The following is a 1,153,433-nucleotide window of genomic DNA, read 5'->3' as shown; positions in this document are numbered from 1 at the left end:
ACTGCACATGTCAGAACTGCCAAGAGCGGTATGGACAACATTAGCAGCTGATTTCTTTGGACCGCTGGATACAGGAAATTATCTACTGGTGGTCATTGACGAGTACTCCAGGTTCCCCATCGTGAGGCCAGTCTCCTCAACGTCAGCAACAGCAACTTTACCGATCTTGGATGACATCTTTGCAGCATGGGGCTCCCCAGAAACGTTGAAAACAGACAACGGTCCCCCATTCTCAGGGGATGAATTCAGAAGATTCATGACATACCTCGGAATACAACATAAGAAAATAACACCGCTGTGGCCCCAGGCAAATGGCATGGTCGAAAGGTTCATGGGGAACATCAAGAAGGCGGTTCAGAGAGCGAAACTGTCACAGATCTCGCTTGGCCAAGCACTCTGCCAGGTGCTACGCGACTACAGGAACACACCACACGGCTCCACAGGAAAATGCCCAGCGGAGCTAGTATTGGGGAGGACAAGCAGGACAAGACTCCCGCAAGTAGAGACAACAACAACATCAGGGCATGAGAGCATAGCAGACAGAGACAAGGAGGCCAAAGAAAGAATGAAAGAGTATGCGGACAGCAGACGAAATGCCACCACGTCACACCTACAAGAGGGAGACGCCGTGATAGTGCGACAGCGTTAGCACCGGAAGTCTGACAGCACCTTTTCACATGATCCGCTGACAATAACCAAGGTGAAGGGAACTATGATCACAGCAGAGTCAGGACGCCAAAGGCTCACGCGAAACAGCTCACACTTCAAAGGACTGAAATAGGAGGTGAAAGAAGAGCAAATACCAAGCACAGAAGGAACGGCAGAGCGGGAACGACACGACACAGAAGCAGAAGGTGACCGGGAGACAGCAGGGGGCCAGGACATGGGGCAACGGCCAAGAAGAACAACAAATAGACCGAAAAGACTAATAGAAGAAATTTGATACACCTATTCGATGTATCTATCTATGTATCGATCTATGTTCCATCTTTGTTATCAAACTTTATCTAACTAGAACTATCATTCACCAAACTTGCGCATCTCTGATTTCCGACTGCTATTTCTCGTCATGTCTTTGTGACAAAGGGGGGAGATGTAGTGTCCTGGGAATGGACACTAGGACCCTGAACTGGACAAAGGGCAGGGAGGTCACCAGACACCACATCTGGTCAGGGTGTGGGGAGGGGACAGAAGGAAGGAAGCAGAGGAGCAGGGCAGACGTGGGCACGCGGAGAGAAGAAGAATAAAGTTGGTATACACCATACCGTGTACTGTGTCCTCCTTGTGGCGTTGCGACACGATACCGATAGAGACCCGTTTCGAGGCCTCCTTTACAAAACTGCCGGTGCTCAGCACCGGTGAGACCCGGCCCACTTAAAGCCCTGATTTTATGTACATTTAGTTTATTGTACGTATTTATTTTATGCAAATAGCCTGAAATCCTGTAATGGATCGGACTATTTTGGACCTATGTTGGACATCCCTGTTTCAACCAGCCTGGTCCTTATGCTAAGGGTAGCTAGTGTGTAGGAGAGAATACGTCTTACTCGATGCTATATTGTCCGAACCACATTTCTCACAAAAGCTTTTAAGAGATTTTAGGGAGCAGTTTGCATCCATCAGCACACGTTCCTAGAAACAAAAATATACAATTAAAACCTTTAATTCTTTTAAATTTCGGGCTATCAGTGTGATACATTGGTCCCCTTTCCATTGCCTCTGTAAATAAGTATTATGAAGCAGGTTTGCTCAGGAATAGATGCAGGTGGCTAAAAAAGTAATAATCAGGCAAACATCATCTAAACGGGCACCTAGGAAGCACAAACTTTATAATCATAAAAAGATAAACCATTGCGTATCCTTTTCTTAATGGGAAAATGCCCAAATTCACGCTCCTCCCTTATCAGTTCAGAAGCTTATTACCTAAGACTCAGGAATAATGTACATACATCTTTCTTGCACAAATATAAAGAAACATAAAAAAATATAAACATCTCAGGGGAGCAACACCAAGTGAGTATTAGCCAAAAAAAACACATGGCTACCGGTTTTCCTCACCAAAAGTGCCTTTTAAGGGAAAGAAAGCTTCAACAAATGTACCCTCTCTCCCCTTGATGTTGTTACCCTTTGCCTCTGTGCTATCTTCTGCCACTGTCTCTACCTATCTGTGCTGGGTGGTGTTGCTGCCTTACACTACAGGCCCTCCACCATGGTCATCACTGTGCTAGATGAGGTGCCCACTGGATCCTACTGCTCTAAAAAGGAATCTTCCTGATACAGATTGAAGGCAGCAGACTTCAACACTCCAAGCCGTTGTTAATGGTGAGTCTACATTGCACAGCTAGATCACGTTAAGTATGAGGAAATGTCATATGTTTCACTGTATTATCAATTCTCAGATTTACCAGAAAATGTATTTGAATGGGATCAAAAGAAGGGGTAAAATTACATTTTCTCACCACCTTATTCCGAGCATTACCACCATTATGCTGGCGTCAGCAATACCTAGGATAAAATCACTAAGTCATGGCTGTCCCAATATTCCAATATATACAATCAGTATGCCAATGACCATTATGTACCACGTGGTGAACATCATCATGCCATGGATGCCGCCAAAATGTAATTAATCCATGACAATCATTTTGTTGATGGGCATACATTTTGCTGAGGGGTAGGCGTATCATAAATATGTCTACATGTACCTCTCACTTACTCTCTCTGCTCAGTGTCATTGAGGATTTTCGGGATGCCAGGCAAGACATATTTCAACTGTTCCTTGTGACCCTGTCAAAGTTTAACATATAATCCAGTATTGTTTGGCATCACACAACATGAATTAGCAGGAAATGGGTAGTAAAATTTAAATTTGTTCCATACAGTGGCAGAACAGTGGCCTCTAAAATATGTCTTAACATCCTTAACATGACAGTGCTCAGCCCTGCTCTGTTTAACATGTGTATGGACCCCTTGCAGAGCAGATTTTTTCCTTTGGCTTTCACATTTAAGCTTACACTAATGATACACAGCTCATTCTTCACCTAGACAACAGAGTGGACTTGTGGGTCTGTTTTAGATCCTATATAATGGCAATTATCAAAAGGACAAACATCAACTCACTGCGGGTGAATTCTGATATGACCGAAGTTCTGGCGTTTGGAGATGTGACAACTCGTTCCTCATCATGGTGGCCTTACTCTGTCGGACCTTGCCCTGTTACTTAGGTTGACAATTTGGTTATCATTTTTTATGCTAACCTGACATTTGACCTTCACATCCAGAAACGGAAACTCTACCTGTTCCATTAGTCTGAAGATCTTGAAATCATTCTCACTGCTTTCAGGGCAACAGTTAGTCCAGCCACTGGGTCTATCGTGGATTGGATGACAGTAACGCATTTTATGTGAGATTTCCCTGCCAACTAGGATGCAGGTTACAGGTCATTCAACATGCAGCAGCACAGCTTCCTTATCCATCCCTAGGGATTATTTCATATCGATACATATCAAAACTTTGCATTGGTTTCCCTTTCAACAATGATGCAATTTCAAGACACTCTGCTTGTGTCACAAGGCAGTTAACTCAGCTACACATAGGAACTATATCTCTTCTTTGTTTTCAAGATACTCCCCTTGCAGAGCTCTGAGCTCCTCTACTGCTTTCCTTGTTTCGATTGTGAGGTTCTGCAGAATTCAGATTGGTGGGCGCACTTTCCTTAGAATCACGACCAAGTCCTGGAATGCTCTCCCACTTACCATCCACTCTAAATTTCTCCTCTTAATTTCCATAAATGGAAAGAACTCATTTGATAGCCTTTGCATCACAGAAACGTTCTTCTCTTTCATTCTTGGCACCACAACACATTTGGATAATCGCACTCTTTACAAATGAAATAACGTAGCATAAGATAACTGTTCCACAACTGTTCCTTTGCATACTAGTGATGTAGCTGCAGCTAGTTTATCAAGTGTATGGACACCAAGGTGCAGGAAATTAAGTGGTCCATTGCACCCCAATATTGGCTCGGTATGGTAACTCCAAGAATTAGGCGTTATATATGCAAACATAGTATATGCTCTCAGGAGTCCCCCCAAGAGCGTCAAGGACCAACCCATAAGAATTATTATGTTCTTTGCCAACAACAGACATGATAGTAAGCAGAAACCTATTGTTCCACTCCCTAGTTGTGGAACTTTATTCCAGGATGTCCACCAAACTCAGACTCCATGACGGCCAAGATGGCAACCACAGATGGACTCCATTGTAATATATTACGATAAATACAGTGAAGCAACATTTGTGCTGTCTTAAAAAGGGAAGTAGTGTAAGAAATACACATTCCCGACATCGTGGGAGCTGGTACGCGGGCCGGTGGCTCCCATGTGTCATTCTTTGTGTCCAGGGAGGTGATTTATGACCTCGAAGCCCTGATGAATTTGCCATAAAGAAATAAAGGCAATGAAACATGTTGGCCTACTTAGAACGGGTATATAACATGCTATGTTTTTAATACTGGGCAAGCTCACGATTTCAGATTAAAGGGTCAAAATTGTGTATGTGAGTCTTAGCTCATTTTTAATTTTGGTTTGAGACAACTCTGTGTCCTGCACTTCACGGGGTCTGGTTTTCCTTCTTTCTTCTTCATTAGTGATTTTCTCATTAAGTACACCTCTACACATTTGTTTTTCTGGACACTGTATAATTTTACATGAAAAAGTTGCCGATGATTATGATTACATGGGCAAGCTAGTGAGGACCTGTGAGTAGCTCCTCTGGTGGTGCGCATGTGAGGCACTTTCTCTTTTTCACACACATTTTTTTGGGTGGGACACATATTCTAATGTTAAGTGGATGTGTTGTTGTGAATGGTCTGACATACACTTGTTTTATGATTCCTTTTTAAGTTAACCGAGTATTTCGGGCATAGAGGACCGTATTAGACTGTGTAATCTTTGAAACAGTTGTTAGGTTGAGATGAATACCCCCTGACTCCGGTCTAACTAAAAAGAGAAAAAAGTGCCCCAATAGCCAGATCTTTGTTGTTTGAATACTCCATTGTAAAATAACCAAGGTACAAAGACTTCATTCTAAGATGGGCAGCAAATATGACTATCATTTCAGTGTGTTTCTTTCTGAGACCAGCCACTTCCTGTCACCTCATTTCTGTTCAGAAACCAGCCCCTTTCTACCAGGTAGTTCCTTTTATGCATACAGAGTTATATCTCTGATCTGTGAACAAGTGTATCTCAACTCTGGCTTGCTCTTGTTGTTTGATTCTGTGGTCCGGCTCTGTTCCTGCTCTGTTCTAGTCCTGTCAGCGCCAGTCCTGCCTCTCCAGCTCAGCTGAAGATATGGCCTTACCCAGATCCAAAACTTCAGCTTTGCCAGAACTGTCCTACATTTGGGACTCAGTGTTTTTGTGCCTTTAGGCATTTTTCTCCCTGTACATTTCATGTACTTCTTTCCAGAGGGCATTTCTGTACCCATGATACACCCAGGACAGAGAGTGCAGCTTCCAGAAGGGGTCGACCTATCCTCAGAGCCTCTAAGAAAGAGGCGATGGATCGACTCCTACAGCCAGCCATTGACAGGAATGAGCGTTTTACAGCCAGCCATATGTGCTCTGTGGAGTTCGCCCAGGAGTGTCCAGAAACCAACCACAGTAATGGGCATTTTACAACCAGCCATGATTCAAGTGTTGAGTTTCTCACTCAGTTACAGCAAGGAACAATCAAAAGGAATGGAAGTTTAGACAACCAGCAGTAATATATCCTCCGTGCAGTCCATCCAGGAGCAACAGGGAAGAAACCATTATCTAACTAGTAACCGTATATGATTTGTTCAGCTTTCTAATACGAAGACTTTAAACCAACATTTCAAAAATCACTTCATCTACATGGTCCATTGCACAAGAATCTGCACTATTGCAAACTTCATCTGATAAGAAGTGCTCATTTACTATGAGTCACTGACCCGTAAGTACAACAGAAACTGCTCTCACGTGTGTAACAAATTACCTCAGCACAGCAAACCACAATCACTTCTCCTCTATGCTTACACTCATTGATCATACTCTGGTATGTGTGGCAGTTAACCACCCCAAACTGATAACAACCCCAGACACCCTTGTGATGTTTGCCAAAATAGAAACTTATACATAACTGATAACCCTACTGTTTAAAGCTGTGCACGGCACCTCCCTCACAACCCTCTCCCACACCACTGCCCTTTATATCCAGCATTCATCACCAGTAATCACTGCTAAGATTCCAATACACCCTTGCTGACTTACAGGCCTCTCCAGCTCCCCCGCCGCTGCTCCCAAAACAACATGTAAACATGCAGAATGTGTCATAGCCTCAATTCGTGTATTGTCATTGTTTTTGCACTAGAACTCCATCATGCATCTTTTCCATTGAATGTTTTTACAAGAAACTGATGTTGCCCCTTGTCCAAACAATTAGCTCATAGGTGTTATAAATCCTGAGTTGGAAGCTATTGCTAATAAAAGACCCGGAAGAAGAGCAGATTTTCTAGTCGGGCTGCAGGTGTCAGGCCTCTACCCTCGTTGCAGCATGCACATGGCCGTCTGGTGTTTGCCGCCTGCCTGGTGTTCACCGGGAGGCACGTGCTTGTCTGGGTGTGCGTGCGTCACCCGGGGATACCTTGCCCCTGCCTCAAGCTTGTATTCTCCCCTCGGCTGGTCTCGCGGGCCACAGGTTACAGGCCAGCACGCCACCTCTGTTCTCCATTCATCAGCACACATTCCGAACATTATTACTTTGGACCCGATTGCACCAGGAGAATAGGCGATGACACCAGATAAAATAGGATTATGGGAAGGCATGCGCGGGCAGTAAAACATCCCGTGCCTGGATCGCGCCCAAGGCCGGGGGGAGCTTGAGTGGCACCCGCGCTTCCTCGCGCGCGCAGCTGTGAGCTAAATGTTTGGATTGGAGCTCAACTGGACCAGGTAGTGACGTCAAAAAACGAGAATAGCTACTATAAATATTACCCTCACGTCAGCACCTGTAAACATGCCGCATGTATTAATTTTTACCGAACTGTTATCATAATTATCAGCAGTAGGAATTGTAGTGCGACTAATGTCATTATCATTGCCTTAAACTGCGGCATCGGTGTTCGGTACACCAAGACACAGCACCGTATTCTCAAGACACAGCACCGTATTCTCAAGATACAGCACCGTATTCTCAAGACACAGCATCGTATTCTCAAGACACAGCAATGTATTCTCAAGACACAGCACCGTATTCTCAAGATACAGCACCGTATTCTCAAGACACAGCATCGTATTCTCAAGATACAGCACCGTATTCTCAAGATACAGCATCGTATTCTCAAGACACAGCAATGTATTCTCAAGACACAGCACCGTATTCTCAAGATACAGCACCGTATTCTCAAGACACAAGCATCATATTCTCAAGACACAGCATCGTATTCTCAAGACACAGCAATGTATTCTCAAGACACAGCACCGTATTCTCAAGACACAGCACCGTATTCTCAAGGCACAGCACCGTATTCTCAAGACACAGCAATGTATTCTCAAGGCACAGCACCGTATTCTCAAGGCACAGCACCGTATTCTCAAGACACAGCATCGTATTCTCAAGACACAGCATCGTATTCTCAAGACACAGCAATGTATTCTCAAGACACAGCACCGTATTCTCAAGGCACAGCACCGTATTCTCAAGACACAGCAATGTATTCTCAAGGCACAGCACCGTATTCTCAAGGCAGAGCACCGTATTCTCAAGACACAGCACCGTATTCTCAAGACACAGCACCGTATTCTCAAGACACAGCAATGTATTCTCTGAACACGTAAATTGAAGAGGTGTTAAGATTTCAAGACTTCTAGCGCAGCCATGTTTACTGGGCTCATATTTTGACTACCAGAGCTCCGGGCCCTTGGGTTTAACCTTACTACAGAGCCCAAACCTGAGGCACCAAGGGGTATATTCACAAGAACGTGTGCTAGACATCACCAAAAATGGCTAACACAACTTTACACATCGCAGCCTATCGCGGTAAAATAACCCTGTGTCAACGTGGAATTCACAACAAGGCGGCACCATGCGATAGTCTGCCGAAACCGCGTCCAATGTCCGCAATACAACCACCTCAACGGAGATAAAAACACAAACCTCAACGCGAAAAAACATCATGCGATGGACCAAAGCGCGAAGAGGAAATCAGCGATAAGCAGCGCCAGGCCTGCAATATACACATGGCAGGCAGGAAAAATCACTATAAAAGTAGAAAAAACACACAACACAAACTGACCAACACCCAAGCACCATGGAGGCAGCAGGAGCAGGCACAGAGGACGAGCGCACCCCCACAAGCACCCCGGACGACCAGCCTGGGACCTCAGGGACAGGGAAGGGCAAGGACAAGAAGAGGAAGACGAAGTTCAGTCCGCAGGAAAACAGGATCCTAGTCACGGAGGTGATTGAACACCATCAACAACTGTTCGTAACCTCCAACATGTCATTGGGCACCAAAAATAGAATATGGCGGGACATCGTGGACAAGGTGAATGCCGTCGGAGAGCAAAAGAGGTCAATGGAAGAGGCGATGAATTGACATCAAGCGCAAGACCAAGGTTAAATTTGCAGCCAACCAGAAGGCAGCAATGCAGACTGGAGGTGGGAGCCCAGCGCCACAGCTCGTGCTGGATGACATGGAGGAGCTGGTGTCGACAGTCATCAGTGTGGAGACTGTGGCCGGAGTCAGGGGATGGCCACAATGGCGCACATGCACAATCAAGCAGAGCACAGTGCACACCCACAATGACTCTGGGTCATGGCTCTGATCTACAGACTGTCACTATGTACAATGCCATGCTGTCTGAATGACAACATGTACCATGGAGCTACATACATGTGGACACATTGTAGTACACCATCTCCCCTTCACATTGCAGGGGCACCGTCAACACCTCATGCAGAGCAGTCCCAGCCACTCTTTACTGATGACGAGGAGGACACCTCCAGCATCGACACCCAAGCCCTCCAAGACATCATTGACATCATCCGCAACTCATCTCCAGGATCAGGGCAGCCCAGCTGCATCGATGAGACCCCACCCACTACTCAAACCAACCTGCACGAGGCACCCACAGCCCCGGCAGTCTCCCAAGACCCCCAGGAACAACACATGGCCTTCCAACGCCGTGTGCTGGAGGGCCAGAGGGAGACGGCTGAGCAGGTGCGGGTGGGGCTCGACATCATGGCTACCAAACTGGACACCATCCATGGGTGTCTAGGTCCCATCAGGGACCAGCTCCAGTCCCTAATGGACAGCCACGGCCCGCTCCATGGTCTCCAACGAGCCCTGACTGACATCGCTGGAGTCATGACGCTGAGTGAAGAACACCTGTCCGCTCAGAGTGGCTCCAGCGATCCCAGCCGTGAGCTGGCACACATGCGGAGGCTCATGGAAGACATGGTGTGGATGGAGGCGGAAAGGATGGGAGCCATCGCTGCACATCAGCGAAATGTAGCTGGGATCTACCATGCCCTGCAGATCCTATTCTTGGCATTGCTGCCACAAGGCGTGGCGCTGATGAATGCTGCTGCCCCCACATTATCCACATCTCCGCCCCCTGGTGTGTCAGTGCCTCACAGTGCGGCCAACAATCCTCCTCCGGCCCCTGATGTGTCAGTGGCACACAGTGCCGCAGCCGGTACTGCAACACCCACATGTGGGGCAGAGCACACATCCAAGGACGAGGACGTGGATTGGTTTGAGTTCAGAAAGAGGCACTAGCATTCATTTCCACTGACCCCTGATACACTCCACTGCACTCACCTTGGACCGCGACATGGACTGCCATATCCTGTTTGATGACCAATGACACGGCGACCAGACTGTGGACTGTACCCTTCCTCTTCCGCAGTATGGACTCTGGCTGGCCCTCCACGGGCCCATATTGTGAAGTGTGCTTGGCATGTCCCTGTACCGCTCCAGCTGCAAAACTCCACTGGATGGGCAAGAAACATCCAGTAACGCACTGCTGTGTCATGTCTTTCATCATTCATGTATGAATGTGTGGATGAATGTAGGAACAGTGATCCCCCTTACGTCAATGATGCTCCTCTAGTGGGATGCCAGTCACAGTGTGCTACATTGCCTATTGTGTTCTGGGTGTCGTGGACACTACAACAGGGACACACGCATTAGTCACTTCCTTGTCCAGACATGGACTGAACCATGCCCAGAGCCCCCGAGTCATTGTTGCAAGCCCTGCGCTGGTCCGGCGTACCCCAGGCCAGACCACTCCACTTACGCTTTGAGGGGGACCCACATAGCTACCAGTCACAGGCGTACTCGCTGGTGGTGTGCAGGTCACTGGTCTAGTTGTCAGCATGTCACGGCCACTCCCTGAGGACAGGTTTGCATACACACCACACCCATCCGGCACAGGCGTCACAGGCCATGTGACCCCGCAAATATAAGGGGCAGACAATGTCACATTCTTCTCTGCCGGTGGTGACTGGATGACGGTGCTCCATGGTTCTCAATCATAAAGGGCCCATGTGTTGTTGCGCACAGGGTCAGTGGCACCCGAAGCCTTGCGGCTGTCATGGGCCTACCACCACGTGGCGCTAACTGGCTTTGCACAGTGTTATTGGCACCCAAAGCCTTGCGGCCCTCATGGGCCTACCACCACGTGGCACTGACTGACGTTGCATAGGGTTAGTGGCACCGGAAGCCTTGTGGCCTTCACGGGCCTAACACCACTTGGCGCTGACTGGCGTTGCACAGGGTTAGTGGCACCGAAATTGCTGAGCGGGTGTGCAGCCTGCGATGATGACGTGTGCACTGATGTGGTCTCTGCCATTGAGGACTCAGGACTCAGCGTCATGTGTGGGACCTGCTGGGCCACGGGGTGGGTCTGCATGATTTGGACCATGCCATGGTGGCGGGACTGGGGCCTGGAGCTTGCAAGGGCACATGGTGTGCCCACTGGTGGACACACCGGTGGCGGCAGGTGAACAGTGGGGCCTGGGTACGCAGGGGCGGCGGTGTCTCTCTCTCTCTCCCTTCCCTTCCTTCTCTCTCTCTCACTCTCTCTCCCTTCTCTCGCTCTCTCTCTCTCTCTCTCTATCTCTCTCGCCCTTCTTTTCCTTCTCTCTCACTCTCTCTCCCTTCTCTCTCTCTCTCTCCCCCTTCCTTTCCTTCCCTCTCTTTCTCTCTCTGGCTTTCTTTCCTTCTCTGCTTCTCTGTGTCTCGCTCCTTTGATGTGCGCATGACACATATCCTGATTTTGTGCTTTATTTTCCAGGGCGTGACGTCGAGATTGTCCCTGATGGACCCGACAGGACTCTTCCGCATTGGTGTTTTGTGTTGTATTTCAATAAAGTTTTTGGTTGTTACTTCAGTGCTGTGTGACTGTTTCTCGTTCTTCTGGCCACACATGTGTGTTTTTTTTTGGCAATGTGCGTCATCATGCACTTTTTGTAGCTCTTGTGTCGTGCACGGTATGTGTATGTCTGGGGGTGGGCCAAGGGGTGTGGCTGGGGGTGGTGGCGGTGGGTGTTGTGGCCCTCATGGGTATCAGAGCTGCATGATCATTGTCTCCATGGCATCTGTGGGTCTTCAGGTGTGGCTCTTGGCTGGGCTCCCTTTCATGCTGTGGGTAGTCGTCCTGCTTAGCACCAGCAAAAGGCAGGTGTTAAATCCCTGGTGCTACCGCGGCTTATCGCCTGTTTTTGGTTCGATTCATAGATCTGGCAGTTTGTTGTAAAAGTGGTGTTGTGGTTTTTTGTGTGTTTTTGCACGGGAACGCCTACTCTGCATCTCATTAGGGTTAGTTGGTGGTGTCCACCGTGGTGATAAATTTTGGGGCAGTTATCGCGGGAATACTGGCGTTGTCTGCAGTTTGCACCAGCTTGTGAATGGGGTGTTTAATCATTCCCCACTTTTGATGCGTTAAGGTGGAGATAAATCGGAGATAAGTCCTTGTGAATATCCTCTCAAGTGTACCCTGTTAACACTTGACCCTTAGGGTAGCAAAGTCGAGCAGGCTTACACCGGGAGGTGGTGTGGGGATAGAGATTGAGAATTCAGTGAAACATCTGGAAACGAGTTAAAAAAAAATCACTGTCCAGACAGAACATTAGAATGTAATAGAAAAGTACTTTATCACTAGCAAACAGCACAATCACTGTAAATAACCCTCACAGGGCTTTGTAAGTGATATATTGAACATAACCGATGACCAGGGTAATCTGAAGGGCTATCTAAACTGCTCCTCTTATCAGGGGCATGTCTGTTTGGGGTGTTACACCCCCTTAATAAATGTATTATCTAGTAAATAGCTGTGTACAGGTGGGTTAAGTCGGGTATGGTGAGGTATTTGTCAGATTTCACCTGGGATTTATAATATGATATGCCACCATGATAGATGGAAAATCTGACCCCCACACACCTCAATCTTATTGACTGAGCTACGCCCGTGGGTCTTATGGGAGGGAGGTGAGGGTCTCCTTCAACTAGGCTTACCACACTTCTGCCCGAAGTTATCATTTCAGTCCTCAAACGTGATAATTCCTCCCGCCAAGGAGTGACAATGACAGTAATTTCTTCCCTTGTAGTTCTTGGCCGGGCCAGGCCTGCAGTTTGTCTCTGGCCAGCAGCCTTGCCGCTCAAGCTTTTGTGCAGCGCATACAGCCCACCTAGCAAGACTCGCCTGCTCCTGCCACCAGTCAACCTGCAGTAGATGTGCAAGTGTAACATTAGTCAGGGGAACATATGCAGCACTATCACCAACAGTGGAGGGGTTGAGCGGTGGTCATGCTGCTTGTGGCTGGGTGAATTCTGCACCACCGGTTCTTACTGGGCCCAGAAAACAGCCCTCCCCACCCAAACAAAGCTAGAAGCCCACCCCTCATTTAAGGATGAGGCAGGCGACAATGGTGTCATCACTTATGAACGATGGCTGGCCTCTGTCTTAGCACAGTAGAGTGAGGTGCACTCGACAGCTTCGCAGCGGACGCATGCAGCGGGCGTGCCGCTGGCACGCCGAAGGTGCACCTAAGGCAAGCCTGTCCGCTCCTGACCGTGCCCAGTGCCAGAACACCTGGCCCCCGCACCCGCCACGACGACCGCCGCCACTACGACGCCAGCACTCTGCACGCTCTCAACTCCGGACGGACCCACACCTGCTTCAAGGCTGCCCCGAAACGCACACACGGTCCCTTCACCTGCCGGAACTGCAGCTACATCAGCCTCAGAGCCGACAAACCACCCACCAAGAAAGACCCCAACCACCTCCGATGCATACTACTGAACACCCACTCCGCACGCAAACACGCCGTCGAGCTCTGGGACCTGCTCAACACAACATCTCCGGACGTCGTCTTCCTGACAGAGACCTGGCTGAATGACTCCTCCGCACCCGAAATCGCCATAGCCATCCCAGACGGCTACAAGATCACCCGCAGAGACCGCACCAACGGAGTCGGTGGAGGAATCGCCATCGTCCACAAGAACAGCATCAGGGTCTCAACAAGCACCGACGACGGGCTCAGCACCGCCGAACACATGCACTTCCAGATCCACACAGACCCTAACTCCACCCTCAGAGGCACCCTCGTCTCCCGACCCCCCCGGACCCCGTCCCCAGTTCAGCGACTCCATCGCTGACTTCATCAGCACGCACGCCCTGACCTCCACCGACTACATCCTCTTCGGAGATCTGAACTTTCACCTTGAGAACAACAACGACAACAACTCCACAACCCTGATCGATAACCTCGCCAACCTCAGACTGAAGCAACTCATCACAACACCCATCTACTCCGCCGGCCACACGCTCGACCCCGTCTTCTCCTCAAGCCCGCACGTCTCCGTCAGCCACACCACCGAACTCCTCTGGACCGACCACCGCTGCATCCACTTCGCCTTCCAGAAACCCACCACACACCACCGCACCCAACAGATCCCCGCCGCTGCTGGAGCAAAATCACCGAAGACCAACTACATGCAAACCTCGCTCTCAGCCCACCCACCGAACCCTCCAACACCGACGATGCTGCCCACAGCCTCAGACGCTGGATCGAGGACTGCGCCAACACCCTCATCCAGCTGAAGAAACCCCCCCACAGAGACACCAGCAAGAGGGGTAGCTGGTTCACCCCAGAACTCCTTGTCTCCAAGAAAGCCTGCCGGAAACTAGAGAAGGAATGGCACAGTGAACAAACTCCGGGCAGCCACGCAGCACACAAGGACGCCATCCGCAACCACCACCACCTCATCAGGGCAGCCAAGAGGACCTCCTTCAAAGACCGCCTCGACAACAATGCACACAATAGCAAGGAGCTCTTCAACATCATGAAGGAACTCTCCAACCCCAGCTCCAACACCAACGACATCCCACCGTCGCCAGCCTTGTGCGACTCCCTCGCCACCTTCTTCCACCGCAAGGTAGCAGACATTCACGACAGCTTCAACACCCAGACAGCCCCAACAGACAGCAACACAACAGACCCTCCGCACACCATCGACCACGACCCCCTGCTAGCCTGGGCCAACGTGAGCGTCGATGACACCATCAAGACCATGAGCACAATCCACTCCAGGTCTCCGTCAGAGCCATTCCCGCACCACATCTTCAACAAAGAAAGCAGCTCCATCGCACCCCACCTACGCAACGTCATCAACCTCTCCCTCGAGACCGCGACCTTCCCAGAGAGCTGGAAACACGCTGAGATAAACGCCCTACTCAAAAAACCTAAGGCAGACCCAAGAGACCTCAAGAACTTCGGGCCCATCTCTCTGCTCCCCTTCCCGGCCAAGGTCATCGAGAAAATCGTCAACAGACAGCTAACCCGATACCTCGAAGAAAACAGAATCCTGGACCCTTCCCAGTCAGGGTTCTGCAGCAACCACAGCACCGAGTCTGCCCTCATCGCTGCCACTGACGACATCAGGACCCTGCTGGACAATGGTGAGACCGCAGCACTCATACTCCTAGACCTCTCTGCTGCCTTCGACACCGTCTGCCACCGCACACTACGTGCACGCCTCCACGCCGCAGGGATCCGAGACAACGCTCTGGAATGGACCACCTCCTTCCTCTCCGTCAGAACCCAGAGCGTCCGCCTCCCCCATTCCGTTCCAAAGCATCCGAGATCATCTGCGGCGTACCCCAGGGATCCTCCCTCAGCCCGACACTGTTCAACATCTACATGGCCCCACTCGCACACGTCGCCCAACAGCACGACCTCAACATAATCTCCTATGCCGACAACACTCAACTGATCCTCTCCCTCACCAAGGACCCCTTCACCACCAAAGCCACCCTCCACGAAAGAATGAAGGCCGTCGCCGACTGGATGAAGATCAGCCGTCTGAAGCTCAGACAAGACAGAGGTCCTCATCCTCGGCTCCAACCCTTCAGCCTGGGACGACTCCGGGTGGCCGACGGCACTGGGGGCAGCCCTGACACCCACCGACCACGCACGCAACCTGGGAATCATCCTCGACTCAACGCTCTCAATGACCAAGAAAGTCAACGCCATCTCCTCCTCCTGCTTCAACAACCTCCGCATGCTCCGCAAGATGTACAGATGGATCCCGACAGATACAAGAAAGACAGTCACCCAGGCCCTCGTCAGCAGCAGACTCGACTACGGAAACGCCCTCTACGCGGGAGCCCTGACCACGCTCATCAAACGACTACAACTCATCCAAAATGCCTCAGCACGACTGATCCTCAACGTACCACGACACGACACGGTCACATCACCCCCCACTTGAGAAACCTGAACTGGCTCCCCGTCAACAAGAGAATCTCCTTCAAGCTCCTCATCCATGCACACAAGGTACTCCACAAGACCGGCCCAGCCTACCTCAACAGACGGCTCTCCTTCTACATCCCCAACCGCCAGCTACGCTCCGCCGACATCTCACTCGCCACCATCCCGCGCATCTGTAGAACAACCACCGGCAGGAGATCCTTCTCACACCTCGCCGCCAAGACATGGAACACCCTCCCACTGAGCCTACGACAGACCCAAGACCTGCTGACTTTCTGGAGGATACTCAAGAGCTGGCTGTTCGATCAGTAGCGCCCCCCCCAAGCGATTTGAGAACCTTGTGGGTATGTAGTGCACCTTACAAATGATTGATTGATTGATTGATTGATTGATTGATTGATTGATTGATTGATCATAGGTTGATGAGCATTCCGTGTTTCTAGGCACTGGCTTCCAGTAGTGGGATCGCCCCCTAATTACTTTGTTGATCTTTCAGAACTTCCATGAACCAGCACACAGTGCATGTGCAGTAAGGCCATCCCGCAGCTACAGTGGCCATTGCAGTTTGCACCTCCTCAGCAACTTTGCTTTCCTTATTTCTAGGCAGCATCTACCTCATGGAGGGCACCGTCAAAGTTGCTTTGCAGCAGTTAGCCAACTCCTTTGTTCAGGGCAGATTCAGAGGCAGCTTCTTCAGAAAATGTGTCAAACTCCCCCTCGTTCTGGTCCCGAACTTGCAAGAGGAGTTGGCAGCGAATATCCCAATCATTAAGCACAAATGAGTTCCTCGTCAGCACTGGTGCCAGACCCTGGATTTTGGTATAAATATGTTTTTACACTACCTGGAACTTTCTGTGCCTACTTTGTACCAAAGTTGCAGACAGTAGCCCTGTATTGAAAGTGTATATATATATATATTCACTTAAAAAACCAAAGGTTTCACACATGTTATAGTTAGGTGGACATTTCACTCGTAAAAAACCAATGAAATTCCCCCGTTATAGTTAGTTCAGATAACTATAACTCGCGCGCCCGCAATCCACTGCTCATGACGTCACATATTACATCACTCATGACATGGTCAGTGGCATCACTGATGACATCACTGATGACATCATCCTTTTGATAGAGTGGCGGTCGCGCGAGTTATAGTTATCTGAACTAACTATAACGGGGGAATTTCATTGGTTTTTTACGAGTGAAATGTCCACCTAACTATAACATGTGTGAAACCTATGGTTTTTTAAGTGAATTTGCAAGGTTTTTTAAATGCTAATTCCTAACTATAATGTGTGTGAAACCTATGGTTTTTTCAGTGAATTTGTACGGTTTTTGAAATGCTAAGTTATGTATTTATTATAATATTTTTTATATATTTATTTTACAATAAACTACGTATAATTTTTTTTTTTTTTGTATGCGCGCACCCCGTGATTTTTTTAAAAAAATTTAAATGTTTTTTTCTGCCTTCGGGGTCCTTCATGGACCCCCTGACAAAGGCTAGGGGGTCAGGAACTCTCTACCCTGCCCCCTTTTAACGTTCGCCACCTTCCTTTTCACTCTCGCACTCAAAACAAACAAAATGGCGGCCGACACTTCCTGATTTCGACCGATTCGAACGTTGACTGACACCAATCAGAATTACGCTCGCGCACGTTAGGGTGCGCGCACGGTGCGCGGCTATAGATATTTATGTACTTTAACTGCAATTTTCTCAGGAACTACTGAACAGATTGACTCCATATCTGCAAAAGGCACATCCCTGACCTGAGGACTACCTCTTTGCCAAATTTCAAGTAATTCTGTTCAGCCGTTCGGGCTGTACCTTCGACTAAAGGTCCTATGGGAAAATGCATGGGGAAAACGCGTTTTGGGACCCCCCCTTTTTTCTCGGCCCCCGCTTGACGAATCCCCCCCCAGACTTTCAGGGTAGGAGCTGAGCGGAGCGCCCCATTAGTTTTGAAAATTTCGCGAGGATTCGTCAACCGGCGCCAAAGTTATTCAAAATAGAATTTTGAGATTTCCTACGGAAACACGGTCCTAACTATAACTATCTACTGGCGACCGCCAGTAGATAATATATATATACATATATATATATATATATATATATATATATATATATATATATATATATATATATATATATATATATATATTCCTCTTCGATGATCCCTCTCACAGACCGTAATTGAGGCGCACACCAGGAGATGTATATTCTTTATACATTTATTTGCCACAAACAAAAGAAACACCCGACAGACGCATTTCGGCCACACGCCTTTGTCATTGTCGGTAGGGTCCACATTTGTGTTAATTTTTAAACAAAACAATAAAGTTCATCGACATAGAAAGGGGAGGCAGTTAATTTCTGTCCTGGAAAGCAAGGAGGGATTCGCAGTACCACATTTACATTTCTCATGGCAGCCATCTTGTAATGCATTGTTCCCTCATACATTTCGAATTCATCTGTATTGTTAATGACCCTTATTTTACGTGTTGAATACGCATTTTGTTATATTTGCCTGTACAAATATATATATAATCTATATACAGTTCTCGCCTTTCTAGATATATGTATGTACAATTTATACAAATATATACTGCATCACACCCTGAATGGGCAGAAGTGACATTTGTCTGGGGTGCCTTTGTATCGCCTTCAGATCTTTTGATTCGGCCCTGGATTGGCATTTTATCTCTATATCGGTTCCTGAGTGGAATCTATTTTTATAGTGATCTTTGTACTCTAATCACCTATTAAGCCCTGGATGGGCTGTATACATCCTATTTCCACCTGTAGTTCCCTCTGTATGTGGGACACTATAAACACCCCAACTGCCAGAAGTTGCCGCCCATATTCTCAGTGTACGTCCTTCCTTTGTTTCCCGCAAATCTTTCAAATATAAATTAACAAATAATGATAAACTGTGCAGACTCTCAGCAGCTCTATTTGATGTTCTTATGAAATGTGTATCCAGAGTTCCTCCTCATTCTTCAATCCAGAGGGACTCTTGGTTTGCATCTCAATTATGTATTTAGATTCTAGCTTCCTTAGCCTTTTTTACCCTGTCCCCACCCCTTTCGTCCTTCGAGATGTGATCCAGGCAGAAGAACTTTAGGAGGTTCTGATTGGATTTGTGGTGCTCTTGAAAGTGGCGTGCCATCGGATATGTTACATCTCGATTTTTAATAGCACGCAAGTGCTGGAGAATGCTCTTCTTTGTGGGATGGATGGTGCTCCCTATATAGTTGAGTTCGCATGGGCAAGACAGGCAATATACAGCAAACTCTGTATTGCAATTCATCAATTTATTAATTTTTCTTTTTGCTGTTCTGCCCGGGATGGAAAAGTCTTTGACCTTTTTACCGTTCTTACAGGCCTTGCAGTTAATACATGGATAAAATCCTGTGACTGCATCTTTTCTTTTAGGATTTTTTGTAAAGTGACTCCTTACGAGATGATATTTCAGGTCCGGACCCCTTCTATAAGTTATTAGGGGATTCTTTGGAATGTGTGGTCCTATGAATAAATCGGTTTTAAGTACCTTCCAATTTCTTCGGAAGATTTGAACAATCTCCGAGGATTGGGCTGAGTAGTCTTTTATCATTCTCACTTCATTTTTGCTCTCCATTTTTGCATCTGGGGGTTCTCTCTCTCCCATTATCAGATTTTGTCTTTCCAAGTGGTCTCCTTTCCTTTCTGCCCCTTTTAGTACTCTTTCTTTATATCATCTCTCCCTGAGTCTGCTGAATGTTTCCTCTTTAGATTTCAGAAATTCCTTGTCAGTTGTACAATTTCTTCTTATCCTGACAAGTTCCCCACAGGGGACCCCCTTAATTACGCTGTCAGGATGGAAACTTCCCGCATGCAGCGTGCTGTTCCCAACTGTTGGTTTTCGATATAGTGTTGTCTAAATGTTCTCATCTTCAATGTAAACAAGTAGGTCTAGATAGGGTACCCGTGTTTCGCTGATACACTCCGTGAAAGTCAAGTTGCACTCATTGTCATTAAGGGCCGCCACACAGATTTCCACCTCCTCTTGTGTCCCCTTCCAAATAATGAAGAGGTCATCTATGTAGCGGGCCCACAATACAATGTTGTCTAGCCATTTCTCGTTGTCTCCTGCCCAAGCCACGTGCTTCTCCCACCAGCCCATGAATAAATTCGCGTAGCTGGGGGCGAAGCACGTGCCCATCGCTCCTGGTGGTATAGTTCCCCTGCGAAAAGAAAGATATTATTTTTCAAACAGAATGATTTAAATTCCATAATCATTAAATTGTGTTCATAATACTTTGCATTCCACTTTTTCACAAATGAACTCAATTGCTCGTAGTCCCTTGTCGTGGTGTATGCTTGTGTAGAGACTTATTACGTCTAAAGTTACAAGCAGCATGTCTGATTCCCATTGGATGCCTGAGATAATAAGCAAAAAGTCCTTAGTGTCTTTTATGTAGGAGCTTAGGTCTCGGACTAGTGGGTTTAAAAACAATCAATGTATATAGAGGCATTTTCTAGCAGACTGTTCAGCGAAGATACGATTGGCCTGCCCGGTGGATTCTTGTTACATTTATGCACTTTCGGCAAGTGGTAAAAAGTGGGGATTTCTGGTGTTTCACAAAGAATAAATCTGTAGTCTACATCTTTCAATATCCCTTTCTCATGCCATTTTTCTAGGATTGTGTGGAATTCACTTATGCTTTCTTCATATACAGGTCGAGTAACGGTCCTGTAGCATTCTTTGTTAGAGAGTTGTCTCCATGCTTCTCTTTGGTACTGCTTCCTGTTTATCAATACGATATTTCCTCCCTTATCCGAGGGTTTTATGATCAGGTCATCATCATTTTTTAGGTCCATTATTGCTTTCCATTGGGTTTTCGTGATATTTTCCTTACTTAAGTCTGGACCCCTGGCTTGTAGTTTTTTCAAATCACTTATGATTAAATCATGGAAGATGTCAATTGTGTCATATGCAGTCTGGGGAATAAATCGTGATTTGAGTTTGATGTTGCTGAAGGCGCCTGCTTGTGTTATTCCCGCCTCTTCCAGTGTCCTAATTATATCCACCTGGCTTGTCATTGTGCTTTCATATTCTAGTTTGCGCAGTAACAGTACTGTCTCAATGTCCATGCCGGTGGTAGTTTCCCCTTCTGATTGTGCCTCTTCGGTTATTGGTTTCGGTTTAGTTGGGTGTAGGAGATGCATTTTCATCAATTTCATTTTCGTTATATATTTGTACAGATCAATGCGCACGTTTGCGTAGTCAAATTGTGCTGTGGGGCAAAAAGAGAATCCCAATTCCAATATGTTTTCTTCCTCCAATGTCAACTGTGTTTTCGATAAATTTACAATTGTTTGTTTGCTTGTTACTTCCTTTTTCCCCCACGTTTGCTCCTTGTCACCATGTACTCCAATGTTACGGCTTTTCCCCTTCCTGCCCCTTCTTGTTCTCCATTTCCTCTTCCTTTCGGTGGTGGGTGTGTACTTGCGGCCGGTCTGTGCTTTGCCTGTCTTAAAAAAAAAAAAGTATATATACCACCAATAAAGGCGAGCTTAAAGATACCTTCGTGTGGCTCTACTTCAAATGGGTTTCCTGTATTTTGGATATATATATATATATATATATATATATATATATATATATATATATATATATATATATATATATATATATATATTTTTCAAGGTTGCCCTGCATAGAGAAACGCACTCCTCCAGCTGTCGGAACCAATCCTTTATTATTCAAGAAACAGGAGTTCAACTCCGGATATGTTTTGTCCATTAGCCTAATGCATTTCGGAGCGATCGCGCTCCTTCTTCAGAGGCGGATTGTCAGCACATCCGAATCAAGGTTCCCACAATACCCTGCGCTGCCGCACCAATTTCAAGGCCTCAGGTGTGCCATATTTGCAGTGCACGCTGGGAGTTGTGGTTTGATAACCGCTTGTTGCCTCCAGTGGCCGTGAGCTGACAATATATTGTTTGGACTGCTTTTTGCCCTCCAGTGGGCCCCGGGGTTGAATGCCTGTTTCGCCATGAAGAGACAGCTGCGCCGTTAATTCCTGCCCATTTTCAGGTAAGACGATCCCCAGAAGATGAAGGGGGCGGTGCAGTCTTCTCCGCGGCTGGACCTGCCGCGTAACATCTTTTTCAAGGTTGCCCTGCATAGAGAAACGCACTCCTCCAGCTGTCGGAACCAATCCTTTATTATTCAAGAAACAGGAGTTCAACTCCGGATATGTTTTGTCCATTAGCCTAATGCATTTCGGAGCGATCGCGCTCCTTCTTCAGAGGCGGATTGTCAGCACTCCGGAGGAGTGCGTTTCTCTATGCAGGGCAACCTTGAAAAATATATATATATATATATATATATATTATCTACTGGCGGTCGCCAGTAGATAGTTATAGTTAGGACCCTGTTTCCATAGGAAAACCGCAACATTCTATTTGGAATAACTTTGGCGCCGGTCGACGAATCCTCGCGAAATTTTCAAAATAGGTGGGGCGCTACGCTCCGCTCCTACCCTGAAAGTCTCGGGGGGATTCGTCAAGCGGGGGCTGAGAAAAAAGGGGGGTCCCAAAACGCGTTTTTCCAATGCATTTTTCCATAGGACCTTTAGACACAGCTACAGCCCGAACGGCTGAACAGAGTTACTTGAAATTTGGCACAGAGGTAGTCCTCAGGTCAAGGAAGTGCCTTTTGTAGGTCTGGTGTAAATCTGTTCAGTAGTTCCTGAGAAAATAGCATTTAAATCAATATATATATCTGTGGCAGCTTACGGTGCGCTTACTGTGCGCTTACGGTGCCGTGCGCGAGCGCGATTCTGATTGGCTGTTAGATCTTAGTAAACATTCGAATCGGTCGAAACCAGGAAGCGGCGGCCGCCATTTTCTCTCTCGCACTCTGAGGGGGGAGGAAAAACAAAGGCAAAAAACATGTAAAGGGGCTGTTTAGACAGCTCCTAACCACCTAGCCTTGATGAAGGTGTCCCCAAAGAACCCCCAAGGCCAAAAAGTCAATTTTAATTTTTTTCGAAAAATCGCCAATTGCGCTTACCGTACGTGTACGGTAAAAAATAATTAAAAAAAAAAAAATATCCATACTCTCCCCACCCCGTGTGCAAATGGTGCCTGTAGGGCACCATTTGTTTATGGCATAATGTGTATAATGAAAATTTAAAAGATTACCTTTCACAACGAAGCGCATAATATGTCCTCTATGTGCGCACGGTGCGCGAAGCGCATCGTGCGTACATGGCCCATCCAGCGTAACGTGGGCACGCGGTGCGCGTAGCGCACCGCGTGCCCACCGTGCGTGCACGGCACTAACTGCGTAAAGTGGGCGCGCGGTGCGCTTCTGTGCGCGCACGGTGCGCGAAGCGCACCGTGCGCGCACGGAACGAACTGCGTTAAGTGGGCGCGCACGCCACGAATGGCGTAAAGTAACTTAGCATTTAAAAAGCCGTACAAATTCACTGAAAAAACCATAGGTTTAACACACGTTATAGTTAGGAATTAGCATTTAAAAAACCTTGCAAATTCACTGAAAAAACCATAGGTTTCACACATGTTATAGTTAGCTGGACATTTTACTGATAAAAAACCAATGAAATTCCCCCGTTATAGTTAGTGCAGGCAACTATAACTCACGCGACCGCAATCCTCTGCTGATGACATATGTGTCTTTATGAAAAAAAAATATTTGTAATATATGTATAGCTAAAATTTAATGGAAGAAGACATGGGCAAATAAGTGTCTAAATACAGTATTAGCATCAGCAGAGGATTGCGGTCGCGTGAGTTATAGTTGCCTGCACTAACTATAACGGGGGAATTTCATTGGTTTTTTATCAGTAAAATGTCCAGCTAACTATAACATGTGTGAAACCTATGGTTTTTTCAGTGAATTTGCAAGGTTTTTTAAATGCTAATTCCTAACTATAACGTGTGTGAAACCTATGGTTTTTTCAGTGAATATATATATATATATATATATATATATATATATATATATATATATATATATATCCAACAAAGAAGGTTGCCCCACTGAAAAGACTCCATCAGGCAGGTGAGTGTTTCTCTCTTTATTAGGTTGTAACTTGCAAGCAGGCAGCAGCGGGAAAATGCAACCGTATTCAGGCCAGACGCGTTTCAGGAAGCTCCGTTCCCTTTCTCAATGGCTCAGTTGCTGAAATGGAAGACAGGGTTCTCCGAGCACTTTTCACTTCCAAAAACCCGCCCCAGTGGGCGTGGCCATAGGCAATGGCTTGTGGTTCCTGTAGTGCCAGAGGTAATGAGTCTCTTGTGAGTCCATCTTACAAACCGCAGTTAACATATTAAAACACCCCAGTGGGTTGGTGCAAAGTCTCGCCTGGCTGCCTGCCCCGCTTTGCAGTAGAACCTGGAACACTGCCTCCCATCATCGCGCTGACACCATCTAGCGCCAACACGGGGCCCGCTGACAAGCGGTGGGCGTCTTTTCGTGGCCGGGCTAGCCGCTAAACATCCAACAAAGAAGGTTGCCCCACTGAAAAGACTCCATCAGGCAGGTGAGTGTTTCTCTCTTTATTAGGTTGTAACTTGCAAGCAGGCAGCAGCGGGAAAATGCAACCGTATTCAGGCCAGACGCGTTTCAGGAAGCTCCGTTCCCTTTCTCAATGGCTCGGTTGCTGAAATGGAAGACAGGGTTCTCCGAGCACTTTTCACTTCCAAAAACCCGCCCCAGTGGGCGTGGCCATAGGCAATGGCGTGTGGTTCCTGTAGTGCCAGAGGTAATGAGTCTCTTGTGAGTCCATCTTACAAACCGCAGTTAACATATTAAAACACCCCAGTGGGTTGGTGCAAAGTCTCGCTTGGCTGCCTGCCCCGCTTTGCAGTAGAACCTGGAACACTGCCTCCCATCATCGCGCTGACACCATCTAGCGCCATCACGGGGCCCGCTGACAAGCGGTGGGCTTCTTTTCGCGGCCGGGCTAGCCGCTAAACATCCAACAAAGAAGGTTGCCCCACTGAAAAGACTCCATCAGGCAGGTGAGTGTTTCTCTCTTTATTAGGTTGTAACTTGCAAGCAGGCAGCAGCGGGAAAATGCAACCGTATTCAGGCCAGACGCGTTTCAGGAAGCTCCGTTCCCTTTCTCAATGGCTCGGTTGCTGAAATTGAAGACAGGGTTCTCCGAGCACTTTTCACTTCCAAAAACCCGCCCCAGTGGGCGTGGCCATAGGCAATGGCTTGTGGTTCCTGTAGTGCCAGAGGTAATGAGTCTCTTGTGAGTCCATCTTACAAACCGCAGTTAACATATTAAATCACCCCAGTGGGTTGGTGCAAAGTCTCGCTTGGCTGCCTGCCCCGCTTTGCAGTAGAACCTGGAACACTGCCTCCCATCATCGCGCTGACACCATCTAGCGCCAACACGGGGCCCGCTGACAAGCGGTGGGCTTCTTTTCGTGGCCGGGCTAGCCGCTAAACATCCAACAAAGAAGGTTGCCCCACTGAAAAGACTCCATCAGGCAGGTGAGTGTTTCTCTCTTTATTAGGTTGTAACTTGCAAGCAGGCAGCAGCGGGAAAATGCAACCGTATTCAGGCCAGACGCGTTTCAGGAAGCTCCGTTCCCTTTCTCAATGGCTCGGTTGCTGAAATGGAAGACAGGGTTCTAAGAGCACTTTTCACTTCCAAAAACCCGCCCCAGTGGGCGTGGCCATAGGCAATGGCTTGTGGTTCCTGTAGTGCCAGAGGTAATGAGTCTCTTGTGAGTCCATCTTACAAACCACAGTTAACATATTAAAACACCCCAGTGGGTTGGTGCAAAGTCTCGCTTGGCTGCCTGCCCCGCTTTGCAGTAGAACCTGGAACACTGCCTCCCATCATCGCGCTGACACCATCTAGCGCCAACACGGGGCCCGCTGACAAGCGGTGGGCTTCTTTTCGCGGCCGGGCTAGCCGCTAAACATCCAACAAAGAAGGTTGCCCCACTGAAAAGACTCCATCAGGCAGGTGAGTGTTTCTCTCTTTATTAGGTTGTAACTTGCAAGCAGGCAGCAGCGGGAAAATGCAACCGTATTCAGGCCAGACGCGTTTCAGGAAGCTCCGTTCCCTTTCTCAATGGCTCGGTTGCTGAAATGGAAGACAGGGTTCTCCGAGCACTTTTCACTTCCAAAAACCCGCCCCAGTGGGCGTGGCCATAGGCAATGGCTTGTGGTTCCTGTAGTGCGGCTTTGTTTATGATAGGCATGGACGAGGATCCGCTTGTAGAAGCCGCTCCGTAGTGGATTTGCCTGACGCGTTTCAAAGCTCCATATGCTTTTCTTCAGAGGCTTTAACGGAGACGGTGTGTGCAAACACTGAACCTACTTCGCCATTTTCATATTGCACTCCCACCAATGGGAAGCTCGAATGAGACTGTGCATTGTGGGAAATATGGTCCGGATAGCACACAAATCTTGTCCTGTATGGACCCTGCAAGTGGACTCGTCCTCAATCCTGTTTGCCGCTGCTGGCCCACATTACTGACATGATGGTTACCATGTCAAGTGGCCCCCATAACATTGCGGGTGGTGCAAGCTCCGCGGCAGGACGGCCGCGTGTTACATTCTGCTCCAAAGGTTGTCCACCAGGTGAGCAGCACTCGATCAGCAGCTTTGTTTATGATAGGCATGGACGAGGATCCGCTTGTACAAGCCGCTCCGTAGTGGAATTGCCTGACGCGTTTCGAAGCTCCATATGCTTCTCTTCAGAGGCTTTAACGGAGACGGTGTGTGCAAACGCTGAACCTACTTCGCCATTTTCATATTGCACTCCCACCAATGGGCCACTTGACATGGTAAACATCATGTCAGTAATGTGGGCCAGCAGCGTCTCAAAAGACTTAAATGTGATATACATTGCAAAGATAGCAGCATTAGAAATGTCCTCTATATAAATAGTCGCTCACTATGTACATAAAGTGCTGTTTCAGAAAGTTCCCCAAAGTGCATGAAAGTTAAAGTGCTGAAAAAGTATAAACAAATCGGCATAAAAACGCCCCAGAGGAATATATGCGAAGTTCATCATAAAACATCACAAAGGTGCACCATCCAACTCATAATGAATGTGCAAAAATATTGATGTACACGGGTCCTATATAAACCTTAAATGTTGTGCAAAAATACTGATTTTCCCGAAACATAATCCCAACCATATACTCATATCAAAAACAAGGGGGAAATGAGATGGTACATAGGTTACAAATACGCACCACAGAGTGAAACATTTAAGAGAGGGTAATAAAACACAATCTCTAAAAGAGTTGTCTTCATAAAAAATTGTGTAAATCTTCACTCATATTGAGTCCATTAGGCATCTTTGTATCGAGGGCTAGTATAAAATGTGACTAAATTTTCGGAGGTGCTTTTTACGATTGCCAACACATTGTGATCCAGAAATTGCCCCAATGACAGAATATTTGAGATCATTTGAATTATTGTCAGGTACAGCTTTAAAGTGACGGGCCAGTGGATAGTTAGAGTCAGAGTTTACTATTGTTCTCAAGTGTTGCAAGATTCGATTAAAAACTTGAAGCTTGGTGCTGCCAATGTATTTCAAACCGCAAGCACATTCTAAAACATCCACTGCAAATTCAGCGCGGCATGTATAATTCGCTTTGATCTTGATAGGTCTAGAATCAAATGCGGTTGTATATTCGGAGGTGCTTACACTAAATTTGCATGCATGACAAGTTTTACACTTGAATAAGCCTGTCTGGTTTGTCAACCAGTTATGTATGGGGAAAAACTCAGGACTAGTCTTCACTGGTGAATCCCTCATAGATTTAGCTCGCCTGAAAGTGATCGAGGGGCGTTTGGGGAGGATTTGGCCTAGAGTAATATCCGTTAAAATAATGGGCCAGTGAACATTCATAATTCTCCGTATCTGTCGTTCCTGATTGCTGAACTTGGTGATAAGTCTAACTTCTAGTGTGCTGACTGTAGATGTAACCTATTTATTGGTAGACAGACACTGTTCTCTTGTGTGTGAGTTGGCTTTCAGAAGGGCACTAGTAACTAGAGAGTAGCTATGTCCCCTAGCGATGAAGCAATTTACCGCTTCATTCTGGCATTGCTCAAGATCTATTTCGGAACTGCATATACGCCGGATTCAAAAAAATTCCCCGTAGGGAATACTGTGTATAAGATGCTGAGGGTGTGCGCTACTCGCATGCAATACAGAATTTCCAGCAGTGCTTTTGCGATGTAATCTAGTGTGAATGACAGCCTGGTTAATGTACACTTGCACATCTAGAAAATAAATATATATATAAATATTCACTGAAAAAACCATAGGTTTCACACACGTTATAGTTAGGAATTAGCATTTAAAAAACCTTGCAAATTCACTGAAAAAACCATAGGTTTCACACACGTTATAGTTAGCTGGACATTTCTCTCGTAAAAAACCATTGAAATTCCCCCGTTATAGTTAGTTCAGCTAAGTATAACTCGCGCACCCGCAATCCACTGCTGATGACGTCACATATTACATCACTCATGACATGGTCAGTGACATCACTCATGACATCACTGATGACATCTCAAATGACATCACTGATCAGAGCTTTACTACTCTTTTGTAACTCCCTCACTCCTTCTCTACTACTCCCCTACCTTTACTACCTCCATCACTAATTTTTGATCCGTTTCTTTCTCTGTATCCATATGTCTTAGTCTTTTTAACTGCCTTACTCCTTCTCAGTTGTTTGCTTTCTGTCTCTGTATCTGTCACTCTCTGTTTGTCTGTTTTACCCTTAACTTCCTTAACATTTCTGGGGCAGATTTACAAGCCACCTGCACCACCACTACGTCACTTTTCTTGACGTACTAGTGGCGCAGGGTGCTCCTCCATATTTACAAGGAGAGGATAAGCCACTCTGTGTGTCTTTTACTCTCCTTGTAAATACAGCCAATTCAAACGCAGCACTAAAATGAGCTATTATCTTTTTTGATAGGTTTAGGGTACCTATACGTAAGTACTGATGCAGAGTTTAAAGTTTAATAGGAAGAGTCTCTTCCCTTCATCTGTGAAATGTACACCATCTCTTTTTTAATTACTTTACCACTCCCCTCTCTTTGTCAGGGAGTCCCTGAAGGTTTACTAAAGTTGAAAAAAATGATTATTTTTTTTAAAAACATCATTGGGTGCGCGCAGGGTGCGCGCACCTCAAAAAAAAATTTGACAAATAGATTCAAAAAACAAGTTTTTGTGTTTAGATTTTAGGTGGCTCTAAAAAGAGCCCTTGAGTTAATGTAGAGACAGAGGAAGAGAAAAACGAAAAAAAAAGAACAAAACTATGGCCCACTGCCAAAGTGCTCCTCAAATTTTCTCTGAATGAGATCAACACTGCTCTCACCCATAGTAATAAGAGTACCACAATCCTTGCAGCGTGTACTCATCCTCCCAAAACAAGGACGAATATCCAGAGGTGTGTAAGAAGGTGAAGGCACCATCGCAGAAGAAGTGCTCGGCTGAGCTGCGAAAATGTGCTCGGCTGAGCTGCTGCAGATGTCGTCGGCTGAGCAGGTGGAGGGTTTGCCCCAGAAGCTTGACGAAAAGTCACAGGATGCATTTTCTCAACGTGCCTCAACATTGTGTGAATACTAAAAGAGTACTTCTTATTAGCATTCCCACGTGATAAGGTGCGCTGACAAAGTATGCAGGTGACTTTTGGTGCATTCACCTTCTTTTGTCCCTCAGGAAAAGTAAAAAACTGCCATATAAAGGAGTCTTTCTGCTTCCTCTGCCTCTGTCTCTCAAGGGTGTCCTGTTCACTCTCAGAAGGTGGCTGGTGCTCTGCCATTGTCTCACAAAAACAGAGTAGCTCCTTCTCCAAGGGAATCAGAACTAACAATGAGTGGAGTGGCTGTGATTTTGGAAGAATCTGGAACTGAAAGTACTTTGAACCAATGAAAAGTGATGTTTCTTGATCACATGACTTGCCATGAGGGGATTGGGTGTGATGTTGAAAGAATCTGAAACTGAAAGTAATGAAAACCAATTAAAAGTGTTGTTTTATTAATCACATAACCCGAGGTGCGCACACGGAGCAAGCTCAGAGTGCGCACGGTGCAATTACGCATGCGCGAACGCGTACGCGCGCCTGCGCATAAGTATTATGCGCGTACGTAATGCGCATACGCAGCATGCGCGCATGCGCGAACGTCAGCGCGCGTACTCCGCGCGTATGCGCGAGTGTAGCGCGCGGAGCACGTACGACGCACGCAAGCGTACGTACGCTTGCGTACTGGGTGCGCGCTGCGAGCGCGTACTAAAACGTACGTAGATAACGTACGCATGCGTACACAAAAAACGTACGCATGCGTACTAGGTGCGGGCTGCGAGCGCGAACTAAAACGTATGTATGCGTACGTAGATAACGTACGCAGGGGTACATGAAAAACGTACGCATGCGTACTAGGTTCGCGCTCAGTGCGCGCACCCTAAAAATTTATAGAAAAAAAAAATAAAGTGTACATAAGTTAATAGAACATATTAACAATGCTGTTCAACTTTATCCAAATTCAAAGTAAAAAAAAATGAGCCACACCAAATTAAAGGATACAGATAATCTATAAATGTATACATAGGGAAATTTTTGTAAAAGAAATATATAAAAAATATATTAAAAAATTCTAAAATTAGCATTTAAAAAACCTTTGAAATTCACTGAAAAAAAAACCATAGGTTTCACACACGTTATAGTTAGGAATTAGCATTTAAAAAACCCTGCAAATTCAATGAAAAAACCATAGGTTTCACACATGTTATAGTTAGCTGGACATTTTACTCGTAAAAAACCAATGAAATTCCCCCGTTATAGTTAGTTCAGCTAACTATAACTCGCGCGCCCGCAATCCACTGCTGATGATGTCACATATTACATCACTCATGACATGGTCAGTGACATCACTCATGACATCACTGATGACATCTCAAATGACATCTCTGATGACATCACTGATGACGTCATCCATGTGATAAATTACCACATCTTCTCACACCCTAATATAACCTTTGATACACGACTCAAAATTTAAGAGTTCCATTCTCAAAACCATACATACTGCAATACCAATAACTACATACCCACTTATTAACTCTTAGGTCTACATACACCTCCACTCATTCACCTGTACAGTCACTCATACTTACAGTCACTCCATACAAAACTATCATATGCATTTATACACCTATATAGACACTCACACACTACCAATCATCCATAGAGGTACTCTCACACCTACTCACTCATGCAAATAATCACACTCCCATTTAATCACCTATGCGGTTATACACACTCAAGTTCACTTACTCATATAAATAGTATCACATTGTTACGCTCTTATAGAATCATTGATACAAGCACACACTCATCCATACAGTCACTCTCACAATCACACATTCTCACATCTACCCACTTATATACTCTTACACGCATATATACTGCCTTTCACATATGTAGTTAGTCACAAATGTACCACTGAGATATACATTCAATCCCTAACACACCCATACATACACTCACTCAACCATACAGTCCATCACAGATGCACTCTTAAAACCATGCACCCATAGAATCATCCACTCACACATTTATGCATAGAGTCACACACACCCTACCCACACAAACACTCAGGAACCCATACAGATACTGAGAGAAGAAATCAATAACTCATATAGACACTCATAGAGCTATTCACAAAACCATGCAGCCACTTATACACCAACATACAGAAACATACAGACATTTACACAGTTTAGTCACTAGTCTGCAGTAAGATACATTTAATGACTCACTTATAGAGTTAGTTACGCACCACAGAAAATCATCCATTTACACACTTGTACACCCACTCATTCTTCAACAGACCATTCCCTATATATATTAAACATATTAAAATTGTTCAGAAACACATACTCAATGGATGATGTCATCAGTGATGTCATCAGTGATGTCATTTGAGATGTCATCAGTGATGTCATGAGTGATGTCACTGACCATGTCATGAGTGATGTAATATGTGACGTCATCTGCAGTGGATTGCGGGCGCGCGAGTTATAGTTAGCTGAACTAACTATAACGGGGGAATTTCATTGGTTTTTTACGAGTAAAATGTCCAGCTAACTATAACATGTGTGAAACCTATGCTTTTTTCAGTGAATATATATATATATATATATATATATATTTTCACCTTCGTTTCCCCAAGAGGATTCCTCACGCACTCACGGAAAGAAGCCAAGCTTAGCCAGTAAAGTTTGGTTGTAATCCATTTAATCACAGCGTGCCAGTTCAAACAAAGGACTCTACGCGTTTCACCTCCCCTGAGGCTTGTTCACGAGATTTACCAATGATTCAAGGATTTTTTTCTTTTTTTAAATACCTCTAAAAAAACGTAAGTGACATCACATCCTGTTTTAGTGCAGCAAGGAATTGTGGTCTTCGTGGTTTCTAACCCTATTTGCCACATTTTTAGTACATTTATAACTAACAATATGTCTGCTAAATTTCTAAACAAAATTAACATTTATGCAACCAATTTACTTTTTTGGTTTATCAGGTTGACTGCAGTTTGGTCGTATTTCTAAATGTTCCTTTCCTTCTATTTGTAACCTATTGCAACAGTTTAACCCTCTAGTGGGTCAATAAAAAAAAGAAGGACATATAATACATTTGCCAATGCTGTATGTAGGGCCCTCCAGTGGGCCTAACCTGAATCTCATTTTTGTATATAGATGTAAAGCAGTTATATGACAATTAAACCACAATTAATTTGTATCAATTTGAATTGCTGCCTAATATCACCCATGATTGACAAAAAACATAAAACTAAATTTGTGAAAAAACTAATCAAAACCCTAAAATACTAAAATACAGGAGGCCAATATTAATGTCCTTATCATTCTATGACCTTATCTATAGTTGTGACAATTCATAGATGATAATGGAGTTCTTCGTCCTGATTTAACCCATGAGGAGTCAGAGTCCTGAAGTTTAGGATGTGTTTCGACTCTTTTTGCCTAAGAGTTCTCTCACGATCACCTCCTCTGGGATGCATTCCCACTGCTTCAACAGCATAAAATTTAAGTTCTTTCCAGTTGCCATGATGTTCTTTTTCCATGTGTTTGGCCACCGCATTGCTTCTGTCGGTGTTTATCGTGGCCCTCACATGTTCCAATATACGTTTTTTCAACTCACACTTCGTGCTTCCCACGTATTTCAGAGAACAAGGACACTCGATGATATAAACGACAAATTGACTTTTACAATTAATCAATTGTTGGATTTTCCACATTCGTTTATTGGCCATTTTGATTTCCTTCATGTTTTGAGCAATAGTACAGACCTTGCAACACGTGCATTTGAAAAAGCCAATAGGTTTTAACCAATTTGTCTGTTTTTTTTGGCCCAAAAAGTGACTATGAACCAATTGGTCTTTAAGGTTTTTTGTCCGTCTGTACGTGATATTGGGGTGATCCCCCACAATACTTGAAGTTGTTTGATCCATTTTTAAAATGTGCCAATTCTTACGTAGTATTTTGATCAATTGTGGATTGTCAGTAGAGTGAGTGGTTATAAACCTTATTTGGTTTTCATCCTGTTTCTCTTTTTCTTTTTCTTTCAACAGGTCCGTTCTCTTAACACTCACAGTTCTCTTTAGGGACTCCTGGATTGATTTCTCGCTGTAATTTCTTTTCTTGAAGCGTGTTATTGCTTGGTTGCGATGTTTTATCCATTCTTCTTCTTTTGAGCATATTCTCTTTATTCTGAGAAACTCCCCGTAGGGGATGTTCTTGATCAAGCTCTTTTGATGGAACGATTCAGCATGTAAAACTGCATTCGTTGCAGTATCTTTACGATGTAAGGTTGTGTGAATCATATTATCCAAAATATAAATTTCAGTATCCAGAAACACAACTTTTTCTTCACTGATATTGTATGTGAATTTTAAGTTGAATTCAGAAGTGTTCAAAATCTTAAAGTATTCCGCAAATTCTTTTTCAGATCCTTCCCATATTATGAATAGATCGTCTATGTATCTAAACCAAGCTATGGTTTTATTTACATAGACATCATGTTCACTGCTCCAGGCCCAAGTCTGCTCCCATAGGCCCATCGTTAAACAGGCATACGATGGACTAAAGGAAAATCCCATTGCCGTCCCATTGGTTTGACGAAAGATTTCCTCACCGAACATGAATGTGTTTTGTTCCAGACATATCTGTATCATTTGTAATAACATCACATTATGATCAGAGAATTGGATGTTTCTTTCTGAGAGGAAATGTTTGCATGCTTTCAATCCAATGTCATTTTGGATGTTAGAGTATAGTGATATAACATCCATTGTTACTAATTTGTAATTTGCTTGCCAAGGTGTGTCCTGTAAATGTCTCAGTAGGTCCCCTGTGTCTTGCAAATAGGAACTCAAATTCTTTACATATGGCAACAAAAATACATCTAAAAAATTGGCCATTGGTTCCAACAATGCTCCTTTCGCCGAGATTATTGGCCTCCCTGGGGGTTGCAATGGATTTTTACGTATCTTGGGAAGGAAATAAATGGTCGCCATTTTGGGATGTTCCATGGTCAGATATTTCACTTCGTCATCATTCAACAGATTTTGTTTGTTCCAAGTGTTTAGCTTGATATCCAGTTCTTCCTTCCATTTTTTTGTGGGGTTTGTTTTTAGTTTCTCATAGTATTCTTTGTTTTGTAGTTGTGAGTATGCTTCTTTGATATATGCATCCTTTTCTAGGATAATGACGTTACCTCCCTTATCAGCCATTTTTATTTCAATGGAATCATCATTTTTAAGTCCAAGCAAAGCTTTGCGTTCTTCAAATGAGAGGTTGTCTTGTTTTTTCGAGTGGTTTATTTTATAGAGATCTTTTATAACACACTCATGGAAAAGATCAATTTTGTTCCCATGTGGCAATTGTGGGTAAAACTTGGATTGTGCTTTCTTGTAACTGCAGCCAGCTCCCAACTGGTCGCAGTATGATCGTAGCTCACTTTCCTGATGTCCTGGATTTTTGTCCAGATCCATTAATGTGATAAATTGTGTCGCATCTTTTGCCTGCAATGCCATTTCTGGTGTTTCAATGGTTTTGTGATGTGAAGCCAATTTAGGATTTTCCGCAAACAGCTTTGCTAATTTGATTTTGCGAACGTATTTGTAGAGGTCAATTCTTGTTTCAGCGAGATCAATGCCAGTAGTGGGGCAGAAATTTAAGCCACGTTGGAGAAGTTTTGTTTCAGTATTAGTTAAGATTTTTTTAGAGAGGTTTATAACTTGTAATTCTTGATTGTCGTTTGCGACCATCTCATCCGGGTTGACTAGTTCCATTTCTGTCGCATGCTTCTCGTCGTTGTTCCCACTCGACTGAAAATAGGGTTTGCGCTGCCGCTTGCCTCTTCTTGTTGGTTTCTGCGGGCGTTTCCACGTCCCCTGCCTCTTCCTCGATTGTTGGTTTGTGGCGCTCCCATATTCTTCTCCCAGTTTTTTTGTTGCAATGCTAATCTCATTTCCCCTAAAAAAGAGCATTTGACTCTTGCGTCACTTTGATCACCTTCCACATCACTTGCATCAGTTGATGTTAATGAGGATAGGCTACTGCTGTTTGTAGCCGTATCTAGTTTGTCTTGTTGTTTCAAGCGGTCATATTTCCTTGCATATGTAAAGATACGACCCTCCAAGTAATCCTCTTTATCTCGTTGGAACTTTGATTGTTTTCTGGCTTTCACAGTTTCCTCATGTTTCTCTATGTACTGTTCCAATTCTTCTTTGAATTTTAATAAATCTGGATTCATGACCACCGTTGCCAATTCCTTTTCCATTTCTCTTAGTTGTGTGGTTGTTTTATCCAGGGCTATTTGGATATGTTTAACTAAAATTTCCATTAATCCTAGTGAAGATTTTAGGATGTGTTCACCCCATTCACTCAACAAATCATTGCTGGTGTCAGAATGATTGGGCATTAATCCAATGCGAAGCCCACGTGGTACTCTTTTTACTTCCAAATATTTTTTTAAGGAAGTTACCTCCCACCACTTATTTATTTCTTTTTTTGACAATTTCTCCCATGTGCGCAGTCTATTTTTTACATCAGTTCTATGTATGCTGCTTGTTGATTCATTTCCCGTGTTCACTGTTGTGTCTTGATCAAAATATGTGTCAATAAGGGCATTTCTATTAGCCTCCCTTTTATCCATTTTGAACTGGCTCAAAGATACACTTTTCTTAGCGCTGTTATTTTAAGACAAAACTTCTCCAGTCATTTGTATTTCTTAATATTCCATCCGTCTCTTGCATATACAATTCCGCTTTCAATTCTAACAGAACTAGTTCTCCGAGTTATCTAACTCGTATCTTTTCGCGGGAAAATATGCCTTAATGAGACCAGCCGGCTTGTGTTCCCAACAGAGATACAAAGTGTCACACAATTATTTCCTCACGTTGTCGGCTTACCGGTAAAAGCATTCCAAGACTCCACGCCTCCCTCCGGATACGCGTCTCCTGTTTCTGCTCCCAGTATTGCTGCCAGACAGTTCGTGAAATGTTTTTCTGTGCCGGCGTTCACCCGGTTCCAATTTCGTTTTCCGCAAAACGGCCCACTTTAGGATTCCAGGCGCTCTATGGCGGTGCGAATGAGGTGCGGCAGGGCCAAGCCGTTTGTAATTTCACCTTCGTTTCCCCAAGAGGATTCCTCACGCACTCACGGACAGAAGCCAAGCTTAGCCAGTAAAGTTTGGTTGTAATCCATTTAATCACAGCGTGCCAGTTCAAACAAAGGACTCTACACGTTTCACCTCCCCTGAGGCTTGTTCACGAGATTTACCAATGATTCAAGGATTTTTTTCTTTTTTTAAATACCTCTAAAAAAACGTAAGTGACATCACATCCTGTTTTAGTGCAGCAAGGAATTGTGGTCTTCGTGGTTTCTAACCCTATTTGCCACATTTTTAGTACATTTATAACTAACAATATGTCTGCTAAATTTCTAAACAAAATTAACATTTATGCAACCAATTTACTTTTTGGTTTATCAGGTTGACTGCAGTTTGGTCGTATTTCTAAATGTTCCTTTCCTTCTATTTGTAACCTATTGCAACAGTTTGAAGGTGAAATTACAAACGGCTTGGCCCTGCCGCACCTCATTTGCACCGCCATAGAGTGCCTGGAATCCTAAAGTGGGCCGTTTTGCGGAAAAAAGAACAAAAAAAAAAAAAACTATATATATATATATATATATATATATATATATACACCCCGCATCCACCCGAATGCCCAAGGATTATTTCACACACCAGCGTCTTATCCTGAGGCACATAGTACTAGCACTCCACTATTACTAATATTGGGCAAAAGCTATGAATAGAAATGGCTAGTGACAGACACAACAGGTTTCTCACAAGGTGTCAATATCCCAGTGGCTTGCAATTTATTAACTACAGAGAATGCATTGTAGTTATTTGGTGTATTTTATTAATTTTCCTGTGTTCCGTTTCATATTTATGAATTTATAACAAATATTGTACTACATTCGATATTTGGTTAAAGGTGGACAATGATGTTTGTTTTTTACGTAATGTTGAGTCATGACATGCACTTTTTTAAAACTCTTCTATGTCCTTCACCACTTTTTTGGTTACCATGACAACCATTTTGGTTTGTGTCACGAGTGCAAAATGATAAAATGAAACCTGTCTGAGTGATGCCAGATTTAGTGAGCAAGGCGGACTCGTCCGCCGAAATGAGTCTGGGTTTCATCTTATGGAATAAAGATTTTCTTTGAATCACTGCATCCCATGGAGTCAGTGCCTGTTTTGAATTGTTGAAACCAGGATTGGAGAGAATATTAGGGACGCTCCGGAGTCTCTTACACTGACCCTCCTCTATCTGGTGCACTCCGCTGCCGGAAAACTAAGTGGACCATCTTTGGAAACAAGGAAAACGGAGAGCCCCCCGAAGCTGACATCTTGGGACGTCAAGCGCTGATTGGATTGCACGGACGTGAGTATCCTGATTCTCGTGAATGCCGGAGGGCAAGCCGGGATCCAGGTAAGCTCATTGGTGTGGTCTATCTGTGCTTTGCAAATCCCCCCAGGTGGCTGATGGGAGAGGTAGTCCTGTAGGTTGTCTAATTTACAGGCAGTGGGTGTCAAAGACAACGAATATTCCATAGAGATGGCCGAGGATTGGGTTAAGGATCGTGAGGAGGCAGCGCTTGACATCTTCAGCGATAAAGATAACAGCGCCGGAGTGCAACCGACGAGTGGAACCGCGCAACCTTCAGTAGCAGGCAGCAACTTGAAACAACTACTGGGTGAATTAGAGAGACTGCGAAAGCGTGAGGTGGCCAAGTGGTGGGAGTGCACATCACTCAAAAGATACCTAGAGGTGGACCGCATACCGAGAGGACTGAGGATTCTCGTAGCTTCAACTTACGAGAATCCGGATCCTGCTATGCTTCAGGCATGGGCTGACAACAGTGCCCAATCGTCGAGAAACATGTTACAGATACTAATTAAGTTCGCAACAACGGACAGAGAGAAAATATTGGCCAGAATAGAAGAAATATGCAGAGAGCTTGAAAAAATAACCAACCAAGATGAGGTAAAGAAGGGCTTGACAGACATAAAGAACCGTGTACTGAAATATGAGCAAACGATCAAGGAAAGGAAAGCCAGCAAATTCCAACGGGACAGGAATGATTACCTGTATGGTAGAATTTACACCTTCTCGAGAAAATGTGAAAACATCCGTCGCCAACAGCTATCCACAACAAGTAGTGGCCTACCAGGATACCATGAACCCAGTGAATCCGATCAGAGTTCAGAAATAGAGTCTGATCCGGAAACAAGTGGAAGTGGGAATCAAGCACGCAAGGCACCAACACCGGTTCAGGAGTTTGGTTTTTTACGTGTGGAACGTCTGATGAGTCTATGCCCAAGACCCCCACGACAGAAGCAAACACAAAACAGGACTCAAAATCAAGGAGCAGAAGGAGGAAGAACCGACGATGGGGCAAGCATAGCGCAAAGAACAACGAAACCCACATACATACAGACGGAACAGAAGGAGATGAAAGATACAACAGGGACAGAAAACACAGTTATAAATCTAACAACTATGGCTTTAACACATGAGGAAGAACAAACCCTTGCTCTAGGTCTATCGTTTTGCAAAGGAACCGACGATGGGGCAAGCATAGCGCAAAGAACAACGAAACCCACATACAGACGGAACAGAAGGAGATGAAAGATACAACAGGGACAGAAAACACAGTTATAAATCTAACAACTATGGCTTTAACACATGAGGAAGAACAAACCCTTGCTCTAGGTCTATCGTTTTGCAAAGAAACAAACTTTGATTATACGCAGACCAGGATAGATCTGTACCATTTTATACGTAAATTGAAATTACGAAAGCACTTCTTTAACATGAAGGAAAAAAACAATGAAGCAGAATATGGAGGCATAGTGCCCGCAGTATCAAACACTCTAAGTGTAGCGGATATGACCTTTCTGAGAGACATGACGGAGTTAGAGATTGATGATGAAGCAGGTGTAATAACCAGTGGTCAAGCAGCAATCAGATCAGACCTGAATGTATATGCAACTGTCCCTACACCGTTCAGACCCAAACCTGTCTTTAATCCACTAATGCCTAGAGACAATATCGATATATTTGCGGATAAGGTGATCAAAGACCTTAAGGAATCGGCATTAGACAGCAGTAGTAATTTGAACAAAACGAAGCATAACCAAAGAACGAAATACTCCAGAGTCATGCAGAAAATAAAAGAACACCCCGACATAGTTGTATGGTGGTCAGATAAAGGGGGTAACGTGGAGCTCTGGCCCCTCGAAATGTACAACAGAGAAGCAATGACATAACTACAGGACAAGGACTGTTACACTCGCATCAGTGCCACCAACATCATCAATATCAAAGAAAGATATCACAGATGTTTATAAGAATGGAGAGGGAACGGGCTGATTACGAGGCATGAGTTGGAATTCATGAAAAATGACTATCCTGTGACACCACAACTCTACCTGATCCCGAAAGTCCACAAGAATGCAGAGTGCCCACCGGGCAGACCAATCATATCTGCCATTGGAGGCTTGTTTGAAAATACAAGTAAATTCATTGACTTTTTTCTTCAACCGTTTGTCCAAGCTTTACCTGCATATACAAAAGACACTGGGGAGTTTTTAATCAAAATCTTTGACTGTAACTGGCATGAAGATTATGTGTTTGCAACGTTCGATGTACAAAGTCTTTATACAAGTATCAGGCACCAAGATGGCCTGAATGCAATGAAACACTACTTAACTACAAGAGACATAGGATTTTACCAACACACACTCATGTTATTACACATGACTAAATGGTGCTTGGAGAACAACATCTTCATGTTTGATAGGCTACTATACAAACAGACACAGGGCACAGCCATGGGTACTTGCTTTGCCCCCAGCTATGCGAATTTGCATATGGGCTGGTGAGAGGAGCAAGTACTCATGAAAACATACAACACACAAATGTCTGAAAATTTAGTAATATATCGGCGCTACATAGATGACATTTTGTGGAAGGGCACCGAACAGAGTGCCATTGAATTTGCTGATAAAATCAATAGCAATGCCCTAAATTAAAATTCACATGTACTACAAGTAGGAAGTCAATTGTATTTCTTGACTTAGAATTGTACATCAGTAACAGCAAAGTACATTCGAGAACATTCAGAAAGCTGACATCAGGGAATGCCATTCTTCACGGCCAGAGCTTTCACCCCATTAATCTTATTGAAAGCATTCCCTATGCTGAGTGTCTGTGAATGAAGCATAATTGCAGCACTCAAGAGAGCCTGAAAGAATCCACAGAGGGCCTCTTCATGAGACTCAGTAACAGAGGTTACAAGACAAAAACCTCAGAGAAAGCCAAACAGAAGTGTGCAGCCACCACCAGGGAGGATCTCATTTTCAAAAACAAGGAGAGCAAAATAGGCCCAAAGAAATCCGCAGAAAACACGCCCAGGCTTATTACAGGGTACAACACATACCACTAAACCTATGAAAAATCTTGTACAGGCACTGGCCAATAGTGCGTTGTGATCCCATTATAGGCCCCTCTTGCACCAAGCTTCCTCAGTTAACTTTCAGAAGAGCCAAATCTATGAAACAAGAGCTTGTGTCCAATGCTCCCGTGCAGGACAAAGGTGGTAGTTGGCTCAAATGCCAGAAAGGTTTTTACAAATGCACAAAATGCAAAGCCTGCAAGCACGGAACAAACACAAAAACAGTCTCCATTCCTCTCAGAAAAACTCTGCTCGAGATCAGGGAGAATTACACTTGCAAAACTGATTTTGCAGTGTACGTGCTGCGTTGCACCTGCAACAAAATGTACGTGGGGAGTACTATTCATCCCGTACATGTAAGGATACTGCAACATCTAAGGGCCATCAGTAACGATGACCCTGCATATCCTGTGGCACGCCACATAAATACACTACATGGTGGCAGAGCGGAGGACCTAACCTACTTTGTCATTGACAGTGTAAAAAAGAACATTAGAGGAGGCAATAGACAAATAGCCCTCAGGAGATTTGAATCCAGATACATAATCTTGTTAGATTGGAAAATCCCGAACGGCATGAACGCTGGATATATATATATACCGTCATGTGATCAAGGCTCGGAGGAGCCGAAACGTTATGGCGGCAATTTACAACCAATAAAGAAAAATTGCACCTATTTGCTGGTCCGTGTCCGCGTTTGCTGTTGAAACGGTGGGGAAAGAACTGCCATATATATATATATATATATAGAAACAAAGTCCTGAACTCCCCAGTAAGACAAAGGGAGCTGCAAACAGGTAAGGACCTCTTCACCACGCACAATGCTGACGTCCAACAGTAAAGACAGCAAACGATTCCAAATTTTTCAATTCTGACATTTTATTTCATTGTCAGACAAGTGTCCGCCTCAGACGCGTTTCGATCGCCTCCGCGATCTTGATCACCTGACGCGCTGGTGCCGGACCATCCAATTTAAAATAGGATTCACCCAATCACAATGCTCAGTGTTAATAAACATAATAGAAATACTGCAACTTAGAGTGTGTTTGCTTAAAGAGATGCCGAAAATCAATCAGAAACAAATGTAGCCGGGTTGATGGAAAAAATTGATACATAAAATGCAACAAACCAACAAAACAATTCATAGCAAATAACATACACGGCTAGTGCCCCTGAATGCTAGAATGTTAATTGTCAAATCCTAACCACGGCTCGCATGTTTGGAAAGAAACGACAACATTGCTTCATTTTTTATCCATAAACAGCACACTCTCAATGACTAAAGTTAAAGGGGAAAGAAAATAATATAAAATAAAAATTAAGAAGCATAAATAGGGATGAAGAAAATTAATAAATACTAGAAAAGAAGAAAAATAAATAAAGATGAAGAAGCTGGAGCAGAAAGTATTGGAATGAATACTCATATTGCAAAAGACTGCCAGTCACAGAAAAACCGCTAAATTGAAGTTGTTAATGTTGTTGGAGTAACCACATACAAAGTAATGATAAACAGCCCCAAAAGAAACACATTTACAGAAAGTTATGCAAATCCTCACTCGTGTTCATCCCATTTGGCATCTTGGTATCTAATAAAAGGATGAAGGAGGATTCTAGCTGGCGTAATTGTTTCTCTCTGTTGCCCCCCCGAATTGAAGGTGGTACCGCCCCAATCACAAAGTAAGACAGGTCACTGACCTTATTGGCATGAATGGCCTTAAAATGTCGTGCAACGGGATATGTGGGGTCCGAGTTTACAATCGCACGAAGATGTTGTAAGATGCGGTTGAAAACCGGTAGTTTGGTACTCCCCACATACCTTAAGTGACAGGTACACTCTAACACGTAAACCGCAAAATCAGTGCGGAACGTGAAATGTTGTTTTATTTGTACCGGAACATTGCTAAATGCAGTGCAATATTCAGAAACATTAATTCCGAATTTGCACGCACGGCATGAAGCACATTTGAAGAAGCCAAAGCGTGTTAGCCACGTGATCTTTTCAGTGACTTCAGGATTGGATTTAACCAACGCATCCCTCATTGAGGGAGCTCTCCTGAAAGTAATGTCCGGTAGATTTGGCAGTAGAAATTTCAGAGTCATATCGGTTAAAACAATAGGCCAGTGTTTGTAAATAATGTGTCGCAGACTTTTGTGCTGTTTACAAAACGTGGTAATGAGTCTGATGGGTTGAGTGACCTCGGTGTCCACCTCCGAACTTGGACACATAATTTGTGGCTGACCGGCACTAAGACAGATTTCCCGAGAACAAAGATTGGCTTTGTCAAGGGCTTTTTTAAGATTGTCTGGTTTATACCCACGGGCAAGGAACCGATTTGTGGCCTCCTGTTGGCATAGTTCTAAATCACATTGACGGCTACAAATGCGACGTAGACGAAGATACTCCCCGTAGGGAATGCTACGTATGAGATGTGGTGGGTGTGCACTGCTGGCATGTAGGATGGAATTGCCAGCAGTGGATTTCCTGTGCAGTTTGGTTTCTATGTGTTGGTCCATAATGAACACTTCCACATCTAGGAACTCCACTCTCTCAGTGCTAATAGTAGCCGTGAATTGTAAATTCATTGAGTTGTTGTTAATAGAAGCCACAAATGAGGAGGCCTCCTCTTTGGAACCTTCCCAGACGATAAAAATATCGTCTATGTATCTGCCATAGTACCGGATGTGTGCATCCCAAATGTCTTTATGGTTGGTCCTGAGGACATGTTCCTCCCACCACCCAACCAAAAGGCAGGCATAGGTTGGAGAGAAACATGCCCCCATAGCCACACCCCTCAACTGTTTGTATAGAACTTTATTGAACAAAAATAGGTTGTTATTGAGACAGAGCTCAATCATTTGAAGAAGCATGGTATTGTGGTCTTTGAAGTTAATGGAACGGGAATCTAAAAAATGTTTGACAGCATTTAACCCCTGTGAATGTAAGATACTGGTGTAAAGGGAAGCTATGTCAAGTGTAATTAGTACAAAGGTAGATTGCCAACTAATCGCCTTGATTTTAGTTAAAAAATCCCCCGTGTCCTTAATAAAGGACGGCAAAGCGGTCATATGGGGTTGGAGAAAGTAATCTACATATTTAGACATAGCTTCCAAAAGATTATTCCGTGCAGAAATAATAGGTCTGCCTGGTACCGGATGAGTACCCTTGTGGACCTTAGGAATAAAGTAAAGGGTAGCTGTAGTTGGAAAATCATTTTTAAGGAACAGATATTCATTCTTTGACAAGAGTCCCATTCTTTTCCATTGAGCTAATAGGGAGGATACAGATTTCTTGATCTCACCCAAATGATCCCGACCTACTTTGCTGTAACAATTAGTGTCGGACAGATGGCGTTGTGCCTCTTGTAAGTACTCTTCTTTGGGCCAGAGAACTATGTTACCGCCCTTATCAGCACCCATAACCACAATTTGACCATTCCCACGAATTTTCTTGATCAGTGCCCAATAATTTCTCATTTTTGCATTTATTTGTTTACATTTGGAGAAAGTGGATAGATTCAAACTTTTGAGGTCACTAATTACCATGTCACTGAACACATCAACAGAGTCCTTGGGCATGATGGGATAAAAACTTGAAGGAGGACGAAATGGACTGGCAGCCGCCAATCCTGTGTTAATTCCTTCCACTTGTTCCGGTACAATACCAGATACAGTAAGATCCGAACTCTCCTTAGCCAAGGATTGCATGATTTGAAGTGTCTCAGAGTCCCGAACTTGCAGTGGATCCAACAGCAAGTCAGAAGTGGTGGCCGTGTTGATGGATTTATTCAATTGGAAGAATTTTTTGAGTTTAATTTTTCGGATGAACTTGTAAACATCTATGCGAGACTGTTTATATGAAAAATTAGACTCCGGACAGAATGATAGCCCCAATTTCAGCAGTTGTTGCTCAGCATTAGTTAACATAGTGTCCGTCAAGTTGATAATTGTGTTATCAGATGGTTCTAGCGTTTCCATCTCCGTCCTCCTCTGCCCCTGTTTGATGGTTTTGAGGCGACATTTGCGCCTCTCTCTCCGCCGTTTGCTGCGGTTGTTTGGCTTTGAGGATTTCTCGGGCGGAGGGTTGCTCGCCTGTCCATAGTTAAAAAATTAAGCTCCTCCCCCAAAGTATGTCTGATGGCCACTGTACTAGATGTGACCCCTGTGCTGTGTATATATATTCACTGAAAAAACCATAGGTTTCACACATGTTATAGTTAGCTGTACATTTCACTCGTAAAAAAACAATGAAATTCCCCCGTTATATTTAGTGCAGGCAACTATAACTCACGCGACCGCAATCCTCTGCTGATGCTAATACTGTATTTCGACACTTATTTGCCCATGTCTTCTTCCATTAAATTTTAGCTAGACATATATTACAAATATTTTTTTTTCATAAAGACACATATGTCATCAGCAGAAGATTGCGGTCGCATGAGTTATAGTTGCCTGCACTAACTATAACGGGGGAATTTCATTGGTTTTTTACGAGTGAAATGTACAGCTAACTATAACATGTGTGAAACCTATGTTTTTTTCAGTGAATTTGCAAGGTTTTTTAAATGCTAATTCCTACCTATAACGTGTGTGAAACCTATGGTTTTTTCAGTGAATTTGTACGGTTTTTTAAATGCTAAGTTACTTTACGCCATTCGTGGCGTGCGCGCCCAGTTAACGCAGTTCGTTCCGTGCGCGCACGGTGTGCTTCGCGCACCGTGCGCGCACAGTGAGCACGCGGTGCGCTTCGGGCACCGCGCGCCCACTTTACGCAGTTAGTGCCGTGCACGCACGGTGGTCACGCGGTGCGCTGCGCGCACCGCGTACCCACGTTATGCGGGATGGGCCATGTACGCACGATGCGCTTCGCGCACCGTGCGCACATGGGGGACATATTATGCGCATCTTTGTGAAATGTATTCTTTGTTAATTTCATATATGTTAACTGCCATGCACAAATGGTGCCCTTCGGGCACCATTTGCACACGGGGTGGGGAGAATGTGGATAATTTTTTTAAAAAAATTTTTTTACCGTACGCGTACGGTAACCGTAATCGGCGATTTTCCGAAAAAAATAAAATATTTTTTTTTGGGCTTGGGGGTTGTTTGGGGACCCCTATATCAATGCTGGGTGGTTAGGATCTCAAGAAACTGCCTCTTTAAACATTTTTTTGCTTCGTTTTTGCTGTCCAACTCAGAGAGCGAGAGAGAAAATGGCGGCCGCCGCTTCCTGGTTTCGACCGATTAGAATGTTTACTAAGATCTAAGAGCCAATCAAAATCGCGCTCACGCACACCACCGTACACGTACGGTAAGCGCACCGTAAGCGCACCGTAAGCGCACCGTAAGCTGTCACAGATATATATATTGATTTAAAGGCTATTTTCTCTGAATCTACTGAACAGATTTACACCAAACCTACAAAAGGCACTTCCTTGACCTGAGGACTACCTCTCTGCCAAATTTCAAGTAATTCTGTTCAGCCGTTCGGGCTGTAGCTGTGTCTAAAGGTCCTATGGAAAAATGCATGGGAAAAACGCGTTTTGGGACCCCCCTTTTATCGCAGCCCCCGCTTGACGAATCCCCCCGAGACTTTCTTGGTAGGAGCGGAGCGTAGCGCCCCACCTATTTTGAAAAATTCGCGAGGATTCGTCGACCGGCGCCAAAGTTATTCAAAATAGAATGTTGCGGATTTCCTATGGAAACAGGGTCCTAACTATAACTACCTACTGGCTTATAGGCTTATAGGTAATATATATATATATGTATATATATATATAAATATATATATGTATGTATATATATTCATTGAAAAAAAAACAAAGGTTACAGAGACGGTATACTTGGGCTCAGGTTTCACTCGTACAAAACGAGTGACATTCAGCAGTTATAGTTAGCTGAGCTATCACTCACGCCCCCATAATGCACTGCTTATGACCTCACATATTACATCACTCATGACATGGTCACTGACATCACTGATGATATCTCAAATGACATTACTGATTACATCATCCAGTGATTGTGAGTGTTTTAAAAAAGTTTATCAGTGTTAAATATATATACCAAGGTGTGTATGAGTGTCTGTATGGATGATTCAGTGGCTGCGTGACTGACTGTATCAGTGAGTGATTAGGTGTCTCAGTGAATGTATGGGTGAGTAACTGGTTGTGTGAATGTCGTATTCAGTTAGTCAGTTGGTGTCAAAGTCGCTGTATGGGTGTGTGAGTGGGTATGTGAGTGACTGTATGGGTGAGTGATTGGTTGTCTGAGTACCTGTGTGGGTGTCTGATTGTCTGTGTGGGTGGGTGAGGGGTTGTGTGATTAATTTTGTTCACCACAGTTCAAGAGCAAGTACACGGCGCCTCACTGTAGGAACACGCATTGCACCACAAGATCCAGAAGGCTATGTTAGTAGCTACGCCCACTGAGGCGGGGACTAAGATATTTAAATTGGTGTAATGAACTATGCTGTGACTTTGCTTCCCGTGATGCCCCTATGAAGTGTTTTCACGAAACGCGTTGGGCGAGGCCTTTTACTACAGCGAGACACAGCGAATGCCTTGGTGAATGTGTTCCTTCCAACGAATAAACAGCGTAAACCAACTTACCTGTGTGGGCCTTCTCTCTGCAGGCAACTGTTTGGATGGATATTAGCGGCCCAGCCTGAGCCGCGAGAATGGCACCGCTGCGCTTCTGTGCAGTCTGGCTGCAGCGCCAACCGACACTGTGGCGTGTAAGACCGGTATGCTGTTGGGAGGATGTCATGACATCTCCTACATCGTTGTGGACTATCGCAACCCACTTGGGATTAATTTTCTTCACCACAGTTCAAGAGCAAGTACACGGCGCCTCACTGTAGGAACACGCATTGCACCACAAGATCCAGAAGGCTATGTTAGTAGCTACGCCCACTGAGGCGGGGACTAAGATATTTAAATTGGTGTAATGAACTATGCTGTGACTTTGCTTCCCGTGATGCCCCTGATGAAGTGTTTTCACGAAACGCGTTGGGCGAGGCCTTTTACTACAGCGAGACACAGCGAATGCCTTGGTGAATGTGTTCCTTCCAACGAATAAACAGCGTAAACCAACTTACCTGTGTGGGCCTTCTCTCTGCAGGCAACTGTTTGGATGGATATTAGCGGCCCAGCCTGAGCCGCGAGAATGGCACCGCTGCGCTTCTGTGCAGTCTGGCTGCAGCGCCAACCGACGCTGTGACGTGTAAGACAGGTATGCTGTTGGGAGGATGTCATGACATCTCCTACATCGTTGTGGACTATCGCAACCCACTTGGGATTAATTTTCTTCACCACAGTTCAAGAGCAAGTACACGGCGCCTCACTGTAGGAACACGCATTGCACCACAAGATCCAGAAGGCTATGTTAGTAGCTACGCCCACTGAGGTGGGGACTAAGATATTTAAATTGGTGTAATGAACTATGCTGTGACTTTGCTTCCCGTGATGCCCCTGATGAAGTGTTTTCACGAAACGCGTTGGGCGAGGCCTTTTACTACAGCGAGACACAGCGAATGCCTTGGTGAATGTGTTCCTTCCAACGAATAAACAGCGTAAACCAACTTACCTGTGTGGGCCTTCTCTCTGCAGGCAACTGTTTGGATGGATATTAGCGGCCCAGCCTGAGCCGCGAGAATGGCACCGCTGCGCTTCTGTGCAGTCTGGCTGCAGCGCCAACCGACGCTGTGGCGTGTAAGACAGGTATGCTGTTGGGAGGATGTCATGACATCTCCTACATCGTTGTGGACTATCGCAACCCACTTGGGATTAATTTTCTTCACCACAGTTCAAGAGCAAGTACACGGCGCCTCACTGTAGGAACACGCATTGCACCACAAGATCCAGAAGGCTATGTTAGTAGCTACGCCCACTGAGGCGGGGACTAAGATATTTAAATTGGTGTAATGAACTATGCTGTGACTTTGCTTCCCATGATGCCCCTGATGAAGTGTTTTCACGAAACGCGTTGGGCGAGGCCTTTTACTACAGCGAGACACAGCGAATGCCTTGGTGAATGTGTTCCTTCCAACGAATAAACAGCGTAAACCAACTTACCTGTGTGGGCCTTCTCTCTGCAGGCAACTGTTTGGATGGATATATATATGTATATATTACCTACTGGCGGTCGCCAGTAGGTAGTTATAGTTAGGACCCCTTTTCCATAGGAAAACCTCAACATTCTATTTTGAATAACTTTGGCGCCGGTCGATGAATCCTCGCGAATTTCTCAAAATAGGTGGGGCGCTACGCTCCGCTCCTACCCTGAAAGTCTCGGGGGGATTCGTCAAGCGGGGGCTGAGATAAAAGGGGGGTCCCAAAACGCGTTTTTCCCATGCATTTTTCCATAGGACCTTTAGAACGAGCTACAGCCCGAACGGCTGAACAGAATTACTAGAAATTTGGCAGAGAGGTAGTCCCTAGGTCAAGGAAGTGCCTTTTGTAGGTTTGGTGTAAATCTGTTCAGTAGATTCTGAGAAAATAGCCTTTAAATCAATATATATATCTGAGCCCGCTTACGGTACGCTTACCGTACGCTTACCGTAAGCGTACGGTGGCGTGTGCGAGCGCGATTCTGATTGGCTCTTAGATCTTAGTAAACATTCGAATCGGCCGAAACCAGGAAGCGGCGTCCGCCATTTTGTCTCTCGCATTGAGAGTTATTTCTCAAACTTGATGCCCAAAAACATGTTACGGGGCATTTTTGACAACTCCCTCCCACACAGTCATGTTGAGGGAGTCCCCAAACATCCCCCAAGAGCAAAAACGGTTTTATTTTTTTTTCGGCAATTTCGCCGAGTACGCTTACCATACGCTTACCGTAAGCGTACGGTAAAAAAAAAAAAAAAAAAAAAACACTATCCACACTTACCCCACCCCCTGTGCTTTTGGTGGCCGGAGGCCACCAAATGTACAGGGCTTATTAATAGGTAAAAAAAACTAAATTTTGGCAACATGAAATTATAAAATCGAAATAAAAAAAACACTATCCACATTGACCCCACCCCCTGTGCTTTTGGTGGCCGAAGGCCACCAAATGTACAGGGCTTATTAAAGTTGATAAAAACCATGCACGGAACGAACTGCGTTAAGTGGGCGCGCACGCCTCGAATGGCGTAAAGTAACTTAGCATTTAAAAAACCGTACAAATTCACTGAAAAAACCATAGGTTTCACACACGTTATAGTTAGGAATTAGCATTTAAAAAACCTTGCAAATTCACTGAAAAAACCATAGGTTTCACACATGTTATAGTTAGCGGAAATTTTACTGATAAAAAAACCAGTGAAATTGCCCCGTTATAGTTAGTGCTGGCAACTATAACTCACGCGACCGCAATCTTCTGCTGATGACATATGTGTCTTTATGAAAAAAAAATATTTGTAATATATGTATAGCTAAAAATGTATGGAAGAAGACATGGGCAAATAAGTGTCTAAATACAGTATTAGCATCAGCAGAGGATTGCGGTCGCGTGAGTTATAGTTGCCAGCACTAACTATAACGGGGCAATTTCACTGGTTTTTTATCAGTAAAATTTCCGCTAACTATAACATGTGTGAAACCTATGGTTTTTTCAGTGAATTTGCAAGGTTTTTTAAATGCTAATTCCTAACTATAACGTGTGTGAAACCTATGGTTTTTTCAGTGAATATATATATAAATATATATATGTATGTATATATATTAATTGAAAAAAAAACAAAGGTTACAGAGACGGTATACTTGGGCTCAGGTTTCACTCGTACAAAACGAGTGAAATTCAGCAGTGATAGTTAGCTGAGCTATCACTCATGCCCCCATAATGCACTGCTTATGACCTCACATATTACATCACTCATGACATGGTCACTGACATCACTGATGATATCTCAAATGACATCACTGATGACATCATCCAGTGATTGTGAGTGTTTTAAAAAAGTTTATCAGTGTTAAATATATATACCAAGGTGTGTATGAGTGTCTGTATGGATGATTCAGTGGCTGCGTGACTGACTGTATCAGTGAGTGATTAGGTGTCTCAGTGAATGTATGGGTGAGTAACTGGTTGTGTGAATGTCGTATTCATTTAGTCAGTTGGTGTCAAAGTCGCTGTATGGGTGTGTGAGTGGGTATGTGAGTGACTGTATGGGTGAGTGATTGGTTGTCTGAGTACCTGTGTGGGTGTCTGATTGTCTGTGTGGGTGGGTGAGGGGTTGTGTGACTGCCTGTATGGATGAGTGAGTGGGTAAGTCAGTGGTTGTATGGGTTAGTGTTAGAAGGTGGCTCTGACACTATGGGCTGCCCGTATGTTTCGCTTTTTGAGCACCTAATTGTTGAGCTTTTACTGTGGGGGAGCCTTATAAGTTGGGACTCACCCACAGTGAAAGAGTCTGCAGGGGGATTTTACTGGTATCCCCATGGCCTGCCCAGTCCGCTGCGCAGTCGCAGGAGGAAGGGGCACCAGGCTAGTTACATGCAGACACATGTGTACATTCGTGTGCACACATGTGTGGGCTGCGCAGGGGAGATTCCTGGCGTGCGCAGCCTCAGAGCAGATACAAAGTGAATGCAGAATTGGGTGGTGACATGGAATAGGCTCTATACCGTGGGAAGAAACATGCCAGGGAAAGTCAGTGTGCTTTACAGTGTTTATTCCATTATTCTCTTATGGGAATAGGGAGCACATGGGCTAGTTTCACGTTCCTAGGCCCTACAAATTCCAGACACGCACCAAAGTCCACCGTAACGTATCTGAGAAGAAGTATTCTGCAGAGTCCAGAGTCATATCTGTACTGCTTTTGGGTCATCCAGAAATGTTATATTTCTCTGAGTCAGCTCATAACCAGGGCCTGGCTGGGGGCTGACCCCAGCCGCCTGGATTAATGACCTTTCTTCCCAGAGCGAAGACCTTCCCTCCAAGGAGAGAAGAGGGGTGGTGCTACAGGCTAATCCATCAGCAGCTGTCACTCGGTGCCAGGCACCAAGCTGCACCAGGGCGAAGGCAGCCCTGGGGGGAAGGGGCTCTCAGAGACCATGTGGCAGGAGACCCTGGACGACGCCATCTTGAACAAACACAGAGGCCTGGGCAGGAAGGAGGGAGCAGGGGCAGAGAAGTGATGTGTCGCTGTGTGATAGGGCAAACAGAGACTTCTTGCCAGCCCAACTTCTTAAAAGTACTTGCACAGGAAGAGGAGCTCTCTCTAGGGTGTGGTCAGCTGAGGCAGAAGGTGCTGGAGCCTGGCGCAATGGACAGTTGGAAGGAGGAACCCCCTGACAGTCCCAGGATCCTGAACAGCGCCAGGAAAAGAGACCAGGACCAGTGTGCAGAAGCAGGGGCCTCTGCGCAGGGAGAAGAGAGGCCCAGGAGGAGAGCCAGGCGAAAGGCTGGTGCAGGGAGCCAGTGAAGACAGCTTCCTGCTGAATCCCCCCTCTCAGAGACCCAGAGGGTGAAAGAGAGTGCTCCCAGTGGCTGGAGAGTGCTACCAGGAGCAAGAAGAGGTCAAGATCACCAAAATCGGACCCCTGGGGGCTGAGATATGCCCCCCAGAAGGTAGGTGACCTTTGACCTCTGCCATGACCGACAACGAAGCGCGTGGGGCTCCGCCTCCGGTCCAAAAAATGCCCCTCGGTGAGTCAGAAGTAAAGTCGGGGTGCGCCGTCGCACACCCCGTGAAGGTACTCCCGTGGGGTGCCAGGAGCCCACCCTGGCCCCTGACGAACATGAGGCAGTGGAGCCCCATCGCGCTCCCCATGAAGATGTGCTGGGGGAGAGGCCCGGAATCCCAACTCCGGGCCCCGTGTGAGAAGAGGAGGCAGGGGAGCGCTGTCGCACCCCCCCCCCCCCCCGAGAAAATGTGTGAAAGGGGCCCGGGACCCCATCCCTGGGCCCTGAAGAAGAAGAAGAGCTGGGGGCGGGGAGCGCTGGCGTGCCCCACAGGGAGTACTCAAGGGGCCCGTGACCCCATCCCCGGGCCCAAAGCAAAGTCGGGGAGCACCGTCGCGCTCCCCGTGAATTTGCCCCCAAGCGGGGCACCAGGAGCCCACCCTGGCCCCCACCGATGCTGGATGAGGGAGCGCCATCGCGCCCCTCAAAGACGTTAGGGGGCCCAGGCCTCCGAAAAGTGGCATGAGCGGCCGGGGGTGGGCTCCCTGAGCCATATCACTTACCTGGGTGTCCGGGTGGGACCGGACCCTCCAACGGAAGTCAAAAGCGGCTGAAGGCACACATCGTGGCTCTCCCCGATGCAGCGGGAGAGCCCCTGCTATGCTATTCAAGGAAAGAGGAGGAATCGCCCCATAATGCATTGCAGGCCCTGACCGACCTGCACGAAAATTGGAAGTCCCTCCCTAAGTCTCATAGGGACTTGAAAAGGATAACCCCTCAAGGGCTCAGCCAGCATCTTAACACCTCTTGGACTAGAATTTTGTTCTACAGCTGGGGGTGTATGGAGAAGTGCATCAAGGAGTGAAGGGCTGAGTTTGGGATGTCTGGAGAAGGGCATTCCCTGGAGGTGAAGAGGTGAATAAAGGTCACATGTGTAATGTGAAGTTCCTGTGTAAGGTGATGTCATAAGCAAAGTGGGGTTATGTTGCCAGACATTCCTGCTATGGTGTCTGGCTGTATATTCCTAATCCTGTGATTTCACCTGTGATGTCTTTAGGGGCTGTAATTGCAATGCATTCTAATGATCCACAAATGTGATGAGTACTGTCAATCTAAAGTGATGCTTAAACATGTATTCTTACTGCTGCGCTTAGGTGAAGAACCCAGACTGCTAGCCTTTAAGATGTAGAGGTGTATACTTCATGGTCAGTAGGAAATGCTCAGTCAGGGTTATGTGTCACCAAGGCAGGGTTACCTATTTTAAATGCGTGTTGAGATAATGGGGTGGGTCGCCACTGGGATGGTGCCAGTGCGCAGGGCCCTCGCTCCAGGTTGTGTTCAACTAACTGCATTGGGAGCAAGATGATGTGCATACAAGGGAGTGGTGTTACTAGACCCCACCCCCCCTGTGGGAGGGGTGGAGATGTTATGCAATATCACAAAGTAATTCCAACAGCTTATGTATATTTGTACATTGGTGCATAGTATTGAGTAGTGTGTATGTTTAATAAATGTACTCTTACTTTTATAAAGCAAAGTACAGACTGGTCAATCAATTATTGAGTGTTATTCCTGTGCACCTGCAAATGGCGACTACTAGCCCACACCACCTACCTTGAATTAGTCTCAGACTGCTCTGCAACCCTACCCTCTGAGAATGAGGCGCTACAATTGGGTGTTTGGTTCCCAGTGAAGGACAAATGTAGTCATGTTATTTGTAAAGGCCTCACAGATACTGCCTCATTTTCCAACAATTAGTAATTGTGTGTGAGGGGCTGCATACATGAATGTGTGTATGACTGTATGGGTGAGTGAGTGGATGTGTCAATGGTATATGGGTGAGTTACTGGGTGTTAGATTTGGGGGTCTCTAGTTGGCAGAGGTAGGTACCTTTGACCAAATAGGGACCCTTTCGTCTAGTCAGGGTAAGGGGCTACACTCCTAAAATAACCCCTGCTCACCCCCTTGGTAGCTTGGCATGAGCAGGCAGGCTCATCTCAGAGACAGGGTGTAAAGCATTTGTGAACACATACAGTAATACAGTGACAACACTACAGATGGACACCACACAGGTTGTATTATAAAAATAAGTATTTTTATATTGACTTATCACAAGACCAAACAACAAAAATCCACAATACTGTACTCAAAAATAGACATTGAAATGGTAGGAAATAGCTCAGTTCTCTTAAGATTGTAAATGCAACACTTTTCTCTCAAAGTACCTTGAATGCGTAACGCAAAGCAAACAAAAGGGTCGCAGGGAAGGTGATGCGTCGGTTCCTTACACTCAGGGGAGTGGATGCGTCGGTTCCTTACTGCTGCGCAGGGGAGTTGATGTTCGCTTCCTTACTGCTGCGCAGGTGAGTTGATGCTCGCTTCCTTACTGTGTGGGGAGGTGATGCGTCGGTTTCTTACTGCTCTCTGGTACGATGCGACAAGATGGCGCCTCAAAGTGATATTTCTCTCCGGTGCGATGCAAAAAAAAATGGCATCTTGGTAACGATGTGACAATATTGATGCAATACGTGCACGCCCGACGGCCGCACGTCGACTCGATGATCTTTGGAACTGCGACAGGCCCTGCGACAAACTTCTCCGGTGATGTGACGGCGGCACGCTTCTCGGGTGATGCGCAGCGCTTCGACGATGCAATGGCGACAGCAGCAGCGGCGACACGCTTCCTTGGTGATGCGACAGCAACTGCTGCGGTGGCGACATGCTTCTCGTCGTTGAGTCGCGCTCCCAGCGACACGCAGTCTCTCAGAAGGCCCAGCACAACAGCAGGCACTTCAATTCCCAGCAAGGGAACTCAGGGAGGGATCTGGTTGGTGAAGTCTTGTATCTCTGAGACTTCAGGCAGGAGGCAAGCTCAAGTTCAAGCCCTTGTAGACCTTCTGCAAGTTGATGAAAAGCACACTCAGTCCTCTTCTCCTTTCTTTGGCAATGAAGTAACCACTGCAGGCCAACCCCCAAACACACAGCACAGGGGTAGTCTCCTCTTTCAGCTTCCTGGTTCTTCTCCTCAGCAAAGGGTCGTCTTGATTCCCAGAAGTGATCTAAAGTTCTGGGGTCTGAGTCTCCCCTTTTATAAACCAAAATCCTCTGTCTCTGAAGGCAGAGAGTGTCTGTACCTAGTCCAAACCAGCTCTGTGCAGTCCTGGAGCACTTTGTTTACAGGACTCCTTCTTTCCTTTGACAGTGTGGGCCAGGGTCATCAGACGCACCACAGGAGGTGGAGCCAGCATTGTGGAAGGCAGGCACAGCCCTATTCCGGCCCAGGTGCTACTCCTGCCACCACTCCTCATGCGGATAGGTCTATTAAGCTTTGTGCTGACTCACTCTGTCTCCTGGAGCCCCCCAGCCCCTGTCACTCAGAAACCAGACATGGAATGCACAACCTAGCAGAGGCAGGCTTGGATAGATAGACAAGAAAATACCTACTTTCTAAAAGTGGTATTTTCAAACACAGAATGTTAAAATCAACTTCACTAAAAGATGTATTTTATCATTCCGAGTTCAGGCATTCTAAACTCGAACTTCTACCATGTTCCCTGGGCCAATTAGGATTATAAGGTGTTATAATCAAACTGCCCATTCTGGCCTATGGGGACAGGTAGCCTTGCAATAGTGAAAAACGAAAATGGCTGTAATTCACTATCAGGACATGCCACACACATCAGGGTATGTCCTACCTTTTACATACAATGCACCCTGCCCTTGGGCCTACCTTGGGGGTGGCTAACATGTAGAAAAGGGAAGGTTTAGGGGCTGGCAAGTGGGTGAACTTGCCAAGTCAACATGGCAGTACCAGACTGCACACAGGCTCTGCAATGGCAGGCCTGAGACACACTTTACAAGCTGCTCCGGTGGGTGGCACAATCAGTGCTGAAAGCTCACCAGCAGCATTTGATTTACACGCCCTGGGCACACGCAGTGCACTGTACTAGGGTCTGATAGTTTAACCAAATAAGCCAATCATGGAGTCACTAATCCATACATCAATTTAACATAGGGAGCACTTGCACTGTAGCACTGAATAGCAGTGACACAGTGCCCAAAGCATCTAATACCAGCAAAAACATCAGAGGCAACAGCAAACAAGCATTGGCATAGCCAATAGGTCTCGCCTTTGGGACCTTATAAGTGTTGAGCCATGCAACAGTTGCATAACTAAATACTTATAAGGTCCCAAAAGCGAGACCTATTGGCTATGTCAAGCGGCCGTTGGGCCGCGAAAGTGAAGGTGATCGCGATCAGACATCAAAGCGAAAGTAATCGCGATGCGCGCGCCCGCGCACATGCACTGTAGGTGTAGGCTGGCCTGGTAGCACTTTCTGGAGCCCTCTCAAAAAGTCTCGCCAGACCAGCGCATGCGCTGGGTCAGGCGAGACCTAAAAATGGAAGGGAGACCCACGCCAATGATGCCAGGTCTAACCCTGGGTATGTGAAATGAGGTATAGGTGAGTGATGGGGTACACAAGTGACTGTATGGGTGAGTGAGTGAATTTGAGAGTGGCTGTATGGGTGAGTATTTGTTGTGCCAGTAACTGTATAGGTGAGTACATGTTAGTATCTGTATGATTAAGTAAGTGGGCGTGTAATTGTATGGGTGAGTAAATGGCTGTGTTATTGACTGTATGGGTGAGTGAGAAGGTGTGTGAGTAGCTCTATGGGTGACTGACTCAGTGTGTGAGTGGATATATGGATGTATGAGTGAATATGTCAGTGGCTGTATTAGTGAATGAGTGGGTGTATAAGTGGCTGTATAGGTGAGTGAGTGGATATGTGTGAAGATCTATGAATAATTGAGTGGGTGTGCAAGTACTGGTATGGGTCTGTGAATGTATTTGTGAATGGCTGTGTGGGAGTGGGTGTTTGAAAGGTTCTATGGGGGTGTGAGTGGGTGTGTTAGTCATTTTCTGGATGATGTCATCAGTGATGTCATTTCAGAAGTCATCAGTGATGTCACTGACCATGTCATTAGTGATATAATATGTGAGGTCATAAGCAGTGCATTGCGGCGGCGCAAGTTATAGTTAGCTCAGCTATCAACAGCTGCTGAATTTCACTGGGTTTGCACAAGTGTAACCTGATCTTAACTATAACATCTCTGTAACCTTTCTTTTTTTCAGTGAATTTATAAGATTTTTTAAATTCCAATTCCTAACTTTAACGTCCCTGTAACCTTTGTTTTTTTTGTGTGCATTTCTAAGGTTTTTGAAATGCTAATTCCTAACTACACAGTCCCTGTAACCTTTGTTTTTTTCAGTAAATTTCTAAGGTTTTTAAAATGCTACTTCCTAACTATAACGTCCCTGTAACCTTTGGTCTTTTCAGTGAATTTCTATGTTTTCTTAAATAGTAGTTGCGTTCGTAGAGTGGTGGAGAAAGGGGGTTGGGCCTCCCACCAGCTCTCAAGAATCCCGTTCTGTAGGACTTACGGGAGGTACCAGGAGGACTTCTTGGCCCCCAAGGTATCGCAGGAGTAAAGTAGACTTTATCCCCCAACCAGTAGTGCACCAGGAGGCGCGTTTACAAAGTGGTGGAGAAAGGGGGCGTGGCCTCCGAAGACCTCTTAGTAATCCTACTGTGTGGGACTTACTGGAGGTATCAGAAGGGGTAGTTGGAAACACAGAGCTCCATTTAATGCACGGTACTTGAGGAATACGTTTTCCATTGTCTGCAGCCAGATGCACAGACACACTTTGTTAGGATCCCAATGGAAGGTAGCTGACAGAGGATTGTGATCACTCACTTGACCAGACATTACCTCAAAATTAAGAAGAAAATCAATCCAGGAGGTAGACTGGCAATATGGATGAGAAGACGTGAGCTCCCGAGCTCTTCCACGGCCGGCTCCCGAAAAACCCTGATATCCTGCATAATCCTGTTCCAGAAAGAGCTCCTTACCTCCACGAACTGAAGCGACAGGTGGGAGCAACGTGAGGGACCCCAAGGGATTTAGTGAAGAGGTCTGCAGCTTGGAGAGGACTCGGGCCTGTGGCATTCTCCGGCCCAGCACAAAACCAGCAGCCAACAACGTGGAAGCTTCCCACAGACGATTGGTCCTCGAGGCGACAGAGCCCGCACTCCTGGAAATAGTGCCGGCAGCAGGGAAGAAATTTTGTGGGGAGTGACCTCTTTCCCAATGACTCTGCGCGGAAGTGCAGGGGCCTTCGTGGCGGGCAGTAGCAGGGCTGATGGCTGCAAACTGCTGATGACAGAAGATTGGAGATGCGGCATGGCATGGGCCGGGGCCTCCAGCGGCTGGGGAACGGCCCTCCGGAAAGAGGTGTCATCAGGAGCGGCAGCTCCAATACAGAAGGCAGCAAGCAGAGACCTAGCGGAAAGCGTCATTCAGAACAGTATGCTCCAGCAAAAAGACAGTGAGACTGAAACACTGGAGCAGGGGGATATTGACGGTATGCACGGGTGGTGCCCCCTCCTCCCATTAAGTTGCAAGGGCAGCGAGAGAGGCCTGCAGAGCGGGCCTCAGCAGGGACCCATTTAATACACCAGGCTGACTCTGCTACAACAACCCTAGATCTTCCATTGCTCACCCGGGGGGGCAATTCAGGGAGTCCCCCCACCCACAGAATGGGACATTAAAATAGACTAAAAAACAAAGCAAAAGCCTGAGCCCTTCCACAGAAAGAGAGAACAGGGCTAACCTACATCCCAGGACAAACAGGGCACTACAGGGGGGCCGGCTCAATGGCTGGAGAAGAGAACTGGCCACACAGAACTGGTGACAGTGACAGTGACAGCTCCAATGAGAAAAATTAGCCGGGGGGCTGCCAGAACTGTGACGCCCGGGAGACTCCACGTCCCCATTGCCAGAGAGAACAACCGGAATCACATGTGTACAATCGGGAGACAGCCTGGTGCCCCACCATGGGCAAAGATAGAGCAGCTCGGGCCCAGGTGAGCAATACCATCACGCAATACACCACCCCAAGACAACCCACACAAAGACTGAGAAGGCAGACAGGCCGTGTTGATGAGGTGGGAATGGGGGAGGCCTCGGCCTCGGCCTCAGAGCCCTCCAGGGCCGAACTTCTGGCAGCCATACAAGGATCACGCACAGCGCTAGAACGACAAATAGAAACAGTGTCCTTTTATGTGAACCTTCTGAGGGCTAACCTACGCAACGTTTTTGACAAGGTGGTAACAGCAGAATCTAACATTGAAGCGCTCCAGGGAGAGGCCACCACCCTGAAGCGGCAAGTGGACACAATGTCTATCACAATGGCCAAGCTGGGCAGTAGGGCGGAGAACGCAGAGGGCTGATCTCGTTGCAGCAATATCAGAGTGCTGGGATTCCCCATGCCATGCTGGAACTGCTTATGCGTTCCCGTTGTGGTGCCCATTTTCAGGGCACTGAAGTGAGAACGGCAAAAGGAAAGCCCGCCAAACACAAGTTGAACTCGTAATCTGGCGGGCTGACCATGCACGGCTTTAGCAATGCTCTGCCGGCGCGAAGCCCGCACAGCACCGCCAAAGATGTAATCAGACCCTAAGCCCTTTACTTAGGTTCTGCGGGTTGGAATTGACCATTACAGAGGTAATCTGGAAGCCTCTATCAAAACTGGATCCCTGAGTGTCAGGGAATGCTGGTAGAACACCAGCCGTAGTACCTAGATCATGTAATTGGTGCGGTGCTCAAACTAACACTCTACGTAGAACAGTTTGGAGCCGGAGTGCCTCGCCTACCTACCCCTTATGAAAAGAAGCCTCAGGTTGGACCAACAAATTATTAACTGAATCTTCAATCTTAATGAGTCTTTGCCACCATGATGAGAAAAGGAGGCAACCGAGGCTTTCAATTTCGTGGGCGATCTGTCCATAAATTAATCCCTGAAAATATTATAGTTATCACTGGTCAATGGGCAGACCAGTTGATCACAAGAAAAGGGCTGGTTAACCACCTTGGACGAAGTCTCCTTAACCAACTGTTTTTCTTTACATTGTGAAGAGGAGTAATCCAAGAACCACCCGGGGAAGCACAACTAGCACAAACGGATGGGTTCTGACCTGCACTGAGTGGGGGTCCTGTATACACAAAGAAGAAGAAGGGCCCCCTGTGTTAACCTGGATAGCGTTCTTTGGGGGAACTGGGACGGTATCAATGCCAGCAACAACCTGTGGGATATCCTGTGGCCCTAATCCGAGCTCAATCTCCACAGCGCTTATTTCCTCTATTAGAACCCCACAGCAGAGTTAAGTAATGTCATAATATTCATTTGCCCTTAACCATACCCAAAGTGTCTGTGAGTGGGGGCGGAAAGCAAATGCTGGAACCCGGGGCAAAGCGAGGGGGCCTGGTCCAGTATCAGCCGAACGTTGACAGGCTCAGATAGGCCCGCTCATGGCTTGGTCTGCGCCTGTGCCGTGCCTGAGCGCAAACCATCTCCCGTCCCGCGCAGTGGGGACGATTCAAGGATTAAACAGCATCCACCTGGCGCGATGACAATGCTCCCAACCTCCTTGGCGCATGGTATTCTGGGACTTGCAGTCCTCGCCCCTTGTCGAAATCCAAAACTTGCGTTCCGTGCCACGGGGAAGATGGGAGACTTAAATAGCGCCTGCCTGGCGCGATGGCATTGCTTCCTGCCACCTGCACACAAAGTACTCTGGGGTTTGCAGTCCTCACTGAAATCCAAAATTTGCATCCGGAAATTCACCTTCACCAAACTGCCTTTTGCCATTCATAAAGCACATTTTTTAGGCATAGGATTAGCAAAGTGCCATCCATGCCAAACTGAAAAATTGCAAAGCCTTTTGAGGGGGGTTGTGCGCGTGTGTGTTCCACTTTGGAGCCTTTTTGAATATCAGGGGACTGCTCTCACAATTTAGTGTTGTTCCAATTGCGGACATGGTCTGCTGCTTTTGGTTTCTCCTGCTACATCTTCTGGGGTACCATCTGAAGGCATCCCATCTTGGCCTTCACTTTCAAGTTTCTGTTCCTGTTCTCAGACATCTCTGTCTTCTCTGATGTTTCAGGGGTAAGAGTGCAATTGATGGAGTTGCCCTGTACATGGAAAACCAGTGTATTGGATACGAGGAGTTTCTTGCAGCTTGTGGGGTTCATCATTGGGCATGGTCCATATGTCTGGCACAGTGTTCATCATCTTGTTGATTTGAAGAATTCACGTTCGCTCCTGTCTGTCTTTTGCAGCCCCAAGTAGGTTTCAGCTCTATGAGGATATTTATGTTTTTGAGCGTCTTCTCAATTTTCCACTTACTGGGTGACTTGATAATCCTATAAGGGATCTAGGTAGTAGGTCTGCTCTTCCCCTTTGGAGAGGTTTGGCTGTGTCCTGTTTTCAAAATAGGGCTTGAGTTACTTTCTGTCTTTTGCTGTTGATTTGTTCATTTTACAGGAGATTGCTTGGGTAGGTGGGTGCTACACCATGTTTCCTGGAGGATTGTTTTTTGCACACTCTGGCTGTGGTGAGGACACTCATTGTTGCATCACGAGAATCACTTTTGTTTGTAGTCCTGTATCGCTTTTCCTTCATTATGGTCTGGCTCATTTTAGCTGCGCCCACGTTGAGTCACTGGGATCGGTCAGAGTTTCTAAGCGTTCCTTTCCCATGGAGGGCCATGGGAGGTCACCTGAGGGCATGACCAGGTGTGGGACTGCAGCTTAGGGCTCTTCTCTGAAATAGTTTTTGGGCTGCTGAAAGAGGTAGTTTACTTCGACACCTGCCATGCATTGTCACCCCCAATGTGAGGGGGGGGATCTGGTATTCTGAAACTTAGCATTCTTAGGGCTAAAATAGTCTTTGTACAAGGATTTTGATCAATTATACTGGCTTACATGCTTCATGTTGCACCAACTTGATGTCTGTGCGGTTCTGGGATGCAATTGAAATGGTAGACAATCTCAGCTGTTGGCTTTGGCATTCCTCATTTCGAAATGACTGAAATTAGAATGTGGATGACAAGATAATGGTTCAATTACTTACCTTGGCTCCATTTATCCCATTTCTGTTCACTATTATCAACCTTTGGTGGCTGCATCAGGTGGCAATGGCTTGGTGATAGCACAGCAGGCTGTCTTCTGGGTTGGGGATCCTTATTTATGCCCACAGGAGGGTGAGCGTGGAGCCACAAATATTTTTGAGAAGGGAAAGATGGTGATGGAGTGCCCATATGGGGAGGTGGCCTTACCTCATTGTGTTTGACGGAACAAAGAATAGAGTCAGCATAATGAAATTGTTGACAAGTAATTCAAACATAATGCTACTCTTCACATGGGCACACAGGGACATGCACATTGTTGAAAGATATATATATATATATATATATATATATATATATATATATATATATATATATATATATCCATATAAATTCATTTGTATGCACTACAAAGATATCATGCTTAGATATATCACACTAACATAAGGCCCGGAGCTCCAAAGGGCTTCCTATCTGATCTTGCATAGACAAGCGTCAACAGCTATTCTGAACCACCTTAGAGGTCACTTTGCTTGTCCTGACTTCATGATAGTTTCCTTATCTGGTTGTGGAATTTGTTTACACAGGGCCGAGCCAGCCTTTTCTGGTCTATCCTTATCTAGCTGTTTAGAATTGGCATGGTGCAGATCTTGCACATCCCTATTAGCAATATTTGGCTTGGTGCCTTCTAATTCTGCTGACATGGCATTACTAAAATGCATATAACACCCAGAAACCAGTCACTCTGGCAAGAAGCAGTCTGAAAGCCCCTAAGGCAGGAAAACTGGCTTCTTTCTTGCTGATCAGCAATGATGCATGCATTTGGTACCAATAAATAGATTTTACTATGTTTCTGAGCAACCTGCTATGTCTAGTGAGTTTCGTTTCATTCATTTGCTCTTGGGAGGGTGCAAGTATTTCCCTATCACACATGTCATGGGATAATAAAATGGCACTTTATCTTAAGCTCTCAGTACACACCAGTCGCACATTTCTTAACAAACCTCGAGCGCAATACACTGAGTTTTTTATTTATTTATTTAATGTGATTTTATATAGCGCAAACTTTACCCAAAGGTGTCAGAGCACTTTACAAAAGGACCAGCTACATTACATAAGGAGTTCGGAGTACATGAGTTATATAAAAGATACAAACAGAAAAACTCTAAATTCACAAAAGAATGGTAGTAGGTACATACGTCTACTACAGATACTAGTGGTGAGAGTTGCATATATACAAGTTGAAAATTCACTCAAGGAAAAGATACAAACAGCAAAACTCTAAATTCCAAAAAGAATGGTAGAAAGTACATACGTCTACTACAGATACTAGTGCTTAGAGTTACATATATACAAGTTGAAAATTCACTCAAGGAAAAGATACAAATAGAACAAGCATTTACAATGCAATGGTCTCGGTATTGTTAAAGTTAGAGCTATTGGCATTGCTCATGACATTATTTTTGTTTATGTTTTTGTTTTTAAAACGTTTAAAGAAACGGCATTGTTATTTACAATGTCAATAGCTTAATCTCTCTCAAATGCGAGACCTATTGCATTTGCACCCACACACAGAGCCACACACACAAAGCCACCCACACACACAGAGCCACCCACACAGAGCCACCTACACAGACCTATTCACATAGAGCAACCAACACACAAATAGAGCCACCCACACAGAGCCACCTACACACACACAGAGTTACCCACACACAGACAGAGCCACCCACGCATAGAGCCACCAAGGTCTCGCCTTCGGTTAAGTTAAAGCCATTTGCTTTGCTAATGGTATTGTACAGCAAAGCAAATGGCTTTAACTTAATAAAAGGCGAGACCTATTGCATTTTCAATGCTTGTTATATAGGCAAGGGCACAGCAGCCACCTCCCCTGCAAAGCATTCATTGACGAAGCCAAAAAGAAGACCGTTGAAGATTTGCTTTGCTAATTCTTGTGTTTCCCAGCTGCATGTGTCTGTCCTCAGAAAATTCCTTTGACTTATGGGCACTTATTTACCCCACAGAGGCATATTTCGTTTTTCACGTAATGTGTATTGTTTTCATAGTTCGCATTTTCAAAACATTTACAAGGGAGATAGCTCCCCAAAAGTGGAATCCTCAACAGCTTTCAAAGAATTCATTCAACCCCCACCCTCTCTTCCCAGCAAAAAAGTGGCAAATGTCACATGACCGTCCGATCACAACTTTTTTTTTATTTAAAAAAATGAAGCGCAAGTACTATTATCCTAATGTGCGTCCCTCCACACACAACTCTTTCACTGGTGATGGCTTTCGCATTATTAGATTTGGAGCACTCCGATTGTGATGTATGATTATATTTTTAGGGTTCCTTATGTTAGAAACATATCTACTACAAGGTATGCTGTTAGCTAAGCTAACTGTAATTATAAAAAAATGTACAAGGATTACAATTTGAGGTCATCACTGTGCAACAGAATAATTTATTGCATAAATGAGAATGTCAAGTAAATAGCAGGAAAGGCATTGTTCCTGGTATATACTGTATATGTGGTCCAGCCTTTCGTCCTGCTAAACACGACCTAACCATTTTAGATCTGAAGTTGTGTATAGCTCAAGTGACCAGCAGCATGTGGAAATCACAGACAAAAGGATGGCTTTGCGACTTATACCTAATGTAGTTTACAGTAGTTTTCTAAATTCTATGGTATTTGGCAACAGCGAGACTTATTGGCTTTACCAATATTTGTTGTGAAATTGGACTGGGGAGGCGTATCACAGGTAAATTGCCAATGCAATGAAGAAATCAAAAACTAAAAAGAAACCTCTGAGGGAACGAATCCACTCCTCTATATATGGGATAGTGCTTTTTTTTGCATTTTGATTTTCTTTTTGAGAAGCGCTCCGATTCAGCGAATGTGGCTTTACACAAAACAAAGACCGGTAACGTCTTGGAACACGTGCAGCAATAAAAGCAAGCCTGTCCCAGCCCTAGCAACGTCACCCGAGCATGAAAACTGGAAATGACACGCACTCAGGGGGGGGGGGGATCAGCTGCTGCCAGTGAGGGCGCAATTGCAAATTCTAACATACCTAGAAATACCATCCCCGATTAAAACAATCAGTGCCTCTTACGAGCTCATATCAGAGGCTTCCCGTGCTTTGAAATACCTTGGCTCATTCGAGTATTGCTTCTTTTGTTGCGAAAAGCAACGGCGCCTGACAGAAGGAAAGCGTAAACATTTCCCCTGCCCCGCCCACTGCTACCGAGTGAACGGGGTTGTTAGACACGAGGATTGGGGCTTAGCAGCGCCTTTCAATGCCGCTGATACGACGGAAAGAGATGCTATTCTGAAGTGTCGAGGCTGCAGGGAAGCAAGGCTCCCCCAGCAAAGACAAAGGCAGAGAGCGCAAGCCGTCATTTTCTGGAGCGAACATAGTGCATAAATAGTTTCTTGGAATCCGACTCCAAGTCGCCTCGGGGACTAAATCACGGCGAAAGCGGGCGCTTTCCCGCGAAACGAGAACGGAAACCCGCGAGCCAAGGTTTGACAGACTCCTCTGACAGAATAATGAAACATGGCCGCCAGACGGGGGCTAAAAGGAGCGCACGCAGAGGGAGGGCAGGGGAGGAAATAACACCTTCCAAAACCGAACAACGATATACAAGAGGCACAGGGACAGCATGCAGCGACCGCACTCCAAAGTAGCCGAGACCTAATGAACACGAGAACGCCCCTGTAAAAAAAAAAAAAACCACGCCCACCAGTGTAAAAGGGGCGGGGCTTTTAAAAAGAGAAAGACGCGAAAAAAACACACCCCCGAATCCGAAAAAGACGGGGCTTGTTTCGAGAGACAAAGCTCTTCTCCAATGGCTGACCAGCATTTAAGAGGCCAGCCAATGGAGAAGAGGGGCGGGTTCAAGCCCCACTACTAGAAAACATTAAATCTCGCAAGCGCGACTTCCCAAGTGAAGCCTTCGCTAGCCGAGACCTAAAAACTCTAAATTCGCATAAGAATGGTAGTAAGTACATACGTCTACTACAGAGAGTTACATATATACAATTTGCAAATGAGTTGGTGTGAAAAGTGAAATGCTTTCTATTATTTAAAAGCAAAACATATTGGCTTTGTCAATGCTTATTCTTTTTGGTACTAGGGGTAAGGGAAGAGCTTCCTTTATTGAGTCCATATAAAGTGTGAGAAGTAAGGCAAGAATCCCTAGCCTTAGATCATTTTACACTGTGTGGAAGGTGTATTCATCGTGGAAGCTACTGAGCGCTCCTAGAAACCAATGCATTAAAAACCTCAAAATGCCGATTTGTCCTGTCCTGCAATGATAGTGTTTACTGAGTCCTGGGACAAAGGATGAAATTAAAGCTGTGGCTACAGTTAACAACAATGAACATAGGTCTGGCTTTTAATTTGTATATAGAGACATGCATGGACATGTTTTTTGTGTGGAAGAAGTCAACCTAAATGGAGTGATGCAGAACAATATTGTTATACTAGAAAAACTATATCTGTTGTTAAATGTGTTTATTGACATTTGTAGGTTTGTCACATTATTCAGTAATCTTTAGTGGCTGTTCAGATGCACACCATCACTCACTGTTCCTTAGGACATGTTCAGATGTGCACCACCAGTCAGTACGCTCAGATTTGCCCCATCACCCAGTATCCATTAGGGTTTTTTCATATCTCCAAGATCAATTGTGAATCCTCAGTCCATAGCCAGTTTTGCACCCTCTCATCTGTAATACTCAGTGTGTGTTGATATTTGCTCCACTATTCAGAAATCGTAAGTGCCTGGCTAGATTTGTGCCATCACTTACCTCAGATTTGTACCAGTGCTCTTTAAACCTTAATATATCTTTAAAGTAGCCTCATCACTCAGTAATAATTAGTGTGTTTTCAGATTTGCCTCATCACTCATTAAATCTGAGTTCATGTTCGTATTTTCACAATCACTCACTAATCCTCACTATACACCTACATTTTCATGTAATACTCAGTGCAGATTCAAGAAATGTATGCCCAGATTTGCATCGTGACTTTGTAATCCTTAATGCAGGCTCAGGATAGTGCCATCACCCAGAAGTAATATAGAGACAGAAAACAAACTGGTATCACTCTCCTGTCCCCTCAACCTTTTGCCCAACAATATAAGGGAGTATTGACAAGCTGCATTAGTTTTACTGCTAGAAGCTTCAGTTGTGTTTTGTCAGTGTCTTTTCTTTTATTTGCCAGGACAGTAGACACCTGGCACTTGTAAAGCCAGTGAGTTTGAAGCCCACGAAGGGAATGGTCTATCCAAAGCCTAGCAAAAAACTGCCCTATAGACAGAGCCACACCTAACCAGAGCAGAGAAAAGCAGCATCTCAGAACACACTGAACATCGGACCAGGACAGAGGTAGCTGTCACTAAACTCCCACCGCTCCTCCTACCTTCCCCCACAGTGCACACAACTCCATATTCAATAAAAACAAATGATACTGTCCGCACGTGTTGAGCTCCAGTTCCACTATAATAGTCAAACGCCTGATGCAGTGGAGAAGGACACTTCGTGGGCAAGTAACAACAGGAAATTCCTATGACCGGAACCACTAGCCTTCCGATAAGACCTGGCTCAGGATTCACTGGCCACCCTCCCAGCCAACATAGGGGCCTATGCATCAACAATGCCATTTGCGATTCCTTATTAGCGAAAAATAAGGAATCGCTAATAAGGAATAGCAAAAGGCTATGCATGTAGGAATCGCTATTCAAATAGCGATTCCTTAATATTCCTTATTACCGAATCGGTAATACCGAATCGGTAATAAGGAATACCTACCCATTCATTCCTATGGGCATGGAGGCCCATAGGAATGAATGTAAAGCCAGTCTGTATTAGCGATTCGGTATTACCAAATCGCTAATAGCGGGAGCACTTACAAGGGTGGCAGGGTGTCAAAAGGACACCCTGTTGCACCCCTGAAAATGATATGTGCACATATGTTGCACACACACATGCTCTAAGGGCATGTGTGTGCGCAACATGAAACTTTGAAAAATGCACAAAAGTGCATTTTTCAAAGTTTTTGCAAATTACCATGCAGTTCATCTTCATGGTAATTTTCTCCCCCTATTAGCGAAATCGCTAATTTTTTAACTTTGATGCATTGCATTTAAGGAATCTCACTTTGGGATTCCTTAAATGCAATCGCTATTTAAGGAATCGGTATTGAAGGAATCCCTATTTAAAGAATCGCTATTTAAGGATTCCTTAAATAGCGATTTCTGCTTTTGGGTTGATGCATTGGGATTGGGTATTTTTTACTTAATACCGGGAGCTATTACCGAATCGGTATTTTACCGACCGGAATTTGTGTTGATGCATGAGGCTGATAGTGCTTCCAAACCCACCTTGGTTGACCTGTTGTTGGGCTTCCTGGAAAAGTCATAGAAGTGTGGGGCACTCTTCTTATGCCTTGTGGAAAGCAAATTCTGCAGTTCTGGAATGACCCAAATTCCACCTTCGGAAGGCATATGATCCTCTCCCCAGTGGCAGCTCCTCGAGGGAGCGCTGTGGGGCGGTAGGGTGGGGGAGGGGCAGGGTGGGGAGCAGTAATCTCCGGAATACGGCCAAACGGAGTTGAGTAAATAAATAAATAAATAAATAAAACAAATTACATTGCGCGTGCAGCAACGCCAAATCGGCGATGCAGCGTGCAATGTAATTAATTTTATTTATTTATGTACTCAACTCCGTTCTGCCGTATTCCGGAGTTTACTACCCCCCACCCTGCCTCACCCCCGCCCACCGCCCCACAGCACTCCCACGAGGAGCCGCCACTGCCTCTCCCTCTAGAGAAGAAGTGATGACCTCCATAGCCAGTGCCTTCCCAGAGTGTGCCCCTTCCTGCAAACGACCTTGTTGTGGTCTCTGCAAACCAGGAATGGTTCCAGTCTTACCCTGGGACTGACATGCAGCCTGTGCTCTGGTCAATACAGCTGAGGGGGTCCGAACCATAAAGGCTTCTGGTCCTGACACCAAGCCTGGGGCAATAAAATCATTGCCTAAGAGACAGTCAGCACCTTTTCCCTTACCCCAACATTGACCATGGTCGCCTTGCTGTTAAGATCAATCTCAGCTCAGACAAGCAGGTACTTCTGAACTCCCCCTGGCTGCCAAGCCTGTATCCTCGGTACTAGGGAGAATCTCCTACGTCTTAAAGTACTTCCTCTCAACCATCTTGGAGAAGGCTCCTGTATCTCTCAGGGCAGGCACTTTTCTCTACTTTATAATAACTTCCTGCACAAACCCCATCGTCTTTGGATGAATGTGATTCAGAGCATCTGGGTCTGTCTCAAATTGGTCCAACGCACTAGGTTGAGCGCAACAGGGCCCTCTCGGGTCCCTTTACCTACATGTAACATTCTTGCTATCACGGGTGCAGCTGCTGCAGGGTTTTTCACCTCATTTCTGCAAAAAGTGAGATATGGAAAGACAAAGATCCCTCCTTTCTGAACTTTACCAGCCAGGGTCTTTCTCACCTCATCAGGTAGAAAGGCAAGCCTTCTTGCTTTGAGATGAGATTCTTTCTTATGATCTCCAAATTCAAAGGGAGAGTCACTCGTGCCCCCATGGTAAAAGTCGCAGAATTTGTTTATTGCATTGTAGGTAATCATTGGACTTCACTTTCAACCATACCTCTTTTCTCCATCCTCTCCTTAAGATCTATTTTTATCGCATATCTCCCAAAATGTTGTCCGCTTATTTTACTCTCTACTTAGGTCCTATTTTTTAATCTTACAGACCGGGGTCAACCATTCACTTAACGTTGGGGGGTTTGCGATTATCCATTTTTTGCATTTCTCCCGCCTGGCGAGTAAGATTAGTACAAACAATAGGCTTTTTTGCTTATCATTTAAAAAGGATGGTCCCCTATTATCACTCACAACTCCAATAACAGTTATATCTACGCTTACCCCCATGTGTTGTCCCAGTACTACATTTATAACCTGACTCACACTGGAACAAAACAGTTGAAGTTGAGGATACTGCCGAAACATGTGGATGTTGTTTGCCCTTATTGCTTTGCACCTTGGACATCTTTTCACCACTTGCTTGTTTATCTTTGTTAGCCTTTCCGGGGACCAATATGCTCTGTGTAATGTAAAAAGATTGTTTTTCCTAAGAGGTGCAGATATTATTACACGCCATAATGTGATCATAGATACTTGCCATACGCATTGTACATCCTGCGCCAGCAGGCCTTTCTCCCATAGCTCTAGTGGCAGTGTAAGGTCTTCTTCTTCTGCTTGAATCATAAGCCAATACCATTTTGATACTTCCTTACGTGATGGGTCCCTTTGCAGTTCTGCCTCTAGTTCCGTATTCTCCACATAGTCTTTCTCTATGCCTTTTGCCCAGCTTGTCAATTGGTAGAACTTAAATCTGGGCAATTTTCCACCGGTGCTTATTAGCAGAGTCCCAGCTTATCAAAGATCCTGCTTGTATCAGCTGTCCCCACTTCGTTATACCCGCGTCTTTTATAGGGGTTGCCAGTATGTCCTTCAAACATTCTGGAGTGCCTGGGGATTTCCAGATTGGTGCAAGGGTACTATAGTATGGGATTTTTAGTACTTTTCTAAGCTGGTACCAGAGTTTACAGGCAGCGCATAAGACCTTCAGCCTAATTTTTTTAAAGTACTTTGGATGGCCTAACTTGTATAGGCAGAAATCCCCTTCCAGTATGGCTTTCTAATAGGGGGCGTAGAAAGAGTTTTCCTTACGTTGTACCCTTATATTCTTAAACTGGAAAGCCCTGTAATAATGTAGAAGGTCTGTGCTCGCAATACCTCCTAGTTCTTTTTCCCTGCGCAGTTTTTTCCTCGCTATTCTTACTCCTTTCTAGGCCCAAATGAAGCTATTTAATTCACCTTGTATCTTCTTAATCCATTGCATTTTGAATTCGAGCGGGATGGTGTTAAAGATAAAAGAGAACTTAGGTATCTTTATTGCGTTGGATCTCCCCATGAAAGCCAGTGGTAGTCCACTCCAAGTTTTTAGAAGTTTTCTTGTCTCTTTCACTCTCATATCAAAATTTACTTGAGCAACTTCATCAATGTTCTTTAGTATCTCTAGTCCTAAATACTGTATTCTACCTTTTGCTAAAGGATTAGGGAAGTGGGGGGGTTCCATTCTAAATCTACAGATTTGTAATATTAGGTAGAGACACACTTAGATATAAACACCACTAAATCGTCTGTAGTGCCACTTTTTTTTCCACCTTTGAAAGTTAAAAGGGATAACTCCTGGGAGCGTGGCTAGAGCCCAACGAACATGGCGGCGTTTCTGTGACGCTCCTGGTGCTGGCGGGGAAGACAAAGGATTTGCGACGTTCCGTCCGTGCGAAGAGCAGCGAAAATGCCAGCGCGGTTATCGGAACTCGAGCGGTGACGGTTTTCATCGCGGAAGAGACCCGCTTCCTGGTTTGAATTCCTTCTTCCTCCTGACATAAAGCGGCGCCCGCCATTTTAAAAATGCTTATGACCTGAGGAGATTGCCTTTCCCTCTGAGGTCACTTAATCTAGATTTATTGCGCTCCTGAACTGATTCATATTGCGCTGCAAGTGACTGGGGATAGTTTTATTTTGCTGAGCACTGCGCACATCGCTTTACAACCTCTTATTTCAAGCAACCTCCAGAGACTTTTTTCAATGTTACCAGCGGCCATTTTGCCTTCTCCCTGCCCTTCAGTGCATTACTTTACGTGGAATTCAGTATGCCTTAACTTACGTCAAGGGGTCACTGTTTAAAGCAATTAACCCTATCTTTTTACTTCCTGTTCTTTTATGTCAACATGAACTTCGAGCAGGCTATATTAATGGTGGCAATGTTTGTTTTTCTGCCTTTTTGACGTGTTATTTATTGTTATGCAGAGCACCATATACATGTTATATTGTTTTCTCTGAGATAACTATTGTATTCTTGTACATTAATGAGCACTAGGGAGTCTCTTCTTGTGTGAATTAGCACTTATTTTCTTCACACCGCGCTATAGACAATTTCTCTGCATTTTATGGTCCTTTCTTGTGTTTTTCTGCTCAGGATTATTACCACAGGTTTTTATCTCGCAGTGTCTCATTATTATTGTTATTTTCAGCTTTGAAGTTTGCGGCGACTGTTCTTGCAGATGCCAATTTTTCCACTTGCCTAATACGTATCTGCTGTCCCATTATTCCTATTCGTCACATATATGGGCAGATTGAAGACAGTAAGATCATTGGTGGTCCCCACAAATCGCCCATTTATTTCTCGCCTACACCTTCACACTCATCATACCAGAATGGATGAATCTCTGGCCTCCTCTCCTAAGAGTGCTTCCACCTCATCTTCTACAGCCATCAAAGTGTCAACCAAACGGTTGAAAAAAGATCCCCCTTCTCCACCAAAGCAACCTACGTCATTCTCAATGGATCTTCTTTTAGAAGAAATACGCACACTTTGCCCATTTCTGGAGTAGACAAACTCCAAGATCCAAGTTCTGACAGACGGCTGGGCGAAAATGGAGGAGAGAATCACTGCGGTTGAACACTGTGTGGATTCCCTGGGCTCGGCTTGCGCTCAGGTTGCAGTCCTTCAATCTCAAGTTGTTTCCTGTCAGAAGCAGATTGAAAGCCTTGTAAATAGAAACAGGAGGAACAACCTTTGCATATATGGTCTACCAGAAGGATCAGAAGGTTCTGACCCTATAGCTTTTTTCAAATCATTCCTACCAAAGACACTCAATTTGCCAGATACCACTGTATTGAATATCCAACGTGCCCATAGGCTGGGTCCTCTCCACTCTTCACCATCTGCCTCACGTAAACCAAGAGGTGTCATACTTTACTTTCTTGAATACACAGATCTTCTCAAGGTACTGGCTGCAGTTTGATCCTTGAAGAAGATTTCTTCATCAGGAAATCAACTTTTGTTCTTGCAAGACTATGCAAAGTCTACAGCTGACAGAAGAAAGGAATTTCTGGCCATGAGACCAGCTTTACGTTCTATTGGTGCACGGTTTGGCTTATTTCATCCATGCCTGTTTAAAATTACTTTCAATAACAACACCATCACTTATGAGGAACCGATAAAACTCAAATGTTTCCTGAACTCATACTGCCCAGAAAAGATGGATATTTCTAAACTAAGTCCCTGATAACTCTTTTTCCACTACAGCTCCTAGCTGTAGCCTCATATTCTAATCTGTTGAGTTTCTCACGGTTTTCATAGTTTATACACTAGTTTAGACATTGCTTCATTCTACTTATTGTAATTCTATGTTTCACTTTATAGGTTTTATATTTATAATGCTAAATTCAAAAGCCTGTACTTTAACAATGTTGTAAATACGCTAACTAATTTTTTTTCTCCTCACAGGTTCTTCTCTGTACTGTTTAAATCCCTTTGTCTGTAGTCGTTCTTCCTGAAGTCTCCCCCGTCTCACCTCGTGGAGTCCGAACATGTCATTGTTCCATGTGGCCTCCTCCTCCCCCACCTTCTTTATGTTTTGGACTCATTCTAGGTACAGTGTTTTCATTCTTTCTTTTATCATTACTTTTTTTAGTAGCAACTTCTTTCTTCCCCATTCTTTTTCTGTTTTTTACTCTCAACTTGTTCTCGCACATTTCCTCTTTCTCCATATTCCCTCTTTTCACTCGCGTTCTTTCCCTTCTTCTCTATTTCTTTGACTTATTCTCCTTTCTGTACTCGTTTTTCAATCTCACACATAATCTTCTCCCTTACCATGTATTGCATTTGTCACATGTAAACTCATTTTTTCATTCTTGTCTTCACTTCTTATTTGCAAATCTGTTCTATGTTGCATTTAGTTGGTCTGTTTCCTGGCATATTCCTTATTACTTACTTTCTCATATGGATTGTTGTTTTATACTTTCGCTCATTTTCCACATGTCTTTAAATATTATCTCTTGGAATGTAAGAGGTTTACACTCTCCCATTAAGAGGCAAAGAGTTCTGACTCATTTGGCCAAGCTGGGTGCAGATATAGCCTGTTTACAGGAATCCCACCTAATAGTGGAGGAATCCATAAAATTAAAAAGAAGTTGTGTTGGAGAGGTCTTCTACTCACCAGGAGATGGCAAGCGGAATGGAGTTCTTATTTTATGCCATAAATCATTATCTGTTAAACTGTTATCACAATGTTCTGATGAAAGAGGTTGATGGCTGCTTAATAAACTTTTGATTGACAAGGCTCAAGTTCCATTACTAAATATATACGCACCCACTGTTAGCGACCCCTCCTTTTGGTCATGCTTGGCTCAGCTACTTGCAGACTGTATTGATGACAATTTCATTCTTGCAGGCGACTGCAACCAAGTTTTTGACCCTTTTTTGGATCGTAATTCAATGGTCTCCTTTGTCCCTTATAAAGCCCACAAATTATTTGTGCAGACTATTAGACAATACAAGCTCATTGATGCCTGGAGAATTGTAACCCCACTAATAAAGAATACACATACTACTCTCCAGTTCATCACACTCAATCAAGATTGGACTGCTTTTTCATTTCACATAACTTATCACAGTCAATAATAGCAGCAGAGATTGGGTCCATCCTAATTTCTGATCATGCTCCTATTACTATGTGGTTATACATTTTACAAAAACCTTGCACTCCACGTAAATGGCGTTTTAACAATATTCTTCTTTTGGACTCGACTTTCACTTCCTCATTTACTTCCTTTTTCAATTAGTATTTTTTGTTTAATCAGACTGATGACTTACCTTTTCATGTGATTTGAGATGCTTTCAAAGCAGCAGCCAGAAATGTTCTTATTGGTTATGTTTCCAAAAAGCATAAAAAGTCAAAAGAACTTACTACATCTCTCCTAGCCAAGATTAAGAAACTGGAGCACACTTTTTACTCCTTAGTAAATAGGACAAACCTGGTTTGTCCTATTCGAGAGCCTCCCTCTCTAGGCATCGATATAGTCATGCTTTATTTTATTTTCCCACCAGATGTCTTATCTATTTCTGTTATGTTTGTGTTTGCCAAGCTCCCGTTGTCAATCCTGTGTGGCTCTTGATAAGTCAGATCGAATTCTGAAATTACAGTCTCCTTTGGTAAAAGTACCAGCCTTCAGGGCTTCGCTCGAATTTCTTTCTTTCAGAGTATACCTTTTAAAATTTACTAGAATTCTCCGAGCATTTTTTCTCGGTTTTCCTATTTTGAAGGGGTCTCTATGAACTGTTTGAATGTCCTCCTCTAGTGTTTTATCATCCATCCCAGGGATGAAAACTTTCAAATGATTGATCACGAAGTTCTTTATATTCTGTCCTTCCATTCCCTCCGGTATATTTAAAATGCAAAGCTTATTTCATCTCGCTTTGTTTTCTAGCAACTCAATGTTGTCTTTTAACTCCTTCTCGTTTGCCTTTAAGGTTTGAATTTCTCCTTGACTATCCATTACATCTCTCCCGAGTACTAGGCCCATTAATGGTTTTACTTTTATATTAAGGGTCTCGCACGTTGGCTGTATTTTTTCTTGATTTTTTTCTGATTTAGCAAAGTTTGCTCTCATTTCTACAATTAGGGTTCCCATTAACTTCCCCATCTCTGACTGTGCGATTTGATCTGGCATATGACCTGGCACATCCTCATTGTTCTCGTTTTGAGGGGTATTCTGATTTGCTGTTTTTTCTGCCTCAGGTCCTTCATTTGGTCCCCCCCCCCCCCCCCCCCCGAGGGGCCTCCAGAGAAGACGATATTTCTGCCTGTGGTCCTTCCATGACTAATGCTTGAAATCTATTACTAGTGCCTATCCCTCCACTCCTAGAGCTTTGGACGTCTCCTTGCGTATTCATGACTGTGAAAACCTTGTTTCCACCCTCCTCTTTTGATTCCCTGACTGTTGTACTAATAGGAGCTTGTTTGTCTTGGATTTTGAAGAAGGAGCGGAGGGAGGGAGTCATTTTGATTTCTGCTCCTTGGTTGCTTTGCTCAGATTTAGAGGATGAGGAGGCGGTATTCCCCCCCCCCACTAGTTCTGATTTACCTCCTGTTTATCTACCGTCTGGCTGGTTGTAGGGATTATAACCGGACTCTTTCGTATTGTGCCAAGACCTGTATTATCTATATCAAAATGTTTACTTATTAGGCAATAGCTGTCTCCTTGGCCTCGTATCCCTCCCTTGTTTAAATCTTCTGAGGGGGAGTGTTTTTGTCCTTTTCTACCTTTCAGGGCAATTGTGGAGCTTGTCTGGGTTAAGCGCTCTGTGGGGGCTCTAGGTGTGAATTCACTTCTCTTACCTCTCCCTATGCCACTTACCAGAGTCATGCACACCTTCTCCCTCTCCTTCTCTCCCTTGCCGTCTCGGTTCCCTGGGTCTCGAGCACCGTTCTCCCAGCCGCTTGTGGGCCCCCGGTGAACAATTCGGGCAACGGCCCTCCATCTCCACTGCATTGCTTGAGCTGCTTCCGGCCACATGCCATGTGCGCGCGTTCTCACGATCTCTTGCTGGTCTTCCTGGCGCCGCAAAATCACCTCACCTGCCTGGAATACTCCCTTTCACCCTGGGGAATCTCTTGCAGCCGAAGATCTTCTACAGGGTAAGTTTTGGCCCCACTTTACCAATTTTAATGAAAGGAGCCACATTGGGGGAAAATACGTCAAGTTAATATCATAATTCTACCCTGAGAGAGTCGGTGCAGCCAACCGGACTACTTAGCTCACTGCCATGTTCTCCTCTCCAGCCGCCATGTTCTCCAGCAGAAAGAGTAGTAAAAAAATGTTTTAAATGTGACAGTCTCTCTTGAAATTTCCCAACTAATGGAACTTATAGAAAGTTACCACCTCAGACTTGGAAGACCTTTCCTGTCCTCCTTTCTCATGATGCTCCCTTCTAGATATACCATAACTATTCTCACGCCACCTGGTCCCTTCTCGGATCACATAGAAATTAACTTTGCCCTTATCCTCTAATTTGGAACCAGTCTGAGGAGAGTCCAACTCCCCCCTTGGCTTAGAACGACACTGTTCTACCTTTGTTCTGTTATGTATATTTGTAAAGTGCACTATCACCCGTGAGGGTATCCTGGCATAGAGCAGGTGTGTGTGCATAGCCCTGCATATGGTAGGTTGGTTAAATGAAAAGATAGGTCTTCAGTTTCTTGAGAAATTCAAGAAGGAAGGAGGAGGCTCTGATGTGGTGCGTGAGGTATTTCATTGATTTAGGAACGATGTAATAGAATGCCCGTCCTCCTGATTTCTTTCTATGTATGTGTGGGGTGCGGGATATGTGCGAGTAAGAGTACTGCTGAGTGGAAGTGCTTGGGTGGTTGGTGGAAGGAGATGCCAATTTTCAGGTAGTAATGTTCTGCTAGTGCTGGCGTCACTGTGATCTGCGAGAGCCGTGTGCTTAGAGTTCTGTATCTGTTGATGGTAGCCGTCTTAAGGCTGATTTGAAGATGTCTTTATCTGCATTGTCTGGACTTTCTCCAAATGTGCTCTAGTTTTTAAAGTGGCACTTCATCGGCCTGAGTTCCTTTGTGTACCAGCTGGCCTAGCCTCTTGTTCACTCTGTTAGCTATTCACTGTCAACCAAAACAGAAAGCTTCTCTGGATCCCTCTCTGTCATATCTGACAGCTGTTGTCAGAGTAGGTGCAAAGAAATGCCTCTTTTTACATGATCACCACCAAGTTTTTAGACTGATGTTGCTGGTTTTTAGACTCTGAGAGTGCTTTAAGTCCTGCCAAACAGGCCTCAGTGCCAGTGCTCTGACCCTTAGCATGTTATGTGTCTATAGCTCACTGACACTTGGCATAAGTTAACTTACTAAGGGGCATATCAACAGCAACCAGCGATAATTATCTCTAAGCGCACTTAGCGCTAGGATAATTATCGCCGGCTAGCGTGAATTTTTATCGCTGAGATAGCGTGCTATTAGCACCGCTTATCTCAATAGCGATAAAAATCCTCACGCTAACAGGCTAACGTGAAATTATCGCTGGAAACCCAGCGATAATCTCACGTTACCTTGTTGATAGGGACAGGCAAACTTAGCCATGATATCCTCCTTCCATAGGATATCATGGCTAAGTCAGAAAAATACCAGACGTAAAAAAGCAGCGTTAACCGCGGTTAGCGCTGCTTTTTTTGTCTCTAACAGGGTTAGCGACATTCTTGATAATAGGAGAAATGTCGCTTAGCGACATTTCTCCTATTATTTTACTCTGGAATGCCCCCTTTGCATCTCATTAGAGATGCAAGGGGAAGCGTAGAGAAAAAGGGTGCTAACATGCAAATTTGCTGCGCTAGTTTTATCTCTCCTTTTTTGGCTTTTAAAGCCAAAAAAGCAGAGATAAAGCCCTTGTTGATATGCCCCTTAAGTCCCAAGTCTATGGTACCAGGATTACCCAGGGATTGTAAATTAAGTGCCCATGTTGGACTTCAGCACTTGTTGTGCCACCGTGTGACAAAGCAAAGCATGACTCCCAGCCCGCCATTGCCAGCTGGTAGATCAGTGTTTAAACTGTTAACTCAACTTTGCCATTTAAATCAATGGCAATCAATTAATCAGTGGATTTGTAGTATACATCCGCTCTTGTCTCTTCCCTTGTACCTGAATAAAGGACTTCTCAACTTACCTGCTGTTTCCTGCGATTTTCTTCTACTAGAGGATTCATATAGCTAATCACCCAGGGGGTATCCAGGCGCTGGGGGGCTCAGTCGAACAGCCAGGTCTTCATAGCCCTTCGGAATTCCAGTAGAGAGGAGGAGGTCTGTAGCTGCAGGGGCAGGTTGTTCCAAGCCAGGTATGAGAAGGAGCATTAACCACTTCTACTGCAGTGGATACAGGGTGTATAAGTGAGGGAGAGGGATGCGGAGTGCAGATGACTTGAGGGGTGGTGAAAGCTGAGGCGTTGGTTAATGTAGGTGGGTCCCTGGTTTTAGAGAGCCTTGTATGTAGGATCAGCAGTTTGAATTGACATCTTCTCTGTATGGGGACCCAGTGTAGTCTTTTGAGGTGGGGGGTGATGGGTGTTAATCAGGGGAGACCAAGGTTGAGTGGGTGTCGGGGTCCTGTATGCACTGAAGTATGTGTAGGAGGTTGGTGGGGATCCCTTCGTAGACAGTGTTGCCTTCGTTGAGCCGGCTTGTGATGAGGGCCTGTGCAACAGTACGTCTTGTATCCTGGGGAAGCCACTTTAAGAGTCTTCATAACATGCGTAGGGTGAAGATGCAGGCAGAGGAAACTGCATCTCATGGTCAGCTGACTGTTGAGGTTGATGCCAAGGTTTCTGCGTGTTCCGTGGTGGTGGGTGATGGTCCTAGATCTGTGGACCACCAGGAGTTGTTCCAAGGTGATGCGTTGTTGCTGAAGACAAGTACTTCTGTTTTGCCAGAGTTAAGCTTCAGACAGTTATATTTCATCCACATCGCAACACTCATCATGCATCTGAGGAAGTTGGTTCTGGTGGTGGTGGTGTCATTGGAGAGGGCGGGGATGAGTTGGATGTCGTCTGCTTACGTAATAATGTTGAGTCCATGGGTTCTGACAATGTTGGCCAGTGGTGTCATGTAGATGTTGAAGAGGGATGATCCTTGGGGGACTCCATGGATGATGTCTTTGGGTTTAGAGATGAAAGGGTGCACGTGGACCTTTTGAGTTCTCCCTTTGAGGAAGGAGGTGATCCATATGAGTGCATTCCTTTGAATTCCATTGTGGGGTAGTCTTTGTATCAGTATGTGGTGAGATACTGCGGCAAAAGCCGCCGAGAGGTCGTGGAGGATGAATGCGGCCGGCTCTCCTTGGTTGAGGAGGGTTTGGATGTCATCTGTTGTAGCTATCAGGGCAGTCTTTGTGCTGTGGTTGCTGTGGAATAAACACTGAGAGCTGTCTGTTGATGGCTTTCTCCAGGACCTTCGTCAAGAGGGAGAGCATGGAGATGAGATGGTAGGTTTTGAGTTTGCAGGGGTCGGCTGAGGGCTTCTACAGTAGTGGTTTGACCTATTTTTTTCCAGTCTTCGGGGAAAGTGACTGTGGTAAGAGAGGTATTGAACAGAGTGGTGAGTTCATGGCTGATCCTGTGGTTTCCGAGATTAAAGATGTGGTGTGAGCAGGGGTTTGTGGGAGCTCCTGATTGGGCAGTGCTCATGGAGGTGGTGGTGTCCAGGGGGGTCAGCTGGTTCCATGTGGTCAGCAGGTGGCCGGGGCAGGAGGTGGTGTGGGGGTCTGTCTGCATGGGCTGAGGATCAAAGTTTCTGTAGATGGTGTTGATCTTGTCCTGGAAAAAATTGGGGAGGTTGTTGCAGAGATTTCAAGAGGGGATTATGCTGGTTTCTGTGGCCGTGGGGTTAGAAAATTCAACGACAATCTTGAAAAGTTATTTACTGTGGTTGAGGCTGGCATTGATCCAATCAGCTAGGACACTCTTCTTCCTCTCTCTTATGGCAAAGCCAAGTCTTTGCTTTTTAATATATACGCCAACCCTAAGACAGGCCTAGAGAGCCCTAAGGCAGCGTGCATTATATTAAAAAGATCGGCATGTATTTAAATATCTTTGCATGTCCTGAAAATCCCTGCATTGGAGTTTTTACTGTGGAATGGCTAGTAGCCCCATTGACGACAATGGAGGTACACTCTGACAACTCAGCAGTGCTTACTTCTCCATGGGACTACTAAGCAAGGAACTTCAAGGTATCAAACGAAACGTTACATTTAACTCAACGTGTTGCTCAAGTCATATTTGATATTACTTTTATACAAAGGGCAACATTAGAAAGTTGCCAGTTGGTTGCCCAAAGGTTCCAGTGGACGTTTATGATTGCACACAAGTTACTGACCTCGAGACAGCCATCTGCCCTCCTGATGAGAGGTGTGATGGACTCCCATGAGAGGAAAAAAGGAGCTGCAGAGGGAAGAGATTTTACCTCTTCCTGGCAGAATGGCCAGAGTGGGTGTGAGCCCAAAAGGAGAGCTTCAAAGGGGAAACTGTCTTTGAAGAGAAAATGGTAGTCACAGACAAGGGGGGCTGCTCTTTTGTTTTAGCAGGCAGGGTGACATCTTGGGCAGAGAGTGAAAAGCCATGTTCAAACAGTTTTTTCCAGTGGGAGTGTAGCTCTGAGGTAGCCACACCTCTGAGTTGGGCTAGGTAGTTCCATACACCAAGAGAAGTGTTCTGCCATGTTGGGAGTGGGTATAACAGTGCATTCTGGGCTAGCTAGATTCCACACTTTGCAGGAAATCATGAGGAAGGAGGGGACCAGGTAACCCATTCTCTACTTAGCTGTCACATCACCTTAAGCTTGTAGTGGGTATAAAAGTGGGACCCTTGACACCCAGACCTCAGATCACATCTAAACTGGAGAGAGGAACTAAGAAGGACTGCCCTACTGTTCCCTGGACCCAGAAAAGAAAGGCTGCACCAAAGTTTGGAATGCACCTGCTGCATCCTGAGCTAGCAAAGAAAGGACTGTGCCTGAAAAATCATTCCAGAGCCCCAGACAGAGAAGGTATGCAAGAGTCAGTTGGCTTGACTCCCTGTTACAGCCACAGGGCCATAAACTCTGAGGCGCTTGTTCCACTGGGGGCCATGCTCCAAGAAGCCAGAACACCACTGGACGCCAAGGTGCAGCCTAGGAGACTGAGTCCTTACTCTCAAAAGTTGCACCTGAGTCTGCTGGACCTGGGAGAGTCATAGGAGTGCAGTTTGGTCAGCAGCACAGAAGTTCCTGCAGGTTAAAGGGAACTACTGGTTTTGCTATCACCATAGACCAGTGACCCAGTAGCAACTGGTTTTGTGCTGAAATTCACCCGGACTTCCTGTGAAATTGACCCCTGAGGCTATAGGTGCCCCACTGTGTTTGTGGACCATGGGGTGGCTGCAGGAAAACCCTTCACACCAGCTCAGCATCCATGAGCATCTTCAACATCCTGCATCACTTATATTAGGACCGCTTCATTGACCATTATGGTGGTTCACCCAATATTCCGCCAAAATATTTAAAAAAAATATTGAGGAACAGAAATATCGAGTTTTAAATATCATGATGCACAAATATCATGTGCAAAAATATCTTTAGCAAGAATATCAAGTTTAAGGTAGGTAATATCGGTATTAAAAATACCTATGTTGTTAATATTGATGTTAAAAAAATCTATGTAGTTAATATAATTTACAAAAATATTGTTGTTAATAATATTGTTTTTTAATTATTTTTATGTATTTTAGTATATATTTTAATTGTATATGTTATAAATTGTTTATATAAGTATTCTTAATGTTTTTAATATAGTTTGTGAATTTCTACTTGTTTTTAAATTTAATGTAATAGTTTATTTGTATTTTTAGTGCCATAGCAGGTTGTGAGGTGTATAGCAGTACAGGGTGGGAAGTAAATTAATTATAATTAATAATGAATAATTCATATTAATTATTTAATTGATAATTTTGTTTATTGTGTAATTCTTTTTTTTTATTACGTTAAGGTTTTAGGTGTGGGTTGTGGGGTGTGTAGTGGTTTAGGGTGGAAAGTAATTTAATTATATTTATGTAATAATTAATGTTTAATTATTAATAATTATGTAATATATAATTAATTATGTAAATTATGTAATTAACCTATTTTTTCAGTTATATATGAGGTATGGGTTGTTGTGTTTGTAGGGGCAAAGGGTGGGAAGTTAATTTAGTATAATTAATTTATTATTAACTAATTGCTATTTATTGTTTAATTGATAATTAATTATGTATATTATGTAATTAAGATTTATTTTTTAAAATATATATTAGATGTGCATTGTTGGGCTTGTAGGGGTAAAGGGTGGTAATATAATTAAATGCAATTGTTTTATTATTAGTTAATTACTATTAATTGTTTAATGGATAATTTATTATGTACAATTTGTAATTATAATTTAAAGATATATTTTAGGTGTGTGTTGTTTACTTTGAAGAGCTATAGGGTAGGAAGGTATTTAAGTAATACGAAATGTAAAAATAGGTATTTATTGTATCAAGAATGTGTTATTTATTATGTTATGGGTTAATTGTGTTAGGCTTTTTAATTGTAAATAACATATTTGTTGGTTGTTATAATTGTGAAAATATAATTTGGTATTTTAAATGTATTTTTATTATTTGTTTTAATTTAAAATATGTATTCAACATTGTAATAAATTTGTTGGGCCCGATTCACAGAACTAACTTAAGACAAAATCCTAAACTTACTACCATTTACATATTTTGGTATTCACAGAAGGCACTTACTCATTTTGGTATTCAAAGAAGGCACTTACTCATTGATGAGTAAGTGCCTTCTTTGAATACCGAAATGAGTAAGTGCCTTCTGTGAATACCAAAATGAGTAAGTGCCTTCTGTGAATACCAAAATGGTAGTAAGTTTAGTATTTTGTCTTAAGTTAGTTCTGTGAATCGGGCCCATTGTTTTTTTCATTAAATAAATATATAAATATTTTAGATTCAAATATTTATATTTGTTGTTATTTAATGTAGTTGTTACAATATTTTTTTTTTTTTTCAGTGAGCTACTGTCTTCCTACTGATGCACAGACTGGAGTGGGAAAAGTAAATATTACCCCTCCACTATTCAACGCTTTCTCTACTGTTGCACAGACTGGAGTAAGAATACTATATTTTACCCCTCTTTAGTTCAGCGCTTTCCCTACTGTTGCACAGATTGGAATAGGAATAGTAAATTCAACCCCTCCTATGTCCAACCCTTTCCCTAATGTTGCACAGACTGGAGTGGGAATAGTAAATGTTACCCCTCCGCAATCCAACACTTTCCTCACTGCTGTAGAAACTGGAGTGGGTTTAGTAATTTGTACCCCTCCCGAGTCCAATGCTTTCCCTGCTGCTACACCATCTGGATTAACAATAGTAAATAGTACGTCTTCACAATCCAACACTTTCCCTACTGTTGCACAGACTGGAGTGGGAATAGTAAATTTTGCCCCTCCTGGGTTCAAGCTTTCCCCACTGTTGCACTGACTGGAGTGGGAATAGTACATTTTAGCCCTCCGCAATCCAACACTTTTCCTACTGTTGCAGTGACTGGAGTGGGATCAGAGCCGGACTGGCCGTAGCGTCACCGGGCAATCCCCCGGTGCGCCGCACGGGTTGGGGCCGGTTTGTGGACCCTGGGGGGTGTTTTTGTTACAGGGCCGTTTTAGCAGCATAGCTGCAAAATCGGCCCTGTAACAAAATTGGCCGAAAACCGGCCCTGGCAAAGAGCACGGCGGCACCCCCAAGCCCCGGGGGGCCGGCCGAGCACTTTGCCAGGGCCGGTTTTAGTTCCCAGTCCGGCCCTGAGTAGGAATAGTAATTTGTACTCCTTCTGAGTCCAACGCTTTCTCTACTGTTGCACAGACTGGAGTGGAAATAGTAAATTTTACCTCTCCTGAGTCCAACGATTTTCCTACTGTTGCAGAGATTGGAGTGGGAATAGTATATATATATGATTCCTACAGTTTTATAGTTTTGTATATATTTTTTACATTTATATTATTATGATGTTTCTGTGTATTTAACATTATATTATTTTTCAATTAATGTTTGTAATATGAAATGTATTTTTAGTAAGATGTTATTTTTAATTTTTATGTGTAATTATATTGGTATGTTTTTAAAAAAAAAAATTACAGTTTATTTTTGAGAGTTTATAGATTGTTGTGTATATGTGTGTGCATGTCTATATACCACTAAAAGCTCAAATTGGGTACTTTTGGACACATTAGTATCTCCTGTATACTATCACTGGTATTTATGGAGAATAATTGAGCTACACCAGCGGTAATCGGATTGTGTGGAGCCAGGTGATCTTTGTTTCCAACCATGTCATACAACACCCTCATGAGGACATGTTCAAAATAGGACCTATGAGTCTTTAGGAAATTTACCTAGATTTCTAGCCAACGCTCAAATGTTAGACAAATCCTCAGTCAAGCTGGTGTACACACTGATGCATATCTCGCAAAGATCGGTTTCATGAGACCCGGCAGAGTAGTTTTGCTACTACAGTAAGCCACTTTCACGCACAGACCCAAGGATCGTGGGTAGTGTAGTCCACACTCTTCAAGAAATACAGTGTGACTGCTAGAATGAATTGGGCATCGTAATAATCAGTTATGACACGGTCAATCACAAATGTACACTGCATTTCTTCATTTATTATTTACATGTATTGTTTTACTTTGTTTCACATATGGAATAAAACACACCGCTCAAAGAGATCAAAAGCGGAAGTCTGTTTTCTATACATTTACCATGTTGCGTCCTGTGTGACACTGTATTTATTTTTGTCACTGGGAAACTAAGGTCATATGACCAAGACCTGTTTAGGTTGAAACGTGTTATTTTCGTGGTGCCGAATAAAGCACCTTGATGCTCTATTGCCCTACCAGTGCGGCTGGATTTCTTCGGACGAGGGGAGAGTGGTATTTAAATATATATATATATATATATATATATATATATATATATATATATATATATATATATATATATATATATATATATATATATAAGACCAAGAACTCCGAGGACAGGAGCCTCCAACCCTTCAGGGTGGCCTCAGAAAACGGGCACGGAGCAGCCCGTCAAATTTCTCAAAGAAAGCACATAGTGAGGCCCAATACCGGAGTCAGCTTTTAATCACAGGCAAAGCAACGCGGAGTTTCCAAAAGTCCTTACGCGTTTCGGCGTCTCTATCAGCCTTGATCACAGGTGGAAACAATTCACATTAGCCCAGTGCATTCTTGCGTGCTTTTTTATATACTTCCGACCACATGACTGGTAATTTCAAATACATGTCCCACAATGCATTGTAATTTGGTTACGTTCTTCATATTTAAACTTCGATGAATCCTGCGTTTATATTGCAGTTCTTAATATTCACTTAAACCATACATCAGGGTAAGTAAAAATTGTTCTTCACACCGTCATGTGTAATGATGTTTAGCGCAGTGCTCACTTACTGCAATCTTGCCTTTCAGAAAAGCATGTCCTCCGGCACGATTAGAGAGGTGAATGATTCCTCTCCAAATCCCTTCCTGCACGTTCACTGCTTCGCTATTTAGCATCACCTCTCGTAGGCCAGTGAGCGTGAGTGGGTCATGCTCCCCATTTACACAAGACCAAGAACTCCGAGGACAGGAGCCTCCAACCCTTCAGGGTGGCCTCAGAAAACGGGCACGGAGCAGCCCGTCAAATTTCTCAAAGAAAGCACATAGTGAGGCCCAATACCGGAGTCAGCTTTTAATCACAGGCAAAGCAACGCGGAGTTTCCAAAAGTCCTTACGCGTTTCGGCGTCTCTATCAGCCTTGATCACAGGTGGAAACAATTCACATTAGCCCAGTGCATTCTTGCGTGCTTTTTTATATACTTCCGACCACATGACTGGTAATTTCAAATACATGTCCCACAATGCATTGTAATTTGGTTACGTTCTTCATATTTAAACTTCGATGAATCCTGCGTTTATATTGCAGTTCTTAATATTCACTTAAACCATACATCAGGGTAAGTAAAAATTGTTCTTCACACCGTCATGTGTAATGATGTTTAGCGCAGTGCTCACTTACTGCAATCTTGCCTTTCAGAAAAGCATGTCCTCCGGCACGATTAGAGAGGTGAATGATTCCTCTCCAAATCCCTTCCTGCACGTTCACTGCTTCGCTATTTAGCATCACCTCTCGTAGGCCAGTGAGCGTGAGTGGGTCATGCTCCCCATTTACACAAGACCAAGAACTCCGAGGACAGGAGCCTCCAACCCTTCAGGGTGGCCTCAGAAAACGGGCACGGAGCAGCCCGTCAAATTTCTCAAAGAAAGCACATAGTGAGGCCCAATACCGGAGTCAGCTTTTAATCACAGGCAAAGCAACGCGGAGTTTCCAAAAGTCCTTACGCGTTTCGGCGTCTCTATCAGCCTTGATCACAGGTGGAAACAATTCACATTAGCCCAGTGCATTCTTGCGTGCTTTTTTATATACTTCCGACCACATGACTGGTAATTTCAAATACATGTCCCACAATGCATTGTAATTTGGTTACGTTCTTCATATTTAAACTTCGATGAATCCTGCGTTTATATTGCAGTTCTTAATATTCACTTAAACCATACATCAGGGTAAGTAAAAATTGTTCTTCACACCGTCATGTGTAATGATGTTTAGCGCAGTGCTCACTTACTGCAATCTTGCCTTTCAGAAAAGCATGTCCTCCGGCACGATTAGAGAGGTGAATGATTCCTCTCCAAATCCCTTCCTGCACGTTCACTGCTTCGCTATTTAGCATCACCTCTCGTAGGCCAGTGAGCGTGAGTGGGTCATGCTCCCCATTTACACAAGACCAAGAACTCCGAGGACAGGAGCCTCCAACCCTTCAGGGTGGCCTCAGAAAACGGGCACGGAGCAGCCCGTCAAATTTCTCAAAGAAAGCACATAGTGAGGCCCAATACCGGAGTCAGCTTTTAATCACAGGCAAAGCAACGCGGAGTTTCCAAAAGTCCTTACGCGTTTCGGCGTCTCTATCAGCCTTGATCACAGGTGGAAACAATTCACATTAGCCCAGTGCATTCTTGCGTGCTTTTTTATATACTTCCGACCACATGACTGGTAATTTCAAATACATGTCCCACAATGCATTGTAATTTGGTTACGTTCTTCATATTTAAACTTCGATGAATCCTGCGTTTATATTGCAGTTCTTAATATTCACTTAAACCATACATCAGGGTAAGTAAAAATTGTTCTTCACACCGTCATGTGTAATGATGTTTAGCGCAGTGCTCACTTACTGCAATCTTGCCTTTCAGAAAAGCATGTCCTCCGGCACGATTAGAGAGGTGAATGATTCCTCTCCAAATCCCTTCCTGCACGTTCACTGCTTCGCTATTTAGCATCACCTCTCGTAGGCCAGTGAGCGTGAGTGGGTCATGCTCCCCATTTACACAAGACCAAGAACTCCGAGGACAGGAGCCTCCAACCCTTCAGGGTGGCCTCAGAAAACGGGCACGGAGCAGCCCGTCAAATTTCTCAAAGAAAGCACATAGTGAGGCCCAATACCGGAGTCAGCTTTTAATCACAGGCAAAGCAACGCGGAGTTTCCAAAAGTCCTTACGCGTTTCGGCGTCTCTATCAGCCTTGATCACAGGTGGAAACAATTCACATTAGCCCAGTGCATTCTTGCGTGCTTTTTTATATACTTCCGACCACATGACTGGTAATTTCAAATACATGTCCCACAATGCATTGTAATTTGGTTACGTTCTTCATATTTAAACTTCGATGAATCCTGCGTTTATATTGCAGTTCTTAATATTCACTTAAACCATACATCAGGGTAAGTAAAAATTGTTCTTCACACCGTCATGTGTAATGATGTTTAGCGCAGTGCTCACTTACTGCAATCTTGCCTTTCAGAAAAGCATGTCCTCCGGCACGATTAGAGAGGTGAATGATTCCTCTCCAAATCCCTTCCTGCACGTTCACTGCTTCGCTATTTAGCATCACCTCTCGTAGGCCAGTGAGCGTGAGTGGGTCATGCTCCCCATTTACACAAGACCAAGAACTCCGAGGACAGGAGCCTCCAACCCTTCAGGGTGGCCTCAGAAAACGGGCACGGAGCAGCCCGTCAAATTTCTCAAAGAAAGCACATAGTGAGGCCCAATACCGGAGTCAGCTTTTAATCACAGGCAAAGCAACGCGGAGTTTCCAAAAGTCCTTACGCGTTTCGGCGTCTCTATCAGCCTTGATCACAGGTGGAAACAATTCACATTAGCCCAGTGCATTCTTGCGTGCTTTTTTATATACTTCCGACCACATGACTGGTAATTTCAAATACATGTCCCACAATGCATTGTAATTTGGTTACGTTCTTCATATTTAAACTTCGATGAATCCTGCGTTTATATTGCAGTTCTTAATATTCACTTAAACCATACATCAGGGTAAGTAAAAATTGTTCTTCACACCGTCATGTGTAATGATGTTTAGCGCAGTGCTCACTTACTGCAATCTTGCCTTTCAGAAAAGCATGTCCTCCGGCACGATTAGAGAGGTGAATGATTCCTCTCCAAATCCCTTCCTGCACGTTCACTGCTTCGCTATTTAGCATCACCTCTCGTAGGCCAGTGAGCGTGAGTGGGTCATGCTCCCCATTTACACAAGACCAAGAACTCCGAGGACAGGAGCCTCCAACCCTTCAGGGTGGCCTCAGAAAACGGGCACGGAGCAGCCCGTCAAATTTCTCAAAGAAAGCACATAGTGAGGCCCAATACCGGAGTCAGCTTTTAATCACAGGCAAAGCAACGCGGAGTTTCCAAAAGTCCTTACGCGTTTCGGCGTCTCTATCAGCCTTGATCACAGGTGGAAACAATTCACATTAGCCCAGTGCATTCTTGCGTGCTTTTTTATATACTTCCGACCACATGACTGGTAATTTCAAATACATGTCCCACAATGCATTGTAATTTGGTTACGTTCTTCATATTTAAACTTCGATGAATCCTGCGTTTATATTGCAGTTCTTAATATTCACTTAAACCATACATCAGGGTAAGTAAAAATTGTTCTTCACACCGTCATGTGTAATGATGTTTAGCGCAGTGCTCACTTACTGCAATCTTGCCTTTCAGAAAAGCATGTCCTCCGGCACGATTAGAGAGGTGAATGATTCCTCTCCAAATCCCTTCCTGCACGGTCACTGCTTCGTAATCCTCTGCTGATGACATATGTGTCTTTATGAAAAAAAAATATTTGTAATATATGTATAGCTAAAATTTAATGGAAGAAGATATGGGCAAATAAGTGTCTAAATACAGTATTAGCATCAGCAGAGGATTACGGTCGCGTGAGTTATAGTTGCCTACAGTAACTATAACGGGGGAATTTCATTGGTTTTTTATCAGTAAAATGTCCAGCTAACTATAACATGTGTGAAACCTATGGTTTTTTCAGTGAATTTATATACATATGTATATATATCAGTATCAAAAATCTTTATTCAATTCATAGAATCATCAAATCATTATGTAAATATTATAAAACATTTCTAAAAGCACATACAGTACATTATTCCTCTTATTATTTACATTTAGCACTATCCTCATTTTATGAGGGTACATTTTAATTACACAAATTAGGATCTTCAATTCATCTTGCCACTGAGCCTTAGTTTCCTATTTACATTTTTTGTAAATTGTGGCAAAAAGTGCAAAGTGCAAATTAACAGGGATATCTTTAAAAAAAAACGCAGTTAATAAAATGCTAAGAATAATTCAATGATATCGATAAATACATTCTAGTTAAAACTACAATCAATTCTACTCCTAACGTTGGCATTTTACATTACACATCCTTGTACCCGAGTACAGATTACACTGAATTTGCGGGGTCGTCCCTGCTACCCTTTTTATGAATCAGGACAATCTCCGCTCCCTTCCAGGACTCTGGAATGGTTTGTCCCTTAGAAATTGCATTGCATAATAGATTTATATATGGCGCCCATACTTCTGGGGCATCTTTTAAAAGGTCCCCTGGTATCTTATAGGGTCCTGGCACTTTCGATGACTTGATAGCAGTTATAGCAAGTAAGGTGACTTTAATGATAAACTGTAAAGGTGCAATTTCAGGTAAAATCAAGGGACCCTCAGTGCTACTTAAGGGATCTCTATCCAACACATTTGGTGTGGCATATAGATTAGCAAAATGTCTAAAAAGTGGCCTTGGACCGGATGACTTACTTTAATGCTATGGGCTATAATCCTCCAAAACAAGGCCTTTGAAGCTATTATCAAATCCTCCTAGCTAGCATCTTCCCAATTTCTGCGGGCTATTTTCAGGGTTTTCTTATATTTGTTTCTTTCACGTCTTTCACGTCTAATCTCAACTATTTCTTTGACCCTTATGAGATGTCATTTGGCCACTATGCATTCTTCATTAAACCAAGGATTAGACGGCTGCATTTTTCCCCTACGATTACTAGTCCCTGGCTGGCATTTAGTTAAGTAGGGTTTCAGATTTTCTACCAACCTCTGGTAGATCTGAGGTATAGGTATATTTTCAGGGCCGGACTCTAGGTAGGAGGTTAAAAGTTCACTAAAGTTTGAGGTGAGGGGTTCGACTTGGTCCACTATAGTGGGCCACTTAACTGCCCTCCGATTGGTACTCACTATATATCTTTATATGTATATACGTGCCTCGTTGGGAGGAAGTATCCCTATTCTGGTTTTAATTGAGACGAGTGGCCTCGCAGATTAAAATTCATTTTGGAGCACCACCTCGCCTCTGTCAAGAATTCCTGTCATACAAGGGAAACACGCCCTTATGTAAACAGGAGAGCTGTTACATAACTCAAGGGAAACACGCCCTTATGTAAACAGGAGAGCTGTTACATAACTCAAGGGAAACACGCCCTTATGTAAACAGGAGAGCTGTTACATAACTCAAGGAAAACACGCCCTATAAAGGGAGGAACCGGGAGGTACAAGGCTGTCGGATATTGTGTTTACACCGACGTACCTGCTTCGTGAAGAGCAGTGTTCCGGAGTGGTGCTCCAGTAAGGCAAGAACGGAGGTAGGTCGAGTCGTTACTCCCTGGGCCGTGTCTTGCCCCATCGTCACCTGTGAAGGACCCGGAAGCTCTACCGGTCAACCATTGAGCTTCGCTTTTTGACTCGGCTGAGTCCAAGCGCAGTGGCGCTTTTGCTGGTTGGAGTCGTAACTCCCAGCCCGACCAGAGACACAGGGACTGCCAGCTGTAACGCACACCAGGAGGTGTTTGCCGCGTTACAGACTCGGAAGTCCACAGGATCGATCGAGCGGCTGCTCTCGGTTCAGTCTTCTTGCTTGTGATTGGGGTATCGGTGACGCATCACCAGGAGGTGACTCCGCGTCCCGGTGCAGTCTGAGGAAGAGGTTGAGCGGCTGCTCCCTTCAGGTAGAGACCCCGGCTGGGTGTTTCCCTGACTCCTCGATTCTCCCCAACACTCTTCGTGCCCCTCACAGCCTACCGATTGGCATTGTCGGCCATTTCATTTCTGCCCTCTGTTGGCATACGCCGGGATCGGCGTATATGCAGAGGACGGTTAGGACCATCCGTGCTGTGGGCTGGTAACGTACTTAGCCTGGAGGATTCCAGTGACTATAACTTTTGTTTGTTCTTTGCCTTCATTAAAAGAACTAACCCTTCACAAGTGGTTGCGTCCTCATTGTCGTGTCTGTTAAACGATCCTGAGACGTTCAGGGCGTTACAAAAATATCCGACCTTAATAACACTAACTGTCTCCCGGTCGATAACAGACATGGCAACACTTGATGATGTGCTGGCTGCTTTAGCGGCCATGCAAGTTGAAGTGGCTGCCTCTAGGCAAGAAACAGCCGATGTAAAAGCCAGACTGGATGCTATCCAATTGGACCCGCTCACGCCCAGCACCTCCCTCACGAACCAGACCCCTGCGGTAGTAGTGGAAATGCCGGTAGCCATCCCCTTGGCAACACCAGAGAGGTACAGTGGGGATCCTAACTCAGTGCAGGTATTCCTCACACAAGTGGCGCTACATTTATCGTGCAAACCAAAGGCGTTCCCCACGAGTCAGGCTCGTGTGGCTTTCCTTATCTCCTATTTGGCTGGAAACGCGGCACAATGGGCCGTACCTCTGGTGAGCAGGGACGACCCCCTCTTATGTGATTGGGGTGCTTTTCGCGAGGAATTCCTGAAGGTATTCGACAGAAGGGCTGACTCGTACACGGTGGACCGTGAAATGCTTGAGTTGAGACAGGGATCCAACGACCTGGTGCAGTATCTCAACGCGTTCCGAAGGCTGGTTGCGGAAACCAAGTGGCCTGTTGCTAAACAGACGGCGCTCTTCCATCAAGGGCTGTGCGATGAGCTCAAGGACGCCGTGGCTCATATTGACCCTCAACCCAAGACATGTGAGGGCCTTATCAACCTGGTATTACGGCTGGAACATAGGCTAAGTGAAAGAAAGGGGGATCATGGGAGAAAAGGAAAATCCCTTCCATCCTATGTGACGGTGGGAAGTCCTGAAACTTCCACTGCATCCAAGGGAGAACCCATGGACATCAGCGCAATACGAGCGAGCCTCACAGCCACGGAGAAAGAGTCACGCCATAAACAAGGATTGTGCCTATATTGTGGCAAAAAAGGCCACTACGTACGTGAATGCCCTGCCAAACCGAAGACGTCACGTTATCGGGCCAACCGGTCGGTAACAGCCGTGGTGGACATACCGGCGGAAAACTAGAGGACTCCAAGACCAGAGAAGGGGCATCTCGGAGTCACTCATCCATCCCTTCACTTTCCAACTCGGTCACTAAGGGACAACGACACCTGTTTATCACGGTGCACGTGGGAGTGCATGACCAGTGGATACCCGTTGTGGCCATGGTGGATTCAGGGGCCACTGGCATGTTTATGGACCACAACGAGGCATGCAGGCTAGGGCTAGTGCTTCTTCCCAAAGCAGTACCCGAAGACGTCTATGCGGTAGACGGAAGGCGATTGGTGACGGGGCCCATCGGACAGCACACGGGGGTCCTTCCGATGAGATATGGGAGGAACCATTTGGAACAAATCGATTTTAACATCATCCGAGCGCCCCAATATGGCGTCATATTGGGATTGCCGTGGCTACAGAAACACAACCCCTTTGTGGATTGGCCAACACATCGCATCGAAATGACGTCACCGTATTGCATCCTGCATTGTGGAATAAGAACGGAATCCCTTGACGCAGATGAGAGCGGGAGTCAGACGGTGGCTACAGCGGCAGAAAAAGATGTGGCTCTCCCCCAGGCTTATCACAGTTTTGAGGATGTATTTGATGAGGTGAAGGCGGAAGTGCTACCACCACATAGACAGTTTGACTGCCAGATCGACCTGGTGCCAGGGGCCAGCGTTCCCAGCGGCAGGCTGTATGCCCTGACGGAGCCTGAAAACGTGCATCTCCGGGGGTACCTGGATAAACTCCTCAAGCTAGGATTCATCCGCCCGTCCAAGTCTCCGGCCGCCTCGCCACTCTTCTTCATCCCGAAGGCTAATGGGGAGCTGAGAGCCTGTGTGGACTTTAGGGCATTGAATGCGATAACCATAAAAAATCGGTACCCCTTGCCTCTCATCAGTGTACTTCTGGAACAGGTCAAGAAAGCTCGTATCTACACCAAGTTGGATTTGAAAGGGGCATACCATCTGGTGCGCATGAGGGACGGAGACGAGTGGAAGACCGCCTTTAAGACCAGGTTCGGCCTTTTTGAGTACCTCGTCATGCCGTTCGGTCTGTGCAACGCCCCGGCAGCCTTTCAGTACTTTTTGAATGAGGTATTCAGAGAGGAGTTGGATATCTACGTGGTCGTATATATCGACGACATCCTCATCTATTCGTCCAGTGTGGAGGAGCACGTACACCACGTCAAAGCTGTGCTCCAAAAGCTGAGGGAAAACATGCTGTTTTGTAAACTCAGCAAGTGTGACTTCCACGACACATCCGTGGAATTCCTCGGAGTGATGCTGAGTCCAGAGGGACAGGAGATGGCAGAACGAAAGATCAAGGCGGTGAAAGAATGGCCGGTGCCCCAAAGCGTGAAGGACGTCCAAAGTTTCATTGGCTTCGCCAACTTTTACAGGCGGTTTATAGATGGATTTTCAGGAGTGGTGGCCCCAATCACACAGCTACTGAGGAAGTCCAAGGAGTTTGTCTGGTCCCCTGAAGCGAACAAAGCCTTTGAGGCCCTGAAAAGCGCCTTTGGTAAGGCGCCGGTGTTGGCTCACCCCGATCCGGATCTCCCCTACGTGGTGGAAGCGGACGCGTCGGATGTGGCGCTGGGGGCTATCTTGTCCCAACGCAACCACGACACAGGGGTGCTTCATCCCGTTGCGTACATGTCCCGCAAACTCAACGACGCCGAACGCAACTACCATATTGCGGAGAAGGAGCTTCTCGCAATCAAGGACGCCTTCACCGAATGGAGGCATTGGTTGATGGGGGCAAGACATGTGGTATCGGTGTACACGGACCATCGGAACCTACAGTTCATGACGGCCACTAGACACCTTTCTCCCAGGCAGCTGCGGTGGATGATCTTTGCGGGGTTCAACTTCCGCATCACATATCGGCCGGGGACGGAAAACCGGAAGGCGGACGCCCTGTCCCGTCAATCTGCAGTTAAGGAACCATTGCCTGCAACCAAGCGTTCCATCATTTCCCCGAGGATGGTATTGGGGGTTATCCAACCGGATACTTTCCTGAGGGGAATAAAGAGAGGGATCAGGTCATTCGCATGGCGGAGGTGGCTCCTCAGTCACAGAGAATGGCAGCTGAAGGACGGGATACCCCTGAAGGGCAGGTGCCTATTGATACCCACGCCTAGGCTAAGGAAACAAGCATTCATCTGGTGCCATGACTCTCCATGCGCAGGTCATTTGGGCTTTGAAAAAACGGTGGCTAGCATGGGACGGCATTTCTGGTGGCCAACCATGAGAGTGGATGTCAGGAGGTGGGGACAGGAGTGTCCTACGTGTGCTACCATGAAGGCCGACCATGGCCGAACCCAAGGGCTCTTACATCCACTTCCGACCCCGGATAGACCATGGGATAGCATATCACTGGACTTCGTGGTGGGCCTACCGGTAGACCAGGGGATGACGGCAATACTGGTGGTGGTGGATTACTTGACGAAAATGGGGCACTTCATCCCCTGCAAGAGAGTCCCTACGGCCGGGGAATTGGCGTCACTACTCCTAAAGAATGTGGTACGACTGCATGGATTACCTGGGGTGATCGTGTCGGACCGGGGGTCGCAGTTTACTGCGCAATTCTGGAAGACTTGGTGCACTGCGCTGCATGTTAAGACCGCCCTGTCCACCAGCTACCACCCTCAAACGGACGGCCAAACCGAGCGCCTGAACCAAACGCTCAAACAGTATCTGCGATGTTTTGTGGACCAGGGCAGGGAAGAATGGGTCGACTTGCTATGGGTTGCAGAGATAGCCTATAACAACGCCACTCACAGCTCCACACAGTCATCTCCGTTCTATAGCAACTATGGCCAACATCCCAGGTTCTTGCCATTTCTACATCCGTTCAGAGAGGACAGGATTCCCGCCACAGCGGACAGGGTGGCACACATAAAAGACACGTTGATGCGCTCAAGGGCTGTCCTAATAGAGGCCAAGAGAAGATACAAGGCTGCGGCAGATAGGAAGAGAAGGCCCGGGCCACTGTACCGCACTGGAGACTACGTCTGGATATCCACAAGAAACATGAGGTTTCGAAAGAACAGTGTGTTCCATCCCAAGTACATGGGCCCCTATCGAATTACCAAGTGTATGGGTCCCGTGAACGTGAAGGTGTGCTTGCCCCAGTCATTGCGGATACACCCTGTCTTTCATGTATCATTGCTCAAACCAGCACCCTCCAAGCCGTCTGGGACACCTAGGCCGGTATGCGTGGAGTCGGAGGTGGAGTATGAAGTGTCGGGCATACGGGCGTCCAAATGGCGCAGGGGGAAGCTGTGGTACCTGGTTGCGTGGAAAGGCTATGGCCCGGAGGAGCATTCATGGGAACCGGCTGAAGGGGTTCATGCTCCGCGCTTGGTCTCCTTGTTCCATCGGCGTTTTCCTGCCAGCGCTGGACCCGTGGGGAGCCGCTGAGAGGGAGGATGTACTGTCAAGAATTCCTGTCATACAAGGGAAACACGCCCTTATGTAAACAGGAGAGCTGTTACATAACTCAAGGGAAACACGCCCTTATGTAAACAGGAGAGCTGTTACATAACTCAAGGGAAACACGCCCTTATGTAAACAGGAGAGCTGTTACATAACTCAAGGAAAACACGCCCTATAAAGGGAGGAACCGGGAGGTACAAGGCTGTCGGATATTGTGTTTACACCGACGTACCTGCTTCGTGAAGAGCAGTGTTCCGGAGTGGTGCTCCAGTAAGGCAAGAACGGAGGTAGGTCGAGTCGTTACTCCCTGGGCCGTGTCTTGCCCCATCGTCACCTGTGAAGGACCCGGAAGCTCTACCGGTCAACCATTGAGCTTCGCTTTTTGACTCGGCTGAGTCCAAGCGCAGTGGCGCTTTTGCTGGTTGGAGTCGTAACTCCCAGCCCGACCAGAGACACAGGGACTGCCAGCTGTAACGCACACCAGGAGGTGTTTGCCGTGTTACAGACTCGGAAGTCCACAGGATCGATCGAGCGGCTGCTCTCGGTTCAGTCTTCTTGCTTGTGATTGGGGTATCGGTGACGCATCACCAGGAGGTGACTCCGCGTCCCGGTGCAGTCTGAGGAAGAGGTTGAGCGGCTGCTCCCTTCAGGTAGAGACCCCGGCTGGGTGTTTCCCTGACTCCTCGATTCTCCCCAACACTCTTCGTGCCCCTCACAGCCTACCGATTGGCATTGTCGGCCATTTCATTTCTGCCCTCTGTTGGCATACGCCGGGATCGGCGTATATGCAGAGGACGGTTAGGACCATCCGTGCTGTGGGCTGGTAACGTACTTAGCCTGGAGGATTCCAGTGACTATAACTTTTGTTTGTTCTTTGTATTTTATTTGCCTTCATGAAAAGAACTAACCCTTCACAAGTGGTTGCGTCCTCATTGTCGTGTCTGTTAAACGATCCTGAGACGTTCAGGGCGTTACAGCCTCATTTTATTTCTCCTCACATCACCTCACATCTACACCACTAGGCCCCTCACACGCACCTCACCTATACGGCTTGGGAAAAAGATCTCAAACAAAGAACCCCTCATAGGGTCCCGTCAGGCATTGCAGTGCCAACCTGACGAGGAGCAAGCCCTATGATGAAGCATGACACCCAAATGGGTGTGTGTGAGCTCCACTTACCAAATTGGGAGACACCCACACTCCACGACTGAGTAAGGGTTTTGACCAACCTAGCCTCCTTCTCTTCTTTCCCCACCCTACAGGAACTGCATACTCCTTCGGTGCTACGCTGCATATTATGTCTTGGAGTGCGGAGGTGGAGGGAGTCAGTTGGATGCTATGTTTGCGCCGTGTCAGGAAGGAGACGTTCCACTTGAGGGCATCTTGCTGTAGACCTATGTTGTAGAGTCTGTTGATGAGGGTGTTGTGGGAGATGGTGTTGAACACTGTGGAAAGGTCGAGGAGGATCAGGGTCACAGTTTCTCTGCAGTCGAGGAGCGTTCTGATGTCGTCTGTGGTGACAACCTACGTGTGTTCTCAGTGTTGTGGTTGGCACGGAATCCAGATTGTAAAACTATAGTCCCTACAGAATGACGCAGCTCGAGTGCTGCTAAACATTCCCAAATACCACCCATCTCTAGTAACATCGGCAACTTCATTGGCATCTGAGCCAACAGCGGGATGAATTTAAAGCCCTCTACCTGGTACATAAGGCACTGTATGGTGGGACATTGGACATGTTGAAACTCTTTTTATGGTACACCCTGAGACAGGATCCCAGATCAGCCTATTCAGGACTAGTTCAGGTCCCCAAAATCCAAAGAGCTAGATGGGGGGGAGAAGCCTTTCCTACCGGGCAACCAAATTTTGGAATAAGTTGCCGGCGACTACTAGGCTACAGTCTAATAGACTCCAGTTTAGGAAAATGGACAAGACATGGCTATTTCCCCCAAAGTAATCTATTACAGTCTCTGGATACCACACAACACATGTACACTCAGCGCCAAGACGCCTCGGCATTTGTGCGCTCTACAAATACATTACTTGCTTACTTACTTACTTATTATGAGGCGTCCAATAGGTGGTTTTGTTCCAGGAATTCGATTAGCTGCTGGTTGATGGATTTCTCAAGCACCTTGGCTGGGTAAGGGAGCAGGGAGAGCTGACAATAATTCTTGAGATTGCTGGGGTTGATGAAGGCTTTCTTTAGGAGGGGTCTGATGTCTACATGTTTCCATCTGTCCGGGAAGGTTGCAGTGGAGATGGAGAAGTTGAGGATGCTGATGAGTTGGGTGCTGATAGATTTCGCGGCGAGGTAGTAGAGGTGGTGGGGTCAGGGGGCGGTGTGCACCCCAGAGTGGATGGAGACATGATGGCTGAGGTGGTCAGGGGGGTGAGTGGAGACCAGGTGATAATGGTTTGGCTGATGTTCCCTGGTTGGTTGAGGTCGCTGGAGTTGAGGGTGGCTGGAGGTTGAAATTGTTGCAGATGTTGGTGATCTTGCTTTTGTAGTCTGCGAGGATGTCACAGAGTTCTTGGAAGGGGTGGATGGTGTTCTCTATGTCTGTAGGGTTGGAGAATTATTCGACTATTTTGAAGATTTCCTTTGTGTTGTTGCCCGAGGAGTCGATGCGGGTGGTGATGGCTGTTTTCTTGGCTTTCTTGTTGTGCCGGGGATAGTTGCTGAGGGCTATTTTGTGAGCTGCTCTGTCGTGTGGTTCTTAGTGGCACACCATCCTTTCTCCTGTTCGTGGCAGTTGTGCTTGGTGGTCCTGAGTTCTGGGGTGTACCAGCCGGCCTGTTTAAAGGTCTTGTTTGATTTTGTAGGTTTCAATGATGTGACTGTCACTGCTGTCGGTGATCCAGGTGGCAAAGTTCTGGGAGGCCTGGTCAAGGTTTGTTGAGGCCTTGGGTTGGGAGGTGGAGAGGGCCTGTGACCACTGAGTTTTGGTGACCTTGCTCCAGCTGTGGTGGGAGGAGATCTGATGCCACGTGATTGTGTGCTGGGCATCGGTGATGGTGAAGTGTATGATGGTGTGGTCAATCCAGGTGAGTTCTGTGGTGTAGCTGAATTTGATTCTGTTGCTGGAGGTGAAAATGGGGTCTAGTGTGTGTCCAGCTTTGTGCCTGGGTTCGGTGACCAGTTGGGTGAGGCCGATGTTCTTAATTCTTTCGAGGAGTGTGATGAAGTTGGCTTTGTTGGGGGTCATTGAAGTGGAATTTGAGGTCCCTGTGTAGGACATAGTGGTTAGAGTCGATTGCTAAGGGGGGTCTGTAGACGAGGGTGCCTTTTATTGTGGTCTTCGTATCAGTTTGTAGTAGGAAGTTGAGGTGTTCCATGAGAGGTGTGGGGACACGGTCTCAGTGTATCTTTTTGTAGCATTCAGGAGTGGCGGTGGTGATGTCTGTGTTCGAGGAGGGGTTGAGCCATGTTTCGTTGAGGAAGACATAGTCCAAGGAGGGGGTGGTGATGGTGTCCTAGAGTACCGTGGCATGTTTGCAGAGTGAGCGGGCATTTAGCAGGATACAATAGAGTGGTTGTGGGGTGTTCTTGGTCTTGTGGGCAGGAGTGGTTTGGGATCTTTCATAGTTTATGTCATAGTAGAAGTGGCAGTGCCGACAGGTGAAGGGTCCTTCAGTGAATCGTGGGAGGAGGAGACGCAGCAGTTGTTTCGGTGTCCAGGGCCCAGGTCCAGGAGTCCCTTGGAGATGTACCGTTGGATGGCCGGAGAGCCAGGGGTCCTGGCACTGGGTGTTGTCTAACCAGCAGTGCATTGGCGGCACAACCACTGTGCACGTCCGCTGCTTGGCTGTGTAGCGGCCTCCATTAGTAGCCCTGGACGGAGGACCTGGTGGTCCTGTGTGCTTGGCAAGGACTTGGAGTGGGCAGCGCAGGGAAAGGGACAGCAGTCAGCAGGGGGATAGCAGGCAGAGCAGGGGCAGCAGAGGGACATGGACAGCAGGCAGTGCAGGGACATCAGGCAGCACAGGGACAGTGCAGGCACAGCAAGCAGCGCAGGGGCAGGGACAGCAGGCAGCGCAGGGGCTGCAAGTAGCGCAGGGACAGCAGGATGAGCCAGGGCAGGGACAGCAGCGGCGCTGGGGCAGCGCAGGAGCAGCAGGCAGAGCATAGGCAAGGACAGCAGGCAGTGCTGGGGCAGTAGGCTGCTTAGGTGCAGGGACAGAAGACAGCGCAGGGACAGCAGGCAGCACAGGGCAGCAGGCAGTGCTGGGACAGCAGGCAGCACAGAGGAAGGGACAGCAAGCAGCACAGGGGCAGGGACAGCAGGCAGTGCAGGGACAGCAGGCAGCGCAGGGACAGCGGGCAGCACAGGGGCAGGAGGCAATGCAGGGGCAGGAACAACAGGCATCGCATGAACAGCAGGCAGCGCAGGAGCAGGGACAGCAGGCAGTGCAGGGACAGAAGACAGTGCAGGGACAGGAGGCAATGCAGGGGCAGGGACAGGAGGCAGTGCAGAGGCAGGGACAACAGGCAGGGCAAGGGCAAGGACAGGAGGCAGTGCAAGGGCAAGGACAGCAGGCAGCGAAGGGCAGGGACAGCAGGCAGTGCAGGGACAGCCGGCAGCACAGGGACAGCAGGCAGCACAGGAGTAGGGACAGCAGACAGTAAAGGGACAGCAGGCAGTGAAGGGCCAGGGACAGCAGGCAGCGCAGAGGCAGGGACAGCAGGCAGTGCAGGAACAGCAGGCAGCACAGGGGCAGGGACAGCAGGCAGCGTAGGGACGGGGGAGGGGGCACCGTACCTTGGAGAGGGTGGTGATTGTGTCCCAGATTTCCGTGGAGTGTTTGCAGAGTGAACAGACCTTGAGCAGGAAACAATGGAGGGGTTGTGGGGTGTTCTTGGTCTTGCGGGCAGGAGTGTTTTGGGATCTTTCGTAGGCTGTGTTGCAGGAGAACTTGCAGTGCCGGCAGTTGAAGGGTCCTTCGGTAAATCGTGGGGAGGAGGAAATGCAGCTGTTGTGTCAGAGTCCAGGTAAGGAGTCCCATGGTAGTGTACCGTCGGGTGGCGGGAGGACCAGGGGTACTTGTGCTGAGTGTTTTCCAACCGGTGGTGCGTTGGCGGCACACCCGCTGTGCGCATCTACTGTGTGGCCATGTGGTTGCCATCATTAGTGGTCCTGGAAGGTGGTCCTGGTGGTCCTGGGTCCTGGGCAAGGACCTGGGGCAGGCAGCATGGGTACAGGGACAGCAGGCAGCGCAAGGGCAGAAACAGCAGGCAGCGCAAGGGCAGGGACAGCAGGCAGTGCAGGGGCAGGAGGCAGCACAGGGGCAAGGGTAGAAGGCAACACAGGGACAGCAGGCAGTGCAAGGACAGCAGGCAGTGCGGGGGAAGCAAGCAGCGCAGGGGAAGGGACATCAGGCATGGACAGCAGGCTGCACAGGGGCAGCAGGCAGCCCTGGGGCAAGGCCAGCAGGCAGAGCAGGGGCAGCAGGCAGAGCAGGGGTAGCAGGCAGTGCTGGGGCAGGGACAAAAGGCAGCGTAGGGGCAGCTGACTGTGTAGGGTCAGGGACAGCAGGCAGCGCAGGGACAACATACAGCACAGAAGCAGGGACACCAGGCAGAGTAGGGACAACAGGCAGCACAGGGGCAGGGACAGCAGGCAGCGCAGGGACAGCAGGCAGCGCAGGGGCAGGGACAGCAGCACCGTACCTTCAGCCGGTGGGCCTGGTGCAAAAACCAGGCAGAACCAGTCTGGGCTCTCCGCTCAGTGGCGGAGGCTGCTGGGAGGTGTGGTTCTTCTCAGGAGGGTCGGAAGTCCTTCCTCTCAGAAATGTAGCAATCCTGAAATCTGTCTGAGTTGCTCTGGCACTTTGCATACCTCTCCAAACTATTCTGAATATGGACCCCATGGGCTTCCATGTATTGAGCCACTCACAGGCACATATACTTCCCTGTGCACACACTCAAAACTCATGCACAGACTCCTATGTATCACAGACCTTCCATACACACATACAACTCAGCATGCACATGCAGACAAGTGTGCTGGCTTCTCCGTATTGCACCACTCAAGGTACACATACATCCCAGTGTGAACGTGCAAGAAACACGCGCACTAAGTGCCCCTATATTCAACCCAATGTAGGGCAAGGGTGAGTTGAGCACACAGCAGCAGAAATGGCCCTGCTCCAGTGTAGGAAAGTGTTCCTTTTTGTATGGTCATGCCCATGTTTTACTCCAAATGCTGATGGTTATGACTCTTATAGTGAGCAGGAGTCTGCTGCCCAGACCCCAGTGCCTGTGCTCTCTCCCAAAACTGTTATGTTCAACTTGGTAATCCCAAATTGGCTAAAGCATTATAAGTCTTTATAAAACCACTTCAAGTCCCTAGTATATGGAACCCCGGATATTGGTGGTAAAGGGATCCCCAGGTCTGCAGCACCGTTTTGTGCCACTCTGGGTGACCCATACAAACTAATGACAGCAGACTTGCCATTGCAGACTGCAGAAGCAGTGCAAACTACTCGAATTCCTCTGTGCCCTCCATTTAGTCACAAAACACAAAATATATTTGGATAAATACCAATAGGTTGGCTAAAAAATAAATATGGATAAATACAGACAGAAATGTTAAACATGTAAATACCATAAGGCTGGGAGCCCTAGTCATAAGAGAGGAGATGCAGCATGCTCTAAAAACGCCTGCTCAATGGTGGATAGTCCACGGGATTGACTAATATAGGAGTGGGGTTAGAGGGGTACTCTGGAGAGGCCAGAGGTTACACAGAGGCTACTTTAGTTTTGCTTGGTGGGGTGGATATTGAAGCCCTGGCTGTCTTGCATCCAAGCTTCGGGCAGTATAGACAAAGGCCAAAGAATAATGGGACAAAGGTATAGGCTCTGAGGGATACAGGTGCCAGAGTCACTATGGTGGCAGCTAGACTTGTTTCCACACACCAAATTTTGCCTGGTGGCAGTCACCAGCTTCCCAGTGATGACAATGATAATAAGCTCCATCCGGTGACCTTGGTAAGCTCAGAATGGGGAGGGGTTAGTGGCCCAAAGAAGGTGGTAGTGTCCCATGCCATCACAGTGGAGGGGATGCTGGGACATGATCTTGAGACTTGCGCATGGACAGAGGTATAGAGAACGGCTCATACAGAAATGCTGAGTTTTCCTGAGTGGGTGTGTTACTACCAGAGCACAGGCTGCATGTCAGGGAAGTCATGGGGACTTGGATACTGAAACAGTGAACTAAGTGAGCCCAACCAAGAGAAAAGGCAAGAAGTCTGCTAAGGCAACTTCTACGAGGTCACAGGACAATGGGCCCTGCCATTGCAGACTGTAGGAGCAGTGGAAACTGCTCAAACTTGACTGTGTCCTCACCATGTGACAGACAGAACAAGGCACTGACTCTACTATATATGTAAATTTTCTTAACACAAGAGAAACCCAAATGTCCATGTGAACATGTGCATCAAGCATAAACTTGGAACAGGAGTTCACATGGGACTCTCTTGTCAATAAGCAATATAAAATACATGTCAAAAATCGATTTGAAGAAACACATATGACTTAAAACCAGTATGACATTGTAGCATTCAATTCATCCGAATTGATACTTATTCTAGACTCGAAATGTCAATTTTTGCAAGAGAAAATATACAATTAAGTGACTTGTGAGAGAAGAATTTGAGAAAAAGCCTCAAGTGAAAGAAACCGCAACCAAACAAGAAAAATAGTGGCAAATGGCTGAAAATAAATTATCATCTACTGTCCTGATGAGAACCTCATACCTTGTGTAAGTAACCATCACAGACAACAAGTTTCAAATACAAACTTTGGGATTTGCCCAGTGTTAACAGATGTATCAAGGGGAATAAGGATGTCTATTCCAATACCAATGTGTCATTTACTTTCACTCAAGTGCCACTATTTTTCTTGTTTGCTTATGCGGTTTTCCACTCAGGGATTTTTCCCAAATTCTTCTCTCACAAGTTACTTAATAGTGTATTTTCTCTTGTACAAATTGACATTTTATGCCTGGAATAAATTTCTATTCAGATGATTTTTGACAGGTATTTTCTGTCCCATTATATTGCTTACTTACAACAGTTCCATGTATACAACTGTTCTGATATATGTACGGCACCCCTAAGGAAGGCCTCTTCAGCCCAGGTGGCAGGGAGTACTATATTTAAGGTGTGAACATATAAGTGCAAGCCTATATGTCCCTGTAGTAGTGTTCCCCATTGGAAACTACTATATGTGTTAGCGGTCCATAGGATAACATGGGCTGCCAACCAGGCACTCTCAAGATTAGCAGCTCCATTATGGTACCACTAAAATATGTCATGTTTGACAACTGAGTGACCGACCCTCATCCTTGGCTAAAACGTGACATTGCCGAAGAGAGGGACACTTGTGGAAGCCAGAAAGAAGCACCTTCAGTCTCCCCTGGATCCAAAGAATCGCTGGCCATCAGGCCCTCCATGGGATCGCCTAAATCCAGGTGGTCCAGTGTATTGTGAGAATTGTAGTCTCGCCTGTCCTGAAGTTTCAGACCGCTACCTCACTTCCCATACACAGTGAAGTTCCATAAGGATTTTGTTGTGCTTACCGCTGCCAAAGATGGTTGGTCACCAATCGCGCATCCGACCCCCACAATCGACGCTGCATCTACATGGAAAACATGCAACCACCATCCAACATCAGCAGCTGTGTTTCTTTTGTGTTTTTGCATTCTGTTTCTTGCAGCACCGTGTAAGGGGTAAAATCGGCACCACCCGCGGTTTCCCGTTCAGCACCATGGACAGCCAGAACAACTCTACACCTGGACTACATGGGCTAGGCAAAATTGATCTGAGTGTTGTGGCCTGTCCTTGGGGCCCACATGACCTTACCCCTATAACGGCTCCAAGTAACTCGACCACCTGCAAGTGACCAATTGTCACTAGTGGAATTTGCAATTGACCGCAATGTTATTTTGTCTATGGATATTTCTGCACTGACTTAATATTGGTTCAGAAATGGATAACTCCAGTTATATGTATACTATTCCATTCATTTTGGTGTCTGAATTAAGATAAAAATGTAGTTTATTTTTATAGATTGGTTGCGTATTTCTCTCGAGTCGTGTCAATTACTTATCATCCATGTTAGTACTCTGAAATCCTTAACACATCTTCCTCTACTAAAGCCTGACTGCTGTTTGCCACTCTACCAGGATGGAGATAAGGATTTATTAGTGTGAATCGAAGGACCATCTTCGGAGTATTGCGATAATATTACATGGTAAGGCCACCCAGCCATACCACATAATATTACACTTTCTGACATCCAGTGACACAGGTAACAGGCATTTGCAAAGCCAATAGGTCCTACTTATGCAAGAGTTATTGTTTTTTCCTATATGTTTTAGCCATGTTGTACACCAGTGTGGCTGCTGTTCAGCATGACTAACTTTAATGGCATAGAGGAGAGTGGTGTGGAGTGTCGTAAAGTGGAGTGGCATAGAGTGTCATGTACTGGAGTGGCATAGAGTGAAATCGCATAGCGTGGCTTATAGTGGAGTGGTGTAGAGTACAGTGAGCTGGTGTCAAGTCCACTACATAGAGTGTTGCAGAGTAAAGTGGTATAGAGTGCAGTGGCATATAGTGCATTGGTTCAGAGTGCAGTAGTGTAGAGCACAGTGGCATAGAGTACAGTGGCATATAGTGCAGTGGTGTAGAGTAGAGTGGCACTGAGTTCAGTGGCATAAAGTGGTGCATTGTAGAGAGATGTAGAGTGATGCAGAGTAGAGTATAGTGCCTTAGAGAACAGTAGCGTAGAGTGGAGTGCTGCAGAGTGAAGTAGCGTAGAGTGGAGTGATGCAGAGTAGAGTGGCATAGAGTGCAGTGCATAGAGTACATTGGCGAAGAATGCAATAGTGCAAAGTAGAGTGACGTAGAGTTCAGTGGCATAGAATGCAGTGTTGCAGAGTAGATTGTCGTAGAGTGCAGTGGTGTAGAGTGGCATAGAGTCGAGTGGCGCAGAGTAGAGGGTCGTGGCCTAGAGTAGAGTGGCGTAGAGTAGAGTGGCATAGAGTAGAGTGGTGCAGAGTAGACTAGAGTGCAATGACATAGAGTGGGTTATAGTGGAGTTGAGTAGATTGGTGTAGAATAGAGTTTTCTGCTGTAGAGTGCATTGGCGTAGAGTGCTTCAGAGTATAGTGGCGTAGAGTGCAGCAGCATAGAATTCAGCAGAATACAATGTAGTGGCTTAGATTAGAGGGGTGCATAGTAGAGTGCAGTGGCATAGAATACAGTGGCATAGAGTGTAAGGGTGCAGAGAAGAATGGCACAGAGTAAACTGGCATAGGGATGAGTGGTGTAGAGTACATTGGCATAGAATGAAGTCATGGAGAGTAGAGTGGCGTAGACTTCAGTGGCGTAGAGTGCAGTGTTGCAGAGCAGAGTGTCATAGAGTAGAGTGCTGCAGAGTGCATTAGCATATAGAAGCGTAGAATGCGCTGGCATTGAGTACAGTGGGACAGAGTAGAGTGCAGTGGCACAGAATGCAGTGTTATACAGTGCAGTGGCATGGAGCAGAGTACTGCATAGTATAGTAGAGTGCAGTGGCGTAGAGTAGAGTGGAGTAGTGTAGAGTGCATTGGCATAGAGTTTTGCAATGTATAGTGACGAAGAGTGCAGTAGAGTAGAATGCAGCAACATAGAATTCAGCAGCGTACAATGCAGCTTCGTGGAACGCTGTGTTGTAGATTCGAGTGGTGCATAGTAGACTGCAGTGGGTTAGAGTGGAGTGGTGCAGAGTAGAGTGGCATAGAGTTGAGTGATGTAGAATAAAGGGGCATGGAGAGCAGTGGTGCAGAGTGGCGTAGAGTAGTGTGGCGTAGAGTACAGTGGTCTAGGATGGTGCAGAGTAGAGTGTCATTGAATGCAATAGCTTAGAGTGATGTAGAGAGCAGTGGTGTAGAGTGCTACAGACTAGAGTAGAGTGGTGTGGAGTAGCGTAGAGAGGAGTACTGCAGAGTACAATGGTGTAGAGTAGGGTAGGGTGCAGAGGCATATAGTGTAGTGGTGTAGAGTTCAGTGGCATTGGGTGGATTGGCTCAGTGTGGCATAGAGTGCAGTGGCTTACAGTGCAGTTGCGTAGAGTAGATTGATTCAGAGTACAGTGAAGTGGCATAGAGTGGAGTTGTGCAGGTTTGAGTGAGGTGGCATAAAGTGGCGTGGTGTAGGAAGTGGAGTGGTGCAGGTTTGAGTGAGGTGGCATAAAGTGGCGTGGTGTAGGAAGCTGGTTCTGTATATACCAAACCAAAGTAAGGCATAATGTGTACAGAGTACAGGGGATCCCCAGTGGTATAGCAGAAGCTAAATTAGATCATCACTAACAGCTCTATTTGTGGTAGTGTGGTCGAGCAGTTAGGCTTATCAGAGGGTGTGTTAAGCATTTATTGTATTCACTCAGACAAGAACTGATAGCACACACTCAGAGCTAGAATCCAGACCAATTAGTTAAGTATAAAAAAGGTATACTTATGTTTTATTTCTAGAACCAAGCAGGACTTGGCAAGGGTAGGTAAAATATACTTTCAAATGCAAAACTATACACAGAAATGCAATTGTACATGAAACTGGTATTGTTACAAGTTAGCATTTACTTTAAAAACTGTTCAGAATACCTTAAAAATACTTTGGATTACTTTTGTGTTACTTTATAGTTACATTGACTATTCTGGGTGAGATGCCTAGATATCACACTGTGGGCCCTTCAATACAAAGGTAATTTAAACAATTTACATTTCAAAGTATAGTTACTTTTGTTTCACACAGAAACAGGTTGACAGAATATTTCAGAGGAAAAACCACAACATGGGTTCCTATGGAGAAAAAGTCTGTTATCTGTTTGCAGGTAAGTAAATTACCTACAAGGTTGGGTGTCTGAGGTTAGAACCAAGGTTCCTCAAGAATAAAGGAGGCATTCGAGCAGTGGTGTAACGTAACTTGAGGGGGCCCCCCTGCAAAGCACAATGAGGGCCCCCCCCCAGAGGCCCAGCCCAACACCTACCACTTTGCCCCACCGACAAAAATAAGCAGTCACCTAAAGCCATATTTTCAACACTTATCTGTGCATGCTTTGAACAGCAAATATACATAGAATGCACTTTAATTGTGCTCTAGGGCTGCCTGAGTGATGAGATCCATGACTGATAATTAAAGGGAACAAAGACAGAAAAGTCACATTACAAATGAATACATACTTTTTTATTTATAACTCTATTTGGTGCCAAGACAAGGTCTTTCCAGGCTCTTTAAACACTTAGCTGGCATTTTTCTTTTGGCAACCCTACTTTATATTCCTTTTCATGAAATGCATTCTCACACTACAGTAGTAAATGTAAATTTCAAATGCAAGGAATAGGCATAGTGGGGGCCCAGGGGGTACTGGAGCCAGAAAAAACTAAGCCTCTGTAACCAGTTAACAAAGGTATGTTGACTGTGCACCCTTAGATAGAGCATACAGCTGACTGTTGTGGTGCACTGTAGCACCCAACAACACTTTTCAATAATGTACATCACATGCAGACATGTAATAGCGCTCACTGGGTAGAGCTTATATAGCACATAGCTCAGAAATACCATATAGATGGATGGCACGCAGCTCTCAAGAGCATTGTAAGCAGTTTAAAACACACGAAAGCATTGAACAGAACGCTCTGGACAGACCTTGCGTACACCCCACAGAGCGCAGATATACTATACAGCTGGCTGCAATGTGGCCACGAAGAGCACTTTTCAATAGCATGGAACACACACAAACTTCCAACACAACACATTAAATAGAACATTTTGCTTACATCTAACTAAGCACAGACATGGCATTTGGGCCGTGGGCCATATTTTCCATAGAATGCATTATATAAACATAAATAACGTACTGTAACATGTAATTGTTGCCCCTATAGTTGTGTAGCTCTATCTATAACTTGGTCATCAGAATGTGCTACAACAAATACGATGATGCTGGGCTGGTAAACAGGAGAGAGGCGGGGTATTATATTAATTAGCATAACTGTATCTCTTTTCAGCCATTTTTCAGCTCAAGCTAACATGTCTGAAGGAAATGCCCATCTCTTGTGTTACTCCTCCTCCTGACATCCTGGCTCCCGAGACGAAAAAGTGTTTATTACTTTGCTCAGCGGAAATGCTTACATACTCGTATCATTCTAAAGATAATGTTCTTCCTTTCTCATGATCTGAGTCTTCAGACACGTGTATGCTCCTTTGCATTAATGCCTTTATTTCAGACCTGTATGTCCTTTCTCTAAACTGCTGCAGAGCTTGCTCCAACTCATATTGCGAGCGAATTCTCTGGCTGAATGAATCTGTGGTTCACACACTGTTCATTTTTATTTTGTTAATAACCCCTTTAAGATTTTGATTGCTGTGCACGTAGAATTTCTTTAACAACGGCCTAATGGAGGTGGGATAACTGTGCTCAGGCTGAGAGAGCGGACAGCCAGGCACATTGATGCGTGCCTCTGAACACTGCCTGGGTGGTATTTCCTGGGTGAGCAGTGAGAGGCAGGAAGGCTAAGCAGGAGGGAAAGGACACCTCTAGCAAGGGGAGTGATCTGCACCCCTAGGGCTGCAGGCCTTGTGTGGAAGGTCACCCCAGGATAGGGAAGGGCATGACGACTTCAAGAATTGGAGGACTCTAGGCCAGTAACAGGTGATATCTTGAGGCGGCTCAGAGCCCTTCTCCATTCCAGACATGGGCATGCCAGACCACTCCAAGGACCCCGAGATGCACACTTTACATGAGTGTGACATGGAGGTCACCATTTGAGCCTCCGTACCAGTGCTTAATTTGAGCCGGTGGTTTCCAATGCTCGGCATCGGCACTTTATTGTCAGCACCGGGCCCTGTGACAGTCTGTCACAAGGTGGCGCTGTCTGGATAATTTAGAGATGACGTATTGATGCATCCCCAAGGTCATGGGGTATGTCCCCCAGGCACTGAATACTAAGTCCTCTAAGAACTATTTCTTACAACCTTGGTCTACAAATGTGAAACCTCTTAGAGGACTTAGTATTCAGTGCCTGGGGGACATACCCCATGACCTTGGGGATGCATCAATACTTCATACGTCACACTCTTTTTCGGTGAGTGATACCCCAGAGCACGACAAAACCATTATAACTCAGTCTACAAACCTCTAGTTAGTGTGCGTACTATACCCCCTTTTAATTTAGAGATGACCCCAACAACAGTTAATTTTTAACTCAATATACATTAAAATCGAATATTTCCTGCCACCCAAGAAATTCTTATAGTTTTGGGGCCAGAAGCAGTCTGAAATGTCACACTTGTAAAAGTGTGAATGTTAGTACTTGTGCTGTCACTATCATTGGTGGCGTTGGCAGGGGCAATGTTTGGTGCAAGGTGCAGTGTCCTCCTGATGACAGCCCTGGCACTTATTTTTCTGCAAATTAAGCACTGCTCCAAACCTGGTAGTGGGCAAAGCACTGGGTCAATGCTGTGCCCTTCTCTGGGGCGGTTGCAATAAGCCCCAGCAGCACTGGTACTGGTATCCTCGAAGTAGGCATAACAGGTAGCCCCTTCCCTAGATCCGCCATCTTAAGAAGGCACAGAAGGCAGAGCTTCCTTCATCATGATACGCATGCTTGCACTGGCTGCCAATGTGAGGATTCCCCCTTCTCTTCGCAGGTAGAACCCCCAGTGGTAAGGACCCCACAGGGACTCGCATACGGATTGGCCTAGATACCTGGTGAGAGAAACCACCAGGGGAGCTCAGGTTATGGGCTGATCCAACTAATCTGAAGGCAGGGTGTTTGGAAGACCTTTTAGGGTGTTGTGGGAGCGTTTGTGTCTCTATGTGATTGAATGTGTGACCCCTGACCATATCCGAAGCTCTGGGTGATCGCCCCAATGTGTTTGTCCCTGTGGGAGTGCCCTGTACCTCCCTCAATACATGAGTATTTAGCACTTTGCTTTGGCATCCATAGTGGGGGAGAAGGGGGGAGACATGGGTGCAGTGGCAGGGTTCTTCAGTTCCTGGATGGCTAAAACTCCAAGTCCTAGTTTTGTTGTACAGAGGTACTGTACAAGGGAAGACTCGCACTGCACACACTCTTGCTCTGGACTTTTACCCACCTTCTCCTCATTCACCACCAAAGTATCTAGTTCCTAGGCATGTGGCGACAGTGCGCTACACCCTGATCTAAGGCCATCATTGTATGAGGTGGGGGTGAGGCTGCAGAGACTACAGAGGGAATGGAGGACTTAAGGGGGTGAAAAAATGTTTAAAGCGAGTGGGGCTACAGGGATAAAGGGTTTAAGGAGATGGGGATTTAAAGGGGTAGAAAGAATAGGCGTCCAGGGGCTCGGGATGAAGAAGCTGCGGATGGCTTCATTCCCACCCCCCCCACTGAGACTCCTCGCCACCACGGACCACACCTGCCTTGGCTCAGACAGACTCACCTGAGGCCTGGCCTGCAGCTTCAGTGGCAGGCGCGAGCGGGCAGCAGAAGAGCGCAAAGGCAAGGCTAGCCAGGCAGGGGCTAGTAATAAGCATATTATGGCCGGGGGCGCCGCACAGTGACGATGTTTCTCAGTAGTCTGGCTGGGTCCTGGGATGCCTCGCCTCACTTGTCAGGCGCACTTTTAATTGCGCTGCTGCACAATGCGCATGACTGTATGGCATTGGTCACCAGCCCCACCCTATGCCCCACCCTGAAGACGCGCAGACACGGAGACATATGTATAGCTGCCAAGGTTTCAGATTGCCATGTGTGACATTTTCATAATTTCAGTGTAATTATGAGTGACATTCAACAACTATAAGTTTCACTTTATGGCGAGCAAAATCTAGCAATGAAGGCAAGGGAAACAAATATCAGAACCCACGGGCTGCTATAAAAGTAAATTAAATGAGTGCACAACTTTGCAGACAGACTAGTGACTGCTGAGTTTGGTGTGCCCTCGGTCCCTGTATGATTCGGAGCACTGCACGAATCAGGTCTCGGCCCCGTGTGCAGAAGGCCTCAAACTGTCCAGCAATTATTGCACTGCACTTTTTGGCTGCAGGCCTTACTTTCTATGTATAATAGACTACAGGTTCATTCTGTGTGTAGCAGTGGGCACCAAAGAGTGTGCAGCTGTGTGATGCTGTTTGCATCTGTGTGCACAGTGTAACTGTGCACAATGCTATGTGCATGCAGGAGGCTTGCAACTGTGTGCCCAGTGTAGCTGTGCACTATGCTGTATGGATGTAGTAGGCTAGCGTCTGTGTGCACAGTGTAGCTGTGTGCTATGCTGTATGGGTGCAGGAGGCTTGCGTCTGTGTGCACAGTGTAGCTGTGCACAGTGCTATGTGCATGCAGGAGGCTTGCGTCTGTGTGCACAGTGAACTGTGCGCTATGCTGTATGGGTGCAAAAGGCTTGCGTTTGTGTGCATAGTGTAGCTGTGCATGTTGCTCTGTGCATGCAGGAGGCTTGCGTCTGTGTGCACAATGAACTGTGTGCTGTGATGTATGGGTGCAGGAGGCTTGCGTCTGTGTGTACGGTATAACTGGGTGCAGCAGACCTTAGAGAGCATGCCTCAGGCCGCATCTCTCAGACTCTGCCTACTTGCGGCTGGATGTCTGTGTGCAGCAAGCTTCAGACAGCATATAGTGCGCCCAGGCCTCCAACTCAGATTTGTCAAACAGCCCCATGGATCACACTCTGTGTGCCCAACACCCCTGTCTCTGACTGTTAGCTCGAGTTTAAGGCATTTTCTGCTCAGCAGGCCTCTGGCTATCTAGTGAAGCAGGCCTCGTGGTGCTTAAGTTTAGCATTCTGAGGTTCAGTCTCCAAGTACACGTTTATTTTACTTTGCCATTTTCTATAGCGCGAACAAGACCCTATGGGGTATCAGAGCGCTTTATAATTAACCCTAGGCACACAGTTACTTGAAATAAATATGCAGCTGTATTTTCATACATGGGACGCCAGCAGCCTCAGCACTTTTAATCAGTACGAAAAGCACCAGGCTGTTAATAAATACTGGTAATCCCGTCCCCGCTTTCAGTATTTCTGAAATAAAATGTCTTTAAATGTCCACGGTCCGGATTGCATTTCATTCCAACTCAATTCAGGAAAGCACGCCTCTTAACACTATAAATTCAGCAGTGAGCGAGGGGAACAAACCTGAGACGTGCAGTGGACCGTTGATCACTATTTTCCTAATTGTTTCTCTACTAGTAACTTTTTTTAGTTGAAAAGGAAATTTATTGAATATAAGTATAAATACAACAATACTACATTTCCATGTAAAGAAGTAATACAAAAATGGAAAAGTATACTGTATACAATAAGGAAAAAAAGAGAAGGGAAGGGAAGGGAAGGGAAGAAGAAAAAGAGGGGGGGAAGGGAGACAAAAAGATATAAATATCCAATAATAATACAAATGAAAAAATTGGTCAAAAATATAACTGGTATATCATATGTATCTCACTACTAACAAACAAAATTATACATTTGAGAATAAGCACAGAATATATTAATAGGCAATTAACCTTACTTCAGGGAGGTTTAGGAACTTCTTCTATGGCTGGAGTATGCGCCGGTAATGATTGAGCAGACATGTCTAGAAAGTTAGTAACAGGAAGCCATAATAAATCACGTTTAATGGCTAATGCAATCGGATAAACATAAGCTCTATCCAGTCTGTGGTTATAACAAACACCATACCACCAGGCCTGGAAGGAAACATTTGAAGCATTTTTCCACGATTTAGTGATCTGCTGAAAAGCAACAGCTATAAGTAAATCAATGATGTGGATATTAAGCGAGGTGGAAGTAGACCAAATTTCTGCAACACTACCTAGAAAAATATGAGAAAAAGAAAAAGGGATATGTGTGTGAAATATTTTGTTAATTTGTTGCCAAACACTAGTCCAAAAATGATGAATAAATGGACAGGTAAATAACATATGTTTAAGATCTGCAACATGGGCCGGACATGACCAACAAGTAGGAGGAGAGAGAGGATTAATCTGATGTAATTTGGCAAGGGTGATTAAAAGTCTGTTATATATGAAAAATAATGTTTGGGTAGTATTTGCTGCCCTAGAAGATTTCCTTAATTTAATCCAAATTTTATCCCATACTGAAGTGGAAAAGGAAGTGTTTAAATCAGATTCCCAACTAGATTCAACAGCAGATTTGTCGCGAATCTGATCAGTGTGCCTCAATTTGTTATAAATTTGAGAAGCTGAAGTATTCAATTGTAAGAACAAAAGAGGAACTGGAGAAGGACTGATCTGTATGGAAGAAGTCTTGAGCGTGTCATAAGAGCTTTGAACAGCTAGGACCAATAATATATATTTAGAAAAATATGAAGAGGGAAGGGAGTACCGAGTTTGCAAGATAGAAAAGGGTATGCAGGAATCACCAAGAAAAAGCTGATAAGTCCATTTAAGGCCAAGATTAAACCAATCTTTCCAAAAGAGAGTTCGATTTTTAATCTTAATAAGATTGTTATACCAAATCGGAGATTGCAAAAATGGTCTCGATCATTTAAACCATCGAACATAAAAGGATGAAAGGTTTTATGAGTACGTTTAAGAATGGGGAGAGAAAATTTTTGAGGGGTATTAGATATGGATAAAAATTCATCAAATGAAAGAGGATAAATGAAAGAAGATTCAATTTCTACGCACAAAGGCAAAGACAACGAATCAGTCGAATTCTGAGATAATAAAGAAGAAGAATTCTTAAGAAAGAAGGAAGTATGATAAGACGCAAAATCAGGGAAGTTAACACCCCCTAAGTGTTTAGGTTGTTTAAGTTTGGAAAAAGACATTCTAGGTTTTTTGTTCTGCCACAGAAAACGTGATAAAATAGTATACATTTTTTTGTACCAGAATTTAGGAATGTGAACAGGAAGATTAGATAAGAAAAATAAAATTATAGGGAACAAAATCATTTTGATAGAATCTAGTCGACCCCACCAAGATAAAAACAAGGGATGCCAACGCGTCGTGGAGTCGGTTAAAGTGGACTGGAGATTCTTAAGATTGAGTGATATAGTGTCTTTAATAGAGGGAGTGAACCATAAGCCTAAATATTTAATCTTAGTAGGATTCCAGTGAAAAGAAGAAGATACAAAATCAGCATGAAAACAATATTTATTTAATGGAAGAATTTCACATTTATCTACATTGAGTTTGTATCCTGAAACTAAAGAAAAAGAAGAAACTTCTGAAAGAAAAGCCGGTAGAGAGGTCTGAGGATTAGAGATAAATAAAAGAATATCGTCAGCATAGGCTGAGAGTTTTAAATGTTTATCACCATAGGGAAAGCCAGTAATAGTGTTGTTCATCCGGATTTTAGATAAGAAGTGTTCTAAAGACAAAATAAATAAAAGGGGAGAAAGAGGACAACCTTGCCTGACACCTCTGAGAAGTGGAAAAGAAGAAGAAACAAGACCGTTGGCTAAAATAAATGATCTCGGGAAAGAATAAAGCAGCGAAATATAGGAAAGAAATTTAGGGCCAAAACCAAACCAAGTAAGAGTCGAAAAAATAAACTGCCAATTGACCCTGTCAAAGGCTTTCTCAGCCTCTAAAGCCACAGCTGCTAACGAAGAATTATGAGAGTGAGATTTACTAAGTACATTGAAAAAGAGACGGGTATTATCAGAGAGGTGGCGACCTTTAATGAAACCACATTGTTCTTTACCGATTAAGTGAGGTAGAATATTATCCAGATGAAGCGCAAGAATTTTTGCAAAAATGTTATAGTCCAAATTGATTAAAGAAATAGGTCTGTAGTTTTTACATAGTGAATGATCTTTACCTTCTTTAGGAAGAAGACAAATTAGAGCCTCTTGAAATGAACCTTCAGAACTCCGGGAAGCTATAAAAAACAAAAATAATTGAAGCAATTTGGGAATAAGGAAACTGGAGAAGTGAGTGTAAAATTCTATAGTAAAGCCATCAGGACCCGGAGCTTTCCCCTTTTTAAGTGATTGAAAAGCATTGTGAATGTCTTTAGTGCATATGTCTGGTTCTAGAAAGGAGAAATCTACATCCAAAGAGGTAGGCGGGGGTATAGAAGCTAAATACTGATCAATGTCCGAAACGGGAGGAGAAGATTCAGGAGTATATAGTGACTTATAAAAATTGGAGAATTCCAAGAGAATGTCTTCATCCTTGTGGAGTACATTATTAGATGAAGAAGTGATAGATTCAATTTTAGTACGTTCTTTTTTGATTCTGAGGTAATTAGCAAGAAGATTACCAGATTTGTTTTGAGCACTATAGAATTTAGCACTAGATTTGAGTAAATATAGATTTGCAGAATCAGTAGAAAATGTATTAAAAGAAATTTTGGCGGTAATGAGTTCCTTTAAAGTAGACTGGTTTTTTGATAGATAATAAAGATGTTCCAATTTCTTAATACGTAAATTAAGTGCCCGAGACTAAAGAAAAGCCGCACGTCGTTTTTGGGCAACAAAAGATATGATAAAGTCCCTAGAGGCAGCCTTAAAAGAATCCCATACAAGAGGAGGAGATAACTGAGGGGATTCATTTTCATCAAAAAATAAGGAGGCAAATTTGAGAAAGGTTGGTGTAAACTTAGGATCCAATAAAAGAGCATTATTGAATCTCCAGCGTCTAGTACCTTTAAGGGGAGGAAGGAGATCCAAACTTAAGGAAACTGGGGCATGGTCAGAAATGAGAATAGAACCTATGTCTGAATGAGAAACGTGTTGAAGTAGAGCCCTGGAAATAAAGAGGTAATCTATTCGGGATTGGGGTGAATGAACAGGTGAATAATAAGTGTTTTCTTGTAATGTGGGATGACAGATTCTCCAGGAGTCTACAAGGGCTCTCTGAGAAATAGTGGAGGTGAATTGAGAATGTATAGAAGAGGGGACAAACCTAGAGCTAGAATTCCTGTCAATAAAGGGGTCCACAACCATATTACAATCCCCACCCAAGATCAAATACTCATCAGTACATTGCATTAGAAGGGAAAGAATTTGGGGCCAGAACAATTTATCATGTGTAGTGGGAGCATAAACATTAAAAATAGTGAGAGGAATCTTATTAATCAATAAGGAGGTCACAATCCATCTACCATCGGAATCAATATCCTGTTTTATGAGCTGGACATCTAAACGTTTATGACAGAGAATAGCAACCCCATTACGTTTTCCTGAACCTGGTGATGCAAAAACATGTCCCACCCAGTTCCGTCGTAGTTTAGTTATTTCAGTATCCGATACATGAATTTCTTATAAAAGAGCAATATCTCCCTTTAAATTTGAAATATGTGACAAAACTCGCTGACGTTTGATAGGAGAACCCAAACCTTTAACATTCCAAGATATAATATTTAACGACATTTAAATCTTACGTAAACTGAAACAAAACAGGTCGTAAAATAAAATGCCAATTGTAAAGGCAAAAACAGTGCGAAAAATATGACAAAGTATGAAAAAAGAACATTATGATAAATAGACAGCAGTGAGAAATACAGGAAACCAAGAAATAGCATAAAAAGTGAGGATAAGAAAAAAGACGAGATGAATGAGAAGCATAAAAGGAAAGCTGAAAATAGAGATGAAACAGAGGAATGAGGAGAAAAGGAGGGAAAGAGTAAAGATAACAGAAAATAGAAGAACAAAATAGACTTATCAATTGATAAAACAATACAATAGAAAGACGTACCACAAAAGAACAAGAATGACGGGGTAGGTGGAACCACATGGGGAGAGCCAAACGCCAGACGAGAGGGCGTAGGACGCAAGGCACACAACGAACATCGTCCAGGCGAAGTGAAGTACACTGAGAATAAGGGAACGCAAAAACCACAACCTGATAAAAAAGGAACAAAGAAGAAATAATTTAGAGTGAAAAATTATAATGACACCAAAACTTACGAAAGCCACTGAAACAAAAGAAGTTCACATTTAAGGACAAATACATAACAACCATTAAACCATGGAGATAAAAACATTCACAACAAGTTATGATTTAGATATGTCCATAGAAACTCCTTTACAAGAGTCCAAAAATTGTTGAAGTACAGCAGGGTCTTCATAGTTGGTTGTTTTGTTGTTATAAGTCACTTTAAAAAGACAAGGATGGAATAAACCATAACAAGCATTCAAGCTGCGAAGAGCCGGCCTCATATCCAAAAACTTCTTTCGACGGTCAGCAGTTATTTTGGCATAATCCTGAGCGAAAAAGAGATTGGAGCCATTCCAGGAAATCTTTCCTCTCTGTTTGGCTGCCTGCAAGACCTTAAGCAAGTCTGTATACTCCATGAAATACAGAATTACTCCTCTGGGTTTTGTTGAGGAAGAAGAAGAACGGGGACTCTGGCCCAAGCGATGTGCATGTTGGATATTTAATGGTGGGGATTCTGGCAAACCAAGGAGAGTTAGAAGAAAGGATTGAAAGTAGGATATTGCGTTAGTACCTTCAAGTCCCTCAGCCAGACCATAAATGCGTAAGTTATTGCACCTATTACGATTTTCTAACTGTTCAATTTGTTGTTTAAGATGATCCACCTCCTTATGAAGAAGAGGAACTTGCATAGCAAAATCTTGCACAAAATCAACTCTTTTTTCTAGAACATCAACTCGCTGCTCAGTGTGAGACCAATTGTCTTCCAGGTTCTGCAGACGAATGTTGGTTTCTTCCATATGGGGTTTGAGAGCGCGAATCTCTTCAAGAAGAAGTTCCATCGACAAAGACCCAGAAGAATTAGTAGGAGAAGGAGGATTCGCTTTACCGCGTTTTCTAGGTGCGAGAGGGACTGAAGACGGCAGTTTGGATCCCTGCTTGGAACTTAGCCGAGTCACAGAAGAAGAGGGACCTTGTGTAGCCACACAGTCCATGGGGAGATCATCAGCAGTGTCTTGTAAAATATTGAAAGGATTAAAATCTGCCAGTGAAGCACCACTAGGCTGCGGAGCCTCCTTACGGTTAGAGCGAGATGATGCCATGGTCAAAACTGAAAGGGGATAGCGACTAGCAAAGTTCAAAGAATAAAATTACATTTGTAAACAGTTGCCAGATGTAAGGAAACACACAGCGACACTATGTGAGGAAAAAATGATGGCATTAAGTCCAACATTTCCAAATTCAGAGAGTATTGACCACCAAGGTGCGATGATAACAAAGCATAGCCAGAAGATAACAAGCATATCCTGTCAGGCTGACTGGATGACGAAAGTTGAAATGCTCCAAAGCAAAAATAGCAAACCAGGGCTTGGAAAAATACAGAGGCTCAGAGGCAGCATAATAAAAAACAGGTTAGGTAATTAAAACTACCAAAATTGACATCTTCTAAGGTGAAAAAGGGCAGCAGGCAGAAAAAACACCTCAAAAAGAAAAAACAAAATGGCGGCCGCGAGAGCAATACAGCCGAGAAAAAGCCAAAAAAAGCTGTTTTAAGCTCACCATAGAGCAGCAGCTACATCATTTTCTATGGAGCCGCAATTCCAACGATCTCGGAGGTGATTTCTGCGCGCCGAGAAGAAGTGAAAGTATCCTGAAGCGAGTCCTTCGCCTCACGCCGCCACGGAACCCTCGGACGTAGCGGCCATCCCCGAAGGCGCCGAAGCCACGCCCCCTGACTAGTAACTTTTTAAGAACATTGCAGATGCCCGTGTTTACGGTGCGCACAAGCTGCAACCCTTGTTAGCACTTGACTTTTTGGGTGAGATAAGCATAAACCAACTCTATTACACTTATAAGGACGTGAAAATTGAACCTCTACATGTGGTCAGTAAACACCTGATAGCTGTGAAATATGTTGCAAGGTTAAAAATTTGTCTTATAAATTTTTATTATAATGATTTTATTAACCACCCAAATCCCACTTTCTTAGAATTGTTCAACTTTATTGATGAAGTTGCGAATGGAGAAAAGTTTGGCCAATTTGATGGCATTTGTGTTGGCGGAGATTTTAATGCCCATATTCACTCTACATCTCCGCCTTGTAGACGAGGTTCTGAATTATTGGACTTATTATATAGCAGGGACCTAGACGATGTAATGGGCTATGGTGGAACCTTTGAGGGAAAGGAGCCGGCCCCTACTTATATTGGCCGTGGTAGTTCAACCACGATTGATTATATGTTTACCTCCTCCCTCCTTAGTGAAGTGCTACTTAAGTCCGAGGTTGTTAGCAGTTCATATAGTGATCATCTGCCCATAGTAATCCAACTTAAATCTATTAAAAAACCCGTAGGCCCACATGAGACAGGAGCCCAAAATATTACCATATCTACAGACAGGCTTAGGATTGTTTGGAGAGGGATCGACAACCAAGAGATCCTATCTAATGTGATTAGGAATAATCCTTTGCATATTTCTAACTGCTTAACACCTGGTGGCCCCGATATAACTAAGTCTTTCTGTGATCTATGCACAATTATAAAAAGGGCAATCTCCAGACCATCAAAAGAACATAATGCAAATAATCAAAGATGGTTTGATACCAATTGTTCGAGGGCTAATAGAGAACTTAGAAAGGCCTTGGAAGCCAAACCCCGAGATGTGTCCCTTGTCAGTTCACTACGCTCCAAATATAAACATGCACTAAAAGTTAGAACTGAGGAGCTTTTAATAAGCCATTGGGACAATCTCACCAAATCTGCTGCCCTAAAAGATTCAACTGGGTTCTGGAGAGACGTAAAGAACTTGAGAGCCCTGGGAAGTAACATCACCCCGATAAATTGCAATATCACAGGAGACTCATGGGTCACCCATTTCTCAAAGCTTTATGCTGCAGTTGTAGATCCTACTGAGGATAATTTCCCCGACAGTACCATAGCCATAACATTAGAGGAGGTGGAGGAAGCCATTGCCAATAGTGCTGGCAATAAGGCACCCGGCCCGGATGGCTTGTCCATCGACCAGATAAAATCGAATACAAGCTTTTGGGCCCCCTTGCTCTGTAACCTTTTTAACAATTTGAGCAAGAAATCCATCCCCTCGACATGGTCTTGTAGTACTATCGTACCCATTTTTAAAAAGGGAAATAGGTTGGACCCGGGGTGTTATCGACCAATATCTTTGATCGATAATACCCTGAAGGTCCTTGGTAGGGTTCTATTTGATAAAATTAGCACCTGGGCAGATGAAAACTCTATTATCCACCGTTGCCAGCTAGGCTTTAGGAGCAAGCTTGGCACGGTGGAACAATGTTTGAACCTTAACCTTATAATGGCCAAATACACGAGAGCCAAACAATCCCCCCTGTATTTTGGCTTTATGGACTTAAGCTCAGCATTTGATTTTGTCAACCGCTCTCGCTTATGGTCCATTCTTTTAAATTATGGTCTAGATGAACCCTTAGTCCATTTTTTGGCCAACCTCCATCGCAATTTGAAAGCCCGCGTTCGAATAAATAACGAAGGCGAGGTTTCAAATGAGATTTTAATAGGCAAGGGGGTGAGACAGGGCTGCGTCTTGGCCCCCTTGCTTTTTATACTATACATCAACGAATTAACTCATTCCTTATGTAACTTGACAAAGGACGTCCCTATTATTAATAAGAAACCTATCCCGGCGTTACTCTACGCGGATGATGTGGTACTCATGGGCCGCACCCCGAATGCCCTGCGTACTTTAATATCGGGATCTGTTGATTATATGTCTGACCTAGGTTTGTGCACTAATTTCAGCAAATCCTTTATAATGACTTGCGGCCCTAAAAATTATAAAATCTCAAAGATTACGATAGGTCAAAACACTTTAAAAAGCACTTGCACTTTCCCATATTTGGGTCTGCTATTTTCTAATAGCGGCTCGTGGCAACCTCATGTTGCAATGGGGAGAAATAAACTCTCCAAATCGATTAACTCTGTTACCTCTCTCCGTCAACCACGTCAGGCCGATGTGGTTTCCAGCTTATTACAAATCTACCGGACCCAATGTCTTCCAACTGGAACATACGGTGCAGAAGGTTGGGGGTTCTCGAACTGCTCCGAACTACAGAGAGAAGAGAATAGATTTTGTCGGAAAATCTTGGGGGGAGTTATTAGTGCACCGACCTATGTATGTCATAATGAATTAAAACTGCACTATGTTGAGGATTTTATAAGAGCTAGACCAGCACTGTTTTGGTTAAGGGTCTGGAAAAACCCGGCAGCTTCCCTGTCCCGTGAGATTATTATAGATTGTTTGAAAAGTGAGACCGTCGGTTTAATCCCATGGATAAATGCGGTAGAAAGGAGCCTCGTGAGTGTCAACTAAGGTCATCTCTTTTTACACCCCGACCAGATCGATGGCACCCACAAAAACCTGGTGAGAAGGGCACTCTATCAGCATTTTCATAAAGAGAGGGAAAGAGTAGACTCCGTGAAACAATCCACAATTAACTACTCACTAATCCAGGAACCATATACCGCATTTCCGATGTCACCTCAGTCCTATCTATGTAAAAAATTGGGCAGGTGGAATAGGACCTTACTATTTAGATTCAGGGACAGGAGTATTGTAAATCTCATCTGCTTTCCACTGGGTTACATTAAAAATCTGGAAAAATTAAACTGCCCTTGTGACCATGGTGGAACCCAGAGTATGCAACATTTTATTTTTGGCTGTGGTTTTTATATGAAATTTACAAGGCATTACCTAATTCCCTATTGTAGGAAATATGACTTGACTGACCACAACTATGCTTATAGACATTTTTTAATGTTGGGATCAGATGAATTAATTTTTAGAGTCAGTAATTTTCTTAACGCCATCGTACGCTCACGCAAGTCTCTGAAAATCGATTAACTCTGTCAAGACATGCATTCTGCACTTTAAAGCATGATTTGCACAACCTAATGTATTGCACTTGTCTTGTTTTCATAATATTTATAGCTATCCTTTATGCATACCGCTATATACTGTATGTATGATGGTTTTATGCACAGTATAGCAAGAAGGTCATTTGAGTTTTCATTGTTGCTTTTATAAATTATATTTTATATGTAACAAGCTGTGGCCCAAAATTGTAGTATCATATGTGTATCTTAAAAATTTTGTTTTGTGCTTTTATGGATGGTTTTTGAAATCCGAATAAAGTCTATTTGAATTGAATTGAACTCTATTCTGAAATAAATTGACACATGTTGCCCAAGCCTAAGGTAATTCCTCAGGAGACAGATCATTGTCTTTGGCACTGGAATAGACATGGCATGAATCGGGCGGTGGAACCAACTTATTCAGGGGATTGAGGAATGAAGAAAGATTACCGGCCTGGCTCGCCTCTCTGTGGCGAGGACGGTCTCTCGGCAAATTAATTTTCCATGGGGCGAGGGGTTGTGGGGGGGGGGTGGGAGTTTGATTTTAATGTCAGCTCTTCCGATAGTTGAGCATGATGCGGCGGGACGGTGCAAGCAGGCAGCTCTGCTGCGAGCGCCATGATGTGCCACAAATACCTCTAGCCAGTCTCCCACAACCGGCAGCAGGATGTGGCATCACCCAAGCCGCGGCAGGAATCAATCTCCTTTTCTGATTAATTACTCCGGCCCTGGCCCGTGCGCGCACCATTTAATTAATGAGGAGGCCATGCACCATTTAATTCATAAAGAGGCTTGCTTGCTCTGCTGAGTGAGGGGGCCTCTGGAGCACGGGGGACCCCCGCAACGCAGGGGCTGCGGGGGCCTGTGTTACGCCCCTGCACTCGAGTTGCACCACCAGCGGCACCAGGGCGGCCGGGTGCAGAGTGCCGAGGCCCAATGTTAGACAATGGGGATAGGGGCATTCGGTTAGGGGCTGCTCACGAGCAGGCCACTTGGTAGCGGAGCAAAGATCATGAGGTTAACATTAGTACTGCAGGGGCCAACAATCAGTGCAGGAGCTGCACCACCAGTGATCCAGCGGGTTTCCAACCTCAGGTACTCAAACACCATATACTCACCTGGGCCCATAAACACACTTTCACATGGGCTAGTAATTATCGCTGGGGGTCAAGTTTTATAAATGATTTTTAATAAGATTAGTTACCTTTCAAAATTTAACTAATCTTTCACTGATCAAAAAGTTATTTCCTCTGGTCAATGGACCTATTAGTTGGAACTAGTTGATGGTGAAATGACATTTAGAATTTATATTCCTTACCATATTTGAAATAACCACAGACTCGGGAGATGTTTTAAACGTTTATCTAGTTAATTCATGTGAGCCAAAACAATAATACAGTACGAACTCCGGTTCTCCAAGGAGGAAAATCAATTATTTCAATAATCAGTCACCTATATGAGAACGAAGTTTCACAATGACAGTACTTCAGAAAGGAGAGGATAGAGAGAGCAGTACAATGACATACTACACAGAACTATATTTACCTAGGATGGTGTGGAAACCGACCCCTTGGCCACGGAGATGGAAGGGTCTCCATGGAAAGATCAGGTGACAAAGTCTTCAGGACAGGTTTCAGGACAGGATTCAGGACAGGATAGATGACCTCTTCTAGATCCGACGCCTGCGTCGCACCTCTCTCTGACACTATCTTCCTTCTCGATTCTTCCGCGATCATCTACTAATTATTTGCCTTATTTACCGCCTCGATTCTTCCGCGATCTTCTTCTAATTAATTCTAAGTCGGCAAATCGATTCTTCTGCAGCATTTGTTCAGCTCTCGGACAGCATCCCGGTCTCTCAGCATTCTGGTCTTGCTGTGATACGCTGTTCTAACTAAACTACCTCAATTATACCTTTCATTACTCATGTACCACCCATTAATGTTTCAACTTTATGAAACTCCTAATTCTGATTGGACAGGCAAGGGGGGATGATCATCACACCATGCTAAGTTTTAATAATTTTCTTTGGTTCTTTGTTAATGTTCCCGCCCCTTAATTCTTATTCCCAAGCTTTATTTCCCACCCGCATTTCACATCTTTATCAATATAAATGAATACATATAACAGTTGTCTGTACAATATGCAGGTTCCCAGGACATGTTACGGACATGTTACAATGATGGCCTTGGACGGGTTTCAAGAGACGATATCATGGTTTCCCGGCTTGTCATTACTGCGCCTGCGTAAAAGTCACGTGTAGTGCAGGCTTCACTCTCTCTCAGAGGCCCAAATATGAACTAGTAGAGAGGTCAAAAAGAAACATATTAATTTCAGAATAAAATGATTTCACTGTATACTACCTATCTCTACTCTAATCCCATTTACTTATAAAAACTCTCCCTGCATTAGCATTTAGTAAAAAGCTTGTTTTAGTTTCAGCAAAGCAGATGCTTAGCATGTGAGCTTTCAAGCAGCCATATTAGATGCATTTGCGCTGGTGCACAAATTTCCCTCCAAGCGAAAGAACGTCATTCTGCGTAGATGCAGTTGAGGCATGCGCAGTACAGTTTCCCGTGTTAGCAGCCATCTTAAGTTTCACTCGGGTTACGTGTTAGTAAAACACGAAAGCAAGCTTCATCTTGCTAAAATATGTAATGAGGTGCATATTAATTTACACAAGACTTTATTGATACAGTGTTACAGGTTATATGAGAGGATTGCATCCGAGCAAATCTCTTTCATACGAGTCCTTGCTCCATCACCAGCAGCACTGGGGTGGCCTGATGTAGGGTGCCAAGGAGACATCGGAGCCCTCTTGATTCCAATGGAGATCTCCAGCTCCAAAGAAAGGCTGCAGGCTCTGTCAAGGAGGTTTCCTGAGGGCAACCACCAGCAGGAGAGGTATGTTAGATTGGTGGGGGATGCCTGGACACCATCAGTTGGGCCACCCAAGGCCATGGGCGTCGGGTGTAGAGGTGTCTTTAGGCGTCGGGTCTTCTCACCTGCTCCGGTCATGGTCAGGGGGACCCCTCAGGTCTAGGCTGCAGGTGTCAGGTAGAAGGTCGAGGTAAGTCTAGGATCACCGGATCCTAGATCAGGATCGCTGGGGAGACCTTCTTGTGGTGTTGGGCCCACTAGAACTCGGGCCGTGGGCATTGGGTCCAGAGTGGTGCAAAACTGCGAATTCGGCAGAGTCTGGAGTCTGTGTTGGAGTGTTTGGTTGAGAAAATCCAGTGCTCATGAGAGACAAAGTCTTTTTCGGGAGGGCAGGGCAGTTCCTCCAGGTTCTGGATGGCTGCTGGCTGCTGGACATGCCAGGGTTTCGTTGGGTGCATGTCGAAGTCGGGACAGGCTGGTATGACTGTGTCCAAAGCAGCTGTTGTCCTCTTCTTCCTCGTTCAGCACGGCTCATCAGTCCTTCTTCTTTCTTCTTCTTGTATCTGAGGAGGCAAGGTTCTGAGTCGCCCCTTAATACTAAATTTAGGAGCGTTATAGGGTTGTGCAGGTTGGGCCATTGGGTCCCTCCCTTGGGGTGAGTCCATCCCCTATTGTGCCACCCTCCAGTGGGTGGGGGGCATGAACCTCTCTCTGGTTGGCTGAGTGCCCCATTTTCAAGATGGAGGGGACTAAGATGTGTGCTTCACCTTGCTTCACCCATCTGAGGGGTGGGGTTGGCACAGGTGGGCACACTTCTCTTCCTAACTTGTTTTTCCTGACAATTCTCCCACCCAAAGTGGGTGTCTGAACTGGAGGGAGACAGTTGCTGGGGGCAGCAAAAGGCAGAGGCAGCTAACAAAGGTAGTAGGTCTTTGAAGCTTCCCCTTTGTGGACCCAGCCCATCCTGGGGGAGGAGACATGAAACCTCTACCCAGGATGGGCTTTGTTTCTGGACCCATAGAGCGGAAGCCCTCTACCGTGGTAGCCAGAAGCCTGTCTGGTGGTGGCAAATGGCAGGCAGCAATTCAAAAGCCACACCAGGGCTGGTTGTTTTTCAGGGGGCACCTCTAAAATGCCCTCTGAGTGCATTTTACATTAAATCCCACACTGGCATCATTGTGGGTTTAACGTGCTGAGACGTTTGCTACCAAACTTCCCAGGTATCAGTAAAGCCAATATGGAGCTGTGGAGTTCATAATGACTAACTCCCAGACCATATAATCTTTATGGCTTTACTGCACTAACAATGTCTAAGAATGGACTTAGACATTGTAAGGGTACAGTGCTCCTGCAACTGTACCCTCACCTGTGGTCTAGTGCACCTGCTAGAGGGGTGACTTGCCTAGGCTACAGGCAATAGGTTTGTACCCATGGCACACAGGGATGTGTGTCATGTCGACTCTTCACTTTCTCTGCACCTAAACATGCAGGCTGCACTGGCAGTGTGTGAGTGTTAAGGTGCCGGGTCTCTAAGGGTGGCACAATAGGTGCTGCAGTTCTTAGAGGCATTCCCTGGTCACAGTGTCCTTGGTACCCATGGTACCTTTTACAAGGGGCTTACCTGTGGCCAGAGATGTGCCAATTGTGGGTACAAATGTACAGTTTTGGGTAAATAACACAGGCCCTGTGAACCTGATTGGCAGGGACTCAGGGCAAATCGAGTCAAAGTGCATCAAGTGTCAAGCAAAAAGTGGGGGATAACCATGCAAGAAGGGGCACTTTCCTTCAAGTGGTGCAGGGTAGAGTGTAGTGACGTAGAGTAGAGTGGTGTAGAGTAATGGAGTAAAGTGGTGTAGAGTGCAGTGGCATAGAAAGAAGTTGTGCAGAGTAGATTGGAATGGTGTACAGTGGATTGGCATAGAGTGCAGGAGTATAGAGAGGAGTGGTACTGAGTAGAATGCATTAGCATAGAGTGTATTGGCGTAAAGTGCAGTGGCATAGAGTGAAGCATTGCAGAGTGGCTTTCAGTGGAGTGACTTAGAATTGAGTTGTGCACAGTAGACTGGAGTGGTGAAGAGTGCAGTGGTGTAGAGTAGAGTGGCATAAAGTGCATTAGCATAAGAGAAAAGTGGTGCAGAGTGAAGTAGAGCGGTATTGAGTGAAGTGGCATAGAGTCCAGTGGCATAGAATGGAGTAGTGCAGAGTGTAGTAAAATGCAGTGTTGCAGAGTGCAGTGGAGTGGTGTAAAGTGAACTAGTGCAGAGTAGAGTGTTGTGGCGTGGAATGGTGCAGAGTAGAGTGGATTGGCATAGAGAGGAATATGCATGGTGTGGTAGCACACTTCCATTACAGACAACACATCTTCAATTTAAATCACCAATTAGATTTACACAGACATATAGGTTCACTGATAGAAGTACACAGCGCACAAATAATGTGTAGAAATGTCATCACCTAGTGTATTTACTTGTTTTGATCATCTAAATATATTTGTTTCCACCACACTTCAGAATGACCAAAAAATTTGCTTCATTTGGGTTTTTCTAATTCTGAAATATCTGGACAATTAATTTGCAATTCTGCAGACATTTAAATTCTGTTGTGTGATAGAAAGAAAATACAATCTTAAAGCCTTTCTAAAACACTCCATAGAGTCAGCATGATTGTCACATAAATCCTCACACTTTAAAGTCAGAGAAAGAAAAGTAAACAACAAGCTCCCTGGAATAGAGAGCCTGGTTTGATCTCTGTGTATGAATGCACAGCAAATTTGACAAAGTAAGAACAAGATGTAAAGGCCTGTTTACAGAAATGGAGCACAGGTGGGTGAATACAGCAAATAGGGTTTGGGCAAGGGAAGGGACAAACTCAGGCCGGAAATCCTAAAACAAATAGAGGGGGATATAGAAAGCAAGCAAACTTGAGGTACACACCAGATTTCGTTAGCAAACCAGACAGCTAGGCTGTCTTGTAGGATTTGACCTAAAAAGGCCTATTCACTCCATTGATCACTATTGCTTAAAGCTTGGTACTCTGCCACCACAGAGCTCGTGTTACTTAAATACTGGTGAAAAATAGTAGTTTTTCACCACATGAGAATAACGCTTTGTGGGCCTTTGCCGGACTAAAGCAGATGGTAATATGTGAGACAGGCCTTAGTCACTGCGCACACGCATGATCCGTGTTCCCAGATGACCCAAAAAATCAGCCTAAGGGTCCAGATATCATTGCAGCTGGGCACTAAGGGCAGGGGTGTGCATCTGTTCCCATGCGAAGGACTTTTCAACCACAACAGTGTGCAAAGGTTTTACATCAATAATATCAATGTAGCGCCTAACAGCAATCATCAACCGAAAGGTGACCTGTCTCTGCTCGTCAAAAGGACTGCCACTGTGTTGCAACACCTGTGGCATCTTTGTTTAGCAACCTGTGATCCATTTGAGAAAGAAACTGAATTATATGTTAAAATATTCACACTATGCAGAAGATGGCGGATTGCATGGGTATTGCAGCAAATCTATAATTATGCAGAAATCCCTGGAGCCGCAGAATCGCATAATTCCAATGGCCCTGCTCACGGCTGCTAATTTCAATAGGCTCGGCAGGATCTGCAGAGGTTGGAAGCCAAACTAGCAAGCCAGACAGCCAGGTCGCTGTAGGAAGCAGTTAGCATCTTTATCGGTACAGGAAGGAACCCTTTTGGAAATGTGCATTATTCGTAGTAGTAGCCTGACATGTGACTGACTCTATCCCAGCTCTTCTCGGTTTTAAGAAGAAACGGACAGGGGAAAAAGCGTGTTAATCCGCGGATTTAAGCGCCATTTTCAACGCGCAGCCACCTCATAAATGGGAGAACCAGGCAGATGTTTAATCCGTACAAACCACACAAGCAACACCTGTCAAATATCTCCAAGTTATCAGGTCGGGAGCACACAAAATAAGTCTTCTGCATGTTATATCTGGCACCCATTTAACCCATTAAACACAATGCACCGGCCGGGAGGTGGGCGGCTGTCCCACAGGCAGGCGGCTTCCTCCGCACATCCTGCAGTTATCGGAGAGAGCCCGGCAGAAGGAGGGGTTTCCTTTGTTATTGTTTTGGAGTCAGGTCCACCCTGGGCTCCTATTGGGCCGTGACAGGGTTCGCAGGAGGGGAGCATGGAGGGCTCTGGCATGCTTTTTCCCAACACCCTGGGAAGCAGACGTGCCAGAGAGGACTCACTCCAGCCAGGACGAGGGTTGAGAAGGCAGCAGCCGCCCCGGGAGACCCTCTAGAGTAGACTGAGCCCGAAGCCCCCTGGCACAGAGAGACCTGCAGAGACCGACCCTGGGCGGGGAGACACGGGGTGCGGAGGGGAATCCTCACACCGGGGCAGGGCGGGGGACACAGCAGCCCATCCCTGAGAGGAGATAGAGCGGGGAGCGCCCACCGGCCAGATCCCAAGGGGAAGTGAGGCAGCAGGAGATAGGGGCAGAGGAGGGGGCTCCGAGACAGGAGGGCAGAGATAGAGGCAGGACAGGCCGGAATCGTTGGGGGTGACCAACCACCGAGGGAGACGGACAGCACACAGAGCCGAAGAAACACACCCATCCCGCAGCGAGAACTGCCCTCGAACACCCCTGGCACCAGCCCTCCTCGTAGCACTCCCGCAGCCCTTCAGGCACTACAGACCGGATCGACAACCTGCCGAGTACCTGGGAGCCCCCTTGACAATTTCCTCGCAACGCCCCATTGAGCCCCCGGGAACTCTCCTGCAGCCCTCCCTGCCCCGGTCTGCTGCTGCCTCGGGGGCAAGGCGCTGTATGAACCGGTGGTCCTCGGCCTGCGAGCGCGGACCCCCGGCCCCAGCGCCTGCACCTGCAGCGAGGAGGAGCGCGAGCCTGAAAACACCGCATTGGATACAGCGAGGAGGACAAGATGCGGCTGTTCCTGTGCGTGTCCTGCGTGCTGGGTGAGTGCAGGAATTCACGTGCTGCGGTCTTCCCGCTCCGCTGATCTCTGTTCCCTGCTGTCACTCCTTTCATCCTCTTTGAACAAACCGCCAGCCTATATGCCCAGACCTCCATATTTTCACTCAAACAGAGAACTGGCAATCTAACATCCCCGGAAAGCGGAGGAGCGGAGGCACTTTGTCTAGTGACCACGGGTAGCAGCATGAAAAGTTGCACACAGTATGGTTTCAATATAGTAGCAATGTGTAGTTACAAAGTACGGTTACCTTGAAATGTGTCTAGTACTAGAATTCCATGGTGTAGATGTAAACTTACAGTGGTAGTTAGTATGTAGTTACTTTGTAATTTAGTTGCATCGTAGGCACCATTGTGTTTTACGATTACACAGTACAGCTGCATAGATGTAGAGATAGTTCATCAGTTCGGTTACATAGTATATTACACAGTTAGTACATAGTTATAGTTGAAACCATTACACATTATACTTGTAGAAACCATAGAATTAATAGATCGGAGAGTAACATTGCATGGATACATGGTTGGTGCCGTTGCATAGCATAGCTACCTAGATGGTACAGTTGTATAGTTTTGCTTCCTAATTGTCAAATTTGCATAACTGGTACAGTTTCAGAGCTGGTAAAAGTGCATAATTCGTATCGTTTCACAGCCCTTAAATGTGCATAATTGTTGGTACAGTTACATAATAAAGTTGAATAGTCGATGCACGCAGTTGTTACAGATGCATAGTTGGTAGCGTTACATAGGACAGCTGCCTAGATGGTACAGCTGTATAGTTTAGCTTCATCGTTGTCAAAGTTGCATAACTGGTACCGTTTCATAGTTGGTAAAAGTGCATAATTGGTACAGTTTCACAGCTCGTAAAAGTCCATAGTTGGTACAGTTTCATAGCTCCTAAAACGCACATTGGTACAGTTTCATAGCTCCTAAAAGTGCATAATTGTTGCTGCAGTTACATAATATAGTCTAATAGTCGATACAATTAATTGTTGCAGATGCATGGTTGGTGCCGTGTATAGTATAGGTATATAGTTCATACAGGTACAGAGTTAACCACTTACAGTATATAGTGATATACTTGCTACATTTGCATAGTTGGTAATGCCGCATAGCTAGTAGAGTCTCGTGATATAAGAGGGTCCTTGCTGCAGTTGTATAGATGGTGCAGTCATATAGTCGAGACATACGGTGCAGGTATAGTCGGCGCGTTGAATATCGGGTACCGTTTCATATATAGGCGCTGGAAGTAAGGGTGCGGGGGTGCTGCAGCACCCCCACACAAAGCGCCGGAGTTCAGCAGGAGAAGGAGTAGTAAAGAAGCGCTACACTCTGCGTTGATGTGGCACATTTGTGCTTCCCAAAAGACAGGGGTCAAATGTCAGGCATTGTCTTCTGACAAACTGCTGCTTATTCTTTTAACATCAAAACTGGCGTCTACCTTTCTCTCTCTGACTGCAAACTGAGAGGTTTTCGTAAAAGTGACGTAGGTGACAATCGTGCAGTGGTACAGGGAGCAGAAGGAAAGGCCGTAGAAATTAAATTTAAATTAAATTTTGTTCTAACAGAACAGAATGTACATAACGGTGTGGATGAACCATACACATTTAAAAAATATATCAGCAATTTGGAAAGCACAAATGTGGCACGTTGCTTGTAATTCTGAAGTGTGATGTAAACAGACTTTATTAGGATCAAAACAAATTCAGACACTTCACTCGGTGACGCACACATGATAAATATTTCCACAAAGCCGATTTCTACACTTGTTTCATTGTGCGACGCTTGTACTTTTCAGTCTCTTCGACTTCAGTGTTATAGCATTCGTAGCAGCACCCCCTCGCCGAACGTTGTCCCAGCACCGCTGGTCACATAGTGTGCCACCCAACCTGCATTGTTGGCCCAGTGGGGAGAAGACACGGGGCTGGCGGAGTTGCTCCCTCTGTTTGCACCAGGCTCTGTGATCCAGATGTGTGGGAGGAGGTCTCACCGTGGTCGCCTCTCACCAGGTGGAGGTGGGAGGAGGCAGCAAGCATCGGTTATTCCAAAGAGCAGGAAACTGTCTCAGGTGAAGTTTTTGTCAGCAGGTGCAGCGTCTAGTCTAGCGATTTGTTCAGGGCTCTGGGCCTCAGGGGCTTTTCCATGCTACAGTCTCTCGCTCTTGTTGCGTTTTCCCATTTCAGTGCAGTAACTTCATCAGCCCGCCCTTCTCCCCAAATATTGCTTTTTGCTTATTTTTTCAGTCTTGCATTCTTAGGCTTGCGACCTTGATGCTTGTTTCTGGTGTTCTTGTTGCAGCAGCGCCCCAATGAAGGCCTGACATTGCTCTGTTCCAGACCCCTGCTTACCTTCTGTGCGGCATAACCCTGAGTCCTACCTGTAGAGAGACAGTATAACACGCCAGGTTTGCATACTGGAAGTAGGGAGGAATTATCAATAGCAATAACTTGTTTTATGTAGAGCAGAAACTCCGCTATTATGTCCAAGCACTTTAATAAAGATATTACTGTTACCTAAACAATGGTGCGAATGTTACCGACATCCCAAGGATAAAAAGCCGACGAGCCCGCAGGGAAGTAAACATGTGACCTGCGGGTCACACACCGAACTCAAATCTGCAGGAGGCGCATTATGGAAGACAGAAGAGAAGGACGTGAAGCAGAAAAGCAATGGATGGATGCGTTGGTGAGTTCTGGGATGGAAGAGCGAAGGAAAAGTTTGAACTCAAATCCTTCGTAGGGGTACAGTTTTGAGATAAAACACGATTGCAATTGTCGTGAAATGTGATGACTATCTGAGTCGAAAGCACAGGAGAATTGATCAATATTCCATATTATGTCCGGTAAAGAACATTTAGAAATGTGAGCTCGTTGCGATGAGCACGTGCCTGCAGCTGTACAGCGACAAGTGGAATCATGGGCCATATCCCCACGCGGCAGCAGCAGCGCGCGGTCAGAGCCTCGCGCACAGGCCTGTACCAAGTCTGGGAGCGAGGGGGCTAGTACTCGGTTATAGCAGGAGCCGGAGGAGAGAAAAAAATTAAAACCCCGGTGGGGGATGGGTGAAGGATCAGCCCGTGAAAAAGCAGCCTTGTTTGTCCGCCACAGAAGCTGAAAGGAGTTCCAGGGATTACTGTCCTCCCTGCCTTCTGCCCGGTTAATCCCCGCGCCGCAGGGGCTGGCTGCGGCCTGCAGCTACGCACTAGATCTCATGGCTTCTGGGGGCGCAGTCCGAGAGACAGACGAAAACACAAATGCAACTTATTTTTCGTTTGCGAGACACAATGTACCAGGTATTCCCAAGCGCACTTTTTGCACAGGTACGTTTGTGTGGGTAAACGTGCTGCCAGCCTTTCTCTTTACACCCTCACCCTTTGGTAGAATGGGAGACATCTCTGTTTCTACCTTTGGCTGCAATAACATTTTATTTGAAAAGTTGCATATGGCGCTGGCTAGACCCGGAAGTATCAGAGCGCTGTACATGAGAATGGACATTGTTTCAGAACATTGTTACATGGTTACATCAGTTAGAGTTACAGTTACCAGTATATGATTAGGACAAAAACGTGAATGTACACAATAATATAAGATATTAGCGCGTAGCAAATCCAGGACACATGTCTAATGGGGAATGGAAGGTAGTGGGGGAAATGGTAAACAGGGGGGAGGAAAGCAGGCGGAGTCAATAAGACCTGAAGGGGGAAAGTACGCGAGGGGGAACAAAGCAGTAAGAGAGAGGCAGATGAAACCGTGAAGAAGCGTGAAAAACAATATCTGATGTCCGGCTGGGTAGGTGACGGCCGAGGGGGAGACCCAGAGCCAGACTCCTCTATAGCTGCATGGGACAGCTCCGCCGGGCAGCGGCCAAGGGTACTCGGGTTCCAGTTTTGGTTTCAGCTCGTGGGGGCATCATCATAGTTCCAAAGAAGGCACCAGTCTCGGTGTTACTGGGAGGCGTCGTCTGCCTCGTCCTCCAGCTCGCCCCCAGGTCGGAGGACGGAGGGAGGGATCACTGGCGATGTCAAAGGAAAAATGTTCCCTAGCGGTGTAAGTAGTGGAAACATCTCACTCAGAGGGGTGTTATGTAGAGGGACGGTGCGTAGCCGCAGCAAATAACCACAAATTCAGGAGCAGCAACAAGGCATTAAGAACACAGGAGTTTGATGGCACGCTGGGTTAGCTTCAAGGTATCCCGTTAACACAGTGCATCAGATGGAATATCTTATTCACACATCCAAAGGTTTTCAAGTGCTGAACTTTAAATTATGCCCTAAATGCCTTGGACAGAGCAGCACTCCACCTGCCTCTCTGTCACCCCTAGATTCATTCTAGCTAGTCTAATAGGCGCCGGAGCATCAGGCGAGTGATGGTTTCTGATTGTTTGTCCAGCAGCTGTTTGCATTATAGAGGTTATTGGCTGTTTCAAAAATGTTTTGAGTTCAGGCATGTATTTCCGGAGGAACCAATATGGAATTATAAGGCATAAAAGTGAAATTTTGAGGTTTTTCTGAATGCTAGACAGTAAAATGAACACTAGATGCTAGAGAATGGTCAGAAAGCAGTCATTCCATTAATGAGATGCTTGGACTCGAAGGGTCTGGTCACACTCCACCTCCGGAATCTGAAGTAGGATTTTATCAGGTAAGGGCAAGGATCGTCCTGAGGCGTAACAATGTACTTTGTTGCTGTGTTGTTTTGATAGATGGACTGATTTGTGTCTAGGTCAGAGGTTCTTAGTTATTATGGGTGACATTTTTTTTTGGAATGCAGAAAGAGCAGACTACGCCATTTTCCACTTTCTTCCAGTGGTACAGAGTGTATTGCTTTTTGTACCTGAATGCCATACTGTTGGAATTCTCCTTCTGCCATTAATGTGTGTTTCCACTATACCCCTAGCTAACCCCTGCCTTCCTGGACCACAAAGCTGGATTATGACAATGTAGGGTGTTTCAGTCGTTCTGGCGGACTAATTCGAATTTGTTCAAACACAAAGACCAATTCTGATTTGCCAAATGACAGCAAATTAGAATACCTGTTGGAACTCTTATTAGCCAATCAGAATTGATCCCTATGCCACATTGATTGGCTCAAAGAGAATAGCGGGATCTCACTGGAGCACATGGACCACTTTGAGGTGAGGAATGTTTGAATTTCCAGAAAAGGGTCAGGTTGGAAGATAATCCTGAATCTCCGAATCGAGCTGCAGTTTGTGCCCTGCAGCAGGACCCTGCCCTGAATGAGGACTGTAGCTATCTATCATTGATGCAGCAGAAACAGCGGCACCGGGTGTGAGGGACTTGTTGCATCCCAATAATAATTGCTTTTTACTACCACACCTGGGGATTCAGGCCCATTTTCTATGCTTGCATTAGGGCCCTTTCACCCTTGCTGCACCTACTATCTTGCTACTAATACTGCGGTGATGTGATAGGACAGGCAATGTTTCTAGGGCTGATGCTAAGCTGAGTTAGCACAGTCAAGGTGGAAGCTGATGTGGGTAGCCACCAATTACAAACAGTCCTTCAGTAGGGTAAAGGGGTGCGTCAGAGTACTTCCCAAACCTCCTGCCTGTGTCATATGCTCCATTACAGGAGGGAGAGTGTGAGAGAGGGGGTTCAGCTGATAAAAGGGATAATGTGGGGTGAAGCAGGAACTGGTCCTCGGTCCTCTGTTCTTTGGAGCATGACTGTTCATAAGTGGCATCGCAGAGCGTGGACAAGTTTTCCGTTTTGACCATTAAGGATCTTTCACCATACATGATCTTCTAAGACTCACATGAGCCATCACCAAACTGACAAGAAGGATTTTTAGGGGTGACACTTTATCTGTGAGCACAACGCTTCCGCTTGCATCTATCATGCTGTACTTTATCCATTAATGTGGGATTTTACGACTACTGGTTTAATCTTAGTGCAGGACCGCAGGTTATGTACAGTGTCACTTCCTATTATGTACTTAAGGTCAAAGTTCGTGTGATGTCACTTCTTATAATGTCATATGCGTATGATGTCACTTCAGTTACTCTTGTAATTTTGTGAAAGTGATGACGGTTTAGCAGTCTGAGATGGAGGGTTCCACGCTGAAGGACCTTTTGAAGACATCAACTAACTAAAAGTATGAGAGGGTTGTAGGGAGAGCTAGGGCAATGCTGGGATGCTTAGGAGGTGAACAACAGGAAGGGTGGCTGTGTTACCCCCATACACAACACTGTCACAGTTTCATCTTTAGCCACTTGTCCATTTCTGGAAGCCAGCTCTTCAACTGGAGAATGGTAGATAGCTGGCACATTAACACAGTGATGTATGGGCTAAACAACAACTTCAAAAGGAGGTATTTGAGTCCCTAGCATGATTTAGAAAATGTGACTATGGTGCATGCACATCAGTTGAAGTCTTAGCCAAATTCTAATACCCGGCACTTTAAGAGCATTTGTATGTGACATCAAGTCATAGAACCACGTAGTCTCTACCACTGCTAGTACGCAGGTGTTTTACTTCTGAATAAAGATTTTAAAGTTTTTGAACTTCTCATCTCGCACTGGAATGCGTGGACTAATCTAGAACCTAGCTATCATGAAAAATTAGGCAGACGTATTTTGCACACTGCCCCCACAATCAGTCACATTCAACAAGAATTTAAATTGCATCAAATAAATCTGTACATATTAATGTGCTGAAGACCTTTCAGGTATTGCACCGTCTAGGAGGTTAATGTATAGGGGCCTTTAAAAACTGCACATAGGAAGGAATGTGTGTTATTAATCACGTAGCCCACAGCAAAAGTAAAAAAAGATTTACATGTTTTTGTAGTTTGGGTGCGATTTTCCATTAATACTTTTTCAAAATATTTTTATTACAAATTTGAATTGAAATTATTCTCTTAGATTTTTAACAAAATATAATTAATCACATTTGTATATGTAACAAAACACAAAGTGGTAGGAGCATATGAGGTTGAATATCTTACAATTATGCATGCATAAGAGCTCTAGAAAGTTAGAGTCTCAGTTTATAGTTGAGACTGTTGTGATATCAACAACACATTTGAAGCACCATGGGCCAGATTACATTGTGTCTGGGTGATGTCATCTATCACTGAGGTGCTATTATGAACTCTGTTACAAATTGCAAGCTATTTTGCTCCATGTCTCTTTGAGCGGGAAGGTGCCGTTCTGTGGGCGAAAAATACATTTTCAGGTTATATCGATATAGACAAAAAATAATGATTTTTGCTGGAACAAAATAGCATTGTCCTTTGCAGAAACAAAAGGCGCAAAATATCATGCCTTGCAGTATGCAATATTCTATCTATTATATCTAAGAGCACCTCACTATAAATTGAGAATACCTAGGAAGGTCCGGCCTATAATTTTATGTTGGGTACCTATTTCCACGTAACCAAGTTTGTGTGCTCAAGATGTGGCACAGTTTCCTAATGTTGCCTGTGGTGTATTTTTCCAGTGCTTTAGAATTATTCCTCAACCTATCACCTCAAATCTCAAAATTACATTTTATCATTAGACGGTCTGACCCAAGATCCCCTCAGTTTGCTTGTCTATGGTTATTTGCAGTCGTAAAGTGATGGCTCCCCCCTGCAGAATGTGAAGAGGGGCCCGTGAGTCTCCCATGTCGCATAGATATTCATTGGCCTTGGAAGAAGTGGAGCCACTCTGAAGGGTTTTTGGTAGGCACGGTGAGATTAATTTTTTTTGCCCACAATCACAGGATGTTGCGAGTCCTTGCCTAGACTCAAACCCGGTTCCCCAGATTTGAGGTCGACCACCCTAGCCATTAGCCAACTCCTCTCCCCATGACATCATTAGTCCCTGGAAATGCAGGCCACATTATAAATGTAGGTACACCGCTTCCAACAAATCTTCAGGAGCCTGTAGGCACTTAACAGACATGTACCAGAACTATTTTTCAAATGGCTTGTCATCCATGTTTGTGAATCTCAGAAGCACTACTCCGACCTGTGACCTACAGCTAACATCGGATATCGAGGGGTGGGAATTAACCCACCACGCTTCCTCCCTAGCACCGGAGAGGTGGTTTGTCTGTACCACGCACTTAGAAGCAGATTTACAAAAATGTCATGTGATGAATGACAAACATCAAAGTTGCTGCGCTGCATTGCGTCTGGCTCTGTTTCTCTCCCCCCCCTGCTCTGTCTCTCTTCGAGCCTTTCTTGTGCCATGCACGCATGCAATGTTGGAAAAGTTTGGAGAAATAAAGACATTTCTCCTTTTTAACTCCGGCATCAAAGAGAAGTTACTTTTTGGAGCAAAGCTTTATCTACGACTGTTAGTGGATAGGGATTTCATCAAATCCCATTGATGGCTACATTAGAACGCCCATGTATCACCCACGGTACACCTCCTTGATGCAGAGGGCTATTTGCGTTGCTTTTTGACAACTTTACAGCGCAAAGCAAGATTTGCACTGGAGACTAAATAGTTTATCAAGGCTTTTCACCAGGTTGCATCACTATTTGTGACTTTGCACTGGTTCAAATCCTTGATACATCTGCTCTTTATTCTCCTAGTTGAGACTGCAACAGGATATGCGTTTGAATGAGTACCATTCCGTCAAATATAAACACTGTTTTAGGTATGTAATATTAAGGTTATTTTGTTTGCATTATGGATGAGTCCAAACAGTTTAGCATGTGAGCATGTGAGCCTAGGTGCTTGAGAAGAGGCTGAGGGAGAACTGAGGCCTTTTTTACCCAATCATTAACGTGAGAAGCAGCTTCTGATCCAGCAGCACTCCTTGCTTGCACACAGCAAACCGAAAGGATGCTGGAGCTAGCCAGCCAGGTCTGAAACATTACATAAAGTCAGCAAAGGAAGCATTCTGATTAGCCGGCCAGCTCCCAACGCTTAATTCTGGGTTCTAATTTTCATTATCTGTTGGTCAAATGTTGAAAAAAAGCCGAAACTGCTGAATCCAAATTTCAAACCCTCACCATTAGACACTTGCTCATGCTTCCCAGGCACCATGCCTCATAATTTGATATCATTGAGCAAATATTACATCTTCCCTGGATGCTACTTCCAGACTCCAGCTTCTATTCTGTGTTGTACTTCCAGATATGAAATATACAGTCTCCTAAGACCAGTCGTCTTGCTTTCCGCTTTTAGCTATGCTACCTAAGCTAAACCCCATGTATCTTTGACAACACCACCCTCTCTAGACTGCACCTCCAGCTTGGATACAGTTGTCACCCTGGACCACCACTTCTGTGCTGAACTCCACCCTCGGCACGGATCACGTGTCCTTCCGTGGGGCTCACGTCCAAGCCTGCACGCACCACTCTTTTACACTAGAGCACCCCTCGTTTTCTAGACTGCAGTTGACCCCATTCTACTCTTCCAGACCCTAAGCACCTATCCTGCCCTATTCCACGCTTTATCTTTAGACCACATGTGCACCAGAATACATCTCCAATCCAAAACTGCACCATACCAACCGCTTGCCATATACTTACTATCCTTTCTGACCAAGACTCTTTCGCTTGTCCTCACCACTTACCATCCAGCCTGTCCATGCCTCCCCTCTGCCCTTCGACAAGAAAGAAGCACATACTTGTGTTATTCCATTGCTTTCTGCTTTATTGGGGGTCTGGGGCAGTACCAAGGCAGGGAATAGGACATGTGCAATCGAGTGTTTCTCATTATGCGTTATGCAAATATAACCCATTCACCGCCTCATTGAATTGGTAATCAGTTCGAAACAGACTGTGAGAGAAAAGCAGGCCTAAGTACTATCATACATACCAGCGGCAGCCATTGAATTCCCAGACACAGCTATTGTTAGCATTGTACATGCAGCAGCTCCCATCAGGCCTGCACACAGCCTAGGCTGACTGGAGGAATGCGAAAACAATGAACGAACTGCGTGCATGTTGGACCAAATGATGTATAGTAGTGTTGGACAAGCACATGTGGCATGAAACCCCTGCCAGCCGGTTGTGGGCTGGTTGTGGCTTCAGATCTGGTTTCTGTTGCATCTTTATTTGTGGGTGTGCTAGAGGACTCCCTGTGTATGCTCTAAAACGTTTCATGTCCAAGCAAGCACCTTAGCTTCTAACTTGGTGATGAAATGGATTGATTGGGCATGCGAACTAACAATGGTGGATTCATTTTTCCTAACCAATTTGCTCAATAAATCGCTTTCAACTTTGTGAGTAGCTTGCACACAGGGGAAAGAGAAATATGTGTAATATAGATTCCAGGATTTGGAGGCCAGAACTCCTCACGTGACATCACTTCCGCATTTTAACCTCTGGCGAAGTGATGTCACATGAGGGGACAAGCAGCGCTGTTCCTATTCGGGGTTGTCCATCTATTCGCATTGTACAGCACAAGCTAAGTCCTTCTCCTCGCCATCACCCTGGACACCTCCGGACCACTGGGGTCCACTTCCAGAACAATAGAAGTGGGTTTTTGCAGAAGTTGTGTTATACAGGATTTCGAAAAATAAAATAAGGGGTCGGGCACAAATATATGGGATTTACTGACTTTTGGGTCACAAATGGTTTATTGGTGTGAGGGGGATCTGAGAAAGGAATATGTGTGTATTTGAATATATGAAGGAATGGAAATTCTGGAACAAAATTGGAGTTTCCATGACACTTACGCAAAAGACACTTGTGTCCAAATATGATTTTGAAGATGGAAAAATGAAATGTTTATTAAAGTTTACTCCTAGACCGCATTTTTCTCATTTTAAATTTTATGGAAGCACTACAGGAAACGAACGAAAAAACTGGGACGTATGTGTGTAAAATGATAAAAATGTAAGATCTTTATGTAAATTGTGTGACAGTGCATTTTTTACAACAAAAAAAGGAAATCAGAATTGTGTGATGGAATCAAAACAGGAAAGACAATTAGGGGCAATATGAATATTGATGCCGTCTGGCAACTCTAGTTTGGACAAAACATATTCAACAAGCTTTGGAGAAGCCATTTGGATGCTACTGCAGAGTTATTAACTTTCCCAGTGGTTTCTGTCGATGCTGGTCGGAAATTATTTTTCCTGATGCTATGCAACATTGGCAAAAAAAAGTGAGATGATAAGTAAGCATATGTGTCATAAAGCTACGCCGGCCCAGTGTGATGGCGTGCTCATGTTATGGATCAACACACGCATACGGCAAGATGCAGCCACCATTTTATTTTTTGTTTACCGCTCCAAGATAGCGGACCCCAATCTTGGCGTTGTAAGTAGAAAAAAATGTTCATTTTGTGAAAGCAATGGCCCTTCATCAAACTACAACTGACGGGTCCTCCAAAAAAAGTACTGTGATGGGAGTGGCAGTAGAGCTTTGGAGGAGCAGGTGATGGGAAAAGTTAAGGGGGTAAGCAATAGGGAGTGGGGGCGTGGAGGAACAGGGGAGCTTGAGGCAAGGACATTTATGTACAAAAAAGGTCAAAATCCTGTTGTTACCTGCAGTTTATTAGTTACAATTCTCTAAAATAATGCTTATTGAACTTTGTGAATTATGAACCAGCACAAAGGAACTTAATGAGAACTGCAAGGCATAAGTTCATAAACTTACTGCTTTTTTTCTCAATCTTTTCCTATTCTAAGATTGTTAAAAAGGATTAATTTGTGTGGGAATAAACATTTATTGTATGTGCTACATAATTAATAATAAGAACTAGGGCTTCCGAGTTTATGGTATTTCAGTCTATATCCATATATTTTTTTCCACCTTATTGGTATTTATCCAAAATTATTTTGTGTTTTGAGAGTAAATGGAGTTATAAAATGATATATTTCCACATTTATTTGACTGATATGCATGCACTCATATTTTGGTCCCTGCTGCGTTTTAGCAAATTAAGCAGCCAAATATAGCAAAACTTTACACCAACAGGTAAATATCAGCATTAGTCTATAAACATATGTTAACATACGTCTGTATTTAGTGAAATCTTAACCTGTTTTTTAACTCTCCATTCTGTCTCTCTGCTCAGCTGTTGTCCTGGAATTCAGGAAAGGGAGCATGGAGAGTCACTCACAAGTTGCACAATTTTCAGCAATTTTCCACTTTAAAAAATAAATTCAGCTAAGAAACACATTGTTTTCTATCTGTGAAAATCAATAAAAAGTAAAAAAAAATGGAGCCTTAAATCTAACTAATATAATTAGTAATTATCTACATCTGATTCTCTTACAGTGTATGCATATCCCTTTCATACAAAGCTTGGAAAAGTACAAGAAAATCTGGCTCCAAATCTTATTTAAGGCTCCCATTTTTCTGTTTTTACTATTTTTTTGTGGAAAAATAAAGACAGAAAGCCAATAAAGAAGGATAAATAAATGATTTAAAAAAATGCATAACTACAGACGCAAATGTGAAAAAATAAATACCCTCCCTACCTGGAGCCCTAATCATAGTTTATCGCGTAAGCACTTGTGAAGTGACTAGGTGAGTGACTTTATTTCCTTGATGGCATGACATCAGCTCGCAGCCAGGATGAGAATCAGAAAAAAGAAGTCTTAGTGTGTTGGACTCAGCAAGACCTGAAAATAAGAGACCTCTTTCACCCCCTCAGTTTGCAACTCAAAACCATAAAGCACAATAAGAGTGAGAGTCGCGGAATGTGTCCCAATGTCAGCCTTGTAAGATCTCACTAGAGATGCAGAGCTGTTCACTAAATTCATGGATGTCATTTAGTGGTCACAGCTGAAACCATTGACTTGCCCCTTGCGACCCCTGGCACTACCTTTGCGTCCCCTGGCCACAGGTGTGGCAAAATCAGTGCCAAGAACACGTGGGGGTGAGGGGCTTTGCATTCCTTATTGTTTGCCTGTTTTTTTATTGTACTAATAGTGAATATTTTATTTGTCACTATTGCTGCACAAAAATGAAGCACACTTAGGACCTATGGTGACAACTGTAGTAAGTAGCAATGGTTTTAAATGTATGTTGTATCCGTGTTTCAGGTGAGAGCGTGTTTAAGTGAGAGAATGTGTATATGTGAGAAAAATGTTTGTATGTGTAAGCATGGGTGTGTGAGTGAAAGTAAATGAGAGTCAAGTGACAGGTAGTGAGTGAGATTGTGTGTGATTGAGGCCCAGATTTACTATTCTTTGACACAAGGCAACACTGCACCAAAGTCGGTGTGGTGCCGTACGTCAAAGGGGGAGAGAAATGCGTCTTATCTAATAAAACATGGCACATTTCTTCACTTCCAGTGCACTGGCACACTTTTGGCAGACAAGCAACAATGCACTTAACCTTATTCCAGATTGCAAGGTGTATGCATTGCCTTAAGCATATGTTTTGTACTGGAAGAGGTCCCTTCCAGTACAAAAGCTATGCTTTAAGATGTTTCCCACTTTGTATGTATGCTACGTTGAAAAAACGAGAAGAAATGAAAACATTTCTCCTCGTTACACCTGCCTTGAGGAGTTACTTCTCATTACGCCGGCTTAGAGGAGGCATAAGATTTTGGTGCAAATTCCTGTCTACCAATGTTTGTAGATAGGGATTTGCCAAAAAACCCAGGGGTGGTTGCATGGGAGCCCACATGCATCATCCATGGAATACCCCCTTGATACAAAATAATGCAAAGAAGCACATAGCACAACTTGTTATTACTTTTTGAAACTATCGAACGCAAATCCTCAGTTGTAATGTTAGGTCATGTGACATACCTTCCTGGAACAAATCAGGGTCAAGGGTCATATAATGTCTTTTCCTGTGTTGTCATGGCGGTCAAATGTATGCGATGGCACTTCCACTATTCCTGGCATTTTGGTGAACTGACGCCCATGAATAAGTTGAGCTCAGCACCACTCATCAATTCACGAGCCCTCCCCTCACAGACACCAGTCACTGGGATCCAGTGCGGAGGGAAAATATATTGGTAGGGGCATGGCACAAACGCTGATATCAACCAAATTAGCTAAATGTAATGTCAGTGTTCCTGAATGCAGAGAAAAATGCTGATGCTACATCCAATGTTGTTCCAACCACACACTCTGAAAGGATGCCAAGAGCCTGGTACAAATCTGACCATAAATGCCAGAATGCAATAAAATATAATACTATCTAGTTGTACCTTTATGATATCCAAGCCTTACTGGAGTTGACATCAGTAAGCACTTAAGAGGTGTGCCTGCACTGTCCCATTCATTGAAGTATAGTCCAAATGAGAGGGTCTTTGGAGAGATATCAGCACTTTGGTCAGTGGGGAGTCTCCAGATTTTATGTGAGCAAACACCACAGACAGTGCACAGTGCTATAAGGCCATTCAAGTTGCAGACGTGCTGTATACAATTTCTTATAACATAACCTACAGCCTTTGTAAGAATAGCTTGTGCCCGCAGCCTGTGAGCACCTTTCTGTTCAAAGCCCTTACTGTAAGCAGGGGTGTTCTGAGAGGAACACAGAGTAAGGTTTTCCCCAAGTGCTGTACAGAAGGAGAATGGGAGCTGTACGGCCCTGAAGCAATTATCTTCACTCAGGGCCATATGTATTAACAAATGACACAGCGCAGCAAGTCACCGTGCTGCGCTGAACTGCGTGATAGGGAAAGGGTAGAAATGCACCGTACTTAACAATATACAAAGCATTCCTGTAATTTCCGAGTGCTATCGCACAATGGTGCAACGGTTCCTGCGTTGTAGGCAGGATTGTTGTTGTGCAGGAAGGGACACCTTCCTGCACAAAAACAATCCCCTGAGGCATTTTCCTCTTTCTAAGTGTGCTGCAGAATGCAGCACACACAGAATAAGGAAAACCAAGGAGAAATAAACGTATTTCTTCTTGTTACGCCTCCCCTGGGGAGGCATAGTATTTTGATGCATTCCCAGGTTTACCTTTGTTGGTAAATCTGGGAATGTGCCAAAATCCATGGGTAGATGCGTGGGAACACCCATGCTCCACCCATGGAATGCCTCCCTTGTGTAAGAGTAACGTATCGCAGCAATTGACGCTGCATTGCATTACTCTGGATTTATCAAACCAGGCAAGATAGCCTTGCGTGGCTTGATAAATCAACTTAGGTTTTGCGCCGTCCTTGCACCCTCTTGAGTGGCGCAAGGATGACACAGAACCTTCATAAATACGACCCTCGGTTTCATTTTCTGTGTTCTGAAATATAATGCTTCATAACTTTGAGATCCATGCTTTGCATACCTGGCTCCGCAGTGTAACTACCATTTGTGAAGAAAATACAGTGGAACCCCCAAGTTCCCCCCAAGAATAGTTGCCTTTCAATACCCAACCAAGGGTAATGCGCCCACTCTCAGTGCTTGCACTAAGCCCCCCTGGGCTCTTGCTATCCCACTCATCTAAAGGGTGCAAGGGTGCCTTCCTCCCGCTCAAGCCCACTCTATTAGCTATCTGCATTTTTTCACCACACATACTGAGAGCATCATGTGCTTGCTTCTCAGTGTCTCTTTCCTGGTCGTCTAGGCCCTGATCACATGAATTATAAAGAATAACACCATTAATACCTGCATCCTGACAGCACGTCCCTAATCTGTGATCTTGCAGCTTTTCACTGGCCACCTTCGCCTCATTGTTCTTCGACAGATGTTGCAGCCTCCCTCCTTTGATAGTGTAGAGCCCACATCTTTAGCACGCTTACTGAATCCTATCTTCTCCCAGCAGCGCCTCCTGACTGCTAGGATTGTCAAGTCACAATCTGTCATATCCCAGGCCATTACATAGAATATTGCTACTTCTCTTGTGCAGAGGGCTTGTGGTTGGAGAAGAAGACATGTTGTTTTTGAGTGCCCTAATGCAAGGTTGCTCAAATGTAGGACACACGCCACAATACTTTTACCACCTATTGTTATGTCTGGTATGATAACCTATTCTGTCGGCATGTGATATGTGAGGTTATGTTTTAGTGTGATCAGTGGCATAACATAGGCCCCCGTAGCCCCTACGGTGTGGGTGGGGGCAGTGGTATGTATGTTGTATTGTGCTATGTTATGCTAAACTGTTAAGTCATATGTTATTTTTTGCTTATGCTTGTTATGCTATGCTGTAGTCCGGCCCGGTGGAATTATGCAGCAGTGCAGGACCAAATTATGTGGCAGGATTGACTAAATTATGAGGCACGGAAAGGCAAATTCTCTATTAATTATGTGATGCCTCTTTACATGAAAACAGCTCTGCAGAACAGTATAGCACATTTCTTAATTAGTCTGTATGTGTCTCACTAGGTGGTACGTTAGGATTTAAGACACAGACCTTAAAAATAGATGCAACATTTGTGTGATTCTCTTAAAGGTTGAGTGGCATTTCAGCGGTGAGGAATGTCACTGATGCACACATAAGTTTGTGTTTTAATGGAAAAGGGCCCAGTTAGATGTTTGGTGGGAGCATAATCCCTGGGTGGGATACCTCTCTGCCCAATTAAAATTAGCATAGATTCCGCACCCGGATTTCTCAGAAACTTTCCAATAAAATTCAGACACTAAAATAGCATGTGGCTGGGTCTGCATGCGTAGCCCAGCCTTACCCATCTGACCACCTCTTGTGGCAGAGGAGAATCTGGAATACCCCAGAACCTCTCCTACTTCCAGGCGCCCTCCCATCCTCGTCTCGCACATCATGCCTGTGAGCAGGTGGTGACTGGAAGTGGCTGGTCCCTGGAATGGCCCAGCTCTCCTACGCCGTGGTCCCCCACACCAGAAAGACCAGATTGGGAGGCCGCTCCTTCTCCTTCCGCGCGGCCAGAGCCAGGAACGACCTTCCGCTCCACCTCAGACAGATAACATCGCTCCCCATCTTCGCAAGAAACCTCAAAACCTGGCTCTTCGACAGACCCCCTCCTTGATGGACTGGAACCTGCGGACCCCCCCCCCTCTCAGACTCCCCAGTGCCTTGAGACCCTCACGGGTGAGTAGTCGCGCTTAACAAACACCTGATTTGATTTGATTTTGATTTTGAATGGGGACACCAGACTTGGGTCTGGTAATCCAGGGTCAGCATTATTCCCCAGTCCGGGACCAATACTTGTGATAGCCAGATGTATGAGCAGGAACACTGGCCGCAAACATTATTTGAGCCACACGGTATCCCCAAACACAAATCCGACCAACTCTTAGAAGGAGCCTTGGAAGGAATCAATGAATAAGCCGTGTTTGACTTATTTGTAAGTATTTAAGACCTCTGTTTTCTGCTACAGAAAAAAAGTGCATTTCCCAGTCAATAAAACTGGGATAATGCACTGTCTGTTACCGCTTTAGATCACTAATTACAGATTTAAGCTGCTGAAGGTGGTCAGCTGACTTTCACAAAGTGACTGGTGCAGGAGTGCACCCCCCATGAACCAATTTAAATAAGCTTTGATCCATTTCAGATAGAAACCATTGTTTTTGTTAAAATCTGCAAATTATGCATCGGATGGTGGATTGTGGCGAGAGAAGTAAATTCATATTGATATAGAAAATGCCACAGTCACAATTTCCCACTGGCCTTGGCTACACCATGTTATATGTTATTGTAAGGCCACAGTGTTATGTTATATTTGCCCTTACATTGATCTATCGTATGCTATTTAATACTATTATTCTTCTTTGTCTGCCTTCTTTCTATTCTTTTTGTTCTTTGTGTTTTGCTGTGTTGGTGTTCACGAAATGGTTAGGTTGCATTGCGAGTTTCAAAGATTGCATTGCTCCAGGCAGCCTCGGGACTTTCTTTATTGATTCTGACATTGTATGTTTTTTTCTTGGTTTCACCTCTGATGTTATCTAATGTGATCGTATGAAATGCTGCTGGTTTTGAATGCTGCTCTTGTCGAGTGTCCGATCTCCCTTTTAGGTAAGGGTGTAAGATAAACATAACTTCAAATAAATATGAAAGCCACTTTTTTAAAGGCTAAATGTCGGACATCAAGGAATATTACCTCTTATGTGGCTTTATCGTGTCGTATGTTGAAAGCAATGTGAAATATACTGTAGACCTAAAACATTTCCTGGTAATTAACCTATTGTGCCAGTAATCTGCAGATTACATTAGGTCTTGCAGTAAAAGAGCCCTTATGCTTACAGATACGAATCCCCCACTAGATCTCTTCCAGGAGGTTTTCTGCTTGATGGTGGGCGCCCGACTACTGACTTCTTCTTAGATGGCCTTTTGGCTAGAAGTGGAAGGTGCCTTGTCCTGCACGTTGATTCTTTAAATTTGTTTACGCGTTGAAACTGATGCTCTGTCCGAGCTGATCATCAGCATGGCTGAGTTTTGGGACCATGTTTATTTTTCCTTTGGCACTAATCCCTTTTACTAGAAACTAATCTGGATTATTCATCCGATTGGTGGTATATGTGTGCGTGTGTGCCGGGAAGCCTCTCCCAAAGATTTAGTACAAAGCCTAGTGGCAGTGTAACAGATGAACATTATGTCTGGAGTGAATCATTGCAGAATGGCGCCCTGGTTTCGCCTGATTCCCACTACTCCAGTGGACTGGAGTTACCTCTTTCTGGATGGTGACACTGCTCATCAGATGCCAGCAGGAAGACCTCAGCACGCTGGACCACCAACCCAGGGGGGATCATGGCACCTGGGCAGCCATACCTTTGTTGGGGCTTGTGCTGTTCTGTTTATTGGAGCAGGAAGGGTCCTGGCATTAAAGCAATTCTGGAGACTCAGGGCCATATGTATGAACATATTTTCCCATAGACACAGAATGGGTAAAACCCTTTGATACATCTGGCCCTCAGTTCCTAAAGAAGTTACTCAAGTCACAAGTGAGGGGGTAGGCACCCTCATAGTTGACCGCATGCTTCTGCAGCTTTCCCAAACCACACGGACCCTAATCCATGTGGAACAGGATAAAAACACGTCTAGAGAAGCTGCTGGTTCGAGGCATGGATAGCTTGAGGAGGAACAGCCTGATTAAAGTGGTTCAGTTAGGTAAATGCCATTTTCCTACCGTCCAGAGAAAGAAGTACCTGGTAGGTGGTCCTCATAATCATTGAACCACAATATGTGAATATACATGGTTCATTAAAGATTGCCCCAGATTACTTCTGTGGGACTTGTCCACTAAACGTCATCACTTATTCTTTCTCCATGAGAGTGTAAACCGTACTTATGTGTTAACCAATGATAAAGTATGAGGCTCCTTATTTTGTCTGCACTTCCGGTACTTAGTTTATTTCCTGATTCCTTTTTAAAGTTACTGTTATAAAGTGTTGAACTGATATTGTCGTTGGCTGCAATTTGAGTGCTTGGTAGGGTGATTTCTTCATGTCACTTTCACAAAAAGATATGGTAAAATGCATGGCACAACTGAATTTCTTGTTTAAAAAAAACACTAGTAAAAAAGCCATCTCAGTTAAACGTTTTTTAAATTCAGCATTATAATTGCAAGCATCTGGTGGCCATATTTAGGTGGCGGCATGTTTTCTTTTTGTTGCATATGCTTGCAATTAAACATGTACAAAAGTGGCACCAACATGCCAAGGCGGGATCTAGTGGCTATGCCAGTGCTTGTAGTTTCGTTGTTGTATTTAGTGCTCCTGATCTGGAAATAACAGAGTGCTTTACATATAACAGAAGGCATATTTCCATATGATAGTGGCTTTACGTAGATTAGCTGGTACAGAGGGAGAGAAAGGAGTTTGGAAGGAAGAGTGCAAGGTTGGGATTCAGGGATAGCTAACAGTGTAAATTACTCCCTGTACAGTTCAGCGTGCAATCTCTTGAGACAGCTTCTTTTGATGCAGCTGATCTCACCGCTATTCTTGCATAGAATGTTCGTATTTAGGTTTTGCAAATTTTTGCAATTGGTCATTTGTATCAGTTACGAATTACTGTTTCTGAACACTCTAGTTGTTACCAAAGAGTGGTTAGAAATTCTAATAGGTGATTTGATTTCATGTGAAGTAATCAGGCGCATAGACCATCTGATGTCACTTACTTTGATGTTGGTGAATGCGCCCTCCCTTCACATGGAATGGTCCTAAACCCAAGATTTTGTGAAATGCAGACTGAAGTCCCGGATCTGGATCTGGGCACAATTTATTGAATTCTTCTTCCTTAACTTGTTTTTCCCCCACTCTTCAGCATTTCCTCATGCATTTTAAGATAAAATAATTCCAGTGATAATGTGGCGGCAAAATGACTGATCAAAGTGAGACCTTCCCTGTGATCATCTTCACTTCCCACATTGGCCCTCTAGCAGATGAGCAATAGATTAGACCCGAGAGTCAAGGTGCAGGTGAGGTTGTGATATGCATGCTATAATGGAGGGACAATTGATTTGTAGCATCTGAGATCACAAGGAGCTCATTGTGTTTCAGTGTGTTGCTTTGTGTTGCGTTGCGTTATGCAACTGACCCCCCAACACAAAGAATTAACCACTCTCTTGATAACGAGATTTACCATACTGTTTCAGAAGAACAATGTTCTCAGGCTGAGCTGGAACACAGCTAGGCCTTGAATACGAGGTCCGTTAATTTTGATGGATCTGGTCATTGGAGTTATAGATCCTTAAAGCCACTTGCCATCTCCATCTGAAAGGGTAGGAGGAAAGCAAGCATGACTTGGGCACAGAAAACCAATTCCTTCATATTGTTCCTGTAGAAAAGTAGGATCTGCTTCTTATGGTTACCCCCACTTTTTGCTAAATGTGATACTGTTTTTGACTAGTCTGACTGGGATCCTGCTAATCAGGACCCCCCCCCCCCCCAGTCTATCTGCTTTCTCCCTAAACTTTTATGTTATGTACTTAGATACACTCCAGATTGGATACTGGGGTACCCTTGTCAGTCCCTAGTATATGGTACCCCAGAGGCCTCCCATGGGCTGAAGCATGCATTATGCCACCCATGAGAGGCTATGCAAAATGAAACTACAGGTCTGCCATTGCAGCCTATGTAAGTTGGTGCATGCACCACTTACTTAAGATATAAATCTAAGGGTCACTACACTTAAAACCTATAAGTCACCCCTATAGCAGGCCTTAACAATCCTGAAGGCAGGGTGCTTGGTTCTAAGTGAGAGGCTGCCACTGCATGAGCAGGGCACCCTGCAGCCTACGGAGGCCATTCTCCTGGGTTGTTAGTGAAGCAGCCATTTACGAATTATAGAGTGGCATTATGCAACTGCGTGATGACCAACTCGGCTGAAACAAACGCTATTGTGTTTGGTATCAAAGCCTGTGGAATCATACCCTCACACCAGTAACCGGTGTGGGAGGTATGATTCCACCCCTCAGAAGCGAGCTTTGTTGGGTCCCTGGTGTTCCCAGTACCAGCCTTCTAGTCCCGGGCAGCACAAAATGGTTGCTGCCGACCAGAGGCACATTTCTGCCCTCCTGCTGCTGAGCCAAGCTCGAGCAGAGGAAGGTGGAACAATAGGCATCCTGTCACAGGGAGGTGTGACCACCTCCCAGACAGGGTTTAGTGTATTAGGGTTGGGTGGGTGCGCTTGCCAGTGACAGAAAGTCTGCATGAGGGGCATATTTGGTGTCCCTGTGCATAGTCAAGTTCAAACCAGTCCTGGGAGCCATTGGCTCCTGCTCTGGCACGAAACTGGACAAAAGGACATGGGAGTTACCTCCCCACTGTCCAGGCCCACCCCTGGGAGGCTCCCCTGAATCTGTCCAACCCTCTCCCGTGGGTACAAATGGGCTTACCTGGATGTAGGACCCCAGCTTCGATGTGGACAAGATTGTGAACCAGAAACCACTGACCTTCAACCATCTGGACACTCTGGACTTCGCTGGACTTCATTTGGGCCCGACTTTGTCTCCCTCTCAGTCTAAAGCATCTTCTATGCCCGTGCACCATACACGCTCCGTGCAGGACCTGTGGAGCATCAAGGACAACCGAAGATATCTCCCTTGGAGTGAAGGAGTCACTCCCCTGCATCCGCAGGTACCACATCACGACTGACCGGTCTGCTGCTCCTGAGCTTCTAGGGACTCCGAAGGCTCCAGCAATACAGGAGGTGGCTTCCTATGCCCCTCGAGGTTTGTGCTGCCCTCTTACCAAGTTTGAGGCCAGAATCCCTTGTGGGGGCTGCAATACCCATAGCCCTGTGCACCGCGTTCATTTGCAAGTGCAGTTGCTTGTTGGCGTTTCGCATGCCTGTACATTGGGCTCCGAGTAGCCCCAACCTCTGGCACCATTTCCTACTAAGAACTCCGGCCTCCTCCCACCGAGCGCTCCGTGGGCTGCTATTTCGTGAAATCGCTTGAGGTCCTCTTGCAACTCCTGTGCCTCCGGCCTGTGAGTCCATTTGAGAGTCAACTTTGCTTTTCTTGGGCTCCTCTGGTTGCTCCAGGCCTGCCCTGACTCACTTTGGTGTGTCTCCTGGACCTTGCTGGTCCGAACCATAACCTTCTTTGACCTTCTGCGTGGGTTGCCATTGCCAAGGCTTTTTGGTGCTCACACCAGACACCGACCCCTCAGCACTCGACATCCTTCGTGGGAAAGCTCGCATCCGGCTCCTGGTCATCCTCAAAGTCTCCTGGTCCCCGTGGCTGCAGTGTCAAGAACTCCCTCAATGCACCTGAAGCACCCAACATCAGTGGGCATTCGTCTCCTGAGCCCCTGGTCACTCCTGAGTGACCCAGACTCTGTCCCCTTTGCTTTCAGGTACTCTTCGACAAGACTCCACCTTTGGATTCCAACAGACACTTTTCTTCCTTCCAGGAGTGGCTCTTCTTCGAAGTCCTCCACTGGGTTCAACGGCGGTTTCCGATGCCACTTCAGACCTATGCACCCGACTCCCCTGGGATAGGTAACTCTGGTACCATGGTATCCACGGGTGGGGTGGCTCTCCAACCTCTTACCTTCCAAGGGGTTTCTTCGTAGTCCACTGGGAAGGGTCCTCAAACTTTAAAACTTCAACCGCGACTTCCCCATATAATTGTACGAAGCCCGAGGTTGTGTTCCCACACTGCACCCGTCCTCCGTGGGGTCCCTACTTACTCACCTTGGGTGGTTCCTTGTGGTCCCAGCGATTCTACATCCACTAGACACTGTCTTGACTCAAGTCATGGTTCTTATACCACTGTTTTAGTTTATGGTTTGGTCCCCCCCTGGGGCCCACTGTGTAATAGTGCTATTCACTATTGTTTCTGTGCTACAGTATTGTGTGCTTTGTGAGTATCTTCGTGTAGAAGATACTGTGTCATACTAGAGAGTGTTATATTAATAAATACATATTTTTATAACTACTGTGTGGTTTTCCTTTCATTTAACCAATACTATATGGTTGCATTCTTGTAAAACAAACTGCTTAACAAGACTAAGCCTGAAGTCTGCTCTCCACAGCTACCACTTGAATAGCTTTCTAAGGTTATCTTTGACCTCTTAAATCACCATAAGGTTTGTTTGGGCTGGTGCAAGATGCCCACTGTAATTAGTTGTCAGCCTATACCAGGCCAACTTCTCACAGTTCCCCTAAAACTTGCAATCCCTGTTATGTCCCCATCCTAGAGGATTACCAGTACACATAATATTGGTAATTCTGGGGCATCGAAATAAAGATTACTCTAGGGTACTTGCAAGCAAAGCCATTGTCTTCTTACAACTATGATGACACTGGCCCAGAATTCTATACGGGAGGCGCTATTAGCTAAAAAGTACTTCCCACACGTTGGCATTTACACGCCTTCCGGATTGTTCACCCCATGGGTATCTTGGTGCTATTGACAGATAACAAAGGATTATTGTTACCATATTGACGGCGACTCCTTTTAATAACTTCAGAAGGATTAAAGAATGGGTGGCCCCACCAGGGTTTTAAAATGAGGCACTAGGGTCAAAGACAGTTCCCTTCAGTGGATGCATTAGTCCACTGAGCCATCAGACCTGGGTAGCAAGGAGAAATATTGTTGTAAGAATAGAGGACTCTGTTGAAAGACAGCTTCTGTACTCTAGATGTGAATTTAAATGTAATTCTCTCTTCAAGAAAACAAACAAGGAATATTATCTATAACAATATAAACCTAAGAAAAATCTGCCAGCGGAAGGATCATTAACGGCGGGGCTGCCCGAGCGACTGACGGTGCCAGTCCGAAACCCTCAACCCCCACCCAGATGGAACACACACACACCCAGGGCCCAGCCTTGTCCTTGCGCGCCTTGCTTGGCAGAGCGGTCTGCGGCTGCCAGGGCACTTGGATGAGGACTGTAGGCGGGGCAGGCCTCTCCACCGGGGAAGACCCGAGTGACGAACACGTGAGGGACCAGGAACGGTCTTGGCCCCTCCAGGAGGGGCACATCGGTAGGCCCTCCCGAGATGAAACCCACGCTCACCCAGAACAACCCGAGGTGGGTAAACTAAATGTCAGTGCCTCCCCAAACTGGGACCACCAAAAGGCCCTGCCATTTGAGGCCCTTCCGCACTCGATCCCAGCCTGCATGGGCTTCGGGCACCCTGGATGAGAAGGCACGAGGGCCGCGAGGGGACCCCGACTCCTCTTGGTGGGTGGCGTGCGGGATGAGGGGAGCCACCTGGCTCTTCCCTTCCAGTGTCTCCGACCAGGGCAGAGGGTGTGCTACCCACCAGTCCACCCGCATGGCTCAGCCCGCAGCCCAAGCTGGGGACTCTCGATGCGGCAGGGGTCAAGCCCGGCGGTGATGAACACCCGACATGCAGGTGGAACGACCCTCCCTTGTTGTCAGGTACCTGGTTCGTCACAGTCCCGTGCAGCCGGGCTGAGGGTTTGAAGACTTGTGCGGTCCGGCGGTGTTGGGGCTGCTTGCTGCCATTGCTACGGGAGCCCCCCTCCCCTGTGGGGGGATGACTCCCAGGCCAAGCGCCTGGTACACGCTTATTTTTAAATATGAATAATTCCTTCATGGGAGGAGGGTAAATCGTTTTGCTAAAGAGAGAGGGGGTTTTGCATAAAAAGTATGAAAACCTGCGGTTTAAAGGTACTTTCTTTCAAGAAAGCCATAGTTTAAACGGCATGTGTGTCTTTTGACCATACTAGCTGTCTTGGGTAGCACTTCATACTTCCTGCGTTTCTAAGCACTGTCAATAATAATGGTTGTTACAATAATCCAGATTAATGGCACACAAGCAAATTGGTCGAAATTATACTTATCAGGCCGCTTTATTCTCCTTTTCCTGAATGTTGAAATCAGTGATTCCATATGGTCAGAGTGTTCCCGTCTTCCTTTAGATTAATGTATTCGCTTGAAGCCAGGAAGCTCCTAGAAGCAGGGATCATCGACGTTAACACTGGATATGCGTTTGTTAACTTGGCGCTCCTGGGTGTTTAATCCCGGATTCCTACAGAGCTGCAATTACGTTTGCTGTAGGAAAAACGTGTGTTTGCATTGAGAGCCCTGTGTCCGGTGACTGACATTCCTGACTTCCACTCTTCAGCCTATAGTGCAAGGGTGGACAGAGTGTTTTTCCACACATCCTTCCTTCCAATGGGTGTTATTTTTATTTTAAGAAATGTGCTTTGGTCACTGGAGCTTTGAGACGCCGTCAGCTGCCGGCCTGCAGTGGGAACCCCTCCCACTCTTTGAGAACCCCTCTCCTGACCCCCCCCGACCCGCCCCTCCGTCCTATTGTCAAACCGATTATTTTTACAACACAGGCAGGAAATGAATGCATTGACTCTGCCGCCCCGTCCGATTGTGTACAGTGGCGCCCAGGCACAGAATAGGATCAGAACCCAGCCTGCTGTGAACGAACACTGCACCCCACTGGCACAGTGCCCTCTTAACCCTGTGCGGCAAGTGCCACACTGGAGATTGTAGGACTTCAAAGGTAGGCCCAACCTGCAGGTTCAGCTCACTCTCCTTCAGCTAATCCGTCTTGGAGGGGGAGGGCAAACTCCCCGCCCCCTTACTATTCATCCTTCTAGGGCAGGTTTTGCAAACATTCATTATTTGTAGCTATATTTCATGTCATGCACTGAATTAATGACAGTTGCCCAGGAAGTGAGGTCGTTTCGTTAAAGCAACAGCTTTAGTTCATAGCGAGCATTTCAGTCTGTGCATGATCACGACTGAGTGTGCAAGGGTGTAAGCTCACTTTAATGTCAAAGATGGATTTAACTCCTTGAAAGCTTTGACGTGTATCTGTTGTGTAAGCGCAGAGTGTGTCCCACTGGAAGACAAGCCTCTCTAGTGTCCGCAGATCAGACACAGGGGACCTTCCTCTACTCTCAGACACTCTACCCGCCTTCGAAGCCTCAGTCTCGCATGGGGCGCCACTAAGGAGGCTGTCGATTGGCAGACCGAGTCAAGGGTGAGAACCAGGCCACACCACTTGGAAGAGCACTGCGAGTGCCGATGTCCGCCATCTTCTCAGAGGCGCCACAGACGCTGCCATTTCCAATATGGGAGGGATATGAACCATCGACGTAGACTGTTCAACAGTGGTGCAAATAATTTAAAAATCTCAATAATAGAAGATTGCATAAAACATTGTTCATATTTGTCAGACCAAATTGATGGCAGGTTTGCACTTTGAAGTCAACACACTTGTGCCACCGGTGAGTACTATAGACATAATACACAAAGTTCTAGCCTTGTAATGTAGGATTTGCCATGGTGAAATCTATCCATAGAGAAGAGAGTCAATTGTACTCAGTGGTCCAGCCACAGTAATATCCAAGAAGCTCAAACAATCAACAACATTATCAAGTTTCAACCTCAAAAGCAAAACACTAAATCCAGCTTTCAAATCGTGATGCAACTCAAGGGCTCACAAAAAAGTCACCTGAAGGTGGGTAGGAAGGCAGAAGATAGGAATTATCTTGTTGAACCTAAGCACAGATAAATCTAAAAGTAGTAAGGTGACTAATTCATGGCAAAAGAACCAGAAACCAGATTTACACAATGAGGAAGGAACCTAATGGAAGGAAAGTATTCCCGTGGCTTCCCCTCAACTCAAGGAAAACTACAATCCAAGCTCTTATAACTAGTCGTTTACGCTATGGCAATGTGCTGCTGGTGGCTAATGAGGCTCTTCTGTGAAGATTACAGGTGAGGCAGAGTACAGCAGCCTTTCGTATGCAATCTCCCTTCTCTTCTAGCTTTCCTTTGGCTTCCTCTTAGAAAGTGCAGCCTGTTCAAACTTCTCTGGCATGTGCATAGAGCTTTGTATGGAGATGGCCAGGTCTGCCTCTGGTCAGGATCATCGTTTTACCATCCGGACAGGAGTCTGATATCATCTGATAAGTCACTAGCAGTCCCTCTGCTTATTAGTACAACTCGGAATGGGGGCCGTTCTTTCTCTTTTTTGACCCTACATCACTGCAACAGGCTGCCATTTCAAATTCGTTCCTGTCAGAATCTCATTATTTTTAAGAAAATGTTAAAAACCTGTCGATTTGAATGCTTTAGTAATCTCCAACCTCTGTGATTGTAGCATTAGCACCAGGATACTTTTTTGGGAGTGAGTTGGTGCGCTTTATAAAAACCGATAACGTAACATAACAAAGTAAGCATAGTGATGTTGAGACCCTTTAAGAAACTCACAACTGAAAAGTCCTCTGTAAACACGCTAACATCATTTGCAAATTACCACTGGATGAGGGAGGTCAAGAAAAATGGCTGAGTCTAAACTGGGGTGGCATGGTGAGCAAAAGAATGATGGATTTAACCCAGATCTCTTGACTGGGGATGAATGTTTGAATTGTTCTACATACCGTCCATCATTTGTGTGTCTTTTTCTTTCTTGCCCTAAGTAAGCCGAGTATGCCCAGACGTGGGTTCGGGCTCACTGTGCCACTGGATACAAGCTAGCCTGGCTGATGAGGGGTGCGACCACAAAACTAGTCCCAGGATGCTTGTTCTGGTCCATGGAGGACCTGGCTTGGCAGTTCGGGCTGGACTGTTCCTATGAGGCACAGGGTCAAGATTGATTAGCATATGGCTGCGCCTAAACTGGGGTGGTATGGTGAGCAAAAGAATGATGGAGTTAACCCAGATCTCTTGATTGGGGTGAATGTTTGATTTATTCCACATTCCGTCCATCATTTGTGTGTCTTCATCAAAATACAGAGCATCAGCACGCTCAATTGTATATACTCTCCAACACCACTAAGTGCCAGTAGATTCATAAGGTATGAAACCACCCTAGCTTCTTTCAGTTTAACCAACATTTTATATAGTTATGTCCAAAATACATAAACTTCTATTCTCAATATCCAGGTCCTATCTCTTTCAACACTGTACTGGTGTACTAGTTCAGCTCACTGTAAACAACAGAGCCATTTGTGGCCATATACTAATGTTTATGGCAGAAAATGGCCTTCACAAAAGGAATCCTGTCATGCGTAAATGGTTTTGCTACAGTAGACTTGTCTGAGAGGAACACAGACAAATATGCAGTAGTAAATCCCATCCAAGTGGGGAGGGGGGCTGGATGGAACAAGGTGTGATTCGCCTTTTAAGTGTGGGAATGCCCAAAAACATATACATTTGCGAGTATTCAAAAGCTTAAATCCAAAACTCTTTCAGATTAGGTTAGGTATGCAGGCTAGGCTACCACAACCACCCCCCTTGCATTCTCTGTACGTAAGGAGGATTCTGAATCCTTCTCAAAGGAAGTCATCAAGGCTAGAGATTGAGCTGGCGCCAAACCCAGTTTCTGGTAGCCCCAGAACTTGAAAGTTTATTTCTATTAATAGATGTAAATATACAGAGCTTGCATTTGGGCAAATGAGTGTTGATGAGGCCCATCTTTGTGTGTGGGTTGACTTCCAAAAGGAGGATGAAGAACAAATTGTCCAATACTTCCCAAAACAAATCCCCATTGTGCTGTGAGGGAATTTGTTGGGGCAGTATTGGACAGTTTGTTTAGGTGACAGACGATGTCAGGAAGAATTTTATCAGTCAAAGACTGAAGGTAATTTTTGGGTTGTTCTTTAAGGGTTAGTTTGGGGTTAATGATGTAGACCTACAGTGATGGCATTTTACGTTGAAGGTCCTTGATGGTCTGAATACAGTGGGCCTGATGGGAGGGTTGTGATAGGTCCAAGATTTACTGCCATTTTGTCGTAGCAGCGTTGAGCTGGCTCATCTGCAACGTCAGTGTTTCTATTAGCCCTCTTATAGAAATATCCATCAACGGCTAGGAGGATATTTAGTTAGGCTGGATCATGACTATTTAATTTGCATATATATGTATTGTGATTTTTCTGACGGACTTAGAGCCAAGCAAGGAGTGTCGGACAGGGCTTTAAGTGGGCCGGCGCCCCGCACCGGCAGTTCTAAAAAGCAGGCACCGATACAGGTCCCTATCGGGCTCTCTATTTTTGCCCTCACCCTCAGGGTGAAAAAATACAAATCTTAACTCTGCAGCAGTGCCACCCTTCACTGCCTTTGAGGTAACTTCAAGGAGACTCGTTATAGTTCTTTCAGTTTCATCATTTCACAACGGAAGCATTATCAATATTCTGTACATGAAGCCATAGGTGTTGCTTATTTATTTTATGCAACTAACAACCATTGGCAAAGCCAATAGTCCTGGCTTGTCATAGGTATAATGTTTCTTTTATTATAGAACTTGATGCAATGACAGAAGCAGCAAAGTACCAGTCAGGCGGCACTCTGCTAAGCACAGCTTTTTAGCTTAGGTGTTTCTAAGCCACTCCCTTAATTACATCAGCCACGCCCCTTTAAAGACCCCCCAGTTTTTTCATCCCACTTAAAGCTCTGGTGTCGGATAAAGCGGAACAACTGTAAATTTGCTGTGCTCTGACCACCGTTGAAGAGAAAGTTTTCAGCTAGCTCAATGAGCTTCAGGTGGCACTACTTCCACTAGGGGTTGCTATTACTCAGATAGCACCCTGGGTATGGGTTGCCAGGAGTGGGGTTAAGTCTGCGTTTTCAACTAGAAAAAAATATTTAAATACTAGGTCAATTTTCTTGTTAAAAGGAAAGGCGAAGCATCTTATTTTTTTATTTACAATCTGTACCTTACATCTCATGCTGCTACAAATGTCACAAATATTTTATTTGCTTTTTAAGCTGACTGAAGTTGGAAACATCCCAGTTTTATCAGTTCTAGGATACTACGCTGCAGAAAGTTCACCGCCACACTTTGAACACCACTGTCTTACCACAGGAAATTCCCACACCAGTCATCTTTCTTTCAAATTACATGTGGGCTGCTCCCTTGGCCCTTATATGCAACATCTCTTCTCGTTTTTCACTTCCACCGCTAATTCTTTTCCCCCTCTCCGACCCTTCCCCAGAATTTCTTCAGGTGGCTCAGTAAAGAGTGCTGTAAGTGGACACACCAAATGGCAAAGGCAGTGCAGTTATTGTAGTGGGCTTGGACCCGGAAGGTAGCAGGAGTTGGCTTCCACGGTATACCCCCATCATGCAGTCCTAGTACAATTCCCCAGTTTGTGTTTTTTTTATCTTTCCAGGTTTTTTGTTTACTTTATGGGGAGTGACCCGATTCCACTGCCTCCCCTCCTACCTTTTTTAAAATAAAAATGTATCCTTGGATGACTCCTTGATCTATCCCACACTATTTATGCTTCTTTGCGTAGGAGCTGGTGGGGTGAGGAGCCGGCAGGGTGGCCACCAGCAGCGAGGTGCTGATGGCGAAATAGCTTTAACCTGTTTGAACACATCTGGATTTTTCGTTGTTGCTGTGCCAATAAACTCATAGAACCAGTATCCCCGACCCTCTGACACCAGGAGCTCTATTATGTATAGGGAGCACTTTTCCAGTTTGCGCCTGGCGCACCTTAAAACAGGTGCGCAGGGCACAAATAGGCAAAGTGTGTCTTATTACGTAGAATGCGCTGCCCCCAGGGTAGCAGTGAACTCATTTGCCCTGAGGGCAGCTCATTTAAGTTAAATACGGAGCGGCTGTGCAGGCGGCTACTGTCTGTACTTTTAAGGGGGATTAGAGATCCCCTTGCAGGCGGCTGCAGTCAGTGACTGCACCCGCCTGCAAGGGGATGTCTGGGGGGTCCATGGGACCATCTTTACCCCCCCCCCAGAGGGCTGCAATCAGGGGGAGCACTGACAGTGCTCCACCTTTTAGGGGGCGCACTCTCAGCGCGCCTCCTGAGAGCTTCTTTGCCTCTGCGCCTGCATCTATAATACAGCACGAGGCAAAGGGATTCCCTCATTTGCTGGCCCTTTATGTGCACCAGTGCCATCTGCATTGCAAAGGGGGAAGCCCATCTTCTGCTGCCTCTTCTGTAATACCAAAGCGCCCTTGGGGTGCGCAAACTGGGCCCAAATGCATGTGGCGCCCCAGGGGCACCTTGTGTAATAGGGCCCCAGGTGGAGCAAGTGGCATAAGGCAATATGATGGGGCACCCCTGCAGAATGTGATGTGGGGCCTGAGTCTCCCATATCTCAAAGGTATACATTGGCCCTGGACTTAATAGGGCATCCTGAAGGATCAGGGGCTCATTGGAGGGTTGGGGTGGGGGCGTATGCCTGAGGGGCCTACTTTACACCCCTTGATGGACCTATTTTGATGTTATTAAATTACACCCCTTGATGGACCTATTTTGATGTTATTAAACAGAACCAATCATCAGCTGGTGTCCATCTCGTCTTGGGCCAGACATCAACTTTTCTGGGGCTCTTTGCGGCAAATGCCAAAAACAAAATAAGATCAGCGCTCCACACCCCATGCTTCCCATGTTATTTGTACCCCTGGATTGATGTTTAAAAATATTGTGGAAAATATTCCATCTCGCATTATCTACTGAGACAGCGGAGATCTAGACTGAGTGTAGCAGAAACCCACAAAGGTCAGGCAGGAACCAAACCAAACATTTTGACAGCTAAAGTGTAAGCTGAAGGATAAACAGAAAACATGTCCCGTTAATCATACCTGAAGGGGTAGCTCTCCTCCGTATGGCGGTCTCTGGTGGTGGCGTAGGCAGGCTGGCCAAGGGCTGGGATTCCTCACCGGCATTGCCTAAGCCCGGGCGGGTAGCAACACTCCGCCAGCATAGCTTACGTAGTTTCGCATACTCCGCGTTCCATTGTGAGCATGGAGTTTAGAAAAAACTTCGGTTCTGTGGCAGAGCGTAGTTAGCTGGCCCCTCCACCCTGCCAAAGTAATTATAAAGTAAGGAAAAGGGCACTTACCTGCTGTGGCTGCCTCCTCCTTACCATGGCCGCTCTCCTTCCTCGTCCTTGCTGTCCTTCTTCTCAGTTAACCCCTATGTGGTACGTCTTGCGAGTGTGTTTGCGCTCGCACCCAGATGGAGCAACACTCCTCCGCCATAACTGAGGAGCCGCCACTGAATGTGGAAAATATCTGTCCCTGTCTACCGGTCGCTGTTTGGTGTCCTGATCAAGTGTGCACTCCTGGTATGAAAGACCTGGCCCAAGAAGCATTAGCCATCAATGACGCAGTCTTTACATCACCATGAATGTCTCTGACTGCATCCTTACACACAGGGACACCGGAATTATTGCAATTGTGCAGCTATGGCTTTTTTTGCCTAATTGTAGATTTGCCTCATTTGCCACATGATCCATCGTCTGCTGCGTAAGATCTGCAGATTGAAAAAAATAACACTAGTTGCCATGCAGTGGAAGGCCCTTTGCAAAGGTCGACTGGCTACCTTTCTGTTGCTTATTGCTATATTTGGGTGTTAAATTGGTAGTAATAGGTGAAACCAATGCCCATACAGTATTAACAAGTGTGAAAATAATGAAATAATACTATCACAAAATGTGCTGCATTATGCTGCATAATTTGCCTTTTCTTGCTGCATAATTTACTCAACCATGCAGCATAATGTGGCCCTCACCTGCCACATGATTCCAGGGGCCCTGCTTATTAACAAACCAACCCATCCTCACACCGAGAAGTGGGTGACTGATCATTTGATAAACGATCAAGAAACAGGTTTTTAAAAAGACTGAGCGCTTAGAGACCGGCGTTGATAGGCGCTATATAAAAACCTTATAACATAACATAACATAATCAGAATCGCTTACTTTTTACCCAGGTCTTATTTTTGATCTCAGTGTTACAGCAGCTTTCGTCAAAGTAGTCACATAGAAATTGCACCTATGACTTCCGCATTCAATAAATCATGCCTATGGCCGCTTGGCAAATTCCCTTTCTTAAAGGAAAGGTTATAAAATGATGCCCGGTAGTTTGTATCAATGACACGTCATCCATTGGGTGTCTTGCACTATTACTGATGCCAGTTTGCCTGATCAAGTGTACAGCTGCCTTAAAAAAACGTACACATCACTGCTAGGATTGGTGTGCCTGACATGGCTGACCACTTTATTTTTGTAAGTGCTTTAATGTTTGCCAATTATGATGTATTTATTTACGTTTTGCGTATTGCATGTTTGCTTCCCAACAAATTGCACTATTGCCAGACCTGTTGGCTTTGCCAATGCTTGTTGATTGATTTTAACTTCAGACTGTCTGATCTAGAAAGGTGGTTCAAAAAGATAAGCAAGGGCGAGGGAGTGCTAACAAGGTTTTTGTATATGATTTAAGAAAGTCTTCCTTTACCAAGGTGGGATTAGAAAAGAGCAGTGATCGCTCCTTAAAAGGCATCAGTAGCTTTCATGCCTGGTGCGTCCAATCTAGAGCCTGACAGATTTTTGGGATATTCTCACAAAAAAACGGTAGAAACAAATCATTTAGTATTGTATTGTATAGTGTTCAGTGCTTAATATGTGGCAGAAAGAGTGCTGGTGCCCGAAGCTATGCTCAGAAATCAGCAGTCGGTGCAAATGAAACTTAGCACCCCATACCAAGACTGGTAGTCTAAAATCCATCTCAAGCCTATTTAATCCACTAACAAGCACCCCCTGCCCATTTATCTCACTCTCGCAGGTCCCTGCTTTTACCCTTTGTGGGGTGTTTTCCGTCTTTCTTTTTCCTCCGTCTTTTTCACTTTGTGTGTTTTTACCTCCCTTGCTCTCTGTACATATATAATGCAGTAAAATAAGTGCCAGTCCCCAAAAATGAGTTCGGGTGGCTCAAAATAAGCACTGGTTATGTTCTTATGTTAGTTTATATTATGTCATCTTATGTCATGTTATGTTATGTGTTATGGCACTGCATTGGCATCAGTATGGCCTTGAATTGGTTTTGGGGTTTAGATACCTGCACGCCCCGGGCTCGCAGATTATGTCACAGACGAAGTCCACTTTGTGATGGCGCAAGGCGCAGCCTGACCTGTAATGTGGTACTTTTGTGTGTCTGCTCAACTACCCAGGTTGATGTATGCATGGGAGGTAACTGAGAGTATCATTTCTAGTTAGAGGCAACAGTGTCCCTGTGGAGTGCTGGGGTTCTGGTTTAATATGTTATGTTTTCATTGGTGGTGTAATGTTGTGACTGTAAACATTCATTTTACCTTCCCAGAAGCTGCTCACATGTTTTTATCATGTTACGTTATTTAGACGTCCAAAAGAAAGCAAAGTTTTTTTTGTTTCTGGTTCATTTAAGAGGGGAATTAATCTTGGAACTTAATAAAACTGTCCTATCTTGTTTTAGGAAAATACGACGCTAGTATAAAGACTTCTGTTGGGATTATTAAATAATCACCAATCCCAGAAGTAAATAGCCTAGCTCTTGAGTAGTGTCCTTTCTTGGCTTTACTCGCCAGATATATATCTACGAAACTGGATATGTTTCGTTGCACCAGAATTCACTGACGCTCACATGTGATTCTGTCTAGCCCAGACCTGTCCTCATCATGCCCTACTTAAGCCTATCCACAAGCTTGTGAATATTTGGAGTGCAATTCTGCACCTCAAAAACGAAACCACAAAACTTCCCATAAAGACCATGCAAGACAAACTGCATAGTGCTTACTCCATCACCCAGAAGGTAAGGGGAGGAAAGCGCTATACAAAGGCTACTCTGAACATGTTTACCCACACTATGAGGACCAGCCCATCTAGGGTTGGTAAACCATGGCCAAGTAAATCAGCAAATCTGTGAGAGGACCATTGGGCTATGGGAACCAGCGTCCATAGTGTGTGTAGGTACTTTCAAGCGAGCACATCAAAAAACAATAATTGGCAGACCAATAGGTCTCCCTCGGGAGCTAATGGCTTTGCCAACAGTTATAGCTGTGTCCCACATCATCCCCGAAGGCAGTTTGGCTAACGAATGTAAAAAAAAAAGCCTTTGATGGAGCCAGCCACATTATACTGTAGGCGTGCACACCACACGTATGTGCACCTACAAAATGAGGCAGCCATATTCTTTGTAGCTACCAATCTGAGATGGACCGATAGCCGAGCAGGCCCGGTTCTAGCGGGTGGGCAGGGTGGGACAGGCCCACCCAAACATGAGCCTTGGCCCTCGAGGTGAGGACATGAAGGCCAATAGAAAATGTGCACTATAATTTAAAACGTTCCTCCGAACGTTGTTTTTCTACCTGTTCTGGGAGTTACATGATTGGGCATGGCTGTGAGAAGAAGCCCAGACCCAATCACGTAACTCCTTTTAGAAAGGTGGGCTATGCCCTGCAGCTCCAATAGGGGCATGGCAAGGGGACACACTCTTTATTTGGCACAGAGTAACTTTTGCCTACGGTCCTGCTGTGTGGATATTTCCTTTTCCATTTCAACACAGGAGAAAAGAAGTTTGTTTATTCTGATTGACCTTTCCTGACCCCTACAGATGCCTGTCAGATCAGGCTGTGACACAAAGTTTGACTATTACAGTAGGTAAGATAATATGTTACTAATTGGTCTTATTTTTAATATCTGCACAGGCCCAGCAAGGCACATACTTTGGTATGCTTCATTTAAATCGTTTTTATCAGGGATGCAAGACAACAATAAAAATGTCCAGTTATCTGGTGATTAATGATCCTGCTGGATGGCAATCCTTTGTTGGTAGTTTTGAAATGCAGATAAACTGTATTTTATGTGGATATCCCAGTGGGTTACTGCCTTTGTCACATAGATTCATGTGTTACTTGCAGTTCAGAAGTTATACTCCTAACATAGGACCTATGAACTGTCATCAAAGAGCTGCATACACACATGAACGGTATGATTAGAATTTCACTTTGTTTTGTGTTGCTATATAGTTAGAACTTCCCCAATCTTTCATTATTTACATTTTTCTGAAGAGTTTGGGCAGATATACATTTTTATTAGTAAAGCCAACCCCCAACCACTAGGGTATGCTTTAAATACTGAGTTTGTGCTTCCTCAGCCCAAACCCTCTTAAAATACACTGCTTACTATTATGGATGACATGTGATTCCTACACCTTGAAATCCTCATTAGCTTATGTGTCATTCCCTATAGACTGATTTACATACTTGTATGATACATTGTCTCTGTAGAATGTGTGTGTGATGTAAAGTATTGTGACACCCTACACTGATATGAATAGCGCTATACAACAAATTAATTGCATATGAGAGAGGGGCTACGGAGAGATGAAGGGCATTGTTGGAGGGTGGTAGCAATGGTATCTGCGGAGAAAGAGTTAATAGGTGGGGCGCCAAAAATGACTTTCGCACTAGTGCTAAAGCTGGCCCTGTCATGGCCTTTCTGTTTTTATTTAATTAGCAGTCAGGTAATTAGGGCAACTGTGGAACAAATTTTAAAGTGCGTGCTAATTATATTTACTGCTATCTTCAATGTTTTAAGTTTGTAGGTGATATTACCAATGTTTTTTACAGGAACAAAGAAAGTGGAGTGGATGGTGGCTGATATGGGGCTGTGGCCCAATGGTCAGCTGTGAGATAAGGTGCACTGGAGAGGGGTGGTAGAAAAGTGGATAATCAGGCCTGGAAGTACTTGTGTTGAAGCCTGGCCTGTTGGAATTTGAGGGTTTGCACTTAGGTCCAGACATTGCTCTTACTTTCAAATAACTCTCCACATGCTCTGTATACACACAGAATCGATCTATTGTATCATGGCGACTGATCGCAAGTATGATGTAATCTGGGGCTTGTAGGCTACTACAAGAAGTGACAATTTGGGCCCACAGTGGCCCACCCAAATGCACCCTTGGCCCACCCAAATAAAAATTCCTGGAGCCGGGCCTTTAGCCGAGACGGGATAAAATTAACTATGAAGGCATTTTTTTAAAGGGTGCTATGAAGGCATTTTTTTTAAAGGGTGGAGGAAAGAACAAGGGGGCAAAAGCAACAAGGGGTGTAAACAACACTAGGAGGAAGCAGCAGAGGGAGCATGGGAGGGGACAGCAACATAGTGGAAGTGGGTAGTGGGAAGAAGCAGGCGAGGTGGGGTAAGCGATAGAGTGCCCGCAAATGGGCGACAGAGAGGGTTGTATGATGTTACAACGCATTCCGTTGCAACGCATGCCTTTACCACGCATGCGTTACAACGAGAATGCCGTTATTACGCATAACCTTTACCACGAAAATGCTTTTACCACGCATGCTTTTACAACGTTTTTCGTTGTTAAACCATGCATGTGAATGGCATTTTCTTGCTAAAGGTTATCTCCGATCCCTTCCCCATTTCCATATACTGCTCCTATTCCCACCCACAAACCCTTTTATTAAATACCCCTCCCTTTCCGATGTCATGTCGCATGTCGTAAAGAGGAACCGGAAGTGTCTTTCCGTTCCTCTAACGACGCCGATTGCCTCCGCTTCGCGACTTCAACTGGTGAGTTTTTTGGGGGGGGGGGGAGACACCCCAACCCCCCTTTTATCACCTGTTTTATTTATTTTTTAGGGGGAAGACCCCCAAGTCCCCTTACCTTTACTACACATGCCTTTACTACGTATCTCGTAGTAAAGGTATGCGTGGTAAAGGTTATTCGTGGTAACCACGCATGCGTTGTAATGCATGCGTGGTTAATGTTATGCGTGGAAACAGCAGCGTTGCAGTGGCCGTTTCCCGACAGAGAGCTCTGTGGGGCAGGCGGAGAGAAGCACACAGGTTAGAAAACAATGCAGGGGAGCACACGAGGGTGAGCAGTGTGGAATGGGATGGAGAGAAGCATGCAGTGACAGAGAGCAGCAGGTCGTGCAATAGGAGAAAAGTACACCAAGGTGACAACTGGAAAATGCATTTATATTTGTCGTGGTCCATTGTATAACCTACCCAAGTTCACAGGCACATGCGACCCTGGAAGAGGAGCGTCGGTTGGGGGGGGGTTGCGTGTGTGCGTGTGTGTGTCCGTCCGCCCGCCCGTCCGTCCGGCTAACAATTACCTTAATGCAGCGGCGTCACTATGGGGGTGCGGGGGGTGCGGACTGCACCGGGTGACACCCTCACATGGGCTGACACCAACAGGGCCGGTGTGTGTAGAGCAACCTAACCTTTCAGGAGGAGGAGGTGCCTGTGCGCAGTGCGCACTGTCTCCTCCTCCTCCGTGTCTGCGTGCCTCTCTCGGGACGAGTGCAGGCGTTATTTTCCCGGGGCCGTGATATCTGGTGCATGGCTACCGGATGGAGGATGAGCGCTGTGGGGCAGTGAGGCACTCGTCCCCGCAGACTCCAGGTCAAGGGAAGTTCAGTCCTCCAAGTGCTTCGGAAGAGCTGCCTTCTGCAAGCAGCGAGCGCCGTCCTTACTCCGGCGCTTCTGCGGCCGTGCAGCAATATAGATGGGGGCCTTCTCTTAGTAAAGGTGCCCAGTGCACGTAGCCGCTGGCTCTGTGAACTAGAGGTGGGCGAGCTACCAAACTATCAGGGAGAGCCAAGCAAGAGCCGAGTCAGGTAAAATATGACGTAGCATCTTGATATTAAAAATGTATGTATTTGACATGCTTGAGAAGTTAACCGTAATTCACCAGTGTATATGAGTTTATTGAGCGGTAACGGTTTTAACATGAACTCCTCCCAGGTGCGCAACACCCATTGGGCTCACCGGGCTTCAGCCCCCCCCCCCCCCCGTCATGTGTGTAAGACAGCCTTGCGGGCTGGCGTCCGTCTAATTGCAGCCGCACCCGAGTACTTCACAGGTCTTTAAAAGACCATTTACTCGTTAATGAGGCTTTTGTTGTGTTTTCACCCCTTCTTACAGCCACTCTGCCTATGGCTGGAAGACTTAGCCCCCCCGAAATATTTTTCAGCCCTCCCCCCCCGAAATTTGGCTCTAGTTGCCCGCCTGAGCTGCACCACCCTTCACTACCTTTGGGGTAGCTTCAAAGAGACTCGTTATATTATTTCACAAATGTATACAATTAATGACCATTGGCAAAGTCAATAGTTCTGGCTTGTTGTCTGTATAATGTTACTTGGTGTATTATATGTCTGCATGTAATGACAGAAACAGCAACACAGCAGTCGAAGGGCACACTATGTCTAGTTTAGGTGGTTTTAAGCCAAGCCCTTAATTGCATCGGCCACGCCCCTTTGCGTTTCCTAATCCCACTTAAACCTCTGCAAATGCGTCACCCAAACCCAGCACAGGTTCCAAATGTGAGTTCCCAGAACCAGATAATATTCTCCAGCGCCTCGAGACGCCGCCCTCTGCAAGGAACACTAGGTGAATGCATGCAATCACTCACTCAACTGAAAGTCCCTCAACCTGAAAACAGACCCAAAAAGTAAGTCCATCGGCAGAACTGCACCTACGCAACATGGGGAACCTCTAATTAAAATGATCCCGACATATGGTACTAACTGCCTCTACCCTTCAGAGCAATGAGACACTGCCCACGTGAGTTTGGTCAAAATTGCAGTCGATGCGTAACGGTCTATGAGAGCGGTTCCTCCCCAACATGAATGAGTGGTTAACTTCATGTCAGGCACTGTCTTAACCACCAGTTTCTGGGCCGCCCGCCAACGTAGCCCGTCTGCCACCAACACAGCAGGTGAGTCTCTCCCGCATCAATTGATATGATTGTGAGTGGTCAAGCGGTTATGCTGCCTGTGCTGTGCGAGTTCTGAGTGAGTGACATCTTGAGCAGGGTGCAGGGCGGACGGCGGAGGCAGTGCGGAGCGAGGTTGCCTGCCTCTGATCACCGAGTTGTGGGCCCATCTTTTGAGCTGTCGGGAGGCCTGCGAAGACGACTTTCAGGCACAGCAGCTCTGTGTACATGCTGAGGCCTCTCGCCTGCTAGCGCGGCAGTTCTTCTCTTACTGAAAACAGTGCCTTCAAGATGGGGGTTCTCACTCTCTTTCCTCTCCTTTCTTTTATTTGCTTCCCAGTGAAATGGATCCAAAGAAGAAAATCACTTTTGCTGGGAAATCAATGACGTACTTTTCTGACATTTAATTCCAAAGTGCAGCATCAGGAATACAAGTTTAAAAATATGAAAAAGAAATAACGAAATAAAGTAAGACAGAGTGGTAGCAAACCGGCCAGATTGATTTTATTCCCACCCAAACACATTAGCGCCACTTTTACAGAGTTTGCCAGTGAAGCGCTATTTTTGTTGTCTTTTGGCTTTGTTTTCCCTGGGCTTGGAACTAGTGCACCAATCCTGGAGGTACTGCAATGTGAGGATTGAAAAACAAAATTTGTACTGCTGATCTGCATCTAGGGATGTTGTCTTTTTTTACCATACTGCTTACGTTTTGTAAGGATATAAGCAATGGCCATTGAAATGGGTCCATTTAGGGCCCTCTTGTCATGTCCTTAACTTTTCAGGCAAAAGCACTCACTGATTTCTGAACAGTGAGTGTAAAAGCGTTAAGGTAACCATGTTGTTCCGGCTTGCATTTCACATGGTTTGCAAAATTTGCATTCCCTATGATTTTTTGCTTTTTCCAGGAAGCTGTCACTTTTTTCTTGTAGGCCTCACATTGCTCTTGCCCAGTGCGTAATTTAAATTGAGCCGCATCCAGGTGTTTATAGCTGGCAACAATTGGGTTGTAGTTGAAGGCAGTCTGAATTTTTCCTCAGTGGGGCAGTATGGTGTTCAGTGGGGGAGAGGATGTGGCACAATGGCCAGAGCTGCTGAATTTGGAACCGGGGAACCAGGTTCAGCCAATAACCAGTCCACCAGACCACTCTCCTGAGAGAGCACTAGCTCTTGCTAGATCTTAGAAGGCTTCGCAAGACATTAGAAGTCCCGGTGTCGTAGCACCAGCAGGTGGACCCAAGCATGACAAGTGTAGGTTAACCTTCAAGGCTTGTCCACCACTATTCATACTGAAGTTCACCTCCAGTCTTGCAGGTAGGTCTATGAAGCAGCACACCCTAGAACAACGGTGACCCTGTCACTGAGATTACAGGACCCTTGAGAAGGGCCAACTCTAGGGCGGTGCAACCGGTGTGACCGCACCAGGTGCTGACTTTAGGTGGAGGCATCATTTTTGCAAGTATATTATGGTTTTAAAAGCGCTTGTTGCCTCCTTCCTGGCCTCCAGTAATTTTCGGGAACAATAAAAATGTCATGATGACTCTGGTGATTAATTTTCTTCCTAGAGAGAGATAGGAATTTTGTCTAATGGAAGATTTGGCTCATGGAAAGGTAGCTCAGAGGGTTAATGTACCTGCTGCAAAGAACATGTACCATGCAGATCACAAAGTGCACATAATGTAAATAGGCCAGTGGGCTACTGCTTTTGTCAGAGAGATCCTTTTGTTACTTGCAGTTTATAAGTTAAAATCCTAACATAGAACAGTGAGCTATTAACTGTTATCTACTCCGCAGCAACACAAGTCAAATGTTTTATTAACTTTTGATACGTTTGAGCAACAAACAATTTATTAGTTTAAATGGTCAGATCATGCTGCAGATCTTGCATTATGAGGCAAATATGGCAGAGCCATTATTATTTAGAAAACATTTGCTGGAACACTCCCTCGCAGGCTGGGACTTTTCTAACAGTTGAAACTCTGCAGTCACAGAGGTCTCCACCCCAGCTGCCTTCAATCCTGAAGTTCGGTTATCTCGTTGTTAAGGACCGCTGTGTCAGGCATTATTGCTTAATTGCCATTCGCTGTTACACTGAATTACATCTCAGCCTTATAAATATGATGACACCAGCACTAACCAGCTCCAGCCTGCAGATTCAAGCTAGTTTATCCGTATTCAGCACACTTACAGACTCACAGCTGTCAGCAGGCGGAAGGCACCAGGGAAATATAGAGCAAATATTATTACAGACAAGGTAAACTGCTCTGGGGCCGGTTTTCATATAATACCTCCGATTCTGGTCTCCCCAGAAGCCCGCGTTCTAAAATGAGGTCAGTGCAAGCTTATTTTGCTCATTCTGAATTCAGAGGGATTAAAATGGGCGAACGGGCTGGCACTGCGCTCAGTGTGTCGGTGCCTGCAGCCTGAGAGCGAAAACTCTGCTTGTGTCAAAATGCCCATGAAGGAAGAGATGCACTTCACACATAATGGTTCCTGCACAAAGGCACTGCTGTCCAACCACCAGAGAGTTAACATCTCGAGGTTTTCAGTTTGTTGATCATTTGCTCTCCGTGGTGCTTGGGTACCTGATGAGCAGCATAAATATGTGGCCCTTATCCCAGGAGAAATAATGGGGCGGCCGCCATGAAAAGCGGAGTTCACAGCTAAGTCTCTTCACTGGGGTGTGACTAATTTGTGAAGCATGCCCCTCATCCAAGGCAGTGGATTCACATTAGCTAAATTAGTCCTGATGAGAAAGAAAGAAAGAAAGAAAGAAAGAAAGAAAGAAAGAAAGAAAGAAAGAAAGAGAAAAAAAAGAAAGGAAGGAAGAAAAAAGGAAGAAAGAAAGGAAGGAAGGAAAAAAGAAAGAAAGAAACAGTAAAAACAATCAAGAACATTGAAAAAGAGCAAAGAGGGGGAAACGAAGAGTGAGGGGGTGAGGGATAGCCACATGACAATGAGCACTGACTGGGTTGGATGAAGTGCAGTGAGGAATGTGAATCTGGGACCCTCTTGCATATCTGTCCAACACTGGCACTGGGTGCAAAATCAGTGTGTGTGTGCGCACGCGCTTTGCACACTATTCTGAACATCGTAAATAGTTCCCCGATCCTACTGGTTGCCCCCAGTGTGGCTGTGCTCTGTGCACAGGGTGCAAACGCGACCACGCCTTTCACTCTGAAGCGTGATAAAAGCAAAGCACATTTCTCGGTGCGCTGTGCCGGTTCTGACGAAGACTCAGCATGACAAGCAAACGCCCAGGCCTCGGAATGCCTCGTGCCTCAGCAGGGCACTGGAGGCAGGGAGCTGGCACTGTGTCTGGCTTTGTGTTCCACTTCAGTAGTTATGCATCCGTTGCCTGTTCTCCTGCCAAGTAAAAGCAGGCGCCGTTTAATGCCAAGCTGACACCTTAGCTGCATAAACACAAAAGGCAATAGCCTCATTTAAACCGATCAAGTGCTTTAGAATGCCCGAACCATGATGAGCATTATTGCAAAATGCAGAGCTTTGTAACGGGAATGGAGGCAGCATAAAATAGATGAGAACAAAGAAATATTGTCTAGCCTGGAAATAGATACAGTCAAACTGAACAGGCACAGGGTGGCAGAAAGTTGCATTTGTATTTCAAGCTTTCACTGGTGAGTAGGCAACTCTTAACAGTGTTCTGCCCTTACATTATGTGTCCTGTGGATACAGTAAACTATTCATCCATATAGTGCCTATCTGCTAAATGCGACAGGCGGATTGTCATGCCCTCAAGGAACATAACTTTTGACAATCTGCTTCACTGACTAGAGCAGTGTTTCCCAAACTGTGGTCCGGGGACCCCCAGGGGTCCCTGACACTTTCCCAGGGGGTCCGCAGGCAGCAGTTTAAAAAGCACTGCACTTGTATAATTAGCAGTTTTCCAGAAACAATAAAAGTGTCAAGATAACACCAGTGATTAATGTACCTGCTGGAGAGAGATGAGAGTTTTGTCCTGTGGCAGCTTTGAGTTAGCTAATGTAGCACAGAGGGTTAATATGCCTATTGCAAAGAATGTGTACTGTGCATTTTAAATAACAGTACTTTATGTGCATAGGCGAGTGGGTTACTGCTTTTGTCACAAAGATTATTTTGTTGCTGTGCAGTACATAAGTGACAACCGTAATCTAGCACAGTGACCTATAAACTGTCATCAAAGAGCTGCTTGCAAACTGCATGGTACAAGTTAGTAACTTATGTTTTTTCCCTGTCTTTCATTATCCCGATGCTTCTAAAAAAGTTTATTAGGGTGGAAATACATTTTTATTGTTAAAGTCAATGCTAATCACTGTCTTATGTTCTGAATCCCGAGTTTTTTGTGCTTCTCCAGACCAAGCACTCGTTAAAAATGCCTACCAGTGTAAATGACATGTGAATCCTACACCTTGTAGTCCCCTTTGCCTTATGTAACATTTTCTATACACTGAATTACACTTATGATTAATTGTCTCTATATGTGTGTGATGTAAAGTGATAAACGTGTTGTAGACTGCACCGTTGTTTCCTAAATTTCTTTGGGGGAGAGCCTCCCAAAGCCCCATTTGTAGTGGTCAGGCACACTCAATGCACTTGGTGTGCACCGTATGGGGACTGGTCTGAAAACATTTGCCAGGGCTGCTTTGGGTTTACAGTCTGGCCCTGGCAGGAGTAGGAGCCTCGTACTGCGAAATAAAACCAACCATTTAAAAGTTAGTCACAGAGATGCAGCACCAACCTTCCCATTAAAATTTTATTTTTTTGCAAATTCTTTCAATATAAAATACTAAGGGGGATATTTACAAAAGAAGTCGTGGAGCGTGTCGTTAGCCTTTGTGGCTTAACGACACGCGCCACCACTTCAGAAACGCAGGGCTGCACCATATTTACAAGAATATGGTGCAGCCCTACATTTTGCCCTGTGCTGGTGCTACACTTAGCAGTGTAGCGCCAACGCAGGCACCCTTGCAACACAGTGCAAGGGTGTCTGCGTGCAGGGGAAGATTGTTTATGTGCAGGAAGGGGGGCCCTTCCTGCACATAAACAATCTTGAAATTGGGTTTTGTCACTTGTATGTGTGCTGCTTAATGCAGCACACATGGAAGTTACAAAATGCCATTTTTTTTCATGATTGTTTATGTGCAGGAAGGGTGACCTTCCTGAACATAAACAATCCAATGCGTTTTGCTTTTTCCATGTGTGCTGCACAAGCCAGCACACATGGAAAAAGCAAAAATGAGGAGAAATAAAGCATTTCTCCTCGTTTCGCCAAGTTAAGACCTGGTTTTCCCTGTTGTTAATTTTGGTGCTGCCTCCTATTTACGCTGCCCCTGTGAATAGGGGGCAGCATCAAAATCAATGGGTTTTGCGGTGGAATGCCCACTGCAAAACCCACTACCCACCCCTTCACGCTAAGCATTGCGCGAAAGGGGGCCTTATTTACAAGGCAACGTTAAGCCATATTAAGTGGCTTACCGCTGCCTTGTAAATAAGGCAAAGCCCCTATCGACACGCGAACGTTGCAAAAAGTGATGTTTCCATGGTGGTAGGGGTTTGTAAATATGCCCCTAAAATCCTTAGTATTTCGAATATTTGTTTTGTGTGCACACATGTTAATTTTTTTCGAATTACTGTTTTAACGTTTGGAATTTAAATCATAAAAATTGCTTGGGGGTCCCCGACTTCCAGTGGTGACTCAGTGGGGTCCTCAGGAGTCAAAAGTTTGGGAACCACTGGACTAGAGAAATTTTTGGCACTCAATTAGTCCCCATTTCTTCTAAAAATGTCGTTAATTACGTTCAAAGTTTTCCTTTTCCCTTTAAAATGTCCATGCATTTCCCAAACAATCAAAATATCACTCATTTGGCACACAACACGCACGGATTTACCAAAAGAAAGTCATCAGTGTTCTCCAAAATATCCGAATTTTACTGTAGAATAGTGAGCCATTTGGGCACAAGCTGCACAAGTGATGAATGCATGGGAGCCAATTCCAGTCTTTGATGTGCTCTGGGGGCACTGCCCCCTTTAAAGTCATTCTCCTTTCAGGGACTCATTTGGCTTCTACTTTTTGCAGGAGGTGAGTTGGAATTTGCACAATTCCCTCAGTGACAGCTCAAATAGAAAGGCAGGTCTTAGGGATCAGGAGTCAGGAGAGGACCACATTATTAGGCTGGGTTGACTAAATGATGCAGCACGAAAAGGAAAATTGTGTGGCGTAGTTTGATACATTTTGTGACATTGTTAGCAGTGGCGTAGCTAGACCTTTTGCCGCCCATGGCGGTTACTGTGTTAGCTGCCACGTGAAGGCACAGGAAAGTGCGCGGGGGTTTGCTGGTGATCCCGAAGTTTGCCGTCCCACGACAGCCGCAGGTAAGAGCAGGGTGAGGCCAACACCCCCGAAACTTGTGCCACCCAGGGAGGACTGCCATTGGCATAACGAAAATTGAGGGGGCCTCCCTGCACGGTACCCAGAGGGTCCCCTTCCAGGCTCAATCGCGAGCTCTCTGGCCAGAGTGCAGTGCCGAGGGGGCCCCCTGGAGCTTGGTCCCCCCCGCACCACGGGGGCTGTGGGGGCCTGTGTTACGCCCCTGAGGACCGCCCCCCCATTGCTATGCCACTGATTGTTAGTCCATTATTTTGCCATTTTTACTCATGGTAACACTCTCTGGCCAAAGATTTCATCTTATTAGTACTAGTTTAACACCCAATCACAGCAATAAGCAATTAAAAGATGACAGTCACCCTTTGCGAAGGGCTTTCCACTGCACAGGAACATGTGTGACCACGTCTTTAGTAACCTTTCATCAGTTCGAGTTAGAGACATTTTTTTTGTTAAAATCTGCAGATTATGCAGCAGATGATGGAATATGTTGCAAATCCATACTTATGCAGAAAATGCTGTGCTGTGGCCATACAATCACAAAATTCCAGTGTCCCTGGAAATAGGGCGCAATAGGTAGCTTATCTCTCCACTCACGTCCTGTAAATGTAACATTGGAGGAGAAGTGGGCTTCCAGGATCACACGGTGGCACCAACATACTTAATTCCTCAACTGTAGATGCCAGTGACCAGCGTGTGCTAATGGTGCACAAACTTTTGATATACTTCTAATTTATTCAGATATTTGTTACAACTTATTGGATATTTAGTCCAATGGTAGAGCTGTCACCCACGGGTATTCTCACCATGCTGTACTGTATAAAAGGGTGCTAATAAAACACATCACATGGTCAAATAATGCACAACATTGAAATCTAGAGCTTCAAGCAGCAGAACTATTGTTGCATGTCGCATATTTCTTACTTGGCAGAGGATAAACACACTGTGAACTTTCCTTACCACCTCTGCCCTCTTGCTTCCTCAGTGCATCATATTCCTCCCCCTGTGCCTCCCACCTGGTGGCCGTATTGAATTCCTGAGCCTCCCATACTCTCTGTGCCTCTCATGCCTGAGCTCTCCTCATGTCTGCATGCATCTTCAGTGCACGCTGCACATTTGTTTCCCATACTATGTGTGCCTCCATGCCCATGCTCTCCTGTACCCCCTGTGTCTGTGCCTTACCGACAGTGATCCACTACCTGCGCCCCTGTTCATTGTTGCCCATTAATCCAGTGCCTCAGCCCCCAGTGCCTACTTACGGATGCCCCTTCTCCACTTCCTGCTGTTCCTCCTTGCCTGGGATTACCCGTGCAATCATTCCCGCATGCCCTGCCCAATGGGCAACACATATTGCCCTCTTGTGCCTCCTTGCCTGTCCCTACTTGTGCCTCACTGCATGTGCATCTCATGTACCTCACCGCCTGTGCTGCTTATGTGTCTACCAACTCATTCCCCCCTTTGTCTCCCTGATTGTACCCCTAGTCCGATGCCCCTCACTGCCCTTTTTGCACCAGTTCAACCTTTATTGCTTGTATTCCTGCTACTCTTCTGTCCTGTGCCTCGCTGACCCATTACCCCTATGCCTCCCTGACCCATCATCTCTATGCCTCCCTGAACCATAATCCCTATGCCTCCCTGACCCATCATCTCTATGCCGCCCTGAACCATAATCCCTATGCCTCCCTGACCCATGCACCTTTCTTTCCTCATATCCAGTTGCACTTCCATACTCGCCTCATCTCCCTTGCTGTTTGTCTTTGTATCCTACCACTCCCTGCACACCACTAACTGCTCCACATGAACCTCTGTACCCCATGTGTTTCCTGGCCTCTCTGCCCCCTGCCCATTGTATTTTCCTGCCTATTCCTTTGTACCTGGAGGGCATGCATCCCGTTGTTATTGCCCACCTTGCATCCTTGCCTCGGTATCTTCTTATTCTTGTTCACTCCGCATCCTTCACTGTGCGCACCCTAGGCCTTCTTGCCTATGTGCGCCGTTCACCTACTTCTCACATGCCCCTGTGCTTTCAGGGATCACCTGCCCCCTACAAGATGAGCTGAAGCACTGCTGCCTCCCATCCCACGCTATGCTGTGCCAGTTGTGTGTATAAAATGTGCACTTCTCCTTCCTATGCAGCGCATAATACACCAATAGAGGAAACTTGCACTGCTCCTGCCCATGTTGTACCTCTTCTTTGGGTCTTACTGATGCTTCGGGAGACGTTTACACTGAAGCAAATTTGCTTGGTTCTGTCAAAGCTTGTCTTAACTGCGTTTGCCTTGTAACAGCCCTCACTACTATTGAACACATGGAGTGTGCAAATTAAAGCAGTACTGGGATGCAGCCCTGAGTAATTACCAGTGCCTGAGATCATTTCAAGCCTTCCATCCCTGAATGTTTTTGCATACTTTCTTCAACACAGGGGATCAAAGAGTTAAAGAGACTGCCCATCCATCCTGCCACTCTCCATCATGCACAGGGCTCTCTTGCACTCGGCTAGGATTGTCCTCGGTAAGTCCCCGTACGTGCAGCAATGGTAGGTGGCCTTATAAGGACCCTGACTTGCATGCAAATCTCCCAGTTTTTGGACAGGCCAGTTAACTTCTGGAAAGTGAAACCTCTGGGTGGAATGCGCAGGTGCAGCGCGAGCCTCTGGGGGTAAATCAGGCTCAGCCATGAGAGCGCTGTGCTATTCTTCACAACACAATGAGGATATCCTGCTCTCTGAGGGACAAACAGCAGTGTACAAACCTGCCAGGCCCAATTAACATTTCACTGTTTGTTCTTTTATCCGGTATTTGTTACCAGCCGAGCACGTTTATCCGCTGTCCATCTTCTGGGAGCTCTATCGGACGGATTGCTTTGGAGTCAGGAACGAAAGTAGATCAATGTATGCTCTTTCAATAATGTATGCCCTTTCAATAATGTATGCTCTTTCAATAATGTATGTCGTGCAATACGTGAAAGGAACAAAACATGACCATCTTGAGGGAACCTCTGTAGGCCCCTCCGTGGACCTCTGGCACCCAGCTAATTAGTACATGAATATAGCTGTTCAGGAACCAAAATGGGCTGACCCATTAAAAAGATAAAATGTGGATTCACCTGAATTCTAGGAAGTGACGTCAGAATCACCTTGAACCTGGTAACATCTGGGATGACTCCTTGTCCCATGCATCCTTCTATTTCCTGCTGATAGTCCAAAGAATGGCAAGGGCTGAAGACAGAAAGTAGAGGGCTCATGGGGTTTACTGCTTGTTCCTGGCCTACACTCACAGACAGTAAGACTTACTTGTTACTGCCACTAAATGAAGTCCTTGGATAAACTATTGAACATTAACAAATCCTATTCTTTGCTTTTTGTACAGTGAAATAGTTTTACAAAGCTTCACTAACACACCAAGGGCAGCAAAAGTTCAAGCTTCCCTAACAAACAGAAGTCCAGCCCGGGGAGCAGCCCGAGCAGTGCATACTTCCTCGCACACACAGAGCATGTGTATCAGAAGCGCACACTTCCCCCATGTGCGGTGAAAGGTTGCAGCGCGGTCATCAGCAGTGTATGTCTCCCTGTTCTGAAGCATCATTCAGTTCTCATATTGGATAACCTCAAATCTGTAATCATTATGTCAGTGAACAATCAATAATCAATACGGCCTAAAGAACAAATGGAATGTTAATAATGCAGATGCGTTATGCGAGATCTATTGGCTTTGTCAGTGTTTTTTTTCTTACATGTTACACAGCAGCACGAGCTGGCCTAAAGTAAAAAAAAAAAAAGCACGGCTATGGCTTGTGTTGACAGCGGCATACAGCTTTTTTCCCTTTAAGCCATGTTGCACAGCAGCCTGTGCTGCTGTGTAATATCTCTTGAAACAAAACCGGTGGGGTGAGGGGGGAAACCACCATGAGGGAGGAGGGTGGGGAACAAAGAACGGACAGCACGAGAAGAGCAGGGGTGAGGGAAATAGAAGGGACAGCAGGAGCACAGTGATGGGGTAAATAGAAGTGACTGCAGGAGGAGGGTGGGAAAACACAAGGGACAGTTGGAGGAGGGGTGGGGCAAACAGAAGGGACATCGGGAGGAAGGTGGGGGTACGGGAAAGTGACTGACGATACATGCACTCTATAAGAGTTCATGTGCAAAAAAAAGAGTACCTGCGTTTGCCTGTGGCCTGTGGAAGGATGCTGGTCACAGACAGGAAACTGTACTTGGTCCATGTTCCACAGCAGCGACACGCGTCAAAGCCCCTGGAGGAAGCCGAGGAGAGGAGGAGACTCTGACCAATTAAAAGAAAGGAAACAAGAGTGATGTCAGAGCCAACCAATGGTCACAATCAGATATATCAAAGGTTTATTACTTTAATTGCAGCAACAAACCATTAAAGAGGTTCTGGCACTTCAAAGGAACAGGAAATTGATTTGTAAAGGGAAAGCTGTCGCCCTTGGACAGCTTCCCCTTTCAGAATTGTGTCCAGTGGCTGCAGGGAAGTAAGCAGTGGTCCAGGGAACCACTGCTTCCTCCCCCAGTGTTTTTCCAAACTGGAAACGTTTTTTAAGGCAGTGCCTCTTCTCTTAGGGATACGGACTGACTGCCTTAAAAAAAAAGTTTCACATTTGGGAACGGAAATGGAGGGACGTTGGTGGGGTGTTTCTTGTTGACCACTATCCCTGTGCTCATTGCTACTCATAGTGACGCGCAAACAGCAACCTGACGAATTAATATTCATTAGAAAGGTCTTTCTGAGGCACCCTTGACACGACATTTTACAAGATGGTGGGGAAAGACATCCAGAGTTATATCTCCAGTTGTGGGGTGTAAAATCTGTTCTGCTGCACAATTCCTGGATGTCTCAAACAGACCAATTAAGGGACTCGGAACAGTCCAAAAAAGAAGGCTAAAATGGTAGAGGTTTAAAAGTACAATGTCTGGTGGAAGAGGTGTGGCGCCGCGGCCAGGGCGACTGACTCCGGAATCTGGGGATCACGGTTCGATCCCCGGCACTGGCAGCAGATTAGCCCAGCACCATGTGACTCTGGGCAATAGCTTGCTTAATCTTCCCGACGGCCCCCAGCGCCTAGAGACCCTTACGGGTGATTGTTTGCGCTTTACATATGTGGATATTATTATTATTATTATTATTACCAGTAGCAAGAGAATGAATACGCCACACAGAAGGAAACTTTGAAATGATAAAAGGGAATAAACTAAATTCATGGGGCTACAGTATTTACTGGAAGACACCTGCAAGAAGCACAGCCAACAATACCAGGCCAGGAGGCAGCCTGGACAAGAAAGCGTTTCACATTAACAATATGGAATGTAGGGAGTGCCTGAAACCACTACTAGAAGTTATTGATGCAGCAGTATCAGAGGAAGTGAGTCTGGACATTGTACCGAGGCTGACCAAGATCAGGCTGCGAGTGGAGAGCGGAGTATAGACCTGTTGAAGCTGGAAACCATATTGAATACATTCTATAAGAGGAGGCCATAGTCAGCCTGTCAGTGATAAAATGGAGGTTACGTAGAAACTGTGGCAGAACAGGGAGGAACTCGTAGTGGTAAAGCTGGAGGCTGTGTGCCAGCCAGAAGTCTAAGATCAGCCCATTCAAAACTGTTACAAACACCGAAGTTCAAGCGGCTTCGGTGGGGAGGAAAAAGTTTCCTCCTAGGGACAGTTAAAATCTGGAACCTTCTTCCTATCGCTATAAAGAGCAGCACCTCGCTTATGTCTTTTAGAAGGGCAGTAAAAACATGGCTCTTTACTAATCAGGCAGCCACTACATTATAACAGGATCACTTTGTCCTACCAACTTGAGCGCCAAGACGCCTCCGGGCATTCGTGTGCTATACAAATTTACTAATCAAATCAAATCAATCATGTGCGGTCTATAAGGGCATAATTTGGCTGGAGACCATGTGGGAGCCTGTGAGGGGTATTTAGGGAGTAAATGTGGGTGGACCTGGCATTTTTAAATCTGAAAGACAGGTATAATATAAAAGTAGTGAGCAACAAGCATTGGCAAAGCTAATATGTCTCCCTTTTAGACCTATTAGCATTGCCATTGGCTTTTAGCGATGCTGTACAGCATCCCCGATAATGTGCAGCATGACTAAAGAGAACACAAACCAAAAAAGGCACTACAGCAAGGCTGCTGAGGCTAGTCATTTTGCACACACACACATACCATGCATGCGTGCACCTACAAAATTATGAGGGTGCATTTTTTCTTTTTATTTGCCAGTTCAAGTTGTATCAGTAAATAAAAAACCAACATGAGGGCAAGGTAAGGGGATCCATACGCCCCAGCCATACCGATAGAGGGTTCTCCTAGTGGACGGAGGGTGCTGTGTGCTGCTGAACTTGCAGACTGGCATGCGGCGGACATTCACACATTGGGGGACCTTTACCGGGACGGTGTTCTCATACCATTTGCCTCCCTGGTGGAGGAGTCGGGGTTACCGCCTGGCCACTTTCTTCGTCACCGCTCTCTGATAGCGACGCTGACGAGCCGGTGGGGCGCTCTCGGCGTGGAACCGGAGCAGCACCTCATGATGCAATATCTCCATGTCATGGGGCGTGGGAGGCACATGATCCGGTGGTTCGCGGCCTCTCTGCGTACACATGCAGCGATTAGTCTAGCCCCACTGCGCCGTAAGTGGGAAACAGATTTAGTCCGGCCCATGACAGACAAGGAGTGAGACAGGGCGCTGCAGGGCCCGTCAAAGATCCCCAGAAACATGCGATTCCGCCAAATACAATACTTTATTCTGCATAGAGCGTATCTCACACCCGACTCTGTCAATCGGTATTTCCACCGTGCGGATGCGGGCTATCCTCGCTGCGGGGAACTGGATGCTGGGCTGGTTCACATGTTGTGGAGCTGCCCCGCACTGGACTTGTACTGGCGGACAATTCATGGAGCGCTCAATGCATGTACGGGCCGTCAACTCCCATTTGAATGGCCGGTTTACTTGTTGCACCTCTTTCACAGAGCCCCCTCCATGAAGGTTGCCTCAAGGTTTACTGACCTGGGACTGGTGGTGGCGAAGCGACTGCTCACCAAGCGCTGGAAGGCGGCGGAACTGCCTCACGCGCGAGCATGGAGGGGTTCGTTGCTGGTGTGGGCAAAGGCGGAGGGCACGGCTCTCTTGCGGGAGGAAACACTAGGCCTCAGGCAAACACCAATAGCGAGTCAATGGGAGGCACTCCTACAGGCCATGACGCGACTTGAGGGGGACACCAGGGGGGTTGGCGGGGGGCGAGATGGGGGTGCCCCGGATGTGGAGCGGGGTGACAATCAGGCTGAGAGCGGGGCATGACGTGTGGTATCAGGGGCCTGGTTGCTTAGGTGGGGCATAAGGGAAAGGAGATAGTGTTGCTCACACAGCCTGTATAGAGGGCGCGGTGATGGTGGGTGGGGGGGGCTGGAGCAGGGGATAGAAGAAGGGGTTGATGGAACGAAGGCCGGAATCTGCTGTTATTGTTTTGTCTGGGTGTCTGTTGTTTTGCCCCATTTCCTTATGGTTATTTAACTGTTTATGGAAACACGTAGGGGGTGAGCGGGTGAAATATTAGAGACTAATCTTGGTGAGGCCCCTCAGCGACATGATTTCAAAGGGAACGATGTGTTAGTATTTTAGTCGTGAGGCCCGCAATGTTATTCTTTATTAAAGATTAGGTGATGAGTCCGCTCCCATTAAGTGATGCATGCATGATCGGAGATACGCTATTGCGGCTATTTCAACTGTAAATCATCCGGATCTTAAAATGTACTATGTATTTTGTTTAACACTAAGAAATGCCAATAAACAGATTTACTAATAATGAGGGCAAGGTAAGGGGAACTAACTTGAGGGCGCAGGTCGAGGGGAAGCAAAACGGAGGGCATGGGTGGGGCAGAAGCAACACAAAGGGAGCATGGGGTAGGGGAAGCAACACAGAGCACACAGGTGAGGAAAGAAGCAACATGGAGGACGGATGCCGAAGTACACAAATGGGCAGGAGAGCAATGTGGAGCATGTGAGGAAGCACACAGGTGAATAATCAATGTAGGGGAAAGGCACACAAAAGCGACCGGAAGAGACAAACGCAAACAAAGAAGAGATAGGAAAGCCCACACAAATGAACAAATACAAAGTAGGCAAATAAGAGTGACAATAAAGTCAACCAAAGGCAAGCAATAGGCGTGCTCTAATCTTATTATAAGCTGAAAACAGGTCTTTTAGCATACAGACAGCCTGTGCTGTCTGGTAGGCAAGACTTAAAATGTGTAGGCCGGTCAGTGATGAAGCTAGATAACGCATGAAACCTGCAGGTAAAGGGCATATAGAAAACAGACCAGGGTGAACCCTGCAGTCGTGATCTGCTGTTACCCATACCTCTATACCCAATCTCGCCTGCCACTGACCTTTCGTCTCTGTACGCGAGCCCACCATCAGCTCCTATTGCTCATGTAGTTCTGGTATCCATTTATCAAACAGTTTCCAGCCCAAGCAGGGTGTGGGGGCCCAAAATATCCAGTTCTAGTCTGGGGCCCCAGAATATCCAATACATTGACATCTTGAGAGTCCGGAGGGCGCACTTGGATAATGTATGCTCTCTATGCCTCTCTCTCTTGCTCTGGCTATGCAATACTTGTTCAAGCTTCTCTACTCACCGCCTCAATGTCAGTTGTCCCTATTTCCAGCACTAGCCACCAGTCTGTCTGCGCTAGGGCCCGTAACTCGGGGCATAAGAAGGCACCAACACGTTCATACATATGTCAAGCTGTGGCGGCTCTAGCCATGGGTCGCACACAATCCCAGCATTGTCCTGCAGCTTGGAGCATCCTCTCTGGCATAGAAGGACTACAATGGATACCAATTCATTATCTTTCATGTTTACTGATGGAAGGGCTCTTGTTCTAATATGGCCAAACCTCTATTTGCATACAGAGAATCACAATACTATGCTTACACTGAATGGTTATGTCATTATAGCTGCACATCAATGACAAAGCAAGCCTATGCGAAGCGTCCAGCTACAGCTATCTCCAGGAAACCACTGCTTATTTGGCCTTGTACTGTAAAGTTTGAAACTAAAAAAAAAAGAGATAAAGGCCTCCTTTCACCAAGTAGCTCATAAAACTCCTCCTGATAGAAACTGAAGAGTATCTCCCTATATACTCTTAGATTTACAAACTGCAGAACGGGCATGCTGGCGCTCAGCCCGAGTGCAGTCTTTCAGAACGGTCCATCAACAGGGTTGTAAGAATATCATTAGCAAATATATTTTCAGGCAGATATTTTGTGTCCTAATTATTTTTTATAAAAAAATCGTCCTCATTTTCTATTATTAACTTCAGTGAGGAACTCTCTTTGTACGCATTACTTGGGACATGCTATTTCTGTTTGAAGATATTCTGGCACCATAGTCCCAGCAGCATATTATAAACATATGTGAGAGATCTGTGCCCATTTAAAGTCACCCTTTACCCAAACATCTTGACACCTTGATTGGGTATGTGACCAATGGATACCAGCACTGCTTTCATCACTTCTGGCATATTTTTTCTTTTCATCCCCTTTAGACTGTGCGAGTGCAACATACTATTACCTCCTGTGAGCACAACATAATATTACCTCCTGCAAGTGCAACATACTATTACCTCCATTGAGTGCAACATACTATTACCGCGTGTAACTGCAACGTACTATTACCGCCTGTAAGTGCAACATACTATTGCCTCCTGTGAGTGCAGCATACTATTACCTCCTGTGAGTTCTACATACTATTACCTCCTGTAAGTACAACATACTATTGCCTCCGCAAATGCAGCATACTATTTCCGCCTGTGATTGCAACCTACTATTACCTCCTGAGAGTGCAGCATAATATTACTTCCTGTGAGATCAACATACTATTTCCGCCTGTGATTGCAACATACTATTGCCTTCTGTAAGCTCAACATACTATTACCTCCTGTGAGCGCAACATACTATTACCTCATGTGAGTGTAACATACTATTACCTCTTGTGAGTGTAACATACTATTACCTCCTGTGATTGCAACATACTATTACATCCTGTGAGTTCAACATACTATTATTCCTGTAAGTTCAGCATTCTTTTACCTCCTGTGAGTGCAACATACTTTCACCTCCTGTAAGTGCAACATACTAATACCTCCTGTGAGTTTAACTTACTATTATTCCTGTAGGTTCAGCATACTATTGCCTCTTGTGAGTGTAACAGATTATTACCTCTTGTGAGTGTAACATACTATTACCTCCTGAGAGTGCAAAATACTATCACCTCCTGTAAGTGTAATATACTAATACCTCCTGTAAGCGCAACATACTATTACCTCCTGTCGTGATTGGGGTTTGTTAAAAATCTTTACCAAAATGTTAGCAAGGTGCAATCCTGCTAGACAAAAGGGTGTGTGAGGGACCCTGATTTCAAGAGGGGCTAAGGGGTCTTAGATGAAATTTAAGTTATAACTCCAGTAAGCGTTCTGATTCTGAATTCTGATTTTGGGAATTCGTGATAATGAAAAATAGAAATTTATTTTAAATATCTTTGTGTTGATAGTAATAAAAAGTTATGTTTTGACAAGCTTTTTTTGTGTTGCGCTCCCTTTTGCCACTATCTTAGATTTTTTGTCTATGATTGGTAGTTTGTCGCATTTGGCATGACACTTGCTGTGGTTTGGTGTCGAGCCTTCCACCCTCGCAGCATCGGGTTGGAAACCTATAAGTTTAAGAAAGAGACAGGCCATCTGCTATGAAGTGAGGATTTGCAACTCTACCCCTGTCGAAATCCAACAAGCTCCGTCCACTTGGAAGGAAATGAAGACCCGTCTCTTCAAGGAAAATCTGGCCCTTGTCTCACCTCGCAGCGGGATGGACCTTCACTGAAAGAGTCCTCTTTCCCTGGCGTCTCCACTCTCGACAAAGTGTACACACCCCTCTTCAGGCTCCATCTGTAGCCCAAGCTCTGAGATGTAAAAATACTCCCCTTCTTTGTACCACCGAGTCTCGCTCTGCATGTTTTCTGTTTCAGAACTCTATGGGTTTTGCTCTGGGTGGTTGGTTGCTATTGTACCAGAATAGCGAGAATTTATTATCCTGCCACCAAACTATCACAGCAAAAATATTGAGGACCAACATATGATCAAAGCATTGATTTACTCTGCTTAACTCCACATATATATGTACTTTAACGATATGTATACTGTTTATCTATTCAGGCTTTTCCAATCCCACAGATGGGTTGAGTGGCTGTGGTCGATAGATGTTTTTTGTCAGTGTAGCCTGCTAACGTTTTGTCTCCTATGGTAATCTGCATCTGTGGGGTCATTCTGGTCCAGTTGCTAAGTCTGTCTTCTCCGACCTGTGGCTTTAGTGGTTTGACTGTGCACACTCCTTTATCTCTAAACGGACACCATTTGACCCTTCTTCCTCCTGAGGCACCTCTCATGCTGGAAGAATACAGTGGCGGGGTGGGATGGGGAAAATGAAACTTCAGAGCATTTTATTTATAATAAAACACTCAAGCGAGCCGAGAGGCTGTGTCTGGCTCCACTTCCTGCGCTCCATTGTCCTTGTTTCCGCTCCATGTGGTTACTGTATAAGGTTAATCGCCCAAAATGTTGGAATAAATGACATACTAACCAGTATAAATAGAGCCTTGACGTTTTGAAAGCAAAACATAAATCGCAGATGCACAAAGTATTTGGGAATAAATAAGAGGTAGCACCTAACACAAAGGAGCGTCATGGCTCAATCCCAGCTGCATCTGAGGGTGGTGGAGGAGCTGTATTATTCCTCCGCCATGTTCCCCCGCCTCTTGGGGGCATCTCCTGGGGCCGCATCATGAAGAGGTGCTGGGTCTGCCGAGGGCCTGTGTTTTTTTGTGTCTGAGGTGTCTAAAGTTCAGACATATAACTCGGAATTTTACCAAGTGAATGCATGAAATGCACACAGTATAAATCGGAAACAGCGAGCAGGGATTACTTTTCTCCATTTCAGACTTCTGTCTAAAGTCCATACATTTAAGTCATAAAAATTGTGAGCTATGTATCTGAATTTCAGACACCACAAATGCAAACAATCATTGGCAAAGCCTTTGGGGACTACTGGTTTTGCCAATGGTTTTAAGCGACGCTGCGCAGCATGGCTAAATTGGAACCCAATAAAAGGTTCTATGATGCAACCGCGGCACCATGCTGTGTAATTTTGTAGGCAAGATTACTAAACGCACCTACAAAATGCACAGGATTTGTTTCCTTTTTATTTACTGGTCTAAATTGGATTGCTGAATACAAAAAGTTAGTGCCGAAGTGTTTTGTTTTTCAAGTGAGATGGGGAAGCAACAAAGAAAGCAGAGGTGGACTCAACACGAAAGGTGCAGGAGGGGAGAAGGATCATGGCAGATGAGGTCAAAAACAGTACACAACACAGGCGAGAGACAGCAACATGGAGGGTGAGAGACTAAGAAACACACATATGAGAGTCAGAGCACACTGTAGAACCGGGGAGAAGCACACAGGTGAGAAAGCACTGCAGGGGAGAAGCACATAAGGGCAAGCAAACGCGGAGGGGTGTGAAGGAGAAGCACACAGGCGAGAGCATCATGAAGTACGGTGGAGGTACGAAGAGACGTACATGAGGGAGACAGTTGCACTCGCTCTAGGGTTCACAGCAACATCCTACCATAGAGTTCCTTCTAAACATTCACATATATTTCCATAGATAAGGCTGGCAGGTGAATACATAGCCATAGCTGATGTGTAAATGTTTCTTAATCTTTCAAGTGATTTAGCTTTACTGGATTCCAAGATGCCCCATTTCAGGAAAGAACAAGTTACTTGCGAGTACGTAATTGAAGGCCACAAGTTACCAGGAAAACAATAATCTAGTACTGAGTTGAAAATGATTCGTAAAAAGAGCTTTTGAAAGAAATGAGAGCCATGTTGAGTGAAAGGTTGATTGTGGTTGGGGCAGGGAGGTGGTGGTTGTGAGGGTGTTGGTGGTGAGGTGGTGGTCATAAGGCTGGGGAGGGTGGTGGCAGTAGTGGTGAGGATGGTGTTAAGGGTGTTGGTAGGATGGTGGTTGTGGTTAGGGTGATGGATGATGGTGGTGGAGGCAGTGAGGGTGGTAATGAGGGCGGTGATGAGGGTGATGGTGGTAGGGTGGTGGTGGCTAGAATGGTGGTGATGAGAGTGGTGGCGGTGAAAGTGCTAGTGGTGAGAGTAATGATAAAATGATGATGCCTAGTAATTATCATCTAATAAGGCTGCAGAGTATATTCTTCTATGTGGAGATGCCATATGGATTAAATATTACATTTTACTATTATTTTCTGCAAGTGGAAATTTACTGAAAGTAATTGATTATAATAGCTAGCAGATACCAACTACTTAAAACCATTTATTTAAAAATCGATTTGACATCCTTTGTAAATTGTTTTTCATATGACACCATTTTATTATGTTGAACTTAACTACAAAGTGCTCTTGTCCCTATTACTAACCATGTCTGGTCGCTTTATAATGTCAGTCAGATAAGACCCTGTGTGTCAAAAATGAGTATTTCAGTGATGCAGTAGGATGTCTTCTGATTTGTCGATGCCATCTCATTTAATGATCTGAGGTACTGCAAGAAAATGGAAGTTTGAAAGGAAATCCATCCATAGTCAAATGTAGGGCAGGAAATTCCAGTGTTGTTTATTTTCCAGATGAGTGATTTCCTACTTACAGGCTTCCTAGAATTGAACTGCTTGAACTTGTCCTGAGCAACATAAAGACTGAACTATTGTGGCTTCTCAGCCAATGTGAACACAGAAACTGATGTCAGATAAAGAGTGCCAGACCCTTCCAGTCTGCATTTTTCAGACACAGAAATCTTCAACACTTCACCACTTTCCCACCCTCGACATTTTTGTTCTTCTTTGTCTGCCCCAAGACTTTTTGATTAAACGTATACTTTTAACCAAGCCCGATCATGCTGAAAGTTTGGCCCTTAAATTCTCCTCAAGTCCTTCTGTTCCCTCTAGCTTCAATTGCTGATCAATTTGTCTGTTAGGTCTGAACTACAGACAGCAGTCACCTTCTTGCCAGCCTCATGCAATAAACAATGCATACATATATGCATACATAGAGGGGCTTTGAGTCATTGTACAACATCACCATTCAACTGTCATCCACGTTTTGCTTATACCCAGTGCCTCAGTGGCTGGCTAAAATGTTACTTTGCCAATGCTTTTTTCTTTCCATTATTTATGCTTTATTGTTTTCGGTCATCTTTGTTATACAATGTCATTAGTTTATTGTACTTCATAGTGAAGGGCACCTTTTCTTTGAGACAATAGGAATTCTTTCTTTCCGTGATATGCATCAAAACTAAAAGAGGTTATATACCTGTTCTAAGTAAACCTGCCTGCCACAAATGCACGTGCACTATTCAATTAATATTATATGCAATGGAACATTGTTTTTTTAAATTAAAAAAAAATTGGCAGCAAACTTAAGGCCACGTTTAGGTGGTGTTATGTTTTCTTTTTTTCTTCTTTTAATTTTTGTTATTTATGCCTACAATAAAAAATCATTTTATCAGCCTGTGAAGGTCAATATGTTCGTTTTACCAATGCTTGTTCGTATTTGGAACAAAAACTATGTTCAGAGCATAACTCTATGGAGTACTGAACTTAGCAGAGAGCACTCACAAACCATTTATATCAAGCAACATAAGTTAAAGTCCAGGGAGTGTTCAAGGAATGGTGGTTGAGAGCTATTCTAAACTTATTCTAGATGTTGGCAGTTCTTAGGCAAAGGAGGGGGAGAAAACCCCTAAGCTTGACCAACCTTTTTCCATGTGGTTTAATCCATACACCACACATATACAAACTTCATCTAATCTATCTTTAGCCCATGTGATCCCAAAACATTGATACAACTGATACCTTAAGGCGTAACTAGTGAGGTGTAGAGCGATCACATAAACTGCGATTTCACCTCGTTGTGCCTCTGAACCCCAACTTTATTCAATTTTATTCATTGTACCCATGGCCTCAGATGATTGCTCAGTTGCGATAATGACTTTAGATATTAAGACAAGCCTGGCATATGGCCGACTCTTTCCCGACCCACGGAATTTCTGGGGCATTGGTATGTCAGAGAAATATCCTGATTCCTCCATATGCCTGTCCTTCTTTGTTGGTGTGGCCACAGCAGTGCTAATTGCCACAGACGTGCAAAGGCAATGTGGTAATAGCAGATAAATATGCTTCAGACATAACAAAAAAGCCTTTATGGCTTTAGCAATGGTAACTGGTGCATAAAAAGAAGAAGTCATTCCTAACTGTTTTTTTCTGGGTTTGGATTTTTTGATGTTCATATGGAGCTGCTCGTGACGTGCTCGCTCTCCTTGTTTCTGGCTGGATAACATACATATGCAAAATTAAAACCACCCAAAAAATGAAATGAATGTTTGAATGGTGAAATAGGTTTCTAATTACGAGTTCAATCCAACACCGGGACTCAAATGATCTGATTTAGATTTGAGCCATATGTTATGCACAGTTAGTTAGGTGGATGCCATTTGATTAGGAAGAAAGGGCCAGGTTTTCAAGTAAGGGTTTCAAACAAAAGGTGATGCATAAAAGATAATCATAAGATAATTATCACTCCCAGGTGTGAGACCTACAAAAAATATGTGTTCCAATGTTAGTGTCTCACCCTCAGTGAGTTACACCAAAGTGTCTAAGGAAAATGTCATCTGCTTCTAGCTGGCATGGTATCCAGTGGTTGGCAATGCAATAGCAAAATACCACCTGGCATAACCTCCTGATAGGTCCCGTTTAGGATGGGTATGTTGACAAACCACTGACATATGACATGTTGGCGAGGTTATACAATTTTCAGTGGAGCTTGCCCACGCGACAGCCAGAGCTGAGCTATTGATATGCTTGCGGCTATTTTGCCCCACATGTTGATCATAAAAGGTAGATGATTCTTCTATGTCAAACGTGTGAGACTTTAAAATTACTTTTGGGATGTTGGCCCTTATTAATGCAAAACATGATGGCCCCGGATGTGGCGGCCTGGAAAACAATAATAGGAAGTGATTCATTTGTAAGCAAAGCTTTGCTCAGAAGCCTGCGGCTACCGCTGGGAATTTCTGGAGTGCCGAATACCGAAGACTGTGTAGTCTTGATTCCACCTCTTTAATCCACCACCAGATCCTCCCTCCAACTTTATCTCACTCTTGGAGCTTCCTTTTCATCCCTGCATTCCCCCTTTATAACAGTTGTTCATCTTTCCCATCCTTCTTCATTCCTCCTTGTGTGTGTTTCTCTATGTTGCTCTTGGTTACAGTCGGATGACAAAAAATAATCAAGTCGAGTGCCGACTGCCCCACCTGCATCCACCCGCTCGGATTACGCACTAATAATAAGAAGCTATCTTGTTATAGTGAAACTTTTTGGGATGAATTGTTAACACTTGAATTTTTTTTTTTAATGCCACTTTTAAATTTGAAATGTTTTCTTTCCTCCGTTTATTGTTGCAAATTGCGCTTGTGTATTGCTGCAGGCGAAGTGAGGCAAAAAACTTCGACTTTGTTAATGCGATCGAATACATCTTCCTATACTTGTACAATAAAAATGCAAGTGGCCTTTCAACTAACAGGTAATACATAACTAATAGTGCCCCAATATCAAGAGCAATCCTGTCCATCATCTTCACCAAACAAATATCATACCCAGCGCAAGTATGCTACGCATCTCCACCAAACATCACCGTTAAAGCAAAGGCGCTGCACCTGTCCATCAAATAATACCACAATTATGTCAATCTCCATCTAAAACGTAACAAAAGTTCACCCCCTCAACCATATCGAATTAATTGCAGCATCACTGCCTCTCTTCATCAAATATATACCACACTCGGAACAAGCGAGCAGCCATTTTTTCCAAACACATTATTATAAAATGTTACAAAAAAAGATGAGTGGAAGGTGTAGAAGGAAATCTCCAGTAACCTGGAAATCCAATTTATTATTCGGAATGTTGCTTTGTAATCATACAGGTTCCTAATTCTAGCTTCTAGGATACAGAATGCAATAGATCCGAATTTGGAATGTTTCAAATGTGTAATGGAGTCAATGGCAAAGGAATGGTGTAATACTGCCTACAAGCAATAAAGACGAGTCTTACCAAAAGTAAGGAAACAAACAATTGTATTTTGCCTCCTTAAAAACACACCACTATTCCAAAATAAACGGCTCTGCATTCCTCCCCTCAGCCCCCCCCCCCCCCCACACCACCCATCAGCTTCTGTACTCAACAGGTTTCTAAGCTACTAACCAAAGCCAAGGGAGGTCGTCTTTTGTATGAAAAATGTCATAAAATGTCAATTAGCCTCCCTATCACTTGTTTCTCTTTCTCAAAATGTATGTTCCTTCTCAAAGATGTCTTCATGGTCTGTCAAGCTGTCTGTAAGAACAGAAGAGATGAAAAACGGGCGCCCGTCCACCCTACCAACCCCATCTTGAGTACTCGCCACAGACAATCAGACAATCAGTGTACCGCGTCCATGTGAACCAGGGTGATAAATGCAGGACAATGCCTGCCTGTAAGAATGCCCACTTATGCAAGGCAGTGGGCCGCCGGACTGGCTTATCGGATCCCACCTGGACGACGGCAAGCGGCCGGGACACATTTTCCTTCGCTCGTTCATGTCCAATTGTGAGGACCACAAAGGCAGCAGTCATTTCTCATTCAGCCTGTTCCTCTCAGTGACACTGAGTGGGTACAATGTGCCGTGTTAAATCAAAGACCTCATCCCTTGTACTTTTCCGCTGAGCACTTTGTCACTGAGCAGTTGCCAGGGCGCTTGGTCAAGTGGATCACAGATCAATGCATATGCATACATTCTCATGATGGGACCAAGGTCAGTGCAAGTTTTTTTTCCACAGGGGCACGGATACATTTTTCTACACCCAATCTTACTTGTGCAAGGGAAAAGCTGCTCTTTATACGGCCAACCTCACCTCTTTTTTCTGTTTGCTTTCTTGCCCTGCCCCAGAACCTGGCATGGATATATACATTTACTTGTTTAATTTCCAAAACCTGCCTTTGAACCTAATGCAATTTTGTTTAGTTTTTGTGGTCACACTATTTTTTTGTTTCTTAATGTTCAGGCTGATTTAAAATCCTTAATTAGTGAAATCACTATTTCTATTGCTTCTAGTATCAAAATGTTATTTTCTTGTCATACATTTTTACAGGTATTAATGGGGTGTTACTGTTAAAATATGTTGGGTGCACCTTTGCGACATAAGATGAGAAGGCAGAACATATCTCTCTATCTCTCTAGGTGTGCAATATGAGCGAGGCAAAAGGGAGTAAGTTTTTAAAAATCTATTGGGGACCAACACATGCCCATGTGTTCTTTATATCGGCGGTACATGCAGAGCAGACCCATAATACTCAAGAGCTTTCTCTGATAGGTGGCATTGAATTCATTGGCATATTCTCGAATAAGTCATATGGCGAATAGAAGATGTGAAATTCACAATCATTTTGCACAGGAAGTGGCACTGTATTACCTTTGACCTCAATGTAATCACAGGAAGTGGATAAATGAATCCTACAGTAAATTGTAAAACTAAGAAATAACTTTTAAAACTCACTGAAATAGTAGAAAAAATGAATGCATACATTACTCATAGATGTCCCACATGAGGCCATGCAAGAGACCCAAATATGGGCGTATCGATTGACATTTGCATGGATATTACGCCAGAAGAAGGAGCGAGAGGGATTTCAGTTTTATGGGTTTGCAACCTACATTCCCTATACTGAATCAAAAAATGCAAGAAGGGTGCATGGCTGGAAATAGAGTGTTGTAAACGTGGCCCAGGGAGAACCTGAAATGTTACACTAGGTTTACTCAACAGGCCTTCTTGAGTAAAAAGGGACAGGGCCTGTTCCTATACAGTCAAGAAAGGCATGTTTTAGTACCTGGCTACCCTTTTGCCCAGCCAATGCTACTACACAGTTAATCAAAAACACTGCATGTTGCATTGCTGTGATAAATGTTTCAACTGTACAAAGCCCATGTTGGCCTCTTATACACTTTTAGCTTGTGACTATAACTGAGCTTAGTGCCAGCTGATATGGAAATAAGCATGAGAGAATCCTCTCTTCGGTGACAGTGTACCCCCACACCACACCAAGGTCATCTGAGGAACATGAAACTATTTGCAATCCCTTGTCATTTAACTATATTTGCTGGTCACATTGAGGTTCCATTATAGTAGAATCCCTTCACTTCCAATTAAGGATTATAATATTACACTTGGCTTATTGTTTAAACCACAAAAAACCGACTTCACATACTGTTTCAGAACAATCAAGACAAGTAGTTCCACATAGATGGGGAATTTAGGAACCCCTCTGTCCAGATAAAATGCCATAGGCCCAGACAGGGCAATATTTAGCATGAAATATGTCGACAAGCAGACATAAGGGTCGTAACTCACCCTTCTTTTTAGAGTTGCTACAGGGAAACACCTAAACAATATCAAATGTGTCTACCGTAGACAATTTTATTTCTCGGGGCCATTGACAGCAGGATTCAATATTTAAACTTTTCAGTGTACCCTTCTTTCGCCAAGTTGGCTTACGCAACTTAGGTTCTGGGGCATGACCACCACAGTCGCCCTCAACAAAAAAGGGCTTCTGCCTCCATGAAGGCCCCACCGTGAGATTATCCTGGCAGTCTGGGGTGAGGAGCGTGCCCGTTGATGAAGAATACCACCTTGCGTGGGCAAGGGCATCCTTTTATTCAGCAACTTCTGTTGAGTATGGCTGACGGCCCGATTTACTTTGGCAGACAGCTACTCGGTCACAAACTTGGAGGATATGCCACTTCCTAATTACAAGTACAGTTTTATGCCACTTCTAATAACGTGGACTTGATATCAGCCACATTTGTGAGGGAATACCCCATCTTCCAAACTCTAAATCAGAACGTCAGTATAACAGGATCTCTCCGGGTACTTTGAGACCGTTCCTTCACTATGCACTCGTTCCAGTCATGCACATATCTTCTTTCATTGGTTTGTTTATATGAATAGCTAGTAGGCCCTCTCATACAGGGGATGCACATCAAAATGACTTGAACGCTAACTATAATATAACTAGGACCCCTCTCTGAGGTGGTAATATTAGTGCCAAGAACACAGGGATGGCTCACCTTTATGGGTGTCAGTCCGAGATGCACCCTCCTTGTTTGTCTTCCAATTTGTATGATACGAATAGAAAATAACACTCTAATTCTGACTGTTCGTGTAGGAAAAAATTTAAGCACATTAGCTGGTATGGTTATCTTTGCTGGCAGCTGAAGTAAGTAAAAGAATGCTTTCAAATGTATGTTGTGTGCACGCTTCTGGGTGACAGCATATTTATGTGAGAGAAAGAGTGTATTATACTAAATACAGAGACAGAGCGTGTGTATATATTATGAGTGCATGTGTCTGTATGTATAAGCATGTTTTTGAATGAAGGTCATTGAGAGCCAGTGACAGGTAGAGAGTGAGAAATTGTGTGAGTGAGTGGCAGTCAATGAGTAGGAGTGAGACTGAGTGAGCGTAAGAGTGACTGCAAGAGAGTGAGTGGGTTACCATAAAAGAGAATGAGGGAGCGTTGGAGCGTAAGTAAGAATAATTTGAGTGAGAATGTGTAAGAGTGACAGTGAGTTAGTGTAACTATGAGTGAGAATGATTGAGTCAGAGTGAGTAGGAAAAAGAGAGTAAGAGTGAGGACAAGTGAGTGTGATCGAGATAGTATAAGTAAGAGTGAATGTGAGTGAGTGAGTGTGAATGATTGAGTGAGAATGAATAATTCAGAGTCAGGAGAAAGGTAGTAAGAATGAAGGAGTGAGAGTAAGATTGCAAGATAGTAAGTGACAGTAAATGAGTGAGCGCAAGTAATTGAATGAATAAATAGAATGAGTGTGAGTGAGAGAATGTTAGTGAACATGAGTGAGAAAAATTGTATTTTCTGGTGAGAGCTGCCATTGGCCCCGGAAGACATAAGGTCATTCTTGTCTTAAAGAGCCATCCATGCCAAAATACTGGCACTGATATAGTAGAATGCAATTGTTTGAATGACAGACAACTGTGAAAAAATACTGGGATTGGAATGTGGGAGATAATTCCTGGTATAATGCACACCCATGGTAAAATACTGATACTGGTGTGCCAGCGGTAATTCTTGGCATTTGGGGCATTCTTGGCAAAATGGTTTCACTAGCACTTAGGAAGTAATCCTTGGCACGAGGGAGCACAACTGTGTCATATGTGAAGAGGGCAATAATGACAAAACAATGGCCCTGACACACAAAGGTACATTTTGACAAAAGGATCACATATGGTACATGGATGGCATTAACTGCAGCATTCTGTCACTGCTATATTGTGTATCATTTTTGGACCATGGGGACACCAATGGCATTTGGGGAGCACTCATGACAAGACAAAATATTGGCCATTTTACAAAGGAGGTAGTTTTTGACATATAGGGGCACCCATAACACATTTTGAATAAAATAAAATGGTATCAGCTCTTGGGGAACATCAGGTTTAATTGGCTTGGCACCCATGAGAGAAATTGAGTCTTTAATGGGTGCACCATTTGAGCCTATGGCTTTTTGGCAAATTTATGTGAAGGTTGTGCATTAAGAGGCACATTTTGAACCTATTTAAAAAAAACATTCTCAGAGAAGAACACCTCCAAATCTGCCTAGAAGATGTCTGGCTCACTCGCTACAATTCAGGGCTAGCATTACACCTTAGAACTTTCAAAGATCAGGTGAACACCCTAATATAGGTGGTATCTAAAACAGACAATGGCCCATATTGTGTTGTCAATTTGATCATGCAGGAATTATGGAACTTCAGCAATGTCGCCTTTTGTATCCCATCTTCATAGCCAATGTCCAGTATGACTCACCACTAAACAATAGGAAACTCAAACAAAGATGACAGGTTGACCGGAGTCAAATAGTCTGACTCCAGTCCAGAAGAGTCCGGAACTGTATATATTGCCCGTATTCTGTAAGCACTTGGGAGTATGTAAATAGAGAAGACACTACACAACTAACTAAATGCAGTTAACATAAGGTAAGGGATGATGAGATTCAATGTCTTGTGGGGCGGGACTTAGGAGTATAATTAGGGGTTGCAATTGAGCTGAAACATGTGGGATGCAAGAAGACCAACGCAAGTCAAATGGCCTCGAGATAGACTTGGGCAAGGAGCAGTGTGAGAGTGAGGCCAATGCAGAACAGAGTGCAGGTGTTGCAGCTGGCAGGGAATTTGACAGGATAGAGGGACCTGGTGTTTTACATCTGTCAGCAGTGTCTGGTCAGCGTCAGGCTGGCTTATAGGGCTATCTGGCAGTGCCAGAAAGAATGGTCTGACAGGTCCGTCTAGGGATGTACTTTGGCTGTTTGTGGGCCTGTTTTATGGTCTTGTGGTCTGGTTATAACTTTTGAAATCGCAGGTATCACCACAAACGTTGTCTGCAGCAAGCACAAATGCAACAGTCTTCCATGCCTGGCAAAACACATACAGTTTGTCCTTTCACGTAAAAAAAAGAACTATTTCCAAACGGAGCCACCTATTTTATTTAGCTAGCTCATTTGGGAATGGGGGTACTTTTATTTTAGTGCCGAATCTATTTTCTGTCCCAAGTCGACTCTTGTAGGCATCCAAACATGACAGATGAATTGGAATAATCTGTTGTACCATATGGAAAAGGATTATTCCTCCCCCCAGCCCCCGCCTCGTTGGTCCAGGCACTCCTCTTTACCCTTATTTGCCCCCGTGCTCTCAGTTCCTGAAGTGACTGGACGCTCTGCAACAACTGTGCGGCCAGACCCTGTCTCTCTGGGGCGGGCCTGTTTACGTTTCCGACGGTATTCTTCTCAGCTTCCTCTCTCGCTATTAATAGATATTTTGGGAGACAATGTATTTGGTTTGACAAACGCGGTGCCGGGTGGCGCGCGGAAGGAAGGGCTGTCCAATATAAGGCCTGCGGAAGTGGGGCGACTCATGCAGCACCGCCATTCTTTGTACCATCCGCTACGCTGAGGCCTCTGAGTGAGTCAGAGCATGGGGGTATGAGGGGGGCACGCCTCTGGCGCGAGGAACTTGAAGCGTTCTTCCACTGCGTGAGCCATGGAGAGGTCTAAATACAGTTCTGTAGGGAAAAAAATATATATCTATCTATATAAATAGATATATACAGGGCTTTAAGTGGGATAAAAAGGGGGGGGGGTCTCTCAAAGGAGCGTGGCCAATGTAATTAAGGGCGTGGCTTGAAACACCTTAAACTAAAAATCTGTGTTTAGCATAGTGTGCTGCCCGACTTGTAGTTTGTTTCTTTCTGTCATTGCATCCAGATATGATACAACAAGTAACATCATACCTACAACAAGTCAAGACTATTGGCTTTGTCAATGGTCGTTAGTTGCATAAGATAAATAAGCCGCAACCATGGCTTGAATATTATTGAAAAAGCTTCCACTTAAAGCCCTGGTGACACCCCTACAATGTTGCTGGCCCTGAGTTTCAAAAAGAGAAGGAAAATCCAGAGAGAAAAGGACTCTCTTGAAAGGATTTCTCTTCCCCTACAACGCTCACCTGGCATGAAGTCATGCAGTAACTTCTACACTAGTGAGAAGTGAGAGCAGCGTACATCGATGTGCCTGCTCTCAATGCAGTCCGGAAAAAAATGGACCAGCTATGCCAGGGCACAAAACAGAGCCCGAGAGATACCCATTTCGGGGCCCCCCTTAAAAAACTGCTGGTGCTCAGACCCGGTAAGACCCGGCCCACTTAAAGCCCTGGATATATATATAGATATATAAGTAAAAAGGCAGCCATTTCAGTTTACATAAAAGCCATGCAACAAAGGAAGGATGGATGGATGGATGGAGGGAGGGAGGGAGGGAGGGAGGGAGGGATGGATGGATGGATGGATGGATGGATGGATGGATGGATGGATGGATGGATGGCCTGACTTTTATGCAAACTGAAAGGGCTGTTGGAGGTAACTGTAAGAGGTGAACTGACAAAGTTAACGTCAGGTGGGCAGATTGATGGATGTGTTTGGTTGGATGTGTTTGCTAGCGCCATGCCTTGTTAAACTGCCCAAATGGTTACAGTGATTATGATGCTAACGCCCCAAATAAAGTCAATGTGTCATTAATCTATAGTGACAGATTAAACTATGAAACAAGGATTATTTGAAGGGGAAAGGAACGCCAATGTCAGAGTTGGGGCTGATGTATCGATCGTCTGACTCCTAACCCAGAACCTCAAATTATAGACAGCCAGCGCTTCTTATCAGTGTACTCACCAGTGTTGGTCTGACATCACCAAAGTTTGTACAGGAATTTTTTTGTAGGTAGATGTGTTGTTTGAGCTCCCCTCCACCATACTTAGCATCGCCTGCCTACCATTTCTCTGACCATAATAACAAACACATCCTAGTCAGTGATCAAATGCTCTTTTTAATTTTCCTCATTGAATTATTTACAACTTTTGCCTGGCACAAGCATGTTATCCTACAGAACACAGTGAGCACCCTGCCAGGAGGATGCTAGCCAAAATACTTCAAACCCACATTTCAAGCGTGTTTCAGAAGTGGGGGCTTGCATGCCCTTGCCCCCATACTTTTCATCCAATAGACGGAGAATAATGTGCTCTCAGATTCCTGGCTTAGTTGGTGTGAGGCACCTCAATACAAAATACATGGATCGTTTTCCTCATGCTTCTCTGTCTTCCTGATGCTACTTCCCCAACCCTTCATCTGCCCCACAATGCCCCACCGCCTAATCCTAAAATCCACTCAGAAATTGCATCTCTGCTCCTTCCAATACATTGAATTTGCACAATTTCTTCTATTGAACATCATCACCAATCCCATGCTATACAAAACCTACGTAGCTTCTTTATCACCTATTTCAGGTACCACAAATCTATGTCCTCTGAAACATTGGCCAGGGTATCTGTCACATACTAAACTCCTCCATCACCTATTCTGGTTAACACCGCCTACTCCAGCTACATACTCACCATTTCCGGGTCTTCTATCACCTTCCTCCACTCACCCATCATGTATAGTAGGAAGTCCATACCTGCTCTAGTTCTTCTGTCACCCATCCCATGTTCTAAGTTGCCATAACCTACTCTAGCTCCAACATCACCTATTCTAGGCTCCCCATTATCTACTTAAATGCCTAAATCCCTATTTCCAGGTTCTCCACTCCCTACTACATTTTCCCATCACCTATTACAGGTTCTCATCAACTACTTCAGCTCCACTTCCACCTATTCCAAGTTCACCACCACCTACTCTAGTCCCTGCATCACCTATTCAAATTTCTTCATCACCTAAACATCTCCTTCACCTCCCCATACCATATTTCAGATTTAGCATCACCTACTTTAGCTCCTCATCATCAATTGTAGGTTCTCCATCACATACTCCAGATCAACGCCTAAATCTAAAAAATGTGCATATGCTGACCTTGTAATTTCAGAACTCTTGTTAAACAGTATTAGGTTTTTCAAAAACAGTGGGTAAGCCTCCCAAACAGTAGTTTGGGGGGCTTACCGACTGTTTTGGAAATGTATAAACCCATTCTAGTTTGATTGCCCATGGGACGTTACACTGGTTTCAGGAGCCCCACCCCTCACTTGCACATACTCCAGACTTCAATCACATATTCAAGGATGATTATCAACTACTCCAGTCTCCATTATCTAGTCCAGGTTCCTAACCTCTACTCCAGGCCCCCATCACCTACTTCAAGTTCAACATCACCATCTTCATCTCCTCCATCTCCTATTGCAGATTCGTACCACCTAATGCAGCTTCCTTATCACCTCTTCCAGGTTCTCTATTACCTGCACTAGTTGCACTATCACCATTTCCAGGTCCTAAATCAGCGAATCCAGCTCCCTTCCGCCTATTCCAGGATCTCATCAACTTCTTGTTTGAGTTTCCTACCACCCTCTCTAACTCCTCCATCACTTATTCCAGGTTCAACTATTCCGGTTTCTCCATCACCTTCTTCTACTCCTCAATGACTGATCCTGGTCTCCATCACCAATTCTGGCTCCTTCCTCATATAATGCCGGTTCTCAACATCTAAACTAGTCCCCGTCACCTATTACTGGTTCAGCATCACCTACTCTCGCTTCTCGTCACCATTAGCAGGTTCTCCAGCCTCCATCATCTATTCCACATTCTTATCACCTGCTCCAGTCCCCCATCACCTATTCCAGGCTCGTCGTCACCTACTCCTGCTCTCCCATTTCTGTATGTCAGGTTTTATGTCTTCTACTCTGGCTTCTCCCTCGCCTAACCCACTTTTGTCAATTCCTCCTATTTCCCACCTCCAGCCACAGTTACTTAGTCATCTGGTCCATTTTCTTCATTGCCTACTTTAGGTTCTGCCTCACTTGTTCTAATTCACTGTCCAGTTCCTTCACAATGTGCTTCCATTTTATTCATTTGTGTTCCATTACCGCCTGTCAGTGCACCATCTTCTCCAGCAAGCTCCATCACGTAAACCAGTTCACTGTAATCTCAATTAGGAAAGTATTTATTTCACCTTCTCCATTTCCTCTATCACATACTCTGGTCCCCATCACTTACCCCAGTGTCTCCATCACAGCCCTCCTCCTCTGCAACACTTGATCCGGTTATTTTATTGCCTACACCCCCCCCCCCTCTGTAAATCTTATTTGTAGATGAATCTTCACTGCACAGGCCTTAACACCAAGATAGGAACATCAGCAACATCTTTTGCAGTTATTTCTTATTTGTCTCTTCTTGAACCTGTGCCCTTCTCTTCACTTTCTTATGTTATGAGGTACACTTATCAAGTTCTAAGAGGGTGCTCTGGCACTTTCATACTGTGCTTTCCACTTTCCTAGCCCTCATACCCTATAATGTAACATGGAGGCAAGAGATGCACACTTCTAATCCAGCGTGTGGGCAGTAAACCAGATAAGCTTCCCCCTCACATTGTGGGTGATGCATGGATGGGTTCAGTTTGGGGATTTACTAGACATGGGACGTCATCAGACCCGGGTTGTCATCAGCACTGGTCTCTAAAAAGGGCAGTAATTTTTTTTTTCTGCACTAAAAAATCAGTTTAAGATCAGATTTCAAATTCTCTATGGTTTTGGAAAGCGATTACTTATTGCCATGGAAAATTCTAAATGTAATGCAATTGTAGTGTGCATATGAACGGTGTAATAATGTACTGTATTTTTATATACTACTATAGAGTTTACAGAGCTTCAGTTGTCCCAAGCCATGTATGAGTAATTCATACAATTGATGTCAATAAGTTGTTGCAAATGCACCCTGTATGCTTTTGTTTTCAGTCTGTGCTCCAGAGACACTTAACTATGAGTTGCCCTTTTCCTATACCTGTAGCAGTCAGAGGAGACGAGATGCAGGCACATTTGTGCACCACTCATGGATGCAGGAACCCACAGGGAAATGACGGCTAGCCTTTCACATTCTGTGACCCACGCATTAATGTATGAGTGTAATCCCATTATTGTCACACTGAAACTCCTATGCAATTCATCCCTTTTATTTGGCTCTCTACATTTTTAAGCTTTATTATTCTTACACTTGTTACAAGATTTTATTATCCACTTTCCGGGTTTTGAGGCAGTAAAGAATGTATAGACAGAGTTCCTTTAGTGTTATGTTATGTGTATTTGTAAAGCAAACATTTGCTGTTTGCATGACCTTTTGTCACGGCATCATAAGTTTGAACAAATGACTTGTGTCTCTTTTACTACTGTTGTAATTTCAGTGGAATCCAACCAGTGACCAACCAGGTCTGTGTTTTTTAATTTGTCTTTGAGCCCTTGCAAATTTGTCTTATTCATGATTTTACAACCAGATAAAAAAATCAAAAGAACCACCACGGGTAGTTCCTGCAGAGAATGCATATTCACAGCTTGTGTGAATACAGGGGGGCCACAGGCAGACTGTGCCACTGGGGACCAATAACAAAATAAACAAACATTCGCAAAGCTAATATCTTTCCTTTAAACCTGTTTACTTTGCCAATAATTTTTGGCAATTTTCTGCAGCATCAGCAAAAACACAGTGTGCATTTGCATATATGGGTCTGACGCTATGGCAGGCCAGCATTATAATATGCGTACCATGCATCACCATGTATGCACAGAAATACGACATGAGGCAGCCGCAATTTTGTTTGTTTGGGTTTACCTGTTCCAATATGATCGACGTCCCTTGCAACAGAAACATAAATAAATATTTAAACAAGTGAATAGGAGTAGCTCAGCAACATATGGCAGCTGCTGGATATATATATTTATATATATATTTAATCAATCAATCCTTTGCTCAAAAAAGATTGCGCCGAGGAATGTGGGCCAGTAGCGGCAAACAGGATTGAGGACAAGTCCACTTGCAGGGTCCATACAGGACAAGGTTTGTGTGCTATCCGGGCCACATTTCCCACAATGCACAGTCTCATTTGAGCTTCCCATTGGTGGGTGTGCAATATGAAAATGGCGAAGTGGGTTCAGCGTTTGCACACACCGTCTCCATTCAAGCCTCTGAAGAGAAGCATATGGAGCTTCGAAACGCGTCAGGCAATTCCATTACGAGGCGGCTTCTACAAGCGGATCCTCATCCCTGCCTATCATAAATAAAGCTGCTGATCGAGTGCTACTCACCTGGTGGACAACCTTTGGAGCAGAATGTAATACGCGGCCGTCCTGCCGAGTGTGCACCACCCCGTAATGTTATGGGGGCCACCCGACATGGTAACTATCATGTCAGCAATGTGGGCCAGCAGCGGCAAACAGGATTGAGGACGAGTTCACTTGCAGGGTCCATACAGGACAAGATTTGTGTGCTATCCGGACCACATTTCCCACAATGCACAGTCTCATTTGAGCTTCCCATTGGTGGGTGTGTAATATGAAAATGGCGAAGTGGGTTCAGCGTTTGCACACACCGTCTCTGCTCAAGCCTCTGAAGAGAAGCATATGGAGCTTCGAAACGCGTCAGGCAATTCCATTACGAGGCAGCTTCTACAAGCGGATCCTCGTCTCTGCCTATCATAAATAAAGCTTCTGATCGAGTGCTACTCACGTGGTGGACAACCTTTGGAGCAGAATATATATATATATATATATATTTTTAATTATTAATATATATTTTTTTTTAAGAACCATGATGAGAATCATGGAGGAACAAAATGGGAGCAGGTGCGAGGAGGAGAGTGAAAAGTCAAAAGAACGGCTGTTTATGGGGGAAGCAGCACACAAGGGAGAGAGCAAGAAAACATAAGTACACTTGTGCCATGCTGAAAGCTGATGCAATATGAAGAAACATTGCGAAAGCCAAAAAACCTTGCCTTTTTTCTGCTAATGCGGACCTACTTGCTTTTTTATCAGTGAGTTTTTGCTAACGTAGTGAAGCCTGAGCAAAAAAAGGAAAAATGTTTTTACAATTATGTGCAGCATCATCCCACAAAAGAAAGGTATACTGATCCGATATGGCTGATGGGAATCTTGCAGTTGAAAATAAAATAAAATTCGGTTACATGTGTGAACTAGTGCCTTTTGAACCAGGGTACCCAAATTGTACCTGCAGGGCATTCTTAAAAAAGAGAGTAAAAGTAATATGGGTGGTAGAGCAATGGGAAAGGAGTGATGGACCACTGTGGAGAAAGCAGGAGGATACTCAAAATTGAATGCCACTGTGTGGCATCTGCCTGAGAGAAGGGAAGAGCACGGAGAGGAGAAGTGCATACACACAGGGGAGCAACGTGGAACTGCAGAGCAACAAAAAGCTAGGGTTTGAATGGTTCAAAAAAATCATCAGATAATGAGGAGGGCGTACGCAAGGATGAGAAGTGGACAAATGCTACACCGAAAGCAAAGAGAGGGTGAAGATTTGAGGGGGAAAGCAGCACACGAGGGAGAGAGCAAGAAAACACATGCACTTTCATGGAGTGGTGAAATGCAGACAAAAAAGTTATTCTCTGAATGTAAACAGTGGAAGGATACAATTCCTCCAATCAAAAAGGTGACAAGCTGTGCTCCAAGGGACGGACAAGCATAAGAAGAGGAAAGAAAGTCATCCATTCAGAAGCTAACAATTGAAAGTGTCAAGTAGGCCAACCAGCAGTAAGCAGTATGCTGGCCTAAAGCTCATTGTAAGTTTTTGGTGTGGTCCACAAGAGGTCTTTCAACAGCAAACAGCTGAAGTTGTCTGTTAGCAAGACCCAACAAGTTGTTCCCTAGATGTAAGGTGGAAAGATACAAGTCACCCAATCAAAAGGATGGTAAATAAGCTATTCATGGGAGGGACAAACAAAAGGAGATGAAGAAAAAACATTCACTAAGATGGAAACAAATAAGAGTGACAAGAAAGCAAACTAATGGTCAGCAAAGGGTAGCCACAGAGACCCCGGTTCGTTTTTCAGTGGTCCATAATAGGTCTTTCTACAACAGATAGTTCTTTGTAGGCAAGACATGAAATGCGCAGTCATCTCTTTGTTCTGTCAAAGAACGCAAGTATGGGTGAGTGCACAGCGGAAAGCTGTGACGTGGCAGCAGCAGCTTCTCTTCCGCTACGGCGGAATAGCGTCGCCCCACGGCTGAAAAAATGGGAAAAATACATTGATAATAAAACCAATTTATAATCATTTTATTTTTCTTTCCCCACTAAAGCCAACCAATTCTGGGCGCGGCCACGATGACAGCAGGGGAGGAGTAGTGCAGCACTGAAAGTGCTCATGACGGTTCGGCCGGCCATCTTAGGCCAGCCAAACCATCATGCGCACTTAGGTTTCTCCAACCCAGATGTGTTTCACAGCTGTATTGGAGAAACAGCACAGACTACCAGGCACTGTCTGAGCAGCAAACCAAGCCGCTCATACCGAGCCTGGCCCTGCTCTCATGCTACTGAGAGCAGCATTGGGATTGGGTGAGGAGCCTGCAGGGGTTTCCAAGGGACTGGTGGTTCACCATCACGAGAGAAGAGAAGCACTGAGGGGGGCTGCAGTGTCAAAACAGGTACGTTTTTTATAAAAATGTCCTTATTTCTCTCTAATCCCCTCCCACTCTCCTAACTCCCCACTTGAATTTTGCGGCGGCCATCATTGTGTGGCACACTTTCTGGAACGCTAGTCCCTGGGACATTTTAAATATGCATCACCTCTCTTTGGACTCCTTTCTTGTGCAATAGTGTTTAATTTGCAGAATCATGAGGGCAGCAGACCAATGTTTCTCTTAGGAGCCGATTGTTTGTGTCTAGTCTTTATTCCACCTCATGCCTCTTTCTTCCAGCACCCTGCGCTTCTCATCTCTACGAGGTGCTGCTGTTCCATGCAAAAAAAAGCCGAATGTTACTTGTAAAAGAGTATGGAAATATTTTAATTTGGGCGGTTATCTCCAACCTTTGGACGCTAAGAGCACCCCTTCCGTGTCCAGAACCATCACACCTGCCTGTCAAACCTTTGCTGTCCCCATGGCAACAAATTGCACAGCCACCAAGGAAAAGCCCGGCTTCCTTTGCCTTTCCGCTTTTAGCCTCTGATGGCACAGAAGTGACGGAGGGAGAATCCTGCCCCCCTTTTAGACCAGACGTGGTACGTTCTATCACAGGGAGACTCTTGTAGAGAACAGTCGGTGGGGGGTTTGTGTGGGGGAGAGACTGAGACTCCAATTAACTTTACACTCAGCCTGTCACTGCTGGGAGATTTGTGCTTCGGTTAATTAGCTTAAACTCCTATTGTATCAGATGAAGGGAGGGGGGAGGGGGGTCAGTGGGGCTAAAGAAAGGGCAGGATGGACAATATTTTTAAATAAATAGCTCCCCCATGATGACAGGGCTCAGCGGGCTATCACGCTGTCAGGAGCCAGGGATGGAAGCTATCTGGGCCAGCTGTGAATGTTCGTGGGTGGACATGCCCGCAGCTTGAGCAATGAATGAATGACGCGTGACTGATCATGGGACGGTCGGGATAAAGCCCTGGGAGACTCAAAGAAAGACCTCCTCAGGTTGACAGCAGCCCCTGGGAGTGGGCTGCGTGGGGCTTTGGTCGGTTGAGTGTGGGGTGGTCTTGGGCCCTACACGGGTGCATTTTAGTAATAAATAATTAAACTCATGTTTAAAATAGTTTTCTCCTTCTAACCATTGAACGCTGATCGCACAGAGCTCACACACAGAAAGCACTGCTGAGATGGAGCTATTTCGGTATCATAGGAAGCTGTAACTCCAACATCACACGTTATAATCCGAAGTTAGGGCCTACACTGCCTTATTTGTTTTACGATTAGAACCCCTGACCCAAACATTTCAGAGCTCTACAGTCGGTGCATTAACCCACTACGCGTTCTCACTATTATTAAAAGTGTGATGTATCGGATGGTGAAATCTCTGCAGTAGCTGCACATGTCACCGAAGTTTGTGAGTGTCACAATAGAAACAGTGACATGCAGGCTGCACGTGTGTCTTTGCACTTGGATTGTTAGTGAGCTGCACTAACGCACAAGGATCAGAAACAGTGATTCGCAGATTCATCTCAGGACTGTGCAAAGGGCACATTAATCACACCTGGTATCTCACTTGCCTTTTCACCGATGGTGTACAGAGCATGTTTAGTTTTCTCCTAATTTTTCATTCTATATTTCTTTATCTCTTGGGTCTTTTCCATTTACTTCTTCTTTATCCTTCATTTGTCTAGCTTTATCCATTGTTTTACACTCCCTGTTTCCTTTCTCCTTTCACTCACTCCTAAGTCCCGCTGTGACTTTTACTTATTTTTTCTGCCAGCTTTTGCAATATGCACAAAATAATGGACAAGTCTATACAAATATAAAAATAAAGAACATGCCTAGCAGCACAGGTATACCAGCCCTGCCACTGAAGGTATAGCTATTTCAGGCGGTTGCGTACTTGCGGTGAGGCAAAATGTCATCACTCACAGTGCCAGGCAGACGGTAGTTGGTGTAGGCTGAATTGTATAAACTTAAAATTAAGAAATAACATAGTGGGCTCTCAAAAGCACTGTGGTTATGGTATATTTTTTAGCAAAACAATTTTATGGACGATTAGAAGTTCTATGTTTCTGTTCTTCCCCCTTTTAAAGAAGACACAAGGGGTCTAATTGGGAATAAAAAAACAGTGGCAAACTGGCTTAAACTGAACTTGGGGCCTATTTGCATCACATAATGCTGTTATATTCTCAGGTGTTCAGATTTCCTGTCACAAGATACAGGAGGTTCATCAATTCACCAGATCCCAAGGGCAGCAAAAGTGACAACATGCACCCTTCGAGTCCGCAGTGGCGTCACAGGGCTGACCCCTTGTTCTGGATCCGGCCCATAAGAGGTCTCCTATTTGCTGCTGAGGGGCTATGGAGGGCCAGGGTGTGGACACTCTTGAAAGTAAATAGCTTTCTGTTTTTGTCTTCTAGACTTTTGGCACCAGCCGGAGGAGTGTTAAGGGTACCAAAGAACAAGCTAGGGTTAGCAGGTGCTAGTCTTTGCACCACTAAATGATGTCCGCAAACACATCTAATACTGACTTTGTTTTGGGCCATTCTCCCATAACACTTCCAACGTCACCCACCAGCTCCTCCAGTAGCCGCATGGCCAGCTCTAAGGATGATCCTCCCCAGTGCTTTCAGCATGGCAGCGGCGCTGGACCGCCTCCACATAAATGCTGTGCTTCTTCCCTTGTCTCCTTTCTTTAGATCATTCCCTTGTGGCATCATGTCTGCACCCAAGGCTCATCTGCTGACCCTGAAGAAGCTCTTGTGAGGTACAATGTTTTTTCACCCCAGGGTTATTGACCATCCATCAGCAAAGTCTCCTGCATGACAATGTATTAATATTTTTTATATTACTATCTGCCTCCTTGAGTACCTTCTGCCAAGGATTTAAGCACTTCCTTTCCTCCGACTGCCAAACTTGATGACTGACACTCTTAGGCATGGTGTGCCTACCTGGCTTTATCTATCTGTGGCCTTCAAAATGCTTATGGGCTTTACAGTCATGTATCCTGTGCAGGCACAGTGTGCTCAATGCTATCTAATGCTCACTTCCAATTGTACTGCATCATCATTGCACAGTGCTCCACATAGGGTGGTTTTGCACCATTGTCATGATCACAATCACTCGTGCCCTTGAAGCTGGAAAGAGGTCTCGGACCGAAGGAGCAGGGAATCTGAATAAAAGAAGCCATGTTTGATGGATAGCGCACTCCTGGCTTTAAAATGGATTATGGCTCAATGTATACCTGTGTGGAAAGAGTCCCTGGTTGTTCTAGCCGGGAATAAGGAGCTTGCAATAAAGTCACCCCAAACCAAATAATTATTGTGTAAAGAATATAATGAGTTATGCCAGAATGGCCCTTTAGAAGGTAATTATCTTGGAATACATTTCTTCAGGTGGTCTACAGTCAGTGGTCTGTGGTAGACCCATAGAAATCATTTTTCGGACTGCAGATGTAGCAGTGACTCAACAGGAAGACATTCTCTGATTTCTCTCATAAACAAGCATTGGCATAGCCAATAGGTCTCGCTTTTTGGAACCTATAAGTATTTAGTTATGCAGCAGAATATCCTTGGTGCAACAACACCAACTGTTGCATGGCTCAACGCTTATAAGGTCCCAAATGCGAGACCTATTGGCTATGCCAATGCTTGTTATTTATTTATTATTCATAACAGATATTTTAAAGCCCGAAGAACGTCACGATACATATCAGCATTTTGTGTGGTTTCATCAATTAGAAATTTGAATTATTCATTCCAGCTGTTTGAAATAAATATAGCCTTTAGCCGTCATCTGTTGCTGGCTTTCACAGCAAGTTGTTTGGGACTGTTGTCAATCACTTTTAATTCAAATTCGGCTGACTTTACTTAAAAAAAATACACTAGCTCGTCATGGGATTCAAAGACTGTGTGACGTCAATATTTACGGTGATGTCATGAGGTGATAGCGTACGTGATGATGTCACTTCGGCTTCACCCCGACCGGAAATAATAAGACCACTGGCACATACATACTGATGACTGTTTGACTGAGAAGGGATGGCAGGGAAGAGAGGGCCATTGGAGAGCAGGTCAGTTAGAAATATTGGGAGATTCAGGGTGTTTCTCATACCCTACAACACATTCCACCATAACGGAGAGAAGCAGAGCTCGGGGAAGCGACGTCACGCTAATTTATGCTCGCTCGGAGAAGGGCATAGAAAAGCATGCTGAAAACAACAGAGATGAGTTTATACACCGGGCCTCCATCACATTCCGGCGCTGGAAACCCGGCCTTGAAAGGAAGAACTGTCAGGCATTTATTTGAAGGCATGTTTTAGGGCTGTGTTTTGTGTACATACAGATGTCATTCTTAAGAGGGTCTCTGTAGGGTCGAGGACTCTTCCGTGAAGCCGGTGAAGGGAAACCTTCCTGCACAAAAACAATCACAAGACGCCTTTTCCTCTTTCTATGGGTGTGCAGTAAGCAGTACACATAGAAAGAGGATAAACAAGGAGAAATAAATATATTTCTTCTCGTTGTGCCTCCCTTACACCTCCCCTTGGGAGACTTCCATTTTTGGCACTGCCTCAGACCTACGATTTCTCGTAATTCTGGGGCAGTGTCAAAAAGCCATTGATGTTGCTGGCAACGCATCCAGCAACACCCCTTGGGGCACATATTGATAAGGCCATGAAAAGCCACGTAACGTTGCTTTACGTGGCCTTATAAATATGCCAGTGGCACATTGCGGCACCGGATCGTAAAAAAAAGTGACGTTCCAGCGGCGTAATAGTGCCGGTAGGGCCTCATAAATGAGACCCTATGTTAGTAAATGTTACAAACATAATATCTCCACAATTTCTGACGTAAGTAGTCAGCATTACAACAAATCTCCTTGAAATACGCATCCCTATGTTGAGAGGGGCCACTACAGAAAAAACATTCTGCACGTTAGGCAACTATCCTGCTGTCCATTGTACAAGCTATGAAACCTGGCCAGCCTGTCTTAAAACTAATGTAAAATCTATGTTTTTAGAGTGGTCAGGAGTCAAAGAATGGTTGCCAAGTTGACACAATCTTATGTATAGTAACTGCTAGTTCTGACATCTCTTGCCAAAAACAAACTGCATTCTGGGACACGCAGCTTTCCTTTTCGGCGCTGGATTCAAAGATCTAGTATGCAAGTCGTGCTGACTCCAAATTCAGATCTGCATTTTTGGGTTCCATGCTAAGCCTTTAAAAACCAGAAAATGTTCCTATAGGTTAATCACAAAAGAAGTAAAGTCAATTGTACACATTTCACAATGAATACAGCCCATTTGACAATACCAGAGTCTGCACAAGGTACACATCACTACCGTAACAGAGATTGAACATCTAAATAACTACAGTGAGATATTTAATTTTGCTGACAACCGTATGTTACTACTGACTTGCCTAATATACAATATGTACAATCAAGCAATATATTTTTACAGGCTTCACATATACAAACAATCTATTTTTCCCCAATACTCCGTACAAAAACTTTTTAAATCTCTGCATATAAATCTTATTTGATCTTTTTGCATATTTTTAATATTCAGCATATTGAATTCTTTGACTGACAACTTGTCTTCCTGAGAGCCCATAATGCAGTAATTTGTGTAGAATAACGTGCAGAACTCTGGACCTTGCTGCACCCATGGCGTGCCCTACTGCTTTGAAAGCCAACGCCACCAAAGCTTGGGCGCTTGCCGTGAAAAGTGGTGGTTAATGGTTCTAAATATACAAGGGCCTCCCGTCTTCAAATTCTAGCCTGGGAACTGGCTTTTTCCCCTTGGTTGTTTTCGGGTTTCCTACTGATGGCTCGTAGATGAATGCAGCACAGCAGGAGCTTGTCTACAGCCTTTGTCTTCATAAGTTAGAATGATGATGGACCTACTCAGCCTCTCATCTTCTGGGGTCGATACAATTTCATGGTTGAGTTGGTGAACAAAAAAACCTGATCAGCTCTAAGACACTGTTAAGCGGTGAACATGTGCTTATGAAGGAGTGGCTATGTCGTGGGAAAAGGACTTGTGTTCGTGGCCTCTCGCACTGGGGAGGGCAGGGGATATTAGGGTATGGCGTATGGGCTGTGTTTCAGACGTGAAGCTCTTAGTCTCCCCCGCCCCCACCAATAAGCGAGTGTCTCTCTGTCAGGTGCTGTCATTGAGGGCTCTGTTGCCCTTGGAGAAGGGGGGATCGCCGTTTGACAGGAGGTGGGCCCTAATTCTCACCTCCATGGAGATGACCTGTGCATTGAGGTGAGCGATACTTCACCTCGGTACCTCTGCTTAATTACTATTGATTGTAGTCACTTTTCTTTGGATTATTACTCACTCATGCCCCGTTGTCGTAACTGTTCTAAGGTATCACAGCAATAGACCGGATTCCATAATTAATGTTATAATGATTTAAAGATAACCTCTCCGACCATAAAAAAGTAATTATTTTATAGGCTCCGACCATAAACAAGTAATTATTTTATAGGTGTCTGGAAAGGCATGAACCTGCTTGTAGGGGAAAAAAACATAACTCTCCGACCTAAATATCCTTAATTGAAATCTGCCAAATGCATTATCGAATTTCAGGTGTTCGTGCTTGGATAAACGTAATTGTAATGGCAACCAACAGGGTGTGCTGAGAAGCAAGGTGCTTACATGATAATATTAAGGCACCCTCTGGTACCAGTGACGTTTTGGCGCGGTTCACTCGCCCGTGAGTTGCAGCATTAATAAGCACAGACGATCTTTTGTGCGCCAAACATACAGGCTAGCCCCCTGGGCTTCAGGGTGCCCCCTACTGCACTGTGCACGGGCGGTGAGGTCACTGTCCTTAAAGCTCCTGGCTGGGTCCGGAGCATATGTGGAATTTGCAGGGGGGCCCCCCTCAGGTTTCGTTACGCCACTGCTACTATTGCTTTCTAGAGGTACCCACGTGAAGAGTCCGTGTGTAATCTCGCATCGTTCCCGTAAGCTCTAGCTAGTAACGCATGGCTCTCTCATCACTATCATTAAACCAACCAGTAACTTCTATTCACAAGAAGAGACAGCAAAATAATGCTTCCGGTATTAACGCAACAAGTACCAAAATAATCCTTAACTCTGCAAGTTTTAAAGGCATCTTGATGGCCCAATTAAAAATAGAAAATATGTTGGTGCTCAGCCAGTGTCGTACCCTGATCACTGTAGAAGTACATTCCTTAACATTTCAAGAGTTTCTACTGAAGGGATTCCATCGCTCACTTTTTGTTGAATAATAAGTCCTCCAGCCATTTGAGCTCACTCACTAAAATCTATTCTGTCTGCCTTTGGGATACCCTCTAATGGCCTGCCAGTCCCAAACGTCCCTTCTCTGGCCCCACTTTTGAGTAGATCAGGGACGGGGATACCTACTAGCTCTATAAGAGTGGCATCAGCTAGTGTGTGTTTCTTCTCTTGAACCAAAGTCTACATCTTTCCCTGTTTCTACCCTTTTATGTCTATGCCTGACACTGGTACCCTACTTCATGAGATGCCATCCTCCTTGTGTATGCACTTCTGGGTTTTCAGTCCAGGGTTAATCCGAGTGAATGAGCGAGAAAGTAAATGAGTCAACAAGGGAGCCTGTGAGAGAGTGAGTGAGTAAATGAAAGATTAGTACTGGGTGAGTGGATGAGTAAGAGCATGAGTAGGTATAAGTGAGTGTGGAAATTTATATAATCTGTGCATTACCCAGACTGGAACCTCCACTTGGCAGTGGATGGCCAGTGGCCTGACTTCTGACACTGACAGCTGTCAGTGGCCCACTGCTCTGGGACCAGTGTTCATTCCTCTTGGATCACCACTTTCTTTCCATAAGCCACTCCATGTCCGCCTACTTTGCAATATGCCTTTTGGGCATCTCTGCCTCTAGAATTTGCTTCTCCGCAACAAGAATTGAAATACAATTCCTCTTTCATCTTGGTCTTTGGCTTTGCCCCTTAATTTCCCCCAAGATCTGCGTTGGTTGCATTGGGTCTTTGGTTCCAAATCCACAATCTGTGCCTTCCTCCATTGCACTCAATAAGACTTTAATCATCCCTGAGCTTTCTATTCTATTCCATAGTAGCCGAACATAATATGACAAACTCTCATGCCCTTCACCTAATCCCAAAGTCATTTCTGTATGACTTGAGATTGTCACCCTATCCAATCTTATTATATAGTGTTATTTCCTGCTTCCTAATTGGGCTAGTAGAAGGATATAGCTATTGCTTGGGTGTTCATTCATCAATATTCATTCCTCTTCTCTGTAGGCATCTCAAAGCACAATTTCATGTCTCCTGGTCTCTCCTTTCTACACCAAGTTTACCCACAGAGACCAGACTAGCACTAATTTGATTACTATTAGGGATATGCATGGACATAGTTAGAGGCTCACCACCTCGTCAGACACAGAGAATTCTGACCTTCACACAAAAAAAGGCTGAAATTTAGATGATGTCCAATAGAAGGTGGGTATTAAGATATTGCTGGGGGAAGGAATGTTTCGGAACATGAAAATATATATTTTTTTATTTAAAAAATGCAATGGTCCCTGGTCTTGGCCTTGAAGATTGCTACAAAATATTCTCAACCTGATTTCTGTTTGTATCTTACTTTAGGCTTTGCTGGACTGTCAACATTGAAGGCTGATAACCCGACTGTACCTTCAGTGCCCACAATTTCTCCTACTGGTCAAACCAGCCCATCGGCAATAATGCATGCAAGTTCTGCAAAATCAACAGAAACAACACTGCAACCTGCAACTGGCTTGCCAACAGCAGGACAGCCACCTAGCAATCTACCTTCACCAACCTCTGTCGTTCAAGTTCCTTCGACATCCGTTCGAGCTCGAACCAGTCCAGCATCCGGCCCAGGCTCACACGATACCTCTGTAAGCGGATCACCTGTAAGCCAACCATCAGAAACCTCTAGTACGTCAACAAGCGCCTCAGTGTCTGGCCTTTTACCTAGTCCTACGGCAAAAGCTTCGATTTCCTCAGAGACTACAGCAGCATCAAAAAGCATCTCGGAATCTGCCATTCTCTCTGTCTCCACTACAGCAGCTTCAACGCCTTCACAGCCCACACATGTTACTTTCTTCAACAGGGATACCAGTAAATCTCCCGGATCTTTGGTTGTAGATCAAAATCAGAGCCCAACTGTTGGATCTAGTATACCAGGGGGCACAACCAAACACATCACAACTGCAGCCCTTTCTCCAGCACCCGAAGGTCCTGTTTTGACAGCAGGTAATAAAAATATCTTAATTGTTTATAATTTCACTGCTACACCAGAATCTGATTTATTTGTAAAACTGTAATCAACAAAAACAGGCAAAATCAATACTGAACATTTGAATGGAAAATGCAGAGTATTTCTGACTGATTCTGCATCTGTATCCACCTACAAATAAAAATAAAAAACATATATATGTATTCGGAAAAGATCCGATTTATAGTACTATTCCCACAAATAGAGAACTATGCTATAAAGAGCATATGAATTACAAGGGAAACACAGGTGAAAATGTATTCTGGAATATCTCTCCAATCATTTACCTGGGAATCTTTTTTAAGCATTTGCTTTATGGATGCATTCTTTAAATCAATTGATCCAGTGCATAGTTACTGCCATGTTAGAATGTATGTTTTCCTGTATTGTGTGGAGTAGGCACTAGATCAGATTTACAGCCTGCCTTTCACATTATATTAGATTTAGGAATGGGCTGAATTGATCACCTGGGCCTGCACCATGTGTTTCAGGAAGTTGCATCTTTAAGAAGATACTTTCCAAAGATGACAGAATTTCAAAAATACCAGTTACAGGTGCAGCTGCTTGCTACATTACCACAAGGAGGCCTGCACATCTATAATTCCTCTTATTGGCAACTTACAACAAACCAGGGGCATATCTGGAATAGGATGCAAGTTGGCTTCTCACCAATGCACTGAATTCTCATTTAAGGCAAACAACAGAACATGGGGCGGAAGGCTCACTGGAACTCAAAAGTCGCTACAGGATCCCATCAGTGTGGCAGGATGTCCCTTATTGACTGTCATTGACTTAAAGAATTAGGCAATAATGCAAAGGGTACAACAGCCTCTTCCTATACAGATGCCAGTCAGTGCCATCCAAAGGATTTTGGGGACCCGGGCAAAACATAATTTGGGCCCACCTGTACAGAACTACTTTGAATTTTATAACCCATTTCCTATTAATTCAATCCCACATGATGCCAAGCATTACCAAATTTAATGTTAATCTTTAACAGGGTCCCACCAAAACAGTTGAAATATTTCTTGGACGGGACCCCAAGGATCCTTAATAAAACACTGCATAGACAGACAGAGTTAGAGATGGAGGTAGACAGAGAGGGAAAGAGGTTTAGAAAAATCTAATAGACAAAGGTCAAATAGAGAGAACGTTCACTCTCCTAGCGGGACCCTTGGGAGGTGTGGGCCCTGGGCAATTGCCTCTTTTGTCCATACCTTAAAACACCTTTGATGCCAGTGCTATATTGATATCCAGATAAGCACTGCACCTTTCTACCCAACCTCACATTGACTTACTTCAGCAGCAGGGAGAGAGGAGGAGGCAGAATGCTCTGAAGCTCCCTCAGGCATGTGAATGTCACATTAACACACACTGGGAACTGGATACAGATATTCTCTGGGGCCAGATTTCTGATCGGTATTTTTTAGTGAAAAGGGTATGCAAATAGCCTGTTAGGGAAGAGTTCTCATCGGTCCATTTAATGTTGGTGATATTTTAATTTCCACTTTTATAGACTCAGTAAATACGAGGGATGTGCACTACTGGCACAGAAATTTAGACAGCCATATCTATTGACTAAGCCAAAAAAATGATAGATGGAAATGTTTGGTTTAATCTTACAAATTGGTAATTTCTATGCGCCATATCATCACTCTTGGGCTTGACTGGCATTACAGATTAGAGCAAACATTATGCTTATGACTCCTGACCATGCCCCAAAATAAACAAAACACAAAAGTGTTACGCTAAATTTCATCTATGGTTATAGCTGGGACAAGATGCTGGTCGAAACATATGTAATACTGTACCCCAGAGACATTTTCATTGTAATATTGTTGTGTGGAGGTGAAAGTAGCACTAATACTATCTAGATAAATGTTCTTAGGATAAAGACCTTGGAACATCATGATGAAAATGAATTGGCAATAGAGAAGAAGGTGCCAAACAGCCACATCTGTAGTTGCTTGAGTAATTTAATTGATCTGTGTACAACTTTCAAAGAGATCAGCAGTGAATTATAAATATTAGCTCCCTGGACTTGAAAAGCTCAACCCCCAGACCTTGTGCGGCACAAGATGGTGGCTTTCAATAAGATTTTGTGGCAAACCATTGACAGAGGAGTAAGTGTTTCTAAAAGATTTGTAGAGTACACTTATTCTAGATTCACATGTTGTGTATTATTCCAGAAACTAGGGATTTTGTTTGCACATGTTCTTAGAAATAACTAGTTTTTATGTTTTCGATGCATTGAGTATGACTCACAATGAAGTCAAGCATAAGCCCACAATGCCTCTGTGCTCAGTTGCTATCTTCAGATTTATTTTCTGTCAGTGGGAAAATTGGATCTATGTTTGAACAACACTTGGTGAAAACAACATGGTTGTAAACTATGATCCTACGTAAAGGACGTAATTTAGATGTTATATGACCAAAAGCTTTTCAGTCCAACTAGGACATTGGCTGCAGCATTCTGAAAATGTTATAGCTGTTGCAGGGTGTTTGATAGTAGGCCCATTTCCAAACTAAGGTTTAAGTCTTGGTGGCCAGCCTGTTTCTCTGTCAGGGCAATGGAATAAATTACCCCGTCTCCCTGACAGAGATTCGGCCTGCCAAATTAAGAAATCTAATTCTGTGGTGGATGTTTTTTTCTGATTAGTGCAGTGATAAAGTACAACTTCTTAATTTTTTTAGGACTACATTTCAGTATTAAATATTGACTTCATGCAGTAGTTTGACACTTGGTATCTGAGTCATGTGAAAAGAACTCATTACAAATCCTTAAGTTAAGGTTCTTTCTCTGTTTATTGATCCTAATTATTATCCAACAAATGTTTCGCCTTATCCACTGGCGTACAGGCCTGGGGCTTTTTCAAGGCTTAAATTAATTCACAAGCAAGGAGCAATAGAACAGGTCTGGCCTAGTTCATCCGTGACATATGGTTTTAAGTTTGGGCACAATTAAGAATTTTGTGTTGATTCTGAAGCCAAAGACCAAGTTTTGTGATTGATGCATGACTTATCATCTAGAGAAATCCGAGCTCACAATTCAAAGAGACACGGTCTCTAAATATTGGCCTTGTATCTTTATCTGTCCGTCCTGGAGTCAAGAGTGGCATAATCACGGTAGCCTGTTGTTCATCTGTGTCCAATGTGGTCTGTGGCAGTTCCTGGCAATACATTGTAAGTTTGACAAACAGGTATGGCAAACATACAATGTCGTTTTTATTTAACAAAAGAAAATTCCAAAGTGGGATTTTCTTTTTGAAAATAAAAAAACAATGCCCTTCCCCTCCTCACCATGGCAACTTCCCGACCATGGTGAGGGCAGCATTGAACACTTTCCCATGCCCCTTACCTCCAGGTTTCTTCTGGCGGTGGCAGGCATTCAAAATTGTCTGTATGTCCACCTAGCTAAATTAGGTAGGCAGACATTAGTCAAACCTCCAACGGCCCTTGCTCCACCAGAGAGTTTTGACCATGGTGGAGACATAGTAGTCTTCACCATCATCAAACCTAGAGTCTGTTCGATTCTAAATTGGGAAAGCAGACCATAATGTTGGTGGCGAGGGAACTCCATGGCCGTAGCCAACGTTTAACTCGGGCCCTAAATTGTTGAGTGCACAAAAGCATTGACAATAGTGATTTGCATTGGAGCAAGATAGGAAATGTAGCAACCTTCTCAGCAGATTGCGATGACAGCAATATTTAGCCTAAGGGAAATTCCAAGTAAAGTGCTTGCATTTTTTATCAGTAATGTGTCTGGATTTGCCATTGAGGAAGTCCAGAGTCTATCAACCAATGCTTGGGAATAATTCGGCATTACAAAAGTTTTTGATTAGAATAGATTGAGCTTCAAAATGTTGAAGCTCATCCCCCAGTCAGTGGTTTTAAGAGCAGTTCATAGTTTATCAGTTAAAGTATCAGATTAGCTTCAGGACAAATAGCATCGGCGTTTCACTGTATACATGTACAGTTTTCCAACATATTCATGTAGCAGATAAACCAGAGGACATAAGTATTTATTAATCAACAAAAAGGCAACAGCACAGCCAGGGGGACCTTGAGCAAATCAGCTTTTGAGGTGAGTCGAAATGGCTCAACTGAACAATTTGAAATTAAGATGAAAGGAAAGATTAAATCCAGGTTGTATTGTGGTGTGAGTTAACAATGACGGAACCCTTTTGGCTCCCAAGGGACTCCATAAAACTGTGACGTAAGTGTTCATATGTAGTGAAGTGAAAGCAGGTTTCAAATGTTTGCGGTTACACTCAAAAGAATAAAGACGTGTAATACCAAGCTGCATGTGTATCATAGTCATTGGTGGGTACCCAGGCTGGGGAGGAGGTTAAAACTGGCGTTAAATAGGGGATGCGTAACCTGTAGATCGACTGTGCTCTCCCAAAGAGTTCTTCCTTGGTCCAGCCAAATTACTCGTGCGTGCCACACGTGCCTCAGTCGAAGTGGAGAATCGACGTTTGGCAAATGTGGAGTCAAAGTGCCACTCAAGCTGGTGTGAAGCTTGTAACCATAACGAAAGATTTACCGAGAAGTCTACACATCGTTGGCCACGAACCTGCTGGTAAGGCCGTAAAGAGAGGCACCCCATCACAACGCAACATAGAGCTATACATCATATGGAGCAATAACACTAAAGGCAGATGCAACCAGATAAGGAAAAGAAGCACTGAAATTACCATAGTCAAATGCAAAAAAAACGTACAAGTAGAATACACAAAAGCACTAGCTTGACAAAACAGTAAATGCTAAAACATACTGTCAATCGACATACCAGAGCCTCGATACAAAGAGTTCTAGGACCTCAGTGGTGGGTAAGGTGACCCAAAAAGTAGTACAGGGTTGTACTTACAGAGCTGTCCAATATATGAAGTGGCACACCGCTAAAGCTGCCAGGTGAAGGCTCAGAACAACTCCAAAGGTCTCCATAAAATTGAAGGGCTCCTATGGACACCAAAAAGAGGTCACAGTTCAACAGAATGTCCAAGATGACCCAAAAGCCAGCCTGTCCCGCCATTAGACAAATATGTTAAGGCTGTGGGAAGGAGAACCATTTTTTAATGGTTTGCAAGGCAAAGGATAAAGTAAGTGCATCATGGCTCGAAGACAAAATGGCTGCCCAAATGTTCCAGAAACAATCAATGTTCTACGCATGCCCACAAGGCCATGCAGAAACACCAGTTGAGGCAAATCAACATCAAATGAAGTTGATTGTCATATAAATCTTCGCCAAAAAGTTCTTCAGTATAAATATCAAGTGAAAGTGAAGATGATGGTTATGCGATGTCGATGTTTACCTCAGAAAACCATAGCCAATATTGGACTGGCCGCATGTGAAAAAAATGCAAGTCTAAGAAAAGTCGACAAGAAAAAACACAAAAGTCATTCCAACATTGTCCTAAAATTACACTAAAAGCAAATGGTTGCTCAATACCTTTTGTTATCTATAGAGGTGAGTCGATAAACGTTATGCCTGAGGAGAAATACTATGAAATGTCTCCACTGCCCCGACTTATGCCGTAGAAAACGAAAGTGTAAACATGGGCTACATATACGCCATTAAAAAGTCAAGGTTAATTTGTAGCAACGATAAAACACAAGACAAAAGTACAAGCACCCATTCATGTACTACAGGGTACTGCATTAAACGCCTGTTTACTCAGTTTTAGCACAGCTGCTGATATGGAACTGATATCAGTGAACTGCAACAAGAATGCTCATTATGAATTAGTAAGTCAGTTCCCTTTGTTGTTTCATGGGTTGGGAAATCTTAAGACTATGAAAGTAAAAATGCATATTAATGAGGTTGTACATTCTGTTGCTCAAAGACACAGATGAATTGCATTTCATTTACAAGTAGCTGTTGAGAAAGAGGATGAATCTTTACTCAAACACGATATAATTCAGTGGTTTACTGGTCCAACACCATGGGTTTTTGCCATACTTGTAGAACTCAAAAAAGTCAGGGAAGGAGCTGTACTCAGCTGTGTTGATATGCTTCAAGCTAACAAGACAATTGGAAGAGAACGACATCCAGGTTCGCACATTACCGACATGATCACACAATTGAATGGTGTGAAAGTCTTCTCTCGCCTTGGTTTGAATAAAGGATATTATCATCAGTTGGAACTCAAGGAGAATTGTGGGTACATTACCACCTTTTCTACACATATTGGTCTGTTCTAATATAAAAGACTGAGGGTCTCATTTACTACAAAATGACGCAGCGCGGCACCGCGAGCCACTTTGCTGCACTGAGCTGCGTCATTTTAAAAGCACAGGGATACATTGTGTTAGCAAATATACGATGCATCCGTGTGCTTTCCCCTGTGCTGGGGCACAATTGGCTGCTATGCCCCAGCACGGCCACCCTTGCATCACGTTTAAAGGGTTCCTGTGTTGCAGGATGTATGTCTCTGTGCAGGAAGGGCCACCTTACTGCACAAAAACAATAATTGATGGCATTTTTCACATTCTGCAGCACGCATAGAAAGAGGAAAAAATGAGTAGAAATAAAAGTATTTGTCCTTGTTGCGCCACTCCTATGCCTTCCGTGGGGAGACATGGGATTCTGACGCATTCCCAGCTGTACAAAATCTGGGAATGTGCCAGGCTCCATGGATGTTGTGTGGGAACACCCACAGCAACACCCATGGAACGCACCTTTCATGCAGAGTAATGAGTGAAAGTGGATCATATTTACAAGGCCATGAAAAATCACACAAGGTGACTTTACGTGGCCTTGTAAATATGGGCAAGCCCTTTGCGCCGCTGGTGCTTTTAAAAAAGTGATGCACCGGGGGTGCAATGTGCTTGTAAATTAGACCCTAAATGTTGGTGTGTCATCAGCCGTAGAGCTCTTTCAAGATGCCATTTGACATATAATAGAGCGTAACATGAATGTTTTCAACTATAGTGATGACGTATTGGTTTTTGGAGCTACACAGCAGGAGCACGATAAAGTTCTCTCACACAAGTGTGTTGTTTACTTGCCAATGCAGGTTTAACTGTGAATGCTGAGAAATGTGAGTGCCATAAGACAAAACCTAAATTCTTTGGTCCTATCTTTTCCGATGGGGATATGACACCGGATCCAGGTAAAGTGCAAGCTTTGTCAACAGCTAGTCCCCCACAAGATGTTTCCATGGTACGTTCATTCCTTGGCATAGCTAGATACTGTTCCATATACATACAAGACTTTGCCGCATTGAGTGGTCTATTGAGAGATTCGGCGAAAAAGAATGTTTCTTTTCTTTGGTCACATGAATGCGAGCAAAGCTTTAGTAAAATCAAATAGGCTACTCAGAACACCACTGAAATGGCATACTTTGATCCAAAGCTTTATACAAAGGTTGTTGTTGACTCTCGCCAAGTCGGGTTGTGGGCAATTTTTGGCCAGCCCAGTGGACGTTCAGATGCTCGAAGGCATATTTTGGCATATACAAGCAGAAGTTTGTCTTAAACTGAACGCACCTATTCACAACCCGAGAAAGAAAGATTAGCAGTGGTGTAAAATAATGAACACTCCCAAGTGTGTTTGTATGGAAAGCCTTTCATGTTTATGACAGATCATCAAGCATTGTTGACCATCTTTGGCAATCCAAAGGCCAATATGCCTCCTGACATTGAACTTTGGCGCCTATGATTACAATAATACAACTACACAATTGTTCATCGTCCAGGGAGAGCCCTGCTGACTACTTCTCATGATTGCTAATGATTAAGGAGAAGAGATGCACTCCCATTTGTAGTCCTGCAGTTAAACATATTCTTTCTTTTGTAGTTTTTTGATGGCGTGCAATACCTGCTTTGCGCTTCGTCTCGTGGCGCTGTGACAATACTATGAAACCACAAGGAACCTCCAATCCGGTTCCCTCAAGCTGCACTGCCACCCCAGTGCAGTGCAGATTGAGGGAACCGGATTGGAGGTTCCTTGTGGTTTCATAGTACTTCTCATGATTGCCAGTACAGAGTCATGGTACCCCTTCCAAAACAGTTGAAGCCTACATAAATTTCATTGTGAGATCGAAAACACCTGTTGGCATTTCATTGGAACAAACTGTCCCTGCCACAAGCTAAGATGGTGACATGTTGAAGCTAAAGGACATTATTACACCTCAGTCTTGGAACCAACACAATCGACCTTGTGACAGTGAATACCAGAAATTCAAAAACGTCAAAGATGAACTGGCCATTACTCAAGAAGGTATTTTCTTACAAGGTTCAAGAATTGTTATTCCTGAGAGTCTGTAACAACAGAAAATTGATGTGGCCATGAAGGACATCGTGGAATTGTTGCCACAAAATAAGCTTTTCAAGACCAAGTCTGGTTTTCTCTTCTCGATGAATGAGTTGAAAGAGGATTGAAGGCTTGTCACCTATGCAATTGCTTATCATTGAAAACCGTTCAACACACCTTAAACATGTCTGAGGTGCCAAAACATGTCTGGGAAAGAAATGCTGTCGACTTCTTTGGTCCTCCTGACAATGGACATCACCTGATGGTGAATATTGATGAATACTCAAGTTTTCCATTGGTAGAAGATCTCTCACCTATCACTAAAGAAAGAGTCATCAAGAGATGAGACGGCATCTCAGTGATATTGGGTGTTCCTTCAATCTTAAAAGCTGACAATGGCGCACCTTTCAACAGAGGAGAATTCAGAGACTTTTGCAGTCATCTTAATGTGAAGCATTAGAAAAGTACACCTCTGTGGCCACAGGGCAATGGCCTTCTTTAACGTTTCATGATTACACACAAGAAAGCTGTCCAGTGTGCTGTGTTAGTAAAGCTTAACCTTAAAACAGTCTTACATTCCACTCTTAGAGCTTACCCTTTGACCCCTCATTAGACAACAGGTAAAAGCCCTGCTGCATTAATGTTTGGGAGAGTCATGACGACCAAGTTACCTCAATGGACCAACAAGAGATCTACCAATGAGGATGAAACTTGTAAAAGGGACTTGGATTGTAAACGGAAAATAACAACATATGCAGACAAGCACAGATGTGCTATTGACATTACATTCACCAGAGGAGATCGAGTGCTTGTCCCTCAGTCAAGAAAACGTAAATCTGATGCTCCTTTTGATGCTGAGCCATTGTGCACTGTGATCAATAAAGGACACATGGTGACTGCCCAACGTCCTGGAAAGCCCATTACGCTAGACTCCTCACACTTTCTCCCCTTTGCTCATCACTTTACAGTCCCTGATGTCACTGCAGAGACTGGTTCTGACAAGACTATCGAGAACTACCTGACTGCCTTTGCCCCTACCTTACCAATGGAGGTCATGGAAGCTTTTCCTGTCTGTTCCCACCTTCTGACAACACGATCAGGACATGTAATGAGAGCTCCACGAAGACTCACTGAAGAATTATAATTGTATATATTTGTAAAATGCTTATTTTTTATATAACAGATGGGGAGATGTATTGTCGTGTGAGTTAGCAATGATGGAACCCTTGTGGCTCCTGATGGACTCCATAGAACTCTGATGTATGTTTTCGAATGTAGTGAAGTGAAGGCAAGTTTAGAATGTTGAGTTTGCGGTTACATGCAGAAGAATAAAGATGTATAATACCAAGCTCCTTATGTGGCGTAGTCATTGGCGGGTGCCCGGGCTGGGGAGGACGCTGCACAGGTAAGTGCCAGACTTGTCATACCATATCAGCAATCGATCATGGTTGACGGTGTCAAAGGCCATGATTAACTCTAAAAATACCAGGGCTTTGACACTGCCACCATATGCTACCAACTGGAGGTTGACCACAACCGAGATGCCACAAAATCCATGCTCATTTAGGGTTAGAAGCTAGATTGAAAAGGATCACAGCTTTGATGTATGCCACAAAACACTTGGGCAGATCTGTGATTATAGCTATTAAAATCATAGCAGTGATTCACAACTTTATATATCACCCACCGCACAATAGACTACCTGGAGGTTAAAGGACATTTAAAATGTTTTCCCCTGTCTCACAAAGAAGGCAATCTGTGAGCATCATGGCTCCCAGTTGAAGGCACTCTGTAGCAGTGACTGACAGGGAAAGATTCTCAGGCATACACATTTCCACAATCAATATTTCATAGACCTTAATGGACTCAAGCTCATTAATATTAAAATTAGTACTCACAATGTGTGTTCCACAACTAGGTTCACTGTTCCACCACTTTGAAGTTGTAAAGCACTCCCAACAGGGAAGTTTCGCTGTCCTGCTGTGGTTTATAACAAAGTATCTATGTATTGTATTGTATTGTATTGTATTGTATATCGATTTGTAGAGCGCGATTGCTGCCCGACGGGCGTCCAAGCGCTAAGGATGCAGCCAGAGTGGGGAGGTACGGCGGGAGTTAGGACAGAGATTAGGTCAGGGCGGACCTAGCAAACAGAAGAGTCTTTAATTGTTTGCGGAAGGATTGCAGGTTGGGATTGCATCTAAGTTGAAGCGGGAGTGAGTTCCACAGTTTTGAGGCATTCAGGATGACAACTCTTTTTAATTCCCATTGCTGCCAGCAAAGCATTGCATGATATGATACTGAGCAAATGCATGTGTGCCATTAAAGTTCCACAACCTAGTCGAAGCAACAGACTTTGAGGTGCAAAACCTTGTTCTGAATTATCCTCTAAATGTAAGTACAAATGCCGTTTTTATAATGAGAATCCAACGGCATTGCGTCTTCGGTCAAACATCTGAAATGTGGCTGTCATTTTAAATGTAAGGTACATTTTTATTAAGCACTTAATAACCAACCTCCAGCTTCCCAACTTGCCTTGTAAGCTTGGGAACCGCCATGAATATGTATATTTAAGGGCATTCACAAACTGAAATATGTCCCCTTCCCACCCTGGAAAGGCTCATTTACCTTTCCAAAAGTGTAAGGGCGACAGATCACCCCGATCTGTTTGATTGAAGGAGAGGGGTTTCTCTATTGGGAAATGGTTTCTCCATGTAGAATCTTCTTTCTTCATTTGCTTTTGCACCTCTTTCTGTCCTTTCCACTCTGCAGGAGTGTCCACTATGTACCACTTTACAGAAGGGTCCAGGCAGCCAAACACAATGCATCTGAGATACTCCCCTTGCATTGCTTCCCAGTGGTACTATTACACCTGTTTTATTAATTAGAAAAAGGGTACAAGTATGTTCAGGCAGATTCATAGAACCCCGCGTGTGTTTTCCTGGGATCCTTCGTGAATCAGGTCCAGTGTCTTGGACCAGGAGGCCAACCTGAAGGCAAGAGTAAATATGTTTTTACCTGTAGGACTCTTCCTAGCTCCAACCCAATGGAGATTCTTGTGATGTTGGAACTCTCTTGTCTGAGGCTCGACTCCTATGGTAGCTCTCAGCCTACCCTCAACCTGGGCAGAGAGAGGCACAGCACACACTATCTCATTCACAGTTGGAAAAATGTTGAATTTAACACTATGTACTGTAATGAAGGTCCAAGCATTCTCCTGTGAAATAAATGTTTTATTACATCTTGCATCTTTTATAACTTTTAAAGGCTCTACCGTGTCCCAGGAGACTATAAAATCAACTTCCAAAGGTGCAGTGTCCGAAACAACATCTGATGCGGCTACGACAGTCAAAGGGGCCGGGTTGCCGGAGAAGCCATCAGGCTCCACTACTACCACGCAATCATCTCCTGTTGAAAGCAGCCCAGCAACTAAAACAGCTACAGCAGCCCCCATCCCTGGAGAGGTCCCTCGTGTCACCATCGCTCCAACCACATCTCAGGTAAACCACAGCAACGCCCAATTCTCCCACGTCAACTGATGCACTTGCACCTGGTCTAGTATGAACTGTCCTGCCAGGCTCAGACATTATCAGCGAGGGACTGCTTCTCAAATGTGTATTTGAGAAGTATGCATGCATGCATAGTTTATTGGCAGTGCCTGGTCAATGGAGGGCACTACTAGAAATAGATGGCAACAAGTAACAAATCGGTCTCAGAATGGTATAAATTGCTCTACATCAGAGTGAACTCATTTTGCTAATCTGGTTGCCATGCCTGAATAAGCGTGCCGAAAATCCTGGTTAACCCAAAACTAGGATGGGCCCTAATAATGGACAATTTCTTGCAGCACTCAAAAGCGCCAGCATCACAGATGCCTTGAACTGGAACTGCATTACTTGTGAGTGGGCCTGGTGTTGTCGCAATAGGCACTGCGGGTAGTGGGCACTGGATTCATGCTCTTGTGCACACAAGCGATCTTGGCCATTCTGCTTTTCTTATCTGCTGTCAGGCGGCAGAGGCCGCTTGTCTCCGTCTGATGGACTGTGTCTGTGGCACACTTTTGTTGTGGCTGCACGGTGAAATGATGCTTATATGGTATGGTCTTTATATGTTACTATAAACTTCCAGTTTCAAAAGTGGAGAGAGATGTGCTGTAGCCACACTACATGTTTAGTCACCTGGCAGGGATCTGGAAGTAGGACAAGAGAAAGCAACTCCCGCCTCCACACCAGGCGCAGGCGTGTCGTGAAGGTTTTTTTGTTCAAGAGGTTATATCCTGGTTCGCACAAGAGAGTATGACTTTGCAGAGCAATACTGTGAATGCAAGTGACGCTGGATAGCGTTCTGGAATGGCCTTATGAAGGTGCGTATTTATGTACTTGGAGAGCTGGGTATGTATTTTTCTTAGTTGCTTGAGTTGTGCCTTCCACAGGGTGGAGCGTCGTCCTGTGAGCAGATTCCCTGTCGTTCAGTTGTTTTGAGTTTTCTTTAAATAAGGGGTCTATTCTATTAATATTATACATTTAATAGCCACATCAATTTAGAATCAAATGTCGACCTTCCAGGAGACAATGAATGCCAGAAACACGTTTATAATTGATTTGACATCACAGACTTGGACTATGTGCTCGTCTGTTCCATGTTCGGAATAGCCCAGGCATCTGTGTTAGTGGCAACGGTACCATAAGCCTCTGCTTTACATTCACTGTCAGGTGTAGTCCACTCTCTGAGGCTGACCCGGATGCTGATCCACTAACTAAACTAAAGGGCATTCATTATAGATAAGGAAGCAATAATGACATGTGCGGAAACAAGTGCCTTCTGATACTGCTTGAAGAAAGGTTACTCAGTGAGCTAATGTGTCTGCTGGAGCAGTCCAGGTGGGTCTGCTCTGCCAGTCTCACTGTCCATCTCAGGAGCTGTGTTTTGCTTCGAGGAGACTGTGCATCTTCAGGGTGTGTTATGCCTTGGTGCTGCTTTCAGAGTTCATGTCCAAAGGGGGGTCGAGGGGTGAAGCCTTCCTGTTGCTCAAGGGCTTTATTAGTGTGTTCTTATGCCTGACCTAATCCCTCTCTTAGCCTTTATTGAGCATCCATCAGGACTTGCCATCCAGTAGACCATTGGTGTACCGTAGTCTCAGCCTTCGAGCCTTCGCATGTATGCACTGGGGTTTTGTTTCTGGCCTGGGAATGTCCTCCGGGTTTACAGGTATATACATTTGATTTTCTTATAGTTCGTGGATGTGGGCATTTCATTTTGCGTCCTCTGGTGACATATTTTCTGTTATGGGTTTGCTGTAACTGAGCTATCGCCTCCCAAGGAAGCCTCCTGTGCTTTATGTCTGCTCAGACACTTTGGTTTCAGTCATTTTCTCGCAGTTGATGAGGACATTTTCCTCACCTAACTTCCCTCAGCAGTGTGTTTGTGTCCTCTTAGTTTGCAGTGAGAGGTGCATTAGAATGTAGATTGTCAAGAAGTCTGGCAGCCAGCATGTGATGATGGAGGCTACGGATGAAAGTTTTGTTTTTGAGATGTCACTGATTGAACTTCAAGAGTGCCATGTCAAATTACCAGGAGCATCTTAATCAAGAAGTCAAAGATATTCAAGATTCAGGGCTCTGCTTAACAGAGAGTTCAGCCAATAGAAAGCAGATGGTTTAAGTGACTATGGAAAAAAATCAGGAATAGAGTTATAGGTCTGTATTAGGCCAGGAATTAATCAGAGGGGAGCCCTATTGGTTATGCATTTCTTACTAGTAAGGATTCGGTTCAGGAAAATGTTTCACGATGAACAGATTGATGTCATTAGTAGCCCTCAACCTCAGACTCCCGCTTACCAATGCGACTGGCTGTCCTGACAAGTGCTGAGCTCCAGTACAATGAGAGCGAAGTGTGGGAAACCTGGAGGTTGCTGAGAACTTGGCCAGCATGACTGTGAGCTGGGTGCTGAAGAAGCAAAGAAAACTGAAGATCTAAGTATCCACAAGGACAAGAAACTGGACTCAATCGCAGGACACAGGGTCTAGATGTATTGGCTTGGGAGGGGGAGGTAGACAGAGCAAGAACTATATAAGAGGTGAACAGTACTGAGAGGGAAAGTAGAGATAATGGACCAGAAGTAGCAGGGCCACAGAAACTGGAACAGCATCCAGGTGTTTCTAACTTGACGAGAGCAGTTGTGAAGAACGAGTGAAATTCCTAACTCCCTTTCATAGGCATCCTGGAGAACCAACACGTCTTCTTGAGGTCGAGCCTGTAACTCTGACCCAATCGTACTGAGCATATGAGAGGAAGAACACTGCCCTAGAGAACATGTGCGCCTCCGTGCTGAGCAGGCTGTGCAGTTTTGCGGAACCATTAGTCAGTGTGGAATGGAATGGAAGGACATTTATAAAGCGCAATGGCTACCCGTAGGCCTCCCAGCGCTGCGGACAAAAACAGGCAAAGAACAGAGACAAAGAAGAAAGCTAAAACAGCCAAGTTTTTAGGAGCCTGCAAAAAGATAGAAGATTAGATTCTTTCCATAGTTGAAGCGGGAGGGCATTCCAACCAGTGGCACCATTATACGAGAAGGATCGACCCCCACATCTGGCCCTCCTTATTCTGGGTTGAAGGGCAAGAAAAGATACAGATGACCGGAGGTCTCTCTTCGGATAATAGTGGGTAATCAGAGACGGAAGAATGGGAGGGCCATTCTTCCAGAAGGCTTTATGGACCAAGCACATAGCTTTAAACTGGATCCTTTCCCTGATTGGCAGCCAATGCAAGCTCTTTAATGCTTGTTTGGCGGAATGCCAACGGGGAATCTGAAGAAGTCTACAGGCAGCACAATTCTGAATAACTTGGAGCTTATTGATGGTATACTGCGGAGCTCCCAGATATAAAGCATTTCCATAGTCCAGGCGAGAGAGGATCAGGGCTTGTACCATGATCTTTCTAGCGTGGAAAGGAAGAAGTGGCAGAATCTTATGAAGCATCCTTAGTAGCCCGAAGCAGGTTGCAGAGAGTTTAGCTGCCTGGTGACTAAACGTAAGGGAGTGATCAATCCAGATGCCCAGGCTCAGAACCATTAGTCAGTGTCCCAGGCGGCAGCCCTTAGAATCCCACTGCAAGTTCTCAGGTCATCGCAACATCAAATGCTGAAGACCATAGGGCTACATGCTGGTCATCCTCAAGGAAAGGTTTGACTTGATGGGCGCTCTGGGGATTCAGACACCATGGAAGTGAACAATATAACTGTTTAACCTCAGTACTCATGGTCCTGCTCTTGCTCATCACAGTCCTTGCAATGAAGAACCAATATCAGAGTGGCGATGCATCAAACTAGGCACCCAGCAGAAGAGGAGACCTAGAACATCAACCCACCAGCATCAGCTTTCAAGGAGAGAAGCTGTCCTACTCAGCTTCAAGCAGCAGGAATGAAAACAAACCATTCAGATTGTAGTTCGTTTCCCTTTTCTTGGCACCTGCACTAACACCAGAAAGTGTGCATGACAACAGTGCAGGGGAGGGAGAACCAGGTGGGCGTTTCAGTTTCAGTCCCCATACGCCTTCACCCTCCATAGTCGGCATACTTTTCATGACCATTGCAGCCCGGCATGTCGTGCAGAAGCCTGCTTGGGCACTGACAAGGCTTTCCAAATGTGGTTCTACTTTAAATAGAGACAGAGCAAACTGGGCTCTGCAAGAGAAGGGCCAGCACCAACCCTCACCTGGCATCTGATAGGACTGTTAGTAGGCCCCTTGGCTGGAGCGGCACAAGCTCACAGAGGCTGCGCATGGAGGGAGAATGGAGCCTGAAGTAAGTACACCATGTATATATATATTGAGAACAGACTTTATTAAGTCAGAAGTTAACTGGCACTCCTAGCAGCTGGCAGTCATGACATCTGTGAAGGCAGTCTGTCAACATTCCAAGGCTGCCTTCACTCCAACGTTCTAAGCTGTACCAACAGCGGATAAGAGGGGGGGGGGGGGAACATGGAACCTACCAAGTGGCAAGTTATAACACATCTTCCCCCTTAATATAAACAGTTACAATAAGAATGTAAAACCGATAATAAGAACCAGACCTAGAGGGAAGGAAAGGGTTAAGCATGTACAAAGATCACTCCCTTCTGAAGTCCTTGAGCCAACCAGGGGGGTTGCGTTGTCTGAATCCCCTTCCCTCTTGGGTTCCCCTTGCTCTGGATCCCGTTCCCAGATTCCCACTGCGCCCCGCCTGTACAGAGTCCTTCAGTCTTGTGGCCACCCGATCCATGCTCCATTTCCGCCCATCCTCCATGATGACAACGTTTCTCTTGACCTCCCTAATCTTTTCTGGAGCATAGAACTTGTCCTCCTTACTTCCCCTTGCCACAGGTTTGCGAATATACACTTCCTGTCCTCTGCTGAAGGTTCTTTCTTTGGCGCCCCATTTGTTGTCATAGGAATCTTTGTACCTCTTTTGCCTAGCTTCGACCTTCTTTCTAAACTCCTCTTGATCGACTACCACAGGATCCTTGGTCTTCAACCAATTAGGCGCTAGTTTAGATCCTGCTTTCCTTCCTCTCAACAGTTCGAAGGGTGTGTGTCCCGTGGACAGACTAGGCGTCGTGTGGTATGACCAGAGCATGTCTCTCAATGCTGCTTCTATGTTCCCCCCAGACTTTACCGCTAGTTGGATACATTCCTTCAGCATACGGTTGGCTCTTTCTACTTTGCCGTTGGCTCGCGGGCAGTACAATGGAGTACGTATATGCTTTATGGACAAGTCCCGTAGGAACTCTCCCATCTCCTCTGACACCAGTTGGACTCCGTTGTCTGTGATCAATGTTGAGGGTATGCCCTCCTTTGAAAATGTGTCACTCAGAAATTCAACTATAGCCTTGGTGTTGATGCTGGTTACAAACTTGTGGGAGACCCAGTTGGAATAATAGTCAATGATCACTAAAAGGTACCATTGCTGCGGCCCCTTTGCCCTGATAGGGCCTGTAATGTCAAATCCCAACTGGTCCCATGGGGACTTTGGAACCTCCACCGGACTAAGTGGAGATCTCCTGGTGTTCTTTGACTTGTCGCTGACTTCGCACGCGTAACATTCTTTCACTCTCTCTTCCATGCTGGAATCCATGCCTGGGAACCAATAATCTGATCTTAATCTAGCCTTGCATAGACTCCTTCCCAGGTGACCTTCATGGGTTAGGTCAATAATTTGCTTCCTTAACCCCTCCGGGGGAACTAGTCTGCCTGCTTTGAGGAGGTACTCTCCTTCAATTGACAGTTCATTTCGTACATTCCAATAGGGTCGTAAGTTCTCCGGCAAGCCTCCACATTTGTTAGGCCACCCTCTGACAACCCATGTTTTAACTTCTCGGAGGATATTGTCCTGTGACCATCCCACTGCTCTCTGGTCATAGCCGGGATTTTTATTTCTAAGACCCTCTCCCAGTCTTCTTCCTGTCCTTCCACTGGAGCTCTGGATAAGAAATCTGCTACTTTGTTCTGTTGGCCCGGAACATACGTAGTTCTGAAATTGTAGCCTTGTAACCCCAGCACCCACTTAGCAATGCGGGGAGTGATATTCTCCAACACTTTGTTTCCGAACAGGTTGACCAAAGGCTTATGGTCGGTACATACTACGAATGGTAGGCCCCAGACATAAAAGCTGAAATGTTTGATCGCCCAGTACACCGCCAGAGCCTCCTTCTCGATGGTGGAATAGTTGGATTCCGCCCCAGACAAGGTCCTTGATGCAAATGCCACTACTTTTACTGAATCATCCACTCTCTGTGACAGCATGGCCCCCACACCTTTGCCACTTGCATCAGTAGTGATTACGGTGTCCTTGTTTACATCGAAGTTTCCGATGTAAGGTGCCGACACGATAGCCTCTTTAATCTTCTCAAAGGCTAGCTCCTGATCTTTCTCCCACTTGAATGGTGTGTTTTTTTTCAACATTTCTCTGAGTGGATGGGCTATCATGGCAACATTTTTTATGAACCTAGCCATGTACTCGGCTAAACCCAGAAAAGAAAGTACTTCTTCCTTGCAAGCTGGCATGGGTGCTTTTCTTACTGCCTCCACCAAGTCTATTTTGGGCTTTATCCCCTCCTCCGAGATGGTGTGCCCTAAATAATCCACTGTGGTAACACCTATTTTGCATTTGCTCTCCTTGGTGGTGAAACCAACCTCTCTTAAACATCCGAGTACCCTTTTCACATTCTCATCATGTTCAGTGTCACTCGCCCCATAAATCAAAATATCGTCTTGAAAACACATGGACTTAGGACAATTCCTCAACACGTGCTGCATAGCCCTTTGAAACGCTGCTGCCGCTGACGCCAACCCAAAAGGCATTCTCATAAATTTAAAATTGCCAAATGGTGTGGTGAAAGCAGTCAAGGGTTGAGATTCGGGGTGCAGTCGGATTTGATGGTATGCCGATGAGAGGTCGAGCACACTGAAGAACTTGGCTCCCTGTAAAGTACTCAACATTTCATGTATCCTTGGGAGAGGATGCCTGTCCACCACAATATTAGCGTTAAGCGCCCTCAAGTCTACGCATAACCTAATACTTTTCCCACCTTCCTTGCTTGTAATGACAATGGGCGCCAACCATGCAGAGCATTCTATCTCCTGTATGACACCTTGTTTTAATAACTTTTCCAACTCCATTCTTAAAGGCTCTCTCATTAGCAGGGGAATGGACCGTGTTTTGTGTACAGTAGGTGTTGCTCCTTCCTTGAGTTCAATATTGTGCATGTAGTTTTTTAGTACCCCCAGTTTCTCATTAAACACCTCTGGAAATTCTTTCACTAGGTTGGACCCTACCCCCGGGGAGTCTATAAGAAGTACCTGCTCCTGGTTATTCGGATCGAGTCTTATACCTAATTATTTCTGGTGTTTCCATCCTAATAGACATGATCCTTCTCGGGTAACATATACCTTCCCCACGGTATGCCTGTCTTTAAAGGATATTCTCATTCTCACCATCCCATCCAACTGGATAGGTACCCTGTTGTACCCTGTGGGGGCTATGTCAGCTGTCTCTAAAGTGATGTTATGTTTAGCAAATTTCTCACTGAACACTTGCTTGTCTATTAAGGTGAACGGAGAACAAGAGTCTGCATACACCTTAAATTTCTCTCCATCTAGCTTTATTTCACAAGTTGGGTACTGTGTACTCTGTTCCTTACTTTCTTCTTCTATCTGACATATAAAATTCTTCTCCTCCCCCACTACGTCTTCAGGGTGATCTACCATGTGAACCTTTGAGCTCCCTACATTGCATGTTTTTGCAAAGTGTCCCTTTCTGTTACATCTTCTGCAGGTGACGTTCCTTGCAGGGCATCGCCAATTGTTGGCCAGGTGGTTGTGGTTCCCGCACCTAAAACATTTAAGACCTTCCGTCTTGTTGCTCACCCCTTCTCTAAACTTGTTCTCCACTTTGCACACTGTTTCCCCCTCCGATGCCTCTTTAGACATGGATTTTTCTTTCCTTTCTTCTGACACTTTCATCTCTCTCATACATATGGCTGTATGTTCCAGACCCTTTGCTATGCTTATGGCTTCCTCCAGATCCGGATTCCTTGTGAGTAACTCCTCCTGCACCTTCTCTTCATTGGTGCACCTTACTAATTGGTCTCTGATTAATGAATCAGTAAGTGCCCCGAACTCACATGTAGCTGCCATTCCTCTCAACACAGCAATGTATGAAGACACTTTCTCCTCCTTTCTTTGCACCCTTTTGAAAAATTTGTGTCTTTCTAAGACTACATTAATTTTCACTTTAAAATGTGCTTCTAACTTACGCAATGTGTATTCATAAACATCAACCCCTTCATCCTCATCTTGAACCTCATCCTCTACTAATCTCCCTGTTATGTCCTCGTAAACTTTCCTTCCCTGTATACCTAAATTATGTAACAGAATGTGCTGTTTCCTAATATTAGAGAAGTTCCCTCCACCAATGGCTATCAGGTACGATTTGAAAATACCTTCCCACCTTTTCCAGGGGATGTCAGGTTCCCCTAATTCATTCAAAAACGGTGGGGGTTGACTCATTCCTGCCCCCGCCATGGTTAGGTACTGTAAAAAAAAATATTAAGAGGCTAAGCAGAGGAGAATGTAATGATGACCTTAAATGTGAAAGTGAGTGGTAAGGAGTCTAATGATAGGGGTAAGGCTGCTTGTAAATGGGCTCCTAGAGCCCTCTTCAAAGGTGACACCCTTCAAAAACAATACAAAGAGACTGATACACCATAAGGAATGCCTAACAGAAGTTCAGTCCCCTTTCTATCTTCACTGTAGGCTCCCAGCAGTCCCTTCGTGTGTTTCCTGTATCTCTTTCTGCCTTCCGTATGAAGAGATCAGCGTGTTCTCCTGAGGTAAAGACACCAGCGCAGACTGCACTCACCGAGGCGCCTCTCGTCCCCGGACTGCCTCCCTCGCCGTGATATGAGCACCGCTGCCCCAAAGACAAGAGCAAAGACGCGCCTCACTCCTTTGAAGAGATCCGCCTGGGTAAAGACACCAGCGCAGACTGCATTCACCGAGGTGCCTCTCGTCCCCGGACTGCCTCCCTCGCCGTGACACGAGCACCGCTGCCCCAGAGACAACTGCAGAGACGCGTCTAACTCCAGCACGCCACCGCCACTCACGGACAGTCCTCGGTGCACCTCCAGCGCCGTGCGGGACCGGGACCTCCCCTGAGATGCCGCGGCAACGACCGCCGCACAACAAAAGCGCTCCTCACCCCGGCAAACAGCAGCCTCTCACAGCCGGTCTCCTGCTCCTCACAGATCGCACATGACAGGAACCACCTCTGAAGTGATACGGCAACTGTCAATACAGGACACATCCATATGCTGCTGGTACAGTTGTCGCCTCAGCCGCCGCTGCTCCACAAGCCTCACCAGACCGGACAGCTCCAGCCGTCAGGCGAACACCACAACCAGAACGCCACCTCCGTTGTCCATCCGTTACAGACTGCGCCACTCGTGTGAATCCTCCTCATAAATCAGGCTGCATTCTTTCGCCACAGCCATCGCCTCTCACGCAGAGATGTAGATCAAAGTTCCATCGCATAGAACTCACCACTGTACCGCCTTATAGCGAGGGTCAACGTAGGCGCTCCGCTACCCAGCCTCACGATTCTTTACTTCAAGTTGCCAGCATGCCGAATATTTTCACAGGGAAGAGTGCCACGCTGTCCCTGCCACAGCCACAGTTCTCCTCGTCGCCAAGATGAAGTAAGTACACCATGTATATATATATTGAGAACAGACTTTATTAAGTCAGAAGTTAACTGGCACTCCTAGCAGCTGGCAGTCATGACATCTGTGAAGGCAGTCTGTCAACATTCCAAGGCTGCCTTCACTCCAACGTTCTAAGCTGTACCAACAGCGGATAAGAGGGGGGGGGGACATGGAACCTACCAAGTGGCAAGTTATAACAGAGCCCTGATGGAGAATGGAGTTTTGGTAGGTTTGTTTAGGTGGGATAAGGAGAAATAGAAGGAGTGAGAGAGAGAGAGAGAGACAGAGACAGAGAGAACGAGAGGGAGTGTGTGTGTGTCTCTCCTGAGATTTGTTTGAGGTGCCTGGGCATCTAGGTCTATTTGCCCTGGGAAAAAGGTAAGCTGTGCTGGGTAAGGGTGGTGTGAATTTCTTCCCATTCCTTGCATTGTATTGGTTAATCGATGGCATGCTGCTGGCAGTCTTAATGACATTTTGGCTATACCTTGCATAATAGTGGCCCAGGCTTGCCTTTTTGAGAGCTATCTTGGCGATATGCTACCCCTGATACAACTGTGGACCATTCTTGAACAGCTTTAAGCCTTCCGCCTACTCCTGTCAACATTGTGATCCATCCTTGACATATTGTGGGCATGCCTGGTGACATTCTCGCTATCACTGGCATAACAAAGGCAATGCCTAGGCATTTTGGGTCCATGTTTTGTAACATTATCTAGTGTAAAGTCACCTGCCCATGCTTGATGCAGTTGTCGTTCTCAGGAACTTTGTGGCTATCACTTGCCTAGCGGTCTCTTCCTGTTTATATTGTGGATGTTGATATAATTCTGGCCATCTGGTGCACAGAGGTGGCCCTGGAACAATGGTGTCCATCCTTGCTCTACGGAGGCCATTCATAGCATCATTCAGCCTATCTCTGACTCAATGGTGGTGAAGATCCCTGCCACATGATGCACATGTAGGTATGTCATGATGATGATAACTTAGTGAAAAGAGAGAAACTGTAGTATGTGAGAAAAGTAGATGTGACAGCTTGGTGAAAATGACAAGCTCTCCAAGGGAGACCAAACGTTTATCTACCAAAAAATGGAATATTTGGCATTTGTGGATAAATATGCATTTTTTTCATAAAAATGGCAAGATTCAGTTTGAGAAAATAGAAGTGATATTTCATTGTGAAATGTCTCTTTTCAGCAACTGGCCCACTTATGTTTTGGACAAAAGGAATGCATCCATTAAGTATGTTATGGAATTTGAGTGACACTTCCTGCAAAGTGTGAGGTTGGTTCGGTTGCCTGGTGCCAAAGTACACATTACTGTAGCTGTTATTTCATGGCATGTGCAGAGGTATTTTAACGTCTTTTGTTGACTGGTCCCCTTAAGATGTCATCACTGCTCTTGTCAGAGATCTGAGCATGTACAACTAGTGCAGCCAGTTGGATCCTGTGAGAAGATTGTATTTTAAAATGTGCATATTGTGTATAAACCTATTTAATGTGTTTACTTCTGTTGTCTCTGGCTGTGAGTTTGAGGTTTGATTTTCCACCCCGTTCTTCAATTAGAGAAACTCAGTCAGTGCACCAGGAAATACTGGTGTTAAAAAATATGCTGCATACATTTTGAAAAATAATGGGCTGTGTGAAGTTGTGTAGCTAGATTTTTCCTAACAATACGAATTGCGCTTTTGCCGTAGTTTAGTATAATTGTGCTAATATCCATTAGTATTGAATCATTTGTAAGTTATCTGTGGACGGTGATCACGAACATCTTAGGGACGCATAAGACAGGCTGGCAAACCCCATTAACATTCAAATGTTTCATTCAGAACTTCTGGATTTTTAGACAATTCTTGTAAAATTGTGCTTCGAAATGCTAAGGGTGGGCAGATCCAACTCAAGATTTAACAGCAGTAATAATAACAGCAGCAAAGTTTCCTGCTTTAGTGGTACGAGCCATCTCACTAGCATCTCACCAGCAAACACTGTGATAAGACAGAGCTCTACAATGAGGAATGTGCATTACTAGTATGTAATCTAGACAACTCCCTGCATGCAGGTCACTGATTTAAATAAAGCTTCTATTTTACTCTGTGGCCAAAAGGAGAACGGAGTGGCCACTTACTGATATACTAAAATATGTTTTAATTGTTTAGAAAATTGTGCCATATGTTCAAAAAGAATATCGGTGCACATTATTTGCAGCAAATCACCGCCTATATTTATTTCCATCGATGGTGTTTTATGTCTACAAGCAAATATCTTCTAAAACACACACCTTACAAATGTCTGAAAAAATTCTCACTGTTCATAGGAATACATTTTATGAAATGTATTAAAGGACACACACATTGAAATAATGTAAGAAATACATACAATGATTATTGTTATAACTTATAAGAAAGCCACGGATATGATCCTTGTTAAATGGCATTCAACAACATAATTTACTGTTAAACAACCCCCTGCATCTTGAATTCAAACACATAAAGTGAAGATTCAAACAATCTGTGACGCATAAGCACAATCACTGGCTCTGAGATATTAAATTAATATAATTAGTGAAATATATTAGTTTAATTTGGTCAAATTCTAGCAAGTTTGTGGGTCGCCCCACGAGCTTGGAAAAGATGAGCTGTAATCTACGGTGGTGTTAATCTAGCACCTGCGAAAGTCACTACTGTCAACTACGCAGAAAGCATAAGTGCGCGTCTTGCGCTTATTGGTATCACATGCAAAATTGCATTGATTTACACACCCATTAACACAAATGTTTCCTTTATTTGTCACAGGCCTCAGTCTCTGTCCCCATTGCTGGACCAATCACTCATACTTTTCCCGGGATTAAGGTAATGTGTCTTCAGACACTATTTTTCTACCTCTATTTACTTTATTTTGTTTGTTTGTCACTGTATGAAATGTCATCCTAGCAAGAACGAACCGTCTCATTGGGCAATCCTTAGCAATCATAGTGAACATATGTGAAAGTGAGTTGCCCGACAAAGGACCAGCCATGCAAGCCCACATTGAGATCATTGTTTAAATGTTTTAGGCCAGGAGATGAGGCTAATGGCTGCTGCTGCCTGCCATCTTGAGATCTAAACTTCGCAGCATCCCCTCCAGTGATATACCCTACAATGCTGTAGTACCCTCCCATGGCTCTCATTGGCGAGAACATGCTCACATGCCTGGGACAGCTGCCACTGCATCTGGTGAGATTTCCTCAAAGAGAGAGCCCCAGGGAGAAGAAGGTGTTGAGCAACAATGATTCAGCCTAATCTTACAAAGCTACTACCTAGAACCTTAATAAAACTGGAGAAAAATGGCCTCGATGAGGTAGACTTTTTCTGTGGCAGTTCCTCTTTCAAATACAAGCAAATGCACAGTGCACATAGGAGTTACCTGTCTTACAACGCATGCCTCGTGTTGTAGGAAAGAACGAGTTGTAGGAAAGAATCAAACGACACCAGTGACTGTGCCTTAGGATTATGGATACAAAAATGAGAGTAGACTAATTACATAAAAGTCACTTGGATGAAAAGGGGGGGATGTTCCCCATCAAAGGGCTTTATCCAATTATACATTAAGGCCTTCATTACGAGTGGCCCTTAATCTCCATGGTGGTCTTAAGAGTGCTTACCGGTCCCATTGTGGTTTCAAGTCCAGTAGAAACATCACAGGTTTGGGGGTATTTCCCCCACACACGTCATCAGCCAAAAGCACCATTGGATGACATACTGGGGGAGATGGGAATTATCACAGTAAAATTGTGCAGGATTCCTGATTCCCCGACAAATTCCTAATTTCGCAGGGGATTCGTAATATTACAGTGCTCTGCTTTGCTTGGTGAGTCAGGACTCACCCATTAGATACCCCTACCCCACCCCCATCCCAACTACTTACCCCGCCCCGTCATCTGCGCCTTCCTGTACCATATATTTTTCATAGTGGCTAATTTTCAGCCATAGCATGCCCCGCCTTTCAAAGCCTGAAGATGCTGCCACCGGAAAAATGTGCATTTGTGAGGGACCCCAGGTGGGGAAACTTTGCATCTTCGCAATACCAACTCAAGGAAACTCTGTCTGGCTTCACCAATGCAGTGTTTAAAAAATTCGCCTACCACTGGGGATGAATGTAAACCCTTTGCCCACCTCTAATCTTATTTTACAATAGTGTGCTTTCTACATCAGTTATGAATTCTATAAATATTAAGATATTGTGCTGCCTTGAATTGTCCTTGCTTTACATTTTCCATATTCTGTAGAAATTGTACTTTGTATAAATTTTAATTTCTTGTGCTTCCCTTATTTGTCTTAGCTATAGTCTGTCTATGTTATATAGCTATTGTACTGTGCATACATATTAACACATTATACTTTTTATTAGATACAAAAACAGTTTCTCTTTCTATTGATTGTACCGCAGAAAAATACACATAACTAACTATATATATGTACGTATGTATATTGTACTATCTGCCGTTTTTTAATACTTAGGGTCTCGTTATGAGTGCCCTGAATATGGGGGTGTCAATGCTGCACCCCCATAATTAGCAATACCTTGGGTTTAGTTAACTCTGCGAGTGCAGAATAAACAGTGAACCTGAGCTGAACCCTCAGACTTCCCTTAGAAATGAGGAATTACTGAGTGAATCTCTAATTTGGTTTCCGACCCCCCCCCCCCCCCCCCCCCCCCAGTAATTCTTCATTTTGCCACAATATTTCACTCGGAGGTCGAGTGTGTGACCACAAATCTCACAGTGCTATTGGGACGGGTAACCCCTGTACTGGCGCCTTCAGAATTAAACATAACTGCTTAATGTATGGATACTTTGCAGACGATAGAGAATGTATTTTGTTTAGATATTACACAGACATGTCTATTGCTACAGTATTGTGTATATCTATGTACTGTACATAGGTATTAGGATATTGCACTGTCTCTAAATTCAAGGAAATTATGATACTGGGGAGCGATAGATGCAGGATGGTTTATAGACTTGAAGATATTGTGCTGGCTACAGATATTGTGCTGCCTTTGAGAAATAAGACGGGGCACTGCTTTTCTACTTTATTTCAACGAGCTAATACTTCCATGAATCCAATAAAGCCCAAAGCAGGTCTGATTGTAAAAAGCAAAGACAGCAGCATCCGGTGGGCACAGAGCGCTGCACAGAATTGATCTGAGAGTTGCCTCACCCCCCGAGGTCCCGAAAGCAGTGCAATACCATTTTTCATCTATTTTTCTTTTTTTTCAGCTCACGTGTGTTCACCAGGATGTATTCAATAAGTCACTGATACTTGAGGCGAAGGAGCAGAAAACAATTCTTTGTGTAAGTAGGAATTTATGGTATTATGTCTTCAGCTCATGGAAAATGTAGACTCCCTTCCCACCCGCCCTGGGACATTCGTGCAGCAGGACGTGGTGTATGGATTCTGTTGTAACGTAATGCATCCTCCACAGTGTTCCAAGTCCCTGCTGCTCAGCCAATATGAAAGTGGTGCAGTGGAATGCTGGAGTGCTTGGTGATGCAGTGGAATGCTGGAGTGCTCGGTGATGCAGTGGAATGCTGGAGTGCTCGGTGATGTCATGGAATGCTGGAGTGCTCGGTGATGTAGTGGAATGCTGGAGTGCTTGGTAATGTCATGGAATGCTGCAGTGCCCGGTGATGTCATGGAATGCTGGAGTGCTCGGTGATGTAGTGGAATGCTGGAGTGCTTGGTAATGTCATGGAATGCTGCAGTGCCCGGTGATGTCATGGAATGCTGGAGTGCTCGGTGATGTCATGGAATGCTGGAGTGCTCGGTGATGTAGTGGAATGCTGGAGTGCTTGGTGATGTCATGGAATGCTGCAGTGCCCGGTGATGTCATGGAATGCTGGAGTGCTCAGTGATGCAGTGGAATGCTGGAGTGCTTGGTGATGTAGTGGAATGCTGGAGTGCTTGGTGATGTCATGGAGTGCTGGAGTGCTCGGTGATGTAGTGGAATGCTGGAGTGCTTGGTGATGTCATGGAATGCTGCAGTGCCCGGTGATGTCATGGAATGCTGGAGTGCTCAGTGATGCAGTGGAATGCTGGAGTGCTTGGTGATGTAGTGGAATGCTGGAGTGCTTGGTGATGTAGTGGAATGCTGGAGTGGAATGCTGGAGTGCTTGGTGATGTCATGGAATGCTGAGTGCTTGGTGATGTAGTGGAATGCTGGAGTGCTTGGTGATGTCATGGAGTGCTGGAGTGCTCGGTGATGTAGTGGAATGCTGGAGTGCTTGGTGATGTCATGAAGTGCTGGAGTGCTCGGTGATGTAGTGGAATGCTGTAGTGCTTGGTGATGTCATGGAATGCTGGAGTGCTTGGTGATGTAGTGGAATGCTGGAGTGGAATGCTGGAGTGCTTGGTGATGTCATGGAATGCTGGAGTGCTTGGTGATGTAGTGGAATGCTGGAGTGCTTGGTGATGTCATGGAGTGCTGGAGTGCTCGGTGATGTAGTGGAATGCTGGAGTGCTTGGTGATGTCATGGAATGCTGGAGTGCTCAGTGATGTAGTGGAATGCTGGAGTGCTTGGTGAAGTAGTGGAATGCTGGAGTGGAATGCTGGAGTGCTCGTGATGTAGTGGAATGCTGGAGTGCTCGGTGATGTCATGGAATGCTGGAGTGCTCGTGATGTAGTGGAATGCTGGAGTGCTTGGTGATGTCATGAATGCTGGAGTGTCTACAACAGATTCTACCAGTCGAGAGGAAGAAAGGAGAAGAGAAAGGTAAACCCAGACAAAGGTAGAAAAGAGGGATGGAAAGCCTGCAAGGGAATGAGCAGGAGCCAAGGAGTGCAGGGTGGGTGAGGAAAGAGGCATCGAGTGCAATCACAACTACACAGCCTTGCTCCTTCGGCAACCCCAGCAGTAAGATGTCACAGTCCTTTCTGTTTGTACTAATTGTACATAAATAGTCCAATTCTAAATGTTTTGAGTCCAATTCACAAAGGCATGTATGTAAAAGTACATATTGGAGCATTACAGGAGTACTACATTGCATTCTCCAAAATACCTTTGTGGATAAGTCCGCGTGTAAGGAATAAGATGCCTCCGAGTCTTTTCCCAGTACAGATAACTACAAATAAATATAGAAATGGAGAAAAAAAGCCAAAGTTGTTCCGCTGTATAAGCTACTAGTAATTAAATAAAGTAGGCGAAAATGAAAAATGGACAGGGGTTAAAACTGATCTCCTCAAGGACAATAGTCTGACACCGATACAAACGTTTCCTAAATCTACCGTTTTCTTGAAACTGAAAACCGATCCACTGCTGCCACCTGCTGGACCAAGTCAAACTTGTTTCAACTACGACTAGTACTTAGCGGAATTATATCAAGCTTTATTTATCTAGCGCACAGCTGAGCTACTGAAGTAAACCACGAACGATACAGCAAATGTGGTTGAAAATATTCACTACAAAATGAAGCAAATAACATGTTTTAGTAAGGTTTTCAAGGATATAAAGTGAACCTAGGTATTTAGTGAGAATCTTGGGCTTATTTTCCTGTCGGTGGGTTGCTTGCACAGGCAGCATAATAGGTGAGATTGTGTGTTTGTAAGTTATATTATGTCTGAGTCTTATGGCTAGTAGATACAGTTTCCATCAATAGACTGAGAGAGAGAAAGAGATCCGGTACGTTCAAAGGGCAAGTGAGCACTAAACACTGCAATTTGTTTTGTGTGTAGATTCTTAAGAACTCTACAGTTATAAACTTTGGTATCTGAATGTTGTATGGATATCAAGGCAGCTTTAAAGGTATGTTAGGTTAATTTCGTGTGTGTTACATACATGATTCTTGTTACTTGAGTGTTATGTGGCTATTACTCGTTTTTTGTTTTGAAGCGTATGTTTTGACTTATGAGTGCTTTCAATCAATCAGGGTTTCATAAAGCGCGCTACTCACCCATGAGGGACTTCAAGGTGCTGGAGGAGGGAGGGGTCCTGATTCGGTTCAGTCGAAGAACCAGATCTGGATGTTCTTTCTGAAGGTGTACAGAGTAGGGAAGTGTCTGATGTTGACTGAGAGCTCTTTCCAGGCCTTGTCTGCAATGTAGGTGAAGGCTCTTCCACCTGCTCTGGTTCTGCGAATTCGTGGGGTCTCTGCCAGGGTGAGGTCGGCAGAGCAGAGGTTCGTTTTGGGTATGTGGAAGGAGACTCTCTCGTTGAGGTATTTGGATTCGATGTTGTGGAGCGATTTGTAGGCGTGGGTGAGTAGCTTGAAGGTTACTCTCTTCTCGACGGGGAGCCAGTGGAGGTCGCATAGGTGTCGGGTTATGTGTTTTTGTCGTGGGGTTCCGAGAACGAGCCCGGCTGCTGTGTTCTAGATGGTTTGGAGCTTGTGTAGGAGAGTTCCGGCATAGAGGGTGTTGCCATAGTCCAGTCTACTGGTTATGAGTGTGTGGGTAACAGTCTTTCTGCATTCGAGGGGGATCCATTTGAAGGTCTTGCGGAGGATGCAGAGGAAGTTGAAGCAGGTGGAGGCGACAGAGTTGATCTGGTGGGTCATGGTGAGGGAGGAGTCTAGGATGATGCCGAGGTTCCGGACGTGGTCTGATGGGATGGGTGGGTTCCCGAGGGCGGAAGGCCACCAGGTGTTGTCCAAGGATGAGGACCTCAAGTTGAGCTTCAGCCAGCTGTTGTTCATCCAGGCTGCAATGTCCTTCATTCCTTCCTGGAAGCAGAGTCTGGTGTCTTCGGGGTTCTTCATGAGGGAGAGGATGAGCTGGGTGTCATCGGCGAAGGATACTATGCTGAGCCCATGCTGTCTGCCGATGGCGGTGAGGGGGGCCATGTAGATGTTGAAAAGCGTGGAGCTGAGCGAGGATCTTTGGGTTACTCCGCAGTTGTTCTCTGTGGGTTCAGAGAGGAAGGGTGGGCGTCTGATCCTTTGGTTTCTGCCGGAGAGAAAGGATCCGATCAAGTCAAGGGTGGTTCCTCGTATCCCAGCGTCGTGGAGCTGGCTGCTGAGTGCAATGTGAGACGGTGTCGAAGGCTGCGGAGAGGTCTAGTAGGATGAGGGCCGCAGTGTGGCCCTGGTCGAGTAGCATGCGGATGTCATCGGTGGCGGCGAGGAGGGCTGTCTCTGTGCTGTGGTTGCTTCGGAATCAGGACTTTGAGGGGTCTAGGATGGCGTTCTCTTCGATGAAGGCGGTCAGCTGGGCGTTTACGAATCTCTCAGTGACTTTGGCAGCGAAGGGGAGGAGAGAGATGGGCCGGTAGTTTTTGAGGTCTGTCGGATCTGCCGAGGGCTTCTTGAGGAGGGTTTTGACCTCTGCCCGCTTCCAGTCGGGGAAGATGCCGGATTCGGAGTAGGCATTAATGGTCCGGCCTAGTTCAGGTGCTGTGGCGGCGGCGACTCTGTGGTAGATGTGCAGTGGGCAGGGGTCCATGGGGGCTTCTGAGTGGGTGTTCTTCATAGTAGTGGCGGTGCCCTCGGTGGTAACAGGTTTCCAGGCAGTGATGGTGGGCTGGTTGTTGGAGGTGGATAGGGGGGTGGTTTTTGAGGTCCGTTCACTGAAGTTTTCTTAGAGGGCCTTGATTTTCAGGTGGAAATAGGAGCTGAGCTTGTTGCTTTGCATATGCTATTTATTCTGTATGCATTCTGCGTATATGGATTGTATTCTGTGCCTGTGTGGTATGCTCTAGGAAAGTGTTATTTTTATTTGCACTGTATTAAATAGTATTAAATGTAATATTACATGCATGAATTGTAGCAAAGAGGATGTGGTAACGGACAGAGCTGCCTACTTTGGAACTGGGGAACCAGGTTTGAGTCACGGTGTCGGCTTAACATCCTGTGATTCTGGGCGAATCAAATAGTCTCCTCCTGCCCACAAAAAATGAATGTCTAATGTAACTGGTGCTCATGTTAAGTGCTTGAATACCTTCGGGTCGAGTTTGTTCTATATAAACTGCAAAAATAGAGAAATATCTCTGAGTGTTACAGATCTAGAAGATTTGGTTGATTTGTAAAAGTGACTGTTAGGATTGGGTCTCACTCTGTCAGAATGCCTTAATGTTGTATGTATATGAGCAAGTTCCAACCCCTTTCCAATTTTTGCCGTCAGGCACAGTGCCCAGTTTTCTAAATTGCCTGCCATTCAAGCTATTCGAAATGGTCCTAGCACTGCACCTGCTAACATTGTGCATCTTTATTGTCTACTTGTAGTGGACCCACCTGTAATTTAGTTCCACCCGTAGCGATGAAAGTTGGCAGCATCAGAGGAATAGCTGCAGCAACGCGCCTAGGAAGATGTCTAGCATCTCTAATCTGAATGATGTTTTTATGGCATACATCAGAGTGTCATATTTTATGTAGCAAGGGTACAAGATAAAACAGTGAGAAGATGTACCTCAGATTATATTTTTGAAGTAACTAAAATACATTTGGCTTAGGCAAGACAAATTAAGCTACAAATTTATCCTCTAAATTTACTAATGTCATCATTTTGATTGTATGTTGGAACAACATAGGGAAATACTCATTATGCCTTCACCACACATTTTTTACCCCGCATTGTTTTAGATTGCATATGCTTTTACAATATATGCTTTTACAATGTATGCCTTTACTACACATTGGTAAACAATGTATTTGTGGGGGAGACCCCCCCCAAACCCCAGAACTTACCTTAAATTTGTGGTAAAGGCATACATTGTAAAAGCATATGCATTCTAAAAACATGTGTGGTCATAAATGCATGGTAAAGATACAACGTTGTAAAAACCTTGTTGTAAAGGCTGTTTCCCATAATTTTAGATCAACATTGATTTGGCAGGGGACAGTATACTTTTACAAAACCTAAAATAGGTCATCAATAAACCCGATAACTATGTGTGGCCAACATCTGATTTTGTTTGTTGGAAACATGTTACTGCTGAAATTATATAATTTAGTGAGATCCTTAAAGCTTAAAGACTTTAAAAAAGATTTTAGCCTTCTACTTGACCCGCTTTGAAGCATGCAATAAAATGCAAGCCAAAGCCCCCCATCAACTCAGAGTACCTTTGAATTAGGATTCTCCAACGAGTAGCTCGTGAGCTACCGGTAAAGCTCCAGCTACCTGTAAGTAGCTCTCCTGTGTGCATCCCAGCCTACTAAATTAGAAGCTTTAATTTCCAAGTCTTAAGCTCACGGGAATCTTCCACTTCATGGATGGCACAATTTTCAGTAGCACTGCTGGATCAATAAGGCACATTGTCTTGACCTTTTTAGATTTCTTTAGAGTCTATAGCACTGCAGACCATCAGCTATTATAATAAATATTATAAGACATACGCATCAGGCCGCACAACCTAGGATGGTTTAGAACTTTCCTTACAGACAGCCATTAGGCAGTCTCTGTCCTCCCCTCAGGCGAGCCTTCTCCACTCTCATGTCGGCTATCACAAGTTTCCTCACAGATCCCCACTTTATTGAATATTTACCTGTCCCCTCTTGCAGCTGTGATCAGATCTTTTAGACTGTTGTTGTATCTACACAGACAAGACAAAACGTCTGATTAGAATTAATGTCAATGCTCTTCATCCAATCTTTATTTTTCATTCTTTCAAGACACACCTTAGGTGAATACGAATTGATATTAAATCCTGATAATAACAAGGATTTTTTGTTGGCGAGCAGCCTCCTGTTTGGTCCTTCGTATCATTGCTGTCCAACTAGTGCCCCGTTCTGACACTTGTAGCCAAGGGTAGGACTTTAGGGGAATGGATTAGACTAAGGAATGTGATCATCGTATGGGCAAGGACAGAAATAAATAAATATAAATCATATACCTAATCTTCTTCTTTTTAAAAACAAATGAAGTCAGATTAGTGATAGGAGAAAAATGTCTTCAAATCACACACTACTCTAATTACAACCGACTAAGTCAATTCCCCACAACAGTGAATATAGGCTCGGAGGAGAGATACATTTACAATGTGAAAATAAACAAAAAGGGCAACCAAACGAATATACTGTAGGTGGGGAGCTTTAGGGGTTAAAATGTAAATAATTGAATACTGTTCTGAGTTTAACATGGTCTGAAGTTCCACAAGAAAGAGTCTATACCAGTAAATGACTTGTACTAAGTTTGCTGTTTTGGGGGATTTTGGAATCAATAGCCTTTACATTACCCCTCTAGAAATCTTCAACTTAGAGGCTAAGTAGGCCTCCTGGATGTCCAGGACACAATATGTTTCAAAGAATGGCTGACAGTTCAAGGCCGCCAATGAAGAGCACATAAACTCTTTTCCAAAAAAGCTTCAGTGTAGCAGCCACCAGACAGAGAGCAGCACCAAATACCACCTGCAATGGAGGGGTTGCAAGAGAGGGGTCATAGTTTAAACCTTCCACAACTCAAGTCAGAGGTAAGCCAGGCTTCTGCTCCTGAGGAAAGCCCAGTCATTTACATGCCAAAGGGACCCCTGATGTAAAGAGAAATTAATTGGTGTGATAGCTTGAATAAAGAAGTAAACTAGTTATCATGCTTGGGCACTTAACATCAGTATAAGTGTAACAGAAAAATACATGCTCCAAAACGGGCCTCAAGCAAGCAGATGTTTCATACATGTAATGTGTTTTTATTTGTCTGCACCTTGGACGTGCATAGATGAATAATCTGTTTTTGTGTTGTTGTCATGAGAGAAAAGATGGACAAAGGGCATTCGGCTTTATGCCCTTTAAAGCTTATCTGGAACTGGATTCCTGCCGCCAGTTTGATGTCTTTGTGTGTCAGATGGATGGATAAAGGAGAGATCCACCCAGACCTCTGTCTACTTCTCACACACATGATGTTAGCTGCTATGTTTTGTGCACTTTTAGGTTAAAATAGGAGCTTTCACAGTAACAGATCAAAAGGCACTAGTAGCCAATGGTATTAATACCAAAGTCGATTACACCGCTTCTATCGCCCACAACAGGACAACAATGTAAACCAATGTCCTCAAGATTGGACTTGAAATTCTGACCCTCCCAAGTTGACCATAGTTTCTGCGGTAGGTATATTAACCGACGGGGCAGGCTTATCAGCGAAAATTGTAAATTTACACAAGTAGGAGAACTCGTAGAGTAACAAAGAGCAGCAGGGGTAGAAGGTAATACCATTTTTCCTGTGGAAGCCCTGGCAATGCCCTGCTACCTGCTGTTTCAAGAGTTCTGAAGGCCGCCTCAGAAGCCGGGCGTAAACAGGGCTTCAGGAGAACTGTTTACTTTCTGTAGCCTAGCCTTCTTCCTCTTCCCTGGCCCTCAGCAGCCAATCGCAAGATGCCGAGTGGCCAAGGATGGGAAACGGAATTCACCCTTTGATGTCATCAAGGAAATTAAGGATGTGTGATATCATTACCCCTACCTCTGCCTTTTTGGTGAATTGGTGTACCTTGAGAGCACAATGTTTGCAGCAAATTGCTGACATTTTCAAATTATTCCTAGAGTAGGCACGAAAATGTGTGGCACTCACAGATTCCCTTCAGAATATATATGTGTAAAATTTTCTCATGCAGAATTATAATTAGGGCTCCCAGTTTTCCGTTTTTACTGATTTTTACAGATAGAGACAGAAAACTATTTCTTTTCCTGTCTGTATTTATTATTAAATACAGAAAAATACGTAAAATAGGTCTTCATTGGATGATTTTTTCTACCTTCAATCCTAGAGTGCCAGGGCAGTAGGTGAACAGATTGAGAGCTAGAGGAGATGAAAAAAGACAACAGATTTTCTAATTAAGCGTAATTAAGTGCAGATCTACAGTTATTTACGCTGTACTACAATGCAAGTGTTTCCAGATAATGCTATTACACTGTATACTGCTGAAACCTTTTGGACATTTGAATGAGAGTATACATTTATCAGTCAAATAAATGTAGGAAATAGCCATTGCAGCTTCATTTATAAAGAAAACACTAAATAAAAATGGATAAATACAGAAAAAATGAGCAAAAGATAAATGTGGATAAATACAGATGGAAATGTCGAAAAAATAAATACCATAAAACCGGGAGCCTTAATTATAACCAGGTTTACAATTTTGCAATTGTAAATTGAATGCTAATGTGCATTTGTATACTTTTTTAGATTTTTGCTTATCATGGGGCAGCTTATTACCTCCAGGAGAAATTACTTCCTCTCAACATTCCACGAAATTTTGTGGTGTTCCCGCCTCATCTCTACGCTGAATACACATTTACACCTGCTCCCGACAGGAGGAGCCTTATGTGTGGTTTCAGCTATATACCGAATGACCTGAAAATCAGTAGTAAATACAGACAAAAATACGAGTTTGTCTGTGGTCACCAACTCTTACCTATAGGCATTCACCAACTCATCCTTGCAACTAGATTTGCAAATACATAAAATCCAGCTGACTGATACATTTTCCATATTCATAATTGGAAAAAGCACCCGTTGTAATTCTTGGAGTGGGATTTTGGAAATTCCGTGGGGCAAAAAAAAAATATATATGTATTGAAGTTAACCTTTTCCACCAAAATGCTTGTTAATGGAGCCCAATGTGCGTTTACTTCTCATACACTCTTCAGCCGCAGATCAAACTATGTTTTTGACTTCATGTGGTTCAGTTCCCGAGTCAGGCCTGCCTTTCCTTTCCGCTGCGTAGTTGGAAGAGTTTTTTAGGCGCTTGTTGATGTAAGCGGAGCAAGTTACCTCACTGGTGGATGTTAGTTTTAGATTGGAACCAATGTGGGAACAAGATAAGGCCCATCCTTCAGCTCGAGCTGAATACGTAAATCGTTCCCAAGGAATGCGAATGTCGCTGGCTGATTTTTAGGTCAGTCTTGCGAGCACGATGGGGAAGTGACATTGGTTCACACAGTATTGTAGTAACAACATTTCTGTGGCGGTTGCGACAGGGGCCAGCTTCGAAATCGTTTCGCTCATTCCTCAGCATTTCTCCTATAAAAAAAATTCATTCTCTTTAGTGGTAGTCAAATGTAGGCCCATTTGTGCCTATTACAGTCAGCAATCATCGAACCTCCATTTTTATGCGCATGCATGCATCTGGCCCGATGAATGTCTGCCCATGAAAGTCTGCCGTACATATGTGAATTTTATCTTTCCTTTCTCTTCAATCCTACCTGCCAATTTGGATCCTCTAATCTCCTTCTGCGTAGCGGACAAAATGGATGACTGTGTTCAAATAGATTTCGCATTGCATAATACAGAAATATTAAAATAATAAGCTAACTTTCAATTCAGGTCAAATATTTTTTATCAATTAGAGGTTTAAACAAAGGCATACATATTTTCTTTTTTAAGGATAAGTCATAGTTTCCAAATCCATTAATACTCTAGAATGTTTAAAAATCTCAGTTCTAATACATACAGTGTTAAAGATACACGCATAATTCTTTGCGATGTTAAGCCTCTGTCTCTGTCTTTTTCTATGACACGCATGTGGCTAATTTTACTGCGTTATGTTCTTAAGATTTATTAAAATTAAGTTGATTCCAATTGTAAAGTTTTGGCCCTTGAAATTCGGCTCTGTGAGTCTTTTTACAAGAAAATTAAAAAGGGAATATCAAAGATATTGTTTGGACCTGGACTTTTTTACTGGTGCACCTTCCTCTTTTGCTCTTCTTTCCTATAACTGGCCTACAGTGGAGTCGATCTACGGCGTACTCCGGAAGACTTGTGCACAGGAACTGAACTTTTACTTTGAATATTGGGATTTCAAGTGCTAAACTTGTAGTCAGCCGTAGTTTGCTTTTTCTGTTCACTCTTATTACTTTTGGCTGAGATAATCTAACTTTATATATGGCAATATATGTTCTGAATGAATCTCCATTGAGTGAGGAACCATCTCAGTTGCAAACTTGTATATCAGTGATAAAGGCATCCCAATGATAATTTGCAAATGGTTGGGGATTTTCATTTTAAATGACTTAGATTTTGTTTCAATGGAATAGTTCACTCGTGTGCATACTTAATTCAGTTCACAATTTCACTCCTTCAGAATAAATTCATTCTCTGCTTTCATTCAGCCAACATATGTTTCGCACTTCTGTGTTTTGCCTGTCAGCTTTCTGAAAGCTCTGATGGCAAACCATGAACAACAAGAAAAAGGCAATATACAATTTAATTAGCGGCTTATCTGTTCAATCACTGTACCCATTTCCAGTTCATTTGGTAAAATGCGGTTGGACCAATCGTGTGCTGCCGAGTTAAGGGTAGAGATAGGCTATCTAAAGTTTAAATCATTACAGATATATAAATATCCACCCTGGATTGTGGTGTGCTGGACAATTAAACATCGATGCTCTTAGTAGTGATATACTGCTTGTTACTCATGTTTCTGCTAATTTAACGTTGTTGCACATGGTAATGCAAATAGTGTAGTGTGCCTCCAGACAGGTTTATCTCAGTGAAACCTATCCACGGTACCCTAAAAAAAATTATTGCGACTCGCTAGATAGGAATTGCACATGGCCCTAGTAGTTTTCGCATGCTCAAATGGGTCGCCAACCCGTTTGCGCATGCAATTTAGGGTCGTACATCTGGCCCATAATCACCAAAGACTCAATGTAATAAAACGACGAGACAAAAGACCACACACATTACTTCTCCTCTGTGCACATATCCCTATTGAAAGTGGACTGTAAAACCTAATGCAATTGCCAAGATCCTATTTTAGTCTACATTCCACCGTGACAACCGTAAAACACGTACACATATTGCAACAGTGCAATATTAACAGTGATCTCCAAGGGAAATTTTTGTCTCCTCTTCTGATAAACACATTTTTCCCACCAGTCAAAGCGCTCCCTGTAGACAGGTTTCCTTTTCAGATAAAGGTGCTTATCTCGGCTTATCACTCATTCCCTTCAACCGCCAACCAGTTGGCATGCATCTTGCATCTCCTACAGGCCATAGAGAAATGCTTGACTTTGCGCATCTTGTTCGAGTACATCTTTGTGTAGATAAGCCTTGGCCGCATTCCTCTGGCATCCGTTTTAGAACCTAACCTGTTGATGTGAGAAACCGTGGTCCAATGGCAGGGCTGCTAGAGCGACATTAAATTATTATCTATCAAGACAGGTTGTTTTTCACCCCCATTTTGCAACTATCTTCATTTCAGATCTTCGTTTTTGTATATTTCAAGAGATTACTTAATCGTCTTCTGTGATGAAATTGCATTCACTTGTTGAAATCTTGCAAAATGAAAGTGTCTTTCATTTGGCTGTTTCTAGGTGCCATTTTAACTATCCTCAAATGGTGAAGCAATGCTCTTTCCAGTTCGAGGGAGAGAGAAATATAGAAAAAGAGATCGAGACAGAGAAAGAGTGTGTGTGTATGCGTGCGTGCATTGGTGCACACCTGAACGGCACATTCCCTTCATCAGAACCTCTATCTCTCTGTTGTGTACATCCACTGCGCATGGACAGGAATTCTGGTGCCTTGAAAGGGAATCTCCTTCCTCTACCTCCAGAATGTATAGAAGTCACTTGACATCTTGTTGGGGTGGATGCCGTTGGAGCATAGATATTTCAGTGACCCTAGTTTCAGTCTAAGCCTTAATTAACTGAGGTATGGTCTCCCTGATCCGCTCATATATCCAATCAAACCTGATTATTTACGTTTCATGTTCCCTGCCTCTTTTTTCTGGCAGCCTCACAAGTATTGCAGACATACCCATGCTAAAAGCTGCCTAAAGCTCAGAGTTCAGGCCTGGTGACTTCCAGAGGACAAGACTCATTGAGTTTCTGCAAAGCATAGCCCTTGCTTTGTCTTCCCACCCCTGCTGCACCGCCTTTGGAACTAATGATGAGTGGCATGGCATGGTGGATTTACTGCACTGTAAACTCACATGCAAAGCTCACATGCAACCATTGATACCATGCGGTAAATGTGCCCAGCACCATGAAGTTATGAGTTAAACCCCATGGAATGGGGAATCATCACGTTTGGCTGGCTGCAAGACCAAACCGAATTCCCAATTCCATGAGGTTTAACAAATACATTTACCACTTGCTCCAAGCATGCGGTAAACATATGCTGCCGTTGGAAAAAAGGAAAACGGGCAGTAGAATTGGCTGCTGCTGGACCTCTTTTCAAGGTCAAGGTCAAGGACATGTCTCCTTCAGGAGTTGTACTTGTGATTTCAGTGACACAACTGTAGCATGGATTAGTTGTTATGCTGTTTTTCATTGAGTCCATTTGAGATTCTCCAGACTGTGGTTCGTGAACAACAGGCCCTCCTTTACTTCTTTGAGATCTTGCTTGAACTCTGTCCACATCCTTGCTAGCTCTATAACATGAGTCCTATCAAAGATAGCTTTAAGTTCTATTCGACAGTCTTTTAAGTCCTTCTTGGACAAAGGGGAGGCAGCGAGCAGCGAAAGCATGCTCACATCTGGTCCTGCACCCGAGTTAGTATCACATCTAATCAGGAACTTGATGATTGCTCCACTTCCTTCGTGCGTGGACGACATGGTCGTGAACTGGTTCGCAAGGTTACATACACATCGGCACGTGCCTCGCGCCCCGTTGATATGCTAGGATTTCTCTCTGTTATCTGCTACCATGCAGATGTTTGCCAACCCATACTGTATGTTTTCTGGGGAAACATCACCATCATCTAAAGGGGTCCAAACATCTAACAGGTCCACGAGATCAGAAGAGGGGAGAGCAGGGCCAGGAATGACACACTGGGTCTAGGTAAGTTTGTGTCATAACCTCTCCCAAAAAGTCTTACTTGAAGTGCTTTGGTGGAACCACCTGGCTCATCTCCTGCCAGCACTCAACTTCAGCATTGTCACTTTCGTAGCAGCAGCTTATCCGCATGCACTATCCCCTCCCCAGGGCTGTATTGTCTGCCCCACCAGATGTGCATGTTATGTTCAGTGCTCCTTGAACCTCTAACGTCGTTGCTTTATTCATGCTGGCACTGCCTTCTTGTTCTGGGTCGGCAGGCACCCGACCGAGTGCCACTCTGCTTTTAATGCAAGGAAATTACCTCTGTGGAGTCCATCAGCCCCCTGTCCTCAGCAAGCATTTCTCGGCCAGGAAGGGTCCTTGAAGCTACGTGCTGGGGACCTGTCTCACTCGGGGCAAGTCTCAGGGCATTGCGCTTGTGCTTAGGGCACCACCACCCTAACAAGATGGCCCCAGGCTTTTTTTAACAGACGTGTTTAAATCGATTTATCTGATCTTGTGTCTTGAAAATAAATTAAAGACATTCTCTAAGGAAAGTGTGCCCACTTACAACTGTCTGTGGCTTCAGATTATGGGGAAGTGCTTTGACAAAGGACTATACAGCGTTGTGTGCTGTGTGGACGACCGTAGTAAGTTACTTCTCCAGAGCGCTGTACAGGGGATTTTCCCACATTTTTAGTTTTACCTAATGTCTCAATTAGTTTGATACTTACCACATAGTCTTGAATGATTGCCTCCCTTGATGCTTCATCTCAAAATGGCACTCGCCTCATAAAATACGAAGTTTAAAGGACGGCTTTGCATTAAATAATTCCAATGTCAGACAAGTGGATCCGACCAGGAAAACGCAGAAATTCCTCAGTAAGTAAGAAGTACCACTGATCTTCTCCTAGGTAAAAGGTATTTGGTACTGTTGGAAAGTGTATTAATAGTATTACCACTGGCAATAATATCACTGACACGACATAGGGCTCAGAATAGGTCTTAGAACATTATTCACATGTTCAACCCTTGGTAGCTTGGCTCTAACTTCAGAGAAAGGTATGTAAATCATTTAAAAACACCAATTCAGTAAAATATTAAGACACAACACACAATAAAAATCCAACACCAATTTATAAAAATAGGAAATAATTTTATCTTTTAAATGGCATCAAAACTGACACAATCCACTGTAGGGAACCAGAGATATGAATTTTTGAAGATTGGTCACTTTCTAGTGCTTAGATACCAACTGTGTCCCTTTTGGTCATTTTGTTGCCTCTGAATGGGATACATTCACATTTATCAATTGTTCTGGAATCTCTCACCAGTCTTGTGTAGCCCCCTCCAGCAGCCTGGATCCTGTTAGAACTCCTTCCTTAAGTTCTTCTTGCGAGTCCCAAAGTGTCCAACACACAATTGAAGGTTCTGGAATCTCCAAGAGGGTCCTTGAAAGTGTGAGACTTCAATTCCCACAATCCACTTGGACAAAACCCTTACAAATCCACTGGTAGTACTCCATGCTGGGGATTCTTTGTGGTGATGGTCCAGGTGAGCTCTGTTAACCTGTAGCTTGCAGGGAGTCAACTCTTTAGTCCTGTTGAAGCAGGTTTGATCCACAGGGCTGTAGTTTCAGATGGTGCAAAAGGCGCAATCTTCAGAGTGTAGGACTGGTGAACGCATATCAAACTCCTCAGTGTGGGCCCTTCTGATTCTCTTCGGTTTCAAAAGCAGATCTGAGAGACACTGCCCCTCTCAGATACTTATTCAGTGTTCTCTGGGGTCAAGCAGGAAGGCATTCCTGTCCAATGAGGGGTAGAGCACCACCCCAGTGCATGACCACTTCCTCCAAAGTGTGGCAAAATGCTAACCCAGAAACCACTATTCTTCCAAAATTCAATATGTCAGAATTTTCAGCAGGGGAAAAAGAGCTGGCTAAACACACCCCTAGGATGGCTAATCCCCATAGTCTCTCCCCTTACATCTGTTCATTCATTTCTTAAGCTTAGCATCTGGCTGGGTTCAAAGAGGAGAGTTGTAAATTAAGCTTTTTTCCCCCTTCCCTTGAAGAGCATTATTTACTACCCAACCCCCTACGCTGTGGCATTCTTATGCCCAGCAACCTCTCCTCCCCAAGAGGTTTTCTAACCCCAGGGGTCATTTATCACCTCTTCAAAGAAGCCAGGCTCACCCACTTATCTTTGAACAATCAGGGCAGAGCAGTACAGGGTTGAATTTTGGCTTACAGACAAAAAAGGTTTTATAACGTTTTGTCTGTACATTTTAGAAGAAATTCAACAATACCATATGGTTGGATTTATCATTACCATTCTTCTGAGGGCCTTTAATGCTAGTTTTAGGGGTTTTCTTCGTCCAGTTATTAACTAATAACCTTTTCCAATGTTAACCTATGGGCTGGGGATCTGAAATGGAAACATTTACTTGACAATTTCTCCAATACCAGGGCCTATAAAACAGGTTTTATAAAGACCCTGCTTATACCTACAGGACCCCCCACCCCTGGACCACATAGGAAAGACTTTAGGGTTTCTGAATATATCAAAATATAGCAGACCCTCATTTCACAGTGCTCCTAGCAGAAAAGACTATTTTGGGAAGCACTTTGGGGAGTGAAATGTGCAATTTCACTAACTCCAGGGCATATAGAAACCTTTTTTATAAGGATTCTCCTTATAAGTACCTGGCCCTCCACCCCTGGAACACCAAGGGGAGACCTTGGGGGTACCTACCATGTTCCAAACATTGTAGTTTATTTATTTTAAGTGCCCCAAACACAAAAGTCGAGTTTGGGCACAATTTGTATTTGTATTTGTAAAAGCAATCCTGCAACACAGGGCTGATTTTAAACTGACTTCAGGCTTCAGCAGTGCACACATACAAGTGCAGAAAAGTCTGCTGACCTGTAAACTGCCCTGCCCTATTCTATACTAGGGATTTAAAAGGTAGTTTGAATCACCCTGTCCTATATGAACTAGGACCTAATAGGGGAGGCCAAACCAATCACATGGGTACCCAAACCCATAGTGTACCCCTGTGTATGTAGGTGTTTTAACTGTATTCTACGTGTATCTTCAGCATAGCACTGGCCATGGGCCTGGTTAGGCAGAGCCCAGGGTCAATCAGAGTCCGTTACCACCAGTACCAGTCAGCAAAAAGTTGGAGGGTGCCCAGAGCACAGGATGACTTTGCAACAGGTACCTTGTTGTCACTCGTAAGCCATGAACTCTGACATCCGATCCGTCAAGAGGATGGTGCACCGCGCACCTCTGGTTCTCCTTATTAAAGGAAACCTGCGCATGGAAATGGATCACTTACTGTAATTCCTGTCTCTGTAGAGCATCGTCTCACTTTTCCCCATTACTTCCTGTCTCTGAATGATTCTTCCTAGTGTCTGGCCTCTGCTACTCAATAACGCGCTTTTTCATTACAATAGATGCTTCGAGACTGACACATTCCCTCATTAGACTTTGACCCAAAACAAGATAAGTTAATAATAAAAGTGGTAAAGAAGGAGGAAGAAAAAGACTGAAGTACTGTGACACAGGGAGAAGGCAGGGACTTGTAAGAGTGAGCTAAAGAGGCTGGGGTATCTGGTGGTGGATGAAAGAGGCATCAGGTGGAATCACTACTACACAGCCATGCTGTTCAGCCCACCAACCTTCGATAGTGCCCACGGCAGGCTCCTGAGCAACATTTTGAGCCACACCACTTATTCCTTTACAAATTAAGCAGTATCTATGCATCACACAGTCCTAAAACATTAAAGCCCAGAGTGAAGCTTACTGAAAAAAAGCTGAGCCATGCTGATTTTCACTTTCTTCACTAAGCATGTGCATGACCTAGCTAATGAGCTACAGTAAGATATAGTAAGGGAGTAGGAGCTTCTGTGGTGTGGATTTTCATGAATTCGTGTTTTTTTCTCTGAAAGCTGCATATCACCAGTGGGATGATCTTCTTTGGATTCCATGTACCACATAATGTGTCCAACTTCCAGCAGCTGCAAAGCTTCCTGTCCAGCCATGCGTCTCAAGACTCTACAGACATAATGCAGACACCTTATCTATGCATGAAGACTTGCAACCTCTATTCCCAATCATATTCTGCCAACACACAATTTTACACACACATCAATGATCATAAATTACCAATGTGAGTCTGTGAAAATACTTTTCCTCTCAAAAGGCGGACTCCACAATGCAGTTTATACCTAAAGATATTGAGTGTGTCCCCAGTTAGCATCCTTTCTGAGACAAATCATCTTGCCGCCAAAAAGAGACTGAAAACTTGATTATTCTAGTTATCACACTCCCACTTTTCTTATTTTCTTTTTTTTTTGCAAGGGTGAACCTAGAAGTAATTGAGTTTGTGGTGTTGCATTAAACATGCTTCCTCAATCACTCTCTCATGTAACAGTTAGTGAACAACAGAGACATTTGTATTCCTATTTTAATTGGTTTAAATATAGCATACAGGCATCAAGTAAAAGTAACCTCAAATCAGAAGAGCTACACCTTGCAGTATGAAGGGGCAAGGTAATGAGAGCGCTTCAACACAATAGTGTCACCTTGATCAGTAATATTTCACAATTAATATATTCTGTATACATTTATAAATCCATCTTAAAACATTTTTTATCTGAAAAACACTCGTTCACCAAAGGGTAGATATGTGGAACTTCACTGCAAACATTCTTCAAAGTATCCTTACACTATCACACGTACCCTAATTCAATCCCTAGTCTCTGTTTTCCAAAATGTTTGTTTTCTTTGTGAAAAATTGATCAGAGATTATAAAGGTAGTGCTAACTGTAATTTCATCTCTTATGGATAACACAGAATTTCGGTGGTTCATACACTATTTTCTCCACCTCCTTCTCAACAAAACATATTTTCTCACGCAGTAGAAACATATAACTGTTATGATAACCCAATTCGTGACATCTTCATTCCACAAGATACTAAAAAGATTACAAGACAGCGAAACTAAATAACATAATTCATTGGACATATAGGACTATTTCTATCTCAAATCACAAGAATATATTAAATGACAATTCATAAACCATTTAGACTCGAAGGTTTTAATGAATATAAAGGTGATAGGGGAGATATTTGGAGATATTGTCCGAATAAGAGGATTTTTGTATCGTATTTCTTCTTTTTACAGAATAACAACATACTTACGGATAAAACAAAGTTACTCACTATGCTGTGTGAGACAGTGAAGCCGGGGTTCAAGTTCAGTGAAAACAAAGACAACTGCACAGTGCAACTGGGCTACAACAAAGAGCAGCCGCACAAGTTTGCAGTATTGGCGGTTTCAGTTCAAAGTGAGTAATTTCTCTGTAATATGTACATTATTGTGGGGAGTTTAGTAATTATACATGTTTGTGAGTGTTACGTGGTCTATAAATGTCAAAATAAGTACCAAAACATTGTCATCACTTGTTAACTAGACTTTTACGTGACCGGCTAGATTAATTTGAATAGCTATTACTCACGATTTCTGAAATAAATGTTAATTTAACAACACATGAAACATTATTGCTAGCGAACAGAATGAATGGCAACCAATAGTTTCCATCAAATGAATTCATAGAAGAGTTATTAAAGATATGCCTTTTGTACATCAAGAGTGCTTTATATAGCGCTAGCTCTTCTTCAAGTTAATTTGTCATCGATCTTGGTAAGAATGATTTTGTGCAGATTTTTGTGGAAGAAATTGGAAATCCTGCAAAACACACCTTGCCTGAAGAAATAGATGCCAGAAAATATCAGCGACCTCGAAACATAATCCTAGAAACTGGCTTTTCAACTAATAGACTCTTTCCATCGAATGATGTCACACAAAAGTGACAGCTATCCATTTCCATTCTTACCCATGCCAAACGTCTTCTAGCAGATACACACCTTATGGCCAATGTCCATCCCCAACTGAGTCTGCACTCTTTCCCTACTATGCCTTTCTCTCTGAGTCAATGGTCTGTCCCCTCAAATTCCCCTATGGGTTGTGAGTTTTGTGTACAACTGTGTTGTTTATTGACCCTTATGTTGAGGATGGAATTTAGCAAAGGCTGAGTGCAGTTGTCACTCTTTTATGTAGTGTGTGGGAGATTAGAGTCATTTTTATTTCATACCTTTCCCACAGTTTAGGGGTTCTAGTGTGAGTAACTAACAAACACTTTTCTTTTCCCTTATAATAAACACTATGACACAACATTTTTGTGGTCAAATTTACGCTTTTAGGAACAAATTAAAGTGCGAGGAGTTGGAGGCAGACTTTTTAAGCCATTTATTACGCTAATGGGAACAATATACAACTCGCACTCCTGAGGTAAGCGTACAAATGCACTCCGATCAACGTTTACTCTGCCATATGTATACACAACTCAAAGCAGAGCTTACGTGACTTCATACAAAATTGCTTAGCAGTGGAAATTCCTCGTATCAGCTTGAGGTCAGTTCCATAGCTGCATCTCAGCAGATAAGAATTGAGTATCAGTGGAAAGACCTTGTAATTGTGTGGTCTATCAGCTACATGTCATAAACAGATGAGCAAATTAGGGGACGACGATCATCTTCCAGCAAGTCAGGAGAGTTGCGCAAGTGGGCAAAGTCTATCTGCTGACTAAAACAAACTTAGGAGCAAACAAGCTTTTCTTGCGAAGGGGAGTTTTTTAGTTAAACAACATTTCTAGGCCTATTATATGAAATGAATGCAGTTTTAGTTCACTCAATAATCAAATTCCTAAAATTAATATTCTCAGACGGCCCTTGAACTCAAAGTTCATTCATGTAATCTCAGGAGCCATTAAGTCAGATATTTGTTGCATCATGTGAATAGAAGATGGTCAAACACTTTTGGAGGCAATTTTATGCATAAACATAACCCTACTATAACTCCTCCCACCAGTGGCACTATAGTGAACAGTTTCCAGCCCCAAGTGGTTACTAGGCCCCAAAACTATCCTGACCAAGTCCAATTTCATTGCCCTAGTGTATTTCAACAACTAAGTGGTGAAGCTTTTGTGGCTCAATTAACATTAGGGTGTTTTATATAAAGATTGAACAAACGTATAATGCTTATATATTTTGGCAGTGCGAATCCTTAAAAGAGGATAAGGTGAAGCGATAATTTTCAGGTGCAGTAGGAGTAGGATGCACTAGGCTATGAACAGTGTAATATGTTTCAAGCCTCCAAAACAGACCCACAAATCTCAATACTAGCAATAGAGAACTTGCAAGTATCCCTACTTTCCTCCTTTTTGTCCCAAACTGTCAGCTTTTAGCAGGGGCATTCTGGGCAAGTACTTCCATTTCTCTTAATAGGTCAGAAAACACCTTCCGAAAGGGCCTTAATGGCAGAACCCCAACTCTAACCATTTCAACCTATTCTATATACAAGTACCTATTTCAGAATAACACCTAGCACTATTCCCTAAACTGATCTTTATATTCAACCTGTATGTTTCTTAACTTTCCTTTCACTTCCTATAGTATTTGTTGTTTAATTACCAAGGTAACAGAGTAGCGTAAAGATCAGCTAGGAACAGAGCAATGTAATCTCAATTCTCCCAAAATTCCCTCACTACACTATCAAAGAGCATTAAGTCCCAAGTGTCTTTTGCTTCAAAGCCTCACTTGCAAGCTTATGTACCGGTCCGGACGTTGGCGGTCTTGACCACCGGCATGGGTTGCTACCTCTCCAGAGATAGTTTCCTCAATCAAAGTCTATAATTCTTTTCGGCCCTTGGCCACACTTAGTTTCAAGGCTGAACAATGTCAGGATGCTCAAACAGAATCTGTTCATCTTGGTCAGGCATGATAAATCAGGTATTCCTCTTGATATCCACTGATCATATGGCAAAGGGAGTGGCGCTTGCTTTTCTCCACATCACTGGCATGGATTTGGTGTCTGTGCCCTGTGCACTTAACAGCAGTCTGGGTGGCGAAGAGAACTTGCACAGGACCCTTCTAGCATGGCTCAAGGCTGGACTTCCTCTGAAACTGTTGGGTAAAGACACAGTCTCTAGGCCTCAGCTTGTGAACTAGACCTTCAAGACTAGGAGGGAGACTGGCCTTAACCCGTGAATGGATCAAATGCAAATCTTTAGTCAATTGGTCACAGTAATCAACAAGAAAAGTATATTAAATGTCAAGAAGTCCTTTTATCTTGGTACACCCTATACATTTGCTGGCCTCTTCAGAACTCTCTCAAATGGTTGCAAGACCTTTATCGCTCGCGGGCACACAGAAAGCGTGTGGACGCTGCAGCTGTTTTTACTTTTGCCGGCGCGCGCCCACTCGCTCCGCCCTCTCCTTTTTGAAGACCGCTTGTTTTTTTTTTCTTGCCTGCTATCCTTACAGATCTTTCGCTTATTTATCACTTTTGATGTACCACCTTCAACCGCAGATGTCTGAAGTTTCTTTTCACTGTACACTTTTGGTGCTGTTAAGCAACGCCTCAGTGAATGCTATTTATAGACCTCCAAGTAATGAATGGCTACGCGACTGGGCAATTTTGCCAGCAATCACTCATTTGCCTCTCAAGGGGACTCGGTTTTCAGAGGGGTGTGCAGCCTGTCTTTCTTGTGCACTTTGTTTTTCCACTCTGCGTCGTTCTTTTACCGGTAACTTTGTCACAACAATTCTTTAATTTAAGAACCGTTTTAATGCCGCACATCGAAATAGAGCCCTAGATGGTCAGTTAATAACCAAACCACATTAGCATTTTAGCAAGTTTAAATAGCCGCACGCTTTTTGTTTGCCCCACTTCACTCCTGTCAGCCCGTTTTATTTCTCTTTAGCGCTGCCTAAGTGCCTCCGCTGTTGCACGTATCAGAGCTTAACCCGGGCACTCCCGGTTTACCCCTCAATCAGTGACATTAAACTCGATCCAAATATTACTCACAGCTCGACTGAAAGAAAAAAGCTGCAGTTTATTTTCACCAAACTGTACCCGCGCAGGCGGTCACACCCCAAGACACATTGCTAAGTCATTTAACGCCTCCCGTCAGGTAGCGTGCTAATCGCCCCAAACAGCATTACATTTATTTATTTATTTATACACTTATAAAGAGCGCTGCTACCCAACAGGGTCTCCCGGCGCTTAACATGTGGAGGCAGAAACAACTTAGAAGACGAAAGAAAGCAAAGATCAAACTGAGCGTCTTTAAGCTCTCACGGAAGGCTAGCAGGGAATGACAGTACCTAAGGTCAATTGGAAGAGCATTCCAGAGCCTGGGACCAATATAGAACAAGCATTGAAAATTCAATAGGTTTCGCCTTTGATTAAGTTAAAGCCATTTGCTTTGCTAATGGTATTATGTAGCAAAGCAAATGGCTTTAACTTAATAAAAGGCGAGACCTATTGCATTTTCAATGCTTGTTTTTTCCCCCCAGAGGCGTCCGAATGAGTGGGCAACTCCAAAGGCATATATATAAATATTTACAATCAAATCTTTACTTAATTCACAAGCATCAGAAGCAAGATGGCGGCCGGGTGTTCGACCGCTTGAGCTAGGCTGCTTACCTCCCGGACCCTCACTACTGATTGTTGCATTGTCGGATGCCGAGACAGTGCTACAGCATCGTTTCTCTGGGAAAGCTCTGGTGATTGTTCTTACTCTGTTCCCTGTTCTCTGCTCAAAGAGACACTTCTGCTCCGTTGCTGTTCCGGCGGAAAATTCTCTCCGTGGTCAATTTTTTTCGATCACAGCACCTGATGCCGCCTAAGGGGTTGAATCGGGCGTCCCGCACCAAACAAGCCATCCCTCCGGCGAAGTCGCGCCCTGCCCGAATTGCTGGGATTCATGAGGTGGGCTCAGCACATACTGATGCTCGTAGAAGCTCTATTCAAGAGCAAACATTTGTCTCCGTCTCCGGTGAGGCCCAACGCACCGTCCCGTCTCTCTTCCTCATGGCTCAGGGGGACAAGAACCTACCACAAAATGCTGTGCAGACAGGTTCGCCGCAATCGCAACTGCAGCCACAGCCTTCTGCCCCGTTACCTACTCTGGATGCTGGGGCGCCCGGGGGTGAGGCCTTTGTTCGGAGAGCGGTGCTCAACCCTGAATTACCGAGGAACAGGATTATGGGTGCTGTAGTCTCACCGCCAGTAACTATTCCGGAAACTCTGCAAAAGGGAGGAGCCTCTAAAGATCCATACCAAACCCCTACAGGTACGAACTTTAATGATGGAGCAATCAATATAGAATCTGGGGGGTCTGCGGAGGTTTCTTTATCCCAAATGGATGTCGGTCAACCAGAGGGCAGCAGCACAGAAACTCAGGATAAATTATCAATTGGGGACGATTTTTTCTCTATGTCTGATCGCTCCTCCGCTGAAAGCTTGGTGAAGGGATGGCTAGGCGAGGGCTTTTCAGGAGGAGAGGGTGATGAAGATCTAGTAGCAGAACTGAGGGAAATATCTATGGAAAATATGCAAGGGGGTCTTTCGGGTATGGGGAGTCTACAAGGGTCTGATGACTCTTCGAACTGGGCGTATCAAGACTCGCCCAACCCTAAAATTAAAGCTAATACTCCAACCCTCACTGCTCTACCTGCTGCTAGTACCCTCGATTCTTCGGACCGCGAGCATCGAAAAATCACACTTGACACCATCTATGATGTTATTATGGCACACAGGGCAGAGGCTCAGGCGGATAGCATCCACACTCAAAACTCGCTGAAGAAATTACAGACCTCTCTACGAAGAGTTGGTAAGTCCTGCGCTGACACTGCTATTAGAATCAGTGAAGCCGAAACGCGTATATCTACGTTAGAGGACGATGTGATCTCACAGAAAAAAGAAATTATGGCATTGAATGCCCAAAAGGGACGACTATGTCTGGAAGCTGACGGATATGGAAAACAGGCTCAGACGAAATAACCTTAGAATTCTTGGGGTCCCAGAGGGAAAGGAAGGTGTAGACCCTCTTCAGTTTGTCGTGGAGCTCCTTTTTGAGGCTTTTCCCGAAATCACTAGTTGGGATTGGAAGGCTGAAGTTCAAAGGGCTCACCGATTTCCATTCTTCCAGAAGAAGACTGCAGGTCAAGAAAATCCTTTCCCTAGAGCTATTCTAATCTCACTGAACCATTTTCTGGCCCGAGAAGCCCTATTTGATTTGGCCCGTCCCAATAAGAAAGCCCGTGCCAAAGGATGTGCGTTTTTTGTGCGCCCGGATTTTTGCCAAGCAACAGTGGACCTTAGGTGGAGATTTCAACAGTTTATTCCTAAGCTCCAAGAAAAAGGGGCACAAGTTTTCTTACAGAACCCCGCCAGGCTTAAATTTATCATCAAGGGACAGGCATCAGTGTTCACGGAAGAACGTACTGCCAAAGAATTTCTACAGAAGCTTTAGATAGGGTCTGTTTCGTCATCTTGGATTCTTTCTCCAAAGACGAGTATGTTTCTGTTTGACTTTTGATTGATGGGACATTCTCTCCTCTTTTTTTTTTTTTTTTTTCTCTGTTAATGAGTTAACACTGTCTAAATTAAAAGCTCAGTAAAGCTTTAGCGACTTCGAATTTAGGCAGATTGTGACTTACAATGCTCAATACTTATTTTGGATTAACCCATTACTAGGTATGATAAGCCAAAATATTAGTCCCGATTGGCATAATAATCCTTCTTTTTTTGTTTTTAGTGTTGTTATTTTTTCTTGTGGCGAGGGGTTCTGGGGGGTGGAGGCAGCCTATCTCGTCATCTACTGGGACCATAGTCCCTGCGCTTCATGGGAATGGGAAGGGGAAGGGTGGGAGGTTAGGGTGGGGGTGGGGGGGGTTGGTGCTGGGGTTTTGGATAAGGGGTGGTGACGGGGGGTGTAAGAATAAATCAGCATTGATGGCTTTATTAGTATTTCTTTGTTTGAACCCAAAGTGTATCCTTCTCGAAATAACCAGACTGATGTTTCTTCAACTTATGGTAGTGTCAGCATGTGTGTCCGGGCCAAACGGCTTAAAATCAATACACAAACCGTTAAAATGAGAACACTATATTTATGTACTCTAAATATATGTGGGCTGAATGACCACAAAAAAAGTTTGGTTTTGACCAAGATAGTTAGCGGCTTCTCCTGGGACATTCTGTGTCTTCAGGAGACACATATAGCTTGGGCCAACAGGCCATGGCTCAAAAAAATTGGGATGGAGTTAATTACCTGCTCAAAGCAATCCTTCAATAGCAGAGGTGTGGCAATTTTGTGTAAAGCTGGGGTTTTGTCTTGTAAGAAATATAAGGAAGACCAAAAAGGAAGGTGGGCCATTGTTGAAGCACTGTTTGACAATGAGGAGACAATCACTATTTGTACAGTGTATGGTTCTAACTTGGATGAACCTGATTTATTTGATTTCCTAAATTTGGAACTTGCTATGTGGCCCCAACCGGTTATATTTTGTGGGGACTTTAATATACATATAGATGAATCAGTTGACTTAAGGTCTGTTTCTACATATTTTGGACGAAAACCAAGAGTGTACAAATCCCTACGCAATTTAGCATTGAAGCAGGGCCTTTATGATACTTGGAACAGTTTCAATAATGCACACCAGGGAAGCACTTTTTACTCTGCTCCACACAATAAACTATTTCGGCTTGATTATATACTGGCCTCACCTTCTATCTTGGAAAGAAAAACTATTACTGTATTGCCAAGACTAATCTCTGACCACAATCCTCTTATGCTTAAATTTGAGATGTCTGTGGTGGCACCTTTAAGATCGAATTGGACCTTCGATAGGAAGCTCTTAGCCGACAAGGATTATCGGGGCCATATTAATTCTTGGCTGCCAGGATTCTTTGCCATTAACAAAAACTCAGCCCCAGACACAGTTGTTTGGGATGCTGTTAAGGCCGGTGTTAGGGGGGAAACCCTAAGATTTGCAATACGTAAGCGTAAGATTCTTAGACATAGATTTGAACAATCTATTTTAGAGCTAAATACGCTTGAGTGTGAGCTAGCGCAGAAGATTAAGGATCGGTCGGACGTCTCTGTAGTACAAAATAAATTAATTAAACAGAGGTCTATAATCTTTCAGCATTTTGCTGACAAAATGGCCGCTAAATATCAAATGTTTAGAAGGGAGTGTTTTGAATATGGTGAGCAGGTGGGAAAAGTCTTGGCAAATAGATTACGGCAAAAACAGATACAGGCAAAGATCGATAAAATTAAAGACATTGACGGGCTTCTACAAAATTCGGAGTCTGATGTCCGTGAGGCATTCAAAACCTTTTATCAAAAACTATATGTGAACGAGGAAACTGTTGATCCAGCGGAGTACTTGGGGGACATTCCCTCTTTAGGTTTAGATCAGGCCCATAAGGATATTCTCGCTACTCCCATAGACTGGGAGGAAATTAAATTGGCAATGCTTTCTTTACCTCGGGGCAAAGCAATAGGGCCAGATTTGATTCCTTTGGAATTCTACATTGTGTTTCAGACTGTCTTACGGGACCTACTAACTTCCCTATTTCAGACAGCATTTAGTGGTATAGCTCCTGATTCATGGTCCAGAACAACCATTATAGTCTTCAAAAAGAAAGGGAAGGATGCGCTTGAACTTGCCTCATACCGCCCCATCACATTAATTAACGCGGATAGTAAGATTTTTTCCAAACTTCTTGCCAGAAGACTGGGAAGGGTCATAGCACCATTAGTCTCTTATCGTCAGCACGGTTTTGTAGCAGGCAGAGACACTATAGATCACGTCCGTCGAGTAATCTCCCTTTTGGATTGGTCTCAGGGGTCAGAAGTTCCATTAGGGGTAGCCCTGTTGGATGACGAGAAGGCATTCAACAGGGTTTCCTGGGAATTTCTATGGGCCAACCTTCAGTGGAAAGGATTTCCATTATCCTTTATCAAAGCAGTACAAGCTCTTTATACCAGTCCAGCAGCTTCAATTCGTATTTTTGGGAAGCACTCCGCGGAGTTTAAGATCTACAGGGGCACCCGGCAGGGTTGCCCCTGTTCTCCTCTTCTCTTTGCTCTCTACATTGAGCCTTTCTTGGCCAAAATTGAGCAGGATCCCGAGATTATACCAGCTAAACCTATGTCTCAACCTATTAAAGTGCTAGCCTACGCTGACGATGTGGCGGTTATCACAATGGATGTCGCCAAAGCGTTGAGACGTATTGAAACAGTGACTATGGAATTTGGATCAGTATCCGGCTACAAACTGAATCTACATAAGACGCAAGTTCTCTTTACTGGTACTTGTCCTCCTCCAGGGGTTAACACTGTTTCGGAGGCTGTATACCTAGGGGTCAAAATTGCTTCGAAGGTTGAAACAATTGTTAGTTTTAATTTCGATCCAATTTTAATCTCATCTAATAAAATGCTGGAAAATTTGGACTATTTGCACCTATCTATTTATGGCAGGTGCAATGTCATTAAGATGGTGGTTTTTCCGAGATTTCTTTATTTACTCCGCTCAATTCCTCTTTTTGTACCCAATCTACTCTTCACCAAAATAGAAAGAATGTGTTCTCGTATTATATGGGGGTATAAGAGATCAAGAAGAGCTTTTAAGAAACTTACTTTACCTAGGGCAAGGGGGGGGACTGAGTATCCCTCCGTTCCAGTATTATTATTGGGCGGCGATGCTTCAACACATGGGGATTTTATTTTTTGGCTCTCAGGCATACTCTGACCCTGCTTCTTCACCATCCATATATGAGCTTATTTTAGGGCCAGAAGCTAAACACCTATTTTCTAAATTCTTCGAGCCTAGTTACTATAAAAGAACCCGCTTTAAGATTTTGGTGGCTGCAGCTGCAGTGTGGTCAAAACTTTTTATTATGAAGGAATATAATCGGTACATGCCTTTAGGAGAAATAGGGAAACTTCCTATGATCTTTTCGGACTCAATCATGCGTAGATGGAATACTCAGGGGATTAGAGTTATCGGGGACTTATTTTCAAACAACCAATTGATGTCCTTTTCTTAACTTCAAGAGAAGCATGGGTTGCAACGCATGGATTCTTTTAAATATCTTCAGATCCGAAGTTTTTTAGCTAAGTTAGCTTCAAGAGGTCAGATTAGTTTGGAAAGGAATCCAATCTTAGAACGTATAAAAGGGAGATGTAAGATCTCTCAATTGTCTAAAATTATAATTGCAACCCAACAGGACGACCTCGCTCACTTCGAGCAACGCTGGGAAACGCGGCAGGGGATAGGCGGTGTCGATTTACAATTAGTTTTGAACCTCACCGATGCTGTTATATTTTCAGGTAGGTTTAAAAGCCAATGCTATATGGCAATCTTTCATTTATACTATTCCCCAGCGAAGTTAAATGGGGCACAAACAGGGGGGCCTATGTCCCAGATGTAGCCAGAGGGCTGCTGATCTGTTGCATATGTTATTTGAATGCCCTGTACTAACCCCTTTCTTTAAAGAAATACATTGTTTTTTTAACTCAGGTTTAGGAGTTTCTGTTGATATTACACCCCAATTAGTATTATTTGGTTATGATTTTGTGTTTAATAGTAGAAATCGCTCAACCCCTGAGAAAGGTTTCCTGTTTCTCTGTATGGCCATCTCCCGCTTATGTATTACCTCACAATGGCTTAGTTCGGATGCACCGTCTTTCTCTATATGGAAAGCAAAGATGTTATCCTTGTACAAGCTGGAAATTGCTTTATATAATCACAAAAGCACAAGAAGGAAAGAATTTGGGCTTGCATTATGGGCCCCAGTGATGAATTGGGTTTGCCTACTATATTCTTTCTATATTCTTTCTTTGTTTCTGCTCACTCTCTATTGAATGACAACTGCCTTTTTTCCCCCCGACTGCAAATTTTCTATCATTGATGCTGATTTATCAAAACTAATAAAAACTGTTAAAAAAAAAAAAATTCACGAGCTCTAGTCTGAGTTGTCAGCTCCACAGATTGGGCTGACATTTGTTGTATTTTGCATAACTTAACCACAGTTTTCAAGGTAGTAACAGCATAGGCCGCTGTACTAGAGCCATCAGGTAGTTTGTAACGTGAACCATCCACAAACAGTTCCCCTTGGGGGTCAAATGTAGGGGTATCTGTCAAGTCTACCAATCCCTTAGTCTCCTTCTCAGTAATAAATATGCAATCATGCTTTTCATCTTGTTGGGACTCAGAGAGGGGTAGTACAGTGGCTGGATTCAAAATGTTACAGCATTTTAGAGTAATGTTTGGAGAAAAAAATGTCAACTCACACCCTGTTAATATCGCACTGGTCAGGTGCTAGGTCTGAGTTTTTTTTATTTTATTTTTTTATTAAAGATATCCACTAAATGTGGTACCATAACTGTCAAATTGTGACCTTAAATATACATTTCAGATTGCTTTATCGAAGCGGGGTCCAATGTGGAGGAGAAATATGTGCATGACCTATTCCTTCCTTCATGGGACCGTGCCAAGCTGCAACAATATTTTGCATGCACAAATTTGTAATAATCCGGTTTTACCTAAGGCAGGAGCATTACGGAAAGCATTTTTCAATTGCAAAAAGACAGCTTCACACTGATTAGTCCAAGGAAGTGGCATGCATATGTCCTTTAATGTTAAAGCAAGCAGGGGTTTTGCAATTAGTGAAATATTTGGTAATAAACGCACAGATATTAGATTGAGTCAGTGGTTTCTGCAAGTTCTGCACCAATTATATCCTATGTGGGTGTAGCGTCTTACCCCCCTTCGACTGGAGGAGACCTAAATAGGTAACCTTCTGTTGACAATACTGTATTCTGAAAAGAGATACTTTATGTCCCAAGGATACTAAGTGATGCAATAATTTCCCTGAAGCCTGTTTGCAACCTTCTGCTGTTTTGCTATGTCTCCAATGAGTAGCCGTGAGCTACCAGTAGATCACCAGGTACCTGTGAGTAGCTCTCCTGTGTGCGGTCCAACCTGTATTCCAAAATTAAAACGCATGCATTCCAGACAACATTTGTTTTTTGTATTTTCACAACTCACAAGCTGATGTCTACAGAGAAATAGGTGACATTTTGAAAATGTACTTAAAGCTATTATTTGAGTTGATATTAATTACTCATATTTATATCTTGGTACAAGGGGTATTGCAGCTTTGGTTTGTATGTAGTACCCACATAATATTTCAGTTCAAACTGTGTAAGCTTTGTTTTTTTTTCATTACTGCTGAAAATCCTGACCAATGTGATCACTGCTGACACTCTTGGATGGGGTGGTCACTTTTACATCACTAGTGACTTTTGTTACAGAAATGCACATTCCATAAAGAAAAGATTACCTATTTTAATAAATAAGGCACACATGATGTCAATCATAATTTATGAAGGATTAAAAAATAAAGCAAGAATGAAAATAGCATAGTGCCACATCAATAGTTAATATTTGCAAATTCTCTCATATAATCTAAAGCCAAGCAAATAAGCCTTGGCAAAAGCAGTTTGTCAATACACAAAGCTTGGTGTTTTCAATAAAAAGTAAAAGTGTAACACATAACCTACATCTAATCTGTGCTCATCCCAACTAAATCTACCTTCCCCTGTTCAGCTTTGTCTGAATCTGTTCTGCTCTTTCATCAAAATCTGCCCTCTCCTCTTCTGCATCCGTTCTCTACTCTACTTCCTTCATTTATGCATCTAAGTCTTAGTCTGAAAAGTGTACTTGCACCACTTCTGCTTGTACTCCTTGTGAATCAATGAATTTCTCCTTCCTCTCGCCACCGTTGTTTGGCCCTGTAAATTAGAGCATTCATTCTTCCAATGACCCTTCCTGTAAGCAATAGACACACTCATTTTGGCCTAATCCTTCACTACGTTGCTACGCAGAATCTGATGAGATTCAACCAGGCCCTGTTCCATTGACCTCCTCTCATATTTCCCATTCATGTCTGTCTTCCCCTATATAAATAAATAAACCTGTTGCAATAACACTTTATCAAAATTTTCTTTGTTCAATTTCAAATAACTTCATAATAAGAATATGTCTAATGAGAGCAACCCTGTGCAACATTGTCTGTAAAATTGCAATGCTAATTGTAGGTTTTCATGTTAACTGTGTTTTTATAGTGCTTGGCTTCTAGGTGCTATAATACTGTCCGGGGTCAGAACTCTGGCCCAGAGGGTTGTAGAGACATCTGGTTTTCACTGTTTATCCTAATTTTATGTGTAATATAATTCTCTTGGGTGTAATAAAGTGCTTTTCTTTTATAAAAAGTAAAGCACTGACTGGACATTGAGCTCATCAGCTGGCAGTACAGTGTGCGCTGTATTCTGAATGCCTAACCGCACCTCACATCTTTGAGTAAGCCTTGGACTGCCCTGTCTTGCTATCCTAAGAGTCAAAACGAGTAGGGAACACTCCAGTTGATGCAATTGGAGCATAGTGACCCCGGAGTGCCCTGGTCCCCAGAAAGCTTGTTCTAACAGGCTGTGAACCTGGGGAGGAATGCACCTTCACTGAAACAAAGGGCCCAATTGAATGGGATAGCATTTGCACATATCCCTGTTGAGGCATGATGTTTTGCACATCCTGGGCAAGGGGTGCGTCAGGCTGTTGACTAGCTGGACCTTGTGGTGGTTGACTTGGTAATAGCATTGTCATTTGGACAGGAATAGTAATAATTTCCAGCTTATGTCTAAAACTCTCCTATCACAAATATATTAGTAAAACAAAGCATACTGGAGTAGTGCACTGTCATTACAGATAGCATATTCTCCATTGAAATGGCCACAAAAAGTTTCCCATTTACATGTAGTCTTACTGATAAAAATACACAGTGCACAAACAATGTTTGGAAATCGGCATTCAGCAAAAATACCTAACATTTGCAGATCACCAAGCAAACACATCTAATTTGTTTTGATCCTAAAAATATTAATTTTTTTCACCGCAAAATTACAAAAGTGTGTCTTCATAATTAGTGAAGCATATTTGAAATGTTTGAACCGTTCACCTATTAGCTATTTCAGTGCTGTGTTCTAGAAAAGGAAACCTGGCATCTTACAGCCTTTCATTTCACATGCTTTGCACAGTGCGATTGTCACGCAGTTCACTTTACAAAATCCTTTAACTTCAGTCACAGAAAACAAACTGACTTTTGACCTCTGTTTCAGAAAGCTGAGCAAATGTTGCAAGATAACAATATTTAAAAGCATTGTTATTTCTTATTGAGTTTGCTGAGTAAGCAGAACACCTGTTTTCATTTTGCGATGGTAATCCCTAAAATAGCTCGTCCATATTAAATCTTGCTCGACATTGCTGATGGACTTTTTTCAAGCCCTGCTAATGTGGTGCATGTTTTTCCCATTTTTGAAAGCTTTCCTATATTGCCTATCTCACTTTTTATTTTTCTTCATCTACCTTCTTTTTTTCCCATAATTTTTGTTATTGTAAATACTGCATGTTTGTTTAAATCTGAGGAGCCGTCCAGCAGCCACTCAAATCTTCATTCTCCCCAAATTTCACCTACATCCTCCAATTTAGGGTGGGGAGTGGGGCAATTTGTCCAAATATGGACTTCGAAAACAACAATAACATGAGAAATGCATTTCCTTAGTTTTCTCATTGTCCCCTAAAATTGGAGACCCTCAATAAATGAGAAAACTAATAATCCCAATCTCCCATCTCCCACAATGACAAGTGTCTCCAATTCAATCAATTGCGCAAGCATGCATTTAGAACAACCTCACCAAGTTAATGTGGGGGCGACCGTCTCTCCGCACTTTGGACAAATGTGTCAGTCTGCAATAAACCAGGTTCGGGACCCCTGCCGGGGAAATCCTGCTGCTGAGGGATGCCGGTTTGAAACGTCAGATGGCAGCTGTGAGAAACTGGTCTCTTGTTTATTGGGGCCCCCGCAATCTTTCAGTCTCAGATTGGTCACCTCAGCCACAGACTCAAGAGCTGTTGGATGTCCCACGTAGAGGTCCCAGCGGAGTCACCATTTGAGGAAAGCAAATGTTTACGCTTTTAGTAACAAATTAAAGTGCGAGGAGTTGGAGGCAGACTTTTTAAGCCATTTATTATGCTAGTGGAAACAATATACAACTCGCACTCCTGAGGCAAGCGTACAAATGCACTCCGATCAACGTTTACTCTGCCATATTTATACACAGCTCAAAACTTACGTGACTTCTCACAAAATTGCTTAGCAGTGGAAATTCCTCGTATCAACTTGAGGTCAGTTCCAAAGTTGCATCTCAGCAGATAAGAATTGAGTATCAGTGGAAAGACCTTCTAATTATGTGGTCTATCAGCTACATGTCATAAACATATGAGCAAATTAGGGGACAACGATCATCTTCCAGCAAGTCAGGAGAGTTGCACAAGTGGGCAAAGTCTATCTGCTGACTAAAATAAACTTAGGAGCAAACAAGCTCTTCTTGCGAAGGGGAGTTTTTTAGTTGAACGACATTTCTAGGCCTATTATATGAAATAATGCAGTTTTAGTTCACTCAATAATCACATTCCTAAAATTAATATTCTCAAAAGCACAGTGCTTGGTTCTGTAAAGATCAAAATTCGTGATTGCCCCCAATCCGATGAAATCCCAAAGGGCTCTCATTCCTTCAACAATCTTTAGTGGTTTCCTCCAAAAATTACAGATACGGCCATACAACAAAGTTGCAATTTTATGGTGAGCTATACGGAAGACAACAAAGTTGTGGGTTGCCACTGCACCACTTTAAGGTATTCATACTGAAGTAAACTGTACCAACACTGTGGAACGCACTTTGGTGTTGTGCTACACCAACTCACAAGGCCATTACTTTGTTGCTAGTTACACCTGTGGATTAAGCCATCAAGTTGCTGAAGGCCACAACCCAGCCCCAAGCCCACCTTTTAGTATTATCTCAATACTTCTGAATTAATAGTATGAAGAAAAAGTAAAACAATTTAGAGTAAAAAATGGGACTAAAGTACATTCAACAATATGAGAGAAAGCACTCAGGAGACCTCCACTTTGTGGGCACCATGCCCCATCTCTAAAGGTGTTCAGAAAAAGACCAGATTGCTTTAATGTGTGGGATGCCACTGACTTGAGCCGCATGGAACTAATTTGGATGACCCTGGGCATGGCGATTGCCAAACATGACATAGCCCGACTATGGGATGCAACATCCGCGCCACTTCTTAAAGACTGGAAAAGGGATGTGGATTGGTGCATGGTAGCTGAGAAAGTGATTTATGAAAGCTGTGGTTGCCCCAGAAATAGGAGAGGGTCCGGGGCAAGTGGAATGTTTACAGAGGGAGCCCCTGTACCACCCTGTTAGAAGGTGGTTCTGACACTATGGGCCGCCCGGATTTTTTGATTTTTGAGCACCTAATTGTTGAGCCTTTACTGTGGGGGAGCCTCATAAATTGGGACTCACCCACAGTGAACTCAGGATGTAAGAGACTGCATGGGGATTTTACTGGTGTTCCCCTGGCTTGACCAGGCCACTGCGCAGCAGCTGGAGTAAGGGACACCGGGCTGGTTACATGCAGACACATGTGTACATGCGTGTGCACACGTGTACGGGCTACGCAGAGGAGATTCCTAGCGTGCGCAGTCCAGGAGCAGCTACAAAGTGGATGGTGTGGCAAGGCTTATGCAGTATTGGGTGGTGATATGGAATAGGCTTTATACGCTGGAAAGAAACATGCCAGGGAAAGTCAGTGTGTTTTACTGTGTTTTCACTTCATTATTTCCCCAAGGGAATGTGGGGCTCATGGCTAAATCAACTTCCACAAGGCCTACAGTTTCCAGTCATGCACTAAAGTCCATTGTATTGGAGGTGAAAAGAAGTATTCTGCAGAGTTCAAAGTCATATTTGTACTGCTTTTGGGTCATCCAGAACTGTCATATTTCTGTGAGCCAGCCAGGACCAGACCCAGGCTGAGGGCTGACCTCAGCTGGATGAATTTATAACCTTTCTTCCACAAGCTAGGGCCTCCTCTCCACGAAGAGAAGATGGGAGGGGATACAGGCTCATCAATTAGCAGCTGTCACTGGGTGCCAGGCACCAGGCTGCACCAAGGAGGGAAGGCAGCGTGGGGGATGAGGCTTCAGACGTGGCTAGAAACCCTGGACGACACCATTTTGAACAAGCTCAGAGGCTGGACAAGAAGGAGGGAGCAGGGGCAGGGACGTGATGTGTCGCTGTTTGATAGGACCAACATAGACTTCCTGCCAGCCCCCTACTCAACTTTTAAAAAGTGCTTGCACAGGAAGAGAAGGTCTCGCTGGGGTGTGGTCGGCTGAGGCTGAGGCTGAAGGTGCTGGAGCCTGGTGCAATGGGCAGTTGGAAGGAGAGACCCCCTGACTGCCCCCAGGACCCTATCAGCACCAGAAGAAGAGCCCAGGACTGGTGCACAGAAGCAGGGGTCTCTGCGCAGGGAGAAGAAAGGCCCAGAAGGAGAGCCTAGCAAAAGGCTGGCGCAGGGAGCCAGTGAAGACAGCACACTGCTGAATCTACGCTCTCAGAGTCCCAGAGGGCAGAGGAGAGTGTTCCCAGTGACGGGGGCTGGTAAAGAGGAGCATGAAGCGCCCCATAATGCGTCGCCAGGCATTTGGAAATCTGCAGTTTTGGTGCTTTGCGGCCCCCAGAGGAGGGGGGTCACCCTCACTTGTAAAAAGGTGCTGGGGGAGCTGCTGGAGAGGCCCAGTCTTCCCCCCCCCCCCCCCAGCACGAAGAAATCTGCCATTTTGGTGCCTGGTGGCCCCCAGAGGAGGGGGTCACCCTCACGTGTGAAAAGGGGTGCAGGGGGGGCTGCAGGAGCACCGCAATCTCCCCCAGCATAAAGAAGAACAGTCCACCCCTAAGTTTCACGGGGCATCTGAAAGAATAACCTCTCAAGGGCTCAGCCAGCCTTTAACACCTTCTAGGCTGGAACTTATGTTCTACAGCTGATGGTGTACTATGAAGTGCATCACGGAGTGAAGGGCTGAGTTGGGGGATGTCTGGAGAAGGGCATCCCCTGGAGGTGAAGTGGTGTAATTGCACCGAAATGCATTTACTATTGGTTATTTCTTTTTAGGTGAACTGAAATTCACATGTGTAAAGTGAAGTACCTGTGTAAGGTGATGTTAAGCTAAATGGAGTTATGTTGCTGGACCTTCCTGCTAGGGGGTCTGGCTGTATTTATGTAATCCCATGCTTTTACCTGGGATTCCTTTTAAAGTGAAGAGGCACACTGCAGGAGAAGTGTAGTTGCCAGGAGTACTTCTTTTGAAGGGACTGTAAGTCACATGTGTAAGGAGATGTCATAAGCCAAGTGGGGTTATGTTCCCAGACAGTCCTGCTAGGGTGTCTGGCTGTATATGCGCAATCCTGAGATTTCATCTGTGATGCCCTAAAGGGCTGTAATTGCAATGCATTCAAATGATCAACCAAGGTGATGAGTACTGTCATTCTAAAGTGTGCGTAAACATGGAATCTTGCTGCTGCGTTTAGGTGAAGACCCCAGACTGCTAGCCCTTAAGATATAGAGGTGCATACTTTATGGTCAGTAGGAGATGCTCAGTCAGGGTCATGTGTCACCAAGGCAGGTTTACCCCTTTTTAATGCTTGTTGAGGTAATGGGGTGGGTCGCCACTGGGATGGTGCCAGTGCGCAGGGCCCTCGCTCCAGGTTATGTTCAACTAACTGCACTGGGGGCAAGTTGATGTGCATACATGGGAGTGGTGGTACTAGACCCCACCCCCCCCCTGCGGGAGGGGTAGAGATTTTATGCAATGTCACAAAGTAATTCCAACAGCTTATGTATATTTGTAAATTGGTGCATAGTATTGAGTGGTGTGTGTGTTTAATAAATATACTCTTACTTTTATAAAGCAAAGTACAGACTGGACCATCAATTATTGAGTGTTATTTTTGTGCACCTGCAAATGGCGATTTCTAGCCCACACCACCTCCCTTGAGTAAGCCTCAGACTGCTCTGCAACGCTACCCTCTGAGAGTCAGGCGCTACAATTGGGTGTTTGGTTCCCAGTGAAGGACAAATGTAGTCATGTTATTTGTGCAGGCCTCACAGATGCTGCCTCGTTTTCCAACACACCCCCATTGCAATGACCACGAAGCTACCTTTCCCGGGGAAGATACATTTGACACACGAGTGGCGGGGAGAGTACCGGGAGGCTGGGTGTGAGATTATTAAGGACAGGACATTAATTATCTGCATGTACAACTACTTGTGGTGTACTTGTTTACTTATTACTTGCTGTAAGCTTAATAAAAAGATGTTTTTTTTTCTCCAAAAATAAGACGACATTGCTAATTTCTGGGAAGTCTGTGTGTTGCTAAACTGTGATTAACTACAATAAAGCAGGATAACTATTTTGTAGGAAGCCTCAGAACCACCACAGATCACCATACGGTGATGAGATACAAAAACATATCTCTATAAGTAGGAGTCCCTCCCACCTAGGTTACAATTTTGCACCGCTGAAGAGCATTCATCATCTTTCCCATAAAAGCTAATATTAATTTCCAATGGTTCATGGGTCCAAGCCTTAGCTAGCTGTCTGATAGAAGGAGACACTGAGATTTGGAACCTGGCATAAAGGAAACCCATAGGTCTCTTGTCACAAAACCCATTAGTTCATGAAGAGACTTTAAGGAGTCTAAGGAGAAGAGAGATAGTTGGCTATCTCTTTCCCCAGGGCTAGCAACTGTAGCTCTATATTGTGACACACTAATGGATGTAGGCAAAGGTTTTTGTTACATGAATAAAGATATTTAAACCATAAATGGCGACACAGCTCATTATAGCAACCAACTATGCATGAATTTCAGGTTTACTCCTGGTATAGACGTAAATCCTAGTTTAAATAGGTGAGTTTTGAGAAGGCATGTGATAAGATCATGGACCCAGAGCGGCATTGATTTCCAGAGCAGGTGTGTTTGGAAAGTGAACTCAGGGACATATTAACAAAAAATGTCAGAGCACGGAGCTGCACCACATTCAGCAGCACCGCACTCTGACATTTTTAAAACACAGCAATGCGCCATATTCACAAGAATACAGTGCAACCCTGTGTTTCCCCTACTGCTGAAGAAAAACAAAGCTGCCTAGCGCCAGTGCAGGCAAGCTGCCGCCATGTTGCAAGGGTGCCTGCACTGCAGTGGCGATTGTTTATGCGCAGGAAGGGACACCTTCGTTCACATAAACAATCCATAATGGCGATTTGCTCTTTCGATGCATGCTGAGTGCAGCACACATGGAAAGAGCAAAGAAATGAGGAGCAATTAATAATTTCTCCTCGTATCAGCATTCGAACACCTGGTAATCCATGGCATTCAAATAGTGCTGTTTTGGCGCTGCCTCAGCCTTGTAAATCTGGGGCAGCATAAAAAAAATGGGTGTTGCAGTGGAACACCCACTGCATTCCCCTTTGTGTCGGAAAGGGATATATTTACAAGGTAGCATTAAGCCATGTTAAGTGGCTTAGTGCCACCTTGTAAATATGGGAAATGGTTCTACACCACTGGAGCGTCAACAAAAGTGGCAATAGGGGCTTGTAAATATGCCCCAAAGTGTCTTCAGAGCAGTCATTTAAGGGGAATGGATGAGGGTTACGAAGAATTTGTGTACTGCAGTATCAGATATGCATTTTTTTGTGGAACAGGCCGTTCATGCAATGATCTTTTGCAATCAAATTGTTTACGCCTCTACATGCATACCTTTGGAGATCTGATAGGACCTGAGAGTAGTGGTGGGCGGTGGTGGACATAGGACCTGAGTATTAGGCATGTTTTAAAACGATGCTGCAGATGTTCTAATATGATAGAACAGCATTGCACCACAAGTTCAGGCCTTGTGGGATGTTTGGATGAGTGATTGTGTACTATTCATGAAGTTCAGTTATTGAGCCAGTGAAAGTGTCACATCAGGTGAGGTTGGTAAATGTTGAAATTTTAAAATTTAACAGAACTTACATGTTGTCTTTTTTAAGAGAGGTTTTACTTTTATCCATACATTTGGGAGCACATTTGGAATAGTGTTATGAACAAAGACCATTCCTGCATCTTCCAAGGGTTCAGCAGAAGGCAGGTTCGGGCAATACTGGGCACCTCAAGGCAGTACCAGTTCTATTTCATCTTGTAGATATGTTCACTGCAAAAGGGGACATGCTGATAGTGCTTTTTGCACTAAGCACAGCTTAATTTGAGGCAGGTCCAGACTAGGAACCCAAAGAAGCCCAGGCAAATGTTGTCAGACCGGCCAACCCTCCAAGTCCATAACGAGTGAGGGAGCCTGACCACTACAAGGCAGCTTGGGGAGGTTCTCCCCCCAAGAAAACTTAGGAAAACATGGCAAAAATGGTGCATTCTACAATACATTTTTCATCATATATTTAATTGTATCAGTTTTTAAAGCATAGTAAATGATGACCTTGCATTACACCAGCATACAGCAATCTTCATTGGGGCTCTTCAATGATGTCCTCACTATCACCCTCCACCCTCTCTCACATGTATTTCATTTGTTTTATAGTGACTCTCATGCCAGTGTAGGGTGTCAGAGCATTTTACATCACACACACTTATTACCAATGAATCATAAGTGGTATAGTGTATAGAAAATGTTACCTAAAACAAAGGGGACTACAAGATGTGGGAATCGTGTCATCCATATTTGTAAGCATTTTTTAAGAGTGCTTGGCCAGGAGAAGCACAAACTCAGGATTCAGAACATAACACAGTGTTTAGTGTTAACTTTACTAATAAGAATGTATTTCTATACAAAGAAACCCTTTTTAGCAAAATTAGGATAATGAAAGACTAAGACAAAAAAACATGACTTTCTAACCTAGATTACAATTGTACCTTATGAACTGCACAGTAACAAAAGGATCTCTGTGACAAAAGTAGTAACCCACTGAACTATGTACATAAAATACTTTTCTGTGATCTGCATGGTACACGCTCTTTGCAGCAGGCATACTAACCATCTGCGCTACCTTATATGAGGCAAAACTGCCACTAAACAAAACTCCAATCTCCCTCCAGCAGGTACATTAATCACCAGAGTTATCTTGCCACTTTTATTATTGCCTGGAAAATGTTGGATATATGCAAGGATCTCTGCAGTGCTTTTAAAACGGCAGCACTGCTATAAAAGCGACCCCAGTAACAAAAGCGACCCACTACCCTTCCAGCCTCCTGTAGAAAGGCCACATTCCCGGTACAGCCAGTCTAGGGGCCTACCAGCGCTCATTTTTGGTGCAACTCTAAAGGGGGAAAGAAGAAGGAATAGAAAGATGGATAAACTGTGAGGAAGGGAGCATCCAGGGTTTAAAAAGAACCTGCAAGGGTGAGAAAAAGAAGCAGGGGGTGTCAATTGGGGCATTAAAAAGGCAAGGGGGCAAATCAAGAATACGCAGCCTTTATATTCGAAACCCTTAACTTTAATAGAGTCAGCCTCTGCCTTATGAGGAAAACTTTGGGCCTTACCCTTTAGAAAATTAAGCACCGGCGTATGGCGAGTATTAGTGATTCACATGCTGTACAAAGACCGCCATCTAGTGTTTTAAGTACGAAAGTACTACTTATGTTACTTATCATGTACGAGAGAGAGAGAGAGAGGCTTAAAAACCCTGTTGCTTGGAATTACCTCACTATACGTATTTTTATTTGCCCCAAATCAATAGCAACACTTTTGGTTTAAACAAAATAAAATTAAAATGGAATGTTGTTTGGGGATGAAACCAACTTTATACCCTATACTCCGCGCCATGGAGGAAGACTGCTTTACTAACTATACATAGTAAGTAAACATACGACACAGAGTTGGGCGCGTACGAAAGTCACTCGCCTTAGTCGCCTATAACAATGATTTTGCATCTTATCTCTATTAAAGATTAACATGTGCCCCACGCATTCTTACCGTGGGATTGCAGGTTACAAAAAGATACCATAGCGCACATACACATATATCGGCCACAGCTGAAGGAATGTTTAACCACCAGGTTTGTATAATCGCGCCATACTGGTTATGTTTTTAATAACACTCATGTTTGAGAGCAAAAAAAGGTTTAGAAAAAACAAGCTTTACTTTCGGACGCCAACCACAACATGGCGGCATATTCCAGATTGTGAATGAATAGGGTCAAGCAGAAAAGCCACTCTTGCAATAAGCAAATTCTACATTTGTAATGTGTCACAAAGACCATCTGGACATTAACTATGCCTTTACTGAAGTTTATTGACAGATAGGAACAGCATTAGACAGCGGATTGATCACATTCCATAAATTCCGGAATAGCAGATGTGGGACAGGCTTATGCAGCCCACAGGTTTACTCCCGTGGGATATGGTATTGGTTAAGGATACTGACAGGTCGTTCCAGCCTCAGCCCCAAATACACCAAATAACACACATTCTTCAACTATCAGATCTTGGCTTCATGCTCACATATACCTCAAACTGGACCACCCAGGATTGGGAAGCATATTTCCCAGGACATTAAATCACAGCACGCCCCTATTATCAGGTATCAAACATTGCACCAGGAAGAGGAGTTGGAGGGGATATCGTGTTTTTAAACCACATAGAATACCAGCTGGTAAAAACATCAAAAATGAATGTGCCAGTTGTCAGTGTGTTTGTGAGGCTGTTTGTGTGCAAGTGTTTGTGTAAATATTTGTGTATGTTTTTGTGTGCACTTGTTCATGTTGGCAAACGTTTTCGACCTTCTTCTTGGAAGCATGTGTTTTATTACATCCATAGGCTAAGTGTAATGCATATCTAGAACTGACAATTATGTTGATCTTTAATGACTAGTAGCAGGAGAATACATTATCCAATTTCTATAAACTGTTTAGACTCTGGAGTACAGCGTGTGATATGTAGCAAAAACGTTTTAGCAGGTTCCACCATTATGAAAGTTTTTAGGATTGTAGAATTTGCAGATGTGCAAGTAGAATTTGTGTCTAGAAATGGATAGCATGTAGAGATAGATGTCTCGGCATGACAAAGTGGATAGAGTTCAGTTGCTGTTAATATTTACATGCAGTGGCGTAGGAAGGGGGTGCGGTGGGTGCGGGCCACCCCGGGTGTCATCACTGAGGGGGGTGACAAAATGGCAAAAATATGTGTTTTAAACCCATATTTTTGCCATTTTGTCAAGCCGGGGGTGACAAGAAATTTTGCGCACCGGGAACCACCTGACCTTGCTACGCCACTGTTTACATGCAGGGTACATTAGCAAAGGAGGGCACGTGTTAATTGTGATAAAATCAGCAATTGTACAGTATTTGAGTAGAAGTTTCACAAATATACTTTGGAACAATTGTTAAGCAATGGGTGTCATTTTCAGCAGTGCAAACATCAAGCATCTAACAGGCTCAGATCATCATGAGGTGGGGAGCCACGGAAGGTGCTTGTGAGAAATCCCTCAGGTCCGAGCACGGGGTGGAAGATGTCACGCAGAAATGAGTCTGTGTGCATTAGGTGGGCCAATGTTGCAGCCTGGTTGCTTGATTTGGACATGAAGTTAGCCGATGGCTTTGGTAAGACTGGGAGCTCACAGCTGGTCCCAGAGCTCCTTTCCTATACTGTAGGGTCAAGTTGTAGCCACAGGAGAGTGGCTGGAAAAGAGGGAGCAGCAGGGGATTCATGCACTTCATGGAGTCTAATGACATGGTAAAGGTACCTCTGTCGGTACATTGGAAGGGTAGTAGCTTTGGATGAAAATAGGCCTGGGCAAAATTTTAATTACGCTGGAGTCATTGGAGTTATTTTGGCAATTATGTATTACTCTTGTGATGCAAAAGTATGCGATTATGCCAGCTTAAGTAATTAAGAGCAATTTGGGTAAACTCCTACTGCAGGAGCACAGGAACAATGATCTAAGAGATCGATGGCTGATGGCTGCTACTGCTCCTATCCTATACCATTTAGCGTTATTTTCTTTGCACAAAATGCATCCTCTGGCCCATTTTGGACTCAAGGGTGCATTTTGCACTAAGAAAATAGCGCTAACTTCTGTGATGCTTCTTACATAGTTACACATAACTGCGAGTAATTTTGCTATAACTGCGAGTAATTACGCTAGTGAGAATTACGTCAGTTATGCCCAACCCTAGCTGATTGTGTAGGTGTGTGACTCCTGAGTTCTGATGCAGTGAATGGAGAAGACAACATGGAATTTGAAACATTGTTTCAAGAACGCCTCTTCAGGTTAGAGATGATGGAGCTGTTGCTTCCAATGGCCAATAACGCACGGTTCAAGGCAGTAAAGTGAACTCAGAGTGATAGGCCGGGGGCACATAGTTGAATCAGGTCGTCCCTTGCTCATAGGCTCATTCCAAGAATGTATGTATAGAACTCCCAGTATGCAGCAATCAATGCTTTGGATTTAATTCTGTGTTGTTCCATATCTTCAGAGACACTGAATTCAAAATACCCCGCACAGTGTGCATAGCAGCCAATGTGGGGCTGGATTTTATGGCTGTGTGGGTGGTGTGAGATGATTAGCAATGGGTTATATCGAAGAATTAACATATTAAGATTTATTCATTTCCCTGATGGTGAAGGGGGTTTAGATGTTTGGATAATATATGCTGTAAGACACTTACCCATTGTCGAGCATAATAATCCTGTTACATTTTTAAGAGGTGTTACTGTTGTTAAGTTGTTTCTTGAGCACAAGAAAAGCTGACTGTTATCTGGGACGCAATGTCCAAACTGTAATGCAGGCCTGCTGTGTGTCCTTGGCCCATGACACCAATTCTTGACATTGGATAACTGCCTGTTTTTGTGTAAATGTTCTGACTACATTGCACAGGTTGTGCTGGTTATGTGCATATGTTGAGTGCTTTGCACTGCTTATGTGATGGTTGAGTTTTATGTAATGTGCATGGTGTTATTTGTTCTGCTAAGGGGTATTTGTGGCACAATGTAATGGAACTGTCGAGCATCATGGTAAATATCAGGCGCCTGGGGGGGTGTTTTTAGTTGGGTAGGCATGGTTTGAGTTCTGGTGCATTGTAATGTAGAGAGAGAGCTTTCATATCCTTGCTTATAGCCATGAGTCAAAGGGGGAGATTTACAAAACATTCATGCAGCACTGCCCCCACGAGGTCGAGCTGCGTTGCCCGACAGGGAGGGAGCAGGAGAGCGCCATATCTTCAGAGATTTGGCTCTCTCCTCCCCTTTCCCTTGCGCCGGCGCTTATTACAGTTGCCGTGTGCCACGCACACACCTTAGCGCCATAGCACTAGGGTGTGTGCATTAGTCTAGCATAGGTTTTGTACAGGAAAGGTACCCTTCCTGTACATAATACGATGCACAGTCCAAATGCAAAGTTTTTCCCACTTTGTATGCATGCTGCACAGTGCAGCACACATGCAAAGTCGGAAAAGGAAGAAGAAATGAAAGCCTTTCTCCTTCCTTACGCCTACTTGAAAAGGGTGCAGTTTTCGCATGCTAAACCCAATCTACTTTATTTAGAAAATGGGGTTTAGCGTGAGAAACCTTGGGTGGTTGCATGGGAACGCCCATGCTTCACCCTTGGTACGCCCCATGGCGCAAAGTATAGTGCTGCTTCGCATTACTTTTCCGTTAATTCAAGCACTAAACAAGTTTGACGCTGGAAAGTAAACTGGGAAAAAAAGTTTTTGCGCCAATTTGCATAACGTTTGTGACATAAACATGGCACAAAATCTTAGTAAATCTCCCCCATGATGTGACAGGTCTTAAGGTTTAATAAAACATTTTTTTTCATGAATGTATAACAAAAGCCTTCTCTATCCGTTGCAAGTGAAACAGTTGCAGGCACTAATCCCACATATAACATACACTACCTACATTGATGAATTTAGCATTATGTTTCCAACATTTCAGTGGTTTTCATACTTCTGTAGTTCAACTTTCGAATCCTACAGATACACGCTGACTGGTAAATCTCGTTATATGCACATAATATTTATTGGGTTAGTTCAAGGCACACCCAAACCTCAGTGCCTTCCACCATCCTTCAGCCACCTCTTGTGCACTATCTCCAGGGAAATTTCATGCTGAATCCATCTAAGGGCCACCAAACATTCACCAAGGTAGTCTGTTACAAGATCCATTATCAAAACTCATTCCAACATGCATGTTACACAACTCTCAATCATTTAAATTCAGAGCATCCAGGGAAAAAGATCAGCTATACTATTTTTTTCACCTGCCCTCCGTTTTTTCTTTCAGAGTGCGTCACAACCTTAGATTCCCGGCAGGTGCTCTATAAATTATTTCAACTCTATAAACAGATAACAAGGATCTGCTAGACAGGACAAGGTTTACCTGTTCCTATATAGGAAGAAGCTACCCCCAGTCTCCATCAGCTTACAGGCTGGCTGATTATTGGTGGAGTGTGAGGTTCGAGTGAGGGCCTTTTACCTGTAACCTTAGGACAGGAGTCTGAAAACTCTTGTCATGTAAAGCCCACTCTGTCTAGGATCCTTTGCTTCGTCCTGCATGTTTGTCATGAGATGTGACATATAGCATGGCACCACACATGTTGTGTTACTGTGCAGTGTGTGGATGGTGTTCTCCCCAACATGGTGATTGCAGCACAAGATCTGTCCTCCAATACATTCTCCAAGAACTACTTCATGTCATGGCAGTCAAGGGCTCAAGAATCATTTGCAAACAATCAATGTAGGGGCCATCCAGTGCTTGACGTCACAGGAGGGTTTAAAACCCAATCAGACATCATCATACAAAGGAACATTCTGAAATGTCTCTTGTCAATGATTATTACAGACGCAGGACTGGACCAAGAAAAACGTTTTTTCTTTACATGGGACGGCCCCTTTAAGAAATGGAAAGATGTTGTTATCCTTTGAACGCCATTGTGGTGTTTAAGTACATTACAAATGTATTTCAGAAATATAGAGTTTGTAAATAACAAAGCAACAGTGACAACCATTACATTAATGCGTATTCCTATTTGTCTCTTCGATCATTAGCGAATGCTGCGGCTGAAGACGTAGATACAATTCTGAAGGGTAAAATGGAGGAGCTGAAGAAGGTAATTGCATGCTTCAATACTATTTTCAATCTGTTCCCCAGTTTAATGTAATACATTTCCCTCATAAGCTAATGTCAGGATTTTGGCAGCTTTATGTAACAGAACATTTTGATTGGTTTGGATTGCTCCTTCCCTCCGCTCCCTCGTACTTTTGCTAATACCAATGTGCAACACGTGGCTTAATCGTCGAGGGTTGATAGGCGTGTGGCGCCACCATAACCCCAATATCAAGGTGTACTCCCACTACTCAGGTGCTCATACCGTCCACGTCCGCATCAACAAGTTTACCTGCACCCACCTTGAGAGATGCCCTCCTCATTTCCTTGTCCAAACCAGGTAGGGACATGCTTGATCCAACAGACCCCTTGTGTTATTAAACACAGACTATAAGATCTTAGCTAAAATCTTAGCTGCCCAACTGGCCCCCCTAGTACCGCAGCTCGTTCATTCAGACCAAAATGGTTTTGTGTCAGCCATGAGTACCTCATTGAAACTTAAGCATTGTTTTCCGTATATTAGCACATGCACTGATACGTTATCCTCACTCAGTTGCTTAGTTTTGGATCTACATAAAGCCGTTGTCTCCCTTGAGTAGTCCTTTTTGTTTGACATACTTTAACGATATCCTTTAGGGCCTCACTTTCTTCACCTGGTCAAGTTATTGTACACTGATCCCACAGCTAGAGTCAAAAGTAGTTGCCTTGTTTTGGACCCCATTGCAATACAGCAGGGGACCTGCCAGGGCTGCCACTGTCTCATCTGTTGTTTTCTCTGGTGTGTGAACCACTGCCACTGTCTCATCTGTTGTTTTCTCTGGTGCGTGAACCATTGGCACATCATCTGCGTAATCAGGACCAGCACTGGACAATCCCACTACTCACGCTTTGCCTTCCCATGAACAGCGGTGGACTCAATGTTCCCAACTTCGAACAATATTTTCTGGCCACTCAACTCCAGTGGGTGTCGCATTGGTTTGCAGGTGCCAACATGGCAGATACCATGATGTTTCTGCCTTCTTGGGACTTGGGGAGAGTCTTTGCCCTGTCCTACCCTCTCACCAGGGCTCCAACAACAGACACCCCCCTCCTCCTAACTGCTCATCAATGTTATTGTAGGGCCCTGTTTCTTAGCCTTTCGACAAGACCTTATGCCTCAGCCCTGCCCTACTTAGAATGCTCCATGGGTCCGTATCCACTTTCCACAGTAAATGAATACAGTGACACGCAGCAGACTTACACACCTTAGATGACCTTTATCAGGATGGGACTTTCCCCTTACAGGACTTACTGGCTGGCTCCGAACTCCCGCCAGGTCAATTCCTTCTACATGCTTCCTTTCGTGGGATACTGAACCAGTCGAGGGGAGAGATATGGCAGGAACCCCCACAACATCTTCGCATCCAATATCTACATGTCTTTGGCAAGAGGGGACACCAGACTCAGTGGTTAGCTGACGCCATGTGCATGCACACCACAGTATCACTCAACACACTTCGAAGACACGGGGACACAGATCTTAGTCGCGTGTGCACCAACAGTGATTGGCGACTATCCACTGTTGGTGTCCCGAAACACCCATTTTAAATTAACTCAACTATACATGCTGCACCATGCCTACCTTACCCCCCAAGTAATCCATTATTCTAACCACAAAGATGCTGCATGCCCCTGTTGTTCGACATGTAAAGTGGAACGAGTGCATATGCTTTGGTCTTGCCCGTCACTCACGGACTATTGGAACAATGTCATCTCACACTTGACACGCTGCACGGGATCTGTTCTAACATACATTAGGCAGGTGTGCATCCTGGGACTCTACCACTGTGTTAAAAAAATACAGGGAGGCAGCACGGTTTGCAGACCTTGCCTTCCTATTAGTAAAGAGACTGAAGTGGAAGGCAACGAACTCTCTGGCATCCTCCGGGTGGGTCCTTCCCATGCTGGCATGGGTGGCCGAGATCGCGCTGTTACACAGAGAGGAGGTGAGGGGACTCCATAAATATTCAATCACAGACACGTGGGATATCCTTTTAGACAAACTCCGCAAGGCCCCATTTATACGAACTTTGTATTATTGTTTAATACTTTGCCTGTTGCTACTTCTGTGGCTTAGCTAGAGGTCTATGCATGGATGACTGTCCTGTCTTTTAGTACTGCCGCATATTGTTGTTCTATATGTACCTGCTCTTTTGGACATGTCATTCCCCTGCACATTTTTCCATAACTTGACTTGTGTTCTGTCCTGGAATTGTGATGGTATACAAATAAAAAAAAACCATTATATTTTGCTAATAAGTGTTACTTTTATACTCTGTCTTTATCTGTTCCCCAGCTGGGATGATGGAAGCTTTATGTAACACAGCCTTGACAATAAGTGTTGCCTTCATACTATCTCTCTATCCTTTTCCCAGTTTAATGTAAGGCGTTTTACTCATAAGCTACTGTTGGGGTGTTGGAAGCTTTACATAACACAACATTTTGATAATAAATATTGGCTTCATACTCCCTTTGTATCTGTTCCCCAGTTTACTGTAAGGCGTTTTACTCATAAGCTACTGTCGGGGTGTTGCAAGCTTTAGATAACACAACATTTTGATATAGTTTTCCTTATGCTCGCTCTCTATCTCCAGGTTTAATAAATAGATAACTATTGCTAATAAATAGCAGACACTTGGGTAAATCTTAGTCATTCTTTTGCATATTGTTGGAAAACGAAGCAGCATCTGTGAGGCCTGCACAAATAACATGACTACATTTGTCCTTTACTGGGAACCAAACACCCAATTGTAGCGCCTGACTCTCAGAGGGTAGCATTGCAGAGCAGTCTGAGGCTTACTCAAGGGAGGTGGTGTGGGCTAGTAATCGCCATTTGCAGGTGCGCCAAAAATAACACTCAATAATTGATTGTCCAGTCTGTACTTTGCTTTATAAAAGTAAGAGTACAATTATTAAACACACACACTACTCAATACTATGCACCAATTTACAAATATACATAAGCTGTTGGAATTACTTTGTGACATTGCATAACATCTCCACCCCTCCCGCAGGGGCGGTGGGGTCTAGTACCACCATTCCCATGTATGCACATCAACTTGCCCCCAATGCAGATAGTTAAACATAACCTGGAGCGAGGGCCCTGCGCACTGGCACCATCCCAGTGGCAACCCACCCCATTACCTCAACAAGCATTAAAAAGGGGTAAACCTGCCTTGGTGACACATGACCCTGACTGAGCATCTCCTGCTGACCATAAAGTATGCACCTCTATATCTTAAGGGCTAGCAGTCTGGGGTCTTCACCTAATCGCAGCAGCAAGAATCCATGTTTACGCACACTTTAGAATGACAGTACTCATCACCTTGGTTGATCATTTGAATGCATTGCAATTACAGCCCCTAAAGGCATCACAGATGAAATCACAGGATTGCGCATATACAGCCAGACACTGGGCTTATGACATCTCCTTACACATGTGACTTACAGTCCCTTCAAAAGAAGTACTCCTGGCAACTACACTTCTCCTTCTCACTTTAAAAGGAATCACAGGTAAAAACATGGGATTACGTAAATACAGCCAGACCCCCTAGCAGGAAGGTCCAGCAACATAACTCCATTTAGCTTAACATCACCTTACACATATACTTCACTTTACACATGACTTTCAGTCCACCTAAAAAGAAATAACCTCTAGTAAATGCATTTCGGTGCAATTACACCACTTCACCTCCAGGGGATGCACTTCTTCACACATCTCCAACTCAGCCCTTCACTTCATGATGCACTTCTCCACACACCCTCAGCTGTAGAACAAAAGTTACAGCCTAGAATGTGTTTAAATGCTAGCTGAGCCCTTGAGGGGTAGTTCCTTTAGGTCCCCATGACACTGAGGGTGGGACTTTTCTTCGTGCTGGGGGGGAAGACTGCGCTTCTCCAGCAGCTCCCCCAGCACCTTTTCACAAGTGAGGGTGACCCCCCTCCTCTGGGGGCCACAAAGCACCAAAACGGCAGATTTCTTCGTGCTGGGGGGGGGGGGGAAAGACTGCGCTTCTCCAGCAGCTCCCCCCAGCACCTTTTCACAAGTGAGGGTGACCCCCTCCTCTGGGGGCCACAAAGCACCAAAACGGCAGATTTCCAAATGCCTGGCGAGGCATTATGGGGCGCTTCATGCTCCTCTTTACCAGCCCCAGCCACTGGGAACACTCTCCTCCGCCCTCGGGGTCTCTGAGAGGGTAGATTCAGCAGGGAGCTGTCTTCACTGGCTCCCTGCGCCAGCCTTTCGCCTGGCTCTCCTCCTTGGCCTCTCTTCTCCCTGCGCAGAGGCCACTGCTTCTGCGCACCGGTCCTGGGCTCTTCTGGTGCTGTTAGGGTCCTGGGGGCAGTCAGGGGGTCTCTTTTCTGAGAGGGTGGATTCAGCAGGGAGCTGTCTTCACTGGCTCCCTGCACCAGCCTTTCGCCTGGCTCTCCTCCTTGGCCTCTCTTCTCCCTGCGCAGAGGCCACTGCTCCTGCGCACCGGTCCTGGGCTCTTCTTCTGGTGCTGTTAGGGTCCTGGGGGCAGTCAGGGGGTCTCTCCTTCCAACAGTCTATTGCGTCAGGCTCCATCACCTTCAGCCTCAGCAGACCACACCCCAGAGAGAGCTTCTCTTCCTGTGCAAGCACTTTTTAAAAGTTGAGTACGGGGCTGGCAGGAAGTCCCTGTTGGTCCTATCAAACAGCGACACATCACTTTCCTGCCCCTCCTCCCTCCTTCTTGTCCAGCCTCTGGGTTTGTTCAAAATGGCGTCGTCCAGGGTCTCGGGCCACATGTCTCTGAAGCCCCATCCCCCCACGCTGCCTTCCCTCCTTGGTGCAGCCTGGTGCCTGGCACCTAGTGATGGATGAGCCTGTAGCCCCACCCATCATCTCTTCATGGAGAGGAGGCCCTCGCTTGTGGAAGAAAGGTTATCAATCCATCCAGCTGAGGTCAGCCCTCAGCCTGGGTCTGCTCATGACTGGCTCAGAGAAATATGACAGTTCTGGATGACCCAAAAGCAGTACAAATATGACTTTGGACTCTGCAGAATACTTATTTTCACATTAGTTACATTGGACTTATGTGCGTGTCTAGAATCTGTAGGCCTAATGGAAGATAATCTAGCCATGGGCCCCACATCCCCATAGGCATGCTTCTTTCCAGTGTATAAAGCCTATTCCATGTCACCACCCAAGACTGCATAAGTCCTGCCACACCATTCACTTTGTAACTGCTCCTGGAAGGCGCACGCTAGGATTCTCCCTTGCCCAGCCCGTACATGTGTGCACACGCATGTATTTATAAATAAGAGGAACAACTGGCTATTTTGGACAGGTCCAGCACACAAGGCCCAATAATAAGTACAAGTACAGAGACGTATGCTGTTCCTAGGGGGTGAGAAGAGAAAGAGGGCTACAGTAATATGTTAATCAGTGAAATCAGGAGGGATTTCCTCCTTCAGGAAAAATACCCTCACACATCCAGCCAGCTAGATGTCATGCTTCATCATCAGGTCTGCTCCAAATCGGGGCGGCGCTGCAATCCCCGATCGGCGCCCTTAACGGGGCCTTTTGAAGGAGATCTTTATTCCTTGTATGCCGGTTGGTGTAGTGTGGGTGAGGGCCCTAAGTGTAGTGTGTACTCGTGAAGTTTAAAATAAGTAGTAGGGATCCAAAATAACAAAAGTTTAATAAAGCAGGTCCCACTCTTGACTAAAACAAAAAAGTGCGCGTCCCTGAAGAAAAGTTGTCAGGTTTGCGCTGCAATGGTCAACATGTTTCTTGCACCGGTTAGATCCACCGCAATTCATCAGGACCAAAATTAAAGTTCACACACTTACTGGTAGTGATAGCAGCTACTATAGCACTTACCACTTTTACAGCACCCTAATAAGTGGTTACTTTGTTGATAAAAACCCAATGCACCCCGTATTGGTGCATTAGAGGCTCCAGCGAATCAGGGCTGGACTATAACACTGAATAGTGCAGTGTTGTGTTTCCTCGACACGAGACACGTAGAATCCTACCCCTCGTCCAAGCCGATTCGGGATGTACACATGTGTCTGCATGTAACCAGCCCGGTGTCCCTTACTCCAGCTGCTGCGCAGTGCCTGGTCAAGCCAGGGGAACACCAGTAAAATCCCCATGCATTGTCTTACATTCTGAGTGCACTGTGGGTGAGTCCCAACTTATGAGGCTCCCCCACAGTAAAAGCTCAACAATTAGGTGCTCAAAAAGCGAAAAATCCGGGCGGCCCATAGTGTTAGAACCACCTTCTAACACATATATTTGCCTAAATTTAAATGCCTGCAATAGGTCACGTTCTACTCATCATAAAGAAAAGTTGGTGTATTCCCATAACTAATTCCCCCTAATCTAGAGCTGTCTAAACACTATCATTCCTGCTGGTGGAGGTAAGGGTCATGGACCATTTGCAGTGACCTTGCAGTGACAGACTCCTTAAGGGTGGTCACTGGGTCAACACAGGGAAAGCCATGTGCATCAAGACACAGCTGTGTAACAGCATGAGATTATGGGTCCAGCCAGGGATTCCCCTCAATCGGCGTTGGGTTAACCTTAAAAAGCGCGCTTCTATCCCAATATCTTCCTTACTATAAAATGCCTTTCCAATTAAATGCTATGTGTAGTACATGCAAAAATATGTGTGATTTCGAAGCCAAACGTGTTCCTTGACATAACACAAAGATGCCACTGAATATTTTGTCACCATGCTCCAGGAGTTTCTCACCTTCCTGGAGCCTGTATGATCGCTCCCTTCCATTCAGAAACCAGAACAAGCAAAACCATCCAGCTATAGTCACAAGCTAATGCAGGGAATTTGAATATGCAAAGTCTAACTCAGTGGTCTTTAAGCTGATTCAGTATAAAATGGGTTTCAGTGCAATAATGGCAGAGCTGAAATCGAATCCTAATACAAGCCTAAATGTATTCATTGGTGTATCTGGACCCAGACCCTTCAAACCCCATTTCCAGTGACATGAGAAACTGAGCATAATTACAGCCCCAAAAGTCCACTCCAAAACGTGCGGTGGAATCTACGTTTATATGACATGGCAGAAATGCTACATCAGGCAATAGGGACAAAAACCTCGTTTTAAATCTACTGACTGCATTTTCAGCATACTAGAGCCCTGAAGTGGCCTTAGCTATCTTTTAGGCGAGGTCCAGTTTGATGCTAGTCAAAGCCCCAAATAATAAAGGCTTTTCTAGATGGCACTTGTTGTCCACTGGCATTCACGTCGTCTTCATTTAATTGATGGTCATTTTCTTGCTCCTACAATAAACTTTATCACACAGTAAAGAACTAAGCAGTGTGGTATAGGAAAATGGTAACTAAAATATCATCTGACAGAAATATCACATCCTACATATAACTTATAAAAATATAATCCCTTTAGAGAGATTAATAAATCCCTACAGCCAAAGTTACAATATTTTGTACCGATATTTAGGGCACAATACTTCTGAGGGATGATATTGTCAGGGCGGCGCCTCCGCAATGGCGGAGGAACATTGCTCCACTGGCTTACAAGCCAGCAGCTGAAAAATAAAACAATATGTTACTATTGTTTTATTTTTCAGTTGCTAGCTGTGCCAGTGTGAGTAGGGGGGCGGGGCTTGGGTCACGGGAGCTTTTAAATGCGCATATCTGTTTGGCTCGCCACCTCAGGCCGGCCAAACAGACATGCTCACTTAGGTTTCTCATGGAGAAACATGCCAGACTCCCTGTGCCTGAGCGGAACATCTTAGCAGTCCGCTCAGGCCAATCCAGGTCCTGCTCTCATAGTATGAGAGCAGCGTCTGGATTGGTTGGGGAGTGTGTTGTAGGGAATGTTGGGAGCGGTAGGCAAGAAGGAGCACCGAAGTGCGAGTCAGCTGCAGGATCAGATATGTGTTTTTTTTTTTATTCAAATCGCCTTCCCTCCCGCCCTGTCGCCCCCTCCCACTGGATATTGGCAGCATCCGTGACTGGATATTGCGCTCACAATCTGACATTGGACCAGGCGTAGAGATCTCAGCCGAAGCAACTTAAACCTAATTTTCTGCAAATAATAAATTCCCCTTAAATGGGCGCTTGTGCTCCTTCAAAGAAAGACACTGGAACTCACAAAGGGATTTCTTAACTCACTGATTTCACATTAAAACTGGTTTAATTAGAGAAGGCCGAGAGTCTCACAATTATCTCCACTTTCGGCATTCAGTTTCCCCAGTGTAAAAATGTATTCTCGGTGTTCTTCAGACAAATATTGTTCAATGTGTGCATGATTTAATCTGTACCTTCCTATTCTCAGCTTGGGTTCCTTATTGACAAGAACTCTGGAGGAGAAAAGATGCCAATTGAGGAATACGTAGACAGGATCAGCATCCCGTTGATCATCACAATCGTGTGCCTGGCCGCCGTCTTGCTACTCGTTGCAGCCATCTACAGCTGCTGCCACCAACGACAGAGGCACAAAAAAGACCAAGTAAGAATTTCATTGAAAATTCAAAGCTTTCTTTAGAATTCTGCAAAGATTCCTTGCTTACTTGTCTGCTCTGTCCTAATTTTTATACGATTTACCATTCAAGTTCCACTTTTTCTATGTTCCGGTGCGCCAAGATGCCATGTTGGGTCTACAGCTTTAGGATGTGGATTGTCACCAAAAGCGACTCTAATTGGGCGCCTCCAAATGGTTGATAGGACATGACCAGGCCTGACCTTCCTGTGCCCTACTTGCTGTGCAGCAGGGACCCCCATCTCTGATTGTTTCATATAACTCCCAAGGCTAACTCATGAGCACAGCTGGATGCTCAACTGTTAGAAAATAGATAATTAGTTCTATCTGATACCATCATTTATAAACAGCAATACTGAACGCTAGCATAATCACAGTTCATAATTAGAGATACTGGGCGGAGAGTCCAATCAGGATCTGCGCTATGAAATATTGTGCGATCATTTGCATGTGTTGGAAATTCCAGGAGTCATATGACAGGGTAGGGTCTATGTACACATCAGCTGAGAGAATTCTAATCCACAACGAGATACATACAGGGGCTCAAAAGTCACAGCCAATAGAGGTGGAGGCCAGATGCAGCTCTAGCCGTACCAGCAATTTTTGTTGCCATTCTATAGCGTAGTCCAAGAGTAGATAGAGAGCGACGTTCAAGGCTTGATCTTCATGCATGACAATGGAAAGAGGCTTGTTGGCCCATGTAGGTGATGAATGCTATCTTTGATATCTAAAAAGATAGTAGGTAAAGCGTTGATGCAGGATGGGGACAGTGTTGATCTCCAGAAGAACATGAGGCAATAGGGCCCCACCGAACACCTCAATAAATAAAACATTAAGGAATAGGACTCCAAAAAGAAGGACTCCAGAGGGCCTGAAGTAAATTAGGAAATCATGAAGGTTTATTAAAAATGTATTAAGGCATTACAGATGGCAATGAAATCAGTTAGTCTAATAGGCATAGTTTCATAGGAAATTAGGCATCAAGTGCAGCATGAGGTCTAATATACAATCAGCCTTAAAGAAAATCTCAAATAATTATCCTAGAATGCACGATGAACCAGCAAGGTTAGCCTCTAAAAATCAGGGCAAGCAAAGTGGGGCTCACCTCCTAAAACAGCAGCTTTTATAATAAATTCAGAGTATTAAAAAAACACACGATCAGCATGAAATAAGCGACACCTACCTAGCACCAAAGATACACAATAATTGTACATTATCTAACGCCATTCTCTAAATAAACAAAATATCGAACACACTTTAGACTTTGGTACTACGGATGAGACAGTATAAAGTTTGCTACATGAAAATGCAATGGCAAACTGTTCAATTGATGATTTTCTAATCCACAGCCTTAGGAAACAGAATTTCCTTTACTTTAGTAGCCCAAAGGAAAGTTGAGGTCACTGCGTACGTTATTGTGCTAAAGAGAGTAGAAACAGTTCAATTGTGCACATTTTGAATGCATGTGGAAAGAGAGAAAGAAAATACAGAGTCTCTGGCAGGAGTTCCAAGATGGACTTCGAGGCCTGGTTTTAGCCTAGTGTGGCCAACTTAAGGAAGCACGTCACTACTTAAAATACAACGTAGTCTAAACGTACAAATATTAATTTAACTCTCTTGCAAGCACTCTCTCCAGCGTCTAGCATCTCTTTGAGACAAAAACTGCTCTTCATCACACAAGCATTGTAATGTATTGATAGAACAGTGTTCTGGGATATCACCAGCTTTTGTATCTGTTGCAAGCCAGTGAACTGGCCCCCTCTTCTGAACTGCTCCACTTGTACTTTTGAACATGAAAAAGATTGGTTTCCAGTGTAATGGCTAACATCTATCTTGCATGGGTGCTACAATAGGTCTGGCCCCTAATGCCTGAAAGCTGTCTCTTGCCCACGTAAAGCAAAAATCTGCCCCGTGTCTCAGACCATTCGTCCATAGCTGACCTGATACAATCATAAAGAGTAATAATAACACCAGCTATCAGCTACAACTCATGTTCAAAATATGGAACTATTGCGAAATGCCGACACAGGGGTAGCCCTGCCGCACCTGCTGGATGAGCGCTCACCTTGACCCGACACCTGCACTTCACAATACATCATGTGGCTTAGGCAGTGCATGGTGCTGATTAGACAAAATTCTGGATACTATGATATTTTATCTGTCACTGTAAGAAAACAATGAGCCTGAGTCTAAGTTACCCACTGCACTGTGAACTCGCGATTGCACACCTATCGAGAGCTTTCATACGTTTTTAATTATGAAAGCAAGAAAAACTTAATCAAGTGTAATATCTTTGTGTTCGAGGCATGTGGGCTGCTGAATTCATATCTGTGCATAGATCGCCGCCTAGTGTTGGGTCCGGATGTTTGCACGTTGTTGTCCTGGAAGAGTCTTCGAAGTATCCTGGGATAGGTGACTCCTCCCCTGGACTACAGTGCGCATGGGCATCCTCTCCACCCTCAGATTGTTTTTTTCCGCCATTGGGTTCGGATGTGCTATCTTGACTCAAGTTAGGAAAATCTTTTTTCAGGCCAAAAGGCCTTTAGTTCGCGTCGGTACTGTTCTCGATCGGTATCGATAGTATCTTTGTTAGTTTACTAACTTCCAGAACAAACTTTCGCATCTTACCCGACCGTCGATTCGACATCAACGATGGAATCGAGGACACCATTCAAGAGGTGTCCGGTATGCAATGTGAAATATCCCCACGTAGACGTCCATCCGGTGTGCAACAAATGCCTTTCACCGGATCACGACGAATCTACATGCATGGCCTGTGCCAGATTTCGATCCAAGAAGACTCTACGGAATCGACGAGCGGCGAGACTCAAGGCGCAGCAAGCGGCACAGGCCCCGGTCGACATCTTCAACGCCGAGACCGAAGATGTCGAAGAAGTGGAGAACCTACCCTCCAGTCCCGTTTCCGAACATGACTCCGGATCGGAAGACGTCGACGAAACACTCTTTCGCAGAGATGAAGACGACACCGAGGTAGGAGACTACAATGAGGCCTTAGGGGCCGAAGAGAGTAGCTCCGGTGACGAGCAAGGCCTACCCGTTCAGACTGAAGAAAGCCCAGTGCAACAGTCTATGGCTCCGGTCGAGGGATCGCCTTCGGGCCTTACCCAAGACCTATCCCGCAGTTCTTCGGCCCCGCCCTCGGGCCCGGCCTCGGACATTCAGCGGCAGCCATTAATGCCCAAAACGGCTGGTTTCCCTTCTTTAAAACCGAAACCGAAAGCTGTATTGGTTCAATTGAAACCGAAACCGAAAGTGGTGCTGGTCGGATCGAGGCCCTCCACACCTTCGACGCCAGCAAAACACATCGGCACCGAGCGCACCAAACGAGACTTCGGTGCCGAACTCGAAGCGGCCGACGTCGGAGTCGACATAAGGAAGAAGGCCTTCGGTACCACCAAACCTGCTCGGCTCCCGGCACCGACGCAATCGACTCTGACCCCAAAGGTCAAACAGCCGGCTGCGTCTCACACCGCTTCCACGGCGACACCAAAGCCACACTCATCGAAGAAGTCGACGGCCATTCCCGCCCCTCGACTCGATGACCCACCGGCGCCGAAAAAATCCACGACCGCCTCAACAGAACCGGTCGGTGCAAAAGACTCTAGGGCGCTCCAGACGCGACCCATTGCTGCGCAAAGCACCAAAAAGAAAATGGTCCTCCAGGACACGTCGGGCTCCGGACAAATTAAAGCTCCAGCAGCCTCTTCGACACCAGCCAACATTACTTTTGGCCTGCCACCATCCACGGCCCCGAAAATGTTCCAAATCAGGACACGGGTGACCCATACCACGATCACGCCTGCCGAACACTCTGCGGAGACGTCTCCATCGCATCTAATCGACGCCGACACCGGCAGGATGATTATCCACAAACGGAAAATAACTTCGGAGCCGGCTTTGGACTCCTTCAGGATTCCACTTAAAAGAAAGCTGCCTGTGGCTTCAGAACCAGTTCTTTACGAACCTTTCCACTCGCCCTACCAGGATCCACAATCCTTCTCTCCCACACACTCCGACACGGATGCGTTGGTGGACTACATGGGTGACCAAGTCCCCTACCCCGGAGACATGGACCCTGACGGCCAACAGGACCCTGATCAAACTTGGGATGACCCTGTGGACCCAGGTGCACCTATGGATGCACAAGACCCGCAACTCTATGGAGCAAAAACATCTCCCACAGAGGACACGGCAGCGTTCAACGCTCTAATTGAACGTGCTGCGGCCAATCATGGGGTGCAACTTCACTCGGACACCGTCGAGGACGACTTTCTTATGGATACTTTTGCATCCTCAGAAAGGAATATAAAAACTCTACCCATGTTGAAGGGTGTCCTCAAACCAGCAAAGGACATCTTCAAGGAACCCACCAGGGCAAGAGTGATAAACCCCAGGATCGACAAAAAATACAGATCAGCGCCTGGGGACCCTACTTACATCAGAGGCCAATTACCTCTGGATTCCATTGTTGTTGCGAATGCTCGCAAGAGGGCACACTCACAAACAACAGGTGACGCTCCTCCCCCGGACAAAGAGTCCAAGGTGTTAGAGACCTCTGGCAAACGGGTTGCCGCCCAGGCAGCCAACATATGGCGCATTGCCAATACTCAAGCACTCCTCGCTCGCTACGATAGAGCGCACTACGACACATTAGAGCAACTAATCCAACATCTCCCTGACCAATTCAGAGAAGGTGCAGAGATCCTCATCAGGGAGGGACAGCTCCTCACAAACGCATCCATCAAGTGCGCGCTGGATGCCGCAGACACAGCTGCCAGGGCCATAAACACTAGCGTCATGCTGCGACGACATGCCTGGTTACGAATCTCCGGATTCAAACCTGAGGTGCAAAACAACATACTCAACCAGCCTGTCAACCCCGACTATTTATTCGGCCCGGAGGTTGACACCACCCTAGAGAAAATAAAGAAGGACACGGACACTGCAAAGTCCATGGGGGCTCTCCAGACTCAGTCCTTTCGGAGCGGCTCCTTTCGTCGCCCCGGAAATAGAGGAGCAGGTAGAGGACAGGGGTCACAGCAAACATACAACAAGGGCAATACACAAACCACCTACGATAAAAACACCCGGGGTGGATATCGTGGCTCCAGTACAAAGGGCAGAGGACGCGGCTACGGCAACACCAGGTCCTCCCCCAAGAACAAGCAGTGACGCCCTCTCCCTTCCTCCCGACCACATAACACCTGTCGGGGGAAGGCTACAAAGGTTCCTGTCCACGTGGAACTCCATCACCACGGACAGGTGGGTCAAAGATATTGTCAAATACGGTTACTGTCTAGAACTAACCTCCACTCCACCCACAATACCTCCAAAAAACCGTCCTATGTCCTCAGAGCACTTAACGCTCTTACAGCAGGAGGTGCAAAGTATGCTTCTAAAAGGCGCAATAGAGGTTGTACCCGTCCACGAGCAAGGTACGGGGGTGTACTCCCTGTACTTTTTAATACCGAAGAAGGACGGGTCACTCAGACCTATATTAGACCTGAGACCCCTAAACAGATACATTCTTTCCGAGCATTTTCACATGCTCACTCTCCAGCAAGTCCTCCCGCTGCTCAAGCAGGGAGACTTTCTAGCCACACTGGACCTCAAGGATGCGTGTTTCCACATACCCATTCACCCATCACACAAAAAATACCTCAGGTTCACTGTTCAAGGGCAGCACTACCAATTCAAAGTCCTTCCCTTCGGCGTGACAACGGCACCAAGGGTGTTTACAAAGTGCCTAGCTACTGTGGCGGCACATCTATAGAGGCAGCACATACACGTCTACCCTTACCTGGACGACTGGCTCGTTCAAGCGAAGTCAGCCCAGCAATGTGCCAGCCACATGTCCCGCACCATTCACCTCCTTCACAGTCTGGGGTTCTCACTAAATTACCCAAAATCCCATCTACAGCCCGCACACGTACAACAGTACCTAGGTGCGACTATAGACACTCTGGCGGCCACAGCTCAGCCAAATTTGGTGAGAATCAACAGCATGCAAATGCTGATTTCAAAGTTCAAACCACAACACTCCCTTCCCGCGCGAGTGTTCATGCAGTTGATAGGCATGATGGCCTCCTGCATCTTCATAGTCCCCCACGCGAGACTACATATGCGTCCGCTTCAGGAGTGCTTAGCACGTCAGTGGAATCAGGCTCAAGGACAGTTGAAGGACCTAGTGTTGGTGAGCGGTCGGGCATACAACTCTCTGCATTGGTGGAATCCACAAAACCTTTGCAAGGGCCGACCGTTCCAAGAGCCTGTCCCACAGATAATACTGACGGCGGACGCGTCTCTCCAGGGATGGGGAGCTCATGTACTCCATTACACAGTGCAGGGACTATGGACACAACAACAAAAGAACATGCACATCAACCTTCTAGAGCTGATGGCAATCTTCCTCGCTATGAAAGCTTTCAAAGTACACTTGTGCAACAAAGTCGTGTTGATCCGGACGGACAACATGACTGCCATGTACTACATACAGAAGCAGGGAGGAACACACTCTCCACAGTTGTCTCATCTGGCTCAGAGCATGTGGAAGTGGGCCATTCAAAGGAACATGTTCCTCATGGCAGAACACCTCCCCGGCAAGGACAACCAGATGGCGGATCTGCTCAGCAGACACAGCCACCAGATGCACGAGTGGGAGTTACACCCATCAGTACTCCAACCGTACTTCCAGCAGTGGGGTCATCCAGAGATAGACCTATTCGCGACAAGCGAAAACGCAAAATGCCAAAGCTTTGCCGCCAGGTTCCCACATCCGCAGTCGCAGGGCAATGCGATATGGATGAACTGGTCCGGCAGATTTGCGTACGCTTTTCCCCCAGCACCACTGATACCGCTGGTGGCACGCAAACTGCGTCAACACTCACTGACGCTCGTCCTGGTTGCTCCAACGTGGGCACGCCAGCCGTGGTACACCACCTTTCTCAAACTTTCCGTGGTGCCGCATCAAAGGCTGCGGATCAAACCCAAGCATTTAACGCAGAACCATGGAGAGATTCAGCACCCAGATCCGCAACAGCTGAACCTGGCAATCTGGCTCCTGAAGTCCTAGAGTTTGGCTACCTCAACCTGCCACCTGACTGTATGGACATCATTAAGGAGGCCAGGCGACCCACTACCAGAGCTTGCTATGCAGCCAAATGGAAGAGGTTTGTCATTTATTGCAATAATAATGACATTAACCCGCTAGATGCATCCATCCAAAACATTATTTGTTACCTATTACACCTATACCGATGCAATCTGGCGTACACCTCTATACGTGTCCATTTGACCGCAATATCAGCCTATCTGCAGACCAGGCAGCACCTCTCTCTATTCAGAGTGCCTGCCATCAAAGCATTCTTGGAAGGACTCAAACGAGTCATTCCACCAAGCCACCCACCGGCTCCGATGTGGAACCTCAACTTGGTCCTCACACGCCTGATGGGTCCACCCTTTGAACCTCTACACTCATGCGAGATTCAATTCCTTACCTGGAAAGTAGCTTTCCTAGTAGCGATCACTTCTTTGAGAAGAGTTAGTGAACTCCAGGCACTAACCGTTCAAGAGCCATTTATACAGGTTCACGCCAACAGGGTCGTACTACGTACCAACCCCAAATTCATGCCAAAGGTGGTATCGCAGTTCCACATGAATCAAACCATTGAACTGCCCGTTTTCTTCCAAAACCCACAAACTGTCGCAGAAAGGGCACTCCATACACTAGATGTCAAAAGGGCCCTCATGTATTATATCGACAGGACCAAACCCTTTAGGAAAACACAACAACTTTTCGTTGCCTTTGCCCCACACCACAAAGGTAACGCTATCTCCAAAGCAGGAATAGCCAGATGGATCGTTAAATGTATTCAAATTTGCTATCAAAAGGCTAAACGTACTTTAACGATTCCCCCACGAGCCCACTCAACACGTAAGTTAGGGGCCTCAATGGCTTTCCTAGGAAACATTCCTTTGCATGACATATGTAGAGCAGCCACCTGGTCCACTACACATACATTTACCAAACACTATTGTGTAGATGTGCAATCAAAACAGCAGGCAGCTGTAGGACAGGCTGTTCTCAAAACTCTTTTTCAGACCGCTGCAGCTGGCACTGGTAGCCGCCGCTAATAAGAGGGCACTGCTATATATTCTATGCACAGATATGAATTCAGCAGCCCACATGCCTCGAACTGAATATGCTACTTACCAGTATGCATCTGTTCTTGGCATGTAGGGCTGCTGACATTCATATCGCCCTCCCTCCTCCCCGGCGCCTGTGGCAGCTGCAGCTCTCAGAATTACTGTAAGCATGGTCATCACTTTCTATATCTACTCCATCACTGCCACAATGGCGAAAAACAATCTGAGGGTGGAGAGGATGCCCATGCGCACTGTAGTCCAGGGGAGGAGTCACCTATCCCAGGATACTTCGAAGACTCTTCCAGGACAACAACGTGCAAACATCCGGACCCAACACTAGGCGGCGATCTATGCACAGATATGAATGTCAGCAGCCCTACATGCCAAGAACAGATGCATACTGGTAAGTAGCATATTCATATTAGTGGCAGTAGTGGTATTGCAATCAATATATGCTTATCCTATCCGATGCAACTGTTAATTAGTTGAATGCTGTGAGTATGTTGCACATCATATGTATTTTTATGCAGATAAAGAATAATTTAAACTTGAATTATTTTGAGCAGCAAGGATAGTACTTTAGTTATTTTGTACAGCATAACATACTGTAGCTTTGGTGTTCAGTTTCTGACCTTGGGGTGACTGATTTTACCTTGTCAAGAATATTATGGTATGCTATGTTATGCTATATAATGTTATAATGAGTGCAGCTACTCCGAGGAGTGTCCCGGCGCGAAACCAAGAGGAGTCACCAAACTAACACTAGGCGAAAAGGTAGGTTTTTAGATGTTTCTTGAAGGCCAGAGGTTCTTGATGAATCAAAACTTGTGACCTTAAGATCTCTATGGATGTCATCATAGAGTATTTAAACCACCGAGTCATCTTGCAGGCTGTTAGCATTAGGAGCAGTAGCTGAAGCATGATTATGACCAGCATGTATACAAAAATATACAGCTCTTTCTATGTTTGTCTGACATCTCGATGGATTCTGTTACAGCTTTGATTTGAAAGCTTAGGAGGTCCCCAAAGAATCAAATGTTCATAGCATGTGTTGCTGTAGATACACATGCTATGCGTACTCCTGTCATCTAGTGTTGGGTTTGAACGTTTTTCAAGATGTTTTTCTTCAAAGAAGTCTTTCGATTCACAAGGTATACAACGACTCCTCCCTTAGCTGGTAAATGCGCACTGGCCCGTCTCGGTGTTAGATTGTTTTTCGCTACAGTGTTTTTTGACGTGCATGGCCAGAGATTCAAATTTGATCCATTTTCATGCTTTTGTTTGGGCCCAGCCAGGTATTCCTTGCCCCTGATATTTGGAAAAAACCTTCATTGCTTTTCCTACAACCGTTACTTTCCGGAGACAGATCCACATCAACTCCCTGCAACACAAGGTCTCAGGCCTCCCCGGAGCCCTGTACCCATTGTCTTCAATTATGTTTGACAACCTTTTGAATGGAGAATGTACTTGGGGTGAAAGAATGGACACACTTTTAAAACTGCCCACAGTATCATGCTAAGTTCCCCTGGACCGACCACCACCAGGTGTGAAACCGTTGCCTGTCAACTGAGCAAAATATCCCACAAGACCTGTATTTCTTCTATTGTGGCTCAAAGTGCGTTGTGGTGTAATCAAAAACAAATTCTAACAATTTATAACTGAAACATTTGCATCATTTTTATTTACTTTTTATTCTTCATTAATAAATGCATATTTCGATACGGTTACAACACATATTCAGAATATTTTTTATAATACTCAAAACTTTAGGGTCTTTACTTTTTTTCCTTCATGTATCAAAAACATTTGCTCAACTCGAAGCCATATTTGTGTATTTTACATGAAAAAATTGTAGTGCACATGTTACAACAGTGTTACATACATGAAATTGTCTCCTCATCCATCAATCCACTCACTCATTCCCAAGACACATCCTCCATAATACACTACTCATCACATCATACCAATCCCAGCCACACCCCACATACACCAAGGATTACAACAGGAAAAGGTCTTCTATTTCAATTGTTTTTGTGGTGCAGGCTTCCTAAAAGCAGTCGACGCTCGTTTCGGTGGGTGAAAATAATTCTGGATCCACCTTCTTCAGGGCCACACTTTAATATTTAGGCTGAATGGCCATTGGGGGGTTGTCTGAAATAATATGTGGGTCATCAATGATCAGAACCACAAATGTTTCTATTACATATTTATATGATTATTTAATTTTATTGTCAGAACCCATTGCATTGGGACCCAAACCATGGTGAAAAGTGATGAAAGTTACATGAGCAGTGCGATACATGATCTAATCTGCAAAATCCCTCACAGCACCTTTCATCTTGGACCCAGCATTCACTAGGAGCAAAGAATGAACCAGTGAATCGTGTAATGCCATGAATAAAGGTAAAAATCAAGAGAAGGAAAGGAGAGAAAAAAGAAAGCCAAACATGCGCAAACAATACCGTTCTCTCTTATCCACCACCCTCTAATCATAATTTATGAGCTACACTCACGCCAATCTCAGCTGTCTGGTAGTATAAAATGAATTTTGATTTTTTCTTTTCAAATAATCATACTACTGCTGTCATCCCAAAGGCAATATTAGCACTATCACAGTGGCTATAAACAGAGGGCTCCTGGTGTGCAAAGAGAAATTAGGCATCAAATAAGGCCTCCAAATACCTGAAGTGCCTAATGACTTGATAACTGAGGATCGGATATATATGTGCCCAGGAAATGTTTTAGCAGGACACCCGTGGGAGGGACAGGAAGATTCCCAGTCACTGAAAATAAATGCAGACGAGACCTCTAAGTACCCACCAGCTCAAATTAACCACTGCTAATACAACAATATAATTTGTCATCTTGTACATTATTATACAATGCATCCTATTGTCCAATTTTGATCCTGAGTCAAAAATTTAGAGTTTCTTCTTTTCACAAACAAATGGTTGACGCAAACAGTAGCCCAGACTCTCTACAAAGCATAGTCTCATTTATCTTCTAGAATATGAGATGTTTATAGACAAAGCAAGACCACTGTCGCAGTGTCTCTTAAAGTATACATCCACTGAGATTTTTTTGTTTTTTTAAATGTACATTGTGAGCATACATGATCTGAGCATTTTTATCAAGTCACATGAATAGGGAATACATGGAAGTGGAAAATTTGCTCTGTGAATTTGAGTCAAAGTATATGTCAGTATTTTATTTGCCCCAAACACCATACAATACTTGCAACATTAGTTGTCTACCCACAGCATCTATTTTCCCACTATTAGTACAGGTTCTCATGCATTTCATTACAAACCTCCTCACGTGAAGGAAAAGGTTGGCACTCGAAGTTTCCTAATTAAATAATTTACTGACTGAATGTTTGAGCTACAGCTTTTCTCAAACCAATGAAATGTGCCAATAGACTGTGAAAATAAATCTTATCAACATAGGCATTGTGTAAAAAAAAGGCTAAAATCACAATTAAAAACATTTCTCATTCGTCCAACCATGTATAAGTAATTCTATACATGTCACACCATGACTTCTTAATAAAAACATGTCAAATCATGTACTTGCCATAATTAAAACATATTTTATGATGAACCGGTAAATCCATAGGTATAGACGAAAGGCTATTTTGATTGACATCAATATAGACGTCAGAGAAAGATTATAAGCCACATCTGAAACATTTGTCTTCATGCAGCAATATGGTTGCTGAAGTACACATGTGACATCAGCAACCATAACATGATAAGTCATCTCAAATATAAACTGTATTTGAAATGTTTTTTTATCATAAACCAATGATTCCATTAACATAAACTAAAGACTGTTGTGTCTTACCACAATGTGAATTAAAATTAATAAATATGATGACTCATAAAGTGCATAATAGAGGGTAGGGTGCCAATAAATGCTTAACCGCTATATTCAATCAGCATGGTAATGTTTGAACAAAATATTGGTGATAATATAAAACTGAACCAATTAGAAAAAGTTGTTCAATGTTAAATATTGTTAGTAAAGGGTTCGAAGATATCATAATGTGTTGCTAAATATCCAGCCCAAGTGGGTGCTTTACATAAGTTATTGTGATAAGTGTCATCAATTCATGCAGCATCTGATGGAAATATAGATTTATATCACATGATTAGTTTCCTTTCATCATTATTCAGGATACTTTGAGACATATGTCTTGACAGTTCATTAATCAACCTATATACAATATTCCGGATAAATCAAGAGCCAAATCACACATATCATGTCTTAAGTACCACTAATAAATAGAACAGTACACGAGTTCCACCCAGAGAGTCATACTGTGAATTTCATGTGCCATATTTGTTGATGTACAACATTATGTAATCGCGAAGGACATAATGTGGAACCTTGGTGAAAGACAAAAAGTAGTGGTGAATTGGAAGAGAAGAAGAATTTGCTCCTGTAACCAATATGTAAAGCAAGCTCTTTATCTATGTTGAAACCACCTGAATGTTTTGTGTTGAGTCCTATTATATATCTCACTTCCAGTTTTCTTATTTTGTTCTCTCTGTCACCTCCACGGTTATTATGCATGACACTGCCAACCCCAAAAATGTATAGCAACTTAGTATTTTTGTCATGAAATTCAGAAAGGTGCCTAGCTACAGCATTTATAGCAAAGCCACATTTGATGGTCTGCATGAGTGCAAGAATCCACTTACAGACCAATGAATAAAAAAGTACTTAGTGCACTGGTGCTGCACTTGGCTAATTGACACACATGATGGAAAAGCAGCGCAAGGCTGGGTAGGAGGAGGGCCTGGATATAGTCCATGCCATTGCAGCCAACCATGCTACAGACATCCAAAGGCTTTGGCCACCTACAAAGGTTTGGGTGCAGGGAATTTTCTCATATAGTAAATGATCAAAAAAACAAAAGTTCTCTAAAAAAGCAAAGGTGAAAATGAAGTTATAACTAGCTTTGGTAATAACACTAAGTATGTTTAAAAATATTTCAGAAAATCACATAACAACTGCAGTTAAAGTGCAATATTAATTACAAACTAAAACTGAAAAATCACTGAAATTTGCAAGTTATGGTTAGGAGCACAATCGGTAAAACTTGCACGACAGACATGCAAATCATAACTTACATACATAATGCAATGTTTATTACTTCAAAATATTTATTCCGATACATAACAACAGTGAAAGCAAAATGTAATGGAACAACAACACATAATCAAACTATTAATAATACATTTATAATCATTTATGTCAAAGTGGCAAGTGTAATGTGAATTGTCATCTCATTTGTAAGATGATTTACAACATTCGCAATTGCATCTATTTAATCGAGGGTGAGCATTTGATGAGTCTGATTTTCATGGAGCTATACTTCCTCTGCAAATGGGAAATTGCCCCTTGCCACTGTGCAGGTGCCAATTTGGCACCAGCACAATAATGATGACAAAAGTGTCATGGAAACAGCTACAAACCACAGAAATTGGTGCAAATGCCTATTCCTTACCCTATGCACTTTCTGGAACACTGCTAAATACCTCTAGTACTGGGCTTGCCTTTTACAAACCATTGTAATCAAGTATTGTAGTACACTTGGTCGATTAACGGGACACCATACTACAAACCACATACAAGAAAATGAAGTCATCTTGTAACCCTACACCGATTGTCTCCTGTAAAGCGGTCCAGCTGCCCTACTTCTGAAGAACATTGGCACACCAGCGTGCAATTCACCCAGATGCATTGTGGTAAATGTATTGCATGATAATACTCACTTTAGTTGAAAGTCTTTAGCATTCACCATTGTTGGTGCAGTTAGTGCTGTGTATCTATGGGCAAGTCTTTCAGGATATTTGCCCTCCTTCAATAAAGAGTAAAAACTTAAATGTGTGGTTGCTGACAATGCTGCTGACAGTCATCTCATTCTCTACTACTCCCAGAGCACAGGTGCAGCCAAAACTCGCCAGCTCATAAACTCAATAAGGACCTAATCACCAAAGGCGGCAGCGAGCACATTGCCTGGCACACCACCACACAATTCCCCCAGATGCATTGCTGTAAATGAAGTGCACGATAACACTCACTTTAGTTAAACATTTTCAATATTCACCACTGTTGGTGCAGCCAGTGCTGTGCATCATAGATGCACGTTTCATGACATTTTCATGTCATTCATTGGTCTAACTCCAGACTGATGTTCATGGTGAGTTTGTTTTGTTTCAGGTATTCTTGTGATCGTCTTGTCACTTTCATTTCAAGGATCGGACCTCACTTTTGAAAATTAGGACTTTATAAGCCTTTTGCAAGGACGTCCAGATCAGCCATGAGTTTCTTCAGCAGCAGCTGAATAAAAGGATATTTTTAGGGCTTGTTTCCTATCCCCCATGCACCAGACACTTTGACGAGATCTGTGATCTGAAGGGTAGGTTTGTGGATGAATCCCAGATGCTTGATGTTGATGAGGGTTTCACAGGCAGGGTTGGATGGAGCTTTTATCTGCCTAGGGTCTGTTGAATTTTTTTAAATTTATATTTAAAGAAAGATATGAGACTTAGCCAGAATTGGAAGGTCCCAAATAGATTCGGTTTACTCTTGGAAGATGTACAATATTTCCCTTGACTGACTTGATGTCTTGTTGGTGCAGCTGGCAAAGTGCTCTAGTTTTATCCTCTACTCTATTCTGTAATATATCTTCTGGTGTATTTTGCAACAAGCTTTGTCTGTGCATTGTGTGAGTGTGACCATAATCCTTACATATTCCTAGATTTCCTCCTCATGGTCCCATTTGTTCAATGCCTGTGGCCATTGCCTAGGTATTATCATTCTGACGTAGAGGGCTTCTGGAACTTTGTTTTTTAAGTCAGAGTGTATTAGCGCTGTGCCAAAAGAAAACAGTTGTTACTTGTTCTATGGAGTTATTTGACCGGAAGTAATGAGAGCTGCGATTTGCTGCAGTGCCTGGAATACCTGAAGGGAAACTAATAATCTCAAGAAGCGGAAGGGATATTGCACTTGCTGTAGACTTCTAGGCGCAACATGCAGCTTTGAATCCCTGTGCATTGTCTCACACTTTGCTTCCTACTCAGTGAAATTTCGGTTGGGAAGAACTCTGCGAATTTCTGACGTCTTGTGGCTGATTGTCCATATATACACTGTGCACGTCTTGTGTTAGTGATCTCGAAGTTTGATGCTCTCTTTACAGGCGGGAGATTCGTCTGTTTTCTTTGGAAAAGCCAAGAAAAGAAAGGAATATTACTAGAAAGAAAGTGAGGCTTTGGAATCAGAAGAATAACGTATCAAAAGTTAGGCATATAAAAAGAGGCAGAATTCGAAAAAGCTTTCAGCAGTAAGATCCCAGCATGAAGGGCATGAAACAAAGGACCTCTTAATTCTCAAGGTTTCATACATTTTGGTTATGGCGTGTATTGCAATAGTTTGCACCTTCTATTCCTCACTGCTACTCAGTTGCAAAAGCCAGGATACTCAAAAGGCATTGTGTTTGGTACTGTTTTAGTGTTTTGGGACCACCATCCAATTCCCAATGGTCCTCCTTCACCCTTCTAGTCCTGCTAGTCTCTTCTTGCTTTTATTTCCTCCTTATCTCTAGTTTCAACCTCTCCTTCCACGTTGTCTCTAGTGCTATGGTGCTAGCTCCTGGAAGTGTAAAGTCTATACCATTAAGCAACTTAGCAAGAGAACGTGAGTTTCCACAGACCAAGGGTATTTATAGAGGTAGCAGGGCCTCTCCAAAAACGCAGGGAATAATCTACATAAACATCCTGAGAAGTGTTGATGCTAGCAGATTATTGTAAGCACCGCCATACATTATACGGACTGTCTATGTTAAACGTACTTCACCATCAGACTGTTATAAACTGTTGCTGATGGACATTCATTGATGGTTGGTAATGGTGCACGGAGAAGGTAGATGAAGTGTTTAAACCCACTGACACTGCAGAAATGGTGAGCCATTTGCTCCAATGCTCGTCTGTTGTTTTATGGGATTTTCCACATAACTGTGGCATACTACCTACACATTACTTCTGCTGCTTGGAAGAGGCTAAGGCATAATGTGTTATGGTATGTGTTTTGAAACCTAATACACTGTGTCCACTTCCCTCAGCTCTGACTGCCTTGTTTATGTCTTTCATTTAACAGCGCCTCACAGAAGAACTGCAGACCATGGAGAATGGATACCATGATAATCCAACGCTAGAAGTTATGGAGACTTCCCCTGAGATGCAGGAGAAGAAGACCGGTCTAAACGGAGACCTTGGGGACAGCTGGATCGTCCCCTTGGACAACTTAGGAAAGGAGGATCTGGATGACGAGGAGGAGGACACCCATTTATAAAATGGAAAGGAGATGTAAAAAAACAAGCAGTCAGACAGACTGATTACAACCAAAAGTGCCACCCTGAACAGCACTCTCCCTAAGAAATATTGGAGAGTGCTGGATTCATCGTCCAAAGCAATACAAAAGAACAATGATGTGGCCAATTCTGCAAACTCTCCAACAGGCAAGCACCAGGTGCCTCTACTGTGCCAGGATAGTCATCGTCTTGAAAAATCATTCCAGTGCCTCACCTTTATGTTGGTTCAAAAATACTCCTGTATATTTTTCTAGACGGATGCATTCCAGCCGAATAGAATTACTTTTGTGGTCAATGTATATAAAGTGCATTGTCTCTGGGCAACTGAGAAGTGATGCAGGAAGGAAATGTATTTGCAACATCCTTGGCAGAGGATGGATCAATGCCTTGGAACACGCATCCTTAACTCACATATTCCCTACGTATTTCCTAAACAGTAACCTGACTGAACACCTGATGCTCCACTAGTGATTCTGTAAGTGATCCTGAGGCACAGTCCCCCACATTTATTGCTCTGGAGAAGTCCATCTTAATCTACACGCAAAAAAGTGGTGCTAGGATTATCTGTATCATTGTGCAAACTCAGCAGAACACAAACAGGAATGTCCATTACCTAGGTGACCAGAGGGTCAATTGTATCCTTTAATTTGTTCACTACACTGTAACACTACATAAGTGTGATGTTACCCATGAATTAAACAGTTTATTGTTAATATAGGAGAAACCGGTATTTTGCCAGGTAGACCATCTACTCAAAAAGACCCAAGCCTATCAAATGTTACTCAATCCACATGAATAATGTATGTGTTATGTGGGTGGTTCTTTGCTGAAAACACAGCAAGCACAACAGTGCATTCCTTCCAACCAGCTGTAGGAGAAGAGGTAAAGGGATAAAGTAGCTGGCCTCTTACAGAGTGAAGAGAACTGGCATGAAAACTGTACAAAACAGTGGCCAGGAAGTAAGACTTCAAGTATATATCAAGCAGAGAAGATTAAGATGATGTGACCGTTTTTGATGCAAGCCCCATATTGTAGGATTTGTTCAGATCTTATGAGGGAGTGTTAGAAAATAACAGAAATCCTATTAATTTGAAAACTGCTACTATGCTTCTTTGGAACAACACAAAGAGGCAAGGATCAGCTACATAAAGTACAGAAGGACATTTAAAGAAAGCATGGCGTGTATCAAGTGACGCTAATAGTAGGAGTTAGATTACAAGTCACACTTCCTATCTACTGTTACTCCACTTAAAAAATCATTTATGAAAAAAATGGGAATGCTTAGTCACAAAATTCCGCTATTTTGATTAACAGACAATATCCCTTACAGTCTATACCACACACATGCACCTGTCCTTCTTGCGAGGCCCAGCTTACGGGCACATCGTCACCTGCTGAGCAGAAGACAGTTGAATCCGGACTGATCCTAATATGGTTGCTACACAGGCTATGGAATTGCCCATTCTTTGCCAGCGAGGGCAGCCTGGAACTGTAACAATCTCATGTACTGCTCTCTACAGAACTGCAGAAGACTTATCCCACCAAACATAGTCCATATAAATCTAGCCACAGCTCCATGTATGGCTTCAACAAACATAAAATCAGCTGATATTTAAATTTGTAATCACAAATGGAATTGTTCTCACGCATTACACGCCAGAAAATACATTCCAAAGCGACTGACAACTCAGGTCATCCAGATCCATCTTAGATCATAAAGCACGAATTTAATTTCTTGTAACTAAAGCTTAGAAGCTGATAAGGGATATACAAGAAACAAATATGCCTTAGATAAGGTACAGCCAATTCCTAAAGCAATTATAGACCAGTGCGGATCTCTATTCAGTTTCTGAGATACAACCCACCAGTGCACGGAGAATGGCGTGGGTTTGTTGTGCTGCTGCCAATAACTGGATGGTGGCCTCATTTTGTCTTGCCTGCAGGTGGAAGGTCACCTTCTCAACTTTGCTCCATACAGGCTTTATAAGCAACATAAATACTACGTAGGGTATCACTGAATAGGAAATTTCCCCCAAGACCAGACGGGTTTCAAGAATCTCAAGACCTAGTTTAGGCAAACCTGTACTCTGACGTGGAGTTGATGTGAGTGCCCAATGGGCTTCTTGTTTCAAGAGTGAACCTAAGATTCCTGAGCGTGGTCCTAACCTGAAGGGAGTATTATTGATTTTACCATCAAATACTGTGGTCTTACATGGCCTAACCTTATCATGGAAATGTAACAATTAGTATGCAGGGATGGTAGCAATTAGGAACTATTGGTAAAAGCATGGCTTTATTGAATTCCTTTTTGCAAGCTGGTGTACCACTAGACATGCATACACTTGAACATGGAAATGGAGCATTAGGAACAAAGTTACAAATTGCTTCTCAATTTGAAATGATCATTGATGTAACCACACTGTGTTCATTTGTGGTTGTAAAACTAAATGGAACACTCACTCTTCATTGTATCGTCATGAGTATTGACAGACACACTAAAACAACAGGCTTGGAAGATGCGCTCAGAGAAGGCAGTGCAATTTGAGTTGTCTTCTTTTCCCATCCTGCAGCAACAACATTATTGAATCTGTGACACAATTCAAACCCCACTTATTTGCATTGTATTTTAATTTATTTTAATATAATATGTAATGCACCTGCCAGGAATGTAGACACTGAAGAATATTTCTCCGAGATTCTTCATGAAATTACCTGGTTTATAATCATTCTACTAAGGAAGTATTTTGTGGACCACCCAAGGGGAAGACTGGGTGCTCTGTGAGCATAAGGGAGGATTGCCGTGTCAAATGTAGACCTGCCTTGCTGAAGGCAGTATTCTGTGCCAGCCATTCATGTACTCCATCTACAGTGAAGGACAAAAAGAGGTTTCCAAGTTAGAGGAGACTAAACCCTGGGAGCTACAATGCATCGAGTTGTGTCGTGTGGAATCGTCTTGTCCAGCCAAAACATGGACACCAAACCTAGTGGAGCTGATAAACTGGCTTTATAGAAAACAGACTGACTTGTGGTCACTTGTAAACACTCGATAGCCCCTACAGAAGCCGAGAGTTACATTGTCTACATAAGAAGAGGGTCAGCAACACTACCATGTCAAGCGAAGTCCATGATTTTAATGACTTCAGATGGAAGAAGACGTTAGGACATTGACATGGGTGCAAGCTGTTGGTTTTTTATGTCTACGGCAAACATGTGGTAACTCACAGGATACCGAAGTATGTTTTTAAACTGTTTGTAGTTATGCCAAATCTAAATTACACAACTTCATTGACATGCTACATACGAAGGTCAGTTTTTTCCTGGAATGTCTAGGGTAGAAATTGAATCATCTAGATCATTTTTTGTGTGTTTCTTACAAAGTTGCCACTACCTTTTGTTAACGTCCTCACATTTATGTAATCTCTATGTGCTCATCTTTTTTAAATAATGTTTTATTTGTTGAAATAGGAAAATGACATACATAGCCGTCGAAATATGCATTTCAGAAATTATCACACGAATCATTTCTTGATGACTTATATGAAGATAGGTCACCCTTAAGAGAGAAAATGTAATAAATATAAAATAGCTCTGTACATAGCAAACACTGGATCACGTGGTAAGGAAGGTTAAATAGCATATCTCCGACTTCGCTCCCCTACACCTCCCCTACACCTACAGGGAAGCTGCATATTAGACAGAATCAGCATTTCTGTGTTGCCTAGCACCCGTTTCCAGCCCAAGCAACGTCCTTCAACAGTGGGAAAAGCCCAATTCAATGATTGGATTTTCCTAGCTGCTCTTTCAGTTTTACCTGTCACCTTACTATAGATTGCAATCTCATTCATTATGAACGTTTCCAGAATATTTTCTTTGAAGGATGCGAATTATTGAACCCTTGTCATGCTCAATCTTTGACTGGCAGTTCAAATGACACATGAGAAACAATGATATGAGCTAACACACACTAGGGGACATATTTACACTTTGGCAGATGGAGTAAACGCCCAATGGTTAACTCTGTGGGGTTCTGTGGACCGCCATAACGGCAGTTCATACAAAGCTATCTAAACGTTTGCGGTGCATCCGTCATTGGTGTCAGGAGCTTACACCAAACTTTAAATCAAACTTCCAAAGCGGGAGTCTGTTTTTAGGAAAGTAAAGAATAATGCCCTGGAAATAATGGAAATTTCCTCCCATGGTGTGGAGGTCCTTTATTTAGGTTTACTTTTCCTCATCACCAGGATATTACGGAGTTAACAGACAGTAAAAAAAAAATCATCCTTACCACCTATTCTAAATAGGCAGACGGTCGGATTGCTTTCGTCTGTAGGCCCATACTCCCAGGAGCTGCTGGCGGAAGGCTTATGCCGACAGGTGTAGTCCTGACAGATGCACTGAAACATCATTACTCAAAGTTTGGAAGACACTGCTGGTGATGGAGGAAAGTGGGGTCTGCAGCACTATTAGGATTTCTGTGCCTTTTGCCTACTTTTGCTACCAAGAACCACAGGGTCCTTTTTCATTTGCTACAACACGTGATGAGGCTGTCAGTCTCCTTAAGTAGTTTGATGACTAAGTGGTAGATGTTGTAGGACACAGAGGGAGTGCTAAAGTGGTATGTCACTGCATTATATTTCAGGGCTTCTCCGTCATGATTTTGAATGTTATATACAAAATGGCTATACGTCCTGTTGGAAGTAAAGGGATAAAGTTTCACCTTTACCTGGACGATGCGCAGCAAGTGCTCCCTAAGGTGTTTTTGAGGCAGACTCTTCCTGTTCGTCTTCACTGCTAGCTGGCAACCTGGCTAGGATGCACAAGAGAAGAAAAACCACAAATGCAAACTAGACCAAATTACTGCTGGTGGGGTTTGAAGCCTGCCATAAAATAATCATAGGGGCCTTTCTTATGAACTAGAATGCGCATAATGTGACCCTGAGACCCCAGCGGTCATGTTCAATAGTACTCTTTCAAGGAACAGCAGACCACTGCCTTATCAAAAACTTGTAGCTGCATCCAACACCTGGTTAAGCTAAGACCACAGCTGTCTAAAAAATAAAAGTGGGCTAGTACAGTGCAGGTGATCATAGACTATCTTAAATTACTGCTGTTCTATTCTTGTCATAGCCGCAAACATGGCGCAGCATCATCTTCAAAATATACAAAACTAAGCTGTAGAAGTGTCTCAGACAGTGGTAAGAAGTTAGCCAGATGTATCTATGAGCTATACTGGCTCTCTATTAAGAGCAGTGAAAGGTTTCTTGTTCTAGTACCAATTTATAAAACTGTAAACTAGGGGAGACAGAACCACAGGAGTAACCGAAGAAAAGTTTATGAATCAGACCACCTACTGAGAAAAGTTCAATGGCTTCTTGCTTTTAAATTCTAAAGAAGGAATCTGGAGCAAAATTAGTTAATGAATAGGAGTGACATGGCGGAATAAATGTCCTCTTGTTTTAAGACACAAGACTTGATTGGAGAATTACCAGAAAAGGCTCTTCTTGGATGGTCTTTCATTTTGTGGTTGATGATATCCCGTTAACGTTTTGACTGCTCCTTGAATCCCCAGCTTTACAAATCTCCTGATGTGAAACCAACATTCCATGCCCAGAGATTTCAAATCACAACCCTACCAGCAAACTAATACTGCCTTTTCAAGATTAAACAAATTCAAGATGTGGTATCCAAAGGTGGTCAACAATTACAAATGTAGTTCTCTAAAAATCAGTCCTATCCGAGAAACACGCTGCATGTTTTGCCTCACTATTACCTCTAAAACCTGTGTATATACAATTAGGGCATGCTTCTTAACCTAGAAAAAACGAAATTTGACACAGGCAGAGTCATAATCGTCGTATAAAAGTTTTTGGGGAAAAAGAACATTGAATCTTGTTGACAACATACCAGTAAAGATAAATGTTGATATCATCTTTTCACTAGTCATCAGATTTATGACTCATCGTGGGTCCCTGTTCTCTGTGAGCGCATTCAGGTCTCAGATCAACGAACAACATGAAAGCCTGTGCCTATATTGTAAATATTTTGTTTAAAAAACACCACGAGAATTCAAGTGTATAGGCCCGGCTTTAGTGTTCGGAATTTGGGAATCAGTTCACTTATAAACTAATATTTAAGCTGTACATGGTTGATATAAAACAAACATGGAAAAACTCAATACTTTAAATCAACACATGGATTTAGAATGTGTTAAGAGCACTCTTTATGCTTACAAATGCCTATGTAGTGGAAAGACAATTCTCTTTTTCGTATCATTCTGGAGAAGCTGGAGTAAGACGTAAAATATATTCTGTTTAGTTTTACAATACCGCCAGCTTCCTAGCCTCTATTTTCTTATATTGTGTAAAGGACAGAGTTTGATGTTTATTCAAACCAATATACTCATTGTTCTGTAGAAGCTACTGATATCTGTGTGGCAGAGATGAAAAACACTTGTATATTTGTGCACTGCTTTAAGGTTGAAAAAATACAAATATATTTTCTATTAGTAAACACATGAAAGCTGAATTGATTCAGCAACGTATAATTTAGAGAGGATTTTTTACACTGAAAATGTTTGTAATATACTCTTTCAAGTTGTCTTCAGGTTCTAATGTATGTATAAATACAAGATTTGTATCTGCTGTGACAACTACACTAATCATGGTGGAAAACAAGCAGAGAAATGATTTTAGCTATTTGTTTTATAATTTTAACTTAACTGTAAAGAAGCTAAAACTGTTAAAATACCATTATGAAAACCCTTTTGGAGCTAATCTCAAAACATACCATATTTCTAGCATAAGAGCTGAATACATTAAATTCTATACATGCCCAGGAATTCTTAATCTATGGTCTACAGCACGTTTTGTTCATTTGATCTGCATTGTTTATTATTTTCTCCTCGTCTCTTCCTCTGTAAAATGAATAGGTGCCTTTCAAAAACACCCATGGTCTAGAAAACAGTTTGTAATTTAGAGAAGAAAACAACGTATGCAGAATAATTACAGTGTATGTGTAACTCCTTACTGAAAGCCTCCCAAGACTTTTAATAGTAAACACAAAAGTACAACTTAAAAACCTTAAACTATTAGCTGCAACATTCATTATTCTTAACTGATGCTTCCAAATGATGCAAGATTATTTCAGCTAAAGATTCAAAAGGAGAAATTATGTTCTACTATTCAGTTTAAAACGTTTGGAACATGAATAAATATCTGAACTTATTTGAATAGCTAGCAACCTAAATTACTCCAATACTTTAATCTTTGAAATGATTACCCTTAGAATCTGATAATATTCAAGATAAAAACATTAAAAAACTCAATTTTCTTAACAATACTGAATAACATCAATAGAGAAATAATCCATACAGACCATAGATCGTAGCAGATGCCTCACGCAGAAGCACAGATCTTTTGTGACTCTTTCTGGTGTAATGCTGAGCCTCCTCTCAAAAAGTGGCAATACCTTGGTCTGTTTTCATATCAAATACCCATATATAATATAAAAAAATATGTAAGTAGAGAAGTTCCGCTGTCTGTAATATGTCTCCTCATTCCTTCTGTTTTTCAAATTGTATTGCTCTAGATGGCTTATGGCGCAAAAACAATATTAAATAAAAAACATCTTACTTACAAAAAGATCTGAAGTCGGCCACAAAAATACTACTGCATGCCCTATGTTAAGTATTGATTAAATGAAACTTTACAGATCTTTCTTTCACAATTTGTATGTTTGCAGCTCTTTTACTACTTTTGTTAGATGTTAGTTAGCCTTGAATCAAATGCTGTAACTGCAGTACAATCTCCCTTACCATGAAAAGAGGGCACCCAATTGCACGCTAATTCTCATTTTTAAGTATATCAACTTCTTGGCAACAATGTAATTGCCTGAATCGGCAAAAATGCATGGCATTGTGGAAATCAAGCCATTGTTTTTTTAAATGAACTGTTTATTTCAAATTAATGCAAAGGTTATTTAGAATAGGTTTAAGTCGGTGAAAATCACCCATGTCCAAGACAATAGCTTGAATGTACATTTTCCATGCGTTGAGTGTCGGTTTCTTAATAGTAATGTCTCTAACGCTATTGCTATTGCTAGACTGTGTGTCAATGAGCAGGAATACAAAGGTGATTCACATTTAGCAGAACGCAAAATATATCCCACCCTTTCCGTTGTGGCATTGCATTAACAGACCGGACCAACAGGTTAGGTTAATATGCACAGTTTAAAAATTATCTTTCCCTGGGGTTTAGGCAAATGTTATAATTGTGTTTGTAGACTTGACAATCAATACATCTACCTAATTATATATGTGTATATTTTCAATATAAGCCAATAATCGAACATTCACCTATGAAAGGCTTTTTGCTTACGCAGAAATGTTAAAAACCCATGACTTTGCTGTGTTCAGTGGTTTCGTTTTGATTTCTATAATTATCTGAAGGTGGAACATTGTCAGGCATAGTTAAGAGGAATCTAAATTTACTCATCATTCAGATTGATGGTTTTATACTCGGCTATTTGGCTCTACCATGCTTTACCTCTACTTATTCAATACGTGCAGACACCAAAATGTAAAACCGCACATAGATTTCTGAATGGCATGTTTCTAGTAATGAATAAAAATAGAGTCCAGATTGTGCTCTTGTGCATGGCAAATATAACAATACTCACTTATCTGACTGTCAAGGTTACAAATATTTTACAGATGCCCTGGCACAGAAAAACCTCTGGTTAGCAGCGACAAGGAAAAAAGTAAGAAATCTATTACGGGCATTTCAGATCTCTCTTTGCTGTACAGTTGAGGATTAGTGGTTTATTTTACAGGAACAGGAGTCTATCACACACTGGAAGTCACTGAGAAAAAGGATTTTAAAAAGAGACTGTAATATTTGTTATTAAAACTTTGACAAATTATATTTTGAAAACGATGTATTCTGTTAATAAACTATTGCTTTTTTGTGTAAACTTGACTGAGTTTCACATCTATTTCAGAAAAGAAATGAACAGAAAACAAATATTTATATAAATATAATTATGTTTTTCGCTATTGTTTCAGTATTCATTGGCACACAACAACAATCCGATTGTGGCCACAGGCTTAACATTGCAGAAGATGCTGTTCGTGTTGGTGTCTGTTCTGATCTGCTTTAGAGTATCGCTTAATTCAGAAACGCTGCTGTTTTTCTACGTTCACCATTTTTTCTCTGTAACTTATGAGTTGTTGCTCACTTGTGTTTCAGGCATCGCCCCAGGAGTCCGGCCGTGTGTAGGTCCCACGCAGGAGTAGACCACACAGACGGTCACTCGCTTTTGCCATTGCTGTGGATGTCCTGGCTGAAGCCTTAGTCTAACCCACCCCCCCCCCAGAGGTTCGCTAGAAGGACGAACCACACAGCATTTCATGCTTGTCCCACCCGCTGGATTGACTTGAATCCATTCAATAGGGATGGTACAATTTAGGATACCCCTATGACCGTCACCTACAAACTAGAGTAGATTAGGTTCCCCTCCCCCCCCGGTCCTGAAAAAGTGCCACACATCCACCAGGAGTTTTTAGGCTTGAAACTTATCAACCTTTTAACCACCCACACTCGTCACTACACACACTGAGCTGTAGCAAGTTGAATTCACCTTGCCAGCTTTGACTCTTGTACTCTCTTCTTTTAACCATAGCATAGTGTCCAATTAATAAAGGTTCCCTGGAGCACTGATAACTATTTTTACTACACCTAGTGCACCCACTGTACTCACCACTCTAGAGCCCCCCCACCTCCACACGTAGGGCCTCCTGGCATTCTATTCTAATGACTGCCGGCAAAAAGCCCCCCCTGCGGGGCCCATTGGGCATTGCAGCGCTGGCCCAACGAAAGGAGCTGCCCTATGATGAAGCATGACACCCCTTGGGGTGTGTGAGGGTCCTTTGCTCCTTATTGGAGCTCTCCCCCCACTGATCCTTCTCCTACCTGGTTCCCTCTCTCCCCCCCCTTTCCTCTGCTTTCTCCTTCCTCTCCTTTCCCTGACCTTAGAAACTGCCTACCACTCTTTGATTCACTTGTGTCTGTGTCATTCTACTACCTCTGTACATTTCTCTCCCTAGAAACATTCATTTACTTGAACTTTTAATTTGTTTAATCAAATAAATGCAATTGATTCTTTCCCTCTAAAAGATTGGGTTATGTTGAGAAGAGTCTACAAACATTATTCACATTAATGGTGCAAACAAAGAATTTGCGGGGCAAAATTAACAGCAAAAAATGATATACATACATTGGGGGGGTGAGAGGAGAATAATATCAAACTATTACAATTAAAACTGTGCATCAAAATAAAGCATAATAATGCCCCCCAAAAAAAGGATTTTTGTATGAAGAAATAATGTAATCAAGTTTGTGGAAAAAAGAAATATGTTGGACATTATTAAGACTAGAATAGAAACTGGATGTATTCATGAAACAACCTCTTTATAAGGAAGAACAGTTTTTTATAAAAATACAATTCTCAAAATACACCAACTGAGTGTTGTATCATGGCAGCTGGAGTCATTGGGAAAGGACAAGATTCTCCATGATTAACTCATCTAGTTCTATTCACAGTCTAACAACATCTAAGGGTCTCTCACCTGGTGTGGACTGATGTTCCTCGCTTGCTACCAGTCTCACAATTATTAGGTGATACGTTAAATAACATAATTAACTCATCAGTCTAGACTGAACTTGCTTTATTCTTTTTGGTCAAGGTTGTGAAAACTAATTTCCCTCCAGGCCTATTACTCTGAACAATTTGAGATGGACGCCACACAGTTAACTGGGAACTCTGAGATGTAGGAGTAAGCTCAACTGTGGCTACTCCTCCCAATACCCTCAATGTAACAGCCTTTCGATCACTAACTAATGATGCACTAGTTATTGGGACTGCGGTTGGCTATGCAGGCAATATGGGTGATGACAACCCAAACAAGCATTAAAAATGCAATAGGTCTCGCCTTTTATTAAGTTAAAGCCATTTGCTTTGCTATACAATACCATTAGCAAAGCAAATGGCTTTAACTTAATCAAAGGCGAGATCTATTGCATTTTCAATGTTTGTTTTAGTGAGTACCTGCACTTATCTTTTTCCATCTAAAGCACTGTATATATCGATTTGCGACCCACAGGGTTTCGCCAAATGAAACTCGAAGACTTCCATACATTAGGGAGAGTGATTTCCCAATTGCAATTCACAGAGAATCGCAATTAGAAAATCGCTATCTCTAAAATCTGAACATATGGCCTCAGGTTCGAATCCCGGCTTCGGCTCAACATCCTGTTAGTCTGGGCAAATGCCCTTGGGCCGAATGTATGTTATATAAATCTTCCTAACAATACATTACCCTAATTAGGTTCATTCCCAATGATGTATGCGGCAAGATACAAGCATCATAACTCATTACAAGTAAGCATTTCAGTACACTTGATAACTATCACCCCGATATGCTACTAGTAAAACCGCCACGTCAGTGGACCAACAAACCACATACGTCACTTCCCCCCTTCACTGCGCCGCCTCACTCAACCGTTCAACGTTTTACTGAGGTCTTCTGCTCCGATATTAAACTTCTGGTTCCCAACTGAAATTTCTTTTGGCATGCTTTAAATTGACGGTATAATTTGTTGGAAGACAATAAAAAATAGCCAACTTGAAGGTATATATTTTGAAAAATTAATTATGTAGGCTTGTTAAAACAAACGCATTAGTGGCAGTTCCAAAAATAGATATATTAGTAGACGCATGCATATATGTCGTTTACGTAGCGTGAACATAGCAACAAAGCAAAGGAGTGCTGTATGTTTTTATACTTACGCTACACATTCATATCATGTCATGTTCTTGTTGAATGTTTGAGGCAATACACTGTCATACATTAAAAAATATTGCATGCACTAAAAGCAGTTATTCACAGAAGTCTGAGTTTAAACTAAGTTTGTCAGTGACACATTAAACAAGCGGCACTGAAAGTGATCGTGAAAGCAATCGCTATTATATAAAAAAAACACGCCGGCGAGTGGTGCGCGCGCGCCACAGCCAGCCATATGGTTTCAATTTTCGCGCCCGTGTCTGGGCACGATAATTGAAACCACATGGGCTTTGGTGCGCGTAACAGACACCAATAGGCCGTGGGCGGAGCAATGCGCCCGCCTTCGGCCTATTGCGTGCTCTGTTAAAAAAACGCATGCACTCAAAGCCCAATAAAAGAAGACAACACTAAAAACACAAGCGTGTACAATTCCAGGGTCCATTTCAGAACCCAGACAAAAGGACTCTCGCCTGCGCGAGCACTGCTGCGCCGTACAATGCAGGGCGCGAGTCCTATAAACAGGTATGCCGGCCCCAAGGGCAACTGGAATAGTTCCAGTGGCAAAAGATAGATTAGGCACAGCAGCTACTTGATTGACTGGAGAATGTGCTCCCACATGTACCACACTGATTGGGATCAACAATGGTCAAGGTAACAGTACCGCTATGAGTGGCACCATCACTATTAAAAGGTGGGGAAGCATAATAAAGCGGAGAACGGGACAACAACAAGTCATCTAAGAAAGATTTGTCTGGTTTCTCTGCATCCTTCTCGCCCTGAGCATTTTGTTTCTAAGGTTTCTCATTGGTTAACACAGGGTACATCCTACTCCCTCAACTATTTCCCTACTCCACTTCTGCTGTTCGCAATCCCATTTAGTGTCCATATAATTCCGAACAGTTCTTTTAGCCCTGATCTGATATTTCTCCTCATCTTTGGCATAAGCAGCACGCTCCCAAGCATTCAAAGCCTTATATTGAGCAGGTCTAGGTAGAGGCTTCATATCATATAACACACCCTTCACATGTATGATTATTCTCAAATTAAATGTCCCATATCAAGGGAATTGTAATGGCCTTTCTTTCTTGGTGATCTTATGCCATTGGTTAAGCCAAAAGCACCTATGAAGCCCTACTTTTAAGGCCATATAATGACCTGCCGTGCCTTCCAGTGGAACTTACTCACCCTCCATAATGGGAACTATAATCACACCTCATCATTTCTCTAACAACTCTGAAACCTTTAATTTTGGCGTAAAATTAAACAATCCAAGAACAAGAAACTATTCCAAAAAATGACAATTTGTTTCAAATCACAACTGTCTATTTTGTAGTACCAAAATCCAGTCTCTGCGAGGCTCCCCTTATCTTTACCTCAGCACGATACTTGATGACATAACAAACCAATACTAGCGTGACACCTACACCACCAACAAATCCCAGCGTGGCACACTATGACGCAACTCTCACTCCTTCCAGCAGTTCACCCTCCTTTACAGCATCTCTGTACACACACACACACAAAGGGGCATATGTGCAAGGAATTAACACCACCGTAGCATTAATATTTTGACGGTACGGTGGCTTTTTTTTAATCGCCATATTTACAAATCGCACGCAGAAAATAGCTGGTCGTAAAAATGGTGCAAACACTTGGGGCCTCATTTCAGAAGGTTTTGGTGCGACAAAACTACAGGGCAGGAATGCGCACCATCAATAAGATAGGGCACATTCCTGGGCCTCATTCATGAAAAGTGTTGCATCGCTGCGACAAAACAGCGTTGCAACACTTTTCATTATGGCCTTCTTACAACACCATGGATGCGCTGTATTTACAGCGCTCCATGTCGCAATTATATACTGGAATCCTGATGTAAAGGTCAGCGCAAAAGTCACGCATTGCTGCAGTTGTGTCACAAGCATGATGCAACTCGAGCAATGCATGGGGCCAGCCTATCCCTGTGGCACTGTGTCACCCTTACGCCTGCCGTGAGGCAGGCGTAAGGTACTGACGCAGTGGTGTTCTACAATTGTTGTAGTGAAATCTGATGGATTTCACTTCGCCACTCCTATGAGGCTTTGTTGCGTGGGAAACCCACCCGGCATACATCATATCTGATGCAGGTATAATGTGGCACAGGGCTTCACCAGGTCACGCATATACCTAGATGCGTCACTTTGCAAATACGGCACAACATGGTGCAAGAATCACGCTGCAAGTACGTCATAAAGATGACGCACCGAAGGGGTTCATGAATAAGCCCCCCTGTCTTTTTCCCCTAAATTGGCGAACAATGGCTGCCATGCACCAATGCAGGCACCCTTGCGCCAAGTCTGCTGGGGAACCTCCGGATGCAGGTGACGCAACAGGGTCCCCCTTAGGCGTCAAGTTGCAGAGCTCCCGCCACCCAAGTTCGGCACAGCTCAGGGGCCGCACCCTCCATAGCATCCGGCCAGCGCAACATCCTCTGGTCTGTGATGCAGAGAGGTGTGGCCCACCATTGGTAATCTCCTCCTTGCACCCCGGTGTAGTGGTGGCACATGGTATGCGATGCAGACCTCCCTACATTGGTGCGCAGGAGCGCCTTTTACATTCACAGCTCCAAGGGGCACCAGGCCATCTTCTCGCACAGGTCAGCAATGTGTCTCCATGCAACCTGGCAGACTTCACCACCAGGTAAGGGTGATCGTCAACGCCTCAATGTCTACCACCACATGCCAACAACTCCACAGCACCCCCGCATCTCACTCCGGAGCCCAGATGCAGGCCCAGCGTGGCCTTTGGGCCCCGGGGACTGTCCGCGCTTTCAAGGTTTCAGGCATCTTTATAGCAGTTTTAAATGCCATGGTGTTGCAAGGAATGCGCATTGATAAGTGATGCATCACTGGTTTTGCCCAGCGATGTGCCTCTTTTCATGATTGTAGCCCTGGATTTCCTCTTCCCCAGGGACTCTGGATGGCCGTCCTGGCTGTTGAGGGGCTTGGGGGGGGTTGTTGATCTGTACTACACTTGTCCCTGGCTGCTCCAATCTGTATTCCATTGGTTTAGTGTCATAGTTTTCATTGGGGGTGGACCTATAGGCTATTTTTGCCTCTGGAGGCAAAAAAAAAGTTACGTTTGGTTGACTAATATGAGTTTTTTGCCCGCAAATTGGCCTTTCATCAGTTTTTGCCTGCTAACGCCAGAATTTGTATCGCCTTCAGGCTAGTGCTAACGTCAGATTCCACCACAGCTACCTGGAACTATCGCCATGTAGCAACGTATAGTAAATACATTGTTAACAGGGCGATAGTTTTTGGTGATAGGTTGTGTTAAACTGCTGCTAACTACTATTAGCGGTAGTTAGCTGCAGTTCTTGTACATATCCCCAAAGTCTCTCTAAAAGCATTAAGCCAAATACTTTTAATACAAAATCCTTGTCTGCTCCACTAAAGAAATTCCTTGTCTGAACATGTTTCAGCCAGGTGATTTATTCCCAAGACTTTACCTGGCTTTAATCAGAATCTAAAAAATCCCCCTAACACCTCATAAATGTTATGAATTCCTATTAACAGTCAGTATGTAGGGTGTACCACTCGTTTACTCCACTCATAGTAGAACACAAATTACTTCACCGTCAAAATGTCTGGTATCAAGGACTTGTGGAGTTGCTATTTGCCTGTGGAAACAAGAAATATGCATCAATAAATCTCTGCATAGATGATGCAGTTTCCACAAGGGTGACGCCCCGTCACCCGCAGAAGTTCCCAGAGGGTTGTTGTAGTCCCTTGGCAATTGTTGTTCTTGTCTGAATATGAATCAAAGCGTCCCTCAAATTGCAGTCTCTCCTGTTTGCAGAGTATTGTTTCAAAAGATAAGCTTCCCATGTTAAGGATCCACCAGTTTTTGTTGATTATTTTCTTTACTTGATTTGAAATGCCTGAATACATAATGACGTATATGATACAAGGATTTTCCTTTTTTTCTGGTGATACAATCAATCAACATATATTACCTTACGAATCCTATTAAAAGCTTTTACCTGGGTTTAGGAAAGAAATGGATCCAATGTGAACACATACATTACAATTCAGCAAATATAATATACTTGGTTATGTGCCCTTGCAAAATGTGATATGTAGGGATGAGGACCAGAAAGGTAAAACTATAGGTTGGCGAACATAGAAGCTACCTTCGCTGCAGACGGGCCACTACGATGATTGCGACCCATTGCATTAACAGCGGTTATTCAGTAAATGGTTTTTCTTGCACAGTACTAGAACATATACAAATAACATCTGATAGAGACATCTAGCCGCAGATTCCTTAACTTAGAATATTCCCCCAGGCGTCAGACTGGATCCGGAAAATCCTTTTTCCTCAGCAATACCTCTGCACGCCGGGAGGCAGAGTCACCCGGCTCCGTCCTGACGTCGTCCACGGAAGTGACGTCAATAGAGCCATATAAGCCACTCCCGGTGTGCTGACGTCAGTTTTTCTTCTTTTCCCCGTCCTAACGTGGATCTGAGAAAGTAATACCGCGGGCCTGTTTTTGTTTCTTACAGGCCTTTTTGAAGCCCTTTCGCGTCCAGGAACAGTGTGTTTGAGGCCCTTTGTGGGCTTCAAACCATGCCGGTCCTGCTCGTGACAGATGTCAGCGACGGACCCTCACGAAATCTGTGTATGATGCTTGGGAGAGCACCATGATTCCGTGGAGTGCGATGTTGCCACCAACTGCAGCCGCAATCACTGCAGGAACACCGCATGAAGCTGCTGTCTGCCCGGATGTCCCGAACGGACCCCTCGTGACGCAGGTCTCCTTCTCCAGCGGAGTTGTCCACGCGGCGGGGCTGGTTCTGGCACCGTCGCCGTTGTTCGGCTACCTCAGGTAAGCATTGCCCCCACCGTCCGTGGCGCGCCTCCGGGCCCCACAGGGGGGGTACGGACTCAGGCTGGGACACCGCCGGTGGGTTTACCCTCTGCACCAACTGAGTACCCTCACTCTGACACTAGAGTCGCCGCAGGTAAGCATTTGCCCCCCCTCCCTGGCGCGCCTCCGGGCCCCACAGGGGGGGTAGGGACTCAGGTTGGGACACCGCCGGTGGGTTTGCCCTTGGCTCTAACCGAGTGCCCTGACTCTGACACCAGAGTCGCTGCAATGTCGGGACACGGCCCGGAGGGGCATACCACGACGTCTAGCCCTTCCATAGCGCTGTCGCACGGCCTTCCGAGGCTCCCTGCGGCATCGCAGGAGGTGGCTGCGGCACGGTGCACGACACCGCTTTGGCGTACTCTCTTCTGCAGGTTTCCACCTGGAGGAAGGTTGAGTCTAAGCCGGTCCGACTCGATTCGAGGCCTTTTCGGAGGTCGGCGTCTCAACTGGAGGAGTTGAGGCCTTTTCGGAGGTCGCCGACGCCAGCTCGACCCAAGGAGTCGAGGCCTCTTCGGAGGTCGCCGACGCCGGCTCCACTCGAGGGGTCGGGAACTTTTCGGAGGTCGACTGCTCGACTCGGACGGTCGAGTCCTTTTCGGAGGTCGTTGACGTTTGCTCCACTCCGCCAGTCGGGACCTTTTCAGAGATCTCCGACGCCTGCTCGACGCCAATACTGTCTCCAGCTTTACTATTGGAGGATGTGGTCCCGGTGGGTTCACCACCCCCCTCATTTCCCTCCTCTCCATAGCAGGCGCCAGTGCAGCATTGGCCTACTCCTCCTGCTGCTGAGCCTCTATTAAGTGGCCGGTTTAGCTTGCGTCCATCACCTACTGATGATTTGCATTCACTGCCTCGCAGGGCCACGGAGGTTAGTGGGACGTTCGTCAGGGCTGTTTGCAGGGCTGCAGACAGTTTAAGGATGGAGCCTCCCTCAGTCTCTAGTCCTTCGGGGCCTTTGCTGGATGTTCACCACCAGGGCGCGGGGAACATGGAACCGTTGTTACCTTTTGTGGAGTCATTGTCGGGGACCCCATGGATCATGCTGTGACCCATCGGCTGGCTCCCACTAATCCTGCCAGTTTGACCCTCCATCCTGGAGCTGGAGGACGTGTGCTTCATGCAGCTCTCTCTGTGACTCCTGTTCCGTTGCATCCTCCCACTCGGGGTCTCGATGGTTGGAGTCATCTGGCCGCAATGTGTTTGCATCCGCCAGCTCGGGACTCCGGTCACTCAACACGTTATGGATATGGCCTTTTCATTTTGGTCTGCCATGGACACCACGGACACTGTGGGTCGTACTATGGCCAGGTCGGTTGTCATACGCTGCCACGCGTGGTTGCGTCATGGTGTTTTTTCCCAGAGCATGTTCAGTAGCGGCTTAAAGATATACCATTTAATGAGGTCCCTCTTTTGGACGCCCATGCTGATTCGGCGGTCATGCGCCTCCTGTATTTGTATCTCTTTTCTGTTGCCCGTTGTGGGCCGCAGATGTTCTGGGGTGTGTGGCTGCTCAGCCATGTTGTTTACTTGTTCTGGTACAGCGCTGGTTACGCTGTGTTTACCTTTCTTTTGAGCCTCTGCTACGATCTTGTCTCAAGTGGGACCCTTCTTTTGTAGGGTTGTGCCTTACCTTACGTCGGGTATTTGTTGGCAATCATATTGCTACTCTTCTTTGCCCAGGAACTTTTGGCGCACGCTGACTCTTCCTACTGTTGTAGGTTGTCTCCTCTGGTGAGATCCATAGGATTGGTTTCTCTCCAAGGGTTACCATTGGTTGTCTACGATTGGTCCGTAATACATCCCCGCCTCTGTAGGGGGTTTTGTCACCCTGACGTGTTCCTACAACCTTGCTGCGCACATCTTGCCTGTCTATCGGGGGACTTGTGCCCCTGGAAGGGGGGGGGGAGCAGGTCTCCCTGGCACAGTCTCCGGTTCCTTGCTTCTTGCAGGACACTGGGTCCGGTTTGTCCCTTCCTGTCCTGTGCATATTCCTAGTTCTCAAGGAGTGGTTCTGGTCTATGCCTTTCTGCCTCTAGATCTGTGCTCCACCCCTGATGTTTTTCTGGGTGTGAGTTCTTACTCCCATTATGACACAGTTGCCTCTTTAGGTGGCATTACTGTGTGTGTATTCTTCTCGACGTTCTCCATTTTGGTAGACGGTGTCAGTCTTTGGCGGTGTAGGCTTTTGGCGCCAGGCTTCTGTCTGTGCCTTCTTTCTATCCATTATGTGCAGTCTTGTGGTCTATGTTTCCGCTGTCTCACGGGAGACCAGGATTCTTCCCCCTCAGAGACCTGTTATTTTTTCTGCATTCTTAACTGTTATGCAGCACACCGGTGCCGCTTGCATTACTCCCCTATTTAGGATTTAGTCACTCCACATACGTGTGTCGACATTCCTGTCTCTTGTGTGTATCCCGTGGATTCTACACGCCACTGGGGGGCTCGTATACTAAGTCTTTTTTGCCTTAGTGTCAGACATTCTTGCTTACTCTTTCCTTCGGGATGGTGTCCTTTGTGTGTTCATAGCCTTGCAGGTTATCCACTCACAATGGTGCCTTTAAATTCATTTGGCTGCATGCCTACATCCTGAGCCTTTGCTCAAATGGTGGCTCCTCTGTCTCTGTTGGCACATAGGCTCTGGGCTCGGCCCTGCCACTGATGTCACCTGTCCTAGGCAGTACACATTCAGGTGTTTTTTCTTCCACCCACGGGCCTCATTCTGTGGCTCCAGTTCTTGGGCGGACAGTCTTCCGACTGTCCCCTGTTTCTTGTGACATCCACTGTAGTGTGTGTTCAGGCGGTATACTCTACCATTGTCATGTTATTTTGACCCTTGGTACTTCGTTCCTCTTGGGTTATAGGGACCGATGCCTGGGTCCTTCTTTGAAGGTCTCGCTGCATTGTTTCTTACGTTGGCATGGAACTTTCTAGTTCTGTTTTACCTTTCGTCTGTGTCTGGGCGAAAGAGGTCTCACACCGTTCTGCGTCGGATTTGGTGTCTTTACCATCCCTTGTTCATGCTCCTTAAGGTGAGTCATAGGTCTCATGCCCGTTGTCCTGGCATTGCGGTTTCCAACGTTTTTGTCAGCCTCTTGACGAATATGTTCTCCGGGAACTTGGTGGTTGTTTCGCAGACCCTCCTCCTATGGGGTATGGCGTTGGTATCTATTCTAAGTTAAGGAATCTGCGGCTAGATGTCTCTATCAGATGGAAGAGTTACTTACCTTCGCTTCGGTAACGATATATATGGTAGAGACACAGTCTAGCCGCAGCTTCCATAACACCCACCCATCCTCCCCACTCTGCAAAGTCCTTTTAATATGGTGTCTTCTGCCTAGCCTCCCTCTTTCTGGTGGCTTTGGTCTTCTGGAGGTGTGCTCTCGCACCTCACTCTGGGGTAGGGTGTGTTGTTCTATGTGGGGCTCTTCGGACTCCCCTCCGTCCTAATGTTTGGTTGATGGCGTCCTCTCGCACCTTCCTTTGGCAGCTTTCGAGCCCTTTGGCTCTCCACTCCGTCCACGTTTTAAGGTGGTTCAGGTCTATACTTTTTACTTCCTTCTCATGTTTTCCTGCTGTGCTACTCATGCATGGAGTTATTCTGTTTTTCATCCCATCCCACTGCCCACACCTATGCCTCCTCCTTTCCCTGGCAGTCGGTTGGGTTGGGTTCTCTTGGTGCTACGGTTCTTCAATCTCTGGAGTGTGTGTGTGTGTGGTGATCTTTCTAGTGGTCATTCACTTCTAGTACCTTGTCTCGCAACATGTTGCTTCAATATAGTGGTTCTTTTAATTTCCCTTCTGTGGTGACAAGCTGTGCCTCGCTTGTCATATCTTTTGTGCCGCTGTCGTTGCCCCCTCGAGGGGGGGCATGGCTTGGCAATTTGTTGGGCCCTTGCTTGCAGCAAGTACTCTGTCGGCTCCCTTCTGCCCCTTTGGGTACTGGGTACTTTTTCAATTATTTTCTTCTTTTTTGACACATACTGTTCCTGTGCTATCACAGTTTTTTGCACAGCTCCGTGTTGTGGCACGGAAACGTTTCCTGTAGAAAACTGATGTCAGCACGCCGGGAGGGGCTTATGTGGCTCCATTGACGTCACTTCTGTGGACGACATCAGGACGGAGCCGGGCGACGCCGCCTCCCGGCGTGCAGAGGTATTGCTGAGGAAATAGGATTTTCCGGATCCAGTCTGACGCCTAGGGGGATATTCTAAGTTAAGGAATCTGCGGCTAGACTGTGTCTCTACCAGATATATTGTTACCAAAGTAACTCTTCCATCTACGACAAAAAAGGGTGCGAAGGTCCTCCTAGAACAGGATCAAGGATGAGTGTACTGCCTCAACATGAATAAGAAGGGCTTTAATGGTGATATTCCATTGCTTAATGTGGGTCATTGATGCAGTATCATCTGCTAACATCTTATTTTTGGCAGTTTTGTCTGGGCTTTATTATTCCATGGTGCCTATAAGAGTTTCTAAAGTTTCTCATTTTTGGTCTTCTCAACAAAATGTATTAAAATATGGCTATTCTCTTAAATACGAGTCATATACTAGTATATAGAACCTTTGAATTAAGTGTTAACCTTTATTTTCTTGAAATAAGCCGTTTTGCGTCATAACAAGACTTATGCGCTGTATAATCTTGGAAAAAGAACACGCCCTGCAGATGACCTCACCACACTGACACCACATAGGGCATCCCCCCTACACCTCACATGTGCCTCCAGACCCCGCGCTGGTGACTACAAATGCAAGGTTTTCCTAAGAGCTGGCAAAATTCGGGAACTGCGGGACCCAAGTAGGTGTAAAAGTTGGGTGCACGGCATGGAGCAGTAAGTACCACGTTTCTAATGGATATTCTGACCACATCTTTTCTTATAGCAGATGTTTGCAAAGCCAACTTTGGTGCTTTGTGTTTTTTTTGTTTAGAGTGTGACAAAGGTGGCACCTGCCCATATATTTTCCCTTGTGGCCAGTCTAGCCCGTTTAAAAAATAGGTTGCACTCTGTGTTTGACAAAAGGTCTCCCAACTTTAATATGGTGTTTGGCATGACAAGGGTGTATGACAGCACTTGAATGTTCTGTATTGTCCATACCACTGGAATAATCTCTACTTAATGTTAAAGTTAATATGAATGTATGGAAAGTTGTCCTCACAGTCGGCGCAGCACTGGTGGTTGATTGAGTGCATTCCACACTATTTCCCTCCTGTGCAGGGTATCACAAAAATTAGAGTACTAGGCAATGGCATACCTAAATTAATGATGCATATTATCTATTTCCATAGACTCTGGGAGGCAAATAGTGCCTCCACAAATACTTGATACCGGACTTTTTGATGGTGAACTTATATGTGTTCCAGTATGATTGAAGGGATCGAGTGGTACACCCTACATACTCACTATTAATAGGAATTCATAAAATATATGCGGTTACAAGGAGATCTATTAAGTCCTGATGAAAGTCGGGTCAATTTTTGGGCATAAATTAACCAGCTGAAACATGTTGACACAAAGATGACGAAGTCAATTAACAAACTCCCTGTGACATCCCGCACAATTTTTTTATCTAGCCAGGGGTGCCCTTTTAACACAATTGATTTTTAGGTTCACCTGCAGGGTATTTAAATTTGCACTATTCCCAGACCCATGTCACTGTCTTCAGGACTAACATCAAAGTGTTCCCTCCAAAAGTGGGGTTGAGACCGGCTGGCACCAATAGCGGGTGCTGGATTAAAATATAAGAATTATTTTGTCTTGTGAATATAGGTAATAACGGTTGCTAGGACTTCTCCCTAGTATTAGTGTTAAACCTTGGGGAAACCGAGTTGTCCATCCAGATTAAATCTCTCCCTTTATAGTTTATGAAGATTCTAGCACTACGTCAAGTTAATACCAATAGGTCATCCTTGTTTTGGAGAAGGATGTAAGTGTGGGTATTCATTAACCAGTAGCTATCAGTAATGAGAGACCTATTAGCGTTTGTCTGATTTTACCTTTGCTTGAGACCTAGGCACTACAAAAAACTAAATGGATGTCCTTCTTGCAAATGATCTGTACAGCCAACAAGAGCTCACAGTGCAAGTATCAAAAATGGATAACCGAACTGGAGGCTTCTCAGGCCAGACATCCAGCATTATCTCTAGAATCGGGTCACCAAGAGACTGAGACACCAGAAACTCACAAGAAAATCACCCAAATGCTGCCTGAGCTTTAATAGCCGTCTTTGAGATTCACTACTGCAGCCACCTCAATGCAAGCTGCTGCCGCTGGACTTGCATGGGGATCGTGAGAGCATAGAGGACTGCAGGAACCAGCAAATGGGTATATGACTTGTCAGATGTGAATGGAGAGTAGTTTGTGGTGCCCGCTGGCTCGAGGGTGAAGTACTGGAGCTCGGTTTACACAGTAGATGAAGTGGTGTGGCGAGATGCAGATGAGAGCACAATAGTTGGGCCCGCTGCACAGAATGGGTTATGGAGGCAGTTGGCAGGGGTGCTTGCACTCGGTTATGGCCACAGTGGCTAAAGAGGAGTTGGAAGGCATTGGGTAATACCTCACTAGACGAGAGGGGACAATGCTGGAAAACTGCCTTTAGGTGTCCCTTCTAAAAAAAACACACAGAGCGTCTTTTTGTCAAAGGGTAAAGGCAACAAGGGGGGATTTTGTTTATTATTATATGGTGGTTCACTCTTTTTTTTTTTAAAAAACCTTTATTACAATTTCAGAGACATACAAATATGGGCCAACAACCAACAGGCCGGCCGCTAATGCACACTATAAGCATAGACACATCTTAACAGCCACATCGGTGAAGCAATAGGAGAGCTACTGGAGTGCTAATCAACTCAGCCAGCCGCAGCCGCAGTCCACGGATAAACAAAGAACGGTTTCATATTTAAAAAAAAAAAAAAAAAACGAAAAACATCACACACACAAGGCAGAGGGGGTCAATAGTAGTAACATGTGCTCCCCGTATCGAAGGGGTAAACAAACCCAGGGAGAAAGAGGGGGGGGGGGCAGGCAGAAGAAACCAAATACACATGTCGCAGGAGCATAGAGGAATGCGCGGGCTAGGGAGACAGAGCAGCATCCATCTCTCGCGTCTGGGGCGGGGCGCAAATACCTCCACGATAGGAGTTCCAGGGACCTCACACCTTAATCCACTTCCCAGGCTTGCCTCTCGCCACATACACCGTTTTCTCTCTGAACATACACCAGTCCATGTGTTCCTTCCACGCTGAGACCGTTGGTGGCCTCTGGGAGCCACACAGTTGTGCAATGTCACGCTTCGCTACCATATAGCCCAGAGTCACCCACTGCGTCTGCATCACATTGTAATCAGTCGGCTCCCAGACATTCAGCAAACATCTCCGTGCCTCCGGCAACAAGGCGACATGCGTGACTTCTTCTAACACCGCATGCACTCTACACCAAAACCGAGTCACTTCCGGACATTCCCACAGGATATGGAGGAAAGTCCCCAGTAGTCCACAGCCTCGCTTACACAGACCATCCACCGAATACCCCATACGCATCAAACCAGGCCCCGTAACGTACACTCTATGAAGTATCTTAAGCTGGACGAAACGCAAACGGGCCGGGATAGCCACCTCTTTCGGGGAGGCCACCGCTGACACCCAATCCTCGTCGTCAAGTTCCAAGCCGTCGGCAGTCCATGTCTCTCGCAATGAGGTCAGCAAACCCATTCGATCATTGATAAGCTTCTTATAAATCAGCGAAATGGTGCTATCCGGCACATAGCCGTCCAATACTCTATCTTCCAACGGGGAGGACTCCGGAATAGCCGCAGCATCCGGGAATACGGAACACAAAGCGTGATGAACCTGAGCGTATCGAAAGTATTCCCTATCGTTCAACTGATATTCGGTTTTCAGCATGTCGAACGTCTTAAATTTCCCTTTCGTCCAGAGATCCCCTACCTTGCTGATACCAATCAGATCCCATTTCTCAAAGCCTTTCGTATTACACAGAGAACCCAAACGCCGGGAAGCGTACAAAGGCGCTGCCCGAGTCAAGCGATCCCTCCACCCCATCGCCGCATTGGCTGCATGCCACACCTGGACCGCGATCCGCGTCGGGCCTGTCAATCGCGCATCAAGGGACCCCGAGTATAGTGCTCGATTATAATCCCCGCTTGGCAATAACAATTTGTCCATCTCAAAAGCCGGGTTCAAAGCAGGCCCATACATCCCGTGATTGACAGCAGCCAACTGGGAGGCCCAATAATATCGTTTAATATCAGGGAGAGCGACCCCCCCATCGTACCACTGTAGGGTTAGTTTGGCGAGAGCGATCCGCGGCCGCCCATCCCAAAACAATCGACGCTGAAGACACTCCACCTCCCGAAAATAGCGGGCCGGCACTACGTCCATAGTGTTCTGTAGGGCGTACAAAAAGCGTGGCAGCGACATCATTTTGAGCAACGCCGCCCGGCCGAGCGGCGAGAGCGGCAGCCGCCGCCAACCCGCCACATCCGCCCTTAGGCGCTGAAGGGGGGGGGAGAAGATTCCGCTCAATCCGGGCCACCGGGTCTAGGGTTATGAAGATTCCCAAATACTTAAACCCCGACTGCGCAACCTGGATAGGGCACCCCCGCGGAAGGGGGGGGGGCCTCCCCGGAGAGAACGTACACACAAGACTTAGCCCAGTTAATGACCTATCCGGAGTTGCGACCAAAGGAGCTCAACACATCCACCAATACAATGAGCGATTTGCGTGGAGATGCAAGATACAAGAGGATATCGTCCGCATATAGGGAGACACGATCCTCGTACTCCAGCGTCTATCTAAGGCCACGCATCGAAGGGTGCCACCGCAGCCACTCCGCAAGGGGCTCCAAACAAAGCGCAAAGAGAAGAGGCGACAACGGACATCCCTGTCGCGTACCCCTACCCAAAGCAAAAGGAGCCGACACCCGTCCGTTGACCACCACCTGTGTCAGTGGGTTATCATAAAGCAATTTCACCCAACCGATGAACCCCGGGCCGAACCCAAACTTCGCCAATGCTGCCCAAATGTACGGCCATTCCAAGGTGTCAAACGCCATGGTAGCGTCCAGGGACGCCAAAATGGCCGGCTCACGCATGAATGGCGCCCTAGCGAGGACGCCATGCAGTCGCCGCAGGTTCAAAGCAGTATTGCGGTGGGGTATAAAACCGGATTGATCCTGATGGATCAGGTCGCCCACGACCCGGATCAGGCGATTGGCCAGTACCTTGGCAAGGATTTTGGGCTCCGCGTTCAACAAAGAGATAGGCCTGTAAGAAGTACACCGATCCCGCGGCTTGCCTTCCTTATGGATAACAACAATAGTAGCAAGACGTTGGTCAGGGGGGAGGGAGCCCGCCGCCTGTGCCTCGAGGAACATGTCCCGGAGATACGGCGCAATCTTATCTGGGCGCAACTTATATAATTCGATGGGAAGGCCATTAGGACCCATGGCCTTGCCAGAAGCAATAGAGCGAATGGCCAAAGCAATCTCATCTGGCGACGGGGCAGCGTCCATCAGTAATTTATCCTCATCAGATAGAGATGGCAAAGCGATGTCTTTAAGCAGCAGGCGAGAGTCTTCCTCCGATCGTTCAGAGACCGGAGAGTAAACCCCGTGAAAATACTCCGCAAAGCAATCAACAATATCACCGGGGTCCGTCACACACACACCATCCACCCTCTCAACAACCGGCACCACTCGACTCGCTCTCTCCTTCTTATCCAACCAGGCAATCAACTTCCCCGCCTTATCACCCATATCGTACAAACGCCCCTGTTGCTCCCTGCTCATACTCTTGGCAGATTCAGTAACCAGCGCCTTGTATTCGGCCTGTTTAAGCCCCAGCACATGCAGTCTGTCATCCGTAACACCTTGCTCCAAATCGATCTCTAACTCGGTGATCTCATCTTCAAGTCGAACCACCTCTTTCGCCTCGCATTTTTTGGTATGGGAGATGAGAGACAGGGCCTGGCCCCGGAGCACCGCCTTAAAGGCCTCCCAAAGGGAGACGTCGGAAGACACCGACCCCACGTTGTCGTTAAAATAGCGCTCCAGGGACCTAACCAGGTCTGCACGGATCGTGGGGTTTCGTAGGTACCAGGGGTTGATCGGCGCCACCCTCCCCACCGCCCCCATGGCGATATCTAAGTGTAGCAAAAGAGGGGAGTGATCAGAAATACCGCGAGCCAAGTGTCGCACCTCCCCAATCATCCCAGCTTGGGCCGCAGGCACTAGCATATAGTCAAGCCTTGAAAGACTACCGTGGGCCCCGGAGTGGAAAGTATATTGTGCTTGTCCAGGGTGTTTCAACCGCCAACAATCTATCAGTCCCAGGGTATCCAGAAAGCCCCCCAGCCAGTTCTGGGCCCGAGGGAGGTCTCTAGGGGGGTGTCGATCGTCAACTCCGGAAACCACTGTGTTAAAATCCCCCCCCATGACCAAAACCCCCCCCGGAAGCCCAAGTAGCAGGCGCCCCAAATCAGCAAAGGTGGCCGTCTGCAGGCCCGGCGGCACGTAGACAGCAACCAGCGAAATCAACTTACCCTCCCATCTCCCCACCAGAGCAGTGTAGCGCCCTCTGTCGTCGTGGAGAACCTCATCCACCTCCAACGGGAGAGAGGTCCTAACTAAAATGCCCACTCCCCTCGAGCCAGAGGTGAAACCAGAATGGGCCAGAAGGCGATATCCTCGCCTGTTCATGGCATGGAAAGAGTTCCCTATAAGGTGCGTCTCCTGCAGAAACACGATGTCAGGTGAAATACGTTTCAAGAACTGCAGGACCACCCCCCGCTTTATCCTGTCCCCCAGCCCATTCACATTCCATGATAGAAGTCTCAACCCCTTACCCCCCATCCCCCCAGCACAAAATAGCCCCCTCCCGGAGAGCACAGTCATAATAACACAACAGAAAACATTACCCCGCCTTGTGATGCAAACAAACAAACCCCAACCCCACCCCAACAACCCCAACAAAACTCCCCCCTCCCTGCACCCCTGCGTGAGCCCAAACAGCCCCCCCAACGTGCAGTGTGCCTGTCGCCCCAATATGAAACTCACTACAAAGAAGACAGAGAAAAAACCCCCAGAAGGAGGAAAGGGCCCCGGCAAGCCCCCGCAACCTCCAAATACCAAAGGGCAAAGTGTTACAAACTGGAGTCCAGTGCAGCCACAGGTGCAAAACGTTACCAGTCCGGTCCATAGCCAGGATCCCAGTTCTATTCCTACTCCGTCGAGCACTCTCCGTTGTCCGCCATCCGACCTTCCCGACCTCGACCCCTAGGTAGGGCATCCAGCCACTCTCCAACCGCCTCCGGCCGGTCGAAGAAATGCGAGCGACCCTCTAACTCAACCCGCAGCCTAGCCGGGAATAGCATCGCATATTTCAGCTCCATGTCCCTCAAGCGCCGTTTGATGGTCAAAAAACCCGACCGTTGCTTTTGAACCGCTTGCGTGAAGTCTGGGTAAAAGCTAACATTAGAGTTCTCAAACTTTAATGGCCCAGCCACCCTCGATGCCTGAAGGATAGCATCTCTATCCCGAAAATTAAAAAGTCGGGCAATGATAGTCCGCGGGGGAGCACCCACCTTGGGCGCACCACCCGGAATCCTGTGGGCCCGTTCCACAGCGAAGAACTTGCTCAGTCCCTTGGGTGCTAGATGAGTCACCACTAGATCCTCCACAAAAAGATCCGCAGCAGACTCCTCCGATCGTTCGGGCACCCCAATAATACGGACATTATTCCGCCTGGCCCTGCTTTCAGAATCCTCAAGGCGACGATCAGTCAGGTCACTGGCGAGCCGCAACCTTCGAACCTCCGTCTGCAAAGCGGCCACATCCACGGTTAGGCTCGACGCCGCTTGAGTCAATGAGTCAACCCGGTCATTTGTTTTGGACAGGTCCGCTCTGACCAAATTCACATCAATCAACACCGAGTCCATTTTATTAGCCAGGGTATCAAATTGCTGGTTCACAGTCGCCTTCATCTCCTCAATGGCCCCCATGACGTCCAGCAGAGTCAATTCGGACGATGCGCCCGAGGCCTCCTTGGGCCGCTCAGGCGATTTATGTGATCCACTAGGGGATCCCTTCGGCTGCGCATAGCGGTCCATGTTGTTGGCCTGGGTATAAGCTCCCCTCCGGGTAGACTTGGGTTTCAGCTTGTCGCCGTCCACTCTCGCCGCCATCATCAGCGACCACCAAGGTCAGCACCCTCCAGCACCCGGAGGAAGGCCAGGCGACCACTGCAGGAGATCCGGGCCACCCACTGAAATAGGCCCGTTGACAGTTCGAGAATCAGGCCATGCACTCCGTCCCGGGCACTGCTTATCCGAAGTCCCGACGTCAGTTTACGCAGATCAACTCGAAACCGAAAGTGAAAGCACGGGGTCCGGGGCAGGCCCAGACTGGCATGCCGCTGTTGTTCACTTCGCGCCTGGGCACCTCACCAACTCGAGTACGGGACCAAGACCGGAGAAGGCCGCAAACTTCAGATCGCCACCAGTCCGGTTCCCGGAGTCCGATTTCGATTTGGAAAACGAGTGGCACCCTAGCGCAAGATCATAGACAAAAGCCCGTCTAGAAAGCCAGGATTATGACAGGATAGATGTGGGAGGTTGCGGAGGCCCCCGGGCGCCACAAGCCTACGCGGCCATCTTGGTTGCGCGCTAGGCTCCTCCTCGGTGGTTCACTCTTTAGTGAAACTGACACCGAGAGTTCCTATGTCCATTCTATAACCAACCCATTATTGTGGGTAGGAAGGGAAAGAAACCATTTTCTTACTATAGCCCTCACTCAATCTAATAGTAAAGGTCGGGGTGGGCTCAACCGTGTTTCAGGGTGCACTTATGAAAGGTGTATGGGGGCGTAACTCTAAAGATAAAATTCCTCACCCACTCCTAAAGTATCCTTTATTGATGGAGTGGGAGCGAAGGTAAAAACACTATAGTAGGTTATTAAGGATGTGTTGGTCCTATGACCCTAAACTAGACACCAACATGTTTAAGCCCTCTTTACTGGCCTAGAAAGTGGTCCTGGGCTTTTGTCAGGGTGGGATGTGATGAGGTCACTTCCTCCAAAGACGTGAGTGCACTATAGGTTACCCAATTTGCATATGGCACATTTAATAATCTTGTTAGAACAAGTCTAATACTTGCAGCTGTTTCTTAAGCGGAATTACCCCACGTTAATAGGGTGCAGCTCCCTTGTAGTCACACATTTCTCAACGCTCCGTCCCTGCTACAGCCTACCCAGTGCTCTGCTCCCCTGCTTGTGCTGCTTGCTTGGGCCCAACAGAGTGGCAGTAGATTGGCCTTAAGGTGATTGAATAGGGGGCCAGCCTGTGCAACCACAGAGCTGGGAGAATTTGGGGCACCCTCCCCTGTGACAAATATGAGGTGCACATAAAGAATGATTCCCTACAATAAGTCGCAAAACCAGTATGTGCATCTTTGACCACATACAGAGGGCACCTATCAAGTTGCTGCATTTGAAAAGCAAGCTGAAATGGGTTATATGGCTGTCGGCACCACACAGACTGTGCCCTAATGAATAGGGTAAATACAGCAGGAGGCCATGTCACTTATCACCAAAAATATATGGACCTGATAAACTAAAGTGTTCTACAACCCTCTCTCAAACACACTTTCTTGTAACCAATATGGGAAAATCAGAGGCTAAGCAGGCCAAGCTGCAATTCTAAGCTAAACACACAAACAAATCAATGGATCTGGACAGCAAACAAGGCAAGATGGATGCAATTGATAAACAGACCAGCAAAGAATACCCAGACATGAAAACATTATAGAGGGGAATGCAGCAAAGCAAAGGTTCTTTCCACCATCAAAGCAAAAAATGAGGACCTGGAAGCCAGGTCATGAAGGAATAATCTCTGCAAATTGGGCTAACTCAAATCAACAGACACTGGCAAGAAGTAAACCTTTGTAGAAAGTATGCTGATCTCTCTGTTTGAGGAAGTGAACTCTTCCAGATATTTTATACTTGAGCGAGGACATTGCTCTTATGAGGCCAAGAGCATCTAACAGGTCTATAATTGCTAGATAACTCAATTTGAGGGATAGAAATCAGATAATGAAAATTGCAAGGTCTGAAACTTGCAACTTGAAACAGAGGCTTTCACTACAAGTTTGTAGTATATCTCTATACCCTGATTGTACTCTGGCGGTTCAAGAGTTGAGAAGATCCTACACTGCTGTGACGAAATAATTACAACAAGGGATGCCATACGTAATGCTCTATCTGGCGAGGCTAATATTAATGCACCGTGTCAAGAAATTTACCTTCACTAGCCCCTAACAGGTCTCAGTGTAGCTGAGGAAGCTGAAGCAACTGTGAGATGGAACCCAGACACAAGTCTAAGACGGTGCACTCATCCCACCAGTTAGTGACTCTGAATACGATGAATGGGGTGGACAAAAAAGCCAAACCGCTACTTGTTAAGATTGGGTTTGTAGTTGAGTATGCGTAAACAAATTGGACAGATGTTTGAAAGGTAGTGATAATGGAGTGTTGCTGTAGGATAGCAATATTTCATGAAGTGGTCGCAAGACACATATGCAAATAGAGCGACATGTTTGGCTAACTCTTTATTAAATGTAATCCCGATCTTTGTTGGCAATGTAATCAGATTACAAGATCCCCACTTAGGGTGTGGCTTTACAATCGATACTCCTGGCCACCCCAGCACTAGCTGGTGGAATATGACCAACCACAAATGGTAATCACAAAGGCAAACTCCTATTTAGCTGAGCTGAACATTATCATTACACCAGTATCTTTAATTCAGTTGCTGCTGGGCGTCAAAATTAGCAGGATATGAGGGAGGTTGTATGAGCTACCTGGCAAGTTTGGGGAGCCAGCTTGAGCCGAGAGTGGCTGCTTGGGAATGTTTTTTGTGGGATCAGCAAAATATGTATGGTTAAGCCAGTAAAAGACAGTAATGAATCAGGACACTTGATAGATACACCAATAAGACGCAAAGATCCTTTTATAATAAACATGCAAATTGCTATATATAGGAGATAGTACTACCGGAAGGCCATGTACCATTATTACTTGGAATGTTCGAAGACTTGAAAGCCTCAGCAAGGAATGACAAGTTCTAGCATTTGTAAATAGACATGGGGTTGATATAGTCTTCCTGCAAGAGATGCACGTGACTACGGGAATAGACAGGAAATATTTGGGAAATGGGCTGGACACTATGGGGTTTCCTCATATGCCTCTCTATAAAGAAGGGGAATCAGGAGCGATAAAGTTCCAGCCCACGTGCTCCTTGCTTAAATCAAATTGTAAATATAGTGTGCAGTTCCTCATTAACCCCTTCGATGCGAATGACAGAGCGGTTCCTTCATGCGCGTCGGTTGCGCTGTGCGCATGACGGAACCGCCCCGTCATGGCCCCGCCCACGCACGGAACCTTCAGCAAAGCGCGGTAATCCGCGCCGCGCTGAAGGGGTTAAGTAAATCTAGAGTCAAAGGTTCCAGGGAAAGGAATATGCTCCCATAGGAGCATGGCCCTTTACACACCCAAATGGGTGTCATCATTGGACTAGCTCTTCATCGGCAGGCACTGCAATGCCCGACGGGCATCCAGATAGGGGCTCTTTGCCGGAGATCTTTTGGTTAGCCGTCTGATTAAGTGAGGGTATGTGGGCTCAACAAGTGTAGTGTAGAATTGGTGGAAACGTGAATTAAAATAGGTAAAGTGATATTCAGATTCAGTCAATTTAATGAGTGAGCCCACTAACCTAATTAAAAGCATATCTGCTAACTTGGGATACAATGGTCTTTGCTAGCCTGGTGAACAGATTATTCTAGGGGGTCAACATGTTTCTCACCTAACTATGTCAAAAAGATTAAATGGCGATTCTTCAGGGCCTAAAGAACAAACCTAAACTACACTGTGACTGGTTTCAGTGAAGGTAATACATTTAATTAAGGTAGCCAGTCACACAGCCATTAAAATGCAAATATTTTTACCACAAGAACTGACCTACTGCTGCCTTTTATGAAGCAGACCCTGGGTAGGTCTTACAGCAGACGCCTCTCTGCGTCCTTGAAGCTAATAGGCTTTTTCTTAGCTTTTTCTCATGGGGCTTGATTAAATACTCCAATTGATGATTTTACTTTCATTAAGGTAAAATTCTTACCATACCCTCACTTCACCAGACAGCTAACCAAAAGATCTCTGGCTAAGAGCCCCCTTGTTGGTGCCTGTTGGGCATTGCAGTTCTGGCCAGACAAGGAGCTAGCCCAATGATGAAGCATAACACCCATTTAGGTATGTGAGGGCCTGTGCTCCTATTGGAGCATATTCCTTTCCCTGGAACATTTGACTTTAGACTTCCTTCACAAGGAACTGCACACCATATTTACAATTTGCACCTCATATGCAGGCGGAGTAGCCATACTTGTCAAAAAGGCGTGCCATTCCATCTCCTCCACTCAGTTTGGACACCCAGGAAAGATGGGTCATAGTGAAGGGCTTACTGGGCGGTAAGCATATCACACTAATAAGTAAATCATTTTTATCGTTTCAGTCAGTTGATTACAATATGTGCAAACATAACCGATTCAAAAGTACATAAAACAAATAATATTTGAAAAATCTTGTTCAAGAGAGTACGGTAATTAATTGGATTTAGTATCCTGCTGCAACCTAATATAAACATGATCTAGAAATGTTATTAGTTCACTAATAAATGCTGAACATTGTCCTTGTATTTGAATCAATAAAAGAGGCACAGAGGCTAAAATACGCCTTAGCCCAAATGGTGAAATCTCTCTGATATTTAGCCTTAAGTGCAGTGTGCACCAGTGCTTCATCTGGGCCCCTGTGTTGTTCATCTTATATATTAATGATCTCTGTCCTCACCTGAGTTCTGCTCCAGTAGACATCCCAAGAGTGGCAGATACTCAGGTGCCCGCACTTTTATTTGCAGACGATGAGGTCCTGAGGCCCAGACTCCTAATGATCTGGCGGACCGCTTTGTCCAGTTTATGGATAGTTTAAACCTAGTCACCAACTATGGCAAATCGCTTATTATGGCCTGCAGACCAGGAAGAATCGAAAGCAGCAGATTACTTATAAAGGGACGGTCCTTGTCTTGTGTCAAGGATTTTATCCATCCTGGTGTTATTTTTAATTCAACAAGTTCCTGGCAGCCTCAACTGGCCAGCTTTAGTCTTAAACCTAGCAGGTCAGCGGGAGCCATTTTCAATCTTTCTAGCACAAGGAGAAAGGGGACGATTCTATCTCTTTTAAAAATCTATAACGCCCAATGTGTCCCGGCTGCCACGTATGGGGCAGGGATATGGGATTCTCATAAGAGTTTGCCTCTTGAAAATGAAGAAGATCACATATGTAGAAGGTTTTTACAGCGTGTCCCTTCAGCATCCAGTTTTATCCTGCATACAGAGCTTAGGCAAAGCTTTATCGAGGATAGTGTCCAAAATGGCACCCTTGCTTCTTTGGGTCAGTATATGGACAAATCCCCAAGCTACACTCTGTAGAGACATAATTTCAGATGGTCTTCTTTTGGATAATTGGTGCTCCATTCAGGGGTTGAACTACATTTCTATTGCCTTTCGGGGCCTAGGGTTGTGCTAGCTGTTCCTGTCTCCTGCTAGTTTAAAGAAAGGAGACAAATCACAGGTGAAGATCCTCTTTTTGGAACATTGTGCTAAGGAAAGATTGTAGATGGAGTCGGTAAAGAGCACTGTTATGACTTATTATCGGACCCTCGCCAGCCCAGAGCATGTTTTTTTAATCTCATTTTTACATTAACGCAATGGGACAGGTCTCTTCTTTTTCGATTTAGATCAGGCTCAGAATGGCGGCTCAAGAGCTTCAGAATGTCAACAGATGCCTGGGGAGGTCTTTCCCTGTGACTGAGTTTCCTCACAATCACTAATGCACTACATCTTTTTGTAACTATTTTAGCCATGCTAGAAGACTTTTCCTTAAAACCCTTTTAAAATCTTTTGGGCATCGAAGATTTGTGCAGTATTTGCACATCGTGCAATTACTAAATAACCAATTCTTTGTGTCAGGGTGAGAGCATTTCTTAGCGTTATTCGAGCCAGGAAATCTATAGAAGAATAAGAAATCCCGCCTTGAAAGATCATCACTTTAGTCTTAGCTATTCATTGTCCTTGATCAGGCTACATGGAAACTGTTTTTAATGGATTTGTGTCCTGAAGCTTTTATCTCACTGAGAGTTAGCTATTTTATTTTATGATTATTGTGTTGCTTTTTTTTAACGTCAAGTAACTATGCAGTTCAGACCCGCTTACTGGAATGCTTTCTGTGGGACCATGCCCCAGTACTGCTGGAATGGGGGCTGGAATGGAGTAAGCCGATGGCACCATTGAGTCCATTATCACTTCATTTTGCCTTGGCGTTCTGAATACGACCAATCATGGACCTGTGGGGAATCACCAATGATGGTCGCACCCACTTAATTTAATTATGCGCACACGATGCACTTCTCTATATCTGCCACCCGTAGGAGGCGGTACCAGTACTCCTATATATATTGGCCTCTTTTGGATCAGCATCGGGCTTGCATATTAATTGCTGAAAATCAGTTATATTCCCATTGGCAGTGCTAGCACAGGGAGATCCCTCGGAAAACCCCGTGGTGGAGTTTAGCTGGGAGAGTGATCATTTCCACCATTTGGGCATACACCAGATGCAGAGTATACACTAAATATGGGAGCAGTTATTACGGGCTTGAGGGAATCAGTTTGGTTCTGGAACAGACTTCCCCTCTCGGTTATTGGACATGTGGCCAAGGCGTGGATAGTTATGCTCCCCTTTACCTTTACCCCCTCCAAAACTCCTTCTGCAGCATCCCGAAATCCACTTTCGACACCCTGAACAGTCTCCTAATCTCTCTGGTATGGGCCAGAGGACGCAGCAGGGTAAAACTAAAGCTAGATACGGCATCAGGGGGGACTGGGACTCCCAGACTTCAGAGACTATTATTTTGTGGGGCTGCTACAATATGCAGCACAGTGATGTGAGGAAGGTTGTAATGTAGAAAAGGCACTGCTGGTGGACTGGGGCAACAGGACAGACCTGCTGAGAGATCTCATGATGGGCTCCCGGACCCCGGGGGAATGCCCATACATAATCCAGCAGGTAGCAGAGGCCTTTTTAGGTTTCACCTTCTTACTATAAGTTAGGATAAGTATTACTGCACACATGTCTCCTGGTTGGGGAAGGCTATATATAGCGTATAGTTATTATGTGCCCAGCAATGAAACTAATGAGTGGAATATGTGGGCACCTAAGTAGACTGCTGTCATATAATACGTTAATAACTAGCCAACCACTGATGCATAATAAAATGTAAAATTTGCATGCAATGCAATATCTGTACAGTGTTATAATAGAAATAAGTTTAAATAAAAGTAACTATGTAGTGGACGATGGAGTTATTTTACATTTGTTTTAAGACTACTTAACTGTTCTGTATTAATTTTGTCTTACATGGCCACATATGGCCTAATAAAGATTAAATTGAGAATGGTAATTAATTGGATTTAGTAGCCTGTTGCAACTTAATATGAACAAGATCTAAAATGCTGTTAGTTCACTAATAAATGCTTAAAAGTGAGTAATAAAACAATAGTTTAACACCTCTTTAACTGTCCTTGTATTTGGCTCAATAAAAGAGGCACAGAGATATTATTTTTATACGTCTAGCAGTCCAGGATAAATACAGATCACGTGGGATAAAGTTTCTGCTGGGTACCCACAGAACCGTCATGTATGCTCGACTTTAAAACAAAGGTTTCAGGATCCTTCAAATGATAAAATAGTATATAGAATCTTCTAGATCTCAGGTATTTCTGTTTTTTTATTTGCCTATATATAAGAATGTTTGTAGTTCATTAGCATTTTTCATGGCAAATTTGCCTTATTTTTTTTTTTTAAATCCGTTATTTGTGCCCCAAACGTGGCATAGCAGCAACCATTTTAAGATCTGGAAGATTTTGTTCTCTGATCTTCTTGCCAATGTCATCCAGGTTCAGGTCCAAGTTATTTTAGTTTTTTAACGTGCAAATATCAGTGTTACTGCAGTCACATGAAAATTTTTTGCAGCTATATGGAAAGTAGCTAGGGATTTTATGTTCAACTCCAACCTACGTTTGCTCTGAAGAGTGGCAGAATGTAGGATTAAAATGTTTTTTGTATTCCGCATATTTTTGTTTTTCTAGCTTGACTATTTTTTTGTTGTGGAATACTGGAAGTGGTACAGCAGCAATGGGACACGCTTTGTTATTAATGCTGATTGATCAATTGTTCTTCCTCAGTAGAGACTGTCAAACCTTCTTACGGACTTGGTAATCATAATTGATTTTTGTTTCCTTGTGCGTGTATGCTCTCACCGAGATAGCCTTTTGTCTATGATAACTCCTAGGTGTTCAAAATATTCTCCATGTTCTAGTGTTGCACTGTCTAGTTCCCATACTGACTGATTGACTTTGTTACCAAACATAATTACTCCTGCTTTTCAGTAGTTAACAGATAGATCATTCTCAAGATTATATTTGTTGATATTAGATAAGTGGTGTTGCAAGTCATTTGGAGTTAATGATAGCATGATCAAATGTAGGTCAGGTGGATTATGCTTTTGTTGTCTAATTTGGGTGGTAAATCTTATTCACCATTCAAGTGATCTGGTAAGTCAGCAATGCATAATGGACATAATAAAGGAGCCAAGAAGTAGCCTTGCTTTAACCCCTTCAAGGTTTGCATTTAGGCAGGCAAAGTGCTTTTATTTTTAGCTTTGATTTTTAGCCAAGTGTGTTTGTTCATAATTTGTAATATTGAAAGGTCTAGCCCCATCTTAATAACTTGTTCCAGAGACATTTACAATTTATTTTGTAGAAGCTGTGCTGTAGTCAATAAAGTGTAGAGTGTGATATTGTCAGCGCGTGCCTTCTCAGCTAAGATAGTCATTGTGGAAGACAAAATATATATCCATGTGTATGGATCACATAAATATGGTAATCAGTTCCAAATCTCTCCCCTACTAATGAGCTATCTGTTTCTATCCCTGAACCTGTTTCTCTGAGCTACAGCTCTGTGTTTCCCCCTCCTTTGCAAATCTATTTCAGCACTGACCCGAGGCCCTCAACTGCCCTCTCTGACACCTTTAACAGCTGTCAATACAAACAACACTCTGAGGCCTCCTGTCTCTTATGTTAAGTTTACTCGACCTGTTTCCTGGTTTGCTTATACTGTAATGTGTATATGTTTGTACTGTGTTCTTCACGTTTATGTACTGATGTGGAAATTCTATTTTCTATATGGTTGCCCATGTTTGGACTGTGTCCTCTTTTGGAGTTTTGCTGGTGACAGCGATTTCTAACATACATAAAGGCCCCACTAAAATGACTGAGGGCAGAAGAATCTTGTTTCTGGCATGTGCATCTGCTTTGGCCTGCCAATAAGCTGTGGTACCTGCCAATAAATGTAACATGTTACGGAGCCACTACTGTCTGTGTTTTCGTTGCATTACTCTGTGGAGGGCTGGAAACGTTCTCTAACAGATGGTGCCATGTGACTCGGATGAGCGGAGTATCACACCTGGTGAGTACATTGCCAATGTGGTCCTCCAACGCATAGAATAGTCCTCTCTGGCAATTAAACTGGGAAATGAGAAGTAACTACTAACATAGTTGGCAGTGAAACAGGGGACTGAGGAGTAAATACAGTTACTTTGTGTCAGTATTATTAACTGACAGTGGCTGATCTCTTCGGGGGGTTGCAACCGATGTAGAAAAGCATGAAAAAATTCCTGGAGTGTGGCGTGGGTAGCATTTGATTATGGGTTGGCACTGGAAAACAAGGAAATGATTTTGAATTGTGCACAAACATAATAAGCTATTGATCAATAACTGTATTTTAATTATATGTTGACTAGTGGTAATGCGCAGCTATGTTACCTGGCAATATTTCTTTGAATTATATGTGAAGTAGTGCATTACTGAATTGGAGAAGCAAACTGTTTTATGTGTTGTCTCTGAGATGTCAACAGATGTTGATTTTTTTTCTCTCTGTCTTGCTCTATCTATCATCTGCCTAACAACTTTTCTTGCAGGATACAATTGTTGTGTTTATCTTTCAGGGTGTAAATTGAGAGTGAAGGGCACAATAGGCAATAGAAATTCTAAAGGAAACAGGGAGGTGTTGAGACCTCGTATGTTGAAAAAGGCTAAAAAGCCGTTTAAACAGCTGGCAGGAGAGAAAGGTTTTGAACTTCAGACATATAGCTCAGGTTATAGAAGAGAGAAATTGTCTAGAATATAACACCTTTTTGCGCGCTGGTTTGGACATGGACTGGAAATGACAGGTGGCCTAGATTTGATTCTCTTGAGTAGATGATATTAAATATTTTAATAGAATTATGGGGTGACCCATCATGAAATTCACACTATATAAGTGATTGATTGCAGCGTTGGCTTTCCACTGCTAAAAAGATAGCTCTCCTTCCAAAAAAGAAAGGCCAGGGAAATACCTCCACAGAGTCCAGAGACTGTTCTGCAGTAGCAGTGAACAATGAGTGCCCAAAACCTAATAAAAAGGAGCTAGAACTAGGGAAGGATTGTCCTACAACCTATAGCCAATGTTTATTGGAATTAAGTAACTATGTGCAAACACAGTAGCATTTGTTGTCACTGTGTAAATACTATAGCTCTACAACAGCTGATGTAGACAGGGTTAGAGCCAGTACTTCTAGAAGGGCTGCTACTCTGCTGTGTATTTGGGCGCACCGCCAAGTGTACAATGACAAATTAATTTTAAAAACTGTTTATCGCATCAAAGTCTCAAGTCCTTTATGTACGTCTAGGGGAAGGAGCAAACGGTGAGCAAGTAACTGGGATTGCATTGACTGAGGAGGAGAATTTGCTGTTAGCTTAGGAAGAAAGGAAAAGACAGAGATTGGATGAGAGGGGTGATTTCCATTCCTGGATCACAGGTAGAGACAGCAATGAGAGCTGTCACCTCACATTGGGACAAAACATCCATTCTGCAGGGCTCGTTACACCTGCACCTTATTTCTCAGCCCCTCCTCAACTTCAATGTATCCATCACTTTCAGGCTGCTACATATACTGTGAAAGAAATAACACACACAAGCAGACACTGACTCCAAAACAAGGCACATCACATGTCCCTTATTTTCATATTTCCCTGGAAGGGAATTAACTAGGGTATCTAACATGCCAACCAGATCCAGAGAAAGTGGTTTCAGAACACCAGTCCTTAATGGATACCTATCATTTGGAGGGGACATGCTACATGCTCTTGAAACCCCGGCTCCAACTTAAACTTTCGGCCTGAGGGCGTATTTAGGGCTGAGTGAAGAAGAGAAAAACAACAAAGAGGAATGCAAGTAGTTTAAAAAAAAAAAACGTTAAAAAAACGTTATTTATGTTTTCAAACAAGTAATGTACCGTATAAGCACAATATACAAATGGCACATCGTATACAGCACATGTTGCAATCTCCAATGCAATAGTATCTCAGCAACTGTGTCTAGTATACCTACTGTGGTGTGTAAAACCAGACCTTACATTTCCGCCACTGATGGATCATATTATGCGGTGGAAGCTGTTTTTATGTCTACCCCAGTACTTTGTGAGGGAGTGACTTGTACAATCTGGGAATCTGCTATGCCCTGGAGTTCCTGCAGCTATACACCAAGTGGTTGCCAAATATCATGTGGTTGTGATGTTGGTGGCTGCAGTTGGGCATATAAGTCGCTATTTGTATTACAGTATGTCAAGCTGTGCAGTCATGCCTTTATAGTTGGTGGGTGTTTACTACCCCATTGGATGGACAGCTCTCTTTTAGCAAGCAACAGGGCTATCGCCACAAACCGACGTGAATCCTTTGGGATGTCCTGTACAAACCCCGCTAATGCCAATTGTGCAGGCGCAAATGCAAGGTTTGTCATCCACGACAGTTCTACAAAGATTGCCCCCCAGATTTGGCCAATTGCTCACATGTCCATGTCATATGTGCAAAATCTGCAGACGGAGATCCGCACTTGGGGCATGGATGTGAGCAGGATGGGTCTATGCGAAGCAACTTGATGGGGGTGATGTATACACGCCAAAGGAATTTAAAATGTAAGAGCTTATGTCTATGATTTAATGAAACCTTGAGTGTTTGTCTACCGCAGTAGAACCATTGGAAGTTGGAAAGTGGATGACCCAAGTCAGGTTCCCACACAGCACGCACACCCGTGGGTAACAGGGCTATAGTTGATCTATACATTTTGGACATTAGATGGTCCCCGACAGTGTCCTTAATGAGTAGTGTTAGAGGACGGAAATCTGAGGGTTCAAGGGGCTAGTTAGGAATTTGGGTCCTAAGTGTGCCCTGCAGTCTCCGAAGTATAAATTGATCAATCAATGGGGCATTTATAAAGCGATTATCCTACATGCGTGAAAAGACATGCCCACTTGGGAACAGGTCTCCTATTGTTTCCAGGCAATATTTAGCCAACGTACGTTTGACAATGGCTTCCTCTGTTATGTGTAACCAAGTGTTACCGGGCAATGGTATTTCAGCGGAGAATGATAAGATGATATCCTGTTGCTCTAATAAGTAATTTCTAGACCCAACTAGTTGTAGAAACTGTCTGAATATCTCGTGGATCACGCGGCAGGTCCGCAAGTAAAATTGCCGCCAGTGGCGTAGGGTATATTAGATCTGCTTCCACTTTGATATAGGGAATTCTGGCTTCAACATGATACCGATGCCTGGCAAAACTGCACTGAATCACCAGTTAATATATATGAAAATTAGGCTCCCCAAACCTGCCGTGCTCATAAGGCAAAGTAAGAATATCCCAGTAGATCCATGGTTGCCTGCCACCCCCTATAAGCCTGAGCAGTAGGGTACGTAGCATCATTAAGAAACCCTTGGTTAGAGGAATGGGGGTGTTTTGAAATAAATATATAAACTTGGGCAGTACCACCATTTTGATTATTGCAATAAGGCCTGCCATGGACAAAGGCAGTTTCAGCCATCTCTCGACGCGGCTGGTCAGCTTGTCAATTGCGGGCCATAATTATGCTGTATTATTTGATCTGAGTCCCTATGTATATGGATGCTCAGATATTTGACAGTGTCCTCGCACCTTTCAGTGGGAAGTTACTGCCCCTATCACTGGGGGCAGCTGTCGGGGGGCGAAATTTCAGCAAGTCAACACTGGCCCCAGAATTGGAGCCCGGGGGCGACCAGCCTGGTAAGGCTGTTGGACAGGTACCTTGGGCAGTGGAGAAGGTTCGCCAGAATTCTTGCGCTGCAGTCGGTGTTTCAAAAATTAGTGATCTGCCTTCGAAGTCGACACGTAAACGTGCAGGGTATAAAATCCCATATCTCAAACCCAGATTACGGAGGGTAACTTGCATGCCAGACACTTAAATCCGCTGGGCCCACAGTCTTGTCTGGTCATCCCCACTACTGCATCCGGGGTAGAGCCCACTCTTGGGGCCTTGCCGGACTCGCAAAGGTATATTGCATAGGGTCCGACGTAGATCAGCTGGCAGAATAGCGCGTGGGCTTCACTGCATGAAAGGCAGTCGGGGAAATCAGCAGCACTCCGAGCCTACGCGGCCATCTTGACCTGCGGCTCAGCCACGCCCTGAGGAATGCAAGTAGTTCGCTCACCTCAGGAGGGAGGCAGACGTGTTGCAGGAGGAGGTGAACAATGAAAGGGAGGTAATACAACATTCCATTAATAAACTTCAGGGGGAGATAAATAACAGAACGGCTGATGATTACACAGTCACGCACATAGACACTAAAAAGATGAGAACTCATATACTGATGATCTACTATTGAACACTAAAATGACTGCAGCAAAAATAGTTTAGGGGGGACAGCCATGTTAAAACCATGGACCCCTTGGAGGCAGCTCAGATGACTAAAGATGTGCCCAACCCATTCACAGTCAGTGTGAAATATTATGAATGGCTTCTTAGGATATGCATTGCCTATGGTGCCCTTCCTAGAGATGTAGAAATGTTACTGAAAATTGGATACAGACGCAGATGGCCTTTGGTAAAGTGTGTTCCACGTTCCATAGAAAGGAGATTGGACAATTCTGATTAATAATATGGATGTCACAAAAAATAGACTGAAAAATTGGTTAGAGTTTGTCAGAGACAAAATTAATGGCTTAGCAGTGAAACATGGTGATATTTCTCACTTCACAGCCACGTTGCAGAACTCAGGTGAGTAAGTGGCTGACTACATCTTAAGGTATAATGAAGTATGAGATAATAGTGGTTATTTGGTACCGTGCATGACAGAGGCATATAAAGTATTAGCTACTCAGACACTTATACATGGATTGTTAGATTCTGTGGCCCATAGCTGTAAACTGCACCATCCTACTAAAGGATATCAAGAGTTGTGCATGCTTCCGATAACTATGGAAAGGGATGGTATTTTCCAGGTAAAGAAGGACACAGCTAAAAACAACAAAGGGATGATGCTACAGCAAATACAAAAAAAGGGAAGCCAGAGGGTATGTACTATCAGGGGGCGCAGCAAAGACAGGATGAAGGACAAGATTACCAGAGAAGAGACAAAAATAGGGATCAGTGTTGTGTTTGCCGGACGTATGGGGACTGGGGCTGAAATTGTAGAAGTTATACAGGTAGGGTTAGATGAAGAAATGACAGGAATGAGAGAAATGACAGGAATAACAGGAATGACAGGTTTGACAGGGATGAGGTCCAGTCATCAGCACCACTCATGCCCAGAGACAGCAAGCAGACAATGCACTCCCTGAGGAACCCTTTCAAGGAACAACATGGATCAGCACCGGACCACGCGAAGAGAGGGACTGTGACCCAAATTGCAGAAACCTGAGCCCAGTGTTTTATGATGAAGGTATCAGACACCTAAAGCGAATCCCATGTTTCCCATTAAGGTAGGAGGTTAAGAGATCTATTTCCTAACAGACAGCGGCGCAACCCTATCAGCAGTAAGAAACAAGTTAAGTCCCAGTACTGGCAAAAAGCAACTACTGTAGCTGTAAATGGAATGCTAATGCATGAAGAGTTAACAGAACCCTTACCAATAGCTGTTGATGACCTTACAATGACCCACCAGTTTCTCCTGTCACCAGATGCGCCTATCACTTTGCTGAGGAGAGACCTCCTCTGTAAATTTCATGTAACATTATATTTTTCACAAAATGGGATTTACTTACACGAACCGGAGGGCAGGTTAGAATTGGCAAACAGAGAACTTACTGCCTGCAAATTAAGTGAGGATTCAGTGTTATGTACAACCCCCTGTCTTGTCTCTCTCTCTCGTCACTACGTTACCACTGGACTCAAATACACAGATATTTCTATAATGAAATGTTTCAAGAACTGTTTAAATACAGCTCTGACATTGAGAGTGATCTGGTCACTCATTTAGTGCAGTTGACATTAGTACCTGGGTCTATACACTGTACTGCAGCATTTTTCACAGAGCTAGTGCCTGAATGGTATGCTTACATGGTAGGCAAACATTGGTACTGGGCAATGGAGTTGCTCGAGGACACATTGTATATAGGCAAAGAAGGGTGTGCATTGAGCTAGGACCACAGGAAGACAGGTTATTTTAAATTCCAGCTTCAGAAATGCATGTGTCTATTGCTGTAGCACCAGGTTGCTACCCTAAAGATTTGGGCCCCATGGTCAAACGCTTTCAGGACTTGAACTAAGGATTTTATAATCCCTTTGGGAAAAGTGTCTGTGCTAGGAGATGGAGAAGGATGGTGTTGGACATTGTGTATGCTCTGAAATGACAGGACTGTAGTTTTTGACAAGCTTGAAAGGAATATGGCTTTACAGCTGACTAAAAAGGTTCTAGAACAAGTGAACTCAGAGGTTTGGGCAAAACATAAAAATGTGGCAGAGTTGTTGAAAACATGTCCTCCCCATAATGGCCACATAAGGAAACAGCAGACCTACCTGATGTGCGTTGGTACAGACTGTCACCTCAGTTAGAGGAGTGAATAAAACCTGCGATTGAGTCTCTTACAACACGGTATCATTTAAAAGACCACTAGCCCCTGTAACAGTCCTATCATTCCATTGCCCAAGGGAAATACAGGACAGTATTTATACAGGATTTACGCCAGATGAACAACAACCTTGTCTGGATGGACAGCAAGGAAAGGGGGTTTAGAAAATAGAGCCTGAAGCTCACTCACCCTGCGAGTAGAGGTGATGGCAATCAGAAAACCAGTCTTTAAAGTCAATAGTCTGAGAGTTCAATTATGTTGTGGCTCGAAAGGAGCACACATAAGGTAAGTCGAGACAAGATTCAGTCCCACTAGGGCATTACGAAAGGAATAGGAGGAAAAAGGTGAGTAATGCCCTTAAGAAACCTATTTACAATAGGGGACTTGAAAAGAGAAGGCTGATCAGGAAGGCGAAGAAAGGCTGAAATGGCTGAAAGATAGCCTTTGAGTGCCCAGAGCAGAGCCCAGTTGGGCCAAAAAAAGAATGAAGAGGAGAACCTCTGAAAGAGGGGCAGAGAGGGGATCCACATCCTTTGCTGTGCACCATGCCACAAATTTGTTCCATCTACAGGGGTATACCGTTTTTGGTGGAGGGATGCCTGGCTGTCAAGATAACGTTACAGACTTTGGGAGGAAGGTCGAAAGCTGTCAATTGTCACCGCTCAACCTCCACGCAAGGCGGTTGAGGCTGGACAGATTCAGGTGGAGGACCGTCCCTGCTGCTGCGATAGAAGATCCTTCTGAAGAGGTAGTCTGATCGGAGGATCGATGGCCATGTTTTAGAGCTCAGGATACCAGACTCTTATTGCCCAGTCCGGAGCGACAAGAATGACTTGGGCCCGGTCGTGCTTGATCTTCTTCAGCACTCTGGGCAGAAGTGGTATATGCGGAAAAGCATATAGAGGACGACAATTCCACTCGCGACAAAAAGCGTCGCCAAGCACGTGTCATGATTCTGCTATGTCAGTTTCCTGGTGCACCTTGTCTGGCACCCGTTAACTGTTTTCTATTGTTTTTAGCAATGCTTGTTGTGACTGTGCCATTTGTTTGTGCCAATGCTTGTTGCAGACTATAATGTTATCAAGGCCTATTGTCCCTTCTCAGCTCCAGTAGTTTACCTGTGAGCTGGAATCTTCTTCCTGAGCCCTTTAAATAGGGGCCACACCCTGTTCTCACTGCTGGTTATTGAGAACCCTGAGCTTGAGCAGCAGCTGTTCCTGTTCTCCGGTTGCTGAGAAGATTCCGGTTGCAGCAAGGAGACTTCTGTTTTCTTTTCTCAGGTTGTAGATCCTCTCTCAGCTACAATCAGGTAGGATTGTTCCATTCTTAACCAACAGCATTATGAAAGGCACTACGTGCTGTTTTTGTTATTTGCTGATTTTTGTTATTTTGCATTTTGAAAGAGAGTTGCATATCACGCTGAAGCGCTCTTTGAGCATTTACATGTTTGGTAATTTTGGCACTTTGTACATCGTGCTGAAATGCTCTTTGGTCATTTACATGTTTGGTGATTTTGGCATTTTGTACATCGCGCTGAAGCGCCCTTTGTTCATTTAAATGTTTGGTGATTTTGGCAACTTGGCACATCGTGCCGAAGCGCTCTTTGGGCATTTACATATTGATGATTAGCATTTTGGGCACATCGCGCTAAAGCGCTCTTGGGGGGGGATTTGCATACCTGATGACTTTGGCTTTGTGTCACATCGCGCTGAAGCGCTTTTTGAACATTTGCATATTTGGACATTGCGCTGATGCACTTCCTGGACATTTGAATATTAATCTGCCTCATTAGCATATGTAATGTGCTGTGTATTGCAAAAAGGTTGCTGGAAGTACCATTGTGATTTTTAACAGTGGTTAAAGCACATCATTACGGAAACATTTTGTCTAAAGCCAAGTGGCTCTTTATATGAATGTGTGCTTCGTTTTGAAACATGGTTGTTTAGCCATAACATTGTATCCATGAGAAGTATAGGAACAGAAATTGCCAGTGAAGCCTGAGAAGACGTATACAACGACTGTTCTATGCATATCCTGCTTTTCTTTAACAGGTATGTTGTCATTGTTTAACCCATGTTAAGTATAGTCAGAAAGTTTAATAAGCACAAAAGGAAAGCTAATCAAGGTCAAGGTCTCGTTCCAGGTCTCCCTCCCAGCAGTACCCTCCCTAATTCCCTTCCCCTCCGTCTAGCCACTTTGATACTCAGTGCAGTTAAGCTTGAGTCAAGGCTGTGGGAAGGTGGGCTTCTTGAGGGTACTGCTCCTGAGGAACCCAACGGAATTTTACCAGTACTGACAGAATAACCAGCCCTCGAAATTGGTTCCTCCTGAGCAGTATCTTCGGGATGGCCACCTTGGAAGATTTGTGTTCTATGTTGGGAAGCATGCAGAAAGAACTGTCAGCTGCTATGCAGGAAACTGCGGTGTTAGCTAATAGGCTCACTCAATAACAAACACAACTAGCTGCATCTCGTCCTCCTGAGGTAGCTGCTGCCAGTAGCTCAAATCCATCTACAGTATCGGTAACGGTTCCAATGACTCCGCAAAGGTTTGAAGGTGAATCTCACAAATTTCAAACCTTTTTAACTCAGGTGCAGTTACACTTTATGGTAAAAACCACATCCTTCCCCGATGCTCAATCGCGAATCGCCTTTTTGATCTCTTATTGGAGTGGAGATGCTGCCATGTGGGCAGTCCCTCTGGTGCAATCGGCTGACCCATTGCTTTATAGTTGGTCTCGCTTCAAAACGGAATTTGAATAGGTCTTTGACCGAAGAACAATAACAGGATCAGCTGATCGAGTTATTAAAACTCAAACAGGGAAATAAAGACCAGGTCCATTATCTAAACCAATTCAATCTCTTAATAGCAGAAACAAATTTGCCAGAGGAAAAAAGGGCACCCTTATATTATCAAGGTCTAAGAGACGAATTAAAAGATTTGATAGCTCTGATAGGCCTTAACCGAGAACATGTGAAGACCTAATAGCTTTAAGTCTTCAGTTAGACCACAGAGTTTCGGATCGTAAAGGAGACAAGAAACGGCTGGAGTTCAGACCTTCCATTCGACCTAAAGAAAAACCACACTTTGTATCACAGGATACTAGTGAACCAATGGAGATCGGAGGTATACGAAAACCCTTAACCTCTGAAGAAAAGGAGTCTCGTCGGAAAAAAGGTTTATGTCTATATTACGGCAAAAAAGGACATTTTGTCAAAGACTGCTTAGCAAAGCCAAATACAACTGCGACCAAAGTGGGAAACTAGAATACTCGGGGAACAGCCAGTAGACTTCCTTGAGTACTAAATCTTTGCCTCCTGACCAATCTGTTGCCAACACATTGCAAACCTCCGTTCCCCATCTAGTATTAAACGTACAATTCACCATTTCTCAGCAAGAGCCTATAACTGCAGTAGTCATAGTGAATTCTGGAGCCACCGACAACTTTATTGATGCTGCTTTCGCAACATAATTAGAAACACCTACCTTGGTAAAAACAAAACCAGAAATGGTTTATGCGGTAGATGGCAAACAATTAAGATCCGGAATGATTACTCATTCTACTATTAAAGTAACCATGACATGTTTTACTCCGGATCAAACGCACGGGGAGGAAATATCCTTTGATATAATTGATGCTCCCCAATTTGGTGTCATCCGCTGGATGCCTTGGTTGACCGACCACAATCCCACAATAGACTGGTCTAAGAGAAGCGTTACTTTTCAGTCAGAGTGGTGTCAACAGGAATGTTTACACCCACAGCAAAATATGTCCAAACTGTTTGTACAAGATCATACCAAGTCTACTGCTCATTATATCGCTACAGGTGCGGAGCAGGACATAGAATTACCTGCAGTGTATGAAGAGTTCCGAGATGTATTCTGTGAGAAAACTGCTGAGATCCTTCCCCCTCACAGAACATACGACTGTGAAATAGACCTTGTACCTGGTGGCCAAGATTCCCTGTAGCAGGATCTATGCACTTACTGAAAGAGAAAACCAACATCTTAGAGACTACCTAGACACATTTTTGAAGAATGGTTTCATTCACCCTTACAAGTCTCCGGCTGCGTCCCCTCTGTTTTTTGTGCCCAAGAGTAATGGAGAATTAAGCACGTGCATAGACTATCGCGCTTTAAACAACATGACGATTAAAAAAACGATATCCTTTGCCACTTATCCCCGTTCTCTTGGACCAGGTAAGATCGGAAACTATTTACACCAAGTTGGATCTGAGAGGGGCATACCATCTCGTACGTGTCCGAGCCGGAGATGAGTAGAAGACTGCTTTTCAAACTCGTTTTGGCTTGTTCTAATACTGCGTAATGCCCTTTGGCTTATGCAACGCACCTGCGGCATTTCAATTTTTCATAAATTATGTCTTACGAGATTTTTTTGACAGGTTCATCATCGCTTACATCAATAATTTGTTGATCTATTCAGTCTGTCTCGAAACATGAGAACCATGTCAAACTGGTATTAAACACCCTGCGCCAACATGGCCTGTTCCGTAAACTATCTAAGTGAGCATTCCACACCTACGAGGTGGAATTCTTAGGTTTCATATTGTCACCTCGAGGAATCACAATGGCACCCAGAAAAGTTCAAGCAATATTAGACTGGCCATAACCAACCTCAGTGAATGATATCCAGCGATTTCTAGGATTCGCAAATTTTTATCGTCGCTTCATCAAGCAGTTTTCCAGCAAAGCAAGTCCTTTAACAAAATTGCTAAGGAAACATGTTCCGTTCCAATGGATGCCAGAAACCAAATCTGCCTTTCAAACCCTTAAAACTGCATTTACAACAGCCCCTGTTTTAAATCATCCAGACATCGATCAGCCTTTCATAATTGAAGCGGATGCTTCAGATACTGCAATTGGGGCAATTCTATCTGAACAAGATGAATGAACTAACCAATTACATCCCATTGCATTCCTATCCAAAATATTTTTACCGGATGAGATGAACAATACAGTGGCAGAAAAAGAACTGTTGGCTATTTGTCTTGCCTTTAAAGAATGGCACCATTATCTTCTAGGTGCAAAACATACGGTGACTATCTATACAGACCATCGTAACCTCCAATTTGTACATTGTGCTCAAGGTTTGACACCTCGACAGTTACGTTGGAACTCATTCTTTGCAGAATTTATTTTGTAATAACGTTCAGACTGGCCAAAATAAATAAAGCAGATGCTTTATCTCGATGCGAAACGGCAGAAGAAAAAATAAAAAAGGCAATTACACCTCCATCCATAATTCCCAAAGAACAAATTATCGAAGTTACCATGTCTGAACAATTTTTTCAAGACATAAGAAAAAGTATGCAGTTAAAACAGATCTTAATTTGGCAAAAAAAGACAAAGATTGAACTATTATTCAAGGATTACCGTTTCAAAAAACACTCCTAAGCATTCCATCAAAATCATAACAAAAACAAGTCTTACAATGGTGTCACACAAACCATTAGCTGGACATCCAGGAATAGCAAAAACCCAAGAGCTTGTCCAAAGACATTTCTGGTGACCTACCTGGAGACAAGATGTTATCCAATATATAACTCAATGTGACGTGTGTGCTCAAGCTAAAGGAGATCATAGTGCCAAAAAAGAATTATTGCAGCCTCTTCCTACTCCAACGGGGCTCTGGGAAGATATATCCATGGACTTTATTACAGACTTACCCAAGGATGAAGGGAAATCCACAATTTTAGTGGTGGTCGACAGACTGTCAAAGATGGCTCACTTTATTGCTTGTGAGAAAATGCCACCAGCAACTCAGTTTGTAACCTTACTGGTTCAAAACATAGTAATATTACATAACTTGCCTCCCACTATTAGTTCCGATCGAGGAGCACAATTTCCATCAAAAGTATGGAAAGCTTGGTGTGACACTTTACAGATAATAAGAAACTTGTCCACAAGTTTCCATTAGGAATCAGATGGCCAAACAGAGCGAGTGAACCAGGTATTAAAACAATACCTACAATGCTATTCATTTAAACAACAAGGCTCATGGCGCCAAGACGCCCTTGGGCATTTGTGCGCTTTATAAGTCTCAAATCAAATCAAAATCAAATCAAATGGGTGAATCTCCTCTGGGAAGCTGAATTCGCCTACAATAAATTAAAACGAACATGTCACCATTCTTCGCGAATCATGGCTGTCATCCACGTTACGCTCCATTGCTGTTAGCACAACCTCAAACTAATATACCATATTTGGACTCTAAATTACAAGGAATGAATGCTATTATAAAACATTTCCAAAGAAACGTACAGAAAGCAAAAACAAACTATAAAAGATTTGCTGATAAAAAATGAAAAATAGCACCAAAGTACAAGACTGGTGACTTCATCTGGCTCTCTACAAGACATTTTCAGTTCAAAAAGAAATATAAATTCCATCCACGATTTATTGGACCTTTTGAGATCGAAAAATGTGTAAATCCAGTAGCATTTAAATTAAAATTACCAAGCTCCATGAAAATCTATCCTGTTGTTAAAACCAGCAAAGACCAAACGACAAGCTGGTCCACCACCTCTCCTCGTTGGAGATCATGAAGAATATGAAGTACATAGTATAAAGGGTAGTAAACGCATAAAAGGAAAATTGTGGTATTTGGTTTCATGGAATGGCTATTGTCCAGATGAAGACTCATGGGAACCAAGTGATGCTATTCATGCACCACGTCTGATACGTAAATTTCACAGACAGCATCCAGAGGCTCCCACAGGAATGGAAGTGTGAGCACTTTTGATGGGGTGGACTGTCATGATCCTGCCACGTCAGTTTCCGGGTGCACCTTGTCTGGCACCTGTTTACTGTTTTCTATTGTTTTTAGCAATGCTTGTTGTGACTTTGCCATTTGTTTGTGCCAATGCTTGTTGCAGACTATGATGTTAGCAATCCTCTGCTGATGCTAATACTGTATTTAGACACTTATTTGCCCATGTCTTCTTCCATTAAATTTTAGCTATACATATATTGCAAATATTTTTTTTTCATAAAGACACATATGTCATCAGCAGAAGATTGCGGTCGCGTAAGTTATAGTTGCCTGCACTAACTATAACGGGGGAATTTCATTGGTTTTTTACGAGTGAAATGTACAGCTAACTATAACATGTGTGAAACCTATGGTTTTTTCAGTGAATTTGCAAGGTTTTTTAAATGCTAATTCCTAACTATAACGTGTGTGAAACCTATGGTTTTTCAGTGAATTTGTACGTTTTTTTAAATGCTAAGTTACTTTACGCCATTCGTGGCGTGCGCGCCCAGTTAACGCAGTTCGTTCCATGCGCGCACGGTGAGCTTCGCGCACCGTGCGCGCACAGTGAGCACGCGGTGCGCTTTGCGCACCGCGCGCCCACTTTACGCAGTTAGTGCCGTGCACGCACGGTGGTCACGCGGTGCGCTGCGCGCACCGCGTGCCCACGTTATGCGGGATGGGCCATGTACGCACGATGCGCTTCGCGCACCGTGCGCACATGGGGGACATATTATGCGCATCGTTGTGAAATATATTCTTTATTATTTTCATATTTTTGATATGCCATGCACAAATGCTGCCCCACTCAGGAGTGCGAGAGAGAAAATGGCGGCCGCCACTTCCTGGTTTCGGCCGATTCGAATGTTTACTAAGATCTAAGAGCCAATCAGAATCGCGCTCGCGCACGTCACCGTACGCGTATGGTAAGCGCACCATAAGCGCACCGTAAGCTGGCTCAGATATATATATTGATTTAAAGGCTATTTTCTCAGAATCTACTGAACAGATTTACGCCAAACCTACAAAAGGCACTTCCTTGACCTGAGGACTACCTCTCTGCCAAATTTCATTTAATTCTGTTCAGCCGTTCGGGCTGTAGCTCTGTCTAAAGGTCCTATGGAAAAATGCATGGGAAAAACGCGTTTTGGGACCCCCCTTTTATCTCAGCCCCCGCTTGACGAATCCCCCCGAGACTTTCAGGGTAGGAGCGGAGCTCAACGCCCCACCTATTTTGAAAATTTCGCGAGGATTCGTCGACCGGCGCCAAAGTTATTCAAAATAGAATGTTGCGGATTTCCTATGGTAAGAGGGTCCTAACTATAACTATCTACTGGCGACCGCCAGTAGATAATATATATATATACATAAGTCTACAGAGTGAATGATATATATATATATATATGTATCTATATACATATATATGTATATAGATACATATATATAAATATATGTAGAGATAAAATCTATGTGTTTGTGTGTGTGTGTGTATATATATATATATATATATATATATATATATATATATATATATATATATATATATATGCTCCTTGATGCACAGTGAATGGCGCACTCCCAGACAGGTGCTTTACAAACGTGGGGGTGCGTCCGCGGTATTTATCCAGGCTCTGTTTCCTTGTTTCCCAAAAAGACAAGCATTTGCAATGCAATAGGTCTCGCATTTATAAGAGTTTGAGCTATTGGCATTGTAAAATTACAATGCCTTTTATTTATGTTTTGGTTTTAAAACAAATAAAAGGCATTGTCATTTACAATGTCAGTACCATAAACTCGCATAAAAGCAGTGTGTGGAGTGCAGCAGTGTGCGGCGTGCAGCAGTGTGCGGCGTGCAGCAGCGTGTGGCGTGCAGCAGTGTGCGGCGTGCAGCAGTGTGCGGCATGCAGCAGTGTGTGGCGTGCAGCAGTGTGTGGCGTGCAGCAGTGTGTGGCGTGCAGCAGTGTTTCGTGTAGCAGTGTGAGGCATGCAGCACTGTGTGGCGTGCAGCAGTGTGCAGCAGTGTGCGACGTGCAGCTGTGTGTGGCGTGCAGCAGTGTCATGCAGCAGTGAGTAATGCAGCAGTGTGCAGCAGTGTGTGGTGTGCAGCAGTGTGTGGCGTGCAGCAGTGTGTGCCGTGCAGCAGTGTGTGGCGTGCAGTAGTGTTTCATGTAGCATTGTGTGGCGTGCAGCAGTGTGCGGCGTGCAGCAGTGTGAGGCAAGCAGCAGTCTGTGGCATGCAGCAGTCTGTGGCGTGCAGCAGTGTTTCGTGTAGCGGTGTGCGGCGTGCAGCAGTGTGCAGCGTGGAGCAGTGTGCAGCGTGGAGCAGTGTGCGGCGTGCAGCAGTGTGCGGCGTGCAGCTGTGTGTGGCGTGCAGCAGTGTGTGGCGTGCAGCGGCATGCAGCAGTGTGTGGCGTGCAGCAGTGTGCGGCGTGCAGCAGTGTGCGGCGTGCAGCAGTGTGAGGCGTGCAGCAGTGCGAGGCGTGCAGCAGTGCGAGGCGTGCAGCAGTGCGAGGCGTGCAGCAGTGCGAGGCGTGCAGCAGTGAGAGTCGTGCAGCAGTGAGAGTCGTGCAGCAGTGTGTGGCGTGCAGCAGTGTGTGGCGTGCAGCAGTGTGTGGCGTGCAGCAGTGTGTGGCGTGCAGCAGTGTGTGGCGTGCAGCAGTGTGAGGCGTGCAGCAGTGTTTCGTGTAGCAGTGTGCGGCGTGCAGCAGTGTGTAATGCAGAAGTGTGCGCAGCAGTGTGTGGCGTGCGGTAGTGTGCGGCGTGCAGCAGTGTGTGGTGTGCAGCAGTGTGTGGCGTGCAGCAGTGTGTGGCGTGGTTTGTAAACAACAAGAAAAGCGGACATCAAAGGAAGGGTGGGAGGGAACGAGCATATGGGGTGTGAGTTATAACGAAAGTTAATTGTTGTAAGAGGGGATGCAGGAAGTGAGGCCGAGCGCGCGCTGGTGAAAGCAGTCTGCTGCTTTCAAGTCCGATGCCAGATGCCAGCTTCGCGCTTGAATGCCTCACATGCACTGGCCATAACCCGCATTCCTAAGGTCTTGTGCCCCTTACTAAATCTCTCTGAATGCGTGAGGTGGTGCACGCGCAGGAAATAGCTGGTGGCAAATGGAATGCTTGTGGTTGTGCGCGTAACAACCACCTGATCCGCCTGGGAAGCCATTGGGAGCATTTTCTGAAGCCCCTACAATCTCTCTGAATGCGTGAGGCGGCGCACGCGCAGGAAGTAGCTGGTGGCAAATGGAATGCGAGTGGATGTGCGCGTAACCACCACCCGATCCGCCTGGGAAGCCTTTGGGAGCATTTTCCGTACATAAGTCTTGCTGAGCGATCGCTTACGCGATAGCCAGGCGAGACCTAAAAAACAGCACCCGTGGGGGCAGTTTCTAGAGTTTATTGGCAACGCAAAATGTTGCGTTGCCAATAAACTCTAGCAACTGCCCCCGCGGGTGCTGTTTTTCTTTTTGGGAAACAAGGAAACGGAGCTTGGACATATATATATATATATATATATATATATATATATATATATATATGGCGGCGGTGCAGGGCTCGAAATAAAACTTTTTGCACCAGAACTTGGGTCCGCATTTGTATGTTCCTGTTTGAAAGGAGTACGAGGCGAAGCAGGATATATATTAATAAACACAAAGGATGCCGCACTTCAGAGATTGGTTTCAGAGTTGCTTTATTTTCACCACGAATGGTGGTAGTGGTTGTAAAAAATTAAGCAACTCTGAAAACGGTCTCTGGTAGGCGGCATCCTTTGTGTTTCTGAATTTAAATATCGGGTAAGGATTTTACCCGTTGCTGCCGGCACCAAGTATTGAGCGCGCTGACATTGGGAAATTAATTGTTTGATATATATTACCTACTGCCAGTAGGTAGTTATAGTTAGGACCTATTTTCCATAGGAAATCCGCAACATTCTATTTGGAATAACGTTGGCGCCGATGGACGAATCTTCGTGAAATTTTCCAAACTTTTGGCCAGCTCCGGTCCACTCCTATCCTGAAAAGGTGATTTTACCATGTGAAAAAGCCTTCTGCTGTGATATCATGAATCATGTTTGAGAGAAAACTATTTTCTCATGCTTTTCCCACAGAGGTTTGGAAGGTGATCTATAAACTAAACTGAGAGCATATTTTCTGTAAATTCACATTATCTTTCTCAGTCATGTGAGAATGAAGTCTGACATCTCAGTAAAACATGTACATCCAACAAGGGCAGAGACTGTCAGTTGATTCCTTTGTGTTCTACTGCAGCTTCCCAGAGTGTTCTAAAGAACAACTAGAGCGCTAACAGTCCTACTTATGACAAACGTATTGCACCCCTGAAGCCATCTTGATTGGAATAAAGTGGTAACTCTTAAAACATTTAATTTAAAAAGGAACAAAATGAGGGGGTTCATTTTGCCATAGAAAGTATGATTAGTGCTGCAGAAAGAAAAATTAGGGCACATTTTGAGTGACATCTCAAATCCTCCTCTATTTCATTAAAAAATTCAGACATGCAGACTGAAATATGCACTTTCAATACCAGCAGCAGATTTCCCCGGTGAGTAGTAGCTTTACTACAGTGATCTAATAAGCAACTAGAGTGCTAACATTCTGAATTTATTGCAAATGTGTGACACATCTGAATGCCTTCTTGATGGAATCAAAGTAAAAAACTGAAAGTATTTACTACTGAGGAGACAGTAGTAAATGAGGAAATTAGGAAACTTCATAACAAATAAGTCTCCCAAAATGGCCACCAGAGACAAAAGAGCCTAAATGTAGCCCAAATATCACCCAGATGTAGCCCAAGTATAGCCCAATGACAGAATGTCCCAGAGTGTTCTAACGAACAACAAGAGCACTAACAGTCTTACTTATGACAAAAGTATGGCACACCTGAAGCCATCTTGATTGGAATAAAGTGGTAACACTTAAAACATTTAATTTACAAAGGAACAAAATGAGGGGGTTCATTTTGCCATAGAAATTATGATTAGTGCTGCAGAAAGAAAAATTAGGGCACATTTTGACTTCTCAAATCCTCTTCTATTTCCTAAAAAAATTCTGACATGCAGACTGAAACATGCACTTTCAATACCAGCCACAAACTTCCCTGGTGAGCAGCAGCTTTACTACAGTGATCTAATGAGCAACTAGAGTGCTAACGTTCAGAATTTATGGCAAATGTGTGACACATCTGAATGCCTTCTTGATGGAACCAAAGTACAAAACTGAAAGTATTTCCTACTGAGGAGACTGCAGTAAATGAGGAAATTAGGAAACTTCATAACAAATAAATCTCCCAAGATGGTCACCAGAGACAAAAGAGCCCAAATGCAGCACAAATATCACCCAGATGTAGCCCACATGTAGCCCAATGACAGAAGTGTGCAAAACACTTATTTTGTGTGTATTTGCAGTTTTATATAGTGCAGACTTGTCAGGTATTGGAGTGCTTTACATGAGCATTGGTTACATCACACAAGATCAAATTCATTGTGGCTGTAGACATGGGGAGATTAAGGGATTTGACCAGAATCACAGAATGTTGAGCTGAAGCAGAAACTCCAACCTGGTTCCCCAGTTGCAAAGTCTGCAGCTCTGGAAGTAACACCACATCCTCTCCCCTAGGTGCAACATTTAATCAAGTGGTCAACTGGATAAAAAAACAAAGATTACAAATAATTTAAAAGTTCTTTGTTGCTATTAGAAAACTCAGAAAATATGTCCAATTTTAGTTTTTTAGGGCACTAACCATAATTTTGATGCAAATAAGACCCTCTCATATATGTTATTTCTAAAGGAAATGCTCTAGGTATTACAGTTTTGATTACATCAAGATGACGTCAGGCGTTCCACACTTTTGTAATAAATATAGAATGTTAGCAATCTAGTTGTTCATTGGGATACTGTTGAGAGGCAGAGGCCAGGGGCACGGATTCTGAAAATTGAAGGCAGGTAGGAGAGTGCAGAGGCAACAATTTGACCACACTGGGCAGGCAGGAAGAGCAGTGGCAGCACAACAGACTATGGAGGGCAGTGGAAAGGGGGGCAGGGGCAACAAACCAACAATACAGGACTGGCAAGAGAGGCTGGGGCAATATAATAGACCATTGTGGGCAGAAGGAAGAGACAGTGGTAGTACAACCATACATGCCAACAGACCCGTTTCAGCCAGGAAACGTCCAATGTTTTTAGGCTCAAATGGGCTTTATTTGATTTGTCTCCTGTCTACAATCTCCTCTTTTTCAATGTAACTCAAAGGGGAAAATCAATACCACAGTTTTTTTTCAAAATCTCCCTCTTACCAAGTTCAAAATGTTCGCAAGTATGGTACATTGGATCATGGTAGGCAGGAGGAATTGGGGTAGTGACATGGACTCGGATAACATAGGACAGGCGGGACATGGAGAGGTGCACCAAACTGACCCTGCAGGGCAGGCATCAGGGTTTGCAGCAGCACAATACACCACACAGGGCATGCGGGAAGGGAGTGCAGCACAACAATCCATAGAAAGCAATAGGGAGGGGACAGGAACATGCACATGGACAACAGAGAACAGAGGGGAAAGAGGCAATGGTAGATAGCTGACCATATTGGACAGACAGGAGAGAAAGCTGCAGCATAACAGACCATAAAGGGCAGGCGGGACGGATCAGGGGCATTACAATGGAACAGCCAAGCCAGGAGGGAGGGAATGGGGGTCTGCACATGGAAACAGAGGGCTGGGGGCAAGGGGGCAGGGCAGGAGCAGCAAGATGACCATGGAGGTCAGGCAGGATGGGCACTAGAAACAAGACACACCATGGAGAGCAACAGTGAGACTATGATGGCATACACACAGACCATGGAGGGAAGGTGGGAGGGGGTCAGGGGCATCTAGCTGACCACACAGGGAAGATGGGAGGGGCCATGGCAGCACAATGGCTATGATGGGCAAGAAGGAGGGTGCAGGGGCATGCACAAAGGACCATGGAGGATAGAAGGGAGGGTCAGGACCTTGGCACAGACAAGAGAGTTCAGGGGAAGGGGCCTCACAACAGACCACGCGGGGCAGGCAGGAGGAGCAGTTGCAGCACAACAGACCAGGGAGGGCAGAAGGGTGTGGCAGTAAAATGGACCATGGAGGACAGGAGGAAGGGGATAGGGGCATGGCATGTGGACAGGCAGGGTGGAGGTGGCAGGGACAGGTTACAGTCATCTGACAATGCTAGGCAGGTGGGAGGGAGTGGTAGCTCAACAGAACACTCAGAGTAGATAGGAGTGGCAGGTCCATGGAACATGGTGGGCAAAAAGAATGGAGCAGGGGCATGCACAAAGACATCGTAGGAAGGAGAATAGGGCCAGCAAGCTAAGCACAGAGGCTAAGCAGGAGGTCAATGATGGGCCATAGAATTGGGCAATGGAGGGCAGGAGGAGTGGACTGGTACATCATGCTAAATGGAGGGCAGTGGCAGCACATCAGACCATGCATGGCAGGAGGGAGGAGGCTAGTCCATGGATTCAGACAACAGAGGAAAGGGAGGAGTTGGATGGGGCAGCAAGCTAACTGTTCAGAGAAGGTGGGTATTAGGAACTTTATTGTTTTTAAAATGTGTGTGTGTGCAAACTACTTAAAATATGAACAAGTATGCAGCATAATCTCACTTTTATTCAGGAAGAAGAGGACGTTTGTTACTGTGACTCAGGGCTCACTTGGCAGAAACACCCCCTGACCCTCCACCCATCGCAAAATGTAATGCCCGTGAAAAGGGTGGGTGGACGCAGTGTTCTATAGAACATATTCCTGAGAGCACGATTGAAAATGAAAACTAGATATAGTATATGGTATAAACTATGCACCAAAAAGTGTAATATGAGATGAACTGGGGCGTCAAATACAATATGCAATACATTGTGCGCACTGACAGATTCATTGGAGAGTGCCAGATAGGACAGGCACTAGCGCGTGCTATGCGATATGCGCCTTGAAGTGTAATATGCACAGGGCACAGGGCAGTGTTGTGTAACCTAACTAGTCTCTAAAGTTGTAATATAAAATATGTGCTGGGGAGTGTAACGTTGCATATGCACTGTGACAAAGATATGGATCCCAGATTGTAATATGTATGGCATAGCGCTGTGCGTTATAACATAGGCACCGAGGAAGGCACGTTAGATGGGGCAATATAACCCGTGCGAAGGCAAGTGTGGCATCACATTCACGGGTGGTTACAGTGCACATGGGCTAGAGAGTGTCAAAGCATACGCGCTAGCTGGTGGAATACAACACAGAGGCGTGTGGCACTCGGCGGGCACTGGTGGGTGTAACACAGCATTGGGCTCAGCCAGGAGCACGCTGTGACTCTCAAGTGATGTTTGTCTCCTTTCCAGAGAGTAAAATAAAAAGTATTACACATCCGGCGGCGGATGTGTGTTTTATTAACCGTGAGGGGGGCTTCTTGCATAGTTTGGTCGAATTTTTGTCGAATCCCCTTTGAATGGCTTGGTGTCCGTGTGTATTAAATGTGCCTGTCAATGGCTACCCATGTTTGTATAAATAAACGACAAGGGTGTCTACTTGGAGAGTACCCACCGGCAGGGGCGCCGGGATTAGGCACGGTAGGGCGTCAGACACGTCAGAGCTTCACTAGCTTTGTAAATACATTCCACGTGGATTCATTGTATGCATAGTCGCCTTTTAATGAATATCACGTAAATCGTCATGGTGATAGGTACATACGGTTTGTCCAGCATGTCCAAGGTGTTTCTATAAATATATATTTTTAAAAAATAATAAAAAACAAAGGTCGGCCCCGGGGGATGGGGTCCCCGGGGCCATAAGTGGCCTGAGGAGGGGATCAACGCAGCCCCCTTCCTAAAGAATTTTTAAAAAAAGGCCATGACCCGGGGGTTGGGGTCCCCAGGGCCGATTAAGGCCTTGGGAGGGCCAAATTTATATTGTTCAACAAAAAATTTAGGGTGCAGGCCCTGGGGGATGGGGTCCCCAGGGCCAATAAATTAGAAAAAGAAGGGGGGCCACACAGCCCTACTTCTTCAAAAAATAAATAAAAGACCGGCATCGCATCGGAGGCCACGCCCCCTCCTTGCAGCACTCTGCAAACGTGCCCCCTGGCCAGTTGTAAGTTGGGGACTTAATTCCCCTTCAATACTGAGGGTCCCTGAGGGCCAACTAGCCCAACAGGTATCTCCAGTATGCGCCAGGGAGCTGCGTTGCAGACAGGTGTTCTGAGGCCACGTCCCTTTCTACACCTCTATGTAACGCAGCTCTGTGGCGCTTACTGGAGGTACCTAGTGGGCTAGCTTGACCCTAGGGACCCTTAGGATTCAAGGGGACTTAATCTCTCAACTTAGAACGGCCACAGGGCGCGTTTACACAGTGGTGAAGGGAGGGGACGGGGCCTGAGGTGACGTGTGCAAACACGCCCTGTGGCATGTTTTAAGTTGGGGAAATAATTCCCTTTCAATCCTGAGGGACCCTGTGGGCCAACTAGCCCACCAGGTGCTTCCAGTACGCGCCACTGCTCTGCGTTGCAGAGGTGGTGCAGGCCGTGCCCCTTTTTACACCTCTCTGCAATGGCGCTTACTGGACGTACCTAGTGGGCTATTTTGCCCCTAGGGACCCACTGGATTCAAGGGGACTTATCTCCCAACTTAAAACGGTCACAGGGCGTTTTTACACAGTGGGGAAGGGAGGGGATGGGTCCTGAGGTGACGTGTGCAAACACGCCCTATGGCGCGTTTTAAGTTGGGGAAATAATTCCCCTTCAATCCTGAGGGCCCCTGGGGACTAACTAGCCCACCAGGTGCTTCCAATAAGCGCCACTGAGCTGCTTTGCAGAGAGGTGGTCCAGGCCGTGCCACTTTTTACACCTCTCTGCAACGCAGCTCTGTGGTGCTTACTGGAGGTACCTAGTGGGCTAGTTGGACCCTAGGGACCCTCAGGATTCAAATGAACTTAATCTCCCAACTAAAAACGTCCACAGGGCGTGTTTACACAGTGGTGAAGGGAGGGGACGGGGCCTGAGGTGACATGTGCAAACACGCCCTGTGGCGCGTTTTAAGAGGTAGCTTTAATCCCCTGCCCTATTATATACTAGGGGCTTACAGAGGAGGTCATGCTAATCACAGGGGGACCCCAACGCATAGTGTTCCCTAGTGTATGTAGGTGTTTTCACTCTATTCTGAGTGTCTTTGAACATAGCACTGGCTCTAGGACTGGTTAGTCAGACTCAGTTACCACCAGTATCCGTCTGAAAAAGTTGAGGGTACAGGATGATTTTGCAACAAGGCTTCTTTCTGCTCTTCTGTTTGTTCTTTCTGCACGTTATCCTTCTTCCTGCACTTTTTTTCGTCTTTGAGGACTTCTGTTGCTTCTTTATGCATTTTTTTTTCTTTCTGTGCGTTTTTTCTTCTTTCTTCACATGTCCTATCTTCTTAGGCATAATTAGAAATTAGCATTTAAAAAACCTTTGAAATTCACTGAAAAAACCATAGGTTTCAGGCACGTTATAGTTGGGAATTAGCATTTAAAAAACCTTAGAAATTCACTGAAAAAAACATAGGTTTCAGAAGCGTTCTAGTTAGCTGGACTTTTCACTCGTACAAAACCATTGAAATCCCCCCGTTATAGTTAGTTCAGCTAACTATAACTCGCGCGCCCGCAATGCACTGCTGATGACGTCACATATTACATCACTCATGACATGGTCAGTGACATCACTCATGACATCACTGATGACATCTCAAATGACATCACTGATGACATCATCCTTGTGATAGAGTGGCAGACCTCCTCTCCCCCTAATATAACCTTTGATACACACATTGAAAAATAGAAACTAAAATTTTCAAAACAATGGACATACCAATACCAGTTACAACAACCTATTCAGTAATTCTAAGATCCACATACACATCCACTCACTCACCAACAGTCCTATACAATCACTCATACATGTACTCCCTCATATGTACTCATACACCTATACATCCTGTTACACAACACCACTCATCCATAGAGCTACTCACACACAGTCACTCATGCTAATAAAGAATCAAACATCCATTTACTAGCATATAGTTATACACACACCACCACACTTACTTCTACAGAAACTTACACATACTTAGTCTTTTAAACAATCACTTATAGAAACACATACTTATTCATACAGGAACTCTTTCAATCTCTCACTCTCACATATACTCACTTATATACAGCAATAGTCACATATACTAGTTTAAAACATATGTAGTTACTCATAAAGACACTACTGAGACAGTCATTCACTCACTAACACACCCTTGCACACACTCATCCACCCATACAGTCCTGCACACATGCTGTCTTCAACACATACAAACAGTGAGTCACTCATTCATGCACCTATGCACTACGTAATACCCCCCACCGAACCATACAGACACTCAGACACTCATACTGATACTCAAAAAACCAACTAATAACCTATATAGAGACTCATGTAGATACTCACCAACCCATGCAGCCACTTATACACAAAGTGAGAGACTGATACAGATATTTACATATTTAAACATTACTTACTAAGCCATGTATTCACTAAGATACACTTAATCAGTCAGTTATACAATTTTTCAAAAACAAATCATCCATTTAGACACTTATATACCCATTTATTCTTCCATCGACCTTGAGATATACATATATAAAACATATGTAATTTTCAGAAAAACACACATTCACTGGATGATGCCATCAGTGATGTCATTTGAGATGTCATGAGTGATGTAATGAGTGATGTCACTGACCATGTCATGAGTGATGTAATATGTTACGTCATCAGCAGTGCATTGCGGGCGCGCGAGTTATAGTTAGCTGTAACGGGGGAATTTCAATGGTTTTGTACGAGTTAAAAGTCCAGCTAACTATAACGCCCCTGAAACCTATGTTTTTTTCAGTGAATATATATATATATATATATATATTTACAGAGAGAGTTCCCAGTGCTGAAAATATGAGACTGTGAAAGAACTATATTGAGTCTCTTTGAAGTTACATGAAAGGCAGTAAAGTGTGGTACTGCTGCAGAGTACAAAAAAAATTCCTGCTAGAGATATTTGACTTTTGTCTAGTGGCAGTTTTTACGCCACACAGGGCATGCTGGAAAGAACAGATCTGTATTATGTGGATAGCTAAGTGGATTAGTAAAGCCACGCAGTAGAAACACTTTGAAACAGATGAAATGTATGTGAGAGAGGGGCAAAGGAGAGCTGAGGGGCACGTTTGCAAGTGTGGTAGAGAGGGTGTCAAAGAAGATCATAGTGTGCAATTGTAAAGCACACGTTCACCAGGAGGCATCTTGGCGCCAAAATGATGGTCGCACTGGCTTCCACCAGCGCTAAAAGGCTGCGAGGATGGGTATGTGGCAAGGTAAAGTAATACTGTGTCTTTTTTCTCTCTTTCTTAGTCTTTTTGGAGAGCGTACGGATTTCGCAAAGGAAAGGTAAGGTGACTTCACGCACGCACCCACCCACCTACACTTTAAAACCAACAACCTATATGCCTTCTACGTAGGATAGTGTTTTAAAAGGATAGTTTTAGGCACAAGCAGAGATGGCATATTGTTGGATGAATGCTGCCCAGGCCCTAAATCTGGTTCTGGAGTCCAGCTCTGAGGCAGGAGATACAGAGACAGCATCTGAGGGAGAGGACAATGGAGCCAAATCTGGGAGTGATTTTTCAGTCGGCGCAGTTCCATCCGACGACTCATTTTCCAACGATTCTGAAGGAATGCCAGCACAGTCTGTGCAGCAGCACACCAGTAACAGGTTAGAGCCACCCAGAGCGCAGTGCAGCCTCCCAATTTAGTTCAGCCCCAAATTCCGCCTTTCACTGGTGACGCTGGATGTAAAGTCGATACGGCAAATATTTTGCCAATTGACTACGTCCATCTCTTTTTGGACGTTGACTTCCTTGACGAAATTACACAGCAAACAAATCTGTGTGCCAAACAATTTCTGAGGGAGCAGGGAGGCCCTCTTGAGCCTCATTCTAGGCCGCGCAAGTGGACTCCCACTTCTTTAGGGAAGTTTATTTTTGGGCCTTACGCTTAAAATGGGGGTAGTGCATAAACCAACCTTGCTATCCTACTGGTCTACTCGCACGGTTTGATTAACCCCCATCTTCGCACCATAAATGAGCAGAGATCGTTTTTTACTATTGCAGCGCATGCTGAATTTCAATGACAATTCTGCTGCATTGCCCTGGGACCATCCAGACCATGACAGGTTGTTCAAAATTCGGCCTGTCATGGAACATTTGTCTGCCAGGTTTCCAGAGGTTTATACTCTTGGAAAGAATATAGCCATTGATGAGTCCTTGATCTTGTATAAAGGGCGGCTGCTGTTTGGGCAGTACATTCCGAGCTAACGCGCTCGCTATGGCCTGTGTATACAGGGAAGAACACAACTCTTAACCCTGTAGGTTGCCCTCCCACGCTAGGGGTCACAGGAAAGATCGTATGGGAGCTTGTCCAGCCACTTCTTCACGAAGGCTATAACCTTTATGTGGACAATATCTATACAGGAGTAGAGCTGCTCAGTGAGCTCTACAAAGCTGGCACCGTGGCTTGTGGTACAATTCGTTGTCGCCGCAAAGGATTCCGGCAGGAGCTTGTTTGCAAGAAGCTCCAGAAATCCCAGAGCACTGCGTTGCGTTACAACGAACTGCTCGCAGTCAAGTTCTCAGATAGGCGTGATGTGTACGTGCTCACTACAATTCATGCTGAGAGAACTTCCCAATGACGGATTGGGGTCAGATGGCCGAAGTCCACAAGCCCACCTGTATACTTGATTACAACAAGTACATGGGCGGAGTGGACAAGAACGACCAGGTTCTTCAGCCATACAATGTGAGTCGTAAAACTCGCACTTGGTATAAGAAACTGTTTACGCACCTAATCCAGATGGCAACATACAATGCGTATGTCGTTTATCGTAAGACCACCACAGGAAGACTCATGTCTTTCCTTGACTTACAGTTGTCTGTGATTGAAAGTCTCACTGCTACAGAAGTAGCTGCCTCCACTTCATGTGTTCTGGAGGACGTGGCAAGGCTGCAGGAGCGACACTTTGCTGATAAAATTCCTGCAACACCCAAAAAGGAGTGACCATGTCGTCGTTGTAAAGTGTGCTCGATGCAGGGAAAGAGACAGGAGACTCGTGTTTAGTGTCCCCAGTGCCCAAGTACGCCTGCCTTCTGTTTTCCTACTTGCTTTATGTTGTATCACACTAAAGCAAAATACTGGGAAATTGACTGAGGTGGAGCTGCCAATAGGTAAACCTTTCAATTAGTGTGAATGGATACCTACTGTCTGTGGGCCACTCCTTCACTACGCAAGCAGCTGTAGAATATTTCTTCCTCTACTTCAGGAAATCAAGGACTTCTCAACAACTTTATCTGCTTTGAGAACGTGGCATTATAGTCCCCATGCTGCACATACTGGTGGACAGAACATACGCCACGTTGTCACGGAGTACTCGTGTTTCACATTCAACTGCTCTTCATAGTTTATGGTGTCCGCTTTAGAAAGCTTTTGAAAATTTCCAGCATGTTTGCCTTAGTTTCAATGTGTTTGCTCAGTTCGAGGAATGGCTTTGTGGCATACTCGGGCACCCCCCAACTTGCATCCACAAACTGGAAGGAGTTGGATTTAGCAAAAATGTGTGGAAAAAGTGATTTTTTCAGCTAAATTTGAGGTTTGAAGGGGATTCTGGGTAAGAAAATGTTGGGGGATCCACGCAAGTCATACCTCCCTGGAACCCCCCGGGTGTCTAGTTTTCAGAAATGTGTGGGTTTGGTAGGTTTCCCTAGCTGGCTGCCGAGCACGGGGCTAAAAACCCAGGTGACCCCCCTTGCAAAACCAGGTTGTTTTGTGATAGGCAATTTTGATGTCCCCTCAATACGTTTTGGGCCCTAGCCTGTCGCGGGTACTTGGGCCTCCCACACGAGTGAGGCACCATTTTTATTGGGAGAGCGGTGGGAACGCTGGGTGGTGGGAAATTTGTGTCAGCCCGGTGATCCCACAACTTTCCCACACAAAAATGTGTGGAGAAAAGTGATTTTTTAAGCTAAATTTGAGGTTTGCAGAGGATTCTGGGTAAGAAAACATTCGGGGATCTACGTAACCAATACCTCAGTGGAATCCCCCAGGTGTCTAGTTTTCAGAAATGTGTGGGTTTGGTAGGCTTCCCTAGCTGGCCGCCGAGCACGGGGCCAAAAACCCAGGTGACCCGCTTGCAAAACCAGGTCATTGTGTGATAGGCAATTTTGATGTCTCCTCAATACGTTTTGGGCCCTTGCCTGTCGCGAGTACTTGGGCCTCCCACACAAGTGAGATACTATTTTCTCGGAAGACTTTGGGGAACGCGGGTTGGGTGGAATTTTGTGGACTCACGCAGATTCCAGAACTTTCCACCACAGAAATGTGAGGAAAATGTGTTTTTTGACAATGTTTTAGGTTTGCAAGGGTTTGCAAGGGATTCTGGGTAACAGAACCTGGTGAGAGCCAGCCAAGTCACACCATCCTGGATTCCCCTCGGTGTCTAGTTTAAAAAAATGTATAGGTTTGATAGGTTTCCTTAGGTCCCGGCAGAGCTAGGGTTAAAAATCTATAGCTAGGCACTTTGCAAAAAAAAGGGTCCGGTTTCACTGTGAAAATGTGGTGTGTCCATGTTGCGTTTTGGGCCGTTTCCTGTCGCGGGTACTTGGGCCTCCCACACAAGTGAGGTACCATTTTTATCGGGAGACTTAGGGTAACACAGAAATGTAGAGCAACTGTTATTACCTATTGACTTTCGATGCATTTCTGCCTTCCAAATGAAAGACAATGTATAAAAAAGAAGTCATTTTGAAAAATGACCTATAATTCTCATGCTAGTATGGGTACTCACAATTTCGGAAATGTGCAAATATCTACTGTTTCTAAACTCTATACTTAGTTCCAATTTCAGAAATACATGGGTGTCTTTCATACAGATTTTTCCATGTATATATTTACCCAAATTAATTGCTATATACCATGTACATAATAAAAAACCATTGCAAGACGCTGCTCAGTTATTGGCTCTAGGTTCGTTGGGGTCTTAGTGAACCTACAAGTCCTATATATCCCCACAACCAGAAAGGTCCAGCGGATGTAACAGTATATTGCTTTCAAACAGCTGTCATAATTAGAAGAAGTTGCAGGTGAAAACGTTGATACAAATGTCTGTTTTTTTCAGCTAACTTAATTTTGCCTATACTCAATGGTTAGTTACTATAAAGAAACCTTGAAGGATCTACATTAAGGACCCCTTGATGAATTCAGAATTTTGTCTACTTTTCTAAAATGTATAGCTTTCCAGGATCAATTATTGTTTTCATACCCATTTCTACCATTAACTGGAAAGAGTTTGAAAGTCTGCTTGTCCCTGAAAGCTGGGAAGATGGTGATTTCAGCACCACAACCCCTTTTTTGATACCATTTGCAGGGAAAAAAAAGACGTTTTCCTCTGTAGCCCTCTTTCCCATTCTTCCCCAAAAAAACAAAATGTACCTGTATTTTGGCTGATTTCTGGGTCCCCTCCAAGGGAATCCACAAACCCTGGGTACCTTTAGAATCCCCATGATGTTGGAAGAAAAGGACGCAAATTTGGCATGGATACCTTTTGTGGTCAAAAAGTTCCAGAGGCCTAATCGCGAACTACCCCAAATTGCCAAAAAAGGGCTCAGCACTGGGGGGGCGGGGTGGGGGGGCCGAGCAGATAAGGGGTTAAGAGTGGTTAAGGTACATCATTACGGAAACATTGTATCTAAAGCCAAGTGGCTCTTTATATGAATGTGTGCTTCGTTTTAAAACATGGTTATTTAGCCATAACATTGTATCCTTGAGAATTATAGGAACAGAAATTGCCAGTGAAGCCTGAGAAGACATACACAACGACTGTTCGATGCATAACCTGCTTTTCTTTTACAGGTATGTTGTCATTGTTTAACCCATGTTAAATATAGTCAAAGAGTTTACTAATCACGAAAAGAAAGCTAATCAAGGACAACGTCTTGTTCCAGGTCTCCCTCCCCCTGCAGTACCCTCCCTAATTCCCTCCCACCCATCTAGCGACTTTGATACAAGGTACAGTTAAGCTTGAGTCAAGGCTGCTGGAAGGTGGGCTTCTTGAGGGTACTGCTCCTGAGGAGCCCAACGGAATTTTACCAGTTCGGACAGCGGGGGCCATCTTGGAAATTCAAAAGCACTGAACTGTTGACATTGCGCATTCTCTTCGGTGGTGAACAGATCTAACCAAGGCTCTCCCCACTGCCGAAAGAGACCTTGCACCACCTCAGAGTGAAGACGTCATTTGTGATCCATCATGCACCAGCGGCTGAGTTTGTGCGCCTTGACGTTCAGAGAACCTGCCAGATGTTGAACCACCAGGGACATGCCCTGATGTTCCAGCCACGTCCAAACGTGAAGAGTCTCCTGACATAGGGTCCACGACCCCACCCCTCCCAGTTTGTTGCAGTACCACATGGCTGTGGTGTTGTCGGTGAACATCTGAACCACCCTTACTCTGACAGAAAGAAGGAATGCCTTCAGTGCAAGACGAATAGCCCGGAGCTCCAGAAGGTTGATGTGAAGCCTGGACTCCGGGCGGATAAGCCCGAAACTGCGCTGTATCCAGAACTGCTCTGAGCTTCTGAGAGGGAATCAGGTGTGACTTCAGCACGTTGACAGTGAACCCCCAACGAGTGCAGGAGGTTCGCCGTAGTCTGGAGGTGGAAGACGACAGCCTGGGGCAAGCTCTCCTTCAACAGCCAATCGTTGAGATAGAGGAAGACTGGAATCCCTGATCTGCACAAATGAGCTGCGACCACCGCCATCGCCTCCGTGAACACCCGAGGGGCACTGGTAAGGCCAAAGGGGAGCACGGTAAACTGATAATGTTCGAGGCCTATCGTGAACCGTCGTTAACGCCTGTGGGCTGGCAGGACGGGATATGGAAATAAGCGTCATGCAAGTCTAACGTTACCATCCGGTCTCCAGGGTCGAGGGCAGACAGGACCTGAGCTAGCGTCAACATTTTTAACTTCTCCATCCCGAGGAAGCGGTTGACGTCCCTGAGATCCAAGATAGGACGCAGGCCCTGTCCTTCTTGGGTACCAGGAAGTAGTGGGAAAAACAACCACGACCTACTTCTGGCATTGGGACCTGTTCCATAGCTCCCTTGGCCAAGAGAGCCACAACTTCTTGACGGAGAAGGGCCAAGTGATCTTCCGACATGCAAAGAGGAGGGAGTAGCCCCTTCGGACTATCTGCAAAACCCACCTGTCCAACGTGATGTTGTGCCATTGGGGAAGGGGATGACGGATCCTGCCGCCTACTGGCAACTGGTGGCCCTGAAAGTTCGGACTAGGAAGGTTTGGAGGCTGGTGCAGAGGGGGCACTGCAGGACTGGCCCACCTGCTGGCCCCCAGACCCACAGCGCTGGGTCCCACGTCCCCGGCCGCACAGAGGCTGGGTAGCTTATGCCAGCCTGTGGCCCTGGGTGAAGCGTGGTGGGGCACCCCTTCCAAAGCCACGAAAGGGGCGAAAGGCAGCGAGGCCCAAGGATCTGGCCATAGCTCTAGAGTCCTTTAATTGCTTGAGCGCATTGTCCGCCTTGTTGCCAAACAGGCGACGCCCATCAAAGGGCATGTCCAAAAGGGTCGATTGGACATCCCTGAAGAAGCCAGTGGACCGGGTGTTGCGCCTCAAGGCTACTGACATGGAAATCGTTGGCAGTATCCAGCCCAAATCAATTGGCAAACTTTTCTACGTCTCTACCCTCTGCGACCGCACGGGAGAGTACGGCCTGGGCCTCCTCTGGGCACTGTGGCAGCACTTGCGCAACCGTGTCCCACACAGGGGGGGTGTACCGGCCCAAGAGACATGTGGCAGTCCTAAGCTGGCAGAAGAAAACATCTTCTTCCCAAGATGGTCCAGCTTCTTGGATTCCCTATCTGGGGGAACAGTAGGGAACGCGCCTTTGGATGTTGAGGCTTGGACTACCAAGCTCTCAGGGGTAGGGTGTTGAGAGAGGAAAAATGTGTCGCCCGGGTGGTGGCGTCAGGCAAGCATCCTGCCCACAGGAGCCCCTGTGCTGGGCATGGACCAAGCGCCCAGAAAGATGTGTGTGAGGCCCTCCCTGAATGGCAGCCGGGGCTAGGTCGCTGCCGGCTGAGGCACCTCAGTCAGGAGGTTAGTTCTGACTGCCATTGTGGGAAGCTCAAGGCCCAAGGCCTCAGCCCCCTTATGCAACACCACAGCGTGGGAGGCTCCCTCCTCTGTGGCCACGGTAGGGGTAGAAAGCATACAAAGGTCTGGAGAGGTATCCAGACCACTGGCCTCACCCAACTCCTCTCTCCAGTCCGGCTCTTTAAGCTGGTCTGCCAGAGGGTCAACAGACCCATCCCAGTTATCCTCACCCTCCTCTGGCTGGCACTCAAGGAAATAAGGAAGACCAGGGTAGAACAGTGGTACAAAAGTACTGGTCGACGCCGGTTCGGCTCCGTGTCCAAGTCGAGGGAAAGGCCGAGGTTTACGCCAGCCAGGGACACAACTGGCGTTGGAGGTGGCAGAGGCGTTGTCAGAGGAATCAGTGCCAGGGGAGGTATCGTGAGGTCGACCGGTACCTTTCCGGATCCAGGCCTGGATCCTTGGGAGCCCTGCGGTGCAGAGGCTGGAGCTGCCGGAATCGAAGGTCTAGAGCCCCTAGCTGAGTCAGCGGGGCAAAAGGCGCGCCGGCAGAGTCGGGCTGCCCAAAGATGGAGTGGAAGGCTTCGTAAAATGTACGAAGCTGGGCAGGGGATGCTCACGCTAGGCTCGGGCAGACGGACGACCTTCCACGTCCTGCGTTGCGTCGATTGACAGATGGGGAGAAGGCAAAGAGCGACGGTGCTTCTTCGCCTTCTTCTTGTGCTTCGACTTACCCGATGACAAAGACTTCGACGAAGAATGATCGTGGTGACTCCACGACCGGTCCTGCGACCTCCCTCTCGACGGGGACCTCGACTGCCAGGCCTCCAGAAGCTGTCGGGACCGCTTCGGCAGAGACTTTGAGTTCATGGCCCCACAGTCGGAGCACAACTTCGGGTCGTGGTCGCGCTCCAGGCACCATAAGCACACGAGGTGTGGGTCCGTGACCGACCTCAACTTGTGACAGGAGTCACAAGGCTTGAAGCCGGTCCGACAATGGGACACCCTATGTGCACCAGGAGTCGAACGACTCCAAAAAGATGTCGACAAAAGTCAAAAAAGTGTTAGTCAAAAATGACTAAGGGTACCGCTCTCTCCGGATCTGCGCTGGCTAGCGTGGAAAAAGAAAGAGCTGACGTCAGCGCGTAGGGGCGGCATCTAAGTAGATACCGCTACGTCATATGGGCGACGACGACGAACGCGACTGACGCCACCTAGCGACACGCAGGAGTACTGCTAAGAAAAAAATCTTCCAGATCCAATCGGACGCCTGGGGGTAATTCTAAGGTAAGGAATCTATACCTAATAGTCTTTTTTATATGCACCCAACAACATTGTATGGACTAATGAACTTGCAGACTGTTCCAAGAAACTGAAAGAGACATTGTGTACTGCAGCATCATTGGGGCTGCTTGATTATGAACTGGCCTTCCATCTGTAGGTGTCAAAGCAAAATGGCGTTGCAAATGGTGTTCTGACACAGTAGCATGGCTCGGGAATAAGAGACCTGTGGCGTATTACACTGTGACTTTGCCTTCAGAAGTGTCTGGGCAACTAGCTTGTTTGAGAGCAGTAGCTGTGATGGTAGAGAGGAGAGCTTCTCTTGCGTTAGACTACCGTTGTATTGTTTATGTGCCCCATTCGGTAGTTGCTGTTGTCATCTGCAGCAACAAAACATTTTTCGGCTGCCAGTCGCACAGGTTATGAGGTCACCTTGTTGTTTAACACTAATATCACCATTAAAAGATGCCCACCTGTTAATTTGGCAACATTATTACCTCAAATAGTTGATTCTGGTGAGACCCCTGACCATGACGTGTTGAGGTTGTAGAAACATGCACTACACCCAGACCAGATTTAAAGTAGACATTAGAAAAGACTTACGGACACTGATTACAGAGCTGTGTATGCTATAACAAAAGTAGACACCATAGTTGAAAGTGCAGCTTTGCCACCAGACAAGCCTGCCCAGCAAACTGAGCTGTATGCTGTAACAAGAGAATGCATCTTAGCTGAGGGGGAAACGATTAACATTTACACTGACTCACGTTATGCCTTTGGAGTTGTCCATGATTTTGGCCAGCTGTGGCAGTATCGTGGTTTCATAACAGCAGCAGGGTACCCCATTCAAAATGATCCTTTAGTAAAGAGCTTGTTGAAAGCAGTACTTCTACCTCACAGGTTAGTGGTAATAAAATGGGAAGCCCAAACAGAAGCTAACTCTAAGATCACCAAAGGTAATGCCATGTCTGAAAGAGCAGCAAGAAAGAGCTTGTTAAAGGCAGTACAGAAGGTGCCTTCAATGGCCAGAAGCATTCCAAAAATTCTGATCATTCAGAGACAATTGTTGCTAGCTGATGTGAAGAAAGCACAATGGTCTGCAACACCAGATTACGAGAGTGTGAATTGATGCTGGCTGTGAGCAGAATGATGAGGTATTGTGGGTCCACTGGGATAGGAGGCCTGTGGCCCCACGCAGTATGGTCCTTCCGCTTAAAAGGCTTGCTCATGGTCCCAATCACATGGCACAAAGGTGAATAATGCTTTTATTAGAGTAGTTTGCACCAGGGACAACAGCTTTCACTGCACAATTTTGCTCCCAATTGTCTTGTCAGTGCCCAACATGCTAAAGGTCGGTCCCCTGATACCCATGATCACTTGTCAGTACCCAGGGTCCTTTTACCAAAATCTAAATAGATTTTGCCTACATGCCCCCAGTGAATGGATTAAAATATTTGCCGGTGTGTGCGGACCAATTTTCAAAATGGGTGGCGGCGTTTAATACAAGAAAGAATAATGCAGCAACTGTTGAGCGATGCTTGATGAAAGATATCATAACCCGGTTTGTGGTTCCCCAGGGCATAAATAGCAACAGAGGGGGTGAATTTGTGGCTGCAGTTGTGCAAAAGATGTGTGACTTTTGGAAACTAAATGCCCTTTACCACACCCAAAGTTCAGGCCAGGTGGAGAGGATAAACTCGACAATAACAAAAATGTTCAAAGACAACTGATGTAACAGGCCTGAAATGGCCTGATACTCTGCCTTTAGTGCTGCATGCATAAGGGCGACACCGTCTAGAACAATTCTTATGTCTCCCCCCATGAGCTACTGATAGGGTGGCCTATGTTGGTGGGGTTGAGGTTGCCTCTCAGAGCATCCCAAGCAGCACTGCTGTGGATGGATGAAAACATTTCTGACCATGCTGTACAGTTGTCAGCGGTCTTGCGGTATCACCATCTCCAGGTGAATGAAGCTTTGCCTCATCCGTCCTCCGAGCCCACACACCCTTTAAAAGCTGGACACATGGTCACAGTGAGAAAAATAAAAGATGTTTCTTTAGGTGGACTGGAACCCACATCGTGCTCCTGGTGGTTATTCGCAAACATATACAAGGTCAAGGTACTCCATCCAAGACAGCTGAAGCCTACATTAATTTCAATGTAATGTCAAATATGCCAGCTGCCATATTGTTAGCCCAGATCATCACTGCCATGATAGTGACATGCTGAAGTTGAAAGACATAATTACACATTAGTCGTGGAACTGACCTTCTCAACCTCTCTCCAGTGATAGTGAATACCCAAAGAACAAAAATGTTAAAGATGAACTGTCTATAACTGAGAAAGGAGTTCTACTGTGAGGGTTGAGAATCCTAATTACGGAGAGTTTAAGACAGAAGATAATTGAGGTGGCTCACAAAGAACATCAGGGTATTGTTACCATCAAAAGAGCTCTCCAAGATCAAGTCTGGTTTCCATATTTAGAGGGTTGAAAAGGAACTCAACGCCTGTCATCTATGTAACTGACTCTCTACGAACACTACTCAACATACTCTTACCATGTCAGAACTCCCTAAGAATTCATGGGAGAGAATGGCCATCGATTTCCTTGGTCCACTCGACAATGGACATCATTTGATAATTGTGGAGGTGTACTCTCGATTTCTATTAATAGCAGATCTCTCATCCACAACTCATTAGCGAGTCATTGAGAGACTAAATGGCATTATTGCAACATGGGGCGTTCCAGCCATTTTGAAATCTGAAAATGGCCCCCCAGTTCATCAACAGAGAATGAAAGATTTTTCTGGAGCATCTAAACGTAAATAATCATAAAAGTACACCTTTGTGGCCGCAGGCCAACAGTCTTGTTGAGCATTATATGAGTACACTAAAGAAAGCAGTACAGCTTGCCACTCTTGAAAGGCTCAATTTGCAATCTGTGTTGAATTCCACCGTACAAGTCAAACGTTCAACACCTCACTCGACCACGGGTGAATGTCCTGCGACTTTGATGTTTGGGAGAGCAATGGCAAGTTACCTCAATAGACCAACAAAAGAGAAGGAGGTGATAATACAACTTGAATGAAGGCCTTGGTTAATAAAGAAAAGTTGAAAGTCTATGCTGATGAGGTGACATGCAAAGAACATTGAATTTAAGACAGGAGATCTAGTGATAGCCTACCAACTGCGAAGGAGACAATCTGATGTGCCATATGATGTTGCACCTTCCACATTGTGTCTACCAAGGGACTCTTCTCACTTTCGTCATTTGATTAATTGGTTTTCTCATCAAGATGGTGAAAGAAAGACTGAATCAAAGAACCCAGCGACTGCTGATGCTTCTTCACCGTCTTTGAAAATCTCTGAAATTGAAGATGATAGCTCCGAGTAACCAGATCAGGACAAGTTATTAAAGTGCCAACCAGGCTGATTGAAGAAATGAGTATATATTTTTGGTGATTTGTAAAAAAAAATTGCAATTTTTAATTTAACAGAGGGAGAGATGTAGTGTCTTGTCATATATTAGAATGGAAGCCTTTTGGCTCCTGCGAACTTCGTAGAGCTGTGACATAGGTGTGAGAGCGCAATGCCTTGAAAGCTTGTTTCGAAAATATTTGTTCAGTTACATGCAGCAGAATAAAGACATGTAATACTAAGCTCTGTGTGTAGTGTGGTTATTGGCGGGTACCCATGCTAGGAAGATGCTACAACCATGTACTGAATATGACTTTATAGGTCCATGTATGACAGCTGCTAAAATAAAAACAGCAACTGACAATTACATACATTCAGCTCGAACTCAATAATGTAATGCGAGTAAATAGTTTAGCTTGATACCGTGAATCATTCCTTGATACAGAAGCTTAAGAACATATCTTTACTATAACACACTTTACGTCTTTGCTCCAATTAGTGCTGGTTTCTTACCTAAAGCCGCCTTATCGCTAAGTATACAGTATTTACAGGGAAGGATCCATAGATAAATAGATAGGCAGGCTCACCAATGCGATGAGAAAGAGAAGGCAGTAGAAAAGCTAGACTAGTGTATGAGAAAGTAATATAATACGTTAACCTGGCTCTTAAATTCTCCCCAAAACAATGACTTCCCTTCGGTATTGCTTTTTCTGGTGGATACTATATCTAACTGCAGATTTCTAACCTTGTGAATATCGGCAGGTTCCAGACTGGATCCAAAGATTTTTCTTTGCAATTCCTTTGCGCGAATATAGGGTGCGTAGTACAGCTCAGCGTCGGGTCCATCCTACCCTGGAAGTGACATAGGTAATCCTACATAGTCGTCAGTTTCCTTCTGAGATCCGTCTGTGCCATTAGTTGCAGATCCTTAGTAATTAGCTTATGCCGGTGTGCAGATCTCGAAGTTGGAATCTTATTAACATGGTCGAAGGAGTTCATTGTACAGAACAGGGAGGAGGGTGATTCGGAGAGGAATTTGCAGTTAGAGAGTATCCACAAGAAAGAATGTAACCAAAGGTAAGTAACTTGCTCTTCTGATGGATACTTCTAGCTGTAGATTCTTCACCTGGTGAACAGATACCAAAGCAGCACCTACCCAGGTGTTGGGTCAGTAAAAGGCTCAGACTCGGAAATTCTGCAGGACAAAACAGGCAAAGTGCCCCTCCCACCAGACTTGTCTATCCAGGCAGTAGTGTTTCGTTAACGTATGAACTGATGCCTACATCGCCACCTGGCAGGTGTTCAATACTGGTACATTGTGCACCAGCACAGTGATAGTAGCTTTTGCACTTGTGGAATGAGCATATAGGTTTTTTGAGTGTTGCTCCTTGGCCAATCCTCAAAAGATTTTGATACATAGGACCAACCATTTAGAAATGGACCATTTCTGTGCAGCTTTGCCCATTTTTGCCGCTTAGAGACGCCCAATGGTCCCTGGTGGGATTGATATAAAAGCTCAGAATAGATGGATAAGAAGGGAAGAAACTGGGAGGGTAATAGACTGCCTGACGTGGAAATGCAGGCCAACTTTTGGGAGGACCGCTGCTTTGGTCCTCAGCACTAACTTCTCCAGAAACAAGGCGGTATATGGTATATGGACATAGAGTGCTTGCAGCTCACTCACAAGCTGATTATACCACTATGAGGAATACTGTCTTTAAGGTAAGCATCCGGAGAGGGCAGCTGTGTTTTGGCTCGAATGGGGTGCAGATAAGGTAAGTGAGAACCAGAGATGCTCATGGCCAGAAGTTCAGAGTACCATGCTCTCCAATTATGATTAAAAAAGATGACTTCGCTCCAGTTGTTTCTGATATTGTTCAGAACTCTAGGAAGGAGAAGTAGAGGAGAGAAGAGGTCACAAGCTCCAATCCAGTCATCTCTGAACAAGAACTGCTTTGGGTATTCCAATACGCAAATGATTTGGGCACTGCATGTTCTCTGTGGTGACAAAACAATTGATCACGGGTTCTCCCCATTGCTGGAAAACATCCTGAGCCACATCAGAGTGTAGCCATCCTTTTGATCTGCTAGACAATGCCGGCTGATGTTGTCCACCCTGCAATTAAAGATCCTTCCAGGTATTGTATTACCAGGGAGATGCCCTGCTGACTCAGACAGTTCCAGATGTGCCGAGCCTACTGGAACAGGATCAGACACCACCTTGTTTGTTTCAGTAGCACCTGGTAGTAGTTTTGTCTGGGGGAACCTGCACCCATTTCCCCGTGATTGTTGTTAGGAAGGCTTTTAGTGCTAAGCATATCGCCCCCTCCCCCCAACTGGTTGATGTGGATATGACTCTCTGTTTGAGACTAGAGTCCTCTGAACTCTACATCTCCCAAATGACCTCCCATACCCAGCAATGATGCATCAGTTACAACCGTTAGTCCTGGGGGATTTTTTACAGTCTCTGTCACCTGGATGGAATCCGAAAGGTTCCCTTGGCGTTGAGCCAACTGGGACTTCAGATCAAACTGCAGAGCTCACATGTGGCACCTAGCATGTTCCACAAGCAGGATGCAGGAGGCCAAGTGTTTCAGAGTCTCACTGAAACCCAGGTTTCAACAGGTTGAAACAGCGAGATCATAACACAAATGTCCTTGAATCGTTGAGGTGGAGACAAGGCTCAAAACAGCACAGTCCTGGATGGCTCCAATGAAAGGGAACCTCTGTGAAGAAGTCAGGTGTAATTTCGATACACTGATGGAAAATCAAAGCTTTGTTAACAGGTTAGCTGTCTTCTGGAGGAGGTTGACGACTGCCTGAGATAAGCAAACCTTCAGCAACCAGTCATCGAGGTATGGGAAGACTGGTATTCCAAAACTCTAAGATAGGCAGCAACCACCACCATCACTTTGGTGAACACGCGAGGTGCACTGGTAAGACCAAAGGGAAGCACTGAGTACTGAAAGTGCTTGTGGCCTACATAAAACTACTCTCCCGGATTTAGGGCAGACAGAACTTGGACGAGCATCTTGAAAGCAGGGTGAAGTATTCCATACTTTTTGCGCACCAGAAAGTACCTGGAGCAATAGTCGAACCCGACTCCGGCACCCTCTCTTAGGCTCCTTGTCCAAGAGAGCTTAAACCTCCTCGTGCAGAATGGACAAAAGGTCTACCGGAAGTCATTGTGATGTACGAGGTGTATTAGGACGGGTTGGGGAAGGGTAGGGTGTAACCAATTTGGACAATTTGAGGTACCCATCTTTCCTATATGATGCCTTGCCATCAGCAGAGGTAAGGGTTGATTCAACTTCCTACCAGTAGACCACACTCCGCTTAAGGCAACAAAAACAAGGTGCTAGTTGGAATTCTTGAATTAATCTCAGCCACTGGCAATTGTTCTGAGCTACAAACCAATCCCTCTATTTTTACCCACCATGGATTCAGCCAAATGCAAATCAGTCGTGACCTTGTAGCACTGGAAAAAGTCCAGCCCGAACTGCCCAGCCAGGTCCTCCCTGAACTGGAACACAAGCAACCAACTTAAGGCATCTTAAAGGGCTTTAAGGTGGTGCCCCTGCTGGTCTGGATGCTGCGGCTGGATCGCTGACCTCTGCCTCAAAGGCCTGGGAGGCCTGTAGTTGCTGAAGCAAAGTTTGTTGTGGGCTTTGCTGGAACCCTCTTCTGAAGCCTGAAAAGGGGCGAAATTGTTGAAGGGAGCGGATATGTGGGCAAAGCTAGCCCAAGGGAGCACTCTGTCCCTTTGCTCTCTTTGAAGCACTCTAGGGCTGTGTCCTTCTGGTCTCCGAAGAAATTGGTGCCAAGAAAGGGCATAGCCATCAAGGACTGTTGGACATCACTGGAAAATCCGGTTGAGTGAATCCAATCATAGTGTAAGCCCTACGCTGGTATGAACTGTCCTACCCAACCAGATGGTTGTGTCTAGTCCCAATCTTATCATGTATTTTGCTGTGTCCTGGCCATCCGTGATGATTTGTTGTATGGTGCCCAGAAGATCATCAGGGAATGCTGGCATGTCAGCTACCATGTAACAACGCATGTGACTAATGCTCCAGGAGGCAACTAGAATTGAAACATCAGAGGAGAAGACTGACAGACAAAAACATGCATTTGCCAAATTATTCCATGCGTTTCGACTCAATCTCGGACGGGGTGGTAAGAAACACATTGGCCTGCTGGTGGAAGCCTGAACTACCAAACTTTCAGGAGTTGGGTGCTGCAGGAGAAAAGACAGATCTCCTGGGCCGGGCCTATGCCTTCTGGCTATTTGGCTATTAACCAGAGAGCAAGCTCCTGGCTTTGCCAAGGTGCCCAGTAGTGTATCTCTAACTGCTTCATTAACGGGAAACAGAGGCTCTTGCGATGCCTGCCCTGGTTTTAAGACCTCTGTTAGTACATTTGATAGACGGAAGTTGAATATCTAGTACCTCAGCTGCTCTCGATCACCGTGGTGAAGGAGGCAGATTCCTCAAAGGAGGGACCAGGAGTAGGAGAACTGAGGCAGTCTCTGGAGACCACTGGCCTCCTGTAGATCCAAGAAAAGGTTCTCAGCATCATAAAAGTGAAAGCTGTCATCCGCATCATCGTCCTATGGCTTTGGGTCAGAAAATCTGCAGTGTAGAGGAAGTGTACCAAGTTTGAATGAGGCTGAGGTGGGGGTCAAGAGAGATGCAACTTCGAACAAGCTTGCACTGGTACTTCCTCTGGCACTGGTGGCTTCCATGAGGGCCAGTACCAGACTTGATGCTGTAAGGGGCGTTGGAGCAGATATCGGCCCAGGAGTCGGGTTGACTTCTAAGTGGGGTCATAAGGCACCGTCAGCATTGGGGACGGATCCAGCTGTGGCAAACCGACTAGAGGCCTTTTCAAATCTAAAGGGCCTGAAGGTCCTCCAGAAGGATCTGATTGGGATGTCTATTCACAGCATGGGCTACTTTAAGGACTGGTTCTGCTGTGGCCTCTCCAATCAGCCTGAAAAGGTTGGTGGGATCGGAACTAAATCTGAGACTGGCTCCAAAACTGGAGAACGAGACTGTGAATTCCAACTACCCTGACGTCTGCGTGACTCCTTATGGTGAGACTGTCAGGACGAAGGGAAGCCGTGCTTTGAATTCTAATGCTTCTTCTTAGACTTACCCGATGATTTCAAATTTGACAACAACCTCGAAGGACCGACATAAAGAACCAGAACTCATTTGCACCCTCGACTTTTACTCGGACAGGGCCTTTCTAGCCTTTAGGTGATGCTCTGCAAAGCAAAGCTTGACCTCGCAGTCACATATGACCTTTGGGTTCATCCGAGCACAATCACCGTACAACTTTGTGTAGTGTGAGGAACCCAGAGACTGAGCTCCGGAGTGTCTGTCACTGAGATCTGTTTGTCACAATCCTTCAAGGCTTGAAACCCTCTATCTTTGGTGGGGACGTGCCCGCTGTACACTGGAAAATATCAAAATGTTTTCTTGGTCAGGCGCAACTGAAACCAAGGTAGCGAGCTTTGAATCCACACAAAGAAAGGAAATGATGTCACCAGATGGAAGTGGTGGCTATGTAGGGGCCCCAACGTTACTTCCGGGGTGGGAGGAACCTGATGCAGAGCCACCTGATGCCACCTATTGGCACACAAAGGAATTGTGAGAAATCTGAATTTAGAAAAATAAATCATAGTTATGACATTATACATGTGGATTCCTAATTTTTTTACCAGTGAGAAATATCAAAATAATGAGGAATGACAACTAGATATTAGATTAAGAAAATACAAATACTGATATTTTATATTGTGATATTATAAGGAGATTTAGTTCTTAGTGTGATATTTAAAAACCATAACAATCTTCAGTCTTGTGGATAATCAATCAACTATAACTTTAGGCTATAATAATAGGACCAAGCAAGATGAGGAAGCCAGGGCCGCGTGATGGCATTATCAGAGCACTGTATTTGATTACATTGTATTTTTTTATTTTACACGTTCCTACGCATTTTTAATTTGTACACTTATGGATGGGATGTTGTTTCCATGAATTATATTTTTTCAAGTTATTGCTCAAAAGGAAACAAAAAAGCTTCATAATGTCATAATATCTACACAGGCATACGTACAACACATATGTTTATACATTTTTAAATGATTTTTTTTAACTAACCTATACTATTTTTCTTGGGGCAAGTTCAAAATAGCCACTAAACAGGTTTAAATGTTGTGTAAATAATTTGATGGGAAACAAACTAGGGAGTAAAACAGAATACTTTTACCTGGAAAAGGAAACGTGCTTTGCTTCTCTCACTAGAAACAGTTTCTTCTTAAATTCACTTTTTTACACCTTTCACAAAAGGTGAGTTTGATGCTTTCTGTTCCATGGAGTTGTACAAAAAATGTACATAACACTTTGAAAGAAAGCAGAGGTGGACCATATTTCAAGTATAAAGCAAAACACGGAATGGGACAACCTGCTTTGCTTAAGATTGTGTATATATGTAATTATATTGATCCAGAGAGAGTAAGGATGGCATTTATCCTGAGAAACAAAGGGGTCATTTAAACCCCTTCACTGTGTGAATAAAGCATGGACACAGATTATGCTGTAGTACCACTCATAATGGAATGCAATTAAGTGGGAAATAATTCATTTGAATACAAAAAAATCAGAAGATCATTTGTTGATTTGGGTTCAGTTAGGCGACAAAAGAATATTGTTGGACTTTACTCAGCAATTTTGCATATAATGTATCTGTTTGGATTAACAACAGTAGTGTTTCTACCCAGTTGTGAGGGTTCAAAAATGGTGTAAAATAAGCTGTTCTTTTACAAATTAAGAGTGCACATGAAGAACTACAAATAAGCTTACATAAAAAAAATTCATGTTTATAAATACCGTAGGTAAATAGTTTAGTTCTATTTTTCCACCAGTTAGGAAATACGAGTCCATAGCTGTATCCTGCTCACTTTAAAGTGACATACTGTTTTAATTGTACCTCGCCATGATGTCTGTTATTCTATCTTAGACTTGTTAAAACTGAATCTGGAATTTCATTTTGCTACCAAAGATTTAACCCAGTATTCATCTCAAATCAAACTGTGTTTCACGTTTAACTTGCAAAGGAGAAAAAAGGAAACCAGACGAATGCTGCAAAACAAGTCTACCATTAACTATTCTATTTTGCAGTGTACATGACGTGGTAACACTTACTAAAAGAAATGTATATGTTTCTATAGCAATCATTATATTTACTGCAATTGAATATGAGGAAATATGCATCATTCATAAGTTCTGAGCCTTAGGGACTGAATAATTTGGGTTGAGTGATTTGTTAGAATGGATAGTCGTGTGAGCAAGAAACCGATCCATGCATTCTGATATTAAGTCAGTATGTATTAGTTTATATAGTAGGTGTTAACATGTCATGCTTTTGGAGACTTTAAATTGAAATGAAATGAGAGAACGTTCTGCAGTAGATCAGGAAACATGTTTGCCTCAGACAAAAATAGCTATGATCTATTTAACATACACATAACCATGACAAATTTAGAAGCTGCACAATTTTTAAATCAGCAACTACTAGGAAATCCACCAAAATTGGAAACCTTAAATGATCAAACCTGAATTAGTCAAGAAATTTAGCTGACTGGATGTGACACACTGAAACACGTTAGTAGAAAATTGAATTGCCTAATGAACCGCAAAAAAAGTCACAGTGAAGAGTTTTATAAACAGCAATATTTAACTAAACACACTCATGAGGAAACAACACTATGGAATCATCTGGTTTAATACGTGGACATGATTCACTAAACATATGTTTGACATAGTCTTATCGTGCTGCGTCATTGTGCATTTAGCTAGAAGAAAATTACCACTATCATTTGAATTCTCTAAATGAAATCCAGTGAAAGAATTGGGATACAACACTGTGACAGGATAGATCTGTCCACAGCATGTTTCAAGGAAAGCTTAGGGTTAACTACTTATGTTCTGTTTTAGTATTTGTTCAGTTACTTATTCCGCTCATTTTTTTCTTTTTTTGCTTGTATCATAAGGCACCAATTCATTTCCTCATAGATACGTGTCACGAGAACATTTGCAAAAAAACAACGGCATGCACTGCATTGAACTTACTTCCATAATTTTCTTCTCAGTAATGAACACAACTTATAAAGGAAACCTACATTATTACTCAATTTCTGTTATATTCGACTACACTGAAAGATGTAATTAAGATTTAACCTAGTTGAGGGTGGACAATACATTTGTTTGGTTAACGTTGAGATAGGCCAAGCCAGAATGGTTCTTTGTGCACATTGCTGTAAAATTCAAAAACGAAAATCAACAAAAATAGCATATTTTTTTCACTTAAATGCTGCATGTTTTTACTCAATGAGGCAACAAGACTGTTACACAGGAACCAGGAATTTCAAGGAATACTGCAGAAATGTCTGACCTGGTGGAACTGTCTAAAGGCTGGAATAGTCCAATTCTGTAAATGATGGTATTCTTTGGCCCAAGTCTCATTTCTTGCGCTTTTGAATAAAAATAAAATCCAAATCCAAAATGCTGTTTATTTGGCATTAAGAGTGGAGGGTCACAACATCGTCCAAGAACAGAAATTGGTAAAAAATGAAAAACCTTTTACTCTCTGAAATCAAACATTAGTATGCAACACTCCAAAGTCTGGCTATGAAAAAAGAAAACATACATTCAGTTATTTTCTTTGTACAATGGCTCAATCTTTGATACTCTTGACACATCAGTAAATAAATATGTGCTTTTATTCAAGAAATTTCCCCTTAAGCCGCATAGTCTATTTCAATTTCGGTATCTCTTAAGGAGGCAAAAATGTCATTTATAACTGAGTGATTGGGAAACCCATTGGGAAGCAGTGAAGATATGAGTGACAAAAGCACAGATTACGAACCAATCAAGTTAGAAAATACCACAGCAGATGACTCCCAATAATGTGTTTACAAATAGATACTTCACTGGACCAAAACTGAAGCACTTCCTAGTGCAAAAACCTGTATTCCCTGCATTACAATTACATAGCACCAAAATAAGATTTCTCATCCATTTTTTTTACGGAGAGATAGGGGGATACATAAAGAAAGGCAGAGAGATATACATAGAGATAAAGAGAGGTAGAGAGAAAGGACTGGATGAAGTAGCTTTGGCACACAGTTTTTTTCCTTATAGGGAGGAGACAACCAGTATGCATTTTACCATCTTCCTGAAAAAAAGCCTCAGGGTGCTCAATCTGAGGGCACAGTGATTCTGATATCACATCTTTCAGTTTTAATCAGGGAGATGACACTGTCTGATCTTGAGGTATTGAGGTAGTCAGAACGAAGTAGAGAACATGTGAAATTATTTACCACATCAAAATTATGCACATTTACCCTCATTCTGGCCCGTTTCCTCCGCACACGTTCCTTCAACTATACCTGGTAGAATTTGTGAGGGGGTAAAACACACAGAGACTAAAATTACGTTTATAGTTATAATCTAGATTCTGGATCAAACAGTCTGTGCAAACAAAGATTTACCGCACACAGCAGCCTGAAGCCTAAGGGCTAAATGGGAACAAATGAACAAATGTGTTTAAAAGAATCAGATAGCATGTGTGCCCAAGATGGAAGACATCTTCTGTAAATATTGTCACCAGAGCAAGTTGCTATCAGCGGTGCAAAGAGAAAAAAGAGACTGCTAAGTTTAATCTATCCCATGTACAGAATGCATTTAGCTCTGGCTCCATGTTTTCAGCAGGTAAAGTTAAGACAGCAGGTACCCACCCCATAATGCAGAGGAAAGATAGTTACGCCAGTCATATGTATTTGTATTTATTGCAAAGGGCCAGAGACACAAAAAGGTAGATATAAACAAGAACAAGTAATTTGTGGGGCACAGGCAATCTTTAACTACTGTGAAGAATTTTCATTTGTGGACACCCACAAACCAATTGCTTTCCAGGCAAGTGCTTCTTCATTTCCCCTATCAGCCAGTACACTGCACAACAGAGAACGGCATGAAGAGTGTATGACAAAGAAAGAAAAAATTAAAGAGTGCATGAAAAACAGATTCATGGCACGCTCTAGTGGCTTACTTAATCTCACAGGAATTCGTAACTGCTAAATTCACATATAGCTCTCAATGTTCTGACTTGTGTTCTGAAAATGAAATTATGCTGGAAGACAAAAGGAACCGGCACATGCCCTGCTGCACACAGTTTCATCTTCAACCATAACCAAGAAATGAAAACCAATTCACATATTTCAAAATGGCACCAGTATGCCAGATGCACTGATTTACATGTTTATACCTAATGCTAGGGCTCAAGAATTTAGAGTTCACTTTTGTGCAAACTTCAATGTGTGCACACATGCAGACACTGCTGTGCAACACACATTCTGCATGTCAGACTGAAAAAACAAAGGAATCCAAAACATGGCAAGAATTGTATATACAGTAGGGTTTCTCCAAATCGTGCTTGCAAGGTTGACCCCCAGATGCGCAGGCTCTGTTGCTTTGGCAGGCCTCTGAGAATTGTGAACCCTGTGCTTTTCATCCATTGTAACTGTGAAAGGGTTGTTACAAGACAAAAAAGACACGTATATTACCTGGACATTCACATGGGTCTTGTGCTGTTTACACAACCAACAAGAATATCTTGAATAGGTTTAAGTTCATGATACAGCTATGCTGAAGCAAACACAAAAGAGACATTTGTTGTTGTGGTAGATGAAATATATGAACTTTTGCGAACCCCATGTTTTCAGAGGGAAGACCTCATGATCTCCCTTCTCTCACTGACATTCTTTCTCAAACGTCAGCTTGGAAAAGTGTGTACGCGTATCTATGTGTGTGTATATATGTACATATAAATATGTATATACAAGCACACACACATCAATATAAATATATATATGTATACATTTATACACACAGTAGGTTTGTGATCTTACAAATGTTAAAGAATGAATCCAAGCACAGTAGGTGGGTACTCATGTTGTTTGAAACTTGAGCACTATCTCTTGCAGAGCAAGGATCATTGTATTCTTGCACTTCTGTTAAACAGTCTGTTCCCACAGTACATGAAAGAAAAAAAAACACTCAAATCTTCTTTTCCTTCTTATTTTCTTGTAAGTGTCCGTAAGATTTCTATTACAGGGTGATAAGGTCCACAAGATTACCCTTAGGTGGGGTCATGCTGTCTGGGAAGAAATTCACCAGTGTATCAAAGAGCAGTGTTCTCTGTGCGTACGTGTGGTCAACATCGGAGAAACCTATGCAGTGGAGAAAAAGTGACAAAAATATTATATTCCATAAAATCATGTGCATGTATGAAATTAAACAGCTGCAATGTGATCATACTGAATTTGAGGCAACATATTCAAATAAGTATATTAATTAAATGTAAGATTTTCTTCAGAAGTGACTAATAGTTTCTAAGCCATGCAGATTATTTCAAGGAACATGTCACTGACCCTGTAAGCATTTGCTGTTAGCTTTTAGTGCTGTAGATTCACATGCTCTGCATACTCCTGTCATCTAGAGTTGGGTTCGATGTTGCAAGTTGTTTTTGTAAGAAGTCGTCTTTTCGAGTCATGAGGCAGTATGCGACCCCTCCCTTCGTTGGCAATGCTCATAGGCAACAACTCAATAGTTAGATTGTTTTTCGCACAGCAGGTGAACTTAAGTATGGAGAGGATATGAGTGAGAACATGGGGACACTGATTCTGAAGAGGAGGGAAAGTGCATGTGAATCTACAGCGCTACAAGTTACAAACAGATGCTTACAAGTTAAGTAACATTATCCAATTGTAGCATGTGTGGTGTAAATGCAGCATAGACTGTAAGCAGTACTCCCTAAAGCGGTGGCTAGTCAGTGGATGATACATATGTCTGAAACAAAATTTGCAGTACAGTTTGGCCAACCATAACCTGTTGATGGGAGTTAATATCCAAACAGTAATGCTTTGTTAACATGTGTGAGGTTGACCATGTAGTTGGTTTACATATGTCGGCAATGGTAATATTCCCTAAAGAGGACATAGTTGCCCCTTATTTCCTAGTGGAGCAGCCTGAGGGAGTGGGAAAGCTTTTAGCTTTAAGGTACATGTTTGAATGCATTTAATTAATCATCCAGCAATGCCAGCTTTTGATATTGCGTGTCATTTATGAGGTTCAGCAAAATACACAAAAAGCTGCTGAGTTTTATAAAAGGGGTTGGTTCTATCAACATAGGACATTAGGGCTCATTTAACATCTAAGGTGTGAAGGGCCCTTTCCGCAACCAAGTCTGGGTGAGGAAAAAGGCTTCTAAGTTCAATTGGCTGGTTATGGTAGAAAGGAAAGAGGAACCACCTTAGGAAAGTATATAGGACCGTTTTTTTGCCCTAATACACCTTTCAAGAAGCACCGACTGAGATACTGACACCCAAAGTGCTCAATATCAGACTCAACCTCAGACAAGACTGCTGGGCAGCATCAACTGGTCTCAACCGTCCCTGTCTCTACTGACTGGAGAAGGTGTAATCATTGGACATGATGTTATTCATCCTATCTTCAGCGGGTCCCAAAATCCTTCCCCCTCACCCAGTTTTTACTCTTCTTATCCACCACCGTAAAATACAACACCGATCTCTTCAAGGCTTGCCATGTGAACGCAAGAGGTTGATATCAGAGTTTACAGATGTCCCTTCTTTTAAGTAGAAACAAATAAAAAAATCTGATATCGATACCTTATTGGGAAGGGCGTAACACCAGCCTCATGCTGAACTAGGCCAATGTAATCAGAATGGGGCTTACCTCCATGGTTAGTTCCTAGAGGATCAGAAATGATCTTACCCACACCTGACCAAATTCCTCCAAATTAGGGCAGGAGGCGAACATATGCACATCATCAGCATCACAACTGCTGCATCGTGTGCACTCAGAATCCTCGCTTCCCCTTACTTTTATTAATTTCCTCAGGGGGGCCAATAGGCTCTATTAAGAGTGAAGAAGTGTTATTTCCTTAGTGCAGCAGGTTTAATCACTGAATAAAGTGTAGACAAAGATGCTTGCCATATTTCTTCCAGCTCCATAACTGGCAAATATCCTTCCCATGTGAGGTGAGGTTGTTTCATGTTTTCCTCAGCTGCCTTCAGGAGATGCTGATACCAATGAGCCACTTTCTTTTTCATAGCCCGATGGTCTTGAAGATCCTTCTCTATTTAGCCGGGATCTGAGTCTATCTAACCCTGGCTCTTGAGCCATGAATTCACTTGGTAGATTTTAAACCTGGAGTATGACCCTTTTATTCAGCTATTTCAGTTGTTCCAAGATAGCCTCTGTCCGTCATCCACCACCTGGCCCCATCTGTTTATACCACTCTGCTTTAGAGGTTTTGCAAGGCTGTCAAGCAGACACTCTGGTTACCCCATGGAATCCCATATTGAGGATAACTTTCTACGAGATACTCAGGATTCACCCAACCTCCTACCATATTTTGGCAGCTACCTACAAGTATTTCAAACAAACCATTTTAAAGAATTTTGGTGCCCCGAACTTATATAAAAAGGCCTCCTCTGATCGGCCAGATACCGTGGCACTGAACATTACCCCCAGCGATGCCTTATCCAGGTGAAGGAGGAGCATTCTATTATTTTTCAGCTGCAAAGCCCAGCAGTCGAGCTGTAAGTCCAGAGAGACATATGCCCTTACTAGCCCAGATAAAAGAAGTGATCTTCCTTTGTATTTTCAAAAGAGCCTTTTTATCAAAATGTAATGGAATATTGTCAAATAGAAAAGTAAACTTGGATAGAACGGACATCTTAGCTAAATTCATCCACCCGTATATAGTGAAGGGGAGATTTTGTCATCTCCTTAGCAGCCTCTCGAGCTTCCCCACTGGGATTCTTACTATATCTTGAGTAATTGATACCCCTAAATATCTCATTTCTTCAACTCTCGTTATCTCCCTGCAACTCTGATTCCAAGACATTATCTCAGTTTTTTACTCATTGACCTTGTAACCAGAGAACCTGGCCACATTTCTCACCTCTGTCATAAGATGTAATATAGCAGATGCAGCATCGGAGAAGTAGACCATTAAATAGTTGGCATATAGAGATATTTCCTGGAATATACTCCTGGTACAAACGGCTTTATCTCCCTGTTCAATCTTAAACTTTAGGCTAGAGGTTCGATATAGAGGTCGAAGAGGAAGGTCGATAAAGGGCAGCCTAGGCTAGTCAGTCTTTTAATTTGTACAGCTAGCATGTCATTTACCAGGACCAGGACGATTGCGAGTTTATAAATCATAGTTAGCGTATCTATCAGAGCTTTACCCACCCCAAAGTGTTCCAGTACATCCAACTGACAAGGTCAAATGCCTTGGCGGCATTCAAGGTCACAATTGTCAATGGTATCCCAAATTTTGTGACTATGTCTATTGAGCCTATCAGGGTGTGGGTCAGCTCTGTCATGTTCTGGGTGGGGATAAAAGACTGCTGTCCAATGTTCTGGTTATTGTAAAAAAGAAAGGAGAAACCACCTTAGGAAGGAATTAAGGGTCAGTTCTAAGAACACTTCATCTGGATGGACTTGAATGAAATGTTCCTGTAACTTGAGGGTATACAACATATTTATATAACCTTAGTGAGGTAATGGCTAGAGGGAAAGCACCTTTCAGGAGAGAAACAGCAAAAGTATAATGGCTCAGATAAGGGTCCCATTAGTTTTTCTAAGTACCACACTGAGGCGCTTAAAGAGATGCGGTGGAACTGTATGTGGTATAACCCTTTTAAGGTCTTCCATGAAGGTTATAATGACTGGAATTCTAAAAAGAGAAGAATTATTTCTGTTTTACAAATATGTTGCAATAGATACCAGCTGTGGCGTTTGGAGCTATATGCTAACCCTGTCTAAAGGAGCTGCAAATAACAGACAATGTATTGGACCCCTGACTTGTGGGGTCCAGTGTTTTATAATTAAAGTAGTAGATAAAACAATTCCACTTTGCTGCATAGCAGGCTCTGGTAGCAGGTCTGTGGGTTTCCATAAAAATGCCCATGCAATTCCAGTGGGAGATTAGATAGCTGAACTCCAAGACCCCAGGTGCGAAATTGCCAGATTGTGTTGCCTGGGGTCAGGGTGTCTGATCTTGCCCTGTTCGTGCGTAGAACGATTAAGCCTGTTGGGGAGCTTCTCTTGAGAAGAAACAGACATCTTTAAAGAGTGGAGAAACGTGGTTATTATGCCCATGTGGGATCCACCAGGATGAGGTTGAGATACATATACAGGAGCTTCCTTACCGTGAGGAAGGAACAGGAAAGGAGGAAAAACATAGGCAAATATCTCTGACTAGTTCAGCCAGAAAGCATTTCCCTTGGGCTGTGGAAACCTGTAGGCGAAGGTTAGACATTTTGAGGTTTCATGGGTGGCACATAGGCTTATCCGCGAAAACACCCAGTGTTGAGAGTAGGACTAGTGGGTAGAATTCCCACTTGTAGACTTGTTGTTGAGCCCCGCAAAGCAGGTTGGCAAAGTTGTTGTCCACTACTGTCAGGTGAATGTAGTGGTGAATCGCCCAATGCCAAATCTTTTGTACCAGTGCTGAAAGCTGCGGCGAGTGAGTGCCACCCTGTCTCTTCAAGTAACACATGACGGTCATGTTGAATGTCTTTACCAGTACTACCTTGCCCTGTAAGTTCTTGAAGAAGGCTTTTAGGGCTAATTGGATAGGAAGAAGTTACAAGTAGTTGATATGGAACCCCAGCTGCTGCGTGACAGGAGGCCCCAAACTGTCAAGCCAAGGTGATGGTCACTTTTGAAATGGGGTCGCTGAAGGGTCAGCCCTGCAAAAGGTTGTTGCTGTTCCACCACTGCAGAGATAGATAAGTACTGGCCCTTACCAGCACTAGATCATGTGGATGACCTTTCGCGTGTGAGCATTGTGTCAGGAGGCATTCCTGTAATGGACACTTATTTAGTTTAGCATGGGGAATGACAGCAATGCAAGAGACCATCACCCCTAATAAGCACATCATTGTTCTGACTGGAAGGAAAAGATTTGACTGAAAAAGAAGCCGAAGCAGCTGAAAAGGTAGATCACTTTGTGCCGAATGGGTCTACGTCGGCGTAGCTGTCGGGTGTGAAGTCCATGGATTGCTGCTGCATAGTGATGCGCGCCAAGAGTCAATATGTTAGCTGCCAAATTTGCAGTGAAAAGCTAAACAGAGAGTTTACTTGGTATACTTGTGGTCAGGCGAAAGACACAAATTACATACTGTGTGCAGGTTGATCTAGGGATATTTTCCATCACACTGAGGGCACTTTTTAAAGGGTTTATGTTTCATTACCTTGAATGCAGGGCAGCTCATCCTCCAGAGTGGTGGGAAAGAGGGAAAGGAGAGCCGCAGAAGGAACGTGACTGCCCTGACGATAGGGGAAGCCGATCTCCTCCAGTTGATTAGGAGCCATCCATGAGAAACTGAGGAAAACTAATTGCGATGCTGATAAAGTGTTTCTATCGACTGTGGGAATTGAGGATTTACTGCACAGGTCCGAAACAGCAAATGCAAAATTTGTTGAATCCTGGAGCTCCTTCTGTACATGTCTGAACCCGATGGCAGAGAGAATGAATATAACAATGGAGTCGGTGGCAATGAGCCTTGCTAACTAAAAGAGGAGATACATACTACCTCATGACTTGGAAAGACTTCTTCAAACAAAATAACTTAAAACATTTGACCCCAACACTATATGGCAGAAGTATGCAGATCATGTGTATCTACAGCTACACATGCTAAGAACAAGATATTCCTCTTGAGCAGGGCTTAAAAGGAGAGCCAATAAATATTCAGAAAACTCTAAAAGCAAAACAAAATCCACCAGTACCCACTGTACCTAAAGAGATGACCATTAATTTGGAGATCCTGCTTAGCATATTGTATACATTATATATCATATGTCAATGGCTGACGGGGTTGCTTTTCTATTATTCTGCTGGCAGCCAACAACTGAAGCGGAATTTTAGTCAGTCACCAAGACCACCCCCTGGATGTTAATTTGGGGCTGTGGTTTATTTAACATAACCTGGAAGCCGGAAAGCATTTGAGATAAAAAAAAAGAATCAAAGTGCTGCCAATGACAACTGAAAACAGATATCAAACAAATATGTCTTCTCCTGCACCTTTCCTCTACACCCAGACAACACAATTGGTCAGTTAAAAAAGTAGAGACCTTCAGACTGCCACTAAAAAGCGAAGATAAACTGACCAAGACTTCCATCTTGTAAACCTCACAAAGAAAGTTCCACAAACAGACAACCAACATGTGGAGGGGAAGAGCACTCCTAAATCTAGTGTATCAAAACCTATTCATTTGCCCAACAGAAACAATCAGTACATTGGCAACAGGATTACTCACATGAAAAGGAATAAAACCAACTGAAGACTACAGTAACTTGCACAGCTCATCTCTCCCAAGTCAACCTTCTCCCTACCAAGAAAACTGTAAGCATAAGGGGACATCTGCCCAAGGCTGACAGGAGCCGGCTTGAAAAACTGACCAAGAACAAACCAAATCCCAAACAGCTTCTTCACACCCCAAAATGAAATTACTCTATGTATAAGAATTGGCTAATCAACACAAATTTAATTTCGTTTAATGAATTTATCAGTTCTGTAGAGGGCACATGACATCAGCAATAAAGATCGGATGCTGGCTTCCTATAAAGTACAGAATGTGGTTCAAGACACTTTCCATCACATACTAGATGCTCAAGGCTTCACCTCAGGATCTCCCTGTAAAGACCTTTCAGCTCTTCATGCCACACATCTGAGGTTAGAACACATAATCTACCAAACAGAGTCAGAATTAATCCACTCACATGAAAGGCTCATTATTGTGAGCCCTGCATTTACATCTCATATTAGACGCAGACTTTCCTCAAGGCCAGTAAGGGAGAGACCTGATGAAGACCCAGGCTAAGGAACAATCAACCTACATCTTACAAGGGGGACGAAACGTCGATGGTCCTTTTTGTTTTTTCAAGCACAGACAACAGACATTAATTATCTGTGTCATTAAGGCGCTCTGCTGTCTTGTATAGATTTGTCTTCATATGGCTGGCTAGGTTTGATCAGTCTATGATGTATATATTGCACATTGCCTTTCCTCTTCTACAACCCTCACACACGCACATTTCTTCCTGAGCACCGATTTTAGAAATGTACAGACAAGTGTGCTGTCCTCTGAACATATAATCATGTGATTATTAGGAACGAATTGCATTTAATTGATTTGTTATGGTGATGTTTGACTTTTTTGTTAAATTAATCTCCACTGTGACCACTTTTGATGAACTGCACCTGTGGTTTCTTGGGATTTTGGTCCACAATATTGGACATCTTGGTCAAAAAGACCCTCTTATGCCAGGGACATGATAATTCTGTCTCCTTTTTCTCTCCTGACAGGTTAGAAAGCCAACATCAAAAAGTAGGTACCACTCAAAGGGCACCACTTTTGACACATTTGTGGGGTAGGAAGATTCACTCAGTATTCCTGTCCTGCCGAAGCGCCAAAGATCCTCCTGACCACTAGGGGCACGAAACATGTTGACTGACTAGAGTTGGACCCTAAAGAGGGAACTCACATCAGACTACCAGGGTACTTTATGACCCCATTGATAGCATTTACCTATAAAGTATTTTAATATGACAGGGAGGTCCAGTTAGTAAAAGTAGTTGGTGGCCTCCCTGATCAGTTTTAACCATCATCACACATGAGATACCACCCACCTAGTCTCTACCTTACATTCATCATACGGCATACAATAAAAGATCTCTGCCAAAGTGTACCTTTGGTGGACCTGTTGGGCATTGCAGCGGCGGCCCAACAAGGGGCAATAGCCCTATGATGACGCATGACATCCCTTTGGGATGTTTGAGGGCTTCATGAAACAGTCCTGCTGACTGCCACCGTGTATATGCTGGAGTCCTGCACAACCTGTAGATAGCTCCTCTTTCTCTTTAGGAACAGTAGCCCTAATTTGTGTTTGTTTGTGGCATTCTGCTGGATAACCACATTAAGTTTGTTCAACACAGTACCTACCTCCTGTTTTCTCAGATGCTTAAGAAAGTTTATCAGTTGCCTGCCAAGACCCAGAAAACGGTCATCCAGGCTGTTACGTCGTGCCTGGATTATGAAAATGTGCTATACTTCAGAGCAACTAAAGCTCTCATCCAGGAGCTTTAGATTATCCAGAATACAGAGGCTAGCCTTCTGGGGCACTTGCCTAAGTACACTTACACCTCGGCTCACCTTAGAGATCTTCATTGGCTTCCAGTGGTTAAACTGATCCAGTTCATGGCACTCTGCTTTGTTTATGGAGCATTGACAGGCGGAGGCCCTTTTAATTCTGCTGCATGATCTCTCTTTATTTTCCCATTAAAAGTCCTTGGTCCTCCCAGCATCGCCTTCTCTAGGTTCCAAGAGTTAAGCGGGCTAGGGCTGAAGGATGCTCATTTAAGTACTTAGCTGCAAAACCGTGGAATTCTCTTCATAATCAGCTGCAGGCTTCTCCAATGGGGAATGGTTTTCATAAATGTCTGAAAACATGCCTTTTAAAAAAAAAAAAAATAGACTGCTTTGTGTTCTTATTTCTTCTACTGCAAGGTCCACAGGTTAATTCTTCTGCTGGTTCTCTCAGTGTTATGAACCTTGTTTTGGGTAGCCATGTGGTTTGCAAATTCCAAATTCATTCAGTCAATCAACTGTCTTGTTTAGGCCTCGAACCTCATCAATGGACTTGGATGAATGACTAGGGATCAGACATGTTTATTTAGGCAATTAACTAATATAAGACATTAAGTGGTGGTGGTATCTTTTTGAACGCGCATCCATTTGCAAATTATACAGTGCTCCAGTAAGAGAACATGTCTCCCTGAGATTTTAACTTTTTCTTCCAAGTCATTAGGACTTCACAAGTGCACTGCCTCATAAATTAGATGTCACAACTTGCCTGCAGGGAAGGTCAGTGGATTAGTATTATCTGATCAAACGTCCTATTACAATATTTAAGTTATAAACCAGCATAGAGTAAAACAGTCATGAACACAAGAAAATAGTTGGCAGTTATAGAGTTCAATGGAACCATTGAATTAAGAACAAATAACACCCCAGCTTATAGTTCCTCAAGTAAATGAAGTTGGTAAGTGGCCAACTTCACAAACAAACTAACATATTTGGACAAGGTCAGTACCAAGTTCAGAGAGAAACTCAGGGAGTATGCAGAATTAGAAAGGGAAGCCACAAATGTTTTGATGGAGTTCTCCTGTATACACAAAAGGATTAAGATTAGAAAACATGCTGAGATGAGTATCTTTATTCAAATCCACTGTGTGCTTCAGCAGCCTGTTGTTCCACATGATAAAGACCTTCTAAGATGCCCTATCACGAGACTGCCCTCACAGGATAAAACTTGCTTAGGAGTACTTTTTAAATCTAATGTAGCCATTATACAACTGCAGTCATTAGTGGCTCCTAAGCCTCGTTGCTTTCTTACATTCTGCACACTACGTGTAATCCACTGAGCACTGCACCATCACCTATGTTTTTCTGAAATGAGTTTTTCATTCTTAGCTGTGTTATTTCATTTTCCTAAATAACTATTGATTAGCATTCGTTATTCTTATGAAGGCAATTGAAGGGAAACGTATATTTTCTTACCTGTCGGTGTAGTTTTGTAGCTTGAAGACTTTCTGGATTCACTATGCTGTGCATTATTACGCCATCTAGTGGTTGGGTCCGGAATTGTAGTCTTTCTTCTCTTTTTTTTTCTTTCGTGGCCCAGGTGGGCGTCGACATACCACCATTTGGTGTCCTCCGTGACGTCGACGCGCTTCCTCCGGAAGCATCCACTATTGGTAGCCATGTTTGGATTCTTTTTTCTTGTCTTGTGTTACTCTTTCTCTTCTTTTAACTTTAAAGTATTTCTCCTGTTTTAATCCTCTTCCTCCTGTCTCATCTTTCTAGCGGAGGAGGGTGGGATCGCTAGTGAATCCAGAAAGTCCTAAAGCTGCAAAACTACACCGACAGGTAAGAGACTGTACGTTTGCAGTGTGAATCTTTCTGGATTCACTATGCCGTGCATAGACTTTGTAGCAGTTTGTCATTTTTGTGGTGGCTGGGTGGAAGATGAGCGCTGGTTACTGAATATGTGTTGTAAGACTTTCTGTCCCACTTGCGCTTCCTTGTTCATTTGAATATCTACACAGTAGTGCTTAGTGAACGTGTGTACTGAAGACCATGTTGCGGCTTGGCAAATGTCTTGAATAGGCGTGTTCGCTAGAAATGCGATTGTTGCGCCTTTCTTCATTGTTGAGTGAGCATGCGCTGCTCCTTGTAACTGTTGCTCTGCTTGTTTGTGGCAGAATTGTATGGTTTGTACAATCCACCGTGCAATGGTATTTTTGGTAACTAGTCGTCCCAAAAAGCAGCTGGGAAAGGATACAAAGAACTGTCTTTCTGCACTCTTTTGTCCTTTCTATATAGTGCATTACTGCCCTCCTGGCGTCCAGTGTGAGTAATACCCTTTCTGTGCTTGTGGATGGTTTTGGGAATTGTCTGATTGATGTGGAACCGTGACACCACCTTTGGCATGAAATGTGGGTCTGTTCTCATTATAATCCTATCATTGTGTATTTGTAGGTAGGGCTCTTAAAGTGTTAGCGCTTGTAATTCACTCACTCTTCATAGCGATGTGATAGCTACTAAGAAGGCTGTCTTTAGCGTGAGCATGCGCAGTGTAGCTTTGTGAATAGGCTCAAATGGTGCCTTCCTCAATTGAGTTAGCGCTACGTTGAGGTTCCATACCGGTGCTGGCATTCTGTTTGGAGGTGCGATTCTCTTTGCCCCTTCTAGAAATCTCTTTACTACTTGGGAGGTGAAGAAACTCTTTCCTGTTTCTCCTCTTGTGTAAGCCACTATCTCCACTAAGTGCACCCTTGGTGATGTGTAGCTCAGCTTATTTTGTAGAAGATGCGTTAAGTATTTTAGTACTGCTGATTCTTTTGTAATTTTCCTTTGTAGCTTCTCCCTAATGCACCATTTGGAGAATCTTTTCCACTTTGCTACGTAGCACTTTCTTGTGGTAGGTCTCCTTGCCTCCCTGAACACCGCCATTGTGCTTGCTGGTAGTTTGAGGTGTGCAAATTCTAGATCTTCAGGAGCCATGCTGCTAGGCTGAGGCTCTCTGGGTGTAGCACCATTCCGTTCTCCATTGTTAACAGGTCCCCTCTTTTGGGAAACCTGTGTGCTAGCGCTTGTGCCATCTCTACTATTAGTGAGCACCAGGACTGTCTGGCCCACTGAGGTGATATTAGTATTAGCGTCATGTTGCTGATCCTGCATTTGTTGAGTACCCTGTGTATCAGTGGTATCGGGGGGGAAAAGCGTAGGCAAGTATTGGCATTTTGCATTTAGGTCTATTTGCGGTGTACTCCATTTTCGGAATAGTTTCTCTATTGCATGACGTCTGCCTGCTAAGTCTGTCTGCTTCCACATTGTCCTTCCCTAGGAGATATATTGCTAGTAGGTCTATTCTTTTAGCTCTATACATTAGATACCTTTGGCTTGAGTGGGGATGCTTACTTACCCTTTCTTTTTTCAGCTTCTGGCCATTGCTCTTAAACATTATCACGAGCGGACCTAATCTACTTGGCCACAGTATTTACGTGGCCCACTACCTCTGACTAAGAATCTACATCCCGCAAGTGATGGCGGGTAAGCCTAATTTTAGTGATTGGCGCATAGAATTAAGTTGTTACCCTCCAGTGCAACATCCTGAACCCTGCCTTTCTATTCACCCTTGCATATGTGATTTAGCCTCATAACTACCCAGGTTGCCCCACCCTGTCCTGAAGAAGACCCACACGGCCGAGGCCCGAACTACCTCCATGGCCATAAGACGGGTCGAAACGTCGACACCCCCATGATTAGCCTGAACCCCGCACTCATCCCTTAACGTGCCACTCAAGAAATGTATTTCTATGTAAATAACAATTGTAACCAATTTAAGACTTTCTACTTTGAATGTGGCCAGTCTAGATAGGACGGTGATTTACAACCAGTCCTACTGTTTTAAACTATGAAGTTTCCTTTTCGATGTCACTACTTGAAAGCCTTTCTTCCTCACTTCCTTACACTTGAGCACCCTTCTCCTACGCACGTTCCCTCTAGAGCAACCTCAGTTTTTCAATAATTAAGTACAGTTAAATTAAGTTTCTCAATTGTACACCAATTTGCATAAGAATAAAATGCATGGTGAATTGAACTATGTTTTGTTGCACTTCTTTGGCTTAATCTTTGAATAATGTATTCAATACTATGAGCAGTTTACACTGTGCTTAGGAATGCTCACGAAATTTGTTACTGAATGTACCAAACAGGAAATTGATTTTATGTCTCTTCAAATGAAGGTCTAGGACCACTGTTTTTTGTATCATACTGTACCCAGGTCCATGACCAGTGTTTTGGGTTACCCCATTTTTGTAATGGCTACCTTTGTGCAGGTAACTCCTGCGAGGGTTTATATGTTAATTGTTTAAATGTTCGTTAATTACGTTTGTTTTGACCCATTGTTAACTACTAGCACACTGGCACTCTCACCAACATAGAACAGACTATGTCGGATAGAGATACACTATCGTATAGTGAAGACTATATAGACAAACTCCTACAAGAACAAGGTGGTAGTATTTTTCTAGGGAGAACTACCACTAACATAGATCTCACACTCAATGAGAAAATATCTAAACTAGAGCGTCTAGAGAAATAATTGATTATAACACAACTACATGGACACACTTTAGCTAAATATTTACAATCAAACGTCATCCCGGTTGGGTTACAAGTTAGAAACGAACCTGCAATTTTCTTGGATAATCCAAAATTTAGAGAGAACTTCAATTTTGTTTCTAATAACTGCTCCAGGCACTGGATGGTGCTTGAGGAAGTACAACGCCTGACAAAAGAAATCTCTGATTTGAAGAAAGAGATCACTGAGGATAGGGCCCTAAACAACGCAAAGGAGGCCCTAGAAAGGACAATACGTGAGTTTGACCTTTACACCCAGGCAACTAAATTGGATAAGGTGGCAAGAGATATAAAATCTATGACAAAAAAGCTACCTACCCGTACCTACAGGAAAGTTACTACATAAGGGAGCAACAGGGCACATACTCTAGTAGAGGTAGAGGTGGCTTCAGGAGATACACAACATTCTCTGGATCATCACTAGGAAGTAGCTCAGATAGTGACACTGAACGCCCGGGCCCCAGCTCAGCCGCACCGACTTCAGGCAACACCTACACTGATCAGCAGCCTTTTTTAGTTGAGGAACCATGGTGGGCACAGCGAGGGCGGGGACGCCCCTGGGGCAGACCCAGGGGGGCCAGAGGCTCAATGTGGAACCAGGGCAGAGGAAAAACAAGGAAACAGACACACTTCCAACAGGAAACCCACGGGGACATACAAACACGTCGTCAACACTACAGATGGTAGCATATACGTCCGTAAATCCAGTAGTCAATCTATCAGATTACGTACTCGAGTCCAATAAGCAAGAAATCCTAGAACAAGGCCTATCTTTTGTCCCGACGTCTATGCCCAACAATTTCAACCTTAAAGTAGAATTGCACCAATTTTTTCGCAAGGTCAGACTAAAACAATATTTCCTCAAGATCCCTCCCAATCCGACATTCTCGGGAAGTGGACTAAGACCCCCCTCCAAATTTAACCCCTCCCCGCTCACCTAATGCCTCACAAACTTCTGGCATATGAACAGGTGGTCATGAGGGATGTTGATAGCATACTGGCCAATCGGCAGTATGTTAAGTACAATGTGAGTAAACAGGAGCCGGAAGCTCTGGAAACATTGAAGACGAACACAGGTATAGTGATCAAACCCGCGGATAAGGGCGGGGCGATTGTTATACAGAATGTTGAGGACTACAAAAAAGAAATCCTCTCACAGTTATCCGTTAAAGGGAACTATGAGAAATTAAGAATGGACCCAACAAAAGAGATCAGTAACATCATAGGATGCACAACTGGTGAGGCACTAAAAGTAGGACACCTTAGTAAACTGGAACACGACTACCTCAACAATAAACACCCCAGGATGCCCACTGCCCAAGATACACAAGCGTTTACAGCACCCACCAGGGAGACCAATAATCTCTGGCTGTGGCTCTATTTTAGAACCACTTTGCAAATATATTGATGTATTTTTAAAACCTTTCGCAGAGAGTACCCCCACCTATCCCAGGGACACTATGCAAACCATCCAATTGGTGGATGAGCGTCCACACGATCCTGGTACTAAAATATTAGCCACTATGGATGTAACGGCTCTGTACACCAATATCCCCCAAGCAGCTGCACTCGTGTGCACTGAGTCATCACTAAGTAAAAGACCTGCACCACACAAGGTCCCGACAGAGTTCATTATTGAATTACTTGGGATCGTCATGACCAGAAACTATTTCTACTTCCAGGGTCAATATTATGTTCAAACAAAGGGCGTGGCTATGGGGGCGAGCTTCGCCCCAAACCTAGCAATCATCTTCATGAATGAGTATGAACAACAGTTTATCCTCAACAATCACAACCCATATAAAGACAACATAACCCTGTGGCGTCGCTATATAGACGACGTTGTGATCATCTGGGAGGGCAACGAGGAACAACTTAGATCTTTTCACCTCTGGCTCAACACTTGTTCTACTGACATTCAATTCACTCTTGACTTTGATAGAGAGCAAATTAATTTCCTTGACATTGTGATCAAAGCAGAGTCAGGCAAACTACACACCAACCTGTACAGAAAAAGCAGCATGCGTAACACGCTCCTGAGATACACGAGCCATCATTCTCGTAACCTCAGGGACAATCTGCCCTTTGGCCAATTCCTGAGGCTACGTAGGAATTGCTCAAAAAAAGAGAACTACTTTGATGAGTCAGCTGGCCTCTTAGCCAGATTAACTGAACGTGGTTATCCGATTAGACTCCTAAAAAAACACAGGGAGTTCCTATTGGTCCCTAAACCTAAGACAAATACTAGCGAGGAACGGTTGGTGAGTGTGACCACCTTTAACACCAAAAGCAACGCAATAAAAAAAGACCATTAACCAACATTGGCATCTAGTGGCGGATGAACTGGGTAATATGCCTCCCCCTTTACATGCCTTTAGAAAAGGTAAAAACGTAAGGGATCATGTAGTTAAATCCCTGTTACCCACACCACGCATTTCTGGCCAAACATCTCTATGGGGGATCCCACCAGTTAGAGGGCACCATAAATGTGGCTCATGCAAAGCGTGCCCTATGACAGAAGAAATCACTGAGTTTACACATAATGATCAGACGCATACACTACAGGAGCACTGTAATACCACCGGAGTAATTTATGCAATCACGTGTCCTTGTGGTTTCATGTATGTAGGACAGACCATCCAGAGAGTAAAATGCCGTATTCTACAGCACTGCAGCCGCATAAGATGTAAGGTACAAGGAGCCCCTTTAGTGGAGCATTTCAGCACATTTGAACACACAGCTGAAAGTCTGAAATGGTGGGTCATTGAGAAGGTCAATCCCAATCCCAGGGGTGGTGATTTTGCCAACATTCTCAATATACGTGAGTGCAGATGGATACATTCTTTAGACACGATTAAACGAGGCCTGAACGAATTTGAGGAAATTAATAGACAGGCCTCTGTGCTAAGTAATGGATGAAATTGTTTTTGAATACACTATGGAGCTAATGTGCCTTACAACCTGGTTGGATAGATAAATCCTTATCACTAGTACTTCCATAATGAACATAAGGCGTTTTGTAATATGAACAGGTCCCCCTCATTGGTTAAACATGTAATTGTCCTATTGCATCGTTAATTCTACCTACACCATCACTGTCTTTTACAAATATGTATACCGCATTGTTTTTAACATTTTATCTGCCCAATCACTAATGTGTAACTGTGTTGTTGTCCTTTTCGCACTCGCCTCCCTCGAACACTCGTTAATAGGGGGCCTGCATTTTAATTAATACTTTTGCGCGATCATGTCATCTTGTGTAACGTTTCTAACATGACGCGTCAGGAGATAGGCTAGTCTTCCATCACGCATCCCAATTAATTGAATACTTTTGCGCGATCATGTCTTTCTATGTAATGCCTCTAGAATGCATGACACATGACGCACAGGGGGACAGGTTAGTCTTTTATCCCTCTCTGAACGTACTGGCGGCGTCAACCGACACGCGCAGTACTTTTCGTTAAATACGTCCTCGAGGCGGCCGCTCCTTCAGAACCCAGCAAACTGAGGCCGAGACGGGAGACAGATTAATGCGCCCAAGGTAAACTACACCCCTCGGGGCTGCCGACATCGCGCTTGACATTAGGGCTACTTTAAATCCACCACTTAATGCCCTTTCCGTTCTTTTTAGTTCTACATTTGATCGAGTATTCATTGCTACAATTATTCAACGGTAGTTTAAACTGCACGGACCGCTTGCCCTTAATCTTTTGGAATTACACTGGCGCAGCTGAATTAAGGTAAAACGACCGTCTAGAGCGTTTTTTTGGCTCTATACATTAGATACCTCTGGCTTTAGTGGGGATGTGTACTCACCATTTCTTTTTTCAGCTTCTGGCCATCGTTCTTAAACATTATCACGAGTGGACCTAATCTACTTGGCCACAGCATTTACGTGGCCCACTAACTCTGACTAAGAATCTACATCCCGCAAGTGATGGCGGGTAAGCCTAATTTTAGTGATTGGCGCATAGAATTAAGTTGTTACCCTTCAGTGCAACATCCTGAACCCTGCCTTTCTATTCACCCTTAGGTATGTGACTTAGCTTCATACCTATCCAGGTTGCCCCACCCTGTCCTGAAGAAGACCCGCACGGCCGGCTGAGGCCCGAACTACCCCCATGGCCATAAGACGGGTCGAAACGTGGACATCCCCATGTTTAGCCTGGATTCTGCACTCATCCCCTAACGTGCCACTTAAGAAATTTTTTTCTATGTAAATTACAATTGTAACCAATTTATGACTTTCTACTGTGTATGTGGCCACGCTAGATAGGACGTTGATTTACAACCAGTCCTATTGTTTTAAACTACCAAGTTTCCTTTTTTATGTCACTACTTGAAAGCCTTTCTCCCTCACTTCCTTACACTTGAGCACCCTTCTCCTACGCACGTTCCCTCTGGAGCATCCTCCTTTTTCAATAATTAAGTACAGTTAAGGAATATGCTACTTACCAGTATGCATCTGTTCTTGCATGTAGAGTTGCAGATCTACACACTTTTACATAGATCGCCATCTGGTGTTGGGCCCGGATGTTTGCAGTTTGTTTTTCCTCTTGGAAAGTCTTTGGAAGTCACGAAGTCGGTGACTCCTCCTTTGGATCGTATTGCGCATGGGCTTCAGCTCCATCCTCAGATTGTTTTTCGCCAGCAAGGAAAGATGGAGCGTAGTAACAACAGTGAAGAAACCCATGTGTGTTGTATCTAAATAAGATAGACTGGAACAGATACAGGTAGCCGGGGAGGCGGGTGGGCGTGTGTAGATCTGCAGCTCTACATGCCAAGAACAGATGCATACTGGTAAGTAGCATATTCCGTTCGAGGCATATGAGCTGCAGATTACACACTTTTGCATAGACTATATAGCAGTTCCCAACCTTAGCGGCAACCACCGGTATCTGTTGCAGTGGTTTGAAATAATGTTTTTAGTACAGCCTGGCCCACACTAGCTTGTTGCTTGGTTTGCACATCTACACAATAGTGTTTAGTGCAAGTGTGCGGTGTTGACCATGTAGCTGCTTTGCAGATATCATCTAATGGGATGCTCCCTAGAAAAGCCATGGAAGCACCTATCTTCCGTGTAGAATGGGCTTTAGGGGGAACGGATAGCGCTCGTTTTGCTTTGTGGTAGCAAATCTGGATGCATTTTACAATCCACCTAGCTATCCCTGATTTTGAGATGGGGTTGCCCTTGTGTGGTGGAGAGAAAGAGACAAACAGTTGTTTGGTCTTTCTGAAAGGTTGTGTTCTTTGGATATAGTAAAGTAAGGCTCGTGTGTGTGTAGAGCCCTTTCTGCAACGGTCTGAGGTTGCGAGAAAAATACTGGTAATTTTACAGATTGGTTTAGGTGAAAAGGGGAAATTACTTTAGGTAGGAATTTTGGGTTGGTACGGAGAACAACCTTGTTCTGGTGCATTTGAAGAAAAGGTTCTTGTATGGTAAGTGCTTGTATCTCACTGACCCTTCTAAGGGAAGTGATGGCTACAAGGAAAGCTGTTTTCCATGTGAGAAATTGCAGTTCGCATTTATGCAAAGGTTCGAAGGGAGGCCCCATCAGCCTTGTGAGAACGATGTTTAAGTTCCACACAGGTGAGGGTGGTACTCTGGGGGGAATTATTCTTTTTAGGCCTTCCATGAAGGCTTTAATGGCAGGTACTCTGAAAAGTGATAGGTGCTGCCTGTTTTGTAGGTAAGCTGCAATTGCTGCGAGGTGTAGCCGAATGGAGGTATAGGCTAGATTACACCTTTGTAGGTGGAGTAAGTAGCATATGATGTGTTGTATAGACACGTCTAGAGGATTGATTGTGTTGTTATGGCAATAAACAACAAATCTTTTCCACTTGGCAGCGTAGCAGGCTCTAGTGGTAGAGCGTCGAGCTTCTCTGATGACGTTCATACAGTCAGGGGGAAGGTTTAGGTATCCGAATTCTAGGATTTCAGGAGCCAGATCACAAGGTTGAGCTGAGCTGGGTCTGGGTGCCTGATCTCTCCATGGTTCTGGGTTAGGAGGCATGGTGAGAGGTGTAGCTTGTGGTGTGGTACTACCGAGAGTTCCAGCAGCGTGGTGTACCACGGTTGTCTGGCCCATGTTGGAGCTACTAGGATCAGTGTGAGGGAATGCTGTTGTAGCTTTCGCACCACTAATGGAATTAGTGGGAGAGGTGAAAAGCGTACGCAAATTTCCCTGACCAGTTCATCCATATCGCATTTCCTTTGGACAATGGGTGTGGGTATCTGGGCATTTTTTGTTTTCGTGGGTGGCGAATAGGTCTATCTGTGGATGCCCCCATATTTGAAAGAACGGGTGAAGAACCTGCGGGTGAAGTTCCCACTCGTGGATCTGTTGCGTCTGTCTGTTGAGCAGATCTGCCATGGTGTTTTGGACTCCTGGGACATGTTGGGCTAGGAGAAAGATTTTGTGTGGAATTGCCCATCTCCATATGCTCTGTGCTAATTGAGAGAGCTGTGGAGAGTGCGTGCCGCCTTGTTTTTGAATATAATACATGGCCGTCATGTTGTCTGTGCGAATGAGGACTGCCTTGCCTGAAATCCGTGGTTGAAAGGATTTTAGGGCTAGAAAGATTGCTAGTAACTCCAGATGGTTGATATGGAGTAACTTTTGTTGAGGCGTCCATGTGCCCTGCACTGTGAGGTGTAATAGGTGAGCTCCCCAGCCGGAGAGCGATGCGTCTGTTGTTAGTATTATTTGTGGAACCGTGTCCAGGAACGGATGACCTTTGGAAAGGTTTGTGGTGTTCCACCACTGCAGAGAACGATGGGTGCGACCGTCTACCAACACCAGATCTGTCAGTTGCCCCTGGGCCTGGTTCCATTGGTGCGCTAAGCACTCTTGGAGTGGACGCATCTGGAGTCTTGCATGAGGCACTATGAAAATGCAAGAGGCCATCATCCCTATCAGTTGAATAAACACTCTTGCTGGAAGGGAGTGTTGAAGTACGAATTTTTATCGCAAAGCCTGAATGCTTGCAATCCTGGCCGGATTGGGGTAGGCTATTGCTTTTGAGGTGTCTATGGTGGCACCGAGGTATTGTTTTATGTGGGATGGTGTTAGGTGGGACTTTTGGTGGTTCACCGTGAAGCCTAGATGGTGAAGTAGTTGGATTGTAGTGGCGGTGTGGTGTACACATTGGTTGTATGAAGTGGCTTTTATCAGCCAGTCGTCCAAGTATGGGAAGACGTGAATGTGCTGTCTTCTGAGGTGTGCCGCCACTACCGCTAGGCACTGGTGAATACCCGTGGTGCTGTTGTGACTCCAAAAGGGAGCACCTTGAACTGGTAGTGTTGTCCGTCCACTACAAATCTGAGGTACTTTCTGTGAGCATGGTGTACTGGAATGTGGAAGTATGCGTCTTTCAAGTCCAGTGTGGTAAGGAAGTCGTTCTGGGAGAGGAGCGGAAGCACCTGCTGAAGCGTTACCATGTGAAAATGGTCTGAGTGTATGTATGTGTTTAGGGGCCGGAGATCTAGAATAGGTCGTAGAGTCTCTTCCCTTTTTGGTATTAGAAAATATAGGGAGTAGACCCCTAAATTTTGCTGATTGACTGGAACTTGTTCTATTGCCTGTTTTTGTAGGAGGGAGATTACCTCCTGCTTTAGTAATGTGGAATGTTCTTGTGACATTGGGCGTTGCCTGGGTGGAATGTTTGGGGGGGGGGGGGGGGGTAGATGTTAAATCCAGGCAGTATCCTGACCGAATAATTTGGGTCACCCATTTGTCTGAGGTGATGGTCTCCCAGACATGAAGGAAATTTTGAAGTCTGCCCCCGACCGGAGTGGGATGGTCTGGAGGGAGCGGAGGGAAGTCATTGGGTAGGCGGTGTGGAAGAGCGGGCGGTATTTGTTTTGCCTCTGCCTTTATTATTGTTGCCCCTATAGCCGCCTCTTTGATAGCCCCTTGTGAAGGTGGACTGAGTGGGGGATTTGTAGGAAGTGGACGCGTTATCTGAGGAGTAGCCTCTAGATGTACTCCGAAAGGAAGAGCGGCGAAAAGAGCGCCTAGGAGGGTGTGACTGTAGGGCTCCCATGGAATTCGCCGTATCGGTGTCCTCCTTCATTTTTTCGAGGGCCTCATCTACCTTTGGGCAGAATAGGTGTTCCTGGTCAAAGGATGGAGGCTTGTACCTCTGGTTTAAATCCTGATATTCTTAGCCAAGCATGGCGACAGAGGAGGACGCTAGTATTAATGGCCCTGGCGGCTGTGTCTGCTGCATCTAAGGCACAGCGTATAGAGGTGTTAGTGATTGTCTTACCCTCTTGAATTAATTCATTGGCCCTAGTTTTTTTCAGGGAGGTGGTGCATTATGTTTTCCAATTCATCATAATGTGCCCTATCGTATCTGGCCAATAGCGCTTGGGTGTTGGCGATACGCCATATATTGGCTGCCTGTGACGCAGTGCGCTTTCCTGATGCGTCCAGTAGCTTTGACTCTTTGTCAGGTGGTGGTGCTTCGCCTGACGCCTGGGAATTTGTTCTCTTTCGTGCAGTGGAAACCACTAGGGAATCTAGTGGCGCTGGCCCTTTGATATAGGCGGGATCTGTGGGGGCAGCTTTGTATTTTTTTTCTATGCGTGGGTTAATGACCCTGGCCCTGACTGGGTCTTTAAAAACCTCTGGCGCATGCTTTACCACCCCCTTAAGCATAGGTAGTATGGAGGTAGACCTATGTGTGGTATCAAATGTGTCGAGGAGGAAATCCTCCTCCACTGGGTCAGTGAGCAACTCTACCCCGTGATAGTGTGCCGCCCTTTGAAGTAGATGGTGGAACCCTAATGAGTCTTCCGGTGGAGATGGCCTGGAAGGGTAAAGGTCATCTTGTGGGACGTTGGGAATATCTGGGTTATTGTAGTCGTCCCATGGGTCTGGGGATCCTGTAGGGGTGGGGTCTTGGGGCACATCCCCTATATCGTGATATGGGTCCCCCTGATCATCGTCGTCTGGAGACGGGGTCGGAGAGCGATGAGGTGGGGGTGGAGAAGGCGGAGGGGGTGGAGGTGGAGAGGGTGGAGGAGGTGGGGAAGGTATTCTGAAAGGAGAGGTAGCAGAGTCCTTCCTCTTTGGAGGTGGAGACGGAGCTGGTTTGTCCAAATGTCTCTTTTTGGAAGAGAGTGCCAGATGTCCAGTTTTTGGATCCCTGGTGAGAGTTTTTTGTAAGGGATCCGGTGTAAATAGTTCCTGTGACAGTGTTTGGTCCGTCGGCGCCGAAGTCTTCGGGGCCGATGACTTTTTAGGCTTGTCCGTGCCAGTTTGCTTAGCACTGGGCTTGGGAACCTCCGATTTCTTGGTCGGCGCCGAGATGGGCTTCGGCTTGGAAGTGTCGGTGCCGAGGGCCTTATGGGGTTTTGTCGGTACCTAAGATGGCGTCGGTACGGAGGCCCTGGGTTTTGACCCAGAGGGCTTCGGTGCGGAGCTCGGTGTCGAGGTAGAGGCTGGATTCTTTTTCGGTGCCGAAGTGTGTTTCTCTGCACCGCTGGCAGGCTGGCTCGAGCCCGAGCCACCGGAAGGCTTACTTGGCTTCTTCACCGGGCCCGAAGGTGGGGTGAGTGTAGCAGTGTCTCTGGTCTTGCCTAGGCCCGGAGGCGAAGGCGTGACCGAAGCCTTTTTGGGTGTTGGTGCGGGTGTTGGGGGGGTGGGGTATAGTACTCACGACCCTCTGCGCCGGAGTGATGTCTTCCACATCTGAGTCGTCGGCCTCGGAAGCACTGACGAGGTCCTCTTCGGTGCGCTGCTGTCCCGGATCTTCGATGTCGTCTCCGAAGATATCGACTGGAATGGAGGTCGAGGAGTGTGCCATGTTTCTTCTGGCTCTTCGGTCCCGAATAGTCTTTTTCGATCTGAAAGACTTACAGGCCGGACAGTCTCAAGCCTCGTGTTCAGGGGAGAGGGAGAGGTTGTATACCTCATGAAGATCGGTGTGGGGGAATTTGGACCCACATCGAGGGCACATCTTGAATGGAGTTCTTTCCATCAGCCAGGACCGGAGCTTGGGTAGGCCCGAAGGCCGCCGTCGACGACTGGAACCGAAGATTTGTCGATGAGAAGGTGCGTTGATTGAGGAGATCGCGATCGAAACAATACCGCGATGTGAGGTGAGGATTCCGCTTCGATCGTCGAACTGGAAATGTTCGGAACCGGAGCGCGAAGATTACATCCGAGCCCGATGGCGGAAAAAAACAATCTGAGGATGGAGCCGAAGCCCATGCGCAATACGATCCAAAGGAGGAGTCACCGATCTCGTGACTTCCAAAGACTTTCCAAGAGGAAAAACAAACTGCAAACATCCGGGCCCAACACCAGATGGCGATCTATGCAAAAGTGTGTAATCTGCAGCTCATTTGCCTCGAACATTAAGTTTTCCAATTGTACACCAATTTGCATAAGAATAAAATGCATGGTGAATTGGACTATGTTTTGTTGCACTTCTTTGGCTTAATCTTTGAATAATGTATTCAATACTATGAGCAGTTTACACTGTGCTTAGGAATGCTCACGAAATTTGTTACTGAATGTACCAAATAGGAAATTGATTTATGTCTCTTCAAATGAAGGTCTAGGACCACTGTTTTTCCGGTTCTATTGAAGACTTTCCCCAATGGATTGAAAAACCCAGTTGGATTAGCGTTTCTATGACCTGCTGGATGTGTTGTTTGCATTGGCTGTAAGAGCTTGCCTTTACGAGCCAGTCGTCGAGGTAGGGGTATACTTGTATTCCTTGCCTCCTTAGGTGCGCTGCTACCGCTGCTAGACATTTTGTAAACACCCTTGCTGCAGATTTGAGTCTGAATGCCAGCAATGTTAACTGGTAGTGAGTTTTGTTGATCACAAATCTTAGTAGGTGTTTTTTGTTGATGGGGATGTGTAAGTACACGTCTTTTTAGTCTATAGTTGCAATGTAATCCCCCTCCTGTATCTGGGGTATTACTTCTTGCAGAGATGTCATTTTGTATCTTTGTGTCCTTATGAACTTGTTTGAGAACCTTAGACCCAGAATAGGTCTTATCGTTTTGTCCACTTTTGGTACGAGGAAGTAGTTGGAGTAGACCCCCTTGATTCTTTCCTTGTACGGCACTATCTCTCGTCTCCTTGCTGAGGAGTTCCTGTGCCTCTAGTAGCAAGAGTGAAAGTTCCTTTGCCGAGTGCACCTTGTTGTTTGGCCTCTTGTTTGGAGGTTGTTTTTCTAACCCTATACGGTAGCCGTATTGTATGAGGTTTAGTATCCATTTGTCCGTTGTGACCTTCCTCCATTCCTGGAAGAAGTCCCTTATCCTGCCTCCTACTGTTGTTATATGTTCAAGAACCTGTTTGTCTTGTAGAATCAGTTTTTTGTTTTGTTTTCTGTGTTGATGCCCCCCTAAAAGTGTTGTCTGGGTGGGCGTTTGCCTTACGGCAAAGTCACTTGGAAGTGGATTGTTGCATTCTCTCCGTGCCTGTCCTCGTCCGTTTGAGCGCCCTCGAAAGGATTGGCCTCATGGCTGGTACTGGCAGTTTTGCTACTGTTGTCCCTGCTGCTGCTGGGCCTGGCTGCTTCCTTGACAACCTTGTTGGAAGGCTTGGTGTGATGTACCAGGTTGGTTGTTTCCCCTACCTGCTAGTCTTCTTGAGGGTGTACCCCTTCTCATCCCTCTGAACTGCAGTGCTCCCATGGACCTTGCTGTCTCGTTGTCCTTTTTGAGCGGAGTTAACTTGTCGTCAACTGGAGTTCCAAAAAGCTGTTCTCCATTGAAGGGTGTGTTAAGGATGTTGCTCTGTACTTCAGGCTTGAAGCCTGAAATCCTTAGCCAGGCGTGCCTTCTCTCTGTCACCCCAATCATCATCTGCCTGCTGGATGTCTCTGCTGCATCCAGGGCGACTTCAAACATGTGTTAGCCATGTTTTTCCCTTCCTCTACCAAAAGGTCTGCCCTTTGCTGGTACTGTTCTGGTAGATGCTTCAGGAGTTGTCCCACCTCCTCCCAGTGTTGGTATGCATGCCTGTTGATTAGAGCATTTGAGTTAGCGATGCGCCATTGAATCGCAGCACTCCTTTCCACTTTCCTCCCCATTAGGTCCATTCTCCTACTCTCCTTGTCTGGAGGTGGCTCGGCATTCGTGGGTACATTGGCCCTTTCCCCTAGCTGTTGCTGTTATTATTGAATCAGCTGGTACTGATCCCTGAATGTATGCAGGGTCCTTGGAGGAATGTTTGTACTTTTTTTAGGTCCTCGGGGTTACTGATTTACATACAGCTGGCTCCCTGTAGGCCTCCCTGCCCTGGTCCAGCACACTTGGGAGCATGGGCAGGAACTGGCTTCTTGTTTTTAAAGGTAGCAGAGTCTCCAGGAGAAAACAAGCCTTGGGCTTCTCCTCCTCCAACTTCACTCCATATGTCTCTGCAGCCTTTTTTAGGTCTTGCCAGGCGTTAGCAGCGCGCATGCGCTTCTTCGCCATGCGAAGGCTTCTTGGAATCGATCCGATTCCAGATGTCATGTCTGAGCTCCATCCGCAATTGCTAATTGGTGCGCGTCGTTTGACATCAGTTATTATTCAGTAGGGACTTTGTTGATTGTCTAGGAGTATTTTAAGTCCCTCCTGGTTACCACCCTGTCTGTTTTAGGCCACGCCCAGCAGGATTAGATCTGTTACTCGCGGCGTGCCACTAAGCACTTTTTCCCTAGCCTCGCATTCTGCATTTTATAATTCTTCAGTCTCGTTCGATTATACATTTTTTTTTATGCAGGTTCTGGGGTAGTCTTGTCCTCGCCCTGCACTCTGCATTCTCGAGTTGTGTTATACTTGTTATTCGCCCTGCACTCTGCATTCTCGAGTTGTGTTATACTTGTTATTTTTGTGTGCGGAGATCCACAACAAAAAAGGCAGTGCTCAGTTTTGACACTGGTTTATTTTATTTTTGGCGCCTAATAAGAGCACAGTGCGTAATTTTGCAACAGAATTGTCCTGGTATTGGGGAGTCTGGTTGGGAGGACTATTTTAAACATTTTGATGAGACTTTAAGGGGATGTCGTGTAAAAAACGGTCATTGTCGCTGCTTGCAGATGCACACTGCGCTCCGTTCAGGGGTGCAACGTGATTTCATTATTTTGAAAGCCCCCCCACCCCAGAACTTATTTGATTATCGACAGGGTCAAAAGCCTAGTTTAATATGCATACCTCAGTGCGTCCTACTCACGCAAAAAAATACATTCCAACAGTACACATTTCTAGTGTGTGTTCAAGTAATAAACTGCACTGAAATAATACGTGGACAATGGACTGAATACGGAATGTCCTAAAATCATTGCACGTGCAGGCGAATGAGTGCATGGCTGAACCCAGGCAGTGCAGATGCAAGTAATCAGAAGGCTAAACACAGGGTGTACCCAAAATAACAGATTTTCGATCCTTAATTCAGTGAAAAATGCGCTATTTTTAGCATCTACTAAAACATACACGCCAAGAGACCCAAATCGGGTGGGAGACTCCCGATTTCTGAAGGCCAAACTGGGTTTATTTTGGCTTTCTCGCGTCTAGAATAGCATTTTCCATAAATGTCAACGGGGGAAGGAAATATATTCTTTTGATTTTTTTTATCCCTAGCTTTATTTTTCTTAAATGTTGGCATGTGTGAGAGTGAACTATAACAAAAGGATGACTCGATAAATGCAGCTCCATTTCTTCGAATTGGGCCACGTTAAACAAGTTGGGCAACTGGTGAACGCCTCACATTCGTACAGAGCGACAACCCGACTCTTAATTTGGGACCACCCAGATATACAACTCAGAAATATAAACTAACTGAAGCCAACAAGAACCCCGGTGTCTGCCTTTTATGGGATTGTGGACGGTTCTTGTTTGAAGGAGGGGCGGGCATGATTGGGGAGGGGCGCCCCGTGAGCAGTGCTGATGTGAAGCGGTTTACGTTTAGGAATGAATTGATTGCTATCCTTGTGCAATAAGAAGTGGACACTGAACGGTTCAAATGCGGTTTGCAGCCATTAACGCCCAGGCATGCACAGATACTGCTGGTGCATACTCAGAGGTAAACATTCACCAGTACACAAAATGTTACTGCCTTCAGCCTTGCTAAATACAGCTTTGTATCTGGATAACAAGTGCCAAGGGTAGCAGCTCTGGGACACAGGCTTTTGTCTTACAGTTTGTGCTCACTACTAGGCATATCCCCCCCTCAACACAACAAAAGATTCAAGGTGCGCTGAAATACAATCACAAAAGGTAGAGGCACTAGAGAGCTGTGTGTATAAACACCCCCGCTGGAAGTATATGCCATGTGGCGACCCGGAAATGCCATAAATCACATCAGCGTTTCTTAGAGCTGTAAATCTGTGTGCAAATACAGTATAGTAGAGTAATGCGAGGGCTCTTATAACTGCGGTGGCGTGGTCAGGCGATGCAACACTTATCTTATTAAGGTTGTAGGTCACCCATGGACCCCTATCATGCAGCATGTAGGGACACCCATAGGGAAGGTGGGAGCCCTGAGCAGAGGCGCGCTTTCCGAGGAATTGTCACCCGTTTACTTTTCTACCCGAGTGTCATTTTTTACCACAGTCCTTTAAAATAAAAACAAGCACTAAAAATGCAATAGGTCTCGCCTTTCATTAAGTTAAAGCCATTTGCTTTGCTAGACAATACCATTAGCAAAGCAAATGGCTTTAACTTAATCAAAGGTGAGACCTATTGTATTTTCAATGCTTGTTATAACCATATTATAGATTATTATTATTATTATTAATCGGATTTATAAAGCGCCTGGTTGCACTATACAGTGTGTCCCCGCGCTACGGTGCAAGTCACTCTGGTGATCACAAAGACCTACCCAGGCGGGAATAGATGAGTCTTCAGTTTCTTCCTAAACATGACCTCAGAGGGTTCCAACCGAAGGCTCTCTGGGAGTTTGTTCCAGAGTTGGGCCGCAACAAAACGGAAGGAGCGACCACCCATCCTGGCTCTCTTTACAGCCGGGACGCAGACCAATCCCCTCCCCTCAGACCTAAGGGCGGCGAGTTGGGGCGTAAGGGGTAAGGAGGTTCAGCAAGTAAGCAGGCGAAGTCCCCTGAATAATGCGGTGACACACACACACAACGCCTTAAACCAGACTCGTTCCCGAATGGGTAACCAGTGGAGAGAAGAAAGAGCCGGTTTAGAGGCAGTTCTCCTCGGACGCATCAGGATCAGGCAGGCTGCAGCGTTCTGTACGCATTGGAGTCTCTGTATACACCTTCCAGTAACGCCTAGATATAAGACATTCCCATAATCGAGACGAGATGTCACGAGAGCGTGAACTAGGGTCTTCCTAGCTGCAATAGGTAATATATCCAAAGTTTTTCGGAGTCTTTTAAGGATTCCGAAGCAGGCTCCTGCGACCCGTCTGGTGTGATATTCAAAGGACAGGTAAGAGTCCATCCAAACCCCCAGGTTTTTAGCCTGGGCGCATGGCACAGGGGTGGGGCCCAAATTCTGCGGCCACCACGCAGAGGACAACACGGATGGAGCTCTTCCCACCACCAGCACCTCTGTCTTGTCACCATTAAGTTTCAGACAGTTTTTGTCCATCCAAGAGGCTAATTCTTGCAGGCACGCCACCAGATTGGGAGCTGCCGACTGCTGTTCCTGGGTCAAGGACACCACCAACTGGGTGTCGTCGGCATATGAAACAACTCTGATCCCAAAACCATCAGCGATCTCTGCTAAGGGAGCCACATAAAGATTAAACAAAGTCGGGCTCAAAATTGAGCCCTGAGGAACCCCCTGCTGCAATCCCATGACCCTAGAGTAGAACTCACCCTGCCTCACCTGGAAGCTACGATTTGCCAGAAATGATATAAGCCAATCTAAGGCCCTACCAGACACACCTCCCTTCTTTAGACGGCAAACTAGAGTGTGGTGAGCTACCGTGTCAAAGGCCGCACTAAGATCCAACAGGATCAGGGCAGCCGTTTGACCCGCATCCACATATTCCTGAATGGTCTCTGTTGCTAAAAGAAGGGCCAACTCCGTCGAGTGACATTTACGGAAACCCGATTGAGTGGGGTGAAGGAGGTGACATTTCCCGATGTGTGCTGTAAGTTGCTCATTTACCACTTTCTCTGCGATCTTAGCAAAGTAGGGTAAAAGAGAGATAGGTCGCAAATTATCTAATCGCTCCAGGCCTAACTGAGGTTTTTTTGGGAGGGGAAGTACTACTGCCTCTTTCCAACAACTAGGGACTGTATTGGTCCTAAATGAGACCTCTAAGAGATGTCTAATAAAGGGCTCCAAGGTTTCTAAGCACCCCCTAATCCTTCTCGGGGAGGCCGGATCTTTAGGGGAACCTGACTTAACACTCAGGCAGATTTTTTTCAGGATTTCGGGGGGGGGGGGGGGGGGGGGGGGAGTCACAAAACTATCTAGCCCCTCATCCTCACCTACAAGTCCTGACACATCCTGAAGATCTTGGTCGACCCCGGCCGACTCAGGAAAGGTGGAGTAGATTGTCACCACCTTGTCAGAGAAAATATTCGCTATAAGGTTACAGCGTTCAGCTGACCCTACAGCAGGAACTGCCACTATGTCCAAGGAAGAGATCTCCTTATAAACCTTGAATAATTCCCTAGTCGAATTACCAGCAGACCCAATTCTTTCAAGGTAATATTCCGCCTTAGTTTTCCTGATGAGCCCATGGTAGGCCTTCAGCACCGCTTTGTACTCGCTCCTCCCTGGAGCAGAGAAGTCCTTCCTCCATTGCCTTTCAGCTCGTTTACAGTATGCCTTGGCCTTTTTCAGCACTGAATTAAACCAGGGGGCAGATTTCTTTGCTCTAGTTAGTGTTTTCCATGACCAGGGGGCAGTACTATCGAGTGCTTCTCCTAGCCTCCTATCCAACTCTGAGCAAGCACTGTCAGCATCTTCACCCCCAGGCGAACCCCCCATCAGGAGGGCGTTCTTGAACTTGCCCGGGGAAAAGCCAGCCCATTTACGGTAGGCTATTCCCTCCTTCAAGTTCTCCTGCACCTTCGACTTAGGCAATCGCATAACAAAAGGGACTAGATGGTGATCTGTCCAAACCAAGGGCTGTGGTCGACCAACCACTACCTCCTCCCAGTTTGTAAAAATAGGATCAAGCAAATGACACTTCTGATGCGTGGGACAGGTAGCACTAAGTTTTAGCTGTAGTGTCGCGAGTTCCTCGAAGAATATGAGTCTATTCCTTCTTCCGGTATTTCGGCGTCGAGATCATGCCACTCCAAGTCTTGCGCCTCTGAGGACGTCGAGTCCTAGTAGGTTTGCTGATCCTCCGAGCCTTCGCCCTCGAAGTAATACAGGACCTCTTCTTCTTGTCCCTCGACGAGTTCCAGCGTTTTCGGCGGCTCAGGGTCCTCGTCGCCCCCTTCGGCTTCGGGCTTCAGCGGGATGGTGTACTGGCTCATCCTTTCATCTAAGTCCTTTTTACGTTGCAGGATACTCGCCATTTTGGCTTCGAGCCTCCTTTTCTTTCTTTCCATCTCGGCCGCTTGTTCGGGGTTCGAGAGTTTGGGCACTGCGCTTCGCTTTCGTCGAAGTCGCTGTTAACCCTTCTTTTCTCGGCGTCGAGGGGTCCTTTTCGAGGCCAGCCTTCGATGACCTTGATTTGTCTTGGGTTTTCGCCATCTGGGAGTCCTTGTCTAAGGATCATCTGGGCTGCTTGTCCTTGGGTGCTGTTGCTTTCGCCAAGTGTTTCGATGGCAATGCTCCCTTTGAGGACTTGGTGTCACTCTTACGAGTGTCCGTCGAGTGTCTGGGGGTCGACTCTCTTACCTCCTTCGACGTCTTCTTTTCAACCTCAACGACTGTGCAATCCTTCGGTCCTTCGGCGATGTTGTCCTCTTCTACACTGGAGAGGCCCAAGTCTCGGAGCGATGGAGGTGGCCCCTGGCCCTGCATGGTGTAGTTTGCTCTTCTCTGCCTCTCTCTTACTCTGAGGGTCATCGGTGTGAACGTCAAGCAGGCGTTGCAGTCCTCGCTGTTATAGTGGACCGGCAGGCAGAGGTTGCAGACTGGATGCTGGTCCTTCTGCGTGTATTTGTGGTGGCAATTGTCGCTGAATTTCAATGGTGTCTTCTCCATCCCCACGCTCAGGGAGCCCCCTGTGTGCGCATTTTGCGTTGAACGTCGAATTTTCGGGTGCAATCCTTCTTCTTCGTCGTCCCGGTTACCTGACTTGTAGTCGGGTGTGTTGAATATTTGATTTAGTCGTCTTCCTGTTGTTTTTCGAAAAGTCTCTCTCCAAAACCTCTGGAACTCTTTGGTGACGATCCAGACCCAACTGCGGAAAAAAGAATCTAAAGATGGTGACCAAAGGCGGGAGCTTCCGGAGGAATCGCGTCGACGTCACGGAGGACACCAAATGGTGGTATGTCGACGCCCACCTGGGCCACGTAAAAAAAGAAAGAAAAAAAAAAAAGAGTAGAAAGACTACAATTCTGGACCCAACCACTAGATGGCGGAATACTGCACAGCATAGTGAATCCAGAAAGATTCACGTTGCAAAACATCACTCATAAATGTAATGCTCCCAAAACGATCCATCCCTTTTCACCAGACTACAAGCAGGTAGGTGCCTAGGGTTGCAGGGTATGCCCCAAATATTCCTGTTCTCTAAAACTAGAACTGTTGCATCTTGATTTTTGGCAGCTTTCGTCTAATGTCCATCCACAAAGTTGAAAAAGCTCGATCCGCCTGGTGCCAAGGTGCAACAAATTTTATTCACTCGCAATAGCTGCCTTTCAGGAGCCCTGTAAGGGATTTTAATGCGAGTACTTTCCTGCCCAATCGCTTTCTGTGAAGAGGGTAGAAAGGCAGCATCTTTAAATGTTTTAAGAAACAATGACGATAAGATCGGACTGATGTTATCCATGTATTGATGTGAACTGATAGGTGTTAAATATATACTAGACTCTCACCAGCTTCTTTTCTTTATATGACCAAGCATTACCAAGATTAAATGAAAAAATAAAGTATAGGTATGCAGATATGTAAATAAATATAGAAACTCTGATGGCAAGCATATTAAGCTACAGTAGATGAATAACACTTACCAAGAGGGGTGAATTCTGAGCTGGATCTAAACAGAGCTGAGGCGAGGAGTTGGAACTGCAAAAAGAGTCGGAATGCTCGGTCAAAACAACAATAAATAAAGGATTATTTTCCTGTAGCTTTGCAGACACATTTGGGTATTCCGTATAGGCACATGCACTTATAACATCCCTTGTATACAGTCAATCCATAACTCACCTTAAACATAACAGAATAACATACAGAGAAGATAGAATTCAATAATTAGCATTGTCACTCCTGTTAGCTACCCCTTGACTACTCATGTCTTAGGCTTGTGGTAGCTGGATCTCATGCATGTTCTATACTGTTTTAAAATCTGTGTTATAACTTATGCTTATATTGTGTTGTTTCAGATGTTCAGAGGTTGCACAAATAGTCATGATGAAGTGCCTGAGAGTCATGCAATGCACTGAGACACATGGGCAATCAACTAAGTTGTTTTCCGTTTGACAATAAATATAATTTTGACAACTGAATTAAATGTCTCCTTAAGCTTCTGCATCAATAATGCACATTAGAACCTGTTAATATCAATAATAAGATCAGTGTATTGTATAAGGTCACGCCTTTTGGTATGCCCCGTCTCTGAAACAAAAACCTCCTCGTACACTTCTGCAATTCAAAGATGTTAAAATATTATTTTCCTGTAGTGGACTGACAAAGTTCTTGAAGCAACTGATGAACACTGGAAATGACTAGCACCAAAAAGATAACAGCACCCAATGCGTATTAGAAAACAACTCTAAGTTAATGCATTTCAGGTCATAATATTGTCTGGTTCAGCATGCAATATGGAGGGCAATATAGGCACTTGTGTTCAAAGTCTACAGAAATGACGGGGTCATGAACATCAATAATGGAATACAGTTTAAGGTCATGCTTGCATTTGAGCTAATGAGTCTGACACCTTGGCTGTTCGATACAAAATATTTGAAAGGGGCTGGGACTTCCAGAGGTACTTCAGGTGTTGGAGGTAGGAAGATCATATACTATTTGATCATTCTGAATCCCTTTGATAAGTAAACAATGAAAAGGGAGACTTGCAAAAAAGATTCCACTATTTCAATGACAGAACATTCTTTGGGTTCAAGTAGAGAAACCTAAATGTGTTATTTTTTATATTCCATTAGCTGATGCTGATCAAATAAGAAACAAGCATTGAAAATGCAATAGGTCTCGCCTTTGCTTAAGTTAAAGCCCTTTGCTTTGCTAATGGTATAGTATAGCAAAGCAAATGGCTTTAACTTAATAAAAGGCAAGACCTATTGCATTTTCAAAGCTTATTTAAATGCACTTCGACCACGGGTAGACACTACTTTATTGCTAACATCAGGAGTAGTCTTCACATCACCCCAGTTCCTCACACAGTTACAGCAAGAACTCCTGTGACATCATTCGAATTTGAACCCCCACTGGAAAGACAAGTTCGAGTTAAATGACCGCCACTAACACGGCGGTGGTCTGCACGTCAGAGGTCAAATTTACTAAGTTACTCTGTACACTATCCTTGTGAGGTCGGTTATTTAGTACCCTTATATTAGGTGATAGTAACATCTGTTGATTGCAGTGCTTTGATACCATAAATGTGGGTTGGAGAGCTATATATAAAACAAATTGGCACCAGTTAGCTGTAAACGCAACAGGTCTGTATCTACGCAGCTCTTAACTTCGTGCACAACCACATTTCGTGAAAACACTAACCTGGTGTGTCAGAATATTCACTACAAAGATACAAGAACTGCCGAACCGCAGCAAAGCCAAGTACACAATTACTATTCTTGCCTCCAAACCAATGAACCTCGAAGATATATGTTGGTATGGCACCTATAAGTAAAGCGAAGTATAATAACCCTATAATCTAGTTATGGTGTTTTTGTAGCACAAATTTAGGAGTCGATTTCTCCCACGGTACACCATACAAAATTAGGCATTAAAACCAAATTCTCGTCCGTTTGAGGAGGCGTCAGACCCAGCAGAGACGGGTGCTGTTTACACAGTATATCGAACAAGGAGTATGTGAAACTCAAGAGTAGAACATCCAGAAGTCTGGAGCAATTATGGTAAATAAGGCACCATTGGCATCGAGTAGACCCCATGTTTGAATACCCAAGTATTAGAAGGGGGGTTCCCTCCTTCCACACCCTAAAGTCGTAAAAACAGTGAAAAAAACCTCAACGTCTGGAAACAGTTGCTACTAGTAGCTCTCCATAAAATCGCGCTCGGCCCACAAATATACTTTGAAAAACGCTGGCCACACTGTGCCGTTGACTACCTTTACGCAAGGTTGTGGGCAAGACTAAAGTACGAAGTAAATATTCTGAGCAAAACAAGCACGGCTCAAGCCGTCGAAAGCGGGATTTTAAGAAACATCTGAGCTGAACTTCACCCATGCACATCTTAGTAATGCATTCAGAATGTGTGTTCATACATCCCTGCGCACGAGAAAGGGTATGAATATTAACATTTAGGAACTTAACCGTTTCAAATTGTGTAAACAAAAATAGAAATGCATTATTTAAAAGCGCCCAGCAGTACAGCGCTGCTTCGTCCAGGGGTGCCGCACATGCTCCTATACCAGAGGAAGTCACAGGCAATTAAAATCTGGGCGCCCAGGTCGAGGCACATGATCCGGTCTTTCTGCTGGATCAATATCGGAGCAGGGGGCGGGTCCCTGCGGGAGGCCGACCTTTCCTTTTCCCCCCACAGGTCAGATCATCTTCATCAAAAACAGGTCACGCCATCTTCATTAGAAGCGGCGCCAAGAGCAGACACTGATTTGTACGGCACCCAACGCGGCGCCAATCCCGCCATGGACTCGAAAGAGTTCTGTAGCGCCTAGTAACCACTGTCCTAAAACAGTAAGCAACGCGGCGCCAAGAGCAGCCAGTGCATTAAATCCAGTAGCCACTATAATGCAGAGACCAACCACCATGTTCAAATGGTACACAATTCGGCAGCAGTTGCAGTCCCAGGCTCAACACGGTGCCTCCAATATAGCGCCAAGAGCAACAACTAGTTTACAACCGCAGATACGTAGAGTCACTGTATAAAAAAACCCCACTATCTTCATTAGCTAAAAAGGATCAAATACTGTGCCAAGGGTAGTCTTATTTAACACCGACCAAACGCAGCTATGTATTGGAAACCCGATGGCACCTAGTGTAAGGAAAACGCTCCTAATGCAGTTTGTATTAAAACAGCACAATGCAGCGCCTAGACTGGCCACTCAGTACATCGCTATATGCAGCCTATTTATTAAACGAGGGCTCCTTGCAGCTCTGTGGACTGACAGTGAATGAACTTTATTCAAGCAGTCAGCGCTGCCACAGAGAAGAAAACGTTACCACACAACAAAGAGATGCGCCCTCTGTTCGATACCAGTGTTTGCCGGACAGCCTTGTAATACCACCAGCCCCCCCCCCTCCACATAATCCTTACTTTTAACGCTTACCTCTCCCACAAGCTGCTCCCCAAAGTTAGGTATCCACAATGTATTCCGACCGGGTCCGGTAGGCTAGCCTTGGGCGAAGATTCCTTCTGAGCCCTGGTGCTCGCCTCGCGGCTACCCAAGAGCAGTTGCTCCTCGCGTCCATTTCTTCTGAGCCCTGGTGCGCGTTGAGGCGGCCTCAAGCGCTACACCACAATCCACGAACCCCAGTGCGAATTGCCGCACACACACACAGGTCTTATGTCAGCGGCCTCCTCCCTTCTTGGATAGCCTCCGAGGCCGTGAGAATGTTTCACTCAAACCCCAGCTGCGGCAAACGAGGACATTTTATAATTAATCGGGAAAGCTGCACTTTCTGCGCCCCAAACAGCCATTTTTGTTTTGAAGGCAACAACCTTCCACCCCCACATGGAAGGCCTCACCCGCGGCCTCCACACCTCACCCAAGGGCCTGTCCCCACCCCTCACCCCTCCCCGCTGAGACTGGTGGGGCATGGTGTAGAAATCGCAGGCCCGCATGGTGCAACGCAGCCCACGTGGAAGTGATTTCATTTATTTTACTAAAATAAACACAAACAAGCGGACGCCATGACGTATTTGCTCGGCTCTTTCTACCGAGCCACTTGGACGGCCTCGGCTGCGAAAAGGTTTCTTATCTTTATGGGGCCATGTGTTTGGCCCCATAAAGATAAGAGACCTTTTGCGACGAACGCAAAGCAGGCCAGGCCGTCCGAATGGGACGGCTCAGAAAGCCAAGCAAATACGTCACCGACACCTCTTTTCCAATGGCTGGCCACCGTTTAGCATAAACGGTGACGCCAGCCAATGGAAAAGAGGGGCGGGGCTTAATGCCCCTTACAGAAAATACCCATTAACATTAAATCTCGCCAGCAAGACTGCGCATGCGCGCAGCCTTACGCTAGCGAGACCTAAAAAGACAAAAAGAGCCAGCCTGGGCTTCCCTGGTACGAAAAATATCTGCTATGATATGCTAATTCTGATTCATATTAGTTCTGGGCATGTGTGCCAAAAGTGTCTGTCTGAAAAATGGCCTGGTTTAAGAAATTACCAGCTAATGTTTACAAAAATGTGTTGCAAGGAGAGGGAGTTTCACGCTTCAGTTTCTTTAAAGAGTTGAGAGCAGTGGTCTATTACAATTAGAATACCTTTCTGCTGAAGTGCTAGTCTTGTTGCACTGAACCTGGTTAAGATGTTATCAAGAGGAATTCTCTAGGGATAAGCACTGTTAAATCACTCTTAATGTGAGCACCTCAAACATGAGACTTAAAAACCTACTACTGCTACAAAAAGTCGGTGCCTGAAAGGAAACTCATTCAGCAGGAACTTTCTGCTGCAGAAATACCATTGCATGGATACAGCAACCAGGAAAGAGCCTGTGATCATATCCTAACGTGTTTCTAGTGTGTCTGAGATATAAAATAGTGTCAGTCCTTTGAGCAGAAACTTGAAGCTCCTGACAAAAGTGTACCTTGAAGATGGGTGTCACACAGTGCTCTCAATCTCAATTCTCTGTAATGCAATAAAATAACAATTGCTATTGATGCTCATTTTCTAGGCATGAAGGTGTCCCATAGTCTGGTTATAGCTTATAGGCTTGGCATAGACAGTAAATATGTAGCATACCAATTATACATGCATGGACGGATATGAATGCAGTCCCTTTGAAAATCGGCTAGTACAATTATAAGACTCTTAATCATGACCAAAAAGGTTTACGATTAAAACATAGGTTCATAGCAATAGTCATCCTCTTTTGTTGTTCATTTTGGGACATTGCTATGGTACTGACCCATTTGTGGTTTGTTATAGGTTAGACATGTTCACATAAATGCTAGAGGGAGGCTCTTGCTTGGCCAAGGCATAGAAGATCTTAGTACAAGGATACTATTTCGTGAAATGGTGTGCTTGGTCACCGATTTGCCATTTTTGGGACTAGCAAAGCCCACAAAGAACTTATCACCCACTTTGTTGTATACGGTCTATGTACTAAGACCTGGGGGTCCAGGCTATGAGCTGCTTCTCTTCCTTGATTGGATGAAGAGAAGGGAAGAAAGATGGAAGCATAATTGGCTGGCCCATGTGAAAGGCTAATACCACTTTTGATAAGAAAAATGGATACGCATGAAGGAATTTATCCAGGAGAAAACTAAATGGTGGCCAGTCCAAGAGTGCCTAATTCACCAACCCCAATGGAAGCATGGGGCTGTCATAAGAAACGTTTATACAAAATTTAAGTCCCGCTGAGGAGCACTAAGAAAAGTGGGAAGATACATGTAAAGCAACATTTTTAGAAAACACTCCACAATGGCAACTTAAATAGAGTAGGCTTGTCATAAAGACATATAAGGGTGATGGGCAGTCAAATAACCTTAAACAATAGCCACTGCTAGGCCCTGCTGGGCAAGAGAACATTGGAAAGGCATGACTGAAATTAGCTCAGACTTGCACCACTGAACAAAAGTAGACATCCACCATTTCAGGCAGCAAGCAGAAGGACCTTACTGACACCTCTCAATCTCCACATATGCATCAGCATTTCCAATCTGTGTGACAGAGGAAGAGGGGTTAGCTTCTGAGTTCTAACAGATATTTAGTCTCTTCACCCAGATCAAGGCAATCAAGATCAGTGATGCTCTATTCTTCCACATCTTCTGCAGGGCTCGCAACAGAAAAAGGCTCAGTCAAAAATGCTCAGCCAAACACAGGAAGGCATCATCTAGAAAACCATTCAGAGGTAAGTGGATGGCAGTAAACTGAGGACACTTCTTGTTCTGGGATATGGCAAAGGGATACATGCATGGAGACCCCAATCTGGAGAAAATCGTTTTCACCACTTCTGAGCAAACTTCCTGCTCATGGTTTTCTAAGGAGAAGTGACTCTGAGCATCCACCATTTTGTTGAGAGAGCTTGCAAGGTTCACCACATCTAGGAAAATACCCTGTTGCTTGACCTACCGCCACAGTAAAACCACCTTCCCATTCAGTGTCCATGACTTCCACACATTGCTATGTCAGCTAATGTAACGGACAACGGTGGTGTTGTCTGACACAACTTGAATGAAACTACATCAAATGGATTGAAGAAAGGTCTTCATGGCAAGATGCATCACCCACAGCTCCAACATGTTCATGTACAGGTGCTTCTCTGACACAGACCAAAGTCCTCATTCTGTGATGCTGCCCAGATGAACATTCCAACCAGCGATGAAGCATGTGTAACCACAGCAGTCTCTTACTAATGATTACTGAATAAAATGCCCTACTGACAGACTGGAAGAGCATATCCACAAAAGCAGATTTGGGATGATAAAGTTGGATAACTGCACCCAAGCTGAGAGGCTCACCAGATGCTAGAGACAATGCTTGAGTAGGCACCACTAAGGGGCTCTAATTCGCCATCTCAAGTGTGGCACCAACCTGATGCATGAATCAGTAAGGCCTAACAGAAGTAGGGCCTGTTGAACCGGGACTGGTGTCTGAACCAGAAATATAAAATCTTATCCCGAATATCTGCAACACTCAAAGAAGGAGAAAAGGTCTTCGTAAGGGTTGTGTCTAGCACCACTGATATGAAAGTCAGACTTTGCTGGAGGGCAAGATGAGGTTTCTCGTTATTTATCATGAAGCCCAGGTTATAGAGAAGAGGCAGAGTGTGCTCGAGAAGTGCAGGAGGCCCTGACCTCAAACACCAGTTGTCCAAGTACAGAAATCAATAGGGATCCAACTCCTACAGTGAAGCTGCCTCTATGGCTATTACCTTGGTGAATAATCATACATCAGTTGTCAGTCAGAGCTGTTAAATGGTAGTGCTGAGATCCCACAGTGAGCCTCACGTAGCACCTGTGAGCGGGCAGGATCTAAATATAAAAGTAGGCATACTGGAGGTCCAAGGACACAGCTTATACCATAAATTGAGCACCAGTAAGACTTGGCTCAGGGGTCACATATTGAACTTTTCCTGCCAAATGAAAAGATTCAAGAGGAAAAGGTCCCAAGATGGAGCTTACACCTCTTCCCATCTTTGGGACCAAGAATTAAAGGGGGTAAAATCCAGTGCCCCTTTCCTCCATGGGCACCATCTCTGTTGCTCCTAAGTTCAGAAAGGCAAGAACATCCACTTCAAAAATTGAGGCCTGGTGGAAGGAGGGCGCTCTGGAAGGGAAGACAAAAAGGGTAGGGCATAACCCTTGCAGATTAGCTGGATGATCCAACAATCCATCGTCATCTTCTCACAGTAGGTGGAAAAAATAGACATTCTCCAACTCACAGGAAGCTGGGGGGAAGTTTGACAGGTTTTGCAGGAGCAAAACCATCGAAAGATGGATATGACTGATGCTGTTGTTTCTGGTAGCGATGGCGCCATACAAAACAACCCCTGCCCTGAACGAAGCGGTACATATTTTGAGCATTTGGATCAGCTGCAAAGGTTGTCCTTGACAAGGCTGTTTTTCCTGCAGAGGAAGCATAGTCTACATGACTAAAAAAAAAAGTGACTTTTGGGTCATCAGGAGTAGTCCGGTGTTGTCCAGCAATTTGTCTACAGACCTCTGGGGCCCAGAAGAATTTTTCTGAGGTAGCCAGTACATATTTAAACTGTGCCTCATTTAAAGGTATTGCAGAGGAAGATTGCTAGATTTCCTCTATAAGGACATAATCTTTGTAGGGATTGACTAGAGCAATAGAGACGGACCCAAAGAAATACTTCTTGTGGACAAATTTGTTGGCCCTAGGAAGGTGTTGTGCCAAAGAGCTCGCATTAAAACAGGCCTAAACCTTTTCTTTTGGCAATCAGATAATTTCCACTGACTTGGACATAGAAGGCAGTACCAAAATCAGCCCCAAAGGCGTCACTTGTGTTGGTGCTGGAGTCGGTACTGAGCTCACAGGGATGGCACCTTGGAAGACACAAGATTCGGATGAGCAGCACCAAGGCCAGAGAATGTGGAGGTCAGAAATTGGGGTGGGAACTGTCAGAAGGATACGTTACTTACCTGTAATCCTAGTTCTCTTCCAGGGGTATACTCATCAAAGTCATAAGCAGTGAATATATCTACTACTGGCAATATGCCCACTAACACAATATAGGGCTCAGTACAGGTCTCAGAAAAATGATTCCCAAGCTCAACCCTTGGTAGCTTGAATGCGAGCAGGCAGGCCTAGCTTCAAAGACAGGTATGTAAAGCATTAAAAAACAGCAATTCAGTAATTAATTAAGACACCATACACAATAAAAATCCAACACAAATTTATACAAGTAGGAAATATTTGTATCTTTAAAATGACACCAAAAAGAAAAAAGAACAATGTACGGAACCGGAGATATTATTTTTTAAAGATTTAGCACTATATAGCACATGGAAACCTATAGAGACTATTGGAATATCAGGTTTTGCAGCGTGAATCTTTCTGGATTCACTATGCTGTGCATTATTCCGCGATCTTGTGGTTGGGTCCGGATTCGTAGTCTTTTCTTTGTTTTTTTTTTTTTTTTGTAGCCCAGGTGGGCGTCGACGTCCACCATTTGGTGCACCTCCCGTGACGTCGTCGTGCTTCCTGCGGAAGTCCCACCTTTGGGGCGCCATCGTCAGATTCTATTTTCCGCCGTTGGGTCTGGATCGTCATCGGGAAGCTCCAGAAGTTCACTCGGAGGAAGAAGAAAGAAAAGCGAGTTTCATCGATAGAATCAAGAGAAGACATCAGGAAAGAACAGATTTCGACAGGAACGCGAAGAAAGAAGACCAGCGAGCCTTTTTCTTCGACAACCTTGGAGAATGCACGCTCAGAGACCCTGAGCGAAATGGACAAGACGCCATTCAAGTTCTGCCCAAACTGCCACCACAAGTTCGCGCAGAAAGACCTGCATCCGGTCTGCAACCTCTGCCTACCGGTGGATCATCAGAGTATCGACTGCAACGCCTGCTCAGTCTTCGCGCCGAAGACACTCAGGGTGAGAGAGAGGCAGAGGAGAGCCAACGCCAACATGGAGGGCCAAGGAAAACCCCCGACACTCTATGCGCTGGGCCTCGACACGGACGACGAGGACAACGTCGCCGAGGCAGCCGAAAACTTCACGGTCGTAGAGACCGACAAGAAGAAAGAAGACGAGGTAAGAGAATCGTCGAGCGCAAATCAAAAAACACCTCGAAAACACGAGGGTGACTCGAGAAAAACTGAGTCAAGGTCCACGAAGGGAGCCCCGGCGCCGAAAACTTCGACGTCCAAAGGGGGAACTTCGGACAAAAGGCCCAGCGGACCCTTACAAAAGGACTCCCTGGCGCAGAAAGACGCCGAAAGGCAAGGGTCGTCGAAATCATCCCATGAAACGGGCCGATCGACGCAGAAAGAACGTTCGACGTCGACGCAAGTTTCATCGAAAAGGCCCGCGGTCGACGCCGAAAGCATCTCCGAAATGGAGAAAAAGAAGAGGCGGCTCGAGGCCGAAATGGAGAACATCCTTCAAAGGAAGAAGGAGTTCGACGCCAGGATGAAGGAATTCAAGATTCCAACGGTTTCATCGGCGGACGTCGTCGAAGTCGAGGAGGAGTTCGACGCCGAAGGGCTGACAAGGGACCTCGAAGAGGAAGAGGAGCCCTATTATGAGGAAGAAGCCGAGGAAGAAGACCAACAATCGTTCTTCGAATCGGCGACATCTACCGGCAACGACGTCGAATGGCAAGATCTCGACACCGAAAACCCGGAGGAGGCCGTGGACACGTACCCCTCGAGGCCTTCGCCACCAGACGACATCGGGGTGTACAATATGGTGGTGAAGAGCGCAGCAATGGCCTTCGGCGTCAAGCTCGACGAGGAGAGGCCGAAAGCAGATTTTCTCGTCGAAACACTGCTCCCCATCCAGACTAGGAGCCAGTTCCTCCCCATGCTACAAAGCGTGATGAACCAGGGGAGAGAAGCCTTCAAGGAGCCTGCCACCTGTCGGTCGATCACGCCCAGGACAGAGAAAAAGTATAAACACTCCTCCCTGGACCCACCTTACATCAAGGGTAGCGTCACCGCAGACTCCATCATTGCCTCCACGGCCAGGAGAAGGGCCAACGTGCCAGCAACCTCGGGCCCACCTCCAGATAAAGAGAGCAGGAGAATCGACCTCACAGGCAGAAAGGTCGAGAGGAACGCCGCAATGCACTGGCGCATGGCGAATTCAAATGCACTCCTAAATAGACACCAGTACCAACACTGGGATGAAATGGGGGAGCTAGTAAAGCACCTCCCCGAAGAATACCGCCAGAGAGCCTCTCACCTGGTAGATGAAGGCAAGAACATCGCCAACTCCTGTATAAAGACGGCGTTGGATGGGGCAGAGACTTCAGCAAGACTCATGGCCATAGGGGTCACAGAAAGGAGGCATGCATGGCTAAGAATCTCGGGATTCAAACCGGAAGTGCAGAACAACATCCTGGGCACTCCCTTCAACGGAGAGACACTGTTCGGAGCAACGGTGGACGAGAAGCTCACCCAGCTCAAGAAGGAGAACGAGACAGCGAGGTCCATGGGGGCCCTGCAGCTGAGGGGAATGAGACGAGGAAATCCCTCGAGGAGACCCTACGGTAGGGGTGGAAGCCAACAGGGGACGTCGCACCAGGCGTTCCAACAAGGTCAGCAGGGCGAAGGTCACGGACAAAGTCAGCAGAAGCAAAGCTGGCAATATCAACCTCGGGGCCAGTCCTTTCGAGGGAGAGGGAACGGACGTGGCCAAAGGAGGAGAGGGGGCGATCAGCCCTCCTCGAAGTGACTCAGCACGCAAGAAGACGCCCACCCTCGTCAGGCCCCCAAGGGTGAGGCGCAAAAAGGTGTCATCAGGGGGAAGAGAAGATCCAAGAGCCTACGAGCATACGTCACCGGTAGGCGGAAGGCTGAGGTTCTACCTTCAGGAGTGGCGGCGCATAACCACAGACAAGTGGATACGGAACATCATGCAGCACGGATACTGCGTAGAGTTGGAGAAAAGACCTCCAAACAGAAAGCCGAAGGGAAGACAGAGATCGGCCCAAGAACTGGCAATACTCAGAGAAGAAACACGGAAACTCCTGCAAAAGGGAGCCATAGAGACAGTGCCGTTCAGGGAACGCAACAAAGGGGTCTACTCAAACTACTTCGTGGTTCCGAAGGTAGACGGAGACCTCAGACCCATACTGGACCTCCGGTACCTAAACAAGTTCATCAAAACACAAAGGTTCAAAATGACTTCACTGCAGGAGGTACTGCCACAGATAAGAGAAGGGGACTTCATGGTCACCGTGGACCTCAAGGATGCCTACCTTCACATCCCAATAAACAGAAGGCACAAGGGCCTTCTAAGATTCAACATCGAGCAGGAACACTACCAGTTCACAACCCTGGCCTTCGGATTAAAATCAGCGCCAAGGGTCTTTACAAAATGCCTGTCGGCGGTAGCGGCACACCTACGAAAGCAGGGCATACACGTATACCCCTACTTGGACGACTGGCTGGTCAAGGCAAACTCACGCGAGAAGTGCGAGAGGCACGCAAAACGCGTAACGGACACCCTCACAAATCTGGGATTTTCCATCCACTGGGGAAAATCATCGCTGGAACCGGAGCAGGTAAAGATTTTCCTGGGGGCACAGATCAACTCCCTCAACAGTACAGTAGTGCCCAGCGACAGGAGGACAGATGCCCTACTGAAGGAGACGCAGCTCTACCAGAAGGGGCGAGCTCTGACAGTGAGGGCGGTGAGCAAGATGATGGGGATGATGGCGTCCTGTATCCAGCTGGTGCCGAATGTACGCCTGCACATGAGACCATTCCAGGAATGGCTGCAACAGCAATGGTCACAAGCAAACGGAAGTTGGGAGGATCTAGTGGTTGTTACGCACGCAGTGCAGGAGGAGATAACTTGGTGGAACAGAGACAACATTACAACAGGGAGAAGCCTGACACCACCAAGCCCAACAGTGACCATTACCACGGACGCATCGCAGATGGGATGGGGAGCGCACATGGACAACCTCAGAGTGAGGGGTCTATGGGCTCCGGCAGACGCGGTCCGCCACATCAACTACCTCGAGTTGAAAACAATACTGCTAGCCCTGAAGGCATTCCAGAGACACCTGTGCGGGCAGAGGGTGTTGGTACAGACAGACAACACCACGGCGATGTTCTACATCAACAAACAAGGGGGGACACAGTCGTTTCCCCTCTCATCCCTAGCTCAGGAGATTTGGAGATGGGCCATACCTCTCAGGATAGATCTACTGGCAATTCACCTACCGGGGAAGGACAATGTGGAGGCAGACTGGCTGAGCAGGCAGACCTCAGCATCGCACGAGTGGGAGCTCAATGGCCAGGAAACGGAGAAACTCTTCCGGAGATGGGGGACTCCCACAATAGACCTTTTTGCAACACGCCACAATGCAAAATGCCAAAGCTTCGCGTCCAGGCAACCAGATCAGCAATCCAAGGGCAATGCCCTATGGATAAGCTGGTCGAGGACATTTGCCTACGCCTTTCCACCGATACCCCTGTTGCACAGAGTGCTCGACAAGTGCAGAACCAGCAACATGACTCTGATCCTGGTGGCCCCACAGTGGACGAGGCAGACATGGTTCTCACAGATTCAAGAAATGGCGCAAGGCAATCCGTACAGGTTCGAGCGAAGAAAAGACCTGCTCTCAATGCAAAACGGGGAGGTCCTGCACCCAGAGCCAGAGACCCTCAACCTAGCAGCATGGCTCCTGAAGACCTAGAGTTCGCACACCTAAGGTTACCTCAGAGCACTATGCGAGTGCTACGGGAGGCAAGGAAACCTACTACAAGAAAGTGCTACAGCGCAAAGTGGAAAAGATTCACGGTGTGGTGCAGGAAGAAAGGCCTGCACAACAGAATGACAAAAGACTCAACGGTGCTGAGGTACCTCACACACCTTCTAAAGAGTAACCTCTGCTCGAGCTCCCTAAGGGTGCACCTAGCAGCGATCGTTGCCTACACCAGAGGTGAGAAGGGTGGAAGTTTCTTCAGCTCGCAGGTGGTGAAGAGATTCATGGAGGGAGCCAAAAGAATGGCACCCCCGAAAAGGTTGCCGCCGCCGGCATGGAATTTAAACGTGGTTCTGACGGAGCTCATGAAGGCGCCGTTTGAACCCATTCACAAGGCCAATCTACAAATGTTGACGATGAAGACTGCCTTTCTAGTGGCCATAACCTCACTACGCAGAGTGAGCGAGCTTCAAGCACTAACGCTACAGGAGCCCTACATTCAAATTCACAAGGACAGGGTAGTCCTGAGGACGGACCCACACTTCATGCCCAAGGTAGTGTCGGCGTTTCACATGAATCAGAGTATACAGATACCGAGTTTCTTCCAAAACCCGACTACAAATGCAGAAAAGGCCCTGCACACCCTCGATGCCAGAAGAGCGGTGATGCACTACATTGAAAGAACCAAAGAACTCAGGAAGTCGAAGCAGCTGTTTGTGTCCTTTGCTACTAGCTTCATGGGTAGACCAGTGACCAAGGGCACCATCGCTAGATGGATTGCCCTCACTATCCAATTCTGTCACAAACAGGCTGGACAGGAGCTAACGGAGGGGCCACAAGCTCACTCCACAAGGAAGAAGGGGGCCACAGTTGCCTTCCTGGCAAACACGCCCATCCAAGACATTTGTCTCGCAGCAACTTGGGCATCTGTGCACACGTTCACAAAGCACTACTGCGTGGACATTCAAATGAATAAGGAAGCACAGGTCGGACAGAAGGTGCTACAACACATTTTCAACGACCAGCGATCATCTTCCACCCAGCCACCACAAAAATAGGAAAACCGCTACAAAATCTATGCACAGCATAGTGAATCCAGAAAGATTCACGCTGCAAAACGAAAAGTTTCTTACCTGTCGGTGTAGTTTTGCAGCTTGAAGATCTTTCTGGATTCACTAGCGAACCCACCCACCTCCGCCAGGAAGATGAGGCTGGAGGAAGAGGGGGTGAAATGGATAGGATCAAAAAAGGTGGATACGTACAGAAATATGGACAAAAGGGTTAATCAATCGCCTAGGGTTAAAAAAAAAAAAAAAAAAACAGGGAAAAAAAGAACCCGAAGATGGCGCCCCAAAGGTGGGACTTCCGCAGGAAGCACGACGACGTCACGGGAGGTGCACCAAATGGTGGACGTCGACGCCCACCTGGGCTACAAAAAAAAAAAAAAAAACAAAGAAAAGACTACGAATCCGGACCCAACCACAAGATCGCGGAATAATGCACAGCATAGTGAATCCAGAAAGATCTTCAAGCTGCAAAACTACACCGACAGGTAAGAAACTTTTCGTTGTGCTAGACCGGGACAAGGTAAAAGTTTCAGGCCGATCGCAATGGAGCCCTGCGCGGCTACCCCTCGCAGTAGGTTTCAGTCAAAGTTTTTAACTTTGGACTTAAAAACAATTCTGGAGTGTTTCTTCCTGGGGTCCCTCGAAGCTCTCAGCCAGTCCAGATTCGGTGAGGGTTCTCTGGCTTGCCTTGCGATTAGCTCCCGGGCAAACTTATGGAAGTCAGACCTCCAGAGCTTTCCAGCAGGACGATCCAGGCCGGCTAGCAGTTGAGGGTCCCTGGCTTGGCTGGCCAGGTCAAGCCGGTCCACTTATGGAGCTTTTTTCCAATGTTGCTCCAAACTTCCCCAGGAACTTCTTACTGTAGTTCCTTTGAGGGTCCCAAAGAGTCCAGAACTTACTAGGGTCTATAAACTCCAAGATGATCTTTGAAAGTTTACGACTTCAATTCCCACTATCCACTTTGGCAAAACACTTACAAATCCACTGGTAGTACTGCAGGATGGGGATTTTTGGTGGTGATGGTCCAGGGGAGCTCTGTTAACCTGTAGCTTGCAAGGAGTCCACTCTTTAGTTCTTTTGAAGCAAGGTAGGTCCACAGGACTGTAGTTCCAGATTGTGCAGCAGTTTCAGTCAGTCAGAGTGCAGGGCCTGGATGGTGCAAATCTAACTCCTCAGCATTAACCTTTCTTCTTTAAGTTTCAAGTAGCAGATCTGAGAGGCTCTGCCCCTCTCAGATACTTATTTCAAGTTCTCTGGGTCAAGCAGGAGGGCATTCCTGTCCAATGATGTGCAGGGCAAAACCCCAGGGTATCACCACATCCTCCAAAGTGTGGCACTATATTCTCCCAGAGAGCACCATTTCGCCAACATTCATCATGGCTGATAATTCAGCAGAAAGAGAACTTACTAAACCAGCCAACAGGATGGCTCATCTACATATGCATCTGAAATTCTGACCTTAAGCCTGCCATCTGGTTGGGTTCAGAGGGTAGGGCTGTAACTCGACGTGACCAACTGTCTGCCCTCTCCTCTCTTTAAAGAAGATGTTTTATGACCCCCTCCTCCGCCTTTGCATTTCTATGTAGCAGAACCCAGTATGGCTCCCTGACCCCCTTGGCTACTTATCACCTTATCAAAGCAGCCTGGCTAATCCACTGAACTCTGGCGGATCAGATCAGAGCACTAGAGGGCTGAACCTTTGCTTGCAGACAAGAAAGTCTTATAACTTCTTGTCTCTACATTTTAGGATAAATGCAACAATAGCATGTTGTGGGATTCATCAATACCATTCTAGGCAGTCCTTGAATGATATTTTTATAACCTTCTGAACATTAATTATTATTTAATACCTTCTTGCCATGTTAACCTATGTGGCTGGGGTTTTACAATGCGAAAATGACTTGGGCCATTTTTCCAACACTAGGGCTGATACAACCTCTTTTATAAGGACCCTGCCTATATCTACAGGACCCCACACCCCTGGGTACCTAAGGGAGACTTTAGGTGTTCTGAATATGTAAACATATTGCAGCTCCACACTCCACAGTGCTCCTAGCACAAAAATCGATTTTGTGAAGCCCTTTACCACAATGTGGGGAGCGAAATGTGCAATTTCACTAAACCCAGGGCATATAAATCTCATTTTATAAGGGTCCTCCTTATAGATACCCAACCAACACCCCTGGGACATCTACGGGAATCTAATATGCCAAAACATTGTAGTTTATTAATTTTAAGTACCCCAAACACCAAAGTCAAGTTTGGGCACAATTTGCATTTTAAAAGCAGTCCTGCAACACAAGGCTGCTTTTTTAAACTGACCCCAGGCTCCAAAAGTGCACACACACAAGTACAGAAGAGCTGTTGGCCTTTAAACTGCCATGCACTATTATATGCTAGGGTCTTAAAATGTGTTTCAACCCCCCTGTACTAAGGCTTTATAGGGGAGGTCATCCCAATCATAGTGGTACCCTAACCCATAGTGTACCCCAGTGTATGTAGGTGTTTTCAGTGTATTTTAAGTGTCTTTTCAGCATAGAACTGGCCCCGGGACTGGTTAGACTGAGCCCATCGCCAGTCAGTCAGTTACCACCAGTACCTGTCAGCAAAAACTGGGAGGTGCCCAGGGCACAAGGATGACTTTGCAAGACCCATGGAGGAGTAAATTATGTAAGATTCAACCAATTGTAAAAATTAGAGAGCACAGGTGCCCAAAGGTAATAATTACACTTGAATAGATCAATTGGGATTCCGTCTGTGACTTTATTGGCAGGGGTTTTTGTGACAGTGCAGGTAACTTCTACCAGGTTAAACGTAGGATTTGGAATGGAAGTATCACCTACAAACTGGTCTATGGTAAGATTGTCTCTACTGCCATGACAATGAACATTGGAAAACTGACAATCAAAGATCAATGGGAATATGCTAACTAAGGGAAGACTTGCTACTGCTGCCATTCCTGACACAGTTGACTGTATACCAATATCATTTGGCCCCTTTAGTCTTGTTGGCTTCTATTAAAGCAGTGAGGTTGGTGGCCATGATCTCCGGCTTTCTCTGCTGCAAGGTTTGTTTGTAGTGAGCCCTGAACCTCTGTACATCATTAGGATTCCTTGGATTACGCCCCAAAGCTCGTCTCAGGGTACCATTCATTAGTGAACAAGCTGCAGTGTACCACTATTGGCCTTGCAGTTCGTTTTAGTATAAATAAAAGTTCTTGGCTAATGCCAGACCTAGTCAGAGAATCCAGAAAATATGGGTAAATGTAAACAGTCGTGTGATATATGGAATATGTTTATCAGATTGCCAATGGTGTTTTGGCTATTTCATCATTCTTTAACATGCTAACTTGGATGCAGCTTAGTACCCTTTTCACTACAATTAATCAAGCCTCAAAAAATCCACTCGCCCGCTCGCTATGGCAAGCCAGATTCAATCAGGACGAGCTACTTTTAGGGCCTACTCACCCTTTCTGGGGAGTAGGAAGACAAGCTGACTTTTGACCTCTGTCTGAGAGTGGAGCAAATGTGACAAGATAACAAGATTTAAAGGCATCTTTATTGCTCACAAAGTGAATGAGCATTAAAGATGCCTTTAAATCTTGTTATCTTGTCACATTTGCTCGGCTTTCAGAGACAGAGGTCAAGTACATTACAGTTGGGTCGAGTAGATTTTTCAAGTTAATAGACCTCAACCCTACCTGGATTCAAAGATGATTAAAGGAATGTTTGGATGGCAAGGCCCACTCAAGACCTATTTCAGCAGTGCCATTCTCAATTAACACAATTAGACATACTTCCTTCACTCAAGCACAGAATATACCTCTAACTCTACAAGCATCACTGAGTTCACCTGAAGGTACAAGGATAATTACTGCTCTTCCTTACTCATCATAAACAGGATGAATAGTTATAAAGACAGTGTTCAGTCCTACCACAGGTACATAGTTTACAGCTCCTGTTACTTTTAGCAGCTTGTACCATGGATCAACCTTTGGAAAGAATGTATATGTTGTTTAAAATTGATCGATGTAATCACTCATAGCCTCTAATATCCTGTCCCTTAAAAAACGAAGATACAAAGAAAGGCCACATTAAGTAAGACCATTCATGGCTCACTGGAAACTTAGCATTAAATGTGATCATCATAAGAAGAGCACTGCATGCCAGATCACCTGAACAGTAGGGTAATGATATATTTCAAGACAACGGGAAATTATAGACTTGTTTACGAGATCCGTAGTAGGATTCATCTGGAGACTCCAACTGCTAAAAGCAGACTGATGTTCAATTTAAATTTAGATTTGTAGGAAGATTTTTTTTACAATTCTTAACCAAAACTTAATAAAAACCTGGGGGTGGGAGCTGGCCTGCGGCTCATGAAGTGGCACCGCCTTGCCAAAGTGCTCCATCGTCCTCCCCTCGTACCATTTATACTGAACCGCCATTGTGGGTTACGTGCCAGGACTGAAGGACCGTAGCAGTGGAGAGCTTGGGGGACCTTGTGGATATTGAGGCAGACAGAAAATAAACGGGGAGCACATCATGGCACTTTGGCAAAATGTCTTCTCTGGCAGCTTGATGATTCCAAGACTACTGCTCCTGTCATCCTGTATTGGTTGTGTCCTCCAGGTGGTGAGGTGGTAGTTCACGGCCTGCTTGGCTGGCCTTGGTGGACTGACACTAAAGGAAAGGTTGAGAAGAACCGCGTGACTGAGGACCAGTGTACCCCTCAACGTTAGAAGGTGATTACTGTGGTAGGTGACAACCTGCGCAGTGCGGACAGTCAGAGATTGTGTGAGAAGGGCTGTGCTGCAGAATCAGAGGACTCATGTACTGTGCATGAAATTGGGGGCTCGGGGATTGGAGAGACCTGGCATATAAGCCCCCACCCCCCTTCCTGTCACAACAGGTCAGATTACAGTCCTGTAAAGAGTGAATGGCCCTTCCTGCTGTGGATGTCTGAGGGTACCACAGGCATTGATACTACCTCCAATGGATCTCCCAAGAGGTATGCAAAACCCTTGAATTGAAGAAACACATGTAAATTAGAACCACTCCCATTTCATACTCTTTCATCGGGAAAAAAATCAATAGAGGTCTTACTGATGGACTCAAGCAGCCCCTTGAGGCTCTTTATCTGAGATACCCATAGTAGAATCACAAGCAGAGTTCCAATTAGGAGAGTCACCCAACAACTTAAATAAAATACTTGATACTATGGCTGCAACAAGATTTTTGGGGGTCACACGATTGGCAGAGTGGTGATTAATCTGTGCCCCTTTAGGGAAGACCAGAACAAAACTGTGGGAAGAGTTATACAAACTGAATCCTCCTGAAAGAACAGCAACCAGTAAATGACACTGGATCTTACTTTGCAATAAACAATAGTAAAATCATATTGCTACCCCAACTGCACAATAGGTGTGCAACACCAGCGTTCATCCTTCCTCGAGGTGAAATACAAAGAGAGGGAATTAGGAGTCCAATGTACTATCAGATTCCAGGTGAAACAAAGTGACAGTTGAAAAAAAGAATCTTGCTTGCTCGCTGATCTAAAGTCTTGGACTGGGTGGTTCATGCTTTTGGAGTTGGAGATCTGATGTGCTGAAATGGGCAGTTTGAGAGCATGATATTAACGATGGAACAGAAGAAGGGCATGAAAAGCTTATCACAGCCTGGACATGGGATAAAATACTAAATTGTATGTCAGATGCAATAGAGGAGAAAATCCAGCCTTAATAACATGTATGTAGGGGGAGAGTGCAGTGTTGGAATTTAAGCCCTAGTGTAGAATTAATGATCTACACCAATGATCTAAGTAGCAAAGGCCTTTATTAGCAGAATATAACAGAAGGAAGGAACCATACAGGTTGTTGTGCTTTTGGAAGAGCTGGGTATGAAATTGTGTTAAGAGCATTATGTTAGATAAACTTGGTGCACTGTAATGTTGAGTTCCCTTAACAATAACCGTACCAGCTGTAGCTGATATTACAAAACAACAACAATTATTCATTTATATGCTATTAGGACAGAGGAAATCTGACCCACAAAGTCTATAATTCTATTAACATAGTTGTTGAATTTTGCAAGTGATTTTATTCTTCTTGTTTTTAAGTATATTATTACCAGAAAGCAAAATCCTAAAATTAATATCTTTTAGTCAGTGGAGGAAAAATTACGTGTCATTTCTCAAGCTCTATATATACTTGCCTTGTTTCAATCTGAAAATCAATAAAACTATGTTTTAAAAATGAACTTTAAAAACCTTAACACATACTCCATCTGCTAATAGAAAAACTCCTAAAACACAATCCTTGCTGATGAGAAGCTATCCTCAATCCTTTCTACGTCAATGCTTGGCGAAAAAATTGTAATTCATTGCTTTAGGAGATATACTTTAAAACAAATGCCATTACCTAACTTCCAATTTACATTTTTAATTGTCCTTACTGGTCTTGGGGAGAAGAAAAACACATTGACAACACCCCTTACAATTGCTGCTAAGTTTTCTGCAGGAGGGTGCCTTTCAGTGGCTCGTACAGTGCTCCCACTCCTCTCACAGATTTTTACAATGAAGATAATTATAATAGAGGAGCTTCCCATAATCACCGGCTGGACATGGCAGAGACAGGTTCTTAAACAGAGGGATCATTTCCGACAGTATCCACCCTGTGATGCCTTCGTAAATGGAAATTGCATCTCAGTGAATATTTTATTTCAGATATTGGAGTCCACTTAAAGTTAATGGAAGACAGAAAGATCCATCCAAACATTTGCTCACAAGACACCGAGGTGGAAAAGGGAGATAATGGAGTTGTGTGGTTATCGCTTAAACTGCTCATAGGGAAACAAACAGCATATAATTAACTGTATAAACTCTGGTGATCAAGACAAATGCCACCGCCTTCTGAGTAACACTCAAGAGGAAAACAGTGAAACAACTGTAAAGGAAAATCAAACTAGCCATTAAGGAAGCACATTCCACTGAAAAGTTATTACTTGATTCAGTCCTGCCTGGCAGCAGTCATATCCTAAATATAATTGAAGGTGGGGACGCAGGAATGCAAATTAAGACTGGCACAGACAAATGATGTACCAGCGGTGCCAATTGGGACTGAAAAAGAAGGTCTGAAGGTCTGTGCACACCTTTCCAGCCATCCGTATCCCAATAGAGGTGACATCTTCGCTGAAAGATATTGTTACAGACACCAGACTGAAGATAGCAAATGGCAACATTCTTAGTAATAGAGACATGAGCAGTATGTAGCAGGACATCCCAAAAGCAGTAATGACATCAAATGGAATTTCTCTTGAGGGAAAGAAAAGCACACACTTTCCTGGATGCAATTCAATGTGATATTAGAATTTCACAAAATCCAAGACAGGAATTAAAATACTAAAAATCCCAGGCACTTGAGTGATAGCTTTCATAAAAACACAAACATAGCTATCACAAAGACAAAACTGTGTGCTTCTGCTTTGTAGATAGCTGCTCTCTACACTACAAAATAGGCCTACTAATCAAATTTATGTTAAATTTGAAAGCATAATTGAAGACTCTCTCTCTGTAGTACACTTGGACATATATATTTTTGCTAGCCGCTGGACGACACAAATTTTAAATTCAGAATCATCCAGACAAAGCAAAAAGATGAAAATCCTTGCTCATTCAATATGTAGTTAAAATCTGCCCTTTACATACTTAAGATAGATATTGGTAAATTGGACAGGGCTCCCTATATATATGGATTTGACTGAACTCCAATGCTGTTGATAAGGTAACTGAGCAGTGTCATGATACACAGAGAAGCGTGTGCCTACATTTTCCTGGGCTCTTATTTTGTGCTCTCACTGGACTTCTTTTCCTGACATAAAACGGCAAACAGTTAATGTGCAGGACCAAGAAAGTCCACAATCAGAATTCTTTTTGTGAGGATGTGGTGTAGGCCCAGTATACATCGAGGCTGCACTCTAGACATTACTTGGTGTGTCATTCTACAGTTCTGAGATGAAAAGATTAAGTGATTGAGATATTTCGTAGACAAAATAATATTCAGCCATTGGGTAATTAAAAATATTATCTACAATTCGGTAACTCTGCGATAATATTTCGTAGGAATGCCATTTTACAGCTGTAAACAACTGGAAAAATAGGTATACATTAATCAGCCCTCTGCGTGATCAAGAGCAACACTATTCTTTCCAAGTGACTTAGCCCAATGCAGCAGAGAAAAAAAGCAGAATCATGCATTAGTTCTCTCTGTAAAAATACAGACTGTAACATATTCAAAAACAGGCATTTACCTGTACAATCCCAGAACATTTAAAATCGTATTTAATGGTATTGATGGTTATAAAGATTACCTCTTTCGTCTCTTCTGGGTCGGAGTGATCCACTGTGGCATACAAGTCATTTTGTAAATATTTTAGTGCACAAAGGGGTTCTGTCTGAGCCCGCTCCTCAAACCTGTAAAACCAAAAGATGTAAGTATGGTCAAACTAAAATACACACCTCTTAAAATCTGAGTTCATTAATCTTTAGAAAAAGGATTATACAGCTTACATGTGCAACTCTTAGCTGTTATGGGGAGAGAAACTGAGAAATTGGTTTTGAGGGAAAGGATTTTCATGGAGATGTAAGTTGAAAACATTCATCCTGGAAAACTATGTAGGATGCAACACATTGAGCAGAAAACAATTTTAGATTTGAGAAAATCTTGCCAGCTAAAGAAAACAAACACAATGGACACAAAAGATCATCTACTTTTGATACTACATTTATCTTTAGTATATTCCACATCAAATATAGTACTTTGATCTTTACTTTTCTGGGATCCATAAATGCCACTTTCTAAGGTTATGCCTGCGAATTTGCCGCACTGGGTGAAATCTGCACATTATTGCCTGCTAGCGTAACTGGGTATAAAATGGTGAATACAAACTGTTCATTAACCATCAATTTACTTCCTGCATTGCCTCCTGACTCATCTCTATCTTCTGTGAATACTTTGCTCCCAAACGTAAATGATAACCTTTTAACCTTTGAAGAGCAAGATAATGAAGGAGTGCTGGAAAAATCACCTGAATGGACGCAGACAAGAGACCCATCAACCTTGCTATGTGACGGAATGATATTTGAACTGACTGCTTCAGTCTTCTGAGCACCTTGCGTATCTCCTTCACCTTTTCCATATGTAACTTCAACACACCCGCCAAGATTGGAACACACCCTCCAAGGTGGAAACCTAAAAATGTAATCTCCTGCACCGCTATTGAATATGCTACTTACCAGTATGCATCTGTTCTTGGTATGTAGGGCTGCTGACATTCATATCTGTGCATAGATCGCCGCCTAGTGTTGGGTCCGGATGTTTGCACGTTGTTGTCCTGGAAGAGTCTTCGAAGTATCCTGGGATAGGTGACTCCTACCCTGGACTACAGTGCGCATGGGCATCCTCTCCATCCTCGGATTGTTTTTCGCCATTGTGGCAGTGATGGAGTAGATACAGAAAGTGATGACCATGCTTACAGTAATTCTGAGAGCTGCAGCTGCTACAGGCGCCGGGGAGGAGGGAGGGCGATATGAATGTCAGCAGCCCTACATGCCAAGAACAGATGCATACTGGTAAGTAGCATATTCAGTTCGAGGCATGTGGGCTGCTGAATTCATATCTGTGCATAGAATATATAGCAGTACCCTCTATTAGCGGCGGCTACCAGTGCCAGCTGCAGCGGTCTGAAAAAGAGTTTTGAGAACAGCCTGTCCTACAGCTGCCTGCTGTTTTGATTGCACATCTACACAATAGTGTTTGGTAAATGTGTGTGTAGTGGACCAGGTGGCTGCTCTACATATATCATGCAAAGGAATATTTCCAAGGAAAGCCATGGAGGCCCCTAACTTACGTGTTGAGTGGGCTCGTGGGGGAATCGTTAATGTGCGTTTAGCCTTTTGATAGCAAATTTGAATACATTTAACGATCCATCTGGCTATACCTGCTTTGGAGATGGCGTTACCTTTGTGGTGTGGGGCAAAGGCAACGAAAAGTTGTTTTGTTTTCCTAAAGACTTTAGTCCTGTCGATGTAGTACATGAGGGCTCTCTTTACATCCAGTGTATGGAGTGCTCTTTCTGCGACAGTTTGTGGGTTTTGAAAGAAAACAGGCAGTTCAATAGTTTGATTCATGTGGAACTGCGATATTACTTTGGGCATGAATTTGGGGTTGGTACGTAGTACGACCCTGTTGGCGTGAACCTGTATGAATGGCTCTTGAATGGTTAGTGCCTGGAGTTCACTAACTCTTCTTAACGAAGTGATTGCCACTAGGAAAGCTACTTTCCAGGTGAGGAATTGAATCTCACATGAGTGGAGAGGTTCGAAGGGTGGACCCATCAGTCGGGTGAGGACCAGAATGAGGTTCCACACCGGTGCTGGTGGGTGTCTTGGGGGAATTACTCGTTTAAGTCCCTCCAAGAAGGCTTTGATGGCAGGCACTTTGAATAAAGAGAGGTGCTGCCTGTTTTGGAGATAGGCTGATATTGCGGTCAAATGGACACGTATTGAGGTGTATGCCAGATTGCATCGGTACAGGTGTAGGAGGTAACAAATTATGTTTTGGATGGATGCGTCTAGCGGGTTAATGTCAGTATTATTGCAATAAATGACGAACCTTTTCCATTTGGCTGCATAGCAAGCCCTGGTAGTGGGTCTCCTGGCCTCCTTAATGATGTCCATACAGTCAGGTGGCAGGTTTAGGTAGCCAAACTCTAGGACTTCAGGAGCCAGATTGCCAGGTTCAGCTGTTGCGGATCTGGGTGCTGAATCTCTCCATAGTTCTGCGTCAAATGCGCGGGTTTGATCCGCAGTCTTTGATGGGGCACCACGGAAAGTTCGAGAAAGGTGGTGTACCATGGCTGGCGTGCCCACGTTGGAGCAACCAGGACGAGTGTTAGTGAGTGTTGTCTGAGTTTGCGAGCCACCAGCGGTATCAATGGTGCTGGGGGAAAAGCGTACGCAAATCTGCCGGACCAGTTCATCCATATCGCATTGCCCTGCGACTGCGGATGTGGGAACCTGGCGGCAAAGCTTTGGCATTTTGCATTTTCGCTTGTGGCGAATAGGTCTATCTCTGGGTGACCCCACTGCTGGAAGTACGGTTGGAGTACTGATGGGTGTAACTCCCACTCGTGCATCTGGTGGCTGTCTCCTGAGCAGATCCGCCATCTGGTTGTCTTTGCCGGGGAGGTGTTCCGCCATGAGGAACATGTTCCTCTGAATGGCCCACTTCCACATGCTCTGAGCCAGATGAGACAACTGTGGAGAGTGTGTTCCTCCCTGCTTTTGTATGTAGTACATGGCAGTCATGTTGTCCGTCCGGATCAACACGACTTTGTTGCACAAGTGTACTTTGAATGCCTTCATGGCTAGGAAGATTGCCATCAGTTCTAGAAGGTTGATGTGCATCTTCTTTTGTTGTGTTGTTCATAGTCCCTGCACTGTGTAATTGAGTACATGAGCTCCCCATCCCTGGAGAGACGCGTCCGCTGTCAGTATTATTTGTGGAACAGGCTCTTGGAACGGTCGGCCCTTGCAAAGGTTTTGTGGATTCCACCAATGCAGAGAGTTGTATGCCTCACCAACACTAGGTCTTTTAGTTGCCCGTGAGCCTGAGTCCATTGACGTGCTAAGCACTCCTGAAGCGGGCGCATATGTAGTCTCGCGTGTGGGACTATGAAGATGCAGGAGGCCATCATGCCTATCAACTGCATGAACACTCGCGCGGGAAGGGAGTGTTGGGGTTTGAACTTGGAAATCAGCATTTGCATGCTGTTGATCCTCACTAAATTTGGCTGAGCTGTGGCTTCCAGAGTGTCTATGGTCGCACCCAGGTACTGTTGTACGTGTGCGGGTTGGAGATGTGATTTTGGGTAATTTAGTGAGAACCCCAGGCTGTGAAGGAGGTGAATGGTGCGGGACATGTGGCTGGCGCATTGCTGGGCTGACTTTGCCTGAACAAGCCAGTCGTCCAGGTAAGGGTATACATGAATGTGTTGCCTCCGTAAATGTGCAGCCACTGTAGCTAGGCACTTTGTGAAGACCCTGGGCGCTGTTGTCACGCCGAAGGGAAGAACCTTGAATTGGTAGTGCTGCCCCTGAATAGTGAACCTGAGATATTTTCTGTGTGATGGGTGAATGGGTATGTGGAAATACGCATCTTTCAGGTCTAGCGTGGCTAGGAAGTCTCCCTGTTTGAGCAATGGGAGGACTTGTTGGAGGGTGAGCATGTGGAAATGCTCAGAGAATGTAGCGGTTGAGGGGTCTCAGGTCTAGTATGGGTCTGAGTGACCCGTCCTTCTTTGGTATTAAAAAGTACAGGGAGTACACCCCCGTACCGTGCTCGTGGACGGGTACGACCTCTATTGCGCCTTTTTGCAGCATACTTAGCACTTCCTGCTGTAATAGCGCTAAGTGCTCTGAGGACATAGGACGGTGTCTTGGCGGTATTGTGGGTGGAGTTGAGGTTAATTCTAGGCAGTAACCGTGTTTGATAATATCTTTGACCCACCTGTCCGTGGTGATGGAGTTCCACGTGGACAGGAACCTTTGTAGCCTTCCCCCGACAGGTGTTATGTGGTCGGGAGGAAGGGAGAGGGCGTCACCGTTTGTTCTTGGGAGAGGATCTGGTATTGCCGTATCCGCGTCCTCTACCCTTTGTGCTTGAACCACGATATCCACCCCGGGTGTTTTTATCGTAGGTACTTTGGGTGTTGCCCTTGTTGTAGGTTTGCTGTGACCCCTGTCCTCTACCTGCTCCTCTATTTCCGGGGCGACGAAAGGAGCCACTCCGAAAGGTCTGCGTTTGGAGAGCCCCCATGGACTTTGCAGTGTCTGTGTCCTTTTTTATTTTTTCTAGGGTGGTGTCAACCTCTGGTCCGAATAAGTAGTCGGGGTTGACCGGCTGATTGAGGATGTTATTCTGAACCTCCGGTTTGAATCCGGAGATTCGCAACCAGGCGTGTCGTCGTAACATGACGCTAGTGTTTATTGCTCTGGCAGCTGTGTCTGCGGCATCCAGTGCACACTTAATGGATGCGTTAGTGAGGAGTTGTCCCTCCCTGATGAGGATCTCTGCTCCCTCTTTGTATTGGTCAGGGAGATGTTGGAGTAATGTTTCTAATGTGTCATAGTGCGCGCGATCGTAGTGAGCTAGGAGCGCCTGGGTATTGGCAATACGCCATATGTTAGCTGCCTGGGCTGCAATCCTTTTGCCGGAGGTCTCTAGCACCTTGGACTCTTTGTCCGGGGGAGGAGCATCCCCAGTTGTCTGTGAGTGCGCCCGTTTGCGAGCATTGGCGACTACGATGGAATCCAGAGGCAACTGGCCTCTAATGTAGGTAGGGTCCCCAGGCGCCGACCTATATTTCTTGTCGATCCTGGGGTTTATTACTCGTGCCCTGGTGGGTTCTTTGAAAATGTCCTTTGCTGGTTTGAGGACACCTTTCAACATGGGTAGAGTTTTGATATTCCGTTCTGAGGACGCGAAAGTATCCATTAGAAAATCGTCCTCGATTGTGTCGGAGTGGAGTTGCACACCATGATTGGCCGCAGCACGTTCAATAAGGGCGTTGAATGCGGCAGTGTCCTCTGTGGGAGATGTTTTCGCGCCATATAGCTGCGTGTCCTGTGTATCCATATGTGCACCCGGGTCTGCAGGGTCATCCCAAGCCTGATCAGGGTTCTGTTGGCCGTCAGGGTCCATGTCTCCGGGGTAGGGGACGTGGTCACCCATGTAGTCCTCCAAAACGTCGGTTTCGGAGTGTGTCGGAGAGAAGGACTGTGGATCTTGGTAAGAGGTATGGATAGGTTCGTAAAGAACTGGTTCCGAATCCAATGGCAGCTTTTTCTTTAGAGGGATCCGGTAGGAGTCCAAAGCTGGCTCGGAAGTTATCCTCCGCTTGTGGAGCATCATTCTGCCGGTGTCGGCATCGATGATGTGGGATGGTGACGTCTCCGTAGGAGAGCGTTCGGCAGGCGTGATCCTAGTGTGGGTGACACGTGTTCTGATTTCGAACAGTTTGGGTGCCGTGGATGGCGGCAGGCCAAAAGTGATGTTGGCCGGTGCCGGAGAAGCTTTTTGAGCTTTTTTCGGCTCGGAGCCTGAAGGGTCCTGTAGGGCTGCCTTTTCTTTGATGCGTTGCAAGGACGCTGCAACTTGCCGCACCTGGAACGCCGACGGTTCTTTGGCGCCGACTGGTTCTGTAGAGGCAGGCGTGGACTTTTTCGGCGCCACGGGGTCATCGAGTCGAGGAGAGGTAGTAGCTGTCGACGGCGTCGATGATTGTGCCTTTGGTGCTGCTTTCGAAGTAGTGTGAGACGCAGCAGCTATTTTGAGCACTGTGGCTGGAGCCGATTGTTTCGGTGCCTGGAGCCGAGGCGGTTTGGCGGCACCGATGGCCTTTTTCCGTGTGTCGGTGCCGACGTCGGCTGCTGCGAGCTCGGCACCGAAGTCCCGTTTGGTGCGGTCGGTGCCGACGGGTTTGGCTGGCGTCGAAGGTGTGGTGGGCCTCGATCCGACCAGTGTTACTTTCAGTTTCGGTTTCTGTGGAACCGATACGGCTTTCGGTTTAGGTTTCGATGAAGGGAAACCAGTCGTTTTGGGTAGTAATGGCTGCCGCTGAATGTCCGAGGCCGGGCCAGAGGGCGGGGCCGAAGAACTGCGGGATCGGTCTTGGGTAAGGCCCGAAGGCGATCCCTCGACCGGAGCCATAGACTGACGCACTGGGATATCCTCCGTCTGTACGGGTAGGCCTTGCTCGTCACCGGAGCTACTCTCTTCGGCCCCTAAGGCCTCATTGTAGTTTCCTACCTCGTTGTCGGCTTCGTCTCTGTGAAAGAGTCGCTCTTCGATGTCTTCCGATCCGGAGTTGTGTTCGGAAGCGGGGCTGGAGGGTAGGTTCTCCACGTATTCCACATCTTCGTCCTCGGCGCTGAAGATGTTGGTCAGGGCCGGTGCCGCTTGCTGCGCTTCAAGTCTCGCCGCTCGTCGATTCTGGAGGGTCTTTTTGGATCGGAATCGGGCACAGGCCATACATGTGGACTCGTCGTGATCCGGTGAAAGGCATTTGCACACCGGGTGGACGTCGACATGGGGATATTTCGCATTGCATACAGGACACCGCTTGAATGGTGTCCTCGATTCCATCGTCGAAGTCGGGTCGATGGTCGGATATGATGCGAAAAGAGTTGGTCTTGAAGTTAGTAAACTAACAAAATAACTATCGATACCGATCGGGAACAGTACCGACGCGAACTAAAGGCCTTTTGGCCTGAAAAAAGTTTTTCCTAACTTGAGTCAAGATAAGCACATCCGAACCCAATGGCGGAAAAAAACAATCTGAGGATGGAGAGGATGCCCATGCGCACTGTAGTCCAGGGGAGGAGTCACCTATCCCAGGATACTTCGAAGACTCTTCCAGGACAACAACGTGCAAACATCCGGACCCAACACTAGGCGGCGATCTATGCACAGATATGAATTCAGCAGCCCACATGCCTCGAACCAAACAAGATTTCTCCTTGTTCACTACAAATCCTCAATCCTCCAACATCCTCACAACTAACTCCGTCTAATCTACTGCTAACTCCCTTCTCTCTGCCATAATCAACACATCCTCTAAATATACTATTAACCGTAACCCTTGCAATCTCAACTAAGCCATCAAAGGTTTCATGACACAGGTGTAAAACACCACATAGCTGACGTCAGTCCAAATGGCAGACTCTTGAATCTACATCACTTCCCTTCCCACTTGACCTGTAGGTAATGTCTGTGCTACACACACAATGGGATTGTTAAATAAGCATCTTTCAAGTCCAGCCTTTTTTAACCAATGCCCTTTCCTTAACAAGTCTGTGCCTCATGGGAACAGTCCAGCCCGAACTGCCAAGCCATGTCTTCCCTGGACCGGAAAGATTCAAGATAGTCTGGCTGATGAGGGTTATGAACCCGAAACCGGTCCCAGGATGCTTGTTTCCGGCCCAGGTTAGACATGGCTTGGCAGTTCGGGCTAGACTATTCCAATGAGGCACAGGGTCAGACTGATTTGCATGTCTGAACTGGGGTGGTGGAGTGAGCTAAAGAATGATGATGAATTAAAACCAGATCAGTTGACTGGGGGTGGGTGTTTGATTCGTTCAAGCGCTCCGTCCATCATCCCCTTTGGTATCGCCTTGTTCGCCCTAAGTTGGCAGGGTATGCTCAGACGTGGGTCTCTTGCTCACTTTGTCACTGGATTCAAGATAACCTGGCTGATGAGGGTTATGAGCCCGAAACCAGTCCCAGGATGCTTGTTTCCGGTCCAGGGAAGACATGGCTTGGCAGTTCGGGCTGGACTGTTCCCATGAGGCACAGGGTCAGACTGATTTGCATATGGCATGTCTGAACTGGGGTGGTGGAGTGAGCTAAAGAATGATGATGGATTAAACCCAGATCAGTTGACTGGGGGTGGGTGTTTGATTTGCACAAGCGCTCCGTCCATCATTCCCTTTGGTATCGCAATAACCATTTATACACATGTTGAAAATAAGTGATGCCCTGGATTTAGTGAATTTATTTGGGGTTCCAAGTCTTTGAGGAAAAAAAGATGTATTCCTGTAATGATTAATGCAGTCACACTAAAAGTACAGCCTATTCGGCAACGCAAATCAAGAAGACTGACAGAGAAATGTTGCAGACTACTTTTAGGGTAATGAATAATGATTTTGAAACTCAATCTAAACTATCTCTTCAATCTCTTCTTCTGCTTTAGAACACAACAATCTGAAGTGATTTCTTTCCAACAAGGAAGAAACAATATTAATCTCACCCCCCGACAGGAGATGTGTTGGTGAGGGAGGAGGGAAGGAGAGGACTATGTGAGCATGGCAAGTCAGTGTTTTGAGGTGGAGGCTCCCTTAATGCGAGTTCCTCTACCCTTACCCCGTTAGAGGCTGCTGACCGATAATACACACATCTCTGTAAACAAACTATCATTAACAAGTCTCTGTATTCAGGGGAAGCTCACACAGGGCAGCGCAAGGCAAAGTGGAACATTTTCTGCAAAAGATTCAGTAATGTATTTGCTAATTCACACATCTTTAAGAGATCTGAATAAAGAATAATTTTTATGACAGGCATCAGCCACTAAAGGAGAAAAACAAAGCCTGTAAAGTGGCAATCTTTTTCATTTGTGTACGCGCAAGTGAGGGAAGAGTTAAAGCAATAGCTGGGCAGGATAAAGCACATGGACAAAGAAGGAGGAGCAGGGGCACTGAACCTTACGAGCGAGAGAGTGACATGGAGTGCGAGGGGGGGGGGGACATTTTCATGTTAGACAGCTGGAAATGACATGCACTCTCATGGAGTGCTGAACTAAAAATAAAAAAATTGTTTCTGAAGAGCGAGCACTTATGGAAGAATAGAAGCTGTCAATGATAAACATTGTAAACAGGCTCTAATGCCAGCCCAGTGCAGCAGATGGTCCTTATACTGTGTCATAAAAGTCTTCCTGTGCCAAAGTTGTGCTTTCATGCAATACGTAGAATGCATGCGATAAAACAAAATACAACACTTAAAGTCTGCTCTTCAGCCATACCCCAGCAAAAATATGCCTGTCAATGTGTTTTTACAGGCAAGCTGTGAAAGATGAGGAGCAACACAGCGCAAGGGTGGTGGGTATCTGTCAAGCATACGAGTGAGAGAGCTAGAATACACATGCAATCTTATGGAGTGCTGAATGAAACCGAACAAGCATTGGCAACGCCAAAAAGCTTTCCCCTCCGTGAAATCTATTGGCTTTGTTATTGTTTTTCTACTCGTTATACAGCAGCGTAACACGTGGGTTTATGTTTTTCATGTTCTGAGTAAAAAGCTTCTAAAGTCGTTTTTGACTACTTTAAGGTTCATCTTTCCCATTGAGTAACATTAAGCTACATTATTACATTTAATAAGTGATAAATTTGGCTTGGGAGCATATTGAGATTTCAGGCCATATGTACGAACACATTTTCCCATAGACACAGAATGGGTAAAACCTTTTGATACATCTGGCCCTTCATGTTTAGATAATAAAATTGTAATTTAAAACCCTCTATAATGGTGAAGTCGGATTTTAATTCACAATTTTGAAAATGACACTTTTAGAAAGGCATTTTCTTGTCCTAACACTTTGCGCCTTCTGCAGGTTTCCTGGGTCACATCATTGTGAATGTCTCTGCTCCTAGACACTGACGCAAAGGGGACTAGTTGTGAGCAGGATGGGCCATCTTGCCAGGATGGCTGTGGCGGAGCTATGCCTTCCCCCGGATACACTTTAAAAGGCTTGCCTCCAGCAAACACAAAGGAACCTTGCACTAGTCTTTTGTGACTCCAGACTTTTCGGAGGCTGGATATGGGAATACCCCTCCAAACACACAGATACAACAAAGGCTGTAACAAGGTATAAATACTGGACCTCTAGAGGCACTCTTCAGTACACTCTTGGACTTGTGGACATTAAAGAGGGAGGACTGCATTGCCACCAGGGGACTGTCCTGCAGCCACCAGACTACTACCATGCTCTCTGAGAAGAAAGACTGGCCATGCTCCTTTCATCCGAGGCTAACCTGAGTGACTCCAAGGGTCAGTTGGCTGATCTCCTGTCGGGGCTCCAGAGACATGACATAAGCTACAGAGGCCTCCCTTCACCTGCCCAACTGACCTCTGCTGGAGTGAGTTCCGGATCCCCAGGAGGTGCCGCCACAGGTCCTGGACCCTTGGCTGGTATGAGCTAAACTCCACCTAAGACGAAAGGTGAAATTTTAAAGTTGTGGGTTTTTCCCCGACCACGAAAATGGCCTTTTGCATCAAGACTCTGCCGCCTGCGATGACAGGCAATGCAAAGTTCAAGTGAGCCAGACTCTTCACGCTCCAGTGATTACAGTCAACGTGAAATCTGCACTTTGCACTACAGCCAGTGATGACTGCCAACGACTGTCTGCGATGCCCGACCGGCTCTTTGCACTACAGTGATGAAAGCCCGTGCTGCCCAGCCTCTTCTTTGTGCTACAATGACAACCATTCACGATGCTCTACTGGCTCCTTACGACCTCCTCAAACCTGTACAGAAATCTTAACACCTGACTTTAAAGACAACCTTTTCACGGGGGCTAACCTGCCCCCTGTATCCGGCCCGCGCTCCATCACGGTTGATCTGAACTTGTGAAAACCCCTGATCTAGCATAATCAGATGACCGCAAGCAGCAATTTGTGATTTAAGGCGCTACATCTACTTTAAATGTCAAAACTGAATCTCCGATTTTACTGGTTCGATTATTAACTTTTTGACTTCATTTTGTTTATTAAAATTTACCCTATTTTCCAAAATTGGTTTAGGATTTTTCCTTTATTACAGCATATGTGCTGCATAGATACTTTACACTTTGCATCTAAGTTAAGTCTGACTACTTTTTGCCAAGCTACCAGAGGGTTAGGCAGAAGTTAACTTAGTGACTTTTGTGGTTTACACTGACAAAGATTGTGGCTGCTGCCTTACTGGGGCTTCCAACCCCTCAACCAACAAGCCAATGTCTTATATGCACCATTTAGAAACCTCCTAATATTTTGTGAGCTAATGTGGACATTAGTAACAAATAGGAAGGCAAAAAAGTGAGGATTTGATTCAATCTTAAATTGCATTAGTGATTTTCATTTATATCAATCTAGTTGCCAATTTACATAATATTAACATGTGTTGCCTTAATTTTACTCATCATAATGTTATATCTACAACTTTTGTCCTCCAATTGTTCCAAAACTGAACACAATAAAATCCAACCTCACTTTGGATGTGTTATTTGAAACCCTAGTTTACTCAAAAATCTTTTTAACCATTTGAATGTGAAAGAATGACTAGCAAGCTTTAACAAAGCATGTGTAATTACCTGAACAGTTCAGAATGTAATTTTACAATGACTGACTAAGTGTAGATAACAAACGCAATCTGTAAGGCAACAGAGTCTATATAACAGTTTATTACATAGAAGGAGTGCCACAAAAGGTTTTTTTTCTATACTTCCCAGACTGCCCTCGCGTATGTCATCACGTTGTACCATGCAATGTGGTAGCCCTTTGAATGTATAGAAAACAATGTTTCCTAATTTGTTTCTATAAATTTATCACCGCTGGCCGCCACTCACGACTTTGGTAATGCTGGCACATGATAAAAGCATCTGGCATTAGCAAAGCCAACTGCAGAAGCCTCTATAGAGCAAGACAGAGGCAGAGCGGGAAGGAATTATGGCAAGGGGGTGCCAAAAGGGAAGGATCAGAGGAGAGATGGAGGAGTTGGAAGACAGGTCGAATATTAAAACAAAAGCAGAGGCAACGGGGAAGGGCAGCAGCATTGAGAAAAGAGGAGCAGGGGAGAAACATGTTGGAAAAAAATGCTGAGCGGAATACTGGGCGAGAGGAGCAACTAATGAGAGAGCAGGCTGGACGGGGCTGTGAACGGGGAAGCAGTACACAGAAGAGGGAGGAGAGAGCAGGAAAACACAAACTTCCATGCAAATCTGAAGCAAAAGAAAAAAATAATGTTCTGAATGCAAGTACTAAAACGATGCAAGGCATCCAATCAAAAGGATGATGAAGAAGCTACACTTCAGGATAGGGACAAACAGAAGAAGAAAGGAGAGCAATCGAATAAGAGGCAAACGAACAAAACTGATGGTAAATCCAACCATTAATATGCAATGGTATGACTGATAACCCACTGCAATTACTGGTATTGCCCACAATAGATCTTTTCACAAAAGACAACTACAATCTGTAGACGAGGCAAACATCAAAACATGCAGTAGATCAAGCGGTGCTGCTGGATATTTTTTTACAACTGCCATTTTAGTGAATATTTACAACCACTATTAGTGCTTTGTGTTTTGGCATGGCTATAAAAAAAAAAGACTACTGCAATACTGCACCTGTGTTTCCGAATAAGATATTTGCAGTGCCTCAGCAAGTATTCCTTAGAGGGTCGACAGAGCTTCAGAGACCAGAAGTCATCCAATCTCATTTTTGGAGAACAGGATTTTCCGGGGTTGCCGCCAAACAGATAATGAACCTGCAGTGTGCAAATGCCTTCATTATTATTGAAAATGCACTGAAATACAAACAATTGTCAGGAGCAGAATTAAATGGGCTGCACCAACGAAACCTCTGTAAATATGTAGAGCTTTCTACCAGAGCGAAGTCATTAAAATCCATCCTCATTCTGGATTTGTTATTTGAAAACCTAGTATACTTATCCGTCATTTTTAAAATTTATTTTTTATTATTATTTTTATATACTGTATACAATCACAAATACTGTTGCAGGGTTAGCCACAGCTGGCATCAGTAGCGGTCCGTAGAGGGAGTTCCGTGGGGCGGTGAGGCGGGGAGGGGCAGGGTGGGGGAATGTAAACAACGGAATATGGATGAACAGAGGTAAGTACACATTTAAATAAATAAAACAAATTCCTTTGCGCGCGCTGCATCGCAAAATGCGATGCAGCACGCGCAACGAAATTCGTTTTATTTATTTAAATGTGTACTTACCTCTGTTCATCCATATTCCGTTGTTTACATTCCCCAACCCTGCCCCTCCCCCGCCCCGCCTCACCGCCCCACGGAACTCCCTCTATGGACCGATACTGGCTGGCCTAGAACGTTAGTACGTTGTTGTATACGCGGTTACCCTCTCTTGCTGGTTAGATTTTGATAGAGAAGGAGAAGTAAGGAGGAAAGGACAGAAAAGTTCGAAATGAAAGAGAGGAAGGGGATAGGACAGGCAAGTAGAAAGGTATACATTCTTGGCTTAACATTAGCGTCTGATATATCAACTGCTTATCCATCATTTTAACCAACTGAATGTGCATGGATGATCAGAAGGCTTTAACAAAGCATGTGTAGTTTTCAAAACAGTTGATGATGTCATTTAACAATGACTGACTTTCTGTACATAACTAATGCAATCCATAAAGTGACAGTGCCTATATAACAGTTTATTAAATAGAGGGAGTTCCACAAAAATAGCTCATCTAACAGTGAAGTTCTTAATTCGCCGTAAAACAAGAAAAACAGCTATACTTAAATGAAAACAAAGGTTCAAAATAGATCAAAGTGTATTCCCTTACCAATGCCATGTTAGTAGCCATCACTACTGACCTTTCTGTTTAGGGCTATTCACGAGTTGTGAATATTTTCACAGTGTAACTTATCAAAATGTGATGCAAGGAGATGGGTATTGTGGGAATAGGGACAACAACTAAAGGATGCATCACAAAAAAACTATGTGCCACATTGAAGCATTTGAAAAATCGGAAGTTGCCAACTAATTTTACTGAAAAAGTCTTGACACAAAGGGAGATGTCTGCCAGCTGACCAGCACAACAAACAAGCCTGACAACTCTGAGTGGACCCTCATTTAGTTCAATTCTCCAACACCTGAAGCAGCCCAAAGCTACTGAAATGAAAGCAGAGAAAAACATAAGTTCCCCCACTTCCATCATCTGAAGCCATAATGTAGCCACAGGCTTCTCTGAGAAATCCACTACCTAGATTGACTCACGTCCCGCAGGGAAGAACCCCCGTTGTGTTTCCTGCTAAAGGGAGTGAGGAATTGATGCACTGTTTCACCAACCTAGAGAATTATCAGTTTTGAAACTTATCTTGAAAGCACAGCCTTCATCACTAGCTATATCAGGGTGATTAACATTTTAATTAGATTAATTTACCTGGTATCCAAGTTTTCTTGACTGTGGTTTCCCTAATTAGTTAGGCAATTAGGTCTCTATTTTCCATAGTTACACTGTCAATATTCATATTTCTGAGTGTTGATACTGAGATGCTAAAGTCATAATTGAGAGAACAAAAGAGGGCTCGGTGGAACAACCTTCAATTTCTGGGCTGTCTTGAGGAAGTGAAGGGGACATTCAGACACCGAGATCGAAGGCTTTTTAAAGGGCACCAGCTGTAGAAGATTTGGATTCCCTCTACTTTGTTGATTTGCATACAATACTGAGCTGGCCAGAGTGTTCTGGTCTACATGCTACACTCATTTAGGACTTCTCAGGAATGTTGGCTAATTGGGCCAAGTCCTGTGTCTGTCCAACAAAGGGGGGCAGAGAGATGGTGGCATCTCCCAGTCAGAGTTTAAAATTAAGGAGGTGGGATTGCTTTACAGGGGTGGCTTTTTGCAATGTCTGAGTCTCAATGTCAGTCCAAAAACATGGTTAATTTGCCAGAAGCTTTCATACAGGGTCTGTACTAGCGAGGGGCAAGCCATTTCAAAATTATATCTCTCCTCAACCTTTTGACAGGTACTATTAATGGATTAAAGAGATATTGCCTGCATAAATAGGGTCCCACAGGTGTCCATGACCATGTGTTACAAACTGAAATGTAATGATAGTCTTGGGTGTTTTCTTCTCCTACAAGCATCACAACGACTGGTGGTTAATGATGTCTATTTGGGTTGGGGTCTAGCCCAGCATGTATAAACAAATTGTGGCGAATTTCTTTATGGAGTATGTCCTCCCATCATTAGGCACTCTACAGCTCTGGTGGTATTAAAAAAAACTTAAGGGGACACTTTAAAGGCAACCGGACAGCTTGACCAGCTTACAAAAGAAATGGGGTTGGTTTGGCACATGGCTGGCACACTTGACTCACCTCAAGGGATTTGAGGTGTGGGACATGCTTGGAATCTATACTTTGGCTTCCAAATGTGCCAGGACTATGCACACTCATTCTCACACTTACAAGACGACTTATTCACTCTTAGATACAATATGGTATTGCTGCTGAGAGATCCATCATGCTGAGACACACTATATAAGGAACCTTCAAGATCTGCCCAAGTTTAATCCCCAATAGACCATATTCACGGTTAGGGTCCGAGGGGGATACTAAGTTTACTTAATTTATAGAATCTTGTTCTTCTATACTCTAGGTTCTTTTCTCATGTTACCGGATGCGTAGGAGGTTGTTCAGTGTATCCTGGAGGACAAGAGAGAGGAGTACAAGAAGCAGTTTTGCACACTCCCTCCTTGTTTAGGTAAAATGTGGGCATCTCTTCATATTCAGATCCTTATCCATTATGCAACGTACTAGGGAATACTGTAGGTCACAAATCAAACACACTCGTTTACCAGTGATTTCATGAAAATGAAAGGTGATGAGAGTGATCAGAATAGTGAGAGAAGCCAGTCATGATAGCAAATCAAGAACTCAGCAAAAAAAGGACTGTCTGAACAGAGATCCTTTTAAGGATTTGCTGAAGGATTTAAATTCTGTTTCAGTATGCAAGTATGTGCAAAGGAAATTCCATTCTGTTGTTGTCAAAGAACTTCGTCCTCTAAGACTGCGTTTAAAAAACCCAAGCACTGTTAAAAATTTGATGAGGATGAATGAAGAGACAGTGATGGTGCTTATCAAATGATCTGTTTTGCTACACATTGGGGTGCCGAGCAAAGGCCAAGCAGCAGGTTTTGAACGGAATCCTTTGTTTTACTGGCAGTCAGTTTTCTTCTGGAGGCTTTAAAGACAAGTCTTGCTGCTGAGTTCTCTACCAATTGCAGTCTATATAAGTCACATCTAGGGAGTTCTGGGTAAACAGAATTTGTATAATCAAGCCTGGAACCAATAATAACTGCTATTATTATTTTTGAAGCTACTACTGAAAAATAGGGAAGTAGCTTCCTGGTTGTCTGAAAGAAAAATGCACCTTTGTAGTGCTAGAGGCACTCTTGTGGTCTGACACCCTGTGATGACCTTTGACTATCATTATTTTAATTGACTTTGGTGTGTTATTTTATCCTAGCCTGAATATACAACGTCCTGCATATGCCTTGCTTCTCTTACAGGTTTATTTCTTGTAATCTTGCAGTCTTTTAGTGGAAGCTGTCACGGAGTAGGACAGCCTTGTCAATAACAGAACATGTGGGATGTGCAATTGAAAGCGTGAGAGGGAGAGAGAGGTGTGGAATGTACTTTTTGGTCTCGAAGTGCAGTGTTGTGGGCAGTGATGTACAAGTGTGCTTGGTGTTGTACTTTCAGAGATGAAGTATGTGATCCTATAGGACACTGAGAGATGAAGTATGTGAATCTATAAGCAGTTGTGCAGAGTTGTGCATTGTATTGTACATTGATGAGAATTATGAAGTTCTTACTATTGGTTTTTACATGGCCTCATGTCATCCTGAAATCTGACTTTGCCTTTCTTCAGCTTTTTCTGCGTACAGAGCAGCGCTTGCAAGTTGTTTGGGTTAATCACGTTCAAGGATTGCTTTTGTGAGAGATTGTTTAATGTACCCGGAAGACTTTGTGAGCTTCGTCAAGATAAAGGCTGGAACATGCGAGATTTGGAGAAGGGGACGTGGGAATTCCTTCCTGCCATGGGAATGCTTGCTTGGAAGCTGGCCAGTTCTGGTAAGGTTCCTCTGGCGCGGGGGTAGGTCTCTCCCGAACCTTCTAGTGTGTTTTGAGATTATAAAGTTGAGGGTTGTTGACTTAGAAACCGGGAGTTTGGAATCCGAACGGGGACGGACGCGCCTACTTCGGAGCATGGAACTCTGGTTGCTGAGGCTCTCAACCACGGCTGTTTAACTTCCCCAGTCAGGAGTGGGCTGAGACGCAGTGTGTGCACCAGGTGAAGTATTGAGATTTGGTTATTGCCATTGTGATGTTTGGCCAGTGGCTTTGATCATTTGAGGTGTTTTCTTTGTGATGCGTGAGTGAGTTGAGGTGCACATCCAAAGTAATCATTTGATTTATATTTAGCTTTCTGATCTCTTGCAGGACGTCCCAGTATATTTGCTCGAGTCTTATCTCATATTATTTGTTGCTTGTTTATTAATCAGTATTATTCATGCATTTAGATTGCTTGCATGTAAACATATATATCTCTACATATATTTTGATGGTGTGCATTTGGCATCTGGGAAAGCCTTTCTGCTACAGAGCATTGTGTAAAATAAAACCCCAAACCTTATTCTAAAGAGAGAGTCCTTGCATTTTGTAAAATAAAACCCTTTTCTAATGGTGCTGTGTTATGTCTCCTGCTTCGCCGAGTGTTGAGCCACCGTGTGGAAGATTCTGTATTATCTGAGAGGCACAAGCAAGACAACCTTTCATTGCAAGATAGTAATCAACTAACACTCCCAGAACATTTGCTGACTTTTAGGAGTTGGGATTGGGCCCCTTTCCACAGGCCAGTGATGGCGAGTCCACAAATCTGAGTTATTAATTATGATTAACACTTTCTTTTTGTCTGCGTTGAGTTTTAGGTGATTTATTCTCATCTATCCGCCGACAAAGCGATAGTATTCTAAAGGTTTTGCTTGGAAGTGGTGTTACCATCCGAGCAGAGAAGGATCTGAGAGACATCTGCATAGTTATAAAGCTGACACCCTCTTTCTTATCAAAGGTCTGATACATATGTTAAATAAGTGAGAAGACAGCTCAGAGCCTTGTGGAACTTCATGTTCCACTGGGACTCTTTCTGCCAGAAAAGATCTGGTCTTTCAAATATGATTTAATCTATTCAAAAAGGAGCATCATTTGGCCTACTGTGTTTAAGGCTGCAGAGAGGTCTAATAGCACAAGTCCCATGTCCAAATCAGCTATTAGTTAATCGATAACAGAAGATTATCACAGTTTCTGTATTGTGGTCAGGGCGGAGACTGGATTGTGGTGGATCACAATAATTAGATACTTGCAGGTGCATGCAGATTTCTTGGACCAAGTATGCTTCCAATAATTTAGCACAGAATGCCAATAAGGAGATAGTTCTTCAGAATAAGGAGTTATCATCTGATTTTTAATAGAAGAAATACAATGGCTTTATTAAAGTTGGAGAGATCCATTTTGTAACTTCCGGAGGGCAAGTTTCAAGAGGAGATCCTGACTTAACCTTATGAATTAAACTTTGCAGTAACTTCATATCAAGCAGTCTGAAATCAGAGACCTGGACCGGATTCATTTTACTAAAAGAGAATCAAATTAATAATTTTAGGTTGTTAAGAAATACCTTTTTTTTTTATAATTGCACTTATTTTGTCATTAAAGAATAGGTCTAATTCATTACAGAGTTCTTGCAAGGTTTTTCTGATTTTGCGTAAATATTTGCAAAAGATAGTTCATGCAGGATTCTTAAAATCTCTTTTTGAGGACTGCGTACTTCATAGATCTTATTGGAGTAATATGTATTTTTGATTTTCAACAGTTGTTCTTTATAGCTCACCATGCCTTGTTAGAACTTAATTTTACTTGAGTCTTCATAACTTTCCCACAACTGACACTTGTAATTTTAATTTGGTCACTATTGATTCTTGAGTGAACCATGGGGCAGTACAGATCGTTTGTTACTTGACCTGTTTTAGGTACATGCAGATTGGCAGCTTTTTTTAATCCAAGACAGATATTTTTCTGCCTCACCTAAAAATGCATTCAGTCTCGGTTTGGTATAATTTAAAGTAGCCTATAGACTTCCTGAGCTGACTTTCCGCCATTTACAACAAATTTTAAATTCAGTACGACTCTTACAAAGTGGTTCTTAAAAGCAAGATCGAATTAATTAAAAAAACAACTAGAGCGCACATATGGCAAGAAGTCCGTGTTAGATGTGCCCAGATTGAATGTCCAGATCAGATACATTGGATGAAGTTTAGTTTATTTGCAAACATTAATTAAAACCATTGCATTACAATAAAATAACATAAAAAGAACCATTGGATGTCCTTTACAAAAGGTTGGATTATTAATATGCTGTGATAGTTTTAAGGAATGCATTAAATCAATACTCGTGTTTTTTTAGCTCCAGGCCTTGTACAACATACTGGAGAATAATGTAGAAGGCAAATAAAAATCTCTGCATTAACTCTGTGTAGTCTCAAAAACACAGTGTTGATTTTTTCTGACTTGCATTTAGTTATAATAGCTGCAAAGTGAATTATATGAAACAATACCAACCCCTCCCAGTTACCAACCCTAAACCTGCTTTTCAGGAATATTTGAATCAAAATAGCTTGTTTCTGATGGAGAAACAATTTAAGAGCTGACAAATCATAAACAAGGCGTCCATTGAAAGAAGCAAGCTCTCACTCGGAGGTTCCAAATAGTTGCGGACTGTGTCTGTTCTCTACTTTGGTTTCACCTTGCTACATCATTCAACTGCCTTCCTTACTACCCCAAAAGAGAAATTATTTAAATCAGTCATTGCACCACACATAGATGGCAGAAAACTTACAGATAACAACAATTATTTTTTACACCTTTATTTTAAATCGTTTTTTAGGGTGTTGCATACTTGTCACATCGGCAATGCATGCAAAATTAAAGAAATCCTCAAGGGATGGTTAGTGTTTGATATTCAGATGGAGGGAACATAAGGAAGAACGGGGATCATGAAAATTCACATTTATCAATCATGTTACTGTGAATTTCCACAGTAACACATTGGAATACATATGTTTTACGACAAGTGAAGGTCAATATAATCTTACATTAGCCAGGAACTATTCTAAAATGTCTGGTGGGTTGGTTTCCTTCACTTGAAAATGGAGAGCGGCTAGGCCTACAAATCCAAAATCTGTGTAGAAACTATAGACATGTGGCATGGACCACCTCAATGTCGCTCTGTGTTTTTGATAAATGTTCTGAAGGGGATCCAAATATTCTCAAATGTTGCTACCGTATCAGATACCAAAGCAGATAGCTTTTCAAAAGAATAAATATGCTAAATCTTGGACCACCACACAATGGATTTGGTTCTTTCCTTGCATGGGGCATTGTTAAACAAGCTGAAAATAGGAAATGTACAAGGAGTTTGCCAGTGTAGGTGGTCAATGGGTAAACTATATCTTCACCTGTGTTTGATGGTAGTTATTCGTTTTATTTGATCTATTATGTCTGCCTAGAAAATTTTGATCTGGTCTCAGTGCTGCCACGTGGGCCACTGTACTCTGCTCCACAGATCCCCTCCAGCATAGCTCCCGTGAGCCAAATATTGTGAGGACGCTAATTGGAGTGAGTTAACAATGTAAAACAATCTTGTAACCAATCTTGTAACCATAGTCTTTGTGGTGTGCACAGATGGATGATTTTGCAGTGCAAAACCATATATGTGCTCAATAGATCTCAGTTATTCTCGTTCCCAGTTTGGTTTCCCATGCAGAAGTATATTATGGCTTTGATGTTTGTTGGTGAGCCTACACGGTTCAGAAATTCCTCTCTCAAAGAATCACTCCTTAGAAACATTTCGACAGAGTTAGGGGCATGTAACGCTGCTTCCTTCTGGTTCTGTTGCAAGTTGGGCATATTTAAAAGAGTCACGTCAAGGGAATTAGAAAGCGTGCCAATTTGTAGCTGGGGGCTAATTTGACTAGCAATATACAAGTCAGCGAGTGTTACCAGAGTAGCTGTAAACCAGTCTTCTAAAGCCCCTGACTCACAGAGATGGTGGGACAGACACAGATTTTTTAGTCTTTATAAGCTCTTTATATTGCACATTATAGTATAGCATAGTACGGTACAAACATATGGAAAATTGTTGGATCTTGACAAACAATCATTCTAGTCACTACACATACAATATATTGCTCCCTCCTCCCCCACCCTCTTCAGGAGTATCATGCGGTTATTCTGGTGACTCACTCTCCCGTTCTGATGGGGAGGTGCAAATGTTGCCTCTATTCGCATTCCATTTCCCCCCAGACTTTATCCCATTTTTTGGGGCATCCTCTATTTGTGTACACTGCCCGCTCCGCTAACATACACCAATCGACATCATGCTCCCATTCCGTTATCGTTGGCGATTCAGGAACTCCCCATCTACAGGCAATGTTGCGCTTCGCCAGTATATAGCCCATACCTGCCAATAGCTGGTCCATGCGACTCAAATCCGTAGCATCCCAAATATTGAGTAAACAAGTCTTGGGGGACAAAGTCTGGATGATCCCACACACGTCGCCTATCACCTTTTTCACCGCAACCCAAAATACCTGAATGATTGGGCAATCTCAGAGTGTGTAGTAGAAGGTGCCCGAACCCCTCCCCCACACCTCCGTGTGCAATCAGTATTGCTGATTCGACCCATCTTAAATAGGGTGGTGCATGTGATATATGTACGGTGTAAGATTTTAAGCTGAGCCAATCGCAGTTGTGATGGTATGGCCACCTCTCGTGGGGAGGATAGCGCCTCACGCCAGTCCTCTTCCTCTAATTCCCCCAGGTCTATCTGCCAGCGTGTATAAAGGCTTTCCATCAGATCTGGTGAATGATTAATTATTTTCCTATACGTGAGTGAGATTACTTTACTGACCGTGGGGTCTGCAAGCAGTCTGTCCTCAACCAGTGCGTATTCCAGGACCTCCTCCATATGTTTAGTCGCCTCCTGTAAGGTGTGCTGGATTTGCAGGTATTTGAAAGTTTTCCGCGCAGATAATTTATTTCCTTCTGTAGTTCTACAAATGTCAGTATTTTTCCCCTTTTTACCAAGTCGCCCACTTGCGACATACCTATGGTATCCCATTTGTCAAATCCTTTACTTTTACTTAAGTTGCCCAGCAGGGCTGCACACCAGAGGGGTGTAATTTGTGTCACTCTATTACACCAGCCTAGCTTCTTGGTGGTGGAGTGCCATATTGCGATCGTGAGGGCGGTGGGGCCGGAAAGCTGCTGTTTACCCGGTTTTGTATACAGTGTCTCTCAATATCCCCCTTTACCCATATGCCAATCATCCATCCGACACGCTGGGTCCTGTTGTGCACCGTATACCCATTTGTTTATGTTAGCAATGTATGCCGCTCTATAATAGCTACGAATATCTGTCAGGGAGATTCCCCCTAACCAGTTTGGGTCCCGTAAAGCGTGGTGGTTTCCCATCCCAAGGTACATTTCTAACTTCTCCCTCTATTGCCTAAAAGTAAATTTCAGGCACGATGTATGGGGCATTCTGTAACACGTAAAGGAGCCAAGGCACAGCCATAATTTTATACAGTGCTGCGCGTCCTAGTAATGATAGCGGCAGCGTTTGCCAATGGCAGATATCGCTTTGCAACCGAGTCAGAGGTCCTAGTAGGTTTTGGTCATAAAAAAAGTGACGGGTAGTTGCCAAGGTAGCGAAATCCTTCCCCAACGACAAGGGCTTCACATTGGGCCGATAAGGCCGGGCCGGCCCGTGGAGCAAGTACACAACCGACTTAGACCAATTAATAGTGTATCCGGAATATCTGCCGTGGTTAGAGCATATTTGGATTATTCTGCTAATGGAAGAGCGGGGGGAGGCAACATATATTAGGTTGTCATCCGCATAAAGCCAAATTCTGTCCTTCCACTTCAATCCACGTATCAATGGGTCACCACGTATCCAGCATGCAAGAGGTTACAGGATCAGGGCGAAAAGGGGAGACAGCGGGCAGCCCTGCCTCATTCACGGCGCAGGGTAAAGGTCTTGGATATATGCCCATTGACTACCAACTGAGCAAGTGGCTCAGCATAGAGACGTTTGACCCACTCGAGATACGACGTCCCTAGGCCCATACGCGCGAGGACCACGAACATATATTACCACTCGACCGTACCAAAAGCCATACGAGCATCTAGGGATGATATGGCTGCATTTTCGAAAATGGTATTTTTTCTCGTGAGCACTCCCTTGAGCCGACGTAAATTAAGTGAGGTGTTACGGCCAGGCATGAACCCAGATTGGTCCGGGTGGACCGACCGTGTGACCAAGGGGAGCAGTTGTGTGGCTAATACTTTAGCCAGTATTGTGGCCTCCATGTTTAGCAGGGATATTGGCCGGTATGAGTTAAATTCTTCCTCTGGTTTGCCTGCCTTGCGTATTACCACTATGGAAGCCATTCTCTGATCTCTGGGCAGTGCACCAACGGTTTTACTTTCTAGATACATATCTAGCAGATGGGGTGCAACTTTGGAGGCCGTTACTTTAAGAAGCTCAATCGGGAGATCATTTGGCACTCCAGCTTTACCGGATTATATAGCAAGAATGTCTGCTCTGATCTCCTCAGCGGTGATATCTGCATCCAATGCCTGCTGATCCTCTATTGTCAATGCTGGGATTGGTATGTCAGTGATTATCTCCCATGCCTCATTTATGGTGGTCATTGTGCCTGGGGAATAGAGTTGTGCATAGTAGCATGCAAACCCATGCGCTATTTGTCAAAGGTTCCGCAGGCACGTCTCATCCTGTCCCTTTATTACTTTAATCCATCGCTCTGTGCTTTCCCTTTTCTACAGCCAGGCTAAGAGTTTGCTAGCACTGTCGCCCAATTCATAGATTCTATATGTTTTGGCCTGCTGTCTCCTTCTGGCAGTTTCAGTTGCTAAGTCTTTGTACTTCCGTTTGAGCTCTAAAATGTGTCATTTAGCCTCATCTTGATTACCCTCCAAGGCCTGTTCTCTCACTAGGATGTCTTGTTCCAGCTACACTAGTTGTTTCTCCATCTCCTTCTTATGGCCTAGGGAGAAGGCCCGACCCTTGATTACAGCTTTGTAGGCTTCCCAGAGCACCTGCACTGATTGAACTGACCCCACATTTTCGGTAAAGTAATAATCAGTGTCTTTAACAAGGGCAGTCTTTATGTGCGGGATTTTGAGGCTCCATGGACGGATTGTAATTGTCCTCCGAGTGGGCGCTGTATAGACTGTGTATCGCGCAGTAATGGGGGCATGATCTGAGATCCCTCTCGCCAAGGGCTTGACCTCGCTAAGATTATGTGCTGAATCTGCCACTGTGAGTATGTAGTCAATTCGGGAGTTACTTTTATGGGCCGCTGAATAATAAGTGCAGTGTTGAACTTGTGGATGAGTCGCCTGCCGTACGTCTATCAAGCCCATGGCTAACAGAAAGTCAGCCATCGTGTTTTTTGATCGTCGAGCCTCTCTAGAAAGGTGTCTGTCCATTGGGTGGCACAGCATCATTTTGAGCAGACTCAGGGTTTTGAAGATGCTATCTCAAAGGGAAATAGGAAGTAGTGGTGAAATAAGTGCTCAATGCTATGCTTCCACCACTTGTGCACTAAGAGTTTGAGACAAGCTGAAGTCAGAACATCCGGTTTATTCAAAACCACTCCTGAGATGGTTTAAAAGATCTGGCAGTTCTGTTCAAGTCAAGCTAGGAATTTCAATATGGTCACTAGTATTAAGGCAGGTAAGGGGGGGGGCAGAGTGTGACTTGTTTTGTTGTGCAGAGCTTACATTGAGGAATCACTAGCCAGCCAAAACACGCAAAACAGTTCAGACCAAGTTCTCTTCTTTTCTAAGAGTGAAAAACAATGATCTGGAAAACCTTTCAAGGCAACGTATACTGACAAATGGACTTTGAGGGACTGGAGAAAGTGGTGTTTTATTCTTCAATCTGCTCATTCTATTGATAGAAGGTAAATACATTTTATGGAATGCTGAAGGCAGTAGCAAAGGATTAAGGGATGAAGGACCTTACAATGATGAAAACGAATGGTTGCAGACCTTAAAAAGGCTTCCTGCTAAGATCAGACAGTATTGTGTGGGAAAGGTGAGAGGGAGAGGCCATAGGCTAAAAATATCAAATTATATATTACTGTGCACATGGAAGAAAAGGAAGAGGTTTGATGTTAATAATACATTGGAAATGATTAAAGGGAGGTAGAGTGGTTGGAGCAAGAATGATTCTTTCAGGAGAAAAGAGCGTGCAGCCAAGAAAGCAGAGGCAGGCATTACTGAGATTTTCTGCTGTAAACCCTGAGGATGCCAACAGGAATTCTAGAGAAGTCCTTGTGGGAGGTGAATCTGTGGCAGAGTTGCACGGTAAAGTGGGAGCCTTTATGGATTCCGTGACTCCAACAGAGCAGCAGAGAAGCACATTGGGAAAATAATAAAAGGCCAGCACAAGAGGTGGTGAATGCTCCTCCCGCTGCATTGAAGGGCCCGCACAACATCACCTAGCACGCTCAAACAGTTGTAAATGTGACAAATACGTCGAGCTTCAAACACAAAATGAGGCAGAAGACTCCAAGTTACTTCAGGGATTCTTTGACAGGGCCAAAATATCATGGATCATGAGAAGTAAGGAATGCTCAGAATAGGAAGATTCAAGAACCACAACAAACATTAATCCGGATATTGCCATTATTATGGGGATATTACAGTCAGTTACAACAATAGTGAAGAAGCAAGAGTTTTCCATTAATGTATCAAATAAAGATCTTGTGCTATTAGCTGAAATTGATAAGGAAAAGAAATAGAGCAAATACCACCTAGAAGTGAAAATGAATCACTCAATTCATATGTGAAAACTGAAGATTCTGGGAGTGAGTTCAAGGTAGGAAAAGTACAAAGGCCTGCAAAGAGTAGAACAAAGACTTCTAATGGACACAGAGCATATTAACATATAGTTTACCTGTCGGTGTCGTTTTTCAGCTTGAAGGCTTTCTGTATCCACTATGCTGTGCATTATTCCACCATCTAGTGGGTGGGTTCGGAATTGTTGTATTTCTTCAGGTGGGCGTCGACATACCACCTTTTGGTGTCCTTCGTGACGTTGGCGCGCTTCCTCCGGAAGCTCCCACCTTTGGTCGCCATCTTCGGATTCTTTTTTATTTTTCTTCTTCTTTTTAATAGTCTTCCTCCTGTTTTAATAGTCTTCCTCCTGTCTCATCTTTCTGGTGGAGGAGGGTGGGATCACTAGTGAATCCAGAAAGTCTTCAAGCTGCAAAACTACACCGACAGGTAAGAAACGATATGTTTTGCAGCATGAATCTTACTGGATTCACTATGGTGTGCATAGACTTTGTAGCAGTTTGCTAGGTTTGTGGTGGCTGGGTGGAAGATAAGCGTTGATTACTGAATATGTGTTGTAAGACCTTCTGTCCCACTTGCGCTTCCTTGTTCATCTGAATATCTATGCAGTAGTGCTTAGCGAACATGTGCACTGAGGACCATGTTGAATAGGTGTATTTGCCTTTATCAGGTCTTGTGTTCTTTTGGGATCTGTAAATTATGTGCTTTGCGTGTTTTACATTCTGGGGGATTACTGTTGTGCTTACTGTTGTTTAGCGCCTTATCGCTTCCCGCTTTTTCCGCCGGTCCTGCTCCCACGCGTCCCACCCCCTGACCCAGCCCCACTCCCGCCACCACCTCTACTCCCACCCCCCTCTACATAATGGCGACCGTTGTGGGGTCGCACAGCTGGCAGATCTGAATATGTGTTGTAAGACCTTCTGTCCCACTTGCGCTTCCTTGTTCATCTGAATATCTACGCAGTAGTGCTTAGCGAACATGTGCACTGAGGACCATGTTGAATAGGTGTATTTGCCTTTATCAGGTCTTGTGTTCTTTTGGGAACTGTAAATTATGTGCTTTGCGTGTTTTACATTCTGGAGGATTACTGTTGTGCTTACTGTTGTTTAGCGCCTTATCGCTTCCCGCTTTTTCCACCGGTCCTGCTCCCACGCGCCCCACCCCCTGACCCAGCCCCACTCCCGCCACCACCTCTACTCCCACCCCCCTCTACATAATGGCGACCGTTGTGGGGTCGCACAGCTGGCAGATCAAAGGCCACCTAAGGCAAGCCCGTCTGCGCCTGTCCGTGCCTGGACCGCACCCAGCGCCAGACCCCCTGGCCCTCGCGAGCGCCACGACACCTGACCCTCCACCTGCTTCCAGGCCACCCCGAAGCTCACCCACGGTCCCTTCACCTGCCATAACTGCAAACACACCAGCCAGCGCACTCCTGCACGCCCTGCCCATCACGCCACCACTGACCACAACAAACTCAGCTGCATACTACTGAACACCCGCTCAGTCCACAAACACGCCATCGAACTCTGGGATCTACTCGACTTCGCCGGCCCGGACGTCGCCTTCCTGAAGGAGACCTGGATGAGAACCTCCTCAGTGCCTGCCATAGCCATCCCGGACGGCTACAAGATCACTCGCAGGGACCGTAACAACAACAAACCAGGAGGAGGAATCACCATCATCCACAGGAACACCATCAGAGTCTCAACCAACACCGAGGACTCCCTCAGCATTGCTGAACACCTACACTTCCAGATCCACGTCAATCACAACACCACCCTCAGAGGAACCCTCGCCTACCGACCCCCTGGCTCCCATGCACAGTTCAGCGAATCCATCGCTGACCTCATCAGCACACACGCCCTCGCCTCCACAGACTACATCCTCCTTGGGGATCTGAACTTCCACCTCGAGAATGCCAACAACAGTACCACCACAACCCTGATCGACAACCTCACCAACCTCAGACTCAAACAGCTTGTCACGGCACCCACCCACCCACTCCGCTGGACACACGCTCGGCCCCATCTTCTCAGCCTGCGACCACGTCACCTTCAGCCACACCACCGAACTCCACTGGACCGACCATCACTGCATCCATTTTTCCTTCGAGAAACACACCACGCACAATCAACCACAACGGATCCCACACCGCAGCTGGAAAAAAGTCACCGAAGACCAGCTCATCTCCACTCTTGCCTGAAACCTTCCACCCGAGCCGTCCGAGAGAGACGCTGCAGCCCACAACTTCAGACAATGGATCGACGACTGCACCAACACCCTCGCCCCGATCAGGAAACCCTCCAACAAGCGCACCAACACGACAGCCGTCTGGTTCAACGCCGACCTCTAGAACTCCGAGCACACCTGCCGAAGACTCGAGAAGCAGTGGCGCAACGACCAGACAACGACGCCACCCTCACGAACACCAGACGCAAACACCACCAACTCACCCGATCCGCCAAAAGAACCTCCTTCATGGAACGCATCGACAACAGCAAAGAGCTCTTTAACATCGTGAAAGAACTCGCCTCCCCAGCTCCAGCGACATCCCACCGTCGCAAGAACTCTGCGACTCCCTGGCCACCTTCTTCCACCGCAAGATCGCAGACATCCAGACGGCAACAACAGACGCAGACACCCCCGATTCAACACTTACCAAACAAACCAACCTCCTGCTCTCCTGGAACCACGCCAACGACGAAGACACCATCAAAATCATGAACACCATCCTCTCCGGCTCACCATCCGACCCCTGCCCCCACCACATCTTCAACAAGGCAAGCTCAATCATCGCACCCCAACTCTGAAAAATCATCAACAGCTCCTTTGAGACCGCCACCTTCCCGGAAAGCTGGAAACACGCAGAAATCAACGCCCTACTCAAGAACCCCAAGGCAGACCCAAAGGACCTCAAGAGCTTCCGACCCATCTCCCTGCTCCTGTCCCAGCGAAAGTCACTGAAAAGACGGCCAACAGACAACTGACCCGCTTCCTGGAGGAGAACAACGTCCTGGACCACTCCCAATCCGGATTCCGCAGCAACCACAGAGCCAAAACTGCCCTCATCACCGCCACTGATGACAATAGAGCCATACTGGACAACGGCGAGACAGCGGCCCTCATCCTCCTGGACCTCTCGGACACCTTCGACAACGTCTGCCACCACACCCTGCGCACACGCCTCCGCGACGCAGGGATCCAACACAAAACCCTGGACTGGATCACCTCCTTCCTCACCGGCAGAACCCAGAGAGTCCGCCTCCTCCTTTCATATCCGAAGCCACCACGATCACCTGCGGCGTACCCCAAGGATCATCCCTCAGCCCGACCCCTTTTAACATCTACATGGCACCACTCGCCAACATCGTCCGAGCACACCACCTCCGCATCGTCTCCTACGCCAACGATACCCAGCTGATCCTCTCCCTACCAAGGACCCGGCCACCGCCAAATCCAACCTCCACGAGGTAATGAAGGCCGTCGCAGACTGGATGAAGATTAGCCGGCTGAAGCTGAACTCGGACAAGATAGAGGTCCTTATCCTCGGATCCACCCCCTCCGCATGGGATGACTGCTCGTGGCCGGCCATGCTGGGAACTGCCCCGACTCCCACCAACCACGCACGCAACCTGGGTTTCATCCTGGACCCCACGCTCTCTATGACCCGGCAAGTTAACGCCATCTCCTCCTCCTGCTTCAACACCCTCCGCATGCTCCGAAAGATCTACAGATGGATCCCCACTGAAACCAGAAGGACGGTCACCCAAGCACTCGTTAGCAGAAGGCTGGATTACAGCAACGTCCTCTACGCATGAACCACGGCCACACTCCAGAAGAGACTCCAACGCCTCCGCACGCCTCATCCTCGGACTCCCTCGCCACAGCCACATCACCACCCACCCGAGAGACATGCACTGGGTGCCGGTCAACAAGAGGATCACCTTCAAGCTCCTCAACCACGCCCACAAAGCACTCCAAAACGCCGGACCAGCATACCTTAACGAACGGCTATCTTTCTACACCCGAACCGCCAGCTTTGCTCCACCGACCTCACCCTCGCTACCGTCCCACGCATCTGTCGAATGACCAACAGCGGCAGATCATTCTCCCACCTCGCCGCCAAGACATGGAACACCCACCCCGCCCACCTACGGCAGACCCAAGACCTGCTGACCTTCAGGAGACTCCTCAAGACCAGTAGCTGCTCCCCCCACCCCCTAGCGCCTTGAGATCCTCACGGGTGAGTAGCACGCTCTACAAATGTCTTGATTGATATTTGCTAGAAACGCAATTGTTGCTCCTTTTTTCCTTGTTAAGTGAGCATGCGTCGCTGCTTACAATTCTTGCCCTGCTTGTTTGTGGCAGAATTGTATGGTTTGTGCAATCCATCGGTAACTGGTCGTCCCAAAAAACTGCTGGAAAAGGACACAAAGAATTTCTTTGTTTTCCTGCATTCTTTTGTCCTTTCTATATTGTGCATTATTGCTCTACTGGCGTCCAGTATGTGTAACGCCTTTTCTGTGCTTGTGGTTGGTTTTGGGAAAAAACTTGGTATTTCTATCGTCTGGTTCATGTGGATTCTTGACACTACCTTTGGCATGAAATGTGGATCAGTTCTCATTACGATCCTGTCATTGTGTATTTGTAGTTAGGGCTCTTGTAGTGTTATAATTTGTAATTCACTTACTCTTCGTAGCGATGTGAAAGCTACTAAGAAGGCTGTCTAGCGTGAGCATATGCAGTGTTGCTTAATGAATAGGCTCAAATGGTACCTTCATCAATTGAGTTAGCACTACGTTGAGGTTCCATGCTGGAGGTGGCATTCTGTTTGGCAGTGCGATTCTCTTTGCCCCTTCTAGAAATCTCTTTACTACTTGGGAAGTGAAGAAACTCTTCCCTGTTTCTCCTCTTGTGTAAGCCACTATTGCCGCTAAGTGCACCCTTAGAGATGTGTAGCTTAGTTTATTTTGTAGTAGATGTGTTAAGTACTTGAGTACTGTTGATTCCTTGGAAATTCTTCTTTGTAGTTTCTCCCTAATGCACCATTCGGGGAATCTTTTCCACTTTGCTACGTAGCATTTCCTTGTGGTAGGCCTCCTCGCCTCTCTTAGCACCGCCATGGTGCTTGCTGGTAGTTCGAGGTGTGCAATCTCTAGGTCTTCAAGAGCCATGCTGCCAGGCTGAGGCTCTCTGGCTCTGGGTGTAGAACCCTTCCGTTTTGCATTAACAGGTCGTTTCTTGTGGGGAACCTGTGTGCAGGCGCTTGTGCCATCTCCATAATCTGTGAGAACCAGGTTTGTCTGGCCCACTGAGGTGCTCAGTATTAGCGTCATGTTGCTGAATCTGCATTTGTTTAGTACCCTGTGTAGCAGTGGTATCGGTAGAAAAGCCTAGGCAAATGTCCTTGACCAGCTTATCCATATCGCATTCCCTTGGGACCATTTGCACGGTTGTCTGGATGCGAAGTTTTGGCATTTTGGCGTGTTGCATATAGGTCTATTTGCGAAGTCCCCTATTTGTGGAATATTTTCTAGATTTCTTGTTGATTGATTTCCCATTCGTGGGATGCTGACATCTGGATGCTGAGTCTGTCTGCTTCCATATTGTCCTTTCCTGGTAGATGTATTGCTATCAAGTCTATTTGTCTTGGAATTGCCCTTCTCCATATTTCCTGTGCTAGCACTGATAGTGTCACTGATTGTGTTCCTCCTTGTTTGTTGATGTAGAAAATGGTGGTTGTATTGTCTGTTTGGATTAGTACCCTGTGTCCGTACATTTGTATCTGAAAGGCTTTTAAGGCTAGGAACACTGTTTTCAGTTCTAGGTAGTTGATGTGCTTTATCGCATCCTGTTGTGACCACAATCCTCTTACCTGAGGGTGTTTGTATGCGTTCCCCACCCCATCTGGGAGGCATCTGTTGTGATGATCACTGTTGGAGTTGGTTATGTGAATGGTTTTCCTTGTGTTATGTTCTTTTTGTTCCACCACGCTATCTCATGCTGTACTGTTTGCATGACAACCACTAGATCTTCCCAACTCCCTGTGACTATTGTTGTTGGATCCATTCTTGGAATGGTCTCATGTGAAGGCGGATATATGGGACCAAATGTATGCATGATACCATCATTCCCATCAGTTTACCCACTATCCTCACTGTCAGAGCTTGCCCCTTGTGGTCAAGATGTGTCTCCTTCAATATTGTCAAAGTTCTCTTTGTGCTCGGAAACACCTTGCCCTGTATGGTGTTGATCTCCGCCCCTAAGAATATCTTCTCTTGTTCTGGTTCTATTGATGACTTTCCCCAATGGATTGAAAACACTAGTTGGACTAGTGTTTGTATGACCTCTTGCATGTGCCGATTGCATTGGTTGTATGAGCTTGCTTTTACCAGCCAGTTGTCGAGGTACGGGTATACATGTATTCCTTTCATCCTTAAGTGTGCTGCTATTGCTGCCAGGCATTTTGTGAAAACCCTTGGTGCGGATTTGAGTCCGAATGCTAGCACAGTGAACAGGTAGTGAGTTTTGTTGATCATAAACCTTAGTAGATGTTTGTGTTTGCTATTGATGGGGATGTGTAAGTAAGCGTCCTTTAAGTCGATAGTTGCCATGTAATCCCCTTCCTGTAACTGGGGTATACTCCTTGGAGAGATGTCATTTTGAATCTTTGAGTTTTTATGAACTTGTTTAGGAACCTTAGATCCAGAATTGGCCGTAAGGTTTCGTCCACCTTTGGTATGAGGAAGTAGGTGGAGTAGACACCCTTGTTCCGTTCCTTGTATGGTACTATTTTTACGGCCTTTTTGTTTAGAAGTTACTGTGCTTCTTGTAGCAAACGAGACCACTCCTTTGCTGAGCGTACTCTGTTTTTTGGCCTTTTGTTTGAAGGTGGTTTTTTCTAGCTCTATACAGTAACCGTATTGTATGAGGTTTAGTATCCATTTGTCTGATGTGATCTTCCTCCACTCCTGGAAGAAGTGTTTTGTCCTGCCTCCTACTGGTGTTGTGTGCTGGAGGAACTGTTGTTTGTCTTGAGTTAGTTCTTGTTTTTGTTTTATCTTTTGCTGCACCCCTAGAGATGCTGACTGGGTGTGTGTTGGTCCTACAGCGGAGTAACTTGGTTGTGGGTTGTTGACCCTCTCTCTGTCCGTTTCCTCTTCCTCGTGCGCGCCCTCGAAAGGATTGTCCTCGGGGCTGGAACTGCCAGTTTTGCTGCTGCAGTGCCCCCATGGACCTAGCTGCCTCATTGTCCTTTTTGAATTGATTTAGTTTCTTGTCAACTGGAGCGCCGAAAAACTGGGTGTGTTGAGGATGTTGTTTTGTTATTCAGTCATGAAGCCCGAAATCCTTAGCCAGGCATGCCTGCTCTCTGTTATTCCCAGCATCATCTGCCTGCTTGATGTCTCCGCTGCATCTAGGGCCGACTTTAGACATGTATTTGCCATGTTCTTTCCTTCTTCTACCAGGTGGCTCACCCTTCTCTGGTATTGCTCAGGTAGGTGTTTTAGGAGTTCACCCACTTCTTCCCAGTGCTGGTATGCGTGCATGTTGATGATCGCATTGGACGTGGCGATGCGCCATTGGATCGCCACACTCCTTTTCATCTTCCTCACCATTCGGTCCATTCTCCTGCTCTCCTTGTATGGAGGTGGTCCTGTATTTGTGGGTATATTTGCCCTCTTCCTAACTGTGGATGTTGTAATTGAACCCGCTGGTACTGATCCCTTAATATACACAGGGTATTTAGAAGAGTGTTTGTATTTTTTCTCCGTCCTTGCGGTTACTGCTTTACACATAGCAGGTTCCTTGATGGCCTCCTTCCCCTGGTCCAGTACACTTGGGAGCATGGGTAGGAACTGGCTTCTTGTCTGTGATAGCAACAAAGTCTTCAAGAGGAAGCAAGATTGGGGTTTCTCCTCCTCTAGCTGCACTCCATATGTGTCTGCAGCCCTCTTGATGACTTTGTTATAGATCCCGATGTCGTCCGGTGGCGAAGGCCTTGAAGGATAGGATTCTACCCCTTCTTCCGGTGATTCGGCGTCGAGATCCTGCCACTGCAAGTCCTGCACCTCTGAGGATGTCGAGCCCTGGTAAGTTTGCTCGTCTTCCTCACCTTCGGCGTCACCGTAATACAGCTCTTCCTCCTCCAGTTCCTCGCCAGGTTCTGGTGTGGTCGGTGCTTGAATTTCCTCTACGCACCTTTCGGCTTCAGGCGTGTGTTTCGACGGAATAGTGAACTGTTTCATCTTCTCGTCGAAGTATCTCTTGTGTTGCAAGATGCTTGCCATCTCGGCCTCGAGCATTTTCTTTTTCTTCTCCATCTCGGACTCGTGATCGGCGCCGAGGGTTTCGGCTTTTCTCTTCGCGGTTGTCAATGTCAAAGGCATATCCGCGTTCAGCCCTTCATTTCTTTACGTTGAAGCGACCCTTTCGTGACTGCTCTTCGACGCCATTGCCTTATCTTGGGCTTTCGCCGTCTGGGAGTCCTTGTCGAAGGAACCGATGGGCTGGTTGTCCTTGGATGCAGTTGCGGACGCCAAGTGCTTCGACGGCAATGCTCCTTTCGAGGACTTTGACTCACTTTTGCGAGTATCAGTGGAGGGCCTGGGGTTCGACGACTCTCTTACCTCCTTCTGCATTTTCTTTTCGACCTTGACGACTATGGCGTTCTCCAGTCCTTCGGCGATGTTGTCCTCTTCTCCAATGGAGAGTCCCAAATCTCAAAGCGATGGAGGTGTCCCCTGCCCCTGCATGCTGTAGTTTGCTCTTCTTTGCCTCTCTCTTACTCTGAGGGTTTTCGGAGTGAATGCTACACAGGCGTTGCAGTCCTCGCTTCGACGCTCGAGCGGCAGGCAGCGATTGCAAACTGGGTGTTGATCCTTCTGCGGGTACTTGTGGTGGCAGTTTGCACAGAATCTGAAGGGGGTTTTGTCCATCACCACTCCCAGGGATCCCCCTGTGTGCGCATTCTCTGTAGAACGTCGAAGTTCTCGATGTTTTCCTCCTCTTTCGTCGTCCCTGTTACGCGACTCGTAATCCGGCATGTTCTCGATGTTTCTGTTGTTTTCCGTGGATTCTTCTCTCCAAAGTTGTGGAGCTCCTATATGGACGATCCAGACCCAACGGCGGAAAAAAAGAATCTGAAGATGGCAACCAAAGGTGGGAGCTTCCGGAGGAAGCGCATCAACGTCATGAAGGACACCAAATGGTGGTATGTCGACGCCCACCTGGGTCACGAAAAAAAAAAGAGAAAAAATACAACAATAACGGACCCAACCACTAGATGGCGGAATAAAGCACAGCATAGTGAATCCATAAAGTTTCACGCTGCAAAACTAAACATCTATGCAGTTAATTTGTCCTGATAGAATAAGTGTCATTAAAAATCTTATTATGTGTGGACAGCAACAATATAATGTTACCAAACTCCAACTTACTGACACTACAAAAGGAGGAGACATTCCAGCAGTATGCAAACAATTACTAGCATTAGAAGTCTAGGTATAGCTACTCCATACTCCAAAGTTGAGGGTTTTCCATGATGTGAGTGCACAGATATTTACTAGAATGGAGCCAATTCGGGAATCCCCGGAAAAAATTACGAAGGAACACTTGTAAGCTACCCGTGTGGCTTTCAGGGAATGCATTTCCCACAGAAATGTCATAATCCATGTGGGTTGATGTCCTCCCGATAATCTTTCAGTAATTATCCTTAAGGTGGAATATGAGATATTGGCGATAGTAAATAGAGTATTACATTTAAGGTCCTGCATCTCAAAGTTAGCTCACAGCTGCTTCATTTAAGAGGCTGAATGTAGATGACATTATTACTATGACACATTGGGAAAGAGAATTCCTACCCTGAACCGTTTTTTTGGGAGAGGAACTGCGCAGGATGCTAATTTAGTTAAATTATACGAAAACAAACACATTGTGCAGCAATAGCAAAAGAAATGCATGCAAAGATGTAGAGATCCAAATGATAAGAAACATTTCTTTAAATGCTGCCTAGTGACCATGTATATGGGAGTACTCTTTCTATTTGAACTGACACAATGTTTTATCCAGGGCAGATTTTATTCTCGGTTCCTACAAAAAAAAAAATGGTAATACAGTAATGGTGCTTCAGTGTTATCAGGTAATAAGCCAGTAGTACTAAAAGTACCCTTCGATGAAAAAGTGGGAGGATGTCGCAGAACTTCTGATATATCTCATTTACATGACCCCGTCTTCATACCACACACTCAGGAATAAATGAACTCACGGAAATTAACATGGATCATCCTGATAGGAGGTTTTAATCTGAGGCACAGTAACCACTTTTCAAACTGGAAATCTGCGGAGGTAGGTAAGCTCTAAGTGTCAACCACAAATACATATATGGTAAGCTCCCTTTAACTTGTTTAGGGCATACTGCTAGTGGTACCGACACATGGAGGATGTATTGTAATTTTTTTTTGTACTATTCACAGCTGTTGCATGACTAATACTCAAGTTAAATTTAAATTTGTTTGTACCGACATTGGCCTCTTGGAAGGCAGACATGGACTGGTGCATGTTGAGGGAAAAAACAGTTTATGTAGCATGGGGTTGCCCTAAAAAGTGGACGGCAATTTGGGACAAATGGAATGTATATAGAGGAAATATTTGTGTCCCAACCACCGCTGTTCCCTTGGAAGAACTTTACACAACCTGAGTTCCTGCCTCCCTGACCTAGTGTTTTGACTTATCACAGTAATGCTGTCTATTTATGCCTGACACATTTTTTGTCCTGTAACAAAATGCCATTCTCTTTGTGTTCAATAAAAAGAATTATAAAAGAAACATTGTTTGGACTGGACTTGTGACAGCTTTTTTCTTATGAGGTATGAGCTGGTTCACATCGAGTGGTGAAAGGGGGTGGGGATTGTAGATTTGGTTTTGGTAATAATTTTTTTTTATTTTGGATTACAGACACGTGTAACGACAATAAGGTATCTTTGTACACATTGGCTGGTTTAATAATTGGGACCTATTGATTAATTGCACTGGATTAATTTGGGATGGAGGGGCATCTAGCTTGTGACACAAGCAGCAATGTATGTATCCTTTAAAGGTGTTAAATAATTCTCTGCATGTATGGCCTGATTTTACTTTGGAGTTAGCTATGATGGAGGCATATATGGGTCCCTCACCTGGCTTGATATGTTTGTGTATATATTTGTTAGTGTGATCTGTAACCTTAGCGGCTTTTAGCCTAGGCTCAAAAACTGTGCATTGATCATGTATGTAATTAGTCTACGCATGAGTTTCCACAAATGTCACATACTGGGTCGGAATTATGTCTCAGGGTGATAGTCTTCAAATAAAGGACATCTATTTGGCATATGTAAAATGGAGGCTCTGTTTTGTTTTAGCCCTGATGAAGTCGTGGGGCAAGAAGCCCGATCGACAAAACATGTGTTGGCAGTGGAGCAATAAAAACTGGACACTTGCTACACTGAACTTTGAAATTTGTGAAATTATTTCCATTGGACTCTGTACTATTGAGTGTGCTTAAGGACTTTTTGTTGTTGCATCAGAAGCCTTAGGGTGTATTGAGGGTGTGGGGTGAACACCTTTGCATTGAGCAACACATTATAGAATTATGCTAATGCTGAAATTGTGTGAGACACATAAGTGAGCGCCAGAACTTTCCCATGCGATGTTCAAATCATTTTGAGGCTGCTGAAAGGCGGAGAAAAGGGATGTAATCTTCATGATAGCTTACCAGATTGCCTAGGTTTTTACAGTTCCGTTCTTAACAACGTTGCCCGCACAAATGCATACATTTCACATACTGAGAAGATAAAGTAGGTAGTCGATCCATACGAGCAATTTATTCGCTTAAGACAGCGTAGTTAATCAAGAACTTAAGGTCTGTTACCTTGTGGATCTCATCATAAACTAGCTGGTGTGCAAATCTGGGACAGGGCTCCTCCTCCTGAAGACTTTTGTTTGGGCTGTCTTTCATGGCTTGATCATTTTTGTAGACACAGGACCTGTAAAACAAAACAATGTGGGCACCTTTTAAGCAACGGCTTGTAACAAATAGGAGCGAAAGGCTGAGTATCTTAAATAGGCTTTAGTAGTCTACTGCTGCTAATTTCATGGTTACTGAGGAAAGAAAGCATAACTGGACATATACCGTGACCCACAACTTGCAATCTGCCAATAACCTTAATGTGCATGCATTTAAGTGTATAGTTATTGAGTGCAAACCAAGCCCCGAATATCACTAAAGCACAGTACAGTCAAGACAAGAAATGACTACTAAGAAGCAAGTTTGCCTCATGGACGCCTTTGAACAGGACCAGTATAGCTTTCCTAGGACTTTATGGGGCAGCAAATGCCTCCCAATGCTGATGGTGAATGCTGAGGTAGTGTTTTATGAAGCAGGGTGAAGCTCATCTGTTTAAATGAACAGATGGTGCAAGGGCATAAGAAACATATAAATGATTGGATTGCTCAGGTTAGGACAGGTGTGATCCCAAAGCTTATGAAAGCAGTAGTTTGTAGAAAACAGGAAATCAACAAACACCTTTAGAAAGAAAAGAAGTGCATTTATAGGGGTCTTGAAGCTTCCTCAACCAAGCACTCAACGAATGATGTTTTTCATGAAAAGGAAGGTGGTATTTTAAAGTCAGCAGAGCACAGCATAGCTAATCCCTATGAGGAGGATGTCAATCGTCTAAGCAGGAGAGTTCAAAGTGAATGTGAAAAGAATTTGACAATTCTTCAACGGCTGAAGGTCAAAAATAAAGTGAACGCCTCCTGACCATCTCGGGATCACATCATGTAACGCAAATGACGGCTCGGGCTATTGACAATAATCGTACACAGGTAATGCCAATGCAACAAGCATTTTCTGTACTTCAGAGCAACCTTGTGGATACTGCTGAGGTTTTTATTGTAGGCTGGGGTAAAACGAGAGGGAAGTAAACAAGAACAAGTTAAAACCGGAGAGGGCTGAGCATCCCTGAAGTGTATTGTACTACCCATGTGGTAGAAGACTATGAGCGAGTAGAGTATTTCAGTAACTCAAATATCTTTAGGTCCACAGGGACTAGGAAGTGGGCAGACAGTAAAGGGGTATTACAATATGAAACAAATACATTAGTGTGTGATTGCGTTTTGGTCTCCCATTAGACTTTTCTCTAGAAGCTGATGCTACCTTACTCATGGATTTTGACAGGGGGTGTTCGGTTGTATGAAGGCAATCACTCGAAGTTCACCCAAACATCAACATTTTCTCTTATATCAAAAAGTTTTATAAACACATGCAGAAGATGAACCCTCAAAGAAGGAATCTGTCAAATGCTGATTTGGTTAAAATAAATACCTTAGGAAATCAACCGAAAACACTCTTAGTTATCCAGAGAAAGGACAACTTTTTAATTATGTATAACACGTACCAAAATAATCCCAATCACTCCGGGATAAAATTAGAACTGTAGAAAATACACAGAAAACAAAACAGCTACTAGAATACAAAGATTTCAATTTTGATCTAAACTAAACCAGTGTGTCCAGGCAAGCGATCTCTGTGGGAAGTCCAATTCATAGTTTACATCCTACTATGGAGATTCTTCTAATCTCCTTCATTTACAACTGGAAGGGTATTTTTTCAGGTCTCACCTACAGACACCTTTGGATAATCCTACTGCTCATCTCTGATTGACTTTCTTAACAGTCTCAACCGATTTCTTCTTATTTAATGGCTGTTTTTTCTCTTATTGGCTTGTCCCTTCCACAGAGATTAGCTTCTTTTCAATCCTTTTGATTGTATGACATGCCTCATTCAACAGTTCATATCTGGGAACTCGTTTTTAGGGTCGAGCCTGAGACATCATGTGCTAGCGCATGTGTCTCGCTTGCGAGACACTATTGTATACATAAAGGGCTTGGTGCCCACCTATTGCTTACCATTTGTAGGCTTCACAACACTCTTTATATCATCCTTAAATGGCCAGTGAAGGCAAAATTTAATTTCTGATCACTTCTGTGGAGCAGGTGCCAAGAACAGTTTGATTCAAATTAATCCAAGCCCATCTTCTGCTCCCGTCGTGATTGAGGTACTATTTCTTCCCCCCTCCCACTCCACCTGCCTGCTATTCCCTCCATAGCGCTTGCACTTTTTTTTCTTGTTTTTGTTCTTTTTGCTGGGCACCAGGTGTTCAAAAATCCATGTCAGATCTTATATGCAACACAAACCATTTGCAACTGGTCAACAAGATCCCCCTCAAAATCCACGCGATCATTCAGGTTACACTCATCCATTGCTCAAGAGCGTGGAACTTCAAATGATAGTGAAGCAATGCAGGTGCTATCACTCATGCGGTTTATAAGTCTCTCCTTCTACATAGGGCCCACCAGACTAAATTGTTTCTAGGACCACGAGTAATACATCTTCCACACAAAGAGTGAGGGAAAATTACATCCATTGCTGACAGCATCGGAAATGACACCTACATATCTTTGGAGAGGCCTTAACTGGGAGCACATTCAAAATTTAGATTTGTTTTGTCATTTTATATAGTGCGAACTTGACCCAAAGTTACTGGAGCACTTTCCATGAGCACCATTTACATTACACAAGGACATGTTCATTGTTGTTTTTTTAGGCACGGGGAGATTTAAGTGATTTACCTAGAATCCCCGGATATTGAGCCAACGCAGAGACTCAAACCTGGGTCCCCAGTTCCAGAGTTGGCATCTCTGGTTGATATGCCACATCCTCTCCCCTGTCGTTTTGAATGTGTTTGATGCTTGAAAACGCATGATGTGGGATCAGAAAAGCCAGTGCACCATCTGTGTCTGATTACGAGCACAGTGAAGCCTGTGTTGGCCAGACCGGCTTGACAGCCAGCTTTCCCTCTGGGAATATAATGAGTCTAGTCTGAAGGCAGCCTGGCTATAGTGCTGCGGCGATGGCTGCTCCTAGGAGGGAGAGGTCTTTGGCACCGCCATCAAGATGAGGAGCCCTGAAGAAGTGCAGCCATGTATTCCTTGGTGGACCGGATGGCGCACGGTGCTCAGAGCAAAATGCTGTGTCAATGCACACATGTGTAGTGGCTGCACTTCTCAGTGAATTTTGCTGCTTTCCAAGGGTAATATGCATTGAGACAGCCTATTACTGTCACTGTTTATTCTATTTAGCATTGATAACGTAACCCTTACTATGATTTGCATTTCGGATCAGAGTTGCAGTACTAGCAGAGAGAGGGTTCGCACTGCCCGCTTGGCCTTTTATGCAAAGTGTGCAAGGCAAGCAATCACTGTGATTTTGCTTTCTGCTACAGCTTCTGGTATAAGCTTGTTGGTTTTCGTTGGTCTTTTAGAATAATATACAGGGCTAGGTTTGTGAGCTTTCAGCATGAATCCAGGATCAGTTTGTTCATCTCTATGTGCCTCAGTACTCAGTTACTGTCTTTGACACCTTCTGTGCTTGAAAGTCAACATAATATGGGATAGATTTGATTGGTTTCTGGAAATGTGGGTGGTTTCTATACATCTGTCTCTCTTGTGTTCTGCTTCCCTCCCCCAAACACCCACCACACCTGTGCACTCCCTGGTGCTCCCTCATCTCTCCCTCTTGCTAGTCAATTGCTTCCCTACCACTTTTATATAATTTTGGTTTTTGTGTGGGTGGTCGACTGGCCTTGAGCACCCCCTCTCCTCCCTGGTCTACAATTCCCTGTTGATAACATTTTTTTAATTAATGTTATGTTTTTTTTAAGGGCTTTGGAGCTGCCATTTGCTGCTTTGTCATTTTCTGCACACAAAAAAACACTTTTGAGCTACCAAAATGAGATTTTTTTAAATTAAAATATTTTTTATTTACCGATCAAAACAGTGTCTGCCGTCTTGGATCAGAAAACAATGCACTCACACTACAGCAAAACTTTTACCGATGCAGACTACCATAAGCTAAAAGTATAGGAAAGCCAGTTTATCCCAAAGGCGAGACCTATTGGCTTAGCCAATGCTCGTTTCTTTCTGTGCTCCATGGGAGCCCATGTGTGTTCTAGCTCCTGGTTCCCCTCCCCTCCTCTCCCTATCCCACCCACGCTCCTCATATTGCTCCCTTCTAAAGCCTATCCTTCACCTTCTCCTTCCCTTAATATTTTTCACGACACCTCTCCCAACGGTAATCCATGGCATAATCAGTGTGCCCCTTGGTGATGCCTTGCTACGTTAAACATAGAAAAAAAAGAAAATAAGTATTCAGCTATTAATGCTAATTTGAGGAGAGATCCCTCTGTGAAAAGCATGGCCCTCACTCACATCTAGATGTGGCATTCTTTATCATCGGGCTTTACACAACCTGGACCCAAATTCAAGGTGGGCTACTATCACACTAAGTGTAGGAGCGAGTTCTTTTTTGTTCAAACTCATAACAGTGGAGTGTATACTCCACACTGACCAGAGATCCAGAATGAAGATTAAAACTATCTAAGGTTTTTTTTTTTATTATTATTTTTTTTTTCCAACCAGTAGTTACATGCCCCTGAACCATCATCGATCTAACATAACATCCTCTATGCACTGGAGAGTACAATCTACATCCGATATTTTACATTCTCCTCAATACTTTACAATATTTTTACCGCTGACACACTGCTTAATGAGATACAAAAAAAGGGACCAAATGCCCCCCCATCCTAATTCGCATACCTTCGACCTTATGAACTATCTAAGGTTATCCAAACTTATTGATTTATTAGAGGATAGCCTGATAGGATTAGAAGGAAACAAAGGGACGAACAACAAGGAATTAATTGCCATATTTCCCATCATGGTCAACATGTTTCGGCTCTCCTACTATGCCCCACAAGGTGAGTGGCCTTCTTCAGAACCTACAGTCTCTGGTCAGTTAGCTAAACAAAACATTTTACTAGGAGCTAATATCACTGTTATCCTACTATCCACTAACCGACCTAATGGGGCTGTCTCAGTACCCAAGATTCCTATTATATAGAAAACAACCCTAAAAAGTGTCAGAAATGTACTCCTGCACAAAAACTCCGGAAAATAATGCTCTGTAGAGACACAAGAAAAAATGAGAAAAAAATTGTACAAAAATTGAGTATCAAAGACAAAACATGACATACAAAGAAAACATAATGCACTGGTATACATGCCACTATTGTCGAGTGGCGGACGTAAAATACAATCAATCATAGGCGTCTGTCATCTTGTAATGGTAAGTAAAAATAAAAGCCAGAGTGGCCACTGGAGACTGCTGACGTATTCATGTGAACGTCATCATGCTGTGGCAGCCATATCATTTTTCTGCGGACGTATGCATTTGCATGTAAGCATGCTGCGGCAGCCATATAAAAAAAAATTCTTACCTTGCTAAATGTTTCTATCTTTACTGACTGAAAGAAAATGTGGCACAAGCTGTTGCACACGGACAACAAAGAAAGCTGCAAGTTCTGAGGATGCACCAGAGGCCCCCGAGCACTGAAGCAACTTGCTTTCTCCGATTGTGAGAGGGATTTCTGGTTTTCTTTCACATGGAAACGGAATTTCAATGTGTCTGGCATCCAAGGTGTTTACAGAGATGAAAATATGAAAGTGAATCTGATCATTGAAGAAGGGTATGCTTCCTTTATCAGTTTATACACCCTATTAAACCCACCCAGTCCAACACCAATTTGTTAATTTTTCTTTCCCAAACTTTGGTCAAAGAAGTATACTGTATAACGTGGAGGTCTAAAGTTTCAAATGCTTTCAGTTCATATTTGGTAATAGTGTTGTGAAAAGGGGTTTAAAATGAGAAAAGTCATGCTGAAGAAGGAAGAGAGGAGCTGCTTAAATGCGTACTCACATAAAATAGCAAATGCCTTTTATTTTAATGTTCTACTTCCATTGCAGTGGTGGCCTCGCGGTTTAGTACTATCTTCATCCTACAGATAATGTGCATGGAGTGGTTTCAATCTAATTGCTTCCTTTTCGATATCGGTGAAAAGGGAGACTGCATGTCTTTCATGTCTTTAGAACAGATCTGGAAGTGCGTCAGTACAACTGACTATAAAACCTGATGAATGCAGAAAAGTGAATGACTACAAGTTAATGAATGGAAGGCTGCAGCATAAAATAATAATAAGGAACACTCCCTTAAATCTATTCCCTGGGTGAAGTATATTGAAAAGCGGCCTTTGTTTGTTATTTGGTTTTAAAGTGTGTGTAATTGGTTCCTTTAATGCAGTGCCTGCGTCTCTGTGTAGTTGAGTACAAAGTGCCAAAACCTGTCCAGGAGGATTCAGATGGAGAAATGGTTGGAAAATGGTGTCTTCGTGTCCAGACCGTAGAACATTTTTACCTACATTGCTACAGAGAATCTTTCAACGAATGCACTACTGGAGCTCTGTCTTCTTTCTTTTTGGAAACTGTGTAATTGAATTGAAGGGGTGCTGCAGCACCCCTAGTTCCAGCTCCAGTGCTTTCTTGCGACAAGTGTGAATGTGTATGTTTGCTTTAAGACTACATGCATGTTAAACATATTGGCTGATGTATACAATGCAATTTGCTTTATAGGTATGGCGCCTGCGAGTAGCTTGTGAGCTACCTAAAAGTAGCTTATCGTCCCGTCTGAAACACAGCATACCAAATTAGAAGCTTTTGAATGTTTAAATTAATATATGTATAGGAAAACACAAAAATGTGTATTTGAGATGAAAATGTGTTTATTTTCAAAGCTCATAAACTGAGGTTTGGAGAAAAATGGTTACATTTCCAAAATATAAAGTACCTCCTACTACAGAAAAGGTTGGAGGCTTGGATATCTTTTTTGTATTTAAAAAAATAATTGTTATAAAGAGTAAGGAATTCCATTTCACAATGCCCACCGTATGCATGTACATGCTGGGAAAACACTTTGGAATGATTTCCATTTATCAATGTTTGTGATCCAGTTCAATAGCTAGTTAGTTAATAGTGACAAAACTACGAGTTACATTAGCAGCAGCAAATAAAAAATAATTACAACGCCAATAGGTCAGCGCCTAGTAGTAGAGGCAAAACCTATCAGCTAAGAAAATGCTGGTTATTAAATGCTGTCTAGCTGAGCTAAACGTAGCATTTACTTACAAGACTGGAGGCTCCAATTAAGTTTTCTTTCCTTGCTTTAAATGAATAGCAGCCAAGACAGAAACAACTACTTTACCCTTGTTTCATTGAAAGTAACAATAAAAAAATATAAGCACTTGAGTGTTCCATCATGCAGGTAGCCTATCAATAGTACTGACCGGAAGCAACACCCCCTCCTTTCTAGTTTTTTGCGAACCTTGTCTTCCGTTGCGCAAGAGCAAACTGCTTCAGTCAAGGATGCTTGTCTGATACCTCTCAGCTGTGGCATTGGTGCTGAGTACTGGTGGTGTGCTTAATGCTCATCTGCCTAGGCCCCTTCTTGACGATGCTGTCGAGAGCTAAGCCATTCACATTCATTCATCGATCAATGGCTTCTGTGGCTGATGAGGTGCGGTCTTTGGCTCCTTGCTTCTAGAACGGCAGGTCACTCTGAAGCTGCTTCTCGTCTGCTAATAGGGCGTTCCACTCTCTCACGCACAGCTTTGCATAGGGCACGTGGAGCTTCTCAAGCAGTTTGTTGATCTTGACACAAAGCCTGTCTTAGATCAGTATCCCTACTATGGCTTTACAAAGAAGTGTTTGATGCCGATCTGTGGCAGTTGCAATATTAAGCATAATTTGACCAGTAATTAACAGTAGGAGATTCATATTTCACTGTGCGTAATATTGTATTTTTATTACCTTGGGCAACGTGTTCTAGTCTCCCAACCTTCCTTATATTTAGATATTTTATAAAAATGTCTAGAGAGCTGTTCCTTTTTCTACAACCAGGATCAGGATGCCCGGTTTTAGGGATATCCTGATTGACTCTATTCATAAATTTGTTCAACAAGCCATGCCTTTCTCAATGCAAAATATTTAAAATATATATTTATACATAGAGGCATCAGTAAGTAAATGTTTACTGCAAAAATCCACAGGAGATTCTTCATTGGGCAAAAGTTGTAAGCGCTGGCAAAGTCTGGAACCTCAACCATATAACCTAAAAAAATATTGTATGTGATGATCTGCCTAGTGGGTCCTTGGACGTCTGGCAAAAGAGACAAAATAAATTATCATCCTCTTGGAGTGCAAAGCATATCCCTGAAGCTCAGATGGGTGCAAAGCAATCCCCTTTATCAAAGGGTGGTGATTCTTCAGGTCTTGTCAGCTGAAAGGTTAATAATTCAGCAAACAAGCACCACACTTAGATTGATGTGGTTTAACTGAATGACAAAGATGAAGCTGCTTAGAATATGGATGGTGATAATAATCGTATCGGTGATCTAGAGGATTCATATTCTATTTGGACCTGCAGGAAGATGCTTAAAGCATCCCCCCTCTGATGACAATTTTTCCTTTGATAATTTTAAATTTCCAGTTATGGATGCAGCAAGCAAATCAATCTTTGCTCCCAGATATGTTCATCACTTTTACAGAGAAGGTGCCTGCTGCCCACTTATCTCATTATTTTTCTTGTTGGTTAAGGCAAGCTGTCAACAAACTGCAGCAGACTACATTTTGAATGTTCCTGTCTCTCACTGCCTGATAATATTAGTGGAACACCATCCATCAACCCTAATATATTATTGTTCTTTTCTAAGGTTGGCAAAGATCCCAAAAAAGGAGTAGATTGTGTCTGTTCAATCACCAGAATACGTTGGTAGAAATCACTGGGCCTCTAACTAGAATCTTGATATTGCTAAAGAGGCAAGGATGGAAGTATCAGAAAATTAGCCTACTGTACTTTCAAATGGGGCAATTTGCCTTCTCAGTAATGTGAATGCCCTGGTTGCTCACAAGAGAAGGAAGAGGATTCCAAACTATGAAATATGGAGACTAAAGAATCTGGACCACAAACTATTAGGATGCTGTTTTATGACAACTTCATAAAGGTACTGAGTTTATATGTTTTAATATTTGCTTTTCTTGATATAGTCCATTTCTTTGTCAAAACAATCGTCTGATCTTGTGCTTTTGTTATGGCTGGGAGAGAATGAAACAGATTTGCTTGCCACTACCTTGCAAGAAGCAACAATTGTTCATCTGGATCTTGAAGACTCGTCCCGTTCACATGCCATGCAGAAAGTTCCTAGAGTTCCAACGGAACAAAAGGACTTATTGTTACACTTGTCTATTATCTGACCTGTGTTCAGCAATGAGGTGCTTTATAACTGTGTTGAAACCTTTTGTAGCCAGCCTATGAGCCCAGGTTAATAGTGTATATAGACAACATCTTTTTTCCGGGCCCAGAATCAAACGTTACCTCTATAACATATTTCTGTAGCTAAATCAGAGTCTAGGGTTTGTTCTCAACAAGGAAAGGTCCAATCTCATCAATTCCAAGCAGACAGAATTCCTGGATTTCCTGACAGATTTGGAAAAATCGGTTCTACAGTAACCTCAAGCCCAATTGGAAGCAATAAAATAGGAAATGTGTCAAATTTTCAACAATTTCACAGTATCTCAGAGACTTTGGGCTCATTTGGTGGGCATCCGGCATCCTCTTTACAAGTGCTTTTCAAGGTCCTCTTCACTACCGGGACAGATTCTTCAACTTTACCATGGTTTGTTTTGTCATTACACTAGATCAGGAGGATCATCTAGAACTTCAATGGTGGCTCAATCACCTAAATACCTAGCATGGAAGAGCATTTTTTTCTTCCACCCTAGATCTGGCAACCGAATCAGATGCAAATTTGTGGGCTGGAGAGGAAAATGTGGCTAGTTTTTGAATGGTGGTACATGGTCAAAACAGGAGTTGTCTCTGCATATAAGCTGTTTAGAGATGAATGCATTCTATTTTGTGATCCCAAGTGTCGCTAAAACTAAGGTATTCTGGTCCATTCTCCTGCACATGGAGAATTTGATAGCATTCAAATATATTTTTCATTTTGGAAGCACGAAAATTAGACCCTTGGAGGAACCAGCCAAACGTTTTAGGGAATTTTGCCCTCAATACAAAATCTACATCCAAGTAGAATGTTTTCTGAGGATGCTAAACACAATCGCCCACATGTGCTCAAGAAGTCTCCAACATTACCGCGGTTGGTGACTGCACCCTTCTTTATTCAAAAAGCTGGAGAAAAGCTTTTTGAAATAGGGTCCTTTCTCAATCAATCTATCAATCTATTGGATTCTCATTTAAACACTCATCTTCCTTCTTTTGCAGCTGGAAACCACATTCCAAGTTGCTTGCTACGGATTTCATCTTACAAGACTGGTCTTAAGACCTCATTTAGGCCTTTTGTCCCTTTATTTTCATTTCCAGAGTTGCATGCTAGATTTATCATCAACTCTAGTCTTATTGAATCTTTTTTTGGAAGTCCACGTTTTGTTCACAGTCCCAATGCTGTCTGAATGATTATTTGATTGTCCAATTCTCATTACACTTTTTCACAATCTGCTGCTCATTTCCCAGGGTCAATTCCATGGTCTGGTCCTCAACCAGTCCCTGGTTCTCAAAGCCTGGAAATGTTCAAGGCTCAGGTGGAGAACCCAAGGCATTTCTTCAGACACTGCTCAACTCATCCACCAAATTTGGGATCCAGGCCCTATCCAGGCTTACAACTGAGCATGGACAGTTTGGAAAAGCTGGTGGGTTGGCAGAGTTTCTGATCCCTTTTCAGTGGATGTAGTTCTAGTCGTTAACATTTTTGACTTCCATGGCAAAACTCTACAGAACACCCAACAACTACAGATCAGCTACCACAGCAGAACAAATCTAAGTTGAAGGAAGACCTATTGGAGAACATACCCAGGTCTGTCGTCATTTAAAGGTGGTATTTACTAATCCTCCAGTTCCTAAGTAAGGGTGTTAATTTGGTTCCAAATGTGTGTCCTTGCTTTCTGACAACTCTTCCTAAACCCTGAAGTTGCTCTCTGTTAAACTTGTAATGGTTTTATGTTTCATGTCACTATATCTTTCAGATGCCACAGCCTTGAACTCTTTTTTTACTCATCATACACTTTCAGATGTATGTTTCAACATTTATAGAAGAAATAAGACTACTTTAATGACTTTTCATTATCTGTATTTTCCTCTTAAACCCAAACTTAGTGTGGATAACTGCCTGAATATCTATATTGAAATATATGAAAATCTGAGATTTCCCTTTGTTGCTCAGCCCCTAATTTCCTTTATAAGACCTCATGGGGCTGCCTTTTTCCCCACCTTGGCCCAATAGGTCTTATGGGTTATGAATTTAGTCCATATTTATATCAATTCCATTGGGGCACATATTACAAGAAGGCTATGGCTTCCCAGGTATGGCCAATGCAAGTCTACAGGACCTTTCCGGATCAGCAGAATGATCCATTGTGCAAACTTTCCAAACCTTCTATTATAAACCAGTTCCTCATTAAGTTAATTCAGTCAGTGATACGGTTTAAACAAGTGTAATAAGAGCTGCTGGTCTTACAATAAGATGTGGATATTCCTTATAATTAATGAAGGGAAGTCTTGATTTTATTGAAGACACAGAAGAGCATTATCTCACCACTATGCACTTTATACATTTCCATTCCACCCTTTCTTTCAGCACCTTCTGGAGGTTTGCCTACCACTTCCTAAAACTGAGGTTCGGTCTAGACATATTTGTGGCCTCTCTCCATCCCACTCTGGACCTTCAATTGCTATTCTTTGCTCGACTGCACAGGATCAGGACTGTTCTCTTAAACCAACTCATCCAGTACCTCCTTTTAGTGTTGGTTTTGTGGTATCAATGGTGGTCGGAATGGTATTGTGGTGGTAGTATTCAAGGTGGCCTTGGTGGTATAGAAATGGGAGGGCGTGACAGTGGTGACATAGTTGCCTGTGGTCCTAATAGTGATACTAACTGTGGCAATGTTGAAGGCAGTAGTATTGGTGGAGGATAGTAGGTACTGGTATTGTTAATGAGAAATTGATGTGGTATTGATGTAATAAGCAAAAAGGGTCAGGCTCGCACTTTAGTCATGGTAAAAGCATTCAACAAGCATTTTCAATGCAATAGGTCTTGCATTTGCAAGAGTTTAGGCTGTTGGTGTTGTAGGTGACAGTGCCTTTGTTTCTGTGTTTTTAAAAGCAGCACGAGTATGGAGGGCATTGTCATTTCTAAAGCCGGTGGCTGGGGCTCTCGCAAACGGAGTCCACTTTTCTTTGGATGCTGCTCGCCGTATTCCGGTTATGGTGAGCTGTGTCTGGGGAGGGGGGCGCGGCTAACATTAAAGTGAAAGCACAGTATGGGCGTTTTCACCCAAAAAGAATTAATAAATACATCAAGAAAGGTGGCAAAAAGATCAGTCACCACTCTGAGCTCCGGGTGGGGAAGGAAAAGGTGTCTGCCGCTGATCCAATCGCGATTCGTCAATCACAACTGCAGATCTAGTGCAGATTCCACCAAGATCTGGACCAGGTCGGAGAGATTACCCTCGTGCTGCACCCACTGAGACATCAGGTCCCAGTGCAGAGCCAGCCTGTGCCTCTGGCATGCTTCACCAGCAGGATTCAGGAGACCATCAGAAAGAGCAACCTCAGAGTCAGTCTCACTGAGATCCAAGACTGAGGCAGAAAGATTAAAATCATAGCCCAAGTGCCCCATACTCTCAACTCATGAGGATATGTGCAGAACTGCACTGGGTCCAGAATGGTTCCGATGAAAGGGAGTGTCTGAGAAGGAGTCAGGTGTGACTTTGGCATGTTGATTGTGAACACCAGCAAATGCAGAAGGTATGCCATAGTCTGGAAGTGGGGGACAACTGCCTGGGGAGAGCTCAACTTTAACAGACAGTCATCAAGATAGGGGAAGACTGGAATCCATGACCTCCAAAGATGTTCTGCAACCACCGCAATCACTTTTGTGAACACCCGAGGGGCACTGATGAGGCTTAAGGGGAGCAATGAGAACTAGACACGCTCCTGGACCACTTTGACCCACAGGACACATCTGTGGGCCTGCAGAATGGGAATGTGGAAATATACATCCTGATGGTCCTGTGCTATCATCCTGTCTCTGAGCCAAAGTGAGCAACCTGAATTTCTCTTCCCATAGTAAGGCGTTGAGAGGCCGAAGATCCAGGATTGGACACAGCACTCAGTTCATTTTTGGCAACAGAAAGTAGCAGAAATAACAACCACGTCCACCCTACTTCGGATTCATGGCACCCTCTCGATGGCTCCTTTGGCCAACAGGACCTGTACTTCTTGACGAAGCAAAGCTATGCTTCTCCGTCAGCTGTTCTGAGAATTGTGGCAAGGGCGGCGGAGTTCCAGACATGGAAGGGCATAACTCTGCTGTACAATTTGGAGCAAATATTTGGAGTTTATTGCTTGCCATTTGGGCAGGTGGTGCCTGCTCCGGCTCACTAGGGATGGGTATGCTACTGCAGCCAGATGGGCAGGGGACTTGACAGTATGCTGGGTGTGGGCTCCATGTCCACTGTGAGGTCTGCGTCACTAGATATGAAAAAAACTGGGACCCCTTCTGGCCTAGGAGTAAGTCTGGACTTGCTGGTGTGTTTGGAAGCCACAGCCATGGAAGGGGCAAAAGGTGGAGTGTTGTTGTCAGGAACCCAAGGATCCAAGTCTCCTTAAACCTCTTGAGTGCTGTGTCACCCTTATCGCCAAATAGGTAAGAGCCATCAAAAAGAAAGGGAAGATTGGACATTCCCCGAAAACCCAGTCGACTTCAGCCAAGCATGACAGCTGAGAACCACTGTGGAGGGCATGGCCCTGCCTAGTGAGTCGGTGGTGTTCAGTCCACACCGAACGAAGAACTTCGCAGTGTTGCGACCATCAATCAATGCCTGGTTCAAGATGGCCTAGCCCTCTTCCTTGAGCATGAACAGCAGCTGTGCAACTGAGTCCCACAAGGCATAAGTGCATCGCCCAAGCGGCAAGCATTTGGAATTCACCAACAGCAATGCCAAGCTGGTGGAAGAAAATATCCTCTTCTCAAAGGTGTCCAGCCTTTTTGATTACCTATCCGGTGGGGTGCTAGGGAATGTGCTCAGATTCAGTTTGGCTGTCTAGGCATGTACCACAAGGCTCTCAGAAGAAGGATGCTGGGAGAGTAAGGTTGGATATTCACAGGTGGGATGATGGCAGCAGGCAATTATGCTATGCACAGGAGCCCCTGTGCAGGGTTTGGTCCAGATTCCCAGGAGAGAGTTGATGAGAGCCTCATTAAAGGGATTATTGGCTTTACAAAACTAACCACCAGTTGAAGCACCTCAGTCAAGTTTCTGGTCTTGACCTCGACAGAAGGCACCTGCAGGTCAAGGACCTTTTGTAAACCTATGCATTACCATAGCGAATTACCTAATTACCTTTCTTCCTCCATAGGGGGGTGGGCTTGTCAAAGACTGGCAAGTCTACGTCGGCTTCATTGCTTCGGCCGGCAACCACACCCATGTTGACATCAAGGGGGATAGTTCTTCCTCTTCATCGAGTGGCGTCAGTGGTGCCGGAAATGGGAACAAATGGGTTGGTGTCGGTATCAGCGTCGATCCCGGAGCAGATCCAGAGGGACCGGCTAGCACTGAGGGACAACCCACCGGCAGTAAACCAGCAAGGACCCGGTACGCCCAAAGATGGAGTGCATGGCATCATAAAAATCCTTGAGTTAGGCCAGGGTCATTCCAGCTGAGAGGAAATCAGGGAAGCGTGGAGCAGACCTGGCCACTGGCTTGTGGGTGGTGTGCCAGAGCAGGGCCTTGAAGCATGGCTCTTACTAGGGGAAGCTGAAGAACACAATGAAATCATCTTCCTGTATTTCTTTGACTACGATGACCTGGACTGAGATGAAGATCGTCCGCTGAATCAGCTTCAGGTGTGAGCCAGAGATTTGCCTTGGGATCGTGACCGAGAACATCGTGGAGAATTTGCCTGCTGAGCCGTCAGGAGCTTCATCACCCGCTTGCAAACTGCCTTGGGATGCATCAACTTGTAGTCAGCACACACTGCAGCGTCATGGTCCAAATCCATGCACCAAAGGCAAATTGAGTGGGGATCAGATACAGACTACCGTCTGACATTCCTCACAGGATTTAAATTCTGTGGGCTTGTTGGGAAATATATCCCTCATACACTGGGGCAACGCTTAAAAAGAAACTACAAAAGTGTCAAAAAAGTGGTCAAAAATGGAGAGGTAGCTCTTCAGATATGAGCTGATGGTGTTGAAAAAAAGTAACTGATGTCAATGCACCGGGGTTCGCTTCTATATGGATATCACAGATCACTTCCGAAGCAGAGCCGTTCATCGCTGCCTATCAAAGGGCAGAGGTTCTTCTCAAGATTTTCCGGATGCAGTCTGACGCCAGAGGATTATTCTAAGGTGAGGAATCTGCAGTTAGAAGTCTCTATGAGAAGCTACATTTGGTATGGCATACAAAATGAGCTTTTGTAACAACTGGGAAATGATCAATGATCCCATCTTCATTGCATGTTACCTGGGAACATATGTGAACGCTATGCTGAGTTGGCAGATCGCGATGACGTTACTCTAGGCTGTCACTTTATGCTAAGATTGGCAAATCAGGTGACACACAGTATTTACATATGAGAAAGACGCCATACTATGAGGGGGGAATCTTGGGAAACAGAGGCTTAGGCTGGGCCACGCCAACACTTCATTCATTAAACCCACTGATAAATAGCAGCCAGTGCAATGACTACACACAAGCACTTATAGAATAGTTTGTACTGTTGTTAGTGACCTAACAAGCATGCAAAACGTAACATGTGATGCACATGCAGTAATGAGCACTTAAAGAAGTAAAGAAAATACTCTGAGGCTAAGAAAATTAGCAGACTGAGCAAAATTCCTAAGCCTGTATGCAGGGAATAAAAGAAAATAATGGCAAAGAGTTCCTTTGCAGGAGTACTCATATTTGAGGTTAAAATTGTGGGTACAAAAACTGCCTTTTCTTTGAACAATTTTATTGCTTTTTATACAAGAAAATGGAAAAACCTAGACACCTATATTACTGTGTCCCATGGCACTTTACTTAGTATAAAACGTCTTTATAGTTACAACAGACCAGTATTGTCATATGGTTGACCTTAAACTGAGAGACATACCACTAAGTTCTGATTACATAGATGAGTGACCTTCATTGTTTACTTGTCGATACCATGGTGCCTTATCCAATTTCCCTAAACGTTCAAAAATGTATTTGGGCATCCTGTACTCTCACACGCATAATTGTCTTTGACCAGCACTAATCCATATTGGAGTTCCACACATTAGATATTTGCGCTTTTTTTCTCCCTCATAACCTATCAGTATTTTGGTCTGCCACCACAGTGCCCAAGTCAGGGTTTGCAGGTCCCTCCATATGCAAATATATTTAGCCTTCACCCTTGTTCCAAAGGAATACTGATTATTCAGCTACATAGGACCTAACACCCCCTCCTCCCCAAAATCTAGGCATTCTAGGCAAGGACCAAAGTATATGAAAGAATCACCTACCCAGCCACATCGCTCAGTACCTATCCTTGCAAGCCTAAACCGCAGGATTTGTGAATAAAAGACCATAAGTACCAGCATGTACTCAGATCTAACTGCAAGTTCTTGGTGGAGGAGGGGATTGGGGTTGTAAGGGGGGCTAGGTGGTGGTAAAACCCCCTTCCCATATGGGGATATCTAATTCCCCCACATTTGTTGCCAATTGCGAACTTCAGTGGACTAAAAGTTCCAATGTGTTATTTACAGACATTTTAGAGGTCAGAGAAGCTGCCTTTTGAGTCAAAGCTTCTTAGGGATACTATGTTTCAATGAGGAGCCCTCTTGGATTGTAATTTCATTAGGACTATGAGTTGTCAAGCTGTGCCTAAACTATAAATATCTAATGGCCTCCAAAGAATCCAGTTCATATTCCGATTTCAGTTGGACAAAGGATTTCAAACAATTTCTGTTGTCATTATGGTGTCCAGCTAATTAACACCTTCAACTGCTACAGGTCTTTCATTGAGTAGCGAGCTCATAAAGGAGTGAAGCGTGTTGGAATACCATTCAAGCTCAGCTTCTATCTTGCAGTGTGCGCCACTCGAACCATAGTGGTGTCAGGCAACTTCTTAGCTTATTTCCTGTTGTGCAGTGCTGAGAATATTCATATATGTCTTAAGCTTGTCTATGTACTTTAACAGAGGGTTCATCTTGAAAAGAGTGCAATACCCCACCCCTCTACAAAGTAAGTCCGGCAAAATTATTCTAGGGGAACTACCTCACAATAAATAGAATATTACCCCCAGGTTTGAGTGTATTTGCTAGTAAGAATAGGAGTTTGGGAAGCACAATCATTTTGTATAGTTGTCCAGAAACATTAATGTGTTCAATACTGCACATACATTTCCTCTGAGGAATAGCTACTTATTTCTCTTAAAACATATACCCAAATTCATAAATACCTTAACATTAGAGACCCTAAACAGGCAATGGAAGTTAGGATGTAGGTACCAGGTCATCAGTGAGAACAACATTGATTTGTCCCAGTTAATTATAAAATCAGTATATTTGAAAAACACAGAACATATGCACCACATATACACCACCTTCATGAACACCACTGTGATATCACCATGAGAAAAACTGTCAGCATATAAGTAAATTCTCTCATCAAAAGAGGTGACCTAACAAAGACCTCCGATTACAGCATCAGTCTAAACCGAACAAGCCAGTAGCTCAAAGGTTAAGGCAGAGTCGTGGGGGATGGATACACCCCTGGCTCATACCGCTGTTAGACAAAAGGGGCTAAAAAGAGAAGCAATTGCCATAATCCTTGTTGAGGGGATATGCCTACAGTAATCTGACAAAGACAAAGTATAGGAAATGAAGTCAAATAACATTCTATGTACGATGGTAAGTATGAGGGACTGGGTCAAAGGACAGGACTGCTCCAGGAGACAACCACTGCAGACTCTGTGACCCTTCACATGCACTTTGGGAATACATTACAACCCTGTGCAGATGGTTGGCTAGAATCTTATCCAGGGCTGTGATTCCAAGTTCAATAATGATATAGGCTTATATAGGACGCACATTCAATTTTAGGTCTCCCATATACATGAATCAATATGACTGTAGCCAATCCAAATGATACTGGAGGTAATGCTCCTTCTTGGTCCCTTCGAGTATTAGCAGAAATTAAAGTAATTTACCAGACAAACGTTTAAAGAACTTGGAAGGCAAATCTTTGGGGCTAAGGACCTTTTCTTACACTACGTGAGTAATGGCTTCAGTAACCTCCTCCACTACCACTGTCTTCTATCAGCAAATGCAATTTCTCTCTAAACCAAAAAGATCCTCTATATCGAGCTCTGTGACTGTTGCATTCAATTCGAGTAAGTCTAGTGCAAAAATCAGAGCAATCTCCACATTTCCCATAATCACTGATCCATTACCTACCTCCCCCTTTTCAGTCCACCTATCACTTTTTGTAGCTTCATAATTATCTCACAACGATGTTTCACTTGTTTTAACAAGTAAACGAGAAAGTTATTTCCCATTAAGAAAACAAGTCAGAGAAACTGAACTGCCTTTTAAGCTATTCACATTCGAATACGCCAGATTAGGGGGCATATGTATGAAGCCCAAATCCTGTTCACAAACGGGCCGATTCTCAGAATCGCAAAAATTCGCAAAAAATCACTATTAGGGTCTCGCAAATCTGTCTTTTCATACATATGCCACCAGATGTCTAAAAACTAAAAAAATAATAATAATAAAGCCCTCAGACACATATGTCCAATGTTATGTGTCTTCATGCGTGGTACCTAGCACGTAGGGGTAGTGGGATCTTGGAAAAACCACTGGCTTATAGACGTATTTATTAAGAATAAATCAAAGAAGAAGATGCAGATTATTTCTTCCCCTTCAAAATATCTGATATCAGTAAAACGTTTGTAAATTTGCTTCCACTTCCAGGTACCTACTTCCAAAAGGCTAGACTTCGTTTAGGCCTTACTGTCGGCATCATTTAAATGCTGGGCTTGTCAGTGGTAGGACTATGGGATTTATAGAACGCAAGCGACATGGGATTTGAGATCAATGGGAGTGGAATAATATCTTAAAAGCCTGGGCAATATTTCTCATCCTGATTCAACTCCTGAACTACTTTCAAGCCACTTTGCCACATTTTTTAAGACAAACAAGGCTCATAGTGTAATTGAAGACTATATCACCTGTGGTCAAAACCTAGTTATTTCTAGATTTATTTGTCGAATGCTGCTATATTTAAAAGGTGACCTCAATGAACATTTTCCAGACAAAATTACCAGGGACAACAGAGCGCCCAGCCCATAATTAGAATTCTGGTACCTACCAGTTGTTGCGCACAATATCATAGATCCAGAAGGAATTCCGAACATTCTCCTCCCGCTTTTCTTTGTCCTTACTGAGACCAGACAAGACATGGATTTCATTCAGTTCCGGATCGATGGTGGCCCTCTGGGTGAAGCCTGTCATTGGAACTAACAAGAGACAAAAGGAAAGTAAAAAGGAAATTAACATTTGTCATGCTTTGCCAGAATAATAATTGAACCTGGAAGTTCAAAGATACTCATTTATATTTCGGTGTACACTCTTTAATCATGTCACACTGTTCTTTCTCTTATTCACTAGCATGCTGGCTGAGACAAGTGCCATTGCTTTCATCAAGAACATCGTATATTAAAGAAAATACAGTGAGACAAAATGGCTGAAGGTTCTCCATGCTGTGGCCATCAAACAAACACAATTAATTGAATACTGTATCCTAAATTCTTTCCCTGAGCTACCATTTTTTGCGTTACCAGCGGATGTTATTTAACACTGTCTTTCTTTATACTATATTATGCTCTAGAAACTACCGTAACTATGTAACACTGTTCTTTTGTAACCATTATCCTCATGTAAAGCACTCTGATACCTCCGGGTCTAGCCAGCGCTATATAAAACTTTTCAAATAAATAAGAGTGCACTCACTAAACACATCCTTGCTTTCCTTGGTTTTGTATGATTGTAAGCACAAAACATATGTGTAGCATAGCTTATAAGCAAGGGGAACAATGGTTAAATACATTCTGCCAACAAATGTGGATATGAGGAACAGGAAATTGGTTGAGTTATGCCGTGTTACAGAAACAAGGTTATTGGAGCTTTTACATCGCATTAACAATTATTTTCATAATCTCCACTCAATCAACTGCTGAACAGGATTAGCAACGGCCTGGGAACATGAAGTAATGAAACAAAAATGCATAATTATATTTCGAAAAAAGTTACTGCTTTTAACATAACAATATAGGATGGTGGGTTGTTCTTTTCGTTTAAGAGAGCTGTTTTTCCCTAATTCATAATTCAACTAAGATTTTTAAAAACTGAAATTTAATAAGCAATATAAATGTGATGATGTATAGCACTCTATAAAGGCAGTAGGTTTGAAGGGGATGTAAAGACATTGGCTGAGGTGTCCTGAGCCACTCGGTTTGAAACTGTGTGCAATCTAGGGAATCTTCCATCTCCAGGTAATGTCCCATCCCCATGGCTCTCATTGTAAACAGACTGTACTAAGCACTGCCTGCATGCTTTTTTTGCGTGGATGTACCCCTGCGTTAAATTACTCAATTGTGAGTTTCCATGGTAATCCTGACTTCTTTTGTACCCAGTGCGCACACCAATCACACAAGCGCACTGAGGCCAGGAATGAGTAAACGTATTGAGAGCCAGAGTAGAGCATTGTGGGGTCTGGAGGGGCGCACCAAGCATGCCAGCCCTACTACAAAGGGCTACTCTCCATCTGGTTTCTAGACGCTTGGTGGTGAGGTTAGCATACAGTTTTTTGGTGGGATTTTTTTTAATCAATAGTGCCCGACAGTTCCTTTTTCCCTACTTCTGGTAATGGACAAGCAGCCTGCTGGCATTGTACTGTAAAGTCCTGCAGAAGCGGTACAATTTGGTTAATGCTCTTACATCCTGTGCGAGTGTTATGTGAGGTTCAAGAGTAGAAACTGACTTCAAACACGGAGCTATACGGCAGAGAAGTGGAATGTATGAGGCCAGTAAGATCTATATTTGGATTGCTCCTGGTATAGTATAGCAAAAGTTGGGAGCTGGGTCACAGCCTGCCAGACTAAAAGTGTATTGCCAGCATTCCTCAGGCATTTGAAATGCACTAAACATGGTGTGGGAGGATTGGGACATGCGTGACTTTAGAAATGCAGCAGTCGTCTTTCAGGAGTGGTATTCCTGATTATTCCTTCCTTAGAACTCACATTTGAATACACGGAGGTTGTGGCACGGTGAAGACATCAGTCTCATTTCTAGTGCAGAGGGAACTATTCAGTCACGGACTATTTTTTGGTCTCTCCCACAAGTGCTACTATCAATAGGAAAATGTCTGCCAGGTGCAAGGTCTTCAAGCTTGATGTGCTCTTGTTTGGCCACTCCATTTTGAGACACTCCTCAACACTCCCTGCAGTAGAACCATTACTTGGAACAAAGACAGACCATAAGAAAAAAACAGATATCTTCCAAAAGCGTTACAGACATTCTCACTGACCATAGACGCAGCACTGCGTAGATTGTTAGGGTATTTCTGCAATCCAGGATTGGTATTACTGACAGCCAGACTAGCAAAGGTGAGAGGACATCTCCTGCAAGTCTGTTTCTTCCACTGGAGAACTGTGGGTCTGTCTTGGCATGGAGCTTGTACGGCCTGTTAGAAGAGGTAGGCATAGGGCACCCCTGCAGGAAAAACCATGCCTATAGGAAAGGCCCAGGTATGTTGCCTGAGAGGAGGGAACAACCCAGGAGTGCTGCCTGATAAGGGTGACATCCCAGGAGCCAATCAAAGTGCTGGAGACGGTCTTACTCTATGCCCGTCATCACATCTAGTGTGGAAGCAAGATCACTGCCTGGGGGCTCCCCGACAGCTGGGACATTACAGGAACTGCCACAAGTGATGTATCCTGTAATCGCATCTGCTGGCCTGGTTGCAGTCTGGAACATCGAGTAGGGAATATTGCGATACTCTAATATTGTGGCCTAAATACTGCTTGCAATTTCACCGTAAGCCTGCACCTGTGAGTTTGTCTTAATTTCTTTCACCTGTATGATTTAATTAGAACCTTGTGTTCCTGTTCATATCCTTTTTGTATAGTAGATAATAAAGTATTTTTTTTCATAAAGAAGCACTGGTTTGGACAGACGCTATTTTGTGCCATTGGGTGATTGTTTAGTTCAGAGTCTATGCCCCTCCCCCCAAAACTAACTTCCTGAGAAAACTTGGACTACTTGTGCTGCTACCATGAGAGTCAAGTGCTGAAAGGGTGTAACTGGTGCTCAAGTGTGAGTGCTCATGTAAGTTTAGCCACGGACAGCAGTAGTAATCGGCCTCAACGATCTTGGTTGTGACCCAGTAACCTTGCTTGCCCAGGTCCTCCAAACGGGTTCTCACAGTTTCCTTAAGAGTGGCTATCCAGCGAAGTACTTAGTAAGTAACATAGACAGAAATCATATATATCAAGAGTATCAACTGCATCACAACCTTTGCTGCAATAACAAAACAATATTCAACTCAGTCTGAGTTTTCAAATACACAATTCGCTTCGACTTCTTGTGTTTTTTGTGGTGCCTCTTATCTGACTTCAACGAAGAGGACTTCGATACACTGGAGCGGTGCTCGGACCTTCCTCTCGACTGAGAACTGGACTGGGATCGGCGAGGCGACCTCCGTGGTGCCGGACACCGGCTTGCGATCAACTTTAGGGACTACTCCATCAGAGCCTTGGTGCCATGGTCCGGCAATCGGAGCACGACTTCATGGTCGTGCTCCAGACACCAGAGACACACTAAGTGGGGGGATGTGACCGGCATGGCATGGTGACAGGCGCTGCACGGCTTGAATCTCAAGATCTTTAACTAGACATCCTTAACACACCAAAAGGAGTCGGCAAAAAAAATCAGAAAAAGTCTGTCAAAAAATGACAGGGGTTAAGCTCTCTTCGATGGATCTGCGCTGGATGGCGCGGAAAGAAAAGAATTTACATCAGCACGCCGGAGTGGCGGTTATATTGAGAGCGCGGATGTGACCGCGACAACAAACATGACGTGCCGACACGTGGAGTCGAACGACATCCACCTACCGGTGTGTAGGAGTACTAAGAAAAATCTTCTGGATCCAGCCTGATGCCTGGAAGTTCAAAGGTAAGGAATCTATGGCTAGATGTCTCTATCAGATCCTGTGACTACACCATTCTGTTCTCTTTTAGTTGAGCTGTTCTCCCATGAGGGTTTCTAAACCTACTTGCATTATTACAGGCCCATGCTTTCATCTCTATTTTGCATCTGTAGGTTTTATAAATTGCACTAAGTATCACTTGTTCTGCCTGAGGCTTGTTTAACTCCTACATATTTGTTCACATATTATCAGTATTCTGGAAGGGTTCTAGGTCTTCAACTTCTCCTGTCCACATTGGTGTCCTTCAGAGTTCTGTCTTGGGTCCTTCACGTTTGCCTTTACTCTAGTCCACTATATTCGATTATTTCCCCAGTTGGATTTGAATCATATTATGCAGATGACGCCAAATATTTTGTAATATTTTCTTCTTTCTCTACCAAGTTTCAAGCTCATTATTCCTCATCTCTCTGCATTTGAGGCATTGATGTCTGATCATTTCCTTAAATGTAATCCCAAAAGAAACTCAAATGCAAATTGTTCCTTATTTAGCCCTCCTCTTGCTATTTATGTTTCCTCCAACTCAACTGCCCTTTTCAACATTAGCTGGCAATCTTGGATTTGAGTTTGGTTCTTTGCTCACCATTCTTCACTAAATTGCCTGATTTTACAGACCATCACTTTCATCGATATAACATTTGTAAAATCCGATCACTTCTTCCTTTCTCTTCTTTGAAACTTTTAGTTAAAACAATTGTTCTATCTTATCTTAAATAATATTCCTTCCTCTAAAATGGTCTCCTTAAATGGGTAACAGCTCCATTCCATGTTATACAAAACTCCTATATTTCTTACCTCCGCTTTATACACAAATCATTTTTCTGGAGGAGGCAGGTGTTAAATTTGGAGCCTTTTGGGCTTCTCCCATCTACATTGTGCATCACCAAATTGAAAGAGCCAGTGCCGAAATGCATGAAAACGGGAGAAATTTGTCTGATACTCAACTTGGTTAAAATTCTGTTTATGCGAGGATTGAGAAAAACTGAGGGACCAGCTTTCACTAACAACAGACCTCCGTCCAGGATGCGGGTTCGTCCAGCTCCCACAAGTCGGGCCTGATCACCAAGCGCTCTATGATTTGTCAGCTACATTGAAACCTTCTCAGGTCCACATAACAAAGATCAGGACAGAAATAAAAATAGTTCTTGTGAAGGACAGGATATCCTTGTGACAATTAGCTTGGCTGATGGGCCTCCTGGCTTCATCAATCCATACTACTTTCTTGGGCTCCTACACAACAGAGCCCTGCTGAGTTTGAAGAGGGAGAACTAGAGGAAGGACCTCACTTGCTCAGAGAAGATTTTGCAGAAGGCTGAAATAGCACAGAGATCTTCGGAGCAACACCAGATCTTCTGGGAGTGTCCCCATCCCTCAGTTCTGGAGCGTTTCCTGTGTTTGATAGTGGCAAAGATTAAAGGAGATGGTGGAACAACTAGGCCTTTTAAACCAAGCTTCATTTCTAAGCGCACAAGCGTATCATAAAGTGATAAAGATGAGCCAGGGGGTGAGGGGTGCTCGCCGAGTTGGTGTTGGAGAAACAGGTTTCTCTTCTATGTAGTCAGATCAATTCCACCTCTTTAATTTCGTGCTGGAGTTCTCTAAGGAGTTAGTCTAGTGGGCGTTACATTCCTTCGGGTCTGCCATTTCAGCAGAACACATGCTGGTGGATGGTCTACTGGAAGAATACGTCTGTAAACTGGTTAAAAGGTTCAGACTGATTAACTCAGGAATTCAGGTAAACATATAAACCAAATGTGTGGAATGTGACTATGGTGTTACATATTCTTCTGCGTAGGGCTCTTAATGGGGATCTCTCCAGAAAGGAGCTGACTGCTAAATTAGCCATTCTCTTACATCTGGACTTGCAAGGTGTTGGCCCATTGTATTTGAAAGGCAGTATCTTACACAGGAAGGAGTAAAAATCGTAATTTCAATGAGCACGAAGAATACTTTCTTGATATCTTATCCTTGCTTCCCAGATAACGTCAATGTATGTGAGGTCAGCTGCTTAAAAGTATAAGAAGACTTGAAAAGGGCCCCAAAATTCTTAGGAAGTCTTAACTATTTGCTTCAATAAAGAAAACCTTTGAGCAGATTTCATTCTTGAAAATGGCAGTTGGGTATGCTGGGTTTTGCACAAGGCTGTAAATTTGAGCCTCAATTTTTGAGGTTTCCTTCGATGAGAGTATTGCCAAGGAGTACAAAGCTTTCTTTCTCAGAAGTAGATTTGAAAATACATTCAGGCTGGCACATTAGTCGATGAATTCCTCCTTCAAGACATTCTATTTTGAGACTGTAGTAGATGTGTATAGTAGTAAATGGACATAATCTTTGCACTCAGTTTCGATGACAGAGGTGAGGATTATCCCCCCAATACCAAAATTAGGGACAACGCCTACTGCTATGTTCCAGCCAGTGTTGTGAGGAATGTTGATGATTGGAGAACTGTGGTTGAACCTTAGTTGCGGGAATTAAAATGTCTTTAAGTAATATTGCTGGATATAACTTGAAGATTGTTGAAGATGTTTAACAGAGGTGACCTAATCATTTTTGAGGATCTCAACAAAAACAAGAATGAGTAAATGGCTGGGAGTGAGGCCAGAGTTTATTATGCAATCAGCTACTGAAACAGAGAAAAACCGGATGAAGGGAAACTACTGGTTCTTTAAGGATATTTATGCAATGTGACTGGTTGTTGAGCTATTCTCAACTTGCAGTGTTCTAATTTCTCATACAATTTACGGGAAATGTAGTTGCTAAATGTTGTTGGTTTTAGGTGCTCAAAATAAAGTGAAGAAAGGACAATAATAATTGTCTATGTCCTTAATAGGATTCAAACATTCAGTTTACAAAGCTAGTAAATTATTAAATTTCACTTGCTGGTGTTTTTTTTTGGGGCTACAGATTCAAAACAGACAAGATTACAAGATCTAAATTCCTGATGCGTAGTGAAGCATGTTTGGCAAAACGTTATGCAGGCTCATTTTAATCATATTCCGCAAGCCTCCTCTTAAGATGTGCAAAGGATGTACCCAAGGCATTTTACAAAAATAACTAATTTGTAATAAAAAAGAATCAAATTGAAAGAAAAATGTAAGCATTTGTGAAAAAAATTCTCAAACTTACACAGCGGGATACAGCAAAAAAAAACATACATAACTACAGATCAGCATATTTGCATTTGTTGGTGTTACAGTCATAGAATTAGAGAATCAGAAAAATAATTCTATGCAATATCAAACAGCAACCAACCAGTACTCGAATGGCACCCTTTACACAATGCACTCTTCAAAACAAAGGCAAATTGTGCAATAAATCAATAATTTACCTTAAGAGACAACCTGTAGCAACGGTTGCATAACTATATGTTGTGAATTGTGGCTGGTAAGGGCACTTATTTCACTGGTGGCCCAGCCCAATCAGATGACCTTTTTATACCTACCATCATCAATACTCTTTACAATGTTGAAGCCTATATCTAATAAGAAGGCCTCATTGTAAGAGCAACAAGCATTGGCATAGCCAATATGTTTCGCCTTTGGGACCTTATAAGTGTTTAGCCATGCAACAGTTGATGTTGTTGCACCAAGGATATTGTGCTGGATAACTAAACACTTATAAGGTCCCAAAGGCGAGACCTATTGGCTATGCCAATGCTTGAGCATCTGATACTCCTAAGAAACTCACGTCAGTTACAAAGGTATGGCGGCCACCAGAAGTGATCTCATCACAGCTTAGACTCAAACAGCACTTCGAGATCCATAGTGATGTTTGAAAATACGTCAAGCTTCAGGCAAGTCTCCAACTCTGTGATACTTTAGTACAGAGATAAACTCTTCCCCAAAAATCTGTATGACACTGAATATCAGAGATGCATTCACACAATGCATGACATTCATGGCCCTGGCTTCTTCTGACCTCCATTAAGGCCCAGGCTTGAGAGAGAAAAATCAGCCCTCTTCATACTGGTAGCCAGTCCGAAGTGTGGTTAGCGTTCGTAAGCTTCTAGAACTAGCAAGCGTCACCAACACACAAGCCTTCCATCCTCATGCAGTGATTTGTTAGCAAACACCCTAATAACTCCTGGCAAAGCACTGCTTAAATGATGAACTCTCAGTAAGTGTTAGGTGACCAACCTGAGCAGACCGCAAAGTGCACCCAGATGTCTGCAGATCCCACCCGAGCAGGGCTCCTGCTCACCCTAGGTTAAAGCACACACTTTCCAGTTTTCACTAGGTGCAATCACACACGTTTCCTCTTTTCAGCTGTGAGTCCAGGGATTTCTACTCTCTACAAGTGCACAAATGCCAACTCTGCATAGTCACGGGCACACACATTTCTTCCCTCCAGATAGATCCAGCTGAATGGTTTCCCTGTCCTCTCATGGACCTGCCCACCCTCCAAAAGCAGTGTGTTTCCATGCAAGGCAAGTGGTCTCTCTTACACTGCAAGGCTCCAACATTGTGAGGCTTAGTCAGATAATCCAGGAAACTGATCAGTCTTAAGGTGAATGATGAATGAGTTTTTCAGTTAAGACACTAAATTTGAAGCAGCATCCAAGAGCAAATTTGTGTTTGTAACGTGAGCAAATGGCTCGCTGAGTGACTGCCTCTGTCGGTGAATGACTGCCTATGTCGGCACATGCCTGCATGAGTTTGTCTATGTCAGCAAGTACCTATTTGAGTATTTGCCTAGGACGGCAAGTGTCTGTGTGAGTGTCTTCCTCTGTTGGCACTTGCCTACTGGAACCAGAAGGCCAGCCCAAGGCCTGGATTATCAACAGCCTCACAATGTAGTACTCAGAACCCAACCTACACAATGTCATCATCCTCTTCTTCAGGTTCGTCACATATGATTGGGTGCTAGGATGGCACTTGGGTCAGGGGTGCAATCTTCAGAAGGCAGGGCTCCTTATGCCAAAAAAGGTAACAACAGTGCAAGCACAAATACAATTGAGAGTTACACCCAATGTCTGTAAGGTGGTAACAGCAGCAGGGAGAGCAGACCACAGAGAGAAAAGGAAGACTGCAGAGCAGAGGGAGAGAGGAAAGACTGTTAGCAGAGAGAAGGGGAGACTGCAAAGGAAGAAGAGAGTAACTGCAAGGGGTAATGTGTGAAAATACCAGGAGAGAGTGATAGGGCTGCCAGTAGGTGGGAGGTCTAACTGCCAGGACTGGGGAATAAGACTGCCAGGGAAGAGGGGAGACTACAGGAAGAGAAGAGGAAAACTAAAGAGAAGTTAGACCTCAAATGTAGGGGTGTGCAATCCTATCGCCTGGCTCAGTGCTACAGTATGGGTCCATGAAAGAATTATCGTCCACTAATGCAAAGATGTGTATCCATATGTTTAAGTTGTTCAAATGTGTATATACGATTCATTAATGCAAAGCTTTTACTTTTAGGGTGAGTGCACTAATGAAAAGCAGCGAGAGGTGAGCTTAGCTTGCATTACTGAGAGTGGTTCCAGTACACAAACACAAATGTAACAATTTGACTGATTTATAATTCTCCCAGAATTATACTTGAATATATGCAAATACATGCATGAGCATGAACGCAAGTCTGGTGTTTACCCAATTTCAAAATAAAATGTACACAAAAAGTTGCAATTTGAAAAACAAGTTTTGCCAAAATATTGTGCAACCTCAAATGCCATTTCTCTAAGGCATCATTAACGAAAAAGTGTTTGAAGCATGACAATATTCAAAATAAAAAAGATGAACGATGGAAACTCAATGAAGAACCATCATGGGCATAATTATCAGCAAAATGAAAATAACTGTGGGGCCCAAACCTTAAAGAAAGTCACAAAAGTGCACCTGCAGGTACGACCTTAATGATTTTACACGTTTACAAAAATAGAACTGAACTCCTAGAAAACGTTTGTGAATTCCATTTTGGCATGGTAAATGTACACACACGTATCTGGATTGTGATTACAATATTAACCCCAAACATGGGAAGGAGTGCACAAGGTGGATGAAAACGATGCCTTTAGGTACACCTGCCATTACGGTCATCTGTAGACCAACATATCTTTGTATGAAGGATCGAGAATGGCAACTGGCCAATGGGAAATTAGGCCAACCAACTCCAGCATCAGTCCCTACACTGAGCCCTGGAAGTTGGATAAAGCTAGGATACAGAGCATCCTCTCTGAGGATGGAAAACAGGCTGATGATTGTTTTGGAAACTTTGAAGGTTCACCTGAACAGATTAACAGCAGCTGCCTCCCAGCTACTAAATATAAGCAGGAGCAGCACTCCAGCATTCCAAGGTGTCCAACGCCCCACACCAGCATCAACATGTAACAGTGCTGCCGCAGAGGTGGGCTGCTCATGTAATCAAAAGTAGCGCTAACCCGGAAGTTCTACCAGCATGACCCTTTGCTGAGGTTACTGCATGGACAGCCCACTCCATCCAGGACTCCTCAATCACTGATCCACAGCAGAAATCCTTCTCTGAGCCTCGGAGAGTGGAGGAGGGCTGCTCAAATCAACCAAGCAGGTGAGCTTAATGGTGACTCTTTGTTGGAAAGCACATGGAATCTCAGTGGCCACGTTTGCTTGCTGCACCTTTGTGGCACAACCCCCAACGCCCTCTCGCAAACCTTGTCCTTCTGTGGTGGCCACAAGCCTCTGTGTACAGAGTGCAGGCCAGGCCACATTCAGATTGTCCAAGATGCCTTAGGGATGCGTCCCGGACATGTTTTGACATCCCCTGATATTGGCTGACTATGTGGAGGTCTTACACCCTGTTGGCTTACTTTCAACCTGGACCCAAAACCATGGGCCTTCTCAGGACCAAGACTGGTTCTCGCTGGAGGTGGCACAGTTAACTAGGTACTGTTGTACCTTGGGTAATGAAGCATCCAACATTTTATGCATTGTGATAATCTTAACTCCAAACAAGGAAACAAAGCAGGTTTCCTGAGCAAATAACTCTGGATAGTGAAACTTGCACTTAAGGTGCTAGAATTGCATAGAATCTCCCAACATACTGGCTTCATTGCGCAGTGATTTGCTCGAGATTTTTTTAAGTATCAGCTAGTGGTGCCGAACAACATATTAAAAACTTTTGGTGGGAGGATTGTGATACTCGTTGGCAGGAGAGAGGGGGTGTGGGAGACAAAAGGTTTGATTTAAGGAGTTATTAAAGTCTTGTTCTTTTAGCAATAACTCGTGCTGGACATTTGGGCTCTATGGTGACTGTAATTTCCTTGCTAAGCTATATCGAGTCTCAACCTTCACGCCACCTCCTTTGAGCCGGACTTGACCTCTCAATCACGCTATAAGAGAGGACCAAATAGGTTTGTAGGCCACTTTCCTTCCCAGACCAAGTACCCAGCCTCTTGGCCAATGGAAGCACCTGTAGTCTCTCATTCAATATTTCTGGGTGGAGCCACGACACTGACCTAGGGAAAGGCACTGGAAAACATCTTTAGAGCAGAGCACCCTTCTATCTCACATTGCTGAGGATTTCACACTCTTTCTTTTATTCCAGGGTATAAAAAAATATTTTCACTTGTTTCAAAAGATTGCGAGACGCTTGCACTGCTGCTCAAGGATTTAACATCACAAGCCGAGGCAAGTCTGCAAAGGGCGCGTGAGGAAGTGAGTCACCTCGTTAAAGCAAGGAGGGCACACTAATGCTGCACAGCCGAGGCACAGCCTGCACAGAGCACGCTCCCATCATAGACGAAGACTGCAAGGAGAAGACCCAGACCACAGGGCAGCATGGAGAAGACAGCAGGGGAAATGAAGAACCCACAAAGATGAGGAAAGCCACACCTACACTGCCAAGAAATGAGGGAGGCCAAACGATAATTAATTTACAAGAGCTGAAGGTCCAAGACAACAAAGAAGATGGGAAGGCCACTGGTGACAGGACACCATAGGTCATATGGAAGTTATGTCGTCACACATTCTACATTCGATTATAGCATTCTGAGGCCCCACCTCCTTCCTTGCGTAATTCTTCTTATTATTTTAAATAAGTTGGCAGGTCTGCTACAGCTTGATGCCACAGATTGAATGAATGTGCTGCTTTGATGTTTTATTAGTATTATGTTTTTACGTGCAATCCCTCACTCTTAATGCACAAAATCAAAGACGTTTGAAAAAGGTACTGTGTTTTATTGATTTAATTTAATTGCTTCATTTAATGCAGTTTTAAATGTGCAATCTAAATCAACCTGCCGCCTGCTTTAAGTGGTATTTACTTTGGACGAGTTTTAAGCTGCGTTATTCCTGTAATTGCTAAAGAGATGCATGTGATTTGAAATAATGGAAATGGCACTGGCGCCTCTATCGCTCTCTCATCTTCTGGCGTAAAACAGTCTATTTCGTCCTGCCCTGGACAGAACATGCAGAGTGCTAGAACTATCCAAAATGAATACGCTTCAGACCCAAGTATGACCTTTTGAAGTGGTGCACATTTTCAAAACTAGGCTCTTCGACCAAATTGTAGGCGCTGTCCTTCCCACTTTTGCCTCTCTTTGTTTCTATAGTGCCTAGAGACGATTTGCGTGTGCGCTCTATGCTTAGTAAATGCCAATACTGATTGAAAGAGAGATGAGAAAGGTTGTTTCAGGGAGGAACAAAGAGATGTGGGGCAGTGAGGAAGTAAACAGAAAAAAGAGAAGGATAGACCCCGCGTGGAAAGGAGTAAAAAGCCTGCAAGGAGCGCAGGAATGTCACAGTGAGTAACAGGAGTATAGCTGGGCGTAGAAGAGGGGGGATCAGAGAAGAGGAGTAAACGCCAAAAATTGAAAGGGTAAAGCAGGCAGAGGAGAGAAGTAAAGGTGCGTAGGGATGCCATTAGAAAATGAGACTTTACAATATGGCGAGATAAAAAGAAAATGCAACACTTGGAAGAAAGGAAACTGCAGGGAGAGCCAAAAAAGACTGCTAGAAGAGGGTGAGAAGTCACGCTGGGTGAGATTTAAGCCTTCCAAGAAAAACCAGCGAGCTTGTGGAACTGCTCGGGAGCAGTGCAAGTGAAAGCTCATTAAAAACAAGTGTTGGAACAATGACACCTAGTGGACGATGGAAGTAAATCTGTAAGTAAGGAAAGCTTAACAAGGGATTACTACATTAACGATTTCGGAAGTTGCACGGGGCACGACTTTGAGGCTCAGTACATGTACAGCGTTTACCTAGCGGGATCGAGCAGCGGCGCCATCTGTTTCCAAAGCGCGAGCGCGATAATTGCAAACAGATGGCGTCGCTGCACGCTCCCGCAAGGTAAATGCCGTACATGCACGAGTGCTCATTGGAAACAGTGGAGAACAACCACGAGTTTCCAGAAAAGTCCGGAGTGATTCCAAGAGGTCACTCCAAAGCAGTGCTTGCGCGCTGCGTAGGCGCATCGGCGCCATCTGTTTCTAAAGCGCGATAATTGCAAACAGATGGCGCCGCTATTCGCTCCCGAATGGTAAGCGCCGTACATGTACGAGTGCTCATTGGAAACAGTGCAGAACATGCACGAGTTTCCATTAAAGTCCGGAGTGATTCCAAGAGGTCACTCCAAAGCAGCGCGCAAGCGCTGCGTAGGCGAGACCTAAAAATCATCCATTTACTGAAGGAAGCATGAAAAATATATTTGCCTTTGCCCCCGTTTCAAAACTCTCACGTGACGAAGAGTCCTGTGGGTTATTTTAATAGCAATGTATCTTTATGTTTTCTGCTCTAACACGTCAATAGTAGTGCTAGGGTGTTTTGATTAATTAAAAAAAGAATTACTAGTTCAGTTAAGGTTAAGTTAGCATGAGTAGGCCAAAGCTAGCTTGCACTGACATCCCTTCTTGATGCTGAAAGAAAAAGTACTTTTATTTTATGTGAACAAGCCTTTTCCATGTTCCACCTTTCCTGAAAATCAGCGAAATAGAAGCCTAGTCCATGGTGTCTGTATCCTATTGAAACCTCAGACCTTTCGCAAAAAGAGAACAAGGTCCAGAGCCTTCACTGGTTCGGCACTGAAGATCTGGAACTCTCTCCCACCGGACGTACGCAGAATCCCATCCACGGCTGCCTTCAAACGTGAAGTAAAAATAATCCTAATGAACAAGTTCTGGCCTTAATTGTTCATGGCTTGCCTGCTTTCTCAATGACCCTCTGACCACATTCTTTTGGGTCTATCAACGGTAGAGCTCAGTGTTGTCTGTTATACCCTATTATGTACGGATTGTTTTCATCTTGGTACTCTATGGTATTAGCTAAATAAGTTATTCTCTGTTACCTCCTTTGCCATTTCCCTGTATGATTTTCTTCCCGTTCCGAAATGTGAAGCGCTCCGATACCCTTCGGGGTCATGTTCGCGATATACAAAACTTTATAAATACCAATAAATTAAATTGTATTAATTTGCGTTCTTCTCAAGGAAGCTATGTTCAGGATATTCCTATCTTTGTAACTTTCAAGGTCCTTTGCACAAACCTTTCCTAGAGTTCATTCTATAGTTAAACTGTCTATTGTGTGCCTGTTTTATATAAATGTCATATAATTTCCCTCACTTCTTTGCACACCTCATTCATTAATATACAGTAGCAGTAGATGCTTCCAGATGGGACGTATTGAATGTATCTTTATTAGACTGTTTATTGGCTTACTAGAACTATACTTAACTAGTTCAACTCTGTGATGCCAAATCTCACCACTGAATGCCAGCGGCTTTTCTGTCTAAAATCCTATAAAAGATGATATTTGTGGTATATGTGCCAGTCTTTTTGCTTAATACTTTGGGATCCTGTGTCATCTGTTTATTTGGTTTATTTTTGGTTCTGGCTAATGGTGTTCTTCAGAAAAATGACTTTATGTTAGTTCTCTTGCAGATTATGATTTTTACTATTTTAATTGAGCAAATTCCTGATTAACTAATAACGTTTTACCTTCTGTATTGATCTTAAGTTTGAACAAACCTATAAGCTTTAACTTGGATTTCTGTCTCATGTAAGTTTATTTTATTGGCTTAGACTCAGTCTTCTGAAGACTCGGATAGTGCTGATCCTACGCATCGACCATCTTAATTATTTGAATTAGAGCATCAACTGTAATGAATGTAGAACTGAAACAAATATTTTCCGTGTGTGCTAGCATTTTCAAACATTCATTATGAGACCTGGCATCCTTGGTGTGGTTTTCCTGGACTTTTTGCCTCCTGACCGCCTGTTTTGCTGACTTAATTTTGGCTGGCTTTAGGATTCTGGGCACTTTACCATTGCTAACCAGTGTTAAAGTGCATATTCTCTGTACTTAAAACATAGTAAAATTGGCTTATGCACAATTGGCATATTTTGTTTACTTATAAGTCCCTAGTAAAGTGCACTATATGTGCCCAGTGTCTGTAAATTAAAAGTTACTAACAGGCCTACAGCACTGATTGTGTCACCCACTTCAGTAGCCCTTTAAACATGTCTCAGGCCTGCCACTGCAGAGCCTGTGTGTGCAGTTTAAACAGCTATTTTGACCTGGCAAGTTAACCTACCTGCCAGGCCCCAACCATCCCTTTTACTACAGATAAATCATCCCTAAGGTCAGCCCAATGGGCACGGTGCAGTGTTTTTAAAAGGTAGAACAAGTTCTTTTGATTGTTTCATGTCCTTAAAGTCAAACACTGCTAAATTTGTTTTTCACTACTGCAAGGCCTTTCTCTCCCATAGGCTAACATTGGGGTTGCCTTAAAACATATTTTAAGTGTAACTTCCAAATGGTAAAAGATAGAGATTTGGGGTTTGGTGTCTCTGGACTCACAATTTAAAACCACACCAATGGTAAAGTGGATTTTGAAACTGTAAGCCTGAAAATGACGCTTTTACAAAGTTGCCATTTCCTTTCATTAACCATTCTGTGCCTCTGCCTGTCTCTGAATACATGTCTGGGCTAGGTGATAGCTGGACTCTCTGTATTCACTCTAGACAGTCACACAAAAGGAGCTGGTGTGTGGCATTTGCATTCTGATGGCCCATCACCAGGCTGATGGGCCTTCCTGAGATAGATTAGAGGGAGAAGCTGATACTTGCAACTGAACAGGGCTGTACCTGTCCCCAAAAAGAGCGCGGCATACCCCCTGTAGTGAGTCTGGAGCCAGGAAAGGAAAGGGGCCTTGTGATCCTTCAAGTCCTCTTTGAAGTCTCCCCCCAATTCAAAGGCACATTTGGGTATAAGTCCTGGAACCCCTGACACCACCGAATCAAAACTTTGCGTGAATCAAGGACATTCTGCCTCGTGATCTGTAGGGGGGACAGACACTTTGCTACCTGCATTGCTGTGTTGGCCTGCTGCCTGCTGATTGACGTGCTGTAGGAGCGAGTGACACTTTACTACCTGCTCTGCTGCATTGGCCTGCTGCTTTTTGCCTGGGAGTGAGAAGCACTGGACCTGGTCTCTACATCCTTGAACCCAAGTTTCTCCTAGAGCTTGTTGGCTTGCCTCCTGTTCTCTGAAGTCACAGTGTCACAAAATACTTCTTGCAACTCTACTGTACTCTGCCATCTGTGAGTCCTACCCTTGCCCTAGGTGCCCCTTCCAATCCTGGGCCTCAGAAGTGAGTTTTGCTGCTGTTTTCTACCAAAATCGACACAGTGACCCCTATGCGCTGATCTGAACCAACACAGTGCCTTCCAACAATAAGCAGATTCAGCAACGACATGGGTCCTGACTGCGAGGTTCGATGATGACGCCGCATAGATCAGAAGACGCCGCTGAGAGGCTTGACTTCGATGCATCACCAATCCTTACACACTGACTGCGAGACTCGATTCTGTCACACTGAACCGACTGCGTGAATCGGAACAGACGAATCGAGTCTTTGACATTGACGCTTGATCCATACACAGAGGGGTCTGTAGCCGTCCGGCTCTCGATTGCGGTCGGCCTTTGTAATTGCCCCGGGGTCTGGCACGACCTCAAGTAACCTTTTAGTGTTTTTGACTTCTAAGCACTGTTTTTGGATTTAATCTTTAAAAATTCATATCTCAAGTTCTACTTATTGGACTTTTGTCATTTTGTTCTTGCTTTACTCATATATATTCTCGGTTTTTCTAAACTGGTGTGGAGTTTTGTTGTGGTGGTTTTACTGTGTTGCAGTAATTTAAATGTTGCACAAATACTTTACACACTGCCTCTTAAGGTTAGCCTGACTGCTCTGTGCCAAGCTACCAGAGGGTGAGCCCAGGTTGATTTAGGTTATGTCTCTGACTTACCCTCACTAGGATTGTGGTCCCTCCTTGGACAAATCTCTGCTAACTAGAGACCCAATTTCTAACATTCAACAACATTTATTTTATAATGTTTGGAAACCCAGAACCATCCACGCACTTAGTAAAGAAACTACTATTTAACATCAGTGTTTGGGGCTGCAAGCAATACTAGATGTCCATTGCCTACCTGTGCCAAAGGATATACAAGCAATGAACAAAGCTGTATCACTCACCTCTCTACATCACTCTTAAAAGCCCAAAATGCACTTCCAAATGGGCCAGCACCACCTGCACCTTAAGAGGTTTTCTCAGCAAGTGGTTGGTTCCTCCCTCTTTCCTCTGGGCTGTAATTAGTGCCCTGAGTTTATCAGTTGCCTCAAGTGTCCACAACTGCCCTGTTTCTAACTCACAATGTAAACTTTAGTCACCCACAGCCTCCTCAAGTGCCTTCCCCCCAGCCTAGACATTCCGCCTTCTATTTGGCACCGCTAGCACCCTCACTACCTTGTCAATAATGAGCATGCAAGCTGGAAAGCATGTGGTAAGCCATCAGCCACCAACAGCATGAAAAGGTTTGGGTTAGGGACAGAGTAAACACAGGTGGGGGCAGAGGAATAAAACCTGTGCAGCACCATCACAGTGATCAGACACAGACAATGTTGCAAGTAGGCAAATGATAGCTGTTGATCAGAAGTAAAACGCTTTCTCAGTTGCTTGTTAATATAATTCAGTGAATGCAGAGTTTAAATCCTAATTACAGTTTAACTATAAACCCAACCTTAGGCATGCATCAAAGTGAGAAAACAAGTTTTAGAAGTTCTATGGCCATTCATTTACTTATTAGTGTTTCTCCACAAAGATGGATAAGGATCGCAGGATTTTATTTTTACCTTCAATAACAAAGGAGCATTGGCAAAGCCAGTAAGTTTGGCTGGCATTTTCAGTTGTGTACACAATGAACATAAGCAGCCTGGCCACAGCATCATGCAAAAGGAACAAATGATGGATGGAATGCTGAACAATGTAAACATACACCCCCAGTCACAAAGATCTGGGTTTAATCCATCCTTCTTTTGCTCACCACGCCACCCCAGCTTGGAACCAGCCATTTGCAAATCAGTCTTGACCCTTTTCCTCATGGGAACAGTCCAGCCCGACCAGCTAAGCCAGGTCCTCCCTGGACCAGAAACAAGCACCCTGGGACCTGTTTCGGGACTCCTCATCAGCCAGGCTAGCTTAAATCCAGTGGCGCAGTGAGAATGGGACTCACGTCTGGGCATACCCTTCCCACTTAGGGCAGCAAAAGCAAAAGGAAACAATTATGGACAGAATGCTGACCAATGCAAACATTCACCCCCAGTCACAAAGATTTGGGTTTAATCCAACATTCTTTTGCTCACCACATCACCCCAGTTTGGACCCAGCCATATGAAAATCATGGGAACAGTCCAGCCCGAACTGCCAAGTCACAGCATCATACCTGCCACCGGGCATTGTAAATTTGTATTACAGCTGAGGAGAAGCTGCAGCACCAGTGGAGAAGCCATGCATGCTGAATTTCATAACTGGCACAGCAAAATCAGCAACAGCCCAATAGCAGCAGCAGACAAGACGCTGAGCATGCTGAGTGGTATTTGTGGTCTGGCGACAGGAGCAGGGAAGGTGTTGAGTGTGCCAGTAGTAGTGGCCAGTGGAAGAGAAAGAAGTCACAGATGCTTCTCAGCTGCGATGAAGTAAAGCTTTGTAAACCCGCTGCTCCGCAGGAGAGGGAGGCAGGACAGTTTATGCCAAACACAGCTATTATGTAATGATGTGATTGCTAGGGATACAAATGATGCCCCCTATAACGGAAATTAAATGTTACCATTAAAGTGATGATAATTTGGCATCTCTAACTTCCATATCATATTGCTGACACAGGACATACTAAGGAAAGCACCCAATATAAGAAACATCAGGGGAGATACAGGATCCAGAAGGCAGTGACAGCAGCACAGTATTATCAGAAGAGGTAGGCGTGACTTTTTGGTCTAACGTTATAACAACTACAAGTGTTACTTTATGGCCCATCAACAAACGTCTAACTTAAACTGGATGGCAGACCAAGGAAAATATAAGACAGCCAACGGTTGAAGGGGCTGACCCAAAACTCTATCCCTATATTTTTGTTTCTTTTATTTTAAAGAACGGAGTGCACAACTTCATAGCAGACAGTTAAAGCAGAGGAAAATTATTAATCAAAGCCACGATACGCGAGCTATAGCAGATGCTCTTGATTTGCTAGTCTGTCACTCTTTAGGATATTCCTTGCAACTAATTTCCATAAATGACAGGTAAAACAAGTAAGATGCTCAGAATTCACATCTTCAGGGTTAGGAAGACTTTCTTACCAGGTTTAAAGCTCACCTCTTAACAACTAAACCCTTATTGTGAGAATGTCCTAAAAGTATGGACAAAAGCCTCGTTTGTACAATTGATAACCATAATCTTCTAAGGAAAATAAATGACCAGTTACTCTGTAAAATATGTGGGCATACTCAAATGCGGTTTTCAACAAAAACTGAATTTCTATTATTACAGGGTGATAAAGCAAACTCACAAGGAACGGTGAAGGCACAATATATGTTAGTCCAACCTATAACAGTAAAATTACTGCAATACGCAACTAAATAAGTAAAGGGCAAGAGGAGCTAAATTAGGAATTACCATAAGCACTATTTAGGAAGGAAGTTTTGAAAGACATTAAATAGATGAAGGTCAACATTAAATTTAGCACAGAGGCGGGATAATTTCATTATGTGTGATATCATTCTAATTTCAAGTATTCTTACCATTCTCTTTCCGTTCTATTGGAAATATGCTACGGCCCAATCAGAAAAACAAAACAGTAAAAGTAATTTAAAAATTAGTTTTTTAGAGAGGCTTGTTCTGGGGGCACTCTATTTCTCAGTGATAAAAAGATAGACTGGAAGTGAGTGACACAAAGTGTCTGAGAGAAAGCAACAAACATAAGAATCTTTCTTTCAAATAAGCTCTAGAATCACGTCACCCAGGCCCTCGTCACCAGCTGCCTCGACTACGGCAAAGCTTAGTATGCCAGAATTCTCAACCAGCTCCTCAAAAGAATCCAGACCATACGGAACATCGCAGCCAGGCTCATTCTGGACCTCCCCAAAGGGACCTGCATCACCGCTCACCTCAGAATCCTCCACTGGCTCTCCATCCAGAAGAGATGCCAGTTCAAGATCCACAACCAAGGACCATCCTACATCAACCATCCACTGAACTTCCACCTGCCCGCAAGACACCTGCGCTCCGCCTCACTTGCCCTAATACACCTCTCCGCATCCATTGCCGCGGGGGCCGTTCCTTCTCCTATATCGCCACCAAGACCTGGAACGACCTGCCCCTCCACGACCGAACAGCACCCTCCCTGGCGGACTTCAGAAAGAAACTCAAGGCCTTGCTTTTCGACAGAGACACAGCACTTCCAGCACCCAGACACCCGTAGGGGTGTGAGGTCTGCTCTACACAAATGATGATTAATTGAATAGGCTGAAGGCAAAGGTGCAGACATAATTCAAGTGATAAATGAAAAACATGTCAATCACCACCCTGCTATTATTCTGTGGGTGGAAGGTGTGAATATGAGACAAACAACTGAGTTAAACAAATGATCTTTGGGAAACAATTTGGAGAAAAAGCAACGTATCTCTAAAAACAAAGCTTGTGTGTCAGGTTTTGAATATCAGCTGCATACTTCAGTTCTCAACAATCTGAGAATGAGTGTCTGAGTGTCACTATTTCTATTCTATTATTTTAGGTAACCATTATTTACATTTCTTTCAGATTATCATAATTTTGGCCTAATATGGCTATGTACCATAAGAAGTTATCATTCGGCAACAAGTTTTCTGGTGGATGATCTACCTACCTCCAAATTCCTCACCTTATGAACATCCCAGGCACAAACTGGATCTTGAAACATTTTTAATAACAATTCTACGCCGATAAGGGGTGCTGGCTTTGTGTCTGCGCTGGGAACATCACCACTGAAGTCAATTTTTCATCAATTTTTTCCATACCTTCAAGGCGAGTGGGATGAGAATGACAAAATTACTGGAAAAGTGCATTACAACAACTGGGAAACGTATTAAGAGGATTTACAGTTGACCAACCTTCAAGACAGGGAGGTGGCAGGTATTGGTGAGGAATAAGTATGTAATTAAAGTATCCACCAGAAAGGTCATGGATCTGTTTAAAAGGGCACCCCCCATCAAAAAAAGTTAATAACTAAATGAGGTCCCATTGCAGCAGCACACATAGGTCAGGAGGAAAAATGCTGGTGAGTCCGTTGAAAAACCTGACAATAACTGTAGGGACTTAAATAAAGATGAATAGTCCTCAAAGCAGAGGAAAGCCCATAGGGCTTCTAGATATTATGAGGCAGTGTCCACCGTGAAAAACCTTTTGAGCCAACAATAATGCGATCTTGAGGATGTCAGGCAGGTGAGCTCTTAAGGGAGCCACATAGTGAGGAACCTATTCCTCCTTCCAGAATATACTGTTTAGTGGAGTCTCTTTGCCAAGATAAAATGACAGTCACCACTTCTGTAGGTAGCTGAAAATAGTTTGTGTCCTCATTCAATCCTCAAGTATGAAATTGGAGGCTTTAGAGAGGTTCAGTGTAGTGCCTGCCCCTACAAATGGGAGAGGAGGTCTGCATACCACCCCCTTCTTGGCCAGTCTGGGCGATTATGATGACTTGGACCCAGTCTTGATAAATCTTCCTCAGAATCAGAGGACTCAAGGTTAATGGGAGAAAAAGTGTAGTGAAGTGGAAAACTCCATTTAAACACGGCAAAGAACACTGGAGGGCATTGCTATGAGTATCAAACAGATCCACTTGAGGGGTAACAAACAGGGCAAAAATGTAATGCACAACCTATGGATGGAAAGCCACCTGTGGTCTGCAAGATGACGCTGATTTAAGCCGTCAGCCCTGGTGTTCGGAAAGCAGGCCACATAGCTGAAAACTAGCCACATCCCCTATTGTTGTGCACAGGCCCTGAGAGTCATAATTTACTAATAGATAAGGTGAGAGCCCAATGCTCCTTGTTGAAAATCCAATCCTCCCTGTTTGTTGATGTACCATATTACAGTCGTACTGCCTGTCAAGAACTTGATGGACCGTCCACGAAGAGAGGAGAGGAAGTGTAGTGCTAGAGGCACTCTTGTGGTCTAACACCCTATGATGACCTTTGACTACCATTATTTTAACTGACTTTGGTGTGTTATTTTATCCTAGCCTAAATGTACGATGTCCTGCATATGCCTTGCTGCTCTTAAAAGTTTATTTCTTGTAATCTTGTAGTCTTTCAGTGGAAGCTGCCACAGAGTAGGACAGCCTTGCCAAGGACAGAACGTGTGGGATTTGCATTTGAAAGCATGAGAGAGAGAGGTGTGTGGAATGTACTTTTTGGTTTCGAAGTGCACTGTTTTGAGCAGTGGTGCACAAATGTGCTGTGTTTGGAATGCTTGTTTGGAAGCTTGCCAGTCCTAGTAAAATTCCTTTGGCGCAGGGGGAAGGTTTCTTGAACCTTCTAGTGTGAGTTTTGAGACTATAAAGCTGGAGTTTGTTGACAGTTGAGTTTGGTGCTCACTAACAGAGTAGACGTACTGCTGTAAGACAAAAGGAACTTGAGTCCCGGCCGAGAGTCCAAACCAGCTGTGAACGGGCCCCCAGCGAGAATTGGCAAGGATGTTGAGTGAACGATCGGGTGAGGTGATTTGTTTCTGACTAGTGCCTTTGTGATGCGTGGTTCCAGTGGCTGTGGTCATTTGAGGTGTTTGAGTCTTGATTATTGCCATTGTAATGTGTGACCAGTGGCTTTGATCATTTGAGGGGCTTTCTTTGTGATGTGTGACTGAGTGAGGTGCACATCCAAAGTGATAATTTGATGTATCTAGTGTAAATATATCTTTCTGATCTCTTCCAGGACTTCCTATTACATTTGCTTGAGTCTTATCTCATATTATTTGCTGCATGTTTATTCATGGTATTATTCATGCATTTAACTGTTGCATTTACCGAGTGTGTTATTATTGCATGCATATAAATATATATCTCTATGTGTATTTGAATGTTGTAATTTTGGCATCTGGGAAAGCCTTTCTGTTAGAGAGCATTGTGTAAAATAACACCCCAAGCCTTATTCTAAAAAGAGAGTCTTTGCATTTTGTAAAATAAAACCCTTTTCTAAAGGAGTTGCTGTGTAATGTCTCCTGCTTCGCCGTGGATTTAAGCCGCCGTGGGTTTAAGCCACCGTGTGGGAGATTCTGTATTATCTGAAAGGCGAAGCAAGACAGGAAGACTTTGAGCGCCATCTGAATCACCCTCACCCTTTGATGTGCACAGCCTGCTCCCCTGGAAACCAAATGCCTCTAATCTCCAGTTCCTCCACGTACTCTCCCCAGCCCAAGGTGAAAGCGCCCATAACAAACATGGCAAAAGTTGGCGGGAGTTGGAGGGACTTTGCTCACTAGGTTCTCCACTGCCCACCAGGTTAGGTCCTCTATAGCGTCTTGGGAGATCCGAATGGTATCCAACAGAGCTCTCCAATGCTGAAACAACTACCTGCAAAGGCACCACTGGACTGCCCTCATGCCAGTCCTTGCATGACCAGGAGAATGCAGGAAGTCGACAGATCTAGCAGGAATAAGACAATCAGAACTGGAAGTCATGCTCCTGCCTGAGATATATGAATTACAGCCTGATTCTCCACACTCCTCTGAGGAGGAGGGAAGGCTCAAAGTTATGTTGTATTCAGTACTGCCACTATGAGCAAGAGATGCAAAGAGGGCTCCTGATGAGATCTGGGCATGTTGATCAGTTGTGTTCAGAGATTTAAGGGCCAGACTTCCAGCGGAAAGCCTCCCCCCCTGCACCCCTAAAGGGCTCTGTGTTTTTAAGCCGCCCGTAGGATGGGACGGGAATGCATTAGACGCAAGCTTTGAAGAGCACTGAACTTAACCTACCAAGCTCTCTGGCAGCTTGTTTGCCTTTGGCCTCATATCCATCCTAGGTAATGGAGCCTGCAATCATTGACAATGGAGGCTACCATTTTTACTCAAATTATGCAGATTCATAAACATGTCTCCCTTTGACGCAGATGTCGTCTGGCCCTATCTTTCCAAGAACTGTGAAAGTGTCAAGACATTCCGATATACACATCTACAAAAACCCTAGCGCGACAACAGTCTGGGGCAGGTGCCTTTTTCAAGGTCATAGAGAATCCTTAGCCAAAATAGTGTAGTCTGAATTGACGTCTTCTCACCTTATGTCCAAAAGAAAACCTCTAGGAACCTCTAAGAAAAACTCCTTGACTCAAATAATCAATGTCAGACATTCCTCAACTTATGTCAGACATTCTAATCTCTGATAAGATTCAGTATTTAAGGATTGTCACTTGACCATTTAGTTAGGAGAGAAACTTCACCTAGATTGCAGACGCAGATCCAGATGAGCCCAGAACCAGATTCCAACTCAACCGAAGAAGCCTCAAACAAGACTTCTGAGGCTCTGTGAAGCATTCCATTCTGCCTTTAAGAACTGATGCCAGAATTGTGTTCTCCCATTGAGGAAATTTTCAAGCTCTTGGCCTTGTGCTAAAGATAGCTGACAAGCTATTCCAAAAACAAGAGATGATAGCTGTAATGCTAAACAAACCAAACATTCACCCCCAGTCACAGATCTGGATTAAGTCGATAATTTTTTTGCTTGGCAAGCCATTCCAGTTTGGATGCAGCCATATGCAAATCAGTCTCGACCTTGCTCCCCCCCATGGGAACAGTCCAGCCCGAACTGCCAGGCCAGGTCCTCCCTGGACCAGAAACATCCTGTTTCATTGCATCACCTCTAATCAGCCAGACTAGCTTAAACATAGATCGGTGACTGGGGGTGAATGGTTGATTTGTTCAGCATTCCGACCATCATTTGTTCTTTTTGCTTTTGTCGAACAAAGTGGGAAAGGTATGACCAGGCGAGGGTCCGTGCTCGCTGGGTAATTGGATTCAAGCTAGCCTGGCTGAGGAGGCTGAGACCGGTCCCAGGATGCTAGATTGTGGTGCCGGGAGGGCTTTGCCTGGCAGTTGGGACTGGACTACTTCCATGGGGAGTTGGGTCAAGACTGATTTGCATATGGCTGGGTCCAAACTGGGGTGGTGTGGTGAGCAAAAAAAAAACCAATCAATTAAACCAAGGTCTGTGACTGGGGGGTGGATGTTTGATTTGTTCACCATACCGTCCATCATTTGTTCTTTAAGCTATTCAAAATAGACAACAAACCCTGTTGTGCAGGTATGCGTACCACCTCCAAAACTCAGGGTTATTATGTATTCATCTGCTAGAACTAGCATAGGGCTTAGAGATAGCACATTGAGGTGTAAGGTTTATAAATTGTGAAGTAATGATTTTTCCGTTTTTACTGTTATTGAAAAGCTTAGCTGCTTTTCATTATCTTCTGTGATGTTACCAATATTATGTGCACTAGAACTCAACATTTAAAAACAACTATTTTAAAATACATATGTTGAAATACATATTTCGTTTCTAGTGCTCGTGTGTGTGTAAATCATTAATGAACTATCGTTTGGATTACCACTGCTTCCTGCTAGTAACCAAAAAAGCATTGACACCACCTCATTGATATAGAGGGTGGGGTTCTGCAGGAGCACAATAACTTGTTTTTCACATTCACGATGTTGCATTGGACTAAGATCATTCGTTTCACTCGTTGGTGTAAAAACAAACCTTGTGGAGCTGAACAAAAGACTTTGTTTACGTGACAGAACCTGTACTTATCTTCTACCACACCCTGTGTGACTTGTGCTCTGGAGCTCCGGTATCCAGTGGGAGCTCAAATGGATTCAATGTCGGAAGCGATGTCAGAGTAGCCGGAGTCAGTTCTGAAGGGACAGGAATGGAGCTGAAGACTGCATCGGCATAGAAGTTGGGGATACCAGTCAGGATCAGCATCAATTGCGTTGGGGCATTGCTAAGAAAGTGGCAAATAGCAGTGAGTGAAATACCAATGAAAGACTGTAATGCGCCCCAAGAGGACCATGGGCCCTAAAGCGCTCACAAAGAACGGGGGTCCAATCCTGGAATGAGGAACTCCTGGTAAGTCTCAGGAGCATGAGGCTCTGAGGCGGGTCTTGAGGCATCGACGGGGCCGAATTCAGAATCGGGGCCGAATTCAGAATCGGGTCCAACAGGGCCACAGGTCCTAAATCCTCAGGTAAAACCCACCTCCAGTTCACACTACTGACAACTCTACATTAACTATAACTTGCGCCTTGACCATACACTGTTCATACCGTTGCATATTACATCACTTACACTTGTGTGAAATCATAGCATTGAAAACACCACTTATGATATAGCAAATCACATTATTTGTGAGAACAATGCGTGGTAGAACGGTGAGTTATAGTTAATGTAGTGTGGCAAGTGAGGTGACAAAACTGTGTAGGAAGGTGCACGACATAGTAATTTGAAGGTATTGCATAAATAATAAATATAAGGTAAAGATATAAGTTTAGACTTTCTCAAATGTGTGTAGTTTAAGCTTTGTTTGCATAGAAAGAATACATGAACTTACAGTGATTTAATGGTGGTGCGCAATTTATTAATTATGGTATAACGTTAACTGGAGCATTTCTCATGCTTGTGTGGTTGAAGCTTGGCTTGTATAGAAAAAATTCAGTTTCCTAACTATAAAAAAGATTTAAACTTTGTTTTTTTCACTGAATTTAATTCTTCTTTTTTTAAAATAAAAATGTGATTGAAATTGTAGAGTTCAATGTCATTAAATGGAGTTTTGTAAAGCTGAGTGTCGTACATAATACTTGAGGAGATTGTAGTGTAATTCTGTATAGCATAGTGCCATAGAGTGGAGTGGCATAGTAGCATACAGTGGACTAAAGTGTCAGAGTGCACAGGCGCAGTGTGTATTACAGTGGTGTGGAGTGCAATAGAGAGGACAGAGTACAGTTGAGTAAAGTGTTATAAATTAGAGTGGAGTATTTTACAGTGGAGTGGTGTGCTGTAGAGTGTAGGGAAGTGTTGTAGAGCTGAGTGCAGAGTTGTACAGTGGAGTAAAGGGGTGTACAGTGTAGTGTGGAGGCATAGAGCGGAGTGCAATGTGGTATAATGGCACAGTCTTATAGAGTGGAGTTGCACAGAGTGGAGTCGAGCTGGGTGCAATGGAGTCTTGTACAGAGCTATAGAGTGGTGTAAAGTGTTGTTTAGTGGAATGGAGTCCAGTGGAGAGGAATAGCTTAGAGTAACATGTTGTGGAGTGGAGTGGGGGATTTGGCATAGCATACAGTGGAGTAAAGGGTTGTGAAGTGGAGTGTTGTGTGCATCAGTGGAGTGAACTGGCTTGTTGTAGTGTGTCAAAAACTCTAGTACAGTAGAGTACCTCAGGGTGGACTACAGTAATGTACTGTATGGGAGAGTGGAGTGGCATGGACTGCCGTAGAGGTCAGTGGCATAGAGTAGCGTACAGTGGAGTGGCAGAGTGCAGTAGTGGAGTGCAGGTGAGTAAAGTGGAGTAATGGCTCATAGAGTACAATATAGTAATGTGGGGTGGAGAGGCACAGTGGGAGTTGGGTAGAGTCTTGTACAGTGGCATAGAGTAAAGTAGAGTGTTGTATACTGGTATTGACAGAAGTTCATTACTGTAGAGTGTAGTGCTATAGAGTAGAGTGTAGTGTGGTAGAGTTGAGGGGCGCAGATTGTTGATAAGCGGAGTACTGTGTTGTTGAGTGGAGTAGAGAGGAGTGGTGTTGTGTGGAGTTGGATAGAGTGGAGTGACACACTGAAATAGCGTAGAGTGTAGTAGCATAGATTGGAGTGGCGAACAGTGGAATAGCATACAGTGGAGTGGCATAAAGGGGAGTATAACTCGAGCCCTTTGGAATGCACACTTTTCTCATCACTAATTTAATTGCAAATGTTAGTTATATTATGAGTGATGTCATACAAGACGTCATTACTGATGTAATATGTGGGGTAAGTAGCAGTGCATGGGGAGGGCGCAAGTTATAGTTACCTTAGGGCACGAGTTATAATTTCTCGAGAAACGTAGAGCTATAACTGTTGAATTTCTATGGTTTTATGCGTGTAAAATTTGAGCCTAACTATAACGCCCCTGTAACCTTTGTTTTTTTCAGTGAATTTCTAGTTTTTTTAACATGAAGTAATATTTAATTACCATACGTGAATCCAACCCCGCTGCGCAAGTTGGGATTGTGAAAATAAAATGGTGGTCTGGGGCAGCATTCTTTAATTAAGGGGAGTGGGATGCACGTACCCCTCCATGAACCGTTTTTGGCCTCAGGGAACCCATCCCCAGGGCCCAATTAATTTGTATTATTTAAAAGGGCTGAGGGTGTTCGTCTCCACCCCCTCAAACCTTATTAGACCCCGGGAACCCCCCCCCCCCCTTCCTGAGCCTTTATAGGTCCTTGGGACCCCATCCCCAGGAGCCAAATATAATGGGGAAGGGGGACTGTGGGACCCCCTCCCTAAGCCTTATGTCAGCCTGGGGACCCCACCCCCCCGGACATATATAATAAAAAAGGGGAGGGTGGCCACAGGCCATCCTCTCCAACCTTATTAGGGCCTGGGGACCCAGTGTTTTAAAAAAAGATTATGAGTGTTAAATATTTATATCATGGTGTATTGGTGAATCTGTGTGGGTGGGTGAGGGGGCGTGTGACTGCCTGCATGAATGAGTGAGTGAGTGAGTCAGTGGCTGTATGGTGAGTGAGTGTGTGTATGGCTGTGTGGATGTGTCAATGATATATAAGTGAGTAACTGGGTATGTGAAAGGCAGTATAGGTGAGTGATGGGTATATGAGTGACTGTATGGGTGAGTGAGTTGATGTGAGAGTGGCTATGTGGGTGAGTGCGGGCTTCTGTCAGGGGATGAGTAGGTGAACGAATATGTGTTAGTATTTGTATGAGTAAGTAGGTGGTTATGCGTGTGTGTAACTGTATGGGTATGTAAGTGACTGTGTGATTGACTAGGGGTGAGTGACTAGGTGTGTGAGTAGCTCTATGGGTGACTGACTCAGTGTGTGAGTGGATGAATGGATATGTTAATGGCTGTATAAGTGGCTGCATGGGTGAGTGAGTGGATGTGTGTGCTGATCTATGAATCAATGAGTAGCTGTGTAAGTACTGGTATGGGTATGTGAATGGGTTTGAGAATGGTAATGTGGAAGTTGGAGTGTGTGTTTGAAAGGTTATATGGGGTGTGAGTGGGTGCATAAGAGATTCTGTGGATAATGTCATTTGAGATATCATCAGTGATGTCACTGACCATGTCATGAGCAATGTAATATGTGAGGTCCTAAACAGTGCATTGCAGGGGCAGAGTTATAGTTAGCTCAGCTAACTAGAACAGCTGAATTTCACTGGTTTTGTATGAGTGAAATCTGACCCTAACAATAACGTCCCTGTAACCTTTGTTTTTTTTTGTGAATTTCTAAGGTTATTTAAATTCTGATTCCTAACTTTAACGTCCCTGTAACCTTTGTTTTTTCACTGAATTTCTACGTTTTTTTCAACTAGCAGTCGCGTTTTCAGAGTGGTGGCGAAAGGAAGCTGGGCCTCCAACCAGCTCTCAGGATTCCCGCTGTATAAGACTTACCAGGAGGGCTTCTTAAACCCAAAGACACTCAAGAGTAAAGTGGACTCCATGCCCCAACCAGAAATGTACCACGAGCTGCGTTTGCACTCCTGGCGTGGCCTCTGGAGACCTCTTAGCAATCCTGCTGTGTTGGACTTACTGGAGATAACAGGAGGGGTAGTTGGCCCCCAAGGACATCCTTGGCGGCCAACTACCGCTTCTGATACCTCCAGTGAGACCCACACAGCTGTATTGCTGAGAGGGCGTCAGAGGCCACACTCTCTTTCTCCACCACTCTGCAAACGTGCCTCCTGGCGCACTCCCGGTTGGGGGAAGAAGTCCACTTTAGTCATGCGGCCCTCAGGAGGCAATGGGACCTCATCCCCCCACCAGCAGTGCGCAGAGAGGCGCGTTTGCAGAGTGGTGGAGAAAGGGGGCATGGCCTCCAGCCACCTCTCAGCAAGCCTACTCTGTGGGGCTTACTGGTGGTAACAGAAGGCTTTGTTGGCCCTTAAGGATCCTCACCAGCGAAGGGGACTTAATTCCCCAAACAGCAGCAGAAGGCGCATTTGCAGAGTGGTAGAGAAAGGGGGCGGTGTTTCTGGCGAATAGCTGCTTTTTCTAATCTAATTTTTAGGAAGGGGTGCCTCGTGGTGTCCATTCCCTAGGCTGCTTTGGGCCCCTTTTATAAATCTTTTTTTTTTTTTTAAAGGGAGGGAGGCCACGAGGCCCCCCTCCCAGCCGATTTCAGCCCAGATGACCTCATCCCCTGGGGCCCAGCCTTCCATTTTTTTTATTTTTTAAAATAAAAGAGGGGAGTGCGTGCCCCCCCTTCCCCTTTTTAGAAAAAGTATTATTTTTTGTAAAAAGGAAGTGAAGCCGCACAGCCCCCCTTCTGAGGCCAATTTTGGCTCCGGGGACCGGGTCTTTTCTTTTTTCTATATATTTTTTTATATATTCTGTAAAGGGGCCATTTTTGGCGCTGGGAACCTCAGTCCCCGTGGACCAGGGCTCTTCGTTGGGGACCACGGGGGGAGAATCAAGGCTCCGGCGGTCCCTGCCAGCTCCCCGCCTGCTGCAGGAGCCGGCATTGCTTTAAGACCCAGGGAGCTGCTAACAAGCAGCTACCTGGATCCCAAAGCTATGTCTGTTTCCCTGCTCGTTTCACAGTGGGCAGGGAAACAGACACTGCTCTGCTTTCAGCAAGCGAGAGCGTTTTGTACCATAGCAAACAGCAATGTCCAGGGGTGGGCACCCCAAGACATTGCTGGAGGCGGACCTGGGTGGGTGGCAGCCCCCAGGGTCATGGAGGGCTCCACGAGGTGGGGCCGCATAGCCCCCCTCTAATGTTAACTAAGCCCTGGGGAGGTGGTGCTCTGTGGGGCCCTGCAACTGATTCCCTTCATTGTTGTCTTTTTGTGCCCTGCAGTGGTGGCAGTCCCTGGTGCTGCACAGCCCCACAAATTATTTGTGATTGAATCCCGGGGGAGGTGGCGGTCCCAGGGCAGCTCCCCTGCATATAATCATGTGACTGCCCCAGGGAGGTGGCAGTCCCCAGGGCTTTGAACAGCCCGAGGCAGGGGCTCCCTGCCTCTGGTGCCCCCTCCTATATTTTCATAATGGTGCTGGGACCTGGTCCACCCGGGGGCCTATAATTAACGAAGCACGGGAGACTGCGCTTCATTTTAAAAAAAGATTTCGGTAGGAGCCTTGGATCTAGCGTGACTCCCGCCTAAAATTTAAAAAAAAATGCTTTTTTTTGGCCCTGGTAGGTCCGTGTGGGACCTTTAAGAGGCCTAGGGGGTCAGGTTGTTTCTACCTGCCCACTTTTCTGTCTTTTTACGTTTTTTCTTGTGACTCAGTTCAACCAAGTCGCATGATGGCTGCCTACACTTCCTGGTTTGAAGTATAGGCAGCCAATCAGATCTCAGCACAAGATCGGGAGGGGTCGCGGATCCATCGCATCCCTATATATACACTTGGGAATTTCTTTAAATTTCTCAGCAAATACTGAACAGATTTACACCATTTAACGGAAAGGTCACTTTCTGGACCAAGCTAATTTGGTGTAATTCCTTTCAGCAGTTCAGGATGTAGCCGTGTCTAAAGTTTCCTATGGAATTTAACACCGAGAAAAAGAATTTGGGACCTCGCCTTTTTCTCGGCCCCCGCTTGACGGATCACCCCAAGATTTTCAAGACAGCAGCTGAAGTGAGCGTCAAACTAGTTTTGAAACTTTCGTGAAGATTCGTCAAACAACGCCAACTTTTTTGGCAAATTAAAAAATGCTCTTCCTATGGAAACTACATCCTAACTATAACTACCTACTGGTGACCGCCAGTAGGTAAATATATATATCTTAAAAGGAGAGGGGGGGTGCGCACTGTAGTTGGTAAGTTTCTTCGCTAAGTAGCTAGGGCCTTTGCCATTCAGAGATTTGTGCACAGTGCAACAAACCATAAACCTGATACGCATCTCTACTGGCAGCCAGTGTAGCTGTCGCAGAAGGGGCAGGGAGGCAGTTAGAGGGGGACGATTAGTTACCAGGCGAGCAGCAGTGTTCTGAACTACTTTCAGCCTGTTCAAAGATGCTTCATTTGCTGAAATCTTCAGGGAATTACAATAGCCTAGCTGGCTTAACACTAGTGCCTGGATAAGTGTTTTCTGCGTGTTTAGTGGCAGAAAGGGGAATACCTTCCTTAGGAGACCAAGCATGTGAAAGCATAACCTGACAGTCGATGTAACGTGCTCTTTCATGGTCAACTTCTGGTCCAAACGGACCCCAAATTAGTAATCCCGCTAAGGGGGCAACATAAATGTTTAATAAGGTGGGACTCGAGCAGGAGCTCTGCGGCACTCCCTTAGTCAATTTTGTGGTTTTTGAACGGAATGGGCCAAGATTTATAGTTTGTGTTCGGTCAGACACAAAACTCGGCATCCATTTCAAAGCGCTCACATGGAGGCCAATTTCCCCAAGTCTCCTGAGCATGGTGTGATGGGAAATAGTATCGAAGGCTGCCGATAAGTCAAGCAACACCAGCAGTATAATATTATTTAGATTAATATTGCTGCTCAATGTGCATTGTCGAAATGTAATTGTAATTGAACAATGCATTAATTGTTTACAAATGCCGCTTTCCATGATAGAGGCGAAGATGTTCGCCATCAATTTTTGAATCAAGATTGTAGGAGGAGCCAAGATGGCGACCGGGACGGCAGCGTAGGCTCCCGGCTCCGTGAACCTCCGCACCCCGCACAGATATCCTGCACGAGATCCTTCGCCTGCGCTATCTACCCGTGTTGGTGAACGCGAGCGGCAACCGGCCGTGTGATCCCGAAGTTTCTGGCAGCGGTACCGCCGGAGAAATGCCCGTCTGAAGTTTGCGGCCTGTGCAGCCCCGGAGCCAGGATCTCGAGTGAACGCTGTGGCCGGGCGGCAGTGCAACAACAACGGCCTTTGGTGACTGGGTGGGGTCGGACTGCCGGAGTGGTGCGAATGTCGGACTGCGCTTCGCCGTGGTCGCTCCTACCACTAAGCGTAGCTGAACGAGTGCGTGCCTGAGGTGGCAACTACAGGACTCTCCGGTGATTGCTTCAGCCTTCGCCGGTGAGCTGCCCGGACGCCGCCCGTAACTTGTCCCGATTCTTGCGGGCTGCTCCCGGATTTTCGCGGGCGCTGGTCCGTGGTGGGGACGACTGTGGCCCGTGACCACACACCGGACACATTGCTTGCCTGCCCTCGGAACCCAGTTACCAGTGCCATGGAACCCGAGGCGCTTGTGTCTGAGCCCCGGTCCCGATCTGGGATGGACCTACCCAGCGGCCATTTTGGTATGCCAGAGTCCACCATCCTGTACACTGGGTTGCAGCAGGGTTGGGAGGGTGTGACTCTGAGGAGCGTAGCGGAGCGAGCGCCGGGAGCTGTACTGGGGTACGGTGACCTTCTCGAGGCTCTCGGTGCCCTTCACTCCACCCTGATTCACGGAGCCTGGGTGTTGGGGAGCAAGCTCGATGGAGTGACATCAGCGTCGGAACAGTTGCCGCCTGCCTATCCCCAGGTACACTGGGACTTCTCACGCCGCGCACGGGGGGACAGTGTCGTGGCCGCCCCTGTGAATAGTGCACACCTGGACTCTCCGGACAGTATATTAACGTGCGATCAGCTGGCTGTGGATTTGGTCTGTTCCGGAGGTTTCGGATCTGAGCGGGGGGTGGTGGCCTTGTCCCGTGTGCGGTCTCCGACGACCCAGGCAACGTCCAAGCAACGGTCGCCCGCCCTGGCTGATTCCGCCCTCCTCGGCCTGGTGTGCAGTGTAAATCCTGGCTCGGCATCGGGAAAGACGATCCTCCCTAGAGCGGACTGTGTCGATCTTCAGAGCCCTCTACCCTACCTGTGTGTGTCGCTTCCTGAGTTTTGTTGGACACTTCTCTTCCTGGTAACATTGGACATGGCACTGGGACGAGGGGTATGCATGGGTGGGTTTGCAAAGAGTGGCCAAGGATGATGCTGACCCTTCCGAGGTGGTCACCTACTAGGCGGGCGGGCTCGGGAGTTGTGTGCTCTCATGGCATAATTGTTAGTGTACCAAGTGCGTAATCCTCCTTACTCCTCTTTGACAGGGTCGATTTTGTGTTCTTTATTGTATGCTTTATGGGAAACCGTGTGGTGCGGGAGGGAGAAACCGGGGGCGTGTTTTGCAGGCCCTCCTCCAGTTTATTAATACTCTCTCTACCCCCCCCGTCTGGTGGGGGCTCCTTTTCCCACTTCTTTTCTCTGTTCTTCTATATTTCGGGTCTGGTTCCGGGGCGACAGGCACACTGCTGGGGGGGGGGGGGCCGTACTCATCTGCAGAGGTGCAGGGTGGGGGGTTGGGGGGGGGGGGGGATCCTTTAGTCTTTCACCTCCTTTTTCTATGGCCTCCTTTTCTTCTCTTATTCTTCTTTGTCTTTTTCTGGGATCAGCATGGTAGTACTCCTTTGTTGTTAATCACTGCTGTTTCCGGAGTGCCATAATTTCCGTGGAGTTTCCTGGGTCTTGGGGCAGGGGGTTGCAGGCGCAAATGGCCGTGTCATTCCTCCACATCCTGAACTTACTGTTTCAGCGCCATTGCTTAGATAGACTGCTGTGTATTGTTTACGTTCATCGTTCTGCCTGCCATTTTTCGCTGCTGGGAAACTGTTTGGCACCTGATCCTTCCATCCTTTTCTATTATAAAATGTAAACCTTTATTATCCTGGTCTCCTACCTGGGCTGTTCAGAGACTGGGAGTATGCTAGTGTCGAGATTTTGCTCCCCGAGGTACTGATTGTGATAGACCTGCTTTCTGTTATTCTGATTGTTTAGCGGCCGGCCCCGGGGGTTGTAGGCCCATATGTGTAATTGCTTGAAATGTCAATAAAGGTTTTCCAAAAAAAAAAAAAAAAAAAAAAAAAAAAAAAAGATTGTATTTTAAGGACTGGTCCTTCATCCGTGTAGTTAACTTTGATGTGACGATGATTTGTTTAGAACGGCATTTGTATAAATGAGCAAAAAATTGCACCAACAACACGAGGAAAGGATTTCGCTTTATGCGGGCGATGTCCTGCTATACGTGGCGGGTCCCTCGGCCTCGATCCACAGGATCTTGCATATCTTTGAGATCTTTAGCTCGCATTCTGGCTACACTATTAATTGGACGAAGTCTGTTTTGTTTATGCTGAGGGGCCAAGTTCCCAGGCTGTATAAAAACACTAATATCACGGTCGCCACTGAGGGTTTTCACTACTTGGGAATCTATATCACCCCACACCCAGACCGATTCTATGCCGCTAACATCAAGCCTCCGTTGGTCAGGTTCCAGAAAGATGTACAACACTGGAGAACCTTGCTGTGTAGAGCGGTGCTCTATAAGATGCTGGCTCTTCCACGTTTCCTATACGCTCTGCAAAACACCCCTCATAGAGTCTCGGAGACCTATTTTGTCAGTGTGGAACGTGAGGTCAGAACCCTTCTATGGGAGGGGAAAGGTATACGTATAGCAGCGCACAAATTGACCAGAGGATGGTATGATGGGGGCGATTGCGTTACCAGAACTGAAACTTTATTAATGGGCCACCCAGCTGGCAGTGATTAACCAATGGGTGTTTGCCCCACCATCGGAGCCAGCGGTCCGCACGGATAGATGGTTAATGGCGAAGGGGGGATACCAGAAAGCACTCTACTCGAACCCCAAAACACAATCCCTTACTGGCCCTACTGCACACACAGTGGCACTGTGCAACGAAAAGACTGGGATGGCACAAAAAACTAACAGCACTCACACCCCTGTGGGAATCCGAACAACTCTGGACCTTGAGCAGGTGCCCGGGCTTTGACAAATGGGACCTGAGTGGTATTTCCTCAGTGGGGGACCTATGGAAGAGAAAGGCGATGGTTTCATTTGCGGACTTCTAAAGGGAATATCAGTTGGCAGAGGCCGAGACATTCCGCTAGCTCCAAATCCGCCATGCCCTAACCGCTGTTGTCACTAGCGGGGGGACAATACCTGAAGCCTCCCCACTGGAGGATAGGCTCCTGACGGATCCCTTACCTCGTAAGGTGATCTTGCTCACCTACCGCAAACTGATCAATAACAAGCCCGACCCCTTGGTACGTCTTCAACAACAGTGGGAAACAGACCTGGAAACTTAGAGGACGACGACTGGCAGGAAGCCATTTCCTCCCCTAGGGAGGTGACCATCCCAATGCGTCTACGACTTGTACAACTGAAAACTTTACATAGGACATACCTGTCTGCGCACATATTAGTTAGGATGGGTAGTCTGACAGATCCTCGCTGCCTCAGAGGGTGTATGGCCGAAGGCACCTTTCTTCACATAATCTGGGAGTGCCCGAAACGACAGCCTTTGTGGGGGAAAATTGTCTCAACAATGGCCGGGATATGTGGGAAGTCCATCGATCAATCCCCGAGAATGTGCCTGTTAAATATACGGGAGGCCACTGATCTGACTCACACTGAGCGTTCATGGGTGTCGCTAGAATTCGGAGGAGCTCCCCTGTGTCTTAAGTAAGAACTCAATTACATAACCGTGAGGGATGAATAAAGGTCTACATATGTTGACATCTTCTCATAAAGTGAGCCACAGCTTGAGATGATTGGTCTACCTGGAGGGTTCATTGGTGGGTATTACTGGAGTTTCATTAGACAAGAATTGTAAATTATCTAAATTGATTACAGATTTGTCAAACCACTTTCTTAGAGTATTATGCATTTCAATGGTAAGTTGGCTTATGGGATTCTCACAGATTTTAACGTGGTTGCATTCCTCATTAATTTGGCAGTATGATTCCTTCTAGCAGTTCTGTTTGTCAAGGATCACTATACATCAGCTCTTATCCACTGGCTTTATCTCCATTGAGCTCTCTGTTACTAAGGGTTCTAGAGCCCTTCTTTCTCCTTTGGATAAATGTTCTTGCTTGCCATTGTGAGAGCAAGTTTACAAGTCTTTCCAGATCCGTTGTTACTAGGTCATAGAAGGTATCAATTTTAATCCCTTGGGTCAGTGTTGGACAAACCCTGGACATTAGTTTAAAGTTGCTATGTTAGTGTTGGTCAGTGCATGTGGTAAACATCTGTTTAACTTTTTGAGCTCTTCTAGCTGCTCTGGCCTCCACTGTGAGCAGTTTAATTGAAGACAAAATAAATGCTGGTTAAAATGATGTGACGAACCATTATGAGGATGTGCATGCGGTTACTTTGTTGCAAAAATACTTGTACATGAAATTCAGGAACTCCCCGACTCATTGACTTTGCTTGTTACTTGCATGGCTCAGGGTCACAGCAGTATGAAATGTTGTTTAAATATGCAATCTGGGGAAATGATCGTATTGGCAGCGTCCTCCGACTGAGTCGTGGGATTTGCTCTAACCTAGTTCGGTGATTCTTCCCGAATGCTTAAACAACTCCTGCTTGTGCCGCATTGCAGCTTGAATCTCTGCTGGGGATTTCCGATGGATCGTTTGTTTCACTCAAAAGCCGCTGTCAGGCGCCATCAAATTTTCAATATTGGGGGCACCCAGCAATAATCACAATACTTTCACAAAGCAGTCACGATGCGGGTCTGTGTGTGTGTATAATAAATATATATATATACACAAAAAAAACTAAAGTTAAAGGGACATTATAGTTAGTTTCAGAATTTACACACATAAAACCATAGAAAATCAGCAGTCATAGTTAGAGTTATCTCAAGAAACTGTAACACGTGCCCTAAGGTAACTATAACTCACGCCATCATAATGCGCAGTCTTCTCATCAATAATTTCACGGCAAATGTTGCTGTGATATTATTAATGAGGTCACAGAAAAGGTAATGAATGATTAAATATGTGGGGTAATTTGCAGTGCATAGTGAGGGCCCTGCAGCCAACCTCCTCAAGCAGCCAACCTCACGCCACGCACAGCCTTTGGCCATGCGTGGTGTGGGGTTGGCCGCAGGGCCTGGCTGCTGCCGCGCATGGGCTTCGACCCCGGGGTGGGCACCGTGCGACATAGATGAGCCTGGCCCAGGTGAATGGGGTCTTCAGGGCCATTAATGGCTCCAGGATGGGGGGGTGATTTTTACAGATGGCTGGGCTCCAGGGGTTGGGCCAAAAACAGCCTAGGGAGGGAGGCCGCGCGTGTGACCCACCCATCCCTTTACTCGTTTCGTCCAAGCCCCAGGGGTATAAGTCCAATATATAAATGGACGGCAGAGGAGGGTGGCAGTCCCTGGGGGGGGAGGGGGGGGGGGATTTTTAAGTATGGCCAGGCTCCAGGGATTGGGCCACAAATGGCCTAGGGAGGGGGGGCCGCACGTGACTTTACTTGTTTCAGCCAAGCCCCAGGGGTTATATCCAATATATAAATGGAAGGCAGAGGAGAGTGGCAGTCCCTGGAGCCAAAATCGGGTTGCTCGGATTGGCTTGACAGAACCTGAACAGAAAGTTGCGGCCACCATTTTATTGCTCGGAAACAGTTACCGGGGCTGAACATTGCTGAAAAAACTAACATAAGGGGTCAGAGGAGAAGCACTCTGACCCGATGTTTGAGGAATGGGGGTGTTAGTGACATAAGTTATGGGTCAAAAATGGATTTTAGCGGCAATGACGCAACCGCCGGTGAGGCCCCCCTTGTACCATAGCAACTTTCGACGTCGTCACGAATATAGGTGGAAATATAAAAAAAATATATATGTTAATACGCATAGTTATAGAGAGACAGATTTGGATAGATGGTTTTAGAGGGTTATTTATATAGTGAGTTATCTACTGTGATGGTTAGAATTAATTACATAGTCATAATTTTGGGATGTGGAGGTGGCTATTGAATGTCTGAATTTGTTTTCCGTTTTCGCGACGAGTCCGGGGGAATCGCGAGTACTGTCATCATCGTGTTCTCCTGAGTCACCGCAAATACATAAAATAGGTTTTAGAGTTGGTTTTTATAGAAACTCTCTAGAAAAACATACCTTTAGAGAATACTGTAAGAATCCCCTAGTGTGTAAAATACTGTAGTATTTGTGGATATGACGTTATCGCGATGTCAGAATAACCACGAAAACGGAAAATAGTTCTGCAAGATGTTTTTGAAAGAAACTTAGTACAAAAATATGAGTTTTAACACGTTTTGAAAGAAGTATGTACATAGTTATATGTGTACTGTAATGTTCTCAGTGGATTTTTTACATATTATTTTTGGATGCTTTGGTGGCCATTGAATATCTGCTTTTGTTTTCTGTTTTCGCAACGTGTCCCGGGAAATCATGAGTACCGACGTCATCACGATATCCAGAGTCACCGCGAACACATAAAATAGGTTTTAGAGATGGTTTAAACATGACTTTATAGAATACTATAAGAAACCTGTAGTGTGCAAAAATCTGTAGTATGTGTGGATAAATGCGTTCTTGGACTTTAAGGAAAAGGAGCGATCGTTGCTGTTAACGACGTCATCGTGACATCCTTATAACCGCAAAAACAGAAAATAGGCCTGCAAGATATTTTGTACAGAAAAGTTGTACAAAAATAGAGTTTAAACATGCTTTGAAAGAAGTATGTATATAGTAATTCACTGGAAAAAAAACAAAGGTTACAGGGACGTTATTGTTGGGAATTAGCATTTAAAAACCTTAGAAATTCACTGAAAAAAACCAAAGGTTCACGGGACATTATAGTTTGGCTGACATTACACTCGTACAAATCCAGTGAAATTCAGCAGTTATAGTTAGCTGAGCTAACTATAACTCATGCCCCGGCAATGCACTGCTTATGACCTCACATATTACATCACTCATGGCATGGTCAGTGACAACAAACTTTCTTTGTGCTGAATTTACCACAAAGTACGCTTTGGACATTAATAACGGGATGAGCACCAGTCATCCTGCAGCAGCCCCATTTTGGCAGACGTGACCGAATTTCTGCGGAACCTTGCTGATATATATATCTATATATATATATATAAAAAATGTATTTATTTCTATCTATTCAATGTAAAAACATACAAAATAAAGGTAGACCATCAATCTGAAATTATGTATCCATGGTAATACAATGTAATTCCGAATTTGTGGAACCAAAATGGGGAAGTGAAATAGTGAAGGCTTACCAGAGGAGCATGCCCTGTATACTAGTTACTTTCTACTATCACTAGGTTTTCATCATGGGTAATCTCTCAAAATTCATAAAAGGTAGAGCATCCATGCACACATTAAGAATATTGATTTACAATTTTTTTTTAAGATAAACATGTTTAAAAAATGAAAATATAAATCACTCAAAAATATGCCTATAGAGGCAAGATTTACTGCCCTTAGAAAAATACATACCTAATTAACCAAATGAAGGAAAACAGTATGCCTTTTACAGAAACAACAATAGGCTGCTACATGACAAAATGACCGAAACTGTGCACTTACAGATGCATAGGAAAAAGTGGAAACTGAACCTGCCTCTTTAAGAATCTTGGCGAATGCCTTATTTATGCACATGTATTTATATGCAAGCTTCTCCAGCATGGACTAGGCCCAGAGGGTAAAAGAGCACTTAAAAAAGTTCCCAATTACAGGTTACAACAGAAGTGCATCGGAAACTACAGCAAAATGGGTAAAACAAGGTAGCTACATGCAAGTTAAAAAAAAAAGGTGCACACATCTTAATACAATCTTCCACAGATGTCTTACGTGAACCATTCCTTTAGTATTCATCCAGGATGTACATTGAGGACAAGTGCTAGGTCGCACTAAGTTACACAAGGAACGACTGGAGAGCTTCTCTTCCATAAAGCTACACATCTCTTCTCTCCATGTATGCACAGAGAACCAAGCAACCATCAAACAAACCCTTTGCACAGGCATACCTCTCAACACACAAAAATAACAACAGCTTGTTGAGTGAGCCCTCAAACACTCAGGGGCAACCTTACCAGAAAGTTCCTAGCAGTGTCTAACCGCAAGGGAAATTCACCAAGAAATCTTGTGCTTGTATTTATAGATCTTTCTAACTTACATCCCTCATAAGTAACAAATACTTTATCGGCCACTGTGATGAATGTGTAATGGTAAACTGCCCCAAAAAGAAAAGCTGTCTCCTATGACAAAAACTTTAGAGAACAAAAATGCAGGGCCTCAAAATGAGGGCCCATTACCCATGCTAGAACTACGTCTATATCCTATTCTGGCAATAAATAAAAGAAGTGTGAGGGAATCTATTCTGTACATCTTTTAGCAATCTAGCAATCACAGATAGATATACCTTAACAAAAGAAGCTTCAATTAGCAAAAAAACAAGAATCGCTGTCAAATAACCTTTCACGATACCAATCCTAAGTCCTTTCTTTGCCAAAGAAACTACAAATTGAAGAATACCTACAGTTTAAGCAGAGATTCAACAGAATTGTTTCACCACCAAGTTGGAGCATGCTTTCATTCAATTGGAGTAAACACACCCAGTAAAGAGGTAACTTGCTGCCAATACCACATCCAAAACCCCTTCAAGTAAACTCTAGTAAGAAGGTGCTGCCATAATGTTTTCAAGTTGGGATGAAAAAGGTAGTAAGGAGTAATAAGGTCCTCTTTCATAGGAAAAAGAAATGGGACCTTGTAAATGAGGAGAAACTGATTTGAATAATATGATCTGCTAGCTCAGTCTGGAGCAATTTGGAAAACACTGGCCTAGAGTTGATGAAACATCTGCACCATTCTTGGAGTGAAAGGGTACAGAGGAAAGATGTAATGAGACATGAACATACAAGGTAGCATTAGAGTATCTCAAAGATTCACTGACTGGAAACTACAGGGAATGAAACTCATTGCACTTTCTGTTCTGCTCGTCTCAAACAGATCCCCAAATGACATGCCCAGATGATTATGCAACTATGATACTAATTACTGATGAAGCTCCCACTCATGAATCCTGCATGACATACTGCTCCCGGAATCCCCTATCAGGTTCCCCTTCCCTTCAGGTGAGCTGATTATAGACAATTTATTCTCCCTACAACAGTCCTAAACCTGTATCTCATCCTCACACAGCCGAGCCAAACTACACCCCTCCTTGTTTGAAAACAACATTGTAGTAGTATTGTCCATTAATACCCGACCCTGGATGTTGCACATCTGAGGAACAAACAAACTTGAGCCACATTGGTCGCATTGTATTAAAGCACATTCATGTGCAACCTCGATTCTGATTTGGTCCAATGAGCATTCACAGACATTTCTCCCAGAAGCACCCACTAACTCTGAATGAACAAATCTACTACCATCATCAACTTGTGAGAAGGATGTCTGAAGGGATAATCCACTTGATCCAATGACCATCTCAGAACATTAAGAACTGGTAAAGGAAACATGACCAAGTCTTTGAAACTGCCATTAAACCCGTTTATTCAACCTTGAAGCCCAATTAAAGCAGTCACGTTTTAAATCACAACAAAGAAAATCGAAAAATACCAGAAAAAATAGAAAAATACAAGATGCGATCAGTCTGATCAAGTGCAGATCACATGGTCACACTGTGATAGGGCTCAGATAAACTGGTCTGGGGTTGCTATTGTTCCCATTCAGAGGGGAACCTGTTCCTGCTGGACTGTTCTTATTGAAGCTGCACCAAGCTGATGTTTATATAGCTGGTCTCTGTCTACAGTGGCATAGAAGGCAAACAGTGATGGACTGGAATGCGGACCAAGGAACTGTCAATGGCCGAGGGATTTTTCAAGCATTTACCCAACCCCCTTCACTCTTAAATTTTCTTCATGTCTACCAATGGGGCTGAGGCATCATCCATGAAATCCTTGGTGGGCATCAATGCTTATTTCCAGACACCACTTTGGAACCCATCGACCATGCCAAAGCATCCAGTGTCCAGTCTAGTTTCCATGACTTGTTTGGAGACAGTCATCCCATCTTAAATAAGATCTGTGAAAGGCTATTTTCACTTCTCTGGTAGTCTGAAAGCAGCAACAGAAGTAATTTCCTACAAAGAGTGGGAATATCTTGCTAATAAGCATGATGCTCTGGTAGACTTTAAAGCAGAACTTCAAGAAGCAAAAATCTTCTTCCCCAAGGTTCAAAGCATTTAGATTCCCTTAATGAAGGGGCAGCTGGGAAAGCAGCCTACCCTACCTTTGGAAGTGGATACCTGCACCATTAGGCTTTAAATGTTGGATGTGTTTAAAGTAATGGTGGATCTGGTTTGCGCCTACAAATCATTAATTTTGTCACCACCTCCATATGGTACTTTAACCAGGCTTCATTTACTCCTTGGGGGGGTCGATTTTTCCACTTAGTGGGGCGATTATGATAGGACAAGTGTGTGGAACATAATCCAAACAAGTCCTCCATCCTCTTCAGATCCTCTTATCTGAACTTTGGAATAACTTGAAACGGTCTCCTTAAAGTAAGAGCCCATTTTCTCTTTAGCAGTCCTTAAAATGGACTCAGATAAATCTGATGGAGTCACAAGTGTCTTCAGCTTTTCATCAGTGGATGAGCAGAAAGACACCAATGCCGTAACCTGCACAAGAGGCAAAATCGGCTTTGAACATGGCTCTGAATAATCAGTTTTAGAATTGGCTTTGTTCCTTAGGCAACCAGTGGCGTAGGTCAATCATACAGGCCCACGAAGGAACTTCAGTGGGTTGCTAGTTGAATATAGCGAACACAATAGCTGCAGCTTTGGTTGCAGAGTAGGGATAGCATGTGAAGATGACAATATAACCTATGACCACATGTGCTTCCAGTGCTGCAAAAGGAGTTCTTTCTTGTCTTTTTCTTATACCTTCTAGAAGAATGGCTCCTACAGTGCAACAGGCTACAATCCCAACCCAGCAACCTGGGTGGAGTACTTGACCTTGATTTAAACAAAGCCAGAAGGAGCTCTACCTCCGTCTATCTCAAACCTCTGGTCGGATTAAGGCACAGAAATCACAAAATACCACTAGACATTACTGCAAAAATTGTGGATGCAAGTCAGTCACTGACATCTAGCGCCGGCAAGAGTTACAGGGTCTGGAGTCCGACTACTGTGGAGGTAATAGTGTCTCAAAATGGTTAATTTATGCGAACAAACGGGGCAAAAACCTAATCGAAAAAAATGATTGCTTCTAACATGTTAGTCCAGGCATGGAAAGAAACTGCCTCACTGGTGCAGCTAGTGCTTTATATGGTGGTATATGAAATCATAATAGGAAAACTTTGCAGATTTGATGATTACATCACATTGCGCCACCTGGAGGTGGTGAGGTGTGAGCTAAGATTTTAATTCCAGTCTGACATTGAAAGGGAGATTCAAAAGTTAATCTATTAGAAACAGTTTACTTCACATCACTATCTTTTGCTAATCCTTGTACAAATGCTGAGCAATGAGTAACTGGAAAGAGGAATTGAATACCCAGTTTTCTTTCAGAATAATGAAGGGCCCATCTAAGGTATTCAACATTCTTTCGGCAAATGAACAAAGGTTTATGGAAAAATACTGTTTTATTATAGTGATAGTGTACGCTTGGTTGTTGTATTCTCAGCATCATTCTGGTTTGGAAAGTGTTCTTCAGAACAGAAAGTTTTGGATCGCCGTCAATGGTGTAACATCCACTAACCAGGCTCCTTTCTTTTACAGATGTTTAAAGTTGCATATGTGCATTGATTAAAAAAAGAATCAATTGCTCCTTAAAAGGTTGGTATTCACCTTCTCCAATGTCTGTTGGTCAGAAGACTTCTGAAAGAAGTCAGTCTGTCCAGGAACTGCTTTGTTATAAAAGTAGTAAGCAAAGTGAGTTCCAATAATCTCTTTCTGCATCAGATGATAAGACCGAGAAAGACCTGCTTCTCCCAGTCTTAAGCAGTAGAGAAGTAGTTGGTTTAGCTAAGCATGCAACAGATGAGGCTCTTTGTGCATGCACAAACACCACTTCATACTTTATGCATATGTCCTTCTTGAGGTAAGAACTTAAATCTGATGTAAAATCCTTATGTAACTGGCTGGAATGTATGGATCAGCGGTTCTGGGGTACATACCACTAGCATCTCCTGATTCCTCGTACCAGTTGTCCTCTGGTTCATCAAAGGGATGGTGGTAACCATAAGGTTCTTCAGACCCCTCCCAATTGTCATCCTCCAAAGTAAAATGGCACTGACTCTGTTTTGGAAGCTATGGTACCGGTCAGCACCAGAGATGACGCTCATCCGGCTCTATGTCAGAGTTGGGTATGACGATGTGGCTTGCACCACCATAGGGCGTCTGCGGCGCCAGGAGAGACAGCACTGGAGTGGGCGTCAAGGAAGGTTGCAATCTCTGGAGCGTCTACGCTATTGATCCAGCACCGGATCAAAGGAGCCAGCAGGGGACATTCCAGCACCAGGGGGACCCAAAGGTGTGCCAGAGGGCTGCCAAAATATGGGGTGCATGGCCTCAAATAACTCCTTGAGTTGGGTGGGATTGCTCCGGCTAACTCTGGGAGGTGCAGAGTTGACCCTGGCATAGGCTCCAATATGGAGTGAGGCCTAGCGTGCTGACGCTCCCGTGCGTTGGCTGACTTGGACAAGCGCTTGGAAGTCGAAGATTAATTCGACTTCTTTAAGTTCCTCCACTCGTGGGACTTACCCGACGACTTGGCTTGTGACGATAATCGGCAGAAGCAGCTCTGAGTGGTCCTAGGGCCTTTCACGCGACCAGGATCGAGAGCACTGCGGGGTTGTCTGGAGGTGAAGGGCTTCAGGGACTGCTCCCGCAGCGTCTTGGGATTTATGGCGCAGCAGTGGTGACACCGCTCCAAGAATCATAGGCAAACCAAATGAGGGTCTGTGACAGGCACCACATGGTTTAAAGACTGTTGTCTTTTTTGGGGACATACCAAACACAACAGGAGATGAAAATCTTTAAAAAGCTGCAAGAAAAAGTTGAAGATAAAGTCAGTCAACAAAAGACATGGGGTTGCTTTCCCTGGATCTGCACTGACTGGTGCGGAAAGAAAGAACTGATGTCAGTGCCCTGGGGTGGCGCCTACATAGGCATTGCGCACTTCACTTGCAGGGCTGACGAAGACTCAGACATGGAGCCGAACGACACCACCTACTGGTGCGCAGGAGTACAACGCAAACATTTCCAGACCCAGTCTGACACTTGGGGAATATTCTACGGTAAGGAATCAGCTCCTAGAAGTCTGTATTAAATACTTTTCTTATGATGAAACTTGAGAGAAGATGGAGCCTGTCCATGGAAGACTTACATGGTACATGCTTCAGTACGACTTTCCCCTTTCACATAGGGTTATACACCTGTGGCAGAATTAGATGTATTCAATCAACACAACATTAAAGCTTAAAAACAAAAAAGAACCTAGACAAGCAATTTGCTGGTAGTAAATTCTCTCAAAAGTAAAAATCCAGCTTATTGCTGCAACTGCCTGTGAATTGCTTACACACAAGCATTAAATCTCACCCACCTGATCTATTTCATAAAAGTCGACACTAAAAATAGAACGAGAGCCTCATAATGGAGAGCAGCGGATACTGAGAATGCAACCTAGTAACGCAGGCTTAATCGAATCAAATATCCATTACCAAGTCTCATCGCGCCCACCGGTGCTACAGCAATCACTGACTCTCCACTTCCTGGACTCCTCCATCTGTGGAACCAAGACGTTAGTGCATTATACATTACCAGCCATATGACAGGCGTGTGGGATCTGTTTTAGGGAATTGCTTTAGAGCATTATATTACCGCATTGCACGAATCTAATTATTTTATAACTGCTCGACTACAAATAAAAGCAAAAGCTTCATCAAAAGATGTTCCTGCTCTTACATAAGCAACGGCAAAATCGCATGCTATAGACACCTCACTAGCCTGGGAAGAAGAAAAACCATAAGTATACAGGCTGGGTGTTAGTGTGCTAGAAAAAGGTCTCTGTCCAATGCTTCTGTGCAGTCTTATCTCTTTAAAACCATGCAAAGTATACTAAGCCAAGATGCGTTATGTCCCACAGAGAGGCACGCCATATTTCAGGGTTTATTTTAAAATGTGTTGTTTGCTTCTATTAGCTTGTTTTTCGCATTGGAGGTTGTCGAAGAGTGCACGTGGGTATTACCACAGTTTCATATCTTCCTGACAGGCTTCATTAGCTCTGGAAGCTTCCCTGGTAGTCAAACATAGTGTTTCATTGTGTTGGATGCATTTACAAGAAGTAATACTGCAGTGGCTGGTGACATGAGTAGCAGCAATAAGCCTCTCTACTGTGTGCATCGTACATGCAGTGATGGGTCGGATCAGGAAAGGATGACTGTGCCTTAGAGATCATAGAATCAGTGCTTTTTAAACATGGGCACTACTTAACACAATCTTACTACCAGGGGCCTAATGACTTCTACTGTACAACATCTCTCAGTTAACTAAATACTTGGAGTCCACTGCAAAGTAAATGGAAACAATCCCCTCTCATGACTGCTTTGGGCAAAGAGCAAAACTTAGCCTACTTTCTAAACAGAGATGGGTGAGTTATTTAGACATTATTCGTGACAGCATGGAGGAAATGCGACCAGACGTGGAGCAATCCTAACCCTAGAAGAAAGCTGAGAAAGAATGAGTGGCAGAGCCTGGATCTCCCTCATCATAGCACTACTTTAATACGATTATTCATGCAATTAAACACGGTAACAGGCATTCGCGTTCACCTGTAATCAAAAGGCATAATCTAGTAAAACAGACATACTGTGAAGGCTGTCACGATAACTCAAGCTGACTAAATACCTGAGGGAAGGCCACGGTTGAATCCAGGCACAGCTGTAGTGCCATGTTTTGGTTTTTATATGGACCTTCCCTCTCTTACTTCAGGAGCAGCTTAAAAGCTCTCTGTTTGGGTTGTTTCATCATCCTGGCCTCACGCAGTTAGTTTTGGTGACCCGCCTTTTAGCTAGAGCCCGGCAAGTTGCTTCTGTGGCAAACAGAAACCTGAAATGCCAAATAGGCGGATGCAAACATATGACTTAAACACTGTATTTGTTATGCAACTGGACATGTTAAATGTCTTTCTACTCATTCTGTGTAGATTCAGGAAGGTTTGTTCATTCCCATTGCCTTTGACTGCACCAAGAAGCATCAGCTTGGTTGGGATATACGCCAGCATCACTGCTAAAAGGAAGCAACAAAAACGAAGGACAGTCCCCTCCCGAACTACGGGAAGCGTACTGTTCAGCTCATAAATATATCACTAGAAAATCCAGTCAGGGTACTAATGTGACTCAATGAGAGTTACCCTTTAATCTGAAATACTACACAATGTGCATTAATTTCGCCTGAGTTTAAAATTATTCAATTGTGAAAAGTAGAAGAGACAAAAACGGAAATATGCAGAACTCTGTGGTAAGTGGCCAATTGCTAAGAGAGGGTTCAGAAAAATAACCTAAATGTTGGATACCCACTAACCTCTACCATTGGCTATGCTTTCGATAGAGATTCCCTATTTGTAACAAAAAAAACATCTTCCAAGTGCCGACAAGGAGACAAAGGGCGAGCCTCACTGCCCTGTAAACTAGCTGTATTTTACACCTATCCCTTTACTTCAGTCACAAGCCTAAGCAAGGGTGAATCCACCCATATAACTGCAAAAACCATCCATTCATAAATGGAAGCACAGAATACATTCTTTAGGGGTGGGATGTCTTCTATTAAACAAACTCTAGAACAACCCTGCAGCCTATTCCTGAGTGTACAGAAAGTCTTCCCTCTGCAGACCACCATTAACTAGGCTGTACAGCTGTCCAGCACCAGTAACCCTCATTTCAGGAAAGGGAGCAACTGCCAAGGAACCTGCTCCTGGTCGTTTTTCATATTTTGAGCAGGAGGTCTAGGGAGGAAGTAGCCAAAACCTCCACCTCTCTTTTTGAGTCTGACTGCAGCAGCGGGAAAGTGAGATGGGTTGCATACCAAAGGCTGGTTGAAATAAAAAGGACTTGTCAGAGTCTCTCTTTTTATAACCCTCAACACCACCCCGAGCTATAGAAAAAGCTATTGTATCTCACTTAAGGAACCTTACTGGGCAGGATATGGGAGCCAATATTTGACTGTCTTTCTGCAGACTCAGCAGACCATCTTCCAGCCTGTGCACGGCTTCCACCGGTTCTACTGAAGACTCTTCATTCGCTTACTGCCACCACATCAAACGCCGCAGGAACTCATCCAAAGCCGTGCCCAACAGTTAGGTTCACCAAGTGATCACAGGAATAGTCCCATGCATATCCCCGCTGATATTTTCAATAGTCCTTGCTGCTTAACCTGTTGAGGAAAAGTGTGGCCAGTCGGCACAGGTGGCAACAATGTGAAGACTTCTATTAGCATATGCAACAGAACTGTAAGAACTCAGTGTATGTCAGGGTGTAGGCACTTCATATGGGCAGTGGTTGTCTGTCACCTCCAATAGATCTGCCCAGATAGCTGGTGTTAGGCCCTGCCAGCCCCCACAGCCTCCTACAATGTGGCGCTCTCGTGTTTTACTGTCTTAAGGTATGGTCCTACCCTGGACACAGCACTTACAGAGCAGGCCTAACTGACTCACTGAGGACGCTACATGGAGGCATCTTCCTTGGTTTTTGAACAAAAATGTAAGCAGTAGTGGTATTAGAAATGTAGGTACTACGGCGCCAGTAAGGAGAATAACACTAATATATTTTCATGCTGAAGCTATATCTTGGTGACGGTGCATGTAAGGTAAGGAGAACCACAGAAACTCCTCAAAACACTTCATGGGCAAAGTCCACGAAATATATACACAACAATAAACAAATCCTCAGCACACGTCCAACAGTAAATCACAGCAAATCGTGTATATGTAAATGTTTAGCATCAAATATCTTCAAGACATATGTAGGTTTTTTCTTGATATTTATTCTTGTATGTCTTCGGACTTGAAGACTTCTCTGGACAGGTACAGCCGACACGTGTTTCGTCGCCTAGGGACAATTACCCGCGACTTTTTCAAGGCTGTAACATACAAAATAAACCAATGTATCTCCTAACACACAGGAGAGTGAATTTACAGTCGGTTATGCTGAACAAAGTTTCAAAAGAAAGGCCATCATGCAAGAGATGCCAAAGCCGGAGAGACACATGATAAACAAGGCAAAAGCCGTCTCTCCAGCTTTGGCATCTCTTGCATGATGGCCTTTCTTTTGAAACTTTGTTCAGCATGACCGACTGTAAATTCACTCACCTGTGTGTTAGGAGATACATTGGTTTATTTTGTATGTTACATACAGCCTTGAAAAAGTCGCGGGTAATTGTCCCTAGGCGACGAAGCACGTGTCGGCTGTACATGTCCGGAGAAGTAAGTCCGGAGACATACAAGAATAAATATCAAGAAAAAACCTACATATGTCTTGAAGATATTTGATGCTAAACATTTACATATACACGATTTGCTGTGATTTACTGTTGGACGTGTGCTGAGGATTTGTTTATTCCTTGGTTTTTGTATGCACATCAACTGCTATGCAACACAGGTCATTGAGCTTCCTGGATCCAGCGCAATCTAACTACCAAAACATGGTCGTTAAATTAAAAAAAGAGTTCGATAAAAGACAGGAGCCAACAACTACATCATCCTCATGTTGAGACAATATTTAGTTAATTATTGGGAGGGTGATGCGAATTTCAAATGAATCTGTTTCAGAAAGAAAACCCTACTTTTCATTTAACCATATCAAAGAATTCCGAAGCGGGGCAGATGATATCTCCCTTGCCTGCTTTTGAGTTGAAGTAGTGGAGTCAGCCACAGGTTTCCTCTTTTGCCCAACTTTGGGTTTAGAAAGAAATGTCTGGTTCTGCTGAATAGATCAGTTGACAAGAACACATGCAAAGCAGCCCAGAGGCATCATGTAGAACTCTGGTGCATGGCAATGTGCAGCTTACCTGGCAAAATACTGAACCTTGAGAGGGAGGTTGCGCCACAGAAATCAAATCTGACTGGCAATATTGACATTTTATGTACTTCGTTGCTCACAATAAAACATTTCTATTTTTTTATGGGAAACGTTAAATAAAAATATATAGCTTTTTGTACTTTAATGATAAAAATCAAAAATGTAAATACTTTGTTGCATTTCGTTACACTTCAGTTATCAAGAAAATGTAAACTAATTTATTTTCCAAGTCTCAAATTCATAACAGTACCCAAGAATTATGATGCTTAACCAAATCAAGAAAGGACTTCTGCTTATCTTCCTTTATTTCTGCCTGCTCGAAGCCCTTCGAAGAATAGACATTTCGAAATCACACAAAAATACAAATTCCTTCCACTAAGTTCTGCAGCGGATGGCTTTGCTTGTTAGCTAGCCATAAATTTGCTATGCTAAGTCTGGCAGTCGTATAAACAATCCGGATTTGTAGGTACAGATATTTAAGGAATGACCCCGCAGTATCAGCTTTGGTTCCCATTGGATGTTCGTTGCCATTAAATGGCTACATTGCCGCCAGACCCGATTCCAATACTCCAAAATATTAAGACATCCTGCAAATATGTGGGTCATGTCAGCACCCAAATTAGTAACTCAACAGCCCCCAGTTACCTTTCTAAGACCCCATTTATGCAGTCTATACAGCATGTAGTGTGAATCTTGTAATACCTCAAAAAGATCGACTCTGAGATGAGAGATAGTCAAAATCAATGAATAATTCATTTGGCTGCTTAAAAGAATATAACTCACAGAAATATGTTGACCTATATTTCTTGTCCATTTGTGAGCTCAGTGGTCAAAATGTTGATCCTAATAATACCAGTATTTGTAAAGCGCGCAGCTACCTCAGGCGAGGTGTCCCGGCGATGGGGGCCATCGGGAAGATTAAGCGAGCTATTGCCCAGAGTCACAAGGTGCTGGGCTAACCTGCCGCGGGGGATCGAACCGTGAGCCCCTGTGGTCCGGAGTCAGCTGCCCTGGCCGCTGCACCACACCTCTTCTCCTAGTTGTTGATAGACATTGATATGAGTTTTTATGACACATTGCCTGGGATATGAATTTTAAAAAATCCATAAACCCAGTCCGTACCAAATTGAAGTGACTACTAGAAAGGCATATGAAATAGTTGCTAAGCTGAAGATATTTTTTTTTAAAACCTGTTTGGAAATGTTGTGCTGCTTCTCCATCTGTTCAAATGTTAGAAAGACCCCATGCTGTCCTACTGTCTTCAGTGAAGAGGTGCCCTATTTACGTACACCATGTGAAAAAAAGGTAAAATAGAGTTCAACCATAGCGTTGTACAAGTATTAACTTGAGGAATGTCAAACCTAGTTCTAATAGCCTGCCATATTCGATAATACACTGTCAATGTCTTGACTCTTGTCCATTAACAGTAGGAAGCCTCGAATATTTCTCTCTGGGGTTTTGGGGTGGGGGGATTTCCATAATGTCAATCATAATACAGGTCTCCTAGGAAACTTATTATATTGCTAGCAACTATAGCCATAGACAGGTGAGTTGTAAAAGCTGCCATAAAATATAGCCACAGTGATGGAAGCATCAATCCTTTCTTGTCAAGAGAAAGCTGACGGTAGCAAATAGCTCATCGGAACTTCTTATTAATCTTAGCTCCAAGACACTCACCAGGGATGAAGAATCAGTTCTGAATAGAGGTCTCGGGTTTGTCACCACCTTTGATGGGGATCCTTTTCAGACACAGTGCGAATTGGCACGATTCTTTCGGAAATTGAGACTACATTACTTTTTCAAAGATAAGGAACTGACCAAAGATGAAGAAACTGATATGAACACTGGCCTCAAGAAACGCTCAGTGTTTAATCCCCCCAGTCATACGGTTCCGCCGGCTGTTCTAACCTTTGAAGAAGCAGTTAAAAGAGACGTCACCTTACTCTCTACGAGTCATAAATCCTCATACACTAACTTACCCTTGGGTGAACAAAGGGCCCTTCGAGACTTGTCCGCAGACACTCTGATCACCATAAAACCAGCGGACAAGGGCGGTGCCATAGTGATTCTAGACACATCCGATTACAGAACTGAATGCTTGAGACAATTGGAAGATCGCCGCTTCTACTTACCACTGGCGGAAGATCCCACTAATAGATTACAGCGTACTATTAGTGATATGGCGGAGGAAGCACTCTGCGAAGGTTGGATTACAGCTAAAGAATCCCAGTTTTTACAAACCAAATTTCCCATCATGCCGTACTTCTATATTTTACCGAAGATACATAAGGCACAAAGACCACCGCCTGGCAGACCCATCATTTCGGGCCAAGGAGCTATACTGGAACCTCTTTCCACCTTCGTGGACCACTTCTTGAGACCTATTGTCAGCAAGATGCCCACGTATCTCAAGGACACGAAAGACGTATTACGTCTGTTACCCACCGTCGATTTTGATACCAGTACGGATCTCTTAGTCTCTTTTGATGTTGAGGCGCTTTACACCTCCATCCCCCAGGATGAGACTTTGGACACAGTATCTACTATTCTACTTGAGACTGAATTGGATTCTATTACCCCTGTACACTTTATTATGGCACTAGCCAAACTTGCCATGAAAGACAACTTCTTTAAATTTGAAGACCAGATCTACCTCCAAGTTTCCGGGACCAGTATGGGCAGTATTTTTGCGCCGAGTCTGGCCAATCTTTATGTCCATTCCTATGAACAGAAACACATCTTTAATTCCACCAATCCGTTTCTTGATTCCATCCGACTGTGGAAACGCTATATTGATGATGTGCTGGTGGTCTGGAGAGGAGACCGTGCGTCTATTCTTCTCTTTCATCAATGGCTGAACACGAGAAATCAGTTCTTAAAGTTCACAGTTGAGATCAATGACAAAAGGCTAGCATTTTTAGACCTGTCAATTTTTGTTACACCCACAGGTCTAGAAAGTGAGCTCTATCGGAAACCAATGTCTCGTAATTCCTTATTAAGGTATGACAGTCAACACCCAAAATCGTTGAGGGACAATTTACCATTTGGACAGTTCCTACGGGTCCGTAGGAACTGTTCAACTGTGAATACTTTCAAAAAACATGCTGAGGTCCTCACTGAACAATTGATCTCGAGACACTATCCTCCTAGGCTAGTGAAACGCTCCTTCAAGCGGGCCACTAACAATCATCGCGAGGCACTTTTGGAACCTGCAATTGAGAAACCTACTCTTGAACGCATGACCTTTGTTACCACATTCAGTACAATGGCGAATAAAATACAAAAAAGCGTAAGGAAACACTGGCGGATTTTGTCTTCTTGTGATGGATCTTTGGCAACCCCTCTGTTCTCTTTTAAGAGGTCTAGTAACATACGAGACCGGTTGGTACACACCCGCCCCAAAACTTTGCCCCAGAGATCAGTAGGCACGCTCTGGGAACTCCCGGCAGTGGCTGGCCACTTCCCTTGTGGCAACTGCTCCGTTTGTCCACAAACGAAACACACTACCTCTATCGATATAGGTACGAACAGACCCTGGCTGCTGAAGAGGTTCACCAACTGCAACAGTGACAATCTGATCTACCTAATTACTTGTTCCTGCCAATGCAAGTATGTGGGTATGACAACCCGGAAAGTAAGGACTCGCATGGTAGAACATAAGAGTTCCTTCAGGTGCAGAAGATCAACGACTAAACTTACTAGACATTTCGCTGATCAGAATCACACAGCAGACGATTTTTCCTGGACAGTGCTCGAAAAACCATTGATACCATCACACATTGTTGACACCACTAAATACCTGTTTATGAAAGAACAAAAATGGGTGTTCAAATTACAGAGCGATGTGAGGGGGTTAAATGATGAAATTCCTTGGACCACCCTATGAAATATTTTGGTGTCTTCTTAGAGCATGCTTTAATATCTGGGTACCTGTTTTCTTCCCCACATGCTACTAAATAGCACTTGCCTCTTTGCATTATTCTTTGTTCATTACCAACACACTTTCAACACCAAACATCATGACTCTCTTATCTCAGATATATTCACTATTTATAGTGCGAGTCTTTTTTCCAGCATAGCTAATGAACTACTCAAGCCTACTCTGTGATGTCATCCTGTAGTCCTTTACACTTTTACTACTGGCATGCCCCAATATTTGACATGACGTCTTTTCAATTATAAATGAGAGGTTTTGTGGTCGCAGAGAGGTATACATTTGTCAGTTGTAGATACACACGCTTAACACCTCAATAGCAAGCATGGGCATTTTACCTTTCGAGTATTGATATCGAGCACGCACGCATTTCCAGCTTTGTAGTCTCGTCAGCGAACAGAAACAGACTACACCAGCGGCCATTATGACATCACTTTGTAGTCTTTTACAGTTTTGTTAACTAAGTTGTCGCCACAGCCAGCATGATTCCGTGCTTGACAGTTGATAGGCATAGGAGGCTTTAATAATAATAATATAAGATTCTGTTTCGCTGTTTTTGCCATGCCACTGCACTGGATACGCATACGTTTACATCCCAGCAACCTTGAGGAACTACACAATCGGCCATTATGACGTCACCCTGTAGTCCGGTTTGTTTTTCCGGATACAGGGTTGACGGACCAATCCACACTCACTCGCACGTTGCCCTGATGAGATTTGGCGGCTTTATTAGAACGCCGTCTTTGCAGTCACGGTTACCTCCCTCCTGATTCTGGTGCCGCAACGAGGCAACGACGGAGAGGTAAGCACCGGAGTCACTGCTTAAGTTCTTTTACTTAAGAAAAATATCGGGCGGTTTTTACCACAACATCTTCGTTTTACGAAGAAATGAGACCTTTCTACATGTCTTTTCCCTGGTAAAGTTACTCCTTGATAAAGCTGTCGACATGTAGACTGTACACCATTTTTTAACATCATTATGCGAACCCATGCACTAATGCCCCTAAGAGGTGCAGGCGTTTCAGTATGCATGAAATTTCATGTTTGGTGCACATTTGGTATTCCATCTCCCATTTTTTAAGCCTTTTTCACTTCCTGTTGGGGAGTTTCCTTTTGTTTGGCATGCCACACTACGTGGTTTTATTCCTATTTGCAGGCTACCAGTTTTTGTAGCTAGTAGTATATTACACTAGCATATACTCTTACTTTGGATTTTGCATCGATTGCCTTCCAGATATTGGTAGTTCATCTTTTCTCTTTATATAGAGCGGGGCCTCTTAGTCTGGAATCAGGATCCGGGCGAGGTGAGGTCTGCTCCCCGATCATTACGGGTAAGCCTTCTAACATCTAATACAATGTTAGTTTTCTGTTTAGGACAAAAAAAGTGCTTCTATCTTTTATTTTTCTGGTTTTGAGACAATTTCAATTTGCTTTCTTGGCAGATGCACGCAGCATCCTTTTGAGACGGAGGATACACTTAAAGTGGTACAATGTGCCATCTTCACATGATAGTGAGATAAATGTACTTGTCTGTCTTTATCTATATGTTTATCACTATACGTGTTTTTCACTTTACTGCAGTAGCTAGATAAATAACAACATAGGTCCTGAAGAAAGCCTCAGAGGTGATTGTATCTCATTTGGCTGAAACATGTCGACCTTTATACGGCAGTCATTTGTTTAATACTGCCTTTCTGCACTGTTGTTTTAATTAGGATGCGAGACACGTAATAAATTGTTAGTGTTTACTCGCAATTCTATTTTAACACACCACCTCACTGTTTCTTGTTAGCACTGCACTCCTGTCAATTATCCTATCTTCCAACTATGGTTTGTTTTTCCATTCCAAATCCTTGACAACCTTGGACAACCTACGAGTGTAATCTTTTCATTCAGATGCTCTCTATGATCAAGAGAAGCATCTCATTTTGGATTGGACAACCTGATGATAAGACTGATCACATTGATAATTGATGGGTATCCAATTATTCCGCTCCAAGGTTCACTCCCGATTGCATCTGGTTGTCTCGTCTTTCTGCCTCTCTTACTCTTTTCACTTCTTTTTGTTCTTTGGGACTTTTTTAGCCCGTTTCTCTCTATTTTTCCGCTTAGTAAGCAGGATTTGACTAGACCCCCAGTTCATCGTTTTGTTGTTTACACTATAGATTTAGGGGATTAGAACTGTGGCAGGTCATTAAAATTTCCCTTAGACCCTACAAAGAATCTTTTCTAGTGCCGAGTTGTAAAAGCTGCCATAAAATATAGCCACAGTGATGGAAGCATCAATCCTTTCTTGTCAAGAGAAAGCTGACGGTAGCAAATAGCTCATCGGAACTTCTTATTAAATGTATATACAAGCTCCTGTCCCTAGGGGGAGCTGGTGAGCAGTTTCCAGGAGCTACGAGTCTGCCCTTCAGAGCTCTTTGCACTTATCCAGACTCTAAGCAGCAGGTCCGGTTCCCATCCAAAGGACTATTTGCCTTGCTAAAGAGTTCAGAGGCCAATAGTCGCTTCAAATAGCCTTCTTGTGGGGTAGGAGGAGGCTTTGATCCACCTGTATTGATCTTGCCCAGCAGGTGATTCAAAGCTTGAATTTCTTTACAGGGTGACTCACCAAAATACTGCAACACCCGAAGTACATCAGGATTCGTAAATATGGCCCCATTCATACTATATGTCCAATCTGGACCTTTTGATATCTAAAGACAACTCTTCTTTAGGTAGAACCAATGTGACGCTGGTATTTTTGCGCAGCTCTCACCTACAGTGTGAATACAGTAAAGCGCTACAGACTTACAGTAAAGCACTGCAGACACAATACAGACCAACATAAATGGGGATAGTTGAATGCCCAATCAAATTAAAAGGCCTGTACAGGCCATAATTAATTTATTAAAGTTCCCCACCTGCAAGCTTACCTGTGTGCATGTACTGGGCTGAGTTAGATAATATCCCCACTCACTCAGCCCACATGGTTGCAGAAGTGAAAACGTGTAAGAGCCTTTTTTCCCATCTGCGCAGACCAGGACTATTTTAAAAGGCAGTCACTGGCAGTTAGCACCCAAGTCCGTTTTAGAACAGCGTACAGGGATTGAGACTCAGTTAGAGAGACTCGCACACTGCAAGGATCCAAACACCAAATGGTACATTAAATCGGGTCAAGGCCCAATTCATCATATTGGTGTTCCCTGTGTTTGAAAAGATTGTGTACCAGTTCTCGTTTCAATGCCAATCATGCGATGGTCATTTTTCTCGGCTTAGGGCATATGCTTGTATATTTTCTTCACCTGGGAAGTAATGTGCTACAATTACAGTTACCCAGAGGGTACCCTAGTGCCAAATGTCTAGTGCACACCTTTAAAGGGTATATGCCCTATGCTTCCTTTGCTGTTTATTCAAAACATTGCTGTAGTATTGTCCTTTAGAAGTCTATCAAAGTCAAAAATACAGTGTTGAGCTCTCTGTAACTGAAGTGTTTAATCATGTCCTCTGTGGTCCACTGACCTCTTATCTCCATGTGGCCGCATTCCGCCTTAGATACATCTTTCCTCGCTGTGGCTGTATGGTCTGGTTGTTTGACATTTCTTCACTTTGTCAGGGTGCATCTTGTCCATTATTTTACATGATTTTGCAACCTGTATGTGACAGCCATTAAATCCTCTAAGTCCCCCAGCACCTGAGGCAATTGATTGTTCAACCATTCCTGTCCTGCTTTCATGTTCAATTGTACATCTGGTATTAGAAGAAGCCATCACTACTGACGTGCTCCTCGCTGTTGTCACTCTGCAAGATTGAGATTTCTGGCAAAGGCAAATTTGTGGCTTCAATCCACACTGTGTTTTGTGTAGGTATTGACACTGTTGCACTTGTATCTAGTTCTGCATCCAAAAATATCTCATTTGTATATGCAAGCATAAGAAATGTTCATGTTGAGTGTTCATTTGGTACAACTGAGCCATTACATGTTGAATACTGTTGTGGCATTGTTAGAATCAGTTCCCGTTTTCCAGCCAATCGCCCAGGTATGGATACGCTTCTGCTTTTCATCTATAGAGTGCTACCACCACCACCACACAATATGTATTCTTGGTGCCACGTTTATTTTGAAAGTCAGGACTTTGATTGTTGATGGGTTCTACCTGCCGCCACACATTCCAAACATGATAACATTTCATGGACTAAACTATGCATCCTTTAAACCTTTTGTCAACAAGAAGTATTGTTTTTACTACAGTAATGCAATCACACATTTCAGCGTTTTTTTTACTCTTTGCATTTTCACAACACTGTTGAGAAAACTTAAGTCCAATATTGGTTTGATACTCAGATTTTTCTTGAGTATAAACAATTTCTGAACTTATTCCTTCGTTTATCTCTCTTTGTGATAACATTCCTTTTTCTTCTTTACATAACAGTTTCTCTATTCTATTCGCATGTCTTGTAGAGTGCGTTGCTACGCAAGACAGGCTTCCCCTTACTAGCGGTCCTAAATGGAGTGGTGAATATTTAGGCATAAAGGTAGATTTTCGATTGTTTTCTGAAGCTCATTAAGTTGTCGTCTAACCTCAGGCTGATAGGTAATGAGTTCAAGAGTTTTGGCGCGAGATATGCGAATGAACGACCTCCAGCTCGCCTGACTCCGGGGACAACAAGAAGGCCTAGATTGTTTGACCTGAGATCTCTGTTGGTCCGATGGGCAGTGGCAAGCTGATGGAGAATGCGCGGGTCCACATGTTTTGCAGGTGTGTGATACATGGTGCCTTGAATTGTATTCTACAGTTTATTGGCAGCCAGTGAAGGGTTTTGAGCGCCATGGGTGTTGATTGAGTTTTAGGGATACCCAACAGTATTCGAGCAGCAGTGTTCTAGATAATCTGAAGATTTTTAATGACAGACATTGGGCTGCCCAGATAAAGTGAGTTGCCATAATCAAGGCGAGAAAGAAAGAATCCTTGAATCACTGTCCTTTGAACTTCCATTGGGAGCCATTTCAGAGTCTTCCTTACAGTTCTGAGGAAGCCGAAGCAGCTGACTGCAACCCTCTTTGCCTGGGAAGTCATGGAGAGATGTTTATCCAGAGTTTCTCCAAACTTTTACTTCCAACTTTGGGGATGGACGTTCTCCTTGGGATGGATACCTTTTGATATAACAGAGGTGTCATTTCGTAATCTTGACGTTTCAGTAGGATTGTTGTTGGTTTCTTGACCAACGTAAACGTAATATAATATTTCCGTTTTAATATGTTCAACATCAACTCGTCTTTTGATATGGAGTAGTCCACCAGTGTTGCATGCCCCGGTAGGAGAATGAGAGTTGACTGTGGAAGAGCCTCTTCTGCTCTCACATCACTTCCTATTGTGGTAAGTGCTGATTATCTCTGAATACATCTTTATTCTCCGCGTATTTGGGGTAAATATTGAGTACGTATAATATGTTCCGACTAATGGTCTTTCGGTGGGCACATAGTGCATACCCACACATCATTTGCAGCACATTTCGTGTGGAAATTCGGACAAACTCTACGTGAAGTGTTATACATACTGCAATTTTACAAAATGCAGTTGAAGGGACCCAAAGCAAACATTCCATCCATTGTAGTCGAAGATTCAGAAAACAAAAAGTTTCTTTCGACGCAATGATCTGACTTTTTTTAGCTTCCATTTAGATGCCTTATCCGATATCTTTCAGTGCCCCTGCCTCCTTAGCTTAGAAAAAATAGGTTTTACCCAACAACAATCCAACTTTCTTGTGAAATTATTATCGAAAAAAGAATCTAAAGATTTTACGTTGTGGGAGACAGTAGCTCATGTTCGACATCACATACAACATGCATGAAAGATGCAACTTTTCTTTTCGAAGGAAATTTCAGTACCAACCACTAGATGGCAGTATAACAGCCTGTAAATGTTACACGCTGCAAAACAGAGGAGTTCGAATGACAGCACTTATTTTTCTAATAATTTTTGTCTGACGCTCTAGAATCTTAGGAAGTTGTAACGTGCCTGTGCTGGCAGGTGTGACAACTAGGTCTGCCAGGATGTGCGTTTCGCCCCCCTTGACTACGTTGGTATGTTATACCTGATGTTCACAAACTGAGGACTAGCTTTTATTTTTTAACCGCGTTGTCCAGTGCCTGTGTATGGTGTGACAGGGACGCCTGTCAGGGCACGATGTTTGCCCAAGCAGACCTCGTTAATGTCTTAGGTTTGAAGTTCGCCAACACTGGATTAGGCTCAACTCCCTTAGCCTGTATGTATAGGTGTGGAAATGAGGCGCACACGAACGTAGACTTCACCCACACTGAATTTGTGGATCAATTTATGTGTACTTTCTGAATGACTGTGGCACGTATATTTATGGTAGGTATGACAGGTAATTCCGTGCTGAATGTGATGAAATGTTTGCTTTTAGTATGTCTTATTTTTGGAATCCAACGTAATTTGTGGCCTATATATATATTTTCTATGTGTAATATTAGCGGTAAAGGGGGGAAAGTTTTCAAGGATGCTAAAAGGAGATTTTCAAGGGAGTGAGGCTTCTAGCACTATACTGGAGCATGACTTTGCTCAGGAAATTATGCAGAACATAATTACATGGTCACTCTATATTGATTATCTTTTCATCATATGGTGTGGTACCATAGACTGGTAGAAAGCTTTGTAGGGAGGCTAAATGTGAATCAATAGAATTTACATTTTACATCCATTTCAGTATGAAGTGCATTTTCTGGATTTAATGGTACAGGTTGAAGAGGGGACGTTACATACAAAGACGTATCGGAAGAACACAGCAGGTAATACGGTGTTACATGCTCACAGTTTTCATTCTAGCAAACTTAAGTACAGTATTCCGTATGCAGAAAGTTTACGCATGCAAAGAAACTGCAGCAATGGAGACACACTCCAGATAGCACAACAACTTAATGATAGTTTGTCACTTAAGGCTATAGCCAACAAATGTTAGATGGTGCTAAATTAAAAGCAAAGCAAATAGCAAATTTAGAGAACAATTGTTGTCCTCAGATAAAAACAGAAGAAACAGAAGTACAGAAAAAGTACAGAAAAACAACAAGAGCAAGGGTTTCGATTTATCAGAGTACAGTGCTCAACATCAAGAGATAAGAGGGATTTTTCAGAAACATTGGCACCTTCTGCGGAACAATTCAGTGATTGGTCCGAAACTGCACAATGGACCTCGTATAGCATTCCGTAAGGCAAGGTCAATGAGAGAGGATCTTGTAATAAGTAGTCAAGAAGTACAACTGCAGGGGAACGTGGCCTAGTGGAGCTGGAGGATTCAGGAAATGCCATAAATGTAAGGCTTACAAATATAGGGTAAAAACTACAGAAATACTGTTGCCTTTTTCAGACAAGTGTGGAACATCAGAAAGCCACCAAATTGTAGGAATGAGTTTGTTATTTATGTTTTGAGGTGCACTTGACCAAAGTACCACAGTGAGAGAGCATCTGCGCATTTTACAACAAGCTAGAGCTATCAAAAACAAGGACGAGACATACCCGGTGACTTGATACTTTGAGGCAATACACGCAAGTAATGCAGAAGATCTTAGGTACTTTGCATTGAACAAGTATCGATTAGAATGAGAGGAGGCAACAGGGAAAAGTGCCTGAGGTAATTTGAATCAAACCATATTTTAAGATTAAACACCAAAGCACCATAAGGTTTGAACATAGAAGAAGATTTGCATGTCCATCTATAAAACTTTGAAAATCTGTATATAATATATTTTTTAATTAAGCCAATTCAGCCAACCATTCTTCGCAATATATTTTTTAAAGTAGTGGGGTCTCTACAGACACTTGTGAGCACTTTTACAGTTTTAGTTAAAATTTAGATCTATCGTCTGATCGATTTGGGTATTTGAAGTTTAACCTGGGAACGTGTAGCTTTTTAAAGTAGGTATGACCCAAGAGTATTTCATCATTTGTTTTATAGGCATAAATGTATATTCCTGCTAGATTTGCACAACTTTGATGTGTAGATGTCTTTTTCCTTCTCTGCTTAAATCAGTATAGAGTAAGGAAAGGTCGAGGACATCATTTAATTATTAACATTATTTGAACATTATTTCTCAGGGGTTTACCTAACTGAGGGTTTTTTAAATTTCGACTAAGGCAAATTCTAGTATATGTATTTATTCCAATGCTTTGCACATTATTTACATTCAATCAATCAATCAGATAATTTGTAAAGCGCACTACTTACCCGCAAGGGTTTCAAGGCGCTGAGGGTGGGGAGTGGGGGGGTGCTGTTGCTACTGGTTGAACAGCCAGGTCTTAAGTCGTCTCCTGAAGGTTAGAAGGTCTTCGGTTTGTCGTAGGTTGAGGGGGAGGGTGTTCCAGGTCTTGGCGGCGCGGTGGGAGAAGGATCTGCCTCCAGCTGTGGTTCTACGGATGTGAGGGACGGTAGCCAGGGAGAGGTCTGCATAGCGGAGTTTCCTGTTGGGTACGTAGAAGGAGAGTCGACTGTTGAGATAGGCAGGGCCGGTCTTGTGGAGTGCCTTGTGTGCGTGGATCACGAGCTTGAAGGAGATTCTTTTGTCGACGGGGAGCCAGTGCAGGTTCCTCAGGCGGGGAGTGATGTGGTCGCGGCGCAGGACGTCGAGTATCAGGCGTGCAGAGGCATTCTGGATTCTTTGCAGTCTGTTGATGAGCTTGGTCAGGGCTCCGGCGTAGAGGGCGTTTCCGTAGTCGAGTCTGCTGCTGACTAGGACCTGGGTGACTGTTTTCCTTGTGTCTGTCGGGATCGATCTGTAGATCTTGCGGAGCATACGGAGGGTGTTGAAGCAGGTGGAGGAGACAGCGTTGACTTGTTTGGTCAAGGTGAGTTTAGAGTCGAGGATGACTCCCAGGTTGCGTGCGTGGTTGGTAGGTGCGGAGGGTATATTAAGGTATATGTAAAGAAATTGCACCTTGCACTATGCACTTTCAAGTGGCCGTTGTAGTGAGGCTCTGGATGGTCAGAAGCTACACGCCAAACTAAAATATTGGAAGACACAAAGTCCGTTCCTGACGCCTCAAATATCTACAGATCAAGTTGGAACATCAATTGTTAGAAATTTTGTAAAAGATCTGGTAAGGTTTGCCGGCGCAGTGGTAATAACTGTGCAGTACAACCAGGAGATAGACGATTGTTATCATTTGCACTAGTCTCACTTTAAGAGAGAAAATTTGCACTGTCACATTACATTTTTGGAATCCACTTGCATGCATAAAATAGAAAAAATGGCGACTACTAACTCTTTTGAGAAGGACAGCGGAGGCGGTCGAAACGCGTTAACCAGTATCCACAATAAAGTCTACCTTGAAAGCGAGTCCAAGCATGCTGGAGCCTGTTTTTGAAGTGGAAAGCGGGCAAGCTGATATATTTATATAGTGATTAATTCAAGAGAATACGTCAGTACTGGACTCTCACCCATTTAATTCAGTTAAAACAATATGCATCAAGACAGAAAATTGTACAAAATACAAAACCTCATTTTATGAAGATCCCCAAAGGTAAAACAGGGGCTTTAGCAAGGAAGGAGGCCAAAGCTACTTTGACTTTTCAGTGAGTGCTTCTCTTTCTCGTACTTAAACCTACAGGTAATTTTAGCATTCGCATGAATCCCGCCATAGAATAGAGTGAGAGCTGTATTTCTTCTGGGGAATCACTCTACCTCTAAAAATAGTAGACTGGCTAATCTAGAGGTCAGCCAGCGACCCACTGTAGGGACAGTGCAAGAACATTTGATGTGCGTCTGGCGGGTATCCAACAGTCTCATGCAACAGAAGCAAAAACAAACACTGAGTTTGCACTTGAAAAGGTCATCTGCAAGACAGAGTGCAAAACAAGAGCAGGGCAGAAATGGCCTATTACAACACATATCAATCAAAAACGGGTGTCCAATTACAATCAAAATATATCCAAAAGTCCAGGCTTTCAAGGCCAAACACTGGATGTCCACACTACAAAACTAAAGAGGAAGACTAAAGCTGGAAGACACAAAGCTGAAGATGAACATAAATAAAATAACCCCTAATCAAAAATACTAAAGCCAATTCCGTATTCGGCATCTGTAATATAATATTTTCCAAATATTTTTAATACATTTGTATATGCGCTGCGAGTTGAATGAAACTATTCATTTGTATTTTATTGCCAAAAAAACAGAAACCCACTCAAATAAAGCCATTAGACAATAAAGTAAATTTCAAGTGGATAACGAGAATACCAACACATGTGAAAGCACATATACATACACAAGAGAACCAAGAAGTAAACTAGCCAAGATTTACAGAACCATGAAAACATCTCAGAACTTCCTTCCTTCTAGGATATTAGTTCCTATCCCAGTTAGAGCTCATGGGCACAAAGGCCGGCTTGCTTGGACTGCGTCCGATGGGTCTTGCCCAGTTGAACGCTAACTATTCATGGTATGCGACAAAGTTCACATAATCGCAGGATCCTGCACAGAAGCCAAGAGCAGGCTCCGGTTCAATGTTGCACTTGTGGTTTTGTGTAGTCCTGGCTAATGGAGATTATGATGCTCTTGTCGACACAAGTTGACTTCCCTATTTTATATAAGAAGTAGGACTATTTATAAAAATCTGTACTCAAAAACCTGTACTACAAAAACCCAGTGTTTATCGGAGAAGACAATTTCATGGCCTTAATACGTTCCACAGTCTGCAGCTTCTAAATGATACCCACTGTGGTGTCCATTTAGTTGAAATTTCTAGATGAAAAAGATTTAACACTCAGCACGCAATGTTTTTTTGTCTTGGCCAGTTACTAAAATTTTTATTTAGAGTTTGACGGATGGGATATTCTTGTCACAAACGTGGCAACCAACAAGTACCAAAATAACAATATATGCAGGATAACATAGGCATATCACTCATTGTTTCACTGACACACAATACAGACTGAATTGACATGGTGCAAGCAATGTAGGCAATATAACACAACTTAATAATATTCACTTATCAGCCCAAGAAGTATAAACGAAGTAGTCAGCTCTCCCAGGATCAAGATTTGTAGCTGATTTCTGCTATAGGAACTACTGTGGTGCAGTAGAAACTGCTCCAGTGAAATCCAGTAAAACTTCTTGTTATGTTAGGATGTCCAGTTGAGTTGAGGAATGAGTGCCATGTGCACCGTGGATACTTTGCCCAGGAGGAGTAGAGGAGATAAAGGGTGAGGAGTGGCAAGGGTTCGGCTTGTTTTGTTGCTGCTTTGTCGACAGAGGGATCAAGTGCTCCTTTACTGTTCCTTTCCAGAGTCCAGAAGGTGTGTCTTCTATGCGGTCTATGAGCTGCTGTCGTTTGTTTGGGTACGTTTCAACCAGAGTTTGTGAAGTTGTGTATTTAACGTGTGTGAAAAGGTTGTTTCAATTAAGCGGTAGTGTTCACCCAGTGGTTGTGACATTGGGAGATCAGTATATTTGAGTCTACATATTTGTTGTTATTTAGAATGGGCTCTCAAACATTTTTCTCTACTTTGTTTGGTGTATACTATAGGATTCTTGTTGACAGTTTATGTTTGAGTCGTGTTCTAGTATCTTGTTCCCAGTTGTTCTCCTTTGAAGAGAAATAAGTAGTGTTTGGACTTTTTATATTTCTTTTAGGGAGGAATGCTGTTTGGTACTTTGCCAGAGTGTGTCCCTCGTCTCTTGTAAGGCCCAGAATGTGAGCAGTGAGTCGGTGCAGCATTTAGAATATCAGAGTGGAAGAGAGAATGGAAGCTCTTTAATCGACAAGTGACACCGATGATCTTGGGTATTCATTAGTTCTTCGTTACTTGTAACTGTGTAATCAAAAAAAGAGTACACACTTCTTGGCATCTAGTGTTTAGAACATGTCATCTGCATAGGGAGTTTATAGGAGGCAACAGAATCGTTGACGTCTTTTGACAAATAAAGCAAAAAAAGAGATCTGCCCCGTTAATTGATTAAACAGGCTGTCACGTATTTTAATGGCGTATTATATCACAAACACATGCAGGTACCAGTTTTTCCTAAAGCATTAAAAGTAATTTGTTTTCAATAAGAGCTTCATGCCGCCCTTCTGCGTTTCTAAGCACTGTGAATAAAAATATTACTTAAACCCACTCATGATACTTAATTCATGACTTTCAAGAGGTTGCAAGTCTGAATACGTCATGCCGAGATTCCAACTCCTGGCCTGCAACGGCAAACTGTCCGCTCCACAGGACATCCCTGTGAAGACAGGGCCTGCTTGGGAAGACTGCTTGTCGGCTGCAACAGCGATTGTATAATTTGAAGGACAAACAATGTAACGCGATAAAACTGAATGACGGATAAAGTGCAATCATCTATCTGGGAAATCTATATTAAAAAAACTATATAAAAAAAAAAAAAACGAATGTAAGGCACAGTGTCCATACGAGTAGGTGTGAAGAGTCAGCGTCAGTCTCTGATGATCCATGCCTAAGTCAGCCCTCCATCCTTGTGAAATCAATGAAAAGTACCATCACCAAGAACAATAAAGAAAATAACAGAGGAGGCATCTCTGATGTACACAGCTGGGTAGAGTCAAATGTATGTTGAAATAAGCAGTGATCTGTTTAAATCACTATACACCTGTGTAATAGGCCCCGTTCTAATCCTAGTTTCTCAACAACACGTTTGTGCTTAAAGAGCAGGCGCAGTGCACTAGGAATACGGCCAATGCCATGTCCAAGTCATTACTGAGGCCTTCACTTTTAGCAGGCAGGCGTCCCCGCTCTAGAGTGGAGGGCAGAATGCAGTTCATAAACAGCTTTCTTACGAAAGGATATGGAACCTTGAGATTTAAAAAGTTAGATGATGGCATTGGGTACAAGTAAAAAAATAGAATTAAAAAAAGGAGGCGGAATGGCTCAACTGCATCTTTAAGCAAATCTAAAATTTCAATGATCCGTTCATTGGTCAACTAAAGGAATAAGAGGAGCTTACATCCGTGATGCCTCCAATAGAATGTCAGTCTTTAACTCCATCTAGGGAGCTTCTCTGCTTCTGCTGTCTTCTTCACAGAAGCTATCCGCTGCAGCACGGGGAGGGAGAAAAGTACTTAATCGTGCACATAGTATTGCGTTTCCCTTGTACAAGTATTCAAAATTTTTCAGAACGTTTGATTAGGTAGTTTATATGCTGAAGCCCCTCTAACTTATTTCACATTCCCAGTAATCGATATTCTTAATTTCATAATTCCTACCGCTTTAAAAGCCATCAAAAGGATTTCAAATGAAAGCAAATATGCATTTGGCGTGACTTGTGTTTATTATCCTTTTCCTTACCGACCTCCCCACCCCCCCAAAAAACCCCAAGGCAAGTGGATTTCTAACCTTTTGAGATTACATTCTCCTACCTTCTGAAATCAATAAATCATTCCTCTATGTGAACAGCATAGGAACTTTTCACCTAATAGAAATGCCCTAAAGAGTTCACAAACCACATTACCAGTATTAGTGGCAAATAGACACATGTCAAACTTCAGTGAAATTAAACAACCATGCCTATGGCGAACACATCAAATAGAACGTGTGGGTGGGAAATCACCAAAATAAGTAAATTTTTGGCGGCCAACCAGCTCAAACATCTTAAACACAGGATACACGGACGCTCGTGTTGAGACAAGAAAGGAAAATGTGACTACTCATTAACAAGAACTGTTGCCTTGCAGCGCTATCCTGTGAATTGACAAATCAACCCAAATGAAAGGTAATAAAGAAAGTGTGGCCGACTGATCCCGTGTTTTTTTTGCAATGCACCACAACCCCCACGTCCTGGAGTTTTGTGGCCAAAAGAATAAGACCTCTGAAGGCTGCAGACCTATAAAACCGGCCTATAAGGGTGGCAGACCACAGAAATCCATGGAGGGTGCTACACTGTGAACTACTAAGTTGTATTCTAGGAACACACAAAACAAGATCCAAAATAAGAAGGAGCACTCTAAACGATATCACAGCCATATGCTTAGGTGCGACTAGAAGACCATATTGCAATTCTTTACATCTTAACATTATAGTCCCCTAAATACCACACGTGTGGGCCGGTACTAAACAAAACAAACCAGCAGAGATGGACTCCAGTAGTGTAAGTGGCTTGAGATCCAGAGTCCTGACGACCACCAAAAACAGATGCTTTTATGTCACTTAGGCAAACAAGCTCTTTTGAAAACAATATCACAAGGTGCACTTGAGCATCTACAGTGTCTATGTAGTGGTTTTTTCAAAACATTGCGATAGATTAACTGGTGTGGAAATCCAGAGATGTACAAGTTGTAGATTTGAGGGAACACAGCATGTTTATTTAGAAAGGTAATTCTTATGTTAAACACCCCACTTGATTCATGGATCACTTCTGAGTCAGACTGATGTGAAGGAACAGAGCTATGTGCTCGAGCTAGAACATCAGGCACTAAGTTCAGAGGAGCATACAAAAAAGCGATGGACGGAATGCTTAAATTAATCGGGCCACATCCTAGTACATCATTATTTTGCACACCAAGCCACCTCAGTTTGCACCCTGCCATATGCAAATCAGTCTTGACCCAACTCCAGTGGGAAAAATACAAAACGCACTGCAAGGCCAGGTCCTTCCTGACCCGTAACACAAGCAACCTAGGACCAATCTCGCCCTAGTTTGGAGTCATCAGCCATGTATAGCTTGGTTCCAGTGATACAGAGTGTACAGGACGCACGTCTGGGCATACCCTTCCCACTTAGGGCAACACTTTGCACACCACGCAAACTCAGTTTGATGCAGCCATATGCAAAGCAATCCAACGGAAACAGTCCAGCCCTAATGGACAGGCTAGGTCCTCCATGAAATGGAACACAAACAACCTAGGACCGGTTTCGCCCTAGTTAGGGCTCATCAGCCAAGTATATCTTGGTTCCAGTAGGTCAGGTATTCCCAGGTATGGGTACCGTGTACACCGTGTCCATGCAATCAATCTGTACCTGGCTGATGAGCCCTAACTAGGGTAAAACAGGTCCTAGGTTGCTTGTTTTCCGGTGCAAGGAGGGCCTGGCCTTACGTGGGCTTTCGGTCTGAATTCACATGATTCATTTCTAACTCTTCCAAAAAATATTCAAGTATAGTCCTCAACCATGCACATGTTCGCGGAAGTCATGAGCACTGAATTACTCAGGCAAACTATGTCTGTCAATCACCTTGAGAGAGGGTTAGGGGAGTTCCCTTTGTACAAGTGAATACATTGGAATGTGAGTGATGGCACTGGAGAATTTTTTTGTTGTTGAGATTTCGTTACTAAAATGATTCATGCACCAGTTTTCTCTTTAATTTTCCTTTTACTTCTACCCATGACATTCAAAGTATACAACTAATGTTGGAGTAAAATTTGAAGACAGGTGTACTGCAGTTATTTTGTCCTACCGTGCTGTTCCATGTACAGCTTCCACATTATTATTAATCGTTAAACTCCTGTTGTGAACAGGTGGCAGAGGCTCTCAGCTTAAAATAAACTGTCAGTAGTTTTCAATGTGCGTAGAGGGAGAGCTCGTACACGATTCCTTACTTTTCCCATTGTTACTGACCCCTGCAGACCCACTACTCCTTACATCATTGATTTAAATCAGTGAAGGAGAATACAGAACCCATTTAATTTCATGATTCAGTCTGCTCTTTAATCAAATGGGAATTTTCTCTGCTTTGCATCTGACATTCTTCGTTATGACAGAAAAACACTCGCCTTTTTGTGTCCAGAGGATTTAACGAGGTGGCATTGGTCTTTATTAATTTGTATCTGTCTATGCAGTTAACACATCAAAGGTCATCACAATGGACTGCCTGTTTAAAGTCAACCAATGGCTCAAAAGCTACACAACAGCCAACCTATCTGAGCCCTTTTAGATTCCCTTTCAACTAGCTGGCTGATGATTCTAAGGGCTGACCTGATATTTTATGAAAAAATTATACCCAATGTTTATGTGTGCTAACTGTGCAGACGTACGTGTTTAAGGCTTTGTGGATTTTTTTTTTAGTCTGAGTTGAGTACATGTGTAAAGAGATTATTACTAATCCCCTGGACCAATTGGTTGCACACATCTCTCCAGAACGGCCATTATCACACATGTATCTTATTGATACAATATCCTCACAGACATCACAGCTGCACTATTTGTCAAAGGGTCTCACTTGTTGGAGGAAAACTCCATATTTTGCAATCTTTGTTTCTACCTGTTTTCTTAGGGTGTCTGTTCATCTTTCCAGGGCCTGTTTACTGGAAATGCATAGTTTTCCTGTGTTTTTGTCTAGCCACTCATAGCATTCATTCACTCAGCCTGAGATCTCTCTCTTGTGGGAACACAGCGTACTGTCTGTTTTTCTAATGCACATACTGTGGAAAAGTGTACTTAGTGCCAAAACATGTCAAGGGCAACGCTCAGGAACAGAGGAGAAATAGACGCTCTGGCAAGCTGGAAAATTTCAGATGGTACCTCACTGAAGAAACCTTCTTCCACATTTATCCGTTGGTATTCCCTCCACTTCAGAGCATTCTGACCCTACTGAAGGCCTCCAGGAGGCATATTTAAAAATGGTGCATTCATTCTCTCAGTTGCAGATATTTTCTCTCAATGCTGAGTTGGTAGATGTCGAAGATGTGGTGCCATAAACAAGCTCGTAGACAAGGACTCAATTCAATATCTATGATATTTTCAACTTTTGCCAAGAACTAAATCTTGGGGCACTGAGGGCTATTTAGCTATTAGCGCGTTGTGAGAGACTTTTCATCAATGTGGACACAGAAAGAACGATCAGTGGTGTATACTTAGCATTAGCACACAGATGCATTTTGATGTCACACTCATGCATCAGTGCTCCCAAGGGTGTCATGTAACAATAAGGACCTCTGGCATAAGATTAAGTCTTAGGGAAATCCATATGCATCATCAGGGGTAGAGACTGACACTTGGCTTTGCCAAGATTAACATTCGGTCCTAATTAGTAACTAAGAACTTGCGTTTAGAGTTCAGGAGCAAGACACCCTGGGCTCTGCTCTCCCAGAACACAGCTCCGTCTCTGCTCTGAGTGCTAGTGCCCCTGCCTCCCGCGGAGCAGCGCATGGTTCGAGTCTCCAGGACTCCTGCATTTTGCCCTGGCATCTTGCCTCGGGTTTTCCCCCTCTTTTTCGCATTTTATTGTGCTTTCGCTCTATGTTTTTTGCCTCTTTTCTTTTTTCTTCATTTATTTCACTTATTGTGCCTTTCTTTTACCCGCCGCTGCTGCCCCCGTGGCCCCTCTTGTTCCGCCTCTCAGCTGTTTCCGCCCTTCAGCTACTTATTGGCGGGCGCTGCACGCTGAGGTCAAGCAAGACCCCCTAGGCTCTGCTCTCCCAGCACGCAGCTCCTCCTCGGCTCTGAGTGCTAGTGCCCCTGCCTCCCAAGCAGAAGAGCACGGTTCTAGTCTCCAGGACTCCTCCTGCCTTTTGCCTTGGCATCTCGCCTCGTTTTTTGCCTCTTTTTTGCATTTCATTATGCTTTTGCATTTCATTGCGCGTTTGCATTTTATTGTGCATTTGCGTGGAGTTTTTTGCGCCTTTCTTTTTCCGCCGCTGCTACCCCCGCGGCCCCTCCCACTCCTGCCTCCCATCTCTTCCCGTCCTCTCCCTACCCCCACTTAATGGTATCTGTTGCGCGCGGGCCGAAGGCGCACCAAACACAAGCACATCTGCGCCAGTGCTCAACCCGCCCATGACCAGCGCCAGGAACCCTGGTCCCCCGACCCTCCAGTGCTACGATTCAGCAACTCTCCATGCCCTCAACCCCAGAAGAAATAACAACTGCCAGCTATCAACACCGAACACCACCCAAGGCCAGTTCTTCTGCAGACAATGCCCCTGCACCCTCACCCACCTCTGGATGCCCACAGCCACCATCAACACACCGGACGTCAGTACACTCGAACACCTGCGCTGCATCCTTCTCAACGTTCGCTCCCTGTAGACACGCAGTAGAAGTCTGGGACTTCCTCAGTACCCTCTCACTCGACGTCGCCTTCCTCACGAAAACTGGATATGCTCCTTCCTCACCGGCCGAACCCAAAGAATCAGACTCCCACTCTTACTCTCCGAACCCACAGAGATCAGCTGCAGAGCACCCCAAGGATCCTCACTCAGCCACACGCTCTTCAACATCTACATACAACCTCTTGCCACTATTGTCAGAAAACACGGACATAGCATAGTATCCTACGGCAACGACACCCAGCTCATTCTCTTCCTCACCAACAAACCCGACGTCATCAGACACAGCTTCCAGGAAGGTATGAAAGAAGTTGCCTCCTGGAAGAGCAACAGCTGCCTAAAGGCCAACTCTGAGAAAACGGAAGGCCTCGTCCTCGGATCCACCCCCTCAGCATGGGACAGCACCTGGTGGCCCACCACCCTCGGCGAACCTCCCACTCCCACAGACCACACTCGCAACCTCAGCATCATATTCGACTCCTCCATCACCATGCACTCACAGATCAACGCCGTTGCCTCCACATGCTTCAACACCCTCTGCATCCTCCGTAAGACTTTGAAATGTATCCCTCCCGAGTCCAGAAGGATCGCCACCCATGCACTCATAACCAGCAGACTGGACTACGGGAATGCCCTCTATGCCAGAATAAACAAATCTCTACTCAAACTCCAGACAATCCAAAAACGCTGCAGCTAGACTTTTCCTCAGGATCCCACGACAACACCACATCACCCAACATTTACGATGAACTCCACTGGCTCCCCGTTCAAAAAAGAGTGACCTTCAAGCTCTTCACGCACGCCTACAAATCCCTGCACAACATCGGACCCCAATACCTCAACAAAAGAATCTCCTTCTATTGTATTGTAATTGCATTCATATAGCGCTTACTACCCCTGACGAGGCGTCAAAGCGATTTTTCGGCGAGTAGCATGCTACTCCGGAACCCATAGAAAATTAGTGTTGAATTAGTATAGTAAAACATGCAAGTAATTTTAAGTGGTGGATAGGTTAGTCAGTTATTTGGATTCGGAATGATAGCAGAAGGATAGAAGAGGAAAAAAGGTTTGTATTTATATAGCGCTTGTTACCCCTGATGGGGTGTTAATGCGCTTTTTTTTTGTTTGGCGAGTAGCACGCTACTCCTATGCACTCAAGAGAAGCCTCCGATCAGCCGATCTCGCCCTAGCCGAAATCACACACACCCACAGAGCCAGTGCGGGGGTGGGGGGGGCAATACTTCTCCTACATCACAGACAAGACCTAGAACAAACTCCCACTCAACATCAGACAAGCCCCACACTGCAAGCTTTGAGGAAGAGCCTCAAGACCTGGCTCTTCGGTTGAGACAAAGCTGTGCACAAACCCCCCTCCCCTCCCCAGTGCCTTGACACCCTTGTGGGTGAGTAGTGCGCTTCATAAATCCCTGATTGATCAGTTCACAAACCTTTGAAGAGCTTAGTCAAGAGTAAGGGCACTGATTAATAAACATAACAGAACGCGCTCCTTCTGCTTACCCATGCCAGAGTCTTTTTTTGTGCCATCTGATATGATTTCAACGTGGTCACTGTCCACATCGTAGCTGAAGAAGTCATTAAGATATGTCTTTGATCTCTGTCCACCAAAAACGTATAGGCATCGTTTCCTCTGGAGAAGAAAGGAGAAGTTAGCTTAAGCCACTTTGTTGCCACAGAACACTAGGACTCGCGCACCCAACCAAAATGCCTCACAACACCTGTAGCAAAAAACAATAACCATCATAACACAAAGATCACTGATATGTTTTGGAAGTCAAGTAATGAGAAATACAATATAGTATGTAAAAAACACTTGGAGGAGAATAATAACCAGTTTGGAAGATGAATGATATCGAAACGGAAGGGATGCATGAATATTAATTAGATACTACTGTGAGACACAAGCTATATGAACTATAGTGTCGGGTAATAAAAATCTTAAAATTATGAAACGTTTTGATTTTCAAGTTCTGACAGCTGACAAGTAACAATGTGGATATGTAACCATTATTACGTTGTAAACCTCGATTAGTTAACCAATTATATTATATAAAGCGAAAAATAAAAACTTATAAGATATACATTAGGTAGATACAAGGCAGAACATAACCATTCACAGTTGACAAGTACACTCGTGTAGATAACATGAATGGCTTGAATACTGAATGCTAGCAGGGACAGGTGGAGCCAGGGTGAACAGGGCGTGGAAGAAAAGCAGGAGGTCAGAACAGAGATTGTGAGGGAGTGTGCATCTAACAAAACACCAACAATGTGAATGGTTTAAAATGCAAACAAATATGGGCTGGTTTTGTTCTACCTTTCAGTATTCGAGTCCTAACTGAATAGAAGCCCTAATCCAGTTTGTTACTGTTACAGTGACTGAGGTTCATTTAAAACACTACAAGAGTAGGACACACATTCACACAATTGTCGGGTCACTCATTCATATACATTCATGCCCATCTGTCTGTACATCTTGCCTTTTAGATCCAAATGTGGAAAGCATGCCAACTTGTGCTGTATTATGGAACCACCTGAACCAAGGAAGGGTGTGGCCTCTCTCAAAAGGAAAAGACCACATTCAACAGAGAACGAGGATTACTACAGATCAGTAACATTTTCTTAGATGCATGTTTACCTCTCTTGAAAATGCAAGTTAGGGAAAAATTACCATGTAAAGAGGACATAAATGCTGGTGAAAGTGTAAGCCATATCAAATAAATGGACTAACGCCTGATAGCCAAGCATCTGTAAAGTACCAACATCCTGAGGATAAGGTTTGCACAATGAAAGTCATAAGTGCCCTAATGATCTTGATAGTAAGTTATGGTTCTGGAACAAAAGAAAGATGCCACTTTTCAGGCTGTGCAACTGGAAAATCGATCTTTACGTAAAAAATGGATAGCACAACAGATACAATTCTAAGGCAGATGAATCACATACTCATAATTATTGGACCGGACATCCATGGTGTGGTTTTTGTTGGTCTTTGTCCTTTGATCAACTTTACCATTGCTAACCAATGCTAAAGTGCCTGTGCTTACTCCTTTAAACATGGTGAAATTAGCTTACACCAAAATTGCACATTTAATTTACTCGTAAGCCCCTAGTGAAGTGGTACTGCAGGTACGCAGGGCCTGTAAATTAAATGCTACTAGTAGGCCTGCAGCACCGATTGTGCTACCAACTTAAGTAGCCTTTTAAAACATGTTTCAGGAATGCCAGTGGAGATGTGTGTGCCCTCTTAAACTGCCATTTCAACCTGGCAAAATAAAACTTTTGCTTTTGCTAGGCATAAAGCTTCCTTTTTAATACATATATGTCGCGCCTAGGGTAGGCCCGAAACAGCCCAAAGGGCAGGGTACATTGTAATTAAAAGGTTGGGCATGTGCTTTTAAGTTGTACCTGTTCTGGTAATGAAAAACTCCCATAGGCTAACATTGGGTTACCTTGTTGCATTTATTAAACGATAACTTCTGATTGGGAGCAGGTACGAAAGTCGTCTTTAGTGTCAGGTGAATTGCAATTTAAAACCCTTTTATTGGTAAAGTCAGATTTATAGTCCCAATTCTGAAAATGCCCTTTTTAGAAAGTTGGTCTACAGCCTGTTTCTGGGTCACATGACTAGGTGTAGTTGGCCTTTGTCTATTCCTCCCAGACAGCATCACAATAGTTTGTCTGAGCGTTGGCAGGAGGGGTGGCGGAGCTGTCACTTCCAAGCCACTGGCACAGCTCACACCAAGAACTTCACACTAGCCTATCGTGCCCCCAGACAGACTGGAGCCAGAGTAGGGAGGCAGAAAATTCCACACACATCTGTAGGGGGGAAATTCCAGACACTTCTCCTACTTCAAAGTGGGCATCAGGTATACTCTTCAGTACACCACGGGACCTGTGAACACTAGAGAAAAAGGACACTTTGCTGTCTGAGCCCTTCTCGCCGAGAAGGAAGACTGGACCTGTTCCCTTCATCCTAGGCTGGGTGACTCCAAGGGTCAGCTGACTTACCTCCGGTTCTGGCCTACAGAGACGTAAAAAGCTACAGAGGCCTCCCTCCAGCTGACCTGCTGCCATGACAATGCTCTCCCTGCAGCTTGCAGCCTCCTCCACCGCAAACAAACTACTCGCCCTGGACTTAAGAAAGTAACTTTCAGCTGGACTAACCTGGTCCCTGTACCAGGCCTGCACTTTATGGCGGTCGGCCTGAACTTGACACTTTCACTTGGTCTTGCACGACCAGATTACAATGAGTGGCGCTTTATGCTTTTAGGTGCTATACTTACCAGAAACCTTTCAAATTGCATAGCTCCGGTTCTACTGATTAGATTTTGGTAGATTTGGTGTCTATTACATTTTACTCTATTTTTCTAAATTGGTGTGGGATTTTTCTTGCATTGTGTTTTCACTTTATTACTATTTAAGTGTTGCATAAATGCTTTACACATTGCCTCTAAGCTAAGCCTGACTGTGTTTGTGCCAAGCAACCAGAGGGTTAAGTACAGGTTAATTTAGTGACTGTGATTCACCCTGTGGTTGGCTGTTGCTTGAGAAGGCCTCAAAATCCCCTTGACCAACAACCCCATTTCTCACAATAATGATACAACAAAAGCTGCTGTTGAGCATAAAAAACATTTAGTATATGTTTGGTGTCTCTGATATAGGAGGCCAGATTTACAACATATGGCCGTAAGAAGATGTCTACAAATTCCGATATTTGTTCCAGAGGGCCTCCCATACCAGAGACAATTGGTCTCCCTGGTGGTTTAGAGGCATTTTTGTGAATTTTTGGGAGTGTGTATAGTACTGGAAAGCGTGGTTTAAAAATGTTTTAATGGACCTAACTTGGGATATGGATATGACACTGGTGACATTAGACGTGGTATCACTATATACAAATATCAGACATGATCACGGGTTACAAGCTCTTGAATATTTTTTGTATAAAAGGCCTGTGGAATTACTGGAACATTCTGATATGCTGATATTTATGTCACGTTTAATATTGGAACACAATGTTTTTCTTTTTAAGAAAGATTGGTACAAACAAAGATGCGGCGTAGCGATGGGCTCAAAATTTGCACCGTCTCTGGCTTGCCTATTCATGGGACTTTTTGAGATGTCGCACCTATGGGGCCCCAACGGTGCTAAATGGCAAGAATATATTGTTTATTACGGAAGGTATATAGACGATTGTTTTATGATTTGGTCAGATAGTAATGATGAATTACAAAGCTTTTTCAAATATATGAATACCAATCAATATAACATGTCATTTACCATGTCATCTAGCAAAGAAAGTATAGTGTTTTTAGATACAGAACTATTTGTGTGGCAGATGGCAAAATTAACAGTAGACTTCACAGAAAAATAACTTCTTGTAACTCTACTTTGTATGCTACGAGTGCTCATCCCAAGTCGCAGGTCAATGCAATACCCTATGGTGAACTGTACAGGGCAAGGCGAAATAATAGCAGGGACAAAGATTTTCTTGACTGCGTTGATAATATGGAAAATCGTTTTTCTGACAGAGGCTATGACAAAGAAACTATCGTGAAAGCAAAACAAAGATCTCCGAGGTTGTGTAGACAGGATACACTGAAACCTAAACCGCAGCAGGACAACAGCAAGACACAGGTTGTTAGACTAGTGACCAATTATAATCCTTGGTCTCACAAGATTTATAACATTCTTAAAAAACACTGGCATTTATTTTCATCAGATCCAACCATTTGTACTTACATATGCAATAAACCAAGTATTGCATACAAGAAAGGTGCCACTATTCGAAGCTTGATTAGCCCTAGTTATCCTAGGACTAAGAATTCAGATTACACCTGGTTACATAAAGTTAATGTAGGCTCTTTCAGATGTGGCCACTGTAGCATGTGCAAATTTGCAGAACATGGTAAAAAGGATTTTGACTATAATGGATCGGTCAAGTATAAGACTTTTCAACATATTGATTGCTCCACAAAGTTTGTTGTGTATGTTATTCGCTGCAAATGTTTAAAAATATACGTGGGCAGCACGATTAGATGCCTTAAAGAGAGAATGGCCGAACACTTTAGAGCCCTAAAAAACTTGGATTTAAGATATCCACTTGTCAACCATGCTATTAATTGCCCTAGTCAGAAAGATAAGCTTTCCTTTTCATTTCATGGTATCGAAAATATACTATATGACAATTGAGGTGGCAATAGGGAACTCGGGGTCCGTCAATGTGAGGCAAAATGGATATTGAAATTACATGCGGTGGAACGAGGTCTTAATATTGATTCCGAGCTACAATATTTTTTGGGTTACTGATTGCTTCATTAATGCTGTATCTATATAGATTCATAAGGTCATACTTTATAACAATCTATCTATATGTACTGAGAATAACATTAGACTGTTTGACCTTATAATGAATTTACTCAGTAATTATCTGTCACACATGTTAAGACTTTGTCCCATGCTGCGATGAATCTTGTTTGATCTTAGCAGTAATGCCAAGTTACAGTACAGTATGTTGCCAATTATTATTATTTTTGGGATCTCCTGAAAATATGCTTTTCAACTATTAGATATGTTAAGCTCATGAATATTGCTGTATTTTGTAGGTTATGGTGGCTGTTGTCAATTATGCCTCTATAGCTGACTCAACTTTCTGTCAATCACTGGTTTCTTCCTTTTTCTTTATCTTCATTGGTCTCTCTTTTCCTTCGTTTTATCTCTTCCCCTTTTCTTCTTCCCTTTTTTTTTTTGTCTTATACATAACTTTACTCGTATCGACCAATGCCCTTATGTGGACAGTTCTTTTAAGGGTTTCAACCGCGTTTACTTAATGTGTATCGTATTTAGTTAGATTTACATACTTTGCGGGTTTCCACTAAAGGATGCCTTGCTGAATAGTGGTTTAAATGTTAATTAGGCTTTGCGGTTATCTTACTCAAATGGTTTAATATTCAGGTTTTATATGGATAGATCGGATGTATTTCTGATGAGATACTGTCATTTCGATAACGGTAACGTTCGCAACTTTTGCACCTTTAAAGATGGTGCCTGTAGTGGGTTTTTGAGATTGGGTTAGTCCACTGTCATTGTTTTTCTATACGCGGTTCAAATAAATAGAACCAAAAACATGGCGCTCACGTTACACTTGCGGTTCGGGAGATTACGGAGAGGATTCATGCCCTGATACGGGAGGTGAGAGTTCCCTAGTTCTTTGGCCTTTTGTTCTCTCTGTTTTTTAAGGTAATTGAGAGGGAAGAATTAAACTTAAACATGGTAAGATAAATACTTCCTCGTAGGTCCAACATGATTTTGAATGCGGTTTTTTGTCGACCCCATATTTTTGAGGATTGTTATGTTATGTGGATCACTTAGGAATATGTATGAATTAATCTGAATTATGAAACCTTTTCAGTTCACTTTACAATGTTTTTAGGTGATATTAATAGTTTCCGAGTGAGGGGCTCCCAACACTGAGAATGTGCGTTTCTTCTCTTTTATTAGGTGATATTATATAGGAGGATGTTGGGGATACGTAGCCCGTGAATTATTGCTCTTGGTGAATAATACCTTTTGAAATTGGGAAACTTGTTTGCAATTGGTGAGTGATTCTTCCTCTTACCCTAAGGTAGCTAGGGTTTACAATACACGTTGCCATTTATAAGTTCTGTATGTTTTTCTCTCTTAGAATTTTATACATAAGAAAAGATTACCGTTTTTAAGATATTGAAGATTCAAGGATACAATTTACTATGATATTTGTCTAAGGTTGGTAGCTTTTATAATATCGCGTTTAATATGGGCGTTTTTCTGGTGTTAAACACAATAGTGGGCTGTCCTTCTCTTATTGTTCTTAACTTCAATGCTTGGTGGTGTTTTACTTTCTGGCACTATTGTGTGGATATGGTTTATTTAACTTTTTTTAGTTCTTTGGTGGTTGGTAACCCTTGGCATATTTTAAGTTCTTTTAGGACTATTTTTCTCGGTTTCCTTTATACAATCCTTTACTTTGGTGGAGGTTTGAAAAAATCTTAAGGTATGAGGCTGATGGTAATGAATTTGTATAATTATCCGTTACAGCCCTGAAGAAGTCTTTATGGAATATTGTAACCATAGACAAAACACGTGTTGGCTGTTTGACTCAAGAATGGAACTTGTGGTTTAACAAAGTCCTCCGTGAACAAACTACGAAAATTGAAAAATAAAAGATCTTGAATGGATATTGGACATTTTTACTACTCTTTTTGGAACTTCCAATTGTAACACTGTTGTGAAACTGATATTGTTTCATTATTGCTCAGGGAATTAACCTTTTGTTTGACATTTAGCAATTGCTTGCAATTGCAACCAACACCGTGGGGTGGTGGCTGTTCGCATTCCCTTCTGATGCAAATTTAGGATTTAGCTGTTAAGATTGTACCTGTCAGACTCTGCGCAGTAGAAACCTCACTACCCCATTTCAGACATTGTCTATAGAGAGAGCGACATGGAACTTACTAGTTTTTTCGCTGATTTGATTGTTCTGTTTAACCTTGTCATTATTTATTTCTCTCTTTTTCTGTCATGTTTTTCAGATTATATTGTTATGTTTTTTATATAATGTACTTTCTTTCTTTTTGCTAAAAGGTATGGTTTTCGTGGTCCCCTGATCTGTGACTTTCACCCAGTCTGGATGTGTTCCATTTTTCCCGTCCTCGTCCTGGATCCCCGATTGGCTGTGCCGTCTTCCTTATGTGGCTCCACCACCCCCGTTTTCACTGCATGTTCGTGGTATGTCTTTTTGTTTTTTCTTTATTTTCTCTCTTTCCTACCCTTTTTTTGGTCTATCTTTTCGATTACATATTTCTTCCCTGGTTCTTTTCCCTATCTATTTCTATATATTCTAAATTCTTCTTCCTTTCAATCTCCCTCTTTCTTTTCCTTTATCCAGCCCCTTTATCTCCCTTCTTTCACTAGTTATTGTATGATCTTTTGTTATTACGTTCCTTTTTTCCATCATACTCATCTATACCGCTCTTTTCTTGTTTGTTCTTTTCTTAGTCACCATTTCTACTTTGCACTACTGTATTTTTTGAATTGCTGTTAGATAAATTAAGATGATGTTAAAATTTTGATCTTGGAATGTTAAGGGTTTGGGTTCACCTATAAAACGTCAACGGGTTTTATCACACATTACTGGCTTGAAAAGTGACATTGTTTTATTGCAAGAAATTCACGTAGTTCATAAAGAGATATCCAAACATCAGCGACAATGGGTGGGTCATGTTTTTGCTTCTCCTAGTTCAGGGAAACAAAATGGGCAAGCTATTCTTTGTCATAAACGTTTAGATATTCATGTTGTAGCCCAAGAAGCGGATACTGAAGGTAGATGGGTCTCAGTTTCTTTGCTAGTCAACAAAACTCCATTGACTGTTTTTAATTTATATGCACCTACTAATCCTGATAAACTTTTTGGGCCCCAGATTTTATCAAAACTGATGACATACAGTGATGATTATCTGATTGTTGGTGGGGATTGTAATAGGATTGTTGACCCCTTTATTGATAGACGTTCGCAATCTAGATTTATCCCCTCTAATATCCATTCTCAATTCACATCTACTATTGATCAACGCTCCCTCGCTGAGGCCTGGAGATTATGCCACCCTACCCTTAAAGAATATACTTTTTTCTCTCCTGTTCATTCCTCTCAATACAGCATAGATTACTTGTTTATTTCTAAGGCCCCCCCCCCCCGATATAGGATCCATTTTACTTTCAGACCATGCTCATGTATCTCTCAATTTAGATTTACTTTCCCCTATAGAGGGACCTAAACAATGGAGATTTAATAACTCTCTTCTACTAGACCCTATATTTACCCCAGTCTTTCAAGTACATTTTTTCCAGAAAATGAATCCCCACATACCTCCTCATCACTACTTTGGGACACCATCAAAGCTGCTTCTAGAGACTTCATTATTTCTTTTGTATCTCAGAAACGGAAATCCTCTTCCAAAAAATTTCAATCACTTAATTCGCATATTAAACAATTAGAACATTCCTTTTACTCTACTAAATCCCAATCTGATTTAGATGCACTTCTCAAAAGCCAAATTTCCATTTAATACACTTTCAACCAAATCTGCTAATTTGATTTTGCTTAAATCCAGTGCTAAATATTATGGTGCTCAAAATAAGGCTGGGAAAATTCTCGCCAATTACCTCAAGATTAAAAAAGAACAAACTAAAATTGATTCAATTCTAACTTCGGCTAACACTAGGGTTCATAAAAATGAAGATATTCTTTTAGAATTTACTAATGTCAATCAATCCCTTTATACTCCTGTCTCTCTCTCTCACCAAGAAGATATCCTTCATTACATATCTTCTATCACCCCCCCCTTCTTCTCCTAATGTGGACTTTTCTTCCCTAGAAGACTATCTTCAAACTAACGATATTCTGACTGCCATTCAGTCTAATAAAAAAGGTAAAGCTCCGGGACCTCCAACATCCTTCTTCCTAAATTATATCAATTAATCCAACACTTTATCTCTACCCAGAATTCGGAAGGATCCTTTCAGGAGGCCTTAATATGTCTCCTTCATAAAGAAAACAAAGACCACACTTTGTGCAAAAATTATACGCCCATCTCTATGATTTAGATAATAAGATTTTTGCAAAAATACTTGCCCTACGCTTAGATTCTTTATTACCCCTACGTGATTGGGAAAGAACAATGCTGTTTCATCAATGGACGACATTTATCTGAGAACACTCTACTGTTTTTTAATGTATTATGCAAATACAAAACATATAAAAATTAATTAGCAGCTATTTCATTAGATGCCGAAAAGGCATTAGATAGAGTCAGTTGGCCTTTTATTTTTTCAACGCTTGCTTGGTTTGGTTTTGGACCCAATTTAAATAATTATGTTTCTTTATTATTATCCTCTCCCAAGTCTCTTATTTTAGCAAATGTTCTTCTATCCCCTTCCTTTCTGTTGCATAGAGGAGTCTGGCAAGGTTGTCCACTATCTCCATTATTATTTATTCTTGCCCTAGAACCTTTCTTAATCAAAATTAGATTACATTAAGTTATTAAAGGGTTCCCATATGGTGACAAACATTTAAAACTCTCAGTGTGTGCAGATGACATTTTATTATTTATTTCAAATCCACAAACTTCCTTACCAGCTTTTCTGTCAGAGGTAGATGATTTTGCCCTTGTCTCTGATTATAAATTAAATGCTGATAAATGTGAAATCTTTCCTCTAAATTATTGATGCTTTCATGCTGATTTTTCTTCTTCATCTTTTCCTTGGAATTCAAATAAGATTAAATATATTGGTCTATGGTTCACTGCCTCTATTAAAGATACTATTGCACTAAATCTGAAGGAGTTACTATCAGTAGTATCTGTGTCCACTTCGCGATGGCACCCCCTATATTTATCAAGGTGGGGTCGAATGGACACCATAAAAAGGATGGTAGTCCCTATCATATTGTTTTATTTATCCAATATTCTAATCGATGTTCCTAAATCTTATTATAAAAAACTGTATCAAAATTTGTATGGCATAACAAAACAGCAAGAGTGTCTCTTTGTAAGCTTAAAAAACCTAAATATATGGGAAGAGTTAATTTCCCAGATTTTCACTCCTATCATTCTGCATTTTTGTCTTAAACAACCTACTTTTCTACTATCTGACAATCAATCTGACATTATACTTTACCCCCTATGGGTGGAAGTTAAAAAGTCTCTTTTTCATCCGTTTTCCTTTGAAGAATTTATCTCCTTTTCCCACACTCCCTCATCTTTATCGTTTCCCATTCTTAAAAATGCTCAAAGAATTTTCCAACCACTCTTCTCCTCTTCGCACGACGACCGTACACAGTTTCTAAATTCATCATTTTGGTATAATACACATATCAAATTTAATAATAAATTCATCTTTTGGAAAGATTGGTTTGCTCATGGCCTTAAATGGACTCATCAGCTTTTTCAAGATGGCGTCTGTATCCCTTTTCCAATAATACAATATCGTTTTTCCCTTCCCTCATCATATCAATCCAGATACATATCTTGGACTGCAACAGCTCAATCTTCTTATAATGATTTATCCTATAACCTTCCACTTGATCCTTCACCTCCTAACATAACATCAATTTTATGCACTACTCCCGCGCTGCTTCTCAAATCTATAAACATTTAACTAACATCCCCCCTTGTACGAGATAAATTAGACGTAGAACATAGTTGGGAATCTGATCTGGGTGAATCTTTCTCCATTTCACGCTGGAATAAAATCTGGGCTAAAATACGGAAATCTTCTAGAGCAGACAACACAAACTATATTTTATGTTTATAATAGACTTCTTATCACACCTGCTAAACTTCACAAGATTGACCCTGACATTCCTTCTACTTGTTGGTCTTGTACTAATTCATCTGCAGACCTCAAACACATGTTCCATTAACAATATTTTTCATACGCACATTCCTTTTTCTTTCACCCATATTTTTCTGGGGAGCATTTCTGAAGTTTGGTCGTCACAAACCACTGAGGTGCGTATTATTGATTTACTCCTTGCTCTTGCCTTTCAGCAAATTACAAAATCATGGAAAGATACCTTTGCGGTCTCTTTCCAGGCATGGTGGTACGGAGTCTGGTACAATCATAGGTTGGATAGAGCTTATGTATATCCCATCTCACTTGCAATTAAAAGAGATTTACTTTGGTTGTCTATCACAGACTTTTTTAATGTATCTGCTAAATGGATGTCTTTACATAAACCCTCCATTGAAGAAGTACTCAAACCACCTTGACTTTAATAACCATTGTTGCTTAATTCCTTCTATTTTATTGTTGTATGCTAGTATAATGCATTAGGAACATTATATTGCAACACTTTTGCTTAAATAATTATTATGTATTCCCTTTTCCTTTTCCGCTCTTTCTCCCCCCTCCCTTTTCTTTCCTTCCCCATTTCTTCTTTCTAATATGATGTATTATTATCTTTAATTTTATGGTATTACCTGTATTATGTTATACTTATTTTTCATTCATCAAATAAAAGCCTTTAAAACAAAAAAAAATAAACACCACTGAAAAAATAGAACATTTAGCACACGGACTGTGTTAGGGCATAGTAACTTGCCACTTTTTGTATTTCACTTCCTATCCCTTACACAAAGGCAACAGGAGCAAGAAGCATACAGCACAATTTGTCGCTCCGTTAATTATTTGTAAATTACATGGCAATCCCATTTAAACAATTTCACGGACCATCATATTTGAGATGCAAACAAGTCACTGAAAAAAATAGCACGTTCCAGGTTAACTTCAAAATGTTTGACAACAACTGGGCTAACCACGTGCCAGTTGAGCAAAAAAAAAAAAAAATTGTGTATTTAACAATTATGAGGGATTTGCCTCACACAACTGAATATCAATGTCTCTCCAACTTTTCCAGAAAGACTGAGGAGTTAAATGAACTGAAAATACCTGGAAATGACAACCAAGTATGTGGTCTTAAACTCCTTAGGGCAGTATTACTAGGTATGTAAGAGCATTCTAAAACCTATTTGTTCCAATAGTTGCCAACCACTTCTGTTCTGGTTCCAATTTTAATAATGACATTAGAACACAAATGAGCTAAAATTTTCGACCCTTTCATGCTTGACGCTCCAGCATTCTGTTGTAAGAGAGCCCTAGATGAGTGCCTGTAGGAGAGATTCATGCAACTGACTGTATGGTATGCTATTCACTGAATTCAGAGCAACCTACCAGGCTGTCCTACTGTTAAACATTCCAACGAATGTGCCGCAGTCTGATACATACTCACTTGTGCAACATACTGTTATGATTATGTTTTTTCTCTTTAGCATGCACATGTTAATCATTTAAAAGTGAATGTGTGAGACCTATAAAAGTTACCCTTTGCTCCCCGCCTGCAGTACCCCGAACTATGTCGTTTGATTGTATCACAGTCTTATTGGAATGAATATTGGGAATCTGTTGCATCATGTACTATATTTTGGGATCTGACCACTGTCTGCATATTGTTTATATTGCTTTTAGTTTTGGTTTACCTGCATGTTTGGCAGGGGCTGTTTATTTTGGTGGAAATGGTTATTGCTGCATATGCTGTTCAAATGATCATATATGCCACTGTGGGGCTTCTGCCCGATATATTGCAAAATGACCAAATAAAATTTGTTGTTAAAAAAGTGAATGTGTGTGATTACTATGCACATTTGTTTTATGTCACTTGTCCTTGCAACATGATAATCAAGTCTGCTCGAAAATATTCACAGTATTTAATCTGAGCTGGCTATTTTGTTCAAAATAATGGTTATTAAGTTGTGAACAGTTTCATGTAATGCTGATAGCTAGGTGCATAATTTATAGTAATTGCTCAAGAGAACACAGTAGTAATGAATGCAAATAAGTAAAAGGGCATCAGGCCACTTTCTGATAATAGTTTATCTTGAAAGATTGAACAACGACTAAATAATGTCATATAAGCTAAACGCAGTTTGTGTAGGGGTTGAGAAGAGCTTTGTGCCAGGAGACTCAAATGAAACAGGCCCAGCAGAATTACATCATTCCCTTTGGAGAAAGGCTAACAAGAAGGCCTTCACATTCAACTGCTGTGCTTATCAGCCCAGCAGCAAGCCCAAGATAAGAATAGCAGGCTCTGCTAAGATGCTGAACATAAAGCCTTATTGTTCAAGCAGGTATACAAGTGTGCATGCTCTCTGCAACTTGAATTAGGCTTTCTTTTTATAGATAAGATTAGCCTAGTGAATTAAAGAATGAGGATGGGATTGCCATAAAGTTATATAGAAAATATGTTGGAATTGTTCTAGTTGTTTAAGCTTTAAGTACAAATTGCAGCTACCATTCTGTTTATCTTTATTGCAGTGACAATTCATATCATGTCCTCTAAGATAGGTTTTTGATGTTGAAAATAAATCCATAAAATGCATGCCTTGCTTCCTATTGTTTTTCAGTGTGTTATTTTGTAATGAAAGAGGGTTTGGAGTACCATGAACTATCCCTGTGATTTCCCCAAAGGATTGACTGTTACTTGAAACATCTCACTCAAATATTGCTTGGTGGTTTGGGGGATTGTTGCAGTCCAACTTGCTTTTTGTCCTTGACTGGCAAATTGACTAAGTCCCTTGTCTGAGGTGAGGGGGAATCTATACTTAATAACCCACTGACTGATCTTCCTGCCCTTTTGAAGGAGAGCTGAGGAAGATCATGATGGGATGAACGACAATTTCTCTGCATTGTGGTGACCACATTTAATCTGTTTGATATTTAAATATTAAGACCCACTATTAAGGGTAACCATATTGTCACCCATAGCTGAAGCTTTAAGGCTCAGTGATGTTCTAGACTTCTAAACTTTTTAATGATCTTGAAAATGAAGACAACGCCTAATCACAGGACAATGACTAGAAACAATAGGTGTTATAGTATTAAATTGGCAAAATATTGATTTATGGTGCTTACTGACATTCAAAACTCTTTTCCCTTTAGCTCTGCTTACAAGTACTTAAAAGTCACATTGAAAACCTTCAGCTCCACAGTACTACTGCCAAACGTTGTACCCCTGGGCTATCTGTCATCTAAAGGAAACACTGTTGGTGTGGTATAGAAAACTCCTGGAGTAATATTGCTTGAATTTCTAAACAGGATCAGCCTTTTCCTCAATTCACTGAGAATCCTCAGCTCTCTGCACTTGCAAGATATATAAACATGCGTAGCCACAGGCTGCAGACTCTCTCACGTATGCTTTGATGAGGTACCGATCCAGGTAAGACTATACCTGAAATACTCATCTCATTGGTGTAAAGAAACCATCTTTATACAATTGGGAAACACTTGCAGAAGAGAGTTGAATGGCAGCACATTAAATTAGTAAACACTCATCTGATCAGCAATCCATGAAAATGTCTACTAACCTTTTAAGTGAAATGAGTTCAAGGTAGAAAGGCTGCAGGTCAAGGCTAAACACAATTGAAGAGCATGGCCTATTGAGTTAAGAGTCAGCACCTTTAATTTCTTTCTTTAGATGTTCTCAGGACTTTCGGAGTCACAATATCAAGCCTCATACTTGGGGGAGGGGGGGGGCGGAATATATATATACATATATATATATTCATCAACGGTTTGCTCAGCAAATAAGGGCGCACTCAGGAAACGATAATCATCCTCTGGGCTCTGCAGAAGCTTTAATGATACCAACAGCCTGACGCATTTCGGAAAACATTTCCTTAACCCCTTCCATGCTGCGCAGATTCCGCCGCTGTGCTGACGGAATCTTGCGCGGGCGTGGTCATGACGGAACGGTTCCGTCATGAGCACAGCTCAACCGTGGCTCATGACGGAACCGTTCCGTCATGAGCACCGAAGGGGTTAATCATAGGCATTTATCCAAAGTCTTGCGCTACTGCAGCACTGAATTTAAATTACCTGCCCTCCAATGGGCTTCTCAGATGAGACCCCAGTGTTTGCTGGGACTTGCAGTGCTGCAGTCTACATTCACCCTGAATGGGAAGGAATAAAACATTCAAAACGGCACTTCAATGAGCCGGCAAAGCGTCCGTGGAGCCCATAATCCATGGTTTGTTTCCCCACATCAGAGGCGACAGCGAATTCTGCGCCTCGTGGCCCCATCAAATCCACTGGGTGGTGCAGCCCTTAACGCCCGGAGCCGGCGCGCATAAATTCATCAACGGTTTGCTCAGCAAATAAGGGCGCACTCAGGAAACAATAATCATCCTCTGGGCTCTGCAGAAGCTTTAATGATACCAACAGCCTGACGCGTTTCGGAAAACATTTCCTTAATCATAGGCATTTATCCAAAGTCTCGCGCTACTGCAGCACTGAATTTAAATTACCTGCCCTCCAATGAGCTTCTCAGATGAGACCCCAGTGTTTGCTGGGACTTGCAGTGCTGCAGCCTACATTCACCCTGAATGGGAAGGAATAAAACATTCAAAACGGCACTTCAATGAGCCGGCAAAGTGCTGCAGTAGCGCGAGACTTTGGATAAATGCCTATGATTAAGGAATTGTTTTCCGAAACGCGTCAGGCTGTTGGTATCATTAAAGCTTCTGCAGAGCCCAGAGGATGATTATTGTTTCCTGAGTGCGCCCTTATTTGCTGAGCAAACCGTTGATGAACATATATATATATATATATATATATATATATATATTCACTGAAAAAACCATAGGTTTCACACATGTTATAGTTAGCTGTACATTTTACTGATAAAAAACCAATGAAATTCCCCCGTTATAGTTACTGTAGGCAACTATAACTCACGCGACCGCAATCCTCTGCTGATGCTAATACTGTATTTAGACACTTATTTGCCCATGTCTTCTTCCATTAAATTTTAGCTATACATATATTACAAATATTTTTTTTTCATAAAGACACATATGTCATCAGCAGAGGATTACGGTCGCGTGAGTTATAGTTGCCTACAGTAACTATAACGGGGGAATTTCATTGGTTTTTTATCAGTAAAATGTACAGCTAACTATAACATGTGTGAAACCTATGGTTTTTTCAGTGAATTTGCAAGGTTTTTTAAATGCTAATTCCTAACTATAACGTGTGTGAAACCTATGGTTTTTTCAGTGAATTTGTACGGTTTTTTAAATGCTAACTTACTTTGCGCCATTCGTGGCGTGCGCGCCCACTTAACGCAGTTCGTTCCGTGCGCGCACGGTGAGCACGCGGTGCGCTTCGCGCACCGCGCGCCCACTTTACGCAGTTAGTGCCATGCACGCACGGTGGTCACGCGGTGCGCTGCGCGCACCGCGTGCCCACATTATGCGAGATGGGCCATGTACGCACGATGCGCTTCGCGCACCGTGCGCACATGGGGGACATATTATGCGCATCGTTGTGAAATGTTTTGTTTATTAATTTCAATTATTTCATAAGCCATGCACAAATGGTGCCCTTCGGGCACCATTTGCACATGGGGTGGGGAGAGTGTGGATACTTTTTTTAAAAAAAAAATTTTTTTACCGTACGCGTACGGTAAGCGTAATCGGCAATTTTTCGAAAAAAAAAAACATTTTTTTTTGGCCTTGTGGGTTGTTTGGGGACGCGTATATCATTGCTGGGTGATTATTATTTCAATATACTGCCCCTTTACCCATTTTTGGGCTTCATTTATGCTGCCCTACTCAGAGTGCGAGAGAGAAAATGGCGGCCGCCGCTTCCTGGTTTCGGCCGATTCGAATGTTTACTAAGATCTAAGAGCCAATCAGAATCGCGCTCGCGCACGTCACCGTACGCGTACGGTAAGCGCACCGTAAGCGCACCGTAAGCTGGCTCAGATATATATATTGATTTAAAGGCTATTTTCTCAGAATCTACTGAACAGATTTACACCAAACCTACAAAAGGCACTTCCTTGACCTGAGGACTACCTCTCTGCCAAATTTCAAGTAATTCTGTTCAGCCGTTCGGGCTGTAGCTGTGTCTAAAGGTCCTATGGAAAAATGCATGGGAAAAACGCGTTTTGGGACCCCCCTTTTATCTCAGCCCCCGCTTGAAGAAACCCCCCGAGACTTTCAGGGTAGGAGCGGAGCGTAGCGCCCCACCTATTTTGAAAAATTCGCGAGGATTCGTCGACCGGCGCAAAAGTTATTCAAAATAGAATGTTGCGGATTTCCTATGGAAACGTGGTCCTAACTATAACTACCTACTGGCGACCGCCGGAAGGAAGGAAGGAAGGAAGGAAGGAAGGAAGGAAGGAAGGAAGGAAGGAAGGATGGAAGGATGGAAGGATGGAAGGATGGATGGATGGATGGATGGATGGATGGATGGAGATATATATATATATATATATATATATATATATATAACACCTACTGGCGGTCGCCAGTAGGTAGTTATAGTTAGGACCACGTTTCCATAGGAAAACCTCAACATTCTATTTTGAATAACTTTGGCGCCGGTCGACGAATCCTCGCGAATTTCTCAAAATAGGTGGGGCGCTACGCTCCGCTCCTACCCTGAAAGTCTCGGGGGGATCCGTCAAGCGGGGGCTGAGATAAAAGGGGGGTCCCAAAACGCGTTTTTCCCATGCATTTTTCCATAGGACCTTTAGAACGAGCTACAGCCCGAACGGCTGAACAGAATTACTCAAAATTTGGCAGAGAGGTAGTCCCTAGGTCAAGGAAGTGCCTTTTGTAGGTCTGGTGTAAATCTGTTCAGTATTTCCGGAGAAAATAGCATTTAAAAGCATATATATATATATATGCGCGCAGGGTGCGCGCACCGTGCGAGCACCGTGCGAGCACCCTAACGTGCGCGAGCGTAATTCTGATTGGTGGTTACATGTTAGTCAACGTTCGAATCGGTCGAAATCAGGAAGTGTCGGCCGCCATTTTGTTTGTTTTCAGTGCGAGAGTGAAAAAGGAAGGTGGCGAACGTGAAAAGGGGGCAGGGTAGAGAGTTCCTGACCCCCTAGCCTTTGTCAGGGGGTCCCTGAAGGACCCCGAAGGCAAAAAAAAAATTTTTTTTTTTTTTAAAAATCGCGGGGGTGCGCGCACAGTGCGCGCACCCTGAAAAACACAAAAAAAAAAAAATAATTCGCAGGGTGAAAACCAAAAAATAAAATAATAATAATTTTTAATACGTAGTTTATTGCAAAATAAATATATAAAAAATAATACATAAATAAATTAGCATTTAAAAAACCGTACAAATTCACTGAAAAAACCATAGGTTTCACACACGTTATAGTTAGGAATTAGCATTTAAAAAACCTTGCTAATTCACTGAAAAAACCATAGGTTTCACACATGTTATAGTTAGCTGGACATTTTACTGATAAAAAACCAATGAAATTCCCCCGTTATAGTTACTGTAGGCAACTATAACTCACGCGACCGTAATCCTCTGCTGATGACATATGTGTCTTTATGAAAAAAAAATATTTGTAATATATGTATAGCTAAAATTTAATGGAAGAAGACATGGGCAAATAAGTGTCTAAATACAGTATTAGCATCAGCAGAGGATTGCGGTCGCGTGAGTTATAGTTGCCTACAGTAACTATAACGGGGGAATTTCATTGGTTTTTTATCAGTAAAATGTCCAGCTAACTATAACATGTGTGAAACCTATGGTTTTTTCAGTGAATTAGCAAGGTTTTTTAAATGCTAATTCCTAACTATAACGTGTGTGAAACCTATGGTTTTTTCAGTGAATATATATATATATATATATATATATATATATATATATATATATATATATATATATATATATATATATATATATATATATATATATATATATATATATATATATATATATATATATATATATATATTCTACTGGCGGTCGCCAGTAGATAGAGATAGTTATAGGACCGAGTTTCCATAGGAAATCTGAAAATTCTATTTTGAATAACTTTGGCGCCGGTTGACGAATCCTCGCGAAATTTTCAAAACTAATGGGGCGCTCCGTTCAGCTCCTACCCTGAAAGTCTCGGGGTGATTCGTCAAGCGGGGGCCGAGAATAAAGGGGGGTCCCAAAACGCGTTTTCCCCATGCATTTTTCCATAGGACCTTTAGTCGAAGGTACAGCCCGAATGGCTGAACAGAATTACTTGAAATTTGGCAGAGAGGTAGTCCTCAGGTCAGGGAAGTGCCTTTTGCAGGTCTGGTGTCAATCTGTTCAGTAGTTCCTGAGAAAATAGCATTTAAAAGCATATAAATATCTATAAGCGCACACCGTGCGAGCACCGTAACGTGCGCGAGCGTAATTCTGATTGGTGGTTACATGTTAGTCAACGTTCGAATCGGTCGAAATCAGGAAGTGTCGGCCGCCATTTTGTTTGTTTTCAGTGCGAGAGTGAAAAAGGAAGGTGGCGAACGTGAAAAGGGGGCAGGGTAGAGAGTTCCTGACCCCCTAGCCTTTGTCAGGGGGTCCCTGAAGGACCCCGAAGGCAGAAATTTTGTAAATTTATTTATTTTTTTAAATCGCGGGGGTGCGCGCACCGTGCGCGCACGGTGAAAAACCAAAAAAATAAAAATAAAATGTTAATACGTAGTTTATTGTAAAATAAATATATAAAATAAATAATAATACATAAATAAATTAGCATTTAAAAAACAGTACAAATTCACAGAAAAAACCATAGGTTTCACACACGTTATAGTTAGGAATTAGCATTTACAAAACCTTGCAAATTTACTTAAAAAACCATAGGTTTCACACATGTTATAGTTAGGTGGATATTTCACTCGTAAAAAACCAATGAAATTCCCCCGTTATAGTTAGTTCAGTTAACTATAACTCGCGCGACCGCCACTCTATCACAAGGATGATGTCATCAGTGATGTCATGAGTGATGCCACTGACCATGTCATGAGTGATGTAATATGTGACATCATGAGCAGTGGATTGCGGGCGCGCGAGTTATAGTTATCTGAACTAAATTTCATTGGTTTTTTACGAGTGAAATATCCACCTAACTATAACATGTGTGAAACACCTATGGTTTTTCAAATATATATATATGTGACCAAGGCCTGTAACGGGCTGAAACGCGTAATGGCAGCGGTGGTGTCTATTATATTTAAATAAATAATTGGAATTCTTTTCACCGCACCTTGGGTTTGCTTCTTCTTCTTGAGGAGAGATCTTCAGTTTACGAGACGGAGTGTTGTTATATATATATATATATATATATATATTATATATATATATATATATATATATTATATATTATATATTATATATTTATATATATATATTTTTTTCTTAATTTCTCAAAAACTACTGAACCTATTTACACCATTTTTTAAAAGGTCGCTTTCTGAGCCAAGCAGTACCTTTTTCCCAAATTTGGTGTAATTCCGTTCAGCATTTTTTGCTATAGCCGTGTCTAAAGTTTCCTATGGGAAATTGTTTTTTTTACCTCTATTTTTTGAATCTCTCAGGAACTACTGAACGGATTTACACCATTTAAAAAAAAAAGGTTTCTTCCTGAACCAAGGGCTACCTTTTTGCAAAATTTGGTGTAATTCCGTTCAGCAGTTCGGGCTGTAGCCTGTTCCAAAATTTCCAATGGGTAATAACATGGAGAAAACGTGTTTTGGGATCCCCCTTTTTTCTTGATGAATCACCTCGAAACTTTCAGGATAGGAGCTGACCAGAGCGCCCCGCCAGTTTTTTAAACTTTACGAAGATTCGTCATCCGGCGCTAAAGTTATTGGGAAAAGAATGTTACGATTTTCCTATGGTAACTAGGTCCTAATTATAACTACCTACTGGCGACCGCCAGTAGTAAAAAAATATATATATAACAAAGGTTAGTTGTACTTTGGTGGGATAAGATCTGATTTTTCTTTAACAAAAACAAAAACATAGAAATCCACTGAAAAAAATAAAGGTTAAACAATGTTATAGCTAGGTGAATATGTCACCCTCTGGGGCAGCCAAACAGTCATGCACACTTTGCATGCTCTCCACGCAGGCTGCATTACAGCCAGTGTGGAGAACATGCCCAGGCATCTGGTCCCTGGCTAAGCACCGAACCACGGTGCTCAGACCAATGGTCAGGGGAGCCTGCGTGTGCTTCCTGGTTGCTCTTCTGGCCCGAGTCCGACAGAGAAGAGAGGGAACAGAGACACGGGGATAGGGTAAGTTTTTTTTTAATTAACATTCCCCTCCCCCCATGCTGGCTGCAAAAGAAAGACAGACAGACAGAGACACACACACACACACACACACACTTGATAACACTCCTTGGAGAGACCCGTTTTATCATCTTCTTCAGGTAAAAAAAGCTGTGCAGGTTCCCTGGATAAACATCTAGTGGCTTCGAAATAAACTGATGACCTTATTCTCTCTATTGACTCGATGCTGATGGCTAGCTCTAAGGGTAGCATAATGTTGAGGAATTTACAGTCTAGGAGCTTTATCTAAATTTTCCCAACAACAGCTTGCGGACCAGTCTGGAGGATTACAAAGACTGCATGGTGTGTCATGGCCTCCAAGAGTAGTGAGTGGCAAGGGACTACTCTCTTCTAAAATTCTTTTTGAAGGGTTATGTGAAGCAATCCATTCCTCATAATGATAAGCAACAAAGAGGACCCTATGTAGTCAACGAGGCAAACGGGTCCCAGGAGCAATCACTTCCCAGGAAACTTAAGGTGTTCTTACTCCAGGACCCCCGGTCTCTTTATCCTACAGTGTTTGCACAGTCACTGATGTACTGGGCTGCAATCCCTCACTGGATATCAGAAAGCAGATACAGCAGGCAAACCGGTTGCAGTGAGTGAACGTTCTGCTCCTAGTGTGAAAGGAATAAGCAGTCAGTGAATAGTAAAATTCTCACTGATTAAAAAATGTTTTTTGCGAAAAGGTAAAAGAAAATAGTTACCACTGCATCTCGAGTTGCTGTACATGCGTTTTACGTATGGCCTTTCCTTTACTATGTATTATAACACGATGTCAGTGAAATCACATTTGCCGACGGAAGCGACACCACTTAAACGAATGGCAGTGCAAATAATATTTTGGTCAATATAATTCTCTGACATTGATGTGTTCTCACACAAATAATATTTTACCCTGCACGTGTAGGTAAAACGTTACACAATGTTGAACAAGAGCACATAGATACATAATGGGACCCACACGCGATGTAGAACTGGTGTTTTAGATAAAAAGTTTGATACAAGCAAATCTAGACCTGGAAAATACCCTGTGGTAATAGTGACACTTTTTTTTTCTTTTTCATTGTTATAGGACTTCCATAACAGTCTTATGACTACAGTATGAACTGCGTTTCTTGGTACCGTCGTCATTTTAAACGAATAAACAAATTTAAAAAACGAACCATAAAAGCGACCATTTGAAATAAAGTTCAAAATTCTTACCGAATGGAAGAGCATGCAGTGTCCTATCCTAGACTGGATATCTTCTGGCCCAGCATTACAAGAGTCTTCTCGAAGAATCTTCCATGTATGAGAATGACAGTCGAAAGCAAATAAACCACTGAACTGGGGCTCCGTGGCTCGGCTGTCATCCACTGTCCCGTTGCAAGTCAAAATTCTACCGCCGAACGTGTATATCATATGCTTCTCAGAGTCCATGCACATCTGTAAGGGGGGAAAACACAACGCTTGAGCCGGAAATAGAAATATGAGCCAGGGTCCACATCAGGTACAGAAGTGATTGCCTGATCCAATGAGCCACAGCAGCCTGGTGTTTAAACATATGCTGATAAGCTTTAGCTAAAGGATAAACCAAAGGATAAAAAACAACAGAAGCAAGTGGCTTACACTCGGGGTACACAATAATTAAATACCTTTTTACAAGCAGCGTACAGAAAGCTGAGGCTTCCCAACATCAGTATTTGCAAATATGAAAACACAAATGGCAGCTGTATGTCCCAGGGAGGGATTAGGTGTTTGCAAAAAAGAAATATTGTGAGGCAAGAGTATGAATTTTTGAGCAAGCAAGCATTGGCAAAGCCAAAAGGTCTTGAACATACGAGAGCTATTGGCTTTGGCAATGTGTTTTAGCTATGTTGTATACCAGTGTGGCTGCTGTTCAGCAGGGCTTAACGTTGGTGTTGTGGGCTGTAGTAGAGTGGAATGAGGTAGCTTGGAGTAGCGTGGAGTGGGGTAGCATGGAGTGGGTAGATTGATTTAGAGTGGAGTGGGGTCGATTGGCCAATAGTGCAGTGGGGTAGAATGGAGTGGGGCAGATTATAATGGTTGGACTGGAGTGGGGTGAATGGAGTGGGGTGGATGGAGTGGGGTGGATTGAGTGGGTGGGTGGATTGAGTGGGTGCGTGGATTGAGTGGGTGGGTGGATTGAGTGGGGTGGATTGAGTGGGGTGGATTGAGTGGGGTGGTGGATTGAGTAGCTGGGTGGATTGAGTAGGTGGGTGGATTGAGTAGGTGGGTGGATTGAGTGGGTGGGTGGATTGAGTGGGTGGGTGGATTGAGTGGGTGGGTGGATTGAGTGGGTGGGTGGATTGAGTGGGGTGGATTGAGTGGGGTGGATTGAGTGGGGTGGATTGAGTGGAGTAGATTGAGTGGAGTAGATTGAGTGGAGTAGATTGAGTGGGGTAGAATGGGACAGACTGGCGTGGAGTGGGGTAGCTTGTAGTGGATTGGGATAGATAGGAGTAAGGTAGATAAGAGTGGGGTAGATCAGGGTAGAGTGGTGTGAGTAATAGTGGGATAGATTGGAGTGGAGGGGTAGATTGGGGAAGAGTGCGGTGGATGGGGCAGATTGGAGTAGAGTGGGGTGCAGCGGAGAGGACAGATTGGAGGGGAGTGGGGTACTTGGAGTGGGGGAGATTCGGGAGATTAGAGTAGGGTATATTGAAATGGAGTGGGGTAGATTGAGTGGAATGGGGTATCTGGAGTATGGTCCATTAAATGAATTAGAGTAGGGTACATTTGAATGGAGCAGGGTAGATTGGTGTGGTGTTGAGTGGGGTGGGGTAGACTGGGTGGATTAGAGTAAGTGGAGAGGTGTGTTGCAGCGGCCAGGGCAGCTGACTTCAGAGCACAGGGGTCACGGTTCGATCCCCGGCTCCGGCGGCAGATCAGCTCAGCACCATGTGACTCTGGGCAATAGCTCACATAATTTCCACGGCGGCCCCTAGCGCCTTGAGACCTGTAAGGGTGAGTAGTTTGCGCTTTACAAATACCAGAGTGCTGTAGCGTGAAAATGTGTAGAGTGGAATAGTGTAAAGTGGAGTGGCGTAGTGTGCAGGGTGTGATAGCGCACTGCCATTACAGACAACCCACTTCCAATTGAAATGATCATTACATTCACACAGAAACATTTTACTGCGCTCAAATGATAGTGTGGAAATGTCATCACCTAGTGTATTGATGTGTTCTGATCATGTTCAATATTTGTATCCTCCACACTTCAGAATTACAAAACAATATGTGCTTCATTTCTACTTTTCTTATTCTGATGTATGCTGAACTATTAGCACAGTTTATTTTTGTTGTGTGCTAGAAAAAACATAACAAACTACAGCCTTTCCTCTCGGGTAGGTACTCAGCAAGGTGGGTTTGTTACAAATTCTCTCACTTTGAAGTTATCGAAAGAAAAAGTGAACACCAGGCTCCCTTCGAAGACACAGCTTGACATTTGACCTCTGTCTTTGAATGCTCAGCAAACGTGACAAGATAAGAACAAGATTAGAAGGGCTGTTTACAGAAAGCGAGTTTGTGGAAGAAAACAGTAAACAAGGTTTGGGCAACGAGAGGGACGAACTTAAACTGGACAGCTTAAAGCAAAAAGCCACATAGAAAGTCAGAAAATGTGAGTTACAAACCACAAAGCCAATGGTAAGTTACGGGCAAAATGCATTTCTACGTAAACTTTCTGAATCTTCCCAAAATGTCTTTAGCAAGCCAGACAGCAGCGACTTTATAAAGCTCTGCATGATAGCACAAAACCGCTAGCCATTCATTAATTTTTCAGTAACAATGTAGATGTTATATGCCATGCCGTGCCCTGCCAAAGGAGAAATAACCTCAACCTCAATTGTTTAATGTATTATTTTCCTGGATGATAATACCTTTACATTATCCGAAGTTGCCATTCAAAGTCCTGACAGGGATGACGTGGTTAAAACTGCATTTCCAGTCAAGGTAATCAATCAATCCTCATCAGTGGCTTTAACTTCTCAAAAAGAAACAGAAGTTTCTCTGTGATGCTCCTTGCTTTCATCTCATCCTAATATTTTGGTAAAAATTACGTTAACTAGATGGTTGGTGCAATGAGCTAGCATTTTAGTTTGCATCCAACTGGAAACATGTAACAAAAGAGCAGGCATTGCTATTAGAATCAGGAGAATAGAATATGTTTATAAGTGGAAATGGGAAAAATTGACATGATGTAGCAAAGTTAACACTTTGGGACATTGAACATGGCGTCTACTGGAAACTAGGAGCAATTTGTGCCCATAAGAGTGAAAAGTGAATAAACTGTGAATTTTTGGGGAAAGTGAGGGAATTTAGCATGCATCATAATGGAGATAGGATAAAGTAATACATACCTCTACAAAATACTAGATATATGAACGAGGGAGAAAGAAGGGAACAAACACTGGAACACATAGCATAGGGTCCAAGAGATGCAAAGATGGTGAGCACCGAAGATCTCTGAATTATGAATGTTAGGCTCCAGCAAGCAGGTCTCTAAACATAACCTAGATACACAAGGGTAGACAGCAAGCAGAGGTGCACACACAAGACACTGCATGACTCGCAAAAATGTACAGATGTTTTTAAGTGATGCACCATGGCTTGAATCCATGATTTTACAAGCATGGAATGGCATGGCTGACTAGCTTTCTCTTAAATTGGGCTCAAATTGTGTACAACCTTCTAATGAGGATCTAAGCTGCAAGGTTACTGCACGGCAGTTCAGGAAGCCCTGAGCAATTCAGCACGGTTGTTCATCAAGTTCACAGTGGCTCTAATGCAAGCCAATGTCAAACAGCAGTTCTCACCACTGTGACCTAAACCCTACGGAGGGATTTAGGAGCAATGAGAGCAAGATGCTAGCAATACATGCGATTGCTGTTGGGAGTTAACCTACCTGGGGCTAAACAGGAAGTTGCAGCAAAGAGCTCAAATCCCTACAGGGAACTGCCATAATGGCATCCCTACTAGTAAGTGGCAGGAAGGAGCGTGGATCTCTTTAGGGCTGGATGCAATGAGAGCAGTATTGAATCTCTATTAAGAGGAAAAGAAAGGAGCCACATCCATGCCATGATGCAACAGAAATAATGCAATCCTGAGAAAGTGAAATATTCCATCAGTCTTTGAGGTTAGCGTAGTGAATACATTGTTTGAAGACGGCTACCTCCCAGGCCTCCAAATTTTCAATCAATCTCCCTCTTGCCAAGCTACTAAACGAGGATGTTGCAGCACAACAATATTTATCCAGAGAGATTGAGCATTGTCAACCTCAACCCCTTTCAAGCCAGCTTTGTAATGTGTTTTGTGTAGTAGCAAGAGTCATGGAAAGTCCCTGTGACAGGCTCAGGACCTCTAAGACTGTTCGATGGCTTTCAACAACATAATGCATAGCTTTCTTTTAAAACTAAAGAGAGAGGTAGGAATGTAAGTCCCCAGCTGGATTACTTCATTCTGGTCTGCCCACTTCCAAAAGGCAGACATATTCTCATTTGAATTTTCTTCTAAGGCAGTCTAATGAGGAGTTTCACAGCACTCTGGAGTATTACCTCTACTATCTGTTGTTCCAGATTGCTAGCTGTCCTACTTTACAGCTAGAGGGTAAACATGTTCATGTATGCAGAGGTTCCTTTTGTGCTTAAAGAATAGGGAATCTGACCCTCTGGTCTAACCATCTACTCTATCCTTAACAATATTAAATGTTTTACAAACTTTCTTAAACTTTATCCCACCAAGTCAGAGATACTCCTAGCTCCATCAGATTTTCTGTTCGATTTCTGGTGCACCTCAATTGGCCAAAGCACTATTCTACAAATGTGGTTCATTGTTAGGAAACTTTGGTTGACTCTTAACCCTTCAATGAAACATCAGGACCTGCTTTTCTCTTATGCAGGTCACCTTTCTAATTGTAAACATTCTTGTTCTCTCACAATGCAGTTTCTCTTGATACGCCATCCTGTGTCCACAATGCATTCAGAATTTAGCAGTCAAAGTTCTGCTTAAACTAAAAACATACAACTGTATTTTCCACTATGCATCAAGCAGGACAAGTTACTTACCTTCGGTAACGATGTATCTGGTAGAGACGATTCTAGTCGCAGATTCCTTAACGTAGAATTATCCCCAGGCGTGAGACCGGACCCGGAAAACTTTCTTGCCCAGCATCCCTGCGCGCCGGGGGGCCGGTACCACGCGACTCCGCCCTGACGTCTTCCGCGGGCATGACGTCAGCAGGGTCACATATGCCCCACCCCGGCGCGCTGAGGTCAGTTTGCTTCGGATAACTTTTCCGCGCCACAACGCAGAGCCATCACAACAAAACTGAGGAGAGCATGGGAACAGTGTGCGATAAAACAGAAAAAAACAAAACAGAAAAAAGATGAGGAGCAGCGCCAGTCGGCACCAAAGCACCAGGAGGCGCCAGCACAGGGAAAGAGCAAGGCACCATAGTGAGGAACTGTGCAAGCTAAGGCTATATCACCAGGTAGCCCCAAAGCATCAGAAGGCCATAGCAGCGAAAAGCACCACTCCGTGGGACCACCGCGCAAGCCAAGGCGACAGCCATCCTGGAAGCACAAGCATGTGAAAGCACCGTATCAGAAAATAAGAGAGCGAGCGAGAGTCTGTAACCACAAACCACACAGTGAAGGGCCAGCAGCCCAGAACAGAGGAGCAACAGCAATCCACCCCCAGACCATACAGTCAAAGAGGGCCATATCCCCTGAAAGGAACAGGAGGCCAAGGGACAGGCAAAAGAATCCCCAACGGAGAAGACCGTAAGGGGAGCAGAAGTCCCTAACAACAGAGGGAAAAAAGCAAAAGTAGGCCCCTACACTGGAGAGAAACCAGCTGGAGGAATGCCGGACCGGAAGAGAACGAGGAGGACACCCACAGAAGCCAAGCCACCCAGAGGGAGGCGAGCGCAGAAAACCCAAACTGAGGGTCCTCGCAGATGGGAAGGAAGGGCGGGTCGTGAAGGAATCTGCGGCTAGAATCTTCTCTACCAGATACATCGTTACCAAAGGTAAGTAACTGGTACATCTGATAGAGACTACTAGATGCAGATTCCTTAACGCAGAATAGATACCCTAGCCATACCCAGAAGGGAGGTGGGCGTGCGAGAGAGCCTTCCCACCAGGAGAGACACAGGGCCCAGTAGAGGACATGTCACAGGGACAAGAAGGGAAAGGCCAGGATATCCTAGGCACAATCAAGGGAGAACTGCCCAACACCCCACAGAGGCAGACAGAGCCCGAAAACCTCAAGGAACACAAGGACCACCTCAAACCCCAGGGAGAAGAGGTAGAACTGGAGGCAGGGCCCACCATAAGAAACACATACACATTGACAGAAAATAGCGGAACACACCTCGGCCGCAAGCAGCAGGAATGGCTCCACTGCCAATAGCGCAGGCGGAAGAAGAAAGGCACAGTAGTGCAAAGCCCCAGTGGAACCAGAGGTAGGGGCACAAGGGAACATACCAAAGGCCACAACAGTGGACTAGAAGAAGTAGGTCCAAACGGGCAGGCGCAGCCAGCAGCAGGCAACACCACGGTACAGCGCACCCAGGACAAGCCAGACGCCAGCCGAAGGCAGAGGCCAGGGAGGGCACGGACACACCGCAAAGGAGGGGCCGGCCCAGAACACACACACTGACCACAAAGAAGAGAGACGGAAGACGGACCAAGCCGTCCACCAGAAAACAGAGGCCAAGAAAAGCCAGTCCCTCTGGAACACCAGACAGAGGACCAAGCCGAAACACTGGACAGGAGCGCGGAACCACCACAACACGATGCCGCAGACAGCAGGCCAGACTGGTCTAGCGACGTAGCGAACAAGGAGAAGGACAGACCTGGGCGCAACGCAAGCTGCTGCAAGACAATCGGCAAGAAGATTGCACCTGCGACATACCGTGACACCACAGAGAGCAAGGAGCCTGAAAAGGGCGACCACACCTCCCCAGCACATGACAGAGCTATGTAATAGGTACAATTACACCACATAGGGTATGTTACGTCCCAATAAAACATGGGAACCCCTCTTAGGAAAAAAAATCCGCAGCAGAGGACAAACAAAGACCTGCGGGTAGAACCGCAGATGGCTTGCCAATCATCCAATAAAGAAGACACAGAAGGCCTAATCACAGGACCTACACAGGCTTACCAACAGTCAAAACCACAAGTCAAACAAAGGCCGGACCAGCGGCCAACAGCACCAAAGGGCCAATAGAAGGACCCTGGAGGCACACCAACCAGACAGAACACGCAACTGGGGCTATCAAACGTTAGACCTCCAAATAACAGGGGAAGAACACCTCCCAGAGCACAGCAGAGGACCGACAGCCAGGGGGGGGGGGGGGGGGGGGAGTAGGAGAAGGAGGAGGACGAAGCCCTGCAAGGAACCGCTGAATAGCAGAATCCGGCGGGGCATGATACAGAAGAGTGCCATCAAAAGGGAGATCAACAGGAAAAACATTGTCCCTCAGCCAAGCATGGCGACGGAGGGCCACCGAAGAAGCCATAGTGCGACCAAGAGCCTCAGAGACATCCAGGACTGAGCGAAGAATAAACGCAGCCAGCTCCCGGCCATCCAACACATGGTGCCGCAGATCAGCGCAGGCACCCTCTGGAGAAGACAGAAGGGACTCCACGGAATCCCACAAGCAGGAAGTGGCTCTGGCCAACACGCAAAGAGTGTTAACCGCCCACAAGGCAGCACTGGAGGAAGCAAAGATGTTACACCCCCATGAATCCAGCCACCGGGCCTCCCTCGACGGAGGAGACAACACCGAGGGCAAAGAAGGGAAGGCAGTCTGCAGAAGAGGGCCCCTTGTAGAAGAGTGGAAGGAAAGGCAGACAGGATCATGCAGAGCAGGACGGTGGCGGTGCAGAAGCGATTTGGGCACCGGGTCCCCCGTGGCAGGGCGCCCCCAGGCTCCCAAAAGAGAATTATGAAGCAAAGTTTCGAAAGGGAGAAGCAGCTCCTGTCCACCAGTGCCCTGATGGAGAACCTCAAGTAAATGGTCCACGGGGAAATGGGCAGCTGGGTCGCCCATGCGCAAAATTCCAGCGGCCGAGGAGACAGCCCGGGCGAAGGCAGCACTCGCTTCCGTAGGGCAACGTGGTGGGGAGAGCAATTTCTCCAGCCCAACCGAAGGAAGAAATGGCCAAACACGGACAGAAGAAGGCTGGACAGACGAGTGGGGTGCCTGAGGCGCCTCTGAGGAAGACTGTGGGCGCGGGGATGGCGAAGAGCCCTCCTTGGAAGACGCCGGGGAGAAGGCCAGGACACTGCGTCCCGTCTCCAGGGAAGAAGATACAAAAAGTTGCCGAACCTCTGGAGAAGAGGAGGCCCCCGGAGACGAATCGACGACCCGACGCAGGCACGGCGCCGTGGAGTCCGCCACAGGTGCCGGCTCGGCGTCGACCGGGGCCGAAGGGGATGCCGAGACGACCTCCAGTACCGGCGCAGCGGGGGATAGGGTCGGAGCCGGGGTGGCCAAAGAACGATGCCGAAAAGGCCCAGACTCGACCTCCGACGAGACAGCCGCCTGCGTGGAGAGACGAGAGGGACCCGGGGACGCGCCCCAGCCAGCCCCTGCGGCACTGCCAGGGCTGACAGCCGCCGGCGCCTGAACGGCGTCAACTCGGCCTCGGACAAGGCCACCGCCTGCCGAGGAGGACTCTGGGACGAGCCACGACAACCTCCCGCGACACCACCGGGACCCCCACGGGGTTTGCGGCGAGGCATAGGTGCCGTGAGCCCAAGGAAGGAACCCTGTAGGGCCATACCCCGACGACACCACACCCCCACAACCTGGAGCCGAAACTGTCAGCGACGGAGTTGCCGGTGACTCCACAGAAGGCCTCGCACACGGCAAGGGATCCGTGGACGTCCCAGGAAGGGAAGGAGGAGCCAAGGAGGCCTGCAGTGCCGCAGCATAGGCCTCCATTTGGACTCTGGACGCCCCCACACGGGGAAACGGCGGGTAAGGTGGCGACACTTGAGGCCGCACGACCTGCGAAGCACCTGCGCCCCCCCATAGGACGGGTACCGGGCCTTGGGGACAAGCTGTGACACTTACCAACGGGCGAGCGACGCCCCTGTGGCCTCTCAGGAGGACGATGTCGGAGACAAAGCGGCGGTTCCTGGACCCTGCCGCGGGGGACGGACGTGGAGACGTCGACCTGGACATGCGGGCTGAAAGGAGCTCCATCCGACGCTCCCGCCGAGACTTCGGCTTCATCTGCTGGCAAGCCCCGCAGTCCGTGGAGTCATGGTGCTCCCCCAAACACCACATACAAATGGGGTGAGGGTCAGTCGCCAACCACTGGCGTGAGCAAGACAAACACATCTTAAAACCCGAAGGCATTCGCACACTGCTCTCATAAAAGAAACGCAAAGCGTGAAAAGACAGCCTGATAACAGGCCAGGGACCCGATCCGGATCCGCGTGGCACGCGGAAAAGAAGGAAACTGACGTCAGCGCGCCGGGGTGGGGCTTATGTGACCTCGCTGATGTCACACCCGCGGAAGACGTCAGGGCGGAGTCGCGTGGTACCGCCCCCCGGCACGCAGAGATGGTGGGCAAGAAAGTTTTCCGGGTCCAGTCTTATGCCTGGAGATAATTCTACGTTAAGGAATCTGCGGCTAGTAGTCTCTATCCGATATATATTTTAGCAGGTAAACAGGTTATTCTCAAATCCTTTCTTGTGGTGCATGGAGATGTTTTAGATTCAAGGCCTTGGATAGTGAGAGCCTACTTTCAAATAGTATTATTATTAATATTTGTCATTTGTTATGGTATCTTAGGAACACGGTGAGCACTACGGTATCAGTAATCAAGCAACCCTTTCTAGACAGTTCTATAATTTATTTCGAAGACCTGAGTCGGATTAAAAGGTATAGGTCAACTTCTCAAAAACATTTACTACTTTGTTGATGGCACCGCCTTACTCTTGCAAATGGATTGCAGACAGATTATTTTTAAACGTGTGGGCACCGGGAACTGCTTACATTTTTTACAAAAACATTTCCAAAACACTACCTCAATAGCACATCAATAGGTGAATGATACAAAGACGGTGTTAAACAGCTATTTCATGAGGCTATGTGTGCTCAAGATAAGGCATCATACAGTGCATCAAAAATACAGTCACTTAGGTAAAGAAAGACTCAGTGATTGAGTTCTAAAGCGAAAATAAATTTTAAAGATTTAATAGAATTTTTTTTAAACGTGTGGCAATGAGATCATATATGCATATGCATAAATACATTGACAAGAAGGCTCTTCAGTAAATAGGCCATTCAGCATGAACTGCAAAATCAGAATAATTTTAAGTCCCAAGTAAGCAGCGAAATCAATAAGAAAACAGGACAGCATCCCTAGTAGCACTGAAAAAAGCTCTGGCTCACCCTAAAAATCTGGGGTTTATATACAGTTGTCTTGCATAGGAAATCATTAATTTCTACAACATCATCGTGGTGTGAGCAAAACAATCACACTCTCAGCAAATCAGAGCACAGCTCTAATAAACGTCATACTGACTTGTATCTAAGCACTATCCCATGACATGAATATTGATTCTGCTCACCCTATGCCAATGCCATCCGGAGATGGAAGGGCAAACCAGTTACAAGACCAATAGTAAACTATAGTGAAAGAATAGAAAGCTAGCAGAAGGGCCTTGTGAATTACAACAATATTGTGCCTGTGTTGAAAAGTTTTCTTCGAGAACAGCAAGAACGTCGTCAGTGGAAAAAACACAAATGTGACTTTGCTTAACTGTGTGCTGCAGAAATGATGAACAGCGAATAAATGTGCTGGAGGAGACATCTATTTTGTACAAGATTGAGTCATGAACAAATTGATGCCTAGTTAACATAAGCCAGAAATATATACTTCTTAGAAGACATAGAAAATCTCTTTCAAATGCAATAGCACCATATCGGCATATATACATACATTTGAGAGTAAAACCATGTTCTGCACATTGGTAAAACTGCTCAAAAATATAAACTGCACAAAAACTCAACCAAACACTTGTTGCCCCTTTCTAGAACACTCTAGTGATTGCTCTTCAGTCCACGTCAGACTGCTTGAAATTTCACAATGCTCTGGAATCCTGGTTACCTCCCATCCTGTCTGTTCAATCAATAATTGACAGTTACAATTTGTATGCAGCTTCTCTTTCAGTTATCAATTGCGCTAAGAAACCTCTATGGGGTGTTAGCACACACTTGGAAAAAAAAAACATGATATTACAGGTGATAGTAAGGATGGCATCCATACAAGAAACCAACAGAAAGAGGTCTGCCACTCTAAAGGGAGACGACAGCAATTGCCTTGCATCTATATAAGGAGGTGTTGGCATTGAGGGAAGGGAACAGTTTAACTACTCCATTGGAACACTGGTCAAGTTGTGACAATTAATATGCATGACTCTTGAGTGCTGGGGTCAATGAATGTACATTCCCACACTGCAATAAAGCAGCATCACGACAGACTACTGGAGTCTCAGACATTGTCATTCTTTAGGGTAGAGATGAGCAAAGAATATGCATCTATATGGGCAGGGAGAGGTATGAGAAGTATGAAACCCAAGTTATTGTCTTAGTGTAACTAACTGCTGTAGCCTTGTTTTCTTGCTCATGCTAAGCAAGCCACGAGGAAGTGCCTTTCTATGACATTTAGAGTCACTATTACAAATCTTTTACATCTTAGCTCTCGGGATGCAAAATAAGCTTCGGGCGGACTGCATTGCCCATTGGTGGGATTTCAGATCGTTGGTGGAAAACCCTCGGGAAGAGTGCAGCGAGATAGTCACTCATGCGGTGTATGACTGACTATGATGAGTTCGCCTTTAACATCCTGCGTTGAGGTACGGGAATATGCTCACTGCAAGCCTGCGAAGATAGGCCACAAATACAGCCATCACCATCATAAACATTCCAATGGCCGAGGAGAGGCCGTGTAGCAGAACTGTGAACTGAAAGTGGTCCCTAACTAGATCAATACAAAAGAACTTCCTGTAGGGTTGCAGAAAAGGTACATGAAAGCAAGGGCCCTAAAGTTCCAAGTACACCGTTCAATCTCGAGGATCTAAGGCAGAGAACACGTGGGCCAGTCATCATCTTGAATTTGTCCTTCCAAAGGAGGGGGTTAAAGAAACAAATGTCCAAATTGGCTCCGAGTCCACCATCCTTTTTGAGCAACAAGACGTTAAAGGAGTTGCAACACCTGCCTCCCTCTTTCTCTGGGACACTCTCAAAAGCCCCTTTTTTCGAAGTGACTGAATGTCTTTATCAAGCTTGGAGGAATGATCTGCTGAGTAAAAAAAGGAGGACCTGTCGGAGGGATTGATAGAAAGGGGAGAGCCTAACAATAACTGATAATCTGCAATACACACTGGTCCAAGTTAACTGTATGGCAGCCGTGCAGGCTCAACCATATTGTGCCGTCCAATAGCCATGGGTGACTCTCGAAGGGGGATCTGAGTGAACTGGCCGCTGCCAGGAAGCGTAAGATTAGGACTGCTGATTGTGGCCCCATTCTCTGCTGCCACCGCACATGCTGACCTTGCTGCATCTGACAGTAAGTTTGGTCCTGGGAGAAACCTTTGAACATCTTTTATTGTTGCTTGAACTAGTGGGCCAAAGAAAGCCACGAAAGAGTATATCAAAGAGGATGCATGCACGCCCCTGGAGAAGCCTATGGAATGCATCTAGGCATAACGATGAATCATCACACCAGTGTCCATAGCCTGACTTACACAATCAATGGTGTTCATACAAGCCTGCACAATGCAGAGATGGGTAGCAAGCTCTCGTTCACCATATCCCAAAGGGCACAGGTGTATGTGCCCAAAAGGCAGAATACTTTATCATGGCTGGCAAGAGGTGCTTGCCATCACTCCTTTCCACCCCTGGTCGTGGGCACTACTGACTAATCACAGTCTCCAGAGGCGTCAGATTAATGATTAGCTAGGGAGAGTTAGATTTATTTGTTTGGCTTGTGAAACTACTATTAGATTCTTGAACTGCCCCTTGCGTCTGTGTACTGGAACCCTGCCTTGCCGTCTAGGTTTTGCCCATGGTTGGGGTGAGGCCACGTGGCTGGCCTACAATGGCGGCCCACAATGAGGCCTGATAGACTCTGGCCTATGGTCACCCCCCGGTTATTGCCGAGGCGGAGGAGTGCTTTTGAAGAGAGAGGCACTGGTTTCGACCCGGAGTAGGTCCAACCCCAATGGCGAGTAATCGCAGGCCACATTGTCTGTTCTCCTGGCCGGCCTGCAAACCTGGGGGATGCCAGAGCCCCTCTGAACCCAACCTGGGGCCTGCTGAGCAGCGTGTGGTGCGGATCTTGGGTGCACGAAGCCAGAGATACTTAGAGCCTGGTGTTTAGAGAGTTGCTTCCTCCTCTTTTTAGCGCTGTATTCAATACTCCAATTGTTGACTACGAACCGCAGTGTGGGGGGTGGTGACCCAGAGGGTGGGACACTGAACCTGCAAGTGTACGATGAGTTGCTGAGCTGCCCCCACTGGCTTCCTTGCCTCTTCAATGATAGATACTGTTTGTGTGGGGCCACTGTTCTCGGTGGGGGTTGTATATTGCCTGAGGCCTGCATCTGTCTGTCTGGGGCTAGACCCTCTCACCCTGCCTGTGCAGTCTGCTGGTCTGGCGGCCTTCTGTCTGCACCCTGGGACTAGGCTGGTGCCTAAGGACCTAGGGGGACACCACTGCCCTACCTGCTTGCTGCTTGAGCTGCTTTTGGGTAAGTGGCCACGGACTTGGAGAAGAGTATCACCCCTGTCCTTCTGCAACCTTTTGGGCATATGCTGACAGGGGACAGGACAAGCCGCCATGTAAGGCGTTGAACCACACTAAGGTGGAGGAGTACACAGTGTCGACTTTGACAGCCACGGGTACAGCTGATGCCCCTCGGGGAACGCAGTGGCCTCCAGCACAATCCACCGTCAACACTATACGTAAGGTGATCCAAGCCTCGAGAGAAGCCGTAGAGACTAAGTTAAGGAAGATTCAAGTGCATGTCTCTGTGCTGCACCTGGACCTCTGGAATGTCACAGCCCGGGTGACCAAGGCTGAAACCCGGGACTCCTCGGTGGAAGATGAGCTAGTCACACTTAAACTACAGGTTTCCAAATTACTTATCACAACGACGCAACTTGAGGAGCGGGCCGAAGACACAGAAAATGGGTTGCGTAGGAATAACCTCCGCTTTGTTTGATTCCTCGTAGGAGTTGAGGCCACTGACGCAGACTGCTTTCTGGAGACGGGGCTGAGGTCCTAGGTTCCTGCTGACAAGCTCTTGCGTGGTTTGTGTTAGAACGGACCCACTGGTCCTTCCCCCATCGAGACAGAGACGTTATCCTTTGAGAGGCCAGAGGGCACCCAGACCTCTGCTTACAAAACTCGACGAGTACGATTTTTCCTGATCATATGAAAGCAGTGCAGCAGGGCAGGAACTCCTTCGAGGAGGTCAAACAGAAATTTCGTGCCCTCAATCTGCAGTATATGCTTTTCTTTTCGGCGAGGTTGGAAATGATCTTTAACTCGGACACTTATTTCTTTGATACTCCAGAACAGGCATGGGAATGGGCAGCAGAGAGGAGGGTATTCTGTCTAGCAGATGGCCATGTGGAGCCCGATCTCCGGGTGCATGGTAAGCTCCCAGTCTTCCTCCAAAATGAAGCAAGCTCACCCTCTTTGGACTCGTTCACACCCCCAGGGCCGACGTGCAGACACTGGCTCAGACCAAGACAGTGCACTTGCCAGAAGAGTAGATCAGGATGTCTCCTTTACAGACAAGTTGCTTACCTTCAGTAATGCCTTATTTAGTAGACACATGCTCTAGCCACAGATTACTTACCTTTGAATTTCCCAGTCATGAGACTGGATCCAAAGGATTTTTCTTCTAGCAATACCCCTGCCTGCCGGTAGGTGATATTGGTCAGCTCCGTGTGTACAGTGGGGAGGGTCACTGAATGCACAAACATAACAAACTATAATGGGAAATGGATTAATAGAATGCAATTTTTCAGTACCACACATACATGAGAGCCTATAAAGTCTTCAAAGCAGTGATGTTATTTTCAAGGGTGGTGCTACACTGCAGTAACTTCAGTATATCATATGGTTAGTGCAGACATTAAGGTCTGTCATGTATTCTCTAAAATGAATGCTTTATATCTAATACACGGTTTGCAAAGATCACAAAGCGATCAAACACATCCTCAATGAATGGCTTCCCTCTTGAGCAGGCAGAGAAAATGTTGTCACAACAAGATATATAAATGCGAGCATAAACAATATGTATATTAAACAAAACTAACCTGATGATCAAACACCAGCTTTGGCCCTCCATCTGCTGCAGTGTCTTCACTTAATAATGTCCATGTGTTTGTGTCAATGTCATAGCGATAAAAGTCGCTTTTTAAAGATTTGCTGTTCCTCACAGAGGAATCCAAGTACCGTCCCAGCGTGTAGATCTGCCTTCGCTGAGTATCAATGCACATTTTGTGACACGACCGCGCACTAGGGCCACTCTGGAAGGAATAAAAGGGATGAAATAGGTTAATAAACAGGCACAAAAAATACAGGTCAGTTGGGTGTTCTCAATTTTATAAAGAGGCTGCTTCTTCAGTGCATCACATTCCTTGGTTTATGCATCTCATCCTTGGTAGGTTCTCTTAAGATATCTCAAGTACATCATCTTGTCAACTCTGAAACCAGCGGGAAGATTAGGTTACTATTGCTTGAAACCAAGCATAGTCTTGCACAATGTGTAAACTAAATGTACAATACCTAGACAAAGAATCTTACTACTTTCTTTAAGCATTCATAGTATAGGGATAAACGGACGACTGAGATGTTTAAGGTCTTATAAAACGCTACAGCTACCCACAAAGGGTTTCCCAGTGCTATACTCACAGGACAACACACTGATGGGATTAAATAAAATGGTAAAATCTTATAATAATCTTACAACAATAAAGATCTTATTTATGACACCCACCACAAACTCAAGTAAAGTTTTATTAATAACCCAATAAAACAGAACCGGTTTAAGGATGTCAGATGAAGGAAAACAAACCAGGTGTTTTTAAAGAGGAACCTCGACATACAGACCCATTGTTACACTGTCACTGTTAGGAACCTATCTTTCCAGGTGGTGAGTCTAATTTGGAACATTTCACCAGCACAGCATCAAATTGAAACCCACATAAGAAACATAAAATTAAGTCTCCTGCATAAAACCAACCAATAGCTGAAAAATGTTGAAGAAATTCCCTTAAATTAGAATGTTTCTTTATTGCTCAATCCAGGAGGATGTTTTTTGTTACTAGAACTTGCCCCCCTGAAAGCTACACAATGCAAAACCAATACAAATGACTTAAGTCAAGAGGCTTTGGGTGAAGTGCAGGGATCTGAGTCAAGGCGCTGTGTATGCATATATAAAATGTGGGAATTTTGTGCTTGAGAGACACACGCATAGAAAGCTGTAGAGATTAAAACCTCTTCACATCTGTTTATCTACTGTATTCAAGAAGTTTGCTTCAGAACCGGTAACAGATATGGAAAGCGATAAACATGTTCACTAATCTGAATCTACATCTTAAATGCTCCCACTGTGTGCTGTTTAAAAGCTCATTTAATTTCAGCTGATGAGTGCCAATAACCTTTATCAAGGCAGGGCTTTATACCTCGAAATCAACATAGGTGGGAGTTGTCGGCGTCTCCCCGATTCAATTTGCTGAGAGTGGCTCATTTCCTGGAAAAACATAACAAGGTTCGCTTTTTGCCATCTTGGAAAAAAGCAAGCATCAAAAGCAACCACTTCCAAACGTTTTTTTGAAATAGGCCAAGGATTCCGCTCATACACAAACTACTTAAATATAAAAAGTCTTATTTTTAAATATTTTTTTTTCCAAACCCAACAATCAGATGATACATTGTAAGTGAATCTCCAAAAGGTTAGCGCAACAAAGCAATATGTTTCTTCGGAGAGGAACCATACCTGCCCCTGGAATATGTCAAAAGCAAAATAAGCTGGAAAATAGAAAAAGCTGATTGGTGGAATGCTGCCAAAGGTTTCATCCACTGACAATCACTCACACGACATCCCCAATCCATCCTTTTGTTGGCCACTGCATCACTCCGGATCATGAACAACCATATGCAAATCAGTCGTTGTCCTGCTCAAACAGCAACAAACACTACAGTATGAACTGCAAGGCCACGTCCTCTTGAACGGGAACACAAGCAACTCCAGGCTTGTTTAAACTTTATTGGGCCTTCTTAGTGAAGAGCAGCTTGGGTCCTTTAGCACAGGGAGCAAAGGACCCCACAATTGGATGGACATACCCATCACGCCTAGGGTGTTACACTGAGACAACAATCTGTGATAGGTGAATGCTTACAAAATTTTAAGGCACTGTCAATTGCTTGAGGACGCATTCCAGGTTAGTGTTTTTTCTTGCTTACCTCCCCACGTACAGATTATAAGCAACCATATGCAAATCAGTCTTGGTCCTGAGCCATGAGGAACAATCCACCCCAAACTGCCAGACCATGCCCCTCTGAGAGGCAAGGCAAGGAACATCAGGCTGGTTTCAGCCTTATTACGTAACGTTAGTGAAGGGCAACTTAGTATGAGGCACAGGGTCACGACTGATTTGCATATAGCTGTGTCTGAACTGTGGTGGCGAAGTGAGCTAAAGAATGATGATGGATTCAACCCAGATCTATGACTGCGGGTGAGTGTCTGAAATGTTTCAGCACTCCGGCCATCATCTCCTTGTGTTTGCCAACTTAGTATCTATACCACAGCGAACCGAAACCCACCCAAGTCCAGGCTTCCATGTCGCAATAAGGGTTGGTCACATCAAAACAAAAAGTGAATTTCATCACTCTTCTACCCAAGTAACTAATGTAACACACAATGTCAGTTACCATGACTGATAAATGTAACTAAACCTCCAAGCATTTGCATTAAAATGTAAGCATACGTTCCGTAAGTCACAGAGTCCCTTAACCATTGTCTTCAGCATTGTCATCTCCCATGTGTGTGGGAAAATGCTTCTGTGTGGTGATAATGGCATATGTTATGTTATTTTAGCTTATAATCGCACAAACCACCCCAGGAGGGGTATCTTGGTGCAGCGCTGAACTCAGGCAAGGAAGGAAACACTAGTTCTGAAACAGCTCAGTCTTAAGAACTTTTCTGAATTTGAGGTGATCTGTGCATTTCCATATGTGTATGGGTAGTTTGTTCCAGTACCAGGGAGCCAAGTAGGAAAAAGATCTACCACCCGAACGGAATTTCCTGATTTGCGGAATAGTGAAAAAACATTTGTCCGTGGATCTATGCCGTTCAAGGATTTAAGAGTTATACAACAGATCTTGAAGATGATTCCTTTACGCACTGGGAGCCAATAAAGCAAGCGCAAAAGGGGTGAAAAGGCAGCCCTGGAAGCAAGATTTTGGATGAGGCGAGACGCTGTATTCTGGACCAATGAAGTTTGGTAAGTAGTGTCTCATTGTTAGCAGCCAGTAGGGCATTACAATAGTACAGGCGGCTGATAACCAAAGCTTGGACCAAAGTTTTGCACACAGAAAGTGGAAGTAAAGGAAATACTCCTCATAACAGTCACACCATGTGAAAGCAGGTGCCAGTGGTAGCCACTACATGTTCAGCGCCTGATCTAAGTGAGAACACAGGTTTTTTATTGTCACGTTAGGGGTTGATGCTGCTCCTAGTTCCGAATGACACCAGTCAGTGGACCAGAGAAGTCGGGCTCTACCAAAAAGCATGATCACCATTTTGCTGGAATTCAGCTGGAGAAAATTATTGGTCATCCAGGAAGAGATGGTTTCATCTTGGCTGCAAAACTTGCTTTCATATTATGGAGGTCTTTGTCAAAAGAGATATTAAGTTGAGTATCATCAGCATACGAGAAAGGTTTGAAACCAAAAGCTCTGATGGTTTCGGCAAGGAGGGGCTACATAGATATTAAACATTGTGGAGCTAAGACAAGAGCCCTAGGGCACCCCCTTATCGTGCTCCATGGTGCATGATCTGAAAAGACGTAGGTTGATGGTCTGGGCTCTGTGCAATAGAAAGCTTGTGAAGCACTGTCTGAATGTAAGCAGCAGAGCACAGTAAAATGATTTGACACACCTTATGGTGAATGCAAACTTCTCTTGTCTCTGGTGTGTATCCACTAGTCTTAAATGTCATTACTGGAACTTATCATTTTTGAAAATGTGTTCTCCTGTGCATTTCATAGAACAATAGATAGATGTATGAACTGACCCGGTCTCATTTGGAAAACATGCTGTGGTGCAGACATCTCTCCTGAGAATCTTCACTGTTCTGTTCACCTATGTGGTTTTTTACATATATCATTCTCAATATATACTAAATGCACATCTGACTGCGCTTTGAAAATGATTCATCATGAATTTTACCAGACTGAATGTTTTTCATATGCCTCAATGTGTCCCATATACGTTTTAAATCTGTTCCTCTAAGATGGCCAGCAGTCGGCCACAATTGCTGGAAATCCTAGCTCTTCTTCACCACTATTGCTTGTATTGTACTGAATTGGTAATTTGAGAAGTGTTCAGTGTATGCAGAGTAAGGACGGAAACATTTGCCACTGTGAGCATCATCTCGAAGAATACTTTTGAGAACGTTTGCTTGCAACCAATCACTTGCCATTTATTATTTTTTTGCAGGCATTGTGCTCCATTAGAGAAGCGGTGTTCAACTGCATGAGTTATTGGGTTGCATTAATCAGACATGCTTGGTACATTTTTGTGATTAGTGTCAATTGATTACTGATCAGTTTTTGTACCATTTAAATAGCCACAGTCTTTTGCCCTAGCATAATTTGCATAAGGAATCATTTTAATGGATGACTTCATAAACTGGACTGCAATATTCATACAAAGAAAGACTACACTGAACTGTAGTAGCAAAATATGATAACGCTTCTATGATTAGCTAATTTCACTGTCCTCCAAGTAGAATTCAGTGTCAGAGCAAGATGTATTCTGCACCACCTACTCATACAATTATAATTGTGGCATAATTTGTTTAAAAGCTATGGGTGGTATTAATGTAATGTATCCAATCGTATAATTAGCAAACTGAAAGAATGCAATTTGGAAAGGAATCTTCTGTCCATAAGCAAGCCTTTTGAAAATGCAGAGTCATTACCATGTACTGTATGCATTGCTGAAGGATTCTGCTCAAGAACAGAACTATGCTTGGGACCATAGAACGTTAGTAAATAGGGATTGAGTCACCATACCGCTTCGATACCTATGAGCCCGAGTCCGGCTAGCTATAGTGTCTCACTTGCCCTACCAAACATACCCAAGTAAATTGACATCCCAGAACACAACACTCCCAACCTCAGGGATTGCGGTAACAGGACACCCCCTTTCGCTCTCACACTCGTACTTGTCCACAATAAGATAGATATAACAGACACACGCAGGAAGTTTGTAAAGTTTATTTAAACTATTGTGCTCTACAATGAAGTATCCGTGCCACAATCAGAAAACAAATGCTTAACAAAAATACCATCAGCATGGTCAGTAAACCGTGTATTATGAAAAGCCCTGTCATATTGTAAGACAGATAAGCCTAGCCTCCCTCCCCTTCTACAGAAGCGGAATGATTATACAACAAAGATCTCCGTGATAAGTAGCATACCCCGTACCTTGGCATACACAGGTGGACATTCTACATCTCACATACAGCTGCAATCTTCCCTCTGAAAAGTCTCTCTCTATGTATGTCAAATTACTATGCATACCTATATGACAAGGCGCAAATATTCACAAACAGCTGCACTTGTGTTGTGTCTAGATGCTAATGACTGACCAGAACAAAATAACAAGGGACACTGTTGTTTGACCTTGTCTGCAGTGTTCAGCCTAAATCCCAGGAAAGAATAGAACGCGAAAACAGCTGCACGTTCTGTGTGAAAATACAACGTGGCACAGAGATAAACATGTTTATATAGTAACGTGTGCAAAGCAAATGCGGCCTGTATCATGCGCAGTTAGGCTAACCTAGGGAAAACAGCAATGGGCCATGTACCGAACACATGACAGCATCCTAGAACCTATGCCAGATTATTCTAAATTAATTTATACATTTTAGCTGGCCTTTGTAAGTCTTTCTCCTGCCACGTAGTAAGGCAGGCATGAAAATGTTCAAAGACTGAAGGCATTATGCAGGTTTCAGAGTCTTGAAGAGAAAAGCACATTCTATGGACGATCCTTAGGAAAACCTGGAATAGCAGTGCCAAAGCAGGACTAATTTGTCTTTGCAAGGCTGCTGCAGACACACAAGTATACACACGTATATAGACACACACAAGTTGTACAGCATTTACTTAAGAGAAAGGAAGTGATGTCCTTAGTTATTAAAAGCTTAAATAGATTTGCCAAGTCCAAAACAATACAATTAAATGTAGCTACATTCTAAAATAGAACGATTTGCAGCCTAGTTTAAACTTTTCAAAGTTATAATCTATTGTGTTAAGACATTTAGCGAGAATCTTCTCACTTTGAAAGGCGGACATTGCAAGTTGTAATAAAATATTATTAACTTACCACACTCGATGCAAAGATAATCTATATGACTCTCATCCAATATAGTTTTATTATTAAAATAAGTGTGATATATACAACTCAATCTGACTGGGGTCACTGTATATTATTCAGAGAACTTCACGTATCAAGCAGATTGAATATCTGTAATGTCAATCTTTTCAAACTCCGAGCCAAAAACAGACAAACATGCATTTAATTGTTGAAATTCTTTCAAAGAAAGCAAAATAGAGTAAAAGCTTTGTATGTAGTGTTCAACATTCATTATAAGTGGAAGTTATGACCACATTTGCTTAGTATGTGTAAAGCAGAATAAAGAGTATCATTTCTTCAAGAGACTGATAGGCAGCTATATTTGAGATCTCAATTATGCTGTTTTATTATTTACCTATTTTAGTTGTCAGTGGAATATGATTGCATTGAGTTATACCAATCATCCTTTTGCGAGCAGCCACGATAGCTTGAGGTAAGTAAATGCCCACTACTAAGGGCCTAAATTCTGAGAGACTTCAACAGGAGTTACTTGCTAAATAGGAATTACGAGACGTAGCATTTGACTCAGACACTTAAGCTCCTGAAGACAACTAGAATATCCAGGTGAAATACCGGGCAAAAACATTCTGAAATTGATCGATTGATTTAGAAATACAAATCTTTAACCAAATGTAACCAGGTATAAGTAACTCTGTGGGGAGGGGTATTGGTGAGTTGCAGGGGGGGTGGGGGGGGGGGGGGGGTCGGGGCAGTAAAAATCCACCCAATTTGGATGGAGACATAAATCTGTTAAATAAGGGTCTGATGTCCCAGTGGCGTAGCAAATTGGTGAACACAGGGCCAAAACAGAGACAAACAAAATTATAAAGCAATTTCTCAGACATTTTACAATAAGCTTTCAAACTTATCTGCCATCTATGTATACAAAGCACAGGGCCTGCCGCAAGCACACTGCTGTCAAGTCACATTCAATAGTTTGCGACTCCTCAACAATGGATAAGGAAAACTGCCTTTACCTATGAAGGGAGTGTGCTAAAACATGCGACGTTCTTGGTCAATGAGTCTATCATATTTTGATACCAGCAACTTGACGAGTTTTCTCAGCATCCATGTGTAAGGGTTTCTGTGTCAGTTAACTCTTGTAATTAATATTCTGTTTTAACTAACTAACAGTACCGGAGTGACTACTGCTTCATGGTGTAACTGAAAAATACTGAACCAGTGCCATCTTTATCGTAGTCCCATTCACCAGTATTTGCAGCTTGTGTTGCTCCCTTAACCCAAGTATACTGTTGCCAGTTCAGCCGATTCAGCTGCCCTGTGCCAACTCCGCTGACCGGTCTTAACCCCAGGACTTCGGAAACAGACGGGTAATCTGCGCCAAGAGTTGCAGCCACATGAGCACAGGACCACGTGGGCATTACTGGTTCACAAAAACAACCCACACTCGCAATGCAGAATAAACAACTCGTTCACAGGCGCTCATGTGACTGAACAGGCAGAGAAGGTCTCGCTATGAGGCAGGTTTTAGAGCATATCGACAATCAGACAGCTGTTACGCGGACAAAGCACAATAACAAAGATCTTTGTTAAAAAAGAGTGACCTCAGAATTGAGTCAGGCTAGCACTTCACTATTTTCTACAAAAAATGTCTCAGAGCGCAAAAAGTGGCTGTTGACATTCGGATGAGAATGCCAAAGCAGAACTCTGGAAAACCATCAACCAAAAAGGTACCTTCTTTGGACATAGGCACCGCTTTAAAACTGGGGATCTCTTGGGCGGGATATGTCAGCCTCAACCTGACAAACTGTCACTAACGGGACAGAGTAGGGGTCGGGAATAGTTTTGGGAAAAGGGCCCTTTATTGTTCCACGAAACTCGTAGTAGTTTTTCTTTAACATGGGGCACAGAGGTTTCACAATGTTTAGACACCTAAAATCACTGTAACTAATCACAGACTACTTGTAATAAGAATGTGTCTGTCAGCCCTGTAAACATGTGAACGCAGCGCTTAGGATACTGTATTTAATATACGCACATTGAGCACTGGCTACACAGATCATGAAGACAATATACAACTGGACCACGAGGAGAAATTACTTTTGGGTGTAAAAAGAAAAGAAAAACAATGTCACCTATCCCTTAAAACTCATGAGCACTTAAATAACCGGGTCCATAAAGACCAACACTCCTAGATCCCTATAGCGACCCTCAGAAGCCAGCCTCGGGTCGTGCTGGGATCACGGTATAGTGCCCTGCAGAGGCACAGCAACACATGGGCTTAGGCACAACGCTGACATGTTAAGTCAACCCCCGATTCACCCATGCAACGTGTTGGCCCAGGGCTTGTTCAAATTAGGAGTAGGCCCATAGTGTGCGGAACCAAGGTATACACGCTGTGGTGTTCTGGTGTTGTTGCACACATAGTGGTGTGCCAGTCATCTAGAGGGTTAAGAAGGAGTTCTCCGGGGACAGGCCCTGCCTCATTACTGTCGACCAAGCAGACTATGTGTCCCGTCTCTTGGCCCTGACCATTATCCACCCCCTGCATTCATTCACAGTATTATTCATCTACAGGACACAAGCAATGCTAGAAGCCTACCTAAAGACACAGTTCAAAATCATGCCTGACTCCAGGAGTAGTAGAGTGCAGTGGTGTGATGTAGAGTGGAGTAGAGCATTGTGGAGTGGAGTAATGTAGAGTGGAGTGCTATTGACTAGAATGGAGTAGAGTTTCACACTGGAGTAGTGTAGAGTGTTCTACAGTGGAGTGGTGTGGAGTGGTGTAGAGTGGTGAAGAATGTCGTAGAGTGGTATAGAGTGGAGTAAAGTGACGTAAAGCAGAGTGGCATATAGTAGAGTGAGTAGATTGTTGTGTAGTAGAGTATTGTGGAGCAGAGTAGAATGTAGTGGTGCACAGTGGAGTGAAATGTCACGGATGAGAGTGAAGTAGACTGTGGAGTGACGGAGAGTGGAGTTGAGTATCGTAGAGTGGAGTTTTGCAGAGTGGTGTCCTACTGTGGAGTGGCAGAGTGGTGTAGACTGGAGTGGAGTACAGTGGGGTGGGGCAGAGTAAAGTGGTGTAAAACAGAGTAGAATGGAGCAAAGTGGAGTGGCATGAAGTCGCTCCATAGAGTGGAGTATCACACAGAGTGGAGTGTCAGAGTGGAAGACAGTGGCGAGGAGTGACAAACATTGGACTGGAGTAGAGTGTAGTGCAATGCAGTGTAGGGAAGTGTCGTAGATTGGAGTCGCAGAGTGGAGTAAAGTGGTTTGGAGTGGCATAGAGTAGAATGGAATAGAGTGTCATGGAGTAGCATAGAGTGGAGTTTTGTGGAATGGCATAGTGTGAAGCAGAGTGTAGTAGAGTAAAGTGTCAGAGTGGAGTGGAGTGGCACAATGTGGCGTAAAATTGAGTGGAGTGAAGAGTCAGAGTAGAGTGGAGTATCGCAGAGGTGAGTACAGAGGAGCAGAGTAGTGTGGAGTAGTGCAGAGTGGACAGACGGAGAGTGGTGTAGAGTGTTGCAGAGTGGAGTGGCGTATAGTAGAATGGCAGAGAATGGAGTGGCATGGAGTGGAGTGTCGTACAGTGGAGCAGCGTGTTGCTGAATAAAGTGTGTGGAGTAAAGTGTTGTAGAGTGAAGTGGGGTGGAGTAAAGTGGTGTGGTGTTGTAGAGAGTGTAGCAGTGTTGTAGAGTGGAGTGGCATATACTAGAGTGGATTGGATTAAAGAGATGCGGAATGGCATAAAGTGGAGTGGCGTGGAGTGGAGTGGCGTGGAGTGGAGTGGTGTAGAGTGGAGTGGTGTAGAGTGGAGTGGTGTAGATTGGAGTGGCATGGAGTAGCGTGGAGTGGCGTGGAGTGGCATAGAGTGGAGCTGTACAGAGCACTGTTGAATAGCATAGAGTAGAATATCAGAGTGGAGTGTGGTACAGTGGAGGATCAGAGAGTGGAGTATAGTGTTGTAGAGAGTCGTAGAATGGAGAGGCATACACTGGAGTAGCATACAGTGGAGTGGCAAAGAGTGAAGCAGATTGGAGTGCCACAGAGTGGAATAGAGTGGTGCGTGTTGTGGAGGTAGAGTGGAGTAGCATGGGGTGGAGTGGCATGGAGTGATGTGGAGTGGGGAAGAATGTTGTAGAATGGAAAAGAGGCAATTGGTGTGGAGTGGAGCGGTGTACAGTGGAGGAAAGTGGCTTGGAGTGTCTTGTAGTTCCTATAAAACCCTTTACAGGATCTGCGCATTCGGACACAATACACTGTAGGATTGGTGTCAGACTTATTCCGAACACCCCCACCAGCTATGGTGGCCTTTTGTACCAGCTAGCTCACAGTGCCACTAAAATCTCCTCTTACCAAGGAGAGAATAGTTCTTGGCAACCATCGAACATGACAACCCTGATCCCTCAGGACCTTGGAAACAATATACTATTTTTCGCTCAGTCACTTGTGCTTACTTAGTCTGTCTTAGAGAGGTACACAGAATAAACAGGCTGCGCGTTTTCAATAAGTATTTATTGAACAGTAGTTATTCTTGTGCAAAATAGATGAGCTGCAACAACCATTAGTAGCAGATATATAGTTATTAGAAGCACTATGAAAGTAAATGGATGGTAAAGCTCTACCATTTTGCATTAATCATGAATATATACAAGTACTTGAAATACATGATAATAAAAAGAAGCACATTCCTACGACGTCTCCCTAACTACATGTACCCAAGTATACCTAGCATGTGTGTAGGTGTCAAGCCAATAATCCCTCTAGGATAAAGTCAACCCCATTACCTGAAGTGAGAGACTGTGGGACACCGTCTTGGTCTCGAGTTGGACACCCCGTGAGTGATGAGAAGACGAAAGGGGGATTTAATTATCACAGGGTACGATATGGCGCTTGCCTAGTGTCATGAGTATAACAATAGGAAGGTTATCAATGCGGTGCCATAGGTGAGGGAAAACCCCTAAGCCCTCCATTATGGACACAAGTCCGTATACAAATAACAACAGATCCTGTGCACACGCATATACGCAGCGCACAACATTAAAGATAATCGTAGTTTAAACAAATAATGACAAAGTGTAGACACTTGAAGAAAGAAAACGTTGTCATTATTTGTTTAAACTATGATTACCTTTAATGTTGTAACTGCGTATATGCGTATGCACAGGATCTGGTGTTACCACGCGAGGGATGTTAGACCACTGCGAGCTGGAGTGTCTGCATGCAGTAACGAAAAGTTTCTTACCTGTCGGTGTAGTTTTGCAGCTTGAAGATCTTTCTGGATTCACTATGCTGTGCATTATTCCGCGATCTTGTGGTTGGGTCCGGATTCGTAGTCTTTTCTTTGTTTTTTTTTTTTTTGTAGCCCAGGTGGGCGTCGACGTCCACCATTTGGTGCACCTCCCGTGACGTCGTCGTGCTTCCTGCGGAAGTCCCACCTTTGGGGCGCCATCTTCGGGTTCTTTTTTCCCTGTTTTTTTTTTTTCTTTTCTTTAACCCTAGGCGATTGATTAATCCTTTTGTCCATATTTCTGTACGTATCCACTTATTTGATCCTATCCATTTCACCCCCTCTTCCTCCAGCCTCCTCTTCCTGGCGGAGGTGGGTGGGTTCGCTAGTGAATCCAGAAAGATCTTCAAGCTGCAAAACTACACCGACAGGTAAGAAACTTTTCGTTTTGCAGCGTGAATCTTTCTGGATTCACTATGCTGTGCATAGACTTTGTAGCGGTTTTCCTATTTTTGTGGTGGCTGGGTGGAAGATGATCGCTGGTCGTTGAAAATGTGTTGTAGCACCTTCTGTCCGACCTGTGCTTCCTTATTCATTTGAATGTCCACGCAGTAGTGCTTTGTGAACGTGTGCACAGATGCCCAAGTTGCTGCGAGACAAATGTCTTGGATGGGCGTGTTTGCCAGGAAGGCAACTGTGGCCCCCTTCTTCCTTGTGGAGTGAGCTTGGGGCCCCTCCGTTAGCTCCTGTCCAGCCTGTTTGTGACAGAATTGAATAGTGAGGGCAATCCACCTAGCGATGGTGCCCTTGGTCACTGGTCTACCCATGAAGCTAGTAGCAAAGGACACAAACAGCTGCTTCGACTTCCTGAGTTCCTTGGTTCTTTCAATGTAGTGCATCACCGCTCTTCTGGCATCGAGGGTGTGCAGGGCCTTTTCTGCGTTTGTAGTCGGGTTTTGGAAGAAACTCGGTATCTGGATACTCTGATTCATGTGGAACGCCGACACTACCTTGGGCATGAAGTGTGGGTCCGTCCTCAGGACTACCCTGTCCTTGTGAATTTGAATGTAGGGCTCCTGTAGCGTTAGTGCTTGAAGCTCGCTCACCCTGCGTAGTGAGGTTATGGCCACCAGAAAGGCAGTTTTCATCGTCAACATTTGTAGATTGGCCTTGTGAATGGGTTCAAACGGCGCCTTCATGAGCTCCGTCAGAACCACGTTTAAATTCCATGCCGGCGGCGGCAACCTTTTCGGGGGTGCCAATCTTTTGGCTCCCTCCATGAATCTCTTCACCACCTGCGAGCTGAAGAAACTTCCACCCTTCTCACCTCTGGTGTAGGCAACGATCGCTGCTAGGTGCACCCTTAGGGAGCTCGAGCAGAGGTTACTCTTTAGAAGGTGTGTGAGGTACCTCAGCACAGTTGAGTCTCTTGTCATTCTGTTTTGCAGGCCCTTTTTCCTGCACCACACCGTGAATCTCTTCCACTTTGCGCTGTAGCACTTTCTTGTAGTAGGTTTCCTTGCCTCCCGTAGCACTCGCATAGTGCTCTGAGGTAACCTTAGGTGTGCGAACTCTAGGTCTTCAGGAGCCATGCTGCTAGGTTGAGGGTCTCTGGCTCTGGGTGCAGGACCTCCCCGTTTTGCATTGAGAGCAGGTCTTTTCTCCTCTCGAACCTGTACGGATTGCCTTGCGCCATTTCTTGAATCTGTGAGAACCATGTCTGCCTCGCCCACTGTGGGGCCACCAGGATCAGAGTCATGTTGCTGGTTCTGCACTTGTCGAGGGGTATCGGTGGAAAGGCGTAGGCAAATGTCCTCCACCAGCTTATCCATAGGGCATTTCCCTTGGATTGCTGATCTGGTTGCCTGGACGCGAAGCTTTGGCATTTTGCATTGTGGCGTGTTGCAAATAGGTCTATTGTGGGAGTCCCCCATCTCCGGAAGATTTTCTCCGTTTCCTGGCCATTGAGCTCCCACTCGTGCGATGCTGACGTCTGCCTGCTCAGCCAGTCTGCCTCCACATTGTCCTTCCCTGGTAGGTGAATTGCCAGTAGATCTATCTTGAGAGGTATGGCCCATCTCCAAATCTCCTGAGCTAGGGATGAGAGGGGAAACGACTGTGTCCCCCCTTGTTTGTTGATGTAGAACATCGCCGTGGTGTTGTCTGTCTGTACCAACACCCTCTGGCCGCACAGGTGTCTCTGGAATGCCTTCAGGGCTAGCAGTATCGTTTTCAACTCGAGGTAGTTGATGTGGCGGACCGCGTCTGCTGGAGCCCATAGACCCCTCACTCTGAGGTTGTCCATGTGCGCTCCCCATCCCTTCTGCGATGCGTCCGTGGTAATGGTCACTGTTGGGCTTGGTGGTGTCAGGCTTCTCCCCGTTGTTATGTTGTCTCTGTTCCACCAAGTTATCTACTCCTGCACTGCGTGCGTAACAACCACTAGATCCTCCCAACTTCCGTTTGCTTGTGACCATTGCTGTTGCAGCCATTCCTGGAATGGTCTCATGTGCAGGCGTACATTCGGCACCAGCTGGATACAGGACGCCATCATCCCCATCATCTTGCTCACCGCCCTCACTGTCAGAGCTCGCCCCTTCTGGTAGAGCTGCGTCTCCTTCAGTAGGGCATCTGTCCTCCTGTCGCTGGGCACTACTGTACTGTTGAGGGAGTTGATCTTTGCCCCCAGGAAAATCTTTACCTGTTCCGGTTCCAGCGATGATTTTCCCCAGTGGATGGAAAATCCCAGATTTGTGAGGGTGTCTGTTACGCGTTTTGCGTGCCTCTCGCACTTCTCGCGTGAGTTTGCCTTGACCAGCCAGTCGTCCAAGTATGGGTATACGTGTATGCCCTGCTTTCGTAGGTGTGCCGCTACCGCCGACAGGCATTTTGTAAAGACCCTTGGCGCTGATTTTAATCCGAAGGCCAGGGTTGTGAACTGGTAGTGTTCCTGTTCGATGTTGAATCTTAGAAGGCCCTTGTGCCTTCTGTTTATTGGGATGTGAAGGTAGGCATCCTTGAGGTCCACGGTGACCATGAAGTCCCCTTCTCTTATCTGTGGCAGTACCTCCTGCAGTGAAGTCATTTTGAACCTTTGCGTTCTTATGAACTTGTTTAGGTAACGGAGGTCCAGTATGGGTCTGAGGTCTCCGTCTACCTTCGGAACCACGAAGTAGTTTGAGTAGACCCCTTTGTTGCGTTCCCCGAACGGCACTGCCTCTATGGCTCCCTTTTGTAGGAGTTTCCGCGTTTCTTCTCTGAGTATTGCCAGTTCTTGGGCCGATCTCTGTCTTCCCTTCGGTTTCCTGTTTGGAGGTCTTTTCTCCAAGTCTACGCAGTATCCGTACTGCACGATGTTCCGTATCCACTTGTCTGTGGTTATACGCCGCCACTCCTGAAGGTAGAACCTCAGCCTTCCGCCTACTGGTGACGTATGCTCGTAGGCTCTTGAATCTTCTCTTCCCCCTGATGCCACTTTTTTGCGCCTCACCCTTGGGGACCTGACGAGGGTAGGCGTCTTCTTGCGTGCTGAGTCACTTCGAGGAGGGCTGATCGCCCCCTCTCCTCCTTTGGCCACGTCCGTTCCCTCTCCCGCGAAAGGACTGGCCCCGAGGTTGATATTGCCAGCTTTGCTTCTGCTGACTTTGTCCGTGACCTTCGCCCTGCTGACCTTGTTGGAACGCCTGGTGCGATGTCCCTTGTTGGCTTGCACCCCTACCGTAGGGTCTCCTCGAGGGATTACCTCGTCTCATTCCCCTCTGCTGTAGGGCCCCCATGGACCTCGCTGTCTCGTTTTCCTTCTTGAGCTGGGTGAGCTTTTCGTCCACCGTTGCTCCGAACAGTGTCTCTCCGTTGAAGGGGGTGCCAAGGATGTTGTTCTGCACTTCCGGTTTGAATCCCGAGATTCTTAGCCATGCATGCCTCCTCTCTGTGACCCCTATGGCCATGAGTCTTGCTGAAGTCTCTGCCCCATCCAACGCCGTTTTTATACAGGAGTTGGCGATGTTCTTGCCTTCATCTACCAGGTGAGAGGCTCTCTGGCGGTATTCTTCGGGGAGGTGCTTTACTAGCTCCCCCATCTCATCCCAGTGTTGGTATTGGTGTCTATTGAGGAGTGCATTCGAATTCGCCATGCGCCAGTGCATTGCGGCGTTCCTCTCGACCTTTCTGCCTGTGAGGTCGATCCTCCTGCTCTCTTTATCCGGAGGCGGGCCCGAAGTTGCTGGAACGTTGGCCCTTCTCCTGGCCGTGGAGGCTATGATGGAGTCTGCGGTGACGCTACCCTTGATGTAAGGTGGGTCCAGGGAGGAGTGCTTATATTTCTTCTCTGTCCTGGGCGTGATCGACCGGCAGGTGGCAGGCTCCTTGAAGGCTTCTCTCCCCTGGTTCATCACGCTTTGTAGCATGGGGAGGAACTGACTCCTAGTCTGGATGGGGAGCAGTGTTTCGACGAGAAAATCGGCTTTCGGCCTCTCCTCGTCGAGTTTGACGCCGAAGGCCAGTGCTGCGCTCTTCACCACCATATTGTATGCCCCGATGTCGTCGGGTGGCGAAGGCCTCGAGGGGTACGTGTCCACGGGCTCCTCCGGGTTTTCGGTGTCGAGATCGTGCCATTCGACGTCGTTGCTGGTAGATGCCGCCGATTCGAAGAACGACTGTTGGTCTTCTTCCTCGGCTTCTTCCTCATAATAGGGCTCCTCTTCTTCTTCGAGATCCCTTGTCAGCCCTTCGGCGTCGAACTCGTCTTCGACCTCGACGACGTCCGCCGATGAAACCGTTGGAATCTTGAATTCCTTCATCCTGGCGTCGAACTCCTTCTTCCTTTGAAGGATGTTCTCCATTTCGGCCTCGAGCCGCCTCTTCTTTTTCTCCATTTCGGAGATACTTTCGGCGTCGACCGCGGGTCTTTTCGATGAAACTTGCGTCGACGTCGAACGTTCTTTCTGCGTCGATCGGCCCGTTTCATGGGATGATTTCGACGACCCTTGCCTTTCGGCGTCTTTCTGCACCAGGGAGTCCTTTTGCAAGGATCCGCTGGGCCTTTTGTCCGAAGTCCCCCCTTTGGACGTCGAAGTTTTCGGCGCCGGGGCTCCCTTCGTGGACCTTGACTCAGTTTTCCTCTAGTCACCCTCGTGTTCGAGGTGTTTTTTGATTTGCGCTCGACGATTCTCTTACCTCGTCTTCTTTTTTCTTGTCGGTCTCTACGACCGTGAAGTTTTCGGCTGTCTCGGCGACGTTGTCCTCGTCGTCCGTGTCGAGGCCCAGCTCGTAGAGTGTCGGGGGTTTCCCTTTGCCATCCATGTTGGCGTTGGCTCTTCTCTGCCTCTCTCTCACCCTGAGTGTCTTCGGCGCGAAGGCTGAGCAGGCGTTGCAGTCGATACTCTGGTGATCCACCGGTAGGCAGAGGTTGCAGACCGGATGCTGGTCTTTCTGCGCGAACTTGTGGTGGCAGTTTGGGCAGAACTTGAATGGCGTCTTGTCCATTTCGCTCAGGGTCTCTGAGCGTGCATTCTCCAAGGCTGTCGAAGAAAAAGGCTCGCTGGTCCTCTTTCTTCGCGCTCCTGATGAAATCTGTTCTATTCCTGATGTCTTCTCTTGATTCTATCGATGAAACTCGCTTTTCTTCCTTCTTCCTCCGAGTGAATTTCTGGAGCTTCCCGATGACGATCCAGACCCAACGGCGGAAAAAAGAATCTGAAGATGGCGCCCCAAAGGTGGGACTTCCGCAGGAAGCACGACGACGTCACGGGAGGTGCACCAAATGGTGGACGTCGACGCCCACCTGGGCTACAAAAAAAAAAAAAAAACAAAGAAAAGACTACGAATCCGGACCCAACCACAAGATCGCGGAATAATGCACAGCATAGTGAATCCAGAAAGATTCACGCTGCAAAACCTCAGCGTCTCTGGTCAGTGTGTCGGCTGGGAAGTCCTGATCTCCTATAGCTATCTTAGCAAGATGTGATGTATATATACCCATAGGTCTCCCCAGGGGTCCTACCTCGCTGTATTACTGTGTGAGACTAAAGATGACGTCTGGCATGAACTTTATACATAGATATTATACAGGAGACGGTAGTCCTTCTGTGCTTCCAAGAATCTTCATGCATAATGTATGAGATTTAGAACTAGGGAAAACCCAAGTTTTGAATGCAGCGTCATATCTAGGTAAAAGTTCAGTCTCTGTAAATTGTTATAAGTGTAATGTAGGGAAGAATATAGGTAAAGTGTTATGAAGTTACCTGAGCCTATATTATGGTACCTATAAGGAATATAACAGGAGTAGAGTGGAAGGAGTAGAGTGTTGTGATATAGAGTAAAGTGGAGTGGTGTAAAGTGGCAGGCGCAGACGTGTGTAGAGTGTTGTGGAGTGGCATAAAGGGAGAGTGGAGTGGCGTGGGGCTGGCTGATTGGCATAGAGTGGAGTGGTGTAGAGTGAAATAGAGTGGAGTGTTGTGTAGTGGAACAGAGTGTTATGGAATAGAGCATTGGTCGTAGAGTGAAGTAGCATAGAGTAAAGTTATGTAAAGTGGCGTGGCGTTGCAGATGGTGGAGTTTTGTTGTGGAGTGGTGTACAATGTTGTGGATTAGAGTGGAGTAGCAAAAAGTGGAGCGGCATAGAGTGGTGTGGTGTGGAGACGCCATGCAGTGTGGCATACAGTGGCATGGAGTTGAGTGGAGTAGCACAGAACGTTGTGGAGTACAGTACAGTGGAGGATCATAGCATGAAGTATAGTGGAGTAGAGAGTCGTAGAGCGGAGGGGCATAGACTGGAGTTGCGTACATTGGAGTAGCAAAGAGTGCAGTAGACTGGAGTGTCATGGAGTGCCACAGTGGAGTAGAGTGCGGTGCACTGTGGAGTGGCATAGCGTGGAGTGGCATAGAGTGAAGTCGAGAAGAGGGGAGCAGAGTTTCAGAGTGGAATATCGTACAGTGGATGATCACCGAGTTGAATATAGTGTCTTAAAGAGTGGAGGGTGTGGAGTAGTGTGTCGTGGCATAGAGTGGAGTATTGTGTCGTGGAGTAAAGTGGCGTAGAGTAAAGTGTTTTAGAGTGGCATAGAGTGGAGTAAAGAGGTGTGGAGTGGCATGAGTGGAATTTCGTGAAGTGGCGTAGACTGGAGTGTCATAAAGTAAAGTGTCAGAGTGGAGAAGTGTGCAGTAGAGTGGGTTAGGATGGCTTAGAGTGGCATAAAGTGGAGTGGCATAGCATTCTGTAATATGGCGTGGAGTAAAGTGTTATAAAGTGTCCTAGAGTGTTGTCCCGTAGAATGGAGCCGAGTAGAGTGTTGTGGTGTAGAGTGAAGTAGAGTGTCAGAGAGGAGTGTCAGACTAGAGAAGCATAGAGTGGCGTATAGCATTGTAGAATAGATTAGACTAGTAAGAGAGGTGTGGGATGGACTGGAGTAAAGTGTTGTGGAGTAGAGGGGTTTAGAGTGGCATAGTGTGGAGTAGAGTGTCGTAGAGAAGAATGTTGTAGAGTAGAATGGCGTAGTGTGGAATGGCAGAGTAGAATGGCATAGTGTGGAAGTGGCGAAGAGTGGAGTAGAGTGGATGGGCGCAGATTTGCGTAGAGCGGAATAGAAAGTAATGACGTTGAGTGGAGTATGCATGATTTAGTAGTGCACTGCCATTACAGAAAACACATTTTCAATTTAAATGACCATTAATGTTGCACAGACACATAGTTTTACCATTAAAACTATGGAAATCGGCATCAACTTGTGCATTGATTTGTTTTGATCGTATTAAATTATTTGTTTCCACCACACTTTAGAATTACAAACAAATGTGCCTCATTTGTGCTTTCTGGATTTTAATATATTCTGAAATAATTGTACAGTTCATTTACTGGCATTTAAATTCTATTTTGTGCAAGAAAAAAATAAATAGAAGGAATACGGTAGCCAGGCCAAAAGCCGGACGCTCACCGAGCTAATCCAGGGAAAGATGAAAGAAAAGTTACAAATAAATGGTGCTCAAGAACAGGGATTGGCAAAGGCAGTCCCAAATATAACCCACAACACGTGGGTTAAAATAATACAAAACAAATGCCCTGAGCACTCAGAATAAGAAAAAAATTAACATCAAACAAGAAGTCGTGAGGTGTCTATAGTCTTTAATTCGATCCACCAATTCTTTTCTTTGACACTCTAGTTTCTGTACGTTAACATAAATACATTGGTAATGCACTTGACAGAGCCAACACGTGTCACTAATTAGCCTCCGATTTCATCAGGGCTGAAAATAATAAACAAACCAAAACAAATATTAACTATAATACACTCTACATTATCATACAATCACCCACCATTTGGTGGGTGGTCCAAAGCTTTGTTAAATAAAATCATAAACAAATAAGTCCAACGTGACGCATTCTGTCCAAAGGGGACGACGCATGCAAGCACAGTACAGCTCAGCGAGTCAAAGCTCACAAGTGACGCATAAAAACGACTAGAAGCATTACAGGACTGATGAAGTCACATTATAATAGAAGCATTACAAAGTGAATACAACTCCAATGTCATGTAGATGCAAGACTGTAAAAGACCATACATGCAGTTAACCAACATTTTTGTGCCCACCAGTCTATGCCAGTCCATAGAAAAAATATATAATATATTGAGTATGTAGAAATAAAAACCTAAAATGAGGCATAATATTATTCTGGATCCTTATGAAGTGTTAATTAAATTCATCCAACACGTAGAATTCATGTTAAGTAGTGGGTCCCATGTAGGTAAACAGTAAAATGTGTGAGAATAAAGAATCTGAAAACGAGGATCTTAAAAGTATAAATAATCCGTGAACGCTAAAACCAAGCAGTCTTGAGATGGCCTAAAATGGAAAGAGTCACACCAATAAAGAGGTTGAAAACAATATTTAAAAATGAATGATGCAAATGTCACCAGTATCCCACAGGTCAAATCACCGCAAACCGTAAAACATGGCATGGTGCAAGTAAATGCTAAATCTAATTAAGGAATGCCAATACCATAGCACAGCGTTCATAAATAGCCTAGCTTACTATAATGGGTGTTAAGCCACATAAGGCAAGCCATGTAAAGTGAATGTATGTCGTTTCAACGAATTCCGTTGCAACGCATGCCTTTACCACGCATGCGTTACAACGGAATGATTTTTCCTCGCATAGGGCCTCATGTAGGTAGCCAAATACCGGTCGGTAACGGCCGATTTTCGGTAATTATACCGTTACCGACCGGTATTTTGGCTATTGGTATGTAGGGGGACAATTATTGGTTTCGGAATTTACCGAATCGGTAACTTTTCCGAATCGGTAATTTTACCGATTCGGTAAATTCCGAAACCAAAATCGAGATGTAGGGGGAGTGTGTGGGTGTGTTTAAGAGTCGGTATTTACCACCAACTTATAGTTGGTGGTAAATAATCAATGTATGTGTTTATGCATTTTTACGCGCGTAGCAGTGTGCAATGTGGCATACATACATGCCCTTAGGGCATGTATGTGTGCCACATGTGTACACATGGCCGAATCAGGGGTGCAACAGGGTGTCAATGTGACACCCTGCCACCCTTGCATGTGTTCACCACATTACCGAATCGGTATTTACCGATTCGGTAATGAGGCATACCTTCCCATCAATGGGAAGGTATGCCTCATTACCGAATCGGTAAATACCGATTCGGTAATTACCGAATTGTAACGAATCGGTAAAAAATACCGACTCATTACCTACATACGAGTTACCACTTCTAAAATACCGATTCGGTATCGTTCGGTATTTTAGAAGTGGTAACTGGTATGCTACCTACATGAGGCCCATAATCTTTACCACTAATATTCCTTTACCACGCTTACTTGCATGGTAATGGATTACTCTTGGTAAAGGTTATACCCCTCCCCTGTACCCTTCCCCCAATACTTTTTATAATTACCCCTGCCCGTTACCCTCAATTAATATATATATATTTTAAATTTTTATTTCCCTTACCTCTTCACGTCGTCTCTTCGTCCTTCCTTTATGATTGACGTTATACGTCATTTCCTTTCACTTAAAACGACGTCGATTTCCTCTACTTTCCCACGTTATTTATTTTTTTGGGAGGGGGGGGAACCCCCCACCCCCCCCCCCTTCTTTTCTCTTTTTTTTGGGGGGGGAGACCCCCCCAAGCCGCCTTTCTTTCTTATTTGTGCCTTTAACTCACGTCTTCAACAAGCTGAAAACACACCTTAGAAAGTAAAAAAGGACTACACTACTGACGTTAACGCAGGACGTAGCAACGTAGAAGACGATGAAGATGGAAGAAGACTTGCGTGGTAAAGACGATCGTGGAAGAAGAACGCGTGGTGAAGACGTCTACGAGGTAAGTGTTGCGTAGTAAATGTTCCTCGTTGTAATGCCATCGTGGTAAAGGATGTTTCCCCTGTAAAGTTAGATGCTGTCTCCAAAGTCAGGAGCAGAGGCGGCTAAACCAGAAGTCAAGGCAACACTTTCGCTGATAAACTGTGCGGATACAAAAATAACCGTGCTCAGGAACACATCGGTATGTGTACATTCAATTGGTCTTCAATGTAAATTTAAAGTAAAGCCCTCAAAGGCAGTCAGTATACTTGTACTGTATTAACAAACGAACGCGACTAGCAAGCAAGCAGCAAAGCGTTCACCGACACACTGAGCAATACCATAACAGAACCTAATGCAATTAAGCAAGTTCCAGTCAATTCCTCCTTTTTTAAAAATGTAACCAAAAAAGTGCAAGTGAGGTGAAATTATTTAACAGTGAACTCGCATCCAACGTGCCATTCTCGGACAGTGCTCCTTCCTCAAGTATTTTCGGAGTGGATAAGTACTGCCATTTTGAATGCACTATTTACATTCGGTGTACTAAACATCTTGTGACTAAAAGTAAAAAGCCGACGGCCATCTTAGGATGTCCATGTATGTGTCAAACAAGTATATATTTCTAAAACTGCAATTCAAATGTTATCAGAAAAGTAAACAAAACAAAAAAAGTCTTCACGATTCCTGCGATCGGTCTAATTAGACAAGGGAAAAAGAGTACAATGTAACAGTATCAAATGCGAAAATGCAGTCACAAATGGCAGTTAGCAACTCTCTCAAGTCGAATGGGTAGAGTTCAACAGAGGAAAAACAGAGGGAAAAAAAGGCTCAAATTTAACAGCAAATGTGCTCAGGGCAATTGTTTATAACAAAAAAAACATCACACAGCCTTTCAATTCAGTACCCTGCAAGATTATCACATAAAGTGTCTCACTTAGCAGTCAGAGGAAAAGAAGTAAACATCAAGCTCCCTCTTAAATACAGAGCCAAATATCTAACCTCTGCCTTTGAATACACAGCAAATGTGACCAGATACAGACAAAATGTAAAGGCCTGTTTATTGCGCATTCACTTGTGAATTCTAGCATGGTTATTTTGGGGGTGTTTCAGCACCCCTGAATCTCCTTTTCCAGAACCAATGGCATGGGCGTGAAATTGAGGAAGAGGATTGGTTAAGTTGAGCTATAGGTAAGGCGCGCACACCAAACTAAACAAGCTCGTTCCTGTCAGACATCTGGCAGTGGAAGAGTTAAGTAGAATCAAGGAAGCAGAAAGATAGGAGGTAGGAAACCTTTTCAAAGTAATACAGCAGTTTACTGCTGTGAACTAGCATACAAGAGATAACTGAAAACACATGTAGTCTCCTGGAATGCCTAACGAAAAAGAAAACAAGCATTTGCAATGCAATAGGTCTCGCATTTACGCGAGTTTGAGCTATTGACATTGCAAATAACAATGTCTTTTATTTTTGTTTTCGTTTTTAAAACATAAAATAAAAGGCATTATCATTTACAATGCCAATAGCTTAAACTCGGGTAAATGCGAGACCTATTGCATGCAGCCTACATAGAGAAAAAGTAGAGTGCGCATGACTGGTTTTGTCAGCTCCAGAGGGCCGACCAAACAGTCAGGCTACTCAGAGTGGTGCAAGACACACTCCTCCCTGGCCTGTGCCCAACCAGGCATACCCTCCCGCCGTCCCTCAACCAGGCATACCCTGCCTTCTGCTTTCTCGCAGTGTGAGAAGCAGAAGCATAAAATGTCATTTAAAATACAATTTTATGTTTCTGCTTCTCGCACTGCGAGAAAGCAGTAGGGCAACGCTCCACCGCCTTAATGGAGGAGCCGCAGCCGCACCCTGTGTCCTGAGCATCTCAGCTTTCAGCTTCAGTCATAAGTGCTCTCTAAGATGCTTTGTTTCTCTTCTTATGCATTTTTTGTTGTTCCAATGTTCCATCCAACCACAACATGCAGAATCTCTTTCTTGCTCTTACTCCAATTCCCAGTACACCAGAAGTAAAATACTCTGCTCATGCCAGTGCAGGGTGAGCAGTGTTCTTGTCTGAGTGCAGGGTGCATATGCCAATGCTTGCTTTTTAGTTGGTGTATCATTTCAACTCTCCAGGGAGTGCTTCCACAGGGAATACCTTACAACTGAAAAGTAGACTCAATCATCATGCTGCTTGCCTCATCCAATTATTTTTTTTATCTCCTATATGCCTTATTTACAGAAACAAATTATTTTTTCACTGGCAATGCCAATACGTCAACCTTTATTGTGACAAACAGAATTTGTGCATCTAATGCATGTAAACCAAATACCTGAGTGCCTATGTTTACATGTGCTGGCACATCAAAGTCAGACATCAAAACTTTTACCTGGGCCGACAGATCCCCGAGACTCAGGTACAATACGACCACCTGCCCTCTGCAACAGGAAGGATTGGTGATTCCCATTATTCGCCTCTACTACTTGATGGAGCAAGTGAGATATGTGGTGGAGCAGCTCCAAGTGAAAACTGACAAACCATGGTGCTTTAAAGATTAGAATATTTCTGCCCGACCATTAGCTGAAGTTCTCCAAGCTCTGTCGGTCACAACACTGTCTCAATCTTTACCTGTCCTTGGTTACAAGGGTCACCCTGGAGGCATAGGACTATCTGTCTAGATACAAGGGGATTACGGAGTATCCATCACCGCTCACCTCATTACACAGGAATAAAACCTGCACCCCCGGTTTAGATAGTTCACAATTTTGAATATGGATTGAATGCACTTGTTACAGGCTCTGAGACATGTTTCATGAAGTTAGCGTCCACACCTTTAAGGATATTAAGCTCACATACTACACTTCAGAACAAGAGAGATTTCATTACTGGGAAATTAGACATTGGGTCCTTCAGCCGACCCTAAAAGCAGTAGCCATGAGAACCCTCACATACTTTGAGAAATTCTTGCAGAACCTCTCCGCAATGCGACACTTAGTCACTCAAATCTACTCCACTCTGCTCCTCAATACCCCTCAGACGTGCAGCGCATACAAGATTAGGTGGCAGAAAGACCTGGGTTCTGCTTTGGATGGCAATTAATGGAGTACTATACACAACTGCACAAGTAATTTCAAGAGATATGTCCAGGGTAGAGAAGTCCTTTATAAGAGCTTGTATAGACGGTACTATACACCCATTCACCTACATGGGTGGAACAATAGCAGGTCTGGAGACTGCTGGAGGGGTTGTTGAGGTACAGGAACTCTATTTCATATTCTGTGGTTCTGTCCCCACCTAGCCCAGTTCTGGGGGAGGTTCTGGAAACTATTGTAGCTATTTAGGGGAGTCCTTTGATTGGTGACCCAGTCCCCATTCTCTTGAGACTCCCCCAGAAACACTCCAATCCACTTCATTTCCCTAAAGGTGAGAGGATATCCCACCTCTTCTTGGCGGCAAAACAAACCATCTTGGGCTTCTGGGGAAGGGACAATATTTCGAACACTTCAGGGTTGGATTAAAAATCGGCCCAGGCACACTAAAAAAAGGGGCCCACATTTTCATATTGCCTTTGCGCAAAACACTGCTTTGGCGAAATATTATAAAAAAAGGGGGAGGTTAAAAAACATGCACGAATTAGTGCACACTGGTGAAACACACCTGAAAGCAAGTGAGGCCACTTTTGCTAAGGTCCCCTGCCCCCCTCAATATGCATAAATTAATGGGCCGGCCCAGCGATAGAAAGGGAGTGACACCTCTGCCGTTGATAAAATGGAGTTAATGAACCCCCATCTGCCTCCAGAAAGGCCACTCAGGCACCCACTGGGCCACTGGCGGCATCGAACAACACAGAAACCGCCTAAATCGGCCCACCAGGCTGCTAAAAAAAAACAGCCCACAGCTGGAATTCGGATACTGGCCCCTCGGGTATTGCCCAAGTGCCCGCATTACCAATCCGACACTGGAACACTTGCATGTGGATGCAGAGAATCTGTCGACTCTTAGCCAATGAAAACGTAACCTATGATATGCAGGAAGCCTCTGGCAAATTCACTACAATTTAGGACTCCATCCTAGAGTTCCTCAGTCAATGTAATAGACCTCACTTGCCCAAGTCGCCTTACGAATACTAGGCCTACTGTCTCATCATAGGTGGCGAGCTTGAACGGCACCTGATTGTATGGGGGATCGGACACACCATGCTCTTGCTCACCCTGCTTATCAGTTGGGCTAAGGTGGTGGCATAGGGGAGGGGGTTCATGCTGGGGATCAGTTCTGTTTTCGAGGTGGGTATGTCCGCCTTAATGTTGTATACTAAAACACCAATAAATATGATGGAAACTAAGTCAAACATCTTGGCTTTGGCAATGAGGGTTTCTATGAATAACCTAATCAGTTATGACCAAGAATTAAATGAATGATTAGTAACATGTTCTAGCGCCATGCAAATTACAGTAATAACCATACAGAATCCCAATTTTTTTTTTGCATATTTATATAGCACGAACTCGACCCGAAGGTATTGGAGCTCTTTACATAGCACCGTATTTACTTTACACATTCAGCCACGGGGAGATTAAGTGATTTGCCCAGAATCACAGGATGTGGACGCGACCTCGAAGCTCGAACCCTGGTTTCCTGCACCAGAGGCGGCAGCGCACCAGTTCAACAATCACAAGTACTAATATTTCTAAAAATAAATAACCTGCACATCGTATTACCGTCAAATGCATTGGCGTTCTTGGCGATGTTCGTGACATTTAAGTAGTATGGCGAAGGGCCGTTCTGAGGCGTGGTACCTGAGTGCCCGGGCGCCATATCCTCGCAGGCTGTCGTGGGAGCACCATCTGGGTAGGCCACAGAGAAGGGCGCCGGACAAACGGCCAAGAAGAGAGCAGCGAGCGCGAAGAGAGAGGTCCTGGCCATGGCTGGGGAGCGCGGCTTCCAGTCAGAGCTCTGCGCAGCCACTGAAGACGGGAGCACCGGGGCTTACAACGCTCAAGAGGCGGTGAGAAAGGGAGGGGCGCACTCTTGCAAAAGGTGCCTGGGAGTTCCTGTCCCATCTTTTTCCACTTCATAATTACATCATTTTTCCTTCTTGAATGTAATTAATTGCTTGGTTAAAAAAAGAAAGGGTAACATTTTAAAACAGAATATTTCTCTCTTTTGATTTCAGGTTTCAGGCAAAGTGACTTTAGAAACTTTGTCAAGATAAGCAAATGATCGAGCACATTGATTTAGATAAACGGGATGACCCGAAATGTACCATCCTTTAGAGTCATAATGACGTGGTTGGCAAAAGTTACAAATGCTAACAAAAAATAATAATAATAATAATTCTAGGGTGTGCCCGAGTCACGCTGAAGAATGCACGACCTGAGATTAACAAATGTCTCTTTAACTGTTGGAGGTTGCGGGGGTTCCTCCCTTACACTTCCTGCACTCGCTGCTGAAGAACAGCGAGTCCCTTTCTGCCACTGATCTCTGGGCTCTGCTCTGTAAGGACTTTAACAAGCGCTCGCCATGACGTTTCCGTTTGGCTTTTTCTGCCGTGGCCTCGCCTGCTAAAAGGTTTCTTTTCTTTATGGGGCCATGTGTAAGATAAGAAACCTTTTGCAGCAGAAGGAAGGCAGACGAGGCCGTCCAAATGGGACGGCTCAAAAAGCCAAGTGAAAACGTCACCAGCACCTCTTTCCCAATGGCTGGCCGCCGTTTACCATAAACGGTGATGCCGGCCAATGGGAAAGAGGGGCGGGGCTTAATGCCCCTTACTAAAAAATCCCATAAACATTCAATCTCGCCAGCGAGACTGCGCATGCGCGCAGCCTTACGCTAGCGAGACCTAAAAAGAGTTTCCAGAAAGTGAGCACTTGTGGAAAAATACGGGAGCCAGAAAGGTGGTGAACAGTCTATGCACGGGAAGGACAAAGACACGCTGGCCAGCATAAAACAAAGCCAGCAAGGATATGTGAGTTACAAAACACAAAGCCAATAGTTAAGCAGTGGGTGGAATGCATTTATAGGGAAGCTTTCAGTATGTCCACTCTATGTCTTTCCAACTAGACGGCTGTGCTGTCTAGTTGGCTTTACCTATAAAACATTTTAATGATGCTAATGGAGCGAAAAGGAATAACATTGAAAACATTTCATTGAGAAATTACGGTATGGGAGACAGACGGAATACATCTCAAGTTTGTAGGTTAGCTCTACAGTTACCAGGGTGGAACTTCAACAACAGAACCCACAGTGAGTGATTACTACAGTCAGCACTCAAAGGGTACAGCATTATTTTGCATTAAACAGCTTTTCTGTTGCATACACACTTGGGCAAGCAATAGAGAAAATGTATTGCTAGTCATTGAGAACGCTTGTGAAATTCCCAGTGAAAAAGAATGCTCATAGCATGTAATGTATGCTTTTCTTTCCCTATATGTGAAGAGGCTTTCACTAACCATACTTTAAACAATACACGTGTAACTGCATAACACTTACAATGCTCACAATTAAAGCTGTTTCCAAGTCAAATCAGCTGGCAGATAAGCAAGCCACCCTTTATCCATTTCTTTTTTCAGACTAAACTTCAGGCATTCAGAAATAACATTTGGACCTTTTCTGCAGATTTTAAACCATGTCGTACAAGCTGCTGTGCCTATAAATGCTGGATCAAAGAGGTCAATAAAACAAGAACAACTACAGCTTGTCATTGTCATGTTAGGTCACCCCTCTGACCCTCTGGACGATTTAAACTGGGGCATAGCTTAGTCACCGAGATTCGAGGGTGTGAATCTCAGATTTCCCAACTAAAGCTGTGAGCCGATGGGTGAAATGACAGTTCAGGATGGACTGTTCCCATGAGGAACAAGGTTACTTCTGTGGAGCATAAGGTGGGCTTCTGTTTATAGTGGCACAGTGGGCAAACAAACGATGGGTTGGAATGCTACTCAAAGCAATTGCCAAGAGTTAGGGTTCCGCAGCAATCACAGCACTGAAACCGCCCTCATCCCCGCCACTGACGACATAAGGACCATACTGGACAAAGGCGAAACCGCAGCCCTGATCCTCCTGGACCTCTCGGCCGCCTTCGACACAGTCTTCCACCACACCCTGCGCACACGCCTCCACGGCGCAGGGATCCGAGGCAAAACCCTGGACTAGATCACATCCTTCCTCTCCGGCAGAACTCAGTGAGTCCGCCTCCCCCATTCCGTTCCGAAGCCACCACGATCACCTGCGGCGTACCCCAAGGATCATCCCTCAGCCCGACCCTTTTCAACATCTACATGGCACCGCTCACTAACATCGTCCGAGCACACCACCTCAACATCGGCTCGTACGCTGAAGACACCAAGCTGATCCTCTCTCTCACCAAGGACCCGGCCACCGCCAAATCCAATCCTCTCTCTCACCAAGGACCTGGCCACCGCCAAATCCAACCTCCACGAGGGAATGAAGGCCGTCGCAGATTGGATGAAGACTAGCCGGCTGAAACTGAACTCAGACAAGACGGAGGTCCTCATCCTCTGCTCCACTCCCTCCGCAGGGGACGACTCCTGGTGGCCGGCCACGCTAGGAGCTGCCCCGACACCCACCAACCACGCACGCAACCTGGGGTTCATCCTGGACTCAAGGCTCTCTATGACCCAGCAAGTCACCACTGTTTCCTCCACCTGCTTCAACACCCTCCGCATGCTCCGCAAGATCTACAGATGGATCCCCACCGAAACCAGAAAAACGGTCACCCAAGCACTCGTCAGCAGCAGGCTGGACTACGGCAATGCCCTCTACACAGGAACAACGGCTACACTCCAGAAGAGACTCCAACGCATTCAACATGCCTCCGCACGCCTCATCCTCGGACTACCTCGCCACAGCCACATCACCACCCACCTGAGAGACCTGCATTGGCTCCCGGTCACCAAGAGGATCACCTTCAAACTCCTCACCCACGCTCACAAAGCACTCCACAACACCGGACCCGCATACCTCAACGAACGACTGTCCTTCTACACCCCGAACCGCCAGCTTCGCTCCGCCGACCTCGCCCTCGCCACCGTCCGACGCATCCGCTGAACGACCTTCGTCAGCAGATATTTTCCCACCTCGCCGCCAAGACATGGTACACCCTCCCCGCCCACCTGTGGCTGATCCAGGACCTGCTGATCTTCAGGACACTTCTCAAGATCTGGCTGTTCGACCAGTAGCTGCTCCCCCTCCCCTTAGCGCCTTGAGACCCTCACGGGTTAGTAGCGCGCTCTACAAATGGCTGATTGATTTATTGATTTTCAAGCATTTGTCCCATAACAATGGGGTGTTTGTTTGCCAGTAGTATGCTTGGAAACCTGAGACTGGTGCTGGCAATCTTTGTGAATTCCTAAAATTAATACATTTGCACCAGTCCACGGAGTACTTCTATAGGTGAAGTTCACTACTTTTTTGGTAAACCTGTTATTATGTATATTTAAGTCCCCAATGAAAAAAATGAAAGTTAAATTCTGTTAGTGCAATGAAAACAATGAGCACATCCAACACAAACATAGCCCACCCGGACTCAGGGCCCCCAAATCCAACTACCAAGGTGAGAATGTATTTATTTGGGAGGTTTCACACCCAAACACCCTGCCCTGAAGCTACAACCCCATATTTAAGTGCACCAATAATACAAGGCTTGGCTGAAACTGAAATTGCAACAGTAACAATGATTACCAAAGCGATCTTTTTTAACACTGGTGGTTACCAAATACCATAAGGAGCCAGTAATCATCCCACCTTTAAAGAAAGCTACTGTTTTTCTTACTGAGTCTGCAAGTTATCATCAAGTCTGATTATACTTTTCTCTTTTTTTGGAAGGTGAAGGTGTTGTAGGGATTCTGCACATATACAGAACTATGCGCAGGAAACTAGGACCTCAGGGTGTAGTGGTGTACCAAAATACCCACCTCAGTACCAAGATCCCCTATCCGACTAGCTACAGTGTCTCATTCGTTATCCGTACTACAGCGAAGCTACCAAGAACATGTTACTCCCTCCACTCTCAGGATACGTGGGAACAAGAACACTCTTTCGTTCAAACTCTGGAACTTGTCCACAACATGAGTAAATAGAGTCGGAGGATTGTTTAAAATGTTTATTTTAACTAACGTGCTCTATAATGAAATACACGTGCCAGTACTAGCAGCAAAATGCATAGGATCAAACAAATCAGCATAGTTATAATTCCATATAGAACAAAGGGGAAATCATATTATAATGATAGTGGAAACAGGACTATAGCGCCTTGCCACCCTCCCCTTGCTAGAAGCTAGTTTATTATCAGGGGACCCCATACCTCTGAGTTCAGATGCAGGAATTTACATCTCTGGACAAGCCCAGCTCTTCTATCCTGGAAAGCGTTTTCTCCAAGTGTGTTAACATGCATGCACAGTATTATTAAAAGCACCAGATTTCCAGCATTGCAGCTGTGTTCTATTTTATGACTAGGGACATGAGACTGACAAAAGCAATTCAAAAGAGCTCATTGTTTTATGACCTTGAACACGCTGTGCAGACAAGGAGCAGAGTGTTCAACCAAATACATGAAATACAGACAGTTCTCTTGTGAAAGCAAGCGAGCAAAGTGTTTACCAGAAATGGGCCATGTAGTAACGTGAGCAAAAGCGGAAAAATGGCGTCCAACTTATGCTAACTTAGCAATGTCTGTAGGTGTGTCATTATCCTCACTACACCCTCCCCTTGGTCAGTCCATGGGACAGTGGTCTTAGAGAGAACACAGCTTTCAAAAGTCTGAGCAAGAATCAAGAGCATTTGTATCAATGATACCTTTGATTTGCGAGGAATATTCGGAAAGAAAAAGCAAAAAATACCTTGTGCCTTAAAAAAAAAAGGCAACACAAAAAGATGATGGACGGAATGTTGAACATTGTCAAACATTCACCCCCAGTCACAGATCTGGGTTTAATCCATCGTTATTTTGCTCACCACGCCACCCTAGTTCAGACATAGCCATATGCAAATCAGTCTTGACCCTGTGCCTCATGGGAACAGTCCAGACCGAACTGCCAGGCCATGTCTTCCCTGGACAAGAATCAAGCATCCTAGGACCGGTTTCGGGCTTTCAGCCCTCATCAGCCATGATAGCTTGACTCCAGTGGCGTAGTGAGCACGGGACCCACGTCTGGGCACACCCTTCCCACTTCCTGGGCTCACTGTGCAACTGGAATCAAGCTATCCTGGCTGAAGAGGGCTGAAACCCCAAAACCGGTCCTAGGATGCTTGGTTCCAGAGGACCTGGCTTGGCAGTTCGGGCTGGACTGTTCGCATGAGGCACAGGGTCAAGAATGATTTGCAAATGGCCTGGTCTAAACTGGGGTGGCATGGTGAGCAAAAGAATGATGGATTTAACCCAGATCTCTTGACTGGGGGTGAATGTTTTGATTTGTTCTACATTCCGTCCATCAATTGTGTGTCCCTTGCTTAAAAAAAAAAAAGGAAGGGGCGCACACAAAAAATAAAAATCAAAAATCCAACCTGGATGCTGTGGCAGATTCAATCCAGCAGAGTGTACGAACAGTATGTTGCAATAGCCTCCAAGAGGAAGTCATTGTTCTCAGCAGAAAAAAGAGTTGCCATCCATCTTAGTAGAGTGAATGAACAGATATGTTTTTCAATTACGGGCGCTTCCAGCAGCATTAGAGGACAGCTTGCGTGAGACTCAAAATAACTAAGTTGTAGGAAATCATGTGCTGCTGCAAAGATATCCCATTCAGTCAGAACTCCCAGCATCGCTGCGCAGGCCATAATCCCAACACTAGAACATTCCTGCTCATGAGCCACTAACGGACTCATTAGCAGTTCAAAATCAGGTGGTGGAAATGCCGTATTGGAGAGGCAAAGATCCAACGCTCATTCAATGGGACAATCCAAGCAGTGGAAGATAGGTTGCACGCAAGTGAAATAGGCAGCACGAAAGACAATCCATAAGCCACGCTTAGTGTGGCCAAGGGCAGAGCACCATAGCATTCCCGCATGCGGCTACGGAGTATCTGCAGCTGGAGTTTGCCTTGCAGAGCCACAGGAAGTGCATCCATTTCGTACCAGGCAAATCAACAGCAAGACCCCAGCGTCTAAGGCAAGTTTTAAGGGGAAGCCGACGAAGACGCTGGAAAAAATAGAATGGATAAAAGCTGGTATCACACCAAATATAGTTTGGAAAGCGGTCACAAGCCCAGAGCCCACAGCTTTAAAAAAATGGGCAATGCCAGTAGTGGTAGAAGCATTGAAGATAGTGTGAATCAACGCACCAAAAAGCAGAGGGTCGTCAGTATTAAGAAGTGATTGGACCTCTGTACGGATATTAACCACGTGAAGAACGAAAGTTTCACGGGCAGATGTGAGAGATTCTTTTTGGGATAACAATGCTCTTATTCTGCTCAACTTATTGAAATCTGCCTTCAAGGTTGGAATGGAAGGCCAAATCGAGTTATCGAGTATCCCGTGTGGGGGTGGGAAAAGAACATTTTTACAGTCACTATGGAAGGGATGCCGGCTAACATGCCGCAGCAGTCCTCATTATTTAAAAGCAAATAACTACCATTGGCAAGCAGAGTGAAAGTCGGTGTTACAGACGGCACGGGTGTACCCTTTTAAAATACATGCCAGATTCGGGCCGTTAGGTTACACGCGCCGTGTAATTTGATGTTCTTACAGACTAGGGAATGACCAATTGTGTTTTCACATGATTCCCCAGTAAGGTATACTTCTTTGTCATCCCTAAGGCTCTGTATGTGAAAGGCAGAGACCATACTTCTTGTAAAAATGCACTTGCCAATGGTTCATAGTGGCCCAGTGGATAGTGTTTCAAACACGAGGTAAATTTAAACAAAGAAAATGGGAGAGTTATCAGCCCATGGATGAGCCAGACAGCAGAGTTTGTTTCCGCCATAAAGAATGGTAACGGGTCCAACCTTTCAATGTGCAACAGAGAATATGTAGCATCTTTCATGGACCTAAACTGTTGTTTTGTTGTCAAGTTAAATGGCAAAAATAACGATGACGCGTAATCCCATGGAACTTTACGCATCTTAAGAGTCTGTAAAGTCCAGGCAAATTGCATAACTGAACGCAATTGATTCTGACCATGATACAAAACAGAAACATCCTCCTGCACGATGTCAACAACAGATGAAACAATAATGTCCAATGTATAAATGCGGGAAGAAAGGGTATTAATACTATTATCAACAGCAAGAACTTTTTCAAGATTAGCCTGATCAATTGCCCTTAAACGTGAAGCAGCTTCAATTTGGGATAGTTTCCAGATTTAATTGTAAGTAGCATATATAAATAGTTTTGATCTAGGACCAGCGGTTCCCTTTATAAAATCTGTTAAATCAATGTCACCTGATAATAACGACAAAAGTTGTTTAACTGAAGCCAGTTACGAGTGTTGTAACTAGTTTTGACAAAGTTTCCTTACCGAATATGTGGTAACACAATGGGTGTTTGAAAAACGAGGATCAGGCCTATCCTGTGTGTAACCAGGAGCCCTGGCGAGGAAACGAAGTTGACAAGCATCTGAACTAGACTGCCAAACCAACCAACCTAGGGGGTCCAGACTAGACAGATTAAAGGTTTCATTTTTAAAAAAGTGATTGTAATTCGTCCCTGGACTAATTAGTAAAACTGCTCCAGTTCTCATAAGCAGCCAGAGCTAGGGTAGTTGGGGCATTAATTTGTTTAGTAGTTGCCAACCCAAAACAGGTAGTTTGATAAATTGAGTCATTTAAAAATAAAATCTGTGTTGGAATGAGGCAGGCATGGTGCAACGCCTCTGTGCCTTGCACGTGCCAAGATTTAGAACCCCAGACAGATTTAAGGTCAATCAATGATTTCCAAAGCTCATAGCCCCCAACTGTTAAATAGTCTATAAAGGATTTATAATATAATAATTTAGTATGGGTGAGCATCACCTTAGAATTTGAGGAAACATTCAATTTAAAATAGAACGAACCTGGGGTAGATGTGTCAAAATCTGTAAAATAGGTGAATTTTTTCAAAAACTTATTAGAGCTGCCTTTCAAAGGAGCTGGCCAAAGTTCCCATTGTGTATAATTAAAAACATTTCTAAACGTATTGGCTTTATGCATATAATGATGACCATAGTGTTGGAAACAAAAACAAATCAGCATAATTTGCAGTATTCAAATACAAATCGTCAGCATCAAAAGCAGCATAATATTTCAAATCAGCGAACAAGGATTGCACGGCTTGTATGTTCCAATCATCAGTTCTTATGTTATGTTTCACGACATCACCCATTGAAACTCGAAGTACATTAGGGACATTAATTATCTCTGTTGGGCCATGGATTTGGAAATCTACAGCATCCCAAACAATGCCGTCGATGACTGGCCAGGCAGTGATGTTGACAAAAGTCTGGTCTCCTTTCATGATGTGTGAAGAACAGTGCGGAGCCAAAGTTCCATCCACCAGCAAAGCGTTCAGGTAGATAGTGCCCATTGATCAGAAGAAAAAAGAAAGTCACAAAACCAATGGACATGAACAAAAAAATTGCGATTAGCACCAACCAGATGTAAGTCCAAGGTGGAATTAAGAAAGTTTGTTTAAACCGGGCAACAAAAATGCAAAATTTAGAAGGGGCCTGTAATGCTATGGAATGTGAGTCAAAGGAAAAACGTGATTCATTAGTGGCTTCAGGTCGCATGCCAGGCAATGACATGGAATTGGGATGTGCATATTCAGTTTCCTCATTAGGTGTTGAAGCAGTCGGAAACAGCAAGGGATTGTTAACAGAGTCCATCTCAATGGCAGTGTCATCCTGCGCGGTGTTAGTAGCGGTCAAACCTGGATCTCTAGATACTGTTGTTGTAGACGCCGCTGGTGTGATGCTATTCAGGATCGGCCAGATGTTGTAGCTTGACATTGTCAATTGAGATGCATTGGTTGTCTTTTCGACCAGGAAGTGGTGGTAAAATGACTGTACGAGTACCCTGCACTCCAAGCACTGGGACCGGTGCTCGAGAGGGGCCAAACTCTTTCTTGCTTTCCACCTTCTCTCAGACCAAGTCTCCGATTTTTGGTAGCCAGCCGTCTACCGGAATCTGCAGCGCAGCATCAGTGGGTGAGGGCAAATGTTCCTTTGCAAGGCTGTCTCGGGTCTCTTGTAGATTCTGTAATGCAGCACAATGATTATCTACGTTAAAGGATGCGGCAGACGCCGCAATGTCTGGACCATCAAGGTCGGGCACAAACATCTTCATGCCGAAGAGCATTTCGTATGGGGTCCGCCCAGCCAGAGATCTTCTAGGGAGATTATTTAGTGCACGTTGTACGCCATACAAATGGGTGAACCAGTTCCTGCCAGTCCCTATGACCCTAGCTGTCAAGGATTGCTTTAAGTCATGGTTCCTTCTTCCACAACTGAATTGCGCTCAGGCCTGTATGGAGACGAAAATTTGACCTGCACTCCCAAAGACCTCATGGTATCCTTGTATGCCTCAGAGGCTAACGCGGGTCCCTGGTCCGAATGGAAAGTGCCACATGCAAAAATTCCCACAAAGACACGCAAATCTCTGATAACAGTTTGAGCGTCAGCACTACGTTGTGGCCAAACCCATAGAAAGAGTGTGCACGAATCAACTGCAACTAAGATGAACTTATGGGCAGCATCTGAATAAAAAGGATCGCAGTGATCTAAATGAACACAACCGAAAGGTTTATTAGACATGCATAGCTGTGTTTGCGGTGGTCGCGTTGCCATGGACGGTTTAATCTGCTGATAAATGTCACAAGAAAGCACCTAATTACAGGTTTGTTTATATAAGCCGCGCCACCAGTAACGCTGCTGCAAGATAGAAACTATTGCAGACACTCCAGCATGCGCCGAGGCCATTGCTTCGTGTGCGGCTGTGATCAGTGCAGGCCTGCGGTCCACGTTGGGTATCAACCTGTCACCAACGTTGTTAATTCTCACATAAGGAACATTATCAGGACTTAAATGATAAAGAGTATTTGGAAGGGAAACCCTGTGGATAATTATCACCCTTCTCTGTAGCAGCTATTGCTGCCAAAATGTCATTATCAATCTTATTCACGTGGCTACTGCGGATTTGGCAGCTTCATCTGCCAAACTGTTGCCAACAGCGTGTACTCCTACGCGCTGATGACCAAGAGTGTGAATTACTTGTGTGAGAGGCAGACGGTCTTTAAGATCTGTGACTCGAACCCAGAGTATTTTATGTTTAATTGCACTGCCTTTTGAATCACGATAGTCATTTTGAGACCAAAAGAAAAAGTTGTCATTGAAACATTGTAAAACAGTAATAAGAATCGCTTACAATTAGAGTAGTCACTTTTGGATCCGCAAACTCCAGAGCCAGTACCAAAGCGCGCAATTCGGCTACTTGGGCGGTACAGTCACCTAGTGCCTGTATATGGACAACATTGGATTTGAACTCTCCAGTCACTCTGGTACCTGCCACTATAGCGCAGGCCGCCGAGTAAGAATGTTTAGACCCGGTTGCGCTGTACCGTCAGTGTATATAATACATTGGTACTGCTCAAGTGGGCGCATCGACAAAGGAGGAGGATGAATAAACTCATACTGTAAAAACTCCTGCGTCCTCAAAGAGTCAAAAATAAAGGTGACATCTTTAGGGTCGTCATCTGGACAGCTGTCAAAACTTTTTCAATGTTGGAAAACCTCAATTCTGCTGAAGTGTACAAATGTGACTTGTAAGTTATAGGCACTGTGTCTCCTTCATTAAACGTCAAGTACGTGAAACCCACATGTCCTGGGACAATTTTTATCACTAGGTTAGCATGGTTATCATGAGTCAATAAGAATTTGGATTCAATAAGATCAGCTGCAAAGATTGCAGTGTAGTGGAATGTTCCGGAAGCCAGCAGGACTTCGAAAAAGAGGGTTGTATCAAGGCATACAAGGGCTTGATACGCTGGGCATAATCGGGGATGTACGTCCTTCTGAAATTAAAAAAAAAACAGTAAGGACTGTAATTTTTTCAATGTAGTTGGCGGGCGCAAACGTGCACACATTTTTCCAAGAAGTGAGGCGCCAAGCTTCTTCCTTCGTTATTGAGCTCGTAGCCCAAAAACAACATTGTGTACTCTGCAATGTGTCGTTTTATATTTTTTACAAACCAAACTGTCGACTAACGCTGAACTATGGGTATTCTGCACCGCACAAGTCCGACCATGTGAGTTCAAATGTCAGTAATCCAAAACTAAGCGGTAGGACCCATCGGGTTTAACTACTGTAAATAGAGGGTTATTCATTGGTGACACACGTCTTAAGTACTCCCTGATATTCTAGTTGATCCAGAATATCGGCTACGGGAGCCTTAGCCTCCCGCCGGAGGGGATATTGGGGTTGTGGCTGTGGCATAAACCGTAATGGTATCTCATGCGGGGGAATCTCTTTATCCCAGCCCACCTGATTGCGGTAGCAAAACCCATAGCTTGCTCCTTGGACACGTTATGTGAAAAATTGGGGAGTATCACCTCCTCTCCACGCGGAGCGGCTAGAACAAAAGGTGGCGGCCAAACTTTTTCTGCCAAAAGTATGTAATATGATGAAGCTAGATTTTTCCAAAAATCCCTTGTATTACACATTGTATGTCACCTTCAATGAGAAGAACTAAGTTATATAATCTGTCAGGGGGAGCCATTCGGGTGTCAGCTGCCTCAACCGTGATGAAAGTTTCAGTTGCTGTCGCCTCCTGAAACGGACGCAGTGCTTGCCGCTCTATAGTAACTTCCGCTGCGCTGTCTAGCAGCGTTACTGCCCAAGTTAAGTTCCGGAGCCGGGTTCTCACCGTCTGTGGCATATCTCGCTGTCAAAGCGGCAACTTTCTTTTTCTGAAAAGACGGGCACTGACGAGGAAAATCGTCTTGTTTCCCTTTGCCGTCAGCCAGGCGAGGTTGACCGCATCCTTGCGGTGCACCTCGACCTCTGCCGCGATCCTGGTGTTCCCCTCCACCGGCTTGTGAGCCGATGTTGCCTGTGAAGAACGAGGAGAACGCTGATCAGGAACCTGAAACCTGTCAGGAGACCTAATTCTCGCGCTGTTGCGCAAATCATAAGTGTGCTCAGAAAGTTCAGGTACCTGTGACGCTGCACACGACCCCTGTGTCTTGTTGCTTCCAACGTTTCTTATTTTCCCAATTCTTTTTAGGAAAATTAGGACGGTCGTCTTTAGCAGACTGCGCCGTCTGTGTCTGCTGTTGCACAGGCATTCTAGCGAAAGGATTAACACCCAAACTATTGCGCCCAATTGTTCTATAAGCTTTTGCAATAACTTTTGGTAATTCGCAGGGTTTCTCCTCATCTCGGACAAGGCGCAAAGCATTAGACACTTGAAAGTTGACTGCATCTCCCTTGACATTCGCAAGGATCAGATCAGCAACTACGTCAAACACTACAACCAACCTCATCCTTAACTCTACAGCTGCCTCCGGTCCATGTTTATCCTGAACACGTTTAATCACGGAGGGAAGTACTGTCATAGAAGGAGTGCCAACACATTTTGCATACACCGCAGCGAACACTTTACCTCAATTTTCACAATCAGTTACTTCAGGTATTAAGTTTTTCTGCAAACTAATAGTAAGAATCCTGTGTTTCTCCACAGGAGTTGTATTTGGAAATACCGCTTCCAGCTGGTCAAATGTCTCCGGAAGCCAATAATGCTGAATTCGGAACCTCCAAAGTCGGATATGGCCGATACGCTATAGGGACTGCAGCGGGAGAGTATTTATGGAATAAGCCATCATCACCATCCACTGCCGGAAGCGTAACCCAAGAATAAAAAACCTCAAACGGGTGAGCTCCAGTAGCTCCTTCCACAAAAATGAGTGTGACACCCGCGTTGGGCACTCCAAAAGCGGTCAAATGACGATGGAGCGCCCCGCGGCTATGTGCCACAATATCCACTTAGGCCATATCAAGAAAAAGCTGAACAACTTAAAGCCTGGCAGCGCAATGGATAAGTAACTCACTAGCAACTATAAAACCTTTTTATGAATCAACCTTGAAGAAAAACCTATACACACACATCAATATAGGTAGGTTATGCCGTCCCAGCTGTTTACCGGAAAACAGAAGGGAGGGAATCATGGACAAGCACAAGAACTACTAAAGCGTCTCGCAAATAAGAACCAGACCAAACGTTGGATGCGCCATGTTGCAGGGATTCTGCACATAAACAGAACTATACACAGGAAACCAGGAACTCAGTGTGTAGTGGTGTACCAAAATACCCACCTCGGTACCCGACTATCCGACTAGCTACAGTGTCTCATTCGTTCTCCGTACTACAGTGAAGCTACCAATGATTAGACGTCCTAGAACATGTTACTCCCTCCACTCTCAGGCTACGAGGGAACAAGAACACTCTTTCGTTCATACTCTCGTACTTGTCCACATCATGAATAAATAGAGTCGAAGGATAGTTTAAAATGTTTATTTTAACTAACGTGCTCTATAATTCAATACACGTGCCAGTACTAGCAGCAAAATGCATAGGATCAAACAAATCAGCATAGTTATAATTCCATATAGAACAAAGGGGAAATCATATTATAATGATAGTGGAAACAGGACCTTAGCGCCTTGCGACCCTCCCCTTGCTAGAAGCTAGTTTATTATAATTATAGAAGACCTCCAGGCTTTGTCAGGGGACCCCATACCTGCGAGGTCAGATGCAGGAATTTACATCTCCGGACAAGCCCAGCTCTTTTATCCTGGAAAGCGTTTTCTCCAAGTGTGTTAACATGCATGCACAATAATATTAAAGCGGTACAAAAGGGGGTGGTGATGGACGGAGCATCAGAACCAATCAAACACTCACACCCAGTCAACGGATCTGGGTTTGATCCATCACCATTCTTTAGCCCACTCTGCCACCCCAGTTCAGACATGGCCATATGCAAATCAGTCTGACCCTGTGCCTCATGGGAACAGTCCAGCCCGAACTGTCAAGCCATGCCTTCCCTGGACTGGAAACAAGCTTCCTAGGACCGGTTTCTGGCATTTCAGCCGTCTTCAGCCAGGCTTGCTTGAATCCAGTGGCAAAGGGAGCAAGGGACTCACGTCTGAGCATACCCTGCCAACTAGTGGCGAACAAAGCGGTACAAAAGGGGGTGGTGATGGACGGAGCATCAGAACCAGTCAAACACTCACACCCAGTCAACAGATCTGGGTTTGATCCATCACCGTTCTTTAGCCCACTCTGCCACCCCAGTTCAGACATGGCCATATGCAAATCAGTCTGACCCTGTGCCTCATGGGAACAGTCCAGCCCGAACTGCCAGGCCATGCCTTCCCTGGACCGGAAACAAGCTTCCTAGGACCGGTTTCTGGCATTTCAGCCGTCTTCAGCCAGGCTTGCTTGAATCCAGTGGCAAAGGGAGCAAGGGACTCACGTCTGAGCATACCCTGCCAACTAGTGGCGAACAAAGCGGTACAAAAGGGGGTGGTGATGGACGGAGCCTCAGAACCAATCAAACACTCACACCCAGTCAACAGATCTGGGTTTGATCCATCACCGTTCTTTAGCCCACTCTAAACATGGCTTGGCAGTTCGGGCTGGACTGTTCCCATGAGGCACAGGGTTAGACTGATTTGCATATGGCCATGTCTGAACTGGGGTGGCAGAGTGGGCTAAAGAATGGTGATGAATTAAACCCAGATCAGCTGACTGGGGGTGAGTGCTTGCAATGTTCAACACTCCGTCCATCATTTCCTTTGGTGTTTGCTTTGTTTGCCATAAGTTGGCAGGGTATGCTCAGACGTGAGTCCCTTGCTCACTTTGCCACTGGATTCAAGCAAGCCTGGCTGAAGACGGCTGAAATGCCAGAAACCGGTCCTAGGAAGCTTGTTTCCGGTCCAGGGAAGACATGGCTTGGCAGTTGGGGCTAGACTGTTCCCATGAGGCACAGGGTCAGACTGATTTGCATATGGCCATGTCTGAACTGGGGTGGCAGAGTGGGCTAAAGAACGGTGATGGATTAAACCCAGATCAGTTGACTGGGGGTGAGTGCTTGCAATGTTCAACACTCCGTCCATCATTTCCTTTGGTGTTTGCAATAATATTAAAAGCACTAGATTTCCAGGATTGCAGCTGTGTTCTATGTTATGGCTAGGGACGTGAGACTGACCAAAGCAATTCAACAGAGCTCATTGTTTTTTGACGTTGAACACACTGTGCAGACAAGGGGCAGAGTGTTCAACCAAATACATGAAATACAGACAATTTTCATGTGAAAGCAAGCGAGCAAAGTGTTTACCAGAAATGGGCCATGTAGTAACGTGAGCAAAAGCGGCAAAATGGCATCCAACTTATGCTAACTTAGCAAAGTCTGTAGGTGTGTCATTATCCTCACTACAAAGGATGAAGTTCTGTCATCAGATTAAAATCTTTGTAAAACATCACAGGCTACTTTGACAACAGTAAGTCAGGTTTTTGCCGAAACCCCAGGACATACAACACCACTTCTTTGGGACAAAGTATTGCTACCAGAAGCCACTGTCCTACAGCTGACCATCCACGTTTGCTTGATTAGTTAGAGAAGGAAGCTGGAGTAACATTGCTAGAAGATGGATAACTTATTTTTCGTGACCAGACTCTCAAGGTCCACCATCCACAAGCATCTTTTCCTTGTCTTGTCAATATGTAAAATAGTCCATTGAGAAATTCCAGGACACATAAAGCACCTTTATGTTACTTACACCCTCCTCTATCACAATGTTTACACTTACAATACCATTTTTGCGAATATCAGAAAGCATACAGATTGATCTTTGACTAGTTTTCTGTTACCTTGGTGTTACCTCATCATCGCAAAGGCCTCATATTTAGCAGCGGTGTTGCCAATCATGAAGAATAAATAAGACAAATTAGAAGACAAAGAACAAAAGAAATTACTGGACTATCGCTATTTTAGATCAATGGAACTGATGTATGGAGTTGCTGTTGAGTCTGGTTATCAGACTAGAAGACGTGTACAGACGATATGCAACTAAGACAAGTATGCAAAGTTTTGAAGAGTTTGTCCAGGAATGCAAAAGAGACATTTAGATTTAGATGAGAAGGAGCTTGCTAACTCTCTACGAGCCATGACTGAAATGTTGACCAAGGAAAATAATCCTCAATTGAAGCCAATATTCTAGATTAACATTGGTGCCAAAACCTATGATGTTTGTTCACCTCTGAACTGTTCCTGGAAAAGCAAAACATCCACATGGTATTGGTCAGAAAAAAAATCCACACTCTTCTAGTATTATTCCAAATAAACCAGCGTCAATGGGTAGGCATTGTGCTTTGGCTCCTCAATTATAAAAGGACTCTAAATACAAGTCAGCATATTCCATTTTCAGAAAGTCCAAAACAGAGCACTAAACTCCAAAAAAGAAACTTTGGCTACCGCTTTTTGCCTATTCCAATAAAGAGACACACTGCATTCAACACTGTGACAATCAAAATAATGTGAAGGATCCACGTTATAGCCAAAGGACCCTAGCCAGACAAAATAAACTTATAAGCCTAAACATATACTACACATTCACAAACAGACCGCCCAAATTCAAAAACCTTAGGTCAAAGGGGCATTTTCTGTCTGATCTGGAAGTGAGTGAGAACAAAACTGTTTTGGTGTACTTTGGAATACTACAGTGCTTTTTTTTTTATAAAGAACTGTGATTTTAGCCATTGTTAATAACCTTCCAAAAGCCACTGGATCCACATGCCTATATATGAATGTGTAGAGCCATCAGCACCTACAAATAAAAAACTTAGGAGAGGCTTCTTTAATTTAAGAAAAAAGCAAACACACCTTATTGTCTCAGCTTGTAAATTGTATTCACCTTCCTCACTCAAACACTACCACAACTATGAGACAGCAATGATGCACAGTATGTTCATTTTTATAAAAGCTCAAAAATGGTCTTACAAGTGCATCAACAAAAACTATATCCTGAAAATGTACATATATACCCAGACAAATGTGTATAGGAATCAATACAAACCAAAGTGGAACATAAGGTGAATAAAAAGAAAAAGGTTAATAAGTGCTCATCTTGAGATCCAGAGTAAGGCTGACATATATAGACTGCTGTGTAAGAGTGTTTGCTCAACGCCAACCGAATTCATATAGTGAAAAAAAAATCTAACAGTTACTCTAGTGTGGAAAGTCACCGAACACTACTAGGCAGTGGGTGTGCATGATCTATGTCCCAAATGTTAGGACTTATGGAAACTGGTTTGAGAAAAACTACAAAAACGCTCAAAATTGTTTGTGTCCATTGGCAAAAATCACTGAGAGACTGTGCTGCCACAGTATAATCTTCTGCCCCACTACATAGCGTTGTGGCAAGAAAAATATTGCTTTCTCTGAGAACCAAGCGATTAGAAATGTACGCAAGCCAGAGTCTTATGATCACCAGCTACACTCTCAGCTGTTAAGTCAAGTCAGTTAGAAGGAAATGAAGTACATTTATAAGGCTATGGCAATGAGTCAACTTATACATACGACTATAATCTTTTCCACTCTCCTCGGACATACAAACCTAACCATAAGCCCCAAAAGAGGGTCTAACATGGTCTAGCACAAAATGCCAAACGGAAAACTACTTATCTTCATGAAGGAAATAATGTATATCCATTTAGGTAGTCTGGCAGAAGGGGGTATTTTCCACTTGCCTCTTTTTCTGTATCTCTAGATATGCAGGTCCATTGGTTATCAGGAACACTGTAAGCCCAAAAATCTGCCAGGTCTTGCGTGCCGTCCCAGCCACCAAATAGATAGACTGTTTCTGTGAAGCAACAAATACATTAGTAATGATTTTAGATTCTTTTATAGAGTGTCTAAGACACAAAAATAATGCTGCAACAACTTTAATTCTTTTTACATTATTTTTGCACAATATACTACTTTTCAAAGAACTGTATTTTATTTTGATGTTTTAAAACTTTTTTAAAGCGAATGATTGCATTGATGTGAATTAGAGGGCAATTTGGCAAGCATGTAAAGTATGCTTTACATTAGGTCTCTATAACTAGAGGGCATCAGGATACAGTGGTTATTAGTGCAAGCATTGGGTACAGATCATATTTTCGGCAACACAAAGGTTGGCCCAAAGTAACAGGCTGAAGACAGAGAGGGCTAATCAGAAAAGGTCAGGGGTAAGAGGATGGTCATTTGAGAAAGCTGAATGTTTTTCCTACCTGGTTATGGATCTAGCTTAAAGAAGACAATGCTGAGTAGATCATCAAGAAAAAGTGCCCCGGGGCATATAAAGAAAGCACTCTAAACAAGTAAAAAAAAAAAAACTGAAAAGACTGTCTTTCCAGCCTCACAATTATTTTTAAAAACACACTATTGTGTGACTTGGTAGAAGCTACCCCTAAAAAGGCTTCCGATGTAGCTACTTGAAAGCCCTTCGACTTCAAACAACCCGCAAGTAAGACCCATGCCTTATATCCATTCAGTTTGTACTCTGAGTATGTCCCAAATTCAAGTACTGTGGCTTTGACAGAAGCTACCACAGACAGATGGTCACATTGTTCATGAAAGCCATTAAGCCTTCTGTGAGACACTTATTAATGGACACAATATGCAAGATATGATCAGTGATTGGTTCCAGGTATAACTGATTCACCACAGGAGAAATAGGACAGACCTGTTGGGTCCTACTTAAAGATAGAAAAGTTATCAGATTGGTTCATTAATCATCATCATCATCGAAAGCTTTATTCGACTATTAAACAAACAATCATAAAAGCAGCACAGATACAGCACAGTCCATCACAAAGATAAAAACATGATTAAGAACTATAGACAGATAACGTTTTCCAGTTAAAAACTGCTAATTTTAGAAAGCTACCAACACTAAAACAGAGCTGGATATTAGGCAATGATCGTAAAAAACACAAGGCTGGCTTGCGTTTTCGAAATTCATACATATTTATAACTGGTTTTAAATTCTGTCCGGTAAACAGTCCTAACATTTGCAAAAGAAAACAAAGTGCTCCTGAGATTTCACCGCAGATTCATCAGAGGAACAAACTAAGACATAGCCAGTATCATACTGACCCAGGGGAAAACAGAATAAAGATATTATGGTTCCTAATCGAAATCTAGCAAAAAATGTTCTCGCCAAAGGGCTCAAAACCCAGCACAAGTACTGCCCGAGATTTGGCATTGCTTGAATAATTGCGTACTCTCGCAGGCTGGGTTTCCTTAGCTGTTCCTAAAAGGTGCAAAGCCAACACAGGGCAATGCCTGGTGATAAAGGAGGGGAAAAGATGTTATCTAGTTGAATCATTTGAGAACAATTAGTTAAATGGGATTAAACGATTTAGGTACATTTTCTTAAAAGCCCATTCAATTATTGAATTTGTGAATATGGATATCCCGATCAACAGCAGCAAAAGCTGCAAAAAGACCAAAGAAATCAATAAGGATGAGTATCCACTCTCTAGAATGCAGAGGACTTCAATAATTTAAAGGCTGTGGTTTTGTCACAACAGCCAATTCTAAAACCAGACTGCAAAATCTCAAGAAGATCATTTACAACGGATCAAATGGATATCCATAGAGGTTTTCAAATTTTACAGGCAGAGGGTAGACCAATGACTGGGCAAAATGTAATGATAGATTTTTTTTTAAGAGAGTGAAACTTGCCCACATTTTAGGCATTCAGAAAACACTCAGAGAGAAAGGTTGGACAAATGAGGCACAAGACAAGAACGCCAATAAACACCTACATGGTTGAAGTGTTTGAGCACAGAAGTAATGTAGAGAAATTCAGTTTGAGATATTGGTTTACAAAAGAGACCAGTTTTGTGATTTTCTGGTGTTATCAGGACAGGGGAGCTAGAGAGACATCAAAGGGAGGGTTTGATAGAACTGACTTTGGTAACAAAGAAGTGAAAAAAATCTTCATATTTCTATTACGATTCAAAGATAATTTCTTTGTACAATCTTCTATTGGCACAAAGGTGTTTTAAAATGGCATGGGAAGGGATCTACCAACAAGAGCATTTAATCATTCAGAGCAGTTGTTTTCGATCATTAAATTCTTTAATGTACCAATGGACAGCTTTGTAATACCAGTTTTAGTGGGTTCTATGGCAACTGACTCGAGGTCAACCACGAGGTACGGAAATGTAGGGAAAGAAGTAATTAGAAGCCATAATACAAAAAGAAATAGGATTTCTGTAAATCATTGCTATTCTACCCCCAATTTTACCTTTCCTGACAAAAAGCAAAATGGAGTGATTTTAACTCTAACAGGTTGGAATACTAACCAGAACCAAGATTGCATCATAATCATAATCATGGGAAATAGGTCCATGTCAATGATCACACTGCCACATCTCAATAAAGTTTTGAACTATTTTGTAGAATACAATGTGGAGAAGGTATTGGCTTCTTATGGTGTTGGATGTAAAGGAATCACATTCTCTAGGAGAACTGGTACATTTTTGATATTGGATTCGGTCTGATATCAAAGGAATCCTAGTGGATATTGAGATACTTGCATATATACACCCTTGCACAAATTAATTCTTGTTTGGCTTCCATTTAGTTTGTAATATTGAGAGTTTATGAACTTGAACCAGAACATTTTCCTTAATTTCTTATAGCAGAATAATACTAATGTATTGAGAGCAAGCTTTGAAAATTCATAACTTATTATTTGGAAAATCATGTTGCACAAGGCGACTGCGTTGTACAAAATAAGATCAGATAATACCAGCAATCATCAACATAGTATTGCACAGCGCATGCCGTGAAGGAACAGGCTTTGGCACTCCCTCGGTGCTGAAGTTCTAAGGCTCACATATGAGCCTTCGAACTGCACCACCGCGGGACCGCCAAAGCACTGCCGACCAGACCACAAGGAAACTTGTAATCTGGTAGGTGGTGTGTGGACAGCTTTGGAGGTGTGGGAGTGGGGTGCTGGCGTGGCAGCCCGCTCTTACATCGTCAAAGTCATAATCAGGCCCTATATCTGATGTCTCGTCAACAGCAATTAGGAGATGGCTTGCACTTCCCAAAAAGGTTTTCCAAAAGTGCCTCAACAAGATTTTGTAGTTGCTTTAGATGATCTATACGCCTCTGTTTCCAATGGATGAAGGCAAATATCTCTTGGAGCTCTTCTGCATGATCAGATTGCTTCAGCAATTTACCATTTGATAGAGAACTTAGGTCAAACATGTCTCAATGAATAGCCTGAAAATGAGCCACTGCCTCTAAGCATTAAGTAGGGGACAAGTGTGATGTATCGGTACGATGCCAGAAACATGCTTTAGAATTAGAAATATAGCAGCAAACTAGAAAAATTGTAGTTCCTGCTCCCCAATACCATCTCAATTATTTTTTAATTTAGATATAAAAAAAAATAAAGTTGGCCCACAGTATGTATCCAGTTAAGTAGCTTCTGATGGATATTTTGGGGTAGAGTTCCCCAGTTCATATATTTTTCACACCGACTGTTATGAGGGAATTAATAAAAAAGACAATGCTAACATGTATGTAAAACTAAATGCGCTAAGGTTTGTAAAAAAAAAAAAAAACGTTAAGCATCTAATGCTACAGTTACTGCATATAGATATTTATTAATTCATAAAGACTCAACATTGGCTTGGCTTCAAAACATTCATGACAATGTGAAAGGTAAATAACAAGCATACAAAACACTGAAAATCATTACATAGGGATTCATCAGCGGATTTCGACATAAACCACACGTCCGCTCACCGGCCAGGAAGAGGAATTAGAACAGAGGTTAGCCCTATTTTGCATTGATACCACTACCAGAGTTCATTAACTCTAATTAGCCTTCCTGAGGGACTCAGAGTTCCCAGTGTTCCTATCGCCGAACCTTGCTCTGTGCACACAAATTCTCACAGCTCACAAAACCCACAGTGCCACAATGGCGGCATTGATAGCAGCACGGTATAAAGGGCCCTGGCACACACTGCATATCCTCTTGGAACCCAGCCAAGATGTCAATGCTTGGCTGCCTGCCTGCCATGGGCTGTGTGGCTCTGCTTGAATCCTTGTAGCAAACTCAATAATTTAGACTATGGTACAAAATGCTATAAATACAAACATGCATAAATATGGAAAGGCTATCAGGAAACTAGCATTTCTTTCCATGGCTGGCAGGGCGTATATGACACAAAGTGTTGCAGCAAGAGCAACAGTTTGATCTTTTCAGCCCGCACCTTCAGGATACGCATGCTGACACTTCATTGCCCGAGGTCAGATAAAACTCACGCTTACTGAAATTGCAAAAATACTTCATTTTCAGAGGCAGTGATCAACGCTACAGTCTCAGCTAGAGCCTGTTATTGGACACCAGTGTGTTTCAGTATATTACTATATATATATATATATATGTATTTGTTTCTCATTGGAAAAATTAATTTTCATGTTGCTAATAACTTTGACATTTGACAAATCTCCACAAAATTTTCCCTAAAAGTGCTACTTTTGGACTGGTTTGCACATGGAAAGTTTTGCGGTGATCCGTCAAGCGTGGGCCATTCATTTTTCTATAGCAACTTTTAGACATAGCTACAGCCCTAACAGCTTAACAGATTTACACCATATTTGGCATATAGCTAGATTATGGACCAGAAAGAATGCTTTTTGAAATTTGGTGTATATCCGTTCAGTAATTTTTGAAGAATTAATGCTTATAAACTTTGTATATTTAGGAATGCGGAGGATTCGCGGAGTGACAGATCTCCGGCTGCGATCTGATTAGCTACCACCACCTCAACCAGGATGTGATAACAGCTATTTTAGGACTCAGAACTGGGTCTCCAGTCCTTAAAAAATAAAAAAAATAAAAAAAGACATAAGGGGGCAGAGTACAGATACCCTGACCCCCTAGGCCTGGTGGGGGGGTCCCAGTGGGATGCTGCCTTTTTAATTTTTTTCCGCATATTTGCAGAGGATCTGCGAATCTGTGGCAAAATAAAAAAATAATTAAAAAGTGTGGTCTCACACTTCTTTTCTAAACCCCCACAAGGCCAGAGGGGGTGATGTTTTTATTTGTTTGTGGAGGGGCATGTGTGCCCCGCCTCCCCCCCAGGCCATTTTTGGCTCTTGGGACCCCCGGAGGCTTGACATATTTTTTAGGAGGAGGGGACACGCGGCCCCCCTTCCCAGGCCGTTTTTGGCCCATGGACCACATCCACGGGCCCAATGTACATTTTAGGGGACGGAGGACCATAGCCCCCCCTTCCTGGGCCGCTTTGGGTCCCGGGTACACCATCTACGGGCCAGATGTACCTTTTAAGGGGAGGAGAGGGGCGCGTAGACCCTCTCCATCTTCCTGAGCCTCTAAGGGCCACAGGGACTATGTCCCAAGAAGCCCACCACATAGTGATTTGAAACCTGTGTTTGCTACCGCTTGCTGGGAGCATTTTTTAATCTCACGCAAAGCAGTGGGGAAAAAACACAAAGTTTGCTACTAACCGGCGAGAGCTTTAAAAATGCTCCCGCCGGCTGGGAGCAGACTTGACATCTCTTTCCCTACCCTTTAGTTCAAGTAAACAGCTTTGGGGGAGGGGGTCCCCAGGGCCTGATAAGGCTCAGGATGAGGGCCACATGGACCCCTCCTTTTTTTCACCTAAATAGGTACCTGGTGGATGGGGACCCCAGGATCTTATGAGGCTCAGGGAGGAGGGAATGATATGCCCAGATGGGGGCTCCATGCTCACTATGCCATTGGATTCAAGCTATCCTGGCTGATGAGGGATGAAAGCCCGAAACTGGTCCTAGGATGCTTGTTTCCAGTCCAGGGAGGGCCTGGCAGTTCGGGCTGGACTGTTCCCATTGGTGCAGAGTCAAGACTGATTTGCATATGGCCGGGTCCAAACTGGAATGGTGAGCAAAAAAAACGATGGAGTTAGGCCCAGATCTCTGTACTGGGGTGAATGTATGACATTGTTCTGCATTCTGTCCATCAATTGTTCTTTTTGCAGGGAGGAGGGTGCCACACAGCTCCCCTTTAAAATATATATGGCCCTAATGAGGCTCAGGGAGGGGACCATTTGTCCCTTTTCACCTTTAAAACATATATATAGTCCTGTGGGGTAGAGTCCCCTGGGCCAAATAAGGCTTGGGGAGGAGAGCCACGCCCCCCTTCAAAAAACAAAAGGTTCTGGAGGATGCAGTCCCCAGGCCAACCCCCACCACGAAGAGCCAAAGGCTGCGCTCATTGTGGGGTTGGCTGCATGCGGGTGGGTGCACGACAAAGCCCTGTGGGGTTGGCTCCCTGTGTACATGGGGGGGTGGATGAGGAGATGGATTTACGTACGGTAATTAAATATTACTTTACTTTAACAAACCCTAGAAATTCACTGAAAAAGAAGGTTAAAGTAATGTTCTAGTTTGGTGAAACAATCAGTAACAACGTAACATTTTAAACTCTAAATACCATTGATATTCACCAGTTATAGTTATCTCAAGTAACTAAGACTCAGGCCCTCCCCTAACACTGATAATTATCCCGCATATTAGATCACTCATGACATCTTTGACATCATTGATATTACTGCAACATTTGCAGCTGAATTATTAATGAGAAAACTGTACATGGCAAGGGTGCAAGTTATAGTTACCTTAGGGCATGAGTACCAGTTACTTGAGATATCTATAACTGGTGAATTTCTTTGGTTTTTAGAGTTTAAAACGTTACGCGATTACTGAACATTACACATAACTTTAACGTTACTTTAACCTTTGTTTTTTTCAGTGAAATATAAATATATATATAAAACACAGCAGTGCGTGTATTTGAAATTAGCTAAATAAAATGAGGCTGAGGACACAGTTTGGTTAGTAGCAGGATTCGGTTCAGGATTAAAGTGAGGATAAAGTTTGAAACAAAGGACAGACTAACGGTAACAGTCAAGGTTGGCTACAACAAGATAGGATAAGGGTTAAGGTTTGGGTTCTAAATACAGTGTGAGTTGTGGACTAGAATAGGATTAGGAACTGAGCTATGATCATTGGGCAGGAGCTGGGCTTAAGGGTAGGTTTGCAGTTTATTCTCAAAACATTCTGGAAAAACATACAATATAAATATTTTAGGATAAAGAGGAGAGGTGGGAGTATCACCGAAACTCAGTACTGTTTTTCAAAAGGAAGGGTTTCAACCAAATAGCATTTGCTGAAATGCCCATTTGAATTAAATGTATAGTGAAATATAATTGTCTTTGCAATGGGTTACAAAGAAAGAATTTCCCTGAAATGTAATTATTCTCAAACATTCGGATATGAAGTTACGTAGATCCTATCCACTAAGATGATAAGAAATAGTGACCATAAACACAAGAATATTTACAGTATTGGGGACTCATGATTATCAATCCTGCTTCATGTCTGCATAGAGTAACGAAGGGTTATGCATTGAACTGTGCTAGGACCCCACTTGCTGACACTACTTTACATTAGCTCTGATACACCAGATTAATTTTAATGATTGGTGATTGCCATACCATCCTACATTTGTGACTAGCACATTTGTGTTCTAATATCTATGATTACTGATAGATCGTCACTTTTCCTCTCATACCAGTAAGAGCATTCGAACTCTATGTAAGACTGGTTTAATTTCTGAAATATCAGCTATTAATGGGAAAAGAACAGGTGGGATGTTGGCAGGGCTTGATCATCCAGCCACCAGGCCGCACACTTGAACTATGTAGGAATCTTGGAACTGCAAAACTAGGTGATGAATTCGAAAATTGACTCTAGTCTATGAAAAGATGCACTGTGGTTTCTGTATTCTTTCCTTTTGCCTTGAAAGATTGTGTTTTAATAGAGGATAACTTATTGCTTCTGCTGCCTGATACTACACCTGGAGTCTCTCTGGAGCTGTCACAGTAAAATATGCCATTGTAAGCCTCCATGCGTACACATCATTTAAGTTCATCTATAGGTTTTGCTTTTGAACCACAGCTGTACCTCAGTACAGAGTTGCTCACCACTTCCTTTACATTCTAGCCATAGAACTCCAGAACTGTCTCAGAGCAAACTATCCCGCTATTCCGGTCCCAGACACATTTCCTGTGCCAACATGGCAAATTTGGTTGTGATTCTAGTTAATAAAATGAAATGAAATTAAATTAAATTATATGAAAAATGAAATGAAAAATACGTTTACTAAGTGCATGGCTACCATGGGGCATCCCAGCGCTGAAGCAGCCAGCAGCAGAGAACCAGCCAACTAGGGAAATAGCCAGCTTTTTAGCATCCTACGAAAGGCAAGGTGATTAAGTTCCTTGTGCATTTGGAGAGGGAGAGTATTCCAAAACCTAGGGGCGCTGTAGGAGAACAGGCGACCCCCGCTTCTTGCCTTCCGAATCCTAGGAATAGCTGCAAGGTGAAGATCGTCTGAGCAAAGGGGTCTGTTAGCAAGGTAGGGCCGGACAATTGAGCGATTAATACGAGGGCCCTTTCCTGTTAAAGATTTGTGTACTAGACACATGGCCTTGAAGTAGATCCTCTCACTGATGGGCAGTCAGTGGAGCAGTTTCAAGGCAGGTTTTGCCGGCTGGTGTTTCGGAGTATCCAGAAGGATTCTGGCCGCCCAGTTTTGTACTGTCTGGAGTTTTGCAAGTGTGGTGCATGGGGCCTCAAGATAAAGGGCATTCCCATAGTCCAGCCGTGATAAAATGAGTGGCTGAATCCTCTACTCTGTTCTTAAGATTCAGCGTTTGAGTTTGTGTAATTCTTAGCGGGCCACTAAAGCAACCACTCAATTCAGTTCCTGCTGCTATCTGAAGTAACACTCCATCTGTATGTAAGAATTGGAAACTATGTTGTACTTAGACAAGCATCACAGATGACATCACATACATTACATAGCTATTCTTCTAAGTGAATGATCTGATTGGTATCTTTAAAATACTGTACCACTGAAGGATCTGAGTGCTATTTTGTCCTGCCTTTTCGTGTGTTGGTAAACGTCTCTTTACAGAATACTGCAACTCAGACTATGTCCCATTTAAAGCACTTTACTAGTCCTTGCTTACAATCTTCCGACAATCCTGTCATGTTCCATCCACCTGCTCTTTTCCCTGCACATCTTACAACACTAAAACTGTTGGGAGTATTTTTCCATAACATATATATTTGTGGATGATTGTCACTTCTGTTTGTTTTTGTCCATAGAGACAGGGAGACAGACTAATTATTCTTTACAGAGATAGTGAAGAGGCAGTTCCAGGTTAGTTTTCCTTTGTGATCCTGGAAGATTCCTGGCAGACGGCTATCAATTTAAAGAGAACAAGAAGACAACGGAGAGTGAAAGACGTCCACTGTGGCTGTATTTAGAGAATAGTAAGACACAATGGGTTGAGAGAGGTTTTCAAGACATCAACTGGGGTAGATTAATTTTCCCTCCTCCTCTAAGTTTACTAGCCAAATTGTTAACATCCCATCCGCGAAACACAGCAACGCATGGCAATACATACCAATTTCAAGTAAGGCCACAACAAACACTTGATTCCTTGTCCAAATTCCACATTTTCGTAAGATTCACAAATCCAATTCAGGTAGCAGAAGAGGTTGCCGTCCACCCTCTGCCAGCAGCAGAGCAGCCAATGCTCCTAAGGTTCCTTAAGGATCCTTCACAGCATCCATGTTCGACATGGTTATGGCAATTCTGTTTGGTTTTAAGGTTAATTGTTTTGAAGCTTGTTAGGTTCTTGTTATCAATTACTTATTCCCTGTAGTGTTTTGGTCAGGGGGTACCAGGCCATTTTGTAATGAGGATGGGTAGCTCAGGTCATGAGAAAAAAGATGTAGAAGTCCAAATAAGTGCATACGTAAGCATCTGTAATATGCACCGGTCATTCACTGTTTTCCTCATATTGGAAGTGAAGTCCAGTGGTTGATGATGCAGATTCCAGTGCACAGACCGAACTGGGCACAGATTTTGAGGTTTGTTTCCTTAAAATAAGATGCCTTGTTTCAGAGAAGTGAACATGTATGTAAATGGTATTTCTTTAGCTATAGGATGCTTGTTTTCAGTCCAGGGAGGACCTGGCTTGGCAGTTCAGGCTGGATTGTTCCCATGGGAGCAGGGTCAAGACTGAATTGCAACCTGGAATTACATGGTGAGCAAAAATAACTATGGATTTAGGCCCGGATCTCTCTACTGGGCGTAAGTGTTTGACAATGTTCACCATTCCTTCCATCATCTTTTTGTGTTGCTATATTTACCCTATGCGGGAAGGATATGCTAAGATGTGGGTTCAATGCTCACTATGCCATTGGATTCAAGCTAGCCTGGCTGATGCTGGGTAATACCCCGAAACCGGTCCCAGGATGCATGTTTCCGGTCAAGGGAGGAGCTGGCCTGACAGTTTGGGCTGGACTGTTCCCATAGGGAGACGGGTCAAGGCTGATTTGCATATAGCTGGGTCCAAGCTGGAATGGCATGGTAAGCAAATATTTGAGTGTTTAACAATGTTCAGCATTCCGTCCATCATCTTTTTGTGTTGCCATATTTCTATCGAGCAAACATAGCCAACATGCTACATGGCCCACATCCATCATCCTTTTGCTCTTCTGCAGATCTGTAGTAGAATTCAACTAGATTAATGCATAGAGTGTTTGAATGAATAGCGCTGCCTTTTGGCGCTGTGATAGTTGTGGGTCATCATATGATCGCCTTTATAAGTTAAACTTATGGTCCTGAAAGCGGGTAGGAACTGATGAGTCGCCGTGGTCAAATACATAGAAGTCATACATCTGATCCATTTATGTTGTAATTGTTCATGTGAGAAATCAAATTAAAAGTGAAAATTCACATTTCGGAAATCAAAAGTTGTAAATGTTGCTATGTGTGCATTTAAGCATCATTTAGGTGTGCAAACACCTTTGCAAATTTGGCACATAAGAAAAATCCTCCCGAGATCGCCGAGGAGGAGAGATGCCAATGAAGGCATGAATGCTTACTTTAAGGTAGAGACAATCAAAAGGACAACTTGCCCAGAAGAAGGATGGACTTTCAAACAAGGACAAGCAACCACATTCTGTTAAGAGAAAACTTTTTCAGATGTATGATAGTCGTCATATTAAGACATGGGGCTCTACATACTTAAGAGACAACAATGTATAGCATACATACATACATACATATGGCCTCCACAGTAAATTATTAGAGTAAACGCTAAGTTACTTACTTTTAGTAACTCTCTTTCTGAGGAATACTCTAACTAACCGCAGATTCCTCATCTTAGAATAATTCCTGGGCGCCAGATTGGATCTGGAAAACGTTCTCTAGCAATGTTCCTGCAAGCAAACCAACTTCAGATCACTCTCCACCCAGTTTGTTGCAATAGCACATGGCGTTGGTGTTGTCTGTGAGAAACTGCAATCACCTCCCTTTTATGGATAGTAGGAATGTGTTCAAGGCCAAACAAATGTTTCTTAACTCCAGCAAGTTGATATGGAGTCAGCCTTCCATCAGAGCCCCCAGATCTCCACCTCCACCAAATGATCTCCCAAACCAAGCAGTAGCAATGTTTTCACCACTGCCAGCTCTGGATGGGAAAGGGAGAGAGGTCTGACTCTGGTCCAATTGCTATTGAGCAGTCACCACTACAGATCATGTGCAGTTTCCTTTGAAATGTGAATGGTATCCAAAAAGTTTCCTTGGTGCTGGGTCCACTGGAACTTCAGAATCAATTGCAGAACGCACATGTGCGACCAGTTGTAGTCGACAAGGATGATGTAGGAGGCTGAAGAAGCCTCAGAGCGGCTTTCAAAGATATACAGGACTAACGCTGAAATATTGGGAGCATAGCCTGAATGTCCTGGACTCACTGCTATGGAGGGAAGGCCCTTAACTGTACTCGCTCCAGGACCGCTCCAATGAAAGGAAGCTTCTGCGAAGGAGTCAGGGTGGACATCAGCTTGTCAATGATGTACCCCAACGATGACAAGAGGTTTACTGTCATCTGATGGTGCTCTATGACCGACAAAGGATAGCCCATCTTCAACAGACAGTTGTCAAGGTAGGGTAAAACGTATAGTTTCTTACCTGTCGGCGAAGTTTTGTAGCTTGAAGACTTTCTGGATTCACTATTCTGAGCATTATTCCACCATCTAGTGGTTGGGTCCGAAATTATTGTATTTCTTCTCTCTTTTTTTTTTTCCACGTGGCCCAGGTGGGCGTCGACATCTCACCATCTTACCATCCCTCTGGAAGCTCCCACCTTTGGTCGCCATCTTCTGATTCTTTTTTCTTTTTTTCTTTTTTCTCTTCTTCTCTTTTATTAGTCTTTTTCCTGTTTTAATAGTCTTCCTCTTGTCTCATCTTTCTGGCGGAGGAGGATGGGATCGCTAGTGATTCCAGAAAGTCTTCAAGCTGCAAAACTACACCGACAGGTAAGAAACTATGCGTTTTGTAGCGTGAATCTTTCTAAAATTCACTATGCTGTGCATAGACTTTGTAGCGGTTTGTTATGTTTCTGGTGGCTGGGTGGAAGATGAGCGCTGGTTACTGAATATGTGGTGTAAGACCTTCTGTCCCACTCGCGCTTCCTTCTTCATTTGAACATCTACGCAGTAGTGCTTAGTAAACGTGTGCACTGAGGACCATGTTGCTGCTTGGCAAATATCTTGAATAGGTGTAATTGCTAGAAACGCAATTGTTGCTCCTTTCTTCCTTGTTGAGTGAGCACGTACCGCTCCTTGTAATTGTTGCCCACCTTGTTTGTGGCAAAATTATATGGTTCGTGCAATCCATCGTGCCTTAGTATTTTTGGCAACTGGTCATACCAAAAAACTGCTGGCAAAAGACACAAAGAATTGCTTTGTTTTCCTGCACTCTTGTCCTTTCTATGTAGTGCATTACTGCTCTCCTGGGGTCCAGTGTGTGTAACGCCTTTTCTGCCCTTGTGGATGGTTTTTAGAAAAAACTTGGTATTTGTATTGTCTGATTAATGTGGAACCGTGACACCACCTTTGGCATGAAATGTGGGTCCGTTCTCATTACGATCAGGTCATTGTGTATTTGTAGGTATGGCTCTTGTAGTGTTAGCGCTTGTAATTCTCTCACTCTTCGTAGCGATGTGATAGCTACTAAGAAGGCTGTCTTTAGCGTGAGCATATGCAGTGTAGCTTTTATGAATAGGCTCAAATGGTGCCTTCATCAATTGTGTTAGCACTACGTTGAGGTTCCATGCTGGAGGTGGCATTCTGTTTGGCGGTGCAATTCTCTTTGCCCCTTCTAGAAATCTCTTTACTACTTGCGAGGTGAAGAAACTCCTTCCTGTTCCTCCTCTTGTGTAAGCCATTCTCGCCGCTAAGTGCACCCTTAGAGATGTGTAGCTTAGTTTATTTTGCATAAGATGTGTTAAGTATTTTAGTACTGTTGATTCCTTGGTAATTCTTCTTTGTAGTTTCTCCCTAATGCACCATTAGGAGAATCTTTTCCACTTTGCTACGTAGCACTTTCTTGTGGTAGGCCTCCTTGCCTCTCTAAGCACCGCCATTGTGCTTGCTGGTAGTTTGAGGCGTGCAAACTCTAGGTCTTCAGGAGCCATACTGCGAGGCTGAGGCTCTCCAGCTCTGGGTGTAGAATCCTTCCGTTTTGCATCGTTAATAGGTCCTTTCTTGTGGGGAACCTGTGTGCGGGCGCTTGTGCCATTTCCATAATCTGTGAGAACCAGGTTTGTCTGGCCCACTGAGGTGCCTTAGCGTCATGTTGCTGAATCTGCATTTGTTTAGTACTCTGTGTAGCAGTGGTATCGGTGGAAAAGCGTAGGCAAATGTCCCTGACCAGCTTATCCATAGCACATTCCCTAGGGACTGTTTGCACGGTTGTCTGGATGCCAAGTTTTGGCATTTTGGTGTGTTGCAAATAGGTCTATTTGCGGAGTTCCCCATTTGTGGAATATCTTTTGGATTTCTTGTTGATTGATTTCCCATTGTGGGATGCTGACGTCGGTCTGCTTCACCATTGTCCTTCCCTGGTAGATGTATTTCTAACAAGTCTATTTGGCTTGGAATTGCCCATCTCCATATGTCCTGTGCCAGCACTGATAGTGTCACTGATTGTGTGCCTCCTTGCTTGTTGATGTAGAACATGGTGGTTGTATTGTACTTTTGGATTAATACCCTGTGTCCGTATAGTTGTTTCTGAAAGGCTTTTAAGGCTAGGAACACTGTCTTTACCTTAAGGTAGTTGATGTGTTCTATCGCATCCTGTTGTGACCACAATCTCCTTACCTTGAGGGTGTTTGTGTGTGCTCCCCACCCCATCTGGGAGGCATCTGTTGTGATGGTCACTGTTGGAGTTGGTTGTGTGAAAGGCTTCCCTTGTGTTATGTTCCTCTTGTTCCACCACGCTATCTCGTGCTGTATTGTTTGCGTGACAACTGCTAGATCTTCCCAACTCCTTGTTGCCTGTGACCATTGTTGTTGAATCGATTCTTGGAATGGCCTCATGTGTAGGCGGATATTTGGGACCAAATGTATGCATGACGCCATCATTCCCATCAGTTTGCCCACTGTCCTCACTGTCAGAGCTTGCCCCTTGTGGTAAAGATGTGTCTCCTTCAATATTGCCAAAGTTCTCTTTGCGCTTGGAAACACCTTGCTCTGTATGGTGTTGATCTAAGCCCCTAAGAATATCTTCACTTGTTCTGGCTCTATTGATGATTTTCCCCAATGGATTGAAAACCCTAGTTGGACTAGTGTATGTATGACCTCTTCCATGTGCCGCTTGCACTTGCTGTACGAGTTTGCTTTTACCAGCCAGTCATCGAGGTATGGGTATACATGTTTTCCTTGCCTCCTTAAGTGTGCTGCTACTGCTGCCAGGCATTTTGTAAAAACCCTTGGTGCGGATTGGAGTACGAATGCCAGCACTGTGAACTGGTAGTAAGTCTTGTTGATCATAAACCTTAGTAGACGTTTGTGTTTGCTGTTGATGGGGATGTGTAAGTAAGCATCCTTTAAGTCAATAGTTGCCATGTAATCCCCTTCCTGTAACTGGGGTATCACCTCTTGGAGAGAGGTCATTTTTAATCTTTGAGTTTTTATGAACTTGTTTAAGAACCTTAGTTCCAGAATTGGCCGTAAGGTTTCGTCCACCTTTGATATCAGGAAGTAGGTGGAGTAGACACTCTTGTTCTGTTCCTTGTATGAGACTATTTCTATGGCCCTTTTCTTTAGAAGTTCTTGTGCTTCTTGTAGCAAATGAGAACGCTCCTTTGCTGAGTGTACTCTGCCCTTTGGCCTTTTGTTTGGTGGTTGTTTTTCTAGCTCTATACAGTAACCGTATTGTATGAGGTTTAGTATCCATTTGTCTGATGTGATCTTCCTCCACTCCTGGAGCAAGTGTTTTATCCTGCCTCCTACTGGTGTTGTGTGCTGGAGGAACTGTTGTTGGTCTTGAATTAGTTTTTGTCTTTGTGTTATCTCTTGCTGCACTCCTAGAGATGTAGACTTGGTGTGCATTAGTCCTACAGCGGAGTCACTTGGATGTGGGTTGCTGAACCCCACTCTGTCCGTTTCCTCTTCCTTGTGCTCGCCCTCGAAAGGATTGTCCTCGGGGCTGGAACTGCCAGTTTTGCTGCTGCTGTCCCTGCTGTTGTCCCTGGTTACCTCCTTGATAACCCTGTTGGAAGGTTTGGTGTGGTGCCACAGGTTGGTGGTTCCCCCTACCTGTTGGTCTCCTTGAAGGTGTTCCCCTTTTCATTCCTCTGAACTGCAGTGCCCCCATGGACCTAGCTGTCTCGTTGTCCTTCTTGAGTTGATTCAGTTTCTCATCAACTGGAGCACCGAAAAGCTGTTCCCCGTTGAAGGGTGTGTTGAGTATGTTGTTTTGTACTTCATTCTTGAAGCCCGAAATCCTTAGCTAGGCATGCCTCCTCTCTGCTATTCCCAGCATCATCTGCCTGTTTGAGGTCTCCGCTGCGTCTAGGGCGGACTTCAGACATGTATTTGCCATGTTCTTTCCCTCTTATACCAGGTGGCTCACCCTTCTCGGGTATTGCTCTGGTAGGTGTTTTAGGAGTTCACCCACTTCTTCCCAGTGCTGGTATGCATGCCTGTTGATGAGCACAATGGCGATGCGCCATTGGATCGCCGCACTTCTTTCCATCTTCCCCACCATTAGGTCCATTCTCCTGCTCGCTTTGTCTGGAGGTGGTCCTGTATCTGTGGGTATATTTTCCCTCTTCCTAGCCATGAATGTTATAATTGAATCCGCTGGTACTGATCCCTTAATTTACATAGGGTCTTTAGAAGATTGTTTGTATTTTTTCTCCGTCCTTGGGGTTACTGCTTTACACATAGCAGGCTCCTTGAAGGCCTCCTATCCCTGATCCAGCACACTTGGGAGCATGGGTAGGAACTGGCTTCTTGTCTGTGATGGCAACAATGTCTCCAAGAGGAAGCAAGATTGGGGTTTCTCCTCCTCTAGCTGCACTCCATATGTGTCTGCAGCCCTTTTGATGACCTGGTTATAGATCCCTATGACGTCCGGCGGCGAATGCCTCGAAGGATAGGATTCTACCCCTTCTTCCGGTGATTCAGCGTTGAGATCCTGCCGTTACAAGTCCTGCGCCTCCAAGGATGTCGAGCCTGGGTAAGTTTGCTCGTCTTCCTCACCTTCGGCGTCGCCGTAATACAGATCTTCCTCCTCCTGTTCCTCGCCAGGTTCTGGTGTGGTCGGTGGTTGAATTTCCTCGACGCACCTTTCGGCTTCAGGCGTAGGTTTCGACAGAATAGTGAACAGTTTCATCTTCCCGTCGAAGTCCCTCTTGCGTTGCAAGATTCTTGCCATCGCAGCCTCGAGCCTTTTCTTTTTCATCTCGGCCGCGTGTTCGGCGTCGAGGATTTTGGCTTTTCTCTTCACGATTGTCGAAGTCGTAGCGGCTTTCAGCCCTTCATTTTTCGACGTCAAAGCGTCCCTTTCGTGACTGCTCTTCGGCGCCTTTCCCTTATCTTGGGTTTTCGCTGTCTGGGAGTCCTTTTCGAAGGAACCGAAGGACTGCTTATCCTTGGATGCAGTTGCGGACGTCAAGTGTTTCGACGGCAATGCTCCTTTCGAGGACTTTGACTCACTTCTGTGAGTATCCGTGGAGTGCCTGGAGTTTGATGACTCTTACCTCCTTCGGCGTTTTCTTTTCGACCACGACGACTATGGCGTCCTCCGGTCCTTCGGCGATGTCATCTTCTTCGCCACTGGAGAGTCCTAAATCTTGGAGCAATGGAGGGGCCCCCTGCCCCTGCATGCTGTAATTTGCTCTTCTTTGCCTCTCTCTTACTCTGAGGGTCTTCGGAGTGAATGCTGCGCAGGCGTTGCAGTCCTCACTTTGATGGTCGAGCGGCAGGCAGAGATTGCAAACTGAGTGTTGGTCCTTCTGCGCGTACTTGTGGTGGCAGTTGGCGCAGAATTTAAAGGTACTTTTGTCCATCACCGCGCCGAGGGAGCCCCCTGTGTGCGCATTCTCTGTAGAAACATTGAAGTTCTCGATGTTCTTTCTCGTCTTTCGTCGCCCCCTTAACGTGACTCGTAATCCGGTAAATTCTCTGGTGATTTCTCGATCTTCCTGTTGATTTTCATGGATTCTTCTCTCCAAAGTTGTGGAGCTCCTTCACTGACGATCCAGACCCAACGGCAGAAAAAAGAATCTGAAGATGGCGACCAAAAGTGGGAGCTTCCGGAGGAAGCGCGTCAACGTCACGAAGGACACCAAATGGTGGGATGTTGACACCCACCTGGGCCACTAAAAAAAAAAAAAAAAAGACGAAATACAACAATTCCGGACCCAACCACTAGGTGGCAGAATAATGCACTGTATAGTGAATCCAGAAAGATTCAAGCTGCAGAACTGGTATTCCCAAACTCAGAAGATGGGCAGCACTCACCACAATCAGTTTTGTGATCACCCAAGGGACACAGGGTAGGCTGAAGGGAGGACTGGCACCCGAAAATGCTCATGACCTACCTTGAAATGCAGGTCACCTCTGTGAGACAACTATAGAACAAAAGGGACTAGGAGTAAACGAGGTTCAGCACATATAATCCCATATCTATGTCAATTAATAAAAGAAAGTGCTTTTCCTATACAGAGTTAGGCTTAACATCAATTGAGTAACCCAACCGATCTTTGGTCAGAAGGGCTATTTAGAATATAGTAGCAACAGCCCTCATCAGACGAAAATTTAAAAACTGTTGGTTAGCAAGTTTCTGTGATGCCTAAAATGTTAACGTTTTCGATTTTCATAAAGTTTCGGACTTCCGAAGGATGTTTGATAGCTAATACTGAATTAATAGCCCCATTTTTAGTGAGATTCTGTGGGGATGCATAAAGATAGATCATGTCATCAGGTGAACTAGAAAAAGAAGCATTAAAATCGAAGCCTAAGAATGTAATTTAGTGGTAAAGACCACCTGATATATCAGATCACCTGGGTATATTTGTTAGTGCATACAGAACAAGGATAATTGAACGACTAGCTCCAAAATGAAACTGGAGCATACGATTAATAATAGAATCACAGTGTGAATGGCATGATCAACTGTGTTAATGCTGCTATGATGGATATTGCTTAGAAATCTTCTTCTGAGGATCTTTGAAAATAGGTCCCTTGATTTACAGATTTATTGAATGCTTCAGCTTTGCCTTACCTTATGCAAAGCGAGTAAAAATTCAGCTTTTATGCTGTTTTTGATGGCAAAGGAATCTGGATATTATGATTCAGGTTTACAGCTTTTTGGGGATGTCTTCCCATTCTCCAGATTGAGGCAGATTAATTAAAATTCCAAATTATGTAAGGTTAATTGTTAGGGATTGTACAGAATACCAGGTTTCTAGATGAGGAGCTTGAGTGACAGTTGAAATCAATGATGGCCAGCACCTCTTAGGCAACACAAATAGGGTAGGCATTCTACTTGTTCCACTAATTTGGAAATCCAATATGGCCACCACCATGGTGAATAAAACAGGAAGGAAGCTTTAGTTGATAGCAGGAACGACAAACCATTGGGGTGACTTTTGAAAAGCACATGGGACATTCATTTTACCTCCAGTATGATTTATATTACAGCCAGCTCCAAACTCACACTGAATAACAAACTGATTCTAGCAAGATTTAAGGCAGATGTCATGTGGACAATATTCTCCAGTGTTTGAAGGTGCAGGAGAACTCCATCAAAGCGGAAAGAAGTTTATTAGATTAGACAAAACATGCACTCTGCTGCGAGGAGTGGGAGATCACACTTAAAAATGATGAAATCAAATTCTCACAGCAGAGGAAAAAGGCAGATCATTTGGTAGGAAATACCCAACTGTCAGGTGGTGGCTGCTAATGAATTGTTGGTAATTTTGCCAAACCGGATAGGGTCCCCAGGTCTTAAGCATGCACTGGAGAGTCATGGGCTTAGTTTGGTATCTTGCTGGCACAGCACAGCTGCACTGCATATCAGGTGGCGAAAAGATGAAAGTTTGTGGTAGAGTGCGGTTATCAGCTTAGAGATGAAAGGGGCACAGTAAGTTGTCACTGACCTGGTAGGCTGATAGTGTGACAGAAGTCCTCAAATTGAACTACAAAAAAGTCACACTTTTCAAAATAATCTTCGGTGCTGGCTTTTGGGGGTCTTGAAACCAACAGAAAGTAGTGGATTCCAGTTGCTTTGACAGTCGATACATTACTGTTAATTCATTTATTTTCATTTGAATTCAGTGTCATATAGCTGATATAAATTATTTTAGTTTTGCTCCTCAATATGCCAATGGTGAAAAACTGGTGGGTTGGGTGTGAGAGCAAGATGCCTTGGGTGGAATGCACTTTATGGGGCAGTATTTGGAATGGATATGTACTTTAGATATGCTAAAAGAAAATATTTTAGGAAGTTGCTTTTATGGAGAGACCCAAAATCAACTCTAAGAGAATTAAAACTGGGTGGCATACCTTTCCCTCTAGCTTGGATGGAAAGTCTTCTCATATTGGTGACCTCGAAGGTGGATCCACCTCAGCTCCAATGTAAGTGGCAAATAAGTTGACTTAAACATAGTGTTGCACAAACTTATGATTTGCTCTTTAAATTAATGTGCTAGTTAAATAGCATAGTGTAGCTGAAAACTGAAACAATAGTGCAGAGTGAAAGTGCCCCCAAATGACAGAACCTACATACATTTCTTATTAGTCACAATGACAAATAGATCTACATTTGGAGTGGGTCACCGGAAAAATATCAATTAAAGTCTGCACACAAATTTAAGTTGCCATATTGAGTTTAAAGTAAGTTGGACATGCTATGCTAAGTATAATGAACTATTAAGAGTGCAAGAAAAAGCGATAGTTCATGCACAAATGGGACAACTCCAGGCTGCAACAGTTGCCAAAGGTCAAAAGGAAATTCTAACAGTTTTATACAAGGGGTTGTAGTGGTGGTGACAGTAGAGTGGGAGGAAGCAAGAGGTTGGCTCCATCAATGAAATCAACAGAAATAAAGCACACTTGAGTAACACATTTCTCAAACTTTATTTTAGCTGATTGTGGGGGGAGCCTGGTGGTGGGGTGGAAGACGTTGAGTCATATAGGCACTGTGACAAGTTGTTGGCCCTGATTACATTGGATGAATTTGTTGAGACTCATCTGTAATGGCGAATAACCCCTTACACTCCACAATTTTTTAAGTCTTTTTTTGACCTCACTTCTGATCACTGTGTTTTACTGGTTCTTCCTCCTGTTTGATGGGATTGTTCTGTCTGCTTCCTTCAAACCTATTTCTACACAAAATACTACAAAGACTATCAATGTCATACATTGTTTAACCTTCTGTGCATCAGAGATACCTGCTCACCGGAACAAGCATCCAATTTCATTTTCCACACAAAAATTGATTCAATGTCTTGTAAGATGCCATTTTACTACTGCTGCCCCTTCTTTAAATCTTCTCAAGGTCTTGCAATTTCCTAGTGTGTTCCCCAGAGGAAAGGTCAAGTTTATTTAACACGGAATGTGCAGTTGCAGATTACACCAAATATACTATATTTGGTTTAAGAATCGTCCATTATCCATTCTTTCACACCTTCAATTATGTTGCTTTATTGCTCTGATCCTAATTCAGTACCAGAAATACATTAGGTTCTCATTATCCTCATTATCCTTGGTCACATAAGCAACCTTTTTTTTTACATGGCCTTTCTTCCTTTATTTTTAAGCACCCTGGATAGCACCTTGTCTTCCACTGTACTTAGCTGAGGAGAGTGCATGGGTTCAGATAATTGTACCACAGAAACAAGTTCACATCGCTTATATAAGTTGTTCCTTCATTTTCTACTAAGATAATGGCAGGTTATTCATATGTTCTGAATAGGCCCCTTATCATAACGGGGGATAGGTTGGAAGAATCTTATGTGTAATTGTGTTTTTTTCACATCAGTTTCTTAGAAGCACAAGTGATCATGGCAGCACTGGCTTGTGAAGTTTAAAACCTTTTATGAGGAAAGCCCAAGAACCGGCAACTGCAGCATATAAGGTAAAAGCAGTGGTGACTGCTAATTGAAGTGCTACGCTGTGAGGGGAGAGTGGAGAAGATGAAGTCCAAAGAAAACCGGTATCACAACAGATTTTTGATGGTTCCAATTTCAACCTGCAATATTTGGATCTATGATGATTTATCTTGAATGGGGCTGGACCACAGCCTCAGAAACAAGCCGCTGTCAATCGCCAAACAGGAGGGGGACCACAGATCCCACACTGTCCTGCTGCATACTTCCGCGCCAGGAGCCGCTGCTGCCATTATCCCGCGCCCGGAGGCGCTTAAAGGTTAGCGCGGCACCCGCTTCGCGGGACGCGCGCGGGCGGGCTTGTCAGAGACAGGAGGAGAGGCAGGGCTGGGCCACCCCCCTTGGTTTGTGCCATACACTCCCAGTCTGTGAGTGTCCCGTAAACTCAGTTGCAAGTTACTTTCTTCTGGGAGTTTGTTGGAAGATTTGAGAAGAGGATCTTTAAAGACGTAAATCTGGTAACTGGGTACAGTCAAAGTACTATAGCTTATTTTTGTTCGTCTCCCACTCGTTTTAATCGACATGGGGAAACGAAAGTCCAAAACAGTCAAACCGCAAGGGAAATCCCCGACTCAAAAAAAGGACCCAAAAAATTGTTCTTCATTATTGAACTATTTGACGGGCGCCGTGGGGTCGATCGAAAAGCAGATAAGCACAGTGGAAGAGACACTTAACGCAGAAAGCAGGGGAGAAACACAAATTCCAACCACCCAGGATGGAATGGGTCAAAAAGAGAAACCTGTAAAGAAAACACCGCCCAGAAACGGCTGTGTTCAATCAATAATTGATCAAGTGTGGGTTAGCGATGATGATGAGGAAGGGTATCAACCTCCCTCCAAACGTATGAGAAACCCAGAGGGTGGAGATGGGCTAGAAAATGCGGGGTTACGAGATTCTAATACAGCGCCCACAAGGAAACAGAATAAAACTCCAAAAAGGAATAAGCTAATAGCTCAACCCAAACAAAGACAAACAGGGAAAAAACCCATACAGAAGGAGCTATGTTATAATAGTGAGGCAAAAATAGTTCCATCCCTGATAAAGGACTTAGAAATGGTAATTAAAGAAGCACTGAGTAAGATGGATGAACGATTAAAAAGTATTGAATTAATCTTAGACAAGATCTATGAGAAAACTATAGTCTGTAATGAACAGGAGAATAACAACAAGCATTTGCAATGCAATAGGTCTCGCATTATTAAAGTTTGAGCTATTGGCATTGCTAAATAATGGAACACCAATAGCTCAAACTTTAATAATGCGAGACTATTGCATTGCAAATGCTTGTTTATAATTGTTGTCGAGTAGCTCCATACTTTGATTTTGTCCTCAAATTAACCCTTCGCCAAACATTTTTTTCAGTCACGTCTATAATCTGACTGACACTGGTGGTCATTCCAGGGGCAAACACGCCCCATGTAAAAAGGCTATTTTGTCACTGCACCTCCTATAGGAAGCTAGTGATGCCACGACAGTAAGAGTCTATCTGTATTGCCCACAACGACGGAAACCGTCTCAACGTCTTCGTAGATCTGCCACCATTGCAAAAGCACCGACCCTCTTTCAACGACTGATTTCATAAGAGAATTGGTGTTGTACAGAGGTAACGCAAAAGCAATTGCACCCCATTGTGTACACATCCATTACTAACCACAGTCCTCCGTGGGGTCAGCTTTCAAGCGTGCACCTGCTTGCCACATTTCTGATTTCATTGATGGCACTTCGTCGGAGTCACATTTCGCAGTGTACATTTCGTTGCGTGCACACTGGACGAAAACTGCGCCTAAAATATGCAGCTGTATTTCCATTTATTCACTGACCAATTGAAAGGCTAGATTCCTCCTGACGGTTATCAAATGTAACCGAACATTTAACAGAAGGAAAGGCAAAACCAGTAGGTCTCAACTTCGGAACAGCGATTGTCTTTACTAATGCTGTTGAGTGTGGGCAAAGGGGGGGGGGGGGGGGGGGGGGAAGGTTGGAGGGGGGGGCTTTTGCCAATTCTGTGCACCATCAGAAAACAAAAATTGGCGTGTGCACGAGTCCTCATGCATGCACATACGAGTTATGACGCTTTGTCGGACCAGCGTAATGAGATATGAACATGCATGCGTCACCATGTATACACACTTGCAGGCGAGGGGGTGGTGTTTTTTCCCTACCACTCCAAGACGAAGTATGTCAAATTTGGAATGGTAAACAGAAAAATACACAAAAGTACACAACTACAAATTGACGCTGCAGGAAACTGTAATAAAAACATTTTTTAAAAGCACGGGAAGCACCAATAGTGGAGCAGTAAAAGGGGTGAACGCATGGGGGGGTCAAAGGGAACTGGGGGAAGGCGAGCAAAGGGGGAGTTTGGGTTGGCCGAGAGGAAAATGTAAAAATAAAAATTTAAAAACGGGACGATCGAAGAGGGGGTTATTAAATAGAAGGAGCAAAACTGAGTGCAGGTATTTGGTGAGAAAGCATCAAACGAGGGCGTACAGTAGGACGAAAGCCATCCATTAAAAGGATGGTAAAGAAACAATGCTTCAGAAGAAGGACAAACACAAGAAGGGCAAGGAAAGGCATGAAATAAGAAGGAAGCAAAGGAGTGTACACAATGTCAACCAATTTTAAGCAATGGGCTGGCACAAAGTTCACTGATGGCATTGGTACTGTACATAATGGGATTTTTTCTTTTCACAATAGGTAATCTAAAAGCTGTCTGTAGGTAAGACTCAAAAACAAAGTTCTTAATTACAATTAAAGAACTTATAATAGAGATGAAGAATGGAATTACTATTTTCTTTCATTTTGAGATATATGTCCGGATGTGTCACCGCTAGCTCTGACCCATCCATGTTACCAAACAATCTCTCCCATCTGCTCACATGCGTCTTATCGTACATACTAAAATCAACTTACATTTGTAAGCAGTTATTTTTAAAACCAAGAAAACGGGTGTACCACTGTTTTCATTTGCAACATTCTAATTGTATCTGGATCATTTTTGGGCGACAATTACCCGAACGTTCCCCCTCACCCTAGGGTACTCTGATGTTTTCGGTGCCCAGAGTCACATGCTGAAACTAACAGAGATTCTGAACCGGATCAGGGAAAGACTTAGGCGGATTTAAGTTCCTGCCATGCGAGACTTCGCTAGACAGGCGAGGGACTGTTGGGCGCACGGCACTGAAGGCGCTGCTAATTCCCAACCCTGCTACTTACTGGAGAAGCACAAGGAAGGACTGTCCGTTATTTAGCAACATGACAAGAAGCATGACAGCTGCCCCGCCATCCGTCAGTGCCCGTGTAATTATCAAGCCTAAAGCGCTGGAGTACATGCTTAAGTTTATTGGGGAAGGGCTCCACCAGCTCACACCGCGTGCACGCTGTTAGTGCGCAGGTCACGGGTTGAAATCCAGCCAGGTTACCTCCGTCATTAACCCTTCGGAGGGTGAGAAAACACGTTTAACATTGTAGTGGATGACAACACCTAAAATACATCGGTATGAGAGCCTGAAGTTTCATGTGGGTGCTAAACATCCATTCGTCAGGGCTTCAGTGAACTTGCCAAGTACACAAGGAAACAAGCCGGAAGTCAGGCGCCCTTGCCCGGGACGTGGGCGGGGCCTGCTCCGGCAAAAACAGAAACCGGCGTGCCATGCTAACGCGGGACTCCCATGTTGAAGGGAGAGCCCCACGGTGGCGGCCGGAGTGAAGAGAAGCCCCGGGTCCCAGGAGGGGGCCAGAGTGAAGAATGCGGCGGCCGAGGATGACCACAGCAGCGCGGGGCTCCCAGGAGTGCAGGGAAGCCCCGCAACAGAAGTGCTGCAGCCGCGAGGAGGAGCCCCCCCACCCCCCCCAGAAGTGCAGCCCGGTGAGTGAAGAAGGGCTGGGGGGGGGGCTCCGTGTGGGCTATTGTTGGTGCAAAGTGTACTTTTGCAATTCTGAGCGGCCCCATTTTGCAGTGGGCCGCTCCAACGGGGCTGGCATGTTATCGGAAGCGGGACAGGAGATGTGCACGTGCGTATTCACGTGCGCATACACCGGCTCAAATCCGCCAAAAGCCTTGCGCGTGCCCATCTCCTGTCCCACTTCCGAGGCAAGTCAGCAACAATAGATCTCGCTGGCAGACAGCAGCGCTTCGCGCTGTATCCGCAGGCGAGACCTAGAAATGAGATTAGAAGGAGACCAAGATTGCAAGAAATAGTAACAACAAGTCCATTAGTAACAAGCACTTCACTAAATAAGAATAACATAGATATGAGAGGCGGAGATGAAAGAGGGGATTTAGGATATAAAAGGCAATACGATCCTCAAGACAATAACGCCCAAATATTTCCAACTGGCCAAAATTTCCCATCAGAGTACATAACGAGACAATCAAGCGATGGGAAGAATATGACAAGTACCGTATCGAGGAAAGTTACCACACATAACCCCAAGTAAATCAGCTATTTCCATACTCTATTCAGAGTAATATTGGGCAATGTATAAACTCATTAGAACTCCCTCCTGAGGCAACCCCATACTCTATAATTCTAACAAATGTCCCGCAGCTAATTGGTCAAGACAGAGAATCTTGGGAGACCCTGAGAAATAAATCCTTGCATTGGCTGAATACAAAGACAGGTCTGGATAGAGTATTGTTTACAGAGTTTAAAATGGCGAGAAGAATAGCGTGGGTGGGGTAAACGCCCAAAAACATAGCCGGGGACTGTATTGTTCTAACATTTGCCTCAACCCACCTAGTACAAACAATACTGGAACGTCTTGGGAGCTTTCTAATCGAGCCTCGAGGCATTAATGTGGTCCCTCTAGGGTATTTTTATAAACCGTCTATAGTAAGGGAACCTAAGAACCGGTTATACCCGAAAGGTTCCCGTTATAACATCCCTATAGCAAACAGATTTGAAAGTTTATACAGCCTAGAAGATCAAGATTGACTTGAAGAAACTAGTACACTACAATCCCCATGCATAAATACGACCTTTGAGGAACAACCGACAAACAACCGTTTTGCATTAGAACATAAAGTCACTAATTCTGCGGATGAGGTAGCTACCCTAGATGGAATTCGTACAGATGACAAATTGCTAAAAATGATTTTTTGGAATGTGGCAGGGTTACAAACAAAGCTAGAAAATACAGAGTGGCGCAGTTTTGTAGACAGGTTTCAAATTATATGTTTGCAAGAAACGTGGTTAAAGGAGCCCGTTCACCTGTGTGGTTATCGCTCTTACCAAATGCTCACAGTTGGAGGAAAATATGGGAGGGCGAAGGGGGGGCTAGCTATTTATGTCTCAAATATGTTAAATATAGGGAAAATTACAGTGAAACTTGAAGATGTGAATTATCAATTAATGGAGATATGTACGGGGAGTAAGCAAAGTACGAAGCAAAGTATAATGATGGTAAATTTTTACAATAATACACCGTTAGATAAAATTGTGGGAATTATCACGAACCTACTAAATGCCCTAGTAAAAATTGTAAAAGAAGCAAGAGGGGACACGTTCATTATTTGGGGGGGTGATTTTAATATTGCACTATGTGCAAAAAATGGCACTGATATCTGTGGGATCATGAATGAAATCGGCGAATGTCAATCTCATTTCACTCATACTCAATATGGGAATATTTTAAATGAAACGATGCACAAGCTTGATTTAGGCTATGCGAACGAATTAAGTAATAAGTGGGTGCCGTTTGAGAGTACATTTCACGGGAGAGGTTGCTCCACTGTGATAGATTACATCTTACTCTCCTCAAATCTGGCGTCAAAAACGTATCAATTAGTTACCCACGATGTTACATTGAGCGATCATTTCCCTTTGAGTCTATCGCTGAACTTGTTGACCAGCAAAGATAACCAAGCTTCTAAGAATATTTACCCCCTGAACAATTGGAAATGAATAAGAGAAATGGATACTCTTTAAAACGCCAGCTGGTAGATCCGGTAGAAATCACCTACAAAGTAGTGGTGAAAAGCAAATTATCAATAGATGCACTATTAAAGGAAAATGCAACGATGAGATAATCTTGGCATCCTTTCAAGAGGTTACCAGAGCTATAAATGAAGTGCTGTGGAGAACCCGTAGTAGCTCCGCGAAAAAAGATAAAGGATGGTTTGACTCAAAGTGCACCAAAGCATATTCCAAACTGAAAAGAGAGACCCATATAATCCCCCGGGACCCAATAAAATTGAGGGAGGCAAGGAAGGACTACACAAATATAATAAAACAACGTAAAAGGGAAATTAGGGAGGGCCACTGGCAAACCTTACAGGAAGCGGCCAAGTCTAAGGACGGGGCGGCTTTCTGGAGAGTAGTCCGGGCACCCTTCCTGGAGTCAGATGATACTCCAAAAATAGAAATAGCCATAACGGAAGACAAATGGGTAGAGCATTTTGCCAACATTTTTAGTAATCACGATTCTGGAAATCTACTAGAATTTACAGATAAAGAAGACTTCGAACCTATGTGCAGCAAGCACAAACAAATAATCTTCAAATTACATTAAAAGAGGTTAATACGGCAATACTAGCAAGTAAGGGGGGCAAGGCACCAGGCCCGACGGGATGCATCATGATTTGTATAGGGCAAATGTAGATTTATGGGGACCTATATTGACACAAATATTAAGGGCTAACAGCCCGCCTAAATATATTGAGACCTGGATCGAATCAATTTTGATCCCAATATTTAAAAAGGGCAATAGGCACGACCCGGCATGTTATCGCCCAATATCTTTATTAGATACTTCTGCAAAAATTGTCGGGCGCGTCATACTAGCTAGATTACAGGAGTGGGGGAGGAAAAGCAGATTTTGTCAGACCTGCAATACGGTTTCCGTAAGGGACTGGGAACCGTCGAACAGAGTCTTAACCTGAGCATTCTAATTGGGAAGTATGTTCATTTAAAAAAAGGAAAGCTATATTTAGGTTTGTAGATCTAACCGCAGCCTTTGATTGCGTGGTACACGAGAGGCTGTGGGGGATCCTCGAAGGCATAGGGGTAAATCGCAACATTATAGACTTTCTGAGAGATACGTACCAATGCCAAGGCGAGAGTACGCTATGGTAATGATGGAGCATGAACAATATTTTTTCCAATAAAGAAGGGGGTCAGGCAAGGTTGTGTCCTGGCCCCCTATCTTTTTAATCTGTACACAAATGGATTTGAAAAAGCTCTGGTCCAATCAGGTCAAGAGTTTCCAGTAATCAATGGCCACCCCATTCCATCCTTAATGTATGCGGATGACGCAGTTTTAATGTGTCTAACCCAGGTGGGATTGCGAAGATAATTAGATAGCTACGTGGATTTTATGTCTGAGTTGGGATTAAGGGTTAATACATCAAAAACCTTTATTATGAGATGTGGTAGAGGGAGCAAAAAGTGTAGAGGCATTTTTATAGATAATCACAAAATTAATTTTGTTAATACTTTTAGCTACCTAGATATTTTATTTGATCATAATTCAACATGGGTTCAAGCGGTTCAAACGAGAAGACTTGTTTTTATTAAGACAACTGCTGCTTTATATAACTTCTCAAAGAAATTAGGTACAAGGCCCCCGCAAATATTGTTACAAATTTACAGGGCGAAATGCATATCCACAGCTACGTACGGCTCTGGATTATGGGGGCACTGTAATGTCCAACAACTCCAGTTAATTGAAAATAAATTTTTGAGATATATATTGGCACTTCTCAGAAGTACATCATCGTATGTTTGCCATGCAGAACTAGGCGTTCCATTCTTAACAGATATAATTAAGACAGAGCAAGTGATGCTGTGGCACAGGCTGTGGACAAATGAGGAAACCCATGTAAATCAAGATGTTTTTAAGGATGTTATGGGAATGACCGATGTAATGAATTTAAAATGGTTAAAATATATCCGTGATTTTTTAAATGATTTAGGTTACCCCAATTTCTATAATGACCCGCGTGCTATGAGAATGATACCTAGGAAGGAGCTGAAAAGAAAATGTATGGCACTTTTAGAATCACGACGGCTATCGAAAGAACTAGCTAAGCCTACCTCACCAACTGACAATGACTACATATAGCATGCATCCTTACCTTATTCTTGTTCCTAGTCAATATGAAAGACTACTGCAAGCCAGATTTAGATTAGATATTTTTCATCGCATGATAAGCTTCCCAAAAGCGAAGGAATGGACACAAGTGATGCAATTATGCCCCAGTGATGATACTTCAATACAATCTACAATTCACACTGTAATTTTCTGTAGATTCTATATTTTGATAAGGAAAAAATGGTTGATACCAATTTCAAAGAGACTAGATTTAAAAAAAATGTCGACCAGCATTCTTAGTATTACAATTTTTAAACAATGAATTTATTTGGTGCTTGGCAAATTTTCTGAAAAACGTGGTAAAATGTAGGAAATCTATTATATTATGAATGAGGTAGATTCCCTAAAAGTATTAATTCTCCTTACCATGTAATTGTGATGCTTTTTTTCACCTGTATAAATTGTGCAAATTTTAACTTATGTGTTTTTTATGACGCTTTTATGATTATTGTTTATATTAATCGAATAAAGTTTTTCTTTCATTCAACAAGCATTGAAAATGCAATAGGTCTCGCCTTTAATTAAGTTAAAGTCATTTGCTTTGCTAATGGTATTGTATAGCAAAGCAAATGGCTTTAACTTAATGAAGGGCGAGACCTATTGCATTTTTAACGGTTTATCCCACAGACCCGTTCTACTTGCTTGGCACATAGATTTTGTTTGGGAAAAAAAATGAAAGTAGTATATTGGATACACTTCTGTTGTGAAGTAATTTACGCCATGTTTTTCAACCATGATATACCATCAGTTTACACCCAAACGCTAATTGAAGACAGTGCTACCATGCAAAGAGCTGCGGTGCTGTTACTTAAATAAACAAGAAAGTAGTCATGTGAACCCTGTATGAGGCCCAGTATGTTATAGACAAAGCAACAGTATAGCCTATTAAATCAAACACTAGTTTTATGTACAGTTGGAATTCTGAACTCCAGTGTTTGAAGGTGCTTTCATATGCGATAGTGAAGAAAAAGGAGGATCAGTAAAATATAATATTTGTCTACGATCACTCAATTTGGTTAAGCGGGGAAGCCGCAAATAATCCATGTTTTCTGGCTTCACTTTGCACAAATCATCCATTAAGCAGGTATCTAGTTATCTCCTTTTCACCTCAACTGTTGATGCTTTGCTTTTATCTCTTTTGTGCATGAGGGCAGAGGGTGGCACGCAGAAAGCACATGAAAGCTTGGCTCGTTATGGGCTCACGGTTCCAACGGGACCTCGAGCTGAGCCAGAGGCAGGATTCAGCCTGGCTCGAGCTTTCAGCGGCTCGACCACCTCTAGTATGCATGAGTGACTGCAATTCCGTATAATGTATATTGGCGATATGGTCTGCTTTACAGGTGTTACTTCTTGAACAGGGGAAATATTATAAGAATATAAGACAGTCCTCTGAGAGCAGGGCTGTCCGGGGCAATCCTGGACGACTGGTCAGTGGTCACCCTGTGTGCTCTCAGTGCCTTAGTCCCCCGGACCTCCACAAACACCTTCTGGGGCCGCCGCGCACACACGCTCATGTGTATTTATTATTTCTGAGGCCGCTGGCAGCACAGCGCTGTCCTCCATTCCTTGTGCTGGTGCACTGTAGCGCTGGCCTCATGCCTCGCAGCACCTTTGCACCATGGACACTGGTGTGCATCCTGACCTTCATAGGATCTATTCTGGAAACATCTCTTACGCTACAAAACTATTTGTCTAGACCACTCTTGAAACGTCACACGTTGTATGTGCGCCCGTGCCGGGCAGCGCGTGTGCACAGTGTGGAAGGTTTGCAGAAATAAAACGCCCCTCCTTGTTAGCGCCTGCATCAGGGAGGCGCTAGCTTTTGTCTCAAAGTCCGGTGTGGGGTCTTTGCCTCATAAACCACGGGTGTCTGCAGAGCTGCGCCCAAGACTCACCCAACTGGCGTCCCCCTGTGTGTAAAGCGCCGCAGCAAGAGTTGGCAAAATGAAGATGTGAAGCGCCAAGAGGCCGCTCCCTCCCTATGCGCAGCAAGTCCAGCAGCATCAGCTCGTCCCGCGGGAAGCTACTGAAAGTGTAGCGCTTGTACTGAGCGCCGCTCTCGCCGGCCAGCAGCAAGACGAAGAGCAGGGGGCCCATGGCGGCCAGCAGCGTCCGTAGCCTGGTGTGGAGAGGAATGGTGGGTGCACTGAGCCTGCCGGTTCGCTGGGATGACCCGTCCACGTACCCACAATTATGGATACGGAGGAGGCGGGGACTCTAAAAGTTTCTACCCCGCTCCAGTCAGGTTCCCCACAGCTCAGGCGAGAGGAGTGGCAGCCTTAGCTCCGGGCTTTCCCGCACTCATAGGATCAGCCTGCAAAGGGGAGGAGAGAGGGGCGCGGCAGCCCCTAACGACAGCTTTCGTAGCATGGATGCAGACAGCATTAATTAAACAAGCAGGACAACATGCGCAGCCGGGACAGGGGCTTTGGCAATGGTGGCACGGTGCGATAAAAAAAAAAAAAAACAAGGCTGATGGAGCCCCTCCCAAATTACACACCATCTACACCCTCCTCCCCCCCCACCACTGAACACACTAAGTAAACTTACCTGTTGTGGAAGGCGAAGATCGTCGGAGTGGGTGGGGGGAGTGAGCACGGCAGTGGGGTGAACGCGCGAGGGGCATGGGGAGTGAGCGCAGCAGCGAGGTGAACGCGTGAGGGGCGGGGGAGTGAGTGCAGCAGCGTGGTGAATGCGCGAGGGGCGGGCGGAGTGAGCGCGGCAGCGTGGTGAACGCACTATTTAGACAAGATGGCGTTGGACTGTCCACAGTCCGTACGGACCCGCGCATGCTGTCTGCATTGGACAGATGGCGAGAGCAGCCATCTTTGTCTATGCAGACGCGTGCATGCAAGCGTTGGGGAGAATTGATTCCAAAAGGTCCTCTCCATGGCGAGAGCAGCGCATGCGCTGCTTTCGCCAGGCGAGACCTAAAAAGGGATGCTGCTCCACTATTGAGGCACAATCACTTGAGAATTTCTACGGGTCAATCTTCGGGATGGTCATCCCTTGGATGAAATGAAGAAAGATATGTGGCTAGAGTATAGGAGAATACGAGAGAAGCACTTAAACAGAGCTTTGCTTTGACAAACACTGTCCAAGTGTGAAAAAGATGATGTCTGTTGGAATAGTTGGAGATCATGGTAATGAGGTGCCATGCACATAAATTGAGAGACTTTATCTGAGGGTGCAATATTTGGCTGCCGTTCATGGAAATTAGGTTCTCCATCTGTTCCAACTGAATAGGTGGAGAAACTGACATCAGGAGCAGTTCCGTGTACTGGTATTGTCTCAGCCATGCTGGGGCTATGAGAATTAGATGGCATGGTTCTCTCGTCATTTTGCGTATCACCCTGGGGATGAGAAGAAAGGGTGGAAATGCATAAGCGAACATTCCTGTCCATTGTATCTGGAGAGCATCTCCCCAAGACCCTTTGTGAGGGAACCCGCCTACAAACATTTTGCATTTCTTGTTGTGAATCGTTGCAAAAAGGTTGAGATTCGGGGTACCCCACTTTTTGAAGATCTCGGATAACTATTTTTGGTTAATTTCCCATTCACGGCATTGACAAGTTCTGCTAAGAGAATCCGCCCATTTGTTTTCTATGCCTGGGACATGCTCGACTTTTAGTGAAATGCTGTGCTTCAGCAACCATTTCCATATTTGTTGGGCTTGAGTTGAGAGGTAGAACATGGTGGTAGTATTGCCTGTTCTTACTAAGACAGAAGAATTTTGAATTCTGGGTAGGAACGCTTGGAGTCCTAGGAATACAACCTTTAGCTCCAGATGAATTATGTGCATCTATGTTTCTTGGAAAGACCATTTTTTGTGGATTTCTAACTCCTGGAGCTGTGCTAGCCACCCTTCCAGGGAGGCGTCTGTTGTCATTACGAAGCACGGTCGTGCCGCTTCAAAAGAGAGACCTGGAGGGATGTTGACCTCCTTTCCCGACCATGACAGTGCTTGCTTCATTACAGGGGTGATGTCGATGGTATCGTCAAATGAACAGTGATTGAACCCACTGCACGTCCAGAAGTTCCTTCAATGGTCTCATGTGTAGGCGACAGTTCGGAATTAATGGGATGCAAAAGGATAGTATTCCGCAATCAATTTCAGCCCCAGAAAGTTGAATAGCTACGGACAAGCCAAGGTAAATTCTTCTACAGAGCGAAAAAAACATCCTCTAACTAGATGAATACCTGATGCCCGTTTCTTCTTAGCAAAGCAGCTACTGGTGCCATGCACTTTGAGAAAACTTAGGGACTCGACTTTCGGGCAAAATGAAGGACTTTGAACTGGTAGTGGCACCCTGCCACCTCAAACCTCAGGTACCGTTGCTATTTCATGAATGGGAATGTGAAAATATGCATCCAAGAGATCGAGAGAGGTCAGGAAATCCCCATTGTTGAGTAGCAACACAATTTCCTGAATTGACAGCATTCTGAAAAGATGCTTCTTTATTTTTTATTTGTTAGCTGCCTGATGTCCATGACCTGTCTCACGTTTCCAGACTTTTTTTTTATGAGGAAGAAGTTTGAATAGAAACCTCTGCCATGCTGGCAGAAAGGAACTTCTTCTATCACCCCCTTCGACAGAAACAGAGATACATCCTGTGCTAGGAGAGCGAGGTGTTGATGCTTCCTTTTCTGAGGTGGCTGGTAGGGGGGCTTTTAAAGAAATTCTAGGGTATGACCCTCATGTACATCATTTAACACCCATTGGTCTGTAGTGTTGCTCTCCCACTGATAATAAACTGATAAAAACAGAGAGATTGTGGTTCGAGGTTTTATGAAGGTACAAGGTGACTGGTGCCTGGGAAACATCACTGTCTCCTTGCAGAGTCTTGGGCTTTTCCCTCAGCCATCAGTCACCTATGCTGGCTATCTCTAGTAAACTGAAGAGGAAGACCTGGACTGATGCTGCTGTTGTTGCCCAGCGTACTGGGATCGATAACTTTGCTGAGCATATGGCTAGTATCAGTAAGAATATTATGAAGGTCTTTGAACACATTGCCCTCTGGCTCTTCCTCCACGGAAAAGCTGAAAAAACCTCTGTTGCAGCCTTCCAATGGGAGCGTGGCGTTTCCATGACCCGCTTTAATGGTCTGAAGAGCCTCATCCACATGTTTGCCAAATGAATTTTCCCCATCAAAGGGCATTTCCAATATTTTGGCTATAAACTGAGGGCGGAACGAGATGGCCTTCAACCAGCCCTGACGGCACAGAACTGCAGCTCCCGCCATCTGCCGGAAATGCAATGGAAGAGATGTCTATGGCTGTGTCAATAATCTCAGAGGACGCTTTGGCACCCTCTTGCAAGATTTCTCTTGCCTCCTTTTTCTTATCCTCTGGGGAATAAACCAAAAGAGGAGTCAGGTCGGACCATATTTGTCAGTCGTAACAACCCAGAATAGCTGAAGCATCTGAGGCGCTGATGGAAATGGCTGCCATAGCAGCAAAACGCTTGTCAACATTATCAAGCTCTTTCCTTCCTTGTCTGGAGGTGCTGAACAAGGGACAAATGGATTCCTGGAGCACCTTGTGCACCCTGCATTATTGCAGAATCTGGACATGGATGCTCTCTCAAGCAGGCTGGTGACATGTCAGGTGCTTTGTACATTTTGTCCATACGTGGGACTACAGCAGCGACCGAAGGTGGATTTTTCATTAACTTCAGGCCTTCTTCCTATATGTAGTTGGCAATGGGTATTGATCTGACTGACTTTCTTGCAGAGTCTTTAAAGTAATACAGAAAACAATCCGTTTGCTTTACCTTGAGAGGCAAATCGAACACCTCTTTGATGTGTGCTCCAGTAGCTCATGTAAACCTCCAATGTTCTCAGGAGGGGAACTTGCTGGAGAAGGCACTGGTGGAGATGGAGTACCATAATCATCCCATTCCTGACCCGCTGTTCCTTGATCTTGAAGAAGTTAACCCTCTTCAGGTTGGTCATCTGGATCACTCTCAATGTAATTGTTTCTGATGGTAATGGGAGGCAGCACTACCCTGGACTCTTGTGTGTGCATAGGAGAAGGTCTTTTTGGTTGAGGCGTCACCTCCTGCACATCTGCTTGGGCCAGAGGAACCTCTTCCCAATCTCCTAAGCGCACCTTTGACTCATGGACGCACTTATAATAGTCATTGATCATGTGCCTTGGATCAGTGACCAAGCAAATGGGCATCATATAGTGCTCCTGGAAAGTATTGTATCTGTGGGACATGAGTGGCTAGTGAGTAGTGAATGACAAATCCTCTTCTAGGTAAGTAGAAGTGACCCTGTCATCCTCTGAGTCTTAACATTTTACCCTCAGCTGAGTAGGACTGTAAACCGGGCCAAAAAGTCCTTCATCACCAAACTGTGTCTAGTAGGTGAGCCGGAGGCAGAGGGGAGACCCTACTTGGAGAGGGGATGTGTGGTCTCAATTGTGCTCATGCACCTTCTTTCAAGATTGTCATTTATTTCTGCCTCGTCTAAGACGTCGAAGGTGGAAAGATCTTCTTCCGGTTAAAAACAGCCATCACCACTAACAGTCAAAGAGGATTTGAAAATTGACGTCAATGCAGTCAACAGGGTAGTCGTCAAAGCTTTCAACAACAAAGCCGTCATTGTTCTCAACGTGGTAGAGGTGACAATGTTTTTGTTGACACTGGTTCCATCGTCGACGCTCTGACTTTCATCAATGAATAATCCATCTGTGGTGTGACTGGAATGGAAGAAACAGAAGCCCTTTTCTGTGACTGACCAGAGGAGTCTTTAGAGGCTGATCCATAGGATGATTTTTCAGCAGTGTTAGATGTCTTTGAATCCTTAGCTTGTGAGGTAGAACCCTCATTGTTGCACTTTCACTCAGGTGGGGAGCATTTTGGACTTTCGTTCTCATCAGAGCCAGACTGTGATCTGGACTTTTTCCTCTGAAGCCTTAGTAGAAGCTTGGCTTCTCCATCCCTAAGTGTCACGGCAGAAAAAGTTCTGCAGTACTTCCAATCCTTTGGTCTATGGTTGGGGTGCAGACAGTATAAACACTCTTTGTGAGGATCTTCAGAAAACAGTCTAGTTTTGCCACAGGACTTGCATGTCCTGAGAAGTCTTTTCTTGGATTCCTCAGACATATTTGAGAAAATATTGAAAATACATTATCTCAGAGTTGCATCTGATGAATATTTTCTTCCTTGAGAAGAGAAGGCAGGGTCATAAGGTTACAACCGTTATAAACTGAGCAGAGCTCAGGGAGACACGACATGCGATTAGAAATCTGAGATATGGTGGCTTTGCAGGGGAAAAGTGGTCCTGGCCTTTACCCTGATGGGCTGAGGTTTGGGTCTATTAAAACAATGTGAATGGGTTATTAATTGCAATTGCTTTCTCTATGTATTTTAATGTATTTAAATGAGACTGCTTGTTTTATATACTGTGGGGCTCCCACCATGAGGACGGGGAAGATTCAAGCATGTGAATTTATGAAAGATTCAGTACTGGAGAACTGCAGATTTAGGCTTGAAGAAGGAGTCAGTTGACAAGGGATGTTTTTACCACCACCATGGCATTGCAATAAACTCCAAAGTATTTTTTTTCCTCTGGATCTACACTTAACAAGAAATGATGAGTATGCCTAAATCAGTGAAGTGAGCTATACCAGAGGTCTACAGAATAAAACAAAATCAAACTCCAGTGGGAAATGAATGAAAAGTATAGACAAAAAGAAATCTAGAACTTCATTCAAACCCTTTGCTGAAGACAAAGAATAATGCAGATAAAGTAGGTTTCTACCTCTTCAGTAAGTTATCTTCGGATCCAAGTGCATATGCGAGATGCAAGCGTAAGTAGGTGAATTTGCAACCTAGTTGAAGCCTGAAACTATCCTTAACTGATAGAGCCTATTATCATCATGTAGGCTGGAATATGGGTAGTGAAATAGAAAGACTCAATGCAGAACTCTGACACCCACATCTCAATTATGAAGACAAAGAACAAGCATTGTCAAAAACAATAAGGAAAAAGCTACTTACCCAGTATGCATCTGTTCTTTGCATGTAGAGCTGGTCAATCTCATGCTATGCATAGATCGCCATCTAGTGTTGGGTCCGGATGCTTGCACTTTTTTTTTTTAAGAAGAAGTCTTCTTAGTCACGAGGTAGGTGACTCCTCCTTTCGGTGATAGTGCGCATGGTCATCGACTCCATCTTCAGATTGTTTTCCCGCAGAGGGTGAGATAATTGAGTAATAGTAAAGAATAGAGATGTCCATGCTTATGTATATATAGTGACAAGAGAACTACAGCAGCTACAGGTAACCGGGGAGGCGGGTGGGTGCATGAGATTCTACAGCTCTACAAGCCAAGAACAGATGCATACTGGGTAAGTAGCATTTTCCGTTCGAGGCATGTGAGCTGTAGATCACATGCTATGCATAGACTATACAGCAGTCTCCCCTAAGCGGTGGCTATCCTGTAACTGATGGAGTTGCATGAAACAGCGTTTTATGTACTGCTTGGCCCACATTAGCTGGTTGTCTTGCTAACACATCTACACAATAGTGCTTGGTGAAAGTGTGTTGTGTGGACCACGTTGCAGCTCTGCAGATATCAGTAATAGGTATGTTCCCCAAGAAACCCATAGTAGCCCCCATTTTATGAGTGGAATGAGCTTTAGGGGGTACAGTTATTTTCCTCTTGGCTTTTGCATAGCAAATTTGAATACATTTAACAATCCACCTAGCAATTCCTGATTTGGAGATAGGATTGCCCTTATGAGGTGGTGCAAAAGCGACAAAGAGTTGTTTGGTCTTACGAAATGCTTTTGTTTTTTCCGTGTAGTACAATAGTGCTCTTCTAACATCTAAGGTGTGTAGAGCTCGTTCTGCAACAGAATAAGGTTGAGGGAAGAATACAGGTAATTCTACAGACTGATTTAGGTGAAATGCAGATACTATCTTAGGTAGGCATTTGGGATTTGTTCAAAGAACCACTTTATCTTTGTTGGAAAAAAGGATCTTCTATGCTTAGTGCCCGTAGTTCCCCAACTCTCCCTAATGAAGCGATTGCAATGAGGAATGCTGTCTTCCAAGTGAGGAACTGTAGTTCACATTTGTGCATGGGTTCAAATGGTGGGTCCAATAATCTTGTAAGGACTATGTTAAGTTTCCATACTGGGGCAAGTGGAATTCTTGGTGGTATAACTCTTTTTAGTCCTTCCATGAAGGCTTTAATTACAGGCACTCTAAATATGGATAGATGTTGCCTATTTTGAAGAAACGCAGCTCGCAGCGAGATGCAGTCTGATGGACGTGTAGGTCAATGCTGACTTCTGTAAATGTAACAGGTATCAGAGAATGTTTTGTATGGAAGCATCAAGAGGGTTGGTGTGATTGTTATTGCAATAGATAACAAAACGCTTCCATCTGACTGCGTAGCAGGCTCTTGTAGTAGGCCTTCTGGTCTCCCTAATAATGTTCATACAGTCTGGTGGGAGATTCAGATAACCAAACTATGACTTCAGGAGGCAGATCGCGAGTTTCAGTTGTTTGGGAACTGGGTGTTTGATTTCTCCATGGCTCTGTGTGAGGAGATTGGGAGTTAAATGTAATTTTTGATGCGGTACCAGGGAGAGCTCCAACAGGGTTGTTAACCAGGGTTGATGTGCCCATGTAGGAGCTACCAGGATTAGTTTGAGAGATGTTTGCCTGAGTTTCTGAACCACTGATGGAATTAGTTGGAGAGGCGGAAAAGCATAAGCAAATATCCCTGGCCAGTGCATCCACAGAGCATTGCCTTTGGATAACGGGTGTGGGTACCTGGAGGCAAAGCATGGCATTTTGCGTTTTGGGGTGTTGCAAACAGATGTGAGGGACTCCCCAAGTTTGGAAGTATGGGAGGAGAACTTGAGGGTGAAGTTCCCATTCGTGAATTTGATACCTCTGCCTGCTAAGGTGGTCTGCAATCTGGTTGTTCACTCCTGGGACGTGTTCTGCTAGGAGAAAGATATTGTGGTAAACATCCCACCTCCAGATTTATTGGGCTTAGTGGGACAGCTGGAGATAGAGTGTCCCCTCTGTTTCTGTATATAATACATAGCTGTCATGTTGTCAGTTCGAATCAAGACAGCTTTACCAGACAGGTGATCTTGACAGGCTTTGAGAGCTAGAAAGATTGCCATCAGCTCTAAATAATTTATATGGAGCATTCTTTGCTGTTGGCTCCAGAGACCCTGTACTGTGTGTTGCCGAAGATGAGCTCACCAGCCAGTAAGGGACGCGTCCGTTGTTAATACGGTCTGTGGAATGGGGTCTATGAAAGACCGTCCTTTTAACAAATTGTGTGTTCCACCACTGCAGAGAGCGATGAGTACGGCCACTTACCAACAATAGATCGGTTAATAGACCTTGTGACTGGTTCCAATGACTGGCTAACAATTCCTGAAGTGGACGCATGTGCAGCCTGGCATGGGGAACGATCATGATGCAAGATGCCATCATTCCCAGCAGTTGCATATATACTCGAGCTCGAAGTGATATATTGGCTTGAAACTGGAGAACGAACGTCTGAATGTTTCGAATTCTGGCTGCGTTGGGAAACGCCAGAGCCCTTTGAGTATCTAACGTGGCTCCTAGGTAGTTCTGAGTTTTGGCTGGCTGAAGATGTGATTTTAACACATTGACTGTAAACCCCAGTTGGTGGAGTAACTGAATGGTTATGGAATTATGCTTGAGACATTGTTGGTATGTGCTGGCTTTGAAGAGCCAGTCGTCTAGGTATGGGAAGACATGTATGCTTTGTCTTCTTAGATGAGCAGCTACTACCGCCATACACTTTGGAAAGACTCTGGGGGCAGTAGTAACTCCAAATGGGAGTACCTTGAACTGGTAATGTTGACCTGCTACGACAAACCTGAAAAATCTGCGGTGAGCAGGGTGGATTGGAATATGAAAGTAGGCATCCTTTAAGTCTAGAGTAGCCAGAAAGTCTTCCTTTTCCAAAAGAGGTAGTACCTGTTGAAGTCTTACCATGTGAAAATGATCTGATTGTATGTAAAACTTTAGTTCTCTGAGATCTAATATTGGTCTGAGAGAGCCATCCTTTTTGGGTATTAGGAAGTAAAAGGAGTGCACACCTGACCCTTGATGTTATGGTGGTACGGGCTCTGTAGCTCCTTTTAATAGTAGAGACTGTACCTCTTGTTTGAGGATGTGTAGGTGCTCTGGAGAAAGTTTGTGTGACTTTGGGGGGATGTTTGGAGGAGTGTTGATGAACTCCAGGCAGTAACCAGAACAGATAATCTGTAGAACCCACTTGTCTGTTGTTATTGACTGCCAAGTTGGTAAACAATCTGACAGTTTCCCCCCCCCCCCCCCTCCCTCCCCCCCGACAGGTGTGAAGTGGTCGGGGGAAGTATGGGTAAGTCACTGTTTTGTATTGGAGGGGGAGGTGCGTGTGCTAGAACCTCTACCTCTGCCTTTGCCGTTGTTTCCTCTGTAACCCCTCTGAAGTAGTTTTTAGGGCCAGAGGGTTGGTTATTTCCCTTGTATGCGGATGCAGTTTCTGTGGAAGTATTTTTGGACCCTGTTCAATAGAAGGAGCGCCGAAAGAAACCACGGCCTTGTGCGGACTGAAGGGCTCCTATTGATTTGGCCACTTCAGTGTCCTTCTTCATCTTTTCCAGTGAAGAATCTACCACTGGGCCAAAGAGATGTTGTTTATCTAAGGGTCTGTTCAATATGGAGGTCTGAACCTCAGGTTTGAACCCCGATATCCGTAGCCAGGCGAGTCTTCTTAAAAGGACACTAGTGTTTACCGCTCTAGCAAATGTGTCAGCAGCATCTACGGAACATCGGATTTGATTGTTTGAAGAAGCTGTCCCTCCCGTACTAAGTCTTGTGCTTTAGATTTATGCTCTTGGGGTAGAAATTGGATGAGTTGTTCCATTTCATCCCAATGCACACACTTGTATCTGGCTAATAGCACTTGTGTGTTAGATATGTGCCAGACGTTTGCTGCTTGTGAGACCACCCTTTTCCCAGATGCATCAAGAAGCTTTGATTCTTTATCTGGGGGTAGGACATCCCCTGTAGCTTGGGAGTTTGCCCTTTTACGTGCATTTGAAACTACCAATGAGTCTAATGGTAAATGTCCCCTTATGTACACTGGGTCAGATGGTGCTGGCTTATACTTCTTATCCACCCTAGGGGTAAGGATACGTGCCCTGACAGGATCGTTAAATAGGTCGTCCACATGCCTGATCATCCCTTTCAGCATGCGTAACATATGTGTTGACTTTTGTGTACTATTACGCGTTTCAAAAAGTAAATCCTCTTCGATGGATTCTTTATGGAGCTGCACCCCATGGTAATTGGCAGCCCTGCCTAGTAATTCAATATAGCCTACACTGTCATCTGGTGGAGAGGGCTTTGTAGGGTATAAGTCAGGATCTTTGTCTGCAGGCGAGTCATTGTTGTAGTCGTCCCATTCATCTATAGGCCCTGGCTGGATATAATCATTACCATCCCCATCCCATCATCCTGATTGTCAGGTGTATGTGGTGGTGAGTGCTCAGGTGAAGTTGGCACAGGTAGGGACTGAGGAGAAAGTGCTGCTGGAAGAGGAGGAGAGGAAGGGATAGTTCCAATATTTTTCTTCTTCAAAGGAATGTGATATTCCTCTTCAGTATCAGTCCTTCCTTTTAGAGTCACTTTGGTGGTAATGTGTCCAGTTTTAGGGTGAATGTACAACACCTTCTGTTTCGGGTCCGGTTTATTGAGAGGATCGTCAAAATTGTGCTTTTTAGGTGATTTTGGTACATCAGTCTGTTTCAACGCTGAAGTTTTCGGTGCCGATGGCTTAGGGGTTGGTGTCGTCGGATCCGAAGTGCTTTTCGGTGCTGAGTGGTGATGTTAGGAGCCGGACTTGGGCTTCGACCCCGAAGGCTTAGGCTCGGTGCTCGACTTGGCGTGGGGCTTTTCGGAGCTGGATGGCTTTTTAGTAGGTTCCGTTGCTGAGCCGGAAGGCGGGGAATCAGAAGCGTGGTCTCGGTACCGACCGGGGCCTGAGGGCGGGGGTTAGTCTGGAGCATTCTTTTTAGGTTGACTTGGGAGAGGTATGGACTGTACTTACAGTACGTTGTCCATGCGGGATGTCTTCATCCTCATCAGAGCCGTCCTTGGACAGGGAGATCGGATCCTGTTCTTCCGCTGCCCCGATAGCATCGCCGGCTTCTTCATCCGATTGAGGTCTGAAGATGTCTGGAATGGAGCCTGTGTGTTGGCTCTGCATGTTGAGGCATCAAGCATGACAGTCGCGGAACGTCTTCTTGGAGCGGAAAGCTTGGCATGCGTCACAGTCCTGTTCACTGTGTTCTGGTGACAAACACAGGTTGTACACTTTGTGTGAGTCGGTGCGCGGGTATTTTCGCGTGGCACCGAGGGCAGAATTTAAAGGGAGTTTGTTCCATCGACTGCGAGTCGAACTGAGGCGGCTAGACCCAACGGCCTACCACGAGCTCTCCGATCGTAAGAGGGTTTTTCCAAAATAAACACGATACGCGAGGAATGGAATATGCGATCGGAAACAATACCGTGGAGGGTGAGTATTCTACGCACTGAGGGAAACTGAAGGATCGGTGTCGAACCGGAGCACAGCGAGTAACATCTGAACCCGATGGCGGAAAAAAAACAATCTGAAGATGGAGTCGATGCCCATGCGCACTATCACCGAAAGGAGAAGTCACCTACCTCGTGAATAAGAAGACTTCCTCGAAGAAAAACAAAGTGCAAACATCCAGACCCAACACTAGATGGCGATCTATGCATAGCATGTGATCTACAGCTCACATGCCTCAAACATCTGGGTTTAATGAGCCAAAGCATGCAACATTATCACTTCATACATTTTTCACTTACAAGGGAGCCAAATGGAGCGAACAGAGATATAGCTATAGTTCAATGTGAGTGGAGGTGGAAGGAAAGACCCAAACAGCATTTGTTAAGATACGGATAGTCCACTAGGCTCAGATAGTAAGATGTCACTGTCAAGGTCTTGAGCTAATGGCTGAAAGAGGTTGGTGGAAGAAACCAATGGGCGAAAAGTTAAGACCCAATCCCACTTATATTCCTAGAAATATGTCTATTTGAGAGCTGTGCTGTTAAAACGCACACCTAAAAAATGAAGCACATGTGCCCATGGCAACTCAGCATGGAAACTAGAACTATAATTGTGGTGTCCATTCTGGTTGTTCCACATTACCCGCAGTACTTAAGGGACTCCCTGTCACAAAAGGGCATCAACATACATTACAATCTTTAAGTAATAAATGGAACTCGGTGGCAGAGTGGGATAAAGACAGACTAAGGTTAACAAGAAAAGTATGTAATAAGTGATGCAAAAAAAAAAAAAAAGGAAATCTCACATAATTTCGGAGGCATCAAGCCTTTTAAGACCTGCAGGTATTATTTCAAATACTTAGGGGAGGGGATTGGATATTAAGAATAGAGCCAATCAACCTGTAAACTATGTTACAGTGAATCTGGCCCATTAAGGTTTGGTAATTTGGTGCTGCAGAGTAAAAGAGAATTTTGGCATATTTGTAGCATACAACTTTAATAAGCATGCACACCATGTCAAAGCTGCAGTTAACACAGAGGACATTTGAAATCCATTTCAGAGAAAGGAGAAAAACTGAGTGTTTCACTTCAATGTAGTGGGCGTGTTGCAAGACAGGAGGAGAAAGGCAATTCAATTTGTTGTTAGAGAAGTTCTTAATGCTTACCAGACTCCACATCTATGACCATCTGATGTCCACCTCTCATCCCCGGTCTGCTATCTTCTCCGTCACCTAGTGCTCAAAAGAAAAAACAACACAAAAATGCACTGAAGTGGCTCATTTTTGTAGCACGCAGAAACATTTTTCAATAATCAAAAGGCTGCAGATAAAAACTGTGGCCTGATAATCAGATGGAACAGAGTCTGACATGCTTGACGGACTATGAAATGTTGCAGTGAAGGTTTGAAGTTAGTAACATGGTAAGAAACAAATAGCAATGTGGCAAGAAACAAATAGCAATACTGTTTCTGTGTAGCTATTTCAGAGAGATAAAGTAAGTTAGGTGCTATCCCAGTACTTCGGTGAAGCCTGAAATTAATATCCATATTACGATCAGAGCACAGCTTTAATACTCTCTCTAGAATGTAAATCAGAAGTCTTTTTATCGTTTTCTTCTCTTATTCCATTTCTGCATTGATAGATTTTTCAACATGTATAGTTATTTGCAATCTTTTTACATTTTGCTAACCGTTTTAAAAACAGTTGGCACTCATGGCATTACATGATGGATATTTCACATACCGTCATGTAATTCACCATATTGTCTTCATTGCATACATAAGGCGCAGAATATTTTTTTTTTATTTCAGAATATGAAAGTATTTTTTGCACTTCTTGAATGTTTTTCGTGTTACCATTAAGTTCCAACGTATGTCGCACATTTTCTTAGGGTATTCTAGTGTCCAAAGGGTGCACCAAATGTCCAGCAAATACTTACCAGTGACCAGCTTTAAGACTCTTGGTCTCCATCAATGCCAACTGTGGAATCTTAAGCTTGCTGAACAGTGTTTATTCCCACTGAGCATGCCTCCAGTGTCTGTTGTCATGTCATCATGTCACAACGATGCCTTCCTGCCTTTTTGATCCGGGATATCTTTCTCACAGTCCACCTCCTACTTACTTTTTGCTGGTATTCTAGTGTGAGGAATGGCTTCCCTTAATGCCATTTATAGCCTAGCCAATGCACTTCAGTCCTACACAACTATTAACTATATATCCAAGGTCTTTGATGACAGTGGAATACATGGGACTGTTCCGCATGTGTTCTGTGCGGATTTTTGCAATTTATGATATCGCTAAACTTGGTCTGGCTCCAATCTGCACATGCGCTGCACACTTAATAAGGCGATAAACAATTAATCTTTGAGTAGGGCTTATATAAGATAAGAAGCACATATTTTCCATAAACCAAATCCATGTCGTCCCAAGTATGATTACATTTTGGGAGCTTTCATAATGGCGCCTGTGGAGCAAAACGCGCACTAGCCTTGAGTTTCCTCATCAATCTTCCCCAGACGCTGAACATCATTTTATTCAGGTGTGTGTCTCATTTTTTTGCTTTGACTTCTGGAAGAGATTGGACAAGAACTCGACCTTCTCTATTCTTGCCTTTTGCTACATCAGATTGGGTGACTGATCCTGCGCAAACCACCCGGGGATATGTTGTAGTTGGGCTGCTCAGTAGTACCCTTCCAAAACTGGCACTTGCAGCCCTCCCTCCACATATCTACAATGTAAAGTCTCACGTTTAATTCTGTTTCAATTTCTCCCCTAGACCAAACCACGCAGGAGGCTGTGTACATGCTGAAAAGTTTGTTCCAAGATCAGGTACATTCTACATTGATAGAGATATAGGCATCTCAGAGGGAGAAACATTTCAGACACCACTATCCTTCCCACCAGTGGCAGCGGCAGAGTTTGCCAAAACATTAGTGAGCTCTGTATACCCAATGAACAAGTTACTTACCTTCAGTAACGCATTATCTGGTAGAGACAATAGCTATCCGCAGATTCCTTACCTAACACAGTAGTCACAGCTTTAGTTATGGTAGAATCAACCCTTTACCCCTCAGGGGGCTGCCTCTTTGCCAGTGCGTAGCAGATTTTAATACAGAGAATGACCCAGCATGAAATGGTTTGTTTCTGCACCGCCCAATCCTTCTTCACTCCAAGATACCCCACGAAGAGTTGGTCATCCACCCAGAACTTTTGTGTACAGATAAGGAAGAACGACAATGCTCTTTTTGGGTCCAGAAGGTGGAGTCGCTCCTCTTCTTCTGAGGGATGTGGAGAAGCGTACAAAATGGGCAAGGTGACGGATTGGCCCACAAGGAATGGTGTTACCGCTTTCGGCAAGAAAGAGGCCCTAGTGAGAAGCACCAGTTTGTCTCTGGAAAAACAGACAGGAATGGAGGCTTGGATGAAAAAGCCTGCAGCTCACCTGCAGCCAGTGGGGACAATTACGCAAAGGCTGGAAAGGAGCACACATCAAGAAAGTGAGAACAAAATTTAGATCTTACTGGGGCATAATGAAAGGAGAAGGGGGGGAACAAATTTACATGACCTTTAAGAAACATATTTACAATAGGGGACTTTAATAAAGAGGGTTAGTCCGGCTGCCGCAAAAAAGGCTGACTGATCAGAAAGGTAACCCTTTAGAGTACCCAGAGCAGAGCCCTGCTGGGCAAGGGTAAGAATAACAAGCATTGGCATAGCCAATAGGTCTCGCTTTCGGGACCTTATGCGTATTTAGTTATGCAGCACAATATCCTTGGTGCAACAACATCAACTGTTGCATGGTTAAACACTTAAAAGGTCCCAAAGGCGAGACCTATTGGCTATGCTCGATTACTCTCAATTATGTGTTGTCCTTCTGAATTGTGTGGCATGATGTGGAATTCTGTGGTGTGGAATGGATGTATGTGGCGTGTAGTGTAATTGTGTTGAGTTGAATTATGTGGTTTAGTGTTGAATTATGTGGTGTGGATTGGAAATGTGTGGAGTTGAATTCTGTGGTGTGGAACTGTGTGGATAGCTTTGCCTTTTTGGTGACATAAAAAATAAATAGGTAGTAGCTAAGCTCCAAATCTGTGTTTTGGATGTTAATTAAAAGAAAAGACAATTTTTTCCACCCATTGACATAATGGTTGCCTCGGAATAGTAGTTCTTTTATTCTCCTCACTCTAGCTAACACCTGCATTTTCCAAGTGTTCACTGTCACCTAATGAAAACTGTAAAGTTGCATTCAATAAAAAATGGTGTTATTTTTTATTTCTGCATAGCTGGTTAAAAGGGTCGGAAAGTGAGTGAGTGAAAGGATGGATGGATGGATGAGTGAAATGGTGGATGGGTGGGTGATTGAAGGGGTAGATGAATACATGCATGGATGAATGAGTGTAAGGATGGATGTAAGGATGGATGAGTGAAAGGGTGGATGGATGAGTGAAAGTGTGGATGGATGTGTGAAAGGGTGGATGGATGATGAGCGAAAAGATGGATGGATTAATGAATGAAAGGTTAGATGATGAGTGAAAGAGTAGCTAGATGTATGGGTGAAAGGCTGGATGGATGGACGTGTTGAATGGGTTGATAAATGGATGATAGATGGATGGATGATTGAGTGAAAGAATGGGTGTAAGGATGGATGAGTGAAAGATTGAATGAATTAATAAAAGGGTAGACAGATGGATGGCCGGGTGGATGAGTGAATGGAAGGCTGAGTGAAAGGGTGGATGGATGAGTGAAAGATAAATGGATGGATGCATGGATAGATGTGTGAGTGAAGTAGTGGATTGCGGGTGATTGAAAAGATGGATGGATACATGCATGGATGAATGAGTAAAAGGATTGATGTAATGATGCATCTAATCACAGGCATTTACAAATGTAGTTTAGCACATTAAAGTCAGACAATTTGCCAAAAAAGGATTGGTATCTTATTGGTTGCATATACAAGAAAAAGAAATTAATATGATACTTTGATGACAGAGTGTACTTTTCACTGGCAAAATAGTCCCTCGAGCATTGTGATGGAATCACTTTAAAGAAAATGGAATGATACACCTGAGGTGAGATTAAACACTCCTCTGAGCGGCACACCAAACCTTCTCTAATCTGTACTTTAAACCTTTAATAATAATTGGGCAGTACTGTCAAACCAGAGCTAGTAATAGTGGTAATTACATTTTGTAATGCATTGAAAATGCTGAATTCAGTTTAAAGCGTTGGACGATACAAGTTCCCAAAGCAGATTTCACATGAACAGAAGTGGAAAGTAGTCGTCCATTTGGAAAATAGCAAATGTTGACAGAGGGCTTTCTAGAACCTTTGCATCTTTAAAAGAATCGTTAAGGTACCCAGACTTCCCTGGCCTGTCCAAAGAATCAGCTGGAGGTTATGTGTGACCTTATGCAGCCCAATAGAGTCCAATCCCAAGACGCGTGCGTATGCGAACCATTCCTCTCTCCGTTGCATTAAACGGGGTATCTAGATTAAAGATCTCGGGTTTTTTTTTGGCACATTTCGCTGAACAAGCCCTGCACGCTCCCAAACCACAAGAATAGCGGTTGCACCACATCTGTCAGACGGGCAGCAGCTGCAAACAAAAGCTGAGAGAATGGTACATTCCAAAAGCGAAAGCACACGATGATTTCACTCGAGAGAGAAAAAATGCCAGTCATGTACGAGATAATGGAATGGCTTGTTGATAAACGGAATGGGCCAGATGTCCGATTTATGCATAAACCAGTTATTGCCACGCTGACATTTCAGATTTTGCAACAATATGTATGACCTGCTGGTAAGAAAAACAAACAAGCCCGGGAGTTGTGTGCACGCGCGCGCGCGCGCTAAACAGAAATTTAAATTTTAAAAAACACGCAAGTGGTGCGCGCGCGCTACGGCAAAAGTGAAAACAGCTGTGGCGAGTGGTGTGCGCGCACCATGACGAGAGAGGAAAGCCAGATGGCACCTCTGCTCGTCACTGTGCGTGTGTCATGATCCGTGATCGCCGGCGCCAGCGCGAAGAACTACAAGCCCCAGAGGCGCGGCGGCCGCGCGATCACGTCACCTCCCCTCCGCGCATAAAAGCCCACAGCCACCACGGGGGCGTTGCCTATGATTCTCACAATCATTACAACGGCCCCCAGTGCGACATCTTCGCGGTTTCCAGCCCACCAGCATCAGCGGATCGTCGGAACTTCCAGCGGCCCTCGGAGCTTCCTCCATCCAGTGCCAGTGACGTTGCCGAAGCCCGGACCGCTCGGTGAGTGTCTCTGTGCTCGCCGTGGACCTCGCTAACGCCGCAAGACCAGTCCCCCGGCTCGCCTGAACCCTCGCAGCCATCCCCTCGTCGGAACCCCGGAGTTCCACCTCGGCCCACGGATTTCCGGGCATACTTCTCCCCATCACGGCCCACGGATTTCCGGGCATACTTCTCCCCATCACGGCCCACGGATTTCCGGGCACACCTCAACCCAGCACCGCCCTCGGATTCCCAGGCGAACGACTCTTCAAGTCAGCCCTCGGAGTTCCGGGCGTACCGTCCCTCGGAGTGCGTTCCTCTGCTCCCGGCGGATCAGGGAGCATAGAGTGGAAGCGCGGACATCTCCGAAGGGATCTCCCGCCATCTCTCCACTGTTTTCTGGTCGTGTCTCCCCAGACTGTCGGGAGGGACACGAGCGGAACCCGCCAAGCCCACACTTCGTGAAGGGAGGGAAGAGACCCTTCCCTGTTTGGCGCTCCTCCGCTCACGGAGTTCCGAGCGTTGAAGTGGTAGCGCCACCCCAAAACCTTGGTTCGACTCGTCGTGGTGATCCACGAAGCCTCCCTGTTCAGCTCAACGACCCTCGGTCTCGGAGAGACAGGAGAGCCAGGTACTAGGGTCTTAACACTCCAAGGGGGTGATTGGGAGGGGTGCAGGGGTCCTCGCTCCTCTTCTCACCCAGTGCTTCTTTCTTCCAGGTCTCCCTCTCTCGGCTGTTCCTATGCCGTTTTCCCTCGCTCACCCGTCTCCCTAGTCCGAGGGTATTCCACATTCTCCGGGCTGGGGACGGATGGGAGGGGGACCCATACCTAGCATCAGTGCCATCCCGAGGAGAAGATCACGAAAACCGCGACAGCGTGTAACCGCACGCTCTATGCCACCCGGTCAGACTTTTGAAAGCCCACTCACTAAATGTCTCGCTAGAGCACTGCATGCACTGGCTCAGGCGAGACCTAAAAAGGAGGACATCAGAAAGGGAAGCAGAATGAGGGTCAATACAAGGCAAATTTATTCCACAAGCAGGCGTATTTCGTTTGGGTGGAGGGACACCTGGCCGCCAGAATAACATTGCAGACCTTGGGAGGAAGATCGAAAGCTGTCAACTGTCACCGCTTAATCTCCACGCAAGAAGGCATAGAGTTGACAGATTTGGGTGAAGAACCCTACCCTGCTGCTGCAACAGAAGATCCTCCCGTAGGGGCAGCCTGATCGGAGGATCGACCACTGCTGAACGAGACCATGCGCCACCTTCGAATGGAGACACCATTTCTGATCCGCTAGGCACTCGATAGCTGAGTTTGTCCACTCTGGCATTCAGGAAACCTGCCAGGTGTTGAGCCACCAGGAATATGCCCTGCTGTTCCAGCCATTTACAGAGACACAGGGCTTCCTAACATAAGGGTCCACGACCCCACCCCGCCCCGTTTGTTACAGTACTGCATGGCATTGGTGTTGTCCGTGAACACCTGCACCAGCCTTCCCTTGATAGAGGGTAGAAAGGCTTTCATTGCCAGTCGGATTGCTCGGAGCTCCAGCATGTTTATGCAGAGCCTGAATTCCAACAGGGACCAGAGGCTTCTAATCTCCGCCTCTCCCAGATGACAGCCCCATCCCAGAAGGGACGAAAATGTCACTGCTGTGAGACCTGGCTGGGGAAGGGAGAGGGCTCTACCTTTGACCCAATCGCGGTTTGTTAGCCAACAATGCAGGTCTTTTGCAGTTCCCTCTGACATCTGGACCATGTCGGAGAGATTTCCCTGGTGCTGGGCCCACTGGAAATTCAGGTCCCACTGCAGACCCCTAATATGCCATCTGGCATGTGTCACCAGCAGGATCGAGGAGACCATTAGCCCGCAGACTCAGTCATTCTCATGGAAATCCAAGATAGAGCCTGAAACATCAGTATCATAGACTTATTATCCCAGAATCGTTGCTCGGGAGGATAAGCCCGAAACTGAACTATGTCCAGAACAGCTCCAATGAATGGGAGTGTCGAGAGGGAGTCAGGTGTGACTTTGGCAAGTTGGTAGTGGACCACAGAGAATGCAGGAGGTTCGCTGTAGTCTGTAGGTGAGAGATGACAAGCTGGGATGAACCCGCCTTAAAAAGTCAGACGTCAAGATAGAGGAAGACTGGCACCCCTGATCTCTGCAAATGAGCTACGACCACTAACATCACCTTGAGGAATACGCAAGGGGCACTGGTAAGGCCGTAAGGGAGCACAATGGATTGAAAGTGCTCGTGGCTCACTATGAACTGTAGGTAACGTTGATGGGCGGGCAGGACGGGGATGTGAAAATAGGCTTTCTGCAAGTCCAACGCTACCATCCAGACTTCTGGGTCCAGGGCAGACAAAAACCTGAGCCAATGTGAGCATCTTAAAATTATCTTTTTTGAGGCTAAGGTTGTAGGTTCTCAGATCAAAAGTAGGGTGAAGCCCTTTGTTCTTTTTGGGGATCAGAAAGTAGAGAAGATATCAACCACTCATTACTTTTGACACCGGAACCCTCTCAATGACTCCCTTGGCCAAGAGAGTAGTGACTTCCTTGGGGACCAAGGTCAAATGATCCTTCATCAGCCGATCGTGAGATGGAGGCAGAGGAGGAGTGGAAAATTCTAAAGGAAGGGAGTGGACCTGCCGAATAATCTATAAAATCCACCTGCCTGGTGTTATGGACTGCCAGTGGTGGAAATGATGGCTGATTCTGCTACCAACTGGACACTTGTTAGGAGGGCTTAGAGGCTGCAGGGGTATTGGTGGTTGTGATAGACCTCTGAATACCTGACCTATGGGGTCCATTTGAAATGCACCCTCGCCCCAGCCCACTCTGGGAAGCTTGCTGGAGATGACGTGGGGCAACTCCGAGGCCCAAGGACTTGCCCATAGCCGGCAATCCTTAAAGCGCTCTAGCACAGAGTCTGTCTTGTCTTGGAAGAAACAGTTGCCATCAAAGGGTAGGTTCATAAGGGAAGTCTGAGCATCCTCTGAATGGCCAGATGTTCTCAGCTAGGCATGGGGTTTAAGTGTCACCATAGACAAAACCACTCTGCCCAGTGAGTTGGCTGTGTCCAAACCACACCTAATGGTGAACTTGGCTACATCTCTCCCATTCTTGAACGCTTGGGAGAAAACGGCCCAGGCCTCCTCTGAGACCTGTGGTAGCACTTGTTCAACCATGTGCCAAAGAATGTGGGAGTAGCGGCCCAACATGACCGCAATGCAAGGCTGGTGGAAGAAAAGATCTATCCCAAGCTATTTAATCTCTTGGATTCCCTGTCCGGTGGTGTGGCAGGGAATGTGCCATGCGATGTAGAAGCTTGTACCACCAAGCTCTGAGGGGTGGGGTGTTGGGTGAGGAAGTTGGGTTCTCCAGATGTGGGACGGTGGCAGCAGGCAATTGTTCTATTCACAGAAATCCCTGTGCTGGGCTTGAACCAGGGTCCCAGAAGGAGATCTGTTAGTGCTTCATTAAACGGGAGCACAGGTTTGGAAGCAGAAGCTTCTGGTTGTCGCACTTACGTTAAGATGTTAGTCTTGACTGCCACTGAGGGCAACTCGAGATCCAGAACCTCAGCTGCCCTCTTCACCACTATGGAATATGATGCTCCCTCCTCCGTAGCCACAGTAGAGGGAGAAAGTATACCAGTATCTGGGGATGTGCCCAAACCAGTGGCATCACCCAGTTCCTCACACCAGTCCATACCTTCCTAGACTTCTAACTGGTATTCTAAAGGGTCCAGTGTACCCTCCCATTCTTCCTCCAAGCCTAGCCATTTAGAATAGGACTCAGGCGCCCACCTAGGACACATTGGTCCCGTCGGTGACGAAATCCGATTCGGTCGACTCCGTTCCAACTTAGTGTTGGATTTGTGGATATAAATGGGGCTTGCGCCATAGGTGGATGCTGACTGCGCAGTAAGAATCAGCGTCAGGGCTGTCGTTGAGAAACTTCACTGTAGCACGACCGTCGCTGGTCCAGATCCATGAACGGATTCACGGGGGGCCCAACTGAGGCGAGGCCTAAGCTGCCGGCACCGTACCAGATGGGGTCCCCGCAGGGCCCAAAGGCACACCAAAGGGATTTGGCCGCTCAAATTTTCCAAAGCATGTACTATGTTCAGTAATGTATCTTGCATCTGTGGTCTCCGTAACTCAACAATGAATAACAACGATTTGTCTTTTCGGATTCTAAAGCCACCAATTCTCCCTTAGCTCTGGAGGAACAGGCATGGGTGTTTTCAATTTCCAGGTGGTGTAGCATTGTGAAAACCTAGAGATTATTCACCAAGCTAATAAAGTCCCTGTGCCCAAGTCACTGCTCGGTGCTAATCAAAGAGTGTAGTGAAAATCGCAATGAGTAGGGTGCTTTACATCAAAATCTTCCAAGCACTTCTTTTGGGTACACTAGGAAACAACTGTACTAAACATGCACATCGTGTTACGGATGCAGCTTCATTAGTCTTTGAAGAGTGGTAGCATGTACAAAACAATTTGATTTTTTAGCAGAGCATTTTCAGTCCTCCACTTTCAGGAAAGAGAAAGATGCACCTTTGTCTCTACAAAGAAACACCTACTAGATTTCAACTATAACTTTGAAAGAAACTCCTCCAGCTGTATACAACTGAAGAATCGTGCAGCACTCACTTACTTTAAAGCAGGTGCTCTGCAATTACATATTTCTAAATTATATGGAAATCAGCTGATCTTGGTTGAGTATATTCCACTGTAATCTTAGTTGAAATGTGCAAAATAATGTGTGTAAACAACTTTAGAGGAAGGTGAAACTACAAGTAAGCAGTCAGAAGGGATACCATTGTACTTCTATGGTATAAACTCTTGTATGCAGGCCGGCGAAATGCTCTTCAGTAACCTGAACATCTATAAGAAAGCTTTAGCCACCAAGAATGTGACACCAAAGCAGACAGGGAGTTAACTGACCCAGATCCCGATTCTAAACACACCCTTTCTTAACCCAAACTGCTGCTTTCCTGGCTCTTCACTGCTATTACGTCTTAAAACCATTAAAACAAACCTTGTATCACAATTTCAGAGGTTGCAGTAAAATATACCAAGGCAAAGTGAATGCTCTGGCTGTACTGAGCTTACCTTTCGTGCTTTTAGGGATGATCTGGCTCCATCGAGGCTTGTACTCCTGCTGACTGATATATTGGTTGAACAAGCCATCTATAAAGATAAATACATTTGGTTAGAATGTTGATCTGCCGGGTATGCGGTCTGATACAAGTAAGGATCATAATCACGTCTATGAACCATTATTATCTCATAAAGGTCACTTAATGTTAGACTGTCAACCTAGGAAACCAGGTGCAGAACAGGAGAAGAGGGGAAAAAAGAAAGGCATATTACTTGGATGCTCGCTTGGAAGAACACCAGAGAACCAGACACACCCATTTTTGGGCCAAAGGATATCAACAAACAAATCAACAAAGTGATAGGCGCCTGCAATGGGCAAAGCAAGGCACTTATGAAATAAATACATGGTAGTTCATCAATGGGAATATAACATAAATAAAATTCACATTCCTCTTTCCTACTTTTACAGCCTATCTAGCCCGTTTTTTTTGTGCCAAAGATTTCAACAATGCTCAAAAATATAATTAAGAATCAAAAGACATAGGATCTGAGAGAGAAAAGCACGGCCAGAGTGGTGAGAACTAGAACGTTGAGTTTCATGTTCAAATTTCATAGCAAAAGAACTAGGATGCAATTGCAGATGAAGTTAAAATGCTGTGCTTCCATGTTCCACAGTTTCTTGGGTAGCCTAAAAATATACAAAATACAAGCACACGAGACAGAACAAAGTCAGAAGATCTGGTGGCATTTATCTCAATGGAACTGAACAGTAAACCAATCCAAAGCAGTGGCATGCACCCCTCCGACAGCAGAGCAACACCAACCCTCCTACAGTTCAGAAAGAAAGGAACTCAGAACTGATATCTTCAAGGTACTCTACCGCAGACAGGCCGACTTTTTTTCCCAGTCATTATCTCCACCTCCTCCCTCTTTCCCCTCCCTCACGTATCCCATTGGACCTTGCACCCTCTCCTCCCCACCCCACCCCACCCCACCCCAACCACAGTACAATATTGCTAGTCAGCTAGGAAGGCACTTTAGGAATTCCAAAACATACATTTTTTTTTTGTTTAAACATTTTTTTATTATTTTCGTACCAACAACCAATACAATTCCCTCAGGTGCCCCAGCACCCCACCGGAGAGTGTGATATACAGCAGTTCGACTATTTATGCATAGGAAAAGTTACCCTTCCCGCTTGGGCTCCCCCCTCCCACTCCCTCCCGCAACCCATGTCAGTGTGCCCCCATCTTCCGGTCCTCCCCCTGATGCGGAGGAATTCCAAAACATACATACAAACATGCATACAAAACAAGACACTTGACTAAAGATTTTTAATCATATTATGTTCTCAGACAAAGTACCATTTGAGCAGGGGAAAGCTGTGGAAGATAACAAGTCCTGATCCTTTTTCAAATGCAAAGTTCTTCAATCTATTGTATGGCATTAGGGCATCAGACTCCCAACATTCTTGCCCTAAATCTCAGGATACTGTGCGATCAAACAGTATTAAGGTACAGATCTTAAGACTCTGGATAACTGTTATGAAGTCCTGTCAGCCTTAGGGCGGTCATAGCTCAATCTTTTTGCCTTTCCTCCTAAATGTTGCTGAACCTATTTTCGTTGGTCACAGGACTCTGTGCATTTTACCACTGCTAACCAGTGCTAAAGTGCTTGTGCTCTCTCCTTAAAACATGGTAGAATTGGCTTATACATAACTGGCATATTTAATTTAATTATAAGTCCTTAGGAAGGTGGTACATCTGTACCCAGCGACTGTAAATTAACTGCTACTAGTGGGCCTGCAGCAATGATTGTGCCACTCACTTAAGTAGCCCTGTAACCATAACCGAGGCATGCCATTGCAGAGATTGTGTGTGCAGTTTTAAACTGCCATTTTAACCTGGCAAACATTAGCCATTTGCTAGGCCCAAACCTTCATTTCTAATACATATAAATCACCCCAAGGGTAGGCCCTGGATAGCCCAGAGGGCAGGGTTGAATGTTTAAAAAAAAAAGTAGGACTTGTACCTTTAGGTTTTACATGTCCTGGTAATGAAAAACTCTTAAATTCATTTTTCACTACTGCAAGGCCGATCTCTCCCATAGGAGAGCATTGGAGTTGTCTTATTACATTTTCCAAATGGGAAGAGGTAACGAGGTTATCTTTGGTGTCTTTGGAGTTGGAATACAAATCCCAAATTAGTGGTGAAGTCCGGTTTATCACAAATTTTAAAATGCTATTTTTGGAAAGCTGGCACTTTTCTGCTCTTAGCCTTTTAGTGCCTTTAGCCTGGTGTGGGTCGTTTGACTGGGTGTAACTCACAGACTTTGTGAATTCATTGCAGACAGTCACACAATAGAGGGATTAGGTGCACCTGAGTGGGCCATCGGCTGGAAGGATGTAGTGGTGGGGTACAGCCCCTCTTACAGCTGAATATCCAGTGCTCTCGGGGCGTGGCTTCGCCGTGCAGCGAAAAGGCCACGTTCTAAAGCGGCTACGCCGGCCGAGCTACATAAATCCTTAATATATCCGTCATAGCTGCCCTGGATGGGTGCCTGTTGATGTCGCATTGCCTGGCGGGTGCGGCGCCCTCCTTGGACAACGTTTGCGGGAGCTCAATGAAAAGATCGCGACGGCAACGCGAGTGAGGCCTGGCCGCGCCTGCCATTGGAGGAGCCGGGACCTTGAGTGCCTCTGCATCCCCGTTTGGAGGTGGGGCGGCGCGGCCTCGCACCAGCGGATCAGGAGTTCCTCCGTTCAGGCGTGTGACAGGTGCCGGCTGCCGTCTACTGGCAGAGAGGATGCTGGGACACACTGAAGCGGGAGCCGGGAGAGGCGGTAAGAGACGTGCACCCGAGGACTCAGCTGCGAGAGCGGCGGCCGGGACGGGGCGCGCTCCGGCGGTGAACGGGGAGCATCAGAAACGGACAGCACGTGGCGCGGATACAAGGCGTCCTCGCCCCCGCCCCCCCCCCCGCCGCTGATGCAATTCTGTGCAGAGGTAGCAGGAAGGATTCCCCGCCGGGCCCTGTAAAGAAAGGTGGGCCGCAAATGTTCGGGACCTATTGCCATTGGCACACACGAGGAGAAGGGAGCGTCGCGAGGTGCCCGTGGGCCGCTGAGTTGGGGGAGTGTGAAGGGGATCCTCCTCTGACTAGGATCTCCTTAAGAACTGGAGGCCAAGTGTGGCGGTCGATTCGAACTGGTACCTGGTCCAATGTGACACGCTCTTGTGCACTGCATGCCAGCTACACTTGGCTGAGCCCTGTCCAGGTATCCTTTACTGTAAGCACCTGAAATAAGAGACGACCTCCCTGTGGAGACCATCCCAGCCAACTAGTAGAAGTAACCAGTACATAATCAGCCCAAAAGAGGAGGCATACAGAAGCGGAGCCTTCACTCGGAGTCGTGGAGTGTGTGGACAGATCGGCACTTCAAACAGCGTAGGGTACTTGCGGCGCTGTTTACAGAGTGGTGGCAGAGTGGAATCTGAGGGTGCTGACTGGTGGCGGCTCTCCTGTTGGACGAGCCCAAGGAGCGCTTTGACGTTGTTGCAGGTGCTGTGATCGAGAGTGCCGGAAATCATCACGCGGCGCCCGGGGGGGCGGCACGGCCGGCCCCCGCTTGGCATGGCCTTTGCTGCACGTTGGCTGGGGCAGCTTGACGGGCGGGCGGCTGGCAGGTAGCGGCCATAGCGTGCTGTGTTGATAGGAAGCCCAACCACGAAGGCGAAGTTGGGGCGACTGGTGAGTCTTGCGGGGCACCAGAGACGGACATAAGCATGCATGCGCTGATCTGCTGCAGTGACAACGACGCGGGGTGGCATTCGGGGCTGTGCTTGGTCCCTCTGTGAAGACATCTGGCGGCAGGGACATACTCTTGGAAGGAGCATCCCGTACGGACCCGCGAATAACTTGCGGCAAGCATCTCTGGAAGGGGATACAGGATGGCCAAGATGGGGAAATCTGAAGCACGGCAGCCCAGGCTCACATTCGACAAGAAAGCCACCAAAGCAACAGAAGGTGAGACCAGCAAACAAAGTCAGGAGGAGGAGGGTGCTGCTTCGGTGCCACCAGCAGAGGACATCCGATCCATGTTTAAGGACCTCAAGGCCAGCCTCCAGGGTCTGGATTCCAAAATGGACTCCCTCGCTGAGCGTATGGACCGGATTACGCAGAGGATGGACAAGCAGGAATGGCGAACCAGTGTGTTGGAAACTAGAGTTACGGAAACAGAAGAAGGGCAGACGGAACTAGCCAAATAGCTACGCGAAATGGACGGAGTACTGCAGGTAATCCGATTGAAGAATGAAGATTTAGAAGCGAGATCGAGGAGAAACAACGTACGCATTACGGGTATATCGGAAACTACAGATATTCAGAACATGGAACGGTATGTGGAGACCATGTTGAAAGACCTATTTGGCCCCGCTCTGTCCCCAATGTTCCTAATAGAGCGGGCTCACAGAACATTGGGCCCACGGCCAAGACCGGGTGCACCGGCGAGACCTATCCTGGCAAGAATCCTTAACTACAGAGATCGGGATGCGGTTCTTAGAGCAGCGCGGGAGAAAGGGGATGTGCAATACGATGGGAACTCCATTGCCTTATACCCGGACTTCACGGTGCAGGTTCAAGTGGCCCGAAAAGAGTTCATGCCAGCCAAGAAGATTTTTCAGCAGATTGGCACGAAATACTCGCTAATCTATCCGGCTAAGCTGAGGGTGCAGGGACCGGGTAAATCGGCTTTCTTCACGGACGCGAAGGCTGCGCTGGCGTATGCTAAACAGCTGGCTAAGGACCACAGACAAAAGCCAAGGCCAGGGGACCCAACCGAAGCGAACTCTCTGAGCGATAATGACTGAATGAACTGAACAGCGACACCGTTTGGTCAGATAAGTCCATAACCTCACGTTATAATGTTGCGATGGTTGTAGTAACAGTTATGCTCACTGTGTGCTGCATCTTCTGGCTAAGTATTATGGCATTATCTGGTTTCGCTAGGGCTGAGCCAGTGCGTGTGTGATGATGGACAGGACACCGACTGGGCACTAGTCTTGGGGTAGTAAGCCACAAGCTCGGTCACCCTGCCATTAGCGCAGGGGTGTCATGCCGGCAGACCTGCGTTCCCCATGGGATGATTCCCATTGGGCTCCTATTATGGGGCTACTGCTTACATGTTCTGGTGAAGGGGGGGTTAATCACAACCTGATTGGGGGGTTGGTGTGAGTGGGGGGAGGGAGATAGTTCAGTTAGTTTTTGGGGATCTGCCAAATAATGAATATACGCTCAGCGATTGCTGTTGGTTGTTGAGAAATATCGAATCCGCATATGTGCATGACCTGGATGTTGGTGCAAAGTGCGTCGGACTGGGGAAAAGTTGCGAGGATGACCTGGGGGGCTCAGAGATTGCGGCGGGCAGTTGGTATGCCTGGTCTTTAATGTAAAGATGTCACATTTAAAATGTATTACCTGGAATGTGAGAGGTCTCAATGACCGTCGGAAGGCGAGGCTGGTCCATGCATATCTCATTAGGCACGGTATAGACATATGTCTGCTACAAGAAACACATCTGACTGATAGCACTGTGGGTATGCTGAGTCACAGGCGATGGGGGGAGATAGTGGCCGGGAGTTACTCCAACTACTCACGTGGGGTAGCAATATTGCTGCACAGGGGTTTACAATGGCGAACTCACAGCTCACTGATAGACAGGGAAGGGCGATACATTCTGCTGAAGGGCATATTTTACAACACACCGACAATGATCATAAACACCTATGGACCCAACACAGACGACCCGGAGTTTTTTTCGGCGTCTAGGGCACATGATGCAAGCATCTGCTTACGCTTCGGTCATATGGGGGGGCGACTTTAATGCAGTCCTCTCGGATGTGGCTGATAGGCAGGGCACATCACGGGAGCACCACCCCAGGGCAACGACACTGCTAAATGACATTATAGCCGACATGCAACTAGTGGACTCTTGGAGAATGCTCCACCCCACGCTGAGAGAAGGAACCTGCGTGACCCACCATCATGGTGCCTGGTCGAGGCTAGACTTCTGGTTGGTATCAAGGGATATGCACACGTGGGTACCAGAAACTGAACATCTCCCGCGCACATTGTCGGACCACGCTTGTGTACAGCTGACACTCAAAGTGCCTGGTCCGTACATAGCTCTGTTTAGCTGGAAATTTCCCTCGGGGGCATTGCAAGACCAGGTCTTTCGAGAGAAATTACGGGGGACAATAGAGGATTACTTCGCATTAAATGAGGGCACTGTGAAATCGCCAGGCACTGTATGGGAAGCATTCAAAGCTGTGATACGTGGGAATTGTATAGCACTCAGGACAGGGGTACTCAAAGACATACGAAACACATTGCAGAGACTGGAGAGGGAGATAGGGGAGCTGGAGCGTGCGCCGGGCTGCTCTCAAGATCCCACTAATTTGGTGAAAATCCGGACTAAAATATCAGATTACCAGGTGGAAGCAGAGAGGGCAACAGCATATCTATACAAATCTGCGAAAGCTAGGTGCTATGGTGAGGGAGACAGAGCAGGGAAAACATTGGCGGGGCTACTCAGATCACCTAGGGGGGCGAATTACATAACTGAACTAACAACGGAAGAAGGGGACTTGGTTAGGTCACCGCCAGAAATTTTGAATACGATGTCCCGGTATTATGAAACACTATATGCGTCCAAGACTAACCCTTCCCAGTCGGTCATAGCGGACTATTTGGAAACCGTGGCGTTGGCATGGTTTAGCAATAGCGCTAGGCAGTATATGGAACTTCCCATAATGATAGAAGATGTAAGGCAATTAATAAGTAGTATGCCAGCTGGGAAGGCTCCGAGGGCTGATGGTCTAACGGCCGCCTTCTATAAAGAGTACTCAGACATTCTGGCGCCACGCCTGTTGTAGGTATACCTCGAGGTCATGGATACAGGCATCTTTCCCCGACCCTCAGAGAGGCAACCATAATAACACTGCTTAAACCGGATAAAGACCCCAAAGCGCCTGAATCGTACCGCCCGCTCTCCCTCATAAATCTGGACGCTAAAATCTATGCCAAACTCATAGCAAATAGGTTGCAGCCCATGTTACCGCAGATAGCACTGCCGGACCAGTCGGGTTTTATACCGGACCGCTCGACTGCCCACAATCTACGTACACTGTTTGGCATCCTACACTACCTGGCCCCACATGTCCAGGCCGCTGCTGCGTTGCTGGATGCCACGAAGGCATTTGACTCATTGGAATGGCGATTTCGGTTTGCCCTGCTGCCTCGCATGGGGTTCAGCCCCCTGTTTATTAAGCAAATACAGCTGTTGTATACGAATCCTATGGCACGGGTACGAGTAAATGGACAGGTGTCGGCGGCCTTCAATATCACCAGGGGAACATGGCAAGGCTGCCCACTGTCGCCTCTGCTGTTTGCCTTTGCTACGGAGCCATTGGAGGCTCGGCTCTGCCAACACCACACGCAAAGAAGCATAGGGTTCACGTCCAGAGGTCTGCTGATCTCAATGTACGCCGATGACATGACGATATATCGTACGAATCCTAGGAATAATTTTGTGGAAGTTATGCGTGAGATTGTTTGCTATGGTGCCCAACAGGCATCCAGGTGAATTGGTCCAAGTCAGTGATATTTCCGCTGACGGCACCACCCAGTTCGATGTAGAATACCCCATACAGTGGGAAAGCGTAGAAGTCAAATACTTAGGAATATGGGTGAGCAGATCGGAGCAGGACATATGGTTGGCAAACTATGGGAGGGTGATGGACTGGGTAGAGAGCAAAATACAGAAATGGAAACACCTGTCGTTGTCACTGATGGGCGTATAGCCATAATCAAAATGGTGATTCTGCCAAAGCTCCTATATTTGTTTGTGAATATTCCAATGCCGTTAAACACACATTTTATCAGGAAACTAAGGTCCCTCGCCCACGAATTGGTATGGGCGGGTAGACAACCGAGAGCATCCTGGAAGTTGCTGACACTCCCCTTCGATCAGGGGGGTCTAGGGGCCCCTGACTTCGAGCTATATGCGTATAGTGCGCAGGCGCAATATCTGCACTTTTGGCAGCACCCCACGCCTTTCCAACCCGTCGTAGCGATAGAAACGGATAGAGTAGCTCCCAACCCGTTGAATACGGCGGTATACCAGCCGTATAAAAGGCCTCATTTAGAAATTGACACGGTGGAAGCTCTGCGATGGGCGTGGTCAGGGATTGCCAGAAGGGCCAAACTTGAGGAGTTATACGCACCATCTATACCGCTGGGGGGCAATCCGCTCTTAACTCCACTAATGGACAAGGCAGTCACACTTCGGGCCATGGCACACAAACTGGTAAAGGGTAAGGACCAGGTACCCACGGCATCAGACACACTTTTGTATTATCAGCTTCGAGCTGCGTGCCGTACTAGATATGTGGCCTTTCCGTAGGCACCGCCCGCGCTACCTGCGCTTGAGAATGTGTTGGCGAATCCGTCTCCTCGCAAATTGATTACACGTATATACAGTATAACACAAAAGGAATCGCCGATAATGGTGTGCACGGCTAGGGCGGACTGGGAGAAGGACACAGGTGTTGATATCAGATAAACAGTGGCATTATTGCTGTTCACAGCTCGAACATTTATCACCTAATTATAGATTACGGCTAATTCACTTTCATTTTTCGCATAGACTATATCGCACGCCCTCCCAGCTACATCGCATGGGCATACACCCGGACACAAATTGTTGGAGGTGTGGTGCCCCTGGTGCCACATTCTCGCATTTGGCATGGGACTGCGGCCCGATAGGAAGGTACTGGGAGGAAGTGATTGAGCATGTCCGACAGATTACGAAACATAGGGTGCCTGCCTCTCCGCTGACGGTGCTTTTGGGATTTGTATTTGAAGTCCCGAAGACCTCCCGTAGACTTACGGCCATGCTGTTGCTGCTAGCGAAGAGGCAGGTGGCGATTCATTGGAAAAAGCAACAGGCCCCTACCATAGCTGCATGGGTAAATACAGTGATTTACTGTAAAGACCAGTTGTCGCACTATTGGGAGTTAATGCCCAACAGATCTAGGCCGGCGGACATCTGGCAACCATTTGTGGCCTGGCTGGAGGCTCAGACTTAAATAAGGAGATAAGAAGGGGAGCCCGGAGGGGGGGGGGGGGGGGTATGGATATGGACTGGAGCTTTAGACCACTTCCGTCAGTGTTCATTACAAACGGGGAGAAGTAAGTGGGTAGACTTGATGATTGCTGTAGCACTTAGGGGTACAGGGAAACCTGCGGATTCACGACAACCATGTAGACTGTAAGATCAGGTGAGTGAGGTCTTGGAGGATTAGTGTATGGCAGAGGGGGTGGGGAGGGAGGGTTGTTGTTTTGGTTAAAGTTAATTAAGTGCACATATGTGTCATAAGCTATAACGGGACGATGAATAGCTAAAACGAAAGCTGTAAAGTGTTTTATGGCATTGCTGCTGGCCCGTTTCATCGTAAGCACGCAAGATGTACATTGTTTGTTATGCTGAAGTCAGAAATTAGCTGCCGGCCTCCGGGTTGTGGGCAAAAAGCTGTGTCAACCTATTCTTCTCACAGTTAATAAAAAAAGAATATCCAGTGTTCTCCCATCAAACAAAGAGCCAGGGAGGCAGGAAATTCAATGCACCTCAAAGCCACTGTCTAAAAAGCTCCTAACAGAACCAGGGCACCAGTGTATAAAAGAAGGACCTGAGACACCACCGCTTCAGTACACTTCTGGACCTGTGGATACTCTGTGAGGAAGAAGGACTGCTGTGCTGCTACAAGTACTGCCACTCTGCTAGACTACTTCTCTGAAGGAACTGCTGCACTGCTGTCCTGACCTGCTGACACCTCGCCTGGAGAAGGAGAACTGGACCTGAAACCTAGAGAGACTCAAAGTGCTAGTCTGCTGGCATCCTGATCTGAGCAGTTCCAGGACCCGTCTTCAGTGAGTTCCTGACTGTCTAAGTGGTGCCTCTATGGTCTTGGACCCTTGGTGCGGCTCTTGAGGTTCTGAAATCAAGCTTTTGGGCTCTTCATGAATGGCCCCGTTCGTATTGGAACCATGCTGCTGATACCACAATTCAGCGCAAACTGCAGCCAGCTAGTCTCTATGCGCAGCAAGTATTGTTCACCCACAGGGGACTGACAAAGCGAAGCTCTAGCCCGCATGTCTGGGACATTAGGCCTGCTCTTCACACTACATCAACTGCCGCCCGGGACATTCTCCTTGCTCCTCACGACCCTCTCCATCCCGAACGAAAATCTTGTCACAATAATTGAGAAAGTAAAACTTCAGAAGGATTAATCTGGGACTGTATCCATCCCGCTCTCCATCATGGTCGACCTAAACTTTTGATTTTGACCTGGCGCAGAGAGACTAGATACTTTTAGCTGCCACATTGAAGTTCTCTCTTTAAATATTCATACCTCCGTGTCTACTGATTGGAATTTTGTAATTTTGGTCTTGTTTTAGCTATAAAAATTTGCTCTATTTTTCTAACCTGATGTGGGATCTTTTTGTGGTGTTTTCACAGTTTTATTGTTTGAAGTGTTGCATAAATGCTTTACACATTGACTCTAAGTCAAGCCTGACTGCTCTGTGCCAAGCTGCCAGGGGGTTGAGCATAGGTGCTTGACCAGGGTTCACACCTCAGTCAACCAGTAACCCAATTTCTAACATCAACCCTCTACTTCTAGTTGCAGAGCCATTGTTATAACTGCTCTGCGAGTTAGAAAGGAGACATCCACAGTAAACTGTACAGAAAGTGGTGGGAGACTGTATCTTTAGCTTTAAATTTCGGAAAAAGGGTTCAATTACTGAATATGATAGCAGAAAATAGATAATTATTTGACTTGTTAAAGGACAGGAATGATTGACACCTAGACTCTGATGAAATCTCCACTCAGGTAATGGCTGTACTTATAAGTATTCTATGGCAAGGCCATGTAAGATATGACCTATGTGTAATCAACTGTCTAGACATGATGCTGTCTCTAATGTTGCTTTACATGTAAAGTGCAATAACACCTAGTTTTAGAGCTCCGTTATAGAAGAACTTATTATCAAAATAAACATTTAGATCTATTTCAGATTAATTTATGTGCAAGAATTTTAAATGACTGCCTGGTTTTAGGTCCTGGTTGGCATAAAATAACCTCTTGTAAATAAGGGTCTATTAATGGTTGTGATGTGGTGGATGCATAAGCTCTTATTTTAATAACCTCTCTTCAGCCTCCAGTATCACTGGTAATGGAAAACTGGTGGACTGCATAGCCAAATCAACAAGAATATAAAGCTCAGCCCTGCTGTGGTTTACCTCTTTTCAGACTAAACAGATCCACCAAGTCAAGTTGGGTTTCTTTCACTCCAAACCCTAAACCATCTCTGGGGGACACACCACTAGACTATGGTCAACACCTACATGGCCCTAATGGTATAAATAACTGATAATAATAAAATCAGTATCCAAAGGTGTGCCAATGATGCACACCTTCATCTCAACCCACATGATCAATTAAAACATGGGTAACAAGTAGTAATTTGAGGGAAAAACATACAGGTCTGGATGTCTCAGAACTGACCCTGCCTGAAAGGTACTAAGAAAGAAATATTGTATCAGGGCTGGAGAAACACAACACTTCTCTCTTATTGGACAACCTTTTAGGGCTCTCGCCACCACCTGCCCAAAAAGCACAAAATGTGTGCATGCGGCTTGATGAATAACCCTCTTTAAAGCCTCCAGTTACTCAAACACTCAAAAATGCTTCCATGTTTTCCACTTCTTATGAGTCCAGTTCTCTAGGCTACTCAGAAAACGAAAAGGTTCACTTACCAGTAGAAGTAATTTTGAAGCTTGAACACTTATCTGGAATTGCCATGCAGGGCAATATGCAACCAACTAGAAGTTGGGTCCGAAAGTCTCTTTTTTAATTTGGGGCGTCTTCAACCATTTGGTGCAATGCCCATCCCCATCCCCTATGATGTCAGAAGTACACCACCAAGATCCCCTGCGTGATTGCTGCAATCAGTTTTTTTCTCCCTTTTACGCTGACCTCTCATGTCTCTAAACCTAATTACGCTCCTTTGCTATATCAATCTTCTGACTCCTTGATTATTCGCACTTTCTGTGGGGAAGCAGGAAGGCACATGTAAATCCAGAAAAGACTTCAAGCTGCAAAACTACTCCTATATGTAAGTGAACCTTTTCGCTCTGTGGTGTGAATCTTTTCTGGATTCTTAGGCTGTTCATTCATTATAAAGCAGTATTCTCCCCAATTGGGAGGTTGGGTTAAAGTCAGTGTGAATTTGACAAATTGCGTCTTGGGACATTCTGTCCCATTAGTGCTTTTTCACTAGCACGTATGTCATTGTGGTAGTGCTTTGTAAAGGTGTGCACTGATGCACTGCCCTAAAATGTCAAGAAAACTCTGGCTATAAACACTAGCACTAACTGAATGTGGCTTTGTACTATTTTTATTTGGACTAACTCGACTATCCATCTTGCAATGGTGCTCTTAATGACTGGCAGTCCCTTGTTGCCAGGTCTAAAGGATACACAGAATTGTTTACTTTCCGTTATTGTTTTGTGTCCTGTAAGTAATATGTGACTGCCCTTCTCCATCACATCTGTGCAGGGCTCTACCAGGCTGTGGTTTGGACTGTTGGAAGATAGCTGGTGGTTCTACTGCTTAGTTCAAGTTACATGATATGACCTTGGGTTTTTCCATATAACTACCCCGTTCTTAAGTAGTTGTATGTATGGTTCCTTCACTTTGAGAGCTTGTAATTCGCTGACTTTTCGCATCGATTTAATGGAAACAGAAAGGCCATTTTCATTGTTAGAAATTTAAGTCCAGTCTTGTGTATGGGCTTTAACAGTCTTTTAACAGCTGTGTTAATTCTAGATTAAGATTATAGATTAGGATGCCACATTGCAGTGGGAGCAGAGACATGTTTTATTCCTTTGAACAACCTTTTTATAAGTAGTGCTGCAAAGTAACTTTTCCCTATAGTCCCCCTGGTTTAAGCCAAGATAGCAACGAGGTGTAATTTTATGGATTGTTATGCTATGCCCTCATCTAGTAGGAATGTTAGGTATTTTCCAATGGTAGTGTCCCTTGTCTGCTCATGTGTGATATTTCTTTCTTACACCAGTGAAAGAACCTCTTCCACCTGGCTGCACAGTATTGGTGTGTCATTACCTTCCTAGATTTCCTGAGTATTTCCATGCATCCCTGTAGTATACTAGGGTGCCCAAACCCAATGTATTTAGGAGTCATGCTGTTCTTCTGAGGCTGACTGGTTCCAGGTGGCACTCATGTCCTCCTTTAATGGTGAGTAGATTCTAAGGGGGAGCACTCTTGGCCGCACACCGCTGTTTGTACCGCCGTGAGGCCAACGGCTTTGCTTGCACACCTACTCAACTGCTCACCTGCTGACTTTCGAGCGCCGTGGGGGCAACGGCCGCTTCTTTCACCGCCACAACATCGGACCACAGCTCCCAGGGGCCCCAGGGTCAGAGGCGCACTTGGCACGTCACTGGCTGCGCCCGGAGGCGCGAATAAAGATCGGAGCGCCGAGCGCTAAGTGGGGAGCACTCTTGGCCGCACACCGCTGTTTGTAACGCCGTGAGGCCAACGGCTTTGCTTGCACACCCACTCACCTGCTGACTTTCGAGCGCCGTGGGGGCAACGGCCGCTTCTTTCACCGCCACAACATTGGACCACAGCTCCCAGGGGCCCCAGGGTCAGAGGCGCACTAGGCACGTCACTGGCTGCGCCCGGAGGTGCGAATAAAGATCGGAGCACCTCCCGCCCCGCGGGACGCGCGCGGACGGCGCCGGGCAAAGGGTGGGCCGTCTGTGGCCTTCAGGGGCTGAAGGAGGCTGGACTGGGCCACTCCCTTTGGTCTTTCATTGCTATCCTGGACACTTAAATAATATTATATTACTACCTTATATTATAGGCGTCAATAGAAAGGTATATGTTTACCTGTTTATTCTTGCTGTAGTTATACTCTAAAAAATGAACACTAGGCTTAGTACGGGCAGGAAATCCTTGGCGGGGGGGTCTGTCAGAGGGACATTAGATCAGTTTATACAAGGGCTGCCTCAGTGTTAGAACAAGAAATCGCACTCGCTGAGCGGCGCCTATCCTCTGATTTACAGAATAAACGCTCCTCCTTGGGGGCTATCCAGCTAGCTACTACCCCATCCCATCACGGTACAGGTATAGAACAAATAAGTGATACAGGTATTCCCCTACAGTTACAAGACTTATCAGATTCGCAAGTAAGAACTAGGGAACCTATTACTATAGACATCAGCATAGGATCACAAACTGAAGCCTCTATTGATGAGCAACTACTAGTGATAGCGAGTAAGTCTACTATTAAAAAGAATAGTACAGCAAAAACACAAGGACCAGGGTCAGGCCCCCCAACAAAAAGTAAGCGTGGTGGAAATAAGCAAAAAGGAAGTCGAGCAAAAGCCCCTAAAGTTGCCACGAGCCTCATGATTACTAAAGATCCAGCAGAAAGTAAATCTGATCTAGATAATCTGATAATACACTTCCACCAAGATCTCATGAGAAACATAGAGCAACTGGTTAAGTCTTTATTATTACCTCTTGTTGAAAGGGTAAAGAGAATGGCGGAGCAACTGGGGTCTATTCAAGATATTGGTATTGCCAACACAAACTTATTGAGGGAACTATCTGTTAAAAGGTGCACCTCGAACCCTCCTGGCCCGGTGACGGTGTCAGTGTTGAAACCAACTAATCTTGCTAACAGCGCTAAGCCGTCACCCCTTACCAATGAAAACATCCTGGCTACACAGATCATGAATATTGTCCCCAGGGAGGTAAGAGACGGTGGGCCACCAAACAAGCAAAGTCATGAACATAGTAATATTGGGGGGAGATCCCATATGGATAAAAACTCAAAAGGATCCCCTCAGCATATAGATCTTCCACCGGAGGCAGAACCTTATGTTATTGTACTTACTGGGGTACCAGAGTTATTAACGGGGAACTTCGAAGGCCATCAGAATCTTAAGAATAAGGTTATGCACTGGCTAAGAGTGAAAAGGCCATTACCCCCCAACATAAATGGTGAAATCTTACACGTTAGAAGGTTAGGCTGGGTGGGATGCAGACCAAAGGATGTACATGGGGACATTATTATTATCAATTTCAGGGATTACAGGGCGACAAATCACATCAGAGACTGGTACCCGGAGGGTTATGAGGGAGGTATATCCACTCGAGATTTAAGTTATTTTTACCCAAAGACCCTAGTAGGAAATCCTTTGAGATCAGGATATCCAAATACCCGGACAACGGTAGGCCCCACGTTTAATATTGCTACCTCCAATCGTTTCACCTCTCTCTCTGGATTGGAGGGGGTAGATTGACCCTCTACCCCACATCCCAGCAAATACATCCCTAAGGAGCAGCAATTGACAAATGGAATTGGATTGATATCCTGGAATATAGCCGGCCTGTCCTCCAAGTTTGATAATCATGAATGGAGGGAATACATAACCAGGTTTCACGTTATTTGCCTGCAGGAAACGTGGGTGGTAGATCATGACCCTTTTGAGTTAGCAGGTTATGGGTGTTTCGCCGTCCCCGCACAGAAACTAGCATCAGGTAGAGCAAAAGGAGGATTAATCATATACGTGGACCTGCAACTGGAAGGAGTGTGGACCAATTTGAATTGGAACTCGAATCACTTCCAAGCCCTAGGGCTTCAGATAAATAGATTAAACATTATTCTGATCAACTTCTATAATGCCACAGCTTCGAGCAGGGAAGGTTCAATAATGTGTGATTTATATAATCATCTGACCGCTGAGATCGATCAGAGTAAATCAACGGTGGCCCCATGTGTAGTGCTAGTGGGCGATCTAAATTGCCATCTGTGTCCCAACCTAAAACCTAGCATGGGTGACTGGTTTGGGTGCACTGTGACAAAAGGATTGCACCTCGAACACACCGAGGAGGGGAGGGAATTAGAGAAAATCATGAAAATCCACACATTAAGACATACACTTGATTTGGTGGGTTAAGAAGAAGGAGGTGGGGTCACCCCAACATTTAAGGGGAGAGGGTGTAGCTCCATCATAGATTTCATACTAGTTTCCAATCTATTTCGGGATTGGATAAGAGGGGCTACTATCGATTGGAGCATATTTAGCGATCATAACCCGCTTTCATTATGGATAAAAAAATGGTCATCTCAGGAAGTAATGAGAGATGTACAGATACGCAGCATAGAAAAGGCAATGGACCAGGGGAGGCGTCTAAGATGGTCTAGAATAGACGGAGGTGCCTTTTATAAATCCTTAATTGAGAAAGGCAAAAAAGAGATTGAGGTGTGCACCGACCCCTTGGTAGATGGCCCGGCTGTGACCAAAGCATTTGAAACAATGGCCAGTTTAATAGATGGGCTGTTAAAATCTACTCTGCCCCGGAAACAAAACAATGCCCCGTTATGGTTTAACAAAGATTGCTCACGGGCACAGAAAGATCTTAAAGAAAGTCTGAAATCAAGACCCAGAGATAAACTACGTATAGCACAGTGTAGGATTGCCTATAAAAAGGCTATTAAATGCAGGAAATTTGCCCTACAGCTCCAAACCTGGGGAGATTTAAGGGAAGCAGTGGACAGGAGGGACATAAGTGCCTTCTGGAAAATTATAAATAATCCCTGTTTTCAGGACACCGCAGCCCCGGTAGTTGGTACATCTATTCTCCCTGAGCATTGGTTTAATCATTTTAAAAGCTTATATAATTATTCAATTGAGAACCCTCAGGCTGATGAGGAGCTGTGCCCTTGGCGGGCAACTATTGAATTCACCCTTGAAGAAGTCACAGTGGGTATCCAGGGGCTAAAACATAATAAAGCACCAGGTCCAGACGGGATTCCCCCAGACCTTTTTTTAAGCAAGACAGAATTATGGGCTCCTATACTGACACGGGTAATTAATGTAGCCATTGCCGTAGGTATGCCACGGTCATGGCCATCGGCAATAATAGTGCCAATTTTTAAAAAAGGACGACCGCAGTGCTATCGCCCCATATCTTTAATTGATGTGACGGCGAAAGTCCTGGGTAGAGTAAATTTAAACCGTTTGTTAGACTGGGCGGAAGAACATCACATAATTTCAGATCTTCAATATGGATTCAGGACTGGTAGATCAACAACAGACCAGTGCCTGAATCTCTATTTATTAGTGGCCAAATATACCCTAGCAAGTGACCAGGCAGTATATTTGGGGTTTATGGATCTCTTGGCAGCATTTGACCACGTAAACAGAGAAAAACTATGGGGCCTTATGATAAGATTAGGGGTAGATTCAGGCTTAGTAAACATCATGAGAGCACTCCACTGGAATACCTCCGCCAAAGTACGTTTTAACTTGGCTGGAGATACTACTGCACCTTTTTGTTGTACCAGTGGAGTGAGACAGGGCTGTATATTGGCCCCGTTCCCGTTCTCTCTATATATTAATGAACTGGAACAGGCATTATGTAAGCAGAATGTAGATACCCCAAGGGTGGGCTCCCGTTCCATCCCGGTGTTGTTATACGCCGATGACGCGGTCCTATTGGCACGAACACCGAAAGGTCTGCAGTGTCTAATAGACGGTTTTGTTGATTTTATGGACACCCTGGATCTGACAGCCAATTTATCCAAATCTTATGTCTTGCTAGCAGGAACCAAACCCTGTAAAAAATTCACCTATAGAATAGGCACACACACATTAGAACAAGTGAAAACCTTTTCTTACCGGAGTCTTTTATTTGATGGGCTTTTAAATTTTACATTTTTAATTGAAGAACGGAGCACAAAACTGGTCTCGTCATCAGGGGCTATAATGAATTATGGACGAAGGCTGGGTTGGTGGTCACCAGAACAGGTTATGCACCTGTATGGCTCTATTTGCTGCTCCAAAGTAATGTATGGAGCAGAAGTTTGGGGCTTTGCCGGGATTCAGCAAATACAGACCGAGGAGAATAAATTCTTGAGAAAGATACTCAAAACTTCTCAAAGTTCTTCGGCCCACATCATTCATGCTGAATTAGGGAGGACTCACATTGAGGACCTGATCAAGGCCAGACCCCCTATGGCTTGGCTTAGGATCTGGTCCAACACTGAGGTAGACCTGAGTAGGCAAATCATCAGAGACTGCAGGGACAAGGGGATGCGTATCCCGTGGCTTAAATATGTAAAAACCACCCTGGAGGGAATAGGATGTATGGATCGCTTCACCAATCCCATCACAATTATTCCCCAAGATAAGAATAGAATCAAGAGCTTGCTCCTGGCAAAGGCCGTTGAGCGCAGAGCCTACATTGAAGGTAGGAAGCCCACAGTCTGTGCTTATAGTATGGTGAAAACAGTAGATGGTATGGAACCATATCTTACTCTTGTGCATAATGTACAAAATAGGTTTCTATTTACTCGCTTTAGGCTTAACCTCATACACCATTTATTGGCGGACCCCTCTGGTTTTACCGCTACTGTTGAGCAGAAGGGTACCTGCGGCTGCGACAATAAATCTCCGCAGGATACCCTTCACTTTGTTTTATTATGCCCTTTTTATTCTTCCCCTAGGCGTCGCTTCCTAGTAAGAATTTTAAAAAATGGCAAATTCAGACAAGTTAAGGTTGCCTTATTATATTTGCAAAGGGCTGAGGACCCACTGACCCTTGCATGTATAATAATTTTTTTAAAGGTTGCTTTTAGATTAAGAAATACCAGAGGGTAGTTTGGATCAAAAAGGGCTGAATGTATTTATTGAAAATGTTTTAATCTGTAAATGTACTGAATTGAATGTGGGTATTTCTTTTTTTTCTTTTTTCTTTTCTTTCTTTTTTGTACTTTTATGATATTTTTTAGATATCGAATAAAGGTTTCTTTGAGTAGATTCTGACGAGGGGTATCTACAATATTTTGCTCTGTGCTATCTCCACTAAGTCTGAGAAACACATCGGTCTGGCTCACTGTATTGCGATACGGATAACTGACCTACGTGTCTGTCTGCACCTACTTATAACAAGAGGTATCAATGTAATTGGTCGAAAGGTGTGTGCAAATATGCATGAACAGTCTTTTGACAGGGCACTAGACTGGAACCGTTGGCTTGGCTAACTCGACGAGACGTTTTGTCATTTTGCGTGTTGCAATTCTGGGTTCTCTATATGGCAGGAACAAGGTATGACCTATGCTCATTGAGAACCTTCAGCTCCTTGGTTTACGGACGAGCTCCGGATGGAGAAGAGTCTATGCAAGAGGTTGGAGCATGCATGGCGTAAACACTATGAGCCTGCAGCCAAATGTGCATATAAAGCAGCGCTAAGAAAATGTAATTCCTTAAAGCGTAACTCCATTAGGACTCTTTTTGCCAATCAGATTAACTCTTCTCATAAGTCGATGAAAGACATTTTTAATATTGTACAGGGTTTTATTAAACCGGTGGCACTGAAAAGCACTATTCCTTCCTCCAAAACACTTTGTGAAAAACTAGCTACTTTCTTCCAGACAAAAATCCAGGATATTTACTCCTCCTTCCCACTCTCGGGACCACCAGATTTTCCATCTCATATACTGTGTGCAACTAGCATGTGGGCAGCATTTCGCCGCCTAAGCTTAGACACATCTTTGGGGGATCTTAACAAGATAAAATCAGGCTCTCCTGCGGACCCTTGTCCGGACAGATTTTTTAAACTACTTGCCCCTTGGCTTCTCCCGGTACTGAATGATATCTGGAATTCCTCGCTGGTGACGGGGTTTACCCCTCCAGCTGGAAAAATGCATATGTCCACCTCATTTTGAAAAAGGAAGATGCAGATCCCACAGAGCCCAAATATTTCAGGCCAATTTCTCTTCTTCCTGCTCCGGCTAAAATTCTAGAAAAGGAAGTCGAGAAACAACTCAGGGATTTCCTAGAGTCGAACCATCATCTTCACGACTCCCAGTCTGGCTTTAGATTCGGATATAGTACAGAAACGGCCCTGCTGGAAGTGGCAGAAACTATCCGGGAAACAGTAGATCAAGGAAGCTGTGCGATGCTGGTGCTGCTGGACTTATCCGCAGCTTTTGATATGTTGTCGCACAGAATCCTCTTAAACAAACTCAAGGGTCTTGGGGTGTCGGGAACGGTTTGGGCATGGTTCCGCACTTTTCTAGAGGGGCGCACGCAGCAAGTGGTTCTCCATCCTCATACCTCCACCTCCAGCACCCTTAAGTGTGGGGTTCCACAAGGCTCGGCCTTCAGTCCTACGTTTTTTAATGTGCATCTTACCCCTTTGGCAGCAATAATTGAGAAATATGGGGTGAAGGTCGTCTCGTAGTGTTCTCCTTTAAAGATCACAGTGAGACAGCCTTTGTTAATTTCAAGCAGTATCTTTTGAACCTCTCACCCTGGGTGACCGAGAACTGCTTGAAATTAAAACACAGATAAAACGAAGATCCTGTTTTTTAATCAACCCATTACCCCACGGCCAGAGCTCTGGTGGCCGATTGAGCTAAATCTGCCTCCTTTTCTAGCTACTTCTGCCAGGAATTTGGGCTTTAAGTTTGACACAGTATTTACTCAGAAGACTGCAGATTATTGAGAACGCAGCAGCTAGGCTTGTGCGGAACGTGCCAATGCGTCACCACATAACCTCCCATCTGCTCAGTCTTCACTGGTTACCAGTGAAAAGAAGAGTAGAGTACAAAGCTCTCACTTTGACACATAAAGCAATGAACAACACTGGTTCGCATTATCTGAGGCAAAGATTTCGAAAATACAGCAACAAGAGAGCACTTCGATCAAATGACCAGAATTTTCTGGTCATTCCACGTTTTGCAAAGGCCAGGACTGGAGGTCACTCCTTTTCGGTTAAAACTACCACTCTGTGGAACACTATGCCGGAACATCTAAGGAAGATGAACTCTGAACAAATGTTAATTAAAGCATAAAAAACATGGGTCTTTGCTCTTCCCTAACTCTCACCTCCGGGTCCCATGCCCAGGTCAACTAGCATTACTAGCGCCGGGACACTTCCGTTGGGAGTAGACGTGCGCTCTACAAGTGATCTATTATTATTACTATTATTATTGAGAGTATCTCCTCGTACAGGGTCAGATGCTCTCCTTCACTCTGTCAGTTGGTACACAGGCTTCTAAGCACTTGCCAAACTGACCGCTTCCCAGCAAGTTACATATACATCAGGTGCTGTCCACTCACATCTGGAAGACTGACTGTCATGCAGACACCAGCCCTCATCACAACAGCTCTTCGCGTACTCTGGGCAGCAGACCTTTCCTCAGTCAGCAAGAACTCGGAACTATAACAAAAGGGGGTGGTATCGGTCCCACTTTAATACTCATTTTGCAGGCAGGGGATGCTGTTTCACTGACTCTCTGAGACTTTAGAACCAGATTCGGGTCCAGTACCTAGTTTGGGGTGGTCCCCTTTCCAATTTCATCTTCTAGCTGGGGTGCGGTCAAATCCTTTGTGCAAGGCGCTGGCTCTCACAGCAGGTAGCGATGGTGCTGAGTCCAAGCAGGAGGACCCAAAAAATCGAAGCCATGAATTGTGAAGTCTCTGCACGTGCCAGAATTCATCAGGGCCGGCTTTATCGCCGGTGGCACCCTGTGTGACAGTCTTTTTTTGTGCCCCACCATGACCTGCTTCTCCCCTAACTACCACCCTCCAACAGTGCCCCTCATTCCCGATAGTCCCCTCTCGGACTAGATTTCACTTTTTTTATAGCACTACTCATAGTTCACTCACACTCAGTTCTCTGATCTACATGGTACACATTCTTTGCAACAGGCACATTAGGCCTCTGCACTACTTTATGATGAGCCAAAACTGCAACTAGACAAAAGTTCAGCTCTCACCAGCAGGTTCGTTATTCACCAAAGATATTGTGCCATTGTTTTTGTTGCCTAAAACGGCTAGATGCACAAGGAAAACTGCAGCACATGCTTTTAAACCCATAAGTTATTTCAAAACACAGCACCTCCCACTTAAGTCAGCAGCAGGTGCGGCTGCACCGCTTACACTGGTCATCATTTTCTTTCCATGGCATGTGTGGTTGTAGATATACATGCTGTGCATAGACTGTAAATCAGTCCTCCCTAAAGTGGTGACTAATCTGTGGGTGTTCCAGTTCATTGAAAAGTTGTACAAAATACTGCTTGGCCAACTTTGGCCTGTAGTCTAGCTAACACAACTACACAGTAGTGTTTTGTGAAGGTGTGTGGTGTGAACCAAGTAGCTGCTTTGCAATTTTTAGCTATTGGAAGGCCATAGAAGCCCCTCTTTGCGAGTGGAATTAGCTTTTGGAGGGACTGATAAGATTCTCTTTGCTTTGGTATAGCAGGTCTGTATACATTTACCTATCCACCTGCCAATACCGGATTTGGAAATGGGCTTACCTTTGTGAGGTTTTGAAAAAGCAACACATAATTACTATTTATAAATGGTTTTGTTCTATCTGTATTGTACATGAGAGCTCATTTGACATCTAGAGTGTGGAGTGCACTTTTTGCAACAGGGTCTGGTTGAGGGAAAAACAGACAGATCTATAGATTGGTTGCGGTGGAATTGCAAGACCACCTTATAAAGGAATTTTGGATTGGTGAGGAGGGCTACCTTGTCATTATGCGCCTGAAAGAAAATCTCCTAAGGTTAATGCCTGGAGCTAGCTAAAATGTCATAAGGAAGTAAAGCGACTTCCAAAGAAAGGAATTGGAGTGGACATGAGTGAAGAAACTCAAATAGGGGACCCATGAGCCTAGTGAGAACGATACTAAGGTTCCATGATGGTCGTGTTGGGTGGGGGGGAGAAGGATGGTTCTGGGAGGGATTATCCTTTTGAAACCTTCTATAAAGGCTTTGATAACTGGAATCTTAAAATGAGACATCTGTTGTCTATGTTGTGGGTAAGCAGAGTATGATAGAGGTAAATGCCAGTTTGCAGGTTTGCAGATGTAGCAGTTAACAGAACATGTCCTGTACTGCTAGTGTGAGTAGGTCAATTTGTTTTGATTGGCAATAGTGGACAAAACGCTTCCTTTTGGCTGCATAGCATGCACGTGTAGTTAGCCTATGTGCCTCTTTGACAATGGCCATACATTCTGGTAGTAGTTTGAGATATTCAAATTTCAGGACTTCAAGAACCAGATCGCAGGGTGACTTGGAGTATGGGTGGGGTATTTCTCCATGGTTCTGTATGAGAAGGTCCGGCCTGACTGGCAGCTTCTTGTGAGAAACGACTTCTAGTTCCAGAAGTATTGTGAACCATGGGTGGCAAGCCCAAGTGGGTGCTACCAGAATGAGGCTCAGGGATCTTTGCCTTAACCTCTGAACCACAAATGAAAGTAGGGGAAGAGGAGGAAAAGCACAGGCAAATATCCTGGACCAGGTAATCCACAATGCATTGCCTTTGGACTGAGGGTGTGGGTATCTGGATGCTAAGTTTTGGCCTTTTACATTGTCTGCATATGCAAATAGGTATATTTTGGGAATGCCCTATTGTTGAAAGTATTGGCGGAGGACTTGGGGGTGGGGTTCCCACTCGTGGATCTGCTGCCACGTGCTGCTGAGGAGGTCGGCAAAGTCGTTGTCTTTTCCTGGGAGGTGTTCCGCTAGTAGGTGTATTTTGTGATGGAGAGCCCACCTAGCGAATTAGTAGAGTGAGCCGGGAGAATAGTAAAGACCGAATCCCCCCAGTTTCTGTACATCAAAAATGACTGTGGTGTTGTCCGTGCAAACAAGGACAGCTTTTCCCACTAGGTGGGGAAGAAAAGCTTTTAGCGCTAGTTGAACTGCTAGGAGCTCTATGTAATTGATGTGAAAACCCTGGTATTTGGGCTTCTAGTGGCGTTTGAATTTCAAAGACTACAGCTGGTGAGGATTGTGTCCGTTCCGATTTTCTCCTGTGGAATCGGGTCAAGAAAAGATTGCCTTTGCAACAAGTTTTTATTGTTCCACCACTGGAGAGAGTGTTGTTTGGCTCCTGACCAACACTAGATCTTCCAAAGACCCTCAACTGGAGACCATTGTTGTGCTAGACATTCCTGCAATAGACGCATGTTTAGTCATCTATAAGGCACTACTGCAATACAGGAGGACATCATGCCTAGAAGGCATGTAACTGGTTTTGGCTGTAACTTGGCAGTTTGGTTGAAAGTGTCTGAAAAGACTGTTTTCTTGCCCCATTGGGATAAGCCAATGCTGTTTCAGAATTGAGAATTGCTCCTAAGTATGGCTTAATTTGTTTTGGTTGGAAGGGGATTTGGGGATATTGCTCGTGAATCCCATTTGGTGTAGAAAATGAAAGTGATCCGAGTGTGTTTGCTGCATTACTGGCGAGTGGAACTCTTGATTAGCCAGTCATCCAGATAAGGGAAGATGTGAATGTCTTGCCTTCTTTGGTGAGCAGCTACTACGGCAAGGCATTTTGTGAACACTAGAGGAGCTGTAGTGACTCTGAAGGGGAGTACTATGAATAGACATTATTTGCCGGAGACTACAAACCAGAGGTAACGCTGATGCGCTGGGTGTACAGGTATGTGAAAGTACGCATCTTTTAGGTCGAGTGCGGTCATAAAGTCGTCCTGCTGGGAAAGAGGTATGATATCTTGGAGGGTGACCATCTGGAAATGTTCTGGGTGAATGTATTCATTTAGAGGCCTTAGGCCGAGAATGGGTCTGAGAGAGCCATCTTTTTCGGGGATTAGCAAATATAGGGAGAACATTCCTAACCCCCTGTTGTTGAGGTGGTACTTCTTCGATGGCGCCTTCTGTCAGCAATTTTATTTGCTCTGGTGAAAGTCTGTGTTTGAGAGGTGGTATTGTGGGAGGTGTAGTAGTTAACTCCAGGCAATAACCTTTCTGTTTAATGTCCAACATCCACTAGTTGGAAGTGATGTTCCGCCAAATGGGTTGGAACTGTTGTAAGTGGCCCCCTTCGGGTGTTTTGTGATCGGCGGGCATGAGTGGGAAGTCAGGGTTTGGAAGATGTGGTACGGGTAGCTTTTTGGGATTTCCGTTACCTCTACCTCTAAAATGATGTCCTCTGTTGGAGCTTCCGGAATAAGCTGTACCCGAGATTGCCTGGTTTTGCGTGTGAGTGTATGTTCTGGAGGTTTCAAGGGAAACCTGTTTGGAGCCTCCACGAAAGAGCATGCAGCAAAAGGAACCGCAACAAGTGGGTGTTTGAAGTGCGCCTATAGCCTTTGCCGTCCCAGTGTGTTTTTCCATTTTCTCCAATGTTTGATCTACCTGAGGCCCAAAAAGATGTTCTTCATCAAATGGGAGAGCTAATAAGTTCAGCTGAACTTCAAGCTTAAAACCGGATATGCACAACCGCAACCATGCATGACGTCTAAGAAGGAGGCTTGAACTGAAACCCCAAGCAGCTGTCAGTGGCATAAAGTGCACATCCTATAGTAGTGTTTGAAATCAATTTCTCTTCAGACACTAACTCATGCCCTCTCTTACTGTGTATTTCAGGGAGGTTCTGAAGAAGCTCCTCCTTTTCATCTCATGTAGATCTGTCATACCTCTTAAGAAGCCTATAGAATTAGCAGATAGTGCAGCGACCCTCTTCCCTGCTGCATCTAGTCTCTTATACTCTTTGTCAGAAGGGGGGCTTCTCTGGTTTTCTGGGAGTAAGCTTTTTTCTAAGCTGTAAGGACAACAAGAGGCTGATGGAAGCTGATATCAACTGCAAGGAGGATCAGAAGGGGAAGCTTTATATTTTTTGTCTACAGGGGGAGTTAACACCCCTGCATGGACAGGGTCTTGGAAAATAATCAGAGTGTTGCAACATACATTTTAGCATAGCGAGGTATTGTATTGTGCGTTGTGTGGAGTAGTGTGTCTCAAATGAAAAATCCTCCTCTACAAGGTCTGAACGGAGAGGAACCTTATGATAAGCTGCTGCGCTGGCAATTAGCTCTTGGTGACCATTGTTGTGCTAGACATTCCTGCAATAGACGCATGTTTAGTCATCTATAAGGCACTACTGCAATACAGGAGGACATCATGCCTAGAAGGCATGTAACTGGTTTTGGCTGTAACTTGGCAGTTTGGTTGAAAGTGTCTGAAAAGACTGTTTTCTTGCCCCATTGGGATAAGCCAATGCTGTTTCAGAATTGAGAATTGCTCCTAAGTATGGCTTAATTTGTTTTGGTTGGAAGGGGATTTGGGGATATTGCTCGTGAATCCCATTTGGTGTAGAAAATGAAAGTGATCCGAGTGTGTTTGCTGCATTACTGGCGAGTGGAACTCTTGATTAGCCAGTCATCCAGATAAGGGAAGATGTGAATGTCTTGCCTTCTTTGGTGAGCAGCTACTACGGCAAGGCATTTTGTGAACACTAGAGGAGCTGTAGTGACTCTGAAGGGGAGTACTATGAATAGACATTATTTGCCGGAGACTACAAACCAGAGGTAACGCTGATGCGCTGGGTGTACAGGTATGTGAAAGTACGCATCTTTTAGGTCGAGTGCGGTCATAAAGTCGTCCTGCTGGGAAAGAGGTATGATATCTTGGAGGGTGACCATCTGGAAATGTTCTGGGTGAATGTATTCATTTAGAGGCCTTAGGCCGAGAATGGGTCTGAGAGAGCCATCTTTTTCGGGGATTAGCAAATATAGGGAGAACATTCCTAACCCCCTGTTATTGAGGTGGTACTTCTTCGATGGCGCCTTCTGTCAGCAATTTTATTTGCTCTGGTGAAAGTCTGTGTTTGAGAGGTGGTATTGTGGGAGGTGTAGTAGTTAACTCCAGGCAATAACCTTTCTGTTTAATGTCCAACATCCACTAGTTGGAAGTGATGTTCCGCCAAATGGGTTGGAACTGTTGTAAGTGGCCCCCTTCGGGTGTTTTGTGATCGGCGGGCATGAGTGGGAAGTCAGGGTTTGGAAGATGTGGTACGGGTAGCTTTTTGGGATTTCCGTTACCTCTACCTCTAAAATGATGTCCTCTGTTGGAGCTTCCGGAATAAGCTGTACCCGAGATTGCCTGGTTTTGCGTGTGAGTGTATGTTCTGGAGGTTTCAAGGGAAACCTGTTTGGAGCCTCCACGAAAGAGCATGCAGCAAAAGGAACCGCAACAAGTGGGTGTTTGAAGTGCGCCTATAGCCTTTGCCGTCCCAGTGTGTTTTTCCATTTTCTCCAATGTTTGATCTACCTGAGGCCCAAAAAGATGTTCTTCATCAAATGGGAGAGCTAATAAGTTCAGCTGAACTTCAAGCTTAAAACCGGATATGCACAACCGCAACCATGCATGACGTCTAAGAAGGAGGCTTGAACTGAAACCCCAAGCAGCTGTCAGTGGCATAAAGTGCACATCCTATAGTAGTGTTTGAAATCAATTTCTCTTCAGACACTAACTCATGCCCTCTCTTACTGTGTATTTCAGGGAGGTTCTGAAGAAGCTCCTCCTTTTCATCTTATGTAGATCTGTCATACCTCTTAAGAAGCCTATAGAATTAGCAGATAGTGCAGCGACCCTCTTCCCTGCTGCATCTAGTCTCTTATACTCTTTGTCAGAAGGGGGGCTTCTCTGGTTTTCTGGGAGTAAGCTTTTTTCTAAGCTGTAAGGACAACAAGAGGCTGATGGAAGCTGATATCAACTGCAAGGAGGATCAGAAGGGGAAGCTTTATATTTTTTGTCTACAGGGGGAGTTAACACCCCTGCATGGACAGGGTCTTGGAAAATAATCAGAGTGTTGCAACATACATTTTAGCATAGCGAGGTATTGTATTGTGCGTTGTGTGGAGTAGTGTGTCTCAAATGAAAAATCCTCCTCTACAAGGTCTGAACGGAGAGGAACCTTATGATAAGCTGCTGCGCTGGCAATTAGCTCTTGGTGACCATTGTTGTGCTAGACATTCCTGCAATAGACGCATGTTTAGTCATCTATAAGGCACTACTGCAATACAGGAGGACATCATGCCTAGAAGGCATGTAACTGGTTTTGGCTGTAACTTGGCAGTTTGGTTGAAAGTGTCTAAAAAGACTGTTTTCTTGCCCCATTGGGATAAGCCAATGCTGTTTCAGAATTGAGAATTGCTCCTAAGTATGGCTTAATTTGTTTTGGTTGGAAGGGGATTTGGGGATATTGCTCGTGAATCCCATTTGGTGTAGAAAATGAAAGTGATCCGAGTGTGTTTGCTGCATTACTGGCGAGTGGAACTCTTGATTAGCCAGTCATCCAGATAAGGGAAGATGTGAATGTCTTGCCTTCTTTGGTGAGCAGCTACTACGGCAAGGCATTTTGTGAACACTAGAGGAGCTGTAGTGACTCTGAAGGGGAGTACTATGAATAGACATTATTTGCCGGAGACTACAAACCAGAGGTAACGCTGATGCGCTGGGTGTACAGGTATGTGAAAGTACGCATCTTTTAGGTCGAGTGCGGTCATAAAGTCGTCCTGCTGGGAAAGAGGTATGATATCTTGGAGGGTGACCATCTGGAAATGTTCTGGGTGAATGTATTCATTTAGAGGCCTTAGGCCGAGAATGGGTCTGAGAGAGCCATCTTTTTCGGGGATTAGCAAATATAGGGAGAACATTCCTAACCCCCTGTTGTTGAGGTGGTACTTCTTCGATGGCGCCTTCTGTCAGCAATTTTATTTGCTCTGGTGAAAGTCTGTGTTTGAGAGGTGGTATTGTGGGAGGTGTAGTAGTTAACTCCAGGCAATAACCTTTCTGTTTAATGTCCAACATCCACTAGTTGGAAGTGATGTTCCGCCAAATGGGTTGGAACTGTTGTAAGTGGCCCCCTTCGGGTGTTTTGTGATCGGCGGGCATGAGTGGGAAGTCAGGGTTTGGAAGATGTGGTACGGGTAGCTTTTTGGGATTTCCGTTACCTCTACCTCTAAAATGATGTCCTCTGTTGGAGCTTCCGGAATAAGCTGTACCCGAGATTGCCTGGTTTTGCGTGTGAGTGTATGTTCTGGAGGTTTCAAGGGAAACCTGTTTGGAGCCTCCACGAAAGAGCATGCAGCAAAAGGAACCGCAACAAGTGGGTGTTTGAAGTGCGCCTATAGCCTTTGCCGTCCCAGTGTGTTTTTCCATTTTCTCCAATGTTTGATCTACCTGAGGCCCAAAAAGATGTTCTTCATCAAATGGGAGAGCTAATAAGTTCAGCTGAACTTCAAGCTTAAAACCGGATATGCACAACCGCAACCATGCATGACGTCTAAGAAGGAGGCTTGAACTGAAACCCCAAGCAGCTGTCAGTGGCATAAAGTGCACATCCTATAGTAGTGTTTGAAATCAATTTCTCTTCAGACACTAACTCATGCCCTCTCTTACTGTGTATTTCAGGGAGGTTCTGAAGAAGCTCCTCCTTTTCATCTCATGTAGATCTGTCATACCTCTTAAGAAGCCTATAGAATTAGCAGATAGTGCAGCGACCCTCTTCCCTGCTGCATCTAGTCTCTTATACTCTTTGTCAGAAGGGGGGCTTCTCTGGTTTTCTGGGAGTAAGCTTTTTTCTAAGCTGTAAGGACAACAAGAGGCTGATGGAAGCTGATATCAACTGCAAGGAGGATCAGAAGGGGAAGCTTTATATTTTTTGTCTACAGGGGGAGTTAACACCCCTGCATGGACAGGGTCTTGGAAAATAATCAGAGTGTTGCAACATACATTTTAGCATAGCGAGGTATTGTATTGTGCGTTGTGTGGAGTAGTGTGTCTCAAATGAAAAATCCTCCTCTACAAGGTCTGAACGGAGAGGAACCTTATGATAAGCTGCTGCGCTGGCAATTAGCTCTTGGTAAGTGGAAGAATCATTTGGAGGTGATGGACAAGCTAGGTACAGATCATGGTCAATGTCTGCAGGAGACTCAGCATTGTAAGTGTCCCAGGGGTCCAATTGTTGTGATATTGGGGTTGGGTCTTCATCCTCTAATTCCTCGTGGAATGGAAGTGGTGACCTCTGTGGTGTGTGTGAAAGGGGATCTTCATGTAAGGAGTGTGGAGAAGTGGATTCCTGCATAGGCTGGATTGGTGATGGAGTTGCAGGAAAAGGCCTAGTATATGCTTTCTTTCTTGCTTTAGGAACTGGGGCTTCATCCAATGCTTCTCGGAAAAGAAAGCTGTCTTTTTGGTGGATGTCTGGCAGCTTTAGGCAGTTAAGCAATGATCTTTTCCGTCTGGGGATAAAATTGCTAAATGCCTTTGATGGACATCAATTTCTTCTTGGAGGAGTGGCTAGACCGTTTTGGCGCAGAATGTGTTAGCTATGGTGCTGATGGTGGTTTTGATGCTGGTCCAGATACATCTATTGACTGGGGGAGGATGATGGAATCATTCAGCATTCCGTCCATCATTTGTTGCAGTTACATTGTGCTAAGTTATGAGGCAGAATATTTCAGGGGGGGGGGGGGGAGTCACAAACATTAGAGGCCTTGTAAGCAGAGACAATATCATCTCTTTTAATGAAATACAGCTAGAATTTGCTCTACCATTTAGTGAAGCCTATGTAAAATATGCACATTTCATTAACTGGTAGTTTATCCAGTGTGAAACATGGAATAATACTGGATCAATTTGGAACTGTGGAAACTTTAAAGATGGGAAAGTTCTCCTAAGCAGCACTACTTTCATGGTGTGGATCCTCTAGCTGAAGTACAAGATAAAGGGTGTAGTGCAGGACCTGGCCCTTCTGCTACCAAAGGTAATCAGATTAGTAAAATAATTAATATGCTTATATGGGCTCCGTTGTCCAACAATTGCTCTTTTTTCCTTTTTATATGCCAATCAGAATTCATTCAAGGAACACAGAGCACATAATCTGAGCATGTCATTACCTTCAGGATTTCTGGACTCAACGTACTCAGTAGTAAGGTGTTACCCTAATAAAAACAGTTAACACTGCCCTTCCGTGCCAGTCTTTAAGATTGGACGCAAACTGGCCTAATGAAGATTATGTACTGTTTTTTGGTACCTTGCCTGTCGGGAGAGAAATAGTTAGAAAACTGAGCAAAAATCCCTCTGAGACAAGAGAGTGAATGCTGAAATCAGGGCAACAGTCGGAGATGATTGGTTAGGATGTGTCTAACTGATCAAAAAGATGATATCTGGAACTCCCTCTTTCTCTAAATATCTGGTGATTATTAGATGATGTAGGCTACTTTGAACATAGGCACTTTGGGCCAGATATACAACCCATTTTTGCCACCGCAAACAGGAGATCCTACCGTATGTGACCACAAAAAAGGGTAATGGCATGTACAAATCCTATTTTGCGAGTCACTGACTCGCAAAATAGCATTTGTGACTCCCGCAATTAGGAAGGGGCGTCCCTTCCTAATAGCGAGTCACCATGCCATGCACAATTATTTTGCGACCCCATTTGCGGCCGCAAAACACTCGCAGTTTTCACCAACTTCAAGTAGGTGGTAAACCACTCGCAAACAGTAAGGGGTCCCCTTTGTGAGCAGGCAGTGGCCTTAAAAAAATTAAACTGAAAAGTTTCATTTTTCTTTTTTAAATGCATCCCGTTTTCCTTTAAGGAAAACGTGCTGCATTAAAATAAAATAAAAGACTGCTTTATTTAAAAGCAGTCCCAGACATGATGGTCTGCTGACCCCAGCAGGCCACCATCCCTGGGAGTGCTAGCCATTCCTAAAGTGGTCACAAAATGCGACCGCCTCATTAATATTCATGAGGCATGCAATTTGCGACCCCATTAGGAATCGCATACAGTGTCTGAGACACTGTTATACATCCCAATTTGCGACTCGCAAGTGCGACGCAATTTGCAACTCGCAAATTGGTGGATCGTACATCTGGCCCTTTATTACTTTATCCATTTAGAAAGCAAATAATGGGGAATATCATTACGTTCTTTATAATTAAGGGCTTCATACTTGCTATTGAGATACTAAACGCAAATGTGAAGATTACAAGTTAGTGTATGGCACTTTTAATTTAAATCTGAACATAAGCATTTTATGACGATATTAATCAAGTGTGCAATTTCTAATGAGAAAATGAGCAGAAACATACTTCAAGAAAGTATTATTGCTTTTTAATATTCAGCATTTTATCACATTCTTTTTTCATCCTTGACAGTCCACAGTTACATAGGTCTAGGTACACGTCTTGCAAATAAGTATTATTACATTTAATCATTTGTGAGTGTATATGCATCTACTCACGTTTGTACTCATTGACTCAAAAAAAAACAGTACACTCCTTTAAACACAGTATCGTACATATCAGAGCCAAACAGAACAAGTTAGAGTATAGCCCGTAACCGCTCCCACAAACACAAAACACTGTAGCAAAGCAATGTTGTTGGCCAACGATGTCACAAAAGAGAATGGGGTGACTCAGAAAGGGCAATGGAAAACATTTTACCCCAAGTGGAACAAAATAAGTGTCAAATAATTCAGCAATCAAAGTACAGTGCAAAGATCCCTGACTGGCTTAGACAATTATATATTTTCAAGTAAGCAATACAAACCATTAATAAACAATATAATGGACAAACCCATATCTACAAAGCTTATAGAATAACACCAGACAACACCGACTACAACAGACGAAAATACCAGAACTGTAAAAAAGGTGCTACTATGCTGTACCTTCCCCAATTAAACTACTCCACTCTCCAGTTCCTTCACAGCTCTGTAGAAGGATCACACAAGGAGAGGAAAGTGTTAAACTAAAACCAAGGATTCTTTAGAGCGTTTATCTGCATCTACGCAGCAGTGCATGCATGGGTATGCCTGCAGCGCTGGCTTCCATGGCATCTTTTGTCTTATGACCAATAGAGGTTAGCTGGTAAAAGAACAGGTAAAAGAACACAGAAAATCAGGAACCAGAGCCCATTTTCATAATAAAGACGATGTACTTGGTGAAACGAGACTGCATTCCTAAATTCCATTTGCGCTAAGCTGGGACTGGCAGGAAGGGAAAGCTAACAGGTTCAAACACAGATTACTCCCACACAAAACAATTATGTAAAGAAGGAATCTGGCGTAATTATAAAAATGCCTTGGTTCAGAGAAAAGTTAGTAAGGAGGGAAACTTTAGAAGCTGTCTCCATTGAAACGGCATACAAAGCCAGGAGGAGCCTCAGGCTGTGTTCGTCAAGCTACTAAATGAGTGCAATGTAATTGTATTTGTTAAAAAGTAACTCGGAACGCATGTATAAAACATGACCAAGGTGGGAGCGAGAAGGAACAGTACCAATATTTTTTCTGAGATTCCTCCCTTGGCACCTATAGTCATCAAACACCAAAGTATTCCCAGAAACCAAATCCGTTAAAAACACGTTCTAAAGCATGTTTGTATGCAATGATGTGAACTATCCGGCATGGTATTTCAGATACTGCCAACCACTAAAGACATATTTTAATACTCTATTGTCAGCAGCATCATGTTTCATATCGTATAATCCAAATTAGCACTGAATCTTTAAAGTCGGTGTATTCAGTCAGGGCGAAATCCTTAACCACAGAAACTCTGGGTTACTAAATGCCACATCCAAGACACGCCACCCTTGTTTCTCTCATTTTTTTAAAACAATTTATTTTGGTTCCTTGCGGTGTAAACCTAATACATCAGAAACATATACAAGAACTGGAAAGTCCAGTATCTCATTTCACCCTTCAGTTCCTAAATAAAGTGCTATCCGAATAATACGAAAGTGCAAAGGGCAATATGCTCTTCAACAATCAGAAAACAAATAGTACTTCAATCTATTGCCAATAGAACAATATACATATATCTTAATAAACATTATTACGCTTTCTGCTTAGCAAATACATTTCACAATACATTAAAACAACTTTTAAGAATCTTCTCTTATAAATTAATTCCAGCAAATAGTTCATAACAGGAAGTTCTAAAATGCATATAGTACAAGTTACCTAAACTAAGTGCATTATTTTGAAGGAAAAAAACAGAAAGGAAAATCTAGTACCCTCAATCCATTCCTAATCTAGCCATCAAGCTGATATTATAAGTGACTAAGGCCCATATGTACTAAAGCATTTTCCCATAGACACAGAATGGGAAAACTCCTTTGATACATCAGGACGTTAATCAAAATTTTAACACTCTTAAAAAAAAAATGACATAAAACCTTTCCCTTCTCTACATATTTTGCTTACAAAAACACATTAAAATGCAGAATATAAATTTGGCAATAGATATTTTTAGCAAACATTAGTGCGAGTTTTGCGTTCTAAGTTCAATTTGAAGAACATTAGTTACACTAACAAGAAGTGCAATACTTTAAATGAATTCCAAGAAAAACTTCCAAAACAATACATTCTAAGGTGCGTATAATGTATTTATCCAAGTTAAAGTGTGTTATATCAGAGAAGTGCGACAGAAGTTTCCTTCCCTAATTGGATTACAATCTTTCCACACTTTTAAAAAACTTCTTCCCTTCCATACTCGTTTTGCATACAGAAACTCTTTAGAGTGCACAATATTAATTTTCTCATCCCATGCCTGCAGCATAGGTGGTTTTGTGGTCTACTAAAGTGCAGTAATTGCTGATCGTGCCAGTAATATTGCAGTATAAACCACTAGCAGCATGCCGGAGCTGGTTTAATACCCAAATACTTAGTGAAACCCGAAGGATCGCATTTAAATCTACCAAGCACGCCTTACCTAGGAAGGACGACAAACATCTCCCCCCAAAATGCTTTCATCCTACTGCATTCCCAACTAATATGTATACAACTGCTCAATTCCAAGTACCCAGACACCACTTTGGCATATTTAAATGACATTTATGTAATAATAAAGGGGTTATAATACCTTATCCATTCTGCGTAAAGTTGCATCTTCCGCAAATTAGACCCATACAATGCCCTTGAGCTAAAAACTTCTATTCACTGTTCACAAGTTAAATCCACCATAATTTCCTGTGTTCATTTACTCTGTATAGCTGGAAACTGGCCTTTAAAATTGGACTCTTCTGTACACACCCAATTTATATTGTACACAGGGTACCCAGGGTGAGGGAAGAGAGGACTGAAGTTTTTCCCAAGGGAATCAAAGCTTCTTTTATTAACCAATCTCCAACTTTTAAAAGATTTCACTTCTCCAATGTAATTGCAGTATTTACCAATAACTCACTGCACAGAGTAGTTTAATAGGGGTTTCAGCATGAAGTTTGGGGATGCGTAGACATCAAATTAGTTGTTCCAGTTTAGTTTTAAAAGCCAAAAGAGTGCAATACCATTTCTTTTTGGATTCTTTACTTAGGGAAGAATAGAGTCTAAGCGAAAAGAAGCATGTTCACACATAAGCATCGAAAGAGAATTATCATAAATCCTAGAATTAGCAGAATCACCATACCCAACACAATTTATTAAATGGGCAGTCAAGAAATACACTGTCCATTCAGAGAGGGATAGCCCTCCTTGTTGAGTAGGCAACATAAGCTTTTTCAAACGTATTCTTGGATGGCACTTATTCCAAATGAAAGCACTAATCAATGTATTTAAGCGATTAAAAAGTTGTTATACTATACTGAAAGGATAGAAGTAAAAAAAAATGTTTTTAAAACATTAGCAGAATATGCATTTTAACTAATGTCACTTTCCGAATTATAGAGATTGACACCCAGCCCCACCAATCCATTATTTTCTGAACCATAATTTTCAAGGCAGGGGAATTTAATTCATATAGATTTTCAAATCTCTCTGAAACTCTGATCCCCAGATACCTAACTGGCTTTTGCTGTTATATAATCAGCGGGGCATGAGGTAGAATAGTCACATCCGTGTTGAGGAGAAGAATCTTTGTTTTAGAAATATTTACTTGGTAACCTGAGAGACTTGAAAATGTATTAAAGATAATACTAAATCTTCTGCATAAACTTTAAGTTTTGATGTTTCTGGAACTGCTTCTTCAGCCTGTTGGGTTGACTTAGGAGACAAGCCAAGGGCTCAAAAAACAAAACAAAAAGAGATGGTGACAAGAGGCACCCCTGCCTTGTACCAGTGGACATCAAAAAGGGGTCCAGACCCTTGCCATTCAAAGATATTGCGGCAGATGACCCTCGTATATTGTCGCTATTGACCTTGTGAGCTGTGTTGAAAAACCCCTTACTACCAGGACCTGAAAAAATATATTTCCAGCTCACAAGGTCAAAAGCGTTCTCGGCATGTATAAGCAAGACTGCAGTAGGGGGTCTTACTTTGATTAAAGTAATCAATCGCTTCTGTAAAATAGTGTGTATTAGGATACAATTGGTGCCTGGGAATGAACCTGGTCAGATCTTTTTCAATTAAAAATGGCATAACCTCTGCTACACTTGCAGCTAATATTCTCATTAAAAAACTTATAGTCTGTGTTAAGCAGGGTTATCTGGGAAAATTAGTTTGTCTTCTGGGTTTTTATCTTTCTAGTAGGACAACAAATGAGGAGACACTTGCGAAAAGAGGCGGGTGCAGGACCACACTTCAGTATATTATTAAGCAAGGCCAACATAGATCCTTTAACTTCTGAAAGAAGGAGCTGATACCACTCAGATGGAAAAACATATTCTCCTGCAGCCCTCCCTCTGCGCAAAGCTTTGACAGTACCCTCAATCTTAGCTATTGTTACAGGACAAATACGATTTTGTGCAGCTTTGTTTGTCAACCACGGGAGGGAAATTCTGTCCATGAAATCATGGATTTCCGTCTTACTTGGACATTAATCTGACGTGTAAATAGTTGCAAAATTAAAATGGAATACTTGTTGGGACTTCGCATAGCATAACCCCCGTTAAACAGTGATCAATGTGCGCAAGTAGTAGTCAAATCTTCTGTATTACCAGTCAAAAGATGAGTACGGATCAGATCACCCATTTAATCAACAGTTATCTCAGCTTTCCCTTCCTCCCTTTCCAGTATACCAAAAACTCTAAAGTTAGACTTCCTTGAGTGATTTTCTGGGTCCTCCAATTGCAGTTTCACAGAGGCAAGCTCCTTTTGAAGAATGTAGTTCTTTTTGATAGCTTACTCTAACTTTCCTCAAGATCTGCGATCCTAGTTGTCATTACTTCAAACTGTGCCTCAAAAGATTACATTTTCTTTTTAATTTCCATCATCCCGCTACCCAATTTGTGAGTGTTGACAAGCTTTAACCTCCTGAATTTCGGCCAAAATAGTCAGAAGAAGGCAGTCAATCTTTGTATTCGTAGAGGACCGAGGTGCTTCAATCGTACACAAGTTTTACCCAGCAGAATGTTAGTGGTTAGGAGGACATCACACAGGTCCAAGGGGTAAAGAGTCTTCTTCCGCTACTGAATATTGCACAATGGCAGCATATGCTCCAAATTGGACTTTGTAAAAATACAACACAAAATAAAGACACCATAAATAGAATTGCAGGTGTATTACAGTGATTAGGCATGTTTTTACTGGAAAACTATGTGAATGCCCTTATAATGTAGCAACAGTGTGAAATAAATGCGTTTCCTTCTGTTGCTACGTCACAGCAGCGACTCACTGGATTTAAATCTGGCTAATGGAATTATCCAATCACATTTTGAAGACAGAGCATGGTCAGATTAGGGATTATGGGTCATCATTTTCATTACATACAAAACGCTTAAAATAAAAATAAAATGGATGAGAGATTGTTTCAGAGTGTTTATTAATAGACATGCCACTTCTATGGATTAAATGACTGCATTGCTCATATCATAAAATCAATAGAGAAGCTATTCAATTGTGCACTTGCACGCAACTCGTGTTATGCTAATTGTGGCTGTGTTATGCTAATTGCGGCTGTATAGGAAAGAGTGAATGATAGAGGCAGTAGCATTTACATATCTACAGTAATTACTTTGTTTGTTCTTCAGTTGCCATGAAAAAGAAATCACTTACCAGACACTGCCTTTTCAATCAGCTCTTCACAGGCATCAAAGTCCCCTTTCAGAACTAGCTTGTCGTGTAGGTCTGTGAGCATAGGGTGTTCCAATGCAATCTTTGTTTTCTTCTGAAGGGACTCAAAAGCCTCGGTGTAGTTGTGCTGTCGAAAATGCTTTAGACACAGGCGAATAGCTTCCTGTTCACGGTACTACTGGAACACAAGAAAAGGTATGAGATAGGTTTGCTTTGTGGACAATGATGGAAACCATGAACAATGAACGGTTGATTAAGCTAGGAAGTTGTATACAAACACTAGTACGGATTAGACAGAAAAGTGAAATAAATGTAAGCCTAGCACTATGTGTTCTTGATTCCTATAGCACTCAAGATCAGAATGAAGAGAATAAACAACACAATGCCCCGTAACATACAAATAACATGGATACTATCTTGAAGGAAATTCAACTTCAATATGTGGGAAACAAACCTGTTTTTCTGTTAAGACAGCTTTTGTAAGCTAATATACTATCTACATTTATTCTAAACAATCAACATGTGTGCCCTTCATTAAACATTAAAATAGTGGTACCACTTGCATCCACTGTACAAAAACAGAAAATAAAGTACCTTTTGAATCTGAGTGACCAAAGTAATCAATTGATTAAAATACATTACTGCTTTTCGAAGGTGCCTATGACGTGACAAAGTGCTTACAGAGATGTGCACTACACTGGAAACAAAAACTGTTAATCTGGATCAAAGTAGATCTGTCCAATTTGACTGCAACTGTGTAGTTTTAGTTAGGTCAGTTTTTCCACTGGAAGAGAGTTTTTTTATTTTGCTAATATCTTTGCACCGTATGGCAGATCTCCAAAAACTTTGCCCCAAAAATGTCATTTACCTCAGCTTCTTCTTGGAAAGTTTTGGGGTGGTGAGCAAGAAAATCAGAGTGCCCATTTTAATTTCCTTAGGAATCTTTCCTCTGTGATACAGAAACACCAGCTGCACAGAACTACACCAACTTTAGCAGAAAATTTGAACTTTAACAGGTAAGCATGATTTTCGCTATTTAGTGTAAATCTGTTCATCGGTTTTTCAGAAATTTGTGTTTTTAAAATTTTTTTATCATTCTTTTTATTGAACATCAAAAAAGGTCATATCATACGAGCAATCATTTTCGCATTACATGGTACCGTGTCATTTACAAGCGGTGGTATTGCGTAACGTGCTATCGTACTTTACAACAGTGTCAACATGTAATTGGTTTCAGATCATCAATTGTTCGTCAAGGGAAGAAACAATAGGGGGTTCACACACCCCTCCCCGATACACATTCCATTTAGTCCAGATTGCTATCCATTTCCGAGGGCATGCACCAATCCATATCCTCTTTCCAAGCTTTGACTGTCGGTGGTGCTGCAGCCCCCCAAAGTCTAGCTATATTTCGCTTGGCGACCATCTGCCCAAGTGTCACCCAGAGCCTGCCTTTTACATTCAAATCTGTGGGCTCCCAGATGTTCAAGAGACATCTTTTAACCTCAAGCCGAAGAGTAACCCCCCCAAGACCACACTAATGCACTCAAGGATTTTTCTCCAATAGTTTTGATTCGGCGGATACTCCCAGAGTGTGTGTAGGAAGGCACCCTCCAGTCCGCACTGCCTCCTACACATCCCATCTTCACTTCTACCCATGAGCACTAGCTGCCGCCCCGAGAAGTAAACCCTGTGTAGAATTTTTTGCTGTATCAGTCTCAATTTCGCCGAAATGGCGACTTCTCTAGGGGAGGAGAGCGCTTCTTGCCATTCCTCATCGTCTATTTCCAAACCGTCCCTCCCCCATTTCTCCCTAAGTGCTAGCAAAGGGTCTGGTGTATGATGAATGAGTTTTTTGTATGTGAAGGATATGCTTCTTTCTGGCAAGTGTCCGTCAAGCAATCTATCCTCAAGAGGGGAGGATTCTGGAAGCGACGTTCCAACTGGAATATTGGCCTGAAGGGAGTGTCTGACTTGTGCATATCTAAAATATTCAGAGTCAGCCATCTCGTGCGTCTGTTGTAGTGAGGTGAAGGACACCACCCCATTTTGCCCCCAGAGGTCCCTGATATGAGAGATACCTATGAGGTCCCACTTGTCGAACCCTTTAGTCCGCCCTAGTGTGCCCAGCTGTTCAGAGTCCCAGAGTGGAGTTGCGAGCGTGAGTCTGTTGGCCCATCCCAGGTTACAGTTGACCACATGCCATAGTTGCACCGAGTGTCTGGCAGGTCCAGTAAGAGGAAACTTAGCCGGCCTAGAATAGAGTGCTCTTGTGAAGTCTCCACCCGGGAGCAGCCATTTGTAGAACTTTCTGTTTAAAGAGGTGTCATGGGTGTGCTCAAATGGGTTAAAAAGTTAGGTATATCTGGACAATTGAGAGTACCATTGTACTCAAAATGAAATATATATGGCCCTCTGATTATCCAAGGAAGCCTTTTATCAATCCAGCTGTTTGGGTACTAAGCCAAGGGACCGGTTCTGGACCATCAGTACTGTGAGTTCTGACTGGCCAGTCGCAAATTAGAAAAAAATGCTGTTGCAGCCATTTCAGTACTTTGTCCCTGTGTCCGCAATAAAAAACAAGCATTTACAATGCAATGGTCTCTGCATTGTTAAAGTTAGAGCTATTGGCATTGCTCATGACATTATTTTTGTTTATGTTTTTGTTTTTAAAACATTTAAAGAAACGTCATTGTTATTTACAATGTCAATAGCTTAATCTCTCTCAAATGCGAGACCTATTGCATTTGCACCCACACACAGAGCCACACACACAGAGCCACCTACACAGAGCTATTCACATAGAGCAACCCACACACAAATAGAGCCACCTACACACAGTTACCCACACACAGACAGAGCCACCCACGCATAGAGCCACCTACAAAAAAGGCAAGGACCAGAAGGCTTTAGTGCCCACATGCCCACATGACAACCCGGCGAGAGACTACCGATTTTCGGCTAGTCTCCTGACCCTCTATGCATGCACGCAAAACGTTCTGATGCTTCGAGCAGTATCTGTGTAGCGATTCAGGGGGTCTAGAAAGGGTATAAAACCCACCAAGCACCATTAACCAGGCCAGTCGGAGACCTGTGACGAGTTAAGGGCGGCTGTGTGTCTGCTCGAGCAGCTGTTACCGCCCTGGCTCTGCCATTTATTACCATGTTATATTTCTAACTTGTACTTGGTATGCTTATGTACCATGTGTTTGCTACCTCTTGTATCTTGTGTGCTCTTGATGCATGTACCATTGTCACTATTGCCTCAGGTAACGTAGCGTTAACTTTTGTAACATGTTCACTTGTCCTTCTGTTCCTATTGCGAAGCGCTCTGACACCCCCCCACTTGGAGCTGCTTGCCACAACTGGCCAACTGTATCCCTCCTCACGACTGCCCTCTCCCCGTGCCCCCCCCCCCCCACCTTCCTCCCTTCGAGCTGCGAAGATTTCTTCTGGAAACCTGGCCCAGTTTATTAGGGTGACATGTGTCTGCACATGAGTAACTGGGGATGCTATTAACTATTTACAGTACTGCCCAGAAATTGTGGGTTTCGTCATTATTTTCTTTAAAGGAAACATCACCTTTGTGAAAGCGGCAGAAAACGATAGCCTTTAAATGGGTCAACTTGTGTAAATCAAGCGGGAGCATAACTCACTCGCCTGTACCATTAGGCCTGTAAAGTTGCAGCTCTGTCGCCCCGCCCACCGCCTCATTATGCGGTAACGATGTTAGGAAAACGCCCTAACACTCCTGTCGTTCGCTGTACCATACGTGCGCAACAGCCTTAGTAAAATAAAGGAGCATCACACCGTCTTTTGCCGCTATTCTGGCACACTGGCGTATAATTCTACCACAGGCGCAGCCCCCACCATCTTTTATGCGGTAACGGTAGTATGGAAAGGCACCGACATTCTCGCCGCTCTCCCCGCCCTATGTGCACAACCCTGCCTAAGTAAATTAAAGGGGCATTCCGCTGCCCTTGCCGCCATTCTCGCCCACTAGCATATAATTCAACTACCGCAATACCTTCCCTATGAACTCGGCTGCCGTCACCCTGCTTCCCGCCAAATTAGCAGTCACAATAGTTTGCGAGAAACTATAGCTCGTACCCCTACAATTACCTCGTCAATCCCAATAAATGTAAAGTTTAAAAATGTTCCTCCACCGTAACAATTATAATACAATGATCAGGGTGATTTTGTGCAATCCGCAAGAAAATTTAACATAGCAGGGTCATATCTGCAGAGCCACCAGTCACCTCTGCCACCTAACTGGGTGCAGCCTCTGCCAGCCCATGCATTCCCGTCTTTACCGCCCGGACCGCGGCTATTATCCCGGCCACAAAACCCTTCGAAAAACCCCACCGAACCTGTCCCCAGCACGCGATGCACAACCTCCACTGTACCCGCCGCTGCATGTGGACTGCTGATGACAACCTCCCAACTTCCCCCCTGCTGCACCATCCATGAACAACTCCCGTGCCTCTCTCTAACCTTGCCGTCCCACTCCGGCTTTAATGCGCCTCATTGCGCTCCCCTTCCCCTCCCGCTGGGGTCTGTCATGGCTAACCTCCATTGACCGACACAAGGCGGTCTTCGCGGCAGATGGCATACTTATAGACAAGGCTCGCTCGTTTCACTTCTATGGGGGTGCCCGTGGTACAGACGTCTGTCTCCCTTAAAGACATGGCTCACCTCATCGACTCCTGTGGGTTGGCCTCGTAGCGCACAGACATGTTTTGGCAACACGACCTCAGGGGCTGGAGAGCCTGATACGCCATCACCGCCTTTCTCCTAGGTCAAGCAGAAATGCCTCGGAGAAACGCAGCGGCGTTTTCGGATTTGGGGGCGTGTTTTTCTTTCTCTCCTCTTGCCATTGGCTGGAATGTTTACATTCCAGAGGAGAGAAAGAATCGCAAAAAACACGCCCCCGAATCCGAAAAGGACAGGGCTTGTTTGGAGAGACAAACCTCTTCTTCAATGGCTGAACAGCATTTAAGAGGCCAGCCAATGGAGAAGAGGAGAGAAGAAAGGCGGGTTCAAGCCCCTCTTCTCCACGTCATTAAATCTCGCGAGCGAGACTGCGCAAGCGCAGCCTTCGCTAGCCGAGACCTAAAAATAGTATAAGGGGGCAGAGTAAGGATACCCTAAGCCCCAGGCATTTGTGGTGACCTGGAGGGCAGAGGCAACCCAGAGAGCCTCCAAAATACTGCAGTACTCCAGCGGGAGCCAGCACAACAAGCTTCACCACCACAGTAGCGTAGTACAATGCAAGCTTCACTGGGAAAGGTTTGCACGCTACTGCAGTACCTTGGGTATGAGGCTTGATATCTGGTACAGCTGAAGTACTGTGGTATCCAATAAAACATAATAAATAAAATGTGGCTTGGGGGTTTGCAAAGGCACGGAAGCCCGCAGATGGTTCGGTGAGGGCCTGACCATAAATAAGGCCCTGCGGCCAACCCCTGCTGTGCATGGCTGTATCCGCCTTCAGCAGGAAATTGTCCGCCCACCTACAGCCATGCCCTGCTTTGAACCCACCGCTGCACTGGGCCAAAGCCATGCTCAGCAGGGGAGTTGGCTAAATGTGATAAAAAATACACTTAAAAGATCAAAGATTGAAATTCATTGGTTATAGTTTATTGAGCTGCTAGAACCTGCATCCCTGACAAGCACTGCTCATTAACTCATGTTAAATCACTAATGATGTGAAATTAAATCTTTGATGACATTACTAATGACTTCTCAAATGACATCACTGATGACATCCCCCAGTCCACTCATTGCTATAGAGTTTTTGTATTTTAAGTAATTCAACATGCTACTGCTGTAGTCAATTTTCTATTCAACTTAATAGGATTAACCTCTTAAAGACTTCACAGCCGTTTTAGGTAAAGTGTTAGACAGGTATGCATTTGTCACTGAAAATAAACCTTTTGCCAGGCTCAATGCAGAACACTCACTGGTTTCGTTATACATTACTCACATTCATGAAATGGGCACAGCAGTATACAACCTTACAGCCATGTTTACAATGTCACTCTGAGATAAACCACCTTTAAGCGGGACACAGCTACAGTTCACATTGATCAACACTCTGCAATGTCTCAAAATCTTCAGAGAAGTAATGCCAATAAACATCCACATCTCACAAACGTTCTCTCTACATAGAATTTTTCTATAGAACTGTATTACAAATATTTAAAATGAGCACGTGCCCAGATATCCACTGGTGGTTAATATATTGGTTACCAAATACCTTGGGCTTTCTCACACATTTTTATCAAGCTTGTGCTTTAAGCCACACCCTACCTTTGAATACAACTCTGCAACCCACAACAGCCTTTACCTTGTTTAACATGGAGTAATACGTGCACCCTAAACTTTAGTGGTTTGACAACTGTGCAACATATACCTTTCACCACCCAACACCATACACCTCTAGAATTTAACGCTTTTTCCATGCTATGCACACACGTGTTCACACAGTAACTCTGTACTGTATATGAGCATGGTGTCATCAGTGATGTCATCAATGATGTAATTTAACATATAATAAATGATGTATCATTTGAGGATATAGGCAATGCATGTTATGTAAAATTATGTGCATTTGTAAAGCGCGCTATCACCAGCAAGGATATCCTGGCACTCTGCAGGTATTTGTGCTTCACCCTGCCTAGGGTAGGTTGATTAATTCGAAAAGCTAGGTATTCCGCTACTTGCAAATAAATTCAAGAGGAAAGAAGGCGGCTCTAATGTGGAGTAGGCTAGGCGGTCGTTCCACACTTGAGGAGCGATGTAAGAGAACGCCCGTCCTCCCGATCTGGTTCTTTGTATGCTTGGGCTTCATGAAGAGGGAGAGGCGCAAGTTGTATTTGGCTCAGTAAAATATAACTAGTGAGTTTCAGTGGCTTCTGTTGGTATTTTAAACATTAGTTATTAATTTATTTCAACACCTGATTATTACGTCACTATAAGCTTTGTTTTTGAGTGAATGTGCTAAGTAAAAATATGGTAAAATACAAGAAAATACCTGGTAGGCTCCTTCAAGAATTGGTTGGGGCCCATATAAGCTTTCAAACTCATATGTTTGTCTCTATGAATACATACAGGAAAACAAAGGAGTGTTCAGCAATGTTCAGCAACACACAGTGTTTTTCTTTTTTTGCAACTCCATCCTTAATCTTTGCAGCAGCATGGCACAATTTATGAATCCTCACGTCATTGTGGGAAATTCTTATACAAAGTAGACCTACATGTTTATATTTAAGATCCTTATTTTCATCGTCAATCACCACTTCATTCATATCCCTACATGGTATGCTCAGCTACGGCTTGTATTTATTAATGTTTAAAATCGTAATTCAGGAGCTGTACTCCGCTACAGATCTATTATAAATTGATGGAAGTAAAACATACATTTAGCATGCTATTTCTCGTGCATTTGGTTCAAAGATTTTAATGTCTGTAATAATTAACTATTTGCACAGATGGTTAATAGAAAATAAAAATAGATTGTAATAGACACAAATGCCAGCCCCTTTTGATGTATAACTAAATGCTATAAACTATGGCTACAGATAAGATGTTCTGCCGTTTTTAGAGGCTTACAGTGCTCAAACGTTAAGAAAAGTGTTTACGGAAAGACTAAAACCCGGCCGATAGGAGGTTCTGGTACTGCTGTGGACCATCACTTTCCCTGTGGCTCCAGATCGACTGAGGCTCGTTTTACAACTGGCAGGACCACCGAAAATATCACCTTTTATTGCAGTCCAAAGGCACAGTGGGCAGAGAGTGAAAAGGAACCAGGAATAGCCCCTTCAAAACGACTGGATTTTGTCTGGGTGTCTAAAAATGTGGACATTCTTTTCATGAAAAGATTCCTAACAGAAGGCACTGAGTCACAAGACCTGCATCAGAGGCGGTGACAAGGCCTCTAGTTTTGGGCCAATCTTCAGCATGATCCCTTTCTATCATTCTGCTTAAATTGTGCAGTTTATGTTACACCAATAAACACGTTGCCCTTGAGACTGGCCTTTAACGTCTCTTTTGAGTCTTTTAGTGAAGAGATCAGACACTTTGAAAGGCCTGTCCTTGCAAGCTTTACCACCGGCTTCTTAGGTTTTTTGAATTCTTACACTTGAAAGTGAGAAAGCATGGCACTACCCCAAGTGTATTGACTACCTTCAATAATAGGCTTGGAGAATTCCAGCCTCAGTAAATTTCTACCTCATTGTCCTAAGATGTGCGAATTTGATTTTACATATATTCAGACATTCGGGAAGTGAGGGACCAGTCTGAGAAACACATGTGCAAAGGCTCTTTTGGGTCAAATATGGTATCTTTTCCACCTCTAATAATGGCTCTGTGCAGGTCGGAGAAGGGAGAAGCACTGTATACTACCCGGAATATCTATCTTGCCTGCTCTAATTTGACCTCCAGTCAGGGTCACAGGACGAAATCCCATCTCACATCAAATCGTGTCTCACAAAACTGGAGAACGTTTGCGCACAGTTATATCCATCATGCTTCTATGACTCTTCTGGGAACTTTACCCAGCTTTACATCAAGATAATGATGGTTTACATCTTCATGGGGCAAGATGAGGACTCCATCACTGAAGAAACATTCCACGAAAACACATAATAAGTTAAAATGCCACAATGAAGGGTTCAAATCGGCGAGTACAGGTGCTAAAAAGGAATTTCTGATCTTGCATCAATCTTATTCCTTCAATTAGTTATTTGTAATCCTTAATTATAAAAGAGTTTAAATAGCATGTTAGATTCAAGCTTTGGTGGACAAGCAAAACAATCTAAAAAAAATTAAAGGCAAACTGGAAAGATAAGAGAACTAGGGAACTACTTATAATGGAAAAAGCAAATTGTATGACACAAATATAAAGGCTAAAAAAAGAGATTGCATCAGACTGGAGATGAACAAACAATGCCTTAAGTGGGCATGACAGGAGTATACAAAAAATGATGGGTGGAATGCTTGAATCAATCTCAGCCACTGGTAATAACTAAGGGCCGCAACTCAATCCATCATTATTTTGCACACCATGTCACCTCAGTTTGGAGCCAGCTATATGCAAATCAGTCTTGACCCTGCTCCAATCAGAACAGTCTAGCCCGAACTGCCAAGCCAGGTCCTCACTGAATCTGAACACAAGCTACCCAGGACCAGTTTCACCCTAGTTATGGGCTTATCAGCCAGGTACAGCTTGGTTCCAGTGACACTGTGTGCACGGGTCCCGCATACGGACATACCAATCCAAATTAGGGTGGCACACTAAAGTATACCAAAAAGTGATGGATGGAAAGCTTAAATTAATCTCACCCACTGGTATTACCTTGGGGCCGCATCCCAATCCATTGTTATTTTGCACACCATGTCACCTCAGTATGGACCCGGCTATATTGAAATCAGTCTTGACTCTTCACCAAGCAACCCAGGAGTGGAAGTGGACATGAGGCGTTTTGTGGTAAACTTGCAAAAAATTAATATGTTCATGTATCATTAGCACCAACGAGCATATGAAATTTCAATGCCCTGTGCTTTATCAACACTATACTAAACAGGTCACCATACAAGTAAGTAGAAAGAGAGATTTACAAAGTTATAGCGTAGACTGAGGTTGAAAGTAAGATGTCTGGTGCTAGTACAGCTTTCATGAATGGCAAATTGAAACTTAAATGTAATCAATATCAAAATTAACCACACTTGAAGCCCCTTAGACACAGACAAGACACTGAGTGCTGCAAATGCCATGTCATCATGCATTAATCTGCGCCAAGCTCTTTAGCCAACAGTACTTTACACATTGGGACTTAGGCTTCCCTTTACCACTTTAAATATGCTACAAGAGCCCCAGCATGGAAAATGCTGTTGGCAGAAAAGGCTCAAATAAAGAGTCACACCACGGATGGGGGTTACCTTGGTAGCTCTACACTCCTCTTAGATGTAGCGACTTTCCAGAAAGGTTAAGCAACCCTGGCTCATCCCGAAAATAAACCAGTGGCCGACAGCACCAAATCAAACCCCTATATATACATATTGCAATTCAGTTGTTTTTCCAGTGTGAAACAAACATTTCTTCCTTTGTTGGACAACAAACTCACTCTACTGTTTGTGTAACTTGACTGCACTTCCACATAGCAGGTGGCCAGTAGGAACTTTAGTCTTGAAGCACCATGAAAATTTGACTTTTTCCCAAGAAAAATACTAACAAGAATGGATATTCTGTTGTGTAATTACTGTCCACAATCTTTTGCTGTACAACAAGATAACTTTTATTACACAGATTTAAAATGCAGGCCTACCTTGCTGTACCAGTTCAGGCACGGCTGTACAACATCCGGCTCATCGATGCCATTGATTTCAACATACCAAATGCTAAAGTTAAAGCTGGGCCCCCAGGACAACAGAGGAACTTTAAGAGAAAAGAAAGAGACTGAAATAAGTTACACTTCACATAGGTATGAATATCGTTGACTGTTTGTTCAATCTTAACATAGAAAAGCAGTATTTATTTCTACTATTTAACTACAAAGAATCAAGTTCGGTCTTCCACCCAGGTCTTAGATTCAAAACGTCATGCCAAATAGTTTCAGGCTCCAGGAGGGAGGGGGAAAAACAAAAAAAATGGTGGACACCATGTGTGGGTGGCACTGTGGGCTCACAGTCGATGTCATAATGAGTCATTAAGACTCCAGCCCCCAGTCAACATCCAGAACAGAAAAAAAAATTACACGTTTTTTCCAGACCATATCACTGGATGGTGGAGAAATGGACAGCATTTGACTCTAAAATAGGATGCACTTCAAAAAAAGGTAAGCTTTAACTGCCATTAAATAAGGCAGAACTGCCTTTTAGCTGTGTTTTTCACTTCTAGTCCGTAGGGTGTCTTCAGTTTTCAACCTGTGGGTAACTGAAGCCACTTCATGGCAGCAAACTGAAACTTCCCCTATTGCTAAATAATATATATTACTGAATGATGGTTCGAGTGATAAACTAAAACTCTGTGCACAATAGCGCTATTTTGCTAAACACAGGTTTATCAAAGCAACTACTGGACAAATTAAATGTATTAATCACTTTGGAATAAATGATCAGAAGTACATTTAAAATACATTAATCAATCCTACATTTCCTGGATGTTATGATTGGTAATAAGAACAATAAATGAACAATCAACATAAACAAAACCAGACATGCTGCAATAACGTAACATTACAGTGGTCAACATCTAATATCTTTGAAAAATCATTTGCCATCGAACCATATGGTTCAATTAAAATGTAAAAAACTGAAGAACAAAATCAGAATAGCAAATACAATCTTAATTTATTGATATTAATTGAGAGGAAAAGTTTAGTAGAATATGTGGAAAACCCGCTGAATTGTATTGTATTGTATTGTAATTGCATTTGTATAACTCTTACTACCCCTGACAAGGCGTCTAAGCACCTTTTCAGCAAGTAGCATGCTACTCTGGGACCCACAGAGGATTAGTGTTGAATTAGTATAGTGAAATAGTGTTGAAATAGTATAGTGAAATATGAATGTAAATTTTAGTACCCGATTACGATGTCGGGCAGACATAATCATTGCAGTCTTGGGACAGACCAACCTCCGGTTGGCAGTCCCGGTACCGCTTTTACAATGCGACCGCACATGGTGCGGTCACATACTCACATTTCTCTATGAGAGCTTGTGCTGCGGCCGTTAACCAGCTGTAGCACAAGCTCCCATAGAGAAATGGGAGTGTCTGTTAATCTCTGCACCTCATGGTGCCTGTCACCCGGTGCAGGGATTAACAGGTCACCCGGTGCAGGGATTAACAGGAGGGCACCATAGGTGCCCCCCTCGGCACCCAAACAGAGGCCGCAGGGAGATGGGGGCCTTGCTAGGGGCTTCCAAAGTCACTTTCTGACAGACTTTCCATTTCGGGAAAGCCTGTCGGAAACCAACCCCGCAATCCCGACGACAGAAACGCCATCTATAGGGATTAGGTGGGGCCTTTGACTGGCCAATGGGCCCTTCGGAATCCAGCCGTAATGAGCGTCTGGTTTCACTATCAACCACCTGCATTGTATGCGGTGGTCGAAGTGAAACCTACAATGTGACTCGCAGAGCCTCCGACCTATGGTCGGAGGCTCTCCAAGTCACATCGTAATGAGGCCCTTAATATGTGTTACAAAGTTGACAAAGCAGACTCAACAAATTCAGAAACTTTTACTTGTAAGTACAATTGCAGTAAGATCAATATCACAGTTACTGAAACATGAACACTACTGAACAAAAAGGGTACGGATGTTTGAAATGTGCGAATGTTCAAAAAGCAGATACTAGACTGAAATTAGCCATGTTTATTATTCACTATTTTTGTTTGACAAAATTTGTATTATGATTGAATACGCAATTGTATAGTGTCTGGCAAACCATATATTGATAAAGGAAGGTTTAGATAAACTATGTTAGGACGCTATAATAATTTGCTTGTATAAGTATTGATTTGAATGAATAAGGGAAAAGGAAAGCAAAGGAAAAATAAGGGAAAAAAAGTTTGGAAAAAAACGATATAATTTTGCAAATATCACTACAAAAAACATTAAAGAATGAATTTTCAATCAATTCCCTTCTCTTGATAGTCATGTTTAACCTTGGATGTTGAACAATTTGTACATTACCATACCTTTTTAATTATTGTTTCCTATATGTTTTTCACAAAAAAACAAAAAGCAGATACTATTCTCATCTGGATGGTGGCAGCAAATTCAAATTCCAACAATTTGCAACGTTTGACAAGTTTTTGCAACTATTCTATACGGTATTTGTGTAGGTTGTAGAATGTGAACATGACAAAGCAACAGGTTTGATTACAGTGGAATTAGCATCATTATGATATAATACTCAAGAACCACAGTTACATATTTTGGGACACTTTTGTAACCATGGCCATAATATTAAGCAAATACGTTTTCTGGGTGTGAAGATAGTACTTCCTTTATCTCTGGGCGATCAGAGGCAGGACAGCATGAAACTATCTAAACTGGAAACACGGACACCAAGTGAAATCAACAAACAACAAAACTTCATGTGTTTGCTACAACAAAACTTCATGTGTTTGCTATAAAGCTGGAGTATGGTTGGGAGAAAGACTGGAGGGTACGTGGAACGGAAATCATATTGGTAAAAAAACTGGAAAAATATGCACTAGTAAAGAAACGCTAATGAGGGAGATCATGGTTTTGGCTCAGATTACTAGCAAGAATGCATACCTGTGATAAAAATTATCCCATCAGAAGAAAAAAAAGGTCAGAAGTCTAAAAGTCATATGATTACAAGAGACTTATGGGACTAATGTTCTGTATATTTTAATTACAAGAATTGTGTTTGAAATTGTAAATACTGATCCCAGAGGGAGGAAATGCATTGGATGTAGAATCACTATTAGATATTTTGATTATCAATCAATCAATCATGGCATTTGTAAAGCGCACTACATACCCGCGAGGGTCTCAAGGCGCTTGGGGGGGAGGGGGGAAGCTGCTACTGTTCGAAGAGCCAGGTCTTGAGAAGTCTTCTGAAGGTTAGAAGGTCTTCGGTCTGCCGCAGGCAGATGGGGAGGGTGGTCCATGTCTTGGCAGCGAGGTGGGAGAATTATCTGCCGCCGCCGGTCACTCTTCGGATGCGGGGGACGGTGGCGAGGGTGCGGTCTGCGGAGCGGAGCTGGCGGGTGGGGGTGTAGAGGCTGAGTCAGCTGTTGAGGTACGTTGGTCCGGTGTTGTGGAGTGCCTTGTGTGCGTGGGTAAGGAGTTTGAAGGTTATCCTCTTGTTGACAGGGAGCCAGTGTAGGTCTCTTAGGTGGGGTGCGATGTGGCTACAGCGAGGGATGTCGAGGATCAGGCATGCGGAGGCGTTCTGGATGCGTTGAAGCCGTTTCAGGAGTTTGGCCGGGGCTCCTGCGTAGAGTGCGTTTCAGTAGTCCAGTCTACTGCTGACGAGGGCCTGGGTGACCGTCCTTTTTGTTTTGGTGGGGATCCACTTGAAGATTCTGCGAAGCATGCAGAGGGTGTTGAAGCAGGAGGAGATGGTGTTGACCTGCTTCGTCATGGAGAGGGTAGAGTCAAGGATGACCCCTAGGTTGCGTGCGTGGTCGGTGGGTGTTGGAGGTGTTCCTAGTGCAGTTGGCCACCAGGAGTAAGGAGGAATGACAATGAATTACTTTATTTTTTATGTTTTAATACTGAGCGTAAGAAAATACAAAAAGGAATTTGGAAAAATAATATTGATGACCAATCAAAAGAGCGAAGATTGTTATTTAACACACAATAGATGTAATGATGAGGGCCAGAATCTGGATCTTTTACACTCAAGTGCCAAGTAAGATGAGACATTAAAAAAAACATGTGTTACAGTGGTATGTATAAGTTTATTATCTATGGCACACACTGCACTTCTGCAACGGTCAAGAGCAAAAACTAGGAAATTAAAATAAAAAATTATTATAGTTAATGGAAAACCAACATGGAAAGACCAATCCCTCTTTGGTTCCACGACAAAAGAATATGTTCCTAAGATAGAGATTAAAAACAGATGAAACTTAAAGATGCTGTTGGAAAACGAGGCAGTATCTGTGAGGCCTGCACAAATAACATGACTACATTTGTCCTTCACTGGGAACCAAACACCCAATTGTAGCGCCTGACTCTCAGAGGGTAGCGTTGTAGAGCAGTCTGAGGCTTACTCAAGGGAGGTGGTATGGGCTGTTGGAATTACTTTGTGACATTGCTTAACATCTCCACCCCTCCCACAGGGGGGGTGGGGTCTAGTACCACCACTCCCTTGTATGCACATCATCTTGCCCCCAATGCAGTTAGGTGAACATAACCTGGAGCGAGGGCCCTGGGCACTGGCACCATCCCAGTGGCGACCCACCCCATTACCTCAACAATCATTTAAAATAAGTAACCCTGCCTTGGTGACACACAACCCTGACTGAGCATTCCCTACTGACCATGAAGTATACACCTCTATATCTTAAGGGCTAGCAGTCTGGGTTCTTCACCTAAGCGCAGCAGCAAGAATACATGTTTAAACATCACTCTAGAATGATAGTACTCATCACATTTGTGGATCATTAGACTGCATTACAATTACAGCTCTAAAGGCATCTCTGATGAAATCACAGGATTACGTATATACAGCCAGACACCTTAACAGGAATGTCTGGCAACATAACCCCACTTTGCTTATGACATCACCTTACACAGGTACTTAACATGACACATGTGACCTTCAGTCCCATTAAAAGAAATAACGTTAGTAAAAGCATTTCTGGTACAATTACACCTCTTCACCTCCAGGGGATGCCCTACTCCAGACATTCCCAGCTCAACGTTTCACTCCTTGAGGCACTTCTCAGTACACCCCCAGCTGTAGAACGAAAGTTCCAGCCCAGGAGGTGTTTATCCCCTAGAAGTTTGGGGGGGGGGGGGGACTTTCCTCTTCGTGTTGGGGGAAGACCGCGCTTCTCCAGCAGCTCCCCCAGCACCTTTTCACCATTCAGGGTGACCCCTCTCCTCTGGGGGCCGCCAAAACGATCATTCCACCATGCCTTGCAAGGCATTATGGGGTGCTTCAGGCTCCTGTTCATGAACAATAGATGAGCGTCTCTACCACTATGCCGGGGAGAGCCGCGCTGGTGGTGCTGGCGGCTTCGGTGCATCTTCCCGCTTCGGTGGGGGATCCCACCCGGACCCCCAGGTGATGGTAGGCGGATCGGGGAGCCCACCCCCAGCCGCTCCTTCGGTTTTCTGGGGCCCCTCGCACCTTCTTCTATCGTCTGGAGGTCACGGTTCCACCCGGGGCTCCCGCATGCCTATTCGGTGGAGGGCAGCCCGGGGAGCCCACCCCCGGCTGCCCCCGCCCGGCCAGCACTCTTCTGTGTGGCCACGGGAGCTGGTGCCTCTCTTCGGGTCTGCCCAGATGCTGGGAATCCTGCCGGTTCTCCTGGACCTCGGGGGGAGTGCGACGGCACTCCCCCCGCCTTTTCCCTCACATCGGGGCCCGGGGATGGGGTCCCGGGCTCCTCCTCCTCTTCATCACGGGGGCGCGGCTTCGCTCCCCGTCGATTCTTCTTCGGCGGGGGCCAGGGTGGGCTCCTGGCTCCCCAGGAGGATATCTTCACAGGGAGCGTGACAGCGCTCCCCGGCTTGACTTCGGGGCCCGGCGATGGGGTCCCGGGCCCCTACGGACATTTTTGTGGGGGAAGGGGGGGGGGAGAGAGGGCGCGACGATGCTGTCCCGGTTTCATCTTTGGTGGGGACCAGGGTGGGCTCCTGGCCCCCCTGCAGGACGCTCCCCGGCTTCCCTTTTTTTGGGGGCAGCCCCCGGGGACCTGACCCACCCCGGGGGCATCTCTGAGACCGGCGGCTGAGCCCCACGCACTTCATCATCGGTCTTCTTAGGGGTCAAAGGTCGCCTACCTTCCGGGGGCCATATCTCAGTCCCTGGTGGTCCGATCTGCCCCATTTTCACGTCTTCTTGCTCCTTTGTCCTCCGGGTCACCAAGTGGGTGCATTCTGCAGGGAGCGGTCTTCACTGGCTCCCTGCGCCAGTCTTTCGCCTGGCTCTCCTCCTGGGCCTCTGTTCTCCCTGCGCAGAGGCCCCTGCGTCTGCGCACCGGTCCTGGGCTCTTCTTCTGGCGCTGTTAGGGCCCTGGGGGGCAGACAGGGGGTGCCTCCTTCCAACTGCCGATTGCCAGGCTCCAGCACCTTCCGCCTCAGCAGACCACACCCCAGAGATAGCTTCTCTTCCTGTGCAAGCACTTTTTAAAAGTTGAGTAGGGGGCTGGCAGGAAGTCTCTGTTTGACCTTCACTGCCCCCTCCTTCCTGGCCAGCCACTGGGTTGGTTCAAGATGGCGTCGTCCAGGGTCTCCTGCCACATGGTCCCCTCCCCCCCAGTGCTGCCTTCACCTTGGTTCAGCTTGGTGCCTGGCACCCAGTGACAGCTGCTGATGGATTAGCCTGTAGCTCCACCTATCTTCTCTCCTTGGAGGGAAAATCTTCGCTCTGGGGAGGAAGATCATTAATCTAACCTGCCAGGGCCAGACCACAGCCAGTGACTCAGAGAAATATGACAGTTCTGGATGACCCAAAAGCAGTACAAATATGACTTTGGACTCTGCAGAATACTTCTTTTCACATCCGCTACAGTGGACTTTAGTGCGTGTCGATAATCTGTAGGCCTTAGGACAGTGAAAGTAGCCCATGTGCTCCCTATCCCCATAAGAGAATAATGGAATAAACACTGTAAAGCACACTGACTTTCCCTGGCATGTTTTTTCCCACTGTATAAAGCCTATTCCATGTCACCACCCAAATCTGCATAAGTCCTGCCACACCATTCACTTTGTAGCTGCTCCTGGACTGCGCACGCTAGAAATCTACCCTGCGCAGCCCGTACACGTGTGCACACGCGTGTACACCTGTGTCTGCATGAAACCAGCTTGGTGTCCCTTACTCCAGCTGATGCGCAGTGGCCTGGTCAAGCCAGGGGGACACCAGTAAAATCCCCATGCAGTCTCTTTCTTCCTTAGTTCACTGTGGATGAGTCCCAACTTATGAGGCTCCCCCACAGTAAAAGCGCAACAATTAGGAGCTCAAAAAGCGAAAAATCCGGGCGGCCCATAGTGTCAGAACCACCTTCTAACAGATGCAATACATAGATTGTTATACCGAGTAAGAATCAAATATTTTCGGTCATGAACAAGCAATGTTGCTTCTCTCCCAGACCTAGGGCCTGATTTAGATCTTGGAGGTAATGGTCCTGCAGTCACTTTTCCATCGGATTCTCTGCCGGCCTTCTTGACAGTTCTATGGACAAAAGACAATCCGACTCCCGCCGACTCCACCTGGATTGTGCGCCATCTAAATAAGGCGGGCGGGACTCCTTCAGCTCAATGAAGTACTTGAAACTGCTGCAACGGCAGGAGTCCCACTGAGAACTAAATCAGGCCCATAGGCTCATCATCAAGTAATGAGGACTATGACAAGATGAAGAAGTGTTAATGTGGCAATCAGTGAAATGCAACACAATTGGGAGATGAGCATTTCCATCAAAGTATTATCCCACAGAGATTCACATTCCTAGAAGCTGCACAATAAAAAAACAAGCATTGTCAATGCCAATAGGTCTGGCGTATAACTGAAAGTACCTTTTCAGTCACTGGTATGTGTAGGTACTCAATATGTAATCATTCATGCACTCGGTCACTCATACTTGCACTTATGCATCCATTCACTTACCCCGTGACTCATTCGTGAATTTAGCCATTTACCCATCTATAATAAAACACAAAAACAAACTCAACAAGCATATGCAAGAGCCAATAAAATAATAAAAGAGAAAAAAGAAAACACGAAGCCTAAACATAGAAGACAAGCTTTCTCAATAAAAAAACAAAAATTAAACAAGGCAGAGGGCAGATGTCTTGCAATGGAATTCTACACAGTGTATTGTTGTTTTAAAGTTGCAAATAGGCACCACATTTAGAAATACTATTTTTGCCATCTTGGAGCAGTAAAGAAATGAAATGCTATGCACTATTCCAAAATGGTCACTCAGTAAACATCACACTAGGGGGGGAATCTTGAAATAGTATTGTGCATAGTGTACGATTGTTATACTAATTTAAGATGACCTAAATAAAGCGTTTAAACATGGCATATATATTGTACCAATAAAACAATCAAACGATAATGATAATATTCCAAGAAGTTTGCCCAATTTAGAAACAGTGGATACATACCATGCATCGTTCGCTCTGCAGATGAAATAAGGGCCAAGCAGTATCAATGTCTGGAAGAGCTGCACAATGCTCTAAACACCCAAAGGAAAAACAAGCATTGGAAAGGCCAATAGGCCTGTGTTTCTTGTGCTGGTGCTGCAGCGTAGGTGTATTCATGCCGGACACGCTACAGAAAGAGGGCTATATTATAGAGTCCCTAACCTTTACTAGCTCCCACTTATTATTTCTATTTCAAACAAAAGTTAAATGGAAAGGAAACTATTTCATGTTTAGAAATGATTCTATGAGCAATTCGAGGGAGCAGCGATAAGTATCTGCTTTGCTCTGAATGTAGCCAACCTGTATCTCGGTAATTTCAAGATGAAAAAAGTTGCACATTTTGACAATCCCATTAGAGCCAAGATCAGCTCTTTGAAGACCTATAAAGACAAAATATTCCCTCTTTCGCAAGGTGAACAGGCCTCGAGAAATCTACATGCCCACTTGCTATAGCGAGTCAGATTTTATCAGGGCAAATTAGTTTTAAGGTCTAAGGCCTGTTGAGGCGAGAAGACAAAGAACTAGGGGTGGGCAGAACTCAAAGAGTTTCACTCCGCGGAACTTAATGGAGTTACATATAAACTCAGTGAGATTCTGCGAAGTTCCGCAAGAAGGTGGAATCGGAACAACACACTTATTTTTAGTGCTGGTAGATTGTTCCGCACTGCAAAATCAGCAAGCGCGGCACAACCCAGCATGCCAAAGTGCGCTGCTTCTTTGCTGCCGCTCGGGTAGATTTTCTACTGAAGCAGCAGCTTTCTCACTGCGAACTGTTGAGACTGCCCATGGATGTCCGCGCTGGGGAAATCTCACAGGGTGCGGTCCTACCACCGGAAAATCCCACCAGGGGATGCCAATTCTCACGGCTCAACTTAACGTTGGCGAGATGCGTGCGAAAAAAAACCTGCCAAGAGGTGGTTGACAGAGTTTTGCTGGAACTCTGCATTACAAGCATAATGCAGAGTTGGCAAAACTCTGTGAGCTTCGCCGGTGGAGCGGAATTTATCACCCACCCCTACAAAGAACAGATGTTCTGTTCACTCAGAAGGTGAATGAGCAATAAAAATGCATTTATATCTTGTTTTTATCTTATCATATTTGCTCTGCATTCAGGTACAAAGGTCAAAAGTTGGCCTAAGTCCTCTTACAATTACTTTTCTTTCTCCGACCGCAAAGTTAGATGATTTTGGAAAGTGAACTGTCTGACACTGGTCCTGTACAAAGAGTGTGAAAGGAAGGCTTTAGGATATCAGATTTGTTTTTTTCTAACACACAACATTATATAGCTGATATGTGAACTGTGCACACATTTCAAAATATATTTCATTAGTTATGAAAATGCATTAATTGTAATTCTGTGTGATGAAAAACAAGATTTTAATAGGATGAAAACAAATCAGAACACTTTACTTGCTGATGTGCAAATGATACATATTCCTGCTGTAACCCAATTTCCAGACATTATGTTTATATCCTATATAGTTTTATGAGTAAAACCGCATGTTAGTGGGAAAGATTGTGGCCATTTCATTAGTGATGTGCTGTCTGTAAACGACGGTGCACCGCCACATCATACTTTGGTAATGTATTTATTGAAAGGGAGTTTTTAAACATGAACTGACAAATATTCCTGCCCTGATGGCAATGCTATTAGTGAAATAAGAGGCAAGTCAGGGGTTATGTGTATCCTATATGTGAGCTAGATTCTTATAATACATGGAGCAAAAATTTAGTCAAAAAGAAGAGCCTTTTTGTACAGCAGAAATGCTTAATTTATATATTCATAGGTGCTCTCTTATGTGATAAAGGAGAAAATGGCAGCTCTGTCAAATAAAATATTTGTCAAGGATCACACAGTTTACAGGTCAAGTACATTACAGTTAGGTCGAGTAGATTATCTAAGTTCCTAGGACTGCACGTCTAGTAGAAATGTTTAGGACCTTGAAGCCAAGTGAAGAACTAGAACTCCAGGGTCTCATAACCTGGCTCAACAACCAGAGTACTTACTTGACTTTCACAGCTAATTAAAGCAAAACTGAAATTAACAATCTTGACCTCTCAATGAGACACAAGGACAGAACACTGTACACAACTCTACTAAAGAAAATGACAGGCACTAACTCCTTCCTAAGGTATAACAGACATCACCTGTGTGCCCTTAGGGACAACCTGACCTTTGACTAATTTTCAAGACTATGCAGGAGTTGCTTCCTCAAAGAGGTTAGTTTCAAAGAAGCAGAACAGCTGGAATCCAGACTAATGGAGAGAAAGTACCCAAAAAAGGTTCTGTCAAAGGGCAAAAAAACCAATATGAAGCAATGGTCAGAACTATCGGCTCTGACAGGAGTGACATAATCAAGGGCATCATAAAACATTGGCCTTTGATTAAGGATACATGCACAGAGATTCCACTATCCGTCTTTGAAAGAAATAACATCATCAGGGATTTTGTGGTAAAAGTCTTTAAGGGCCATCCCAATGGTAAATTATGTTTGGGAAGAGGAACTAAAGCTTATGAAAACTCCAGCTTCAGTACCAGCAACGATCTCGAGGATGGACAAAAATATAAAGCCCCAGAGTCTTCTCCGGCATGTCTTATTGGGCTTCCAAGGCCAGAGTAAGCGGTCATGCAAGCAGCCCAGAGGCGCTCCAGAAACCCTGCGACTCCGTGCTCAGCTCCTCCCAATAGGGATGGTAGAAGGAAGGAAGGTACAGGCAAACAATTTGCAGTGATGGCGGCCACATCTATCCAATGCTTTAGCCATATGAGGATGGTATGACCACCAGATGTGGTCCGACTTGGCACCCTTCCTGGAACATCTCCCTGATAATAAAAAAAGAACAGACTACTCAGATCCTGCAGGAGTGTGCTAGAGGAGCATCAGAGATGATCGATATAGCGATGGATATCTCTTCAGTGGCATTCAGGCAAATGGCAGGAGAGATTGCTCTCTTCAGGCAGAGTTGGCTAAAGGCTACCTCCTTCTACCCGGAGATTCAGGCAAAGATCGTAGACATGGCATTCGACAGAGAAAATCTTTTCGGCAAGCATAATGACGATGCCCTACATGAGATAAAGGCTAATACAGAGACGGCATGGTCCCTTGGACCTTTCCAACAGCAACGTTTTCAGTCTTTCCGAGGAGGTAGAGAAAGCGGTCAATACCAAGAAACCTTCCTTTCAGTCCTACAGATACCAAACTTCCAAACAGGGATATCGCACATATGGAGGTCAGCAACAATTTCAGACAGCTAACGTACCCTACCAGCAGCAGACAGCCCGAAGGCGGGCTCCTTCTAGGGGAAAGCCACAGGACAACTCCATACATCATTGACAGTCTGATTGCACCACCCACCTCGTACCGGCACAAACTTACTCAGAGCCACTACCTGTCTACGTATTTACCATCAATGGCTAACGATAATTACGGGCAAATGGGTGTAAGACTTTATTCATCAGGGACACACCCTGTCGTTCGGCCATAAGCCTCGGGCACTCCCTCCTGTCTCGAGAAAACACCAACATCTAGCCCTGTTAAAGCAAGACATTTTGAACCTGTATCTAGAATGGGGTGATCGAAGAGGTTCCACAACCACACCATGGGAAGGGATTCTACTCAAACCTTTTTCTCATAAAAATGAAGCAGAGTGCCAAATGGAGACAGGTAATAGATTTTAGGAATTTGAACAAATATAGCAAAAAACAACCCTTCAGGATGCTATCGTTGCAGGAGATCCCTTTAATGATCAACAAAGGGGATTTTATGACACTTCTAGATCTCTTGGATGCTTATTTTTACATCCCTATTCATGTCAAACATACACAATTTCTAAGGTTCGAGGTGGCGGGGTACCACTATCAATTCAAAGTGCTGCCTTTTGGTCTCCGGAAAGTGCCAAGAGCATTTACAAAGTGTACAGTGCCAATAGCAGCGTTCTTGAGACAACAAGGGAACCAAGTCTATTCATATCTCAACGACTGGCTAGTAAAGGGACCGACATTCAACTCTGCAGAAAATTCTTAAAGGGTTTGTCAGCAGCTCTTCAAGACACTGGGGCTATGAGTAAATGTGGAGTAATCCTCCCTCATACCATAGCGATCTTGTTGTTTCTAGAGCCAGTACTGAACACAAGGATCACAAAGGCCTACCCTTCAGAGGAACGCAGCCAGAAAATATTAAAGATTACTTTAATACAAGGAAAAATGTCAGTTTTAGTGAGATTATACAAATCCATGATGAGGATGCTCTCCTCGTGCATTCCACTGATACCAAACTGCTGGCTATGCATGAGACCGCTTCAAGAACAACTAGATATACAATGGATCCAGGCTCTGGGCTCATTCGAGGATCTCATTACTATCACTCTGGAAATTCGAAAAGCCCTGTCATGGTGGAAAATAAGAGAGAATATATCTAGAGGTCTAATCTTCGAGCCGCAAACTCCTAGCTTTGTAATGACCACATACGCATCCCTACAGGGGTAGGGGGCACATCTGCAAGAGCTGAAGATTCGGGGACAATGGAACGTGCAAGAGGCACTAATGAACATCAATTTATTAGAGCTGACGGCGGTCTTCTTAGGATTACAAGCCTTCCTATCCAGAATCCGCAACTCTCCTGTTCTAGTGAGAACGGACAACACTACTACAATGTTTTACCTGCTCAGGCAGAGAGGAACGAGATCGCAAAAACTATCCTCTCGGGCTCAAGAAATCTGCCAGTTGCTTATAAAGCACAACATTCAGGTGAAGCATGTTCCCAGAGTCCACAACTCATGGGCAGACTCCCTCAGCAGGTCCTCAAGTCAATGCCACGAATTGGAGGTGAATGACCAATGGCTCTCTCAAGTCTTCAAAAAATGGGGAACCCCAAAGTTGGATCTTTTTGCAACTCGGGAAAACAAAAAATGCAAGAGGTTTGCAAGCAGATTCCCACAGAAGGGTTCGTGGGGAAATGCTCTTCAGCTTCGTTGGACAGGATTGTTTGCCTACGCATTCCCACCTTTCCCTCTCATACCAAGAGTGCTACGCAAGATGAAGTCGGAGCGGTGTCATCTGATCCTAATAGCTCCAGCATGGCCGAGACAATATTGGTTCTCAGCACTTCTGCGAATGTCGGTATCTCCTCACTACCGGATCCCACCTGTTCACGACCTGATAACCATGAATGAGGGGCAGGAGATACACCCGCAGATAGACTCTCTGAATTTGTCTGCCTGGAACCTCATGACCAGGAGCTTGAATCCCTGAACATTCCCATAAGACTGTCGAGACAGCCTGAGTAATTCTAGAGCAACTACCACCAATAAAACATGCCGCGAAATGGACGAGATTCTGGCATTAGTGCATAGATCACTCGATATATCCATTACAGTCAACACCGGATCAGATACTAGCTTACTTGCTACAATTAGCAAAAGCGGGTCTGGCCTATTCCTTAATAAAAATGCCTTTAGTGGAAATCTCAAGATACTGGAGGAAACCAGGACAGATATCGCTTTGTTCTTTCACTCTGAAGAAATTCATGAAGGGGCTATTCAGAGCATTTCCCCCAATAAAGCGTACAGCGATAGCCGGGCAATTAAATACAGTTCTATCTCAACTGATGAGGTCACCGTTCAAACCTACCCATAAGGCAGACATTAAATTTGTATCCTGGAAGACTGCACTATTGCTGGCATTGACATCAGCAGGAGGGTAAGCGAAACACAAGCATACCAATCTTAGAACCTTTTATACAATTTAAAAAGGACAAAGTGGTATTGAGGACAAACCCGAAATTCATACCGAAGGTTCCCAATTCATTCCATCCAAATGAGCCTATTATATTGCCAATGTACTTCAGAGAGCCATCATCCCCGGCGGAAAGGTCTCGCCACACGCTGCTAAAGATTTTACATTTAAAGGACAAAAACTTTTTGAAAATCAAACCAATTTTTTTATCACCTTTGCTCCCCCCAGGAAAGGATATCCAGGACAATTGTAGAGCAGCAACATGGTCGAATGCCCATACTTTTACCAAGCACTATTGTTTGGATACAGAATGGAAAGGAGATTCGGCGGTTGGGCAAGCAGTGCTCAGTCGACTATTTCATTAAGGTGCTACTTTTCCTCTTTGAATATTGTTTATATGTTTATGCATTACAATTATGTATATATATTTATTGTCATAGGGATACTTGGTTATATTGTTATATGCATAAGAGTTTTTTCTGAACGTGTTCGCTATATTGTTCTGTACATTGTGACATATAGACTACATATATTTTTCCTATAATAGGGGTTGATAAGATTTTTTGACCTTATGAAAAGAAAGTACCCAAGCCTACAAACGCTTTCTGAAAGGATTATGTACTGCTTACTATTCTGATTGAAGCATGTGAATCTATGAAAGATTGAATACTGGAGAAAAAACAAGTTACTTACCTTTACACTGAGGTTCTCGGGTATTGACATATTTCATAGGTTTCCATGTGGCCCACCCACCTTCCCGTTTACGGCTGGCCACTTTTACCTCATGGCGCTTAGCTGCAACTCACAATTGTGCTTGAAATCTGAGGTATGGTGGCTCTGCACGGGCTTATGGTCTCAGGGCTTGGGTCTAATTGGTTGAAAGTTGGTCCTTATAAAGAGGACAATGGGTTAACAAAAGTTATACTCCTTTTGCATTGATTTCTATGTACTTCTTCCTATACTGCTATTTAAAGATACCGTAAGACTCCTACCATGAGGACGGGAAAGATTCAAGCATGTGAATCTATGAAAGATTCAATACTGGAGAATATGATGTTATTTATCAGTGATTGGATGAATAATAACCAACTCAAATTATATTCTGATAAAACAGAGATAGTCATTACTAGAAGCAAATCCGATTCCACATTCTGGGCGGCCACAATGGGCTCCCCACCTCAACCCAAGAACTTAGTCAAGAGTTCTAATTTTTAAGAACCTACTATCTATGAAACCCCAATTAAGGGCAGTGATCTCATCTTGTTTTTTGCCACTCTGCAAAATTAGAAAGATTGGTAAGTTACTTTCCTTTGAGGCCCGCATATTCAGGTCATCATCGATTAATCATCTCAAAGATAGATTATGCAAACGCCCTCTACCTGGGCATCCCTAATGGCTTGAACCGCAGACTTTAACTGGTACAAAACGAAGCAGCCAGGCTAATATACCAACAACCACAAAACTGCCTCATCATCCCCCTATGAGGAAACTGCACTGGCTGCCAGTAGAACAGTGTTCTATATTCAAAGATGGCTGCATCATCTTTGAATCATTACATAGCAGCAGTCCAGTCTTTATTTCAGCCCATATTCAAAAATACACACCTACCCGCAACGTGAGATCTATGCACCTGAATCTCCTCATTATTCCTTCATTCAAAAAAGAGAAACTTAGCGGTTCCAGATTCTCTGTACTCGCCCCCCCCGCATCTGGAAAGCCCTCCCATTTGATTTCAGGTCTGCCCCATGTTACACTGAATTCAGGAAACTCTTGGAAGACCTGGCTTTTTACACTAGCATACGACTGAACGGTATGTGTACGTAATCTTTGTTACCCTAGCGCCACGAAACTGCCCGGTGTATGTGTGCTTTACAAATAAGAGGAACATAACATAATAACAAAAGCAATACAGTAACAGACGTTTACCAGCAAAGACCTTGGACCTTGATGCGACTGTCTGAATTTCTCAATTGCACTATTTTACTGGCCTGTGGTCTAAACAATCACACTCCAAGTCACCCAACATTTTGTTTCCTGCAGAGCACTCGCTACCTGCTCATCATTTCTAAGAATTCATATAGGCGGCAAAGATTACATGATTATGTAGTTTACAGAAGCAGCTCTGGGGTTGCTCTGAAGATCCAGGAAGCAAAAATAGTCTTCAGCACGTAAAAAAAACAACCTTTTAAGTTAAAGAATGTAGACATGACAAAACAAACCATGGTGCAGTATCAGTCTACTACATCAGTATACATGCGACCTAAGAAGCACACACCTACATGCATTCTTTGGGAAAGGCCCAGAAAATAAATTAAATGCAAAAAGGTGTTTGGTGCCACTGAAGTGGTCTCAGCTGACTGGAGTGTCTTCGGTACACTCCAACCTTATTTTAAAAAATAAAACATATTTTAACGGCTTCGACATCCCTTTCACAGCTTTTTTTTTTTTAAACAGGTTGCAAGGGCTCTTATGTTAGGTTTCATAAGGGTATAGAGTTTCAGACTCTTCTTTCTATCTCCTGGCGGTAATAGGGACTTCCAGCCACACAGACCAAAGGCAAAATGATATGTTGCAAAAAGAAAAGTTATAAAAGGGTAACAATGAAAAGGACAATAAACTTGGCTCAATTAACAAAGGATCAACATGATCAGATTCAAATCAAAGTGGAAAACATTACGTGTTCGTGTTTCCCACACTATCCTGTAGGTTTCATTTGTGCTTAGAGGTGTGAGAATTGCCGGAGAGAGGAAAAAAGAACTAGACAAGGGAGGAGGAGATAACAGAGTTTGGTAACGTCTGAGGGGTAAGAGAACTAGGACGACAATATGAGGTGGAAAACAGCTGTGAAGAGAAAGGGGGAGAGTGAGGGGAAAATAATGCACAAAAAAGGGGATGGAGGTAGGAAAGGTGGAGATGGCGATGGAAAGGGAGCAGAAGAAAAAGAGAAATTGTATAAGTGTGTGGGAGCGAGATAAAAGAGTAAATGGGTGCCTGTAGTAATGAAAAAAGGATCAAATATTGCAAGAGTCTAGGATGATATAGATGCTCCATTTTGGAATATAATTTACTACTTGGGATTAACCATTTCTTGAACCCACTAACCAGCCACTACCTCACTAAATGGCTTTCCCACCTGAAGACGCTTAAAAAGCCAAATAAGTCCTCAACCTCACCCCCCCCCCCCTCCCCCCCCCTAAAAAATAAGCGTATTATAGCTTTCAGAAACAAGGTTACTAGCCTTCAAGGGGAAAGCAAAAACCAAAATTTTTATCAGTAAGATAAACTGAGTCAGTCTCTCTTCTTGAAGGACATCCACCCAATTAAGGTGGTGTAATATCATACACCAGGGCCATCAAAACAGACCAGTTTGGTCCCCTATGCCTTTAATGTTTGCTAGTAATGTGCAGCAAACTTCAATACGAGATTCACTAACTTTCTGGCCCTTGTCTGCTAATTTGGTAAAACAAAATGTTCAAACGAAATATTAGAAAAACCAGGCCTGAATCTCAACTTCAGCTTGTGTCTGTACCAAGCTCTATTTGAAGAATCAATGGTGGTCATGCCTTGCCATAGAACGTGTGAGCAATGTCTTCTTATGGGTCTGTACATCTACCCACTCACCAAGTTAGGGCTTTGAGTTCAATGACTAGACTAATATTAGGCCAACAGACTGAGCTGATTATTGCTATCTTCTGAGATGTGTTAGCAGGGTACTATTAGCACACTACTTGCATCCTACTTGTTGGTTGACAGCACCAGCCCTGTGAACTAGAAAACAGATAACAAAACAACTCATTTTGGGGTTCAGTAATACAAGCAGATAATGGGCAGACGTTTGATCTCGGTTTAGCACTCTGGATTGTCAAATTGGCAACAAAAGTACTAAAGCCAATAGTCAATCTCACTTGAGCAGTTTACTTTCACGAGCCTTTCCGATTGAAAGATGTTCTCCGATGAGGTGACGTGTTAGCTGCAGAGTATGCCACACGCTGGAGCAGTAACTCCAAGAGAGCCACCGGGCTTAGCAATATTAATCTTCAGAGACAGAAAGGAGACCAGTTGCGGTGGACTGTGGGGACTAATAGCTCAGTACCTGGGACACACTGTCTCGCAGGAATAACCAACCTTTCTTTCAGGACTGCCATAAGGACAGCTTTCCATCATAGGTCTATAAAGACTCTGAAAGTCTGGAAAGAAAGCTCTTGAAGTAGTTGACCTTTATTTTCCAAAACTGAAAACGTGTGACAATTGGTTGAAAGGCCACTGGGCAGAAACGAGCAGACTGCACTTGCCTTTGCATTGCAAGAATAACCACTCCGACCGAAGGCGATGATGGTATAAGTGGATTCATTGATTACGAGTCCATACTCATGCAAGATAGCAATTGCAGCTCACAGACCTGATATTTAAAAGATAGTCATTCATTCCTTTCACTTGTAACTCCCCGATGGAGTGAACTGATTGGAAGAACACTTGTCCTTCGGAACACAGGAAATGAGTCAAGTGGCAATAAATGATGAAAAATTATTTGCAGTCCTCCCTATTCAAAAATAATCACACTGCTTCGTTATGTGGTAGTATATTAATGAATACTCAAGTGTTCAATTTTCATTAACTAATGCTATAAGCCGAACAGGGACTTCTACGGTATGAACATGTTAGACGGTTAGTCAAAAACTTATATGCTCACAATGTTGCATTAAGAAATAACAGATGAAAAAGTCTCTAGTTGAAATAGATTTTCGGATCTGGCCGGCCACGGAAAGAATATTAGAATGTGCCATGGTGTCTTCTTACTGTTCTACGCGTTCATCTGCAGGACAGAAGCAAGAGGTGCTCTGGCTATGGGCCACACTGAGATGTCCCTGCTGTGCTTTGGCGGCCTGCCATCACCTGCCTTTGAAGTCTGAGGACTGCAGGATCAAAGATCTTCAGCAGCATCTAAGGCAGTGCGGCCAGCTTGTTTTTACTCACGCAGCTACCAGAGAAAGGCGCCGGTGGTCCACGGCTCGCAGCTTTGCAAACCAGTCACAACTGCTCATTCACTTCAAGAGAAGGTGATATGACAATATGCGCATGGGAGCACCTCACGATAATTCTTCACTGCTCTCAAAACTGAAGACAGCATGCACACGTTTATTTAAAAACGATAAAGATAGCGGTTCAGTGCACTTTTAACACTGCAGTACAGTAGAAAGTCCAGATAAAATGGGACGTCGTATAAGCATTTATATGAACTTGCCCCCCTTCCGCACACCCCAGCGTTTGAAGTCGGAGATAATGTTGTCAAGCTATTTCGAACTCAGACATTACTTTTCAGCAGAATAAACATCGGACAACATACAACATAGCCATCTTTAAATACTAATTAAAGGCTGCTCTGTCATGATGCATGCCATTATGCTTGATTCTGCACTTGGGTGCCATCTACTACCTTACACAGAACAGTATGTGCCGAATCCCAGGAGGAAAAGTAAAATTCACAGAAAACTCAACACAGGTGAGAGTTACAGACCATCCGAAGTTGTTAAGTAGAACCAGCAATTTGGCACCCTGCCACCCGTGAAGCAAACTTTCTTAAATCTACGATTATACCATTACATCACATTACAGACTATATCCAAAATCTGCGTGAGAGTGTGGTTTTTGAGACAAAGTACTTTCAATATTTAAATAGGAAGCCAGGCTTAAAACATATTGCAATTCTACAAGGGGTACATTTTCTATGGGAAGACAAACACAGTGAGATGCCACGGGTCACAATTGTACAGCAGTTTCTGCAGAAGTATTGTGTTTTTACATTCCTTTTCTTATATTCATAAAACACTGCACTGTGACAGTCACATTCTTGGCTATCAACCCAGTCGTGGGCAGGTAAAGGAAGAGGGCAGACAAGGATTACTTGGCCTCAACCGTGGTGGTGTCAAGGCCAAGCAGCCACCGGCTTCTCAGGGAGGTAAGCATGAGGCAAGAGCTCAGAACTCAACAGCCAACCAACGGTCACAATATCCTAACGTCCAGCGCAGTGCTTATATTTCATGTAAAAGTATGTTAATCAAATAGCAGAACTAAATGCTGCACAATTCAATAGCAACGACAAAGGGTTGCAAACTATGTAGCATTAAACAGTGAGGTCCTAAACCCCCTTTTTCCTAGTATCCTCCTGATGGAACCTCCACAATTGCCAACTGGTGTACCCCTGTAAGTCCCTAGTAAATGGTATTACGATACCCAGGGCATAGGTACACTAGGGGTCTCCAATGGGCTGCAGCATGTATTTTGCCACCCATGAGAGACCACTCAACCTGTGACTACAGGCCTGCCATTGCAGCCTATGTAAGCTGGTGCTAGCACTACTTACAACAGATATAAGTTGCCACTACACTTAAAACCTATAAGTCACCCCTAAGGTAGGCCTTACAATCCTGAAGGCAGGGTGCTTGGTTATAAGTGTGAGGGTGCCCCTGCAATGGCAGGACACCCCTACAAATCCCGGAGTCGATTCTCCAGGCTTTGTAAGTGCGGGAAGCCACTTTTATTAATTCATATAGTGAACATCAGTCATTACAAGATGTCTAAGTATTTAATGACTGCACCAAACCCGATCATGTTTGGTATCAAACATGTTTGAATCATACCCCAACACTGATTCCAGTGATGGAAGTATGATCCCATGTACTGGGAAGCTCCCTTTGGGTACCCCCCTGCACTCTCGGTTACAGCCTTTCAGGGTCAGACAGCAAGCTAGTACTTCTGCCGACCACAGACACAATTCTGTCCTCCTGCTGCTGAGCCACGCACGAGCAGGAGAAGGTAGAACAATAGGTTTCCTGTCGCAGGGAGGGGTGACCACATCCCCAGACAGGACTTAGTGTATTGGGCTGGGGTGGGGGCACTTGCCAGCGCCACCAGACTGCTTTGAAGAGCACAACTGGTGTCCTCCTTGCATACTCTAGTTAGAACCAGTATTGGAAGCCCTTGGCTCCCACTCTGGCGTGAAACTGGACCAAGGACATGGGAGTATCCTCCCCTCTGTCCAGCCCTTCCTCTGGAGGGGACCCCTGTGTTGTCTTAACCCCTTACTTAGAGTATAAAAGGGCTTTCCTGTGGGTGGGTCCTCAGATTCTTCGTGGGACAAGACTCAAGCCAAAAACAACCCCTGAGCACCGCGTCGACTTGCCGTTGCCAAGGCATGTTGGCTCTGCACTCCAGTGATCTTCGGGCTACAAGAAGCTCAAGCCTTCAACATCTCTTCCTTCCAAGATCTTCATCCTCACCACATCCTCTCTGCACCGTGGGCCTTCATATTTGGAGAGCTGCTCGAGAACCTCTTGCGACTCCTGTGCCCTTGGCATGAGGGCCATCTTGAGGGTCTTCTCCAGCTTCATTGGGCTCCACTGCTTGCTCGGGCCTGCTCTGACTCTCCTGCATTTGGTGAGTCCCTTGGGACTTGCTGGTCCACGCATTGTTCCTTCATCATTTTCCATGTCTGTTGCTGCTGCCAAGGCTTGTTGATGCTCCTGCTAGACACCGACCTCCTGGTCTCGACTTCCAACGCTGGACAGCTCAAGAACGATCCTGATCTTCCTCAGCGCCGACGGGTCCCCACAGCTGCAGCGACAAGGTCACCATCATCACTCCTGTATCTTCAGTCATTGGTGGTCCTTGCTCTTCCGTGCCTCCTGGTCAGCTCCAACTAGCATTGACTTTGTCCCCTCTGCTTGCAGGTACTTCTCTTCATGAATCCAACCTTCAATTCCACTGGACTCTTGCACAGTCTTCAACAGCGGGTCTTTTCTGAAGTTCTCCATTGTGGTCTACAGCGGTTTCCCACATCACTTCGCACCTATGCACCCTGCTTTCTTGGTGTAGGTATCATAGTTTCTGGGGTATTCTTGGGTGGGTTGACTCTCTAACCTTCTGTCCTCCAAGGGGCTTTTTCAGGGTCCACTGGGAAGGGTCCTTCTTTAAAACTGCAACCGCGACTTTTCAGTTGACTTGTATTGAGTACGCAACGTGTCTTCACTCTGTACACAGCCTCCATGGGGTTCCTGGGTATTTACCTTGGGTGGTTCGTTGTGTACCCAGTTCTTTTGAGTCTCCTGGTCCAAGTCCCAACTTCGGTTGCAGTTCGCATTCCACTTTCTTAGTATATAGTTTGGTCTCCCCCTGGAGACCACGGTGTATTGTGCTTACATAACCTGTTTCCAATTGAAGTACTGTGTGTATTTGTGTTGACATCTCCGGGTAGGAGATATACCAATGTGTTAGTAATTGTTGTATAATAAATAGACATACTTTTATAAATGCACTGTGGTATTTTTTCATTTAATATACACTATATATTTAGATCTGGTAAAACAAGCTGCTTAACACTCCTTCTGGACTAAGCCGAAAGGCTGCTCTCCACAGCTACCACTTAGAGAGCTTTCTATGGTTGTCTAAGACCCCTAAAATCACCATAAAGGGTTGTCTGGATTAGTGCAAGGTGCTTTACTTAAACAACTGTGCACCATATACTAAGCCAGTCTCCTACAATCCCTCTTTGTTCCTTTAGAAACAATGTAATTGTGTGTGCAGCAGACTACTTTGCACACAATTAGTCTTTTGTCCCAGGACCTGGTTATTGCAGCAATTCAGGGTGTGTGGGAGATGTGGTCCGTAGTCCCGTCCTCACTATAGCAGCTCCTCGCCTGAGGCCTCGGGGTTGAAGTTGGGGAGGGCATTGCGTTGTGAGGTAGCATTAGTCTTCGGTGTCCCTCAAGGCAGGGTACAAACAGGTGTACTGATGTGGCAATTTCAGCCTCTCGCCGATTCCTCATGGTGGTGTCTTTCTGGCAATTGTGTCCTCTGGGCCAATCAGTGCTCTCCCATTCATTAGTGACATGGAGCTCAATTACAAAATCATCAAGGGCAGCAATAGTCCCTTTAGCAGGCAGCACACTGCTGGACAACAGAGGGTTCTTGTACAGTCTTATGAACCTCAAACAGAAACTGCCCAGCACAACCGGTAGGAGGTGGACCATCACACAAGACATTCCTGCCTTCGCTTCTCCTCTTAGACTATCTCTGCTCCTGTATGGCCAGGTAGACTCCCTTCTCTCAGAAGGCAGGTAGACTTCTAGAAGCTTCAGACAGAAGCTCAACTCCTCCACCAGACAGTGCTAATATCCAGAGGAAGGATCCTCATCATTGGGAGACTGGCTGTCAAGGCACAGCATCTCAATTACTCTGCAGAATGCCCCTTCTTTGGAGGAGAAGAACTTGGGGCTGGAACAGTGTTGGGTGGTTTGGATCTCACTTTTATACGCATTTTCCAGACAGGAGATGTGGATCCACTGTCTCAGATTTCAGAACCAGTTTTGGTTGCTTCTCTTTCAAATGTAATTTGCAAGCTGCTCTACAGATGCATCCTTAGTGCAATGTGATGGCTCTCTCAGCAGAAAGCGATATTGCTTGCTCCAGGCAGGAGCAGCAAAACATGGGCACAATGCAGTGTGAGATCTTTGCACCTGGCTTTCATCAGTCTTCCTTAAGCAGTAATCAGGGACAGACAAAAGGGCAAACTCCACCTAAATACGTCCTTCTCTTGATAGAAACAGCAGTTCTGTGTCTGACCCTTACCATCTACCAAATAGCAGTGCTCAGGAAGAACAAATCAGCATCCCTTAGCTAACAAGATCCTCACTGAATTTCTAAAGGGAGTCCTGTCTACATCCTCCCTCGATTCAGTGCTGGACCTCCATCTACAGGAATGCAAACAATTCATTTCCACTGTCTGGAGGAAGGCGTCCTCGACCTCCATCTTGAGACATGCGAAAAACAGGTGCATCCAAAGTACCCCACCGACCGCAGTACTCAGACTCGTACAACATACAGAGTCCTACTACCATACATGTGCTACACACTCGCTGCACTTGACTTGACGTGTACACATGATGCTAGGCTTTTGGTTTCACATAACAGCAGAAATTTACACAAGAGGAGCCAATAGGCTTTCCTTGCCTTAACACAGAGAAAAAAGTTGTTTCACACTACAGATTCAAAGAACACGGTATGCTGCCAGCACCTCTGTATGCGACGCACCTGGGAATGGACGGAAGGCTTGGAGCCCCCTCGCAGGTCAGGGAATAGGGCTGTGTGCTTGAGTTAGCAGGGATGGGCCAAGGCTTCGACGCACATATTAGATTAGCATGATGGAAGGGCCAAAACAAAACCAAGGATTGGACACACACCCAATGGGACACTAAAGCCGACAGAGTACATGCAAGGCACAATCCCATCCACTCCCCATTTCCATTCTGCCATAATTACTCACTGCGCTAATGTCAAAGGATTTTCACAGTTGCATTTTAAAACCAGTTTGATTCATGTGAATTGAGAATCTTTGTGGAGTATTCTGTAACAGCAGGCAATACCCTGGAAGCTTGAGAATGACAACTTTCATGTGATATGATGTAGATGAAGGTGAAACAATGCCAGAAAAAAGGTTTAATTCGCACAAAAAAGGCAGGCACGTGATCAACAGAAAAACAAAAATCACAAAAAAGTAACAGCCCAAAAGTACTAAGAAAGGGCCAAAGACAGCAAAACTCTCGAGCTTTACTTGGTCACTAAAACCCTTTAATGTCCCAAGACTCTGGTGTAACCAAATGAGACAACACTGCCTTTACTCTCCGAAACCTGATTTACACTGTTGTGTCAGTCGATGATTGAAATTGAACCAGTAAAAATATCAGCGTACAGTTCTGCAAACCTGTCCTTCTAAATACAAGAAGGTCAGGGAAATCTGGATGCTAGAAGGATGAGGCAAAAGGTTGTTTTAATTGTTGTGGCAGCCATTTTAATGTACATTCTCTAGCAGGGAAAACTAAGGTGATGTCACACCATCATGAAGCACCGTGGTACACAGTTTTTTCCTGCTTCTTTGGAAGCCCACATGGACGTGTGTTTTCGTGCGTGTTCAAATAAAACCTAATGATTACATTAATTTAACATCAACCTGCTGTCGCTCTTTTTATAGCCGTTCAATCGTCTTAAAAAAGCGTACACTGGTACAATGCACTCCGAAAGTCCAAAAGGATACACTTTAATTACACTGTGAATTATTTTAGCAATATGGCTGGGTTCCCTCTGCGCATATTTTTTAACAGTGGCTTTTGCACACCATTTATATTTAATAAACCCTCTGCAACGGATTAATAAGCCTAGGCATAGGCAAAGAATGCTCACAGAACAAAAGCCGCTCTCTTCCAGTGAGTGCACTCCTCTCAGGCATCTCCATAATAGATGTTCCAGGCACGTAACATTTACGTCCTACAGTCTTTATTTAGAATACCTCGCTGGATTTTCTAAATGATTGCTGGGCTAAAGCAGTGACTCACTCATGAATGTCTTCTACAGTAACAAGTCCTATAGATGTAACCCTTTGTTCAGCGAAGCTGAATCATTGTCTCTTCACTGTTCAAAAGCAACCTCTTGCAGCAAAAAGCATTAAATCAATACCGCTAAACAAGCCTACCACTTCAGGTAATGTTGATGCTTATTAGTTTTTGATGACAAAGGATATAAAATAAAACCCAAATGGACATTTGTATTTAGCCACCTTGCAAAATTGAAAAATGGGCTGCATCTGCAACATGACCACTTTGGTCTGGGTCAGAGTCAGGGCACAAGTCCTAAAAAAAAAGTGAGGGGACTAAGTAAATTGGGTAGTATGCAAGTGACTAGCATAGAAGAGTTAATGTGTCTCCTGCAAAGCACAACATAATAATATGCAGATAAAGATTTTTATTTTATGTAGATATGTAAGTAGGATCCTGCTTTTAACACAGATCTTTTGTTACTTGCAGTTTATAAACTGCAATCTTTCTAATATAGCACAGTGAGCTATGAAGGACATGTGACTACTATAGCTTTATAGCTGGCATTAAAGGGCCGTTCCAGTTCAGCTTGGGCCTTTAACAAGGGAGCAGGACTTTAATGGCCAGTACAGCCTAGCTACGGAGGGCTATCAGGCTATTAGAACATTCTGCCACTAGAGGACAGAATGTGTTAACAAATAAAACAAAGGCCTCAGAGAGACCGCAGGGATTGAAATCCCCTCTGGCTTAGTGAGGCCTTTGTTCACAGCTGTTGCTGTGAACAAACATTGGAATGTTGGTGCTCCGGGCTTCTACCGGCCATTAGAAGCCCGGAGAACTCTATTGTTTTCAATGGACCTCCCAACATTCCAAAGTTCTAATACACATTTTGACCCTCGCTGTCTTATCCTGTATACTGATTTACACACATATGATTTATTGTCAATGTATAATGTGTACGTGTGATGTAAAGCACTATGACACCCTCCAAGGGGCTATAAAAGAAATAAAACAATATAGTGGTATTTAAATTGTTATTTATGTAACTACTGGTACAGACGACCAACACATCTGACATTCTTACATTGCATGTATATCTCCTATGTACATGGACTGAACAAACTTGTGAAGTAATAACAAGCTGTGTGCCTTTGTTTCCTCTACATTGCATTTCAGGGGTGGCTCTAGGCTCATGGGGGCCCTGTGCAGGGAGCGCAGGTAGGGGCCCCGGAAGAGGGGGTCCGGGCGGGGCGGAGCTCAGGAAGGTGTTTTAATAAAACGTCCAGAAAAGGCGTTAGATGACCAGTAACATGGTAACAGAAAAACGACGTTTACTTTTTGAGTGCTCATCACTTGGATACTTTGTTTTAGAATCTGGGTCTCTGGAGGGACCCCTTTCAACAAGAAAAACACGTTGCGCGTCCGTAAGGGAGTTCGGCCACAAAGTAGGATCCCTCCAATCACATAAATCATATTCAGAACACGGGTCTGTAACATGGTCTTGCTCTTTGGCTTCCTTTTCAATACCAGCATCATCCGTCTGTAAACTCTGAACCTCCTTCAGAATGCCAGATGTTGATGGACCGATGAATGATGTTTGAGTTTCTCTGTCTGAGGGTCTTTTGTAATAATCCTCATCCTGAGTTGCTAATTGCTGCATGTTTGTATTAATTTCAGAGTCACCTTGTTCATTTTCATTGGTCTGCTCATGAGTATCATTCTGCTCATGGATATCATCATTTTTTTGTTCTTCTTTATGGTCGTCAGCGCCTGTTTTACCTAGTGCATCAGCAGTACTCTGGCCAGAGGATTCTCCATCTTTAGGTTTCCCTTGGGTGATAAAGTTCTGGATTGCTCCTTCCTGTGACACTACGAAAGCCTGCTGAGCCACCTTTCTCTTTCGTTTCGAATAACCAGATTTGTGTACTTGAATTCTCTTCATTTTGCTTGCAATGCAGCGGGCGAGGCTAGCAGTGGGTAGGGAAAAAAAGAAGACAATCAGCAGTGGCGGCTGCTGAAAGATTTTGATGTGTCATTTTTATTTTCTTGCAAAAACAACAGTTGATGGACAGAATGCAGAACAATGTCATACATTCACCCCAGTACAGAGATCTGGGCCTAAATCCATCGTTTTTTTGCTCACCACACCACCCCAGTTCAGACATGGCCATATGCAAATCAGCCTTGATCCTGTGCCTCATGGGAACAGTCCAGCCCGAACTGCCAAGCCATGTCTTCCCTGGACTACACAATGAAGGACCAGCATACCTTAATGAACGAATGAATTTCCACCAACCTACCAGGAAAATATGTTCCAGAACCATCTCCCTAGCAGCCACCCAATGCAGCCACTGATAAAACAGTGGAGGCCGCTACTTCTCCCACCTGGCAGTGAAGACCTGAAATCCCTCCCCGTGTACCTCAGAGCCTCACCATCGCTCCAGCAGTTCAGGAAGGACCACAAGACCTCGCTGTTCAACCAACAAGCAGCATGATCCAGCAGCATGAATCCCACACCGCCTCGAGACCCTTATGTGTGAAGCAGCTGAGCTTTACAAACCCTGACTGATTGATAGTAATTACCCTTCCCACTACATGTATGACACATTATGAGGACTAGCCACACATGGAAGGTTTATTTGAAGAGTGTTATAAAACTATAGGGTAGATCATGTGACTTGGCATACAAGGTCTGTTTTCTCAGTCCAGTGAGAACAGTAGAGCCTGGAGAATAGTTCATGATCTATTTGGGAAGTGACCTTAGCAGGAAGAGAATAAGCTACCTTGAAATCATGGCACACAGAGACCTGTCTCAGTACGTCACTAACTGATCCTGAAGACAGCCTACAGGTAACCAAAGACTCGTCCACTTTACCACATTGTCAAAAGACAAAATACAATATATTTAATTAAGGTTTCTTATATAGTGCCATATTCCAGCAACCAGTTCTGCTCGCTTTCAGAGCACCTATTAAACAAGGATTAATTACAGTGAGTCCTAAGGCTATGAAAAGGCACTAGAGGTTCACTGAAGCAAAATTAATGTGCAAGGAACATCCAGTCAGGAGACAACTTTCAAGCAGGAAGTAAAATATAGCAATTATCAGGGTTCAATGGGCCCCTGAGGGTTTTGGGTCTCAGTACCGCTGTACTTGCTGAACCAATGGTAACTATGCCCCTAGTATGGACAGAGAAGGCTGCTTCACCAATTGCAAACTGAGGACTAGTTAAACTAGTTTTCTCTGCTAGTCACATGACAAGCACTGGAATGTAATTAAAGAAATGATCAAGAAGCCAGTCTCCTACCAAGGTCTCTGCAAAAGGGCATTAGACTGAGTTAACATGGGTAGGCACTGCCATCCTATTCCAGGCGTCCATCCATAGGTGCTTGCATTTCATGTCTGCCTCAACACCATATAAACAGACATAACCAAATGCCAAGTACATTCGAACACTCGATGTTTTAAAAGATTTGTGCAGGCAGATCCACTCATTAGATCACAAGTATCAGCTTCATACTCTGTTTTCATGATTGTTGATAAGTAATTGTAATCATTTTAATGAATCCTTAACATTACGTCTAACACCTCGTACCCTGCTCTCCTCTTCCCCCCAATACGACCGTGCCTCCCAAGTTACACCTCCAAAAGTCACCATGCCTCCCCTCAGCCACAAGTAAAAACCGCCCCTGCACTCCTGACTCACTCTTCCCTCAACATACAGCGCCGATCTGTACCACTCCCTACCCCTGGCGCACGGTGACCACCTCTCCGACCCGCGCCCTCTCAGAGATGAATCATGAGAGAGAGGCTCTCTCTCACGATTCATCATGCCCTCCCTTCCCATGACCACCAGAATACCTCCAGCTCGCCACCTCACATGGCTTACCTCCACCCAGACCCAAAGCACACACCATCTACAATAACATCCTCACCCAACCTTCCCAACGCCCCCGGCTCCTCACCCCCACGGGCTGGGATACATTCCTACGCCTGATCTGCCCTACTCCCCAGAGCTCCCCACACCCTTGTCCAATGGCTCACCTTCCCTCGGGTTCACTCTGCAGTGGCACACACTGACCTCCTCACTCCCCCTCCCCATGCCCTGACCCTCGGGCTGCTCACCTCGCAGCTGGCACCAAAGGTTGCATACTGGCATGCTATCCTCTGCAAGGCGGCCTTTCTTGCCCAGGGTCTCTAGGCGCGCCGGTGCATGGCCTCGGCCGGTCTCGGTGCTGCACGCTGGGCATGGGTGCTGCCACCCCTCCTGCCGCCAGTGATGCGTGGTGCTTCTGTAACCCCTTTCGCTGCAGGACTCGCGGGCACTGCGCATGCGCGCGCATGCGAGCCTCCGGAGGTGCCAGATCTGGTCTATTAAAACAAGCTCGATTCTCCTGGAAAAAAAGTTCTAAACAAGCACAAGACCTACCAGAAGAGCCCGAAACAAGGCCGACCCCACACAAAGACGAGACTGGGTTAGAAAGGAAAAGAGTATAAGAACAACCATTCAGCGTGCATCACATTGGATTTAGCACGCCTCAGTCGGTCATGCGCCAAATCCCTGCCAGGGGCCGCCACGAATATGGATTGTATCAGATTCCTCGTGGTGGCCCCTGGGGTTTGGTGGCCCTGTGCAGGTGCACAGCTTGCACATGCCTAAGGCCGTCCCTGTGCATTTGCATCTAGGTGTGATGCTCAAAATAGCTTCCAGCAAAGGATACTTCAACAAAAGAAGACCTGATGGCCCCTTAAATTCGGCCTTTGTTTTTGGCCCAGCTTGAAATTAAAATAATATAGCCCCCTCGCCACCTGCACGTTGCTACGTGGAAGAAAAACAGATCACGTGCAGGCGTTGCTAAATATGTCCTGTGTCTGAAAATTATACTGGGATGAGTTCAGCATAATTCAGTGGAGCCTAACTTCTTGGCAGAGTGGACAGCGTCCACAATGGGAAAACAGTGGATGGACACAGTCTCTTGCTTGCATCATGACTTGTGCCCTGGTATTGGTAATGACTAGACTGCCGGGAGAGACATACACCATTCTTAGTCTTGCTATCCCAACTTCATGAAACTATGCAGATTAGGACTCAAATATTGACCTGTTTCCAAGTCTGGCTTGACAGTCAATCTATTGCCACACCTTATTTGATCAACAGAAAAATACTTTTGAGAGGCAGTAGTAAGAGAGGTATGAGCTTCATTCAAATGTTGATTTCCTTGACCAAAGCATCTGACTGGGTAGAAATTATGTGCTTCCACTGAAAACGAGTGTTGGTGTTGCATTTTTTGCCTTATGGAAAACATATGCAATATACTGCAATACTGAGGTGATTATGGTGACCAGCTACTTTTCAAGGTTATAGTCCTGATCTACATATTATGAAAAGTTTACCATCTGTCTCTTCTTCAGACTTATCCATCTGTGTGTTTTTCCCTCTCTTGCACAATATATATTGCGGGAAATATATGCTGGTTACCAAAACTAAGTGCCAGTGCTACCCACTAGCAACCGCAGGCTCAAATTAAGCACTTTTGACAAACCCTGGAGTAGATTTTCACTGTGAAAAAGACACATTAATCCCTTTTAAGAGGTTTGAAATTGTTTTACTAGATGTAATTGTGTTTATATTTGTAATTTTAAGAATGTATGCAGGATAGTTGCTTTCTGGAAAAGATTATGCACAATTCAGTATGGCTGAATTGATTAGGGTGACAAGTCAATGACAGAAGCAATAGGCTTGAATAGTTGACTGAAAATAATAGTCGGCTAATACAGATTTGAACTAATTATAATGAAAAGTTACAACAAAGACAGTAGGACTAACTTATTTATCGTGAAAACCCTTTCTCAAAGCAAATAGGTGTTTAAGAGCAGATTGCTATTACACTTGGATAAAGGCTGTAGGCGGGTATTTGGTTATGTAGAATCTCACAGACTGCCACAGTAGTCAAGGTTGTTGGTGCAGATTACAATCCCTGAAAAACCAGGAGAGTAGAAGATTGATCATCCTTATTCACCCCTCATAAAAGAGTTGTATATTGTTTTGCCAAGTGTAATATGTGTACACAGTTATAATCTTATGAATGTATGGCTGATAGCTGGATCTTGAGAAAGCTTGTATGTGGTAGAGAATGCCTGATTCAGTTATGGCGATAACACAGTTATAAAGGCGAAAGGTCTAACTGTTTAACTGAGATAAGTTGTTTCAGCTGCCACAGGTCATGCATATGCTGAAGCTAATTGGCCTATAATGGTATATTGGTATTGCACTTTATTAAAAAATTGCAGCCAGCTATTTTCATACATAAACTCTCAGAGATTACTGCAGGAATCGAATGTTTTGATATTTGCTGCTGCTACCTCTGAAAAACCGCAGGGATAGAAAATGTGCACTGTGGTGATCTTTGTTTAGGTCCTGTTAGTATGGTTAGATTGAGTTGCCAACTGTCATTTTCAAGGTATTTTTAATTGTATGACTATATGCCTGATGATTTTGGAGAGAGTGCATGCTAAATATAGGAGGCATCAGATGGTTGTGACAAGTCAATAGTCAATGCTATTGTGCTGGTTCGGTCATAAAAAGTTAATTCCGATGCTATAGATCTTAACTGATTATTATGAAAAGTTATGGCAAAGGCATCTCAATATAAAAAAAATACCCTAAAGACAGTTGACCTTTAAGGGTGGCTAAAGCCTGTAAAGTAGTATTTTGTTACAAGAGATCTCACAGATTACCTTAAGTAGGCAATGATTTTGGTGTTAATTACCCCATTTAAGAAACTTTAGATGTAGACGATTTGCACTGTGATAATCCTTGCTTGACACTTTTTGAAGGACCTGACAGGTTAAGTTGCCTAACAGAGGAGGAGGGGGGAATGGGGGAGGGAGTCCGACAAACAGACACACCCCACCCTCCCTCCATAGATGGACTTTGAGTCAGCCCTCTTCTGTCATTGGTCTATTCGACTGTTTTCCACAGCATGCTTTTATCAGTGACAGCACAGAGTATGGCACAACGGGTAAGCCCACTTCAATCATTGGCTCTCTTCCACTGCGAGTGATGGCTTTTTGCCTGATCACAAGTGCACTTCTGCTTGAAAACTGGTGTGCTTCGTGACTTTGATTGTACATGTTCTCCTCTTATAGGTCTTCTTACATTTTTCCTTGCTCCTTTTTATTGTGTTTTTTAGAGTATACTGCAGTTCCCCCAGAGACTCCTACAGGGCTGCTCACTTGTCATTTATTTCATATGCAGAGCGTTCCATCCTGCAAGGCAACTGATCATAAACTGGCAATCTTGGAATGATATTATCCACAGGTATATCGTTGTTTACCACCTCAAGATGTCCGACACATTGCTTATAAGCATGGCAACCATTTTAGAATTTTAAAACAATAATGCACTATGTACAACACCGTTGGAAGAAGCCAGTCGAATGCTATGTTTATTATTATGATATGCATACACCTGCATATAATTAGGAGGGGGATGTTTTTGTTTCCTATTTTTCTACTTTTAGTTTATCTTGCATATGTTTTTTCAGTTTGGTGTTTTATTGTGAAGTGTGAATGCAAGCATGAGTGAAATAAGCCAGTCGGTATCGTGGTAAGTCCTTAAAGGTTTATTCAGTTCATAGAAAACACTCCACCCGTGACATGAGCGCCCGCTCACATAGACGTCCAGACGGCAACTGACCTAACACCATCGGAACGCCCGTGAGCCGAACGCCATGCCCCGAGCCGTATTCAAAAGTACACTAATACATAACCACATCACCTAGCAGCATCGCGCGCCTAACACACTACCCGGCGCGCGATACTAAATGTCCCGTACTACATCACCTTCCCCCTTTTACAAAACAAAGAAAGTAAAACATACAAAAACTAAATCTCTACAGTACAAATAACATTTCAAACATCCTATTTTCCTTTCTTAAAAAAAAAACTTGGCAACTCATATCTAACACACATATTATTTAACAAAATCCATAAGTCTCCTGGGAATCCTAGAAACACGACCCCTAGAAGTATGGACACTGCTCATGCCCCCATAAGACTGCGTTGAACTCTTATACCCACTAGAGCGCAAATCCTGCCCAATGGACCCCGAACCCGTGTCGTGAGAATTATGAACAACATCAGACGAGGCACATGTACCAGACTGGGGCTTACTCGGCTCTAACCAATGCTCCCAGTGGAGTTCATCACCCTCGCTATCCTGTCTCTTCAACAAGATATTGGCTTGTACATCAGAAATCTTAACGAGCTGCCTTTTGTTCCACCACCCTTTATTTCCCACAAAAGCGGCCCCCTTACTTACATTGCACACTCTTTCAGGTCTCAAAAACTTTGATTCCCCTTTCCTCACTCTAGTTGGTTTCCTGATCAGGACCCAATCTCCCACAACTACGTCTTCCGCTATAGGGTGTTCCCTTTTTTCAAAATTTTCCTTCATCAGTAACTGCTTAGAGTAAACCCTCTTTGCAACATCCTCAATATTTATCCTTTTTTCAACAGACCTTTCCTTCAACCAAGACGGAAACAGAGACGTGTGAGCTTCTCTACCTCTTAACAACGAAAAAGGTGAAACTCCGGTCGTACAGTGAGGAGAGGTATTATAGCTCCATAATTTTTCCACTAAAAATGCATTAACATCCAAACCTGCCGCCAAAGCAGTCTGAATGCCCTCTTTCACAATTTTATTCCCCCTTTCAACCAATCCGTTGGAAGTTGGAGAATACAGTGCCACCCTAAGATGTTTCACATCAAGCTGTTTCAAAAATTCACACATTTTTTCCGATACAAAATGTGTGCCATTATCAGTGACAATAACCTTTGGGGCGCCCTCGATTGAAAAAATGTCCCTTAAAAATGTCAAAGTTGACTCCGTATCAGGAGATTCAATGAAACTATAGTACATCCATTTCGAAAAATAATCCACTGCCAATAAAATGAATTTTTTATCCTGATTAAGCACAGAATAAGGCCCAGAAAAATCCAGACCAATTTTTTCCCAAGGGGCACCCGGGAATTCAGTAGGATGGAGCGGGGTTTTCAACGTACGCCAATGTTTATCTGACAATAAGCACTCAGGACAGTTGTCAATAGTAGATTTCACCTGTGCGTCAATAGCAGGCCACCAATAATGCTGCTTAATCTTCATAGCAGTTTTAGTGGACCCTAAATGACCAGCATGGGCATTATTAATAATCGTAGGACGCAAACCACACGGAGGGACAAACTTGTCACCCCGCAGAACAACCCCGTTTTCAACTGACAATTCACTTGCCACCTGGGCGAAAACCCTAAGATCTCCGACTAGATTTCTTGAGTCAGGCCATGTACTAGATGAATACTCAACCACCTTCCTAAGAGTTGCATCCGAGTCACACGCGTCTTTCCACGCACCCTCAGACAAAACCGAATCACACACCTGAATCGCATCCACCACCGCCACACATTCCACATCATCCAACATCACATCATCTACATCATCCTTCTCCATAGACAGCCTAGACAAACAGTCCGCTCTAAAATTCTTCCCACCTGGAATATGTTTAACCGAAAAATTAAACTCCTGGACTTTGGAAACTAACCGCATCAACCTAGCTGACATGCTGGACGAATTGATATTGTTAAAAATATACACCAAAGGCTTATGGTCCGTAATCAATTCAAACTTCCGTCCCCAAATATACATTCTGAACTTATGAATGGCCCACGCACACGCTAGCGCTTCCCTCTCAATCGTGCTGTACAATCTTTCGCACTGTTTCAACGACCGGGAAGCAAAAGCCACAGTCTGTTCACGTCCGTTTACCCTCTGACTCAACACAGCTCCTAACCCGGACATACTGGCATCTACAGTTATAAGGGACACGCAATCGTCCCTAAAGGCAAACAAAGCCTGAGCAGATACAATCAGCTTTTTAACATTTTTAAACGCCGATTCCAAGTCATCGTTCCATTTGAAACTGCGTCCCTTTTTAAGCAACTCACGCATTGGCTCAACCGACTGCGCATAATTAGGCACGAACCTAGCGTAGTATTCTGCCAACCCCAGAAATGAACGCAAAGCGTCCTTGTCGCTTGGAGCTCTAGCTTCCTCAATTGCTCTAATCACAGAGAACTTGGGTTTAATCCCATTCTCAGATACTAAGTGTCCTAAATATTCCACCTCTTGTACTGCGAACTTGCATTTGTCTGCCCTTACAGTCATTTCCCTGGACTCAAGAACGGTCAGGACTTCCCTCAAGATTTTATCGTGCTCTACGCGAGACTTGGCATAAATTAAGATATCATCCAAGTATGCCTGGACCCCCACAATCCCCCCGAACAGGGTATCCATTAACTTTTGAAACACGCTCCCTGCAGATGCCAATCCAAACGGAAGCCGAAGGAATTTATACGCCCCAAATGGTGTCACAAAGGTGGTAAGCTCTTGAGATTCCTCTGACAATGGCACTTGGTGGTACGCAGATCTAAGATCGATTAATGAAAACCACTTTGCGCCACCTAGATTCGCTAGTAACTCATGAATTCTGGGCAGTGGGTGGCAGTCCACCACAATATTCTTATTGAGGGTGCGCAAGTCAGCGCAAAGCCTAATCTCGCCCGATTTTTTCCGAGCGACCACGATGGGAGCCACCCACTGAGAAGAATCCGTCGGAGTTATAATATTCTGCTCACATAAGTTTTTCAGCATAAGTTTAAGGTCCTCACGAACGCTCATAGGAACCGAGCGAACCTTGTGAGAGACGGGTTGTGCTCCCGGAACAAGCTTAATGTGGTGCACCACCCCCTTAACTTTCCCAACTACCTCTCTAAAAACCAGTTTAAATTCCTTGAGCAATTCTTGTACCTCATTGTTACAATCTGTCTCTATCATCCTGATATCGGGCATGGGCATCTTTCCCAATTTAATCGGGTTCTCATCACCCGGAACCAAATACAACCCCATTCGGGCTAAATCCTTCCACCCGATTAGGTTCTTGCCCTTTATTGCCACATAAATTTTTGTCATGGTTTCTCTACCTAGACTTTTTACCATGCCCGTGAAATACCCCAACATATCTATATCCTTTTCCCCGAAGGCTTTGGGGTGTACATCAGATGCAAGTAGTTCTTTGTTCTTCCAACACTCATAAAAAGTTGTGTCTCTCAAAGTTGTTATGGGCGACCCTGAATCCGCCATAACCTGTAATGAAACATTATCAATGTCCGCTGAACATAACGGACCCTTTATACAACACGTTCCACATTCTAAAGTTACAATAACATTGTTTAACGAACTAGTACACTCATCAACTTCAGACTGTAAGTACCGAATGTTAATTGGCTTCTTAACGTTTCTGCAAACCCCTTGAAAATGGCCCACTTTTTTGCAAATTACACAACGCCTTGCAATTGCAGGACATCCTGGAAAATTACCGATGTGATTTCTAGATCCACACCTGTAACAAAATATGTTTTGTTTTTTCTGTACAAATTTTGCTCCCTTAGGCTTAACATTACCTAACGCTAAAGAACTTTCTTGATCAGGTTCAATCGAGTCCATAGCGTTGATACCTGGTTTTGCGTCAGCTTGCATAACCTTACTTGTGATTGTTGACCGCTCAATGCTAAGAGCCAGCTCAATAACCTCAGACAAAGGAGGATTTTTACAACTCAAAATCCTTTGTCTAATTTTATAAGATACGCAATTAAAAACAAATTGATCTCTAATATAATCATCGGAAAGGGGACCAAAACCACAGGTGGTAGCCAAAACTCTAAGAGCGGAGACGTACTCCTCCACCTTTTCTTCCTCCTTTTGCTTACGAGCATAAAAGTTATGCCGCTCCAACATAATATTAGGCTCGTCATCAAATTGTTTTTTGAGTCTAGCGACAGCCTCCACATACACATTCCATCGGTTATCCCCAGACTGAGCGGCTGGTGGAGGAATAGGAACAATGCTATGGAAAATTCTCTGTGCCGCTTGACCCAGGCAACCAAAAAGAATAGCGAACTTTCGTGCGGGAGAATAACTGTCAGCATCTATGGCCACCAAATGGTTCTCGAACAGTCTAAACCATTCCAACCAGATGATGGGTGGGCTACCAGGTTTGCTTAGAAAAGGTGGTGGTTGAGTAAAACTGAGGTTACTTTGTTGGTTGCTTGTAGACATTTTTTTTTTTCTTTAAAAATAAATAAATGAATAAATGTAAAGAAAAATAAACTTATGCCTCTCCAGTATCCTCAAACACGTTGAAAAATGAAAATAGTACAGTCTCCTTGAATGTATGGTGGATTTAAAGCAAAATCACCAGTTATGACGTGTGTATCGTCGCAGACTGGTCCCGAAACACACAATATGACGTGTGTATCGTCGAAGTAATAAAGAATCTTGAAAACAATTTCAAAATGACGTGCGTGTCGTCGAATCCGACACACACAGACAGTAAATGGCCGGTTTCCCCTTTGTACCGGCGGAGTTGCAACTTTTTCAATCCCAATCCAAAATGGCGCCGCGCTAATCACGCGCTGACGTCATCCAGAGGGTATGAAGTCCGGCGAAAAGCTATGCGCATGCGTGGAGACTTCGATACTCCCACTTCGTCATGCGCGAGCGCTCGAACACTTTACCTCTGTATGCCAGTACCTCCGTATGCCTGCACCTCACCACAGCAATCTTTGAAGAAATGGCAATGTCGAAGGCACAGCAGACGTCGAAATCGAGTGATGGACGAGGTCTCAACGTTCCTCCAACTTCCGAAATCGAGTTGAATTTCATGAAAACGCCCTCAAAGTCTGCGTGGTCCGACGGGTGGAGCAAATCCCAATCGTCGCCAGATGAAATAAGCCAGTCGGTATCGTGGTAAGTCCTTAAAGGTTTATTCAGTTCATAGAAAACACTCCACCCGTGACATGAGCGCCCGCTCACATAGACGTCCAGACGGCAACTGACCTAACACCATCGGAACGCCCGTGAGCCGAACGCCATGCCCCGAGCCGTATTCAAAAGTACACTAATACATAACCACATCACCTAGCAGCATCGCGCGCCTAACACACTACCCGGCGCGCGATACTAAATGTCCCGTACTACAATGAGTCTGTGAGAGGATGAATGGATGCATAAATGTAAGAGATGAGTGACAGAGTACAGGTATGATGACTTATTGAGTGCTTAAACTCACCAGTGAGCGGCACAGTTGTAAGCCACAGTGTTTGGCATTGTCAATGTTTTTTATGACAGTGTGCTGTAATAGGTAAAGCACAGCTTCTGGGACCTGTCCAATTTTCTTGCTTGTAAGACTTGAATATTCGGTGGGACGAGCCAAGAAGGTGACCAGTACATACGTGAGTGAGGGAGCTCTGTGCCTCTAACCTGCCCGACAACATCCTGGAGGTTCCAGTCACCAGCTGAAGCATCCGCGACCAGCTCGGCCCACCGAGAACACAGCTCACCTCATTCTGAACACATGGCAGCGCTCTGTCTGATGCTGCGGAGTCAGCGAAGATCACGGCCTGCGCCGTGCTGCAGACAGTGGCCTTCCAGTACGGCCTGGGTGGTTGCTCCTTCTCGGTGCCTCACCGCTCCTGGCAGACTACAGGAAACTCACCAAAACTGGCTGAATCCCCTCCGGGGCCCACACAGCAAATGAGGAGCAGTGCAGTGGGCCGGGCGGCAGTAGACAGCGGTGAAAGGACTCTCGCAGTATAGGTGTGCAACTGCCAGTGCTTGGGAGCTGTGGCCACCCTCATCACTCGGCCGGGGGCTGTTCGTAGCCGGGCAAACCCCAGCCCACCCCCGAATGTACCACCGTGCCAGAGGCTTAACCCCCTTATAGACATTTACAAAACACAGGAATAGCAGATGAGCTGTCACAGTAGACTATAAAGGCCTCCTGGAATCCAGCACTATGAACTTCCCCGCCCTGAAAGAGAATTCGGCTGGCATTGTGGACCAAGATAATCACAATCAAACAATGCTCCAGGGGGCGTGGCCTAGCTTCGGGGCAAGATGGACGTGTAGTGCCTCGGCTCCGCCGACAACCTCCTCCCTAATCATTATCCTGCCATTTATCCTGCATCTAGAGCTGATTTTGGACTCACCACGGCTAGCGGTCCCTGTCCCTGCATCGCGGAGCCCTGGTGCTGCCCTCCAGCCCGAGAAACGGGTCCCGTCATTTTTGGCCCGGAGGTGTCCTCACAGCCAAGTGCGCCTGGGCGTGGGCGCGGCGCGGCTAGGAAGGCGGCCGCGCTCCACCAGAACCTCAACGCGGACGGCGCTGTGACGCCTGCCCTGGGATCTCCTGCTGAGGGTGCGAGACGCCACCTACATCGCTCCTGGTCTCCGTTCCCCCCCCCCCCCCCCCCCGTGGCGGGGTGCTTCAACGGCGAACTATCCTGTGAGAGAGCCCCCCCCCTTCAGGAGCTGCCTCTTCGTCTTGTGGTGATCGGCGCCGTGCCACTGGAGCGGAGAACTCCCCCCCCCCCCTCCCCGCATGCTGGCGGAGGGCGCCGACCGGTGCTCCTCATAGTCGCACCTGGAGTGGAATAGATATTGCTGGGGTGGAGTGTACACCTACGTGAAGAAAGTGGTGCGCCGAACTTTAAGGTACGGGGGTGAGACGCGCCGCGGCGAAAAAGTGACTTTGGACGCTCCCTTCCCTGCTGCCCGGATGGCTGTGGCGCTGTGCATGGGCGCTATAAACTGACAATATTGCGACGAACCTTTATTGGCTGCGCCGCAGGTGTCCTCGGCTGTGGCACTCTTCGGCTCCCCTGCAGGCCCCGGGGCACACGCAGCGAAGGAGAGGCAGCTGGGCGGTGGGCACGCTCTCAGGGCCTGCCCGTTATCTATCGGACTCCTGGTGTCGCAGTTGGTGTGCCTGGGGCCTCCTTTGCCGGAGGTGGCCCGAAGAGGACCCGCCTGTCCCTCGAGACGTGTAGATTGTTGAAGGACGCCAATTTGTGGAGACATACCTGTGCGCGTTGTGTCCGAGGCAACCTATCTGGTCTACTCCTTGCCGCGATCGCTCTGCCCTAGTGCCTTCCCTGTTTACAAACTGGTTCGGTACCTCCACTGGCTTGATTCAGGGCCCTGTCATGTCCAACGTTAAAGGAACCAGGGCTTCCCAGCAAAGTAAACTTGACCGCTACACTTGCGCGAAGTCGGACCTACCTGATAGAAGGGCACTGGGAGACGTCTCCCAGCATGGCGCAGAGCAGGAGCCTCCTGAGCCCACTATGAAGGACCTAATGGCAGCCATTACGGGGGTCCGAACCTCCATCGACACCCTCTCCTCTGAAATGACGCTAATCAGGGCCGACCTCGCCAACTACCGTGAAAAAGTGCAACAGCTCGAGACCACCACGGCAGGCCTAGTGGGCGATATATCGCAAGTTCAAACTGATGTTGCGGAACTGCAGGCCTTCCGCAAAACCGCTGAGGACAAGCTTGATGATTATGAAGGACGACTGCGGCGCAACATACGAGTCCTGGGGGTGCCAGAAAAAATGGAAGGCCCTACTGTGGACCTATTCATCGAGAACTTAATCATGACCAAACTGCAGCCGAAGGGTCTCTCCAAACTCTTTGTCATTGAGAGGGCACATAGAGTGCCAGGGGGTCGCCCTAGGCCGGAAGCTCCACCTCGCCCAATCCTGGCCCGTCTGTTAAACTACAGAGATAGACACATGATCCTCCAGACCGCCAGGGTCGCCCCCCCGCTGCAACTAGATAACGTAACCATTACCTTTTTCCCTGACTTTACCCGTGGGGTACAGATGCGTAGGCGCATATTCCAAGAAGTCAAGAAACGGCTGCGTGCAAGAGAACTAAAGTACGCCATGCTCTTCCCTGCGAGGTTGCGTGTTGAGGCAGATGGGAAAACCTATTTTTTCGATCATACGGAGGCCGCGTCGGACTGGCTGGACAGTCGGAGAGACCTCCACGGTGGGGGTGGGGGGGGGGGCCCTATCGGACAGTTGAGCTGCTGGGGGTAGTTGCATTGTAAACCACTGGACGACACCGAGGCCAATGTCTCCCATCATGGGCGGGCGCCGACCTGGGGGGCATCCCAGTGCCACCCGGCGCAGAACTACGCACTTGCTATGACATGACAGGCTGTTGCTCAATCTGACCTTTTCGTATGCAGTTTTAGATGTCCTAACCATTGGGAGTGAGGCTCGGGGGAATGCTACAGCCTCCCCCCACGTTCTTCCTTTAGCTGTTTTTTTTTTTTTTTCTCTTTTCTTCTTTCTTTGATCGGCGACAGGCACTCTGCATTTTTTGTTCAGATGGGCAGTTTGAGGCCCAGAGTGCAGGGAAGCAGGGAGTTGGGAGGGTCCGTTGTTTTTGTTGAATTTTTCTTATGATTGTTTATTCGACTGCCTAGTCTCCAACTGTCAACCGCAATTTCACTCCTTACTGATACACATATTGGTACGCAGCGTAACAGGGAACTTAAAATCTTGAGTTGGAATGTTAACGGGTTAGGAGACAAAATCAAACGTGGTGTGGTGACCCAGCACATAAAAAGACTTTCTCCAGACATAGTCCTGCTCCAGGAAACGCATCTAATAGGTAACAAGTGTGGGGCAATGTGCAGGTGGGGATACTCGATGGTGGCACATGCGGGATTCACATCTAACTCAAGAGGAGTGGGTATCATTGTTAAAAAATCATTCCCGCGGTCGGTTGTATACACTTTCATAGACGACCGTGGGCGATATGTGGGTATAGCTGGCACATGGGAGGGCCATAACATAACCTTTTTATCAGTTTACGCACCGCCTGGATTGCAATCAACCACATTTGCCGACCTTAGTGCTTTGTTACTTAAACTGCCAACGGGGCACCTCATCATTGGTGGGGACTTTATCTTCGTCGTATCGGGTGAATTGGACAGGCACCCGCCGCGTCTCCTACCTCCAACGGCACACTCCTTCTCAAATTTTTTGGATGCAATGGGTTTAGTATATATATGGAGAACCTATAACCCAGACAAAGTACAACACACTTTCTATTCCAATGCGCAACACAGTCTCTCCCGCTTAGACTAAATGCTCGCCCCGCCTCCCAAGTCGCCAACTTTCACGAGATCAGGCACCTTCCCAGGGGTATATCTGACCACTCCCCCCTATGGGCCCATATAGTATTAGATTACAGGCAAGTAGGGCGCATTGCCCCCATAAATCCCTGGCACTTTAAAAACCCCAAAATACGCGGGAATCTGATCAAGTCCATTGATGACTACTTTACTGAAAATGAACACACGGTTGAGTCCCCGCAAACACTCTGGGAAGCCTTTAAAACGGTGGTCCGAGGCCAGGCCCTGTCCCTCATAGCGGGAGCCAAAAAGGAGAGACTGAAAGACATCTCAGACGCTGAACACAAGCTTCACCAACTCAAGCATACTGTTAACTCCAATCCCACACCCGAAGCGCTGCACGAACTCCGACTCTGCCAGGACGAATATAGGGCTCTTGTAACTGATCGCGCCAAAATAATGGGACAAGAAAAACTGGGCTGTATCTATGATTGGGGAGATAAGGTGGGGAAACTGATCGCCTGGCTTGATAGGAGGGAGCGCGCTAGCCGCCTAGTCCCTGAACTCAAGGGAACGGACGGTAACCCCGTCACGGACCCCCAAGATATTGCTACTCAATTTGCAGCCCACTATCACACAGTGTACAAATCAGTGGCCTCCTCTACATTTGAGGACTCCCTTGACCTACTAAAGGACATTTCCCTTCCTACCCTCTCAGAAGCCGATCGCCTATTCATGGATAGTTCCTTCTCCACTGAAGAAATCGCATTAGCAATACGAGCGCTACGTCCCGGTAAAGCTCTTGGCCCCAATGGTATCCCTATGGAAGGTTTACAAGCTTCGCCCTGACAAAATAGGCCACTATCTAAAATCCATGTTCCTCTACAACCTAAATATGGGGATGCTGCCCCTAGACCAGCGTCTGGCCACTATCGTTACAATACATAAAGACGGTAAGCCCAAAACTAATTGTTCCTCCTATCGACCCATCTCCCTGCTCAACGCTGAGCCTAAAATCCTCGCTAAAGTACTTGCTAACAGGCTGATTAAGGTTATAGGGGACCTAGTCCATCCCGATCAATCAGGTTTCATGCCTCGGCGTAATACTGCCCTTGACCATACGTGAGGATGCAATTATAGCATCCCTAGATGCCACCATGGCATTCGACACCCTTGAATGGCCCTATCAATTCGCAGTTCTAGCGAAACTTGGATTTGGCCCGGTCTTTATCAGTTGGGTGAAGCTTCTATACGCCGCGCCCCTGGCGCAGGTGGTCGTGAACAATAAAAAATCAGACCCCTTTACACTTAGTCGTGGCACCCGCCAGGGCTGCCCCCTCTCTCCCCTGCTGTTCGCTCTGGCCCTCGAGCCCCTTGCAGCGTGGATCCGCAACGATGTGGCCATTCGTGGGCTGCAGTGGGCACCAGGCTGGGAGGACCGTATCTCCCTCTACGCAGACGATGTTCTCCTCTACCTCGCCTCCCCTAAGGGATCCCATGTTGTACTATTTGACATCCTAGACATCTTCGGGAGATACTCTGGATTCCGAGTAAATTGGCAGAAGTCACTCATCTACGTTCTTAGTGGTAACTCCCCACAGCTGCCCCGACATTGCCCAATATCTATTGTCACTGACGGCTTCAAATATCTGGGCATATTTATCTCTCTGGATCCGGCACTTCGATATGCCCGTAACTTGGCCCCACCTCTGCAGCGCCTTAAAAGCGACATCATACACTGGAAATCGCTCCCTCTCTCATTACTGGGCAAGGTCGCATTATTTAAAATGATGTCCCTGCCACGTTTCCTCTATGCACTGCAAAATGCCGCAGACCCCGTCCCTAATTCATATTTTGGGGAAATAGAGGGCCTTCAAAGAGACCTCCTTTGGGGCGGAAGGCCACGCATAGCCCTATCCAAACTCACGCTTGGTTGGTACGATGGTGGCATTGGACTGCCAGACATCAAAAAATACTATTGGGCCGCTCATCTTATAGCAATAAACCATGGCACTTATGGCCGCCCCGACGCCCCGGGATTCCGTATGGACCGCTGGCTTCTTCCTAATGGGGCGTACGGCAGGGCACTGTACTCCGCACCTGGCAAATTCCAACTAACAGCGCCCACCAAACACACGATTAAGATATGGCACGCTGCGACGCAGTCCTTGGGCTGGGCCAACAGACTGACACTCGCCACCCCACTTTGGGACTCACAAAAGCTAGGATACCTGGGCAATTCAAAGGGGTTTGATAAGTGGGACCTGATTGGGATCTCCACTATTGGTGATCTTTGGGAGGCCGAGGGAGTAAAACCGTTCAGCGCACTGAAGACTCAGTACTCACTTGCTGACTCTGAGCTATTCAGATATCTCCAAGTCCGACACGCACTACAGACTGCACTACCAAGGGATGCCCCCTTACCAGATAGCTCCCCCCTGGAGGATAGGCTTCTTGACGGGCACTTGCCTGAGCGGGCTATATCCCTGACGTATAGGAAACTAATTAACAACATGCGTGATCCCCTGACCCTACTGCAGGAGAAATGGACCGCAGACGGTATAGAATTGGATGACGAAGGGTGGCAGACAGCGATTTCATCCCCTAAAACAGTCGCAATATCTGCACGGCTCCGACTGGTCCAACTCAAAATCCTGCACAGAATATATATAACGGGGCCTCAACTGGTGCACATGGGGGGTCGTGCGGATGGGTCTTGCAGGCGGGGGTGCTCCCAACCAGGTATTTTCATACACATCATATGGCATTGTAGATTAATTCAGGAGTACTGGCATAAGATACATTCAATTATGAGTGAAACCTTAGAGGCTGAAATCCGGCCTGAAGCTCCCAGGTGCCTCCTCAATATCTGGGATCCCACGGACCTCAACCCTTACGCCATACACTGGGTCACACTTGGTTGCATGATAGCCAAAAGGAATATTGCACAGCACTGGGGGGCCTCACATGCACCCAAAGTCGCGGACTGGAAAAAGGACCTTGATTGGTGCATGCAACGAGAAAAATCTGTGTATACTGCGAGGGGTTGCCCCCGGAAATGGTCCAAGATATGGACCCCCTGGAATGTATACCGAGGTGGAATATGTACCCCCCCCCCCCCCCGAGTAAACGATGTAGATGTCTCCCCGAAATGTCCACTCCGCCCATGCCCCACGATGGACTTCTATCACATGATGTGGGCCTGCCTTGTCAGCGTGATTTTGGGTAATACTACTATCTCTGTTATCCAAGATAACAGGAATGGTCCTACTTCCCAAGCCCATTCAGTGCATATTAGTAGTTGTTGCGAGCACGCGAAAGTACAAATATGATGTAAAATTTACCGACCTAGCTTTTGTACTTGGTAAAAGTCGTACAGCAATGGCCTGGAAGTCAGCAAATGCCCCCACTGTAGAATCCTGATTGAGGGACTTAGTCAAATGAGTGACTGCGGAGGTCACGGCCTGGCACTGGCCTAGAAAAGCTGGTGGAGAAGACAGACAGACCACAGTGAAAACCTGCACCCTACGTACTACCACCACCGTAATCTGAAAGAGCAAGTCCAGTACGTGAACGTGCACTCCCTCCTCCCTACAAGTACACCCCCCCTACACCTCTCCCCCCGCCCACAACATCAACCACCTCATTCTACTAAATCAAACACTGGGACACCCTGAACCACAACGTAAATCATAAACAAGACTAGAGGGCAGGATACTCTTGCTGTGACAGAGTGACTCCACAAGCGCACTGTTTTTATAGTTTTAGCCACCATTGGGCATCTTATTGGGTTACTAGTAACAAACTCCTTATGCCCGGCATGTACAGATTATTTGACTCATAACAGGGCACACTACATCTCCCTTGATGATAGATAAGAGTGTAGGGGTTCATGGGTTGTCACAGGATGCAACTTGTATTCTTCTTTTACTAGATACTTTACAGATATACTGTGATCTGTTGTATGTCAAAATGCTGTTGTACCATGAGTGATCTAAACTACTACTGGTAAAAAAGGGACTTCAATATTCATCTGTTGATGACAAATCAAGTGCCACTAGCATATCACCCCACCTACAGACCCCTCCCCCTCAAACATCACTGGAAGAAAAAAATTACTGTTAAAAATTGCCACAAAAGCAGATGCTTTTTTTAAAGAAGTTAACCCTGAATCCCAAGGATAACTGTGTTTAAATCTATTGATATGTTTATCACAATTATTCACAATACCTCCACAGACTAGCCTACTATATTTACAAGTAATAAGTGCTTAAGTGTCCGCCATGCACTATCCTGCCAATCCATGTACCAGGTTGCTCTGGTGTGCCAGTCACACTCCTGCCAAGCATGCTGAGTGCTTAATCAGCACTGGTAATCAAAAGGACAAAGTAAGCATGGGCAGTAAAAGAGCACCATATGTTGTGCCTACAAGACGGGGCTTATGAGCACACTCATGAATGTATGGGTAAGAACAGATAAATGAACCATCCCTGCCAACACTACATTAGAAATTAGGCACTCTGGAAGTTCAAGTCTCAATTTTATAATGCGTGTAGTTTACACTGTGAGCCATGGGGGTCTGTGGATAAAGACTTAAACTGCTGGATTGTGAATCTGACGAGCTCATCTGAGCTTGTGACACCATAGACACTCAAGTTGGACATCAAAGGTAGGAAACCTACGCTCATCCAAAATGATGTGCTTGCCGGCTTAGAATTTTTCACAATTTAAACAACTTGAAAGACCTGTGGCTAACCATATGCAAACGCCAAAGGGGACAGACCTATGGAGTCTAAATCCCCTACTGTCCACACCCCCCCTAAAAACCCTGCATTGCTTTTTTGACGAAGGGAACCAGAAACCTCAAAACACTGTGCAGAGTATAGCACCATGAAGAACCCCTCCCTTCTTGCACCAAAGTAGTTAGTTCCTAAGGCATGAGCAAAGTGGTACGTATGAGGTTTATATAAAACCTCTTAACAAATACACAACTGATTATTTCTAAAATTTACACAAACATGACTGTGAAAGAACTCGACAGAATACTGGAAATTAATTTATACGAATGTCTGCCATATAGGGATACAGAGTCTGAAAGGTAAGTCACATAAAATGCAAACAAGTGCTAGGAAAACGACTCACGTTAACAAAAATAAAAACCTGTCATCAAAATGCATAGATTTAGACACATTTGGGACAGCTTTGGTGGAAGAAGGCAGTGGTCTCCTGCCTGTTCCTCCACCCTTCCAACCGCTTTAACTCCATCCGAGGTCACACGACACAACATTCACAATGCGAATCACTTACCACCTCCTTCGAGGTGCCAGTAACTAATCAATGGTTTGTGATGACCACTGCAGTCATAAACCATTGATTCATGCCATACTGAATCTCAAATAAAGAACCCCTTTCACACCCCATCCTAACTGCGATTCGGCATGTGTTGTTAAACCCATCTTGCGAGTCAGAAAGGCTTTCTTGTCTTGTAAGATGGGTTCAGTACACACCTAAAAGCCATTTTGAAGTTGCAAACCCTGTAATTTTTCAAATAGTAAAACAGGATTTGTACACCAAAGTTTGGTATTTTTTGTGAAATTTTCAGGGCGCTTTAGGGCTTAATACCTAAACCATCAGCCCGTCCTGCAAAGGAAGAAGAGCGACTTTTCATGACCACCAGTTCTCATATTACTAATCTGATAGCAGAAGTCTTGTATATGCACAAGTGGATGGGGCAGCAACATTTACCGCACACCCAAGAGCAACTTAGCTGCGCAAAAAAAAGCAACATGAGTCACAAACTGCAGATTTTGAATCTCGGAATTTATTGGCATTTATATTTGTTTACAGAAATTATGACTATGGAAAATTCACAAGTTATTTGAGCATTCCACCGCTATGAGTTCAGGGTCAATGGTGGAAACAAGGGTACACTCAGGGTTCGGTGTTGTGGTCATCCGTAAGAAATGGAGGTCCACACACACCTTACCTATATGGGTATTCATCCACAGACTTTTCACACCCAATTTTGTCAAAATACAGTTAGTGGCACAAACTGCTTCAGTCAGTGTGCTACGCGGGGTGTAAAAAACAGCCAAACACTTGCATTTCTGATAGCAGCAGTATATGGGAATGGGGATCTCGCATGAATTTTTTTAATTCTAGGTGAAGAAAAAAAAACGAAAAAAAGTGCATTGCCACCAAACGAACTCCTGTTGAGTGGTACAATAGGCACAGAAATTAGGAATGGAATAAGAGAGCTGGATGATTCAGATATTAATAGCATTTTACACTGGAACTTTCGAACAATGAGTCACCTGCCCCTTACCTTCCTTAAGTACCCTCACCCGTGAAAAGGGTATATACACACGGTAATGTCAATCACTTTCGTCACTGATACCATAACTGTATAAGGCATCGTTGTAGGCTGCATACATGACATACATGTTAGTTAAGTTCTAAAACGGTTTTCATCTTCAATATAAATAAATACATGTCAAATAATTGTTCTGAAAACAAGTGATCTGCGAAAGCCTTACAGATTATCCAAACGAACTAAAGTAGGGCACGGGTGTATCACTGATGGCGTCAGTACCTGAGGTGAACTGGAGGCAAGAACAACAAACTAAAATAAAAATAAAATTGGCATGGATACGGTGTAGCATAGCAACAGGAAAATCCAACGTTAGGTGCTTCAACCAGTGATTTATACACCTACTTCGCCCAACGTCATGGCAACGGTAAATACATAAGCGCACACTGCTACTTAGTTTCAAGACCCCCACAAGGTGCTACCCGTTCATAATATGACTAAACCTACTTGCTGACGACGAAGGGTGCCATGAACTCTTCATTCGGGTAATCCTGAAAAGACTGTGGGTGCCTGCAAGGCGGTAAACTCCCACTCTGCTAAAATATGCTCTTTACAACACAGTTTAATTTTTGGGGGAAGGGGGGGGGGGGGGGGGGAGTAGTAAAGCGAGGTATCATGGTTCACTGTGGAAAAACCTTTTCTAGGTGAATGGCATTATCTTACATACATATTAAACCATTTGAAATATGTTAACTTTTCCATGCCCCTTCATTTGTTTAAAGTGAATGGTAGAAAATTGGTAGAGGTGTAGATATGTGTTCTCCATCATGTTTTTTCCGAACTAAAACCCAAAGGCTCAGGAAAACAGCAACCCCTCGTCCAAACACTGAACGTCAAATAAGGCAAATACTGACTTCTCATAGGCAGTAAAGCAAGTTCAAGGTCTAACCACAATAATCAGCCTTGAAGCTTAACAACACACCTTCAGCAGCTCCCTCTCGCGATGTTTCATCCCAAGTTAGTATAAAGTTAAACTCAAGCCTCAACTACATGTCATGGCTCCGAAGCTCTGGGTTACAGTAGGGAGGGGGTGTAACTCATGTAATTCCTTGTAGTGTAATCATGGGGAATTACCCAATAATTCTGCAAGATGACGCAGAATTATACAAAAAGAGTAATTCTGCATTTAACGATCTACATAGTGCCAAAATGCCCCCTCATGCCCATGCCTGCATTTTGCGCCAATAAATAGCACTAAATGAAAGCACAAAAGAATAGGGAGCGTAAGCAGCAGCTCGCTAAATGCGCACTTATGGAATGGGGACCTACTTTGCTTTTTGAGTATTATGACAATATGAAGGAGGATGGATGCCTGTTCACTGGTAACTCGCTTAAATAATATTTATGATCCAGGCAAGCTCGGCTGGACCAGTTGGAAGCACTTCTTCCTGACACCACAGCTTTTGTAAACTGCTGCTTTGGTAGTGACTACATTTATGACTCTCCAGAACTGGATGTTTAGAATGAATAACATTTTCAGAGAACTGGCAGGTATGGCCTAACATAGCATAACATTACATACTGCACCGAAGAGAATGCATGAAAAACAGAATGTGGAGGAGGCTTTCTTTCTTTCTTTAGCTTGAGAATGGATTTCAATATGGCTTACTTGTCCCAATAAGCCCCTCCCCACTGTAATCCAGCAGGTGAACTTGGCACGGAAAAAACTAGATGTAAGGTCCTGGAGAGACGCTGGAGATCCAGCAAAGCACATTTGGACTGACATACCTTGAAATTGTCCCTATCAAAATACCATCAAAATATAAAAAAAGCAAGGAAACTGTTTATTCTAAAACAAATTGACCAGGCCAATAATTCCTCAAAAACACTATTTAACATAGTTAGAGACTTTGTCTCACCCCAAGCCTGCAGACTACCTCAGATGGAATCACAGGATCTCTGCGACTCCCTTGCGACTCACTTCCAGGAAAAAATCACCTTGATCTATGCAAATTTCCCTCCCCCACTAGCCCAGGCCGTAACCCCCTGCAGGAGCTCCACAGAATTCAATCAGCAGACTTCCGATAATCTCACACAATTTCAACCTCTCTCTATAACGGAAGTCTCTAAATTAATATCTTCGGCTAAATCAGGTTCACCTAACGATTTGTGCCCCCCCCAGAATTATGGCCCTGCTAGCCCCCTATTGTGCCCCAGAAATTCAAGAAATGTTCAACTGTTCTATCAGTTTGGGTATCATTCCCCCATCCTGGAAGGAAGCTTTTGTTCGACCCATCTTGAAGAAGCCCGCTGCGGACCTTCTCATACTGGGTAACTACCGGCCCATATCTTTGCTACCCTTGTTGGGCAAACTACTTGAGTCGGCCATTAACAGACAAGTAAGTCTCTACCTAGAATCTAACAATCATTTGGATCCGTCACAATCAGGGTTCCGGCCAGGTTTCAGCACTGGAACCGCAATCCTGGCAGTGACGGACTCATTGAGGCTAGAAATGGATGGAGGACGATCAGCTATTCTGGTCCTCCTGGACTTGTCCGCAGCATTCGACACTATCTCACATGCCAAGCTGTCGGAGAGACTGATATCTTGCGGTATTTGAGACCAGGCTTTAAAATGGATACAGAATTTCCTGTCTGATAGAAGCCAGACAATCATGCTGGGACCTTACCGTTCAGACAAGTACTGTGTGGACAAAGGGGTTCCTCAGGGATCGTGCCTTAGCCCCACTTTGTTTAATTTGTACATGGCCCCTTTAGCAAAAATAGCAGAATCATCTGGATTTGAGATAATCTCATACGCAGATGATACCCAGCTCATTTTTAAAATCAACCCAGAAGCACAATTCGAACATCTTCGCTTCGCAGCCGGAATGCGTAACATCGCCGACTGGATGACTGAGAATTATCTCCAATTAAATCCCAGCAAAACAGAAATTATGCTAATCGGGAAAGCTTCTCTGAGCTGGTCCCAGGGCTGCTGGCCCGATGATCTGGGTGAACCCCCCCACCCCGCCGCCAAACAAGTGGTAAATAACTTGGGTTTCAAACTTGATCAAGCACTATCCATGAAGGATCATATAGCAGCAATTTCCAGCTCCTGCTATTTCAGCCTGCGGCTCCTACGGAAAATACTTCCTTATCTACCTACCAAGCATCGTAAGACCCTGGTCCAGGCCACGGTGATCTCTCGCCTCGACTATGGCAACGCGTTATTGGCAGAATTAGGCCCGACACTGCTAAGGAAACTGCAGGTCATACAAAACACTGCCGCACGAATGATTCTAAACCGCCCTCCGGGTTCACAGTCAGCCCCTCTACTGTTAGACCTTCACTGGCTTCCAATCGCGAAACGAGCATATTTCAAAACCTGCTGTCTTACATATAAGGCCTTAAACGGAAAAGGCCCTCAATATCTATCCCGCAGACTCACTAAACAAATCTCAGTTCGTGACCTTAGGTCTAATGCGCTTGGGTTCTTGAAGACCCCACGAATCCGCCTCACCCGCTCTGTGGTGAGGTCCTTCTCATATCTCGCCCCTCGTTACTGGAATATGCTCCCCATTTCCATACGCTCCTGCCCCTCCCTCATCACCTTCAGGAAAAATTGAAAACCTTTCTGTTCTGATCACTCATGATCAGCTTTTGCTTCCCGCTGTTTCTCTCACCTTCCCCTTAGTTTTCTACCAGGTATAGCGCCGTGATGCCCCAGGGTGAATCGTGCGCTTTAGAAATAACCTTAACAATAACAATAACAAAGACAGTGGTTCCTTTCACCCTGCTCTAAGGGAGGCTGAAGAAAGCAGTAGTTTGAAAGGTTTAGAGGACTGAGTGCTAACAGAGGGAAATCTCACTCTAGAGCCAGAGGGTCTAGAACGGGACAGGGAGAGTGAACTCACTAGTATCCATATTGGATAGGGAAAAAGGACAGAGCGATCGAGCGGTACCTTCTTTTCAGGCAATGAAAGATCTTTACCTGCAGTCGCTCTGTTTTGGTGCCTCCGGGTCACTTACTGAAGTAACTACAAGCAACAGGTCAAGACTCTTCACCACCAGATAATCGCAGATAACCAGGGACACCATGTTACACCCATATGGTTTAATTAAAAAAATATAATGGATTCTGGGACTTGTAGTCTTATGTATATTTACTGGACAGATGAAACCCCATGTAACATGATGTCAGGGACATTAAGTCACCCAGTAAACTAACACCCAGCCTGCTGGTATTGCTCGTTACAATTCTCTCTTTGAGTATAGCCGAACAGCCATCAAACACGGAGAGGGGAGCAGAAAATCCATCTCTATGCTGACACTTTCCCTGGAGATCAGAAAACAAATGCACAGTATACATCCAAAAAGCGGCTGTGAGCCATATCTGCTGGTAAAGACGTTGTTTAGGCAGAACAGAATGCAGGCAGCTAGGTTCTGTGTGCCATTTTTAGCTGTAAATGGAGAACTAATATGTCAGCAACAAAAGATTTCAAACAGCATGTAATATGATCATACTTGACTTGTACAGCTTCAAAGCAGGACTTAACCCTTTTCTGCAGTTTCGTTTATAGTGAACGTCTTAAGTGAGAATGCATCTCTCAGTTATTTGGGGAGGGTGTGCCATCCATGATCAGACAAGAAGCGGAGTAGAATTACTTGGTAAACGGAACTGAGTCCATTCCTTCTTTGATATGCTCATCCTTGGATTGCCTCAGAAATCCACTAGTTTTCTTTCAAAAATGTTTTTTCGAGGTGGTTGTGCTAAACTGGTAAGCCCGGGGTGGTTCATTTACCTGTGCTAGTCCATGATGCAGATGATCCACCCTCTGCTCGCTCCAGACTAGCTCTGAGGAGTTCATCCACCCATGCAAACCCAGAGCAGTTCAGCCACCCATGATAACCCATGGAGCAGTTCATCTAGCCATCCGCTCCATACTACCCCAAAGCAGTTAATCCACCTATGCTAGTTCATGGAACAGTTTATCAACCCATCCGTTCGCTCCAGGCTAGCTAGCCCAGAGTGGTTCACCCACCCATGCTAGCCTGCAGAGCAGTACATCCGTCCATCCACTCCACACTAGCAGATCGGTTCCAGCTGTGCAGTTCAAAGAGGACAACTTCTCTCCACCTGGCCTGACAGAATAACAGTACACCACAAACACATTAACCTTGCAACAGAAATACAATATACTGTCAAGAGACAGGGGCGGAACAGGACAAGGCAGCAGACCAGCAGCATGGAGAGCATGGGGGAAAGTGAGTGGTGAAACAGTACACAGGTAGGAGAAAGTAAGCACATGCACAGCCAGGGAGTGCTGGTGGGAAAAAAAGCTTTGGCAAAGCCAAAAGTTCTTGCCTTTGGGATCTTGTGGTTTTGCCAGTGCTTATTGGCGATGGTAAAGAAAATTTGTAAAAGTATAATGATTTTCCCAATGCTATTTAGCATCAAGAAAAAAATGGCACAATGACATGGCTGCATCATTCTGCAGTCACTTACATGAATCATCACTCATGGGCTATGACGCAGGCATCGTTTAATTATATTTATTATGGACCAAGCTAAGATGGTGTAAGATGGTGTATGCCATTTAGATCAGTCAACATGAAAAAAGGAACTTTTAATTGTAAGAAAGCACATTTATGGAGAAACTATAGCATTTGCGGCAGTCCAGCCCAAAACATAAATATATAAATAAATATAACTTAAAAAAGAATGGTGGAGGTGTTAACAGAGTAGCTGGTGGCGGAGGAAAGCAACAGTGATGGGGGACTTTTAAATTAAAATGAAGCTGGGGAGAAGTACAAATAGAGCAACAGCCGGAGAGGTATGGGAGCAGTGGGGTTTGGTGGCAGAAGAAAAGCACACAAGGAAGATAGCAACACCGGCCGAAATTTAGCAAGGAGAAGAGGATACGAGGCAGAGATGTAAAAAACACACACATACATTCTAATGAAGTGCCCAACCGAAAAGAAAAAATACTCCGTAAATCTGAGCAGTGGAAGAATATAAGTTAGGATGCAAAATAATGGTAAAGAGGATATGTTCCCGGGAAGGGGCAAAAAACAAGATGGTGTTTGAGACCTTCGCCAATCCGCTCCTAACACAAGGCATGCTTTGCGATCCTGCTTCACTCACTCATGGATTATTGCTGGCGATGTTTATTTTTTGTTATGTTCTTTTTGGGGGATATGGGGAGCGATGAAACGGTTGGGCACTGCAGTAGCTTCTTGTAATACCAATCCACTGACACTGTTGCATTTCAACATGATTATTTTAGTTTTAATTTTAGTTTGAGCAGAAAGCAAACAAATAGGCTGACCCAAAGCCCATTAAATATTATTAATGTCTACAATATGTCTTTGGACAACAGACCCTAAAAGCTGCCTGTAGCGGAGTTTCTAAACTCCACTGAGAACCTCTATTGCATATCCAACATTTGTTTATTATTAAAGATCATTCAAAAGGAACCCACTTTTCAATTGGAAGTCCTTTGCTAAATCTCCTAACAACTTGGGAGACTGATAGTCTGGCTTTAATATTTTCATGCAACCTGACATTCAGACATTCTTCAGACATTAGGGGAACACTTTCACAATTGTGCCAACAACATTCAGATTATGTTCAGCTTTTATAGCTGCCTGGACTAGGACCTCCTCTGTATCAAACAGGTGTTTCTCGTGGTACAAACATGGATGAATACTAAGTAATAAGGTGAATCTTGAGGAGCACAAGACAATTTCTTATAGTTGCTTTTCAAGAACCATACTCCTAAAACGGCAGACCTTTCGATACCTACATTATCTTAAGCAATGTTCTCATCTCCCCTCCTACAAAGGTCAAGACTCTCAGGGTTATTTTTGATGCTGATATGCCAAATACCTACATCCTGGTCCGCAAGGACTTACACAGGAAAATGGTTTTGTGCTACTTCGAGGGCAGCAGAGGCAGGACAGATATGGAGAACCGTCTGAAAGGCGAGAAATTATTTAATTTTGTGAATAACAGTGTTTTGAGCTTTCTGTTGTCATAAACTTTGCTTATCTATTGTACACTGTCCTGAAATTTTTTGTGTGCAGTTGTTTTGTTTGCCCCTTGTTTTCTTTTGTGAGAGGTTTCTGAAAGCTGTTTTTCCGTCTGTCTAGTTGTCTTGCTGTTGGTTTTTTGCATTCGCGACTTGGACTTTCAATACCTTTTTCTGCTGTGTTCCAGTGTATTTGAGCAACATTGTGGCTTCAGGTTAGGGTTGCCCTTATCTCTCTTTAATAATGGGCAAGGCAAGGGTTTGTCAGGAGTAAGACAATAGAAGAAAACTTTGATTACTCGTCCTGAGCAGTTCTCCAGGTTTTCCTCTGTGTGGTCCATCTGCCCAGGATATTGCTGGTGACGGTGTAAATGAGCACCAACACACCTGCATTACGAATCCTACATGAGGTGGGAGCCAGCGGTAAACCATGACCTGGGCATGGTCAATGGTCCACGTAGACACAGCTCTGACAAAGCGCTTGAAGGGATATTGTATACCCAGTACAAGACTGACCTTCCAGACCAGAAAGCCCATTGCCCACCGATTCAACTTGCTGCACTCTTTCTAGATTTTCAGGCCATTACGTACATGAGAAGACTGATGTAATCCAAAAGAAGTCCAGAGGTAGCCATGAGGTAGGTTGCAAGAAAGAGGTTTATTAAGCTTAGTTACAGGTCAGCTTTAGATGGCAAGTAGAATATATAAAGTTGAGCCCCACCAGGAGCAGCGTCCTTGCTGCTCAGCCCACACACTCCAACTGTCTCTCTCTCCACTCCACCAGGCACTCCAGCATTCCACTACCTCATCGAGCATTCTAGCATTCCACACACACCATATTCATATTGGCTGAGCAGCAGGGAAAGGCTAACCAGGGAAAGGATGCATTATAGGCAATCAAGTTATAACACATCTCCTTAACTTGGGAAAACAATAAATAATTAGGAAAACAAGTTATAACACATTGCACAGTAGAAGTACAATAGGAAAGAGAAATATACAAATAATAATTGCAAATTTGAGAGGACTCAGGATAGGAGAATTATCCACTTTCCAACAATACTGAATAAAAATAGAAATTACGCATTGGTAATATTGTGCAGAACTGGGAGAATGGAGGACAACAATGATGTGGTTTAATTCCCCCTTTTAGCACACCTGACATAACGTATAGTTTCTTACCTGTCGGTGTAGTTTTGGAGCTTGAAGAATTTCTGGATTCACTATGCTGTGCATTATTCCGCCATCTAGTGGTTGGGTCCAGAATTGTAGTCTTTTCTCTCTTTTTTTTTTTGTGGCCCTGGTGGGCGTCGACATACCACCATTTGGTGTCCTTCGTGACGTCGACACTCTTCCTCCAAAAGCTCCCACCTTTGGTCGCCATCTTCGGATTCTTTTTTCTTGTCTTGTGTTACTCTTATTTTTCCTCTTATCTTTTAAGTCTTTCTCCAGTTTTAATCCCTTTCTTCCTGTTGCATCTTTCTGGCAGAGGAGGGTGGGTTCGCTAGTGAATCCAGAAAGTCTTCCAGCTGCAAAACTACACCGAGAGGTTAGAAACTACACATTTTGCAGTATGAATCTTTCTGTGCATAGACTTTGCAGCGGTTTGTCCTTATTGTGGAGGCTGGGTGGTAGATGAGCTCTGGTTACTGAATATGTGTTGTAATACCTTCTGTCCCACTTGCGCTTCTTTGTTCATTTGGATATCTACACAGTAGTGCTTAGTGAACATGTGCACTGAAGACCATGTTGCAGCTTGGCAAATATCTTGAATTGGTGTGTTAGCCAGAAACGCAATTGTTGCTCCTTTCTTCCTTGTTGAGTGAGCAAGCGCTGCTCCTTGTAACAGTTGCCCTGCTTGTTTGTGGCATAGTTGTATGGTTTGTGCAATCCACCGTGCAATGGTATTTTTGGTAAATGGTTGTCCCAAAAAACTGCTGGCAAAGGAAACAAAGAACTGTTTTGTCTTTCTGCACTCCTTTGTCCTTTCTATATAGTGCATTACAGCCCTCCTGGCATCCAGTGTGTGTAGCGCCCTTTCTGTGCTTGTGGTTGGCTTTTGGAAAAAACTAGGTATTTGGATTGTTTGGTTGATGTGGAACCGAGACACCACCTTTGGCATGAAGTGTGGGTCTGTTCTCATTACAATCCTATCATTGTGTATTTGCAGGTAGTGCTCTTGAAGTGTTAGCGCTTGCAACTCACTTACCCTTCGTAGTGATGTGATGGCCACTAAGAAGGCTGTCTTTAGCGTGAACATGTGCGGTGTATCCCTGTGAATAGGCTCAAACGGGGCCTTCATCAATTGAGTTAGCACTACGGTGAGGTTCCATGCTGGTGCTGGCATTCTGTTTGGAGGTGCGATTCTCTTTGCTCCTTCTAGAAATCTTTTTACTACTTGGGAGTGAAGAAACTTTTCCCTGTTTCTCCTCTTGTGTAAGCCACTATCTCCGCTAAGTGTACCCGTAGGGATGTGTAGCTTAGTTTACTTTGTAGTAGATGTGTTAAGTATCTTAGTACTGTTGATTCCCTTGTGATTTTCCTTTGTAGTTTCTCCATAATGCACCATTCGGAGAAGCTTTTCCACTTTGCTATGTAGCACTTTCTTGTGGTAGGTCTTCTTGCCTCCCTGAGCACTGCCATTGTGCTTGCCGGTAGTTTGAGGTGTGCAAACTCTAGGTCTTCAGGAGCCATGCCGCTAGGCTGATGCTCCCTGGCTCTGGGTGTAGCGCCCTTCGGTTCTGTATTGTTAACAGGTCCCTTCTTGGGAATCTGTGTGCTGGTGCTTGCGCCATTTCCACTATTTGTGAGAACCAGGACTGCCTGGCCCACTGAGGTGCTATTAGTATCAGCGACATGTTGCTGATCCTGCATTTGCGGAGTACCCTGTGTATCAGTGGTATCAAGAGAAAAGCGTATGCAAATGTCTTTGACCAACTTATCCATAGTGCATTCCCTTGTGACCGATGGTCTGGTTGTCTGGATGCGAAGAGTTGGCATTTTGGTGTGTTGCAAATAGGTCTATTTGAGGTGTACCCCACTTCCGGAATACTTTCTGTATTTCCTGTTGGTTGATCTCCCATTCGTGGGATGCTGACGTCTGCCTACGGAGTCTGTCTGCTTCCACATTGTCCTTCCCAGGGAGATATATTGCTAGGAGGTTCATTTTTAGTGGAATGGCCCATGTCCATATTTCCTGTGCTAGCCCCGATTGTGTTCCTGCTTGTTTGTTGATGTAGAACATGGTGGTTGTGTTGTCCGTTTGGATCAACACCCTGTTTCCGCACAGCTCCTTCTGGAAGGCTTTTAAGGCAAGGAACACAGTTTTTAGTTCTAGATAGTTGATGTGCTTGACCGCATCCTGCAGCGACCATAACCCTCTCACCTTGAGTTTGTCCATGTGTGCACCCCACCCCAGCTGGGAGGCGTCTGTTGTGATGGTCACTGTTGAAGTTGGATGTGTGAATGGTTTCCCCTGTGATATGTTTTCCTTGTTCCACCACACTATTTCCTGATGCACTGCATGTGTGACAACCACTAGATCTTCCCAACTCCCTGTTGCCTGTGACCATTGCTGCTGTATCCATTCCTGGAATGGTCTCATGTGGAGTTGAATATTTTGGACCAAATGATGGGGCGCCATCATTCCCATTAGTTTGCTCACCGTCCTCACTGTCAGAACTTGTCCCTTGCGGTACAAACGTGTTTCCTTCAGTATTGCCGAAATCCTCTTTGTGCTGGGAAACACCTTGCTTTGTATGGTGTTGATCTCTGCCCCTAAGAATATATTCACCTGTTCTTGCTCTATTGACTACTTTCCCCAATGGATTGAAAACCCCAGTTGGCTTAGTGTTTGTATCACCTGCTGGATGTGCTGTTAGCACTGGCTGTAGGAGCTTGCTTTCACGAGCTAGTCGTCGAGGTAGGGGTATACATGCATTTCTTGCCTCCTTAGAGGCATTTTGTAAACACCCTTGCCGCTGATTTGAGCCCGAATGCGAGCACTGTGAACTGGTAGTGAGTCTTGCTGATCACAAACCTTAGTAAACGTTTGTTGATGGGGATGTGCAAGTAGGCGTCCTTTAAATCTATAGTTTCCATGTAATCCCCTTCCTGTACCTGGGGTATTACATCTTGCAGAGACGTCATTTTGAATCTGTGTCCCTATGAACTTGTTTAAGAACCTTAGGTCCAAGATAGGCCTTAGTGTTTCGTCTACCTTTGGTACGAGGAAGTAGTTGGAATAAACACCCTTGTTTCTTTCCCTGTATGGTACTATCTCTATTGCCTCCATGTTGAGCAGTTCCTGTGCTTCTAGTATCAAGAATGAAAGTTCTTTTTCTGAGTGTGACTTATTGCTTGGTTTTTTGTTTGGAGGTTGTTTTATTAGTTCTATACAGTATCCGTATTGTATGATGTTTAGTATCCATTTGTCCGTTGTGACCTTCTTCCATTCTTGGAGGAAGTTCCTTATTCTGCCTCCTACTGGTGTTATATGTTCTGGAAACTGCTTGTCTTGAACCTTTTTCCTCTATGGATGCCCCCTTGAGGTGTTATCTGGGTGGACGTCTGCCTTTTGGCGAAGTCACTTGGAGGCGGGTTGTTGCCCCCCCCCCCTCTCCGTGCCTGTCCTCGTCCATTCGAGAGGCCTCGAAAGGACTGGCCCCGTGGCTGGTACTGCCAGTTTTGCTGGTGGTGTCCCTGTTGCTGCTGTCCCTGGCCATTTCCCTGATAACCTTGTTGGAAGGTTTGGTGCGAGGTACTTTGTTGGTTGTCTCCCCTGTTTACCACAGAAAGCTGCTCCTAGTGAAGTGTGACCCTACTACAGTTATAGAACTGTTGTGAGTTAGGACATCTCACAAAAAGTGACGGACTGGTCTCACACACCACCTGGTGTCATGCTTCATCATCGGCCAGTCCTCGCCCTCCAAAACCTTTGTTTGATGGAGGGCGGGCATACACCTGGAGACAGGGATGCACTTCTAAACTAAAGAGTGGGGGCCCGTGGGATGGAACGTGAAGTTAAAAATCATTATAGTTACCAGAAAAGAAATTTTAATGTGGCCAATAACTATATGATGCTAAAAACAATAGGACGGTGGGTGGGGTGTTTAGTGTCCCCTAACCGTCTCGTGAAAGGTCGACATGTTTCTGCCTTGTTGGCCCGAGCGTGTCCAGGGCATTCATCAGGACCTAAGTTTGAATTGGGGGCTCCGTTCTTACCAACAGGTAGCAAGAAAGTACCACTGCGCCTATGGTGTTGCTCCCGGTCCTCGCTACATTCGGGAGGACCGGGAGCAACACCATAGGCTGAACGCGGGATACTTTGCCTGAGACAAATGAACAGGAGTTTCCCCTCCCGTCCCCCCATGTGGCAAGTAGTTGTTTCAACTAGGGCTTGACGTTTGGAAGCCATTTAGGAAGCGGAGTGCGGCCCTCGCCACACCCGCGCAGTGGTACTTTCTTGCTACCTGTTGGTAAGAACGGAGCCCCCAATTCTAACTTAGGTCCTGATGAATGCCATGGACCCGCTCGAGCCAACTAGGCAGAAACATGTCGACCTTTCACGAGACGGTTAGGGGACACTAAACACCCCACCCACCGTCCTCTTGTTTTTAGCATCATATAGTAATTGGCCACATTAAAATTTCTTTTCTGGTAACTATAATGATTTTTAACTTCACGTTCCATCCCACGGGCCCCCACTCTTTAGTTTAGAAGTGCATCCCTGTCTCCAGGTGTATGCCCGCCCTCCATCAAACGAAGGTTTTGGAGGGCGAGGACTGGCCGATGATGAAGCATGACACCAGGTGGTGTGTGAGACCAGTCCGTCACTTTTTGTGAGATGTCCTAACTCACAACAGTTCTATAACTGTAGTAGAGTCACACTTCACTAGGAGCAGCTTTCTGTGGTAAACATTTAGTAATGGAGGCCGCTAGCTCCTAGAACCCCACGCCTCCCGTTCCCCCCTCCATACATTGTGGAGTTCCCTTTGTGATTACATGGTTGTCTCCCCTACCATTTGGCCTTCTTGAGGGCGTACCCCTTCTCATTCCTCTGAACTACAGTGCTCCCATGGACCTTGCAGTTTCGTTGTCCTTCTTGAGTTGAGTTAACTTTACATCGACTGGCGTCCCAAAAAGTTGTTCTCCGTTGAAGGGAGTGTTCAGGATGTTATTCTGTACCTCAGGGTTGAATCCCAAAATCCTCAGACATGCGTGCCTTCTTTCTCTCACCACGATCATCATCTGCCTGCTGGATGTCTCCGCGGCGTGCAAGGCAGACTTTAAACATGTTTTTGCCATGTATTTCCCCTCCTCTACCAGGTGGGTTGCCCTTTGCTGGTACTGTTCCGGTAGGTAATTCAGGAGTTGCCCTACTTCCTCCCAGTGCTGGTATGCATGTCTGCTGATTAGGGCGTTGGAGTTGGCGATGCGCCATTGGATTGCCGCACTACATTCTACCTTCCTCCCTGTAAGGTCCATTTTCCTACTTTCCCTGTCAGGAGGTGGTCCTGCATTTGTGGGCACATTTGCCCTTTTCCTAGCTGTTGCAGTGATGATTGAATCAGCTGGCACTGATCCTTGAATGTATGCAGGGTCCTTAGAGGAGTGCTTGTACTTTTTCGCTGTTCTTGGGGTTATAGGCTTACATATAGCTGGTTCCTCGAAAGCCTCTCTGCCCTGGTCCAGCACACTAGGGAGCATGGGCAGGAATTGACTTTTTGTTTGTGTGGGTAAGAGTCTCCAGGAGAAAGCAAGCCTTGGGTTTCTCCTCCTCCAATTTTACCCCATATGTTTGTGCAGCATTCTTGACCACCAAATTATAGATCCCTATAGCGTCTGGTGGTGAAGGCCTCAAAGGGTATGTGTCTACCCCTTCTTCTGGCATGTCGGCATCGAGATCATGCCACACTCTTGATGGTGTACCGGCTCATCTTGTCGTTGAAGTCCTTCTTCCACTGCAGGATACTCGCCATTTCGGCCTCAAGCCTCCTTTTCTTCCTTTCCATCTAGGTAGCCTGTTCGGCGTCGAGGGGTTGAGCGCTTCCCGGTCGTCGACGTTGTTGTTGAAGCAGTTGTCGACCCTTCCTTTCTCGGCGTCGAGGAGTCCTTTTCAGGGGCTTCCTTCGACGACCTTGATTTTTCGTGGGTCTTTGCCATCCGGGAGTCCTTTTCAAAGGATCCGCTGGGCTCTTTGTCCTTGGGTGCAGTTGCCTTTGTCAAGAGTTTTGACGGCACTGTTCCCTTCGAGGACTTTGTCTCACTCTTTCGAGTGTCGATCGAGTGTTCGAGGCTCATCAACTCCCTTACCTCCTTCGACGTTTTCTTATGGACTTCGACGACCGTGCAGTCCTCTGGTCCTTCGGAGATGTTGTCCTCCTCTCCCCTGGAGAGGCCCAAGTCTCGGAGCGATGGAGGTGGCCCCTACATGTTGTGGTTCGTCTTTCTCTGCCGCTCTCTTACTCTGAGGGTCTTTGGGTGTGAACGCCGAGCACGCGTTGCAGTCCTCATTGTTGTGGTCGAGCGGCATGCAGAGGTTGCAGACTGGATGCTGGTCCTTCTAGGCGTATTTGTGGTGGCAATTGGTGCAAAACTTGAAGGGGTTTTGTCCATTCCTGAACTCAGGGGGCCCCCAGTGTGTGCATTCTCGTGTGAACGGCAAGTTCTCTTGAAATCTTCTTGTCTTTTTTTTGTAGCCCAGGTGGGCGTCGACGTCCCACCATTTGGTGTACCTCTCGTGACGTCAGCACGCTTCCTGCGGAAGCTCCCACCTTGGAGCACCATCTTCGGATTCTTTTTTTTTTTTGTGTTCTGTTTGTGAATCCTAGGCAATTTTTTCTCCTTAATTATATCCTTTTACACACTTCTCTTAAGTCTCTGCTTGTTCTCTATTCTCCAGCCTCATCTTTCTGGCGGAGGTGGGTGGGTTTGCTAGTGAATCCAGAAAGATCTTCAAGCTGTAAAACTACACCGACAGGTAAGAAACTATTCGTTTTGCAGCGTGAATCTTTCTGGATTCACTATGCTGTGCATAGACTTTGTAGCGGTTTGTCATCTTTGTGGCGGCTGGGTGGAAGATGAGCGTTGGTCGTTGAATATATGTTGAAGCACCTTCTGTCCTACTTGTGCTTCCTTGTTCATTTGTATATCCACGCAGTAGTGCTTAGTGAACATGTGCACTGAAGCCCATGTTGCCGCCAGGCATATGTCTTGAATGGGTGTGTTAGCCAGAAAAGCAATTGTTGCTCCTTTCTTCCTTGTGGAGTGGGCCCTTGCCCCTTCCGATAGTTCTTGCCCTGCCTGTTTGTGGCAGAATTGTATCGTCCGTGCGATCCATCGAGCGATGGTGCTTTTTGTTACTGGTCTACCCAGGAAGCTGGATTCGAAGGACACAAAAAACTGCTTCGTTTTCCTGTTCTCCTTGGTTCTCTCTATGTAGTGCATCACCGCCCTTCTTGCGTCTAGAGTGTGCAGCGCCCTTTCTGCGCTTGTGGCTGGGTTCTGAAAGAAGCTCGGTATTTTTTATTGTCTGATTCATATGGAATGCCGACACCACCTTCGGCATGAAGTGTGGGCCCGTTCTCATTACTACCCTGTCCTTTTGTATTTGGATATAAGGTTCTTGCAGTGTTAGTGCTTGCAGCTCGCTTACTCTGCGCAGCGAGGTTATTGCCACCAGAAAGGCTGTCTTCATTGTCAGCATTTGTAGTGAGGCCTTGTGGATGGGCTCAAAAGGTGCCTTCATAAGTTCCGTCAGGACTATGTTGAGGTTCCATGCCGGCGGCGGCATCCTCTTTGTTGGCGCTATCCTTTTCGCCCCTTCCAGGAATCTCTTTACTACTCGTGATGTAAAGAAACTTTTCCCCGTCTCACCTCGTGTGTAAGCTACAATCGCTGCTAGGTGTACCCTTAGCGAGGATGAACATAGTTTAGCCTTTAGTAGGTGTGTGAGGTATCTCAGCACCGTTGATTCCTTTGTCAACTTGTTCTGCAGTTTCTTTTTGCTGCACCATTGTGTGAACCTCTTCCATTTTTCCCCATAGCATTTTCGTGTCGTTGGTCTCCTTGCCTCCCGGAGCACTCGCATGGTGCTTTGTAGTAGCTTAAGGTGTGCGAACTCTATGTCTTCAGGAGCCATGCCGCTAGGCTGAGGCTCTCTGGCTCTGGGTGTAGAACTTCTCCGTTTTTCATGGAGAGTAAGTCTTTCCTTTTGGTGAACTTGTGGGGTGGCCCCTGTGCCATTCCCATTATTTGTGAGTACCAGGTTTGTCTCGCCCACTGTGGTGCTACTAGGATCAGTGTCATGTTGCTGGTCCTGCACTTGTTGAGTAACCTGGGTATCAGTGGTATTGGGGAAAAAGCGTAGGCAAATGTTTTTGACCAGCTTATCCATAGGGCATTCCCCTGGGATTGTTTCTCTGGTTGCCTGGATGCGAAGTTTTGGCATTTTGCAATCAGGTGTGTTGCAAACAGGTCTATTGTCGGTGTACCCCACCTTCTGAATAGCCTTTGCGTTTCCTGTCCATTGAGCTCCCACTCGTGGGATGCTGAAATCTGCCTGCTGAGCCAGTCTGCTTCCACATTGTCCTTCCCTGGTAGGTGTATGGCCAGTAGGTCTATTTTGAGTGGGATGGCCCATCTCCAAATCTCCTGTGCCAGGTTGGATAGAGGGAATGATTGGGTTCCTCCCTGCTTGTTGATGTAGAACATCGTTGTTGTGTTGTCTGTTTGTATCAATACCTTCTAGTTGTACAGTTTTTTCTGGAAGGCCTTCAGGGCTAGGAATACGGTCTTCAATTCCAGGTAGTTGATGTGCCTGACCGCATCTGCTGGAGTCCACAGACCCCCTCACTCTGAGCTTGTTCATATGTGCGCCCCATCTTATCTGGGATGCGTGTGTGTAGATGGTCACCGTTGGGCTTGGTGGTGTCAAGGGCTTTCCTATTGTTATGTTCTCCTTGTTCCACCACGCTATCTCTTCTTGCACTGCTTGTGTTACAACCACTAGATCCTCCCAACTTCTGGTTGCTTGTGACCATTGCTGTTGCAGCCATTCCTGGAATGGTCTCATGTGTAGGCGTACATTGGCGACTAGGTGAATGCATGACGCCATCATCCCCATGATCTTGCTTGCTGTCCTCACTGTCAGAGCTCGCCCCATCTGGTAGAGGCGCGTCTCCCTCAGCAGGGCCAGTGTTCTCTTGTCGCTGGGGATCACCGTTCTCTTTATAGTGTTGATCTGTGCCCCCAGGAAGATCTTCATCTGTTCCGGTTCCATTGAGGATTTCCGCCAGTGTATAGAGAATACCAGCTTCGTTAGCGTCCTTGTGACCCGCTGTGCGAGTTCCACGCATGTTTCGCGTGTACTTGCCTTTATTAGCCAGTCGTCGAGATAAGGGTATACATGAATCCCTTCCCTCCGCAGGTACGCCGCCACTGCCGCAAGGCATTTTGTGAAAACCCTTGGTGCGGACTTTTGTCCGAATGCCATGGTTGTGAACTGGTAGTGTTCTTTGTTGATGGAAAATCTTAACAGATGTTTGTGCTGCCTGTTCATTGGGATGTGCAGGTAGGCATCTTTGAGGTCCACGATGGACATGAGTAGTTTGAGTACACTCCCTGGTTCCTTTCTTTGAATGGTACTGGTTCTATGGCCTCCTTTTGGAGTAGTTCTTGTGCTTCCTCTCGGAGTTGCACTAGCTCCTGTCCTGAGTGTTCCCTTCTCTTTGGTTTTTTGTTTGGTGGTTTCCTTTCCAACTCTATGCAGTATCCAAACTGTATGATGTTGAGTATCCATTTGTCTGTTGTTATCTTTTTCCACTCCTGGAAGAAACGTCTCAGCCTGCCACCTACTGGTGTTGCATGTTCGTTGGTGTTTGGTCTGTGTAACCCTCTTTTGTTGAATTTTTTGTGCTCTACCCTCGGAGAGATCTTGTGGGTGAGCACGCTTCGCCGGGCGGAGTCACTTTGAGGTGGGTTGTTCCCCCCCTCTTCGCCTTTGCCCTCGTCTGTTCCCCCTATTGCGAAAGGACTGGCCCCGAGGCTGGTACTGCCAAGTTTGTTTCTGCTGCCCCTGCTGGCCGTGATTGTTTCCCTGGTGGCCCTGCTGGAATGTCTGGTGTGACGTTCCCGGCTGGTTTCCGCCCCTTCCGTATGGACTCCGTGTCGGAGTCGCTCTTCTCATCCCTCTGAATTGCAGGGCCCCCATGGACCTTGCTGTTTCGTTATCTTTCTCGAGTTGGGTGAGTTTTTCATCCACCAGGGCTCCGAACAGCGTATCCCCGTTGAAAGGGGTGTTCAGGATGTTGTTCTGGACTTCTGGCTTGAAGCCTGAGATCCTGCTTGATGTTTCGGCTCCATCTAAGGCCGTTTTAAGGCAAGAATTCGCGATATTCTTCCCTTCCTCCACCAGGTGCGAGGCTCTTTGCTGGTATTGTTCGGGGAGGTGCTTGATTAGCTGCCCCATTTCGTCCCAATGTTGGTATTGGTGTCTGTTTAGTAGGGCATTGGAGTTCGCCAGTGCATTGCCGCGTTTCTTTCAATCTTCCTCCCAGTCAGGTCCATCCTCCTGATTTCCTTGTCTGGTGGTGGGCCAGAGGTTGCCGGGACATTAGCCCTTTTCTTGGCAGTTGACGGATCCCTTGATGTAGGAAGGGTCCTGGGAGGAGTGTTTATACTTCTTCTCCGTCCTAGGTGTGATGGACCTGCATGTTGCTGGGTCCCTGAACGCCTCCTTCCCCTGGTCTATGACACTTTGGAGCATGGGGAGGAACTGGCTCCTCGTTTGAATGGGGAGCAGCGTTTCCAGCAAAAAGTCTGCTTTAGGCTTTTCTTCCTCCAGCTTGACCCCAAAAGCTGCTGCTGCACTTTTGATGACCATATTGTAGGCCCCAATGTCATCGGGCGGCGAAGGCCTCGAAGGGTAAGTCTCCACAGGCTCTTCCGGGTTTTCGGCGTCGAGGTCCTGCCACTCCAGGTCCTGTGTCGTCGACGGCGCCGAGCCGTAGTTTGTTTGTTGGTCATCATCTTCTTCTCCCTCATAGTATAGGTCCTCTTCTTCTTCTCCGGGAGTTATCGACAGTTCTTCGGCGTCGAACTCCTCCTGTTCCTCGACGTCTACGATGACCGACGGTGGTTTTGTTGGAATCGTGTATCTTTTCATTTTATCGTCGAACTCCTTTCTTTGTAGGATGCTCTCCATTTCTGCCTCGAGCCTCCTCTTCTTTCTTTCCAACTCTGTGGCCTGTTCGGCGTCGAGCGCGGGTCTTTTCGCCGGAGCCGGCATCGACGTGACCTTCTCTTTCGAAGCCGAGCGCCCCAGTTCTTGGCCTTGCTTCGACGACCTTGGCTTTTCGCCGGTCTTCGCCACCTGGAAATCCTTTTCGAAGGATCCGCCGGGCCGTTCGTCCTAGGGTGCAGCTGCGGTCGTCGAAATTTTCGGCACCGGTGCTCCTTTCGAGGACTTCGACTCGAGCCTTTCGGGCCCTGTCGAGGGTTTAGTGTTCGACGTCTCTCCTACCTTATCAGACGTTTTCTTATCGGTCTCTGCGACCGTGAAGTCATCTGGTCCCTCAGCGACGTTGTCTTCCTCGTCAGTGGAGAGGCCCAGATCGTGCAGCGACGGGGTCTGTCCCTTGCCCTGCATGTTGTAATTGGCTCTCCTCTGTCTTGCTCTAACCCGGAGTGTCTTCGGTGTGAAGACGGAACAGGCGTTGCAGTCTTTGCTGTCGTGGTCGACTGGCAGGCAAAGATTGCAGACCGGGTGTTGGTCCTTCAACGCGTATTTATGGTGGCAGTTACGGCAGAATTTAAAGGGTGTCTTGTCCATTCCTGCGCTCAGGGTCCCTGAGTGCGCATTCTCCGTTGGACGTCAAAGATCTCGAGGTTCTCCTCCTTCTTTGTCGTCCCGGCTTGTCGATCTTGTTCTCTGTAGTCTTCCTCAACTTTTTCTCGATTAAACTCATGCTTTTTCTTCTTTTCTTCCCAAAAAACTCTGGAGCTTCACGGTGACGATCCAGACCCAACGGCGGAAAAAATAATCTGAGGATGGCGCCCCATGGTGGGAGCTTCCGCAGGAAGCGTGCCGACGTCACGAGAGGTACACCAAATGGTGGGACGTCGACGCCCACCTGGGCTACACAAAAAAAAATGAAGAAAGACTACGATTCCGGACCCAACCACCAGACCGCGGAATAATGCACAGCATAGTGAATCCAGAAAGATTCACGCTGCAAAACAAGAAGTTCCAGATAAAACACAGCACGAGGTATACGACCCCTTAACGCACACCTAGGTAAAATAACAGTACAGGGTACACAACACTTCAACGTACACCAAGGCAAAACACAGCACAGGATACACGACCCTTCTACGCACACCTAGGTAAAATAACAGTACAGTGTACACAATCCCTCAACACACCCCTAGGCAAAACACAGCGTAGGGTACACGACCCTCAACACACACCCAGGTAAAATAACAGTACAGAGTACACAACCCCTCAACGCACACCTAGGCAAAACACTGCACAGGGTACATTACCCCTCAACGTACACCTAGGTAAAATAACAATACACATGACTCCTCAATGCACCCCTAAGTAAAAAAAAAGTACAGGGTACATGACCCCTCAAAGCACAGAATTCCATAAAAGTAAAGCCTCACACCCTACAAGATCAGGGTAAAAAGACAATAGACCCACTCCCAAGCATCACACAATACAGATAGGCTAGAAATTAATAATGGCCTTACAAGATCAGCAGACCGTAGGGATAACCACACCCAGTAAGAATATGGCATACATGGTAGTAACCTAAGCATGGCACACAATAGCAAATGGCAGCAAAAATAAGCATGGCATACAAAAACATGGCAGAAGCTTGCACGGCACACAACAATGACATTGATGAAGCACTATGGAGCTGTGTATCACCGAACCCATTGTAGAAATGGCAACAGAAAGACTTCAGTTTTAAACTCCTTCCATTAACCTCTTCCATGCTCATGACGGCTCCCGGCCGTCATGAGTCACGGTGGGCGTGTGCGGACGACGGCCGGGAGCCGTCATGACCACGCCCGCGATTGGAATGTTCAGCACGCTGCGGCGGAATTTGCGCCGCAGCGAAGAGGCTAACAAAAAAAAAAACAGGAACGGGAACAAAAACTGTAAACGAAACAGAGTTTCAAATTATACCCCACATGTGAGTCAATATGCTGCCGATGGTTGATGAAGGTCCTTAATTCCCAGAAGCAGTTGAGCAGTTCCATTCTTCACTTTCTTCACTTAGCGTAATGTTCTGCCTAGACGTAGAGCAGTTGCGCGGCATTAAATAAAGTTTCTCTCGCCGATCTCACCAATTCTCCATGAAACACAGCATGTAATTAATCAAAGGCGTGTGGGTAGACGCTTCATGAATACAAAAGCACTTCCTGGACTCAACAATGCAAGGCAGTTCGCATTCCAGGCTTCGCCATTCATGACATCACTATGCAACATCGCCGTCTTCTACAAGCGCTGAGTTTACGTTCTTGCCCTTGCGCCAAAGGCTTGCTGAGTCGACACTAAATCGCCGAGTTGCGCATGGCAGCCTCACGGTGGTTTCAAATGTCGCACAAACTCCACAACAAAACAGTAAGGAGGCACATGCTGTAATGTTATGCACTTGCAGCCGTTATCTCCGATGGCTGCAAATTTAAATAAACACTCAGTCAAAGTTTGTTGGGCGCATATATGGACAGCACACCGCATCTATGCCAAACCATAAATCGCCGAGAACTCACCCATTTGTTGACATGCGTGGTGGGCTGCCTGTTTTCTCAAAATTCACGATGCAGCTGGCTTCCCAGTGAACGCAACTGACAAACTCAAGCTTAAAAGAGAAAACTTAGTGGAGTTGAATAAAAACTAGAAGTCCCGGAAGTCCGCAGCTTACAAGTGTAAGCTCCCTACATTTGCTGTACATTTTGTTGGCACTGGAAAAGCTGCTAGTTGCTTACTGCAAGATACTTAGACTGTCACAAAGATACCTAGACTGTCACGATGCACCGCACACTAATTTATTCACTACTGGTCGCTGCCCAAATAAAGATGCCAGTTCTCTGCAAGAAATGTAGTCAACAATGGGATACCTTCAACTTACTTCTCCTAATATGAGATGACGTTGTTTGTAGGCCGGCTGGTTTCAAGCCACACAATGTCCTTTCAGAAGGCTGTCAATCTTCAAAGGACATTGGTTAGAGCCCAATTGATGTTCACCTAGATGTAAGGAAAGTCAAACGCCCTATGAGGTAAAGGACACTGGTGGGGCTAGCAAGGGCGTTCTTCTAGTTTCAAGCTTGTTTACCTCAAATTTCCTTAGTAGTTTCCAGGACAGTTCATTTTCATCTTCCTTCAAATTTCAAGTATCTTCACCTCAGGTCTCTCAGTAGCTTCAGATACACCTAATATTTAAGAACACTAGGTTTTTTTTCTCCTAATCGTCGCCATTGATGTAATCCAAAGAAGTCCAGAGGTAGCCATGAGGTAGGGTGTAAGAGAGAGGTTTATTAAGCTTAGTTACAGGTCTGCTTTAGATGGCAAGTAGAAGATATAAAGTTGTGCCCCACCAGGAGCAGCATCCTTGCAGCGCAGCCCACACACTCCAACTCTCTCTCTCCACTCCACCAGGCACTCCAGCATTCCACAACCTCATCAAGCATTCTAACATTCCACACACATCACACTCATATTAGCTGAGCAGCAGAGAAAGGGTAACCAGGAAAAGGATGCATTATAGGCAATCAAGTTATAACAAAGACGAAGTGTGCTTATGCATCCTTTCACCTGTTTAAAGAGGTGCCATTGAGCACCACTTTAAACAGGCTTCCAGCTATACCGCATGGTTGGATCCGAGGTTGGCTTTCTGAAGCCTGATAAACTAAGTTCCATAAAAAAAAGACACTAGTAACACCTGCTACTCACCACGTAACTAAAATGAAAACAATTTGCGCGCAATTACACAAATAGCCCGCTAACACAATAGAAGTAATGAGGTAGTAAAGAAACAGCTAGTTTTTATGTCGTTGTACGGAGGCATCAGCACTGTATTTTTTGCATCCATCTTGTGCCGACCAACAGAACTATTAGCAGTTTAAGAGTGGTTCTCGGAGGAGGAGCTTCGCGCGCATCCAAGATGGTCGCGTGAGCACAGGGCTCCCCGGACCCTTGCCGCTCCTCGCAACTTATCCTGACATTATCCTGTTTTTTTGGACGGATTCTGGAAGATGAACCTTGGCTGAATCCATAACTCTTTTCAAAACGTAAATCGGACCTGGGAGCCCTGAAATACAGCGTCTTGCACTTTGGAGGCCCACCTGGAAGCTGTGCCCGGTGCTTTGGTTAACTGTGGGGCCGGGGAGTAGTTGAACAACAACGGCATCGGAGCCTTGCCAATGACCGCGCCCCCACTTTCAGTTTCGCTTTTGCACTATTGCATGGCCTGATCGAGGAGCTACTTCGCTCGGCTGGGGCGTCCTCCGGCCTATGCTCTGGACTGATTTGTACCTTTTTCTCGAACTGACAGTCTGTGTCTGATCTGCTGGCGCCCCTTTGCTATCGGTCCGGGCGGCCCCACCGGTGAGCATCGCTCAAGATGGCCGGCAAGGGGGATCCCGAGAAACGGAGGACCAAGACATCCCAGCGTGGGGGACCAGTCCAGAGTAACATCATGGATCGTTATACCCAGGGTAAAGGATCCCCCGGGCCAGTAACTGCTGTCACGGAGGACTCCGGTGGGGGCCCGTCCGTCCCCACGGAACTGTCGCTGCAGGACGTTATGGGCGCCATCAACGGCATAAGGGAGACCATCGCCCAACAGTACGAGGCTCTGGCCCGTAAAATCGACACGGTTGCCATTGATGTCACATTAATTCGGGCGGATCTCTCTAAGACTAACGAGAGGGTTCAATCGCTGGACTTGAGGACATCCACTCTTGTTACGGATGTATCAGACCTCCAGGCAACTCTTGGTGATCTAAAGTCTGCAAACGACACGATGTCCCGGCGGCTGGAGGATTTCGAAGGTCGGGCACGACGCAACAATATCCGTGTCATAGGTGTACCGGAGACTTCCGACAATCGTCCGGTGGACCTCATGGTCGAAGATCTCATCCTTAATCATCTTGCTCCTTCAGGCCTGAGCAAGTTCTTCGCCGTGGAGCGTGCCCATCGTGTCCCGGGCGGTAGGCCTCGACCAGGAGCTCCCCCGAGGCCTATCATTGCAAAACTTTTTCATTACAGAGATCGGGATGCGATCCTGCAGGCCTCGAGGGTGCACGGCCCAGTTAAATATGAGAATTCCTCCGTTAACTTCTTCCCGGACTTCACCCAACTCGTTCAGAAACAGAGAATGGGCTTTCAGGGGGTGAAGCGCCGTCTTCGAGATCTGGAAATCAAATACTCTATGCTTTTCCCTGCCAGGCTTCGTGTGGAATATGAAGATCGGACTATCTTTTTCGAACGCCCTGACACCGTGAGTGACTGGTTGGATTCCCTGCCAGACCGGGGCGAACGACCCGGGCGTACTGGCGGTGCCGAGGGCGGTGGGCCTCTGCAGGAATGATTCTTGGTCCTTCACTTTGACATTTCCTTCTGCGCACAGCCAGGCTTCGTGTGGAATATAAAGATCGGACTATTTTTTTGAACGCCCTGACACTGTGAGTGACTGGTTAGACTCCCTGCCGGACCGGGGCGAACGATCTGGGCATACTGGCGGTGCTGAGGGCGGAGGGCCTCCGCAGGAATGATTCTTGGTCCGCTACTTTGACATTTCCTTCTGCGCCCAGCCAGGTTCTACTTCAATTGTATATTTTGTCTATTAATGTTCTGTTTGGATGCGGGCACGGACGGGTCCCTTTCCTCCTCTAGGGTCTTTTTGTAGCATGGGAGTGTTAGGGCGACAGGCACACTGCAAGTTGGGGGGGCTGTATAGTCCGCAGGGGTGCAGGGTGGGGGGAGTTGCAATGGCGTGGGGATGGGAGGGGGACAGTGGTTGTTGGGTTGTGTGTTTTTTCTTTTCAAGGCGGTGTGTTTGTTTCCTTTCAGTTTTATGTGTCTGGCTGCGTGCCCGGGGACTCCAGCTTCTTGTGTTGGGATGGGGGGGGGGGGACGGGTTGAAACTTATGTCTTGGAACGTCAACGGATTGGGGGACCGTATCAAACGTGGGGTTGTGTTGCAATATTTGCGCCGATTGGCCCCTGATGTGGTATTTCTTCAAGAGACGCACTTGGTGGGCAATGTATGTCATGCCATGAACAGGGGGGGCTACCGACTGGTTGCACATTCTGGCTTCACCACTGGATCCAGAGGGGTGGGCATCTTGCTGCGATCTTCCCTCCCGCTTGAGATTGACAAAGTTACTCTTGATGATAGAGGGCGCTATGCGTCCTTGACTGGACGGTGGGAGGGTCAGACTCTTTCATTGGTCTCGGTCTATGTTCCCCCAGGCCTCCAGACCTCCACTTTCTCTGATGTGGGTCGTATGTTACTTGAACTTCCTGATAGTCTCTTGCTTGTGGGTGGGGATTTTAATTCTGTGATTTCTGGCGAGTTGGATCGTTACCCTCCCAGAGCCCTCTCTGCCGCCCAGGCGTGGCTCGGCGGGTTCTTGGACACTTTTGGCCTAGTGGACTGCTGGAGGTTGATACATCCGACACAGTCAGTTAACATTCCACTCCAGGGCTCATGGGAGTCTCTCCAGACTAGATTATTTTCTTATGCCAGCGGCCCAGACCACCCGGGTCCGGGAGGTTAAGCACCTGGCCCGGGGTATTTCCGATCATTCCCCATTGTGGCTCCTCTTCGATAATGGGATGCGATCCGCCGGGCGGGTCGCCCCCATTAACCCCTGGTACCTGCGTGACCCCAAGATCCGCAAGGGTCTCATTAAGTCGCTTGACCAGTATTTTCTTGAGAATGAGGGGTCCGTCTTGTCCTCAGTGTCCTTGTGGGAGGCTTTCAAAACGGTTCTCCGAGGACACGCCCTGTCCCTGATCGTGGAGGCCAAGAAAGCTAAGAACGGGGAGGTGGTTGCGTTGGAGGCTGAGATATCGGGGTTGGAGGCTGCCCTGGAGACGGCTGTCACTCAGGACGGGCTCCACGCTCTCAGCCTGAAGCAATTCGAATATAAGTCCCTTGTTACGGATGCTGCTCGGACAATGTACAGGGAACGGCAGGGTAGGCTGTATGATGCTGGGGATAAGGCGGGTAAATTGATTGCTTGGCTTGATAAGAAGGAGAGAGTGAATCGAGTGGTCCCCGTGCTTCAGACGTCGGAGGGAGTGAGTGTGACTGACCCTGGTGAGATTGTGGAGTGTTTTGCTGATTACTTCCGTGCTGTGTACTCCCCGGTGTCTGATAGGGATGAGGCTGACTCCCGTCACTTGTTGAAGGATATTGCTTTGCCCTGCCTGTCGGTGGATGAGCGTGAGCAGTTAGATGCCCCGTTATCGGTCGACGAGATTGCTACCGCGATTCGTTCCCTTCGCTCAGACAAGGCTATGGGCCCCAACGGACTCCCTATTGAACTTTACAAACTGCAACCGGATAAAATTGCGCCATTTCTCCGTCGTATGTTTTCGGAGTCGCTTGAACTTGGTTCTCACCCTGCTGACCAACGTCTGGCCACTGTAGTCGTGATTCCCAAGGACGGTAAGCCTTGGGACCGTTGCACCTCGTACAGGCCTATTTCTCTGTTGAACGCCGAGCCGAAAATCCTTGCCGGTTCTTGCTAATCGCCTGCTTACTGTCATCTGTGACCTGGTGCATCCGGACCAATCCGGTTTTATCCCGCACCGGAATACGGCCCTTAATTTGCGGCGCCTACATGGCGTACTTGCAAGGGCGGAATATCTTCCAGAGCCGGCCATCTTGGTTTCCTTGGACACCACGATGGCCTTTGATACGATAGAATGGCCGTATCTTTGGGCCACCCTGGCAAAGATTGGATTCGGGGCGGGATTTATTAGTTGGGTTAAACTCTTAAACGCTGCTCCGTTGGCCCAGGTTGTCGTTAATGGGAGGGTTTCCCGGCCTTTCGTTCTTGGGAGGGGCACTAGGCAGGGGTGTCCGTTGTCTCCCCTGCTCTTCGCTCTGGCTTTGGAACCGCTTGCTGCTTGGCTTCGTTGGGAACCGTCGATAAGAGGGATCCAGTGGGCCCCTGGCTTCGAGGACCGAGTTTCGTTGTACGCGGATGACATTCTTTTGTACCTCACCTCACCACGTCAGTCACTCAATGTGCTCTTTGACATCCTTACTTCCTTCGGCAAGAACTCTGGTTTGATTATTAACTGGTCCAAATCTTGTGTCTATGCTATATCCGGTGGCTTTCCTCTCTTGCCTTCTCGTTTTCCCATTAAGGCGTCCCACTCCGGCTTTACGTACCTGGGGGTGTACGTCTCATTGGACCTGGCGGTCTGCTACGAACATAATCTCCTCTCTCCACTTCGGAGATTGAGGTTAGACGTGGCCCGTTGGCGTAAGCTTCCCTTGTCTCCCCTCGGTCGTGCGGCGCTTTTTAAAATGATGTCTCTTCCCCGATTCCTTTACGCACTTCAGAACTCCTTTGATATTATTCCTGCGGCCTACTTCCGGGAAGTGGAGAGCTTACAGAGGAGGTACTATTGGGCCTCCCAGCTATCTGCTATTAACCATGCAACGTACGCACCTGGTCCGAATCCGGCTTTCGAAATGGATAGATTTTTGTTGCCTGGCGGCAACTTTAACAGAGCGCTTTGCTCTCGATCGGCTGGGAGGAACTTAACCGGTCCCACTGCGATTGCTGTGCGCGTGTGGAGGGCTGCGAATGTGGCCATGGGCTGGAATGAGCGTTTGACGGGTGCGACCCCTTTGTTTGCGTCTGAAAGATTGGGAAGCCTCTGGACGACGAAGGGCTTTGAGCGTTGGGACACGATTGGCATCAGTAGAGTAGGTGACCTCTGGGTGAAGGGTGCGGTTAAATCCTTTGCTGCGCTGCAGAGTGAGTACGAATTGAGTGAGAGGGAGTTCTTTCGGTACGTCCAGGTTCGGCACGCCTTACTCTCGGCCCTCGGGGCTGGGACTGCAGTCCCTGTGTCTTCGCCGCTCGAGGACCGCATACTCGACGGTCACTTGCCCGACAGTACTATTTCCCTTATCTATAAAAACTAATAAACGTTCGGGCGGATCTCCTCGTGCGCCTTCGGGAGGCGTGGACCGGGGATGGTGTGGAACTGGACGATGAGGATTGGCAGTCTGCGCTGTCCTCCCCTAAGGAAGTGGCCATACCCGCGCGTCTCCGTCTTGTCCAGCTTAAAATTCTCCACCGTGTCTACGTGACGGGCCCTCGTTTAGTTTTGATGGGTTTTTCTGAAGACGGGCTCTGTAGGCGCGGCTGTGGGCTCAGCGCCACCTTTCTCCATGTTCTCCATGTTCACTGGGAGTGCTGTGAGGTGGCGGAGTATTGGCGCCGGGTGCATGCTGTCATGGAATGCGTCACTGGGGTCGCTTTGTTGCCCGAGGCTCGCCGATGCTTGTTGAACGTGTGGGAGCCTAATGACTATAATGCGGCTCAGGCTCGGTGGGCGGCCCTTGGGAACATGATTGCTAAGAGGGACATCGCACAGCGTTGGGGTTCCCGACGGCCTCCCACCGTGTCAGTATGGAAGGAGAACATGGACTGGTGCATGTGCAGAGAGAAGACTGTGTATGTGTCTCGGGGTAAGCCGGGGGCGTGGGGTAGAATCTGGGGTCAGTGGAACGTGTACCGAGGGAACATCTGCACGCCCCCCCTCGTGGACACATCTGATGCTGCCTTGTCCCCCTGATCCTGAGGTTCCCGGACTATTACATTTTACCTGTAGACGGTTGTGGCTCTCCCGTCGCCCCCACCTCCCCCCTTTCTCATCCTCATTGTCCACCTCAGGGTGGAGTATGTATTGTGTAGTTCCCCGGATGTGGTTAGACGCCTCCCTTTTTGATGGTTTCCGCCTTGCTTTTTGGTGTTATTTTATTTTTTCTTTGTTTGTATTTCTAAACTCTATGTATCCTGATAACCTCTGAGGTGCACTCAGTAATTTGTTAGTTCGGCTGGGCCCCAGGGGGCCTGTTGCTGCCTTGATGTTGTTGATCATGTATATATTAGCGGCCGGCCCTGGTGGTTGTAGGCCCATGTTTGTATTGATTTTCATGTACAATAAAGGTTTTCGCAAAAAAAAAAAAAAAAAAAAGTGGTTCTCACTGGAAGCCCATGAAAAAGAAAATATATATATAAGTGGAGAAAAGGGTCCAGGGATGTCTCTAAACTATTCAACAAAGTAGAACGAAATTGCTTTTGTAAACACCCTCTTGACTACGATAAGTGGTCCAGTTACATTACCCTGATAATGCAAGCGAACGGAAGTGTTAAATTCTTTGAAGACGTATTGCGCTCCAGCAATCTGTTTCTTAAGGGCATTCTGTCAGAGCATCATTAACATTTAAGCTGAGATGAAACCGACATTGAGAAACAGATTAAGGTACGTTGAAAATGTAATAAAAGTTAATAAAGGGTTTAATCTAGCCCTCTGAGTGAACCTTGGCAAGAAAGATAACAGGGCAAAAGGACGTAAAAGTGGGGGAAAAAGTGTACAAAAACACACAGTTAAAAACCGAGTTAAGGTTCCGGCTGTAAAAACCACAGAAATTCACTTGTTATGGTCACCTCGCACACTCCCCTTGCACTACGTATAGCATCATACATGACATCTTTGATGACATCACAAGTGACACCGGTGATGATATTGCTTATAAAATCACCACTGACATAATAGATGACATCACTGCTGGTCATAGCGTATGTGTTTTTTTATTTTTTGGTTCAAGTGTTTTCAGTTTCGTCTCAGTTTCTAATTTCTAATTTTTAATTTCTTTTTGGCTTTTTTTCTTTTACTTATTCACAAATAATAACCAATAGGTAAAAAACAAGTAATTACTCGCCCAGTCTGCCATTTTGTTCTTTTCATTGCTCTTTTTTTTGTTTCTGTACTATTTGCAAATTGGTGTTTTGAGCAACGCAGGGGACCCGTGTTATGGAGTGTTGTTTTTAGAGTTTTATTTGGTTTTAGAGTTTTATACAGCACGAACTAGACCCGAAGCTATTAGATATCAGAGCGCTTTACATGTGCAGTAGTTTTGTTACAGATGGACACATTCAATTTTTTGGGGGGTTAGGCAAAAATGCCCAAAATCACATGATGTTGAGCGTTGTTGCCGAGACTCAAACCCATTTCCCCAGCTTCGAGGACGACCGCTCTAGCCGTAAGGCTACATCCTCTCCCCTTGTGTTGTGTGCGTTGGCAAATTGCAGTTGTTCTACGTGTTAGACCATGAGCCATACCTCCATTTTTAACTGCTGTTTTTTTCTGTGATTTTTATGTTTATATGTGCTTAACTAGAAACCACTATTGCGCAGTCAGGCCCTGCATCCAACCCGCCATGTGTGGCTAACCCTGCCTTCGTCCAGGTTTCTGATGTACCCAGCGGGGGTTGGGCAGAGGTTTTTGTCTGTGTTCGAGCCCTTTGGTAAACCCACTGCGGGTGGGCTAAGGTGGCCCAACTCTGGTGCACACAGCTTTCATCCGTGCACTGCTAGGGTTGAATGCCTGGCCTGGGCTGGGCTGGGCTGAGCTGCAGCCAAGCTGCGCTCTCAACGCATACGAGTCATTTTTCTTTGTTATTGTTTCATAGTTTTCTTTGTCAGTTGCTGTGATGTCATCAATGATATGATGCGATAAGTGATGTCATCAAAGACGTGCCTTGTAATGTCTTCAATGACAGCATGTGTGATGTTATATGTGTTGCATGAGGGGATGGCACGACATATGGTTTACGCTGCTGGAGAATTTCTGTATTTTGAGCCAGAACAATAAATCACTTTCTAACTGTACTTTTTTGCAGTGAAATTCTTTGCCATTTCACAGTTAATTATCATCCCCCGCTGTGCACCGAGGACACTATACTCGGGGCCTGGCATGTAGACAGATCCTGCAAACATTCATTTAACTTTATGTTTTTTTGTGGTTTAAGAAAAAAAAAACTTTTGGAAACTTTTTTTTTTTTTTTTTAATTAGTTTTCTCCTCCACTTCTTCAAACTTGTGAAGAAGTCTGAATTTTTACATGCTGATTCATAAAATAAAAGACAAGAGGTTTTTTTTCTCTCTCTCCCCAAAAAATGACTTTTTGGCATTTATTGCAGCATGCTGACATAATCTGCATCTTTGGGCCTTCTTACTGCTCCGCAGCTTGGAGTACTTACAGTGGAACTGTTTCTGCCTCAGCCTTCTTTCCATGGCTGATATTCCATTTCCGCCGGCAGTCGATCTGGGCCCCGCCGGATTCCGCCGTGATGCCGCCTCTGGGAGTCGGGGTCCCTCAGGGCTCTATTTTAAGCCCGACCCTCTTTAACATCATTATGACCCCATTGGCGGCGTTGGTGGAGTCGCATGGTGCCCAGATCGTATCCTATGCGGACGACACCCAGCTCCTCTTCTCTTGTAAGAGAGGAGGCGACTTTGATGGGGAGAGCATTCGGGATTGCCTTGGGGCTGTTTTTCATTGGTTCCATCTAAACAGCCTTAAGTGCAATTCCGACAAGTCCGAAGTACTTTTCTTTGGGTGTGATACAGAACCAGACTGGCAGGCCTGGTGGCCACGGGATATGTTCCCTCCGTCCTGTTCCTCTCAGGTTGCTAAGAATCTGGGGGTGAAGATGGATAACAGGCTTACCTTGAAATCCCAGATCCTGGGGGTGTCGGGCATTTGCTTTGGCGTCCTCAGGATGCTGCGGAGGTTTCTTCCTCTGTTATCCATGGAACACAGGACGCTGACTGTCCAGGCTCTGATTGGGTCCAGGTTGGATTATTCCAACGCTCTCTACCTGGGCCTTCCAGAGTACTTGTTGCAGCGGCTTCAAGTGGTACAGAATGCCGCTGCAAGGGCAATCTTTGGCCTTAGCAGGCGATCCAGGGCCTCGGGCCTGCTGGCAACTTTACACTGGCTTCCTATTCGTAAGAGGATCGCTTTTAAGGCGCTGACCTTGGCCTATAAAGCTCTTCACAAGGAGGGAGCCAAGTACCTCCAAAAGAGACTGGTTTTTTACCATCCAACCAGGTCTCTGAGGTCGGAAGCCCTGCATTTTGCTGTCGTCCCCCGGGTCAAGAAAGCGCGCCTCGGAGGCCGCTCGTTTGGATTGCTGGCTTCTCAGCTGTGGAACTCTTTACCACTGGCCCTGCGGGGAGCCAGCAGCCTATTAGCTTTTAGGAAAGGCCTTAAAACCTGGTTGTTTTCTCAGTAGCTGGTTCTCCGTGAATCTTTGGCCCATTCTTCTGTTAGTTCTATTTGGTGTTATGTTTTTTATGTTGCAGTATTATCTCTTTCTCCATTAAAGTGCCGGGACACTCTTTTTGAGTAGCCGTGCGCTATAGAAATGAATAAATAACATAACATAACATAACATAACATAACATAACAGAAGTACATGTTAAGGTGTATGGCCCGTACACTGCACTGGTGTAGAATAGTACATCTGGGGTGACTGCGCTGCAGGGCCTCGTCGCACAGATTACAAGTAACCTTTTGTTCTTTTACTCTCCTCTGGGGTATCTTAAAAATGTCCACACTCGGAAATCTCACCCAGAACGATCTGTTCTTGCACCGTTTGAAGTTGCTGCTGCTTCCTATACATCATCTTGCTATACCACAGGGAATGACTGCCCTTCACTTGATCCCACTTGCACACTGGCTCTGTCCAATTTGCGCAGGCATTTTAGTTAGTGCAGAAGGCGGCATTGCCTCTCAGTGTCTGGGGAGAAAGTGAAAAGGGTAGGCTCATTTTTTTTTCTACAGGCTTTGGACTGATTTTTTCAAAGTGTGGAGTCTTAAACCAATCAGATGCCCCTTTCTCTATATTTGCTCTTTCAGGATTCACAGTGTCAGGAAAGTCCACCTCATTAATAAAGAGAATGCTTTAAATGACATTACTGTCCCTTGGTTGTGGAGGTGTGCATAATCTGAATGTATGGCTTTGTGGGAAGGTAAGATGCAGAAAAGCACATTCGGCCCCTGGTGGGTTCTGCACTGGTGGCGCTGCAACTGAGCGCGCTAAAACCAAGAAAGGCCTCCAAGTATCAGAAGGCCTGGAGCCGCAGCCATCTTAGACATGGTCCTGCTATATATAGAACCACGCCCACGATGGCGCTGCTGAGCCTTCTCCAACCTTCCTTGAAGAAAGTCTTGCAGCAGTGATGTATTTCAAGGGAGGCAACTTGCAGCAGCACACTCACAGTTGAGTAAGGGAATCACAGAACCATGTTTGTCGATCATTCCTTCTTGTGAAATAACAACAAAAGAAATTTCCGAGCACCATTGTAGGTGCGCACTTTAAAAACACTGAAAATTGGAGAGAATATTTAAAGCTTGCCACAGTGAAGATTGCCTTTCATTTTATAACCATTGAAGCGCTATTTTACTCGTGGAATTAGAAATACAACTGCTTTAGAAGAAAGCGGGGATTAGAGAATGTAGTTTCAGAGAAGATTTTAAAGCATTTCAATAGTAATCTGACACCTGTAATATAACGTGAGAATTATACTTGGGGTCGGAGCGTAAAGTCTATCCAATTATACTGTTTGAACAACTACAGAATTAGGAGCCTTTCTGTCACCAACATAGAAGGCTGAATGAAAACAATTAAGCTTTGACGGCAGAGACAAACATTCTATTGTTAGGTCATATTGTTAAGAGAATGATTCGTTTTATTGCCGAGCTTTGCTTTTTTGGAGGTCCCAAAAGAATTTGCTGCTTTACAATGGCTTCTGGAGAGGAAGAGGACGAGCGAGAATTCAGCCCAACGTGCTGTCAGTTTATTTTCGCGACTTTCCATGCCAGGAGCGCACAGCCACTGGTGTGGGAAATCTAGGGACATGAAAGGGGACATAAAAGGGGAACAGCTCTGTCCCTAAAGTTCTATTCGCAGAGCGGGGAGGATGGGTGGGTCGGTAAGGAATCTATGGCTAGATAGAGTCTCTACTAGATAAGGCGTTACCAAAGAGAAGTAACTTGTTCATCTGCTAGAGACTTCTAGCTGTAGATTCCTTACCTTAGAATAGATACCCAACCAACACTTCCACGGAGGTGGGTCTGCAAAACTGTTTCACAATATAAGGTCTGGCAGGACTGAAAGGGCAAAGTGCCCGTACCGCCAGACTTGACTGTCCAGGCAGTAATGCTTTGTGAATGTGTGTAGAAAAGCCCATGTTGTTGCCTGGCATATATCCAGGACTGGAACTCTACGTGCTAACACAGTGGTTGCAGTCTTAGATTTGGTGAAATGAGCACGCAAACCTTTAGGGGGTTGCTTCTTGGCCAATACAGAACAGATCTGAATGTAGAGCATGATTAATTGAGAGATGGTCCATTTCTGCACAACCTTCACCTTCTTCGCTACGACATACCCCATGACGAGTTGGTCGTGCACCTGGAACTCTTTCGTGCGGTCGAGGTAGAACGACAACGCTCTTTTTGGGTCCAGTCAGTGAAGAAGCTCCTCTTCCTTAGAGGGATGAGGCGAAGCGTAAAAGGTAGGCAGGGAGATGGAATGGCTTAGATAAAAACGAGTGACAACTTTCGGCAGAAAGAAAACTCTAGTGTGAATTGGATGACAGAGCCTGAAGCTCACTGACCCTCCGGGCAGGTGTTATTGGCACTAGGAAGGCCATCTTGACGGTAAGGAGCCTGAGAGGACAGTTGAGCAGTTGCTCAAAGGGAGCGCATATCAGAAATGTAAGGGAGAGATTGAGGTGCCACTGGGGCATAATGAAGGGCGAAGGTGGAAACATGATGAAAACCTTTCAAAAACCTATTCACCACAGGGTATTTGAGCAAAGATCTGGCAACCGCAGAAAAGCTAAGATGGCAGAAAGATTACACTTTAAGGAGCCCGGAGCCCTGCTGGACAAGTGACAGGATTAAAGAGAAGGACCGGAGAGAGGGGAGCAGAAAGAGGGTCAACCTGTTTCTCTGCACACCATGCCACAAACTTGCCCCAATGGCAGAAGTATAAAGTCTTGGAAGAGGCTACAACTGGCTGCAACAAAATAACATTGCATTCTTCGAGCGGAAGGTTGAAAGCTGTCAACTGTCCCTGCTCAATCTCCATGCATGAAGGCGTAGTGTTGACATGTTGGGATGGAAAACCCTCCCTTACTGCTGCAACAGAAGATCCTCCTGAAGGGGCAGCCATGCTCAATAGATCAGGATACCAAATTCTCCGAGCCCAGTCTGAAGCCACATGGATGACTTGGGCCTGGGTGTTCCTCATGTTCTTGAGAACTCTGGGTAGGAGTGGTATGGACGGAAAGATGTACAGGAGGCCTGAGGTACACAAAACAAAAAGCATCTCCAAGCGAGGGCTGCTTTGGAAACTCCAGCTCGCATAACTGCTGACATTGCGCGTTCTAGACAGTGATGAACAGATTCAACCAAGGCTCTCCACACTGCTGAAAGAGACCTTGCACCAACTCCAGATGGAGATGCCACTCGTGATCCGCTAGGCATCTTCACCCGAGTTCATCTGCCCTGGCATTCAGAGAGCCCACCAGGTGCTGAACCACCAGAGTTATGCCCTGATGTTCCAGCCATGTCCAAAGACACAGGGTCTCTTGACAAAGGGTCCATGACCCCACCCACCTTGTTTGTTACAGTAACAAATGGTAGTGGTGTTGTCCAAGAACAGCTGCACTCGCCTTTCCTTGATGGAGGGCAGAAATACTTTTAATCAATCAATCAATCAATCAGCATTTGTATAGCACAGCACAGTCACCCCAGGGGTATCTGGGCAATGTGGATGTGATGTCTCCGTCGAAGAGCTAGGTCTTGAATTTCTTCCTGAAGTCTGCCAGGGAGGCTGCTGTTCGAAGATGTAGGTGTAGTTCATTCAAAGTCTTGGTGACAATGTAGGAGAAGGAGCCGCACTGCTTTGGCTGCGATGGGTTCTTGGGGGTGCAGACGGGTTAGTGAAGAGGAACGCAGGTGTCTTGGTGGTAGGTCGAAGTTCAGTCGTTGGTTGATGTAGGCCGGTCCTTGATCTTGCAGTGCTTTGTAGGCGTGCATCAGGATCTTGAACTGGCATCTCTCCTGGATAGGGAGCCAGTGGAGGTTTATGAGGCGAGCGGTGATGTGGGTCCATTTGGGGAGGTCTAGGATGAGTTTGGCCGCAGTATTCTGTATGGTCTGGAGTCTTTTGAAGAGCTAGGTAGAGATGCCGGTGTAAACAGTGTTGCCATACATGTCAAGGCAGCTGGTGGCGTAGGCCTGAGTGACGGTCTTTCTGGTGTTGACTGGGATCCATCTGAAGATTCTGCAGAGCGTGCAAAGGATACCAGCTGGATTGCCTAGAGCTTCAGGGGGTTCCTGTGGAGTCCAGATTCAGCTAGAGACCAGAGGCTGCTGAACTCCACCTCTCCCAAATGGCCGTCCCATACCAGGAGTGACACATCTGTCACCACCGAAGGGAAAGGGGTTTGCCACAGACCCAATAACAGTTCATTGACCACCACTGCAAATCTTTTGCAGTTCCCTCTGAGATCTGGACCATGTCTGAGAGATTCCCAAGATGCTGCGCCCAATAGAACTCCACAGCCCACTGCAGAGCCCACGTGCACCAGTGGGTATGTGTCACAAGCAGGATGCAGCTACGGAGTCTGGCTCACCAAAATTCAGGCTAGAGGCTGAAACATCGGTATCATAGCCTGAATATCGTGGACCATTCAGGAGGATAGGCCCGAAACTGCACCGTGTCCAGAACAGCACTGATGAAAGGGAGCACCTGAGACGAAGTCAAGTGTGACTCCTGCATATTGATAGTGAACCCCAGCTTGTAGGAGGTTCGCCGTAGTCTAGAGGTGGGAGGAGACAGCCCGGGGCAAGCCCGCCATCACCAGCCAGTCATTGAGATAGGGGAGGCCTGGCACCCCTGATCGCCACACTTAAGTTGTAACTACTGCTATCACCTTGGTGAACACCCGAGGGGCACTGATAAGGCCAAAAGGGAGCATGGCTAACTGAAAGTGATCGTGGTCCACCATGAACCGCAGGTAACGCCTTTAGGCAGGCAGGACGGGAATGTGGAAGCATGCATCCTGCAAGTCCAACACTACCATCCAGTCTCTTGGGTCCAGGGCAGTCCAGATTTGAGCGAGCAAGAGCATTTTTAATTTTTCCTTTCTCAGGAAGAAATTGAGAGGACGCAGGTCTAGGATGGGACACAGGTCTGTGTCCTTTTTGGGCACCAGAAAATAGGGTGAATAACAACCACAACCTACTTCTGGTTTCGGCACCCTTTCTATGGCTCCCTTGGCCAAGAGAGCAGCCACTTCCTGGCGGAGCAAGGAGAGATGGTCCTCCGTTAGCCTATCGCAAGTGGGTGACAAGGGTGGAGGAGAAGTCTTGAAAGGGAGGGAGGAGCCCCATCGGACAATCGGAAGAACCCAATGATTTGATGTTAATGACCTCCATTGGGGCAGGTGATGGGGCATCTTGTCTCCCACTGGGTGATCATGATGGTAGGAGGGCAAACTAAAGAGGCTTGAAGGCTGCAGCTGCTGGGGGGTCAGGGGTGGACAGGCCACACCTCTGGCTGCTAGACCCACAGGGTCTGTGGGTAACCAGATCCTCGGCCACATAGAGGCTGGGAAGCCTACACGATATGGTGGCTGGGTGGGTAAAGACGCAGCTGAGAGCCCCTGCCATGGCCACGGAATGAGTGAAAGGGGTACTGGAGTTGGGCGAGGGGCCATGGAGAGGCCCAGTGACCTGGCAGTAGCTCTGCTATCCTTTAAGTGCTCCAGCGTTTAGTCTGCCTTGTTTCCGAACAGGCGGGAGCCATCAAAGGGCTTGCCCTTAAGCAACACTTGGACATCCCCAGAAAAGCCAGTCATCATCAGCCAGGCGTGGTGCCACAAGACCACTGACGAAGAACCCACTCTGCCTAATGAGTCGGACATGCCCAGCCCTTCGCGAACTTCGCAGCATTTCTCCCGTCTCTAATAGCTTGGAAAAGTAGGGCTTGGGCCTCCTCCGGGACCATGGACAGCACCTGCAGAACCAGATCCCAGAGTGCATGGAAGTAAGGGGATAAAAAGCATGTGGTGTTCACGGACCACAGTGCTAGGCTGGTGAAAAAAAACATTTTCTTTACTAATGTATTCACCCTCTTGGAGTCCCTAACCAGGGGAGTGGTAGGAAATGTGCCAGGATTTACAGGGAAGGTGGAAGCTTGGACCACCAAGCTCTATGGGGTAGGGTGTTGCGATATGAAATTGGTATTCTCTGAGTCGGAGCGGTGTGGTGGGCAATCGTTCAGTTCACAGAAGCCCTGTGCAGGGTTTGGACCAAGTCCCAAACAGTTTTGAGGCAGTCACTCCTGAATGAAGCACCTCTGTCAAGACACTAGTCTTGACTGCCACTGAATGTAGACTAAGGTCCAGGACTTCAGCCGCCTTTCTCACCACCATAGCAAAAGAGGCTCACTCCTCTGTAGCCACAGTGAGAGGAGAGACCATGCCAGTATCTGGAGAGGTGTCCTGTTCACTGGTGTCCACCAATCCCTCACAACAGTCCATGTTAGTGTCTAGTGGCTGGTATTCTTCAGGGTCGAGAAATCCTTCCCGAGGCCCAGCCTTAGGAATAGGGCTCCGGCGTGGAAGGCATGGCTCCAGTCAGCACCGGAGCTGGCGTCAGACACCGAGTCGTAGATGAGACTGGGGACAGCGGCGCTGGGAGTGTCGGCATCAGGCCTCATGCTGGGGAAGGTTGAGGTGGTACGACCAGCACCAATCTGGATCCATCCGTGGATCCAACAGGCCCGAATGGAGCCAGGGACGGAAGTGGGGGCCCCTCCCAAACCTGGAGGTCCCAAAAGCACGCCAGTGGTAACGGTCTGCTCAAATATGAGGTTCATGGCCTCATAGAACTAAAAAAAAAGTTGGGTGGGCGTCGCTCCAGCCCACAGAAACTCTGGGATGGGCGGAGCTGGCCCAGGCGCAGGCTAAACCACAGAGCCAGGCTTTGAATGACAACGCTCCCTTGTCTCATCGAATGCCTTTGACAGACAGGGTGAAGTCGATGATCTCTTCAACTTCTTACTTTTCTTTCTTTTATTGGACTTACCCAAAGAAGACTTCGAATGTGACGGGGATCTTGGGCTCCACAACCGATCCTGGGACCTTCCTCTCAACCAGAATAGAGACTGTCACAGCATCGCACGTCCAGCCGCAAGTAGAAGAAGGGAGCAATCCCTCAAGGTCTTGGGGTGCATGACGGGGCAGTCCATGCAGATCTTCGCATCATGGTTGCACTCAAGGCATCAGAGGTATACAGGGTGCAGGTCCGTCACCAACATCTGTCGGCGACAGGCGCAGTATGGCTTGAAGCCGGCCTTCCTAGTTGAAATCCTGCCACACCAGGAGAAGATCTCAAAAAAGAATTTGACAAAGACAAAAAGGCCAGTTAAAAATGTACAGAGCTACTGAAAATATTTAACTTGTTCTTCGGATGGATACTTTTAATTGCAGATTTCTCACCTTGTGAATACATACCAAAACAGTGCCTCTTAAGGTGGTGGGTCTGTGGAATGACCTAGACCAAAAAGTCTTGCAGGGCAGAATAATCCAAACAGTAGTGCTTTTTTGGACGTGTGAACTGGTGCCCAAGTAACAGCCTGGCAGATGTCTAAGAGTGGAAGTACATGCACCAGTGTGTTGATAGCAGCCTAGGCCCTGGTGGAATGAGCCCTCATGCCTTCTAGAGACTATTTATTGGTTAATCAATATCAGATATTTGTGCAAAGCACAATCAACATAGAGATTTTTGAAAAACATTTGATTTATTTGACCAAGAGAAGCCCACAGTGTTAATCATGCACCAGATGAGTCTTTGTGTGATCGATATAGAAGCTTAAGGCTCTCTTTGGGTTCAAGAGATGAAGTCTATTTTCTTCCTTGGATGGATGAAGTGGGACGAAGAACATCGGCAGGGTGATAGACTGTCCAATGTGAAAAGGTGTCACATGCAACTACAACAACAAACGCGCAAATTAGATGGCATACACCACCGTACCGGGGCTCCCAACTTGAGGCGACCAGGAAACAACTGGCGGGTTTAGATCTGGATAGTGCGAAATATTCGCTGCTCTGCCTTAAGCACGCTTTCTATGTAGGAGGAAACAAGCCTGGGAGAATACTAGCAAACAAACTCAGAGGTCAGCGACAAGCCGATGTGGTGGAGGCTCTGCTCACGGTAGAGGGGACAGAAGTGGTGGGGAATGAAGCAGAGGCGGAGAGGTTTGGGGCCTTTTATAAAGATTTGTACTCAGTGCGGGATCTCTCAACCCAGGCCATATCCAGGTATTTGGAGAACGCTAAAGTAACAGGCTTGATAGAAGAGCAAGCAGTGAGCTTGGATAGCCTCATAAGGATAGAGAAAGTAATCACAGCTATATCTGGACTGAAACCACATAAATCTCCAGGCCCAGATGGCTTATCTGCATATTTCTATAAAAAGTTTTGTAATCTGGTGGCTCCTCTCCTCACCAGGGTATTCAATGCGATCTCATGCTCAGTGGCACCACCCCCCTCAATGAAGGAAGTCTTGGTGGTAGTGATAGCAAAACCCGGGAAAGAAAAGATTATGAGCATTTTATAGACCGATATCGCCCTTGAACATGGATGCAAAATTATTTAAAGGGATCCTAGTGATGAGACTTGCTCCTTATATACCTGGACTGGTAGATCCCAACCAAGCTGGATTTATTCCTGGCAGACAGAGCTCAGATAACACCAAGCAGATCCTCCACCTCATAGACAAGGCAACCCATTCTCAGCGGGACTCAATGCTTTTCTCTATAGACGCGGAGACAGCCTTCAACAGAGTCCATGGGCCCCACTTAGAAGCGGTATTGAAACGCTTTGGATTGGGGGACAGGTTTTGTGCTTGGGGGCTGAGCGGTTATAGAGGGCCATAGGCGGCTGTCTGGGAAAATAACACGAGATCGGGGCGCTTTCCCACAGAGCATGGATTGCGGCAGGGATGCCCCCTTTCCCCGCTATTATTCGCGCTCTATATAAAGCGGTTTGCGCAGCGGGTCCGAGATGACCCAAAGATCACAGGCATTCGTTTTGGGGGAGAGGAGCACCTAATTACCCTATATGTGGACGATGTATTTGTATCTTTAGAAAGGCCCTGGGAATCCTTGCCGAAGCTTCAAAGGGAACTTTGGAGCGGTCTCAGGCTTCCAAATTAATTTAGCTAAATCACAGGCGCTAAGCCTGACAATGACGCGAGACTTGAAAGACTTTCTTACCCAGACCCTTTCCATTTGATGGGAGAGAAGCATACTGTACCTGGGGATCTATCTGGCATTGACCATCCAGGAGGTGATAGACATGAACTATTGCATCTTGGTTAACAGAGTGCATACCGATCTGGTGAGGTGGCGAGCTTTCCCCCTGTTGTGGCCTGGAAGGATCGCGACCTTAAAGATGTCAGTCCTTCCCAGGATTTTGTACACCTTCATGACACTGCCATTGTGGCCTCCAACTGGGACACTTCAGACTCTCCAACATTATATATGGGCTGGCGCGGGCTGGAGCTGGACGACGAGGATTGGATCTCCGCGGTGGCCTCTCCGAAAGAGGTGGCCATCCCGGCTCGCCTTCGTTTCGTCCAGCTCAAGATCCTTCACCGGGTCTACGTGACGGGGCCAAGGCTTTTACGTATGGGTTTTGCCGGTGATGGAATGTGTAAGCGTGGCTGTGGTGCGTTGGCGACTTTCATGCATATACTGTGGGAGTGCCCGAAGGTGGAGCGATTCTGGCGTGGTGTGCATGAGGTTCTACGAATGGTTACGCGTGTCGCGCTGCTGCCTGAAGCGAGGAGATGCTTGCTGAATGTCTGGGAACCAAATGACTACTCGGTCCCGCAGGCGCGGTGGGTGACTCTGGGATACATGATAGCCAAGCGTGATATTGCCCAATTGTGGGGATCCCAGAGGCCCCCTGCGGTGTCGGCCTGGAAAGAGCATATGGATTGGTGTATGTTTCGTGAAAAGGTGGTGTATGTGGCGAGGGGTAAGCCTGGGGCGTGGATGAAACTCTGGGGCCCCTGGAACGCCTACCGCGGGGGTATTTGTGAGCCGCCACTGCTACCGGCGGCCTCGCCGGCTCCGTCTCCCTAGATGGCGCCCCTCCCTTGGCCGCGGGCGCGCGGTCCCCCAGTCCCTGATCTACTCCCGTCCCCCTCTTCAGAATTTTGCTGCTGGTTTGGATCCCCCACTTATGGAGCACGTGTTGTCACGTTGGATCGAGGGTTGCCTTGCGGTTGTGGTTTGTTTACGTTGTTTTGCGTTAAGAAAATGGAACCGTACTGTGGGCATGGAGCTGTGAGGCCTGCACCATTGATCACTCCTGTCTTCCTATTGTGCACCGCTGAGAAAGCTTTTTGCTGTATGTATGTAATGTGCTTTTGATGCTCTAGCGGCCGGCCGTGTGGTTGTAGGCCCATACCTGTAACTTCTATAAACTGCAATAAACGGTTTCAAAAAAAAAAAAAAAAAAAAAAAAATATATGGGCTGGCCGACGGTCCCGTATATGCTGCGAGCTCACTTGGCAGGCACCTGCGGTGGGGAAACTGAGTATACCATGTATTTTACGATACTTCCAGGCAGCAAACATCAGGTTCCTGGTAGAGTGGTCCCGCCCAGAATCAGAAAAGGCGGGTATTTGACGCCAGTTCGCCTCCATATAGGGAATCCGCAGCGGAATGAAAATTGCCGGAGATTTAACGACGCCCTTGGGACACTTCTACATAATCTATGGGAGTGCCGTAAACAGACTCATTTTTGGGATGAGATCCTGACAGAGATTGACCACTACTTCGACACTCAACTCCCCCGGTTCCCTGCCTCCGTGGTGTTGGGCATCCCTAATCCATTGATTTATCCACTTAAATCTAGGCGAGGTAGACACATGTTATGTTACTAGCATTTGTTAAGCGCATAGCTACGCGGAGGCATCCAAGGCTAGCCGCAACAGACAGAGCGGAAGGCTTGGTGGATTATGGGGCGGTGTTTTGGAACAATCAGATTTTGAGGAGCTTCCGAAAGGGGAGATGGTGGGTCACTGAGTGAAGATGTGAAGGGAGAATATTCCTCAATCGAATGGTGTTATACGTAAAGCAATGGCCGCCACATCTCACCCTTTAAGTTTTACGGACAGAGGCTTAGAATAAGTTAGCCAAGCGTAGGCATTTCCTGGGACGGCAGAAAGTGATGAGAGCGCGATTAATTGGGGGCCCTTTCCCCCAGAGGGTCTTGCGGGCTATGCACAGAGATTTAAATTGTATTCTTTCATTAATTGGCAGCCAATGTAGGTTCTTCAAGGCCAGCTTGGCAGACTTTTGGGAATATTAACCCCTTCAGTGCCCATGACGAGCTGGACTCGTCATGGGCTGCGGTGGCGCTGTGCCCATGACGAGTCCAGCTCGTCATGAACTCCGCCCGCTAATGCAAGGCGCGGCACTGGGCGGGGAAAGGGGCGGGCATGCAAGGGGTTAAGCAGCATCCGAGCAGCACAATTCTGCACAACTTGCAGTTTCCTTGTCGTTGACTTCGGAGCCCCAAGAGAGAGTTTCCGTAGTCCATGCAGGAAAGGATCAGAGCTTGGACCATGGTTCTCCTTGCCATCATGGGAAGGGGAGGTAGGACTTTCCGATACGGTCTAAGAATGCCATAGCAGGTTGCTGCTTGGTGGTCGAATTTAAAGGACTTATCCAGCCAAACGCCTAAACTTTTAATCTTCGTATTGGGGGCCGGAGCAGGGCCAAGGCAGTTAGGCCATGCCCATCCAGATCAGCGATGGGGGGGGGGGGGGACCGGATCCCAGGTCAGATGGAAAGTTCAGGGGGTGGTTAAGAGCAACCACCAGTTGTGTATCGTCAGCATATGTGACAATATTAATCCCGTATGGCAGGATAATCTCTACGAGAGGTCACATTAAATAGTGTGGGGCTCAGTGACGAGCCCTGGGGCACTCCACAACTGAGCAACAGGCTCTTGGAGGAAGTGTCTCCTTCAAAAACCTGGAACGTTCTGCCATCTAAAAAAGACTGAAGCCACGTAATAATGCCATCTGAGACTCCGACATTTCTAAGTTGCGCTGGCTCCGGCTCTGGGGGCAGCTCATCAACCGATCCTGGCCCTCTGGGGAACTGATAGAATCCTAACTAGACTGGTGTGGCTCCACCGTATTTGGCATCTCTTGGGGATGAAGAGACTTACAATGACACTTAAACTACAAGAGGACGCATTCAGGGAAGTCTAGCAGCCATTTACTTCCCTCTTTTCACAGGAATTCAGAGAACTCACTCGCCCCAGATATCTAACATTGCTGCACCTGACTGACCGACAACCTTGATCCAATGGAGGGGACCCTGAAGAATACAATAAGTAAAGGTGTACAGGAATATAAGTGTTCATGGGCACCCAAGGGTGGGGGGGTAGGTTGGGAGCGGGTGTTGAGGGTATGTTTTCTTTTTGTATATCTTAAGGGTTTATAAGTTGCTCACGGAACTGACGATGGCTGAATGTTGATGCTACGTCAGGGATATTTGTTTATTAACTGCTTTGTGATGCAACAAATAAAACAAATATAAACAAAAGAAAAAAAGGTGCCACTAATTTTAGTAGGGATGTCACTTTAGTCCTTAGCACTAATTTGTTTAGAAAAAAAGAGGTATGTGACTGCTGGACAGAGAGTGCTTGAGGCTCACTCTCGTGAAGAGCTGATGTCATCACTAAGAGGAACACTGCCATCAGTGTTAATAACCTTAGAAGGCTGCTGTACAGTGGCTTAAATGGGGTGCACACCAGAAATGGTAGAACCAAATTCAGGTCCCACTGAAGCACCACAATAGGTTTTGACACAACCATGTGGGTCATCCCTTTTAGAAAATCCATCACAACAGGTGCTTTAAACAGAGATAGCTGATCAAATAATTGTAAAAAATACAAACTGATTGGGCCGACAAATAACCTTTAACAGTAGCCACAGCAAAGTCTTGATGGTCTAAAGACAGGGAGAAAAGAATGACAGACAACTGGGCTTGTAAGGATTGGATATGCCAAGAAGAACACCAACCAACAAACCTCTTCCAGCGTCCCGCATACATTTTTCGGTAGATGGAAACCTGGCTGCTAAAATTAAATTCACTACCTTGAGAGGGGTTAAAAACTATAGCCTCTCGATCTCCTCAAATGGAGGTGTAAGTTGTGCAGGTTCGAATGCAAGGCCCTAACATGTGACTACAGCAGAAGGTCCCGAAATGGCAGACGATTCGGAGTACCACACTCTCCTGGCCCAATCCTGTGCCACTAAGATGACTTGAGCAAGTCGTTCCTGATCTTTGTTCAGAACCTTTGGTAGAAGAGGTAGACTTCCATTACTGCTGAAAGGCATCTCAGAGGGAGAATTACTTTGGGAACACCAATAAGCAAATATTTGGACACTGCACGTTCTTGGCGGTGGCCACCTGAGTGTAGTTGCCATTATTGAGCCACTTGGCAATGTCGGCTGGGTTTGTCCGCCATGACGTTATATGATCAGGGAAATGCCCGGTAGACACTTCAAGAGACACATGGTCCACCGTACTGCTTGTTGCAAAACCATATCGCAGTGGTATTGTAAGCAAGGACCTGAACCAGTTCCCCCATGATGGTTGGAAGGAAGGTTTTTAATGCCAAATGAATCGCCTGCAACTCCAGTAGACTGATATGGAGACGCGTTTCCACCGAAGACCAGAGTCTTCTGATCTTCACTTCTCGCAGATGACTTCTCCAACCTAGCAGTGATGCATCTAGCATGAATGTTAAGCCATGGAAGGGGTTGGAAGAGGGGTCTGCCAATGGTCCACCTGCGGTTCAGCAACCATCACTGCAGGTCGTTTACAGTCTCCTCCAAGACCTAGGTGTAATCTGATAGTTTTCTTTGGTGCTGAGTCAACTGAGCCTTCAGATTCCACTGCAGAGCCCGCATGTGACACCTGGCTTGGTCCACCAGCATAAGGCCAAGATGCCAACAAGTTTCAGAGCCACTCTTACTAAGACCCAGGTCAAAGGCTGGAAAATGGGGATCATATGCCGAATGTCCTAAACTCGTTGAGGCAGAGGAAAGGCCTGGAATAGCATTGTATCCAGGATGGCTCCAATGAATGACAGCCTCTGCAAAGGAGTCAGGCTGGGGGCAAACTAAAGAGGTTTTAGAGGCAGAGATAGTGTAGTGTGTTTTCGCAGATGGCCTGGACTCTGTCGGCCAGATCCCCGAACTCTACCACACAAGGGTTGGAAGGCCTGTTGTTGTTGAGGCAGGTTTTGGCTGCCTTTGTTGGATCAGTCTTCCGAAATATTGAAAAGGGCGACGCTGTTGGGAAACTACAGCACAGGTGCAGAAAGGCTGAGGGAGTGTACAGCAACCTTACGTCTCTTTAAAGTTCTCCAGGGCTGAGTCTGCCTCGTCTCTGAAAAGATGGGTGCCATTGAGTGGAATGTGCATAAATGATGCTTGGACACTGGACAAGCCTGTGAATCTGATCCATGCATGGCGCCAAAACATCACATTGGTACAAACTACCCTACGCTAACAGTTGGTAGTGTTCAGGCCTGACCTAATGGCATACTTCGCAATGTCTTGGCCATCAAATATGGTCTGCTGCAGATTGGCTCTGAGGTCATCAAGGACTCTATGAAGATGTTACTCTCCACGTTACACAACGTATGCAAGTAATGCCCAATGATACAAATTGAGTTCACAGATCTAAGGGCCAACTTGGCAGTGGAGAACATCCTTTTCCTAAAGGCCTCTATGTTTTTGGACTTAAAAAAGTGGAGTTTGCCTTACAGTCTTGGTTGGCTTTCGGATTCATTCAAGCACAGTTGGCGCACAATGTTTAATCACGCGTGGAGCCCAGACACCATGGACAGAGCTCATGTGGGTCCATCACCAACATCTGTTTGTGGTTATCCTTGCAGAGTTTCAACTCTGTAGTTATGGGAAGGAGTGTCGGACATGTCCCCTTGCATACAGCAGAAAGTCTTTAGGAAATTCACATGGTGAGAAATCTGTGACTAGCCATCAGAAATTATCTTATAAGTATGTGAGGTACACTTTGTGCAACAAGAACTGAGCACTGGAAGGAAAGGAATATCATCAGTTCACCAACACCGTAATGTTTAGCTTGAACAGCGGCTCTATACTGTAGAAAGGAGAAAAGGATGCTAAGAGGAGATTGCACCTTCTTCAGCAATGCAAAACACAATACCTCCTGCAGAGACATTACTGGAAGATATTCTATAGGAAGAGCAAGAAAAGTTTGATCTTTGCTTTGCAACTGGGACCTGCACTGCTTGGTCTGCCACAAGGTGATCTATTGCAGAAAGCAAAGTGCAAGAACACTGCAAAAACACAAGTGCTTTTTCACTAGAAAGCATATAAAACAAGCATTTACAATGCAATGGTCTCGGCAATATTATAGGTAGAGCTATTGGTATTGCTCCATATTTTTTTATCATTTTTGTATCCCTAAATAAATGGCATTCTATTGGCATTAGCTTTTTTTTGCATTGGTGATACCTATTGCATTAGCAGAGAGAGAGTGAGGTAGTGAGATAGAGAGAGTGAGGTATTGAAATAGAGAGTGAGGTAGTGAGAGAGAGTGAGGTAGATAGAGAGTGAGGTAGTGAGATAGAGAGTGAGGTAGATAGTTACCTGCATTACCTATAAGATTGTGTACTAATGTGTGGGGAAAGGAAAGTCGGGATAGGGTGTGGGAATAATAAGAAAGAAAAGCAAGTAAAAGGGTGGAAAGGAGGAAGAAAATGGAGTTTGTAAAGACAAAAGCAAAGAGAATGAAGTGCAATGGCGTAGAAGGGTGCCAGGGCCTTACTGCAAGCAAAGAAAATGGATCCCCAGTACTATGGTTGGAGATTAAAAAGGAGTCATTACTATGGAGCAAGGGGCCCCCGTCACTCCTGGGCCCCGGGGCCAGTTTACAGTCTGCACCAATGATTTCCGATTACCGATGTATTGGTAAAGCAGAGAAGGTAGCGTGAAAAGTGTGTGAGGGAACGTCAGTGGCAGCAAAGGGAACGAGCATCGAGGTGTGTGGGGGAGGAGAGAGAGGGAAGAAATGTTGTATTGCGAGGTCCAGGAAAGGGGTTGAGTATGGGTAGTGTGAGGGGAAGGACGGAAGGTAGTGAGGGAAATGCGTTAAGAAGAAATGTGTTAGGAAAAAGTAGAGGGGAGGGAGACGGAGAAGTAAAGAAAAAAAGAGAGAGTGAGAGGTGTATGCGGGGCAAAATGAGATGAGGACAGAGGGAGAAGCGTGTCGGGAAATCAGGCCATTTCGAGATCTTGACAGCCATAAATAACCTACCCATATAGGGGCCCTTACGATGAAGAGAGGCCATGAGAAAGGCACGAGGCAGAACATCACACACGCCCCCACACACCTTCCCCGAAAAAGTGTGGGCCCGAGACAGGCGCGAGAGTCCTTTAACACGACACTAGGAGGCAACGGAGAGCGGGTGAAACGGACCAGCTCGGACAAGAGAGGCGCCCGCTCTCTGACCAGAAGAGCCGAGGAGGACAAACAGAAGAAAAGAACCCCCATATCCCACCCGCAAAGTGCCCCATGAGCACCAAGAGATATGATAGGCACCAGGCACGATACTTCCATGACCAGATAGATACAGACTGGTATACGGCCACTAGGCAGGAAACGGACCCAAAACCCCTCCAACAGAGAGAAAGAGAGCAGTAAATCGGCGCGAAGCCCCCCTCCCCCACGGACAGAGTCGCTGGAAGTAGGGCGCGGCTGGGGCTGCAGCACCCCCAGACTTGGGAACATTTCATAAAGATAATGGAAAACAGCAAAGCCATTCCCTGCTCACGTCAGGCAGCACGAGCCGTTTGTTCAAATACACTGACAGTTAAATGGCAACGAGAGCTCTGCGAACCCCCGATACCGCTGCCCACCCCCTGCCATGTATGTCCACTTTCATGTTATTTGTCTTCAAATAAATAGCATTTGCTAAAAAGGTATTATCACTCTTGTGATCGGGTCAAGAGTGACGCAGTGAAAGGCGCCAACGTAAACAATTAGAAAAAGGGCGTGGCTAAAAAGTGGAAAGAACAGCACGGAACACGCCCCCGAATCTGAAAAAGACGGAGCCTATTTGGAGGGACGGCTCTCTCCTCCAATGGCTGGCCTCCGTTTAGGAAGCCAGCCAATGGAGGAGAAGCAAAAAGAGAGGCGGGCTAAATAGCCACTCTAAGAAACATTAAATCTCCCACTTCCGGTTCTGCCTTCGGCAGACCGGACAGTCCTCGACCTAAAAATATATAATTTTACCTATTTCTTGTACAATTGTTCAAGATGCATATTTGTTTTATTTTCACCACAATAAAAACTAAATAAAAAAACATTCTTTAAAACAAGAAAATGCCACGTTTACGATTTTAAAACAATATGTTATTTCTTTTGTATATTATTGAGGTATAGGTGGAAAGATGGGTGAATGAAACATTAAGCGTTGTGAGTGAGGCTGTGTGAAAGTGAGGAAATTAGGAATAGGGATTGTGCAATAGGGGTTAACTACAGGACCTTACCTCCAACCAGGCCATGCAGCCAACACGCTGAGATGACCAACCCCCACTTTGCATGGACTTTGAGCGGTGGGGTTGACCACAGGATATGATCTCTGGCCATGGTCCAGCACTCAACACACTGTTGGCAGCCAACTCCACTGTGCACAGCCTTTCGACATGCAAAAGGGGGTGGCCACAGGGTCTGGCCAGAAAACAATCCACTGCAGGTAGCCAACTCTAGGTGCCAGCAGCAACCTCTGGCTGTGCAATGGGTGTTGGCTGCAAGGCCTAGCCGCAGTGCCTGTCCCCAACCAAGATGGCACAAACCTCCCACGATGGCACCAAACCCAGATGTACACAGTCTTTAGTCGTGTGCAGCAGGAGGTAGTCGTGTGCAGCAGGAGGTGGTCGCAGGCAGCTAGTCCCCACAGTGCAGAGCCTCTTTCCATGTATAACTCAGGTTGACCACACAACTTTACCTCCAGACAGGCCCTGCAACAAACCCACTGCAGTAAACCACTATCCTCTCCAGGTGGCCTAACCCTGCTACACACCACCTTCAGCTGTGTGCTGCGTGGCCTGGTCCACCGGTCAAACCTTCCATGGATGGCCTTGGGCTGATAACCTGTGCTGCGCATAGAGCTAGAAGTGCACAATTTGGTCTTTGGCCAGTCAGTGCTTTTTGTTCATTTAGTGTGGACAAGCTTCATGTCTGGGTATCATGAACCCTTAGCAAGCTTGACTAGACTTCGGTTTGCAGAATAAGGACAAAAGGCTTGACCCGGAACTGTACTACATTTTTGGGATCCACAGTTCCCAGACATCTCCACTCTACTTTGTCAATAACGGTGACCCTGGCCATCATTTAATGTGGTGTGGCTACACAGTCCCTTAACGACTTTTCATGTTGCCTTTTTTTCTTTCCTTTTTAAAAAAAAATATTTTGCCCTTGAATGGACCCTTTCTGGCTCCACGTTTCTGTGGCCCAGGATCAGGGTGTACCCACCATGCCGCTTTATATGGATGCTTTTCTGTGAGATGCAGTGACTTAACAGCCCGCTTTACCAAATCATGGCCACAAGAGAGGAATGTTTCTTTTTTGCAGCAAATCAAAGCTCTTGGTTCCGCGGTTGGTCCCCTGGAACTGTGGATCCGAAAGAGACAATGTGATAAAAGGCTCTCTTGTCCAACTGTATTTCTTTACTCGCAGAGGAGCTGCAAATGTCAACCCACAGATATATACCAAAGATTTAGCCCTTTAAAGCCCACTAAGCAACTTTTTTAAACCCTTAAATCTCCAAAACAACTGAACAGATTTACACCAAACCAAAACAAGCATACCTTCTGGATAAGGGCCTATTTTCATGAAAAGTATGATGTAAATTTGGCCTGTGGTTTGGGCTGTAGACATGAACAAAATTGGTCACCGAAGCTAAAATGGGGAAACAGATGTCGCTGTCCCCCCCCCCACACACACACCTCTTCAATGCATGGATTGAAAAAACACAGAGCTAAAGTGATATTATGGTTCAATTGTAAAACTTTAAAGACCCGGACATTCACCAAATCTAGTGTGCTATGAGAACCATTTGTGTTGTTACCAATGTAGTCATCATGATCAGACTGAAGATGTCATCAGTGATGCAGTGTAAAGCCTTGAACAATGTACACCTTAGATGCAATATTTGCTTCTTGAAGTGTATCATAGCTGGTGAAGTTTATGCGTGTTAGAGCTTTGCAAGAGAATCATAACATCACTTTTTACCATGAATGACTTGGGTGTTTTTTGGCACTAAATGGGAAAAGTGAATGTTATGAACCGCAATGTACTTTCAACTGTTTTTAAAAAAATGAACTTGAGAACTTTTCCCCTCAAAGAAGCATTTTCACAAGTTATTTGATGTTAGGAAATATGGATTTTTGTTTGGATGTTTGATGTTGACTATGATGCACTATGACGGTGAGTAAGTGGTCATACGAGGGTGCACATTGTGATGGTGATTGGTGGTAACTTATGGAGGCTCTATTGACACAAGGTGGTGGTGTGCATATATAAAAAGGTAAGTGTGTGGTTCTATTTGACAGGCAGTGTGACCACGTGTCAGATCTGAATAAAACATCTCCATACTAGGTTTAACTTACTAATTGCCTGCTAATGTCATGCAGATTTATCAAACAGTGTCAAAGTTATTAGCAAATTACATTTATTAGCCTCCTGCTTAAACTTTGCCCCACCAATTTTGAGCATAATCAAATGGCGCAAAATAAATAGGAAATGAACACATTTGTGACACCCACCCATTTAAGCTTGAAGGATTAGCATAGAACTCGGTGCACCAAGTGCAAGCTCAAAGTGCTGTTTGCCAAATTTCATACTGATGCTTCGAACAGCGGCAACATAATAGGAAATACTTGACTTTTTGACTTTGCCCACCCGATTCTCAATTGCATGAAACCTGATATTCTTGTACTAAGCTTAGTTTGCTAACTGTGTACCAAATGTCAGGCAAATTCATCAAATACTGCCAATGTTAAGTAACTATGATTGCCACTCATTTATCTGTTGCCCCCCTTTAGAGCAGCCAGAAACCACCAGAACAGCCCATAGAAAGGGCAGACACAATGGCAGACATATTGGTAGAGGCATGCAGTTGATCAGGAGAATCAGCACCCAAAATGGCATGGGTATGCCTAGATGTGGGTCCCATGCCCCTCTGCCACTGGAACCAAGCTGTATCCAGATGATGAGCCCATAACTAGGGCGAAACCGGTCCTAGATTGCTTGTGTTTCGATTCAGGGAGGACATGGCCAGCAGTTCGGGCTGAACAGTTTCCATGAGGAGCAGGGTCAAGACTGGTTTGTCTATGACTTGGTGCAAACTGAAGTGGCAATGTGAGCAAAATAACGATGGGTTGGGATGCTACTCAAGCGATTCCTAATGACAAATTGCAAGCATTCCTCCCATCACCTTTTGTGTGTTTCATATAATTGAACCATTATCCACCTTCTCCGGATATAAAGTTAACTGAGACAAATGCGAAATGGTGCCCATATCATATGTCAGGTGGGCGTCCTCTGACTACCATGGCTTGAAGTGCCTGACGACAAAGATGAAGTGCCTAGGTGTCCTGATTAATACAGGCCTAAAGACTATGGTGCTTGACAATACACAATCCCTCAGACTGAAAAACGAATACTATTTTGCACTGTGGTCATCACTACACCTATTTTGCATAGGGAAGAGTATAAATAATTAAGATGGTGGTCACCCCAACATTTAGTAGAGTATAGTTTACAAGTCGGGGTAGTTTTGTAGCTTAAAGAATTTTCTAGATTCACATGCTTAATTATTCCGCAATTTAGTGGTTGGGTCCAGAATTTTTCTTAAATCATTTTGTCATTTTACTCTTTTTGTTATTTTGTTGCTGGTGGGTGTCAACGTACTTCCATTTGGTGTCCCCGAGTGATGTCGTTGTACTTCCTTCAGAAGCTCCCACCTTTGCTCGCCATCTACAGATTCTTATTTTTTCTTTTTCCTCCTATCATCTTCCTTGGAGGAGGAAGGTGGGATCACTTGTGAATCCGGAAAATTCTTCAAGTTGCAGAACTACACCGACAAGTAGGAGACTATACATTTTGAAGAGTGAATCATTTCTGGATTCACATGCTGTGCATCGATTTTGTAGCGGTTTGTTAATGCAGTGGTGGTTGGTTTGTAGATGACCGTTAGTTTGAAAACAGATGTTGTAAGACCTTTTGTCCTACTTGATCTTCCTTGTTCATAGGAATATCTACAAAATAGTGGTTTGTGAATGTGTGCACTGATGACCATGTTGCTGCAATACAAATGTCCTGTAACAGTGTATTTGCTAAAAAGGCAATGGTTGCTCCCTTTTTTATTGTTGAATGAACTTTTGGGGTCTTTTGTAATATCCCTTCTCCATTCTTGAGGCACAACTGAACAGTCTGTGCTATCCATCTTGCAATTGTGTTCTTGGTAACTGGTCTTTCTAGAAAACTATTATCATATCATATAAATAGCTGTTTTATTTTCCTGTCATCCTGTGTACTTTCGATGTAATACATTACTGCACGTCTAACATCCAGAGTATGTAATGTCCTTTCTGCATGAGTTCTTGGTTATTGAAAGAAACTTGGTTTCTGTATACTTTGGTTCATGTGGAACTATGACATCACCACTGGCATGAATTGTGGGTCGGTTCTCATGGTAATTCTGTCTTTGTGGATTTGACAGTAAGGTTCCTGTAATGTGAGTGCCTGTAGTTCACTCACTCTGCGTAGTGACGTTATAGCCACTGAAAAGGCAGTCTTTAGTATGAATATTTGCAAAGTAGCCTTGTGTAACGAACGGTTCAAATGGAGCCTTCATCAATTGTGTGAGCACAATACTTAAATTCCATGAGAGTGCTGGTACCTTCTTTGGAGTACTGTTTTTTCGTTTGGCATCTTTTTCAAAAATCTTTCTTTTTGACACCATAGTGTGTATCTTTCCCATTCAGCTATATTTTTTCTAGTAGTCTGTCTTCTTACTTCTTTTCAGACTGACATTGTTTTTTCTAGTAACGTAGGTGTCTAAATTCTAAGCCTTCATGAGCCATGCTGCCAGGCTTAAAGACTCTGGTTCTGGAGGCAGCACCCTTCCTTCTTGCATGGATAACAGACCTTGTCTGTTTGGTAACTTGTGAATTATTCCCTGAGATAGTTCTATTAGTTCAGAGAACCATGTTTGTCTCGCCCACTGTGGTGCAATTAGTATCAGAGTGATACTGCTTATCTTGCATTTATTTATCGGGGGAAAGCGTACACAAAAATGTCCAACCAATCTATCCAAAGTGCATTCCGCATGGACTGGTGGCAATACAGTCTGGATGCAAAGTGTAGGCATTTCGCGTACTGAGGTGTTGGAAAAAGATCTATCTCTTGTGTTCCCCATTTCTGAAAGACTTTTGTGAGTACTGAATGGTTCAGTTCCTATTCGTGAGACCATGACGCTTGTCTGCTCAGTCTGTCTGCTTCGACATTGTCCTTCCCTGGAAAGTGGACCGCTAAGATCTCCATTTTCCTTTGAAGAGCCCAATTCCACATCTATTGTGCTAGTCTTGACAGTGGTAGAGGCTGTGTCCCACCCTATTTGTTTATGTAAAACATGGTGGTTGTGCTGTCTGTTTGCATCAGTATTGTCTTTCCCCATAGCTCTTTCTGAAAGGCTCTTAAGGCTAGGAATGCCGTTTTTAATTACAGTATGCTGATGTGTTGTACTGCATCCCCATCTTTCCAGGCTCCCCTTACTTTGAGATTGTTCATGTGCGCTCCCCATCCCATCAGTGAGGCGTCTGTTGTTATGGTTACAGTTGGAGTTGGTTGTGTAAATGTTCTTCCTTGTGTTATATTTGACCTGTTCCACCAAACTATCTCCTCTCGTATCCTTTGCGTGACAACCACTAGATCTTCCCAACTCCCTGTTGCCTGTGACTATTGAACTTGTAGCCATTCCTGAAATGTGGAGTCTTATGTTTGGTATCAAATGGATGCAGGAAGCCATCATTCCCAGAAGCTTCACCACCGCCTCACTGCCAGAGCTTGCCCCTTCCGATATACCTGTGTCTCCTTCAACAGTGCTGTTCTTTTCTCGCTGGGGAAAACTTTCCCCTGAATTTAATTTATTCTGATCCCCAAGAACATTTTCTCTTGTTCTGGTTCTGGGCAAGACTTCTCCATGGGTATTGGGAATCCTAGCTGGTATAGAGTTTTTATTACTTGCTAAATATGGTCTTATAAGTAATGAGTAATTTCCATTGTTTATTGCTTTCTTTGGCACCAATTCTATTGTCCCTTTTGCCAACCACACTTCAACTTCTTTTTGTACTTGTGTTGCTTCTTCTTGGAGATTATTTTTCTACTTGGCCCATTGCCTGGATGTGTTTTGTTTAATTCCATGCAATATCCGTATTGTATTATGTTCAAAATCCGTTTGTCCAAAGTGACCATCCTCTACTCCTGAAGGAAATCTTTTTTCCTGCCCCCTTCTGGTGTTGGAATGCTTGGTGTTGTAAATGTGTGCCTAGCTATTTCTCCTTCCGTGCTAACGCACTCCTTGATCTGACTGGAGTGCATAATGTGTTTATTGAGAAGTCCCTTGCTTGCAGTGGGTGCTGCTACCCTTTGTGGTTGCTCTCTTCCAAATGGACATCCATAAAAGGACTACCCTCCCCACTGGTACTGCCAACCTTGTTGTTGTTGTTGTTGCTGCTGGTGTGACGGATATCCTTCCTGTAAAGTTTATTGGTATGTTTGATGGAAAGGTGAGGTTGCCTGATGGAAAGTTCCTCTTCCTGAATTTCTTCTTGAGGGCATGGTTCCCCTATGTATGTTGCCTCAGAACTGTAATGCTCCCATTGATTTTGTCGTCTCATCCTTTTTCAACTGGTTTAGAGCGTCATCTACTCCACTTTCCAATGGCTGTTACCCATTAAATGGTGGATTTAAGATGGTGTTTTGGACTTCTGCTTTGAAACCTGAAATGAGTAGCAAGGTCTTCTTTCTGTAAAGCCAATCATCATTTGTCTGCTTGAAGTATTCGCAGCATCTACTGCCGATTTTAAGCAAGTGTTGGGGATATTTTTTCCATCTTCGACCAGATGGGCAGCTCTCTTGATACTGTTCTGGTAGGTTTCATTAACTCTTCTATGTCGTCCCATTGTTGATGGATGTGGCGATGAGCAACGCATTTGAATTTGCAAGGCACCATTGGTTTGCCCCACTCCTTTCTAACTTTTGGCTTATAGGTCCATCCTCTTTTTTCTCCTTATCTGGAGGTGCACCTGCTGTGATTGGTACATTTGCTCTTTTCCTAACAGTGGATGTTATAATAAAATTTGCTGGGACTGTACCTGTAATGTAACTTGGGTCCTTAGAAGAGTGTTTATACTTCTCTACTCAAGAAGTGACTTCTCTACAAGTGGCACGTTCTTTAAAAGCTTCCTCCCTTAATCAAACACACTTAATCCACAGGAGTTAAGGGCGGCTCGATGTCTTCGACACTTTCCTACCCTTGCTCTGCTGTTGTCGAGCTCTTAGTAGGGATTCAATATTGTTTTAAACTTTCGTCGAAGTCCTTTTTCTTTTGTAAAAGACTAGCCATTTCACCTTCTCCTCTTCCTCTCTATCTCCCACGCTTGTTCAGCACTGAGAATTTTTTTCTTTTTATCTGAGTCTTTTGAAGCTGGTGCCATTGGCGAACCGTGTCTCTCCTATTTTGAGAGCTCCTGTTTCGACGTTGATGCATCTTTTTCTCGACCGTTCTTCAAAGTCTTGTTTTTTTTTTTAGGGTTTTTACCACTGCGCCGTCCGAGTGTACTCATCTCTCAGGAAACAGCTGTAGCCATCGAGTGCTTTGATGCCGAGGTTACCTTCAGGTTCTTGGGACTCTCCTAAGTTCTTTGAGAACGATGGTTCTTTTAGCTCTCGAGAAGTCTTCTTGCCCCCCTTGTGTTTCAACTTCACGTTCTGGTTGTCGGTCTCTGCCTCTGGTCTTTCAGCGACATTCTCCTCCTCGTCACTTGATAGGGCTAAGTCTTGTAGAAACTGTGGTGGATGGTGACCCTACATGTTGTAGTGGGCTCTTTCTGCATCTCTATCACCCTCAGAGTCTTCAGTGTGAACACCGAGCACGCGTTGCAGTCATCACTTCGGTGGTCTACCGGCAGGCAGAGGTTGCAGAGTAGATGTTGGTCCTTCTTGGCTAACTTGTGATGGCAAATCTTACAGAACTGGAACGGTGCTTTCTCCATCAACACGCACAGGGAGCCCCTGGTCCATGCATTTTCTGGATTCATCTTAGAGGGTCCTCCTTTCTAAGTGAAAGCTTCTAGGGTACCTCCACTTATGAATTCTTCTCTTTGGTCGACTTGCGATAAGGTTTGTTTGACAAATTTCTCTTCCAATTGTAGGAGCTCCCTTAGCATATGTCCAGACCCAACAGTGAAAGAAAGAGAAACTGAAGATAGTGAAAAAAGTTTGAAGCTTCCGGAGGAAGAACGACAACGTCACTAGGGGATACCAAATGGAGGTACGTCAATGCCCACCAACAACAAAAACCAAAACAAGCCTTGGCATAGCCAATAGGTCTCGCTTTTGGGACCTTATAAGTATTTAGTTATGCAGCACAATATCCTTGGGGCAACAACATCACCTGTTGCATGGCTAAACACTTATAAGCTCCCCAAAGCGAGACCTATTGTCTATGCCAATGCTTGTTTTTTTATTCCTTCTGGACAATAGTTCTTGGGTGCAATTATACGTCATATGGTCATGTCATAGGTGTAAAGATGCTTTCTCTGGTTGAAATTAAGTCAGCCCCACCCCATAAACAGGTTACACCTTTCTACCCCCTCGCCGTGACCAGTAGTCCCTTTTATTTAGATAGGTCTAAAGATATTGGTTTTATGTATTTAGGTTTTAGACACAGCACAGCATGCCAAGACTATGTGTACGGGATGGCAGGGCGATTCACAAAGCTTGGTATTGAAATAACAGTGGACAAATAAAAAACTAGGATATAAAAATTGGAGATTAAGGCTTCAAGAACACATTATGATCTGTGTAATGCGTGTTTTAAAGACCAGAGCAGGTGAGTACAGATTACGAGAGATGTTTCTTTCAGAAGTGCTGTTGAAAGTTCCTTCTAAAATCAAAGGTTGATGGGGCCTGTCGAATATGATCACTGGGGCCCTTCCAGAGTTTGCCTGTTTCAGGGTGTAACACTTTCTGAATCTGTCCAGCTTGAACGGAAGTTGACCTTTTAAAGTTTTATTACTACCAGATTCTGATGTTTTTAAAGCTAGTTAATATGTTTGTTCATGTGAATCGCCTTATAGCTGAAGTTATTTCCCATTTACCTATTCACAAAGGCATTTCAGTACAATGCTTCCCAGCCGGGTGGTGTAGATCAACCAAAATTAAAATAACCCGACCTTGCATATTATAATGTAGTGCTCATGTAAAGCGCTGCAGTGTCGAGTTGGCGCTATATAAAACTGCCAATCAAAGATACAGCCCAAATGTGCAGTAACTCCTGCAAGCTCTGCGCGGTGATAGCAATGCCATCCGGAGTGTGCCAGCGCCAACACAGGCACTGGGCTCAGCGCTAACAAGGTCGATCAGAAACAGAGGAATAAGGAGGTCAAGAAAAGAAACAAGACACGTAAATATCTCTTTAGTCGGGGTGTGCGCGTAGCATCTGCAGGACGCTGCTTGTGACCAGGACATCTGCAGGACGCTGCTTGTGACCAGGACAATGTTCATTGTTTGCACTGTAGAGACTGGTAACAAACATTTAAAGAACTGATGCAATAATGACATCATGCAGGGTAAAGTGGAGGGGGCGGGGGGGCTGGGAGGGGGGGGGACACTGAAGTATCCTTGCTTTCTCTTTCTCTGCTGCCCAGAGTTCCTCGGCTTTAAAAACTATTTTTGAATTAATAACTGGGCCGTCTGCTTGAGGGTTTTTATAATGGATGGTAAATTGCAGTGACATTTTGCGTTGCTATGCACCACGTGGGCACCTGTGCAAAGCTTTAATAAACGTACCCTCTCAACTCTGCTTCACAGGTTGAACCACCTTCCTGAGCAGCACAAACATTGAATGTGTTTTGCAATTTGTGCACTAACTCTAAAATGTTTCCCGCCAACTCGTGTGGACTATATGCACTACACTGGACCTCACTGGACCTCAGTTGCTTCAAATCGAACACAAATGTGGTAAGTTAAAGTCTATATATTTAAAGGCAAACTGAAGTACGGCAACTGCTTTTTGTTTTTTTAACAAGTCACTATTGCTGTCCTTGATGAATAGCTCTGTAAAACTAATATTTGTCTCATCGCTCACTTGTCCTAGTAAATGAAAACTCTCATTACGTGGCAGTGGATGGCATTAGCCAGCTGTAAATTTTCCTGCCCGTAGTGCATTACAGCTTGAACATTGACATTTTAGAAGAGAGTATTTTCATATGTGTACTTTAGGCATCAGAAGCATTCAAACCAAGCTTGCACGTCACTACATCCAGAATGTAAAGACCTTTCAACAGCATCCGAAGGCCCAGCCCTGCAGATATCTGTGGCGATACTTAGAACTTGGAGATAAAGGCTTTAATGGGGGAGCACCAGTCGTCTGAACCGGTCGCGTGTTTGCAACCAGCCCTATTGAACTGCAGTATTGCAACTTAAACCAGTTGGAACCACGGGCTTAGAGAGCAAAGCAGGAGGAGAGGCCAGATGGTGCCAGGTAGGGATCCCCAACTCAGACTTGGTCTCGTTCAATGGGTTATGGCAGCCCTCACAGTTTATAAGTTATTAGTATGGCAAGCTGAAACCATTTTGATGCAGGATCAATAGATAGCTATATTAGAGAGGACAGCCATCCAGTTTGGGGTTGGAGAGTTAATGGCGATGGTAGGGGCAGCGCTAAGATACCGGTGGAGACTGAGAAGCAGGTCCGTGAAGGGCACTCCCTGGATCACGCTGCAGATGCAGATAAGCGTGCACGTTTTTTAGGCATGGGTGAGATGGAGAGGCTGACTGGGTAGGCACAATGATATCAGCGGTCAACCTAGGGCCGTGGCGTCATTTGGAATGCCTACTGTAGGGCTCGTGGGAGATTTGGTGTTATCCGCAATCAGTTGCATTCACCCGTGAAGCAGACGCCGTCACCTTAGTGGTTGCACCGGGAGGAGTGTCGGGAAACAGACCTCGCAGGGGAAGGGTGACCGCGATTATAGCAAAAGTAAAGAAATATAAGTTTGTTTCTATTTCTTTACTTTTGCTATAATCGCGGTACCCGCGCTTTACTTTTAACGTTAAAAGTAAAGCGCGGGTGCCGCGATTAGCATGAAGCTGACGAGAAGGGAGTGGGAAAAGGGAGGGGGTAGGGGGAGGGCATTCACGCACGCGCTGAAAGAAGCCAAATGGCAGCTGTGCACGTCGCACGCACGCTTGTGCGCGTAATAGCAAGCTGGAGGCCGGCAAGGTAGCACTTTTAAAGCAGCTACTAAATGTCTTGCCAGTGCAGCACATGCGCTGGCTCAGGCGAGACCTAAACAGTAAAAGGGCAAAATGTTTTTAGAAGAAAACCGGATGGCGGAAAAATGCACAGCATGTGAATCAAGAAAAGCATCTGGCATCTGATATTGGTATCTCATTTTGACAGCAATAAAGACACTGCTACAGAATCCTGGAGATACACATCTACACTCCAGCTTTCTGTATTTCCCCCAATGTATGATGAAATACCAAAATATCAAGATAAAACAATAACTGGCACACGGAAAAACTTTACATGAAACGAACGCAAGTCATTAAAAGTAAAGTCAAACAAGGAATGGAGGTTACCTATGCAATGTGAGCAGAGCAATCTCTACAGTGCAAACCTGATCACCTTTAGCTGTTTTTTGCCATTCAAATTAAAGTAAAAACATATTGGGTCCAGAATACCTGCGACAGCATGAGTGTTTAGTAAAGGGTTTAAGATGAGTACTGCACACAAAGAGAAATGGGCAGGATGCTGCCCAGAAAAGCAGTACGGTGAACATGCTTGTATAGATAGTTCTACATAACATAACAGCATCAGAAAAGTGATGGTGGAGGTGTAAGGTAACGAGAAAGATTAGTTCCAAGCACAGACGGAAGAAGGATATGGTGGGGTCAGGATAAACTGTGCTAGAACGTTTAAACGGTGTAGAAATATGGGAAAATCAGATGGGACAGTTACAAAAGAAAGTAGTGGAAGAATGTGTTGGCAACACTAAGCTCTTTAGTGTTGAGGACGTGACGTTCATATCCTCCACACTACCCCCCCAGTCCTTCCACTAAAAGGCAGGAAATCCCTCTCATGGGCCCACCAGCGGGACTCCATTTTAGACGGCCTTATCAGTGATGCTAGAGAACAGTTTCCACAACAGCCTGATGCTTTTTGTTTGTGGATGAGCAGCGTGCATAGAGCAATAACATCACCACTATTGATAGTAAAAGCAGAGTACCAGTTTGTCTCCTCCTAATTTCACTCTGTACAGTTCTCGGAATCACAGCTCAGGTCCCCGAGCACCAATATCAATTGGAGAGATACAGCTGGAAAGATAATTTCTCCTTTCCAACAGTACCAATCCGTAATTGAGCCACATCCTAAATGATCCCCAAGAAGGCGATACTCAAGCAGGGATCACCATGGGTCAGCCAGCACGCAGGTAATCCTACGATCCTGGAGCATATCTGAAACCTAGAGATCCAGGGAACTTCAGGGTAGTGTGGCTTTCATGTATCGCAGTGCACTGTGTTACCAGAATGCAATGCAGATGTAAAAAATAACCAAAAACACCCAATTTTTTTTCTTTACATAGAGGAAGCCTGCAACATGTTGGCCCAACGTCGGCTAGCACCCAGGGAACCCTTCCAGCCATGGGCATTTCAAAAGCCTAGAGACACAGGGGAATATAGGGTGGTGAGGCTTGTGTTGATCCAAGAGCAGTTCCTTGACCAGAAAGCCCTGCGAATGTACGCATACGAGTCAAAACACAGTGTTTTCCCCATATTTGTGTGACTTAAATCTTATGCACTTCTAGCAAATGATCAAAGTCTTACTGCCTTGTGTTCCCACATCTCTACCGATAGAAATGCTACCCTTCATTTGTGGGTGGACCCAATGTACATCATAGGAACGGACCAAAACTGAAACCATATGAAGACCATATTCACAATAAAATGACTTACCGCAGTCCAGGTTTTCACTGGTCATTGTGGCGGGTGATCGGTCCAGCCACAAACACAAGACAGTATCCGTAAGGGCCTTGTTAATTGGTAATAGCGGAGATGAAGTTGGAACTAGTTGATGAATTTCAGTCAATAAATTGGCTTTAGTTTCCACAGTAGAAAATTGCAAGTCTAGCACTTCTGCTCCTCTTCGCACTACTAAAGCAAAAGAGGCACTTTCTTCTATTGGTGAAGCAGTTGTTGAATCCCGATCTTTTTCTGGTGATGTAGATACATCCACTAGCATTTTTGCAAGTCTAAGTACAGCTCTTCATCAGGGTTATGAGGGCAGAGAAGATAACCCACCTCCTTGTCATCATCAGTGCTGTGAGGAATATTAGTTATGCACTGGACTGCATCAGAATCGGAGCTGCAGAGTGCCTTCAATCACTCATAGTACTGGTGTTAAGGGAGAGGTCTAGCCTGTAGGTCTGGCTGTACAACAAATGTGGTTTCATACATAGGCCTGGCGTGGAACATGGTTGGTTCAGGTCAGAGACTGGCTTTGTGATTGGATCTAATACCAGTGCATCAGCATTGAAGGAACTGGCGTGGACCTTGGGACCTAAATGGAAGTCTGAACTGCTGCAGTTATGGGTGTGGGAACAGAGAGGACTGTTGGCATTGGGCCTGCCAGTGGAAGCTCAAATGGAAGCCCCTACAGCTCCGTGGGCCAGAAGACACACCAGAGGGAGCGGGTGGCAGCATGGCCTTCTCAAAGGGACTCTCTGCTTCTGGGTCGATGACAACCAGGGACCAGATGCTGGATTTTGAAGTCGATAGACTCTGAACCCTTCGAGTGACTTCTAGCCAGACCTCCTGTGGCAAGAAGGAGGCGTGTCCTGCACGGCTTTTGAGTGCTTGGGGTTGCGGGTTTGAGTCTTGCTTGGCTTTTTAGTGCATATGGTGCATTCTTGACATAAAGGAAGACTTTGGGAGGAAACAGGATGTCAAGTCGGACCAACCTTGTGATCGTGATCTACTGAGGGAACAGCCCTCTTAATATGCTTGGTGATATAATGTTTCACCTTCAGTTGCAATTAGTGTACAAATTCCAGTCATGGCAGGAGCCCAAATACAATAGGTACACTTTTTGTGGGTCCGTGACAGACATCTGCTTCCTGCAGCCATGGAACGGCTTGAATCTTGCAGTTTTTGGGGCATTGATTTGTCACTTCTACGGCACTATGAAGTTGCTGCAGAGCCAGATGGTGTGACCCAATGATGAAAGTGGAGAATTGCCGAGAAACATCTCTGATACAGTCTGGCATCTATGGAATATTCTAAAGGTGAGGAATCTGCCATTAGATGTATCCATCAGAACAAATGGTATTTGGGAATCTGCTATCCAAGGAAGAAAAAAAAGGTTTCCAAACAACATATTGTAGGCATTGATGCGAATATACCACTTTTTAATTTTTGAAGAAAAAAAAGTCAATCCAAGGCTTAAGAATGTGTAACATTAAGCAGAATGACAAACACCAATTCAAAGACAAAGCATTTCCCAATAGCTGCTGGATGTTTTTGTGTAGCGTCCAAAGCAAAGTCTACAGCAGGTCTACAGTACTAATGAAATGTTTTGAGTAGTGGCATATAGCGCACACATACTGACTCAAATAAAATGTTCCAAATATGCTGCTAGAATTTTTTTTAAATATGACAACAATATCCCTGATACATTTTTGACCTATACAGTGTTTTAAATTCTGTTCTGGCTTTGTAGAATCAAACACAGTTGCTGACACTCAGACAGATACACACAGAAACACACAGGCACTTTTAAAGACCTTTGAGACTGTGAAGTATATCATACCAAAAACGATTTGACTACCTATTCGATATTTCATCTGTCTCAAGATGTCGATGAAAAAACTGGCATGAGGTTTTACAAACTATACAATCCACTCCAAATTAAACAAAAGATGTAGCACATTTACCTATCTTTACGAATCGGCAGGGGAACATCTGTTCATCAATTTTATGTTTCAAGGTAAATGTTTCTTTGTTGTAATCATTCTTCAAGCCGCTGAGAAAAAAAACAAAGTTTGTCTTGTAGTTCTTAATTGGTTAGCAGATTTTTGAGGCACACATTATAACTGACTATTCTGTTCGAGAAGCTCATCATGTTTCAACTCTACAACAACACAATTATTAGTCCTTCAAAAGATAATAATGTCAATCTCATCTTTGCAGCAGACACTGGTGAATTTAAAGAAAGGTGCAAGGTAATTGTACAAAACACTCACTGCACACACTTGTGCCCTCCAAAGTAAGCTGGCAATCAATATTAAGATAATAATGTTGAGATCTTTTCAAGCAGCAGGTAACAAAAAGAAGACAAGATGGTTGACACAGTTGTTGAGACAATCTAACCAAGGAACTTGACTATTAAGAAAAGAAAATATACTTGCATCTAACACTGGTTTTACAGCAATAGGTCTAACACAGTCTCAAATCTGTTTAGTGTCTGTATTAGAAAAAAACTCCCACACTTCGCAAATCATGTTTCGGACCTCAGACCATAACAGAGAGAATGTAACCAAACATAGCTGAGTTCAATTGGATCCCTAGAATACTGTGCATTTCAACACGATATTTGACCCAATTTGCCTTACATTGATTTGAATCAAGGAATCATCAGGAAAGAAGATCCTCAAAGATCTTTGCAAAGAGCAAAGTAAATAATTTAATTTATAGCCTATAATATGGTGCTTACATCAGTTTATGGCACTTCCCCTCTTATATGTGAAATACATTTACACAAATACAACCACTAGCATGAAAAGACACTACGTCATTGTCTTCTGCCCTTTTCCACAGCTATCAGACCGATTTCATGCAGATGTTATGTCAGTTTGTTGAAAAGAATCCTTCTAGCAAAGCAGCACTGGCATTGCCGGGCATTTGATGTCCTCACACAATTAATCAGAGAGTGATGGAGAGTCACTGAGTAAACTGGCTCGAATTAGATCATAGGCCGACACAATGACACATACGTGGCATTTCCAAGATCGTGCCAAGAACCAAGGATGCGTCACCGAGCTAATCCGTTTTGCATCTGCATGAGAAATTAATTTGGGACTAATCGCTGATGCCCTGCGTATATGAAAAAGTATTTTAATGTGGACCTCCACCAGGCTACTTGCACAGTCCAGCTTCACAGCTTTCATCACCCAAGACATGCACATCACAATTTCATACCTTACTTGGTACCTTTCTCTTTGGTACCAGCTTGGTCTGTTTCTTTGATCCTTGCATCTGCATCTTTTACATATTTGTTTCTTTCTGTTACCTTTGTTTTACTAATTCAGAGTGTTCTGAAAAGTAGATCGTAGAACGCTGTGGAGAAAATTGGCAGCTCTTGGTGTTCCAGCTTATCTATTGGAGCTTTTTCGGACTCTCCATACAGAGACTTGGTGTAGTGTCTTGCAAGGGGGCGAAAGGGGGCTCTCCCACCAAATTTCGTCCTTGAATGGCCTTAAACAAGGCTGTTTATTGGCTCCCCTTTTGTTTTCCTTATATACTGTAGACCTACCCGCCGCCTTGTCTGCCAGTGAGGGTATTGCTCCGGTGATGGGGGGGACCCCAATATCCTGCTTGATGTATGCCGATGACGTCCTTATTCTAGACTTGACTCCTAAAGGACTTACAAATCGGCTACATGCCCTTCATGTTTTTGCTGCTGCCCATTGCATGAAGATTAATATATCTAAAAGTAAAGTTATGTGCATAGCCGGTAAGAAGAAGTGCCGATCTGTAAATTTTGGATGGTATATCGGCGGCCAAAAACTGGAGGTTGTTAACTCCTATACCTTCCTGGGGAAAATTATCACGGCTAACTTGAGTGAGAGGCCCCATATTGAGCATAGTTCACGCAAAGCCCTCGCCCATGGCAAAGGTTTAAACTCCCTCTATCAGGCTACGGGGAAAAGGCACTTTTCGTGTTTACTGGAGGTGTACAGGTCTAAAATCCCTGCAACGATACTGTATGGTATAGAACTTATAGAGGTGAAATATTGGGACTTTTGCCATAAGATTGAGGGGAAACTCTTAAGATCCCTATCTTCTCTAAATACTGCGTGCTCTTTGGCCGCTTGTAGGCTCGATTTCGGTCTCAGGAGCAGTTAGGTACAGGGACTATGTGCCCTAGTAAAATGGGTGGCCTGCCTGGCTAGAGCTGAACTAGGGACGATGAGAGCTCTCCTCAGAAGTGAATTACTGGGTAATTTTAAAGAGTTTTCACAACTTGTAAGGAATTTTAGAAAAGCCGTAACCCTTCTAAAATTAGATGAAAACACCTTGTTTTTGTATTCTCCCTTACAGTTAAAACTCGTATTAAAACAGGCCTCGTGGGAACTATGTTTTCAGTCTGATAAGAAGTTAATCTGTGAAAAAAGGGATGTAGACCTTCTCCTTAATTCTTATGTGATGAAGTTGGCCCAACCCTATGTCACATGGAACTTGCCGCATGGTATTCGTAGATTCTGGTTTCTTTTACGTTACGACCTAGTACCTTTAAATCTACTTTTATCCAAATGGTACGGTTCTTCTCCTATGTGCAATTTATGTAAATTGAGTACCCAGGATTGTATGCATGTTTTATTGACCTGCCCTGCGCTCCGTATATTGCGTCTCAGATGGTTAAAACCTATTTGTATCCGTCTGGGCATTTCCACTTTGAACGGCTTTCTCCAAGCACTTTATTGGCCTCCTAATGAAATGTTCTGTTTCTATATTTTTAACTTTTTTTAAAGGTTTTTTAGCTATTTATTAACATGCCTCTGGAGATGTTTGACATTGCTTCCTGCTGTAGATCTGTCATTGTATGTTATTTTTGTACTTAAATATGTTTCTTAAATGTCATAATCTTGATATGTATTTGTCTTCTGCTTTTATCATTGTAAACTTCTATGTGGCCCTCTTTTGAGAGCCAAAACATAATAAATAAAATTGAATTCAGAGTGTTCTGAATTGCTTTTGTTAAGCCTGGATAGCTGTGTATCTTTAGTGTAGATTAATTGTTAATTTCATGCTGGCTATTTCATAACTTTCATCAAGAGAGGACACTATCTACAACTTCTGTTTCAGCTTGCATGTCACTTTTACACTAGATATGGCATAGTTCAGCTTTAAAATACCTTGTTGGAGCCACTGTGACACTATATTAATATCACTTAGCTATTAGATCTCCTTACACACACTCTTCTAGATGTTTCTAACAGGGGTCCAGAAGAGTCCAGCAGTAATCTAGTTTCCTGGACAATTTTGAGACTATCTTGTGGTTAACGTTTTTGTATCAGGGAAACCTGTGCACTATTGGAGAATGCAGGATGCTTATCCTTATGAGGGATCCATTCGGGACAGTTTGGCACCCTCAGCTAAGTGCACAGTTCCTGAATATTGCAGGTTACAGTCCAGCAGCGTATTACATGAGGATTCCTCATCAGGTTGTTATCCAGTGCCCCTGCCGAAATGGCATCCTACCAATTTAAAATTCAGGCTCGAGTCACAAATTTCCCAAAGAAAAGGCTTACAAGACTTATCTCTGGCCAATCTATCTTAGTCATTCTATGATCCCTGCAAGCTTCAATCTGCCACAAAACCTTAGAGTGCTTCTTGGGAAATTGAGTTGGTACTGCTGATATCATTCTTGTTCTCAATGAATTGTAATTGTAAAATTGTAATGATGAGAAAACACTGTGCAGTGGCTGACACGAATACAAGTTGATTTGTTTTATTTTGTCACAAACCCTATTTTGGCTGATAATCTGACCTCTTCTATTAATGAAAAAGTGAACTACTGAAATCAGCATTCCTTCCTTTTCATGGCAAGACCATTTGAAAAAGGTTTTGCTACCCATGTTCATCTCTCCAGGTGATACCTTGTAGGAAGGTCACAGCTTGCCTCCTGGGATTTGCTGCAGGATAGCTTAGAACGCGAGATGTCATTAGTGGCAAAGGCGTAGCACTGAAAGAAAATACCATTCAAAACCTCTAGCCGAAAAGACAAGGATCTGAAACAAGTGAAATAAGGAGAAACATACAAAAGCTATACGCTGCAGCCAGTTTAAGAAAAGGAGTGGAGGAAAGGCCTGGTTCACAAGGTCTATAAACGACTGACTGCATGCTCCTGTAATTTACATTCTGCTTTGCTCTCAATTGCAACATAATTAAGCACCTTGGAAATGATTCTTGTGCTATATTTTAGAATCTTTTTTAAATGTTGCAATTGTCCTAAAACTGTTAATATTCTGCCGTCCAACCCAGTAATGCATAGACAAGTACAAACTGCTAACTAAATCTGCCTCTAGGTTTATCAGTCCGCAATCTAATCTTAAAAAGAGAACATTTTTGCAGCAGCGCAATGTACAGCCGCAATTGGCCGGATTAGCTACACAACAGACCCTTATGTGAAGTATGACTCATCCTTTGTAAATTGGAAAGTGTTTTAATGAGCAGCCGTGGGTTACATCAGTCAACCTGTTTCTTAACGCAGCTCCATTTACTCTTATTTCAAGCTAAAAGATTCCACAGTGGAATATAGAAAAGGAACGCATTTTAGTGGAAGACGGTTTATAGAGAATGTTAAAAAGTAGATTGCAGATTGACATTAAAATCAACTCTTTCCCAAATTTAACCAAACAAACTAAAATGAACCAGAACCTGTAACATAAAAAATATACACAAGTATAAAAATGATGAACAAGTCCCTAGCAAAGTGCACCACAGGTGCTCAGGGCCTGCAAATGAAACAATACTAGTGGGTCTGCAGCACGATTGTGCTACATTAACCATGTCTCAGGCCTGCCAGTGCAGAGCCGTGTGTGTGCAGGTTACTGCCAATTCGACTTGCCATTTGGAACTACTTGACAAGCCTTAAACTCCCCTTTTATTACATATAAGTCACTCCCATGAAAAGCCCTTGGTAACCCAAAGGGCAGGGGGCTATGCAAGTAAAAGGCAGATCAGCTACTTCTGTGTTTTACATGTCCTGGTAGTGACAAACAGCTGTGAGGCCTACTCCTCTCATAAACTAGAATTGGGACTTCCTTAAAATACCTTTAAGCTGTAATTCCTAATCAGAAAGGAGTGGCGTTTTCATGTTTCTAATATTCGGAATGGTAATGATAAATCTTCTTTACTGGTAAGGTTGGATTTAACATTACTATTTTAGAAATGTCACCTTTAGAAAGTAGACATTTCTCTGCTCATACTGCTCTGTGTGCTCATCCTCGGTCATAAAGAGGGCCATGAAGGGGGCGAAAAACAATCACAGATAAGCCCTGTTGGAACCCAAGACTAAACAAGATGAGGACGCTATCATACATTCATACCCAATTCTAATCAGATTAAGTACATTATATGCCAACATTGGTGTATTCTTCAATCAGGCCCCTTGCATTTTCCTACACCAGGTTTTGCTTTCAAACGTACTAGCAACCTTCGTGACCTTCTGGTACATACTAGACCACGTACCAAGCCCAAACAGGAACAGAGAATGTTATGGAACCTGCCACCGGTCTCTGGTCATTTTCTTTGCGGCCTATGTGGCATCTGTAACCTGACGAAATCCTCAAAAGAAATACACCTGGATGATGCCCACACTTGGACTCAAAAAACCCATACAAACTGCAATACAAAAAATTGCATTTATTTGAGCCATTGCCCACGCTAACTTCGACATATTGGCATGACTACCAGACCTGTGAAGATACGAATTACCGAACACCACAGCAATATCGCTGCCAACTAGGCTTTACAAAAATTATTTCCCATTTTGTGGAAAAACACCACACCCGGATTACCTTAACTGGACCATCCTGGAGGCCTACAATCAGTGGAACAAAACAACACTTTTACAGAAAGAACAGAATTTGATAGGATTAAATAATGAGATCCCGTGGAATGAACAAGACAACCAGTAATTGATTCCCCTCGGCCTAGGGAAACCACACTGAAGGACTGCCAATCTGTGGTTGGAGGAAATCAGATTATAGCAATGCACTTACTCTGGAGGTTGGATACATCATCACCACACTCCTTCAATAACACTGTACCTTGTCCCGACAAGGGCCTTCTTCTGGCAGTGTGTGTTCATTAACACACACACACTCATAACCCTTAGGATCAAGACATTGACTTAATAGAAGGCAATGGGATTCCCCCATGATAGCAGAAGAGGGTGTTTTGGACTGTCTGACTCCACATACACCACATTACATGTGCACATATGGCCCGCTCAGTCATTCCTAAGTTCGTTCACTATGGTTATCTTTTTTCTACAATGCGCTCTACCATCACCAGGGGGCCACTTGGGCGCCCTGATTAAATATAGCTGGCTACGCATTAGACACACCAGACCAGCACTCCACATCTACAGGCTGGCAGAGAAGGGTCGGTCTTGGGCACAGCTCCTGCAAGGACCACGTGAGTGTACCTTTATGTTGTGTTTGCAATATGCTACACTGAAATGCAATTTTCACACTTGTTTAAACAAATGTGACACAATAATTATTGCATTGTGCTGACTCACTGGTACTTGTTGGTTTGTACCAGTTGTTTTACGCAGCTAAGTTGCAGACCACTGCTTCACCTATAGGGCATTTCTCCCTTTAAATTTGGGTAAGTCAATCCCCTCTTCTCTTCCCTTGTCTTGCCATATTCCCTTAAGCTTTGTGAGTTCACCATTTAGTTTATCAGGTGATTAACATTTTTATCTACCACAACATTGAAAAGAAAATGTATAATTATTAATGTATCCAGCACATAGCTTGTCACGAAAGAGTGATTGTGTATGTGCGTGGTGTGTACTCGTCTATGCCTAAGAAATCTTTCTTATGTAAATCGCACTGTACCACACGGAGAGCGCTACACTTGATTTTCCATGAACTAGATTGAGTCAGTTGTACCCTGGTCTGACGACAGTTTCCTCATGTCCACCATTTTTTCCTTTTCTTTTATTCATAGGTGGAATCAGCCCCACTGCATCAATGCATGTGCACTATTTGTTACTTGAGTGGGTATCCAGTACTTTGACCCTTCTGGCAGTTAAGGCACGAAACATGTTAGCTATTAAGGTACAATACTACCTCGGATAGCTCCTTTTGTTGTAACGTGTCAAGGGACTGCTTTATACCACTTCCTTCACCACCCTATTTCCACCCCCTCACTTGCACTCATCATACGGCATTTTTGATCAAAAGATCTCTGCTTAAGAGCCCACAGGCCCATCAAGCATTCCAGCGCCAACTTGACGAGGATCGCCCAGTGATGAAGTATGACACCCTAACAGGTGTGTGAGGGCACTTTGATCTGACCACTCGGATCCCTCAGGATCCGAAAGGCCGGATTATTAATTCCACTAAAAGTAGAGTCAATCTCGTCCCCTCCTTGAGGAACTGCCCCCTCTGTGTGTATTATACATTGATTGTGGAGGAGTGTGGGTATAGGACCTCATTGAATATTCCTCCTTGCCCTTCTCTTGATTATTTATCATGTGGTGAGGCATTCACTAATTAACTAGTGGTCATGGCCTTCATTAAGGGCTTCTGATCATATCTCATTACAAACTCTATTCAACAGTCCACACACATTTGGAATGCTCTAAACACACCACACAAGCCAATGTTTTTCTTTCAATTACTGAGTAGTATTTGGATACATACATATATGGAGACAGGGAAAAAGGAAACGCTATCATTGCTCATCGCCAGACTGATTCAACTTATGTGGGCACAGCACAAAGTCCACAAGCATATGTTGTCAATATACTGTTGGCACTAGGGTCATACCTTATCAACAGTGGTTATGATTCAACTTGTAGGTGCACAGCAACTATGCACATCCACTAGTGTCTGTTGTGGTTATACTTTAAGCTGTAGGGTCATACCTTTGCAAGGGTGGGGTGGGGCATTGCAAAGGTCATCTTTTATTTTAACAATATAATTCTGCCCTTCTTCTGACCATTCAATCTTGACCTTGTTTCTTATTAACTGTCTCACTGAAAGGGTTTTCCTGCAAAGCTGTCGACATACTTTGAAATAAACTCTGCCAATCCCAATAATGATCTTTAGTCATTTTTATTTCCAGGAGCTGGGTCATCTTTAATGTTTTTGATTTGATCTTTCCTTTAATTACTTTACAGGTTGCTTTGTACTTTAAGTATGCCACAGTATGTACAGAATAGTTTCATTAACTATGTCTAAAGTGTGCTATTAGTCAAAGGAAGAGGGTGTCCTTGAGCTATGCCTACAGCATTTATTGAAGCATTCAAAAAAGTGGCGTTAGGAATGCTTGAATTAATCTACATCCACCCATCACGTCGTTGTTGAAGTCGACACCCTAAATGCAATGGATATGCCCAGATGTGTGTGCCATGCTCCCTTTGCCACTGAAATCAAGCTATATCTGACTGATGAGCCCTTATTAGGGAGAAACCGGTCCTAGACCGCGTGCATTTCGGTTCAGGGAGGGCTGGACTGTTCCCAGTGGAGCAGGGTCAAGAATGATTTGCATATGGTTGAGTGTGAGAAGTTGGCCTGGCATATGCTGGTCACTAGTTATAGTGGCCACCTTGCACCAGTCCAATTCGACTCTTATGGTAGATAGGTTTAAGACAACCTTTTAAAGAAAACTATCCTAGTGGTAGCTGTGGAGAGCAGCCTTCAGGCTAAGTCTCTGAGGAATGTAAAGCAGCTTGTTTACCTAATCTCCTGAATTACCAAATGAAAGGACACCACACAGGTATATATATCAAATATATATGTATTTATTTCTAGACACACTCTACTAATCGCTTTATGGATTAGAAGTCAGGAACACATTCAAATATCAACGTTTCACAATAAGTTAAGCACAAATATGGCTGGGGCCCTAGGGGCGTACCAGACCATATACTAAAAAAGAGGTTTAGGAAAGTCGACTTGCAATGGGACAAGGCATAGGGCCTGTAGAATCACTGGGGCTTCACTAATGCAGCAAAAGCAGGTAAGTAACAGACCCACGGGAGACGTGTGCAGTGTGAGAACACATACGCGGGTTCCCTATTGATTTCAATGGAGCAAGTCGCGGTTGGATTTTTAAAGTTTTAGGGTACTTCGAGGAAGTCTACAAGCAAGCCACTTACAAGGTAAGTAATTCGACGGCAGACACACACTAGGGCACCGGAGTGCACGAGTTACCTCACCCAGGGAAGCCGGGTGCGTAGGTGTCTTTTGGTGTCAGGTCGCGTCGCTGTTTTCTATGGAAGCCAAAGAAGATTTGCTGCTTGCTAAGACTGAAGAAGTGTCCGGTGGAATCCAAGGCTGGATTCAAGATGAAGATGACCTGAAAGCAGAAGGGACAGTGTTCACAGTCACTTGCCAGTGACCCGGGGCCAGGAAGATGGATGCCCACGGATGTCGGGTCATTTCAGGTGATCAAGGGTGTTTTGACTCTTCGCTCACGAGGACCAGGAGGGATCGACGATGACCAGCAGCTGGATTGGGAGTGTCCCACGACGTCTGCAGCTGACTGCGGTGTCGGCAACCGGATTGGAGCCAACAAGCCTTGGCAACAGCAAGTCTCGTGGAAAGTGAATTTAGTCAATGGTGCAGACCAGCAAGGTCTGAGGGACTCACCCAGCGAGGGTAAGTGAGGGCAGGCCTGGAGCAACCAGGGGAGCCATTTGGTTCGATCAGAAAGTCTTCAGGGGACCCACAAGCCAACGGGCAAGGGATCGCGAAGACGCCTCTTGAGGAAATGCTTCACAGGAGCCCACGGTCACTCGGGACGGGGTAGGCCTCTGATTTTCGGTGCACAACTTGCTGGAGGCTTGGGCCACAAATAGTCCAAAGCACAAGTTCGTAGAACGTTGTGAAGGGGTTGCACTCGACAATAGTGCACGGTACCCGGGTACTGCTGTTACTCGTCACTCATGGGGTCCACTCGCCTCAGCTCTGCTGGGGACTCACAATGGCCGTCGAGAAGTCAGGCGATCCGTTTCCGGGGCTGCAGGGACTTCAGGCTCCAGCGGGAAAGTTTGCGACCGTTTTGGTGCCTGGCAAGCAGGGGAGTCACTCCTTGACTCCAAGGGAGATTCTTCCGTCTTCCAAAGGTAGTGGAACGTCGAAGGACCAGGATTCTTCTTGTAAAGCGTTATCTAACTTGCAATGGCAAGGTTTCCCTATCTTATACTAAAAGACAGGGAGGGACTAGCTCTATGACCACTCCTCTGGGAGGGTCAGGGTAGGGGGTGGTTACACCCACTTCCCTTTGTCCAGTTTTGCGCCAGAGCAGGGACAGGTAGCCCCTGAACCGGTTTGAGCTGGCATATGCACGGAGGAGCCTACTGCTCCCCCAGTGCAGGACTTCAAAGCACTCTAGGAGTGCACCCACCCAGCTCCAATACACTAAATCCTGTCTGGAAGGTGGTGACACATCCCTGTGACAGGATGCCTGTTGTTGGGCCTCCTCCACTGCGAGTTTCAGTCAGCAGCAGGAGGGCAGCCCAGTGTCTGTGCTGGTGGCATCCATTTTGCGATGCCATGGCTCTTTCAGATTTCTACCGTGTTACCACAGTAGGTACATGTCGTCCCCTCTAGAAGGGTGGGATTATACTCCCACACCAGTTACTGGTGTGGGGGTATGATTCCAAGTTGTTTGACACCAAACACAACATGTTTTGATGCAGTCATTCCAAAGTTAGCATTTACCGGTAGGTTATAATGCACTTAAGAGTATATGTTTTAACCGCATCCACAAACAGCCACAGGGAATAGACCCTGCCAGGTGCAGAGGGGCCCTATTCAGGTAGAGGCACCCCCTCACATTGTAAACCAAGCACCCTGCCCTCAGGATTGATCGAGCCTGCCTTAGGGGTGACTGATAGGTTTATATGTGTGTGTATGGTGAGATATAGGAACCTATACCTCAGTGAGGAGTGCTAACACTACCTCACCCAGGCTGCAGCAGCAGTCCTTTGGTGTCAGATTTAGTCTGCTTCCCAGGGGTGGCATAATACATGCTTCAGCCCCTGGTAGGCCTGTGAAGTACCTATGCCCTTGGTACCTAGGGTACCATATACTAGGGGCCCATAAGGTACCACAGTATCCAATCACTAGTGCATCTAGTATGCACTCCAAGTTGTTAAGAGAGAACAGAGAGACTGGGGCCCTGATTAGCATGGACCCAGCCAGACTATAGCCAGAAACCAGTGTTAACATCAGAAAAAAAGTGGGGGCAACATAAGTGCAGATCCTACTCTCCTACATTGAGTTTAAACTCAGGTGGCATTGTTGGTGATAAATGATGTTTTGGGATGTGGCCCAGAGCAACTACCAGTGGCTGAGATCAATTCAAGCAGTATATCCATCACCTTGTTGTTGTGGCAGTTGACACCCTAAGTGTGAGGGGTATGCCCAGTCGTGGGTCCTGTGTTCTCAGTGCCACTGGAATCAAGCTAAACCTGGCTGATGATCATTTATAAGGACTTGTATTTCGGTTCAGGAAGGACCTAGCTTTGCAGGTCAAGCTGGACTGTTCCCACTTGAGCAGGACGAAGACTGATTTGCATATGGATGGGTCCAAACTGAGGCGGCACGTTGTTGTTGTTGCAGTTGGTTCCCTAAGTGTGACGGATATGCCCAGACGTGGGCCCCATGCTCACTGTGCCATTGGAATAAAGTTATACCTGCCTGGTGAGCCTTTATCAGGGCAAAACCAGTCCTAGGCAGCTTGTATTCCAGCACGGTTGGACCTGGCTTGGAAGTTCAGGGTGGACTGCTCCCAATGGAGCAGGGTCACGACTGATTTGCATATGGCTAAGCCCAAACTGAGGTGGCATGGTGGATGTTAAACAATGTATTGGGATGGGGCCAGAGAAATTGCTAGTGGCTGAGATTATTTCAAGCATTCAATCCATCACTTTTTTGTTGTTGAATCTATTGAGACTAGAAGACAGCAATTGGAGTGAGAAAATTCACATAGGTGGGTTTTCAAATATTTCCAGAACTCAGACAACCGGGTTAGCACATGAAGGTGGACAGAATGGGTTCCAGCCTTTTGTCATGAGCACTAACAGATCTGCCTTTGAGTTGAACTTGAAGACAGCTAAGGATAAGCAAAAGGTTAGCCTCCATAGACCGCAGAGACCCTGATGGTAAGTATGTGAAGTCCCATACAGCATGTGGCAGATGCATAGTGTCTTGAAAAAACATCTTTTATGGAAAGGCAGCCATGGTAAAGAGGAGAAATAGGACATAATACAGGTTATTCAGTTCAAACCAAGGATTAAACTGGCAACAGCACTCTGTAGACGCTGTCATTTATTGATAAAATGGACTGGTAAACTAACAGAGAGAATATTGCAGTACTCCAATTGGGAACAATCGATTGTACAATGACTTTCTTGACTGACTTGGAGAAAATGAAAGATTTTTCTGACAATGTAAAACATAAAAAGTAGGTGGTGGAAAGCTTGTCTATTTGAGAAGTTAATATAAACAGCTCATCAAAAATAATTCCACGATTGTGGGGGGTGGCAGGTGTCACAAACTCTGTAACCAAATTAATAATTCCCAAAATCCACAAATTCTGCATTATTGGTGTATAGTTTCAAAATAAATTGGACTTAAGCCAATTGTCTACTGCACACATGCAGTCTCTAATGTTGGATTTCAGAGAGCCTAATAAGTGTTGTGTGTAATCTGCATAGCTATCGAAATTCATCTAAAAGAGAGATCAGAACAACTAGGATTCCACATAAATCTTGAATAGAGTGGGACTCGGAGCTGAGCCCTGAGGCACTCCACAGGAAACTGTCTGAAGACAAAACAGTAGGGAGCTTGTGCAACTGCTTGTGTGTGATTTTCCAAGAAAGAGGGCAAACATTTGAGTATTGTGTATGTGTATCACACCTGGCAGTAAATCTTTCTTTTTGAGGATTTAACACCTCTTTCGAACGTGCACTGTGATCCTTTTTTATTCTTCATCATGACTGGAATTAAAAAATATTCCACAGACATCTTCAAGCAACTCATACACGAGCCTCTGAAAAATGGCTGCAGCTAATACTAAGCCAACCAAATATCTATAGAGTGAAAAAAAACTACTAGCATTATAAAGGAAGTTAACGGTTTACTTTTTTATGGTACGCAGATGAAAGAGAGACAACGAAAAACAAATTGTTTCTTACCTGCTGGTGTAGTTTTGCAACTTGAGGAATTTTCTGGATTCACATGCTGTACATTATTCTGCCATCTAGTGGTTGGGTATGGAATTTTCCAACTTTCTTCTATGTTTGTAGTCCTTTCTCAATTTCTTTTGTTTGGCGCCAACGGATCTACCAATTTGGTGCTTCCTGTGACGTTGTACCTCCTCCTCCAGAAGCTCTACCTTTTGTCACCATCTTTAGATTCTTTTTTCCCCCCCATGTTTCTCCCATCTTCTTTGTGGAGGCAGGCGAGCCGATTGTGAATCAGAAAAAACTTCAAGCTGCAAAACTACACCTACAGGTAAGAAACTATTCATTTTGCAGCTTGAATCTTTTCTGGAATCATATGCTGTGCATGGATTACGTAGAGGTAATAGGTCAAGAGAGGTGGCTGGGATGGGTTTATATTTGAAAATAAATGTCTTAATATCTGCTGTCCCACCTGAGCTTCTTTATCCATTTGTACATCTATACAGCAATGCTTTGTGAAAGTAGGAGTTGATGACCATGTACCTGCTAAACAAATATCTTGTAATGGTGTGTTTGCTAAAAAGGCAAACTTTGTTCCTTTTTTCCTTGTTGAGAGAGCATTTGGGTTTGAAGATTTTCTCCAGCTTTATGACAAAATTAAATAGTCCCAGAGATCCATCTAGCCACTGTGCCTTTAGTCATTGGTTAGCCCATATCTTTAACTACGAAGGAAACAAAGAGTTGTTTTGTTTTCCTGTATGTCTTTGTTTTTTCCATGTAGTACATTAATGCTTGTCGAGCATCTAATGAGTGAAGAGCTCTTTCTGCATGATCCTTTGAGTTTTGAATGAAACTCGGAATTTGAATAGATTGGTTTATGTGAAATTGTGACACAACCTTAGGTAGAAATTGTGGATCGGTTCTCATAACAATTCTATTATTTTGGTTTTGCATTCATGGCTCTTCAATCGTGAACGCTTGTAATTAGCTCACCCTGCTTACAGATGTTATTGCCACCAGGAATGCTGTCTTTAAAGTGTGCATCTTTTTTGAGGATTTGTTCAAAGACTCAAAGGGTTCTTTCATTAGCTGAGTTAATACAAAGATTCAGGTTCCATGTAGGTGCTGGAACTTTCTTTGCGGGAGCGATCCTTTAGGCTCCTTCCATGAATCTCTCGATATCTGGAGCTGTGAAGAAGCTTCTTCCTATGCGTACACTTGTAAAAGCTACTATGGCTGCTAAATGTACCTTTAACAAAGCATATGTTAGTTTACAGTCAATTAAATGAGATAAATATATTTAATATTGTTGACTCCTTTGTATTCTTTCTTAGAAACATCTTTTATGGCACCATAAGAATATATTTTCCTTATAAAAAAGTAGCACTTCCTTGTTGTTGGTATCTTTGCTTCCGTCTTAGTACTACCTTAATTTTTTCTGAAAGATTTAAGTGGCTAAATTCTAAGTCTTAAGGAGCCAAGCTGTTAAGCTCAGTGTCTGTGGGTTAATCACCCTTACTTGGTTTAACTATAGCAGATGTTGTTGAATCAGAAGCTTTTGAAAGTTCGCCTGTGCCATGTGAATTGATTCAGAGGTAGCCTGGATACGAAGCTTTGGCATTTTGCATTCTGAGGGGTTGCAACAGATGTATTGTAGGAGTCCCCATATATTGAAGATTCCTCTGAGGACTTTCTGGTTCAGTTCCTATTTGTGGCAGCAGGATGCCTGTAGGCTGAGCTTGTCTGCTTCCGTATTGTCTTTTCCTGGAAGATGAATTGCTTATAAATGTATTCTCTTTTTAACTGCCCAAGTCCGAATCTAGTGAGCTAACCTTGATATCTGAAGAGACTGTGTTCCCCTGTTTGTTGATATAAAAACATTGTTGTTGGTTTGTCTGTTTGAATCAATACTGTCAATAAAAGGCTTTTAAGGCTAGGAAAACTGTCTTTAGTTCTAGGATGTTGATATGAAGAATTGCATCTTTCACTTGCCATACTCCTCTGATTTTGAGTGAGTTCATATGTGCCCCCCTCCCTATGTGTGAGGCATCCGCTGTAACTGTTACTGATGGAGTTGGTTGTCGAAATGCCGTACCTCAAGTTATTTTTGACCTGCTCCACCATTTCCTCTTGAATTTTCTGCCTGACAACCACTAGATCCTCCCAACTCCCTGTTGCTTGTGACCATTGCACTTGTAACCATTCCTGCATTGGTCTCATGTGAAACCTCACATATGGGATTAGTGGGATGCAAGATGCTGCCTTTTCTAGGAATCTCACCAGCGTCCTCACTGTCAGAGCTTGCCCCTTCTGGCACAGGTGAGTTTCTTCTATTAAAGACTGTGTTCTTTTCTCATTGTGAAACACTTTCCCCTAAACTGAGTTAATCATTGCTCCCAAAAATATATTTTTCTGTTGTGGTTCTAGGGACGATTTCTCTATGTTGATGGAGAATCCTAGTAATAATAAAGTCTCTATTATTTGTTGCCTGCGTTCCTTGCATTTCTGGTAGGAGTTTGCGGTCACCAGCCAGTCGTCTAGGTAAGGTTAAATGTGTATGCCCAGTCTCCTTAGATGTTCTGCCACTGCTGCTAGACATTTGGTGAACAACCTTGGAGCTGATTTGATTCTGAAAGCCAGTACTGTGAACTGATAGTGAGTCTTCTTTACCACAAACCAGAAGAATATTTTGTGTTGAGGATTCATGGGGATGTGTAAATAGGTGTCTTTCAAGTCTATTGTAGCCATGAAATCTCCTACTTGTAGTTGAGTTATTACCGCTTGTAAGGATGTCATCTCGAATTTCGGAGTCTTTTTGAACTGGTTTATGAATCTGATGTCTAAGATTGTCTTAAAGAGCCACCTACCTTTGCAATTAGGAAATACGTTGAGTAGTTCTGCTTGTTTATTTCCCTCTTTGGGACCTTTTCTATAGCATTTGTGTGTGGTTTTTCTTCCTCTTACGGAACCACATTTATTTGCAGCATGTGTTTTTTACCTGATTTACATGCCTATATCATCTGGGGGTGAAGGTTTTGAAGGGTAACAGTCTACCAATTCCTCTGGGAAGTATGTCTCCAGATCCTGTCAGTGGTCTGCAAACTCAGTCTCTGATCCTTGATGTACCTTTTCAGACTTTCATAGAAGTCTGTCTTCTTTTGAATTAACAAAGCCATTTTGGGGGGGAGGAGCCTAGCGTCGGACCAAGATGGCCGCCTAGACACCGAGCTCCGAGATCATCACCCCGGGGACCCGTTATCCTGTAACTTATCCTGCTCTCACTGTCCGTGAGATTACGCCGCAAGGAAAGCGGCGCTTATCCCTGCACACGCGGTCTCGCTGGCCCCCGGACTGACCGAGTTAGAGGCGCCGTCTTATTGGGCCTGCGGCGCGCACTGAGCCGGGAGCTCCGGTGCGGAGGTGGCGGCCCGGAAGTGAGGGCTGGGCGGAAACGCTGACTGGCGAGCGCCGGCCGGAGGAGAGACTTCCCCTGAATCGGCCCTCGGTGGACTGGTGAGCCTGTGGCCTTGGCGCCTCCTCTCTGTGGCGTGCGATTGAAGTGCAGGACTGAGCCCGGGCGCGGCCGGGGCCGCCGCGAGGTGAACGGGGCACCGGAGGTGTGAGCGCCTTGTGGCTACTTCCGGCAGTTGCCCCGGGGGTGCGTGCGGAATTGCTGCGGCCATCCCCCCCTTCACGCACGCGGACTCGGCGGGAGTACCCGTGGGGCGGCTCCGGCGGCGCGGTAAGCCCGGGTGTGAGCCTTGCCGGTGACCGGAGGGACTCGGGCCTGTTGAGCCCGCGGGTGCATCGTGATCATCCGCTCTGTGGACCGGGGGTTGCGTGCCGCGGCAGGGCGGCCGCGGGCAGGGGGCACAAGTGGGGTGCTCTGTCCCTCACCCCACCGGGGCCTGATTGACCAGGGGAGCGCTGCGGAAGTACTGTGGACGGCGGCCGGCTGTGGAGATCCTTGGCTGAAGCCCGGAAGCCTGATAGCCTGGGGGCGCGGTACTGTGGTGTCTCCGGCGCGCGTGGGCCGCGGTGCTCCTTTGCCGAGGTTCGTGTGGCGCCTGCGACCTGCTGGAGGTGAGGTCTGGAACCCCAGAGACGCGCTGGTTATTGGGCGCACTGGGGTGCTGAGATCGCAGATTGGCGCAATGGGGAGCAGGGTGGAGGCGGAGAAGTCCCAGCCCAGACTCAATAAAGGCAATAAGCAGGTCCAGTCCAACAAGCTGGACCGCTACACGCAGCCCAAGGACCCGTCCACGGACCAAAGACAGGCGTTAAAGGACTCGGTGACCCCCCCTCCGGAGTTGACACTGCAGGACGTAAAGACCGCCATAGGAGGGGTCAGGTCCTCCCTGGAGGGCAAGCTGGAATCGCTGGAGCACAAGGTGGATACGGTCTCCATTGAAGTCAACTTAATACGTGCGGATCTCACCAAAGTCAATGAAAAGGTCAAGACTCTGGACATCAAAACGGCCGGCCTGGTGGATGATGTGTCCGATTTGCAGCGGGAAGTCCGAGACCTCAAGGGTTTCTGTGCCTTGGCGGAGCGCAAGTTGGAGGACTATGAAGGGAGGTCCAGGCGCAACAATGTTCGCATTTTGGGGGTTCCCGAGAAATCGGAGGGGCCTGCGCCGGATCTCTTCGTGGAAGACTTGATCCTTAATCATCTCAAACCTAAGGGCCTTGGGAACTTCTTTACCATCGAGCGGGCTCACAGAGTCCCGGGTGGGCGCCCCAGGCCGGGGGCTCCCTCCCGTCCGCTGATTGCGAGAGTTCTGAATTTCAGAGACAGAGATGCTATCCTGCAGTCGGCACGGGCGTCGGCCCCTCTTCACTTTGAGAATGTCACCCTCTCATTCTTCCCGGACTTCACCCAGATGGTGCAGAAACAACGGAAGTCATTCCTTGCAGTCAAGAAACAACTAAGGGAAAAAGGGGTGAAGTACGCCATGATGTTTCCGGCGCGGCTGCGGGTGGAGAGTGAGGGGAGGGTGTGGTTCTTGGAGTCCCCCGAAGCGGCTGCAGACTGGATCGAGAGCCGACACGATCGGGGTGCTGGAGGACGGCGCAGAACTGAGGAGGACGAGACACCGGAGCTGGCCTGAGGTTGGCCGGCGGCCCAGAGGACGCTTTTCTTATGGTCGGGTATGGGGGAGAGGGGCCCCTAAGAGAGACTTGTGCTGTGGGCCGAGGCACCGCGGTATGACCTGCTAAAGGACACTAAGGGACAAATACAGTTCAAAGCTGGGGACCTGGGGGTGGCGAGTGGGCTTCCTCCTCAGTACTACATTTAGTGGTTTTCGATATAAGGGTAAGGCGACAGGCACTCTGCCAGTTTGTTATGGGTGTTCCCAGTCAGCAAGGGTGCAGGGAGGGGGGGGGGGAGGTGTGGGAGGAGGGGGATTTGTGTTGTGTTTGAATTTGTTGTTGCACTTTATTATTCGACATTGTCTGATTATTGGGCGGAGCGAGAGGGGCATCGGTCGCGCTGGCGAAATGGGGACTGAGCGAGACTTGGGGATCAAAGTCCTCAGTTGGAATGTGAATGGATTGGGGGACAAGCTGAAGCGAGGTATGGTTAGCCAATTTGTCAAGAGACACGCCCCAGATGTGATCCTCCTTCAGGAAACTCACCTGGTTGGGAATAAATGTTTGGCCTTACACAGAGGGGGGTACAAAATGGTGGCACACTCGGGGTTCACGTCCGGATCCCGAGGTGTGGGTATACTGGTTAAAAACTCCTTCCCTTTCACGATAAAGTCCTCCTGGTCTGATGTCCGTGGTCGCTATGTTGGGGTTTCGGGTCAGTGGGAAGGAAGAACGGTGATGTTTATCTCCGTTTTTGTCCCCCCAGGTTTGCAGACGGATACATTTAAAGATTTGGGTTCCATCTTCCTGACCTTCCCACTGGGTATCCTGGTTATGGGGGGAGACTTCAACGCGGTGGTAGCCGGCGAGGTAGACAGGCACCCGCCGCGGGACCTGCTGCCCTCTCAGAAATGGCTGTCCAATTTTCTTGAAACAACGGGGATGGTGGACGGGTGGCGTACCTTTAACCCCACTGGGACGCAGTATACCCACGTGTCTAGCATGCATCGTAGTTTGTCGCGCATTGACTATATTCTGGTTCCGGCAGCGCAGGTCCACTCCATCCAAGAGATCCGTCATCTGGGACGCGGTATTTCCGATCATTCCCCAGTGTGGCTTCAAATGAGGGTGGGGAGTGCCGCGGCCGGTAAGATTGCTCCAATAAACCCATGGTATCTGTCGGATCCAATTATCCGTAAAACTGCTGTTAAGGCCACGGACGCCTACTTCCAAGAGAATAAGGGTTCAGTGGGCTCCGCGTAGACCTTGTGGGAGGCGTACAAGACAGTCATCAGGGGGGAGATGATTTCTGCCATAGCGGGGAAGAAGAGAGATGGACAGGCCGAGCTGGTGCGGGCGGAGGAGGAGGAGGTGCTGAGGTCGGAGGACGAGTTAGCTCAAGGGGTAACCCCGGAGGGCCTTCACCGGCTACGGTTGAGGCAGGCAGACCTGCATCATATTGCTAAAACTAGGGCGCAGGCGCAGTGCGGTAGGACACAGAGCAGAGTGTACGAATTGGGGGACAAGGCCGGGAAGTTGATCGCGTGGTTGGATAGGAGGGAGTGGGCCTCGAGGTTGGTGCCCGAGTTGCAAGGTGATGATTCACAGCCTATCACGGAGCCGCAGGCCATAGCCGAGGCGTTCGCCGATTACTACAGCTCCATATATAGCGCCTCCGAGGTCTACTCGGAAGCGGAGAACAGTGACCTGCTGAGGGACGTGGGGCTCCCCGCACTTTCAGAGGAAAATGGGGCGTATATGGAGTCCCCGTTGTCGGATGAGGAGGTGGCGCAGGCGATCAGGGAGGTGAGGTCCGGGAAGGCCACCGGTCCGAATGGAATCCCGGTGGAATTATACAAGCTGGCGGCGAGTAGGCTCGCACCCCATGTCCGTGCAATGTTTGAAGACTGTAGAGCTAAAGGAATGTTACCGTATGACCAAAGGGTCGCCAACATAGTCGTTATACGTAAAGAGGGCAAGCCAGCGGCACAGCGCGCATCTTACAGGCCTATATCACTCCTTAATGCGGAACCCAAAATTCTGGCAAAGTTGTTGGCCACGAGATTGCGGAAGGTCATTACTACTCTTGTGCACCCTGACCAATCGGGCTTCATGCCTCATCGTAATACGGCACTCAACTTGCGCCGCCTACATGGGGTGCTGAGCAGAGCGTCAACGATAAAGGAGTCAGCGACTCTGGTCTCATTGGATGCCACTATGGCATTCGACATGTTTGAGTGGCCGTATTTGTTCGCAGTGCTGGGCAAGTTCGGGTTTGGCCCGGTATTCTGTAGTTGGATCCGCCTGTTATATTCAGATCCGATGGCCCGGGTGGTGGTGAATAACCGGAAGTCCAGGGATTTCCAGTTGAGCAGAGGCACGCGTCAGGGTTGTCCCCTGTCGCCGCTTCTCTTTGCGCTGGCACTCCAGCCGCTTGCGGCTTGGATTTGGCAGGACCACTCTATTCGGGGGCTGCGGTAGACTCCTGAGTGGGAAGACAAGATCTCCCTATACGCAGATGATGTTCTGCTCTACCTTGCTGCTCCCTCTGGGTCGTTTGTCTGCTTACTAGACGTCATAGCTATATTTGGTAGGTATTCCGGTTATACAGTTAATTGGTCCAAGTCTGTCATCTATGTGCTGGCTGGCGCGCCGCCAAGGATACCTCCGGGTTGCCCAATGGCGGTCGCCGCTGACGGCTTCCGATACCTCGGGATTTATGTTTCCCTGGACCCAAAGCGGCGCTTTGCCGGTAACTTAGAACCGCCCTTGCAGCGCCTTAAAGCGGACGTAGTGCGTTGGAAATCTCTTCCTCTCTCTATGCTGGGGAGGGCGGTCCTCTTTAAGATGATGGCTCTTCCGCGTTTTCTCTATGCATTTCACAACACGATGGATCCGGTACCTGGCTCCTACTTTAAGGAGGTTGAAAGCCTCCAGAGGAAGCTCCTATGGGATGGTAGACCCCGGATCGCATTCTCTAAGCTGACCCTGAATTGGTACGATGGGGGTATCAGCTTCCCCGATATTAGGAAATACTATTGGGCGGCCCAGCTGGCAGCGATTAATCATGGGATATACTGTGGCCCGAGAGATCCCGGTTATGCCATGGACAGGTGGTTGCTTCCCAGGGGAGAGTATACTAGAGCGCTGTATGCCAGGCAGGGTAGATTCCCGCTCACCGGCCCTACGGCGCATGCCGTCCAAGTATGGCACGCAGTTAATAAGCATTTGGGGTGGGACGGCAGACTGACGCGGGCAACGCCTCTCTGGAGTTCCGAACAGTTAGGGAGCCTCTGGAAATCCAAGGGCTTTGATAAGTGGGATCTTATAGGGATCACTCAGATTAAGGATGTGTGGGGTCAGGGCGGGGTTTTGCCGTTTGCTACCCTTAAGGAGCAGAATGACATGGCGGATGCCGAGTACTTCCGTTATCTGCAGGTCCGACACGCGTTGCGGACACGGGTCCCTGGGGGGGAATCGCTGCCGGAGGCCTCGCCGCTGGAGGCCAGAATATTTCTCTCATCTATAGGAAATTGATCAATAATATGGACGATCCGTTGGTGCGCCTTAGGGGCAATTGGAATAGTGAAGGTCTTGAGCTTGATGATGAAGATTGGCAGGAAGCGGTTTCTTCCCCTAGGGTGGTGGCGACTCAGGCCAGACTTAGGCTGGTACAGCTTAATATTCTCCACATGACGTATGTAACGGGTCCCGGGCTGGTTCGCATGGGGCGGGCGGATAGCGAGTTGTGTAGGAGGGGGTGTGGTGACACTGGGACTTTCTTCCATATCCTTTGGGGATGCCGGCGGATAGAAGCATATTGGAGGGATGTGCACCGGGTTATGCGGGCCGTGCTGGGCGTAGACATCCACCCAGAGGCGCGAAGGTGCCTGCTAAATGTCTGGGAGCCTAATGACCTCAACACGTACACTCAACAGTGGGCTACGCTAGCGTTTATGGTAGCGAAGAGAAACATCGCGCAGTTGTGGGACGCGGCGCAGTCACCTGGGCTTGGGAAGTGGAGAGAAGATCTAGATTGGTGCATGTGGAGGGAGAAGTCGGTGTTTGTTGCCAGGGGCTGCCCCGGAAAGTGGATCAAGGTATGGGGAGCCTGGAACCACTATAGAGGTGATTTATGTCCCCCGACGAGCAGGCATATGGTAGATGAGGCTCAGGCATCCCCCTGATCGCTAGGGAAATTTGCTGATAAAATCTCTTGCAATGTGTATTACGTGGCCATTTGTACCTTGCTCTCGCCTGTCGCTAAACATTTGTGGTATGACTGTCGAATTGGTTTAATAAAAAGAATTTTAAAAAAACAAAAAACAAAGCCATTTTGGCCTCGAGGCATTTTTGCTTCCATTCTACTTCCGCCGCTTTGTCTTCCACGTCGAGATTCAGCTGTTTTTCCTTCATCGATAAGCCCTTCGAGGAGGTCTCCGATAAAGAGCTTCGTTTTTCTGCTCATGGCCTGCCTTGTTTCAATGCCGAAGCATCCTTGCTGTGACTGTCTTTCGATGTCTTTAGCTTTTAGGCTTCTCCTGCGGAGACTCCTTCCAGGATTCCAAGGGGATCTGTTTTTTGGGGTGTACCAGCGGCAATTGTATTTTTCAAAGCCAGAGTTCCATGCGATTTTCGAAACTGTATGTGTTTTTTTGAATATGACTCTCTTACCTCGGACTTTCGCGGTTTCTTAGGGGACCGATATATATATATATATATATATATATATATATATATATATATATATATATATATATATATAGAACCTGTGGTGCCCTTGGTTGAGGGTCGGCGCTCTTCACTCGGGGGCGGTGCGTAGTACGCCCGGCAGGGCAGCCGGTGTAAATAGCAACAAGAGACCCCTGAGCCCAGAGGTCATGGGAACACGCACTCACTCGGAATTCAGTCGTTTGAGTTGCAGTTTGTTTTAATTCAAAGCCAAATTCATCAGCAAACAAGCCAAACAACGCTGGCCCAACGCGTTTCGGTTCTCACTTGAACCTTGATCACGGGTTACCAACAAAATGACCTGACATTATTTATTTCTATTTTACCTTTCACTTCCTGTTTCACAGTTTGCAAAGCATTATGGTCATTGTAGTGTTTTTAAATTACACATTGTGCTGGTGAATTGCAAAAAATACCAATTAAATAAAATAAAATGGTAATATAACATATGGAGAAAAGAGATAAGTTCTGGATGGGTTTGTCATTAATACAATTCTTAACAACACCCTTATACAAGTGATGATATTCGACAATTATTGTAATTTGAGAACTCCACTTATGTAACTACAGGTAACTGTTACCTTGCAATTCTGGATTATAGATACCCTCTGGTGGGTATTGTCAATAGCATAGCATGCACAAATTATTTGTAGGCTATATAAACCTGTAATGTCGAATTCGCACACAGGGTACTGTACTTAACTAATGGATTGCAACCCTCTAGTGGGTGTTTAAGCATTATACTTTCTTATATATGCCGAAATTGGCTTATTGGACCCATTTTTACAGAATGGAAATAATAGCAATTAAACTATTAAAGCCTTATACTGTTGTGTCATGCTAAGATTACAACTGTAATTATAGTCTTGTACTTTGTTAGAAAACAGTTTAACCGGTAGAGAGTTCACAAATGTACAAAAAGTTCCTCGTCCTGATTTAAGCCATAAGGAGTCAGGGTTCTGAATGAAACAAAGTACAAGACTATAATTACAGTTGTAATCTTAGCATGACACAACAGTATAAGGCTTTAATAGTTTAATTGCTATTATTTCCATTCTGTAAAAATGGGTCCAATAAGCCAATTTCGGCATATATAAGAAAGTATAATGCTTAAACACCCACTAGAGGGTTGCAATCCATTAGTTAAGTACAGTACCCTGTGTGCGAATTCGACATTACAGGTTTATATAGCCTACAAATAATTTGTGCATGCTATGCTATTGACAATACCCACCAGAGGGTATCTATAATCCAGAATTGCAAGGTAACAGTTACCTGTAGTTACATAAGTGGAGTTCTCAAATTACAATAATTGTCGAATATCATCACTTGTATAAGGGTGTTGTTAAGAATTGTATTAATGACAAACCCATCCAGAACTTATCTCTTTTCTCCATATGTTATATTACCATTTTATTTTATTTAATTGGTATTTTTTGCAATTCACCAGCACAATGTGTAATTTAAAAACACTACAATGACCATAATGCTTTGCAAACTGTGAAACAGGAAGTGAAAGGTAAAATAGAAATAAATAATGTCAGGTCATTTTGTTGGTAACCCGTGATCAAGGTTCGAGTGAGAACCGAAACGCGTTGGGCCAGCGTTGTTTGGCTTGTTTGCTGATGAATTTGGCTTTGAATTAAAACAAACTGCAACTCAAACGACTGAATTCCGAGTGAGTGCGTGTTCCCATGACCTCTGGGCTCAGGGGTCTCTTGTTGCTATATATATATATATATATATATATATATATATATATATATATATATATATATATATATATATAGATATATATATATATATATATCATGAAAGAAAGTGAAAGCGAGAAATATATATATTATATATATATATATATATATATATATATATATATATATATATATATATACACACACACACACACATGCTCCAGCTTGTACCAACAACGTGAGAGGCACTCGATGAACACCACTGAGCTGCAAGCTTCAGACTCCTTAAAAGGTATGGAGAACGCCGACCCGCTGATCTCTTTCACAGCCATGTCACCTTCAACACCTGACGCGTTTCGAAGTTTATCTTCTTTTTCAAAGGCTCGTAATGGTGAGATGGAAACACGCACAGTCCAATCACCAGCTCTTATATATACATAATAGCGCGCCCCCTAATGGGCTGTTCTGGATGAAACTGCGCAGAGTATTCTGGGAGTTGTGGTGCGGGGGGAAATGTGTTCCCTTAAAAGTGCATGCAGGTAGGGAAGGCATGTTTGCTCCCACCCGGCAGGAGATTTAAAAATAGTCCCGCCAGGCGGGTGTACACATGTATGTCCCGGGCAGTGCTGATGCGGGCAGGGACACTAATGTGCCCTGCAGTGGGATTCCGGAGACACAGTCTGGGAGCTGGCCCAAGGATATGGGGTTCCTAGGGCCCTAAGAGGATCAGGGAGGGGGCCATAAGGCCCCCTCCCTTTCAAGTTCTGTTTGAACCCAGTATATACTTCTGCCCTGGGGGGATGGGGCCCCCGGGATAAAATAAGGCTCGACAAGGGGGGCTGCGAGCCCCTTCCCACTTTCCCTCATTAACTTATCGGCCCGTGGGGTTGGGTTCCCCAGAGTCTCAAAGAACGTCGAGGAGTGGGGTCTGCCGCCCCCTCCCCTAAAGAAATAATTTGCGTTGTTGCACCCCTTGTCTATCTGGTGCTGGTGGTCTAAAGAGTAGCAATGGAACTTTTAAATCTTGCTGCAGATTCACGGATATTCCACAAATTTGCAGCAACATTTTTAAAAAGATTGCCTATGGCAGAGTTTTTCTGGCACCCCACTATCAGGCCTAAAAGGTCAGGGTATCCCTACCCTTCCCCCTTAAGTCTTTTTATTTTTACCGTCTTTAGGACTCTGACCCGAGTCCTAAGATGGCTGCCGCCACATCCTGGTTGATGTGGTGGCAGCCAATCAGACTTCAGCGTGAGAACTGTTGGGTTTACAGATCCTCAGCGGCGTGATATATGCAGAGCTTTTGAACATTAATTGCTAAGCAATTACTGAATGGATTTACTACAAATCACAAAAAGCACTTTTTCTGAACCAATATCTAGCTTTCTACCAAATTTGGAGTAAATGGGTTCAGGGTTTAGGCTGTAGCTGTGCCTCAAGTTTCCATGGAAAAGTGAATTGTAAAGACATGTTTACAGGCTCCCGACCCCTTTTTCTCGGCCCTCACTTGACCGATCACCCCAATACTTTTCATGCGCAAACTAGTCAAACAGTACTTTTCTGAAAGGTTTGTGAAGATTCATCCAAGGACACCACAGATATTAGCAAAACAATAAAGAGAACTCCTATAGAAACATTATCTGAACTATAACTACCCGGTGGCGGGGGGACGGACGGATGGACGCATGGATGGACCACCCCCAAAGCATTCTGTGTTTGGGTCTTTAACTCTCTGTCCTCGATCATAGCTCTTCTGTGACGTATTTTTATTGTCCTTCGTACAATTCTCTGCATTCAATATAATTAGTTCTTACTTTAGGCTCATAGTAAGATCTATGCTACTTTTAACTTCTTTAACATTGTACTGGTGTTACTCATAGTTCCTTTAGCTCATCTTTTCAATAATACTGACTTCCGCACATTAGATACTATGTCTGTTGAGGGTAAATCCAAATGCATCCCCAATCTATCCTGATTATTAGTATGCATGATGATTTGAACCTGTATAAATACATAATGCATGTGGTTCTTTTTAGTATCATGCCCCATCATTGAGTTCTCGTCCAGCTGCAGGAAGGGATCTGGGCAGACTTAACATTGAAAGTTCAAGGAAGCTCTTGTTGTTGATTGGAGGGGTCTATATCTAAAATTGCCTTGGAGTGTCCTAAGGATGTATTCAATGTTTGCATTTATTTGTAGGCCTCCAGGCAAGATTTAAAACAAGAATCAATTCTGTTGGAGAAATGTAAATTTACATCTGAGGTATCAATGTTTAAGTCTATATACACCATAACTGGTTGGTACGCCTTCTCCGAGACCGAATATCAAGATCCATATTTGTAATCCTATTTGAGATTTGTTTAAATCTGTGCACCCTATTCAGTACCACATCACTCTTAACCATGCACTCATTCTAGCATGCCATACTTTTAACAACCACCCTGAGGCACTTCCTCTGTTTCTATTCTTGGTTGGTAATTTTTGGCGAGGCCTTAGGGAGAGGTTGGCATTCCAGTCACACATTTGTCAAAGATCATTTAGACTGCACCGCCTAGAAGCTTTCCCTATTCCCTACAAAATGCAAGAATACAAACAGACCAAGTGCCCACAAATAAATAAAAAGATTGATTACGTCCTTCGGACACCCCAAGATATTTTTAGATAGAGATCCCTCTAAACTACAAGAGCTCTCTTGTTATTTCAGGGTTGGACCCGCTTAGATACCTTCCTGTACCTGGGCGAGGACTTGATGATGAAGCATGCCACTAAAAACAACCACAGTGGTTGAGAATCCTGTTAAAAAACCATGAAGTTTTCCAGAGTGAGTACCAGTCTGTAGACATTGTCTATGAGTGCGCTTTCACTCCCCTTTGATCCATTGGTGCAAAATATTTGGAAGCTGAATGAATTCACTTAAAAATGCTTCTGTCACTCTCCTCTTGCTATAGTTGAACTAAAGTAAACATTTGTGCTGCACATATGGTGCATGATTAACTCAAAGTTCTGTCAGAGTTGCAAAACAACAAGCTTTTGAGGTTTTCCCTGAATTATTGACAACACTTACTGTACACTTAACGTATATATATTATTGCTATCAATGCTACTGTATGTCACAGTACCACTTTCTTATAAAGTACTGCAAAGTGTGTACAAACAAAACGCTTGAAAATTGAATCTGCTGGTAATGATGTAATTAGCTCCGCTGACTTGTGTAATCAAAACTTTGTGTGGTAATATGAATACTTAGTAGGATAAAGCAAATTCTTTGTAAGGTATAAATCAACAGATTCACGGTCCACTGGGACTGAACTCGTGCCGATGCACCGTTAAAGAATGATTGTATCTTAGAACATGGCACACAATTTACTGTTTATGCATTCTCTTTAATGTTGATCCACACATGACAGTGTGATCAGAGGCTTAGTAAGGTGTTGGATAGCCTACAGGGTTCAGTGTAGAACACAAATATTCGTGTACATCCATTTGGTAGTCAGGAATTAGCACTTTATATTCAAAGTTAGGGTACACACTGTGTTCACAGATCATCACATTGTTGCCAAATTGTACAGTAAGAGTCACGACTTGATAAAGTGGAATATCATTTAATAAGCAGAAATGGGTGATGGTAGACAACTTGTTCACAGCTCATCTCAAACTGCCATAATTTGAAGCTAAAATATTCCACAATGTAATAACCAACAGGAATGAACTAAAAGTATAAAAAGGTCTAAATAGAATGTTTAAAAGTAGAGTAACTACTGACTACAGCTTTAGAGGCACCAGAACAGTATGTTCCAAAGACTAAGTTAACAAATTCATGGGATTGGAGATGTGATGGGATTTCTGGAGTCTAAAATACTCACCAAAGTTATGCTTAGAAAGTACACATATTCACTTCTGCAAACAGCTCAAGTCCAACACAAAACCATATCTAAGCTTTTCTAGAGTATTCAATGTTGAGCATCAAAACTATAAACGTGTGTCTTATACTTTGTTAAAATTTACATTGTAAGCATACATTCTTAAAAGGCTGTTGAAAGTCAAAATAACAGTACAAAATAAAATCAAAAGGCGCAATCTGAATTGTGCGGCAAGATAAGGCACAACTGACTATCATTTTGGATTGCTGGTCTTAGGTCAGCAAGAGGTTGATCTTAAAGTTGTTGGATGAAGTTAGGCAAAATAGGCAACCCTTAAAAGTTCTACCACTGCATTTAGTTCTTTTGTTAAAACACACTGAGGGAAGCTAATAATTAGGGCTGGCAGAAGGTGATCAGTTCAGGTAACGTTTATTTAAGTAGAAGAATGTCCTTACAAAAAAGTGCAGCCAGATCCTCATCCACTGTGTGCTGTCCCAAATGCCTTTGTCAACCTCCCCCAACATTTTAAACCCACACATGAGCAGCATTCTGTTGACGCATTATATTATTCCAGAGACCTCCTCAAGCACTCATACAATTACTCATAGACACTAACTATACCATATGGATTCGCTTCTTCCTTCGCTGCAGGCAGCATTTTACAACATTAAAATAACAAATACCTGGATAAGAGCTCCGTAAGATTTTCTTCGTTCATTCCTCCAAAAACTTTAAATTTCTTCAAATTGCAGACATGTGTTTTCTCGTATTTTCCGAAGGTGATTGTTTGGACGATGGCTGGCCTTTCTAATTTGAGAATCAGATACTGAAACAATAAGAAGAAAAATCTAAAAATAAAATTTTTGTAAATGAAAAAAATGATTATCACGATAAACCCAACCCTTACAAGCTTTTTCTAACAAACTTTCAGAAAACATTTTTGGATTGATACTAAATATCGTATTAATTAGAGAGACTAACTGGTCATGGTGGAAAACGGCCATGATGGATTAGTCTTTCATCTTTCCACAAACGCGCACACATAAACGTGTGTAAGGTCAATGTAAATCTCCACTATCGTGGCTAAGAAATCGTAGCAGTAAGAAAGACGAGTAGGTTAAAATTCTACCACTCCAACTCAGTCAGCAGCAACATTTGAATGAACCATGGATGTCAGAGGTGATAAACATATTAGGTGTGAGAAAAGTTATGCCAGGCACTGTAGACTTTCTTTCTTGTCACTCTGATAAAAGAGAAGTACTCAACTAGCTTCTTAGTTATGTTTTTGTTTTTCATGAATCCTCTTAAACTTGTATTTGTCCTTCCACATAGCGTAATTCATGTTTATTTTATGTAACCCTTTACTGAATCAAGCTTATTAACATCTGCATTGCATATTTGTTGCATTTGCACACCTATTATATACAAGGCTGTGTTGGTGTCTTCTGCTCAGCCTCTCTCTTTCAGCCAGACCAGGCGATCAGGCCCAGTTTGATCTCCTTCTCACCTGCCTGTTTGTCTTTGAAAGCTTTTCGCTTGTTAGTCACCTAGCAACCACACTGAGACACCACTCTCACTTATAGTTGCTATGCGAGCCTTGACAAGACCTGCCAGCAGAGGCACATCTAGGCTTTTGCAAGACTTTGTTTGCATGACACTGTGGCTCAAAAACACTCAGGGCCTACCTTAAATACCATGACAAGGGATGCATGAGTGTTCCTTAGGGCACTCATAAGTTGTGGGTGGTCTAGATGGATCAGGCTCTCATCCATTCATTTTTAGGTCGAGCCTACGGCGGCCCGCATGCGCTGCTCAGGAAATCGACCTCTTGGAATCACTTCAGCTTCAGGAGAAGCTTGTGCATGTGGTGCTGACACGTCATTGGCCTTTGCGTCTGGCTTTAGTACGCAATTGGCCAAAGGCGTGTGGAGGTCCCAGCTTCTTCAAAATGTTGACTCCCAGAGCGTTTTGCTCTCGGGAGCCAGCAGAGGCACGCAGGGGCCATGTGTTTTTAATAAGAGGTGGCCGCGCTGGTCTCTTGTTATTTTTATTGCTCCCTCAAGCCCACTGCTGTGCTCTGTTCTGCTGGCCCCACCCTTGAAACCTTCCTGCCTCAGGCACTTCTACCAGTCTGCCCCTCACACTCTGGGTTGTTATTCAAAGTACCTTGTGACTTTTAAAACGCATGCCTGTAACATCGCGAAGAAACTGAACCACTTTCAGCAAAAGGATGACCACGAAGACACAAGCAGTCCGGTTATTTATTTATACATGCACGTATGGGGCGCTGAAATAATAGCCCACCTTCCCTTTTTGACGGAGAGACTTTTTATTTCTATTTATTTTAGAACATTTGTAAAATGCGTTAGTCCTGCATTTTAACTCTCCTTTACAGTAAAAATTGTGAACATATCTACTTTATATAACTTCGTCATTCCTGAATTATCTGCCTCTCCATTGCAAGTCGAAAGCCCCCTTTTTCTGCCCCCCTCCCACTTGCCCTGCTCCGGTTGTTCCCACATGCTGGCGTGCGCTTGATAGCGGTAATCTGATACACTGCCCCTAAGAGTACGTGTCAGGTGTGATTCTGGTCGCAGTGCTTCGAATTAAACAATGAGGTACATTGTCGTGGCTTCTCCGTGGCTCATGTTCAAAATAAAGCCTTGGCAAATGTAGCGCAGCTTCTTTTTTGAAGAGATTTGAAAGTTTACTTCTACGGAAGAAATTATTTGTCACTTGTCTATGTTCCTCAAACCTCGCCATCCCAACATATTTGTAAATCACAACTGTCTCCAATTCTGTTTTTTTTCCTCTCTCCCATACACATTATTTTCACCCACTCATGGAATGCATTCGCTTTGATGCTTTTGTACTGTATCGTAGCTTCATTCGTATAGCTTTTATACACAGCGCTGGGCATCTAAGCGCATTTTCTAATGCTACACTGTGGAAGGCGTTCTCCCTCGTAGCGCCCGGAGCCCTCCCCCCACCCTCCAAGCACACACACAGCTGTGGGTTTCTCAGGGCTAAGAGACCTTGCACTGTGCCCCACCCCTATCCACCCCCAAGCACTACCCCCGCTGCCTGCCTCTCAACTCCAGCATTTGCAGATCGTTAACCCTTTCCCCCATAGCCGAGCTTAGCCGGTCAGCTTGATGCTGGAGTTTGGGTTCTCTATCAACTTAAAGAGATTTGTGTTAAAATCAGGTTTCTCTTCCTCTGAATAGATTTTGTTCCAGCCTAGAGTCCTCCTTCCCAACACTACGTCACTCGCACTTAGTTTACAACCCAATTATCGCCCTTCCTTAAGACACTTTACACAGCAGCGCAAGGGACGAAGGTTAAAGTCAGTCGTTTCTCACCTCCCCAGGTCCGCCTCCTTCTCAATACACTCTCTTGGGCCATCTCTCTGTTTCTTTTCCTCGGAAGCAGGGGGTTTCTGCACGTGAGTTTACCCTTCTGCGTCACAAGGCCTACTTGTAAGTTTCGATTCCTCACGGCACTCGCTGTCATACCGAGGCAGCCGGACAAAACGCGCCGAAGCAGCTGTTTAGACAACAGCAGCCAAAGTGAGCCAAGTCCTTTCCATAGGTACCAACTTCTGTACGGCCCTGGGTCTCGAGCCCCCATGATGTTTGAGCTGAGGGAGACCACCCCTCCTTCCCCCGATTGCAGCAGCAATGTGTCAGCAAAGAGGGCAGTGTGCAAATGAGCTGGGTGACCAAATGACTGCATGTCACCAAGACACGAGTTTTCCAGTTTTGGGTTTTGATTTAACTTATCAGTGCATTATGGGAGTTGTAGTCCAGGCATATTTTGATGGCGTCAAATGGGCCATCACACCTGATAATAATAGGTAAAAGTTAATTGCAGTAATGGAAAAGTGGAGTCCCTTTGACCTGGAACCATCTTGTTACCGTACAAATGAGGCATGTAGGGTAGTTTGGGAAAAGATGGGGTACTGCACAGTAGGGGCAGAACCCGAGAGGGCAGTGTGCGAGCAAAAGTGGCAGGAGCACAGAGAGCAGTGGGGGTGGAAAATACCTGGTGCAAAAAGGACAGTGTGTAGAGTGCGACAGGGCAAGGTTTAAGCTTTCAGGGCTTAACAGGGGCTTGTTTATCAGCAAGCAAAGTCACCCTGCATCAGCGGCAGGTACTGGTGGACAAACGTATTCTCCCCCAAAGAGGTTTTCTCAAGAAACATTGTGAGAGCGATGACAGAAATCATTAGCGCTATACATGCCATAAATGGCTTTACTGCACCAGGCCTAGATGGCTTTACAGGCAATTTGTATATGGCTTACAAGTCCATTCTAGCGCCATATCTCCTGGAGGTGTACGCTGAAGCTCTTGCAAAACAGATACTACCCCCCAAATTGCGGGGAACTGTGATCATTCTACTGCCCAAGCCTGGCAAAGACCCGCTCCTGTGTGGGTCCTACAGACCACTGTCTTGCTGAATTTAGACTACAACATCATAGCAAAAGTGATAGCATTACGCCTGGCTTTACTGCTAGACCGGATAATTTCTCCAGTCCAGTCGGGCTTTGTCCCACATCCGTCCACTGTTTTGAACCTTCGAACGCTTTTTGCCACTATCAATAAAATAGACCCTGGGGTATAGGCAGCCGCCGTCCTCCTAGACACGGAAAAGGCATTTGACTCTTTGGAGTGGCCTTTCTTCCTGGCGGTCATGCGATGGATGGGAATGCCAAACGGGTTCATGTAGCTCATAGCCTTACTTAACACGTCATCCACGGCTCGACTTTGACTCAATGGCAGGCTCTCCTCCTAATTTACGCTAACCCGCGGGACTAGGCAGGGATGTCTGCTCTCCCCGTTACTGCTTATTATTGCATTAGACCCACTAGTGAGACACTTCCATGAGCGACATTTATATTTAGATTTCATTCTATGCAGACGATGTCATACTATATGTCCAGGATAAGAAAGTGGGGAAACCCAATATACCCTTGGAGGCTTGGGCAGTCAAATCAATAATAAGTAAGAGGTGCCTGCAAGGAATTTTGTTTAAAGATTCTTACTCTGGTGTACTATACACGTAGTTACTGGGTTGTTTAACCACAATTGGTCTTGAACCCTTGAACAATCAAAGCATATGTCAAATTATTGGAAATATTAACACTCAATGAATGAGAAAATAACATCAAAAACAAGGGAATATCTTTTTTCGAAAAAGTACAACATTTTTATATAGATAAAATTCAAGAGGGTACAATCAAGGATAATTAATATAGCAAAACACCATGAAAAATGATGTACAAATCAACCTGCAAATCATGAATGTATACATCTATTCCAAAATAATCAAAAACATAACAGATCTGAGAATACAGGGAGCAGTTACTAAAATACAATGAATATTTGGGAAATAGATGAGGGAGTCGACCTTTCGGTCTGTTGTGGCGATTGTCCGTCAGACCATTTGCAGCCCCGCTTAAAAAATATATTTGCCCAGGGAATTCCCCAGAGATCCCCATGATATACAGACAGTGTCCACCACTTCCTGGGCTTGGAAGAAGCTGGAACAAGTGACTGGCGGACATTCGTTATACTCCTCTGCTCTTCCGATTCCTAATAACCCATGGCTACCCATTGCTGAAGAAAAGTTAGTACAACGCACTCTCACAAGGTACTCCTTATACACAAGTGGGAACCTATTCCCAGGCGGACACGTCTTTAATGGCTCCGAGGATGGGAGGTTCAGCGAAGCCACTTTTATGGACCTCTTCAATCTCAATAGACTGAGGAGTGCACTGAGAGCACAGATAACAGAGTAGGTTAACCCCCTCCCCTCGACTCCAGTCTTGAAGATGAAAGTGTCAGAAGGTATATCTCGCAATGTGTGGGGACCACCATGAGAGGGATGGAGCAGTGGGGCCAGAGTAGTCCAAGAACTTGGTGTTACCAGCTGTAAGTGTTGATTATAACTTCATTGTTTCAAAATACAATAATTGTACGGGATTTTACTGCATTGATAACATGTTATATATTGTCGTGATTTCTATGAAAATGGTAAATAAAGTTTTTTAAAAAATCACACCCCAAACCACCACTGTCCACTTGTTGCACATCTTCATCTTTCATGAACATGAAGCCATTTCATCATTCACTGTCAACTCCCTCTTTTTAACCAGTCACCAGAATCAATCCTCAGGTTTCTAATGCTATCCGGAAGGACACTGTTTTATCATGCGGTTTGCCCTTTTCATCATTCCATTGGCACAGGGATTGTATAAAGCAGTACGTGAATGTCTCATACCACACGACAACTAAAAATCCATCATTTCTCGAGAGGTCAGATGAGTCCCATTATCTTTGTTGAGTTGGACTGGGAGACTCTCTTCTCCAAACACCTCAGGTATGGTTGCACGTTTGGTAATTTCTTGCAAGAATTTAACCACCAGCCACCTGGAATGGGCATCAATCATAACCATGGGAAATGTTCTGCCCCATCCGAGATTACACATAGGGCCAATGAAGTTTAAACACACACTATGCCACGCACATCCTGGATCCGTGATACTACCACCATCAGAACTTGCATCCAGCTTCAATCTCTCCTTGCATTCGCTACATCTTTGCTACATCTTTCCACCCACTCAACAATGTCACTATCCATAGCCAGCCAGCAAAATTCCTTCCTAACACGTTTCTTTTATTTTAAAAACATTTTTATTAATTTTACAACATTAAGAGTCACATACATTTTGTCTATGTTTCGTTTAAATACATATTATAGCAACCATCAGGGAGCATAAATCTAATACTATCACAGTTCTTCCAGGTGTTGCGCCCCCTAACACGTTTCTTGGTGACAGTTTTCCCGAAATGCCCCTCATGAGCTAAATTAAACCAACTTTTATACACACCAGAAGGAGGAACCATCATGTCTCCTCTCATCACTATGGCACCCCAAACAACAGAGAATTGGTCAAGAAGCTTGCTGTAGGGTCATAAAGCCAAAGGAAGAGTATTTACCTCCTACCACCGTTCCTTATCATGTGCATCACCTCTACAAGTACATCATCACTTTTCATTGACTCAATCCATTCGAGTTCACTCACCCCAGCACCACAACAACTGACAACATCTTCCATACTCACGACAGCTCCTTCTCTCTCTGTGCACATGACCGTTTCTCTATCTTCTATCTTCCAATCAATTGACAAAAGTGAAAGGCAATCTGCCTCGACGTTTTTCCAACCAGGAATATGCTCAATGACGTAGTCACATTCTTGAAGGCGCGAAGCTAGTCTCGCCAGCCTAGCTGACTGACCCTTTGCCACCTGGAAGTAAACGCAGATTGCAGGGTAATACGACTGCCCCAGACATAGGGATGGAAATATTCCAGGCCCCTTTCGATAACTGAATAATGACGCTCAGTATCAGTCAAGAGATAGATGAGTCGAATGACATCACAAAGCCCTCAATGCGTCGAGGTAATACAGCAACAGCCTCTAGAAACAGACATCATGGTTGCTGAGATAACATCACTTGCGCATTCTTAATACAGCAGCTGGGTAGAGCAACTGCAGCTGTGGGCACGGCTCACCCCAACATTTCGGAAAACTAAATGGTGCTCCAAAAACTGCACAGACACACCCATAGCACCGTCTGGCCTGAAAGAGTCCTGGGTTCTTGTACCACCACGCCAGGTGAGAGTTGCGCTTCAAATGCTGTGTTTGCCAGTCATAACCACAATTGTAGTAATCAGCTTCACACGCAGGGTATATTTCAAGTAGAAGGGTTTATTAAATGAGAGAACAACTCTCGACGTGGTGCTCCCTCTGTCAAGCAGCAAGCAACTGCCAGCCATAGAGCACCATGCTGACACTTTCGCAAAAACACATAGCACTCTTGTGACACCCACAAGGCGAATGCCCCTCGAGGCCCACAAATACATTCAACAACTGGCTATGCGCCACTGTAGTTCTCCAAAGGCCATATCCTTAAAAACTGAGAATACTTTAACTGCAACAGAAAACTGACTATTGCTTAGAGATCTTATTGTATAATGATGTAGGTGCACAAAAGGTCCGTATCATTATATTGTTTTTCAGGCGTGGTCTTCAAAGGGCCATTATAATAGACAATATTTTGACCATAGTGCACTCAAGTCCACCAGATTTCTTATGATGCACATTTCAGGCCTATTTGCATGCTCGTTAACCATAAATAACAAACCGCCCCATCCTTACTTTGGCTTATCCACTCAAGTCTCACTTGATAACAAATTTGAGATGGTAGTTGAGGAAGCCTATTATACATCCCAGTGCACACCCCAACCTAGAGACACCGCCCCATTGTACTGCCATCTGACACCGAGCCACTCTGAAGGGTTAAGCAGACCATCCTTCCTCCCTACATGGACATTTGGGTGAACAGCAATTCCTCTATATTGTAAGGTATTACCTGAAAAGCATCATCTAGAACCTTTACATCAGTAGGTTGCTAGCCCAATCCAGGGCCGCTCTTATCGACACTTCTGTGGTCCCCATGACTGACTTCCTTTTGGAAAAGTGCTTTCAGCCGAGGTTCTAATTTTATGTAACAACTGTACTGGAGAAATTTAATTTTCTGTTGACCTTCATTATGTGGAGGGTACTCTTTAGAGCCCCAAAAGTAACTTGTTATAGGGAAGTGAAAAATACATTGTTCTCATCCACATACACGACACAGCTTGAGGACCCTTCAACTCTCCTACTCTTATGAAGGCTTTTGTTTCCTCAACTTGATGTCACAATTATAACTTTCCTTGACAAGTTTGCTAGGGATCCCATAAAAAGATTTAGATAAGCCTTACGACCTGTCAAGATAGATTACAGGATTTTTGCTTTTCCAATTTTCTAAGTCCTGGAACCAGTGCAATAAGCCTCTTCTGACCAAGCTACCTGTGACAGCTCTACATGGCTGGTTCCAATGCACCACTTGCCTCCGAGGAAATGCTAATACAGCCGTCTGCAAAATGAGGAAGAACTTTCTTATAAATGTAACCCTAAAGTTGCATACTTGGCTTACACAATGCAACATGTTTCCCCAGGGCTCCACTTTCCCATCCTTTAAAGTTCCCTCTTATGTGCACCCTTTAAAGGACATTAGAAACATGGAAGATCTGAATTCTTCCCACCAAGACCTTGAGGTGCCAGAGGATCTCAAGTCACCTTTCCTGATGGAACAGAGCTTCGGCAGGTAGGTCTATACCAGGCCTGAAATACAATGCGGGTTCTTCCTTTTGGCATCAAGGTGGGCCCATAAAACCTTAGACCACAGGGTCGGTCGGAGGCTACATTGTTGAGGCTACATTGTTGATTTTACCAGGTTGCCTCTTCAAGTCTTCCTTTTAATCATTCTGGAGCAAGAACACCTGGTGGATCAGTATGTCTAGCACCTGGTGGATCAGTATGTCTAGCACCTGCTTTCCAAAGGTGGAATAATTGAGGCATCCTAAGTTCCCCAGTCTTCATTATGATCGACTCACTGATGAAAGAAAATGGAGGTCATCCATGTCTTCCTCAGAAGTACTTTTTACGGAAGGAAAGCTGGTTTGCCAGGCGAGATCTCATAGATGCCTTTCTAATTATCCCTTTCTACAACCTCCACAACTTTGCCTGCAGCCTCTCTGGCATGGAGAAAAGTTTCTTTGCCATCCATTGAGGGATTTCGTTTCTTGGTGTTTTACCACAATGATGTGCTACCCTGCGGCCTGGCTTCCTGCTCACTGGCTGTATCATCTCGTTTCCTTCGACCTAATGACTCAGTCACATCAACAGTTTCTTTATCCACCAAAATGGCAATGTGAACCTATAGGTTATCACATTTAGCAAGGTTTCTTAGCGCTAATCAAGAAAAAAACAAATACAAAATGGCAAGTGATAAAAGAGTAAAATTAGAAAAGATAGTTCTTGGGGATTATTTTAAAACAAAAAGCGAAGAAGTGCCAGCTCTTCAATAGTCAGGTTCTGTTCTCAACTTCAAAATACATTTTATTGTTCCTTCCAATCAGTCACTGTTCTTGGGCTTTTAATAAATATTGCATCACATGTCACTTAAGACTGCCTCCACTCAAACTAACCAAAAGCAGAAAGATACTTTTAGGAGTCCTCAATTCCTTCTCAACCCCTCTCAGGCATCTATATCATTCTCAAGCGTCCCTCGTCACAATACGGACTATTTCTCCGGTCTTCTGCACTAGAGGGTCTTCAAAACCTTAAAGCGCTCATCTTCTGCAAGGTTTTCCTAGATGGACTAGCTGTCCCTCAACTCTGATGCACTGGCTGTTCCCATTCGAGCCTGGAGTGGGAGCACAATATTTGGTACCCCTTCAGACTTACAAAGGCTGATGATGCCCATCAGGTAAGCTGGGGTGCCATATACGGCTCTATAGCCAGATAAGCTGGGGTGCCATATACGGCTCTATAGCCAGGGACAGAAATGAAGTGTTATGGTTAGATCGCGAAACACGAATGCATTGTCACTACCTACCATTCTTGTGTAGCGTTCAACACATCCCCAGAGTAGGTTGTTGCATCTTACAGCACTAGGACATTTTCTCAGCTGTCCATTATGTAATTTGCCTGGAGAATCCACACACCAAAACTGCTAGAGCTTTATTGCACTACTCCGTGGACAGACAGATCTCTCTTCAAGCAGAACACATCCCAGGCTTCAAATAACTAGCTGGCAATTTAAGACACTCATTGCATAACTCAAAATATTGGCTTCAGATGAAGAACTATTTTTCAAAGCCTATAACTCAGGAGGCATTTAGGCTACTGATCAGGTTTGGTACCATGGCTTCAATAGTGTGTGGCAAAGAGTAGATTCCCTTTCAATGCCTCTGGTGATAGTGAATTATTTTTTTACAAGCCTTTTTGCGTAAGGTAAGTCTTACCATACCATCAGCCTTTATAGGTCTGTAACTACACCAGTCATTGTTTGGTTGATGGTGGTCCAGTGGGAAAAGTAAATGTTGTGTTTGTTGTAGATATGCATTCATAAGCAGTTGTGACTATACCTTCTTTGTCCCTTTTGGGATATTAAGTTGGTCCTTTCACTGTTGGGCAGCTGTCCCCCTACCAAAATATTTTAATTTAACAGACTGTCCTACACAGCTTTTTTCATACTCAAGGGTTTCTAGTGTATGTACATTAGATGTTATGGCTATATGTTTCACTCCAGGACATCTGTGTCTTAGTCAGTCGCACTAAAACACTCCTGCTATGGTGTACACTGCGCTGCTATGGCTTCTAGAGCCCTTTTCTTAGCCAGCAACTTAGAGCTTATTAAGAGGTTCATAATGGTTAACTTTCAAAATATTCTATTTTAGACCTATAAGAGTGCTGCTGTGAATGTGGCCATAAGACCTTTAACTTTCATAATGTTACTCTATGTGCCTTTAAGAGAAATGTAGATTTCCTTGGTCTTACAATTATCATTTTGAAATATACAGGGGGTAATATTATCCATCCCGTTAATACCAATCCTTAACCTTATGTTCCCTTCTCAATACATTTTGTTAACTTTCCTGGCTTGGCCTTTTGGTCATCTGATTTCCTTCCAGTTCACCTGCAAAGTCCGCTTGTCTTCCTTTATACATCCTTCTCAGCAAGAAAGATGGTGGAACACCTCCTCACAGAGCCTCCCACGCACAGGATATGTTTATGAAGTTATCACCTTTATGACATGCTTCTTTTATTGGAATGCGGTTTTATAATTCTCTTGACTAGATCACACCCCAAAACTTAGTAAGCAGCGAAGTCACCAGGACCCAAATTTTTCACCCGATAGAAACAGTGGTTCAGTTATCTGCTTAGTAAATGGCATGATATTTACAGCCTTAGCCAAGATTTTAGCCACGTAAGAAGGATAAAGTCTTGACATCAACTTGTACTTGTGAAATTCATTTATTCCCATTTTTGAGCTACATTTTTAACCAGTCAGACACTTCATGGTAACATCACTGTCCAAAGTATGATATCTAGAATAAATAACACTACTCCTACTCTTGCTGGTTGTTAGAAATTGGGTTTCTGGTTGACAGAGGTATGCACCCTGATCAAGCAGGAACCACAGTCACAGTAAGTCACAAACACACCTTACATTATCCTGTGCTCGCCGTCTGGTAGCTTGGCGCAGAGCAGTCAGCCTTAACTTTGGAGGCAATGTGTAAAGTATTTGAGCAACACTCAAACAGTAGCACAGTGAAAACCCAACAAAAAACCCATATCATGTTAGAAAAATAGAACTTACTATTATAAATAAATCAATATCAAAATGACGAAAATCCAATAAGTAGAAGTAGACATATGAATTTTTAAAGGATATGTTATGTTTATGGATATATGGATATGGATATGTCCAGTGGAGAAGTGTGGCTCAATGATTAGAGCGGCAGACCCTGATGCAGAGGTGTAGCCCGGGACCAGAGGTGTAGCCAGGGACCAGGGTTCAATTCCCCGCCTCGGCGGGTTTTGGGCTCAAAAATTCCACGGACCTGATAATTCTCGCCTCTGTGCCTATTCCAATCATGGAGTCCCACTCTGCAACTCTGGGCAATAGGTTGCTTAATCTCCACAACGGCCCCCACATCGCTAAGGATGCCTGGCCTCCACCTTGGGGGTGCCCAGGAGTGGACGCCTCACAGGGAAAGCCAGGATGGGTTCCACAGCGGTATTCATACAAGCGCCTTGAGACCCTTGCGGGTGAGTAGTGCGCTATACAAGTATCAAATTTACATTTACATGTTGTAAAATAGTGCTTAGAAGCAATAAGCCGTCATTGTGCCCGACCGAGACAAAGTCAAAAGTTGAGGCCGACCACGATGGAGCATGGACCAGATACAGGGACTCAGTTGGGTCCGCTGAACAACTGTACCTTGATCCAGGCTGCATCGATGTTGTCGCAATGGCAGGACGCACTGGTCCTAGTCCACGTAACCGCGGCGATGCACCAGCTCCAATGAGCACAGGGGCTGCAATGTAGATTGTCCGAGATGTCGTTGTGAGTGTCGTGCAGTTCGGTTTCTGAAGGCAATGCGCCGATGTCGTACTTTGCAGCAGAGGCAATGTGCCAGTTCTCGTCCTGCAACAGGCCAATTCGGCAGTTCCGATCCACGCAACAGCGCTGATGCACCGGTTCTGAAGAGAATGCATGGATTTAGTTGAAGCAAGACCCTTGGCCTCACTTCAAAGGGCCCAGGACTGGGAAGGGGGTGGGGGCGACTTGGAAGGGCAGACTCACAGATGGTAGCAGTAGAAGAGTTTGAAGTCTTTTATGTCCCTCAAAATTCAGATCAGGAAGCAAGCCAGCAAGCCCTTGGAGGCACTCTGAGTTCAAGTGATGCAGGTTCAGTCCTTCTCAAAGAGGCAGGGGAACAACAGGCAGCAGGGCCACACATCAAAACAGAAGTTCTTCTTCCTGGAAGAATGGTCACATGACCAGAAGTGTAATGAATTCATGGTGTCAGCGGTCCAGTACTTATACCCATTGGGGCCTTTTAAGAAGGGGGGTGGTGCTTCAACAAAGGGATATGAAGTGCACAGAGGTCCTCCCTTCCTGCCTTGGCTTCAGGCTAACTACAGGGGGATATGTAGCTCTTTCTGTGGGGACAGGACACAGCCAATTCAGGTGTGTGAGGCTGTGCCCATCTTCTTCCTCCCGTCCTGTCAGGATGAGCCATCATGACACATCAAGTCACACCTAATCTCCCTTTGTGTGTCGCTGTCTAGTGGGAATACACAAAGTCCAGCTGTCTCCCACCCCAGACTGCTCAGGGACAGGCAGCTAGCACCAAATGGCTAAAGTAAGAAAATACCAACTTTCTAAATGTGGCATTTTCTGAAATTTGAAATCAAATTGCACCATAAGTTAGGATTTTAAATTAGGAGTCCAGTACACCAGACTTCAAAAGTCTATCTCTTCACAAATGGGAATTGCACTTTAAACATGTAATAAGGTAATCCCAAGGTTATCCTATGGAAGGGATAGGCCTTGTAGTAGTGAAAAACGAATTTGAGAGTTTTTCACTACCAAGACATGTGAAACTTAAATATACATGTCATGCCTTTTAAATACATGCACCCTGCCCTCTGGGTTGTCCAGGGCCTACCTTAGACGTGACTTATATGTATAAAGGGAAGGTCTGGAACTGGCAAAAGGGTTATCTTGATAGGTCAAAATGGCAGTGCAAACTACACATACAGGCTCAGCAATGGCATGCCTGAGCCATGGTTAGAGGGCTACTTAAGTGGGTGGCACAATGTGTGCTGCAGGCCTACTAGTACCATGTAATTTACAGGCCCTGGGCACTTGTATGGCACTTTACTAGAGTCTTAAGTAAATTTAATCTGCCAATTGGAGATGGGGCAATACTACTATGTTTAGGGGAGCGAGCACAAGCACTTTAGCACTGGTTAACAGTGGTAAAGTGCACATAGTCCTAAAGCCAGGAAAAACATGGTCAGAAGTTGGGAGGAAGACCACCCTAAGGCTGTCAGGTTTAACACTGGTCATAAAATATAACCCTCTGGTGCACTGGCAGTGCATAACAAGCATTGGCAAAACCAATGGGTCTCACCTATGTGAGCTCCACATTGGCTTTGCCAATGTTTCTTAGCCATGTTGCAACTTTGCTCAAAATAAAGAAAAAAAGCTGTATTGCACAACCAGCGTGAATGCGTCATGGCAAAGCCAATAGGTCTCAACCTATGCGCTAAGGTTTGTTTTCATTGAGCGAGCACAACTACGCCATTGCCAGGTTACCAATATGTAAAAGAATATGACCTTTGATATGCAGGCACTGGTGAGGTTTTTGCTGGGTGCTTTGCTCTAAATAGAATTAAAGGATAATCTCTGAATTATTCTAATACATCTTTTGAGTGTTACTGGTTGGCTATATACATACTATAGAAAAGGCCGTACTTAGGTGGTACGCATCGGCGGAGTGATGCTTACATTCAGAATTACAAAGCCCTGTTTCAGATAAATAAATAAAGGCATATATTTTATATTTTTCAGGAGATGTTTTTAAATCATAGCATAATGCGCACAACTCTGCAGGATTCCATTTGGGGTTCATGCACGTCTGCACTGATCTAAAAAAAAAAAAAAACGATCCATTAATCTGTATCAGTCCCCCACCACTTTGCTGAAATTTGAGAGGTCTATGGCATATGCGATGGTGGTTTCCAACAGCGATGTAGCTTTGTCACTGCACGGAGGCTAGAACTAAATGGGTGAATTAAGGCTTCTTTGTGGACAGCCCTCAAACAAATCACTGTCTACTGGAACTCCTTCACGGCGAGGAACACCTTTCGTGGAGACACTGATGTGCTACTTTAAGACGGCTTTCTGCGGTATACACCATCATCATGCTGTAAACCCAGAAGCAGTCTAGATTTATATACACGGCCACACTGGCACATAAACTGATCTGTGATTTGTGGAAAGGCCAAACGGGCTGGAGTGAGTCAGTCATATGTAATGAGTCTGACACGGGACAGCTATTGGCCTTTCAGAGGCACCAACCTGGTTCATAAACTGACTAGTTAGCCATTATAGATGAGAAAAGTGGTTCATGCACACCAACATCTCAGAAAACAAAGTTCCAAATTTGGTCTTGAAAATTCAAATTGGTAATGCATGCAAATTGGGTATCGCTCACTGGTTCACAAGCATTAATAAAGTATATGATAAGCGCCACTCCAAGGGGTTTCCACTTTCAATCAAAGGTAAGACAGGTTGATCAACCTGTCTTACCTTTGATTGAAAGTAGCTCACTCCAGTTACCGGACACCACGTTGTGCACTGAGGGAACGCACCCCTGGAGTGGCGCTTATCATATAGTTCGCCATTATGCCACCATCTCTTTGAATGTGCTGCATATAAGTATATCTGTATTTTCTGCTCTCACCAACAACCATATGGGGAAAACCTCATTTAAAAAATACTGCAATCTTGGCATACAGTCCAATATGAACGCATGATTTAAAATAAACAATGCCAATACAAATTTTTAAAACATGCAATGAAGCGAATGCCGCACGAACACAAAGTGTCAAATTTCCCATGTTTCTGTGGCAAAATGAAACCATGAATAGGCTTACAATGTACCAAAAAGCAAAGGCTTTCCAACAGACACAAAGGTATCTTAGCAACAAGAGGAAGAGGGACAAGGCTGGAATTCTAAGAGCAGATTAAAAAATATGCTTGGAAAACATTTGTAAATGTATCCAGTTCACTAGGTGCCCATCCACATAAAAGCACTAAAACACTGGCTGGCACAATGTGGCCATATACTGTCAGCGTAAAATATTTTGTGTACGTTTGTGCAGCTTATGGCTGCATTTTCTCAGGAGGTTGCTAGTTCTATAGGTTCAACTGAAGAACTGGCACAAGGAAAAAAGTTACTTGCATGTAGCTGCATGTAATTAGTCTACAGATTCACATCCTTCAAATGCGCCCTACTGTAGGGAGTGAAACAGGAGGGGCTGAATTTCAGACTACTCTGCAGTTGATTTTCAAATCTTTAAACGTTATTAGTCCAGTCATTGTGTTTAGTGCCCTATGATATAGGAGTCCTGAAAAAATACCACAATGATGCATTTTACGGCTCTCATCAAGCCAAACTGTTAAAGGTGAGTAACATTTTTTTACTTCATTAAAAATGGTACAGGTTCACATGTTTCCTGTAGAGTACCACGTTGAAATAAACCAAAGGGAGGAAGGTAACTAAAAGTCAAGTCTTCCTATGAAACAATTTGGTAACAACTAAGCCACCCTCAGTATCCACTGACATTTGCATCCCAAGCAGCACCTCTTTCAAGCACTATGAACCAATTTCAAAGAAAAGACTTTCCAGAATCAAGCAATCCTGATGTGATCTAAAACTACTGCTTTATTAGCAGAACGGGTTGTAGGTGGAGCCAAGGCTAAGGAGGAGGGAGGTGCTACCTTTTGAATTAGCCCTAAAAGGCTATGAACTCTATATTATCATACTTTGAGAGGGGACTCCCTCCTCGCTGGATCTCTCCTTAAGCTGTATCTCAATTTTTTGATCTCTTCTAACTAATTCAGCTAAGAATCGTTAGTATTTAGTCCATGCAAAATTGCTCAGCAGCAGCTGTATGAATCGCACAGTAAACTGACGAAAAAAGCACAAATTTGTATTTCTTTTTTATTTTATAGAGTTTTATATAGCGCAAACTTGACCCTAATCGGGAATCAGAGCGCTTTACATAGCTTACCCAAAAGCACACAATTTGACCAATTGGGAAGTCAAACTCCAACTAGCCCAATAGACCCCCAGCTAGATGTCAGTAATTCGGATGGCAAGGCCAGGGGACTGCCCTTCCTACTGAAATGTCACTGTATTGTGCACCAACAATAATTCCGGTGTTTATTAGCTGTATTTTTGGGAGTTACAATCAAACTATGATTAGATGAGAAGTATCCTAATGTCACGGCTAAAACGCACCCATAATTGACATCAAAATCAACGTCTTCCAGAAGGAAAGCAGATGTTATGTAAGAACCATCTAAAGAGGCAGGAGAAAATAAACATGTTGTCAAATGGTAGTGCACTAAAGATAAGAAAAGGTGATGGTAAAATTCTAGAAAAAGTCTCAAATGGAAATCGCTCAGGCTGAAGTGTATGTCCAGATGTGGGGCTCCATGCTCGCGGTGTCACATGATCTAAGCTGCACAACACAGTCGAGGCCCAACAAGGCTGATTGTCATTCGGGGGAACACAGCCTGACAGTTTGAATGGAGAAAAAAGTTGCCTACACTTAGTGATAATACTCCTGGTATACCTTATATCTTCCATAAATTTAAACACCTAATGAATAACTTCTGAGACCTAGACTTAAACAGGAATAGCTCCCCAACACCACAAGGTGGCTTTAGTTACAGCTTTGTCCGCTCCAGAAGTGACATCAGGGTATATGCGATACAAAATTGCATGCAGTTCTGACTGTCCGGTCTTCCTGATCTTTCTGTAAGACGTTAAACATATGTGGAATCAGCTGGAAGTCATAAAGCATGCCCTATAAACAGGTTAACCTAGAGGCATCTCTGAGGAAACAAATTGGCAGAAAATGTAGGGCACAAAACAAAGACAGTTCCAGAACGTGGCGGAGATCCACAGAGAAGAACATGTCGATTACGTCAAGATAGACATCCCACTAGAGGTTCTCTAATGAGAGGTCGCTCAGTGCATCCCCTCTCAGAATGAAGAGACCCGCAAGATGGTTCACCACTGGGAAGATATCCTACTGGAGGGCCCACCTTCACAGTCAAAGACTCCAAATGAAGGGTTGGATAACCCACACTGCCTTGTCTATTGATATAGAGGATGGAGGTGTTGGTGTCCAACAGGATCTGGATGGATGCACTTGAAGGTGGAAGGGAGAAAGATTTTCAAGACAAAATGGACTGCCTGCAGCTCCAACACATTATGTGTAGAAGGGCACCCCAACCCAATTAGGAGGAGGCCTCTAAGTAGGGTAAACTGTAAAGGACTGAATAGATTACCCACCATAATGTTGGTGGGGCACTTTCATCAATGGAGGTCTAGGGGGACATTGAGGAATAGCTGCCAGTCTAAATGGCTCCACTGATGTTGGAGCCACTGCCACTGTAAGTATCAATGAAGGGCCCTAGGAACAAATCAAGGGCCCTCAAACACCATCTGGCATGTGGCACCAACATGATGCCTAATCAGGAGTATGACCTGCAGTACTGAAACTGCAGTAGTACAGCCCCCATTGCCTTTTCTCATGCATCAGTTACCAGAAAGGAACTGTTCTTTGCTCTGGAGTCTTCGAGATGGGTGCAGAAGGGAAAGCCTTCTTCAGGGTTTTAAATGCAGTGTTGGTCTCCTTATAGCACACAAATCCAAAGTTTCTTTTTTTAGATTTTCTTTCTCAAAAGTTTGCGAGATTTTCCAAGTGGTCAGAGAAGTTCTTAATAAATCAATTCTAATAACTGGCTAAAACCTAAGCAGCAGTGAATTTAATTGATTTGGGTTAGTTGATTAGCTCTACACCACAGCATTACAGAACCTCAGTGACTTGTTGACAATGTTCTTTCAAAGGCTGTGAATTGATCATAACTTCTTCTAAGTATACAACTAATTGAGCGTTGCTTAATTCAAAAGCATCACATAGTGCTAGAAATAATTAAAGCAAGTACAAAAACAGTCTTTTTGTCTCATTGCTTGAGCTCCTCTTACAGACCACACAATGCCCTTTATTATCGGCAAAGGGTTGTGACCATTAGTGGTTATGTTTTTTTAATCATCTGTAACGAGTACAGTGTCTTAACTACATGAATTATTTTAGGAAGAAATAAAAGGGGAGGGTAGAAGAAGCAACAACTCCTCTTTCTTGGTTTTGATCCAAATATAGTTCAAACGTTTGCTTCTACGTTTTATGTTATGTTATGTGAATTTGTAGAGCACAGCTAATCATCCATGGGGGTATCCAGGTGCTGAGTAGGGCAGGTGTGAGAGGAGATCATGCTTGTTTTGTCTGGAAGAGCCATGTCTTGAGGTTCCTTTGGAAGTCCATGAGGGAGAGGGAGGTTCTGAGGTGTTTCAGGAGGTAATTCGAGGTCTTGGCTGTGAGCTATGAGATGGAGCATCCTCCGTTTCTGGTCTTCTTAATGCGAGGGAGGAGTGCTCTTGCCTGGACACAGAAGTAAGGTTATGTTATGTTATGTTAGCTGGACTTCTAACGCACACAGCTACTCCAAGGAGTGTCCCGGCGCGAGCATAGGGAATTGGGAAGCATAACCTGAACTTCAAACAAAAAGATGATTTTTTAACAATTTTTTGAAAACTGCTGGATCTTTGACACAGCGAAGCACCAGTGGTAGCGCATTCCAAGCCCGGGCCGCAAGAACGGCCAGGGAAGCACCCCCTAATCGATGTCGATGGAAGCAAGGAACCTTTGCCAGCCTAAGAGCCGAGGAGCGCAATATCCTCCCTGGAACGTAAAAGGAGAACCGTTTCTGCAGATAAAGTGGCCCTAGACCATGAAGAGCACGATGGGCAATAGTGAGAGATTTGAACATCACTCGCGCCCTCACCGGAAGCCAGTGGAGGGAGCGAAGATAACCTCGCACACTATTCCTTAGAGGGATCTCACCCAGAAGGCGGGCTGCCATATTCTGCACCACTTGGAGTTTGTTAAGGGAATAGGCCGGAATCCCTACATACAGCACATTGGCGTAATCCAAGCGGGAGAGAATGAGCGCACGTACCACTGATTCTCTCGCTGCCTGAGGGAGCAGTGGGAGGAATCTTCTCAGGACTCTAAGGAGGCCAAAACAGCATCCTGTGAGTCTCTTAACTTGACTAGAGAAGGAGAGATTATCTTCAAACCACACTCCAAGATTCTTTGCAACACAGCTATTAGACAATGGAGGCGGAAACTCAGCTGGCCAAATCGTATCTCTAAACCCAAGGGGGAAGTTGCCAAACAAAAGTACCTCAGACTTATCTTCATTGCATTTTAATTGGGCCTTCGCGAGCCACTTAAAAACCGAAGATAAGCAAGACTCGACAGGGGCCACAGTATCCTCATTCTTATTCCAAGTAAAGGTGTCCGGTGGGTTGCTAGAAGTTGAGGTGGTGGTTGAGGTAAGCTGGACCGGTGTTGTGAAGAGCTTTGTAGGTATGAGTGAGTAGCTTGAACTTACACCTTTCCTGGATTGGGAGCCAGTGGAGATAGTTGAGGTGTGGAGAGATGAGACTATTTCACAGGATGTTCGAGAAGAGTCTGGCAGCGGCTTCTGGGTGGTTTGGAGTCGGCGTAGGACATGGGCTGGGATTTCGAAGTAGAGGGCGCTTCTGTGATCAAATCTACTTTTGATAAGAGCCTGGGTGACCATTCATCTGGTATTCAGTGGGATTCACCTGAAAATCTTGTATAGCATTCGAAGGATGTGGAAGCATGATGAGGAGACAAGGTTGATCAGCTCATGGAGAGGTTGGTGCCCAAGATGATCTTGACAGATACATTCTTAGAGTGATGCATTCTTCCTTAAGGAATTTCAACTTCAGGTTCCAAGTTTATGCCGCATGCTGTGGTGGAAGCATCTTGACTTTAGTTTTCTTAAACACATCAGCATATCCTAGATATTCCGTAATCTGTGAGGATAGCTAAAGTAGATCCTGATTAACCAGTTTACAAAATCTTTTCACAATCCACTCTTGTCCCAGAAATCAAAGAATGCTGATTACAGAAGACAGACCTTATTGAAATAGATCCGGTAGTCCAATGTAGGGATTTTGGTAACATAACATGGAGATGACAAAAATAACTGGGTGAGCAGGAATGTAATTAAATCAAACATTTGTTTCTGAAGATTATTAAACAAGATATCTCCAATGACTTTTTATATTCTGTTATAGACCCAGAAACAAATGAAGTACATTCTACTGTGTGATTAATGTCGGCATAAGGTATCTGCCGATTTCAAATAGATACTCTGAAGCCCATTTATTATCCGTAAACATCCCACAGGCTTCACGATCTAATAAGACCATAGCTGATATAGATGGTAATTTAATTTGATCAAAATACACACAAATGTTCTATTTCTGAGTACATATGTTGCAGTAAAGATCTACATAGAGAAAGAGACTGACTACCAAAAGCTTCCTTTTTCACCAAGAATGGGTTTCACTGGATCTCCGTGGCTTACTGGTACTCATGGGAAACGGTCAGTTTGTGTCCACCCTCAAGACAATGCAGACCAAGAGCTTAAGCTCTACATCTTTCATTTTCTTCTTCAAAGAGAGGAATACAGGTAAAAGAAATAAGCACTGGTGCTTCAATGTCAAAATAAAATCACCAAGGTCCTCACCCATACAGTTTCTGTGATCAAAAGATCCAACCATGTAATGTAAGTCAGGAAGTCACTTGAGCTAGTTGAATCTCACAGAGCGCGTACTACTCAGTTCTGTCAAAATCTGGCATTTCAAACATGCTTCTTAGACCCGAGATAAAAGATGCCTAGTCATTTACACTTATCCCCAGTAGTAACGAAGGAGATAGTCCAAGCTAAAGCTAATCAATGCCCCACATTACTTCCCTTAAAAGAAAACTGAGCCAGCCAAAAAGTGAATTCAAACATTAGGGAGTCCAAAAATTATTTCTATTTATTGGGATCTCCATAACAACGTATTGCCATAACCAGAATTGTCAGCAATTCAGAAGATATTGGGGGGACCATTGTCTGGCGCAGGGCTACATTTTCATTGCAAAGACATTTCTAACTCCACAATTTGTCGTTGAATAGTACACCTGAGTACTTGTATAGGTCCTTTGTAAAAACATGATCCAGATTACGCAGGTGTCACAATCTCATAATTGCAGGACACAAGGATTATTTCGAAAAATGTTAGTTCTTGAAGATAGAAGGATCTGGTCTAAAAAAAAAAAAAGCTACTTTGCCACCCAATAATGGTCACACAAAGCTAGAGGAGGCAGAGAGGGCATAAGCCAGTCGAATAAAAACCTCCAGAATCACCAATGACAGTATCACATGCAAAGATGGAAACCAGACTTGAACAAACCTTAAAGTTATTGGAAAGTGGTAAAAAAGTGCAGGAAATCGGCCTTCAAGACTAAAGGAAAAAAATCTGAATGAGAAAATAAATCCCTAGCAAAAAAGTACTAGGCAGCAATGAAAATACTAGGTAAACATTATGCCAAAATGTTGCGATGCAATGACTAGTTGTTCGCAATGTTTAATATACCTTTGAGACAAACAATTCTCTTAACTTAGAAATGAAAATGGAAACGTCATGATGGACATGTAAAAGCACAGAAATAGAAGGCTGTCAACCATAAATAAATGGGCACAGATAAGAAAAAACCCTACCCTAACATGGCATCTCCCTGGGCCTTTCAACCTGTTCATAGTGCTATGTTCCACTAATCAGAACGAGAAGACACCAGCCTGCTGCCACACAGGACAGGAGACAGTGTGTGCCCCATGGCACTAACATGAAAACCCAAGTTGCCCTGTGGCATTTCCACATCCCACAGCATGGTAAACTTCAGCACCTGCAGCTGAGAAGATTTGTCAAAGAAATTGACATTTTCTTTTATTGACTGTTTGATTAATTAAAATCTTCACAGTAACATCAATCAATCAATCATGTCATTTGTAAAGCGCACTACACACCCAGTGGGTTTCAAGACGCGGGGGGGGGGGGTCGGGGGGGGGGGGGGGGGGAAGGAAGTTACTGGTCGAAGAGCCAGGTCTTGAGTTGTCTCCTGAAGGTCAGCAGGTCTTCGGTTTGACGTAGGTGGATGGGGAGGGTGTTCCAGGTCTTGGCGGGGTGATGGAGAAGGATCTGCCTCCGGAAGTAGTTCTCCGAATGCGTGGGACCGTGGCCAGGGCGTGGTCAGCGGAGCAGAGTTTCCTGTTGGGTACGTAGAAGGAGAGTCGGCTGTTGAGGTATGCTGGACCGGTTTTGTGGAGTGCTTTGTGTGCGTGGATCAGGAGCTTGAAGGAGATTCTCTTGTCGACGGGGAGCCAGTGCAGGTTCCTCAGGTGGGGGGTGATGTGGTCGCGGCGCGGGATGTCGAGGATCAGGCGTGCAGAGGTATTCTGGATTCTCTGTAGTCTGCTAATGAGTTTGGCCGAGTTTCCGGCGTAGAGGGCGTTTCCGTAGTCGAGCCTGCTGCTGACCAGGGCTTGGGTGACCGTTTTCCTCTTGTTTGTCGGGATCCATCTGAAGATCTTGCGGAGCATGCGGATGGTGTTGAAACAGTTGGGACGAGAATGCGTTGACTTGTTTGGTCATGGAGAGTTTTGAGTCGAGGATGACTCCCAGGTTGCGTGCGTGGTCGGTGGGGGCCGGGATGGACCCCAGTGATGTGGGCCACCAAGAGTCGTCCCATGCGGAGGGGTTGGACCCGAGGATGAGGATTTCTGTCTTGTCTGTGTTCAGTTTGAGGCAGCTGTCCTCCATCCAGTCTGCGACAGCCTTCATTCCCTGATGGAGGTTGGATTTGGCGGTGAGGGGGTCCTTGGTGAGGGAGAGGATCAGTTGCGTGTCGTCGGCGTAGGAGATTATGTTGAGGTCGTGATGTCGGGCGATGCGTGTTAGTGGTGCCATGTAGACTTTGAACAGTGTCGGGCTGAGGGAGGATCCTTGTGGGACGCCGCAGATGATCTTGAAGGCCTCGGAGCGGAACTGGGGGAGGCGGACTCTCTGAGTTCTGCCGGAGAGGAAGGAGGTGATCCAGTCCAGGGCTTTGTTTCGGATCCCTGCATCGTGGAGGCGCATGCGAAGTGTGTGGTGGCAGACCGTGTCGAAGGCTGCGGAGAGGTCTAGGAGGATGAGGGCTGCTGTCTCGCCGTTGTCTAGGAGTATCCTGATATCGTCTGTGGCGGCGATGAGGGCGGTCTCGGTGCTGTGATTGCTGCGGAATCCTGATTGTGATGGGTCCAGGATGTTGTTGTCTTCGAGGTATCGCGTGAGCTGGGTGTTAACTATCTTCTCGATGACCTTAGCTGGGAACGGGAGCAGGGAGATGGGTCGGAAGTTTTTGAGGTCGCTCGGGTCTGCTTTGTGTTTCTTCAGTAGGGTGTTGATCTCTGCGTGCTTCCAGTTGTCAGGGAAGGTGGTTGTCTCGAAGGAGAGGGTGATGATTTTGTGCAGGTGGGGTGCGATGGAGTTGCTGGCTTTGTTGAAGATGTGGTGTGGGAGGGGGTCTGAAGGGGAGCCGGAGTAGATAGATCCCATGGTCTTGATTGTGTCCTCGATGCTCACGTTAGCCCAGGTGGTCAGGGCCCAGTGGGTGGTGGGGTGCGGTGGGTTAGGTGCGGCGTGGTCGGCCGGGGTCTGAAGCTGTCGTGGATGTCGGTGATTTTCCGGTGAAAGAAGGTGGCAAGCGAGTCGCACAGCGCCTGTGATGGTGGGACGTCGTTGGCGTTGGAGCTGGGGTTGGAGAGTCCCTTCACGATGGTGAAGAGCTCCTTGCTGTTGTGCGCGTGGTTGTCAAGGCGGTCTGTGAAGGAGGTCTTTTTGGCGGTCCTGATGAGGTGGTGGTGGTTGCGGATGGCGTCTTTGTAGGCGGTGTGGCTGTCAGGCGTCTTGTCCCTGTTCCGTGTGTTTTCCAGTTTCCGGCAGGTGCGTTTGGAGTCGAGGAGTTCCGGGGAGAACCAGCTGACTCTTCTGCTGGTGCCTCTGTTGGTGGGGTTTGTCAGCAGTGCGATGGTGTTGGCGCAGTCGCTCATCCAACGTTCGAGGGAGAGTGCCCCATCATCCGGGTTGGTGGGGTTCATCGGAGGGTTGAGTGGGAGGCTTGTTTGGAGTTGTTCTTCAGTGATTTTGCCCCAGCGGCGGCAGGGGGTCTGTAGGGTGCAGTGGGGTGCGAGCGGGTTTCGGAGGGAGAAATGGATGCAGTGGTGGTCGGTCCAGGTGAGTTCGGAGACGTGGCTGAAGGTGACGTGGGGGCTTGAGGAGAAGATTGCGTCAAGTGTGTGGCCGGCGGTGTGAGTCGGCGTAGTGATGAGCTGTTTGAGTCCGAGGTTGGCGAGATTGTCAGGGTGGAGGAGTTGCTGTCGTTGTTGTTTTCCAGGTGATAGTTCAGGTCTCCGAGGAGGATGTAGTCGGTGGAGGTCAGTGCATGTGGGCTGATGAGGTCGGCGATGGAGTCGCAGAATTGAGCCCGGGGTCCTGGTGGTCTGTAGACGAGGGTGCCTCCAAGGGTGGTCTTGGTGTTCGTGTGGATCTGGAAGTGCATGTGTTCGGCGGTGCTGAGGTTGTCGTTGGTGTTTGTAGAGATCTTGATGGTGTTTTTGTGGACGATGGCGATGCCTCCTCTGGCTCTGTTTACGCGGTCTCTGCGGGTGATCTTGTACCCGTCTGGGATGGCTATGGCGATGTCAGGCGCAGAGGTTTCGTTCGTCCAGGTTTCGGTCAGGAAGGAGACGTCTGGGGATGTAGTGTCTAGTAGGTCCCAGAGTTCGACGGCGTGTTTGTGTGCGGAGCGAGTGTTGATCAGGATGCATCCGAGCTGTTTGGTTTCTGTTGTGGTGGGTCTCTTGGTGCTTTCGGTGCAGGAAAAGTTGCAGTTTCGGCAGGTGAAGGGGCCGTGGGTGCGCTTCGGGGCGGCTTTGCAGCAGGTATGAGTTCTTCCTGGGTTTAGAGCGATGAGGGTCTTGGCGTCGTAGCGGAGGCGGTGCTCCTCGTGTCTGGCACGGGGGCCAGGGGTTCTGGCGCTGGGCGCGGTCCAGGCTCGGACGGGCACAGACGGGCTTGCCTTAGGCGCGCGTCCGCCATATATGGGGAGGAGGGGAGGGAGGAGCAGCTGGGAGGCGGGAGGCGAGGGACGGGAGCGGCGAACGGGCATGGAGGGGGCAGGGCCGCAGGGGAGGCAGCGAGGGGCAGGGGGCGCGGCAGATACAGGCACAGAAGCAGGGTCACAGAGGCAGGAGAGGCAAGAGACAGCACAAGGCAAATGAACGAACGAACCTAAGGCCACCACTGGCCACCAGGGATGAGACACAGGTGGAAGCCTGCGGGTGGTGGAGGGCCTCGACTTCTCCGGCGGCAGCGGCGACAGCGGGGGTGCAGTCGGAGCTGCAGCGGGGGGGGGGGGGGGGAGCGACCTACCAGAAGGTCAAGGGTGAACATAAATAGATATTTATCACCTCCCCAGCCTACCTACTCCCCTAGTTCCAAAGCAACTGGACTCCTTAGCGTATTATCTTCTAAAGCCCTTGTTGTTTTCCTTTGTAGATAAAACAAACATAGATTGATATTATCATTTCATACATTAAAATTGTACCACCATTCAAATAAGTTTGATAAAAGTCCCTAATTGAACTTGTTAATAATTTTGACTGGCTATGCAATCCCTCTGCTTGATCAAAAATCTTACTCTCAGCCTTGAGGTGCAATGTGCTATCTCCTTAGACCTGGTGCAATTCCTTGACAGCTGACTGGACCACACCAGTAGCACTTGTGGTTCAAGAGATAATATTCTTGTGCTTATTTTGAATTGCCCAATATAAATTCTTAGTTTACGCTTACCATCGGTGTGTTCTACAGAGACCATGGAGTAATAAAAAGTGCATTGTGCAGGTAGGCAGGTTCTAAAGTGAGGTAGCCCCTATCCTTTACAAAGCCCTCAACTGCTACTCTCCTATATACCTGGGAATAGTGGATTCCTTGTCCTTAGGTTGGAGTTCTGTGGCCTTTGTTGTACACTTCTTTTACTCTTACTGGACGGGTGCTCTACCACCTCTTTATAGCGATGGAAATACCTCGTGTTGGTTGAACAGGCATGAGCTAACTGTCATTCATCTTCAACCATCAGCATATTGTTGATCTACAGTAACTGGTGACTCGGTGGAGTAGCGCTAGTGCAGTGTACAGGTTATTAGTGCATTATTTGGCCAGTTAGTGGACTTTGTCCAAACCATCTGGTGTTCGCCTATACACTGAGGTGCTTTGTGCCAGTTATGCGTGCAGTGTCTTAGTCCATCCCCATATTATAAAACCTGAAACTGGTCATCAAATGGGAGTCTGATTAAGTGTGTGAACTTCGCTATTCTTGCTAGATTGGTTGCTGCGGTTTTGGTGAAGCACAAGTCAGAATTCTTCTTGCATGTCCTCACTCCCTTGGCCCTAAAGATTGGGCGACGCAACCGCCAGAGTGGGACAGCAAAACAACAGGCGCATCCAAGATTCCCTTCTGTAGGAGGATAACCTGCATCTACCATTTTCCCCCTTGCGTGCCCATGCTGGAATAAAGTCTGTTATTCTAAATACTGTGAGCCGCATAAAAAAGAATTTTCCTGCATACCTGAACTGACAATGCTTCGCGTAAATAAGGCTTGCCTTTCCCCAGGGTATATGCTGTATCCAATGCCGCGGTGATGGAATTAAACTGAAATGTTCCCGTATCTATTTCAGACGAGATGATCTGTACATGCATCTTCGCCACTCTTTTCCATTCTGATATTGGATTTGACGGCTTTCAGCTAGAATCCTGATCACTGATTTATAAGCTTTGGCCTGTGCTGCTGTTATAAAACTATCCAACGCGCCCAGAGAGGCCAGATGCCAATAACTAATAGCCAGTAAGATGTCACTTTCAAGACGGTCAGCATTGGATCAGCTGTTGGGCTGAACAGTTGTTGCCTCAATGGGCGGGTGACACAATCTACTTTTACCTTAACATGAAAGGCCGATCTTGCCATCTCCGAAAACCAGACCCCAAGGTAATTGTAGGCTGTGGTTGTCCCAATTTGATAGTCGCCCAGCAGCCAGTGGGATTGCTTCTTACTTAGATATTTCCCAAACACAATTACCTTGGTTTTGCCCTGGTTGACTTGCAGATGGTTTTCCTGGTTGTAGCCATAGAGTGCATTGATGGCTCTCTGAAGGCCCACCCTAGTGTGGTTCATTATTACTGTGTCATCTGCGTATTATAAGATTGGGAGCCTCACCTTTCCCAACTTTGGAGCAACTAAACTAGCTCCTTGCACAGCGGCCCGCAAGTGTGCTGTGTATAGATTGGAAAGTAAGGGGGCCAAGACACAGCCCTGCTTGAGCCTGTTGTCTGTGGCTACTCTTGATGTTACTGTGGTTGGGCTTGTTTTGACCTGTACCCATGTTCCCTGGTATAGGGATATGATAGCCTTCAGGAGCTTGGGCGGGATTCCCGAGGAGGATAATTTCCCCCAAAGTCTTCCTCGGTCCACCCTATCAAATGCCATGCTGTAGTCAATGAAACAGCAGTGCGAGAGCGGTTTGTTTTTCTTGACTGCTTGTTTGGAAAAATATGCCAATACCATGATATTGTCCATTGTTGAACTGTGTGGCCTGAACCCTGACGGTTAAATTGGGACAATTTCTTTTTCTGTTGCCCATGTCTCCAACTCCTTTAGTATAATACGGGTAAAAGCCTTGGCTTCTAAGTCAAGCAGGGCTAATAGCCTGTAATTTGCTGGGTTAGCTCGATCATTTTAGGTCTCGCCTAGCAACGCAGCGCATGCGCTGTAGCTTTGCGAGATCTATGGTCATCGATTTCTCTTCCGAAGCGGGGGTGGAAGCTCCACCCATGATTCTAATTGGCGCTGGTCCAAAATGCGTGCTTTTCTTAGAAAGGGAGGCATGTTTTGTTCCCTCCCTGTCTCCTGTTCGTCGTGCCTGCCCGGACAGGAGATGTGCACTCGCACGGCGTCTTTAAATGTACATGTCGCTTTCACTTTCACAAATCTTGTCTACTGCGCGTCCCCACGGGACCTGTAGGGTGGCGCGCGCACAGTCCCTTCAGTGGGGTGACTCCTGGGATCCGCTGCAGCCAGTGGTGTCTCCAGGCTCTGTCGATGTACATCCGAGGAAAGTCTGTAAAGTTTATAGTCTCGGAAGAGGGGATTAGTCTCCAGTCCAGTCTATGTGACTGTTTCCGGAAGGTGATGGCGCGACACAGCAGAGGTCCGCGCATATTCCCGAGGCTCAGTCCCGAACTAAGAGGTCTGGCGGACGGGTCTGCGGTTGGACTCTGGGTCCCCAGACTCTTCTCGAGCCGTGGGAGGAGCGGTGAGGTTGGTGGGACTTGCCTGGGGGTTGGGGGTAGTACAATCTGCCTGTCTGACACTAAATGGGCGTTAGTTTGCGAACTCCACAGCCAAAGAAATTAATTGACAAAATGTCAGCCACCGGTTTTAATAACACATTTCCCTGTTGTCAAAGGCACACCCCTAAAGACAAACGACTCAGTGGGTTGAGGCACCGGCTGCACGCAAACCTGTGCATCCAGCAAAGCTCCAGGCTTCATACTGGTAACATGGCTTTGGTGGTCCGTGCAGGGATCTGTGTGTGTAAGATCTCTCATCGTACACTTGAATCGTCGTGAAATTGATGGGGGGGTGGGAGGGTTGCTGAGCACTCGCTGAGGGGCATGCAGTGCAGCTCGCAGGTCTCCATTCCAATAATGTAGCGAATGTCACGGAGATCGCTGTGTAACCTGCAGGTTTGCACGGTCAGTTACTGGTAAAATAACTCGTTAAATCCCTGCAGGCACCTGTGTGCCTCCAGCCGCCCATGGAAAACCTCCCACGCTTTGCCTCATTACTCCATTCTCCTGTGGTTAAAAAGCGTGCATTTGAATCGAGTAGTAATTACCCATCAAGGTTGTATTGTGGTGTTGGGTAGCAGGGACATGGCAGACTTGGTTGGTGTAGTTGGTACCAGGTTCGAGTCAAGGAGTTGACTCAACCTTTTGGTGTTCTGGGAAAATTACTTAATCTACCCTCTGCCTACCAAAAATAAATGTGTCTGTGTAATGTAATTGCTGCTCGTGTAAAGCGCTCCAATACCTTTGAGTCGAGTTCGCACTATATAAAACTGAAGAAAAAAACCTCCCTCGCATTCATTAACTAACACTCTCAATGAGCGCGCGCAGTTTTGCCCTTTCGGTGATACTAGACCATACATGAAAACATTTTAAAACTAGGAAATGGGACATTTTGGAGAAAAATATCAAGACCGATAAATCATTTTTTGTTCAAACTAATGGACATCATTCGGGGACTACAGAAAGAGAGCCGGTAAGAACAAGATCTGTTTGGAGGGTCACCGGAGACAATTTTGATAAAGAAGGGACATATCACTAACGACAAATTCTCAGTGCTGTATCTCAGAGTCTGTACCTGTATTTTCATTCCTAAAGCGTGTTTGGGTTGCGAAAATGGCAAGAAAGCGCCATACTTCAACCAACACCAAGCGCTGCCCAGAATCGTTCTCCTTTGTTTGGAGAGAACTGGTGTTGAAAGACTTACTTCCGTCTCTAACCTCCCTTTCACCATTTTGTTTCAAACAGTCCGACTATAGATGCACTAAAATCATCTTTGGCCTGGTGTATTCTTGCATTGTGGAGATCAGTCATATGTTTTTTTTTGTGTTAATTTTAAAAAATGTATGCCCACGTATAGCCGCGAAGTTTCACAGGCCCATGCGTGATTTGCTGCTCCAATCCTTTTTTTCTTCTTTTGAATTATGGGACTTCTAGACCTGCTTTATAATGGATTAAACAAGACTACAAGTCCCAGATTTCAAAGGGAACATGCATTTGCAATGCAATAGGTCTCGCATTTACGCAAGTTTGAGCTATTAGCATTGTAAATAATAATGCCTTTTATTTATGTTTTCTTTTTTAAAACATAAGTCAAAGGCATTGTCACTTACAATGTTAATAGCTTCAAATCTCACAAATGCGCGACCTATTGCATTTCAAATGCTTGTTTGTGTATGGAGCGTAAAATTGAGCCTCTCCAGGACAGTGGCGTCGTTGCGGTCAAATAAAACTTTTTAAATAGTGGTTTCAAAATCGGACCAAAATATGTCAGGGCTGTTTTCAATACTGGAGCTAGAATCTCGTTGGGACCTGAGGCAGCATCATTCCTCATACTTTTTTATTAACTTTGGTGACTTCGCCCTTGGTGATTGGAGAACTTTCGATGTTGTGGGTAGCTGCTCCCACACAGCTCGCATCGGCATTGGTGGCTTCACCTTCCGCCCTTAGAATACCTTCGATGTTATGGCTGACTACTTCAGGTCTACTCCAGTCGATGGGCCCCTCGACAGGAGAATCTTTCGTATAAAATTGTTTGACGTACCTTTCCCAGCTACCCCATTCTTCTTTGATATACCTTGGTTTCGAGCAGATTTATGTATCTCCATATTCTGGTACGATTCTTTTCTTTCAGCATGGAAAACACTTTCAGCCATTCCCTTTCAATGTATCACCTTTTGTGCGCCCATTTCTTTTTATATGCTAACCTTAAAGCAACTATGAAGAGCCCCTCTAGCGCTTTGCCACCTCTTTTCTTGGCTCTCAATGCCCTTCTGAGGGCTCGTTTGCTCTGAACCAGACCTTTTTGTTGTCAGGCACTTGATGTGTCATTTCTGAACTCTTTCTCTGGATCTTGTGTTGAACTACCCCCAAGGACTGCTGTAAGTTTCTAATCAAGGCTTCCCAGCCATGTCATCCACTTCAAAATCCCGCAATCTGTCTCCTAATTTTTCACTGACTAATATGTAGTCAATTGTGGATGTGTTCTTAAACGTGGGCTTATAGCACCATGAAGAAAAGCGTATAATTTTTAGTGAGTGGGTTGAATAAAGTTTGTTGTTATGGAGAAAGGTGAGGAAGAGTGCGGCATTACTCATATGCCTGTAAGAGTCGGTTATCCTTTCAATGCCCCTCTTATCGAAGTCTCCAACAACGAGAATGTGATGCATATCGTATTTGGCGAGCAAGTCTTCCAGTGTATCTATAAACAGTTCAATAAAATCTTTCTTCTGGCTCTGCACTGAGATGATGTAACAGTTTATTAACAACAATCGGAGTGGTTGTTGGTTCAGCCTTGAGCCTATTATTCGTATAGCTTGTATCTCTGGTAATATGACAGGAATTTCATTGGCAATGAACTTACAGGCATGTTTTACGTAGACCGAAAGTCCTCCCGACGAGTGGCCCAAAATATTTCTTTTGGTGGCTGCTTTCAGAAATTCATAATAGCCTGCCATGGGAGTTGTTGTCAATGCACAGGTTTCCTGGAGGCACACTATGTTTCCGATGGCTAGATATTCCTGTACTGACTTGTTCAAAGTGATTTTCCTGATCCCAGCTATATTCCAGTAAATTAGTGTCAATTGTTGTTGTTCTGGGGACTCTCCCTTCATCCCCTCACAAGCGACCTGGTTTTGACTAATATTAGGGATGCCGCCTCGGTAACCCATGCTTCTCAGTAAGTGCAAACTCAGATTTGCTTATGCTTGCTTCCCGATGGTTATTTCTATAAGTGACCCAGATATTTGCGAGAGCATCTAGACTTGGTTGATTCCTGCTACCATTTGAGTAGGACCGAGACAGCCCCCTTCTCCTTATCTGTAGGAAGAAGCACATGTGGATATTTCTTCGGCCGAAGCAGTTGAACATTAATCCCCCATTCAGCTAACTGCTGCACCTTTTCGAGCAATGCAAGTTGTAATCATTGTTGGCTGAATCCCACTGAAGTTGAATCCCCGTGGGTATCACACCTTGGAGCTTTAAAAATCTATCCCACTCCAGGTCGTTCAATTCAATCGGAGAGAGGGATGCAATATGTTTTAATAATCAAAGGATATTGGTCCTGTTCAAGATGTCATGAGAGCCGTTGATGTAATATCTTGGAGTGAGGACTACCTCATAGTTATGAGGAGTTTCCTTGAGAGCCTAGGCTTGGCGGTTGGTTTGAGGATCGGAACCTGGTGGGGCTCTTTCCTTGTTTCCATACTGCTGTTAACCAATTACCCTTCCTCATGAGCTTGGCTGGCATTCCTTCATCTGTAGTTCCATCTGAGGGGATAAACTTTGCGCCGCAGGTCCCAAGTAGATTGACGCACGTATGCTTACGTTCACTTTCGCTAGGCTTTTCACAAACTCTTATTTAAATCCAAAATCAAACTATGACCTGACAGATGCATAGGGGGGCCTGTGACTTGCTGTGAGTCTGCAATGCCTCAGGTCCTTTAGGTTTTCCTACTTTTACTTCCCCTGTATTAGCCCTCTGTACGGCTGTGAATATAGGATAAAATGGCCTGATTTTGTTACTGTTTTCTACAATGAGCTATTCAAAATGGGTTGGGGTATGTATCTTCTTTTGGCTTTTGGCTATTGCCTTTTTTGCTGTTTCTTCAATTTCTTCTTGGCTGTCCTGGGTAGAGGGGCTTCTGGTAAAACCAAGCAAGTCATTTCTTCTGCATTCTAGCAGGGCCATGTGGCCACATCCCTTTAGCCTGTTCTGCTCCCCAATAGGGAACTGGGTATCCGAGATTCTTGTGTGGTATTGCACTTTAGGTCTTCCTTTGTGTCGCCTGGGGCCATAAAAGTGGAACTCTGTGTGTTTGGGCTAGGAGCTTTCCCTGTGTCTGGCAGTGTACTGCACTTGCCCCTTGATATTGCAACTATCTCCCCTAGGATCTCAGGGAGCCCTGCCCATTTGTCAATGATTTCTGCGCATGTTGACGCACACGTGCTTGTGGCCAGTTTGGTGAGGATATTTGCTTCCATGGTCTCCAACCGAGCACTTTGGTTCACCACGCATTGTGCTATCGCTTGTAGTAGGTCTATTTGAACCTCCATTTTGGTTGGCTGCCATAGCAGTGCCCTCGCTAATGTGTTCTGTGCCTTTCTTGCTGCTGTTAGGTGGGGGTCTTCATTGTCATTCTTTAGTCGGACCGCTGTTTGTGTGTCCTTTACCTCCTCTACTCTTCCAAATAATTTGGGAGTGAACTTCAAAGTTCTTTCTATTTTCATCTCCAGGTTTTTGAGGTAAGGGGCTAAGAGGTCTTCTGTCTCAATGCTGGTGTGCCTCCAGGCGATTGCGGGAGTGGCTGATCTTGGGGTGGATATCATACCCTCCTGGAATGATTCTTCAAGGCCTGGCTCACTTTGTCAGTAAATGAGCGCTTCGATGGTATGAGGGCCATTTGCTGTGTATTGTGCCTTCCTATGGTTCACTGAGGCTAGTGTGTTCTTATTCTCTGTCGTGCAAGGTGATTGTGGTGATACACTCCTTTGGTCCCTACTCTCCGGTGCATGGATGCGATCTTCGCTTTTAGGTGGGTTTGCTTAATGTGGGGGTGATGGCCTTGTTTGAGCCAGCCCTTCGTGGAGACTCTTATCTCTTCCTTTGCCCCCTCCGTTAAGCTGGCAGACGTTGCCATATGACTGCCGGGTGTTTGAGAATATTGAGTGATGAGCCCTTGTTGGGGCGGGCCCCCCTCGAGGGGTTCACTAATGTGAGTGACTAAGCAATGCTTCTTGTAATCATTGTCTGTAATGGTGGGAGAAGACTCTTTTGCTTCAGAGACTGTCACTGGACTGCGTCTATTCTTCTTTCTAGGCACCATGAAATTGTGGGAGAAATAGACTGAGGGAATCAGTGGAAGCTATCTGGATGTTAATGACTGTTGCTTTTTACTGCTATTAATATTGCTTGAAAGGGCCCACCTTGGCTCCGCTGGGAGTTGCCTCCCTGGATCCTCTTCTTTCCACCTTCTGTACAGAGATCCTACAACAGGGACTCGTGCTGTTAATCTCTGTGGCCCCCTGCTTGACAAGTATTTGTGGGGCCTGGAGTGGGTGGAGTCTAAGGCTCTGCTCTGTTTCACTTCCTCCTCCTTCAACTTTCCTTTGTGCGTGGCTGGTTACTGCTGGTCCCGCTGGTCTTGCGTTTGACTACTCTGGGCAGTCCTGGATGGGTCAGAAAGGGGTCAGAAAGGGGGCTTCACGGGGCTCAACAAGCCGCACCCAGAGCTTTCTGGACCTCCTCCGTGAGGTTCCCTGAGCCCACTCTCTGCGACGGCACTCTAAGGCTGCCGCTCTCTCCCCGCATCGCCTCGCTCCACTGTGCTCTTGCTTCTTTTCCCCAGGACTCCTTGCTTGCTTCAAGCTAGGCTTGGGTGGGGCAAAATTTGGTAGAACCTGGGAATGGGGGGCGGGGGGCTTGTGGAGGGCGTTCGGCAGCCGGCATCAGGCCTTTTCCCTCAGGGCTTGAGTCTCGGGCCACTTCCCCCCCCCCCTCACGCTTTCTGCTGTGTTGTCTCCTCAGGCTCTGCCCTGAATCTGCCAACTCTACAATCCGCACTCCAGACTCTAGCTTTTGGTCCTGGCCCGGTCTGCTCCACATTGTCAAGGAGGTCTACCCAATGGCCAGGAGAGGGGTTACCGCACTCCGGGCTCTGGTAAGCTTTGGAGGGCGGGCAGTAGCGACGAGCAACAGCAGTGACCAGTGAGCTGCTTGTAGCATCTACTCTTCTGTTCCACATATTCTCAGTTGCAACGAAGCAACAGCCGCCTAGGTCTCTGCGTGGTTTTATTTGAAGACCCCACACTGGGTAAGGCTTTGGGTCGTTTAAACTGCAAAAATAGTTTTGGTAAATAGATTTGAGTCGTACAACAGGGTGTTTCGCTGATGGGAGTAATGCATAGAAACTAGGTATTTGCCCTATTCCTATTGAAAACTGTTAATTTAACATACATTTGATAGAAAGCATAAACAGTACATGGCAAAGTCAGTCAGTCAGTTGAACAACAACATAATAGTGGACCAAAGTTCAGTACCAAGTACTGATGAAATGTTATCGCTCACTAGGAATGCTAAGAGGTGTTCTACTTTGGATCTTTCTACTGCCTATCATCAGGTGGTTTTGGATGCTGGCAGTAAACACTTTACAGAGTTTGAACGCCATTTGGATGCTACCATTTTCGGCGCATGTAGTTTGGTCTCGCGTCGGCAGCTGCAGTTTTCTAAAGTCTCATGACAGAGTTGTTTGGACACATGCGAGAAATAAAGTTTTTCCAGGATGACATACCCATCAAGGGAAAAAGCAGGAAGCACCATGATGACATCTCTACATACGTTTTGAATATTTTAAAAGAAAAAGAGCTTACTGAGGAAATAAACAAATGCAAATTTGCAGAGCGTAATATCACATACTAGGGGCATGAAATCAGTGTTAAAGGAATTAAGCCCAAAGTCAGAGTACCAGGGAAATGACATGGCAATGTACCTAACAGCTCCAGCTCTTCCTCCCTTCATCTCGCTCCCCCAGTTGTGGGCCACCCAGGTAAAAGAAGAGAGACTGATGGCTATGATCTAAGTGCAGACACCGACTCAGTTACCCCGAGCAGCCGACAAAGTCAGCAAACACATCTTCCGCCCTAGAACTGCTGCATTTTCAATGCAAATGTAAACATTCACCATACAGTCCACATTTGTGGCATCACATTTTGGACCACAATCAACAGTCTCTTGCAGCACAGATCGCAGGTTGATGTTTGGAGGACCAGAGACCTCCATAGCAGATTTTGAGGTCTGTGGAAGGGGTAGTGGTCAGAGTTTTTTCAATCGGGCACGTTATGCTCATTCTACGTTAGACATGTGTACCCTTTTCTCTCTACAAAGCCTGTAATCTACCCCAGGGGCTGGTTTAAACTTATAACAACTTGACCCACTGCTACCCTGTAACTAAGCAGCAACCCAACTCGACAATCTAGAGCGTTTACAAAAAAAAGCATTAGTAATTAGCGTACTGCCTAAATCAGTGGGGTTAGCAAGAATGACACAATGCATAATAGCCGTTCTGTCAGATTAAAGGAGTAAGCTTCACACAGAGTTGTCAGCTAGCCGTCCACGAAGCGCTTCAGTGCGTCGTCAGGAATAGAAAGAGCTACATGAATGCTAACAAAAGTATGTACAAATAATAACACAGTCCTCTGATCAGGAGCAACTACACACTTCAACGGCTCATCTGGGGTAGTAAGCGGTATGTCACAATACAATACGTATGTATTTGTTTCTATTTCACTAATAATTGGGGTTGGACAGTGCACCCAAGCCTGCTAAAGTCAAATATGTACAATGCATTGCAGGAGAGATACATACATTTACAGGTCCAAACGCAAATGGATTGCTCTTGTCCATTTTCAAGCATACATGCCACATATTAGTGTCAAGCAAAACGGCTTTACAGCCGATAAAGTAACATTTCTATAATATCTAGGTGTTTACACATCTGAATTTTCAAGTCTCAGGATATAAAGCACATGTGTAGCGACGTGAAGAAGGCGATGGAGACTTTGCGAGTGTCCTGTAGATTCTTTATTCTTGTAGCAAGAGTCAAACAGGTTACAAAGTAATAAGACCCACAGCGAAGACGACTGTTCAGTGCGAAGAGCAGCAATAGAATAGCTAGAGTGTAGCAAGATTCTAGAAGATAGAATGACAGGGAGAGAATAGAAAGAGAAAAAAGGTAAAGAACAGAGAGAAAAGAGAAAGAAAAGAAAGAGAAAAGCAGATATTACAACATCTCCCTTTCTTTACAAACAAATTAAGTCATAATAAAATCTTTATAACGTAATGGTAATCTGAAAATTCTTCTTGATGGTGACACAGAAGGAACAGATGTAGACGCAATAGCAATGGAAGAAGATGCATTAGAAACATTCAATTGAGGATGAAAATCATTCATACGAGAATGAACATCAGATTGTGAAAGAGAAGCATGAGGTGTATCAGCAAATGGAACTGCAGTATTCTCAAACAAATCAGAATCATCAGAGAGACATGGTACAGCAGTTTTTCTGTGAATGTCAGCCTGTAAATCAGAAATGGGAACAAGCCATTCCTTGTTCCACCACCCCTTATCTTGTAATAAACAAGCACTGAGGTTGAGCCTTTCAATTTTACCAGGAGAAGAGAAAGAAGATTCCCCTTTTTTGACACCAAATGGTTTCTTGATAAGAACCCAAGCACCAACAGTGAATTCTTTGTCATGAACATGTTTAAGATTATCATAGTGAAATTTCTGTTTATTTTGTGCTGAGGAAACTGTGTGTCGTATAATAAAACCTCGATTGATATTGGAAGTGCCAGAAAAAACAAAATGTTGCTCCAACCAAGAAGGTAGAAGTTTGGAACGACATTTTCTACCCCTCAACAATTCAAAAGGAGTGTAACCAGTGGTAGAATAAGGAGAATTATGGTAGGCATTCACTTTGTCTTTTAAAAACAGTTTGTAATCTAAATGTAAGAAAGAGCAGTCTGAATGCCTTCCTTGAGAAAGCGATTAGCTCTTTCCACTAAACCATTGCAAAAGTTTAATATCAAAACTTGCCCAAAAGCCTTTCATAACAGTGGAGACAAAGTGAGTACCGTTATCAGTGACCAATTCTCTTGGAGGAGCTTCTAGCGAGAAAACATTTTTAAGGAATTGTAGAACAGATTGGGTAGAGGCAGAATCCACAAATGAAAAGTAAATCCATTTGGAGTAGTAGTCAATTAGTACCAATTAAAACTTTGAAGAGTTTGGTAATAAATTGAATGGACCGGTAAAGTCCAAGGCAACTTTCACCCAGGGACCATCTGGTAGAGGAACCGGGCGAAGAGGATTCTGCGTAGTTCTCCAATGTTTGTCAGACACAATGCATTCAGGGCACAGATCAATAAAAGAGGAGACTTGAGAATTCAAAGAGGGCCACCAATAATTTTCTCTAAGCTTTTTAGGTCTCGCCTGTTCTATCCCGCAGGGATGGATAGGCGAGACCTAAAAAGCAGTCCGAAAAGTCTACCTAGCTGCGGATTGCGTACAGTTCATGTGAACACAATCACGCGCATTGTCAACAACTGCCATAACCACACGCATTCTTTACAGCTTCCATTTTCTACCAGACGCTTCATGCGCGCGCGCCGTGCTCTCCCTCTGTTGCCACGCACATTCAGCTCACCAGGCTGCACACCCCCTCACTCTCCATATGGTTGCACGCCTTTTGTTTGATCTCCGCCGCGCGTTCTCACAGGCTCCTCTCCGCCCACGCTTCTCTCCCCCCTCACTCTCCATATGGTCGCACGCCTTTTCTTTGATCTCCGCCGCGCGTTCTCACAGGCTCCTCTCCGCCCACGCTTCTCTCCCCCCTCACTCTCCATATGGTCGCACGCCTTTTCTTTGATCTCCGCCGCGCGTTCTCACAGGCGTGTAGTTCCGCCCCGCCTTCTCTTTCCCGCATTTTTTTTGGGGGGGGCTTTGTGTGACTGACTACTTGACCTCGTGCCTATGAGTTTTGCATGCGTCTATTATATTTATTTATTTTGAATGTTTTTTTTTATTTAACTTTACGCACCCAAACACGTTCATTGTTTCCTTTCCTTCTTACATTCTTATGCGGAAAAAAAAAATCACTCTCTCCACAAACAGCACTTTTATCCTTTTATTCTGTTTTGCCTCACACAATGCCCTACACATATAAACCTCACAAAATGCCACCTCACACACTGCCCTACACACATTAGACCCCACAAAATGCCAACTCACACACTGCCCTACACACATTAGTCCCCTCACACTCTGCACCCCCTCAAATAAATAAGAATACAGTTTACTTCCAAGGCACTGCAGTCATTTACGTGAGCCACTGTCAGATTGTGTATTTTTTTTCAATACTAATACAGCCTTTAAAGAAAACAGAAATACAGTTTACTGACAAGTCACTAACCAACACTGCCCCCTCTCACACAGACCACACACAATGCCCCCTCACACAGACCACACACACTGCCCCCTCTCACAGACCACAAACACTGCCCTCCTCACACATACCACTCACTTACCCCTCCACACAGACCACACACACTGCCCCCCACACAGACTACACACACTGCCCCCTCACACAGACCACACACACTGTACCCCTCACACAGACCACACACACTGCCCCACCACACAGACTACACAGACTGCCCCCCTCTCACAGACTACACACACTGCCCCCCTCTCACACAAACCAAACACACTGACCCCTCCTCACACACTGACCCCTTGACACACTGCCTCCACATACACTGCTCTCACACATTACCCACTCATAGTACTTTAGGTGACACACTGCACCCTTACACCCCGCACACACAGCCAGCACCCTTACACACTCACACTGTGCCCTCATACTATTCCCCCTCACACACTGCCCTCTTACACACTGCCCCCTAGTTCGTACGATGTCAGTAGGTGCCTTTTCTAAATTTTAACAAAAACACAAACGTTACAGGATCAAAGCGTTTCTAAAACGCATCAGTATTTTGGTTTTTTGCGTCGGTTAATGTCTATTGGTGCTAGGGGTTTTGTGCTTAAATTAGAATTATTGTTTAACTTTATTTAACAAATGAACAAAGTTCACACTGCACCCCTCTCACACAGACCACAAACACTGCCCCCCTCACACAGACCACTCACACTTACCCCTCCACACAGACTGCCCCCTCACACAGACTACACACACTGCCCCCTCACACAGACCACACACACTGCCCCCTCACACAGACCACACACACTGCCCCCTCACACAGACCACACACACTGCCCCCTCACACAGACCACACACACTGCCCCCCTCACACAGACCACACACACTGCCCCCTCACACAGACCACACTCACTGCACCCTCACACAGACTACACACACTGCCCCCTCTCACACAAACCACACACACTGACCCCTCCTCACACACTGAGCCCTTGACACACTGCCCCCACATACAATGCTCTCACACATTACCCAGTCACAGTACTTTAGGTCACACACACTGCACCCTTACACCCCGCACAAACACACGGCCAGCACCCTTACACACTCGCACTGTGCCCTCATACAATTCCCCCTCACACACTGCCCACTTACACACTGCCCCCTAGTTCGTACGATGTCAGTAGGTGCCTTTTCTAAATTTTAACAAAAACAAAAACGTTACAGGATCAAAGCTTGCCTAAACCGCATCAGTAGATTTGTTTTTTTTTCCGTCGGTTAATGTCTATTGGTGCTAGGTGTTTTGTGCTTAAATTAGAATTATTGTTTAACTTTATTTAACAAATGAACAAAGTTCACGTGGACGTTGCGGTCTGAAAATGTTGTGACGCGCATGCGCCGAACTCTCCCTCTGTTGCCACACGCATTCAGCTCACCAGGCTGCACACCCCCCCCACTCTCCATATGGTCACAAACCTTTTCTTTGATCTCCGCAGCGTGTTCTCACAGGCTCCTCTCCGCCCACGCGTCTGTCCCCTTTCGTGTAGTTCCGCCCCGCCTTCTCTTTCTCGCAACTTTTCCGGAATCTCGGCTCTGTGCGACTTACTACTTGATCTCCTGCCTATGTGCTTTGCATTCATCTCTTATATTTATTTACTTTTGAATGTGTGTTTCATTATTTTACTTTACGCACCCAAACACATATGCTTTTGTAGGACTTTCATTCTTTGCTTTCCTGCTTACATTCTGATGAAGATCACTCTCTCCACTAAGCACTTTTATTCTGTTGCGCTTCTCCGTGTCTTGAGGTCTGCCCTCGCAAGTCGCCTGCAACTGGTCCTTCACATAAACTGGCCCCTCGCACACAGACCACACACACTTTCTAAAACGCATCAGTAGATTTTTGGGTTTTTCTTGTCGGTTAACGTCTATTGGTGCTAGGTGTTTTGTGCTTAAATTAGTATTATTGTATAACTTTAGTTAACAAATGAACAAAGTTCACACTGCCCCCCTCTCACACAGACCACACATCAATCTATCTATCTATTTAACTATCTATCGCCAACGCTCTATCTATCGATCGCCCTCTAGCTAGCTATCTATCACCATCACTCTAAATACTTATCTATCATGCAAAATCTATCTATCGCCCTCACACTATCTATCTATCGCACTCACTTGATCTATCTATCTATTGCCCTCACTCTCTATCTATCACTATCTATCTATCTAGCTATCGGACTCACTCTATCTATCGCACTCACTCTATCTATCGCCATCACTCTATCTATCACACTCACTCTATCTAGATATCAACCTCACTCTATCTATCTATACATCTATCGATCTATCTATCGCCCTCTAGCTATCTATCGCCCTCTAGCTATCTATCGCCCTCTAGCTATCTATCGCCCTCTAGCTATCTATCGCCCTCCCTCTATCTATCTATCAATCGCCCTCCCTCTATCTATCTATCAATCGCCCTCCCTCTATCTATCTATCAATCGCCCTCCCTCTATCTATCTATCAATCGCCCTCCCTCTATCTATCTATCAATCGCCCTCCCTCTATCTATCAATCGCCCTCCCTCTATCTATCAATCGCCCTCCCTCTATCTATCAATCGCCCTCCCTCTATCTATCAATCGCCCTCACTCTATCTATCAATCGCCCTCACTCTATCTATCAATCGCCCTCACTCTATCTATCAATCGCCCTCACTCTATCTATCAATCGCCCTCACTCTATCTATCAATCGCCCTCACTCTATCTATCAATCGCCCTCACTCTATCTATCAATCGCCCTCACTCTATCTATCAATCGCCCTCACTCTATCAATCGCCCTCACTCTATCAATCGCCCTCACTCTATCAATCGCCCTCACTCTATCAATCGCCCTCACTCTATCAATCGCCCTCACTCTATCAATCGCCCTCACTCTATCAATCGCCCTCACTCTATCAATCGCCCTCACTCTATCAATCGCCCTCACTCTATCAATCGCCCTCACTCTATCAATCGCCCTCACTCTATCAATCGCCCTCACTCTATCAATCGCCCTCACTCTATCAATCGCCCTCACTCTATCAATCGCCCTCACTCTATCAATCGCCCTCACTCTATCAATCGCCCTCACTCTATCAATCGCCCTCACTCTATCAATCGCCCTCACTCTATCAATCGCCCTCACTCTATCAATCGCCCTCACTCTATCTATCGCCATCACTCTATCTATCACACTCACTCTATCTAGATATCAACCTCACTCTATCTATCTATACATCTATCGATCTATCTATCGCCCTCTAGCTATCTATCGCCCTCTAGCTATCTATCGCCCTCTAGCTATCTATCGCCCTCTAGCTATCTATCGCCCTCTAGCTATCTATCGCCCTCCCTCTATCTATCTATCAATCGCCCTCCCTCTATCTATCTATCAATCGCCCTCCCTCTATCTATCTATCAATCGCCCTCCCTCTATCTATCAATCGCCCTCCCTCTATCTATCAATCGCCCTCCCTCTATCTATCAATCGCCCTCCCTCTATCTATCAATCGCCCTCCCTCTATCTATCAATCGCCCTCACTCTATCTATCAATCGCCCTCACTCTATCTATCAATCGCCCTCACTCTATCTATCAATCGCCCTCACTCTATCTATCAATCGCCCTCACTCTATCTATCAATCGCCCTCACTCTATCAATCGCCCTCACTCTATCAATCGCCCTCACTCTATCAATCGCCCTCACTCTATCAATCGCCCTCACTCTATCAATCGCCCTCACTCTATCAATCGCCCTCACTCTATCAATCGCCCTCACTCTATCAATCGCCCTCACTCTATCAATCGCCCTCACTCTATCAATCGCCCTCACTCTATCAATCGCCCTCACTCTATCAATCGCCCTCACTCTATCAATCGCCCTCACTCTATCAATCGCCCTCACTCTATCAATCGCCCTCACTCTATCAATCGCCCTCACTCTATCAATCGCCCTCACTCTATCAATCGCCCTCACTCTATCAATCGCCCTCACTCTATCAATCGCCCTCACTCTATCAATCGCCCTCACTCTATCAATCAATCGCCCTCACTCTATCAATCAATCGCCCTCACTCTATCAATCAATCGCCCTCACTCTATCAATCAATCGCCCTCACTCTATCAATCAATCGCCCTCACTCTATCAATCAATCGCCCTCACTCTATCAATCAATCGCCCTCACTCTATCAATCAATCGCCCTCACTCTATCAATCAATCGCCCTCACTCTATCAATCAATCGCCCTCACTCTATCAATCAATCGCCCTCACTCTATCAATCGCCCTCACTCTATCAATCAATCGCCCTCACTCTATCTATCAATCGCCCTCCCTCTATCTATCGCCCTCCCTCTATCTATCTATCGCCCTCCCTCTATCTATCTATCGCCCTCCCTCTATCTATCGCCCTCCCTCTATCTATCGCCCTCCCTCTATCTATCGCCCTCCCTCTATCTATCGCCCTCCCTCTATCTATCTATCGCCCTCCCTCTATCTATCTATCGCCCTCCCTCTATCTATCTATCGCCCTCCCTCTATCTATCTATCGCCCTCACTCTATCTATCTATCGCCCTCACTCTATCTATCTATCGCCCTCACTCTAGCTATCTATCGCCCTCACTCTAGCTATCTATCGCCCTCACTCTAGCTATCTATCGCCCTCACTCTAGCTATCTATCGCCCTCACTCTAGCTATCTATCGCCCTCACTCTAGCTATCTATCGCCCTCCCTCCATCTATCGCACTCACTCTATCTATCGCATCACCACAGCATCACTCAGCACCACCACAGCATCACTCAGGGGCACAACAACATCACTATGCGCTACAACAGCATCACTGAACGCCACAGAATCACTCGTCGCCACCACAACATCACTCAGCGCCACCACAGCATCAATCTGTGCAACCATTCAACAACAACTGGTTCAAATATGTTCTCTCAATGTTTCAAGCTATATTACAAATGTCACAAAAAGATGTTAATATTTCACTTCTGTTCTTGGATTTTCGTCACAATAAAATACACTAAACATAATCTTCACAAAAGTTTAAGCTATTGCCATTATAAATTACAAAAACTTTTATTTAAGTATTAATTATTTAAAAAAATTAAAAGCCATTGTTATTTGTAATATCAATACATCTAAGTCACGTAAATATAACACATATTGCCTTACAAATGCTATAGGTGTCACATTTGCGAAAGTTACAACTATTGGAATTGTAAATGACAAAGCTATTAATTTAGCTATTTTCAAAACCAACACATAAATACAAAATTTGACATTTACAGTACCAATAGCTCAAACTTTCCTAATGCGAGAACTATTGCATTGCAAATGCTTGTTACATGTAGCTGTGACTTCTAAGTGGCCATCATGAGCAATGGAAATGAGTTTATTTCTTAGAGAAAAAGGAGGAATGATTCCATAAGGTATTGAAAGTGGTGTCAGCTAATACAGTAATGGGAGCTCCCGAGTCAGCCATGACATCTAAGGATTTGTTTTTAATGAAAGCTTGGCAAATGAGACGCTCAAATTCTATGAAACTCAAAGGTTCATCAATGGAGAGAAGGAGATTGGAAAAATTATTGGTGCAGTCAGAGACAGAGGGGTTGTAGTTTGGGTCCTGCAATTCAACATTGTGGATTCTAACAGTATGAGGAGTGCGTTATAACCTGCAAACTCCTTGAAAATGCCCTGTCTTTTTACATTTAGTGCATTTTCTTCCCAAGGCAGGGCAAGAAGGAAAATTACCAATATGATTTTTCGAGCCACAACGATAGCAAAAGCGTTTAGACCTATCTTTGTTAACGCCTTCTTTGTTAACTGTGATGGCAGAAATGGGAGTGGAAAAATCTGAATTTTCTGAAACATAGGATATGGAGAATGACCTCCGTGATATAATAACAACGAAAACCTCTTCTAAAGAGTCAATTATAGTTTGGGAAATATCTCCACCATCACAAACAACAACAATGTCCCACAGAGATGAATTTATAATTTTATTTATCAAAATGTATTTTTTTTAAAAAAATTTAAACATCAATTTTAGAATGCATTTCAATGTATTTATATTTTTACAAAATAGAATACATAGTCAGAGCCAAAATAGAAAGCGAGCCCAAGAGAGAAACAAACAAACAAAATGACATGGCAAAAGACAATCTCTATTGTACATATTGACAATCCAAGCATTCACTCCATTCATATTACACAACATAGGTTAACACGTAAAAACATATGATAATACATTTCATAAATACATACAAATAAAAGAGAAGGGAAAATTAAAGCGCCGACGCGCATTTTGGAGTGGAATCAGAGATCCACGTTTCCTTCGTCAGGGCACAACAATCCTTTAATGCTTCAAGGAAGGGTCAGTATAAATCCAGACTCTTCCAGTAAGTTTATCTCACATAGAGTAGATACAAGGGCTCCAGGTAACAGTAAATGAGGACTTGGAACGACACTCTGTGGAGACAATGGAGACATACTTTAGTCTAATTTTATACAAGATAAAGGTGAATAATATTCATATCGAATAAGGAGCTTGGGACAAGCCAAGAACAATAATAAAAAAGAAATAGAAAATTATTATTAAAGTGTGAATGAGTAAATGTGCACGAAACAGAGAAAATCTGATGAAGGAAAGATCCACCGGACCATCACCAAAAATAAAGTGCTGGAAGAGGAGTATTTGGCAACAGATGCGAACACCTACTTTATCAATATATGCCAAAAGCGTAGGTCCATAAATAGAAACAATTATAATGATGTAATAAATAGGGTCTCCATAAATGCAGTAACCTAATTGAGAGAAAAAGAAAAGGAAATTAATCGAATATAAGCATATAATACAAATGCCAGATAGGCAAGCGGTATGGTTAAATGTGTAAGGCCTATTGATTATGCAAAGAAGGCTAGATAGTAACTATATGTTCCTTACATAAAGCTAATTTACGCATATGAAAGGAAATACGAGCAGCAAGATAGAATATATGTCCCAACGGTAAATAAGTATCCATCTGTGGTCCTCAGTTAAGAATTAATCCACACAAGGTGACATGGAGTAGATGATGAAATCAGATCATAGACACTGAAGTCTCAGCGATGGGGAAATCTATGGTGTGAGTGATAAATAAAGCAAGTAGATAGTGAAAGTTCCTACTCTAAAGAAGGCACTGTGATCGGTCACTAGTACAAATCATAACGCCTTAAAGAAAAGTAAAGCTAGTAGAGCTGTTTGTTACATACCTATATGTACAGAGTTGCCAAAATGCTCGTCAAGGTGGTCCTTTAATAGGTGTGTGAAAACTTGAATTGGAGTAGAGAGTCACTGAGGGGAAGCAGGAACAAAAGGTATGAGGCCGTAGCGAGAGCAAAATTAGTAAAGGAGAATGTATTTAACTGAAATAAGAATTTAAGATCAGATAAATGACTTACATAAAGAATCAAAAACCCGGTGAGTGGAAAACGAGATGCTTTATGCTGGGGTCCCGTACTTTAAAATAACTGCGTAGCTTGGGATTAAAGGGGCACTAAAGGTAAAACATAAATGGTAATTAGGACGGTATTCCTACAGGTCGGGTGAACAAGCTCTATCCACAAAGTATGCACGTACCTTGGATATAGACTGATGGTTCGGGCGAGATGGCAGAATCTTCGGAACCGGTGTCGAACAATGCACGAACGGACCAGAATACGGCTACGTAATATATACAGAAAAAAGCCTGGGAAATTTCTACTAATTAGTAGCGTGAAGGACGTAGGTGCGTGGCGTGGAAGCGTCTCTAGCACGATCATCTAAGAGTAAGGATGGCCAAAACTAGCCGCCATGTTGGAAGTAGCAAGTAGGTATTACGGGCATATATAAATCGACTGCAGCTAACATCGCCTAAAAATACACAAGGCGATTTAATGATGGAACACCAACATATATATGAAGAATGGACATGAAAACGTCCAGATGAAAATAAGATTAATCCTAGACAAGGATAAAAGGATAAAAAATGATAAACTAGACAAATATAAACTGTGAATAAAGTGAATACCAGAAGTGCCTAAGTACTGGAATAAGGAATCTCAGAGGATTGACAAAAACGAGGGTCTGTGAAAAAAAAGGGGATAACAAGCTCATGATGGCAATGAGCAGCGTAAATTTAAATAGTGAAATAAAGAATACATATGTGTATCTAAAGAGTAAGTAGAAACAAAAAGGAATGAAAGCATATATTTAATCCAGAGGGATGTAGAATGAAAACATATTTAATGAAGCTGTCACTCTGTACTAAGGGTCACGCTCATTTAGAGAAGCACATTTTCCCAGGGTAGATGTTCATTAAGTCCTAAGTCAACTGTCTGTAAGGTAAACATCCAGAATACTTCTCTTTTTTTCCTTAATGCATCAATGTTATTATCTTTAGGGTGGTGCACTTTTTCTAGAATAATCCATCTGATTTCATTTATCGTGTGTTGTTTCTCTTGCCAATGTTCAACTAGAGGAGCCCCTCTACGTTTAGTTTTGATCGAAGATTTCTGTTCACTCAGTCTGATTCTAAACTCTCTGCTGGCTTCTCCTACATATCCTTTATGACAGGGACAAAGCATTAGGTAAATTACATTGGTTGACCTACAGTTTGTCATCTCATTAAGGGCAAATTTTTTCTTTTCCCATTCTAGTTCTGCCGATGTAATGGCTGACTCACAAGCATGGCAATTGCCACACTTATGAGTTCCCAAAACGAGGTTATTCCCTGTGAAAATTTTTTGGACAAATTGACTAGTGTTGTTAAAGTGGGATTTAACTAGAGAGTTGCATAGATTTTTATTGTGACGAAACGCAAAAGTGGGTTTAGGCATACTATTCGTTGGGTCTCCTGTGTTGAGGATATGCCACTGGGAGCCAATAATTTGACGTAGTTTGTTGTCAAACTTTGAGTGACGTGTCACACACACCAGTTTTTGCTCATCTGTGTGGTATTTTTCTTGTAGTAGGGCCTCCCTGTTGTAATATTTGGCTCTTTTGTATGCCTCTCTTATTACTCTGTGTGGGTATCCTCGTTTGAGTAGTTTGCATCTTAATTCATTAGCGTGTAATTCAAAGTTCGCCATGTTGGTGCAATTCCTACGTAATCTTAAGAATTGGCTGAATGGTATGTTGATTACGTGAGTGGTAGCTTTGGTACTGCAGGATGGTATTTCTCGCTGTGGGCTTAGTGTAGAGTGACACTTCAATTTTTCCTTCTACGGCTTGTATCCATATATCCAAAAATTCTATCTTTTCCCTACTGATATTAGCACACAATTTAAGATGAGGATCACATAAATTCAACCAAAGGATAAATTTGTGTAGTTGTTCTTCTGAGCCATTCCAGATGAAAAAAATGTCATCAATAAATCTGTTCCAATGCTGTATATTCTCAAAGAATGGGGCAATTTCATTGAATATACAGTGTTCTTCAAAAGACCCCATATAGATATTAGCGACATTCGGTGTGCAGGCTGCGCCCATGCTAACACCTTGAATTTGTTTAAAAATCATTTTATCAAATTCAAAGTAATTTTCTTTTAATACAATGGCTAAACATTCAAGAATAAAAAGTATGTCGTCAGGGCTGTTCTTCTCAAATGACCTCCGTGACCTGATAATGCTTGGGAAGAAATGATAGAACGTTCGATACTCTTTTCAATATCAACAACTTCTGAGAGAGAAGGGTTACTACAAGTCAGAAGACGTTCTTGCATTTTTCTTGAAGAGCAGTTGAAAACGAATTGGTCTCTGATGCAAATGTCTGTGGAATCCCAATAAATTGCAGGTAGAAGCAAGGACACGTAGAGCGGTAACATATTCTTCGACTGATTCATCGCTGCCGTGTCTTTCCAAAAGCACGTTTGGTTCTTCAGAGAATTGTTTAAGTCTTTCTTTAGCTTCAAGATAAACATTCCAAGTGCCATCACCAGCAGGTCGTGGAAAAGTAGGTAAATTATCAAAGATCTTTTGTGCAGAAACACCCAAGTGATTGTAGAGAAGAGCAGTCTTTCTTGCTGGAGAATATTCTCAACCATCAATACCTATGAGGTAGTTTTCAAAAATATGGATCCACTGTTTCCAAAAAATCTCAGGCTTACCTGGTGTTGGTAGGAATGGAGGAGGATGTAAAGCATTGTCGGTAGATGACATGGTAAAATATTTGAAAAATTCTCACAAAAGGAATGTCCAATGTCTAATGAAACTGGAGCAAGTAAGGTGAAATTGTAGCCCAGCTCCCACAACCACCTAATTGCGCAGTTCACAGTTGTAGAAGTAGACAATGCAGAAAATGCAGCTGGAGTGAAACTCCCACAGCTCAAAACAATGGAAGAATGTAGCTTTAGTTAAAGAGCTTTAATGACAATCAGTGTAGAATGAATGAAAAACAACAATGAGCGCGTTACAATGAGCAGAGTCAAATAAAATTTCTTAGTAATCAAGGAATGCAGGCAGCGTCAGAGTGAAGGAGCGCTCGCTTGTCAGAATGTTGCCATGGAAGCTGGATGTTTTTTAATTTTTTTCTAAGGAACAGTGCTGCTCTGGTTGCCTTGGAGACGCGGACGTAGACAAGGATGAAGAATCATAAACAAGACGCGAGCAGAAATTGAAAGACGCGCTGGCTCGAGCAAGTAGGGAACAACAGTTGAGGCTTGCGGAGAAGGCCGTAAAATAAAGGGTGAATTAAAGTAAACACACCTGGTGGCTTGTGGGTTCTTTATAATGAGGCAAAGTCTATATAACCGCTTGCGTAGCAGGAGGTGTAAGGTGGGTGACAGCGATCGGAAAACGAAACAGGAATTTTCTAGTTTCCTCTTCTTACCCCACTCCTAGTATCAAATTATGTAGCGACGTGAAGGTGGTGATGGAGACTTTGCGAGTGTCCTGTAGATTCTTTATTCTTGTAGCAAGAGTCAAACAGGTTACAAAGTAATAAGACCCACAGCGAAGACGACTGTTCAGTGTGAAGCTCAGAAATAGAATAGCTAGAGTGTAGCAAGATTCTACAAGATAGAATGAGAGGGAGAGAATAGAAAGAGAAGAAAGGTGAAGAACATAGAGAGAAAAGAGAAAGAAAGAAAAGAAAGAAAGAGAAAAGCAGTTATTACAACATGTTTTTTATGTTGCATGTCCCAATATCGACCGTTTATACGTGAGCAGAGTTCCAACCGGGCATCCTGCGCCAAACAAAATGTAAATGAGGCCTTTTTAGTATACTTCACATTTCAGAGTAGGATTGTGTTTTCTAATAATACAACAGACTAGGGAGAGCATTTACATATTTTTTAAGTAGACAAGAGATGGTATGCGGTAAAAAATGCTGTGAACAAAAGTCTGTCCATCCCTACGGGGTCATGTCGGTGCCCCTGCATGTGGAAGCTGAGGTACTGCGGGATGTTGTCTCCGAAGACCAGAGAGTCTGCCCGAGTGAACACAATTAGACAAAACATTTTTAGGTCTCGCCTGACCCAGCGCATGCGCTGGTCTGGCGAGACATTTTGTGAGGGCTCCAAAAAGTGCTACCAGGCTACTAGGCCGACAGTGCATGTGCGCAGGCGCGCGCGTTGCGCTTTACCGCTATTACTTTCACTTTCACCTTGATGTTTGATCGCGATACCGACCACTTTCGCGGCCGCTTTGATGTTCTCCGTGAGGCTTCAATAGATTGCAGCAGTTAAAACAAGCATTGGCATAGCCAATAGGTCTCGCTTTTGGGACCTTATAAGTGTTTAGTTATGCAACTGTTGCATGGCTAAACACTTATAAGGTCCCAAAGGCGAGACCTATTGGCTATGCCAATGCTTGTTTTACATATTGATATTTCAAACTGTTTGCAGAATAAAACTGTACAGAGCTCAATGAGTTCTCAAATGATATTAGATATAGAAGGAAGAGTGCCTTGGCGCACTGCTGTGTGCTCAAGGCAGTAGAGTGTAGAAGTCACAGTATGTACAGGTGCTTGGCTCCTGCTCCAAGGGAGCATGTAACACATCACAATGAACTTCTGCCACATAACAGGAGGTCGATCAAAGACCATGGGGGCAAAAAGTGACATGATCACACAAGTTGCACCACCGATTTAACCACACATCCCATTCTGCAGTATTCAGCACTCGATCAAACTGACTTACAGGCCCTGGGAGTAGTTAAAAGATAGCTGTTCATTAGCTACATTTGACCCCTAGCGCATCGGATTGCGACTGAGTGCAGCGAATGAGCATTTTAGGGATAAGGTATATTTTCCTCTCTCCTTGACACCTTACTGAAGAGGTGAGGCTCAGCAGGCAGAGGTGGGAGGACACAATGTTGGTGTGGGTAGGCAGGAGCAGGACAGAGATCATGGAGAGATCACTTGTGATTTTGCCTCATGGGAGTTCACCAGCTCGGCCCTCCAGTTCCACCCCATGACTCCAGAGCCAATCCAACACTGCTCCGTTGCTCTACACAGCATGAGAGCAGCGCAAGGATTGGCTTGGTCAGGGCTTCCAACTTGGAGACTTGTAGGCTGCAGATGAAATCCCTCCCGGGCTCCTAGTATTGCAGGTAGGCGAGGGTTCAAATGCACGTCAGGCTAGATGGAGCAAAGCACTCGTCCAACCCGACATATGCACTTGAAGGAGAAGACCCATCGCTGTGTCACAATCAACCACCATTTGAGCTCCAACCCCTCACGTCCGACTCCTCCCTCCCTCAGCTGACAACTGAAAAACTAACATTTTCCTGGTCCATTCCTACTGCTTTAGCTAATAAGCAATTAAAATCACTGGGATTCATTCTTTTTAATGGGGCTGGGGGGAGGGGCAACGCCCCCCACGCTCCCATGAAGTAACTGCTGCTGAAAAATTTAAGTGCAAATGTAAAATGTGAATAAAGAATACGTGCTTTCATGTTTAAACTGAACATTCATGCACACATGTATAAATCTCTAGTTTCTACAGTGAATACATTTCATTAATACATTTAAATGCTTCACACACGCTAATGAATTAAGGCACACAGGCTGAAAGCTCAACAATGTTGTGCATACATACCCGATGAGAGAAGAAAGATATAAGAATTTGCAAAGAACATTTCTGACCTGAACTAGAGCCATTAGAAACTGCTAGCATGTTAGAGCATTTAGGTTAAAGAGCTTCTGCTATTAGTAAATGGTTTGCAACAGTAGGAGGAGGAATTTTTTATCATTTTGAAACCTGTATGATAGGTGATTGTTTGATAACTTTATACGCTTTATATGAAATAGTTAGATGCTGTGTAAACAGAAGAATGAATAACGAAAGAAACTGAGAAATTAGAAGAGAATTAGAATTGGAACAGGAAAATAATCTAAAATACAAGAAACTGAGAGAAATTTGAAAACATAAAACAAAAAAAGCAGCTCAACGGAGAGTGTACTTTAAAGATTCATTTGTGAAGAAATGATGTTGGTTTTTCAACCATCGGGGGGGGGATTAGCAAAGCAGATATTATTGTAGACAAAATGCTATATTAAAAATGTAATGTGGAGAACTTACGTTTAAAAATGAAGTGTGTTAAATGCAAAAATTGTAGTAGGCAGCCATAATTTAAACCTAGAGGCCTGTACCTACTAATGAAGCACAGATTCTTAACTTGACATAAGTGAAGACACCATGACTTAACGTGAAGACCCATTAATACTTAAATGCTTGTTTTTCACTTTAAGCGACTGTTGTGCAAGCTGTTTTTCTTCTCTTTGCTGCAGACGTTGAAATTTCAGAAGATACTGTTTATTAGTTAAATAATAGACATGTGGTGTATTAGACGACTGATAGTGAGGTTCTTGCTACAAAAGATGTAGAAGGCAGGTAGGATTATTCATGAGAAGACTTTTTGGAAGCCAAGAAAGGATATGCCGCAATATTCAAGGACACATGGTTAAAAGACTATTGTGCTCTGGTGAGAACTTGGGAAGTAAATCTGTTACCAGGAGCGTGCTTGAATCTTATTGGACAACATGAAGAAAGAAGAATAATAATGTTGCAACATAGAAAACGTGCTTTATATTAATGTGTGTTACTTGACAAGGTAAGGCAGATTGATTCAGATTCTGAAGGAGATCCCGATTTGCATTAGCTGGTGCATGTTTCCTTTTTCCCCGACTCTGTGAAAGGAGACTGTACTGAGTTTTCTTGGACATCTCATTATGGGAAGTCTTAGTTTATTTCTTGACCTGCAATTATTTAAGCGGGGAATACTTTCCAAATATTCAACTAAAGCTTTATGCTTACATTTGATTTTCTTACAGAACCCTTCATGGGTATCTGAACTGACAACTTAAATCCTCCTTGCATTTATCTTGACTTTGCTCAGAATTGGAAAGTTTATCTATGGAATACACTGTTTGCATTGATTGTATTGATGCTTTACTTGATTTGCTAAATCGACTTAACTTTTTACTAAATATTGATTGATTGATTATGTTAACCTTTATTGACGAAAATTGGAAAATAATACTTAAAAGATTTGAAAATAGAACCCTTTAACTCACACTTAACTTTCTTTATTGACTGAACAAAAAGAAACAATTGATCACAATGAATTCAGCGCCTTACATCTCAGCGGACAACAAAGATCCATCGACCTGTCCTGTGATAAGTAAGTGACAGTGGAACTCTGTGCTTCATCAAGACAGATCAAGCATGTGCTAGACTGAATGGGCAATAGCTGTGTAAGAGGTCTGTTGTGAGAGAGCAGAGGTTTGTGGCATTTTCTCATTGAGCAGATAAAACAATTTGTGGTGGATTTGAAGAGGACAATGCTGTGTGTCGAAATGAGTCATACCTGGAAATACATAATAGTGTCTATCAATATATGTTACTGGATAGTGAGGCGAGTATAGGTCTATAGTTCTGGAGAGTGCTAGGCATATAAATAGTAACCTGGAGGTAGGAGACAGTATAAACGGCAACGTGAAGTTTCATAAATAGCAACCAGAACGTAGGCAACGCTATAAAATTACATTTAACAAATAGCGAACAAATCTATCACTATAATTGCACAGAAAAGTAGCAGTATAATTGCACAGACGGGTGGATATTAGAACAACATACATAGAATGTATCCATACAGGCACAAGGGGATCACGTTGCACTGGTATGCTCGTGGTAAAGTAATATGGAAGCATATAAACACAATACTGATGGTAGGAGCTTGTCAAAGTAAAAATAAAAACAAGCAGAAACTGAAGATCCTTCATTAAAGGCCTAATGCCTGCAACAAGAATTAATGAATGAACAATGAATGAATGATTGAAAAACAAATTTATAAGAGCACACAGGGAGGTGGAATTCCTGTAGCCTGACGCCCAGGACATATTGTTTGGGGTCCAGGGCAACAAGTTTTCATGTGTATTTTGTCCTTGGGACAAATAGGCCCAACCCCTGCAGCACAAACCCTTTGGCTGCCAGTTTGCAGTACCACATATTCGATCAGGGAAGGGCACTGTCTGCAGTTAAGGTAATATTTTTATCCATATGTTAATACTGGTCAAACTTGTATGTATGGTTCATTAATTCAAACCCTTTGTTATTAGAGTGAGAGCTCTAAGCAAATGTTGTAAGGTCCGACTGCACTACTGATAGTGGTGCCAGTATAAAAATGTGTACACACGTTTTCAAAGTTTAGCAATATGAGGCTATGTATAATGCTCCCAGAATGCTCTCTGATTTGATGCAAATATTTGCAGAAGCTTGAAAGACATTTTGCTAAACTAATGTAAAATTTCAGGTACCATTTTTTTGCAGCATCATTTAGTAACATGTGTTGATGCGTGCTAGTTTTTCCCAAAAATATTCATCAGGGAAAATCAGTGTAACCAGTTTCAATAAGATTATGGAAAAAACAAAAATAAAAAAGCATTAGCAAAGCCAGTAGGTCGGAAATTGGTGGTCAGCTTTTTAGTTTCGTCAATGTGTGACTTAATTTGACACGGTTTTTGTAAAACCTTATTGGTGTGGGAACTGCCCGGCCCTCACCATTATAACAAACATTGGAAAAAGCAAAAATAGATTTTTGGTCTCAAAAAGCACACATTGCCACAGTAGTTACTGGCACTGAACAAAACTACTTTGTGTGCTAATATGCTCCTTGTGAAAGAGCAGAATGCGGTCACTCACAGTGAAGCCAGCCGATACAAAGAGAGAGAGACAGAATTTTAATAAACAAAAAGGTCACGGTAAACGCCAGACCAAATTTGGGGCCCAACTATTAACCCCTTCGATGCGGCGTCGATTCCCGCTCAGCGCTGACCGTTTCTTGCGCGGGCGTGGTCATGACGGAACGGTTCCGTCATGAGCGCCGAAGGGGTTAAAGAAAGTCTCAAAAGTGCACCCATGGAATATGTCCTTGCATTAAGTGCAGCTATGCGGCTTTCGTGAATTACCAAGAATTTACAGAAGCAGGACAAGAAATAGTACCCCTACAAAAATATTTTAGCATGAGCAAATCTGCGTGTGTAGATCTGCTAATGCGTAAATCTGAGTGTTTGCAAGTTCACTTTTACTCCAACCACTTTTTCCCCCCCAACTCTGGAAGAAGGTTTACGTCCGCCATTGTCAGAAGTAACTATCCCAACAATTTCAGTATGAGGAGGACGGCGGGCATTAACTAAACCTTTATGCGAATAAAAGGCGTTTAGGACATTCACTATTCCGGATTTTGCTTGATGTTTTTTAAATAATTTAGGAAAGTTATAAAATCAAATAGTAATATTGCACCTTTTGTTAATTTGTTTGTAGATACTTACTTGTTGGATTATCCTTGAATTGGTATGTATAATTGTATTGATAAATCGCTTATATTTTTATTATTGGAAGTGTATAACTTATTGTTACAGGGAGTTTTTTGTGAATTGTATATAATATTTCTATCTGTGTACTTGAATAGGATGCAAGCAACTGCTGCTCCATTGGTAGCATGAGGTCACAGTTGCCACGCTATTAACTCTATTTGAACTACTGTCAATGATGTGATTTTTTAGGTCTTGCTCTCATTTGATTGACAATTTCTCTTATAATAAGTTCTTTTGATTATCATCAATGATCCCCTAATTGTGCTAATGTTAACCCAAACTGTCGCGAGTTATTCACAGTTTTTTGAATTGACTCTGGTTGGTTTACTATAACCGGTTTGATTTGAACAAACCCATGACAACTAAAAATACAGGTTGTATATAATTTAATGTTGTTTCTGTGCATAACTTATGATGTCTGACTTGTTTCAAACACGGACTTACATAGACTAATGTTCATCCTTGAAATTCCTTTTACCAGTGTGGAAAACCTGCTTCACTGGGTCTATTTTGCAAACAACTCACAGTCTGCATCAGCTCATTAGTAAAAGAAAGGTATGAAACTATATATTCACAAGAAGGATGATAAATGTCTTAATATGGAAATTGATTTACATCTCCGATTATGCTTGTTAAAAACGGGTTGAACTGAGTACTTGCACTTGAAAGATGCTCACTTCTAATTTGGGTTTGTTATTTCACAAGACATGCTACATGACGTGGATACATTTGTGGTTTTGCTTTTTTACTGTATTTCTTTATTATGCAATTGTATTTTTGGTTTAGGAACTCTAGGTGTGTGTACTGTGATAATTGTAATTTTGCACATATTGCTCTTCTTTTCATGGTGATAACTGTATGTTATATATGTTTTTCTATTAGCCCTGAAGAAGTCTCCTTGTAAGAGACGAAACGCGTCGGCTAAGATCCTTCATGTCAATTGTGAATATGACTCTTCATTTCCATGTGACTGCACAATAATAAAAAAAGAGAATCTTCTCAAGAAAATGACTGACGTCTTGAACATTTCTTTGAACATTTATTGACTACTATCGAAACGGTGCTGAACCCTTTTGAATGAAAAAACCAGTATAAAAATGTGTACACACGTTTTCAAAGTTTAGCAATATGAGGCTATGTATAATGCTCCCAGAATGCTCTCTGATTTGATGCAAATATTTGCAGAAGCTTGAAAGACATTTTGCTAAACTAATGTAAAATTTCAGGTACCATTTTTTTGCAGCATCATTTAGTAACATGTGTTGATGCGTGCTAGTTTTTCCCAAAAATATTCATCAGGGAAAATCAGTGTAACCAGTTTCAATAAGATTATGGAAAAAACAAAAATAAAAAAGCATTAGCAAAGCCAGTAGGTCGGAAATTGGTGGTCAGCTTTTTAGTTTCGTCAATGTGTGACTTAATTTGACACGGTTTTTGTAAAACCTTATTGGTGTGGGAACTGCCCGGCCCTCACCATTATAACAAACATTGGAAAAAGCAAAAATAGATTTTTGGTCTCAAAAAGCACACATTGCCACAGTAGTTACTGGCACTGAACAAAACTACTTTGTGTGCTAATATGCTCCTTGTGAAAGAGCAGAATGCGGTCACTCACAGTGAAGCCAGCCGATACAAAGAGAGAGAGACAGAATTTTAATAAACAAAAAGGTCACTGTAAACGCCAGACCAAATTTGGGGCCCAACTATTAACCCCTTCGATGCGGCGTCGATTCCCGCTCAGCGCTGACCGTTTCTTGCGCGGGCGTGGTCATGACGGAACGGTTCCGTCATGAGCACAGCTCAACCGACGCTCATGACGGAACCGTTCCGTCATGAGCGCCGAAGGGGTTAAAGAAAGTCTCAAAAGTGCACCCATGGAATATGTCCTTGCATTAAGTGCAGCTATGCGGCTTTCGTGAATTACCAAGAATTTACAGAAGCAGGACAAGAAATAGTACCCCTACAAAAATATTTTAGCATGAGCAAATCTGCGTGTGTAGATCTGCTAATGCGTAAATCTGAGTGTTTGCAAGTTCACTTTTACTCCAACCACTTTTTCCCCCCAACTCTGGAAGAAGGTTTACGTCCGCCATTGTCAGAAGTAACTATCCCAACAATTTCAGTATGGGAAAAGATTAGAGAAGAGTTGTTGAAACCCCACAAAACATGCAAGTTAGTAGGTTTGCACAGACTCAAAAGGGCATTCTAACCCTGGAAATATTGCTTACATTCAGCCCCAGTATGTAGATCTATGGAAACGTGGCAACATAAGGGGTTTGCAAGTATTCAAAGACTACTATGGTATAAGCCCTGGAATTAATCAGAGAGGCTAGATCAGAGCTCTTATATAATGGGATTGCTTCCATAATTTGTAGCTGCACTACATGGCACCAAAGGGGCAAGTGGATTTTGTTACAGGACAAGTAGATTTATGAAGCAACCTGCCCCATGGACGAGTAGATATTTTGTTAAATTCCACACCCCTGGTTACAGCATGCGCAATTTTTTAACATCTTGAAATCACGGCAGTGCTAAAAACATAGTGCTCGCGTTCAGGAAGTATGGGACTCAAATTATAAGAACAGCAGAACGGTGCGTTTGGAGACAGTTAGCAGTATTGTCAATAATTTGAAATTCAGCTTGTGGAGCGCTGCAGACGCTGACTCACCCCTCAATAACCACTAAATCTCCATGGCAGAGATAACATAGGTATCCCAATGGCACATAAGTCCCAAGCTGTAGAGCACAAGAGAATGAAGAGAGAATGCATGGCATAGACATAGAGACCAAAGCAAAAACCAAAGGAAATGATGGACGGAGTGTTGAACATTGCAAGCACTTGCAATGTTCAACACTCCGTCCATCATTTCCTTTGGTTTTGCTTTGTTCGCCATAAGTAGGCAGGGTATGCTCAGACGTGAGTCCCTTGCTCACTTTGCCACTGGATTCAAGCAATCCTGGCTGAAGACGGCTGAAATGCCAGTAACCGGTCCTAGGAAGCTTGTTTCCGGGCCAGGAAAGACATGGCTTGGCAGTTCGGGCTGGACTGTTCCCATGAGGCACAGGGTCAGACTGATTTGCATATGGCCATGTCTGAACTGGGGTGGCAGAGTGGGCTAAAGAACGGTGATGGATTAAACCCAGATCAGTTGACTGGGGGTGAGTGCTTGCAATGTTCAACACTCCACCCATCATTTCCTTTGGTTTTGCCATAGACATAAAGAGACACCACAAAATCCCACATAACAAATTAAATAAAAAGCCACGTTACTAAAGTAACATATACCCCAATGACAGACAAGCCAAAAGGTATTGCAGAACGCAAATAAACTAATGAACATGCTTCACTCATCAATGCTGGGAAAAAAGCTCTGTTTTCGAGGAGATACAGAAAGGCATCCTCTGGAGTAAAATTAAGTCATATTTCGCCCTACTCACTCAGAACACTTTATGTCATCTTCTCGGACACCTTATTCTCAGAAACACCAAGCACGCCTTCATGTCCTCATTTGCATAGTATGGTTTTTGCATTTATATAGCTTACTACCGCTGACGTCACACCTGTATACCACAAGCACAAGCTAAACGTCTTAGCTAACCTGCAGTTTATGGAATGCATAAAGCTGCTGCATCATGAAGAAGAGAACATATAGCGAACCTGCAGTTTGCTAAAAGAGAGGGCAGGTTTATTTCTCCATTTAAAAAACATGAGTGAGTGTATCTTAGACAAAGGGAAAATCTTATTGCAATTAATGGACTGGAAGGTGGGGTGGCATGATTTTACAGGGTGGCTACCATATTAGTATCTAGACTGTGATGGTGTTTCACAAAGTACGAATTTACAAAACGTTTGACAAGTTTTATTCCAGCTGTCCTCGCACACACGTATTCCAATCTATGCATTGGAGCTGCATGTCCCATTGAATTCCTAAGAGGCTTCTAGAACGTATGCATGCTCTGGGGCTGCTGCACCTGGGCTCCCCTCGCTCTATAGCCCCTCACCTCTGGGTGTAAACCTCCAGCCCCAGGTACCACAGCGCCCGCTCAGTGCTCGACGCATCCGGCCTGCCCTGGGCCATGCCTCAGGAGAGCTCCTCCAGGAAACACAACAACTCCTAAGGTCGAGCTCCTAGCAGCTGCACCAGAGCGGCATGCATCAGGGTGGTGGACCTGGCCCGGGCAAGAACCTGCTTGGCCATGGGCCCGGCACCATCACTGCACAGCATCATAGGCATGGCAACGTCGGTCATGCAGGCGTCAAGGCAGGTGGCGAGAGCAGCCTTGACTCTGCCCACTCAGACATCATACTGAATTATAAAATCTCCCTGTGCCTAACACTAAATGAATGTGTACTTGGGTAACTTAACTGGTGCTCATGTAAAGCGATCCAATAACTACAGGTCGAGTTTGTGCAATATAAAAAAATGAAAATCAAAGAAATAACATGTCTTTTCCTAGTCCATTCTAACCGTGTCTCCTGGCATCCCAATAAAGAGGCAGGGTCATGGAGCGCTATTCGCTAGACCCTTGTGAAGTCAGGACAACCGCCCCCGATAACACGCAATAAACGCCAGAGAGCAATTCACCAGAAGGCTCACAGTAATCGGAACAGGTGGCAGTACGAGAAGGAGAGTGGTTGGGGGCAAACAATAAATGGCTCAGGAGCAATACAATAAATGCGCAAAAATACGAGCCAGGCCTAAAGAAAACAAGCATTGGCATATCCAATAGGTCTCGCCTTCGGGACCTTATAAGTGTTTAGTCATGCAACACTTGATGTTGTTGCACCAAGGATATTGTGCTGGATAACTAAACACTTATAAGGTCCCAAAGGCGATATTGTTGCACCAGGGATAGTGTGTTGCATAACTAAATACTTATAAGGTCCCAAAGGAAAGTCCTATTGGCTATGCCAATGCTTGTTTATTCTTGGTTTCAAGTGATAAAAAGCCTAATACAGCAATTTACCATTGTAAGCGATTATGTTTTCCATGTAACGCAAAACTGGAAATTACACCCTGCACGTCAAAAAACATTGAAATAAGTATTTTGTTAAAACAAAAAGGGCTTGTAGTGGGATTTTTTATTTTTCACATGTTCTAATCAGTGAGCGCGCTGGTGAAAGTCTTGTGACACAGGTATTTGCACAGGAAACAGCTGGGGTGTGCCGAAAAGCTAAAATAAGGAGTTTGCCATACTGTCAACCCAACAAATAGACATATGAGATAGCCCATGTGAAATTGTACATCCAGACTCATACTTCTTGCATTACGTTGAGCTTTGGAGACAGTTTTTCATGGAAATTGTACAGAAAATACACTGCTCAGCAGTTACTTTTTCAAAACATTCTCGAGGAACCTGCGACACTCCTGGAGATGGCATGGTCTGCATGGCACATTATGCTCGCGGTGGAATATTTTATCACTGCCTCTTCAAAATGTGTTACATATTTTCGTCATTTTCTTGGGCAATGACCCCCTTGAGCCCACCTGAAGATAGTCAGGCTCGCTGGCTTTGCTCTCGGTGCAGTTCAGAGCAGGTATTGCTCTGAACTGAAGATATCCTCTTCACATTCTGCAAGGAGTCCTCATCACTATACGTTACCCCACTGCTCAGGAGCAGGCAGATCTTTTATCCATGTTCCGTTCAATAGACGTCACTTAGATGTAGCCACTTTCCCCTTTGTAGCCCTGGCCTGACCTTCCTACCCCTAATCCCTAGTGAAGGGATCTTAAACAGGCCAATCTTGTGATTCCACTGGCTGCCAAATGGTGTATGATGTAGCGTTTGCAACCTTTGTCATTTTGGTGAATTGACGTTACTGTGCACTATACACAGGTACAAACAGTATAGCTGGTGCAGTGGCGCCAGAGCCCAACAGAATATACATCCACTGCATGTCAGTCACAAGTGTCTTTTAGTACCCAACGGGGGTAGCAGAGGCCACATTAGTTGCTTGCGTTAGGCCCCATGGCTCCCTTGGTATAACACACACAACCTTACAGAATCACATTACCTCATTTGCAGGCCAAGGAGATGTTCAGAAGGCCAAGAAAATACACTTCCACGTGGAAGCACATAAGCATGTGCCAGGAAAGAATGATCCTCTGCCCAAAATACAGGCCAAGGTAAGACTAAAATAAGTAACACGTTAGCAAAACACTGGGCATGGCTGTTTAAAATGGTGAGCATTGTGGCAATTTCGATTTTACTGTCCTCTCGGCAGTCTGGCCATTCATTATGTCATTACTGAGAAACAACAACATTTGATCAAAGCATTCATGTGCAGACCGCGAAGCCACCTCTCTAACCACAGCCATAGTAGACTGTGCGTACAGAGAAAAGAGTTAGACCACTTGACCATTAAATCAGACGCCAGCTGTCCATTCTCCCAGGCACAAATGGTCCCCAAACAGCAGAGCCTTTACAAGGAGACCGAGAGCCCAACAGGCATTTCTCCTCAAGAATTACTGCCCGGCCACAGAATCAACGATCAAGCTGTTAACGGAATAACAGACATGCTAAAACCATCACACAAATCACTGGCTGATGCGAAGATTCGTAAACAGCATTGAAAAAGCAACCTCTAAAGTATCCAATATGACCAAAGTGCAAAGTTCTACATTTCAGTTTTTGGGGTCATTCAAACAAACATTAAGACAGCCCTTGGAAACAAAGCTGTAGGTGAGAAACGAGTTATAGAACACACTGATGGAATTTCCTTTGTACTTTACTAGCTACTTAAAGTGACAATAACGTGCTCTGGGAATTCACTGATTGGAATAAAAAAATTTTTTTTAAATAGCATAGGTAAAGCCAATAGGTCTAGCTTTTAATGTGCCAAAGTATGTAAACAAAGGTATCAACAAATGCTGTTTACAGGTGATGCATGCACAAATGCTATTTATCACAATAAAGCATGCTCTACTGGCTTTGCCAATGCTGGTAGAAAAGTAGCAAACAAGGATTGTTTTCTGTATCGAATGCCTACAAGTGATACACATGCAATGTGATGTTTGAATGGACTTTGCAGATATAAAATGGTCCTTTGTGCAGTCCGAAGGAAACACTTTCTGGAAAATGTAAAGCTACGTCAAATAGTCACTAGGTAGTGGGTAATACACCTGTATGTGCAGCAAAAGTCTGCCCTATGTTTGTTTTAAACAAATGATAACAATACATCTTGCAGACAAGTGAGCTATGAAGTCCAACCTAACAAGCATTGGCAAAGTCAGCAGGTATCGCGTTAATGTGTAAAAAATGCAAACAGCATTCGTGTACGCCAGCATTAATAGCGTGTTTAAGGCCATGTTTGCTTATCAGTGTATATGGAGCACTCTATAGGCAAAAAGGAGTCATGACTAAAATATTAAAGCCAGTCTCGCTCACCGCCCTCCCCTTTTATGTCAATAGCCACTGTAATTCATCTACAAAACCCAAAGTGATTATGGCCAAGAGTGCAGCTGTCTCGAAGACCTATGTGTGTGTGTGTCGGGAGAGAGGACACAGAGAGGGGTGATAACAGAAAGGCAGTGGAAACAGAAAGGGAGCTAGAGAGATAGGAAAGGAAGCAAGAGAAACTTAATGGATCAAGCAGGAGAACGTATGAGCGAGAAAGAGTTGACAAAAAAAGATAAACAGAAGAAGACTGAGCAAGCTACAGAGATGGAGGCCAAGTGAGAGGGAGGGAGAGAGCGAGCACAGACAGTGAAAAAAGGCAGCTCGCGGTAAAGCGCGAGCCCGCTGCTGCCAGAAGTCACTGAGGCTGATCTTTCTGTAAGACGAATAACAAGCCCGGGAGTGGTGCATGCGTGCGCGCGCAGTCTTCATTTTTCAAGCCCTGCACTCGTGCTTGTGGCGCACCCCTGCTCGCTCCCGCAAGGTGGATGCCGCCACAAGCATGAGTGTGCTTGAAAAGGAGCAGAGCGACGGCTAAAGGCGTTCCTATGCAGCGCATGCATGCTGCGTAGGCGAGACCTAAAGAGTGCCTCAATAAAACCTTAAATAAACTAAAGAGTAGGGGGGGCATGTCACTGGGGCAGTCTCAATGGGAGGGAACACTACACCCAAAAGCGGGAAAAATAGCAAAGTTTCACCAATAAAAAGAATGGAATTTAGAAAGGCACAGGAAACAACAAATGATAAGCGGTGGGTGTGGTTAAACCCCACAGAATAGATACCGCATGTCTCGAAGAGGCAGCGCATATGCTGCCTAGGCGAGACCTAAAAATAGCAGATGGGAACATGTATGGAATAGTACTTATTTATGAACATCAAAATGCACTTCTATAATGCTTGAGTTCTCCATCACTAACAGCACACCTCGGGGAGCTCCACTGTATCCCAGTACACAAACAAGATCTATTCAAACTCCTCACATACATACCTACATGAACAGTCGCATTTCGTTCCACCAACCACTCAGAAAGCTCTGCTCCTCAGGACTCCTACTCGCACGCATCCCATGCATACATAGAACCAGATCATGAGGATGAGCGTTCTCTTACATCACTCCTAAAACATCAACCGACCTCCTACTCCACACATCAGAGCCTTCTCCTCTCTTCTTGAATGTTTCAAGAAGCTGAAGTCCTGGCTTTTCAATTACCCAACCTACCATAGGCAGGGCTGGGCACACATAAGTGCTCAGTACCAGGATACCATTGCGGGTGATCCAGCACTTTATAAATACACCTGACATATTATGTGAATAATATAAATGAGTTATGATATGAATTTTACAGTTGTACTGATTACAAAATAAGACTGGCTATATTTTCATGCTAAAAAGTGCGTTTATATAGGTGGTATTGGTTACCAAAATTCAGTCACTTCCCACGTAAGCAGAAACAAACTCCTATACTGTTGCTGGGGCTGTATCTCCATATTATTCAGTGTTCTAAATTGGCCAGGGCACCTAGAATCATATAGTATTTTACCATCACACGACCACACTCATCCTGGAGGTGTCAACCATTCAGAGGTCCTGCAGATAAAGAAAAGGCAAATGGGAGATACAGTGAAGGAGGATGCTGCAAACCAGAGCAAAGAGCATTTTTCTGCATTCTGCCTTAGGCATTCTCATGTAGTATTTCAGAGTAATTAAGTAGAGTTTCATCACATCTATGTAAATGGATAGGTCATTTGCATATGAAGGAATGGCCTACGTAAGTAACTTTGATGGAGGATAATAATGCCCAGACTGGCAAAAGCAATCTTGATACATGTTTTTGGTAAGAGAAACTCACCAATAAAGGTCAAAGTAAAGCAAGTCATTAGTTGCAAACCATGCTGGCAATGCTGTACACCACAGTAAGACGCTGTCTTTTCCGGAGACATCACCTAATAGGGACGTTGGTTTCTGTGGAATAAGGAAACCCAGGTTGCGAACTCAACTATTCTGAACAAACTGCATGAATTTTAGAAAATAACTATGAGTCTCTCTATTTCCTGATATGGGACAGTATAGTGGGGTGTAAAAATAACTAAATATGAAGTGGAAACAAATGCTTTCAAATCTACAATTGGGTATTCTGTATCAGGAATCCATTGTTCACCTGATTAAGCATTTACTCATACATAAAGTCACAAAAATAATAAAAAACATAGTGATTTTCACTCTTAGGTAGAACGAGGCAATAAGGGCAGTCTCATTCCAGTAACAAAAGGAAAAATAATAAAACATAGATTTGGTCTTTCCAGGAGGAAAGCTCTCTTTTTTTTAATTTTTTTTATTGCTTGCCAACAGTACAGATACAGAAAACAGAAAGGGAAGACACGGCATATATGGTCAACATAGATAAAATTACATACACCTATTCAATGGTTCAACAAAAGACTATACCTTATATAACATTTAGAACAGGGAGAAAAAAAAAGAGGAAAAAAAGAGAAAAGGACATCCATGAATTGAGCCAGAGAGAGAAAAAAAAAAAAAAAAGGGGGAAAACCGGGGTCATACATTAATCTACACCTCCAGCCACTCCCGAACAAGAGCCCAAATTTTATGACCCAGCTCAGACCTCCTTCTACCATGCCTCGAATAGATTGCAGATTCAAGACTATAGAGGGCTAATATCCGTGATCTCCAATTAAAAAATGTTGGGGCTTCTGGACTAAGCCATTGTGATGTGATACAGAGCCGGATTAAAGACATTGTTATAAACAGAAAAGCTGACAGATGTCTTGTCCTTTCAGCTGAATCACAACCAAGCATCACCATCTCTAAAGAAATATTAAGGGGAATGCTTAAGCTAGCATTAATGAAATGCTCAACATCAGATAGAAAGCCCGCTAGCTTTGGACAAAAATAAAACATGTGGGTATCATTGGCCGCCTGGAGCCCACACCTAGCACAAGAATTACCCTTGCAGCCTCCCCATTTTGAGATTTTGGCCGGAGTGTAATACAGATCGAATAGTGCCATGTAGCTCTGAGTACGGAGGCTCCCAGGAATTAGGGCATAGTTTGCTAACTCCAATGACAAGTTGTTATCCAGTCCAACTTTACCAAGTTTACCAAGTTTACCCTCCCACTTAATATTTTGTAATACCAAATCATCAGGGACGTTAGATATCAAATATTGATACAAACATCCAATTCTAGCCCTTCTTCGGATCATTTCAAATAAAGTACTTTTAGCAAAAAGACTTGGCATATGGTGCTGTTTTTTAACTATAAAGCTCCTGATCTGTAAATATTTTAAAAAATCATGAGTTTTAAGAGAGTACCGCCCCTTCAAAAAAGAGAAGGGGGCCATTTGTCCATCCAAGCTCAAGTCACCAATTACCACCAGCCCTAACGACTGCCACCTGTAGACAACCCTATCTTGAAAAATAGCTGGCAATAATCGGGCAGCCGAGAGCGGGGTACAGAAATTTATATTTAGAATTGCACATTTATGGCGAATTTTACGCCAGATTGAAAACATAGCCCAGATAACCTTAAATTTTGTTTTTTTGTAATAGCTCGGCTCCAAGATTCGCAGAAGGACACCCTTGGCAGTCTCGCCAAGACCCAATTCAAAAATAGTAGGTCTACAACAGATCGGTACCTCCGCCCTATCACCCAGCAATGGCAACCCCATATATTGAAGCATAGCTGACCAATAATACAATAGGAGATTAGGGACTGACCATCCCCCACGCTCCCTAGAGAGACACATCCATTTTGCTGCCCTACGGGGGCGACGATACCTCCAGAGAAATCTTATACAGATTCTTTCAGCCCTTACCATGCTTTGGTGTGAAAGCTCCAATGGAATAGTGCGAAATAAGTATAAAAACTTTGGGAGGACCATCATCTTCAGGACATTGCATCGCCCAAAGAGTGAGAGGTGTAAGTTATCCAATCTTTTCAATTTAAGATTAACTGAATCAATAACCGGAAGTAAATTTAAATCTGGAATATTATCAACTTGGGCAGTAATTTTAACCCCTAAATATGTTGCATCAGGAACCAAGGGAACTTGAGAGGGGCTCATATTCCGGGTTTGAATGACCTGTGTTTTTGAAAAATTAAGTTTATAACTTGATAACTGTCCGAACTGTTCTGCTAGAGTTTTTAAGGCAGGAAAGGCAAGTGCAACATTGCTGGTTAGAACCACTATATCATCAACGTAAGCCAGCGTCTTAAACTCTACACCACTGACCTTAACCGGAATAATATCAAGAGCAGCTTCGATCTTACCCAGAAAGGGGTCGATATACATAGCGAACAGCAAGGGTGAACAGGGGCACCCCTGCCTAGTGCCCCTACTAATTTCAATAGGTGCTGAATCGGCCCCTGAAATTCGGAGATTTGCTACTGGGGAGGTATATAGTGATTGAATAGCCTGCACAAATTTAGTGCTAAACCCCTTCCAGCGGAGGACTGCCCATAGAAAGCCCCAGGCGACCCTGTCGAATGCCTTTTCTGCATCAAACAGGATCACTCCGAGGGGGAATTCTGTTGTTTGAGCCCAGTCCAACAATGCAATCACCCTCCGGATATGATCAGCTGTGTCCCTAGCTGGAATAAAGCCATGCTGACGCAATGATACCAGCGGAGTGATTACCAACGCCAATCTAGTTGATAAAATTTTGGAATAGATTTTGCTGTCAGTATTTATCAAGGAGATCGGTCGATACGAAGCGGGGTTTAGTTCCGGCTTATCTTTTTTTTTTTTAAATAGGACAATGGTCGTTTGATGCCAGGAGTCTGGTATAATACCCCCTTGTGCTGCCCTAAAGACTGACAAAATATCCTGACGAATCTCCCCAGAAAATACCCTATACACTTCTAGCGGAATTGCATCTGGGCCTGCAGCCTTACCGTTGGCCAATGAATTAATAGCTAGCTCAACCTCCTCCCACTCTATTGGAGCAGACAAAGTTCCATTTTGCTGAGCTGTAACTTGGAGGGTGTCCAGATCCTGAAAAAAATCCCCAACATCAGAATATTTAAAAGAGCTGGGGCTGGAGCTTTCCTCTGTATAAAGGAGAGTGTAAAACTTATGAAAAACATCCATGACACCCTCCTCTGTATCATAAATACGGCCCTGATCGTCTTGAATTCTATTAATTCGGTTAGCGAGGCTCTTCTGCTGAAGCCGTTTGGCCAGGATCTTGCCGGAGTTTTCACCGTATTCATAAAGCATTGATCGAAATTGTAAATACTTAGCAGCTAGCTCTTGCCCAAAAAAATCCAAAAGTTAGGACTTAATTATTGCGACTGATTGCTGGCTCTGACTAGTATCAAGCCCCATCTTGATCATGTGTGTTAACTCCACCTCTGCTACCCTAAGCTCCTCAATACGCCCATTAATTTGTGATTGAATAGTTTTTCGCCTCAAAGCTGCAAAGCTCTTGGTTTCACCACGGATTGCAGCCTTAAGTGTATCCCACACTATACCATTTGAGGCGGTCCCCCTATCGATATTTAAAAATTCAGTCATCCACTTCCTCATATGATCCCGATAATCCCGTTCTAACAATAATTTCCTTTCAAAAGTCCAAGCCCTAGGGACTCTTGATGAACATATAAAAGGACATAGTACTATCAGAGGATTATGGTCAGAGAGAATTCTTGGGGGGGCAGAAATGGAAGCGAATTCTGCTAACTGATCTGAAATAAAAAAATAGTCTAAACGGACCATTTTATTATGTGGAGCGGAAAAGTATGTATACCCATCTTGATCCTTATTATGGTGGGTCCAGAGGTCAATTAAGCAATGTTCTTGTATAAGCGCCTGGAGAGCCCTAAAAACCCTGGGTTTCCGACCAAAATATTAGAGTGTACTGCCTATATTAAAATTGCTTGACAGATTGATATTTAAAATCGCCGGAAAAACAGATAGGGTGTGGCCATAATGCTAGTTCTACATTTCAAAAATTTAAGACCTCCGGATCGTCCAGGTTTGACCCATAAACAGTGCAAATGGTTAGTGGTCGATTATTTATTACCAATTCAGCTATTGCCCATCTGCCAACACTGGATTGGCTAGACTTCCTGCAAATTCCCACACCGCGTTTCAGCAAAATAGCAACACCCCTTATCATAGATGATTGACGGGAACAGCAAACTAAATCGAAGCCAGGAATCTTCAAATACTCCCGTTTGTCCCAAGGTACATGTGTCTCTTGTAAACAAAGTATATCTATCTGCATAGTCAAGAGAATTTTAGAAAACAAAGCCCTTTTCTTAGGATTATTAAGGCCACATATGTTCCAAGAACATAATCTTAGTTTACCCAGCCCCATTTGAATTCATAAGGAAACCTTCTCTATAACAAAACAAGATTTTAACCATTTTAATCCAGCCAACTGAAAAAATACAATAACTAAGAATGACAAAATAACCATACATGCCATGACTGAAGTTCTCAATCAAGCATTTAAGAAACCCCCATCCCTCCCCATCCCCATCCCGAGCACCCTCACGCCCAACCCTCCCTACAGCAACCCCACCCTGACCCTGAGACCCCTCCCCAAACCCCTCGCCCCCCTTATTAGGCAACAGGACTGAGTCCTTGTGATGGAAGAAGCTGGCTACCTCCCCCCGCTCTCCCCTGGCCTTGAGCTAGAGACTCCCAGAATCCCACAGTACCCATTAATTACTCAAGGATATACTGAAAAAAGAAAGAGAAAGAGGGATACAATAAACAGGTAGCGAAAAGCCTAGTCTACAATAGACTATAATAGGCGAAAATTGTATCCTTATATCCTTATATCCTTACATCCTTAAATCCTTACAAAAGGCAGAAATAGCTTATCTTTGAGAGACTGAACTCCCAAAGCAAAAAATCCACTCTCAAAAAACAAAGATAAAAAAAACAGAAAGCAGCCAAACACAAACATAGGCATAGGCAGAAAAAGAGAAACTAAATTGAATTTAAGAATTCCTTAGCTTGAATTTCGGAGGTGAAGAATTTTGTCTGGCCCTGATGCAAGATTTTCAGTTTAGACGGAAAGAGCAAAAAAGCTTGCGCCCCTTTCAACTGAAAAGGCGTTATTAACTGTCGAAGTTGCCAGCGTAGCTCTACAGTTGCTGGGCAGAAATCTGGCCTAACAAAAAATTCACAGCCTTTGCCAGCCCTCTTTCTATCTGGTCTGGCCAGATCATAAATCCTCTCCATAGCTAAGAAATTATTCAGGCAGATCAATATGGCACGAGGCTTTCCCAAGGACTGCGCAGCTCCCCGTTTTGGCTTGAACGGAGAACGATGAGCGCGTTGAACTTCAGATCGCCAGTCCCACTGTGTCACATCGGGAAAAGCCTCAGTAAATAGTTCCACAACAAACTGCCTCGCGTCTGCTCCTTCACATCCCTCTGGAACCCCAAAAATTCTAAGGTTATTTCTCTTTGCTCTGTTTTCCAAATCCGTAAGCTTCCAAAGGACATCCTCCCTCTGAGTTTTAATAAGATCTGTAAGACCCTTCTGTGTAGCAAGATCGTCTTCTAATGTAGATATCCTTTCCTCAGCCTCGGTGATCCTAGATGCTATATCAGAGCATGTTTTAGCCACTCTGCGAATTGAATTTTGAACTCTCCGATTCGCTCCCTGGTTTCGTATACTCTCCTGGCGGGTCTCTTCACGATGAGTCATGATTGTTTGATATATAATTGAGAGTGTCATCTCCCCAGGAGGTGGCTGAGAAGGATCAACCATCTTAGCTGACCCCGAATCAGTAGGATTACTTACTAATCCAGATGAGAAAGAATAGTCCCAGGCAAGTGGGTCCGGATTGGCACTAGACAGGAGGGCCGTCTTTTCTCTTTCGGCTTTACGGACTGTGCGAGAACCAATAAGTGAGAGCTCTGGTCTTGAAACTTCGTTAATTTGAAAATCCCCGTAGTCACTATCAACGTCATCATTAATCCATTCATTGTCAAGGCATTCCTCCTCTACGGAAGCTGAATGATCAGACAGGGAGTAAAGCTCTCAACTACAAAATAGCAGGAGGTGCATATCAGGTCACTCACTCAACTGATACTAGTTTGTTCACCTGGACAACTCCAGGCCTCACATGATCTCTATCACCTACGGGGTTCCTGTGAATTCTATGTTGTCCTCCATCATCGTCAACCTCTGCATAGAGATCCCTGGGACACTTTTCACTGATACAGCATCAAAATTCATCAATATAGATACACACAATCCTACTTGAAAGTATCATCTTCTCCAGGCAACCAACACCTCAAACAATGCCAGCACCTCTTCCAGATCTGGATGTCCAGCACCCACCAGAAGTTCAAAACAGAATAACTGTTTGGAAACAATATCAACCAACAAGTCCGAACCTGGCGTTAAAAGAAGCTGTATAGATTCGAACTTCAAATTTCACCAATGCCAAATTCCTCTGATTCACTCTGGACACTGACCTCACCCTCAAGGAACACATTACTAAGAAAACAAACACAGTCTGGTACCAGCTTGCTCTGTTTAAAAAAAAAAAAAGAATTGTGAAACTTTCTCACAGAGAACAACTCCAGAACTGCTGCTCAGTCGCTCATACTCTTGTATCAGGATGGTGCCTAAAGCTCTACACTAGGCCTCGCCTTAAAAGAACCCTACAGGCAGAATTGGGATTCCAATCTTTTTCGCCAGGTGACACCCCGAGGGTCAAAGATAACAGCAAGAAGCTGTGTCCACAATGCAGAATCTTTGGAGCTGATCCAAAAAGAAACTTCAGAGACCGGTCCTCGACTGATTGGGCCTTACTGAAAGGCCTCACTGGAGTGCACAGTAACATGCTGCAACAGTGATGGGAAGGGCCTGCCCCAAGTGCGAGAGGTCAGGAGTGGCTGGGGCAACACCATTCCTGAAGTGGAGTATGAAAACAGTAGCAGATACTCGTGGAGAGTCATGGAGCCTCGTGTTCGGCCGAGACCGCAAGAGGTGTTGTCACACCCGGAGTTGAGTGACTGGCGAAGAGGAAGAGCTGAGGAGGGTCGCCTCCCTTCTGCAACATGCTAAGCCCGGAGTTAATGGGGTCACATGGGAGAAGTTGGGTGGGAATGCTGGTTCTGGGCTCACAAGACCCCACTGCCCTGTCCAGCCCCTCCGATATTGCCAAAGGGAATGGTGTGCTTGGGATTATGAAAGTTACCTTTTCAAACCGCAGGGTGCGGTGCTTGCCGTATCCAGTGGCCGCAAGCATGTAGCACCTCTTACATGACCATTTCAAGGTTAGCAGTGCATGCACTGTGCCGAATAGACTTCCTGCGAGGTCACGGCAGGGTAGTTGAGCTTCTGGGTTGTGGCACGCATAAAGCCAGTGTCCAAAAACCTAAAGCCGCTTCACCTCTAACCCGATCCGCTGAAGCCGCATTTTTCCGTTTTGGCATCTCAAACGCGCTGGTGTGCGTTATCTGACAACGACCACCTGACTTCAATGAGTACCCTCCCTTGGAGCGCATGACAATGTCTAGTTATTATTTGTGCATCATGGAGCACGTTAACAATGTTTGGCCAAGCCAGTAAGTGTGAGCGCATGGAGCTCTTCAACATTGTTTGTGCTAGTGGTTTCGATACATGCACAAGGAGTACTCTCATATAGTTTTTGTAAATGGGTTAGATTCACACGCATGAAGTGCTTAATTATTATTTAGGCTCATGGGTTTGATACACGCGCATGGATCGCTTTACTATTGTTCGCACTCATGGGTTTGATTATCGGGCATTGAGCGCTTACTTATTCTCTTGAACGGATGGTAGAGGTGCATGCAGTAAGGCGGGGCTAACACACGTACATGAAGTACGCCTTGTACACCAAGATCCAGATCAGTGAATTCACAACTGATTTTATCTGGTCTTGGTGCCGCTCAACGCATTTCTGCATTGGCTACCTGCATTTAACTCCTTGTTTTAATTCACCAGCACATACAAGCGTGCAACATTGGGGAACAGTGCTCAGTGACGCCTCAACTGAGTCAAAATCCTGGGGTTCCTGGACGGATAAGGACTCCTATCACCTCAATGTTGTTATACATGGAATTTATTCAGTTTTTGGCTGACAGTATGTGTGGGAACTGGTGCCTGGTGCCCCTATGTCATATTTGTCTCTAATAGAATCCTTCGGCCCAAATGTTTCCACAACCTGCTTCCTTCATTTCTACAGCCTGCAACCAATACCCCAACAGACGCAGGCTCACTAGTTCCTCTCTTTCCTAAGGTAGATATCAGCGACTGGAGTTGGGTTGGGATCACACTGGGTGGCATATGTACTTCCTTGATTTTTGGCCTTGTTCCTCCTTATTTAAGGAGCAGTAGCATACACTTAGATGGACTACCACTTTGGAATATCCAGGATCTCCTCCCCATGCCCCAGCATTCTTCCTTGTCCCGTGGACACATATAAACAAGTAAGAGGAAAGGGACTATGGAGTGGGCTCACATCATCTTGGTGAGGCCAAACCATGGGATCAAGGTAAGGTTTGTGGTGACTTGACAACCGGCAGCAGGCCGGCAGGAACACCCAAGTGAGGGGCTTGAGGCATGTATGCCTATTGCAGACTGGGTCCTACAGGAATCCTATGAAAGTGACAAAAGAGTAGTTGTGCTAGATATACTGACTGTAATGGTTAGGACAATATAAAGGCTTCCTGTAAGGCATCGAAGTGGTACATCAGGCAGCAACAACAATCAGCAGTCAGCAATTTTTAACAAAGATAACAATGCAATATGGAAAGCGGCTTTCCTGATCCGGAGAAATCTTCCTAATTGGTTTCAAATCTCCCATGTCAACATGCAAACAGAAATGGTCACTTCAGGGATGTGGCTTACGTCTGTGAATATTCACAAACAGGAGGGTACCCCTACCGTGCTTACTCTATCTTTCCGTACCCACCCAAGGGGAACATGTTTCAGCCATTACACCAATGCCTCACAATTAAGATGAGAGGGAAGGAGGAACCTAGTAAGTTCACTGCCGGGAGGAGAACTTTGATGAAAGCTCGAGCCAATATTTACCCTAATAGAGCTCTAAACAGGATGCTACTAAAGATATGAGAACATAGAGACCACCCAGGTCAGTATGCATGGCATGTATATGTATGGTAAATGGAAGTTTCACAATTTAAATCATACAAGTAGGATACTAACAGGTCCTGAGAAAGACAACAAGACCGGTAATGCATTGGTGTGAGGGATGAAACATGTTGACCTAGGGTTATAGGGGATACTAATTTCCTTAGCGCATCCCTACCTGTTTTTAACTCTGTCAGGGTGCCCTTTGAAAATAAAATAACCCTCAGGACACCCTAGACAATTTTAAATCTAGGATCACACCCAATAACCAAAGAGCTCCCTTGGCTACTAAGGTGAGTTTGTTCAGATACACTAGATATCTGGACAAGTACTCTATGATGAAGCATGCCACTTGGAATCCCAGTGGGTCAGAGCCTTTTAGCACCTTTGGATGATCCCTTTGACCAGTACGGAGAGATAGGCAAAGCACAGTAGGAGTTCCCTCCGGTTGTTTTTGAAATGTTAGATGTTTAGGAAGGTGAGGGAACCCTGTATCACTTCTCACTTCCTCCTTTTTGAAAATAGAATAGTAAATAGCCATACAAGAAAAAAGTGCAAATACTGAAAATTAAAATTGAGGGATGAATAACTTATCCCTTCCACGTCCAAATAAAATCAGCGCTTTTGGGAAGTTGGTGCTACTAGTGTTCACACACAATTAGTCAGCACACAATTGTAGCTGTAGCACATGCCTAACTGGTGGTTTCACCCAGGGACCACCTAGTATACGGTACGTTTTCACAACTTTGATAGGTTTGTGCCCACAATGATAAATATAATCCCAGGGTGATAAAATCCCAAATTCTGGATTAAGAATCCGGTTAAAGGAGGAGCCTAGCGCTTGACCAAGATGGCCGCGTGAGCTTAGAGCTCCCGAGACCCTCGCGCCCTCCGTCGACTATCCTGTCTCTAATCCTGACGGTATGCATGGCACCGTGTTGCTGAGTTGTCAGGGAGGCGATTGATACTATCCGCGGTCGGATCGCCCATCGGGAACCGGACTTACGACGGGCGAAAGATTGCGGCCTAACTCCCGGAGATGCCAGGGGCTAGAGTTGGCAGGATGCCCGACTCCTAGTTGATCAACAACGGCCTGGTGAGGTGTGAACTGTCGGACGGAGGCCCTCGCTCTTTCACTTTCGGTTTCGTTCCCTTTGTCTGCCCGGACACTGTAGAGCTCTGGGTGGCTTTATAACCCCAGGGACGCTCGGCGGGCTACTCTGGCAGCACAAGGCGGACCTGCTCACTCCTTATTCCTCTCTCTGAGAGGGAGCGGTCTTCACTGCATTGGATTGCCTGGAGTCCATTATGTCGGGCAAAGCAGAAGGGGATCGGCTGAAGACTAAGTCCACCAGGCGGGGAACGTATTCCCAAGTCAACAGTATGGACCGCTACGCCCTCCTGAAAACATCGCCGAGTGGACCGAGCCAGGCGCCGGATGCCCAGAAGGAGGACTCGCCTGGGACACCGGAGCTATCCCTGCAGGATGTCATGGGCGCGCTTGACGGGATGCAGACCTCGATGGGGAGGCAATTCGAGGCCCTGGCGCATAAGGTGGATGCCATCCTGGTGGATGTCAATTTGATCCGCTCGGACCTGGGCAAGACAAACGAACGAGTTAAGAACCTGGACCACAAGACCACGGGCCTCGCTGATGATGTCGCGGATTTGCAGAACGAGGTCCGGAAGCTGAGGGCTGAGAGTGACCTCGCCGCCCGCCGGCTGGAGGACTTCGAGAGCCGGTCCAGGCGCAATAACGTGCGCGTCATCGGGGTCCCGAAGTCCTCGGATGAGGCTTCGACGGACCTGCTTGTGGAAGATTTGGTCCTCAATCATCTTGAGCCTAGGGGCCTTGGAAAGTTTTTTGAGGTGGAAAGGGCCCATAGGGTGCCGGGCGGGCGGCCCAAGGCGGGTGCCCCGCCGCGGCCGATTGTCGCCCGGCTCTTTCACTTTCGAGATCGGGACGCTATCCTGCAAGCTTCGAGGGTGACGGGCCCAGTCCCCTTCCAGAATGCGTCGGTGAATTTTTATCCGGACTTCACCCAGCATGTGCAGAGACAGAGGCAGAGCTTCCTGGGGGTGAAGCGGAGACTTCGGGAACTGGACCTGAAGTATGCCATGCTTTTCCCCGCCAGACTACGGGTGGTGCATGAAGATCGGACATTCTTTTTTGACTCTCCTGTTATGGCCGACGAATGGCTGGACGCTTTGCCCCGGCGACGGACCGGGGACGACACAGCCGAGCATGGAGATAGCGGCCGGAATGGACAGGGCTGATATCTCAAAGCCGACCTGACTTGATTTAACCATACTTGAAGATTTGAACAGAGTGCAGTAACTGTGGAGGGTTGCGGGAGGACGAGGGGTGCTCTTTTCCTCCCTTAGGGTACTTTTTGTAGATTTTTGTTTTTGTAGGGCGACAGGCACACTGCAAGTTGGGGGGGCTTTTTAAGCTGCAGCAGGGGTGCAGGGTGGGGGGAGTTTTTGGGATTTTGAGTTTGTTGTTGGGGGGTTTATTTCTGCAAGGCATGATGATTATCCTCAGGGCTGTTCCATGGTGGCGCCTCGGGTGTGGGGTGGGCCTCTTTCCGTTTGAGGATGGGGGGTAGAGGCTTAAGTGTTATAAGCTGGAATGTTAATGGTTTGGGGGATCGCATCAAGAGGGGGATTGTGTTGCAATTTTTGAAACGCTCAATGCCAGACGTTGTCCTGCTGCAGGAGACGCATCTCATAGGCAATACGTGCTATGCCCTGAATAGGAAGGGGTATAAATTCATTGCACACTCGGGATTCTCTTCTGGGTCCAGGGGTGTGGGCATCCTCGTTAGAGCATCGCTGCCTTTTGAGGTGGACTCCACCATTGTTGACGATAGGGGGAGGTTTGTGGCGGTGGCGGGGCGGTGGGAAGGAAGGACTTTGGTTTTGGTTTCAGTTTATGTCCCGCCGGCCCTGCAGGCCTCCACATTTGCTGAACTGGGCAGGGCTTTGCTGACTCTCCCGGGGGGAATGCTGGTAGTGGGAGGGGATTTCAACGCTGTGGGTTCCGGACTGTTGGATAGATACCCGCCCAGGGACACGGGGGGGCTCAGAAATGGCTTCCAGACTTCCTGGATACATTTGGTCTGATAGATTGCTGGAGGCTCCGGCACCCCACACAGAGTCAATACACGTTTCACTCCGGGGCGCATGGTAGCCTCTCCAGGATTGACTACCTGCTCACCCTGGCCGCACATGCCTCGTTGATATCTGAGGCGAGGCACATGGCACGCGGTATCTCTGATCACTCGCCAGTGTGGATCCGGCTGGATCTAGGTCGGGAGGGAGGAGGGAGGGTGGCCCCCATCAACCCATGGTACTTCCGAGACCCCAAGATGCGCAGCGCCCTGGTAAAGAAGGTAGATAATTACTTTAAGGACAATCTGGGAACCGTGGACTCGGCGGTGTCGCTGTGGGAAGCTTTTAAGACCGTGCTTCGGGGGGAAGCCCTTTCCCTTGTGGTGGCTGCCAAGAATCGGAGGGATGGCGAGGTGCGGCAGGTGGAGGAGGAGATTGCGGCCCTTGAAGGTGATATGGAGGAAGAGGTTACGGAGTCCTCATTGCATGAGCTTTGCCTGAAGCAAGCGGAGTATAGGGACCTGGTGACGAGCGCCGCTAAGACCCTCAGCAGGGAACAACAGGGCCGCCTGTATGACGTTGGGGATAAGGCAGGGAAACTCCTGGCGTGGCTGGACAGGAAAGAACGGGTCAATAGAGTGGTGCCAGAGTTGATTGGAGAGGGGGGAGAGGCGATCGTGGAACCTGAGGGGATTGTGAAGTGTTTCGCGGAATATTTCTATAGGGTTTATTCCTCTGTGTCGGACAGGCCGCCCGAGGACTCGTCTGATCTCCTCCGAGATATCGAGTTGCCCTGCCTCTCTGACATAGATAGGGACGATTTGGATGGTGACATCACGGTTGATGAGGTGGCGGGGGCGATTCGCGCGTTGAACTCGGGTAAGGCCTCTGGACCGAATGGACTGCCGATCGACCTGTACAAACTGTTCCCGGATAGGGTCGCCCCTCATCTGCGCGCCATGTTTTTGGAGGCGCGGGGGGATGGGATCCTTCCGTTGGACCAGCGGCTGGCGTCGATCGTGGTCATACATAAAGAGGGTAAACCCCGAGATAGATGCTCCTCCTATCGGCCCATTTCACTCCTCAACGCTGAGCCGAAAATTCTGGCCAAACTCCTGGCTACCCGTTTGATTAGGGTACTTGGCGAGTTGGTCCACCCGGATCAATCTGGCTTTATCCCGCACCGAAATACAGCATTGAACCTTAGGCGTCTTCATGGCGTCATCGCCAGGGCGGGCACGCTGCGTGAACCGGCTGTTGTGGCATCTCTTGATGCCACGATGGCCTTTGACACGGTGGAGTGGGCATATCTTTGGGCCGTGCTGGCCAAGTTTGGTTTCGGTCGCGGTTTTGTGAGTTGGGTTCGGTTGCTGTACGAGGGGCCACTAGCGAATGTGGTGGTGAATGGACGGGCATCTACTCCGTTTCAGCTTGGTAGGGGTACTCGGCAGGGCTGCCCCCTGTCGCCTCTGTTGTTCGCCCTCGCCCTTGAACCGTTGGCTGCGTGGATACGTTGGCACCCGGATATACGGGGCCTTCGGTGGTCGTCTGATCATGAGGACCGTATTTCGCTCTATGCCGATGATATCCTGCTCTATCTTGCCTCACCTAAGAAGTCACTTATAGTGGTCTGTGACGTACTCGCATCGTTCGGTAGGAACTCGGGGCTTGTGATTAATTGGGGCAAATCGTACTTGTACGTTCTTAGTGGCGAGGTCCCACCGATCCCTAGAACATGTTCGATACAGGTTGCCCAGCAGGGTTTTGTGTATTTGGGGATTTTTATATCCTTGGATCCTGCTGTGCGCTATGAGAGGAATCTGCTCCCCCCCTTGGCACGCTTGAGGCGAGATGTGGAAGGTTGGCGGAGGCTGCCGCTCTCCCTCGTTGGGCGTGCGGCCCTGTTTAAAATGATGTCTCTTCCCCGCTTCCTCTACGCTCTCCAGAACACCCTGGACTGGGTACCGGCCAAATACTTTCGGGAGGTCGAAGGCCTCCAAAGGACGTTGCTGTGGGATGGGCGGCCGCGAATAGCTATTTCAAAGTTGACGCTCCCATGGTACGATGGGGGCATCGCGCTCCCAGACATCCGACGGTACTATTGGGCCATGCAGCTGAGCGCGATCAACCATGGGTTTTATGGCCCTGCCCTCAGCCCTGGGTATGCCATGGATAGGTGGCTGCTGCGCGGCGGCAACTACTACAGGGCGTTGTATTCGCGGTCCTTAGACTCGTCCCTCACGGGGCCCACAGGTGTGGCGGTGCGCGTATGGAAGATGGCGACTGACTCGTTGGGCTGGAAGGATAGGCTAACCCTCGCTACCCCATTGTTTGAATCGGAAAGATTGGGAAGACTCTGGCACACGAAGGGCTTTGATAAGTGGGACCTGATAGGTATATCCAAGGTGGGAGATGTACTGCATAAGGGGAGGGTGAAGTCTTTCGAGGAGTTGCAGACTGAGTTTGAGCTAGGGCCCTCAGAGTATTTCAGGTATATCCAGCTGCGTCACGCCCTCCGATCAGTACTTGTCGAGGGTGAGAAGGTGCCGGAGTCCTCTCCCCTTGAGGACCGAGTCCTTGATGGTCATATGCCCGAGAGCACGATCTCGCTCATATATAAGAAGTTGATAAACGTCCGGGCAGACTTGCTATTGGGGCTGAGAGAACAGTGGACCAGGGATGGTCTTGAGTTGGATAATGAGGACTGGCAGTCAGCGGTTTCTTCGCCTAAGGAGGTTGCGATCCCGTCGCGTCTGAGGCTGGTGCAGCTTAAAATACTGCACCGGGTGTATGTGACGGGGCCAAGGCTGGTCCGCATGGGATTCTCGGAGGACGGCCTGTGCAGAAGGGGATGTGGTATGGTGGGCACTTTCATGCACATCATTTGGGAATGTGGTGTCATTGTGGAGTTCTGGAGGAGAGTCCATGCAGTTATGGGGGAGGTGACGGGCATTGCGGTACAGCCGGAGGCGCGGTGCTGCCTCCTGAACGTCTGGGGGCCCACTGACCTCGATGAGGCGCAGACCCAATGGGTGACTCTGGGTAACATGGTAGCAAAAAGGGATATCGCGCGGCTATGGGGCTCCTCGGGACCACCTACACTGACCGCGTGGAAGGAAAACATGGATTGGAGCATGTTTAGGGAGAGGACGGTCTACTGCTCTAGAGGTCGCCCCCGGAAGTGGCATGCCATCTGGGGGCGGTGGAACCAATACAGGGGGGGAATATGTCTTGCCCCGGACCTGGAACCTCCCGAGGAACAGCTTTCCCCCTGACCTACTTTCCAGCTCAGCTTGGTTTTAGTAACTGTTCTGGGCCTCTGCTGTTCCCCTTCTTCCTCCGTACACAGTCTTGTACTTAGTAGACGAGTGGGGTCCGGTCTCCCCTGGGGGCCTCCGCCATGGGCTCACAATGTCCTTGCCTTGCTGGGGTTTGTGGTTAGTTTTTTCTGTGTTTATTTAAAATTGAACCTTTTGCATTATTCTTTGAACTGCATTGGGGACACATTACTGTATCTAACTTGTAATGCTGCCGAACCTTCGGGCTGTCGGCTGAATAGCTGTGTCCTGAATTTTGAAATAAAGGTTTAAAAAAAAAAAAAAAAAAAAAAAGAATCCGGTTAAAGGGACATCCCCGAGCGGAATGCGTGGAATATTTTATGCGGTCTAATTCAGTGTCAGACCGCATAGAATATTCCACACATCTCACTCGTGGACGTCCCCTTAACCGGATGATTTTTTTACGACTGTATATTTTACATTCAGAAACTGCTACAATTTGCCTTCAAGAAGCCCTGGACTGCTGGCCTTTGGGTGAAACATGTGTCGGATGTTTTTGCTTTAATTTGCATTCAAATAAAGAAGATAAAAGTAAAGAAACATAGTATTCTACTTCCTGTATCCACTGCGCCAAATCCAGAATTTGGGATTTTATCACCCTGGGATTAATTTAATCATTGTGGGCACAAACTTTTCAAACCTCCAAATGAAATCAGTTGTTCACATTTTAGTGTATGTGTGATGTGCAAGTAAAAGCAAACAAATATACAATGAGAACAATCATACTCAAAGTTTCAGATTTCATGATTGTGAATCTTCTCATACATTTGGCACTTTAATATGTTAACCTCGATCTTCAAAATACGAAGTGTGTTTCCAGCATCTGTAAACGTTGAAAAAGTTTGAAACACGAATATGGAAGACTATTCAAATACTTTTTTTATCAGTTTAGGTTAATGTTAATCAATAACTTTATTCTGAACAAACATTAAGCACGCTGCAGTCTACTGCCCACCTCTTTTGTTTTTTTAACTTTCACTTCTTTTCCCCTTGATATGAATGGAGTATTTTCCACAAATCACTGTGTAAATGCAGCAATGTTAAATAAGTTTGGGCTTGCAGCTTAGCTTCTTGCGAGTCTTAACTTATCCGCTCAGTTCTAAAGTAGACTCATGACTTGTCGCCTGCTGTCATTAATGTGCAAGCCTAACTGCACCCCGCATGCACCAGAATGCTTGCTGCTCATGCACAGCACCAACCTGCTGAGACCGGCTATGAACAAAGGTATTCAATAAAATGATATATATCATCACAGCCTAAACAAAGTTATTTATTAAAATGATATCTATCATTACAGCACATGTCGCCACACACCCCTTGCTTATCAGGTAAGAGATAGTTCGGCTGCCTGTCCATAGTGTACAGTGCGTTATATGTTATGATGTCAGTCAATGAGTGGCTACAAGTTTGACAGCTTGCCATCTCAGAGCACACACTCAGAGTCAAGAAACCATCAGAGTGGAGATAAAGTAGTACAAAAAAGAAAAGACAGGGCAAGACACCTTCTCCAATCATGCACACAGCATCAGGAATGGAATCCCGATAACAATCAGGGCTGACCCAACCATTCTCAAATATAAGAACGAAGAGAGACATAACTGTTAAAAAAAAAAAAAAAAAGAAAAAAGAAATCGGGACATTACAATTAAGAAACCATCCACTTGTACGGTCAGTACTCAGCTAGGCCTCTATACACCCCTTCACAGTATCTTTGCCTCTAAAGTACTTAGCTGCTTTTTAGCTAGGTTTGGGCTGCACAAATAAAGCATACATGCTTACATACATAGAATAAATAACATACCTGAGGGGGGTAATTACTTTCTGAAGACCACCTTGAAGACTGGTCGCTGGGTTTGTCCACTAGAATATTCCTAAACACAAATAGAAGAAGAAGAAACAATGATAAATTAGTATATCCCATACAATCAAGAGCAGAAAGGTTTGGTTGAAATGTCTTTTAACCATATTTTTAAACTTTATTATTGGAAATATATCACAATACACATAACAATATAATAGCCAATAGTTAAATGACTAAAGATATAGCCTACTCTAAAATCAGGCATGTCCCCAATAATTATTTCTTGAGAGACCATCGAGTCTTGGAAGGAGTTATAAGACATTTCAGTAATATTGTTGTTTTGAAAGGTTGGCAGTGTTTAGTGGATTGAAACTATCTATAATAAAAGGTAGCAAGATTATTCTCTTGTGACAAACACATATCGGTGTGCAACAGAAAAGCCATAAACAGAACTCACTGCATGAAATGATGCAACTGGCGACTGGTTATCAAATAAAGTGGAGAAACAAAAACGTGATAAAGGTCAACGTCTTTTGCACAGTAACAGTCAGCCCTGTGACAGTGTCTTTGTTAGGATCAAATCTTTTTATTGGCAAACAATTAGGCAAATCACATACACAGCAAGCTGCCTACAACCCATTACGGGCCGGCCACGTGGTTCAGATGCGTACCAAGGAGCAGAGCCTAACACATCAAACAGGAATTGCGGAGTAGGAATAATAATACACAGCATGTCACCTACAACCCAAGTGAGGATGGTCGCGTATGGGGAACAAGAGATAGAGGCCCTGTGACAGTGTCTTTGTTAGGATCTAATCTTTTTATTGGCAAACAATTAGGCAAATCACATACACAGCAAGCTGCCTACAACCCATTACGGGCTGGCCACGTGGTTCAGATGCGTACCAAGGAGCAGAGCCTAACACATCAAATAGGAATTGCGGAGTAGGAATAATAATACACAGCATGTCACCTACAACCCAAGTGAGGCTGGCCGCGTATGGGGAACAAGAGACAGAGGCCTTGCAGGACAGTGTCTTTGTTAACCCCTTCGGTGCTCATGACGGAACGGTTCCGTCATGAGCCACGGTTGAGCTGTGCTCATGACGGAACCGTTCCGTCATGACCACGCCCGCGCAAGAAACCGTCAGCACAGCGGCGGAATTTGCGCAGCATGGAAGGGGTTAAATGATTCAAAATCCAATGAATGTCTAGATATTTACATTTCAAAGAACATCAATATTAAAAAGCAATTTCAGAAGAATATTACAACTGGCCTGTTGCCTAGGTTTCTCTCGCTCGTCTTTGAAACATTTGAGAGAAACAAACCTAGACAACAAGACTGTAAACAATTTTTTATTATAATAAGCATTAGCAAATCCAAAAGGTCTGGTGTTGGCTGCAGCCTTTTGGGTTTGTCAATTCTGGTTTTGTTTCTGCATGGCTTTTGTAAAACATTACTGTTGGGGGAGCTGCTGGGCCCTCAACAATGTAATAAAAGTATTTACAAACCCAACAGGTCTCGCTTATATGACAGCTTTTTGGCTTTGTTAATGTCTTTTAGCCATGTTAAACAGCAGAATAGCTGCTGAGGAGAACGGATGCTGTGCAACATGGATGACAGAAAAAACATGCTATAGCGTGGCAAACGCTGGCCACATCACATCACTTTTTTTCATAGTGCTATTAGCACTTGTTTTTCTAACTTTTAGCCATGGTGCACTGCAGCCGCACTGCTGTATAATATGGCTGAAAGACACTGACAAAGCAAATCGCTCTTGCAAAGGCAATATCTATTGGCTTTGCCAATGCTTTTTGCATGGTGGCACGTCATTGCACTTCTGTAGTTCTCCCTTACATACTTGATAAAGTCCAAAGAGGGATTAACTAAATAGGTCTTAAATAAAAGGCATACAAATCCTTTTCTGTACCTATATCGAACAGTAGTGATGGACGAGCTCTGCTGTGGACAATGACTTTCGTTGCAAGCTGCTGGGATCACTATTGACATGTACATCATATTCATATTCTCCAACGTGCTTTAGCACCAAGCGGAGGGAAAGGAGGAGGGGTCCCTGTACCACACATTTGAAAATTACAATGTGTCTCTTTAATTACAACGTAAGTGTCATCAATGTTAAATTGCCCCAGAAGAAGAAATAGCTGAACTTTGATCTCCTGGCCCATTCCTAGATCTGAATGATAACTTGTCCATCCATGTGTGTTGCGAAAGTAAAGCCACGGCATTTCTGTACTTTGAACAAATTAACCCAAACACGTTAGTAATATGCTTTTTTCCTGCTTCTTCACCACAACTACTATTTATGCAACACAACATGGGAGGGGTATGGAGGAAGCAACACAATACGGAAGGTGCACAAGCAGGCAACAACGCAGGAGGGGACTTGAGGGAATGCGTCAAGCAACAACGCATGGGGATGGGGCAAGCAACACAACAAGGGAAGGGGCAGTACTAACAAGGACTGTAAGGTGAGCTAAGCAATATGAGAAAAGGAGGCGAGCGAGAGGGAGCAAGCAAGATAATAGACAGCGGGAGGGGGCAAGCAACACAATAAATGTCGGCGGGAGGTAGTGGAGAAGTGCTGGGACCCTATGTGCATGGCTGCGTTATTTTGGGAAGGCCACGCAGCAATTGCAGCACACTCCGGTGCGGGCGGCAGGCCGGTGGAGCCCCGGTTGCCGCCTGTTGCTCCTGGCTTCTGTTACCGGTGCTGAGTCCTCGTGTGGGAAGTGGAAAGTGGTGCCTGGCGCATTTCACACTGGAGGTAACAAGGACATAGACTCTATGCTGTTGGTGAGGATAGCCTGTAATTTCCTACTCCACTGCTGTGCTGGCCTGCTGTGCTGGGGGACTGGCCCGGAAGTGCAGTGGTAGAGCCGGGGTACGCAAAGGCCTATGCTGGACTGATTTGTGACACATTGCGTTTGGGCCATTGAGAGGTGTAGGAGGAGGACAGTGGTGGTTGCTGGGCCGCTGAATTGTGTATACACTGCCAGGGTGTTGGGAAATTGTTAATGCTGTCAGCCATTTCAACTATCTCTGTACCGACCCGCGTGATGGGGCGCCACAGGGCGAAGCAGCAGGAACAGGGAGGCCCCAACCATGTCGCGGACACTGCGGAGCACGCAGATGCCACGCTCACATCTGGATACGTCCCGCCTACTGCTATGTCTGAACCTGTGGTCAAAATGGATCTAATCCGGCAGGAGGTGAAGGACTCCAGGAAAGCGATCGAGCTCCAGATTGGGACACTGACGACCGGCCTCACACTGCTTAGAGCAGACCATGCGAAGCTTGCGGACAGGGTCAAGGACAACACTGCAAAGCTGGGGGAGGTGGTTCCACGCCATGCGCAGAGCGAGACCCACATCAAACATCTGCAGGATCAAGTTGCCACTCTGATGGACCGAGTGGAGGACGCGGAAGGCCGAGCTAGACGGAACAACATTTGCGTTATTGGCCTGCCGGAGAGGAGTGAAGGAAGTGATGAAACGCGCTATATGGAGCAGTGGTTCAAGGATCATGTCACAACTAAGGGACTCTCCACGCAATACTGTATTGAACGAGCGCACAGAATACCTACTGGACGACGAAAACAGGGGGTCCCCCCACGACCTCTCATAGTAAAATTGCTGAACTTTCGAGACAGCGACACTCTTCTGCAAAAGGCTCGTGAAATGCCTCAGATAAGCTTTGAGAATGCCAAAAAAATCGCTTTATCCCGACTATACGGTCATGGTGCAAAGACAGCGCTCTTCCTTCCTAGTGGTTAAGAGGAAACTTAGAGATTTAATCTTGAAACATGCGCTTCTCTTCCCGGAGCGGTTAAAAATCTTGCACGACCAGAAAGCATATATTTTTGAGCGCTCTGGGGATGTAGACGACTGGCTGGAGGTGATGGAGTTAGCCAGCGCTGTAACGTCGGTCTCTCAACCCACCGCCAAGAGTCGGAACAGTTCTGGAGTACCTGCTAGCCGTAGCAGCAAATGCTCGCGCAGGACTCCCGCCCAGAAGTTCCTCACTTCACAGCAGATGCAACAGAACAAATCAGAGGCAGTTATCGCGGCGGCCACCTTTACACAGGCTGCAAGAGTGGAGGCCAAAACCTCCTCTGAGGAAGAAGAAATGCACAACACGGACTCAGAAGGCAGTGTGGCCCTTTTTCCCTCTGCGACTCCGCAATTAATTAGTGACCTATATGGTTAACTTAGCCCCTACTTATATTGTGCTTGCGACTGCAGTGTGATTTTGTAAATGATGATTATGGTATATGTATGATGGTTTCGAGTAGTAACGTGCTCATATGACCCAGGATTCCGTAGGAGCTTATATGTACTATTGAGACGAAGGTCATAACACATGCGAAGCACTGGCAATGTCCCCCACATGGCGAAAGCGCTTTACGTACCTAATATGATCTTAATTGTTCAGTTGTGTTGTATGGTCCGGTATAGTTTTTTGACCAGACCGAGTATTGGGTTTTTATGGGGGAGAGGAGGGTGGCGGTCCCATTGTAGATATTGATTCTGGTAGGCTCTGCAGATTGGGAACTCTGCTTGCTGTTCAGCGAGCACAGATTACACCACAATGCATACACTTGGTAAATACACCATACTGTCGTGGAATGTTCGGGGTTTGGGTTCAGTGCAGAAGCGACACAGGGTACATGCGCAACTGCAACGCCGTAAGGCACATATCGTGTATCTGCAAGAGTCACATATGGAGGATAGTGAAATAATGAAGCTTCGTAAGAAATGGAGAGGGTAAATCTTTTCCACTACGTACTCCAGCTTTGCAAGAGGGACTACAATTTGGCTGAGGCATGGAGTGCCTTTCATAGCGCTGGAGCAGAGGGTGGATAAACAAGGGCGGTACATATTTGTGAGAGGGACGCTGGATGGTCAACCTGTGGTTCTGGGCAATGTATATGCCCCAAATTTTGAACACGATAAGTACTGGGGTATGCTAAATATTGCATTGACGGGGTGGAAATCGCATCCATGGATTGTAGGAGGTGATTGTAATGCAGTTATGGATGTTGTTTTGGACAGACCGCACCCGCCCCTACATGGAGCAGGAGTGTTTAAACAGGCAGAGGCGCTGGGTAGATGGGCTGAGGATGCGTCACCCAACACATAGAGAATGCTCTTTTTATTCCTCTGTTCACGTATTCCACACGAGAATAGACAGAATATATTGCTCCAACAGAATCGCAATGCAAGTGCCCCAAGCCACATACCTACCGAAGACTTTCTTGGATCATAACCCATTGGAGAATGTCCTTACTTGGGGCAGGGTGCCCGCTTCGGTACCCGCCTGGCGTATGTGGCCGCAGCTATTAGAAGACTCAGTATTCCGCACTGCTATGCTAGATACTATTGAGCATTATTTCGCAGAAAATAGCAATACAGCGTCGAATAGACCGATTGAATGGGATGCCTTCAAAGTAGTTGTTAGGGGCAGGGCAATTAGTACGACTGTGGGCGCCAGACAAGAACTCCATAAGTACCTAGTGGAGGTGGAACACACTATGGGTAGGCTGGAACAAGACGCAATAACTGATGAGGACAAACAGGCCCCACTGCAGGAGGCTAGAATTAAGCATGCGGAATTACTGAAATCTCTACGGGTCATAGATTATCAGGCATACTCACGGAGTAATCACACTGAACCAGATAAGTCTGGGACTTTGCTTGCCAGGCTGATCCGTGATACTCCCCCGCGGTTATTATAAATGAGGTCAAGACCCTGGAAGGTGATAGAGCCATCACTCAAGGAGATATTAATGCTGCCTTTCGCCAATATTACGCCTCATTGTATGGTGCATCTGATAACAGTACGGAGGCCCACATGGAGGCTTTCTTTCCACCCTCACGTACCCACAACTCACGACAGAAGCCCAGAAAGGACTGATAGGGCCCATCACCCAGTCTGAGATTAGGGTAGCCATGAAGGGACGCCCGCGTAACAAAACCCTTGGCCTGGACGGTCTACCAATTGAATTATACGCTACGTATGCCGATTCCCTGCTGCCCCAATTAGAAGCATTATATAACATAGCATTAGAGAAGGGCTCTTTACCACTTACCACGACGCAAGCGTTAGTAATATCATTCCCGAAAGTAGGAAAAGATCCCACAGATATGGCTAGCTATCATCTGCTGTCATTATTAACTACAGAGTATAAAATACTAAGTAAGGTGTTGGCCAATAGACTGCTGCCCTCTCTGTCCAAACTCATACATATAGACCAGACTGTTTTTTTACCCGCCCGCAGCACATCGCTGAACACTAGAAAGCTTCACTATCTAATGACGGAAGCCCAGAGTCAAAATACTCATGCGAGTTGCATATCTCTGGATCTGCGGCAAGCATTTGACTCTATTAAATGGGAGTATATGTTCCGGGCACTGGAGAAGTTTGGGATTCCAGAGGGCTATATTGCCTGGTTACGCCTCTTATATAATGCTCCCACAGCGTGTGCCCTTACGGGTAGTAATATCTCAGCGGAATACTCCATATACAAAGGAACTAGACAGGGATGCCCCTTATCGCCCCTTGTCTTCATACTGGCCCTAGAACCATTGGAAATCAGGGTGTGCAAAGATCTCATTGACAGGGGTATACCATTAGGGAATACGACACATCTTTTTTCTGCATACGCCGATGATATTATTCTGTACCTTAGTGATCTCCGCCTGCCCCTGGATCCGCTCTATGAGGTGTTTCACCATTTTGAAACAATATCAGGCTTGGCCATTAATGCTGCGAAGTCTCATGCTTTTTTCTTCACAGACCATGCAGAGGCCACAGACATTGAATTTGGGGATACCAGACCCCAAATAGCACAACATACATTCAAATACCTAGGTATTCATATATATCGGACACATACGGACATGCTGGACGGTAATCTACATAGAGTGCTTAGAGCCTTGCATTCCAGTATCGCTTTCTGGACTATGCTGCCACTGTCCGTCATGGGTAGGGCGGCTTTAGCAAAAATGGTGATCCTACCGCGACTGCTGTATTATTTCACTAACTTACCGCTTATGATACCACACACTACGTTTCGGTTGATGAACACCTTACTTATTGATCTCAGATGGGGTTCTGGTAGAAGACGTATTAGTCTTAAGAAATTGCAATTGGACACGTGCAAAGGGGGCCTGAAAGTTCCAGACCTGCGAGTGTACTACTACGCATGCCAATTACAATGGCTGTCATATTGGACGGCGGGGCACAACTTGCAAGAGATAGGGTATACAGAGGCGGACATAGATCGTGGTACCTTACATACCTTGTTACTGCCTGGTGGTAGGATCCCAAAGGGTCTCCCCCCTCTGCTATGCACAGCGCTCCAGTGCTGGAAAGCAGCGCTTCAATATACACATGCGTTATTGGGAATTCCACTGACGGACGGCTGGCTCACTAAGCGTAGGATAACACCGTGGTTGGATGCAGGGATTAGTACAGTGGTGGATCTGTTTGGGGCTGGGACGCTGTTGGATCACGATACTTTTATTAATGAAACGGGAGCCCCGGCGCAATTATATTTATTACACGCTGCACTGGTCCAATATATAAAAATGCACTGGGCCCCACAGAGACAGGAACCCCACACTCATGATCAGGTCAAGATACTTTATTATATGGGCAGAGGCAGACACTGTATTAAGTGGCTCTATGTTGGTATGCGCCCTCATACAATGGTTGCTCTGGATTCACTGCGGGCGGTATGGACTAGGGACATAGACAGGGACTTGGAAGATAAGGAATGGGTGAGTGTTCTTGAACACCCCAAAAGGGTCTCCAGGAATGCGAAGTTCAAATTTATTCAGACTATGGTGCTCCATCGGGCTTACCTTGCCCCTCATAAATCAGATAAAATGTTCCCACAGATGCAGCATTGCTGTACGAGATGTTTATTGGAGGGGGCGAACCCGCTGCATATGCTATGGACATGTCCGAAAGTGCGGGGGTTCTGGGACAATGTCAGGTACATAATTGGAGGGGTCGCACACCGTGAAATTCAAAACACCGCAGAGGAATGTATATCAGGCCTGCATAAACAAGTGTCCAAACATAGTACAATATCGTTTTATAGACTTGGCGCTTATCTTAGCAATCCGTGCCATCACTATGCGATGGAAATCGCGGAAACCCCCCACTATATTTACCTGGCATAGTGAACTGCTGCGTTGGGGCAGTGCAGAGAGTGCTGCCTTGCGCAGAGAGGAACTTAAAGGTCTACGCAAAACCCCAATAGCATTGGACTGGGATGTTATGCTAGAGGCCCTCAAATCAGTAGACATTAAACAGTACACCCCTGGATTCACACAATTGACTGCACAGTAAGATGAACATTCCCCGAATGACACGCAACATGAAGTGGTTTTGCCTCCAAAAAAAAAAAATGCATATCTTTTATAAGAGCTTCCAATGTTCGTTACAATGTAATTATGGTTTTCTGAATGTACGTGGGACTGGAGGGTTGGGGGCGGCGGGAGTTGGGGACACGTTTTAGATTATTGTTCATGTTTACAGCCATAGAAAAGATATTTGCCTCTGTATCAGGTTATGATAAGGGACATTTCCGATGTGGACTACATCGTTGATTATAATGGTGTCACAGACTTTATCAGATATCACTGTCTCTTCTCTAGATGTCAATGGTCACGGGACTTGGGGCCGAAATATAAAACCAGCATAAGTACTGATATATGGTATTCACAATATGAATGGCTGTATAAGTCTTGAAACACTGTAATGGGATGTATATGTTACACACAAAAAATCAATAAAATTATGTTTAAAAAAACAATCATGGTATCTGTAGGACTTTTTTTGCTATAATTTACTACAGTCCTATAATGTGCTGACCTTTTTGGATTACCTCATTAGGAAAGGATCAATCTGTGATGAGGGCTTTTCTTTACTTTTACTGCCCTTGGCATGTTTATCAACTCCACTTTCAGGAGGATATTATACACTTGTTTCGTAGTGTTTCTGAATTGCTTTCATGCTCATCATTGGGGTTAATTAATATTTTGTTTCTTTTTTAATCACAATGAGTTAATAATCAATTGTACATGACATTGGGAACCACCATATTGGGTCTTTTTTGTCTGTTTTGCAGACAATTACCTTTTTTCGAGACAACCATACTCACTAGAGGGAATGGAGAATATTCAAATACCTGTTGCTTTGATTATACTTGTATCCATATCCTAATTAATCTGACCTTAATTTAATAGAAGTGAAACATGCTGGCTCTCCTTGACAAGCAAAGTTATGCACGGACATGCAATGTAAATGATGCTGGTACACTACCAACATAGAGTATATCATCAGACAATGTTATTTTTTTTCCCCCCTCGATATCAAAGAGTCTCACTGGCTACTAATATTTTAGCTGGTAGGTATAGTTGTCAAGGAAGCGCACCACCAAAGGCTCTGTCACAGGTCAAACAATAATAGGCTAATTTCCCCACCCTCTCAGTACACAGCCAAATTGCCAGGGTATCACCAATGACGAGTAGTCTGGATGACTTTACTAAACCCATCTTGGACACCATTTTGGTGTTTCCTTATGTTGTTTTAATTCACTTAATCCATTATGGTTGCTGCAGGTTCTCTCCGGCAGTGTAATTTTTTTGCATGCTATGTGGCATCCTTGTGAGATCTAGAAACAAGGGATCTGTCTGTTTTAATGTCCTGGACTTAATTGTGAATCAGGAAAGTTATTTCAACACTAGCCAGTGTGCGTCTTTTCCCAGGTTCTTCTTCATTCGGGCTCATAACTTGAGCAAGGGAAAGTGTTGTTTTCACCTGGTACTACTCCTTTTTAGGTCTCGCTGAGTCAGCGCATGCGCTGCCCTGCGAGACATTTAGTCAGTGGCTTTTGGAAATGCTTCCAAAGGCTGTTGCCAGCCACTAGCTCTCGGTTATGCGCACAAGCGCGCGCGCCTCGCTCAGCCTCTGCAATCAATGCTGCTTCGCGTGCTGAGCACAGAGCGCGTCATCGCGATCACTTTCGCTTTCACCGTGATCACTTGCGCTTTCACGGCCGCGCGGCGTTACTTTTACGGCCGTGCGGCCAATGCTTATTTTATATTGCTTCAAGTGGGGTTTCAGTAAATAACAATTAAAAAACCACAGCAAGGCTTTATTGCTGACATATTCCCAAATAAAGGCAGACACAAGCCTGTAAATCCAAGCCATACCTCCCTCCACCTCTGTGGTTACATCACTCTTTCTGCCTCCATAAGTGCTCATCGGTGGCCAATTGTGCAACTCTTTTCCCAGAATAAAGTACCTGTTACCAGCCTCCTGTGATGAAGCAACTATGACCACAGGAATAGTAAATACAGCACACTGGAGTGGTGCCTCCCTTCTCTGCTGAGACAAACCTTCATATAGAATGAAGCAGAGGCCAATGACATGAGCTCATATTACAAAACCCTTCAGCAATAGGTGGGGGGGGGGTAGCTTAACTACCCGCTGACTGGCCAAAATGATGCTTTGACAGGGGTCTCGGCAAAATCTGAGATTTGTGATTGTGTCTTGTGCTTCTGTAATGTGGCAGCTACAAGGCTGCAAACAAACCACGAGACAATGTCAGGTCAATAAACCCTGCAGGAAATACAGGGCAATTAAACGATCTGGGACTAATGAATACATGTTCTTATTAGGTAGCTCGAGCTAAATGAGCTCTCATTAGCTTCAAAAGTATTAACTTTATATTAATTATGGCTACACTTGAAGACGTCGTGTACTGGCTGTCAGAGGTCACAGTGCAAGCGGGCTCCTATCCGATGATTGTAAGTGACCGCACACTGCCATTATTATCTGTTGTGTTGTCTACTGTGGAACATCTCACACTCGAACATTCGTATTGTAATGTGTGACACCCTTTTTCTATACATTTGATAATGTCACACATGTCACATGCGTGTTACCATGGGGCTTCTTTGTGCTCTGGGTGAGTTTGGGTGCGTGGCAGAGGTGCTACCCCCACGATTCAGCTTTTCATTAACATGGGCCTCTTAGAGCAGATTTCAACTTGAGGTCATGCTCTTGTGTTATTGATACTCTGATTCTTGTTGCACTACACTGGTGCGTTTTACTGTATGCTTTTATGTTGTTTTGCTCTTTGTGCTCAAAGGCACCGCTGATACCCCAACTCTTAACCTGATCTACTTCTCCCATTTGTTCTAACCCTCTCCTACTGGGCCATTGTGTTTGTACCCTTGCTTTCGACAACTCTGTACAGCGCTCTGATACCCATATGGGTCTTGTTCGCACTCTATAAAACTATTCAAATAAAATAAACAAACAAGAAACTGCGGGCGCTAATTTGTGGTGTATTTTTGCTGCCCATGTTTTAACAGCTACAGAAGGACTTTTCTGTTCTCTGCAGCGTTCAACAGTAGTTGAAAATGTGGTTTTAGGTTGACTGCACAATTTCTGTACTGGCAGAATGAAACAAGCATTGAAAATGCAATAGGTCTCGCCTTTGATTAAGTTAAAGCCATTTGCTTTGCTAATGGTATTGTATAGCAAAACAAATGGCTTTAACTTAATGAAAGGCGAGACCTATTGCATTTTTAATGCTTGTTTCAAGGTCTTGTTATACAAGTTTAAAAAGATATTTAATATGCAGAAAGAATAATTCAAAAACAAACCTCAGAGAGGAAACACCAAACAAAATTAAAAAATGTAAAAAAATTTAAAAAAATCAGACAGCCAACACTAATTAGATTACCTAAGACGGCACCGATACCTTTATCACACGGTCTAACACTAAAATGATAAAATGACCAACCAGTCTCAATGTCACACCACCAAATATTTCAATTATCTTCTTTAAGTGATTTGCTTATTTGCTTTTAAATACTTTTTGGCAAAATGGGGTAAGCAAATTTTATCGTGTTGCATATTATTTTTAAATCTTTTCCTCCAAGGGCTCACAAAAGGTACATACAAACGTACATAAGAAGTATCCTCATTGACTGGGTAAGTTAGAAACAGTCCCCCTCCGCAAAAAAATAGGAACACATTTTCATTTATGTTTTTCATGCCTGTTAACTCCTGAGACGTCTTTTGCAAAGCATTTTCTACTTTTGTGACTAAAAGGAAGGCACTTGCAAGAAAAGATGAAATATAATATCAGGCAAGCACAATCTCCATACAGCCTGGGTGAGATTAGGCTGGCTCAGGGCCTTGTTATATAATCAGCTATTTTAAGACTGAAGATGTCACGCATGTATATTCATCACCATGTGTTTGTGTCAGTAGCTGTCAAAAGCAACAGACAACTAACCTCTCTTCGAGCAGATAAGCAAAAGGAGTAGCTGGAAAGCGGACATTTACACTTCCAGGCCTACATATAACATCTGTATAAACTTCAGTCTACAAAGGAATTCACAAGAGTAAGTAAGTCTGGGAACCTGCAACTGTCTCTGCTATAGCAGGTAACCAACTACACTGCCCTTGAACTCCCACATCCCACATGTGAGTTGATTTACTCACATGAACAATTCTGGAATAGCAGCAGAATTCTAAATACGAGAAAATCTAAGTTTATGAGTGATTCATATTTTGAGAGTCACTGATGTGAATTTGTACACGCAAATGTTGATATTTGCACACCGACATGTCTATCTAGTGTGCAAGTACATTCGTCAAACCGGGCCATTTGTAACGTCAAACAGAATTGCTAAGCAGACTATCCATTAAAATCACAAGCATTACTCAACCTTCAATGAAACTGCCTTACATATCCAACAGACTCTCTTTAGGACATGTCGAAATTCCATCAAGCTAACACATCTGCTACAAATTGCAGCGGGCATTTGTAACAACGACTACTACTGGTAAGCTTTTGAACACTTTATTCTAAATACAAAACATTTTATTCAAGTGCTAATTTAATGTAGATACAGAACTGGCAGAATGGGAATCTCAGATTTCTTTTGATTTATATTTTTCATATTGCAAAAAAAAATTTGATAATCAAATTTATTGTACGCAAAGAAAACAAGAAATTCATTGGCAGCAAATCCGACACATTATACACGCACAATGCAATCCTTAAGAATGACAGAGATCTATAAAAACAGTCATGGGATGGGTAGATCACCAGCTTATATATGACCACATACAGGATAGACACGACAACCTCAGGCCCGCAGTAGATTAAACCATTTGCCCCAGATTCTGCCGAAGAGTTCAGGACAACCCCTAGCTTCGAAAAGAGGCTCCTCTTGGGTATCGCACCAGTCCACCCCCCATCTCCATCTCCGCACTGTTGGGGATTTAGCTTGGAACCAGAGTGCCGCGATGTCGTGTTTTGCCACCGCCAGCGCCGTTCCCAGAAAACGCTTATCAGCCCGGGATCCATCAAGGCCGTCAAACACCCCCAGGAGCATGCGCAGCGGGTCGCGGGGCACCTCTCACCCAAGGGCCTGCGTGAGCTCAAGCTCCACCCCCGACCAGAATGGCGCAAGGGCAGGACATTGCCACACCATGTGATAAAAATCAGCCAGGGCCTGTTGGCAGCTCGTGCAAGATGGAGAGGGCCGCAAGCGAGCCCTGTACAGACACGCGGGGGTGAGGTAAGCCGCATGGAGATAATAGAGCTGGACTAGCCGCAGCTTGGAGCATTTTGGGGGCCATAAGGGCGTCCCTCCAATCCGCGTCCTCCAGGGGACCCAGCCACCCCTCCCAGCGAGCACGAAGGAGGTACAGGACCACGGGTCTGTTGTTCACTAGGGAGCAATCGATCCGTGACACTCCCTCTCTACCCAGGTTCCCCATCATCACTTGGGCCTCTAGGGGGATGAATTCTGGGAAGGATGTGGGGAAGGGGATGTGGACCTGAAGGGCATGTCTGAGTTGTAAATATTTGCAGAATTGGGAGGAGTGGAGGGAGCAACGGTGCTGTAGGTCTGCGAATGATCTGACATGGTCCCCCACCCAAACGTCTCCCAGAAGCGAAATCCCTATAAGGTCCCACTTGCGAAAGTCCTGGAGAGAGGAGACCTCTGCCAGCCACGTCCCATTCCACAGAGGTGTCTGTCTGGTCAGTTTCCGGTTCCACTTTACATGTCTTAGCGCAGCACGCCAGGCCATAAGCACCGCCCTAGTGACCGGGGGAAGAGCCAGCGGCACTGAGCTCCCATAGAGATAGGCTTGGAGCTGCAAAAAATCTAATGCCTGGAGTTCCACTCTGTACGCCGGGTCGGACCAGCCGCCCGCGAACCAGTCAGGGATCACGATAAGCTGTCTGGCCAGTGTGGCCAGGTAATAGGGGTGAAGATTGGTCACCCCCATGACCCCTGTCCTACGGTGGTATGCGGCAGTGCGCCAGACACATCCGCGGCCTCTTTACTCCACAGAGAAAGCGGGTAAGGACCCCGTCCAGCTCCCAAAACCAACTCCCTGGGAGATACAAGATAACATTCTGTAGTATGTATAGGAAGCGGGGGAGGACCATCATTTTGAAAAGGGCACTTCTGCCAAGAGGATTGAGAGGGAAAGATTGCCAATTCTTAAGGTCTGCCTTTGCCCTAGTAACTAGAGAGGTAATATTCAAGGCCCACTCCAGCTCCGAATGTAGAGCAATCCATACCTCCAGGTACTTAAAGGATTGCCTACACAGAGGGATGGATGTTTGCCAATCGAAGCACTCACGTGATGGGTGCAAGGGGACCGGCGTGGATTTTGCCGAGTTGAAGCTGAGCCCAGAAATTTGCTCGAAGGCCTGGAGAGCACCCAAACATCTTGGGCCAGAGCACTCGGGGTCCGCCAGAAAGAGGAGAACGTCATCCGCGTATAAGGCTATTTTGTCAATCTGGGTCGGATCCCAGGCCCAACCCCGGATGAGGGGGTCTTGGAGGATGAGACAAGCCAGGGGTTCCATGGCCAGGGCAAATAAAAGCGGAGAGAGCCGACAGCCCTGGCGAGTGCCCCTCTGGATAGGGAATGGCTCCGAGAGCACGCCGTTGATGAGGACCCTGGCCCTAGGAGCAGAGTACAGGACCCGAATGAGATGTCGGAACGCGGGTCCGAGACCCATCCTCTCCAACACGTCCGCCAGATACCCCCAATCCACCGTATTGAAGGCTTTCTCGAAGTCTAGGAAAAGCAGAGCCAGATACGGGGTGAGGCGGTGACGGTGTGCCAGAGCGAGGTGGAGGCGGCTTATGCAGTGCCTAGTACCCCGGGTAGGCATAAAGCAGCATTGGTCAGGGTGCACCAGCGTTTGCAAGTGGGGTCGAATTATCTGAGCCGCCACCGTGGCAAAGAGTTTGATCTCCGTATTAATGAGGGAGATAGGGCGGTAGTCCGCGCAAGCAAGGGAGGGCGGCTGCGTCTTTGGAAGGACTACGATAGTGGCTACGTCTGTCTCAGGTTGGAAGGACCCCGCCTCCATTACATGGTTGAACAACTCCACCAAGTACGGAACCAAAGTGTCCCAGTAGGTCGCATAATACTCCTGGGGTAACCGTCGGGCCCGGGTGTTTTGCCGGAGCGCAACAGTGAAATAGCCCCTTGAATCTCCTCTGCTGAGATGGGACAGTCGAGAGATTCGGAATCCATCGGGGAAAGACAGGGCAATTGGGTCCAAGTGTCGGCCAATAGGGCCGCCAGGTAAGACTGGGGGGCTCGGCTGTGTAAAGCGTCACGTAGTAGCCGGCAAACACGCAAGCAATGTCTCTGGAGGTGACGCAGGGAGCCCCCCCATCATCCCGGATCTCAGGAATAATACGGTTGGCCCTGGGATAGGACACCAAATTATGCAACAGTTTGCCATTTTTGTCGTCCCAGCCATACACGCATGTGACCGAGGAGCGCCAGAGCGTTTTGGCAGATTCCAGTGAGAGCTGACAGATCTCCTCCCGGATCAAAGTAAGCTGTCGAGTGGAATCAGCATCATCATGGTCAGTTTGGGCGCCTTCCAGCCGCGCCGCCTGGGCTTCCAGCCGTGCCAGCCGGGCGGATTGCTCCGCACGCTTCGCGTGGACCAGACCTCTACCCACCCCTCGCATTACACAGCCTTGCCGGCCTCCCACAAGGTCCCCGGCGAGGAGACCGAGCCCACATTGGCGGAGAAGTAATGTTTCAATTCTTGCCTGAGGGATTCAACACTGTTCGCATCCTGCAGGAACCAGGCATTCATCCGCCATACCGTGCGGGTGCCATTAAAGGAGTTACCGAGACGGAGGGAGACGGGGGAGTGATCTGAGATGCCCCTCGGCAAGATCGCGGCCCAGACATCAACTGACAGTCTGTGGCAGGTAACAGAAGAAGATCAATACGAGAGTGCGTGTGGTGGTCTGCTGAGGTGTGCGTGTATTGTTCCTTACGGGGATTCCACACCCTCCAGGCGTCACAGAGGCCAAGGGCGGAGGACCAGTCAGATAGTCGCTTTGCAGAAGACAAACAGGAAACCGATGGGGCGCCCGTCGTGTCACGCGAGGGCTGCAACACCCCATTAAAATCGCCCCCAACCACCGTCAGACCCTCTGGAAGGGAGGCGAAAGCCAGCGTTAGTTGATGAAGTGTAGAGGCCAAGCTGGCGGAAGGAATGTAGGTACACCGAAGATTAAGGGGAAGTCCCTCGATCATGCCCGTCGGGGCCACATACCGGCCCTGTGAGTCAGTTTCGGCCTGTGTCAAGGTGAAGGGTAGCCCCTTCCTAAGCAGTATGGCCACCCCCCGGGAGCCTCGAGTGAAACCAGAGTGCCAAACCCTATCAAACCCGTATCGGGCGAGGAAGTTACATCGGGAGCCCAGGAGGTGCATTTCCTGCAGGATATCAGGGTCATGCCGCTGGGCGCTCCGAAGACCCGCAGTGCGTTTAATCCGGTCCAATAGACCATTAACGTTCCAGGAAAGGATGTGCAGGGTCCTATGCAGAGTAGGCGCCATCCTGTTGGGTAGTGTGTGGGAGGGAAAACAGCTGCACGGGCACCCCCAGGACCCAAGGGAGACAATGATCCGTGCCGGAGGCCGTTGGGCAAGGGGCGCGTGGGCTGGTGAGCCTCATGACGTCGCCGAAGGCAGTTGTGCGTGGGCGTCTACCAATGAAAACAAGGAACAGCGGCCCGTGGGTGACTAAAAACAACAAACATTCCGAGGACAACGGTCCTTCACCCCTCCCAGTCCCCCCAACTCCCCCCACCCTACACTTCTAAAAATGAAGCATCTGTCGCCCTGGAAAGCAAACAGTTCAAAACAACAGCCTCGCAAACAGACTAGGTGCTAAGCTAAAACGGTTAGCGAAACAGAACATGGTGGAGATGGACCCCCCTCCTTATGTACGGATACAGATTCAACCTCCGCTGCCATTACACCTTGGGCTACATACATTAGGGGTTGCAAGTAAGTCCAGGGAGTGGAAGAAGAAGTAAGTCGTTCATCATGTGTAAGCCCCGGGATCAAGGCACCCCCCTCAGCCAGTACAAGTGGGATGAATGTGTAACAATAGCTGCCAGCAGGCCAGAGACTAAGTTAGAGGACTGGTCCCAATACCGGCAGCAGTCCCGAGGCCGTGTTGCCTCTGCCAGAGAGATTGAAGGAGCGGTCATGCACCAGAGCTTAAGAGGCAATTTAGGAAGTGCTCAATGTCAGTCTCTTTCAGGCTGCTTCATCGTCACCGGAGCCGCGAAGCGCCGGGCTCCTGGAGAGGTCGGAGTCGGATACCGCCTGACATAAAGCCTCCGAGAGGCCCGGCTTACCGCTCAAATCCGGCAGCGGGGCATGTGGGTCGGGGGAACCAGAGCCCCGAGTCGAAGCCCGGGAGCAAGGGCGCCCAGACGACATACCCAGCGACGGGGATGTCCGCCCCCCCCCCCCCGACGATCATGTTTCTTACGGGGCCTGGTCCGGCGTCTCTGAGGCTTAGGTGCAGTCGGGAGCGGTCGTGAAGGGGCCCGATGCACGGGGGAGGAGGACGACCGATCCATGAATGGCCGCTCCTCCGTGAGCCAGGTTCAAGCCGCCTGAGGGGTATCAAAGAAGATTGTTTGGTTTTGAAAGAGGACCTTGAGCGGGGCCGGAAAGAGAAGGCCATAGCGAAGACCCATGTTCCGGAGTTTCCGTTTTACCTCGTCATAGGTTTGCCTCTGAGCCTGCACCTCCCTGGTGTAATCCGGGAAAACCATGATGCGGACGTTCTGAAACTGCAACGGGCCCCGTGCTCTGGCCGCTCCTAGGATGGCGTCCCTGTCCCGGAAGTTAAGGACCCTGAGGATTATGGGTCGGGCAGGGGCTCCAGGCGGAGGCCTGGGAGCCAAGGAGCGATGGGCCCGCTCGACGGCGAACCAGGGCGAAAGGGAGTCCTTAGGCATCCACGAGCGCACCCAGGTTTCCACAAATGTGTCCATTCGACCCTGTTCCACTCCCTCAGGAAAGTCCACGAGGCGGAGGTTGTTGCGCCGTGACCTATTTTCGGCATCCTCAGCCCGGCGGTGGAGCTCCGAGGCCTGGGTCTGAAGACGCGGCACCTGGGTCTTGAGTTGGCCGATGTCGTCCTCCACTGTAGAAATACGGGCCTCCGCCTCCGTGACTCGAGCCGTCGCGTTGCGCAGATCCTGACGGAGGGCCGTGTCGACCCTTACTTCTCCGATCTTATTTTCGACAGATGTTTGCGATGCGCCTATCGCTTGCAGGATGGTGGTGAGGTCGCCCCCGGGCGCGTCCGACCCACTGGGCGCCCCACGGCCAGGGTCTCTGTCCGACGAGGTGAACCGGTCCATTTTCGTTTGGGTTTGGGGGGCCGAAGCCTGCAGGGTGTGACTTTTGCCCATGGCCACCTGAGCCGGAGCCTCTCGACACAGGCCGGGCGAGCAAACTGTCCGTGGAGGAGGAGGGGGAGCCTTTGACACCCAGACCATCGATACTCAGGTCCGGGCGCCCAAGATCCCCCACCAGGCCCCAGGGAGACAGGCCCGGCTCGACGAATCAAGCGCTGTGATCGACCGTGGGCAACGTTCCAGCGGAAAAGGGCCACCCCCTCAGGCGACTACTGCGGCAGCAATGTCCAAGACCGGTCCCCCCGTCCAAGTGGAGCAACCTCACCCCGAGGGGGCAGGAACGGACGGGCTACTCAAGGGGGGCCGAGGCCCGGAATCAGCTGTGAAGGGGGTCCTCAAACTCCTACCATCCGGACCGAGGACGCCCCCCCGACTGGGAGCGCGGTGAGGAGGGAAGCGAGGCCCCTAAGTCCACAAGGGGGGGCAGGAGGCATCGTCTTGCCGCCACTTCCAACCCCCGGTGCCTGAGGATCCGAGAGCGTCGGAGTGCCCACAGGACGTCCACGGCGCAGGGAAGCGGGCCCGAGCGGCCCAGGCGATCGCGACCAGTGGCGATAAAGGAGCTAGCCAGTCGCCGGCCCTGATGGAGGATGGAAGGATCTGGTCTCAGACTGTAGGGGGAGCAGAAGCGTAAGGCGACTATGGAGGGAGAGGAGGGGGCTCCAAGTAACCCTTCCGCCCCGCCACCCGACATGGTGGCCGATCCCCAACCCCCAACCCCACTCACCAGGGCCCTCCACAGAGCAAGCAGCGGGCCTCTCGACTCATCTCCGCAGACTCCAGCACCCCCGGGAGCACGATCAGGCCCCCAGCCGGACCCAGGGCCCGCCCCCTGCCACCCGTTCTGGTAGCCGAGAAAACAGCGCACCTCCAGGCCTCCAGGCCCCACCCACGCCAGGCGGGAGGGGGGGGGAAGCTCCGTAAGCACCGGCCAAGGCCAAGGCATGCTCCACCGCCCCACAGGCCAAAAGTCGGCCGCAGGCCCGGTGTCCCTGGGGCCAAACTGTAGAGATCTGTGAGCGAGGCCCCCCCAGGCAGCGGCGACAGGCCGGCGCCCAAAGTAGTCTATGGCCACGGGCCCCCACTGACAGTGAATAAGTCTGGGCCGAGGAGGGGGGAGGAAGGGCGCCAAAGGAATCAAGGCGGGAAGGCCGCCGCGAGGGTGGGCGAAGACCCACAGCCCCAGCCATCCAGAACTCCCCAATGTCAGTCCTGGCCAGAAATTCTGCCTCTTTCAGCTACTTCATGGGTGATGCTGGGCAGACAGAGCGACCCTTCTCCAGCCTCCCTCCTGCAGCAGTGATGACACCAGTCGAGTCTGCCGCGGCCCCCGCAGGCCGCACCCCCCGCAGTTCAGGAATGGAGGTAAACACGCAGCAGTACTCGGGAGACCCACGGGGCCCGCAGGTCCCGGACGCGGCCGCGCCACAGTTCAGGCCTCCCCCGACCCTGGCAGTCGAGCACCCGCACGCCCCGGGCTCCGCACTCACCGCATTCAGGCCAACGGGCCTGGACAGGCACCAGCCTCCGTACCTCGGCGCAGGGACAGCCGCTCCCCGCAGTTCTCAGCCACAACGATGGAGAATCTCGCCCTGAGCGCCCATCCGCCAACACCGCTGTCACAGCCACTGGGCGGGCCCCGCCTTGGAGGAGTCAGCAGCGTCCGAGCTCGGCAGCGCCGGAGCGGGACGCCGGCGGGCCGCCATTTTGGAGATACAGCGGCCGGCCGGGGAGACAGAACCGGCTGAAAGGGCTCTGTTCCTTGGCTCAGGCACTTCGGGGCTAAGCATGTAAGGCCCAGAGACTGCAGCAGTTGGTAAAGAGGGTGGATGGCTGCGGTAGGTAGCAGGTAGAAGGCGGAAGACGGAGGGGGTCCAGAGCACTCTCAAAGTGCGACCGCCATCTTGACGCCTTCGGCCGCGCCACCTCATTTTGCAAAATTACTCAATATTTTATCTGCAAATATATACGTGGTGGTGACAGGTAATTGAAAAGGAAGTCTATAGCAGACAGTGTGTAAAAGAGCACATCCCTAAGTGCTCATAAAAAAGGTTAACCAGGCAACAAAAAAAAAGACCATAAATCATCATTATAGGAGTCGTTGAATATGTAGGTTTATAATCAGCAAGGTAAAATATACTTACATGCCACACAATACTAACTTTTGAAGTGCCTGTGCGATTTCAAAAATGTGGGGCCAAATGCTAGTGTATATAAACAACAAAAGTATCCACGGGTCTAAAGCTTAGCAAGGTATACTAGAACACGCCAATAGATAGAATAACCAGAACAATTATCTAGGCATACCTATCTATTGGCGTGTTCTAGTATACCTTGCTAAGCTTTAGATCCGTGGATACTTTTGTTGTTTATATTCATTGACTTTGGGGATTATATCCACGCTTGGTCTCTAAATAGCTCCCTTAGACCCCTTTTCTCTCTGTTTGTTTTGCTGCCAAATGCTAGTGCCCAGCACACTCATTCTGATGGCCTCAAAGTGAAAAATGATTGAGCAGACCTGCCAAAACTCAATCCCAGTTTCTAAACTTACCACACAAATCTCAGCAGGACATCAATTTACCAACTGTGTCAAGACAGCTCCTTACCCGTCTTGCCCATGGAACTATAGTTTTCTATCATATCCGAATGTCTAGAAATTTCAGCTACAGATGTTTACAGCATAATCGGCTCCTACTTTAGTTACTGCATCTATGTGCTCAACATTTTGACACATACGAAAACAGCAGCACGCAGAGACTGGTCTAGGATCACACAGTTTGGTCACATGGGTTTGATAGGAACCAAAGCCAGGTCTCCTTGTTCCGAAGTCTGCAGGCTAGACACAATCTGTTACTAAGCTGCTCTTTAAGTGGTGGAATTTCTGACTTTGGATTTGAAGGTCGTTGGTTATGTTCTCAAATTCTTCAGAGAAACTCAGAAGCTGATCACATTGGCCTTCTCTAGTAGTGTACCATGGTTCTCCCTCAGTACTACCCGTACTAAATTCCAGTCACTTACAAAGTAGTCACCTGAAGTTCGCTGAAAAAAGCTAAAAGTTATTTTAAATTATGAGGATGCCAAATCTTCTGCGGTATACCACGATCAGCAAGCGAGTGAGAGATACTGGACAAGATTTGAGGTTGGCCTTCACACTTTTATGAAAGTCAACTTCTAAGAGCAAACATCTACTTAAAGTGATAAACACAACACATTCCTATACCACGCTTAAAATGAAAGGGTTCTCCTTTGAACAGAAGAGCATTAGAAACTACATAAGATCTTGAGACAGGTCACTGACAAATGTACTTACAATGTGCCACTCGAACATTATCCTTCTCCGCATTTAAATGAATGATATGGAATATCTATAATGTGTACTGTCTTTTAAGTAGTGGATCTCTGATAAATTATTGCTCTTTTTAATGTGTATCATGGAAAAAATGGGGGCAGAGTTTGAGAGCATTACTGCTGTCATACTAAGATGCCTTCAGATCACTTTCTTCAGCATTCTTATGCAAGTTTGCTAATTCGGGCATTGGTAAAATTTTCAGTCAAGTCTGTTGGTGTTCCCCAACGCAACGTTCAAACGTGTCTTTACATAATCCCTACAGAATAGGAAAATTAAGAGAGGAGGAAAGTAAATGTTAGTGGAGGATGGGATCAAACAAGAGAAATGCTGAATAGGGTAGCAGCTTTCATAAAATTTTTCAATCACAAAAGATATAATTAATTTGCTGTAGCATTATACCTCATATCCTCCTTAACAGTTATGTGGTTTGTATATATGCTAGAATCCCCAAGATCTATTGAGTTCTATTTCCCCCCAATACCAGGGTTTGTTGAAATATTTGGAGGGTGGCCCAAGGGAATACATTTTAAAAGTCTGACGTTAACAAGTGCTTAAATAATTATTTCTGTGATGCACATCACACATGGCTCATGAGCATCATCAGGTCAATACTACTACAAAGTATTGTCTCAATCGGAAGCTTATGAAGTGTGCTGCTACCCTACAGGCTTCTGTGACAGTAAGCTAACCAGAGAGAGAACAGACAAGTCAACATAGAGACAAAAACAATCAGATGTTCAGCCGGGACTGGGAAAAAATCTGGAGAACAAAAAGGTCTTAAATCTGGTAACTTCATTCAATGTACATTCAACCTATTAAACAAGCATTTACAATGCAATAGGTCTCGAAGTGACATTGTTTCAAGCATTTAGCATTGTAAATGATATCGTTTTTTATATTATTTTTTTTCTAAAAAGTATACAGAATTCATTACCAATTATGCACCATTTGAATGGAGATTACACCCATCACTACTGTGCAATGTGTCAATTATGCCCCTTTTGCTATTTTTATGTTTAAAGCAGTATTATAATTTATGGCAAAAATCCCCCGATGCACAGCCCCACAGTCTGCCGGACTAGCCCTGTCCTCCTCGTGATGCAGGCTGCATTGTGGCGCTTTAGGTAAAACACACCTTTAAAAACAGCATATCACACAGGGCTTTAAATGGGTCGGGTCCTGCTGGTGCTCACCACCAGCAGTTGGTAAAAGCAGGAGCCGAAACAGGTCCGTATCGGGCTCTCTATTTTCGTCCTCAGTCTGAGAATAGAAAAAGATCTTAACTCTGCAGCAGTTCACTATTTTTGATGTAACTTATATTTTTTTGGCAGTTCTGTATTGCTAAACTGAACGACGACATCTTCATTTAATTTTTGGTAGACACGGAGGATCAAGTGATTTGCCCAGAAACTTCATTTTATTTTTGGTAGGTGTACATCAGCTCGGGTAATAATGTTGCCATGAATGATAATTTCAACTTTAGCGGCCCTGCTTAATGACTGGCTGTACTTCAGGAATATGCCCAACACGTCTAAAAACGCTCAAATAAGAGTATAACTCGTCCGTGCCCACCGAGCTACGTTATTGTGCGCTCTTGTTGAGTGTGTGTGAAATTACGTTCTTTAATGTCCCATATGTAGCCAGGTCTGGTAGTTCATTGGCTGAATGCAGCCACTTCCGGAAAATGTGTTAAACCTCGCCGTCTCAGGTTCGAATCCCAGCAGGTTCAATCAGCCGTCCATCCTTCTCAGGGTGATAAGATGCGTACCACTGCGTTGGGTAACAATAAATACGTTCTAGCCTATCGATAGCGCCTCGTGCAGCCCATAGAGCTATTATCACCTATGAGGCATCCTTATTTGGGGTCACTAGCCAGTGATTTACAACAGCCTCGTCAGCAGCTAAACAGAAAACTCAAGGAGCTATTAACAAGTAGTTTTACGTATGCTCGAATCACTGCTATGTAGAGAAGTAAAATGGCACCTCAGCAGACACGCAACCCAATGAGCTATCTTATCAGCAATATATGCATTCCAGTTTTGACGGACTGCCTATATTAGTGACAGAACAGTATAGTATATTCAGCAGGCAGGCGCCCTACTCATTAAACCATCACCCAGTATGCATCTTTTTTCTCAAGGCCACCACTGTGTAGAAAGGAGTAACATTACCCCATTCATGCTTTTAGTGCATTGATAGATTGTGTGCAGTGGACGGGTCCTGTGAGCATTGTGGGAGCGAAGAGAGCTGCGTTACTCCCAGTTTACCTCCTCCCATATAAAGGAGCCAACGCTGTCTATCCTCCTTGTCCCGGGATTTTAAACAAGCTGTTGCCGGTGCGCCCCACACAGCAGTTGAGGAAAGGGGAGGAACAGCAGAGAGAGTGCGATGGGGGTGGAGGAGGGGGGGGAGGGAGGGAAAGAGAAGACGCGCGTGACGGCCTGGAAAGCAGATGACTTGGTGAACTCTGCCTGAACATTTGGTTTAGCACGCCTCCTCAGATAACAGAACAACCATAAAACTGATAGAGGTCATAGACTCGGTGTCCCAAGGACGTGTACAAAAAAGCCACTGGGAGGTAACAAAAAACCCTGCAGAGCAATGAGAACACAGGGTTTTAATTAAATATTGAATTTGCCCAATAGAAAGTCCCTCTCCTAAAATACTTTTACCCCAATATGTCTCGCTACGCGAGCAGCGCATGCGTGCTGCAACGCTAGGCGAGACCTAAAAAGGAAAAAAAAATTAGAACAGCTATCCATATATGTAAAACAGCAATGTTCAATATAAACAGATAAACTGTTAATTGGTACTGATGGGTGAAATATTGCAGTGAATTATTTATTTTCAATGTTTCTCATAGGTACAATATGCTGCCTATCAAACATTTCTGAGCCATCTAGGATTCAGGAGAGGGTGGAAGGGGGTGGATCTGGAAGTGGAAAACTCAATAAGAACCCCAAGCTTAAGGAACGTAAAAATTCACAATAAGAAAAATGCACTGAAAGAAAAACGATTTTGCACAAGTGCTACAGCATTCTTAAAACCTAGTAAAAGTTACTCTAACACATGTTGCAGAATGCCAAATTGTGTAACTGAGCCCAAGTAAACAATGGCAAACTAGGTTTTGCCAGAGTTCAATGTAAATGAAAGACGAAAGAAGCAAAAATTTTCAAATGGAGAAAAAGTTTCTCCATTTGGCTTGCAAAGTAGTTAAATGGCCGCCTCTAATATACAAGGTCCTCCAGGAGAACGTCATGCTCTCTCACGTGAATAATTTTCTAATACATTCAACAGGCACAAACTCACTGCAACAAGTGCTGTGCAAGATTCTTTTATTTTTTTAGATCTCGCCTAAGCAGCACTTGCGCTGACTCGTCAAGACATTCTGTATTCAGGATATGGGCATTAAATGGCTGCTTTTCATTGGTAAATATGGTCACTAGTCCCTCCTGTTTAGGTCGAGCTTAGCGAGCGCGCATGCGCTGCTCTATGGGAGGCTTCATGTAATCACTCTAAACTTATCCGTGTGGGTCAGACTCCTCCCACATATCTGATTGGCCTCTGCGTGTCTTTCAGTAATGAAAGCACTCAAATGGCCAGAGGCGGGTGCATGTCCCACCTCTTCTTGAAATGTTTACTCCCATAGCGTTTTGGTGTCGGGGGCGAGCAGTGGCGCGCATTGTGGCAACTGCATTCCTCCCTTGTTGTTGTAGATCATGTCACTAATGAAACACAGCGCGTCGCACTTATTTCTCTTGGTTTCACTGGGCTCTCTTCACAGCCCTCTGCGATCGGTGAAAAACTAGGTACAGAGGCAATCGATTGAATCTTACTGACATTGGAAGTCCCAAGACCCAAGCTGCAGCTAAATGGTTTTCCGGTCTGTTGTGCCCTTCTGAAAATCATGCCGTGTATTCCCAGCTCACTGTAAAGTGCTTTCGTTTACGTAATTTTGAAACTTCTTTTCAAACGTTTGTTGCAACCTTTTCCTCCCTTTTCTACCCAGCTGTAACATGTATGATCTCGCCACCACTCCCGCTGAAGCTGCGATATGCAGCCTTGAATTGCCTGAACCCTTTTTTGCTGTAGTTCAGGATGTGCCTGTCACTCTGCCATAGTCTGTATTTCAGCGAACAATCTGACACCTCGTGACACTTTTTAGGGTCTCTGTTGTTCTGTATATCTTGCCTGTGGTACCCGTTCTCTGAATTGCTGCACAGTTTCCTATTTGAATGTAGAGTGCAAGGTTCTTGCCTGCTGCGCTTCATCGAGGGGTTGACGCCCATCTGCACTACGTAAGTGCGTCTGAGGGCCATCCGCTTTCTTATCTGTATTGTGCAGCTATTCTCGGGTTAGGCTACAGTGGCATCCAGGCTACCACGAGCCGCCTCCTGCCGTTCACAGAGTGGGGCGTGCTGCCACTTTTAGTCCGCCTTATACTGCTTTCATCGTGGTTGACCTGCTACCATCTTCAGCCAGTGAACAGCTGCGCTGCCCGGTATGATGAGTTGATTTTTCTCTATGAGGAGTACGTTTGGAAGTGTTGCATCCATAGTGACATACGGACAAAAGTCTTGCTATATAGTTCTTTTTGCCATCTTGTATTTTTCCTTTAACTAGGACAGGGTTGCTAGGCCGTGGTTTACAGGTATTGGATAAATACGAAGCATGGGTAATGCAGAAGACAGTGTTTGTTCTCTGAGCAAAGACTACAACAAGCATTGGCATAGCCAATAGGTCTCGCCTTTGGGACCTTATAAGTGTTTATCCATGCAACAGTTGATGTTGTTGCACCAAGGATATTGTGCTGCATAACTAAATACTTATAAGGTCCCAAAAGCGAGACCTATTGGCTATGCCAATTCTTGTTTTCTTTTGTAACCTCCCATGAAGACTGCCCCTCTTGCATGTGATGTTACTCCTCATATTATTTATTACTGTCTGAGCACTCTTTTCTAGTTTAGGCTCAGGAACTCACTCCCGCCCACACTTGCACCCCTCTCCTCGTAATTATGAAAAGCTGTTCTTTGTATTTGCTAACGCTCGCTCCCCCTCCTTGGCTATAGCTCCACCCCTTCACCCCTCACTGCTTGCCCGCCCCAACCACCTTTCTGAGTTTTGGTTTACTTTTCTTTTAATTTAAAATACTACTTCACACTTAGACCCCTAAGTGTGAAGTAGTATTTTAAATTAAAAGAAAAGCCTCAGGTCCGTCCGACATCGGTCAGGAGCCGTAACTGACCGACCTGCTGTCGTCGGTTATGGCCCTGCAAGTACGTTGCGACCGAACAGGGTTCGGTCGCACTCGTATACTTCACAATTCAAGCATGCATTCCGAGCGGAATGCATGCTTGCATTGTGAAAAGCAGGGGTGTGGTACATCCCCGCACCCTGTGGCCGGCACCCCAAGGTGCCTGCCACCGGGTGCAGGGATCCACAGAGGGGCACCATAGGTGCCTCCAGGCCGCCATTCGGCAGCCTCGCACCCATGGGGTCCCTACTGGGGGTCCCCAAAGGCAGTTTCCGACTGCCTTTTCGTGCCAGAAAGACTGCCACAAAAAGGCAGTGAAAAACTGCCATCGTACTCCCTCGGTCGTAAATAGGCGGCCGGGGGAGTACTGAGGGATTTCCGGAAGGTGGATGGGCTATCCAAGCCTGTCGTCAGCGATCCGGAAATCCGAGTTGGATTCCTTTCCAACCGAGCTCATCGGAATGGCTCGGTCAGAAAGGAATCCAGCCGACACGTTCCGATTCGGTCGGAAGGGCTCCGACCATCATTCGGAGCCCTTCCGGCCGAAATCGGAATTGGCCCCTTAGTCTCTGTGTGCCGTCTCTCCCCAGCCCCAATACTGCTTAACCACCCTTCCGAGATTGAGGTTGAGGTTTTATTTTTGTTTGTTTAATTTGCATTAGTAGATCCCGGGCAGGAGATTACGTGATATGCTCAAAATCACAAAATGTTGAGCTGACGCCGAGGCTCGAACACTGACTCCCAAGTCGGCAGCTCTGACGCGGAGACACATCCTCTCCCTCTGGAGATAGCATGCTACAGAATAACTGTGGTCTCCAAGTTTACACGCCTCCGGGGTTAGGGGGTGGTTGAAGGGGGACTTTCCTACTACTTTCGTGTGAACGGGCTGCTCTGCATGCCTCTTCTTTGGCAGCACTTTACATTTTCTGTACATAACTTCTTTGGAGACTTGCATTTGGCGACCATCATTACGTTTTACTTTTTAACTTCTCAGGGGTCGGATGTCATTTAGGGCTGTAAAGAGCTCAAATAAAAGTTCCCAGCAGTGCAGTAATCAGCGGTACAAACGCAATGCTTAATAGTGGTTAATAATTGCACTGTATCCGTGGCGAGAATTTCCAAACATCAATCCTTTTGAAAGACACGGGAAGTGACAGGTGATCTAAGTGCACAGGCAGCATTTTGTTAGTTTCACTGCAAGCACACCATTTTTTAATATAAAAATAATAAACTGTCTATTTTAAATTCTCTCGCAACTATTGAGATGGTTTGAGACAAATAAGCGACGGTAGCATGCAGTGGTGTGCTGGGCAGCAAGAGGTGGCTATGGAAGAGATATAGAGGAGATCATACGTGCAAACATGCAGAATTATTTAACCAGTCAGCGCAACACCCAATGGACTTGTGCAACGCTGAAAAGCAAACTGTTCCTGGTATCACTGCTTTGTTCCTGTGCCCTTCCTTTCCTTGACTGCCCGCTGCCACATCGCTCCTTACTCTGTTTCTGCTCACTGCCTGTGCCCATCTTACCCTTGTTTGCAATATGTAGAGTATTTATGTGTTGCAGCTGCACCCTACCCTCCATCATTTTTGTTCCAGAGGTGCTATTTGGGACTACAAATGAGAAGCTCTGGGATTTCCCCCTTTTTGTATGGTTTCAAGGTGCTGTCATGCAATAAAAGGAACTCAAGCCTCTCACTCACTCAGCTCACCGAGTCTAAGGCGACCTGAGTCCATTACATTTCCACTTTAGTTACGGGAGTTTTGAACTTTGTACCCATTAGCTGCTGAATTCTTCGGGCATTTACAAAATTAGCAGCTCCCACAATTTCTTCTCATGTGCATCCTTTGTTTTTACTGGTAGACTCAGTCATCAGCACTTCTGTTGCTCATTTTTGGAGTCGGAAAGCATTAAACGAACCTAATGTTAAGGGTATATATATGTGCTGTGTCGCTCAGTCCGCTTCAATAATTTGCAATCCACCCCACTATACTTTAAGAGTAAAATATTCTATTTATTTTACGGCAGAACTGAATTGATGCATTCTATTTGCAAACATTCTCTTAGTGTATTGTGTTTTCAGCACCTCGTACCTGTATTTCCTCAGCCTGTTAGTGCTTGCACCAGTACTTACTGCTACTAAGAACGCGTCTGATTAGGAGCCGTGAGATTAGTAGGGGCGAGGCATTGCTAATTTGTGGACGCGAGAGATATTTAAAATAAGACCAATCTTGCTGTCAGGGATCACATGTGAAAGCTCTCACTGCACTGAAGTATACATTAGTTACCTACTTAATACACAAGAAGAGGAAGTAGTTCCAGAGGAGTTTTACTGACAGAAGCTTGTATTCATTCACAAGCATTAGTGAAGCCCCAAGGCCCTCACTACGGTTGGTCTGGAAAAGAGCAAGTTATTTATCGTTCCAGTGATACCACGGGCATCACAGGGATCGAAATTTATCAGTTGCCCCCATATGGTGCATAACATGCAGCTTTCAGTACTTACTGCATGAAAATCTTCAACTCCCTTTTCCCCGAACTGTAATCGGGGCCTAGGAGGATGAAAATCGGCATTCAATATAGAACGTATGGACTAAACGTGCATCCCACAGTATGCCGATTCATAAATATGGTCAAAATGAACTTGGGAAATGTTGTCTTATGTTCCCTCTGAAGGTACAGAAGAGGCTAAGTGCTGTGCAGAAATATCCAAATGTGTATATGGAGTGTTAGATTATTAAAGGTATGGGAAGGGTACCCCAAACAAATTGTTTGTGGGGTTATTCTATATCAAGCACATTGTTCGTGGGGCTACTCTTTATCAAACACATTACTTATTTGACTGTTCTTCCTATATGATAGGCATGGTAAATCTTTCCTCATCACGCCTTGCGCCTCTATGAATTGACAGAATTCCATACCACACAATTCGACAGCATACAATTTTAAACCTCCCATCAAAATTACACTATACATAAAACCACTCAGTACAAATTTATTCAAATCCACATAATAACACTCAACTCACTAACACATAAAACCAATCTATACCACAAAACAGCAATCCACATAAATACACTACACCATGCCACATAATCCCTATCAACATAATTTTGCTCAATGCCACACAGTTCCACGCCACACAAATCAACGCTCCATATTTCCATTACACACCAAATAAACAAGAAACCACATAATACGAAACACAAATAACACACCACATACAGTCCACACCAGATAATTCCACATAACGGCACACCACAAATTTAAACTCCACTACATAGCACTCCACAACACAAAATACTATACCACATAATTACTCTCCATAGCACACAATCCCACTACACACAATTCCTATACACTAAATGCCACATAATTACTATCCACATAATTCCACTGCACCTCATACCACATAATTTCACTACACACCATATACATTCACTCCACTCCAAAACACATAACTACAAAACATTTACAACACCAATAGCTCAAATTCTCGCAAATGCAAGACCTATTGCATTGCATATGCTTGGTTTGTTTTTTTAAGCGCAAGATATGCATATGTGAATCAGCTGCATGAACCCGACATTCTCATGGGGGACTCATTTTGGCTAAAAAAAAACATAACATGTATTTGTATAATGCACGTTCACCCAGAAAGGTATGTTGGCGTTGGCGCTGAATAGCAGATGTTTATTGGTACCTAAGTAAATGGTAATCATTTCATCGACCACAGAAGGATGAAAGGCTGAGTGGATCCACCAGGATTTGAACCGGTGACCATGAAGTCAAACACAGGCCCCACAGGGAACGCATTAGCCCAAAAAGCCACCAGACCCAGCATTAGCAAAAGCCAGTAGGTCTCGCCTTTGGGACCTTATAAGTGTTTGATTCTTATGAGTCTCCTCGTGTACATTTTGTAAATGTAATCTTTTAACATGAAAAGCGCTCTGATACCCTTGGATCTAGCCGGCGCTATATAAAACTCAAAAATAAATAAATGTATTCCCAAACTATTTTCAGGAAGGGTTGAAAAGTAGTAATTTTGAATGGGAGAAAGTGCTGCCTTAAGGGCGCAGCTCAGGACAAAAAACTTGGAATACCTAAAGCTGAGTGCTGTACGTCTACACAAGGTTACATCTTTGAGTGTCAGATTCGCATCTAGTGAGAAACAAAAACACATTGCAGTCATGTTCTCTTTTCCCATTGCTATTGTGGGAGTAGAAGGGAGTTCTACCTTTATCACGTTTCTCTTGTCATTCTATTGATTTTTAAGCTTAAAAGGGTGGCTTGCCCGGAGAGAAGTGTCCTTTTTCACCAGCACTGCTGTCAATCATGCAATATTTCAATTCATGTAAACTTGCCACCTCCTCTCCTATTCTCATTCACGTACCCGGTGTGGAGCATCACTTACCCCTCTCATCTGCAGCAGATAGTTTCAGCCTCAGGTGCTCGTCTTACCTGCGTTGAGCTCTGAAGCTCTGCCCTGAGGAAATACAATGAATGGAGGTATGGCCATATGGGGCTAATTTCATTTGTCAAAAATAGCCTGGGACCATAGTGGCTCGCACCAGTAGGTGGTCAGCGCCCCTGTACCCCTATGAAGAAGCCGCCGCTGAGAGGGAATGGAGTCCCCACCCTATAGAGGGGGGACTCTGTACACCCACATCCACTTCCAACTTGTGCCCTGCTGGGACTGACTGCTGGCTGTTAATTCAGAAGAGACATTTAAACAGCGGTACCACTGTTAGACGGCAGCACATGCTATTGCTGCCTACTGCATTCAAGATTTTTTTTTAGGTTTTATATATGACTTTCTTTTTGCACTGGCAAGTATGGATGGAAGAAACATACTGAAAGGCCCAGCATGATGCTTGTTACATTCTTTCAAAACTATCCAAAGTTTTGGGGTGAAGCGGTTCGAGCTAAGGTGTCAGAGGCTAGGAGTAGACATAGCGCCAGGAGAGGGTGATGCAACTTTGAGGGAATGTGGCATGAGAGAGAGGAAATGTATCCGTTGTCAGCTTGCCGGTAGATGGTCAGAAACTGGAGATTGGAGCTTGAGGTAGAAAGATGGAAGAAAAAAAAAAGACTAATCTCCCAGGAGGCACAAGAAAGCAAATCATGGACAAGGACACCCACATGCACCAGATCTGGGCTATTTACATCAGTGAATGCCCTAGATATGCCAGCCATGGACACCATAGAAGAAGGCCTACCATAGAGAGGGTCCCTGTCTAGTTTCTAGGAGTACGTTTGTTTTTTTACATGTGATTTCCTTTTAGAAGTAGCTGTGGCATCATGGATCCAATAATCACTGGAGGAGCAATGCAGAAGAATGACAGGAGCAGAAAATAAAGGGGCGAGAACACATTGCAGGACATCGCTGGAGGATATAAACCAAGGCAAATACGGGAAGCTGGGAGAGTTAAACGGCATCAGACATCCGCACCAATAAAAGTGTTTGCCAGAGGAAGAGGCCTTTGTGCCATGGACTTAGTGTTCCCAGGTGCCAACTGTTGCGGATGGACCACATGGTGGGTAGGGCAAACAAGGATGCTTGTGAGAAGCTCACCCCAGCAGTCAGTCTGCTGAGAATTTCCGTGATCACCAAGCAGGGAGACGCCTGACCTTATCCAGTGAGACAGAAAAGTCAAATGACATTGAAGGGAGATGGGCACTCAGGAGCCCACATGAAAACCATAGACTGCACATATGACAGAGCCTCCCTGTGGGTTTACTAATGATATCAGAAGGCATCAGGAACCAGGAGATGCAGAGGGTGGAACAATGTCTTGGGGTCCTAGGGGAGAACAAGTAGGTAACACGATGCACAGACCGTTGTCACCAGCCAGTGCAAATCTGCTACTGTTACCTACATTGTTAAGGCTGCTGATAAAATGATGCCCCAGTCACCTGCCTTCAAATGCACCATATTGTAAAATCTTTCTTACACAATACTACCCCTTGCAGGATTCTCTGGTCTGGGCGTCCGTCTTTACCTGTGCTTCTCAGCGGTGTATGCTTGGCAGACAGTCTGTCATCTCAACTTTGTGCTTGCGTCAGTGAGGGCCTGAGGTCTGGCATGGATTTTTTACTATGGGTGGGGCAAAATGTAGGTAAACATTCTCAGTCACAGAAAAAGCACCATCTAGTACAGGTGAGAGTATGGTTTGGAATTATACGCACTTGCACAAGGACTAGGAGTGTAGTTGGGCCTGTTACTGCAAAGTCAGCCCGAGTCTGTGCAGCCTTGTTGAGGGATGTGCAGGGCCTCATTCTGTCAACAAACAGGGGGACAGATTTACAAGCCCCTTGCCACACTTTTGCGTCACTTTTAACATGGGAAAAGTGACGCAAAAGTGGCGCACAAGCTTGTAAATAAGCCCCAGGGTATTTAAAGATGGCGCATCCACCACTGGATGAGTAAGGCAGCAGCTCTTTTAGCTCTGATTACATGACGCCAGCCAGACACGAGCCCGAACTTATTGACTGGAAAATTCAGGTAACATCCATGTCTGCAGAATCTTCCTGAAAATGGAACGATTGCCCAGGGAATGAAATAACGAAAGAATGAAATTCCATAGGGAAGCGGCCAGAAGCTTTGCTCTTAAAACTAAATGCTGGAAGACGGATCAGATTGGCATCTCCATACACCAGGGTGGTACATAGTGGAGCAGTTAATTTGTGATAAAAAGTGGACAGTGTCCTGTGAATCCCTAGGATAGGTTGCTGCTTTCCTAAGATACGCATTTAATTCCGGTCCGGACGCCAATCAGAAGATGGGTTGCAGCATTCCGTATAAGCTGGTGTTGCCATGTGCAGGGCATTGCCATAACCCGGCTGAGAGGAACAGATGCCAGCGACAGCTGCAGCTGCATTGTGTCGGTCAGTCAGAGGAAGATTCTCTGCAGAATCTTTCATTGGAGGAAGCCACGCCCCAGCCTGGGGGGCCAGGCACCGCCCCCATTGTATCTTACAAAGGAAGCTCTTATCTAGGAAGGATGTGGGACGTGTGCACAGTTGGTTGGGGTGATAAGAGAAGGTTTACAGTTTTCTGTTTCTGCTAATAACTGCAGCATCTGTCTCTGTGATGGGATATTTAAACTTCTGCCCCCATAGGCCCCTTGAGCTCATGGCATTAGGTACTTGCCCAGCCCAGATTGTAGTTCAAATGGAGAACGGTCGGAGTAGCATTGGCACAGAAGTATACGCAAGTGACTAGGGGTCTTATGAAACAAGAGCGTGTGGCAGTGGGGGGGGAGGGGAAGAGGAGGGGGCCTGCGCGATTCACTTGCGGAAGCTTGCGCTTGCGGAAGCTTGCGGTTGGCGCCGTGATAATTGATAACATATGGAGCCAGCCGCTCGCTCCCGCAAGCGAATCTCCAGACGTGCACGCGTGGCCATTGGAAGCAATGCAACGCGTGCACGTTTTTGCCCTCAAAGCTGTGCCGACCGCTAAAGGTCTTTCCTATGCAGCGCATGCAAGACCTAAAAAGGGTTACAAAAGTGAGCCAACTGCAGGCAGTAATTCTGCATCAGTCAACAGACCACTGTGAAATTAACAGTTGTGAAGGAAAATGGCGAAGAGTAAGAGGGGAAGAAGAAAACAAGCTTTGGCAAAGCCAATAGATCTCGCCTACGCAAGAGCTATTGGCTTAGACAATGTGTTTTAGTCATGTTGTCCACCAGTGTAGCTGCTGTTCAGCATGTCTAAAAGTTAGTGGGGTGGAGTAGAATGGGGGGGGACAGGGTAGATTGGAGTGGGGTAGCGTGGAGTGAAGTAAATTGGGGTAGGGAGGAGTGGGAAATAATAAGGGTAGATTGGAGTGGAGTTGGTAGATAGGGTTATTTTAGCTGGGTAGATTGGAATAAAGTGGGAGTAGATTGGGTAGTTTGGAGTGGGGTGAAGTGGTGAGGATAGAGTGAAATGGGGTAGATTGGGCTAGAAAAGGGGTAGATTGAGTGAGTTAGACTGGGCTAGAGTGTGGTAGTTTGAGTGGGGTAGATTAGAGTGGACGAGATCGGAGTGGAGTGAGACATACTGAGGTAGATTGGAGTGGAGTGGGGTAGCTTAGGAAAGAGTGGATTGGGCTCAACTGGAGTGGGGTAGACTGGAGTGCAGTTGGGTAGATTGGGATGGACAGGGGTAGATTGGGTGGATATTAGTATGGTAGATTGGAGTGGGATAGTTTGGAATGGGGTAGATCAGAGTGGAGTTGGATAGAGTGGTGTGGGGTAGACTGGGATGGGGTGGGTATATTGGAGTGGAGTACATTGGTTACAGTGTGGTAGATTGGAGTGGGGTAGATGATGTGAAGTGGAGGGGTGTACAGTGGAGTGACATGTTGTGGAGTGAGTGGTGTAGACTGGAGTGGTGTAAAGTCGAGTGACTTAGAGTGGAGGGGCGTAGAGTGGAGGGGCATAGAGTGGAGAGGCATGTCGTGGAGTGGTGTAGAATGGAGTGGCATGGCATAGAGTGGAAGGGAGTGGAGTGGAGTAGTCTAGTACGGAGTATGCATCATGTGGTAGCGCACTGCCATTACAGACAACACATTTTTTATTGAAATGGCCATTATATTTGCAAGGAAATACGGTTTTACTGAGCACAAACAATGTGTTCAAATGTCATCACCTTGTGTATTGATGGGTTTTCATCATATTCAAATATTTATTTTCACCACACTTCAGAATTACAAAGAAATGTGCTTCATTTGAACTAATTCTGATATAATTTGAAACATCAAGCACAGTTCATTATTTTTTGTTGTGTGCTAGAAAAAGAACATCCTACACCCTCTCCTCACATATGGATACTCAACATGACTGTCACATAAAATCTCTCACTTTGAAGTCGGAGAAAGAAAAGTAAAAACCAAGCTCCTTCAGAAGACAGAGCCTGATTTTTGACCTTTGTCTTTGAATGCACAGCAAATGTGACAAGATAAGAAAAAGATTTAAAAGGCATGTTTACAGAAAGCGAGTTCTGGAGGAATACAGTAAAAAAAGGTTTGGGCAACGGGAGGGACGAACTCAAGCTGGGCAGCCTAAGACAAAGCCAGTAAATAAAAAGCCAGAAAATGAGAGTCACAAACCACAAAGCCAATGGCCAGCAATGGATGGAATGATTACCCAGGAATGTTTTCAGAATGTGCCCAAGATGACCTTAGCAAACCAGACAGCTGTGCTGTCTGATGGGCTTTGACTAAAAAAGGAGAAGGAACAGGGAAAAGGAAATGATAATGTATGAGAAAAGGAGATACAAAAGAAGCGAAGGGGCAAGATATTTTGAATTCTTGTAATTTTTTCCAATCAACCCTAACTGCAACCTCCAATAAGCGTAGCATTCACATTAAGTATCTGCACCCTCTAGCTCTACACAGCATCTGCCTAATGCCATCAATCTTTTTTAGTCTCATACAGAAGCACAATTTCCCTAGCAAGTTACCCGACCACAGCACCGTTAGGATATACACAGGTTTTTTCTAGCCATTAATCTATAGAATTCTTCTGAAGCTCATGTACCCTTGGAAGCTAAAGTAATCCACAGGGCTTACAGGATTTGCACAACTATCATTCATACATTGTGCCCTGGTGCAGAAAACAGAGCAAATTTTTTTGCACTACCTTTCTTGTTTGCATAATAACAGCAAATGATGTGTTGCTATGTCGGAGGACCAAGGACGCTTTGTGAGGGGAAGAGGAATCAATTTTTTCTGGAGGCAGATTGGAGGAACTATATCCTGCTGTAGTCACTTTGACACTCCCTGCTCGGTTGAACCCCTCTACCACTTGCACATAAAAACTAAGAGTCAATTCTGCGACATAACAATGGCACAGGCAATATGTGTGCTTCATACATAGTGCGACAAGCATGCTGCCATTTGGCCATTAAAATAATGACTGGGTACATTTGCTATCTTTATAGTTGCAACTTACTACACAGGCGTTCAAGTTTTTTTTTTGTTTGTTTAATAAACAGTTGGTATTTACAACCATAGTCCAGATGAAAAAATCCATCCAAGTAAAAAAAATTGCAAAGTATTCACTGTATTTAAAAACAATCAAGCTGCAGGGGTGTGGAATTCTAAAAAATATCAACTTGTCCAATGGGTGAGATGTTTCATACAAAAAAAGTAACATCTCTTTTGGTGCCATGCAGTAAGAAGGCAAATTATGGTAGAATTCTCATCATATCAGAGCTCTGATAATAGTCTTGTTAAAAAGGATTAAGTTATATAAGGGTATAGATTGTTGCAAGGCTCTGATTTCGTGCACATTTCTGTAAATCCACAAATCATGAAAACTGCTAGTAGTACAGTTCCCTGGCCTACTTCTGTAAATTCTGGTGAATTCTTAAAAGGCGAAAATCTGCACTAATGTAAGGCCACATATTTGTGACTCTCTCTAACAGTCTGGCACCTAATTTATTTTCCGGTTTCAAAAATGTTTTTAAACCGATTCTTCAATATTGATTTTTTTTTTTTTGTCTTGCCGCAAACATGTTTTATTAAATGATGCCACAGAGGAATTATATATACAGTTGCACAATAGGTTAGCAAAACAGTTTCACGTTTCAGTTTTTTTTGCAAATTTTATTTTCAAACAAACCATCAGCATTCTTGTTTACATGTGTATGCATGTATTTGCATATTATCAAGGAGCACTGAGGGAGAAAAATAAACATCACATTGTTACATTTTAAAAATGTGTACTAACTTTTGCTGGAACTAATATCAGTAATGATGCCAAGCTCACTACACTGTAAGCTAACCACTTGGAGCAAGCAGCAGGAGGAGCACCCTCAGTGTTTCACCTATTAAAATGGGCCCAAAAAGAAAAGGCCGAGCGCACAAGACCCCGGAGGAGACTCTCAAAAGCCACTCCCCCAAAAAAGGGATCACAAGGATTACAAGGAGTAAATCACTCACAGACAGCCCAAAGGAAACATCGCAAGAAGCCGCACAAAGGGGCTCAATAAGGCACTTCTTCATGAAAAAGGATATCCCCAACATTGACCATGGGAGAACCCATGGCGCACTATCTCACGGCCTAAGCCTGGCCCAAGTCAGTAGTCCCAAAGGGCTGGGCAGACTACCCCCCTGCGAGGAATCCAGGAAACAGAAGGAAATGGCGGGTGCAGCCCGTGGGCATCCGACCCAACGCAGCTTAATGATCTAGCCATGTGTTAAAACCCTCATCAAATCTTAGACACGGGGCGAGACGCCACAATCGCCAAGACCCACGAAACAGTTCTGATCAAGGATGTTCCAATTGCAATGACAAAAGCGCAAATTCATCATTTTAAAGCCCACGGTCAGACACCCAGAGCACGGAGATCGAAGTAAAATTCAAAAGCCTGTGGTCCCACTCAGTTACCGAGGGACTAGATTCCCCGGCGGAAAGGGACCTAACAGCTTCATTCCTCCATAATCTTGGCCAAAAGATCAAAAGAACTTTAGAATTAACCCCAAATCTGTTGCTGCCAACATCCCCCCCCCCCCCCCCATGGGGCACCAATTCAAAAGTGGACCACAAACTCTGCAGGGTCAGTATAGATGTGGATTTGGAGAAAACTCCCCCGACCGAGACAAACTGTATCACCAATAAAGCTCTTTTGTGGCAGTCATCCAAAATGGAAGTTCAAATAGACCACCTACAAGCCACTGCAGCTCATCTAATCAATATAAGCTCCAGGGTGGAGGAATTAGACAACAGGTTCTCTCAGTACCTGGTCTCCAACCGGGGGGACTGCTCTTGCTGTTGCCCAATCCTCATGGAGAAATGGGCGTCTCTCCCCGAGGTCCTAACGGACATAGTAGAGATAGTCAAAGGACGCAGGGAGGCATTGAGCACAAACAACATAGATGACAGGGCGTTGTCTAACCGCAATCGCCAGGACAGCCAGTAGGACCTCGGCAGGGATCGGAACCGAAGACTCCAGTCGAACAGGGCAGCTCTAAAACAGCTCAAGGTACATCTAGCATAATCCATGGGTGCAGTGGGGCAGCGACGCCCAGGCACCAGACCTGCAGGAACATACCCTCAGCACAACAGCCGCACAAGATCCTACTCTATCAAGGCAAGCAAAAAAGAAGGTGAAGAAACAAAAAAACAAAGACAAGAGGGAGACAACTGCAGCCGACGAAGAGCAACCATCCACCCCCGCAAGGGGTCACCAATCCATCTCAGCCCTACCCAATTTTTATTTCTAAAAACTGGGGCAAAAAGTTCTCCCCGGCTGCTCATCCTCCGGCTGAAGAGCAAATACAATCAATTTCACTGAGCACCCCAACCATGAAGGACCAAAAACCTATTGGCAATGTTTCAAAAGCCGGAATAAGCTTGGCATCTCGTGAGGCAAGCCCCCAATCAGTGATGGCCACAATAGCGCTGCAACCGATGGATCTAGTTCCACTTCAACTAGAACTTGGACAAGAGCCTGGTGCTGGGGGCACTCAAGGCCACAATAAGCGGCCCCAAGCAGGACACTATGACCAAACAAGAAGCCAAAGCTCAGGATCAATTTCGGCAGTGCCTGCCCAACAAAGGGGCAAAGCGGCCCTAACCCTGGGCTCAACAATAGTGGTCCAAGAGGTAATCCTCACCCCAAGGTATCCCAGTACGGGACAGCACGACATCTTGAACAGGAGAAATATATTTCGCCTCTTCAAACATCTGGCCACCCTAGAACAGATACAAACGGGTGATATAGAATGGGTGAAATTCCTGAGCATGAAGGGGGACACACATGGCGACTCAACAGTGGTGGGTCTGAATCACATAAAAATACAACAAGCCATTGTGAACAACTCTACACAACTTGCCAAGTGGGGCATCGATGTCCAGACGTTGCCGCACCCAAAATACCCACATGTTTTGGCACCGGATAACAGGGGAAAGGCCCCTTGATTGATCCTGCATGGGACAAACAGTTCGGGCTCTCCGGGTAAAACTCAGATAGCCCCCAGGGTCCAAATGGGCATCAGAATCTCATGCCAAAATAACCATCGGGACATTTGTGCAGGCCCCTTTCCTTCAAACTCACCCAGAATCCCAAGTGGGGGGCACCAGTATTCCTATCTCTGGAGAAACCCAGCCAGCCAGGGGAGCGGCTAGGCGAAGAGCATTCCACAAACACCAATTAACTTTAATCTCCTGGAATATAGCAGAGATTAGTCAGGGCTCGAAAAATCTGAAAAATGGTACTAGTCCTTCAGGTCTAGTACCTTGAAAAATCTCCTCGACCCAACAGTAACCTACTTGACCTCCATCTCTGAAAGTGGAGCAAATGTGACAAGATAACAAGATTTGAAAGGCATCTTTATTGCTCATTTGCTTTGTGAGCAATAAAAAGGCCTTTAAATGTTGTTATCTTGTCACATTTTCTCCGTTTTCAGAGACAGAGGGCAAAAGTTAGTATGTTTTCCTACTCGCCAGAAAGGGCGAGTAGGACCTAAAAATAGCACTACCTCATTAAATTTACCTCGCAAATGCGAGCGGTCGGTGGATTTGTCGAGCCCTGTTAGTAAAATCAGTGGAAATGAAAATCTGAAGCAGTTTCATACTCCAAGAGACTTGGGCCTTGTCCAGCAACTCGCTGGCAGGGTACTACGAACACTTTATTCCAGCAACAAAAAAAAATCTATTTGGCTGGCTGGCCGGCAGTCTATCAGTCTTCACAAAGCACGAAAGTGCCCTCGAAGCTACATTGATCAATTTAAACTCACCCGGATTGCAAGCTCTACACATCAGAAGCTTGAACCTTAACTCACATCCAATGCTCCTTCTAATAATTAACTGTTACATCAATCCGGCGCAGTTCATCATGAAAGAGAAGTTGGAGGGATTGTGGGGGAAACTAGAAGACCTCTTATATAAATACAAATCTCATCAGGTTATCCTAGCCGGGATCTTTAACCTGGAGGATCTAGATACAACCAAACTCCCCCCCCCCCCCGATCAGGCAGGGCAGGACCCTTTTCCAACTTCCTCAACAAGCACAAGGTGATCTCAACTCACGCACTGAAAAAAGCCCACTCAAACTCATGGGATCCACCCCTACCTTCATAGACCTCTTAAGAATCGATTACATCATGGCCAGCAAAGCGATGGCAGCCAGATTGGAAGATTTTGAAGTTGAGGATAAGACGGAAAGCGATCACAGGCCATTGAGAGCGGTCTTCGAGATGACAGTTCCGTCAGCTATCTGCCACCAAACCATCGATGTGTCAGGAGGGGATGAAAAACAGTGTATTGAGGAGGATCAAATGGTCGGACAAGATAGGCAACACGCTCCAAACGTGACTGGATGAGAAACAGGAATGCAGTCTGTCTTTGTCGCTCTCACCCATAAAGGACTGGGAAGATACCGTGGAGGACCTACAAGCAAAGCTCGGGAACTCCCATCCACAATCACCCAGGCCCAAAGGGCAACCAAGATGTGGCAGCACAGGGCCAAACAAAGACATACAAGATTGCAAACGGCTCCTGCATAAGGCGCTCGCTAAAAAGAAAAGAGGGGGCGCACCATCAGAGGGACCGTCGGTTGCTTCATTGAGGGCAGCACTATGGAAGAAAATATGGGAACATAAAAATGCCACCATGGAAAGGGAATGGCTCAAAGTCTTCTCTCTGTTTATGCAGAAGAACCCAGCACAACAGTGGAGACACATAAACCAGCTGAGTATTAGAGGAATCTCAAGAGAAAACGGAGTAGCAGAAAAAGACTGGATGATCCATGTCAAGCAGCTCTACGCAATTGCCCCCTCATACAAAGATAGAACAGAAGGGGCCAGTGGTGGGGTGGGCCGAGATTGGCAACCAAACACCAAGCCAGGAGGTACAATCGCTAGCCAAGGCAATTTGTCTGTGGGTAACAGAACTCCGGTGGAAACATACTGTACACCACCAGCCCTGATAAATCCCCAAATGGTCATCAAGACCTTCAAGAACATGAAGAGCGATGGGGCCCCAAGGCCTAATGGGATTCCAGCACCGGTCTTCAAAAAGGTCCCAGATTTCTGGGCAGCAATGCTAACTCCATTATACAACTACACTTTCCAGAGAGCCATAACCCCCGATTCTTGGAGGGGCTCCATCTTGGTCCCCATTTTCAAAAAAGGAGACCGTTCAAAGCCATCAAATTACAGGCTCATCGCCCTACTTGACCTCGAAGCCAAGGCCTATGCCCGCCTACTACTAAAGGACTTGGAGATGTGGGTGGAAGAAAACAGCATCATACCTTTTTACCAGACTGGCTTCAGGTCACAGGCATCGACCATGGACAATGTACTGGCGCTAGCATACTTATCTGCCCAGGCAACCCTGAAGAACCACCCTCCACTTTTCTGCTGCTTCGTGGATTATAGCACAGCCTTCGATAAAGTTGTTCGTAGAAGACTATGGTGGAAGCTAGAAAACTGGGACATTCCACCAAACCTACTGAAGGCAATAAGATCGCTATATGAAGACACTTGGGTACGGGTTAAAACCAGCGCCAGCAGTGTGCCCTAAAATAATCACGAGGAACGAGCTGAAGCAAGGCTGTGTGCTGGCATCCATCCTTTTTAACCTATACACGGTGGATCTGGGGGATGCGCTAAAAAGGAGCCTGCCTAGTAGCACCTAGACTAGGAAACATGAGGCTGCCGGTGCTCCAATACGTCGACGACACAGCCATAATGGACCACACGAAAGTGGGCCTACAAAGAGCCCTAAATGCACTAAATTGCTTCAACAACATCAACAACTTGACAGTAAATCAAGGAAAGACCAAGGTCGTTATTTTTGGGACTTACCACCTGAAAAAGAAAGCATAATGGCAAATGGCAATTTGCTAATTAAGACGGCGGCGTCCTACAATTACCTAGGGGTCTGGCTGATGGAACGGGCTAAGGCGAATAATGCCCACTTGAAACATCAGAGCATCAAGGCAAATAAGGTCACACACCTACTAAAGCAATTAAGCCACCACCTGATCAGTCCGACTGCCGGTTCAATACTGAAAGTTTTAAAAGCGAAACTTCTACCAGGAATAAGCTATGGCCACCTGCCCTTCCCCGGGTCACAGCACGCCTGCCTCAACTCAGCACAAACTAAAGCATACAAAACAGTGCTTCATATTCCGAGGTCAGCAAGGAAAGCAAGGCTAAGGCTGGAACTAGGCGTGGCGAGGCCAGACTTGATGTGCCAGGGGGAGATTATAAAGCTGTACCTCAGGATATTAAGGGCCCCAGCTAACACACTAAAACACCAACTGAGATCTATTTTTGAAGAACCATGTACGACCTGGCACACAAGCCTTGAAAAAGCGATCGAAACATTGAAGATTGTGGAAGAGAGCATATCGCAGCCGGAAATCCCCCTGAATGCTTGGAAAAGAGTCATAAACAAACAAGTGCATGAAATCTCATTTGATCTCGACCACAAATCTCTCCGTTCAAGTTCACACCTAGATCCGCTGAATAGCTCTTATACGGCAGGCAAAGCTCAGCCTTACCTAAGCGAAGCTCTCACTCCATTGGCCCGAAGTAAAATTCTGCCTATGAGATTAATCACTCTAGGAATTGCGGATTTCAACCCTGCATGGGCCCTGAGGGGGGAAGCCACAAACTGTAGACTGTGCCCCTACAAGAGGGAATCGTGGCTGCACCTCCTATGCTGTTGGCCCAATCTCTTCGACGAACGTCGGCGACTACTGCGACCGATTTGTACCACCAGCGGAATAAAATCTTGCAGTGAAGCGTCAGCCATGTGCTTTTCTACTTCCAGCACGACGACCCTAGCAAGACTGGGGAAATGTATCCACTACATAAGGACTGTCTTAAAAGCGGCTTACAAACGCAATAAAACTCCAGGGTAGAGCAAAGTAAATCCAGCGGAAGATAGCTGAGGGGGTCTTTATTTAGCACTGACGCCTTTTCGCACTTCCAGTACCCCCTCTAGGATAGCGCCTTATAGGATAACTGACTAGAGGTCAAGGGGAACGAGTCACAGCTTTGTAATGTTACCCATTTTCACAGAACAATGTGGGATTCTGGATTGTGAATAAGGCCACACATCCATGATCACAAACCCTAGGGAAGGCTGACTGTGGTGGAACTGGGGAGGGGCGGCAAATCCCATTTATCAAAAAAGAATTATTACAAACTAAAGTTTTATCATTGATTTAGCTTTAATAGATCGATTGCTTTTACTGTAATGATTTTGATTAATTGTACAGTTAATAAATACATTCAAAATTCACTATTTAGAATACTCACTGTAAGGCTTTACATTAATGAATCAAATATATGTTTGAACAACTTATACAAATGTGTATAAAGCAAACTTTTGTGGTAGGCAACACTCCTTCAAAGATCCATGCTGTGGTACTGTCAACTGGAAGACAGAGTATGTGATGGAGGGGGTTAGGCCTGCTTGTCCAGTGATGAAAATAAACAGTAAAACGTGTTGCCCTTGACACAAACTATTACGTTATGGACATTGAATGATAGGACTCCCACACCCATGAAACTCCAAACATATATGAAATAATTGATAATCCCACCACTAAAAAACTATTTCGTTGAAATAACCTAATCTGAATTTTGAACCAGGCCTACTAATAGACAAGTCATTTGGAAGAGGAGGTTTTTGATGGCTCATTAAGGATAATGTGATATTTGGAACAGGTATGAAGTGCTCCTTCAGCTCCAATTGGAAATAATATGTTAGATAGTATAAATGTTTTATCTGATTTTTTAATAATCTTGATCCTTGGATCTAGTTCATTACAACATGTTCTGAAAGTTAAATACCCGTTTAATAGCATCTGCATCTCGCAGAAAACTGGACTTTTCTGATGACACTTGTTCAGTTTTGCCTTTAATTACACCACAATTAGCATCTTATCCACAAACAGCAAAAGAAGAGCACGTAAACTGTCAACACCATGCTAAACAGAAACCTCATAATGAAACATATTTGTGACAGGAGTGGATGATTAATCCTACAAGATAGTAAGTAGTACATGTAACTTTACAATATGAAAATGCAAATCTTGCGGATAAGGTGCATGATAGCACCTCGCTTGCAGGATTTTGGAATCACCTTAAATACAACACTCCAGACTGCTCACCGCAGAAATTAAATTATTTGATTATTAACACCATACATTGGTTTGGTGGGGTATTAGGTATACAGTTAATGAAATAAAACTGTAGGTATGACCATCTCAAAGAGGAGTTGCAGTGTTAAAGAGACAACTTGGCCTTTAAAGCCGACAGAGTTCAGCTTTAAATATCTCAGAATTATAATTTTTTTAAAACAAAGGAAAATTGATGGAATTAAACATAGAGCCTCTGATTAGGGAGGTGAAAGAAGAAATAAAGAACCACAAGCAAATTAATTATATATTTCCAGAACAAACTAGGTCTCAAAATCCCAATGAAATACTACTGGACAGTTTACAAAATCATTTCACAGTTCTTAAGGGATGGAAATAAAACTTTAATCTCATTCTCTCATGTGCTAACCCGTTACACGAAAGGGCAGCTTTGGTCTACCAAACATCACACACTATTAAGAAACTTCTCATTCTGAGCAGAATTGCCAAAAATCGAAAATAGAACACTCAGAAATGACAACTTGGGTGACAGCAGAAAAACACCTGATCAAATTATTTCCTCTCAAATCCTTTTTCAGTGTAAATTACCTACCCAGAAAAGTTATGGCTTGCCAAATTTAATGATGACAAGGCAAGCAATTACAATTATAAGTGTGGTGCTTCTAAAGAGACTAGAATCTTCACCAATTTGGAACAACCCAGAAATAAAATTAGATCATAAATTTGCCTGCTTGAGATTAAAGACAAAAATCAAAGTGTGCACTTTTTTTAAATGAAATAAACCACTGGTCTCCTCTAAAATGTGCAGTAAGTTTAGCTTAAGAAATCCTCAGTCAGAATTACCAGAAATTACAAAGTTTTGAGTACTTCATAAAAATCAAGCAAATATGTACAGCATATTTCTCAAAAGAATATTCAAATACCTATGTACTGTCTACTTCAACTTTATATAATGAAATAGGTCTAACTAGCATGAAGATGTTCTTAAAAGTGCATAAATGATTGGTACGAAGAACTTCGGGCCCGATTACGGCTATGGTGGTTAAACCGCCAGGCCGCACCGGCTGTTCTAAAAACGCAGCAGAGCCGGCGGCATTCCGCCCGTCATATTAGAAGTTTCCCACAGGGCTGGCAGTTGCACTGCGGTAGAATCAAGCAGGATTACACTGCTGACTGCTGGACACAACCAAAACGTCATCACAGCCAGTCGGAGGTATGTGTGCATTTTATTAATTTTATACATTCTGTGATAGCGCTAACACGACCCAGGTATTGGAGAACTTTATATGTGCACCAGTGACATACTTTAAGGGTTGTTGTGTACTTTAAGTGCACAACAACCCTGGGGGTCATATTTTCAGTAATTTATATGGCTTTCCACTGACTGGCGCATGGTGGTGTCCCCACAGGAAAAGGTCAGCAGTAAGGCAAGTCCACATGACTGCACTGCCTCCATTGACCGCATCTGCCTCTCCCACCGCAGCAGTGGCAAATGTCGGTGGTGGCAGCGGCAGTCATGCAGGGGTCTTTCATCTGTGTTCGTAATCCGGCAGTCGGACCAACAGGGAAGCGGGCGGTCACCGAAAAGTGACAGCGGTTCCTTTACCATCAAAGTCGTAATCAGGCCTCTAATTTTTAGCTTATAATTTCAGAATGGGACATATGAATATTATCTATAACAAATTCTAGTAAACTGAGGCAACAAAAAAAAACTCATAGAAACTTAATTTGACATTCTAAAAAATGGATAAAAAATATGTATAACCGACATATGTCAGGAGTGTGATAAAAGCAAAGACAATACTAAACATTTTACTTAAATGTGAACAACTGAACTCTTGGTTGGGAGGGGGTGGAGGAGGTGCTGACCATCACTGATACTAATTAACTAATAACAACAGATGAAAAGTGTACTACTACCTCGAGGAATAATTACAACTCTTGTCAGGGTGAACCCTCAAAGTCACTAAATTAACCTGGGCTCAACTCCCTGGTAGTTATGCCACAAAGCAAAAGGGCAGCTATGGGCAAGGTGTAAAGCACTTATGCAGTACCAAAACAGTAATAAAATGAAAATGAAAACAATTAATCCCAAACTTAATCTTAGAAAACAGTCAAATTTAATAAACAAAATTAAACCAAATGACAAAAATCTAACAAGGAGAAACGAAATTATGAATTTTTAGAGTTTTAAGGAGGAATAGCAACAGGAAACAGAAAGAGGCAATGATAGTCAATTGTTTGGTAGACCTGGACTAAGGTGCAATTGAGGCTGACTCCGACTAAGCGCTTGTAGGCTACACCAACCAGATTTGTCCTGGTCAAAGATTTTACCTCTTACGACTTATTCCTTTAAGTTCCAATCCACCACAGGAGTAAAGCCGTCCCCCACTCCCAGGACCTCAGGGGAGGCACTTCGAGACTCACAGGGTGTCAGGTAGGGGTCAACTGAGGGTCCAGTCCAGGTTCAGATGCCACTGATTAACTGGGTAGTTCCATGAAAGGCTTCTGGTAGCTTGCTGTATTCCTGTAGCTTAAACAGGTCACTCGTATGACCCTTTGAGACCATGTCTTGGTTCTGGGTAAAAGAGGGAGCACGCCCAGTCCTTCAGAGTTCCTCCAAGGTCAAAGACAGAGGGTCCAGTCCACTTCTGCTCTTCCTCAGGTCCAGAAGTGTTTTTAAGTGGGTGACTGGAGATGCCACATTTATGCCTGGCACGAGGTATCGGTAGGAATGACTCCCAGGCACACCACAACCAGTAAAGGTTCTTGGGGCCAACCTTACCCATTTTGGGCATTTTCAAGATGGTGAAAGTCTTTGGCCACATTAAACATGGGCACTGAGGGTTGGGGGTGTGTGTGGGGAATGCACTGTGTTAATCCTTATGCAACATCTAACATTATAATCTGGTTTGAAGCAGCCACTCAACCCACAATAAACCCAGAGACGGAAGTCAAAAATTGTCTGGGCATCCTGTTTGGTTCCTTTCAAGTGCACTCCCAGTGTTATATGTAAACCCAGCAGATCTGTCATGCAAAATCTGCCAATGTAATGTCAAAAAAGATTCTCACATCCCCTCACCCTTCTGCTGAGCTTAAACAAGCCTTTCCTGTCCATTCAGGTCAAACTGTCGATCACAGTGACTTTATAGTGTACCTTCAGGTAGGAATTTAACATCTCATGAACACCTATTCAAATGCTAGTCACTTGCATGAGAGATATTGGAGAGCAAATGCAAACAGCCTCCAGGATATTCAGGCAGAGATAACGTAACTTTCTAAAAGTTACTTTTCTCTAATATTTATTAACACATATTACTTTACTTCTGAGTTGCATTTTTAATAACTATTAAAAATAGTTGTTTAATTGTTTTTTCTAGATGGTCCCAATCCCAAAATACAGTGATAGGATTTTCATCTGTACTCTGGTTTCCAACATAGGACAGGTAGGCCGGCCACAGTTAAAAATAGCTTTTAGGTACTAGTCACTGTAAGGACTAGCTAACATTCAATTTCTACATATCCTACTTTTAAATACCATGCACCCTGCTTTGGGGGCTACAAGGCCTACATAGGAGTGACATCGATATTTAAAAGGGAAGTGTTGAACTATTAAGAGGGTTTATTCAGACAGGATGATATGCAGTGTTTATACTGCCACATTTCAGCTACAATAGTAGGCCTGAAGTCGTATCTGCACTGCCACTTCAGTAGATGGAGCATGAGGTGTTGCAGCCCGGGAGTAGAATTTAACTTTCAGGCCCTTGGTACACTTTGCACGATATATCAGGGACGTATAAGCCAGTTAAATACACCAATACGGAGTATGCCAATTCAACCACATGTAAATGGGAAGCACAGGTACTTTACTACTGGTTAGTGGGGGTAAATTACACAAAGTTCTAAAGCTAGCATAAATATAGGATCCAACGAAAGATGAGAAATTCAAGGAGGCTACAGAGAAAAGGTTGATTTCTTACAAAAAGCAACTTATTTTCAATGATATTTCTAAATTCAATGCACAGAGCTCTCCAATAATGTGTGAGTTCAAAATGCTGTCACATTGGAAAAAAACGAATCCTGTTTCAATGAAAGGAGGCAACTATGAAAAAATCAATAGCCATATAAAGAAATTAACTAAACTAGTCAGCAGGGAAAGGAAAATCTTTACAGCAAAAACCAAACTTTAAATTATTGATTATGAGGAAAATGGTTATCCTCCTTTGATCACTATCCAAAGAAGGTCATGATTAGAGAGAACAAAATGGAAACTGAAAATAAGCAAAATAAACAAACTTTTTTATAAGAAGTTCGGAGAGTGCATCAACACTATATTCCACTGTTTATATTTAACATGTTGTATATCCTGTTAATTTGGGTTACTAAAAAACTTAATAAAAACATATCTATAGCTACATATCTATATACATGTATATCTATCTAGCCATATCGTCAGATGCACCAATGGTAAAATGGCAAGCAAATTAATTACATCCGATATTAAGATAAACTATAGAGACAAAGAACATGTTTCTGATCCACAATGGTGTAAGACTTGAGAACTGCTCGCAACTACTCCCAGGTTATTAAGGGGCAAACAATGGAATAATAGGACGTTGAGAACTCAATTTTAAATGTAAGCAATGAGAGATATTTATTAGAGTATTCTTGTACAAGGTAACCAAGAGAGTGTTGTTAAACAGTTGATTTAAGCAAGTGGAGCTGTTGCGAAGTGAGGAGACTAATTGGCAGCCCAGTTTTTTGCACTTTAGGCCTCCCTCTAAGAGCATGCACTAATGGTTCCTGGGTGCCCTTAAACAAAGCAAAAAAGGATCCACTTCAGATAAATTTGGAGTCATTTGTAACTCCTAATTTAAACAGCATTTTTGCAGGTTCCTGCACACTAACATTTTGCATCATTGTCCTTCAAGCTTCAGTGGATGCGCTCCTATGATAACCTTATGCATTCAGGCTCCCACATCCATAGATCTCAACATGCCAAGTCTCCAAGGTGTTGAAGGTCTCTGGATGGTGACAATCAAAGCAAATAAACATTAACTACTGATGGGAAAGTAATGAAGGGTTGCCTGGAAAATGGTTTCATTTAATCCAAATTAATCATGTGGATTGTAAGAAGATTGAAGCTCGAGTTCTAGGATCACCCAAATGAAGGTGGCTTGACAGGTATTTATTTATTCATTGTTTTCTATAGCGCGAACCAGACCCAGAGTTTGGGTGTCAGAGCACTTTGGAGGAATGATAGGACCATTACATGAAACCAATAATCTACACAGCTATCCTCCAGACGCCTTCAGGCCAATGATCTTGAGGTTCCACTTTCACGTTCCTGCAAGACTTGTCAGGAGATTCTTCTAGTGTGGCTAACCATCCCGCATTTTGCAGATTTGTTCTACAATCATGGCTCCTGACCTGCCCCCAGCAAAGAGCCACTGAGGAATACCCACTGACCCTCGTTTTGGTTCAACACCATTTTAACCCTATCACAGAACATGCAACTCTAACTCTTTCAGCCCTTTACTGACTATAAAATAAGTACCTAGTGTGAATAGCAGGGAGGCGCTGCGGCACAAAAGAGGTTGAGCACAAAGTAGATTCAGGAACACGTTCAGCTACTGATGTGCAAATCCATATCTTGCCAGACCGTAAATGTGTTAATTTACACCATACTCGGGATCTTTCTTGGAAGCATGCCCTTTGTGTTTATTTCTTCCATTAAGCCTATTTCAGAGTGCGGACATTTCATCAGATCAGTCATCAACTGCACATACAGAGTACGATTTGCCCACAACCAGTTGGTTAAAGTAGCAGACCCAAGACTACAGCATGCTACTACTTGATGCAAAGGCTACACATTTACCATCATTGTGCATTTTAGTGAATATGCCATGAGACCAAGCACTTCTTTCCTCCCCCGGATACAATCTGAACAATTTTTTTTTGTAAACCACACATTCACTAGCAGCTTTTACATTTAAACGTTCACCTTTATCCTAAATACTCCATATCTTGCAAAAAAGGCACAGAGGAATAAGTTCAAAAAGTGATTACCAAAAAGCACACAATTTTACCAATTGGGAAGTCAAACTCCAACTAGCCAAATAGACCACCAACTAGGATGTCAGTAATTCTGATGGCAAGGCCAGTGGACTGCCCTTCCTACCGAAATCTCACTGTATTGCGCACCAACAATAATTCTGGTGTTTATTAGCTGCAATTTTTTGAGTTACAGTTAAACTAAGATTAGATGAGAAGTATCCCAATATCACGGCTAAAAGGCACCCACTGAACCACGTCTTGCAACATAAGTGGTTAGTAGGCAGTATGCATAGTTGATGCTATTTACCAATGATGTTTCAAAGCTTAATACTATTTCATTGCATTTGGATGCTCAAATTGCTAATTTTCTAAACTTGTCTCACAAACTTTCAATAGTAAGCAGTCAAGGCTTACTCCAGGAGTTGATGAGGGGATACTAATTCAAATACACCATGACTAATAATCACAGTCCATAGGCTGAGTCTATGGTCGACTTGTATCTTCTTTTTAGATGGTCTGATTTCGAGGAAATCCCCCCCAAAAAGAAGCTGCATGACTTATACTACCTCCTTTCCCAAACAAACGTCTTTTGAAGTGTCTGCACGAACATGGTCCTTCAAAGTGAGAATGGTAAGTTGGCCACCCGAGTTTCTACATAGTTCTCCAGCAAACAGTCACATAAAAAGGGATATGTACAGTTCTCCTCCAGCATTATGCATTCAAGCTATCTACACTGCTGTTTTGCAATATACGGCGTTTCAACATGGTAAGGCTCTTCATTCCTCTGTTGGAAACAACAAATACAGGATGTAAACAACGTCCATGCATGTTCAAACAAACCCCATGCAGGTTCCTGTTTCCGATCAAATATTGTTTTACAAAGTTCCTTTCCAGGAACTAGGGTGCGGGAGATCTCCACAGCACCTTTCAAGACATTAGTATTTAAGAGATCTGCCAATCTCCCTTGTATGTTCTCAAGCCCCTCCAACCCTGTGGTCTCGACAACTCCTCTGCATGGTCCTTCATACTCTGAATCTACAAAGTTATCGTCCGGTCGTCGAGCAGAACCCTGGCCTACACAATTCAACTTCAGACTGCACTGCTTCAACATACTCAGCACTAATTAGTTCCTGCACAGTTTCCAACCAGGCCTGTGCACAATCCAATGTCTGCTCACAAATTCCCCATTCAACCCCAGATGTTTATACTTTTGCATTCAACCTTCTATGACTCGCAAGATCCTATACTTGGGGCACTTACTCGGGAAGATAAGTGGAGGAGAATGAGCTCCAGCGGTGTACGGTGTACCCCAGTACTCTGCTCTCTGACACCGCCGCCATCTTACCAGCAGCAGCACCCCTGCCAGACTATCGAGGCAGAGAAAGGACTAAGGTCCAACGCGCAATACAGCGATACGGGTGAAAAATGTTTCGTAGGCGGCCATCTTGAAAAAAACACTTCAATGAGACCAACATCTGAAATAAAACAGCTACCGATTCAAAATCTATGTTTCTCTTGATTGAGTATAGTTATTGAGTTTTTACTTGTCAATATAAAAATGTATTGTTTTATCCACAGTACAACGAGTAAATGTTTTCCCCTAGCAATAAGTTCCTTTCTAGTGTGATTACATTATAAAGAAAATGTATCGTACTTCAAAAAATATCATATGTTCGCTTATGTAGCGGAAAACAAATCAATGCGTTTACGTCTGCTTAACTAAAAGATGGCTGTTTGGAATACAGTTGGATAGAAAAAGTCTCAGGAACGACTTGTTGTTGTTGTCTGTCTTTCGTTTCTTTGGTCTGGTTATATTGGAGAGTTTATTAAAGACATAGTCAGTCACATGTTTGTTTTACTAAACTGCATCGAAAGTGATTATAATCCGCGGAGGCTAGAGAATACAAAATTTGGATTCTGAACTACAGATGTAGTGTCGCAGACCGGGAAGATAGTATGCGCCAGGACAGGTCTTTGGTCATATAGCGCCCTGGCAGAAACACATTTGGCGCAGATGGCGGCTTTAGCGTTGCTGGCGCCTGGTGCGACAATCTGTTCTGTTGCCCCCTCCTACCTCCTCGTATTCCCTCACTACAACCCGACAAGAAGTGCACCTCATCTCTCCATAGCCCCTCTTTCACATATGAGTCATTTGTTTTAAAGCGCTGGTAAAGCCAGGCTTTATTAATCCACTCAGCTATCCACATAAAAATACAGATCTATTCTTTGCAGCTGGCATTTTAACCCTCTGTGCTGATTTATGGAGAGTCAAACTGCCTCTAAACAAAACTTCGATCCCTCTCTCTCTAGCAGGAACTTTCATCACAAGAGTTATCTTGACATTTTTATGCTGCTTGAAAGCTGGACACAGAAGGAACTCTGCAGCAGGTGCTTTTAGATTGTACATTATTGCTAAACACGGCGCCATCTCTGAGTTCAGTGCCCACCCAAGTCCGCACCCAGTGCAGCCACCAGTTGCACCCACTAAAGCCGGCCTTAACTCCACATATATATACCTACCTGGTACATATATTATTATTTTATGAATCGAATCGATCAATAGCATGATCATAAAAACAGGGTAAAAAAAGACACAAATACACACTGTCCCTACCTGGTACATATATCTTTAAGGTATGTAGATGTGGATTTAAGAATAGTAAATCTATAGTTCCCTATTTGCACTTATTTTTTGATATTTTGGACCTCAATATTCTTTTACGAAGATATTCTAGTGGTTGAAATTCAGTAGTACAATCAGATAGATAGATTTCAGCACATGGGGAACAGAGCCCACTGTGCAAATGGCTATTTTTTTTTCTGAGTATGAAAACCATTTTTAGGTCGAGCCTAGATTCAGCGCGCATGCGCTGCTCTGCAAGACTTATTGTAGAGGAGCAGGGAATAGAAGCCCTGCCCACTCTCCGCTCATATTTGCCATTGGGTTGTGTCAGCCGTAGTAAATACTGGCTTCTGATCCGTCAATAGGCTTGTTAGTCCCTCCTTAGTACCACCTCCTCTTCATTTGTCACCTCCTTTGGCGACTGGCCCCTTTACTTCGGTTGTTACACCGGACCTGTTATATAGACTGTGAGCACTATTTTCTTTAATGAGGTTCAACTACTGCAGGCATGACATGCTTTGGTGCCTTCTTTACTCCCTCCTGTTGTCGTGCCTTCTTTTTCCCTCCCGGCCCTCCCTCCCTCCCGTTGTCCGCGTCTTCTACTCTCGCCCCCCGCCCACCCTCCCTCCTGTTTTCCATGCCTTCTTGCCCCTCCCCCCCTCTCCGGCTGGCCTCCTATTATTCCTGCCTTCTCCCCCCCCCCCGGCCGCCCTCCCGTTGTCCATGCCTTCTTCCGCCCGCCCTCCCTCCCATTGTCTGTGATGCCTACCTTTTGCAATGCAATAGGTCTCGCGTAAATGCAAGACCTATTGAATTGCAAATGCTTGTTCTCCATGGAGAAACCTCTTTCTCTACAACTCCACCACTTTTAGCGTTGATGCATTCCCCTCACCATTCTTAAGGGGAGTTACTCTATTCCCCTGGATGAATTGGGTTCTAATTATTTCCCCAGAGTTTGCGAACACCTGGAAATGTACATTTGTGGGGATTCACAAATTTAGAATGCAAACCACACGTTGTATAGCTTACTTCTGAACCTTTGTGTGGAGATTACTCCTACAAATTTTAATAGAACCGTTGTGGAGAAATCTGCAGCAGTAAATCCATTTAAACCTGTCGGGTATCGTTTAGTGAATTCTTGGTAGACATAAATGTGGCATTTTTGGCATTTAATGTAAGTTTAAGGCCAGAATTGCCTTTGTGAATAAGACTAATTTGTTTTCTTTTCTTTTATTAAAATAGAAAGCACTATTACAGTCCAGTAACATTGCGTTCTGACGTTAGGGCTATTGCTGGCTGAGGTCTGAGACCATTAAACCTTTTTCAATTTCTTCTGCAAATTCTTTTGCAGAAGGAAACTGTTTTGATTTTCCTACTGATGGAGCAGGGTTCACCAGCTAAAGATACACACAATCCACATACTCACCTGGGCCCATAAACATTCATACATGAGCTAGTAAGCATCGCTCGGATCAATTTATTGTACTATTACCTGCGAGATGAATTTACCTCACCAATTCTTACCAACTCTTCCATCCATAAATAATTTCCTCTGGTCAATGGACCTAGTTGTTAGCAGTATAGGTGAAATATCATTAAAGAAAATACTTTAAATGACCACAGACTCTGGAGAGTTTTAAATGTTTATCTAGTAAATTTCATGTGAACCAAAGAATGCAAAGTACAACTCGAACACCGTTTCTTAAAGGAGGAGGAAAATCAAATTAGGTCAGAAACTTTAGACTAAGTTAGAATAATGACAGCACCTGAAAAGGGGAGAAACAGAGAGAGCAGTACAATGACATACTACACTGATTTATAGTTACCTAGGATGGTGTGGAAACCAACCCCTTGGCCTAGGAGCTGGAATGGGTCCCCTGGAACAGGTCAGGAGACAAAGGTTCAGGATTCAGGACAGGATAGGTGACCTCTTCTAGATCCGACGCCTGCGTCGTACCCCTCTCTGATACTCTCTTTCTCCTCAATTCTTCCGCGATCTTCTTCAAGCTCTTTACCTAATTCCCTCCTCGATTCTTCCGCGTGGTCCTTCTAATTTAGCTCTGGCTCTAAGTTCTGAAGTTCAGTTCTGCTTTAGGATCTGCTCAATTCTCGGACAGCATTTCGGTTTCCCAGCATCTCTGCAGCATAAGCAAGTAATCTAACTAACTAAACTACCTCAATTATACTCTTCTAATGGTAGACACCACCCCTAAATGTTTCAAGTTTATGAAACTCCTAATTCTGATTGGACAAAGAAGGGGGGATGATCATCACACCATGCTAAGTTTTAATATTTTTCTAAAGCTTATTGTTCGATGTTCCTACCCCTTAATTTACTTTCCCAAGCTTTATTTCCCACCCGCATTCACATTTTTATCAATATCAATGTATGCTATTTAGGGTTCAGCTTCCTTCAGTTCTGTGTAAGACAGTTAGGTTCCCAGGACATGTAACATCCGTGGCCTTGGCTGTGGTTCAAGAGCTTCATCATGGTTCCTGGCAGGTTACAACTGCGCGTGTGCAGTCAGCACGTGGGGTGTGGATTTCAGTCACCCTCAGAGGCCCAAATAAGAACTAATAGTAAAGTCAGAAAGAGACATGTTAGAAATCAAAATAAAATGGTTTCACTGTATACCACCTATCTCTACTCTAATCCCATTTACTTATAAAAATCTTTTGCATTAGCATTTTAGTAAACTTGCATGGTTTAGTTTCAGCAAAGCATGTGCATTATCACGTGGTTTTCAAGCGGCCATTTTGTAAACACTGTGCAGCTGCAAAGATTTCCCTCCAAGCGATAGTACGTCATACTAATTAGATGGAGTAGACGCATATGCAATACAGAACCCTGCGTTTAGCAGCCATCTTTAGTGAGACTTGGGTTACTTGTTAGTAAAACACATAGGCAAGTTTCCCCTAGATTTAAATGTACGATTTATGGTGCAAATTAGTATTTACAAACACTATTATTACGGGGTTACGAGCAAGTCTCTTTTTATACGAGTACTTGCTCCATCAATCCCCTCTCTGATGGCATTTATTGCCATTACTAATTTCCCACCACCAAATCAGATGCCAACTTTTACACATCTCAATTCCTTCTTCAATCTTTTCAATTATTTCATTTCTTTCTTTTTCGTTATTGAACTGTAAATTCTTAATCTTTTTATATAGATCTCCTTTCATTTCCTCTAACTATATCTCATTGTATTTTCTCTTCTTTCCCTTTTCTTTTACTGTATATCTCTTTCTTTTCTTGCAACATTTGAACCATGTCATTATTGTTAAAACTAATAGTATTATACCTAATATTGGTAGTATTATTTGGCCTATAATACTACTACCTATGTTAGAAAACCAGCCACCTATGGTAGTAATACTATTTTTTAACTTCTTCCATACACTATCAACTTCCAGTGGTTTCAAATCTTCCTCCAATTTCATAATACTTTAATTATATATCCTCCAATTTCAACACTTTTATCAGGAATGTAAGTGCAACAATATTGCGCTTTCAGTATTTTACAGGCTCCGCCCTCTTTTGCCAATAATATATCAAGAGCAAGTCGATTTTGCAAAACCATAGATCTAATCGCAACCATTTCTGTATTATTCATTAAGAACCCTCCAGCAGTATCAGTCAATAGACGGTCAACCACTGTAGATAACCGACAAATTCTAGGTGAGTTTAGAATTACTTCCACTGAAGGTATCAATACACTGAATATATCACCTACTATATCTGAAAAACTAGCTCTCTTCATACGTGTTAGTTCTAATGCATTTTCATTGCTTCCAGTGATTCTTTTCACATGGTAAGCCTTTGGGAATACTATTCCAAAATAGCACCTCCCGTACCAATGATCAGGCAGTCTAAAATATGCTTTGTCACCACATACGTAATAAATTCCAGGAAATACTGGATCTGTTCAACCTTTTAGTCCCCATCCCCCAATTACAAAACAATTATGTTCACATTCACTGGAACCAATAAATGCATTGTTATAGTCAGTCTTTAATCGATGGAGGCAGATCCTCCCTTTCTTTTCAAAGTCCAGGGACATAGCAGCATGAGTCTTGCCAATTGTATACATATTTTCTTTCTCAGCCCACTGAGGTATCTGAGGTTTTGATTTAGAAGCCCTTCTTTGGAAGTCCTGTCTCCTTTGCTCAACTAAATTCAAAAATATATTTTCTACTTCGCGTAATTTACATGTTAAATTGTGCTTGTGTGCTTCAGCTATATCTATTGATTTCATAGTTAGAAAATATTCTCCCATAAACTGTGCATCCTTAGTACTAAGAACTGGGTTCATATTCTTTTGCATAGGCACCTCAGAAAAAAATCACATCTATGATAGAATAATAATATTGTAACTTTCCTGTTTTATAAAACAAACTTGCTAAAATGCTATGTCTTAGACTCTTTTGGTGCTTCTAATACTACTCTATCTCCTTTAATGTTAGCTACCCTTTCATGCGTGCTTATGTTATTCTTTTCTTTTGTAACCATCAAATAAGGAATGGCTACTGTTAGTACTAACTAAATTATAAGCACTAAAAATATACTACAAATGCATATTCTACAACACCTTTGTATACAATTTCGTTTCGGTTTTCCAGCAGCCCTGTCATCAGCCATTTTGGGCTAAGAAGATTTCTCTTCTTTATTTCCGATTAATTTTTAAATATAAATTTCTTGGGAAATTTTCAGGTTGGCCTCACTTCTTCGGCAATCTGTTCTGCATTTTTTTCTTCATCACTTTCTTCATTTAAGTCTAAATTCTCAAAATCTTCAAGAATTACATAGGTCCATTCAGGACCCTTGAACTTATTGTTCAATACTTTTAATCTCTGACTTTGTCATTTGAGCTTTTCAGCAGATGTCCCAGATTGACCAGAATTTTCATTTACTTGGTCAGGTTCTTCATTAATTGTTTTGAAATGATACTTTAACCTTTTCACACATTTGGCCAGTTATCACCTCTTCTGACCCTTTTTGCTTGTACTACACTGTCACTGTTTTCTAGTGTTCTTTTATTTTCATTAAGTTGTGGCACAATTTGATCATTTTCGTTTTCAGAAACCCTCTCTGCCTGACCCTGTCCAGGGCTTATTTTTGTAATGTCCTTTTGTGCCTGGCTGCGTTCTTCTTCCCTGGATATACCCTGCTCAGGTTTTATTTCGGTATTCTCTTTTTCTTCTACCTGAACTTTTTCTTCTTTTCCTGTCTGGTCCTGCTCAGGTCTTACTGCACTTTGGTTTTCTGTTGCCTGAACGTGTTCTTCTAGACCTATCTGTCCCTCCTCAGACTTGTGAATGGTCTCATCCACCTCTGTCTGAGTAGATTGTTCTTTCCTTGTCTGATCCTGCTCAGGTTCTCCAACAATTGTATTTTCACCTTCCTGAGCTTGTTCTTCTATACCTATCTGGTCCTCACTATTCTCCTGTCTTTCTAACCTGGTTTGGCTTCTTGTTCTCACAATTACTTCCGGTATGTCAACCACTGGTATCCAGTCATCCTGACTTGTGCTCGGTTGTTCTCGATCAGCTACTTCAGATCGAATATTCTAGATCCTTCAGCTTTACAACCTTCTGCAGCCTCAATTGCTTGAGTCAGTTGGGGTCCTTTCTAGTCAGGTGCTGGTACTCTCTTAGTATGGCTTGCATGAATTCAAATAGGCAAGCCTGCACATTTCACTGCTGTTGTTGTAACTAATATAACCAGATGTGGTTTTCCTCACCTGGGTGCTAGGCACGACTCTCGAGTGGGATCCTTCACCACCAGTCAATCACCAGGATTCAGATCATGTGCTTGATTCGGCTGCCTGGCAACTGCATCTTCTCCAACCTGGTGAGAGATAGAATGCACTAGGTCAGCCAGTTCTTTGCAATAGTCCAATACCAAGTCATCGGATATATTCAACAGTTTGTGTCCTGTTATACATGCCTGCCTCATTGCTCTTCCCATGAGCATTTCATGGGGACTCAACCCTGTATTCCTGTCCGGAATGCTTCTGAGCCCCATCAGAACAAGAGGTAAAGCATCAGGCCACTCCAGTGGGGTGGATGCACAGACCTTTGCCAGTCTCATTTTTATAATGCCATTCATTTGTTCTACCACTCCAGAAGCCTCTGGGCGATATGCACAGTGCAGTTTTTGTTCAATTTTAAATGCTCCACAGATTAGTCAAATTATTTAATTATTAAAAGGAGACCCTCTATCTGATTCCAAAGTTACTGGAAAACTGAACCGTGGAATCAGTTCTCTCAACAATAGTTTGGCAACTGTTATACTGTCATTTCTTCTAGTGGGGTATGCCTCCACCCACCGTGAGAATAAACAAACTATGACAAGTTTGTACTTCAAACCTCTGCAAGGTGGTAGCTGGACGAAATCTAATTGTAACCTTATAAATGGACCTTCTGCTTTTCCAATTTTTTCCGTAGTGACCACTGTCTTTCGACCTGGATTCATTTGTTGAAAAATTAAGCATCTATGGTATAGACTCTGCTGCACTCCTAAACCTTGGATTAAACCAATCTTGCCTAAAGAGTCTGATCATGGCATCCCTGCCTATGTGAGTGTCTCCGTGATACATCCTAGCAAATTGTAAAAGCATACAGTTTGGCATTACTGGCCTGCCATCTAGGTAAACCCACACACCGTCTTGTGACCTTTTTTCGCATCCTTCTTTCACCCATTCTTCCTTTTCTCTCAATTCTACCTCCTCTTGTAGTTGTCTTACTTCTTCCCATGTTTCTAATCCTGAGAGTAGCATAATTTGGCAGCTGATTCCACTTGTTTCAATTTTCTTGTTCACTCACATTTTATATTTGGCACAGTGTTGGGCAACCTGGTCAGCATACCTATTATCAGCTGTCACATAGTCATTTCCTGACTGATGTGTGGCACACTTGACCACTGCCACTTCTTTTGGCAATTGTATTGCTTCAAGCAATTCTTTTACGAATATTCTATTTTTAATTGGGGATCTTGAAGAAGTCAAGAAATCCCTCTCCATCCAGAGCTGGCCAAAATCATGCACAACCCTGTAACCATACTGGCTATCAGTAAGAATGGTTACTTTCCAATTTTTCCCAATTTTACATGCTTTAATCAAAGCCACTAATTCGGCTAATTATGCAGATTTGACTCCTGGTAAATAGGATGCTTTGACTATTCCAGCCAATGTACACACAGCGTAAGCAGCACTTAGTCCTCCCTCCTCATGGCGCATACACGAGCCGTCTACAAATAGCTCATGTTCAGCATTCTTCAATGGTTCTTCCTGCATGTCTGGACGGGGTTTGGTGCAAAGTTCAGTCACATCCAAACAGTTGTGCTCGACTTCACCTCTCACCTCTTCTCCATATACATCTGGCAACAAGGTAGCTGGGTTTAGAATGGTACACCTGACTATTGTCACATTTTCAGCACCTAATATGATTCTTTCATACTTAGTCATCCGACTAGCGGTAAGATACTGAGTTTGAGTTCTTGTCAACAGAATCTCAACTGAATGTGGAACATCCACCTTTACCGGATGTCCCATCACAATTGACTCGCTTTGTTCTAGACTTGTGCAGGTTGCAGCTACTGCTTTTAAACAATCAGGTAAAGCTGAGGCTACAGGGTCCAAAGTAGCAGAAAATTATGCCACTGGACATTGCAACAAACCATGTCTCTGGGTTAAAACTGAAAGTGCAGAACTATTCCTTTAACAACAAAACAGTGCAAATTCTTTCGAGTAATCTGGCATACCTAAGGCAGGAGCTTCACACAGACACTTCTGTAATTTTACAAATGCTTCCATACTTTCATCATCCCATTCTATTGGATCTTTTGCTTGTTTCTTGGTCATTTGTATTCGGGGTTTGGCTAGCAAGGAAAACCCTACAATCCATTGCCTACAGTATCCCACAACTCCAAGGAACATTCTTATTTCTCTCTGGGTTTCAGGTAATTTCATTTGTCTTATTATTTCTATTCTAACAGGGGTCACTTTCCTCACTCCACGTTCTATTTGATGTCCAAGATATTTGACTCCGGGTCAGCAAAACTGCAATTTTTCAGGGGATTCTTTATGTCCGCCATCAGCCAAATGATTTAACAAGGCAATTGAATCAGTAACACAGTCATCTCTTGTTTTTGACGTGACCAATAGGTCATTGATATACTGCACCAGGACTGACTTCCTAGGCAGCACTAAAGTTTCAAGACACTTTTTCAAAATTTGGTTAAAAATTTAAGGACTTTCAGTATGCCCTTGAGGAACACGAATCCAAACGAAAATACGATCCTCAAATTTGAAAGAAAACAAATACTCGCTATCAGGATGCAATGGAATGGAGAAGAAAGCATGGCATAAATCAATTTCAGTAAATCATCCTGCCTTCCATGGTATCTGGGACAGAATTACTGCTGGGTTAGGCAGTACAGGGCAACATGGTACAACAATCTTGTTGATTTTTTGTAAATCTTGAACCACCCTTTAATTCCCATTGGGTTTCTTAATGCCAATTATAGGTGAATTGCATGAACTGCTCATTATTTCTTTTAGAATGCCTTGTTCAGTCATTCGATCAATTTCTGCTGCAACACCAGCTTTAACTTCGGGACTCATTTTATATTGTCGAGTGTTTGGATAGACTGCACCTTCCTTCACGGTTACTTTTACTGGATCTACATTTACCATTAGTCCTACTTCTTTTCCTGTAAAATCCCACACATCTGGATTTACTGTCAATTTGACCTCATCTGGTAAATCGTCTTTTGTAATCACAGAATACATCTCGTCTACCTCTGTGCCTTGTTTAGCTAGCATGATTTTATAGACTCCGTCTTCATCTGGGATTTGAATTGCAGCCCCGTCCGGTGTGCAAAATATTGTGCAGTTCATTTTGCACAGTAGATCTCTGCCTAATAAACTTACGGGACTGGAGTCCCACACCACGAATTTGTGCATTTCCCTGAAATTGCCAATGCATACCTTCATTGGTTCTGTAATAGGAGTTCTAATCTGTTTGTTTGAAATGCCCACTACTTGGATTTAATCTCCCGAGAGGGGTAGGTTTGGAATGTCTGCTGTTCTCACAGTAGAACGGGTAGCAACAGTGTCCAACAAAAAGGTAATATTTTTTCCTCCTACTTTACCATCAATATATGGACCTGACTGATCTACCGGTCAGGATGCGCCAAGTACGCACTCCTTTTCCTCCCCTCTCAGGCACCGTCATTGGTCACTGTCACTGAAATAAGGGTCCTACAAAAGAAATTGTCATGTTACAGAATTTTTCTTACCACTTCCTCCTTGAAATCCGGTGTCCGCACTGTACTTGGCCTGGTTCACAAAATTTGGCATAGGGGCAGGTGACGACTGACTCTGTAGATGTACAACCTGCTGCGGTTGGCTCATCATCACCTCATTCTGCGTCTGTGGATTTAAATTTTGATTTGGGCCATTATTATTCAGAATATTTTTACACTCGTTTTTCCAATGCCCCAATTTTCCGCACCCATGACAGGGAACCTTTTTCTTTGCCTCCTCTCTACTCATTCTTGCCTTTAGTTTTCCCCCATTATTTTCACTTTGGCCTTGCCCTTTTCCTTGATTTCCTGTCTGACTATTTAGTTGAAGTTCCTGCTGTTCTGCTAGTTTTATTTGGGCCCACATCACCTTCTCTTCTAACTTTTTACGTCTATTGTCAATTTCGTCTCTGCAGTACTTTGCATATATTAGTATATCATCCATCGGCCTTGCCTGCCAACACAACATGTGTTGACGAATCATGTTTCCAATTTCTGGATTCAATCCTGTCACAATTTGATACACTCAATACAGTGCTGGAAGCCTCTAAACCAAAACTGGTTGGAGAGCTCAACGCTCAGGTGGCGGAGTTCTCTAGCTGGGTCTCGTCGGCAGTGGCGACGGTGGCCCCTCCCCGCTCATGTAGGCTGGCTAGAGAATCACCGTCTAAACCCTGGTTTAACTCTATGCTGAAAGGACTGAAACATGATTGTAAAATCCTTGAACGGATATGGAGGAGGGGTGGATATTGCTTAGCGGACAGGAGGAGGCTTAGAGATAAGCAGAAGTTTTACTATGCTTCAATTAAGCAGGCTAAAGGGCAATTCTACTCAACCTGTATCGAAGCTGCCAACAATAACGCTAGGGAAATCTACGCGATTGTCCAGAGTTTTATGTCGCACGTGGCCCAAGCTAGTGTTATGCCCTTCTCTCCCTCTTGGTGTGACACTCTTTCTCGATCTTTTAGAGATAAGATCCTAGGAATTCAAGCAACCTTTACTCCTCGGATCGCCCACATAGAGGATGCTCTGGTAGTCCCTTTAGGAGGCACTGGATGCCTACTGTCTGAATTTAGGCCAGTCGCCCCTCAAGAATGTCTTAAAATTCTTAAGGCTTTAAAATCAGGCTCTCCATCTGACCCATGTCCGGCCAGGACGTTGGCAGCGGTCTCTGAGACTGTCAATGTAGAAGTGACCGCCATTATCAATCTTTCCCTGCAGGAAGCGGTTGTTTCCCTGTCCTGGAAGGAAGCTAAGATTCGGCCTCTTCTTAAAAAGCAATCGTTAGACCCCCTCTGCCCAGGGAACTATCGGCCTATTTCTCTCCTCCCTACATTAGCAAAGGTATGTGAAAAGGTTGTAAATAAACTGATGACCGACATTGTGAAGAAGGAGGCTCTTTTACATCTAGCACAGTCTGGGTTCTGGCCATCACATAGCACTGAAACAGTGCTGGTCGAGGTGGCAGAGGCTATACGGGACTGCCTGGATGTGGGCGGAAGGGCGGCACTCATCTTGCTTGACCTCTCGGCCGCTTTCAATACGGTCCCTCATCCATTGCTTCTGTTTCGTCTGGCCAGGATTGAGATGTCAGGTTCTGTGTGGGAATGGCTCCGCTCCTTTTTGGAAGCTCGGACCGAGCAGATCTGGATGCCAACCTTTTCCTCTTCCCCTCAGGGGACTCAACGGGTGTCCCGCAGGGGTCTGCCCTTAGCCCCCTTCTATTTAACATCTATATGACTCCGCTGATTTATTTAGTGGAGGAGTTGGGGGCTAAGGTGATGATATATGTAGATGACACCCAGTTGGTCTTCACCTGGAAGAAAGGGGTGGGCTCTGTATCTCATGCCCAACATTGCCTAGCCTCAGTCTTCAACTGGATGGCGCATGCACAGCTCAAATGCAACGAAGGGAAATCGGAGATTCTGCTATATGGCACATTTCCTCCGAATTTACGAGAGCAGCTCTGGCCTCATGCCTACCCATGTCCGACCTCCTCCGGGAAACCGGCAAAAAACCTTGGGGTCTGGTTTGATGAACGGCTTTCTTTTGAGGGACACATCAAGAAGCTGGCTGGTGGCTGCTTCGGCCTGCTTACATCTTTTAGAAGCTTCTTTCCCCTTCTGCCAGCAGCAGCGAGACAAACAATTACATGTGCACTGATTATGTCTCAGCTGGACTATGCCAATGCCATCTTTTCTGGCATTCCGGGCTATCTACTGAAGAAGCTACAGGTGGTCCAGAATACCGCAGCCAGACTGCTGTCGGGGCTGTCAGCCAGGGACAGTGTGCAGAACCAGCTTCGTCTATATCACTGGTTACCGGTAGCAGCCAGAGTGAGATTTATATTACTGATTATGGCCCATCGTGCTCTCCATGAATGCGGGCCTCTTTACCTACAGAGGCGGGTGTCTTTTTATGCCCCTGCGTGCGCCCTGCGCTCTGCATCTCTATACCTTGCCCAAGTCCCACGCTTTGAGCGGCAGAGGATAGGGGGTGGCTCCTTCTCAGTGAAGGCAACTACTGCTTGGAATGCTCTTCCGCTGACTTTGCATACTATTCAGGACCCAGTGGCTTTTAAAAAAAACCTGAAAACTCATCTTTTTATCTGAAGTCTAATATGGCACCCCACTAGACTTGCGCCGGGACACTCTCGAGTAGCTGTGCGCGCAATAAATTTATTTAACATACCATAACATAACAAAATGTCCCATATCTTTATCTCCGATATTCTCAAATCCGCTATACTGCTTAAACACTTGCAGCAGTCTTTCATAATAAGTATGTACCGACTCATTTCTATCCTGAGTCGTTCTGTCTATCTTTACCCAATCTGTTTCTTTCGGAGGAATTTTCCATTTCAAGAAAGTGATCACCTGGTGATATTTCTTCATTACCTCCTCTGAAGGGGCTCCCGTTTTCTCATCTTTCGGGTACTCATCACTAGGCCAATCAACAGTAATTTTACATTCTGTCCACAAATCTGCAGGTACCACTATGTCAAACAGACCATCCAAATCTTTTAGCAAAACCTTTGAAACCTTCACAAATCTCTCAACTTGCCTGTACCATTCAACTGGTTTTTCTCTTAGCTTCGGGAAATCATTAGTAAATGACAAAATATCCTGTCTGGTCCATGGAACATGTACATATCCTCCTCCTGGTTCCTCTCTCATGGGACATAATCTCTCGACCGTTCCTGTTTCTTTCAACAGAAATTCAGAGGTTGTTCTATTTGCATGTGCTTCTTCCTTTTTCCTCATCCATCTAGCTTTCCACTTGTCTAGAATACCCAATGTTTGAAAAATAGTCATTAATTCTCTAACTTGTAATTTTCTTCCGGACACATTCATATTTTCTAAGTCCTTATCACTGAGTTCTGCTCTGTATGGTTTCTGTAATACCTTGGATTTCCCTATTTCGATTCCCATTTCATGAGCTAGATCTGTCAATTTCTCATGGAATACTTTTGTATTTCTAGTGATACTTCTACAAATGAACAGTAACTCTTCTTCACTGTAAGTATTTAGCCTGTCTAGTCCCACATTTCCAGCTATCATTTCTTCCAATTCCACTTTTAATTTGTAAATATCTAATATTTTCAGTGGCTGTTTTGGCTTGTCTATTACCTGTGCCCACCTTTCTATTTCTTCTGGTGATACTATTGTGGCACTCTTGACTCCTGTTGAAGTCTCTATTTGTACTTCCTTTGAACTACTAGGTGTAACTCTTCTCGGGGTTTCATTTATCTGTCCTCTTATTGGCAAATCCATTAATGATATCACTGACTCACATTCACTGCCTTGGTCATTAATTATTATTTTCTCTTTTCTGGGTTCAATTACAGGTGTGGACATAACTGAAGGCTTGGGGCAGATCACCTTATCTCCATACAATGGAACAACTGAACCTATAGTCACTGGTATGGTTAATGCTTCGGGATGGGTATTCAATTTAGTTATTTTCTGTATTAATTCTTCTCTGTTCTTATTTATTACCTCTCTTTCTTTTTCCTCAAGTGCCCTTCCATTTGTTGGGTCATGTATAGCTTGTGGAACCGATGGCATTCCTAAAACCGGGGCACTAGGAGTAGTTCTACTAGCTTCATCGTGGTATGGCGGAGGGTTTTTCATTAAAATATCCTCCATAAAATCATCTTCTGATTCTCCACTACCTGTCATCGTTAAATGTTTTGTTTTCTCGGTAAACTTGCCTCCTGACTGTTCCCCAGTCATCAGTACAGGATATAATCCTTCAGCCACCATTGCTTGTCTCCATTGTTTCATCTGACAATGTGTTTCCTGCTTCAGTCTAGGATAAAATCCATTAAGGTTTCTGCAACTTCTGGATCTATCACGCTCAAATGCTTCAGTTTCTCATTCATCTAGTGCCTCATACTGAGTTAATCTAGGTTTGGGCTCTAATTCATTCATTCTTAATCTCAGATTATGTAGAATTCTTCCATTAAACATACCATGTTCGGGGAAAGCTAGCACTCCATCACTTTTCGTATATTCTATCCAATTTTCTAACCATACACACGTATGATAGCCTCTTTCCATCATCATGTATGATGCGGGCATTTTCGGGGGAGGGATAAGAATTCCCTCTCTAGTTTTAATAGGTTTATCCTTTTTAAAATAACTTTTAATTTTCTGCATAAATGTCATCTTCCTCTTTCTCCGTACATTTTTGTTGTCGATCCTTTTATATACTGGTCTCTGGCAAATCCTAAATACCTTCTGTCTGGGCGATTCCCTATTAAAGTCGGATCGTGTCGCCACATGCAAAACCCACTATCAATTATTATTACTGCTTCTATTTTTCTAACTAATCAAATGTTCGCTTTAACTTTAATAATTGACCAATACCAGCTCGGCTTCTATTCTTCCAACCAATCAAATTCTGTTTTACGCTATGCGTTTAGCTAATACTAGCGCGGCTTTCTGTGGCATCAGTATCACTCCTTACTACTGACCCCTCCTTTACAAATTTTGTGTCAGTCACACGCCCGCTGTTCCAACCAATCCCAGCACGGCCCTCTGTGACATTAGTGCAGCACTCGCAACTGATCCCTCCTTTACAAGGTAACATAAATTACTTCTTTTCTTACAATTGTATATGCAAAATTCATTAAATGACAACATAGAAACATTTGCTACTCTGTTTGCTTCCGCTGAAATCAGAAAATCGATTTACATTTGCTACGAGTAAAACTTTTCTGCTTAGTCTTCACACACTACGAGTAAACTTTTTGCTTACTCTTCACTCAAGCACCGATGAACCTGCTACTCCTTCAGTATTACCCTTTCTCAGTGGCATAGCTAGGGGGGGCAATGGGGGCGGTCTGCGAGTATAGGAGTGTGAAAGACCTATTAATTAATCTCCTGACAGGCCGACATCTAATTGATTTGTTGCTTTTCAGAAGCAGGTTCATGGCCTCTTCAAGAAGCCACAAGCCTGCTACTGAAGCAACAAGCCCTCTGGTGTGGTTGTTTGGTAACTTAATGCCTGCTAGTCAGGCCTGATGTTACTTGTACAAGATGGCTCGCCTCTCTAGGCTCTGCCACCTCGCCATTGCCATTGTCACCGGCCCAGTGACAGTTGCTCCAAGAGGAGATGACTTGTCTTGTGCGGGTTAATAAATGTGTTTCCAGTGCTTTGAAGGACAGCTGCCAGAAATTGAAATTTTCTGAATGTATGAAACATGTCATGCAGTAGGTACTGGTGCTTCAGAGAAGATTTTTCTATTCATGAACTTTATGTTCACGAAATAATCGCACAGTGCTATCTTCAGGTGAATAGTTTACGCACTTTTAAACAATTGTTGTGCTTTTCAGAGTTAGTTGTGTTGCCAAGGAGCAGTAACTGTTACCTTGCTTTTCAGTTCCCCCAGTTTTGAGTCTGTACTAATCCTCCTGTTCACCTTGTGTATTGTGCAGCAAACGAAAGACAAGAAAGCTAGCTGCTTGCAGAATGCTTATGGGTTCTTATTCCAACAATTCTGGCATTTTTACTCGTAATATCAAATAGGTTAAATGCAGTTAAGGACCTAGAAGAAGCACAAATGTGGAACTGCTAATGATCCAGAACTTGGCATGTAGACTATTCCTAAATAAAAAAAAAACACAACCACGTCACCCGGGCACTGATGCCCGCCTTTATATTCTGAAGCAGTAAAACAACCAGTTCCAGGTTTTGTGTCCCATACATGCAGCCTTTCATTGTAGAGGCACTTGCTACTTATAAGAAATGGTCACACACTACCCATGAGAAATCTGTTATCCAGAAATGCTGCCTGCTCCTACTAAAATAACTCCAGGTATCTGAAGCATTGATTAAAGCTCTGATAGTTATGATCCTCCTCCTGTGAAATTAGCCAGACTTTGTTTATGAGTTCATCTTCTTTCAGTTCAGTAAACCTACCTCTTTAAAAGGGACTGTGGCACTTTCTTGTCTGAACCGGACACCACCCTCGATCCCATGGATTGGGCAACTCCATCGAATAGGAGGACCCTTCCAAGATCAGATTGTTCGCAGGAAAACTGTAAGGAATCTCCCAGTTAGCTGGAATTCCTGGACTGAACGGAAAGAAAAGACTAGATAGCACCCTGGAGTGTCTGAAACCCTGCCAATCCACCCCCGCTGCTCGTCGTCCTTTTTCCCAAGCACCCCCCCCCCAAGTACCTATCATGGGCGCCAATCTGAGGGATAGCCCCGGGCGCCAGAAGCTCTAGCTACACCACTGCCCTTTCTAGGTGATATAAGACCAAAGTTTCACCAGCGAACTCTTTGCTATCAATCACTCTCACTTTTATACAAATTAATCCCTAACTCAGCACTGTCAGTCCTGCATTGCTTTTCAGCGCTACCTTTAGCAAACGAGTAACCTCACTGCATTGTGGTTTCCATTTACAACCCGCTATTCAATATTCCCGGGAAATTCCAGACAACATAGAACAAGATACAAAACGGGTTTGTTAATACATTAATAATTCAAATCTCAATATTTACACCTAAGTAACTAAAACTAACCATAGCTCTGCTATTAGAAAAACTGATGGAGCGGGGTTCACCAGCTAAAGATACACACAATCCACATACTCACCTGGGCCCATAAACATTCATACACAAGTTAGTAAGCACAGCTCGGATCAATTTATTGTACTAATACCTGCGAGATGAATTTACCTCACCAACCCTTCCGTCCGTATATAATTTCCTCTGGTCAATGGACCTAGTTGTTAGCAGTATAGGTGAAATATCATTAAAGAAAATACTTTAAATGACCACAGACTCTGGAGAGTTTTAAATGTTTAGTAAATTTCATGTGAACCAAAGAATGCAAAGTACAACTCGAACACCGTTTCTTCAAGGAGGAAAATCAAATTAAGCCAGAAATCTTTAGACTAAGTTAGAATAATGACAGCACCTGAAAAAGGGAGAAACAGAGAGAGCAGTACAATGACATACTACACAGATTTATAGTTACCTAGGATGGTGTGGAAACCAACCCCTTAGCCTAGGAGCTGGAATGGGTCCCCTAGAACAGGTCAGGAGACAAAGGTTCAGGACAGGATTCAGGACAGGATAGGTGACCTCTTCTAGATCCGATGCCTGCGTCGTACCCCTCTCTGAAACGCTCTTCCTCCTCGATTCTTCCGCGATCTTCTTCTAGCTCTTTACCTAATTCCCTCCTCGATTCTTCCGCGATGTTCTTCTAATTTAGCTCTGGCTCTACGTTCTGAAGTTCAGTTCTGCTTTAGGATCTGCTCAATTTTCGGACAGCATATCGGTCTGTCAGCATCTCTGCAGAATGAGCGAGTAATCTAACTAACTAAACTACCTCAATTATACTCTTCTAATGGTGGACACCACCCCTAAATGTTTCAAGTTTAAGAAACTCCTAATTCTGATTGGACAAGCAAGGGGGGATGATCATCACACCATGCTAAGTTTTAATATTTTTCTAAAGCTTATTGTTCGATGTTCCCACCCCTAATTTACTTTCCCAAGCTTTATTTCCCATCCGCATTCACATTTTTATTAAAAACAATGTATGCAATGTAGGGTTCAGCTTCCTTCAGTTCCGTGGAAGATAGTTAGGTTCCCAGGACATGTAACATCTGTGGCCTTGGATGTGGTTCAAGAGCTTCATCATGGTTCCTGGCAGGTTACAACTGCGCGTGTGCAGTCAGCAAGTGGGGTGTGGATTTCAGTCACCCTCAGAGGCCCAAATACAAACTAATAGTAAAGTCAGAAAGAGACATGTTAGAAATCAAAATAAAATGGTTTCACTGTATACCTCCTATTTCTACTCTAATCCCATTTACTTATAAAAATCTTTTGCATTAGCATTTTAGTAAACTTGCATGGTTTAGTTTCAGCAAAGCATGTGCATTATCATGTGGTTTTCAAGCGGCCATTTTGTAAACACTGTGCAGCTGCAAAGTATTCCCTCCAAGCGATAGTACGTCATACTAATTAGATGCAGTAGACGCATATGCAATACAGAACCCTGCATTTAGCCGCCATCTTTAGGGACACTCGGGTTACTTGTTAGTAAAACACATAGGCAAGCTTCCCTTAGATTTAAATGTACAAATTATGATGCAGATTAGTATTTACAAACAAAATTATTATGGGCTTACGAGTTATTTGAGAGGATTGCTTCTGAGCAAGTCTCTTTTTATACGAGTCCTTGTTCCATCGCTAATAAAGCGCAAGTGATTCGGCATGCTCATGATATTAACTGGAACAGCATTCCAAAGCCTTGACGGAAAAGTGCAGAATGACCATGGGATAGTTAGAGGAAGATTTGAGATGTCTAGCTGGGCAGTATGTAGGTAAAGGATCGCTTATAAATGTAGGCCCTGAATTATAGAATGTTTGCAGGCCTCGAATTATCCTAAGTATAAACCAAATGGGGACAAGGGCTTTTATGATCTAGGTCCAGCATACATGCCCTGCAACGTATAGGTATAACAATCTGGTATGCAGTTCCTATGGTGGGAGTGGGAGGGGGTAAGAGGTGAGGTAGCAGGAAGTCAATTTGGATAAAGAACACTAGTAGGGAAGGGTAGATCTCCAATAGGAGCAAGGGCCCTACACACCCCAAGGGCATGCTTCATCATAGGGCAGCTCTTCGTCAGGCCGGCGCTGCAATACCTGATGGGCCCCACAGGGGGGCTCTTTGCCGGAGATCTTCTATGTTGTTAAACCGGTAGGCCCTATGTGATGAGGTGGTGGGGTCAAAGTGTGGTGAGTAGAGTGGTGTACGTGGTGTCTAAAAATAGCTATAACTGTCCGGAAAGTCCTTTATTAGCTGGACACTGATGCTATGGCTAAAAGTAGACTACAAGAGTCAGGGCTGGCAGGACAATACAACCTGCTGCAGCTCAGTATGTGTAGCGTGAAGGGATAGTCCTAATAATTGTATTAGACCTGCAGGTCTAGTGACTTAAATATTGTACTCAACCTAATTATAATGCTTTTGACCCATAAACTGGTTTCAAATTCTGTGATTCTGGGCGAGTTTTTAATGCACTGAGATGCCATTTTCTTCTTTATCACATATGAGAGCACCCTCAAATATTCAAGTTCAGCATGTGTGCTATACAGAAAACTATTTTGTTTGATTTAATAGACTAAACTTTTACTTCATATATAATACAAATCTAGACACATACAGGATACCCATGACACTGACTTGCTTCAGTTCATTCACCGCATTGTCATCAGTGCGGGCAGGAATGTTTCTCAACTCATGTTTAAAAACTGACACTTTTATTAAATACATAACTAAAATATTAAGTAACAGCACACTTTTGTTTGCAATCAGCAGATTTTACATTTAGATTTCCACAGAATTTCCCACTAACGTTTTTTCAAAACTATATAGTGTATAATGTCTGGAAATCGAGTTTCTGCAAATATTCGTCATTTGCACATCATCAAGAAAAGTGTTCTGATTTGTTTTGCCTCTATGTAAATCTCTGTTTGCATCACACTTCTGAATTGCCAAAAAAAGTTATTTTATAATTCCTGATATACTATTCATTTACAAGCTGTTTAAATGTTGTGTTAGAAAGAAACCTGACATGTTACAGCCTTTTGCTTCACAATTATTGTCAGATGACTCACCTGACAAAAAGCACTAACTATAACAAGAGAAAGAAAAGTAAACACCATTTTTCAGGAACAGATAAGCAACAAGGAGTAAAACGACAAACTGACATTTGACCTCTGTCCTTGAACAGACCGCAAATGTGTCAAGACAAAAACAAGATTTATAGGCGTCTCTATTGCTCATTCACTTTCTGAATGAACAGAACAGCTGTTTTTTCAAGCTTAAGTTAACTGACAAGTGAATGCTAAAAATAGCTCCACCTGATAAAATCTCACTTGCAATTGTGAGTGGATTTTGGGAGGCCTGGTATGGCGTGCTATGCACAGTGTTTGAATGTAATATGTTTCTCAATAGGTAGCCCAATGCAAAGCAATAGGTTAGTGGAAATGTGAGATCTTCTGCTCAAGCCTCCAGAATTTTAAATCACTTGAAGTCTCTGGATCAGAAAATAAGGCATGCCAAGTAGCAATGAGTTGCAAAATCGAAACTAGACATTACGCCTTCCTAGACAATGCTTTTTTTTTAAGTCAAAGGAATTAAGGAAAAAGCCTTATAACAAGCTCAAACTGAAAATGACAAGTACCAGTTTATTGGTGTGATCTTAGAAGCTGATGTTGGTGTCATAAATCACTCCCAGATTGTGTGTATAAGAGTCTGGTATAAGGTACAAAGAAGTTTATTAGGCATGATTAATAAAAACCGTTTGCATTCTCATATTACTTTATATATATTTTCCATACCAGACATATAAGAGAACTGGTATGGAAGTGTTGCCCCAGTTAAAGAGTTGCCAATGATCAGACAAAATTGAGGTTCCAAAAATATTTACATTATTTACAAAAGTATTGTCCCTTTGAGTGTAGATTTTCTATTAACTTCAAAGTGGCAATGTTTTTGTAAACTTTATTTGGATACAAGATTTTTGTAAAATTATATTTAGACCACAATATTCTGGTAACATCCTCAGGTGGAGTAATGGCTGCGAAATATATGAAAATCCATTTTGATGATATTTAAATGTAGCGATTTGGAATCCATCCAAATGGCAGTAGCACTCAAAGGTTTTCCAATCAAAATTATTGCATTGACACACTTCCCCGATAGTCAGACATCCAGCCGTTTCCAGCATAAGTGTAGAAACTCAGCCACACTGGTGGAGACACAAAGATTAGATAGTGTGAGCTTGAGAGAAAACCTCTAGGGAAGGCCACAGGTAAGAGCTTTGTTGTCCAATAAGAATGGAAAAAGATCTATTTTCTAAGTACCACCAGAAACAAACCAGCTGATACAGTCCAGGGCACTGTCTCTCTCTCCCAGCCCCAGTGACAAGGCAGGAAGGAGGATGACGTGAGAGACAGCGTCAAATGCAGGTAACCGATCAAGAAGGGCAAGGGTGACTTTTTTCCACCCTCATCCAATGTGGCCCAAATGACCCCTGTACCATGACCTGGTTGGAAGCCTGCTTTTCATTATAATCTGAGAGTTGAGTATTAATAATACTTTCACTCAGATGTCAGCCATAAATAAAAGTAAGATGGGCCTAAAAGAGGCTAATGTCCAGGTTCCTGCTGCGGGCTTTTTAAAGAGAGGAACACATACAGCATGTGCTCAGCATGGTGGAACTTGAACACTAGTGATAGAGAGAATGCACAACATAGTTAATTGTGGAATAGCAAATATTGATACTGTATTAATGGCTCATAGCTTGGCCTCAATATAGCCTTCAGAGACCTACAGAATCTTATGGTATTGAGACACGAGTACTCCAGTACCTGAACGTACTTCACAATACAAAAAATCAAGTACTGGGAGAATGGATCACTTGTCCTGTGCTATCAGGGTCTAAGATCTTAGGAGTCTGTGTAAGAAAACCCTCATATGAGTACACAGGTCGGTGGCGGTGTATCTTGATTCTCCGCCTTCGTGTACTATCACAGCATCTTCATTGGGTTTCTTTTTGTTAGTATGCTGTCCTCCACCTGGAGGTAGACCAACTGATGTTACAGTAGCGTCCAGGTATCAAAAAAGGAGAGGGATGTGCAAAGTGCTCATAAGTGGTGAGGTTAAAATTCCCTACTCAACTCTAAAAACTGCAAAAATTTTAATGAGAACAAGAGTGGAGTGGGAAATTAGAATAAAAGTGATGTTGTTATAGACAGAGTTAATAGTCTATTACATCAGTGGATGAGGTCTGTGAATAAGGTCAACATGTTTCAGCCTTCTCGTGTATTCTTGAGGCTTTCGTCAGGACCAAAAAGTAAAAAGGGGGGGCCCGTTCTGCCGCCTTTTGGTGTGTGATCAGGTGATCACAATTATGTTAATTCTTTTGGAGAGTTGTTGACTCTGTAATTTAAACAAAATTGAATTGTAATTATTCTACCCTCTTTGCAGCATCGATAATACAGTGACCATTCGTCCTATATCAATGATGGGGCTGTGACAGTGATAATGTAATAATTATCGTGCTTCCAATTAAGCACTTCGAATAGGAAATTTACGCGCTAAAAACAACTGAGCAGTCAAGGAGAGACTGGCATGTGGGCTACAAGAAGAGGAAAGTCATGAGATTCACTGGATATCTTGATTGTGGTAGCACTTGTATGGTGTCATAATTTGAGAGTACACACGCTTAGGCATGAATGAGCTGTCGGTAGTCACTGATGGTTTGAATGTACTTACGGGGGTATATCTAATTAAGTGACATTAGTCCACTAGTTCTACGTGTGTTGAGCGCTCGTATTTTTCGCCTTTAGTTAGATGGCAAGAGCAGTCTGTGTTTATCGTATTTTACGGAGGAGCGCATATTCGACTGTTGAAACTAACAGATAAATTGATAGTTCGCTTTATTCGTAAGCGTCATAATTTACATCGGTAGTGTATATTTACCGTGAATAAAGAGGCGCGTACATTTAACCCCTGAACAGTACTTCACAATAACCTTGATCCACCTCCGATCTCCAAAGCCTGCGACTTAACGTCTTAATCGTATTAAGATTGATGTTATTCCTTACGAGCCACTAAAATCACTGTGTGTGTTACAATCATTAATTCTATAAACCTGCTCAACCTGGAGAACATCTTGAGTCTTATTTTGCCCCAGCTTAGTACACCACAGTATCATTATGACCCTATAGCCTCGTTATTACAGGGCTGTAGTTACCATTGGTGCAGCAGGTGCAGTGGCACCTGGGCCCAGAGCACTGAAGAGCCCTTTGAACCCTGATAATGCTGTATTAAGTAGTGTATTTGTTGTCAAAGGGGACATTTTCCTTCCTTGTTCCAGAACCCATGGCATGCATGCTACGTTACTGTTAATAATTTTAACAAAATGTCAACGAAGCACAAATATCATATCCCATTGGTATTCTGTGGTGTGGGTAGCAGGCCCTCCCTTGGAAAAATGGTCGGAGACAGCGAGGACAGTAGAACATGTACTTTATTACTCCTTTACAGGGGAGAGCCGACTGCTCGTAACTTCATTGCAATCCCAATGGCCGCCGGCGCTCATGTCACTCCCGCCATGCTTTGCGGCGGGTCACGTGATTCCTTCCATAGGTAGCGGCACGAGCCATCTGCGCATACAGTGAAAGGTACGGTTGGTGTTATGTTTGAGGGGTGGTTTTTGGGGTTATTTATTAGTCCTGTTTGTGTAATGTTGTGTTTCTTTTTGCTATGTGTTTACTATTTTTACAGGATTTTATAAATGTATAGTATGCTTATATAGAAAAATAGTGCTTTTTTTGGCGGGGGAATTGGCGAATATGCTTTTGTTATTACCTTATTGGGTTTCTTTTCTGTCGAATCTGCATTGGTTGGTATATTGGGTTGTTCCATACGTAGCGGTACGACCGGACTGCGCAGACAGTGAAAGGTAAGGTAGGTCTTATGTTTGGGGACTGTTTTTTTTAAATTAATGCTGTTTGTGAACTGTATGCTTTTGAAATACATGTTTACTAGTTTCCTCGAAAATGCATGCTTGAGGTTTCACCAAATCTGGCCTGCATTGTCGAAAATCGTTGTCTTATGTCTTATTTGCGCGGATCGGATCTTCCGGAATGTTCTGTTTTAGCGGTACCAAATTGCGAACATGTCAATTATGCTTTTCTTATTACCTTCTTTTGTTTTTTTGGTGTCGAATGTGCTTTCGTTTGTATATTGGGTTTGTTTTTTAATGAGCGGTACCACTGGACTGCGCATACAGTAAAAGGTAAGGTCGACAATATGTTTGAGGGGTGGCTTTTTTTGGTTTATTTATTAGTGCTGTTTGTGTAGCTGCTGTGTTTGTTTTTAAGATGTAGAGTATGCTTATATAGGAAATTACAGATTGTTTTTGGAATTGTCGAATATGCTTTTATTATTCCCTTATTGGGTTACTTTTGTGTCAAATCTGCTTGGGTTAAATATTGGGTTTATTCCATAGGTAGCGGTATGACCGGCCTGCGCAGACAGTGAAAGGTAAGGTCGATGTTAAGTTTGGGGAGTGTTTCTTTTATTAATGCTGTTTGTGTACCATATGCTTTTAAAATACATGTTTGCTGTTTTCCTCCAAAATGCGTGTTTACTGTTTAACCTAATCATATCTACATTGCTCAAAATCTTCGTCTTATATCGAATCTGCTGGGATAGGTATCTTCTAGAATGTTCTGTAGTAAGCAGTACAAAAGGGACGGGCCACTATCTTGTAAGGTAAGTTTCGAGTACTTAGAACTTTTGCTGTGGGTTTGTGAAGATCTGTGTTTTGTAAGTATAGGTTTCAGGTTTAGCCCAATTTTCAAGATGTATGATATGCTTATGTAATATTGGCTATTTGCTCGTGCCTGTTGAATATACTTTTGTTGTTTCGTTATTTACGTTATTTGTGTCGCTTTTGCTGTGTTTGCTATATTGTTGCACCTCCTATGGTTAACATTAAGGCCGGACTGCACAGCCACTGTAAGGTAAGGTCGATGGTATGTTTGAGGAGTGTTGTTTGGTTCTATTTATTATCCTGCTTGTGTAGCTATTGTGTTCTGATTAATTTAGGTTTACTGTTTCCATAGAAACTGTGAATCGTCAAATATGCTTTTCTTATTACCTGATCATGTTTTTATATGTCGAATCTGTTTCATTGGTATATTGGGTTCCTTCCATAGGTAGCGGTACCACCGGACTGCAGAGACAGTGAAAGGTATGGTAGATGTTAAATTTGGGGAGTGTTTTTTTTATTAATGCTGTTTGTGTGCCTTATGCTTTTGAAATACATGTTTGCTGTTTTCCTCGAAAATGCATGTTTAATGTTTAACCAATTGAGATCTACATTGCTGATAATCGTCGGCTGATGTAGAATGTGCGGGGATAGGTATCTTCTAGAATGTTCTGTAGTAAGCTGTATAAAAGGGACGGGCCACTATCTTGTAAGGTAAGTTTCGATTACTTTGGACTTTTGTTGTGTGTTGGTGATACTGTGTTTTGTAAGTATAGGTTTCTGTCTTAGCCCAATTTTCAAAATGTATGATATGCTTATGTAAAATAAGTTATTTGCTTGTGACTCTCGAAAATACTTTTGTTGTTTCGTTGTTTACGTCGTTTGTGTCGCCTCTGCTGCGTTTGCAATGTTATTTTTACTCCTATGGTTAGCGGTAAGGCCGGACTGGCAGCCAATGTAAGGTAAGGTCATTGGTATGTTTGAGGAGTGTTTGTTTGTATTTTTTAGACTGCTTGTGTAGCTATTGGGTTCTTATTTATTTTTGTTGACTCTTTTCATAGAAATTGTGACCCTGTCCAATATGCTTCTCTTATTACCTTAGTTTGTTTTTATTATATTAATCTGCTTTAATTGGTATATTGGGTTTGTTCCATAGGTAGCGGTACGACCGGACTGTGCAGACAAAGAAAGGTAAGGTCAATGTTATGCTTGAGGGCTATTTTTTTTGGAATATTTATTAGTACTGTCGGTGTAGCTACTGTTTTTGTTTTTACCTATATGGTAAATGTTTTTATACAATTTTCTAGATGTACAGTATGCTTATTTAGGGAAATAGTGATTTGTTTTGCAATTGACGAATATGCTTTTGTTATTACCTTATTGGGTTTCTTTTGTGCCGAATCTGCTTTAGTTGGTATCTTGGGTTCTTCCATAGGTAGCGGTACGACCGGACTGCACAGACGGTGATAAATAAAGTCGATCTTATGTTTGGGTAGTGTTTTTTGTTATTTATGCTGTTTGGAAACCTTATTCTTCTGGAAAAGGCGTTAACTGTTTTTTGGGAAAATGCGTGTTTTATGTTTAACAAATGTGACCTACATTGCTGCGAATCGTTCTCCTACGTTGTATCTACGCACATCGGTGTCTTCCAGAATGTTCTGTCTTAGCGGTACAAAAGGGCGGGGCACTGACTGTATGATGCTTATGTAGGAATACGTTTTTTGTTCGGGACTGTGGTAAATGCTTTTGTTGCTTCTTAATATGTCGTTTTGTATAGACTCTGCATACCTTCATTGTATTGGCTCACGTTTTACGGTTTGTGGTAGAACCGGACTGCGCAACCACTGTTAGGTAAGGTCGATAATATTCTTTAGGTATATTGCGTGTTTTTTTTTCACGTATGTTTTATGTATTTACAGATTATTTACATTGTACGGTATGCTTATAACGGTTAAGTGATTTGTTTCACTTTTGTTACATATGCTTTTCTTATTTTGCTATTCACGTTATTTTCTGTTGCATTTGCCTGGGTTCATATTTAGGGTAACGTACCATGGGTAGCGGTAGGCCCGGACTGCACCGCCAGTTGAAGGTAAGGTCCATGTTATGTATTGGGAGTGTTTTTTGTTATGCTGTTTGTGTAGATACTATGTTGTTAAATACATGTTTTCTGTTTTCCATGCAAATGCGTATTTAATGTTTAACCAAATGTCATTGACATTGCTAATATTCGTCGTGTTATGTCGAATCTGTGGATAGAGGTATCTTCCAGAATGTTCTGCGGTAAATGGTAGAAAAGGGACAATGCACTAGCTTGTAAGGTAGGTTTCGATTACTTTGGACTTTTGCTCTGTGTTTGTGAAGATACTGCGCTTTGTATGTATATGTTCCATGCTTTGCCGTACTTCCTAGATGTATGATATGCTTATGTAAATAAAGTTATCCTATTGTGACTGTCGAATATGCTTTTGTTGTTTTTTTATTTACGTTGTTTTGTGTCCCTTCTGCTTTGGTTGATATATTGTTACAAGTCCCATGGTTAGCGGTAAGGCGGAACTTCGCAGCCACTGTAAGGTAAGGTTCACGGTATGTTTGAGGTGTGTTGTTTGTTTGTATTTTACTGTATTCAATTCCATATGTTTTTCCTATTTGCTAATGCTTTTCTACATTGTTAATGTAGGCTATGTAGGCGGTGTTCGGTCGAATCTGCGGTGTTTTTTTTCGTGTTTCTTTATATTCGTGGTTACTAATAGAACAGAGCGAGTGTACATTTGTAATGTACCTTTTAATTACACAATTGCCACTACAATTACGGAAAAGTAGATGTCGTAGTATCCTTTCTTTGTTTTTTCTTGCACGTGTACTTAGGTTAAAGTAAACTAGGAGGCTGTTTTATGTATTAAGGCAATGTTTGTCTTTAAAATTAGGTAACTTGTGTGTAGGCAAACGTTTCCATACTTGCAGATACAATCTTTACAGCTGGTTGTTAGTTGACTGGTCGGGGAGACGAGATCTGTAATCTGTATCACCATCTTAGCACACTTCCGAATTAGCACGCGCAAGCTAAATGGTATGTTTGCGGTGCATATGTTGTCCCTTTTACACTCAGCTTCTTCCTTTCCAAACTAGGGCCTTAGAGTTTTTAGGACACTCCAACTTTATGTTTACTTTACCGTAAGATATTTTTTTGTAAATGAAGCTCTCAGTGGGGGACTTTGTCTGTGTCATTCTAAGGATATATTGTATCATTCTGCACTTAAAAGACACTGTTTAATAATTGATATGCTTCACTTACGGACAACTAGTACGTTGATTTACAACTGTCCTATATGCTTTTCTTATTATCTTAGTTGTTTTTTTGGATGTCGAATCTGCTTTCATTGGTATATTGGGTTCCTTCCATAGGTAGTGACACGAGCCAACTACACATACAGTGAAAGGTACGGTTGGTGTTATGTTTGAGGGGTGGTTTTTGGGGTTATTTATTAATGCTGTTTGTGTAATGTTGTGTTTCTTTTTAGCTATGTGTTTAATTTTTGTACTGGATTTGCAAAATGTATAGATTGCTTATATAGAAAAATTGTGAATTTTTTTGGGAATTGGCGAATATGCTTGTGCTATTACCTTATTTGGTTTCTTTTGTCTGCTTTGGTTGGTATATTGGGTTCGTTCCATACGTAGCGGTACGCCCGGACTGCCCAAAAAGTGAAAGGTAAGGTCGATGTTATGTTTGGGGAGTGTTTTTTTTTTATTAATGCGGTTTGTGTACCTTTGGAGAGTGTTTTTTTTTATTAATGCGGTTTGTGTACCTCATGCTTTTGAAATACATGTTTGCTGTTTACCTCAGAAATGTGTGTTTAATCTTTAACCAAATCTGATCTACATTGCTGATAATCGTCGTTATATGTATAATCTGCGAAGATAGGTATCTTCTACAATGTTCTGTCATAAGCGGTAGAAAAAGGTCGGGCCACTATCTTGCAAGGTGACTTTCAATTACTTTGGACTTTTGCTATGTGTTGGTGATACTGTGGTTTATAAGTATATGTTTTATGTTTAGGCCAATTTTCGAGATGTATAATATGCTTATGTAAAATAAGTTATTTGCTAGTGTCTGTTGAATATACTTTTTGTTGTTTCGTTATTAACGTTATTTGTGTCGCCTCTGCTGCGTTTGCTATATTGTTCCAACTCGTATAGTTAGCGGTAAGGCCGGACTGCCCAGCCAGTGTAAGGTAAGGTCATTGGTATGTTTGAGGAGTGTTGTTTGTTTGTATCTATTAGACTGCTTGTGTAGCTATTGTATTCTTATTGATTTATGTTTGCTGATTTCCTGAAAATTGTGAACCTGTCGAATATGCTTTATTCAATACCTTATTTTGCCTTTTTTATGTCGAATCTGCTTTCATTGGTACATTGTGTTCGTTCCATAGGTAGCGGTACGACCGGACTGCGCAGACAGTGAAAGGTAAAATCGATGTTATGTTAAAGGGGTGGTTATTTTGTATAATTCTTAATTGTGGCTGTAGCTACTGTTTTTACTTATATGTTTACTGTTTTTATACAATTTTTGAGATGTCCAGTATGCTTATTTAGTAAAATAGTGATTTGTTTTGCAATTGCCGAATATACTTTTCTTATTACCTTATTTGGTTTCTTTTGTGTCGAATCTGCTTTGGTTGGTATATTGGGTTCCTCCATAGGTAGCGGTACGACCGGACTGCGCAGACGATGAAAGGTAAGGGCGATCTTATGTTTGGCTAGTGCTTATTTTTATTCATGATATTTGGGAACCTTATGCTTTTGAAAAAGACGTTTACTGGTTTTCTCGAAAATGCGTGTTTAATGTTTACCGAAATCTAATCTACATTGCTGAAAATCGTTCTCCTACGTCATATCTACGCACATCGGTGTCTTCCGGAATGTTCTGTCTTAGCGGTACAAAAGGGCGGGGCACTACCTGTATGATGCTTATGTAGAAATACGTTTTTTGTTCAGAACTGTGGTCTATGCTTTTGTTACTTCTTAATATGTCGTGTTGTATCGACTCTGTTTACCTTATTATATTAACTCACGTTTTATGGTTTGCGATAGGATCGGACTGCAACCACTGTTAGGTAAGGTCGATAATATTCTTAAGGTACCTTGCTTGTTTTTTTAAAAAGTATATGTTTAATGTATTTGCAGATTTTTTACAATGTATAATATGCTTATAAACGTAAGGTAATTTGTTTTACTTTTGTTAACTATGCTTTTCTTATTTCGTGTTGCATTTGCCTGAGTTCATATTTAGGGTAACGTACCATGGATAGCGGTAGGCCCGGACTGCACCGCCAGTGAAAGGTAAGGTCCATGTTATGTATTGGGAGTGTTTTTTGTTATGCTGTTTGTATAGATACTATGTTGTTAAATACATGTTTTCTAGTTACCGTGCAAATGCATGTTTAATGTTTAACCAAATATCATTGACATTGCTAATAATCGTCGGGTTATGTCGAATCTGCGGAGAGAGGTATCTTCCAGAATGTTCTGCGGTAAGAGGTAGAAAAGGGACAATGCACTAGCTTGTAAGGTAAGTTGAGATTACTTTAGACTTTTGCTGTGTGTTTGTAGAGATACTGCGTTTTGTACGTATATGTTCCATGCTTTGCCCTACTTTCAAGATGTATGATATGGTTATGTAAATTAAGTTATCTTATTGTGACTGTCAAATATGCTTTTGTTGTTTTCTTATTTACGTTGTTTTGTGTCGCCTCTGCTTCGGTTGGTATATTGTTACAACTCCCATGGTTAGCGGTAAGGCCAGCCTGCGCAGCCAGTGTAAGGTAAGGTTGATGGTATGTTTGAGGAGTGTTGTTTGTTTGTATTTGACTGTATTCAATTCCATTTGTTTTTCATATTTGCTAATGCTTTTCTACATTGTTAATGTAGGCTATGTAGGCTGTGTTTGGTCGAATCTGCGGTATTTTTTTTCATGTTTCTTCATACTCGTGGTTACCAATAGAATAGAGCGAGTGCACATTTGTAATGTACCTTTTAATTACACAATTGCCACTAAAATTACGGAAAAGTAGATGTCGTAGTATCCTTTCTTTGCTTTTCCTTACACGTGTACTTAGGTTAAAGTATACCAGGAGGGTGTTTTATGTATTAAGGCAAGGTTTGTGTTTTACATTAGGTAACTTGTGTGTAGGCAAATGTTCCCGTCCCCGCAGATACAATCTTTACAGCTGGCTGTTAGGTGACTGGTCGGGGAGACGAGATCTGTAATCTGTATCACCATCTTAGGACACTTCCGAATTAGCACGTGCAAGCTAAATGGTATGTTTACCGTGCATATGTTGTCCCTTTTACACTCAGCTACTTCCTTTCCAAACTAGAGTCTTAAGAGTTTTTAGGGCACTCCAACTTTAGGTGTACTTTACCATACGAATTTATTTTGTAAATGAAGCTCTCTGTGGGGGACTTTGTCTGTGTCATTCTAAGGATATATTGTATAATTCTACACTTAAAAGACACTGTTTAATAATTGATATGCTTCACTTACTTGTTTTCCAGTTAATAGTGTTAGTTACTGAAAGCTTGTTTACCCTGTGTCTATATTTATACCTCTTTGCTTTCCACCTCAGTCAGTGCAAAAAATTATATCCTTTTAATGTCTGCGCTGAATTTGCTTTATTAGACTACTAAAACGTACTACTTTATATAGACAAGCAGCCACACTGCACAGGTTAGCTTTCTTGCATATATTTATTTTTGCAGCGCACTTTGCGACACACTACGTCTGTTACATCTGTAGCCTCACTAACCTTTTACTATGTGTTGCTTACATAGGTGATGTCTGCTGTGCATATGTAGAAAAAAGTGCGTCTTTTGGCACTGTCGAATATGCATTGCTTTTTTTGTTGTTCCCGTTCTTTTGTGTCGATTGTGCCTTCATTGGTCTATTGGGTAAAGTTCCATGATAAGTTATAGGGCTGGACTGCGCACCTACCCTAAGGTAAGGTAGATGTTATGTTTGGAGAGTGGTTTTTTTACATTTATGCTGTTTGTGTAGCTACAGTTTTTTGACAAGTACATGTTTACTGCTTTTCCAGAAGATGCATGTATAATGTGTTACTAAATGTAATCTACGTTGCTAGTGAGCGTCGATTTAGGTGTAATCTGTAAGGAAGGGTACCTTTCTAAATGTCCTAAGGTACGTGCGAGAAAGGGACAAAATACTAGCTAGTAATGTAAATATCTATTATTTAGGACTTTTGATTGTAAAATTTGTTTTGGGTGTTAATTTTTAGGATGTCTTTTTTATTGCCTTTTTATTACTTTATACTTATCTTTTCTTACTTTTTTACCAGTAGCTCTGACTCTTTCTCTTACCCTTTACTCACCCTATTAACATTCCCATTCTTTTTAATGCTCTCCTTTGCTTATTATATGCGTTCATGCTTTTAAGCACTTCTATCCATATCTCTTGTTTTCCTTTTCTGTCTTTCCTTTGTCTATCACTTTTTACTCTCTTTATATTACATATTACATATGCATTGTGTCACTATTTCCTTTCATTCAATTTTTTTGTTTGCCATACTTTAGTGTTCTTTGTAGCTATTTAAGTTTCTTTGCTTACAATTTGTTGTACTTAAACTAGCATTGCTGTACTCTTCTTATTTTCTCTTCTGCATACACAGCTGAGGCTTTGCCTGCAAAACAAACCAAAAAAGCATTAATATCAGAACTACTATCACTTATCTTTACTTATTACAATTAAGCTATACCTACTGCACAAAACACAATCCATGCCACTCTCTCTTCCATACACAGCCTACTCTCCGCCTGCAAAACAAACAAATAAAGCATCAGTAAGAGAACCACCATCACTGGCCTTACTTCAGCTGGTATAATAGCATACATTCACCTGGTATCTTAGCATACATACTGCAGACACACAGACACTGTATATCTTTTCCATACACACCCTGAACAGAGTCAACATCAATTACCTTCCTTAATATAGTATCAGAGAACATGCACTAATTTTTGTGCATACAAACTGCATGAAACCTACACACTATGTTGCTCTTACCTACATACGCAACCAAGACTCCACCTGCAAAACAAACAAAAAAAACATTGCTATTAGTACAGCCTTCACTTACCTTAGTTCAGCTACCATTAAGGTATACTTATCACGAAAAAAACAGTCACCGCACCTTTTTTATCAGCAAAACAAACATAAAGACACTATTGATAACAGAGCTGCCATCTCTTGCTTTATTACAACTGCCATCGCTTACCTTACTTAAATTAGCATCATTTATACAGACCGCATAAACACACAGTATGTATTGCTCTTTCATAGAAACACAACCTGGATTACAGCTGCAAAAGAAGAAAAAACATTAATAACAAGTTTTTCTTTATCTTTCATTTCTTTTTTTCCTATCTCTGCATTATCTTCGTTTCTCTAGGCTTTATCTCTTACTTTACAATTACTATTCATTTCTCTATCTCTTACAAACTTCTCCTCTCCCTATTACTCCACCCTCTGCATTGCTACATTTGGGAATTTTATAAGCAGCCCTATAATGAAGCATCTCACACTTGCGCAAGTGACAGCAGTATTACACTACACAATGCATGCCAACACAAATACACACTGTGTTTATGCACACTTCTTTAAATAATAGTTATTGCCCCACATTATTTTCTACTTTCTCTTTTCCTTCCTATCCTTTTTAACTCTTTCCTGTTTTACAATACTATAATTCATTCTCTATAATTATGTCTTCATATCATTATCTCACTTAAGAATCATCTTCTTTGTGTACCTTTTCCCCAATATCTCTTACTCCTTCTCTTACACTTTTTGTAAAATTTATAAACTTTATTATCCTTCTTAAATACTTCCTCTGCTTCTATTACTTACTATTGCTTTTAAGCCCTTGCTTTGCTTTGCTCTTGCTTTTCTTTGTCTTTCATTTGGTCTATTATTTTATATACCACAAAAGACTTAGTCCTATTCACTATCTTACATACACAGCCTATACTCCACCTACAAAACTAACAAAAAAAAGTAAGAAAACCATTATCACTTACCTTACTAGAGCTAGTATTATAGCATACAAACTGCAAAAACACACGTCCGCGCTAATTCTACTATACACACTTTAAGATCCATCTGCAAAACAAACATAAAGACAGTATTAGTACCACTTTTGCCATCACTTGCCTTACTACAGCTGCCATCATCTATACAGACCACATAAACACACAATACACATTGCTCTCTCCTACATACACAACCTGGCATCCAACTCCAAAACATGCACAAAAAAAACATTAATAGTAAACCATCATTACTTGCTTTACTAGAGCTGTCATTGATGCATACTTACTGCACAAAACAAACAATCCACACTGCTCACTTCTCCATACACAGCTTATAGCCACAGAACCTTCCTTCCTCCCTATCTTCCAAATTTGCTATTATTATGCTTGTTCATTACAAACTGTATTAACTCCACACTCTCTATTACTGCAACTCTTAACCTATGTTAAACAGTTTTGCAATCAACCCCATCATACACCATGTTGCATGCCAGTTCCTCTAGGCAGCATTATCACACACAACATATATTATCAGACACACTTACATACTATCTTAATCTTCACATTCCGAATTAATACTACAACATTTATCACGTACAACTTTTAGGTGCTTCCACTTTCCTTATCACTATTGCTTTTGATTTTTTCAACATTCACTTCTTTTTGTCTTTTAAAGTTTGCCTTCTGTTTTTTTCATTGTTTTCTCTTCACTGTCTTTCACCTTCTATTTCTGCTCTTGCTTTCTTACTCTCTTTTTCATCCTTTCCTTTCTTTATTTCCTTTCTCTGCATTATATTATTTTTTACAAACTACATCTCTTATTTTTCAATTACTTTACATTTCTCTCTCTTTCTTACATCCTTCTGCCGTCTCTAATGCTCCACCCATTGCATGGCTATGCTCAGGTGTTTTGTAAGCAGCCCAATGATGAAGCATGTCACACTTGTGTGAGTGAGGGCAGTATTACAACACACAGCGCATGCCAGCAAACATAAAACACTATTTGCGCATACTTCTTTAAATAATACCAATTAGTGCAACACACTATCCTATTCTTACTCTTTAGTCCACCTTTACTTTGTAACACTGTCCAATTTTACATTCCTATCTTTCTCTTTCTCAATTTATGTCTTTTTTACAATCTTTTAATTACTTTATTCTTATCTTTCCTTAATTTTTTAGCAGTGCCTTTTACCCTTTCTCTTACACTTGCACTCAACCTATTGCCTTTCCCATTCTTTTTAATGCTCTCCTTTGCTTCTTATATTCGTTCATGCATTAAAGCACTCCTTTCCCTTTCTATTGTGTTTTCCTCTGTCTTTAACTAGGTCTCTCATTTTTTACTCTCATTCTATCTCTTTACTATCTATTCAATTTGTCCTATTCCGTTTACTACATTTTATTCTCTAATTCACATTCTTTATCTTCATTTCTAGTTTTTTTATTATCTTTTATTACTATTACTTGTACATACACTAACATTGCTGTACTCTGCCTATCCACAACACATACTTTTCTTTATCAGCTACAAAAAAAGCTGTTATAACTACAACACATTTATAACAAACCATTCACAAAGCAGTGCAACTATATGCCATCTCCTTTACAAGGCTAATAAAAAAAGCATACCACCTAAAGCACACAATTTCACTACTGTCCCTACATTTAAAACATCTACACCCACCTGCAAAGTAACCACAGAGAAAACACAACAAACACATCCAACATTGTATACCTTACTTAATATAGCATCACTAACCCATACACTGATATTAGTGCATACTTACTACATAGAACCCACACTCTCCACTACTCACCCCTCCATACACAGCCACAGCTCCACCTGCAAAAACAAACATAAAACAGTACCACCATTGCTTACCTAACTTACTATACAACACTAAACATACATATATCAATGCATACCTACTGTATACCACCCACAGTATATGCCACACTATCTCCATGCATGGCTGAGTCTTCATCTGCAAAACAAACAAAAGGAAAGCTTAAGCAAACCACAATTACATACCTTACTACAGCTGGCAGTGGGGCATATGTACCACCAAAATCTCAGTATATACCGTATAATTATCTCAATACACAATTGCTGCTTTGCCTGCAAAAAAACTATAAGAACATTAATATCACAACCACCATCACTTACCTCGCCTGACCTGCCATCAATGCATACATACCCAATCTTATTCCATGCTACTCTCTTCTTCATAAAACGCCTGTTCTCCTCTTGCAAAACAAACACAAAAAAGTATGTGAACAACCATCACTTACCTCTCTTAAACTGCTATCATAGCATACAAACTGCAAAAACACCAACACCACTGTTAAACACTTTAACAAGCAACCCTACCATAAAGCATGCCTCACTTAAGTGCCTGTGACATGTTACACGCACATATGCTATTAACACAACTACACATCATGCTAAAATTTGCACTGTTTTCAAACTATACATATAACGTCATTAAACTATTCATTGCTAGGCCTTTGCTTTTTTGCAATTTCCTTTTCAATATTTCTCTTTCACTCTGTCTTTCTCTCTCTTACGTTCATATATGTAGCATATCTTCCCCCAACCAGTTAACTACTATTAATGCACATCCCATTACTAGCTTTCTACTTGTATAGATACATTTCTTTATTTTCTTTACTATTATTCTTGTCTACATTTACTATTATATCTTTCTTGCAGTTCCCTGTGTTTTTCTCTATCATTCCTTCCTATATTATATATCTTTCTTTCTTTCTAACTATTATCCACTTTTATTAGATTTTTCAATTACATTCTCATACGTGCTCTTTATCTTACATACTTTATTCTAATACATTGAATCAATGTAAATTAATATATACTTACTTACCACTATTTTTTCTTATTCTTCCACAGGTTTGTAATACGCTATCAAAATATCAACAAGGTAAAATTAATTTACTCCTTTATTTTCTTACACACCTCTAACTAGGGAAGAACACAAATACATTTCTAAACATACACATATTATAAATGCACATAAAAAAAGCACAAACATATGTATGTGTAGAAAATAAAATACCGTAGATACATTAAAAATATCTGTACCATACTTATAGGATCCTGTTTTATTAAACAATCAAAAAAAATTAATTCACGTTATTATAAAAATGAGTACATTTATACAAGCAGATTATCACCAAGGCAATCAAATATTTGCACACAATTCAAGAGGTAAACAATGCTTACCAAATAGCACATTTGCAATAATACACAACTACTGCAAGCTAGTAATACATGGACTGGAGAAGATTTACATTACATTATGGACTTGGGTGATGCTTTATATAAAGAAATGCATTCTATTAATAAAGAACAACTTATGCATCCAGATGATTTACCAAGTTTTATACAACACAATAATAACATCTACTCTATTAAGCTTAGTAAGCCTTAATATGGGAACATATTACAACCATTTGATCTGTTGTATCCAAATATACAAACAGCATTAACAACTTCACTAAATTTACATCCAGCAGTATTACTTTGTATGGATATGTGTTATATCCATTATAAACAATAACAATTCATACTTTGTATTTGATTCACATAGCCGTGATAGCGAAGGGATGCCTCACCCAAATGGAACATGTATTACTATACAAATGACTTTTGAAAAACTGATAGAATACATTACTAAACTTGCAAATGCTATAAAGCGACCAAATACTAATTGCGTAGCATTCGAACTAACTCCCATGAATATAAATACAATTTTAAAAAATACACTGCATGAGGCATTAATAACTCATAAAAAAATGCAGGTAATGTAACAACCAATCCCATTTATGTGCATTCTACTGAAGCATGTCCAATATCTTCTACACACATAGCCACAACTCACATAAACACAGTTAATAATGATATCACCAAAACACATAATAATAGCATTATGAATGCAGAGCAACCATCTACATCATTGCATAAGCCACATACTGCAAAAACATTTCCGAATAGCCTTTCACCAACAACAATAACACAACCACAAACACTGCCTACAAGTAACTATACCATAAGTACACTACCAGAACCATTTACAACAGCCCGATACACAAATACTACTAACACATATGCAGATATAGTTAGGGGAACACTAACACAAGCTATAAAACTATGCAATATTCCAACGCAAAATAGTAACAGTATAAACACACATAATGTACACCAATCAACTCCATCACCATGTAATTTACAACCAACCACATATGCTGATAATTTACATATAACATACATACCTATTACTCAAACTAATACAAAAAAGTTCCAAAAACTAACATTAATAGCACATTAGCGACACAACAACCTATAACAGAGAATGCACTCAGAAAGCATCAGCAAACATGCCAACAACACAATTTAGAGCAACCGGAATTAGTTTTACTGAATTGCACAAATAATAATCAAGAAAATACAGCCATTAGAAATGTACAAATATGTACACAATGTCTCACAAATAGTATATTTGCAATGCTACATAACAACTGTAAATCTACACATACTTGGGATACAAAAGATTTACTTTACATTATGGACCTTGGAGATGCTTTATATACAAAAATGCACTCCAAAACTAAGGAAATAATTATGCTAACAGATTTTTTACCAAATTACATTGAACACAATAACCTCATATTTTCTATAAAGCTTTCTAAACCCTTTATAGGAGACATAATAATACCAGCAGTAACTTTGAATGATACCATTATAACAACATTCGTTTCCACAATAGACATACATGCAGGCATATTATGTTCCATGGGCACATATGTAATTTCAGTCTTTAAGACACTATAAACATACTTTATATTCAATTCACATAGACAAGAAAAAAATGCAATTCCTCATCGAAATGGAACATGCATTGCTATAAAAATGAATGCCTGTGATACAGTCCTTAAATACATTGTACAGCTAGCTAATGAGTTAAAGTTACCAAATTCAGATATTATATTACTGCAATTTACTCCAGTAAAAATAACAACAATTAGCAAAAGATCACTTAAACAAACACAAAGAAACCACATCCCAAAAAAATATAAAACTATAAAAAGCATATATGTCCATACCACAAAAATACACAAAAATGCATTAATACATATACCATCAGCTACCTTACAAGTAGAAAATACAATTCCAAAACAATGTACTAGCAATAGCCAAGCAAATCCACAACAACCTTCTATTTTTTTTTTTTAAATTTTCTTTATTGATTTTATATCATCAAAAAGCCAGGACACAAACATTATATAGCATATAGACTAATTAGTAATATCATCAAATAAATCACAACATAAGAAATACAAAAACGTAAAATTCCATTCATAGCCAATTGAGAACTGGAGACCATAATTTTAACCCAAGTGCCCTTCTACTCTTACCCTTTGTTTTATAAACAGCAGTTTCCAGATGATAAACAGACAATAATTTGGCTTGCCAATAGCTAAAAACAGGTGGTTCAACATCTAGCCAATGTGTAGTAATACAACAACGAAAAATAGACATGCATATAAATAAGAATCTATCCTCCAAATCAGTTCTTGAGCAAACACTGCTAGTTTGTACACCTAAGATAACCAGTTCTGCTGAAATTTGCGTTTGGACACCTAAATAAGTTGACAAAAAATCCTCTATGTCACGAATGAAATGACTTAGCTTTGGACACAAAAAAAACATATGTATCGTATCTGCTGCATTTAAATCACAGCGGTTACATTTGTTCACTTCGCCTGGTGCCCATCTCGCCAATTTAGCAGGCGTATAGTATAAATCATATATAGACATAAAATGTTGGCTCATTAATGATCCATTATATAATGTTTTAACAGAGATATCTATAACTCTATGCATGTCTAAACTTGGCACGTTAAGTTTCTTTGTCCATTTGTCTTCTAACATCAAAATATCATCTGGATAATGCTCCATCAGCAATTGGTAAATATGGCCGATTCTTGGTCGTTTCCGAAGTGCTTCAATGATTTTAACCTTCTGAAGCACATTTTGGCTTTCAAAACAATTTCTATCTAGAAAACTCCGAATTTGTAAAAACTTAAAAAATTCAGATCGTAAAAGACCATATTTTTGTTGTAAAAACGAAAAAGACCCTATATGTTGGCCCTCCATCAAATCACCCACTTGGGTTATCCCAGCCCGATGCCATCTATACATAATAGGGTCTTTAAAAATGTCAGGTAACAAAGGGCAATTACTTAGAGGTGTATAATAGTTTAAATTAGTAGTAAATCCAATTTTCTTTTTAATTTTCTTCCAGATCTCAAAGACGGTTAAAACAATTTTAAATTTCGTTTTCTTGTAATAACTTGGCTCAATGATGCGAACTAAACATTGACGAGCTTCCTGTCCCAGTAGCATCTCATAGATTGAAGGTCTTATAGCCTTATCCAGATAAGCTTCTTTAAACAATAAGACACCCATATTCTGTAAAAAAATAGACCAATAGTATAACTGGAAATTAGGAATTGCCCAGCCCCCTCTGTCTCTAGATAAAGTACATTTTTTTAGAGCTCTTCTAGATCTATGATAGCTCCAGAGAAACCTGGAGCACGTTCTTTCAATCCGATTGAATATGGACATAGGGAATAGCAGTGGAATAGTTCTAAATAAATACAAAAACTTAGGAAAAATAAGCATTTTCAAGACGTTGCTACGACCATATAATGATAAATGTAAATTGTCCAATTTCTCCAAAATTTTATTAGTAGAAACTATTACAGTATCAGTATTTATTTGGACAATTTTATCAATATCCGCGGTTATTTTGATCCCAAGATACATAGATTCCACCTCAAAATGCATGTCTTGTGGACGTCCGAACTCTGAATGAAGCAATTGGGTCTTAGCAACGTTAAGCTTATATCCAGAGTGCTTGCCGAAATTCTCCGAAGCTTGTATTAGCTTGGGAAGGGCAGACTTAATATCTGAAGTAACAATAGCTATATCGTCTGCGTATGCAAAAACTTTATAAGCTATGTCATGTATGCAAACTGGTTTTATTCCAGCATTATTATCCAAGCTACTTAAGAAGGGCTCGATATACAGCGCAAATAGCAGAGGCGATGTAGGACAGCCTTGCCTTGTCCCCCTAGTGATTATTATATTGCCAGAATGATGGCCTGCTATCCGAAGCGTTGCTTTTGGGTTTTTATATAAAGCCTGAATAGCCTCGATAAATTCCATCGGAAAGCCCTTCCAAACTAGCGTTGACCACAAAAAATTCCAGCATACCCGATCAAACGCTTTTTCAGCATCCAATAAAGCGACTGCAAGAGAAGAGCTCGTAGCCTGTGCCCAATCTAATAAGGAAATAATCCTCTTAATATGATCTGTCGTATCCCGACCTGAGATAAACCCATGTTGTCTCTTAGATACCAAAGAAGACATAAAACTATTTAATCTGTTTGCAATAACTTTGGAATAAATTTTGCTATCCACATTAAGTAGGGATATAGGTCTATAAGATCCCATGTCCGTATCTAGCTTGCCTTTCTTCAAGAAAATTACTATAGTGGCCATTGACCAAGAAGCCGGGGGATTGCCTAGAAAAGCTTGTTGGCATACTAACAATAAGTCATTTTTTAGCATGTTCCTGAACGTACGATAAAACTCCAAGGGGATTTGATCTGGACCCATAGCTTTACCCAAAGCTAAAGCTAATATCGCTCTTTCAACTTCCTCCCATGTTATTGGAGCCTTTAAGCTTATTCCCTGTGCCTCGGTGAGTCCTGTGGTAGGGACTCCCAACAGATAATCCTTCCCATGATCTAAAATCTCTGATGCCGGAGGTTTGTAAAGAGATTGGTAAAAGCTTTGAAAAGCCCCCAGAACCCCTTCTCTCGTTTCTTGCAAAACCCCATTTACATCTCTAATTTTAGATATATCATTATATACAGCTTTTTGCCTTATTCTTTTAGCCAAAATTTTTCCAGTTTTTTCGCCAAATTCATATGCCAACTCCTTGTGTTGCTTATATTTTAAGGCTATTTTATCCGCCAGATTAGAATACACCCTCGCCCTATTCACAGCAAGTTCTTTCTGGGCCCCTTCCAGATCCCTACCCAGCCTAATTGTCTCAGCCAATTTCTGTTCGGATAGCATAACCGACCTAAAATCTTCTTTATATTTGCTTAACAATAGTTTACGTCGTGATAGAGAGAAGCTAAGGGTTTCCCCTCGGACTACTGCTTTAAAAGCATCCCATATAGTTTGTATAGAAGCTGTACCTTTATTGAGCAAGAAAAACTCCTGTATCACTTTGATCATAAATTGACGATATTCCTTATCCCCAATCAAGCTCCGTTCAAAAGACCATGAATGCTGTCTATTCTCTGTTTGTGGATCAAGTGACAATCCCAGAATTAGTGGGTTATGATCAGATATAAGTTTAGGTAAAATCTCTAACTCAATTTTACCTTGATATTCTAAAGAAACAAAAAAATAATCTAGTCTAACAAATTTTCTGTGTGGAGCAGAGTAAAAAGTATATCCCAAATCATTCATATGAATTGCATTCCAGGTATCAAACAGGCCGTGATCTATAATGACCTCTCTTAGTGCTGTAAACAAACCGGGCTTCCTACCCTTATATAATGAGGATGTCCTGATATTAAAATTGGCATCGAGGTGAATATTCAAGTCCCCACATAACACCAGGGGCTGTGGCCATTGAGCAAGCTCAAGATTGAGAAAATGCATAAGTTCCGTATCGTCCAGATTAGGGCCATAAAGATTACAGACTGTAAATCTACATTGCCCAATCTGGCATAAGCTAATCACCCAACGCCCCCATTTATCCTCTGCTGATTTAACACATACCCCCAAGCCTCGTTTCATGAGAATGGCGACTCCCCTCTTCACCCCAGTTTGTTTAGAGCATGCAATTAGTTCTAGCCCAAGTTTCTTTAGGCAGTTCCTTTTAGCCCATGAAATGTGAGTTTCTTGCAAACAAAGTAAATCAACATTGATAATCTGAATAAATTTAATGAACGCCTCTCTTTTTTTCACATCGTTTAGCCCGCAAATATTGAGTGAACAAATTTTTATCTTCTTAGCCATGAGACCAATTTGAGAAGCCAAAAAAGGACCAACCTCTTCACATAATACTTGGCGATAGTGATTAAGATGATATACTGTTTATTCCTTTTTTCCTTATTATCCTTAACATGAGAATTAAGGTTTCCTAGCTCAAAGAATTCGTGTGACCAGGCAATTGATGATTTTTCACCCCCTGTGCCCACTACACTCAACACCCCCCCCCAACTCAAAAAACCCACACTTCCCCTCCGCCCCCCACATACCACCCCTCCCACCCATCCCACCCAAACCACCCAAACCACCACATGAAGCATAGGGATGAGCAACCCTAATAAGATGGTCTACCGCTTTCCCTCTCCCAGCTACAAGGAGAAACTTAATAGGAATCAAATCCCTCACACATATTAGATCGTATGTTTACAAGGAATGTAAAAATTCACTGGCCATAACCTCTGAGAAAAAAAACCTAGTTTGGCCTTTATGTATGACTTTAAGCTTAGCAGGGTTTTGCAGAAAAACGACAGCACCTTTCTCCTGAAACCCAGATATCAACTGTCGTAAATGCCAGCGTCTTGTCACAGTTTCTCTGCAAAAATCCGGTCTGACAAAAAAATAACAGTCTTTTGCCAGTCTTTTCTTATCCGGTCTAGCCAAGCCAAAGACAGCCTCTCTAGCCAAAAAATTATTAAACCGGACCAGGATAGCACGGGGTTTCTCTGCCTCTCCCGGCCTCACTTTCCTCACATTAAACGGAACCCTATGTGCCCTCTGGATCTCTATAGGCCAGTCCCATGAGGTGAGTTCCGGAAAGGCTTCAGAAAATAAGTCACAAACAAATTTTCGGACATCAGCTCCTTCTTCTTTTTTCTCTGGAATGCCCAAAATACGGAGATTCTTTCTCCTGGCCTGATTTTCTAATTCTGCCAGTTTTGATACTACATCATCCTTATGACCAGATATAGTACTGATTTCAGTTTTCTGTGCCGCTACTATGTCTTCTAGGGCCGATATTCTTGACTCTGTTTCAGTCACTCTTAACGCTGTGTCCGAACAAATCTTAATTACACGTCGCACAGAGTTTTGCACTTTCCTGCAAGTTGCTTGCATACGAACATTCTCTGCTTTAATCTCGGCCCTATGATCCAGCATGGTGTTATAAATTGTTGACAGTGTTATCCCATGATCAGGTATTTGCTCAGATGATTGTATGGCACTTTCTTCCAAAATCGGGCCAGTTTTTGTAGATCCTATAGACATACTGCCATTTGCAGGGCTTTCCTTCCCCTTTTTAGTTTTTTTAACCGTAGTAATCGGAGAAATCTTGCTTAAATCAGCTTCTTTATCCGTGCTATATTCTGCCTCATCCTCAGACCATTCCTTGCTGCTTTCGTCTGATGATAAATCAGATAAGGAGTAAAAATTCTCAGTTAATTCTTGCGAGCCAGTATTAGCCTGTGATAATTCCTCCTTGTTCTGCTCTGCTGCAGGTGTTTCAGCTATTCTAGTGACAGAGCCGTCAGTTGAGCCTTTAGAAGGAGGGATATCAGATCCTACAACTCCCAGAACCCCCCTGCCAAGTTCTGATAATGTCTGGTTTTCGGCTGTGGATTGTTCGACCACTAACGCTGTTTTCTCCGGGATAGATAAAGATGAAACAGCCGATTCAACCAACAATGAGGTATTATCGGACACAATGTTGCCAGAATCAAAAGAAGACAAATGTGTCTCACCTGCCTGTTCGTTCGATTCGGTCTGCAACAAAGTATCCCCTTTGGCCATCTGTTTACCGAACAGCTCCGGCAGTGTCAATCCTCCGTGCTTTCCTGCTCGGGCTTTCTCCTTTCCTGCACCTCGTTCTCCTTTCCTCTGAGGTCGATTGCTGGGGCGCTGGGTGCCCGCCACACCATCCGTAAGCTCTCCTGACAGAGAGTTCTCCATGGCTCCTACCTGAGCCTTCGCACTCCGAGTTGATTTTGGCGGCATCCTGAACCGGGCGCTACTGTCACGTTCACCAGCAGAGGTCCAGCGAAGACGCCACACACGAACCGTAGGGAGACAAACGTATAGTTCTCTCCAGCATCGACCGGTAGGCGCCCCCCAACCTTTGCAGATTTTGGCGGCAAAGGAGGGTTTAAAAACGCCGAGAAACGCTCAAATGCTGATTTTTTAGATAGAAGGTTTATTTAAATGTGGAATCCCATACGGAAATCCCTCCAGTCCTTTTTTCGGTAGTTGAACGCCGTTCGGAGGTTCCGAGGTTTTCTCCAAGAGTGAGGAGAGGGAGCTGGGCTGTGCACAGCCTACACCACGGCGGCCATCTTGCTCCACCTCCACAACAACCTTCTAAAGCACAAATTCATTCGCCTACTAACATACCTAAGGCCACTACTACACAAGCAGATAAAAACACAATAACACATAAGTCACAAACTAGCTTGCAAATACAACATACAATTATACAAAACACAAGCAGCAATAGCCAAGCAAATAAGCAACAGCCTTCTCCAACTGGGAATATATTGCCTTCTGACCTGACTAATAGTAATTACAATGCCTTAACAAACACATCTATGTATACTGCACAATCATATACACAAACAAGAAAGCGTGCCGAAGAACACACGCAAGATCCAGTTAGCATAAATGCAAATTTACCTTTACAAACAACTAATGATATAATTACTGATTTCCATGCACAAATAGCATATGGCCCAGAATACACCTGCACTATTTGCAATCAATTATGACATAAACCAACACTACTAAAAACACACAGTATTCAAAAACGTGCTAAGTTTATCGAATGTAACATTAGTAAATACAAAATAGATGTTATATGCAAAACTTATTACACATATATTTGTAAAGACAAAATACCACCCTGTTCTTTTTATAATGGAATGTCATTCCCCAATATACCAACAGAATTGCACTTACATAATCTTGAGGAAAGACTAGTCTCACCAAGAATACCCTTTTTACAAATCACAACACTGCCTCATGGATTTCAAAAATCATTATCAGGTGCAGTAGTTAATGTACCTGCAGATGTAATGACTACAGTTACTATAATACCCAGGCAATTACATGATAACATGACAATACCCATAAAACTAAAAAGAAAATTAAGTTACAAATCTTATACACATTTTGAGAATGTTAGACCAAATAAAGTAAAACGTGCTGCTTTAAACTTAGCAAATAATAGCACTATGTACCAAGAATCTGGCGTCACTAATAATCCAGATTGGGAATTCCTACCAGAAAATATAATGCCTTCTACTGAAACTACTGATACAAACAATACATCTGATTCCTCAGACAACATTGCAGCCGGAAACTTAGATACTATGTTAACTAATGAAACTATTACTACAGAAAACATTAATATCTTAAGTCTAGCACCTGCAGAATATAACACACCAAGAGGTCTATATGAAGATAAAGACTCTGAATATTTAGCTTTCCCAACAATATTTTGTGGAGAGCGAAGGCCTACCAATAAAGATAGGCATGTACCAATACATTACAGCACAATCTGTCAATGGGAATTAAGAAGTCAAGACAGAAGAGTAGCAAAATCCATTACAAATGTATTCTTTTAAATTAAAAAAATAACATATTAAACAAATACAAAGCAAAATATATATATCACTTCGAAAATACTTTAATAATGGCAGAGTCATAACTGCAAAAGACATCAAACAAAGATTAGATTCCATTTTGCAATTTAACGAGGGTTACAAAATACTTAAGACTATTCGCAGTTCGCCACCATATTGGGAGCATTGCAAAAAATACCTTTTTGCTATGATAAAACAAATAGGGATCCCAACCTTTTTTTTAACATTATCAGCTGCAGAAACAAAATGGTATCATTTAATTAACATTTTATTGCGCGTTGAAAAAAGGAAAGAATGCACAAAAGAAGAATTTGAAAATATGGCACGGGAAACAAAATGCACATTAATACAACAGAATCCAATAACATGTGCAAGACATTTTGACTTCCAAGTTAGGAAATTATTTAATTGTATATTATTACATGAAAATAACCCTATTGGAAAAATAATAGCTTACTTTTATAGAGTTGAATTCCAACAACGCGGATCCCCACATATACATGCTCTAATATGGATAGAAAATGCACCACAATATGAAACATCTGAACTGAACAAAGTTGACACTTTCATAAATAAGTATGTAACATGTGCAAGAACACAAAATCCATATATAGAACCTTTACTACCCTTACAACGACATGGCCATACAAAAAATTGCCGCATCAAGCAAAAACAAACATGCAAATATCAGTACCCAAAATATCCAATGCCAGAAACTTTTATACTAGAGTCATTAGCATTAGACAAAACAAATAAAGAACTCCTACAGCAAATAGAAGGCATACATGAAACTATGAACACACAAGACTTTCAAAGTTACACATTTAGTCAATTTTTAGATAATATGCAACTAGATATACAACAATATCTTCTTTGTATCCAATATATTATAGAAAGAAAACTATATTTTTAAAAAGAACACCAGCTGAATGCTTTATTAATAACTACAATGCTACAATTTTACAAGCATGGCAAGCAAACATAGATATACAATACATACTAGATGCATATGCATGTGCAGTATATATTGTTTCATATATTAGTAAATCACAACCCGGAATGAGCAGAATCATTGCACAAGCAGCAAAAGAAGTATATCAGAATGCAGATAGTAAAGAACAACTTAAACACATAGGAAACAAATTCTTAACTTGTACAGAAATAAGTGCACAAGAAGCAGCATATCTTATACCTGGTTATTTCCCTAATTGCACTCTTTTTCCTGACACTCTGACCTTCCCCACTCCCTCACCTCTATTGGATCTGACAGGTTAAGTTTCAGCGCTGGGACGCCCTCGGGTAGCTACGCGCTTTATAAATCCAGAAAATAAAATAAATAAATAAAATAAATAAATACTACAAATTCCTTTACGGAAAAGTTCAAGATCATTTATATTCATTAATACTAGCCCCCCAGAAAAGCGTACATACTTATTGAGAGACATAGAGACAACAAATTAATTGCCAGATACATCCACTAGCATACAATATGATAATGTTATTGTAAAGTACAGCAAACGGCCTAAGCCATTGGAAAAATGTACATTAGCTGACTATGCATCCATGTATAATGCCAAAAAAAAGGTATAAAAAAGAAACTGATAATGACAATTTCCTCACTGAAAATAATTTTTACAGCTCAGATGACGAAGAACTTGAAATTAATTCCCAATATGAAACAACAACAGCAGACTATATAAAACGCAAAAAAAACAAAATCATTCGCTATTGCCGTTTTAATAAAACAAATGACTCTGAAAATTATTATAGGGAATTGCTAATGCTGTATTACCCTTGGAGAGTAGAACAACAAATAATTGGTACTAAGGAAACATATTATGAACAATATCTGCAGTTTAACCCCTTCAGTGCCCATGACGAGCTGGACTCGTCATGGGCCGCGGTGGCGCTGTGCCCATGACGAGTCCAGCTCGTCATAGACCCCGCCCGCTAATGCAACGGCCGGCACTGGGCGGGGAAAGGGGCGGGCACTGAAGGGGTTAAAGACACTGTTGACTTAAATCATAACAAGTATAATAAACATAATCAAACACTCACACCTAATAGCAATCCAGACAAAGATACAATACCCACATTACCAATAGATCCAATGTCTCCAGAAACACTAAACACAATATGCAGTGAAGCCCCAGTTAATGAACCGCTAATCTATGACTTGTCATTAGATTTAGGCATTAGAAGTACAACTGTAGAAGAGGCACTAACTAATAATATACTCCCAAATGATCAATACAATACTATTATGCAAAATCTCACTACAGAACAACTCAACTTTATATACCATCACCTGCACTGGATAAAAACCAAAGAAACGCCCTGCTACACATTTTGTACTGGTGGTGCAGGAGTTGGGAAAAGCTTCCTTATTACTGCACTTTACCAAACCTTAATACGTTACTACAATACAAAAGCAGGAGACAATCCAGATAACATACATGTTTTACTGACAGCTCCAACAGGCAAAGCAGCATATAACATTAATGGGAAAACTCTACATAGTACATTTAAGATACCTGTTTCACAAACCTTAACTCATAAACCACTAACTAATGAAAATAGAAGTACGCTACAAAACGAATTAATGCACCTTAAAGTACTTATAATTGATGAAATATCAATGGTAGGAACAAATATGTTAAATTTCATACATAATAGATTGCAAGAAATAAAAATGTCTAATATGCCCTTTGGAGGGATCTCCATTTTAGCTATTGGAGATTTCTATCAATTAAAACCAGTTTTTGACACATACATATTTGAAAATTCAAGACATACGTATCGCCCAATAAGTACTAACTTATGGCAAACACATGTCCAACTATTTGAACTAACTAAAATTATGAGGCAGCTAAATGACCTGCCATTTGCTGAACTACTTAACAGATTAAGAGAAGGAAAACAAACAAATACAGACATAATACAAATACAATCAAGAGAATTAGACCCACCTATAGAAATTAGCAAAACTATACCTTATATTATGTCAACAAACAAAGAAGTTAATAACATTAATAATGAAGTATTAATGCAACATATAGTCAACTATCCTCTTTACACATCAAACGCAATAGATACAGTTGCATCTGATCTTACAGAGCAAGTGAAAAAAAATACTCAAACAATTACCCACAGATCCAACTAAAACAATGGGCCTACCATACATATTACATATTGCATTAAAATTGCGATATGATCTAACTTGTAATATAAATGTTAATGATGGTTTAGCTAATGGTGCAACTGGTATAGTGGAATTAGTAGAACCTATTAACAACACCCCAAATGTTATCTGGATTAGTTTTGATAATGAGAACATTGGAAAAACAATAAGGCAAGAAAATAGATCCATATATCACAGAAACATTTTGGCACATTGGACACCTATACATGCTATATCACGACATTTCCAATATACACAAAAATGTATCACTATTATACGCAAGCAATTCCCTTTACGCCAATCATCTGCACGTACTATACATAGGACACAAGTAGAAACCATAGAACCACTTTATATCCACTTTAACAATAGCAAAATACATCACCTACATTATGTAGCTTTAAGCAGAGCAAAATCATTATCCAACATATATATAAAAAACTTTAATAAGAACAAAATAGTTGTACATCTAAAAGTACATCAAGAAATGCACAGATTAAGAGCTAATAGACAATTGCAAATATCAGTACCACAAATCAGTCAGTACAACCAACATTGTAATGTAGTTGTGCATAACATACGGTCACTACATAAAAATTACACTGCAATGATAACAGACAATAATATGATGAATGCTTATATCATATGCCTCACAGAAATAAACACAACTAAGAAAGCAGATACAACAACTTTTCAAATTGTGCAATACCATCTATTAATATTTGATAAGTTCCATATTCAACAAACAAAGAATGGAATAGCAATTTATTATAAAAAATATATTTTTTATTGCCAATATATGAAACATACCACAATATTGACATTTTACAATTCACAAAACAACTTAATAATACCAACTACTTATTTATAATCCTATACAAGCCACCACATGTACATATACAAACACTGTTAACAGTATTAACACCCATATTGAACTTCTACCCTGATTATAAATATATTATCATGGGCGACTTTAACATAGATTTAACAAAAGAGACACAACACTACTATTACAGTATATGCACACCCAATATAAATGTGAACAAAAAATACAAAACTACACAACAGACTACAACTCAATATTAGATCATATATATACTAATGGAGATTTACACCACTTTGGAACATTAGAGTCATATTACAGTGATCACAAAGCTTTATGGATAGCTCTTTGAAGTGCAATACGTATATTTACTATGCTATTCTAATTCTAGATACATAAACTATTCTGCAAATTATTCTTCTCTATGTATGCTCACGTATGTTTTCTCATTTCAGATGATTTCCATAGAAGAAATTAAGCAAGCAAAGCACGAAGAAAGCAAACCTTACCAAAAAGCTATACGTGCTAACATAATTAAATGTTCAACAAAAACCCACTACAGAAATGCTAAACAAGAAAATAGAATATTATATCATCTGGCTCTAGCAGACGAGAGTGCATCAATTAAAGCTACTTGCTACAATGACGAGTATTTCAACCAAACAAAAGAAAACAATGGAATTATCATCCGAAATTTTCTTACTAAGAACAATGTTGTAATCTTGACCAAGCAAACCAAAATATCCAGAATACCAGCATTAATTATACCACAAGCAATAAGACGAGAAGCTGAATACATTCTGCAACCACCAGCGCCACCACTTTCACCAATCAAAACAATACGGGAAGCAGACTTAAAATCACTAATGAGCATATCAGGGACAATATCAGAGGTGCGTTATTTACTAAATAAATATGCTTTTACAATTAACAGAAATTACAACAAACTATGTGTGTTGTGACGTTGTGCATGAAGTGGAATAATTTATCAAAAAATATCTAACTTGTGGGCTAAAAGATGTTTATTCTTGCTCCTAGTTGATATATTAAAAATGGGTGAGTCCCTAATGGGTATGGGTATGATGAGTCAAATGTCCCTAATCTGACACATCATAGCCAGACCCCCTAAAGACTCACCCCTTTTTAATATATCGCCTAGGAGCAAGAATAAAAGTCATATAGATATTATTAAATAAATCACTCCACTCCATACACAACACCACACCACACATAGTCCCACTAAAGTGCTCCTACGTATTTCCGCAAGTCGTAGCACGCCTCAACCCACAGCAGGTTGAAATGGCCCCTATGATGAAGCATGTCACCATAGGAAACCCTGGTGAGTGAGGGGACTTAAGAAAGTACATTTTTCCTTCTTTATTCTCATCGTTTTCCACCAACATTTAAGTGATCATTTTCTGCTAGGTTCTCTATCTGAGAGTTCAGATTTTTGGATTACATAAAAGGTGGACCTAGCCTCTTTTCCCTCTACCTCCCCCTTTCTTATTGATCTAGGCATATTTATATACAATATGTGTATAATCATATATATTATCTATATACACATATAAACACATATATAAGCATATATTAGGTATATATATACATGTATAACTATATACTCACATATATACACATATGTACTTATATCTGTAAATATAAGCAAGTGCATATAAGCAATAATATTTATATAACAATTATAAAACATTATGGCATAATAAAAGTATCTTTCTTATACACTATCATTGCAAATTAAAAAATAACATATTGCAGGTTACCAATTGAATTACTGTTACTTTTAACACTTTAATTATGCCTTTACTATACAAATAGTTTTTGCAACAAAGACCTACAATCCCAAAAAATGCTTACTTGAAAACAAACACCCATATAAACACACTAGGACTGTTGTAACCCACCACACTTGCATACAGCTACTTTCAAAAACACAATAAAGCATATACAAACAAAATTAATAAGTAACTGTCTTCACACAAAGACTATATTTCCCACTTAAGAGAATAAGCTCCTCATCTCTTTAACATTATATAAGCATAATTGAGCCTATTGTTATAAGCAATTATTTACTGCATGATTAACAGGAACATACCACCCATCACCCCTAAAAAAGCTATTATTAAACGCCTTCACCCCAATAATATAGCCAATACTGCTCCACTGTAACAGGTTTTGCACACATATATTGCATACAACCTCTTAAATAAATCACGATCAAAGCATGTAACTACATTTGACAGTAAGGTTTCTTTTAATACAGACTGTCTTACCTATATAGGAATATAGGCTTCCCAATTATTTTGCATCCTCTAAATACCTACTTTAGCCAAGTACTTATAACCCCGAAATTATTAAGCAACACCTCCCCAACCACAACACCCCCCAAAAAATAGTCTCTTTCTAAGTTATTTACAGGAATACAACCATCCTGCTCCACTGTAATGAGGTGTTGAAGCACACCTAAATAGCATACAGCTACTAAAATACAATCCCAATAATGAAACATGTCACCACTAGGTTAATAAGTGAGGAATCTTTTACTAAGCCTATGTATCCTTCCTTACAAATTGCCTACACACCTAAGATATTTTATAACAGCTGATAGAGTAAGCCCCAAGAGCTACACTCATATAACCTACCTCCCCAAACTGTTACAATCATCCTACACAAAATAAACTAGTTGCCACAAATAAATCATAGCAATAGATAAGTAGAACCCCATAAAAAAGCATGTAGCCAATTAAAATAAAAATTAGATGCTCTTTTTTACAAAAACTATTACAACATACTTATAATTAGCTTATCTTATAGATATTTTTCACAAACATATAACAACTAATTACCTGTACATCTACCCCAGAGTAAGTAATAATAACCACACCCAAAAAATTAAATTTTTATATTCCTGATAAGAACAGATCATATAATAACCTAAATTTTAATACTTTATTTACCCAGTATCTATGCACCACAGTAAAAGAACCCCTCCCAAAACACGCCCCAAAATGCTGTATTTCAATATTTAACTAAAAATACATATAACATTGCTCCTCCACTCTCATTAAATGTTAAAGCGCACCTAAATAGCATTCAAATACAAAGGTGGAACCCCAATAGGGAAACATACCACCACCTAAGTTAATGAGTAAGGGCTCTTTTAATGAAGCCTAGATTACCTTTCTTAAATACTAACATTGTCATCACACATAACTTATCTACAGTAATAATAAAATAACCACCCGCAAACATCTCGCGTTTTACCTACCTACCCAAATTGTTAAGAGCAATCATGCTACACTATAATAATATAACACCACAACTAACTTAAATAGAACTACTTAGGTAGAACACCAATGTGAAGAATGTCAATATGTTAACAGTTGCTATCATATTACTAAAAGTATATAAAATACAAATGTTACCTTCTCATATATAACATAATTACCAACACCATAATTGCAATAATGTTTTCTTTTTTTCTATAGCTATTTTTTTATATATCTTACAACTGTTAAGCACTACTACTCCATTCTAATACCATCCTATAGCACACCATTGAATTGTAACTATCAATATACAAATACAACAACTAAACAATCTATTTCTATTTTGCAGGAAGAAACAACTAAAACGATATTTATTGGAGGGCAAGAAACTAAACTGAAATGCATAACTGTAAATGATACAACAGACTACGTTAAAATAACTCTATGGAGAGAAGCAACGGATTTCCCAATACCACTTGGAACATACATCAAAATGACACACTTAACAGTGCATGAGTTTAATGGGCAAAAAGTATTAAATTCAACTCGGAATACACAATACCAAGTAAGTATAAAGAACAAATATCAATAACATTAACAGCATGCAAATAGTACTAACGAACTAACAATAAACAACTTTATAACTGTATCATATATGGTTACAGATCGATACATCATTCTAAACACAATAATAAAAAACAATTTTAACACAACCAAATACCTGTGCCCATAAGGTACAACACAGGATTTGCAGTAACACATACATACACTAAAACAACAGACACAAACCCCTCTTTATCCCACTCTATATCTCCTACCTCCCTGCATATCTCCAAGTACCTTGCAATCACTATAACTTCATCTGTTAATCGCACTGCTTCCTCTGTTAAACACCCTATATATCACTCTACTTCCTGCCTACCTTACCATATCTCGCCTAACATTACTGTCGTGCAGCCTCTTCCTCTACCTTAGTCTCGTTCGACCCCACTCTCTACCCTCACTGTCTCTCCATCCCTTCTTCACTTGTCCAACACTCTCTAGGCCTACTTTTCTCTACAACTCTTTGTCTCCAACCTATATTACTTTGCCTATCTAATCCTGCACCAATATATACACTCTGGTGTCGATCACGATCCTGTAAAAACCGGGTACGAACCGTCGGACGGAGCATATTCTCCGTCCGACGCGTACCCGGTCGTAAAAATATACAAACATGGAAGTACGATTCGCACGGAAATACCATTTCCGTACGAATCGTACAAAACCCCGACCGACGAAAATAAACATACAAATGTGATCCGGGAAAGCGCCGACTTGACGTCGGGACGCACGCAGCCTGCCATTCACGAACCAGGAAGTACGATTCGCACCGACGTCATCCCGCACGGACAATATTTTCTGGCAGCCAAAAACTGCCGGGAAATCAGGACGACGCGAACAAGGAGTACCTGCACGCGACGAACAGACATGGACCCGAACCTACGTGTCATCCCGGCCCTCATAGCAGTCGACCTCCTCTACAGGTTACAACGCAGACGCCGCAGAAGGTCAGAACAACAAAGGGAGGGGGGAAGGGGGGGCAGGACCAGGGGCAGGCCACAAAACCCCCACCAAAGTCACACAGCACACATGCCCTGGACATACCTGACCCCCAGGCCCTGGTCACTACGAGGGGGTGGGGGCGTGTCCAGCAAAGCCAGCGTCCACCACAATGGAAGTGCTTGACGACGTGAACCGGCAACACAACAATACAGGTATGTCCCGTACCCACGTCTTAAGAGCGTGGGTACGAGTCATACCCCGCCCACACCTACGTCACCCCAACAATGGCGGGACGGCTGTACCCACATGGCAAAGGCCTGGGTACGGCCCGCACAAGCATTCCATAGCGTGGGTACGGATATGTACGGACCGTACCCCCACCCCCGTATGCATGGAGCGTACCCCCCACCCCAACAGTGTAAGTACGACCCGTACCCTCACCCGCGTACGTATGGAGCGTACCCCCCACCCCAACAGTGTAAGTATGACCCGTACCCTCACCCGCGTACGTATGGAGCGTGCCCCCACCCAACAGTGTAAGTATGACCCGTACCCTCACCCGCGTACGTATGGAGCGTACCCCCCACCCCAACAGTGTAAGTATGACCCGTACCCTCACCCGCGTACGTATGGAGCGTACCCCCCACCCCAACAGTGTAGGTACGACCCGTACCCTCACCCGCGTATGTATGGAGCGTACCCCCCACCCCAACAGTGTAAGTACGACCCGTACCCTCACCCGCGTACGTATGGAGCGTACCCCCACCCCAACAGTGTAAGTACGACCCGTACCCTCACCCGCGTACGTATGGAGCGTACCCCCCCACCCCAACAGTGTAAGTACGACCCGTACCCTCACCCGCGTACGTATGGAGAGTACCCCCTACCCCAACAGTGTAAGTACGACCCGTACCCTCACCCGCATACGTATGGAGCGTACCCCCACCCCAACAGTGTAAGTATGACCCGTACCCTCACCCGCGTATGCATGGAGCGTACCCCCACCCCAACCGTGTATGTACGACCCGTACCCTCACCCGCGTATGCATGGAGCATACCCCCCATGCCAACAGTGTACGTACGGACTGTACCCCCACCTCGTATGCATGGAGCGAACCCACACCCGTGTATGTTCTAAGCGTACATATCCTGAAATAGGAGGGTTGGGTGCAGAGTCCTCCCAGCAGTGCCCAGACACAGGAGGGGTGGGTGCAGAGTCCTCCCAGCAGTGCCCAGTCACAGGAGGGGTGTGTGCAGAGTCCTCCCAGCAGTGCCCAGACACAGGAGGGGTGGGTGCCTAACACTCCCAGCAGTGCCCAGTCACAAGAGTGGTGTGTGCAGAGTCCTCCCAGCAATGCCCAGTCACAAGAGGGGTGGGTGCAGAGTCCTCCCAACAGTGCCCAGACACAGGAGGGGTGGGTGCAGAGTCCTCCAAGCAGTGCCCAGTCACAAGAGTGGTGTGTGCAGAGTCCTCCCAGCAGTGCCCAGTCACAAGAGGGGTGGGTGCAGAGTCCTCCCAGCAGTGCCCAGACACAGGAGGGGTGGGTGCAGAGTCCTCCCAGCAGTGCCCAGACACAGGAGGGGTGTGTGCAGAGTCCTCCCAGCAGTGCCCAGTCACAAGAGTGGTGTGTGCAGAGTCCTCCCAGCAGTGCCCAGTCACAAGAGGGGTGTGTGCAGAATCCTCCCAGCAGTGCCCAGACACAAGAGTGGTGTGTGCAGAGTCCTCCCAGCAGTGCCCAGACACAGGAGGGGTGGGTGCCTAACACTCCCAGCAGTGCCCAGACACAGGAGGGGTGGGTGCAGAGTCCTCCCAGCAGTGCCCAGTCACAAGAGGGGTGGGTGCAGAGTCCTCCCAGCAGTGCCCAGACACAGGAGGGGTGGGTGCAGAGTCCTCCCAGCAGTGCCCAGACACAGGAGGGGTGTGTGCAGAGTCCTCCCAGCAGTGCCCAGTCACAAGAGGGGTGTGTGCAGAGTCCTCCCAGCAGTGCCCAGACACAGGAGGGGTGGGTGCAGAGTCCTCCCAGCAGTGCCCAGACACAGGAGGGGTGTGTGCAGAGTCCTCCCAGCAGTGCCCAGTCACAAGAGGGGTGGGTGCAGAGTCCTCCCAGCAGTGCCCAGACACAGGAGGGGTGGGTGCAGAGTCCTCCCAGCAGTGCCCAGACACAGGAGGGGTGGGTGCATAACACTCCCAGCAGTGCCCAGACACAGGAGGGGTGGGTGCAGAGTCCTGTACCCGCGTACGTATGGAGAGTACCCCCCACCCCAACAGTGTAAGTACGACCCGTACCCTCACCCGCATACGTATGGAGCGTACCCCCACCCCAACAGTGTAAGTATGACCCGTACCCTCACCCGCGTATGCATGGAGCGTACCCCCACCCCAACCGTGTATGTACGACCCGTACCCTCACCCGCGTATGCATGGAGCGTACCCCCCATGCCAACAGTGTACGTACGGACTGTACCCCCACCTCGTATGCATGGAGCGAACCCACACCCGTGTATGTTCTAAGCGTACATATCCTGAAATAGGAGGGTTGGGTGCAGAGTCCTCCCAGCAGTGCCCAGACACAGGAGGGGTGGGTGCAGAGTCCTCCCAGCAGTGCCCAGTCACAGGAGGGGTGTGTGCAGAGTCCTCCCAGCAGTGCCCAGACACAGGAGGGGTGGGTGCCTAACACTCCCAGCAGTGCCCAGTCACAAGAGTGGTGTGTGCAGAGTCCTCCCAGCAATGCCCAGTCACAAGAGGGGTGGGTGCAGAGTCCTCCCAACAGTGCCCAGACACAGGAGGGGTGGGTGCAGAGTCCTCCAAGCAGTGCCCAGTCACAAGAGTGGTGTGTGCAGAGTCCTCCCAGCAGTGCCCAGTCACAAGAGGGGTGGGTGCAGAGTCCTCCCAGCAGTGCCCAGACACAGGAGGGGTGGGTGCAGAGTCCTCCCAGCAGTGCCCAGACACAGGAGGGGTGTGTGCAGAGTCCTCCCAGCAGTGCCCAGTCACAAGAGTGGTGTGTGCAGAGTCCTCCCAGCAGTGCCCAGTCACAAGAGGGGTGTGTGCAGAATCCTCCCAGCAGTGCCCAGACACAAGAGTGGTGTGTGCAGAGTCCTCCCAGCAGTGCCCAGACACAGGAGGGGTGGGTGCCTAACACTCCCAGCAGTGCCCAGACACAGGAGGGGTGGGTGCAGAGTCCTCCCAGCAGTGCCCAGTCACAAGAGGGGTGGGTGCAGAGTCCTCCCAGCAGTGCCCAGACACAGGAGGGGTGGGTGCAGAGTCCTCCCAGCAGTGCCCAGACACAGGAGGGGTGTGTGCAGAGTCCTCCCAGCAGTGCCCAGTCACAAGAGGGGTGTGTGCAGAGTCCTCCCAGCAGTGCCCAGACACAGGAGGGGTGGGTGCAGAGTCCTCCCAGCAGTGCCCAGACACAGGAGGGGTGTGTGCAGAGTCCTCCCAGCAGTGCCCAGTCACAAGAGGGGTGGGTGCAGAGTCCTCCCAGCAGTGCCCAGACACAGGAGGGGTGGGTGCAGAGTCCTCCCAGCAGTGCCCAGACACAGGAGGGGTGGGTGCATAACACTCCCAGCAGTGCCCAGACACAGGAGGGGTGGGTGCAGAGTCCTCCCAGCAGTGCCCAGTCACAAGAGGGGTGGGTGCAGAGTCCTCCCAGCAGTGCCCAGACACAGGAGGGGTGGGTGCAGAGTCCTCCCAGCAGTGCCCAGACACAGGAGGGGTGTGTGCAGAGTCCTCCCAGCAGTGCCCAGTCACAAGAGGGTGGGTGCAGAGTCCTCCCAGCAGTGCCCAGACACAGGAGGGGTGGGTGCAGAGTCCTCCCAGCAGTGCCCAGACACAGGAGGGGTGTGTGCAGAGTCCTCCCAGCAGTGCCCAGTCACAAGAGGGGTGTGTGCAGAGTCCTCCCAGCAGTGCCCAGTTACAAGAGGGGTGGGTGCAGAGTCCTCCCAGCAGTGCCCAGACACAGGAGGGGTGGGCGCAGAGTCCTCCCAGCAGTGCCCAGACACAGGAGGGGTGGGTGCAGAGTCCTCCCAGCAGTGCCCAGTCACAAGAGGGGTGGGTGCAGAGTCCTCCCAGCAGTGCCCAGACACAGGAGGGGTGGGTGCCTAACACTCCCAGCAGTGCCCAGACACAGGAGGGGTGGGTGCAGAGTCCTCCCAGCAGTGCCCAGTCACAAGAGGGGTGGGTGCAGAGTCCTCCCAGCAGTGCCCAGACACAGGAGGGGTGGGTGCAGAGTCCTCCCAGCAGTGCCCAGACACAGGAGGGGTGTGTGCAGAGTCCTCCCAGCAGTGTCCAGTCACAAGAGGGGTGGGTGCAGAGTCCTCCCAGCAGTGCCCAGACACAGGAGGGGTGGGTGCAGAGTCCTCCCAGTAGTGCCCAGACACAGGAGGGGTGTGTGCAGAGTCCTCCCAGCAGTGCCCAGTCACAAGAGTGGTGTGTGCAGAGTCCTCCCAGCAGTGCCCAGTCACAAGAGGGGTGGGTGCAGAGTCCTCCCAGCAGTGCCCAGACACAGGAGGGGTGGGTGCAGAGTCCTCCCAGCAGTGCCCAGACACAGGAGGGGTGTGTGCAGAGTCCTCCCAGCAGTGCCCAGTCACAAGAGGGGTGTGTGCAGAGTCCTCCCAGCAGTGCCCAGTCACAAGAGTGGTGTGTGCAGAGTCCTCCCAGCAGTGCCCAGACACAGGAGGGGTGGGTGCCTAACACTCCCAGCAGTGCCCAGACACAGGAGGGGTGGGTGCCTAACACTCACAGCAGTGCCCCTGCAAAGAAAAGGGTCGAGTACCCACAGATCCAATGCCCACAAATGTCAGTCAGGTGCACAAAGATCCTGCAGTACATGTACCACATGTGTGCGAGGCTGGGAGTATACACATGCATAGCGCCAACAAGAAAACATGTACACATGAAGTCATGGCAACAGTCTACATACACAAGTACAGTGACCACCAAGGACGCCACGAATGATGCAGGTGGAGACATCGCTCAGCATGCATGGCCCAAGTCTAACGAGTCCGTCACACACCCAGCCAATGTAGACACAGCTCAGCACCACATATTGGAAAGACCCTGCAGGGAAGAAGTCAGGTTACACAGAGGAAGGAACACACCTTGGGACGATGTCACCATGCAGTAACTGCTTACATGAACAAAGTTATGTAGCCAACAGCTTGTGATGGCACACAGATACCAGGATCCACCCTATGACCAGCACAAGACTACAATTCCCACACACCCAACACATAATCACCACCCAAAATAATGGGGCAGGTTGACCAACAGCAATACCAGACAGACAGTAGTGTACTAAGGAAAAATAAATTGCTTTAATCAGCATCCAAAAATCTGTTTGTCCCTTGAAAGTTCAAAATGTACAATGCCCATAGGGCAATCCAAAGTTCAAATCCAGGTGGGGGACACAGTGGGACGCGTGCCCCCTAGCTTGCCTGCACAGTCAGACTCCTTCGTCTTCCAGAGCGGGGAGGGCATCATGTGGGGGGGAAGGACCAGGCACCGCAGGGACATGAGGGCGAAAAGTAGGCGTCGTGTGTGCAGGGATGGAGGACTCCACCACAGGGGGTGGGGCAGGGCCAAAGGCGGAGGCCAGGATGGCGCTGCACACCTTAGCAAGGTCCTCCAGCGACTCCCCTGCACCCGAAGGAACCACAGGCCCCAAGGAGGGGGGGGGCGGAGGGATGGGTCGCAGCGCCACTGGGGGAGGGTGTGGACAGGGGGGGGGACTCAACCACCCTGACCAGGGACTCCCTTGACCGCTTGCGGGGTGGTGTCACTGTGGGGCTCAGGGACAGAGCGGCCATGAAGGAGTCTTTGCCGGATATGTGGCCAGGAGAGCTGAGGGGAGGGGATTTGGAGGGAGTGGATTTGGTGGAATGCGGACTCCCACTCTGGCTGCGTGGCTTACGTTTGCCCCCCGACCCAGTGGGTGTGCCTACTTCACCCTGTGTGTGCGTGCCAGGAGGTGTGCGTTTGACCTTCCCTGCTGGTGTGGTGCCTGTGTCTGTTGTGGTGGGTGCATGCTGACGTCTGGGTGTACGTGGGACAGGCATGGGAGTGGGAAGTGTGGATGGGTCAGGCGTAGGGGGTTGGACGTAGCGCTGCAGGAGACCCACTGCTGCAGTCAGTGTCGAGTCAATGGACCTCAGCAAGTTGCGTTGGTCAGCCTGCGATGAGAAAATGCCCTCCAAGTATGCCTCCATGTTGTTCAGCACTTGGCTGTGGCCATGGAGGACATTAAGCATCGCAGCCTGACCAACCTGCAACTGCCGCTGGATGTCCACAGACTCGGCATTGGCGGCAGCAGTGGAGACAGGGGCAGGGGGTGCGGTGCCTGGCAGGAAGGAGACATTTGGTGACTGGGCACGCTGGGAAGGGACACGAGCAAGTGGGAGGCGGCTGATGGCAATGGAGGGGGTGGGGAGAGATGTTGTGCCGCTGTCAGCTGCTGGTGCAGCCTCCGCCCACTCGGAGAGATCATCCTCGGACCCGTCAGCTTCATATTCTGTCGTGCCAGTGGACAGGTCCTCGGCCTCACTCTCCTCCGCCTCATTTCCACTCGATGTGCCAGGCACGATGTCACCGCTGGCACTGGTGCTCAGTCCCTCCGCTCCGTCTGTGCTCATGTCTCCCTCCATGTCCCCCGATGATGCTGTGGGCAAGGTGAAGAGACAGCAATTAATCATACACCTGTATACATATGTCACATGAGTCCAATCTACATAGGTTACAGTGCATAGCCTGAAAAGAAAGATCAGTAACATCTACAAAACAAGGTACAGATGTAGGGCATGCAACACACAGTTGGTTGACCCACCATGCCACAGAAAAACTATGGAGAGCATGACACAATAGCAAATGACATGAAATGGAGTTTGACAGAGGAGCCAGGCCCTTGGGACAATCCAGCACTGCATCTGCACCACACAGCGTTACCGAAAATAGGGATGAGCAGGGACCATATCCATGAACTTGAGGCACATGTTGCATAGGTAATACTGAGAACATGCCCACCATGACTGGCTCACTGCACCTTGAGTGTGCAGACAAACATCACACACTGGCCAGACCTAGCAAGGAGATATCAGGTTTTGACATGTAGGCTTTGCCCGCACCAACCACCCCCTACATGAGACAATTTGTTGAGACACAGGAAGCACTTACATCTCTTAGTCTGTGTGAAATACACATGGGCTGGATAAATGCAAGATTGGACACAAAATACCCAAGGTGCGCCTGTCCAAATAATCATGTACAAATGGTCATCATCAGATGATTGTAACAAGACACACAGGCACTGGCCACCGTGAGTATGAACAAGGAAAATCAGGTCAGGCTGTACAGTGGACACTTGTACTACATTTTACGTCAATATACATGGTGCCAGGGGACAATGGCACAGAGCACAACCTATGCTGTAGACACTGAGAGTGTCCACGTTTTGTGATGACACACATGACACCTAGGAAAATATGCCCCAGGGGACAGTAGTGGCCACACAACTCCATGGTCCTGAATGGGAATGACTGCAACACACGCCACCATCCCTGCACTATGCGTATCGCACACTCATGCACATCATGTCACAGGCCACAACATAGGACATGCGTGCCGTAAGGCATGACACTTGAGAGACTAACTCCCATGTCTGGACTCAGCATCAGTGCCAACTGACATGGAACCCACAAGTACTGAACTGGACAGGGCACAGGCAAGGTCCCAAAACCTGTTACACACCACCCCCACACATGATGCTACAGGCATAGTTCACGTGGAGAAAGTGCCAGCCTACATAACCTTGTGAAGGAGTGACTACACACAGACCAGGGACACATTGCAAGGAGGGGAAGGGAGGCAGGAGAGCTTCTGCTATACTGTGGGTAACTGGATCTGCACTGCACCTTTAAACCGTGGCAGTGTATCCATGCAACTGTGCACTTACAAATGCTGGTGACACACAACAAACACACATGTACCTACCCCCTTCCTGCTGCTGCTTCTCCTGTAAGCGCCTGTCCAAGTCTGGAAATACCACTGCCAGCACACGCTTGTGGATGTGGGTCAGACAGCGGCGCCCGCGGTTCTTATGGGTCTCAGGTGAGTCCCCCAGCAGGACCCGTGCGATCCTCCGCGTCCAGCACCGGATATCCAGCCAGCGCTTCCTCACCTGGGCCAGGCGCCGCTTGCGACCGTCCGTCCTCCTCACGGCACTGACGGCGTTCATCCATATCTGCTTCTTGGCAGAGGCGCCTACCTGTGAGGATGAACAAGTGACACTACATCAATACACCTGGCACATGTCACAGAGACACATATTAGAACAAATTTGCTGTTTACAACAAGGCATAGTATGCATCCAATGCATTGCACCTTTGTCATAGGGACATGATCCTCTGGGGAAGGGCAAAAGCAGTACGTGCCATTGAAAGTACACAGGTGGAATGAGGGCAACGACACAATCAATGATCCAGGCTCACACTGTGCATCACAAGCTACACCAGGATAATGTGCAGCACCTCTAAGCAGTCACATGCCACAGGCCACTGACGCTACCGCAGCAGAGTACACAGACACACACAGGCACAGGACATTCACCTGCCATTGCCAAATGCAGCGACAAACCTCACTCTGTACATGTGCCACTAGACGGGGGGGGGCTCACAGGTGTGGGGCTGGCTCTGCACGTCAGACACACAGCACTGCTCCCTGCTCACATCACATGGGCAGGGTGTATCCATCCCTCATGCAGCCCGGGTGCCACACTCCACATATGCACCCACCAACATGACAGGGGACTTACACACACACCGATGTCCAGGGTACGAACACATCATGTGGACACTCTCAGCACAGGTACACAGAACTAACACACATCTGTGGGTACAGTCACCTGTCACACTGGGCTGACCACATAATAAAATGAGGACTGTAGAGGCTACATTCCCAGGAGGACAAGACAGGCAGAATGTGGCATGCACCATGCAGTGATTGTCACAGTAAACACAATGCAAGTGAGGACGGCAGACATGCACCACAGCATGCACTGGCTGGGAGACATCAGGCATTCCCCCCCCCGGGACACCCCCTACAGTACATAGCATGTGTGTCACACCTGGACACAATGCCAGAAGTCACAGTCACAAACAAGGGACACAGTCTGTGCTAGTAGACTCTGCACTCACCTGATACCCTGGTCGCCCATACAGCAGGGGGTACTGTGGGAGGATCACATCCAGCAAAGCCAGGTTCTCCTCCAGGGTGAAAGGCTGTGACCTCTCCACAGACCTTGACATGGTTCCAGGGAATCAGTAGCAGCAGCTGGGTCGTAGAATCCAAAGATGTGCAGGCAAGTGCTCCCTCATGGGACCTGGCTGCCTTATATCTGCCTTGCTGGCCTATTTCATGCACAGGAGTACAGAGTGATTGGTCACTCACATTTGCATCCTATGTTTCCTCCAATCCCTTCAAACCTAGCACAGTCAGTGGGTTCTTATTGTGTTTTTTTCTTGAGCATGATGTCAACTCCAGAACCACATTGCAACAAAGTAGATTCATTCAAACTGACTACTGCTGTGCACCTGCTGAAAAAAATTCAAACTTTAAACTTGGTCTCCATGACAACCAGCATGCATGTAGGCCTTTATACTTGTCCCTCATGTGTCCCCTATGTAATTTGGAGTTTCACACACAGGTATGGTGCGTACCGGGGCCCTGGGTCACCCAAAATGCATAGCAACGGCCCGTACAGGCGTGTGTACGGTCCGTATCACTATGGGTGTGCTCGCGTATGCGTACCCATAGTGATAGTGAGCGTACGCACGCGTGTACGGTCCGTACCACTATGGGTACGCATACGCGAGAACACCCATAGTGATAGTGAGCGTACAGGCGTGTGTACGGTCTGTACCACTATGGGTACGCATACGCGAGAACACCCATAGTGATAGTGAGCGTACAGGCGTGTGTACGGTCCGTACCACTATGGGTACGCATACGCGAGAACACCCATAGTGATAGTGAGCATACGCACGCGTGTACGGTCCGTACCACTATGGGTACGCATACGCGAGAACACCCATAGTGATAGTGAGCGTACAGGCGTGTGTACGGTCCGTACCACTATGGGTACGCATACGCGAGAACACCCATAGTGATAGTGAGCGTACAGGCGTGTGTACGGTCCATACCACTATGGGTACGCATACGCGAGAACACCCATAGTGATGGTGAGCGTACAGGCGTGTGTACGGTCCGTACCACTATGGGTACGCATACGCGAGAACACCCATAGTGGTACGGACCGTACACACGCCTGTACGCTCACTATCACTATGGGTGTTCTCGCGTATGCGTACCCATAGTGATAATGACCGTACACGCGTGCGTACGCTCACTATCACTATGGGTGTTCTCGCATATGCGTACCCATAGTGATACGGACCGTACACGCGTGCGTACGCTCACTATCACTATGGGTGTTCTCGCGTATGCGTACCCATAGTGATACGGACCGTACACGCGTGCGTACGCTCACTATCACTATGGGTGTTCTTGCGTATGCGTACCCATAGTGATACGGACCGTACACGCGTGCGTACGCTCACTATCACTATGGGTACACATATGGCAGCACTCCCATAGTGATAGGGAACGTACACAGGCCCTCTGAGCGAATGTACGGTGCCTTTCACACATCACAGTGGTGACAGGCAGCACACAGGAAGGAATAGGGCTGACATACTTGTCCATGGATGGTCATCAAGGCATTGTCTGGGCAGTACTACATGTGTGGGGCACAGGTGTGAAAGGCTGTGATGTGGCACATTACTCCTGAGTCGAGAAGGCACCAGATGTATGATGAGATGTGTACAGATGTTATGTGTGACGGTGCAATGTGTGCCAGGCATGCCCTTAACTCCTTTGACATGTGTGCATGTCGTACTGCACACTTGGGATGAGCGTCACTGGCATGGCACAGTCAACAACACACGCAAGTGTCCCCTGATGCCCGCTACAGGGGTTACCACACCAGACATGTGACTACCCACGGTGCACGATGTGTCTATGTCATGTATGTGTGGGGTGTTCCCATTAGCTTGATGTTGGTGCTCCCTCAAAAGCATTAGCTGTTGCAGCAACCAACATGTGTCTGTGTGTAGATGGACATGGCACACTGTTACGCACACCAGGCCACATGTGGTATCGGATGTGAGGTGCGTATGTATGCATGGGACATGGAGTAGCGTAACATGGACATGTCTGCATCCTCTCAATGAATGTGTGGTGAGTCATTACATGTACACCTTATTGGCAAGGTGTGTGGGCTGTCCTAGTGTAATGTCATGTGACCTGTGGCTCTAGTGTTCCGCTACCAGTCTCTGAAATCGACATCCTACTTCTGCTGATGTGTTGATGTATGTCACTCCTGTGTTGCGTCTGGCTGTTCACTTACACTGGGACACAGCTAATCCCATGCCATGGCATGTGGAGGTTCACAATCTCCGTGTGTAGCTGGGTCTTGGTAGGAGTGTCACCTGGCAGCCATACGTGTCCAAGGCATGTGGCACATACCTGACTCCGTATGTCGCATATGTGTATTGACAGATTAACATGTGCTCAGTACAAATAAATTGTGGTTGTAGTGCACTCACTCTTCCTTGTCACTTCCAAATTACTGCAGAGCGCCGCCTCTTCCCCGACCAATTCCGGACTTGGCTGACATGCGGGAGAATGACTGTATCCGGTGCTACCGCTTCCCCCAACCGTTGATTGAGGAGTTGACGGCGAGGCTGGCACCACACCTGCAACCGCTGCACAGGTATCCTACGGCACTGACACCCAAGCTGAAGGTAATGGCAGCCCTACATTTTCTTGCCACGGGTACCTTTCAATATACCATAGCTCATGTTGGTGGCATGTCCCAGAGCATGTTCAGCCGTGTGCTGCATGATTTCTTAGAGGCTATGTTGCTTCACCTGGATGAGTTCATCCATTTCCCAACTCCTGAACTGTTGACTGGGGTCAAGCGTGGATTCTATGCCCTGATAGGGATGCCCCATGTCATTGGGTCCATAGATGGGACACATGTGGCTTTGGTACCACCACAGGCACAGGAGGTAGCGTACAGGAATCGCAAGCACTACCACTCCATCAATGCCCTTTTGGTGTGTCTGTCCAACATGGTAATTTCACATGTCTGTGCTCGTTTTCCAGGATCAGCACACGATGCCTACATCATGAGGCGTAGCAGGGTGCCTGAAATGATGACGCAGCTGCGCAACGAACGAGCATGTGTTGTTGGTGGGTACACTCTGTCTGTCCTGTATTTTGCGTAGACTTCCAGCACGACCGCTTCTCCTGTCCTACTTATGTCCATGTGGTTTCCATGTAGGGGACACTGGCTATCCCAACATGCCATGGCTGATCACACCTCTCCGCAACCCCATCACGCCGGCCCAGCTCCGCTACAACACCGCCCATGGCCGGACAAGGCGAGTGATAGAGAGGACATTTGGCCTCCTGAAGAGCCGATTCAGATGCCTCCACAAGACCGGCGGCACCCTCCCATATGCCCCGGCGAAGGTCTGCAAAATCTTCACGGTCTGCTGCATGCTGCACAACATGGCAGTTGAGAAAGCTGTGCCACTCATCCTGGATCAAGATGATCAGGACCATCCACCCGTGGAGGACGAAGGGCTTGGCAATGGGGCTAGTGATGTGGAGGATGTGGTTCCGCAAGAGGACATCCGGAGTCGGCTCATACGCGACTTCTTTGCTTAGTGGTGAGTACCAGTGTCTGTGTGTGCACGCATTGGTCCCCGTGTGGCATGTGTTGCGATGTGTGTGTCCATCTGCATATATGGCACGTGAGTCAGAGGTGTGTGTGGATGTGTCACTGGAGTGATGGTGCCAGTGATGAGTGTATTTCCCTAGTCATAATTGTGACCTAGCATGTTGTCATCCTTACATGTGTCGAGTACATGCACATGCAAGTGGCTGTGCTTTTTGTGGCTGACTTCTTGTGTGTCTCTCATCCCCAGGTACTTGCGCATGCCGTCTGCTGGTTGCATTGTTGTGGCACTGCTATTCCTCATGGACACGTCATCGTGTGCTGACTCAGCGTTACACGCACGGACAAGTTTGGAAGTCTCCTTAGGGTAAGGGATGCATCAGGGGTGTATTGGGTGTGGCAGTTATTTACGATGTGTGCACACTGCCTCTGTCGATGTTTGGTTCCTCTGCAGACATGTCGCATCACCATGGGACACATGACATGCAGCTGGGTACACCTGAATAGATGGTCAGACTTGTTGACAGTCATCTGTGATGGGATTGTGGATTGTGATGATGGCATCAATGTGTGTTACACTGCCCTCGGACACATACGGTTTGCATTGGCTTGACATGGTGTGGGACTTCCACATCAGAGGATCAATGGTGTATGGCAGCCTCTCCGTGAGCAGCAGGGGGTGTTTAGCTGTTAGCCGACACTTGTGTGCCAGTTCCATGGCTATCACGCATTTGTGCTGCAGAAGGGGGGTTCCAGTGTTGGACCCACATGTTACTCCACATGACCTATTCATGTGTACTCCGAGTTGCCTCTGCATTCCCGAATACATGAATAATAAAGGTGTCCCTATGCCTCCAAGGTGCCTCTTCTCAGTCAATGCTGGTGTGTTGCCACGGTGCATCCGGCATGTCTGGCATGGTTTTCCGTGATAGTGGCTATGTGTCTATGTGTAGAGTAGCAAGATGCAAGCTGTTTGTGTGGAATTAGACTGTGTATTGTGCATGATGTCCAAGACTGTGTGGGTATTGTGACATGTGCCATCCCCATGCATCCAACGTTGGCCAGGCCACCATTCTCTGCATCCACCTGACTCAAGCTTGCAGGACATGGTTCTGCAACCTGTCCACACATACCTGGGTGCCCCACAGGACACTCCACATGATCCCTGACCTCTGCGCATGGCTGTCGCTGTACTCAATATGTCTGTCGGCACGGTTGTGCGGCCACCCCCTCAGCTGGTTGGGCCCATCACGGGTGTGTATGGTGCTCCATGTCTGTCTTGCCTAATACAATGTGACCCATGTGTGTCCTGTGCCAGACTCAGGCCCCAGGGTGTGGATGGTTGAAGTCAAATGAGAACTCAGGCATGGTTAGACTTTACAAGACACATGTAAGGTAATAATGCAAAATGTAGGCATCTTCTCTTTATGGTGTAAGTTTTTATTTTGGTTGGGGTACGTGGGGGGGGGTATGACATGAGGGGCTTTCCGGGTGTGTGGAATCCAAAGTTCACTAGGGAAGTTGGTGTCCTTGCCATTGGAAATCCTCAGAGTACATGCCACAGTCTTTGTCAACATTGGTCAGACAGTGACCAGCAAGTCCATGTGGCAGAGAATGTCTTTTGCTGCTGTGCTGCTGTTGGTCCAGTGGGCCAGGTGCCAGGCCAGGTGTCCCTGGAGATGGTGCTGTTGCGCTGACCCTCACGGTCTTTTCCGTGGACGACCCGCCCTCCTGCAGGGACCCTCAGAAGCAGGCCGTGACGATGTTTGGGATGCTCCGTCGGATGTCTCCTCCTCCTCCTCATCCCTCCCTGTGGGTGGTGATGTTCTACGCCTGGTGGCACAGGGAGGGTTGCCCATGTTGTCGGCTATCCGACGGAGTGTACTGTGAATTCCCGTGAACACCGTCACGAGCTCAGCCTGTCTGTCCTCCATCCGCCCTTGGTGTCGCAGTAGACAGGCATGTTGCTCCGCATGTTGCTGGGTCTGCTGGGTCTTGATCTCCTCGAGGATGGACACAACCTGGGCCATGCCCGTGGTGTCCTGCCGGTATGTGTCCAGGATGTTTCTGACATGGGAATATACCGGTTCCGCAGCCAACCGGTCAGGCTCACGCCTCCGCCGTCCTCCACTCCCACCACCCCTGCCCACTTGCACCTGGCCTGCCCTTGTGGGCACATCGGGTCTCCGGGACCCCTGAGGGGTGGCATTGGCGTTGTCGCCTGCCTCCTCCTGGGTGCCCGGTACACCGTGTCCCTCCTGGCCAGCCTGGCTGCATTGTGGTGGTGGGGCAGGGATCCTGGGTGTCTCCTGGGATGTGGCAGGAGTGGGGGTGGTGGTTGGCCCAGTTGTACCTGACGCAGGTGCTGCAGGTGGTTGGACACCAGAGGGGCCAGGTTGGTCGGGGTCGGGTTCGTCCACAGAGTGGTGAGAGTCGTCGCTGCCGGTGGGTCCGTCATCCCGCCGAGCCGGGTCCTGTGAGTCTTCCCCCCCAGTGTTGGGGGGTGATCCACGATGTTGACCTGTGTGTGAGAGAGACAATGTTAATTTTGTTCCATGCAACATCCATGTTTCATTCGTTTCTAAGTTGGCACATTTCCTCTGGGAATTTGGATATGTCTTGCATTCCACTCACAGTGCACTTGTGCATGGGTATGTCCCTTGGCCACAGCTTTTGCAACTTTACCTATGTGTGGCACAGTCTTACTTGCTGCGTCAATTGTGACTGCAGTCAGCAGTGGAGTGAGCAGGTGTGGCGAGCCATGCATTGGCGCCTTGCGTATTGCACTGTACGTGGGCACATGGAGTTGTTCCACACACTTAGATAATGCAGGTAGCTGGCGTTGTGCTCGTGCACAGGTTGAGACATGGCCCTGTGTTTTGCCATGGAGAAGAGGGGGGGTTCAGGCACTGGCCACCCTTGTCTACATGCACGCAGTCCACCTGCTGACGAGCAGACATTCCCACACCCCCCAAGGCTGAATTGGGCTCCCTGTGTGTCCCTTTCTCACTCCCTCTCTGTCCCCCTCTCCCTCCCTCTGTGTGTCAGCCTCCTCCCTCTGTCCGTCTCCCTGTGTCTCCCTCCCTCTCTCTCCCCCTCTCCCTCCCTCTGTGTGTCACCCTCTGTCACCTCAGCCCAGCTTCCTAGGCACACACTTTTTGCAGATCTTTGAATGGCCCTTGCCTTGTTCATGTGAGTTTGTTTCTGATCTCCAGGCACCCATTGGGTGTAGTGTCTGTGTCTGCGCTGCTGCTGTGGTGGTGTGTGCTGCCACTCTTTCACAGTGTTGGCTGTTCATTAGCTGCTGTCATGTGCAAAAACGTGCCGTCACCCCCATGTGTTAATGCAAGGCGTCCGCCATTTGCTGGCAAGTCTTTCCTGTGTGGGGACACATTGTTTGTCTGGCTGTGACCTAGGCCATATGGGCAGGGGGCATTGTTGTCTGCTTCTGAGTTGCACTATGTGATTTTTGGGGCCCACACTCCCGCCATCCGGCTTACCGTGTCTTGTGTTGGTGTTTTCTGTGGCCTGTGACTTTGCATTGTCCAGCTGGGTGCATGGGGCATGGTGGCGCCAGTGGCATGTGCGTGTTCATGGAGTGTGGTTGAGTCATGCGATAGCTTGGGGTGGTTGCGTGCCTGTTTGTGAGTTTGGTTGTGGATGACGTTCTCCCCATGTGAGGTGAGTTGTTTGTGTACTCACCCGGGTCTCGGAGTCCTTCTAATCCGTCCACTGACACCACCGGCAGTATGGCCATCACCCTCTCCTCCCAGGGATGGTAGTGTACGGGTCTGCGGGGCGGCCCTCCTCCAGTGACGTTGGCCTGGTTGTGGTCGTCGGTCATTTTGGCTCGGACCCTCCTCCGCAGATCGTACCACCTGGTGCGCTCCATACGTACGCGGGTGAGGGTAGGGGTTGTACATACACTGTTGGGGTGGGGGTACGCTCCATACGTATGCGGGTGAGGGTACGGGTCGTACATACACGGTTGGGGTGGGGGTACGGTCTGTACATACACGGTTGGGGTGGGGGTACGCTCCATGCATACGCGGGTGAGGGTACGTGTCGTACATACACGGTTGGGGTGGGGGTACGGTCCGTACATACACGGTTGGGGTGGGGGTGCGCTCCATACGTACGCGGGTGAGGGTACGGGTCGTACATACACGGTTGGGGTGGGGGTACGCTCCATACGTACGCGGGTGAGGGTACGGGTCGTACATACACTGTTGGGGTGGGGGTACGCTCCATACGTATGCCGGTGAGGGTACGGGTCGTACATACACGGTTGGGGTGGGGGTACGGTCTGTACATACACGGTTGGGGTGGGGGTACGCTCCATGCATACGCGGGTGAGGGTACGTGTCGTACATACACGGTTGGGGTGGGGGTACGGTCCATACATACACGGTTGGGGTGGGGGTGCGCTCCATACGTACGCGGGTGAGGGTACGGGTCGTACATACACGGTTGGGGTGGGGGTACGCTCCATACGTACGCGGGTGAGGGTACGGGTCGTACATACACGGTTGGGGTGGGGGTACGGTCCGTACATACACGGTTGGGGTGGGGGTACGCTCCATGCATACGCGGGTGAGGGTACGTGTCGTACATACACGGTTGGGGTGGGGGTACGGTCCGTACATACACGGTTGGGGTGGGGGTGCGCTCCATACGTACGCGGGTGAGGGTACGGGTCGTACATACACGGTTGGGGTGGGGGTACGGTCCGTACATACATGGTTGGGGTGGGGGTACGCTCCATGCATACGCGGGTGAGGGTACGTGTCGTACATACACGGTTGGGGTGGGGGTACGGTCCGTACATACACGGTTGGGGTGGGGGTGTGCTCCATACGTACGCGGGTGAGTGTACGGGTCGTACATACACGGTTGGGGTGGGGGTACGCTCCATACGTACGTGGGTGAGGGTACGGGTCGTACATACACGGTTGGGGTGGGGGTACGGTCCGTACATACACGGTTGGGGTGGGGGTACGCTCCATACGTACGCGGGTGAGGGTACGGGTTGTACATACACGGTTGGGGTGGGGGTACGCTCCATACATTCATGGGTGGGGGTATGTCTCGTACATACACGGGTGTACATACACGGGTAGGGATTCGACTCGTACATAGGAGGGCTGGGGGGAGTGTTGGGCGCATATGCGGGCACATGTCTCCATAGTTGCTATGGGAGTTCGGTGCGGACGGTGTTTTTTCCATACGGTTGTAACATCGGACGCACGGGATGGATCGTACTTCCGCGGTCGGACTTCACTTTTCACATTTGTACGGTAAATCGGCCGAGGACGTGTCGGACTCATTTTCCGACCCGAGGACGTGTGGGGAATAATTCCCAATGCGATTCGTATGGACTTTTTCCCATGCGAATCGTAGTTGGCAGTTTGTACGGCACTTGTACGATTCATACGGTGAACAGACCGGATACGAGTCGTACGGGAATTTTTTTTACAGGATCGTAATCGGCACCTCTGTGTCTATCTCTTTCTGTGCTTAAACTTGTCTCTGGCTAACACCTTTATGCAGCTATCTCTTACTTTCCATCTCATTCTGTCTCTGCCATAAAATATCTCTTCAACTCTTCAGCCCTATGTTACTCTCATACACAACAAATGTAATAGGTTGTTTCTCAACAGAACCCTTACCGATAGAAATAAAATAAGAGTGGACCCCAAAGCCGCCAAATACCAATTGATTTTTACCATAACATACAACAAAGCCCTGCAATACCGCATATTTACAATAAGCCGCCACACTCTGTATACACACATCTTTACCCTACTATATCTCCATTCATCTCTCCTCCCATATCAACCTTCCTCACAAACATAATGTCACGCTATTCTCCATCTTCCCCTCCCTCAAAAAACCTCCCTCTATTCCCCCCACGTACTCCCCTACCTCTATAACCCTAAGTCTCCAACACTACATCTTCCTGTCACTACATCTCTACCTTAATATCATTCTATATAACTATTACCCCCTGTCTCACACACACTCTCTCTATCTCTTTCTAGCTATAACTCTCTATGTCTCCTAACAACCTCACTATCCCTATATACCAATTGCCCACACAATGAAACATTTCCGCTCCTATCTTTACTTATATTTCTCGGCATCCTACCTCTCTCTCTCTCTCTGTCTCTACTTTTATCTTATTCCTGCCAAGCTATCTCTGCACCCATCTCTGTCATACTATTACTCTAGACCTCTCTCACCATACATTTCTATATCTTTGCTGTGCATATCTGTCTCACACACAGGCAAATTAGAGTAAAGTTCATGAAGTTCATGAGCAAACACCACACCAGCAGAAATAACACAGTCTATAAAGAAAAAGTCTAAAGAGCAAATAACTATACGAATAAATAAAGCCTACATCAAACAATATACGCATATCCCCAGTAAGCCACCACACCATAGACCTCACATTTCTACCTCCCTCTGTTACCTTACCTATCACTCCATCACTCCCTCACTCAACATCTCTTTATAACTCTCACTGTGTCCTACACTCTATACATACTCACTCTCCTCATATATATCTATTCCCGTTTATGTCACTCTCCCAAACTCACTGTCTCACACTGTCTGGCAACCAATACCATACCTCTCCATAACGCAAGTCAATCTATTCCTACCTGTCTCTCTATATCTCACACTCTGTCTCTCACTCTCTGTCCTTATCTAACAACCTAACTCTATATGCATTAATACTCTTTTTTTATGCTTTACAGATAATTGAACCACCTCAAGAAAAATTAACAATCACCGTATATGGACTAGAAAATACAGCACAAGAAAAAAGTACTATAACAGTACAAGTAAAAGACACAGAGCTATATAAATCAATGGACATCGACAACACCATTCTAATGGACTTTCTAAATATATAGGCAGATATAGAGGATTTTGGAGATGCTCTGATGCCACATTTACCCAAAACATTTAGGGGCCGATTCCGATCCTGTATTTTTTTTTCCCGGCCGACTCGTATCGGTAAATTTTTCCATACAAATCGTACAAGTCCCGTCCGACCCGTGAAGTACGATTCGTATGGGTAGAAAAAATACAACTTTTCCCGATCCGATTTGTACGGATCGGCCCGATCCTTACAAATCGGATTGGGAAAAGTTGTACCAGACGGACCCGGACACTTTTCCGTACAAATTGTAAAAATGCAGTCCAACCCGACTAGTATGATCCGGACCGGCTTTCCCATTTACGATTTGTACGGAAAACGTCCCGTACACGGGGAATGCCATTACCCGCTACGAAGCGAACTTTGTATGACTCGTATCCCGGGAAAAGTTGTTCCCGGGGTGCGAGTCGTACAGGCATACACCCCGTGCGTTGTGTATGTACGGTGCGTACCCCAACATCGCGTATGTACTGTGCGTACCCCCAACATCGCGTACCCCAACATGGTGTACCCCAACATCGAGTACCCCAAAATCGCATACCCCAACATCGCGTACCCCAACATCGCGTATGTACGGTACGTACATACACGATGTTAGGGTACGCGATGTTGGGGGTATGCACAGTACATACACGATGTTGGGGTACGCGATGTTGGGGTACGCGATGTTAGGGTATGCGATGTTGGGTGTACGCACAGTACATACACAACGCACGGGGTGTATGTCTGTATAACTCATACCCCTGGGGACTCTGCTTTTACAGCTGTTTTTGGCTCCCGTAAGAAAAGAGCCATACAGAGTGCCGTAGGGACGAATCGTACTTGCTGGGCTGAAAACCGCTGCTTAAATACATACAGACGTCGCGTGCAAGCTGTTCCGGATCAGAATCGTTGGTTTATTTTAGCTGTATGGTCTTTTGTACGATTTGTATGGAAAGAGGCTTTCTGTACGAATCGTACTTCCTAGGTTGTAAGAAAAGTTTACCGGGTACGAGTTGTACGGGAAAAACGCTCCATACAACGATTTGTACAGCCTTTTTCCAGGATTGGAATCGGCCCCTTAATGTAATATTTTGCAATGGATGCATAGTAGAAATTATTGAAGATGAACACCTACCTTAAATAAGCAGATAAATAATAAGTCAATGTACAAACAAAAAAAAAACTTATATCAACTAAATAAAAAATATTTAAAACTCATTCGCCTACGAGTTATTTCTATGCCCTGAAGATACATTCAGATATCTATTCAAATGTATATATGCACATACATATCTATGCATACACATGCATTACAATTTACAGCTATTCATAACTACATATGTGTACACATAAGCATATACGTTCTACAACACACATAATATATGTAACCCAAAACATACATATTTCCCAATATGCATGTACATATTTGCTCCTCTCATAAACATTACTCCGTAATATATATACAAATTTATATCAATAAGCCTGCATAACTATAAATGTCAACATATTTATACAATAAACGCATAAATATATCTGTTACCATACATATATGCATATATGTCAATATATACATACATAAGTATATTGCTATATATAAATATATGTATATGAAAAGATCTTTGCACATAACATAAGCAAATAATTGCATAGATGCCATTAATTAACAATTACACATATAAACAGCTAGATACATGCATTCATATATATGCATATACATACACATACATAAATGTATAAACATGTCACTATATATGCAATGTATAAACTAAGCACTATACATAGGCATACAACAATTGCTCTAACTTGAACAAAGTTGCATTTTTAATGCTTGTTTTTGTTGTAATGTTCAGAATCAACACAGTTATTCTTCATGGCAGAGTTTTTCTTTTGACTCATGGTACGACAGCACAGCGTGGTTTGCATCCCACAGAGTGATAGAGTAGGCATTAAGACTTATTTTAGAAGTGGGCTTGATAAGGCTGCCATAAAATAAATAGCACACAGCTTGTGAGGGAACATTCATGCCTGAAAAGAATTAACTTTAGGTGAAATGCACGACAAACACGCGTAATGCTGTGCATGCAGGTACGGAAGCCCAGGGGAACAGTGGATGATGGCAGGAAGCCAGCAAGCAGCAGTGAAAAAGGTTATTTTAAGGGAGGTGGTGACCTTTTCTTATGACCTGACACACTACGAAAAAGCAACAGGAAAAGCCAGTGGGCTACTGGAGTGCATATGGTAGGTGGCAGAGCAAGCATGGACAACGTTAATAGGCCTTGCTTTAGTAGACCAATGGTGCTGAATGGTGGTAAAGATAGAAATAACTATTTTGTGCATTTTACGTCATGAACTCACAAACATATTTCAAGTAGGGAATTCAAAAGTACAAATGGTGAAAGAGTCCTAATCCATTTAGTCATTGTATTTTTTGTTTGAAACATTTTATTGAAAGTCACAAGTGAGTGTCTCAATAACAAAATGGAAGCCTAACTACTGATATGGTTTTTACCTTCTTGTTATTAACTGCACAGAACATACAAGAGGGATAATTTAGATCTACTTTACCTCTAAAATATGGGTTGCCCCATGTCTCTATATTATCCCCACACGCACTCACTCTATACGTGGAACCTTGAGCACTCCGGTCAAAGAAGAAGGTACTAACAGTCATAAGTATGCACACAACTTTACTTGAAAATCTCCAGCTCAAGAACCATCAAATCTCTAAACTCCTTTCTGGTGAAATTAGCAGACTGGATGAAAATCTTCTTGCTTAAATCAAACCTGAATAAAACAGAGTTCCTACTCATATTCAAATGAACTCCCTCCAAAAGTACAATCTTTTCTTGATGTACTATCCCCTCTAGGCATTTTCCCCACCGTTCAGTTAATTCACTCTTGTTTTATTATGGACCATAAAATGCTATGCAAGTCCACATATCAAGGCTATTCAAACCTGCCTCTGTCCAGATCTGCCTACTCAGGAAGCTCAAAACCACTATCCCACCAGAAGTTTCCATAAAACTGGTAGAACATCTGGTTCTTTCTCACCTTGATGGTGGCAAAGCTATGCTAGCTGGTCTCCTCAAAACATATGTGGAATGTCTATGAGCCATCTTTAATCCTTTTTGTCGCCTGGATCAAAAAAAGAGAGTAAAATAAATCAGACAGCATTACACACATTTTTAGAAACAACCTCCTTTAGCTCTGTCTTAAGGCCAGAATTGACTTCAATGTAACTGCCTCACACGTAAGGTGAGTCTGCCCTCATACCTAAGAGGGAAGCACCACACCACAGGAGGATAGAGAAACACCAGAGGCAAATTGAGACTAAGGGCCTAATTTGGATGTCGGTCAGAAAGCCTCCGACCCCAGGTCGGCATCCTAGTTTTCAAATCCGACCGCCGTATTTCAATGATGGTGGTCGGATTTAAAACCGGCCGGTGTCAGGCTTTCCGACATGGAAAGGATGTTGGAAAGTGACTTTGGGGGCCCCTTGCAGGGCTCCCCTTCTGCGGCCTCCGGTTGGGAGTCCCTGTAAATCCCTGCACCGTGTGGCAGGCACCGTCTTTACACAAATTCCCATTTCTCTATGGGAGTTTGTGCTACTGGCGGTTTCCGCATCAACTCCGACCGACATCATAATCGCCGGGAGCATAATTGTTAAAATCCCAATGACAAAAAGTTAAAAAATGTTTAAGCAGAACTTGGAACAGCCTTTGTGAAGAGCTTACATGCAAATCAAACTACCTGGTCTTCTGCACAGCCCTAAACCTATGTTTATTCAAACTCCGCTTGAAATTGCATAATTACTGGTCCCATCCTTTGATATTGTTACAGTTCTGACTTCAAATAGTTTTATATTTATATTTGTTTGCAGATTTACACTGTGGTAAATAATTTAATTACCGGGACTTAATTTGATACAGAAACATAATAAAAATAGCTCAATAAATAAGAGGCAGAATCCGTGGTATTAGAGGTTCGGAATGGGCTTTATTCCAATGGACGATTCGAATCGGTTGCTCCAAGTTCCATCACCACGAAGGTTCAGGAAGTGAAGTACATACATTATTGATAATTAATCACTTTTATACAATAGGCATTACAGTGAAGCAAATGCGAGAGGCGTAACAATTGATAATGTGGATAAAACATACATACGTAGCAAAAGTAGGTGTAACTGGGTGTGACTAAAGAACGTCATCAGGTGTGATGTCATAATAGGGTGGTTCCATGAAAGAATTTCGCAATGTCAGCAGAAATACTTGGCAGAAATGCGCGCACAGCAGCATGACGTGTGATTGACGTGCAGCTAGGGGGTGAAGGGGACTTGACATTTAGCTCTACATGTGGCGACAGATGTCTGGAGGGTCAAGTCAACCTAATCCCAAATCATATCTAACATCCTATGTTTAAAGAACTATGTTATCCAAAAGAGAGGTCTCTTAGAGTGGAATCTTATTCTATACTGACTATACTGACTGTTAGTGCGTGTACAAGCGTCTAAGTGTCTACACTAGATGCGAGGGCAGAAGTCTTCCATAATAATAGGGCTATGAATTACTTGCATAAAGACAGAGAAGCCGGGCCTTTGCTCGGTAGCTGAAAGAATGTTTACTTAAACTACTAGACAGGAATGCATTGGGCAGGGAGTGGAGCAGATAATTTCGAAGGTGAAATACAGTTTCTTGGCAGGCAACAGGCTGATGTCAGGCATCGTGAGCCGCGCAGGGAATGAGACAAAGTTCATGGTCACAGATGCAGGCTCAGACTGGAGCTTCAGAGGCAGAAAGCAAGAAAAGCTTGATGACAGAATCAGGGCCTACTTGCCTGGACTGTAAAATGGCATAAGTGAACTATATAAAGCCGGTGGCCTTTCGTACTTAGGAATGGAATATCCGGCCCATTCATGGCGGATCTGAAAGAGGACATGTTAACGGTGGACGCACATGAGTTTGCGTCTTCATAACTGGAACTGGAGGGAACATACATGTACTTGTGATTCATACATGAAACCGTTGGGGTCCAAGATAGGGGACATAACTGATCAGAAAAATCCATATTTCCACATTCCCTCCTTGTCCCCTACTTGCCCGTCAAGAGATATCAATCTTCATCAATCCATTGATCTGTTCATATAGCATCATTTGTTCTTCTTTTTTCTTCTGGGACGAACGAAATCTTGGTGATGGAATACACGATGTGGCACACAGACCACAAATCGCTGGTCCACATTGTAGGCATAGACAGCAACTGAATAGTATGAGAAAGCCAATACCTAGGAAGGATAGGACCTTCCATCCAAAGGTAGATAATACACTCCAAAACCAACCGGACCAAGTCCAGGTGCCTGGATTCTGGTGTATCTGGCTTACAATCTTATGAAGGCGAGTTATGGCTTTATATACAGATGGCGAATTTTCTGGTATGAAAATGCAACAACTTGATCCGATGACCCTACAAGCTCCGCCCCTATCGGCCAGGATGACGTCAAGGACAAGACGATTCTGAAGCACAACAATCCGCATAGCAGACTGTTCTTCTGTTAAATTGCCTAAGGCGGAAATAGTTTCATTCACTACTGCTTCAAGGGTTCTAGTTAATCTACGTATCAGCTTACTATTAGTAACGGTACCTATATAGGGAAAGAGACCTTTATTGAAATCTGTGTATTTTTCCCATGCTGTTTCAGTGTAATCGACTATTGGGAGATCTCTCCTTTCTCTATTGTGTACTAAATGAGTATTTCTGTGATAATCGGGAGGAGCTAGGAAAACAGGTGACAAAAGGAATCCAATGTAGCAGGTACCATCCCAATCTAGAGGCAAACGTACATATGCCGTCTGACCACATATAAAATAGGAATGGCGGGAAGCTCTAAATGTCGACTTGCCTTGATCACTGAATTCTATTACAGTGGTGCATCTACTATGGCCCATATGTATGGAACCATTCTTTCTTACACATAATTCACCTTTTACTGGAAATACTGACATGGCGAGCAAAATTGGAGTAGCTTCGGATTCGATATTTATGATCATAAGATTAGGCGTAAAATTACCTAATCCATAAACTTCATTTTCTAGATCAGTTCCTGTTCTCTTGGGAAGTCCCTCCTTGTTGGGGTAGCAGACTTTAAGTAAAACTAAGTTTAAATTTCCCCATACCCAGTTGTCTTGATAAACTGCAGAATTCGAATCTAGGGAATTAATTAAACTAAACCATGCTCCACAGGAGCCGTTGTGTGTGAATGGGTATGGAAAAAGAGGTAGAATTCCTTTATAATTCTGATAGGGAGGGAGTCGGCCACATATCCAACAATTTGTAGCATTGCTAACCAGATGGGAATGATGTAACATACTAATAAACGTATTATTGCGCAGCGCAAATCTATAAGACAACTCAAGCGGAGGTAATTCACTAAAAGAATGTTCAGCAGTAACATTATAAACATGTCTAGAAATAGGATAATATATGTGCAACAATATACTTGCAGTAATTATTAAAAGACTTAAGAAAAACAAAATTAATAACGTCACTGTGCAATGACTATGCAGTGATTTACAGTACGCATGTCGTTTCAGCATTTTTCGGGTGTTTTCTCTATTCAGGTCTAAGGGATACATGTCAGAGACAAATTCAACCGCTTCACCTTGGAGAGGACTTAAACAATCAAATTGCCTGACTGGTTGGACCTGAGTTTTAGTTTATATTGTTCGTGATTACTAGATTCAACCAAAGGAAGTTTTGAGTCAATGGGTGAAGACACACGAGGTGTGGTTTTTACATCCGATGGTAGTCCATAAAATTTCTTGATATGACTTGAATGTACCCAGCCTTTCCTGCCTTCGATCTTCACGGCTGTCCTTGTGGTGAGCAAGACCAGTTGCGGCGACCTCCACCTAGGATCCAGCTGAGTCTTTCGATCAAAGTTCCTCACCAAGACCAGGTCCCCCGGAACTACGTCATGGGGTTTCACCTCAGTGTTGTCAGGAAAAGCTGCAGCTACCTGTGAACGACAAGATTGTAGTGCAGACATCAAGGAAGCCAAATAATCTGTCAGCATATTACAGTCAATATCAGTTATTTTACGTGGTATAGGCGTCCCCCACATATTTGGTGGTCTGCCAAAGATCACCTCATACGGGGATAGCCCTGTTCGAGAGTGTGCTACCATTCTCATGTAAAAGAGTGCAACTGGTAATGCTACTACCCAGTCGACACCTTTCTCTCTGCATATTTTGGACAATCTGATTTTCAGGGTCTGATTATGTCTTTCCACGAGACCTGCTGCCTCGGGGTGTCGGACACAGTGGAACTTCCACTGATAACCCAACAAAAGTGAAACGTGTTTCATTAGTTCGGATGAGAACGGCTGGCCGTTATCTGAGTAGACAACACGTGGTAAACCGTATCGTGGGAAGAATTCTCGAACTAACTGTTTGGCAGTAGTCGGGGCAGTGTAATCTGAAACCGGGTATGCCTCTGTCCAACGGGAAAGAGCACAGACAACTACGAGAACATATTTGAATCCTCGACATCGTTCCATCTGGATATAATCCATCTGGAGGATTTCAAAAGGGTGATCAGGAGGCTGAAATCCACCCTGTTCTACGGGAATGCTTTTTCCTGGGTTGAACTGACAACAGATCATACAGGTACGAACTTTTTGTTTGGCTGCTGCTCGTAAATGTTTGTTGAACCAAATGTGTTGAATGCTGTCTAGCATAGCTTTTTCTCCTAGATGCGCTGGACTATGTATAGTGTTAATTATAACTTGGACCATTGAATCAGGAAGGAACCACACAGATTTTTCCTTCGTCATCCATCCTTGAACCGTTTGGATCCCTCCTAATTCAGTCCATTTCTTTATTTCGTCTGGAGTAGCATGTGTCTGTATGTCAATTACATCAAGAGCGGGATCCTTAACCATCATGCAATGTGTTGGCGTCGGGACTATTGTCTTTGTCATGTCGGATGTTTGAGTTTGAGCAGTCTGTTTAGCTGTTCTGTCAGCTAGATCATTGCCTTGAGAAATGATATCAGTAACTTTCGTATGAGCTTTACATTTCATAATTGATATTGCAGTGGGTAGATGTATTGCATCTAATAAGGCATGAATGAGGGGTCCGTGCTGAATGTGGGCACCGTGAGAAGTTAAATAACCTCTCTCTCACCACAGCACGCCAAAGTCATGTACAACTCCGAATGCATAACGTGAATCAGTGTATATGTTGACTTTTTTATTTGTGGCTTGAATACAGGCTTGTGTCAGAGCGACGAGCTCTGCTGCTTGAGCTGACAAGGTATTTATGCAATTTGTTTCAATGATTTCAGTGTCTGTTGTGACTGCGTAAGCGGCCACTAACTCTCCTGTACTTGTTCTCATACATGAACCATCTACATACAACGTTAAGTCTGGGTCTGACAATGGGACGTCTGTCAAGTCTTGTCTGGGTTTCGTTGTGATTGTAATAACATCAATACAATCATGTGCAAGTGGGTCTGTTCCGATTACGGGTAAAAGTGTGGCAGGATTCAATGTGTTACAACGTCTGATTTCTATATGTGGCTGAAACAATGTTAATTCATACCCTGTAAGTCGCGCTATAGTCAAATGTTGTGTTTGCGTTCGATTCACAAGAACCTCTACTGCATGTGGTACTTGAACTGTCAATGGATGTCCTAACACTATGGCATCGCTTTGTCTGATTGCTAAAGCTGTTGCTGCCACTGATTTCAGGCATGCAGGCAAAGCCTGAGCTACGGGATCTAATGTACTAGAAAAATAAGCACATGGTTTGTGGGATCTTGCCTGTTCCTGTGTGAGTACTGACAAGGCAGTACCTTCGCGTTCTGTAACAAAGAGTGTAAACTGTTTATTATAACATGGTGTTGCTAAAACCGGTGCTTGGCATAAGGCTTTCTTTAGGCTTTCAAAAGCTTGTGCATGTTCCTGAGTCCAAGGGAGAACAGTCGATGTGGCTGCCTCCTGTGTTGTCAATTGAATGAGTGGTTTTGCTAGAAATGCATACTGAGGGATCCACTGCCTACAATATGAAGTGAGGCCTATAAAAGCCCGCACCTCCTTTTGTGTCTTGGGTATTGGCATGTTAGCTATTAACTGAATGCGGTCGGGTGTAAGCTGCCTTCCCTCCTTGGACAGCGAGTGTCCAAGATAAACAACTCGCTGGACACAGAATTGCAGCTTAGAAGGGGACACCTTGTGCCCTTTTTCGGCTAGAAATTGTAAAACTGTCAGTGATGCTTTCTCACATTCAGGTTCGCTTCTAGCGGTGATCAGCAGGTCATCGACATATTGAAGCAGGGCAGTATTTACTGGCATGTGGATACTGTCGAGTTCTCGTTTCAGTGCTTGGCTATAGATGCTGGGGCTTTCTGTAAATCCTTGAGGTGCGCGTGTGAATTTAAAGCTTCGTCCATTTAAACTAAATCCGAACAAGTATTGGCTTTCCGGATCTATTGGGACGCTGAAAAAGGCATTCTTGAGATCAATTACAGTAAAGAATGTTGCTTCGGAATCAATAGCTGTCAGTAATGACGAGATATCTGGGACCACAGGGAATTGTGGCACAATGCATTTGTTCAATTCGCGCAGATCAATAACCAATCGATATACTGGCGGGGCCTTTGGATCTGTTCGTTTAAGAATCGGAATTATCGGGGAATTACATACATTGGAGTCTGTTTCCACAACCACTCCTTGGGCAATGAGCTCGTCAATGATTTGTAGTAAAGCCACTACAGCATCTGGTGGTAACTTGTATTGTCGCATTCGTGGTAGTACCACTCCTGCCCTTAGTGTAACTCGATATGGTGTAATATTCATGCAACCAACATCAGTAGGGCCTTGTGCCCATAAATGTGTAGGTAAAGTCTGCAGTCGGGGATCCATGTCTCGAGACACATAGTGACCTTTGAAATCACGTAAAAACAATCTTACTCCTTCCGGAGAACAACATATTATAGCTCCTAGAGCTTTCAATGTTGTTATACCTAACAAGTTTTCTGGACATGATTTAGTAAGCAATAAATCTGTAGTTCTGGTCAAGGGTCCTATCGTAAGTGGAAGAGGCTGTGATACTTCATTAACAATAGGTTTTCCTGAAAAACCAAGGGAAATATTCTGTGAGCCTGAGAGGGGTGCCCCTGGAACTTCACTGTGTTTTATTGTTGTTCGACTTGCCCCTGTATCAAGTAAAAATGTTCTATCTTGGCCTAATAATTCACTATGTACATAAGGTCCTTCTTGGTCTACAGGGACCTCGATAAGGGGTAAGTCAACTTCCCTCTCTAGGCTGGTTCATGCATATCGTTGATAATCAGGATAATCATACTGTGCGGTCTGGTACAGCTGTCGTGTCGTGGTTTGTGTGGCAGCAACCGGCAGCGCTGGTGCAGCTGGCACAAACTGTATAGACTGTTGTGGAGCTGGCATGGACTGTGCATGCTGCGGGGCTCCTTGTTCATTCTGATCCTGTCTGATTTCACTCGTGTACCTTCTTCAATTAACAGATTTTCTCGGACTTTATTTGAATTCTCTTTATTTTTCTCTTCCTGTCGGAGTGCTTTTTCTGTACGTCTATGAGATTCTTTGCGCCATAACTCAACGGCGTCTTTCTGTGACTGTCTGGCTTTCCTTTTCCATAACTCTTCCTCTACTTTCATGATGCACTCTGCATCCCAGGTCCCAGCTGCGGGCCACCTGTGACTTTCTGGTAGTTCCTTGGTGTAGTCCACCCATAAATCAAGAAATAATATGGCGTCTAAGCCATGTTTGTGATACATAAAGTGCCCTGGAGTGTCCCTAGGAGGAATAGGAACAGCTTCTTCGAGTACCCCTTTTCTAGTTGTGATCTGTCTTAATTTCGAAAAGAGCGGCATATTGAGAACTGATCTGGTACTTGATTTTGAACAAACTTAATACAATACACACGATAATGAACAGTCATTCACACCACAATATGCAGAACGTATTAAAAACATTTAACATTTAACATTTAACTGAGCAACGATGATGATGACGATCTAAGAAAACTTAATCACTAAACATAATACTCGGCATTAACTGAATTATTCTGAATTTATATACTTGATATACTAGATATACTGCTAAACAGTACAGATACACTGCTAAAACAGTGCAGACCGGATTTGTGTACCCAAACCCGTCTTGACCGGCACAACCTATGTGCACGTCAGAACGCCTCCCCAGTAATGGTACTCACCGGGTAGCTCGGAACGGAAGGCCTCGGAACGGAACTGAACTGAACTGGACCGGACTGGACTCGACTCGACAACTTCGGACACTTCTGAGCTTCGAAAACCTGGTGGGCCTCTGTATACCTCGGATCTTGCTCTCTCAGCTAGGCTCTGGTCGGGATACTTCGCACTTCTCACCGCCTCGTCTGGGTGTTGATCGCAGCCTCAGTCGCCCCCGCTTGACCGGAGGGAGATACAGGAAATCCTGCTGGTACGCGTTGTTGTCCGTCCAGCTGTGGCAGGAGACCGGGCCTGCAACGCACCGCCGGCGCGTGAGATGAGAAAGTGTCCCTATTCGGGCGCCATTCATGTGGTAAATAATTTAATTACCGGGACTTAATTTGATACAGAAACATAATAAAAATAGCTCAATAAATAAGAGGCAGAATCCGTGGTATTAGAGGTTCGGAATGGGCTTTATTCCAATGGACGATTCGAATCGGTTGCTCCAAGTTCCATCACCACGAAGGTTCAGGAAGTGAAGTACATACATTATTGATAATTAATCACTTTTATACAATAGGCATTACAGTGAAGCAAATGCGAGAGGCGTAACAATTGATAATGTGGATAAAACATACATACGTAGCAAAAGTAGGTGTAACTGGGTGTGACTAAAGAACGTCATCAGGTGTGATGTCATAATAGGGTGGTTCCATGAAAGAATTTCGCAATGTCAGCAGAAATACTTGGCAGAAATGCGCGCACAGCAGCATGACGTGTGATTGACGTGCAGCTAGGGGGTGAAGGGGACTTGACATTTAGCTCTACATGTGGCGACAGATGTCTGGAGGGTCAAGTCAACCTAATCCCAAATCATATCTAACATCCTATGTTTAAAGAACTATGTTATCCAAAAGAGAGGTCTCTTAGAGTGGAATCTTATTCTATACTGACTATACTGACTGTTAGTGCGTGTACAAGCGTCTAAGTGTCTACACTAGATGCGAGGGCAGAAGTCTTCCATAATAATAGGGCTATGAATTACTTGCATAAAGACAGAGAAGCCGGGCCTTTGCTCGGTAGCTGGAAGAATGTTTACTTAAACTACTAGACAGGAATGCATTGGGCAGGGAGCGGAGCAGATAATTTCGAAGGTGAAATACAGTTTCTTGGCAGGCAACAGGCTGATGTCAGGCATCGTGAGCCGCGCAGGGAATGAGACAAAGTTCATGGTCACAGATGCAGGCTCAGACTGGAGCTTCAGAGGCAGAAAGCAAGAAAAGCTTGATGACAGAATCAGGGCCTACTTGCCTGGACTGTAAAATGGCATAAGTGAACTATATAAAGCCGGTGGCCTTTCGTACTTAGGAATGGAATATCCGGCCCATTCATGGCGGATCTGAAAGAGGACATGTTAACGGTGGACGCACATGAGTTTGCGTCTTCATAACTGGAACTGGAGGGAACATACATGTACTTGTGATTCATACATGAAACCGTTGGGGTCCAAGATAGGGGACATAACTGATCAGAAAAATCCATGTTTCCACAGTATATGGACTAGAAAATACAGCACAAGAAAAAAGTACTATAACAGTACAAGTAAAAGACACAGAGCTATATAAATCAATGGACATCGACAACACCATGCTAATGGACTTTCTAAATATATAGGCAGATATAGAGGATTTTGGAGATGCTCTGATGCCACATTTACCCAAAACATTTAGGGGCCGATTCCGATCCTGTATTTTTTTTTCCCGGCCGACTCGTATCGGTAAATTTTTCCATACAAATCGTACAAGTCCCGTCCGACCCGTGAAGTACGATTCGTATGGGTAGAAAAAATACAACTTTTCCCGATCCGATTTGTACGGATCGGCCCGATCCTTACAAATCGGATTGGGAAAAGTTGTACCAGACGGACCCGGACACTTTTCCGTACAAATTGTAAAAATGCAGTCCAACCCGACTAGTATGATCCGGACCGGCTTTCCCATTTACGATTTGTACGGAAAACGTCCCGTACACGGGGAATGCCATTACCCGCTACGAAGCGAACTTTGTATGACTCGTATCCCGGGAAAAGTTGTTCCCGGGGTGCGAGTCGTACAGGCATACACCCCGTGCGTTGTGTATGTACGGTGCGTACCCCAACATCGCGTATGTACTGTGCGTACCCCCAACATCGCGTACCCCAACATGGTGTACCCCAACATCGAGTACCCCAAAATCGCATACCCCAACATCGCGTACCCCAACATCGCGTATGTACGGTACGTACATACACGATGTTAGGGTACGCGATGTTGGGGGTATGCACAGTACATACACGATGTTGGGGTACGCGATGTTGGGGTACGCGATGTTAGGGTATGCGATGTTGGGTGTACGCACAGTACATACACAACGCACGGGGTGTATGCCTGTATAACTCATACCCCTGGGGACTCTGCTTTTACAGCTGTTTTTGGCTCCCGTAAGAAAAGAGCCATACAGAGTGCCGTAGGGACGAATCGTACTTGCTGGGCTGAAAACCGCTGCTTAAATACATACAGACGTCGCGTGCAAGCTGTTCCGGATCAGAATCGTTGGTTTATTTTAGCTGTATGGTCTTTTGTACGATTTGTATGGAAAGAGGCTTTCTGTACGAATCGTACTTCCTAGGTTGTAAGAAAAGTTTACCGGGTACGAGTTGTACGGGAAAAACGCTCCATACAACGATTTGTACAGCCTTTTTCCAGGATTGGAATCGGCCCCTTAATGTAATATTTTGCAATGGATGCATAGTAGAAATTATTGAAGATGAACACCTACCTTAAATAAGCAGATAAATAATAAGTCAATGTACAAACAAAAAAAAAACTTATATCAACTAAATAAAAAATATTTAAAACTCATTCGCCTACGAGTTATTTCTATGCCCTGAAGATACATTCAGATATCTATTCAAATGTATATATGCACATACATATCTATGCATACACATGCATTACAATTTACAGCTATTCATAACTACATATGTATACACATAAGCATATACGTTCTACAACACACATAATATATGTAACCCAAAACATACATATTTCCCAATATGCATGTACATATTTGCTCCTCTCATAAACATTACTCCGTAATATATATACAAATTTATATCAATAAGCCTGCATAACTATAAATGTCAACATATTTATACAATAAACGCATAAATATATCTGTTACCATACATATATGCATATATGTCAATATATACATACATAAGTATATTGCTATATATAAATATATGTATATGAAAAGATCTTTGCACATAACATAAGCAAATAATTGCATAGATGCCATTAATTAACAATTACACATATTAACAGCTAGATACATGCATTCATATATATGCATATACATACACATACATAAATGTATAAACATGTCACTATATATGCAATGTATAAACTAAGCACTATACATAGGCATACAACAATTGCTCTAACTTGAACAAAGTTGCATTTTTAATGCTTGGTTTTGTTGTAATGTTCAGAATCAACACAGTTATTCTTCATGGCAGAGTTTTTCTTTTGACTCATGGTACGACAGCACAGCGTGGTTTGCATCCCACAGAGTGATAGAGTAGGCATTAAGACTTATTTTAGAAGTGGGCTTGATAAGGCTGCCATAAAATAAATAGCACACAGCTTGTGAGGGAACATTCATGCCTGAAAAGAATTAACTTTAGGTGAAATGCACGACAAACACGCGTAATGCTGTGCATGCAGGTACGGAAGCCCAGGGGAACAATGGATGATGGCAGGAAGCCAGCAAGCAGCAGTGAAAAAGGTTATTTTAAGGGAGGTGGTGACCTTTTCTTATGACCTGACACACTACGAAAAAGCAACAGGAAAAGCCAGTGGGCTACTGGAGTGCATATGGTAGGTGGCAGAGCAAGCATGGACAACGTTAATAGGCCTTGCTTTAGTAGACCAATGGTGCTGAATGGTGGTAAAGATAGAAATAACTATTTTGTGCATTTTACGTCATGAACTCACAAACATATTTCAAGTAGGGAATTCAAAAGTACAAATGGTGAAAGAGTCCTAATCCATTTAGTCATTGTATTTTTTGTTTGAAACATTTTATTGAAAGTCACAAGTGAGTGTCTCAATAACAAAATGGAAGCCTAACTACTGATATGGTTTTTACCTTCTTGTTATTAACTGCACAGAACATACAAGAGGGATAATTTAGATCTACTTTACCTCTAAAATATGGGTTGCCCCATGTCTCTATATTATCCCCACACGCACTCACTCTATACGTGGAACCTTGAGCACTCCGGTCAAAGAAGAAGGTACTAACAGTCATAAGTATGCACACAACTTTACTTGAAAATCTCCAGCTCAAGAACCATCAAATCTCTAAACTCCTTTCTGGTGAAATTAGCAGACTGGATGAAAATCTTCTTGCTTAAATCAAACCTGAATAAAACAGAGTTCCTACTCATATTCAAATGAACTCCCTCCAAAAGTACAATCTTTTCTTGATGTACTATCCCCTCTAGGCATTTTCCCCACCGTTCAGTTAATTCACTCTTGTTTTATTATGGACCATAAAATGCTATGCAAGTCCACATATCAAGGCTATTCAAACCTGCCTCTGTCCAGATCTGCCTACTCAGGAAGCTCAAAACCACTATCCCACCAGAAGTTTCCATAAAACTGGTAGAACATCTGGTTCTTTCTCACCTTGATGGTGGCAAACTTATGCTAGCTGGTCTCCTCAAAACATCTGTGGAATGTCTATGAGCCATCTTTAATCCTTTTTGTCGCCTGGATCAAAAAAAGAGAGTAAAATAAATCAGACAGCATTACACACATTTTTAGAAACAACCTCCTTTAGCTCTGTCTTAAGGCCAGAATTGACTTCAATGTAACTGCCTCACACGTAAGGTGAGTCTGCCCTCATACCTAAGAGGGAAGCACCACACCACAGGAGGATAGAGAAACACCAGAGGCAAATTGAGACTAAGGGCCTAATTTGGATGTCGGTCAGAAAGCCTCCGACCCCAGGTCGGCATCCTAGTTTTCAAATCCGACCGCCGTATTTCAATGATGGTGGTCGGATTTAAAACCGGCCGGTGTCAGGCTTTCCGACATGGAAAGGATGTTGGAAAGTGACTTTGGGGGCCCCTTGCAGGGCTCCCCTTCTGCGGCCTCCGGTTGGGAGTCCCTGTAAATCCCTGCACCGTGTGGCAGGCACCGTCTTTACACAAATTCCCATTTCTCTATGGGAGCTTGTGCTACTGGCGGTTTCCGCATCAACTCCGACCGACATCATAATCGCCGGGAGCATAATTGTTAAAATCCCAATGACAAAAAGTTAAAAAATGTTTAAGCAGAACTTGGAACAGCCTTTGTGAAGAGCTTACATGCAAATCAAACTACCTGGTCTTCTGCACAGCCCTAAACCTATGTTTATTCAAACTCCGCTTGAAATTGCATAATTACTGGTCCCATCCTTTGATATTGTTACAGTTCTGACTTCAAATAGTTTTATATTTATATTTGTTTGCAGATTTACACTGATCGTCTATGTGTTGATAACTACTACCAACTTTGATGTAAATTGCTGTTTTATATGAAGTGCTCCGCTACCCTTGCTGTGAAGTCTGCACTTTATAGATACCACAATACTAATAAGTATAAGAGAACTTTTTTATTTCTTTTGTGTTTTGTCCTGGTATGGGAAAGTGCTGTGCCCTTTGTTGTTATACATAGTGATTTAAACGTTTGGAATGTGAAGGCTATATATGTCGCAACCACACAAGCAGAAACCTCTACCTATGTTACAAGCTTCTGATACCTTAGGAAAGTGGGCACGCATCTTATTTATAGTACGGAATATGATCAACATAGTAAATTGGAAGATGTACTGTTTTCATTACACTAGAGAACAGAGTCCAATTCCTGCATACCAACAACCCAATAAAAAGCTGTGTGTAACTTTTCTTTCTGTAAGACCACAGGAAAACTGACTCCAGAACCCAGCAGACACCAACACTACCTCCATCCACTCATGCTGGTGGTGCAGCACCCCCAAAAACATCAGAATGGAAATGGAGAGTGAACGTTAAAGGGGCCCTTCAAATACTTTCTTTTGGCAGCATTTGTTGTGTTTTCAAAGACAGACTGTCGCATACCACCTATGTCTATAGTGAGGTGACATAATTGTTCAGCACCCCCACTCTAAAAATGATTCCAGCATCACATCGCCATCATACATACGGGGTGCATATTCACTTTTTACAAGGCTGAAGATGGGGGGCAACAGAACATACCACACAACTCCATTATAAGAGAGTGGTTTCCCTGGTCCCTCAATCACACACAACAAAAGAATCCACATAATAACATCGAACTGCATGTTTCCTTTTCACAGTATGTCAGAGAGATGCCAGAGCACTGCTCACCATCCATAGAGAGATATGGATGGTACACACGAGTACCACTCGCAGCACCATTAGATAAAAACAAGCAATGTACAGAATACCTCAAATCTTCAAACCATCGTAAGTCCTGTAACACATTTTACATGCAGCCATTTGCGTAGAGCCCTTGTGGAGCTGAAACAGCCAAAGCTAAGGTGTCCCACCTTTAAACGTATTCAAGAATATCGTTGGGCTATAATATTGTTTCCAAAATATCCTGGTTTCCAGAACATTGTGGGATTTAATATCTAAGATAAGAACATTCTTTATTTTATAATTTGTAATTAAATACTGATTATGTCATGGTTTTCCTCAATGCTGATGTATATGTCTTTTTGTTGTATTTTTCTGTTTTAATTTTATGAAGAGTGGCTGGTTGAAACAAACCAAAGGCTTCCACAAATGTGCAAAATGTAAAGCCTGTAAAAACAGCAGTAATGTATCTGAGGTTACCCTAAATAGAACTAAAACCAAATGGAAAATACCCAAATGTATCTCATGTGGAACTGAGTTCGTTGTGTATGCCATAGTTTGCCCCTGTAATTTCTGTTACATTGGGTCAACTACATTTCCTGTACAAAAGCGCATCCTAGAACATTGGCGGGCAATCACTAATCATGACCAGAATTATTGCACTGCCAGACATTTCGCCAGGGAACTCCAATCAGATTGGACTAAAGCCAAATATTTCGGATTAGGCACCATTGAACACAACCCGAGAGGGGGTAATCGCACCACGGCCCTACGCAAACTAGAGTCACGTCTGGTCCTTTTAGCAGGAACCAATTACCCAGATGGCCTTAATCAGGACGAGGAATTGTATTCCCATCTATATAATGTACACTATGTGTTTAGATCACAGTCTGAGCTGTACACTCATGCCTTTCCCTCCCCTCCTTTTATTTTTTTGCACCCACTATTTTATCTCTTCACAAACATGTGTTTTTTAGACTATACAAACAGACTCGTAGGTCTAATGATATTTATGTATGTAATGTCTCTTGTTTCTAAATCTTATGTTGTAACAGTCTAAACTGAAATACTGTTGAGTATGTGATACGAGGATGCTAATCATTACAACTTTGTCATATTTGCAGAATCTGAGCTGTGAATCACCCTGAAATGGCACGTTGGCAAAAACATAAGATCACCAGAGTATGGCGGATCTTCCATCCAGCTCCTAGTCACTTCACGTACTCACCTAGGTACTTTACCTGTATTATAGTGAACCATCGAAGGTGAATCATAGCCACGAGGTATTCCTCTAGTCACCATAACTTGTTAATAGGGCACTAGTCCCCTCACCTTGTCACAAATGAACAGTCTTATTTTGTTACAAAACAACGAAATTGAATGGCATTGCCATAATGTTACAACTCTGAGACCTCTCACAAACAATTGTAATGCTACAAATGTATTAACATTGCAAACAGCTGTCTGTTTTCACTATGCACCTTTCTAATTATGTTTTACTATATATATGTGCCTTAAACATTTCTTTTATGTTCATGAAACAATCATGTGCACGTACCTTTAAATTGAAACGAATGGAGGCGTTGGTCATGTGACCAAGACCACGGATGCGGTCGAAACGCGTAATCTGTGTCTGTCATGACAAATAAACTGCTTTGATCGACCGAGTGGGCCCGCCTGGATTCTTTTCCTCAAGATCCTTTTCGTGTGATATATGTGTATATATATATTCACTGAAAAAACCATAGGTTTCACACATGTTATAGTTAGCTGGACATTTTACTGATAAAAAACCAATGAAATTCCCCCGTTATAGTTACTGTAGGCAACTATAACTCACGCGACCGCAATCCTCTGCTGATGCTAATACTGTATTTAGACACTTATTTGCCCATATCTTCTTCCATTAAATTTTAGCTATACATATATTACAAATATTTTTTTTTCATAAAGACACATATGTCATCAGCAGAGGATTACGGTCGCGTGAGTTATAGTTGCCTACAGTAACTATAACGGGGGAATTTCATTGGTTTTTTATCAGTAAAATGTCCAGCTAACTATAACATGTGTGAAACCTATGGTTTTTTCAGTGAATTAGCAAGGTTTTTTAAATGCTATTTCCTAACTATAACGTGTGTGAAACCTATGGTTTTTTTAGTGAATTTGTATGGTTTTTTAAATGCTAAGTTACTTTACGCCATTTGTGGCGTGCGCGCCCACTTAACGCAGTTCGTTCCGTGCACGGTTTTTATCAACTTTAATAAGCCCTGTACATTTGGTGGCCTTCGGCCACCAAAAGCACAGGGGGTGAGGTCAATGTGGATAGTGTTTTTTTTATTTCGATTTTATAATTTCATGTTGCCAAAATTACGTTTTTTTTCTCTATTAATAAGCCCTGCACATTTGGTGGCCTGCGGCCACCAAAAGCACAGGGGGTGGGGTAAGTGTGGATAGTGTTTTTTTTATTTTTATTTTTTTACCGTAAGCGTACGGTAAGCTTACGGTAAGCGTACGGTAAGCGTACGGTAAGCGTACCCCGCGAAATTGGCGAAAAAAAAATAAAACCGTTTTTGCTCTTGGGGGATGTTTGGGGACTCCCTCAACATGACTATGTGGGAGGGAGTTGTCAAAACAGCCCCGTAACATGTTTTTGGCCATCATGTTTGATAAACAACACTCAGTGCGAGAGACAAAATGGCGGACGCCGCTTCCTGGTTTCGGCCGATTTGAATGTTTACTAAGATCTAAGAGCCAATCAGAATCGCGCTCGCGCACGCCACCGTAAGCTTACGGTAAGCGTACGGTAAGCGTACGGTAAGCGTACCGTAAGCGGGCTCAGATATATATATTGATTTAAAGGCTATTTTCTCAGAATCTACTGAACAGATTTACACCAAACCTACAAAAGGCACTTCCTTGACCTAGGGACTACCTCTCTGCCAAATTTCTAGTAATTCTGTTCAGCCATTCGGGCTGTAGCTCGTTCTAAAGGTCCTATGGAAAAATGCATGGGAAAAACGCGTTTTGGGACCCCCCTTTTATCTCAGCCCCCGCTTGACGAATCCCCCCGAGACTTTCATGGTAGGAGCGGAGCGTAGCGCCCCACCTATTTTGAGAAATTCGCGAGGATTCGTCGACCGGCGCCAAAGTTATTCAAAATAGAATGTTGAGGTTTTCCTATGGAAACGTGGTCCTAACTATAACTACCTACTGGCGACCGCCAGTAGGTAATATGTGTATATATATATATATATATATATATATATTACCTACTGGCGGTCGCCAGTAGGTAGTTATAGTTAGGACCCCTTTTCCATAGGAAATCCGCAACATTCTATTTTGAATAACTTTGGCGCCGGTCGACGAATCCTCGCGAATTTCTCAAAATAGGTGGGGCGCTACGCTCCGCTCCTACCCTGAAAGTCTCGGGGGGATTCGTCAAGCGGGGGCTGAGATAAAAGGGGGGTCCCAAAACGCGTTTTTCCCATGCATTTTTCCATAGGACCTTTAGACAGGGCTACAGCCCGAACGGCTGAACAGAATTACTAGAAATTTGGCAGAGAGGTAGTCCTCAGGTCAAGGAAGTGCCTTTTGTAGGTTTGGTGTAAATCTGTTCAGTAGATTCTGAGAAAATAGCCTTTAAATCAATATATATATCTGAGCCAGCTTACGGTACGCTTACCGTAAGCTTACCGTACGCGTACGGTGGCGTGCGCGAGCGCGATTCTGATTGGCTGTTACATCTAAGTAAACATTCGAATCGGTCGAAACCAGGAAGCGGCGGCCGCCATTTTCTCTCTCGCACTCTGAGGGGGGCCTGTAAACAAAGGCAAAAAACATATAAAGGGGCTGTTTAGACAGCGCCCATGCACATAGCCATGTTAGTTGAGTCCTCAAAGATCCCCCAAGGCCAAAAACGGTAAATTTTTTTTTTTTGAAAATTTCGCCGATTACGCTTACCGTACGCGTACGGTGCGCTTACGCTAAAAATTTTAATAAAAAAAAAAAAAAAACACTCTCTGTGCATGGCATATTATTGTCATCACTTACAAATTAAATTTAACAGATTACCTATCACAAGGAAGCGCATAATATGTCCTCCAGGTGCGCACGGTGCGTAACGTGGGCACGCGGTGCGCGTAGCGCACTGCGTGCCCACCTTGCGTGTACGGCACTAACTGCGTAAAGTGGGCGCGCGGTGCGCGAAGCGCACCGCGCGCTCACTGTGCGCGCACGGTGCGCGAAGCGCACTGTGCGCGCACGGAACGAACTGCGTTAAGTGGGCGTGCACGCCACGAATGGCGTAAAGTAACTTAGCATTTAAAAAACCGTACAAATTCACTGAAAAAACCATAGGTTTCACACACGTTATAGTTAGGAATTAGCATTTAAAAAACCTTGCAAATTCACTGAAAAAACCATAGGTTTCAGACATGTTATAGTTAGCGGAAATTTTACTGATAAAAAACCAATGAAATTCCACCGTTATAGTTAGTGCAGGCAACTATAACTCACGCGACCGCAATCTCCTGCTGATGACATATGTGTCTTTATGAAAAAAAAATATTTGTAATATATGTATAGCTTAAAATTTATGGAAGAAGACATGGGCAAATAAGTGTCTAAATACAGTATTAGCATCAGCAGAGGATTGCGGTCGCGTGAGTTATAGTTGCCTGCACTAACTATAACGGGGGAATTTCATTGGTTTTTTATCAGTAAAATTTCCGCTAACCATAACAGGGCGGACACTTGTCTGTTTTTTACTATGGCTGAATAAAGACATCAAGAAGCTATCCCTGTTGTTTGAAGCGGCGTTATTTCAACGTTTCTGCAGAACTTAAGAGGTCCGTACCTGTGTGTTGAAACAGAACAGCAACTCAGGAATCAAAATTATATATATATATATATATATATATATTATTTTTTTTTAAACAATGGCCCGAAAGCTTTGAGAGAGCACTCGACGGGTCACCGCCATTCGGCTTAACACTTCAATCCGCCTCAGTTTCCCAGTATCAGTTCATTTGCCAACGTGTTTCAAGGTCTCACACCTCTTCTTCATGTGCTGCTTCATACAACTGACGCAGTGAATGCTCGCATTTTAACCATATTTCAAGCTTTAATTTGATTGGTTGGCCTTTCGTGGGCTACGTTTAGTACGTTAATGCTATAGAGCATGTTGGGACATGTAGTCCAATGTGAGTCCAATATAGCCTTTAGTAGGCTCAGTGCGCAGCTTGTAAATATTTAAAAGCATATTTATTTCCTTAGTAGGATTACGGAATGCCGGGGCGGAATTTCTTCAACAAGGCTTCCCGTGCTGACTTGATGCGGACATAGTTCCACTTCAACAACCTCTTTAAATTGACAAATGGTGCTCGTCTCCACAGCAGGGCAGCCATGCCCTCAATTTTGAAAACAATGGCCCGAAAGCTTTGAGAGAGCACTCGACGGGTCACCGCCATTCGGCTTAACACTTCAATCCGCCTCAGTTTCCCAGTATAAGTTCATTTGCCGACACGTTTCAAGGTCTCACACCTCATCTTCATGGGCTGCTTCATACAACTGACGCAGTGAATGCTCGCATTTTAACCATATTTCATGCTTTAATTTGATTTAACAATGGGCCGAAAGCTTTGAGAAACTCGTTGGCAAATGAACTGATACTCGGAAACTGAGGCGGATTGAAGTGTTAAGCCGAATGGCGGTGACCCGTCGAGTGCTCTCTCAAAGCTTGTAAATGAATACTCATTTCCTCGTCCTGATTAAGCCCATCCGGGCTCTTGGTTTGTAACTTGATTATGTGCCTAGATTCTTTCTTCCATAGCTATAAGACTCTCTTCCCTACCCTGTGTGTTTGCTCAATCTGTTCTGTTGCATAGAAAGTGAGGAGGGAGTTATTGGAGAGGTTGTAGTCTGCAAAGTGTCTAGCTACCGTTAATGGGGGTCCTTGTTGCTGATGTCCCTCATATGTTCCAACACTCTTTTCTTCGTGGCAATTGTAATGCTCCCTATGTATCTCTTTTTACAGGGACA

The 1,153,433-nt window shown here is 44.6% G+C and overlaps 2 protein-coding genes and 1 long non-coding RNA gene across 4 annotated transcripts; 1 reads left to right on the top strand and 2 right to left on the bottom strand.

The window, feature by feature from the left end:
* Positions 1 to 131,066: 131,066 nt before the first annotated feature.
* On the top strand, positions 131,067 to 325,487 carry PODXL (podocalyxin like). The gene is made up of 9 exons (XM_085653586.1): positions 131,067 to 131,812; positions 217,663 to 218,292; positions 229,839 to 230,071; positions 242,595 to 242,651; positions 245,060 to 245,134; positions 263,647 to 263,809; positions 291,385 to 291,446; positions 299,771 to 299,944; positions 316,304 to 325,487. The coding sequence occupies exons 1-9, from the start codon at positions 131,779 to 131,781 to the stop codon at positions 316,496 to 316,498; spliced, it is 1,623 nt and encodes a 540-aa protein (XP_085509712.1). The 5' UTR covers positions 131,067 to 131,778; the 3' UTR covers positions 316,499 to 325,487.
* Positions 275,403 to 278,521, bottom strand: LOC146855688 (uncharacterized). The gene is made up of 2 exons (XR_014980867.1): positions 277,122 to 278,521; positions 275,403 to 277,088 (listed from the first exon to the last, which is right to left on the bottom strand). It is a non-coding gene; the product is annotated as an uncharacterized LOC146855688 (long non-coding RNA).
* Positions 325,488 to 400,643: 75,156 nt separating the features above from the next.
* On the bottom strand, positions 400,644 to 1,053,967 carry MKLN1 (muskelin 1). 2 transcript variants are annotated; one of them, XM_085653584.1, is made up of 18 exons: positions 1,053,846 to 1,053,967; positions 1,000,970 to 1,001,039; positions 917,874 to 918,016; positions 888,589 to 888,677; positions 775,062 to 775,171; positions 764,716 to 764,908; positions 726,811 to 726,888; positions 716,606 to 716,677; positions 671,884 to 671,996; positions 627,317 to 627,529; positions 612,159 to 612,380; positions 589,741 to 589,870; positions 515,071 to 515,218; positions 495,578 to 495,692; positions 470,310 to 470,449; positions 457,682 to 457,784; positions 435,028 to 435,082; positions 400,644 to 403,379 (listed from the first exon to the last, which is right to left on the bottom strand). In XM_085653584.1, the coding sequence occupies exons 1-18, from the start codon at positions 1,053,923 to 1,053,925 to the stop codon at positions 403,258 to 403,260; spliced, it is 2,196 nt and encodes a 731-aa protein (XP_085509710.1). In that variant the 5' UTR covers positions 1,053,926 to 1,053,967; the 3' UTR covers positions 400,644 to 403,257. The 2 variants fall into 2 exon arrangements, with proteins under 2 accessions (XP_085509710.1, XP_085509711.1); XM_085653585.1 differs by having other exon boundaries at positions 716,606 to 716,671; positions 1,053,846 to 1,053,963.
* Positions 1,053,968 to 1,153,433: the final 99,466 nt, after the last annotated feature.

This window comes from Triturus cristatus, chromosome 4_1, assembly GCF_964204655.1.
Source record: "Triturus cristatus chromosome 4_1, aTriCri1.1, whole genome shotgun sequence".
Classification (NCBI taxonomy): Eukaryota; Metazoa; Chordata; class Amphibia; order Caudata; family Salamandridae; genus Triturus; species Triturus cristatus.
The sequence above is the reverse complement of the archived record's forward strand: the minus strand, read 5'-3'. Positions and strand labels throughout refer to the sequence as shown.

What these genes read in the sequence shown, in the direction of transcription:
- PODXL (XM_085653586.1), top strand. Translation starts at nt 131,779, where the DNA reads ATGCGGCTGTTCCTGTGCGTGTCCTGCGTGCTGG. An exon ending in TCGCTCCAACCACATCTCAG is followed by an intron (nt 230,072 to 242,594) that starts GTAAACCACAGC and finishes TATTTGTCACAG; the next exon opens with GCCTCAGTCTCTGTCCCCAT. An exon ending in AAATGGAGGAGCTGAAGAAG is followed by an intron (nt 291,447 to 299,770) that starts GTAATTGCATGC and finishes TCCTATTCTCAG; the next exon opens with CTTGGGTTCCTTATTGACAA.
- MKLN1 (XM_085653584.1), bottom strand. Translation starts at nt 1,053,925, where the DNA reads ATGGCGGCGGTGTCAGAGAGCAGAGTACTGGGGTACACCGTACACCGC. An exon ending in CTTACGGAGCTCTTATCCAG is followed by an intron (nt 888,678 to 917,873) that starts GTATTTGTTATT and finishes TTTTTTTCTCAG; the next exon opens with CGGCTTGAAGAATGATTACA. An exon ending in CTAGAGATACAGAAAAAGAG is followed by an intron (nt 627,530 to 671,883) that starts GCAAGTGGAAAA and finishes TATTCCTTCCAG; the next exon opens with AGTGGCCCTAGTGCGCGGTC.